The 1,153,433-nt window shown below is 43.8% G+C and overlaps 7 protein-coding genes and 1 long non-coding RNA gene across 27 annotated transcripts; 4 read left to right on the forward strand and 4 right to left on the reverse strand.

Annotated features, from left to right (window-relative positions):
* Window positions 1–6,925: 6,925 nt before the first annotated feature.
* Window positions 6,926–62,636, reverse strand: TKT (transketolase). The gene is made up of 14 exons (XM_029600872.1): window positions 61,652–62,636; window positions 51,995–52,112; window positions 49,682–49,795; window positions 46,802–46,899; window positions 42,660–42,851; window positions 37,150–37,268; window positions 28,484–28,677; window positions 26,901–27,065; window positions 22,481–22,637; window positions 13,766–13,896; window positions 10,360–10,443; window positions 9,342–9,435; window positions 7,943–8,065; window positions 6,926–7,320 (listed from the first exon to the last, which is right to left on the reverse strand). The coding sequence occupies exons 1-14, from the start codon at window positions 61,756–61,758 to the stop codon at window positions 7,133–7,135; spliced, it is 1,884 nt and encodes a 627-aa protein (XP_029456732.1). The 5' UTR covers window positions 61,759–62,636; the 3' UTR covers window positions 6,926–7,132.
* A 33,680-nt stretch (window positions 62,637–96,316) lies between these two features.
* On the reverse strand, window positions 96,317–259,988 carry DCP1A (decapping mRNA 1A). 2 transcript variants are annotated; one of them, XM_029600874.1, is made up of 10 exons: window positions 259,582–259,988; window positions 242,997–243,037; window positions 241,368–241,495; window positions 206,625–206,691; window positions 160,439–160,577; window positions 150,723–150,797; window positions 130,442–131,206; window positions 118,407–118,472; window positions 112,073–112,294; window positions 96,317–97,495 (listed from the first exon to the last, which is right to left on the reverse strand). In XM_029600874.1, exons 1-10 carry the CDS (start codon window positions 259,714–259,716, stop codon window positions 97,415–97,417), a joined length of 1,719 nt encoding a protein of 572 aa, XP_029456734.1. In that variant the 5' UTR covers window positions 259,717–259,988; the 3' UTR covers window positions 96,317–97,414. The 2 variants fall into 2 exon arrangements, with proteins under 2 accessions (XP_029456734.1, XP_029456733.1); XM_029600873.1 differs by having other exon boundaries at window positions 150,723–150,842.
* An 84,874-nt stretch (window positions 259,989–344,862) lies between these two features.
* On the forward strand, window positions 344,863–349,792 carry LOC115091062. 2 transcript variants are annotated; one of them, XM_029600889.1, is made up of 2 exons: window positions 344,863–345,332; window positions 347,958–349,792. In XM_029600889.1, exons 1-2 carry the CDS (start codon window positions 345,029–345,031, stop codon window positions 348,332–348,334), a joined length of 681 nt encoding a protein of 226 aa, XP_029456749.1. In that variant the 5' UTR covers window positions 344,863–345,028; the 3' UTR covers window positions 348,335–349,792. The 2 variants fall into 2 exon arrangements, with proteins under 2 accessions (XP_029456749.1, XP_029456750.1); XM_029600890.1 differs by having other exon boundaries at window positions 344,868–345,332; window positions 347,972–349,792.
* Window positions 349,793–366,198: 16,406 nt separating this feature from the next.
* CACNA1D (calcium voltage-gated channel subunit alpha1 D) lies at window positions 366,199–879,506 on the forward strand. Of its 13 annotated transcripts, none has more exons than XM_029600875.1 (47): window positions 366,199–366,507; window positions 374,592–374,697; window positions 534,631–534,770; window positions 574,777–574,919; window positions 576,469–576,621; window positions 584,654–584,850; window positions 600,757–600,860; window positions 626,994–627,163; window positions 649,097–649,181; window positions 655,178–655,204; window positions 660,269–660,429; window positions 661,846–662,071; window positions 665,654–665,861; window positions 676,734–676,854; window positions 684,257–684,371; window positions 687,469–687,529; window positions 691,613–691,679; window positions 695,844–695,985; window positions 697,572–697,701; window positions 707,990–708,049; window positions 712,146–712,252; window positions 724,093–724,180; window positions 724,509–724,616; window positions 724,954–725,006; window positions 726,288–726,434; window positions 729,923–730,124; window positions 749,066–749,224; window positions 750,913–751,023; window positions 755,566–755,649; window positions 757,835–757,918; window positions 781,101–781,229; window positions 785,875–785,940; window positions 789,161–789,252; window positions 796,852–797,011; window positions 802,660–802,787; window positions 804,594–804,690; window positions 807,066–807,168; window positions 821,072–821,173; window positions 824,522–824,652; window positions 836,878–837,021; window positions 837,898–838,265; window positions 839,595–839,621; window positions 843,545–843,700; window positions 846,769–846,932; window positions 862,133–862,251; window positions 874,855–875,175; window positions 878,193–879,506. In XM_029600875.1, the coding sequence occupies exons 1-47, from the start codon at window positions 366,338–366,340 to the stop codon at window positions 878,484–878,486; spliced, it is 6,330 nt and encodes a 2,109-aa protein (XP_029456735.1). In that variant the 5' UTR covers window positions 366,199–366,337; the 3' UTR covers window positions 878,487–879,506. The 13 variants fall into 13 exon arrangements, with proteins under 13 accessions (XP_029456735.1, XP_029456737.1, XP_029456747.1 ...); XM_029600877.1 differs by having other exon boundaries at window positions 836,878–836,991; window positions 862,130–862,251; window positions 878,193–879,505; XM_029600887.1 differs by lacking the exon at window positions 755,566–755,649.
* A 24,553-nt stretch (window positions 879,507–904,059) lies between these two features.
* Window positions 904,060–961,529, reverse strand: CHDH (choline dehydrogenase). Of its 5 annotated transcripts, XM_029600892.1 has the most exons (9): window positions 946,925–947,093; window positions 946,077–946,160; window positions 939,875–940,705; window positions 931,711–931,862; window positions 924,008–924,137; window positions 921,969–922,103; window positions 919,254–919,396; window positions 918,077–918,179; window positions 904,060–905,262 (listed from the first exon to the last, which is right to left on the reverse strand). In XM_029600892.1, the coding sequence occupies exons 3-9, from the start codon at window positions 940,578–940,580 to the stop codon at window positions 904,844–904,846; spliced, it is 1,788 nt and encodes a 595-aa protein (XP_029456752.1). In that variant the 5' UTR covers window positions 940,581–940,705; window positions 946,077–946,160; window positions 946,925–947,093; the 3' UTR covers window positions 904,060–904,843. The 5 variants fall into 5 exon arrangements, with proteins under 5 accessions (XP_029456752.1, XP_029456755.1, XP_029456751.1 ...); XM_029600895.1 differs by lacking the exons at window positions 946,077–946,160; window positions 946,925–947,093 and adding an exon at window positions 960,830–961,529; XM_029600891.1 differs by lacking the exon at window positions 946,077–946,160.
* A 37,293-nt stretch (window positions 961,530–998,822) lies between these two features.
* Window positions 998,823–1,049,115, forward strand: IL17RB (interleukin 17 receptor B). The gene is made up of 11 exons (XM_029597508.1): window positions 998,823–998,942; window positions 999,420–999,444; window positions 1,015,155–1,015,298; window positions 1,017,869–1,017,996; window positions 1,026,915–1,027,041; window positions 1,035,757–1,035,804; window positions 1,040,318–1,040,487; window positions 1,042,885–1,042,950; window positions 1,045,662–1,045,734; window positions 1,046,135–1,046,245; window positions 1,047,050–1,049,115. Exons 1-11 carry the CDS (start codon window positions 998,823–998,825, stop codon window positions 1,047,691–1,047,693), a joined length of 1,656 nt encoding a protein of 551 aa, XP_029453368.1. The 3' UTR covers window positions 1,047,694–1,049,115.
* A 9,717-nt stretch (window positions 1,049,116–1,058,832) lies between these two features.
* On the reverse strand, window positions 1,058,833–1,128,736 carry ACTR8 (actin related protein 8). 2 transcript variants are annotated; one of them, XM_029600897.1, is made up of 13 exons: window positions 1,128,520–1,128,735; window positions 1,120,481–1,120,651; window positions 1,119,507–1,119,617; window positions 1,116,956–1,117,060; window positions 1,108,666–1,108,839; window positions 1,102,153–1,102,246; window positions 1,093,497–1,093,629; window positions 1,092,536–1,092,689; window positions 1,083,992–1,084,087; window positions 1,083,270–1,083,410; window positions 1,078,078–1,078,342; window positions 1,076,002–1,076,165; window positions 1,058,833–1,060,289 (listed from the first exon to the last, which is right to left on the reverse strand). In XM_029600897.1, the coding sequence occupies exons 1-13, from the start codon at window positions 1,128,640–1,128,642 to the stop codon at window positions 1,060,146–1,060,148; spliced, it is 1,875 nt and encodes a 624-aa protein (XP_029456757.1). In that variant the 5' UTR covers window positions 1,128,643–1,128,735; the 3' UTR covers window positions 1,058,833–1,060,145. The 2 variants fall into 2 exon arrangements, with proteins under 2 accessions (XP_029456757.1, XP_029456758.1); XM_029600898.1 differs by lacking the exon at window positions 1,120,481–1,120,651 and having other exon boundaries at window positions 1,128,520–1,128,736.
* On the forward strand, window positions 1,127,734–1,131,842 carry LOC115091066. Its single transcript, XR_003856599.1, has 2 exons — window positions 1,127,734–1,127,822; window positions 1,131,316–1,131,842. It is a non-coding gene; the product is annotated as an uncharacterized LOC115091066 (long non-coding RNA).
* The last annotated feature ends 21,591 nt before the right edge of the window (window positions 1,131,843–1,153,433 follow it).

Here is a 1,153,433-nt window from a genome sequence, read left to right on the forward strand (position 1 = left end):
GAAAAGAATGCATTGGGGTAACTTGATAGTGCGGTTGTTATTATACTTAACCAATAAGCCTTAATACTGTTGATGCAACTCCATCATTGCTCTCTGCTTCAACTTCAGAGGGAAAAGGGGAATTGGATTTGTTTAGCAACCGAGGGCCCCGACTTACAGTCTGGGGAAACAAGTATGGGGTAAATTGCTGTTGCGGCAGCTACTACCCTTAACCAATACTACTGATACTTCGATGCAACTCAAACATTGCTCTCTGTTTCAACAGCAAGGCATAACAGGGAATTGGATTCAACAGCAATCAACAAGGGCTAGTGTGGGAAACTGATAAGCACAGGGATAATGGGTAATTGGATTCAAATTGCAACCAACGAGGGCCCTGACTTTTATGGTCTGGGAAACAGATAAGCATGGGGTAACCTACACGGCACGGCACAAACTACCATAAGCTTACTGGGCAGACTGGATGGACCATTTGGTCCTTTTCTGTCGTCATTTCTATATTTCTATGTTTCTAGTTTAGATGTTTAGTCAGAGAGTAGCAACAGAGTGGCGTTCCTGAGGTGCAGTGGAAATGGGGAAGAACTGAAAGAAGGAATTCTGGCTGGGAGAGGAAGAGGCAAGGAACTGGGAGGGAAGAGGGGACTGGGAGAGGAGCAGTGGGAGAGGGACAGGAGTAGACACAGGCTGGGAGCCCAGAGATGGCTGACAGAGAGCCATGGGCTGCAAGAAGGGATCAGTAGCTGAGATGAGGGAAAATGGGGTACAAGCTGGAAAAGAGGATATGGGTTGTGATAGGAGGCGCAGGGGTGAGTGGTTAGTTTAAGGGAACTTAATAGGGAGAGAAAGACAAAGGAAAAGGAGGTGTCTGGACTGCGAGGAGGGGGCTAAGAAAGGAGGTAATGCATGAGGTTTGTAAGAAGAGAGGGAATCATGGTTGAGAGAAGAGGTGAGGAGACAGCAATAGGGGAGACTAGAAGGAGTGAGAGAAGATAAGTGATATATAAATTTTAAATAAATTATCGACATTTCTAAGTGATTTACAGAATGACATTCACATTTCAACATTAAAAAACAAAACATCTACATAAATCATTAGTTAAGATGACTCAGTCCAATAACTAAAATAAAATGGTGACCCAAATGGCTCGTTATGACTTGCTGAACTTTCTCGAAGCCTACTAAAGTTAATTATGAAAAGTGCGCACTAAACACCTGCTCAAAAAAGAGTGCCTTCAACATCTTTCTGAAAGTTAACGCTATTTCGCTTTTTACTTGTGGAAGTGCATTCCAGAGGGTTGGTCCCTGTATATAAAACAATCTCTTGCTTGGTCCAAGCAAACAAACTTAAACGAAGGAATGTCTAAGAGCACATGTAATGCATGCCAAGCACAAAGTTTGCACTGGACAGTACAGTACAGTACAGTTGCATTCACACTATAACGAGCTATGGAGAGACAGCTGGTAGATAGAAAGAGACACATGGAGGAAAAGTAACAAATGCAAAAGAAATGAAAGGAAGACCAAGAACTAAGCATTAAAAGAAAAAAAGAGGAGGTGAATTGGAAGAACTGTGCCTTACTGGGGGCCGAGCAGTGGCTGGCCCCAACGGCTAACTCTTTACAGTGGAGCATTGTTTCTATTGGGACTGTTTCTGGTGCGACACCTTGACGTCATGATTGCAGACTCAGGAAGGTATTTAAGTGCTTTCCCTTATTTTTCTAACTGAGGTGAATTGGAAGAACTGTGCCTTACCGGAGGTCGAGTGGTGGCTGGCCCCAACGGCTAACTTTTTACAGCGGAGCATTGTTTCTATTGGGATTGTTTCTGGTGCGACACCTTGACGTCATGATTGCAGACTCAGGAAGGTATTTAAGTGCTTTCCCTTATTTTTCTAACTGAGGCAAATTGGAAGAACTGGTCCTTACTGGGGGTCGAGCGGTGGCTGGCCCCAACGGCCAACTTTTTACAGCGGAGTATTGTTTCTATTGGGACTGTTTCTGGTGCGACACCTTGACGTCACAATTGCAGACTCAGGAAGGTATTTAAGTGCTTTCCCTGTGGCGCGCAGTCAATGCCGGTGTGCTGAAGAAGCCGCGTGTGACTAAGGCGCACACGCGGCTTTGTCTGCTTCAGGGAGTCTGTAGAAGATTCTTTTCTTTTTTTTTTGCTTTGGAGTTCAACCTCTTCAACCTCCTCTGATGCTCTGTGAGTAATTGGTAGAGGGAAAACAAGTGAAGCAATAAATAATTTCAAAATTTAATGCCTCATACAAAGCGCAAGGGGAAGATTAGGGCAGAGACCCCGACTGCCCAGTGATAGTACCTTTGCAACCTGCCATAACTGTTTTTTTCTCTCCTGCGAGTCAAATAACTCTGAGTAGGCAGTCCGTTGCATTGATAGACAATGAGCACACGTCTTCAATGCTGGACACCCATACATCTTTAAGTCCCAGAGCTCCAGATATTCCCGCTCATCCTAGTAGCCAACAGCATCAGATGCCTGAGATAGCAGGTCTTCCCAAGTCGGTGACTAAAAGCATCTCCTTCGGGGTGAATAAAGATGAATTAATGGCTGCTAACAGATTCACTGGAGAGTCTGGAAAGGAAACCCAACTGCAACAGCAAATACCTGGAGCAGTGGGGGGGGGGGGGGGGGGTATTCCAGATTTCATGCCAAAGACATCATCACCGATCGATAGAGAGGGCTTGAATCTGAGAATGAGAATACCAACAAGGTAAAGGTAATAGAGAATCAAGTATGTAAAATGCAAGAAATACAGGGGAAAATAATGCAGGGAGAAACACAAAACTCTAGGAAAATTGAAACCTTAGAAAATGAGATTAGATATAAAAATTTGAGAATTGTGAATTTTCCCTGTATAAAATTGTTTTCCCCTAGATATTTTTAAGAGGTATCTTATAGAAACTCTTTTATTCCCAAAGAAGCAATTCCACCAATAGCAAAAATATATTTCCTAAATGAAGGTAGAAAAGATAATAGGATACAGGAAAACAGTATAATCTGGGTAAACAAATAAGCATGGGTGTAGCTTGCTTATTGCAGCGGTTACAACCCCTAACTAATTAAGCTAGATATTTCACTTAGATGCAGTTCCAACACTGCTCTCTACATTAATGGTGGGGGTGGAAGGGAAATAGAACCAAAAGGTTACTAAGAGCCAAGAGTAACAGATAAGTATGAGAAAAAAAAAGTGTGAAGCTTGCTGGGCAGACGGGATGGGCCATTTGGTCTTCTTCTGCTGTCGTTTCTATGTTTCTATAAGTAAACAATTGCAAGGTGTTGGAGATAATTTGACGGAGTTTCTGGAACAATCTATGACAGAACAAGTAGATTTCAGAGGAACATTATTAGTTTCATTTATATTTCAAGCAGATACTTAGTTTTAAAACATTTCTTTCACAATCGTTCAAAAAGTTTTTTGGGAGGGAAAATTTGGGTATATCCTGATATTGCCAGGGAAATGCAACTGCAAAGGAAAAGGGTTTCTATCAATGCAACAGGAAGTCAGAGACCTAGGAACGGAATTTATAGTGAGATATCCAAGTAAATGTGTGATTAGGTTAAATAATAATAGATATGTTTCTTCGAACCCATTCAGTTGAGATCCTTTATCAATGCAAAAGTTCCCAGAGAAGTAAGTAATTCAAAATAGAAACTGGAGAATAAGAGAAAGGGCTCGCAAATATTTATGATTATATTTCCTTGGTAATGTGCAGTAAATACATGTTTTAGAGCATCAGATTTCCCTTTGACAAGTCATACAGTATATTGGTATAAAAGTTCTGAAATTTGAAGTTGAAATTTCTTTGAATATTTAGAAAACATAAATGGTACATTGCCTTTAGAAAATTACTGTCTACTTTATAATTGTAATGAATACCAATACCTGGGAGATGTTTTGGTTGAAATTATGACTGGTTCATTGATAATTGTAAGAATGTTAAAAAATTGTAAATAAAGAATTAAAACAAAAAAATGAGGAGGCAGAAAGGAAACCAAAAACTAAGTACAAGCAGAAACAGAGGATTGATTCAAACTAGACACAAAGGTTGCAAAATTGTTTATTCAACATTTGGTGAAGATTTCTGTGCTAGCTGGGCAGGGTCAGGCCCTTTCCCAGCCCTGTAGTCACCAGGGTAAATAAGGTATTTTACTGAAAGGATAGGGAAGGGAGGAGGAGGTTATGATGCCATGTGATATCATAGGCTCAAAATTGTTCTTAAAAATTAGCAGCTCCATTATTGTGAGGGGGCTCCAGTCAGGGCTTAAAGTGAGGGGGAATTTAGGTGAATATTGTTCCCCATGTTCAAAAAATGAATAAAACTTGCCCATGTTATATCACATAAGAGAGCAGTTATCTCTGGTTTTCCTGATTGAGGACAGGAGGCACCATGTGCTGGAGGAATACCAACTGCTGATTTGCTAGGGCTCAGGACATGCAAGTGGTGGAATCTTATGTGGACTCTGCAGGCATGGGACTGGCAGGAGGTGAGGAGGCAGGGAAGTGATCCAAGGTGAGCTGAGGCTGCCAACAAAGGGAAGTCTACTAGGCTGAAAAGGGATGGGAATCAGTGAAGGGATGAGTGAACCTGTAGAGGAGGGCAGCTGGCTGAAGGGTGAGGAGGAACCTGTTGGGGAGTGGAGAGATGGGAAGAGGAATTAGGAGCGGAACAGAGAAAGGCAGGTTAGTGGGTAATGGGGAGTAGAGCAGGCTAAGGAGATATAGGGAGTGGAGCTAAAAAAGGGGTATTAAATCCCCTCTCCCAAATTGAAAGTAAACCCATGCAGAAGGGAGAGAATTAAGAGTGCAGAATAAGGAGGAAAAGAGGACAAGATGGAGAGAGGAGGAAGAGGAGATTAGGAGAACAAGAGAAAATGGGGTTAAGAAAGAATGGTGGTAGGTGAGGACAGGGGAAGAGATTGTGGTGTGGATGGGCAGTTGGTGGGGGGAGGGAATGCAGCAGGAGGGAGGAGACTGGTAGAGTTGGGGAGAAGAATGACTGGTGGGGCTTTAAGTCTTCCCTGGTTTGGTTTTGGCCTGGAAACGTCTTCCCCATGTTCACATTACCTTCTCCCCTCAGGACATTTAAATACAAGGTGGTCAGTCGCATTCACAACCCACATGTTTTGTATTTTTCTTTATTGCTGAGGGTACTATGATTTGTGTTTGAGTTCAGCCCTTCCAATAATTTTCAAAAGTTGGCTCCTATGGTCAGGACAGTTCCTGCCACTACAACAGCAGCATGGAGCACCCCAGGCAATCATCCCTACTCCCTCCCTGGATATGTTCACTTTTGCAAACCTCATGTATAATATAGATGAACAAGAGCCAAGCCCATTAAACTAAATGCATGGCATGGTTCAGAGATGCCTCAACATTTGTGCCATACTTCCAGGTTCTGTAATTTCGCTTCATGTGTACCAAACTCTGAACAGAAAGATACAATCTAGAATGCTAAAAATCTGTAGAAAGCTTTCCTATAAATTACTGAAAAAGTTCTACAATTTTCATGGGAGATTTTGAAGGCTTATTCTCTCCTTCTAGGTTGAGATTTATTGTGGGGACACTGACCCTCTCTCCCCTTGCCTGAAGGCACATATTGCTGGAAATATTACCCCAGTTCACTAAGGGGTAGATTTTAATACTTATGCGCTTCCTGGCACGCACACATGGATGTGCTGATTTTATAATCCATGCACACATGTGTGTGTGTGGCTCGCGCCCCTCCCTGCTCACCCCTTTATTTGGGCCCGCAACTTCAGCACGTAACGGGGGTTATGTGCGGGGCCAGGCCCCTTTGAAGATGTGAGGGTGCGCGCAAGGCCAGGCCACGCACATAACCCCCGTTTTTAACGTGCGTGACTTTTTGAAAATCTGTCCGTAAATGTGCAGCCCAGCAGCAGAACAGTAGAATTTAATGGACTTATACTAGCTGCTGTGTTGATGAGCTGTGTTAAAACAAATGCATGAGCTTGAGAGGTGTCAGTAAGTGTTGATGTTTTCCAGTCATTTCCCCTTCTTATGGTTCCCAAAAGAATTGCCAGACAATATCCCACCAAGTTTTAGCTAGCCCAGCATCCTCTCTCTGCTAATAGTAAATAGTAGGAATGTGAATCGGGTGCCCCATCGTTTCTGCTATCAGGTTCGTGTGGCCGCGTGCTAACTCACCGTTAGTGCGCGCTAACAAAAAACGTTAATTTTTGTTCGTTTTTCTTATTTTTTGCTATTTTTGTTAGCGCGCACTAATGGGAGTTTGCGCACGCTAACAGGATTCGTGAAAAATTCAGGGGAAATGTGATCCTTTCTCATTTTTCACGAATTAAGAAATATCATATGATATTTTAATTCGTCAGGAAAACGATTCACATCCCTAGTAAATAGTGGGTGTCATATTAAACCTTTCCTTTTTTTTTTTTGACTCCTTGACCTTACTCCCTGATACACTTGGGAGGTAATTTAAACACTTAACCTGGGTTTCACACATCTAAATGCACTTTACCCATCTAAGTGGGCTTTTGAAAATTGCTACAATTCATGCCATTGAATTGTCCATAGGACAATTCAATGGCATGAATTGTAGCAACTTTCAATGTAATCATTGCTATGATGGTATGTTACATTTATATGCCTAACTCCTTTGAAAATTACATCCCCAATGCAATATCCCCCCTGCTCTTCTCCCTCCCTTATTTTTTCCCTTTTGATATAATTCTGTTACTTATTCAGCTTTACAGGGATACATTGACTCAAGCAGTATCACAAGTATCTCCCCTGCCCTTCCTCCAAATAGAAAAGCACTAGAATTGCTGTAAATCCTGAAAAATGATACATTTCTTTTGCAGGAAGTTTTCCAGTGTCCCTGTCCATAATGAATTTGAAAAGGGATATTTAACAAAACTCCAGTTTGGTCAGCAGTTACTAATTTATTTGTGTCCAGTTTGTTATGGAATGGAACTATTTTTATACACAATGAAAAGCAAATGTTAGACAGGAAATTTCTAAAAGATTTTAAAAAGACCATGGTTAAAACTTGAGTTTTAGTGCAAGCAGTGCAGCATTAAATGATTTAGGATGGCTTCCAGCATCGTGGGTCTGTAACAAGATGTGATCCTATTTTGCATTGGTTATTTGGGATACCACTGCTTTGACAGTTTTCACAATGCTATCTTTATCAAGGTTAAACATTTTTAGGAGCTCAGTTGATTTTCCACTGCGCGGTACATGAGATACTGCCAAGCGGGTGACTGTGATACCAGGCTCCCCTACCATGGCAGACGACACTGCTTCTCCAATCCCACCTACAAAAAAGTGAAGGCAAAAAATGGATCAGAACAGCAAGCCTAGCTGATTCAAATGTACATACACATTGACTCCAGTCCTCATTTGATCTTCTTTACCGGATGAGTCTGAGACCAGTTCAAAAGTGAAAAGTGAAGTCTTCTGTGATCTCAGAATACATTACGAACTGGTTTCAAATGCATCTCAGGGGAAGGTTTAGCGAGGAATGTATTGAATGTCTAAATACACACACACACACACACACACACACAAAAATACACCTTTGCAGAGGGGCTGGAGTTAGGCGAGCAAGATGGCTATGGCCTTACCAAGAACTATCAAATGCTCCACAAACCTCAGGACCCCAGTAAGAGTTCAATTACGTTTGCTTTACCAATGTCATTTTGTTCCTGGTTCTCATGCATTGCTACACCTGCAGTGCGCCCCTGCGTACTTGGATCCTGAATGTCTTTATAGCAAAGATGCATCATAGAAGAGAGTGGATCAAAAGAGGAATCTGCATTCCCCTCAGCACAGCTCAAGTAAACAAAAATAAATAAATAAATCACTAAAAGAAATTAACACATAATAGTACATTCTGTGCTGGGTTTGCTATGACTTGCTCGTTTCCTTTTGCCATACCTTCATAATAATGGTCTTCTACTGTTATGATTCTTCCATGGGTTGCTCTAGCATTTTCAAGAATAGTTTTGCTATCCAATGGTTTAATGGTGAATGGATCAATCACTCTGATGTTGGTATCTTCTACAAATGACAACTCATAAAATCAATACAATGTTTTCTACTGGTATTACCAAAGATTCTGTTTTATACCCAAAGAAAATACAACCACTGCAAGAGTAGATGCCTAGCAAGATAGGAAAAAAAGCTTCATATAAATGAGCTCTGAAGTGCTATAGTTATGAAACATGTATACATCTAGAAACAAAGTCACCTTAGTTGAAGCCATCATTACCTATTTTGGTGCAAATGTTAAAACATTTGAAATTGTTTAACAGACAGGCCAAAAGTACAAAAAAAGAGGGGTAGGTGATAAGGAGACCACAAAGGACAAATAAAAAAAAAAAAAAAAAAAAAAGCACAGCTAGCTGGCATGGAACCAGCTGGCTACAACTTCCCAGAAATCAACTGGTTTTGATGCAGGCAGGTTGGTGGTGGCTGGTAGGGATGTGCTTTGTTTTTTTCTGCCGGGTCGAGCTACAGGTCGAGCGACCCGTGGAAAACTTAGTTTTTCAACGGGTCATTTTTTTTTTCTAGGCAATTTTCACCAAACCCCCCCCTACCTCAACCCTTAAAATTTAGTTAATTACAACCCCCCAAAAAACTTGCCTAAAGTCCCTGGTGGTCCAGCGGGGGTCACCGGCGCCATTTTGTTTACTGGCAGCCGATGGCCCGAGAGCGGGAGATCGCTCCCGGGACCCCCGCTGGACCACCAGGGACTTTAGGCAAGTTTTGGGAAGGATCAGGAGGGTGGGGGTTGTAATTAAATGCATTTTAAGGGTTGGGGTAGTTTTTTTTTTTTTTTTTTTAATAAACGTGCCCCCCCCCCCCCGCTAACCCGAACAATGAATTTTCCCCAAAGTTTGGGAAAAATCTGTCTCAGGATTCGGGTCCTTTGACCCATGCCGAATTGGACTATTTCTTTGAAATGTTCCAATTCGGCAAAAACGATTGCACATCCCTAGTGTCTGGGTATTGTCCAGCAAGGAGATAAAGCAAAAACAAGGAACAGATAAAGAACACACTAGATAGTAGATGATGTCAGAAAAAGACCTATGAGCCCATCCAGTTATTCCTGTTCACACTACAAGATTATATTTCAGCTGCCAGCCACACAGCACGACCACTCACAAGATCTCCCTCCTTATCCAGGACAGTTTTTCACATCAACCTTTTTTTGAACTTTGCCATTTATTTATTTATTTGCCATGCTGAACTGATGAGCACACAAGATCACCCACTTAGTTCACACCCAGCATCTCTCCCTCAGTTTACTGAAGTGAAGATGCAGTACTTATACCTTTCTTCAGTTGCTCTGCTGCAGCTAGTGCCTCGTGCAAAGTTACTCCTGCCCCAATCACTGTAACCTGGTCATCTTTACTCTGATGTACCACCTGTAAAGATATAAGAAAAGAGAGTGGCTTAACAGATGCGCATCTTATTTTTATTTTTTTCCCTCCACTATAAAGGTCTTACTTTTTTTTTCCCCATTATTTCTTGGATGGTATCCTAATACCGTATATCACTTCTAAGCCACGTGGCATTTCCTAGCGTAAGATCAAGGTAAGGATATCTCAAGGCAGAACCTTACTGAATTATCATAAGTAGTCTTTGATTTCTTTCTCTTTTTCTCTCCTCTTTTACAAGAGTGATAACTTAACCTTCAAATGCCAAGAAAGCAGATTCTGTCATTGTTGTTCTTGCTGCCTCCTACTTACTGCAAAACTTAAATCTGCCCCTTAATGAGGCTGAGGAGGAAACAGGCAGTGAGCACATTTTTTTTCACCAGAAAAGCTAAACATGAAGTTGAGGTTAATGACTCAGGAAAACGCAACAGCCAGGAGAAGCAGCTGCCACTGTGTTTGAGGTGCTTGTGAAGGGCCAACCTGGCGCTTGACAAATTTATACAAAAGAGAAACAGAGAGAGTAGGAGATGCTGGAGCCAGCCACCTGCCAAATTCATGAAGCTTAAACAATGCAATAACTGGAGTTATAACTTAAAACACTCTCTCACGTCTGTTGTTTCAAGGTGGTCAGTAGACTTGGTATTCACTCAGCATTGTCTGAACAGGATGAAACACTCCAGGATCTGCCCAAAGAGCAAGATCCTGCTCAGGAATCAAATGTAGACCCTTGGGTATGCAATTCTATCTATTTTGCCCTTTATTTGATTGCACTGAAACTGCAGCCCCACAAGTCCTAAAACATTTATTTTTTGTAAATTTCAGGGCAGCTTATCTATCTAAGGTGATGACTTTTATTTAAATGTAAACATAGCAGTTATTGTGAAAGGAATTATTGGGCTGGGCAATAGTTACCTTGGCTTGTCCTACTCGGAAGTTCTCATTGTTGCCGTACAGCACAACGTTTTCAGGGCGACTGGTCCTTATGAAACATATGCCCTGTTACAGAAATGAAATGAACAAAGAGAAATATGCAACGCTTAATGTTCTCATACTTGCTAAGTGATATAACTACCATTTAAGACTTTGCCTGACCCTGATTGTTTTAATCCTCTCTCTGAAGAGTTTTCTTCGGTGAACTTTGTGTCAAGCAATGTGCTCTCTCTAGCCCAGTTATTAAGTTCTTCATAGCACATATAATTGATGTATGTTGATTTTAGTCATCAGAAAAGCTTGCTCTCCTATTCTTTTCCAGTTGTATGATTGGATTCATACAATGACAAATTAATTAAAAGCTTGAATAAGGCTGTTTAAAGACAGATCCTGCACTTGGTTTCTCTATTTCTTTTGGGCAGCATTTCTACTGCTTCCTGCCACTACCCCTATTCTGCAGCTTTGTTTTTGCTGTTCTCTTCCCTCTTGCTCCATTTTCAGGTGGAGTCAATGATATCCCTGTGTATTAATTCACAACAAACAGGCCTATCCTGTAAAGTGCGGCCGCGTTTACCCTGCTCCTAAGCCACTTTTAACTCACGTTCCGGCCGCGTTAGCCCTTCCTGCGATCCCGAATCCCCTTTAACCTACTCCTACCGCGTCCTAAATTCCCCGGGTAACCCCTTCCGCCCGCGGCATGTGTATTGCATGCAAACGAGCGAATTAGCTCGATATTGCATGCAAACGATATTGCATGCAAACGATATTGCATGCAGCCATCGTCAGTAACACGACCTGGCTCCGTAGCTCCTCCCGACAAGATGGCCGCCTGCACGGGGAAAGCGTGCAATTGGCCGCTGAAGACGTGACATCGTGACGTCACGTCTTCAGCGGCCAATTGTACGCTTTCCCCGTGCAGGCGGCCATCTTTGTCTTCGGGAGGAGCTACGGAGCCAGGTCGTGTTACTGACGATGGCTGCAAAATGTAAGTTTCGCTTGCGTCCAAAAGCGACTTACTTTTGGGATCTTGACAGATCCCAAAAGTAAGTCGCTTTTGGAAAAAACCCCAAATTGTCAATTTTGAAAAAAAAAAAATTGCTTTTCTTTTTTTTTAGTTTCGCCGCTCAGTTTCGTCGCTTGTCGGGTCCGGGTTGGGGGTCCGGTCGGGTCGGGTTCGGGCTTCGCCGGGTCGGGTTCGGGCTTTGCCGCTCAGTTTCACCGCTGTCATCTTCTCCCCTCTCCCGGAGCAGGGCGCGAAAAGCAGCCTTGCTCCGGGAGGAGGGAGAACAGACTGACAGCGGTCAGGCCGGGTCCGGTTGAGGGTCCGGGTCGGGTTCGGGCTGGGGGAAAGCTTCGCCGCTGTCAGTGTCTCTTCTCCCCTCCTCCCGGAGCAAGGCTGCTTTTCGCGCCCTGCTTCGGGAGGAGGGGAGGGGGACTGGCAGTCCCGACTTCTGGTATCTGTCATTTCCATTTGAAATGACAGATACCAGCGTGGCGTGAAGCCTTAGCCCCGCGCACCCAGGATCCTGTATAGGCGCTCTATCCAGTATCCTGGGTTGCGCGGGCCTAAGGCTTTTTGGACGCGGCTTACATTTACATATAATTAGGCTTCAGGATCGAGCGGTAGGTGAGCTGCACTGTGCGGGCGGTAACCGCGGGTGCCGTAGGCACTAACGCAGCTCTTCCTACCGCTCGGTACTGGATCACCCTGAAAGAGAGGAACTGCACTGCTGCGGGATAGAAAGGAGCTGACACTTCCATCACCAGCAAAGAGGAATCATGAGCAATATCCATGAGTATCAAATCTTTGTATTTATTTTCTTGGCAGACAGCTAGCCATTTATCTCCTAGACATCTATTTATTCTCTACCAACTACCATATCAAATCAATTAGTTCTTCCAGTGGCCTCTTTTCCTGTGTTTGATATTCATATATACCTCTCCCGCTTTCTGCAATAACATTACTATTAGAAATAAATAAACCTTGAAAAATAAGATGGCCACCCTCTTATGCACAAAAGGCCTGATTTCAAAAGCATTTACAAGCTTGGTTTTACACGTGTAAATGCACTTTAACCAATATATAGCATCAAATTTTCAATAGGTTTTGCATGCACAAGTATACTTAACATTCGTAAATGGCTTTTAAAAATTTCTACAACAGTATGTTACAGTTACATGTGTAACTCCTTTGAAAATTCACCTGTGAGGGAGTAATTTGCATAAGGATTTATGCACATAAAGGCAGCATATATCGTAGCAAATTTCAAAAACCCATTTACGCACTTATGGCCAGATTTTCTAATCTACGCCCGATTTTATAACATACGCGCGCAGCCGCGTGCATGTTATAAAAGCTGGGGTTGGCGCGCACAAGGGATTGCACACTTGTGCACCTTGCGTGCGCCGAGCCCTAGGGGAGCCCCGATGGCTTTCCCCGTTCTCTCCGAGGCCGCTCTGAAATCGCAGCGGCCTCGGACGGAACTTTCCTTTCGCCCCCCCCCCCTCACACCTTCCCCTCCCTTCCCCTATCTAACCCGCCCCCCAGCCCTACCTAAATCCCCCCCTACCTTTATTATTTAAGTTGCGCCTGCCTCCGGGCAGGCGTAGATTGCGTGTGCCGGCTGAGTGCCGGCGTGCGATTCCCCGGCCTACCAGGCCTTCGGAGGCCTCTGGCCATGCCCCTGCCCCGGACCACCCACGCCCTGCCCCTTTTTTTGAGCCCCGGGACATACACGCGTCCCAGGGCTTGCGCACGTCGCCGAGCCTATGCATGTAATACCTATTAACAATTTAATAGTATATATCATAGCAATTTCCAAAAGTCCACTTATGTATGTAATGTGCATTTATGTCCATAAAAACCAGATTTAAGCACGTAAATCCTTTTGAAAATTACCCCCCACGTCAATTTGCCTACATATTGACCAGGCATCAGAAAACCATCAAGATGTCCAAGATACTTGAAACGGAAAGGATAATTTTATTTTTATACTTTGAGGTTTGTGAAGTCTCTCATTTCATGCTTTTACATCTTTATGCTAGCCTGTGGGGAAGCGATAGTAAAGTCAGAGATTAAATACTGCAGTAGGCAGGGAGACTGGGCAGATGGACCTTGAGGTTTCTATATGAAAGAAATGGTAATGTGTCTCTTTCTAAATGAATCCAGCCTTCTTAAAAAGAAAATATGGCCAAAATAGCATGACAGGGATGTGGCAAACTACAAAAGTAGCCTAGACTGCTTCTATACCAGGGAAATAAAACCCATAAAAAAATAAGAGAGATTTATTTTCACTCTGGTTGACATTGTTAATCTAAAATTGATTTAGTGACAAATTTGGAATAAATCAATAAGCTGCTTATGCTGATTTCAGAAATGGAGACAAACCTTTGTGTTAGCAGCTAGCTCTACGGCTTTCTCGGTGGACACTGCATCACTTGGATAAAAGATGGTAGCTGACGGAACAGCTCGAAACATGGCTAGATCTTCCAGGCCCATCTGCGAAGGCCCATCCTCACCTAAAAATAAAAAATGACCCATTAAAAAAAAAAAGTGCCTGTACAGTGTGACAATATACAGCAAACTTTAGTTTGTTCAACATAGCAGGCACATGGAGGACATGCAAATCTACCTTTTCCCAGAAAAGAACCATCTTCGCCTTAAACTTGGAAACCATCTAAACAGTGATAAAGACAGAAGGAAACTAAAAGAAAAGAAAACTGAAAGTTATACAAAATGAGAAAACAGTAAAAAACAAACGGAAAAAAATAAAACAAAATCCAAAACAGAATATAAAGATGACTAAAATTAGATGTAAAGGTGCGATATCTATAAATGCAGAGAAGAAAGAAGGTTAAGAAACTTAGCATGGACCATACTAGGAAGCTTCAATCTCAAGTGTTTGGTATCCATTTATAAGTTTTATCACAATTTATAAAGCTATTTCAAAGAAGCATTTCAGTATAGCCTACCAATAATTCAACTTGGTTAAAATGCTTTCTCATAAGGCACAGAAAATGGACTATTCAGCTGTGCACTGGTCAAGGCCACCAACTAACTAAAAAAAAAATAAATTAGAAACTATTTGCTTAATAATCTTTGGGTTGGCACATGCCAGTAAAACTCCTTCCCACTTCCTGGGTGGCACTCTGACCTTGTGCTGGGCTTGCTGGGGAGGAAGGGAGGTGTACTCTGGTTCCGCCAACTGATCAATAAGGAGCCCCAGCAGGAGGGGTGAAAAACCAAGTGAGTAAATGGCACCTGCAGCTTTGTGAAAAGTTCACAGAGAATAACGATGGCAAACAGTTCTTCATTCTTTAGAAAAAGGTACATAATGCTGCATTTCACAAAAAAAATCCCCCACTGTGGAACATTTCAGCCTAGCCAATTGTTTTGTCAACTAGATCGAATACTGTTATAATATAGCTATTAAAATACAAGATTTATTCAATGAATAATGCTAGAGGTCACAAGTGGTATAGGTCTTTCATTGTTGGTTACATTATGAAGGCAATTTTCAAAGCAATTCACCCAGGTACATAGGCTGTCTAAAAATTGCATTCCCTTAGGCCAGCTAAAAGTACATGTGGCACTCTATAGAACACAACTTTTAGCCGGGCCCTGAGAAGGTGCGCTCAAACGTGCATTTAGATCAGGGGAGAAAATGTAGCACATCTAGATTGTATTGTTTGCTTTCCATTGAAATTGTGCCTGTGCAAAAAACAGATGCAAAGTGCATAGGTCCTTTTTAACCATGGAGTTTACCCTTTGAAATTCGGGTACAAGGAAATTGGATTCTCTGACTTACAGAATATTCTAGAAATAGTGGTACAGCAGGAACTCAGAGCTTATGGATGTCAAACGTTTCCTTGAGAAAGGGGTGTGCATATTTTAGTGCAGCCAGTGTCACTATAGGAGGGGAGGGGTGGGGAACCTGAATATGCTTAAGTAATGGTTTCGGGAGCACCATGAACTGCTACATCATAATCTTCTTCAACAGTGGATGTATGTTTTGCATAATACTTCAGAATATTAATTACTGCTGAAGAATTAAAAAGGCAAGCAGAAACAAAGGCTATCCGCCCACGGTGTATGAGAATAAGGAAATACAAAGTTCTCATAGGTATTACAAAAATCGTTTATAACATTTCAACACGCAGCCAAATGTCTTAGCAGTTGAATCAGAGAGAACATACAATTCTAAGTAGCTAAACAAAGATTTACTTTCTCCAGAGAAACAAAACACATGTATTTAGTGGAATCTTTAAAGTTATTAAACACAAAAGGTTCAATTAGATGAAGCCGGGCTGCACAACATGGATGTGGTTATTCTATGCTTTAGCTTTGCAAAACAGTACCAAATCTAGTGCTCTATGCTCACTAGTACATGGCTTAATAATTCGTGACTCATGCTTGTATGCTGTAACAGGAAGATGTCAAAATTTAATAATTTCAGTTGATGTTTCCGGCAACAGATAAATGCAAATCAGTGAATTGGGTTGGTGAGAATCAGGAAGCCAACACTTAAATTCTTGCTATAAAAAAGGTAGAAAAATCACAAACAGAGCAATGTATTTGGCTGTAAGCATTATTAGGGCAATTTTCAAAGCCATTTCTGCGGATAAAAAACTGCTTTTTGCCCATGGAAATGGGGTCTCAGAAAACTACCCATCCTATGTATGGATAAACTTATACTTACAGCAGCACTATCCGTGGAAAAAGGGGGCTTTTCCAGGGGCGAGGCTGGGTTTGCAAATGTGTGCTTACTTTTCAGACAGCCAGTGCACCAATTTTCAATGAGAAAAAACCCCACAGATCAAAAAGTACTCATGTACTTTGTGTTTCTGCAGCCAGTTTGAATGTTGTCCTTTATGTAAATTACGCATTTATGGATGCACAGCCTCTTTATTTAATGTAAGGTGAAAGGGAGAAACCCTGAGAACACACATGCAATGTCAGCTATTTCCTAAGGGTGTGCAGCAGTAAGCACCTCTGCCCCAAATAAGGAGAAAATAAATTTTGGAGCTGCTGCTCCCCAGTGTGCTCTGATGGGGTTTGGAGTGCTGCCGAGGACGCACCTTAGGATGAGAAGCAATTCTCTTCATTTTAAGATAGACAGCACTAGATTTACTATTACTGCAGGTACTATTTTAACCTAGCCGCTTTTTGTGGTATGAAATGTGTTTTAATGAACTATGTATAACAATTTTTTTTCTCTGCTTAAATTATTGGGGCATTTGCTTCTGGTCCAGCTTCCTTGACTTTATGAAGCCGCTCCATATCTATAATCCCTAACCGTTAAAGGAAGAGTGACAAAACTAGTTTATTAAGTGCCCTCTCAAAACCTGGTAACCAAACTGGTGCACCTACACCGGAGAGGCGAAACATCAGCTTGGTTAAGGAGTTCGGACAGATCTCTAGAATTGTCCTCCAAAACTATTCTGAAGGTGGGTATGCAGACCATTTTTTTTTAAATTTATTTTTTCTTACATTTATTCAAATAACCAGAAGGAAAAAACTAAAATAGCACAGGGTAATAATACCTGTTGACAAAGAAATCTTCAGAAAAAGATACCTAATTCACACATTGATCACAATTTACAAGTCCTTATTACTTGAAGGGGGGACAAAGAAATATTATTTAAATAATAAAAAGGAAAAAAGGAAAAAGAGATGGAGGAGCAAGGATTTAACTATATTATGGTCTGATCCCACTCATAATTCCATTAATGTCTCAGGATTTATCCGAGATAAATGTTTCCAAATGCAAAGGGTCATAAAACACAAAGGGGCGGATTTTCATACTCCGCGAATAGGCCTACTTTTGTTTGCACTCCAGGATTTTAGTAGATACGCGCAGAGCCGCACGTATCTGCTAAAAACCTGGATCGGCGCGCGCAAGGCTATCGATTTTGTATAGCCGGCGCGCGCCGAGCCGCATAGCCTACCCCCGTTCCCTCCGAGGCCGCTCCGAAATCGGAGCGGCCTCGGAGGGAACTTCCTTTTGCCCTCCCCTCACCTTCCCCTCCCTTCCCCTACCTAACCCACCCACCCGGCCCTGTCTAAGCCCCCACCTTACCTTTGTCGGGGGATTTACGCCTCCCGGAGGGAGGCGTAAATCCCCGCGCGCCAGCGGGCCTCTTGCGCGCCAGGCCGCGACCTGGGGGCGGGTACGGAGGGCGCGGCCACGCCCCCGGACCGCCCCGGGCCGTAGCCACGCCCCCGTACCTGCCCCCAAAACGCTGCCAACACGCCCCGAAAACACCGCGACGACCGGGACCGCCCCCCGACACGCCCCCCTCGGAGAACCCCGGGACTTACGCGAGTCCCGGGGCTCTGCGCGCGCCGGTAGGCCTATGTAAAATAGGCGCACCGGCGCGCAGGGCCCTGCTCGCATAAATCCGGGCGGATTTACGCGAGGTCTCTTAAAATCCGCCCCAAATGTATTATTCTGGTAGGAAACTAAACATTTGCAAGAAAATTTAAGAAAGCAGGTGGCGCCCACTTGTAGCACCTTCTCCTTTAAAGAAAGAAAATGCTTCCTTCTCTTTTGCGTTTGACATGAAATATTGGGGAAAATTTGTATCCTATAACCACAAAAAGAAATGTGTTTATTAAGGCAATTCTTTTGAAACACCATGGGCTGGATTTTCAAAAGGCCCGGTGGCACGCATAAAGCCCCGGGATGGCAGCGTGGCTCGGATAGGGCTTGTGTGCGCCGACCCCGGATTTTATAACATGCGCGCGTGCGTATGTTTTAAAATCTGGCCCCATATCTCTATGGGCCATCCACTGCTCCTACCATGTGACAGGGGTCGACCAATGGCACCGGTAGCCCCTGTGACACAGTAAGGTCAAAGGCTATCAGCACCATTTTGATTACCGGCAGCCAATGGCACGAGTGTAGGAGATCGATGCTGGACCACCAGGGACTTTAGGCAAGTCTTGGGGGGGTCAGGAGGGTGGGGGGTTGTATAGCTAATTAAATTTAAAGGTTTCGAATGCCGAATTCAATGTATTAACGGATCGGGCTTTCTCCCCCTTGATCGAATGCTATGTATCTGGGCCCCGACGAATACGCATCCCGAATCCAATGAATACTTTCCGGCTGCACATCCCTAAAAAGGAGTACTTTGTCAAAAAGTAACATTTTTAAGGAAAAATCAGTCTTGAATTGCATTGCAACTTCAAAAAATGTGTTTTATAACTCCATGACCTGAATATGTTGAGTGAGTGTGAGTGTGTGTGTAGTCTTTCTACTCCAGCCAACCTTTCATTTACTCCTCCTCAGCCTACCTGTTCTCCTTCCCAAACCCCAATTTCTCCTGCCTGCTATCCCCTCTTTCATTGCTCCTCAGAAACCTCCTTGTTTTCCTACTTTTAGTTTCACTTTACCAGATTTTACTGCCCATCGGTGATGTCCCTGTCACAGACAAATGGAAGGAAAGACAAATGCAAACACTATAAACATTTTTTTTTTTAATAAAATGTGCTACAAAGTAAGTGTAAAAAAAAAAAAAAGAGAACAAAAATTAGGGCATGTGTAGCAACAGTTACAGAGACCATTGTGAAAATAGTCAGCAAGTGGTCATTTTGTCACATGGCCAGAACAGGGCAGGGAAGCCTCTCCTTAGATCCTGGAAGTAGGAAAAAAAATGAAAATGCAGTTGGGGGAACTCCACCCCAGGATCTAGTAGAGGAGAGAGAGTGAGCACAGACAAGGGATCTCCATGCTAGTTTTAGAAGCAGAGAGAGAAAGAGTGCATTGAGGATCCTTTCTCCAGGAGCAGGAGTCAAATAATAAAAAAGAAAAAAAAAACAACTCTTCTTTAAACTTGTGTGTGTTTCCATTTGTAATAAACTATTTAAAAAATGATAGGCATTATCACATATAATTTGTCTGTATTTTTAAAGCCCTCATGATGGAATATTTGGCAGCTATGAAACAAGGATGTTGTTTAAAAACCAGGAACTCAAGCTAAAAAGAAGGATAGAAAATCCCCCTCTACACTGCCCTAGTATGAGTGTACAATGAGTCCCAGAATTTCCACACCGAGTTGCAGAATCTTTTTCTTCACCAGCACGGTGAAGAGACCCAATACCCTGCCTCCAGGATGGAGGAATTCCCCAACATGTGGCTGAATTCTTAAATTACAAAACCAGCCATGACAGCAAACTGAGTCTTAGGCCTAGATTTTCTATCTTCGCCCGGCTTCCTGAATCGTGCGGTACCGGGGGGGGCCAAGCGGGGGTTGGGCCTGCGAAAGCCGGCAGCGATCGCACCTCCACATAGCACCACTGTGAAAGGTGGAGCTATTGGGAGCGATACTGGCGGTGATAAGGAGTCTTAACTTTCGCTGTCAGCAAAGTCGTCGTGGAGTCCGCCCCAAGGCCACCCCGATTCCTCCCCTTCCGGTGCGGACTCCGCCCCGATTTAGATATCGCACGTGAAAAGTCCCTTTTCGCGTGCGATATCGTTGGAAAATGACCCCCTTAGTGATTTCACTTGCTTAGAATTAAAGAAACACAGAAACTTTAAAAATGCTTGTTAAACATGATATTTGTGCTTTACTGCTCATGTTCATTTTATGAAAATATTCAAAGCTATTGCATTTTCTGGAGGCATGATTATCACTTTTAAGATGAGCAGAAAAATCTGTATCATTTCACTTATTCCCCAAAATCTACTGCTCTCTTTACTTAGGTCAGCTCCAATAAACCATGTCAACAGATCAATTCCCAGATTAGGCATATTTATGTTTGTAGAATACAACTTTTCAGTTTGTTTCTAATAATTTTTGTGGGTTTACAAAATGATCTTTAAGTAAAAACTAAAGCAATGAGTCCAATGTATTAACCTGCACCTAATTTTACAAAGGGGAGTTTGTGTATTAAATGTGCTATTAGTGCATGCTAACTTGATTAACATGAGCTATTTGTTCTTTTAATGAGAACACTTTTTCTGGCTTGCGCAAACAGTCATTTTTAGCATGCAAATTTCATCTTTTTTGCAAGTTTAAGTGCAAAACCAATGCTAATGAGATTCTGTGATGCAAAATAGCTCATTAGCTATGAATTCAGGGTTAATGTATGCATGATAATGACTTCACAAAAGCGACATAGGCAAAATATTTAACTACACCTCAGAGATTTAACTAAAGATTTAGCAATAAAGTCCATAGGTAAAGTATGCATGCCATTTACATACTACACTCATTTACATATAATTCATGTGCTCAAAATAACATGCGCTAAAAGTAAATTTATATGCATACATTTTGTGTTCGCTGGAGTCTAGGACATTGGCTTTGTGCATTTAACTACCATAAACGTGAACTATATATGCATAAAACCAGTGGGAAAAAAAAATCACTGTTGGAACCTTTTTTTATTTAAAAGAAATATCAACTTCGGGACTGGAGGAAGCACAAGGAATAAGATCTTTGGACACCTCAGAATTGATTCAAACATCTATACAGATGGAGATTAAGACCAGAGGCACAGTATTAGTTACGTTTCCTTTTGAGCAGGACAGAGACTTAATTATGAAGTTTTTCTTTAGGAACAGATCCGTTCAATTCTATGGGCAGTGTGTGTGGATATACCCTGATATTGTACGCTCCACACAGGAGCGGAGAAAAAAAAGTTTCTGATTATGAGGCCGGAAGTTATAAGTCGTGGTGCCAGTATGGTCTTGAAATTTCCCTGTAAATATTTATTTATTTATTTTATTTTGAACTTTTATATACCGACATTCCTGTAGAGACTACAAATCATACCGGTTTACAATAAACATAACACATTGTCTGATATTTCAAGAAAACAAATATATTTTTTATGAACTGGATCAATTGAGGGGATTCTTGGATGGGAAGGGGTGAGAAGTGAAAAATGTTTAAGGGTATCTGCATCTAGTGGCGGTTTATTTCCTATTTTTATGTTTGATAAAGAGCTCCATATTGCTTACATTATATCTTGGTCCCAATATTACCTAAAAATTTGATAGGGATCTATGTCGTATTTTCTAATGGGTAAGAATTTATTTCTATTTTGAAGTATAATTATACTGTTAGATCTCTAAATACCTGTGAGTTGATATATCTTGTATTGTATCTGTAAACGCATAAATAAAAAATTTAAAAAAAAAAAAGGAAGAAATGTTTGTGGTAGGCCAATACATTAAATTAAACCCTGTTGTTATTTAAGCAAAAAGTGGTGAATTATCAGGGGTTTCAAAGCAGCTCCAGCTATCTAGTCTTGGCTTTATCCTGCTACACGCATGGCTTTTCTTAAGGAAATCAGAAACACAATTCCATGCATGCAATGTGGTAAAACCAGGAGTGGATCAACTTTTTCCTGAAAAAACTGAAGCTAACTGGTAATCCTAATATTAGTCAAAAAGACAAATCATCTCATATTCACTTCAACAGTGATGTTCTAAGATATTTGGCTTTAACATATAATAGTGAGCAATCATTTTTAGAACAGTTCTATACTGGGCCGACCTGGTGCTTTGGCACGAGGAAGGCCCAGATTTGATTCCTCGATCTGGCTTCTTGCTCCCCAAGATGGCTGGAGCTGGGGGGGATGCTGTGAAGGCAACATTCATGGCCCTGATGAGGGGAGGGTGTCCTTGCCATTATTTAATAGAGACACCTACTGGCTGGACGTAAGGTGTACGTGTACTGGGACGGAGGGTTAAAAGGAGATGCAGACTGTCAGTGCAATGGATGGTCCGGGGGGGGGGGGGGGTGTTGAGTGGGGCGGGAGGAATTATAAAGGAGGTAATTTTCTAAGAAGTTATGCTATCATAGCAATTTTCAAAAACCTGTTGGCAATTCAATGGCATATAGTATAGCAATTTAAAACCCAGTTTTAGTGTGTAAATCCTTTTGAAAATTCCCTCCAGAATAGGAGAAAAGCATGGGTAGTTGTGAATGAAGGCTCATGGCCCTATAGCCCAATGGAAGCTGGTCCCAGTTGAGCCAGAAGCCCAGAGAAACAGGAGGAAATTGCTCTTAAAACTGTGAAATACTAAGGAGTCAAATGATTTTCTATTCAAACATACTTGCTTTCAGAAAAGAAGGTTTGTCCAACACTTACCAATGGAAACCCCACAATGAGAGCCACACAGGTTGATGTTACTCTCAGAAATGGCTGCCATACGGATCTGATCAAAAGCTCTGGTGAAAAATGTGGCGAAAGTGCTGGCAAAGGCAATGGTCCTGTCCCGGGTGGTACAACCGATGGCGACACTCACCTTGGTGGGAAGGAAGGGAAAAAACCCACAAATCTCAAATAAGCCTCTCCAGAGTAACATACTCAAAACAGTTCATACGTAAGGAGCAGTAATCTATCAGTACCGCATGCTAGTTTCACAAAAAAAATTTTTTTTTTTTTTTTTGCAAACTTTACAAAGCCATATTCTGTAAGAATGAAAGTATAAAGGCTCACACTCCCATGGAAGCTTGCATGATGACCAAAGCCTCAGGACATCCATCTTCAAACATTGTATCTGCACATCCAGTTACACAGGGTGTTTACCTGATGGAGAACTGTAGTCCTTGAGTGCCACAAACAGGCCAGGTTTTCAGGATATCCACAATGAATATGCATGAGATAGATTTGCATACAGTGCATATTCATTGTATATATCCTGAAAACCTGGCCTTTTTGAGGCACTCGAGGACTGGAGTTCGCCATCCCTGAACTAGTACAATCTCCAGCTGCCACAAGTTTGTATAAGAGCATCTCTTAAGCCAGTGATGGCGAACTCCAGTCCTCGAGTGCCACAAACAGGCCAGGTTTTCAGGATATCTACAATGAATATGCATATGAGAGATTTGCATGCACTACCTCCATTGTATGCAAAACTATCTCCTGAAAACCTGGCCTGTTTGTGGCACTCGAGGACTGGAGTTCGCCATCACTGTCTTAAGCTTTATGACAAAGCTAGATGCATCCTGAATCTCATTTACTGTAAAAGGTTTTAAAACTGCAGAACTGGCACACCGGTACTAGCTGTAGTGTGGGATGTATTGGCACAGTGGTGATTCAGGTACACTGTCCCAATATATGGTTAAAAAATATTTTAAAATCAATAAGTGTAAAAGGTTAAAAAGGCCAGTTATTGTACAGAGCATAAAACTGACAACTTTATCTATTAAAAATAGTTCAGTTTATAGTAGATTAATATTTTGGAAACCAGCCAATAGTTTTATAAAAATGAAAAGAAATCAGGCCCCCACAAACCAGGAAAATCTAGGGTGAGCAGCACTAGCAAAGATGATCTTACATTATTTAGCTGTTAAAACAAAGTCATCATCAAAATTTTCATTTTTAGAAAGTTTCTCCTTCTCTTGCTACTGCGAGATAAATATTCAGACAGCTAGTGAACTTCGACAAATTTATTTGGGCAGTGTTACATGTGTAACTTTGCACAGATATGCAGAGATGCTTACTTAAATAAGTCTGCTGCTGAATGTAATGTGAATAAAGTTGGGACTGCTATTTTTGCAAGCAGACTTGTGCATATAACTTGAGCCAGTATTAACTGTCATATATTAGATTTCTTTCCGTGCTCAATATGCATGCTCACTGATTATAGTATAGCCCTGCCCCATAAACACCTCCATTGACAATCCTTTTGGTCCAGATAAATTCTGTGTGCATAAAAAGTTGTGTGCGCAAAATGTATGTGGTCAGCAGGGGGAAAATTTCTAACATTGAATTGTGTGCAGGTAACTCAAAATGTTACCTGCATAAAGCTTTTCAATATCAGTCTCTGTGAATTTAAGTAAACCAGGGTGCAACTATATTGTATGGGCTTTTTTTTTTTTTTTCATTATACCTTATTGCAGGCAGCATACCTAGGAGACAGTTTTCAAATGTCTAAGTATAGTTGCAAAGTCTAGGGGTATGTTTACTGGCAGATTTTGCACTAATTCTCAAAGGGAACGCATGTGTATACATTACTTTTGAAAATTACTGAGAGAAAATGATTTGCATCTCCTTATCTGTGGATATATTTTCCTGCAGAACTAACAGGGTAATTTTCAAAAGAAAATGTAAATAATATACCATTGTAGCAATTTTCAAAAGCCCATTTATCTCTTTTAAGTGTACTTAACGGGGGTAAAACCTAACACAGATAAATGGGCTTTTGAAAATTACTGAGATTGTATATCACATTTCCATTTTCCTTTCAAAATAAGCTCCAAGATGCATAATTTTGAAAATATTGAACTATGTGTGTTGTTGCCTCCCCTGACCGAATCTCTGAGCCTATGTACTTTTCCCTTGGATAAACGTACACATGTTGTTGATTCCCATGCATACTTTTTCAAAATTGCCCTCAAAATGTAAAACATAGCAAAAACCACTAAAGGATGAACTCAAGATAAGGTTGGTTTTTTTTTTAGACAGGGGCAATAGCCATAATGAAAGATACATAGCTTTCATTTATTTTAAAAAATGTACAAATAGGGGAAATGATGTATAAGTACAAAAAGGGAGAGAGACTTGGGAGAATGCATTATGCAGCACTCACAAAAAAAAAAAACAAGTTAGAAATCTGCAGATACATCTGAATACAGATGGAAACATATTCATTGTTTTATGGCTGTTTAATATTTTTTTTTTATAAGAAAAAACTAATATGAACCACTCTCCTTAAATATTTGTTGTTATAATCTTGATGAGGTCCATATTCAGTAAGCCTGTGAGAAGACAAGTTATTCAGCTACATATAGTTGGATAACTGAAAAACCTAACCAGTTATATTTGAATATAAATGGTTAGGTTTTATTGAGATTGATATTCAAAAGCCATTTAGATGGATAACTGGACGGTCTAAATGGCTTTCCTAGGTATATTCTGCACTTATCTGGCTAAATTCTATCCTGGTAATTAGTTACCCGGACAAAATATAGCTGGATATGTTGGGGGGTATTCCGGGGGTGGGAAGGAGGCGTTCTCAGGTGGAGCGGCGTCAGCCGGGTAACTTATGTGACTGTCCTAAAGTTAGCTGGTTATACACAGTTGGTACTAACTTTAAGATAGCCAGGTATATTCAGTAACACAACTGCACCACTGAATATACCCTGCTAGTTAGCTGGATATGTTTATCTGGCTAACTAGCAGAGCCACTCAGTGTCTGAATATTGGCCCCTTAGTTTTCTGGCCTTGTGTGGCTGGATAACTAGCTTCTTTACTGCATAACTTCAAAAGATATATGGTTAAGCAGCACTGCCAAAATTCTCTCCTTCCCCTACCAATTGTAATATAGGGCCCTGTTGTGCAGTGTACCCCCCACCCCCTCCCAAATCCCTCCTAAGTTTGTCAAAATGTGCAGGTCTGGCCCCCCCTCCCAATTTTGGTTTACATTTTTAAATCTATGTTTCTGCCCTGGACTCTTCCAGCCACTCGCCATCTCACTGGCCCGGGCCGCACTCACCCCCTCTGGAACATTAAAAAACCCCAACCTTTGTTGGAAGGAAGCTATATAAACTTACCCTCTCCCAGCACCCCAGTGCTGCTTCTGACAGTTTACTCATCCAGTGCTGGGAGCAGGTGAGTTTTTACCTCGCTCCTGGCCGTTTTTGTTTTTTTACCAGATGGGGGAGGGGAATGAGGGGTATTGCCTGGGCCAGTGAGACAGCACGTGAGTGGGAGGGTCTGGGGGGGGGGGGGAGGGGTGGAACATGGATTTTAAAAAATATAACCAAAACAGGGAAAGGGGTGGGGGCGGGGGCCCGACATGCGGACTGCAACACTGACAAATTTTGGGAGGTTTGAAGGGTGCATCGGGTGGGGGAAGGGAGAGAATTGGGCCACAGATCCCTTTACTTTTTTTTTTTTTTGGACTGCTATTTAACTGGATACCTTTTGATGATCTATGGTTAAGCAGCTAGTCATTCATCCACAGAAGGCCAAAGCAGGCTTATAGTTATCCAGCTAGCACTGAAATTTGGCCAAATAAGCCTGACAATTAAATTCCTCCCAGAAACGCACCTGGAACATTTCTCTCTTTTTTTTTTTTTTTTTTAACGGCTAGATTTTAGCTAGATAAGTGGCTTAGTATTCAAAAACTTGCCATTTAGATGGATAACTGGTGAGTCATTCATCTAATTGGCTTTGAATATTGACCTCCATGAATACAGAACTGAAGGTGGTGCTTTAATGACAGGTCATTTGTTCTGCATCCCACTCTCCGTCTCCCTATGTGGAGGTGGCGCTACAATGACAACTTTCTGCTCTGCATCCCACCCTGACCCTCCATACTTAACAGCTGCACTCCACCAGGACATGGTGTAATGTTTAAAAGCTTCCATGCCAAGTGTTATTTGCCTTTATTTTGGCTATAAAGAATGATTTTGTTTTATCTTAACGGGGCTGGGGAGGAATAAGTCATGAAAGCAGTACCCACAATGAACTCTTGAAGAGGAAACGCTGTCCGTCAAAGAAGAAATAAATTAGGGAAAAATCTCAGGTCCAGCTGTAGGAGTACAAGAAAAGAAATTACCATATTCTGTTCAGCAATGTAGCACTCAATGTAACGGCTGGGGTGTTCTTTTTTGAACAACTCTGAGAAGGTGGAATTCTTCGTGTCTCCATCCATAGCAATCACCCGGTCGCTTGCATGACCTAGTTTTGCTAAAGCAAGCCCATATGCTTTGCGGGTAGCCATCTGCAGGTAGGATGAAAAGCACGGCTGTCACAGTCTTTCCGTTAGGATGATCCTACAATCCTTGAGCTGGTCCATATTTGCTCATGCCTAGTAAAGGAAATACTGATCGGGGAAAATACAAAGCCTTGTCCCTTCCCAGACCAATAGCTCCACGACGGCTGTACAGAACTGCTCGCCGGACTTTGCCTCCCGGATGCCGCACCACTAGCTTCAACGTAACATGGCTTTAGATAGCATTTATCACGTCACACAAACTAATTCCCTCCTTTTTCAGTTTCCATGCATAACACTATCATCCTCCCACTCTCCACAGCCCCACAACCTTGATATTATCTTCGTCTCCTCTCTCCTTCTTTGCATCCAAAATACCTCTAAAATGTGACTTTTTTTTTCTCTAAATCATCATCAAAATCTGTCCCTTCCTTTGTGAACATAACAAAATCCTTATCCACTCTCTCGTCATCTTCTGCTTAAACTATTGCAACCTACTACTCACAGGTCTCCCACTGAGCCATCTCTCTTTGCTGAAATCTATTTAAAATTCAATTTTGTGACTTAACTTTCTCCAATTTTGTTACACTCATGTAACCCATCTTCTTAAGTCACTACACTGGCTCATCTCTGGTTTTTTTTTTTCATACATTTCAAGTTTTTCTGGCTTACTACAACTGCACTCACTCTGCAGCTTTTCATGACCTCTCCTTTCTCATCTCTATACTCTTCCCTGTGACTCTGTTCATCAAGCTTTTCTCATCAGTGATGGAAGTGGGAAGGGGAAACACAACCACCAGACTCTATGCGTTCCATGTTACTTCACAAGTTTGCTTGAAATAGCTTTCCTGTGTTGGTGCGTTCTGCACCCTCTCCAGCCATATTCAACTCCTGCCTTTTTGACATTGCTTTTAAATCTTAAACCCTGGCTCTCTCAAATTATAGCCTTCTTGATTTTAACCATGTTTGCTATAATAATAAATACATTTCCTGAAACCTCTTGTCTTGTCTATGTTGATTAGAAGGTAAGCTCCACAGAACAGGGACTGTCTCTTGCATGTATCTGTACTGTGCTGTGTACAATTAATAGTGCTAAAAAATGATAAGTCATAATAGCAACTCAGTGGAAGCTGAAAACACATTAAGGATGAATCTGCGTTTCTGATATAGGTATATTCACTAATCCAGATGTCAGTATCCACCTATGGAATGTAACTACTCAATACTATGGAAACAAAAGTTACATACTAACCTTATATAACAAAGCCATGTGCCTTTATGTAAACAGTTCTATCGTACTAAGCACACCAAAAACATGTTTTATCATGGCATCATTATGTTGATTTCTTGCCTTTTACTTGCCGTAAAGTGAATTATGTTCTGAAAATAATTTATGAACTCACATTTATGTATATCTGTTGACATACCTTTTCTCCTAATTTGTAATTTGGTGGAGAGGGCATCTTGATGCCCTTAATATTTATAGCAGGTGCATCTTCTACAGGTAGTGCTGGGGATAGCTTCTTATTCCCCAGGATTCTGCCTTCAATTTCCTTAATTACTTGTTCAGCCATCTCTTTTGGAAGGGGTTTACCATGCCAATTTTCTTTGTCTTCAATACCTGCAGTTTTCAAAACCATGCAGCACATAATATAGAACAGGAAGACTCGAAAGAGGTAGTACAGAAGGTCAAATGATCACAGCAAAATCTTTGCACATGGTTCTGTGTAAGTAAACTTATGAAATGTTCTAAAACTAAAAGCAGTTACAGATTTTGTTTTTAATATAAAAAAAAGTTAACTTTTAACCTTTTGTCACAGGGTATTCAACTGTTCTGGCCTTTCAGTGAGGCCAGAGCACACTGTGATGTTAGCAGGCATTAACGCTGCCTTCTAATTGGTTAATCTATTTATTTCACAAATTTATATTCCGCTATTTTCAAAGAATTATGTTCAATGTGGATTACAATAAAACAAAACAATTAAAAGTATAGCATCACAGTCAAATTAAAACATCAGATCAGCAAATCATACTACTATGTATATGCTTTAAAAAACAAAACAAAACAAGCTTTAGGTCTCTTCCTAAACACTTTGATATCACATTCCAAGCATAAAGCCATTAGAAGGGCATTCCACAACCTGGGGTCTACATATCAAAGTGCTCTGTCACAGGAACTCTAATCTGCATCCATGGGCAGATGGGAAACATAACAAAAACAGTCCCCCGAAGATCTCAAAGCACGAGACAGCTCACATCAAGTTAAACAAGCTGATGCTACACATTTAACTTCAGAATACAGCAATTTATGTATGGCCACCAAAATTCTATATTGAGATCTCCATTTGACCAGGAGCCAATGCAAATTCCACATAATTGGCGTAATATATGATCATTGATCTTGGCTCCTGTGATAAGCCTAGCAGTGATGTGTTGAATCAATTGTAATGCATGCATAACTATTCTTGGTAGTCCCACTAAAAAAGCACTACAGTAATCCAGATTGTTTAGGACTAAAGCCTGTGTCTGCTGGAAGAAATAATGGAGCAGCCAAAGCATTTTTAGTTTATAAAAAGATATTTTTAATGTTGAATATGCGCTTTTATGATGGACTCTCAAGAATTCTGACACACTGTCACATGATGCTGCCTGGTACCCAGTGCTTAATTGTTCTCTGTTTATAAATATATGTAAGGTTCACAGTCAAAACAAAAAGGTACATATGCAACTAAAAGAAAAGAAAAAACACAGCATCTCCAGTGAAATCAGTCAGTAATTCACAACCAATCATCACTGCATTTAATTCTAATTCCCAAACAAAACTGTTATGCATTTGTCCAAGAAACAGGCCATTCTTTGAAAAGTCTGTTGAAAGCTTGCTGTGTGACAAGATTGAGAAACGGTTACTCCCATCTCTCTAGAGCAACATATTACACAAGGAATAAATGCACAAGAGGCAGGCCACTTTCAACAGAAGGGAAGCTCTATAATGAGGATTATGAGATGAGGGTGAAAGAGGGTAGACTGTGGAATAATCTAAGGCAATATTTATTTAGAAAGAGAATGGTGGACACAAAGACAGTATCAGAATTCAAGAAAGGCAGGGACAAGTACAGGGGATCTCTGAGGGAAGGGATAGTAAGGCTGAGAAGGAAGTAAGGATAAACAGATTAGATTAACTTTATAGTTTATCTGCCATCATAACTATGTTTCTAAAGGTTTATTAGGCCATATTTTAATGATGTTTGCTCATTGCCAGGTTAATTTTCAAAAGAGTTAAGAACATAACAAGTTGCTATACTGGGTCAGACCAAGTGTCCATCAAGTCCAGCATCCTGTTTCCAACAGTGGCTAATCCAGGCTACAAGTACCTGGCAAGTACTCAACATTAAATAGATCCCGTCCCACTACTGCCAGTAACAGCAGCGACTATTCCCTAACGGGCCAATACAGTAAAGTGTGCTCCGGTGGCCAACCCCCCCGAAACTAATAGTGCCCGCAACATGCAAATGCATGTTGATGGGCCTATTAGTCATTCCCGCGCGATCCAGAAAGTTACATGTGCAGCCAAGCCACACATTTTACTTTCAGAAATGAATGCCTGCCAAAGGCAGGCGTTAATTTCGGCCGGCACTGGCAAAGTGTACAGAAAAGCAGAAAAAACTGCTTTTCTGTACACCCTCTGACTTAATATCATAGTGATATTAAGTTGGAGGCCCCAAACACAAAAAATAAATAAATAAATAAATTACTTCATTTAAAATCTGCCCGCGGGTTGGAAAACAGACGCTCAATTATGCCGGCGTCCGTTTTCCGAACCTGTGGCTGTCAGCGGGTTCGAGAACCGATGCCGGAAAAATTGAGCGTTAGCTGTCAAATCTGCTGATAGCCGCCGCTTCTGTCAAAAAGGAGGCGTTAGGGCCACGCTAGTGTCCCTAATGCCTCCTTTTACCGCGGGCTCCCATTTACATATTTTTTTTACTGAATCACGCGCCCAGGAGAGTGGCCTGGGTGCATGTCGGGAGAGCGGGCGCTCGCGGCTCTCCTACAGATTTTTCTGTATCGGCCTGTAAGTAAATTTGATTAATAGTTTGTAGAATTCTTCTCGAACTTATCCAAACGTTTTCTAAACCCAGCTATACTAACTGCCCTAACCACATCATCTGGCAACAAATTCAAAGCTTACTTGCATGTTGAGTTATAAATAATTTTCTCTAATTTGTTTTACATGTGCTACTTGCTAACATCATGGAGTGCCCTCTAGTCCTCCTATTATCTGAAAGAGTAAATAACAAATTCATGATTTTATAGGCCTCAATCATACCCTTCCTCAGCCATCTCTTCTCCAAGCTGAACATCCCTAACCTCTTTAGCCTTTACTCATTTGTCATTTTGGTCACCCTTCTCATTACCTTTTCCAGTCCAACTATATCTTTTTTAAGATACAGCGACCTGAACTGCACACAGTATTCTAAGTGCGGTCTCACCATGGAGCAATACAGAGGAATTATGACATTTTCCGTTTTATTCACCATTCCCTTCCTAATAATTCCTAAAATTCTGTTTGCTTTTTTGAACATCACAGCACACTCATCTCATGATTTCAATGTTATCCACTATGAAGCCTAGATCTTTTCCCTGGGTGGTTCTCCTAATATGGAACTTAACATCATGTAATATGCATCACCTTGCACTTATCCATATTAAATTTCATCTGCCATTTGGACACCCAATCTTTCAGTCTTGTAAGGTCTTCCTGCAATTTATTACAATCCGCATGCAAGTTAACTACTCATTAATTTTGTGTCATCTGCAAATCTGATCACCTCACTCATTGTATCCCTTTCCAGATCATTTATAAAGATATTTAAAAGCAGCGGTCCAAGTAGAGATCCCAGAGGCACTCCACTGTTTACCTTTTTCCACTGAAAAAATGGACCATTTAATCCTACTGTCTGTTTCCTGTCTTTTAACCAGGTTGCAATGCATGAAAGGACATTGCCTCCTATCCCATGACTTTTTAGTTTTCTTAGAAGCCTCTCATGAGGGACTTTGTTAAACACTTTCTGAAAAACCAAATACACTACATCTACCGGTTCACCTTTATCCAGATGTTTATTAATCCTTTCAAAAAAAAATGTAGGAGATTTCTGAGGCAAGACTTCCCTTGGGTAAATCCATGCTGGATGTGTTCCATTAAACCATGTCTTTCTATATATTCTGTGATTTTTGTTCTTTAGAATAGTATCCACTATTTTTCCTGGCATTGAAGTCAGGCTCACCAGTCTATAGTTTCCTGGATTTCGCCTGGAGCCCTTTTTAAATACCAGGATTACATTGGCTAGCCTCCAGTCTTCAGATACAATGGATTTTAATGATAGGTTACAAATTTTGACTAATAGATCAAAAATGTCATTTTTTAGTTCTTTCAGAACCCTAGGGTGTATACCATCTGGTCCAGGTGATTTGCTACTCTTTGGCTTGTCAATCTGGCCTACTACATCTTCAAGGTTCACCATGATTTGCTTCAATTCATCCGAATCATCACCCCTGAAAACAATCTCCAGAACAGATATCTCCCCAACATCATCATTAGTAATACGGAAGCAAAAAATGTATTTAGTCTATCCGTGATGGACTTATCTTCCCTAAGAGCTCCTTTAACCCCTCAATCATCTAACAGTCCAACGACTCTCATGCAAATGTAGCATACTCTAGTAGCAATTTTCAAAAGCCATTTACCCAAGTTAAGTGTACTTAACAAGAGTAAAACCCACTAACAATTCAATGGCATATATTGTAGCAATTTTCAAAAACCCACTTACATGTGTAAAGTGCATTTATACATATTAAACCCAGTTTTAAGTGTATAAATGCTTTATATATATATATATGGTAAAAGTCTAAGAATTTATAGCACTACATGTAGTTTAACCTGAAAACATCTTTACAAAAAAAGATGACAAAAAAAAAAGAGGGGGAGAGGAAGGAAACAAATATTACTCTACTCCATCATTTCTTTTTGCACAGTGGGGTGGATTTTCAAACACTATGCGCGCGGGTACTTTTGTTCGCGCGACCGTATCTTATAAAATCCGGGGTCGGCGCGCGCAAGGGGGTGCACATTTGTGCAACCTGCGTGCGCCGAGCCCAGCGCGGCCTGCCTGTTCCCTCCGAGGCCGCTCCGATTTCGGAGCGGCCTCGGAGGGAACTTTTCTTCGCCCTCCCCCCACCTTCCCCTCCCTTCCCCTCCCTAACCCACCCCCCCGGCCCCCTTACCTTTGTCGGCAAAGTTACGCCTGCTGAAAGCGTGTCACCGGCCCGGGGGCGTGGTCCGGAGGCCTCAACCACGCCCCCGGGCCGGTGACACGCCCCCGGGCCCGCCCCTGGACACGCCCCCTCTCTCCCCGTTTCGAAAGCCCCGGGACTTACGTGCATCCCAGGGCTTTACGAGCGCCGGCAGCCTATGCAAGATAGGCGCGCCGGTGCACGAGGGCCCTGCGCGCGTAAATCCTGCCGGATTTACGCACGCAGGGGGTTTAAAATCCGCCCCAGTGGATTTAGCTGCTACAGTTAATTCCATATCAAATTAACAGAGAAAATGTGCCTTGCTCCTGGAAGTATGCTGAGATCTCTCGTCATCATACAGAAATGTGAAGCTACAGCAGGAACTTTATGGGGGTTCTGAGGCAACCTTGTGAGGTTTCATCTGAAGGGCTATTGTTGAACACCATTAAACTACTACTACTACTTCCTTTTATGGTGCTACTCGATGAATACAACACTATACAAAGCATATAAGAGACAGTCCCTGCTCAGTAAAGCTTACAATCTAATCAATACAAACAAAACTTCAGAGCAAAAGGGACTTTGGGAATTTCATTTATTAAAACATTGGTTAAAAATTAATGAGGCTGTAAGTGGGACAATCAGAAGTTAAGATTTAAAAGCAGCCTCAATAAAGGTGGGATTTAAATAAGGCAAGAGAGGAAGCATGACATACCACCTCAGGAAATCTATTCCAAGCATATGGTGCAGCATGATCAGGAATTGGTGGTATAGAAAAGGACATAGATAGGAGTGACTTGCCTGATGAGCAGATTGCACAAGAAGAGTTGTAGAGAGAGATAAGAAAGATAGTGAAGAGCTGCAGAGTGAAGGCTCTTGTAGGTGAGTAAGAGGAGCTTGAACTCTATGTGGGAACAGGCAGGGAGCCAATGTTGTGACTTGAGAAGAGGGGTTATATGGGTGTAGCTACTTTGGTGAAAGATAAATCATGCAGCAGAATTTTGGATAGATGGTAGTGGAGAGAGATGGCTCACTGGGAGAACTGTGAGGAGCAGGAGGAGATGAGAGAGTGGATAAGGATTCTGTTAATGCGCTGAGCAAGAAAGGGATGAATTTTGGTGATGTTATAGAGAAGGAAATGGCAAGTGTAAGCAGTGTTTTGGATATGTGTAGAGCAGGAGAGAGAGGAGTTGAAGATGTCTTCAAGGTTACAGGCTAAGGGGACTGGGAGGATTTTATTTATTTATTTTTATTTATTTAAAGTCTCTTATATACCGATGTTCGTATGCACATTGCATCGGTTCACAAAGAACAAAAGCTTTTGGGCAGAGCCCTTACATATAACAGCAGAATATAAATAACTTTCGGGCGGGGGCCCTTACATGTAACCATAAGAATACATTAAACAGGGGGGGGGGGGGTAAAATACTGGTTAGGCGATGCAGTATTCCAAACATTAAATGGATACAATCAACTATATACAAAAATAGGTGAGTACAAAGTACAAAATCAGCAGGCATTCTTAGTCATACATCGATAAGGCATTTCCATGATTACATCGATAAGGCATTTCCAGGATTACAATGTTTTCCACAGAAATAGAGAAAGGAAAAAGACAGGAAGTGGGCTTGGGGAAAGAAACTCAACATGGCCAAGGCAGAGCTCCTTAAGATGGTGGTGTGACAATCAAGTAGCAGACTGAGAGCTGGGACTGCATTTTTCTGGTATAGAGGGGTAAATCTGGGACTCGTCAGCATAAAGATGGTACTGAAAGCCATGACAGGAAATTAGAGAACCAAGAGAATTACTATTCAGAGAGAAGAGAAGAGGGGCCAGGGCAGAACCCTAAGGCACACCAATTGATAGTGGGAAGGCAGTAGAAAAGGATCTATCAATGAGAGAAGTAAGAAAAATCCAAGTCCCGAAATTCAAGTGAGGACAGAGTGGTGGTGATCAACAGTGTCAAAAACAGCAGACAGGTCAAAGAGGATAACGACTTAGTAAAGGCCTTTGGTTTTAGCCATAAACAGGTCATTGAAGACTTTGGCAAGGGCTGTTTCTATAGAATGTAGAGAGTGAAAACCGGACTGGAGTGGATCAGGAATGGCTTGAGATAAAAGAAAGTCAAGACAGTGATGGTGAACAGCACATTCAAGTAGTTTTGAAGCAAAGGAGAGTAAAGACGATAGTTGGCAGGATCTAATAAATGTTTTTTGAGAAGTGGTGTGACTATAACATGTTTGAAGGCAGAAGAACAGAAGTTGTGGGAAGTGATAAATTGAAGATGTTACAGATGGGATGATTGCAGTGGAAATACAACTGATGAACTGGGTGGGAATAGGATCAGAGGAACAAGTAGTGAGTTTGGAGGAGAAGAGAAGATGGACAGTTTCCTCCACTGTAACTTCAGAAAAAGAGGAGAAAGTGGCGGAGGCCAGGGGAAAGGTAAAGGAAAAAAGTGGGGGAGAGGGCGGTAGAAGTGACTTGGTTGAGAACTCAAGACTAATTTTGTGAATCTTGTCATGGAAATAGTCAGCCATAGTTTAGACAGAGAATGAAGTGAAGGGAAGAAAGCAAGGTAAAATTGAGCAGGGTATTGAGTGTGGCAAAGAGACGGAGAGGACTGGATGAAAGAATTTGTCAGATGGATGTAGTAGTCTTGCTTGGCAAGTGCAATAGCAGACTGGAAGGAGGTCAGCATAAATATGAAATGTAAGAAACCTGCATCGACATGGGATTCTAACCAGAGACATTCTGCAGAGCAGGCACAGGAGTAGAGGAAGCAAATTTTAGGGGTGAGCCAAGGCTGGAGTTTGGTGTGCCTTACAGGACAAGTAAGGGGAGGAGCAAGAGTGTGTAAAGCAGAGGAGAGTATAGTGTTGTAAGAATAAACTGCTTCATCAATTGACTTTGACAATGTTGTGGAGGAAATGAGAGATGAAACAGTAGTGAAGAGGATACAAGGACTGGCAGCTTGGAGATTCCCGAAGATGTTGGTGGGAACTGGATGAGGCTGTGGGGGAGAGTGGTTTAGTACGAAAGTTATCCAATAATAATCTGAGATGGGAAGAACCAAGGTGGAGAAGTTAGAAAAAATGACCAGGTCAAAGCAGAGGCCATGCTTGAGAATAGGGGTGGCAGAGCAGAGTTGGAGATCAAATGAAGCTAAGGAAAGGAATTTTGAGGTATACGAATTAGAGAGGTCATCAACAAGGAGGTTAAAGTCACCAGGAATAAGGAAAGGGGAAGATGATTAAGGAAGTAGAAAAGTCAAGAAAAAAAATTGAGAAAGGAAGAGGGGGATTTATTAAGGGGTTGACAGATGATAGCTATTTGGACAGGTAGTGGGGTGAATAGGGAGATGGCATGGGCCTCAAAGGAAGAAAAAAAGATTGGAATTAAACAAAACTAAATTCACATTGTAGTGAATTTTAAAAGAGAAGGAGGATAACCAATGTTTGAAAGGTTCAGTGAAACATTTCAAGTCCTTTATACCTTGAGCTATGCCATCTGGTCATTGAAAATAGTCACAGGCAAACATCTGTATGTATGTATGTATTTATTTATTTACATTTCTTAAGAAAGGGATCCAAATGCTTGCATACTGGAATACTTACTAACCTAAAAAAAACAAACAATTAGTATCCTGCTACTTTACTGGCTAACTTTTAAACTCTTTTTATATCCTTCTTTCTATGTAATCCACCTTGTTCCTACGCATATGAAAAAGGCAGAATAACATGTTTACAAATAAATAATTGAAATAAAGGCTGTAATTAAATTGAAATATTAATCCCTTCATTACCTGTTATTCCTTTTCCTTTAAATGTCTTCGCAATGATAGCAGTTGGTTGATCCTTGACCTGACTAAATGCTTTGCAGAGTTCCTCTACACTGTGTCCATCTACTACAATAGCATTCCAGCTGTAATTCAAACATATGGCACATAGACTTTATTCAAAAGCTGCACACCAAACCAAGGAGACTGGATAACCAGTTCACCAAAGAAACTAAGACCACCTGTCTACTAACACCCGTCCCAAGGCATTCCAGAAAATTTGCTCTCTAAAAAGGAAAGTGAGTCTACAAAGCACAGGCACAGTTATTTTAAAAGTCATTTCTGCGAGTAAAACAGTGCTTTACCCATGAAAAATGGGCTTTCAGAAAAACTGCCCTCCCTGGGTGCAGATGAATTTACACGTGCACTACCATACACATGTAATTTTACCTGCAGTGAAAAGAGGCGGTCTTGTAGGGTTGTCACCCGGAACAGGCTAATCCAGTCCTGATTTTACCCTAGAGCATGCAGAGACTTGCAGTTCTGATTGTCTTGGGTAAATCAATCAAAACTACAAATCTCTCATGCAACAGATTAAAACCAGGACTGGATTCGCCTGTTCTTTATGACATGGAACCAGTTAGCAATCCTAATCTCCCAGTGTAGGAGGGGCTTGCACTTACATACATAATTTTTGAATTTTGAAAAGAATATTTTTTTTGGGGGGGGGGGGGGGAGGGAAGTGGGGACTCCCCATAAAAATGAGCAGCTGTAAGGTGCGTAGTTTTCCTGGGATAATTTTCAAAGTGAAAGTATGCGCATACTTTCACTTTCAAAATCTGGTGCAATATCCACAGGTAAAAAGAACCTGTTGACTTTGCACCAATGGAGAAATTACTTACCTGATAATTTCGTTTTCCTTAGTGTAGCCAGATGGACTCAGGACCAATGAGTATTGTGCTCTCCTGATAGCAGATGGGGGAGTCAGATTTCAAAGCTGATGTCAGCCTACATATACCCGTGCAGCGTGCTTAGCTCTTCAGTGCTGTCTTCGAAAAGCCAGTGTGGATATATGTTGCTAATACTTGATTACACTTGATTAACTTTGAACTGGTTCAACTGATTATATATATATAAAACTTTTGAAACTGGAGACCGCCAGTGCACTGAAACAATAAACGCTGACATCTGGGTAACTGCGGGTGTCTTGGATTAGAGGTAGGCATTGGCTTACCCGTACTTGTTCAGTCTCAAGATTTGATATCCAAGGTTTTCTATTTCTGGAGCAGCCATGGGCGGGATGCTGAGTCCATCTGTCTGCACTAAGGAAAACAAAATTATCAGGTAAGTAATTCTCCATTTCCTAGCGTGTAGCCAGATGGACTCAGGACCAATGGGATGTATAAAAGCTACTCCCCTGACGGACTTGCCTCGGTGTCTGTGGATGAATCGTAGGCAGGCTAGTCTGACTGCTCGAGCTTCTAGGCGGTTTATGTTTCATCCCGCCTGTTCCTTGTCCCATTGTCCCTGGGCCATCAGTTCCTGACAGTGGGCTACCCACCCTCGCAGGCTTGCGTCCGTGGTGAGCAAGATCCACTTCGGTGCGGATAGGTTTATGCCTCTGCTTAGGTGTTCTTCCTGTAGCCACCACTGAAGCTGCTCCCGAACCTCTGTCGGTAGCTAGAGGCAAATTGAGTAGTTCTGGGACACTGGATTCCATCGTGACAGTAGGGAACGTTGTAGCGGCTGCATATGGGCCTGTGCCCATGGAACAACTTCCAGAGTTGATGTCATGAGGCCAAGGACTTGAAGGTAGTCCCATACCTTGGGGCGGACCGAGGTCAACAGTATTTGTAATTGACCCATCAGCTTCCTTCTCCGTGGAGAGGGAAGATATACCTTGTTCTGTTTGGTATCGAACCGGACTCCCAGGTATTCTAGTGACTGGGAGGGCTGTAGACAGCTCTTGGTTATGTTCACGACCCACCCAAGTTCTTGTAGTAGATTCTTGACTCTGGTGGTCGCATGGCGACTCTCCTCCGGAGACTCTGCTCTGATCAGCCAATCGTCCAAATAAGGATGTACCAGGACTCCTTCTTTCCTCAGTGCTGCCGCCACTACCACCATGATTTTGGTGAAGTTCTGGGGGTGGTGGCTAGTCCGAAGGGTAAGGCCCCGAATTGATAATGATGACCCACTATCGCAAATCGCAGGAAGCGCTGGTGATGTTGATGGACCAGGATGTGAAGGTAGGCTTCGGATAGGTCCAGGGAGGTTAAAAATTCTCCTGGTTGTACTGCCATTATAACAGAGCGTAGGGTTTCCATTTCGAAGTATGGTACCTTCAGGTAATGGTTGATGGTCTTGAGGTCCAAGATGGGCCGGAATGTTCCTTCTTTCTTGGGAACGATAAAATAGATGAAATGGTGGCCAGTATTTTGTTGAAGCGTGGGCACCGGAGCTATTGCCTTCAGGCTGAGTAGTCTTGCTAGTGTAGTTTCCACTGCCAGTCTCTTGGAGTGGGAGTGACACAGCGATCTCATAAATTTGTCTGGGGGAATGTTTTGGAATTCCAGAGAGTACCCCTCTCAAATGATAGTTAGGACCCACTTGTCCGAAGTTATCTCGACTCATCTTTGGTAGAAGAGGGTAAGTCTGCCCTCTATGTCTTCTTCCTGTGGATGGGTCTGCATCTTCTCATTGTGGGGTATGGCCGGGGCCTGCCCCTGAGCTTGCTCCTTTCTTAATGTGCCTGATCCGAAAGGACTGAGACCTTCCTGAAGGACGAGGTGCTTGGGACTGTACATTCTTGTAAGGTTTAAAGCGCTGCGATCTTCTGCCCTTGGTTCTTCTGGGGGAGGAGCGCTGATATGTTCTTTTGTTCCTGTCTTCAGGTAATTGGGGTACTGGAGATTCACCCCATTTGTTGGCTAATTTCTCCAGTTCGCTCCCAAACAGGAGGGATCCTTTAAAAGGTATTTTTGTGAGGTTCGCTTTGGAAATCACGTCAGCCGACCAATTCTGGAGCCATAATTGTCTTCTTGCTGCCACTGTGGTGGCGACATCTCTGGATGAGGTGCGCACCAGGTCTGCGGTAGCATCGGTGAGGAAGGAGACTGCAGGCTCCATCGCTTCTCCGGGCGTGGTTGCGTCTCTGGCGAGGATCAAGCAGGAACGTGCTTTAGCGCAGTAGGAAGCAATTTGTAGCGTCATTGCTGATACATCAAAGGACTGCTTAAGGATGGCTTCCAGCCTTCTATCCTGGGCGTCCTTCAGTGCCGCTCCTCCCTCCACTGGGATTGTAGTGCATTTTGAGACTGCACAGATCATAGCATCCACTTTGGGGAAACGAAGAAGTTCCTTAGCCATGGGTTCCAGCAGGTATAGGGCTTTTAGTGCCCGTCCCCCTTTCAAAGTGGCCTCTGGAGCATTCCATTCCAGGTCAATCAGTTCCTTAATGGGCTCCAGCATAGGAAAATAGCGTGAGGCCTTATGGAGGTACACCAACATGGGATTCTTCTTTGGTTCCGCTGTGGGCTCCGTGCCTGGAAGGCCCAGTGTCTTCCTAGTCTGGGACACTAGGGTTGGTAATTCGTCTTTGTGGAAGAATCGGAGCATGGTTCGGTATGGTCCATCCCTGGGGGAATTTCTCCTTCTTCCAGGGAGTTGGTTTCATCCTCTGAGGTATCTGGATCCCCATCAGGGAGGCTCTTGGTTAGGAAAGGCATGTCTCGAGAAGCCCAGGAGGTGCTGGGAGGGGCTTGTGCTTCCGGCCGGGTTTGAGTCAGGTGGGCAGCAGGGTTCTGGTTGTGCCTGGACAAAGATTTGCAGCCCTTTGAAAAATTCCACCCAAAAGAAGGTTCCTGGATCCATATTGATTCCAGGAGGGGTTGTAGTGGTAGCCATGGAGGAATTTTCCTGTGGGGGCACAGAGTTGGAAATACTTAGGTCCGGGATGCCATCATAAGTGGTTCCAGATCCCTCTCCTGGCTGTAGAGGGTCTTGATTCGGTTCATCCTGGTTCAGTTCACACTGTTGGCACAGGAGGGATTCCAATCCAGGCTGCGCAGCTCTTAAGTGGCAGGCTGGGCAAAGGAAGGGGCTCTTGGCTTTCTTCGATGGCGGTGCCATAGTTTGTGCGCTTTAGGTCTTAAAAACTTGCCCGTGTGTGAGTTATGCGCTCGGATGCGCTTGGTCGTACGAAATGCGGAGTTTGTGCGTGTGGCACAGTTATGCGACCACTTGTGCGTGTGGCCTAGTTGTGTGCGTCGCTGTGCGCACAACCCAGATGTGCATGCCGCTGTGCGCTCACCCCGTAGATGAGCGTTTAAGTTAGGTGCTTCGGACCTCTGGCCTGCCCCCGTGTACCGCTGGTCAAGGGGAGAAAATGGCGCCGACGACCCGGAGGGTCCACGTGTACAAGGTACACATGTGTGGACCCTTGTACCGAATCGGGGCCTGCCCAAGGAGGACTGCTCAACCTGATTTTAAAGCCTCATTGGAGGAAGGACGGTATGGCTATTCGAGCCTTGGAGACCGGAGACTTAGAAGTAAAGGTTTCTACCTTACCTGGTCTTGGCGCTTACTGGTCGCGTGCCGGGCAGTCTCCAGCTGCAGGGAGAGAGGGAAATACCTTCACCGCTGCACTCGAATCTGCACCCGCTGCCTTTCAGCCACCCTGGGGGCTAAGTCCATGCCGGGATTCGGCCGTCGGACCAAGGCTTACCTCTGAGGGATCTCGAGAATCAACCTCAGGAAAGTCTCGACTGGGGGAGGGACCATTAGGTTTCACGGCAGGAGAAGAGGGGCTCTCTTCTTAAGGTAAATTTTCTTTCTTCTTTCTTGCTGTAAATGTAACACTGTTCTTGTTTGGGATAGTGTCCGCATCTGCTATGGAGATGGAGAAATACTGAAGAGCTAAGCACGCTGCATGGGTATATGTAGGCTGACGTCAGCTTTGAAATCTGACTTCGTCTCCCATCTGCTATCAGGACAGCACAATACCCATTGGTCCTGAGTCCATCTGGCTACATGCTAGGAAATGTAGGAGTTAGAAAATTATCCATATACAGTTCAGAAAAAAAATGAGGAGGGGGGATGGATTTGACTCTTAAACAGCACTGGATCAACATTCCCCTGAACTACATGATCAACTTGATACTATACTACAGCTCTGGACTCACCATCATAATTTCAATATTATTATAACAGCAATATTCAATAACAATTCCACTAAATCTCACTTATCATAGAGAACCAAAATGGAGTAAGAAAAAAAGAATATGAAATGCTGAGACTTAAAGCCCAATTTACTAAACATTTTCCCATTGACAGAGAATGGGAGAAAAGTCTTAGTTAATGACCTCCTTAGTTTGGTTCATCAGTTTTCAGGAAAAAGGAAGTGTAAATATGTAGCAAATACCCTATTTTTTAAATTTGTTTGTTTATTACACATTTTGTTCATTTAAAAGTCAAACTAACTTCCTTCCCACAGAGGTAGATGTGCTCAGCCTTCCTCATGTATTCTGATCACCTACCCAAAGGCTTCACAACGCTTCTGGTAGATGTCAACTTTGTGCTGCAATGGTGCTGGGTCACTTTGTCCAAGACGGTTAATGTCAAAGATAGCTACCAAGTTGTCCAACTTGTAGAAGCTGGCAAAGGCCATAGCCTCCCAGACAGAACCCTCAGAAAGTTCTCCATCTCCTAGCAGACAATAAACTCGATAGCTATAAAAAAAAAAAAGAAAGAAATATACCATGTAAAGAAATGTCCTGTATTCAAATTTAACAAACTAGGGCTCAAGATTCAAATGTGGAAAGCAAACCTAGCACACTCATACCCTAATCTATTATTGCTTTTACAATTCAAGCCCTTCAAGAAAAAGTGACAAGGTTATCAATGCCAATCCTAGTTCAGTTTTTACACTGTAAAGAACAGACAGGCTTCACTGAGGCATAAATTAATGGGCGATTTTAAATGCACTGGGGTTTCTAAACTCATAGCACTTCAGGTATATTATATGCAGACATCAAAGTCATGGATAACTGTTGTTTACACTGAAATGGGAGAAGGGACACTGAACTATGATTGGGTAAGCTGATGCACAGGGAGACAAATAGAAAGCTGACATCATGGAGAAAAACAGTGTATGGAGCCTATGTATCAAGAGTTTCATTTCATTCTGTGCCTTGCTAAATCAAATAATTAGACCTGGCTTCCTTCTGAAAGCTGATAATTACAATACAGTCAAGACTAATGGTCAATACATTTCTAGTCTACACTCACTGTGACTCAGCTAGTTCATTACCACAACTGCCAGAATTTTAGAATGCTCCGACTTCCTCATTCCAGCATTCACATTAAGCAAGAAAAAAAGAGCAACATTTTCAAGAGAGAAAGCACCATTTTTGGGAAGGAAATCCAAATCTGATTGGCCAAGATGGCAAATGTTGCCACAACTGGAGTATTAGAAGACATACCTTAATTTACAAACATGAGGCCAGATTTTATAACATGCGCGCAAGCATAGATTTCTGCGCGCAACCCAGCACGCACAAATCTACGCCCAATTTTATAACATGCGCGCGCTGAGCCCTAGGGGAGTTCCCTCTGCGGCCTCAAAGGGAACTTTCCTTCCGCCCCCCCACCTTCCCCTCCCTTCCCCTACCTAACCCGCCCCCCAGTCCTATCTAAAAATCCCCCCTCACCTTTGTTTGCGAAGTTGCGCCGGCACGACCGCTGTGCCAGAGGCCTCGGTCCCACCCCGCCCCCAGCCCACCCACTCCCTGCCCATTTTGTCAAGCCCCAGGACATACGCACGTCCCGGGGCTTGCATGCGTCGCCGAGCCTATGCAAAATAGGCTTGGCACGCGCAGGAGGCTTTTAAAAGGGTTATGCATATATATTATGCGCGTAACCCTTTTAAAATCCACCCCATGGTGTACTGCTTACATGCAGAGAACTAAATCTATAACTCATATAGAAGAGAAGAGTATAAGCAAGCCATGAAAGTCTGTGTAAAAGCTAAAAGGCAACACTTTTCTTCCAGACTCATGGTATTTATCAACTATCCGCTAGAGCTTTTCCAAATCAGAGATTTATTTTCTGGGCCTAAACTAAAGATCCATGAATATAGCCCAGAAGCTTAGGTCTTTGCAAACCTTTTTAAACATAAAACTACTTCCCTTTGGGCTGTACTCAGTAAAGATTTATCATTTACTAATGATGTTACTTCTCTGTCCTATTTATTGTCTTCCCAGCAGAATCCACCTTTAGTTAGATGGAGCTCTTTTCATAGGGCAACATTTGCGGGTATACTGTAGAAGTGACTGGCCTGAAAGGTTGTGCATGATATCACTAATGCTATTTGGGCTTCCTGATTAAATGTTTTGCAAGATTGCCACTTATTATTATTCTTCATTCAATTTAATACATTGCCTGTAAAATAAGTATCCATGGGATTTACAATAAGAGTGCCCTACATTATCAAGTAGCACAAAACACAATGAAAATAAAATAAGCTGCATTAAAATCACCAAGTCATCTGTCAAAGGAAATCACATCAAGCCAGTGGACAGTTGTGGAATTTGGAATTAGTTTTGACTGACAACTGTCAGTGCTTCAGAAGACAGTTCACCTTTATTTAATATTATTTTTCTTCATCAAGAACCATTTTTGCATGCCATTGCACAGCATTGGTTGATGGTATTAAACATCTTCCCTGAGGAAGCAGCATAAGTTCTGATGTGTGCTGAGAGAATGACTCATATGTAGGTATTTATACCATCTAATATTCAGGTTTCTAGAGGGCTTTTGCAAATAAAGGCTGATTTTAGACCCATTACCAATGAACTCTAGCCAACCAAAGCATCGAAATTCACAGGGTCCTCAGTCCATTACAATTCTCACCATGTGCATGGCTCCCTTACAAAAAACATCCACCTCCATTTTATGAGGTGGCAGAGGAGGGGAGGGAGGGTAGTAGTTTCATAGAATGAAAATCACAGTCCTATGTTTCCATGTCCCATCATGTTTAGCAGTGATCTATAATATTTATTTATTTATTTAATTTATTTGAGTTTTTTCTATACCGGCATTCGTGATAAGTATCACATCATGCCGGTTTACAATAAACACGGGGGTGTAATAATAGGTTACAATAAAAAGAACAAATAACAGGTGCTAAGCGAAAAACAATTGCAGTTACAATAAAACAGGGAAATGTACAACTAGGAGCAGAGAAAGGGGTAGATTTTTTTAAAAAGCGCAATCGCGTACTTTTGTTCGCGCAGCAGGCGCAAACAAAAGTACGCAGGATTTTATAAGATACGCGCATAGCCGCACGTATCTTATAAAATCCTGGATCGGCGCGCACAAGGCTGCCAATTTTGGGCAGCCTGCGCGCACCGAGCCGCGCAGCCTGCCTCCGTTCCCTCCGAGGCCGCTCCGAAATCGGAGCGGCCTCGGAGGGAACTTTCTTTCGCCCTCCCCTCACCTTCCCCTCCCTTCCCCTACCTAACCCACCCCCCCGGCCCTATCTAAACCCCCCCCCTTACCTTTGTCCCTAGATTTACGCCTGCGAGAAGCAGACGTAAATCTACGCGCACCAGCGGACTGCTGGCGCGCCGTCATCCGACCCGGGGGCTGGTCCAGAGGCCTCGACCACGCCCCGGTCCCGCCCCCGAAACGCCGCGTCGTTCGGCCCCGCCCCCGATACGCCCCCTTCAAAAGCGCGCGCTGGCGGCCTATGCAAAATAGGCGCGCCGGAGCACGAGGGCCCTGCTCGCGTAAATCCGGGCGGATTTACGCGAGCAGGGCTTTTAAAATCCGCCCGCAAGGCTATAGGAATTTAACAGAATACATTTACCAAACTTTAACAGCGGTGTGTATTAATATAAGGAACATTTACTTGGCAATAAATCATCAGTAGGTAGGATTTTAATAAAAACAAGACAATGCCTCTTACAGTGTAAAAGTTGCATTTGCTGACCACTTGTTTGGTTTGCCAGAGCATCATGCTCATCTTTACAGTTATTGTACCAATATGTAGGCACAGTAAGGAGGATAGAAAACAGCATGCATTAACTTTCAAGCACTGCTGCCTTTGGACTAAATCTGCCTTCTCAATGTCATGGATCTACAGATACTTAAGACTTGGCTTTTCCTCCAAGCCTTCCCCTAATTCCGAAAATGTGATTTCAGACTCAGCTTAAGGGACGGGATGCTCGCACTAATCCCAGTACCCTTCATATGTTTTTTACCTCTAGTTCTTTCTTTCTACTTCCTGGATACTTTAGCCCCCAAGTTCAATCCCCTTGTTAAATGTAACTCTGCTTCGGCGTTCTTGTTGGTTAACAAGTTTATCCCTAAGTTCCATGTAAACCGGTCTGATATGAATCCCTTCATGAAGACAGGTATAGAAATATGTTAAATAAATAAATAAATTAAATAAATACTGTTTCATTAAGCTATTAAGATCTTGAAAGGCCTAACGATGACAGCACTGACATCTTCCATTCATTCACAAAATGGGGGCAACATGGCTAATTCAGGCCTCACCATATTGCCCTGACAATTTGCGACAAACTTGTTATGCAGGGGGTCATCTCAAAGGGTAATTGAACAGTTTAGTTTTCATGTGAATTCAAGGTGAACTGGAAGAGCAATGGAAAATTACCTGGCTTTATCAAAAAATTTACCAGTATAGGCCATGCCACAGGCTGCACCCAGGCCCTGACCCAGAGATCCAGTAGCTACATCAGTAAATGCTTGTTTCTGTTAAAGAAGAAAGAAAACAGATGACAAAAAAAAAAAGGAACATTTACTTGGCAATAAATCATCAGTAGGTAGGATTTTAATAAAAACAAGACATTGCATTTTTCAGTTATGGATATGCAAAGAAGGGTAATAAGTGGAAGTTTACTGAATGTGAAATTAGCATTGCATAGTTCAGCGGTCAGGCAGGAAAGTTCGAGGGTACTGGCGTAACCTTCACTGAAGGAACAGCCGACTGTATTTCATGAAACCACCAAACAATTTGGCAATGTTGCTCTCCTCAAATACATGAACAGGAAGTTTTAAACTTCTCCTATCTATAGAGACTGTTATGGTTAAACTTCCTGGCAAATCAACATGGGAAATCCAGTAGTGCAGGTGCAGCTTAGACAATACAGCAGCTTTGGCAATAACATTCCACATACAAGGTCAGCTTTATCGACACTGCTTCCCTCGGGAAGAATTCCTGTCCGAGAGGGTGTAACAACTGCCTCTCTCCCGCCCCCAAAATGCTTGCACCCCATTAGTCATTTGCTGAGTTGCCTCATTTTCTAAAATCATGTTCCTGCTGTAGAGTTTCACCAGTGGCACTGGCTCTGTGCCCTCACACCAATTAAAACCTTGTCATCCACGTCCCCACCTCCTAACCCTTGCACAATATCCCACAGACATCCTCTGCTGTTAAAACATCTGATCAGGTTTCAAGGGTATTCTTATCAAAGGAGTGAACTGTACTTAATGCAGACAAAGCATTTAATTTTTAACTGTTACCACTTCTTTCACTTTGAAAATGTGTTCATAATTCTCCATATTAGTTATAATGCAACTATTTCCTTAAACAGCTAATATGTTACTTGTCAACCAATTAAATTTGAAGAGGGAGACACAGTTTAGAGAGAAAGTGATGCAGTCTAAACTGCATCACATGGATTAGTATTCCTGTGAGCACTTGGCTAAGCAGGGTCTGACCTGGCTAGTACACTGATTGGAAACCACTAGGGCAGTGGGTACTCACTGACAATCCTCAAAGGCTGCAAAGCAATAGGGTTTACAAAATATGCCCAATGAATATACATGAGATAGATTTTCATATAATTGAGGTGTCAGATATTCTGACCCCAAAAGTTAAATCAGTTTGTCAGACTGCTTATGGAAAGCTGAGTGCACTAGTGAAGCTGCTGCCTCTCTAAACTGTTCCTGATTTAGCAGCAGCGATGCATGCAAGCATTAGCTGTTTCAAAGTTGGATTAATGTAATGCACTTTATGTATTTTATTTATTTATTTATTTATTAGGTCCTTCCACAGAAAATTTACATAAGCTGCAATGCATCCAGAACGTGGCTACATGGTTCTTAACAAATACTAGAATCACAGACCATTTCTCTCCCATTTCAGAAGATCTGCACTGGCTACCTATTCCATTTAGGATAACATTTAAAAATGTTAGTACTTGCTTTAACTATATTCATGGTATGACCCCCACTACATCTAGTGGATAAGTTGCATCATAAGAAACCTTCTTGTCAGTTGAGATCTTCCCAGGAAACAATGTTATGTATTCCATCTATGGCAAATATTAAATTAGTGGGAACTAAGGTGTGAGCCTTTTCTTTCTTGTTTCTTGTCAGTGGAATTTGTTACCACAGGAGATTCATTGTTACCAAATATAATGGATTTTAGAAAAAGATTAAAGGCTTGGCTCTTTAAGAAAGATTTTGGGATAAGATTAGAGTTTTAATAGTTTTTAGGTTGGCTTTGGGCTGTAGCTAAAAGTAATTTAAATGCTGCCGATGGTGTGTTTTTCAAATTATGATGTTCATGGCCTTGTGAACAATATTTGTTATTAGTTTATATACAATTATTTAAATAAATAAAATCAGTCATGGAAGGCTGCACACGGGCCACTACACTGAGGAATGCTAGATGGCCAGCTGAATGCAGTGGAATGAGTGAATGCAAATCGGTTATTTACTCTCTCAAAAAAATACGACTAAAGGACATTTCATGAAGTTAATAAATAGCACATTTAAAACAAAAATTTTTTTATTTAATGCACATTTAAGCTCTGGAATTCATAGCTGAATTTAAAAAAAGGTTTGGACAAGTTCCTGGAGGAAGTGTCCATAAACCATTATTAACCAGGTAGACTTGGCGAGAGCCACTGCTTATCTCTAAACGTAAGCAACTTGGAATCTATCTACTGTTTGGGATCCTGCCAGGGACTTGTAACCTGGATTGGTCATTAATGGAAACAGGACACTGGGCTTGATACTTGGTCTGACCCAGTATAGCAGTTTTTATCTAATGCAATGATCCATAACCAAGCAGAGTGAATTGCACACAAAACAACATTCTCAACTGAAGCCACCTGCATTTCTACATTTAGGACCAGATGTACTACAGAATTTTGCCATTTTATGGCAATGGGAAAAATGCTTAAAATACTGGCTCTTGGATATTTGTGTGCACTGAGTCAAAGACACTATAATTAGATAAGTAATTTTGTAAAATATTATGTACATGTATATAAATATATATATATTAAATGATCACATTAGAATGACTGACACCTTCAAGAAAATGCTCTGTTTAATCAAAGAAATAATTTCCTTTCCAGCTTTGACAATTCTTCCTATCTTTTGATTTGCTTGAGAAATGGAGAATAAAAAGATTACAGTAAATGCGAGTACAGGAAGCAGCTTGGGCACTAGAGGAGGCATGCCGGCCTGGAACCAGCTGAGGCAAAGTCATCACATACAGGACTAGCCTGAGGATACTCACTGGAACAGGATGGCCTTCCAAAATGGAATCGATTTTCCTTAGGTTTGATAACTCTGCTTCTTTCAGGAACCCAGCCTCTGCCCAGACAGCATACAAGATTGGGGCTGCATGGCCCTGGAAGAAGAAGAAGAAAGAGATCATAAATAAATATGGACTTTCCACAATACTGCAATCACAATCAAGTCCTTCAAGATACAGACAGGCTGATGCAATATCGGCTTGCATAAAACAGGTGCTCATGACTGAGCACCTGCTCTCCTAAGCATGCCCTGCCACCTCTTCTGGACATGTGATGCATTATTTAAAAATGAGAAGTAGCGCTCAAAAAGAAGCGCTAGGGAAAATTGTGAATCCCTAGTGCCTCCTTGGCATCAGTCACCAGGAGAGGTGGCTGGAGCATCTATCTCAGGGGTGGGCACTTCCGGTCCTCGAGGGCCACAAACCAGTCTGGTTTTCAGGATATCGCTAATGAATATGCATGAGAGAGATTTGCATGCACTCTGCCTCAGTTGTATGCAATCTATGTCATGCATATTCATTAGGGATATCCTGAAAACCAGACTGGTTTGTGACCCTCGAGGACCGGAAGTGCCCACCCCTGATCTATCTTGTGCATCTAAATTGGGCACTCAGAATTTATTTTTTTCCACGACATTTTTTTTTTACTTCAATCTGCTTTCTGTGGTTCTTCCTACTTAGTATCGCGACGATACTAAGTGGAGGAATCACAGAAAGTAGGAATTTTTCTTTTTCAGTGCACTCTTGAGCACGGCATACCCTTTATGCCAGCCCTGGGCTGGTGTAAAATTTTCTGTGTTGCAATGGGAATGCTGGCCGCACAGGAAATTTATTTGAATTGCGGGGATTAGCTAATAGCCACATATATATGGAATTTACATGTGATGAATGCTATTAGCTACGCGCTCAATTTTGACATGCGTTTTGGATGCGCTAATCCCCATATTGCATCGGGGTTATGGACACGTGCCCAAAATTTGCGTCCAATCGTGTGTTAAGCCATGCCCTGGTTGCAGCACACGGGATTGCATCGGCCTGAATATAAGCAAACTACCAGACCCAGACAAAGCCGAACATAGATAGTGACATATCAGGTGAGAAAGCACATGCACTGCAACAACTCTGAATTTTTCATTAAAACCTACTAACATAATAACATTGTAAATGATAGCACAAAAAGACCAATTGACTCGCCCAATCTGCCAAAATACTATCCCAAATCAATAAAAGAAAAATCACTATAACAGATAGTAAATATCGTGAATAAAGTAGAAAATGGGTGTCAGAAAGCCAAGACAGTTTAAAGCCTTTATATTTTATTGGTGCAAATAGAAACAATTTAGCTTCACACCATCTGCAATTATCATCAGCAATGTTCAGTCAGAACAACCCCGTTGGCTAAGGGGATAAGATCAGTCTTAACACCAAGGTGGGTGAGGTTCTTGCAAAAAATCCAGCCTCCCCATTCTTAGTGAAATGTGGATTTTTAACCATACAGGTCACCAGTTTTGGCTTAAAATTGTCCTCTATACGGGTGTTGGCCCAATAACGGCAACAACTTCAAGATAGGAAATTCAATGCGGAGCCTGCCAGCTCTTGTCCGCTTGGAGGCCCTGCCCCTCACATGGGATTCCTTGGTAACAGAAAGCCCATGCAGGAAAAAGGGTGGGGCCACTAGAAGGCCTCCGAAAATACAAACGTTTGCTTGCCAACGTTGACGCCATTGTTGGGCCAGCAGAGTAGCAGCAAGGCTGCGGGCCTGGATTAGCGGTGTGGCAATGGTGGTGGTGGTACTCCAGCGCTTATAAAAATCTGATACCAGAAGCAGTTGCTTCATTGCCTATGCCTAAATCCATGCCTGCAGATCACCCTGGCCTTCTTGGAAGCCTGATGTTATTGTACAACTGCTGCTCCCTGTAGGTTATCCCAGAGCTTTCTTGGAAGCCAGATGCATGCATACCACTGCTATGTAGAATTGTAAACCAAACTGCATATAGGTTATCCCAATGCTATCTGTGCAAATAATCTTTAGCAAGTAATCTCACCTTAACACCAAAGCCAGACTTATCTCTGGCATAGCTCTAGGAACTGAAGTGGGGTTGGGGAAACCCTCAGAAGCTGTGGCATTTGGGCAAGTAGGGGATCCCTTCCAAAAATGTGTCATGATCAATGGGTACCTCCTCTGCCTTCCTCCAGGCAACACCCTCTCATCTCAGACCCATCCCACCCCTTAAGGGCAGATAACAACCTCTGGACCCTTAGAAAAGTGTTTATTCAGGAAGCTCTTTTTCTCACCTTGGAAATCACAAACCGATCATTGTTGGCATTTCTGGGGTCCTGGGCCTTGTATTTCATGGTATGAAAAAAAAGAACGGAGATAATCTCTGCGGCGCTGGCACATGATGTTGGGTGTCTAAAAATCAAAAGAAACAGCATGCTTATTACACCGGATTGTATGTGGGCATTGAACCCTTGCCATTCCTTCACACCTCTGTACCAAATATACAATGCAAACAGTTCTCGTAAGGTAGCCCACTAGTTCTCTAGTATCAGATTTTCTTTTACAAGAAATGTTATTTGTTGGGAAAAAAAAGTCTTGCACACATATCTGCAGCCAAACATCCTGCAATATGCCCTCAGATTACAGGGGTTTTTTTACACTGCTATTTTTCTGACAAAGTTACAGTTTGTCTTTGAATATATTTTGTGTTGATTTTCTTAATATCAACATGTAAAGAGTAGGTTTTCATTTACTTGTGAGGGGGGGATATTCAACGGGCCTTCAGTGTAAATCGAGGTTACAGTTCATCTTTTAATAAAATTGATTTAGCAGCTCTGTTGATCTCAGGTTCTCAAATACTTTGGCAATGTTCTTTTTATAAAATTGACCGGGAGTTTTGTACACAGTATAGCAAAAGCAGGAAACCTTTCAGCATAGCCTAGAACCTAAAGTCTCCAAGCTTTTGTTGGGTTGTTTCTAGAATAATGTCATGCCAGGGACAGAAACAGCAGATCAAATTGGGGTTTGGAAATGAAAAAAAAAAGGGGGGTTTTCCAGTACAGAATGCTAAAAAGCATTTATCTAACCCAGAACAAAAATGTTACTTTATATAAGAACAATCATAGATGAGGCAAAATAAACATTTATATCACTCTATGGATAATGTTTTTATATTAACGTGAAACATTTTCAGACTACTTGCTGAATTTTAAACAGAGACTTGGAAAAAAACAAACTCTCTCTGTAGAACTCTCCACTTCTCATAGTTACAAAATACTATCACTGCCTGTCTGAACCGCAGGAGGAACATTGCTAATCTAAAACAGATTAAGACACATGTCAAAGAATAGCTTTAAGTTAAAAGAAAAACACAAAGAATGACAGAATTTTAGTGAGTTGTAAATAAAAAACATATAAGACACAAATGCACCCCACAGCACGTTTTCTTCTCTAGGTTTATTTATTTTCCATGCAGATTAGGATTCTAAGAAGTTAAAGCCAGGGCTAGGAATACACCAATATGTCATTGTGCTGCATTCTCCAAGAATGCTCTTTGTGCTAAATGAGCAAAACCATTTAGATGTGCTAAAGCACCAAAGAAAATGTGCAGAAAATATCTGTTCCCAGCATCTCACAGCAGGATCATGCACAAGCACACATTATATATATATAATATATATATCTATATATATTTTTTTTTAATCTGTGGGCCATGGCTTAAACTTTCGTTAGTGCATATATAAAAACATAGGTTAATCATGTAACCTGACATGCTTGTTTAATGTTTTCATTCCTTTAAATTGTAATAACTGTATACGTCACCATGTTTCTATGACTTCTGGCCTTGGAAAATAAAAGGTGTTAAGTAACCTGAAACAATGAGTGTGCAGGTAAGTGAAAACGTAGCCTATAGAACATCTTCCTTTTGGTCACCCACCTCTCCCCCAGAAAATAAAGAAATCAGCTTTGGAACACAGAACATTTGGCCTTTAGTGGTTCAAGTCAAAAGCAAAACACATCTAATGCAGAAAGAAGTCAATGGGATTTTTTTAAACATACAATATACAAACTAGTAAAGAAGAGTTGATGCTGGTTTTAAATTGCACTTAATTCACTTTCCCTTTGAGAAGTGCCTGTTGACTTAAATTATTCCAAAAATTCCAAACAATACTCCACTTATCAATGCTGTACTAGTCATTGGGCAGTAGGGCAGCCTACCAAAATTATGGGTTTTAATTAGCACAGTATTAACACTGTGACTAACTGTATTTTACTTGGAGTATGGGGAGCACAGTGGGATTAGACACTTGCGTTTTACATTTAGATTTAGATTTAATTAGATTTAATTTCTTGCCTTTCGAAATCTGAATTCAAGGCAAATTGTAGTTAGATACAGCCTAAATGGCTTACAATCTATGGGGCAGATTTTCAAAAGGTTACACGCGCCGGGCCTATTTTCAAAAGGCCTGGCGACGCGCATAAAGCCCCGGGACGCGTGCAAGTCCCGGGGCTTGCAAAAAGGGGCGGGAAGGGGGCGGGGCAGTCTCAGAGGCGGGGCGGGGTCAGAGGCTTCTGGCACAGCGGCCATTTGCTGCTGTGCCGGGGATCGCGTGCAACTTACTTCAGCCCCAGGGCTGAAGTAAGTTTTGAAATAAAAGAGAAAAGAAGGAAAAGTTGGGGGGGGGGAAAGGGCGGGGGAGGTAGGGGAAGGGAAGGTGGGGTTGCGTGTGCAAGTTATAAAATCGGGCGTACATGTGTGTGTGTGTGTGTGTGCCGGGTATACTGCGCACATGTACGCCTGCACACTGTTTTGAAAATCCACCCCCCAATGCATAGCAGTCTGAGCCATTCTAGCTTTTACTTAGTTGCACTTGAACAGGTAGAAAAGGTACAAAGACTTTAGCTATGCAAGCAAAAAAGGCGATGGGGCCAACTAAGCTCAGTGCAAAATAGGGAACAGCTCAAACTGCTGTGAAATCGGAGTCTTTAAATATTCTCTGGCGTTTAGGGATTTCATTTCAGACACAAATTTAATTCGGCACCTCACAGACTTATCACTTTCTCGCATTATACCAACTTTGTAGCTTCAGAGAAAAGCCATCACTTATCCCTGGGAATGGGCAAGCAGAAATGAATCTACTCTTTAGTATCTGCCAGGTGACCTTGACTGGCCACTATCAGAGGCAGGATGCTGGGCTCGAGGGACCTTTGATCTGACCCAGCATAGCACTTTTTATGTTCTTACTAGCATAGCCACCGGAGGAAAATCCAAACAATCACTTAATTATTTTAAACCAGGGTGATCTATGCTCACAGACCTTTCCCAGAATTAAGGAAAGGGAAAATTAATTTCCCTTTTGTATCTCACAACTGAAACCAAAAAGGCTTTTAACTACTAAAAAATAAATGAACAATAAAAAACACAAATTGAAAACATGTAATTCTTGTACAACAAAGTCAGTTTACAGCAAGCTGTGAAATATAACTGCTTGTGAAGAAATCATGTTAGCTTCCATGTTTACAAAACCTTATAGATCCTTAAAAGGAGACAGTGGCTTTGAACTTTTAAAACAGAAGTCTCTGGTTCACACACACTAAAATGTCGTGTCCTATGAGCATCAATGTTACGTCGTAATGGACCAAACAACCAACTATCTTGCTACAGAGACTAAATTTTTGCACCCAAAGAATTCAAGCTGCAAATGGCACTAATCCCAAAAGGTTCACAAAGTTGAGGATGTCCCAAAAAGGACAACAAAGAAGACATAAATAGCTTCAAAATCAGTTTAATAAAGGGCCAAAAATATCACAGTCAATGTACAAAAGTTTGCTTTTTTTTTTCCTTTAAATGATTTAGAAAAGACTTGCTTTTGGTACATGGCCTTTGATATTTTCGCACATTCATTAAATCGATTTTGAAGCTATTTACGGCTTCTTATTTATTCTTTCTGGGACATCCTCAATCTTATTTACCTTCCCTTCATTTGGAATAATCCTTTACAGGTTGGTTATTGTTTCTCCATTTATATATATATATATATATATATATATATATATATATATATATATATATATATATATATATATTTTTTTTTTTTTTATTTTTTTTTTTTTTTTTTTACTGTTACTAACTCCAAAAGATACCAACTCAGAATAATGAAGATGCTTTTAATGTGCCAGGTGAGTGAAGTTCATTCGTTAGTTTGGCTGCCCCTGGTTAATGGAAAAATACCTACAGAACAAAGCTCAGTCAGGACATGCTGTAATTACAAGAAGAGAGTGCACGGGCTGGGCTCTGCTGCCAGGAATGCTGAAAAGGCATTGGACTATAGCGTCAACCTTACCAGTCCTCGCCCACTAGCTTGGAAGAACATGGAAGAAGGGTATGAGGAAACAGAAACAGAAAAACTTCCTCCAGTAGCATCCAGGGTATCTGCTTTAAGAAAGTACCTAGGACTAGTTACAGGTTATGAGTCAGACTTGCAACAGGCCTCATTATCTACTGCCACTGAAATATGAGTTGGCACATACTTCCAGCATACAAAATGTCTCCCTGAGCAGGATGATCTAAGCCTTTTTGCCATTATAACAGGCTTAATAGTGTCTCATTCCCCTGGTAATCTCAACAGAGCACGAATACTGGCTAAAGCTTACAAAATATCAAATTTGCTATCTCATCTCTATGCTTCTTCTTTAGATCTTATTTCTCAGTCTCTCAGAATATATTTTCTTCTAATTTTCACAGATTTTTTTGCGCTGAAAAGGTGTGCGCTTCAGCTTATGTCTTTTTCTGTTTGTTCACGTTTTATTTATAATTCATGTGTATCAGTCCGATGCCTTCTTCGGGTATAAATAAGAATCAGCACAAGAGCACTCTGATTTACTTAAATTCATACGACAGGAATTACTAATCTCCCTTCAGGCATAAAAAGCAGATCAGAACAAGAAGTGGGATCGTAATGACTTTGTTTTAACCACCCATCAAATTATCTAAAATAATAAATAATTAAACATGTAAGTTAAAATTTTCTTGCATATTTTTAAAAAATTTTGTATTAATATTGGTGTTTCTATCGCTTGTGATTTTTGATATTGTTCTACCCCACTTGGAGCAACTTGGAAAATGTAATAAAAATATTTCTAGCTTAAAACTGCATTACTAGTATCTTGCCACATTCCTGGATTAAATGGACACTTTGTATCAAAACTGAAGCAGGTCATACTGACTGCAAACAATTATTCAATGGTGCTAACCTCAGCAGTTAACAGCTTGATGAATTGTAAAATCTCCTGATGGCTTGTGCATTGCCTTACTGTAACAGGACTCAAGCATATTTATTTACCGTTACTCACGGAAATCAATTCAAGGTGAGCAACAATGCCACACACCTCCTGTGCCGAGATGAGAAGGGGGCTACCCGACAAACAGAATACATCCACTGTGGAAATCATAAAGAAAATTTACTTAATATGCCCAGAAACGTGGGGGTAAAATTTGTACATTGAGTGCCAACCACATTTCCTCTGTGGCAATGCATACCCTTTAAGCACAGCTGCTCCAGCAATAGCAGTTGCTACCTGTAACAATCTGTGCTTGTATTTGCCAAATTCATTCTAACTGCTGACTAGTTGCTTTGGAACAAAGGAGGTTGTTAACGGTCCATGGGGGCCATTTATATGACAAACAGGATAGTAGACTTGAAAGAGCCACTTATGTTAAACTAAAATTACATGATACTTTTTGAGAATAAGTTTTTTGAAAGGACCTTTTTGATAAAATGGTAGTATTATTGGCTTGAGTATTCTGCTTAATAATCAAATGTGAAAAAAAAAGGATAAAGAAGATAAATCGGTTTTGCACAGGAGCATTTACACGTGCCAGGTTTTCCAGATAGATATCAAAATTAAATATTTCATTTATCAGTGATAAATGAGAAAGTCTGCAGAAGCTACTGCCTGTCTGAGGTGTCCTGGCAATGGACCACAAACCTGCATTTCTGATCCTCATTAGTTCGGTGCATAAAATGTAAAAATACAGTGTTAGGAAAGAGTTTGTGAACCCCCAAGGATGATCTGTATTTTATCACAATTTATACTCAAAATATGATTATCTCTTAATCTAAACCCTGATCAGGGAGAAAGATAACCTCGTTGAATAATAGCACAGACTAAAAGGATATATTTTAATTATTTATTCAATAATAAGCATCATTATGTGAAAAAGTATGTGAGCTCTTAACTCAGTGGCATCTCTTTAAGCAGCAAAGGTGGAGGAGTAGCTTAGTGGTTAGAGCAGTGGCCTATGAATCAGGGAAACCAGCGTTCAAATCCTGCTGTTGCTCCTTATGATGTTGGGCAAGTCACTTTACCCTCTGTTGCCTCAGGTACAAAAATAGATTGTGAGCTGGATAAGGAAGTACCTAGATGTACTACAGGTACCATTTTGATGTACGCTTTGAAGTGCAGAAAAGTGGAATATAAAAATCTAAATAAATAAAATACAAAACCTTCAACCAAATGTTTCCTGTAGCTATCACTTAGTCTCTCACATTGCCCTTGAGGAATTTTGGCCCATTCTTCCATACTAAACTGTTTCAACTCTCATATTTGAAGGCTTCCTTACATGAAGGGCTCGTAGCCACAATATTTCAATAGGGTTTAGATCGGAATTTTGACTTGGCAATCCAAAACAAAAAAATCTCTTCTTTTTTAGCTATTCTGTAGTAGATTTGCTTGAATGTTTAGGATTGCAGTATTGCTGCATTACCTAATTTCAGCTTGACTTCAATTCACGGACGGATGGCCTGACATCCTCCTCAAGAATATTCCTGGTGTAAAGCAGAATTCATGGTTCCATGAATGATGGCAAGTCGTCCAGGTCATGATGCAGCAAAGCTGCCCCACATCATGATACCTCCACCACAATGATTAACAGTCAGGACAAGGTTTTTAATTTGGAAGGCAGAGTTTTATTTTTTGCCAAACAAAATGTTTGTTATTGCAACCAAAAGGTTCAATTTTTGATTGATCTGTCCAAAGAACACTAGTCCAGAAGTCTTGTGGGTTACTAGATGGTCTTTGGTGAACATGAGGCAGGCAGAAATGATACTTTTAGAGAGCAATGTTTTCTTCCTAGTTACCCTTCCTGAAGGCTCATGCATGAACCGTCCTATCAGCCATTATGAGAAAGGTCTGCAGATATATTTATTTTATTTACTTTTTGTATTTGTATGCTGCCTTATCCGCGGTTCTAAGCAGCTCACAGAATAAAGCATTCACAAAACTGCAAAAGAAAACAAAAAAGACATGTAGATGATAAAACTAGCTTAAAATTTCTGAGACTGCATATGTACAATATAAGTCTTGGAGCAAACTAAGGTTTGGATTTTCTATCTTCGCAAAGTTTTCTGAATTGCGCGGTAATGGGGGGTGGGCCTGCGAAAGCTGGCAGCGATCGCACCACCGCGACGTTACTGCTGCCGGCTTTCGCACCCAATAGCGCCACCGTGAAAGATGGTGCTATTGGGTGTGCTACTGGCGGCGATAACGGGTCTTACCTTATCGCCACCAGTGAAGTTTCCGCGGTGTCTACCCCGACGCCGCCCCAACTCCTCCTCTTCCGGTCACGCCGCCGCCCTGACTCCGCCCCGATCTAGCTATCGCACGCGAAAAGTCCCTTTTCGCGAGCGATAGGGATAGAAAATGACCCCCTAAGATAGTCTAAAAAAAACAAAAAAGTTAAGTGCTGCAGGCACTAGCTACAATAGATGGAATAATAAAAAAAAAAACTACCCATGTTATGTGTTAGACATTAGGCTAGAGTTCTTTGCAACTTTATGGAGTTTCAGGTTTGCTCTTGGAGTGATCTTGGCAGGACAGCAACTCCTGGGTAGACTCACTATAGTTTTCCATCTGTACACTGTCTGACAGTGGATGGATGGAGCCCCAAATGTTTACAAATGGTTCTGTAACCATGTCCAGGCAGATGAGCATCAATTAACCTTTTTTTTTTTTGTAAGTTCTCTGAAAATTCTTTTTGATCATATGATATAAGCAGCTCCCTCTACCTTTCAAGTGAAGCCCAAACTCAAAATCTTTTTGGAACCTTGATTAGGACAGAATGCTCAAACTCAGTCATACAGATTAATTTTGCAGGGTGGTTTACTTGTTACTCAATTATTTAAGTACCAGATTCTAATTAGTCAATTAATTGTGTTAAGGAAACTTAACTTATTTTGTATATTATTGCGTCCCAAGAAACACAGAATTGTTTAATTTATACCTTCTTTATTGCATAAGAAAAGACTGCTTTCATTTAAAAAAGGGTGTCAGAGTAGCAACTTGTAATTCTCATTTTTATACTTGGGGTCCACTGTACATATTTTAGCCCCAGTATAAACTATTCATTTGATAGCTAGGATTGAAATTTAACATTCTTAACTTTTTTTTACTCGTAATGTGTGACTATGAAGATCATTAGACACACATCTCCAAAGAAGCTAAATGTCATAGTTGTACATCTGCGTTATGAATGCTGTTTCCATTCTTGTCTGCAAAGCAAAATTCATGAACAAGATCCATAGCCAGAGCCAATATAACATCAGTTGCCATTCATTTTCTTTCGAGCTTCCGTTTGTTGCTGAAAAAGTGCCCACACTTTTGGCACAATGTACTTAATTACAGAGGAAATAAAAAAAAAAAAAGACAGCTCTCACTCTGGCAACGAAAATGTATATATCTCATTTTTTTTAAATTATTTTCAGCTAGCTTTTCCAATTAATGTTCAAGGTGATTTACAGCATTATTCATATTTGGGTACAATAGTTAGAAACAGCTTAGATTGTAAAGACAGGCTCTCTGAGGCAGTAGAAGATAGAGTGACTTCCCCACAGTCACAGGGAGGGTAAGATCTGAACCCTGGTTTCCCTGGTTTGCCCACTGCACTAACAATCAGACAACACCTCCACCCACTACTGAGATGGGATAAAAGATCATCTATCATTTTCATATTATAATTGCATTTAGATTGGTCACTGTGCTATATCCTATCAAAACTGAAGACATACATTTTCTATTTATGTATTGTAAAATTGTCTGTCAATGGGTCCATGATAGGTCGTGATATCAATTTTATATTATAATATTTAAATTTTAGTAAATTGCTTTCACATAAAAATAAAGCAAAACAAAACAATTTCATGTCCTCCACTTTGACTCTGTTGGATGCATTTTTATAACGACTTGTGACATGTCTGGCTATCCATCTCATAAACATCCCTTCCAGGCTAGATAGCAACATCTTCCAATAATAATCATATACTAAAAACCCAAAATCATTAAATTCTCTTCAAGGTTTCCTCGGTGACGTTGTATATGGCGTTAAGATAGCAGATCACATCCACTGAATGACACTTGCAGCAAAGCCTGAAGAATGCCCAAACCTTTACCTCTGGCTCAGACCAGATTCTGGCACCCATAAGCAGGGCTGGATCGCAGAAGGGAGGTGCCAGAATAGAGTTCCATTGAGGAGGGTGGCTCCTCTTCAGGCCCGATATTTGGCGCCTTCAGACTTTGGCACCGAGGCAGTTGCCTATGCGAAGTCTGTCTATCAATTACACGACTTCGCACAGTCTATCAATTACACGACATTTCTCGGAGGTTTGCAACATGTAAACCCGCTTTGGGTTCCCTTTTTTTAGGGAAGGAAGGTGATAAATAATCCTAAAATAAATACATTTTAAAAAAGTAGTTTTGCTTCCATATCAAAATGCCCTCACTTCCTGTAAAGAAAAAAAATGCATTATGTTTCTTGCCGTAAGAAGTATAGCTAAAGGCCACATATATTCATATATTTTTCTTATCAGTGAGAACTATTCGCAGAGCGCAAGGAGTGATGGCAAGCTGACTGGTGTGGCCCTCCCCAGCCTGCGCTGACAGAAGCCTGAACTCACCCAGAGCCGGCCGCGGTGGTCGCTTTGATGGAGTTAATCCTCAGCTTGTTGGCCGTGTCCTTCAGGGCCTGCAGGGTCTGCTGGTCCGGCTTGTGATAATCCGCCATGGAGAAGCAGGAATGCGGCGCGCGCCTGGGGCTGGAAACTGGAAACTCGGGCTGGGCACCGCTGGTTGGTGCAGGGGAAATGAGGCGCGAGCCTGTCACCCGCACAGGCAACGAGGGCGCGCGAGCCGCAGAGGATCACCTGAGCTCGGGCTGAGAGCAGCGAGGAAGTGGCGCCTCGAACTCAGGCAGGGACGCGCTTATGACAGCGGCAGAGACAGAGAGAGGAGGAGCCAGCAACTCCGTAAAGGAAACTACAGTGTAACAGGCAGAGAGGCTGGGTCGCCACCAATTTAATCGCAAGTTCTAAGTAAACGCAAACTGGAGAGGGGACTAGGAGGGCTTAGCCAGTCAGGGGTGGGCCGCATAACCGAGTAGGCGTCCCGGAGCCAGCCATGGGAGTGAGGGGTATGAGAGCAAGGAACAATAAGGGATTTCAAATGTGCTCAAAGGGGAGGAAGGGCAGCAGGGCACCCACTCAGAAAGGGTAGCAGCAGTGGCGCTGCCTAAGGAGAATCCAAAAAGGAAGGATTTGGGAAGACCACCACTATCCAGCGGAGAGCGAGAAAGCACTAGAGGGAGACAGCAAATTAAAGTTGTCATGGCCCTCCCTAGATGGCCCAGGATGCACAACACAGCCGCGCCCCTTGGTCTCCCCTCTCTAGTATTATTTGAAAGAGGGTTCCCAAATTCTAGCCATTGGGACGGTTATAGTCCAAGGGGTAGGGGTGAGGATTAGCATAGCAGGCAGGGTTAGTCACAAAAGGTAAAGTGGGAGAGAGACAGAAAAGGTAATAAAAGGTCCGAGTCAGGGGCAGGCAGACCAGTGGCGTAGCCACGGGTGGGCCTGGGTGGGCAGGTGCCCACCCAACTTAGACCCAGGCCCACCCAACTGGCACCGGAACTGCAAGGCTGTCGCGGGATCCCATCCCCGCGACAGCGAACAAGAGAACCCACGCCTCGCGCGCCATCACGGCACACGTGGGGAAGCGCTGCTGCGGCCGTATGGCCAACCGGTCTTCCTGTTGAGGGGGGGGAGCGGAAGCGCCGCGGGCAGCTTCCGCTTCCTCCCCCCAAAGCAGGAAGATCAGCTGCCTCTCCTGCTGCCACCCCTTCTCCTGCTATCTTCGGGCCCGCCGAACTTCCTGTTTGGGGGTGGGGAGCGGAAGCGCCGCGGGCAGCTTCCGCTTCCTCCCCCCAATGCAGGAAGATCAGCTGCCTCTCCTGCTGCCACCCGTTCTGCTATCTTCGGACCAAACGGCCTGCCGAACTTCCTGTTTGGGGGAGCGGAAGCGCCGCGCACAGCTTCCGATTTCTCCCCCAAAGCAGGAAGATCAGCTGCCTCTCCTGCTGCCACCGGCCTCCTGCTATCTTCTTCGGGCGTCGGGCCGTATGGTCCGCCGATCTTCCTGCTTGGGGGGGGGAGGGAGGAAGCGGACGTTGTGCGCTGCGCTTCCGCTCCCCCCCCCCCCCCGACAGGAAGTTCGGACGCCCGAAGATAGCAGGAGTCCGGTGGCAGCAGGAGAGGCAGCTGATCTTCCTGCTCTGGGGGAGAAAGCGGAAGCTGTGCACGTGCTTGAATGTGTATGTGTGGATGAGAATGGGAGTGTGTGTGGGTGAAAACTGGAGCCTGGGTGTGTATGTGGGTGAGAATGGAAGCTTGAATATGTGGGTGAATGGGAGCTCGAATGTGTGTATGTGTGGTTGAGAATGGGAGCCTGGGTTTGTGGGTGGGTGAGAATGGGAGCTTGAATGTGTGTATATATGGGTGAGAATGAGAGCCTGGGTTTGTGTGGGTGGGTGAGAATGGAAGCTTGAATATGTGGATAAGAATGGGTGCTTGAATGTGTGTATGTGTGGGTGAGAATAGTACCTTAAATGTGTATATGTATGGATGAGAATGGGAGCTTGAATATGTGTGGGTGAGACTGGGAGCATGGGTTTGTGGGTGAGAATGGGAGTCTGGGTTTATGTGTGTGGGTGAGAATGGGTGCCTGGATGTGCGTCTGTGTGTGCATAAGAATATAAGCCTGGGGAGGGGTGAGAAAGTGAGAACTTGAATGTGAGCTTGGGGGGGGGGGGGGTGAGCATATGAGAGTGAGAGCTTGAGTGTGTGAGAGGGAGTCTGTGAGAGAAAGCGTGTGTGTGTGTGTGTGTGTGTGTGTGTGTGTGTGTGGAAGGGAAGAAGACAGTAATAGAAGAAAGACACTGAAAAGGAATTAGGAAATGAGCTATAAGGGAAAAAATGGGAAAAAGAGACCAGGACCAACTGATTAGAAAAATACAAAGATCAGACAACAAAGGTAAAAATATATATCTATATTTTGAGATGTTAGCAATTTAAATATAAGCAACACAACCGCTCTCTCAAAATTTATGGACAGGTAGGAGCCGTGTATAAAATCGTAATAATAAGAAGGCTAAAGTACCACAAATCACCGTGAATTATGTTTGTATCATTAAGTAAACCTCATACTTAGGCGTAGATGTGAATGCTATGCTGCATAATTTGGCATTATTTATCAGTAAAAAAACAACTAGTAGACCTGCATGCCTACAGCCCACCCATGTTAACCTTGTGCCCACCCAAAAAATCAATTCTGGCTACGCCACTGAGGCAGACAAATAGCAGCAGCAGGAGAGAGAAAAGACGGCAACAGAGGTTTTCTATACTTCTTCAGAAGCTCAGCTGGGAATCCTGTTTGTTTCCATAAGAACATCTGGCATTGCTTATAAGAAATAAGGAGGAGTATGGCAATCCCAGTCAGTGTGCCAACCTGACTCAGAACCAGGGACACAGGAGAAGAGATTGATCCATGGTGCATTGGGGTGAAAAGCAGCCAGATATCAGGTACAGGGGCTGGCCAGTGGAGTAGTCCTCAGTAGGAAACAAGCTAAAATGACCTGCAAAAAAAGTGATAGTTTGTGCAGCACATGAATTTATGGAACTAGATCAGCCAGTATAGACTAAGTACTTAGGGATGTGCATTTGTTTTCAACTAAATAGACAGTGGCAATGAAATTGTCTATTTCATCTTGTTGTGGGAGCACCCCGAAACAAAAAGAAATTGACAAAATTTCATGAAAATTAGTATTTCATGTTAATGGGCAGAAACGAGACAACCTCTCTCCCCCTTCCCCTTCTTCCTCCATATAAACCCCATAGTGCCTGCTCTTATCATATTCTTCCATCCCTTAACTGGTGAATTTGTTACAGATCAGATCATTTTATAGAAAACTGCAGTTTGATATTGCTGGGGAGCCCATTCATTTTCTTGCTTTTGTATATCTAAAATAGGGAAACCCGAAATATTTCCCAAATCATTTAAAAAACAAAATTTAACAGAAAAACAACCCGAAATGAAAACGACACGAAAAAAAAAATCAGTGCACATCCTAGCATGTTTTTTCTATTGGCACATGATGTTATGCTTTTCACCACATCACATTAGAGCCTTTGGAACAGTAAAGTCTTGGATGGGAATAAAGAAACAGATAAGTGTCTCAGGTCAGTGAGGGACCAGAGGAGAGAGTGATCAGAAGGCATGGCATGGGACAGCAAGTGACCAGAATAAGCTGCAGACAGAAGAGGAATGTCCAGGGATCCGAGAGAGACCAGACAGACAGAGCGGTGAGGGCTCAGATAGAGATGCAGATAGATGAGGGGAAGCAGGGACATGAGAGATCCAGATGCGGAGTGGCAAGGGACCAGATAGAGATGCAGACAGAGGAAGAGTGGCCAGAGCTCTGAGAGAGATACAGGAAGACAAAGAGCAGCATGGATATAAATAAGGCAGGGCAGAGGGTACCCATGGGCCCAGAGAGCAAGTGAACTACTGGACTGCAGGAACTGAGAACATGAGAGGGTAACCTGTAGGAAACGGCAACTTCTACTTTAAAACAGATGTTATGGGGGTAACTGTACAGAATGGCAGTTGTTATCCTTAACAGAAGGCATGGGTCCTTGTGGGCCCAGAGATCATGGACTTCAGGAATGGAGAAGAGAGTATGTTGGATGTGATTGTGCTCGCACGCAACAGATTCACTCATACACACACACACACTCACCAATTCTCTTTGTGTGTGTGTGTGTAAGTGGGATACCTCTAAGATGATTGTATTTAAAAAGAAAAATGCTATGAGAGTCATATTAACAATTATGTTTTATAAGCAAGATATAAATTATATCAATTTGTTTAAATTGGGAGCAAAGACATACAGGTATTAGTAATGAACTCTGGCAGCATGTAAGCAGTAAAGCAGATAATCTGAATTTGCCAGTAGTGACAGTGCATTGTATAAAAAGCTATTTTAGATATAAAAAAGTAAGAAAATGAATGAGCAGTTTTCTATAAAATGATCTGACCAGTAACAAATTCACCAGTTAAGGATTGATGTAAGAATATGATGAGAGCAGGCACTATGGGGTTTATATGGAGGAGGAAGGGGAAGGGAGAGAGAGGTTGAGATATATGTATATGTATTGTGTATAGACAGATATATAACTAGCTAACATTTGGGCCGATTCAGTAAAGTCCGCGGGAGAGCGGGAGAACGCCCTCTCTCCTGGTGCACGCACAGGCTACTTGCCTGTGCACGCGATTCTGTATTTAAATGAGGCCCGGCGGTAGAAACAGGCAAAAGGAGGCGCTAGGGACACTAGTGCATCCCTAGCGCCTCCTTTTGGCCCGGAGCGGCGACTGTCAGCGGGTTTGACAGCCGACGCACAATTTTGCCGGCGTCGGTTCTCAAGCCCGCTGACAGCCACGGGCCGACTTCAAATTTTTTTTTTCACTTATTTTACCCTTCGGGACCTCCGACTTAATATCGCTATGATATTAAGTCGGAGGTGCACAGAAAAGCAGTTTTTACTGCTTTTCTGTGCACTTTCCCGGTGCCCAAAGAAATTAGCGCCTACCTTTGGGTAGGCGCTAATTTCTGAAAGCAAAATGTGCGGCTTGGCTGCACATTTTGCTTTGTGAATCGCGCGGAAATACCTAATAGGGCCATCAACATGGGCGCTATTAGGTTCGGCGGGTTAGACGCGCATTTTCGGCCCCTTACTGAATAAGGAGTAAGGGAAAATGCGCTTCCAATGTCGGGTTAATAGTGCGCTCCGTCAGAGCGAACTGTACTGTATCAGCCCTATTGTAAGTGGCATGCAGAATTGTATAGCTAGGATGGGATATATAGCTTTTACAAAGCTTGCCTACAAGTTGTATCCTTCAAGGAGTTAACAAATGGAAAAACTATACAGTACAAGAAAATAATAGTTCAATTACATTTTGCTAAACTCATGGAGAAGATAACTTTGATGATAAATTATAACAAGGGGAAATGTATGAAAACATGTAGTTTAAAACCTTCTGGAGGAGACTGATTTAATTTATAATACCAATAATCTTTCAGTGAGTCAGATTAATTCAAGGATAGTTTCATTTACAGTGCTAGCTACTGTCTCCTTTCAGAAAAGCTGGACAGGCAGGAAATCAGCACTTGGGAAAACAGGAGGTTGAAAATAAGCAATTCTCAATTTTGTGATGTGTAGGCATGTTAAAGGTTGAGGAGGCTCGTGATATGCATTGGGAGTTAACACAAGAGACTAGAAATGTCATACAATAGTGAGACCAGAGTAATGCAGTGAGCAGCATATTGACATCCAGGGGCAGTTCTATAATGAGGCGGCAGCTTCAGGTGGCAAATTTTGGGAGCAGCAGCAAGCATGCCCCAAAATACCCTTGCAGTGGCCTCTTCACCCTCAGCTTATGTTTGGCATGCTAATACCAGCGGGGTTCTCATGCCCCGCTGGCAGGAAAACCATGGTTCCACAGGATGAGGTGTTGGCCAGGGTTCCCACTCCCTGCCAGCAAAGGACCCCGCGAGGGCCACTGATGACATGCTGGCAAGGTCACAATTCCCTGCCAGCAATGAAAGAACCCTGTCGGCACACAGAAGATATACTGGCAGAGTTCCTACTCCCTGCTGGCAGGAAGATGACCCTGTGCACACCACTGGATGAATAGCTGATGGGGTTCCCATTCCTCTCCAACAAAGAACCCCATGGGCACCTCTAGATGTGGTGATTGGGTTCCCACTCCCTGCCAGTAAAGAACTCCGTGGGTACTGCTGGATGACATGCTGATGGTGTTTCTGCTACATTATTGTAAACCGGTACGATAAGACCTGGTCTTGAGCATCGGTATATTAAAAGAATTTAAATAAATAAAATAAATAAATGCCAGCAGGAAGATGACCCCCATAGTGGATCTCATTCAGCATGGCAGCGAGGCTGTGTGTATGTGTGTGAGAGAGAGTGAGTGAGGGAGCGAGCCTTTGTGTGTTTGTGATAGAGAGAGAGGCAGCTTGCTCATGTGTGTGGTTTTGTGTGTGTGTGTGTGTGTGTGTGAGAGAGAGAGAGAGAGAGAGAGGCAGCTTGCTTGTGTGTGGGTGTGTGTGAGAGGCAGCTTGTGTGTGTGAAGGAAATGCAGCTTGCTTGTGTGTGAGAGGGAAAGGCAGCTTTCTTGTGTGTGTGCGTGCGTGTGTGTGTGAGGGAAAGGCAGCTTTCTTGTCTATGCATGTGTGTGAGAGGCTGTTTGTGTATGTGAGGGAAAGGCAGCTTTCATGTGCTTTACCACGTGCTTTTATTGCTTCGGCCAGCATGTGAGAAAGCCTATGTGTGTGTGTGTGTGTGTGTGTGTGTATGTTTGTGAGAAAGCCCGTGTGTGTGCATGTGATTTGTGCACCCCTCTCCACAACAATCTTGGGGTGATGAAATCAGAAGAACTCAAGTTTGAAGAGTGGGGAATTTTTTTCATGTTTGTTTTAATTGTTGGATGTTATTTGATGTGTCTGTTTTTGAAAACTTAAAAAAATTTTTTTTTTAATTTAATTATTGGATAATGTTAGTTTGTCAGCTGTTTTTGAAATATTTCTTCTTTCTATGTTGTAACATGATTGATGTATTATATTTCGTGATTTTATTATTGTTTTATGAGGTTTGATGGTGTTTTTGTTTTTTCATTTTTGCACTGCATACAGTCTGGCTTCTTGTGGTCTCCAGTTCAGTTTTTCTCTGCATGTTTCTATTTTTACTTTACAGTGTTTTTATTCTGTATTTGGTGAGGGTCCATTTGTGTTCTGCATTTGTGACCAAGGTGAGGTATTCTGGCATGCAGTTTCTGTGTAGGGATCTATAGCAGACTAGCTTGTTCTGTTTTCCTAATAGGAGGTGTATTGATGTTTTAGTGCTTAATGTAACATTTGCAGTGTTTCCTTTTCATAGGTTAGGGGGGTTGATACTGTTTGAGTGCTGGCATTTAGTGCTGTTTTGTATGGGAAGTTCACTAAATTGTAATTCTAAGAATTTAAGTATAGCTTTCTGAGGGTCAAGGCCTCATCAAAAACACTTTTCAGTAGGCCTATTACCATATAGGTTCAAAGTGTCTTTTTTTGCAGTGTTTTCTGGTTGGCACATAGCAGTGCATGTAAAAATAATAAACATGTTGTGATATTTTTCGTGAGAATACTACAAATGTCCTTTTTCATGTAAAATCTGTTATAAATGCATAACCTTTTAATTATGTATGGTGAGGGCTAGGAGGAAAGGGGCGTAAGGCAGTAAAGTTCACTTAGGGCACCTAATACCCTTGCTCCAATCTGGAGACTCCGGCACACACAGGGACAAATTCTGGGGAAATAGAGGTAGGTCATAGGGTTCCTGGGGTTTTGTGGCAGAGTTGCCAGTTTTCTAGAAATATTTATCATTATCTGTCACTCCTCTGGGAACTTTGACTCCTGCTTTCCCCCCTTCTGTAGCATTTCAAATCATCAAAAGGGCCAGACTCCAAGGGAACTCAACCTTGGTCCTCTCAATGATTTGACCTGTGCTGCAACTTGGGGTGGACGGGAGCACCATCTCGTCCCTCACCTCAGACAGCAGATTGCCTTGAGCCACTCCTCTTCACATCTTTCCTGGCTGCTGCAAAACTGGCTTTGAAATTGAATTGGGATATGCTATGTGGATGCAAGATTCAGAAACCAACTGCAGGGTAAAAAGGTGGAGATGAAGCCTGAGATAATTTGAGCGAGACATGTCAAGGGCATGTGTGCAACAGGAAATCATGGACTTTTTCAATTTAAGAGGGAGGGAGTCAGGCAGTAATGTCTGCAGAGCACTGATGAATAAAAGGGTTCAAACAAAAAACAACCAACAACTACTTAAAAGGAAATAAAGCCAGAGCCAAGAGGCCCACCAAACAATCCACTGCCGGAATGCTAACGCTTCTTGGAGACACAGGAGGAGAGAAGGATAAGATTGCAAAAACATTTTCGTGTAATAGGGAAAGTCAGTTTGCTTGTGAATTTAATGCAAAACAGCAGTTGATATTCTACAGCCTTTTAAATCTTATGCCTGATTGTCTGCTTTTAGTCTTAACTAACTTTCTTTTCTTTTTAACCATTGGATTGCTTTATACCCCAAGTCTCTTGTCCTGTTTGTTTGTCTTATTAGGTTGTAAGCTTTATTGAGCAGGAACTGTCTTTTGTATAGTGCTGTGTATGTCATGTAACGCTATAGAAATGCTAAGTAGTAGTAGTAGATCAATCTGTTTTGATTGGCTACTTTGGAGGACAGAAATTCTGCTTCTACCTAAGGTGGTAAAAAATTTAAGGGGGCCGATGGTTAATTATTATTCTGGCAAATAATAGGGACACATTCTGAGTGTAGAGTTATGAAGTAAAATTATGCAAATCTGGAGTTAAAGTAGATGTGCAGTGGGGTTACCTCCCTTCTCCCGTTTGCTAAACTTCATTATGTAGAGCCTTCCATGGGTAAGGAAGTTTCTCAAGATTGAAAGAACTGATTATGGACAAAAGGATCTGAAGGCCACGCTCCTAACACAACCAATGTGATGGATTTGGTGTCAGAGCTGATTGCTGATCTGGCTGTATCACTTAATTTCATATCAGCCACTAAACAGAGTCAAAAACATTGTGGCGCACTGCCCCTGAACATTTTGATCACCAGAATATGATTAAACCCAGAGGTGACAGTATCAATCCATCTAACAATCCATTCACTTCCCCCAAGTGAATACATGATGAAGGTATGGATGTATCAATTGGTATAACCATAAAAGGACAAAAACTAGCATTTACCAGCAGTGGCATACCAAGGGTCTCTGGAACCTGGGGGGGGGGGTCAGTAAACTTGTGTTGCCTCCCCCCTTCCCACCACCATCACCCTTGTAGAAATGCTTAAGGCCACATAAACACAGACATTTCAAATAACACTCTCTTCTTGTCTTCTAAGTGCGTGCAGCTAAAAAGAAAACATATATATAAAAAAGGTCCACCTGGGTGTCCCCTATAGCCTGGTGCCTGGGGGCTTTGACATCCCCCCACCGCTATTTACCACAAAACAAAAGAACATGCTGTGTCATGCTAGATCATACATATCTGCTCATAGGATTTCCGCTTCTGCTGTAGGGAGTGTCTAACTAAGCAGAGTGTGTCAGAGATTACTTGTTTAAACAAGAGGAGATTTGATGGTAAAAAAAAAAAAAACAAAAGCGTTTCACTTAACTCTTAATATTAATCCTGCAACTTTAACCCAAGTCCACTGGGTTATGCCATGGTATATGTCAAAACAAATCATAGGTTGGGCACTAATTCTTACAAACTACTAATTGAAAATAAAATCAGTTTTATATGTACCAGCCATGGTTTTTGGTACTGTAGAAAATAAAATAGTGTATTTTCATGTGTAGTTCCTGAATATCAAGGTGTGCTCCCATAATGCAATAAGCATTTAGCAAAAGTCAATATGAGAAAAAAAACAATGTAGTTCAGAAACAATCCAATGTGAATGAAGCAAAATCTTTAATGCTTAATGCCACATGCTGTTACATACTGTATATACAAGTTTATATATCCTTAAAGTCAGGAGCTCTGACTTCTCCTTCAGATTTACCCCACCACAAAGATCCCAGAACCTCCTTTGCCTCCAACTCCCTCAAAGATTTCCCTCAATCTTCCCTATTTTCTCCTTCCCCTTTCTTTATTTTCTCATCCCCAGTCCTTTCTTCCTACCTCCCCATTCTTGATAACAAGTTTGTGGGGGAGGGGGGGGGGGTGCCATAGCAGGATAAATTAACCATGACAGGTGGGGTGGCATCATTCAACGGCACTGAACGGACCAATCGCTCTAGCTCAGCAAAGCTTTTACTACTGAGCATGTGCGGGAATTCTCTGTGTCAGAGTGTGTATGCTTCTGTGTCAGCCTACATGCATGTGTGTTGAGTCAGAATGTATGCATGTCCAGAGTGTGAGCATGCCTATCTCAGTATTAGAAAGAGTGTGCATGTCTGTGTCTGAAATTGTGTGTGTCTGTGTCAGAGAGCGCATGTGTATGTCAGAGAGCACGGGCATGCGTGCCTGAGTGTGTGCACATGCCTCTGTACCTGAGAGAGTGCATGCAAGCATGCATGTCTGTCAGAGAGCAAGCATGTGTGTCTATCAGAGAGAGCGTGCATGTTTCTGTCTGTGTCAGAGAGCATGCGCCTCAGAGAGTACGTATCTGAGAGCAAGCGTGCATGTCTGTATTAGAGAGCATATGTGTGTGTCTGTCTGACAGCGTGCATATCTAAGAGAGCATGCATTTCTCTGTATATTAGAGACAGTGTGCATGAGAACATAAGAAATTGCAATATTGGGTCAGACCAAGGCTCCATCATCCTGTTTCTAACACTGGCCAATCCAGGATATAAGTACCCAAACATTAAATAGATGACATGCTACTAATGCCAGTAATAAGCAGTGGCTATTCCCTAAGTTATCTTGAATTAATAGCAGTTTATGGACTTCTCCAAAAACTTCTCCAAATCTTTTTAAAACCCAGTCACACTAACTGCTTTAACCACATCCTCTGGCAATGAATTCCAGAGCTTAATTGTGCATTGAGTGAAAAAGAATTGTCTCCAATTGTTTTAAATGTACTTCTTGCTAACTTCATGGAGTGCCCCCTAGTTCTTATATTATTTGAAAGAGTAAAATACTGATTTACATTTTCCTGTTTAAGTCCTTTCAAGATTTTATAGACCTCTATCATATACCTGATTAGCCATCTCTTCTGCAAGTTGAACCACCCCAACCTCTTTAGGCTTTCCTCATAGGGAAGCCGTTCCATTCCCTTTATCATTTTGGTCGCCCTTCTATGTACTTCCAGTCCAACTATATCTTTTTTGAGTTGCAGTGACTAGAATTGCACACAGTATTCAAGATGCAGTCTCACCATGAAGTGATACGGAGGCATTATGACATTCTCTGTTTTATTCACCATTCCCTTCCTAATAATTCCTAATATTGTTTGCTTTTTTTGACCACCGCAGCACACTGAACTGATGATTTCAATGTTTTATTCACTATGACGCCTAGATCTTTTACCTAGGTGGTAACTCTTAATATGGAACCTAAAATTAACTACAGCATGGGTTATTTTTCCCTATATGCATCACCTAGTCCATATTAAATTTCATCTGCCCTTTGGCTGCCGAATCTTCCAGTCTTGCAAGGTTCTCCTGCAAATGGGATGTCAGCCCACTTTCCATTGCCATGCAAGTAATAAACAATATAAGGCTGATGGTTTACAATATGCACATTCAACATAAGAATTTTAGACTTCTTCTCTCAATGCATTTGGAGAAAAGAAGACTTCTTCACCGCTCTGATATCCACTACACCATGATTGACTAAAGTGGGTGGTAGACCACCTAAAAAAAAAAAAAAAAAAAAAAGAATCTCTGTACTTGAGAACCAGTTTCCTTGCCCTGGAGGGCAGGAGACTTAATTACATTGACACAGGCTCCGAAGAATGTGAATCATTGGTATCACTACTAGAATTTTGAGAAACCTTCTCCGAATGTCTCCAATTGCCTTTCCCCAACCAGAACTCCAGCAAGAACTTTATACTGGCAGTGATGAAAGTTCTGCAGATCAGAGAAAAAGGGGCTGAGGGAATCTCTGTAGATCTTCCCTCAGAGCTTAGTCCTGGGAGACACTATGACCTCCAATGAAGAGTATGATTGAGGTGGGGATCTCTGTTGTCTTGCCAGGGAAAAACTTTCTGGGGAGGATCCAAGGTGCAACTCACCGAACCCCTCCAGAATCCTCTACCATGGGAAACAGATTGTCCAACTGCGGCAAGCTAACTCCCCTGGCCAGAACCCTGGCAGACTATGGTAAGGAGGTGGGACTCCCACTGATGCAAGTATACCCATCTCCTTCATAGAATACAATGGAGTTATCATGCAATGCCCATGGTTTTTCCAGTGAAGAAGCCATGGACTTAGTATCTCAAACTGATGACACTGACAGGGCTCTGAATGGGCATGTGCAATGAGATGCCCCACTGGGTGGATCTTGGATGCATCCAAGGCAATAAAGACTGCAGCACAGACTGCGCACGATGCTTCTGTGATGCACTTGCACATCTTCTAAGACTAAATTGGGTTAAGATGCCTGCACTGGGCTCCAAGCAGGAGCTCCTAGCTGGACTACTTGTGTTTGCCAAAAGCACCGTGGAGCAAATACTGTAGTCTTTGGCATTTCCAGATGTAGAGAGGGATCCACTGATTGAGAGGCGATGGCTATGACATAAGGCTTTTTTCATTGATGGTGCAGAGTTAATTGGTCACTGGAATCCACAAGCCCCCTGACAAGGACATCTACTTTGCAACCTGCACTTTCACATCCTACTCAACCCCAAGACTATGGTGGATCTGGAATTTGGCAGAGGTGGAGCCTCTATTTGAGGAATCCCTGCTCAACCAGAGTTTATCTGCAGCAGGAGAAACATCTCCTGGTCAGAGATCTACGATCTATGGAAAGAGAATTCAAAAAGCTATTCTTTTTTTTTTTTTGCAGCACTGAACATGTTTGAGGCAGCGATAAAAAAGAGAACAAGGCCCCAACACCAATAAATGAAAACAATTTAAAATAGAGAGTACACATCTGTAGAACAGTGTGGACAAAAAGACTGAGAGTACCATGAGGCAACGCATGCAGGAATTGCACACATACTCAGTAATAAAAGCTTTATTGAGCTAGAGAAATAAGTCTGTTCGGCACTGTCAGATGACGCTACTCCATGTGTCAATGCATAATTCAGTCCTGCTTGGTGACAGAGAACCTTCGTGTTTGGCCTTCTGCCTCTCCTACAAATTTAGATTGTGAGGCCTCTGGGGACTCGGAAATGCCTATATTACCTGAATATAATTCACTTCCAAGTAGTTGAAAAGGAAGAATATAAAAGAAATCTTTAAAAAGATTTGGATGAGTTCCTGATCTAGAGGAAAAGTCCATAAATCATTGCTAGCCAAGTAGACTTGGAAAAGCCACGATTTACCCCGGGAGTAAGAAAGAAAAACGAGCAGATATACTCTTTGGGCTCTGCTGGGTGCCTCCTAGTGAGCCAGATTGGCCAGAGTAGTAGACAAGATGCTGGGCTCGATGGACATTGGGTCTGATTCAGCATGGTATCTCTTATGTTCTTACGTTTTTGATCATGTTTGTAGTTAACATTAACCTGTAGAGAAAACTGTGCAAGTGCAGATCTATTATATTGTAAGAGATGATTTTTCAGAAATGTTTAAGTGTAATAGCTGGTGGTGGTCCATCATCAATGCTATAAAATATGACTTAAGTTCAATTCCCACCTCAGGTCTTCTGCTCCCTGGCTCAATCTGGATTGGGACTGCTTCACAGGCATCATTCACAGCCCCTGTAAGGGAGTAATAGTGATTGTGCACCCAGTGGCTAGATGTAGGGCCTGTGACTGCAGGGTTTAGCAAGGAGCCCTGGTGCATGGCCCTCAGCTGAGGACTTTAGTGCAATGACTAGGCTAAAGTTAAACTAGGAGGCAATATAAAACAAAGGAAAGCACTCCTCCCTTCCCCCACCCCCAATTGTGAATGAGTGGAGCAGTGGTTAGAGCAGCAGGCTATGAGCCACGGCTATCAGCGTACAAGTCCCACTTTCGCTCCTTGGGACCTTGGGCAAGTTACTTTACCCTCCATTGCCTCAGGTACAAACATATAGGGTTATTCATCAAAATGTGTGATGGCATTAACTCCATAATGCATCTGATAATTGTATTAGTGCAAATTTTGTTTTGAAGGGGAGGGGTTTGGGAAGGATTAATTAAAATGAGGGAAAATATACATTTTTAACGCTGGAAATAACTACACCTTTTTTCCTGACATTAAGCTGTGCAGTATGCCCGCGATTTACGATAAATATTACAAATTGCATTTCAGCCATTTCTGGGCTTAGAGAGAGCGAGGCCTTCACAGTATTCATATCACTATAGGAGGGCCAGCTAATAGCTTGAGGTGAGGTGTTGGTGGTGGTTTAGGGCTTAGGGGCCAGTTTTACATGCAGAGTGATATGTACAAACAGCACCGTACATCTTGGTGAAGATTTAATGTCATCTGGAGTGAGGAAAGTCTCACAAAGATGAGATTTCTACTATGTTATCTTGCCCTAGCTTGATGGTACCCTATTATAGAGTCCATCAAGCTAGGGCGAGAGAACATTGTAGAAATCTCATCTTTTTAAGACTTTCCTCACTCCAGATGACATCAAATCTTCACAGAGGTGTATTGTGCTATTTGTACAACTCACTGCATGCAAACTAGCACCTAAACTCTAAACCACCACCATCTCTTCCCCTCAAGCTATTAGCTGACCCTCCTATAGAGATATAAATAGTTGACTACTATGAAGGCCTTTATAAATAGGCTCTTCCTCTCTCATTCTAAAATTAACATAAATACACCACTTTTTCTTACCGCGGGCATTATCCATGTGTTATTATAGCATTTTGATGAATCTAGGGGTTAGATTGTAAGTCCTCTGGGGTAAGGAAAATACTTACAGTACCTGAATGTAATCCACTGTAGACAGTGCTGGGGAGGAGCCGGCACCAACGACATAGGAAAATGTGGTAGAGAGGTTCTGGAAGCCAAATTTAGGATTTTAGGTAGAAAGCTGAAATCCAGAACCTCCAGGGTGTCATTCTCTGAAATGCCTCCTGTTCCACGTGCAGGTCCCCAGAGGCAGGCAGAGCTCCAGAGTTATTTACATTTTCGGATAATAGAAGGACTAGGAGGCACTCCATGAAGTTAGCAAGTAGCACATTTAAGACTAATCAGAGAAAATTCTTTTTCACTCAATGCATAGTTAAGCTCTGGAATTTGTTACCAGAGGAGATGGTTAGTGCAGTTAGTGTAGCTGGGTTCAAAGAAGGTTGGTTAAGCTCTTGGAGGAGAAGTCCATTAACTGCTATTAATCAAGTTGACCTAGGGAATGGCCTTTGCTATTACTGGCATCAGTAGATTGGGATCTTCTTGGTGTTTGGGTATTTGCCAGGTTCTTGGGGCCTGGTTTGGCCTCTGTTGGAAACAGGATGCTGTGCTTGATGGACCCGTGGTCTAATCCAGCATGGCAACTCATTATGTTCTTAAAAAGCAGAATATAAATCATAAAGGCAGTTTCCAATTGAGCTGGAAGCCTAAAAAAGCAGGAGGGTCAGAAAAAAATAGTAGGTTCCTACTTTCAATGTAAAGGAAGATGAAATCAGTCTTTGGAAGTAACTTATCTTAGGTTTTACTTAAATTTACCTCCAGTCCACAGGATTCTGCCAAAACCTGTTACAGGTCTAAGTTATAATCAGAAACATGGTATCAGATGGGCCAATCATGGAGAGTTTTATTCTCCAGGAATCTGCACATCACTACAAGATTCTTTTCTTATTTTACAGCATCTCATTTAGGGATGGGCAGATACATGGGAAAGTGCAAGTTAAATGGATTTTATAATTCACCATCATCATCATTTATTTCATGCTTTTTCATCAAGAGAGCTCACGTGTGTTGCAACAAATGAAAATGTACAACCTCTAAGATATACAATAATAGAGTATGGATCAAAGGCACATAAAAGTGATAAGTGTATGTAGATGCATTGTGTCTATGATAGTGCAGTTAGGGCAGAAATTTGCAGATTAGGGGTATATTTTCAGTAAGGTATGGGTGGTAGCAGCAGAATACTTTGAAGTGCATTTACAGCACCCTTACAAGAGGTATTTAAGGTTCAGAGAGCGATACTGTTGGAGACACATCTTAAGTTGTGTTTTGAGTTGGGGAGACAGTTTCAAAAAGCCAAGCTTTCAGTAATTTTCTAAAGATGAACAAGTCTGTTGCTAGTCTGATGTTGAGGGGACAGGCTTTCCACATTGTAACTGATTCTGAGAAGACCCTTTCTCTGGTACTAGCAAGATGCTGTTCCTTAAGTGGCCAGACTATTAGGCATGCTTGTGGTTGCTACCGCAAAAAGCAAGAGAGGATGTAGAAGTTCAAATGATGGTGGCTTAGATAGAGCGGGGCACAGCTGTTTAAAGCGTTGAAGGCCAGAACTAAGATTAAAAACAAAATATTGTTTGGACGCCAGTGTAGGGACTTTAAAATAGGTGTAATCCTTTTATGTTAGTAGCATTAGAGCTGCAGCCACCATGCAAGAGTTTTGGGATCCCATTGTAAAGCAGGGTACAGTAGTTTAGGCGGGAGTTTTGTTACAGTTATCCAAGCCTGTATAAAGCTGGGCCAGCTAAGGATAGACTGAGATCAGATGGATGCTGTCTTTGATACAACCAGGACCTGAGACTCAAAGGTAAGCTTGGAGTCTAGTACAAGGTAAAATTAATTTTTACCTGATAATTGCCTTTCCTCAAAGTACGTATAGCGGAACATTGCAGTCTGATTCGGAATGGAGTGGAAACAGCCCTGTTGGTAGAACACTGGCAGGAGTGTCAATATTTGGTAGAAAATTTGCAGTTTTTTGTTGTTCAAGAGATAAATAGTAGGAGAGGTGGGGATATGAATAAGATGTTGTTGCAGGTGGAGCAAAGGTGGATATTTTTTTTGAAAACCTTAGCACCAGCAGGTTTGAATGAAAAAGTGGATTGGGTGGCGTGTTTTTGAATTGAATTGAAGTGAGTTGATTGGCTCCTGCACCCTTTAAAGTGTGCTATGGGGGGGTTGGCATAGTCATCTGATTCAAGCAGCTGAAAGGCGTGACGTAATGGACGCCGAAGAAATGCGGGTGTCTTCATTGTTGTGGTAAGGTTTTCAACTTCTCAGTTCTTAAAACTTTTTGGTAGAATCTATTGGTTAATGCATTAAAAGTGTGGACATTAATTTAATTGTTTCAGAATGAAAAATGTGAGAATTGAAGGATAATATTTTCTCTGTGAATGTACTTGAATGTTTGAAGTCAGGAGTGGAGGTTTGTACTTTTATATATGCATATATGGGATACTTTATGCATATGTAGTTATAGAGAATACTCTTAAGAATTAAGTTTTTGAATGAAAACATTAAATGAAAATATTGTTATTTGAATGTATTGTATTTTTGTAGAAAGGATACACATGGGTGTAATTTGGAAGGTTGTGCAGAAGACTCAGGAACTGTAGTGGATTGGATTTATACTCCCCTGAAGAAGCTTGTCTAAGCGAAACATGTTGGGAGTGTTATAAAGATAGAAGTAAAAGAAGGGAGTGCTAAAATTCAGCAAGGCTACAAGAAAGAAGATTCAATACAAGGCTGAAATTTTCTTTTTAGAAATATATGTATGAATGAGTATGAATGATTGTTTTAAGTAAAATGTGGGATATATGTTGTTCCTGAATATAGATTTTGTCTGTGTATCCAAAGAAGATAATAAAAAATGTTTTTATAAAATTTAGTATAAAATAAAGATTGTTCAAATAAACTTATATGTCACTATATTATATTGTTTGATTAGTAGTGTGATATATTTATATAATTGCCAGTTTTATTACTTCCTCAAAGTAGGGCAAGCCAATCCACACTAGTGGGTTGTGCACACTGACAAGCAGGTAGAGACAGAGGATGACAACTCGCTGACATCCCTCTTATATAGCTCGTCACCACAGACATCAGCCAGCCAGTATTTTTCTTCGAAAGCCAACGGTGGATGATACTAAACCACCTAAACATTATTGCATCCTCCAGTAATCACTATTTGATATAGAAATTTATTCCATTATATAATTATTCAATTCTCTTTCTTTTTTTTTTGAAAAAGAAATGGAAAAACTGGACTCAGCACCACCAATAGACTTAAGGAAAACTGTAAAATGAATATCGTAGAATGAAACTCACCAGGTACAATGCAAGTCAATACACCATACAATACATTTCTTAATAAGGATCTCACACAACAGAAGAAAGTCAACCGGCTCAAGGCAGCCCAGGGCAAGATGGTGGACTGGCTTGCTCTACTTCGAGGAAAGAAAATTATCAGGTAAGAAGTAATCTCACCTTCTCTTCATCCGGGCAAGCCAGTCCACACCAGTGAGATGTACCAAAGCTACTCCCCAGAAGGGCAGGAGGCTGCCTGAGGCCCAAGCAGCACTGCCCTAGCAAAGGCTGAATCCTCCCATGCAGTCAAATCTAACTGATAGTATCTGGTAAATATAGGCAAGGCAGATCACGTTGCCGCTCTACACATCTCTGCCAGAGAAAGAAAACGCAATTCCGCCCAGGAAACCACCTGCGCCCGTGTCAAATGTGCACTAATCTGCTTCAGAAGAGGTTTCCTGATAACATGCTATGGCAGCCATCTGCACCTTGAGTGTGTTCAAGGCCAAACCTTTACTCAGACCTTCCTGTAAAAACTCTGCTCAAAGGAATGGGAAGACAAGCGTGGTCCTGACACCAATATTCAAAGACCCGTCAGACCCAGATATAGGTAAAAAAGGTTGAAAATTTTCATGCTCGCAAGAGAGTTTCCACCACTGGACCCAAATACCCCGGTTCGAGCCCAATCTGGATTGTTGTGAAATATCAGACCCTGCCACAGAGACCCTCAGCAGAGGGAACTGCCACGGATTCTCCGCCAGAGATGACAGAGATCCGTGTTCTACAACCTACATGGCCAATCGGGGGCCACCAGGAGCACCAAGCCTGGATGCTGCACTATCTTCTGTATTACCAACCAATCATGGGCCATGGTGAAAATGCATAGAGCAACTTTACCTGTGGCAAAGACTGAACCAACACATCCACTCCGAGCGCTAGAACATCCCGGGTCTGACTGTAAAAGTGATCCACTTTTACATTCTTTTGGCTTACCATCACATCGAGAAAGGACCAAACCCCATCACTCCACTGTGATTCGAAACACTTCAGAGATCAATTCCCATTTTCCTGGATCAAACTCTTGATGGCAAATAGTCCGCATGCATGTTGTCGACACTGCTATATGAGAAGATGACAATGTTAGCAAATGCTGTTCCATCCATGGAAGGAGGAGGAGGAGATCCATTTCCTGAGAGACTTGCTGACTGAGTTCCCCCTTGGTGATTTATGTAGGCCACCACTGTCACAATGTCTGACATTACTTTCACTGCTTTTTTTTTCCAACTGGGCCTGAAATTGCATAAAGTCTAGTCAAATTGCTCAGGGCTCTGGAAGAAACATCTTGCCCTGAGCCATATCAAACTGGACACCCAGATACTCCAGAACCTGAGAAGGTTGCAGATTGCTCTTGGCCAAATTCACTACCCATCCCAGGGACTGAAGCAACTAAGCCACCTTGCTTGATACTACCTGACTTTCCGCATTCGACTTGGCTCAGATTAGCCAGTCATCCAAATACGGATGAACCAGAATTTCTTCCTTGTGGAGAGCTGCGGCCACCACCATCATACCTTTGAAAAGGTCCTAGGCGCTGTGCCCAAGCCAAAAGGCAATGCCTGAAACTGGTAATGGTGGCCTAAAACCATGCAGCGCAAATAGTGCCGATGCTATTTGCGAACTGGAATGTGTAGGTACACTTTCGAGAGGTCTAGAGAAGAAACTCTCCCCTCTGTACCACCATGACCGACTGGCCTTAAGGTTTCCATTCGAAAATGGGTAACCCGAAGGGCTCGATTGACTCCCTTTAGGTCTAGAATAGGTAAAAAGGAGCCCTCCTTCTTGGGGACCACGAAGCAAATGGATTAATGGCCTGTGCCTTCCTGATCCTTTGGATCCAGAACCATGGTCTTCAGAACAAGCAGCCTCTGCAACATCTCCTGAACCGCTGCCTGCTTTTCTGCAGAATGGCAAGGGAAAACCATAAAAGCGCCAGAGAGGACTAATAAGTTCCAAGGTGTACCCGTCGCACACTACTTCCAAGATCCACTGGTCGGAAATGATGTAGGCCCACCTCCAATAAAATTGAGACAAGTGGCTGCCTATCTCCGGAACTGGAGGATGGACCCCCAGACTTCATTGGGAGGATCAAGGAGCTCCAGAGCTAGAGGCACTGTCTTGATGTGGCTTCTTTGCTTGAAAGGACGGGACCTCTGTTTACTCGAACCTCTGGAAGAGTGAAAACGCACAGTGCTTCAAAATTGCCCCTTCACTGATGAAAACCTGACTTTGGGTAACCGAAGAAATGTGGACTCTCCCCATCAAGTCGCCATCTTCTCCAATTCCTCTCCAAGCAATAAGTGCCCATTAAAGGGCAACTTGGTAAGACTGGACTTTGAAATAGCATCCATGGACGAGTTCCGTAGCCAAAGTAGTCTTCAGGCTACAATCACTGAAGCTACCCCCTGAGCAACCGTACGCACCAAATCATAACCTGCATCTACCAAGAACGCAGCTCTTGGCTCCAGATATGGGCTATTCTTGCCCAAAGGATCCGGAGTCTCCTGGGCTAATTGCAATTCAGCCCTGGCCACCATATAACAGCACATGGAGATTTGGAGATTCATAGCCACTGCCTCAAAAGCCTGTTTCAAAATTGCCTCAATTTTTCAATCCTAGGCATCTTAAGGCTGCACCTTCTTCCACCAGAATGGCGGTATGTTTCGTCCAATACAGACCAGGGATTCCACCTTGGGAAACTGCAGCTGCTCTCTAGCTTTAGGGTCTATAGGGTACAAACCTGCCAATGAGCAATCCCCTTTAAAATTAGCCTCAGGAAAACTCCATTCCAAATCGATCAATTCTTGAACAGCCTCATGTATAGCAAAAAACCAGGACACCTTTTGCAAATTAACCATCACAGGATTCTTGTTCGGATCCTGCAGGCAAGGCCTCCTCGTACTCCAGGGCATGTAAAATCAAACCTATCTTATCCCTATGAAAAAGCAGAAGCATTTTCTTGTGCGCTCTGCATCTGGCAGAATCTCCCTCTCATCCTTGTCGAGATTCCCCCATTGAGGATCCCGATTCTTTCCAGGAGTCTCCCAAAGGATCCACATCCTCACCTTCTCCCCCAGCATCCTGTCCCCTTCTCTGCTTTACCTGTCTGGGAGGGGGGATGAAAACCCGTTTGACTGCTTCCGCAATCCTGAATGGGGAGACCACTGATGTGGGCGATCCCAGGATTCCAACCAGGACCCTTCCTGCCCCTTACAAAAAGCCTGGTCTTTAAAAAAAAATAAAAAATTCCACCCAATGCACAATGGAAAGATCCATTCCCTGAGAAGGTAAAGCCCCTTCTGAGCTCCCTTCCATGGGAATTGGCAGGAGAGGTGGTGGGGAAGACTCCCCCGCCAGGAGGAGCTACATCCATACTTCCTTTCTGTAGACTGGGAACTCCTGAGGTCCCCGCATGGACAAATTCCCCTGCAGAGACATCTCCTGGAGCCTCCACACACTTCTGGCAAATACTAAGCGATCTCTTAGGGCTAATTATCCGCATATGACAGGCAGAGCAGACACAACTTTTCCCGTGGTGCTCTCCCGACACCATCTGTCCCCCTCGTGTGCTTCAGTAGCTCACTTGATGTGTGGTTCCTGTATTGCTGCGACATTCCAACTGGCTCCACAACTATTACTCCAGCCCCCTGCTCGCAATGTGGTGAGACGCGACATCAATCCTTTCCTTGGTGTAAAATCACTGTTGCTGCCTTTGCTGGTGCAGGCTTTTTTTAAATATATATTTTATTAAGCTTTTATATTTTTTTAAATCTTTTTTTAAATCTTTTATTATTTTATATATATTTTTTTTATCTCAGCGTCTGGTCCAAAACACTGGAACTCTCTTCCTCCAGACCTACGACTTGAACACTGCCCGGTCACTTTTAAGAAAAGACTCAAAACCTGGTTGTTCAATCAGGCCTTTTCCTATTCAGATAATCTTCTGAATTTAAAACCTGCCCGATCATGAGTAGTACTTTTGACTCTTCCTATCATTTATATCGCTTTAGTCTAAAAATTCATGTCCAGATTTAGCTCCACTACTAAGTTTCTGTTGCCTTCACTACGGTTCTCATACCTAATCATAACCCCACTAGCCTCTTATTATATTGTAGAGTGACACCCTGATATGCCCCTCAGTTCCATGATATTAGTTTTGTGCAATCCATTGTTGTCGTCAATCCCTAGTTTTCTGTTTCGTAGTTCAAGATCTTAGCCTCTGCTATCATGTGTGTATTATATTTACTCTCTCCGAGACACTGTTTCTGTCTCAATGTTATCTGCTTGTTTTATTTTATTGGAATCCCTAGTTCTTTGTAATTGTTCTCTTCTGAAGCTCTGTTACTGTTCAATGTAATTGCTTTCATTTTTCTGAAGCACTGGTACTGTTCAATGTAAACCGAACTGATTTGTTGTAACCTTTTACAAGAATTTCAGTATATAAAACTGTTAAATAAATAAATAAATATTATGACAAACTGTCAATATACAATACAGATATCTATTTTCATACCGCACTAGTTTAACCTTTCTATTATTAATAAAAAACATCTGCTGCTGCCGGCTTTTTTTTTTTTTTTAACTTTGTTACGTTGCGATGTGCAGCAAAACAGAGAAACCAGGGCAGGGAGCGGAGGACACGACAGGCGAGTAAGAGACTATTAACAGGAACTCTCCCCTCTGTCAGGAGAAGGGCTAGGGCATCAGCCTTCATGTCACTCCCATCCTATATTGTCAGATACTCAACTAAGGGAGGGAGCAAAAGCTATGACCACAGGAGGTCAAAACAGCCTGTTCAATCCGGGCAGGCCAAAGTCCACAAACAAGGATGCACGTCTACTACCTGCTGGAGACTGAGAAATACTGTCTGTGGTGAGCTATATGGGAGGGACATCAGCGAGTCGTCGATATCTGCACCTGCTAGTCAAAGTGCATAACCGACTAGGGTAGACTGGCTTGCCCGGATGAAGAGGAACTCCCAATTTACAGACTGATGGCTGGAAGATAACCTTAGGATTTAGGAGGTTGGTGACTTTTTTATCCACCCACAGTAATCTTTTGTGGCTTGAACTTCAATTTGTTATAGAGCAGCCAGCTGGAAATCTTTGCCACACTTTTATTTAAATCTATCATCGCTCTGTCTGGATGCAATCCAAGAAGGATCAGGAGCTAAATATAGTCAGCATATATGTAGTACGTGATCTAATGATGAGATTGATTATGGGGCACAACTGGATGATGGATAGAACAAGTGATAAAATAGCACCCTGTGGTACTCCACATGAGACAGTGGGGATGTGATGATACAGAGCCCAGCATGATAGTCTAAGAGTGGTTTTGAGAAAAGGATTTAAATCAGATTGACAGCAGACCATCCATCCCCTAAAATCATGGTCCACAGTGTTGAACACCACAGAGAGGTCAAGAAGTACCAGCAAGGCTATCCAATTATGCATAAGCATAGAGGGGCGGATTTTAAGAGCCCTGCTCGCCGGTGAGCCTATTTTGCATAGGCCTACCGGCACGCGCAGAGCCCCGGGACTCGCGTAAGTCCCGGGGTTTTCTGAGGGGGGCGTGTCGGGGGCGGGCCCGAACCGCGCGGTGTTATCGGGGCGTGTTGGGAGCATTCCGGGGGCGGGCCCGGGGGCGTGGGTTCGGCCCGGGGGCGTGGCCGCGTCCTCCGGACCCGCCCCCAGGTCGCGTCCCTGCACGCTAGCGGCCCGCTGGCGCGCGGGGATTTACGTCTCCCTCCGGGAGGCGTAAATCCCCCGACAAAGGTAAGGGGGGGGGTTTAGACAGGGCCGGGCGGGTGGGTTAGGTAGGGGAAGGTGAGGGGAGGGCAAAAGAAAGTTCCCTCCGAGGCCGCTCCGATTTCGGAGCGGCCTCGGAGGGAACGGGGGTAGGCTGTGCGGCTCGGCGCGCGCCGGCTATACGGAATTGATAGCCTTGCGCGCGCCGATCCAGGATTTTAGCGGCTACGCGCGTATCTACTAAAATCCCGCGTACTTTTGCTGGCGCCTGATGCGCCAGCAAAAGTACGCCAAATCGCGCGGTTTGAAAATCTACCCCAATTTGTCCACCTAGCTTACTGGTATTGTCTCAGTGCTAAAGTGAGATCTGAAACCAGACTAGTAGGGCTCAAGGCCATTTGTGATTGACAGCAAGTCTGATAGCTATACTAGCATTGCTTTTTGAATAATCTTGCCTAGGAATGGTCAGTTTGAGTTGCTCAGATCATTTGGGTTCAGGTTGTTTTTTTCCCTAAACATCTGTGGTGAAAATTATTGCACAAAAGGAGGCAGAGAGCATTTTCACACTAAAAACTTAAGCAGGATAAAATAATTACATCTCTTTACCCTGAGATTTTTCACTGTACATAGTTTTGATTCCTACTATATTGTAAACTTTGCACTTCAAAATTTAATTCATACATTTAAAGTGAACAAGTGAAGAAAATAAGAGCAGTGTTTAGGAGGTGCTGAAACAATTTTTGAAATTTTATTATAAAAATATATTTGAAAACATACAAAAATTGTGATGAAAACACTTTTAAAACATTTATGTAATAACTTAGTGTTTGCAAACAGCTGCATGGTATAAAGTCAATACCATAGCAAAAAAAAAAAAAAGTTGATACCATATCTAGCTTTGTTCACTTTTTAAAACTTTCTTAAAACAAAATTTGCACCTCTAATAAAATTTCTTAAAGCACCCCAAATGATTACTTTCTTCATATTGTTAGGTAACAACATGCAGATATGTAAAAATCGGTAAAACCAGGAATTTTATTTTAAACATACCCAATTAAAATACACTTGCCAGTTTATCAACCATACAGTAAAGAGTTAAAGTGAGACAGGTGGCAAGGAATGGGACATAACATTTTAACAAAAGTATCCAACACAAAATTGGGGAAGAACAATATTGCACACATTCCTCCAGTAAAAATATGCTGAAAGCAGTAAGTCAGTGAATCCTAACTTGTTTTCCTGTTTGAACTAAAGCTTGAAAATGTGCTGAGTACTCAAAATCGTGTAATAAGCTTTCACCTTTCCAAAATTATTCTATTTTGGTAAGCAAGTCATTAAACTCTTGGCTATAAGTTATGGGGGAAAAATAATGGAGAAATTACTTGATAATTTCATTTTCCTTAATGTAGGCAGATGGACTCAGGATGTACCAAAGCTACTCCCCAACAGGGTGGGAGGCTGCCCACAGTCCAGTCATCACCGCACGTTCAAAGGCTGCATTCTCCTGGGCCTGCACATCCAGACGATAAAACTTGGAAAAAGTGTGTAAGGAGGACTATGTCGCAGCCCAGCATATATCGACGAAAGACAACAGACTAATCTCCGCCCATGACACTGCCTGAGCCCTAACCTGAGTAGGCAACGGCTTTCCAGCATTCACATACGTGGCCATGACCACCTCTTTAATCCAATGAGCTATAGTAGCCCACAAAGCTGGAGCGCCCTGCTTACTCCTGCCATGGAGAACAGGCGATCCATCTTTTGAAAAGACTCGGAGACCTCCAGATACTGCACAAGACACTTAACATGCAAGGAGTGCAAAATGCGAAACTCCTCTGCATCCCTGACTTTATCCAGGGATGGCAAGGAGATGAACTGATTCAAATGAAAGTCCTAGACTACCTTGGGCAAGAAGGATGGAACAGTATGCAGCTATAATGACCGTGAAGTCAACTGAAGGAACGGCTCCCGGTAAGACAAGGCCTGCAGCTCAGAAATCTTTTGCGTAGAACATATAGCCACCAGGAACACAGTCTTCAAAGTCAACAACCATAAGGAAAGGCTACGCAGTGTTCAGAACGAAGGGCCTGCAAAAAAGTCCAGTACCAAATTAAGACTCCACTATGGAACCGGTAACCTCAAGGGAGGCCTAAGATGCTCCACTCCCTTCAAAAAAACGGGCCACATCAGGATGAGATGACAAAGAAACCCCATTCACCAGGCCTCTGAAACAGGCAAGAGCCACAATCTGCACCTTCAAGGAATTAAGGGCCAAGCCTTTATTCAATCCATTCTGGAAAACAATTCAGAATGAGGGATCTTAACTGAACAAGGACGACCATCCCTCTCCTCACCCCAGGCCTCAAAAACTCTCCAAACCAGCACAAAAGCCAAGGAAGTGGAGAACTTGTGAGCACGAAGTAAAGTGGCAATCACCGTAGAGGAATAATCACACTTTAACAGGCAAGCCCTCTCAAAGGCCAAACCGTAAGATAGAACAGAGCTGGATCCTCATGAAGAACCGGGCCCTGTTGTAGCAGATCTATGTGTGGCAGAAGACGAAGGGGGACCTCCACCAGGAGTCATTGCAAATCCGCATATCATGGACACCTGGGCCAGTCCAGCACCACCAGGAGTACTAGCCCCCTGTGGCCTTCAATCTTGCAAATTATCCTGCCCAGCAAGGGCCACGGAATAAAAGTATAAAGAAATCTGTCTTCCGGCCAGACCTGTACGAAAGTGTCTATTCCCAGGGACCATGGATCTCTCCTGCGAATGTAGAATCGAGAAGCCTTCCCATTTTGAGAAGTCGCCAGCAGGTCTATGAACAGAAGGCCCCAGCAATTCACAATCAGCTGAAATGCAAACTGCTTGACTCCACAGCCTGTGGCTGAACTGCAAGCATGCCAACCATTCCGCCTGGGCCTCCAGGTGATTGATGATCCAGCAGGACTCTTCGGCATTCCAGCAGCCCATGGCCATTAACTCCAGACAGTGAGGCCCTCCCCAACTGTGGAGACTCGCATCTGTCCTGAGTACCAACCAGGCCGGAGAGGACATGGGAACTCTCTTTCTCAGAATATCCTCCTGCAACCACCACTGGAGGTGGGAGCAGATTTCCATTGGCAAGTGGAGCCAAACTGCATAATCCTAAGACTGGGGGTTTGAATGAGATAGAGAGAGCTGAAGAGGATGCATATGCACCCTTGCCCAAGGCACCACCATCCAGGGTAGCTGCCATCAAGCCAAGTACCTGTAGGTAGGACCACACCATCTGGCATATGGTGTTCATCAACTGCCACCTTTGAGACATCAATCTCTGGATCCGAACTTTCAGTAGGAAAACTCTGTCCTGCCCTGTGTCAAACTGGACCCACAGATACTTCAACGACTGGGATGGCTGAAGATTGGGTGGTGAACCTGACCAAGAGCAACCAAGCTCCTGCAATAAGATGACCTTGTGTCACCAGGCGGCTCTCTTCCTGAGACTTGGCTCAAATCAGCCAGTCGTCCAAATATGGGTGCACCAGGATTTCTTCTTTTCGCAAGTCTGCTGCTATCACCACCATAATCTTGTAAAATGTTCTGGGAGAGGTGGCTAGACCAAAAGGCAGCACCCAAAACTGATAATGGCGCCCCAATACCACAAAGCGTAGAAAGCGTTGGTGCTCCAATCAGATGGGAATATGAAGGTAAGCCTCTGACAGATCCAAGAATGTCAGAAACTCCCCCGACTGCACTGCCATTATCACAGAGCCTAATGTTTCAATTCGAAAATGAGTCACCTTCAAGTAACAGTTGACCCTCTTGAGATCCAAGATGGGACGAAAGGAGCCCTCCTTCTTGGGTACAACAAAATATATGGAATATCACCCCATGCTTTCTTGAGATGTGGGCACAGGAACCACAGCCCTCAGTCGGAGGAGTCTTTGAAGCGTGAACTCCATTGCCTGATTCTTCTGCAGGGAGTGGCAAGAAGACACCATGAGCATGTCCCGAAGAAGAATACTGTGAAATTCCAGTGCATATCCTCAATGTATCACTTCCAGGACCCACTGGTCCGACGATCTCGACCCACCTCGGTTAAAAGTGAGATCCCCTATTTCCTGTTCCGGAGGGTGGGTTGGCAAACCTTCTTTGGGAAGCTTGGGAAAGTCCACCACCCAAGCACGCACCTCTCTTGGGCTGCCAGGGACAAAAGGACTGAGACCTACTGAAAGGCTGAGTCCACTGAAAGGTTATCCCTCTGTAGGGACGAAAACATTTGGAACCCCAGAAACAACCCCTCATACCAAAGGGGTGCTGTAACTTTCTTATTCTCCAGCAACTGAGGCACTGGAGACTCGCCCCACTTTCTGGCCAGTTTCTCCAACTCGTTCCGAAACAAGAGCGAGCCTTTAAAGGGCACCTTGGTAAGATTGACTTTGGAAGCTGTGTCAGCTGACCAATTTTGCAACCAGAATTGATGCCAGGCTGCTATCACCGAAGCCACTCCTCTGGCCGAGATCTGGACCAAATCACAGCCTGCGACTGCTAAAAAGGAGACAGCGGCTCCATAACTGCTCTGAAATTCCCTCCAGACTCATCAACCTCCTGAGAGAGAAGCAGGCAATCTCTCATCACTAGGGCTCAACAGGAGGCAATCTGTAAATTTAATCGCCATTGCCTCAAAGGCTTGCTTAAGAATAGCCTCAATCCTATCATTTACATCCTTCAAGGTCGCTCCTCCCTCTATGGGGATAGTCATCCGCTTAGACAAGTCACATACCAGAGAATCCACTTTGGGAAATTGGAAATGCTCTCTCACAACCAGAGCCAGGGGGTACAGGCCTTCCAATGTCCGACTCCCTTTAAAATTTGCCTCTGGGGCATCCCCTTCCAGATCAATCAATTCCTGGATGGCATCCATCACCAGGAAAAAACAAGAGGCTTTACCGTAAGGAAACCAAAATGGGATTCTTCCTCGGCTCTGACATAGCATTCCAAACCAGGGACACCCAGCTGTTCAAGGTCTGGGAAATCAGGGCCAGCAGTTCATCTCTATGAAAGAACCGCAACATGGTTCGATATGGTTCCAGCCCTGGAGGAATTTCCCCATCTTCCAGGGAACCAAGATCAACATCATCAGTGCCATCCGGATTCCTGTTGAGAACACCCACAGGGAGCCAAGGCGAGCCCTGGCACTTAAGCATAGGACTGGAAGAGGGAGGAGCCATTGGCTGAGGGTCCGACTGGACAGAAATGGGGAAGCGGAGGACCACGCTTGAAGAAAGGCTTGAAGCCTCGAAAAAAAAATTCCACCCAAAAAAAGCAGCTGGGTCCAGACCAAGCCCAGAAGGAACTGGAGCTGCCCTCGCCAGCACTGCCCTCGCCAGTGGAGGAGTCAGTCAAGGGAGAACCAAGATCTGGCATCCCCCTGTCAAAGCCGTGACCAACTCATCATCAGAATGGGAAGAGCCAAGCTTAGCAAAATCCGAGGAAGACAATTCTCCCTGAGTGTCTGAGCAATGCTGACAGTTTAGACTCCAGGTCAGGCTGAGAAGCCCTAATATGACAGGCAACCCAAATAGGAAAATGCTTAGGCTTCTTGCTTACTGGCGCCAACACTGTGGTAAATGTAAGTCGGAACGGCTCATGCTCAAAAATGAATGTGCCCAAAAAAGTGCCTAGAAGAAAGCATGGCAAAGTGCATGCACAACCTGTATGCCAAGTTAAATGCTTAAAAAAAAAAGTTTGTGCACATAAAAAGAATGCCCAAAAATCGAGCACACGATGCATGTGCAGAGCAGACACACTGTGCACACCGATGGCCTATAGAGGGCAGCAGAACATGCACAAGACCATGTAAAAATGGCCACTGCGGCCTATGATGCGGCATGCGTGAAAAAAAATCCTAAGTGCAGGGTTTAGCTCACTGGGGGCCGCTCAACCCACTCGACTGCCCAGTTCCCCAACGGAAGTGGGAATGAACGTCGATACGCCACGCAGAGAACAGAGACCGAAGGAAGTCCTGAAATCCCTCCGTCTCCGATTCAGGTAAAAAAAACCTTTTCTTTTTAAACCTTACCGGAGCTTACTGGCTGAGTACAGAGAAGGTCTTCAGCTGCGAGGGGAAAGGGCATCTGCCGTCACTGGCAAGCTCGGCCTTCTGCACTTGCTGCCTTTCAGCTGAACTAGCAGCTAAGTCCACACCGGGAAACCCAGCTACTGGAAGAGGGCACACCTCTGAGGGACCATGGAAATCACCTCAGGAATTCTCAACTGGGGGAGGGACATTTAGGTATCACCGCAGGAGAGCGGGGTTTTCTAGTCTTGAATTTAGAATTTCAAATTTCTTTCAAAAAGCTCAAAGCAATCTCCTTAGGGAGATGCACATCCACCATATGCTGAAGATAGAGAATACTGGCAGGCTGGGGTCACTGCAGGGCTATATATATCTTGTGACTGTAGCTTGCTCCATTCTCCATCTGCTGGCAGGGGAGCATAAACCCACTGGTCCTGAGTCCATCCGTCTACATGATAGGAAAAGCATTTTATAACAAAATCTTGCAAGGGCACACATAAGCAGAAAATAAATATCCTGATATAAGTCTGAATACAATAAGCTAGTACATTAAGGAGAAAATTTTGTTTTGCAATTAATAGTCACCAAAGTTTTACGGATTCCGCTGACCTCAATATCATTAGCAAATACTTCTGCCAAATGTGTTACCTATTTAGATTTCTTTCTGCAACTGTGCCTATTACCAAGTCAAAAGCAGCCAGACCCTTGAATGCTAGCTAACATCGGTTAAGCCACGCTGAATAATTCTAAAAACACAAATTATATAACTCAACACTGGCCACTGAAAAGACAGTTTATGAACACTTTGTAGACTATATATATTTAGGACATTCTGAATCTGCCTGGTACCTCTAGAGATAGAGGAGACATTCAAATTGACAAGTCTGATTAGAAAACAAAGCTGCCACATAGACAGTTTTCACACATTAATTCTGGTGTAAGGCAGCCTCAGGTTGGACTTGCTCCCTGTTTGTATCCACAATGCAAAATGAACAAAGAGTATTAAAAATAATTCTTCTCTGAGGGGTAATTTTGCTTCAGGATTGCTTATTCTAGGAGTAACTATTTTATATAACAATGTACATGAGTGGAAATTTGCAGTTTCATAACTAAGCTTGAACATGAATAGAAATCAATTTCACATTCAATCCTGGAATAGTTCCAAAGTGTAAAAAGAACAGGGAGCGAAGCCAGATTGATTAATCCAGAACGGAACACTGTGTTAACTAATCCTGGAGCAGAAGAATGGTGTTTGTGTGTGAAAGCAGTATTAGGTAAAATGCTGCATTCTTGGGGCAGTTTGCGGTATTGCATTCTGCATTTCTTACTGTACACTGCAGGCCTGACATATTTTAAACCTAGCTACCATGTAAGCAGTGATGGCTAATGGGAACTAAAGGTTCCACCATGACGACTTCCATATTCTAAAGCAGCTGTAGTTTTACACAGAAGAGGAATTGTTTTATGAAAACCATTATGAGCTTATGTTACACTAGAAAAGGCATTAAGGTTTTTGGTTTCTGTAGATTGGGGGGGGGGGGGGGCAAATTAGATGAATTTTAAACTGTTTTGATGCTATATGAAAATTCACCTCATAATATATTATTGAACAACAAAATGGACCTGTATGGCACATGCTATACATAAGGGCCAACAGAAGTTGCTCTGCATTTCCTCCCCAGCGACGAGTAGTTGAGATATATTTTTCAGCATGCCTTTCTACAGAGAAATCCCACTGCAGTGGGAGTCTGTTATAGATTGTTGTCACGAGTACAAAATGGGAGAAAACTTGTAAGTCAGGAAAACAGTCAGCACTTATGTAATCCTTTAGACACAAGGCCAGATGCACAGACACACGAGAAACCTCCTCTCCTCTTTAATATATATGGGGGCCTAAGGTTTATTGAGATCTCAAGGTAAAAAAAAAAATTTTGATCTTGCAATAAGACTATCATCACTGAAAGTGATAATCCTACCATAGAATTTCAATATTGGCATTTCAGAAACCAGGGGCCAATTCAAACAGGACTTTACTGAACAGGATACTAAGACATCAATTTTCTAGCCAGCTAGATCAAAATATTTTTTTACTGGGACGAGCAGCTAAATATTGCCAGCTAAGTTTCAGAAATTGGCTATATTATAGTTGTTCAAATTCTGGGCAGGCCCAAGGGCAGAATTAGGTCTTGAGAGGGGGGAGGGGGGGGCGCGGGAGAAAGTTTAGGTGGCTAAACCGTATTTCCAGTTTAGCCATCTAACATAGCCAGTCAAATCTAGGCTCTGCAATAGCAGGTCTAAATCTAGCTGGCAACCCTCCTTCCCTTCACACCGTTGGCCACCTGCGCCCCCTTCTTCCATTGCCCAATATAAAAAGAAAAGTCTGGCAGCCAATAATCCCCCTCTATCCTCCCTCATCCAATATAAAAACAAATCTGGTGACAGATATTCTCCCTATCCCCCTGAACCCTTCCAACTCCTAAAAAAAAGTACCCTCAGCTCAGCCAGGACACAAGCTTACTATCTTCCTGGCTCGGCATCCAATGTAGAGGATGGTAAGCCTGAATCCTCCTGGCTCAGCTGGGACTTTTCATAAACTTCAGTGGAGATTTTATTTAATGGAAGGAAGGGGATAAGGAAATGGGAAATTAGCTACCAGCCATTAAAAAAAAAAAGTTTTACTTAATTGGTTAGTGTTGATTTATAGCACTAATTAAATGAGTTTAGCCAGGGATCGCAGTCGCATAGAGCTGTCTAAGCTAGCAGGTCAAACTTTGACTAGTTAGATTTTGCAAAATTTTCAGCTGCACATCTAGCTGGTTATATTCAGCTGAAAATGTGTCTAAAGATAACCAGATTAAAATTAACTAATGATCTTGGCTGCTCAGCAACTGTTGACCTTTAAAAGGGCAATTTTCAAAGCCATTTCCATGGGGAAAAGTGCCTTACCTGAAAATATGCTTTTTACTGTCCATCCTATATTTATGTGTTTGTTTACTCACAGTAGGCGGAGGCATTGGAGAGGTGTTTGTACTTAATTTTAATTCAGGAGTTTATATTCCACTGTTCCTGGTTTTTGGCCCAATTAATGAAGATTACAACATAAAAACAACCCCCGCACAAATGAGCAACTATAAATGTGCATGGTTAGTTTATCCTGAGATAATTTTCAAAGTGAAAGTACATTTGTATAATTAAGTCTGTGGATAAAATGTACCCCTCAGACTTTACTCCTAGTGGGCAGTTTTAAAATTGCTCCCAAAATACAGGAACGATGGTTGTTTTCTTATTGATTTGGAATCTTCTTCTCCAGTAATATTCCCCTGAAAGATAAGTAGGACCTGTTTGCATTTATATACCACCAGCAGCAAATGCAATGTCTAATGGACACAGAAAACCATTATGGCAAGGATGGTGAACCATGTTACGTTCTGGTGCCATAAAGTGCCAAACATCTGGACTTGCAAACCAATAGGTGCCAAGTTTAGTGGAACTTCATTTACAACTGGCAGTTGTACATCTTCAAGCACCAGCAGTATTGGTCATGCGTGCCACCTTGGGTATTTGTACTATAGGTTCGCCATTATTGCTATACAATTCTACTAGCAAAAGTGTTCTATAGGCACGGAACATAAAACATTTAAAATAAGGCCCATTGAGCAAAAGGTTCCACAGAGTTTCTCTACTCGTCTCATCATTACTGGATTCAACACAAAGAGAATGAAGAAGTGACCAGCTATTTGCCCAGTGTCACTTGAATAGTTTTGCGTGAAAATATGTTCAAAAAAGTTGCAAAAAGGCTGTTCACTTTGGTGATCTATTGCTATAGAAAATATTTTACATTTCCTTGGAAAAAAAAATTGAAAATCAAATGAAACCTTATATCAAAAGCAAAGAAACATTTTCATCATGGCTAGTGTTATCCAGGACATGTGTCAAGCACCTAGTAAAGTTCTGTTGATTAGCACTTCAGCATACCATGACTATTGGACATCAGCATTATTAAAAGTCAAATTTTGTGATCTCTCCAGACCTTTTTCTTTTATCAAAACCATATTAGTGCTCACACAAAGCAGTGCCTTATCTACCTTAGTTTACAGCAATTGCTGTTCCCCTGCAAACCAAAATATTTTTATTTAAAAGGTTCTTCAAAATTACTATTGCTGGAATAAACTGAGATGCACAGTAAGTTAGTACAAATATCACATGCCAAACAAGAATACAAATTGAATGAACAGACCACAATAGCAGCATAACAAAATACCATTACAGATTAGCACAGTAGTAAAGACTTAAATCCATGGGCCCCTTTCTAAAAAAGTGATTTTCCCTTCCTGTAGGAATTATTTTATTTTAAATATAGCTTTATAAATTACCGACAAGTGCAAAATTGCTTGCAATCTTCACTTTGTAGCTAAACAGAAATCTGAAATATGCAACCTGAAAACTTGGAGGGGGAGGGGGCATGGGGCTTTTTTTTTTTTTTTTTTTTAAAGTATTCCACATCTTCAGCAGGATATCACTAAAATTTAGAGGGCCATTTAAAAAGCTTTATAAAGGCCTCTAAAAGAGGAGATCATAATAAAAAGTTCCATTTTCTCTTTACACTGGAAGCTTGAAGTGTGACTTTTTTAAATTCTAAAAACCACTAATTGACTCCTTGCACAATGGTATGCACTCATGTGAAAATAACATGGATAAAAACAGAAAGCACTATTGGGAAATGAAGCATGCTATGAGACTGGGAGGGAGACTAGGGATTTTTTTTTTTTATACTGTGCCAGTCTTCAGAATTTTTACATTTAAAAGTAAAGTACATCAAGCAAATGTTACATCAAGTTGGCTGCCGTTCCAAAATGGTTTTCATTCTATGCAATACTTTTTGCATTTCTTTTAATATTTTAAAGTATACCACATCTTTGTTACATTTAGAACAAAAGCAAAGTGTTTTTTTGTACTTGTGGATGTGATCAGTTTACAAAAAGATAACTAAAGATTACTCTTCTTTTCCGCTGGCTTAGATAACTTGAAATCACAGGGCTAGAGGACTATCTGTAGTAGTTTTCACTGCATGCCCATCTTTTCCCATTGAACAATATGGTACATTGATTTGACTCTTGCTTACCATCAAATTTCAGAGGCCTTTAAAATCTGGAAGCTATGCATTATTTTGGTGTGTGCAACACAGATGATAACTGCAAACTAAAGTGTTGCTCCCTTCATGCTTCAAACAAAAATAAAAAGGCAAAAATAAAAGGATAGACTTGTCCAAGTAACACTAAAAAACAAAATTTTAAATAAATTAAAAAAAAGTGAATTCTTGTGCAACTCAACACATATGTCAATGTCATTAAAACAAATGGCTTGCTGGTGATGCTTCACAGTGAAGTCTGGGGTACTTTTGCAAACACTGCTGGCTGGTGCTTCTCTGGATCAATTGTAATATTTCTTGCCAAACTGAAATTCAAGACTTGCAGAATGATTCGGGATGCTTTTTGTTTTTGAACAGTAGGGCTTTGCTTTTTTTCAGGCATATTTTTTTTTCAAAAAAAAAATTCTATCAATTCCACTTATAGCTGAATGTTGTCAACATTCTTGGTCAGAACTTGCATGTAGACTTCATGAACAGTCCTCAGAAAGCTGGAATCATTCTGGAGGAAGAAAAACGGAAGAGGCAACACATTCATTAACTGAACCATCGGAAATAAGTATTGGCCTGCATTCTACTCTATCTCACTTGATGAATTTTGGTTAATCCAAGTGGCTCCCCTTTAGACCTATGCCTGCAAAGTCTGTTAGATTAGCTATGGATGGTTTAACTCCTATTCAAGCTATTATAAAAACTTCCATTAGTGTATTTTTTTCCTGCTAAAATAACGAGGCAGTCTTGAGACTTGTACTTAAGAAATGTAATTAGATCCTATGGAGGTAAAAAGCTTTACATTTATCTCTAACCTCGCCAACTTGGGCAGTTAGTCCTCAACTGGGGCAGTTCCTTACAGATGATCTTTTAGATCCAGGTCAGTTGGGTTTTCAGCCCAAACACAGCACAAAGACTGCTTTGATTTCCCTACTGGACAAATTCTAAAATCTGAATATAGACTTTGATATGTTATTTGTTGTTCTCAAGCTTAGTTCAGCATCTGATATAGTGGATTATGCTATCTTGTTATCTCCAAAGTGTCTCAGTTGTTCTCAGGGAAGACCAGCCAAAGAAGCAGGGGCCCAAATCCTTGTAGGAATCAAGAAGCCACCCAAAGCCTTCCCAGTCCATGCTGTCATATTAGAGAGGATAAGGGCTGTATGGGACCACTTTTAGCCACCACTGACATGCAAGATAGCAATGGAAACACTATCTGATACAGCAGCAGGAAAGAGAGTGGCCTGTTTTAGCTCCCAAAGGTAAATGCAGCAGTGGCAAAAAGGACCACAATTGTGGTAGAAGGGGGTTCAGCCCTCAAGGACCCACAGGATAGGAAGGTTGAGACCTTCCTTAAGAAATCCTTCGAATTAGCCAGCTTGTCACTCCAGGAGGCGATCAGCAGAGGGTACAAAGTGAGCGTGCAGATACATTGGATACAACAGGCCCCATGAAGTGCAGACCAATAGTGTGGAGATAGAGCATTTAGAATCAGCGGTGGCCATTGTAGCTCCAGTGGCCCCTCAAGCATACACATACCTACAGGACTTAGGCTCAATAATGGCAGCAATCAAAGTGGTTCCCTGGGCGAGGGTCCATATACACTCTTTACAACTGAACCTGAAAGTCACTGCAAAGCCAGGATTTCGTCAGAGCATTGCCAGTGACTGGGCATGCCAAAAAAAGTCTAGATGGTGTCTTGTGAAGGCCATTCTAGAGAAGGAAGCCAATCTGGAGCCCACTTGGTAGATTACAGATATTAGAAGACAGGCTGGGAGGCTCACTACAAGGGACAGATGGCACAAAGAAGGTGGTAACAGCTGGAGGAAGCATTCTAGATAAACCACCTGGAAACTCGGGCAAACAGGCTGGTGTTAGGAGGGAGAGCAAACATAATACTGTTAGACAGCAATGACTTATGTGAACATACAAGATGGGACAAGCAGCCTTCAAGTGGCAAGAGAAATAGAACAACTGATGATGTGGGCGGAACTACGGCTCCAGCAGCTCTAGGCAGCTCACACAGTAGGAGCAATCAACATACAATCAGACTTCCTGAGCTGACAGATACTAGACCCAGGAGAGTGGGAACTGGCTAAAGAAGCCTTCAATCAGAGAATGGACAAATGGAGGTGCCCCTAGGCGAATGGGGATCCAGGGGGATAGACGCACAGATACAAATTTGGCCCAGAAACATGCTGGTTAACGGTACTTTGGAGGATCGCAGTTCATTTGGGATCAGTTATAGTGGTAGCCCTAGACTGGGCTAGACTTCCATGATATTTGTACTTAGTCAGGCTCAAGGTAGGAAAATTGCTCAGATTCAGTTAGGAAAAGCACCTACTGCACCAAGGATCAGTGCAGTTTTGTCTTACAGCAAGGCTCTTGAGAGGAAGGGTCTCAGAAAAAAAGAGGATACTCAGGCTAGGTAATATCTTTCTTGCCTTCAGCAAGGTTGATATCTACCTCACTGACATACATTTGAATTTGTAAGATCTCTGAAGGCTGGTGTAAACGGAGGAAGGTACTGCCACGAAAAGCGCAGTTAGATGCTATTTTACAGTTTCCCCAAAATGGGCTGGACAAAGGATTAGCAGTGAATGCGCTAAATGTCCAGATAAGCAGCCACAGCAAGTAACGGGGACATGTTAGAAGGGCCCCCTTAGTGTCGTTTCCAGATGCGGTTCGCTTCTTGAAAGGAGCAAACTATGTTCATCCATCCATGAAGCCTCTGGTCCCACCTTGGGATGTAAACTTGTCCTGAGAGCTGTGGAAACCCACAATTTGAGCCCCTTAGGGGGTCTCAATAAAGAATATCACCATGAAGTAGTGCACTTGGTAACAGTATATTCAGTGAGGAGAAAGCAGAGTTGCTTATCTGTAACAGGTGATCTTCGAGGACAGCAAGATGTCAGTCCTCACACAGGAGTGAAATCATCTAATGAAGCCCAGTACGGAAAACTTATGTCAAAGTTTCTAGAATGCTGACAGTCTCTCTAAGCATGCTCATGCATGTATTATACCACGCATCCATGCGGGGTTCCCTCGGTCCTATTACATAGGATTCAAATAAAATAATAATACCCACAAAGTGGAAACCTAACTCCGTGGGGAGGCGGGCAGGTTTTGTGAGGACTGACATCCTGCTGTCCTTGGAGAACACATCTGTTGTTAGTACAATTTGGACAAGTATTTTGAAAGGATATCCCCTCGCTCCAGATTAGAAGTTTCCCACCATCAGGATAATGTTTCAGAGGGGCTGAGCGACTCAGATGCACTCCTGTAGATCCTGAGTGGCTTGTTGCCACTGGGACCTCAGGGTCAACTGGGCTTTTCGCATGTGTAAACATGCCAAACATGAACTGTTGCAGTCACGTGGCCCAGCAGCCTCAACATATACCACTCAAACATGCTGGCTCGCTTGAATCTCTGCCATGATAGTCATCAGATTGATGGCTCATTGCCAGGGCAGAAAGGTCTTGGTTTGAGCCTTGTCTAGCAGGGCTCTAATGAAATCCAATTGCAGTGACTAACTGAGATGGGACTTAGGATAGTTGACAACAAACCTTAGTGACTCCAGCACCCAGATGGTTAAGTGCATGGACCCTTCAACCCCTGCCCAAGAGATACTCTAGACCAGTCAATCGTCCAGACATGGGAAAACACGGACTCCCAGTCTGTGAAGGTGTGCCACCACCACGCCTAAGCATTTCATGAAGACATGTGGGGCTGATGCTAGCCCTAACAGCAGAACGCAATACTGGAAGTGCTGCTTTCCCACCAAGAATCAGAGATACTACCGGTAGCTGGGGAAGATCTCAATGTTAAATATATGTGTCCTTGAGATGGAAAAGGGGTACTGGCTATGCTCTAAGAAGGAGATCAAAGTGCCCAGGGAAACCATCTTGAATTTTTTCTTTTTGAAACTTATTCAAGGCAGGTAGGTCTAGGATGGGACAGTGTCGTCCTCTTTTCTTTGGAATCAGGACATATCGGGAGTAGAATCCCCACCATCTTTGCCCTGGTGCAACAGGATCGACCACTCTGGCCATTCACAAGGAGAGCAGTTCTGCTAAAAGAATTTCCTCATGTGCTACCAGGGACAATTTGGCAGGGTACTCAAAATGTTTAATCTGTACTCTCTTCTGACAAAAGTGAGCACCCTCTGCTCTGAGATTACATTGGGCCACTAGTTTGCGAAAATCATAGCCAGCCTCCGACCAGAAGATCTCTCGCAATGGGTATGGCAGACTTGGCTATGCTCCCTACGATCCAGTCAAAACCCTGTCCCCGGAGTTGACTGGGGCACTGGTTGGGGCTCTGGTGTCTTATGTTGCCTGGGATAGCTACAGGCCATTGCTGAGATGGCAGAGGTGATGGAGGATAGTATTTCAGGCAGATGAAGAACCTCTTGTGGGCAGACCTCTAGGACCTCCTAGATGAGGTCCTGAATGCCAGCGGAGAGCTGCTGGAATGTCGCATGCTGGTCCCGAATTGGGCCATCATGTCCTTCACCTTATTTCTGAAGATTCTCTCCTGTGCACGGCACATCAGTGAGTTGCTCTTGCACGAGATCTGATGCTCATAGCTAGGTGAGTCTATGGGTACCGATCCTTGCTGCAGAGATTCTTCATGCAGTCTCGAAAACATCGTAAGTCAACCTGACCCCATGTTTCCCACACTCCAGACTCTTGTTTACCAGCAACTGGAGAATGTCCTGCTGCTTTTGAGGCAGAGCTCAGCCACTTTCTGCACCTGTCCCATATTGTACTGGCCCACGAAGTGTTGGCAGGCCACTATGTGAGCGATAAGCATAGCATCCTGAAATACCTTTGTCCCAAGAGCATCTATTGCCCTCTGATCCTTCCTCGGGGGCATTGAAGAATGGGTCCAAGTGCGCTTGGCCTTCTTGACAGCAGATTCATCCACCACAGATTGGTGTGGCAGCTGATGCTTGTCGAATCCGAGGGCCTTCTGGATGAGATAGATTGTGTCCTTCTTCATATTAACGGGAGGCACTAAGAGGAGGTGCTCCCACATCCTCATCAGTAATTACAAAAGAATGTCATTCACTGGGATTGCTACGGCCTCCTTAGGAGGCTCCACATAATTGGAGAATATCCAGCATCTTGTGCTGGGTACCCTCTTCCGTCCACAACTGAAATGGGATGGCTTCTGCCATCAACAGGACAAAACCTGTGTAGGAGAGGTCTGTTGGGGGAGATTTCCTTCTGTCCTTGGGAAGAGACAGTTCTGAGGGGAGGCCCCTTGATGTAACGGAGTCTGAAACATTGGAAGAGTCATTCCCTCAGGGGCCCTAGTCCTCACTGTTGTAGACAGGGGACTGGGCCCAAGGTGCTCTGTCCCTGGCCAGCGGTATGGGAACTGGCTCAGATGACTGTGGTGGCCTGGACCTCGAGGCCGCCCCTATCGCTGGAGGAGCTTCTTCTCCCGAGGAACCAGGGACGACCACCGGATTTGGTTGGCAGGTGCCCCGATTTCCTACCGAGGTTCTACGCGGCTTCTGGGTATATACAGTAGTAACTGTGTCGGTAGCACTCTGATGAGCACGTGCAGGGATTCAAGCAGCAGCTCGAGGATGAACAGTGCTGGCCCCGGTGCCCTGATCCTGAGGCCTCGCATGGCCCTCTCCACAGGCAGCTGCATGCATCTCTTCAGCTCCTCCTCAAAGATAGCCGGATATCAAAGCTGGCTGGGATCCAGCTAAAAGTTGGTGCATCCCCGTTCTTGTAACCGTGCATCAATGGGTCAGATGCCGATGCTTCTTTGGCTGCCCTCGATGCTCTGATCCCCGGTACCAAGGCCAAATATGACGAACTCAATATCTTCAACCTGGAAGAGGTAGGCGATGGCCTTACTCTGGCATCCCTGGAAGCTGTCGATGCCGACGGAACAGATGGCCCCACTGAAGTCGATGGCTTGATGGCCATCAGTGCTGTTCCGCAGTACCTCAATACAGATGCCCCTGATGCCGATGGATTGGACTTGTCCGGACCGAAGAGTCATTCCATCTTATCCAGCCAGATCTTATGCCCTTTTGGTATCATCTTGGCACACTTGCTTCAACCTTGGATGTCATGCAATGCCCTCAAGCAGAGGACACATATATCATGGGGATCCATAATAGACTTGCACCGAGGCACTGCTTAAATGCTGACAAGGCCATCGTGAAAGAAAATGGACGCAATATCAAAATTGATGGTGGTGGCCTTAGAGTTCACCACTGCCCTGGGGGATGACTGCAAAATAAAAAAAACTTACCAAAACCACTGAAAACCCTAGCTAAGATGATAAAAACAGAACAGTGGGACCCCGTGTCGACCATGTGATCCCATTTCAGGAAAAAAAACCCAGTAAACAAGCCAAAACCTTCTGTAGAAGAAGTGGAGAGATTCAATTTTTATTTATTTATTTATTATTTTTATATACCGACATTCGATCTCAATTGAGATATCACACCGGTTTACATTCAGGTACTATAAGATTTCTCTATCCCCAGAGGGCTTACAATCTAAGTTTTTGTACCTGATTTCCTGAATTCACCACTAGACACGAGGCTCCATGGAAAAGAAGAGACTGAGGGGACCCTGTGTGGATGTGTGGTATAATGCATGTGTGAGCATGCTCAGAGAGTCTCAAAGTTCTAGAAACTTTGACATAAGTTTTCCGTGCTGGGCTCCATTGAATGATGTCACGCATGTGTGAGGATTGCCATCCTGATGGCCTCAAAGATTCTGAGTTACAGGCCTTGTCTTGCAGGGATCCCTACCTTTCCTTTTCAAGGAACAAAAAGTTACAGTTGGTCCAGTTCAATCCTTCTTACTGAAAATAGTATCTAAATTTCATTTGAATTAGGTTTCCTTGCCTGGTTTCAGGAAATCATAGAAACATAGAAATGACGGCAGAAGAAGACCAAACGGCCCATCCAGTCTGCCCAGCAAACTACGCACTTTATCCATTTTTTTATTTCCCTTTTTCTCTCTCCCACCTGTTACTATTGGCTTCCAGTACCCTCCAGCCCTAATTCCCCTCCACCCCACCACAATTCCCCTCCACCCCATCACCAATGTAGAGAGCAGCGCCGTATCTGCATCCAAGTGAACATCCAGCTCAATTAGGGGTAGCAACCGCTGTAACAAGCAGGCCACACCCCTGCCCCATACTCTTACCCACCCCTGTTTTGTTTTTTTCTTTGTTTTTGTTGTTTTGGTGTTTTTTTGGAGATGGCAGCACTCCATCCTTCCGCTCCGTGAAGGTGGAACTCCAACCACTGGCAACCCGCTCCGTGAATGCCTCTGTGGCTACTGCTGCTCCGTGCAGTGTTTTGCTGCCTCCTCTTTATTCACACCCTCTAGACTTGATGGATCCATAGTGTTTATCCCACGCCCCTTTGAAGTCCTTCACAGTTTTAGACTTCACCACTTCCTCCGGAAGGGCATTCCAGGCATCCACCACCCTTTCCGTGAAGAAATACTTCCTGACATTGGTTCTTAGTCTTCCTCCCTGGAGCCTCAGCTCGTGTCCTCTGGTTCTGCTGATTTTTTTCTGATGGAAAAGGTTTGTCGTTGTCTTTGGCTCATTAAAGTTTTTCAAGTATCTGAAAGTTTGAATCATATCACCCCTGCTCCTCCTTTCCTCCAGGGAGGGCTGGAATTAGGGCTGGAGGGAAATACAGCCCAGGAAGAGAAGAGCAGATTGTCAGGGCCAGAAGAAGGAGCTCAGGTTCCTGGATGTACAAAAAAGCTCTTTTGATATATTTGGAAACCACAAATAACTTCCAGAAATCCTGTCTGCTCCTGCTCCTCTCAGCTGTCTCTGCACTAACATGTCCTTTAGCCATAGGAGGACTGTCACTCACTCCTGCAGCCCACACAACAATACAGCCCTTAGCCATTACTCTCGCCCCTCCCCCCCATTGAGACCAACGGGTGTCACTGGCTCACGTGACCTCTACTCCAGACTCAGGCCCATGTCTCCCTGGCTTCAACCAGACCCTTTCTCCAACATCTAGCTAACCTGCCAATACAGCAAGGTCTCTTCGTCCTGACCTGGGCTCGCTCTCTCTCTCTCCACTTCTAGGCCCAGCTCTAACCATCTCCCTGGACCTCAGACCTCCATCCAGGGCCCCCACAAAGCCACCCCAGGACACAGATGTCTATTTATTTCATTTTGGATGTTCCCTATTTACATTTCTATGAGGGCTCACGCAGCATCCTGATCAGAGCACAGATTAGTGGCGCCAACAGAGATATTCATGGCAGCTACATGGTTTCCCTATACTCATTTACGAAGCATTATAGGTTAAATCTTCAGGAAAGGAAGGACAGTATTTGCAGTGGAAGTCCTGGAAGCAGTTTTAGGTTACTCCCTACCAGGATAGGTCTGGACTGGTCTGGCAGGACCTTGAGGAAAATGTACTTAGATTCTTATCTGCTAATTGTTTTTCCTTGAATCCTGACAGAGAAGATATTGACAGTTTAAAATATATATAATAAAGAGCTTTTTTCAAGAGGAGTTGTAGATACAAAATAGCTATTCATGTTAGCAGTTAGGTAGATAATAAACAGGGATGGGAGGTGGAGAGGGTTGGGGGGTTAAGGGTACAAAAGAGTGTAACCCAACAAGTTGAATGTTGTAAAGACACTGCTTTATTATGTTGTATTTCTGAGAAGTTTGGTAACACCAATAAAAATTTAAATATCAAAAAGTTAGGTAATAAACAATGTTAAAAAAATTATGAGAAAAGAATTAGAATCAAAGAGATGGCCTTTTCCTAGGAGGGAAATACACCCCAGGAAGAGAAGAGCAGAGATTATGCTCAATCCCTTACCACTTTTTTTTATTCTGATATTCTGTTGATTTATCTTCTATTGAGTTCCAGGATAGCCTTCTTCATCAGATTGGACAACAGACTACTGAAGCCTTCCCTACTGTGCCAGGCTACATAGAGGATGTCAGAAAGCAGCTTGCCCTCTGCCTCTATCTGCTGGTAGAGGGAACAAATTCTACTAGTCTGGAATAATCTCAGTACTCAAGGAAAGGCAATTAGTAGGTAAGAATCTAAATGCACCATTTATTCATTTTGCTTTTTAAGGTGAATCATCTTTCTATGAGGCTATATGTCGGAACATATGCTAATTATCCCCCTTTATTACTCATACATTCAAGCTGCTGTGATCTTTTCATTTCTTAACCTATATTTTGAAAAATATTTTGCCATAGACACTAAAAGTAAAGCTCTAGGTGATTGCACTAATAGTCCAATACATAGATGGCTATAAAACATACTCGCCTTTTCTGGAGATCTGATGAGGACTGAAATAAACTACAACTCCACCACATAAAGGATCAGATGTAAGTTTTGGGCAAAAGTCAGTTTGCTTGCACAAATTATAACACAGTCCAGCTTCTGCCCTGGAATTTAATATCTTGCAATTTCAGCAAAGGAAAAAAAATTACCCCCAAAAAACGAGTAAGCAAACCTCTGTAAAATGCACTGTGGGGGGAATGAACCAGGGAAGCGTTCCATGGTGCTTTCCTTTCCACCAAGAAAATAAATCTAAAATGTATTATAGGAAATAGGTATAACAAAAATTGAATGTTCTGCAAACATTCTTCACTAAAAAATAAAGGTTCTGTAAAACTGCACCTGCTGAGATGCCAGATTACTCCACAATTTCCAACTTTTTTGCAATTTTCTTCAATTTTCTCTGGTGTTATTTTGCTTCTCTTGGCTATACTTTTAAGTTTCAGACTGTTGCTAGACAATAAAGGAGATTTAGACTATTATCAGATGTGACCAGGTAAGGCAGAAGATTGCCATTCTACGCAATAAAACTTAGAAGATTTAAATTGCGTAAAAGCGACTGAACGCTGGGAGTCTGAGACATGAGTAGCACTGCCTGGCATTCATATCTACATTATCGGTTATACCCTTTTCCCATCTCTGTGGCATTGCTTGTATTACAGTTTTCACAGATGATTATATTCATAAAGTCAGCTAGCTCCCTCGCTAATTCAGAATTAATTGCTACAACATCTGATTTGCAACATCAGGAAGACAAAGTGATTCTGATTTCAGAGTTCTTTTAAGTTAGAAACATTTGTGATCATCAAACTACTGTCTGGTACTGCATGGGGAATTCTAGAGGCATTTACCCTGTGTAGTAATTTAGGTCAAGGTCAACCTGGCCCAGATATAGAGGACGTATTACCCAGACCATCACAATGCTTTCTACACAAAAGACACTTAAATCCTTGGGCAAAAGATACACTATAATATTATTGTAAAAGCAAACTATTTTCTGTTTTTTTTGTACTTCTTTTGCCCAAAATTTTAATCTGGATCAAAGATTTCATTAAAACACTCCCCCTCTCCACTTACCAAATGCATCAATGAGCCTTATTCAAAGAAAAGGGGTATATCTTAGGAGTGAACAAACTTTTGGGCATTGAGGGCCACATTGGGGGCATGCCAATGAAGGTCCCCCTTCCACCAAAGTCTGCAGCTGGGGGGCTATCCCACCTAAAGTCCCTGAGTTTGAAGAGCAGGGGAGGGACATAGCAACATCATTTCTAGTTCTACAATATCACTTCCAGCTAGAAGAGAAATGCTGCCTTAGGCAGGAACCCAAGTCGCCTCTGTGGGTTGAACTGAAACCTCCCGTGGGCCAAAGTTTGCCCACCTTTGATTTATTTAAAGTTATTTATATCCTGAGATGCTAGCACTGAGACTGGGAGGTGAGCTGGGCGAAACGTCAATGCTGTTAACCCTTCCTCCTACCTCCCGAGAGCCCGTGACATCAACTGGGGCCAACAGAAAAACGGCGTGCCTTCAGTGTGCCACTGCCAGTGCACCCCATAGAAAAATTGTTTGCTGCTCATTGTTCATCTTAATGGGAAAGAAAAGGAAGGGTGAAACACCAGTTTATATTTTGTCATCTAGCAGTTCAATGGATCGCCATGTTATTCGACCATCTACACCAGCTTTTTTGTACAATGGATGTGGAGGGTTCATCTTCTGGAGCATCCCTAAGCCTTCTCTTCAATTTACCACCTATGCATCCTCAGGTATTAAAGGGCTGACTCCAATCCCTTGTGAGCGGAGGGTGACCTGTCAGTTGTCATTTGTACACCAAAGGAGGATACCTTGGATGTTCATTTGGAGTTACTGGAAAAGCTGGATATGAGATCTCAACCAGACAATATTATTTCTAATCATCTGGAGAAAGAGTGAGGAGCTGAGTCCCTCGAAAGGGGAAATCATTCCACAAATGAAGATACTAGTGTTAATGTATCTAATGAGAAGGCATCTTCTGAGCTGGGACCTTCTCCTATGGGAGTGGTACTGCCTCACCTCGGTGGGAAAATTAATGGAGATACTGCTAAAAGAAAGGATACTAAACTATCTATAATCCAGTAAGTTTCTGGACTCGAGGCGGCATGGATTCACCAGAGGAAGGTCCTGTCAGACATATTGGATTGATTTTTTTGATTCGGTGAATAGAGAATTGGATCGAGGAAGAGCACTTGATATCATCTACTTGGATTTCAGCAAAGCTTTTGATACCGTCCCACATAGGAGGCTTGTGAACAAAATGAGAAACTTTGGAGTGAGCGCCAAGGTGTGGCCTGGATTACAAACTGGTTGACTGATAGGAGACAGCATGTAATGGTAAATGGAACCTACTCTGAGGTGAAAGCCATGTTAAGTGGAGTGCCACAGGGATCAGTTTTGGGACCAGTTCTGTTCAATATCTTTGTGAGCGACAATGCGGAAGGGATAGAAGGTAAAGCTCGTCTATTTGCGGATGATACCAAGATCTGCAGAGTGGACACGCCTGAAGGAGTAAATAGAATGAAAAGTGATTTACGAAAGGTTAAGGGGTGATCGAAGATTTGGCAGCTGGGATTCAATGCCATGAAGTGCCGAGTCATGCATCTGGGATGTAGTAATCCAAAAGAGCTGTATATGATGGGGGGGGGGGGGGGGGCTGATGTGCACAGACCAAGAGCAAGATCTTGGGATGATAGTGTCTGGCAAATGTGACAAGGCAATAGCTAAAGCCAGAAGAATGCGGGACTGCACAGAAAGAGGAATAACCAGTAAGAAAATGGAGGTGATGATGCCCTTGTACAGGTCCTTGGTAGGCCTCAGTTCTGGAGCCTTTACCTCAAAAAGGATAGAGACCAGGATGGAGGTGGTCTGGAGAATGTGACCAAAATGGTGTGGGGTCTATATTGGAAAACCTATGAGGAGAGACTGAAGGATCTGAATATTTATACCCTGGAAAAGAAGAGGTGCAGAGGTGATATGATACAGACCTTCAGATACCTAAATTATATTATATTATATATTTCGGATTATGTTTATATACTGTACTATTGTATATAATTAACCTCCTCTTTCTCTCTCTATTTTTCCTCCTCCCAGTTTACAACCCCTGTTAATTGTAACTGCATCTCTTCATCACGTTTAGTTATGTTCTTGGTTTGTTCTTCACACCCCTGTTTCATGTAAACCGGCATGATGTGAACGCTTTCATGAATGCCGGTATAGAAAAACCTTAAATAAAAAAAATAAAATAAAATAAAATAAATGGTTTTAATGATGTACAAACTTCAAACATTTTCTGTTGGAAAGAAACTGATAGAACTAGGGATCACAAAATGAAACTTCAGGGAGGATGTCTCGGAACCAACGTGAGAAAATATTTCTTCACAGAGCAGGTGATGGATGCCTAGAATGCCCTTCCAGAGGAGGTGGTGAAAACCAAAACAGTGAAAGAATTCAAAAGGGTATGGGATAAATACTGTAGATCCCTGAAGGCTAAAGGATGGAAATGAAGAAAAGAGCGCATGGGAGTAACTTGCTGGTGCAGTGGTTACTACCCTAAACCAATAAGCCTGATACTTTTGATGCAACTCAAACATTGCTCTCTGCTTCAACAGCAGGGGGGAAAGGAGAATTGGATTCATACAGCAACCAATGAGGGCCCCAACTGTTATGGTCTGGGGAAACATAAGTATGGGGGTAACTAAACCAATAAGCCTGATACTTTGATGCAACTCAAACATTACTCTCTGCTTCAACAGCAAGGTGTTACAGAGAACCGGATTCAAACAGCAACCAACGAGGGCCCTGACTTTTACAGTGTGGGAAACTGAAAAGCATGGGGTAACCTACTCGGTGCAGCAGATACTACCATACGCTTACTGGCAGACTGGATGGACCATTTAGTCTTTTTCTGCCATCATTTCTATGTTTCTATAATGTCTTTCGTCATTCTTCCAACTGATTTTCAATTGGAAATGTTAGATCCAAATAATATATCTCTAGTGGATATTTAGAAGATTATCTCGAGGACAGATAAAACATTGTCTCAGTTAACCGTACAAATGGTTAAGATCACTGAAGACACTAAACAAAAGTTTCTTGCATATGACTCATTTGGGTCGAATTGATAAAGAATTGAGTGAACTAAAATCTCAGATAATTGCTGATCAAGCTTTGAAATAGGTATATGTTATGGATAGTACAGTTATTTATAACCACCTTGAGAACACTGGAAATACTCAGAGGGGTAAAAATCTTAGACTGGATTACTATCCCCATATGAGATTTTTAAAAAAATCTTTGTGATATTTTGGGATATGTAAATAAGATTCTATTATTATCTAACATCTATTATCTTCCAAGAAATAAGAGGATTGTGAATGAAAAAGAAGGCGCTTTAAGATCATCAATCTCATAATGAAACTAATATCTCCACTTTCCTTGAATTCTCTTTGGAAATTATTCCTTTGAAAGCTACTTTATTGGTTTTCTTCTGTTCAGAGAGCAAGAGAGATGTTTTTCCTCAAGTACTTTAATAAGCAATTTCAATTCTGTGGTCAGAAAATACAAATATTTCCTGATATTTCTGTTGCTACTCAGTTAAGATGACAGTTTCTTGTGTTTAAGGAAAGATTATTATCTATAGGTGCTACATTTTCCCTCGAATTTCCTTGTAAATGTTTAATTTCAAATCAAAAAAATTGTTTTTTCTGATCCTGCACACCGAGGTTTTTCTGAATGATAAAACAAGTGGTTAACTTAAGTCTGTACTTGAAGTCTATCCTATTTAATTATTTACCCTCCTCCCAGTTTCTAATTCCCTGTTAAAATGTAATTTCCATACTTTACCAGTTTTGATGTAAACCGGCATGATGTCCACAACTAATGCCGGTATATAAAAATGTTTAAATAAATAAATAAAGTACATAGGATACGGATACTGAAGACTATATATTGTCACCTTCCTTACCTCGTTTTCTGCTTTATTATTATTACTTATAATTTAGGCATCTCAGATAATGTGGACTAGAAATATTGTTTTGTTTTTTCCTTGTGAAATCATGACTACGTTAATTTGTAACATTGTTTATTCCTGTTTAGGGTTATTATGTTATCAGATTTAAAATTTAAGAAAGATTAAATTTAAAAAAATGTATATCCTGCATTTTCTCAAAATCCAAGGCAGATCATTCATAAAATCATAAATAAAATATAACATAACACACAAAAGTCTGGCCCCAGATGAAAAACACCTGATCCGTATCAAAGCTAATCATCTATTTATATCACTTGCAATTGCGTCCTTCTAATGATTACAATGCTTAATCTTCAAATGCCATTTTAAACAAAAAGGTTTTTAGTAGCTTCTGGATTATTTCAACAAAACTAAATGCTATTGATTATTGTCTATAGGATCCTCTGCACAAATAAACAATTCTTGCTAGTGATAAGGATATGTTGGCTTGAAAACTTTTGCAGATTTTGTTTAAACAAAGCAATGGTGTGGGTTTGCTCTCAAGACTGACAGTTCATCCTGCTAACAAAACCCGCTCCTTAACCCAAATCTCTTTCTCCGCATCAATGAATAATGCCACAATACTCTGCTTGCATATTCTGGGACATCCTGACAACCTTATAGGACAGGTGGCGGGGTCCCTTCATTCCCATCCATTTTATTTTCTCAAGGCTCGCTCAATATATAAAACAGGTGTAGATCAGCATTGTCAGTACCTTTATGAGATGTATTAATGTCTCCTGGAGCTGAGATCTACTGAGGGTAGAAGGCAGAAGAGTAGTCTGAATTTCTGTAGCTCCAGCCGTTGGAGAAGGTGAAGAGCTGGCTTTATTGTCCAGTTCAGTGGATTTAGGCGCCGAATGCTGGAAAACACTAGGCGACAAGAGGACGGAAGGAGCCACTGTAGTCACAGGTGTGACAAACTGAGCAGGTGCAATCTATACAAAGAAATGATGAGCAGGAAAGCATGAGAAAATATCAGCAAAAGTATAATATGGCTGCTATTAAACTACATTTTATAAATCTAAGGAAGAAGATAGAGGAACCACCTTTTCTAAAGCATTTGCAATAAAAAAAAAAAACTAACAAAGATCTGAAAAAAATGGCCAGTGGGCCTCCATGTCTCTTGTCCTCTCCTTTCATCCTTAGTTTTAGAAGACCACTGTTAAAAAAGCAATTGCTGCTGTTCCTCAGAGTGAGGAAGAGGGAGACCTATACACAATAATACAACAATTTCAGAATCTCTAATACAAGCTGCAATTTGAGAGATATTTGTACCTTAATAAATCCTCTGGATGAGTCTTTCTGCCTATAAGGTAGGCCTGAGTTAAAAGATGGTACACCAAGCTAAGTGAAGAATTTGTTTGATTTGGGACATCTATGTCTTTTGTAGAATTATTAATAGAAAGAGTGTGACAGAAGAATGCAAACACATGATCATCATTTAGCATGTAATAAACCAAACCTATGACTGGCAAAGTGAGACATCAGAAGTGTTATAGTAAATCATTCATAAAATACGTATATTTTGGGCCTACCTAGTGGTTCAGGCAAGTACTGTGTGCTGATATTACCTGGATTTGATTCCCAGGCCTGGCTAGGGCAGGGATGCTGTGGAGGCAGCACTCACATCCCTAAGAACATGCCATAATGGGTCAGACCAAGGGTCCATCAAGCCCAGCATCCTGTTTCCAACAGTGGCCAATCCAGGCCATAAGAACCTGGCAAGTACCCAAAAACTAAGTCTATTCCATGTTACTGCTGCTAGTAATAGCAGTGGCTGATTTCTAATTCAACTTAATTAATAGCAGGTAATGGACTTCTCCTTCCTGTTGGGAGGGAATCCCATTCACTGGTGCCACTAAGTGGCTGAAGGTAGGGTCAGAGTTAGCTGGGTTCTGGTGGAAGGGAAGTTTTGTGGCCCCTGGCCAAGGAACCATGAGAAGCTACATCTTAGCGCCAGAACCCAGCTCTGGTTCCAACTGACCTGGAAGCCAAAAAGGAGGTGGCGGTAGCAACTGAGGCGCCAAAAATACAACACACCCTAAATTTATTTCTCACAGGACAAGCAGGATGGTAGTCCTCACATGTGTGTGACATCACAGGATGGAGCCCAATCACGGAACACTTTTGTCAAAGTTTCTAGAACTTTGACTTGCACCTACTGGGCATACCCAGGATGGCACTAACCCTGCAACCAGCAGGGGTTCCCCTTCAGTCTTGTTTAAAACCTATAGTAAGTGCCAAAAAATAAAATAAGAAAACGTAACGAACCCAACACTGTGGGGTGGCGGGGCAGGTTTCGTGAGGACTAATATCCTGCTGTCCTGTGAGAACACCTGTTACATGTAAGCAACATTTGCTTTCTCACAGGACAAGCAGGATGGTAGTCCTCACATATGGTTGAGTACCGAGCTGAGGATGTCCGAGATATGCACCAAATGTACCCAAGACGTGCAACCAGCACAACAACAACATATAGCCGGAGAGATGACGGCAGCAGAGGTGGGAATTGGGTCTACCACGGAGGACTTTTTAACATTACGTATTCAGGCATTGGAGAATAATAATGGTGACGTGAATGTTATACTTAGAGAACCAACTGTATCTGTCCCGAATATGAAACTTAATATTCAAGAGAGGGGAGAGGACTTGGCAAGTGAAATAAATTTGATTTCGGAAGCTTGCCAAGAGCATGGGGAAATTACAGGCCTCACATTGCAGAAATTATCCAAGCCAAATGTAATTACATTAGAATCAATTTGGTGTGCTTTGGTTACTTTAGAAAATTCAATTTCCTCTTTAACTTTAGCAATAAATGCTTCTCAAAAAACGATTCAAACAATGGAACCAATGTTAAAATTACATGAAGTACAAATTAAAGAAATGTCAACACAAATAACAAAGGTCCAGGAAACACAGGAAAAGTTGATTCAATCAGATATTATTACTACCAGAAAAATTGAAAATGTTGAGAATAACATGAGATATGTAAATCTTAGAATATTAAATTTCCCCTCTATTAAACTAATTTCACCAAAAGAGCAATTTAAAAAAATATTTGAGGGATATACTTATGTTGTCTCCCGAAGCTATTCCCCCAATAGCTAGGATCTACTACACCTCCACATCAAGAAATCAGACTGATCCAGCAGTACCAGGTCTTAATCAGAATATTGGTTCTGATTTAACTACTTTTTTAGAAACATCTTTAGAGGAACAGGTGGATCATCAGGGAACACTATTGGTTTCTTTTGTTTTTCCTTCTGATAGAGACATAATTTTAAGATCCTTTTTTCGTAATAGAAATGATATATATTATGGACAAAAAGTGTGGGTATACCCACTCAATCTCGTAGAAAATTGTTCTTGGGAATGTATCAGGAGGCAAGATCTTTAGGAGCCCAAATAAATATTAGGTATTCATGCAAGTGCATGATGAAAATGAAAAATAATAGATTTTCTACGAACCCACACAATTAAGAAACTTTTTGGATAACTGTAAAGTTGAGACCAGTATAACCCAACCTGTTTAGAGGCATGATTGAAAATAGGCTGATATTCTTTCCTTATGGTTATTTTATTTTTCTTGTTTTACATTATGTTCCAGAATTTCCTGGATCTTTTCATTACTTTATGAAAATATTAACAGTAAAGTTGTATTTGGTCTATAGATTATTAGGAAGTTCATTTTTTCTTCCTTTTTTTGTTAATATTTACTGTAATTCACTTTCTGTATGTGAATAATATGAAAATTGAGAAATAAAGAATTACAAAAAAAATAATTTGATGTAACACAATACTTAAATCCATTCAAAATTGCTTTTAGTCTCATGGCTGAGGCAGACAGAGAGTTACATTGATGAGACCTTCAGAGACATCGTAGCCAAGTCCCAAATCCAGTCTGGCAGCCCCAGTGCTGCCTTGGATCAGGAAGGTCTCCCAGTTGGAGAACATCACCCTGGTGTAGCAGGAAGGATCCTGTAGCAAGGACCTGCTCTCCAGGTGATGTATTGTCCTCTCGCACTGAGGACAAGTCTTCCAGGGCTACTGCCCAGGAGGGAAGGGTTAGGCCGGCCATCATAGTTGGTGAATCAATTATTAGAACTGTAGATAGGGTGACTAGTGGACGTGAGGACTGCCTGGTTACTTGCCTGCCTGGTGCGAAGGTGGCAGACCTCACACATCTACATAGGATTATAGACAGTGCTGGGGAGGAGCCGGCTGTCGTGGTACATGTGGGCACCAATGACATAGGAAAATGTGGGAGAGAGGATCTGGAAGTCAAATTTAGGATTTTGGGTAGAAAGCTTAAATCCAGAACCTCCAGGGTAGCATTCTCTGAAATGCTTCCTGTTCCACATGCTGTTCCTGGTCCCCAGAGGCAGGCAGAGCTCTGGAGTTTCAATGTGTGGATGAGACGATGGTGCAGGGAAAAGGGATTCAGTTTTGTAAGGAACTGGGGAAACCTTTGGGGAAGGGGGAAGACTTTTCCAAAAGGATGGGCTCCACCTTAACCAGAGTGGAACCAAGCTGCTGGCACAAACCTTTGAAAAGGAGATGTTGTAGTTTAAAAGCTGCTCTAAGGGGGAAAGCCAACAGTCACTCAGCAGTGCATGGTTCGGAGGAATATATCCTTGAAGGATACTAATGAAACAGGAGAGTTAGGGCATCCCAACAGAGAAGTTCCAATAAAATAAAAATGTAGTCCATGTGCCTATATGTAAAAAAAATCACCTGAGCGAAAGATTTCCAAATTATCCCTTTTAACTGAAAAGCAGGTTGTTAATACAAACAAAAAACACACTTTGAAATGTCTGCATGCCAATGCCAGAAGTCTAAGAAGTAAAATGGGAGAGTTAGAGTGTATAGCAGTAAATGATGAGATTGACATAACTGGCATCACAGAGACCTAGTGGAAGAAGGATAACCAATGGGACAGTGCTATATTAGGGTACAAATTATATCTTAATGACAGGGAGGATCAACTTGGTCGGGGTGTGGCACTTTATCCTGTTGGACTCTGTACCCTCCCGGACATAAAGATCATACAAGAGACTAAATGCTCAGTAGAATCTATATGGGTAGAAATCCCATGTGTTTTGGGTAAGAGTATAGTGATAGGAGTATTCTACCATCCACCTGGACAAAATGGTTAGACAGATGATGAAATGCTAAGAGAAATCAGGGAAGCTAACCAATTTGGCAGTGCAGTAATAATGGGAGATTTCAATTACTCCAATATTGACTGGGTAAATGTAACATCAGGACATGCTAGAGACAAAGTTCCTGCATGTAATTAAATGACTGCTTTATGGAACAATTGGTTCAGGAACCAATGAGAGGGGGAGCTATTTTAGATTTAATTCTTAGTGGATTGCAGGATTTGGTGAGAGAGGTCATAACATGATCAAATTTAAACTAATAACTGGAAGGGGGACAATAAGTAATCTTAAGCTCTAACACCATTTTTAAAAGGGAAACTTTGATAAAATGAGGAAAATAGCAAAAAACTGAAAGGTGCAGCTGCAAAGGTTAAAAGTGTTCAACAGGCATGGACATTGTTTAAAAATACAATCCTAGACACGCAGTCCAGATGTATTCCACGCATTAAGAAAGGTGGAAAGAAGGGAAAACGATTACTGGCATGGTTAAAAGGTGAGGTGAAAGAGGCTATTTGGCCGTAGAGGTAAAAACTCATAATATATCTGAAGCAAGAAACCTGTGAGAGAATCGGTTGGACAGTTAGATGACCGAGGGGTTAAAGGGGCTCCTAAGGAAGATAAGGCCGTTGCAGAAAGACTAAATGAATTCTTTGCTTCTGTGTTTACTAATGAGGATGTTGGGGAGATACCAGTTCCAGAGATGGTTTTCAAGAGTGATGAGTCAGATGAACTGAACCAAATCACTGTGATCCTGGAAGATGTAGTAGGCCAGATTGACAAACTAAAGAGTAGCAAATCACCTGGACTGGATGGTATGCATCCTACGGTTCTGAAGGAACTAAAAAATGAAATTTCAGATCTATTAGTTAAAATTTGTAACCTATCAAAATCATCCATTGTACCTGAAGACTGGAGGATGGCCAATGTAACCCCAATATTTAAAAAGGGCTTCAGGGGAGATCCAGGAAACTATAGACCAGTAAGCCTGACTTCAGTGCAGGGAAAATTAGTAGAAACTATTCTAAAGATCAAACCTTGAATGAGGTGTACAATTCTGGTCGCCGCATCTCAAAAAAGATATATTTGTGATGGAGAAGGTACAGAGAAGGGCGACCAAAATGATAAAGAGGATGGAACAGCTCCCCTATGAGGAAAGGCTGAAGAGGTTAGGGCTGTTCAGCTTGGAGAAGAGACGGCTGTGGGGGGATATGATAGAGGTCTTTAAAATCATGAGAGGTCTTGAATGAGCAGATGTGAATCTATTATTTACACTTTCAGATAATAGAAGAACTAGGGGGCACACTCCATGAAGTTAACAAGTAGCACATTTAAGACTAATCCAAGAAAATTCTTTTTCACTCAATGCACAATTAAGCTCTGGAATTTGTTGCCAGAGGATGTGGTTAGTGGTTAGTGTAGCTGGGTTCAAAAAAGGTTTGAGAAGTTCTTGGAGAAGTCCATTAACTGTTATTAATCAAGTTGACTTAGGGAATGGCCTCTGCTATTACTGGCATCAGTAGCATGGGATCTTCTTAGTATTTGGGTACTTGCCAGGTTCTTGTGGCCTGGTTTAGAATCTTTGTTGGAAACAGAATGCTGGGCTTGATGGACCCTTGGTCTGACCCAGCATGGCAATTTCTTATGTTCTTATGGCTTTGAGACTTCAAGATAATGTTAATGCATTATGACACCTCAGTTCCTAGGTACCAGAGCACACATTACATTAGTAAAAATCTACTCCAGAGGGAGATGCTTGAAATACTTGCAATTTTATACTGCAGTTATTTATAAAGCAGTAAGATTTAATTTCCACATTATCATTTTGAAACAGCTTTTTGGCTTTTATACTGTTCACTTTGCTTTAGAAATCACTAAATATGCTTACTGGTACTGCCTTTGGCAGACTCTTGGGCTGTTTAAATACTTCTGGTTCTTTGCTCTGCTGAACAGACTGCAAGAGAAAAAAAAAACACGTTTACAAAATGGTAATTCTTTAAAGGCCAATTTTCAATCTCCCTACAGAGCTTGTAAGCTCCAAGGGTACTTTCGCCTGCCAGGCCCAGCACAACCAGGTGTGCAAACCATGCAGTTGCACGGAGTGGCACACGAAGGGAAGTGGCAGACCAGCCGGTTGGTGAAACACAGAGAGAGCACTGCTGCCAGAAGATATGAGTATGTTCATCCCCTCTTTCGGCAGCAGCGCTCTCTCCCTTCTTTGGCCCCTGGAAGAGGATATGAGCTCATATCTTCTTCTGGCGGCCAAAGAAACAGAGGGCCACCCGCGCTTCCACGGGGGGGGGGGGGCGCATGGTGGCGGGGTCTGCATGCACAGGGCAGTGCAGAAGCTGGTGGACTGGCAGAGGCTGCAGGTATATTCAATGCCTTGCAAAAGTCTTCATGTTCTATTTAAAAAAACCAAATCAAAATGTATTAAAGTAGTTTTGTTTCACTGATCTACATAACATGGTCTACACATTCATTGTGAAAGAACAATTATAGAATGGTCCAAATATAATTACAAATAAAAAACCAAAAAGTTTTGATTTCATAAGCCTTCACAATGCTTGACTCATTACTAAAGAGACTTCCACCGAGAATTAACAGCCATGAGTTAGATGGTGAAGTTTTTGCCCATTCTTCTGATCAGAAGAGCTCAAGCTTTTTCAGGTTGGCTGTAGAGATTGTACAGACTGCAAGTCTTGCCACAGATTTTCTTTTGGAGTCAGGTCTGGGCTTTGACTGGGCCACTCAAGGACATTCACTTTCTTCTTGCTGGGTTGCTCCATAGTTGCCTTTGCTTTGTTCTTAGGATCATTGTCCTGCTGAAAAGTGAATTTTCTCCCCAGCCCCAGGTCTTTGGCAGACTGGAATAGGTTTTCCTCTAGGATCTGCCTGTACTTTACACCATCTATCTTTCCCTCTTCTTCACAAGTTTCTCGGTTCCAGCTACTGCAAAGTATCCCCACATCATAAAGCTGCCACCACCATACTTTACCATAGGGATGTTGTTAGCAGGGTGATGTGCTGTGTTTGTTTTCCACAAGTGTTTCCCAACCAATATGCCACAGCACACTGGTGTGTCAGGAAAAGTCACCTCTTTCCGATACTCAGATCCAAGTCAACATCTGGGCTTTGCTCTTAGCACCTCACAACACAACCACCACACACCACTGGTGGCTCTTACACGTGTAGGAGCTCCTTTCTCAAAACGTGTAAAGCAGAGTTGCTTACCTCTAACAAGTTTTCTCAGAGGACAGCAAGATGTTAGTCCTTATATATGGGTGACATCATCGGATGGAGCCTGGCCCCGGAACTTTGATCTCAAAGATTCTAGAACTTTCAAACATGCCTTACTGAGCATGTGCAGCTCTGATTATCACCCTGCCCACTAGGCAGAGTCCCTCAGTCCATGATATAACTCATACATGGAGAAATCAACTCCCAGGGGAGGCAGGTGCGTTTCAGCTGGATTAACATCCTGCTGTCCTCAGAGAACACCTGTTACAGGTAAGCAACTCTGCTTTCTTCAAGGACAGGCAGAGTAGTAGTCCTCCCACATTGGTGATTCCTAAGCTATAACTGTTTGAGCAGAACAAAGCAGGCACAGTGTTGAAAGGACCAACTCTCTCCCTTTAGACTGTGAGGCAGCCGACCCAGAAAGGGGTCTAGGTGGGAAAAGAGTTGGGTTCTACAAAGAGAAATCCATAGAAAAGACAGACACAAAACCTCAATGCATAGCAGAGGCGTTTAAGGCAGGGGAGTGATGCGAATGCTAGCAAGAAACAAACATACTCCACATCACGGAAAACATTACAAGCAGGGTTGCGGATCAGTAAACCCTGACAATGACAGTACTTCTAGAACCTCCTGGATACAGGAAAAAGTCTAGAGATGCAACAAGAGAAGAACTTTTGGACAAAGACCGCATAGTTTACTGAAGAGGATGTTGGGGAGGTACCCGTAATGGAGAAGGTTTTCATGGGTAATGATTCAGATGGACTGAATCAAATCACGGTGAACCTAGAAGATGTGGTAGGCCTGATTGACAAACTGAAGAGTAGTAAATCACCTGGACCGGATGGTATACACCCCAGAGTTCTGAAGGAACTAAAAAATGAAATTTCAGACCTATTAGTAAAAATTTGTAACTTATCATTAAAATCATCCATTGTACCTGAAGACTGGAGGATAGCAAATGTAACCCCAATATTTAAAAAGGGCTCCAGGGGCGATCTGGGAAACTACAGACCGGTTAGCCTGACTTCAGTGCCAGGAAAAATAGTGGAAAGTGTTCTAAACATCAAAATCACAGAACATATAGAAAGACATGGTTTAATGGAACAAAGTCAGCACGGCTTTACCCAGGGCAAGTCTTGCCTCACAAATCTGCTTCACTTTTTTGAAGGAGTTAATAAACATGTGGATAAAGGTGAACCGGTAGATATAGTATACTTGGATTTTCAGAAGGCGTTTGACAAAGTTCCTCATGAGAGGCTTCTAGGAAAAGTAAAAAGTCATGGGATAGGTGGCGATGTCCTTTCGTGGATTGCAAACTGGCTAAAAGACAGGAAACAGAGAGTAGGATTAAATGGGCAATTTTCTCAGTGGAAGGGAGTGGACAGTGGAGTGCCTCAGGGATCTGTATTGGGACCCTTATTGTTCAATATATTTATAAATGATCTGGAAAGAAATACGACGAGTGAGATAATCAAATTTGCAGATGACACAAAATTGTTCAGAGTAGTTAAATCACAAGCAGATTGTGATAAATTGCAGGAAGACCTTGTGAGACTGGAAAATTGGGCATCCAAATGGCAGATGAAATTTAACGTGGATAAGTGCAAGGTGATGCATATAGGGAAAAATAACCCATGCTATAATTACACAATGTTGGGTTCCACATTAGGTGCTACAACCCAAGAAAGAGATCTAGGTGTCATAGTGGATAACACATTGAAATCGTCGGTTCAGTGTGCTGCGGCAGTCAAAAAAGCAAACAGAATGTTGGGAATTATTAGAAAAGGAATGATGAATAAAACGGAAAATGTCATAATGCCTCTGTATCGCTCCATGGTGAGACCGCACCTTGAATACTGTGTACAATTCTGGTCGCCGCATCTCAAAAAAGATATAATTGCGATGTAGAAGGTACAGAGAAGGGCTACCAAAATGATAAGGGGAATGGAACAGCTCCCCTATGAGGAAAGACTAAAGAGGTTAGGACTTTTCAGCTTGGAGAAGAGACGACTGAGGGGGGATATGATAGAGGTGTTTAAAATCATGAGAGGTCTAGAACGGGTAGATGTGAATCGGTTATTTACTCTTTCGTAGAAAGACTAGGGGGCACTCCATGAAGTTAGCATGGGGCACATTTAAAACTAATCGGAGAAAGTTCTTTTTTACTCAACGCACAATTAAACTCTGGAATTTGTTGCCAGAGAATGTGGTTAGTGCAGTTAGTATAGCTGTGTTTAAAAAAGGATTGGATAAGTTCTTGGAGGAGAAGTCCATTACCTGCTATTAAGTTCACTTAGAGAATAGCCACTGCCATTAGCAATGGTTACATGGAATAGATTTAGTTTGTTTTTGGGTACTTGCCAGGTTCTTATGGCCTGGATTGGCCACTGTTGGAAACAGGATGCTGGGCTTGATGGACCCTTGGTCTGACCTAGTATGGCATTTTCTTATGTTCTTATGCTCTTAGTTTCCTTCGGTGTTACAAGACAACTGAAAAATCAACTGGGGGCCCAAGAGCTCCCCAGAAAAACTGCATCCACTGGCATATGAAGGACAGAATGCATCTGCAGAAGTGTACCCATGTTTGGCTGATAGGCAAAATGGACAGAAAAACCCAAGCAATGCTTGGAAGAATAATCACCAACAATGGCAGGGTCTGTGACAGACCCTATGTGGCAAAGTACCAAACATAGCTGACCATGCAGGATAGCATCAAGAGTTTCAGGGGATGAAACACAATCCCTGAATGGGATTGTTAGCCCAAACCCCCAAGCAGGGAGTTAAGTTAGGCCTGAAGCTCACCCACAATGCACTCTGTCATGGGAAAGGCTATTCATTCTGTCAGGACAGGAGAAACCCCCTAATCTTCACTGGGGAGTTACCCTGAAGAGGAGACTCCTAGTATGACGGGGAGACCGAATCTGGAATGGCTCCCTTGCGAAATAGACCTGCTGTGCCTTAGGATAACCTAAGGAGAGTGCTATCGCACGACTGGCTCTCAGATCCTGCGAGGAACAGAGAATGACTACTGGTCAGAAGCAGTGACATTCCTTCTCTGGGAAACAGAGAACAAGAGCCACTCAATGTAGGGGTGGACAATCAGGCATCCAGGGGGATCCCATAAGGGTCACCCTGGAAATCCAGTCATATCTTCCCTTCCTGAGGGGACAGGAAAGCAATGGGAATTGGGACTTCCCGATCTCGAAAAACCTTCCAACTCTCCAGGTAAGAGTTGGGTTACAGTCACTGAATGCTGAGGATCACATGCAACTAAATCTGCCACTTGCAGCCACCCTCAGATGGGGCAAGCCACCACAGAAACCAATGAAAGGACCCCAGCAAAAATGGTCCAATGACTGCTGCTGCTATCCCCTGGTCCTTGTCTACAAAGAGATGAACCGATTCCAAAGAATCGAAGCTCCAGTTCGGCAATAAACCTGCATGGGATATGGAGCACCAGGGGCTGCCCCACAAAAGAAATTTCTAACATGGGAGGGAGTGAAAGACATAGTCCTCTTCTGAAACTGGTTACCATGCGGTATATATGTACATCAAAAAATATAAAACCACATGTAGAAAAGCCAATAATTATATGTCAAGTGAAAAAACCCTCATAAATGAGCTACGGGTATAATGCTTATGATTGCGTTTATGACTTATTCACTTATAACAGTAACATAGTTCTTCACTTGTTACATTCTATTGCACACCACCTTATAAAATACTTGCTTAAGAAACCCAAAGTGCCTTTTGCTTAACATTGGGTTTCTTAAGCAAGTATTTTATAAGGTGGCGTGCAATAAAATATAACAAGCGAAGAACCCAGTGATTACATTTTCTGAGCGGGTATTTCACGACACTTTGGTAACAAATACTATGTTACTGTTATAAGTCAATAAGTTATAAACGCAATCATAAGCATTATACCCGCAGCTCATTTATGAGGGTTTTTTCACTTGACATATAATTATTGGCTTTTCTACATGTGGTTTCATATTTCCCCTTCTGTACAAGGGGAAGACACCCAAAACTACCCTCCTGGTATACACTCCCACAGGGGTTTGACCAGGAATGTAGTCTTAGGTCAGTCCTGTGGCTGCAGCACACAATCTGTTGTGCTTGCCACGAGGGAAAAACACCCACACACCCCACCCATACAGTAGAAGGCAACTGGAAGCATAGTGCCCTCTGCTGTTAAAGCATGCTGACCAGTACTCATACGGTGGTATCTCAACCTATGGATGGAGGCACACCTAAGAACCCATTCGCCGTGCTTGAGGGTAGAATTTCACAACACAGCAAGGACTGAGCACCACCTGTTAGAGCCGGTGGCTCCGCGCTGCAAAAAGCAATCAGAGTGTGTGATGGTGCTTCCTCCCAGTGCTTCCTAGCACCTTATGAGGCAGAACAGACGAGGAAGCTAATTCCTTGAAATGATGATGGCTGTGTACTGCACTGCCAGCGAGAATGCCACCTGTCAGCGCCTGAAGTGCTTAGAGGAATAGATGATCCCTGCAGTACCCAACTGTACATGCTGCACTCCACAGTTGCCTTAACTCCAAATGGCATGAATAGGAACAGTGTGATGATAGCTCCCCAGTACCACTGGAGCTCCGATTATGGCATGATGGTGGGTGGCATTCTATGGCGTCGCCCTCATGGTACCCTCAGTACCTGATAATGCTCCAAGAGGCTGAACACAGCCCTTGAAATGGCGTAGGGAATGGTGCCCGGCCATTTCCTTCATGGAACAGCAGCAGCAAAGTCAATGGCGACAGACGTTCCCATGGTGATCTGTGGTGGTGAAACCCACCTTGCTGACTGCGCCCGTGGGGGCCCATAGTGCTCTCACGCTCACAAACAATGGATCATATCAATGGCACCAAACAATGCTGCACCTAGGGCTTCGATGGTGCTTGACGGTGTCCTGACCAGTTTGATAGTATATAGCACCATCCCTGGTGCCCCAGGCACCTGCGGACATAGATGGCCTGGCGGCACCAATAGAGGCCCTGGTGCCCAAAGAGAATGGACTGACAGTACAGAGGATGTTAGGGATATCTTCAGGGAGAGGCTCTGTGGCCCCAACATGCCTCATCAGTGTACAAAGGAACCAATGACTGCTGGCATGGGCGATGGTTCCCCCCGGCTTACCTGTATGTCTGAGGGCATTGATGCTGCGAGCTTGAGAGCATCCCTCACCAGCAGCCATAGCAGATGATAGCCTCGACAGCAACCCTAGCGCTCATTTGCACTGATGGTGCCCCCCCAATCCCAGCAGTTCAGTGCCCCTGAGATAAACATCCATGGTGCCCAATGGCCGTAGGCCTGTGATGGGACAGCAAGATGTCCATTGGTACCCCGTCTGGACACCGCAAAGGAGCCTTGAGGACCCAGGACCACTGCACCTGGATGCCTTGGGTCAATGGTGACCCTGGCGCTTGACATCACCAAGGTCGTCCAAGGGCCGAAACCCATCGCCTAATGGCTTCAGTGGCACTCGAGGACTCTTAGGAGTCCCGGCAGTCAATGACCTCAAGGGAGACCAGGGCACTTAATGGCGATCCCAATGCGTCGTTGATGGTGCTCGACATCATTGAGAGCTGCAACAAATGGCACTGAGGGCAGCCACGCATGCATTTTGATGGCATCGAGGAAGACCATGACACTCAATGGCAGTCCTGGACCCTGACATGGTCCAGACCGTGACACTAGAGGTCGGTGCCTCTACTCCGCCACAGAGGCCCAAGGCGCTCAACGACGCTAAGGTTGTTGCTGTTCCTCCAGTGCATCGAGACTACAGCACCCAATGCTTATGACACAGAAGGCCCAGCCAGCAGACTCGAAGTGAGCATGGTGCTTGATGGTGCCCATGTGGCATTTATAGCATCGAGGGGTGTCATGCACCTTGATGGCATTGAGGGTGCCCTGGCACCTCAGTGTTGAGGCTGACCATGGCGCTCAATGGCAGTCCTGGTCCCCGACATAGTAGACCATTGGTGCACTGGAGTGCACGGGCAACAGTTACTGGTCATGGCACCAAAGGTGAAGCAACAATGCTGCTTGCCCAGGCTCCTGCTCACCCTCTTTCACAAGGAGATTGCACTGCCATCACAGGCAAGCAGGAGGGGAGACTACTTCTTCCAGGGCTCATGCCCATGGAGACTAATTTCTTTGAATGTGGGGATGATGAGCTCTATTCCCCACAGAGTGATCGAGGACCACTCTGTTCCCCACAGGAACAGTGTGGTCCTCGATCTCTTCACTGTCTTAACCTCCATCAATGTCAATATATCAATGAAACAACATGGATCTCCTGCCTGGGTAGAACTCAGGCAAGTCCCCAGTCTCAGTGGCCCGCACTGATCACCCATGGACTGCATTCTGTCATTCCTGCCAGCACCTGACAAAGGTACAGAAACAGACAGAGCAAGAAGAGGACACAGATACTAAATTGCTGATACAGTATTTAATAAGGGATAGTATTATACTCTGCCAGGCTGCACATACTGCGACACACACAGCTCCGCGGGGGGAGGGGAGAGACTGAGGGACTGTGTCTAGGGGACAGGGTGATTACTACAGCTGCACATGCTCAGTAGGACGTTTGAATGTTCTAGAATCTTTGAGATCAAAGTTCCGGACCGGGATCCATCCGATGATATCACTCATGTGTGAGGATTACCATCCTGCTTGTCCTCAAATAATTATGCATGCCTTTTCATCCTAGCTACAGCATGAGCAGCATGCAGGGCATGGGCCCCACTTTGTGCAGAACAGCACACACCACCTCATCTTTCCCATCCTGAGCTGTCTCCTTTCAGTCTTTCCAAGCTCTGACAGCAGGTTGTGTGAGACAGGAAGAGCATTCACTGAACACTACATACATGAGTGTTGAGAGCAGCAGCAGTGAGAGCTTTGGCAACCAAATGCGGCAGCTAACTTAGCTAGCAGTCTGCAACTTACTGATTTCTCCCTTATGCTTCACCTGTATAGAAAGGAAGCTGGTCCATATGTGTGTTTTCCCCTTCTCTCTCTTTGTTTTAAAATGTGGAAGAGAGACTGGTTGCAGGTTTTCAGTGCTTTTCTAGATCTTCTTTTGGCCATATGAATCCTCTCCATGTCTGCATTGCCTGCTCCATGCAGGCTGGTGTGTCACACAACATTTTTGTTAATGTAGGTGTGGCTTGAGCATAAAAAGGTTGCAAAATACTGTTTTACACCACACATATATTACTTAGCAATGAGACCACAAAGCTTCACTTTGGTCTCAGACTGCAAAATCTCCCATATGGGAGGAGTGTCTCCTAAGTATTTCTTTGCAAATAATATCTGGCATATCATATGGCTTTTCTTCAGCAGTGGCTTCCATCTTGCTATCCTCCCATACAGACCATGTTTGTGCTGTAATCTTGAAAATTTTGAAGTCAATAGTTTCTCAGCCAGAGACCTCTAATTCTTTTAAAGTAATTGTAGGCCTTACAGGGACTTTCTGGAATAGTTTTCTTAACCCACGGCTACTGACTTTGGAGGTTTAGCCTGATCATGGCAGTGTCTTGGTGGTGATTTCAACTTTACAATGATGAATCTAACAGTACCCCAAGGGATATGGAAATCACATTGAAATTTTCTGATAGCCTTACACCAACCTGTAACTTTGAATAAAATTATCCCAGAGTTCTTTCAGCAGCTCCGTGTTCAGCATGTTTTGACTTTTGCTTCAAATTCACTTCATAGAACAGAAACCATTTCATCCAGAAGTATTCAAATCAACACAGCTACAGTGACTGGACATAGATGGGCTCTATTTAAATTATTATGGGCATTAAGGCAATTTTTTGAACTGTAGCTATTTTGGATTTGATGTTATAATTATGTGAAGACTTGTAAAATCAAGACTTTTTGGTTTTTATTCTTAATTATGTTTTGGAATATTTTTTATAATTTTTCTATCATTATGAAAGTGCAAGCACTCATTTATCTGCAGAGAATCCCTCTGAAAACCTTTTTCTTATTGAGCTCTTCATTTCAATACAGGAATTTCAGGTTCACTTGCCCTTATGAAATACACATTGGGATTTCATGTTTGTTTGAAAACCTTCCACTGTTCCTACTATTCCATATATGAATTCATGAGGAAGGAGGAAAACTTACCATAGACCAGCTCACATTTAGCATAAGCAGCAGCATAGAGTAAATGAATGTAGTATCAGATAAAGCTCATCCTTACTATCGGGTCGATACAGTAAGGCCGCGGTAGAAACAGTGCGGCAGTGTCAGGCGCACCCTTCCTCCCCGCACGCACAGTTCTCTTCACTAACTCCCCGATACTCTCTTCTAATTGCATGCAAATGCATGCCGCGGCTTTAAAGCGTTAGGGAAGGGTTATGCCCGCGCAACCCATTTTACTGTATAGGCGCTTAATACAGCGCCTATACAGTAACCTGGGTGCGCTGGTACCTGTCATTTCAAATGGCATTTGGAATGACAGGAAGTGTATTTGGAATGACAGGAATGTCATTCCTGTCATTGGAATGTATTTGGAATGACAGGAAGTGCATTTGGAATGACAGGAAGTGTAAAAAAACACGAAAAGTCTTTGTTGCTTCGTCGCTGTGTCTCTCCTCCCGGAGCAGGGCGCGAAAGCAGCCTTGCTCCAGGAGGAGGTGAGGCACAGCGGCGAAGACAGACGGGAGAGGAGAAAAAGCAGAGCCGAGCAAAGCAAAAGCGTGCGAGCAAAGCGAAAGCGTGCAGCAAACCGGCGAAATAGACCTGCGAGCAGAGGCAATAGCAGCGGTTCGGTAAGCCTGGCACCCTCCTTGATGTAGTACGTCCCGGATGCCCCCCCCCCCCCCTCCCCAGCGCGCCCGCCACTGCCCCTTTCATCAGCTGCATCCACTGCGACCCGGCAGTCCCGTGAGGCCTACAAAAAAAAAAAATCCCCGGCTCCCGCACCCCCGCACTGGCCCGCCGACTCTACCCCCCCCCCCCTCCTCCCGATCGGGCAGGTAGGCGGCGGCGAAAACCAAAGCAATTTTTTTTTTTTTTCAAAAAGCGACATCACACAATGCATAAAATAATTTCTCCAGCCTTAAAGCGACTTACTTTTGGGATCTGTCAAGTAAGTCGCAAAAGTAACTTACTTTTCTGAAGCCATCACGATCGTAGCTCAAGACGAAGATGGCCGCCTGCACGGGGGAAAGCGTGCAATTGGCCGCTGAAGACGTGACGTGACGTCTTCAGCGGCCAATTGCACGCTTTCCCCGTGCAGGCGGCCATCTTCGTCTTCGTCCGGAGGAGCTAAGATCGTGTTCCTGATGGCTTCAGAAAAGTAAGTAACTTTTGCGACTTACTTTTGGGATCTTGACAGATCCCAAAAGTAAGTCGCTTTAGGAAAAAACCAAAATTATCGCTTTAAGGCTGGAGAAATTATTTTATGCATTGTGTGATGTCGCTTTTTGAAAAAAAAAAAATTGATTTTGTTTTTTTTTGCTTTTCGCCGCCGCCTACCTGCCCGATCGGGAGGAGGGGGGGGGGGTAGAGTCGGCGGGCCAGTGCGGGGGCGCGGGAGCCGGGGATTTTTTTTTTTTGTAGGCCTCACGGGACTGCCGGGTCGCAGTGGATGCAGCTGATGAAAGGGGGTAGTGGCGGGCGCGCTGGGGAGGGGGGGCATCCGGAACGTACTACATCAAGGAGGGTGCCAGGCTTACCGAACCGCTGCTATTGCCTCTGCTCGCAGGTCTATTTCGCCGGTCTATTTTGCCGGCTTGCTGCACGCTTTCGCTTTGCTCGCACGCTTTTGCTTTGCTCGGCTCTGCTTTTTCTCCTCTCCCGTCTGTCTTCGCCGCTGTGCCTCACCTCCTCCGGGTCGCAGTGGTAGCATGGCGCTGTGAGGGGGGCGAAAGGGTATATACCCATGAACGGATTTGAGTGGGAGCGCTCTGTGAAGCGGGACATGCCCGTGAGGGGCATAATGGGTGGATGCAGCTGATGAAAGGGGTAGTGGCGGGCGCGCTGGGGAGGGGGGGGGGGGCATCCGGGACGTACATCAAGGAAGGTGCCAGGCTTATTGTTTTATTGTGTTTGAGAATCTTAAGCGGTGTCGATGGATTTGTTACACAGTCCTAACTCCTACTAGGGGGAGGCGGTAAACTAACAGGTTAAGGCCGCGGCAAAACAGCGCGTTCCTAAGGAGATAATATCAGCGCCCGTTACAGTATCTGAGGGGAATAGCTAATTCCTTCATTATACAGCTTTTTCGTTCATTTACATGCTGGGTGCGGAAAGGGTTAGGTGTTTATTTTAGGAAGCGCTAAGGATGCGTGAAACTGGAGACTGTATCGCTGGATGGCCTTACTCGTCTGTATTGTGCGCTCCCAGCACGTTACAGACGGGGAATCTTTAACTGCAGGTTACTGTATCGACCTGTATGAAAGTTAAGATTTGCTTTCAGACAGATACAGGCTTCTAAAAACTTGAAATCTGCTATTCTACAATTATGTTCCTGCTGACCCATCATTACAAACATGACAGGGTTGATAAAGGCTTCTATAACGTGATATCATACTTTTATTCACTGCCTGGTAATTCAACAGATTGTAAATATCCTGGTTTTCATAAACCCCAAAAATATAAAGATAATGCATAACTTAGCAGAAAAAAAGAGAGAGACCAACAAGATACCTGAAAAGGAGCAATTTTGAGGCTATTCAGAGTTGCTGCTTTCGGATGAGTTTCTTTGAAGCTCTCTGGTGTTGCAAGTTTCCCAACAGCAGATGAAAAATTTGGTGCTATGGCAGCTTTACTAAGCGATTGCTGCTGGACTTGGTCATGCTGTGGTGTTAACTTGAGCTTCTGGAGTAGATCCATGCTTGGAAGGGAAGGACCTAAAATGTGACTCGAAACAGGAGCTGCCAACACTGGCATATATTGGGTTTTGCCAGTAATTCGATTTTGACACACATGGTTCAGTTCTGTAGTTGGCTGATTTATGAGTGGAGACATCTGCTTTATAGTATGCGGCATTACCTGCATTATATTATTATTGCCAGGGCTTGGATTAGGTAGAATCTGGGAGGAAGGGCCTTCCGATGATGTGGCTGAGTTAAGGATGGGGCTTAATGGAAGTGGGTAGTTTGAAACACTCTGTGCATCAGGTTGCATGACTGAAGTAGGCACCACTAGTACAGGTGTAACACATTCATGACGAGTTATATGACAGGTGTTTGACTTAACATTTGGGCTCTCTGATTTCCCCGCTGGTTGATGGATTACTGACGACTGCTCAAATGAAAAAGGTTCCAACAGGTTGTGCCCTCTGCTCGAGCTGTCTGGTTGCATCTTCTCCAGTAAATCAGCATTTGGATAAACAGATACTGGTTGTTCCTTTGGTAAGGAGGTACCAAATAATTCCTCTACAGTCAAATGTTTATGTCCTGATTGGAAAGTCTATTGATAAAGGGGGGGGGGGGGGGGGGAGAAACAAAGAAACATTTTCAGATCCAAGAAATACGCCTTCACTTAAAGTCTCTCCCTAGGGTTTGATTCACTCATTTCATACCCCATCACGTTAGAAGTCTGACGCCGTAGCCCTTAATTCTCCTGTTTAGCTCTACTTTACTTCAATCTGCACCCATGCTTATTAAGTCGGTTATAATTCCGACTTTGTTGATTGTTATTTATTTGTTATTTGTAATAATTTTAAATTTTAAATTCTAAGTCGTCCTCAGCTCTATCTATAAGTTCTCAGCGTTATCAATAAGTTCTCACGATGTTAGACCTGTTATTTGTACCCTCTTGTTCAATATAATGTTCGATGTAATTTCCAACTGGTTCTATGTAAACCAACGTGATATGTACCAGTACATGAACATCAGTATATAAAAGCTCTTAAATAAATAAATAAATACATACAGAATAAAACCAGCTCCATCACACTAATTATTGTGGGCAAACAGTAGATATAAAGAGATTATTTCTCTAATACACAAATGTTAATAGTTTAAATAAATAGCACCTGAGGAAAAATCCACTCTTGAAAACACTATTGCCAAGTTTATATTTACCACAGAATGTATCATATTTCTAGATGACATAAGAGTAAGGATGCTCACTGTAGAAAAATCCAGGTGAAAGCAGACACGATAGCACTGTTATGTGCAAAGAGTGAGTTAAGGTAGGGACTGTTCAGGATAAATCTTACTGGGAGAAGCAGGGATATAGACAAGCTTGTCAAGAAGCAATATCATTAAGGGTATCTATAATGCTCAGGCAGCCTCCTTTCCCTCCAGAAGAATGGGGTAGAGGTATCCAAAGAGTTCTCTCTAAACCTCCTTTTAATTTTAAATAGTTCGATGTTTTTTGTTTTGGGGTTTTTTTTTTTTTTTTATTACTGTGGCTTCCTGCTGGTAAGTTTGGTCACAGACTGCTGCTAGGCGGATACCCCAGTGCATCATGGAAGATTTTCCTTCTAGAAAATATCAGGATACCTCCTGCAGCAGTGGGTCCCCTCATCTATATGGTGAGCATAGGACTTCACACAATATTAAAAACACTTTTTGAAAGCAATTTTTGAATACACTTCATCAAAGAGAAAAGCTACTACTTGAGCATGAGCACCACAATTTAAAATCTTACAAATTTTGTAAGCTCTGCTGCTAAAAATTTTAAATATTCTATCATCAGAATTGAGAAAAAAAAACTTTGTCAAAAGTATCTAAAAATAAAATGGAGCAGAATCTTAGCTGATAAGAACAGTAACAGATATACTGTTGTGCGCACATTGTGACCGTGCTGGAAGACAATGCAATGGACACTTCTTTTTTCAGCCTGTGAACGGAAACGCTGGAAAAAAAACGCTGGAAAAAACGCTGGAAAAAAAAGCAACATGCACTTACAGATCCAACTAAGTACCTGACACATTGTAACTCATCCACAAAATAATTAGTATTTCACAGCCCTGGGGACAATTTTCAAAACAGCCTGCATAGCTCAAAGTCCACAGGTACTTTTTATTCACAAAATATGCAGCAATTTTCAATGGAAAAGCATGCACCAATTTTCCCTTTAAGAAGAGCCTAAGGAAACAAGTACCTGCAGAAATTTGTACTTGCTTTTTTCTATGTGCTCACATAACCCCAAAAAATCATTAAAAGCTTTGTGTGTAATTTTTAGTAAATTGACCGTATCGGCAAGTATGGCGACGCGCAACCCCACCACTTTTAAAGGGAGCCGTCCGGACTTCTCGTCATGTACGGTCAAATGCAGTTCAACCAGATTTTTCAATTTTTATAATTTTGCATTTTTTTTTCCCAAGTCGTTTTTGAAGTCTGTGAGTTTTTGAAGTTTTTTTTTCAAGTCGTTTTCAAAAACGACTTGGAAAAAAAAAATGAAAAATTATAAAAATTGAAAAATCTGGTTGAACTGCATTTGACCGTACATGACGAGAAGTCCGGACGGCTCCCTTTAAAAGTGGTGGAGTTGCGCGTCGCCAGGCTTGCTGATATGGTCAATTTACTAAAAATTACACATAAAGTTTTTAATGATTTTTTTGGGGTTATGTGAGCACATAGAAAATAGTTGGTTTGGTTTTTCCTTTTTTGGTGATTGAATATATTAGATGGAAGAACAATAGCTCCTGTATTTATTCTGTACCACAGATCAGTCCAGACTCCTGGTTTTGCCTCCCTTCCAGCAGATGGAGACAGAGAAAGTTTTTTCTGACACTGCTGTGTGTGCCATCTGCAGTTCCTCAGTATTAATCTATATCCAAGCAAATCTCAAAAAAATAAATACAATAAAATAAAATTTTCTACACAATCAAAACGTCCAAAATTTTCAAAATATGGAAATATCCTCTGCTATAAAAAACAGAATGAGCGGACAACTCTCCCCCTTAATAGAATGGGTGGGTTCTGGACTGAACTGTGGTACTACAGGAACGAAAATTAGCAGATAAGAACCAATTTTCCTTTACCAGTACATACCCAGATCAGTCCAGACTCCTGGGATGTAGCAAAGCTCCCTACTCAGGATGGGACTTGAAGAGTCCTTCTCACAGAACACTTTCACCAAAGAATGAGGAACCCACATCTCCCACATCTAGATGATAGTGCCTTTCAAAAGTATGAAGCTACTTCCAAGTCACTGCCCTACAAATCTCGCCTCCGCCCATGAAGCCACCTGAGAACGCGTAGAATGAGCACGCAATCCCTCTGGAACTAGAAAAACACGAATAATGTTAAGTGGAACCAATGGCCTCCTTAAGCCAATGAGCAATAGTAGCCTTAGAAGCCTCTCTTTGGACTACTCCACAGAACAAAGAAGTGATCTGACTTCCTTAAGTAATTTGTTAGATACCTCAACAAAGCTCTTCACACATCTAACAACTTGAGCTCCCTCACATGAGGCACGGATGCGTCTACCATAAGAAAGGCTAGAAGCTCCACTGTCTGATTCATGAGAATGCTGATACCACTTTCAGCAAAAAAGAAGGTACTGTCCTCAACGAGATCCCCAAATTCAAAATCTGAAGGAATGGGTCACAACAAGACAGAGGCTGCAACTCAGAAATCCTCCTAGCTGAACATATGGCCACCAGAAAAACAACCTTAAGAGTCAAGTCCTTCAGTGTCGCCCTATGGAGTGAGTCAAAAGGAGCCTCACACAAACCTCTGAGGACAAGATTAAGATTCCAGGATGGATAAACCCACTAAAGCGAAGGATGCAAATTCTTTGTCCCCCTAAGGAACTGAATAACATCTGAATGTGCAGAAATAGAGGAACCATTTATCTTACCATGAAGACAACCCAGAGCTGCCACCTGAACTTTAAGTGAGCTGAGAGACAAGCCTTTGGCGAAACCTTCTTGCAGAAAGGACAGAATGTCAGGAACTGAAGACCTGAGAGGGTGAACGCCTTTAGCGGAGCACCAGGATTCAAAAACCTTCCATACCCGTATTTAGAAAATATTAGTAGACTTTCTCCTGTCTTGCAACAATGTAGCAATGATCGCCTCTGGATAACCCCTACGTCTCAAACACCACATCTCAAAAGCCATGCCGCTAGACAAAAGTGAGCAGCCTGGTCTGAAAATACGGACCCTGATGAAGAAGACTTACCAGATGACCGAAGCGAATCGGCCCATCCACTGCCAAATTGACCAGATCAGCAAACCATGGATGCTGTGGCCATTCCAAATCCACCAAGACCACTTCTCCCTGATGCTTTTCCATGCATCACAACACCTTGCCCACAAGTGGCCAGGGAGGATAGACAAAGTAGAACCCCCCCATGGCCAAGGCAGTACCAGATCATCGATGCCCAATGCCCCGTGCTCTCGTCTCAGACTGAAAAATCGAAAGGCCTTGGCATTCAGACGAGTTGCCATTAAGTCCATGTGGGGAAAGCCCCACCACTTGCGAATGAGCTGCATTGCGGACTCAGATAACTCCCACTCACCCGGATCTAACATCGCCCAACTCAAGTAACCCGCTTGAACGTTTTTGACCCCCAGCTATGTGGGATGCCGCTATTCGCTCCAGGTGCTGCTCTGCCCAAAGAACAAACTCGTGTCTCCCGGGTTACTGCTCAACTCTTGGTTCCGCCCTGTCAACTGATATAAGCCACTGTCATCATGTTGTCCGAGAGAACCCTCACTGATCGATCCCTCACTAATGGTAGAAATTCCTACGAGGCTAAGCGGCCTGCTCTGGTCTCTAGCCGGTTGATAGACTATGCAGACTCTTTCGCAGCCCAGCCACCCTGAGCTGACTGATGCTGACAAACTGCTCCCCAACCACAGAGACTGGCATCAGTAGTAACTACCACCCAATCCGGGACTTCGAGGTCCACACCCCAAACGAAATTGGAAATTAGAAGGCACCAGGAAAGGCTCTCCCGTGCGACGCCCTTCAGTGGCAATGGAAGTTGAAACTCCTCCAAGACTGGGGTTCCACCGAGCCAAAAGTGCTCTCTGCAATAGTCTCATATGAGCAAAATGCCCATGGCACTAAATCCAGAGTCGAAGCCATAGATCCCAGAACTTGCAAATAATCTGCCCCTGCAGCTTCAGCAAAGTGTATCTCTCAGAGGAGCGTGTGCTGACTAGAGTGTTGAACCAAGCCCCCAGATACAAGGACTGTGTTGGCAACAGGCAACTCTTCACCACCCAACCAAGCGACTGGAGGGCACCGAGAACCTTGTGAACAGACTGGCGACAAAGTACCTCCGACTTTGCCCTGAAAAGCCAGTTGTCCAGATATGGATGCACCAAAATCCCTTCCTTCTGAACAGCCGCTGCCATGAAGATGTGTGGTGCCATCGCCAATCCGAAAGGAAGGGCCTGAAACTGAAAATGTTGCCCCAGAATCATGAAGTGCAGAAAACACTGCAAGTCTTGATGAATGGGGATGTGCAGATCGGCCTCTTAGATTCAGAGACTTCTGTTGTCTCCTTTGTGAACCACTGTAATCACTGATCTTAGGGTTTCTATCCGGAAACGTGGAACCTTGAGTGCTGCATTTACTTTCTTAATATCTAGAATCGGCCGGAAAGTCCCCTCCTTCTTTGGGACACAAGGTAAATGGAATATCTTCCCCTATGAACCTCTTTGCGGGGAACCGGAATTACCGCCCCCAGGCGACGCAGATGGTCCAGTGTCTCTTGAACCGCTACTTGTTTGTCCAAGGAGCCACACGGGGAAACTAGAAACAAACTGCAGATGGGACAAGCAAATTCTAGGCATAGCAATCTTTTACCATGCTGAGAACCCACTGGTCCTGAGTAATTCTGGCTCACTCCTCATAAACCCGTGTCAGGTGTCCTCCTATAATTAGGAACAGTGGACCAGCCTCATCTCATTGTGAGAACTTAACCCCGGATTCACTTTCCCTGGCAGTGCCTCGGAATGGCCTTCGGGCACCCCGAAATGATTGACCCCAGGACCGCCTCCGAAGAGAAAACTGCCTTTGGGGGCCTGGTGCAGCTCTTGACAGACAAATCCTTCTATCTACCCGAAAACAGGAACACATCTGAAAAAACCACTTGCCCTTAGGCTTATCCTCCAGCAACCTAAGGACCTTATTATCCCCAAGAGACTGCATCAACTGCTTGAGGTCCTCACCAAATAAGAGTCGACCCTTGAAAGGCAGCGAGCCTAACTGTGCCTTGGAGGAGACGTCCACTGCCCAGTTAAGTAGCCAGAGCAACCTTCTGGTGGAAACTGCATATGCCATAATCCGAGATGAAGTATGAACCAAATCATAGAGCAACTGCTCCATAAGCAACTGCCGCCTCAACCCACTCTGCCCTGTCTGCCTCCTTCGGCAGGCTTTCTTGCATCTGCTGCACCCAGCGGAGACAAGCACGCTGCATAAACTAGTACAAATGGCAGAGTGCAAACCCAGGGCTGAGGCCTCAAAAATCCTCGAGGTGCACCTCCAATTTATGATTCTGAATGTCCTTCAATGCCACAGACCCTACCACAAGGATAGTCGTCCTCTTAGTAACCGCAGAAACCGCAGGTTCAACTTTAGAGAGAGCAAAATGTTCCAACACCTGTCCAGGCAATGGATAAAACTTCGCCATGACCCTTCCCACTTTTAACCCGGAATTGGGAGCTCCCCATTCTGCTTTCAGGACTGCTTCCCATCCAGGACTGCATCAGCCCCCTCCAATTCAGAGTCCTCCTGGGGGATTTTAACCCCTAGACCTAGAATCTGAAAAGCCAGAGGCAGGAAGGCATCAAGCTCTTCTTTTCTAAAAAGGCGTACTATCTTTGGGTCATCTCCTTTGGGGACTGGGACTACCAGATCCTCCCCCTTGACTCGCACCTCCAGCCACCAGATCTACTGGAACATCCTGGCCAGGAACCTCCTCTGCTCCCACGGGAGCCTCACCAGACTCAGATTCATCCTCTCCTGGGCCAGAACCCAAGGGGGGATCCAGCAACCTCTGGCCAGGGGAAACCCATTGTCTCCCAGAACAAATTGTTTTGGGCCAACCGAAAACCCCTCTGTTGGCTGGGATGGCAGGGGCCGCGAATCTCTAGCTGCACAAGTTGCGTGCTGCTTGGCCAGGTAAGCATCATGCAGCAGCAGCACAAAGTCTGTTGAGAATGGCCTTAATGCTCCAAATGCCGCAGGAAAGGAGCCAGAGACTGGCAACATGGGGCTCCCTTCCTCTTCAAAGTCTCCCTGATTGGCCCAGAGACAGTACAGGCCGAAGACAAGCATGGGGGAGCATCTTCCTTCCCCCCAACAGCATGGGAACGGCCGAAAGCAAATCTAAGATGGTCACTGTTCCTGCATTGATCGGGAAAGGATCAGCACCCCCGGCCAGAGCCCTCAAGCGAAGCCGAAACAGAAGCGGAGGACCTCCAACACTGTTTTATGGCTGTAGGGCGATTGGACAAGCTCTGTCCACTTTCTGAACACCCGGCACATAGCCCTAGCCGACTAAGCCGCGACTGCATCAAGCTGCACGTGCGGCCTGACGAGACCCAGCCCATCATGAACAGGGAGAAGCTGCCAGAAACACAAGCGGGAGAAAAACAAAAATAAAATAAGCCTACTTCAGCCGCCAAACAGTGAGGAGGCCGCCTGCACAGCCGAGCCATGCTACTGTCTTCAGTTTTTTGGGGTTTTTTTTATAATTCACTTTTTTTTTTAAACTTTACTCAAATTCTCATATCTGAGACACAAACTCTACAAAAAAGAATAGACTGCCTCAGACAAAAGGATACCTGTAGCCGCCTGAGCGGCCTTGTGAAGGGGAAGAATCTGGACTACCAGATTTATACCCCACAGGCGCACAGGCAAAGGACACACAAGGGTCACCAACCCTCAGGTCACCCGCCTCAACCAGACAGGGAAGAAGCCACCAGGATTCAAAAACCCTCGGAAGGAAAGCTCAAAAAGAAAAAAAATTGCCCAGACTGCAGAACTGCAGGTTTTGCACCCATCTAATATCCGCTGGAGACAGAGAAATACTGAGGAACTGCAGGTGGCACACGTGGTTAAGTAGCAGTGTCAGTAAAACTCTGTCTCCATCTGCTGAAGGGGAGTCAAAACCTAGGAGTCTGGACTGATCTGGGTATGTCAGGGAAGCACAATTTTACATTCCCTGCCCTACCCTCTTCCATTCATTGCAGGTAAAAGTAGGTACATTGTGGCAAAAATGGACTTTCACCTCTGGGGAGGATGGCTAAGTTTCAAAAAGCCTTTTTACTCATGTAAACATCCATTTACCTGTGTAAATGCCTTTTGAAAATTGCCCTACTTAAGAATATCTTTTGAATAAAAGCAAAATATAAATATTACAAAAAAAGAATGTTTTTAAAATTACACTGCACAAAGGACCTGACTCACTGATTACAGATTTCTTCCCTGCATGCATTTACTGTTTGAATGATCAGATTAATAATGCCACTTGGTCAGACATGCAAGCTGCAAAAAAGGGCTTAACTATAAAACCTTTAAAAATAATACCAACATTAAATCAGACATGAACCTATGCTTTCCTGGTCATTTCATTATCAAGGACATCTCAAGGTCCTGAAAACCTAGTTCCTCTAATACCAGACTGCCAGTGATTGTTTACTTGCTTTCAAAGGAAGACTGTCACCTAGGGTTCATACATTAGCTAAGAAAGTACTATGGTATTATTCTGTGCTATGAATAGAATTGAATCTGTTGTGCGATAATCACATGATGCATTTTTTATACGTAGAAAACTCTGGAGAGCAGACTGTATTCCTCAGAAGTCTTGCAACATAGAAAGGAAGAACATTATAGCAACGTATCAGTTTGTACCCACACCAAAGTTCATAAAATTTCTAGTATGAAAAATAAAAAATAATTCTAAGCTTTGAGTGTAGTTAAACAAATCATTACTGGACCTTGCACTTATTGGCAGCTAATGTCCACAGAGACCATTAAATGGCTGTAGATGCTCTGTTCCACGATAATTATTGCTACTGTTTGCCACTGACACATATTCTAAACAATTAAGTCTCTGAAAGCCAGCATTTTTGGATTATTATTTATTTATTTATTTATTTTTGGTTTTTATATACCGGAAGTTCCTGTATACAATACATATCACTCCGGTTCACATTTAACAGAGATAACTATCGCCGGGGAGGCGGTTTACATGGAACATATCGAAATAATGAACGGATAATATATAATAAAGTACAATCTATTGGGAAAGACAACTAAGATCAATTTAGAACAACTAAGATCAATTTAGAAAAACTATTAGTTCCCTCTGTTTCTACCAGTATCCTACTTGGAATGAACATCAACTTATAAATAAAGCATGTGTCACCTACCTGGTCCTTCTCCTTTCCCTTTAAAGGAAATGGAAAAGGAAGCATTACCAAGCTGCCTTTTTTTTTTTTTAAACAAAAAAAATCTAAACTACAATTTCAGAGCTGTGACAGCACCTGTGCCAGATATGTTTACAATCTGCCACTGAATCTCTACGAGATAAAGAATTCTTCTCGAGCAAAATCTCCTAATTTCATCATAACCCCAGAATGTTGTTCACAATAGTTCAGAAACTTACCAAAACCACCCAAGAGTCCACATGTACCAAACATTGAAGTGATGACTTTGCTGATTTCTTCAACAATAAAATATCTCACTTAATCCAATCCAACATAACCGACAACAACCAGAACACCAAACTTAACGCCAAATTAACATCATCATGGTCTAACTTTGATACCACATCCACACTTGAAATTCAATCTATTATAAATAAAATGAACCTCGCCAGCCATCCAATAGACAGCATCCCAATAACAACCCTCAAAACAATCGAACCCACCATATCAAAAACCATCACCAAAATTGTTAACCTATCTCTAACCGAAGGCAATTACCCCAAATGCTTCAAATCTGCTGTCATCAAACCAATCCTAAAAAACAGCAACCTAGATCCTGAACTCCTTATCAACTACCGCCCCATATCAAACCACTCATTCATTGCCAAAACCATTGAAAAAGTCGTACACACTCAACTTGACGACTATCTTGAATCAAACAAAATCCTACCCCCATCCCAATATGGATTTAGAAAAAACCTAAACACAGAATCTCTCCTTATCTCCCTAAATGACATTATTTTAAGAGGCTTTGACAGAGGGGAAAAATACCTCCTCATACTCCTTGACCTCTCTGCCGCCTTCGACACAGTAAACCACAAGATACTGTTGGAGCAACTAACACAAATTGGTTTAACTGGCACCACCTTGCAATGGTTCTCTTCCTATCTATCTGATCGAACATACCAAGTATTAATCAAAAACAACCCATCAAAAATGATCAACCTTAACACTGGAGTCCCTCAAGGATCAGCTTTATCCGCCACCCTTTTCAACATATACCTTCTCCCCATCTGCAAACTACTAGAAGAACACAGAATCACACATTTCCTATACGCTGATGACATTCAGCTTCTAATTCCCATACAAAATTCAATTGAATTCACCTACAGGAAAACCTCAGATCTACTGGTTTCAATCAAAACATCTCCTAAATTCTTTGAAATTAATAATCAATTTTGACAAAACTGAAATAATTCTCATGGACAAAAAACATAATCCAGCTCCATCACCCCTGACAATTCCAGACAAACATATTATATCTATAATCCCTACCACCCACACCAGGAACCTCGGAATTATCATTGATAAAGATCTTTCTTTTAAGAACCACATATCAAATAAAACCAAAGAAGGATACCACAGACTCCTAACCCTAAGACATCTGAAACCATTTCTCAACCCTGACGATTTCAGAACAGTCCTACAACTACTTATTTTCTCCACATTCGACTATTGCAACTCCTTACTAATGGGAATACCCCTTTTCAACCCTCAAACCACTACAAATACTGCAGAACTCAGCTGTCAAGTCCTAACAGGAACAAAAAGAAGTAACCACATAACACCCATATTGACCTCACTTCACTGGCTTCCTATTACTGCACGTATTGCCTACAAATCAATGACCATCATTCACAAAATTTTAAACAATGATCATCAAGGTCTAAACACTCTTAACATAACTCCTCAAAACCCCTCAAGAAACCTACGCTCCAATAACTCAAGTTACTTAAACATCCCCACCATCAAAGATGCGCATCTGGCAACAACAAGAGAAAGAGCCTTCTCCATCGCCTCCCCCAAACTTTGGAACACACTACCTGAAGACCTGAGAACCCAGCACAACATAAAAACATTCAAAAAAGACCTAAAAACTCTTTTCATTCGCAAATTCTTCATCTGACCATACCAACCATCAAATGAACTCTCAGCTATAATCTCCAACCAAACATGTTTACCCTCCTCATCCAACCTAAGAATACTTATTGGACTTGATATGTTTATTTCTGTATATGCTCAAAGTGCTATAATGTTTCAACACTGCTAAGAAAAATGTTCACTTTGTAAACCGTTACGATGGCTCTACCGAATAACGGTATATAAAACTCAAATAAATAAATAAATAAATAAATAAATAAACTACTGCATCAGGTACTTGCTCTTGGGTTTGAGGGTATACAGTGGAGAACTTGGTTAATAAGAACCATGCTTCAAGCAACAAGGCACAACTGAAATTGTTGTGGTGTATCAGCATTCCTGATGGAGTCATAAGGTCGAATATCTTCAACAACCCAAGAAGTTCTAACATCTCAGTGCAATATCAATACTTGAACTACTGCAAACATACAATGATTTTTGTTGTAAAATGTCAGTTTGTAGTGTTTGGATCCATCCCTGCACCCTGCACATGGATACTATTACAAGTTTCAGTCTTCAGTAATTAACAATGGACCAGGGATTCTTCCTACCATTCTAAAGGCCTTTAAAGTATTATCTTGGAATTCTATTGAAATATTAATCAAGAAACTAACAACTTCTATCCCCTTTTCCTAAATTATTTTTTAAAATGTACAAGTGGATTCAGTTAATCTTCTCTATATAATGCATACGTGTGTCTGCTTCACTGAAATGCCAAGATCTTGATGGGTCTGAGTTAAAAAGTAATGTTAAGTTCATATGTTTATGGGACAAGGTCAGGGTTTTGTGCTCTTAGACCCCAATCTAGACCGCAGCAGAAATGGACACTGAGCACAGACACACGGTGAGCAATGGTTTGATCAGCTATGCAAAAAAAGCTCCATTAAGGCTTCATTCTAGAAACAAACCCTGGAGAACAAGACATTGTCAATTATGGAATAACATTTCTAGTATACAGAAGTCAATGAAAATATAATGAAACACACAGGATTAATGCCCTGGGATTCTTGATTAAAGAATCGATAAGAAGCCCTGTTACTTTTAAGTGCTTTGGGGATATCAGAGAAAATAAACCAAAAAATTAAATGTGACATGCCTCTTATTTACTTTGATTATTGCAATTACAATCTCTATATCATCTTTATACATGAAGCAAATCCTAATGGACTTCTTTATGTTGCATTTTACTTAATATGTGAAGGTAGTGAGAAACTGCGTAAAAGCCTGCCAATGAAAAAAATAAATTACGTTCCTCACATCACTCAGCTCAGTCCTCATTAACGGAACATGTCTAGAATTGTTTTACGTCTGCTCCTCAGTCCTTCTGGAACTCACGGGACAACAAATTTCTGTCCAACTTACACCTCTCTCCAATTGAGCACTTATGGAAAGTTTTGCTGGGCTGTACGGTAAAGAAAGATTTCCACTGCTCTGAACAATGCACAAAACACAGGTTCTCACTGATGAAGGGCCTCCACTAACCCAAAGTCCCAAAAGAATATAAAGGATGTCGGAGCATATCCATACCTGCACAGACAAGTACCCCTATCACTCTAAAATGCTTATTTATTCAGTCCTCGAAAAGAACAGAGAATTCCCTGCTGCAGGGTCCAGTGCACTCCCACAGTGATCCTGTGCCTCCAGCTACCAGTTTCTAACACCAGGGTTCCAATAAGCCCTCTCCAAATATCATTTATACATTGCAAATAACAATGTAAGAGCAATTATGATGTTTCCCTGCAATGTTTATGTATTTATTTTTTATGTTAGTTCTAAGCTTGCCTATACTTATACATTTGGCGGTTCAAGTCCTATTTAAGTGCATGAAGTATTTTAAAACAGTCTTAATAGTCTTTGAAAATTCAAAAATGATAAAAATGTTTTTAAAATAATGCTTTCTGGGATGATTAAGTGACAAGTAAGCTACATCATGAAAGTTAAGCTTTTCCACATAGTAAGCAGAGAGAGGATATACAAAGAAAGGTAAACATTAAGTAATAACCATAAAACATAAGAAAATTGGTTCTTACCTGCTGATTGTCGTTCCTGTAATACCATGAATCAGTCCAGACTCCTAGGTTTTGCCTTCCTTCCAGCAGATGGAGACAGAAAAAGTTTTACGGACATTGCCATATAACCTGGTGTGCCACCTGCAGTCCCCTCAGTATCAACCTGCACCCAAGCCAAGATGCATATCATAAAAACCCTAACAATTGAACAAACTCCCACAACTAGTAGGAGGAAAGTGGAACCCCACAATGGGAAAATCCTTTCCAACCACAGAACAGGAGAACAATCCTGAAACCTTTAACAACTCTGCAGCATATATACAGAAGTACGAGTGGACTCTCCTCAACAATCAGGGTGGGACTCTGGACTGATCCATGGTATTCCAGGAGCGAAAATTAGCAGGTAACCAATTTCCCTTTCCTGTTTATACCCGGATCAGTCCAGACTCCTGGGATGTACCTAAGCTTCCCTAACTAGGGTGGGATTGTGAGAGTCCCAATCAAAAAACACTCTCACCAAGGCCCATGGTCTCTGGAGTCTGGCGAAAGTGTGAATGACTCAAGCGGATGCCCAACAAGTCTCCTGTGGCACCATGAACTGGCACTGAGCGCAAGAAGCCGCCTGCTACTGAGTAGAGTGAACTCTCAACCCCACCGGGACAGGACGCCCCTGACAGATATAAGTTGAGCCTGTAGCTTCCTTTAACCACCATGGAATCGTGGATTTTGAGGCTTTCTGACCCTTCTTAGCCCCACTCTATAACACAAGCAAGCCGATACTCTAAGGAGTGTGGAAAAATAGGCACTCACTGTTGAGCGCCTGCTCTCCCAACGCACGTCCAGCCATTTCTCTGGAAGCGCGATCCTGTATTTAAAATGAGGGGTTGCGCTAAAAAAAGAGATACTAGGGATAGTAGCGCATCCATACCACCTCCTTAGCAGCGGATACCCAGGAGAGGTGGCTGTCAGCAGGTTCAGAAAACTGATGCTCAATTTTACGAGCGTCGATTTTCCGAACCCGCTGACAGCCATGGGTTAGGAAAATAGACACTCATAAAACTGAGCGCCTGTTTTCCTAATCTAACCCACCGGCACTTTTTTTTTAAATTTTAAACCTTTTTGGTTCCTCCAACTTAACATCACTAGGATATTAAGTCAGAAGATGTACAGAAAAGCAGTATTTTCTGCTTTTTTGTACACATTTTTGGGCCGCTCAGAAATTAATGCCTGCCCTGCAGATCAGCCGCACTTTTTTCAGTATCCTGGATGAATTACTAATAGCCTCAACAACATGCATTAGTGCTATTAGTGTTTCACTCCCTGATCTGTACACCAGAACTCAAAGACCTTCCAGATCCTCATGCAAGTCAAGGAAGTGGACAGACTTCAGGCATGCAGCAAGGTAGAAATGACATTGTCCGAATATCCTTTCCCCTTCAAATGCTTCCTCCCAAAAGCCAAGCCGCCAACCCCCAGATTGCTCTGGTCTGCAAACCACGGCCACCGTGTTCACTCTGGCGCCACCAGAATCACCTCTCCCGGATTATTTTCTATCTGCCATAGCACTTTGCCCACCAGCAGCCATGGGGAACATGTAAGAAGAATCCCTCAGGGACAAGGCAGAACTAGGGCATCAACTCTCCTTGCCCTGTTTCCTGTCTGTGACTGGTGAAGTGAGGAGCCTTGGCAGAGAATGCCCCATCTACGATGGAGAAGATCCATTGCCTCCTCAGACAGCTTCCACTCCCTGGGGTCCAGCTGTTGCTGACTAAGAAAATCTACCCAAACGTTGTCCACCCCAGCATTGTGGGATACCGCCAGCAACACCAAATGCTGTTCTGCACAGTGAAACTCCTCCTGAGCTTCCTGGGCCTCTGTCAGACTCTTGTTTCCCCCTTGGCGAGAGATGAAAGCCACAGTAGTTGCATTGTCCGATAGGTTTCACACTGAGCAATCGCGTAACAGTAGCAGAAAGGTAAGCAACACCAAAAGCACCACCCTCGTTTCTAAATGATTGATAGACCAGGATGCCTTGTCCTTGGATCATTGCCCTTGGTCCGACTGATCCTGGAACACTGCACCCCATCCAGAGAGACTGGCATCGGTGGTAACTACCACCCAGTTCAGTAACTGCAAGTCCACTCCGCGACTCAGATGGACCTGACCAAGCCACTACCCCACCCTCGTTTCTAAATGATTGATAGACCAGGATGCCTTGTCCTTGGATCATTGCCCTTGGTCCGACTGATCCTGGAACACTGCACCCCATCCAGAGAGACTGGCATCGGTGGTAACTACCACCCAGTTCAGTAACTGCAAGTCCACTCCGCGACTCAGATGGACCTGACCAAGCCACTACAAAAGACTGGACCTGGTGGCCCCCATGAAGGCAGTGGAAGATGAAGTTGCTCTGACAATGGATCCCGCTGGGAAAGAAAAGACTTGTGTAGAAGCCGCAATTATGCAAAGACTAAAGGAATCATCCTCAAAGTCAATGCCATAGAGTCTAGAACCTGAAGGAAGTCCCAGAGCCTGGGCACCATAGCATTCAAACAGCCTGCGAACCTATGTCTGTAATTTGAGCATGCGATCCCAGGTGAGATAAACCTTCTCTATCCTGGTACTGAAGCATACTCCCAAAGCAGCCAAAAACTGAGAAGGAGCGAGATGACTTTTTTCCAGATTCACCACCCAGCCTAGAGAGACTTCAACTGCTGCAGCACCTGAGACACAGCCTGTCTGCAGAGGGCCTCCGACTTTACCTGAATTGCAGATACAGGTAAACCAAAACGCCCCCCCCCTTTTTTTTTTATTTCTGCGCGCTGCTGCCACACCACCATCACCTTGGTACGCGGAGCTGTCACTAATCCAAAAAGGAGAGTACAAAACTGAAAATGCCTCCCAAGGATCATGAACCTCAGGAATCATTGGTGGTCTGGGTGGATCACCATGTGCAGGTATGGCTCAGTCAAGTCTACCAAAGCCAGAAACTCTCCTTTGCGCACTGCTGCGATGACCAAGTGCAGCCTCTCCATTTGAAAACAAGGGACTTAAGAGACACCTTTTATTTTTTAAATTCAAAATGGGACGAAAGAACCCTTCCTTTTTGTGCACCACAAAACATATGGAAATCTTTCCTGTTCTCTGCTCCCAGCCTCTGCAAATGCTCTATGGTCTCTTGGACAACCTTCCTCTTGGTGAGTGGGGTGCAAGAGAAGAGGAGGAACAAGTCTATTAATGGCCGAGCAAATTTTAACGCACAACCATCTCTTATCCCATTTAGGGCACACTGGTCTATTGGGATTTTGGCCCACTCCTCGTAAGAAAACAGATATACGTCCTCCGATAGGAGGGACAGAAGAGTGGACCGGCATCACTTCATTGCAAGGACTTAGCTCCACCAGAGCCTTGGCTAAGGCCGTCCCGGTTTGGATTTCTGTTCCCTCGAAAGGACTGGCCAGGGATTGTTGTATTCTGGTCCCTTGTCTTTGCGCTCTCACTGAAGGCCTATTTTGCCAAAAACTTCTATTTGACTGGAACCGGAATTACTCCAAGAAAGAAACATTGCCTCTTTTCGGCTAATCCTCTGGCAACATATGTCCCTTAGTCTCACAAAGATGCTTCACTAACTCTTCCAAGTCCTCTCCAAATAGGAGCTTTCCCTTAAAGGCACTCCTCCCGGTCACGACTTGGAGCAGACATCCACCAACCAGTTCCTTAACCAAAAGAGAAGCCTGGCCAAGACCGCTGACCTCATAATTCTTGAAGAGGTTCTGACGAGCTCATTCAAGGCATCAGCCACACAAGCTACTGCTGCATCCAGTCAGTCCGCCTGTTTAGCCTCAGACACAGGCAGTGGCCTCGCAGCCTGCAATTGCTGAACCTAGCACAGGCTGCTGCTACTATTAGTACACAAGGCTAGCTCCTCTGCATATAACTATTGCAAACAGCAGCCTGAATGCCTAACACAAACAACTCAAAAATCTTTTAAAGATGAATTTCCAATTTTCTGTCCTGCATATCCTTCAGCACCGCTGAACCAGCCACAGGAATGGTGGTCTCCTTAGTGACTGCCGAAATCAATGCATCCACCTTTGGAATCATCAAGAGCTCAAGCATGTCTTCAGGCAGTGGGTACAATTTTGCCTTCGGCCCGGCCTCTGGAGTGTCCTACTCTCTGTTTCACTGATTTGTGAAAGGGAAAGGCTTTCACTGGACCCCCCTCAAACCATCCATCAGAGTCCATCCCTTCCCGATCAGATTCCTCTTTGGGAACCTTGATCCCCAATTGCTCCAGAACATGGGGAATCAGAGGCCACAGTTCCTCCTTATAGAAGAGACACACCACAGGATTGTTCCCTTCCACAAAAGGGGCCTGGGTCCAGCCCTTCATCTGGCTCCATGTCCAGGCTGGTATCCTCAGCAGTAGCATCGGGAGAGATAGCTACCAGTGGGACCACTTTCTTTAAGTCTCCAGAGCCTTCATCTGGACTAATCGGATGCGCCCCCCATGCCTAGGATCCTCTGAGTACCTAGGAGTCTTCTCCCTTGAAACCTCAGGTCTTTCCTCAGGCCGCAATCCAAGAGGCTGAACTGACTGCCACCTTGCTGCTTTCCTGGCCAAATTCACTTTATGCATAAGCAGCACAAACATGAAAACACAGAAATCCTCAGAATCATCCCGCAGGAGGTCCCCCTCATCAAAATTAGCCTCTGCCTGACAACGGGGCTCTGTATTGCCAGGGACAAAGATGGGAAAGGAAACTTCCTCCAAGCCCCCCCCCCCCCCCTCCCCAGCTCTGAAGCATCCCCTGCTGAAGCGGGAATGGCAGCCTTCTGAGGTGCTCCTGCACCTGCTTCATACATCTTTTGTCTCAGACGCTGCAGTTGCCTGCCCTGAACCGCACTCTCCTTCCAGAAAAGCAGCAGGAACATAGGCTGGAGTGCGAAAGTCATCCACGTGCACTGCCACGTGCCATTCCCTGAAGCTTAGTCAGCCATGCTATGGCGTTCGTGTAGGCCTAACCATGTGGCTTAACATTGCCGCCCAAGAACTCTGAAAAACTGGCCAGAATGCCTCCCGCAGGTTCTGCGGCTGCTAGAACCCTGCCACTCTGCCACACTGAACTCCCCCCCACCTTATTTTTTTAAACAAATAAAGTTATTAATATTATATATATCCTTTTCTTGAACTTCTTTTTCCAGATAAAAAGGAGTTCAAGAAAAGGATACTTCCCTGTGCAGCTGAACTGCTGCGGAAGCCAACAGTTCTCCTGGGGGGGGGGGGGGGGGGGAGAAGGGAACTGGCACCACCAGTTGTTCAACTCCAGCGGCAAAAGGACCGATCCATACCAAGTGTCCCCAACCCCCTGCTTTTCCACCTCAGCACCAGGAGGGATAGCCCCACCAAGATCTAGGAACCTCCCTGGGAGGAATCTTCCAATTCTAAAATCTTTTGGTTTTTTTTTGTTTTTTAAGACCGCAGGATTTGCATCTCTACCATCTCCTGGAGACAGAGGAATACTGAGGAACTGCAGGTGGCACACCAGGTTATAATGGCAGTGTCAGTAAAGGTTTCTCTGTCTCCATCTGCTGGAAGAGAGGCAAAACCCAGGAGTCTGGACTAATACAGGTATGAACAGAAACAAAAGATTTAAAACACAACTAATATCACTCCTAGATACAGAAGCATAAACAATTTTAAAATTAAAATATATAAATAAAATTCATAATGTAATGACTTTCAAAAACACTGTTGCACCTTTCTCTAGATGTCATGCACAGACCAAAGATACACAAATACATACATATAGTACAGTATAAGTGTGTATGTATTTATATATGCACACACACACAAACTAAACTTTCGCTACAGAAAAAAAACAATGGGTTTTGATCTCAGAAGTTAGGGTCAATAACTATTTTGTTTATTCTGCTCCTAGTTTTACGTTTTGTGGTTTTTTTGTTTTTTTTCAAAAGACAAACTAGAACACAAGTCATGAACTGTGTGAAACTTGCAAAGTGTTTGAAGCTGGGGAGTAAACAGCAATTTTCTTTTTTACAGGAAGAATCCTGTTGGTTGCAACTTCAGCAGAAGTTAGCTGACGACAATCACTGAAAAGAGGCCAGCTTGCCTAGAAAGGAAGGGCATCCCTACTCCTAGCTTTCTCCAGCAGGGGGAGCTCCAAGACCTGCAATTGGAATAAAAATATACTGCAAATCGAGTCAAGAAAAAGTAAAGGCCACCCAAGGGTTTTAAGAAAGTCCATAACCCAAAACTATTTTTGCCACAAAACATCCTATTTTTTTTTTATTGCTTTTCCTTTAAATCAGTGTTTCCCACCATCTCTTAGAGGTATACCTAACCAGATGAATATGCATAAACCAGATGAATATGCATAAAATAGATTTTCATGTTTTGGAGACCCAGTGAATGCAAATCTCTCATATATATTCATTGTGGAAATCCTGAAAACCCAACTGGTTAAGTGTACCTCCAGGAGAGGTACACTTTAAACTACCAAATGATTTTCATTGTGCTCTATGAGACCAAAAACTGCACCCTGGATTATCCTTCTAAATGCTGCAAAAACAAGCAAGCCAAACACAGCAGCACCTTCCTCACATGTCTTTCACTCAAACATACCTTGTCCAGCATTGGCGATGCTGAAGATGAAGGCTCCAAGATCTCCAGGCTTTCTTTCACACAGTTTGCATTCTGCTGTATTACAGAGAGCGATACAATACTCAAATCACTGATCCGACTCTTAAAAAAACAAACAAACAAAAAAAAAAAGCAATACAGCAAGGCATAAATACAGAAAAACATAAGCATTTCTAGTAGCCCCTTAATAAAGTCTGGATCTAAAACTGGTTCATTTTCATAGGGCATTTTCACCTCGTCAACAGAAACGCACTCCCTTAGTAAGGCAATTAACCAACGTTAAAATTACTTAGGGCAGTTTCATTATCTGTAATATTCCTTCAGCAAAGATTCTGCTTTCACTTTTGATCAACTAATGTCACATGGATATTAAAACACGCAGCTTTATTCGTTTTAATGTACTCGCCTGTACCAAAATGTATGAAGTTTAAACCCTAGAATTGCTTCATCCTTTAGAGTAAGACAAAATAAGTGCCAATACTGTAATAAATATTCAGTATAAACACTAAGGGGCGGATTTTAAAACCCCTGCGCGTGCTGGCACGCCTATTTTGCATAGGCCGCCGGCGTGCGTAAGCCCCAGGGCTTTCGAAAAGGGGAGGGAGGGGGAGTGTCCAGGGCGTTCCCGAAACGACGCGGCGTTTCGGGGGCGTGCCGCGGCGTTTCGGGGGCAGGCCCGGGGGTGTGGTCGAGGCCTCCGGACCACGCCCCCGGGACCGGAGGACGGAGCGGGGCTGCCGGCAACAGGCGTAACTTTGCCGACAAAGGTAAGGGGGGGGGGTTAGATAGGGCCGGGGGGGTGGGTTAGGTAGAGGAAGGGAGGGAAAAGGTGGGGGGAGGGCGAAGAAAAGTTCCCTCCGAGGCCGCTCCGAAATCGGAGCGGCCTCGGAGGGAACAGGCAGGCCGCGCTGGGCTCGGCGCGCGCAGGTTGCACAAATGTGCACCCCCTTGCGCGCGCCGACCCCGGATTTTATAAGATACGTGCGTATCTTATAAAATCTGGTGTACTTGTGTTCGCGCCAGTGGCGCGAACAAAAGTACCCGCGCGCGTAGTGTTTGAAAATCCGCCCCACAATGATTACATAAAAATGATTTTTTTGTTGAAATGGATCTCTCTTCATTCTTATAAAAAGTTTCAATTTTAAAACTTAACGATTGCAGAAGAAGCAGAGGTTAATTTGTGTTTGCAAACCTGGCGGGTTTTTGGTTTTATTTATTTATTTATTTTTAAATACTCTGCCATGAGTAAGTAGTACAAGATCAGCAATTAATACTAGTATTATAGCAGATCGATATAATGGAGAAATTACTTACCGGATAATTTCGTTTTCCTTAGTGTAGACAGATGGACTCAGGACCAATGGGTATAGTGTACTCCTGACAACAGTTGGAGATGGAGTCAGATTTCAATCTGACATCAGCACCAGTACATATACCTGTGCAGGAAGCTCTGCTCTTCAGTATTCTCCTCGCAAAGCAATTGTGGATATATGTGTGTCTGGATAATTTGATTAACTTGGTTAACTTTGTTTAACTTGAATAACTTGAGCAACATGATCAACTTGAACTGGTTGACGTGGACTATAGCTGGAGACCGCCAGTGCCTTCAACCAAGAAACGCCAACACCCGGAACTATGGGTGTCCTAGCTGAAGGGAAGCGTGGCTTACCGTGTTTGTCTTGCTCTCGGGAATTGTCACCCAAGGTTTTCGTGTATTGTGGCAGCCGTGGCCAGGATACTGAGTCCATCTGTCTACACTAAGGAAAACTAAATTATCAAGTAAGTAATTTCTCCATTTCCTAGCGTGTAGCAGATACTCAGGACCAATGGGATGTACAAAAGCTATTCCCGAACCGGGTGGGAGGCTGCTCATGGCCCACTTAGTTCTGCCCTTGCGAATGCTGTGTCCTCCCGAACTTGAACATCCAGGCGATAGAACCTGGAGAAGGAGTGAATGGAGGACCATGTCACCGCCCGACAGATCTCTGTGGGTGACAGCATCTTCGTTTCCGCCCAGGACACTGCCTGGGCTCTAGTGGAATGGGCCTTGACTTATGCGGTGGAGGCTTGCCTGCCTCTATGTAGGCCGCCTTGATTACTTCTTTGATCCAGCGGGCTATGGTTGCCCGCGAGGCAACTTCCCCTTGTTTTTTCCCGCTGTGAAGGACGAATAGATGGTCCGTCTTTCGTACGGATTCCGACCTTTCCAAGTATCGGACTAGGAGTCTGCCGATGTTAAGATGGCGAAGACGGCGAGATTCTGCCAAGCTCTTATGCTCGTCTGGAGATGGCAACAAGATGTATTTATTTTTAATTTTTCTATACCAGCGTTCATGTAGCAAATACATATCACATCGGTTTACATTGAAACAGTAGTTGCATAAGAGCATTACATGGAACAGGGGTTAAATGTAACTGGGGTCCATGAAGATAAATACCTGGGGTATATAAAAACTGTTAATATAACATTCAAGTGTAGCGCAAACAATAATAATAATAATTCAAATATTAACAAATGAAATTAACATATAGTAAAAACAAACAAATAATAAGATGGTTTGGTTTAGATGGAAGTGAGAAACCACCTTTGGAAGGAAGGAGGGGACAGTGCGTAGCTGTATGGATCCCGATGTGAATCTGAGAAAAGGTTCCCGACAGGATAGTGCTTGAAATTCGGAGATGCGACGGGCCGAACATATTGCCACTAGAAATGCAGTCTTTAGGAGTCATAGGGACAGACGGTGGATAGGTCTGAAGGAGGCTCTTGCTAGGAAGTCTAGTACTAGATTGAGGTCCATAGGGGTATCTGTCTCTTTAGGGGTGGTCGGATCTGCTTGACTTCTCTCAGGACGCGGGAGATGTCCGGATGAGATGCTAGGCTAATGCGTTCCACTTTGGTTCCGAAGCAGGCCAAGGCGGCCACCTGAACCTTGATGGAGTTAAGGGACAACCCCTTCTGTAAGCCGTCCTACAGGAATTCCAGGATCGTGGGAATTTTGGCTGTCCGCGGAAGAATGTCGTGGTCTTCGCACCAGGCTTCGAATATTCTCCATATTCGTGTGTAGGTTAGCGATGTGGAGAACTTGCGTGCTCGGAGTAAGATGTCAATCACTGCCCTCAAGTATCCGCTCTTCTTCAGGCGTGTCCTCTCAATGGCCAGACTGTAAGAGAGAATACATTTGGGTCTTCGTGGAGGATCGGGCCTTGCTGAAGCAGATCCCTGTATGGGGGTAGTGGAGTTCTGCTATCGCGAATGCTTCAAGACGCAACATAAGAGATCATACAGCTCTTTATATGATCACATTATATTCTTAGTTGATATATAACTAATGAATTCAAGAAGATTATTGTAAGCCCCTGAGGCAGCCGTTTTGAAACGGCGAAACTCGGCCAGAGTCGGGCTACCCTTGTGTCTCCACTGCAATAAAGGATTGTTTTAAGACTACAGGATATAACACATCCAATTATGAATATTTATAATGATCTATGTTACCGCAAAGTCTTGGCACATGTTTAGTGATAGAATTTATTATCTGTTTCCAATATTGATATTTGTGCCTTATTGTAAACAGTTATGATGGTACCTAACTGAATGACGGCATAGAAAAGTTTTTAAATAAATAAATAAATAAATAAGCGCCTTCGCATGTCTGCGTACCACAGCCTTCTTGGCCAGTCCGGGGCCACTAGAAGTACTAGCCCCCTGTGGTATTCTATCTTGCAGATGATCCCGTCCAGTAGTGGCCACGGGGGGGAAGGCGTATAACAGGTCTTCCTGTGGCCAATCTGGACGAGGGCATCGATCCCTTGGGATTGTAATTCTCGTCTGCGACTGAAGAAGTTGGGGACTCAGGCGTTGGACTGGGTTGCCAGGAGATCCATGGCTGAGGTTCCCCAGCGGCTTACTATCTCTGGACGGCTGTGATCAGCATCCATTCCCCTGGGTCTAGACTCTCTCTGCTGAGGTAGTCCACAGTGACATTGTCTTTTCCCGCGATGTGGGCGGCTGAGATCCCTTGTAGGTTTGCTTCCGCCCACGCCATTAGGGGATCTATTTCCAGGGACACCTGTTGGCTTCTGGTTCCTCCCTGGCGGTTGATGTAGGCAACTGTTATCCGACATGACTGACAAGTTTGCCCTGGAGTCTGTGACTGAACCATAGGCAGGCTAGTCTGACCACCCGGGCTTCCAGTCAGTTGATGTTCCACACCGACTCTTCCTTGTCCCATTTCCCCTGGGTCGTCAGTTCCTGGCAGTGGGTTACCCACCCTTGTAGGCTCGCATCTGTGGTGAGCAAGATCCAGGTCGGTGGGGACAGCCTTACTCCCTTGCTTAGATGGTCTTCTTGTAGCCACCATTGGAGCTGGTTCCGCACTTCCTCCGGGAGCTGGAGGTGAATAGAGTAGTCCTGGGACATCGGGTTCCATCGTGACAGTAGGGAGCGCTGTAGCGGTTGCATGTGAGCTCTTTCCCATGGGACCACTTCCAGGGTGGATGTCATGAGGCCGAGGACTTGGAGGAAGACCCATACTCTGGGGCGAAGACCTCCTAGCAGGTTTCGCAATTGGTTCATCTGTTTTCTTCTCATTGTAGGGGGAAAAATGACCTTGTCTTGTTTGGTATCGAACCGGACTCCCAGGTATTCTAGAGATTGGAAGGGCTGCAGACAGCTCTTGTTTGTGTTGACGACCCACCCAAGGTTCTCCAGTAGAGTCTTGACTCTGGTGGTCGCCTGATGACTTTCCTCTGGAGATTTTGCCCTGATCAGCCAATCGTCCAGATATGGATGTACGAGGATTCTTTCTTTCCTCAGTGTCGCCGTCACTACCACCATGATTTTGGTGAACGTCCGGGGGACTGGCTAGCCCGAAGGGGAGCCCCTGGAACTGGTAGTGGTGGTTCAGGATTGTGAAGCGTAGGAAGTGTTGATGCTCGTGATGGACTGGGATATGCAGGTAGGCTTCTGACAGGTCCAGGGATGTAAGGAATTCTCCCGCATGTATCGCCCTTATTACTGAGCGAAGGGTTTCCATGTGGAAGTGTGGTACCCTTAGGTAGCGGTTGACCAACTTGAGGTCCAGATGGGCTGGAACATTCCCTCTTTCTTGGGGATGATAAAATAGATGGAATAGTGCCTAGTTTTTTATGTTGCGTGGGCACCGGCGTTATGGCCTTTAGGGTGAGTAATTTGGCCAGTGTTGTTTCCACTGCCATCCTCTTGGAGGGTGCGTGGCAAGGAGATTTCCTGAATTTGTCCGAAGGGATGCTGTGAATGTCCAGATAGTATCCCTCTCGAATGATGGTTAGGACCCACTTGTCCGCTGTTATCTCGACCCATCTTTGGTAGAATAGGGCAAGCCTGCCCCCTATGGCTTCTTCCTGTGGATGGGTCGGCTGATTCTCATTGTGGGGTGCGGCTGGGGCTTGGGCCAGAGCTGGCTTCCCTCTTGTTGTGTTTGTTCCGAAAGGACTGGCCCCTGCCTACAGGGAGAGGTGCTTGATATGTACTCTTGTAGGGTCTAAAACGCTGTGATCTCTGCCCTTAGGTAATCGGGGAGAGGGGCATTGGCTTCTTTTGTTCTTGTCTTCCGGTAGCCAAGGTACTGGATATTCGCCCCATTTGTCGGCTAACTTCTCCAGCTCGCTTCCGAACAGGAGGGCTCCTTTAAAGAGCATTCTCATGCGTTTCGTCTTGGAAGTTGCGTCGGCTGACCAGCTTCAGAGCCAGAGTTGCCTTCTGGCTGCCACTATGGATGAGACACCCCTGGCTGAGGTGCGCACCAGGTTGGAGGTCGCGTCTGTGAGGAAGGATATTGCTGGTCACCACGGCACAGCAGGCCGCAATCTGCAGCAACATGGCTGATACGTCGAATGACTGTTTGAGGATGGATTCCTGACGTCTGTCCTGAGCATCCTTGAGTGCCACCCCTCCCTCGACTGGAATGGTAGTGCACTTTGTAACCGTGCAGACCATGGCATCCACTTTGAGGAACACCAGGAGATCTTTGGCTGAGGGTTCCAGTGGATATAGGGCTTCCAGGGCCCGACCCCCTTTGAAATTGGCCTCCGGAGCATCCCATTCCAAGTTGATCAGCTGTTGTACGGCTTGCAGCAAAGGGAAATGGCAGGAGGCCTGACTGATCCCTTCTAGGAGAGGGTTAGTCTTTGGTTCCCCTGTGGCACTTGTGCCTGGGATGGCGAGCTCCTTCAAGCTGAGACACACAAGATCTGGTAGCTCGTCTTTGGAGAAGAAATGCCTCATGGCTCGGTAAGGCTCCGTTCCTGGAGGTATTTCCCCTTCCTCCAGGGAGTCTTGATCCTCATCCGAGGTGTCCGTGTCCCCCAAGGTGAGGCTTTTGGACGGGGAGGGGGCATGTCTCTGGGAGGCCTAGAGGGCTCTGGGAGGCTAGGGTCCTCTGGTAGAGGATGTGTCTGTCATCGGTGGCGGTTGCATGTGAACAAAGGTATGTAGACCCTTAAAGAATTCTACACAGGAGAAGGATCCTGGGTCTAGATTAAAAACCGCTGCATTCCCCAGGGACCCCGTTTGAGGGAGGGTCATGCTGGGGATAGAGAGGTCCGGGATACTATCGGTGGATCCGGATTCCTGTACAGGCTGGGGAGGGCGTTGATCAGGTTCTCCCAGGGCCTCCTCGCGCTGCGCAGCTCTTATGTGGCAGGCTGGGCAGAGGGCTTGTGCCTTGGTTTTCTTGGCCGGTGATGCCATGGTTTTCTGCGCTTAGGTCGTAGAAACCCCGGTCTGTGCGTTTAATGTGCGCACCGGAAGGCTTAGTTATGCGCTCCAGGTGCACCCAAGATGTGCGTGTAGGGCGGGATGTGCGCGCCTCTGTGCGCTCAGCCTTAATTTGTGCGCCCGGCACAGTTGTGCACGTAGCTGTGCGTTCGGCACCTATGCGCGCGCTGCTGTGCGCACAAGCAATTTGTGCGCCCGGCTCGTCTCTGTGCGCACGTTCAGTTAGGCGGACTGAGTGGCGATCAAGGGGAAATGGCATCAGCGACCACCACGGAGGGTCTCCACGTGGGAGGGCCCTCATATCCGATCGGGGTCTAGACCGGACTGGGCTGATCAACCCGATGGTAGACGCCGACTGGCGATCTGTGTGGCTATCTGAGCCTCGGAGGCCGGAGACTTAGAAATGTTTTCTACCTTACCTTGTCTCGGCGTTTCCCGGTCTCGTTTCGAGCGGTCTCTGGCTGCGGGGGGAGAGGGAAAGGTACCTTCACTGCCATGCTCGGTACTGCACCCGCTGCCTCTCAGCCGCTCCCGTTGCCGGGGGCTAAGTCCACGCTGGGAACCGGCTACCGGGCCAAGGCCTACCTCTGAGGGATCTCGGAAATCACCTCAACTGGTGATTTCTGAGGGACCCTTAGGTATCACCGCAGGAGAGCAGGGCTCGTCTGGAGAGGTAAGATTTCTTCTTTGTTTGGAATTTTCTTTTTTCTTTGGTTTGTATACTCTAACGCTGTGCAAGCGTGTACAGAGTCCCGAACTGCTATGGAGACGGAAAATACTGAAGAGCAGAGCTTCCTGCACGGGTATATGTACTGGTGCTGACATCAGACCAAAATCTGACTCACTCTCCAACTGCTATCAGGAGCACACTATACCCATTGGTCCTGAGTCCATCTGCTACACACTAGGAAATCACAATTCTTCTAAACATCCTCCAAACAACAATCTAGAGAAGAGAAACAGCAAATTGCTTTCTCGTCCAATAATAATCTGTTAATTTCACTGCATTGACAGCATCGGCAAAGTGTGTCACCAATTCACCATGCACTTACTACTTGTATGATTTCCTTCATAGATAAAATGTTTCAAGGCCTTATTTCTCTAAGACCAGTTTCAACATTTTTCATTGTTTATCAAGACAGATTATGCATGGGATAAATATTTTGCAAAACATCAACATGTTTATATTGCTCTCGTGGAAGAGAAACGAGAATCAGGGCAACTTGGTGCCTTCCTGAAAAAAAAGAAAAAGATGACTGCACCACCCACTTGAAAGCGTTTCCTGGAATTTCTTTCATTCATTTTCATATAAGGACTTGAAGCAGAGTACTGGAAGGACTGAAACAATTTGAAATTCTAAATTAAATCATTTAGGCCTTTATAAATCTCTCTTGTCACACACTTCAGGCCAACACTGGGCTAACTTTGTGTGGGTGGCAAACCAAGATCTATCTTTGATTTATCTGGCACGTACCAAGCAACTAAGCACTTTATTTTCTCAAATTCTAAAAGCCAAATCTGAAGTTAATAGTTAACATTGAATAAAAATTAAACAGGTTTCATCAAGCAAAGCAAAGCTCCTCATGGCAGCTATGATTTTATTTGGCTTAAACAAAAAGGAATTTTTGTAATTCTGTGCCTGTGGAAAAAATATTTATTAAATAAGGACCCTTAGGAGTTATATATTGAAGGGCGATAACTGTTTTGTTTATATCTTAAATCAAGTTTAGGCTCAAACACCAGAATTTCCCTATTTACCTAAGGCTTACTGGGGTATGTTTTTGCATCAAAGCACATTTTTAGGTGCAAAAAGTGATTTATTTTAACTGAAAGAAATTATGTAAATCTCTATTCAGATCAGTACATTACACAAAATTAAATATTTGACATTTACTAAACTGCATAATATTTGGGTAAAATTAATTATTGGAGATTTTGGCCACATTTTTTCTACCATCCAAAGATGGGCATTTTTCAGTGGAAAAAGTAAAGTCTATGTAGTCCTTTTCTCTTTCAAAAAAATAAAGAGAAAGATCAAACTAGACTTTAAAATCCTGCCAGGACTTACTTGCTAGGGACAAAATGCACTCCCACCCATTCTGGTCTCCCCCACCCCAAAAAATAACTTTTGGAAGGGGGAGGACCAAGGAGTACATTTCTTCCCTGTAATATTTCTCTCCAGGGCGTGGCCCTTTGTCTCCCACTGCTGCAGCTTTTGATATAAGGGCTGACAAACCTCTTCTCAGGCCCACTGCTGCTGCAGCTTCCTGGAGCCCAACTGTGGCCAAAGACCCATCTGTCTTCTGGGGCCATCTTGTTAATTGCAAAAACAGGATTTTCAAAAGTGTGCATATGTGTTTTGTGTGTATCTACATCATTTATATTCAAAAGATTTATCCAGATAATTACTCGGACAAATCTTTGGTTTCAAAAATGTCTTCCCCTCTCTTTAAGTGCATGCAGAGAAAACTCTTGTGCCCAACTCTGCATGGAACTGGGCATCTCCTGATACAATGAGCGAGCTGACCAACACAAAAACCCCTGGTCCTGTTGGATTATGAATGCTAGCACTGGCATTACCTTGAGAACCTGGTAATAAAATTTCTCACCTGGTTTCAATTATACGAGGTTGTGTAACATGCATACAAAGAAGTTGAGTATACCCATTTCATGCACTACTTTTATCATCCTTCAGAAGCCAAACCCACTGGTATGGCTCCCTTATCCCTCACAATTTTAACTGCTGCCTTAGCTTGGAACTGCTGTGCTGTGACTGTGTAGACCATTTATCCCTGGAATTCAATATGGTCCCAAAGACTTACTGATGCTGACTCTTCTTTGAAACTCACTCCAAATTTATCAGAGGGCTCAAAAAAAAAAAGCATACAGTGCATTTCTGGCTTGTTTCACAAGATTACAGATCATCCTATCACATATCACTTACTCGTTCATACTCATCCTTGGCTTTACTGAGCATTTCCAGAATATCAATGGGTCTGTGTTCATTGCAGCCATTCAGTGTATTGGGACTCTTCCTGTAATGAGAGATCTGCTGAGCCCTTCCAGCTTCCTGCTGCACTACCCTGAAAGGAAGCAAAAATGGAACAGCACATTATATAGCTAGAATGTAGGATTGCTTACCTGTAAACAGGTGTTCTCTAAAGACAGCAGGATGTTAGTCCTTACAAATGGGTGACATCATCAGATGGAGCCCTATGCAGAAAACTTATGTCAAAGTTTCTAGAAACTTTCACTAGGCACACTGAGCATTCCCAGCATGCCCTATATCACATGTCCACGTATGGTCCCTGTTCAGTCTTGTAACATAGAATTACGATAAAATAAAAGAACAGGAAAAACCCAAGTCAGCGGAGTGGTGGGTAGTTTCGTGAGGACTAACATCCTGCTGTCCTTGGAGAACACCTGTTACAGGTAAGCAACTCTGCTTTCTCCAAGGACAAGCAGGATGGTAGTCCTCTCACATGGGTGAATCCCTAGCTATAGGCTGATCACCAACAGAAAAAAGGGCCAGACACCTAACCAGGTGCCAACAGGCACAGCAACACTAATGCTGCTGGTAACCCAAACAACAGGCTCTACACCTCAGGTTCCGGAGCAGACTGGCTGAACCTACTGTCGAGTCTGCCATCCCTACCTAGACAGTAATATGATGTGAATATGTGGAAAGAAGTCCACGTTGCAGCCTTGCAGATCTCCACCATGGGAACTGATTGCAAGTGGGCCACCAACGCTGCCATGGCTCTGACAGAATGAGTCTTGACATGACCCCCAAGATGCAGTCCTGCTGGGCATAACAGAACGAGATGCAATCTGCTAGCCAACTGGATATTGTCAGTTTGGCAACGGCAACACCCAACCTATTCTTATGAAAAGAAATAAAAAGTTGGGTGGACCATCTATGGGCTTCTGTCTACACCACATAGAAGGCTAAGGCTCGCTTGCAGTCCAAACTGCAGTGCTTGTTCGCCTTGGTGCAAATGGGGCTTGGGAAAGAAAACTGGCAGGACGATTCACTGGTTAAGACGGAAATCTGTCACCACTTTAGGTAGGAACTTAGGGTGTGTACATAAGACCACCCTGTCATGATAGAACTTAGTATAAGGTGGATAAGTCATTAAGGCCTGTAGCTTGCTGACCCTGCACACTGAAGTGATCGCCAACAAAACAAAACAAAAAAAAAAGACCTTCCTGGTCACGTACTTCAGGTTAGAGGTGTGCAGTTGCTCAAAAGGTGCTTTCATCAGCTGAGCAAACACCACGTTGAAGTCCCAAGACACAGCAGGAGGCCTTAGGGGAGGCTTCAGTTGAAGCAGGCCCTGCATGAAGAGTACACTTATAGGCTGTACAGAGATGGGCATACCATCTACACCGTGGTGGTATATGCCAATCGTACTAAGAAACTCTGACAGAGTTGGTTTTAAAGCCAGCCTCAGATAGGTATAAGAAGGTAGTCAAACAGTTTTTGTGTGGGGCAGGAGAACGTATCTAGGGCATTCTGTTTACACCACACGGAAAACCTCCTCCACTTTAGTCTATAGGACTTTCTAGTGGAAGGCTTTCTGAAAGCTACAAGGACCAGAGACATATCCTCAGAAAGATAAAATGGCTGCAGGATTAACCTCTTAACATATAGACTGTGAGCGACAGGCCTGGAGGTTGGGATGCTGCAGCCTGCCCTGATCTTGTGTGATGAGTTCTGGGGAAGTCCTCAGACTGATCAGTTTCCAGATGGACAACTCCTGCAGGTGTGGAAAACAGACCTGTCTCTGCCAATGAGGGTCTATAAGGATCATAGTCCCTCTGTCCTCGCAAAGCTTCAAGAGAGTCTTTGCCACTAAGGGAATCTGAGGATGCGCATACAGAAGACCCCTGCCCCAGTGATGGGCAAGAGCGTCCGAGTTGCAGGGGGGACATGAACAGATCTATGTCTGAGCTCCCCCAGAGGCAGAAAATCCAATTTGCTACCCCCTGGTCCAGGGACCACTCGTGAGGTCTGAAGGCTCGACTCAACCTGTCCACTACCACATTCTCCTTCCCGGCCAGGGACATGGCCTTGAGCACCATCCCATGGACTAGAACCCAGGACTAGATCTGAACCGCTTCCTGACACAGGAGGTATGATCCTATGCCTCCCTGCTTGTTGACATACCAAAAGGATACTTGGTTGTCAGTTTCGATCAGGACAATTTTGCTGGACCGCCGATCTCTGAAAGTCCATAGCACATACCTGATTGCTCAAAGCTCCTGGAAGTTGATTTGACAAGAATACTCCTGGGCAGACCACAGCCCCTGGGTGCCAAGACCATCTACATGAGCTCCCCACCCCAGGGTAGCTGCATCCGTGGTTAGCACAATTTGAGCAGGGAGACTCCGAAAGGAAATCCCCTGTTCCAGATTGGAGTACTTGCCACTAGGACAAAGAGTCCTGGAGAGACAGGGTGACATGGATGCAATCCTGGAGGCTCTGAACAGCCTGGCACCACTACGACCTCAGGGTCCATTGGGCTCTGCGTATGTGTAAGCTTGCCAAGGGAATGACATGGATGGTCATGGCCATGTGACCCAGTCTCAACATGTGCCAAGCTGTAACCTGCTGGCTCTGTTGCACCTCTCTTGCAATGGTCGCCATAGTGATGGCCCTCTGGCATGGCAGAAAGGCCCTGGTTCAAGCATGTCTAAGCAGGACTCTGATGAAGTCCAACTGAGAACAAATGCAAGTGACTCCAACACCCAAATGGTCAAGCACATGGACCTGGTGGCCCCTATCTGAGATGTGCTCTTGACCAGCCAATCATCCAGATACAGGAAAACATGCACTCCCAGTCTGCGGAGGTGCGCTGCCACTTCGGTCAGGCATTTTGTGAAGACGCATGGAGTGGAAGCGAGCTCATATGACAACACTCAACACTGGAAGTGCTATTTTCCTACCACAAATCGGAGATACTTCCTGTGACCAGGGAAGGTCATGGATGTATGCGTCCTTTAGGTCAAAGGAGCATAGCCAGTCCCCTTTTTGCAAAAAGAGGATTAAAGTGTCTAGGGAAACCATCTTGAACATTTTTTTTTTTTTAAACTTGTTCAAGGCCCTCAGGTCTAAGATGGGACAGAGTCCTCCTGTTTTCTTTGGAATCAGGAAGTATCTGGAGAAGACTCCCTGCCCTTTTTGCCCTGGTGGTACGGGCTCAACTGCTCTGGAGAACAGCTCCACTTGTAGCACTTCCTGATGTGCTACCAGCCCCCAAAATGGGCAGAGGGCAATTTGGTGGGATACCCAATAGATATAATTGGTACCTCTGGTGGACTATGGACAAAACCCACTTGTCCGAGGTTATACTGGGCCACTGGCTCGCAAAGAACCGCAGTCTGCCCCCGATCTGAGGGTCCATCGTCCTGGGTAAACTCGCTTACACTCCCCTATGGCCCAGTAAAAATCCCTTCCCTGTAATTAACTGAGGAGCTGGCTGGGGCTTGGGAGCTCTCTGCTGCCTGGAACAGCCGCAGGAGCTCTGATGATGTGTAGGGGATTGAGAAGGCAGAGGATAGTATTTCCTTTGATGGAAGACTTCCTGAATAAGGAGGACGGGTCCGGAGTACTGGCAGAGTTAAGAGTTTCATGATGGTCCCAGAGTTGGGCCACAGCATCCTTCACCCTATCTCCAAAGAGATTCTCTCCAGTGCATGTCACGTCAGTGAGTCATTCCTGTACCTCTGGTCCGAGATCTGAGGCTCACACCCATGCCGGACCTTGGGCACAGATTCCTGCTGTTTCAAAAACATTGTAGGTCGCACGGACCTTGTGTTTTCCACACTCCAAACCCTTGTGCACCAGCAACATGAGGGTGTCTTGCTGCTATTGAGGCAGCTGCTTAGCCATCTACTGCTCCTGCTTCCAGATGTCTCGCAAGTATTGGCTCATGTAGAGCTGGTAGGCAGTGATGTGGGCAATAAGCATGGAACATTCAACGCCTGTGGTCCTTCCCTGGAGGCATCGAGAAGTGGGTCTAAGAGCACTTAGCCCTCAAGGGTGGATTCCATCACCACTGATTGATGAGGCAACTGACGCTTATCGAATCCAGCAGCCTTTTGGAAGAGGTAAAGCCCGTCCAACTCTTATTTATGGGAGGCACTGTGAGGGGGTGTTCCCAAATCCTCAGCAGCAACTCCGTAAGGATGTCCTGTACTGGCACCACCACCAATCTCCTTAGGAGGCTCCACGAACTGAAGAACCTCCAGCATTTTGTGTCTGGTGTCTTCTTCTGTCAAAAGCTGGAATTGGATATACTTCGCCATCACCCTGACAAACCCTGTGATGTTGATGGTGTGGTGGCCATCAGTGCAGCTCTGAGCTCCTTCAATGCTGATAGCTTGGATTTTTCTTTGACCCGAAGAGGTTGTCCATCTTATCGAGTCAACGCCAACATCCTTTCAGAGTCAACTGGGCGCACAAGGAGCAACCCCAGATGTTCTGCAATGCCCCCAGGCAGATGATGCAAACTTCATGAGGATCAGTGATAGACATGGTCCGGGCACTGGAAGCATCGGCAGAAACCAGACACGGCCATTATGCGGTGAAAGAAATTGGAAAGACATGGAACGATGGCAGCGGACGGTGATGGAAGAGGGCACAGAGGCACCACCACCATGGGGGGACCCGACCGTGAAAGAAAACGTACCCAATTGCCGAAAACCCTGACTGGAGGTACTATGGGGAAGCACAGAGAGGGACCTGGCAATGGACCAAGAAAGATCTAGGTGTCATAGTGGATAACACATTGAAATCGTCGGTTCAGTGTGCTGCGGCAGTCAAAAAAGCAAACAGAATGTTGGGAATTATTAGAAAAGGAATGATGAATAAAACGGAAAATGTCATAATGCCTCTGTATCGCTCCATGGTGAGACCGCACCTTGAATACTGTGTACAATTCTGGTCGCCGCATCTCAAAAAAGATATAATTGCGATGTAGAAGGTACAGAGAAGGGCTACAAAAATGATAAGGGGAATGGAACAACTCCCCTATGAGGAAAGACTAAAGAGGTTAGGACTTTTCAGCTTGGAGAAGAGACGACTGAGGGGGGATATGATAGAGGTGTTTAAAATCATGAGAGGTCTAGAACGGGTAGATGTGAATCGGTTATTTACTCTTTCGGATAGTAGAAGGACTAGGGGACACTCCATGAAGTTAGCATGGGGCACATTTAAAACTAATCGGAGAAAGTTCTTTTTTACTCAACGCACAATTAAACTCTGGAATTTGTTGCCAGAGAATGTGGTTCGTGCAGTTAGTATAGCTGTGTTTAAAAAAGGATTGGATAAGTTCTTGGAGGAGAAGTCCATTACCTGCTATTAAGTTCACTTAGAGAATAGCCACTGCCATTAGCAATGGTTACATGGAATAGACTTAGTTTTTGGGTACTTGCCAGGTTCTTATGGCCTGGATTGGCCACTGTTGGAAACAGGATGCTGGGCTTGATGGACCCTTGGTCTGACCCAGTATGGCATTTTCTTATGTTCTTATGTTCTTAAGAGAGCGAAAAACCGCAAAAAACAAAAAGTTTTAGAGCTCAAACCATAAGGCTCACAGCTCTGCAGAAAAAAAAAAAAAAGAGAGAGACTGAAGAGGAACCCACGTGGATGTGTGGTATAGGGCATGCTCAGGGTGCTCAGTTTTCCACATCGGGTTCTATCTGATGATGTCACCTATGTATGAGGACTACCATCCTGCATGTCCTCTGAGAAAGGATCTTTTCTGCTTCAATAATAAATTCAATGACACACAAGCTTTTCACAAATGTTCATTTAATATCAGATTTATGTTAAATAACATCCCTAACTAGTTTGGCTGTCAGAACATATGTTCTGACAACCAGCATAAACCACTCAGTTCCTGGACATGGCTGGTACTTCAGATAAATTGCTTACCCCCCCCTACAACCAGGTATAAAATGTTAGGCCACGTACTCCATTGTACATAAAGGATCCTTGGAGCAGATCTCAAAAGGGTCATTTTTTTGTTATTTCTAGTTCTCAACATAAAAAAAAACCCAAAATAAAACCCCCCAACACATTTTGGTTAGTGAAATTGAAGGGCTTTGTATGCAAGCAACTTTTCAGGAGCAATGCGCAATAAGTCTGTAGAAAGGAATTAAATAAAGAGTCCTCTTTCATCCATTAGAAGCTCAGTCACACTGATTTGGACCTCACATGGCGTTTGAGGCAAAAACCAAAGGGAATGAAGGTAATGCTGCAGGTCAAATTCTTTGCAAAATGTGATCATTCTTATGTTGGCCCAATAAAGGTATCAAAAAAATGAGGCTGTACATGAGCTTTCCAAAACACAGTTCATTATTTCTAGATGTGAAGTCTGAAGAAAGGACTCATTCAGGTCTAAAATGCTTAGGCACATCTTCTCCAGATAACTTTTTATGGGATCACCATAAAAATGATCATGTCTTACAAAACATCCAGCTCTCTCAGTGGTCAACATAGCTGCTAGAACTCAAATATATTAAGGGTCATAAAAAGAAAAAAATGGCACTGCCTACCACAACATTCTTTTCTCATTTTCACATCACATGTCTGTTCAATCATTCACTGTTCTGAGAAAGGACATAACATATAAGAAGGTGCTCACTAAATTAATTTTCTGCATGTCCTGGGATTGTTACGTATGACAGCATCTTGACCCATGATAACTTTAAAAATAATTGAAATTATAGAAGCACTGGAATCCACCACTAATGAAATTTGCATTTTATGTAAAAATGTTGATATGAACCAAAAACAAAAAATACATCTGAGGGAAAACTGAAAAAAAAACCTGTAAATGGGAGAAAGTATTAAAGGATTAGAATGGATGCCTCTTATATGAACACATCTTGAACCTTAAAAAATATGTTTCTATGTTCAGAAACACATATCAAATCATATTTCAAGTAGTTTGGTTTTTTTAGTTCTGTTTCTCGCACAACATATCATGACAGAACAGACCTGGAGATAAAATGAGAACTGTAAGCCATGAACCAATTCATCAGTCTTTTGAATTGAAGCAATGCATATCATTCAGCAGACACTGAGCTCTCTAGCAACCAAACTGTCTGGATGCTACAGATCAGCAAACTGTGTGCATGGCAACTGAAATATGGGAAATAAAATGTATCAGGAAACACAAGAACAGACAAGCTGAAAATGCATGCAGCGTGATAAAATGTTTGCAAACTGGAAATGCATATAAGTGGAATTGATTCTAGCTGAAGCACTGGTTGTTCACTTTCCCTTATTGGTTAAAGAAACAGCGGGGGACCCACTTCTGAGAGGGCTAAAGGGCCACATTAGTGGGGAAAAAAACAAAACAATTATCTACAAAAGACAGAACTGATATTTCTATCATGTCAAACTAGATGAAATTCTGAAAAGACAAATGCAATTAGAACCCCTTGAGCAGTCAAGCATCACAAATCAAGGTCTCCTGAATGAGGAAGTCTTTGTAAAAATGAACACAATGACCATGAATAACTTTGTAATTAGAAGAGTACCTTTTGGAAATTTGAAGCAACAAAGCACATTACTGTAACAATTAAGTTGAACCAATAGTTACTTGTATGCACTATTGATTTTCTATAATCCTTGGCAAGGCTGAATAAATGATTATCTAAGCCAATAACCCTGTTCTTATCTCCTTTGTTTCTGCTGGGTTTTTTTTAATACCTTAAAAGTCTTTTAGATTTTGTTTTAAAATTTTAACATAAAAACTAAGGCAGAAATAGGAAAGAAAGGGAGAAGAGAAGAGGGTAGATAGCAAGAAGATGGTAAGGGCTGAAAAACGTGCTTGCTTCAGGCAAGACTGCTTGCTGCAAGGAAGTAGCAAAGCAAGGCTGCAAAGGACGGTGCAGCAGGGCCACAGGAAACGTTCCACCCCGTAAGTAGCAGCCCAAGCAGGGGGGAATATTTCTACCCACACACAGGCCGATACAGTAAGGAGCGGTAGGAAGAGCTGCGATAGTGCCGGGCGTACCCGCGGTTGCCGCACGCACAGTCCGGCTCACCTACCGCTCGATACTGTATTTAAATAGCTTGCAAATGCAAGCTGCGTCCAAGAAGTGTCCGTGAAGCGTTAGGCCCGCGCAACCCATTTTACTGTATAGAGCGCTATACAGTATCCTGGGTGCGCGGGCCTAACGCTTCACGGACACGCTGGTATCTGTCATTTCAAATGACATTTGAAATGACAGGTACCAGGAAGTGGATGGTTCTCCTATGCTCGGGATTGCCAGTCCTCTCTCCCCTCCTCCCGAAGCAAGGCGCAGGGAGGGGGGGGGGGGGGGGGGAAGAAAGGACTGGTGAAACGACATGTAAAGTGTAAAGCAACGAAGCGACTTACTTTTCCTGCAGCCCTCCTCTGGAGACGGACATCGGTGGAGACGGACCGCGGCTCCCCTGCCTCCCGGGGGGCAGCCGGCAGCGAAGATGGATGCCTGCATGGGCAAAAGCGGCCCCTGTGCGTGCAATTGGCCGCTCAAGACGTGACATCACATGCCGTCACAAGCCACATTATCTATCAACAAATATTGAATAAGCCTAATAATTGGTAATACCTATAACTTATGAACTCTTCGTTAATTTTACATACTCTTGCACACCCCTGTTTTTTTTTTTTTTTAATTTGGAGATGGCAGGCCGTGAAGGTGGAACACCAACCACTGGCCACTGGCATCCCGCTCCGTGAATGCCTCTGTGGCTACTGCCGCTCCATGCAGTGTTTTGCTGCCTCCTCTTTATACACTTCCTCTAGACCTGATGGATCCACAGTGTTTATCCCACGCCCCTTTGAAGTCCTTCACAGTTTTGGACTTCACCACTTCTTCCGGAAGGGCATTCCAGGCATCCACCACTCTCTCCGTGAAGAAATATTTCCTGACATTGGTTCTTAGTCTTCCTCGCTGGAGCCTCAGCTCGTGACCTCTGGTTCTGCTGATTTTTTTCTGACGGAAAAGGTTTGTCGTTGTCTTTGGATCGTTAAAGTTTTTCAAGTATCTGAAGGTCTGAATCATATCACCCCTGCTCCTCCTTTCCTCCAGGGTGTACATATTTAGATTCTTCAATCTCTCTTCGTATGACATCTGATAAAGACCCTCCACCTTTTTGGTCGCTCTTCTCTGTACCGCTTCCATCTTGTCTTTGTCTTTTTGTAGATACGGTCTCCAGAATTGAACACAGTACTCCAGGTGAGGCCTCACCAAGGACCTGTATAAGGGGATAATCACTTCCCTTTTCTTACTCGATATTCCTCTCTCTATGCAGCCCAGCATTCTTCTGGCTTTTGCTATCGCCTTGTCGCATTGTTTCGCAGACTTCATATCAGACACCATAACCCCTAGGTCCCTCTCCTGCTCCGTGCACATCAGCCTTTCCCCCCCATCGAATACAGTTCATTCGGATTTCCACTCCCCATATGCATGACTTTGCACTTCTTGGCATTGAATCTCAGCTGCCATATCTTCGACCACTCTTCCAGTTTCCTTAAATCAAAATACATTAAAAGTTGGAGCTTCACTGATATACACAACATACTTTACTCTTTCATCAAACAATCATGGAGATATTCCAATGATAACTAAGAATTAAAAAAAAAAAAGTCTTCACATTCTTTATCGCTGAAAACCCAAATTAGCTATAGCTCAAAAAATTGCCTTAAAGCCCATAATCATTTAAATAAAATCCACCTTTATTCAATTTCAGTAGCTGAGCTGATTTGTATACTCCTGGATAAAGAATCAAACAGTTTCTGTTCTATGAAGTAAATTGGAAGCAAAGGTAAAAATATGTCAAACAGGGGACAGTATCCTGCACTGACCCCCGGGGCGCCCATAACCGGTCCAATGGACTCTCACGTCCGTCGCAACGAAATTGGAGCGGGGCAGCAGCCGTTGGAGAGTGGGGGAGGAGAAGCTGAGCTCCCCGCTCTCCCGGGCTCAACATCTTCATTTAGCTCCGCAGAGAGGACTCCCCCGGTAAACCCTGCGGTTGCAAGGAGAGCCTCATCGGAGGTTTTTGTGCCTCAGGACCGAAGTGTTATGGGGACAAACCTGTCAGGACCGGGTGAGACCCTAGCTGCAACCCAGAGCCCGCTTGAATCAACAGGGCCAACCGGAGTGGAAAGGGGAGGAACACAAGAACCTTTTGGAGCGAGCGAAGCAAACGGAATTGAAACAACAACAGCAGAAATCCCTCCTCTGGTAAGACCTATGACTTTCTCATTAGAAACGCTGTGGGAGGCTATAAATGATATGAGAAATTCTATTCTCCAGCAATTAATCCCGGTAACGGAGCAAGTTAAACAGCATGATTTAAAAATTGAAGTGGTCTCAAATGAAAATGTTCAAATTGGAAATCAGATATCAGCGATAAGAACTGAGTTGGACAAAGTACAACAAAATCAAGTGGTAATCCTTAAAGAAAGGCATAGTACAGCTTTAAAGATGGAAAGTCTGGAAAATTTGGTTAAAAGCAGGAATCTGCGATTTATTAACTTTCCTCAGTTACCTATGAGATCTCCTAGAGAGGTCTTTACGAGTTACCTAAAAGATTTTCTTAAAATCTCAGATTCTGCGTTACCACCAATAATCAAGATATTCTATCTGTCTAAAGCAAGAACATTATTGGGAGAACAAGGAGGAGAAGCTGAAACTTTGAGACCTGCAATTAGTCAACCTTCGGAATTGGACTTATCAGCAATCCTTGAGACTTCTGATTCAGAGATGGCCGTCCCTGCAACTCTTATAGTGACTTTGGCGCTAGAGACAGACAGGGAATGGCTCTTGAAATTAGTACTGAGGAATCGGAATGTAAATTATTTGGGTTGTAGAATACGTGCTTTCCCAGATGTATCTAGAGAAACTCAGAAAAAGAGAAAGGCTTTTCTGTTGTTAAGACCACAAGTTGTATTAATAGGAGGGAATTTCCTTTTGAAATTCCCGTGTAAATGTGTAGTCAAATACTTAGGAAATACCTATGTATTTTTTGATCCTCCGCAGCTAACCCAATTTCTAATTGGGAAACAACCGTTGACTTCAGTAGCTCCCATGGAATCTTGTATAGATACCCCTAGTCTCTCATGAAAGGATAAACGTTCGTTGTAACAGTCTGGAATTACCTTAAAAATTAATGTCATTATTTCCTTAGGTTGTGAATACTCACCCCCTCCAAATTAGGGGACTTAAGTTAGAGAATGGGAATTTAAATGTTTTTCTTCTATGATGTATAATGCAAATGTGGTATTTTATTTATGTATACCTTCTCTATTTTTCTTTCAAGTTTGATCTTGATAAATATTTGTAAAATTGCACAAATAAATAAATAAATAAATAAATAAATAAAAAAAATATGTCAAACAAGGAGCTGCCAAAAAAACATCAGGATATCATTCAAAAGGCACAGATTGAGGAAAGACCGTAAGAAAATTTCAAAGTGTTACAAAATAATTTGAGGCACTGCCCGATCCATCATTGTAAAGTGGGAATCTGGCACCATCAAATACTGCTGCAATTAGGCAGTCCTTCAAAGACAGCAGCTGAGGGTTAAATGAAACTGCTAAAGAAGGTCACTATAAAGGAACTACAGAGGTGCCTGGCTGAGACTACACAGACCGCACAACAATTCCTAGATTTCTTTACAAACATGGCCTATATTGGAGGGTGGCAAGAAGGAAGCCACTGCTGAAGAAAAGCCGTATGATGTGCAGGGCTGGTGCGAATCTTGTCTTGCGCAAACCTCCCCCCCCAACCTAGCCCTAAACAATATCCTCCGCGCGCCCCCCCCCAATCAAAAATTTAACATTTATAACAGATTTTACATGAAAAAGGACATTCAAAGTACAGTTTTCTGAGGTAAAAATCACTTACAGCAATGCACGTATATATGCATATTAAGTCAACCAGAACACCCCGCTAAAAGGCAAAAAAAATCCTTTTGTAATGCATGTTGGTTTGGGCCTGGCACTTAGAAAGCCATGAGTAAATTGAAGTGCAATTACAATATAATAAACTTCCCATACCAAAACAGCACTAACTGCCAGCACTCAATCAGTAACAACCTTACCTATGAAAAAGCAATGCTGTATTATTGCACCAAACCTAACACATTAATACACTTCCTATTAGGAAAACAGAACAAGAAATATCTGCCATAGATCCCTAAACAGAAACTACATACTAGCAAAATACTTTAATTTTGATCTTTCATACATATTAGACAGACCCTCACCAAATACAAAAATAGAGACCAAAATGTAAAAATTAAAAATGTGCAGACAAAAACTGAACTGGAAAAAACACTAGACTCTGTATTCAGCACAATGGAAAACTATAAATATTGCCATACAATAAAGAAATATAAATCAATAAGAGTAAAACCATACTATCAAGAAATATTTTTAAATAGCTGACAAAGCAAGTTTGCTTACTGTAAACTATATTTTCCATAGCTAGTAGGATTAATAAACCCTGACATATAGGCGACATCATCCGGCGACATTGAACGGACTTCTAGCTAGTAGAGCTTTTAGCTCTACTGAGCATGTACAGTAATTCCCATGTGGGTGTTGCCTCATGAGCTTCCTCAGTTGATACAAGAGCTAATCCTAGCTAGGTAGTCAACTCTCCAAGGAAGCAGATGGGTATTTAGCATGGTCAATTCATCCTATCCATGGAAACATTTCTAGTAAGCAAACTTGCTTTTCCATAAGCAGGCTGAAATAACCATGACATGTAAGGAGTCCCAAGCTGAGGGTTGCAGCAGATTGTTTATTAAGTAACCCAGACTCCACCGTGGTGAGTAAACTACTGTGAAAACAGTTTACACAAAACTGCTTGCCTGAATTTACTTGTCAGACTTCGAGAGATTGCCCAGTGTTGGAACGTAAAGGTGTGAACCAAGTCGCAGCTTTGCAGATGTCTACAAGAAGTACTTCTTGAAGATGAGCAATGAAAGAACCCATAGCTCTAACTTGATGAGCTTTGACAGTCTGTAATTTGTAGGCCTGCTGATGTGTAGCAGGTGCTGAATGCAGCCTGCTGTCCAGTTAGACAATTTATGCTTAGTAACTGTTATGCCAAGTCTGTTAGGATAATAAGATATGAAGAGCTGTGAAAATTTGCAAAGAGGTTGCATTCTTTTCTTGTAAAAGGCTAAGGCTCTTTTACAAGCCAAAGTATGAAGGCTTTTCTCACCTTCATGCACATGTGGCCTCGGAGAAAACTGCCAACTTCATATGAGTGTGGAACACCACCCTATTGTGGAAGAATTGCATATATGGCGCACAGTGAACAAGAGTTTGCTGATTCTCTTGTGGTCACAACCACAAGAAAAACTACTTTCCAGGTGAAAAATTTAAGAGAAGCTGATTCTCATGGTTCAAAGGGTAACTTCATCAATTGAGGTAGGATAATGTTTAGGTCCCATGGTACTGAAGGTTTCTACACTGGTGGTTTAACATACCATAGACTTTTTACAAATCTGAACACCAATGGATGAAATTGGTTTATGGTGTTTCAGTTTCTGATAAACCTCTAGTACGCCAGTTATCTCTCTAGTCAGAAGCATTTTTTTTTTTTGGGGGGGGGGGGGACCACAAGCCAAAATATTTCCACACATCATGCTCTCCTCTACAGAGGAACTCTCTGCCTTTAAACTGGCTACAAAGAGAGACAATAAAAAAGTCCCAAGGGTCTTCCGCAAATTTAAAAAAAGCCAGTTTCAACATTCCAGTAAAACTAGTATTAAAAGTATATGATAGCCTCATTCAATCAATTCTATACGGAAATGAGAGTGAAGTCTAATCTATACAGAAAGGGACATAATCTCAATCTAAATCCTGCACCTCTGGTTCTGTAACTCCACATCAACAGAAACTCCCCCAACACTTCAGGTTACCTAGCAGGAGACAGACTTACACTTTGCACTGGCAAATACCTTGGTCACCGGGGAAACAGATTTTTAGGTACTTTCAACTGCTCAGTACAGAATTTATTAACATCTCAAGGGCTGATATTAAGGAACTTTTAAAGAAGCTGTATCATAAAATGTATTTAATCCTAGCTAGATAATGTCCATATAAGAATATAATAAGTTATCATACTTGGTCAGACCGAAGGAGCATCAAGCCCAGTATCTCGTTTCCAACAGTGGCCAATCCACGTTACAGGTACCTAACAAGTACCCAAACAGTAAATAAATTCCATGTTACTATTGCCAGTAATAAATAGTGGCTATTTCCTAAGTCAACTTAACAGCAGTTTATGGACTTCTACTTCAGGAACTTATCTAAACCTTTTTTAAACCCAGCTACACGACCTGACTTAACCATAGAGTCTGGCAATGAATTCCAGAGATTAATTGTGCGTTCAGAAAAACAAATAATTTTCTCTGTTTTAAATGTGCTATCTGCTAATTTCATGGAGTGCTTCCTAGTCCTTGTATTATCTGAAAGAGTAAACAACTGATTAACATTTACCCATTTCTAGTCCTCTCAAGATTTCATAGATCTCCATCATATCCCCCCTTCAGCTGTTTCTTATCCAAGCTTAACAGCCTTAACCTCTTTAGCCTTTCCTCATACAGGAGACATTCCATCCCCTTTATCATTTTGGTCGCCATTCTCTGTACATTTTCCAGTGCAACTATATCTTTTTTTGAGATGTGGCAACCAGATTTGCACACAGTACTCAAGGTGCGGTCTCACCATGGAGCGATACAGAAGATCATGACATTCTCCTTTTTATTCACCATTTCTTTCCTCATAATTCCAAATATTGTTTCATTTTTTGATTGCTGCAACACACTGAGCCAATGATTTCAATGTATTATCCACTATGACGAATAGATCTTTTTCCTGTGTGGTAACTCCTCATACAGAACCTAACATCATGTAACTACAGCATGTGTTACTTTTTCCTATGTGCATAACTTTGCACTTGTCCACATTAAATTTCACCTGCCATTTGAATACCCATTCTTTCAGTCTTGCAAAATCTTCCTGCAATTTATCACAATCTGCTTGTGATTTAATAACTCTCAATTTTGTGACATCCACAAAAGTTGATCACTCATTGTTCCCCTTTCCAGATCATTTATAAATAAATATATTAAAAACACCAGTCCCAGTACAGATCCCTGAGGCACTCCACTGTTTACCTTTCTCCACTGAGAAAACTGACCATTTAATCCTACTCTTTTTCCTATATTTTAACCAGTTTGCAAACCACAAAAGAACATTGCCTCTTATCCCTTCTGAAAATCTAAATACACTAGATCTACCTCCTCACCTTTATCCATGTGTTTATTAATCCCAACAAAAAAATGTACCAGATTTGAGAGGCAAGACTTCCCTTGGGTAAATCCATGTTGGTTGTGTCCCATTAAATCATGTCTATCTAGAGGGTCTGTGATTTTGTCCTTCAAAATTGTTTTCACGATTTTTCCTGAGCCTGACTTCAGTGCCATCAGTTTACAGCTCTTTTTAAATATCGGGGTTTCATTGTCCACCCTCCAGTCTTCAGCTTCAATGGATGATTTTAATGATAGGTTACAAATTACTAGTAACAGATTTGATATTTCATTTTTTAGTTCTTTCAGAACCCTGGGGTGTATATCATCTGCCCTGGGCGATTTGATACTCTTCAGATTGTCAATCTGCTCTACATCTTCCAGGTTTACCATGATTTGGTTCCATTCATTTGAATCATCACCCTTCAAAACACAGTTTCGGGAATGGGTATTTCCCCAACATCCTCATTAGTAAACACCAAGCAACTTCCTTACTTCCTGCTTCAGAAATGTTTAAAAAATATTTTATTCCAAGTTTTTGCCTCTACAGCCAGCTTCTTTTCAAAATCTCTCTCAGCCTGTTTTATCAATGTTTTTACATGTAACTTGCCAATGCTTATGTTTTTTCCTATTTTCTTCAGATGGATCCTTCTTGCAATTTTTGAAGCAAGCTCTTTTGGTTAAAATAGCCTTTTTCACCTTGCCTTTTAATCATGCTGGCAGTCTGGCCATTTTTCTACCTTTTTTGTGTTTACATTTCTTTATTGAATTTCAACATCTCACGTGATAAACCAAAACTTCAATATATAAACACTGATACAAAAACATGAGATTGGACGCACTGGTTAGTTCCAGCACCCTGGTTCCACCCTGGGTAAGGTGGAGCCCCCGCTTTCGGAAGAGACTCTTCTACCCCTAAAAGGTTCGGAACGAGCTTCTCCAAGGAAAGTTATAGCCAGAATTTCTCCAACAGGTTCGGAAAAGACTTCTCCTTCCCCAGTTCCTTACAAAACTGAATCCCTCCTTCCCTGCACCATTGTCTAATCCACACATTGAGACTCTGGAGCTCTGCCTGCCTCTAGGGTCCTGTGTGTGGAACAGGGAGCATTTCAGATAATGCTACCCTAAAGGTTCTGGATTTCAACTATATTAAAGCCTAAATTTGACTTCCACAACCTCCCTTCCACATCATTGTATGTAATTGGTGCCCACACGTACCATGACAGCCAGCTCCTCCTTAGTACTGTCTAAAATCCTATCTAGATGACACGTGAGGTCTGCCACCTTCGAACCAGGACAGGCAAGTTTCCCAGTGATCCTCACATCCACCAACTACCCAGCTATCTACATTACTATTAATTGAATCAACTATGATGGCTGATCTAATCCTTCCCTCCTAGGCAGTAGCCCTGGGAAACTTGTCCTCTGTGCAAGAGGATAAGGCATCAGCTGGAGAGCAGGTCCTTATTGCAGGAGCACTTCCTGCAACTTCAGGATGATACTCTCTGACCAGGTGACCTTCCTCCTCCAAGGCAACCTGAGGCTGCCAGACTGGAGTTGGGGTTTAGCTACTATGTCTCTGAAATTCTCCCTGGGTGCCCACTCTAGCCTTCAGAGATCAGACTAATTCTCCGAGTTCTTTGCACCAGGTGCACACATACAACCTCTCACCAACCGGTAAAATAAAATAATCTGTGAAACTGTGCAAAAGACTGGAAGGCCCCCATCTTGCTGCTGGATTGCTGCCTTCATCTTAATATTGCTGAGTTCTTACTTAAGTTTAGGTTGCTAAGGGAGTAGGAATGCATAAAAAGAGCATTTTAAATTTATGTGGTGTATCCACTGTTAATCTGGTAGTGACCTGAAAGGAGATAAATAAACTCTTGATAAGGGCTGGAGCAATCCTGCGTTTTAGATGAAACCCTGCCTGATTTTTACTGTTAAAATGTCTCTTGCCTGTAAATCAAAGAATGAGCTTAGAAGTGAGGAGGAGTTAGGGAAGGAGAGAAAGACAGTCGAAAACCTTATGCTTGCTTTTTACTCAGGCACATACAAACAATTGCCTACCTTATATTTGCTTTTCCTAGCCTTGTCACATTTTCCTAGTGCTATTTTGTCTTCAATGCTTACTTTGGATTATAATTTGTATGATTTTCTTTTCCTTTTCTTATTGTTGCCTTGAAATCCTTCAGAAGTTTCTGTATCTCAATTTTGAGCATTTATTTTGTAAAAGCAGAATAAAGAATTAAAAAAAAAATAAGAAATTCCCCAACAATGGAGTTTGGATATTTCCCCTTACTACTCAGCATACAACATTTTTTTAAAATTCTAGTGTCACCTCAGAAATAGCAACACAAACACTTTCCACTGGCAGACACAGTGAAGTAACAAAACCCTGCAAAAGAGACACTCAAAATCTATGTAGTAGACCTATCATGATGCCAAGGACTCAACAACCCTACCTGTGAAAAAGAAGCACTGATAATTTTACACTGTATCTCAGAATACCAATACATCACCTAATGGGGAAACAAAGCCAACCAGATTGCTATAGATCCACACACAGGCATTAAACGCTAGCAGAATCTCTCATTTTGGTCACACACACAAAACAGAGCCAAACCCTCCCCACATACAAAATTAAACACCAAAAATTAAAACCAAAAACATATAGCTAAAAACTGAAATGGAAATCCAAAGACACTGTCTGCAGTGTAACAATGGAAAACAGAAACCACCATTCCTCATAAAATATCAAAACAATAATTCAAGAATTATTATAATAGTACTATAATATACGAATAAAGAATAAATATTTCAAATCAGGTGATGAATAACATCCAATAATAAGTCAAATTTTTCCCCCAAACACCAATAAAATATTTCAAAACAGCAGGCATCAAAAAACATCCATTAATTAAAACTCATAAGGATAAAAAAAAAAAAATCCCTGGCTCTCCGTACTTGGGAACTCGATTTCCAGTCAGCCAGAGATTGTTGAGGATTAGGTGGTGAAGAGAGCACAAGCTTTATCCTCTTCATTTCACACATGCTCACATATTATTATTATTTAATTTTTATATACCGAAGTTTCATGAGAACATATTACATCATATTCATTCTCTCTCTCCAACACATGCTCTCAGATCCTCTCTCCCCCCCCCCCCCCAGCATGCACACATCTGCTCGCACACATGCAGGTGCTCACTCTCACAGGCTCCCTCAGATACATAGACAGGCTCTCTCAGACACACAGAGGCTTCCAAATGTTCTCTCACAAAGGCTCTCTCACTCACACATACAGGTTCTCTCTCTGTAGCATGCTCTCACTCCTTCAGGCTCTCACACAAACACGCACTCTCTCTCAGGCCCTCCTCATATCTTCTGAGTCTCTTCATGGCCCACTGCAAGATGGAATCTACAGCAGCCCAGCTGCAAGGCCTTTCCTTAGGCAGGGGCAGGAAATCCTTTCTGGGGGCAATGCCACTCCTTTGTGAGCAGTGAGTCAGTAGAAGGAGCAACAACGTTTAAGCTTATGTCATCTCTTGCTGCTGTGTGGCCAGTCTTGCAGTAGGAGCAGTGTAATCTTGCAGCTCCCATCACGAGACAGGTCTCCATGGCAATAGGAAATGATGTAGACAAACACTTCTCCTGCTGCTAGCTCAGGCAGATTAGGGGGAGGATGAAGAAAAGGATGAGGATCGATGGATGAAAGGTCCAAATGCAGCAGACTGCACCCAATCGGACTGAGCAGGGGTCTGCGTTACTCCGGCCCAATCCAATGTTAGAAACTAGTGTGACAAAGGGGTGGCAAGCCATTTTTTTGGGGTGGCAATTTTCACCCCTTAGCAACGCCTATGTATGGCACAGAGATGCAACCCCTACAGAAGATATAGCAAGACCTGATTCTGAGAGGAAGAGCAAGTAAGTTAGCAACTTATAGGCTCACAAGAAAAACGAATCCCAAGGCATTTTATTGACACCAAAAGTAAAATCTTTTCTACCTCAAGACACAAGTTTTTCCTGGTTGATGGTTTTCTATTAATGTCTTCAATCTATGTCTGGGCAAAGATCAGCGATTAACGAGTGTTCATCATTCAATTCGTCAAGTTGAGGATATGAAAACATTTGTCTGGGCTATGAGGATAGCCAAGCTCGATCCTGTAGCACTTTGTGCGCTGTTCTGCTTATCAGTGGGTAGGTATACCTGAGAACTGTATTTCAATTAAGTAAGCTAGCCAGAGTTTGCTGGGCTGAATGAAGCAGAATTTTTCCAGCTTCTTTTTCTGCTCTGACATGAATAGTTCGACTATTGGTAGACCCCATAAGTCAAATAGCGTATCAGCTGTGGACTTTTGTAGAGACCACTTATGCAGGCGGAAAACTCTGCTGAGATAATCAGACAGTGTGTTGGAGCTCCTTGAAAATAGGTGGCTTGTAGGACAGCTTCTGCTCACCCATTGCCAGATCTTTAGGGCTTTCTGGCAGAGGGTCCATGACCCTGTGCCTCCCTGTTTGACAACATAAAATGTGGCGACCTGACTATCCACATGAATTAAAATGCTTCTCTTTGGAGAAGATGTGTGAAAGTCGTGAGAACATAACTGATTGCTCTTCTATAAGACTGATATGAAAGTGGCTTTCTTCAAAGGACCATCCATTAATTAAAACTCATAAGGATAAAAAAAAATCCCTGGCTCTCCGTACTTGGGAACTCGATTTCCAGTCAGCCAGAGATTGTTGAGGATTAGGTGGTGAAGAGAGCACAAGCTTTATCCTCTTCATTTCACACATGCTCACATATTATTATTATTTAATTTTTATATACCGAAGTTTCATGAGAACATATTACATCATATTCATTCTCTCTCTCCAACACATGCTCTCAGATCCTCTCCCCCCCCCCCCCCAGCATGCACACATCTGCTCGCACACATGCAGGTGCTCACTCTCACAGGCTCCCTCAGATACATAGACAGGCTCTCTCAGACACACAGAGGCTTCCAAATGTTCTCTCACAAAGGCTCTCTCACTCACACATACAGGTTCTCTCTCTGTAGCATGCTCTCACTCCTTTGGTCCAGAAAGATCCCATGTGAGTGCCCAATCTTTTTGTGGAGGCATCCGTTACTAAGGTTACTTGATGGGTGGAGAACACAAAGCGGTGCTCCTTCTTGAAGTATGCTGGCGTTCAGCCACCAGCCTAATTCTAGTTTCATTTCTCTGGAGACTTGTGGTTGTCAAGGGTTCAGTCAATTGATCCCACTGACATCGCAAACCCCACTGCAGGTAACTGATATGGAGGTGGATTAATGGAACTACACTACGGATGCCACCATATGATCTAAGACAACTAGAATCACCCTAGCTGTCAAGTGTAGTTTGTGAATGAGTGAGCTCAATGTTTGCTCGTTCTGATAGTAGAAAAGCTCTCTCTTGCAGTGAATCTATCCAGACCCTGACAAACTTTATTTTCTGGGTTGGTTCCAAATTTGACTTCTTGAAATTAGACAGAAAGTTCAATCTCTGTAGAAGCTGAATTATCTTGTGCAGCTGGCTGTGACAAAATCATCCAGATACAGTAAGACTTGGACGCCCCAACTCCATAAGCATGCTAATACTACTACAGCCAGCCACTTATTTATTTGATGAGTTTTATATACCGTTATTCGGTAGAGCCATCATAACGGTTTACAAAGTGAACATTTTTCTGAGCAGTGTTGAAACATTATAGCAATTTCAGCATATTCAGAAATAAACATATCAAGTCCAATAAGTATTCTTATGTTGGATGAGGAGGGTAAGCATGTTTGGTTGGAGATTATAGCTGAGAGTTCATTTGATGGTTGGTATGGTCAGATGACTGAGGGTCAGTGAAGAATGCAAATGAAAAGAGTTTTTAGGTCTTTTTTGAATGTTTTTATGTTGTGCTGGGTTCTCAGGTCTTCAGGTAGTGTGTTCCAAAGTTTGGGGGAGGCGATGGAGAAGGCTCTTTCTCTTGTTGTTGCCAGATGCGCATCTTTGATGGTGGGGATGTTTAAGTAACTTGAGTTATTGGAGCGTAGGTTTCTTGAGGGGTTTTGAGGAGTTATGTTAAGAGTGCTTAGACCTTGATGATCATTGTTTAAAATTTTGTGAATGACGGTCATTGATTTGTAGGCAATACGTGCAGTAATAGGAAGCCAGTGAAGTGAGGTCAATTTGGGCGTTATGTGGTCACTTCTTTTTGTTCCTGTTAGGACTCTGGCAGCCGAGTTCTGCAGTATTTGTAGTGGTTTGAGGGTTGAAAAGGGTATTCCCATTAGTAAGGAGTTGCAATTGTCGAATGTGGAGAAAATAAGTAGTTGTAGGACTGTTCTGAAATCGTCAGGGTTGAGAAATGGTTTCAGATGTCTTAGGGTTAGGAGTCTGTGGTATCCTTCTTTGGTTTTATTTGATATGTGGTTCTTAAAAGAAAGATCTTTATCAATGATAATTCCGAGGTTCCTGGTGTGGGTGGTAGGGATTATAGATATGTTTGTCTGGAATTGTCAGGGGTGGAGGAGCTGAATTATGTTTTTTGTCCATGAGAATTATTTCAGTTTTGTCAAAATTGATTATTAATTTCAAAGAATTTAGGAGATGTTTGATTGAAACCAGTAGATCTGAGGTTTTCCTGTAGGTGTCTTCAATTGAATTTTGTATGGGAATTAGAAGCTGAATGTCATCAGCGTATAGGAAATGTGTGATTCTGTGTTCTTCTAGTAGTTGGCAGATGGGGAGATGGTCTGCAATGTCAGAATGGCTCAACTCCACTGCAACCAAGTGAGATGATGAAGAAACTCTCAGCAAGGCTTCTGATGATGGGTTCATCCTAATTGGGTGAAACAGGGGACCGATTTGTGGAATTGCTATAGCAATAATGGAGAGACGAGGATGGTAGGTACCTGTCTCCTTAGCCAAAAAGAGGTGAAGAACATTTTCATCAAATCCACTATTTGACAGAGTGACTGACATGTCCTCTAACCTGGTGTGGAAGGTAGATCTTCCTTGGGTTCAAGGATGGGCTTCTGTTCCTAAACAGGTGGCCTACTTACCTTACTGGAGGTAAGTTGTACTGGGGAACATATTGAGTCTGATGTTTCCAATTGTAAACCCTCCACCATGAGCCCTGAAAGGGTGAGGGCTCTAGTGATAGGAGATGGCAGGGGCAGCATATCATCCTCTGCACCTGATCTTGGCTGGCATCTGTATGATGCCCATAGTCTGGGGCTCGATGTATCGAATGCTGCACTAAAGGAGGAGTTGATGCTGGCAGTTTCAGTGGTGCAGGCGACTTGTGCTTCGACTGTGCTGGGTGCTTGGAAGACTTTGAAGAAAAGAGCTTCTACTGCATCAAGTGGCCTTGCTTCAAATGTGACAATTTGAGTTGGCATCAAGCTGGAGTGTGTTGAGAATGCATTGCATTAACATCAGAGTTGTTTGCATTGAAGGTACAGCAGCGCCGTAAGCTCATGAATCGATGGTCCATGTGTTGTTGAGGCCAATGCACTAAGAGATGGTGCATCAGTATTGGGGAACATAACAATAAAAGATGACAATGTGCCATGCATCAATGCACCATGTTTGTAAGACTTATGCTTCCTTTGGTACAGGTTGAACAGGCAACCCCACAAAGTGATGCTTTTTCCTCTATGCAGGGCAGTCAGTACTACTCAACCCAGAGGCTTTTGCCAGCTTACCCAAAGGGGCAGTTTTTGAGGAGCTCCCTGCTCAACTCATGTCCTGGTGAGGCAGATGATGCTGTACTGTGGGAGGAGGACAGACTGCAGCTTCTGAGAGAACTACACAGCTCTTCCATTTTATAGGCCCTGGAACGTTAAGCGCATGGGACATCCTTCCATAAGCATAACAATTAGCTTGGTCGTGATCACACTCAGGCATCGGTAGAATAGTTTGTGCCAATCCATGGGGGACATTTCCTTACCACAGATACAGTTTTTAAAACCCACTCACTGTGGGCTTCTTGCCTTTTTTTTGTAGCACTCAGAAGTGCTCCATCCATGGCTCTCCCGGGGCTCTGTCTCTTCAGCCATGGGTGGGAATGGCTCTGCCCGTAGTCCCGCAAGATGCCTCTCCTAATCTTTGGACGTGGGGGAGGGGGGTGGGGTCTGCCAGGGCCTCTTACCTAATCTCTCGCCGTAAGTGGAATGAGCTCTGCTGGCGGTCCCGCCAGGCTTCTCTCCTCATCTTTGGCAGCAGGTGGGATGGGCTCTGCCTGTGACCCTACTTGGCTGCTCTCTGTCTCTTTTGCCAATGGCCAGAGTTCAAACTGGTGCTTTTGCCGCCCCCTAAGCATTAGAGTTCTAGGTGACTGCCTATTTTGCCTAATAGAAGCCCTGGCCTTGATGATGCACCTCACAGCACCTGCAAATACACATTTAGGGGACACCACACACATGAGAAAATTTGTGGACTCATAAGACCAAAGTGGAACTTTTTGGTCTCTTTGCTAAGCAATGTGTGTGGTGTAAAACAAACAGCTCGTGACCCTAACACTATCCCTACAGTAAAGCATGGTGCTGCCAGTATTACATTATGGAAATTGCAGCAGTAAAGATAGGAAGGTTTATGAAGATCAAGGGAAAAATAACTGAAAGTACATTCAGATCCTGCAGGAAAACCTGTTCCTGATTGCCACAGACCTGGAATTAGAGAGCAGATTCACTTTTCAGCAGGACAATGATCCTAAGAACAAAGCAAAAGCAACAATTGTGTGGCTCAGCAAGAAAAATGTGAATGTACTTGAGAAGCTCCAAAGCCCAGATCTGAATACAATAGAAAATCTGTGGCAAGACTTGAAGACTGCAGTCCACAAATGATCCCCAGCCAACTTAAAATAGATTGAGCTCTTCTGCAACAAGAATGGGAAAAAACTGCATCATCCCACTGTGCAAAGTTGGTAGACACTTTTTCTAAATTACAGCAGTAACAGTCATGAGTCAAAGGTGCAGCATTGAGTCTAGGAGTATGAAAATTTATACAAGACTTTTTTTATTCTTACTTTTGGAATTTTTCTATAATTGTTCTTTCATGATTAAAGTACAGAATATGTTAGGCAGATCAGAGAAACAGAATACCTACTTTTATGCATTTTGATTTGTATATTTTAGACAGAGGTTTGTTCACCCCTGTAGCAATACATATGGCAGTGTGCAAACCTCCCAAGCCACACCCATCCAATTTGTTGCTCCTTCCCCCCCATTTAACAAAAAAATAAACCAGTTCAATTCCATCCCACTATATCAGCAACTTTTTTGTATGTTCAAAGATGATGAAATGTAACTTACCTATTGCTGATTTACTTTTTTTTTTTTTCAATTTAATCTTTATTAAATTTCTTAAACATTTTACAGTGAAAAAAGAAATAAGAATATTTGGTTTACATTTGCCAGACCAGTCCAGAGAAGTAGATTATCACCTCCTGACAGCAGATGAAGACAGAGGAGAAAAAAACGCTCAAAGCTGACTTCACTTCCCCTATGAAAGTGTGGTGCTGCCTTCTGCTCTTTAGTATCAGATGTCAAAGCTAAGATAACCTAAGATAATTTTTTGGTTTGGTTTCTAAGTCATCATTCCAATCAAAAATTAGTACAGCCAAAAACAAAAAACCTTCACTCCATGATTATTAACCCAGGAATAAAAATCCTTGCACCAAGCTCACAATTAGGCCTGCTAACCTTCAGTGTGGGCAACAACATACTTGCTGTTAGATTTCTAATCTTAGACAAGGAGTCCTTGATTCTGCAGCTTCCTTGGGTGGGTTCTGAACTAGTCTGGCAGGACTAAAGGAAAGGAATTTAACCAGCAACTAGTTTAATTCCACCTTCCTTATCTATGCCAGATCAGTCCAGGAAACTGGGATGTACCAAAGCTCCACCCAGTCCAGGTTGGAGGAGGCCACAATAACTCTCAGAACGCCTGCATCCAAAGCATAGTCTCTCCCCACTTGCACCCCCATCCTGAGGTGCTCTGAGCAGACATGCAATGGGGGCAAGAGCGCTGCCCTGCTATTATCTTCTGGAAAGAGATTCTGATTCCACCTAGGCGGCCTCTTCTCTTCCTTAAACATGGTCACTAAGACATGTAAATTCTTGCTGGAGTGGGTCAACATGCTCCTCTCCTCAATTACTCCTGAAACTGATGCCTTAGAATTCACGGTGCTTTAACAAGACACGTTAATAGATCAAAGATTTATCTGAGCATAAACTGGTCATCTACACACATCCCAAACGTGCTCTACAACAAAGTGGATGTCCCCATCCCAGCCTAGATCGCCTGATTTTCTCACCCTCAGAAGTGAGAAAAACCCAATTGTGACAACAGTGAAAACACTACCCTCCAAAATGAAAACCTACACTGGTACATTACTGCCACTATCACTGAAATCAACATAAAACACCATTCTCTAGCGATTGTCCTAGCAGAAGGGCAAGTAGATTAATATCTCCGTTTCAAAACCAATCAGGCACACACATTTCAAAGCTTGGAGACGATTGAGGATGATGGGGTAGTGGATGCCATGCGCAGGGGCAGTTCTATAATGAGGCAGGTTGAGGCAGCAGAATTTTGAAGCAGCAAAAATTGCCCCTTCAAAATTCTGCCCAGCCCCTGCCTCACCCTCTGTTGCACCACCCCTCCTGACCCCCACAAGACTCACGAAAACCCCTGGTGGTCCAAAGCTTCGCTTAGAAAGCAGCTTGTGCCCTAGTAGAATAAGCCTTAATCTTAGATAAGGCACATATGCTACCCCAATCACCAACTTTATCCACTGAGCTAACATGGCCTTAATAACCACCAAGCCTCCCTTTTGACTTCTGAAGAGTGCAAAAAGATGATCAGATTTCTTGAAATTGTTAGTAACCTTCAGGTACCTCAGAACCCTTCTCACATCTAATTGGTGAAGCATGGTATATTCAGTCCCATAAGACTCTCTCTGGAAGAAGGAAAGACACATAACCTGGTTAAGATCAAAGGCAGTTACTACCTTCAGAAGAAATGAGGGCATGTATGAATTTTCACTAATTTGTTAGTAACAATTAAAAAAGGGCTCCCTGCAAGAAAGCCTGCAGTTCCAATACTCTCATAGCTGAATATACCGCCACCAACATTACAGCCTTAAGAGTCAGCACTTTAAGATAAAACGCTTCTCAAAGGTTCAAAGGAGGGACTGGCCAAAAAAGATAACATCAGGTTCAAATCCCTAAAGGCACCAGATCTCTAGACGGCAGATGCCAAGCCTGACTAGATCTGCTTACCAGGGATATCCTGACCAATTAGGAGCTACTAGAATGGCCAGACACAGATGCAAGGTAACTCTATGATGAAGTCTCCCTTATTAGAGGCCATAGAGAAAAACATGCAGAGCGCTCACCAATGGCCATTCTTGCACTAAGGCATCCAAGCCCAGTGATTAGATTTCCTTCCTTTCTTCTGCTGAAAAACCTTTCCACCTTTGCATTCTTTCTGGAAGCCATCAAATCAATTAATCAGAAGACCCCCACTGGTCCATTATCTGAGCAAGTACCTCCTAAAACAGACACCACTCTCCCAGATCCAGAGTTGTAGCTCAAAACCCCCACTGGTCCATTATTTGAGCAAGTACCTCCTAAAACAGACACCACTCTTCCAGATCCAGAGTTGTAGCTCAAAGAAATCCACCTGAACATTCTCCACTCCTGCTATGTGGAATACTGAGAGACAGCCTTCACATGCTTCTCTACCCACTCCAACAGAAAGGATGTTTCTACTGCCATCTGAGCATTCCTGGTCCTCTCTTGATGCATCTTTAAAAATATGGAACCCTGATTCAAGGCAAAATATTTGTTTGCTTACATGTCTAAAAACCCCAATGTGATTGACCTATACAATCTTTGGCCAAAAAAAAAAAGGCTGAATATTACAGATCTCAGTGAATTTCTCTGTTGACGACCCGTATCTTACTCTGAATTCAAACACAATTATCAAAGTGAGTGGAATATAGTGACAATTTCAACAGCTTTTATATTAAGTCAAACTCATTTCAGAAAAGAGCAAGTTTGCTTACCGAAAATGTTTTTTCTGTAGATAGCAGGATGAATTAGCCATGCTATTTGGGTAACGTCATCGGACGGCGCACTGGTTCGGACACTATCTTCAAGATTCAAGTCTTTTTTCATGCTGCGCCCGTGCGGAACTTCCCACGCACAGCTCGTGGCTCCTCAACGGCAGTTGTTCTCCAAGCTATCAGGTTTTGAATGTATAGAAAGTTGCAGAAAATTTCACGTCCAGGGAGAAGGGTGGAAAGCATGGCTAATTCATCCTGCTATCTATGGAAAACACCATTTACGGTAAGCAAACTTACTCTTTTCCATCGATAAGCAGGCTGAACTAGCCCTGCTATTTGGGAGTCCCCAAGCATGAGTAGAAAAATCAAGATGGAAACAAGCATTAATTTAATACTTGCTGGTATATATTGGTGGTGGAGGTTTTTTTTACTCCTTGGGGGGGGACGTGGTTTTCTGATCTAAAATGTATGATAGAACTGCTTGACCGACCATGCTGTTGGGTGATCTAGACAGTAGTGAGCTGTAAAGATATGAGCTGAATTTCTTCCATTGCATATTTCTTCCATTGGAACATTTTTTAGATGGGCGATACAAGATGCCTTCTTCCGGAGTTGGTGTGCTGAAACTGATCCAGATAGAGGAGTCTATGATGAATTATGGCAGAATTGAATACAGTTTGAGATCCAGTTAGATATAATTCTTTTGGAAACTGCAATCCCTAATGAGTTGGGATCGAAAGATATAAATAATTGCGAAGATTTGTGAAAGCTCCGAGTTCTTTGCTGGTAATATGCTAATGCTCTTTTGCAGTGTAGAGTATGGAGCTGAGACTCCCTTTTGTTAGCATGCGGCTTAGGGAAAAATAATGGTAGTGCAATGCTCTGATTTATATGGAAAGTTGAAACTACTTTAGGTAGAAACTTTGGATAAGTTCTCAGAACCACATTTATCATGAAAAAAATGTAGGTAGGAAAGTAGTTAACCAAAGCTTGGAGTTCGCTCACTCTGCGAGCTGAGGTTATTGCAACTAGAAAAACTACCTTCCAAGTTAGGTATTTTAAATGAGAAGAGTGTATAGGCTCGAATGGAGGTTTCATTAATTGTGATAAAACTATATTTAGCTCCCAGGGAATCTGAGGTTTTCGAAGAGGAAGGTGGAGATTGAGAAGACCTCTCATGAAACGAGTTATCAAAGGATGTGAGGCTATGGAAATACCATTTAGTTTTTCATGATAAGCTGCTATGGCACTTAAATGTACTTTCACTGATGAGGTAGTCAAGCCTCACTTAGAAAGATGAAGTAAATAGGTCAGTATCTGTGTAGGAGTTGAAGAAAAGGGTGGTACGTTTTGAGAGTGGCACCAGGTAATGTATCGTTTCCATTTGAAGGAGTAATTTTTCCTTGTTGAGGGTTTTCTAGATGCTATGATGATGTGTTGAATATCCTCTGAGAGAGTGAAACCTTTTAAGATCTCGCGTTCAACATCCATGCTGTCAGGTGAAGGGAGGTATGGAGGGGATGAAGAAGGGTTTCTCCCTCCTGTGTCAGGAGGCTTGGATCTTGACCTAGATTCCAAGGATCCATTTCAGAATACTGCATTAGATACACAAACCAGGGTTGTCTTGGCCAAGCAGGAGCTATGAGTATCATTCATGAGCGATCTTGAATCGGTTTTTGAACTATCTTTGATATGAGAGGAATTGGTGGAAATGCATAGAGAAGACCATGAGATCAGGAAAGCATCCTGTCTGTATCTGATGGGGCTGGGGTGGACTGAGCAAAATTGTGGGACTTTCCGATTGTGTTCCATTGCGAAAAGGTCTATCCAAGGGTAACCCCAGTGGAGGAATATCTTGTCCACAACTGTTTAGTTAAGCGACCATTCATGAGGGTGAAAAATTCTGCTGAGACGATCTGTCAACGTATTGTCCACACCTGGTAGATAGGCTGTTCTTAGTGATATTGAATTTTGGAGGGCCCAGTACCATGTCCACACGTCTTCCCTGCAAAGGGTCCAGGAACTTGACCCTCCTTATTTGTTTATGTAGAACATTGCTACTTGATTTTCGGTTTGGCCCTTTAGGAGATGTGTGAAAACTTTGAGTGTATACCTCATAGCTCTGAGCTCCAACAAATTGATTGGATATAATTTCTTGACTTGTGTCCATTGTCCTTGTGTCTTGTATTGTAGCATGTGTGCCCCCTAACCTTGTGTTGAGGCATCTGTGGTTCTCGAAGAGGAGATCCCAATGCTAGATTGTTTGTATTTAGCCACCAGTTGATTTTGTTTACCATTGAGTCTGTGATAGATATGGTTGTCAACATGGGCATCAAGAACTGTATCCACTGATTTTTCAGTCTCCATTGAAGATGCTGCATATGGAGTCGGGTATAGGGTACTAGGTGGACTGCTGCTGCTAGGTGTCTCAGAAAAGTCAGAACATGGTGGGCTGTTGGATTTGTTGTGGTCAGTAGCTTTGACGCAAGATAAAGTAGGCGATCCCTTCTTTCCTGAGGAAGGAACACACAGGTTTGAACCGTGTCTATCTTTGCCTCTATGAATTGTATAATTTGAGTCTGTTTGAGAACCGATTTCTCGTAATTGATTAGAAATTCCTGGGACTCCAGACATGTGATTGTTGTCGTTAAGTGTTGAAGTAAGGAGTTGCGATCAGGTGAAACTATTAGCCAATCATCCAGGTAAGGGAATATCCGAATTCCCTGATGCCGCAAGTGGGCTACCGCCATAGCCAGGCATTTGGTGAAGACTCTGGGAGCAGAGGGAAGACCTTTGTATTGGTAGTGTTTGGAGTTCACCTGGAATCAGAGGAATTGCCAGCAGGAGGGGTGTATCGGGATGTAAGTATATGTGTCTTTGAGGTCTAGAGAGCACATTCAATTGTTCTGTTGTATAAATGGGAGAACTAGCTTGAGGGATGTCATCTTTAATTTCTCCTTCCACAAGAACTTGTTTAAGGGCCAAAGGTCTAGCATTGGTCAGAGATCAGGATTGTTTGGTGTTACAGCAGTGTTTGTAGTTCTTGTTCTAATACGTGAGCAGTGGAGATGTCCGTAGCTCTGGTGGTAGATGGGGAAGCGGGGGTCTGGAGAAAAAAATTGAAGCGATATCCCTCTTTCACAATTTAGAGCACCCATTGGTCTGAGGTGATCTTTTGCCATTCTGGAAGGTATTATTGAATTCGGCCCATCAGTAAGTCCAGCGGTGGCTGAGGTGTTTTCAAAAACGTTGTGTGGGTTTCTGTAGAGGTGTTGAACGATCTTCTGTTTTCTTTCCGCCTGGCGAGGTCAAGGCAGAGTTACATTTTGTTGTGAACGAGGCAGCTGGTAAAGGTGGTATTGTGTTCTGTATGGGTTGCAAGTCTTATATGGTTGTCTCTGACAATAAGTAGGCTTCCTTTGAAAATAGCATCTAGAAGCAGATTGCAGGTCCACTGATCCTGAGAGAGATTGGACTGCTATGCTTTGATCTTTTAACTGAGTGACCGTTTCTTTAAATCTATCTCCGAAATGTCTCCTACACAAGGGAGGTTTGCCAACTTTTCATAAACATCTTCTCTAATGGAACTGGAACGTAGCCACACCATACGAAGGCTTCAATAGCTATGGCAGATATCAAACGATTCGTATACCGCTCTGAGAAGATATCTGAGACCTTCCTCTATGTCATAGAAATGTTGAGGTATGACTGGCTGTCCTGTTTCTGAATGAAGATGCGGTTTTAATAGTTGGAATTGTTCGCAGAGGTATTGAACCATTTAGAATTGGTGTTGCTGAATGCAGGAAGTGAGCATTGTACTTTGGAAAGATTTTTTAGCATAATCATCCAGAATTCTCTGTTCTCTTAAAGGAGGAGTGGCGGCATGTAGTCTAGTCTTTTTAGCACATTTCATTGCTGATTCTATGATGATTGACATGTGCGGTAGTTGAACTACTCTGTAAATGTTAAGATTTTTGCAGCCTGAATTTTATGTCAAGTTTCCTAGATACTGGGGCTGCTACTTGAGGGGACTCCCAGAGCTTTGATAAAACAGAGTCCAATAGTTTATGTGAAGGTAGTACTGATGGTTCAGCTGGAACGTCCAGAATTTTTAAAATTCCGAAGACTTCTTCTCTGAGGTCTGGTAATTTCTTTATTTCAACCTTGAGAAGAGTGCCCAATTTCTCAATGAAACAAAAATATGTAAGGTGTTCGGGAGGAGATGTATTGTCAGGTAGTTCCTCTGGGGTATCAGAGGGGATACCCAAGGAACTGTTTGGGAAGTGATCTCCGGGAGAATCTTGTGGTGATGATTGAGGTGACTGGTTTTTGTCTGTAGGATCCTTTGGATTCAGAGAATGCAGAGAAATGGGATTAGTAGGGTGTGGCGACGCCTCTGGAGGATCAGGAAAATGAGGAGAAAATTGGGGATAAAAGGATGAAAACAGATTGGTAATTATTGTAGATTTGATTTATGGCTTCTTGGGAACGGAAAGTGGTAGAATCCCCCCAGTCCTTTTCAGAGGAAGGGGTGATAGCTTCTTGCGGGTAACGTCTGCAAGGAGGATATCTGAAGATAGTCGAGGTGTCCAAGAGACAAGTTCCTTCCTGGGAGGTATGGTTCTTGGTGTTAAATCCATACATCTACAGGAAGAACTACTATCGGAACGCGAGGACAGTCCTACGTATTCAGATGGATCACTGTGATTTTGAGCTGATCGAGAGTGGTTTTTGTGGGGCACCCATGGAGGTTTTGATAGGATGTCCAAAATGGGGTCTTTGATCTTATAGGACCAGGATGGTGATTTTTTTCTTTGAATTTTTTGACGCATGCGTTGATTTATGGTCATCATGTAAATGATGAGCCACCTTTTGACGCGATGAGCATCGGTGCATCGAGAGTTTTGTGTTGAGAATGCGAAGAGTCATGACAATGAGACTGCGTCGATGCATCGTGCTTGCGACACAATGTGAGTCGAGGCAGAATGCTTCATACTGAGCGAGTCAAATGACACAGCTGCATCGTGAGCCGAGTGCTTCGGGTCTTGTATTGTGCGTCGAGTATTTTGCGACGCATCCGAGTTAGGACCCCTTTTTTTCCAGGTTTTTAGTTATCTTTGGGGGCTCCGATTTGGTCCAATGCTTTTTGGGCCTCGGCTCAACAGAAGATGACCTCTTAGGTAAACTGAGAGCTTTTCTTAGACCCTGGGGAAGATTGAATTGATCGGCCCGGGGTAGGAGCATATGAGCCTGAGTCCAGTGATTGTTGAAGGCTATTTTGACGGTCCTTTGTTTTTGGGCTCTGGGCGACATGCGCCCACAATCCCGACATAACGCTTGGTCATGGTCGGGGCCCAGACAGATGTAACAATAGTTATGATAGTCAATGACTGACATTATTTGTCCGCACTGACAATATTTGAATCCGGGTTTCCTCGCAGTCATAAAAGCACTTAAAAGTGCTGTTGGTTCGAAGTTTTCTTCTTTTTTTTTTTTTTTTGCGGAGAAATGGAAGACGTGTCCATGCCCGAGCGCGCGCAAGAAAAATAACTGCCGTTGAGAAGCCGTGAGCTGCGCAGCACCAAAAAAAAAAAAAAGACTTGAATCTTGTCCGAACTGGCGCATCGTCCGATGAGGTCTCCCAAATAGCAGGGCTAATTCAGCCTGCTTATCAACGGAAAAACAAACATTTCATCTCCCAGGTTTTTGCAGGCTAGTAACAAACCTTCCTTGTACTACATATATTATATATTTCTGGTATATAATCCATTTATATACATCTGTATGTACATCAGCAGTACCAGGATCAAACATTAAAGACAGACTGCTTGTAAGCTTCAATCAGAACTAATGGGTCACAACAAACTCACAAATGGTCTAACACCACACCATGAAGTGGAAAATTTAGTGAAAAGAAAATCTCATAATATATTTGTTTTTTGGGTTTTTTTTGCCCAGCAACACTCTTGTTCTTTTGGCTTCCAGTTCAACAAAACCATAATATATATAGAAGATGTGTTTAGGATTTTGCTGCTCCTAGGCACTGTTGGTGCCCCCTCCCCCAGGCAAGGGACAACAGAACAGAAGGACTAAGTCACAGCCTTCTTTGCTCGTCTGTCTGCTCCAGACTCACCTCATCCCCTCATGTCCCTGAATGACAGGACGAGAGGGGCTGGATTAGGGAATAAAGCAGTTTTTCTTTACGCTGTCCCTTCCATCTTCACCTCTCCCTTCCCTTTCTCTGCACCCAGAGGGAAGCTATTCTTTGCTGAATGAGATTCAGTACAGCCGGAAAGCTGCAAATCTTCAGCTGGCCAACTGCCTTGCCCCCCCCAAAACCGATTTTTCCCCACCCTAGACACAGCCCTAGTATGCCTACTGATAAATTCAGGCCTAGTGTAGGGGCTATAGCTGCATAAGTCTTCACTTCCATCTCACCAGGGTTCCCCTAACCATACTCATTTTTCAGTCTCTGTCTCTCATCTAACTCAGACATCAAAGCAACATGGGCCCCGGCGTCCACTGAAACCCAGTAAGTGCACATTCTGAACCTGGCCAGAAAGTGAAACTTTGCTCTATAAGAGACTTGCCTCCTTACACTGGCTATGAATGCTGCTGCTACCAACCCAAAGAGCTGGATTTGAGCTTCAAGTTCAGGTCACCCTGCACAAGACATCTGATAGGCCCTTGTTCAAACTTTTAAACAGAAAAGCCAGTTCTGCAACAGTTTTTGAAAATGGGAGAGCGGTGGAGGTAAGCATCAACTACAGTACTTGTGGGAAAAAAAAGTCTAAAGGCCCATCTTATATGAAATCACTGAGTTGTGATTTAGTTAAAAGCTTAAGTAAACTATGTATACAATGCATTTACCAGGTTGTAACAATGAAGTATTAAAAACCAGTTACAAAATGATCACTTGCATATTTTAAGATTTATCTTTATATACACCAAGGGCCGGATTTTAAGAGGTACGCGTCGGCGTAGATTTGTGCGCGCAACCCAGCGCGCACAAATCTACGCCCGATTTTATAACATGCGCGCACATGTTATAAAATCCAGGGTCGGTGCGCGCAAGGGGTGCACACTTGTGTGCGCCGAGCCTTAGGGAAAGCCATCGGGGCTCCCCTGTTTCCTCCGAGGCCGCTCCGAAATCGGAGCAGCCTCTGAGGGAACTTTCCTTCCGCACCCCCCCCCCCCACCTACCCCACCCCCCAGCCCTACCTAAACCCCCACTAACCTTTGTTCCATAAGTTGCGCCTGCCTCTGGGCACGATCCCCCGGCACGGCCGCTGTGCTGGAGGCCTCGGTCTCGCCCCTGCCCCGCGACATATGTGCATCCCGGGGCTTGCGCGCGTCGCCGGGCCTATGCAAAATAGGCTTGGCGCGTGCAGGAACGGGTACGCGCGTAACCCTTTTAAAATCCGCCCCCAAATATATAACTGAATGCGTCATTTTCTAGAATTATTACTGCAGTGTGAAATACAAGTTCACCATTATTTCTTTTATTTCAAGGTCACTTAAACTACAGGGCTTTAGATTTACTCAATGCAGCTTATGTAAATATTTAGGTACAAAGTTAAAAAAAAAAAAAAAAAACCCAAACCTCTAAGACACATTCAATGGAAATGGAAGCCGATGAATGTAGCTGTCATAGAGCTCTAACAACATAATGCATCTCTTACTTCTAAATATACAGAATTTTGGAAAGAAAGGCAGAGCAGTTTAGTACAAATGAATCTATGGTCAAGTTGCCATAAGGGAAAATTTTATTTTTATAGTCTCTGTTTTTCTGAGAACAGACTGAACATTCTAGGAACTGTACAAAGTAACAATATAGCTCTCTACCATCACCCAAGGAGCTCTTCATTTGATATGGCAAATCATTTTTCTATGTGGATGTCTTGTACTTTTTGACTAGGTGAACATGTTGGCTGTGCTCTGCCAGTCAGAAGCCAGGAATACAAACACATAGCAACTGACACTTTTAGCTTCATTGTGTGAATGTTTTCAGATATTCAAGCGTTAGGAAGGAACAGCAAAACATGACCACTTACATGCTAATCTTTAAAGGAATGTTACGTCGTAACAGTAGGTCAATATAAGAACTGCAGAATACTCTGTGGCTGATTTGGTGCCAATCATCAACATTTATCTTGCAATTTTGGAAAAAAATAGTTGGAAAAAATGTAGCAAAAAAGTTGTAAGTGACAGCAGAACTGATAATAGTGAATTTAGTGGGATATGCTAACTAGGCTCCTTGCCAAGGTCTTCTGCCTTAGTTATGGCTGTGACATTTTTATTAATTTAGTTTACATCACTGTCTGAATTATTCACACATTCTCAAGTAGCAGTTCCCTCCAGATGACTTAATTCATGGGAAATTTCTTTCAGAGTATTTTTAGTGCCATCAGTAGTCAACCAAGTTTTGTCCTTAGGATTTCAAGTTGCAGTGGTAGGCAGTCAGGACCTTCAAGGGATTCAGTGCATCACCAGCCCTGAACCTTTTTTTTTTTTGGGGGGGGGGGGGGGGGGGGGGGATTTTTTTTTTTTTCAGTTGCACATCTGTGTGACCAATAGAAACTAACTTGTACCATACAATCGTCCTAACTTGTACCATACAATCGTCCTAACTTGTACGATTTTAACTTGTACCATACAATTGCCACTGCTGGTGAGGTTCCTATTAAACAATAACCAAACATCAAAATACCCCACCTTAAAAAATTTTTAACTGGGTGTTGTGTCCTCTTGCCTCCGCTGAATTCCGATTCAACTTATGAAAATATCTATAGGTGGGAAGGTGGAGGTTTCATATACAAATGGAAGCAAGCCCCAAGCTTGCTGGATTTTTGCTGATTGTCAAACCATTTGTAATCATTAACACACCACCAAATACCCACCCTTGCTACAAACACACCCATTTTTTATCCATCAATTTATATATTCTTTGTGCATTTAATGATACATTAAAAATGTTTGCAACCCTTAAATGATTCTCCCTTTTTACCTTTATTCTTTTTTTTTTGTTTTCTTTTGTTTGCTTATATCAACAATTTAAAATATATGCCACCAAAACAGACTTTCAGTTTAAAGACGGGAGATGTATTTCCTCTCACTACCTATAAACTACTTAGCTGAACGCTGCTCCCAACATGGCCATGTTTCGAAAGTCCTTCCTTCATCAGGGGAGCCATGTTTTCTTTTAATCGCCCGACGTCCAAACTTTTATTGAATGGCATTGGCCAAACTTTTATTGAATGGCGTTGGCTCAAGACATTCAATAAAAGTTTGGACATTTTTTGAAACATGGCCATGTTGAGAGCAACATTCAGCTAAGTAGTTTATAGATAGTGAAAGGAAATACATCTCCCGTCTTTAAACCAAAAGTCTATTTTGGTGGCACATATTTTAAATTGTTGATAATAAGCAAACAAAAGATAAAAAAAAAAAGAAGGTAGGTAAAAAGGAAGAATCATTTAAGGGTTGCAAATGTTTTTAATGTATCATTAAATGCACAAAGAATATATAAACTGACAGATAAAAAAGGGTGTGTTTGTAGCAAGGGTGGATATTTGGTGGTGTGTTGATTACAAATGGTTTGACAATCAGCAAGAATCCAACAAGTTTGGGGCTTGCTTCGATTTGAATATGAAACCTCCACCTTCCCACCTATAGATATTTTCATAAGCTGAATAGGAATTCAGCAGAGGCAAGTAGACACAACACCCAGTTAGGAATTTAAGGTGGGGTATTTTGATGTTTGGCTATTGTTTGACCAATAGAAACAGCAGGCTGTGGCTGCCTGCAAGCTGTACCTCAGAGGGAGCCAATAAAAAGAAGGTTCGGGCAGAGCAGGTAGAGGGCCTCATGGGTGGGATCAATCGCGGGGACCGGATACAGGCAAGCAGCAGCTGAGCTCAGGCACTGACTGAAGCAGCAGCACAGCAGGAAGTAGAAGGCGGGGAACTTTGCTTTGGCTGGAAGGTGGTCCTGCATTCTACCCCATGTGAAAAAGAGGCTGGCAGGGAGTGTGGGATGGGACATCTTCAAACACGGGGCTAGCTTCTAGGCGCCCATGTGGATCTAAGGGCAGATGGTAGGAGAATAAGTAAATGCTGTGTGGTTATTTCTTCTAAGGATCCCAGTGCCAGTGTTTAAGCTGAGCTGAGAAAAAGTTCCATGAGAGGAGAGGACAGGAGGGGAGGCTGCAGAACAAGAATGCTGGGGACTGGGGAGGGATCTAGGAGGGGAGAAGGAGCTAGGGAATATATGATTACTGGAGGTCTGGGTGGGTGAGGAGAGGGGACTGAGGAGCATAACTGCTGGGAGTTCAGTAGGGAGAGGGGGGCTGGGAAGCAAGACCGCTGGGGGTTGGGTGGGGAGAAGATCTTGGGAGCATGATTATGAGAGTTGGGGGTTTGAGGAGGGGGGTGCGCTGACAGAAAGAGGGAGTATGAGTGAAATCATGTGAGCGTGCGAGCGTGCGTGTGTGTATGTAAGTGAGTGGATAAAGTTTGTGTGGCCCCCCTTCCCCCAATCCATGACAAGCTCAAATTGACTTGGAATAAAAAAATCCCATGTATGGGGAGCAGGAGAATTTTTTTTTTTTTTTTTACATTCTTACAAGTTTCATTATTCGATGTTGTTTGAGGTGTCTGCTCTTGAAATATTATATTGGTGTTTTGGGAAATTTTAAACAAATTATTGAATGTTCTATTCATCAGCTGTCTTGAAATATTTATTCTTTTTATTAGTATAGTTTTACTATTATGATTGATGCTTTATATTTCTTGATTTTATTGTTGGTCGGTCTTCCAGTGTGACCAAGGAGAAGGATTCTGCTAGTGAGTAGTTTCCGAGTAGAGATCTATAGCAGTCTGGCTTGTTCTGTTTTCAAGAGGAGGTGTATTGGCTTTCTACGGCATGCTGTAATATTTGCAGTGCTGCTCTTTCCTGGGTATGCTGGTAACTGTTTGAGTCCTGAGAATTAGTGTTATTTTGATTTGGCAGATTTGTTTCTTGGGGTAAACTGTAGTCTTGGCAGGCTGTGATAACCTTTTTTGGACTGTGTCTAAGTATTATTCAAAAATACTGTATGTAAGCTATTGAGACAATGTAGAACTTGTTTTGAGAATGTCTCTGATATGACATCTGAAGAAAGGACCCATGCAGTTTTTAGCATTTGTATAATATTCTTAGATACTGATATTTTTAGGCAGCCTGACATGTTCTGCTTTCCTAATAGGAAGTGTATTGGTGTTTAGAGACTTGTGTAATATTTATAGTGTTGCCTTTTTATAGCCTGAGGGCTAATCCAACACCCAATACATGTTAAAATGGGCCTAATGTCATATAGGTTCCAAATATCTTCTGCGTCTTGGGGAGAAGCGATTGAGGGAGTGAGACTGAAGGAGACCTGGAGGAGGGGGTATGAGAGGGGAGAGGGAACTGAATCAGCAAGACTGCTGGTGACGGGGTGGGGGGAGGTGAGACTGAATCAACTCCTATAAATGTCACTGAAGGCCACTGTCAAGTTTTGTCTGGCACCAGTTTGGTCTTTTCCTCACTCAGAACTGAGTGAACCCAGATGGTGTAAAGTATTCTTAGGTTTGTCTTTCATCATCATCTAAATTTCATTTTCTTCTTCTCCACCAGAAGTCCTGCTTTCAGAATTATTATTTTTTTTTTAAACCTTTTGATTTCTTTACCAGATTGACATAGGTACCTTCATTCTGTCTTCCACTGCTCTCCAAGCCGGGGCTCAGGGCTTGGATTGAGTTCCCCTGTGCCCAACCCTCCAATCGGGCCCTCTCCTCCCCTCCGCCACGAGGTTGCTAACCCCTCCCCCGCTGGAACACGTCAGAGAAGTTTAAAGGATTCTGCATTTATCTTCTCTCCCTCTCACACAGGCGTCAGGCGACCAAGAAGCTTGCCCCTTGGTGCGCCCCTTAGTGTGCCCTTCCACACCACAGAACCGACGGCAAGCCCTGCACCAACCAACTGGACATCTTCACAACTGGACATACCCCTGCTAATTGTAACTACTTTTGACTCTCTATGCAAACTCTCACTCCTCGATTTTCAGTGCCAAGATCCCCCATTGTACTATTTACTGCCTCTTTACCTATCTCCCCCCCCTGTAATCACCACACCCTGCGCAGCCACCCTTCTCCAAAACCTCCTCCTTTGTCTACCCCCTCCGAAAATGGCAATGTACCCTATCCCTCGCATCCACTTTCCTCTCTCCAGACTATCACCCTCCCCCACCCATTATCGTTCCCCCTTGCGCAAATCCCTAATCCCCATCCTCATCTCTCCCCTGACACAACTCCTAGGCCTCACCACTCTCTCCATAATACTCTTTAACGCACAATCTCTCTCTAAAAAGACACCTATTCTCAACGACCTGCTAATCAATTGCAAACCAGACATCTGTGCTGTCACTGAGATGTGGTTCAAAGATACTGATGCCGTACTCCTCAACCAACTCCCTACCTCTTCTTATGAGATATTCTCTATCCCTAGACCCAAGAAAAGAGGAGGCCTCCTCCTTGCAGCTAAGAAACATCTAAACCTCAAACCCATTGACGTAGTCACACCCCCCCCCCCCCCAAACTTGAAATAGGTCTTTTCAGGTCTGCCGAATTGCAAATCTGTCTAGTATACTCCCCTTCTGCACTCGACTCCAACCCTTCTCCCCTTATTGAATTCATTGTTGACGCGATCAATGCTGATTTCCCCTCCATCATCCTCGGAGACTATAATTTCCATGTAGACTCCCTACCCCCCTCCTTGTCATATGAAGCCTTCATAAAGTCCCTCCACGCGATAGGATTTTAACAAATGATTACATCTCCCACCCACAAAGCAGGACACACACTGGATCTGATGTTCAACTCTGCTTGTCCTCTCCACCACTACCCACACCTGCACCCCAGTTCCCTGGTCCGACCACTATCTAATAGAAGGCCTTCTCTCCATCAAAGCCTCCCCCCCTCACAACAATGCCCACTGCACTACTATAATATCCAGAAAATCTTCTCCCAGCGATGAACTAGCTGCCGCATTATCAACCGCCCTACCCAACCTAGTTTGTTCTGACCCTGACTCAGCGCTAGAATCCTGGAACAACCTCACGGCTGACATCGCCAACAAACTCTGCCCTATCTCCAAACGTGTCATAAGCACTTCCTCCAAACATGCAAATCCATGGTACACATCTGAGCTAAAAACCCTAAAAAATGAACTCAGACAAAAAGAGAGAAAATGGCGCAAGGACACAACCACTCAGCATTCTGCTGTCTACAAAACGGCACTACACTGCTACAGACTCACAACTCTAAAACACAAACGTGATTTCTACGCTATGAAAATCCATGATTACAAATTCAATCCCAAAGCGCTCTTCTCGTATGTCTCAAGTCTCACTAAGTCCATCCCTCCCACTAAACCTGACTCTGATGCAGCTTCCAAATGCTAAGAACTTGCTACCTACTTCCAGAGCAAAACAACAAACCTCCTCTCCAGATTACCCGCCTCCCCCAACCCACCCCCTCCTCCCTCTCCACCTACCCTGCACCCTCCCAGCCCGCAATGACTACCCTCGACTATACTTCTCCCAAAGAAGTGGAAACCATCCTCAAAAAACTCAAACCTGCCTCCCACCCCAATGACACCATCCCCCCTAAAGCACTATTGGCTGTCCCTAACTCCATAGCCCAAGCCATAACAGACATCATTAACTGCTGTCCCTGACATACTCAAACATGTGGTAGTCAAACCTCTCCTCAAGAAGCCCTCCCTAGACTCGAAAGACCCTTCCAATTTCCGCCCTATCTCAAACCTCCCATTTATTGCCAAGCTTATTGAAAGAGTTGTTAATACACAACTTATGGACTATCTTTAAAATCACTAGATCCTCCATGTCTCGCAATTCGGCTTTCAGAAACATTTCAACACTGAATCGCTACTTCTCACCCTATCTGACCACCTCCTGAGAGGAATGGACCAAGGTCACAGCTACCCCCTCGCCCTCCTTGATATCTCTGTGGCTTTCGACACCCTCTGCCATAATCACCTCCTTACCCATCTAGAAAGCATTAGCATCTCAGGCCTAGCCCTTGCCTGGTTCAAATCCTACCTCTTGAACAGAAAGTTCTCTGTTAAAATTGGTAATGCCTTATCCATCCCCCATCCTCTACAACAAGGAGTCCCACAAGGTTCATCACTCTCATCCACCCTTTTCAACATCTACCTCACCCCACTCTGCCAGCTTGTCTCTGAACTCAAACTAAAGTTCTAGCTATATGTAGATGATGTCCAGATCATCATACCTATTCACAACTCTATCTTTGACACCCTGAGGCACTGGAAAAACTGCCTCGCGGCCCATCAACTCTCTACTCACCAACCTCCACCTCGCACTCAACACCAACAAAACTGAACTTCTACTTATTTCCCCCCACTCTCCCCCTCCCCCCCCCCCGTCTAATGACCCCAATCTCAACATCACCACAGCCCAACCCTTCGTAAGGGACCTCGGCGTTCTCCTTGATCAACAACTCAGCATGAAGAAATACGTCAGCTCCATACTTAAAGAAGGTTTCTTCAAACTCAATGTCCTAAAAAAACAAATCACTACTATACACCCAAGACTTCCGCAGAGTGATCCAAGCCACTATCTCCTCTAAATTGGACTACTGTAACTCACTCTTCCTAGGGCTCCCCTACTCCACAATAAAACCCTACAAATGTTACAAAATGCGACTGCTAGAATCAACTCAAATACCCATAAATCTGAACACATCACCCCTATCCCCTCCCAAATTCACTACAAAACCCTGACCATTGTACATAAATCCATTCACGCTCACAATTCCAACTGGCTAGACATTCCTTTTAAGACTCATCAGTCTACCCGGCCCACCAGAACTGCCAACAAAGGCACTCTACTAGTACCCTCCCTTAAAACAGCCCACCTCTCCTCCACACGCGACCGTGCCCTCTCAATTGCTGGCCCTTCACTCTGGAACTCCCTCCCTCCAAACTTATGCCTTGAACCATGCACCATCGATTTAAAAAGAAGTTAAAAACATGGTTATTTAAACAAGCCTATCCGGATTAGCCCTCTCCCTCCCTCCTACGATGCTATACTATCTCCCATATAGACTATCCTATATTCCTTACATTAAGGAGCTCTATGTTCACTCGCCTGTTAAGCTTTCATGTTCGCCTGTTAAAAGCTACATTTCTACGCTGCTCTTGTGTTATCCCCCTCCCAGTTCTTTCTCCCTGTTAATATGTACTTTCAAACTTGCTGTTCAAATGTGAACCGGTACGATGTCCCTACTAATACCGGTATATAAAAGTTTCTAAATAAAATAAATAAATAAATTGTAATCGTAACTGCTACTCTAAAGATACCTATTATGCTCAATTTTCAGCTACTGATATAGTCAAATTCTTTTAACAGTTACTAAACATTCCATATATGTACAAAAGACTTGACCATGAAAATCTGACTGTTAAACTGAACAAAATCTGAATTTTTATTGTAAATGTACTATAAAATATTTACCTGTTGGTGGGCCCACTTATGCACAATACATTAGTAACAAAAACAGAAAAGTGACCTATTTTATGTGTTATACTAGTTAATATACTATAGGCTTTTATTCCCCAAAACTATTACAAAAATTAAAAATGAAAAAAATACTGATTCATGAGCATTCTTGTCATCTATAGGCACTTGTTTCTTTATGCATGTTTTAGCCAAGGGAAGTCTTGCCTCACCAATCTGCTACATTTTTTTTTGAGGGCATAAACAAACATGAGCCAATTGATAGAGTGATCTGGATTTTCAGAAAGCATTTAACAAAGTCCCTCATGAGAGACTTCTTAGGAATTTAAAATGTCATGGGATAGGGGGCAGTGCCCTATTGTGGACTGCCACCTGATTAAAATATAGAAAACAGAAAGCAGGGCTAAATGGTAAATTTTCCCAATGGAGAAAAGTGAATAGTGGAGTGCCCCGGGGATCTATTCTGGGACCACTGCTTTTTAATATATTTATAAATGACCTAGAAATGGGAACAAGTAAGGTCATCAAACTTCCCAATGACACAAAATTATTCAAAGTTGTTAAATCACAAGAGGATTGTTAGAAACTGCAAGAGGACCTTGCAAAACTGGGAGACTGGGCATGCAAATGGCAAATGAAATTTAATGTGGACAAGTGCAAAGTGATGCACTTAGGGAAGAATAACCCAAATTATAGCTACACAGTGCAAGGTTCCACATTAGGAATCACCATTCTGGAATAGGATCTAGACGCCATTGTTAATACATTGAAATCTTCTGTTCACCTCGCAGCAGCACCCAAGAAAGAAAACAGAATGCTAGGGATTATTAGGAAAGGAATGGAGAATAGAGAATATCATAATGCCTCTGTATCATTCCATAGTGCAACCCTATCTTGAATACTGTGTACAGTTCTGATCACCACACCTTAAAAAAGATATAGCAAAATCAGAAAAAGCACAGAGAAGGGCGGCCAAAATGATAAAGGAGATGGAATGATTCCCCTATGAGGAAAGGCTAAAGAGGTTAGGACTCTTCAGCCTGGAGAAGATATAGCTGAGGGGGGATATGATAGAGGTTTATAAAATGAGTAGAATGGAACAAGTAAATGTTAACCAATTGTTTACTCTTTCAGAAAGTACAAAGACTAGGGGACACACGAAGTGATTAGGCAATACATTTAAAACTAAATTTTTTTTTTACTTAACACGTTAAGTTCTAGAATTCGTTTCCAGAGAATGTGATGAAAGCTCTTAGTGTAGCTGTGTTTAAAAACAGTTTGGACAAGTTCCTGGAGGAAAGTCCATAAACCATTAAGGTGGAGTTGCAGATATCCATCGCCTCCAAAGTGCTTATCCCAAGAAGAATCTGTCTACTCCTTGGGATCCTGCCAGGTACTTGTGACTTGGATTGACCACTGTAGGAAACAGGATTCTGGGCTTGATGAATCTTTGGTCTGACCTCGTATGGCAAGTCTTATGTTCTTAGTTAATATAATTAAAAATTATAATACATGAGTTCTTTCTATTAGCCCACAACTGAAGCCTATGTGGAGCAGTTTCTGAAAGAAAGACTCGTTAGCTAGTGCTCATTCTGACAGAATACAGGGGTTAGGCAGTCACACCTTTGAGAGAGAGAGAAAGAACATAAGAAATTGCCATGCTGGGTCAGACCAAGGGTCCATCAAGCCCAGCATCCTGTTTCCAACAGAGGCCAAACCAGGCCACAAGAACCTGGCAATTACCCAAACACTAAGATCATCCCATGCTACTGATGCAATTAATAGCAGTGGCTATTCCCTAAGTATAATTGATTAATAGCCATTAATGGACTTCTCCTCCAAGAACTTATCCAAACCTTTTTTGAACATAGTTACGCTAACTGCACTAACCACATCCTCTGGCAACAAATTCCAGAGCTTTTTGTGAGTTGAGTGAAAAAGAATTTTCTCCGATTAGTCTTAAATGTGCTACTTGCTAACTTCATGGAATGCCCCCTAGTCCTTCTATTATTCGAAAGTGTAAATAACCGATTCACATCTACTCGTTCAAGACCTCTCATGATCTTAAAGACCTCTATCATATCGCCCCCCTCAGCCATCTCTTCTCCAAGCTGAACAGCCCTAACCTCTTCAGCCTTTCCTCGTAGGGAAGCTGTTCCATCCCCTTTATCTTTTTGGTTGCCCTTTTCTGTACCTCCTCCATCGCAACTATATCTTTTTTGAGATGCGGCGACCAGAATTGTACACAGTATTCCAGGTGCGGTCTTCACCATGGAGCGATACAGAGGTATTATGACATTTTCCGTTTTATTAATAGAGAGAGAGAGAAAGAGAGAATAATATGCCAAAGTTATGAGGTATTACTGAGAATTGGGCTGTCCATCTTCTGAGTGGGTCAAAGTAACACATTATTGTACTGTGCAAAGAAAGTGTCAAATCACGAGGATGACACTTGGTCAAGTTGCGTTTGGTCATGCAAATACATTTTACTGTATTCTTTCCATAATATTTAGTGTAATTGTAGCCTGTTCTTTATTGAACCAGCACAGATTGTACATCAAAGCCACAATGTGCATGGTTTAAGGCCATAAACAAAGAAAATACATATTCCAATAAAACATTACCACCAGTCACTTTCAGATGTTTACACATTTGCATTAGTGAAAGTTAAGAAGTGAAATTGAAGCAAAGCTCTCCATATAGCCACAATGCTTCAGAAGAACTCTAGAAGCAAATTCACTGGGTGTGTGGTTTTGCTATCATGACATCTGTGCGTATCACCAATGCTGCATACATAAAATAATAAAAACAGCTCCAGAAGGCAAGTCCGGTGGCCTCCTGGTATTACTGCAAGCTGGGAGCAGCAGGCTTCAGACATACTATAGAGAGGATACAGTTAGGCACAAAGGGGAGGGAAAGACAGCTATGCTACCTGGACAGCACTTGCTGGAAGCAAAGAGTACTGCAGAGTTCAGCCTTGGAAAAGGCTTTTCTTCCAGCACTCTGTCAAAGCAGATAAAACTAAGCAGAACAGTGAGCTACAAGGCTTCAGAGGAATTTCTGCCACTGCTAAGGAGTCATGCACTTTGCTAAAATGTAGGCTACAAGTGAAGAGAAATACTTACTTTGCCATGAGTTTCGCTATGCGATGACAGTCATTCTTGTCATAAAACCAAATACTGTAAATAGACACTGGAAAAGATAAAAAAACAGAAGTCAAAATGTATGAGAAGTCAAAATTAAGTAGAAAAGCATGTGAAAACCCCAGCAAAAAGGAAATAGGAAAATACAGAAAGCACTCAAACCTGGCCCAAGAAAATGATGAGTAATGCATCTGTATTTGTTCTAACAATGACAATGAACTAAAATTAACAAGGTAACATGGTTAACAAGGTAATCTTAGTGAATGATAAGGCCACACTGCTGTTAACAATGAAATGGAGCACTAAGCCATCACTTCTAAAGCTTTTGTTTATTCCAGTTTATTGTTATAAGTAAAGGATTTAACACACTTTAGTTCATTGCCTAGATCATAAAACTAATTCAACCTATAAAAATAGGGGAGATGAAAACTGGTGAAGCCACTCAGCTCTACGGCATAGCTGTGAAGGAAAGCAGAATCTATTTTCAGCTCCAAAACTTTTCTCTGGGCCACCGGAAGCACTGTTGGCGATAAGCCCTTCCCCTAGGGAGGAATGACACCCTAGAAACCACTGAACAGCAACACCTGCCTACCCCACCGCTAGCATATGTGAACCAAGACGTGAATGCAGCAGAAGTCCATGTCCTTGACCAGGTGACCGTTACTGCAACACTTTCACTGGTACAGAGGGAGATAGAGAGAGGTTAAAGGGGCAAGCACTACAACTGCAAACAAAACCATAGGCCCTAAATTTTTTCCCTCAATATGGGAACAAGGGGAGATGAATGAAGTATATTTCCAACAGTGCAGGGGAGAAGAGAAAGCAAGATGTAAGGAAGCCATTTAATGAATGAGAGAAAAAGATTAACGGGCCGATCGGAGCGCACTGTTAACCTGCCATTGGACGCATGTTTTCCCTTACCCCTTATTCAGTAAGGGGCAGAAAACGCGCGTCCAACCCACCGAACCTAATAGCGCCCTCAACATGCAAATGCATGTTGATGGCCCTATTAGGTATTCGCACGCGATTCAGTAAGTAAAATGTGCAGCCAAGATGCACATTTTACTTTCAGAAATTAGCGCCTACCCAAAGATAGGCGCTAATTTCTTCGGGCACCGGGAAAGTACACAGAAAAGCAGTAAAAACTGCTTTTCTGTGCACCATCCGACTTAATATCATGGCGATATTAAGTCGGAGGTCCCGAAGGTTAAAAAAAGTAAAAAAGAAAAAAAAAATTTTGAAGTCGGCCGGCGGCTGTCGGGTCGAAAACCAGATGCTCAATTTTGCTGGCGTCCGGTTTCCGAGCCCGTGGCTGTCAGCGGGCTCGAGAACCGACGCCGGCAAAATTGAGCGTCGGCTGTCAAACCCGCTGACAGCCGCCGCTCCGGGCCAAAAGGAGGCGCTAGGGATGCGCTAGTGTCCCTAGCGCCTCCTTTTGCCTGTTTCTACCACCGGACCTAATTTAAATACTGAATTGCGTGCACAGGTGAGTGGCCTGTGCGCGCGCCGGGAAAGCGGGTGTTCGCCCGCTCTCCCGTGGACTTTACTGAATCGACCCGTAAGTCAGGGGCAATCCTAACTGGCAAGAGAACACATGGAAAGGTTCAAGCTTTCAGGAGGTTTTTTTTCCCCCAGCCTTCAGTTAAGCAGCAGAATTAGTACACGAGTGCAAGTTCCATGTGGGAGAGGAGTCAGAAGACTAAATAAACTGGAAAGCAAAATATTTCAAAATGAGAAAGGAAGCTTTTGTATTTACTACTAAAATATAATCGTGGAAGAACAGATCAGAATGAAAATGTTTCCATCAAATCACATGAATAAAGAGCTTCTGAGTGTGAAACATGCAAATGAAGTCAGTACAAACATTCAATTTAAAATGGCCTGGATAATCACTGAACAACTGTCAAACAAGAACTACGATGGACTGGGTAAAATAGCAGAGCAACTTATGCTCCGTGACAAAGCAGTGCATGACATAAGACAACACCAGACGTTTTACTGACACAGGGCCATCTTTACAGCTTAAGGTTCCAGCCATTTCCTTCTTTTTGGAAGCTGTCAGCACCTATCTGTAGTTGATTTGGAGATAAACAGGAGATATCAGTTTTCTGTGTACTCCTTTGCTTAAACCATCCAAACTAAGAAGTTTCTCAGCATTTTAAACACTGTATCCACAAATAGTTTGAATTTTTTGAACATTAGGCAAGTTCTGAAAAATGCTTCAAAACTTTAGATCTAGTATTTTAAGGGCACACTATGCACATATACTGGTGCAGCCACATCTTGAGTACTGTATGCAATTCTGGTCACCACATTTCAAAAAAGATATAGCAGAGAAGAGCGACCAAAATGATAAAAGGATTGGAGCATTTCCCTTATGAGGTTAGGGCTCTTCAGCTTACAGAAGAGATGGCTGAGGGGAGATATGCTAGAGATCTATAAAATTGTGAGTGGAGTGGAATGGGTAAAAGCAAATCGATTGCTTACTCTTTCAAAAAGTACAAAGACTAGGGGATATGAAAAGTTACCAAGCAGTACATTTAAAACAAATAGGAGAAAATATTTTTCACTGAACTCATACGTCATCTCCCCTTGTTACCATATTAATTGATTGCCAGAAGATGTGGTGACAGCTATTAGTATAGCTGGGTTTAAAAAAGGTTTGGACAAGCCCTGGAGGAAAAGTCCATAAACTATTAAGGAGAATTTGTGGAAATCCACTACTTATCCTTGGGATAAGTAGCAAGGAGTCTATTTACCTTTTGGAATCCTGCCAGGTACTTGTGACCTGGATTGGCTGTTAGGATACTGAGCTTGATGGACATTTGGTCTGACCCGGGATAGCAAATCTTTTGTTCTCTCATCCAAAGATATCCCAGAGCACTGCAAACATGACCACTAAAAGCATAACCACTTTTAGGCTGTGAAAAGGCATTAATCATTCTTGCACCATCACACTACACACCAGAAGAAACTGGGAGGTAGCCTAAACAAAGCAGCTCTTATAAGAGCCCAGGTGACCTCAAGGACAGTGTAGTTGTTCCACAAGGAGTAAGGAACCCAAAAATGTTAAGAGGAGACTATGCTATAAACTAAGCTACACTGCAACATACAAATACTGAGCTGCTAAAACTGACATAAGTAAATTCAAAGTAGACAGGGAACGGAGGCGAAGAATCGTCTAGCAAATTATAAGCAACATAAGTAGAGCAAATAAACAGGATTGTATTAGCAGATAGCTATAAAAATACATTCCTGGGTTGGCTAGTTTCCTAGGAAGGCTGCAATACAATAATCTGGTCATCAAGTTAGGTCACAAACACTGATGGGGCAATCTGACTTAGAATATATTTGTACAATCAAACAGCTCTCTTTGTACCAACCAGATGAAGGGAGAATAATCTATAAATGACGGTCACAAAAGTATTTAGTTCAATAAAACGGATCACTGAAAACTGGTTTGCTGGCATTTATTTCTACCTATGAAGAGTGATTTTATCCAGCTACAATTTTAAAGCAAAATTCTATATAAAATGTATTAATGTAGCAAAATTAAAAGCTTTCTACCTGCATTCATTTTAATGAAAATCACTCTGGCACATTAAACTAGCCTGAAATTCAAACAAAAAAAAAACCAAACCAAAACAAAACAGTGAAATGTTCTTTCATTAAAAATGTAACAGGCTAATTACAAACAGCTGCTCATTCTTAAATATTTCTGATTTGAACCAGTAATAACCATTGCAATCCTTGAAATTCAGTGAACGAAGTCGAATTAGGAGATATAATCTGTTAACATGGCAAGACTGGATAAATCTGCTGTATCAGTTTCTGCATCACTTAATCTGATGGCGTGTCCTTGGGCAATTACATTCACCACTGAAGGCTGATAAAGCCATCTGAGTTTCACATAAAGCAAGTTATTAGCATATCACTTCCTACCCAGAATATTTGGGTTTATTTTTATTTTTTCATTTTAAACAGCTTTAATCCTCCTGCTTTGGCTATGGTTCAAACATTCACTTGTCCCCCAACTGGGTTGAGAGGAAGGATATTAACACCCATCCCTGCCATATTGTGCATTGCTCTAAGACTCGTCCTACAGAACAAGAGCAGACCTTCCTCAGCTCAGAACCCAGACCGTACATTTTATTTTAGCCAAATATGTGACTAACAGCTACCCTTTTCACACTGAAAGCCGTCATCCATCAGCACAAAACCTTTCCTCTCAAATGTTATCACGCAATACAAAAAGGATAAGGCAGACAGCTAAACATCAATCTTTTATTTTTAAAGCAGGAATGCCACAAAGATGCACAAATTAAGCTGAGTTATCTCTGATAGCTCTCATAAAATAGACTTCCTAGCTGGTCTCACATATGTCAGTTTTAATAATCAGCATTTGTTTAATTATTTACATTTATAAAGTGGTAGACACAATCTTGCTGACCTCTGTTTTTCCCCAATTGTGATCACAAACTTTAAAAGGTGAATGCAGGGTTGCAGATTCAACTGGAGGGGGAATGCAGAAAGAGATATCACAGAGAAGCCAGATACATGTCCAAGTTATTAGGAGAAAAATCCAGGTTGAAAAACTACGCAGCACCAGGCTTAGCTCTACCAATACACCAAGCTAATGCAGCTATCATTACTCCAACCTATCATTTGCAAAACGATTTTCTTAAAGAAAACGGCAGCCAGCCGATGCTGGCCAGGTGGCTCGGGACTTTGTTTCAATTCCTGGCCCAGGTCTTGAACTCCTCAGTCAGCCGAGGCTGGGGATTCTGCAGAGGCAGCATTCACAGCCCCTGGGGGAGGGGGAATTGGTTAATGGCCGGATTTAAGGCCTGTGGATTGCACCGTTCCAAGAAGGGGCAGGATCATAAAAATAGGAGAAAAAATCCCCAAGTAGTTGTGAATGAAGGCTCATGGTACCAGATCCCAGTCCTACTTCCATTTGAACTGGAAGCCCAAACGAGGAGGGGGAGAAGGTGAAAACTGCCAGTTCAAAATAATAAATGCGAACTAGCAAAAAAAACCAACAACAAAAACCAAGAAAACAAATCCCTAATTTCTACACACTGCCCATCAGTCAAAATGCTTCTGTAGGAAAAGATTCTGCCAATTCATTTCTGAAACAATACTGCTAAGGAAAATATCTTTTTTCCCCCACTGACAGCAATCTGGAGGTTACAGAAATGCCTGCTTCACTTTTTATGTATTTCTTCCTCCTGCTCTCGAAGGATAAGAATAACCCTGCTTCTCTTCAGATAAACTGGAGTATGCCTCTTGTTGGTCGGGCTCCAAGCGCAGAGTAAGTTGTCAGCCGACGGCGGCCCCTTCTTGGGGAGGCTAACACCTCGCCACCTGACCTCCACAGTGGGACACAATGATGTGCAGACCACTGATGATAAAGCAGGAGGATTAAACCTCCTGCTTAGAAAAACAATCCTGTCTTTATTCAGTAGTAAAAGAAAAAAATGTGCTCGCTTCTCTGTAGCATGCCTGCTGGGGAAAGGAGAGAGCGAGAGAGAGAGCCCAGAATGATAACTTAATGGATGGGATGATAAGAGGCCCCTCTCAGTTTTGCCAGACACAGGCTTGCAGAGGATCAGAAACATGGCCCAAATCAGCTGTGTCTGGCAGCATATCTAATGCTTTCACTCTGCAGACGTGGCAAGGAGTCGTGCAAAGCCCCCATTAAAACCTGTCAGTGTCACTGCTGAGAAAGGCAGACTGACACACACACTTGCACACAACCTTAAGAGGAATTTCATTACAGTGATGTATCACCACATGGGCACTTTAATGTTTCTAAAATGATTTTGATGTAGGGTCAAATTCAAATTTTGGCCTGTCTCCGGCCCTTAAAAAAAAAAAAAAAGAAGCCATTTTGACACCCGTATAGTAGCTATAAGGACTTGAACTTTTGAAATCATATAAAAGTATACAATTTCAATTCTTTTAAAATGGAGAGAATCAAATGTTATGAAGCCTTCTTTACTTTAACAGGGGAAAAAAATAAGAACATAAGTGTACAAAAATCCAGTGCTTAGGTCATTAAACTGTAGCATAGGAGGGGGTGATAGGTGATATTGTTTCAAAAAGCATACGATCCTCTGCCTCTGGGTGGTGGCTCCACCAGCTGCCCTCCCAAATCCTGCAACCTCGGGGATGGGGGGGGGGTGCCCATTTACTCCAAACAACCCGCATCCCAAGAGGATAGAAGGGGAGCCCGCAAAATCTCAGCTCCTCATACTGTAACACCAGCAATACACTTGTAACTTGTAAGCAGCTCTGATAATCTTGTGGATCATGAGATTAGTACAGCCAGTCCACAAACTTTGAAAATAAATGCTGTTCCAGCATTGCAGAGACAGCAGCGTGCTAGGGATTGCCAACTCCTGGGCTAGCTCAGTCCTATGGTGCCTCCAACCAGGACACTAACTGGGAGGCAGCCCCAAGAGGAAAGGCAGTCCTGAAGAACCCACTGCCTCTGGGGCTCGCATGCTCTACCAGGCCAGGACCACACCCTAGCTCTAAGAGAAAGTCTGTCTATACTCATCCACAGCTTGCTGGAGACAGAGGCTACTGGCAAGGACCAGAGGTCACTCCCCTTTTATGAAAAATGAGATCATCAAGAGGGTGTGCCCTCTGTCTCCAACAGCTGAGAAGCAGGAAGAATCCCAAGTGTAATGGACTAGTCCAGCAGGCAAAAAGTAAACAGAGATATATATAGCTGGCTAAACTCATCGACTGATAATGAGGATCCTCCCATTCCTTCCAAATCCATCATCATATTCTTATATGCTCATGGATTTTGAAACCAAGGCACTTGAGTACTTGTTTATGGGTCTATTCCTATCACCTTAAACTTTTAGAAACAGACCTCTGTCCAGATATATATTTTTGTACATGAGTTTACAAGGTGTTCACTTTACCTCTGTTTTTATGGGCTTCCAGCTCAAATTGGAATCATGGTCAGGATCTGACGCCATAAGACTTCATTCACAACCTCTTTTACATATCATCTTCCTCCAAACTAACAGCCCAGTCACTGCAGTGACAGCCCCGAGTCAGGACTACATACCAGGGTTACTTCTGAAACCCTTCAATCTTTGACTCCAAGTCTAGCCATGAACATTCACTCAGGGGCTGTGAATGTTGCCTTCATGCCATCCCAAGCCCCAGGAATCCAATCCAATTCCTCTGGATGGCAGCGCACAGCACTGAGGCAAAGCCACTGGGTCCACCTGATACTGTTAACATTTTTACTAAATACGTACAAGATTAGTGCTCCAAAGAGTCATCTTCCCTGGGGTCTGAATACAGACTTTGCATTTATCAGGGCATTAACAAAAAGACAAATCAGAGCAGCATCAATTAATTTAGGCTAAGAAGAAGACACCCTGAAAAATCTCAAAACAGCTATTTGCCTCAGCAATGTTAAATGTTAGCATGGGAAAAGGGAATTCAGGAACATGATATTGTCCAGCTGTTAACCAGATTATTTAAAAGGTATGTTTAAAACTACTACTGCTTTAATGTTTATAATCCATTCAAAATGAATTCTCTACCACCAGATAAACTATGAAGAGGCAGTAAATTTGCAGCAGGGTTGGGTATTATTTTAACTGCATCTTCTACATACTGTATACTATTTCAAAAGTAGGCAAGTTGCGGCATTACTTAAATTTACTGTTAAGTCTCTGTGCTTTAAATTTTCCAAGCAGTTCACACTTCCTATGAAGCCCTTGGAGTCCCATATTCACAGCAGGGTCACAGCTCCCATTGCAAAGAATGGTATCCAATTGGTCCATATAGACTGTAATATCAAAAAAATGACATCTCATGCATTGAGTAAATGTATATGGGACTAATTTGTTACAGTGCTTCAATCATGGTTACATCAGTGGCAGTTCAAGGAAACTGCTTAAAATAACAAAATTGACTCACCAGTGAAATCTGTATAAGACTTTGTTTAATGTGTGCTTCTCAGATACTGCACATTATATGAAGGGCAAGCTTTCTTTTAATTGAATGGGAAGAACAGTTAGGAATGCAGGCTTGTGGTTAAGTGAGTGCAGATGTATGTATGTGTAGTTAATGTACTCTCCACTTGCTCAGTTTCTACATACCCAGACACATGCCTAATAAAATATAGATTATGGATCCCCTCTGTCAGGTCTGGATTTGCATATTCACTCAGCCTTATAATCCGCATCATACTAGGACATATCATAACAGATTTTATCTTTGGTTTGATAAGAAGAAATTACTACTTACCTGATAATTTCCTTTTCTCTAACAAGGGCAGGCCAAACCCCACCAATGAGTTATGCACCTCTGTCAGCAGATGGATATGGAGCAAAAGCTGACGTCACAGATATATAACCCAGCCCCGACACCAGCCCGCCAGAATTCGCTAAAGCCAAACGGATTATATTTGAACAATCATTATCAATCAACCACTCATGTTTCCAACCCAACGGGAACACTGAGCTCAGCCAAAAGAAGTAACATTCACTAAACTAAGAGGCTAGGTAAGTCACTTACCAGTCTTCAATGAAGAGCAGAAATCACACACTGCAAGGTTCACCCTGAAAAAGCTAACCAAAAACATAAAATCACAACAGCCTAGGACAGGTCGGGGATTGGCCTGCCCTCATTAGAGGAAAGGAAATTATGAGGCAAGTAGTAATTTCTCCTTCCTCTGCATTCAGACAGGATCATCCCCCACCAGTGGGATGTACCAAACGCTAATCCCGAACAGGGAGGGAGGCGCCAGCGGTCCAGATAATACTGCCTGCACAAATGTGGCATCCTCCCTAGCCTGAACATCCAAGCAGTAACGCTTGGAAGAGGTGTGCAAAGCTAACCATGTCGCCACTTGGCAAATCTTGGCAGCAAGAAAGTTCCATCCATGATACTGCCTGAGCCCTTGTGCACTGTGGTCTAATCAGTTTCAGCAAAGTAACCTCAGCAGCTGCATAGGCGGCCGTAATGACTTTTTTTTTTTAACCCAATGGGCTATTGTTGCCCGCGTTGTCAGTGCTTCCTGCTTACCTCCATCATGCAGCACAAACAGGACAGATTTAGTCACCTCCAAGTATCGCAGCAAATGTCGCTTGATGTCCAAGGAACGCAATAGACTATACTCACTTTCATCGCTGAACCTAAGGTGGGTAGAGGAATGGACAGATTCAAATGAAACTCCGAAACCACTTTTGGCAAAAATGAGGGCACAGCCCGAATCTGTACCGCTGCCGGAGTCATACGCAGAAAAGGCTCACAGCAAGAAAGAGCCTGCAGCTCGGAGACCTGACGTGCCGAACAGATTGCTATCAGAAAAACTGTCTTCAAGGTAAGCGGCTGCAAGAAAAGAGCATGCAGTGGCCGAAAGGTCAGACCTACCAAGAATTCCAGAACCAAATTAAGGTCCCACAGAAGCACTGGAAGCCACAAACTAGGGCAAAGATGCTTACTCCCTTCAAGAAGCGGGACATGTCAGGATGAGAACACAAAGGCCCTCCATTGACTTGCTACTTATAATAAGCAAGGGCTGCAACTTGAACCTTCAAGGTGTTAAGGGCCAAGCCTTTAAGCAAATCATCCTGTAAGAATTCCAAAATTAAAGTAATAGCCACCTTGAGAGTTTGAGAACCTCACTCAGAAGACCAGGTCTTGAAAAACTCTCCAAACATTAACATAGGCTAGAGAAGTAGAACATTTCCTGGCCTGAAGTAAGGTGGAAATCACAGCAGGCAAATAACCCCGATTCAACAACTGAGCACTTTCAATGGTCAAACCATAAGACAAAATTGACCCAGATCCTCGCGTAGAATGGGACCCTGCCTCAACAGATCCTACCAAGGCAGTACCCTGAGGGGAATGCCCACCAGCAGTCACTGCAGATTGGCACACCAAGGCCTCAGAGCCCAAACTGAAGCCACTAAAAGGATGGGATTGTTTGACTTGCAATCTTCCAGACGATCCTGCCTATCAGAGGCCAGGGTGGGAAATCATACAGCAGAGCTGAAAAGGCGCGGAACTTCCTTGCTGTTGAAGGTCACCAACAGGTCTAGGTCCGGGCGGTCCCAGTGGTCCATAAGGAACTGAGAAAGGCTTCATCCACCAACTCCCATTCTCCTGTGTCGAAGTTTCTCCTGCTGAGGAAATAGGCTCTGATATTGTCCTTTCCGGCAATGTGAGAGGTGGATATATCTAGAAGATGTTGCTCCGTCCACACCATGAGCACATTTATTTCCTCCAACACCTGTTGACTCTTGGTTCCACCCTGATGATTGATGTAAGCCACTGTCATCACATTGTCCGACTATGGGGTAGATTTTCAAAGGGTTGTGCGTGTAAGATACGCAAGCAACCCCCGAAAACCTACCGCTGCTGCCCCTGCGTGCACCGGGCCTATCTTGTATAGGCTCGGCGGCATGAGCAAGCCCCGGGACGTGCATAAGTCCCGGGGCTTCGTAAAAGGGGCAGGAAGGGGGTGTGTCCGGGGGGGACACGTCGGCAGTTCAGGGGGCGGTCCCGAGTCCTCCGGCACAGCGACCTGTGCTGGGGGATGGCGAGCTGGCAGGCGTAACTTGTACAACAAAGGTGGTGGGGGGGGGGGGGATGTGGAAGGAAAGTTCCCTCCGAGGCCACTCCGATTTCAGAGTGGCCTCGGAGGGAACGGAGGCAGGCTGCTCGGCGCGTGCAGGTTGCCCAATTGTGCACCCCCCTGCGCGCGCAGACCCTGGATTTTATAACATGCGCGTGGCACTGCGCACATTATAAAATCGGGTGTAGATTTGTTCGCGACGGGTTGCGCGAACAAATCTACGCCTGCGCATAAAATTTAAAAATCTACCCCATTATTTGCACCGCCTGAGCCTCTAGATGCTCAGTGAACCACAAGCTTACTAACCAAACTGCCCACACTTCCAGTTGGTTGATGCTCTACTGCTGCTCGTCTGCAATCCAGAGACTTGCACTATCAACTCCTGACAGTGAGCCCCCAACCCAGAAGGCTTGCATCTGTCATGAGCACCAACCAATATGGCATCTTCAGGGAAACTCCCTTCATGAGATCCACCTGTAACCACCAGTAAAACTGTGAGCTCACTTCTAATGGTAGGAGCAGCTTCACCACATAGTCCTTCAACTGCTGATTCCATCAGGAAAACAATGCATGTTGAAGAGGTCGCATATGTGCCCTTGTCCAAGGAAATCCTTCCAATACGGCAGCCATCAACCCCAGGACCTGTAGATAAGAACTCGTGGTCAGGTGTTTAGTGTTTGCCAGGGTTCGAACTTGAGCCATCAACTTTTTGGATTCAAGACTCTGGCAGAAATACTCTGCCTTGCTTTGTATAGAAGCAAACTTCGAGATACTCCAGAGAGTCTGAACAAGCTGCAAGTTGCTCTTGGCTAGATTCACCACCCAGCCTAGTTCCTGTAGTAATGAAAACTGCCTTGCAAGAAGCCTTAAGACTCCCTTCCACGCTCTTGGCTTGAATCAACCAGTCGTCCAGATAGGGGAGAATCAGAATGCTGTCCTTGCAAAAGGCTGCCGCTACCACCATCACCACCATGTCCTTGGAAAGATCCTGGGCACAGTGGCCAGCATGAAAGGCAAGACCTGAAACTGGTAATGACAACTCAGAATGGCAAACCATAGGAACTGTTTATGTTCCTGGCAAAAGGGAATATGCTGATATGCCTCTGTGAGATCCAGAGAGACTTGAGATATTCCTCTTCTTGTACTGCCATTATGACAGAGGATACCGTTTCCATCCCAAAATGAGCGACTCGCAAATGATGATAGACTCCCTTGAAAGCCAGTATGGGTCGAAAGGACCTTCCTTCTTGAGAACAAAAAAAATGGAATAACCTGAATTTTGCTGCAAAACAGCCTTTGCAACGTAGTTTCCACTGCTACCCTCTTACAGAGGGGAGTTGCATGGAGATATCATAAAAGCATCTGGAGGAATGTGAAGAAATTCTAGCGCATATCCGTCCCAAACCACTTCAAGGACCCATTGATCCAAAGTAATCTGGGCCCACCTGTTACAAAAATGAGATAGGCACCCACCTATCTCCTGCACAAACAGGTGAGCCTGCAAATCTTTACTGAGAAGATTGAAGGGAGCCACTTCAGGAGCCCGCATCCTTTCAAGGCCTTTGGGGAGTGGAAAACGGAGATCTGCGGAAGGGACAGTATTTCTGGGAAGAACTTCCCCCATAAGGCCAAAAACGCCTGTAGTCTCAAGAGCAGCCACTTGCTCCAAAAGTCTGGAAAACCAGCTTCTTGTCCTTTGGCAAGCGAAAGATCCTTCTTCTGCACTCCTGAGTCACCCCGAGCAACTCTGAGGGTCTTCAAAGTCTTAGAGATCAGGCTCAGCATCTATATGAAAGAAATGGAAAAGACTTGTGTGGCTCCAAATCTGGGAGGGTCTCCCCTTCCTCAAGAGGAGAGCCACTGCCATCATCAGTGTCATCTTGATCCATATGCATTTGACTTGTCACGCCACACTGCACCACAACTTTTGATCATGGTGGCAAACACAGGAGAACTGAGCACACGGACCTAAACTAAACTAGTAGGTATTGTCACAACTCAGAAGGTCTGTAATCTCTGGAAGAATGCCACCCAGGAAAAAGGAGGACTGCTTCATTCCAGGCCCCATAGGCCTGAACCTGACATCCTGAGAGCAAGTCTTCCCTGAAGACTCGGCCAGTGGATCAACTGAAGGAGGGGACACCTGTGACATGTCACCTTCGGTCCCACTCTCCTCAGACCAAGGAGATAGACCATAGTTGGTAAAACCATAAGGAGGCAAATTCCCACGAGCATCCAGGTAGTGCTGACACAGGCTTATAGAAAGCTCCGTATTTCCCTGATGTGACATGCAACACAAATAGATAAGCACTTAGACTTCTTTGCCGCTGGTGCCATGGTTGTAATGCGCTCAGACAAATGTATAGGCACACACCTAGCTAGATGCACAAAAATGTGTCCAGATAAATATGCATAAAAAGAGCACCCAAACTGGGCACACAAAAAATGTGCATCCAGGTACATGCGCTTTAAAAAGTGCCCAAGTTAGGCATACAGAAAGTATGCCCAACCTGGACACATTGAGTGGTTCTTTTAGACACACATTCTGACACGGACACACTTGCCAAAAGGAGACAGGAAGACAGACGCAAAATGAGGTGCGCAGGTGCGCACAGACAACACACACTGAAAAAAAACACGCAAACTATCTGCCGCAGCCTACCAGGCGCCAAAAAAGAGAAGCTTGAGCGCGGGGTCTAGCCAAAAGGTTGCTCAATCCGCCATGCCTAAACTGCCTCCACGCCTCACAGAATTCCCCAGAGACACGGAGAACACAAACATAGAGGAAACAGACCCAGTAGGTAAACTGCTCACTAACTAGGTCCTCTTTTTCTCTCTTTCTTTTCTTTTTATAAAGTAAAAACTTTTACCTGAGCTCAGCCCTACCTGGCTGAGAGCAGGAACAGGTTCCAGCTACGGTGAGAGAAGGCGAAAATCGTAATCACTAAGCCTCTTTCAGTCTGCAATTGCTAATGTTTAAGTCCATGCCACCCAAGACTACTGGACTGAAGGCTCTCTACTGAGGAAGGAACTGAACGGTATAACCTCAAGAGGCAAGCGATGCTATTTAAATGTTGTCTTCTACACATCGTCTTTTTCTTCTTTTTATTTATGTTTTATATTTTTACAGGCAATACACAGTAGGGAAATGCATGTCCACTATCTGCTGGAGATGGAGAATACTGGCAGGCTGTCAGGGCAGACTATATATCCGTGATGTCAGCTTTTGCTCTGTCTCCATCTGCTGGCAGAGGTGCAGAACCCACTGGTGGGGATTGGCCTGCCTGAATGCAGAGGAATGCTAAATGTTATAGCTCTTTATGCAATTCTGCTAAGAAAATCAATGCCTGATAGGATAGAGTCTGCCATGTTGTCAGTTTCCATGGTCATTTTTCATCTTTGAGCCATGAATATACTGCAGACCAAAATATTTTTTTGTCACTGACACGTGTTACAATAATGAAACCATGAGGCATTCTGGGCAGTGACACAAGTAATTCTTCTACAATGCCACTGAAGTTCCATGACAGGTCACAATATGAGCAGGGTAACAGCACCACAATTACAACAGCAGCAGGGCATCTTTCCATCTGCCACCTGGATGAAGATATCAAACTGCTTGGTTATATGGCTCCTGAGGTTTCCTTGTATTCAAATACAGAACAACTAGTTCCATTTAGGGAAAGAAAAACATAATTAACCTGACATTCAAACCCCACAGCAACATCTCTGATAAGTTCTGCTGCTACACTAAGAATTGAGAACATTCAGTCAGTCAGTCAGTCAATCTGCTTTCACTGGCTAAGTAACATTCAACAGTGTAAACAGCCTCCCTACTAAAACAAGCATGGGAGACGTTAACCAGATAAACGCATCAGCTGTTTATCTGGTTAAAACCAATTCCCTCTTCTCAGATCCCCCGTACTGTGGGGGCGACAGCTCATATTATGACACTCACCAACTCAGACTTCAATGGCATCACCCCTTAACTATGAGAATGATCACAAGTACTACCGGTAAAGCTTAAAAATTTCACCAATCAGTCTGACTCAGCAGGATGAGAGGCATGCTAATTTGTAATTAAGGAGAAAAGCTAAAATTGTTGCAATTAAACTACAAATTGCGGCAATTAAACTATAATTCTATCCTTTCTATTCCAGAGGTAGATTAACTAAATGTAATGAAACCACCACATCAAGACTGCACTCTGACTTTGGGGTGAGACTAGATAAAACCTGGTCCACTCACAAGGATACAGCATGTCTTAAAGACAAAAGCCAGCCCTTGCCATGGCTTCTCTGCATCACAGCGATGGCCAAGAAACACTGACACTCCACCACATGTGGCCACATTGTTCCATACATTTCACAGTTCCACAAAGAAAACATGATTTTTGCCATCTCCTCCTCCTCCTCCTCCGCTAAAGTGGCAGCAGCAGCCTCCTTATCTTGGTCCAATAGGCCAGTCTAAGGCTGTGCTACAAAATGCCTCTCCTTCACTGTTCACACTGACCATGTCATACTAATACCAACATCAGTGACTTGGCAGATAATGAGACACACAGTCTGGCTCTTTCAAAGCTCATGAACAGCAGCACCAAATGCTATCGTAAAAGGACAACAGTTTGCGATTTCTTTTCCCAATTAAAAATTCCTTGGGACTTGACGATCAGTTTAGCTTCGCTATACAGAATGCTTATTTAAAAACAAACAAAAAAGTATATATATATATATATATATATATAGTCTGCAGTACATACATACTATTTTAAAGACCTCAACAAACAAGTGACTACAAAAGCAGCCTGTGCTTCAGCGGATCTGATTACTGGAGCAAATCCAAGGAGCTCTTTTCTGTTGCACTGGTTTTCTTACCATTGGACCATAAAAGGACTTGCAGAACAAAAAGAAACTACTACTGTTCTTCCCATTAAAAAGACTTCACTCTGCATTTCTTATTGGCACTTTGGAAATCAATTTCCCAAACCTTTCTGATGAACTCATCTTAATTTAAAAACAAAAAAAAAACCCTGCATCAAGACATGGATCTCAAATACCAAGGGAAAATTATAAATGAAACGGACCTAGAGACCTACTTTTTACAGGCCTTCAGAGGTAAGATTTTAAAGTTGCCATATGCTTGCAAGCTGGAGTTATTTTTCCTAGACCTCAGAGCATACTTAGGACTTTTCTAAAGCTAAAATATGAGAGTTGCAATTCCTTACAGGAACAGAAAATGCAATTATAGTTGTAAAAGTCATGCATAATATTTGTGTACTGCTCCTTCAAAACTACAATCCACATTTGTTTACCCTAACCTTTTGTGCTCCAGTTTTAAAGAAATTTAAAATGAATAACCTCTAACATTTATTCTACCCCAGCTGGAACATGCAGCGTCACTATTTCTGTGGAGCAGCAACATTAATTGTTTAGCCGATTCCCATGGGGAAGGACCCCTACCTGATGCAGTACTGTAGCTTGTGTTTCCATTAGCAGCCTTGGGGTCTGAACTTTAACCCCCTGGCTACATACCAATGCTTCAGCCACTAAGCCAAGACAGCAATTCCCCTAACTGAGCTAGAACATTATCCCCATTTTCTGAAGCCTGGCTGCTCCTGTCTCATTACGCCAAAAGGGTCAAGCATGCTTATTTAAACAAGAATCCTTTAAGACAAGGCCACTTTTCAGAACAGCTGAAAGAACTATGAAAATCATTTAATTACAAATGAAATAGCTTTGGGCTGGCCTTATAGTACTGGCAAAATTGAACAAAAGGAGTTGAAGCTTATGTAATAAACGGTGCAAAATTATGTGCACTATTTAGGTTTTTTTGCACATGCTATTTTGCTACCGGGACTCCCATGCGAATGAACCTGGTTTTCTATGAACTTTTTTTTTTTTTTTTACAAGAACACCAACTACAACTCATTCAGGTGCAGTTAAAGCTTTTGATAAAATATGTTTGCAAAACTATTTTCATGCAGTTTTACTATGCATTCATAGCTGAGCTGCTTTTCATAATTTTCCATAACACAATTTTCATGTAAAACCATGCATGAAAGATAGCTATTTTGTAAAACATAGTTACATTTCAATTTAATTTTGAATTATATTCTTTCATGACTGTTCAGCTAGTTGAAAATGGATTACATTCAAATATTACATTTCCTTGTCCCCAGAGGGCCTACATTTTAAGAGGTCGATTTAATAAGCTGAGTGTTAAACAGTGTGCTGAATTTCAGCATGTTTCACGCTGCAGTAATCCAGTGGTATTTAGACCAAATCTGCATTAGTGTATCGTTTTGATTTTCAAACTTGTGGCAGTTAGCTCAATCCTGTTTCTACTTGTTAAGGCTCAAAGATTATAACTCATTAAAACTAAAATTTAAAAATGAAGAGAATGGGCTGAATGAATGAAATGTCCACCAAAAATTGGATTTAAGCATTAGCATAGAAAGTATTAGAAGAAAAGAATCATCTAACTTTCAAAAGGTTAAAGTTGAGGAATGGGTTATAGATCATTCACTTTATGGCACGTTACCTTGTGAGGTATTCTGGATGTAAATGAATGGGAAATAAAATCTTTGCAAATACTGGAAACGGATTACTCTAACTCAAGAAGATAATCATCCATGTCATCATGATTAAAAACTGAACCCATTTTAATAGTCTCATATATCTGTATAGTGACTTTATACTGCAGCTCATAAAATAATTTAACCAGTGGCTACCATGGTCTGGTCACTTATCCTATTTATAGAATATGAAACTTAGGACATGATGGAAGATAAGGACCACTGGGCCCCATCTAGTCTGCTCAATTTCTTTCCTGCAGCAATGCCACTAACCCCAGCTGACAGCTGGTTTTCCCCTCACTTCTTCAAAGCTAGGGATTCTCTTTAGTTACCCCTTTCTTGAATTCTGTTACCGATTTTCTCTCTCCCACTTCTCCTCCCCCCAAGAGGCTATTTTACACATCCACCATCTTATCTGTGAAGAAACATTTTCTGCTATTGCCCAAGTCTACACCCCCCCCCCCCCCCCCCCCCCTCCCCCTTGGAGCCTCATGCTGTGACCTCTTGCTCTAGAGCATTTTTTTACTCAAAAAAAAAAAATTTGCTTCCTGTGCCTTATTTATAATCATTGAAGTATTTAAATTGTTTTGGCTCCTTACAAGTCTACACAGACAAAAATCAAATCATTTTTTATTTTTAAATTAAAGACTTAAGGTACTCTCCTCGGGTAAATGAGTACAAATTAAAAGGTTAGCTACTAAATAAAATTTAACATTTTCTAATATACTGTACAGTTAATAAATCTAATATTAAGCTATAACAATGCTAATATATATATACATACACACACATACAGTATATTGTTAGAGGGATGGGTCAAGGTAGGAAATATGTAACAAATACAGTGTAAAGTGTTTTGATTTTTTTAAGTTGTAAAAAATGGATTTAATCAACCAATCAGTATGCCTCTTAAGAAAGAAATATAAAAGTACAAATGGAAAAATGTAATAAAGCAAAGTTTCCTGCTTCCTGATTTAAAATCAGCCCATCTTGCAACATAGTGAAAACAGACTAATCAGCTGCAAGTGACTTTAAGTACACACAATACTTGCTAACTTGGTAATTCCTTTGCATCCTGGGTGGCAGCCGATAGCCTTTAGTAGATTTTGAACTGATAAAAGGGTAGGGTAGCTATGCTAGGAGCACTTCAGAAATATTGTGTTGTATATAGGTTACAATTTTCTTTTAAAAATACCATCAGTAAATAAAGCTGCCATGTAACAAACAGTTCCAGCCAGCTCAGAGTAACAAACAGCTAGAGTGGTCCAAGTCTTCCTGAACCTTTGTTTGCTGCGGCTGACTGCCCAAACATTCATTCTATCATGCAAGATCTAAACTAGCATGCTGATTAAAAAAAAAAATAAGGCAAATTATAAAAGTGCCCTGCTCCCAAATATGAATATATTTTGTTCCTTCTTGACAGCAACACATTTACATTCATCCTTTTAAGAGGGGATTAGGGAAAAAATTGTGCCTAATAGCAATCAATTAGTGGCCTCCTATAAATAAGCACAAAATCCTGACTGAAGTTAAAATAATTAGTCGTTTCATTATAGATCACAGGTAAACAGATTAGGAAGAATTACTTGTCATCTGGGAAAAAAAAGCGCTTTGTGCCAGGATGTGGAGAGTAAGTAAGTAATTTAGGTCAAAATTTTTGTTCTGTTTACAGATGACAAAATAAGTAAATTTCAAGAGGAGCACGCATGGCAGCATTTTATTAGATCTTTATGGTAATTATTTCTAGTTGGTCTGGTTTACTTTATACACTAAGCAACAAGATTCAACAAAAGAGAATGACATTAAACTACACATTTCATAGATACATAAACATATCGCAGTCTGAATGAATAAGATAAACCACTCCATACTATAAAGCCACATGGGAGCAAGTTTCATTACTACAACAGGGATTCTGAGTGTGGAGGTGTAAGATTAGATTCCGTACGCTAGCTAATTTTACTTGCAGGACACCGAAGAAAAAAAAAAAGAGGCAGGGACTTTATTTCCTTCAAAAGGTACCAAAATCTCCAAAGGGTTGTTGGGGAAATGATGTACCACTAAAGCCGTTGCCAATATTACTACTTCTGTTGCTGTCCATACGGATATCCTAATTCATTGCGAGGAAACAGTTCAATGTGAAAGAAGTCTGCATGTCGATTCCTTCAGGAAACAAGTGGTGGAATTCAGAGAGAGAGAAAACATGGCAAGGCTGGGAAGCATCCAGGAAAATGAAGACCACATTGATGAAATATTTGAGGCATCAAAAGATGGAAAACTCAAGCATAGAGGAAGCTGGTCCACAAGATGACTGCTGGACCCAGATTACTACAGATTCCCAAAAATTTCCCTTGAACTGAAGAACAGATATGTAGTCCTGGGAGTAGAGGAGGAAAAACAATCCCAAGAAGAGGAAAAACCAAACCTGTGGGCTCAACAACCACTACATCTAGGAAGCAGAAGGTGGCAGTGGTAGGTTACTCGCTTTTGAGGGGCATGGAGGTATCCATCTGCCAACCACAGATCTTGACCCAAATGTATGCTGTCTGCCAAGATCAGAGACATCATGGAGAGCTTTCTAAGAAATCATTATGCAATGCAGTTCTTCCATGCTGGCACAAAATGATACTGCTAGGTATCATTACTTATAATTCATGCTACCATCAGATCCCATCGGGGTCACCCCCATCATTACTTACTGCTAATTTAAAATTATTTCTAGAGCGCTTCCCCAGACCAAATTTGGAACACCCGAAGAAGTGCATAATAATAAATCTCCAGTATTAAACAAATAAAAACAAAAAATAGTTTAAAAAATTCCATACGGCAAACTTTACTCAAAACAGTCTAATACTAGGAAAACCACCAGAACCATTTAGCTTCCAGACATCATGTTGGAAGGTGCAATTAGGTTCTTATTTGCTAATTTTCTTTCCTGAAATCCTGGCAGACCAGAACAGACAAGTAAGATGTATTCCCCTCTACCAGCAGATGGAGGCAGAGTTCAAGCACTTTGTCCTGATGCCTCTCCCTATACAGGCTGGTACAGCATGGAAGGAGTCAGTAGTCTCTTGCCCAAGCTGATCCTCGAATTTCATTCTGGTCCTTCCCAGTCTTATTTTTTTTTTTGTATGCAAATTCAACCAAAAATAAAAACTAATAAATTTAGTTCACAGTCGAATACAACAAGGGACCACCAGGTTGAGCATAACTTCTGTTCTTCTTCCACAGCTTCCATTGCTCTCTTGGCACGTAAGTGCTCTCTTCTACTAGTCACTCACACTTTTTTTTTTTTTTTAAAACACCTATCTACCTATATATGTATCCACTCCTGTTTCCTCTTTTTGGAGTGGATTCTGGACTGGTCCGTTAGGACAAAGTAAATTAGCAGGTAAGAACCTAATTATATCTTACTCTTTGTCCTGCTAAACCAGTCAAGACAAGTGGATGTTCCTGAACTGTACTTAACTGGGCAGGAGATACCTAGAGCTGCTTCTAGAACTCCCATGGCAAATTGTCTCCTCCTTCTCTTGAAGATTCAAACTAGGTTTCATAAATGAGGCCCATGTGGTGGCCATCTTGAAGATGTCAATTGGCACTACCGCTTTTTATTCTGCCCAGGTCAGAGTCTATGTTCTAGTTGAGTGTGCTCTTAAGACCCTTTGGAATAGGTCTACCTTTTATCATACAGGCTGTCACTATCACTTCCTTAATCCATTAAGCGATGGATGCTTTAGACGTTGCTTCTTTTCACCACCCTGTGAATAATATGAATAGTCTGTCTGACTTTCGAAACCTATTGGTCACCTTCAAGTACTTCAGGAGAGCCTTACAAACATTCCTTCTCTCCTATGCATTCTGCCTTACTGAATCCTAGGCTGATATAGTCTGATGGAGATGAAATGGTCTGATGGAGATGAAATGCTGAGACTACTTTTGGCAAGAATGATGGGTCAGGTCTAATACATACTTTCTCCCTTGAAAAGGACAGGTATGGAGCTCTGTAAGATAGGGCTGGGCCTGCAACTCTGAAATTCTTCCTGTTGAGCAGATTGCAAGAGACTTTTTGAGGGACTCAAATGGGGCCTTTGCTAAGGTCTTCAGAACCCAATTAAGTCCTTCGGTGGGAATAGTAGCTTTGCTGTGTAGGTGCTTTGCTCTCTAAGGAAGTGGACTACATCTGGATGCGTTGCTATAGAGAACCCATTCATTTGACCCCTATAATAAGCGATAGCTGAAACTTAGACCTTCAGTGAATTTACCAACAGGCCCTTATCCAGCCCATCTTGAAGGAATTGCAGTCATAGCAGACTTTGCATGGTAATACTTTCCTCTGTTTGCACCAGCCTTCAAATATTCTCCACATTCTGATGTATGTTAGTGAAGTGGACTTCTTTCTTGCCTTCAGCAGAATTGCAATTTGGGCAGATATCCCCTCCTTTTGAGTCTCTTCCTCTCAAGAGTCAAGCCATACGAGAGAACTGCACTGAATCCTCCATGACAGCCAGCCCTTGTTTCAGGAGGCCTGCTCCCAAGTTGAACTTTAACAGCTCTCCCACTTAGAGTGTGAACAAGCCTGCATATGACTGATATCTCGGCCAGTCTGGTGTGACCAGGACCACCCACCATGGATGATCTACTATCCTCCTCAATACTTTCCCTACCATTGGCAATAGAGAAAATATGTACAGCAATAAGTCCGTAGGCCACCTTTGGGATAGTGCATCTAATCTCTTGGAACCCCATTCTCTTCTCTGACAGAAGAATTGTTTTGCTTCCATATTCTTTCATGTTGCCATCGGATCTCATCAGGGTTGCCCCATCTGTTCACTATGTTTGACAGTATCCTCTGCTAATTCCATTTCCCCTGGTCTAATTTCTGGTGGTTCAGCAAGTTAGCCTGTACATTGTCAATCCCTGTTATATGGGCAGTTGAGATCCCCCAAAATGCTTCTCTGCCAAGCTCAATAGCATGGCTGCTTCTCTCACCATCTGTGGGCTCCTTGTCCTCCCTTGCCTGTTCACATATGCCACTGTCAAAGCATTGTCTAAAAATACTGTTACTGCCTTTCCTTCTATCTTCGGTCAGAAGCACGCTAAGGCCAATCTGATTGCTCAAGTCGCCAGGCATTTCACTGAATATGATTCCACCAGCTGTGTCCAGAGCCCTTGCACCAGTCTCTTGCAGTGCACCTCCCCCCACCCTGATCTGCTCAAATCTGCTATCAACATGATCCACTGTGGGAGCTCCAGACTAGTTCCCTTGGCTAGGTTGGTCTTAACTGACCACCATTCTAGGCTCCTCCTGATCTGCCTTTTCATGGGGAATTCTCCTTCTGGCTCCATGGAGACCACCTGGATAGCAGGACTCTCTGAAAAGGTCTCATATGGGCCCTTGCCCAGGACACCATCTTGATTGCCACTGCCATTAAACCCAGCATATGCAAAATCTGGCAGGGTGGGCCCAGCCAGGGCTTTTCTCAGGGCCTATAAAGTTTGCCCCAGTCCTGGCTGCCTGGGAATAGAGGGGTAGAAGGGCAGCCCTTCTTCCTCCAGAGGAACAAAGAGAGCATGAATAGTAATTACACCAGTCTCCTTCTGCGGCCCTTCTCCCACTCAAAGGGGGTTCCCACAAGGCCTTCCATTGGGGGGGGGGCATGGGTCACGTCACAAGCAAGGCAGAAGGAGCCAGTCATGCTGAGAAACGTTTTAGCCCCTCAGACACAACATCTGTCTCTGTGCATCACTGAAAACTTGTTTTACCTTTCTACATGCACGGATCCATGGGCCTGCCTTCTGATTTACACCTCAATATGGTATGCTGCCACTTTCTCCCTCTCCTGGGCTCCTACCAGACTCGCCACCTCAGGGGAACACATGGTGCACAGCCAATCATGGTAGTGCTGAGCTTCCCCACCCCAGCTGTAAATGTAACCATGGCCCTGCAGACTGCTGCAGCTGAAAGGATAACTGTGGCTCTACAGATTATTGCAGTTGTAAAGATCCCAGCGGCTCTGCCGGCTTTTGTGGCTGTTTTGCCCGCCTCTGTAGGTTTGTTTTTTTTTTTTGTTTTTTTTTTTTTTAAATAAATAGTGCTTTATTTTCCCTAAAATGACCATAGCAAGGCTGGTGCCTTAGCAGGGAGAGCGCTCAAGCCACTAATCTTTGCTAGGAGATAAGACCAGATCTTTCAGGATCTTCTACTCCCTAGGGCAGAGCTTTCCAAACTTTTCATGTTGGTGACACACTTTTTAGACAAACATAATTTCGTGACACAGTAATTCAGTCTACTAGCAAACCAGAGGTTAAAGGTTAAACGAACGAAATGTATTTCAATTTATGTATGTTTCCTTAAATATATACATAATAAAATGTTTCACAACACAACCTATCTCATAATAAATATTTGCAGGCTTCCACTTCCTCCATGCTGATCTCGTACATTGTGAGATCCGCATAGAGAAAGTGCTACTCTTGCACATTCCCAAAGATTACATGTGCCAATCACTAAAAAGTAATTTATTTTTTTTTACCTTTGCTGTCTGATCTTAGTTTTCTAATCGGTTGGTCACAGGCTTTTTTTTCCACCTTTCCTTTCTTGTTTTTTTGCCAATTCCTTTTACAGGGTCTTTTTTTCTATTTCTTTTCTCTCCATCTGTCTTCCCTCAAACACACAATCAGGTTCTCATTCTCACACGCTATCTCACACATTCTCACACACACAGGCTCTCACTCACATGCAATCTCACACATCCACAGCTCTCACTCTCACATGCCTCTCTCTCATACATACATACTGTCTCTCTCGTGCACATGCTGTCTCACTCTCACACACACAGGCTCTCTCACTCCTACATGCTCTCTTGCTCAAGCACAGGCTCTCACTGGCACATGCTGTCCCTCTGCACGGGTTGCCGAAGGATTGGCTCTTCAGAGGCCCTGATCTTTCCTGGCCGTGACATGGGATCTTCAGCGGCCTTGCTATCGGGTTTCCTCCTCTTCTCGGGCTGCCACGACGTGGGATCCGCAGCGGCCCTGCTATCGGGTTTCCTCCTCTTCTCGGGCCATCGCGACGTGGGATCCGCAATGGCCCTTTAATGCTGCTCTTCTTCTGTACGCAGCAGATGCTCCTCCTCCTTCCTGCCCACGCGGCTCCGGCAACGTTTTTCTTCCAGGGCTGCACAGGCAGGAAGGAGGAGGAGTGAACGTGACCCTTTTCTTCGGGCCGTGGTGATGTAAGCTCCACCACTGCCCGCCGATCTTCCTGCTATAGTTCCCTGCTTCCGCCGGCCCTGTGGACCGGGCGACACACCTCCACACTACAGGCGACACACTAATGTGTCCCGACACACACTTTGGAAAGCTCTGCCCTAGGGAGTGGGGTCGTCTTGGGTAGTGGTGGTAGGGAGGGGGTTCCTCATTCCCTCAAGATCAGGGAATCACATACACAGGGGCCTATAACTGAGAGGGGGCAACCTGGGAGGCAGCTTCCCCAGGGATATAAACCCCTAGAGGTTGAATCAGGAACTTTGAAGGCTCTACTAGACTGGGGATACAACCAGACTCTGAGAACTGTGTTATAGTCAGTCTATATCTATCCATAGCTGCAGGAGACCCCTTTTAGGGCCAAAATGAGATCATGGAAAAAAGGCGTGTGTTCTCTGGTCTCGGCAGCTTAGGAATGAGGCAATTCCAAGTGAAATGGACTGATCTAGCAGATGAAATGAAAAAAAAAAAAAAGTATTACAATAATCAAAGGTACTCTAAGCGTATCAAAAGTGATTTTATGACTCTGGGAAAGAGGGTAAAGCAGATGGAATTCTCCTCAGACCTCCCAGTCAAGTGTAATGTCCCAGGCAAGGAAGGTCACATACTGCAGAAGAATGAATGGCTACACAGATGGAGTTGACGAGAGAATTTGGCTTCCTAGAGCATAGGATGTTCCTTGGATTGCTGAGCAGAGATGAGGAACCACCTGTCAAAGAAGAGGCACAGTGTCTTCCAAAACAAGCTAACAAAACTACTTAGGAGGGCTTTAAACTAGGATTGTTGGGGGAAGGCTGGACTAAACCCTAAAGGTAATTAAAAGTGCTCCGGTAAGAATTTCTCTAAAAAGAGCAACATACGGAAAACTATGTACACTAATGTTCACAGCATGGGAAAGAAACCCCAGATCTTGAGAGAATCATGCAAGAAGCTGACTTGATTATAGTGGTGGTCACAAAAAACCATGACTGGGGTGTAGATATAATCTATTCAGGAAAAACAAACAAACAGAGTGGTACTATAAATAAAATATTGAAGCAACAGAATTAAGGGCTTACAAGGTAAGGAAATGACACTGTGGATTAATATGGAAAAAGGAATGAAAGTCCAGTTATACTGATATAATATACAGACCCTCTTTGCAGACAAAAAAAAATGGACAGAAATTTAATTGAAGACATTTACAAACTTGTTATGAAAGGAGGGGAAATATTTATTTCTTCCCAGGTTCTGGAAGAAATTAAAACCCTGGACAAAAGATGCATTAATTTTCAAAATGTGCAAGAAAACTTACTTGCAGAATTTCTGCATATCTTTTGCTCTGCATGGGCCCGAAACCTAAATATGGCTCATTGACTTGGTTTTCTCAATAAAAAGGATTCACACAGGAAAGGCAGGACCAAATCTGAAACTAGGTGTGAAAATTCTTATACTTAATTGACTGACTGCTGCTTTTACTCCCCACATAGCCCTTGCATTTAAACTCAGGTTTAATCCCGAGTGAATGACGATAACTCCATCAATGTATACAATCTCTGTAAATGTTGTTTTCTTTGAAGCCTGCATCCTAGAAGATTATTAGTGTTCAGAATGCCCACCAAGTCAGCTTATATACCCAACTCCCAATTAATCCTTCCAATTGATTCAGGGGGAAAATAGGCAATTATTACTTAGCTTACTAGAAAATACCATTACATATCCAATAATTGATGAAATACCTGCACAAAAAAAAACACACACCCAACCTTAAAATTTTTATGAAAGTCAAATGATTCATTTCCACTCATAAATTGGAGAAATTACTTACCTAATAACATTTTCCTTAGTGTAGACAGATGGACTCAGAACTAATGGGTATAATGTACTCCTGACAGCAGTTGGAGACTGATCAGATTTCAATCTGATGTCAGCCCTAGTACGTATACCCCTGCAGGAAGTGCAGCTCTTCAGTATTCTCCTCGAAAAGCATTGTGGATATATGTATGACTGAATAATTTGAATAACTTGATTAACTTTATAAACTTGGATAACTTGATTAATTTGAACTGGTTGAATTGGCTATAGCTGGAGACTGCCAATGCCCTCAACCGAGAAACGTCGACACTCGGTAGGATGGGTGTCCTAGTTGGAGGGAAGCATGGCTTACCCGTGAATCACTCGCTCCCGGGGATGCCCCCGAGAATTCCATGAGTAACGGAAGCCATGGGTGGGATGCTGAGTCCATCTGTCTACACTAAGGAAACCAAAATTATCAGGTAAGTAATTTCTCCATTTCCTAGCGTGTAGCAGATGGACTCAGAACCAATGGGATGTATAAAAGCTACTCCCGAACCAGGTGGGAGGCTGCCTGTGACCCACTTAGTACTGCCCTTGCAAATGCTGTGTCCTCCCGAGCCTGAACCTCCAGGCGGTAAAACCTGGAGAAGGTGTGAATGGAGGACCATGTCGCCGCCTTGCAGATCTCGGCGGGTGACAGCATCTTGGTTTCCGCCCAGGACACTGCCTGGGCTCTAGTAGAATGGGCCTTGACTTGTAAAGGCGGTGGCTTGCCTGCTTCTACGTAGGCCGCCTTGATGACTTCTTTGATCCAGTGGGCTATAGTTGCTCGCGAGGCTGTCCCCTTGCTTCTTCCCGCTGTGAAGGACGAATAGATGGTCCGTCTTTCGTACGGATTCCGACCTTTCCAGGTATCGGACTACATGGAGTAGACTTCGAGCCTCTTCTGAATTCTTATGCTCATCTGGTGATGGTAGCGAGATGGTTTGGTTGAGAATGAAGTGAGACACCACTTTGGGGAGGAACAACGGAACTGTGCGTAACTGGATGGTTCCCAGGGCAAGTCTGAGGAATGGCTCTCGGCAGGACAGTGTTTGTAGCTCAGATATCCGACGGGCTGAACAAACTGCCAGCAGGAAGGCTGTCTTCAATGTTAATAGTTGGAGAGACAGGCCGTGGAGAGGTTTGAATGAGGTTCCTGCTAGGAAATCTAGGACCAGGTTGAGGTTCCAAAGAGGCACCAGCCACCTTAGGGGTGGTCGGATGTGTTTGACTCCTTTCAGGAAGCGGGAGACATCCGGGTGAGAGGCTATGCTGCCGTTCTCGCTCTTGGTTCCGTAACATGACAATGCGGCCACCTGTACCTTGATGGAGTTGAGGGACAATCTCTTCTGTAGGCCGTTCTGCAGGAATTCCAAAATTGCAGGAATTTTGACTGAGCGTGGTATGATGTCGTGGTTCTTGCACCAGGCTTCGAATACCCTCCAAATCCTTATGTATGTTAGGGATGTGGAGAACTTGCATGCTTGGAGTAGGGTGTCAATTACTGCCCCCGAGTATCTGCTCCTCCCTAGGCTAGTCCTCTCAATGGCCAGACCGTAAAAGAGAATTGAGCTGGATCCTCGTGGAGGATTGGTCCCTGTGTGGAGGTAGCGGCAGGGGGTTCCCTGTCAGCAGTCTTCGCATGTCTGCGTACCACGGTCTTCTTGGCCAGTCCGGGGCCCCTAGAAGTACTGGCCCCCTGTGGTGTTCTATCTTGTGGATGATCGTGCCCAATAGGGGCCACGGCGGGAAGACGTAAAGCAGAGTCTCCTGTGGCCAGGTCTGTACCAGGGTATCGATTCCCTGGGACTGGGGTTCCTGCCTGCGGCTGAAGAAACTGAGTACTTGGGCGTTGGACCGGTTTGCCAGGAGGTCCATGGTTGGTGTTCCAATGGTTTACTATCAATTGGAATGCTGTGGTCGACAGCTTCCGTTCTCCTGGGTCTAGACTTTCTCTGCTGAGGTAGCCCGCCACGACGTTGTCTTTCCCGGCAATGTGGATGGCCGATATCTCTTTAACATTCACTTCCGCACATGCCATTAGGAGGTCCATTTCCAGAGACACCTGTTGGCTTCTGGTTCCTCCCTGACGGTTGATGTAGGCCACTGTTCTGGCGTTGTCCGACATTACTCTGACCGCTTTGTCTCGGAGTCTGTGACCGAACCTTAGGCAGGTTAGTCTGACTGCCCGGGCTTTTAGGCAATTGATGTTCCATCCCGACTCTTCTTCGTTCCATTGCCCTTGGGCAGTTAGCTCCTTGCAGTGTACTCCCCATCCTCGTAGGCTGGCATCCATGATGAGTAGGATCCAGTTTGGTGAGAATAGTCTCATTCCCTGGCTCAGATGGGCTTCTTGTAGCCACCATTGTAGTTGGGCCCGAACTCTGTCCGGGAGCTGAAGCCGCACGGTGTAGTTTTGGGACAGTGGATTCCATCGTGATAGTAATGAGCGTTGTAGGGATCTCATGTGAGCTCGTGCCCATGGGACGATTTCCAGTGTGGATGCCATGAGGCCGAGAACTTGTAGGTAATCCCATGCTGTGGGGCGAAGTTCGCTCAACAGGGTCCGTGTAACTGGGTCATCAATTTCGAACTCCTTGTCGGTGTCAGGATGACCATGTCTTGTTTGGTGTTGAACCGGCCTCCCAAGTATTCTAGAGATTGGGAAGGCTGCAGTCATCTCTTGTTTGTGCTGACCACCCACCCGAGGCTCTCCAGTAGAGTTTTGACTCTGTTGGTTGCCTGGTGGCTTTCCTCTGGGGATTTCGCTCTGATCAGCCAATCGTCTAGATAAGGGTGCACGCGGATTCCTTCCTTCCTCAGTGTTGCTGCCACCACCACTATGATCTTGGTGAACATCCGGGGTGCAGTGGCTAACCCGAAAGGTAGTGCCAGGAACTGATAGTGACAGTCCATGATCGAGAAGCGTAGAAAACGCTGATGCTCTTGATGGATTGGAATGTGTAGGTAGGCTTCAGACAGATCCAGGGAGGTAAGAAACTCTCCCGGTTGTATTGCCCTTATTATCGAGCGTAGGGTTTCCATGCGGAAGCTAGGAATCTTCAGGTGACGGTTAACCGCCTTGAGGTCCAGGATAGGTCTGAACATTCCTTCTTTCTTGGGGACGATAAAATAGATGGAAAAATGGCCAGTATTTATTTGTTGTGGAGGCACCGGTGTTATAGCCTCTAAGGCTAGAAGTCTGGTCGATGTAGCTTCCATTGCCATTCTCTTGGAAGGGTCGTGGCAGGGAGATTCCACAAACTTGTCCGGAGGGAGGTGGTGGAAATCCAGGTAATATCCCTCTCGGATGATGGATAGGACCCACTTGTCCGAAGTTATCTCGACCCATCTTTGGTAGAAGAGGGCAAGTCTGCCCCCTATGGTTTCTTCCTTTGGATGGGTCGGCTGATTTTCATTGTGGGGTGCGGCTGGGGCCTGGGCCTGAGATGGCTCCCCTTTTACTGTGCTTGTTCTGAAAGGACTGGCTCTGGCCTGCGGGACGGGCTGCTTGATATGAGCTTCTATATGGGTTGAAGCGCTGTGATCCTCTGCCCCTGGAGGTCCGGGGGAAGGATCGCTGGTTTCTCTTACTCCTGTCCTCCGGTAGCCGCGGTAGTGGGGACTCACCCCATTTGTTGGCTAGTTTCTCTAGCTCACTTCTGAACAGGAATGTTCCCTTGAAAGGCATCCTTGTGAGTCTCATTTTGGAGGATGCGTCGGCTGACCAGTTTCGGAGCCAGATTTGTCTTCTGGCTGCCACGGCGGAGGAGACTCCTCTGGCTGCTGTGCATACCAGATCCGAAGCGGCGTCCTTGAGGAATGATTCAGCTGGTTCCAGGACCTCCCCAGGAGTGTTGTTCCTGGTCTGTGCTAAGCAGGTGCGTGTCACCACGGCACAGCAAACCCGATCTGTAAAGACATAGCAGAGACATCAAAGGACTGTTTGATAGATTACAGATGTCTGTCTTGAGCATCCTTGAGTGCTGCTCCTCCCTCCACTGGGATAGTAGTGCGCTTCGAGACCGCGCAGACCATGGCATCCACTTTCAGACATGCCAGGAGATCTTTGGCAGCTGGGTCCAGAGGGTACATGGCTGCCAGAGCCCGGCCCCCTTTGAATGTGGTTTCTGGGGCATTCAATTCCAGGTCGATTAGTTGCTGGATGGCTTGTAATAGTGGGCAATGGCAGGAGGTTTGACGGAGTCCCTCTAATAGTGGGTTCGTCTTAGGTTCCCCCGAGGTACTTGTGCCCGGGATGGAAAGCTCTTTTAAGCTGTGTGTGACCATGTCTGGAAGCTCATCCTTGGTGAAGAAGCATGTCATGGTTCGATGGGGTTCTGTCCCTGGAGGGAGTTCCCCTTCCTCCAGGGGTTCTGACTCCTCCTCTGAGGTGTCCGTGTCCCCGAAGGTGGGGCTTCTGGGCGGTGGGATCACTCCCCTGGGCATAGGGGGTCCCGGCATGTTGAGGTCCTCTGGTGGAGCCTGTGGCCACATCATAGGAGGCCCCGGTTGCATGTGGACGAAGGTATGCAGACCTTTGAAGAATTCCACCCAGGAGATAGATGCTGGGTCTAGACTAGGAGGTGCCGTGTCCCTGGGGAGACCCGTTTGAGGGGGGTTCTGCTGTGGAATGCTAGGTCCGGGGTACTGCTCGAGAGGCTGTGGTCCGGTACTGGCTGGGGGCCATGAGTTGGGTCCCCTAGGGCCTCTTCACACTGTATACACAGGGCCGTGGCCTCCTCATGCTGTGCAGCTCTAATGTGGCATGCTGAGCAAAGGCCCTGAGCTTTGAGTTTATTTTCAGGTGGTGCCATGGCTTGTGTGCGTACAATACAGTTCTGCGCTCCGGTGTGCGAAGTTGCGCGCGTAGGTTTGGTGCGCGCGTGCAGGGAGATGTGCGCGCTGTTGTGCGCACAGGTCGAAATTATGCGCCCGGCAGAGTAAGCGCGTGGCTATGCGCGTCGCTTGTGCGCCCGGTACTTGTGCATGCGACGTTGTGCGCACAAGGTATTTGTGCGCACGGCTCGCCTCTGTGCGCATGGATCGAAACGGCGGACAGGGCGGCGAACAAAGCCAAAATGGTGACGGCGACCACGTGGACAATATGGCGACCACTTCGGAGAGTCTCCACGTGGGAGGGCCCTCGGATCTGACCGGGGTCTAGCCCTGCTAGGGCAGATCAACCCGGTGGCACAGGTCCTGGCTGGCGACCTGTGCGTCTCCTTGAGCTTCGGAGACTGGAGACTTTTAAATAGATTTCTACCTTACCTTGTCTCGGCGCTTCCCGGTTTCGTTCCGAGCGGTCTCCGGCTGCGGGGGGAGAGGGAAAATACCTTCACCGCCGCACTCGAGGTTGCACCCGCTGCCTCTCGGCCTCACCTGATGTCAGGGGCTAGGTCCCCTCCGAGGGTCAGCTGCCGGTCCGAGGGATCGCGGAAATCACCTCGGGAAATCTCAACTGGGGGAGGGACCCAACGCATGTCACCGCAGGAGAGCGGGGCTTGTCTGTAGAGGTAATATTTCTTCTTAATTTGGTTTTCTTTGGTAAAATTACTCTAACACTGTGCTAGCGTGCATAGAGTCCCTAACGGCTATGGAGACGGAAAATACTGAAGAGCTGCACCTCCTGCAGGGGTATATGTACTAGGGCTGACGTCAGATTGAAATCTGATCCGTCTCCAACTGCTATCAGGAGTACACCATACCCACTGGTTCTGAGTCCATCTGCTACACACTAGGAAACACCTGGTATCAAATTCTACATGGCTGGGCCAAAGTAGACAAAAGTTCCATGCCTTGATAACAGTTATGCCTCTGATAACCCAGGGGTAACAAGCAAGGCAAGTTGCAAGGATTGAAATGTTCTTGATGGGCTATAAGCCACCAACAAATCAACCAAACAGCAAGGGTGACCCTAATGCACTTTTAAAAAAAAAAAATATCATACAAAGAATGTAAAATTAAATTCTTTCCTCCACAGGCAACCAATACAGCTGGGAAAGTAAAAAAGCAAGAATCAAAAACGTTCTTATCTAGTAACAATGTAGCCCAAACATCTTATAGGCATTTTAGATTAATGTGCTACAATGTATTGCAGTAGTCTGATTTACAAGTACATGGATCACGGTAGCAAGACCACGAGACTGCAAAAAAAAGATTAGATACAATGGACTTTATGTAGGTTAAAACTGCACTCCGAGCCATAACACCAATTTTTTTTTACTATATTGTAAAGGAAGAATCAAAAGCTAGACTCCCAAGCTTCTAACCTCTTAATGGTTGGGAAGAGTATCTTTATCAGCATTTATCCCAAGTTTACTGCAGCTCACTCAGTCTGCAATTGCTGACAAACAAGGATGCAGTTTCACTGGCCTGATCAGGCATCACAGTTACTCATTACTGTATATCATAAGCATCAAGATAACAAGCTATAATGAACCTTAAAATTAGTGGAATAAATGGGCTAAACATTGAAGAGAAGCAGTATTAACACAGAGGCCTAGGGCATGCCACAATCTAGCACAGGGCCAGAACAGGTTCCACCCTATGACAACATCAGGCTTTCTACCAGTGAGAAATGGGAGCAGCCCATTTCAGAGCAATATCCATCAAGTCAAGTCTGGACACTAGTAGCCCATGATCAGCTAAATCCCACACAGGTTATGTTGCTTTCAAACAAAATCTTCCTGAGAATGCAATGCTGCTCTTCCGTTTAGGAAGCTTCATTTTTACCTAGAGATCAATGCTTAGGAGCTAAGAGAGAATGTAGAAGTGTAAGACATATTTCAGAAAGACTAAATTTCACACTGAAAACTATTTGTTGTTAGAGGGCTTTATTCCAACCATTATACTCATTGCTCCTTGGGAGCGTTATTGTCAGGAAGGACCCAGTGCATCTTTTGGCTTTTGCACTGGGTCCAGTAGGAACATGACAGCTTTTGTGTCAGTGAAGTTGACAAGGCCCCTTACATGTACTTTAGAGTTTAGAATCATATTGGTAAAAATATGCCCTTTGCACGTTCCAAACTAAGCATTAGAATGCAAAAAAAAAATTAGAACAGCCTTGCTGGAAGGTTCCTAACAATAGTGAAGCTCAGTAACACCTATTTTTCTCCCACCCTCACCAGTCTCATCAGCAACTGATGGAGCTTCAATGTCTCCCTCTTGCCCTCTGCTCTTCTCAAATTTAGCAAACTGATGGTAATTTGCAGATGTGCTTAGGCATATGAATATTAATGAGGATTCAATTAATGACATGTACAACATCTGTTGTATACTCAAACAGATGCAACCAAGGAGATTAAAAAAAGCAACAAAGCACAGTAATATTGTAAGCATATACTGTATGGCCTTCCATTTATGGGCTTGTTTCTGATGACTTCACACAAACAACTCCCAAGAAATATAACATTATCAGCCTGAGAACCAGTGTCTCAGGAATGATCATCTCAACATTAATTCCTGAAGACTAGAGAACTCTGGGATATTCCAAAGTTCTGGGTTTGATCTTTTCTTACTAAACTTTCTGCCCTTGGACCTCTACTTTAACAGCTATCAATGAAAAAACAGCTCAGAAACTGTTCATACCTGCCAGAGGACAAAGAAGTCAGAAGCTTGTCTACATTTTTTTTCTAATTAAATTTTAGAAGTTCATAAGGGGTCAGACTACCAGCACTGGAGGCAAAATAGGGATTCATAGGTGGCAGGGTTGCCCTACGTTACCCTATCCATGGGCTTCAATCCTGCAGTTCTGATTAACCAATTTCCAGGGAGGGAAGAAATCGGCTTCCATGTACCTTCAGCTGAGATTGCCAATTAGTGACAATTCTGATCACAGTTTTATAAGTGCTGTGAAAACCTGTCCACTGGGAACTGAAATGAAGTCATCAACACACTTCATACTAGCTATTGAAAGACTTTCACTTTTTGTCCCCTCCAACCTGAACAAGAATTTCATTAAGATGGGAGAGGCCATGCAACACGGTACCAACTTACTGACACATCCTGCTCTCTGGAACTGCCATTTTCACAGATGCACATACTGGTATATCTTTTCTACGTTCGACTATTTCAGAATGATTCTATGCTGTCCCAAGCCCAGACTGCACTCTGTATCACTAAAATGCGACACTAGAAATCTTAAATAGAATGTTACATAATAAGAAACCACAGGAACAGTGAGTGGCTTTGATATATCAATATTACCTCTGAAACAGCATAGCAGATTGTGTAAACATTTTTTTGGGCCTTACAGTTTCCTCCTCCTTTGGGCTTCTATCTGAACCAGCCTCTATAGTGCTATGGTGGCATGAGCCTTTCACTTGCAACCACCCAAGAATTTCTCATTTTATAAACCACTCAAAATTAAAAGTTAGACAAACACTCAATCCAGAAACAAAATTCCAATTATTTTCCAACATAAACATGGAATGGTTGTACTCACGGCTTGCATTTCTGTAAAGAAGAAAGGGTTCGTGGAGTTGAAACTCCAAATCTTTGTTCACTGGTTCAACTAGATTGTGCATGTTTAGGCGATTCATGATTGTAAAACCATGTTGGGGAGAAGCTGACCTGCGAGTTCAGTGAAAGAAAATGTATATCAAAATTTTACTTAACGAGCAATACATTTTAAATATCAGTTGCATAAATCACACAGGGTGAAATTCAACTAAAAAATGCTTTAGTGATAGTTATCTATGAATCCAATGCTACTGCTTCCCCAGCTGGTGTGCTGCAGCTAGGTTCTTGCTATGCCGTGGCAGCAGCAGCCCTAGCTCATTGTTCTCCTCCTTCCAGTGGCATCACCATAGGAAGGCAAGTATCCCTCACGTCCCCCTCCATAGTCCAGCCCCGGCTGTCAAGAATGGCACCAGCAGCAGGGGAGGTTGAAACAGGTGACTAGAGAGTGGGTAATGACAGAGGGGGAATGGGACCTGTAAAACAGAGAGGGTGACTGAAGACAGGAGTGTGAGAAAGGAAAGAAGATGGGGTGAAATCAGAGGATAGAGGCAGGAAAAAGATTAAAAGGAAAGATGTCAGCCAGATGTGTGGAAGAAAGTGAACATAACAGGGAGAGAAAGAAGAAATGAAAACTAAGGAGACTCTGGTAAAGGAGATATGAGAAGACCAATACAAGAAAAGAGAGAGACCAGGGACCAATGCAATTAGAAAATAAAAATACCCAGAAAACAATAGTAGAAATAAAATTATTCAGTTTAGCGACCGGAATGTGTCAGGTTTTGGAAGCATACATCTCATATCTGTATATTTTGCAGGTATGGGAAGAAATGCATTTCTGTTTCTCTTTTTTCAGTGTTGCACTGAATGCAGAGTTTGGCTTCTAAGGAGGTTTCCAATTCAGTTTTTGTCTGCATATTTCTATTTTTAATTTGTAGTCCATTATTCTGTATTTGATGAGGGTCTGAGTGTACTGCACGTATAACAAAGGTGAAATATTCTGCTAGCTTGTAATTTCTATGTAGGGACCTATAGCACTCTGACAAGTAGGGAAAAGTATCACCTGTTGGAAGGAGTAAAAGGATGTGAGAAGTGAGAGAAAAACAGGCTCATGTAACGAGAGGGGAAGGGCAATGTGCAAAAACTGGTTAGGTGTGACATGAAGTTCAAGCAAACTCAAAAAAGTGTGTTATAAAATGTGTAAAAAGTTGAAAAGCAGTTTCAAAGAGAGGTATCAAGTCCATGTCACATACTATACTTACATAATTAAAGTAACATTTTATATTATAGTCCATACATAACAGCCACACACAGTACGGTATATGAAAATAAAAATAAGAATACAAGATGACCAAAAAGCGGTGTAACCCTACCCATAAAATCTCAGGCAACCCCTTTCTGAAGGCATCATCTGCTTAAGACAAAACTCTACATGGTTTGACACCTCCACATTCCAAAGCTTAACCTAGCATCCATCAATCTGAGGAAACCAGCAGTTTTGGAAAAATCAAATTTGCACCCCAAGAAGCATCCTGTGATATCTGCAAACCTCGATGACAGTTCTGGGGTTAGATCTTCCCACCACAACATCATCATCTACAAACTCAGAACTTACCGTGTGTACACAAATAAGGTACCCTCTATGTCTGTCTTCTCCTGCAAATAAATCAAAAACAGCATTCGGTTCTTGCACATGCTCCTTTAAAAAATTTTGAGCTTTCAGAGTAAGAGTCAAGAGTAAAGCATTAACACATTTCACAGAAAATACCTGGATCAATCGTTTTATGTAGTTAAACGTAAGCACTGCATACCAAATTCTGTATTGCTTCCCCTCAATGGCATTATTTGAATTTTAAAGAGAAAATGATCTCTAAAGATGCTTAGTATGATAAAACTGTTCTTACCTTTAGTCCTGCTAGACCAGTGGTTCTCAACCTTTCTAATGCCGTGACCCCGCAATACAGTTCCTCATGTTGCGGTGACCCCTCGCCCTGCCCTCGCCCCGCGAGGGCGGGGCGAGGGTGGGGCTTTGGTCATATGGGGCGGGGTTATGGATGGGGTTGGATTTTAGTGCATACTTATTTATTATGACATTTATAAACAGAACCACCATTCCTCATAAAACAATAAAATTAAACATAAAGCATCAGTTATAATAGTAAAACCATACTAATAAAAGAATATTTTAAAATTACTGATAAATAGAATTTCTATTAATTAAAATCATATACATTTTATAATTTCCCAAACACCTATAAAATATTTCAAAACAGCACATATATCAAATAACACACAATAATTAAAACTAATAAGGATTTTTAAAAGCCCCTGCTGTCCATACATGGGAGCTCTTGATTTCCAGACACCCTGATATTGTCGAGGATTAGGAGGTTATCCTCTCTCTCTCACACATACTCACATGTCCATTCTCTCTCACACATACACTGTCACATACATACACATTCATGCTCTTATACCCACCATAACCTCTCACTCTCACAGACACTGATACACTCTCAGGGTGTAAGACACTCTCTCCCCCCCCCCCCCCCCCCCCCCCCCACTCACACACACTCTTACTCCCCTGGATTTTCTCATACACACTCATGCTCTCACTCTTACTGGCTCCCTCACAACCTCAGAGCCTCTCAGATAAAACTCTATGCAGCAGAAATAATGCTGAATGTTGAGAATTGTGTTATGCAGACTAATCTGGAAAATGCACTAATTTCTACATGAGTCATAATGAATCAGTCCTCAGCTGCAGGCATCAATTGATTATCCTGGCTCCCTTTATGTTTGCCAAATACAGTTCATGTGTAACAGCAATCCTAATTCTCCACCAGATCAAGCTGATTTCACATCCAACTTCAAACTTTGTCACCTCCAGCTGAGTCAAACAATTAATCTAATTACTGCCACGTGGCTATTGGGGAGGCGCTGATTGCTGCTATTGGCACTGAAGCCCATTCTGCTGCCTCCTTTGTGCAGGCCCCGTGGGTTTCCACTTCCTCCATGTTGATCTCGTACATTGTGAGATCCGCCATAGAGAAAGTGCTACTCTTGCACATTCCCAAAGATTACATGTACCAATCAGTAAAAAGTAATTTATTTTTTTTTTACATCTGCTTCCCTTTCTTATTTTTTTGCCATTTCCTTTTATATTGCCTTTTTTTCTATTTCTTTTCTCTCCACCTGTCTTCTTCCCTCAAACACACAGTCAGGTTCTCATTCTCACGTGCATTTCTCTCTCACACACACAGGCTCTCACTCATGCAATCATTCATACACACAGTCTCTCACTGGCACAGGCTGTCTGAGTCTCACACACAAGCTCTCTCAAACCCCCACATGCTGCCTTGCTCAAGCACAGGCTCTCACTCTAACATGCTGTCTCTTTCACACACACAGAGGCTCTCACATGCTGTCTCTGCAAACACACACAGTCTCTCAACTCACTCTCACACACAATCTCTCAACTCATCTCATACTCGCACACACCTCTCTCTCACCTCTGGGCCTCTTCTTTACGGGTTGCCACAGGATGGGCTCTGCAGCGGCCCTAGTCTTCCCGGCCCCGCTGCTCCTCTTCTGCACGCGGCTGAAGCACCTCTTCTACCCACGCAGCTGACGCGCCTCCTCCTTCCTGCCCATGTGGCTCCGGCAACATTTGTCTTCCGGGGCAGGGCAGGCAGGAAGGAAGTAGGAGGAGCACCTGCAGTGGCTGATACACCTCCTTCCTGCCTGCGCGGCTCCAGCCACATACTTTACTGCGACACGCTAGCTTTTTGGGCCATGTCTCTTCCAGTGGCGTAGCCAGAATTGATTTTTTGGGTGGGCACAAGGTTAACATGGGTGGGCTGTAGGCATGCAGGTCTACTAGTTGTTTTTTTTACTGATAAATAATGCCAAATTATGCAGCATAGCATTCACATCTACGCCTAAGTATGAGGTTTATTTAATGATACAAACATAATTCACGGTGATTTGTGGTACTTTAGCCTTCTTATTATTACGATTTTATACACGGCTCCTACCTGTCCATAAATTTTGAGAGAGAGGTTGTGTTGCTTATATTTAAATTGCTAACATCTCAAAATATAGATATATATGTTTACCTTTGTTGTCTGATCTTTGTATTTTTCTAATCAGTTGGTCCTGGTCTCTTTTTCCCATTTTTTCCCTTATAGCTCATTTCCTAATTCCTTTTCAGTGTCTTTCTTCTATTACTGTCTTCTTCCCTTCCACACACACACACACACATACATACACGCTTTCTCTCACAGACTCCCTCTCACACACTCAAGCTGTCACTCTCATATGCTCTCCCCCCCCCCCCCCCCACAAGCTCACATTCTCTGCAGACACACATACAAGTTCTCACTTTCTCACCCCTCCCCAGGCTTATATTCTTATGCACACACAGACGCACATCCAGGCACCCATTCTCACCCACACACATAAACCCAGACTCCCATTCTCACCCACAAACCCATGCTCCCAGTCTCACCCACACATATTCAAGCTCCCATTCTCATCCATACATATACACATTTAAGGTCCTATTCTCACCCACACATACACACATTCAAGCACCCATTCTTATCCACATATTCAAGCTTCCATTCTCACCCACCCACACAAACCCAGGCTCTCATTCTCACCCATATATACACACATTCAAGCTCCCATTCTCACCCACCCACAAACCCAGGCTCCCATTCTCAACCACACATACACACATTCGAGCTCCCATTCACCCACATATTCAAGCTTCCATTCTCACCCACATACACACCCAGGCTCCAGTTTTCACCCACACACACTCCCATTCTCATCCACACATACACATTCAAGCACGTGCACAGCTTCCGCTTTCTCCCCCAGAGCAGGAAGATCAGCTGCCTCTCCTGCTGCCACCGGACTCCTATCTTCGGACGTCGGGCCGTACAGCCCGCTGAACTTCCTGTCAGGGGGGGGGGGAGCGGAAGCGCAGCGCACAACGTACGCTTCCTCCCTCCCCCCCAGCAGGAAGATCGGCGGGCAGTACGGCCCGACGCCCGAAGATAGCAGGAGGCCGGTGGCAGCAGGAGAGGCAGCTGATCTTCCTGCTTTGGGGGAGAAAGCGGAAGCTGTGCGCAGCGCTTCCGCTCCCCCAAACAGGAAAATCGGCGGCCGTTTGGCCCGAAGATAGCAGGAGAACGGGTGGCAGCAGGAGAGACCAGCTGATCTTCCTGCATTGGGGGGAGGAAGCGGAAGCTGCGCGCAGCGCTTCCGCTTCCCCCCCCCGAACAGGAAGACCGGTTGGCCATACGGCCGCAGCAGCGCTTCCCCATGTGTGCCGTGATGGCGCGCGAGGCGTGGGTTCTCTTGTTCGCTGTCGCGGGGATGGGATCCCGCGACAGCCTTGCAGTTCCAGTGCCAGTTGGGTGGGCACCTGCCCACCCGTGGCTACGCCACTGGTCTCTTCCCTTTTGGGGTTGGAGGAGGCAGGTCTCCAGCTTCGCCCCGCCTCCCCGCAGCAGCCGCGGCGCCACGGACCGGCAAAAAACCCCAACGGCCCGGTACTGGTCCGCGGACCGGTGGTTGGGGACCTGCTTTAGGCGACCCCTGTGTTTTGGTCGTTCGACCCCCGCCGGGGTCGCGACCCACAGGTTGAGAACCGCTGTGCTAGACCAATCCTTACACTTGGGGGATTTCCCCACTCCTCAGCTGATGACGATAAAGGGCACACGCCATTCATCAGCTCATTCGTGGCTAAAGAAGGGGAAGTGGTCACAGGCCCTTGCCAGCAGCCAGCCATCAAAAGGAACCAGACAAGGACCCCATTTTAGCTCCTTTCTCTCAAATTGTATTATATTTCTTCCCCTCCCCCCCTTTTTTTAAACCCTAGAGGTTATTCCCCCTCCCAAAGGGAAGGCAAAGGGGGGGGGGGGGAGAGAGAGCAACAGAGAGCACCAGATTACCTCAGATGTCTTTTATTGTGGCCTGTGTTCCTGAGTGGGCCTGGACTAGTCTAGCAGGACTCAAGGAAAGAAAATGCTCAGGTAAGAAAATATTACCTTTGTTTTCCTCCTGCTATGCCAGTCTGGAAAATACAAAAGCTACCCCTGGGCTGGATGGTAGTTGGACAGGGTTGTCTTCAGGACCCCTGACCCAAAGGCCGTTTCCTCCTCAGTCTGTATATGCAGACTACAGTGCTTGCAAAACAAGTACAAGGAAGACTAGGTAACAGCCCTGCAGATTTTACCCTAGGAGACAGATGATGCTTCTGCCCAGGATGACACCTTTGTCTTCATGGAGTATGTGTGGAGCTCCAATGGTGCTTGCCTACTGTTGAGTATGTAGGCTGCAAGAGATCACTTCTTTAATCCATCTGGTTATCATGGTCTTGGAGGCTGCTGCTCCCTTTTGAGGTCTCCCAAACAGCACGAATAACCTGCCAGGTTATTCGTGGCAGGGTTCATTACCTTTAAGTATTTTAATATCACACAGCACACATCCAGTAGGTGTATGTGTAGACTGTCTTCCTTTCCCCTTACATTCCTTCCTCCTGAATGCTGGTAAAGAAACTGCCTGATTCAGGTTGAAGGGAGACACTACTGTTGGGAGGAATGAGGGCATTGAAAAGTGACTGAATGAGGGGAAATGACTTAAGTAGGGCTCTCTGCATGACAGAGCTTGCAATTCTGAAATGCATCCCATAGAGCAGATTGCTAGTTTTAATGTTAGATCCTTCCTGGATGCTTGCCTCAAAGGGTATTCCTGCTAGGACTCTAAGGACCAGGTTAAGATCTGACCGAGGAAAAGTTGATCTAAAGGATGGTCATATATGCTTCACCCTCTTTAAAAAAAAGTGCATGACATCCAGATGTGCGGCTACCTGGATACTTTTGATGCAGCCCCTTTTTAAAGAAATGACTGCCACTATTCACTTCTTAGTGAATCAAGTGCTAGGCCTTTGCCCAGACCCTTCTGCAAGAAGTGTAGGATTCACAGGTATCAGACTTCCATGGGGAAGAGTTATGTTCCCGACTGTAAGCTTCAAACAGCCTCCAAACTGGAATATGGCCCAACTTTTGTGTGCTTTTAGCATGGTCATCACGACTGCTTGGGAATAACCCCTGCCTCACTGCCATGCCCTTTTCAAAGGCCAGGCCGTACGACAAAATGGATGTGGGTCTTCCTTTGGTATTGGACCCTGCCACAGCAACTCCTTTTTTCTGACGAATTGCAGTGGGGTCCATACTAGAAGGCTTATTAGGTCTGCATACCAAGGCCTCCTTGGCCAATCCAGATCTAACAGTTATCACCTCTGAAGGGTGATCCTCTTTATTACTTTGCCTACCAGGGGCCAAGGTGGAAATACAATCAGGAGCTTGCCCTTTGGCCAGGGTCGGATTAGGGCATCTGTCTCACTGGATCCTGATTCCTTCCGACTGAAGAAACTAACTGCTTTAGCTCGAATCGCCATCAAGACCACAGCAATCAAGACCCCATGACATTATTGTTCTAATATCAAGGGGCCTGCTGGCTTAGTTCCCATTCTCCTGGATCCAGCCGGTTTCTGCTGAGAGAGTCTACATGAACATTTTTTTTTCTGCACTAAAAGAGGCTGACAACTGGGGCAGGTTCCTCTCTACCATCTAAGTATCCAGTCACTCCTTCACAAGCCTGGGCCTGTGAGTGCTCCCTTACTTGTTCATGTATGACTCTGCAGTGGTACTGACAGAGGGGACTCCAACTGCCTTTTTCTTTTTTCTTGGTATAAAGACCTAAAGTGCTAACGTGATGGCTCTCATCGCTAATTAGTTTGTCAGTCAGACAGCTTCTTCTTCCAACCAGCTGCCTTGGTCCAGATGCCCCTGGCAATAAGCTCCCAACTCGATTATACTGGTATCTCTGGTTAGAACTATCCAGTTGGGTGGTTCTAGGTCCACCCTTTTATGAGGTTGGAGGGCTCCAGTCACCAGTCCACATTCTCCTCTGCCACCCGTGAGATCGGCAAAGATCATAAACCTGAGAAGCTGGAGACCAGCGGGCTAGCTGTGACTACTGCATCAGGTGCATATAGGCCCTGGCCTAGAGAACTACATCTGTAGAGGCTATCATTAGCCTTACTAGCTGGAGATAATCCAATAACTTGGGGCAACCTAGGGTGCGAAAAACCTGTACTTGCTTTATTATTTTGGTGACCTTCTTGGATGTCAAGTGACACATCTGTCCATCATATCTAGGATCATGCCTCAGAACTCTAGCAACTGAGAAGGTTCTTTGCATAGTTCAGCATCTATAGTCCAGTCTTTCTAGAACCTGCTGGTTCTCCTGGGCAGTGTTGTCTAAAGAACAAATTGTCCAAATAAGGATGTAAGGTCCTTGAGGCAGTTTCAAGCCTGATCAGTAAGGCCTGAAACTGAAAGTGATGGCCTAGGAATGCAAAAATGAAGACTTTGCAAAGAAGGTCTAATGATATATGGAGGCCTCTGTCAGATCCAATGATCCCAGATACACTTCTTTTCTTACTCCCGCCATAACCAAGCAGAGGGCCTCCATTCTGAAGTGGGGTCCCCTCAAGCACTTGTTGACCCCTTTTAAATCTAAGTCAGGATGCCATCCTTTGGAACTACTAAAGAGATTATGTTCCTTGCCTCTTTTCCTGGGAAGTACTTGGGCTATGGCATCCAAGTCCTGTAAACTTTCCAGGGTCATTCTCACTGCCTTGCTTTTGATTTGCGATGTGCAGGAGGAAATCATAAAGGCATTTGGTACTGGAAGATGTGTGCCCCCTTAAAATTATATCCAGGACCTAGTGGTCTGTAGTAGTCTGGGACCGTTCTGCATAATACCATGAAACTACCAATATCACCTGAGGGATGCGATGGACATTATTGTGGAAGGCAACCACTTCTTGCAGCTACAGGTAGGTCTCATGGTCCCTTGAAAGGACTGGGATTTACTCCAAACCATATCTGAGGCTGCAAGCCTCAATGTTTACCTTTGTGTTTGTAGTACTTGAAATGCTGCCATCTATGCGCTCGCGTGCTCAACCGGCTTCTATCCTGCAGGACTCTAGGGTTTGGATTCACCCAAATCCTTTACTAATTTTTCTAAATCCTTTCCACATAGTAGCCCCCCTGTAAAAGGAAGTTTACAGAAGTATGACTTGGACACAGAGTCCCCTGCCCAATTACAGAGCCAGAAGAGTCTCCTGGTTACAACCCCAGAGGCGACCAACTTAGTTGATAGCCTAATCAGGTCATACAGAAAGGCCACTGCTGATTCCAGAGCTGCAGTTTCTTCTCTCAGGTAACTGCTGAATCCTGCATATGGCCACCCGAGCTAGGTAGCCTCCACAAATCAGGGCCCAAATTGCCATGGTCCCCATGGAGAAGGCCTATTTCAGGATCACTTCAATCTTCCTGTCCTGAGGACCTTTAGGGCTGTCCCTCCTATGGGCTATCGCTGATACCAGCATGTCAACCTCTGAATGCCCCAATAGTTTGTTTTGTTCCTCCATAATGAGAGGGTATAATTTTCCTTTCATTCTCTGAGCACCCCCCCCCCCCCGCTCCAGTGGATAATCCCACTCCACGAGCACCATCTCTCTTAGAGCTTCATGTATGGGGAATATTCTTAAAAGCTTTCTTATCCCTTGAATGACAGGATTACTTTCCACCAGGTCTTCTGCTTTGGTGCCTAAGACCTTAAAGGCTACTTGCACACCAGTAACGAGGGCTGAAAACTCCTCTTTTTGAAACAGCCTCATTATTGAGGAATTCTCCCCTATGACAAACACTGCCCCGCCTCCTGAGAGCTTGGGGCATGCTAAGCTGTGTTTCATCCATTGACCAGAACTCCACCCTGGAGTGCAGCATATCTGTAAAAGCAGGAGATGTTTTGGGTATAAGCATGGCCTACAAACATTTAGGGGCCATGCACGTTCCATCAGCCCCTTGGTCTGGGGATTTAGAACCAGCAATGGAGCCAGGCTCCTGCACAGCACAGAAAACCTGGTGCATTACCAGTATGAACTCTGGAAAGAACCCCATGGGGTGGGCTACCATCAGGTCTCTTGTAGAATCTAGTCCAAGCCCTGACCTGGGTAAATTAATCTGCCTCCAGCCCTCTCCCCAGAACCTCCTTTTGCTAGGGAACTTACCAGACCTGAATGACCAGGAGGCAGCAGCTCCTCCTCCCCTGGAGTGATGGTAGCTGTCAGCAGTTGGACCCTCTTAACCCTTCCCCTACACAAAGAGCATACTCACTAAGCCTATCCAGAGAGGCCGGGTCCCTACTGCAAGCCAGGCAGAAGGAACAAGAGATACTGGGAATCTTTTTAGTGCCACATGATAAATACCTGTGGTCATGCAGCATTGTCTCTTTTTCTTTTTTTTTTTTAAGCAGCCCCCTGGCACTGGAATGGCTCTAGAGGCCTAAAAAAATTAAAACACAGCTTACTGCTCTCAATGCTGTGCTCCCTCTCCCGGATGCCCAGCCAAGCATCCACAGTACTCACCACGTCCACGGAATTGCTGCAGCTGGCCAGTTGTAGCAACATTGCCTGACTATTCCCCTGCCCCAATATCAGTGACTGCTCTCTCATGGTTTTTTTGTAGAAACTTTATTCTTCCCACACAAATCCCAGGAGGAGCAGAGGTAGAGCATTTAAGGCACTGGAGGGGGAGGTACAGAGAGAGGGAGAGAGCTTGATATCCCTTTAAAAATATTTTTGATAGGGTCAGGTCCTCTAGGACATTTTACATCCTAAGAAGTGGGAGTCCTCCTAGGAGGGATCCCCAGTCCCTAGAGAAAACAGGGATCTGCTCCTAGGTGCTTACTACCAGAAACCTCCTTAGGAGGCAGTGCTACTGGGAAAGGCAGCCTCAAGGAACTGCTGCCCCAGGAGCTTCAAAGGCTCTACCAACTGGAACTGCACCTTGACTCTGGAAGCAAGAATGAGGCCATGAAGGGGATGTACTCTCTGTCACCGGCAGCTGAGGAGCAGGGAAATCCCCAAGTGTAAGGGCTGGTCTAGCAGGAGGAAAAAGGAAACTTTGCTTTCAGGTGATAACATGCCCTGTATAAACATGCAGCCCGTGCCCCAACTTCTCCTGGTAACAGAGACTCACAGGGGGAGAACATGGGCCAGAATTAGACCCATACTCTCAGATTCTTCCCACACAGTGGGAAGAAAGTCACTCTTTCAGGGACCATAAAGGTTTTTCCCCACCTGAAGCTCTTCTGTAACTAGTCCAATAGGTAACAAAAACCACATGCCATACTATTGTTCAAAAAATAAAATCCTTTACTGGTTACTCGATTGCATCAAACAAAAATCCATTATAAGTACACTATAGCTTAGTGTACCAATCAGTACAGAAAAAGATCCAAAAAAATCAGTCTCAAGCAATAGCAAACACTGCACACCTTGGGTCCGATGTAATAAAGTGCACATGGCACTCCGGATGCAGCAAGGAGTTTAGCACACATAAAAAGGTGTGTGTAAAACTGTGCAAGATGATTAGTGCCTTCACTATATCAATAAGAGTAAGAACATAAGAATTGCTATATTGGGTCAGACTGAGGGTCCATCAAGCATATTATCCTGTTTCCAACAGTGGCCAATCCAGGTCACAAATACCTGGCAAAATCTCAAACAGTAAATTGATTCCATGCTGCTAACAGCCATGGATAAGTAGTGTCTTTTTCCAAGTCTATCTTGTTAATAACAGTTTATGGACTTCTCTTCCAAGAACTTGCCCAAACCGTTTTAAACCCAGGTACACTAACTGCCTTTACTATATCCTCTGGCAATGACCTCTATCATATCCCTCCTCAGATGTCTCTTCGCCAAGCTGAATAGTCCCATAAGGGAACTATTCCTTCCCCTTTATCATTTTGGTTGACATTTTCTATAGCTTTTCCAGTTCAGCAATATCTTTTTTGAGATGTGGCAACACAGAATTGCACATGGTACTCTAGGTGCAGTCTCACTATGTAGCGATAAAAAGGTTTTATGACATTCTCTGTTTTGTTCTCCATTACCTTCCTAATAATTCCTAACATTCTATTTGCTTTTTTGACTGCCACTGCACACTGAGCCGAGGATTTTAAACTATTGTCCACAATGACGCACAGATCCTTTTCCTGGGTTGCAACTCTTCATATGGAACCTCACATCATGTAACTACAGTGTGGGTTACTTTTCCCTACGTGCATCACTTTGCATTTATCCACATTAAATTTCATCTGCCATTGGCCTCACAATTTCTTTACAATCCACTTATTTCATTACTTAGAATAATTTTATATCATTTGCAAATCTGATCACCTTACTCATTCCCTTTTCCAGATCATTTATCGATAATTAAAAAACAGTGGTCCCGGTACAGATCCCTGAGGCACTCCAGTGTGTGCACAATCCGACCGAATTAATACATTTTGCCTATATGTTTATGCATTTGGACAAAAGCAAAGGAAACTCGGGGATAAAATGACGCACAGGAAAAACAACAAAATCCAGAAGCAAACAAGTCAAAAGTTCAGTTGCTTTGAACATTAGAGGCTGAAAAGGACTGCATACCCTTGAAGCTCTCAAAGGAACAAATTTTAGGAACAGAGTTTAGACCAGCCCATGTTTTTTAAATGTACAACAAATATATTATGGAACTCCCTCTTCTGTCTGGAATCAGTACTACAGATAATAAAATGCATCATGGAAAGAAGCAGAGAATCAAAAAAGGCAACACTGGGCTTAAAGATTCCCTTCTAACACCGGGTCACTTAGAACTCTGCAGAGCCCTCAAGAAAATTCTGGATGCTACACTGGATTCTAAAAAACAACTTCCAGGGGCCAGCGGAGGATCACTAGCGGTTATAACAATGGGACTGATGTAATAAACCCTGCGCTAAAACTGGAGTAACATTTTTAGCATGGGTTTTACTTAACACGTACATTCCGTGGGATGCAGTAAGCTAATGGGACGCAACCTAAGCAGGAGTTTAAAAAAGAAAAGCACACTAAATGACAAAGGGGCTGATGCAATAAATCTGTGCAGAAAATGGTGCTCGGTTTTGAGCTCTCGCTTTCCTAACGCGCCCCCAGCCACCTCTCCTGGGCCCGCGATCAAATATTTAAATGAGAGGTTGTGCTAAAAAGGAGGTGCTAGGGACCAATGTGTGCCCCTAGTGCCTCCTTAGCAGCGGGCGCCCAGGAGAGGTGGCTGTCAGCGGGTTAGGAAAAGGGACGCTCATTAATTGAGCATCCCTTTTCCTAACCTGACCACCAGCACACTTTTTTTTTTCTAAATATTCTGGACTTTTTGGTTCCTCTGACTTTTCTGTACACTTTCTGGGCTGCTCAGAAATTAACGCCTGCTCTGGGCAGGCGTTAATTCAAATATTCTTGAGACTGTGGGTTCCAGTGAATCAGCAGGGAGCACTGAAGAGTATGCATATGTGCCCTTGCCCATGGTATCACTTCTAGGGTTGCTGCCAGCAAGGCAAATACCTGCAGGTAAGACCATACAGTCAGGCGCAGAGTGGCCATTAATTGGGCTAGCAACTTCTGAAATCGAACTCTTGGCAGAAACACCTTGCCCTACTTTGTCGAAACAAACCCCGAAATATTCCAGTGACTGAGAAGGCTGAAAGCCGCTCTTGGTTGGGTTCACCACCCAGCCAAATTCCTGCAGCAGGGAAATCACCTTGTGAGTCACCAGGCAGCTCTCTTCTGGCAACCTGGCTCAGAGCAGTCAGTCATCCAAATACAGGATTCCAGCCCTTCATAATTCTGCCTCAACTACTACTATTACCTTGGAGAAGAGTCTGGGAGCAGTGGCCAAACCAAAAAAGGCAGCGCCCGAAACTGAAAATGGCGCCCCAGCACTAGAAACCGGAGAAAGAATTGATGTTCTGGTCGGATGGGAATGTTAAGGCACGCTTCTGGCAGATCCAGGGAGAACAGAAACTCCCCCGACTGCACAGCCAGTATCTCTGAGTGCAATGTTCCCATGCGGAAATGGTTCTCCCGCAGATGACGGTTGACACCTTTGAGATCCAGGATGGGACGAAAGGAGACCTCCATCTTTGGAACAAAATAAATAGAATATTGCCCCGTATTTCTTTTTTGAGACGCGGACACTGGGACCACAGTCCTCAGACTAAGAGCATTGAGAATGTACTCTCCACCGCCTGCTTCTTCTGCAGGGAGTGGCAGGGCGACTCCATGAATACGTCCCAAAGAACACTGGGAAACTCCAGCGCATATCCATCTCGCATCACTTCCAGGACCCACTGATCCAATGCGATTTCAATCCACTTCTGATAAGAGAGAGAGGCATCCCCCTATCTCCTGGGCCTGGGGGTGGGAGGCTCCACTACCCGAGCCTGTGCCTCTTCTGGGCTAAGGATGAAAGGACTACCAAAAGGCCAAGTCCTCTGAAAGGTTGCTCTTCTATAAGAGTCAAAAATACCTGGAACCTCTAGCACGACCCCTCATGTTAAAGGGGTGTTGCGTCTGCTTTTTATACTCTGACAAATGAACTGGAGATTCGCCCCACCTACTGGCCAGTTTCTCCAACTCACTCCCAAATAAAGGCGAGCCATTAAAGGCCAACTTGGTGAGGTTAGCCTTGGAGGTTGCATCGGCTGACCAATTTCTCAACCATAACTGGTGCCTGGCCGCTACTATCAAAGACCTCTAGCAGGGGTCTGGACCAAATTACAGCTCGAATCAGCCAAAAAGGCCGTGGCTGATTCCATAACTGCCCTGGAATTCACCCACAGTCGTCAACTTCTTGGGAGAGAAGCAAACAAGAGCAAGCCACGAGGGAACAATAAGAAGCGATCTGCAAGGACATTGTCACTACTTCAAATGACTGCTTGAGGACAGCCTCAATCTTTCTAGCATGAGCATCCTTCAAGGCCGCTCCTCCTTCCACAAGAATAGTGGTACACTTGGAGACTGCACACACAAGTGCATCTACCTTCGGAAATGTAAGCGCCCTCTTACCACTGGACCCAGAGGGTACAAGCTTTATGCAAGGACACCAAAACAGGATTTCTCTTCAGCTCAAGACATGGAATCTGTCCCAGGGATCACAAGAATGTCCAAGGTCTGGGAGATCAGAGCTGGCAGTTCATTTCTATGAAAGAACCATAGCATAGTTCTATATGGTTCTAAACCTGGAGGAATTTCACCATCCTCCAGAGAAGCAGGAATCGGCGTCATCATCTGTGCCATCCGGATCCCTATCAGGAGGATCCACTGTCGCTCTATGATCACTCCTGCACTCAAGAAAAGATCCAGACAAGGTTCCTACCTACTCCTTTAGGAGCAGTGGACTGGGCTGAGGACTGCACCTCAAAAAGCGATTGCAATCCTTAGAAAAAATCTACCCAGGAAAATGTAGAAGTATCCAAACCAGGAGACACTTGGGGCACAGTCACTGAACACTTCTGAGAAGTCAGTTAGGGGAGATCCAAGGTCAGGCGCTCCAACTAAGCCATTTTTACCCAGACCTACAGCTGGCTGAGAAGAACCATGTTTAGTGAAATCAGAAAAGGATAAAACTCCCTGAGCCTCCAAACAGCACTGGTACAAATTAGAGGGCATTCCTTGCTGAGATGCCCTAATATGACAAGCAGTGCAAAAGAAAAAGTGCTTAGGCTTCTCAGGAATAGGTGCCATTATGCCAGACAGCATGCTGAGCAGTGGCCGGAGGCATGCATCTAGCATTTTTTTTTAATTTTTATTTTTAAACATCCAAAAATTCTAGGCGTCGGACACCTTGGGCATCAAAACGCTAGGTGTCCCATACCTAGGTGCCCATAGAGTAAGCGGTGCTCAGAGGACAGGCTCACAAAAAAACACTTAACTTGGACACACAAGGAAGCATAAGCCTGGATGCACAAATCAACCCGACTAGGCATCCAGAAAACACTGGATGCACAACTAGACGCACAGCTGGACGCAAATGCCAAACTGACAATCATGTAAAGGGCAGCCTAAAAGCGGGCAAACAGCTGGTGAGGCCTACCTCGCAGCGCGCAACCAAGAAACCTCAAAGCGGGGCCTAGCCAATGGAGGCTGCTCAACCCAAACTGCCCACAACCCTCAATCTCCCACGGAGTGGGATGAACTCTGGAACGGCACTATCTCTGCAACAATTTTTTTTTTCTTTTTAATTAAAAACACTTACTGGAGCTAAGCCTTGCTTGGCTGGGCACAGAGACAGTCTCCGGCTATGGGGGAAGAGGGAATTTGCAGTCACCACCACGCTCAGCTTCCTGCACCTGCTGCCTTTCAGCTGCTTAAGCAGCTAAGTCCATGCCAGCTAAAAAACTAACTGCCGGACCAAGGCACACCTCTGAGGGACCACAGAAAGCACCTCAGGAATTCTCAACTGGGCAGGGACCTTAAGGTATCACCGCAGGAGAGTGGGGCAAATTATTTTTCTCCTTTTTTCAAATCGAAGCAATCCCCAGTGGGGAGATGCATGACCACCATCTGCTGGAGATGGAGAAAATGGGAAGGCTGATGTCACTAGAGGGGGTTGTATACTGTGACGTCAGTTTACTCCGTCTCCATCTGCTGGTAGGGGAGCATAAACCCACTTGTTTTGAATATATCTGACCGGACACTAAGAAACAGCCAATAGCACTTATCACATGCAAATGCATGTTGATGAGGCTATTAGCTTTGTGGGGGGTTGGGTGCGCGTTTTGGAGAATAAGGGGGTTGTGGACGCACATCCAAAACCCACGTCGAACCAAGGGTTAAACAGTTCGCTCTGAGCGCACTCTATTGCATCGGCCCCAAAATGCACTAAAATGAGAATTAACCTGAAAAATCCGCACTAATACTAAAAGTGCTATAAAATAGGAGTAAGGAGGTAGATACTTAAAGTTGGAAGGTATGTGACCAAAATGACCATGCATGCAAGACTGGCACTGGGTATCCTGACTTGGGGCAAGGCATTCCAAGTGAAAACAAAGAGTATGCTCTCTAGGAAAAGCACTTACAGCAAGAATAGTATACACTTTGGTGCTCTGCAACCCTAAAGGCTGTAGTTGCCCATTCCAGAGAGCTTACCCTTTGATTTGATTAGGCATGTCTTGCCCAAATGGCCTTGCATGCAAGACTGTGCCCAAGTTGGGTTGCCCAATGCCAGTCTTACATGCAAGGAAATTTTGGTCACAGCTCTTCCAACTTCAAGTACTTACTTCCTTATTCCTACGTTTTATTAATTCCTTAGCCTGAGGTGGAATAAACATTAACTCACTTTTCCGGTAGCATGTTGTTGTTTGTATCACACTGAGCACAGCAACAGAATAACTCTGGCCACCAGAAATGTGAGTTTACTCCACTTCAGACCAAAAATAAGTTACATTTCCAGTGTTAGCTCTCTGAGGCTTGCACCTTTAGCTGAACAAAACATAAGCTCTCTGGGAATGGCACCTTCCACTGAATAATATGCACGTTAGTGGTGTGCATCCCAAGTTTGGCACATTTAGCTGTAGGTGCCCTCACCAGAGAGCTTACACATTGTTCAGCTGTAGGTTCAAGCGCCAAAGGACTTACGTTGGAAATTTAAGTCCTTCCTGGTTCTGAAGTGGAGCACCACACTGGGCACAACAAAAAACATTGGCAACCAGAAGTGTGAGTTTACTCCATCTCAGACCCAGAAGTTAAATTCCAATGTAAGCTCTCTGAGGAAGATATCAGTCACAGGTTTTCTTAGCAGGGGCTTTTCTGTGCTAAAATCCATATTACATACTTGAGTAAGGTTCGTGGAGAAAAACACATGCTAAAACATGAGTGAAAACCAGCAGTAGGCTCAGCGTGGCTTATGACACAGACCCCAATATTCGCCTTTCTTACTATTCATCTCGTCCCACAGTTCTCCCTGCCCAAGTCTCTGGCTCTCTCTATTCCCCTTTCGCAGTTCTTCCCAGGTCGCTGGCGCTTTCCCCGTCAGCCTTCTCTTCTCCGTAGTCTATCCCCTCCCATCGCAACTCTTCCTCCAAATCTCCATCTCTCCCTATTCAGGTTTCTCTCTTACTCTTTCCATTCTTTCCTGAGCCTCTCTCCCAGCTTATCCTCCTCGCTCTTCCTGTTTCTATCTTTCACGCCTGCAATCCCCGCCATTTCTCCCTCCACCTTTGCTCCCCCTTCCCCCTTCCCAGACAACACTCACCCAACCGTTGGCTTTGGGGCTGAAGCTGTACAGGGCAACCTGGCCAGTGACATCCACAATGCGGCTAATATATGGATCGTGCTGCTGCAGCGCCGCCAGGCTCATACAGGTCCCAGCCGCGCTCCTCCGCTCCATTTTCGCACAGAATCTTGGGACTGGACCGAGCGGAAGTGCAACACCATCAGAACGCCCCCGGGCACACGACGGCACGATTTTCGGTTCCTATCACCCTCGAATCACCTTTAATTCCGCTTGAGCCAGCGACGGAAGCCGTGTAATGGGCCAGGCAGGGTGAGCTCGGGGCTCGCAGCTCGCCTGTGTCGGGGGGGCACTTTAGCAACTTGGGTGCATGCACTGCCTTTAGCTGAGTGGAAAAAGCTCAAGCTAGGTGGAGGCAGACGTTTGTCTAGTTCGAGCTTTGTGGCCGCTTCCGCAACTGTACAAACTAGTTTTGAATGGAAACAGAACTGCAATCACGAGGTACTGGGATGTAAGTTTCAAAATCAGGACTAGTCACAGATATCCATGCAGAAATCGGGTCACGGGCAGCAGAGCTATCTTTATTGTAATTGCACTGTCTTGTTACCAAGCCTCCATGACGACAAGTTGTGGAAAGCTCTATAATTTTGTTACTCGCTAAGTTCGGGGATATTTGTAAAAAAAAAAACAAAAACCATTTCTCAGGACAAAAACAGCAGCATAGCATAATCGACCTCCGATAGATAGAAAAGGAAGTGCTGTCACAGATTAACCCCTTGAGATTCTGAAGTTTTCATTTGTATCAAGGGATAGCAAATCTTTTACGTTTGCTCCAGCGCCGCGGCCAACCACTGGGTGTTCAGATATAGTACAAAATAGACACAGACCAATGGTGTCAGAGCAACCACATTATCCAGTTCCAGGCGGGAGACTATTGGGTCAGTCCTGAGTTTGCACTTGTGATATTTGTAGTCCTGATTCTGTAACCGTCTCTTTTTAGTCAGTAAGGAGGTCCAGACAACTGATCCGTAAAGATAGACTTTTATTGCCAGCAAGATGCAGCTAAGACAAAGGCTTAGTACAACTGCATGCCCCTCCCCTCCAGGAGCAGACTCTTATGCACTTTACAGTTCTTATCTTTTACACATGCGTTCTAAGCATTGCTGAGCAAGCATATTCCGGCTGAAGGGGCTACTGACCCCCTCCCTAGACACCCTGGAACTTTCGTGAAACTTCTCCCATGTTCTGCAGGAGAGGCTGCTGGGACTTGCAGTTCTGGAAAGGAATTTGCGAGTCTGCAGTAATACAGCCCTTCACATAATACATCCATTGTTCTAATCTAGGTTACAGCAGTGAAAGCTTATCAGAGAATAAGAACAGCGAAGCCAAAAAATGAAAATGTGCAATGTGCTGACAGAGAGTTTCTCAATGTCCTAATTACAGCTGTATTGCAGACTGTAAGTAAACCCGTCATGAAGCAGGGAATTCTGGTACATGAAGTCCTTTGTCAGGTTGAAGCGTTCAGACCCCTTCATTCCCCCCTTTGATACTTATCATTATTTATGAAAAGTATCACACCATCACAACGCAACTGTGGAGCTGAAAGAAACAGAAACAAGAAAAATTAGCAATTTGAGTTCTCAGGGGGCCCTAATTTCCCAAACAGTCCGATGGTTTCTTCACGGGTTTGAGACGGATGGGCCCTAATGGCTCCACCCCCCTTTGTAGCCCGAACTTGTCATGTATGGGAAGATGGCCCAGGATAAAACATGAGGATGGTTAGACAGGTTCTATAGGCTCAGAGGAATACATGTACAGTGACAGAAGCTGCGTGGCTGTTTTGCGTTCAGCAATGTCCTTCATCACCCGACGAAGGCGGTTTGAGCAAGAAAGGAATAATTCAGGGTCCTAAAAAACAAAACAGAATTAAACTGGCTGGGATAACAAACAAGCTCTTAAATCCACCGATCATGGAAAACCAACCACGGAATCCATTGGTCCAGTCCCAAGCACTATTCCACTGCTGGACAGGGACGTGTGCCATCTTGACCATGCGATCAGTGATGTCTTGGATAACCTTGTTTTGGTCATCTACCTGTAAACAACAATTGGAGAGGTTAAATGTTCCACAAACCCTCCTTCCTGGGCCAGAGGGTAATCTAAAACCAATCTATTCTGGTACACTGCAGTCATAATTTTGGTATTTTGTTTTGCCCAGAGTTTAAGAGCGAAAGCAGTCGTTGGTGATGAGCTCCAGGACTGCCTGAAGCCTGATGATTCGATGCAATTAATACTGCTTGGAAGGGTTCCCGAGTTGCCCCTTTTTGCTGCTTCATCTGCTCTCTGATTTTCTTGACAATAGGGTTTGATTTCCTGGTGTGTGCTTTGCAATGCATTACAGCCACCTTGCGAGGAAGCCAAACTGCGTCTAGTAATTCACGTACTTCTGATGCATTGTTCAATTGTTTTCCCTCTATAATGCTCCATGCACTTGAATTGTAAGGAAGGCATATTTAGAGTCTGTATAGATATTTACAGTTTGTCCTTCTGCCAACTGCAGAGCTCGAGTAAGGGCAATTAGTTCAGCTTTTTGTGCAGACGTTCCTGGGGGAAGAGGTTGAGCCTCAACGATTTCATCTTCGGATACAACAGCATATCCAGCAGAACGTATCTCATGAATGATTTGGCTGCTCCCATCAGTTAATAAAGTCCAAGCTCCTTGCCAGGGTTGATCCCTCAGGTCTGGTCTACTGGAATGTATTGTAGTCATGACTTCTTCACAATCATGGGCAACTGGTTCAGGTGCCGGCATAAGAGTGGCCGGGTTCAAGTTTTTGCTGTCTTGTATTTGAATTTCAGGTGTTTCACACAGTAAGGCTTAATACTTGACGAGATGTGAATTAGTCATCCATTTTGGTCCATGGGTCTCTAGCAGTCCTTGAATGGTGTGGGGAGTTGTTACATTCAGAGTTTGACCAAAAGTTAATTTGACTGCTTCTGGAATTAGTAAGCATGCAGCCGCAATGCTTCGAAGACAACCTGGCCATCCTTTTGCAACATTGTCCATTCCTTTTGACAGATATGCAACAGGTCGTTCCTATGATTCTAGAGTTTGAGTCAATACCCCAATGGCCATTCCTTTCTTTTCATCGACGAATAGATGAAATGGTTTCATCACATCTGGCAATCCTAAGGCAGGTGGTTCAATTAAGGCTTCTTTTAGTTGACGTAAGCTTGCCAGCTCGTTTCCTTCCCATTGGAAGGGTTGAGATTCTGCTTCTTTACCCCGCAGCTTGTCGTATAGGGGTTGGGCCATAACAGCATAGTTAGCAATCCACAGCCTACAGTATCCTGCAGCTCCAAGGAATGCCCGGAGCTCTTTCTTGCAAGTGGGTACAGGTTGATCTCTTATAGAACTGGTGCGAGAAATCCCCAGACATCGGGTTCCTCCACGTATTTGGAAGCCTAAATACTCTACTTCCAATTCACAGATTTGCGCTTTCTTTTTACTTGCACGATACCCTTTTGAGTACAACATCTTTAGCAGCTGAAGAGTGGATACCGCACATTCGAGGTACGTCTCTCGAAACAACAGAAGGTCATCCACGTATTGTATGACTGGCCCATACTTTACTTGATACATCTTTAAATCTTTTGCCAGTTGCTCACCGAACAGCGTAGGTGAGTGCCTAAACCCTTTAGGCAACCGAGTCCATGTGTACTGCTGCTTTACTCCAGTATCTGCATCTTCCCATGTGAAAGCAAAAATCTTTTGACATTCCTCCGCCACCGGGACGGAGAAGAAGGCATCTTTGAGATCAATGACACTGTACCACTTTGATGCAGGAGAGACTTGAGCCAAGATTGAATACGGATTTGGGACGAGGGCTACTAGATCTGCTACTTGACTATTCACTTTTCTTAAGTCTTGTACTGGTCGATAGTCATTAGATCCAGGCTTCTTTACTGGCAACAAAGGGGTGTTCCAAGCAGATCGGATTCGCCGAAGAATGCCCAAATCATACAGTCTTTGCAGGTGTATCTGGATTCCTTGTCTGGCCATATATGGAATGGGGTATTGAGGTTGATTAATCACCTGTGCATTCTGTTTCATCTCTATCCATATGGGGGTAGCGTCGATAGCTATTCCTCCCGGGTTCTGTTCGAACCATACTTGGGGTAAACTATCCATCAGTTGTCTTCGTTTTTGTTGAGGGGGGTGTTGTTTTCATATCGATGTTCGATGGTTCGTTCGACTATGGGAAGATGTAGTCTCCATTCTTCTTGGAGGGGACAGATGAGTATCACTGGATGGTCCCCGAAGGAGGCTTTAACTTCCCCTGTTGGTTGAAATCTCAATGTGGTCTGAGGCTTACACAGCAGGTTCCATCCGATAAGGGATACCATGGTCCCGCCTACTTGTATAGTTCATTCTTTCTGCAGAGGGGCAGTGAGTACCTGACCTGAGGCACCCACTATAGAAACAGTCTCTTTCGTCGGGGGGGCCGATTGGTGCAGTCATGACAGATCGTTGGCCTCTGAGTCCAACAGGCCCCTGATTTTTGTTGTGTTACCTCGTGGATCTCCACCAGAGGGTCAGTGGGGATTCTTCCCTCCCGGTCTCTTCAGGCTGTATGCTCCTTGTCGCCTCCTCCGCCATCTGCCAGTGGGGGTTGTCCGATCTCCTTCCTCCTCGGCCCCTTTGTCTCGGTGCAGGTCCATTTTTGTCGTTAGTATTCACTGCAGGGCTCCCGTATTTCTTTTGCCATTCTTCACAGTCTCTCTTCCAATGGCCTTCATTTTTGCAGTACGCACACTGATTCTTTCCCAAAGGGGGGTCTTGTTCCCCCTCCTCTTCGCGGTCTGCCATTGTCTTGGCTCCTTCCCGTCCGCGTGTCCTCGAGAGCGGCGGCTAACAGTCACTTTCTCCTTCATGTCTCTACTTGCTTCTCTCTTTTCTCTTCCACTTCTCTATTTCCACATACTTGGTCTGCTATAGCTTTTAACTGGCTGAGGCTCATGCCCTCAAAGCCTTCGGCCTTCTGCAGCTTCTTTCGGATGTCGGGTCTCTATTATTAAGTTCCTGGTTGCAGGGACGGGCCCTTTTCTTCTCTTCCTGATCCCTGTTCCCATACATCTCAAAATACGATGAGTCATTAGTGAGAAGTTCCAACACTGCTTGTAGTCGGATAATACGATTTAACATATAGATTGGAGTTCTATATCCATAAGAACCATCTTCAGCCCAAGTGGCAGGGCCAGAAGCTGCAAAACATTGCTTCCTTCACACTTGTAAGTTTGGCATTGGGTTAATTCAATAAAGTCAACCTGGATCTGCAGGCAAGGATCCAGGGGGGGGGCGCTTTAGGTGTGTAGGAGTGATGATCAAACCCTTGGAAGCCTTGTATCAATTACATTGCAAACACTAAGAACATATGGTAATAGCCAGAGCCCAGCCCCCACCAGTGGTCAAAGAACATAATTGCAATATATATATATATATATATATGTGTGTGTGTGTGTGTGGGCCACTACTTTATCATTTTGGCCGACTCATATTTGCTCTTGTTCCTAATCTTGCATAGTGGCCCCTTCTCTTGCCCACAACTTCCAATAATCCTTATCTTGCGCCTGCCACTGAATCAAAATTTTTAATATTAAGTCTTTGTTTTCTCCGGGTTTTTTTTTTTTTTTTTTTTTTTTACAAACGGCATCCTGTAATTCTCACAGTCAGCGCTGCACATGCTTGGCTGTCTTATCTTGCCAGTTCCTTAAAACAGGGAGTAGCTCTGCATATTTAACTACTGCTAGCCAAAGAAGCAACAAGAAAAACTTTAACAAAGAACCCATTCTTAATCATTTCTCTAAATTTCCCAGAGACAGCTTCAAAATAAACTGCGTCAGCAAAAGAGAGTTCATACTTTATCATGCGTTCCAATGTAACTTTTAAATAACAGATAATATATAGGAGACAAGTAAGAACAATAATTAACATGGTATTAGAGAATAGAAAGATAAGCATAGGGAGGACACTGGGATAGAAGATATGAGAAAACTAAAACTTCTGATTAGCAATGCCAGCATTGAAACGCACAGCCATATTGAATGCCTACGCACTACGTACTGACACGCAGTGGGACGCACCACCATTCCACTTTGTACTGTAACAATTAATTTGCTGCTATAAAATGTCTTAAAAATAGCCTGCATCATAAGGCACTAAATGATTTGTAAGGGACCCTTGGTTCTGGTATTTCTTTGCAAGTAGCAATCCTTTGTCAGATTACAGACAGTTTTAGCAAGGACCTTGGAGAATAAATTTAATCAGCAGAAACTTGGAGCTACAATCTTCCTTTCTTTTAATTAACATACCACAATTCTATCTTTATTCACATACGCACACCATCAACTAACTTTCAATAATGTTCTGTTAAAACAAACGAAACAATTTTTCTTTCTCTTTGTCTTCATTCACCCAGGCTAGCCCAATGTCCCCTTTTTTTTTTTTTTTTTTTCTTCTCTCTCTGGCTCGATCCCCTCCTCTCTCCTGTAATTATCTCTGCCGTTAACCCTTAACTGCCATCAAGTTCTAAACTTCAACACCAGTAAATGCATTCTCCAGTAATCAAATCAGTATTTTAACTTAACACTGTAAATTAATTTGTTGTATAGTAGTCTTGTGCAGCATCTGTAACCCAAAATCTCTTCTTATTAGGGTTTAAAACAATTAAAAACAAAAAATCCCTGGTACATGTGCTTGCAATTCACAGATAGCAGTTACATACATTACAATCCTTAATTAATAATGGGGACTTCCAGTTCCCCATTTTGTGCACCTGAGCCACCATTACGAGGGCGGCTCCCTCCACTAACTTCTTTGCCCACGACGGAGGATTCTCAATAACTGCAATCCAAGCAGTTATGTACGGTTAATCCTCAGGGCAAACCCGGATTCCCTTCTTCACTATTTTCTGGACCCTCGTGGCCGTTTGGAAATCGAAAGTTCCTACCGGAGGCCAATTTACACACAAACTGGGCCACCTATGGGTGCATCGTTGAATCATTCCGGGTTTAGTACATTTATGTCTATCGAACACTTCCCTATAGTGTTCCGTCATGACTTTTAATGGAGTAGAACCGCCCCCTCCCATTAGGATAGAATCACAGACAAAGGAGGGAAGGGAAGACGGATAGGTAAGGGGTCCGTATCCGTCAGACACAAAAGGGTCACTTTCACACAACAAGAAACCTATTCCCACTATCGTATGCGTTACTTCTTTTTCCTCTTTTTATGCGCGTGGCTTTCGGAATGCAATTCCTACCAAACCACCGCTTGGGGTGTGATCAAAGCCCCCTCGGTCCCCTCACGGATGGACCGGTTATTTGCTACTCTTTTAGCTATTCTTCACTTTTCCCATCATTCCCATAATACTCGCCTGCAGGGTTCTTCCGAACGTCATGAAAGCCTTCTTCCCAGATCACCAGCCCAAAGGTCTCAGAGGATCTCCGTGGAATGACCCCCTCGGATACCTGATCACTGAACTCAGCGGTGGCCACTCACCAGGCAAGTCTGGGGGATCACTCCGCCACAAAATCCCCTGGACCAACTGGGGGGCTAAAATAGCGTCCCCGGTACCTCCTGGCTGAGGCTCGCCAAATGTAACCGTCTCTTTTTAGTCAGTAAGGAGGTCCAGACAACTGATCCGTAAAGATAGACTTTTATTGCCAGCAAGATGCAGCTAAGACAAAGGCTTAGTACAACTGCATGCCCCTCCCCTCCAGGAGCAGACTCTTATGCACTTTACAGTTCTTATCTTTTACACATGCGTTCTAAGCATTGCTGAGCAAGCATATTCCGGCTGAAGGGGCTACTGACCCCCTCCCTAGACACCCTGGAACTTTCGTGAAACTTCTCCCATGTTCTGCAGGAGAGGCTGCTGGGACTTGCAGTTCTGGAAAGGAATTTGCGAGTCTGCAGTAATACAGCCCTTCACATAATACATCCATTGTTCTAATCTAGGTTACAGCAGTGAAAGCTTATCAGAGAATAAGAACAGCGAAGCCAAAAAATGAAAATGTGCAATGTGCTGACAGAGAGTTTCTCAATGTCCTAATTACAGCTGTATTGCAGACTGTAAGTAAACCCGTCATGAAGCAGGGAATTCTGGTACATGAAGTCCTTTGTCAGGTTGAAGCGTTCAGACCCCTTCAATTCTACCTATTATGATCCATAATGTAAGAAGATGGGGCTTATCTGAAAAGCAGGACTGGCCTAACCGGGTAACTTGGCAGCTCTAAATTATATTACATTGTATACAGTGCTCTGATTATCGTTATAGTCTATTTTATTATCTGTTTAATAACCTTTCAAACAGCAAACCAATTTAGTGAACAGTGCTATATATAATACGTCAGTCAGGAGAATGTGTAGATTCTCATTAAATTATTTTCATAATTTTTTGTCCTACTTATTATCACTTCTTCTGCCGACTGACCCACTGTCGCTCATTGGCTAGGAAAGGAGCTGGAAGTTTGAGACTGAACCCTTCATAGCTGACCCTTAATAGATTGCTTTGGTTGTGGCAGCCACAGGGCAGTTGTTAGACAAAACGAAACCCTGGGCAAGGGTTGCTTTCAGCACCCCACTTCCTTTTTGGTCTTGTGTGCTCATAAACTTGCACACTGAATCTAAAGGACAGCTTGGTGCCCCTCCCCAAACATCAGAGTGGTCATCCTTCTTGCCCCCATCCCTTGCAACAGCTCTCAGCCACCCCCTTCCCTCGCTTCCTCTGTTTATAGAGCTGAAGAGCATTACCTCCACATCAAGCCCAAATGTTGCTGACCCCATCAGACAGGAAACTTGACCATTGGTCTCCTGATCTATGATGGGCATTTCTGCAGCTGGGCCACAGGATCGGTTTTCATTACATTCTTTTAATTTCTTTTGAAAACACAAATAGTGAAATCGGGATACTCACTCCATAGAGAAAATTACAAGTATTTTGCACTAAGGCTTACTTAAAGTGGAAACAAGATGGAGACCTTTCTTACATTTTATAGACTGTATAGACATAAAATAATTATGATTATTGATATGCAAGATCAGTAATAGTATTTGAACTAGATGCCTAAAATAAAGTGGATAAAATACAGACTTGACTGAATAAAATAAAAAGACGAAGACATTTACATTTATTTTATTTATTTCAAAATTGTTTTTCTTTGTGGTGGACTGGTTTGAAACTGGTTGAGTGATAGCCAACAGAGGGAAATGGTAACTGGATTCACTTACGGGCCGATTCAGTAAAGTCCGCGGGAGAGCGGGCGAACGCCCACTCTCCCGGCGCGCACACAGGCCACTCGCCTGTGCACGCGATTCATTATTTAAATTAGGCCCGGCGGTAGAAACAGGCAAAAGGAGGCGCTAGGGACACTAGGGCATCCCTAGCGCCTCCTTTTGGCCCAGAGCGGCGGCTGTCAGCAGATTTGACAGCTGACGCTCAATTTTGCCGGCTTCGGTTCTTGAGCCCGCTGACAGCCACGGACTCGGAAACCAGACGCCGGCAAAATTGAGCGTCTGGTTTTCGACCCGACAGCCGCGGGCCGACTTCTAATTTTTTTTTTTTTTACCCTTTACACTTTTTTTTACCCGTGAGGGTGCACAGAAAAGCAGTTTTAATGCTTTTCTGTGCACTTTCCTGGCACCCGAAGAAATTAGCGCCTACCTTTGGGTAGGCGCTAATTTCTGAAAGCAAAATGTGCGGCTTGGCTGCACATTTTGTTTTCTGAATCGCACGGGAATTCCTAATAGGGCCATCAACATGCATTTGCATGTTGAGGGCGCTATTAGGTTCTGCGGGTTGGACGCGCGTTTTCAGCCCCTTACTGAATAAGGGGTAAGGGAAAACGCGCGTGTTAGAGAGTGAAAAAGGGTGATTAGTGGAGTGCCTCAGGGTTTGATTCTGGGACTAATTCTAAACAATATTGGAGGGGTTAGAAGGAAAAATTTGTCTTTTTTACAAGTGACACTAAGATCTACTAAAGAATGGAAAACTTAGGAGGTAGATAGAATGAGAAATGATTTAAGAAGTCTCAGAGAAGTGGTTGACTGCATGACAGTTAAGATTCAGTTGAAATAAAGTGTCTTATAGGGTGCAGAAATCTGAAGGAGCAGTACATGATGGGGTGAATCATTGATGTGCATTGACCAGTAGAGCCATCTTGGGTGATGTCTAATGATCTCAAGGTGGATAGATAATTTGGATAAAATGTTGGCCAGAGCCTGTAGAAAAAGGAGGAAATAATACCTCTGTACAGGACATGGGTGAGACCTCACCTACAATATTTTGTCATTCAGGAGGCCATACCTTGGGAGTGGAAATGATAAAAAAAAAAAAAAAAGGTTACCAATATGTTGCACGGTCTACACCACACATCCCCATGCTTCTGATAAGGGGAGCCACATTGAACATTTCAAATCATCAAGAGGGCTGGAGGAGACCCCCTGTTGGGGAGTTTGCTCAGCAGAGGTGTAGAGGAGCCCTTTTAGCAATTTATAATGCTAGGAAAGGGGCAGAGGTAAGGGGAAGATATTGGGGAATGGGGAGGGCTCTCTGGAGTGTGGCACATAATCAGACTAATGATATTTCTGTATTTCTTGAAAGATGGAAACCCTCCATATACCCCAAGGACTCCTGCTGTTTGCTTCCTTCCTTCTCCAGTGTTTGCCCTCTGCTTGCCCCCTTCCCCAGCATCTGCCACCTGCTTGCCCCCTTCCCCAGCATCCGCCTCTGCTTTACTCCCTTTCCCAGAGTTTTCCCCCTGCTTCCCTCTTTCCCAGGGGCTGCCCTATGCCTTCCCATTCTCCAACAGCTGTCCCCCATCTCACTTACTCCTGAGCATTTGCCTCTGCCGTTCCCTTTCCCAGTGTCTGCCCCTTGCCTTCCCTTTTTGCCAGCGTTTGCCCCCCTGCTTCACTCCCTTCTCCAGAGAAGAGGGACTGCAGGATTGGAAGGAGCGGGGGCATGATCAATTGGGGCTACTGAGAGTGAGTCACTGGAGGAGGCCCTAACTCCCACCTTGGTACTATGCAATCCTCATTCCACTGACAAATCTTTGGGCTGCAGCCCTGTCCTCATCCTGCTCCAGTCTTCTCTGTCCAATGAGCAAGTGATAGCTACAGGAGGAGCAATGAAAGTACATTTTGCCACTGCCATCTGCTCTGGCACTCGTTACGGACACTGTGTCTACAAGCACATTGAAAACTCATGGCTGGCGCTTCCTCTCCTCCTTAATCTCATGCGTCGCTGAGGAAGAGGAAGTGTCAGACATTAATTTTGAAAGTGCTTACAGTTACAGCAGGTGGCAGTGGCAGAACATGATCCCATGACGCCTCCCATAGCCACCACAGGCCATCCATCCCTTCTGCAGCTGCTTCTGTGAGGTGGATGTGGCCTGATCTATGGTAAAAGCCATATGAAATGAAACTTAACGGGAAATATGACAGAGAGATTTAAATACCTCAAAACTGTATAAATGCATAAAAAGCAAAGTTTTTCAGAGAAAAGAATGCACTAGAACAGGTGTCGCCAAACTATGGCCCATGTGCTGGACCCATCCTGTAGTTTGTTTTTCCACTCTTCCTGCTTTTCCTTCATGTGGTCGGATCCAGCCCTTGGAGGAAGGTTGTTTTATTTTTTTCCAGTGCAGTGGTGGTAGAAAGGCTGTTGGGATTTTCCAGATCCAGCCAGCATTAGAAGAGCTGGCCAAACTCACACCAGTGAAAATTACTGCTGGGGGGGGAGGCCAGTTCTCACCAGAGGGAAAAGAATTGGTCAGACCTGCACTCATTAAGAGAGCCAGGCTCTAAAAATGGGAGAAGAGCTAATCAGATCTGTGCTGGTGAAGACAGCCATTGCCATGATGGCCAGGCCCCATGAGGATAAATGAGGGGGGGGGGGGGGGGATGAATAAGGGAGGGGAAGAGAGGGGAATGACAATGAAGTGGAAGGAGGGGAGGCATGTTTGAAGGGAATGAGAAGGAAGGAAGGAGGGAGTGTGCCACACACGCATACACTTTAGGAGAAGGCAGGGAGCAGGGTTCCTGGGGTTGTTTTAGTTATTACTTATTTATTGATCACAGGTTTGCCTCTCCCATGTCCCCTCCCTTTCTCAGTATTTCAAATCCTTCCTCCTCCCACTCTTCTGCAAACTCCCAAGTGGGATCCTCCCCTACTTCCCGGCCCTCTTGATGACTTGAAATGCCCTGTGTGGCCCTTGTCTTGAAAAGTTTGGGATCCCTCCTTTAGAACAAGAGGTCATGGCATGTGGGGGATGTGCTTTTGTTTGAAACAACATAGATTAATGTCAACGACATAGTCTATATGCGCTAAAACAAAATAACATGAAAGGAAACAAATTTAAATATTTTGGCTGCACACCCCTAGGTCATAGGGATTTGTAGCCTGCTGTATCACTTCCCGTCTCTTCCCTTTGCTGGGTCCTTTCTTCTTACCTATCCCTTACTCTAGAAGGAATGTGTACACACCTTCATTTAGTACAGGCATATTCAATTGCTTATGTGCACATTCCATTTAGTGGGTACTAAACAAAATGAAACAAACATCTGTACAACCCTGCCAGAAACCCAGCAAAATGAAAACAGACTTTTAATCAATCCAGCCTCCTTGGTGCTGAGCCACCTTTGTCCAGTTGAAAAAACATGTTGTTACTCATTTTTTTCACTGTTATTTATACCATTAACCTGGAGATTTTCCTATGCATTAGTCCTCAGCATCACTTTCTTAGTTTGTAAGCCCTCAGGGGCATGGAAATACCTACAGTACCTGAATGTAATCTGCTTTTAAGTGGCTGATCAATCACAAAAAGCAGAATATAAATAAAAAATGAAAAATCTTTCTTTGCATTAAAAAAAAGTCTTCTTATTCATAAATATATTTTCTGCTTTTAAATGTGCATCTATATCTTATAAGTCTGTGTGGTTCTCTAGTAAGAAAAAAAAATTATCATTGCATTAATAGAGACTAATATTTCTGGGTAGTCAGTGTCTGCACATCCTTTCCTCTACTTTCCTACTATCACTTTTCTGTCCACCTTTCCTCCTTTCACTGTACTGCCAGATAAAACCCACAGCTGATCACCTCCCCTTTCTCAGGTTGCTTTAGATTTTAATGGAATTGAGAGGAGGTGAGACTGGGAGCTAGGAGAGACAGCACAGCTGCATATTTCACTTTTCTTTCTATTAGACATTTTTTTCTTGATTTCCTAACAGCAGTAGCATCTAGTTTCCTCACTAAACAACTTGACTGTTTATGGGCTTTCCCTCTACTTTAGTTCTTATCTTTAGGCCTCCTTTCATTCCTTACATTTTGGGCCGGATTTTAAAAAGGTTATGAGCGCCGGGCCTATTTTAAAAAGGCCTGGTGACGCGCATAAAGCCCCAGGACGCGTGTAAGTCCTGGGGCTTGCAAAAAGGGGTGGGGTCAGAGGTTCCTGGCACAGCGGCCATTTGCCCTTGTGCTTGGGATTGCGCGCCAGCAGTTGGCTGGTGCGCGCAACTTACTTCAGCCCCAGGGCTGAAGTAAGTTTTTAGAAACAAAAAAAAAAAAGAAGAAAAAAAAGGTGGGGGGAAGGGCTGGGTGTCGTATGGGAAGGGAAGGTGGAGTAGATAACGGGAGAAGGCAGCGCGGCTCGGAGCAGGCTCGGCGTGCACAATTGTGCACCCCCTTGCATGCGCCGACCCTGGATTTTATAACATGCACGTGCATGTTGTAAAATCGGGCATACATGTGCAGGCACCGGGTAGCACGCACACACATACGCCCGCACGCTCCTTTTTAAAATCTACCCCTTTATTTCTTAGGTTTTTATGTGTTTCAGGAGTACAAGGTGGGGTGCCTATTTCTAAGAACCTCCCTCCCTGATTCCACCTTTCAGTTTTCCATGGCATATTTATATTTTATGGGGTAATAGCCTGCATGGTTGCAAGGCATGAGGGCAGTTTTAATGTTTTCAATTTACCCAAAATTTCAAAGGAAATCACGCAGGCCTATTCCTTTTGAAAATTCACATGCATGTTAAAACTGCATGTGTGGTTTGTGTCTGCTCTTTTGTTCCGGCAGCCAAGGCGGGGGGCGGGGGAGGGGGGGGGGTGTCACATATGCACACTCTTTTCCTGCCCTGGCCTAACATGCCCAAAGGAATATCCCTTTTTAATGCCATAAAAGTAAACAGAAGCAGGGAGGGTCATTTTATAACTACTTATATAGGGCCAAAATCTGTGGGCACTTTTGCATGCACATATGTGCGTAAACAGGGGCAGTATAGGGGAGCTCCTGAGCAGATCCAACACGACTGAGTTACTATTTTGAAAGACACACATGTGCATTTGGCAATGTACTGGTGTATTTTTACATCTGCTAATTATCTGGCATATGTGATATTAAATGTTTTGATTGTGTAGTACTCACTGGGGTGCAGATCTGGCTGAACTGGGGGGATCTCAGCCTGAAGAACCAGGAAGGTCTCGATGACCCAGAGAAGAACTGGGTGAAATGATGGACTAATTGGTAAACTGGTTAATTTTACGTACACGTGCAGGCTTTAAAATTGGTCAGTTTACGCAAATAAGGCCTACTTTTGTGTGTAAAATATACACGCAGATGTTTTTAAAATAGGTAAGGAAAAGTAGGCGCCTTCAATGCATTGCATATATTCATGCTTAAGTCTTCATACACATGTATGTTGCGGGGTAGAGAGATGTGTGCTTTATAAAATACTTGCATAGATCTGCTTGCAGCCGTAGACTCACATGTATGCTGCCATGTGCTTTTGTTTAAAAGTTATCCTCCCTGTATGTAAATTCTTTCCCTGCTCCAACCACTTTCCCCCCTCAGAATGCCTACTTTAACTGCCGGTACAAGTTTTGTCTATACTTTTAAGGACCGAATCCCTGAGTTGATTTTCAAAGCACAATTTGTGGGCATAAAGTACTTTTGAAAATTAATTCCATAAATGGTCAGAGCTGGAAGAAAGGCTTTCAGACATCTCTAAATACTAATATTGTCTCAGGAGTGAAGCAAAGATCAGAAACAAAATATCATAATTACTTAGTTTTTACTGCTACTAACTTATTTGAACATTTTTTTTCTGGTGCTGCTGCTTGAAGATTCAGTTCAACAAATAACAAAGAGATCTGCTTGTTATCAAGCAATATCTTAGAATTTTCTCAGAAATGTTAACCTGGGTAGATTCACATTTTTTGCAAAGTTCCTCAGTGATCATAACTAAAAGTTGAACTGACAGTGGATAAGAAGCCTTGGGACGATAACTACAGAACAGATATAGCGGTGCCACAGAATCGGACTCATCGATTCATATCTCCACTGCCTGTACTGGATTTCTGGCATCTGAATGGAGGCTCACAACCTGGAGCTGAATGAGAGACAATAATTATATTTTGTGCGATAATTCAAGAAACCAGTTCCCATCGCTCTTCAAGCTATAGCTATGTAGCAGGTTGAAATAGGTCACGGGCAGCTCCCCTTACTTGCTGAAGGACATTAGGAGGATTAATAATTTATAGATTATCTCCTAGAAACAATGATCTGGTGCAGACCGGTAATCTAATATCCTTGCATCCTTCCAATCTCATGTGCCATTTCAGTTTTGTGACTCTGCAAGTGTGTAAAGAGCTCTAGAAGGATCTAGAGCTGGAACTCTGCACAGCAAGGCAGAAAACATGAAGTGCTTTAAACTGCAGGAATTTCTTTCATAAATAGGACAAGGTAAGACGTGGAAACAAGTCTTGGATTGTTTTTTCCCAATGTGTCTGAAAGTTTTAGGACATGCGTTTTGAACCATTCAGTATTCCTCATGCAAGTAACAGCTATAGTCCAAAAAATGTTTTCTAAATATATTAGTTCAGTGAATAAAGAGTAACAATTTTGAGTTATTTCTACTATACAATATGTTGTTTGAAATACCTACTTGTTATGCCCAGGTTGTATTTGTAAAGGCACAAATTAATTCTTGGCATCCAAATCTTTCCTAGCAAGTGAGAGTTTTCAGTTATTTACATCGGTGAAACCACAGATTAATGGTTTTGTCCAAGATTTGGGTCCCTTGCTATACAGAGCTTTTGTTGCAGCCTTGGCATATGGTGCTGCTTTCTTAAAGTTTCTTTTAGGTGGTTGTGCACCGTTTAATGATCCTTTCCCATTTTAACCAACACACCTGCATCTTACCTTCTCATAGCAGAACTCTGGATAATTTGCCTGCCTCGATACCTTTTTTTGGACAAATATAAAAAATGATCTAAAGATGAAGCTGGACAGGAGATTTCAGATTCATTTGTACTAAATTCATTTGTGCTAAAGCAACAGAATAAAATGCTAAAAGAATTACATAGTACAGAAGAGAGAGAACAAAGACAATTCCCGGGTTCTGGTGATGTTCGGTAATGCCTCTGGTTATATTGCGTTTCTGGCTTAACAACCGGAAACAACACATTCTGCTGCTGTTTCTCCTATTTCCCTGAGGGTATACAGAGTTATTCCTGCTCATTCTTTGGAAAATGTACATCTCTAATAATTTATGTTGTGCACAATATATTTATTTATTTATGTATTTAAAGATTTTTATATACCAAAGATCATGTACTAGTACATATTGCTTCGGTTTACAGATAACCAGCTTTAGAATTACCATATACATGGTGTACATAGAACAAAAGAACAATAAACAATCAACAGTGCACAATTAATAAATAAGGTATATATTAAACAAGGAGTATTATGCATTCAACGTTCGATTTGTACAGAGAACAATTAATGAATAAGGTATACATTGAACATGGTGTAATATGCAAGTGAAACATTAATATGTATGGTGCAGTATAGGTAGTGTGGTACTTTATTGGTATAGAAGGAAATGCATTTCTATTTTTATTTCTCCATGTCTCTCTCTTTTTTTTTTTAAGCCTGCATTTTCCTCCTGTTTCTTTGGGCTTCTAACTCAATTGGTGCCATGACCTTCATCTGTAACAATTGGCACATTTCTCCCCTGTTTTATTTTTCTTCCTGATTTTACTTGGTCCAGTCATTGCAGGGACAGCCCACGGCTGGGGGCCATGCAGCAGGGCTCCTCCTGGATCCCTGCAGTCATTTGGCCGCGGAGTGTCACCATTGTGCAATGACTGGCTCCCTCCCCCTAACAGGGGCTGTGAGAGTTGCCCGCACAGCATCCCTAGCTCAGACTGAACCAGTCAGTGGAAGATCTAGGCTGGGAATCAAACCTAGATCCCTCTGCATAGCTGCCCAGTACGTTTCTATTTCTAATTTGTGTTGCAGAATGGGAAGTAAGCATTAGTGAAACAGACACCCCCCCCCCCCACACACACACACACACACACACACACGGTCTGTATTTGAGGGTCTTTCTGTGTTTGGCACATGTGATTTTGGTGAGGTATTCTGCTAGCAGGTATTTTCAAGATCACAGAGATCCTTTCTTCAGAATACAAGAGCACATAAGTCAGAAGCCATAGTTCCTTATTTTTCAGATGTCTTTATTTCAATAATATGGCATTAAATAATAATTAAAAGCTCTCTGAATTTGTACTGCAGAATATGCTTTAAACATTTTTGCATGACAGATGGATGAAGGCAGCGTTATGTTTTTAGAATAGACTCTACATCTTTTCGTAGATCATATGTGAGAACAACATGGTATCTGTGATTTGCACTGATAGCATAATGTACTTGAAGAGAGGATTTTGTTAAAAAAAAAATGCTTGTACAGTGAATGGACAGAACTCATATGGAGTATAAATTATATGTTGATATGGTCAGTAGGAGGCACCTCTTCTCTTGTCTGATTAAGGATCTTGTGAAGGCTCGGGAACATTTAGCTCAGCAAAGCTAGCTGAGCTGTGCCCTGTTTCAAGATCTTCAGGAAACAGATTCCTGACAGCAAGAGAGTTGCCTTCTAATGACCATATACATTTTATTATTAGGTAAGAAAAAGCTGTTACTCAAAAGAAAAAATAGCCATATTAATTACAAGTAAAACACAAATCCAAACACAAAGTACACAGAGCATATTTTGGAAGTTTCTAGTTTCTCACATGCAGATGATCCACATTTTGGGTCCAATTCATCTAGGTCTTTTCCCATAGATGCAGCATAGCAGAAAAGCCTTAGTGAATCAGGCCCTTAGTTTTGTTTTGGGTGGGTTTTGCCTGCAGTTTCTTCTTTTTTCCTTTGGAATTCTCTTTCAATTGGTACTGGGGTTGGGCTTCAATGCCGCAAACCTTCATTTTGCAACTGCCCAGGCATTTTTATCCTGCTGTATCGTCTCCCAATTCACCTAACCCTACCATTTCAGCGACTGTATTTGGCCAAGGGTCATGCATCAGAACTGGTTCTGGAACTGTGCAGTCTTGAGCCCTAAATCTCTCCATAATAGGTGTCGCCATGGCACTGTGACTAAGTCATACTTTCGCAGGCTGTGAGCATTGCTTCTGCAGCATCCTCTGTGCCAGCTGATTCGGGGGAGTGAAAGACCTGACCTGGAAAGCAAACTCAGATCCTTCCACCTGGCAGTACCCAGCACTGCTACTGGGCTGGCCAACTGAGTTACAATGGTAGAGCTTCACAAGCCATCTTATCTGCAAAAAGTCAAGAAGCAAGCCAATTGGCTTTATACAAGTGTCATAATCTTTTCTAGACTAGTTGTTAAAACCAGAAAATGTATCCTTCAAAAAGGATAATTTTTATTGACTTGAATAGTTTTTCATTTCTGTTGCAATAGGATTTAAAGGGAGCCATAAACTGCTAACTTTAGCTATAATAATAGATATAGATTCATAGTGCATGCACACGGTGAAAGAGTCCTTGGCATAAACCCAGTCACTTCAGTGTTAGCCTTGTCCGTACACTGCATAGAGCTGGATCTCTGAAGGGATCAGATAAGCACAATGTCACACCTTTCATATTAAACATCTGACTGTAGATGAAAGGCCGCTGCCTGTTACACTGGTAGACACGTTTTGAACCTCTTTTGCAATTGTCTCTTTAAAGGCTTTATTCTGATTGAAAAGTAGTTCTGCCCTGTCTGGGCCTGCACGTCCTGTTCCTGCGCCCTGCTAAAGTATCCCAGAGACTGCGTGAAGGAAAAGAACAGTTTGGACCTGTGACAAAGAAGCCTATATAAAGACAAAATAGGACGACTTCATTTGTTCTGCCCACAGATGTGCTGCTAGCTCTCCCGCTTTACAAACAAGGCTCCCACTTGGGCTAAGCATTGTGTAACTTTCCTGCAGTCTCCCTTTAATGACCCTTAATGTTAATGTGTTTCAATTAGAAATTAAGACCTCAAGAGTTTTTAGAGGTTTAAAATGCATGTTGTAGGTAGACCCAGCCATGAATGCATCCGCCCTGTTCCGCATCCCGGCCCTCTTTTATATCAACTGTCCCTGTACACAAGCACTCCAGCTGATGCAGGTAAACACAGCTGCAAATCAGAAACCAGGGTCTTAAATACAGGGCTCAGTTGTAAACAATAGCTTTGATCCTTCAGTAGCATTCAAATGTTGCAGTATCTTTCTATCTTGATATCACTATCAATGACTAAGTATGCCAACAGCCAGATTTACATTCTAGAAGCAGATAATGGGAGAAATACTTTTGAAAATAGGATCTGCTTGTCATTAAACTTTATAGGGCTCCAGTCATTCCTGTCTGTTGATCTGTAGCTCTGTCCTGCTTTACAACTTGTATCAGTTTTCCCTCTTAAGCTCCAGCAATAGTTGCCCTTCACCACCCCTCCCAACCCCCACCCCGAGTGGTTCCTGTACACAATGAAGCACCGACTCATATTTCAGTTCTTTTCCTGACCTTATCATTCATAATTAAGTATTATGGTTTAGTAGAACAAGTTATTTACTCCTGCCCTGCCCCCATCCCCACCACTAAAGACCATAAAACTGAGCAAATATTTGAAGGTCAAGAGAGCAATGTAAATAATGTCATTAACCACACTTCCCCTACCCTATAGTACTGTAAGATTATTATGAAATGGTCTGATGGAGAACAAATTAACAAGGACAGAATGGAGGGAAGAAGAGGAGAAGAGGCAAAAAGCAGCAGAAAAGGGGATGCTAGTGCAGCCTGTGGGAGTTCAACATTTGTGTGTCAAGGATGTGACACAAAAAAGCAAACAGGAATTATTGAGAAGGGAATGGCAAATAAAACGATGGATGTCATAATGCCTCTGTATCGCTCCATGGTGAGACTGCATCTTGAATACTATGTACAATTCTGGTCGCCGCCTCTCAAAAAAGACATAGTGCAGAGAAGGGCAACCAAAATAAGTGGCATGGAACAGCTGCCCTATGAGGTAAGGCTAAGGAAGTTAGGCTGTTCAGTTTGGAGAAGAGATGACTGAGGGGGGATATGACAGAGGTCTACAAAGTCATGAAAAGTCTTGAAAAAGTTAATGTAAATTGGTTATTTACTCTCAGATAATAGAAGGACTAGGGAGAACTCCATGAAGTTAGCAAGTAGCTCATTTAAAACAAATTGAAGACAATTCTTTTTCACAGCGCATAGTTAAGCTCTGGAATTCATTGCCAGAGGATGTGGTTACGGCAGTTAGTGAAACAGGTAGGGATGTGCATTCGTTTTGAATGAATGCACAATCCGCAACATATAGGTCCCTATTCGTTGCATTTGTGGGGTTCCGAAACGTATGGCGAACCCCCACGAATGCAACGTATCACTAACAAATAAAACCCCCATCCTCCTGACCCTCCCGAGACTTGCCAAAAGTCCCTGGGGGTCCAGCGGGGGTCCTGGAGCGATCTGCACTCGAGCCGTCGGCTGCCAGTATTCAAAATGGTGCCGATAGCCTTTGCCCTTGCTATGTCATGGGCTACCGGTGCTATTGGTTGGCCCCTGTTACATGGTAGGAGTATAAGATGGTGTCGGCCGTCCATTGCTCCTACCATGTGACAGGGGCCAACCAATGGCACCGGTAGCCCCTGTGACATAGTAAGGGCAAAGGCTATCGGTGCCATTTTGAATACCGACAGCCCGACTGCAAGAGAACACTCCAGGATTCCCGCTGGACCACCAGGGACTTTTGGCAAGTCTTGGGGGGGGATCAGGAGGGTGGGGGGTTATAGTTAATTAAATTTAAAGGGTTGGGATGGTTTTTTTTTTTTACTTTAATGGGAAATGAATACCATATGTAACTAATGGACGAATTGGGGTCCCCCGAAAATGGATGTAACGGATTTGGGTCCCGACGAATATGAATACCGAATCGAACGTATCCGTCCCTGCTACACATCCCTAGTAACAGGGTTTAAAAAAAGTTTGGATAAGTTGCTAGAGAAAAAAAATCCATAAAGTGATATTAATTAATAAGCAATAATAGCTTGAGATTTATTTAATGTTTGGGTACTTGCCAGGATCTTGTGACTTGGATTGGCCACTGTTGGAAACAGGATACTGGGCTTGATGGACCCTTGGTCTGACCTAGTATGTCAATTCTTATGTTCTTAGCATCTCCTCATCTTCTCTGTCTTTGAGTCCTTTCAGCTTCTGTTTTATCCCCAGGCTGAATGAGATGGGAGGAGCATGCATTGAGCAATGGATGTGACCCAGTTCCAGCGTTGAGAGCAGCAGCAGTGAAGGAGCACTGACAGCTGCATCTGGCAGCCAAGGTAATAGTGTTGGCTGTCCAGACTTCTGTTTCCTGCAGAGGGAGCTGATCCTTCATGATAGGTTCATGTGGGTCATTACTAACTCTCTCCCTTTGTTTTAAAAATTGGAAGAGAGATTGTCGGGGCTTTCAGTGATTTCCTAGCATTTTTTTTTTTTTTGCATTATGAGTCCTCCCCATGTCCACAGTGCCTGCTCAGTGAAGACTGTTGTGCCATACAATGTAGGTGTTCCTTATGAATATCCAAAGGTTGAGAAACTGCTCTTGCTATCAAGCTAGAAAATATAATAACCTACAAAGTAATGGTTTTAAAATATGTAAATTGTTTTATTTTTTGCCCACCAGTTGCCACCTGCTTCTTTGTGCTTCCAGCTCTGTTAGAAACCATCTCAATTGGCTACAGCTGCATGAGTCTACTTTCTCAGCTCTCCAGGGTTTTTCCTCTGTTTTCCCCTTCCAGCTCTCTCCAGTCAGTGCAGTGACAGTCTTCAGCCAGGGGCCAGAAACTGTGGCTCCATCTGGGACCTAGCTAATGTGGATCTTAAGGTGTTTCCACTAAGTGATAGCCAAGGCTCCACCCCCCCCCCCCAAACAGGGTGCTGAGAATGCAGTGTCTCCTTACCTTGGCCAGAGTAGGGAGAAGAAACCGGGCCTGGGACTTAAACCCAGGTCTTCCATGTGGCAGCATGCAGCAGTTACCATTAAACCACTCTAGGCCAGCTTGCAAGTTAATCTACATACGACTGTGCGCTCATGTTGTGATTTCCTTACGCTAGTAACATGGTCACTGGGGAAATAAAGGGCAGTTATTTATTTAACTTAAAAGAGACTAAAATAAAACAAAGCCCAAAACAGATAGGGAATGCAGCGATGCCTTCTGTATGTGAGCAGAAAGATCTGTGATCAGGAAAGCCAAGATTAGAATCTCCTGGTAGTGCCACTGTTGTGACTAGTGGGCAACCTAATGTCAGAAAGACTTTCCCCTTGATTTCAGTTACTTTCTCTTTGTTGCCAAGGATCAAAGGAAAATATTTCAGAGGGAACAGGAACCAACCTGGCACATTCTGTTTTTTATTCTCTGGGTGACACTGCAACACAATCGTCTTTCTTAGATGTTCTTTCTTGTCTCAAATCTTTGCCACCTCTTTATAAAGCTCTCTGTGCTCAAGTCAAAGATGTCATTCGGACAGCAGAAGATGAATATGTTCATGTCACTGCTGAGGCATGAACCAGCAGAAAACCAGTTTTGTAAATAGATTTATGTAAATGCAAGGAAAATTCATGCACCTGCTCCTACAATCCTCAGTGTTCATCTTTAATAGCTGTCCGATTGGAATTATCCCCGGCATCAAAACATTTTGCACTCTACACCACTTGGTATTGTATGGGATAAAGCTTGTCTTGTCCTTATCATTGTTATTCTATTGCTTGAAGTATGTTCCCACTGTGCTAAAATAAACAGTTACAAAAAAAAAAAAATTCATGGAAAATAGTAATCGGTCGTCTATGGAGCAGAAATAGAAAAGTGAAATAAAATAAGCAAGTCAAACCTGTATACTGTCTAGAAAGTTCACCTCATACAGCCAGTCAGTACTTTTTAAAAACTCTTTATGTATTTAAAGGAAGTACAAGAAAAAACGACTCATCAGTATATAGGAAATCACTAACAAAACAAACTAAAGCCCTGCATCATTAATCTATAGCCCACCAAACAAAATAAGGGAAAAGAACATTGCAACAAGCGAAAAGGAGAAATGGTGACAAGGAAAGCAAACAAAACAAAAGGCATAACGGACAGTCTGGAGATTTCACTTAACACTCTTACCCGAGTCCCCACCCTTTGCCTCCCCAGAGATTACAGGACCAAAAAAAGATTTCAAATAAAGAAAAGCACAAAGCTGTTCTGGTTCATAAAACACATAATCAGCATGTGTACATGAGACAAGACATTTGCAAGGGTAACGAAGAAAAAAAGTAGTCCGTCCCCCCTCCCTCCTCAAATCTCTAGTTTCTTGTCTCCTAGCCAGAAAAGACTTCCTTTTATTCTGCGTAGCTCTAGGGACGCCAAGAAAAACCCAAACCCTCTGACCCATAAACAATTCCGAAGTTTTCTGGAAACAAGTTCTCATAACATAATCCAATTCATCCTTAAAAATGAACGATGCCAGAAGAAGTGGCCCTGGTAGCTGCCTTAAGTGCAGAGCCTTCCCCAATCTTCAGAACATCCATTCCTGCCCCAGATTACAAAATAGGTCCAACCCCAGACTTTGTACACTTTTTCTTATAAGGCAGTTATAAACGTTATTTAAAGGAGGAATTGCAAGAACTTCAGATAAATAATTCTTAAGGTCCTGGGAAAGTAACATCATAAATTAAGTTGCCTTGATTGATTCTCTACATTTTCTAAATGTCTATGAATCATTATCTTATCCCGAACCAAGGAAGAATTATATTCTTGACCTTTTCTTTAAGTTCCAGGATATCCTTCTTAATAATACTTGAATCTGTCACTTGAATTTGGGCCAGTGTTCAGCAAATTGACCAAAACTGAAATATCACTAGTTACAGAAGAAAGAGGGGAGGCCAGTCTTACTAAAACAGATCATAGAGAGTCCATGGTAACCACTGAGGGTTTAACCAGAGGGGCTAAGGAAGCCTGATCTCAAGAGGGAAGTAAGGACAAGAGAGCTATAGCAATCATACTTTCAACAGGTCGAGCAGCATTTCCCACAATACCTGAAATAGCTAATAGTTCTCCTCCATGTCTCTGCCTACTAATGCTTCTTCTGCATCAGTCTGCTCCTGCAAGCTGCTAACAGCATCATCTCGATGTGACGACGGCTCGGGAACAATGCCCAAACGAACAGAGCACAATGACAGAGGGATGGAGTCAGGGGGAATAAGGAAGACCTGTCCTCCAGCCAAGTCGGTCCCTCCTTCACTCAGACTGACTTCCAGGAAAGAACCCCATCTGTAGCTGCACCTTTGGTGTTGAAGTCACTGCAGGTGGCAACCACAGTTTAGTCTTCTTCTTGGGAGACATCTTCCCCAAGGACAGAGAAAAAAACCAAATAGAGTAGCTAGTCCGTACTTTAAAATTCTTATATATGTATGTATGTATTTATTTATTATAGTAATTTATAGACCACTCATAAAGAGATTCACCTGCTGAGTGGGGTACAGTATAACATAAAACAAAATTATAAGCAATGAAACACATATGCAGGTCAAACAATTGGATGACCACTCTTTGCTGCCATGATTGTTTTCTCAATAAAGCAAAGTTAGAACGGCAGAGCTGCCATTCATTTATTCCATTTATCATCTGTCCCACCAGACAAGCTTGGGGACAAGTACAGTAAAGAACAATAAAAGTTTTTAAAAATGGAAAACAAGACAATACTTAGTGACAATAAGAAAATAAAAATAGTAACTAAAAAAACAATGTAATGATATAAATAAAAGAATCTAAACAATAACAGGTAGCTGATAACTAAAGTATAGCAAGCAACCTCAGATATACGATATGGAGTCATGAAAACAAACATCAACGTAACATGATTAATTAAAAGCCATTTTATAAATCTAGGCTGTATAATGATTTCTAAAAGTTAGATAGCTCCTCATGAATCGCAGGTCCTTAGGTCCAAGCCTTTGAAATGGTGTCCCTATATCTGAGAAGGCCTTTTTCCTTGTCTCTGACAGTCTGACCTCTTTTATAGATGGAATACCAAGGCAAGGTTCCTGAGACGAGGAAGAGCCCTAGTATGATAAACTAGCTGATTTAAAAACAGAGGGGTTCAACGTTCAAATTATTTGTCTGGTTAAGTCTGGGACTTAGCTGGACAAACTGTGGGGTTTTTAAATTCCCATACTTTGACCACCTGCAAATTACCCTCCTAAGCAGTTGCTGAATATTCAGAGTTAACCAGATTACCTACTTGGCTAAGACTGGTTATGTTGGAGAGTATCCTAAATTTAACCAGATAAGTTTATCTGGCTAACTAGGGGCCGATGCAAAGATGGGAAAAGATGGGAAAACGCACTTTCATCTATAAATAGCCTCCTCACCTCTCTAAACCTCGCCCTCAACACATCTAAAACTGAACTTCTCATAATCTCTCCCCCCAATCTTGCCCAGAGCGCCTCCTCTGCAAGCACCTCCTTCTCACTCCAAGCTCGAGATCTAGGTGTCATAATTGATAGTCGCCTCAACCTACAAAAATTAATCGGCCCCACCATGAAAGATTGCTTCTTTAAACTCAATACTCAAAAAAAAAACAAAAACCTCAGACCCCCCTCCTCCACCTTAGTGACCTCCGTACAGTTCTGCAAGCCATGGTCATGTCCAAAATAGACTACTGAAACTCCCTCCTTCTTGGTCTACCCAAAGTCACAATTAAACCTCTCCAACTCCTACAAAACACAGCTGCGAGAATTCTCGTAAATGTGACCACATCACCCCTATACTCAAAGATCTGCACTGGTTCCCCATTCAACAGCACATAACTTACAAGACACTCACAATAATACACAAAACCCTCCACAACCAAAACATGCATTGGATGAAAGACACAATTCTTCTCCACGCCTCAACCAGACCCACCAGATCCTCTTACAAGGGTACTCTCCACACTCTCTCTCCGAAACATATTCACCTCAAATCTACAAAAGAGCGTGCCTTTTTCATCGCCGGCCCCTATGCCTGGAACACCATGCCACCTGAACTCAGACTAGAGCAGTGCTCACATAAATTCAAATCAAAACTCAAAACATGGCTCTTTAAACAAGCCTACCCTGAAATCCTTTATTCAATAACCTGTCAATCTATCTCCGTCTATCTACCTTACCTTCTTTCCCCTTTATCTCCCCCATTCAACCCTGGATATATTCTCTTTTATGTAAAAGCATTGTCTGTACATCCTGTGCTGCCACACCGCAACCGAATTTTGTGAAATTTATAGTTTATCTAACCTGTCCATACATTGTACACGCCACTGGATATTTGCACTCTTTCATCCCAACTTAAATTTTGGGACACATATTGTGTATGTAAGTTTGCTATATCGCCTTCATGCCTAATGCTCTCTTTCCTACGTGCACCCTCTTTTGCACCTCCCAGTTCTTCTTTACCCTGTTTTTTGTAACTGTTCTCTTCCTTCTTTGTTTTCCCCCTGTTACATGTAAACCGGCATGATATCTCTGATGAAGGTCGGTCAAGAAAAAACACTAATAAATAAATAATAATAAAAAAAGTGCGTTGAAAGCAGGCGCTGAGTGTTCAGTGCCCGCTTTTCTAATGCGCCCCAGGCACCTCTCCTAGGGGTGCGATGCAATATTTAAATTAGGGCTCATTCTGTCAAGGAGGCACTAGGGGCATTTGCGCACCCCTAGCACCTCCTTGACAGCATGCGCCCAAGAGAGGTCCGCTGTCGATAGCTGTCCGCCGGTTAAGAATACAGACACTGAATTTATCAGCGTCCATTTTCCAAACCTGACTGCCGGCACCCATGCCTGTCCTCCCTGAGTGTCTGCACTTAACATTAATTTAGTCACTCCTTTACTTATTGCCGATTGGTCCATTCACTGTCACATGTCCAGTGTGACCAATATACAGTGAAATACATTAATTTCTACTAGATTAGGTTAATGTATGGGTCATGGTAGCATGTCCTTATACTCCAAATGTGCCAATTCTGTATTTGCCAGTGGCTTTTAGCTCTTGGTTTGCTCTGTCAGAGAAAAATGACTACATTATATAGTATATGGCATAGAAAGTGACACTTATACACTGCTCACTGCTTAAACCTATTGGCTTTTCAGACTGTCTGTAATTTGTAAAAGTCCTTTTGAAATACTTTGAGACAGTAGCTTGCCAATGTGTTATCTAGATTCTGCAGTTCCCACTTATTAGTGACTGATCAACTCTTAGCATAGGAAGGAAAATATGCATGATTATGTCAGCAAATACAAAGCATGTAACCCAATGCTATTCAACCTTCTGTCATTCCAGTCTGCCAAGAGGAAGGGGGGGGGGGGGGTGGTTTGTTGCCATGTCATGCTGATGGAACTCAAAAAGTCAATGCTTATAATTTATTCTTTTACCAGTTGCTTCTGCTTCTCAGTACATGCAATTGCTAGTTGGGCAAACCTGAAATTTCATATACAATAATGGAAACGCACTGAGAAGACTTAGTTTGAACTGTCTCAGGAGCCAGAATCAGTGAAACACTAGATAGGAAAGACTATACCCAGACATATAATATTAATATCTCATGCGTAATTCAAGGGGGAAGGGGAAACATATTTGAATGGGTTACCCGAAATGGCAGAGTGCTCTTCAGATAAAGTAAGATACTTTGCCTGGACTGGTGGAAATGCAAGGACTCGGGGATGGCCATCCTGTGGCTAGGGAGCTGCATGTGGCTTTTATATGTGCAAAATGCAAACCTTGGCCTCCTGTCCCCCATATCAGCTGGTCAGAACCGTGGAGGACAGGAGTAGAGATAGTAGAGCATGGATCACACACAGCATAACAGAGCAGAGAAAAATCATTCTGCTCCCTGCTCCAGCCCATCCCCTCCTGTCCTCGCAGTGCTACTTGTTGCTGTGGAGACAGGGAAGGAAGAGCTGGAGCAGGGAGCAGAGGCTTTTATATGTTTTTCACTGCTCTGTCCCTCCCTTCTTATCTGCAACCAGCAGAACTGGATAAGGGGGGGGGGGGGGGCACAAGGCTGGAGCTGACAGGACAGCAGAGAAGAGCTAGGTGACATCCTGTTTCTGCCCTCCTCATACTTGCCCACCCCTCCATCCCACCTGCTGCTTGGAACAGATGGTTCGTCTCTGCTGTGCTGCCCAGACAGCAGAGGAGAGGTGGGAGTTACTTGGAACTCCAGTTGGGCCCAAATGAATGATTTGTGGCAAGGGAAAGGGGTGAGTGCAATTTGTATATAAGGGAGGGGAGGCAGTGTGAAAAGTGATGAAAGTTGGGGGAGGTGAGGGTGTGAATGCTTGAGGAAGGAACAGTGCAAAGGGGATCAATGCTTTAGAGAGAGGACAGAGTAAGAGAGAGCAAATGCTTCTGGGAGAAATGATTTGAAAGAGGGTGAATGCTGGAAAGGTTGAGGAAGGGAATGAATGTCATCTCCCTTCCTGTCTTCATGTGGTCAGCAATGTCGAACCTTTGGCAACAGTAGAACTAAAATTCCTTTTTTGGAAAGTTTTAGTTTTAACATTACTTCTTGAAGAATAAGTGAATTACAAGCACTAGTCTCTTACTGTACTCTACTGTGAAAGAAATGAATATAAGAAGTTTTAAAAATTAATCCTTAATTTCTCCCAAAAGTGGCTTCTAAGTTTCATTTGAATCGATCCATTTTGTAAATAACATTCTTTTGAAAGCGGCATGCCTGTAAGGAGCCATTAGGCTCATCATACATTGGACTGCAAAAGAACTTTGCTTTTATTTTTGCAAAGGATACTAGTGATGTGCATTCGTTTTAAATGAATTAGACAATTTCAACAAAATTGTCTAATTTGTCATGGTTCGGGAGCACTCAAAAATGAAAGAAATGTTTCTGAAATTTCGAAAAAATTTGTATTTCATGTTAGCGCGCACTAACTTAAAAATGTTAGTGCGCACTAACATGAAATTTGGGAACCACAAAAAAAAAAAATCCCTAACTGTAGAAAAAACGAAATTACCCAAGGGGGACCTGAACCGAACCATGAAACGAAAAAAAAAAAAAGATTCATGTCACTAAAGGATACAGTCCCATAGAAAACCCTCACTGCTGCTTTTCTTTAACTCCAATCAATTGAGTTTTCTTAGTTACAAAGAGAACTCATTCTGCTTTGCTCTCTGATAGTATCAGATTAGGGCTATAGCAACTTCTTTGGAACATCTGCATTCTGCTTCCCTAGAAGATACCTGTAAAAGAGCTACCAGTTCTTCTATCTGTACCTTCACTGATCATTACCAGGGCCAGATTTAGGCGTACACAACTCAGGGAATTTCCTAGAGCAGCAAATTTAACAGCACCTAAAAACTGGGACTGCCCGGCTATTCTTTCATTTCCGGGCCTGATATCCTCCAGCTCCAGTTTTCTGCCTATGGGCGCCATAATCTTAAATCTGGTCCTGCTCTTTACTGCCTAGACTGCTTTGCAGCAAGACAGATAGAGTAAAGGAACCTATTGCTATCCCTGAGAGTGAATAACAGGTTTTAGATCTACTTTATGGGATCTGCCAGATACTTGGAGATAGGCTGCTGAGCTTGATGGACCTTGATCTGACCCAGCTTGGCAATTCTTATGTTCCTATGTAATGGATGGGCTGCATGGAATCTTATTCCTTCAAAGTTTATGTTGCCATGTTAGGGTGGTAAGAATAGGGACCAGGGTTAGGGTGGTAAGAATAGGGGGATAGGAGTTATGGTAGGGGGTTGTGTGTAAAATAGTATGAGGGAGTGGAGGAAGCACAAGAGAGCTAGGGGTGGGATTAGAAGTGGTTCAGAAGAACCATGGAAAGGCTGTTCTTGTGACCTTGGGCTAGTCACATTACATTCTGTTATCTCAGGTTCAAACTTAGGTGCCTGTTTACTAAGAAATTTTCCCATAGACATAAAATGGGAGAAAACCTTTAGTAAATAGCCCCCTTAGATTGTAAGGGGCAGATTTTCAAAGATCTACGCACGCCGGGCCTATTTTCAAAAGGTCCGGCGTCACGCGTAAAGCCCCGGGACGCGAGTATGTCCCGGTGCTTTTCTGAATGGGCAGGCAGGGGGCGGGACAGGGCGGGGCAGACAGTCCAGGGGCATGGCTGGGTGGTCCGGGAGGTGTGGCCGAGGACTCCGGTATAGGGGGATCGCGAGCCGGCAGTTGGCTGGCGCGCGCAAGTTATGCCTGCCTCTGGCAGGCGTAAATTCCAAAATAAAGGTACGGGGGGGGGGGGGGTTCTTTAGGGCTGGGGGGGTGGGGAAGGGAGGGGAAGGTGGGGGGGGGAATGGGGAAAGCCAGCGGGGCTCCCCGAGGGCTCGGCGTGCGCAATTTGCACTAGTGTGCACCCTCTTGCGTGCGCGCGCCGACCCCTGATTATTTAACATGCGCGCGGCTGCACACGCATGTTATAAAATCGGGCATACATTTGTGAGCGCCAGGTTGTGCGCACAAATGTACGCCCGCGCGTATGTTTTAAAATCTGCCCCTAAGCTCTTTGAGGATAGGGAAATAGCTACAGTACCTGATGTAATCTGCTTTGAAGTGCCAAGCAGAGTGTATATACATAAAGTAGAGAGATATGAGGAAGCCAAAGGGGGAGGTTGTGTGTGTGTGTGAGAGAAGGCCAAAGTTGCTGAAGAGGGTGGGGATGATAGATGAGAGAGAGGGAGCCACAGGTAGTGAAGTGGGAAAGAAAGTGACAGAGAACCAAGAGTGGTGAAGGGGGAAAGTGAGGTTGACAAAGCCAGAAGTGGTGATGCAGGGGAGTAGGGAAGAAAAACGAAATTCAGAAGTGTGACAGAGATGGAGAGGTGAGAGAGAGCCAGATATGGTTATTAGGAGGGGGGGGGGGGAGGGTTTGAGAGTGAGGCACATAGCATGGTGATGAAGGCGGCATGGGTGTGAGGGAGCCAAAGAGGCTACTGTGGGGGGAGAGAGAGATTGGGAGGGAGCAGTCGGGGAGAGACAGAGAGAAGGATGGTGAGGGGGGGAGTAGCATAAGCTGTTGAGTGAGAAATGTTATGTTGGGGATGCTGAGCCTTTTTTTTAATCGTTCTTTTTGAGACAGAATGTTATGCTGGAGCAGCTGAGAGAGAGAGAGAGACTAATGGGGTCAGTTTGGGAGAATTGAGAGAAACCAGTGGGGACAGAGTAGAGAGAGAGAGAGAGAGAGACCGGGGGGATAGGGTAAGGGAATGAGAGAGATTGAGACTGGTGGGGAAAGGATAGGATTGGATTCAGGGAGACTGGTGGAGAGAAGGTGGAGAAAAAGGCTGGTTGAAAGCCAGAGAAGCGTCTAGTATGAGAACAGTATTGAGAGAGAGAGAGAGAGAGAGACTGATGGGAATAGGGTGGGAGGATTATTGAGAGACTGGTCAGGACAAGGTGAGGGAACTGAGAGAGAGAGAGAGAGACTGATGGAAAGATTGGACGAGGCTGGTGGGTACAGGATGAGAGTACTGATAGATACTGGAGGATATGGGGGAAGGGAGTCCCCAACATTGAACAATACCCCCTCTCCCATCCCTCCTCGTTCCTCAAATGACCCCCTTTCCCCACTCCCCATCCTTTGTTTCTTGAAAATGTGAGGCTCTTTGGTACTGTGCATTCTGCTTCCCTTGATCTTAGTGCATGAAAGGTTGGCCACCCTCGTGCTAGGAGAATGAGGTGGCCTCCTAGAAGACACAGTTACAGGGACGGCAGTGGCAGAACTGAGCCAGCATTGATTGGGCTATCATCCACCAGGCAGTGCACTAGGCTGATGTTGCTCCTTGAGGCCCAAAACAAGAAAGGGGGCGAACGACTTCTTGGCTTGTACTGATGCTGATGCGGAACCCACCTCTGATGCTCCTCTCCTCCCCCTGGGGTCATGCTGACCTGCGGTCTGAAAGGACGCAGATGCAGCAGGAGACAAACAGCAGAAGAGGGTGTGCTACATAGTGTGTGTGTGCGCAAAAGAAGCTAGCAAGAGCAGCACAGTGAAAAGGGGAAGAATGGATGTCTTCTTTTCAGGTTTGCTACTGCATCCTGTTTCAGCGCTTGCCCTGGCAGTTGCACTCAGTCACAGGCACTGTCTGGCCTAACCCCATGTGAGACAGAGAACTGCTGTTCCTGGAGGGCCCCTGAAAGGGGGCAAAGAAGGGGGATCACAGCGGAGGATGTTGCTGCAGGGGAGGGATGATGAAAGCAGAGGATGTTGCTGTAGGGGTGGAGGGGCACATGGTTGAGGTTTTTTTCCTAGGGCATCTAAATCTCTTGCACCAGGCCTGCATGCTGCCAGACCAGCATCACGCTGCTGGTAGATTGTATAAGTGCTTCAAGCCCTGCACTTAAATTGCACATCAGGGCGCAATGAAAGAGAGACAAGGGGAAGCAAAACGCAGGTTGGGGAGGTTCCACATTCTTTCAGCAATGGACAAAACTTGCCTGGTGTTCACCTCCTCAAGTAAATCTTGTTTTCTCCTACTGACTCCTTGTGTCTTTTTTTTTTTTTCACACAGTGGCACAGTGTTCACAGTATTTGGGTCTTTGGATCATGCTTGATGTTTACTTAAAATATAAGATATAATAGGCATAGAGGAATCCCACTCTCTGATATGTGACAGCAGCAGGCAGGAGTAGTCAGGAAGTAGGCCAGGAGTAATCTTTACCACGCATCCTTTTCACAGTATATCCATGGTTGCTCAAACAGCAGAAATCTATGATTACATGTTTGTTTGTTTTGTGGTTTTTTTTTAAGTTGATGGGTGTTAGTAGTAAGAATTGGCTTCTCAAAATTGTCTACTGTCAATCACTGCTTAATTAAACAGTAGCACCTAGAAAGAAGCCCAGTCAACTGTTATTATTTACAGAGTGCCATCAGCATGCACCATGCTGTACAAGAAGATTCTGTGGATGAAATCTCCCTGACCTGACTAGCTTACAAATTCAGTTTTAGCATAAGGAGGTTTAAGTGACAGGAAGGAATCGGACCTTTGCTGTTCTGTACTTTAACCACTGTGTCTTTGTGAAAGCCCTATAGTTTTGCTTCGGGTTTATAATAGCCTACATTTTTGTTCTTTATATATTTATATGGTCAGAGAAGGGGTAGTAGGAATTCCCTGGGGTCAGGCTTATTCTCATCTCTATTAATTTTCAGAGTTTAGGAAGGTTATTTTTCTCTTTCTGTGGTGACGGTGAATGAAGTTAGAGCTTCATTTGTAAAGTAGCTTTCAAAGAAAGCTCTCTCCCTTTGTGCACTGTGTAGTATTTTAAGCATGCACACAGCAAGTTGTAATTTTCCACTTGTATCAATGAAATATATTACTGTTGATATTTTACAAATTCTTTAACTAGTTTTTCTACAATTCTTCCAGATGTTGATACCGTAGTAGCCATGTTTGGAAGAGAGTGACAAATGACCTCTCATCTACTAGATCTGCATTCCCACATTGTCTATTATTTCACAAATGACATCAACAGTGCATGAACCAATCAGATTCCATTTCATGTGAGGTTAGTTGTAGCTCTTCTGAACATGCCTGCTCTCAAGGGTTCAGGGGAACAGTCTAAAGAGTTTAAAAATGACATCAGTAAACATTTCAATTGATAGAGTGATTATTACTGTTTGCTGCATATACTTTTCATACAGTGCATAACTTCCTTTTAATGCACTGCCAATGGTGAAAGCTGCATTCTCCAGCCATAAAATGTAATGAGGACATTGAATTAAAACAATGCCACCGGACATTATTTTAGATATTAGTAACTTAGACGTTGTTGTAGAATTATGATCCGGAGTTTAATTCACTAACAGCCTTAATCATATGGAGGATGAGTTTCAGTGCCATTTAGCTTGAGTAAATAAGGCTTGTCTGACAGGCTGTGTGTTATGGGCAGGGGAGGGTAGAAGGTTCAGAACATGTCCTTTTAGCCACATTAAAAAGGAGCATTCCTGGCATGCATAGGTCAGAGGAATAAAGTCCTCACATAGCATGGAATTTTCAGACCTGTGCATTTTCCCTTTTTCCCTTTCCTTCTCTCAGAGAAAAAGAAGGGGCAACAACCACAGGTATTTTCTGTCACCAGATACCCGCATAAGAGAATTTTCAAAAGAAAATCTATGCCTATAATTATTGTTGAAAATTGCCTACTGTTGCGCAGGAGGTGGACCCTTGAGTCGAGGTGGGGTTGACGCTACCCGCAGGGCAAGCCCTATGGGTCCCCACCATCGGTAGACAGAGCTGGCTGACTGACAGAGGCCGGCTGGAGCTTCGCCAATACCAGCCCTCATTCCCCGCAGGTTGAGCCCTTGGTACCGGGTCTGGCTGGAGTTAGGTGGGCCTCCATCTGAGGTCTTCTGATGGACAAGGAGGAAGTCAGCCAGGGGCCAGCAGCGATGAGGGTAGCGAGTCTGATCTGGACGAGGCAGAGTCCCAAAGACCCGGACACCAATTGGAACGAGAGGCACACAGGGGGCACCCGAGTAAGAACAGGCAGAAGCCTGAGAAGCCAAGTCCAGAAAGAGTACAGTAGAGGCATCGTTGAACAGGCTGAAGTCAGGGCAGGTGACAGGCAAGGTGGGATGGTAAGGCAAGGCAATGGTCAAATCCAGGAGATGATCAGTAGCGTGGTCAGACAAAGCAGAGGTCGGGTTCAGGAGTCAGTCCGTAGAACAAGTAGCGTAACACAGGAACAAGGGAGAAAACCGAACTAGGAACAGGAACACGAACAAGACAGGAACCAGGAACACGAAGGAGTCACCAGAGGAAGCAACGAAGTATACGACTAGCGTGGAGACCTGTTGCAAAGGCAGCTAACTGTGGCTGGGCCCGACCTTATATACCGGGACCCAGTGACGTCAACATTCGGGGCTGCGGGTTGGATTCCTGCCGCGGCCCCTTTAAAGGGAGAGAAGATGCGCACGCACCTAAGGAGGAGCGCGGTGTGGGACGGCGGCGTCTCCCCGTGGACTGTGCGGGGAGGCCTGCCACGGAGCACGGATGTCCGTAGCAGAGACAGGAGCACTGGGGGTGGCCCGAGGTCGTAGGCGGTGGCCCATGGCCATGAGAGAAGTGGAGCCAGATGGTGGAGCAGGCAAAAGAGGGTAAGATAACCTGGCCGCGGGCCTGCCGCGGCCGGCACACACAACACCTACCAGCTCTATAGGTCAAAACTACGGTCTTTGCACTTGGCAGGCTATTGAAAATTGCTCTCCCCTCTCTTAGACAATTTTCAAAGCCATTTCTCCAGCGTATTAACTGTCTGAAAATTGCTCTCACTCAAACTGGCTAAAAGTATGCACAGGGCTCCATAGCACGTGTATTTTTAGCTGGACTGAGAAGAAGCATTCCCAGGAACATATTTAAGGCTGTGCTGGGAAAAACTCATATAGACTGGATTTTGAAATCTACACAAGTTTTGTTTTTTGGTTCCCCCCCCCCCCCACCCCACCTGCAAAAGTCTTCCTGCAGCAAAAGCATGTGTAAAGGCCGCAATTCCTTTGAATCCTTGGACAGCTTTCAAAGAGAAGGTCTGTGAATAGTTTCCCTTTGAAAATTAGGTACATGGTCCGTACCCATGCATTTTGCACCTAGGCGCGGGCTGTTTGGAAAATGTCCCCAAATGTCTTCTAATAGCAAACAGCAAAATAAGAAAGTAAACAGAAACATGTGCTGCATTTTCAAGTTTCTTTTAACTGATTGGCCAGTTAACCTGATACTTCCTTTCGCTGTCTTTCTTTTAAAGAATAAAAAGACCATGTAATAAACAGGAAATAAGATAGCGAAAGGATACAAAGGACCTGCAGACTTTGCACCTGCTTTTGCTGGAAAACCGCACATGTGGATGTCAATAATCCAGTCTTTCTATGCTGTTTTTCAACCCTGTCGAAAGCATGCCTTATTTTAATCAGCAATCTGTAAAACAAAAGCTGATCAAGTAATTGGGTTTAGGAGAGATGATACCAGTATTGAGCTAAGAGATTTTGAAAGACAGAAGCTTTTGGGATTCCTTTCAGCGCTGTGAGACGAGACACCCGAGCTATCTTTCTGTGAGTTTGGAATTTATAGAACTGTTTCCTACCTTTTTGGTTTCTCTACCACTTTCACTGTGATTATTTCTGATTAGTAAAACCTTTTTTTGTTTGGAACACAGCTTTTGGTGTGAATGTTTTAGTTTTAGAATGTGATCCTCTTTAGGGTCCTGTTATGGTTAAGCGGTGTTTGGGTGGATTTTTGGGTACTGTGGCAGATGACCATGCCCACGGGGAGGAGCCCCGTGAGGTGCCACAGTACTGGGCTAAACGCAGGACGCACAAACACAGAGTTAGTTCTTTTATTATACAGCTTGAAATATACCACCAGAGGTGGCAGTAGTGAGGTAGTCTGGATGCAGCAGTCTTAGGACCCTTGGCAGAGGGGACCCTTCTCACCCCATTGGTATAGGGGAATTCCGATGTAGGTTCCCCAGCAAAGCAGTACAGTGGATGAGATAGATTGAGAGTTAGATTACTCACTAGATAGTTGCTGTAGGTATGCGATTACACCAGGTTGAAGAAGATGGTACAGGCACCAAGGCATGGAGAAGGTTTGTGAATAGACCTTCGAGGAGCGAGTACCTGATCCCTGTAAGGCACCTGAAATAAAGCAGAGGGCCCCCGAGGAGCGGGTACCCAGGTTAGCAATACCCCGAAGGGTAGAGAGAGAGCTTCCAGCGGCAGCACGGAAGCGGCAGAGTAACTTAGACCGGCCGAAACCAATCCTTTGCTAACTCAATGAGCTAGTAACTTAGTACAGGCTATATACCCAGATGGCGTGACGTCAGTAGAGGGGAACGCCCCCGAAGTTCATGCCAATGCTGGAATAAAGACGTGGGTGGCATGCGCGCGCGTACCCTAGTAGGCCCTTGGGAGGAGCATGGCGGGAGGCTGCACCATAGCCATTCCGGGGATGCCGGAGAGGTCGGCTTGTAGATGCGGTGGTAGCCATTTTCCAAAGGGAAGTGGGAGGAGCTGTGAACAAGGTGAGGCAAACAGAGCAAAGCCGTCTAGCACCGACGGACGCAACAGGTCCTACAGATTTTAAGCCTGCCCCCATCACAGAATCCATGTCCCTAACACTGCAATATCAGAGCTCAGCAGTGTTTGAAAGATTGACTCCCTTAAAAAAAAAGGGGGGGGGGAGACATAGGGATCCTGATGGGGTCCTACATTTGTTTATTGATTTTTATTTCCACTCATGAGATGAGAAATTCTGCTGCATGTTAAATTGTTGAGTGTCTGAAGACCTTCATTTATAAAATCATACTCATTCTCCAATGGGAAGCAATAAAGTAAGATAGAAAACTATCATTCCTTATGCAGCTTAAGTACAATTCAAGAACTCTGGACTTCTGTAATACTTTCAATGAGGCCTCTAACTCTTTAAACCTCAAAAGAATTGTAGATAATCCTTTGCTTATTCCCATAGTTACACAAAGATAGCTGGCTTGACAAGAAAATGTTCCATGATGTCTATGGGTTGGATTTTTTGGGATAACACTTACCACTTCTAGGAAAGATCACCCTTCTCTTCTTAATCCAGTGAAGCCACAGGCAGAGCACAGTCTCTTAGTTGCCTCTTGACTTCTTCCAAGACATCTTTCACCTTTATCACTCCTCCAGTAACTCATAGAGTCACCATTTTATACTTCCATATGACTGATCCAGCTTTTAGGAGATGCACACTCTCTGTCACTCCTAAGTGACTCCACCACCCCTAAGGAACTCCCTTACCAGAATGTTACTCTGCTGTAACAAATAGTAGGCCCAGACATCCCTACTCTACTAAAGAGTGCGACTAGTAACAAGGTCAGGCAATGTAGTGTAGAGTAGAGGAATATACCATCTTTGTCATAGCACCACTATGGGAGGTTGCTGCAATGATTTATTCCTATGTTTATATCATAGAGTAACTCTTAGTGTCTGTGTGGATTTTTTAGTTGGTCTTTTAGAGAGTGGAAGCCTTTTACCTGCTGCTCCTCTGTAATTGAGTTGAAGGCCCAAAGTCTTGTTGAGGAGCTTGGACACTGGGAGAGAGATTTTCTTTTAGTTCATACTCAGTGTTTTGAGATTCTTATTTGAAAAGAAGTTTTATCCACCCTTCCTTTCCATAGAGAGAGAATATAGTTTATTTAAAATCTAGCTTGGAGTCTCAGGTTTTTCTAGGGCCTAGCTTCTTGCAAGAAAGAGTGTTTTATTGTTCGAAATTGGGAGTTTTATTTTTGTGACTATAGGTTCCTCTGAAGTTTTTTAAAAATTTACAGTCACCCCTATGTTACTCAGGCAGAGAAGCTCAGTTGCCTACTCAGCTTGGAAGAAGGATTGGATACCCATATGATACTATACTGGGGTGGAGAACTGAAGGAGAAGAGCTACCAATATGGTGCTCACCCAGCAGAGACCGTGAAGAGGTGCCAACCAGGTATGAAGAGGAGAGAGGAATATAGAGACCCTCTAGGGTTTCCACTAGAGGTCTGTAGCTTAAGCCCTAGGAAGTAGGAGAGGGCAGACCATCCCTAACAAGCACCTCCATTGAAGCTGCTTGGATTGCTTAGCCAGCATGTATAAAAGCAGGCAGAGTGATAAATCACTGTGGCTGTTGTTTATTTAGTTTGTTCTCTGTTCCTTGACATATTGGCCTCCTTGGGATGGGTGCAATTAATTCACCAGCCCACTCATAAGCGAGTGCATACATTAGATCTGTTTTTTAATTCCTCTGTTTACTGTTCCTATTCTACTGATTTTGCTGTTCTGCCTGTTCCATGGTCTGATCACTCACTGATCAGTTTTGCATATCCACTCAGTAATATTCATTGCCCCCAAGCCTCCTCTCCTGAGTTGTTTCTTAGGAGAGGACATATTAATTCTGATGATACTGCCAGTCTTATAAATTCTGAATTAATTGGGTTTAATCCTGACAGTGTTGTCTCTGTGGTTTCCGATTGGGAAACAATTCTCAGCGTGGTTGCAGATAGGTTGGCTTCCCTCAAAATAGTCTCTTGTTGTGGTAAGAAACAAGGCTGGCTGACTTCAGCTCTGAGAGAAATAAGGTGTCATCTGTGAAGAAGTGAGCATGCTTGGTACAGGTCATGAACAGCTGAGGCTCTTAAGTCTTATAGAATATTACTGGGTGACTATAGGAATAAAATAAATGAGGCAAAGAACACTTATTTCTCTAAACAAATTTGAGCTATAATCTGAACAGACTCCCTTAGATGTGATAACTTTGTGAACTTTTTTCCCAACTAAAATCATTAATCTAGTTTTCTATTTTGGTATATTGATTGGTCCAAAACCTGTGGCTCCATGTTGTCAATTGAGGTAGTGTCACAGGCTATTGCAAAAATCAGTTCATCATATTGCTCTGTGATATATCAGTTCTGAAGAAAGCCAGGGACTCAATCTCTTCCTCATTGTCAATTTTTCACTAACTGAAGATGTTGTTCTGGTCTCGCTCAAGAAGGCCTCCAATCACTTCTGAAGAAACAGGGCCATAACACTTTAGATCCAGCCAGCTACAGACCAATTTCCTCACTGTCCTTCATGGCCAAAGTCCTTGAGTCCATTGTACTAAAACAGCTGACTGACATCCTCGAAGAAAATTCTTGATCCCTACCAGTTTGGGTTCAGGAAGTCGGTGAGTACTGAGATCTTTTTGGTCTCATTACTTGATACTTTCAGAAGGGACTTGGACAAAGGGGAAAGATATATCTTCATTTTTTGGATATTTCTTCAGCCTACACCCTAGATCATGATATTTTGTTATTTTGCCTGAAGTGAGTGTGATGTCTCTGGCATGGTTCAGTTTTTATTTATCAGAGTGCATGCAGCAGATCAGGATTCGGAATGGTCATTCCCAAGGTTCTGTGTTATCTTCCATATTGTTCAATATGTACCTCACACCTTTTTTTAAAATCCTGGCAAGTTTGTGTGAGGGATAGAAAATTTACGCAGATGACATCCATTTTTTTTTTTATTTGTGTGCAGTTCTCCTGATCTGACTCTGAAATTTTGTTGGAATCCACTTATCCACCATTAAGCAATGGCTATTCCATAATAAATTGGCTCTGAATTTTGTAAATACAGAGTTCATGGTAATTCATTCAGCAACCTTTTCCTGACTTACCCTCCTCCTGTATCACCCTTGACAATGTTTCATTTCCCATCCTTTCATGTGGGAAGAGTCTAGGGGGTTACGATTGACTCAAATTTTACTTTCCATTGTCACATTAAATCTGTAATGCAATTTAAAGAACACACATCTGCCCTAAGGCACTTTTTGGAGCACTTTGACTTTCGTGTCATTATTCAAGCTGCAATATTGCCTCTGATAGATTACTGCAATGCCATTTATTTTGGACTGCCTTTAGCATCATTAAGGACACTGCAGTTATTACAAAATCAGCCATACATTTGATTTTGGGCAAGACTCACAAGGGGCATATTACCCCTGTATTAACAGGCCTTCATTGGCTCAATATTCCTTATCAAATACAATACAAGATTGCTACAATAGTGCACAAACTGGTTAATATTGATTCTCTATCCTAGGCAATACATTATTGCTCCTATATCAACCTATGCTAGCTCTGAGAGGCCTCGGACATTACATCTGTAAGGCAAGCCCATCTCATTGATACCAGAGAACGAGCCTTTTCAATTGTAGCCCCTATTTTGCAGAACTCGTTTCTGATAGATTTGTGTCTTATGGAATGTTTAAAAATGTTTAAATCTAACTTGAAGACATTTTTGTTTAAGCAGGCCTACTGTTGAATTTTGTGAAATGGTTTTTGTCCAGTAATTCTTTAGAGAATCAGGAAGATAGCAAATTAATGTTTACATTTTTGCTAATTGTTGATGTTATATCCTGTGTTATTTTACTTTTAAATTGTGAATGTCTCACTGTACATCGCTTAGGGCCATGGCATAAACAATTAACACATTTTTAATTAAGATAAAGAGTTTGAAAGAGGAAGAGAGTCAGCAGAGTGATTCCTACTTCAGGCTCATGGTCTGATATAAGGGAGAGGTTTAGAGTTCCCTACTGATCTGATGGGGTTTGTCTTGGGTGAAGAGCAGTTCTGGTATTTGTTTTATGATGTAATGTATAACTCCATTTCAGGTGGTGTCTGAATTCCGCAGGGGCCATAAAAATCCTAGGGCTAAGTCCCAATTGTAGTCACCAATCCTTTGTTTCTAGGGTGTGGGTTCTTGATCTCTGGGGGAAAGAATATCCTTCAAGGCCCAAGGTGTGTAAGTGGAATCGCTTCTCTGTGTGTTTCTAGTAGCTCTTTGGGGACGGTACACTGACAAAGAACAGGCTGAACTCACTGTTGGGATGTTCAAAATTAGAAGTTTACTATGATTTACTTCAAAGTAATGAAGTTGCATAAACAAAAATGGGTTCCAGTTACATCCAGGTTTAAACTGTTCTCTTGGAGTATAGGTTTGATGTCCCTCTATCTCTCTCTCTGTGTAAGTTTTCCTCAGTTCTGGGTCCTGAGAATGGCTTACTCTCCAGGGAGTGGAAAGATAAGTATCCCAGGTGGGCTGGGGGGCCTGCTAGGGGTAAAGCGATCACCTTCCCCACAATATCAGAAGTCCAGATATAGGCCCGGTGCCACTGGATCTGCAAACCATGCAATTGCACAGGGCAGCACACCTGGGGGGGTAGCATCAGGAGCAGGAAGATGCCCTTGCTACTGCCGTGGACTCGATCCCACTGGCAGTGGAAGAAGCAGGAGGTTTGTGCGGCTGCCGACACACCCCATCTTGCTGGCATCAGAAGAAGCAGGCAGCCCATGCAACCACCAGTGGACCCCATCCCACTGGCAGCAGAAGAAGCAGAAAACCTGTGCAGCCGCCAAAGGCTCCATCCGATCAGTGGTGAAAGAATCAGAAGGCCAGAGCAGAAGATGAAGCTCATCCTACAGCTCCTCCTCAAGTGCTGGCCCTCATGGTGCTAAGACGTCCTGTATTTTCATCTCACGAGGAATACCAGCCGATTGAGTTTCAGGATTAGGTTACAACAAAGTTTGAGTTTGGAACACTCCACCCCACTTTTTGGTGCTGGAGATTGTCCCTGAAGCAAGTCAGCAAACAGTGAATAAATTCAAGAGAGAGAGAGAAAGGGAACAGGATAAAGAAATTTGATTACCCCCACCCCCGCATGCCTTGGGCTCTGGAGGCTCTGCCTCCCCTCAAAGAATCCATGGCCTGGGGTAAAAGGACTGGTGTCTGTGACCTGGGACTCAGACCTAGGACTGAGTATGACCTCTGCACTAAGTTTGACCAATAACATTGAAGTAGGGGCTACAGGAAGAAAAAGTAAGAGCAAGTAATGGATCCTAGGAATAGAAGGGGAAATCCTTAAAGGATTAGGAAGAACTTATTCATAGTACTCAGAGACAGGCCTAAAGGTCCAAGAGGAAACAGAGGGAATACAGGGAAAAATTAAAGGGACCACAGATACAGATTTAAAAAACTATATTTCTGTAAAACAAATGTGACAAGAAGAAAATGTGTACAGTGCCAACTAGTTATCAGTTAAGTGTTTCAGTCATGTTTATGTTGGAATACTATTCTAGAGTCCTAACTATTATTAGCACTTCGAAATCTGGAGTATACCTAATGTCTTCGGCCTTGGAGGTTTATCTCCCCCTGCCCCCAAAGGAGGACCTGCATTTGGAGCAGACAGAGAGAAAGTCAAGAATTTAGTCCCCTGGAACAATGTATGAGCCCCTTTATCCAAAGCAGTGGGTAGGCAAATCCGGTCCTGGAGTGCCACAAACAGGTCTGGTTTGCACAACCTCCACAATGATTAGCCATACTCATAGTGGTTAACCTGAAAACCAAACCTGTTTGTGGCACGCCAGGACTGGAGTTCTATCCCTGATCTAAAGGATTGCCCAGTGTGAGGTTAGACAAAAAAGAGTTAAGGTGATACCTTTTAGTTGGACTATCTTAATATATTTCATGACTAATTAAAAAAAAGATCAAATCAAAGCAAAATATGGCTACATGAATATACAAATAAATAGGGATGTGCATTCGTTTCATACGTTTCCTATACAAGCATGTAATATGAAACGTATGAAACGAATGCACATCTAATTGTCATGTAATGGGAAACATATGAAACGAATGAAACGAATGCACATCCCTACAAATAAATCATATATTCCATTGCAATGGTGGTGTGAATGAAAAGGGGTGGGGTTTGATATAGAGCTGCCAAGTTACCCAGTTCCAGGAGGGAGGCTTTTTGGTCAGTCTTGGTTTTGAACTTACCTTCAAATGTAGTGCGGTATTTGTAGTAGCTGATTTTAGCCATTGAAATCATTGCTACAGCTCCCATAATGCATCAAAATGGGATTGACAAAAATCCAGAACTGGCCTAAAATTTTCATTCTGGAATTTGGTTACTTAGCAACTCTTAAGGCTGTGATAGAGAGGCAGCAGAATTATTTCTGGTGGTGAGTTAAAAATCCAAGTCTCTGTTAAATCCTTTTTTGTTAGTTTTGGAATATTTGATCATTTTAACTTCAAATGCTGTATGTTCCTGGATCGTTCTGGATTTACTTTTTAGTATCTTGATGATAAGGCCGTTGATGCAGCGATCTGATCTCAAAAAATGTTTCCTCACAAGAAAATGTTGTCGTGCTCTTCTTTGTGATATGTAATGTTGTATCTGTGCAGGTTCATGTTTGTCTCTAATTCCTGTGCTGTTTCGCCTGTGTAGGAACTCTCTTCACATATTCTGCACTGAATAATTATATACTACATTAGAGGAGGAGGATTAATAGGATCTCCTTATGCCAAATGTCTTCCCACTAGGTAACTGTGGCAGGCCTAGATTGCTTAATAGATACACTAAGCCTGTGCCCAGAGTGGCAGAAATTTGGGGGCAGCAGGTTGGCTGAAAATTTGCTGCCTTCCAACTTTTCCTAATCTCAATCATCAGAGAATAACCCTTTGTTTCCTGATCCAGCTCCCTCCTCTCCCCAGGCAGTGGGATGGGAGGGGGTGAGCCTGGAGCAGGCAGAGGAATGAGGAATCATTTTGAGGAGGGTAGGAGAGTCTGAGTGGGGATCATTGGTTTACCCTACATTGCCTCAGGTACAAGCTTAGGGGGTCATTTATCAAAATGCGCTAAGGCGTTTTTGCATGCGTTAAGGGCTTATCACATGCGAAAATGCCTTTAACGCATGCGATAGCACCATATCTATGGTGCCATGCAAATCTGAAAAAGAGGAGGAGTTAGGGGTGAGAGTAGGCTGGGTTTACCAGTTTGCGAAGTCCTATCGCACAGACTTAATGCTGATTTTAGCTACACCTTTTTCAGTAGCATTAAGCCGTGTGATAGCTTGAGTTATGGGGTGGTAAGGTGTTAGCTCATTTTGCGATGTCTCCTGAAAGGCCTGTTTTAGTAGATTTGAAGCTCCCAGAGAACCAGCCTAGCCATGGGGGGTGGGGGGAGAGGGAGAAAGAGAGAGAGCCTAGCCATAATGTCCTCTCCTAGACAGGTATTTGTTTCCCTATGGGAGGCCCACCTAGTAACTCGAGGTGAGGTATAGGTGTTAGTGTAGGGTTAGGGGACACTTTGACATTCAACATGAGACGTACGAACAGAACAGTGGTCTCTTGTGAAGATTTGATGACCTACGGAGAGAGGAAACTCACCCAAAGATGAGATTGGTGCAATGTTCTCTCCACCTAGCTTGATGTTACCCAGGTTACCTATCTAGGGAGAGGACATTATGGCTATGCTCTCTCTCTCACCATTAAAAATGGTCCCCCAGTGGTTGTATGCAGGAAATACAACCAGTCTGTCACGAATCGCAAAGTGTGAAAATGTTATCGCAATTTGCACTAACTTAGCTCTTCGCATAGGGCAAATTGCGATAAACTGTTTATTTGCATAAAACACGCCCCTTTTGCTATCGCATGCGAATCTTATCGCATTTTGATAAATCCAGGCCTTAGATTATAAGCCCTCTGGGGATAGGGAAAACCTACAGTATGTGAATGTAAACCAATGTGATATCTCAGATCGAATGTCGGTGTATACAAATAAATAAATAAAATAAAATAAATAAATATATAAATTGGGGTTGAGGTACGTTTGTGAGAGAGAAGGGAGTGAGGGAAGGGGGCAGTACTTGTGTGTGTTTGAGAGAGAAAGAGTTGGTGCTGGATGTATGTTTGTGTATGCCAGATTGGGTGGGATGTTTATAGAGGGAATACAAGGGGGGAGCAGTACCAAAGCAAGGTAGGGGACACCAGTCTCCTTCCCCCAACACACCAACACAATTCAGATCCTCTCTCCTTTAACTGTTTAATTCTTTTCTTCCAGATCTTGGAACCTTCTTTTCTTTTTACTTCTCCCTTCTCTCCAGGTCTTGGAACCCACCCCAACCCCTCCTCCCCCTTCTTCGATCCAAGAACGTCCTTCCCTTCTTGATCTTTCTCCCTTCAGTGATCTTCTTCTTCGTCATCTCCCATCCTCTCAATCCCCAGTCTTCTTTCTTTCTCACGCTCCTTCCCCCTTCCCCCTTCCCCCATTTCTCATCCCTTCTCACCCCATTCCTGGTCCTTCTCGCTTCTCTTCTCTTTCCATCCTCTCATCCTCTCCTTCTCCTCTCTACATTCCTGAGATTTCCTCCCTGGTGCTTGAGATCTCCTTTCTTCACTCAATAAGAAAGTGTACAGACACCAACAAGGTTGGAAAATGACTTCATTTTTATAACATAATATAGAAGATGGAAATGTTTGCCAGTGTGCTTCAGGATTTTTTTTTTTATTATTTTTGTCACAGAATCTAGCTCTGAGCTACCGCAGGAAACTGTGGGGCTGTGCCTTAGAATTTCTACTCCCTGTTCCCTGGGAGGGGTGACAGCACCCACAGTGGGGGCCTGTGATATGTGCTGGCATAGCTTGCAGCGTGGTGAAAAACTCACTAACTGATAAATAATTAAACTTGGAGGCCGCAAAGCCAGAAATATTTCCAAATATTTAGAAACACTGTCATGGTTTAATTGTGTTGTATTCTTCTTCTTCTTTTTTTTTTTCATTGAGGAAACAATGTTACGAGTAGTTACTTTGAAATCTCTAGACTAATGGTTTGAATTAGAGAATGCTTTTTTTTTTTTTTTTTTAAGCAGCATTTGTTATTGTTCATTTCCTGATTTAATGCCTCCATAATGAGGTTTGTTTTTTTCTGGGAGTCACAGTAATCAATATTATACAAGAAACAGTTTCTTTTCGTATGATTGTAATTAATGGCTATCCCTGGAACAGTCTCCTCGTAGAAGTCACAGTTCTGTCCGTGTGTGTATATCCAACTTTTCATCCCAGGGCTGAAGGGTTTTGATTAGAGAGGGCACTGCAGGATGAGCTCTAATCCCCCCACCCCTCCCCTCCTCTCCCCTTCCCTTCCCTCCCCACCTCACCTTAACCCTCCCAAGCCACAATGTCCTATTGAATGCTTGGATGGCAGTTGCATGCCTGGCAGGATACAGTTTGCAATGGAAAAAGCCTCATTCTTTTGACAAATTAGAAAACAGAGTGTTAAAACCTTGGAGCTGAGGTGTTTCAGGGGAAACTAGCAATAGGAGGAATATTGTAATAGTGTTAAATAGGGGTGGGCATGGGGAAAAATTTTGTTTCGTTTTCTTGGCCTGTTGTTTTCTGATATATATTTTTTTTCATTTTATTTGTGCCATGGGTTTGTTTTTTTTATTTTGTTCAGTTAATTTTGTTTTCAGTGCACACTAATTCGGATAGTGCATACTAACGGAAATAGTACGCACTAATTCAAATAGTGTGCATTATTTGAATTAGTGCGCATTATGACGATGCCATTAAGAGTCAGGGTTGGATATACGCATAGGCAACATAGACACGTGCCTTGGGCGCCAATTTCTGAATGTGCCCAAAAACTTGTATTCCCCTGCTGATCTCTGATTTCCTGGGGAAGGAGAAGGAAGGAATCCTTTGCCCCATGTCCTCTGCCTATCGGCATCGTCATCTTAAATCTGGCCCTGTTGAGACTCAATTTGTTATTGCAGCCATCAGCCACAGCTTCTTGGTGGATCCCAAACTTCCTCTAACCTTGCTAAGTATTAAGTTTATTTGCATTTAATATTTTATAAAGCATTGATGCTGCCCAGCTCACATCTGCACCTTGGCTGATGGCTCAGCACTATAGAACATGAGAGCATCTTGGTCTGGAGAGGAGGGGGTGAAAGAGCATGTGTGTGACTTTGTATGAGAGAGAGTAATGGGCATGTGAGAGACAGCATGTGTGTGTATCTGTGTGGTTTTGAGAAACATTGTTTCTCACATGCTATATGTGACTGTGTTGCATGTGTGTGTGAGCATGTGTGAGACAGCAGGTGTGTATGTGTGTGTATATGTGGGAGATAGAGAATGTGTGTGTGTGATAGAATTTGAGGAAGATAGTGTGTGTGTGTGTGGGGGGGGGGGGGGGGGGGAGCTTGGAAAGTGCATGTGGTGAATGAGGTGAATGAGAGAGTTTTTGTGCATGCAACTCTCCCCCTCCCCCTCCGTCAAAATGGCTGGTTGCTGTCTGAATCAGATTGAGAAGTTGCTGTCTGAATCAGATGAGAAGTTTTCTTCCGCCAGTTCATGTGTTGAGTGATGGATTCCCTGACAAAGGATTTGGCTGCTGCATGAATCAGATGAAAAGTTTTCTTCCTTTTGTTTTCTGCCAGTTCATGTATTTAAATCCTTCGCTAGGGATCCATCGCTATTCTGAAACCTGGCCATGTTGGGAGTGCATTATTTGAGCTAAGTACAGTGACGAGTACTTTATAGAGAACTTTTGAATTTTGTAGTACTGAAGTGAAGTATAATGATTCATGGCTTAAACTTCTTCATAGAATACATTTATTTTCACCAGTCAAGAGGTGATATACACATTATACAGACTTTTTTAGTCCAATTCAGTTTTTAACACATATACATTTTTGTGAACAAGATCACGTTTTTGTGGCACTGCATTTGTTATAAAAAAGAAATAAGGTGGTTGGTTAATGATTTCACATAGTTTTTATATGTGATTTCTAATTAATTAAGCAGAATTGTTCCCAAAAACTTTGATTACTTGTGAGTTAGAGAGGTTTTGTTTTTTGTTTTTGATTTATTTTATAGGCACACTCGCTAAGTGGAGCATTTTTTATGTTTTAGTAATATTGTTACCATTCTCTGTAATAATAAAAAAAATTCAATAAAATTCATTTCAGGTCTGTTTGCTAGCCAGCCAGCCAAGACTGCCTGCAAAACATTGGCAAGGTGTGGTTCTGGTCTAGCACTTGTGTGTGCAGCACAGCTCACCTCTATCCCACTGGTTTACCCCTGTTAGAGCTGTTTTCTGCTAATGCCTTAGCGAGCTGCCACCAGTGTACTGTGAGGGACAAATATGCAAGCTTTGCATTCTGACTAGTCCAAATGTCACTAGTGAAGTGGATGCTCCTCCTCACTGCAGGTGGGCACAGCACTGCATGCACAAGGGTAAGGATCACACGATGAATAATGCAGTCCTGCAAGGAACTATGTATTTGGGGGCTAAGAGGTGGAGCAGCTGCTTAGACCCCACATTCTCTACACCTGCAGGGGCTGATCATTCAAAGCAATCATTTCACCAATGTACCATGTAACAACTTTGAATGCTGCCTGCTTCCTGTTCTGGGACATTGCTGTGGGACACCATTCCCATCTGCTCCATAGTAGCTTGCCACTAGAGCCAGGGAAAGGGCGGCATTGTTATTGAGGTTGAGGGCTCGAGAAAAAAACTAGGAGATTTGATGACACACTCTCCTTTGCACCTGTGACTTTTCTGCTGCTGTAGTTGATGCTTTATGGGCAACTGTACCAGCCTCTTTATTGCTTGTCCATGAGGTACTTCATGGAGGTGGTTGAAAAATGAGCCATTATCTTTCCCCTGCTGCTCATGCTCTTTAATTTTAGAGTGGATACATTCAACAAACTTCTGATCACCCAGAGCATGAAAGTGACTCCAAATCTCAGATTTTATTATTATTATTATTATTATTATTATTTTTGGATTTTCCTATGCTGCCTGGTTACTACAGGGGAATCCTTAGTAAGAATAGCGGCACTGGCAGTGGCTGACAGATGATCAGATGATAAAGGGGGGGGGGGGCTGTATTTGGTTGATGCACTCTCACACCCCTCCTCAGCTACCATGCTAGCAATTTCACCAGAGATTTTCAAATCTAAATCATGGATATCATCATCATCTGATTCCAAGATCTTCTCTAGCACTGACTTTTTGTCCAAGCATAAGGTGCACTGCACTATTTGGCTTTTAGTTGCACCTCTTGCTCAAATATTCTTCCAAGCAACCTTCAAGTTCATCTTCGGATATATTAGGATTATCACTCTTTCCCTTCCCAAATAATCCATGTTGTAACTTGAAAGGGGAGGGCTGTTCTTGCTGGTGCTCCTGCCAAATCCTAATGTTGCTGCCTCTCTACCAGTACGCTTACTTCCATGTCCCCCCCCCCCCCTTGCATTTCAATACCACCACATTTTCTATCAGTAGGAAATGGAATGATGCAGTGTGCAGAGCCAATATGTATGTGGGAGTGCTGCTTGCTTTTTGTATGTGAAATTAGATTACCTCTGCTAGGGTGGGCACTGAGAGTAGTAGACTGGCCACAAGACAGAGCACCCTCCCTCCCACCCACATACACAGTAGCACCCCTTAGCTATGAGTGCAGCAAGTGTAGTGCTTCAGCAAATGGCCAAACACAGAATAAGTGAGTGATTTCTCAAAAAAAGTAAAAAAGAAACATCACAGACTGTCATCATAACAGTATGAGGAAAGTTACTCTGCAGAGCCAATATGTCTGTCTGAAATAAGAATGACTCCACCACCAGCACTGCCAGTGAGATAATATAACTAGAGCACACACACTGAGGTCAGTGGGCCACTGGCCACAAGCCACACAATGGAGGTCCCACCACCCACACACACACACACACTGCCACATTAGCTACTAGCTATGTGTGCTTCTGCAAGAATCAATGACTGCAAACATAAAGAAAATTCACACACTAAAGGCAATGCACCCAGTGAGACTTAGCTGATATGAGGAAGCAGCAGTGAGTGACTGCCTGCCTGCAGTTTCCCCGCTGCTACTGCCTTGCATAGTAGACTGCCTATACCTTAAGGCCAACTGCTTTGCCAGGCTTAGGGCCTCACAAAACTGAGAAAAAATTAAATCAATTACCAATTAATGCAACGATGAATTTGAATTCACAATAACACTCTCAATTCCCCCAAAGCAAAGCAGCAGATCTAGCCTGAGCCCCCCTATATCTGTGTGGCATACTCCCTGGTCAGTCACTACCTGGCCCTAGCTCCAGCCTTAGGATTGCCATCAGCTTAGGTGGAGAGAGCATTCCTGTCAAGGACCTTCCCCAGAGGCTGCCTGTGAATGATGATCTCCTAGTCCACAAGGGGCGGGCGGAGTGTTAGCCCTTCTTAGAGTGAGTGTGGCAGTGTAGATTTGATTTCGAGGGAGAAGGAGTGTTTTCTGTATGCTCTCCAACGGGCCGATACAGTAAAATCGCGGGAGAGCGAGCGAGCGCCCGCTTTCCCGGCGCACGAACAGGCTACTCTCCTGTGCGCACGATACAGTATTTTAATTTATTTAAATTAGGCCCGGCGGTAAAAAGAGGCGCTAGAGACACTACTGCGTCCCTAGCGCCTCTTTTTTGACGGAAGCGGCAGTTGTCAGCGGGTTTGACAGGCAACGCTCAATTTTGCCGGCGTCGGTTCTCGAGCTTGCTGACAGCCACGGGTTTGGAAAGCAGCAAAATTGAGCATTGGGTTTTCGACACCGCCAGCCGTGGGGCCATTTACATTTTTGTTTTTGAATTTTTTACTTTTTTAAACTTTTGGGACCTCCAACTTAATATCGCCATGATATTAAGTCGGAGGGTGCACAGAAAAGCAGTTTTTACTAGGGATGTGAATCGTATTTCTGACGATTGAAAATATCGTTCGATATTTTCAAAATCGTCAGAAATCGGGGGCTCCCCGAAACCGATAGGAAAAACCCACAAAATTGTTCGTGGGGTTCTCTTATCATTTTGGAGGAGGGCGGGAAAAACGGCACACAAAAATAACCCCTAAACCCACTCCGACCCTTTAAAATGAATCCCTTAGCTTCCCCCACCCTCCCGACCCCCCAAAAATCTTTTTACAGGTACCTGGTGGTCCAGTGGGGGTCCCGGGAGCGATCTCCCACTCCCGGGCCGTCAGCTGCCACTAATAAAAATGGTGCCGATGGCCCTTTGCCCTTACCATGTGACAGGGTATCCGTGCCATTGGCCGGCCCCTGTCACATGGAGGGAGCACTGGATGGCCGGCGCCATCTTTAAAAATGGCTCAGGCCATCCAGTGCTCCTACCATGTGACAGGGGCCGGCCAATAGCACGGATACCCTGTCACATGGTAAGGGCAAAGGGCCATCGGCACCATTTTTATTAGTGGCAGCCGACGGCCCGGGAACGGGAGATCGCTCCCGGGACCCCCACTGGACCACCAGGTACCTGTAAAAAGTTTTTTGGGGGGTCGGGAGGGTGGGGGAAGCTAAGGGATTAGTTTTAAAGGGTCGGAGTGGGTTTTTTGTTTATTGGCTCGGGCGCAGCAGATAAAAGAAAAACCCGATCGGGCTGGACGAAAAAAAAATCACGATGTGAATTGGAACTGGAATCGGTTCACATCTCTAGTTTTACTGCTTTTCTGTGTACTTTCCCGGTGCCCGGAGAAATTAGCGCCTACCTTTGGGTAGGCGCTAATTTCTGAAAGTAAAATGTGCGGCTTGGCTGCACATTTTGCTTTCTGAATCGCGCGGGAATACCTAATAGGGCCATCAACATGCATTTGCATGTAGCGGGCACTATTAGGTTCGGGGGGGGGGGGGGGGGGGGGGGGGGGTGGTTGGACGCGCGTTTTGGATGTGCTATTACCCCTTACTGAATAAGGGGTAAAGCTAGCACGTCCAAATGCCGGCTAACAGTGCATTCCATTGGAGCGCACTGTACTGTATCGGCTCACAAGTTAGGCCCTCAGCTTAGCACAGAGAAGGAGAGACACTGCCCTGCCAGGTCCTCTGAAGAGGGCTGGAGGGAAGAGAGAGAGAAGCAGAAGGGTCATCAGGAACATGGCAGATCAGTAGCGTCATGCCAGCCCGGGGATTCCAGGAAGAAAATGGCGAAGAGAAGCCGCGGCCACTTCTGTCCATCAGAGCCGAAGGGAGTCGCCACAAAGGTAGAGAGGGTGGAGCAAGGGCGAGAATAGGCACGAACGCAACAGGGGTCAGCTTGTTCCAGCTAAGGACGCCCTTAGTACCTGCTCCTCAGGGGCCTTGTCTCGTCCTGGGCCTCCACTCCTCAGAGGTCCCTACCTTCATCATTCTATCTCAACGGAGTGAGTATCCCAGCTTTCCAGCCTGTCTCTCTCTCTCTCACCTTTCTACAGTGTGGATTCTTGGTGTATCCCACTCTGCGGACCACTACCAGATCTACAGTCTGTTGGTGAGTGTTCATCTCCATGGGTCACGCTGCGGAGTATCAGCGAGACCACTCCTCTGGGCCCACCCTCCTCTGTGCAGAAGTACTCTGCCTGCTCCTCGGGTTATTTCCATCATCGGCTGTATAATAAAGACTCTCTTTACTTCTGTGTGTGTACCATTAGAGCCAGCCTATCGCAGCAAGTCCCCACAGGGCTCCTCCCTGTGGGAGGTTCCACCTCGTGCTACGACCAAGGGCCCACAACACCAACAAAACATAACAGCAGGTTTGGCAGATTCAAAGTATGAATATTCCAAAATGCCAGGCTTCCCAAAAAGACCATGGATTGGCAAATTCAAAATATGCACTTGCTTATTTGCTTAGCTTAGATTACCAGGCAGGTGGCATCTTCTCCCACAGTGCAACATGAAAACTTGGCAACAAAAAAAAGTTACAGTAGAGAGAGAGCCAATGAGAAGGGAGAAGCAAATGAATTGTAACCCCCATTGCTTTGATTTGAAACTGATTGTAACATTTTAGAGTGTATAATTGATTTTAGTGCACAGTATTTCCATTTGGTGTACACAATTTGCAATAGTGTACATTGGAAACAGTGCACACTAAAATGAAAAAATTCTAAAAACACAATTTTGTGGATTTTAATATTCCAATTTCTAAACGATATGAAATTAAATATGTAATGTTCTTTGCATTTTCTGTCATTTAGAAAGACAGCACATCCTTAGAGTTAAACAAGCTAAGAATTTTTCTTTTTTTTGCAGATCCTGACATCCCTGCATTTAATCTTGTTTTGATGTTTCACCATTCTTCCCCCTCTTGAGTTTATCTACTTCCGTCTTTCCCTCTATTATGGTCCTTCCTTTTTCTTCTCCTTGTTAAAACTCAGTTCTGAAAGTTTAACAGTGACAGATTTAGGTTTTTTTTACTGCCCATAGGTACCTTCCCTTCCCTCCCTATTATAGGAATGTCAGACACGGTCCGGTGTCGGAGTCTCTGGAGGTGTTTCTCTGCACTTTGGCCCTTGTTTTGTAGTTTCCATTTTGCAGTGAAAGCTGCAGAGGTGGCGGGGGGGCTGATACTGCCAAGAATCTCCTAGTCTCGCTTAGGCATCTGGGGTTGTATAGCTCTGTTTCCCTCATTGGGTCATATAACTAATCTAATGAGCAAGCAATGGAATGCTGTGGCCTGCAACCACTGCTACATTTTGTGACCCTTGGAAGGAACTTTGCCACTCCCAGAATTTTGCTACTTTAGGCACAGGCCTAGTAGGCCTATGCCTCAGCAGCCATCTTCAGACCCCCACAGACAATCATCAAAGACAATCATTCTCAACTGTGAGGGATTGATGAGGATGATGAGGCACACAATAGGAAATGGGCATAGCTCAATGTCTCTTCATTACACTAGGTCTAAAGGTAAAGAAAACACCAGTTAGGTAATCAAGCAGGGTAATATTACATTGCATGTGCTGACTGGGCAGTCACAGTGGTTGCTATGCCGGTGGCATCCATTATGATGAAAAGAGGTATGGCTCATTTATACAGTATATGTTAGAGTAATCAGCTCTTGTTATGGCCTTGGGCTTGTGCACTTTTCTGGTTTTGAACTTCTCAGAGCAACTGCACAGCTGACTCATGATAAAATATTTTATTTAAGGCCATGTTTAGGTGCCGTGAACATTTTCCCCTAAGCTCTTAACTGTGTTGGAAGGAGAGATGGCTTTTCTGAGGGGTTTTTAGGTGTGGATTCATGTGGGTATGTGTGTTTGTGTGTAGGGGGGAAGGGGGAGTTAAGCGATGTGTCTGATTGGCAGGTGAGTATGTATGTGTGAGGGGAGTCATCATAGGTGGGGCTCAAGCCTCTGGGGTAAATTAAGTTTTATGAGATTTACTGTGGAATTGATGGAACTTGCAGGATATAACATATTTAGTTTGCTCCTCTGCCTACTGAAGCTGACAGATCAAGGTGTGTGTGTGGGCATAATACAATCCTCATAAATAACAATGTTTTTCATTAGCCTAGGCACCATGCACAAGCAGAAAGTGTTCGTGTTCAGGATAGCCTTCCAAACTGAAAACATAAAACTAATATTGTTCCATTAACATTTCTGAACAAGTGATGTTCATGTATTCTTCCATAGATAGGTGATGTGCCACAGTTAGTCCATCTCAGAACAGGATTCATTTTTATATTGAAAATGTGTACAAATTTAACTCGGTTATTTTTTTTTAATGTGTTGAAAAAGTTGGAGTACCTCTTTAAATTCACTAGTACTCAGTGATTCCTATATGATAAAATCTCACATCTTATCTTCTAGGACTGACCTAAAGTCTGTCTCCAGGAACTGGATCACTTGGCAGCTTGCCTGCTATCCCAGTAAAATGTATTATCATAGGAAGATTTATTGTATCACTAGAGCTGGATTTACCTTATCTGTGCTCCCAGGCATGGAGGTGGGGGGAGAAGGTGAGTCTCCCTTTAAGAATTCAGTGGGGTGGCTGCAGGGGGTCTCCCCATCTCCAAGGATGTGCTGCAGTGAAAGGAGTGCCGCCTTCTCTGTCCAGACAGCACATTCTTCCATGCACTACTCAGACTGAGCATCAGCATCCCACACTTACCTCCTAAGGCACAAGGTAGGCTGACAACAATTTTACAGGGCTCCAAATACTCAAGGTTGGCTTTATAACAAATGGTACTTTGGGTGAAAATTGTCAATGGCGTCCCTCTTCCATACATTCTCCCTTCTCCCTAACCTCCTTCCAGATATTCTCTCCCTTCTTCCTCCATCCATTATTTTCCTTCTATCCCTCCCTCCAGACATTCTCTTCCTTCTTCTCCCCCTCCAGACAATATTTCCTCCCTCCCAGCATTCTCTCTCCTCCAGATATTCTGACCCTGCCTCCTCTTCCTCCCCCTCCCCTCTCCCCTTCTCTCTCCAGCCATTTGCTCTTCTCTTTCCAGACACACTCTCCTTTTTCTCCCACCTAACCTCCCTCCAGGTATTCCCTCCCTCCCCCTCTCAGATATTTCTGCTCCCTCTTCCCTGATGACCCCAGTCTCCTGAACATATTATGATAATCTTCTATAAGAAAAAGTGGATTTCCTACAATAGGAAAAAAAACAAGAAGTGTTCCAAGGAAGAGAGATTAAATTTCTGACAAATTTCCAAGTGTATTGCATAGATTTCATAATCACTGAGCTGAGAATACTGACTGGTAACCTGTTTCTCTCAAAATGGAGAGTATATTTTAAATCCAATGGAGGGCCATGCAACATTGTATAGTTAAGTCAGAATAATTCTTTCTGTCCCATAGCTAATCCCCCAAAGATCTCATCAAACAAGCCATATTATAGAATTTTATATTGGGAAAACCCATTCCACCCTCATCATTGTATAGACATCCTTGCTTTTTTACCCTTCCAAACAAATTTAGAACAAGTAAAATGTATCATTGTGATATCCTTGTTGAGTAATATTAAGAGAATCATTTGCAAGACGTAACAGTTTTGGAAGCACTACCATCTTAATAACTGCAATTCTTCCTGTTAATGATAATGGGAATTGCATCCAACACTAATTTACTTTTAAATTCCTGAATGATAGGTTGAATATTTAAAGAATATCATTTAGTAGGGTCTCTAAATATTTAAATGAATCACCAGCCCCCTTCAAAGGGAAATTATTCCAATCATCTTTTAGAGAACCCTTAAGATCCAATACTTTAGATTTTTCCAAATTTAATTTAAACCTAGAAAAAATTGCTATATTCATGAAAAATTTGCAAAACTCATGAAAGATTATCTTTTGCCTTTGGCAAAAAGAAGTGATTTAAAAATGATACCTTTATTGGGCTTTCCACATTATTCAATACTTTCTCCAACCTAATTATTAAAGGCTCCAATGTTAAGATGAAAAGCAAAAAAGAGACTATGAACAGCCTAATCTGGTGCCTTTACATAAATGGAAAGGATCAAATAAAGTATTATTCACCCAAATTCGGGCTTCAGGGTTAGAGTGCAATACCTTAATGTAATCACAGATAAGATCCTGAAATCCAAATTTATGCAAAACAAAGACAAGATATTTTATAGAAAGCTTTTTCTGCCTCAAATCCTGTAAGTTCGGGGGTCTATAAATTTGTTTTTTACACATATTTCCATTAGAATAATTAACTTATGGACATTTATACTGGATCTTCTCCCCTGAACAAAACCGGCTTGGCCTGGCGAAATTAAAGATGACAGAATAGTTTTGAGCCAATTAGCTAAAGTATTTATTTGCAAATATCTTAATGTTGTTACGCCCGTCGGTTGCAGACGGCTGCAACCTCTCATGCTCACCTCTTTTTCCCCTGCACCGTCAATCCTAAGAAGAATGGCTGCCTCTGCTTGCCAACACCAACCTCCTTGGCTTCCCCAGGATGGCGTGGGCACTGCCAACCGCCATCTTGAATCTGGAATCACCTAAGGCGCGTGCACACGCATGCAAGGGCCTCCTTTGTACATGTCATGGCGGGAATCTCAGGGGCGTCCCCTCTCAATGACGTCAACTCACTGCTGCTGTACTTAAGCTGACCGGCCCATTGCTCCTACAAGTTAGCAAGGAGTTCCCTCGTTGCTGAATCTGCTCCATTCTCGAACTTCAGTTCTAGATTCTCTCTTGGCGTGTGGACGCTCTGGGTACCTGCTCCTTGGGGACCCTTTTGTGTTCCTGGCTATCCACTCCTCGGAGGGCCTTCCTGCCTTGGACTTCTACCTGTCCCGCTTCTCGGGACACTCTCCTGGAACTACCTCTTGTGAGTACTTTCTGCAGACGTCAACGATACCAGCTTACTGAAGCTTCTCTATGGTGTACCCCGGTCCCGGGCCACTACCGACCCTTCTTCAGTTGCAGTGGTTCCTGTATACCCTGTGTTGCAGGGTAGTGCTGTTCCAGCTACGTACTCCACCTCCAGGTTCCTGCACCTCTGACTACCTCACTAGCACCATCTACAGTACAGACATCCTTGGTGTACCCCACTTTACGGGCCACTACCGGATCTGCATTCTGAGGTATCTCTACCATCTACAAGGATTTCCTGGCGTACCCCGCGCTGCAGGCCACTACCAGACCTTCACTTCAGTGACATCACCCTGTGTATACCCCATTGCTCAGAACTGTGTTTTTTACATCTCCCACTCTGTGGGCTCTGCGGGCTCTGCCTTTCTTCCTCTTAAAGTCTCTGCCCAACAGCTGTGTCCTGCAATACTGAGACCGCGCCTACTGATGGTGAGGCCCACAGGGCTCCTCCCTGTGGGCGAAGACACCTCTCACCTCAGCCCAGGGTTCACATCCATACTAAAACATAACAAATGTCTTGATTTAATAATGAAATGGGGTGATAGGAAGCTGGAAATATCAAATTTCAACCAGGTTTGGGGAGAACTACAATATTAGCTATTTATAAAGAGTATGGCATTTTCCTTAAGTTTTTTATCTCCTCAAACAAAGCTCTAAGACGCTCTAGTATTAAAGGTTTGAGGGATTTATAAAATTGAGCATCCAAGCCTGGAGCCTTGAAGTTCTGCAATTCTGAGAAACCCTAAGAGATTTATTGTGGCTTTATTGACATATTTAGAGATTCTGAGTGCTGTGGGGATAAATGAGGCAAATTAAGGTCAGGTATAAAGTGATTTCTGATGTCCACATTTTCTCTCTAAGATGTATATAAAATATTCCCTAAAAATTCTACATATCCTGCAAAGAAATTATGATTGCACCTTCTTTAGGGGGTTATTTTCCAAGCTGCAACATTTATTTATTTATTTATTTAAAACTTTTCTGTACCGTCGATTAGTAGAGCAGCATCACAACGGTTTACAGTTAGGCACAAATATGTTTGGTTTGGTTTCTAAATTATCCAAAAGGTGCCAGTATTATACGGTTACATAGTTCAATAATATACTCTAAATGGGGAATGGGTGTGGTTACCATTTATGATTGTTAGCGTAATCCTATGTTTATACTGTCTTTCTAATATAATACTTAAATATAAGAAAAATAATAAAAAATAAGCAACTCTGCATTTTTACTGGTGACGTTCAGCTATTTTGTGTTGTTATTCAGCTACTTCACTGTGAAATGCTTTTTTGAAGAGCCATGTTTTTAAGCCTTTTTTGAAGAGCTTTAATTCTTTCATTAGTCTTAATTCCAGGGGTAATGTGTTCCATAATAAAGGTCCTGCCAATGATAGTGCTCTCTCTCTGACTTGGGTCAACTTTGCTGTTTTGACTGAGGGTATGGTTAGTAGAACTCTATTGGCCGATCTGAGACTTCTTTGAGGGACATGTAATCGTAGTGCGGTGTTTAGCCCGTCAGCATGTTCGTCATTTATTAGCTTATGCACTGTGTATAGTGTTTTAAATTGTACTCTTTGTTCTATTGGGAGCCAGTGTAAATCTGCAAGTGTCTGGGTGATATGATCTCTTCTGCCTTTACCAGTAAGTATTCTGGCAGCCGAGTTCTGTAGTATTTGCAGTGGTCTGCTAGTAGTGTATGACAATCCTAGGAAAAGTGTGTTACAGTAGTCCGTGCTGGCAAATATTAATGTTTGTAGTATTGTTCGAAAGTGTTCCTGATTTAATAAGGGTTTTAGTCTTCTAAGGACCATTAGTTTGGTGTAGCCTTCTCTTGCTTTTATTGATATGTGTTGTTTAAGGCTCAGTTCTGTGTCTATAATTACTCCTAGGTTTCTAGCTTTATCAGTTAGCTCAACTGATTTGCCATTTTTAAGTCAGATGGGATTTTGAATTCTTTCAATGTTTTTTCGATCAAGATGTATAAATTCTGTTTTTTCGATGTTGATTACTAGTTCCATTTGGTTTAATAGTTTTTTTATTATGTCTAGGTATAACATTGCAAAATTCAGTGTTTTTTCAATTGTTTCTTCAACTGGTAGAATTAATTGAATGTCGTCAGCATATATGTAGTGTATGATACCTAGCCCCGCTAGCAGGTGGCAGAGGGGGAGCATGTAAATGTTAAATAGCGTCACCGAGAGTGCTGAACCCTGGGGGATGCCTATCTTTAGTTTGATTTTGTCTGATATTGTGTTTTTTATCTGTGCCTGATAAGATCTATTGTTCAGATAGGATGTGAACCATTCAATTGTTTTGTTTTGTTTTGTAATCGAATTTCTTCCAGTCTTTTCAATAGTATGTCATGGTTTACCATGTCAAATGCTGCTGACAGATCTAGCAGTATCATGATGTAGTGTTTTCCACTGTCAAATCCACGAAGCACGTTATCTGTTAGAGAGATTAGTAATGTTTCAGTGCTATAGTGTTTCCTGAAGCCATGTTGTGATGGGAAGAGTATGTTATTGTTGTCTAGATGTTTGGCTAGTTGCTTTTGTACTGCTTTTTCTATTAATTTTGCGATCATAGGCAAGTTAGAAACAGGCCTATAGTTACTTAAAACAGTTGGGTCACTGTTTTTCTTTTTCAAGATTGGTTTTATTATTGCATTTTTAAGTGAGTCTGGCATGACTCCTTCATTGAGAGATAGGTTAATTATTTTGGCTAATGTGCATGAGGATATTTCAGCTAGTTTTTTTATATTTGTGGTAGGAATGGTGTCGATTTTATGTGGTGCAGGATTCAGTTTTTTTTATCATGCATTCAACTTTGGTTTGTGATACCTCGTCAATGTGGAGAATTGTGTCACATCTCTTTTTTGCATCTAGATTTCCTGTTTTGTTTAAGATCGGAATTTTTGCTTTAAGGTTTGTAATTTTGTCAGAGAAATAGTGTGCTAGGTTGTTGCATTTGTTCTCTTGTGGGGCTTGGGGCATGTCTGTTTTATCATTAGTCAGATTTTTAACTATGTTGAATAGTGTTCGTGGGTTGTTTGAGAATTTTTCGATTTTTGAACTAAAGAACTGTTTTTTTGCCTCAAAAATTCTCTTTATATAAAAGGCTAGTTGTTTCCTAAATTTGGTTAGATTTTCTGCTGATTTGTCTTTTTTCCACCTTTTTTTCTCAGATTTTGTTTAATTTCCTTTATTTTTTCATTAAACCAAGGGTTTTTTCTGTTTTGGTTCATGGATTTGTATTGTTCTTGTGGGGTTAATGTCATCTGCCAATGTACATGTTTTCATTATCCATTCTGTTGTTGCGTCTATACAGTTTTTTGGTTGAAGTTTATCAAAGTTTCTTCTAGTTCCTTTGTTATTTGTGAGATACCTGAAGCAAAACTGAGCTTCTTAAGTTGTTTTGTTTTGCTGTGCACTGCACTTTATTTTTTGTTTTCACTGTAAAGTGTACTTAAGGAACAGCCTGCAAGCTTGATGGACTCTCTACCTGGGTAACATCAAGCTAGGTTGAGAGAACATTGTACAAATCTCATCTTTGGTTGAGTTTCCTCACTCCAAAGGACATACAATCTTCACAAGAGTGCTCTGTTCTGTTCGTACGTCTCACTCTGAATGTCAAAGTGGCCCCTAACCCTTACACTAAGGCCTAAACCTCACCTCGAGTAACTAGGTGGGCCTCCTATAGAGGTATAAATACCTAACTACTATGAAGGTCTTATAGCTAGTCTGTCTCCTTCTCTCTCTCTCAAGACTAACAATGCTATGTGTGATAAAGCCATGTGATGTGCACTCTTGTGAAAAAAAAAGTGCAGTGCACAGCAAAACAAAACAACTTAGGAAGCTCAGCTTTGCTTCAGGTATCTCACAAATAACAAAGAATAGGGCAAAGCAAAACAATCACTAGGAGGCAACTCACCTTGGCTTCAAGCAAGTGCCAAACTTAAACATAGCAGGTCTTAACTAGGGTTGTGCAATTGTTTTTCCAGAATTAGGCAATTTGGCTAATTTGCCTAATTTGGAATGGTTCGAGAGAACCAAAAAATGATTGAATTTTTTCTGAAATTTTGGAAAAAATTCATTTTTGGGTTAGTGCACACTAAAGGGAGTTAGTGCTCGCTAACTCCCATTAGTGTGCGCTAACTCCCAATAGTGCACACTAACATGGCAGAGTTAGTGCGTGCTAACCCGAAAATCGGGGCCCCCCAAAAAAAAAAACCCCGAACTGCAGGAAAAATGAAATTCCCATGGGGGGGGGGGGGGGGCCCCGAAACAAAGCCCGACATGATATACCAACCCAAAGCACATCTCTAGCCCTAACAGTATCAGTCTCTAATCTTAAACTTAGCAGGTCTTCTCATATGATAAGAACATAAGAACATAAGAAAATGCCATACTGGGTCAGACCAAGGGTCCATCAAGCCCAGCATCCTGTTTCCAACAGTGGCCAATCCAGGCCATAAGAACCTGGCAAGTACCCAAAAACTAAGTCTATTCCATGTTACCATTGATAATGGCAGTGGCTATTCTCTAAGTGAACTTAATAGCAGGTAATGGACTTCTCCTCCAAGAACTTATCCAATCCTTTTTTAAACACAGCTATACTAACTGCACTAACCACATCCTCTGGCAACAAATTCCAGAGTTTAATTGTGCATTGAGTAAAAAAGAACTTTCTCCAATTAGTTTTAAATGTGCCCCATGCTAACTTCATGGAGTGCCCCCTAGTCTTTCTACTCTGACTCTTCTCTGGGGCCCACTTAACCCTTGTAGGCCCTGAGGTCTCAAGGACAATCAGGCAAGCCAGCTGTGCCTGGTCCTTTAAGCTAGTCTGAGGGAGTTTTCTGTACGCTCCCTCACAGCATATAGAAAAAAAAATTGTGCTTTAAGGAACCCAGTGAGGCATTGTCTCCAGGGCCGAATTTAGAGCAAATGGCGCCCTGGGTGAAAATGAGGGGCACCCTGTGACAACAGAGGAGAGGACCAGCATGGCTAGACTTTTGACCTAGCTCAGCTTCCCAAGGAACTTGGGGGGAGGGGGGGAATTTGAGAAGCAAGGAGTGTTAACAGCTCTGGCTTGAGTCCTTCCTATGCCCCTCCCCCTCCCAGACTGTCACCAACATTTCCAGGGCTGGTGGTGCTGCCTTCTCGCTAACACTCCCGTTCCCTGGGCAACTCCACTTCTCTCTGTGTCATGTTTTGGCTCAGTCCCGGAGGGGGCACCTTCAGTTGAGGAGGGTGCCATCAGTTGGGGGGCACTTTTTACCCAGGGTGCCATTTGCCCTAAATCCAGCCCTGGAGACAATGCCTGACCACTTTTTTTTCAAACAATTTCTTAAATTTATTTTTCTTGAATCAACCAAAGAAGCATTTTCCAATGAGCAAATGGCCCTCCATAACTTCCTTCTCAAAGGCAGGAGACATTGGACAATGATCTGAAATAACTAGAGATTCCATTGAGGTAGTTTTAATTCTAGAAAAAAGATAGTCTGAAATTAATAATCTAGTCTAGATTTAGAGGTGAATTTTCAAAATTTTACATGTAAAAATTAGCATACATGTACGTAAGTAGCCTCTACTCACATATATTTTATAAAAGTACAAAATATGCGAGTATTAATGCACACACACATGGGCGTAAAAAAAAAAAGGGAAATCTAGGGGCATTCTGGGGTGGGGGCCAACATTTACGCACATAAGTTGCTATTTTAAAAGACACCCGGGCATGTAGATTTGCCAACTTGCTCGCATAATTTTGCACCTGATAATTATCTGGTGTAAATGAAATTAAATGTGTTTATTGTGTAGTACGGACTGGGTGGGAGGTCTGGGTGAACTGGGGGGATTTCAAGTTGAAGAACCAGGAGGGTCTTGATGACCTGGAGAAGGACTGGGCAAACTGGTGGACTGATTGGTAAAACTGATAAGTTCATTGATGTGCGCTTGTTTTAAAATACATCAACTTAAGTGTGTAAATCCCACTTTACATGAGTAAGTCCTATTACATTTTCATGTGTAAAATATACATGTATATAGGAAAAGTATGCACGTTCAATGCATTGATATGCATTCTTTCAATACATTTCATGTATTTGTGCATAAGCCTACATATGCATGTATGTTGTGGGATAGGGATACAAATATTTTATATAACACATATATATCATATATGCGGGTTAGAAAATACTAGCATAGATCCACTCATGGCCATGTATTTTTTTATTTATTTATTTACACATTATATTCCACAATTCCATGAAGATCAGTATGGATTACAATAAAATATGCATTAAAAAATTACATAAAACAATAAATAATTAAAATATAAAACCATAAAATTAAAACAAATAAATTAAAAACACGAAACAAGCAACATAATCATTGCAGAGAGACTTAGTACACGGTTACAGGTTTTGTTTGAAAGTTATCTTCCCTGTGTCATGAGATCTAGCATAGTGGATGGAATCCTTAACAAGTGGATTCAGTATCCTCCATATGTCAATGAGATGCAAGGTATTGCAAAGAAAGTGACCCCTTTATTTTTACCCATAACTTTAATTGCAATAGCTGATTGTCTATCCAGAGAAGGGTCTGCAATGCAATTTAAATCCCCTCCCAGAATAATCATACATGGAAACCATGTGATCTGTGACGCCACTGAAAAAGGAATGGTCATATATGGTTTGGTGTATATCGATGCTAGTATAGTGTTTTCTCTAACAACTTTCCCAGGACAATAAAATATCTACCCACTGGATCTTTAATTATTTTTTCCATTTGAAGTGAAATGTTCTTATGCATCACAGTAGCAATGCCATATCTCTTTGAGTTACCTTGTGCAACCAAAAACTTGTGCCACCCACTTCCTTTTTAAACTTTGTATGATCTTTCGCAGTCATATGTGTTTCTTGCAAAAATACTAAATAACATTACAACTTCAACATTCAAGAAAAACCTAAAAACATGGCTTTTTAAACAAGCATTTTACAAAGAGACAGGAGAATAGAGAGAAATATTTCAGGAAAAGACAGAAAGGCACCGACATACAGTCCTTAGGACTATACAGTAGATTAGCCTATGAACTCCACACCACAATAAACCATAACTATAATACTATGGGGCGGATTTTAAAACCCCTGCACGCGTAAATCCTGCCGGATTTACGCGCGCAGGGCCCTTGCACGCCGGCGAGCCTATTTTGCATAGGCCGTCGGCGCGTGTAAAGCCCCGGGACGCGCGTAAGTCCCGGGGCTTTCAAAACAGGGAGGGGGCGTGTCCGGGGGCGTTCCCAAAACGACGCAGCGTTTCGGGGGTGTGCCATGGCGTTTTGGGGGCGTGGCACCGGCCCGGGGGCGTGGTCGAGGCCTCCGGACCACGCCCCCGGGACCGGAGGATGGAGTGGGGCTGCCGGCGATGCGCGCAAAGTTACGCCTGCTTTCAGCAGGCGTAACTTTGCCGACAAAGGTAAGGGGGGGTTTAGATAGGGCCGGGGGGGGGGTGTGGGTTAGGTAGGGGAAGGGAGGGGAAGGTGGGGGGAGGGCGAAGAAAAGTTCCCTCCGAGGCCACTCCGAAATCGGAGCGGCCTCGGAGGGAACAGGCAGGCTGCGCTGGGCTCGGCGCGCGCAGGTTGCACAAATGTGCACCCCCTTGTGCGCGCCGACCCCGGATTTTATAAGATACGCGCGGCTACGCGTAGTGTTTGAAAATTCGCCCCTATGTGTAATAAAACTACCGGTGTAAGTACCTTGGTAGAATTGGTTATGAACTACTTCGCTAAATGACTATGTCTAATGATATATTGTAACCGAACCTTTGACGGCACCTGTTAGAATGTACTATTGTACACTTTTACCTACATTAAATATGTGCCTACATGTAAACCGTTGCGATGGTATTTAACTTAGCAACGGTATAGAAAAGTTTATAAATAAAAATAAATAAATAAATAAACTTATTTTGATGTGAAAGGCCCTTTTCTCTTCTGATTGGGGTACCCAAACTGGCTACATTCCAGGTGGCACAAATACATTATAAAGATAACAATAGGTCAGTAAATATGGAGCACTGTTTTGTCTCTGCTCAAGCACCAGCCTTCATAGTCTCTTACTACCTTTGTATTGCTTGATATACTTGCCCAGCAAATAAGTACCATCCCTGCATCTTTTTTTGATGCCCCTTCACATTTCCAGACCTTTTTCACCCTAACCACAATCCAAAAAACCTAACCAAATGCATGAATACAACAAAGCTGTTGCTTCTCTAACCAGAAAAGCCCTCTAAATATAGCATAGAAAAGAAAAATGATCTATTTGGATACCACCCCCCCAGCAAGTCAGTTATCTCAACTGCTCACAAATTGACTATATCCAAACATATATAACTCACTCACAATGAAGACTTCAATTGAGCTCTTCAAATTTTAAGGTCACAGAGCATAAAAGATAAAACAAAAGTTCAATGTAAAATAATAAAAATAAGAGAGGACAGTTTGTACTTTGTAGGTATCAGTATTTCTTTCAACAATTCAGCACGAAAGTGCAGGGAGAACATTTGTCTCACTCCAAAATCTATTGCTGATGTCATATTGCTTATATGTGGTCCACGCTACCAACGAGCAAGGAGACACAAGTTCTATTGTGGAGATACATTTGATTGCCTCTCTAATAGTGCTCATCACGATCCCATATTTAACTGTAGTAAAATGTTTCAGAACAAAAATTCTAGACACAGCACAAAAGAAAAAAACAGTCTCAGAGACTTCCAGCAATGAAGCTGTGCTGAGTGGATGACACAGTTCTGAGCTTGTCGGGGGTCGTCGTGTATCCCTATCCATCATGCCCCTACCCTTTTAGACCTGGCATATTAACTTGTTGTGGGGAGCAGTGATGTTATCTGGATATTATGCTTCTGGAAAAGCCTGTGGAGATGAGCACACTGAAGAGAATGGTGTCAGAGAAATTTGGCCTCAGGAAGAGAAAATGGCACCCGAATCTCCAGTGCCTCCAAGGCTGTATCTGCCGATAGCCTTGGAGGCACTGGTGCATGAATTAATGCAAGCAGTTTCAGCGGCGCTGAACGACCACTTACAGAAATTACAATGTCACTGGATGAGTTACATGAAAAATATGAGAATAATCAGAAGCTTTAGTCTTGTTGAGTACAATCGTTATTCAACATTAGGAGCATCTTGACGCAGTTGGGGGGGGTCCTAATTTGTTTGAAAAAGAGCTACCAAGATTTGGAAAATAAGATTGATGATTTGGAGAATCGTAGTAGATGAAATAACATCTGTATTTTGGGAGTGATGGAAACGCTACAGGGCAAGGCCCTTATTCATTGGTGTGAAACATGGCTACCAGAGGCTCTGGGAGTGGCTGGCTCAGACCCTCAGATTCTGGTGGAGCGAGCTCACCACTTGGGGCCTGTATTGCCTGATCTATCAAAACCCAGACAAGTAATCGTGAAATATTTGGACTTTATGGACAAAATGAAAATTCTTGATGCCTACAGAAAAAGAAAGGAGTTCTTGAAGGAAAACGGCAAAATATTGGTCTTCCCTGATTTTTCAGCAAAGGTTTTGGTGGCCCAAAATGAAATGATCCCTTACTGTTCAGCTCTGTTTACAAAAGGAATTAAGTTTTCCATGCAATACCAGGCGCAATTCTGTGTATTCCACTATGGAGAAACTCGAGTATTTCACACTAAGGAAGAAGCAAAAAAAGTGTATGGACTCTCTCTGACGTCTATGAGCAAATGAATCATGTATTGGTTGCAAGATTACATTGTGCTAATCTATATTGCCAGCATTAGACAGCATGCTGTCGATTTTGAAGAAGCTCTTTGAACCGCCCCTATGGCCTTTGTTATTGTTGATTTATAAGGGCTGGTAAAAGATGCAATAATAGCCTTGGTTCACCTGAGACTCTGTTTTTCTTGTTTTACTGTTTTTGACAATGGTTCGTGTTGAAATTGGATTTACCAACAACCCCAGAGGTCCTGCACATGGTTTTCAGATTCCGGAGTGGTGAGATTAGTTGCCACACACAGAGGTCGTCTGGATCAAGCCGCAGAAGGGCAGTCCTGGGATTTTGAGCTATAGTTGGGTGTTTAATGTGGAGGAAAACAAGAGTGAATGATTGTAGAATGGATGGTTGTGTGAGTGTTTTTGATCTTTGGACATGTACCCCATTATTGCAAGTGGCAGTTGCACTGGCAGCTACTGAAACATAAGGGTGGGGGCTGTGCTGGGGGAAACCATACCCTAGATATAACTCTTTTTTTTCTAGCATGCTGCCAGATATTTGTTATTAAGAGTAATTTGACATTCTGTACGATTAATGTGAATGGTTTACATTCCCACATTAAGCAAAAGAAGATGCTCACTGACCTTCGCAAGCATAATATCTCTGTTGCTTTTGTGCAGGAAACCCACCTAGAAGATAACATGAGAAGCTTAAATGAGAGTGGGTGGGTCATTGTTATTTTTCCTCCTTTACTTCCAGTCAGCATGGTGTGGCCACTCTGCTCCATGAAAATGTATCTTTTGATTGTGAAAAGATAATGTAAGATGTGATTGGGAGGTATGTTATTGTTGTGGGTGTGTTACAGGGCATGAAAGTTGCACTAGCTTACATATACACCCTTAATTTGTATTCCCATCATTTCTTCAATGATATTCTGGTGAAATTAACACAGTGGAAGGAATATTCTTTAATACTGGGTAGAGACTTTAACATTGTGGATAACTCTTTAGTGGAATGTAATCCCTTAAACACACCCTCCTCCCCCCCCCCCAAAAGAAAAATGGAATTGAGAGTGGGGGTATCTTTGTTAGGAACTTCCTTTGATTGATGCTTGGAGGACATTGCATGAGGAGGACAAATAATATACTTATTTTTCCCATGTCCACAATATCTGTACCCACATAGATTACATATTGATTGCTGAAGTTCTTTTCCATAAGGTATCCCACAGTCAAATACAGGAGGTGACTTTTTCTGACCACTCCTTGGTTACTATTACTTTAGAGATAAGGTCTGGCCAGCAGGGTCCGGGTCATTGGAGGATGCCCCCTGGCTCTTCAATGACAAAGTTTTTGCATCTTATTTTAAGGATCATTGGAAGGATTATGTTGATTTTAACTATTCTTGTGACTGACTCAATTACATATTGGAACATTACCAAGGTGGTGTTAAGGGGCCATATTTTGGCGTATCAGGCTACTAAAAAGGAGGAGCAAAAATTCTAGATTTTTGGAGATAACGAAAAGGATAGCTGCTTTAAAATGCATTCAAGTAAGGGAGATGACATGCACATCAAAAGAACATTTACAGGGAGCATGGCAGGAATTAGATAAGCTCCTGACTTGTAAAGTCCAAAATTCATTAATATTTTATAAATGGAAATTGTATCAATGGGGATGTAAAACTGGGAAGATGTTAGCAAGAATGGTAGGAGGTTCTCATCATCCTAAGAAATTGGTAACGCAACTGATTTCTAATTCAGAAGCTCATCTGACCACTCCCTCAATATTAAATGCTTTTCAATCATATTACCAGGCACTATATCAAGCAGGAAATGGGAGCTGTACCAGAATATTCCTGCTTCATAAGCCTATGGGATGACTTGGGAAACATGGGAAATCTAGTTCTTGGTTTATGGCTGTAGAGAAGGCCTGGATTTTGTAGAGGAAACAGCTGAGCCAAGACACACAGATTTCTCCATTTTTATGGCTGGAAGGCAATGCTGATTTTCCTCCAGGGATCACCACTAGAATTTTTCATGAGTAGGCTCTTAAAGGTTTTGGTCATGTTTATCAATTTATGGATCAGTATAATCTTGCTTTATTTTCCTTTGAACAACTGAAGGAACAAGGGAACGTGGCTTGAACTTAATTTTATGCATTCTACAGGGCAGACATTATTGTTTACATTTGACAAAGGGAAACCTCGATGTGGTAATGGCTAATGATTCGGAAGAGTCTTTCTTAGACACTGTATCAAATAACAAGATTGCCATTTGATCTATGCATGTCAAGTCATTGCTCCCTCCTTACATTTAATGGGATTAGCAGCACAATGGAGTGTGGATTTAGGAGAGGTCATAGATGAGGTCCTCATGATTTTGACATTTACCAAATTGTATAAATATTTTTTTTTATCAGCTTCCATGAGGGAAATACAATTCAAGTTATTTCATAGAGTATACATTACCAGGCTGTTAGATTACAAAATGAAACTCTGGCCCTCGGATTTGTGTCTGAAGTGCAATTATCAAGAAGGCAATTTGTGTCACATGTTCACAAATTGTCACAAGTTAAATGCTTTTTGGAGCCAAATTTTTGCATTTCTTGAGTGGGAACTTGGGAAATCAGTGGAATGGAAGGGATCATTTTATATATTTGAATCTTGATTATGACCCCTGAACATACCGGCAGGGGGGGAAAAAGGTAATTCTTACTTCTTGGAAGAGTGAAGATCTTCCTGCTTTTACTAGCTGGAAATCTTTCATGTCTCATACTGCACAGTTGGAACGCATGCAAAAGTTGACTCTTCGGAACACCAGGTCGTGTGTGGCCCAATGAGTGTTTTTTTGGATTATGGGTCCAGGTAGATCAGTTGTTCAAAGGTTAGGATATTAAGAAATGTTTCAAAGGCTTTTGGTCATCTTGGGGGACATTACTCAGGTAGATGTGGTTCCATAAGTTCTGAAGTTCCTTTTAATAAGACTCCCATAGTTTGGAAAGGGTAATTCTGTCCAAAGAATGTGTGAGTGTGAGGGATGACTGGTTGTGTGCTTGCATAGATATATGTTGGGGGGAGTGTGTGTATATTCTGTTTGAATTATGTAATGTTTAAAAATCTTTGTGACACATTGATGGATGTGCATATATCATTGTTGTGGCTGATGTTTATATGTTTTTTTCTTGCCTTTTATTTGAAGTTTTCTGGATTGCATTTTGCCATGTTGTAATACAATAAAAACAGATTTAAAAAAAAGAAAAAAGTCTCAGAACACCACTGGACCACTGCAAGTATAATATGAAATCTGAACTCTCATCATGTGCTTCATGTTCATGATCTGAGCTCAAGATAACTAAGCTGCTTTTCCCGCTGTTAATCCATGATGCAGATTGTATTAAGTTGTATTCTGATGCCATTAACAGAAAGCCATGTGCTACTAAAGGATTCCTTAGCTGCCACTGTAGTGACAAAGGCTTCTAATGTATCTTTGTGCCAACCTCTCAATTTTGCTGGGGATTGTAAAGCAAATTTAGGGGTAGATTTTATAAATTTCCGCACGAACAAAAGTACGCTGGATTTTATAAGATACGTGCGTAGCTGCGCACAAGGGGGTGCACATTTGTGCAACTTGCGTGCGCCGCCTGTTCCCTCCAAGGCCGCTCTGAAATCAGAGCGGCTTCGGAGGGAACTTTCTTTCCACCCCCCCGCACCTTCCCCTCCCTTCCCCTACCTAACCCACCCCCCCGGCCCTATCTAAACCCCCCCTACCTTTGTTGGCAGATTTACGCCTGCTGAAAGCAGGCATAAATTTGCGCGCACCAGCGGGCTGCTGACGCGTCATCACCCAACCCGGGGGCTGGTCCGGAGGCCTCGACCACGCCCCTGGGCCGGTGCCATGCCCCCGGACACGCCCCAAACCGCCCCCTGACCCTGGACATGCCTCGGACATGCCCCCTCCCCGCCCCTTTTATGAAGCCCCGGGACTTACGCACGTTCCGGGGCTGTGCGCACACCGGCGGCCTATGCAAAATAGGCGCCCCGGCGCGCGAGTGCCCTGCGCGCGTAAATCTGGCCGGATTTACGCGTGCAGGGCTTTTAAAATCCGGCCCTTAATATTTTAGCTTTTCAAAGTCCAAGCACACTGGTGCAAACTCTTTTCACATATTGGAGATCCAAATAGAAAAGTCTGAAAGATCATACTTCTCAATTCTGGTAATGAATGTCTTTCTTTTTGCAATAGTCTTGCGAAACATGTGCATAGTTCAACAGCTTAGCAATAACTACTCAGTGGTCTCAATCTTTACTGCAGTTTTTGCTCCCAGATGGTGCGTCCTCTCAAAGACTAAATTCCTCCAAAGGTCAGATATCTCCTTCAATAGCAATGTTTCTAATACATTTAAGAGCTCTTTCTCAGGTACATTCTCAGAGATTCCCACAAAATATAGCCCTAGCTTCATCAAAATACTATAAATAGAGCGGAAATAGCGTCTGTGGTTAAAAAAAAAAAGGGAGGGGGAGAGAGAGCCTCTGTAGAGGCCAACATGTAAGTTTACTATTTATCAAATTTCAAAAAAGAGAGGAAATTAACCCAATTCCTACACACCACTCGTATTTAATTATTTAACTAATAGGGACAATGTCATCAGACTCTTAGTGCAATATTTTTAATCCACTGTCTCTCGCCACGCAATGGGCCGCAAACAGCATCAGATGCTAAATAGCACTGTAATGTAATCACTTGACGTTGTACCCCAACCCTTTCACCACCTTTTATTCATATCTTAAACCCAAGTTATCTCTACCAACACTAGTTTTTTATTTTATTTCAATTAATTTAACAAACTGACAAGTTTAATGTTAAAAATACTTAGCTCCCTTTAGCATTCCAACACTGTCCCAACATGGACCATGTTTCGACTGTCTCCAGTCTTCATCAGGGGACACCTTGTATCAACATGTATCAAGGGCGCCTTCTTTACCCAAATTCATAAACCTAAAATAAAAACACCATTAAAAAAACATCCTAACTCCAAAGGATATATCAACTATCCTTTCATATATACCCCCGTTAAGATTTCTACTCCTCACTTATAGAAAAATCAGACTGCACTTACCGAACAAAAAGTCAGTAAGATTTTTAACGTATGACAAAATTAAATACACACCAAAGTGTTCCAGCTGTCTTACACTCGTTCTTTTCTCCAGTATAATGGCACCATGGCGTTTTAAACCACCTTCACTTCCTCCTTACTTTTATCCTTATTCCCCTCCCCGGAAGTCAAATCTGCCATTCTCATTCGTGCACACTCACATATCCACTATGGGCTGAAATCAGAACATCGACCAATCAATTTCCCGATTCAATCCCCCCGGGGTTACCGTATTGAAATAATGTATCCACCTTTGCTCCTTTTGTAATAGAAGGTGGTTTAAAATGCCATGGCGCCATTATACCAGAGAAAGGAACGAGTGTAAGACAGCTGGAACACTTTGGTGTGTATTGAATTTTGTCATACGTTAAAAATCTTACTGACTTTTCGTCCGGTAAGTGCATCTGATTTTTCTATAAGTGAGGAGTAGAAAGCTTAACGGGGGTTTTTATGAAAGGATAGTTGATATATCCTTTGGGATTAGGATGTTTTTTTAATGGTGTTTTTATTTTAGGTTTATGAATTTGGGTAAAGAAGGCGCCCTTGATACATGTTGATACAAGGTGTCCCCTGATGAAGACTGGAGACAGTCGAAACATGGTCCATGTTGGGACAGTGTTGGAATGCTAAAGGGAGCTAAGTATTTTTAACATTAAACTTGTCAGTTTGTTAAATTAATTGAAATAAAATAAAAAAACTAGTGTTGGTAGAGATAACTTGGATTTAAGATATGAATAAAGGGTGCTGAAAGGGTTGGGGTACAATGTCAAGTGATTACATTACAGTGCTATTTAGCAGCTGATGCTATTTGCGGCCCATTGCGTGGCGAGAGACAGTGGATTAAAAATATTGCACTAAGAGTCTGATGACATTGTCCCTATTAGTTAAATAATTAAATATGAGTGGTGTGTAGGAATTGGGTTAATTTCCTCTCTTTTTTGAAATTTGATAATATTAAGGGGATTGTGCTTCTGTTGTATGATTATTTATCGAATTTACTATTTATACCACTGTAAGAGGGGGCACTATTAACTCGGGGTAGGATTTGGGGGGGGGGGGGGGGGCAGTTTTATATACACAGTCAGAGGTACGAACAGCAAAGTTGACATCAGTGAAGATTTTTTGTCATTTGGAGCAATGAAAGGTAAAAAAGAGTTATTTGTACAATATACAATGTAGCTAGGTAGAGAGTACATTGTACAGAGTCTGTCTCTCTCTTGCTCTCTGCCATTTCCATTCATTACCATTAATTCTGCCCAAATTCCTCCCATGCCTTAATTGTTTTTCAAGCTCATTAGTTTTCTCATCTCTTTCCCCTGTCACTTTTTCTAAAGCATTAATGTATTTTCACATTATCTAATCGCTTCCCAGTCTCTACAATTGAGATTTTTGCATCACTCATTTGTTCAAAATTCACTCAAACTTGTATTCTAAGGCTATAACCACCACCATTCTAAATCAGCTACTGAGTCTTCCAACATTCATAGGGTTGAGTCATCCTTGGTGTGTGGGCTAGCTTGTTTTCCATCAACTTTAGCTGTCTTTTTTCTTTACTTTGCATTTTTGTGGTCATCTCTTCATTGCTTTTATTTCAAATCTGTTTTATTGATCAAGAAGTCATTGACAATTAAAGAAAACAGTAGGGCACATTTGTTTCTGATACACCCTACACATTAACAGAAACAATGAAACAATTACATGGTGTGATATCCCCATCCTCCCTCATCCAACAACTAGAAAGGGGACATAAACTGAAGATCTGTGCTATCTAGTTATTCATGGGTAGTTAATCACATCGCTTCTGACCTCTTCATTGCTTTTAAATACAAACTTGTTCATACATTAACAGAGTTTTCAACTCAAAGAATCTAAAAGTACAGCTGGGGTAAGTAGTGAAAATGCTTCTTTCTGGAAGGTGGCACCCAGCGCTCAGAAGCAGCATCTCATCACAAGTTCACTGCATCACATTGCTCCCAGATGGTTCATTTTTAATCTCTTCTGACAACATATTCCAAGATATCATTCCAGCCACTCTGGACATAAATCCATTGGATTACACTAGGCATATTATCTTAACCGATGGCACATCTAGTAAAGTCCTAAGGGGCGGATTTTCAGAGCCCTGCTCGCGTAAATCCGCCCAAAACCGGGCGGATTTACGCGAGCAGGGCCCTGCGCGCCGGGAAGCCTATTTTACATAGGCCTCCCGGCGCGCGCAGAGCCCCGGGACTCGCGTAAGTCCCGGGGTTCTCGGAGGGGGGCGTGTCGGGGGGCGGGCCCGGTCGTCGCGGCGTTCCGGGGGCGTGTCGGCAGCGTTTTGGGGGCGGGTAGGGGGGCGTGGCTACGGCCCGGGGGCGTGGCCGCGCCCTCCGTACCCGCCCCCAGGTCGCGGCCCGGCGCGCAGCAGGCCCGCTGGCGCGCGGGGATTTACGTCTCCCTCCGGGAGGCGTAAATCCCCCGACAAAGGTAAGGGGGGGGTGTAGACAGGGCCGGGTGGGAGGGTTAGGTAGGGGAAGGGAGGGTAAGGTGAGGGGAGGGCAAAGGAAAGTTCCCTCCGAGGCCGCTCCGATTTCGGAGCGGCCTTGGAGGGAACGGGGGGAGGCAGTGCGGCTCGGCGCGCGCAGGCTATACAAAATCGATAGCCTTGCGCCGCCGATCCAGGATTTTAGTGGATACGCGCGGCTCCGCGCGTATCTACTAAAATCCAGCGTACTTTTGCTTGAGTCTGATGCGCAAGCAAAAGTAGGCTGATCGCGCTTCTTTTAAAATCTACCCCTATATGTGCTATGCAGGAAAGAAGGAAAAAATGTCTTATGATGCGTCAAGATGTTATTTCCCTTGGAGCACATTTCATTCTTCGATACCCTTGCAAATGTATTCTTACTCATTTGAGTTCTAAGTTTGTATATATTTTGATTCTGTGCAGCTGAGATATTTGGATGCCTACCCTGTCTCTGACTGATCTTTTTTCATCTTTATGATTGACAAAATTATTTACTTCAGTGCTTAAAGTCTCTGCTTGTTTTTTTTTTTTTTTAAATGTTTTTCTTGTATAACCACTCCTTTTGATCTTGTATCCTTTCCATTTTTCTTTTTAAATTAATTGAGACTCTGGTTTTGGGAAAAAATGGTTTAGTGCTGTTTATACCTTAAAAAAAATATTGTGGTGCTAATCCATTGAGCATTTTATAGATCATGGTTAGGACCTTAAACTTTATTCTCTGCTCAATTGGTAACCAGTGTAGGTTAGCCAAAACTGGAGTTATATGTTCCCTGATAGGGGTTCCAGATATTAAACCTACAGCCGCATTCTATATCATTTGCATGGGCTTTAGCATAGATTGCGGTAATCCTAACAATAATGCATTGCAAAACTCCAATGGTGCAATTACTTAAAGCCTGAACAACAGTTCTCAAATCTGAACTATCTAAGAAAGGTTTCAGGTCCCACAACAGGTGTAGTTTCCAGAACGTGTTTTTTTACCACATTCTTTACATGTGGATGCAATGACAAAGAAGAGTCCAAATCACTCCTATATTTCTGAGCTGAGATACAATTGGAATAGAAATCCATTAAAAGATAGATGTGTGGAAATTTCAACCAGGGGATGATGAGCTAAAAGCAAAATTTCAGCCTTCAAATTCAATGCTAATTTATTTGTTTACAGCAAGTCCACAATTAATAGTGGCAAAACAAGAGGGGATCTTAGATAAAGCGTCTTGGAGGGAAGAGATAACTGGGAAATAAAACTGAATATCACTTGCATAAATGTTATAGTTTACATCAAGGTCAGCAAGCACGCAACAAATTGGGCCAATATAAATGTTTTAAAACACTGCAGAGAGTGCTGAGCTTTGTAATCCTTGAGAGGACTACTTCACTGATCCTGTGGTCACTCTCTGATAATGATCTTGTAAATATGAGAAGAACTACTTATATACTATGGCAGAAATATCAAAGTAAGATAGGTGTTCAAGTAAGATGGCATGGTCCAGTGTATCAAACACTGAAGATATATCCAATATTACTATGAAATACTTAACCCCAGAGTGAAAACCTCTTTGAAACAGTTCAAAACTAGACATATGTAATGTCCCTAAGGTAACTCAAATGTAGTCGCTTGGGAACAGCCAGAGGAAAACAGGAGGCAGACTCTGGCTATTCCTTAAGTGCAGTTTATTTACAGTGAAACCCAACAAAATGCAGTGCACAACAAAACAAAACAACTTAGGCAGCAATCCATGGCTTCAGGTATCTCACAAAAAGGCAGTGCAAGGCAAAACTATCAGCTTAGGCAGTTCACCTTGACTTCAGGTAACACACGGTCTTTAAACATAACAAGTCTTAACCTTCATCAAACATAGCAGGTCTTAAACTTCATATACTTCTCTAATTTTAAATGTAGAAGGTCTATATGTAGACTGGGACACTATCAGCTCCCTGGGAGCTGCTTAATCCTTCTGGGCCCTGAGGTCTTATATTCTGGTGAAGGTCTCCTCCCTTCACCCAGGATTCCCTGCAGGTCTCAATGTTAAGGAGGACCGGACAAGGCTGCTGTGCCCAGCTCCTTAAGGTGGTCTGAAGGAGTTTTTCTCTATACTCCGTCATAGGCTCTATATTAGTTTTTTGACTTAAGTTGTCATTTAAAACAAAAACAGTATTGTAGAAATTCAGCTCAGTTTCACTCTACTATGTGAGTCCACAAAGCACTGATTGTTTAAATAGAAAACCGAGCTCAAGTTCCAAGTTGATTTTGGTCCTATTAATGTAATGGCTAGCTGACATTTAGGTTTTTCTCAGGTCATTCGATTGCAGGCTATGCTGCACAAAATTCAGCCACCGACTGTGAAATTCTGTGGAGAGATTCTCAGAGAAAATTGTACAGTTATGTTTATAATAGGTAATTTGGCATAATATCTCATTGGTGCTTTCTTTGCCAGCGGTGGGAACCATGTATTGTTGCACTGAAGGTAAATCACATTGAGAAGGAGTGTGAATCATTACTGCATGGTAGTTTAATAAATATCTGCTGTAAAATGTTTCAGTCTTGTCACATCAGTTGCCCAAATGTACATTTTACATAAGGAGTCCATGATGTCTGATGTCAATAGGGCTACATTTAGTTTTATATTGCTGTATAAATGCTTGTGGTAGGGAAGAAAAATCTTGACATCTGCTCTGTGGACAGGACCACACTTTTTTGTATGTGTCCTTATGCTGATCCTAGCCAGATCTGATTCGTTAAAGCCAGCCTTTTTCTTGTGGGTTCTGGTATCCTTGTTCATGCTGCTTCTTTTTGTCTCTTTCATATCCTTGGTGCTTCAAGCTGCTTCTATGTGAAAAGTGACATCCACGCTCTTATCAGTTATCCAGACGTCTCTATCCACCTTCCTGCTTTTTCCCGCAAGTGGCTCCAAGACCTTAATATTTAAAATAGTTCCACATTCTTTTTACCTGTTCAGAGTCCTATGTAACAAGAATTTACTCATTCAAAGAATGGAAAAATAATCTGTATTAAAGTCTCTAAAATTGACCATAGCACTCTAGATGAGAAGCTTTACATGATTAGCTATAGCATATTATGGAAATAATAAAGTGCTCTGTGTTGCTCTTGGGGGGTAGACCCTTGTCCTAGAGCAGTGGAGAACGGCTCCCTGGTAGGGACCAGGAAGCCCCTGCCCCCTGGAGGAGACAGAGGCTAGGATGAGCTTCACCACTGGAAGCCTGAGGTCCCCCCGGGAGGAGCCCGTAGGGACCCAGGCCGCTTGGACTTAGTTGGGCCTCACAGGGTCTCCTGGAGAGATGGAAGTCAGGCGTGCCCACAGACAGAAGGGGAGCACGGTCAGGTTCGAGACTGGAGGTCAGATGGAGCAAGGAGGACCAGAACAGCGTAGGTGATGACAAGGCTAGGAACAGAGCCAGAATCTGGAGACGTATCAAGCAGGCAGAGGTCAGAATCCGGGAGTCAGTCCGAGGAGTGGTCAATAAAGCAGGGGTCAGGTTCTGGAGGTCAGATGAGGTCACAGGCAGGCCAAGGTCAGAAGGCAGGTAGCAGGCAGACAGGTCAAGCAGCAAGCCGAGGTCAGTACCAGTGAGACAGTCCAGAGGTATTACCTGGATAGGCGGACAGTCGAACAGGAACAGAAGTACGATGGAGGAATACTAGGATGCAGGAACAAGGCAGAAACAGGACTGGAACAGAAGGATCCTGGAACGAGACTGGAACAAGATACAAACGCAGTGAAAATCTAGCAAGGAGCAGACCCGATTGCCAAAGCAAGGAAGTACAGGCAGGGAATTCCTTATATCGGGGAATCAATCAGGGCGCGCTGCGGAGCTAGGACCTGCCCCTTGCCCTACAAGAGGCCGGATGGTCCTCGCATGCGTGCATGTAGGGGCGTGTCCGACGCCACTGAGGTTGCCGAGCTCCGGCATGAGGCCTGGTGTGTAGTGGAAGGCCCGGCGACTGCCGCCGCGGGATGCCGAGGCCTGGAAGAGCTCGCAGCTACCGCTAGGGAGGCCGACCTGGGACCTGCTGTGGAACCAGCGAGGTGAGCAGGCCCGTGCGCGGGCCGGCGTGGACGGGGTGCGTAACACTCTGCTGGAAATGTGTTTCATGTCACTGTTCTGGAGTGCATTGAGTGAGCAAATACTGAACTGCTTTGAGCTACTAGGGCTTCCATACTGCTCTGTAGGTGTATTTATTTGCTTCCTGAGGGGGCCGATGCAATAAGACATGCGCTAAAAATTGGCACTTGTATTGAGTGCCAATTTTCCTAATGCGCACACAACCATATCCCCTGGGTGCCCAATGCTGTATTTAAATGAGGGGCTGCATAAAAAAGGGCGCAATAGGGGAAAATTGTGCGTCCGTAATGCTCCAATGCATTGGGTGCTCACAATTGCAACGGGCGCTCAATATGAGTGTCTGTTTTTATCCCACTTCCTCAGGCTGATTTTTTTATTTTGCTAAGGTTGCTGAAGAAGCCCACAGCGAAACGCCCCTTGCTATGGGTGTCTAAATTGTGCGGCCATAAGAATTTCTTTTTTTTTTTTAATCAAGCCAATATACATTTATTTTTCAACATTTATTTTTCAACACTGCAAGCAGTAAAATTAAGTAGAAGGACACACTGAGGACTGCATTTTTTATTTCTCATGAGCTCTTAATTCATGAATTAACTTTAATTCACCTTTGGGGCTGGAGTTAAATTTTCCATCTTAAAAAGTGTGCGTTGGGCACCCAGTGATTTCTTGCATCGGGGGTAATAGTTAATAGCCTCATTTACATGGAATTTACATGTGATGGGTACTACTGGCTACGCATTTGGGCGCGTGTTTTGGACGCACTGATCTCCTTATGGTGCTAGTCTAGCGCATTCAAAATGCATGCCCAACCTTACATAGATATATATAAGGTTGAGCATACTTTATTGCATCAGCCTCTCTGTATGAGGTGCTGGCTGCCTACAGCTCCATTTTTACCTTGTTAATAAAAGCAGTGTTTTACTATTCTTACAACGAGGAAACATTCCTAGCTTGTTTTAATTTAGAGTGCATTCTCTTGTCTAAACAAAGCTCTAACACTGATGCCATACTTCTCATCACAAAAGGGAACTATTGATGTAATAGTGCAGCAGAAAAGTGTTTCTGGAATAGTTTTTGAAGAATTTTCACTTTTTGTGGCATGCATTTTTGTACGTGGCATGTTAGATATGCATGATAAAGAGCTCAAATGTTCTGAAGCAGTCCTGTAGTTGTATGTAAAGACCTGCAATTTTCATTCCTCACAGAAAAGCAGGACTGCAAGTGTATTTATGAAACAGGATATAAGTTTTACATTAGAAATGTATAAGAAGGCCTGTAACCATTTGGTAATCTTACTTTTGAATAATGCCCCATAACAAATAAATACAATCCAAATTTGATTCTCTACTAGTCTAATCTGGACAGTTTAATAATTTCTGGTACTATTTTGGAGAGTTGTGCAAATGGGCTGCCAGAGTTTCAGTTTTATTAAATGAATCAACTGCTTTAAATACAAATACTAAAAACTCAGTATCCAGGTTGAACAGTGTTAGTCCACCCACACCATGCCCACTAGCTCCTATTATGAGTCAGAGGTAGGAGGAAGTGTTGCAGTGCTATCTTGTCTTTAGTTCAGCTTGCATTTGATTTGTAACATGGCCTTCTCTTGAAACTAACCCTTGACTGATGATTTCTCCAAGTGAAAGTGTCACGTGCATACCAACCAAACTCTGCTTTTATTAATTCATAGCACTTCAGTATCTGGTATTAAGTCCAGGATTCTCAGATAAGCATGACCTCAGGGCTGCCCTTTTCACAGGGCAGACCTTCTTGGTACCACTGTGGAAACTGCTATGTGTATGGACAGATTTAGTTGTAGTGTAACTCTCACAGCTGATAGAAAAGAAAGACTCCAGGCTAAACTGCAGCATGCATACAGCATTGTGTCTAATGCTTTTTTCCAAGCTGTTTTCAGCATAGACAGGTGCTTTGAGAGAGCTACTTCCATATAGGTAAATGGAAAATTCCAAAGACCTAATCCATTTAAGTTTAGCTTTCACTTTGCATGCATAATAATAATAAAAACTATATTGTGCTGTAGGCTGCACCTATTTTTGACAAACCTCCCAGCCATATGAATCAGATCTTGGTATGCATCATTTTGAAGCTGGCAGAGGTTTCCAAAAATAGTTTTACACACAAATTCTGTTTTTGGACTGTAAAATTCAGAAGCTTAACTGCCCAATACTGTGAATCAGACAATTCAGAATGCCTGGGTTAGGTTGCATTTAATAATTCTTAATTTTAGGGTTTCCATGTGAAGATCCATTTTAGAATAGCAGAGCATGATGGTTATCATTGGAACACCATTTTGATGTACAGCTTGGATTTGTAGAATTCTGCCATTCTATTACATTATCTATCATAGGCTCAAGACAAAAACAATAAGAAATAAGATTCTGCTTGTCATATCCAACACAAAAAGAGACCGGGAAGTAAATCAGAAAGAAGACTTAACTAAGACATGATAAAATGATATTTTGTGGAGCCCAGGAAGGGATTTTATTGAAATATTAGTGTAAAAGAGGTGCACACAGGGACGGTAACTTTAAATCAGGTGTGCAGGCACTCAAATACATATATATGGGTGCGTGGCCAAATGTGCTGAAATTTTAGATTGTGCGCGCAAGTATGCTCGCATGTTATAAAATAGGCCTGGCGCATGTATGTGTGCTCCTAATTTTAAGAGTGTACGTGCACAGCAGGGAAATGTTGGCTTCGAGACACACAAGTGAGGGAATTTTAGAAGAGGCGCGCATGCAAGCCATGAACAGGTTCATCAGTTTCGTCCACCAGTTTGCCCAGTCTATAGCTGGGTCCTCAAGACCTCCCAGGTTATTTAGCCTGCATTCCCCCCCCCCCCCCTTTTAACCCAGACCCCCTCAAGTACTTCATCTATGCCTAGAAATAGTTTTATTCAGCCTTACACCTCATTCATAGCAGAAGTAACTTTGTGTTGAAATATACCTGGACGCCAGGGGCGGTTCTATAATGAGGCTGGGCCCGCCGCTGGTTCAGGGGGCAGAATTTTGAGGTGGCAAATAATGCCTCTCTCAGAATATTGCTGTGGCATAAGCCTCACACTGCCTGCCTCTGCCTGTCCGGAATTCCTGCTGAAAAACCGGAAATTGTCTGGATTTTCAAGTCCTGCTCTGCCTGCAGGCTGCAGACTGCAACGTGCATGTGAGCAGGGGTGGGCCAATTGGGTAATCGCCCAGGGCGCCTGTTGCGATTCCGTGGCACCGGGGTGGATGCCGTGAAGACAGCGCGGATGGCAAAAAGGTAAGGAGCCTTTTCGCTGCCTATTTCTCACCCAATAGCACCACCTTTTATGATGGCACTATTGGATGCGAAAGCCGGCAGCAATTGCTGCCGGCTTTCGCAGGCCTGCCCCCCGCCCCCCCTGTACTGCGCAATTCACGATGCCGCAGTAGGTTAGAAAATCTAGGCCTTAATTTCATAAAGGTGAGAGCAGCTATAATGGCGGGGGTGTTCAAAATGACAGTGTTAAGGCCTCTGGAGTTAAATAAGAATCCGAACAAAAAAAAAAATGCTTTTGCTAGAGTTACCACTCTTAAGACTAGCCCACTCTGAGGATTAAAACAGTGAAAACCTGAGACTGTCCAAAACCAATCTAATTTTTCAGCTAACAGGGACCACTTGTTTTAACTGGAATAAGCTAAATTACTGCATACGTATCTAGCGGTGATACTGATAACCTGTAACCGGAAACTTATTTGCAGGTAGTTCTACAGTTATTACCTGTACTATACATTAAAAAAAAAATAAAATCTAGAAAGCACAAATATAGCCTGAACCAGAAAGAAACAGGATCAAGGAAAGAAACATTTAAGAAGCCTGAGCTATGGTCATAAGAAAAGATGTATTGTACATCCTCTGTTAAATTAAATTAAAAAATATTAAGTAGGAAGAGCTACTATCTATTAGGACAAAAAATGGAGAGCTAAAGGAGGCCCTGCCTCTCGAGGCATGGGCCGTATAACTGGGCAGACCTGCGGCAGGCAAGAGGGAGGGGGGAGGGGGGCACAGCCTAGGTGCGGAGAGGGGGGGACAATGGGATTAGGGGCCAGTTCAAACCTGAGCATGAGCCAATGAGACAAGGAAGGCGGCGTCTCTGAGCTCAGGTACTTAGAGGTAGGGCGGGGTGGGGGGAGCACATTTGCAGCCTGGAAGCGAGAGCAACAGGCTGATCTCCGCACGGCTGTGCTACAACAGTTTTGCTTTTACTTTCACTTTGCCTCCAGCACGGCTGTGCTGTAAGAGGAGCAGATCAGCTATAGGAGCAGGAACGATTTCTTTGATTACATTATTGGGTAAAGTACAAAGATTTTGTGGCTGATAGGCAAAATGTTGAGAATATTAATGGTAATTTTGTGTTGCTAAGGTCTGGAAGGTATGCTCACCCCCCCCCCTTTTTGCATTGAACTGGCTCTGCATTACCAGTACTTTATTTAATGAAAAGGCTTTGAATGCATGGCTGCTTCTGCCTGGAATGTTATTTTATTTAAGGAAATGCCTTAGCACATGGCTGGTTATATATATTTTAACTAATATATATTTAGTGAAACGCCATGGGCACATGGCCACACTTTACCTGTTATTATATATATATTTTATGAATTCATGGCTGGCTTTCAGCACAATGCTTGCTCTGCATGTTGCTGTATTTATTGAAAGGGCAGCGAGTGCAGGGCTGGTTATCTTTCACTTGTAGCCTCTTAAGAAACGCCATTGAAGGGGTCTACACATGGTGAATGCATAGGTGGTTAGAGCACATGGCTGGCAGTAGCAGGCTTGGTAGCTCAGTGGTTAGAGCACTGATCTTGTAGGCTTGCTTTACTTTAAAATCGACGTTTTCTATGTATTGCTTTACCCCTCGCTCTCTAAATTGCTAGGAAGTGGGCAGGCTTCATGTCTACCATGCTACCTCAACAACCTGTGGATGTGCTTTGTTATACCTAAGTAATCTGACAATTAAAAAGTAGCCAGCATCCCGTAGTTGGGAATTCTGATGATATGTCTATGGGACAGCGGTACGGCATTTGAGTGCTCAGCCAGGTTAACAGGATGTTTTTTATATTAATCCTAAAGGTGATATTTAGTATTCGGTTACCATTTAAAGGGACAGCTGTCCCATGTGCACGTTTATACTGAATTATAAGGGGTACAGGACCCTCAGCTTGATAGATATGATTTAGGCTGCGCTATGCAGCTCTATACAAAGTAAATTAAAATATTAATGAAAGGTCGGCTTACATCTTAGCATGGTATTGTGGTTCTTATTGGAAGGGCTTGCCAGCAGAGGTCAGCACATGGCAGCGGCCATTTTGGGAGGTCAGCACATGGCAGCGGCCATTTTGGGAGGTCAGCACATGGCAGCGGCCATTTTGGGAGGTCAGCACATGGCAGCGGCCATTTTGGGAGGTCAGCACATGGCAGCGGCCATTTTGGGAGGTCAGCACATGGACTTTCAGGATTTTCTTTTACTATTACTTTTCTTTTACTCCCCAGGTCCCCCCCCCCATGCGCCGGCACTCCCGCCTCCCCACGGAGTCCGGCCGCCCCTCGCCCCCCCCACCTTCCTCAGCTGCCCCCACCCCCATCCTATTCCCGTCCAGCCCCCCCAAACTTGCCGGGCCCAAACGTGCGCCCCCCCCCGGCTCCTTGCACCCCACCCACCGCCCCCCCGTACCCCGGCTGCCCCCTCGCACACCCACGTTTGGCTACCTATTCATATGCCCCCCCCCCCCCCAAAACTGTGCGGGATCTAACCATTTAATATGTCTACACAGCATGGCTACCACTCAGTTTGCTATGGCTTCTGCCCCGTCCGCACTTATGCCGGACCAGGCTCAGGCTCCAGCCAATCGAGCACGTCAGAAGCCAAGCAAATTGCAGGAAAACTTCGCGGCAACGCCAGAAGTCGAAAAACGTAAGACCAAGACACAGAGGAATAAGAGGAGGAAAACCGCAAGCACACGACAACCGCGTAGCATCAGCCATTTGGGCTGCTATGTACCGGAGCAGCCCCCTCCCCGGGGCATGACCCCTGCAGCACCGACCCCTGCAGCACCGCCACGAGAGAACTTCGGCAATGTTACCGAACGACAGCTGCGTCAGCTCATGGACCAAACCTTGTCAGTGGCTGCTATCCATGGCACGGACAGGGTGAAGGCAATGCTGGATGCCTTAACGCATACCACTAGCCCATCCCCTGGCTCAGTGCCCATCGGTCCACAGCACGGTGCAGCGGGCAGCTCCAACAGTTCAGCTGGCAACACCCAGCCACCAGCACGTCAACAGACAGCTCATGGACAACACGGGCAACCGCAAGAAGGACAGAACTGTGAGTACCCTGATTTAAACCGGGGCCAGGGTAATGCGCAGGTACCCCCAACACAGCCCAGTTACCCACCACCAAGGAATGGCAGCGAAGTGTGGCTGGGGCCACAGAGCGCTCCTACTGACATTTTCGCTGCTATGAAAGCTATTTTCGATAACTGGCATGGGCAGGGTAATGCTAACACTAGCCCAACACAGGAAACAGGGCAGTCAGGACGACCCATGGGGGATATTTTACTTGTGACACCAACCCCAGCCACAGCTACAGCTGTTGGAACACCAACCCCAGCCACAGCTTCAGCGGTTGGAACAACGGTGGGTCAGCTGGGGACCAATGGGCACAATACCACTGGTAGCTCAGCCACGAATGGCAATAACGCTGCACAATACACATGTACAGTGGGCTCACTAACCGCGCATGTGTCAGAGGCGTTAAAAGAGAAAATATGGTGCAGCGAATATGTAGATATATTCGAGCTGCTCAGGAAAGAAGGGGAGGGTTCCGATCCCAAATGCCACGAAGCGTGCAAACTCTCAGCTAGGGAGAAACCCTTCATCGCTAAGACGCTAGCTAATTGGTCAGCAGGATTCAGAATTCTGTCATCCATCATAGGTCAAAAATTTCCTGAAAAATGTTGCTCCTTAATTGCTTACCAGGACGTCATTTGTGGTGCTTATCGCACGTATGGCGGTACGGCTTGGTTGGAGTATGATGAGCAGTTCAGAAGGAATATGGCTGTGAACCCAGGTTTAGAATGGGATCGCAAGGATATTGACCTCTGGCTCTCAAAAATCACACCGTACCGACCGGTGCAGGAGGTTGTCCCTGGCTTCGCTGGCAATGCATACCAGCCGAGTACATGGTTAACTCCTCGCCAACATACTTTTACGGGAAGATTTCCATTTCGGCAAGGTCAGCCCTTTCGTCAAGGGCAAAGGTGGGGGCAAGCCACTAGATTTAGGGGCGGGGGGACTCCCATCTGTAGGCTGTTCAACTCTGGTTTTTGCAGATTCGCTGCTGCCTGCAAATTCAGACACGCCTGCATGGGATGCGGTGCAGGCCACTCTCAAACAAAATGCTCAAGGGGAGGAACCATCCCCCACACAGAGCAACAATAAATTCATTAGAGCACCTACCCCCATTAAGATACATAGCTTGCAGGTCTGTTTAAAGGGTTATCAGCCCAAGGAGGCCAGATGGCTATATGAAGGGTTTTCCCAAGGTTTTCACATACATTTCATGGGGCCAGAAACCGCCACAGAGGCTAAGAATCTGTTATCTGCGAGGAATAATGAAGAGGTCATTGCACTAAAGATCAAAAAAGAAAGCGACATGGGTAGGGTGGAAGGCCCATTCAATGACAAACCTCTACCTCATTTTAGGATTTCCCCTCTTGGGGTGGTTCCCAAAAAAGAGCCAGGGGAATTCCGAATGATTCACCATTTATCCTTCCCAGAGGGTGGGTCAGTGAATGATTACTTGGACCACGAAGCATGCTCGGTCGCCTATGCCTCATTCGACCAGGCATTAGACATGGTGAGGCATTGGGGGCAAGGGGCATGGTTGGCAAAAGCCGACATTGAATCAGCCTTCCGCTTGCTTCCAGTACATCCAAGCTGCTTCCATCTGTTGGGGTTTCAATTCCGAGGTAAATATTACTTCGATATAGAGCAGCCCATCGGGAGGCATTTATCTTGCGCCTACTTTGAGAGGTTTAGCACATTTGTGCAATGGGCTGTAGAGCAGGACATCGGGAAAGGGAAAATCATACACTATTTGGATGATTTTCTGTTTACCGGCCATAGGGACACACAGGCCTGTGCGCAAGCCCTCGAAGCATTCACCCGGAAAGCTGACGAATTAGGTATTCCGCTAGCTAAGCACAAATCAGAAGGACAGTCACAAAAATTGTCATTTCTCGGTATCGAAATTGATACTCTGCAAATGGTCACACGCCTACCGCCCGCAAAACTAGAAGCGTTACGCGCCAACATATCTACTACCGAACAATCACGCAAAATCACGCTAAAACAAATGCAGTCACTCATTGGTCACCTCAGTTTCGCTTGCAAGATCATGCCCATGGGTCGCCCCTTCATTAGAAGATTGTCCCAAGCCACAGCAGGTATTCGCAGGAGCCATCATTTCATTAGAATCACCAAGGAGCTCAGGGAGGACCTCATAGTATGGAAGACATTCCTAGGGGAATATAATGGGCGGACAGTTTGGAGGGACCCAATCATGACCAATAGGGAGCTGCAGCTCTACACCGACGCAGCGGGGAGCGCTGGATTTGGGGCCTATCTGGCTGGGAAATGGTGCGTGAAACGATGGCAAGTACAGTGGGAAGCCATGGGTTTACTCAGAGACATCACTTTTCTCGAATTGTTCCCCATTGTTGCAGCAATACACATGTGGAAAGCATGTTTCCACAACAGAAGAGTAGTTTTTTGGTCAGACAACATGGCGGTTGTACAGGCGATAAATTCTCTCACCGCTCACTCCCCTAGGGTCATTAGGCTATTGCGGGATTTAGTACTGCTCTGCCTGCGCATTAACCTGGTTTTTAAGGCTAAGTACGTTCCGGGGGAAGCTAACGGCATCGCTGATGCATTGTCTCGTTGTCAGTGGTCTCGTTTCAGATTCCTGGCCCCGGAAGCAGAGCATCAACCTTATCGCGTCCCTCCTCGGATTTGGGAATTAGGGTGCCCGGAATCGCCTCCATATTGAGATCGGCTCTGGCAGAGAGTACGGGGAGAGCATATGCACGCGGCTGGAGCTTGTTCCAAAAATTTTGCCAATCAAATAACACGCAAGTTCAGGGGACAATGACAGAGAGAAATGTAATGACAGAGAGAAATGTAACAGAGTTCTTGCTCTACCTCAAGAACTCGGGGGTATCAAGAGCACAGGCAGGGCAACATGTAGCTGCTATTGTTTTCGTCTCCAAACTATGGGGTATAGGCACAATTAGCAACTCCTTTCTCATAAAAAAAAGATATTAGAGGGTTGGCGGAGACAAGAACCAGTTAGAAGGGACGCCAGAAAGCCTATCACACCAATGCTGCTACAAGCACTGGTAAAGGAGCTCCCCAGCCTAGTTTGGGACAATTATGAGGTAAAGCTATGGACCGTGGCTTTTTCACTAATGTTCTTTGGGCATTTAGAAACAGCGAGCTTATCCCGAGGGCAAAGGTGACCACCAGGGCATCGGATGGGGGTTTCCTGATAGAAAACATAAGGCTGGTTAAGGAGACAGTACAGATCTTTCTCAGGCGAGCAAAAACTGATCAACGGGCAGTAGGTCGCTGGATTACATTATACCCGGCTCATACGGGGGAGTTATGCCCCGTAAGGGCTACGACAGAATACCTCAAAGTACGCCCGCTGGGGGGAGGGCCCTTTCTAAAACACAAAGATGGCAACGCGTTATCGCGTTACCAGTTTATCAGTATACTACGCAAAGGCTTGGAAAAGATAGGGGAAGACGCGGGAGCTTATCACACACATTCATTCCGAATAGGCGCAGCATCCTTCGCCAGCAGCAGCGGTTTAAGCGAAGATCAAATTAAGGCGCTAGGGCGGTGGAAATCCGGTAAATTCAAAACATACATACGGCCCAATGAACAGTTTCACTGGGAAACATAAAAAGCATATATTTACCGTCCTGTTACACATAACCGTTTTATTTTGTCCATCATAGACTCGTCAGCGGGGAGCGCGAAAGTGATATGGATCATGGGGCACTCGTACATTTATTGGGCGCGCGTACATTTATTGGGCGCACATTAGAACCAAGAAAAAGACCTCCAGCGAGCACATGGGCATACCGCGTAGCAAGGCCAGCTTATTCTGGCTCGGCAAACGAGGGATGAGGTGGGTCCAACTAATGCCTTGCATCCTCCAATACGCCAGGCAACTACCACAGCCTGATATTATCATCTGTCATTTGGGCGGTAACGATTTGGTCGCAGTCAAAAACATTGACTTAATAATCACGATCAAGAAGGACTTGACTGCAATTAAGGCTATATGGCCAGCCGTGGTATTGGTATGGTCCCACATTATTCCCCGATTGGTATGGAGGGACGCGAGGTCGCATAAAGCCATCGAAAAAAGCAGGCGCAAATTGAACAAAGAAGTGGGGACGTGGTTGAGAGCTATGTCGGGATATGTCATCAAGCATGATGATATTTCGCTCTCATGTTCAGGCATGTATAGGCCGGATGGGGTTCACTTATCAGACGTTGGGGTAGATATCTTCATCCTCACCCTGCAAACGGCCACAGCAGCTTTAGTTAATTAGTGGGGGTAGAAAACAAATAAGGTTTTACTGTTTCCTACTTTGGCGGGTGCCCTCACCGGAGCATAAGGGGATGTATCGCTGCATAGAGGGGAAGTTTTTGGTGTTGGGGGAGGGGGAAGGGGAGGAGCACAGCACCAAGGACTTTGCATAGGGGGAAAGCGGGGGCATGGATATAACTAAGTATGGCGGAGACCGAGATAATGGCCGGTCTGGGGGTGGCCCAATGAAGGCCTGGCATAAGCAATAATCGCGGCCCGCAAGGCCAGGGGTGGGAGGAGGCGGCAGAATACTGCACGGAGCGGCAGTAGCCACGGAGGCGTTCACGGAGCGGGATGCCAGTGGCGGGTGTTCCCCTTCACGGAGCGGAAGGCGGGATTGGCATTCACGGAGCGGGGTGCCAATGGTATACCACCTTCACGGAGCGGAAGGATGGAGGGCTGCCGTCTCCAAAAAAGCATTGGGGTGGGAAGAACAAGGAAGGTACCGGTGAGGGCGTGGCATTTAGCTAATGCCAATTGTTTAAGCTGCTGCAATATAAAGTAATAAGGTTATAATGTTAAATTTTGGCTGTGGCCGTTTCTTCCACTTAATAAAAGTTATCCTGGTTTACCTACTCTGTTGTCGCGTGGTCAAGGGTGGGAGGGGCGGTCATCCGTGAGCTACGGCGTGCCAGAGTTAAGGAGGCCCTGCCTCTCGAGGCATGGGCCGTATAACTGGGCAGACGTGCGGCAGGCAAGAGGGAGGGGGGAGAGGGGCACAGCCTAGGTGCGGAGAGGGGCGGACAATGGGATTAGGGGCCAGTTCAAACCTGAGCATGAGCCAATGAGACAAGGAAGGCGGCGTCTCTGAGCTCAGGTACTTAGAGGTAGGGCGGGGTGGGGGGAGCACATTTGCAGCCTGGAAGCGAGAGCAACCCTCCCACCACCCCACAGCGCAAGGGGATACTGGGATTGGGGGGATAAGTCGTCGCAGCCATAACAAAAGGAACAGCGGGTGCCCTCACCGGAGCATAAGGGGATGTGTCGCTGCATAGAGGGGAAGTTTTTGGTGTTGGGGGAGGGGGAAGGGGAGGAGCCAGAGCACCAAGGACTTTGCATAGGGGGAAAGCGGGGGCATGGATATAACTAAGCATGGCGGAGACCGAGATAATGGCCGGTCTGGGGGTGGCCCAATGAAGGCCTGGCATAAGCAATAATCGCGGCCCGCAAGGCCAGGGGTGGGAGGAGGCGGCAGAATACTGCACGGAGCGGCAGTAGCCACGGAGGCGTTCACGGAGCGGGATGCCAGTGGCGGGTGTTCCCCTTCACGGAGCGGAAGGCGGGATTGGCATTCACGGAGCGGGGTGCCAATGGTATACCACCTTCACGGAGCGGAAGGATGGAGGGCTGCCGTCTCCAAAAAAGCATTGGGGTGGGAAGAACAAGCAAGGTACCGGTGAGGGCGTGGCATTTAGCTAATGCCAATTGTTTAAGCTGCTGCAATATAAAGTAATAAGGTTATAATGTTAAATTTTGGCTGTGGCCTTTTCTTCCACTTAATAAAAGTTATCCTGGTTTACCTACTCTATTGTCGCGTGGTCAAGGGTGGGAGGGGCGGTCGTCCGTGAGCTGCGGCGTGCCAGAGTTAGAACAAGACTAAAGGAGTAAAGCAAAACGAGACACGGCTAATGTTCGGCGGAGGCATGGAGCCAGCATTCTCACGCGGCTAACCACGAAATCCGCGCCCAGGACGATTAAAGCGCTCCGCTGCCACTGCCTCTGCGCGGGCACGCGCACATCTCCGCCCACCCCGGCCTCCCCTAAGCTCGCGCCGACCGCCGGCGCAGAGGGGGTTAAGTGGGGGGTCTCTAGCTACTAGCGCGCCCTGAACCGTCTCTCTGGGAGAGCGCCGAAGTGTGAGCCAAGAAGGCTGCACGCGCGACTTCCCTCCCTGCCTGTCAGGACCCGGAGCTCGCGCCCTGTCACCGGCTACAGCAGCAGCAGCAGCAGCATCCCTGGCGGCATTAGAGCGTTGCCATGAAATCCATTTTGTAGCTCCGTCACCCGGATGTTAGTGAATTGCTGGCCGAAACTCAAAGGGGTCTACCGCTGAAAAGCCACTTCTTTCAATAAGATGGGGGACGGCTGAAAAGACAGACTTCAGGGGCATTTATGTGTTAATCTTTTCTTTTGCTTTTGTTGTGAACGGACGATGGTGAGGATGCACGATCCAGAAGAGCAGCTGGAAGGCAAGTGCATAATGTCGTTTGATGAAACTGAGACACTTGCAACTGAGGATGCTCTTGGTGTAGTCAACATGGAAGGGTTAGGATTTTTAATTAATGCCTGTGTCTGTAGTTTGTTCTGAAACCAGTATCAGCTGGTTGACTACTAGAGAGAAAGACATGTCAGGTTCCCCCACCGCACTGTATTGTTTGGTGAGACAGTTATATCCATAAAGGCAGATTTGTATTCATTGTGTATTGCGTTTTAGTTCTGCATTACAGTGTCTGATTAAGAAAAAAGGTTGGTTATGCTTTAGTTTACTCACTGATTTATAAATTATGAAATAAAAGTAAGTTTACAGTGAGCTAACACAGGCACGGGGGTCCCCACGGAGATCATAACTTGATTTCCTTGAACTTTACAACGGATTTCTTTTGATTGTGGTGTCTTCTACTAGCAAGTCTAGTAAGTGCTTGGCAAGGAAAAAAAAGATGGACTTCCGTTTTTTTTCTTGTCGTTTGACAGAAAGGTGTATTGCAAGGATCGGGAGCTTATTTGCCGCCTTTTCCCCGGATCGTCAGTTGTAAACCTGTAAACTGCGGTCCCTCGAGCCTCCTCATTGTAATGGTGGGCATTTGTAACCTAGCAATATAGTAGCAGCTGTTCGGTGTTTTCAGAGAGCCACCTGACAGCACCACGCGCCTCTCAGGCCAGCTGGCTTCCTTCTGCCGGCTCTGCTCGCCTGCTCCACGTTCTCTGCGAGCCCATCTGCCCTACCCCGCCCCCATTCCCCCGGCCGGCATCCGTGTGCAGATCGATCGGCGAACTTTCCCCAGCACGCCTAGGGAGCCATTTTTAATACACACACGGATATCTCTGCATATATTGAAATGGTGCGTGAGAGCGCGAGCCCATGAACTAACTGGATCCCGCTGAGGCTGGAGCAACCTGCTCTTTCTCCCTCTCCATCCTAAGCTGCAGCTCCCGCGAATTGGTGTTAATGTTTTCCTTGCACCGACAAAGAGGATAGTCGTAGGATTAACTTTTTATAGTTCACGAGACCTGCAAATATGTTCATTCAATAATATATCCCTCCTGCCTCCTTGGGAAGGGGCACGTCATCTCTATAGATTCTGTACCGTTCCTCCATGTTTCTTTCTTTTATTAAATTGTCTTCAAGTTTACAGCTATAAGTACAGGGTTTCCTGGACCCTGAGAACCAGCCATATTGGGTTACCTGCTGCTTTTGATAGGGAAGTAAAGAAAAACAGAGAAGCAGAAGATAGTGATTTGCCCATTTGTATCTGCCTATGGTACTGCCACAGATTTACTTCATCTATGGTCTTCTCCCTTCCTTGCTCTGTCAGGAAGGTTTCTTCATGCCTGACCCATGCAGGGGCAGTGGAACACTTTTTGACTGGATGGGGTTGGGGGCAAATAAACCAAATCTCCAGCCTGTCCCCCCCCCCCCCCCCCCCCCCCCAAGCTCCTTAGTTTTTTATGACATATGGAGCAAACATTGGTTGGCCCCTGGTACCGTACCCTATTCTGCCGTCAATGGTCCCATGCATGCTTGAAATCTGCTTCTTCTTTAGCTTCTACCACCTCTGCTGGAAGTCTGTTCCAGGTATCCATGATCCTCTCAGTGGAAAATTATTTTCTTGCATTCTCTTTTTGTCACCTTTCCTTCAGCTTCAAATGATGACCTCTTGTCCTTGAGCTTCTCATTATTAGAAAATTCTACTAATATTGAAGTTTGTTAGATATTTGAATGTTTGTATCATATCTCTTCTTTGCCTTCGTTTTTTATATAGTGCATCTTCATCTCCTTCAGAAGCCTGTTTACTAAAATGTGTGAAAAGGGGAAGCTTTATGTGTATTATCACAGTGCATTTAACAACATACCATTCACTAAAGGTTTCATGCCATATATGGAATAGCTCATTAAATCCCTGCGGTAACATGTGCTAAAATGAACATTAATATGTGCTTTTAACTGCACTTCTAGAGGTGTACATTTTTTTTTGTTAATGGTGGGATTAATGTGGATTATTGCATTAACACAATCTGATTAGCATAATGTGTATCAATCAGCTCATTCAAATTTAATGTAAAAATCCTTGCTAATGACAAAAATCTGGTTTTACTATCAATGCTGCTTTAGCGTGTAATGTAATGCACATTAATGTGGTTTAGTAAATAGGTCCTAAATTTCTCTGCATGGCTCACATGTGGTACTTTACTTTAAATCCTGCAGCCTTCCCTGCATGCTTTGATGTTTTGCTGACTATAAAACATTTTTTTCTACAGATGGAGTACTTCAGAACACATAGAGGCCGATGCAATTAATATGTGCAGAAAACGGGCGCTGAACAGTCAGCGCCCACTTTCTTAATGTGCCCCCAGGCACTCCCCTTTGGGGCGCCATGCAATATTTAAATTAGGGGATCGCATTAGCAAGGAGGCGCTAGGGCCGCTTGCACGCCCCTAGCGCCTCCTTGCTAACGAGAACCCAATCTGAGTCAGCCGTCTGCTTAATATTGCAACAATATTAAGTAGGAGGCAGTACAGAAAAGTATTTTTTTCTGCTTTTCTGTTCTAGTTTTAAGAGCGCTCAGCTATTAAAGCCTGCTCCAGGCAGGCGTTGATTTCTGATTGCTAAATGGGCGTTCTAGATGCACATTTTTTTTTTTGCATTGGGAGAGAATGAGTAATAGCCTCAATCACATGCATTTGCATGTGATGAGCACTATTAGATTCACTCTGTGTTGGATGCGCATTGTAGAGGCACTAATCCCCTTATTGCAAAAGGGGACTAATTAGCGCCTATATAACCCGTGTCCAACTGTGGGTTACACACTGCGCTCGGCTGAGCGCACTGTATTGCATTAGCCTCATAGTGGTTCATTACTTTAAGTCCTGCAGCCATTCCTGCATGGTTTGGTGTATTGCCAACTAAAAAACCCTTTTTTCTACAGATGGAATACTTCAGTACACATGATAGTCCATTACTTTAAGTCCTGCAGACATCCTTGCATGTTTTGGTGTTTTACTGAGAAAAAAAACCGTTTTCTACAGGTGGAGTACTGCCTTTTTCTTTAAATTCTGAAACCATCTATAGCTCTTTTGGTGTTTTTCTGTAAAGAAAAGCCTTTTTCTACAGATGGAAATCTTCAGAACACATATTTGCCATTTATATTAAATCCTGCAACCTTCCTTGCATGCTTTGGTGTTTGCTGACTATAAAACACTTTTTCAACAAATTTAGATCTTCAGAACATGTGAAAACCCTTTACTTTTTTTTTGTGTATATAATCTTTATTAACAGCAGCTATACAGCAAACTCGGCCCACAGTCAGGCTGAAAGAAATATTCAGAAACCAGTACAATATAGTTGCATACATTGCATTCCCAACATATTGTCAGTATACATCAAAAAAATCCAAACGGAGGCCTCTGAATTTCAGGGGTGCAACACTAGACATATATACTAGTAAAACTGAACCGCAAGCAGGGGATACCCCGTGAGAGAATGCCCGAAAATGCGCAACCACCTTAAGGACATGCTGCATATTTCCCAGCAGGGATCTCCCAACAGGTGTGTAAGATAAGTCATGCAGTCAAAAATTCCAGGGTTCAAGAACTCATGGATTCATGAAGTCAAACAAGTTTTCCCACCTGTTAAGGGATAGCCCCCCCCTGATTTTTATCCCCCCCCCCCACCACCAAACCCTCTCACCCCCCCTCCCAACTGGTATTGCACAATGCTATAAAGCCAGTGAACCAACATGCTGAACCTGAGCAGCATAAGTGTCAAGGAATAACAAGTAAGTAACAAGTGAATAACAAGTGAGTAACAAGTGAACAACATGTCTGACAGCACCAATAAGTAACAAAACAAAAAGCAAAGGAGACAGTTCTTTACTGGTCTATACTCAAAGGAACACGACCAGGCAATGAAACCAGGTAGGCCACCCAGTAATAATTACTAAGTTCATAATAATATCCCAAATCTGAAGGTGATATCCAAATGCAGTCATAGTCAGGAATCCTTAGGCTTGCTGGGTAGAAGGTTAGTAGTATCCGCAGGAAGTAGGGCAATATAGTCCATCCATAAAGTCCAAGTGTTATCATATTGCTTGAAAGACTTTTGTTTTGCCATCAATAATTCCATATGCAAGAGCCAGAGGATTTTTGTTCTCCAAATGGGTATAAATTGTGGGTTCGGCTCTGTCCACTGGGCCAAGATGGCCGCCTTAGCTATAAGTGAAAACTTGTCGAAGATGAAGTTGTTTAATAGTAAGTCCAGCTCCCTCCAAACCCGGCACACCCAAGAGCCACAGTGGGGGGTCCAAGGGAATTTTCCGGTTCCACATCTGCCTTGTCAAGTCTTGGAGAGACCTCCACAACCCCCGCACCACAGTACAAGACCAAACCCCATGGTAGAAATCCGGGGTATGGTAGCTACAGTGCGTGCAATGGCGGTCAGAAGTAAGTCCCATATGGAAGACCTGGAGTTGGGAATAGTACGCCTGATGTAAAAACTTATACAATTTCTCCCGCAAGGGTACATTTTCGACAAGAGTAGGGATTTTTTGAAAACAACGTTTTATGTCCTGAGCCGTAACTGCTGTAGGCAGCAGGCGGTTCCACCTGAGCGCTACATGATGCAGGGCGGAGAGACCAGCCGATTGTCGCAGAGCTAAATAATATTGGGAACACTTCCGCCGTTTGCCATCCTCTCCCGAAAGGAGAGTGCCTAGGTTCTTATAAAGCACAAAGGAGGGGTTGGCCTTAAGTTCCTCCAATAGAAAATGCCTCAGTTGTAAATAACCATAGAAACCAGCCTTTGGGAGGTGATATCGAACTTGAAGTTCCTGAAAGCTGAGAATTTGAGGGGGACTAGCGTTCTCCTGAATAAGTTGGAACATATATAGCACCCCCCTGTCCGCCCACACTTTAAACAATGGTTGCGTCATTCCCGGAGAAAACTTTAAGTATCCGCGTATAGGCAGGTATGCTGTAGATGACCCTTGCAAGGAGAATATGCGACAAAGGAGACGCCACATCCGGCGGAGGGGACGCACCACCACACTTCTAGCAATGTAATTAGGTAGGCATCGATCATCAAGATGTAGGACCGCCCCCGGCGCAGACGGTGCCAACCAGTGTTGGTATAAGTCCATAGGAGAGTGGAAAGTTGTACCAAGAATCCAATCCCGGATATGTTGAATGAGGCTGGCGTGGTTATAACGTTCAAGATCTGGGCAGTTAAGACCACCGTCCTGTTTAGATAGCATTAAAGTCTTTAAAGGGATGCGTGCGCGTTTGCCACTCCATATAAAACGGCTAATCCCCTTATTAATTTCCAAAATGTCCGCATTTTTTATCCACACAGGAAGCATATTAAATAAGTACAGCCACCTAGATATCTCCATCATTTGTAGCAAAAGGATTTTCCCTGATACAGGAAGTGGTAAAGCCCTCCACAAGTCCAGACGTTTGAGCATTTTCCGTTTAAGAGGAGTGACATTTAAGTCATAAAGGCGGCTAAGTTTAGCTGGAACATAAACCCCTAAGTATTTAAGAGCTGATTGGACCCACCTCAGTGGAAAGCTACCTGGCCAATTTATCTGCAGGGTACCAAGGATGTCAAGTGCCTCTGACTTATCAGTGTTAATTTTGAGCCCTGCAAAAAGTCCAAATTCAGTTTGAATTTTTAATACCAATGGCAAGGAAACCACAGGGTTTGTCAGAAAAACTAGCATATCATCGGCAAAGGCCGCCACTTTAAATTGGCCTTGCTTGTACATATACCCATGAATAGTCGGGGATTCTACTAGCTTTCGCAGTAGCGGGTCCAAAGCCAAAATATACAGAACCGGAGATAAGGGGCAGCCCTGGTGGACTCCCCGCCTAATAGGAACAGCCTGTGAGAGCATATCATTAGCCCTAATATACGAGACTGGGTTTAAATACAAGATAGAAATAGCCTGAATAAAGGTAGGGGGGAACCCAAACCGCTGCATTACAGAAAACATATACTCCCACGACACACGGTCAAAGGCTTTTTCCGAGTCGAAGCCAACAACCAAGGATTCCACTCGGGAGTCATGTGCTGCTTCAATCGCAGAGAGTAACCGTATAACATGAGCCCCAGCATTCCTTCCGCTCACAAACCCTGCCTGATTGCTGGAGATTATCAGGGGTAAGATGGAATTCATGCGTAGAGCCAGGATTCTTGCATAGAGCTTGAGATCGCAATTTAATAATGATATAGGACGAAAGGAGGCAGCCTGTAAAGGGTCTTTCCCAGGTTTAGGTAGCACTACTATGTGGGCATCTGTAAAATGGGTAGGAAATTGGCACTGCTTCCAGGCATTGTTGAAAAAAGCAGTCAAAGGGCCTAAAAGACAGGGACCCAGAATCTTATAATATTCAGTCGTTAAGCCATCTGGACCTGGTGATTTGCGAGTTTTACTGGTTTTAATAACGCCTTTAAGCTCCCCCTCCGTGATAGGGCGGCTAAGAAAGGAGCGTTGCGCTGCGGACACCTGTGGTAGGTGTAAGCCCTGAAAAAAACTTCTCCTCCTCCGCCTGCCCTCCCAGTCTATCTTCCTTATACAGATTTTCGTAAAATTGGCGCAGAACTTCACATATATCCGGGCTCTTTGTTACTAACTGACCCCTGGACGTTTTTAGGCCACTAATAAAGGTTTTTTTCCTGCGGATAGCAACTAATCTGGCCAACAATTTCCCAGATTTTCCCCCAAATCTGAAGAAATGATGCTCAGAAAATTTTAAGGATCTCTGGGCTCTTAAATGCAAGTGGCTATTCACGGCTGCTAAGCATGCCCTATAAGATGCTCTATGCTGAGGAGAAGAAGACTCCGCCAGCGCCTTCTTTGCCAGGGAAAGCTGAGCTTCAAGTCTGAGAATGTCTGCATTTAACCTTTTCCTCTGAGCAATAGAATAGGCGATTATATCCCCCCTGAGGACTGCTTTACTGGACTCCCAAAACAGTACTGGGTCTTCTCTATGGGGGTTATTATTCTCCGCAAACTCTTCCCATTTTTGCCGCAAATATTGATGGAAATGTTTATCCTCACTCAAATTCCCGGGAAATCTCCAAATTCTCGGGGGCTTGCCAAGATCTGAGAGCCAAAACTCCACCCAGATCGGCGCATGGTCCGCCACCAAGATTTCCCCAATCTCTGCCCCATCCACCCTGGCAAATAGAGACTCTGGAATGAGAATATAATCAATCCGAGACAGAGTATTATGGGCCTTAGATACATGGGTATACTCCCTCATATCAGGATGTAGAACGCGCCATATATCCAGGAGGCCCAATTGCCTGCAGAAGGTGGGAACCCTGATGTCGGAAGTAAAATTTATAACTGGGCGGCAGGTGTGATTTGTCCAACCCAGGATCAGAGATTCCATTGAAGTCCCCAGCAAGAAACAGTTCCCCCTGCATATTAGTGAGAAGCAGGTTAATAATACTAGTAACAAAGAGAGGGTCTGGGTGATTTGGAGCATATAAGTTACAAATAGTAATAGGTTGCCCAGCCAGATTGCCAGTGAGAATAATATATCTGCCCGCCTCATCCTTAAGTTCACTAGTAAGAGTAAAGGGCGTATTCTTATGTACCAAAACCGCTACACCCCCCTTCTTCCCCTGTGCAGCAGAAAAGTAACATGCTGAGGCCCATTCCCTACATAACTTCGCACTCTCTACTGCATTCTGATGGGTTTCTTGAATGCAGGCTATATTAACTTTCAGGCGTTGTAGGTGTTGGAAAACTTTTTTCCTTTTTATTGGGGACCCTAGCCCATTTACATTCCAAGAAATTAAACGGTATTTATTCCCCATCGAACTATTAACAGTACATATCGCCAAGTCAAGAAAACACAGAAAAGAAAAATGAGAGCAGGCCCCCAGCCTAGCCTACTCTCAAGCTTGTACTCCAGCAGCCAGAGCAAGAATAACTTCCCAGCAAGCCCATCATCCAGGTGCATACCAGACACATACATCATACATACAAAAGCAGCAATACCAGCATTATCCCTCCCTCCCCCTCCCCCCACCCCCCAAAACAGCAAACCAATCCCCAATATACCCAGACTCAACGAGTCAAGTAAAGAGATCATTAGGATGTGAACAGAGGGCACAGAGCTCTCACCCACCACCATTGTGGTTGAAATTGACAGAAGGATAACCAATCCTGCCATAGATCTTATTTATGAAGAAAGTCAAGGGCTTCCCTCGCCGCGTCCGCCGACTCATAGGTAGTCCATTTTCCTCCATGATTTATGTGGAGTTTCGCTGGGAATTGTACAGTGAAGCGAATATCCTTTGCAATAAGCTGACTACAAATAGAGCTATATGCTCTCCGCATAGCTGCCACCTTTACTGAGTAATCTGGAGCCAGACGAATTTCCTTCCCTTGAAAAAGCAGTGCCCCCTGCTTCCGTGCCGCCTGCAGAATAAGGTGCTTGTGATGAAAATTAAGAATCTTGGCAATCACAGTGCGCGGACGATTTTGATCCGGTCCTTTAGCGCCGATTCTATGAATTCTCTCAAATTCCAAAACATCCCGTAGATCAGGGAGGCCCAAAACTTCCGGCAGCCATTTTAACAGTGTGGGCCGCAATAGCTGATCTTCCAGCGTTTCCGGAAGCCCTATAAATCGAATATTTGATCGCCTAGCCCTGTTTTCCAGGTCGTCCAGCTTCTCTTCTTGGTCCTGGAAGGCTTTTTCTATGCTAGACACTTTCCCCTGCAAGGCGGCTACCTCGTCTTCAAGGTTCGAGGTCCGCTCCTCCACCTGAGAGAGGCGAGGTGCGTAGTCCGTGAAGGCTTCTTGCAACGAAGTAAGTTGCGCTGAAATCCCCGCTAATTTTGTGTCCAACACGGCGCCAACAACTTCTTTTATTTCGGCCGTGGTCGGCGGCGGGGAAGTAGCCGCCGGATGCTTTAAATGCGCCACTACCTCCGGGGACGCGACCGCCATTTTGGGCTCCGGCCCTCTCGATTTTTCTTTGTCCCTTTTGGCCACTTTCGGAGGCATCACAGATGGCGATTTAGACATAAAATTCGCTATCGACATACGTTCCGCACTCATAAAGGTAAAAACAGCGGTGTGGCAGGATTTTGCAGGCTGATGGAGGTGGGTAGGAGGTGCGCCGCCCGGAGTGAGGAAAGTCTACGACCGACCTCACTCACCACATCACGTGATCTCCCCAACCCTTTACTTTTAATCTTGTAGACATCCTTGCATACTTTCATGTTTTTATGAACTAAAAAAAACATTTTTCTAAAGATAGAAAACTTCAGAACACATGGTAGCATTTTAAGATTTAAGGTTTATTTGGTTTTCTATACTGTCATATCAGTGGGAACCTTCATAACGGTTTATAAACATTTGCAAGGAAAATACAATAATGCTATAGGAAAGTACAATAATGATATAGTAAAGGAATGATAACAGTTATAATATATATCAGAGGTAAAGCATTGGTAGTAGCAGTTAGGATCTAAAGTATTATTGACTAAAATATATAAATATCAGAAGACAATAACAAATCGTGGGAGCACAGTTAAATAGCATACCTATGAGATAAACAAAAACAAATGTAAAAGGTTGATCACTGCTTTTCTAATACAGTCGGCGTGTCCGTTACCATCCGCTTATCCGATACCATCTTTGTAGGCTTGTCGGAATAGCCAAGTTTTGAGTAGTTTTTTGAAGCGTTTTGTGTCATTTTGAAGCCTTATGTTTTCTGGAAGTGAGTTCCATAGGTATGGGCCGGCTATTGAAGTCGCTCTTTCTCTAACTGTTGTGAGGTTTGCTGAGGAGATTGGAGGAATTGCAAGTAGGGCTTTGTTTGCTGATCTTGTGTTTCGTTGGGGATGATGTTTTTGGAATAATGTCTTTAGGCAGTTGGGTTCATTGCTCCGATTAGAACCATGTTCTAGAAAATTCAAGAAAGGGGTCAAGACATGGCTCTTTAAATTGGCTTCCCCTGACTCAGACCCAACCTAGTTCCCCTGCTCCCCTTCATCCCCCAGAGCAAGAACCCTGTCATTACTATACTGATTGCCTTATCCTCGACCTCTTCTTTCCTTCGCCTTGTTGACGACCTTATTTGTATATAGTGCCCCCTTTGTTATCCCCCTCACCCCCCCTTGCCTTAGCTTTGCCCTTCCCTTTTCCCCGCATCATTTCTTTCTTCCCTCCTCCACCCCTCTTTTTTAGACCCCCTCCTCTATTGATATAAAAAATTGTTGTTTTTAATGCTCTGCAATTGTATTCAGTGCTCTTCAATTGTAAATTTTCTTTGTTATATTCTGTCTCTTCTGATTGTATATTTTGTAATATCAGTTTTAGTGCCTATCGGTTGCTTCCCTTCTCTGTACTTTCTCCTTCAAGTACTGTTCCTATATTATTTCCTCCTGTCCTTCTTTCCTTCCCTTCGCTCGTTCTTCTCTCTTCTCAGCTTCTCCCCTCCCCCTCCTTGGATTTTTTTTATTTTCCTCCTTCAGTTACATTGTAAACCGGCATGATGTGCCACACAAATGTAGGTATAAAAAAGTTAATAAATAAATAAAATAAATAAATAAATATTGTGAGCATTTTTTGTTCAATACGTTTATCAATGGGTAGCCAGTGCAGATCTTTTAGTAACGGGGTGATGTGTTCTGGTCTTTTGTGTCCGGTATTCTGGCTGTGGCATTCTGAGGAATTTGGAGAGGACGTGTGGTTGTTTTGGGAAGTCCTAAGAGTAGTGAGTTGCAATAGTCAAAGCATGAGAACATTAGGGATTGCAGTATTGTTCTGAATTTTGGTTGGTTTAGGAGTGGTTTTAGTAGTTTAAGTATTGCGAGCTTATAGAAGCCCTCTTTGGCTTTCATGGCGATGTGTTTCTTGAAGTTCAGTTCAGGGTCGAGCATATACCTAGGTCTTTTACATTTTCTCGAAGTTTGATCATTGTATTGTTGGTTAGAGTTATGTTATTGGGAGGGTTTGATGAGCTTTTTCTTTCGAGTAGAATGTATTCAGTCTTGTCTATGTTCAGGCAGAGTTTCATTTGATTTAAGGTATTTTTTATGTTGGTAAGATATGTGGCTGAAAGATTGAGGGCATTCTCTATTGTGCTTGTTACGGGGACGATAAGTTGGATGTCATCCGTGTACATGTAATAGGTGATGCTGAGATTTGATAGCAGTTGGCATAGCGGTATGATGTAGATGTTGAACAGGGTGGCAGAGTGGATCCCTGTGGCACTCTGGTTTCAAGAGGGATTGATTCTGAGAGAGAGTTGTTGATGGCTACCTGGAATGATCTGTTTTGAAGGAAAGAGGAGAACTATGCTAGTGTATTTCCTGTTATGCCTATTTCGGTTAGTCATTGAATTAGGATTTTATGGTCGACCGTGTCAAATGCTGCGGATTGATCTAGTAAGATGAGAATGTATTTTTGGCCGTTGTTGAACCCTTTTATAACAGTGTTTGTTAGGTTGATGAGTAGTGTTTCAGTGCTGTGTTTTCTTCGGAAGCCATGTTGGGTGGGATACAGGATGTTGTTTAGTTCCAGATGCTCGTCCAGTTGTTTCAGTACAACCTTTTCTGTTAGTTTTGCAAGTAAGGGTAAGTTAGATATGGGTCGGTAGTTATTTAGGTCGTTGGGGTCAAGGTTCACTTTTTTCAGGATGGGCTTGATAGTTACCTTTTTGAGAGAGTCCGGTAGATCTGCATCTTCAAGGGATTTATTGATGATTGATGTTATTGTTGGTAAGATGAATTGAGATATCTTTTAGCGTGCGGGTAGGAATTGTATCAAGTTCATGATGTGCTGGATTTATTGTTCTAATGAGGTTTTCAATCTCAGTGGATGATGTGGGATCGAAGGAGGACCATGGTGTTGAGTCAATGTTGGCTGGCTGTATATTTTGGTTCGTGATTTTGATTAAGTTCTTGGAGATTTTTCTGATTTTGTTTTTAAAGAAATTTGCAAGATCATTGCTTAGGTTTTGGTTTGTGTTAGAGTTTGTGTTGATGTTTTCTGCGGTGAGGTTTTTTACAATGTTAAATAGGGTTTTGGATTGTTTGGGCAATTTTGAATTTTCTTACTGTAGTAATCCCGTTTAGTTTTGGTTATTGTGTTTTTATAGTATGCCAAGTAGGTTTGGTATCTGGCTAGTGTTAGTGGACATTTGTTTCTGCGCCATTCTTTTTCTTTTTTTCTTAGAGTTGATTTGGTGTCTCTTAGATGTTTGTTTGAACCATGGGTTCTCCATTTTCCTTTTGTTCTTTATCAGTCTGGTTCTTTCTGGGTTAATGTTGTTGGCAACTTCTATGGTTATTCTATGCCATGAGAGTGTGGCGTTATTGATGTTGGATAGGTCGAGGTTCTTTAGTTGCGTTCCGAGTTCTTATTGTAAGAGTTCAAGGGGGAATGCGGGTCTGTATTTGATTGAGTGTGGGGTATTTATTTCTGGTTTGTTGCAAGCTTCCACTAGCACTTGGTATTTTATGAGATGATGGTCGGACCATGGTACTGGTGTGATTGATACAGTGGGGTTTGATCAGAATTTATCGTTGGTAAATATCAGGTCAAGTGTGTGGCCTGCTTTGTGTGTTGGGTAGTGAATGTGTTGTGTGAAATTGAGGGCTGTAAATGCATCTAGTAGGGTTTTACTTTAAATCCTGCAGCCATCCCTTCTTTCTTTGTTGCTTTGCTGACTAAAAAATCCTTTTTCTACAGATGGCTATCACATGTTCAGAATGTCTCCATTTACTTTCAATCCTGCAGTTATCCCTGTCCGTTTTTGTGTTTTGCTGACTAAAAAACTTTTTCTACAGATGGAGAACTTCAGAACACGTAGTTGCCCATTACTTTAAATACTGCAGTCATCTTTGTATTCTTTGGATTTTTGCTGTCTTAAAAATTCTTTTCTACAGATTTAGAAATTCAGAACACATTTTTGCCATTTATCTTAAATCCTGTTGCCATCCCTGCATGCTTTGGTTTTGCTGACTTTAAAAAAACATTTTTCTACAAATTAAATTCTTCAGAATATGTTTAGTGCTTTTTTTTAAATCCTGTAACCATCCCTGCATGCTTTTTTGTGGCCCTTCTTTGTATTAGTAGATTTAGTAGATTTATTCTCTAGAACTGGACACAGTACTTAAGGTGGGGTCTCACCAGAGAGGTAATAGTACTTCCCTGTTCGTATTAGTGATACCTCTAAGTATACTGTCAGCTTTCCCAACTCCTTTGTCACACTGACTACTTATTGACTACCTTGAGGCACACCTAATGAACACCACCTTATGTGTGTGGCCTTGAAATGTATAGTATTTACATGTGTCTGTTAGTCCAATTAAAGGCATATGTTTTTAATGAACCCAGCGTAGTCATAAAATCTGACACAGATTGCTCACATAATTTAATTTGTATTACAGAGAGCAGAGATGTTTTACCTGTAACGCCACCTTAAACCTTCATATTCTTGTAGATGTGCAATTATTGCATAGGAAAATTATGAAACTTTGATGTCTTTTAGATAAAGTCCAAAGAAGGAAATTTGCTTGTTAATACTTTTAACAGATGTTTAAATTAAAGGAAGTGTTCTTATCTTTAAAGAGGTTCATGATCCATAAAGTATATGATATTGAACTCTTTTTCAGTTCTTTGTGTAAGATAAGAGGAAATTATACTGTACCATCCCAGTAATCTATTTTGCTTGAAGTAATAGGAAGAAAGCAAAATATGCAAGATTGTAAATGTGATACTCAAACTGTCGGCAGGTTTAGAGAAACATAATAAACGTTGCTGGAAAAATGCTCTTTAAATGGAGAAGTGAACAAATATTTGGACAGACCTACCAACTTTGCATTTATAAAAGCAATTCCTAAGTCTTCATTTGTCATGATGTAAGAAGCAAACTATTATAAAACATTTATGTATATAGAAAAATCCATGCACATATGTTGGACCCTTGATAACAGACACAAAAAGGGGTTGAATTAGCAAAAGTTTGAAACTATTGAGCAACAGTGCTAATTGTGAAGGCCAGAGTTGAAACCTTGATGATTGGCACTTGTTCACAAGTTTCAAACGTCTACTATTTCAAGTCCTTTTTGTGTGTAATTTTATATATATATATATATATATATATATATATATATATATATCTCTCTGTGTGTACACATACACACCAGAAAGGATACTTTTAATAACTTAAGTTTTAAGTAGCACAGATTTTTACACAGTAAGAATATTTATTAAAAGTTGTTTTTAAAACAAACTTAACATTTAAAAGCTTCTTCTTTTTCTTTCTCAGAGGTGAACTATGCAAGTAGCACCAGCATTCCTTTCGCTGGTGACGGACCAGTTTTTCAGTCCAACAATTCCGGACCATCCAAGCAAACCATTCTCTCTTGGCAAGCTGCAATTCATGCTGCAAGACAAGCTAAGTCTGCCCAAGCTATGGACAACAACGAAGCCCAACCTGGATCTCTCGCCCAAAAAAAACGTCAGCAATATTCCAAAAGCAAAAAACAGGGTAGTACAACTAACAACAGACCAGCCCGTGCCCTCTTCTGTTTATCCCTCAACAACCCCATCCGAAGAGCCTGTATTAGTATTGTAGAATGGAAGTATCCTTTTATTCAGTCCTTTCAATTCATCTTTGGAATTTTAGAAGTTCAGGTAGGCTGAACAGTTAAGATTTTGCTTTGTATTGGATGTGAGACCTCTGGAAGGGTGCTTATATGGAAGCTGCCCCCCTGAGAAGCAAGGACAAGTTAAAGCTACAGCAGAATCTTTTTTAAAATATATACATATTTTGAAGATTTCTAGCAGAATTCCTTGAAAAGGAGATGTATGATATGGTGTCATCAACATCATGTTGATGACATCAAGGGTATATGTGTGTTTGTGTGTGTCTATATATATATATATATATATATATATATATATATATATATATATATATATATATTTTTTTTTTTTTTTTTTCTTTTTTTCATACACATGCATATATTTTTAATCAAAAGAGGAGCTGTTTGTGTACAAGTAGCTGAAAAGCCATGGGGCAGATTTTAAAAGGTACGCACAATCTGGCGCGCACAAATGTACGCCCGATTTTATAACATGCGCACGCAGCCGTGCGCATGTTATAAAATCAGGAGTCGGCGCATGCAAGGGGGTGCACACTAGCGCACCTTGTGCTTGCCTAGCCCTCGGGGAGACCAGCTGGCTTTCCCTGTTCCCTCCAAGGCCGCTTTCCCCTCCGAGGTTGGCTTTCCCCGTTCCCACCCCAACCCGTACCTTTATCTCACAAGTTACGCCTGCCGGCCAACTCACACATGCAATCCCCCGGCCCAGTGGCCTTGCAGAGGCCTCTGGCCATGCCCCTGCCCCGCCCCCAGACCACACCCACCCCACCGCTGGACTGCCCATTTTTTCAAGCCCTGGGACGTATATGCATCCCGGGGCTTTACGCGCGCCACTGGGCCTTTTGAAAATAGGCCTGGCGCGTGTAACCCCTCTACGCGCGTGAATCCTTTGAAAATCTTCCCCCATGTTTTTAGCTCTTTGGTGTGTACCTGAACTGTAGACAAAATAAATAAGAAAAATGTCCTGAGATTTTGTCAGCTGCTTTTGGCTTCTTGCCCTTCATCCACACTGATATCATTAGTTGGAGCATGCTCAGATTCTCTTTCAGAAGTGCCTGGGTAGGTTGAGGGTTGGACATATTTTTAGAAGAGGAACATGAGGGGAAGGAGGGTTAAATGAGGTGGATAACATGTTCCATAGCCAGAAACATGTGGAATGATTTTACAAGCTGTAGCTAATACGGATTTGGCTGAGATAGACAGCCCCTCTGATCCTTTGTTTTTGAATTTTGAATGATTTTTTAAAATACTCTGGTACCGCTGACTCCCTCTGTTCATAATTTTTCATGCAACACTGAATTTGGCAGAATTGAATCTCAATAAACAATGTACCTGGTATATCCAAAAATATGTTAATTTCTAAACTTTCTCTTCTAGTTCTTCCTGCTACACCAATGCAATCCAATCCAAACAAGTGGGTTATGTCCCCCTTACCAGAGGTTGAAGGCAGAACACACAGACTTTCTCTGTGGTGCAGTACAGAGAAACTCCAGTATTCTCTGCCTCCAGCAGATGATGAGACTGCTGGTGGTGCAGCAGGACATTTTTATTTTCTTCAGCCAGCCTCCCACATGGAGGGCCTTAGGCACTGGCTAAAATCTTCTAGAGCCAGGAACCCGGTTTCAGCCAGAGGAGTGAGCCCTTTCCCTAAAATCTTTCTGGGGCCAGGCACCTGGTTTTGGCTAGGATAGCAAGACCCTTGGCTGAGATTTTATGGGGTCAGGTACCTGATTCTGAGCAGTCTAGCAACTCCTTAGGGAGTAGGTACAGCTCACGGGGGAGGTTCTCTCTTTTTCTTTTAAATAAGTCATCAATATTTGCAAGAGGACACTCTTTTTTTCCCCTCCCCCATTCCGAGGTTCTCTAAGTTCATCAAAATGCATTAATGACACATTGATAATGACCGCACTAAGAAAAAGGGGCGTGTTTAGTAAATTTTAGAATTACTGCACCACTCAGTATCTTACCGCTTTGCATCGGTAGTATCGCATGGTGCAGAAAACTTAGCGTGTCCTGCGATAATCCCTGGGTTTTTTTTGTTTTTGAGAGAGAGAGTGAGAGAGAGAGTGAGAGAGACTGACTGACTGACTGACTGACTATATACAAGGTCATCTAATAGGTTAGGGTGAGGTGTTGTGGTGGTTTAGGGGCCAGTTTCTTACTCGTATGTAGAGTGAGGCGTACGAACAGCACAGTACATCTTGATGAAGATTTGACATCATTTGGAGTGAGGAAAGTCTCACAAAAATGAAATTTTGGACTATGTTCTTTCACCCTAGCTTGATGTTACCCTGTTGTACAGTCCACTGGAAGCCACCAAAGGTGCTGCCTCCACCTGTGTGGCCTGTGCACCACTGCCAGGACCTCTCTCCGCCATGCGGGGCCTTTGTATTGGATCCCTTGGTCATTCATGTTCTTCACCAGTCAAGGTCCTCCGTGATCTTCCCTTGTCTAGATGGCTCTTCGTTCCGTGTTCTTGGATGTTTCTGATCTCCTCGTCTTGATGTTCCTGGTCTTGTTCCTCATTGGAGCTCCTTCTTTGCCTTGTCCTTGTTACAGATGTCCTGATGTTCCAGTGGTCCCATTGTTCCATGTCCAGAGGTTCTGTTGTTCCGTTTCCTGTAGTCCTGATGTTCCTGAAGTTTTTCAACTTCTGAGTTTTCCAAGTTCCAAGTCTTCCAGCTCTTTGAGTCCTCCAGATGGCCACCCCGAGGGTAAATCCATATTGATCCAGTACCTGTTTCCGGTCATTGGAGCCTCATTTGGTTGTATCCCCTTCCGGCGTTTGTTTCGCTCCTGCGTGGTCCACGACAAGCTTTCCCAGGTTGTGTAGGGCATGCAGTAAGACAGGGTGGTCCGTGACCAGCCCATTGGGGGCTATGTAGGGTGCCCTGAGGGACAGTGCTCACCTGTACCTTCCAAGTTCCAAGTCCTCAGCCTCTGTCTGGCCTCACGCACTTGTCGTTCCCAAGCGGTGGGTCTGGAAGGGCTTCTGAGTAGCCGGAGGGCTACTCCTGAGACCAGCATTGCATTGCTGGGTCTCATTGGTGCAAATAGGTCCAGCGAAGGGCTCATCCTGCTTTGTTCCTGTTCCAAAGTTCCTTGCCTTAGTTCTAGTCCTGCCTTGTTCCTGTTCCGCCCGTGCTTGCATGCTCTCACCTCCCACGGTGTGCCTTGTAGCTCAAGATTGGCCTTGAAGACCTTGTTTTGTGTTAGGAACATCAACTCTTAAAAGCGTAAAAGGGAGGGAAGGTTCTTATGTTTGTTTGAACTAATGCACAGTTATGTAAGATAAGATAATGTTAAAATGTGTTTTCTCTCCTGCTTTGTTATCAAGCTTACTGCTTGTGATTGGATTAGGAGTTAAGTTGATACCATACAACCCTTTTTTTTTTCGTTTCCTCTCAGCTTGTTTGATATTTTCATTTTCACTTTTCATCTGCCCTGCATCTGAGCTGCAGCTACTAATGAGAGTAGGCATTCTTGTTTTGCACACCTTTTCTCAAATAAATACTAAACTGTTTTTGAAACTTACTCTTCAGTGGTGTATACATTGTTTCTTCTGGTCTACTTACTTTGAACACAAAAGCTGAATCCGCAGTTTGCGGATCTGTTGAGGCTTTGGATCAGCTTTTCTCTGTATCTACCAGACACCCTTAAGCAGGGAACTGTTGTTATAGAGCAGGGGTCAGGAACCTTTTTGGCTGAGAGAGCCATAAACGCCACATATTTTAAAATGTAATTCCATGAGAGCCATACAATATGTTTAAAACTAAATACAAGTAAATGTGTGCATTTTATGTAAGATCACACTTTTAAAGTACAATAAGTCTCTGAAAATATTACACCAGGCCTTAAGACACCAATACATCTCCTATTAGGAAAACGGACCAAGTCAGGCTGCTATAGAGTCCTACACAGAAACTACACGCCAGCAGAAAACCTCACCTGAATCACGTGCTGTCCCTCACCTAACATAGAATAAAGAGACCAAAACGCATAACAAGAAGCATGCAGACAAAAACTGAATTGGAAACTGCAACAAGCCAGAGTCTCTGTATGCAGTGTAACAAAGGAAAAAAGAAACATCACACATCCTTATAAAACAAATCAAGAAATATAAAATCATCAGCAGTAAAACTGTACTAACAAAAAGAACATATTTCGAAACAGCTGATGAGTGGAATATCCAATAATTAAAAACTCATATAAAACATTTCCAGATACCAACAAAATATTTCAAAATAGCAGACACAAAGATCCAGTAATGAAAAATAATAAGGATACAAAAATTTTTTTGCTCTGCATACCTGGGAACGTTTGATATCCAGGTGTCCTGAGATTGTTCTGAATTAGCAGGAGGTGGGGTGGTTTGCTTGGAACTTTCTCCTCTCTGTCACATACCAGCGCTCTCTCTCACACTGGCTCTCAATGACACACCTATACACACATGCTCTCAGTCACTCACATATACAAATGTTTTTTCTCTCTCACTTATATAGGCTCTTAATTACACATTTACACACATGCTGTCTATCTTTTCACGCTTACACACACACAGGCTTTCAATCACATAAATACATGCTGTCTTTTTCTCTCACACACAGACTCTCATTCACATGCTTACAAACATGTCCTCTCTTTCTCTCAATTACACACAGGCTCTCAATCACATACTCACATGCTCCCTCACCTAAATCAGCTCTCAATCAGACACAGACACACATGATCTCTCTCTTACTTATACACACAGGCTCTTAATCATACATACACATGATCTCTCTCACACACAAAGGATCTCAATCATACACACATACTCTTTCAAACAAACAGGTTTTCAATTACAAACTTACACATACAGGTTCCCAATGGTAAACTTACATTCATGCTCTCTCTCTCACAGGCAGGATCTCAATCACAGACATACTCTCTTTCACATATACAGGCTCTCAATCATTCACATACATGCAATCTCTCACTCACACACACAGGATCTCAAACACACATGCTTGCTCGCTCATTCACTCTCTCTCTCCCCCCCCCCCCCCCGGGAACTCGCGGCAGCAGCAGCCACCTCCCAACGCTAACCTCCTTCATTTTCAGCCCTCGCGGAGGCGAAGGCGGAGTCCCATCGGCCGCGGTTGAAGATTTTCATTTTCCTCCGAGCCGCGCTGCAGTCTTCTTCCCGCGCAGGCACCCCATGACTCCAGCGCTGGCACCCGGCTGACACCCGATGACTCCCGCGCAGGCACCCGGATGACTCCAGTCGGCGTGCTCTCTTCTCCTCCCCCCCCCCGCGGCCCGGAAGAGGAAGTGGAGAGCATCGGGTGCCTGCGCGGGAAGAAGAGACCACACTAGCGTGGTCTCTTCTTCCGCGCAGGCACCCGATGCTCACCACTTCCTCTTCCGGGCCGCGGGGGGGGGGAGGAGAAGAGAGCACGCCGGTGCCGCTGACTCCAGCTGTCCTGCCGCGTTCCGCCCGGGCTGACAGCATTTTAAGCCCGGGCGACGGAGGACCGGGGAGCAGCTGGGTCAGCGGGGAACCGCGAAGTATGGCGACACGTGTCTGCGAGCCAGATGCAGCCCTCAAAAGAGCCATATCTGGCTCGCGAGCCATGGGTTCCCGACCCCTGTTATAGAGGATACAGCTCCATTCTGCCTTACGATTTGGATCTTGAAAGTTTGCGTTAAAAAAAATATAAAGCATTTGCCTTTGGTCATGTTCACCTTGTTGAAAGCTCACACGTTTTCCACTTTGGCTTACATCCAGTTTAGGTGCATCTTTAAGGTGTTTTGTAAGTTGCACTCCATTGCCTCCTGGCATGCTGATATCCCTTGCATTTTGTTTTTTCTCCAGATGGGTTTGGAGAAGCCTCTGGCCCTGTGTTTTTGGTTTCTTCCAGCATGCTTGACATGTCTGCTTTGGGTATGTTTAATGCAGTTTGTTTAAGTGTTTTGTCTTAGAATTACTGGAGTTTTTCTGTGCTACACACCTATTACATAGTAGTGATGATGTCACAGAGAAAGTCTGTGTACTTTGCTTCCATCTGCTGGTAGGGGAAATGTATTTGGACTAATGTAGCAGGGTTCATGGAAAGAAAATTAGTAGATAAGAACATTTCTCCATTTGTATGTTAGACTAAAGAAAAGGTTTATTTTTTAACATGAAACAAATATCAGGGATGGTTCAGGTGATTCAGTTGAATTAATTCCTTTTCAAAGAGCAATAGAGAGTGAACAATGAATGCATAAAAATAAATGTCCATAGGATAAGAATCCAATATCTCTGGAGCAGGACCGAATCTCTTCTTTGCAGTAGAAGAAAAAAAGATAGTTCAAATGTTTCCAATAATCGGCCATCTTTGCATCTTAGCAATTAACAAAGGCGTTAATAAATACGTACTTCATAAAGTAGTAGAATTTGTTCTGACTCACACTTTATTAAATTCTTAGGACCATCCATACAAGAAGCATTCCTGGGATCAGCATGATGTAGAGCTCCATTTAATATGTTTACAGTAGAGCAAGCTTTAAAAATGAGCTCAATTTTGTTTAGTTTTAAACTCTTGGTGTGGTCATGCCACTTTATTTGTTTGTTAACAACAGAGGTAAAACATGGCAAAAGCATCTGTACAAGCCAATCTCATCAAATGGCCAGTAGGGATGTGCTCTCACTTTAAAATGAAAAGACATCATCAGCAATATTTGTTATATTGTTTTGTCTCATTTCTCCATCTAAAATGACAGAAAAAAATTATAATGAAATATTTTTGTCATTTATGTTTCAATGTGGGCTATTTTTTGTTGCAGCACCCATTTCTTTTTGAATAGCATTCTAATTACAAAAATATGCACATTGTTAAAAAAAAAAAATAGTGTCTGTTGTAAAAAAACATAGGGGTAGATTTTATAACATGCTTGTGCGGCCTACATGTGAGCATGCTACCCGGTGCACACACATGTATGCCTGATTTTACAACATGCGTGCGCAGGCGTCCGCATGTTATAAAATCCGGGGTCGGCGCGTGCAAGGGGGTGCACAATTGTGCACCTTGCATGCGCCGAGCCGCGATGCCTTCCTCAGTTTCCTTCCAGGCCGCTCCGAAATCAGAGTGGCCTGTGAGGGAGCTTCCCTTCCCCCTAGCCTGACCTTCCCACCCCTTCCCCTAACCTTTCCCCCCCCCCCCAAAAAAAAAGTTTTATCTTACCTTTTACTCCTGCCTCTGGGCAGGCGCAAGTTGGGTGTGGCGGCAGACTGCCGGCACGCAATCCCTCATAGCGACAATGGTCACTGTGTTGCAGGCCTCTGGACCCGCCCTAGGACTGCCCCCTGCACGCCCTGCCCCTTTTGTAAAGCCCCAGGACATACACGCGTCCCGGGGCTTTATGCACGCCGCCGGGCCTTTTTAAAATAGGCCCGGCACGCGTAACCTTTTGAAAATCCGGCCCATAGCGCACACTAGAAAATGAATGAAAGAGAAAAATGAAACATACATTTTTTCCATGCATGATCCTAGTTTCAAAAGATTGTTGCAGTAGGCCCAGACTGTGAGGTAACCTTTTGGATGGTTGGTTCTGCTTAGCATGCACCGTTAATTCCAGGACCGACTGAGCCAGTTTTGATTTTTATTTCATTGTATGCATGGAGATGTAGTCCTGTTCTTCTTAGGGGAATTAGAACTGCATGCATATAGTAGGGTTAAAATCAGGACTGATATACTTGTCTTGAAAAAAAAACATTGAACTATTTGGGAACAATTGATACACTGTGCAGAGAAAATTGTTTGAAAATAAATTGAAAAAATGTCAGTGTTTACTTTAAAAAAAAAATAAATAAAGGCACAAGCACTGTCTTCAGTATTGAGAAATAGATGAAGTAGTGGCAAAGAATGTCTTGCTGATGGATGTTTTGCTATAATAACAAAAGCTTACTTTTTGTTTGGCACAACTATGAACCAATTAAAAAAATGTTTATGTATAGAGTGCCAGGTTGACTTCTTTCTGAGATGTCAGAACGCCTTTATGCCTGTGGAATTTGTTAGTTCCTTAACTAGTTTCTTCAGACCATTTGACGTATTTATATTAGTGGCTATTTTTGCCAACTGCGTGGCCTTAGCTGTTTACATCCCATTCCCAGAAGATGATTCTAATTCTACTAATCATGACCTGGTAAGTATCTTTTTGCTTTATATTATTTGTACTGGCTACTGATGGTCTCTGAAAGCTATTGCTTGTGAACTGTATGTGATGCAGACATTTCACAGTAATGTGACAACTGTCCTGAATACCTCTTTCAAAGCTGGGGCTCCTGGAGGCCAGATAGTGGGAGATGTTTTTGGTTTTGAAAGACAGCAACTGTTGGAAGTATTCAGCACAAATAATTAAAAAGATATTCAGAACTTGCAGAAGCTGGCATCACTGTGGACTCTACCCCCAGCCTTCTCCACATACCAATAAGCATTTATTTACCCAAGTACATACTCATCTATTATTTGTGCCTCAGACACAAATATATTTATTCCTTCTCCAGTCTGGTGAAAGTCAAGATCTGAGTGCTACTGCAGATGCATGGCTTCTTGCACTTTGTGATTTTGACACTTTTTATAAAACTTATTTACACATTGGGGGAAAAAATGGAAAACTTTCACTTAAACTGAAGACTATTTTAACAACCAGCCCCTGTTTTTAACTGGCTTATGTTTTCCATGTAAAAAAAGGCCAGTGCTCCTTTTCTTGGCCATAATTGTAGTGTTCTCTATTTAAAAACCATGTTGGCCCTAATCTAATAGCTATATTCTTCTAGACATTAGTATGTTTCTCTTATTGCTTCACATCTTTACAGCCTGCTTTTCACACACTCAGCTTTGGTTTGGATTTGGGTTTTATATATATATATATATATATTTCTAATCTACTTAAATGGACAGCATCATCCCATAGTACTTTGTATTGTTAGTACTGCATAGATATCGAGACATATGCAATATTGTACAGCTATATTTATATATGTCCACAAATACTCCCAAACACTGTTTACATTTTACGTATGAAAAATATTAATGAAAGACCATCATAACAGGCATCATCAGATGTTTACATTCACATGCCTTCGTCCATCTGCCTCATAAATAAATCATAGGTCTTCTTTATACCAAATAGATTTCTTTTACCAAAATTTTTAAAATATTTTTAATTGCACTAAAAATAAAATTCTTTCTGAACTTAATTCCATTAAGTGAAATTTGTTGCGGATATATAATTGAATCATCTGCCTTCAAAGTGCCCCTTGACAGAAAGTCCAACACGGAGCCGTGTTTGGAACTGTTGATATTGGTTCTTCTTCAGGGGTAATCCAATCATTGGTCTTGACATTATAAAACAAAAAACTGTATTGTACATGTACATGAGGAGTATAATCTATAGCACAGAGCTAACATAAAACAGTCTTACTTTCAGCATTAGCATCTTTCACTATGTCATCATGGTACTGGTAGGAAATGATGTCAACATAAAAATGTGTGCTGATAATACTTCCTTTATATACAGTAAGATATGTTCTCAAATCATCATTAAATTAAAGAGCACCAAGCAATTTCTTTGTTTAATCAAACCCAAAAACATTTCCCACTATCTGGCCTCCAGTATGCAAATTAAAAATCCAGTACTGCTTGCGAAGGTTCAACCATGCTTCACGATCCCCTTTGTGTGGTAACTCCTTAACCCAGTATTCTGCACTTCAATTCCATAAAGGTATGGAAGAAATCAACACAATGGTGGACAATTGGTGCCTGTAATTTACTTGTATTTAAGCAACTACGTTACTCTATTAGTAATGTATCTCACATCGTGTCCTGCTGATGTAAATTCTTTCACATGGGCATTTGATCAAATAAACAACATAAGTGATTTGTCAGGTAGTATGATATTTAGACATATAACTCTTTCCAGTGTTCTAGTTAAACAAAGATGGTCCAGGGATTGCCTGAACACATAGGGGTCGATTTTAAAACCCGCATGCGCACATGGACGCGTTGATTTTATAACATGTGCACGTCACCGGGCCATTTCTAAAATGCACGGCCTGGCCACGCGCGTATCTCCCGGATTTTATGTGTGCTGGGCCTCAAAATTTTGCCAATAATGAATATAGCTCCAATGTCCACATGGACCATCATTTTTGTGAGTGCTGTCACAGACAAAAAAGAACTTCTGAGAAAATCTCTACATAAGAACATAAGAGATGCCATACTGGGTCAGACCAAGGGTCCATCAAGCCCAGTATCCTGTTTCCAACAGTTTTCAATCCAAATACCTGGCAAGTACCCAAATATTAAATAAATCCCATGCTACTATTGCTGGTAACAAGCAGTGGTTATTCTCTGTTGATTAATAGCAGTTTATGCACTTCTTCAGGAACTTATCCAAACCTTTTTTAAACCCATCTACACTAACTGCCTTAACCACATCCTTTGGCAATGAATTCCAGAGTTTAATTGTGCGCTGAGTGTAAAATAATTTTCATCCATTTGTTTTAAATGTGCTACTTTCTAACTTCATGGAGTGCCCCCTAATCCTTGTATTGTCTGAAAGAGTAAATAACTGATTCACATTTACCTGTTCAAGTTCTTACATGATTTTGTAGACCTCTATCATATCCCCCCTCAACCGTTTCTTCTCCAAACTGAACAGCCCTGACCTTTTTAGCCTTTCATTATAGGGGAACTATTCAATGCCCTTTATCATTTTGGTCACCCTTCTCTGTACTTTCTCTAAATCAACTATATCGTTTTTGAGATGCGGTGACCAGAACTGCACACAATATTCAAGGTGCAGTCTCACCATGGAGCGATGCAGAGGCATTTTGTCATTCTCCATTTTATTTGCAATTCCCTTCCTAATAATTCCTAACATTCTGTTTGCTTTTTCTCCCTTTAGTGCAAGCAGTAATAGGTGTTTCATACAAGACTGGGTGTAATTGCAGAACTGGCCAGAACTGAAATATTAAAGATGCCACAGCAATATATATACTCATAGAGTAATGCAGTACACATACCAATCAAGTATTATCCAGTGAATCAGTGTTATCAATAAGGAGCCATTCTCTCCACATTATATGCTCTCTTAATTATCTTGAATGGATAACCTCTCTCCAACAATCTTCTAAATAGTTCATGAGCCTGAACCAGAAAATCTTATTTTTCTGAGCATATTCTTCAAATCCAAAGGAACTGTCCTACAGGTAAGTTAGTATGTAGTTTGTAAGGATGAGAGCTATCATGTAACAGTGTATTACTATCACTAAATTTTCTAAATAAAGTGGTGGATAATTTTGATTCATGTTTGAAAATATCTGTGTCCAAAAAAGAGACATGCTGATGATGATAAGTCATAGTGTTAGCCAAATTCAGATCTTGTGTATTTAACAAAATTATAAGTTCCTGTAGCAGTGTGATACATTGATTTTTTTTCTTTGGAAATCAGATATCTCACACAGGTACATATAGACTCAAAATAGCTGGATGGATATAAAAAATTCCTCTTCAAAGGTGGCCAAATAAAGGTTGGCAAGATCAGGGGCTACAGTAGCACCCAGCGTGGGGCCGTGAACTTGCTGATAGAAGATATCATTAAAGAGAGAGTAATTTTCACATAAAGCTATTTTGGCCATAGGAACAGTAAAGTCTATAGGGATCCTATGTAGTCTTGGACTTTTCTCTAAAGTGTTCTGGATGACATTCAAAGCACCTTGGGTAAGCTAGTATACAGTGCTTTGATATCCAACATAACAAGTATCATATTTTGAACATTGTTCAGTGATCTTACAGTATTCAACATGTGCATGGTATTTTTCAAATATGATCGAGGCTCAACCACCATCAGTTGTAGAAAATAGTTCACAAAGACTGGTAACAGTTCTAATACTGATCCTATTGCTGAAACAATAGGTCTACCTGGCGGATGTAATAAATCCTTATGAATCTTCAGAAGTCTATAAATCGTGGGTATCTGCAAGTTTTTTGGTCAAAGAACCTCATTCTAAGGAATCCCATCTCACTAGCCTGCTTCAGCTCTGTTGAAATATGCAATTGAATTGAACTTGTAGTATCTTCACCTAATCTTCTATAATTCATGGGATCAGACATCTGAGATGTGATTTCTTCAATGTATTGCAACCTGCTCTGTACAACGATGGCACCACCCTTGTCTGCATGTTTATTATATTTAAACTCAGGTGAATTTTAAAAGGCCCACATGCGTAAAATTCGGGGGTTATGTGCGTGGCAGGGCCCTGCGTGTGCCGCGCATATTTTTGAAAGGGCCCGGCCACGCGTGAAACCCCCGATACCTGCAGAAATGCTGGGCCAGCTAAAAGGGGTTGGCCAGGGGCATGGTCTGGGTGGGAAGGGGCGGTGCGGGGGCCAGCCGGGACAGAAGCCATTAGGCCCTGTCCTGGGGAAGTGTGCGCCGGCAGCCAGCCTGTGTGCATAACTTCTGCTCTGAAGATCAGTTAAGTTAAAAAAAACAACAACAAAAAAATGCTAGTCTGGGTTAGTTTAGGGGTCAGGGAGGAGAGGGGAAAAGGGAGGAAGGGTAGATAGGGTAGATAGGGGTAAAGGAACGTTCTCTTCCAGTCCACTCTTAATTGAAGCTGTCTGGGAGGGAACCGGGCAAAAGTCCGACTGCGTCGCCGCACATAGATTAGAAAATCACCCCTGCTTCTACGGGTCCTGACCCGCCCGCACATGCGTGTGCGGATTTTAAAATCTGACATGCATGACATGCGTGCTGATGCTCACATGTTATAAAATTGGTACATCCATGTATGCGCATTGGGAACCACACGCATATGGACACGTGCTCGTGCCTTTTAAAATCGACCCCTATATTTATAAGCATAAATCGTCTGCACTAAATACTCTTAGCACTAGGTAGCATAACTATAAAAGGGATGTGGACCTTTGGTCCTCAAGGGCCACAAACTAATTGGGTCTTCAGGTCATCTATAATGAATATGCAAGAGATAGACTTGCATACAACTGAGGCAGCATGCATACAAATCTACTTCATGCATATTCATTAGGAATATTCATTTATTTTATTTAAAATTTCTTATATACCTCCTTCTGGCAACACATCAATCCAAGCAGTTTTATCTCCAAACTTCCTTAATTGTTGGAACCAACAAAAAACCCTCCTTTCCAGATCTTTTTTTTTTTAAATTTTAATTTTTATTGCATTTTAATTTTTACACAACAACATTGTGATTTAGAAATAATTAGATGGATTACATCAGAAATATACTTCATAATAAGGAAAAAAATATACATTTAAATTTATAATTCCTTAATCCACCTATCAAAAAATAAGTAATAGTGGGGGGGGGGGGGGGGGTGGAGTGAAATTCAGAAATATTTAGAGCAATCCAAATTTTAACATACAGGAAAAAAGAATCTAGATGCCTACAAATGAGTGCCTACTTATTGCCATCTGTGCTGACTATGTCACATTTGGGTGAGTATCTAAGAAATAGCGCAATTGAGATGGTTCAAAGAATATATGTTGAACTTGCATACTTAAGTACACATTTGCACGGGTACCTAAGAGTAAATTTTGTACATTTCAACAGCGCTTCAGGCCTCATCTCTATAAATCACTTTCTCCTCTCCTGCGTAACCCGAGTTAAATCAGGAAACAACCAGACTTTGTAACCATAGTACAGCTCCAATCTATTAAGAAAAAATAATCTTAAGACATTATTCTTTTCACTTAAGAAAGCAAAAGTTACAAAGAGAACACCTCTTGATTCTATTTTATCTTCATGGGATAATTCAAGTAACTCCGTTACATTCATCTGTTGTAGATCTGTATTTTCATTTTTCTCTTCATTTTTCTTCTGGGGTAGATAGTAAGCTTTCGTTATTAATGGCAGCACTTCCATTGGAATTTTTAAGACCACATTTAAGTAGCTTTTGAACAAGGTAATTGAGATATAATTGGAAAATTCAAAACTCTCACATTTAAACTTCGAAGGGTCTCTATATTTTCAATTTTTTTATTCTGGGCCACTTCTTGTTGAATTATTTGATGTTGGTTTTCCATTACTTTTATTTTTTCATTCATTTCCTGTACTTTCTTTCCCTGATCTTCAATCTTTTTTTCATTGTCCAGAGTTCTTTTATTTGAATTAAAGCACGTTTTGGAAAGATTAATAATGGCACCTTCTATGGCTACCAAAACCTCCCAGATTCCATTGTTATTTTTTCAGGTTTTTTAAGGAAAGAAGACATAGCTTGAAAAGTCTCACCCACTTGCGTGGCTTCAGCCCCAGTGTCCCAATTCATCTCTAGCGGTTGAGAGTCAGGTAATACACACTCAAATACTCGAGGTAAATATGATCTGATTTGTGATACAGCCTCTGTTGAAATCGCTCTGTCCTCAAAGGTTACAGCTCCTGGTGCTCCTCCATTCTGAGCTCTCGGCTCTGCAGGGTGCTCCGGAAAGCTCGCGATAATAGTCTGCATCTCTCTTTCCCGCTGGGGGGTGGGGGGCGGCATCTTTGGCGCACCGGGACTAAGCGAGATATCGTCTGCCATTGGTGGAGGTGTTCGCTCCTCACCTCCAACCTCCGCGGCACTCGCTCCCGGCTCTTTCGGCATGGATGAGAAGAAGGTTTGAATTGATGTTTGTCGCACCTCCGGACTTGCAGAAATGGCCTGGCTCTCACGAAGCCGAGCTTTCCATTTGGTATGTGGCATTCTAAAAGTTATTTTGGTGTAGGAAATCTATTTTCAGGAACCAGAATTGCAGAGCAACCTTCTCTCCTACTCATTCGGAGTCTTACCAGCATTCCCTCAAATGAGTCTGCCTTGGACTCCTAAACACTGTTCTAGCCAAGACATTTTGTGCAATTTAAAGTTTACACAATAAGCATTGTGGAAATCCCACTAAAAGAGCATTGTAATAATCTAACTTGGAAATAATTAACTTCTGTACCACCATCCTAAAATTAGTCTTCCAAAAAAGGTTTCAGTTTACAAACCACTCCCAATTTCCCATACATCTGATCTCATCAACTGAGAATCTACTTTTAACACCAACAGTACATCCAATTTATCACTAATCTGCTGCAAAGATCTACACACATCCTTCTCTAAAGGGATTACCAATTGAATATAATCAGTACATAATAAATATCCCTGCATAGCCAGTGAATGAATCAACTCTCCCAATGATTGTAAAAAATTATTAAACAAAAGTGAGGAGATCGGAGAACCTTGTGGAACTCCACAAGGAAACTGAAACCTAGTAGATAAAACACCCATTCAGCAATGTCTGATAAGATTTACCCTTTAGAAAAGAAGATAACAATCGCAAAGCCATTCTTCTAATCCCTAGTTCATAACATCTATTTAACAAAATTCCATGATCTACAAAATCAAATGCTGATGTAAATCTAGTAGAAGTAATATCACCTCTATTACTTTATTGGCTGGATTTTAAAACCCCGGCGTGCAAAAATCCTGGGGTTTACGCGCGTGGCTGGGCCTTATGCGCGCCTGGCCACGCGTGTTAACCCCAGGACACGAATAAGTGCCAGGGCCTGAAAAGGGGGTGGTCCGGGGGGGCGGAGAGGGGCTGTGCTGGTGGCGCCGGTATAGCGGCCATTTGCTGCTGTGTCGGGGGAGTACGTGCTGGCAGTTGGCTGGCGCACACAAGTTGCTTCTGCTCCAGAGGAACAGCAACTTAAAGAAGAAGAAAAAAAACCAGGTACGGCAGATTAGGTTTAGGGGGTGGAGAGGGGAAAGGGAAGGGAGGCTAGGGTAAGGGTAGGGAAGTTCCCTCCCAGACTGCTCCTTAATTGGAGCGGACTGGGAGGGAACTGGGGAAAGCTGTGATGCATAGCCGCACAAAAGTTGCCAAATTCAACCCCCCCTTACAAGTGCTGTCCCCGATTTTATAACATGCGTGCAGCGGCGCACGCATGTTATAAAATCATGCGTCCATGTGCGTGCGCCGGGTAGTGCGCGCAGATGGTCATACATGTGTATTTTTAACAAATCTACCCCTATGTATATTAGGGGTGTGAATCGTGTGATCGATCGTCTTAACGATCGATTTTGGCTGGGGGGGGAGGGAAATCTGATCGTCGTGTTTTTTTATTTTTAAAAATCGGGGGAGGGCGGGAAAACCGGCACACCAAAAAAACCCTAAAACCCACCCCGAACCCCCCCCCCCCAAATGTTTTAAATTACCTCTAATGTTGACCTCCTCCCATACTGGAGCATGATCAGACCATCTCTGTTCCAGAAATTAATTCTTTATCGACTAAGAAGAAATCAGTTCTGGAAAAAGTGTTATGTGTTATGTGGTCTTGAAAAAAAGAAGTTTCTGCTTGAAGGATAAGTTAGTCTCCATACATCCTCCACATGCCAATTTCCCAATAGCTTTTTAAGACATTCTATCCCTTCTTGCTTCCCCTCCTCCCAAAGGGCAGTTCTGTGAAGGTATTCTAGGCAGATTGAAATCCCCCTCCCCCCCCCCCCCCCCATCACCACCACTATACATCCTCCTACAAACTGTAAGAGTAGATCATTTACTTCATCCAATATTTTTCTTTGGGCTACATTGGGACATTATACATTAACTAAAATGAACCTTTTATTATTAATATCCAGATGCTCTATTTACCTCACCCCAATGAATTCTTACTTATTAAAATGCCCCTCACACCATATCTTTTCTCAGGAGAACATGATGAAAAAAACTGGTAAGGATATGCTCTAGATGACAAACGTTCATCCCTCTTTCTTTGGTGAGTTTCTTGTATGAATGCCACTGCAGCATTGAGCCTTATTAAATCATGACATATAATTTGGTGCTTAAATGGAGAGCTCAACCCCTTAACATTATGAGTCACAAACTTAACATTATGCATATCCATAACCACTCGCCCCCATACCTCTGCCCTAAATATCTGTTCAAATTCCTCATTGTCTCTTTCGTCCAGTCCCACCATACATCATTCCCTTTTATTATCCCACCCACTATACCAATTAAGCCTGTAGTCTTATATTGCAAACCCACCCTCACCCACTTATTCCCCATTCCCCCATCCCTGTATACCTTGCTACCCACATTCTCTAGTCCACAACACCTAGCAGACTCCTACACTCCGAGGAATGAGCATCCCAAACCTAAACCATCCCCACCAGCGACCATTATATTATATTAAGAATTTAACCCACTATTAAATTCTAAACTATATAAATAGCAAGCATCACCTGCAGATTTAAGTCCAGATTTTAAAAACCCAGCGCATGTAAATTTGCCACTTATGTGTGTGGCTGGGGCCTGTGCACGCAAAGCACATTTTCAAAAGGGCTCGGCCACATGCATAAGTGGCGATACGCATACAAGCGCCGGGCCCTAAAAAAGGGGCAGGTCGGGGGTGTGGTCTGGGTGGGACGGAGGCTGGGGAAGTGTAACTTCCTTCTGCTCCTGAGGAGCAGTAAGTAAGAAAATTTAAAAAAATGGTGAAAGGTAGGTAAGGTTTAAGGTGTGGGGAAGAGAGGAGAAGGGGAAGGAAGGTTAGGCAGAGGATTATGGAAGTTCCCTCCTGGTCTGCTCTTTAATTGGAGCGGATTGGGAGGGAACTGGGGAAGGCCCTATTGCGTTGCTGCGCAAAATTTGCAAAAATTCACTCTCCCCTGCACGCGGCACTTGCACACACGTGCGCGGATTATAAAATCCGGTGCGCGGCCAACAGATTTTATAACATGCACACATCAGCGCACACATGTTATTATATCAGCGCATCCATATGCGTGCGCCGGGAACTGCATGCATATTTTAAAATCTACCCCATAATCTCACCATTGTCATTGTCATCAACATTAATAGCCTTGTTAGCACCCTGCCATACTCCTCTGAAAAATCGAACTTTATTTACCATCCTTATTTCTTAGTAATACCCAATACTCTGAAAATAAGGAGATTTATGTATACACCATGTCCTTATTGTGTGTTCAGTGACACCTCTTAGTGTCTCCAATCTCTTGCCCAGGTCAGGTAGAAAGGAGTCCTTGCTCTTTTTGTGTGAGTGAAGATGAAGTTGATTCCCCTGAATTTCTCCTCAATCGATGTCCTCCTTTGCCTACAAACTGCCATTTTGGAGGTTCTGCCGTCATCCTGCTTCCATCAGTCTTCATTTCCGACGGAGCTGAGAGATGCCTGCAGAACTAAGTATGCTTTTTCCATCGTTTTTATGTGGAAGGCTACCCCGCTTACTGTGAATGCCATTCCACAGGGATACAGCCACCTATAATGATTATTTTCATGTCGCAATATCACAGTCACCTCATGCAGGTCCCTCCTCTGCTTCAATGTGGCTAGTGAAAGATCATTATATATAGCATTTGAGTGACCTTCCCACAATATGTTCCCCATCTTACAAGTCAACAATGGCAGATGAAATTTAATGTGGACAAGTGCAAGGTGTTGCATATAGGGAAAAATAACCCTAGCTGTAGTTACACGATGTTAGGTTCCATATTAGGAGCTACCACCCAAGAAAGAGATCTAGGCGTCATAGTAGATAATACATTGAAATCGTCAGCTCAGTGTGCTGCAGCAGTCAAAAAAGCAAATAAAATGTTAGGAATTATTAGGAAGGGAATGGTTAATAAAACGGAAAATGTCATAATGCCTCTATATCGCTCCATGGTGAGACCACACCTTGAATACTGTGTACAATTCTGGTCGCCGTATCTCAAAAAAGATATAGTTGCAATGGAGAAGGTACAGAGAAGGGCAACCAAAATGATAAAGGGGATGGAACAGCTCCCCTATGAGGAAAGGCTGAAGAGGTTAGGGCTGTTCAGCTTGGAGAAGAGATGGCTGAGGGGGGATATCATAGAGGTCTTTAAGATCATGAGAGGTCTTGAACGAGTAGATGTGACTCGGTTATTTACACTTTCGAATAATAGAAGGACTAGGGGGCATTCCATGAAGTTAGCAAGTAGCACATTTAAGACTAATCGGAGAAAATTCTTTTTCACTCAACGCACAATAAATCTCTGGAATTTGTTGCCAGAGGATGTGGTTAGTGCAGTTAGTGTAGCTGGGTTCAAAAAAGGTTTGGATAAGTTCTTGGAAGAGAAGTCCATTAACTGCTATTAATCAAGTTTACTTAGGGAATAGTCACTGCTATTAATTGCATCAGTAGCATGGGATCTTCTAGGTGTTTGGGTAATTGCCAGGTTCTTGTGGCCTGGTTTGGCCTCTGTTGGAAACAGGATGCTGGGCTTGATGGACCCTTGGTCTGACCCAGCATGGCAATTTCTTATGTTCTTATGTTCTTATGTAACTGTGTAGGAGGGCTTTAATATTTTGCGGGTTATTGCAAAGAGATGTTCCCAGCGCCCTGTGTGCTCGACCTATCACTATGTCTGAGTCTCCATGCTTCTCACTCAGCTGTGCATTCACATTCAAAATGGCCCCGCAAATATTACTCACTACTTGCGATGCATTTATGAAATCTTCAGATTCTGGCAAGCCTCTTATTCTAATATTAGACCGTCGGGAGTAGTTTTCCAAATCTTCGAGTTAAAAAAAATAAATCCTTGTTTGCTTTTTTCAACTCTACCACTTCAGATTGTAATTGCTTAACTTGTATGGTTTGCTCCTCGATATATGCCTCTGTGTCTTCAACCTACTTACCAAAATCAATCAATCTGATTGAAGTTCTGATATTGTCTCTCTAAACTCATCCTTGAGTGAACAGATGTCAGTTTTAATTTCTTTAAACCATTTTTGAAAGCCTTTCTTAGTAAGTACTACTCCCTTACCCACATCCATGGAGGGTCTGTCATCCACGAGGCTTGCACCATTGTCCTCTCCCTTCATGCTCTCAAGCATGCTGCTCAAGGCCCCTAATCTAGCTCCATTTCCATCATATGAAAACTGCTTAAGATCAACAGTATTTTTGCGGCTCAACATGGCCTTCACTTAGTTCTCCTTTTTGCCTCACTCTGTCTGTTCTATCTCATTAATTCAAGGGCAAAATATGCTTATATAGTGAGGAAGCTTGAGGAGCACAGGACTCAGACGTCCATCTTGCTCGGATGACGTCACTTCCTCCCTGCACAATTACAGATTTACTGCAAAGTTGTCATGATTCTGTTGAATAAAGCATATTTGCACGACATACTGTATGTATAAAGTTCTTTTTTTATTAAACATATGTAAGATGATACATGGGCAGAAAAACCATAACTGGTGTACACTTCTCAGCTCAGGTAACATTGAAAGTACTTTAATTACAAACCAAACTGAGTTGGACCAAATCAACCCCAAGTGGAAAGGAAATATTACACAAATTTTCCCGAAAACATTAGACAAAAATTCAAAGACTCAGTGAGTGACGTCATTTACAATCAAACTTCTATCACTAGGCAGTAAAAATTGTAAACAGAGATCCCAATTTTTTAAAAAGGTTTAATATCTCTTATTCATATCCATTTGTTCGATGTATTTTTCTAGTTAACAGGTCTGGAAAAGCAAATTCCTCAACTGCCCTAGATTGGGCATCTCTTCCACTATCCACTTTTGTAAAATACATTTCTTGGCTAAAAATAAGACTTTTCCTGCACCATAACCGTGTATATCTAGGAAAGGTAGAATTCCTCAAATCATCAAATAGCAATACTTTGGCATCAAAAGACAATATCACCCCACAAATATATTTTTGCACAGATTTCCAATATGTTTGTAACAGGGGGCAGTTCCAAAAATTGTGCCTCAAAATGCCCATCTCCTGCCCACTCGTTGCCACCAGTTTACTCTTAAAAGCTTAGATCTGTGAGCAAAATGCTTTGAGAAGGAATTTATATTGCATCTCCCTTAAAGAAGCACTGGGCGTGAGAGATTTGGCACCACCAAAGCCCTAAAAATAGATTGGCATGTCAATTCTATACTCTGTTCTGAATTCCAACCCCTAGCTATGTCACTCTCTTTCTTTCTGGTTTAAAATCTTACAGAAATTGCAAACCAGGTCCCACTTGCAATTTCTGTAAGATTTTATATCAGAAAAGAGTGAAGACTAGGATCCTCTAGATCAAAGATCTCTAGAAGTATCGCTCATTGTTCTCCTTCCAAAGCCTTAAGGTTCAGGGAGTGCAAATAACGGCACAACTGAAAATAAGAAAAGCTATGTCTTGGGGAGATATCACATATATCTCTGAATAAGATAGGATAGTCCCCTTCCTCAGACAAGACATGATTTAAAAGATACAACCCTTCTGTCCCCAATCCCTAAAAACCCGAGAATGTGAACCAGGTGATATATTTGCGAATTCAATCCTGCTCTCCTATAATACCAATGCCAAGCTTTAATTGTCAGAATTAAGAGAATATTTTGCTAAAAAGACTTTGGTAAAGCTAAATGTGAATGATGTAGGATAAACCGTAGGTCCTTAAGCTTCACCAAACTCTGCTCAGTATCCAAGGGAGTGTAAAAATTTGTCCCCATAATCCAGTCTCCGACTTGACGCAAATTACAAGCCCTATTATAGTTTTTTATATTGACTAATCCCAAGCCCCCTTGTGTTGCGGCTAGACTGCTGTGAGGATAGATGGTGGACCCTTGGGCCGGCCTACTGGAGAAGATAGGGCAGGCCGGGTGGTGGAGACACAACCTGGCAAGGTTTCACCCGGAGCCTGGGACCCCCCTGGGAGGAGCCTGTAGGGGCCGGACCCTTGGGACTTAGGCGCTGCTGAGAATGTCCAGAAAGGCAGATGCGAAGGGAAGGCAGGAGGCCTATCAACAGCAGAGGCGGCTCGAGTTTTGCCAGAGAGTCACAGTGAAAGGCCAGGTCAGGGAGCTGGCCCAGAAGGTACACTGGGGCCGGTGCAAGCAGGCAGAGGTCAGAGTTTGTGGCAAGCTGGGTAGGGTTGCTGGCAGGCTGAAACGAGGTCGATGGTAAACTGGAGACACGGCAAGCCGCAAGCTGCGGCGTAGTCAGAACAAACTGGAGACAAGCGGGCTGCGGGCTGAAGCGAGGTCAGAAGCAAACCGGAGTCTAGGCAGGCAGCGAGCTGTAGCGGAGTCAGAAGCAAACCGGAGTCTAGGCAGGCAGCGAGCTGTAGCGGAGTCAGAAGCAAACCGGAGTCTAGGCAGGCAGCGAGCTGTAGCGGAGTCAGAAGCAAACCGGAGTCTAGGCAGGCAGCGAGTTGTAGCGGAGTCAGAAGCAAACCGGAGTCAAGGCAGGCAGCGAGCTGTAGCGGAGTCAGAAGCAAACCGGAGTCAAGGCTGGAACCAGGAAGACAACAGGAAACGCAACTGGAAGCAACTAGATAGCTAGGAACCTCGTTGCAAGGCATTTAGGGAATGACTGAACTCCGGTTATATCGGGAGCAGAGCGTGACATCAGCCGAGAGGGCGGAGCCGGGCTTCCGGGAGCTGGGCGCACAAGAAGAGAGTCCTCACGCAAGCGCGCGAGGCCGGAGAGGAACAGGCCAGCAATGGCGTCTGCCACGTGGGAAGTGCGCGAACAGGGAGCCCACCGGGACCTGGACCAGGCGGAATCCTGTGGCCGTCGGAGCGGAGGTAGGCAGGCTTGTAGGCAGGCTTGAGCCCTAACAGGAGAGGGGTGGTCGGGACCGCAACACCTTGTTTCCATTTCTTCATTAACATCCCAAGCTGTAATCGAGGCTTAGCCTTTCACCATATGAATTGTCAGATCTGTTTCTCTATACCTCTAATTTTCTCTGAATTCAACCAGACAGGCACCATCTGGAGCAAGTACAACCACTTTGGGAGTATCATCTGATTATAAAATTTATTCTCCCCATTAATGAAAGAGGCAAGTCCATCCAAATACTTGATAGGTTTGTGGTGTGGAGCAATGTTTGTTTATAATTTTCCCTTTGTACCTTGGTCAAGTCTCTACACAACAAAACTCCTAAGTACTTAAAGGAATCCCTTATCAAGTGAAAGGAAATTGACTCCCACTTAGGGACCAAACCTCCTGGTGCATGGGCATGGCTACCGTTTTGTCTAAGTTAATCTTAAAGCTTGCCAAATTCCCATACTCAGTGAACTCATCCAGCAATGCTGGCAGGGAAGTCTCTACTACCGTAATGTGGACGAAAATGTTGTCAGCAAACACCGAGAGCTTAAATATTGGGGCATTACCACTCCCTATCCTTATCCCCTTGATGACCAGATTCTCCCTGATCATAGTTAAAAGAGGCTCCAGGGTAAGAATAAATAATAAAGGGCAGAGTGGAAAACCTTGGCGAGTGCCTCTCTTCAATGCAAAACTCTTAGATTGACCTCCATTTGCCAACACCGAAGCAAATAGGTTACTGTAAAGCAACTTCACCACATGACATACTGTATAAAACATAATAAATCTTTATATCGCAGTGTACCTTCTATAAAAAGTTGTTTTATTGCATTTTCATGCTAGAAATGGTACAATATCTAAAAGAAAAAAGATAATGTTGGAATTTTTTAAAATACAAATCTAATTTAATGCAGTACCTTGAATCAAGAAAACTTTTAGTATAGCTCTTAAATAAAGTTAGGCTTGTTGTTTTCTTATGAGTTGTAAATGCATGTATATTAGTTATCCATTTTACACAAGTAGAAGATTCAATACTACGGAGGAAAGCAGATTATGCAAAGTCAATGGTAAAGAAGAATTTGTGCAGCTGAATTCCTAGGTCAATCAACATTCGGATTCTATTCTGAGAAATTGAGGGCATAAGTCTCCACTGCTGTGAATCCTATTATTAAAACAAAATATAGAGACTGACAGAAAAAAATCACAATCATGGATCGAAAACATTGGCCCAATTTCAGGGATTGTGCCATGGATGGGGCTTTCTGATTCACGATCCTAGATTGTAATATACATTTTCAACAAACTTTTAGACTTATATCATCATATCCCAGTTACAAAGTCTTCCGAGTAGCACACAGTTTTTATTTATCATCAGATTTGGAGACATTCTACTGATTTATGCTTTTACAGATGGTAGTATCTAAAAAATGCTATTGAATCTTCATGCATGATGTCATGTAAAATACCCAGGTTTGGGCTGGCACCATAGCTCAGATTGTAGTGCTGTGTGCTGCATTGGGGCAGATTCTGGTTTGAGTCTGTTGTCTGTTGGTACTTGACTGGGTTTGTGCTTGATCCTGGGAAGGGCAAGAAAGTAGCTTCCAATACACTGGTAGCCCCTGAAGCTATTAAGAGCAACACTAAGGTGACATTTTAGAGGATTCCTGGTGGTGGTGGTGTTTTAAAATGGGGGAACCTCAAAAAGCTTTATGTTTCAAACAATAATTATTCTGTTCACAGAGTCCATTTTTCATTCATCTGCATAAGACACCAAATGCACATGTAATATTTTATAAACTGTGTGGTGGGAGCCACATAGTTTATAAAATATCACATATCAATAAACTCCCCAAATTTTTCACCCATAGTTCAGTATGCATGTATATTTGTAATTCAGGAAAATAAATACTTTCTCTACCCATTTTCTAAAATTCCATGCTTCTGAAAATAATTTATTGTGCAAGTGCCTAGAATCACCAGTTTAACACCTTCACCAGTTCATCCTGACCCTCCAGCTCTTCACCCTAACTCCATTTAAGTCAGACTTCCCACCAAATAACTGCAGATAACAGACAAGTGCAGTTGTATTTCCACAACTTAATTAGCAGGTGTAAAAGCGTAAAGAGTCTGTGACTCCAATTAGGGAGCGGGGCACAATGGGGGCGGGCGGAAGGCAGCAGTCGGGAAGGGAGGGAGGGAAGATAAGGAAGTGATGCGATGGCATCGGTGAAGGGGGCGTGGCTTCTGGTTGACCGGGGCCGGGCCTTAAAAGGGGAAGCCACACTTCGGCAGGCTCCTTTTCTGCCTGGCACTGGCCAAATCAGCGTTGCTGTGGCTACTACGGCCAGGTGTCTGCAACGCTACCATGGCTTCTACGGCCGGGGCATCCACATTCGCTAGCACCAGTGTTGGCTCATCACTTGCTAGTGGGGCGCTGGTCACCAAGAGTTAACCCTATATTAGCCTTAGGTTAAGGAATGTTGTTTGATTGGGTTATGTTATATGTATTACTGTGCAAACCCTGCAACGTTATGTTTTGGGCTGCGGCCATTATTTGACCAACAATAAAAGCAACTTTCGAACTTAAGCGGCGTGATAGTGGATTAATATGGGCATGGTAAGGATAGAAGGGAGGGGAAGCTGGGGAAGAGGAGGGAACAAATGGGTGTAGCCTATTCCGCACTGCCCACATTGTGATAAGTTTGGTAATGTATGCATGTATACCGCTTACAAAATAGCAACTTATTGATTCATTTATCATTTTTAGCCCACCAATCCAAAACAGATCTTGGCAGAGTACAGCAAAAATCAAATACAGTAATTAAAACATAAATCAATAGCAAATAATAAACATCAATGCTCAAGATGGATAAGCTTAGTAAAATAGGCAGGCTTTCACCTGTTTTCTAAAAGTATGATAGAGAGCGGCAGATCTAAGTTCAGCAGGTAGAGAATTCTACAAGCTAGGTGCAGAAATTAAGAAAACTTGTTCTCTAGTTTCCTCAAATGATAGACCTTAAAAAATGGAACATCTAACTCATGCAAACTAGAGGATTATAGTGAATGTGCAAGATTGTATCTGACAAAAGAAGAATGCAAGTAAGCGGGAACACCTGAATCAAGAATCTTGAAAGTAAGCAAGATGATTTTAAATTGAATTTGACAGGATACCAGCAACCAGTGGAGTGCAAGCAGACTAGTGGCCGAAATTTTAAATCGGCCACGCGCACAAGTATTGTCACTTATGCGTGTGGCTGGGCCCTGTGTGCACCGCACGCATTTTCAAAAGCACCCAGCCACATGTGTAAAGACAATATGCACATAATTTCTGGGCCCTGAAAAGGGGGAGTGGTGGGGTGGGATGGAGGTCAACCGGGACAGTAGCCATTAACTGCTGTCCCGGGGAAGTGTTACACTCCGTAGGCGGAGTTAGCAATCTGTTATAGGAGCTGCTAGGAGTTAGCAGTCTGTTAGGGTTTGCTCCTCCCAAGGGGATGAGTTAGCAATCCTGTTGAGCTTTGCTCCCCCAGAGGGGAGGAGCTAGCAATCTGTTAGCGACTCTGCTAGGGTTAGCAGTCTGTTGGCAAACTGTTATAGAGTTGTTCCCCAGAGGGGAGAGGTCAGCAACCATATAAGATCTGTTTTTCCAGAGAGGAGGAGTTAGTATCTGTTATGGATCTCCGCACAGAGTGGCAACCTGATATATGAGAGTTCCCCTTAAGGGAGGTGTTGGCCATCTGTATGGTTCCTGCTAAGAAGTAGCAATTGGTAATGATACAGTTCCTGAGGAAGGAGATGTTAGCAACAGTTGAGGGTTAGACTGCAAGGTAGCAGTTTGTTGTACTCAGCTCTTGAAGTGTGAGAGATGAGCACTCTAATGTAGAATGGTGAATCCTTGGGCCGATGGCAGATGACAGCGCCCTCAGGAGGATATCATGAGAGGAACCACCGACTAGGCTGGAGTATGGAGACAGACACAGATAGTTCTTTATTAGGCAAGAAGTAGAACCACCAGAGGTTGCAGTAGTGAGCTGATGTGCCCGGCAGGGCTGAAGTCCCTTAGATCCTGGAACTGCTATCTCTGGGTTTGCTGAGCTGTAGAGAGAGACTGGTAAGTACTTAACTTACCAGTCCTAGTCGGGAGATGAAAGCCCGTCATGAATTTGTTGAAAGACTGAGATTATCAAGTTAAGTACTTTTCGCATTTTAATAGCATATAAAAAATCCTCAAAAAAAAAGGAACTTTGTGGGACTTTCCATTTGAATGACCGATGATTAAGCATAAGGCAGAGTTTATAAAGTGCAAGCTAATACGATGATGCCTAGTATGATGGTCATGTGACAGCAGTGTGGAGCGAGCGTCTAATATTATTTATTATGTATAGATACATGTTGGTATAGTCATTTTGATTAATTATGTTGACCAACAAATCTAATTACACAACGGTTTAATTTCACCTACTGATTTCAGTAACAGGTGGTACAAATTTTACACATACTTCTGAACCCCGCTCCTAAACTGCTCCTTTTTTCCATGTTAATATATTTTTTAAACTTTTTATTTATAGGTTTATCCAGTATTTCCACAAAATACATATATCAAACAAACTGAGATAAAACCAAAAAACAACTTTCAAGAAACAAATTGAGGAAACAGTTTAAATCTCACTTACTAACTTTTAAGAAAAAAGATGCGGGGAAGGGGAGGAAATTAAGGGAGAATTCCAAGAAACCAAAAAGAAAAATTAGTATTTGGCATGGATTTTAAATCTGGACCTAGCCAAAACCAATCAGGACATCACCAATGTCGAAGTTGATAGCGTCTTGGCATTAAGAGAAGATCTTAAATGCTCAGGCATAAGAAAAACATAATTTCCATGTTAATATTTATGTGTGACACCACAAGTGCATGTATGCTCGCAATGTTTTAATTTTTTTATTTTATTTTATTTAAGGTTTTTTTATACCGGTATTAGTGGTTAATCATACTGGTTTACATCAAACTGAAGGTGGAAAATACATGGAACAGGGACGGGGGATGGGACTACAGAGAACAGAGGAGAAAAATAGAAGGAAACTGTCAAACAAGAATTCAGACTATAGAAGATAACATGTTAAACAATGTAACATAGCTTAACAGATAATATTTAAGCAACATACTGATGCAGCAATGGGGTTAAGATGCAGGGGATCTAATCTGGGTAAGCCTGCTTGAAAAGCCAGGTCTTTAATTTTTTTTTTTTTAATTTGATGGTACAAGGCACAAGTTGGAGGTTTGTGGGTAGTGAGTTCCAGCGGGTGGGACCAGCAATGGAGAGGGCTCGGTCCCTCATGGAGGTGAGGTGTGCCTTCTTGAGGAATGGGATGTGGAGAGTTCCTTTATTGGTTGCTCTGGTAGGGTGGTTAGAGGGAGTGGGACGGAACGGCTCATCAAGCCAGTTGGAGTTGTGTCTGTAGATGGATTTGTGAATAATGGTAAGGGTTTTATAGAGGATACGCGAGGGGATCAGGAGCCAATGAAGGTCTTTAAGGACAGGGGTAATATGGTCAGATTTACGGGCATTTGTGATAGTTCTCGCGACAGCATTCTGGAGCATTTGAAGCAGTTTTATGGTGGAGTAGGGGAGGCCTAGGAGTATGGAGTTGCAGTAGTCCATTTTGGATGAGAGGATGGCCTGAGAGTACAGGCCCAAACTGTATACAAGGGTCATGAATTCCTTTTGTACTATGTAGGCCATAAAGTCTGTTTTAATTATTTTTCATAGTATTGGGAGTTCTGTTTTCACTTCTCTTTGCCGTTTTTTGATGCTGTGCTTGCTGGTTCCTCTTTTTTCTTTTCGATTTCAGTCTGCCCATCCAGAGCCATTCTGTTTGAATTGCATCAAGATCTAATGATAGAGAAGCACTGGGAGGTCAGATGACCTACCTTCTCTTTCTTTGAACTCCCATGTGGATCAGAGCAGTCTGGGTATGGAGGCTGACACAGATAAATAAGAAATTGTAGCAAACACTCTGGCTGTACACTTTGGAATGAATTGGATGCCTCTTTCTGATTTAATTATGCCTCATGTTAGAATTTAATGACTGATACATGCTTTCCCCCCCCTTTTACTTTTGTGTGTTATTGACCTGTTTTAGGAAGGGAGGCTATCTAGGTCCCCATCACATAAGGTTTTACATATGCAGAATTAGACCACAGAAAACTTTGGGGGAATTAGACCATATTAAGAATTTACTTATTTAGATTTAGCTCATGCCTTTTCATTGTAGCTCAAGGTGAGTTACTTTCAGGTACAGTAGGTATTTCCCTGTCCTGAGAGGGCTTACAAATCATTACAATGCTTAGTAAATGAGGCCATAAGTTTGAACCTAAGACAATGGAGAGCGAAGTGATTTGTCCAAGGTCACAAAGAGTGTCAGCGGGCTTTGGACCCTGGCTTCCCTGTTTCTCTGCCCACTGCTGTAACCATGAGGGGAATATGCGGGGAATACATTCTTTTGGGGAATTTCCAAATGTACAAAATAAGTTCCTATTTTCAGATAATCCTGACTCGATACTTTAGGTCAGGGATGACCAGTCTTCAAGAATCACAAGCAAGCTTGTTTTTTTTTAAAATTATATTCACAATGAATATGCAGGAGATAAATCTGCATGCACTGCTTCCATTGTATGCAAATCTATATTAGTTGTGGATATCCTGAAAACCAGGCCTGTTTGTGGCTCTTGAGGTTCGGAGCTAGCCACCCCTGCTTTAGGTTCCCAAGGAAAGGCTGTTTGTTTTTTAGGCTACATCCATAGGTACATCACAATGCCTGTTCTTCCCGGAGGCATCTGCTCAGAAAGCAAATACAACAGACACATCTCCTTCAGTTCAGTTTATTAGGAGCTGGTTCCCAAATGAGCAACCAACACTGAAGTAATTATCAAAGGACTCTTAGGTGTCTGATCTAACAACTTGTATTTAGTATCTCCAAGGGCAGAGCTGGTTCAGGAGCAAGCAACCACTGTTTCATCATCTAGAGAGACAACCTTTTGTAATTTGTTAGCTGTTAGCACTTGTCTTGTAAATTGGAACTCTTCAAGCAGTGACTAAGTATATGTGGCATAGTCTGGCACAGTCTGGAGTTAGAATCTATACTTTACTTATTATGGCACATCCAGGCCATCATAAGTAAATTCATACCTGTCTTTAAGCATGCAGAATGGTAGTCAGACTGGATAACTTCTTGAAATTTTTCTTTCTCTTAATCTGTTTTTCATCCTTTCCATTCTACTGAAAATTATGGGGCAGATTTTCAAAGACCTACGCATGCCAGGCCTATTTTCAAAAGGCCCGGTGGCGGGCATAAAGCCCCGGGACGCGTGTAAGTCCCAGGGTTTGAAAAATGGGGCGGGGTGTGGGCGGTAGGGGGGGCGGGGTCAGCAGCTCCTGGCACAGCGGCCATTTGCCGCTGTGTCAGAGATCGTGTGCTGGCAATTGGCCGGCGCGCGAAACTTGCGCCTGCCTCCAGGCAGGCGCAAAAGGTAAAATAAAGATCAGGGGGGTTAGAGTAAGGCTAGGGGGGGAAAGGTTAGGGGACAGGGAGGGAAGGTCAGGCTAGGGTGAACGGAGGAAGCCAGTGCGGCTCAGTGCGTGCAAGGTGCACAATTGTGCACCCCCTTGCATGCGCCGACCCCGGATTTTATAACATGCGCGTGGCGGGTAGTGCGCGCACATATAGCCCACGCACACGCCTCTTAAAATCTACCCCTATACTTTTTCACCTACTCTCTTCTTGTCTGGATGTTTTAATTTTTTATCTTTGACAGGGATTTGGTCCTCCTTGATCTCTTCTTTGTGTTCAGTACTGTCAATTATTATTGCAGTTTCTTTTATTTGTTACCATCTTCTTCTTGTGCATTTTTGGTTGAGTCTATGACTGGTTTGTATCATTTTTAAATCACTTTTTCTCTGTTTTATTCATAATTCCCTAATACGTCTCCCTTTGCTGTGGGTGATCTACAGGATGTCATTATGAGTAATTCCCTTTTTTTGTGATCTGGGTTCTATCACTTTCTCCTTTCATTGCTTCTATTATTATTTGGCTGACAATGTGAAGATCTATTTTACTTTTTACATTTCCTTTATTTCCTCATCTCTTCCATCGTGTATTTCTGTGGAACAGCCTGAACTTAAACCATCTAAGAATAAACTTCTCTTCATTTCTTCATCATTCATTCATTGTCTCTGCTCTCACCCCATCCCCTTGGTTATACCCCTTGTCATTTCTAATCCATGGCAAAAATTCTTAGCATTCTTATTGCGCTATCTCCTTACTCTCACATTTTTTCTGTTTGCTTTTCTCTCACTTTCCCACTTTATAATTTCCTAAGAATCTGCTCCTCTGTTCTTTGACTACTGCTGCATACTCACTCAAGCTCACTTTCTCTCTGACTGTACTATTTTAGTGCTTTGCTGACTGGCCTAACCTCAAACCACTCCCTAACTTCTCCAGAATTCTGCCACCCTCCACTTTTTTCGAGTTCCCTGTTACTCTCATGTCACACCTCTACCTTGTCCCTCTCCACTGGCTTCCTGCATGGTACAGTTGCCTGTTTAAAATTCTTCTACTCACATTTAAATGCATTCATAAACTTTCTCTGCCCTCTCTCTTTTCTGTCTTATCTCCCGTTAGCTCCCTCTTGCCTGTGCTCTTCCACATGTACATCTCATCCAACTCCCCTCCTAAGTGAGTATCCTTTTTTCCCTTTATTGTGGAATAAAGTCTATCCTGACGTTCAGAATATTTCTTTAATGTCATCTTTCAAATCTAAACTGAAACCCATTTATTCTGTTTAGCCTTTGATTAGTCCATCTTTCATCACTTCTGCTGGCCACACCATTCTTATTTTTATTTATTTGGTGCTTTTCTATACCGGCATTCATGATACAATCATATCATGTCGGTTTACATGGAATGGGGGTACAATAACCTTAGATATTAACAAAGCGAAGAGAAGCAGAAGTTACAATAAAACAGGGGTGCTGGAACTGGGGGAAGAGGAAGACAAAGCATAAGTAACTCAATGGTAAGAAGAGCAATTATTTACATTGTGCTGAATGTACAATAATGATTGCTATGTTGAATCAGTGAGTTTCTGGAAAGGCTTGTTTAAATAACCAAGTCTTAAGCCTTTTTCTAAAAGTCACCAGGCAGGGTTCTTGTCTGAGTTAGGGGGGGGAATAGCATTCCATATGGTTGGTCCCGCTGTAGAGAAAGCCCGTTCTCTGAATGCTAGATGGTGTGTGGATTTGGTTGAGAGGGCGTGCAGGGATCCTCTATAGGCTTCTCTGATAGGTCTAGATGAGGTGTGTAGTCTGAGTGGGAATTGAAGGTTGAGAGGGGCTTGGTTGTGGATGGTTTTGTGGATGATGGTTATTTCATCAAAATGCGTTATGGCAATAACGCATGCAATAAGAACAATAAAGCATGGTGCAAATGCAAATTTTTGGAAGGGGCGGGATCAGGGAGTGGTTTGGGTGGGATTTAGTAAAATGAGGAGCAATATCACACCATGCAATAGCATAATGCATGCTATCGCATGGTTTTAACGCCAGAAATAACTACACTTTTTTTCCTGGCGTTAGGCTGTGCGATATGCCCAAAATGGCCATAATGCAATTTGCGATACATTTTTAGAATTGCATTTTGGCCATTTCAGGGCTTGAGAGGAGTGGGAGAGAGAGAGAGCCTCTGGGGAGGGCCTCACAGTGTGCAACTATTTATATCTCTATAGGAGGTTCATCTAATAGGTCGAGGTAAGGTGTTGGTGGTGGTTTAGGGTTTAGGGGCCAGTTTTGCATGTAGAGTGAGATGTATGAACAGCACAGTACACCTTGATGAAGATTTGACGTCATTGTGAGATTCTTATGTCAGTGGTGTACAGAGGATTAGGGCGTCCCTGTGTGTGACTAAATCTTTAGCCTTTCCTTATAGGGAAGCTTCCCTATGAAGAAAGGCTAAAAAAGTTAGGGGTGTTCATATTGGAGAAGAGATGGTTGAGGGGAAATATATAAATCATGAAAGGACTTGAATGGGTAAATGTGAATCAGTTATTTACTCTTTCAAATAATTAATACAAGGAGTAGAGGGCATTCCATGATGTTAGCAAGTAACACATTTAAAACAAATCATAGAATATCCTTTGTCACTCAATGCACAACTAAGCTCTGGAATTCATTGCCAGAGGATGTGGTTAAGGCAGTGAATGTAGCTGGGTTTAAAAAAGGTTTGGATAGGTTCCTGGGGGAGAAGACCATAAACTGCTGTTAATCAAGTTGACTTAGGGAATAGCCACTGCTTATTACTGGCATCAGTAGCATGGAATCTATTTAATGTATGGGTACTTGCCAGGTACTTGTAACCTGGATTGGCTACTGTTGGAAATAGGATGCTGGGCTTGATGGATCCTCAGTCTGACCCAGCAGGGCAAATTCTTATGTAAGGGAAGGGAAGATTCTTGCAGACTTCTATCATTCCTCCAGGGAATAGACCTATTAGTGACCCAATGCAGAGGAGTTTCAACCTTAAAGGATCTGTCTTTTGTGCTATCTCCTCAGTTGTGAGGAAAGGAAGTTTTTCCACGCTTCCAGTCTCTGGGTTTTCCCCTTTTTTGTAAAAATATTACTTTTGTTCCACTTGGAGCAGAGTTCCCTTGATACTAGGGAATCAGTTTCCGATCTATGGGGCAAAGGCATCTTTCACCTAGGAAGAGCCTGAGGAGTGAAGATTTGTTCATCTAAGGGAGTCCTGTCCCTAGTTGGAGGGAAGGAGCTGAGTATTCAAGGACCGTGTTTGTTGCTGACTCAGGTGTGCCACACTTGACAGGAAAGTGCTCCTGGTACTTCATAAGCAGAGCTGAAGTAGTTAAGAAGACTTCAGGAGAGGTATGAGAATTGAGATTTTATGCTAACCGCTCCAAGTGGGGAAAAAAGCAGAGATAAAAATTGGAAATTGAAAAGAGGATTGAACTATCTGCAATCTGAGTAAGTGGGAAAAAAAAAGAGAACAAGTGTGTTTCCACTTTCCAGAAGAATTCAGAGATTTTGCTAGAAGAGTGAGGTCACAAGTTTATTAATCTTCCTACTGTACTATTTTGTATTATCAGAGCTGTTTTCAGAGAGGAGGAAAGGGCTTGTACTAGGAGGGCCTTGAGGTTAAGCCTCCCCCAACAGGGAGCCCTGGAACTCAGATGTAATTGCTATACATTGAGTGACATAGAGCCTTTCTGCATACAGTTCTCTATCTTGCTTTCTATGTGCCCATGGGTGCAAGTAAAAGGATCCATCCTGCTCAGGGGTTACAATTGCTTCTCTGCTCCCTTGTGAATTCCATAAGTTTGGTCCTGCAACACAAAATTTCTGCTTATGATTTTCTTCCAAATGAACCTCTCTTATTGATCTTTGTAAGCAGAACGTGAAGTCCTCCCAGGCTCATATCTAGCGAATAATTTATTTAAATATCTTGGTCCATTACATTGCAACATCTAAAAAAAAAAAAATGTAATTATTTTAAACTTAATCCTATAGCCCACTGGGTTACATAATCATTGTTGAAAGACAAATTCAAATGCCAAGAAAATGCAAATCAAATGGGCTTATGATGATCAACAGATACATGCCATGTTTAGGAGTAACCAGCAACTTCCATGCTAAGCAGCCCTTATGTTCTCTCCATTCCCTTTATGACCTTGCATTGGTTGCTTTTCTTAAAAAAAAAAAATCTGAACTATAAATGCCGGCCTGATACATATTGCTATGTGGAGGGACACTGTCTTGAGATCTCTGGGTCCTGCCAGGGCTGGAGATGCTGCAAAGGTAGTATTCAGAGCCCCTGGGGAGGGAGGGGGGAAGAGGGGGAAGCAGTTATCAGTCATCAAAGGTGACACCTAGTGGCCAGATTTAAGGTCCAGGGCTGCAATATTTTGGAAGGAGCCCTGGTGCAGAACTCTTGCTACAATTACTGGACTAAAGTCAGTTTGGCAGGGGTTATAAAATAAAATCCCTTGGTAGTTGTGAGTGAAGGCTCATGGTGCCAGGATGCCAGAATATGAAGTAAAAATGATTAAAAGAAACTGCATTTGTCCAATGGGCATAGTGTGATTTAGTAACTTCAGCCATGCCTCAGCTGTTGCCATCTCACATGTTGTAATGTTTTATAGTGTATATATGATATGTATTTAGCTTTACTTCTTCCCAGGTTCTTGAACTGTGCATACAGCTAATATAGAAAGCAATGAGCTGCTGCTCTGTGTTCCTGCTTTATAATAACTAATTTGCCTTTCTTATACACTCTCCTGGATGAGGCATCTCTTTTCTGACAAATGGCACTATGGTACGCAGTTAGTACAATAAGAGCTTTCAGTGTGAAAGAAAGGAATAAAAGTTATCAATTTACAAAGGCATTCTTTAGCAAAATCCTTTATTTCTGAACATGTAAGATGGTGAATTGCACAAAAAAAAATTAGTTATGCTGCTCCATTTAACAGCAATTTGTGTTTCAGGGCTGATTTCCTGTGCACTCTACTGGAAACCTTCCCTGGGCAAATTGCAAAAAAGAACACAGAGGACTCTGGCTGTTATTCTGCTTATTCTTAATCAAAATAGTGGTATACAATCTACAGACCAGTGTAAATTTGTTCTTCACTGAGCAGGTTTTATGTGGGCTTTTAAAAATATGTGTTAACAGTAGACAAGCCATTCAGATTACAATTTGGTGAGGATTAGCTGTAAATAAATGAGGACACAGGTTCCATGTCTGCCATGCAGTATCAGAGAGAGAGAGATGAAAGCATAAGAGGTGAACACAGTCAGCTGGGAGCAGGAGGTTTTCCTTCCCAAAATGACTGTGAAAGGTCCATGTTTATTGTGTGCTTGTAATTACTCATGACAGGCGGGCTATGCTCATTTTTTGCTGCTATATGTTCCTTAAGTCAGGAGTCAGCAACCTTTTTCTGGCTGTGAGAGGGTAGAGTAATAAGGAGATAGATATGAGCAATCAGGCTGAAGTGGAATTTTATTTATTTATTTATTTATCTATCTATCGAGTTTTATATACCGTCGTTCGGTTTTGCCATCACAACAGTTTACAAAGTTTCGATGTTTAACAGAGCTTCAAAGATTCATGTGATTGTCAACATACAATATTGTAGGCTATAAACGTAGATCACATTTCAAACTGTGCAATTTCAGTTATGTTTGTATTATGTGCTTGCATTGGTTCCACATGTTTGCATAGGTTCAGTAGGAATGAAGTAATTATCTGGGAGTCATTGGGTGCTTTGATAGGCTTTGGTAAACATCCAGGTTTTTAGTTCTTTTTTGAAGGTTGTTAAATTATGCTGTGTTCTAAGTTCGGTTGGGAGGGTGTTCCAGAGTTTGGGACTTCCTAGGGATATGGCTCCCTTCCGAGTTGAGGTAAGGAAATGGCTCTCCTACTAGCTCAGGGGACGGCGTAATAAGGTCTGCTTAGCAGAGAGCACAATTTTATCCCGCAGTTGTGCACACGTTTTATGTGAGCAGACTTTATTCACAATGGAGCAAGGAGTTTTGCATACAAAAAATGTGTGCGTAGAACTGCATGAACTGTTTTGCGCCCTTGCATGCAAATGAAGACATTGCAGAGAGGCAACTCCTGATATCTTAATGCTGGAAACCTTACTCCAGGACTGAGGTGGAATAAAGTTCCCACCAGTAGTGTTAGGTCTATGGGCAGAAGCAAGAGTTCCAATGCTGGGACTTGTAGTCAGTATTTTATGCGCAAAAAACATAATTTGTGCACATAAACCATGTTTTGTTTTATTTTTAGGTGCCAAGTCTTTTCTTTGTGCGCACTTTCTGGTTTGTGTGCATTTTTTAAACTACTCATGCATTAGCATGCCATTAGATCGTTTAGAATGTAAACCGATTGATTGTTTAGAATGTAAACATTAGATTGTTTAGAATGTAAACCGACTTGATTAGTAATTCTGTTACTGGAAAATCGGTATATAAAAGTGCTAAATAAATAAATAGACCAGCGGTTCTCAACCAGCGTGTCACGACTACAGAACTGCTGACAGAAACAATTGGAGCAACGGCACTAGCAGCAATGGTCTCTTTTCTTCCCGTCCCCATGGGGTGGAAGAGGACGTTCTGTGCAGCATGCCCATGGATGCGGGAAAAAAAAAAAAGAAGCAGCATTGGCCTGAGCAGGGGGAAGAGCAGCGTGGCCCGGAGCAAGAAGAGGAACAGCGTCAGTTCCCATGGCCGATGGAACTCTGCTTATCTTGAGGCTGTTGAAGCTGTAGGGGTTGGAGGATATGGAGGTTGCTGCTGCCACCACTTGTTCTTTGGTGGAGGGGTGGTGGGGGAGTGTGGGAGAGATTGTGAGGGTGCATATATGTATGTATGTGTGTGTGTGTGACTGAGATCCTGTGTGTGTGAGAGAAAAAGCATGTGTGTGTTGAGAGCCTGTGTATATAAGTGAGAGAGAGAGAACATATGTGTATATGTGTGCTTAAGAGCCTGCTTGTGTGAGAGACAGAAAGAGCATGTGTATAAGTGTGTGAGAGCTTTTATATGTAAGTGAGAGAGAGCATATGTGTGATTGAGAGCCTGTGTGTATAAGTAAGAAGGAGAAGCCTGTGTGAGTGTAACAGAGAGAGAGAGAGAGCATATGTATAAGAGTGTGATTGAGAGCCTATGGGCCAGATTTAAAAAACTATGCATAGATTTGTGCGTGCAACCCGGGGCACAAAATCTACGCCCGATTTTATAACATGCGCGCACAGCCGTGCGCATGTTATAAAATCCAGGGTCGGCACGCGCAAGGGGGTGCACAATTGTGTAACTTGTGTGCGCTGAGCTGCGCAGCCTTCCTCCATTCCCTCCCTCACACCTTCCCTTCCCTTCCCATACCTAACCTGCCCCCCAGCCCTACCTAAACCCCCCCCTTACCTTTAATTTTTAAATTGCACCTGCCACGCCCCTGCCTGTCCCGCCCCTGGCCTGCCCATTCCCTATCCATTTTTTCAAGCCCCGGGACATACGCGCGTCCCCGAGCCCATGCAAAATAGGCTTGGCACGCGCAGGAGGCTTTTAAAAGGGTTACAGACATAACCCTTTTAAAATCCGCCCCATATGTCTAAGTGAGAAAGAGAAGTAAAGAGCATGTATTTAAGTGTGTGAGAGACAGCATGTGTGTATGTGTGTGTGTGAGAAAGAAATAGCATATGTGTGTGTGCAATTGAGAGCTTGTGTATGTGTGTAATTGAGAGCCTCTGTGTGAAAGTGAGAGAGCATGTGTGTGATTGAGAGCCTGTCTGTAGAACTGAGAGAGAGAGAGCATGTGTAAGTGTGTGATTGAGAGCATACATGTGTGAGAAAAAGAGAGCATGGATGCAAGAGTGTGATTGAAATAGAGACTGTAAAGCTTTACAAGACCATGTGTGTAATTGAGACTGCTGCGCTTGGTGACTTGCGGGCTCCCCCTGCAAGCCACTGCACTCGCCTTGGGCCCTGATCCTGCCCTGATGCCACCTGACTCTGGGGGAGACCCCTGAAGGAAGAAGCGGCTGTCTGCTGCGTTTCACCGCCACTGTCCCTCTACAACGCTGGTGCAGCTCCCTCTCTGCTGGCAGGTGCAGGCTGCTGTGCTCAGCCTGCATCTGATGCCACCAGCTGTCCAGGACCTCCCTAGCCACATGCACACCTGTTCCTTCTTCTCTTAAAGGGCCAGTGGTGGGAATAGGAGAGCAGCGCCCATGGATGACATCACCATTGGGGGGACCATAAAAGGTAAAAATAATTGGCCAAAGATAAAATACTTCCCTATAAGAATATCTTGTTAATGCAAAGGGTAAGTATATAATCAATTTCAAACAAAATCTAATGCATACATTCAACAAAAAATGTTTTTATTTTAAACAATTTATAAAATAATTTTATCAAAACATTTGATTTTGTATAAACAATCAAGAAATATAAATATGTATTTTTTACAAATACAGTATTATCATAATAAAAATGTATGACACATCACACAGATATAGACATACAAAACAAAACAGAAAAAATAAAGAGTACGCTAACATATCACATATAACCAATCACACATCCACATTCATACAAAAAATAAAATTTAAACAATACTATGTTAATCACTAAGGGGGTCATTTACCAGACGGATCGCACGCGAAAATTCCCTTATCGCGTGCGATACCAAGATGGGGGCGGAGTCGGCCCCGGAAGAGGAGTCGTCGGGGTGTCACCGGGGCCGACTCCGCGAACATGCTGTGAACGACGAAAAGTTAAGGGCCTTTTCGCGTCCTACTTCGCGCCCAATAGCTACACCTTCTATGGTGGCGCTATTGGGTGTGAAACCGGCAGCGATCGCACTGTGGTGGTGGTGCGATCGCTGCCGGCTAGCGCAGGACCGCCCCCCCCCCCCCGTTTCGGCCCCCGCCCCTCATTACCTAAAGTATCGCAGGCCTGCGATACTTTAGAAAATGAGGCCCTAAATTTTCTCAAAAATCCACTCTTCCAGGAAAAGACCAAGTTGAAAATAGAGTTGAAGTTTTGCCTGAAGTATTCAGTGTGGCTTTGATGCTATGATACTTTTTGAGTGCAACGCTATTGGCGAAGAAGGTAGAGGTTTAAATGTCTTTGAAGATTTCTTTGTCGCGAAAAATGGTGGTTTAAGTCTATTGTAAAATTTGAATATTACACTGATCAGCCATTTGTTGTGGCTCAATTGTTGAAGGTGAACTACTAATCCCGGTGTTTGGTGAAATAAGCAAAAGAATGTTTATTGAAGATCCCTGCTGCCCAATTTTGATTTAAATATTATTGCATTTTGGTTTTTGTATCTTGGACTTGATAATTCCCCTGAAGCAGCCTCATTGTGTGAGGCGAAACTTGGGCCCTTGTTGGGACTTCGCTCTTAAGGAGAGATCTTGTTTTTTTATGAAGATCTATGTCTAGGATGTAAATTTGGGAGTTATTCCTTTTCAGGATGAATTAAGGCGTTGGAACTTGGTCTTTTCCTGGAAGAGTGGGTTTTTGAGAAAATTTAGAGCCTCATTTTCTAATCGGATCGCACGCAATAAGGGACGTTTCGCATGCAAAATGTCCCTTATCGCTTGCGATACCAAAATGGGGGTGGAGTCGGCCCTGGAAGAGGAGGAGTCGGGGCGTCACCGGGGCCTTCTCCGCAAAGACGCCGCAGACGACAAAAAGGTAAGGCCCTTTTCGCGTCCGAGTTCGCGCCCAATAGCTACACCTTCTATGGTGGCACTATTGGGTGCGAAACCGGCAGCGATCGCACCGTGACGGTGCGATCACTGCCGGCTAGTGCAGGCCCGCCCCCCGTTTTGGCCCCCTGCCCCTCATTCCCTAAAGTATCGCAAGCCTGCGATACTTTAGAAAATGAGGCCCTTAGTGATTAACATAGTATTGTTTAAATTTTATTTTATTTTATTTTTTGTATGAATGTGGATATGTGATTGGTTATATATGATATGTTAGGGTACTCTTTATTTTTTTCTGTTTTGTTTAGTATGTCTATATCTGTGTGATGAAAACTACATAAACCCAGTGCTTTTCACCTTAACAAATAATTTAGACGCTGCACAGCTCATTATATTCAAGAATGACCATCATACTAGGCTTCCTCGTCGGGGCTTTCGCCTATTCAACTCGGCCTTATAAATAATCATAGGTCATGGTGACGACAATATTTTTTGAAAAAATTTTTTTTATGCACTTAAAACTCGCCAAATTCGGGGGTATGTTGGACCCGCAATGATATCATGCTTTATATCAATCTCAAAGTAAACATTAAACTTATCTTCAAGCGCTTCAATATGTGACTGTCAATCTTCAGCCATTACAAAAATCGCAGTGCTGGTGACCCATCTGTGTGATGTCATACATTTTTGTTATGATAATTCTGTATTTGTAAAAAATACATATTTATGTTTCTTGATTGTTTATGCAAAATCAAATGTTGTGATAAAATTATTTTATAAATTGTTTAAAATAATTTATTTTTTTTGTTGAATGTATGCATTAGGTTTTGTTTGAAATTGTTTATAAAGTTACCCTTTGCATTAATAGGACCATAAAAGCCGCAGTAGCCCCTTGCCTTGGCAATAGGTTGTCTCTTTAGAGAAGTGCTTTGCCTCAGCCTTCCTGGTTCCTGATCCCTGCTGTGTTCCTGAGTTCTGGTGTTCTTCTGTCTTGTTCCCGGTTCCACTGGCAGTTTAGTTAGTTTTGAGTTCTTGTCTTCCTGGTCAGTCTTCCTCATCTGTCTTTAGTATCCCCTCCTGCTCCTGTGGTCCCTCGTCCTCCTCCTCATTCCTCGTCTCTTTTGATTGGACTTCTGGCTTTGACCTCAGATTGGACCTTGATGCTGCTTGAACTCCACCTACCACTGACTTTTGTCTGTTTACCGTTATTGACTGAACTCCACCTGCCCTGACCATTGGAGTAGTGCTTTGCCTCTGCGTTTGTGGTTCCTGGTTCTGCTTCTTCTTTCCTTGTTCCTGAATCCTGTTGTGTGTTCCTGAGCTCCTGTGTCCTGTGTCCTATTCCTGTTCTGTGGCAGTCCGGTTTGTGTTGAGTTCCTCCCTTTGTAGTCAGTTTTCCTATTGTTTATCTTCAGCATTCCATCCACCTCCAGTGGTCCCTTGTTCTTTGTATCTTCCTCTTCATTCCTTTTCTTCTTGGATTGGACTCCTGGCTAGACCTCATATTGGACTTCTGGATTTGTCTTTGTATTGGATTTCTGGTTTGACCCTGGTTTGAACCTTGACGCTACTTGGCCTACGCCTGCTTCAGACCACTGCCCGTTTATTGTCTCTGACTGCCTGCCACCAACCTTTGCCTGAACCACGACTCTCAGTGAGCTCAACCTGCCTTTGACCACAGCCTGTACCTGACCCTGTCTGTCCGCTGCCTACCCTGACTGCTGCTCATCTCCGCCGCCTCTTCTCGTGCTGGCCTGCAGCATCTCCTACGTAATGGATCACCTCCACAGATGCCCTCACCTAAGCCCAGCTGGCCCCGGCACCTGAGGGCTCAATCTAATGGGAACATGGGCTGGTATTGGTGAAGCTTTAATTGGGCTTCTGCTTCAGCCAGCTCCACCTGCCGATGGTGGGGAGCTGCAGGACTCCTCCCTGCAGGTTAAGCCAACTCCACCTCGGCCTAAGGGTCCATGCCCGCAACACATGGGAGAGATTTTCTTCATTGTAAAGGAACATGGGATCTCAGCAATCTGAGGAGGAGTGAGTTAATCATCCATAGGAGAGAAGAAGAGGAGAAAGGAGATGCGGTGAACCTTTAAAGGGCTCACTTATATAGGAGATTATGGGGAGAGGAAAAGTAACAATAGTATCAATCTGGTACTTGGAGAACGTGAGTTCATAAAGAAAACTACTGGAGATGTAGGAGATGATATTTTGTATGTAAATTGGATTAAAACTTTCTGTTCACCATCTACATGGGGACAGGGGGAAGCTTAACACTGGCCCTTATCCACGAGGAAGAAGAAAAACAACTACATTTGTTAACTTGGGCAATTGGCTTTTACATCTATAAATAAATCAGAGAGCTGTTGAGGTCACAAATTTTTTAAGGAACTTGATTGTAACATTTATATTTGATGATACAGCTGAAAAGAACATGTCGTAATTGTACAATAACTCAGTAAAAGTATTGTTGAAAACCAGTTCAGTTTGTATTGTGCTTTATTCTGTTTAATGAACTGAGCACTCATCATTGCTGTTTACCATAACTTTTAATTAGGATTTAATTAACTGCAATGCACAGATCCTGGAAGGTTTTTCTTTAACCTGCTCATGGAATCATGACCATTCAGATCTGACAACTAAAGGAAAAGAATACCATCATTTGACTGTGTTTGATATGTACTCTGGGACCTTGTATCCAGGACTACCAGCCCAGGTATTACCCCAAAATTATACTATATAGTCTTTTTAAAGAAGACAAATAAATTGATCTAGAAAATCTCATACAGAGGAAAATAGAGCATTAGACTGGCCTCCCACATCATTTATAAACTGAAAAGGATGATTTAGATATTAAAGAGAAATTTAAATTGAAAGTTGCTGTCAGTAGATGAACATCTCTCCCAGTTAAGCTTGCCAGGTGCCACAGAGAATACAACCCTCCTGTAATTTTATAAGGGAATTCAGTGCTTCTGAAATCTGCCAAACTAAGAGCACCAGAAAATTGAATCCTTAATTAATTCAGCGAGCAAGCAGAAGGATTAGCTTTGTAACATTCTGAAATACTATCCCTGTCTTCACTCCCTATTTCTAGTCCTCTTTAATACCTGGGTTTTCCAAAGATCGTCCTGCCCTCTGTCAGTTCTACTGTTTAGAATGGCTGTCCAACATGAGTATTCCCAACCCACATTTGCACTCATCGGGGTAGATTTTAAAAGGGTTACGCGCATAAGTTATGCGTGTAACCCTTTCAAAACCCCCCTGCGCGCGCCGAGCCTATTTTGCATAGGCTCGGCGGCGCGCGCAAGCCCCGGGACGCGCATAAGTCCCGGGGCTTTGCTACGAAGGCATGTCGGGAGGGCGGCGCGTCATTCGGGGTGTTCTGGGGGCGTGGCCGAGGCCTCTGAAATCGCTCCCGGGCCGGGGAATCGCACGGCTGCGGCCGATCAGCGCGCGCGAATTACACCTGCCTGGAGCAGGCGTAACTTTCAAGATAAAGGTACGGGGGTGTAGATAGGGCTGGGGGGGGGGGGTGGGTTAGATAGGGGAAGGGAGGGGAAGGTGGGGGGACGCCGGAGGGAATGGGCAGCACGCACAGGGCTCGGCGCGCGCAAGGTGCACAAATGTGCACCCCCTTGCGCGCGCCGACCCCGGATTTTATAGGCTACGCGCGTATCTTATAAAATCCGGCGTACTTTTGTTTGCGCCTGGTGCGTGAACAAAAGTACGCGCGGGCGTACATTTATAAAATCTACCGCACTGTGTATCAGAGTCAGATTAATTCATACAATAGGTTTAGGTTATTGTGATACCCAGACTTAGCTAAGGGTTCTGTGGATTGACTTTTCAGTTATCCCTAATGAATATGTATGTACTTTCTCCAATGTATGCAGATATATCTCCTGTATATTCATTAGGGATAAAGCCCAGCTGGCTAGAGGGGGGTCTGAGGACTGGTTGGACTACCACTGCTGTAACCAGCTGTCAGCACGGCTTTCTCAAATGGTAGGATTTGTGAATAAATTACTTTTTGTGATTTTATGGAGTACTACCTTCTAATCACTACCATGTCTACTTAAAAAATCTTTCCCCTTTATTCCTCTTCTATCTACTTTAGTTTTCCTTCTCCAGCTCTATTCATTTCAAGGAATATTTTAAGTTTTGGGAAAGCTTACAAACTCAGCTTCATTTACCTTTTGTGCTCTGGTTGTTCTGGGCCCTTTCTGGCAGGTAATTATTCTTTTTCATCCTTCTCTTGGCGTCAATTTTATCTTCTCCTACATCATCACAATTGTTTCTTTGGAAACAGGCTGCAGTATTATAGAAACAGGACTATTAGTTCACTGCAGGACCAATTGAAAGAAAAAAAAAAAAAGAACTGTGACCCAGAAAGCTCTTATTCAAAAGTATAAATCTTAAGTAATACCTAGGATAGCTTGTAATCAATCAGAAATTTTTTTTACGGATTGATTACAACTTTTCCTCTGGTCTGCACCAATATAAAAGCCTGTCTGTACATCTGTGACTGAATAACATGAATTGTAATTAAGCAGCAAGAACTGAATAATAATAATTTTTGGGAGGTCCATATTTAGTAGGCCGGTTAGTGAACAACTTATCTGCCTAAAATCAGCCAGGTAACATGTCTCATATATTTGGCAGGAGAAACATCCTGCTGAATATACCAGCTTAAAGTTATCTGGCTACATATAGCTGGATAACTAAAAAACCTAACCAGTTTTGTTTGAATATACCTGGGTACGTTTTTTAGTTATGCGACCTTGTGTGGCCAGATAAAGTGTTACTCAACTGGATATCTTGAAAAGATATCCTGATAATTAGCACTGTCGCCAGCATAGTAGTAGTTGTAGTAGTAGTAGTAGTAGTAGCGATTTACCCGATATTGTAAGCTGGGCCACCTCCTGCTTTTATATTCAAAACACGATCATCATGCCTCCCACCTACCCGCCTGTACCCTCATCCCCACCGAAACCTCTTTCTGCTCAGCCGAGAGCGAAGGACCCTCTGCTCCAATCCTGGCGCCTCTAGTGCTGCTCTGACAGAAGGCAGTGCTTGAAGCAGGGGTGGGGGTGGTGGTGGGGGGGGGGGGGTGCAGGCAGGACACTGTTTCCTTGTGGTGGGTGAATGGGAGGCAAGTTGATCGCATTTTGAATGTATAAGCAGGACGGGGTCCGGTTCACAATACTGGGGAAATTGCTACTATTTTATAATTGCTACCTTGTTTATATGGCTAAATTATAGCCGAATAAGTATTATGTGGTTATTATTTAGCCAAATAAGCAGCTGAATATGTCACATTAGCCATTATTATTAAACTTTCTTTCATTTCCTTTATGCAATGTCCAAGACTCAAAAATGTTCAAAAAGAACTTAAAAAGTACCTCTTCAGATTGGCATTTGGTTTCACACAACATAGGCATGACCTCCACAGATACCACTTTGAAAGGCCTGACATCTTTACAATTAAGGATTATCCTCTCCAGTAGATATCTTGATTCTTATGTCTCTGTACATTGTGATTTGTATTGTTTTTCTTTTTTTCTAAACTGTAGGTTGTTATTTTTATGATGTAATCTTTATTATGTGTGTTTTCTGCACCCTGTTTCGAACTATGGAGAAGCGGGATCTAAATAAATTAATTTAGATGGATAACTTGTGAGTTATCAGACTAAATGGCTTTTCAATATTGTCCTCTGGATTTATAGCCTGTCTTCACAGAGGATGCTCAAGATGGTTTACGACATTATTTAAATTGAAATACAATAAGTCCCTGGTCAGCTGAAGAGTTAGCATCTCTTTCTGCCAGTTTCAATATGATCATGGAAAGTTTCAATTTTACAGCCTGCTCCTAAGACAGGTCTATGGCTGTTAAGTCCCTAGGAGAATAATGCAACACAACTTGAGTGGGTGTGGTGGTGTTATTGTGACAATATCACATCTGAGGGATGGGCGAGAATAGTGGTGCCATAGTCATTTTGCTTACTGTTATCTTGTTATACTCCCCACATGTTTCACTGCTGCTAAATCAGTTACAAGGTCAAAAGAGTGCTTTCTGCTTCGTCTAAAACCAAAATTGGATTTGTTAATGTTATGCAAAGATTGATTTTGAGTTGCAGGTGCAGCAGAGATGCAATAAGATGTCTTGGAACCTTAGGGGTAGATTTTAAAAGGTGCGCGTGCGTCCATGTGTGCGAGCGACTTCCTGCGTGCGCTCATGGACGTTTGGATTTTATAACATGTGAGCGCCAGCGCGTGCATGTTATAAAATCCGTGGGCCGCGTGCATGTGCTGGCAGCGTGCGCGGTGGGGGGGGGGGGATTTTATCAAATTACACCCGGTGACTCAATCATTGCTTCCCCAGTTCCCTCCCAGTCCGCTCCAATTAAGGAGTGGACTGGGAAGGAAATTCCCTACCCCCCTGCCTAACCTTCCTACCCTTTCCCCGCTCCACCCCTACTTAAATAAAAGAATTTAAAAGATTTTTTTTATTTATTGTTCCATTGGAGCAGAAGCAACTTGCGCTCGCCGGCTGACTGCCTTGGGTGCTTCCCTGGGACAGAGGCTAATGGCCTCCCTGCCCAGACCACGCCCACCAGCTTGCCCCTTTTTCAGAGCCTGGCAATTATGCGCTTTTCGGCACTTACACGTGTGGCTGGACCCTTTAAAAAAAAATGGGCGTGGTGCGCGCAGGGCTCAGCCAAGCACATGAGTACCGATATTTGCGCGTGTGGCCGTTTTAAAATTCGGCCATTATATAGCCCTTCTGGCCATTGATTAAAGCCACCACAGCCACGTGATGGAATGGTGCTAGCGTTACACCATCAGTCCAGGTCTTGCTGGACCCATTAGTATGAGCAGGGTTACTGGGCCTAAAGTATAACAACTTGTAGCAGTGTTTCTGAAAACCATTCCTCATGGTGATGGATTTTTTAAAGCTGTACCTTTTGTCTCTAGTTTGTGGCTTTCTGTTTACATGTAGAATATCATACATAGTGAAAAGCTTCTTGATTTTGATGATGCAATATTTATTTCACATGACAAAGAAATGTATTTAATTTCACCTTTGCAGTATCTTATCATTTCTTGCATAAAATGTATAATTAAGACCATCATATATAGGATATATTGGGTATTGTCAGTCTCCAAGGCCCTCCACTGTAATTAATTAATCATATGTTCTGCAAAATCCTTTTTTTATTGAAAGTATTGTCTTTATTATTATGAGATATATTTTACATTTTTACTTACAAAGAAAAAAGGTGGTATTTTGAATTTTAGTGTTTAGATATACCTCATTTGTGGACTTTTATTGATTTGAAAGAAATATATTTAAAATATAAAACGAGCCTTTGAAACACCAAGGATATTTTAAAATATGGCGAATATGGCTGGATGACAGATGCCATGTGCACATATTTTCTGGAACAATGGATCTTGGATGTTGTTATATCAGATGATGAGTAGGTGATGGGTAAAAGGATTACAATTTTTGTTGCTGTTTGTTTATGAGATGTATATTACTCAGCTAATGCCCAATCTCTTGGGGACACTTAGGGACAAATGCTCAGTACCCTGAAAACTAGTCCTGCTTTTTCATGTATTCTGGCATTTGTAGTCCTGCATTTTATTTACATGTCCGAAAATAAACATAAAATAAATATATTTTTGCCATAGGTTTATTAAGACTAAAAATGTCTTTGCTCTGGTATTTTCTGCATATTTTGTAAAGCAGTGGAGCCTCCAAGTTACCAGAAAAGATTTTGCAGTAAGTAGACACCTGGTGGATATGGAAAATGAGGAGGCCACATTCAAATTTTTAGGGTCTTATTTACTAAGCTTTTGCCCCATAGAAACAGAATGGGAGAAAAGCCTTAGTAAATCAGGCCTTTAGCTATGTAATTGGACTTTCTGAAAATGCAGAGAAGCTATACGTGACATCTCCTTCTCTCTCTCAGCTCCTCTACGCTATCGCATGAGCAGCCAAAATTATCAAATGAGTTTGGTTGATAAATGTTTCAGTTGGTGCAGTAAGTAGAAATGATCTTGAGTCTGTAACCCAGGCTTTTAGCAATGGGCAATGATACAACTGAGCTAGATGCAGACGAGGCATTTTATTGATCTTTAAGAGCGTTCAGCAACAACTCTTTACAGGATGGATCCCCCTGGAATGCACTTTAAAAGAGTCAGAATGCTTTAAAGCTATTTGTATAGAAATGTACTTTGTCAAAGATGGTAGACCAAATAGCTCTTTTTCCAGCAGTTTGCTACCTAATCTGAAGGAAGTGTTGTTTTAGCTAAAATTTAGTTTATTTAAATCTATAGGCCACCTTATCCAAAATTCTAAACTGCTTACAACTCAACATACATAAATTTAAAAACATAAAACGAGCTTTGACAACAACATATATAAAAGCATACATTTTAATATGATTGATTTGGCCAAGTTGAATAACTGCACCATAGGGGTACTAGGAATATTTGGTTGATTTGGAAGATTTTACTGATATTTGGAGATTGGGGAGTGAAAATGTTTATGATGCTGATTGTAAGGTGATAAACAGGCCGATACAGTACAGTGCACTCCGGCGGAGCGCACTGTTAACCCGCGGTTGGACGCACGTTTTCGACGCGCTGGCTTTACCCCTTATTCAGTAAGGGGTAATAGCGCGTCGAAAACGTGCGTCCAACCCCCCCGAAACTAATAGCGCCTGCAACATGCAAATGCATGTTGATGGCCCTTAGTTATTCCCGCGTGATTCAGAAAGTAAAATGTGCAGCCAAGCTGCACATTTTACTTTCAGAAATTAGCGCCTACCCAAAGGTAGGCATTAATTTCTCTCGGCACCAGGAAAGTGTACAGAAAAGCAATAAAAACTGCTTTTCAGTACACCCTCCAACTTAATATCATGGCGATATTAAGTCTGAGGTCCCAAAAGTAAAAAATAATAAAAAATAAAAAAATTTAAAAAATTTAAAATCGGTCCGCGGCTCGCGGGTTGAAAACCGGACGCTCAATTTTACCGGCGTCCGGTTTCCGAACCCGTGGCTGTCAGCAGGTTTGAGAACCAATGCTGGCAAAATTGAGCATTGGCTGTCAAACCCGCTGACAGCCGCCACTCCTGTCAAAAAGGAGGCGCTAGGGAAGCAATATTGTCCCTAGCGCCTCCTTTTACCGCAGGCTCTAATTAGCATATTTTTATTTACTGGATCGCGCGCACAGGACACTGGCCTGTGCGTGCGTGCGTTTCTTTCTGTATCGGCCTGAAAGTTGGTAAATAGAATGTAACATTAACAGTGACTTATGATGCATTGGCTCCACATAGGAAGGTAAAAGTTAGATGTTCTTGTCTACAAGCGTTTTGGTTTTCACGAGATTTAGTTCTTCAACATCGTGAACTTAGGAGAGTTGAGAGAGGTTGGAGAAAAAACAGGATAAAATAACAGTATGATATTTATTGAAAGAGTATAGGAATGTTGTTTAAAAAGAAAATGAGAATGTATAATAGAATAGAAATCTCATTAAATCAGTTATAGAAGCTTTTTTCTACTGTGGTTACATTGATATCTAACCCAAAATTCCATCTGAAAACCTTTCCTAGTTTTGAGGAAATAGCAGAATTTTTTCATGACAAGGTTCTTAAGATTCAGTCATGTAACATGCCAAGACTACGGGCTGCTGTTCTGCGTTTAGCCTCCTATATCTTTTGGGCCCAGGCCCATCACAATGTCCTGTAATCTGCTGTGGTCACCCAGCATGTCTCCCGGTAACCCTGCCTCCCATTGCACAGGCTGACGATGTCATCACTGTTGCAACATAAAGGGAAGCCTAGTCTTCTGAGCAGGCAGCTGAGCAACAGGTTCTCTTCCCTTGTTCCTGCGCTAGTAGTTCTTCTTCTTGCTGTTTCCTGGTTTGACCCTGCCTGACCTTTTCTCTGCTTTTCTTTCCAGTTAGTCATTCTGAAGAAAGCTTTATCCTTCTTCCAGCTTCCAAGCTTATCACAAGCTTCTCTCATTGTAGAATGGTTATAATAAAGTCCCCAAATATTTATTAGAATATAGCCAGTTCCAATTTTCATACTTTTCCTGAAGCCTTCTTAGATCTCCGTCTGAAAGTACTAGTGGGCACTCTCCTCTCTAGGCTAGCAAGCAGACTTGAATCAGCAGCAGCACAGTTATTAAACAATACATTCAGATCCTTCACTCTGGCAATGGGCAGGAATCCAATTTTCCCCTGATGAAACCTTCACTCCTCAGGCTCCTCTTAGTTGAAAGATGCTTCCTCTCCAATAGATTGGAAACTGATTCCTAGGTACCAGGGGCACAGTTCCAGGTGGAGCAAAAATAAACTTTGACTCAAAAGGGGGAAAAATCAAACAAGAAGCAAGGAGGGTAGAAAAACGTATTTACCTCAGAAATGAGGAGATAGTCAGTCACTAAAGAAAGACAATTCAAGGTTGAAACTCCTTTGCATTGAGTCATTGACAGATTTATCTTCTGGAGGAGTGATAGATTACTGCAGAATCTTCCCTACCCCTTGAGCTAACCCTGCACAGGGGCACCCTAATCCTCTGTGAAGGGGTACCAAGGCACTTATAGGGAAAATCTTCAAAAACTCTCTTAAAAGAGTAAACACAGGCTGACTTAGGTCAGTTAAGCAGGCTAACTTCAAAGGGAAAAAACAGCAAAAACCTTCTATAATAAGAGCAAAATTAAGAGACAGAAGACAGAGAGCTCCTGCTTTCAAGAAATCTAACTAAAAACCACACACCCTAAGATGGTGCCTGGTGGATAAAAAGGCTAAGGCAACACCATCTCAGTCTCCCACATGGGGGACCAATATCCAATCTCTCTTCACTAAATCTTTCTGTATCTCCCCAGCTAGTTAGTACACTCCTTCTGATAAGGAAACCAAGGGTTCCTTACACAAGGTGGTGAGAAACAGACTTTATTACCTAATCGATTGGAAGGGATTTGGCCTTGAGGAAAGGTCATAGGAGGCAGTGGAGATCCTTAATACCCCACTGCTGATTGAGAAATTTCATCAACTATTTTCCCATAAGCCTAAGAAAAGGGGCCCTGGGAGGAGCCTTAAGAGGGGATTACTGTAACATGCCACTGATCATGGGACATGCTCCGCCGTCAGCATCCTGTATTTCTTTGTCCCAGGTCTGCTTTCTGCTGGGATCACCTGACATGGCTCCCGGTGTCCTGCCCCTTCATGGTATCCAGCTGCACTGAGTAGGCCCTGCAGGAACTCACCAGTTTTATAGACTCAGCAGCTCTGTCTCCCAGTGGCGCAGGCTGATGATGTCATCGTTGTTGCAACATAAAGGAAAGCTCATTCCTCTGGGCCAGCACTTGAGCAACAGGTTCTCTTCCCTTTTTCTTGCACTAGTAGTTGTTCCAGTTGCTGTTTCCTGATTTGACCCTGCCTGACCATGAATCTGCTTCTCTTTGCCACCTGCCTTGACTTCTGCCTGACCTTGACTTTGCTTCTGTTACTGCCTGCCTGCCTAGACTCTTGCCTGACCTTGACTTTGCTTCTGTTCTCATCTGCCCTGATCTCCGCCTCTGCACGAACTCCACCTGTCTTGATCTTGCTTGCCCAACCTAATCTCTGCCTCACGATTCAGTACTGATTCTTGGCCTGTCAGTCAGCACCCTCAGGGTCCATCGCCAAGCCCATGACAAGCCACAAGTTAGTACAGATACTGAAATAATTTAGGAGGTGAATAATGAGCAGGGATGTGGTATAGAGAGGTAGTCAATATTTAATCACATGTCCTTACAAGAAATTAAGATTTTGATTAGAAAACTTAAATTGATACATTCTTGTCTGATCCCATGCCCATTTAGTATCATTAAGGGCTTAAAGGATACTACATAGTTCATATAATGTATAGTAAATAAATTATTAATTGAAAGATGCATTTTGGTATAATTGAAAATGGTTACAGGTAGACCGATATAAAAGAATTTGACCTTGCTGCCTGATTTGATATTCAATTTGCAACCGATTTCAAACTTGCCAACTTTAGCAAAAATACTTGCGAAACGTGTTATTTCACTTAGACGAGTTTTTGGATGAAAATAGTGTGCTAAATGTCCAAATGTATGGGTTTCAGAAGGCATATAGTACAGAAATTTTGTTGCTTTCTTTGTTAGATACATCGTATAAGATATTAGATCGTGAGTAATCAGGGATACTGGTTTAGCTAGATATTTCATCAGCATTTGATACCATTGATCATATATGTGGCTTGTTTGTGGGTTGTCGGGGTGTATGATTTAGTTCTATTGTGGTTTACATCATTCTTACTGGACAGAAGACAGTGCATGCAATTACATAAGAACACAAGATTTTCCATACTGGCTTAGACCAAAGGACCATCAAGCCCAATATTCTGTTTCCAACAGTGACCAATCCAGGTTGCAAGTACCTGGCAGGATCCCAAGGGATAGATAGCTTCCATACTGCTTATCCCAAGAATAAGCAGTGGATATCTGCAACTCCACCTTAATAGTGGTTTATAGACTTCCAGGAATTTGTCCAAACTGTTTTTAAATGCAGCTACACTAATAAGCTTTCACCACATCCTCTCAAAACAAATTCCAGAGCTTAATTATGCAGTGAGTATAAAAATATTTTCTCTTATTTGATTATTAATAGCTTCATTGTGTGTCCCCTAGTCTTTATATTTTTTGAAAGAGTAAACAACTGATCAATATTTACTCATTCTATTCCACTCATTATTTTATAAACCTCTATCATATCTCCCATCGGCTGTCTCTTAAGAACATAAGAAAATGCCATACTGGGACAGACCAAGGGTCCATTAAGCCCAGCATCCTGTTTCCAACAGTGGCCAATCCAGGCCATAAGAACCTGGCAAGTACCCAAAAACTGAGTCTATTCCATGTTACCATTGCTAATGGCAGTGGCTATTCTCTAAGCTGAAGAGTCCTAACCTCTTTAGCCTTTCCTCATAGGGGAATCATTCCATCCTCTTTATCATTTTGGTCGCCCTTCTCTGTACCTTTTCTAATTCTGCTATATCTTTTTTGAACGTGGTGACCAGAACTGCACACAGTACTCAAGATGAGGTTTCATCATGGAGCAATACGGAAGCATTATTGTATTCTCTATTTTATTCTAGTCCTTTCCTAATAATCTCTAGCATTCTATTTGCTTTCTTGGCTGTTGCATGGCGTGTGCTAGATCCCATACGTATTTACCGCACATCTCAGTTTCTCACCCCGAAATGCCCATGCCTCGCCCAGACTATGCCCACAACCCTTTTTGAAAACTTCTGAGATGTGTGCACTCCAGGAGATATGTGCGTATCTCGGCAGCTTTTAAAATCTGCTGTGTGCATGCAAGCCCAACATATTTGCTTATCCCTTAATTAATGCACATGCCAGGCTTTTAAAATTCACCTTTTATATTGGTCATCTGTTCAATTACTTTTTTGCTGGCTGTGCAATTTCTAAATTCACTTGCATTCACTACTAAAACTGCAAACTCAAGAGGAATTAAGTGTATACATTACCATGATAAAGGGACACATTAGCTAATTATCAGGCTGATACAGAATGGTGCGCTCGACTGAATGCACCGTTTAGCTCCCGTTTGGCCGCGTGTTTTTGATGCACTATTATTACCCCTTATGCTGTAAGGGGTAATAGCGTGTGGAAAATGTGCGGCCAACCCCCCAAAACTAATAGCGTTCATCACATGCAAATGCATGTTGATGAGCCTATTAGTTAGTCAACCGCAACACAGAAACTAAAATGTGCGGCCAAGCAGCACATTTTACTCTCAGAAATTAACTGCTTTTATGAACACCTTCCGACTTAATATCATAGCGATATTAAGTCGGAAGTCCCAAAAATTAAAAAAAAAAAGTATTAAAAAAAAAAATCTGCTCGCGGCCCGTGGGTTGGAAAACGGACGCTCAACTTTGCCGGCGTCCGTTTTCCGAACCCGTGGCTGACAGCGAGTTAGTCAACCGACGCTGGTAAAATTAAGCGTTGGCTGTCAGACCCGTTGACAACCGCCGCTTCCGCCAATAAGGAGGTGCTATGGACTCGCTAGTGTCCCTAGCGCCTCCTTATTAGCGCAGTCCCTAATTTAAATAAAGAATAGTGCGCCCAGGGCAGGTGCCTGTGCACGCATCGGGAGAGCGGGTGCTCGCCTTGGAGTGCCGGCTCTCCCGCGGACTTTATTGAATCGGCCTGTATGAAAGCATTTATTTTTCCACATTTGTCTTTTTTTTTTCCACATTCGTCTTTTACCAATTATCAGTAAATGAACTGGTCATTGTTCCTTCTGTACCGGAGACTTTCCTTGGAATTATAGAATATAAAGCAGCTGAATAAAATCAAATAAAAACAAAGCTGCTTTCTTACTTTTTCAGACTTTGCATTCTACCATTTATTTGGGGTGCTTTTCTAGACAGAGGACGGGCTCTCTGAGGCAATGTGGCTATAACCAAAAAGACTAAAGGAAACTGGCAAACATAAATTAATTAAATATGTTCTTTTCCCCATAAAAATTGTAATAATAAAATATAAGCAGCCAAGGTGCTATTAATTGAGTTGACTTAGAAAATAGCCACTGCTATTACTAGCAATGGTAACATGGAATAGACTTAGTTTTTGGGTACTTGCCAGGTTCTTATGGCCTGGATTAGCCACTGTTGGAAACAGGATGCTGGGCTTGATGGACCCTTGGTCTGACCCAGTATGGCATGTTCTTAAGGTGTGGCTAAATCTAACATTTAACAACAATAAAGTCTGTCTTTCCAAAAGCACCCACATACTGCTACTGAAATCCTATGGACAGAAAAGAGCCCAATTTATTTCTGTTTCTTTTGAATTTCAGGAAGTCTGCATGTTTCTTCCTTTTGGCCTCTACCAATTAGGCTGTAATCAGAATTATCAAGGGATCATGCTTGCAAGCTTCAGCTAAAAAAAAATCAATAAATCCAGTACTAATGATTTTTTTGCTATGCCAAAGGCACAAGAGATTACAATACAGGTCAAAAGCACTCTCCCCTAGACTCAGATGGGTAGTTAGGGGCCAGTGATGGGCCAATGACCCTTATTGCCCAGGAGCCCTTTCAGTCCGCCCCTGCTTATGTGACTTTTATTCTATGTGTTTTGTTTATGCTTTCTTTATTTTTTCCAAAATATTTCTTTAAGTAAATGTTTATTCTTATATGCAAGGGGGTAGATTTTCAGACGAGCGCGAACAGCCTACTTTTGTTTGCGCTCCAGGCGCAAACAAAAGTACGCTGGATTTTAGTAGATACGCGCGTAGTCGCGCGTATCGGCTAAAATCCTGGATTGGCGCGCGCAAGGCTATCGATTTCGTATAGCCTGCGCGCGCCGAGCCGCGCAGCCTACCCCCGTTCCCTCCTAGGCCGCTCCGAAATCGGAGCGGCCTAGAAGGGAACTTTCCTTTGCCTTCCCCTCCCTTCCCCTACCTAACCCACCCGCCCGGCCCTGTCTAAACCCCCATCCTACCTTTGTCGGGGGATTTACGCCTCCCTCCGGGAGGCGTAAATCCCCGCGCGCCAGCGGGCCTCCTGCGCGCCGGGCCGCGACCTGGGGGCGGGTACGGAGGGCGCGGCCACGCCCCCGGGCCGTAGCCATGCCCCCGTACCCGCCCCCAAAACGCTGCCGACACGCCCCCGCAACGCCGTGCGCTCCGGCCCCGCCCCCGACACGCCTCCCGACACGCCCACTCCGAAAACCCCGGGACTTACGCGAGTCCCGGGGTTCTGCGCGCGCCGGTGAGCCTATGTAAAATAGGCTCACCGGCGCGCAGGGCCCTGCTCGCGTAAATCCGCCCGGTTTTGGGCGGATTTACGCGAGCAGGGCTCTGAAAATCCGCCCCAAAATGCATATTCTTTGATTATGGTGGGTATAAAGTATGACAGACAGAATAACTCTGGGTTGCTGAAGAATCGGTACAAGAGCACTGCACTGTCTTGCGTCTCCAGTTAATCACAAACCTGAAAATCACCCGGTCTTTCATTTATAGTAGGGCTCAGTAAGTTTTCTTATGTGCCCCTCCTTTGAGGGCAGTTATACTGAATTGCCTGAGGGGGGCACTATGGGGTAGATTTTTAAAGTTATGCGCGGGTGTAGATTTGTTTGCGCAACCCGGCACGAACAAATCTACGCTCGATTTTATAACATGCGTGCGCTGCCGCAAGCATGTTATAAAATCCAGGGTCGGCGCGCAGGGGGGTGCACAATTGTGCAATCTGCGTGTGCCGAGCTGAGCAGCCTGCCTCCGTTCCCTCCAAGGCACTTCGAAATCAGAACGGCCTCGGAGGGAACTTTTTTTCCGGCCCCCCCCACCTTCCCCTCCCTTCCCCTACCTAAACCACCCCCCAGCCCTAACTAAATCTCCCCCCCCTACCTTTGTTCAGTTACGCCTACCTCAGGCAGGCGTAACCTGTGCGCGCTGGCCGGCTGCCGGCGAGCCATTTCCCGGCCCGGGGGCTGGTTCGGAGGCCTCGGCCATGCCCCCGGAATGTCCCCGTGCCGGCACCACGCCCACGGCCCTGCCCCCGGAATGCCCCCGAATGCTGCGCCGCCCACGACACAGCCCCCAACATGCCCCGGACACGCCCCCCCAAGCAAAGCCCCGGGACTTACGCGCGTCCCGGGGCTTTGCGCACGTAAATCCAGCTGGATTTACGCGCACAAGGCTTTTAAAATCTGCCCCTTTATGTATAATCAAGCAGTTAGTCTAGAATCAAATCATTGATCAATGGCACATAAGGATATAAGAAATGCATCATCTGCATTGCACATATTTTTGTGAATATTCATTCTGACTCACATATTCACACAAACATTCCCCATAGATTTAATGACAGAAATTCTATGCTAAAGGCAGAAAAATATATGTCACCAGTTTTGCTGCTTTACACATTTTTCGTTAAAATAAAGGATGGGTTTGTGACTTCAGCATGAAGTGCAAATTCTCCAATTCTGTTAGAATTAGAAATGTTCTATTCCTGTTTAGAATGTGGCATTCATTCCCTTCTTCACTAAACTTAACCCTCTACATTTCAACAGAAAAATCTCTCTTTCCATACATTAGAACCATTGGCAGGACTGCTAATAGGCCGATTTTCAAAAGGTCTAGGCACCTAGATCTGGAAAATGGACTTTATGCTCCAAGACAGTAACTTTTAAACAGATGCGCAGATGCACATGTATGCGCATTTGCTGGCTCGCGCCAGTGGATGTGGCCATTTTATAACATATGTGTGTGTATATGCACATGGTATAAAATAGGCTGTATGCACATACATGTGCACAGAATTTTATATAAACGGGCGCATAAATGCCACCTGTACCACATAAGTAAGAGAATTTTAGTAGATAACACGTGCTGACGCAATTATCAATTTCCCCAGTTCGCCCAGGTAAATGATAGGACTTTCTAACCCCACAAGTTAAATAGCCTCCCTTTTACCCTGTTAGCCCCAATCCTTAAAACCCCACTGACTAGCCTAGTTTTTATTGTTTCATGACTTTCATGCCATTCATAGCAGAAGTAAAGGTATGTAGTAGGGGACTCCAGCGCACGCTTGTGCACGTGAATACTTAACGTGCGGGATTCATTAAAAAATCCAGGAATGCCCATGCCTTGCCCCTTTTTTCAAAATGTTTTGTGTGCATACTGGGAGATATGCACGTACTTGTGTGTCTTTTAAAATCCTCACAGCACAAACCGGCCTGACTTCCGCGTGTATCTCTTGACTTTGGTGCACGTAGAGCTTTTAAAATTTGCCTTTAAGCTCCTAAATTTAAGTGTTTAAATTTAAGGTGTTTATTTATTTATTTATAGATTCTTTTATACCGCGGTACGTATAGACATACATCACCTCGGTTTACAGTGAAACAAATTAGCAACAGGCTTTACATGTAACAGTTTAAAAAAAAACAAAAAAAACAAACAGTAAAACATTTAACAGCAACAGGCTTTACAGAAACAAGGGTTTTAAAGATAATATGCATACATTTAGGTGTCTAAATTTAAGTGCCCTAAAAGTGGACAGGGCAAAGTCAAGGGAGTGAAGTTAGGTGCCTAAAATTTGGGGAATCAATGGAAAGCCTAAATTTAGGAATCTCCGTTAAGGGCACCTATTATTTCATTTAAGTTCCTATACTCAGTCCGAAATGAATGCACCTAAAGTTAAACTCCAGGGATGTGCAGAGGGACGCCATACATTGCATTCGGGATTCGGATTCGTTGGGGGGGGCAGATACATTGTATTCGGCCGTATGGCGCCCCCGATTCGTTAATACGTCTATTTTGATTCATTCCCCCGCTAAAATTAAATTAACTAGAACCCCCCCTCCTGAGCCCCCCAAGACTTACCAAAACTCCCTGGTGGTCCAGCGGGGGGTCCGGGAGCCATCCCCTGCACTCACACCCTCGGTACCAGTTTCAAAATGGCGCCGATAGCTTTTGACATACTATGTCACAGGGGCTACCGGTGCCATTGGTCAGCCCCTGTCACATGGCCATTGGTGCCATCTTGTGCTCATACCATGTGACAGGGGCTGACCAATATTCCAAAGAAAAAGTCACATATACTTCATGGTTCTTTTAATAAGGTATACCCTCATATCTGGGCTAATGCACACTTCCGCCTGACGGCGTTTTTAACTTTTATGTACAAATGCCAATTTGGCTGCCCTTTCATAGTACAATCATAGGGTAACCCTTTTTTTTAAAAACCATGGTTAACACTGCCGCTTATTTTTAAACAGGTTTTTTTAGGGTAGGGTAACCCTTTTTAAAAAAATGAGAGCCAGGGGGGCCTCAGGGAGAGGAGAGATCCAGGGGGGCCTCGGGGAGAGATTTCCCGTTCCCAGGCATCACCTGTTCTAAAAAAAAAAATGGCGCTGATGCCCCTTTGCCCTTACCATGTGACAGGGTATCCGTGCCATTGGCCGGCCCCTGTCACATGGTAGGAGCACTGGATGGCCGGCACCATCTTTAAAGATGGCGCCGGCCATCTTTACTCATCAGCCCCTATTTTAAAAGGTTTTGGGGGGGTCGGGAGGGTGGGGTCGATTTAAAGGGTCGGGTGGGTTTTTTTTTTTATCGGGCCATCGGCGCCATTTTAATTAGTGGCAGCCAAAATGGCGCCGATGGCCCGAGAGCGGGAGATCGCGCCGGGACCCTCCCACTGGACCACCAGGTAATTTAACATTTTGGGGGGGTTCGGGAGGGTGGGGGAGGGTAAGGAATTGGTTTTAAAGGGTCGGGGTGGGTTTAGGGGTTGTTTTGGTGTGCCGGTTTTCCCGCCCTCCCCCAAATAATTCCCGTGCCCTATTTAACGATACAATACAAATGCCCCTGACGATAAATCGGGGGCATTTGTATTGTATCATGCACTCTAACGATTTAGGACGATTTTAAAATTATCTAACGATAATTTTAATCGTTCAAAAACGATTCACATCCCTAATAATATCTTTTTCTCTCGCTTAGGTGAGACTGGGATTTTCGGGACAGTTATAGCCTGGTTTAAATCATATCTATCTAAGTGGTTGCAACAGGTACTTTATAACTCATCTATTTCAGATGTGCTCCTCTTTCTACTGATGTTCCCCAAGTTTCTGCATTCTCTGCTACACTCTATCATATCTTTGCCCAGTCTCCAAGTTATTGTCAGGCCTAGGCCTATAGTACAAACATTCATTTATTTTTTACTATAACAGCTGATATGAAAATCAGCTTGGGTTTAATTTCTATATATCTGCATGCAATTAAAAGTTGGCTGATCAATAACAGATTAGCCTTAAACATAGAGAAGCCCGAAATAATTAGACTGAATAGGTTTTATAAACCAGCTGGGCCCTCTTGTTTGAAGTTTGCTGATTGTACATTCCCTATATTGAATGAGGTACATAATTTAGTTATTATTTTCGATCAAGGTCTATCTTTTAAGGTGCATGTTAAGTTTTATGTATGTGGTGCCTTCTTTAAATTACAAATGCTTTGTAATCTAAAACCTTTAGTACAACCTAACGACTTTCATACAATCCCTTCATGCTCTAATATTGACAGGTCTTGATATAATTCTATTTATCTGGGCCTTCCTTCATCCATCATACAGGCTTTGCAGGTAATTCAAAACTCAGCAGCATGAATTCTCACTGATTCTTGCTGATTTGATCATGTAAATCCTTGTGGGAACAAGCAGTGATTCCCTGACACAAACCTGGGCTGTCTCCAGCCTGTCTTAAAACACTTTATTTTTATTCACCACTTTAACACATACACATTAGTAGACTGCCTTTACCTTCAGAAAAGTGTACTCCAATTACTCATAAGAACATAAGAAAATGCCATACTGGGTCAGACCAAGGGTCCATCAAGCCCAGCATCCTGTTTCCAACAGTGGCCAATCCAGGCCATAAGAACCTGGCAAGTACCCAAAAATTAAGTCTATTCCATGTTACTATTGCTAATGGCCTGTTGCTGCAGTACCCTGACTGCTCCACTCCAGTGGAGTGGCTGCACTCCTTGAACTGCAGAGTAACTTGCTTGCTGGAAGAGGGCTCCACCCTGTTTCCATTCACCACACTCACAGCTCACTCTGGCAGCTTTTCCATGGCCACATCCTGCTCAGCACAGCCTTGCTGTACCAGTGTTCCTTCCTCATTTCTTTTCCAAGGCAAAAAAAGGTAAAAAAAAAAAAAAAAAAAGCCTGTATAACCAGCATTAACTTGCTACTGTTGAACCCCTGTCTACTGCCAGCAGAGCTTCTCTTTTTAGCCAGTTCAAACATTCCACTTTCTGGCTGTCCCTGCAACCAGGCCCACTCACAATTTCCTCTCTATCTGAAACTTTTTTTCCTTTCAGTGCAGCTTCTGAACCACACCCTTTCCCAAGCCACTGTGCTTTGTGCACTCCTGCGCGCTGTACTTCGTTATAGAACCACAGGTCCTCTTCACAGCTTTCTGTATTCCAAACAGACACTTCACTTCTCTCTTCTGCAAATGTTTGGACGCCAAACTGCTTCTGGCAAGCCACACATACACCACACTTTTCTTTGGAGGCTGGATTTTCCTCTGTACTAGGTTTAGAGAAAAAATCCCATGCATGACACCATATGTGGGAACAAGTGGTGATTCCCTGACATAACCCTGGAATGACTCCAACCTTTCTTAAAACACTTTGTCTTTATTCGCCATTTTAACACATTAGTAGACTGCCTTTACCTTCAGAACAGTGTATTCCAGTTACTCACAGTTACTCACAGTTCCCTCAGTACTCACACAGCTTTGTTACAACTCAGAGTTTGGATAGCAATATTCTACAGAAGCTGCCTTCCTCCTGGAGACCTGGCCTGGTCTGACTATCCCCACTTAGATCCCAGCTCTAATTCCTCCCCTGCTGGTCTCCGCCTCAGAGCTGTCTCTTACAAGGTGAATTAAAGGGGACTAGGCAGCCAGTCTGGTCCTGCACTGGTTTAAGGGGGAACATAGGGGCACTGCCTCATACTCCTGTCCTCATAGCATTCAATTGTTTGCTGGTTAAATAAAGAATTACCTTCAAAATATTAACTATGATTCACAGAGCACTGAAAAATAATGCCACTTCATGCATTAGCTTTCTATTAAAGATCTGTCAGCCAGAACGTTGTTTAAGATCTGCTAGTCAATGTTTGCTAGATATAGGGTAGTGTAGCTTGCTGACTATAGGGATCACTTATTTGCTCTCTCAGGACCCCTGTTATGGAATGCTCTTCCGGAAAACTTATGCAAAGTTTACTTTAAACGAAATTGAAAACTCAGTTGTTTGGCCAAGCTTTCTAGCAAAGCTAAATGGGCACTTGATGCTTTTTTGAAATTTATCTTATGAAGTTGTATTGATTTTTTTTTTTAATTTCATGAATTTAATTAATTAAATTTATTTATTTAAAACTTTTTATATTCTGATACTTCTAGTATCATTTACAGAGTGGACAGCAATGAATAAAATTTTCACGATTTAAAAATATTAGCAAAAAGTCTCTCTAAACTATATAACCTTTAATTTATTTCTAGAAATTATAAGATCCTTCTCTGCATGCAGTTATGCTGGGCGAGTATTTCACAAACTGGGACCAAGAAATGAAAAATTCTCAGACCTTGTTGCCTGAAGCCTGTCATCATGACCCCATAGACCTTAACATCCTGGAGCATATAATATTATCCTGATCATCAGGGAGCTCAAATGATCACCATACAACAATTACAATCTTAAATTGAGTTTGCCACTTCACTTGCAACCAGTGAAGCTACGTAGGGCTGGAGTAAAATGTTCTAGCTTTCTAATGCTCAATAACAGTCTTGCTGATGAATTTTGTATTATTAACTGGAATACATGGATTTGCTTTCTTGGAAAACTTACATAAAGATTATTGCAATAGTCTAGCTGCCCAAACAAAAGGCTTACAGGACTGTCCTAAACAGACTGGCAGTACTGATTTTAATAGTTTCAGCATTTTAAGTTTATAAAACATCATCCTAACAATTTGTTTTGACTAAGCCTTAAAAGTAAGTTTTAGCAAAAATGTTTTTTATTGGATTTCAACATTGAATACAATAAGCAAATTTCCTTCTAAAACGGATTAACTCTAATATTCCCATTAAGTCTAAAATAATACCTCCCAAAACTGGATTACTGCAACTCACTCCTTCTGGGCCTTCCCGCCAGCACTATCAAACCACTTCAAATGGTCCAGAATGCGACGGCCAGGATCCTCACAAACACCAACAAAAGGGAACACATCACCCCTATCCTCCAGAACCTTCACTGGCTGCCTATTAAATTCAGGATACTCTTTAAAGCCCTCATGATGATATACAAGGCTTTACACAACATCTCCTCCCTCAACCTCACTTTCCAACTTCAACAGCACATTTCCAAGAGACCCGGCTGGGCAGCTAGACTATTGCAATAATCTTTATGTAAGTTTTCCAAGAAAGCAAATCCATGTATTCCAGTTATTGTATTCAATGTTGAAATCCAATTTCAAAAAAGCATCAAGTGCCCATTTAGCTTTGCTAGAAAGCTTGGCCAAACAACTGAGTTTTCAATTTCGTTTAAAGTAAACTTTGCATAAGTTTTCCGGAAGAGCATTCCATAACAGGGGTCCTGAGAGAGCAAATAAGTGATCCCTATAGTCAGCAAGCTACACTACCCTACCGGATATGCTACCGGCTGGGTGTGTAGCATATCCTTGTGATATGCTACACACCCAGCCGGCAAAAACCTCACTGAGGAAACGCGCCCTTTCCACTGCGGGTCCCCCACTTTGGAATTCGCTCCCTCCGGACCTCCGCCAAGAACCCTGCCTTCTGGTATTCAAAAAGAAGCTAAAGACTTGGCTGTTCAGCCAAGTGTTCCCTGAGAGCTAAGATCTGATGAATCGAACTTTATAGACGCTGGTCCACCTACCCACTGTATATATGTTTTGAATTGTACTTTGTTTTTGCTAATCGTGTTTGGAATTGTAGTCCACCTGTTTCACTGTAAGTTCATTTTCAACCTGTTCCAATGTATTCCGCCCCAGAGGCGACAGTTCAGTTTCTCTGTAAACCGGTGCGATATGTATGCTATACAGGAACATCGGTATATAAAAATTAAAAATAAATAAATACATAAATAAATACCTTAAATCTTGCTTCAAAAACAATCGTCATTTGTGAACTCCCATATGATAAACTCACTAGACCACTACAAGGTGACTCCTTTCCCACCCACAAAAGAGTAGATTTTGATATATCTAAAATCAGCTTATTGCTTTTTAATCAATTATCTAATTCATATATACACTTCTGAAAAAAAACAATACAGGGAAATCTTTGTTTGACCACATGAAAGGAAGAACTGCTAAACCGTGTCCTTTTTTTCCTTTATAACATTGCCAAATCCATCCTTTCCTTTCCGAGCACACTACCAGAATCCTTAGCCACTCTTTCATCTCCTCCTGCTTAGACTATTGCAACCTGCTCCTCACAGGTCTCTTGGCAAGCCATCTCTCTCCACTGCAATCTGTCCTAAACTCAGCTGCACGACTTATCTTTCACCAAAGTCGCTATACTCACATAACCCCTCTTCTGAAGTCACTGCATTGGCTCCCTATCTGCTCCCACATACAGTTCAAACTCCTCTTTCTCACCTACAAATGACATCACATTGCAACACCTCACTACCTCTCCTCTCTTCTCTCTCTACAACCCTTCTTGTGCAGTCTGTTCTCCTATCTGTGCCCTTCTCCTCTACCACCAATTCCTGACTCTGTGCTTTCTACCTGGCTGTACCATGTGCCTGGAATAGTCTTCTTGAACTGCTGGATCATGCTCCCTCTCTTACCATATTTAAATCCCATCTAAAGACCCACCTTTTTGAAACCACTTTTAAATCTTATGTCTGATTATCTGCTTTTAGTCTTGTTAACTAACTTTCTATTCTTTTTAACCATTGTCTTGCTTAATGAACTACCCCAAGTCTCTTTTCCTATATGTTTGTCTTATTAGATTGTAAGCTTTACTAAGCAGAGACTGTCTTTTTATATGTTTGTACAGGGCTGCATATATCATGTAGTACTATAGAAATGTTAAGTAATAATAATGGTAAGAACTGAATATCATCTGCATACATAAAATGGTGAATTTAAAAAACCTGGCACGTGCATCAATTAGGAGATGTGCAAAAAAGTCAGGCTTATGTGCGCTGACCATATTTTAAAATTCGCCCAGATAAGTGCATAAAACATGATGTGCACATATCTGCAAAGTTTCTGAAAGGGATGGGGGACTGTGCAGGGCATGGGCATTTCAGGGTCTGATCAAGAGATGTGCACATAAATACTTATGCACCCCGGTGAAGGATGAGATCCTCTGCCGTGTAATTTTACTTCTGCTATGAAGGACGTGTAAGTAGTAAAATGAGTGTTGCGGCCCGCGGGTTTCCTACTTCCGCTGCTGCTGCCCCCGGTTGCCGCGGCCCTGCCTGACACGCCCCAATCCGCGGCAGGCCTCCTGCAGCATGCCGCATAGCCGCCAACGCCATCCTCCTCCCTTCAGCGGGGCTCTGCATAGATGCGCGTGCGCGGGAGACCCTGCCCCTTAAAGGGACAAGCGCGGGAAATCCCGATCAGGCCCGGAAGAGGACGTCAGCTGATAGGGGTATTTAAACCCCATTCAGACAGTAGGGAATTGCCTTCGCAACAGTTCCCTGTTGCTCCCAGGCTGTTCCTACTACAGTACTTGCTGTTGTTGGTGTCTTCTTGCCTCTCAGCTTTACTTCCAGTATTGGGCTCTGCTTCCTGTCTCAGAACCTCGTCTGGATCTGCTGGCTTGACCTTGGTTCATCTCTTGACTTTTGCTTCGAATCTTCAGCCTCACTCCCAGTGTTCGCCTGCGAAGATTTGTTCCTATTTGGCTGGGTGGACGCCCTGAGTAACCGCTCCTCGGGGGGGTCATCCGGCCGGATCGTCGGGACCAGCCCTGTGGGTCCTCTTCTTCCTCCACGTCACCTTCCAGAGACTAGTCCTCACTGAGAAGACCTCCTCGCCAGTCGTCACCCTGTCTCGCTCCGGCTCAAGGGTCCACCTCCTCAACAATGAGAGCCATTTTTGAGGGGTTTAAAGGGTCTGAGGTAACTGGGAGGAGTGTAGGCTATCAAAGCAGGGGGGTTTGGAGGACCTAGTTCTTAACTGGGCGAACTGGTGGATGAATTGGTAAAACTGAGAATGGCATGGACGCACTCCCCTTTTAAAATTCCTCAACTTACGCAGTAGAAGCGGGATTTGCATCCATGCACACATCCACTTAAAATCCAGTGCACACATGCACATAGCCAGACTATTTTATTACCTGCGCATATATGCGTGTAAGTTATAAAATGGCCATGTTCCTGGGCGTGCCAATGCACATGCGGCAATGTGCTTCCACACACCATTTGAAAGTTACCATCATAGTAAGACCCAGAGCCTTAAGGATGTTTCCAAGTGGATGCAGATAGACATTGAACAGGACAGAAGACAGAACACATCTTTGAGAACTAGAGTCAAAATATCCCTCCAATGAAACCAAAAATCACCAAGGTGATCCAGAAATCAACAGACCAGTGAGTCTGACATTCATGCAAGGCAAAATGGTAGAAACTATGAAAAGAACAAAATTGCTGAACATATAGCTAGGCATAGTTTAATGGGACAAAGCTAACATGGATTTAGCCACGAGAAGTCTTGCCTCAGCAATCTGCTACATATTTTTGAGGGTATAAATAAAGATGTGGATAAAAGTGAGCCAGTTGATATAGTGTATCTGGATTTCCAGAAAGCATAGAAACATAGAAATGATGGCAGAAAAGGACCAAATGGTCCTTCCAGTCTGCCCAGCAAGCTTATGGTAGTAACTACTATGCCATACAAGTCACCTTTATAATTATTAGTTCCCCAGACCATCAAAGTCAGGGCACTGGTTGGTTGCTGTTTGAGTCCAATTCCACATTTCTTCTTGCCATTGAAGCAGAGAGCAATATTGGAGTTGCATCAAAAATATCAGGCTTATTGGTTAAGGGTAGTAACTGCTGCATCAGCAAGTTACTCCCATGCTTATTTGTTTTCCCAGACTGTACAATTCAATGACCTTGTTGGTTGCTGTCTGAACCTAATTCTCTTTTTCCTCCTGCCATTGAAGCAGAGAGCAATGATGGAGTTGCATCAACAGCATAAAGGCTTATTGGTTAAGGGTAATACCCACCACACCAACAAGTTACCCCCATGTACTCTTTTCTTCATTCCCATTCTCTAGCCTTAAGGGATCCACAGAGTCTATCCCATGCCCCTTTGAAATTTTTTACTGTTTTTGTCTTCACTACCTCCTCTGGAAGGGAATTCCAGGCATCCACCACCCTCTCCATGAAGAAATATTTCCTGACATTGATTCTGAGTCATCTTCCGTGAAGTTTAATTTCGTGACCCCTAGTTCTACTGATTTCTTTCCAGTGGAGAAGGTTTGTCGTTGATTGTGCATCATTAAAACCTTTGAGGTATCTGAAGGTCTGCAACATATATCCCTCTCCTCCAGGGTATACATATTTAGGTCATTCAACCTTTCCTCATAAGTCATTTGATGGAGACGCCCCCACCATATTTTTGTCACTCTTCTCTGGACCACCTGTATCCTGTCTCTGTCCCTTTTGAGATGTGGTCTCCAAACTGAACACAGGACTCAGGTGAGGCCTCACTAAGGACCTGTATAAGGGGATTATCACCTCCTTTTTCTTACTAGTTATTCCAAGGAACTATTGAACAGGTCACACAGCGGACCTGCCAGCACATCTCTGAGCTCCCTCAGTATCCTGGGATGAACCTCAACAGGCCACATGGCTTTGTCCACTTTTGGTTTTTCTAGCTCTTCCCATACATTCTCTTCTGTAAAAAAAAAAAAAATCCTCCATGAGAGACTTCTTAGGAAATTAACATGTTATGGATAGGAGCAGTGTCCTCATGTAGATTGCTAACTGGTTAAAAGATAGAAATCAGAGAATAGTGTTGTGCTGGAGGTGGACCCTTGGTCTGGTGCAGGATTGGTACGGCCCTCTGGTCAAACCCAGAGAGCGACTGCCACCAGGAGGTGGAGCACACAAGGAAACAGAGGCTAGCTGGAGCTTCGCCAATAACAGTCCGGGGTTTCCGCAGGTTGAGCCCTTGGGTACCCGGACCACCTGGACTTAGGTGGGCCTCAGAGGGTCTCCCGCAGAGGTAGCGGAGAGGTGTGCCTACTACGAGTAAGGGTGCGTGGCTGATGCAGAGAGGATGGACCAGACCTGAACTGAAGATTCTGGAGACCTCAGGGAGGTAGCAGTTCAGGAAGGCTCTCCGGGCAGCCTGTGGGTCTGGTCAGATGAAGGCCGTGGTCAGAGTCCAAGCAGGTCAGTCTGGTGGTCACAGAAGGCAAGAAGAAAGTGTCCAAGTGAAGCGCAAGGGTGAAAGCCAGGGTATCCATCCAGAAGTGGTCAGCCAAAGCAGGGGTCAAAGTCAAGGAAATCAGAGCATAGTCAAGGCAAGCGAGGATCAGTTCCAGGTGGTTGTCAATGTGGTCAGGCAGGCAGAGGTCAGTTCCAAGCAGCGGTCAATGTGGTCAGAATGCAGGCAAAAGGTCAGGTGCAGGCAGCGGTCAGTCGTAGTCAGGCAAGCAGAGGTCAGTACCAAGAATCAGTCCGAAGGGTACTACCATATATGCGTGTATATAACATACACGCATATATGCGCGCATTTTATAAAATAGGCAGAGCACATGCACATGTGAGCGCAATTTTAAGTGGGTGCAAGCACGTGCACGCGAATGCCACTGCTTCTGCATAAATTGGGGGATTTTAAAAGGGGTGTCGCTATATCCAGTTTTATCGGTTCATCCCCAATTTTCCAAGTTAAGAGAAAGGTCCTCCAAACCCCTTCTACTTTAATAGCTGTCACTCCCTGCAGTTAGCCCTGATCCTTAAAACCCCACTGAGCTGCCTATTTTTCTTTATTTTATTACTTACATGTCATCCACAGCAGAAGTACATTTACGTGGCAGGGGTCCCTAGTGTGCGCCTGTGTGTGTAAATATTTACACACTAATTTTAAGTTAAAATCCAGGGACGCCATGCCCTGCCCAGACCACATCCATGCTCTGCCCCTTTTTGGAAACTTTTCATTTGTTCACATAGCGGGAGATACACGCAGTGGGAGATACACGCAGTGGGAGATATGCATTTTTAAAATCCGCTCAACGTGCGCAGGCCCGACTTGTGCACGAATCTCCCGGTTTTGGCATGGGGTTTTAAAATTCACCTGTAAGTGCACAACTCAAATTTTCTCATTTTTGAAAATGAATGTCCCAAGTATATTTGTCAATTTGATCAATGTAAATTTACATGCATAGGTCATGTATGTGCATAACTCTACCTGGACTGAGCCTAGACATTCCTAAGGGTGGAATTGGGAAGGGGTTTGAATATTCAAAAATATTTTTCCTGAAAAATGTACACACACACCAAATAGTAGACGTAAATATGGATACATTTGGTGGGATAATTTTAAAAGTGGGCTTAAATCTATGTTCAAAATTGGTGCAAGTGAGCAATTATTTTCCATGCAATTTAGCCGTGATCATACAAATTACCCCTTTATATTCTTGCAACACGTTTGAAACTTGTGAGCATGACACTTTTTTTTTTTTTTTTAAAGAAATTAGTTTTCACTGTAAAACACTTTAAATCCTAGCGTATGCTTCATTATTGATGTGCTAAACTTTGACTTTAATCTTTTGAAACAGAGAGACGTTTTTAAATCAAGTTTTTCTCAGGATGAGGTTTCAGTGATTTGATTTTTTTGGATTGCAGCCTGTCACTATTAGCTTTGTCATGTGGCAGGGTGATCAGAAAGGCAAAAGCTAGGATTAACCTTCAAAGTTTTCCATTCTTCAGAATTTTCAGCCTGCTCAATAAATGAATCTGAGCTTCAGACATCACCGAATAACCTAGTCAGACTGGCTGCAAGAAAATAGTTAACTGCCTGACTGCCATATGATTTCAGCTTCCAAGGCTTCTAAAACATTACATTTTAATTAATTTGATCTTTCCTTTGATTTTAGAACCTGTTGATTGATGCTACAAACCTTTGTTTTTTCCTAAGTTTTCAGAGTTCTGCAGCATATATTCTCTTTAACTTATTCTAACAATGCCACCATTTTAAAAACAAGTTATTACTGCAGAAAGAGGCCAGAGATTGATTTCTGGTCTTTTAGATTAGAGAGTTATTACTTTGGGAGAATAGTACATGTTTTGCTGTGATTCACATCATGGCTTCAGAAGTGTTAGATTTTTTTTTTTTTTTTTTGCCAGTACCATGGCTTTTAGAATTTTTGAAAGGATATGTTTGACATCCTGAAGATAATCTCTATCCTTCTAGCTATGACAGATATTTCAGTTTACTTAACTATAATGCGGTTAGCATAGAAGCATGAAGTTGAAGAATATTAAAAAACAAACAAACAAAAAAAAACACAGGCATGCTGTTGTCAAGGGAGAGACTTGCAACCTTGAGTGATCAAGATTGGGAGCTTGAAATGGACCATATAATTATGCCGCGAGGCGTAAATATGCCCTAACAAAATACTCATTAAGTCTTTTTTATTGCCAGGATGTGATGATTGAAAGCCTGGCCATGAATGTATTGCACAAGTCTTTATAATAGCGGTATCCACTCCCCCTGCTTTTGTCAGTTAAATTCAGGGGGCGTAGAGTCTTTGTATAAGTAATGCCTGAGACCAAAGTGGAAGACTGAATGCTTGAGTACTGTACAGTGTGGAAATGATCCCGTGTTCTTTCTGGCAAAATCTAGTGCAAAAATTCAGAGTTGCTCTTCTTGATTCTGCAATTGCCAGCTTTTCATAGCAACTCTATTTTAATCTATTGGGTGGGCACAGCAGGGATGTCAGGTAAGGTAAGCTATTCAATTGTAGTATCACAAAAGGCACACTATCCCATCTAGCACATTGGCAAGGATTGATAGTATAAAATTGATAATGGGAGTATCTATTTATTTATTTAAATCAGCTTATATTCTGTTACTTCTCAAAATAATTGGTCCATACATAATAACTTGTTACAATATTTAAAAATAAATGCAAAAACAATATATTATATCCTCACCACTGTGGTACTTGGCTTAGATTCCTATCATTATTCTGACATTTTAAGCCTTTTCGTGTCCGTTGTAAAGTTGGACTCTTCCTGATAAAATAGGAAGACTTTGAAGGCTATTAACTTTGCTGAGATTTAACTTCAACTTGAATACTGTCTTTTTAGCAGGCACACAAACCTATTTATCCTAATGAAGACATAGTGCATATTTACTTAGTCGGCTACAGCCAGTTTAGTTTAGGGAAGGTCACTAACAGACAGCTGGCAAAATTGACTACTGACTGATTAACAAAAAGCTGTTAGGGGCTACGTTAAAAAGAAAGGTGCCCTCCCACCCCCAGCCAGTATATCTGATAGTATAAAACAATATAGTTACTAATATTAAAAAGTTACCAATTTTTATAAACATTTCTACCAATTGCTTTTAATTGAAGATAAAGACGAGTATACCAATTAGTATTTCTATGTTTAGTATTCATCATCATTACAACTACTTACAAATAACACAGAACTTGGAAAACATCATTACATAGTTACAAGTAACACAGCTGTTTTCATGAAGTGAAGGAATTTCCTATTTGACTTGAACAAGTACATCCGTTTTTGTATCTCGCAGCCAAGCCCTATTTTTAGTTTTTATTCTATTTTAAAAAGACAAAATGTTCCACATGCTGCAGAGAAAAAAAATGAAGCAACCAAAGAAGTCTTATGTACTAGTAGAGGCAGAGGAGAGATATGTCATGATGCTTGTGAAATTCCATTCTGAGGTAAATTGTAATGTACAATTTTTTTGTCCATGCAACTTAATGTGAGCACAGGACCTATGAAAGTACCTAAAACGAATCTCCCTCTTTCTTAACCCTTCTTCATTCCTCTCTCTCATGGACTCTTCTGCTCTTTTCACTCCCTCTTCCACTTTTCAAATTTTCCTGCCATCCCTCTCTCTCTCTTCGTCTTTCCATGTTTGTCTTTTCTGTATCGCTCCTTTCTATCCCTCTCCTCTTCTCCTTTCCTCTGTCTCTTTTCTCTTCTTGTTGTCTCCATGTCCACTCTAAAATGTAAATTTTAAAGGCCTGGTGTGCGCCAAAACTGGGAGATATGCGAATATGTAGGGCCAGCATGCACCAAGTGGATTTTAAAAGGCGCCTGCGTATGCACGTGACCCCCTTCTACGTGCACAAATGAAAAGTTCCAAAAAAGGGGTGGTGCGGGACATGGGAGTGGCCTGGGCATACCATGGGCATTCCTGGATTGTAACTTCAATTTGTGCATAAATACTTATGTGCACAGGCGCGTGCCGGGGTCCCCTGACGTGTAACTTTACTTCTGCTATGGAGTACGTGTAAGTATTAATCAAGAAAAATAAATTGGCGGGATTTTAAAGGTAGGAGCTAAAAGGAGAAATGGGAGGCTATTAAACTAGAAAGGATTGGAAGTCCTTTCCCTCACCTGGGCAAACTGGGAAACCTGGAAATGGCGTCTGTGCACATGTCCACTAAACTCCTCCCACTTACGCGGTAGAAGCAACATTTGTGCGCATAAACGCGCAGCCATTTAAAATTGTGCGTACATCTGCACGTAGTCAGTCTATTTTATAGCATGCACGCATATACCCATGTATGTTATAAAATGGCTATGTCCCTAGGTGCAGGCTGACGAACATGTGCACATATGTGCCCACTTGACTGTTTAAAGTTTCCATCCCTGACGATATCTTTAAAAGCAGCGTGCGGGTGCACTTAGACACATATGCATTGGTACGCATCCAGATATGTGACCATTTTATAACTTGTGGGCATATGTGCCATCCTATTGGACTCTCTGCAGAAGATTGTGGGCTGGATTTTAATATCTACATGCAGACGTAGATTTGTGCAAGCAACCCGGCGCGCACAAATCTACGCCTGATTTTATAACATGTGCATGCAGCCGTGCGCATGTTATAAAATCCGGGGTCGGCGCGAACAAGGGGGTGCACACTTGTGCACATTGCGTGCGCCGAGCCCTAGGGGAGCCCCGATGGCTTTCCCTGTTCCCTCTGCCCCCCCAGCCTTTATTTAGCAAGTTGAGCCTGCCTCTGGGCAGGCGTAGGTTGCGCGCACTGGCTGAGTGCAGGCGCGCGATCCCTCAGCCTAGCAGCCCTAGGGAGGCCTCTGGTCATGCCCCCACCCCACCCCGGACCGCCCCCACCCCGCCCCTTTTTTCAAGCCCCGGGACATATGTGCGTCCCGGGGCTTGCACATGTCGCTGGGCCTATGCAAAATAGGTTGGCATGCGTAACCCCCTGCACGCGTAAATCCAGCTGGATTTACACGCATAGGGCTTTTAAAATTTGCCCCTATATGCATAGTAGAATCCTTATGGATGGAAATTTCATGTATGATGGGAAAAAGTATAGCGGTGGGGGTATTTTATCGTCCACCTGGCCAAAATGAAGAGATGAATGATGAAATGCTAAAAGAAATTAGGAAAACTAGCAAATTTGACTGTGTAAATGTCACATGAGGACATGCTAGGGAAGTAAAGTTTCTAGATGAAATAAGTGCTTCATGAAGCAACTGGTCTGAGATATGATGAGAGGGAAAGCCATTTTGAACTAATTTCTAGTGGAATGCAAGATTTGGTATGAGAGATTATAGTGGTGGAGCTGCTTGTCAACAGTGATCATAGTGTGATCAAATTTGACATCATAACTGGAGGGAGGGTATTAAGTAAATTTACATCTTTAGCTTTAAACTTTCAAAAAGGAGACTTTGATCAAATGAGGAAACTAGTTGAAAAAAAACTGAAAGGTGAGGCTACAAAGGTTAAAAGTTTACATCAGGCTTTGTGTCATTTTTTAAAAAAGCAAACATCAAAAGGAGTATGAGTGCAAATTGTCCTGATAGTAAATCTGATATTCATCAGTCCTTGAACATGGTGCTTTCCAAATAGTTATTTTAATGTACATCAGTCCTTAAGCAGAATGTTTCAAGATAAATCAATATAATCCAGACAAGTAACAGCTGACATTAAAATCCAATGTTCATCACTAGTGTTCTATATAGTGTGAATGTTTTAATTGTAAGGATATTTTGGACTGATTTTGTCCCATGGGATGCCCTGCCATATTCCAGTGACCAGTGGAACTTTGAAAGACTGCACACACCTGTTTCACTTGGGAGAGTGTGGAATATCACCAGTGCCTGTCAGTATTGCTGCCCAAGATGCCCTGCCATATTCCATTGAGCAGTAGGGGCTTTAAAAGTGGCATATAGCAGCAGGCTGCCATTGGGATGCTGAAGCTGCATGCCAGACACATGCCCTGTACATAGTTTTTGCGCCCTCTGCACATTGTGGGGTAGATTTTAATAAAGTATGCCCGCGCATACTTTTGTTCACGCACCAGGCACGAACAAGAGTACGCTGGATTTTAATAGATATGCGCGTAGCCGCGTGTATCCTTTAAAATCTGGGGTCGGTGCGTGCAAGGCTGCCCAAAATCGGCAGCCTGCGCGCCGAGCCGCATAGCCTGCCTCCGTTCCCTCCGAGGCTGTTCCGAAATCGGAGCGGCCTCGGAGGGAACTTTCCTTCCACCCCCCCTTCCTTCCCCTTCCTTCCCCTACCTAACCCACCCCCCAGCTCTATCTAAACCCCCCCTACCTTTGTTAGAAAAGTTACGCCTGCCTGAGGCAGGCATAACTCGCGCGCGCCAGCCAGCTGGCCAGTGCGCGATTCCCTGGCCCGGGAGCGGTTTCGGAGGCCTCAGCCACACCCCTGAAATGCCCCTGGGCCAGAACCACGCCCCGCGGCCCCACCCCCGATGGCACGCCACCGTGACACACCCCCGACACTCCCCGACACGCGTCCCGGGCTTGTGCGCGCCGCCGAGCCTATTCAACATAGGCTCGGCATGCTCAGGGGGAGCTTGGGGCAGGTTTTCGGGTGGTACGCATGTATCTTACGCACGTACCCCTTTGAAAATCTGCCCCTGTGTTTGTTCATTCTTGATGGGGAATTTCCATCTAACAAAGTTGCAATCAACCCCTCTATCCTCTCAAGTGACAATACAACAATTATTTTGAAAAGGTATATTGGGTATTTTGGAACTTGGACTAGGTAACTTGATTCACAAATAGATTGTGGTATTGTTAAGTCCCATTGGTCCTAATCCTCCTCAACCAGGCATTGCAGCTTTAAATGACTCTCTTAGAAGGATAGCTTGTACCTTTACTCTTCCTTCCATTGGTGTTGAAGAGAGCACTCTATTAGGAAGATCTGAGTTTGTTCTTCCTTCTGTGAATTTGGGGATTTAATGCTATCAACCATAGAGAAGATTGCAAATATTACCATGGAAGCATTGTGGTCAGCGATAGCCAAGCTGGATCAATCGATGGATCAATTGATTTGATGATAGGAACTGTTCATAAATTAACTTCCTTAGATAATAAAAACTCACAGAAGTTATCTGATAATGTTACCAAGTTTGAGCAAATAAAAAATCAATGTTCTAAATTACAACGAAATGCCACTTTCATTAAAGATATATAATTGATACACCAGGAATTAGAAAATATAGGTAATCACTTAAGACATTTTAATCTTAGGTTTCTAAATTTTCAAATCTATCCTCTGATATCTCCCAAAGAGGTGCTTGAAAAATTCTATTTAGAGTTTGTGAAGGTATCTAGGGAAGTTATTCCTGAGGTTATTAGTCTTTATTACTTGTCAGACTGGAAGAGCAGCTCTTCCACTGTGGAAAAATATGATTCCTTTGCTAAGGTAGATCTCTGCAATTTTAGAGCAGTCTTGCTCTGAGATAGTTGAGCGATCTGCCCTTTTAGTGACTTTTGCTAAAGAGGGTGATAAGTAGTGGACCTTAAGACTTTTCTTTTGGTTGAAAAATGTTTCCTTTATGGGTCAATGTATTTCAATTTTTCTTGATGTGTTTAAGGAGACACAGGCTAGAGGAAGAATTTCCCTTTTAAAGAAACCTAGGGTTTTGGCCCTGGGAGCATCTTTCTTGCTATGATTTCCATGTAAATGTTTTATTAAACTTCAGAGAGTAAAATATGCTTTTTCAGAATCTATACAGCTAGAAAGATTTCTTCCAAATATGCCAGTTCAATAAGATGTAGAAGCTGGCATACACACTTTCTACTAATTAGGAAGGTCCCAATTAGTACAAAGTGTGAAATTTCTTTTTTTCATTTAATTTTTTTAAATTTCTCCCCTTGATGAGGTCTAGCATTGATGTTCATGAATTACTACCTTGTCATTTTCTTGCTTGCAATACTTTTATGTAATTTATTTTTCTTCTTCTATTGTAATTTATAATTCATCTAATTTTCCTATATCAAGTGTTATACCTGTAATTTTGTTCTAAAAATTTATAAATAAAGAATTGGAAACAAAATACCATTTTAGAAGTCCAGTCCAGATGTATTTCATGCATTCAAAAAAGGTGGAAGTAAGGCCAAATGACGGTGTGGTTAAAAGGTGTGAGATAAGAGGCCATTTTAGCCAAAAGAACTTCTTTCACAAATTGGAAAAAGGATCCATCTGACAAAAATAGGAAAAAGCATAACCATTAGCAAGTTAGATGAAAAACATTGATAAGGCAGGCTAAAACAGAATTTGAAAAGAAGTTGGCTGTAGAGGCAAAAACGTTTTTTACAATATATCTGAAGCAGGAAGCCTGTGAAGGAGTTGGTTGGACATTAGATGATCGAGGGGTTAAAGTGGCAATTAGGGAAGTTAAGGCCATCTGAAAGACTAAATGAATTATTTGCTTTAGTGTTTACTGAAGAGGATGTTTTGGAGATAGCCATACCATAAAAGGTATGATTCAGAAGAACTGAAGCAAATCATCGTGAAGCTGAAAGATGTAATAGAGAAGACTGACAATTTAAAGAGTAGGAAATCACCCAGTTCAGATAGGGGTAGATTTTAAAAGAAGCGCGATCAGCCTACTTTTGCTTGCGCATCAGACTCAAGCAAAAGTACGCTGGATTTTAGTAGATACGCGCGGAGCCGCGCGTATCCACTAAAATCCTGGATCGGCGCGCGCAAGGCTATCGATTTTGTATAGCCGGCGCGCGCCGAGCCGCGCTGCCTACCCCCATTCCCTCCAAGGCCGCTCCGAAATCGGAGCGGCCTCGGAGGGAATCCTCTAACGCCCTCCCCTCACCTTCCCCTCCCTTCCCCTACCTAACCCACCCGCCCGGCCCTGTCTAAACCCCCCCCTTACCTTTGTTGGGGGATTTACGCCTCCCGGAGGGAGGCGTAAATCCCCGCGCGCGAGCGGGACTCCTGCGCGCCGGGCCGCGACCTGGGGGCGGGTACGGAGGGCGCGGCCACGCCCCGGGCCGTAGCCACGCCCCGTACCCGCCCCAAAACGCTGCCGACACGCCCCCGCAACGCCGTGCGCTCCGGCCCCGCCCCCTGACACGCCCCCGACACGCCCCCCTCCGAGAACCCCGGGACGTACGCGAGTCCCGGGGCTCTGCGCGCGCCGGGAGGCCTATGTAAAATAGGCTTCCCGGCGCGCAGGGCCCTGCTCGCCTAAATCCGCCCGGTTTTGGGCGGATTTAGGCGAGCAGGGCTCTGAAAATCCGCCCCATAGTATACATCCCAGAGTTCTGAAAGAACTAAAAAATGAAACTGCATATCTATTACTTGCAATCTGTAGTCTATTGTACCTAATGGTTGAAGAGTGGCCAATGTAACACCGATTTTTTAAAAAGGCTCCGGGGTGATCCAGGAAACTATAGACCAGTGAGTCTGACGTCAGTGCTGGGAAAAATCATGGAAACTATTGTAAAGAACAAATTCACAGAATATATAGAAAGGCATGGACTGATCTCTGTGGCACACAAACTAGTAACACTTCTCTCCTCAGTCAGTTCTATTTACCGATACTCTTTGTTGCCTCCAACTCAGCAAGCTACCTTATAACTAACCTCTGGCATCACTTACATCACTGGGGTCAAATGATTCAGTATGGGAGACATTTGATGAACAGGAGAACTACAAAAAATCAGATTGATGAGACAAGATATAGTGCTGAAAATATTCAAACAAGATTTTTAACTAGGGCTGGTAAGCCAGTTTGGTTTGGACCTAAACTCCCTTCATCTTTCACATGTACTAAAGAGTTTAGCTTAATTTGGATTAAAAATTGTGCAAACACATTGATTGGCTGCCTTGGCAAGATATATAATAATGTAAATAGTTTTCTTGGTTATATATCTTTTCAGTAACACATCCATATTTTTAGCATTATAATTTTAACACATGTTCTTCAAAACAAATAATCTCAAAATGATATTTATATCAAAAGGCATAGCGTTTCAATTAGAATATTACTATACCATTTTATGTGTACAGTGCCACATATTCCATATTCTCATGTAACAAACAGAATAAAAATTACAGAGAAAATTAAATGATAATAAGATAGAAAAGGTTTTAAATTAGGAAAAAAAAAGAGGGAGCATTTCCAGAGGTCAAGTCTGGTCCACAAACTGCATAACATATATAAAGAAGCTTATTTCTATCATATAGTAACATTTGCTAAGAATAAGATTTTCTGTTGTCATGCATTTATTCAGACACATTATCATCTCTCAGCAGTGTCCTTCTCCAGACATTTTGCGTAAACATAAAAGTGTTTGTTTAACAAGAATGGTAATTGGGGGAGGGCTCATAGAGCCACCATCCTGGACAGGAATGAGGGTTTAAAATTTTATAGCAAGCTTCAGTAATGAGGATGGAATGTACAGGACTACTTTTTGTTATTTTTATTTCAATGCTTTCATGTGCAATGATACTTTAAAATGGGGGTTGTTTATACTTAACACAAATATTATCAAGAACAGCATGAGTTGCAAAGTAAAATTTTTAACAGCATGGTAGAGAACTGAAGTAGAGCATTCAAGTGAAAGATAGAGCATGGATATTTTCAGAAATTCAATCAATTCAGTCAGTTTTCTTTAAAGCAGCAACTGAGTGTTGCTGACCAAAGAGAGGAATGCAAAACTGTTATGTTTTGAAGCCAGTGGCTTGCGGACTGCTGCACTCACCTCCTTGTCCAGGGGGCTCCCTGCTGGCTCTCAAGGCATCCCAAGCAGTGGTCCACCACACTCCGATGTGGCAGGACGCTGCCGACCTCCATGCGGCCAGATGCTGCCAGTCCCAGCTAACGCCCTGCTTCCTAGGCGTGCATGCACCAGACCTTGGCCTTTTTAATGGGCCAGTGGCAGGAAAAGCCCCACTGTGCTAGAAGGTGATATCACGGCCAAAGCCCTATAAAGGGCTCACTTGCTCTTTCATTTGGCACCTCAGCAACAGGTCCTTCTACTTTTCAGTAAAGCATATTTCTTCCAGCGTCTTGTCTTCAGCCTTGTCTTCAGTTCCAGTGTCTTATCTTCAATCCTCTCCTTCTTCCATGTTGTCCCCTTTTTTTGCCTTGCCTGCTTGCTCTGCCTATTCGCCCCCTTCTTTCCAGTCAGATGGATACTTGGTTTGACCTTGGCCTGTTCTTGGATATGCTTGAACACTGCCTAAGACCAACCTCTACCTGATCCTCGATATGCTTGACTGCTACCTGCTACCGACCTCTGCCTGTTCTTGGATATGCCTGACTTCTGCCTACCACCGATCTCTGCCTGCTCCTGGACATACTTAATCACCAAAAAAGCAAACCGGAAACCGATCCAAAATTGCAGTAGCGACCTAAACAAGAGGATCAGTGAACACCAGGAGTTCTTTATTTCGCACAAAACATCATAAAAAGCCCGACTCAGGCAGAGTTTCGCTCTTTGAGCTGCTTCAGGGGCTATTATGTATGATGCTGGTGGTTTGTCTCCATATAGCAGTTCAGCCTCTTAAGTAATGCCCAGACAATTACCAACAACATGCAATTGCAGTCGCTAACACTTCAGCGACTGGTTCAACTACAACCGGACAGATACCAGCGTTAAGGGCAATCAAAGTTATTGCCGGAAAATACACAGTTTGAAGGAGTGGTGGTGATGGTGTGCTTAAGTGTAGCGGCGAGGAAGAACAAACAATACTGACATTAAAGAAAGTATTAGATAAATACACACGATCCTTACCAGTTGGAAAGCAAAGGGAAAGCTGAAAATGTTGCGATCCCGGGGCGTCCCCGGGACCGCCGCTTACCCCGGCTCGGTTCAGGGCTTCCTCGGGCCGCGTTCGGGCAGTGCAGGCCCCTGGCGCGGCGCTCCCACGCCGAGATGGCTGCCGGCGTTCTCCCGCGGCTGGCCTCGCCCCCTAGCCGCGCGTGTGCGCGGCAAGCCTCTGCCCTTATAGGGGCCAGCGCGGGAAATGCAGGGAGCCGGCTGGTGACGTCAGACGCTGCAGGGCTATTTAAGCTATCCAGTGGGGTGGGGTGAGGGGAGAGGTACAACCTCCTGGGCACTTGGTGCAGTTGTCGATACAGTCATCAAATTTACACTCACTTCACCCTTCCTTGTCACTTGTCAGTGTTATTCTCATATGGGAAGTATTTACACTGGGGATTCAGGTAGTAGAGATGTGAATCGGAATCGGTTCCAATTCCGGTTCCGATTCACATCGTACATTTTTTTTCGTGCGGCCCGATCGGGTTTATTTTTATCGGTTGCACCCGAGCCGATAAACAAAAAATCCACCCCGACACTTCAAAACAGCTCCCTTAGCTTCCCCACCCTCCCGACCCCTCCAAAACATTTTAAATTACCTGGTGGTCCAGTGGTGGTCCTGGGAGCGATCTCCCGCTCTCGGGCCATCGGCTGCCACTAATAAAGATGGCGCCGATGGCCCTTTGCCCTTACCATGTGACAAGGTATCCGTGCCATTGGCCGGCCCCTGTCACATGGTAGGAGTAATGGATGGCCGGCGCCATCTTTATGGAGCGGGAGATCGCTCCCGGGACCACCACTGGACCACCAGGTAATTTAAAATGTTTTGGGGGGGTCGGGAGGATGGGGGAAGCTAAGGGAGATGTTTTAAAGGGTCGGGGTGGGTTCAGGGATTGTTTTTGTGTGCTGTTTTTCCCGGCCTCCCCCAAAACGATAAGAGAACCCCACAATTTCGTGGGGTTTTCCTATCGGTTTTGGGGAGCCCCTGATTTCTGACGACTTTGAAAATATCGTACGATATTTTCAATCGTCAGAAATATGATTCACATCCCTATCAGGTACCAAATAACCATGAAGTCCTAGAATGTAGGGGTGTGCATTCGTTTGCAACGTATTGGCAATCTGCAACGTGTATGCCATATTCGTTGTCTTCGTGGGGGGTCACGAAACATATGGCGAACCCCCACGAATACAACGTATCACTAACGAATAAACCCCCACTCTCCTGGGGGAGCAATGGACAGCTGGTGCCATCTTGTGCTCCTACCATGTGACAGGGGCCAACCAATGGCACTGGTAGCCCCTGTGACATAGTAAGGGCAAAGGCTATCGGCACCATTTTGAATGCTGGCAGCCGACGGCCCGAGTGCAGGAGATCGCTCCAGGACCCCTGCTGGACCACCAGGGACTTTTGGCAAGTCTTGGGGGAGTCAGGAGGGTGGGGGTTGTAGTTAATTAAATTTAAAGGGTTGGGATGGGGTTTTTTTTGGGGAAACAGATACATATGTAACTAATGAACAGATAGGGGTCCCCCGAGAACAGATGCAATGGATTTGGGTCCCGATGAATACGAATACCGAATGGGACGAATCCGTCCCTGCTGCACATCCCTTCTAGAATGGTGTTCAAAGAAAATGTACTTAAAGTTTGAAAATAAGAATCCAGATCAGTATGGAAAAAATCAGAAAAACAGCATCAGAAAAATCATAATCAAAAAAAGCAATAGTCTCTTTGTCTATGGCTAATCCCTTAGTTGTTCTTCTCCCAAATGAATCAGTGACCAAATCTAGAATTCCTTCTCCTTGGAGGATAGAATAACCTCTCTCAAGTTCCAACATGAAACAAGGACTGGAAAGATGACAAAACCCCTAGTTCAAAAATAGATCTTCCAACATAAATAACTCCAACAGCCTTTGCAAAAATCTCAAGAACTCAAAAAATCACCAGCCTCTGCTGTTAACTGGTTGGAAAGGTAAAATATCCAGAATCCAGCCCTTCAAGATACCAGGGGTTTGCCCTTTACTCAGGAAACTGATTCAGTATAAAAACTTCAGAAAAATCTTCCAAAACTCCAATATGCCATTACTCTCAAAATCTCCACTCACCTAGATCAATCCTTGGGGAGGAAAGATCATATGCTTAGGGGGGAAGTTATATCCCTGAGACCCACCTCACAAAAAAAGATGGGAATATAGCAGGGGGAAGACCACAAAAATCCAAAAGCCCTTAGATGAATATAGGGCAAAATAGTAGTGACAGGCAAATCCTGGTAACATGTGTAATAGGGTCATACTGCTTTTTATTGGAAATACATTTCTTGATTAGCTTTTGGAAGCTATACTCCATTGGGTTACTGGACTGACATGGCAACCACACAGTGTTATCCAAAAAAATTGTTTAACCATGCGTATAACTGTTGCCATGGAACTATAAATATATAACCATCGTGTTTAATGTTTATGACATTCATGTATTTGTGAATGCAAGCATGCACTGTTTGACTGATTTTCCCCTTTTAGTTTTTTACTGATGCACTCCTCTTTAGTGGATAATTAAGGGTTGGCTACTTACTGTAAACATGGAAGGAGTGAGATTCAATGACTCATAAGAACATAAGATTTGCCATACTCATGTAAAATATTTAGTCCAATCCCACAGCTTCTGAAGCTGGTGGAAATGTAATAATTGTTGTATAAACTGTGTGCCTTAAGAACTTGCCTTGAAATTAATGATTGAAATAACTTGCATAAATTAAAGAAGTTATCAGCTTTTACGGTAAAAATCTATGATGTGGTTAGTAGGAACAAGTTTCTTGGGCTGGTTTGAGATGGTAATCCAACCCTACTGCTGACTGCAAAATCTGCAAAGATTTTTTGGATTTTTCGACTTTTATGTTTTTGAAAGATTCACACATCTCTACATCTTGATATAGTCATGCCTGCAGGTATCAAAACCCATTATTTGAACTTCTGAAAAGGTTGTTCATTACATTGGGAATGTCTTTTTCTCCTAACAGCAAAGCAAATCCATAACTTTTCAAACATAAAAATAATTAGTTGTTCACATTCTTAAGAAGCTTTAGCAATAGCACTTTCTGTGATGACTGATTGCTCTATATTTACTTGTTCACAAAGAATTGCTTGAAGGCTTCCCTTTATTATTTAAAATAATAACGTACTTTTGTAAAAGAAGGCTTTTTTGAACATGTGCTGTTTGACTTCAGCGAACAGGATAAGGTGGTCAGTAACAGTAATCTGACTACAGTATATTAAACAACTTTTCTGTTTCAAACATACATAAGGGATAATGCCTTAATGGCTGCATGAGCTCCAGACTTTCCTCTCCCTCTCTCTTTATGGGGATATTTAGCAGGTGCATAAAGCTTTAAATATTACCAGCTATCCATTTAGACTGAAACTTCAGTTATCTGTCTAAATGACTTTTGAATATCAGCCTGAATATTTTTAAAATGTCCTGGTGGCTATTCTCCTTCAATTCTCCATTTATGGTGCTCACTGTTTGCAGTTGCTGCGGCAAGAAGAGGCTGTGCATCCCTGTGGGCACCTGCCTGCCTCTGCTCACTTTTCTATTGCCTTCTGTCTAACTGCCTACTCCACCCTCCCTCCTCTGCCATGCCACCATAGCAAAAGCATCCACAGTATAGGCGTAGACATCTGAGAAGATGTAAATAGCCCCTGGGCCTGCCTGATGCCTACTCTGGGCTCAGCTCTTCCCTCTAATGCCTCATGATTTGTGCTCACAAAACAAAAACAGGTCATGTTTTATGAGCACAGAAGGTAGAAGGAAGGCCAAGTGACTGCCGGCATGCATAAAAGGTGAGGTGAGTGAGGCTATTCTAGCCAAAAGAACATCTTTCAAAATGAAGGAAACAGCATAAGCACTGGTAAGTTAGATGCAAAGCATTGATAAGGAAGCCAGATAGAATTATAAAACAAGCTTGCTGTAGAAGCAAAAACACAATAACAACTTTTTAACGTTACTTTTGAGGGAGTCAATTGAACTATTAGATAATCAAGAGATAAAAAGGGCACTAAGGAAGAGCAAGGCCATAGCAGAGAGATTAAATTAGTTCTTTGCTTTGGTCTTTTCTTAAGAAGTAAGGCAGATACCCTTGCTGGGAGTGATATTTAAAGGTGATGATTCAGAGAAATTGAAACAAATCTTTTTTTCTTTAGACCTAGTAAGAGAAGCCAGGTATGCAAACTGAGGAAATAATTTGCTAAACAGCAGTCTGCATAGAAAGATTTTCTGTGGACAAATTAAGAATGAAAGTAACTAAAAATGGTTGAAAATACTAGAAATCATGTGCTGAATTTCAGTAATTGTCCAACCTTGAGATTTAAGATGATGAATCTTCTAAAAAGTAAGGGACTTTGACAGTTATAGAATCTGATTTTGCTAATATAATATCTACACAGAAAGTAAAACATGCCTGGAAGAAAAATGATCAGGATGCCATGAATATAATTATCTAGACATTAAATACTTCAGAAACAATTTATATTATTAACCAGACTACAGCAAAAGGCATTTGGCAATATTGGCAAATAAAGGAGATATTGGTGAAAAAAAATCCTGAACTTAAGTGTGAGATAAATATTGTCAAGTGGGAGAAAGAAGAGTTTACTACTATGTACGTGTAGTGTGTGGAATCAATAGCTGATCAATGTCAAACTCCAGGAAATACAATTGATGAGGAATAAGTTGTATCACTAGTAAATCAGTCCTTTGAGCATACTATGAAGTGGCCAGAACCTTTGATGTGTGTATTATGTTTGAGTTGCTTGTCATGTACTTCTACAAGAAGAAAAATGCAGGAAAAGGATTCTCCAGATGCTGAATCAGCTAGTGCATGCAGATTTTGGAGAAACTTCAGAGAAAATGACAGACAATAAACTGCTATTATGGCAAGAAATTTGGACATTTTGCAAGGGATTGCTATTTTCCACCCAAGAGAAATGAAAATCCTCAAAATGAAAAAGGGATGTTTCAAGCAAGAAAGGGATCAAAATAAAAATATTCAGAGACCAAAAATAGCCAGAGTCATTTAATGACAACCCCCCTTCACTTGATCCACGAAGAAGCCATATGCTTTTTATGTAAAAGCAAACCATACTGTATATATATATATGTGTGTGTGTGTGTATATATATATATATATATATATATATATATATATCAAGAGATAACTGACAACAAAGAGCCATTTTAAGTAGATTCTGATGTCTTGAGTCATTTAATTGGACAGCATAAATTATTCTATACCTGCACTGCAGTACAGATGTTTCATATATATCTGGATTCCCAAGCAATATCAGAAGAAGTTAGATGCTAAGAGCAAACCTATAATCTTTGTTCATTATTGCGAAAACAGCAAAGAATATTGCTTGTATGATCCTAAAATTAAGAAGATTCTGACAAGCAGAGATCCAAAGTTTCTTGCACCAAGAAAAGGAGCTGTAATTCTGGAAAAGGAAGTGATACTTTGAGGAAATATGATCAAGTTGCTTATTTCCCAAATGAAAAGAACATTGGACATTATCATATTAATGAAATGCTAAGCGGCAAAATGCCAGTTAATAATGAGATTGTCATCACATGAACTTCCATCATCAATGCAGAAACACATAGGACCAGATTTTCAAAGGGGTACGCGCGTACCCCTAGAAAACCTGGCCCAAACTCCCCCTGCGCTCGCCGAGTCTATGTTGAGTAGGCTCGGTGGCACGCGCAACTCCCGGGATGCGCGTCGGGGGCGTGTTGCGGCCGGCGCATCATCAGGGGCATTCCAGGGGCATGTCGGGGGGCGTGTCACGGCCAGCACGTCATCGGGGGCGTTCCGAGGGCATGGCCGCAGCCTCGGGACGAGCCCCCCGGACCGGACCCTGACACGCCGGCGACTGGCCCAACGCACGCTCCGATTTCGGAGCAGCCTCAGAGGGAACGGAGGCAGGCTGTGCGGCTCAGCGCATGCAGGCTGATGATTTTGGGTAGCCTTGCACGCGCCGACCCCGGATTTTAATGGATACGCGCGTGTCTATTGAAATCCTGCATACTCTTGCTTGCGCCTGATGTGCGAACAAACGTACGCGTGTACGCAAATTTATAAAATCTACCCCATAGTGAATTCCTATCAGTGCATGAACAGAAACAACCAAATAGGAACTATATCATTCAACATGTAAATCGTGACCCCCGATAGACTAGTATCTAAACCAAAGGCAAAGTCTTATTATAACAATATGCATCATAAAATGAAAGAACAAATATAATGATTTAATGAAGACTAACCAGCATGATAGGTGAGCGGAGGCTATTGCTGAATAACTTTCAAATCATAAATGAATGAAAATTTGGGAACTAGTGCCAAGAAAAAAGTAGATGAAAGTAATTAAATCCTAATGGGTATTTAAGTTAAAGTTAAATCCTAAAGATGATGTAGAGCAATAGATAGCATGACTAGTTGCAGATAGTTATGATCAGCAATATGGAATAGACTATGAAGAAACATTTATTAGTCATGAAAATGACAACTCTGAGATTTTTATCGGCTTTAGCAAATGAAGAAAATTCATTTATGTGACAATTTTATGTAAAGACAGTGGGGTAGATTTTATAAATTTTTCGCACGGGCGTACTTTTGTTCGTGCACCAGGCACGAACAAAAGTACGCTGGATTTTATAAGATACGCGTGTATCTTATAAAATCCAGGGTCGGCGTGCGCAAGGGGGTGCACATTTGTGCAACCTGTGGGGCGGATTTTAAAAGCCCTGCTCACGTAAATCCACCCAGATTTACGCGAGCAGGGCCTTGCGCGCCGGTGCGCCTATGTTCCATAGGCCTACCGGCGCACGCAGAGCCCCGGGACTCTCGTAAGTCCCGGGGTTTTTCGAGGGGGGCGTGTTGGGGGCGTGTCGGGGGCGTGTCGGATCGGTGCGGCGTTTTGGGGGCGGGACGCAGCGGGCCCGAGGGCGTGGTTTCGGCCCGGGGCGGTCCGGGGGCGTGGCTGCGCCTTCCGGAACTGCCCCCAGGTCGCGTCTCGGCGCGCTAGTGGCCCGCTGGCGCGCAGGGATTTACTTCTCCCTCGGGAGGCGTAAATCCCCCGACAAAGGTAGGGGGGGGTCTAGATAGGGCCGGGGGGGTGGGTTAGATAGAGGAAGGGAGGGGAAGGTGAGGGGAGGGCGAAAGCGAGTTCCCTCCGAGGCTGCTCCGATTTCGGAGCGGCCTCGGAGGGAATGGCGGCAGGCTGCGCGGCTCAGCGCGTGCCGGCTACACGACATCGGCAGCCTTGCGTGCGCCGATCCTGGATTTTAGCAGATACGCGCGGCTACGCGTGTATCTACTAAAATCAAGCGTACTTTTGTTTGCGCCTGGTGCGCCAACAAAAGTACGCGAAGGCGCACTTTCTTAAAATCTACCCCTGTGCGCGCCGAACCCGAAATCGGAGCGGCCTCAGAGGGAACTTTCCTTCTGCCTCCCCTCCCCTACCTTTGTTGGCAGATTTACGCCTGCGGAAAGCAGGTGTAAATCTGCGCGTGCCAGCAGGCTGCTGGCGCGCTATCACCCGACCCAGGGGCTGGTCCGGAGGCCTCGACCATGCCCCCAGGCCCGCCCCCAAAACACCGCGTCACTCGCGCCCCGCCCCTGAAACGCCGCGTCACTCGCGGCACGCCCCCAGACACGCCCCGACACGCCCCTCCATGCAAGCCCCGGGACTGACGCACGTCCTGGGGCTTGCATGCGCCGCTGAGCCTATGCAAAATATTGTACACGCGTACCCCTTTGAAAATCTACCCCAGTGCATCTTCATAGAGGTACACAAGAAGTCTTTGGGGAGCAACCTCCAGGGACTGATGAAGAGGAAAAGATGATTAGAGTATGCCAACTCAAAAAGGCAATATATAGTTTAAAACAATCAGATCATGCACATTTCATGACATTGGACCATTACATGACATTTGACATTCTACTGTCAAATAGAATCAGATTAATACATTTATATGCTACAACAAGAAGAATATGCTATACTAGCTATTTATGTAGCTGCCATACTAGCAGTAACAACAAGTGAAGGAAAACCAAGTTGAATCTTAAGCATTGACATGGAGAGAAATGTAGACAAAAAAACACGTGTCAATCAGTTAAAAGAGCTATATTGAAATAATCATAAAACATTTTGGCATGAGTGACTGAAAGCTAGTATCAGCACCCATTGAGCAAAATCATAAAGAAAATGAATATTCCCAAGGAACAAATCATCCAAATGTTCCATTTCAGAGGCTTATTGAAAGTGTGATATATCTTGTATAACCAGATATTACACTTGCAGTTCATTAATTGAGCTTTCTCAATACTCGCTATAAGATGGTCAAACATATTCTCAGCTATCTTCAAGGAATATAAGATAATATTTTATGTTACAAAACTTCTGGAGAAAGAATAATTGGTTATTCAGATGTAAACTGAAACTCTTTGATTCAAGATGGAAGATCTATTGAAGGTTATGTATACAAGCTAGAGCAAGCAGCAATGAGCTGGAAAGCTGTAAAACAGCAGATGGTGTGCTTCTCTGTTTGTGAAACTAAATACACTGCTCTATGCTAAACTATCAAAGAAAGAAAGTAGTTAACTAAAATCTGAAAGAACTTCGATTTAACAAGTACTGTAAAAACTCTACTGACATAAAAACTGACAGCTAATCTGCAATGAAACTGGTGTTCAGTACTACTCAACATCAGTGATCAAAACAAATGGATCTTAAATACCGGTACTTAGAAGAGACAAAGTGAAACAGGGAAAATTTTAACTGAGCTACAACCCAAGAGAAGAGATGAATGCTGATGCCTTGACCAAACCACTTCAGAAAAATAAGAATCAATTCTATATGCAAGGATTTGGACTTATTAAAGAAGGTTCCCATAGCAAGTGAGAGAGTGTTGGAAACTTGTTTCATATCACTGTGCTGGACTGTAGTGAGTTAGCTAGTACTGAAGTGTTCTGAGCTATTCGTGTTTCTCTACTACTCTTTATGACCACTTGCTTCCTGTTTCTATATGATCTGAGTTGCTGGATGCTGCTATTTTATAGTTAGTAAAAGCAGTGCTTTTTTACAGATCTTACAAAGAAGAAAGCCTTCTTGCTTAAATGTTTTTCCTTAGAAGTGTTGCGATTCTGTTCGTGTGAGGCCCCGCAAACAGCCTCCCTCACCTCCAGGTGCTGCCCGTGTGCCACTGCCTCTTTGCGGCTGGAGTCGATGCCTATAGTGCCTGCTCCATGTGATGGTGGTATGCTGCCGATGCTGTTTCTGCTCCTGGCTGGATGCTATCTCTGTGCTGGCGCAACCCTGAAACGTTGCTGGCAATCCCCAACATGGCACACTGTTTTCCTAGGCATACACGTGTCTCTATCTGGAATTTAAGGGGAACCACAGCAGAAAAAGCTCCATGGCCGCTCCTGATAATGTCATTGCCTCAGGTCTTTAAAAGGGCACTTATCCCGTTGCTCCAGGCCTTCACAAAGTTACCAGTCCTTCAAGGTCTCCTGTCTCTTGTGATTCTCCTTTTCCTGGTCTCCTGGTTCCTGCATCCGTCTTCATTCCTGTATCCAAGTCTTCAGTCCAAGTTTTCATTCCTGCACCTACATCTTCAGTCCAAGTCTTCAGTCCTATTTACAAGTCTTCAGTCCAGGTTTTCAATCCTGCATTCAAGTCTCCAGTTTCTATTCCAGATTTGCGGTCCTGTCTTCACCTTCCTCAGCTGGTTCAAGTTTTCAGAGTCCTTGTCCTTGGTTTTAGAGTTTCAAGTTCCTGAGTTACGAGTTACGAGTCCTGAGTCCTGTCCCTGGTTTCCGGGGTTCTTGTTCCAGCCTTCTGCCTGTTCCAAGTCTTCAGAGCCTTCATCTTGTCATGAGTGTCCAGAGTCCTCACCCTTCATCATTCCTATGCTCAAGCCATTCCTAAGCAGTTAGTCTGAAAGGGCTTACAAAGTGGCCGGAGTGCTACTCCAGAGATCAGCATGGGATGCTGGTTCTCAGTTCCTGGAACCTGTTGGGCATCCAAGTCTTCTTGTTCCAAGTCAAGAGTGTTTGAGTGTTCCTGTTTCCCAGCCCATGTGCTCACCCACCAGTGGCATGGACCACGGCCAGCCCTGGGCTTGTGTTAGTCATGTCATGGCATAGGGACTCACGCTCACGTCCATCCGTCCGTGTTCACAACAGATTGCAAAGGCCATGAGCTTGGTGAACACATCCCTGAGAGGGACCTTCCTTGCTTTGACTCTTGTTCCTTCCTGAGGGTTTTTTTGTCTTCGACCCACAGGAGGTGCCTGCATCCAGATTTTTGTTCAAGTTCTTCAGCTTTGGTTCTAGGTTTCAGTGTGTTTTATATCATGTCTTTGTTCAAGCCTGCAGCCATGTCTTAGTTTAGCTAGTCCAGTATGGTTCCTCGCTTCAGTTCCTGAAACCAAGTATCTTCGGATTCTGTGACTGTCCCTCAAGCCCTTGTTGGTAAGGGATTACCTATGTCTCTATCGAAGCAAAAGAGAGGAGGCTGGAGGGAGGGCTTTGAGGAGGAGATACTGTTGCAATTCCACTAGTGGGAGGGCCCCATTAACGGCCTCACTCACCTCCTGCCATCGCCTCTGTGATACTGCCCCTTCGTGGCAGGAGTCACCACCAATGCTACCTGTTCCATGCGGCAGTGGGATGCTGCCAACTCCACCTCTGCTCCTGTGCGGCCGGACACGCCTCTGTGCAGGCACAGCCCTGAAACGCCTCTGGCAATCCCTGATGTGTTGCACTGTCTTCCTAGTTGTGCACTCTTGCCTATGTCTGGAATTTAAGGGGACCATGGTGGGAAAAGCCCCACAGCCCCTCCTGATGATATCATTGTCTTGGGCCTTTAAAAGGCCACTTCTCCCATTGCTCCAGGACTTCACAAGGTTACTAGTCTTTCAAGCTCCTGTCTCTTGAGGTTCTTCCATGTCCAAGTCTTCAGTCCAAGTCTTCGTTCCTGCACCTAAGTCTTCAGTCCAGTGTCCAAGTCTTCAGTTTCTGTACTTGGTTTGTGGCACTGTCTTCACCTTCCTCAGCTGGTTCAAGTCTTCGGAGTCCTCGTCCTTGATTTTAGAGTTCCAAGTTCCTGAGTCTGAATCCTAGTTCCTCAGTCCGAGTCCTTAAGTCTGAGTTCCTGAATCTGAATTCTGAGTTCCAAGTTTCTGAATCTGTTTTATGAGTTCCTGAGTCCTGTCAATGGTCTCTGGAGTTCTTATTTCAGCCTTCTGCCTGTTACAAGTCTTCAGAGCCTTCAGAGTCCTCAGAGCCTTCAAAATCCTCAGCCTTCGTTGGTCATACGCTCAAGCCATTCCTAAGCGGTTAGTCCGAAAGGGATTATGGAGTGGCAGTAGGGCTACCCCAGAGACCAGCATGGGCTGCTGGTTCTCAGTTCTTGGTGTGTGTTGGGCATCCAAGTCTTCCTGTTCCAAATCAAGAGTGTTCCTGTTCCAAGTCCCCAAGTATTCCTGTTTCCCCAGCCTGTGCCATGATGCACTTGCCCACTAGCCCCGTGGTTGTGCATTCACATTGCGGCACAGGGTCTCATGCTCATGTCTGTCCGGGTTCAAATAATAAGGCAATTTAAATAAACTACATTGTGCCACAAATCCCTAACAGTATAGGATTTTGACCTATAAAAGTATAATTTGGATTTACATTAGCAACTGTAGGAGAGGATCATCTTGCTGGTGGCTGGAAAAAATCAGTAAGATACTGCTTGGAGAAATTTTTAAAACTTAAAATTATTGTTTATTTATTTTATTTATTTGTAAAGTTTTTCTATACCGGTGTTTGGACCAGGGACCGTCACATTGGTTTACAATAATACAATTATAAAAGGTCTACGCCAGGAGGACTGCCATAAAACGTTCAAGCAAAAACTAAAGATGTGGCTGTTCACACGAGCCTACACCTAACACTACCCAGTCTAGTCACACTACACCTTATGCTCCCATTTCCCCCTCTGTTCCTTCCTTCTTCTGATGTCTAAACTTTTTGAGGCACCTCTATTTCCCTGATTCATCTCCATCATACTATATCCTTGATACATGTTCAATTCTCCCATACATATCCCTGATACCATTTCATTTATACCTGTTTAATTGTCCAAACCCCTCAGCATATTGTAAGCAACCTTGCAAGTAATTGATAATCTTCACCTTAGTATCCATCTATAGATAATCTTTTTGACATATATATTGTTCTTTGCATTGATATTTTTGTTCTCCTTTCTTGTCAAACGCATCTTAAGCATAGTTTATTGTTTTACTCTTAACCGATGTGATATCATTGATGAAAGTCGGTAGATAAAAACTATTAAATAAATAAATAAATAAAAGTACATATATAAATATAGTGATAATTAAAATTTCATACGCAAAATGTTAAAACTAATTTCAATTCATATTACAAATTAAATAGCAAGTAAAAACGTCAAAAATAAACAAACTAAGTAAAATATCTAAAAGTAACCAGTAAAACATAATAACCGGAGTAGAACATCGCAGATTAATAATGTCAAGGTGTGATTAGCCTGAGCTTTCCTTGAATGCCTGATTAAAGAGCCATGTTTTTAGCATTTTTCTGAATTCCTTAAGATTGGTTTCAAGTCTTATTTCTTCCGGGAGAAGTAAACTATTGGGGTATATTATTTAGTGTGTTCGTGTATTTTTGTTTTAAATAGGTTGTCAGAAAGTCAGGCAACAAGCAGAAGTTTGAGTGTGTTGTTTTATAGATGTTATCATTCCTTTACTATATCATTATTGTACTTTCCTTTACTATATCGTTATTGTACTTTCCTTGCTAAATATGTTATGGATGTGGACCCTTGGGCTGGCTGAGACTGCAGATGTTGCACTGTGGGGACCCACAGCGAGCGTCACAGCCGGGAGTCGGCGCTGAAGAAAAACTCCGGAGAAGACTTCACCACTGGAAGTCCGAAGTCCCCCCAGGAGGAGCCCGTAGGGACCCGGACCTCTTGGACTTAGGTGGGACACTATGCAACCAAGGATCCAGGAAGCAACCGAAGAGATGATCAATGAGGATGGCAGGACCCAGGAGGCTGGAAGAGTCTTCACACTTGGAAGCCCGCGGCTCCCCCGGGAGGAGCCCGTGAGAGCCCAAGCTGCTGGGACTTAGGAGAATTCCCTGGGCCAGCAAGAACCGGATACCTGAGGAAGCGGAGGAAGCAGAAGTCGGAGTCCAGGAACGAAGCCGGGTCAGAAGCCAGAAGTCAGAGGTCCGAAGCCAAAGCCAGGGCTGGAAGCTGGAAACAGAGTCGTTGGACGGAGCCGGGTCAGAAGCCAGAAGTCAGAAGTCCACACCAAAACCAGGGGCAGAAGCGAAGACGAAGTCAAAGGACGAAGCCGGGTCGGAAGCCAGGAATAGAAGAGATGATCCAAGATCCAAAGCAGCAACTAGCAACTCAGGGGACTGAGTGAACCTCATTGCAAGGTGAGGTTTAGGCCCAGCTGCAGGGTTTAAATACCCTGCAGCGTCTGATGTCATCTGAGGGTGTCCACCGAGATTTCCCGCGCTGGCCCCTTTAAAGCTCCAGCCCCCGGGCGCGTGCCCACCTAGGGGGCGGGGCCAAGCGCATTGGTTCAGCGGCATCTCCCTTGCGCAAGGAGAGCCACAGCAGGCTGATCGGGCCTACACAGCCGCGGGGACGTTCGTGTGGGCCGGGCCGGCCCCGAGGTAGGAGGAGGGACCGGGACACGGCCCGGTCCTGTAACAAAATGTTTGTAAACCGTTATGAATGTTCCCACTGATATGATGGTATAGAAAACCAAATAAACCTTAAAACTTAAATAGGTATTCAGAAAGTCAGGCAACAAACAGATGTTGTGTGTTCGTATTTCCCAACCCTCCCTAGCTCATCCTTTAATTTATAGACAGGTGTCACTTTCACACTTAAAAAAAACCCAAAAAAAAAGTATCTGCCTTTTAACTTAAACTCAGAAATTTCCCACAGCTTATCAGGAGTTTGATCATTCCTTCTAGGTTATTACCAGATATATAGTGAATACACTAATACATTTAAAGGACCCTAATCGTACGCAATCCTACACCTATAGCAACTAAAACTTAACTAGGAACTGAACAAATTTAAGTTGAAGGCAGCAGTCCAGCAGTAAAAGGAGGGCCTCCCAGTCTTTTGCATAGAGTGTCACATGTATGATTTTTTACCCACCGGTGAGAAGTTGTATGTGTGCATCCAATGCAAAGAGCTCCTGTCTCTCAGAGAAAAAGTCCGATCTCTGGAGGCTAGAGTGGCAGACCTGGAAGAGCTGAGGCAGACAGAGAGGTATATAGATGAGACATTCAGGGACATAGTAGCCAAGTCCCAACTCCAGTTTGGCATCTCTGGTGTTGCCTTGGAGGAGGAAGTTCTCATAATCGGAGAACATCAACCTAGTGAAGCAGGAAATGATCCTGTAGCAAGGCCCTGCTCTCCAGGTGTGGCATTGTCCTCTCGTACTGAGAATTTCTCTCCCAGGGCTTCTGCCAAGGAGGGAAGAGTTAAGTTGGCCATCATTGTTGGTGATTCGATTATTAGGAATGTAGACAGCTGGGTAGTTGGTGGGTGTGAGGACTGTCTGGCAACTTGCCTACCTGGTGCGAAGGTGGCGGACCTCACGCGTCACCTAGATAGAATTTTAGACAACTGCTGAGGAGGAGCCAGCTGTCGTGGTACAAGTGGGCACCAATGACAGGAAAATGTGGGAGGGAGGTTCTGGAAGCCAAATTTAGGCTCTTAGATAGAAATCTGAAATCCAGAACCTCCAGGGTAGCATTCTCTGAAATGCTCCCTGTTCCATGCACAGGTCCCCAGAGGCAGGCAGTGCTCCAGAATCTCAATGCATGGATGAGACGATGGTGTAGGGAAGAAGGATTCAGTTTTGTAAGTAACTGGGGAACCTTGAGGAAGGGTGAGTCTTTTCCAAAGGAATGGGCTCCACCTTAACCAGGGTGGAACCAGTGCGCTGGCGCTAACCTTTAAAAAGGAGATAGAGCAGCTTTTAAACTAGAACAAAGGGGAAAGCTGACAGTCACCCAGCATCACATGGTTCAGAGGGAGGTATCTTCAAAGGATACTAATGAAGCATTAGAATTAAGGTTCCCAACAGAGAGGTTCCAATAATAAGAAAAGTAGTCTAAGTACCTATAATTAAAAACTCACCTGAGCTAAAAGATTCCAATTTATCCCTGCCAACTGAAAAGCAGAATGTAAATATAAACAAAAAATTCACTTTGAAATGTTGTATGCTAATGCCAGAAGTCTAAGAAGTAAGATGGGAGAATTAGAGTGTATAGCAATGAATGATGACATACTACATAGACTTAATTGGCATCTCAGAGACATGGTGGAAAGAGGATAACCAATGGGATAGTGCTGTAACAGAGTACAGACTACATAGCAATGACAGAGAGCTTGTAGTAGCTTGTGATCTATCTAATGTTTGGTACTTGCCAGGTACTTGTGACTTGGATTGGCCACTTTTGGAAACAGAATACTGGGCTTGATGGACCCTTGGTCTGACCCAGTATGGCATATCTTATTTTCTTTATGTAACGTTAAACATAAGACTGTGTGAGCAGCCAGCTCTTGTCGTACACATTCTTAGTTGCCTTTAGCGATGCTTGAAGGATTTCATAGTAAAGGAAAATGAGGCAACCTTTCCCTATATCTAATCTAATTTAATCTTGGTGATAAGAATGGCATTGGCAAAATGGGCCTATTTGATTGCTATTCATTAGTTTCATTTTTTATGAAAGCTGTCTTTTAACAACTGCAATTATGAATTTTCAAGGACAGTGCATGCTTTCCTAATGCAACTTTACAGAGTTTTGAGATTTCTCAATGACACGTGATCCGAAGGGCTGGCAAAGGATGGTCATCTTAAACTAAAAATTTTAAACCCAGCAAGGAAGGAAGGGCAAGCGTTTATGCAGAGCTACACTTCCTGTAGCTAACAATTTTGGTTGACTGCTGTGTCTACTCAAGAAGGGTGAAATGAAGTAGAGAATGAAACAGGGTCAGTGTTCTCCGCTCCCAGAGGTACTGGACTGCAAGATTGTTCAGCAAAATTTCCCACAGTACTCCTTGAACTTTTAAGAAGACATCCTATCGCAGCAAAGAAAAATAAATATTATGAAGTGCAGCTGGAAGCATTAGAAAAATTCACACAATCAAATTTACTTTTGTTTCCATTATTTTACTTTCCATAGAAGAACAGCTTCAGCATATTAAAGAAGCACAGGCTGAGATGCTGTGCCCATTGGAGAAGGATCACATAGAAATGGCAGCAGAAGTGGCAGCATTTTTACAGAAGATGGCATTCACATGAAACTAGCAAAACTTAAAGTGAGCAAGGCACTGGGACCAAATGGGACACATCATAGTATATTAGAGGCATACCTGGGTAATTTAGATTTTGCTGTTGATTAGCAGAGGGTAGGGGGGAGGGCAAAGGAATGGAATAATATATATCAGCTTTCTCTCTTCCACCCACCCCCTCCCAAATAATCCATAAATTCTTTTTATCCCACCCATCACCATCACCTGTCCCCCTCCCTAGATGATCAAGCATACTTCCCCCTTCGTCTCTCCCTCACCCCAGCACTCTCTTTGCTCTCTCCCTCTATAAGCCTCAGCACCATGGCTTATGCATTCTCATGATCCCATTTCAGCCTCGCTCCACCTCCAGACCGGTGAGAATAGCATACAGAGACACCCTACAGGCCCCCCCTATCAATACTTCATTAAGAAAAAGAGCTCTCTCCACTGCGGGCCCAAAGCAATGGAACTCGCTCCCTCCAGACCTCAGGCTCGAAGAATGCCCGAGCACCTTCAAAAAAAGACTTAAGACCTGGTTGTTCAACCAAGCCTTTTCTTAACTCAGCTCTCTTATCAAAGCTACCACTAATAGACTACGCCCTTAGCAAATCGCCATTTATGCCTTCGTTCTAACAAATCCGCTGTCTTAACACCTAATCACCATGCCGTTATTTGTACCTAAGTTCTAGCTAATCCGCCGTCGTAGCTCCAAATCCTGGTGCCCTATTCTTAAATCTCCTTACAGTACACCCGGCTAGCATTAGGCTAACCGATCAAGTCTCTTCCTCCTACACAATATGTTAAACCCAGTTCTTTGTACCCAAGTTTGTTTATCCTGGTTCAATGTGTAAGGCATTCTCATGTCATGGTTATTGTTGGAATGTAAACCGAAATGATTGGTAACTCTGTTACTTGAATTTCGGTATATAAAAGTGCTAAATAAAATAAATAAATAAATTCTCACTCTTCCCTTAACTGAGTGATTCCCAAGTCCTGGTAGCAGAGCTGCAGACTGAGTTTTGTGAATATTGCAGCCCCTCTCCAGTTTCTCTCCACATGCTGCTTGCAGAGTCTACTGCAGGCTCGCTGTTCTCTATTGAGGGAGGGTAGTTGCTGAACTGTATACAGAGAGGCCCTTAGATTTCTAGGGTTTCCCCTGAGACCCTGCAATTGATGTAAATTCCCTGAGACTCAGGGTGAAATCCTGGGAGTTCCCAGGTATGACTAGAAGAGCTTAAAGAGGTTCTGGCAGTGCCATTGACAGTTCTGTTCAATTGCTCATCCTTTGGCAATAGGAGTGGTTTCAGAGGACTAGAGATGGCAGATATCAACCCTCTTCACAAAAGAGAAAGCAAGATGCTGATAACTATGTCACATGGAGGCTTATTGTTAGAGTTGTGGACCCAGCTAGGCTGGGTGACCTCCAGAGGAACAGTCCAGGACTCCAGGGGCAGACTAGACAAGGGGATCTTCTGCCTATACCAGCCACCTTCCCCGCAGGTTGAGTCCTTGGGTTCTGGGTGGTTGGCAGGACTTAAACAAGGGTGGAGACCTAAGACTAATACTGGACTGGAATCTGGAGTGGAGGGGAACAAACTCAGGTGAAGCTGAACAGGCCAGGGAATGCAGGCTGCTGGGCTGGAGATAGAAGTCAGGCAGGGCTGAAAAGGCAAGCTGCAGGGCTGTAGGCTGATGTCAGGCAGGACTGGAGACAGAAGCCAGAGTGGCCTTGAGAGGCAGGCTGCATGGCTGGAGGCTGATGTCTGGTGGGTCTGGAGCTCAGGCAGGAACCAAGATCTGGGGAGGATCACTGGAACAAGGAGTTTACTAATACTGGCAAGCTTGGGACAAAAGGCTAGAGAGCAAGCTCAAGACAGAAGACTTGGGGAAGCCACAAGGCAGGAGGCTGCAGAGAACCACAAGGTATACAGAGACAAGAAGGCTTTGGAAAGCCACAAGGAATTCAGAGACAAGAAGGCTGCGGAGAGCCACAAGGTATACAGAGACGAGGGGCCAAGCAAGGAGCCAAGGACACTCAATGACAAGGCCCCAAATGTAGACAGAGGCAGGGCTAAATAGGCAGGGATTTGCCGAGTCATGAGGTCACCGAGACTAAAGCTGGAAAGAGAGTAGGATCAGCTCCTGGAGGACCTCTAGTGGTTGGGAGGCTGCTTGACAAGCAGAATCATAACTCCTATGTATCAAAATGCATAGTTCTGCATGCACAATTTTGTTATTTTGCATGCTGTTTTTCTACATATACAAATGAGTCAAGTAAAAAATTGTGTGCAAAGTTTTGCTTCAGGAAATTTTGCAAAAGAAAAAAACAAACAAGCTACACTTCACAAAGGAAAACATGTTTTTTCAAGAAATTTGGTCAATGAATCCAATGTCATGCATATTATAACTATGCTATAATGGCTAACAAGTTGCTTTGCATGATATTCCATTGCAACAGCTCATCAACTATTAATCTGAATAAAACTTGGTACATGGAAAATTATGTGCAAACTTTTATGCCTTGTCAACATAAAACTAGTGCATGCTATTTTGTGTTTTAGCACACAAAAAGCCATTTTATTTTATTTTTTATTTTATTTATTTAAGTTTTTCTATACCAGCATTCGCGATAAAATCGCATCATGTCGGTTTACAATTAACAAGTAGATAGGGAACAAAAGGCAATAAATAACATTGATCTAAGTAATAATAATAACAAAATAATAGTAATAGTAGTAAAAAACGTTAAACAAGAGAAGGCTAAGGAATGCAGTTACAATAAAACAAGGGAGTAATATAACTTGGATCAGAGAAAAGAAGCATGGGATTAAATATATATAACATATATGCCAGTCAATGTGCTTATAGCGTTGAAGAATTGCCCTTATGAGGTAGGGATATTAATTACTATGTTTAAGGCAAAGTCTGAGCGAATAGGTAATAATGGAATAGGTTTAGTTTAGTTCAGGAAATGTGTTTAGTTCAGGAAATGTGTTTAGTTCAGGAATGTGTTTAGTTTTAGTGTTTAGGAAATGTGTTTAGTTTTAGTGTTTAGTTTTAGTGTGTTTTAGTGTGTTTAGTGTGTTTTAGTGTGTTTAGTTTTAGTGTGTTTAGTTTTAGTGTTTAGGAAATGTGTTTAGTTCAGGAAATGTGCAGAGTTTAGCACATTTTAGTGCATTGGCCTCATTGTCTGACCTCAGTGGTGGATAATCAATGTAAAATAAAGTCTTGCCAAAGGGAGATTTTGACAAACAATCTGATAAATTTCTTTAATTGGGTGACCAAAGAATTAGATCAGAACCACTGGATGTGATTTATTTAGATTTTAGTAAGGTATCTGACATTTTCCCTCACAGAAGGCTCATAAATGAGATTATCAGCCTAAGGATGGATTAATAATTAGTAAATGGAATTATAAAAGGGTTGAGAGTTACCAGTGGCGTGTCTCAAGAATCGGGCCTAGATACTGTTCTGTTTATTTGTGATCCTGGTCCCAAAACCGTGAGCTTAGGTCTGTATGGATGTGATCTTTAACCTCTAATCATACTGTAGAGTAATCACTACTTTGTTTAAGCAATAGAGACTGGAAAAAAAAGGTTTGTGCCTTTAATCATGAAAGCAACATAGTAAAAGGTGGCAGGAAAAGACTGAAATGCCCCATCCAGTCTATTCAGCATGATCTTTATAGAGTTCCTACTGCTGCTTTGTGGACAGAGCCATAGCCAGGCTATTTGGCACCTATGGCCAAGTGAAAAAGTGTGCCCTTATCCTGAACACAACACACCATGAGCTGGGAGACTGTTACATGGGCTTTAATTTTCATTTTTCATTTGACTTAGCTCCTTTGGGCTTCCAGATCAGTCAGAGCCAGTACAATCCTGGTGCCACGAGCCTTCTTTCTAAAACTGAACTAGAAACACCAAGAAGTCAGACTCGGCATGCCATGCAACACCAGAGAAATAGAAACAGAAATACATTTCCTCCTGTATTGTGCAAAATAAAAGATGATATGAGCTGTACATTCCCAAAGTTGATACAGTCCATTCACTAAACTGAATATAAAATGCTTTTTTTCTACCCTTGCTGTCTGGATATTTTATTTTTCTAATCACTTTGGTCCTCATCTGCTTTCCTTTACAGGGTCTCCTTTTTATTTTCTGTTTCATCTCTCTCCTCATGTCTTCTTCAATTTCTTTCCTAAATCTCTGTCTATTACTCATATTCTTCTTCTTTTTCTTTATTCTCTTTATCGCTGTCTTTCTTTCCACACATCTAGATTTCATCCCCCTTCTCTCCCTCCAGTTCTCTGTGCCAATCCTACACCTCTCCAACTCTCCCCTCTATTGCCCCCTCTCAGTTCTCCATCTTTTCCTCACTGAGTTATTCATTTTACCTCCAGCTATCTGGCCCCTTGGCCTTCCTCTCAATAGCTTAATCCTTTCTTGTTCTCTTGAAAATCCCTCTCCCCCAAATCCTCCTTGTCCTCCTTCCCCTTTCTTATCTTCTATGGTCATCTTCCAACCAATCATACTTTCCATCCTTCTCTAGGGCCAGTGTATGGTTATTAGGCATTCTAGGTAAACCATACAGACTTGCATCACCAGTCCTCATAAAACATCAAATAAAATAAAAAATATAAAACATCAATCATAATAGTACAACCATACTAAAAAGAAATATTTTAAGACAGCATCATATAAATATTTTCCAAATGGCATTAAAATATTTGAAAGCAGCAGATTCCCCAAATAACTCCCAATAATTAAAACTAATAAGGATTTTTAAAATCCCTCGCTTTTCATACCTGTGAACTTTTGATTTCCAAATGTTATGAGATTGTCATAGTTTAGCAGGGAGAGGGGAAGAGATTGTTGCGTACAAACTTTCTCCTCTCACTTTCTATCTAACATGCATACACCTGTTTGCACTCTCACATGCTCAATCATATACATACACACACTCATTCCCTCTCTTTCACCTGCGCAGTCATACACACACAAATGCTCATTCTCTCTCTCACATGCTCAGTCATACACATACACATGCTTGTTCTCTGTTTCTCTCAGATGCTCAGTTTTACATACACTCATTCTTTTTCACATGCTTAATCAGACAAACGTATATGCTCGTTCGCTGTCTCACATGCTTAATCATATACACATGCTATCTTACATGCTCAATTATACACACACACACACATTCTCTTGCTCTCTCACATGCACGATCATAACACACGCTCATTCACTGTCTTGTCTCTCACATGCACAGTCACGCACACAAGCACAAGCTCATAAGAACATAAGATATGCCATACTGGGTCAGACCAAGGGTCCATCAAGGCCAGCATCCTGTTTCCAACAGTGGCCAATCCAAGTCAAAAGTACCTAGCAAGTACACAAACATTAAATAGATCTCAAGCTACTATTCCTTATTGATTAATAGGAGTTTATGGATTTTTCTTTTAGGAACTTATCCAAAACTTTTTTAAACCCAGTTACACTAACTGCCGTAACCACATTTTCTGGCATTGAATTCCAGAGCTTAACTGTGCACTGAGTGAAAAATAATTTTATTTGATTTGTTTTACATGAGCTATTTGCTAACTTCATGGAGTGCCTCCTAGTACTTCTATTATCTGAGAGAGTAAATAACTGATTTACATTAACCTGTTAGTCCTTTCATGATTTTATAGACCTCTGTCATATCCCCCCTCAGTTGTCTCTTCTCCAAGCTGAACAGCCCTAACCTCTTTAGTCTTTCCTCATAGGGGAGCCATTCCATGCCACTTATCATTTTGATTGCCATTCTCTGTACTTTTCTCCAGTGCAATTACATCTTTTTTGAGATGTGACAACCCAAATTGCACACAGTATTCAAGGTGCAGTCTCACCATAGAGGGATACAGAGGCATTATGACATCCACTGTTTTATTTGCCAATCCCTTCCTAATAATTCCTATCATTCTGTTTGCTTTTTTGACTGCCACAGCACACTAAGCCGATGATTTCAACTTATTATCCACTATGACGTCTAGATCTCTTTCCTGGGTGGTAACTCCTAACATTCCAGGTCATTCATCAAAATGTGTTATGGCGTTAACGCATACGATAACGCATTAATGCCATAACGTATGCGATAATAATGCTAGCGCGTGGCGCAAATGCACATTTTTGGAAGGGGTGGGATCAGAGAGGAGTTTGGGCGGGATTTAGGAAAATGAGAGGCAGTATCACACCGTGTGATAGCATAACGCATGCTATCGAGTGATTTTAATGCCGGAAATAACTACACCTTTTTTCCTGGCGTTAGGCTGTGCAATATGCCCGAAATGGCCATAATGCAATTCGCGATAAATTTTTAGAATTGCATTTTGGCCATTTCTGGGCTTGGGAAGGCAGAGGGGAGAAGGGGAGAGGAAAGAGGAAAGGAGTGGAGAGAGAGAGCCTCTGGGGAGGCCCTCACATTGTGCAACTATTTATATCTCTATAGGAGGGGTATCCAATAGCTCGAGGTGAAGTGTTGGTAGTAGTTTAGGGTTTAGGGGCCAGTTTCTCATGTAGAATGAGATGAACGAACAGCACAGTACACCTTGGTGAAGATTTGACATCATTTGGAGTGAGGAAAGTCTCACAAAGATGACATTTTGTACTGTGTTATCTCGCCCTAGCTTGATGACACCCTGTTATAGAGTCCATCAAGCTAGGATGAGAGAACATAGTAGAAATGGCATCTTTGTGAGACTTTCCTCACTCCAAATGATGTTAAATCTTCACCGAGGTGTACTGTGCTATTCATACGTCTCACTCTACATGAGAAACTGGCCTCTAAACTCTAAAACCTCACCAATACCTAACCTTGACCTATTAGATGGCCCTCCTATAGAGATATAAATACTTCACTACTGTGAAGGCCTTGAAGATAGTCTCAGTCTCTCTCTCTCTCTCTCTCTCTGTCCACAAGATGCAAAAATAGGAGTTATCGTGGGGTGTGATAACTTTACCGTACCACGCAATATTACCGCGTGCGTTATCCATGCGTATTTTGATGAATCTAGAGGATTGTGTAACTGCAGCAAGGGTTATTTATCCCTATATGCATCACCTTGCACTTGTGCACATTAAATTTAATCTGCCATTTGGAAGCCCAATCTTCCAGTCTCAAGGTCATCCTGCAATTTATTACAATCCACTTGAGATTTAACTACGCTGCATAATTTTGTGTCATCCGCAAATTTTATCACCTCACTCATTGTACCCATTTCCAGATCATTTACAAATATATTAAAAAGCATCGGTCCAAGTATAGATCCCTGAGGCACTCCATTGTTTACCTTTATCCACTGTGAAAACAGACCATTTAATCCTACTCTCTGTTTCTTGTCTTTTAACCAGTTTGCAATTCACAAATGGACATCGCATCCTATCCCATGACTTTTTAGTTTTCTTAGAAGCCTCTCATGATGGACTTTGTGGAACGCCTTCTGAAAATCCAAATACACCACATCTTCCGGTTCACCTTTATCCACATGTTTATTTACCCCTTGAAAAAAATGTAGGAGATTGGTGAGACAAGACTTCCCTTGGGTAAATCCATACTGGCTGTGTCCCATTAAATCATATCTATCTAAATGTTTTGAGATTTTATTCTTTATAACAGTTTCCATGATTTTTCCCAGCACTGAAGTCAGGCTGACTGGTCTATAGTTTCCTGGATCACCCCTGGAGCCCTTTTTAAATACCAGGTTTACATTGGCCACTTTCCAGTCTTCAGGTATAATGGATGATTTTAATGATGTGCCAGTCTCTCACACACACACACACACACACACACACAAGCTCGTTTATTCTCACATGCACAGTCACACACACAGGCTTATTCACTCTCTCTTTCTCTCTCACATGCTCTGTTGTACATCCACATGTGCACATGCTTTTCCTCTCTCTCTCATATATGTGCTCAGTCATACACACATATAACTGAGCTCATTCATGTTCTCTCTCTCTCCATAGCCCGTGCTCCTCCTGACTGCCAGTAGAGGGAGGCGGGTTCATGTGAGACTGATGTTTCTTCTTTAGGCTCCACTATTCCTAAATGCTGGGCAGTGGAGGAGGCCAACGCTGCTCCACGTGCCACGCTTCTCCTGACTTCTGGGGGATGGGAGACTGATGCTTCTGCTTTCTGCCCATGGGTCGCTCTGCTCTTGACTGCAGACAGAGGAGGAGGGCAGCGGCATTGATGAAATTTTTGCACGATTTGACCCACTGTCCCCAAGGACAACTCTGAGGGTAGGTGGGGCACCAGGAGTAGGTGCAGTAGCTTTTCTCCCCTTGGACAGCTGAGCCCCTGGTGGATGGTGCCTGTGCTCTCACCCATAGGCTGGCTACAGCCAATATGGTTGTGGAGCATACTTGTGCCTTTCTTGGAAGCACAATACAATTATTTCATTGTGGTTTTACGTTGAACTAGTGCTCCTTGCAGGTTACCCCAGAGTTTTGTTTCCATCTTCTTGCCAATAAGGTATCCTCGTATTTATCTGATGCTTTTTTAAAATTCTGCTGCTGTATTCGTCTCCACCACCTCCTCTGGAGTGGTATTCCATGCATCCACCACACTTTCTATGAAAAAATATTTTCTGATTTTCTTCCTGAGTCTTCCTCCTTGTTGCTTCAAACTCTGATTCTCTAATTCTGCATCTTCCAATCCATTGGAAAAGGTTTATTTAAACATTAATATTTTTCATTTATTTAAATATCTGTATCTTATCCCCCTGTCTCAACTCTCTTCTAGAATATACATATTCAGATCCTCATCTCATCTTATATGTATGCCTTTAGGTGCAGACTTCATAACATTTTGGTTGCCTTTCTCTGGATCACCTCTATCCTGTCTCTATCCTTTTGAAAATGATATCAGTGACACTTAGACAGTAACTTTGATACCGGCACACAGGCACATATGCCGGCTCGCACCAAAGGAAGCAGCCATTTTATAACATATGCCTGTATATATGCACATGCTATAAAATAGGCTGTACGTGCCTACATGTGCACACGATTTTATATGCAAGCATGCATGTACGTGCAAATGCTACCTCTACCGCGTAAGTGGGGTGATTTTAGTAGACACGTACGCCAATGCAATTACTAGTTTCCCCTATTTTTTCCCAGTTTTCCCAATAAAGGATAGAACTTCCTTGCCCTCCTAGTTAATTAGCCTCTCTACCCTTAAAACCCCTAGCCTAGTTTTTTTGTTTTAGGACTTATGCGCCATCCATAGCAGAAGTAAAGTTACACAGTAAGGGACCCCAGCACACGCGTGTGCGTGTAAGAATTTACGTGCTGGTTTCATTCATAAATCCTGGAACGCCCATGCCCTGCCCAGACCATGCCCACGATCCACCCCTTCTTCATGAAAAAAAACTTTTGTGCGCGTACGTGGGCACCTTTTAAAATCCGTGCGATGTGTGCCGGCTCGACCTCTGCACATATCTTTTGGCTTTTAAAATTTGCGCTTATGTGAGTATAAAAGCAGAGACTTGCAGTGGGTGTTGGTTTCTCTCTCCTTTTGATTTATCCTTCTCTGCTGAGTTTTGCAGAGAGAGGGGTCTATAAGGATTGTGTAAGCAGAAGAAGGACTGGCTACTTTTCTCATACAGGGAATAAATCCAATACTCTGCTTCTGGGTCTATGACCTATCTTCCTGAAAGTGTTCTTGGGAGGAACATGGGGGCAAAGGAGAAGGAAATCCTGTGAGGTCTCAGCTTTTATTTCCATTTCCTAACTGAGTACACTACATAAATCATTTGTGCTGAGCATGAATTTACCAGACTGCCAGAGAATGAATTGTTACTGTAAGGAGTGTTTTACTGCTATTACTGTGCTACTTCTGTGATCTTTTGTTGTGGAGCCTGTGGCATTTGGATTAACCCTACTTTCTGTGTATTAAATACATTGTCAGATGGGAACCACCATGTCATGCTTGAACTGAATTTAATTTTAGTCAAACTTGAGTACTTCCCCACGTCCCTTAGCCTTTCCACATATTTATCCTTGCCCTGAGATCCCTTGCATGTTTGGATGCTAATTTTTCCCCTTACCTTTTAGAGCCAAATCTTTCAAAAACCTTCATTCACTAAAGATAGAGATAACTAATTTCAGTTAAACAAAAGAATCAGAAATCTCTGTCTTCAGATTAAAACTTTCTGTTCAATAGTAGATAAATGCAGAGTTTGCAGTTTGTAGAAAGGGAAATTACTCATGTATTAATGTACTGCTGTCCCCCCTTCACAGCTTGCCATGTCCACTTTTTGTAGCAAAACAGCTTTGTTTCTTTTTGAAATTAGATGTTTGACAGATGTTTAACAGTCAAGTGCACTTGTTCAGGGTTCTTTACCGAAGGAAAACAAGAATGCATTATGGGCTGGATGTGTTTATTTGCCTTGTATTCCAGTATCAGTGGCAAATCTAGCAGATGGGTTTTGATGAAATTTGAGATGTACGAGGTACACGCTAAGAGGAGTTCAAAATTATACTTTCAACAGGGGGACCTGACCAGGGAGGCTGGCGAGGGTTCCCAGATTCTGATAGCTCAAGAATAAGCAAATAGAGGGCAGAGGGAATTAGGGTTAGTGGGATAGAGAGGGGTAAAGGACCCAGATGAGTGGTGCTTAGCATTGGAGGTAAAGTATATCTTTGGAAATTTCATGTAGTGAGAGTGTACCTTTTCAATCTTGTTTTTTGTTGTACCCTATAGAAAAAAAAGAGATTTGCTTGATATTACTGATTGACACTGTCAACTCCATCCTTGTACAAATTGTGCTGACATGTTAGTGATGTTTACCCCGTCATGAATGTTATTTACATAAGCAAAAATTCAATTATAACTTGAATTTATACTATACTAGTGAATAGAAGTGATCTTTGTTCTGTTGCTACATAGGATCTTCATTGTGTATGCTGCAGTTTATCATACTGCTCTGATCAATTCATTGCAGGTGATGAAATAAAGACTCAACAGTATTCAGTGTTCTACATAATAAGATAATAACTTATTATGCACCTTCCAAATCTTTCAGATTTTGGTCTTGTTAATTTTTTTTTAAGATAGATTCCAAATGGTGCTGCTTGCCAGAATGAATGTGCTTTGTGATCCAGGTGTACAAAATAATTTTTTCCATTCTGTGTCTATGGGAAAAATGACTGGTACATCAGGCCCCATGTTAGCAAGGAGCAAGCTTATGGATTGCAAAGCCATTCATGAGCAAGGTTTGAAAGCCATATTTGGATTTTGGCTTTCCAGCTCCAAGGTCAAGATGAGTTACAAATCAGGCACTTGCAAACTCCTGGCCTATTCTGAGCAAGTTATTAGAATCAACAAGTTTCCTTGAATATACCTCATCCTTTTTCTTAAAATTTGTTTCATTCATGGTTTAGACATCTCACTATTGACTTGTGCAGACTTTGAGTTGGGAAACCTTAGTGTGCTATCCCAGTCCATGCACAGGCTCAGGACTTCTTTTTCCAAGGGGAAAGAATAATTTTCAAGACAGTCCAGTGAGGAAATCTTTTACTTTGCCTCTTTCAGTGAGATGAGACTGACAATATGTGCTGTGGGCATGGAAGCAGTGTGTGCATGCTTACTGGGCATGTGTTGATCGTGAAGCCACCTCTTTTCTTAGTGTTAGTTTATGAAGACCAGCTCAGGTGGTGCAAGTAGAAGAGGAGGAAGCAATGGCAGGACCAGAATGGGGACCTCGAGTGTGCAAGTGCACATGCTGCTTCAGTGACCCGAAGGCGCACATTGATAGTCATATCTCACTATCGCTGGCTTCGGGTTTTTGACCCCATTTTGAACCCTGTGTCTGACTTGCTAATTTGGGCAATGACAAATAGAACTGGGACATGGACTTCATTTGCCTATGCCTAGCAATGCCCTTTCCTGAAATAAAGTCCTTGAACAATAAGCACTTGTGTGGAAAGTACTTTGTGTGGTACTTAAAGACACAAAGTAAAGGTTTTCCCATTGGACAGCCTTGAAATTATTCTTCCCCCTTGATAATCTTTGAGCCCATGCATGGACTGACATAGTACACCAAGGATGCATATGGTTTCCTAACTCAGTCTGTCAGCCATGTCCCGCTAGGAGGATTATTGAGGGTGGGTTGGAAACTCTAGGGAGGATGCTAGGGGAGCACTTAGTGAAGATGAGTAAGGTTGGAGTTGGGGGTTGCACTGTGAAGGATGATTGAAGCTGGGATGGGGGGGATTACTGGGGAAGGTAATATAATGGTAATAGTAATATTTATTTTGGTAGACCAGTTTTCATAAATACTTCAAAATGGTAATTGAGGCAGGGCTGGAGCGATCACTTGGGGAGGATGATTGAGTCTGGAATGAAGGATCAATGGGGGAGATGAGAGAAGCTGGCATGTACTAGCACTGGAGGATAATGAGAGAGGCTGAGATAAACACTGGCAGAGGATGAGTGAGACGGGCTGAGTACTGGGAAGGGTGGGGAAAAGCTATAGGAAGAGGGATCATTGGGGAAAGTTGACTGATGGGAGGATGAAGGAGGATGTATAAGAGCAGGGGTGGACCCTGAGGAAGGATGAGGGAAAGGGAGCACTGTGGAAAGGAGATGGAGAGAGACTGAGAATAGTATGGAAGGACTGTAAGGGGAAGATGGAGGACCATGGTTCACTGACAGCACGAAATAGAAGGTAGAGGGACTTGGATGTAGTTGACGGAGAGGGTAGGAAAGGCAAGCAAGAGGTTGAGAATGAGATAAAGTGAGGGGAAAGAGAAAAGGTAAGAGGGAGATGGAGATTAGGAGTAGTGGAAGCATGTGAGACAAAGACAAAAGACGGGTAAAATGAGAAGTGAAGAGGTGTCGGACAGCAGAAAGAGGTTAAGAAAAGCAAAATGAAAAGAGAGATGAGAGAGCAAATCTTGGTAAGAGAGATAAAAGAGGAGTAAGAGATAGAGAAAGGAGAAGACACACAAGGAAAGATAAAATGGCAAGAAAATTGCCAAATGATTCAAAAGACAAATAAGAGGAAAGATTGCCAATGCTTATGATGGAAAAATATCCTTGGACAACAAAGATAGAAAAACAAGAGTTGTTTTGGTAGTTGTTGGAATATGTTACACCTTGCAGTATTACATTATTAAATTTTCTATAAAATGTGTAATAACTGGCAAGTGCTGTGCTTTACAAATCAAACAAGACATTTTTGATACCCTATTTTATCTGGTGACTAGAAAACTTAACTGGCTGATAAATGTTTTGGACCCATGTTTAGACACCATGCAACAGCACTAGGATAAATAAATTTTACTGAGGAGGCACTAATAAAAGTAAAAGGAAGCAGCAGTAGGTATTCATTCCTAACTAAGTCAAAAATGTACTGCTCTTGCTCTCTGCTTGTCCCTGAGGTTAGATGCAGGAGCTGTGTTCTTGTGCGTGCAGTGCTGCTTGAACTATAAGATTGATAAGCTTGTGCCCAGATAGGTGCAAGTATGCAAACTTTCTACTGGATCCAGGAGCTGCAGCTTTCCAGACGGATCCTCTTCATCCCCCCTCCCCCTCAGAAAGGCTGCCACTTGGTCTTTGTCCTGCCCGAGCCTGAGACCTGATTTAACAGAAGACAACAGACTATGTACATCCTTCCTCAGCTAGTTGTAATAAATGGTTCCTCTTTCCCTGCACCTCTGCATTAGAGGGCTGAATGCCCATCAAATTTTGATATGAGACAGCAGATACTAAATAAAAAATAAACGGTTCCTGCTTTCCAACATCCTATCTTATGAGGTTACCGCTATTAAACTAGTATCCTCCTGCCATCACTGAAATATTCTGGGAGCACCCCTCCATATTACCACTGGATCTCCTGGAATATACTTTCCAACTTGGAGTTTTCTTGCTGGTCCTGTGCTGGATTGAGTTGAGATTTTATGGAGCTCCATTCATACAAGGTCAGGGCACCTCCAGTTCTCCAACAATGCCTCCATTCCTTCCATCGTCAAGGGATGAACTCCCTCTACTCTTTCACAATACACTGTACACCCCTTTATTAGTATTGCTCACACTTAGTCAATCCAAAGAGGTGACTGCAATGCACTATTACCATTCTTGCTCTTATAACAGGATTTGAGCATCCCATAGAGAATGGCTTTGGCTTATTGGGCATTCTCAATACATTTATATATTCTCAGTTACAGTGCTGGCACATTAAATGATTTATTGCCATCCGAACCTTTTTTTAAAGAAAGTGAGGTTTTTGATGATGGGAAGATGCGATCAATTTAAACAAAGGCGTAGTGAGAAGCGGGTTACACACCTCCACCCTACTGGACTATTGCAGATATAAGAGAATACCGAGAGGATTAAGAATCAACAAGCCCCCAAGGATATATGCTTTGATATGATATATGAGGACTATAAGGTTAATTTAGACAAGTTTACTAAGGACCTTAAGAGTAACAAGTATGAAAAATTCAAAAGAGATGAAAACGATTATAGGAACAATACAGTATACCCTTGGCATAGGCAAGATAAATTCAACAATAAATTTAACAATAGATACAATTATAGAAATAAAAAAGATATCCCACAACATGTGTACGATAAGGATAAAGACATGAATGGTGAAAAACATGATGAAAGACAGTATATAAGCCCAAATATTGACAGAGGGGCCAAGCATATACGTATTGACAATGGAGGTAGTGTAGATCCTTCGGCACCCCTTTTCAGTACAATCCATAATGATCCCATCCAAAAGAAACCGGTATATCAGGTTTTTCAATTGGGAAAAGTTTGGAAAAAAGATTCAACAAAACTGGATGTGCAAGAAAAGAAATGGGAGACGACACCAGTGAAGGGAAGAGGGAGTGGGAGAGGGTGAGGCAGGGGTTATTACAACCCATACCAGAAAACAACAGGATATTAAAAGAGGATAATCGAGTAATCAATATCTCTAACAGAATATTGAATATGGACGAAATGGCCATTTTGAACAAAGATATGTCCTTTGTACCAACTGCCACATACAATGCTTTTAGAGCAAGGATAGAATTATTCAAATTCACCAGAAAATTAAAAATCTTAGATATCTTTTCAACCAAACCTACAATGACAGATCTCTCCATTGTGAAACCCACAAGTAAATGGAGGCCTAGTGGATCACCTAACCCTGTAATACACACCTTTGAGACACTTATACTAAACGAAGTTTCAGAGAAGGAAGCAAAATTCAAATACAAACACAATATCTCGATATCAGAAAGAAATGCTATTAATAGTTTAAGCAAAGATAAAACAATAGTTATCAAGTCGGCAGACAAAGGCGGTGCAATAGTTGTTATGAATAGATCTGACTATACAGCAGAGATACACAGACAACTTTCTGACACCAATTTTTATAGAAGATTAAATAAGGATCCAACGGAGAATATAAAAAAAGAAATTGACACCATTCTTATTATAGCAGAATCATCAAATTATCTTACCAAAAAAGAGATTTCCTTCCTCAATGTTGAACATCCAGTGATGCCAGTAATATATACATTACCAAAGATACATAAGTCCATGACGAATCCACCAGGCAGACCCATTATAGCGGCCAATGCCTCACTCTTAGAACCTCTCTCCTCATTCATAGACACCTTCCTGCGTCCCCATGTCCAAAACACGCCGTTATATGTTAGAGACTCAGTACATTTATATACAGCAGTTGGAAGATTTCTGGTAGATAATGAAACAAAAGCTTTATCTGAATTCAAGGAAGCATGGGATAAACTCAGGAGATCTCTGAGGTAGTGATTGGAATCATAAAGCTGAATTAGTTGGGTAGATGGCCATCACCGTTCTATGTTTCTATATTAATATGTTCAGACTGGTTAATTGATTTCTTCTGAAATCTTCAGGAGGACACATCACATTAGCATTTTACTTTTGCAACCAAGTTTCATTGATTTTTTACCTATTTCAAAGTTTATACAATAAAGCAGATGGTGTTAAATCCTATTACCTTTTTGCTATCTCGGGTCCTACATTGTGGAATGAGGTACCTATGGACTTGAGAAATCTTTCCAATTACAAATTTTTCAGAAAACAGTTGAAAGCGCATTTCTTTCATTTGGCCTTTTCTTGATGCTTTCCACTTCAGTTAGGCATGTGTCTTATAATTTTATTTTGTTTACTGTATTGATGTGTTTGTAATATGATATTGTATTATTCATTTGTTTTATTGTCCACCACTTAGCACAGTTTTTCTGCTATAGGCAGTATAAAAAAATCTCTAAATAAATAAAATAAATATTGTATTATATATTTTTCTTATTTAGACTTTAGGAGCAATTGTTATTACAATGTGAATTGCTGGGGCAGTTTTCCTTGTCCGTTTGAAAACTGCATGGGGGTAAAAGTAGCAATTTGTACCTGCCTTTTCTGCTGATATATTTTCCTTGGAAGAAAATGTGTATAGTTTGAAAATCCAAAACTGCGCATGGAGTTGTCTCCCTGACTTAATCCTGCCTCTGATCCTACCTAGTTTTATCATGCATTACTGACCGCTGCAATTATACCCGCATAGAAGGTGGGGAATTTTCAGATAGCCTTTTTATCTAGTAAAAAGCCATTTATAGAGGTAAATGTCATTTGAAAATGTTTAATAATGGAGTGAATTTTCAAAAAATTCTCATGCCCTAAATCTTGTTATTAACTTTTAGGGACCGAATTTTAAGCATCAAAGTTTTCACCTCAAAATTATCTTAAATTTAGTGCATAGGAGCCTACATTTAGACCTACAATTCATTTGCCTAGTGCAGTGTTTCCTGTCCTTTTCAAGGGCGGGTTATAGCTATGTTAACAAAAATGTTGTGTGGCACACCAGCCTCCATAGAGCAAGCAGTGTGGGCATGGAGAGAGCTCATAGTGCTCAAAGAAGAGCTAGAGAAGCAGTCTTTCTTCCAAACACACAGTTACTTGTCACAAGCTCCCTCTCTAAAGGGATGTGCATTCGTTTGCAACAAAATGGGAAGTAAAGATGATATTTCCTATTTCATTGCATTTCGGGGCGGCTGACATAACGAAAGAAAAACCAACGAAATTTCATGTGGTTTTCCTATCGTTTTTTTTTTTTTGGGGGGGGGGGAGAAAGGGCACATAAAAAAAAACAAAACCCCAAACCCACCCCAACCCTTCAAATTTAATTATGGTTAATCTGTTTTTATTATTATAATCGGTATACCACAATAAACATTTAACTGGAACATTGAACTGAACCACATCAGTGATACGTTAGAGAGGGACATGAGCGAGGAATGTAACCCCAGCATTGCAGGAGGCGAGCCATGCTTGTTCTGATAGAACCCGCCACCCCCAGAACAATAAAAACAACATCATGTCACTCCCTGAACATGAGTTAAATGAAATCAGAGAACATAAGAACATAAGAAAATGCCATACTGGGTCAGACCAAGGGTCCATCAAGCCCAGCATCCTGTTTCCAACAGTGGCCAATCCAGGCCATAAGAACCTGGCAAGTACCCAAAAACTAAGTCTATCATTAATTACAAACCCCCACCATCCCGACTCCCCAAGACTTGCCCAACACCCCCCCCCCCCAAGACTTACCAAAAGTCCCTGGTGGTCCAACAGGTGTCCCGGGAGCGATCTCCCCCTGTCGGGCTGTTGCCTGCCAGTAATCAAAATGGCACCAGTTGCTCTTTGCCCCTACCATGTGACAGGGGATACCGGTGCCATTGGTCAGCCCCTGTCACATGGTAGGAGCAATGGGGGGGTCGGGAGGGTAGGGGGATTATATTTAAATAATGTGAAGGGTTGGGGTGGGGGTTTTTTGTTTTGGGGGGGTTTTCCCCGAAATAGAAACAAAAAAAAGTTTTTCGGGTTTGGGGAGTGGACCGAAATGCCCACCCCGGACCCAAAAACGAAACACCAATGAAAAAAAAAATGTGCACATCATAAGAACATAAGAAATTGCCATGCTGGGTCAGACCAAGGGTCCATCAAGCCCAGCATCCTGTTTCCAACAGAGGCCAAACCAGGCCACAAGAACCTGACAATTACCCAAACACCAAGAAGATCCCATGCTACTGATGCAATTAATAACAGTGGCTATTCCCTAAGTAAACTTGATTAATAGCCGTTAATGGACTTCTACTCTAAGAACTTATCCAATCCTTTTTTGAACCCAGCTACACTAACTGCACTAACCACATCCTCTGGCAACAAATTCCAGAGCTTAATTGTGCATTGAGTGAAAAAGAATTTTCTCTGATTAGTCTTAAATGTGCTACTTGCTAACTTCATGGAATGCCCCTAGTCTTTCTATTATCCGAAAGTGTAAATAACCGATTCACATCTACTCGTTCAAGACCTCTCATGATCTTAAAGACCTCTATCATATCCCACCTCAGCCATCTCTTCCCCAAGCTGAACAGCCCTAACCTCTTCAGCCTTTCCTCATAGGGGAGCTGTTCCATCCCCTTTATCATTTTGGTTGCCCTTCTCTGAACCTTATCCATCGCAACCATATCTTTTTTGAGATGTTGCGACCAGAATTGTACACAGTATTCAAGGTATGGTCTCAGCATGGAGCGACGCAGAGGCATTATGACATTTTCCATTTTATTAACCATTCCCTAACATTGTTTGCTTTTTTTGACTGCTGCAGCACACTGAGCCGACAATTTTAAAGTATTATCCACTATGATGCCTAGATCTTTTTCCTGGGTGGTAGTTCCTATTATGGAACCTAACATCGTGTAACTACAGCAAGGGTTATTTTTCCCTATGTGCAACACCTTGCACTTGTCCACATTAAATTTCATCTGCCATGTGGATGCCCAATCTCCAGTCTTGCAAGGTCCTCCTGTAATGTATCACAATCCGCTGTGACTTAACTACTCTGAATAATTTTGTATCATCCACAAATTTGATAACCTCACTCGTCATATTCCTTTCCAGATCATTTATATATATATATATATATATATATATATATATATATATATATATATATATAGATAGATAGATAGATAGATATAGATATATATTGAAAAGCACTGGTCCAAGTACAGATCCCTGAGGCATTCCACTGTTTATCCTTTTCCACTGAGAAAATTGACCATTTAATCCTACTCTCTGTTTCCTGTCTTTTAACCAGTTTGTAATCCTCAAAAGGACATCACCTCCTATCCCATGACTTTTCAATTTTCTTAGAAGCCTCTCGTGAGGGACTTTGTCAAATGCCCTCTGAAAATCGAAATACACTACATCTACCAGTTCACCTCTATCCACATATTGTGTTTTTATCCACATATAATGTTTTTAATTATAGTTCCTATCTACTTTCCTTCTCTCCTTTACGCTCTGCAACCTTTATTTTTTCACGCTACTTACGCGCTTGCTCTCACCCACCCCCCTTCTCTCCTTTTTCTATTCCTGCTCCCCCTTCCCCTGACCCTGTTATTTTGTAATTTCTCTTTCCTCGCTACAAGAGTTGATTGTAAACCGGCATGATGTGTCCTATGAATGTCGGTATATCAAAAGTTAATAAATAAATAAATAAAATATTAATTAACCCCCTTCAAAAAATGAAGCAGATTTATTAGGCAAGACTTCCCTTAGGTAAATCCATGTTGACTGTGTTCCATTAAACCATGTCTTTCTAATCAGATGCAGGAGAGAGAAGTCTGTGTGGTGTGGGCAGCTGGCTCAGGTGGTTATTTTCTAACCCTATCACACGCGAAAATGGCCACCACTCAGCTTTTGCCCCATAACACGATGGCCTTAGCCCCTATCATGCTATTTTTTACACAGTAAATGGCCTAAAATTGGTTAGTAAATGAGCCCCTAGATTAGTCAGAGATATTTATCAGGTTTTCTTTACTGATTATTTTCTGAATATGGACTTCTTTGGAGCCTAGTCTCAAAGTTTTCAGAATCTACACTTCAGAAAAATTACATGCAAAGGAGAAGAGATGATGCCTGTAATCTCTGTTTCCTTGTCAGTCAATTCATGTTTGCAAGCTTCTCACCCTCCATCCAAAGATGTTTGTACTGGCAGAGAGTGGAAAATATAAATTAAACATGGTAGCCTCAATGATTATTCAGAAAACCTCAAATCACTGCTCTGTCTCAAGAAATGGCATTCAAATGACAAGAAAAAGTTATATATATATATAATTGGATATGAGGCCAGTACAATAGCTTTAGAGATCTAATGGACATGGCTCAAAAGAGCTACAGCTGAGCTAAATAAAGAATTGTAAAGGCAGCCTTCAACACTTGCATGCAATGGAAAATTTAAAATATTGACAGGACAATTAGAGGATCTGTAATGAAATTCCGTATAGAAAATGTTTTGACTGTTCCCAAATGTTCTTCAAACAACACTATAGAATGACCTACACTGTAATTTTATTTCCAGCTGATCAATAAAATCCAGTCAGTAATTATGTCATATGAAGAGGAACTTACTTATTATCAGAACCACTTCAATGTCCCTTGACCTAGGCACCCTGTGAAAGAATAAGACTGTAATAGCAGTGTATTCATTACAGGAAATGACAACTCAGAAAGTATAACTGCAGTAACTAAGCAGCAGGACAGGCAGTTTTGGAAAGGCGAGTCTCTAGGAGTTTACAGAACAGAAAAAGGTCCGCAGCACTCTAAGTGGGTGAGGGTAGTTTGTTCTAGAGCATAGCAGCAAGAAAAGGAATGGATACAGGGAAGAACCAGCTTTTATGTTTAAGTATTTTTATTTATTTTTTAAATGAGAGACAGAGAGAAGGGCCCGAGATACTCTGTCAGGATAGAATTATACACTGGAGTCAAATTTCACAGGGTTTAGGTGTCAAACTTTGAGAGACAGGTTCCTAAACTGGCCCCTTTTAAAAATTGGCTAAGGGCTGAATACCTAAATTTAGATACCTAATTTCACTAGGTGCCTGGATTTAGCTCCCAAAAGTGGGCAGCTATTGGGGAATAAAGTTAGGAGCATAGCACTGATTTTCAGCCCTAAGCACCTAACTTAAGAGCCTAAATCTAGGCCAGTATTTCCTAGCCAGTGTGCCCTCAGATTCGAGCAGGTGTCTTACAGAAAATACTCAGATCCAGGTCAGTGCCTGGGCTCTGTTTCAGCACCGTGCATGGCTTTTAAACACGGAGGAGCTCATTTCTGAGAGCATGTGTAATCATGCCTGCCTCCTCTTCCTAGCTGCAGCATGTGCCCCAGAGAGTGGAAATTAACAGACAGCATGCAGGGTTCAGATAATTTGACCTTGATTTGAAAGCACACGCATTGCTCACAGCACGTCCTCATCTTTCCCCTTCTGAGCTTCCTCCTTTGAGTCCTTCCAGCCATTGTCATATTGCTAGGTTGAGTGTTACTTATTTTGAGGGTTGGGAGCTGCAGCAGAAGAAGAGCTCTGGCAGCCATATGCAGCAGCAGCCAAAGTAACTAACTGAGGCCTGGATTTTCTTTCTTCACGGTTGCGAAAGCCAGCAGCGATCACACCACCGCGGTGTTATCGCTGCCGGCTTTCGTGCCCAATAGCGCCACCACTTTAGGTCCACAGGCTTAAGGTGCTCGGAGCCCTCACTGCACTACCGATGCCTGTTTATAAGGTGAGAGGTGTGTCAGGTGGGGCTCTGGTTTCCACTAAGTCTACCGTGGTATTTTTGTGTAAGGGGAATGAGAGGAGGTTATTATCCACTGGACCACCAGGGCTATTTATTTAACAAAGGGAGGGGTCCGGGGCTGGGTGGGCTAAGGTGGATGGAGGGGTCCCAGCCTCCAAGGGCTGGGATTTTTCACTAAGAGGAAGAGGTTGGAGGTAGTGTGCAGGGCATCCCCTTCTTTAAAAATATTGTGCATTACTGCCACCTCTGGTGGCAGCCGGGGATAGGGGTGGGGTGGAACATATAAGGTCTATCCAGACCCCTGGGGATTTTTACTTCTTGGGGGGGCAGATCTTAGGGCTGAGTGGCTCCTTTAAGTGATGGGGCCCCACCGTCCCAGGGCCACCATTGCGTTTTAGGTGAGGAACTTTTCTTGCTGTGGAATTTTTCCCTATAGGAAAATACAGTGATCTTCAATATTTCCCAGTGGAATTCACAATATTTTCCCAGTGGGATTCACGAAGCTGCAGGATTATTTACTGCGACTTTGTGTCTTCTGTGTTTCCTTCCGGGGGAAAAAAACCGTGGCTTAGTGAATGACCCTCTTAGCTGGATAAGTCTGAATATCTTCACTTATCAGGCTGAGTTAGTATCCATACCCTGAAATTCCCCAGTCCTCCCCACCACTTAGATGAATAACTATTTAGCAAGATATATAGTTATCTGGTTAAGTAGCAGCTGCTGAACATGGCCAAATATTCAAACACTACCACTTAGCTGGATACGTCCAAACTTATCTGGGTAAGTGGTGCTGAATATTGATCTCAAAGTGTATTGCATGGACATCTAATCAGAAAGACACTCTGGAGTCAGTTTTCAAAAAATGCTCAGTCCCTAAATAAGTCCCTAAATTATAGACACTTAAAAGTAGGACATTTTTCAGCTAAACTTAGGAGCCTGAATTTGGGGCTGAAAATGAATCTAAATGTAGGTGCTCAGCCCTAGTTAGGCTTCATAGGGGCCAATTTAGGTGCCTAGCCTCTAAATTGACCCCCCCCCCATATACCTTTTTATTATATTTCAGTATGACAGAATGTCATTGTTGCACTGGAAGAACAAAGGTTGATCTTTTTGCAGGCGGCCATTTGGATGATGAAGCAACTGCTACTTCCAGCAAGAAGTATGCACCATGGGAAATGTGGTTTAATAGATCACGTACATTATGGGGGCAATTTTCAGACTGTCTATTTTTGGACAAAGTCTGTGTGTGTATTTTTACCTGTGGATTACACACTAGTTTTCAAAGAAATCAAGCATGTGTTTTGTTTTCATTTTGAAACCTGCAGACTTTTGAACGTGCTGTTTATGTGGGTAGATTTTCTATGGAAATATCATGCATAGGCTTGAAAACACAAACCATGCATATTGTTTTCCAATCTTGCCAAAAGCATGCACCCGAGGGACACTTCACCCAAATGTTGCTAAAAGGGCATGCTCACTTTCTATATTCAAAGATAGCAGTCTTCAGAGAGCCAATTTACCCACATAAATGGCTTTGAAATTTGTCTTATATAAAAGGGGCAATCATTAGATTCCCTGCTTAGGTACAAAGTCTGCGGATACAAAGTACTTCTAGACCTTGTATCTAATTATGTGCACGTATACCCCTTGAAATTTATCTGCAAGTACAAAGCATCCATGGACTTTAGACCTGCTTTTTGCACAGGTGAAATTTCAATAGAACTTACTATGCATTAATTTGAAGGTAAGAAACAAAGATTTTCCTCCTCAAAACTGAACACGCCTCTGGGAATGCCTCCTCATAGTCTAGCTGAAAGTATGCATGCCCTGGAATACCTTGTGTACATTTGGTCAGATTAAGGAGGGCTAATTACACAGCTAAATGATTTGAAAACTGCTTGTTATATAAAATGTTACTTTCATAAATAAGGATGCATTTTGAATGGCAAGGAAGTTCTAGAGTAAGGGTAGGCAACTCCAGTCCTTGAATGCCATAAGCCATTTGGGCTTTCAGGATATCCACTATGAATGTGCATAAGATACATTTGCATGGGCTGCCCCCATTGCATGCAGATGAGGCTCATGAATATTCAGTGTGGATATGTTTAAAACTTGACAGGCTTGAGCACTTGAGGAATAACGTTGCCTACTGTTCTGGAACAAGGGGATCATGGTATTAGGCTGAAAGTGAGTATATTCAGGAATAAAAAGGTAGTGTCTAACTGTCTATATGGAATGGTTTGTCAGAGGAGATAGTGAATGCAAAAACTGTATCAGAAAGTCTTTCTTGGAACAATTGATAGAATCTAATCATTTGTTTGGATAATGTGATAGAACACAATTTTTATTTTGGTTCTATTAAGTACAATAAACACCAAAAGTAGACAATTATGGAGCCTGCCTCTAATTGTATGTGTAGAAAGCAGATACTACTTTCTGACTTTTGAAAAGGGACTGAGTCTGCTCAAAATCAGCAAGAAATATAAGAATTAAGTGCAGTGCCCCAGTTTAGTTTATCCTGTGTTTGGCTAAAGGAACATTTTTATTGTCTTTGGCATATTCTGTAGGCTGCACCACAGAGAAGAAAAATAGGATCTTGGTTTTTATAAGGATGGCTGCATGCTCTCCTTCCATTGTAACATAGTAGATGATGACAGAAAAAGACCATGTGGCCCATCAAGTCTGCCCAGTTACTCTTGTCCACAGGGCAAGGTTATATCCCAGCTGCCAGTCATAGAGTGTGATCATTTGTAAGATATCTCCCCCTATCTAGGACATCATTTGAACTCTCAGACAGAAAAGCATAAATGATCCCCCAATTATTTCACACCCATCACCTCTCCCTTCACATATGTATCCATAAAGCTTTGTAATAATCTAAATAGGTATGTGATGAAGTAACCCTATTTTTCCCCTTTAACTTGTGTGGGACCAAGCATTTAGCCTGGTCCACCTTAAATCCTACAGAGGGAGAGAGCTCTGTGGGCAAGATCCTGGTGAGAGGGGAATAAGAAAGCGAGGCAGCTGCGATCAGGAGCCCCCTCCCCCACCCGCATCTCCAGAAGCAAGGAACTCCTGACCCTCTCCGAAGGTTTGTGAGTACACTGTCCTGAGATAACGCGGTCTACCACTGTGTTAATAAAAGTTGAAATCACATTTGAAAAGACTGGAATCAGTGTGGTTTTCTGCTCCAGCCTAGGAGATTTGCTCGGTCATCCTCACATATGGTGTCAAGTCAGGGATTTTTTCTAAGCTTGGCACAGAGAAAAACAAAACAAAGTATCCAGGGAGAACTGTGAAAGTTTGTTGTGATACCTGCCAAAGAAGACGTTTGGAGGCAAGGCAGTGCTGTGGTGCACACCAGAGCAGTCAAGTAAAGCCTGCTGGCTCAAAGAAGAGTACAGAAAAAAAAGAGTGAAACTGCTTTTAAAGCAGAGAGTGGCCTGTGGAGTCTGGAGGGAAGCAGGTTTAGGTTTCTCAGCAGACAAAGGAGTTTAATACTTAGTGAAGTTTGTGCTGGAGAGACAGGGTTTTTTTTTCCATTTTTTTCCTTTGAACAGAAAAAAAAACTAAAGAAAGAGAGAAAAGCAGCTGTGTACTGTGGCTGGAACAGGGCATGGCCCAGGTAGAAAGTAAAAATGCTAATAGGTGCACAGGATGTAGTCGCCTGCAGTAAGGAGGCTTTGCACTAAGCACCAAAATTCAGCTGAGAGGACTAAATAAGCAAGCATTGATGCAGAACCTCCAAGAAGGGTAGAAGCAGATCTCTCTCTCTCTAGCTTGAACTGGTATTTGGGATAAAAACATTTTCGGTCGGTAATGGGCCTGCAGTGGATTAATCAGTGTGCGATGTGAAAAATAGTATGGGTGTGAATAATGCATCGCTCATTGTGGAAATTACCAGTGCAATGCGGGAGCGGAGAAATTAGCCTAACCATGCCCCCTTTTTTATCACGGGCGCTATTTCTGCTATATTTATAGCATTTTCATGAATCTAGGTCTTAATTGGATAAGTGCTGATATTCAGCCTCATCCAGCTAAGTTAGGGGGTCATTTTCTATTGCTTATCGCGTGCGATAGCTTGCCGGGGGCGGAGTCGGGGTGGCGAGGGGATGAGTTGGGGCGGCGAGGAGGCGGACGCTGCGATGTCTTCGCTGGCGGCGATAAGGTAAGCACCGTTATCGTTACCAGTAGCGTGCCCAATAACACCAACTTTCATGATGGTGCTATTGGGTGCGAAAGCCGGTAGCAATAACACCGCGGTGGTGCAATGGCTGTTGGCTTTCACAGGCCCGCCCCCCCCGTTTTCGCTGGATTCACCATTATGCGTTAGAATGGTGAATCCAGGCCTTAGCCTGATAAATTAGACCTGCTATTGAGCAGGTCTAAAGTTAGGTGAATAAACTTATCTAGCTAACTATTGGATAGCTAGGTATATTCAGTGGCGTGGATGTGCCACTGAATATCCCAGCTAAGCTAGCTGGATATGTTTATCTGGCTAATTTGCTCACATGACTCTCCAAGACACTTGATAACACTTTGTGCTCAAGGCTGACGTGATTGGTCTTCATGGTGGCAATATTTCTCCAGTGTTTAGTGTTTTCTGCAGCTGTATCATTTTCTTCCTCCATTCGAAAGTTATCAATAATGAAACAATCAGTAAATAATCCTCCTGACTTTTCTGTTCTGTCACATGATGATTCCATCTTGCGTAATATTTTACTTTTCAGATGATTTTTGGCCCAGAGCTTTCTTCTTGCTCCTTTTGGTTTTCAGCTTGATCAGCACTGGCCTATAAATGGGCTATGGCACCACGAGCCTTCATCTGTAGCTATTAAGAAATGTGTAATCCCCCCTCCCCCACCTTCTAGCTCAGCCTTTGCAGCAACAGTCCTTGACCTGGGGTTCTTCCAGAACCCAATAAGCTTGCACTCTGAATCACTATAGCCTTTTTTGAAGAAGCTCTTACTTTCTGATTTCTAAAACAAGTACCTTTTATCCAGTGAATATCCTCTAATTATTTTTTAGCTTGAATCTTTCCCTTACTTGTTACTCCTTAGTTGGATGGAATCTCAGCAGACATGGTTGGTTGCAGTCTGTTGGGTTATGATAGCTATTGGCTGTAGGTCAGTTGCATCAGAGGATATTTCCAAGGCTGCCACTTGATGCTTTTTTTTTTCTAAATCTTATGCCTTCATAATGTATTGTATTTGATCAAGTTCCTAAGTTTCCACCATCCATATAGTATTGCAGCAAAGTGCACTATAAACATTGATGGCTTTGGTTTAGTTGGTTCTGGAATGTGTTTGTATTTTCTGTTATCTATATTCAAATATATCATGTTCTGAATTAGTTCCTCGGTTGTTAAAATTTTGCTTTGTGTGTTTTTTTCCTTTAAAGAAAAGAATGTAGACTAAAGCAAAATTATATGCTTGAATTTCGCTTAAGAAGAAAGTAGTTGTCAGTTACGATTAATGTAAGCAGCTTTTATGGCACTAGAGACGTGATCTCTTGTTATAGTAAATGTGACAGCATCAATTAGTTTCGTTAATGTAGCTGAGCTACATTCAGCTACATTAGTTCTGACACACCACGCTAGGAGAGGGCTGCTTTGATAGCCTTAACCAAGGTGGTGGGGGTGGAGGTGGAGTGGGGGGGGGGGGCGGAATACGTATGAGTTTTGAATGTAAAAGTCTAGGATTTATATGTAGAAAACCACTGGATTTCACATGGTTGTGCTATATCTTTTTATCTGATTTTCATTGGCTTTTAGCTTTATGCCTACAGCATTGAAAGAAAAGTGCTTCTGCCTTTCAGAAATACGGTGCATAATAAATCTTGAGTCAGTCAAATTAAAAGACGAAGGGCTGCCATGCATCAAGGACTTTTCCCATAGGCATAGAGTGGGAGGAAAGACTTGATGAATGATCCTCCTGAAGTCTTAAGACTGTTGTGTAACTTCATACATCATTATTGGAAGTCACGGCTTAAAATTCACATGTCATACTCTGCAGGTGTACCTTGTAGGCATTAGACTATAATATTGAAACTGTTGATGTTAAATTAGCTATATTATTGTTTCCCAACCCTCTCCTGAACTTCCATCTAACCCGTCCGGTTTTCAGGATATCTGTAATGAATATGCATGAGATAGGTTTGCATACACTGGGTAGCCATCACAAGCATATTCATTGTGGCAATCCTGAAAACCTGACTGGATAGGTGTGCCATGAGGAGATGGCTGGGAAACACTGAACTATACAAGAGAGTGGCAGTCTTATTGCTTGGAAGAAGCCATTGCTATTATGTCAGAACATTTCACTGCAGGTCCAATTACCATGTTTTATTTTCTAGCTGGAAGCTTTCAGTAGGAAATGAAAGATGCCTGTGGCAGGAGTCAACCTTTCAGTTTGGCTACAAAGGAGATGCCATCTTTTTCAAGCTGTGCTAAGTATTCTGTTGAAACATGAGTAAAACACTGCCCTTGGTGGATAATGATTCTAAAATAGCAAGGAAAAAGTTGAGTAGTACCATTAATACAAGTGTTTTATTACTGTTAAAAAATCTGCTACTAAAATGAATGGGATTAATTATTTGCCTGCTGAAAAATACACAATTTTACACAAATCAGAGTAAATACAAACCCAGCGGGGCTGTAGACGCTTGGTTCATATTTAAAATGAAAACAGAAATAACAGTGGAAACCTGTCAAATTATAAGGAGGCCAGCGTGGGCTTGTAGAATTTTTTGGCAGTAGTATTCTCGTGATACATCATATTAAGTGCTGTATGTACCCAGCATTTTTCTCATAGACACAAATTAGGAGGAAAATCCTTCCTACAGTGGATCCCAACCTGGATGCATGGACCCTTGGGTCCATGAGACCATTCCAGGGAGTCCTCCAGAAGGGAAGCAAGAAAGTTTATCTAGGGAGAGAATGAGTGGGCTGCTGCTACCTGTGATTAGTTGAGCTGGCCACGTTACTACAGACTTAGGAGAGGGAGAGAGGGACCGAGAAGGCCTATTCACACCTATTTAGAAGCCTCTAAGCACACTGCCATATGTTTGGCAGAGGTGGGGAAAGATAGGGACTGCTTGCAGCCCTGGAGAATCATAGATCCCATTGCTGCAGTTTGTGAGGATGTGGGGAAGAGCAGGGACCAGTTTCAGCTGTCAGAAACTTTACAGCCTCTGCTGCACACTGAGGGAAAGCAGAGGAAAGCTGGGTTATCACAGTGGTGAGAAACATTTCCCACTACTGTCACATGCTCTGCCACTTTCCTGACAGAGAGAGAGAGAGCTCCACTAAAAAGTGAGCAGAATGGCTCAAAGAAAGGAAAGGAGGCAATATGACTGGGGTCGATAGTATGAGGGGGAAAGCCAAGAGGGGGAAAGAATGAGGCAGGAATGAAGGAAGAAACGGAGGATAAAGAGGGAGGTGGGAATCCATGACTGTGGAGAGAGAGTGGTTGGCAGACTATTAGGGGGAGAGAAGGAGGAATCATGCTGGACAGAGGAAGAGAGAGAGAGAGGGATAGAGGGGCCATCAAGGTCCAGGAAAGAGAAGGGAAAGATGACTACCGTATCAAGGTGGAGGGGAGGACAAGACAACAGCCAGGTGTGGATATGACAAATGCATAAGTTATTTGGAGAAATACAGACATGGAAATCTTATAAGCCTTCTTGCTGTTGAAAAGCAGGCTATTGTTTTGCTTTTTCTAAAATCTCAATTATTTTCTGACTACCATTTTCTGTATGTGTTTGTAAGAATCATAAAAGAAAATAAGGTATATAATTAGGGTTGTCAACTAGCTCCAGATTTTCAGGACAGGTTGATCCAGTCCTGCTTTTACTCCCCTGCATGCAGATATAGTCTTGATTTTCTTAGGGAATGCAATAGGGAAATCAGAGTAAGTCCCAGCATGCAATGGAGTAAAACCAGGACTAGATCAACCTGTTCTGAAAATCTGGAGCCAGTTGGCAACCCTAAGTATCTAAGAAAAGCAGACTAAAAGGGGGTCAATTTTCAGGAATGGTATGTTTCAAAACTTTTTATATGGGTAAAACCTTGATTGACCATGTAAAATTACTATTCCCTGTCACTGAAGGTAACAGTATCTGGGCTGTGAAAAGCATGCATACTTCTACCTGTGGGGAGAGGCGGGAGGAATGAAACAGGACTAGGCTGTGGGAGAGAAAGTACTTGCAGAGATTTAATTTTAAATCCTTGTGCATACTTTCACGCATGTACTTTGTACCTGCTTCAAAAGAATATGAAAAGTATGCAGGAACAAAAGTACTGGCTTTGCCCTGCTGGCCTGAATTTTTTAAAAGGAAACTGGGGGCAGTTTCTCTTTGAAAATTAGAGTGCAGATCTGCTGGTATCAGTGCTGATTTTTCTGCCAGGTCATACCAAGTTGCCAGCCTGGAACTTTTTTGAACTTGCTTCCTTTTCCCTATTGCAGCTGGATTGGAAGCTGGAATGGCCTCAACCTTCAATTATGAGAGCAATTTTTAAAATAGCTTTGGAAATTGCCCTCTCTATGGTTTATACATTATGAATGGTTCTGGAGTGCATATCATTTCTTTAGTTATAGCATGCAAAAATTAAAGTGAACATGTGGGGTTCCATTAAAGAAAGGGGTTCGTGTTCCCTGAAAGGTTGGGAACCCCTGCCTTAGTACATCTAGCCTTAGATGAGCTATAAAAGCATGATGGGTTACACATTTATTGGGGGTTAGGTCATGCTTCAGTTGATGATCAGCTGCCTAAGAAGTTTTATGTTTCTGATAAATGTCCTTGCCATCCAGTTGACTGATTTCTCTACTGAAATAACACAAATAAAAGGAAGCAGGTTTCTACTGGTACATTTATCTGGTATTTACATGCTCGGGTGAATATCATCAGTGGCTCAGTCAGCCATTGGTGACGTAATGCAGTTTCATAACAGCAATAAACCTGCATCAATGTTGTTCAGTACAGAGCAATATAAAAATGAATGCTTCGTTTTATTTACTCTGTGCAGGAGGACATCTCGGCCATGACTAGAACCAGCAACTTCTGTTCTGGTCTAAAGGCAGCAGTTTGTACCAGTCAAACCAGATGGGTTAAGTCGCAGTAACTTTGTTATTTTTCCTCAGCTTTAGTTATCTCTGATGCTCTCACCTCTGCATGCAGGTCGGTCGTTACTCTTTCCAGCACAATGGGACGCTGCTGACTCTTTTCCCGGTGAGAGGCCACTGGGCGTCATGTGGCAGGATGCCACCAGCTCCTGCTCCTCTCTGTTTCTCTTAGGTGTGCATGTGTCTGATATCCAGCCTTTTAAAGGGACCATGGCAGGAATGTGGCCCCTGCTGATAACATCATCAATCTTCACTCTATAGTCCCAAGGACTATAGGATGAAGATCAGCCCTCCTGATGCATCCTGCCTCAACAACAGGTCCAGCTACTGTAGTAGTATGTGTTGTTTGTTTCAGCATTCATCTGCCCAGCCTTTTCCTCTGCCTGACCAGCTCCAGCTCTGTCAGTCAATCTTCCTCTCCCTCAGATGGATACCCAGTTTTGACTTTTTCCTGGACTCTCGTCTTGCCTGATTTCTGCCTGCCTCTGACCATAGCCTACCTTGGGACTATGACCCTAGCCCTCTCCAGAGACCTTCACCTAAGTCCTGCTGGCCCTGGCACCCAAAGGCTCAACCTGAGGGGAATGAGGATTGGTAAAGGTGAAGCTTCAGTCTGGTCTCTGTCTCGCCTGGGTTTGCCTGCTGGCAGTGAGGACCTGCAGGGCTCCTCCCTGCAGGTAGAACCAATACCACCCAAGCCCAAAGGTCCACGAATACAACAGATACTGCAGGTTCAGTAATTACTATTAATCCTCATTCAGCTGCCCTTGCTGGAGAAAAGGGTTTGTGTGTGTGTGTGTGTGTGTGTGTGTGTGTGTGGCGCCCCCCTTGGCTACTCCACTAGATGGCCCTAGGTCCCTGCTTAGAACTCTTTACATCTATGAGCCTTCCATCCTTTCAGCCCCTATGATCCTGGAGGGCTGTGATTGGTTGCCTGTTCCTCTTTAATGCAGCCATTTTAGTAATCAGTGGAGTCATTTTAAGTTAGCAGCAATGCAGAAAGGATGTAGTTTTTTCACCCTCTGGTGAGGCCCCCCCTGCAGCATCAGGATATTTAGTTTGGTGGAGAGTTCTCATTGTGCACTCACTGCCAGAGGACCTCTCTCTCCACTTTTGTTGCAGTGAGATAGATTTTTGCTGGATTCCCCCTTGGGACTTCCATGAAAGGGCTGAAGACCTGTGAGCCCATTCTACACCTAGGTGAGGCAAGCACCAGTGACCGTATCCAGCAGCTTGAGATTTTTTAATGGCCAATATGTATCTGATTTTTTCCAGAAAGGATGGCTTGTGGAAACCTTGCACCCTTTGGAGAAGGTACCCCCCAACACAAAGGACAAGAGCTAAAGACCCGTTGAGCCTTAATCTACTCCCAAGATGGGGCAAGCAATAGTGATAGTGAAGCAGTAGTCAACAAGAGATTTTTCAGAGAGCAAGTATTCCTGTATTGTTTGTGGGGAGGTTTTGTGACTCACCCCTTCCCACAGGGTTCCCTAGAGTTTCTTGTTTTATCCTCTACATGGAATTGAGTATATGCTTAACTTATTGTCCTCCAAGGTCTTTAACTGCAAAACCCCTCTCTTTTCTTAGCTTGCCTACTAAAAATTAAGGCAGATCTAAAGAATGTTACAGTACTTGGAGATTTTAACATCCCTGTTGATGTGAATCCATTGTCATCTATCTGCAAATATTTTAACTTCTATGCAGGCAGTAGACTATACACAACTTATTAATGTGCCAACTCGTAAGTTAGGGGCATACACAGTGGATCTTGTTTTTGTCTGTTAGGACTGATTAAAGAGATTTATTTTTCTCAGTCTACCACTCCTGTTCCACTCCTACATTGTGTTATTAAGGTCCACAATTGGTTATTTCATTCTCATTCTTCTCCGGTCTCAATTCACAGACATCCCCATATTGATTTTGATCAACTTTGCAGTCTTTGAGTATCTAAACTTGCCACACCAACTAATTCTGATGTGGACAGCTTAGTAAATTGCTGGCAGGCCTCACTTCATTCTGCTTTGGATGTTGCAGCCCCTGTGAAATCTGCCTATTCCTGTCAACTGAGACATGCCCCTTGGTTTTCTCAGAAGCTGTGCTTATTAAGAAAGTGCTTTGTAAAGCAGAAAGGCTTTGGAGAAAACATAAGACCACTAGTAATTTGGAGAACAACCGGATTAAGTTCTCTGAATATAGGGTTAGCATAGATCTGGCTAAAAAGGATTTTTTTCCTACAACAGATTAATTCAGCAGCTTCTCACCCTCAGGGATTATTCTGGATAGTGAACTCCCTTATTAAGGTCCCTATGTCAGGTTCACTGGAACCTTCTTTGTTGTCTTGCAAACATTTTTTCAAATCTAAAATATTTTTTTCTAATAGCAGGCTTGAAAATCCCAGCAGTGAGTTTTGAACTTCAGTCACAAGTTAAGCTGACAGCATCAAGGGTTTTATGGAGCGAGTTCATCCTCCCTTCTGAGATATGCTCCATTATCTCCCAAATGAAGGATTATCTATTATTCCTTTAACACATGTTCTACCACACTTATTAAAGAACTTGATATTGGTGAATTTGTTAAAGCAATAGTGCATGCATCCTTGACTCAAGGTACCTTACTGACAGGTTTGAAATCTGGGGTAGTTTGCCCATTTAAAAAGAAAAAAAAAAAAGCCAACACAGACGTGCTTAACTGGGCTGGCTACTACCCTATTTCTTCTCTCCTGCTCTTGGCCAAGGTTACTGAGAAATTGGTGCTCCATCAACCTACAAGAATTTCATGATGATAATAATATTCTTCACTCCTTCCAGTTTGGGTTTCATCCTTATCACAATACGGAGTCTCTGTTGCTTTCCTGTTTCAACTCAATACGTCAAGGGTTTAATGCAGGTAAAAAATATTTTCTTTTGCTATTAGATCTGTCAGAAGCATTTGACACATATAAACCTTGCCATCCTGCTACAACGATTGGACTCACTTGGTATCCACTGCAGATGTTTAGTCCTGATTCTCTTCTTTTTAACAGATCGTGCTTACAAGGTAATCATGAGGGATTTCTGTTCACAATCAACTCCCCTGTCTACACGAGTGCCACAGGGGGTCTTCATTGTTGCCATTACTTTTCAATATTTATCTGCTTCTACTTTGTGAGATCTTATCTCAATTGGATATCACTATTAAATTTTACGCAGATGATATACCGGATTTTTTTTCCCTATTATATCTTGGGACTTAGCTATGGAAAAGCTGCCTAGTTGTCTGCAGAAGATCAATGCATGCCTCACAGGTAACAGTCTAGTCCTGAATGTCACTGAGAGATTATTTTGTTATCATTTTCTGAGATGTGTGATATCCCTATATCCTGGTCTTTTGCAGGCTCCTTGATAACAATTAGGAGGATAGAAACCTGGGGATAGTCATAGATTTCACTTCACCCACTTGTTTCAAGCCCTGGTGCACAGTACCTTTTTCAGACTCTGTCTTTCAACAATTAACCATCCTTGGATATGCAGATTTTTGGGTAGTGATGCCAATCCTTGATTTTATCTTACTTGAATTATTCTAATTCTCTTCTCCTTGGCTTCCGTCAGTCTGCACTGAAGGTTCTTCATCTAATTCATAATTCTCTAGCCTGTCTGATCATAGGCTGCCCACTGCGATCTCATATTACCCCCAGCATTAGCAGATTTACATTGGCTTCCAATTTCTTGGCACATCTAGTTTAAGATCCTATCTTTGATATTCAAATCATTCCATAGATTGGCTCCTTAAGGTCTTTCCTCTGGCTGAAGGAATCATGAGGGGTGCATGTATGGGGTATTAGGTAGGGGTGTGCATTCGTTTGAACTTAAATGTAAAACGCTACTTATTTTTTTTTTTTAACTTAAAAAAGTGATGAGTCCAAAACGATCGGATTTCCAACTTATTCAACATAGCTATGTTGAATATGTTGGGAAATCGCGATTGTTGATCCAAAATAAAAATTTAAACCCCTCACCTTCCTTAATCCCCCCCAAAGACTTACCAAAACTCCTCCTGACCCCCCCAAGCTGGCCAAAAGTTCCTTTTGGGTCGAACGAGGGTCCCGGAGCGAATCCGGGGGGGAATCACGTGACGCCGCGTCACTCCGACGTGGCGCCGACGTCACGTGCTCCTTGCAAAGGAGTTCAGAAATGGCGTCCTGACCCCGCTGGACCACCAGGGAGTTTGGTAAGTCTTGGGGGGGGGGGGATTAAGGAGGGTGAGGGGTTTAAATTTTTATTTGCACATATGGACATAGACTCAACTTATGGAATTCTCCATATGTCCATATTGACTGCAAATGACCCCCCCTTTCGACTTATGGACTTATGAACATAAACTTTTGGTCTGCACATCCCTAGTATTAGGCCCTTTGCTCTGGAACAAACTTCCTGAAATTCTTTAAAATTGGAACACGATTTTTTATATTTTAGAAAGTTGCTAAAATCCTAACTTTTCATGCTTGCCTATACTGCTAACATGGTTCCATAACTCTGGGAGTTGGGATTATATAGTCTGCGCAGTTAGAGGGAGTGGCATGTGTGATTCATTGGGAATCTGCCCTTTTCTTTCTTTTAATATATTTGAGTGAAATGTTTGTATTTTATTTTTTATTTATTTTTGTGTTAATGATCATGTTTGTTGCTATTTTATGTGTGTATCTTGTAATCCTCCAAGATTTGTGGATTGGCAGAATATAAATATTATAAAGAAATAAATAACTGGGTCAGTACCATGAACTGGTTGTTCACCAACACCATCTGCTGGGCCACTTATTCAGTCAGGGTATGGACTGCCCCCCATATTTTTTGCTGCCCCCTCGGCAAGGACCTACATGGCTCGCTTTTGCTGAAGAGTTCTCCCTGTTTTGAAACACTAGAACAGAACTTTCTTTCTCCTTATAGGAAACATAAAATAAAACCTGCTTGTTTGGCACTGACTCATATAGATACAGTATAAGCATAAGAACATAAGAAAATGCCATACTGGGTCAGACCAAGGGTCCATCAAGCCCAGCATCCTGTTTTCCAACAGTGGCCAATCCAGGCCATAAGAACCTGGCAAGTACCCAAAACCTAAGTCTATTCCATGTTACCATTGCTAATGGCAGTGGCTATTCTCTAAATGAACTTAATAGCAGGTAATGGACTTCTCCTCCAAGAACTTATCCAATCCTTTTTTAAACACAGCTATACTAACTGCACTAACCACATCCTCTGGCAACAAATTCCAGAGCTCTCATTCCAGGCAAAGCTAGCCTTAGCTTGTTTGTAAATTAAACTTTTGGCTGCCGCTGCAATGAGGTCCAATAAAGGAGAAAAATAACGGAAGAAAAAAAATCCCTTTTTTTCTCTTCTTTTGGTGTGGTTTCTGTGTGTTCAAAGCTTTAGGGCAGAAATTCCCAAACTGCCACCATATGTGGCACTGTGAGAGGATAGCCGGAGGACAGAATGAAGCTGGACTCTGCAAAACTCTTGCATAAACCTCTTTATTAGTGACAAAAAAAACAAACAAAAGCAGCTCTGCTATTCGCAGTTCAACAATACAAATGTAGTATTACAACTTACAGTTCAGCAGTATTCTCTTTCTTTAGGCTTCCTTCTCTCCCCTGTGCCTCCTGTTTCTTCCTGGGCCTGGCTAGTTGTACACCTTCCCAGGCACCTCTGCCTGGACTAGGGACTCCCTGCTGTTTTTAGGCTTAAGGTGGACCAGCCCAGATCTCCTGATCTGGCCCTTTAAGGTGTTTTGTGGGGGTTTCTCCTGTATATTCCTTCACAGGTATCTTGTCATTATTTTTTTTACTGGCTTCTTAACCCTGCTGTGCTCTGTTAAAGAACTCAGCAGGTACATGCACTCTCAGTTGAGTCAACACAGGTTAGACAGTAGAGATGTGATCGTGTGCAATATCATCTTAACGATCAGATTCGGCTGGGGGGGGGAATCTGATCATTAAGACATGTGAATTGGAATCGTTTCCGATTCCAATTCACATCGCAAATTTTTTTTTAGGGAGGCCGTGCCGCTAAAAAAAAACCAACCCACCCGACTCTTCTTAAATCGACCCCCCCACTCCCCGACCCCACCATAACCTTTTTAAATTATACCTGGTGGTCCCAGGGGTCCTCGGGGAGAGAGAGATCCAGGGGGGCCTCGGGCAGAGATTTCCCGTTCCCATGGCATCAGCTGTTCTAAAAAAAAAAAAATGCGCCGATGCCCCTTTGCCCTTACCATGTGACAGGGTATCCGTGCCATTGGCCGGCTCCTGCCATTTGACAGGGGCCGGCCAATGGCAACGGATAACCCTGTCACATGGTTAAGGGCAAAGGAGCATCGGCGCAATTTTTTTTTTAGAACAGCTGTGCCTGGGAACGGGAAATCTGTCCCCCGAGGGGCCCCCCCTGGATACTCTCCTCTCCCGAGGCCCCCTGGATCTCATCTCCGAGTTCCCCCCTGGACCAGTGTAATATTTAAAAGGTTTTGGGGGGTCGGGAGGGGGGGGTCAATTTAAAAGGGTAGGGTGGGTTGGTTTTTTTTAGCGGCGCGGGCCTCCCTAAAAAAAAAGGTCGGGAGGGTGGGGGAGGCTAAGGGGGGTCGATTTAAAGGGTCGGGTGGGTTTTTGTTTTATTCGGGCCATCGGCGCCATTTTAATTAGTGGCAGCCAACATGGCGCCGAGGGCCCCGAGGAGCGGGAGATCGCGCCGGGGGACCCCCCCCCCCCCCCCCACTGGACCACCAGGTAACTTAAACATTTTGGGGGGGGTTTGGGAGGGTGGGGGGAGGGTAAGGAATTGGTTTTAAAGGGTCGGGTGGGTTTAAGGGGTTGTTTTGGGTGTGCCGGTTTTTCCCGCCCTCCCCAAATAATTCCCGTGCCCTATTTAACGATACAATACAAATGCCCCTGATGATAAATCGGGGCATTTTGTATTGTATCATGCACTCTAACGATTTAGGGACGATTTTAAAATTATCTGACGATAATTTTAATCGTTCAAAAACGATTCACATCCCTATTAGAGAGCCATGAAGGAAGAGAGAGTTTCCTGATGCACACTACTTCTAAATAAATTAGGTAATAGTTGTTTTTTTTTTTCCTTTCACAAATAGTTTGTGTAAAGTTGTGCATTCCAGTCTTGTCAGCTTTGTTAATAATGTTCAAAAGATTTCAACAACAGAAGTGAAAGATGACTAAGATAAAAATAGAGTAATGAATGTGTAGTATGCTTCCCTCTAACCTACACTGATAATATCGTCTTAGTAGAGACCCAGTAGAGTTCTACACTTATGAAACTGATGACGCTCAAAATATGATAATGAGTGGTGAAAAGTTGATAATATTTCTACCAATAATTTCAGCTTCAGTGATGGTATCTGTAAAATATTACAATTTAATATAAATAAATGCCATTATAAATAATGCAAAAGAATTTATATTGTTAACCTGTAAGTGAAGGATGAAATACTGAGTGTGAAGAGAGAATCAGGACATTTCTAGATATTCAGTCGATATCATGTATTCAAGGTGAATAAAGATAAATCCATTGGTGGGGGAAAGAAGATGGACACCCTAGTAGCCAGTAATTAGTTATTTTGAACACAGACATCTTGTTTTACCCCCTCAGTGAACTGCATTTTTAGGGTGTCATTATCAATTTAGACATAATCCATTTTGAAAACTCTTATCTTGCAAAGAAATACTTTTTCCTATCTGTTCCTAATTTTCTCAATATTTTCTTTTCTATAGGAACTTTTAGTGCATGTTATAGAAAATCTCTCTGTAATAGGAATAGTTTTTTTTTCTTTATGTGATTTGTGCTGTGTGATTACTCAGCTGCTTTAGCTTGTTCTATCAAGGCAGATTGTTAGAGGTCAAATATAAATTATTTTGCATTATTTATACTGGCATTTATTTATATTAAAATTGTAATATATTACAGATACCATCACTGAGCTGAAATTATTGGTAGAAATATTATCAACTTTTCACCAATCATTATCATATTTTGAACATCGTTTCATAAGTGTAGAACCCTACTGGGTCTCTACTAAGAAGACTATTCCATCAGTGTAGGTAGAGGGAGGCATACCACCTATTTTTGCAGCTCCTTCATGGAGATTTCTGCCTGCTTCTATAAAAGGAAGAGACCCTAGTGAGAGTGTGGATTCTTAGTTTGTCTCATGGTATGGCAAGCTGGAGTCAGGGAGTACCCCCGCAGATGAGGTACAGGACCACAGGGCAGGACTGGAGCTAGTCTTCTGCTTAACCAGCCCCTTCCCCCACAGGTTGAGCCCTTGGGTTCTGGGGGCCTGTAGGACTTGTTTCCTGTTGAAAATCATAGCTAGAGTCAGGCACAGGCTAACAGCTGGGTCCATGTACTGATTGAAAGCTGGATCCTGGTACTGACTAAGAGCTGAAACCAGGTACAGACTGGGCTGGAGACAAGGCTGGAGTTGAGGGCAAGACCAGGAATAGAGACAAGGACAGGACTGGTTGAGAACTGGACAAGGACTGGACTAGACAAGGACAGGTCTGGACAGGCCACAGGGAACATGAAAGCCAAACAGGGCACATGATGGGCAAGGAAACTAGTAGGCCTGGAGGCCACAAGCAGGGCAGATAGGCCCAGAAGGCTATAGAGTTAAGACAAGGAAGCCTAGAAGGCTACAAAATTGGACAGGGAGCCAGATAGGCCACAGAGTAAGGCAAGAGGCCAAGAGAAGCCATAGAGCAAAGAAGAGGCCAGGAGAGGCCACAAGACAAGGGGAGGAGGCCTGGGCAGACCACAAGGCAAGGCAGGAGGTCTGGGTAGGCTGCAAGGTAAAGCAGGAATAGTGAGAAGGAGGTGACTAGGCTCAAGAAGCTGAGGTGACTCAATGAGAAGAGCCCCCCGAGGGGACTGTACAGGCTGGCTAAATAGGCCTGGGGCTGAGGCATTAAGTGATCAGTAAAGTACCTTGTGCAGCTGGGAGCAGGGCTCACTGAGGACCTGTGGTGGAAGGAGGCTCCATAGCAGCAAAATCATGGCACAGGCAGTGTTGAATAGCAGGCAAAACTGTGACAGTTTGTTTTTGGAGGAAGCAGGGAGCTATTCTTTATAGTTTCTCTGTTTCTATTTCTTCTGATTCTATTATGAGGAACTTATTTTCCATTTTTGGATTTAGTGAAGGAAGTTCTCAACTACACACTTCCTTCTGTTTGAATTTGGTTAACCGATCTTGTACTATTGGACTCTTCTGAACTCTCCCTCTGAGAAATTCAATTACCCACTGAGGTTTGGAAGGAGGCTTGGACTGCTATCCAAGTGTCCAGGGCCTAAGAGGAAAAGAGGAGTAGTAAAGGAGAAAAGTGGCATCTCACTAGTTAGATCCATTTAAGATATCTAAATGATATTCAAGAAAGGAGCTGGAATGGTACCTTCATGTACAAACCGGAGTGAAAGAACCAGAGGATTGTGAGACTTGGCTACTAAGACACCAGATTCAAATTGTGAAGTGTGGATTGAATTGATCCACTATCCCACCAGTGTAGAGATCCCCAAGGAGGAAGCTTTAAAAAATGCCCCTAAACTGGGAGGTAATCTACAGGTCAATCCAGTACGAGCGGTAGGAAGAGCCTGCGTTAGTGCCCGGCGCACCCACGGTTGCCGCACGCACAGTGCAGCTCACCTACCGCTCGATCCTGTATGTAAATAGTTGCAAATGCAAGCTGCGTCTAAGAAGCATCCGTGAAGCGTTAGGCCCGCACAACCCATTTTACTGTATAGAGCTACCTTACCCCTGCCTCTAACGCAGGGGTTAAGGGTAGGCGGTAAGTTAGCAGGTTAAATGTGCGGCAAACCGGCAGGGTAAAAATAGCGCTAGTCGGGCACGCGTTACTGGATGGTAGGGAATAGCTAATTCGATTGTTTACATGCAATATACATGCCGCGTGCGGAAGGGGTTGCCCCGGGGATTTTAGGACGCGGTTAGGAGTAGGTTAAGGGGATAGTGTATCGTGGGTTGGACTAACGCGGGCCGAAAAGTGAGTAGAAAGCCGGTTAGGAGCAGGGTAACCGCGGCCGCACTTTACTGTATTGAGGTTAGGAAAGTACATTATGGAAGGAACTGTCACAGGTTTACTCACAGTAATGTTTGTGTTATAGACCATGTGAAGAAAAAGAACTTGTAAACAGTATTGTATTTCACTTCATAACAACCTATCCTTTAAGTTATGTTGGAACTTTATCATTGAGCCCAGCATGATTATTACTCTGTGCCATAAAGACTGTGAATGATCTATGCCCAGACCTAGGAGAGTATTTTCTCCCTCCCCCATCTTCACATTACAGAGAATCTTGGAGTTAGAATCCCATGATTTATATGTGTCTTTTGGACTCCTAAAGAAGACTCAGTCCAGTGGGCTAGGATATAAACATAGAATATGATGGCAGATAAGGACCTTGAAATCCATCTAAACTGTGTTATTGCTCAGCTCGTATCTTTTCAACATAGTCAACCTTTTGCTTCTGTTTGTTGTGTCTGTCTAAAGGATCAAATAGCTAATAATTTTTGTATGTTTATAAGAAAAATATGTTTACGAAAAGAAATCAATTGCAGGGGAGATCTATAATTAAAGAAATGATAAGAGCAGAGGTGAATTTTATATGCCTGGTTTCCTCTGATGTCTTATGTTCCCTTTATGTTGCTCCTTTTCTAGTAGTCGCTATGAAGGCAGAGGTCGGCACACTATTAGGACTTAGTCCTTGCAAAGTTTCACTAAACTCTGGAGTGGATTCTTTGAAAAAGAGGGGAGGGGAGGAGGATAAATCTCTAGAGCCCAAGACGTAGTGTAACTGTCCTTTCTATGTTATATACCAATATACTGTATAGGCTGGACATACAATTAGAGTGTTCCAAAATAAAAATTTACTGTTCAACTTGTTCAAGGGTAATTAATTGGCATGAGGTATATTTTCTTCTTCTTACATCCATAATCACTTCAAATCCAAATTTATCTGTAGCTGTGGTCCCTTTGTCTCTTCCTAGGGATCCCTTTTCTTCCTGCGTAGAAGGAAGAAAAGGCTGCCCAGGGTATAATGGAAAGAGTTCTCCTGTCCGTCTCAGATCCCCCTGCCCCCTTCCAAATACCTGTAGTCCACTGCTGTAGTATGACACAGACCCGGCGGCCACCATTTTAAAAAATGACATCAGTCGCCCTTTTCAAAAATGGTGCCATTCACTCTTTGCTCATATCATGTGACAGGGGCTGCCCAATGGCAGTGATGATAGGGGCAAAGGGAGGCTAGCACCATTTTTCTTCTTTATGGGGCAGGGATTTATTTACCTGTATGTACAGCACTACATAAATTCCAACAGTGCTATAGAAATTATTAGTAGTAGTAGTAATAATAGTCGTAGTTGTAGTAAAGTCCAGGAGTTCATATCTAGAATCTCTGGAAGTTTACAATTCTATTGCATAGTTTCATATTGTTGATTGTTCCATTTAAGGAATGAAAGTTTGCCATAGGAGAGGGTTAAAGGACTTGGCAAATAGTTAAGAAGAAACTAGAGAACTTAGGACAGTATTTATACTTTGTTGTAGATGAGGGAAAAGAATATGAAATTGAGAATTCTTCCTCCAACTCCAGAATCATTTTGAAAGATGCTGAATTTATACACAATAGGGGTGTACAGGGTAAAAATTCTTTTTGTTTTCAGTTTTTTTTTTTTTTGGGGGGGGGGGGGGGTTCCTGTGCAATTTTTGTTTCATTTAATGTTTAATTTGGGGTTTTTTGTTTAAAAAAATAAATCAGATATTAAAAAAATAATAATAAAAAAAGGAATCAGAGCTTCTGAAGGCCCTCCCATCCCCACCACCCATCCCTCCCACCCGGAAAATGCTGGGACCAGAATCCCCCTTGCACAGGCTTAGGCTGCGACAGGGTCACCATCAATCTCGACCTAGGCTCTATTTAAGCCAGTGGTTTGGAGGCCTGGTCCCGACACAAGCCTGATACCAGGTCCAGGCCCAGATATCAGGTCCCAATGCTTGAGCCTTGGCCTAGGCAGGGCCTTGGCCCAGGATCAGGCCCAGGCCCAGAGGTTGGAGCCCCGGCCTCGTAGAAGCCATTTTTTTTCTTCTTCAAATTGATGCCGTCCATTGGGGGGTCGCATAGAGTAAATGATTGATATCACATGGTAGGAGCAATGGACGGCCAGCGCCATATTGTGCTCCTACCATGTGACAGGGGTCGACCAATGGCACCGGTAGCCCCTGTGACATAGTAAGGGCAAAGGCTATCGGTGGCATTTTGAATACTGGCAGCCAACGGCCCCGAGTGCAGGAGATCGCTCCATGACCCCTGCTGGACCACCAGGGTCTTTAGGCAAGTCTTCGGGGGGGGGAGGGGTCAGGAGGGTGGGGTTTTTTTTCATCAGGATTCGTTGCATTCGTGGGGGTTCGCCATTACGTTTCGCGAACCCATGAATGCAAAGAATAGGGACCTATATGTTGCGGATTGCGCATTCGTTCACAATGAATGCACATCCCTATCAATTGACTCTTCAAGGAATGTAGAAACGCCAATAGTTGAAGTATCTGGATTTTCCTCTTCCACCTCTCCAGTATTTCTTGGAGAAGTATTTATTTATTTAAAATCTTTTCTATACCGTCGCTAAGTTATATACCATCGCAATGGTTTACATGTAGGCACATAAATTAATGTAGGTGAATACGTTCTATAGTACATTCTAACAGGTGCCACAAAGGTTCAGTTACAATATATCGTTAAAGACCATCAATTGTTTAGTGAAGTAGGTCATGACCAGGTGTACCCTATAAGGTACTGTTCACGGGTAAAATTCATATTCATAATGTTTACAATTACATTTATTGTGATATAGATTTCATAGACTATTATAATTGCACATTCTTAGAATAGTGCTGTGCGCTGGTGCTCTTCTGCCCTATTCCTGTATATATTTCTATTCTCCATTCTCTTATAAAATGCTTGTTTAAAAAAGCCATGTTTTTTTCTTAAAGATTTTGAGATCTGTTTGTAATCTGATCTCTAGAGGGCATTGTGTTCCAAAGTGTGGGGCCTGCTAAAGATAGGCCCTTTCTCTCACTTGGTTAGTCTTGCTGTCTTTACTGAAGGAAATGGTTAAGAGTTATTTATTTGCTGATCGAAGGTTTCTGCGTGGGATGTGTACTCCGTAATGCTGTGTTCCCTGTACGTACCAGGATCAGTCCGAGGACACCTGGGTTGTGACTCCGCACCAGTAGATGGAGACAGACTAAAACTTGTTGGGCGGAGCCTTATATGCCCCTGTGCCAGTCACAGCCCCTCAGTCTTACTCTGTCTCCAGTAGATGGTGCAGGTCCGGTCACAGCCCTGCCTGACCTGATTCTGGTGGTTAGTCAGGTTTGAATTTTGAGTTAGTTTTTGTTAGGCCTAGTTGTTTTATGACCAATTTGGGGTTTGTTTTTTAATCTTAGTCCCGGGTGCCCTGCCTCCAGGGGAGTTTGAGAGGTCCTGAGGGGACTACCCTCCCCCGGTTTGAGGGCCGCGCCAGGGTCGAGGACCCGGCTGGGCTAGTGGCAGCGTCAGGGGTGACACCGGGGAGCCCGGTTCACTCACCCCTGCAGGACTAGGGGCTCCAGGACCTGGGACAGCGGCAGCGTTCAGCGTTTAAAAAAAAAAAAAAAAAAAAGTTTCCTGTTTTATTTTGTTACGGCCGGCTCTCCCGTTGCTTCGGCCGTCGCTACTTACTTTCCTTCGTTTTTCACGCGGGGGGGGGGGCGCCGCTGGCAGGGGGGGAAGGTCGCCATATTAGTTTGATTAATTTTGACGCACGCCTCAGTTTTTCTCTTCCCGCGTTCGTCGGCATGTGCCGCGCGGTTCTTCCTGCAAGCTTGCGGATCGGCGCGCGCGCGTTTGTCTCTGGAGGGGCCTCGACTCGGCCTGCGTCCCGGGCGGGTGAAGGAACGTCCAGGGCATCGCGAGGGGCTCGGGCCTGGAGCGCGCGTTCGCCGCCGCGAGGGGTAGCCAATTAGCTAGGCCTCAGGACTTTTCCCGCTCAGCGCGGGAGTGGCGGCCATTTTGGGCCACCGGCAGGGAATTCTCGCGGACCGCGGTGGGAAATTCGGTTCTACCTTCCCGCGTTTTCCCCGCAGCGGGGCACGGCGGGAGGGGGCGTCGTGGAGGGGCTTCGGCCCCGGGGGGATTCCGGGGCCGATTCTTCTGACTCGGGGTCGTTTTCGGCGAATTTCGCGGTTTTGATGCACAAGGTACTTAAGTACACAAGCGTAGCAAGCGCTCCCGAGGGGGGAGGCTCTGAGGAGGGCCCCCCCACCAGGCCCACCGAGAAAGCGCAAGGCAAAAGAAAAAAAAAAAAAAATAACCCGCGGTGCACACCCAGGGTTCCCTCGCGAGGGAAATGGCGGCCCCGGGGCGTACCCCAGGAGGCAGATTCAGAAGATTCCTCCACGGCGGATACTAATGATCCCGAAGAGTCCCCGAGGCGTCGGGGCCGGATGATTCCGCCCAGCCCGGCGCGGGAAAAGGTACACAGGCAGCGGACGGGGATGACCCCAAGGTAGTCCGCCTGTGTCCGCAGAGAGGAACTGTCGCCACTCCGTCCCGGCCATCCTCCAGGAGCTGGGGATAGAGGCCTCCACCCGTGGTGGTCCGCCAGGAGGCCAATATGGATCCAGTTCTGCGAGGTCTCACGGGACCGGCGGTGGGTTTTTCATTTTTTCTTTCGGATATCTTGTTCCGGGAGTGGGGATACCCCGGAGTTAGTGTTGAAAGTCAGCAAAGGCCATGGATAAGCTCTAACCCGCTCCCGGAGGAGGCGCTGGAACTTCTTCGACTTCCAATGGTGGATTCAGCGGTCCTCCGCGGGTGACGAAAAGGTCCACTATCCCGGTCACGGGGGGGCGACGGCCCTTCGGGATCTACAAGACAGGAAACTCGAGGTGCAGCTCAAGAAGATATTTGAGGTATCCGCCCTAGGGGTGCGGGCTGCAATCTGCACTAACTTCGCCAGGCGAGCTGGTTTACGCTGGGCCCAAGTCCTTCAGGCGAATGCGGGCCTGTCTGCGGAAGAGACGTCTCAGGCTGTTAGATTGGAGGTGGCAATAGCTTATGGAGCTGACGCCCTCCACGACCTTCTGCGCACTTCGGCTAGGTCCATGGTGGCAGCAGTTTCAGCGCGCCGTCTCCTGTGGCTGCGCAACTGGGCAGCAGATGGCTCTTCCAAGGCCCACCTGGGTTCGTTACCTTTCAAGGGAAAGTCGTTGTTCGGTAAGGAGTTGGATGATTTGATGATTTCTCTGGGAGAGAACAGGGCATTCAAGCTGCCCGAGGATAGGGCCAGAGCGCGGTCCTCTTTTCCGGCCTGGTCCCGATACCGGGGGCCCAGGAAATCGCGCCCTCAAAGATCCGCCGGACCTTCGTATGGGCCATCTTCTTCCCGGAACACTCAGTGGCAGCAGTCCTTTCGTGGGATATGTTGCGGGAGGCAAGGAGGAGCCCCGTCGGGTGCAGGGGCCAAGCCCTCCCAATGAAGTTCGGCCCGGTCCCACCCCTCGTCGCGCCCGCAGCACGCCGTTCCAAATATAGGGGCGCGATTAACCTTATTCCTTGAGAAGTGGACCAGGGTGACGTCGGATCAATGGGTCCTCGACGTGATCAGCCACGGCTACGAGTTAGACTTGCTCGCATCCCAGCGGACAAATTCCTGGTCTCGCCCTGCAAGGCCTCCGGGACGAGGGCGGCGGTGTTGGACACCATCCGTCGGCTGGAAAGCTTGGGGGCCATATCCCCCGTCCCTGTCGATCAGCGCGGCACGGGCCGTTACTCCATTTACTTCGTGGTTCCCAAGAAGGACGGCTCTTCCAGACCAATTCTGGACCTGAAAGGAGTAAACAGATGTCTTCGCGTTCCCCACTTCAGAATGGAAACGATTCGGTCAGTTATCGCTTCGGTGCGTCCGGGCGAATGTCTGGCTTCTCTGGATCTCACGGAGGTGTACCTTCACGTGGGCATTCAGCCATCGTGCCAGCAGTTTCTGAGGTTCTACATCCTGGGGAGGCACTACCAATTTCGGGCGCTCCCATTTGGCCTTGCAACGGCGCCTCGGACATTCACGAAAGTGATGGTGGTAGTGGCGGCGCAGCGGCGACGGGAAAGTCTCCTGGTTCATCCTTACCTGGACGATTGGCTGATTCGGGCGAAGTCCGAGAGTCAGTGTCGACGGGCGGTGGACAGGGTCCTCCAGCTCTTGCAGTCCCTGGGCTGGGTGGTCAATTACCACAAGAGTCGATCGGATATGCAAGCGGCAATCTCAGGTGAGGCGTCTGTTGTCTCTTCGCCGTCCCTATGGCTTCAACGCTCGCGTTGGTACCCTGGGCGTTCACTCATCCTGCGGCCATTGCAGTCTTCTTTGCTGTCCCGTTGGAAGCCGATTTCGGAGGATTTCTACCCACCGCTCCCGCTTGTGGGTCCGGCACGATCCAGTCTTCTTTGGTGGCTGGATCCAAGTCATCTGTCCTGTGGCGTATCCCTTCTCGTTCCACATTGGACGGTGGTGACCACGGATGCCAGTCTCTCCGGCTGGGGAGCAGTTTGCCTAGGGAGGTCGGTGCAAGGCCTTTGGTCAGAATCGCAAGCTCAGTGGTCCATCAACCGCCTCGAGACCAGAGCGGTCCGTCTGGCTCTCCAAGCATTCCTACCATTGGTGCGGGGACAGGCGGTCAGGGTACTGTTGGACAACGCCACCACCGTGACCTACATCAATCGTTAAGGCGGGACGAGAAGTCCACTGGTGGCGGAAGAGGCGCAAATGTTGATGGCCTGGTCGGAACAACATCTCAGTAGCATAACAGCGTCTCACATTGCCGGGGTCGACAACGTGCAGGCGGATTTTCTCAGCAGGCATCGTCTAGATCCCGGAGAGTGGGAACTGGCGGACGAAGCGTTTCTTCTCATCTGCAGGACGTGGGGAGTTCCCCACATGGATCGGATGGCCACGTGGCACAACGCGAAGGCTCCGCGTCTTTACAGTCTGCGTCGAGAGAGGGCAGCAGCGGGCGTCGATGCGTTGGTGCTTCCTTGGCCGCCGGATCTGCTGCTGTACGTGTTTCCCCCGTGGCCAAGGATCGGCGAGATTCTGCGGCGCATAGAATTGTACCCGTCCAACGTGGTCATGGTGGCACCGGAGTGGCCACGCCGTCCATGGTTCGCAGACCTCATACAGTTGTCGGTGACGGCTCCCCTTCGTCTTCAGGGGTTCGCGGGGCTGCTTCAGGGCCCCGTGTGTTTGGAGGATGCGGATCACTTCTGTCTCGCGGCATGGCTTTTGAGAGGAATCGGTTGAAGAGAAAAGGTTACTCAGACACAGTTATTGCTACGCTACTGAGGTCCCGGAAGCAGTCTACGTCCCTGGCTTATGTCAGGGTATGGGTAGTTTTGAGGATTGGTGTGTGAAGCGAGGTTTGGATCCCACTACCGTTGCGGTCCCTGATATTCTGGCTTTCCTCCAGGCGGGACTGGCCAGAGGATTGGCGTGCAGTTCCCTACGGGTCCAAGTGGCGGTACTTGGTTGTTTGCGGGGGAAGGTCGGGGGATCCTCCCTGGCTCTTCACCCGGATATAGCCCGTTTCCTGAAAGGGGCTAAAAACATCTCCATCCTCCCTTGCGTCCTCCCTGTCCGGCTTGGAATTTCCATTGGGTTCTTTCGGCCTTATGTTGGGCGCCGTTTGAGCTTTTGCAGCGCTCTACTGTCGAAGATCTCACGTTAAAGACCGTTTGTTTCTGGTGGCGATTTCTTCTGCTCGCCGTCTCTCGGAATTGCAGGCGTTGTCCTGTAGGGAGCCATTCTTGCGAATCTCCGACACAGGCGTTTCCTTGCAGACTGTCCCTTCCTTTCTTCCTAAGGTCGTCTCGGCTTTCATTTGAACCAATCCGTTGAACTTCCCGCTTTCGCGGTCGGGGAGTCGTCGGATCCGAAATCGAGAGATTTACGGAAGCTGGATGTGCGGAGGTCCCTCCTTCACTTTCTGGAGGTCACTAATCCTTTTCGGGTAACGGATCATCTGTTTGTCCTCCTTTCCGGCTCAAGAAAGGGTGCTGCAGCGTCTCGTACGACGATCGCCCGTTGGCTCAAAGAGGCCATAGGCTCAGCGTACATGGTACGGGGAAAGCCTCCGCTGGTGGATCTTCGGGCTCTTTCGACAAGGTCTCACGCTGCGTCTTGGGCGGAGGTTTCTCAGGTGTCGCCTCGAGATTTGTAGGGCGGCTACCTGGAAGTCGTTGCATACCTTCGTCCGACGTTACCGTCTGGATGTTCAGGCCGCTGAGGCCGGAGGTTTTGGGGAGGGGGTACTCCGAGCGGGACTCTCTGCTTCCCACCCTCGGTAAGTTGGCTCTGGTACATCCCAGGTGTCCTGGACTGATCCTGGTACGTACAGGGAAAGGAAAATTAGTTTCTTACCTGATAATTTTCGTTCCTGTAGTACCAAGGATCAGTCCAGGATCCCGCCCGCAGTACTACGCTAAGGTATCGGAGAGTCCGCTCATCGTTGTTTCCGTACGCTCTCTGCTTGTTCGCTCTGCAAGAGTTGGAATGAGTTGGAATTGTTTCCGTAGCGAGTTTGGCTAGTTAGCTATGGTTGCCTAATTGGGTTTCTACTTTGACATTACGTATGACTGAGGGGCTGTGACTGGCACAGGGGCATATAAGGCTCCGCCCACAAGTTTTAGTCTGTCTCCATCTACTGGTGCGGAGTCACAACCCAGGTGTCCTGGACTGATCCTTGGTACTACAGGAACGAAAATTATCAGGTAAGAAACTAATTTTCCTTTTAGCCAGTCTGGTTTTTCATCATGTATTAGTTTATGTATGGTACATAAGTAGAAGACTTTTGAAAAAACAGGTATTTCTTTCTCTGCATATTGCAATATTTCCCTGAAGTATTTTTTTAATATTTCACTAGCTGATAGAAGCCTAGTTTGCGGGAAATTGATCAAGCGTAAATGTTTGTATCTCATCATGTTTTCAAGATTTTCTAGCTCTCTATGAATAGAGAGATTATCTTTAATCTGAGCCACCCCAGTATTTTCTAGCAATTTAACTTTAGATGTTACTTTTTCCATATCATCCTTCAAACTAATTGCTTCCTTTCTTTGTTCTTCTATCTGTAATTTGTTCAAATTAACTATACCTGACAATGATTCATTCATTTGTGAAACATTATTATTAACAGTAGACATCAATTTCCATATATCTTTTAGGGTTATGTTATCAGGGGGATCTATAGGCCATTGCTCTGGCCTCTTTAATTCCTCTGTAACTGACCCTGTCTCCAAAGTCAATAAATGATTACTTATCTGAGTTTCTCCAGAATTTATGCAATCTCTTCCATTAGGTGGACCACTAAATTCTAACTGCAAAAAACCTTCAGGAATTGATGCCTTAGATTGTGGAGGAAATGAAAGTCCTTCACCAGGACTAAGGGAAGCAGAAAACTGTTCCCCCAAAATGTCCTCTCTTAGTGATTCGATCCATCTAATGATGTGGTCGTCCATAGGGCCCCTTGGTGTTATTGGAGATACTGGGAAGCTTTTTACTTTCCTTTTCCTCCCCATAAGATCCTTGGGGAGTAATCCGGAAGGTTCACCAACTTTTTATCCCAAACAGCCCTGAAGGAAGGGCGACTTCTCCGGACTAAGCTGGACAAAGCTGCGCGTACCTTGCAGGTGCGCGGCTTAGGCGGCGCGCCATCTGCCATTTGAATTTATACACCATTCAAAACCCACACCTAACCTAGTATTTTTTTAATTTAATTTAAATTTTAATTGAATTTATTTATTTTCATTAAATTTATTAAAATTCCTATGTGAACTCACACCCAAAAACCATTAGTTCCTAACATAATTTTTGTAAAATTTGTTGGGTGCATGGTAATGCTTCATAAACTACCAAGAGCACTCAACAATTTTACAAAAATTATGTTAGGAACTAATGGTTTTTGGGTGTGAGTTCACATAGGAATTTTAATAAATAATGAAAATAAATAAATTCAATTAAAATTTAAATTAAAAAAATACAAGAGTAGGTTAGGTGTGGGTTTTGAATGGTGTATAATTGTATTTACCGCCACGGTTGTGGATTAATAGTGGTGATTTGAATTTATACAGCAGATGCCGGCTGATGACGTCAGATGCACCTCGCTCCCAGGTCTCGCAAGTCACAAGGTGTTTTTCTCTGGGTCTCAATAATCACAGGTCAGTCCTTCCCAGAATGATGTCTTTTAGTCGGGGGCATCTCTCTCTCTCCTCTTGTATACTCCCCGACTTTTCCCGGGTCAGCTGTTTGAATATATACACAGACACAGGCTGATGATGTCAGACGCGCCTCTCTCCCGGGTCTCGCAGGTCATAAGGTGTTTTTCTCCGGGTCTCAATAATCACAGGTCAGTCCTTCCTAGAATGATGTCTTTTAGTCGGGGGCATCTCTCTCTCCTCCCTTACGCTCCCCCAGGGAGATTCTTTTAACCAAATGCAACAAATAGGATTAATTTAATTCGGGGGTTCCGAAAGAAACAAATTGTCCCTTATTCATTACATTTTTCAAATTTGGTTAAAACAAATGCATATCCCTATGAAACAGTTACATTTTCCACTGCCATTTCTTCATTGTTTAAATATGTCACTGCTAACTTAAGGGAAAAAAGTTCTGTGATGTGTCCATATCCAAATGTGATAGGATGTCTTCTGGATAATATTTACTGTTGCAGTTAGGCCCAAGCTTCTAATCTGATCACATAAGAAGTTAGTTGATGATCATCATAGTAATTGTCCAGAGCTTTCTTTATAGTTCAAATAAAAAAAATGTTAGCTTGTTTATTACTTTTTATTGCATTGATCCACTATGTCAGACTTGAAGCTAGAAGTTACATTGAATCTCAGGATTAATGCAATCAGTCCGAGCTTGGCCTTGAAGGATGAAACCAATGATTCATTTAAGAGATCCTCAGGGAATATGTTACTGTCGGTGTAAAATAAACTAATAGTTTTGCAGTCAAACAGTTCAGTACAGCAGTTTGTCACATGAATTCTTCTCTAGGACTTGAATTGCCACAAGGAATACAGTTAAACCAATTTACTGTCCAACAATTCATTCAAAGTTAGCACAATTAGTTATCCTCACTTGCAAAGTACAGCTGGAGGATTTCTTAAAGTAATTTTTATATTAAAATGATTATTCAAACTTTTCAGATATGATGAAAAGGTTCCTGTAGGTGCTGTCTTTGAATGTTGTGAAGGAGGGACATATGTGATCTATAACACAAAGATCCAACATTGTGTTTGGATAATTCTTATCTTGATCCAATAAAAGGTACAAAATTATGCATAATTCAGTGGTCTCCACAGTTAATGAGGCTACTAGTACTTTGTGCTACAACATAAAAAATTAGCAAAAAATGTGGAATCTAAACAATGCTAGAAAATATACTATCCATAATTATGGACAGGTTTTTCCATTTCGTAGATCAACTGACTGAAAAACAGAAGGAAGATAACCAGTTTTTTGTTTGTGCAGTTTTTAATTCACCTTTCTAGAGAGGAGATATTCATGGCTTGTGAACTGGAAACTTGCAAGAAGCTATCAGGTGAGGCATATGAAAACCAGAATAAATCTCCTCAGGACAGAGCCCAAGATCCCTTGAGTAGCCAGACCAAATATCTTGTTAGGCAGCATGTGAAAATATGCCAGAGACTGAAAATCTCCAGAAATTCCACCATCTGAAAGGCTCCAGGAATTTGGCAGGATTGAAGCCTTGTCACACAGGAAAAACCAGAAATGTTCTTGCAATACACTTTATCCTTCGTGGTAAGTTGCTTTGTAGTAATAGTTCCAAAATCCATCATTGTTCTCTACTTCAACAGCAGGGGAAATAGATTAAGACAGAAACCAACAAGGACACTGAATTTTACAGTCTGGGAAAACAAATAAGCATGGGGGTAACTTGCTGATGCAGCGGTTACTACCCTTAAGCCTGATACTTTTGATGCAGCTCCAACATTGCTATCTGCTTCAACGGCAAGAGGTAATGGGAAACTGGACAGTGACTTATATGGAGCGGTAGATACTACCATAAGCTTGCTGGGCAGACTGGATGGACCATTGGTCCTTTTCTGCTGTCATTTCTGGGTTTCTATGTTTCTGTGCTCACTTTTGTAACTAGATAACATTTAGTTCTCAGGCAATGAGTACATTTAATTTTGCTATATATTTTTTGAGATGTGGTGACCAGAACTGTACAATATTCAATATGTGGTTGCACCATGGAGCGATACAGAGGCATTATGATATTCTCTGTTTTATTCTCCATTCCTTTCCTAATAATTCCTAGAATTCTGTTTGCTTTCTTTGCCACCGCCACACACACTGGACAGAGGATTTCAACATATTATTCACAATGAAGCCTAGAAAATTTTCCTGGGTGGTGACTGTCAATGTGGAACCTTGAATCATGTAACTGTAATTTGGGTTCCTCTTATGTGCATCATTTTGCTCTTGTCCACATTAAATGCCATCTGCCATTTGGATGCCCAGTCTCCCAGTCTAACAAGGTCCTCTTGCAATTTCTCACAGTCCTGTTGCGATTTAACAGCTTTTAGTAATTTTGTATGATCAGCAAATTTGACCATCTCACTCGTTATTCCCATCTCTAGGTCATTTATAAAAATGTTAAACAGCAGCAATCCCAGTACAGATCCCTAGGGCACTCCACAAGTCACTTTCCTCCAATGAGAAAATTGACCATGTAGCCCTACTCTATGTTTTCTAGGGATGTGAATCGTTTTTCTGATGACTGAAAATATCGTATGATATTTTCAAACTTGTCAGAAATCAGGGGCCCCCCCGAAACCGATAAGAAAACCCCACGAAATTGTTCGTGGGGTTCTCTTATCGTTTTGGGGAAGGGTGGGAAAAATGGCACACAAAAACAACCCCTAAACCCACCCCGACCCTTTAAAACACATCCTTTAGCTTCCTCTACCCTCCCGACCCCCCCAAAAAACTTTTTAAAAGTAACTGGTGGTTCAGTGTGGGTCCAGGGAGCGATCTCCCGCTCTCGGGCCGTCGGCTGCCCCTAATCAAAATGGCGCCGATGGCCCTTTGCCCTTACCATGTGACAGGGTATCAGTGCCATTGGCCGGCCCCTGTCACATGGTAGGAGCACTGGATGGCCCGCACCATTTTTAAAGATGGCGCCGGCCGTCCATTACTCCTACCATGTGACAGGGGCCGGCCAATGGCACAGAAGCTAAAGGATGTGTTTTAAAGGGTCGGGGTGGGTTTTTTGTTTATCGGCTTGGGCGCAGCCAATTAAAAAAAAACCGATCGGACCGCACAAAAAAAATTCCCCGATAGTCCCTGAACCCGGAATCGGAACTGATTCCGGTTCCAATTCACATCTCTAATGTTTTCTATCTTTTAACCAGTTCGCAATCCACAATAGAAAATTGCCTCCTCAAGAGTCTCTTGTGAGGGACTTTGTCAAATGCTTTCTGAAAGTTCAGATATACTATATCAACTAGGGATGTGAATCATTTTTGAACGATTAAAATTATCGTCAGATAATTTTAAAATCGTCCAAAATCATTAGATACGCGATATAATACAAATGCCCCCGATTTATTGTCAGGGGCCATTTGTATTGTATCGTTAAATAGGGCGCGGGAAAACCGGCACACCAAAAAACCCCTAAAACCCACCCGAACCTTTAAAACAAATCCCCCACCCTCCCGAACCCCCCCCCAAATGTTTTAAATTACCTGGGGTCCAGTGGGGGGGTCCCAACGCGATCTCCTCCTGCTCTCTGGCCACCGCTGCGTTGAGAAATGGCGCCGGTGGCCCTTTGCCCTTATCATGTAACAGGGCAAAGGTAGCGCCGGTGCCATTTTGTTTCCTGGCTCCCGACGTCACGCGTGCGGGAGATCGCCCCCGGACCCCCGCTGGACCCCCAGGGACTTTTGGCCAGCTTGGGGGGGGGACCTCCTGACCCCCACAAGACTTGCCAAAAGTCCAGCGGGGGTCCGGGAGCGACCTCCTGCACGCGGGCCGTATTGCTAATCTTCAAAATGGCGCCGGCGCTACCTTTGCCCTGTCACATGATAAGGGCAAAGGGCCACCGGCGCCATTTCTCAACGCAGCGGTGGCCAGAGAGCGGGAGGAGATCGCGTCGGGACCCCCCCACTGGACCCCAGGTAATTTAAAACATTTTGGGGGGGGGGATTCGGGAGGGTGGGGGATTTGTTTTAAAGGTTCAGGTGGGTTTTAGGGTTTTTTTGGTGTGCCGGTTTTCCCGCCCTCCCCCGATTTACGATTTTTAACGATTTTTAGAAAAAAAACAACTCGATGATCAGATTTCCCTCCCCCCCAGCCAAAATCGATCGTTAAGACGATCGATTACACGATTCACACCTCTAATATCAACTGGCTGACCTTTATCCACATGTTTATTTATGCCTTCAAAAGAATGTAGCAGATTAATGAGGTAAGACTTCCCTTGGCTAAATCCTTGTTGCTATGGATATATTTTAGGCAATTTTATTCTTTATAATAGTTTCAGTCATTTTTAACAGCACTGATGTCAAGCTCACTGGTCTGTAGTTTCCTGGATCACCTCTGGAACCCTTTTTAAAAACTGGCGTTACGTTGGCCACCCTCCAATCTTCAGGTTCCATAGCTAATTTTAATGATAGATTACAAATTAATAATAACAATAGGTCTGCAATTTCATTATTTCAGTTCTTTCAGTACTTTGGGATGTATACAATCTGATCCAGGTGATTTGCTACTCTTTAGTACATGAATTTGCCCCATTACATTTTCAAGATTCACAGAGATTTGTTTCATTTCCTCTGAATCATTACTGATAATATCACTTCTGGCATGGATATCTGCCTTACAGTAAAAACTGGTGAAGAAATCATTTAATCTCTCAGCTATGGCCTTGTCCTCCGTTAGTGCACCTGTTACCCCTCGCCTAATGGTGCAACTGATTCCTTTGCAGGCTTTTTGCTTCGAATGTACGTGAAAAGTTTTTATTATGAATTTTTGCTTCTTTAACAAGTTTCTTTTCAAATTCTGTCTTAGCCTTCCTTATCAATGCTTTTCATCTAACTTGCCAAACTTTTCATCTAACTTTCCTGTTTTCTTCATTTGGATCTCTTTTCCATTTTTAGGAAGATGTTCTTTTTGCTATAATAGCCTCTCTTACCTCACCTTTAAACCATGCTGGCAGTCATTCAACCTTCCTTCCTCCTTTTTTTTTAATGCGAGGAATACATCTGTTCTGGGCTTCTAAGATGGTATTGTTGAATAGCATCCATACCTGATGTAAAGTCTTCACCTTTGCAGAATTGCTTCTTTCAGTTTTTTCCTAACCATTTTTCTTATTTTCTCATTTTTTTCCCTTTTGAAAATTAAATGCTATCACAGTAAATTTCCTTAAAGTTTTTCCTCCAGTTATCAAGTCAAATTTGATCATATTATGATCACTATTGGCAAGTGGTCCCAACATTATTTCATCTTATACCAAATCATTATATTCTATTAAGGATTAGATCTAAAATAGCTCCCCCTCTTATTGGTTCTTTTACCAGCTGCTCCACAAAGCAGTCATTTATTTCATCTAGAAACTTTGCTTCTTTGGCATATCCTATGTGACATTTACTCAGTCAATGCCAGGGTAATTGAAATTACCCATTATTGCTGTGTTGCTATTTTTGTTAGCTTCCCTAATTTCTGTTAGCATTTTATCGTGTGTCTGTTCGTTCTGCTAAGGTGAACGATAGCACACCCCCACTGCTATTTTATTCCCCTTCTCATATGGAATTTCAGACCATAAAGATTGCCCAGTTATTCAGTCCACATTGCTAAGGATATATATGTATTTCTCTGGTGTCTTGTGATACAGTCCATCCATGACACCAGGGAAGTACATAATAGTTTATTAAGAGACCTTTTTGAGTGTATTTATATGCAAATACAATTTTAAAAAAAGATGTGTTTGGGATAAATGATTATAATTGAAGCAGCTGGGACGTATACAAGTGTCTCTCACTCTTTTTTTTTTTATGACTGTCCCTTTATTTATATGATTTTAAATATGAGGATGTATCTAGGTGTTTGTTAATTCACTCATTGTGTTATTACATCTAGCTGTTTTAGTGATTTTTTATCACTGTTGATTTATAAGCCTATAACAAAATATTAAACCATCTATGTCCTATCACTTCTATCTCTTTATAATCATTGATTACAGCATGATTTAGCAGATTAGATGTGGGCTTGGTTGGTAGAATATGAATGCAAAGCTAGTTTGGTTATTTTATTCTATGTCTTGAATAGCCTTTAATTAATTTTCTGTTCTGCTTTGAGAACAAATGTTGGATCTTGGTGACTTTAAATGCAATTTTTACATTTAATTTTCATTATCCTATTATTAGCCTGTGTCACTTTTTTATGTTTGTAATATATAATAATACATCATTTTTATAGTACTACTGGATGTATGCAGTGCTGTACAATGGTGATAAGTATTCAGTTATGAAAAATTCCTGCCCACTGGAGCTTTCAGTATGTGGGAGTACCTGAGGCAATAGCATAGGTGACTTGCCCAAGATTATTATGTGTGCCAATGGGATAGGTGGGATTTGAATACTGGGTTTCCTGGTTCATAGCCTAATTGCTTTATTCACTGGACCACACCTCCTCACTGTTTTAAATTAATGCATGGTTTGCAATAATAATTTTTTTTAAATATAGAAAAGCTCATTTTGCTGAAATGGTCTTAGAAATGCACAGTAAAGTGGTATCATGGAGCACTCACACAGAGCAAAATCTCTTTTCACTGCACAGCATAATCTCTCTTGCACACTGCTGCATTCACATGTCTGAGCTAAATATTGTGCTGCTAAAGCTTAACATTTTATGAAGTCTCATGCAGCGAAGCAGAGAATTCTTTAATGGTGAAGATTTCTGCTCTGCTGCAATACCTTCATCTAGAAAGGCTTCTCAGTAAATAGTGCCGTTGCCTATGGAACATTGAGCATGTTGTTACACTGGTAGGAAGTAGAGATAATTATATATCTCTTAGCCTTCTGATTAAAGAGATGTTTGAAAATACTTTGATATTCGCAGAAGCCTTATGTTTTTTAATGATACGAAACAGGGATGTTTTTGTGCATCCTATCTTAAACCTGACAGTCTAGGCAAGTTGGAGGAAACAATGGATGTACCAGACCGGGTACCACTGGTAGATTCTCTTCCCAAACATTTCTTCACTGGATCACTGTAAATCTGTCAAAAAGGATGCAGGTGGTTGTAAAACTCAGTCAGCTACACATTAGGAATTTTATTACTGTTTCCCTACCAGAAAAATACCCAGATTAAGGGCACTGAGTGGAATCACAGTCATTAAATGAATTTTTTCTCTCTTTCTCCATTAAAAATGAAGCACTTTAGTTAGTGGCTACAAAACAAACTGGCAAAGAGTAAAGCCAAATTAGGAACTGTATTCTTGGATTCTGATTTGTGGTATATTTTCAGCACATACACCTCCTTCCCCATCTTACGTTATATAATTATTGAAGGCAGAGTTTCACTTAAGAGTTGCCAGCTAGCTTCATTTTTCCTTAACAGATTGATCCCATTCTGGGTTTACCCCATTGCACGAAGCTGTATGTGACGGGGGTTCCACAGCTGCCACTAGATATTTTCTTTGTCTGCCTTGGGAGTTTTGCATTTTTGGGATCCACCCCTAACTTTTATAATTCACCTTTGTGGGATGGGCGTACTACTTATATATATTTTTTTGGGAGGGGGGGGGGAGGGAGCAATCTAGAGGAAAGAGCCTTGGAGATCCTCTGAGATAAAGAGTTTAGAGGACAGTTGGGTATTTTGAGATGCTATTTGGTGGGTCCGCTGGTTTGCCAAGGATAATTTTGGAGAGTTTTTCATCTTTCATCCAGTTTCTACAGGAGGGCTGTACCCCTCTTATCTGAAAGGTAGAGTTTCAGTGGATCTATCCTTTGCATCTAGTATACAGTGTAGGGGAGAGATCTCTGGATTTTTGAAGATTATTTGGCCAGTTTTTGGAGACAGGGTTTTTGGGGTTTCCCCATCTATCGCATGATAGTGTATGAAGAGAATTTTCTTACCTTCTAAAGGGAAGGAGTTTGGGATTCTGGTTGAAGGAAAAGAGACAGGGTCAGACAAGCTAGCACCATGGACAAAAATACATTGGCTTTTGGCATCATGAATTTTTTTCTGTTCATGAGTTTTGCAATTCTTTGTTGGATCTTGCTTTTTAAGTTAAAGTAAATTTTTGTTGAACACAAGGGGCAGATTTTTAAACGTGGGGTACATTTGTTAGTGCTACCCGGCGCGCACAAATGTACACCCGATTTTATAACATGCGTGTGATTTTATTATTTTATAACATCCCCGATTTTATAACATCCCTGATGGCTTTCCCCCTTTCCCTCCAAGGCCACTCCGAAATCGGAGCGGCCTTGGAGGGAACTTTTCTTCCATTCCCCCCCACCTTCTCCTCCCTTCCCCTATCTAACCCACCCCCCAGCCCTACCTAAATCCCCCCACCTTGTTTTATTTTTTATGCCTGCCTCTGTCAGGCATATCTTGTGCACGCCGGCCGGCTGCCAGCGCACCATCCCCTGGCTCAACCGCTGTGCTAGAGGCCTCTGTCCTGCCCCTGGACCGCCCCTGGATCAGCACCACGCCCACAACCCCGCCCCCTTCCCGCCCCTTTTTCAAAGCCCCGGGAAGGGGAAAGGAGGTTAGGGAAGGAGAAGACTGGGAGGGAACTTCCCTACTCCCTCCCCTAACCTCCCTTCCCCTTCCCCTCTCCTCTCCAACCCCTAAATCCATTTTTTTTTAACCTCTGTTGAACAACTTACTTCAGCTCCTGAAGTAAGTTGCACGCGCCGGCAGCCGGGACAGTGAACAATGGCGCTGTCCCAGCCCGCCCCTTCCAAGAGGCCCAGCACTTGAACATGTACTGGCCTCGCGCGTAAAGGGGTTAATAAACACGTGGATAAAGGTAAACCAGTAGATGTAGTGTATTTGGATTTTCAGAAGGTGTTTGACAAAGTCCCTCATGAGAGGCTTCTACGAAAACTAAAAAGTCATGGGATAAGAGGCGATGTCCTTTTGTGGATTACAAACTGGCTAAAAGACAGGAAACAGAGAGTAGGATTAAATGGTCAATTTTCTCAGTGGAAAAGGGTAAACAATGGAGTGCCTCGGGGATCTGTACTTGGACCAGTGCTTTTCAATATATATAAATGATCTGGAAAGGAATACAACGAGTGAGGTTATCAGATTTGCGGATGATACAAAATTATTCAGAGTAGGTAAATCACAAGCGGACTGTGATACATTACAGGAGGACCTTGCAAGACTGGAAGATTGGGCATCCAAATGGCAGATGAAATTTAATGCGGACAAGTGCAAGGTGTTGCATAAAGGGAAAAATAACCCTTGCTGTAGTTACACGATGTTAGGTTCCATATTAGGAGCTACCACCCAGGAAAAAGATCTAGGCATCATAGTGGATAATACTTTAAAATCGTCTGCTCAGTGTGCTGCAGCAGTCAAAAAAGCAAACAGAATGTTGGGAATTAGTAGGAAGGGAATGGTTAATAAAATGGAAAATGTCATAATGCCTCTATATCTCTCCATGGTGAGACCGCACCTGGAATACTGTGTACAATTCTGGTCGCCACATCTCAATAAAGATATAGTTGCGATGGAGAAGGTACAGAGAAGGGCAACCAAAATGATAAAGGGGATTGAACAGCTTCCCTATGAGGAAAGGCTGAAGAGGTTGGGGCTGTTCAGCTTGGAGAAGAGACGGCTGAGGGGGGGATATGATAGAGGTCTTTAAGATCATGAGAGGTCTTGAACGAGTAGATGTGACTCGGTTATTTACATTTTCGAATAATAGAAGGACTAGGGGACATTCCATGAAGTAGTTAGCAAGTAGCACATTTAAGACTAATCGGAGAAAATTCTTTTTCACTCAACACACAATAAAGCTCTGGAATTTGTTGGCAGAGGATGTGATTAGTGCAGTTAGTGTAGCTGGGTTCAAAAAAGGTTTGGATAAGTTCTTGGAAGAGAAGTCCATTAACTGCTATTAATCAAGTTTACTTAGGGAATAGCCACTGCTATTAATTGCATCAGTAGCATGGATCTTCTTAGTGTTTGGGTAATTGCCAGGTTCTTGTGGCCTGGTTTGGCCTCTGTTGGAAACAGGATGCTGGGCTTGATGGACCCTTGGTCTGACCTAGCATGGCAATTTCTTATGTTCTTATGTTCTTAAATTCATAAACTGCTATGACGGTAATTAATAAGCAATAGTAGCTCGTGATTTATCTAATATTTGGGTACTTGCCAGGTACTTGTGACTTGGATTGGCCACTGTTGGAAACAGGATACTGGGCTTGATGGACCCTTGGTGTGATACAGTATGGCATATCTTATTTTCTTACGTTCTTATGTTATGAATTGCCTCTTCATCATTCTGTGTGGCCTACTGTGCCAAGAGAAGCCATTTATAGTGGGTACACATTGAAAGTTGAATGACATTGAATGACTGTTGAGCACCAACCATCTCTACACTGAGGGCCCTGGAGGTGTATACTTCCTCCCCGCTGGTGGAACCTTGCATCCTAGGAGCTACTGCAGCATAGAAATGGAAGAGAAAGAGTCAGAGTCCCCAGGCAGTGACAGTCTCCTGGGACCTGTGGCCCCCTCAAACCAGTCTGCCAAATAGTGTGGGGTTACACATAGCCCAACTTTTCTTGGCAAAAATCATAGAAGCAAACTTAGACTATGATGACACGCAGCAACTGCCAGACACATCTAGTCTGCCCATTTTTCCTCCTTTTCCAATAATTCAGACACCTATTGATCTCTGCTTCTACATTCACTATTCCATTAGTCCTCTGTGCTTATCCCTGAAGTGGGAAAACTACAGTATTTGGGTTGCATCTGGCCTATGGGATATTTCTCTCCAGTCTGCAGTGTTGTGTCGGATCCTGGCTTGCAGCAACATGAGCCTATCACTTCTGGCTGGAGTGGAGGAGTAGCCTGGCTGTAAGAGTAGTGAGCTGAGAACCAGGGAAGCCAAGGTTTAAATTCTGGCTTTTCCACTGACCATTCTTGTAATCTTGAGCAAGGCACACTATCCTTCATTACCTCAGGTACCAACTTACAGATCGATACTGTAACGTGCGGTTGAAGATTTCCCGTCTGTAACGTGCTGTGAGCGCACAATTCGGACGCGTAAGGCGATCCAGCGATACAGTCTCCAGTTTCACGCGTCCTTAGCGCTTCTTAAAACAGACGCATAACCCTTTCCGCACCCAGCATGTATATGATATGTAAATGAAGGAATTAGCTGTATAATGAAGGAATTAGCTATTCCCCTCGGATACTGTGACACGCGCTCCGACTATCGCTTTTTTTCCCTGCCGATTTGCCGCGCGTTTAACTTGTTAGTTTGCCGCCTACCCCTACCGCTGCGTTAGAGGCAGGAGTAAGGGTAAGCGGCAAACTTTCCCCCAGCCCCCACTCACCTGCCCTGGCCGCGTCCATGGGTGCCGGTCTCCGGGGTAGCCCCAGTCCTCTCCCTCCTCCCGAAGCAAAAAAAAAAAGTGAAAAAAAAAATCCAATGCGGCCCCACTTCGGCAGCCCCCCTTCGGCGGAGACGGCAGTGTAAAGCGAGACGGACCTTCGGAGACGGCACTGTAAAGCGAGACAGACCGCGGCGCAAGGAGAGGAGGAGAGAGAAGCCGCAACTTACTCCAGCCAGCCCTCCTCCGGACAGCGGCTCCTCTGCTTCCTAGCTGCCGGCGAAGATAGACGCCTGAACGGGTAGGCCCCTCGTGCAATTTGACCTCAAGGCGTGACGTCACGACGTTTGGCGTCACGGCATGCAACGTCACGCCTTGAGGTCAAATTGCACGAGGGGCCTACCCGTTTGGGCGTCTATCTTCGCCGGCAGCTGGGAGGCAGAGGAGCCGCTGTCCAGAGGAGGGCTGGCTGGAGTAAGTTGCGTCTTCTCTCTCCTCCTCTCCTTGTGCGCGGTCTGTCTCGCTTTACAGTGCCGTCTCCGCCGTAGGGGGGCTGCCGAAGTGGGGGCTGGCTGGAGTAAGTTGCGTCTTCTCTCCTCCTCTCCTTGCGCCGCAGCCCCCCCCTCCGGACATCGGCGATGACCGCGGCTCCTGCCTCCAGCCTCCAGCTGTCAGACAGACGCATCGCACGTGGGAAATCGGCCCCTATGCGTGCAATTGGCTGCTCAAGACGTGACGTCACATGCCGTGACGCCAAACGTCGTGACGTCACGTCTTGAGCAGCCAATTGCACGCATAGGGGCCGCTTTCCCACGTGCGATGCGTCTGTCTGACAGCTGGAGGCTGGAGCCGCGGTCGTCGCCGATGTCCGGAGGGGGGGGGGCTGGAAAAGTAAGTCGCTTCGTCGCTTTAAACTGCCCCCCCCCCTCCTCCCGGAGCAAGGCTGCTTTTCGCGCCCTGCTTCGGGAGGAGAGGAGAAGGGACTAGCAGGCCCGAGCCTAGGATTGCCCGTCTCTCCCCTCGCTCTCTTGCTACTTTTTCGGTTTTGTTTTTTTTGCTTCGGGAGGAGGGGACAGGACTGGGGCTGCACCGGAGACCGGACGCGGCCAGGACAGGTGAGCGTGGGCTGGGGGAAAGTTTGCCGAGCATCGGAGAACATAACTGTCCACTTCCTGGTACCTGTCATTTCAAATGTCATTTGAAATGACATTTGAAATGACAGATACCAGCGTGGCCGTGAAGCGTTAGGCCCGCGCACCCAGGATACTGTATAGGCGCTCTATACAGTAAAATGGGTTGCGCGGGCCTAACCTTCGCATAACGCTTCGCAGACGCGGCATGCATTTGCATGCAATTTGAAGAGAGTATCGAGCGGTAGGTGAAGAGAACTGTGCGTGCCGGGAACGAGGGTGCGCCTGGCACTGCCGCACTCTTTCTAACACGGCATAACTGTATCGACCTGTATGTATTTAAAAGTTTGATATATCTGTATTTCTGCAGCAATTAGAGTGGCTTACAACTATTATCATAATGTAATAGTAACCACATTACATAAAAAGCATTCACAGATACACAAAAATAAAACTTGAGTGATCTAACAAATTTATTCAACAATTAAGTTTATAGCCCGCAGAATATATTCTTCTTCATAATACCTTAAACAATCATTTTAAGGAGAGCATCTAAAACTCAGAAGACTCTTTGCCAATTTAATCTCCTGGGGACATTATTCCAAAGACTAAGAATTCTCTCCAAGGAATAAAGTTGATGGGGGCATCTCACAGAACAAGTCTTCAAGGGTAGAAGTTACAATAGATTTGTCATTTGCAATGCAATGTATAGTGTATAAGACATCAGTTTATCTTACAAATACTTAGGTACACCCTCCTGCAGAATCTTACATGTCTGTGTTAAAGCTTTAAAAATCTTTTTCTCAGGTGGTAACCAGTGTAAATCAGATAAAGCCAAGGACATATTCTGTCTAATCAGTACCTGTCAGTAACTTTGCAGTTGAGTTCTTAATAAGCTGCAATTTTCTAATCACTTTTTTAGGTAGGCCTAAATATATCAAATTGCAATGATCCAAGCAAGAAGTAAAGGTTGCATACATAATTGTAGCAAAGCTTTTCTTATCAAACATTGGTTGCTTAGTTATACAATTCCTTATATAGCACCTGCTACGATTTTACCCAGCTTCCAGCATGTGTTGGATTTTTACATGTTGGGATCCTCCTCCTAGCTTTTCTCGGCCCTCTTTGGGAATGGGCTGGTTCAAGGGATGTATTAGGGATATGCAGCAGGGACAGATTCGTCCCATTCAGTATTCGTATTCATCGGGACCCAAATCTGTTGCATCCGTTCTCGGGGGACACTGATTCATTCTAGTTACATATGTATTCGTTTCCCAAAAATAAAACCCCATCCCAACCCTTTAAATTTAATTAACTACAACCCCCCACCCTCCTGACCCCCCCAAGACTTGCCAAAATTCCCTGGTGGTCCAGTGGGGTCCTGGAGTGATCTTCTGCACTCGGACTGTCAGCTGCTGGTATTCAAAATGGCGCCGATAGCCTTTGCTCTTACTATGTCACAGGGGCTACCGGTGCCATTGGTAGGCCCCTGTCAAATGATATGAGCAATGGATCTTGTGCTCCTACCATGTGACAGGGGCCGACCAAAGGCACCGGTAGCCCCTGTGACATAGTAAGGGCAAAGGCTATCGGCACCATTTTGAATACCGGCAGCCGACAGCCTGAGTGCAGGAGATTGCTCCTGGACCCCCCGCTGGACCACCAGGGACTTTTGGCAAGTCTTGGGGGGGGGGGTTTCAGGAGGGTGGGGGTTTATTCGTTAGTGATATGTTGTATTCGTGGGGGTTCGCCATACGTTTCGTGACCTCCACGAATACAACGAATATGGAATATACGTTGCGGATTGCCAATATGTTGCAAATGAATGCACACCCCTAGGATGTATATTGTCCCTCTGAGCATGAGCACAAAGTCATGCCTGCTCCATAGTACACAGATCAGGAGGTGGGTGTGTTTCCTGCTTCACACTGGGAGGCAAGGAGCTTTTGGGAACAGTTGGAGTGGGAAGTACTTTGGCTTGTTTTGGGAAATGTTTGTCTGAAGACAGAAAAGTGTTTTTTTCTTTGGGAACTGGTTCCCTACTAGCCAATGCTGGAGGGAGAAGATAACTTTCAAACCTTCCGAAGAGAGGGTTTTATGGACACTGATCCAGAAGTGCCACATTGGAAGAGAAAAGAGTACATCATGGACAAGGACACTGTTGTTTTTCTTGTTTTAATTTTTCTAATTATTTTATGATTTTTGCCATATTGCTATGGTTATTATTTTTTTAAACTACAGTAGAGATTTTTAGTTCAACACCATCTTCTATGACCTGTGGTCCTTGTGAAGTCTATCTCTGAGGGTGCTCATAGAATGTGAGTATGGGACTCTGTGCATCCACATGGGGCAAAGAGAGAGTGAGAGACTGAGGATACCCCCCAAAAGACTCCCCCTTGCACCAGGGGCCCAGGAGGTTTTCCTCCCCCCCCTCCCCCACCAAATGAGCCCCAGCACTCCCAGGGTCATTATAAGTCCAGGAAGTGATAGGCAGCACTGGGAGAGGCACGGCCCCCTTTATTCAATCAACCTCACGAAATGGGAGGGGGGGGCTATACTTAAATCAGACTCATGAATTGGTTCACCAATTGACTCAAATTGCAGTTTTGGTGGGTGAGACTGAACTTGATTGTGAAAGGTTTGCAATATTTTGTGAACAAAATCTATTAGATTTACAGGCTGGTCTTGGGAGTTATTCCATCAGCTACGGACGATGTTATATCTGATAGTTTAGGTAGATGAGTCATTTGAGATTCGTTCGATTATGTGCCATCTCTGAAGTAGAACAAATTATGTCCTCTTTTAACCGTCACCTTGTTCTCTTGAAACTTGTCAGATGTTTTTCATCAGCTGAAGGATATTTTTTTGGATATTCCTACCACAAGAAGTAAACCTTTCCTTGCAAAAATCTAAGATTCCTGATCCGTTAAAATGTGCTGTGGTTTGACCTATACTTAAAAAAGGGTTTTGTAGATTCCATGGATACGTTTATCATCCAATCTCTAATTTATTGGTGCTGAGTAAAATTTTGAAAAAAGCTGTTTTAGTTCAGTTTACTGATTTTTTGGAAGAGAATTACATTCTGAATAACTGCCAAGCTGGTTTTCACAAAAACATCAGCATGGCATCATTACTGGTGTCAGTATACGATTTGCTGTTGCGTCATTTGGATGAGGGAAGGTCTTGTCTCATGGTTTGTTGGACAAAACAGCTTTTGATATGGTCAGTCATGCACTGCTTTTAGATAAATTATCTTTGATAGGAAAAGGGATCTACTGTGGTTTGGAGATTTCTTATTGAATCAGCAGCAAGTTAAGTTAGTTGGTCATACATCTGCCTGGCATTCAATCACAGCAGGAATCTCAAGGCTATTTCATTTATTCTTTTTAATATTTACATGCTAACTTTATGTTCTAGCAGCTCAAAGTGGGGTCTGCAGTCTCTGTTATATGCAGATGATATACAGATCCTTTGTATGGTAACTTGTCTGGCAACTCGGGATCTTAACATTGTTACTAATACTTTATTGCATTGTTTACATGACATTCTTCAATAACCAATAACTGTCTTGATCTGGATATTAAAAAATCAGAGACTTTATTGGCAAGCCGTGTTGCTGCTGAAATTGAATTGCTCAATCTTCTATAAATGAGGTTTCATTTAGTATTTTGCAAAACATTTGCAATTTCGGGGTTCTTTTTGAATCCATCTGACTCCAAAGCCGCAGCTGAATGCAATATTAAACAACTTTTTATAAGTTACAGCTGCTTAGAACATTGAAATATGTGTTGATGAGGTCAGATTTTTGTACTGTTCCCAAACATTTATTATCACTTCTTTAGATTATTGCAATGCATTATATAAAGGGTTGTCTAAGATAAAATTATGGATTCTTCAACTAATTCAAAAAGAAATAGCATGGCTTCTTATTTTCAAGTTCATGATTTGAACAGATGTTCCCTATGTTGAAGCTATTATACTGGTTACTGGTGCAGTTCAGAATCTTGTTTAAACTGCTTCAAAGTAATGCGTGAAGGAAAGCCCTAAATCTGAAAGATGTTTTTACATCCTTATATTCCTACACGTACATTATGCTCAGAAAGTCAAGATTTAACAGTAATTTCATCAATCAAGGAGTCCAGATTAGTTGCCACATGTAAATGAATGTTTTTAATGGTTGGCCCTACATCATGGAATTCACTTTCACCCAATTTACATACTACATTCGATCTGAAAGAGTTTCATAAGGAAAAACACCATCTATTTCAGCAAGCTATTAGTTAATCTTATTATGATTCAAACTTTATGTGCTTATATTGTTTATGCCCATGAATTTGTTTTATTATGTCTGTATTTTTTTATTTTAATCCAAGGCTTCCCAAACCTGTCCTGGGGCCCCCTTAACCAGTCGGGTATTGAGTATATGGGGTCCCCAGGACAGGTTTGGGAAGCCCTGTTTTATTCTATGTTTATGTACTATGTTCCTTGCTTAGAATGATTGTTGAGATAAGCGGGTTCTAAGTAATTTAAAATAAATAAATAAATAAAACTGCCACAGCTACTTCAAAAGGAAAAAGCAATTTCTAAGCAACACAGACACCTATGGTACCAATCTATCCTACTTAATGCCAAAACTCGTAACTTGGTCCATCAGTTCCAGTTGATTCCCCATGAACAAAGAAGGCTCTGTGAAATGAATACCACTTTTGTGAATACACATAACCTCTATCTTCACTGGATTCAGTTTCCATTTATGATAACACATTCATTCTGAAATTTGCCTGAAGACAACCATTCACCCTCTTAATCTCCTTAACCTCAATTTAATTAAATATTGTCAACATAAAAAAAAAGAGATACCAAACTGCTAGAGTATGCTTCTCAAAGGCTGCAAATAAACATTAAAAAGCAATAAAGAAAGCAGGGAACCTTATGGCACCCCCCGTATAAACTCTCCTGTATCACTGATGCCTTCTTCTCTTTAAGACACACTGGGATCCATACTCAGTAGGACATTTAGTGGACAGGTTATCCGGCTACAGTTAGTTGGATAACTTGTCCCATATATTCAGCAGGAGAAACAACCCACTGAATATACCAGCCTAAAGTTATCTAGCCACATATAGCTGGATAACAAAAAAACTTACCAGCTATGTTTGAATATAACCAGGTTGTTTTTTTAATTATCCAGCCTTGTGTGGCCGAATAACGTGCTATTTAACCAGATATCTTGAAAAGATATCTGGTTAAGAGGTGCTATCATTATTAAAACCAAAGATTCAGAGGGCTAATCCCCTTCCTCCCTTCCTTCCCATCCCAAAGCTTAATACAAAGGCCCTCAGGCCATACTTACGTACCCCCCCCCCCCCTATCAATTGTTTATTAAGACTTAGGATGGGGCCGGCATTGTATGCTGGCCTTAGTCCCGATTTTCCATTAAAGATCTGGGTAGGAAAAAGTCAGCAAAACTCTCCCTCCCAGATCTTCTCACAAAATGTTTCTTAGTCCCAAAAAATGGTATTAACACTGGAGTTGTCACCACCACTGCAGGGGCAAGTCTTCCCTATCCCTGTATGTTCCAAACACAGGGTTCCCCAATCCCTGAGTCCAAGAAGGCCCAGATGTCTCACAAAGTTTCTACCGCGAAAAATCTAAAAAAAACCCCCAAAACAACCCAGAAGAAAAATGCCAACCAGCCAGTGACTAGACTAGAAGAGGAAAACCCTCCCGACCCTGTTCAGGACCACAAAGCAGGGCTTGCCTGGCTCCTCTGACTGGGCCTAAATAAAACAACATAAGCAAAAACTCCTCACTTCCTCCTAACTTCAGCTCAACTCTATACTGCCCCAAAGTTCACCCTTACAAGTTGCTTTTGTTAATTCTCAGGAGGAGGACCATCCCAGCACCCTTCATCGGAGGGGCTGTATTGGAATGTAGCCTCTCCTTTTTCTAACTACGCTAGCCTGCTCTCTTAATATAGGACTACCCAGGGCTTAATAGTGATGCCACTGAGGGGTCCATCACATATAGGATAACCCAAATTAATATGCATGACATAGATGTGAATGCGAGTAAGAGAAAATCTCTCTCATGTATATTTATAAGGAATATCCTGAAAACCTGACCCATTGGTGACTCTCAAAGAGTTGTCCCTCCCTGCTCTAAAACTTCTGATTTAGAGCTACAAATCCATAGATGATTTGTATTAAAACCAGGATTAGCGCAGTCTGCCAGGAAAATATGGATTCAGCTACAAACCCTAGGATCTCTAACCAATCAGCATCACCTATTATGTGTTGGGAGAAAAAAGCAGCAGTAGTATTTAGAAAAATGTATTTGCTTGTCCAGTTGGCAGTTAAAATAAGCAAATTATTAACAACCTTTCTTCTCCAATAATTTGTTCATTCTGATCTTTATTTTTGATGTGGCAGTTCTGCAGCAATATTGGCATGTACTGTTTCTGAAAGCTCATTCTCTTTGTCCATGCCTGTTTTTATTAATTATCCAGGTGCTGCTGTGGTTATCCTCTTCATACTCCCATACAGCATCATACTAATACATGTAAATAGTAATAGAGTGCAGAGCAGCTAACGAACAGACTTCAGGGACGAGGCTTTAAAAGTCAAGAGGCTGGGTGTAAATTCATACTTTCCTCCCCCATAAAATGAACACAGATAAGAAATTAAATAGAACCAAAAAGCAAGGAGATCTAACAATAAAAGCAAGCTGTAAAATCAACGAATTAGCAAACTGACAATCTACTATAGGGATTAGCCATGTTCTTAGCCAATTACCAAAAAATGTGCATCGTCTTATTGGATTATTTGCATGGCTCCTCTGGGTAGGGCATGGTACATTGTGAGGAAATCCAACCATTAGGCTCCTTTCACATAGCCACCTGATAGCTTGCTTGCTCACAAAACTTTCGAGGTGGGAGACTAGACCAATCTTGCGCAAAATAAAATTAGCATAGCTGGCCTCTGAATTTGGAAGGGGATTGCGGTGCAGCAATTTGTCAGCAAGTGGTATGCTGGTGGAAGAGAGGAAGGGGAGATAGAGGGAAGAGGCATTCACATGACGCATTGCGGCACATGTATCAGGCATTACCAACCCCAGATCTATACTGTAGACTGCCTGGTACTTCTGTTTTAAATCCTTGTTGTTGCCAAAGAAACGGCTTCAAATTGTTACCTCTTGTCTGCTTTTCAGGGGATATAGAAAAATATTTCTTGTGATTGCCAATGTAAAGTCTGGGTGTGGAGCACCCAGCCATGCTGTGTTAGATTTAACAAGCCCTAAGGCTATATATTAATATGTTTAGTTCTTTTTTCAAATTATTTTTTTAACCATGTATTTGTCAGGCAGTTTCATCTCTTTCTTTTCAGTAAGAAGAAGAGCACATAGCATAGATATTAGTTAAACAATAATTATATTTCACTTTTTCCTCTCTCTGACTCTATTCTGTAAACAGGGCAATGTATAGGTGGTCTTGCACTTCCATTCCCCAAGGTAAACAGATAAACTCCAGAAAGGCAGAAGTACTTAGGCTCGATACTGCGACAATAGAACATTCCACTTTTGCTCTTTCACAAATGAGATGTTTTGGCAAGCAAACATACCATGCTAATTTATTCACAGAAAATGCTTTTTTTTTTTTATGGACCAGTTAAAAACTTACTTGTATAAGCAGGCTTTTAATTTATAGATAATTTTATAGTTAGTTGGCAATGTAAAAAAATTATTGTTGCTGTTGATTTTGGTTTTTTATTGTTTTTGTGTATTTTATGATTGTTTGTTTTATATGATGTAATCTGCCTAGCTCAAATACTTCAGTACAGACAGAGTATAAACAAATAAGCAAAATCCTAGATACTTCTGTTTTCCAGTTCATATGCTGATGAAAAGTAGTGTTGTTATTATATTCCATTAACAAGTTATTTAGTGAAGCATCGCAGTATAGAGTGCCCAGATAGTGTTGCGTCCAGGGAAGAGAAACAGAGTTAATCCTGATTTTACCCCATTGCATCCAGGGAGAGGTAGTCCTGTTTTTCTTAGGAAATGCAATTGGGACATTTCACTGGATGCAATAGGTGTACAACCTGGATTGGCTCAGTCTGGTATCCTTGGACATGGAGCTTTGTGTTTACTCTTTAGAAAAAAAAAGCCAGTGAGAAAATAATTTCTATTTATGTAATATTAACATTTATTAATGCAGTGCCATCAATCATCCTCGGTAAACTGATGAAAATGAAAAGATAGGCTGTTACATCTTGTATTCTAATGCTACCTTCTTTTTTCTGTTTTATAGGAAAAAGTAGAATATGCCTTCCTGATCATTTTTACAATTGAAACATTTTTGAAGATTATAGCATATGGATTACTGATGCACCCCAATGCATATGTACGAAATGGATGGAATTTACTGGATTTTATAATTGTCATAGTGGGGTAAGTCAGTTTATACTTCATGGCTTAGTGTTGAAAGATCTTCAAAAACAACTCTGTATATCTGAGGTCTGCATTCGCATGCTGTGCTCACTGTGGACAGAGACTGAATGATTCTCAGAGACTTTGCATTGAAATTGCTTTTTATATAAAATGTTTTTTGCTTCTGTGAAGGGACACCATAGCGTAGCTCTGTACAGAACACGTAGGTCAATAAGGTTGAAATACTGATATGCTGCTTCTTATTCATTTGTTTTAATGAAAATTTCACTAGGATAATAATTAAGCTACACATGGTATAGGTGTATAAGGAGATATATATCTATAGAAATGCTAAAAACTGGTACAGTGTCCCTGAATCTGTGTATTCATATTGCTCATATTGCTGTAAATTCACTTGAAGGTGTGTAGTCAGCTTGTGATTCACATATATATGATAGATATTTCTCATGTATAAGGGCATATGCAATTAAATTCAAGCTAAAATATTTTTATATTTGTGATGGGGCTATACCAGTCACTAACATTTTCCCTATGTGATTTTCCTATCTAGGGGCAGTAGGAAGGGTTTTCTTAATTCTGATTCTTCCCGGTGCTATAATCTCCACCTTTTTGGGCGTATAAAGACCATTGGAGCATACTCGGTGCTTGACAGGGTTAGTGGGAAGGCGACAGAAGAAGAGATAAGAGTCATTGCTAGAGATTCATCCAGGATCTCAAAGCAATAGGATAGGAGATACAGGAAGAGTAAAGGAGTCAAAACGTTTCTTAGGGTTTCAAGACAGAGAGGATTGAAGTGCAAGAGATTTCTCCAAAATCTCAATGTAAGGTGATTGGAGAGATGGAGATTCCCCTTGAATTTCACAGAAGGCAATTCAAACATTTGGCAAAGAGATATTGAGAGAGAAGTTTTGAGAGGATTTTTGACTGACCAGTGTCTGGGGAAGGGCTACCTCTGGTATCCCAAAGGAGTAGAATCAGAGATCTTTTACCCATTTGACCAGTTAACAGATTAGGTGAAATGAAGGAAGAAGACTTTTGAGCCAATAACTTATGAGAATTGTATTTTTGATAGTTGACTTACAGTTGAAGATTTTGACATGTTGGAACCCTTTTTTGGATATTTTGCCTGGGGATATTTTTTCAAACCAGGTCATGCCTAAATTGGAACTGCAATCTAGTTATCCCATACTCACTCAATCAGGATAAAGGTGCAAGAGGAAAAAGGGTGGACAGAGAAACTGCTGTGGTTGTGGATCTCTAGGCCGAAGTGGAGTTGACACAACCTGCAGGGAAGAGCTCTGCAGGTTGCCACAGTCAGCTGGCGGAGCTGGCTGAAGCAGAGGCCCAACTGGAACTTCACCAATACCAGCCCTCGTTCACCTTAGAATGAACTCTTGGGTGCTGGGGCTGGCTGGACTTTGACGTGGACTTCTGTGGAAGTTAAGATCATTGGAGTTGATAATGTTACAGGCCAGCAAGCAGAGGAGACGCGAAGTCAGGGTCCAGCAGCGGTCAGGGCATTTGGAAGGCAATCAAGGTCGGATAGGTTTTAATGATTCATGGTCGTCAACAAACCTTTTACAATGGAAAAAAATCAGTAGAACTAGGGGTCACGATTTGAATCTCCAAGGAGGAAGACTCAGAACCAATGTAGGAAGTATTTCTTCATGGAGAGGGTGGTGGATGCCTGGAATGCCCTTCCGGAGGGAGTGGTGAAGACTAAAACTGTGAAAGATTTCAAAGCGGCGTGGGATAAACACTGTGGACCCATAAAGGCTAGAGGATGGGAATGAAGAGTAGAGCCATGGGGGTGACTTGCTGGAATGTTAACTACTACCTGGTGATTACTACCCTTACTCAAAAAAAATCCCTTGCCCAGTTAATGCAAACCCCAACATTGCTCTCTGCTTCAACGACAAAGGGAAATGTGGAAAAGAGGATTTGCATTCAGATAACAACCAAAAAGGACTGAACTTCACAATCTGGGTGAACAAATAAACATGGGGGTAGCTTGTTTATTACGGCAGTTACTACCCTAAACCAATTAAGCCTGATACATCACTTTGAATGCATACAGAGTGTTGCTCTCTGCTTCTACGGCAGGGGGTAATGTGGAAAAGAGGATTTGCATTCAGACAACAACCAACAAGGACTGAACTTCATAATCTGGGTAAACAAATATGCTGGGGGTAGCTTGTTTATTATGGCAGTTACTACCCTAAACCAATTAAGCCTGATACATCACTTTGAAAGCATCTACGGCATTGCTATCTCCTTCAAAGGTAGGGGGAAGTGAAGAAATCAGGATTTACATTCAGACATCATCCAGCAAGGCATCGATCTGTGCAATCTGGGTAAACAAGCACCGGGATAACTTGCTTGATGCGGCAGTTACAACCCTTAACCATAAGCCTTATGCTTACCTTTGATGCAACTCCAACATTACTCTGCATCAATGACAGGGGATGGCAAGAAATTTGAATCAAACAGTTACCAACAAGAGCCCTGAAGTTGGTGGTTGGTGAAACAGATAAGTATGGGAAAATAAGTGTGGAAGCTTGCTGGGCAGACTAGATGGACTGATTTGTCTATTTCTGCCGTCATTTCTATGTTTCTATATAAGGTCAGGTTCAGGCTATGGTCAGAGGAAGGCAGAGTTCAATCAGTGTCAGTATAGGCAGTGGTCAGTAGCAGGGGGAATTCAGTCAGAAACCGTAAACAGGCAGTGGTCAGTGGCAGGCGGATGTCAAACAGAGTCAGGGTCCAATTCAAAGTCAAGGCCAGAAGTCCATCTGAGGGAGACAAAGAATGTAAAGAAGAATGGAGGATGAGGAATCACTCAGCAGGATGAAGACATTGAAGACTGATGAGAAGACTGACCATGAAGAAGAACACAAGAACTCAAAACACAGACCAACTGCCAACACGGACTAGGGATGAGAACCAGAACTCAGGAACACGAATCAGGAACAGAGCACCACTGGAACCAGGAATCAGGAACAGAAGTCAGGAACAGAAATAACGCAAAGATAATGCACTTATCCAAAGGAGTTAACCTATTTCCGAGGCAAGGAGCTAGTGCAGCAATGGAGATTAAATAATCCTCCAACTGTGATGTCACCAATGGGTGTTGCTCATCTGTTCTCGCCACTGGACCTTTAAAAAGGGCAAAGTTGGGCAAATGCTTGCCTAGGAAGGGCCTGGAACAGCTGCAGTGTCGGAAGCTGGCTGAGCATGGTGGCCTGCCATGAACAAAGGGGAAGCAGCTTCAGAGTCCAGCAGAGTGGCAGAGGCAGGGGAAATGCAGTGCTCTGCCGCGTCTCTCTTCGGGGTCTCCCCCAGCATCTGGCAGCATCAGCACAAGCTTGGGGCCATAGGTATGAGCTATGGTCTGTGGGCCTGCCCCACGGACTGCTGAACGCAACAGTACCTCCTCCCCTAAACCCCCTCTCTGAGGGTTTAGTTTTCTTGGAGTGTGTGGAATGTAATTCTTTCAGAAGATTTTTATTCAGAATATTAGAGTCCTGCTCCCACATATTCTCCTCTGGGCCATATCATTCCCATGAAATATGGAAATTCCCATTCCTTGCCCTGTCTTCTGATGTCTAAGATCTCTTTTATCTTGTAAATGACATTATCTTCCGAGGAGATCTCTCGAGGCTCATGTAGTTTCCTGGAGGGCCAAGAGAGGATTAGAGGCTTTATTAGTGAAACTTGGAACACGTTGTGGATGCCTAGCTGGTACAGGATGGTGAATGGTCCAAAGTACAGGGAAGCAAAAGCCACAAGGATGGCATCTGGAGTCAGATGTGGAGGGTGCTAAGCCAGATGCGCATAGGAGACCTGTGGTGCAGGTCTCCTATGCGCATCCATAGACTGTTTGGCCCTTTTGGCTGATCTTTGGATCTTTTCATTGGTGCGAATCCAGAGTCCTTGGAGCTCCTGGGCGGTTAATCAGGCTGCAGGTGAAGGGACTGATATGGAATGGGTAATGGGGTGATGGTTGTTTTCCATAAACAATTTGGAAAGTTGAAGAACCTGTAGCTGCTCATACGTGGAAGTTGTGGGATAATTATGCCCATGGTAAAAGGGATGCCCAATTGTCTTGACAATCATTTGCGTATGCTCTAAGGAAGTTCTTGAGGGTGCAGTTGGTTTGCTCAGACTGCCCATTTCCCTGGGGATGGTATGACATTGTAAAATCTTATATTTCTTGTAAAGAGAACGCCAATATTTGGCTGTAAATTCGACCTCTCGGTCAGAGACAATGTGTTTGGGCAGACCATGTAATAAGAAGACATGGTGTGTTAATAGTCGGGCCAACTCCAGAGTGATGGGAAGTCCAGGGAGCAGAATGAAGTGATTCATCTTTGAGAAATGGATGACCATGACCCAAAGAATTGTGCAGCTATTAGAGATAGGGAGATTCATTATTGTTGGGAGTTCTGTTAGGAGTTAGCAATCTGTTAGGAGTTAGCAATCTGTTAGGGAGTTAGCAAACAGATAGGGATATTTGTGGGTGGATCCTTGGGCCGGTGGCAGATGACCACGTCTCCGGGGGAAGATCCCGAGAGGGACCACCGGTCAGGCTCTGAGTTTGGAGACAGACACACACTAGATCTTTTATTAAACCATATAAGGAACCACCAGAGGTGGCAGTAGTGAGCTGGAGTGCCCGGCAGAGCCGTAGTCCCTCAGGTACTGGAACAGCGATCCCTGGATGGCTGAGCTGTTGAGAAACTAAATATAGTGAGTAGGCAGGGTATGCAGAGTTCAGGTAAGGAACCTTGATAGAACACTCACACAAAGGTCTTATAGAAGCCCAGGAGCTGGAATGAATAGGCCCTCGAGCGAGTACCTGGTTCCAGGGAAAGCTCTGAGAGAGCGATGGTAACTCACTGATGTAGTTGGCAGTGATGACTTCCAGGCAGAAGAGAATACAGAGCAAGTCTGGGAACAAGGGCCCTCGAGGAGCGAGTACTGGTTCCAGACTGTCACCTGAAAAACAAAGGAGAGAACGAGGCCCCCGAGGAGCGGGTACCCCTGGTAAGTCCGAGGAGGCAGAGTAACTTGGAATCCGAAGCGAGTCCGTTCCGTTCCGTTCCGTTCCATTCCTTGCTAACTCGATGTGTTAGCAAATTCTAAGACCTTATATATCCGTCACGGGTGACGTCATCTCAGGAGGACGCCCCTGAGGTTCGCGCCATCGCCGGTAGTTACGTCGGGGCCACGCGAGCGCCCCTTGGCCTCTAGGAAACATGGCGGGTTGCAGAGTCTAGCCAGTCCAGGGATGCCGGAGGACTTTGGCAGAAGGATGCCGCGGCAGACAATCTTCCCATGGTCAAAGAGGGAGTCGCCAAAGAGGTAAGGAGGGTGGAGACAGGGTGTCGGGAATCAATGGACACAACAGCACCCCCCTTCAAAGGGCGATTTCCTCTTCGGGTACCAGGCTTAGGTTTTGAAGGATGCGTGAGGTGGAACTGACGAAGCATCTCTTTGTCCAGAATTTTGGTCTGAGGCTCCCAAGAGATTACCTCGGGGCCGAAAACTTCCCACTTTAGAAGGTATTTAAAAGTCTTGCCTCTTTTACGAACGTCCAGGACTTCTTCGACTTTGTATTCTAAGTCGTCTTCTGCATTGATGACAGGTAGATCTTGAGTCTTGGAAGAAAATTCGCTGAGTATGTTGTAGATGTCAGCAGCGATGGATGCTGCTGGGGTCATCACTGAGATCTTCAGTGGAAGTGGCGAAGTTGGGGAACGTCCAAAGCCCACTTCAAGTTGTAACACAATAGTGGATCTTCTAATTTGATGAGGTCCTCAGGTCTTCCACTAGATGTCTGTGAATGAAGTTGCCTCCTGCCCCCGAGTCCACCAGGGCAGGAGTCTGAACCGTGATCGGTCCGTAGGTCAAAGAGACTGGGAAAGAAAGCAGAGGAGATGTTGTGGTAAGGCCTAAGAGCAATCTTTCTGCAGGACTTTGGCCCATCCATTTCCCCGGATGAATGGAGCATGTAGAGACATCATGGCCGGACTGACCACAGTACATGCAAAGATCACGCTTCTTCCGAAATCTTCTCTCCTTGGAGGTCAAGCGTCCATGACCAAGTTGCATTGGTTCATCTTTATCAGTAGCAGGGGTTACTGGAACCATCCGAGGTGCATAGACAGCACTAGCCTGTTTTAACCCGGGTGACACCTTAGGCCGGAGTTCCTTCACCTTGTCCCAGAGTCGGTGATCAATCTGAGTGGCCAAGGCTATTAATTCGTCCAGTGAGTCAGGTGTTTGGCGACCGACCAGCTCGACCCTCAAACGGTTATCCAGGTCTCTGCAAAAGAGAGTCTTGAGACATCTGGGGTCCCAGCGAAGTTCTGCCTCAAGAGTTTTGAACTCTATGGCAAATTCAGCCAATATTCCATTGCCTTGCTTCAAATCCACAAAAGCAGAACCGGCTACAGAAGTTCAAGCAGGGTCATCGAAAACGGATTTAAACAAATCCATAAATCCTTCTATATCCTGCAAAATGGAGTCCTTGCGTTCCCACAAGGTGGATGCCCAAGACAAGGCTCTAACATCCAGGTATGAAAGGATGTAGGTAGTCTTGGAGAGAGCTGTAGGAAATAGAGACGGCTGTAAGGCAAAATGCATACAGCACTGGTTCAAAAAAGCCCTGGGTCTTCTGGATTTCTCCAGAAAAGCGGATTGCAGCTGCCAGTGGTACAGCAGTCTTTAAAGTTACCTCCTGTAACTGACCTTCTTGGTTGGAGGCTGTGCCTTGAACCTTCTGTGTGTGTAGCTGATGAAACACTGAAGTAAGTTTCTCCAAGGCGTCTTGCTGCTCCGAAATGCGCCGGGCCAGGCCTGGTATGGCCTGCAAGGCATTAAGTTGTGCCGGATCCATTGAGTTAACAATCTGTTATTATTTGTGATAATTGTGGGTAGATCCTTGGGCCGTTGGCAGATGACCACGCCCCCGAGGGAAGATCCCAAGAGGGACCACCGGTCAGGCTCAGAGTTTGGAGACAGACACAACCTAGATCTTTTATTAAACCATATAAGGAACCACCAGAGATGGCAGTAGTGAGCTGAAGTGCCCAGCAGGGCCGTAGGCCCTCAGGTACTGGAGCAGTGATCCCTGGATGGCTGAGCTGTTGAGAAACTAAATATAGTGAGTAGGCAGGGTATGCAAAGTTCAGGTAAGGAACCTTGATAGAACACTCACACAAAGGTCTCATAGAAGCCCAGGAGCTGGAATGAATAGGCCCTCGAGGAGCGAGTACCTGGTTCCAGGGAAAGATCTGAGAGAGCGATGGTAACTCACTGATGTAGTTGGCAGTGATGACTTCCAGGCAGAAGATAATACAGAGCAAGTCTGGGAACAAGGGCCCTCGAGGAGCGAGTACTGGTTCCAGACTGTCACCTGAAAAACAAAGGAGAGAACGAGGCCCCCGAGGAGCGGGTACCCCTGGTAAGTCCGAGGAGGCAGAGTAGCTTGGAATCCGAAGCGAGTCCATTCCGTTCTGTTCCATTCCTTGCTAACTCGATGTGTTAGCAAATTCTAAGACCTTATATATCCGTCGCGGGTGATGTCATCTCAGGGAGACGCTCCTGAGTTTCGCGCCATCGCCGGTACTTATGTTGGGGCTGCGCCACGCGCGCGCCCTTAGGCCTCCAGGAAACATAGCAGGTTGCAGTGTCTAGCCGGTCCGGGGACGCCGGAGGACTTCGGCAGAAGGACGTCGCAGCAGCCAATCTTCCCGCGGTCGAAGAGGGAGTCGCCAAAGAGGTAAGGAGGGTGGAGACAGGGCGTCGGGAACCAACGGACACAACAATTATAAAGTCAGTGGCCAAATAGGTCCAGGGTTTCTTGGGGGCTGGCAATGGCTGTAACAGGCCCCAGAGTTATCCTGACAGGGGTTTTTGCTATGCACAGGTGGGACAGGAGTCCATATAAGCCTAAACATATCTTTGTATTTGAGGCCACCAGTAGTATTGCTGGATCAGCGCAAGAGTTTGGGCCGTCCAGGGTGACCTGCTACATGGGAGTCGTGGGACCATTTTAATACCTTTCCTCTGAGTTTGCGAGGAACAATTATCTTCACTGGAGAGACAGTCAGGGTGGCAGTTAGGAGGATCTGAGCTGGGTCACTAATATGTATGGGAGATTCGAGAGTATCCTCAGTCTGGAAGGACCAGGAAAAGGTGTCTGCTCGAACGTTCTTGATGGCCAATTGATACCTTAGCTCGAGGTTGAAACGTGCAAAAAAGAGGGACCAGCGGGCTTGTCGAGCATTCAGTTGTTGCGCATGATGGAGGTATTCCAAGTTTTTGTGATTGGTGTAGATGGTAATGTGATGTTGAGCCCTCTCAAGCCAGTGATGCCACTCTTCAAGTGTAAGTTTAATGGCCAGGAATTCCCTGTCACCGATCCCATAGTTGCATTCCATCGGTGACAAATTTTTGTAAAAAGGAGCATGGGTAGAGAACAACATTAGCTGAGTTCTGGCTTAGGACTGCCCCTGCCCCCAGGTTGGATGTGTTTACTTTGGCAATGAAGGGGCAAGTAGGGTCCAGATGATGAAGGCAGGGATTTTGAAGAAAGGCGCCCTTAAATTCTTGGAAGGTGGTTACAGCCTTGGGTGACCAAACCTTAGTGTTTTTCCCTTTTTGGGTGAGCACTATGAGAACGTCTGGTTAGACGTGCCAGTAATTGGCAATGGCCAAGAATCTTTGCAGGGCACGTAGGCCAATCGGTTGAGGCCAATCTTGGATACTTTTGACTTTATGCGGATCCATGTGGAAGCCCTTGCTGGACACAATGTACTCCAAGAAAGGAAGACTCTCCCTTTCAAATAAGCACTTCAACTTAGCATATGGCTTGTTGTCGCGAAGCCTTTGGAACCCCTGACGTACATCCTGATGGTGAGAGTTCATGTCCTTAGAAAAGATGGGGATGTCATCAAGATACATGATTACACAAACATAGGAGGTCTCTGAAGATCTTGTTCATTATTTTTTGGAATACAGCCTGGACATTACGTAAGCCAAAGGGGATTACCAAATACTCATAGTGCCCATCTTGTATATTAAATGCCATCTTCCATTTATCACCAGGGCAAATTTGGATTAGGTTATAAGGCCTCCCCACCCCCTGAAGGTCCAGCTTGGTGAATATCCTTGCCCCTTGGAGATGGTGAAACAATTCGGCTATCAGTGGCAAGGGATATCTGTCCTTTTTTGTAATTGCATTTAGTCTTCATTAGTTGATGCATGAACATAATGACCCATCCTTCTTAGAAACAAACAAGAAGCCCACTCCAGCCGAAGAGAAGGAGAGCTGAATGAAATCCCGGTTGACGTTTTCCTTGATATACTCAGACATTGCTTAGGTCTCAGGGATAGAAAAAAGGCACACCCTGCCACGTGGCGCTTTAGTGTTAGGCAGTATATTGATGACACAGTCATACTCCCTATGGGAGGGCAGCATCTCGGCCTCCTTCTTGGAAAAGACGTCGACGAAGTCACTGTATTGTGAGGGAAGACCTGCTAAGGTGGTCTCCAAGAATAGACAGATTGGTGGCTCCACCCATTGAAGGCAGGAGCTGCAGTAGTGAGGGCTTGAGCTGGTGAGCTACAGCGAGGCCCAGTTGAATTGCAGAGAGTGGAGTTGGAGCCATGGGAGACCTAACACAATAGGGTGAATGGCTCTGTCAATAACATGGAAAACTAGACTCTCCACATGCAGAAGGCCAATGTGTACAGTCAAGGGTACTGTGATCCGGCCGGATAACAGGTCCCCTTAATTGAAGGAAATGATCAACAGAGTGCTCCTGGAAACCATAGGAAGCTGCAAATGATCAACAAGGGTCTTCATGACAAAGCCCCCCCCCCACCAAGCCGGAATCAACTAAGGACTGTATGGTGAATTTCTTGTCATTTACTGCAGTTATCACCAGGAGAGTCAGTTGAGGAGCTGGGGTCGTGAAGCCTAGGACCACCTCCCCTCCTGGTCCTAGGCTCTGTAGTTTCATAGCTTCACCAAGCATTGTGTCAGCCATTGCCCAGTCCCGGCACAGTAGTGACATAGACCCAGCTAGCATTGGCAAGGTCTCTCCTCGGGGGCAAGGCAACCATGGCCAAGCTGCATAAGTTCCTCAGGGCACATTTGCGCCGATGATGCCGTAGGAGGAAGGGAGAGCAGGTGCTGAAACTAGAGAGCTAGCATAATAGGTCTGCGCAAAGAGCGAAGCTCCCTAGCCCGTTGTTGGAGGTGACAGTCGATTCTCCCAGCCAGATCAATGAGACCATCCAGGGATTCTGGAAGATCATGAGAGGCCAGCTCGTCCTTGATTTGGGAGGATAGACCCTCTAAGAAGATACTGCAAAGACTGTCTTCTCCCCAGTTAAGCTCTGTGGCCAGGATCTGGAATTCAATGGCATAGTCTATTAGGGTCTGGTTTCCCTGGCACAAGTGAAGGAGGTATGAACAGACTGTCACCAGCTGGCCAGGTTTATTGAATACTAGCTTGGAGGTTCTGACAAATTGTTGCAGATCCTGGAGGAGGAGATCTGCATGCTTCCATAGCAGGGAGGCCTAGGCCAAGGCTTTCCCGTCCAGAAGGGAAAGTATAAACATTGTCTTAATGGAATCATGGAGGAACAGCTGGAGGGAGAAGTGCATATAGCATTGATTCAAGAACCTTGACATTGTTTCGGGTCCCCAGCATACCTAGGTGAAACTGGCAAACGTAGAGTAGGTTGAGACAGTGCGGCTGGAGGTGGTGGGACAGCCGCCGGTGGTACAGGAACAGCTGTAGCAACCGTTGCATCCAGGTGGGCACTGAGTCACTCTATAGATGACATTAGTAGTTCCAAAAAGCGCTGCTGCTCTTGAATCCTCTGTGCAAGGCTCTGGGATTTCTAGAAGGCCTAAGGGATCTGCTGAGTCCATGGCCTCGGCAATCTGTTGTGGGCTTGGACCCTTAGGCCGAGGTAGAGTTGGTGCAACCTGCAGGGAGGAGCCCTGTAGATCTCCACCGTCGGCTAGTAGAGCTGGATGAAGCAGAGGCCTAACTGGAGCTTCACCAATACCAGCCCTCGTTCCCCTTAGGTTGAGCCCTCGGGTGCCAGGACCGGCTGGACTTAGGCACAGGACTCTGCAGAAGTGAAGATCTGTGGAGTCTATTATGTTGCAGGCCAGCAAGCAGAGGAGAAGCGAAGACAGGGTCCAGCAGCGGTCACGGCAGATGGCAGGCGATCAAGGTCAGGTTCAGGCTGTGGTCAAAGGCAGGCGGAGTTCAATCAGAAACGGTAAACAGGCAGCAGTCAGTGGCAGGTGGAGGTCAAACAGAGTCAGGGTCCAAGCCGAAGTCAAGGGTAGAAGTCCATCTGAAGAAGACAAGGAATGAAGAGAAAGCTGGAGGATGAGGAACCACACAGCAGGATGAAGACACTGAAGACTGACAAGGAGAAGACAAGAACTCAAAACACAGACCAATTGCTGAAATGGGACCAGGGATGAGACACAGGAACTCAGGAACATGAATCAGGAACACAGCACCACCGGAACTAGGAATCAGGAACAGGAACAATGCAACAGTAATGCACTTCTCCGAAGGAGTCAACCTATTGCCGAGACAAGGAGCTAGTACAGCAATGGCCTTTAAGTAATCTCCCGGCTGTTCATGACTTCAATGGGCATCACTTGTCTGTTCCCGCCACTGGCCCGTTAAGAAGGGCAAAGTTGGATATGTGCGCATTTAGGAGGTGCCCGGGACAGCTGCAGTGTTGGAGGCCATCTGAGCACAGAGGCCTGCTGCGAGCAAGGAGGAAGCAGTGTCGGCATCCAGCAGAGTGGCAGAGGCAAGGTAAATATGGTGATCTGCTGCGTCTCTCTTTAGGGGTCTCCCTGGCATCAGCACAGGCTCAGGGCCGGAGGTAAGAGCAGTGGTCTGAGGGCCTGCCCCGCAGACCACCGAATGCAGCAGAAACCATTTGTTTTTTTATTGATCATTGGATGTATGTTGATTCTTATTTTTGTCATCTTGACTTGGATCCTCTTTTTTAAGTTACAGTAAAGACTAACTTTTATTTGAATATCAGCTACAGACTCCTATGTTTTCATTGAGTTTTACCCAAGTATGGACTTACTGTGGAATAGATGGAGGGATGGGTAATAAAAACTAAAACAAACAAATGAACAAATAAATAAATAATGGGCCCTTTTGTGATTCCTGGTTTCTCCCTGTGGTGATAATTTTGGCTTCCCTACTTTTATTTTTTGCTATTTGGCACCTCCTGGAGATATTTGATCTAGAGTGTGAAGTAATCACTGCTATAGTGATTGACAGCACCAGGGGCCCCAGAAGGGAAGACTTCCTCCCCATCCAGACCTGAACCCAGACCCGTGGCACCCCTATTCTAGGATAAAGCACTGAAACAGGGGATCGGCTACATGTTTATGCACTAAACATTTTACCTGCTTGCTAAAATGTCATTTAATGGGCAGTGCACTATCAAGTGAATTTTAAAAGGCCGGTGTGCAGAATATGTTGGGCTGGCATGCGCCGAGCGGATTTTAGAAGGCGCCTGAATACACGCGTATCACCCACTGCACGTACAAATGAAAAATTCCAAAAAAGTCGGGACATGGTCTGGGCGTGGGCATTCCTGGATTTTAACTTCAAATTTGCGTGTAAATACTTATGTGCACAGCGTAATTTTACTTCTATTATGGAGGACGTGTAAGTAATAAAATAAAGATAAATAGATTGGTGGGGTTTTAAGGGTTGGGACTAACAGGGGAGAAGGGAGGCTATTTTACTAGGATGGTTTGCAAGTCCTATCCTTTACCTGGTTGATCTGGGAATGAACGGGGGAAACATGTAATGGTGTTAGTTCGCATGTCTATTAAAATCCCCCCACTTGTGCGGTAGAAGCAGCATTTGCACATATAGGGGCACATCCACTTAAAATTGCATGCACATGTACGTGTGTTCAGGCTATTTTATAACATGCATGCATATACCCGTGTATGTTATAAAATGGCCGCATCCCTGGGAAAGGCAGACGAATGCGCATAAATGTTAACCCGCTCATAAAATACAAATATAAAAAATGCGTGCAAACAGATATTGACAATAGTCGGGTAAGCCTGAAAAGTGCTACTTATCTGGCTCAGTAAGATAGCCGGATAAGTCTAAGACTTATCTGGCTAAGTAAGTAGTGCTTTTCAGACTTTTTTGGCTATCTTACTGAGCAGGATAAGTAGCGCTTTTTAGGCTTATCTGGGTATATAGCGGCAAGTCAAGTACATAGCTAGATAAATCAGAACTTATTCTGCTAAATGGTATTTTACTTTAAAAATATTACACTTGTGATATACATGCATTTATCCCCATAACTCACCTTTTACATGTGTAAATTGGCAGATTTTCCAACATGCATGTGTCAATGAAATTACCAATTTTACCAGTTAGTCTACCAGTTTTCCCAGGCCTTCCTGGCTCTTCAGCCTGAACTACCTCCATTTCACTCAGACCATCCACCCAACCAGTATTTCAAATTAAAACCGTTTACTATCACTTACACCAGATAAAGAGCAGGTGTAAATATATGCGAGTAAGCTGCCAAATCTACTTGCATAAAATTCTTATAAAATAGCAACTTAAACATGTAAATGTTTGCCCCACTCCAAAATGCCCAGCCCGCTCCTTTTTTGCAGATGGAAATTTACTCGTGAACTGTTATTTACACATGTATGTTTGATGTTTATAAAATAGCATATATGCAAGTATATTCTGTTTATGTATGTATATGCTAATTTTTACGAATCTAATGAAATTAGTTTGGAATAACGGCTCACTTCCTCAAATTCTTAGTAATCTAACAAAAAATTATGTTATGCCTTTGAGGATAATTGCTGAAAAACAATCGCTATGATTTTATATTTTAACAAACAAACTCACAGGGGAAGGTATCAGATAGAAGTGCTCACAGTCTCACAGGCTCTTGCCCTATACAGGGCTACAACCCTTCTCATGTTATGGCACTGTTAGATCACGTCATCTACCGATCCCCCGTAAGAATGTTCACTTTTTTCTTTTCAAATATAGAATATGACACCCAATAAAATTTATTCTTAAAAATTAACACCCGACCATTACGTGAAATTGAGTATTAAATTACTTATCTCTTTGTTTGTGCTTTTACTGCTAATTTTCCCAATGCTTTTTATGCGCTCGCTTGCTTGCTGTCAGCTGTCTTCCCGCCCGACATTGACAATGTTTCGGCGCAACAAATGCGCCTGCTTCAGGGGCTTACTGCTCAATACCTACAGAAATAATTTTTATTAATGCACCGAATTTATTAAACATATCTCACCTTTTAGTTGACAATACTATCAATGGTACTCACTATTCAGCTCAGCGCTATCTCACCCGATCCTTCACAACGTTCAAATATGGCGCCTAGACGCTTTCACTATTTCATTACCGGAAATGCATTTTTTTATCTCCTGTCATGGATGGTTAAAGCACCTATCAGCTTGATTTTACAAATACATCGACCAATCTACTTCCTTGTTGAGCCCTGCTGGGGCTACCGTATTCAATTTAAAAATCCACTTTTGCTCACGTTGTAATAAGCGTAAATTTGAATCACCTCCTCTTTCATCCTGTTCCATTACCTCCAACACCGTACATTTTAAACTATGGAAATTATGAGATTGTTCTAAACAATGTTGTACCAGTGGGGCTTCTAATTTATTGCGTTTAAGTGCACTTTTATGTTCTATTAAACGAGTTTTCAAATGTCTTGTTGTTTTGCCTATATATAATAAGCCACAAGGGCACCATATAGTGTACACCACATAGCTGGAATTACAAATAGATTTTCTTATTGGTTTAAATCTCTTAAGTTTCTCTAGGGGTATGCTGATGTTTGAATGAGCTAATGGACACATCGTACAAGACCCACATGCGGAGTGTCCTTCACGATTTATTTAATTTCTAAAGGACCTTTTAAAATGTGATCTTACTACTTGATCCTTTATATTTGTTCCTCTTTGAAAAGCTATTAATGGTTGCGATTCAAAAACTGAATGTACTTGTAGGACATTCCAGTGGCGTCTAATACTGCGCGCCACTTCATTCGCCCCCAGAGAATATGGCAAAACACACGTTAGACGCTGTAGATTACTCTTTTGTTGAGGTTGTAATAAATTTTCCCTGTGGTTCCATCGTGCTCTTTTACAGGCTTGCTTTATCACTTTTAAAGGATAACCTCGGTCTAAAAATCTCTGGCTCATCTCCTTTGCTTTTAGTTTGTATTCTCCTATTGTTGAACATAATTTCCTTAGCCTTAAAAATTGGCCAAAAGGAATACTGTTTTTTAATGGTAATGGATGACAACTTGAATATTCCAACAAAGTATTACGATCTGTAGGCTTTTGATAGATCGTAAAGAAGAATTTCCTTGCCTTTACAGAGATGTTTATATCCAGAAATGAGACCGAGCTTTTATGGAAAGTATAGGTAAACTGTAAAGCCTGTTCACGAGCATTTAACCACTGGATAAACTCTTTAAATAGGACCTCAGTGCCTCTCCACACTATGAAGATGTCATCGATAAATCGGCGCCATACCAGAATGTTATTTTGATATGGAGAAACTGGCAGCCACTGCGATTCAAAGTGTCCCACATAGAGGCTAGTGACACTGGGGGCCATCGTGGCGCCCATCGCTGTGCCTCCTACCTGTTGGTAGTAGGTATTATCAAATATAAAAATTTTTTTTCTCAAAGCCAATCCAGTTAACTCTACTATGAAAGTAACTGGTGGACAGATCTTAGAGGATTGTGCTGTTAATTGTGAATGAATCACTTGCAAAGCCCCTTCTTGGGGTATATTCGTGTAAAGGGACATGATGTCAATTGTGGCTAAAGATATCTCTTCAAAAGGAATATTCAAAGTTTCCAGAAATTGTATTAATTCTCCAGAGTCTCGTACATACGATGGCAAAGAAGGTATCAAAGGACGCAAGAATGTGTCCACGTATTGGGAAAGCGGTTCGAGCAATGAACCTCGTGATGAAATGATGGGGCGTCCCGGAGGATTCTCCAAATTCTTATGAATTTTTGGAAGATGATAAAAAGTTGGCACCCTAGGGTGTTCAACTTTTAAAAAGCGAAATTCTCTTGTAGTAACCCATCCTTGTGCTAAAGCATCTTCCAAAAGACTATCAATATGTTCTTTTAACTGTGATGTGGGATTAGCATCTAACTTCTTATAAAACTGCTGATCTGCTAATTGTCTTCATGCCTCTGCCCTATATGAAAAAATTGTTTTTCAGCAATTATCCTCAAAGGCATAACATAATTTTTTATTAGTATGCTAATTTTTATGCATGTAGCATTTTGAAAATTTATCTTTAATTTATTTTCACAAGGCCACAAAAATGTTGTCCCGTTAGTGCACAGACACACACACACACACACACACACACACACACACTGTTAGCTTGTGTGCTAGCTCTAAAAGTTTAGTATACATGGGCTGGATCATGAAATCCCCCATGCTAACCAACCCAAAGTGCAAGGGCTAGATAGCATGGGGATTTCATCCCCCATATCTCCCATCTAAATCACCCACCTTGCTCTCCTCTGTTGAAGATCCCATCATTTAAAGTCCCAAGCCCCCCTGATCCCAAGATTCCCTAACTTGAAGCCTCTCCCCCAATCTCAAGCAACTTGATCTCCCCCTCCCCCTTCTCCAGAATGAATCTTTACCATTCTAGAGGGTTTTGGTCGTCACCGGCAGGAGGTTCATGAGATCTCTCCTGCCAACACTCTTGTACTCTGACAAAAGATGTTGCCCAGTGGTGTCAGAGCATAGTGGTGCCAGCAGAAGGGCTCTCATGACTGTACTGCTAATGAAGATTGGGAGCTCTTCTACTACTGCTACTACTATTATTATTTATAATTTCTAAAATGCTGCTAAACATACGCAGTTCTGTACAGATATACATAAGAGGCAATCTCCACTCCATGGAGCTTACAATCTAGTCAAGACAAGCATCCATGGCTAGCAAGTCTATGGGAAGTGTATTTATCGTGGAAAAGTGGTTAGGATTTGAAAGCACCCTCTGAGTTTTTTTTATATTGGATTTGAATACCTACAGAGAGGGAGCATGACACCCCAACTCAGAAAGTGTATTCCAAGCATACAGTGCAGCAAAGTAGAAAGTGAGTAATCGGGAGTTGGTAGTGGAGAAGAATGGTGCTGATAAGAGCAACTTGCTCATAAACGTGGGGAGAGGGAAGAAAAAATAGATGAGGAGCTGCATTCGTATGTGAGTAAGAAAACTTTGAACTGTGTGTGGAAGAGGATGTGAACCAAGGTAATGACTTGAAAAGAAGGGTTACATGGTCATGGTGTCATTGAAGGAAGATAAGTTGTGCAGCTGAATTTTGAATGGATTGCAATGGAGAAAAATGGTTTAGTGGGAGGCCCTTGAAGAGCAAACTGCAGTAGTATAACTTAGAGTTTATGAGTAGATGAGCATTTTGGTAGCCTGCTCAGAAAGGAGGGGTTGGATTTAGTGATGTTATGGAGGACACACTTTAGCTGTGCTTTGGATGTGTGTACAGGAGGATAGAGAAGTATCAAAGATGTTTTTAAGGTTATGGGCCAAGGGAATCAAGCTGATGAGAATTACTGAACGCATCCAGTACAAGACAGCAATTATTAAACTTAAAATTGATCTCGTCCTCAGTCACACCATGGTGCAATGCCTTGCTGCATATGTACTGTCCGACACCCTATTTGCAATCATCACTGTTAGATGTACCATCTCTGCACCACTGAGCAGTACTAAAGACTGTGCCTTCTCTGTTGTGGCACACATTCTCTGGAAATCCTTTCCAGAGGCATTATGCCTGGCTGATGGAGTGAACATTTCCAAAACTTGGCTATTTAAACAAGCCTACTATTAGTCTTTTTGGGACTTTGAACATTTGCTTGCACGATTTATTTTCCTGATTATGGACTACTTAGATACCCCTGTGAAATGTTATGACTAGATGTCAATTGTTTTGTGATGGTCTTTATTTGTATTATTTTGTGACTGATCTATTTGTACATCACCTAGAGTACATGACGTGCAGGTAGGGTTTGGCAAGGCTTGGTATAGGAGCTGGACAAGGGAGCTGTGGACAGGATACTGGAACAGACAGGGAACTGTGGGCAGGATACTAGAACAGACAGGACTGGGCAGAGCACGACAAGACCAGACAAGGACAGGGCCAGACAAGGTAGACTAGGGAAGGACTTAGACAAGACAGACAAAGGTGCACAGAACACAGAAGTCTGAAGGCCGCAAGGCTGGAGGTTTGAAGGCCACTAAGCAAGGTAAGTTTTGGGTAAGCCAAAGAGCAAGGCCTAGGGTAATGGCAGGCCTAGAGGCCACAAGGCAAGGTAAGGCCTAGATAGGCCACAGAGCAAGAAGGCCCAGAATCCACAAGGCATAAAGCAAGGAAACAGCGGCCAAGTCAGAGAGTGACTCCATGAAGAGGCAAAGGTAAAGGGGCAAAGCTGGGTTACATAGGGCTGGAGCTTGGGTGTGGTGCAAGCATTGAGGAGGAGCTTGGCAAGGCTGGATATTAAGCTCACTGAGGTCACCTGGTGGAGAAGAGGCTGCACAACAGGCTGAATCAGGTAGTCAATGAAGAGATGGCTCGGGTAATATATTTACATTTACATTTATTGAGATTTATAAACCGCCTAACACTTAAAAAGGTCTAGGCGGTAAACAAAATAACATACATAAGACAATATAAAAACAAAACAACATATAATAAAAATCAGGAAAATTAGAAAACTTAATATATTGCACATATAAACTAAAACAGATAATCTCAGAAGTCAGAACAGAGCATACTGCTGGTGGGGAGACATCACTACAGGTAGATGCAGGGTGTGGTGAGCCTATGAAACAGGTGAACTTGGGGTCTTCAGGCTAGTCTTGCTGGTGGGATTGGGGATAAGAAATCCCCCATGTTAACTAGCCCTTTTGCTTTGGACTGGTTAGCCTGAGGGATTTTTAGAGAGAGAGAAAGACTCTGTAGAGGACAAGATGTCACTCAACTATTTATGCCACTGTAAGAGGGGGCACTTTTAACTCGAAGTAGGCTTTGGGGGGGGGGGGGGGTGGTAAGTTTGGAGTTGGTTTTACATACACAGTGGGAGGTACGAACAGTAAAGTACACATCACTGAAGATTTTCTGATAGCATGAAAGTCACCCTAAAGCCAATACACTTAGTTATAGAGGAGGAAAAGGATGGCATATATGTAATTTTCATTTTCATTCTAATCTAAAGCTTTACAGAGTTTTTTAAAAATGTATTCTAAACTATAGAAAAATGAATGTTCATTTTGACCTGACCTCTAGACTATGCTGAATAAACCCACAGTGCAAAGGGTAATTCTCCTGTAATTGTCACCTATGTCATTTTATTAATTTTGCAATGTGTGTGGTGACCTCTATTGGCATATATATGCATTGGAGATCCACATGAGGGTTAGAAAATGAAAAAGATTTTTTCTGGACTCCTTCACAGGTAGATTTGTAAATGTTGTGTTAGCACAGTTAGGATAGCTAAAGTCTTCTGAACTATATTGGATTTTCTGATAACTTGGTGACGTCAGCACTGTTTCAGCTGTCATGCAATAGACCTGGAATATAGAAAACCATGAAAAGAATTTAAGGGACTTGGAAAATGGAATAAACTAGATTGGCACCATTAAAGCACTTACTGCTGCATAAGACAAACTATATTGTGCATAGAATGAACACAAAAGAGTCTTTGCTGACAAGAAATGAAGGTAAAGCCATAGAACAAATGGACTGTAGGGCAGCGTTGGGCAAACATTTTATTTAAAAACAGATGGCAAATAGAATCTCACCTAATAATTAAAAAGAATAAGGATAAACATTTCCTCAAAATCAATCGAATACTTCAAAACAGCAGACATATCATACACCCAATAATTAAAACCAATAAGGATTAAAAAAAAAATTCCCCCTCTCCATATCTGGAAAACTTTCATTTCCAGTCACCATGAGATAGTAGAGGATTAGTAGGGAGAAGGAGAGGAAGGTACATATATACTTCTACCCTCTTTTCTTCTCACTCCCCTTTTCTATTTCCTCCCTTCGCTTCCCTTCCCTCTCACTCACCCTCCTTCCCTCTCTGTCACTTAACCCCCTTACCCTCTTCCCTTCCCTCTGTTACTCACTCCTAACTTTCACACTTTTCCTTTGCTTCATTCTCACCTTTCCTTCTCAGTCACTCACCACTCGTTCCCATTCACCCCTCAGTCACTCCCTCCCATTCACTCCCTTTCTTTCTCTCCCTTCCTCTCCCCTGCCATTCCTCCCCTTTCCTTTCCTGTCACTCACTCTTACTCCCATTCACTCACCCTCTGTTACTCATCCTCCCACTCAAGCCCCTTCCCTCTCAGTCACTCACCCTCTTCTTTTTCTCATTCTCACCCCTTCTCATTCAGTCACTCACTCTTCCCTCCCACTCATTCCCTTCCCTGACACTGCCTCCCTCTCAGTCACTCACCCTCTCCTTCCCACTCATTCATGTCCTTCCATTTCACTCACCATACTCACCCCTTTCCCTTCCTTACCTCTGTGTCACTTAACAATGCCTCCCACTCTGTCCCATCCCTTACTCCCCATATTACTCACCACTCCTCCTCACTGCAAGCACGGGATCTCTCCTCGCTAGCAGGGGGTGAGAACCCCACCAACACGCCACTGCATGGGGACTTTCCTCGCTGGTGGAGGTGGGAATGTTTTCATTTCCAGGCACCCTGAAATAGTAGAGGATTAGTAATGGGAAGGGGAGGAGGAAACACACAGACCTCTACCCTCTCTTCTTTTCAAGGAGAAGATAATAGCAAAGTGATAATAGCATTATAGTCCGGACTACTGACAACTGTGGAAAGTCAGAATGGTCTGAGAACAATTAAGTTCATAGATAGTTGTACTATTGCTTATTAATTACCATAATAGCAGTTTATGGATTTAACCTCTAGGAACTTACCCAAACCTTTTTTAAACTCAGTAACACTAACTGCTGAAACCACATCCCCTGGCAATGAATTCCAGAGTTTAACAATGTGCTGAGTGAAAAAGAATTTTCTTCGATTTGTTTCATTTGTTCGGTGAGTTCCAATGCTGCAGTTTCATGCCGGAGTGTTCCTTTGAAGTTCTTTTTTAGAAGTATGACAACTTTAAGGTCAGATAGAGAATGTCCAGGCAGGTTGAAAAATTCATCTACTGGTTTCTGAATGTTGACATTTCTAATGTCAGAGATTGACCTGTTTGTCTTATGTAGACAGCAGAGGGACATTGCTGGCAGGTGATGGCATATATTACATTGGAAAAAGAGTAGATAATGAGCCCTGGATGTTTTAGTTGATGATGTTGGGTCCTGTAATAGTGGCCTTTCCTCTTTGGCAGGGGTGGTGGGAACCCAGTCATCATGCTAATGTACAGGGTTTCTCCTTACTGGCAGAGGTCGGAATTTTGCCAGTGTGCTGATGCATGGGGCCTCTCCTTGCTGGCAGAGTTTTGGAATCCTGCCAGCGCATCTTTAAACTGCGCCATTGCACATTTGTATATGTTGCCTCCTTCCATTGCGCTGATGCTCTGACCTGCTGGCTTAAGTCTCCAGTGTCATCAAGGGCAACAATTTGGCCTTTGATGATGATGTCAGACACTAGGGCAGGCAGGTCAGAGCATTAGCAGGCCACACTTCATGCAGATTTTCCAAGTGATCAGTGGGCCTGAATAAAAAGCTTGAGGGGGTGGATTTGGCCCATGGGCTCTAGTTTGCCCACCACTGCTTTATGGTATTAAAAAAGGAAGGCCCAATGGGCAGACCAGATGGATCAGGTGGTCTTCATACTCTTTCATATTCTCTGTTGCTACATTTCTGGAATTAGATCAAATTTTTAAGCCTAATGAAAACTTCATCCAGATTGAATAAAGTATTTAACTGTGTCTGGCTAGCCTGGAATTCGATTAGGTTAAAACTAGAATGATTTTCACTCTACTAATGGGCAATTGTTTCATGGCTCAAGATTTTCCTTTATCCCAGGTTTGAAGCTCTAGTCTAAGGGGTTCATTCTTTTTTGTGTTTATGGGAATAATCTCTAATGAATCTGATTTTTAGATGCTTAAACCAAATATTTGCACCTTCTGATAAATGAGATGCATTGTGTTTTAATGTTGATATATTTAATTGTTCCTGTTGGAGTTTGATTCCTTTTCATTGCAGATCATTTGTACAGGGATGGCTCTAGGGTAAATAGTACCCCTCCTCAATTGATGGTACCACCTGGGCCTCTCTTCGGCTGTAGCGGGATGTGGTTTGCCATGGCCAAGCCAGGCCTCTCTTCAGCCAGGTAGAATGGAGTCTGCTGCAGCCACACTAGACCTCTCTTCGGCTGTGGCAAGATCTGCTGCAACCATGCTGCCACAGGATGAATGATGCTGGTGGTGCCCAGGGAACCCCTCAGCTCACAGCATCCTGGGCAACTGCCCAAATCTCCCTATCCAAACTCCAGGTCCCCAAATGCATTCTGATATAGTTTTCAGTTTTGGTAAAAGTTATATCTTCCCAGAGTTCAGTTCCCAAGTATAACGATCCTGGCTGCTAGGCAACCTCCTGCCAGCAGAGGTCCTCATCGAGCCATGCTCTTTCCCACTCCAGGCATCTCCTCGATGGCTCCATGATACAACAAGGGCAGCCCTATTATTATCATTTTGAGGTGCTGAAGTCGATTCTTGGGCGCTGCGGTGATTGCCACTCCCACAGGGAGGAGCCCCGTGAGGAACCGCAGTACTAGGCTAGACTGTATACACGCAGACACAGAGAATTTGTATTTATTATACAGCTTGATGGTACTGCCCGGGTTGGACAGTAGTGAAGGCAACTCAGTAGAAGCAGTCCAGGAGTCCTCGGCAGAGGAGACCAGTCCCACACTTAGGTAGCTGAAAGGCAGTGCAGGGTAGTAGGGGCAGAACCCAGATGTAGACTCCAAGCGATGAAGCTGAAGGTGAGACAGACTGAGAGTGTAGTACTCACTGAGCAGTTGGCTGTATTGATGAAGATCCTGGCAGGCAGAAGCAGATCGGATACAGGCACCAGGTTAGGGAATGCAGGCACTCGAGGAACGAGTACCCGGTTTCCCAGATAGGCACCTGAAAGAGAGAAGAAGGGCCCCCGAGGAGCGGGTACCCAGGTTAGCGATGAATTACCCCGAAGGGCAGAGAGAGAGCTTCCAGTGGCTACTGGGAAGCGGCAGAGCAGCTTAGACTGGAGAAATCCAATCCTTTCTAACTCGGTTTGTTAGCAAACGAAGGGCAGGCTAAATACCAGGATGTGCTGATGTCACTTGGAGGGGACGCCCCTGAGGTTCCCGCCATGACATGGATAAAGACATGGGTTGTGTGCGCGCGCGCACCCTAGGAGTCCCTTAGGAGAAACATGGCGAGCGCTGTCGCCATTGCCGATCCGGGGATGCCGGAGAGAGCGGCATGAGGACGCGGTGGCAGCCAGCTTCCCAAGGCTTGAGGAGAGAGAAGGAAGAAAAGTGAGGCACAGAAGTCGAAGCCGTTTGAGACCGATGGACACAACACCTATATAACCCTGTCTCTCTCACAACTCGGTGCCTCATAATTAAGTCATCTCCGCTATTTGCTTTGTTCCTCCTGCATTGTTTCTGCATGGCCCTTGTAGCCTTCTCGCCCTGTTTTGCCCTGGGCCCTCCTTGCCTTGCCCTGTGGCCTTCTTGGCCCTCTTGCCTTGCCCTGCGGCCTCTTTAGTTCACTTGTCTTTCAACCTCCTTGGTTGTCTTGCTTTACTTTGTGGCCTTTGGACCTTCTAGTCTAGCTTTGGTTTGCCTTGTGGCCCTTAGGGCCCTCTAGCCCTGCCTTGCCTTGTGGCTTGTTCTAGCCTCCTTGTTTGTTGCCTGTCTTATATGTATCTTATTGCTTTGATTCTGGTTTATCATGTTTGTATATGGTTACCCTGTTCTCGTGGTCTTATCGTGTTCAGTCTAAGTCTTTTCCTGTTCAGTCCTTACCTTATCATGTCCAGTCCTTGTCTTGTCCTGCCCGGTTCTCCCTGTGGCCCCCTGCACCTTGTGGGCCTTCAGTTCCAACTCTTGTCTCCCACTGCTGCCTTCTCTCCAGGTCCAGTCTCTGTTCTCAGTTCCAGCCCTTGTCTCCAGCCCCTGCCTGTCTCCAGTTATTGCCTGCCACCAGTTCCAGTACTAGTCTCCAGTTCCAGCCCTGCCTTCAGTACCAGCCTTGTCTCCAGTTCCTGACATGCCCGACCGCTATCATATACCATGCCCAGAAAAGTCCTGCTAGTCCCTAACCTGCAGGCTCAACTCAAGAGGGAGGGGGCTGGCCAGGTGGAAGACCTTGCCCTCCTCTATCCTCTACTACTCCTGCTGGGGGAACACCTAAACCCAGCCTGCCTGACTGTAACATCAAGGAGATATTCCAGTTGTGTGCTGAAATACTTGTGGTATTTTTATTGAAAGATATTTGTATTCAAAGAATAAGAGATAACCATAATTGAATTCTTGAAACTGCTGGCTGTATAACTAGAGCTAATGAAATGGAACTGGCATTTTCATTTTTTTCTTACAGTTGCAGAATAATGTACTTGGCTTATGTCTAAGCAGAGAAAAAAAACTACAATTCTCAGTTTCCTTTTATTTTATAGATGCGCACTAACAGGTGAATTTTAAAAGCCCGGTGCATGCATCAATAAGGGGATATGTGAATATGTTGGGCCAACGCCCACTGAGCAGATTTTAAAAGCTGCCCGCATTCATGCATATCTCCCACTGCATGCACAACATTTTTTTTCAAAAAAAGGGCAGGGAGTGGGCATAGTCTGGGCGGAGCATAGGCATTCTTGAATTTCACATTGAAATTATCGTGTAAATAGTTACACGCTGAAGCACGCACCACGTACCCTGCTGTGTAACTTTACTTCTGCTATGGATGATGTGTAAATTGTAAAACAAAAAATTATACGTAGCTCAGTGAAATTTTAAAGGTTGGGGCTAATGGAGGAGAAGGGAGGCTATTAAACTAGGGGTGTTTGGAAGTCCTGTCTCTTAATTGGCGAACTGGGAATGAACTGGTAAAAGGCAATGGTGTCAGCACACGCCCCTTTTAAAATACCCCCACTTATGCGGTAGAGGCAGGATTTGCATATGTGCATATGAGCACACCCACTTAAAATTGAGCGCACATGTGTGCGCAACAAGGGTATTTTATAACATTTATTTATTTATTTATTTATTTATTTATTTATTTTTAATTTTTTTATATACCGATGTTCCTGTAAAGAATACATATCGCACCGGTTTACAAGGAACTGAACAGTCGCCTCAAGGCAGAATACATTAACACAAGTATACAGGAAACTATTAAAGAGAACTTTCATAAACTCAATTAAATGTAACTGGGAACCATAACCATAACATGCATGCATATACACGTGCATATTATAAAATAGTCATGTCCTTGGACGCGAGCTGGCAAATGTGCACACGTGTACCCACACGCGACTTTGAAAGTTACCATATAAATTTTTACTAAGAACATAAGGTTATAACTAAAATGGATTATATTATACAATAAACTGAACCAACAGTATCTCTATACACATCCATAGTAAATCCCATTTAGTGTATGTTAGTAAAGTGCAATTAAAAAAAAAACATTTCTCACATGGGTCGGCCATGTCAGCTCTCTGTTATCCAATGAAACACCAATGGTGCTTCCATCTTTATATTGCAAACACAATATTCGATAATCTGTGTTTTAATGACTCACTTGGTGTGGCCAATATTTACTTTATAGATGGACATCCTATGGCATAAATATCCTTGGTAGTGTTGAAATCATGGTATCTTGTTAGTTTATGTTCAAAATGGAGTGGGGGTTGAACAAAAACTCTCAGTTGTAAAACATGATTACACCTAGAACATGCACCATATTGTGTGATGACTGGCATGACAAGAGCCCTTTGTGCTGTGGTATAGTTGACGCAGCTTTGTGATGAATTTACGAGACCTGCGCCAACAGGTAGTGAACATGCCTGAGGCAGGACAGGCTGGAGCTTTGCCTCTACAAGCAGCCTCCCCGCAGGTTAAGCCCTTGAGTTCTGGTGGCCGGCAGGACTTAGGTGGGTCCCATGGGCGGTATAGAGAGCATGAGTCCAAGGGCTGGAGATCCCGGGACAGCTAAGGAGCAGGGCAGGCAGCAAGCAAGTGTAGTAAGGTGCAAGGCAAGGGGGAGGGGGGTATGGTGGCAGGCAAACATGATCAGGTCCAAGCAAAACATCTGGTCCAAGGGGGAGGGGGGTATGGTGGCAGGCAAACATGATCAGGTCCAAGCAAAACATCTGGTCCAAGGGGGAGGGGGGTATGGTGGCAGGCAAACATGACCAGGTCCAAGCAAAACATCTGGTCCAAGGGGGAGGGGGGTATGGTGGCAGGCAAACATGATCAGGTCCAAGCAAAACATCTGGTCCAAGGGGGAGGGGGGTATGGTGGCAGGCAAACATGACCAGGTCCAAGCAAAACATCTGGTCCAAGGGGGAGGGGGGTATGGTGGCAGGCAAACATGACCAGGTCCAAGCAAAACATCTGGTCCAGGTGGCAGGCAATTATGGTCAGTTCCAAAGCAAAAGGACAGTATCAGGAAGTCAGGCCAAGGATGGACGAAGACACACAAGAGACAGCGGATGAGATAGGCAGGGCAAAACAAGGCTGGATGAGGCAGGCTGGGAAAGGCTGGAGGACAAGTATGTGAAGCAAGGAATCATGAATGCAGGGACAAACAGGAATGCAGGAGCAATACATACTGCTCCAGGCAGGAGACCCATTGCCGAGGCAAGGCAATGCTGTGGGTCCTTTGCTTAAATATCCTGAAAAGGCTGAAGGCATCAGGAAGCACCACAGTGAGTTTTCCACTGTGGGGACTATATTATGTTTGGACATGCGTGCGTGCATGGCCTGGCCAGAACGGTAGCGTCAGCAGCTTCCAGTGATGGTGGCATCCTGCCATGACCGGAGGCCTCTAGAAGCAGCTGGCATGATTGTGGCAGCTCACGGGGCAGACCTGTGAGTCATCAAATATAACACATTGATACTAAACTTCAATAGTATCAAATAATATTTGTGTAGATTGAAGAGATACTGCCTGGACTAATTGATCTCTTAAATTTAAACCCTTTTAAAAAAAAAAAAATTGGGGGATCTTTAAATTTAGAATGTGCTCCTGCAATCAGTCAGTACCGGATCAGGCTCTGCCTAATAGAATGAGCCTTTGATGAATAAGGAAGCTCACATATTTTATGCTGAAAAGACTCTCTATGTTGAGACTGAAGCAACAGAGATTGGTTAACATATAAAACTCTCTTATGTGCTTTTTTAACCACAGGTTGAGGATACCCTCAGTTGAAAAAATCTATCTGCCCTCATTATGACTTGTCCTTTGTATTCCTGGACTGTAGAACATAGACATCGAAGGCACAAAATTGTCCAATAGAAATATTTTTTTAACTGCACTTCGATGATGACTAGCATAATGAAGCTCAGACTGCCCCCCTTTCTTCCAAGGTTGGGTTTTTTCTGATCTCTGGACTCGCTTGGTTGGTCCATGACTCCTGCTTATGAGCTTTTCTGCTGCATTGTCCCTCTGCCTTGGTTATTTACACAGAAGCATACAAACGGGCAGACCTTGATAAAGTATCCTTTAGTGTAAAGTTCTCATCTGGGCAAGGTCTCTTCCTTTTCACTGTGACAGTGTCTTGGCCTGTCAGCATTTGTTTGCATAAGCTATTATGATTCATATTTGGTGCTTTCAGTGATAAATGGAATATCTTCCTACATTTCCTCCTTCTTAAGCGGGATGAGCCAGCAAATGAGCTTATCTTGCTTAAGCCTAACTATCAGGCTACTATGCAGGCCTCAGCTGTATGACATGTATGACTACTAATGATGACATCATTAACATGCGGTAGGAATAAAGCAACAATAATACTCATGGTACTTATAAGGAATCATAATAGCAATAATGGAATGGAAGTAATATAATAATGTACTGGTAATAGGATATTAGTGATTATAATCATCGTTATAATGAGGAAAGGCAAATAGTATAATGAAGAAAACTAAATGGGGAATAGTAACAGGAAAAATATATATGGATGATAAGAAATAAGGAAATGTAGTTCTCACATGGTGCATGCTGTAGAAATACTCATGAGGTAGGGACATCATTTCAGACTCGAGGTAGAGTATATATGTGTACAATTCTCATTTTCCAGTCTGGAAAGTGATGAAATGTGATCACTGATTGTCCAGTACCTCCTACAGTTCCAGAGATGACAAAACCTTTCCCTTGTGTGCCTCATTAGGGCCCTTACTCTTTTAAAGAGGGTGATTGAAAATAGCGGATAGGCCACGATCACCTTGACTAGGGCAAGTAAGTCATAAGACAGTATATAGTCAGTTTGGAAAATATGTTCATCTCTGGAATCATAATTGTAGTCAGCAATTTTTGCTGTGTCTTGGTCTACAGACAGTTCCACTGTGTTAGATTCTTTATAGCCTAAAAGATATACCAGGTTTTCATCAAAGTTGATTTCATGGTCCTGAAACACATCCAGAATTTCTATCTCTGTGGGAAACGGGTCTGTTTCTAAGTAGTACAAGGACACGCCCCCTACAGTAACTATTGAGTTCTTAGGTACTGTGACTGAAGGAACATTACTGGATAAGGGAACCTTACTGGTAACATCATACTTGTTAGAAATAGCAAGCTCTTTCAGCGGGGTGCTAACTAACCAGACATTAGTTACAATAGCAACCTTGGTTTTGGAGAATTCATCATACTTTGTCATGGTAATCTTACATTTCTCATGGACGTTGTCTGAGGACAAACCAATGTATGTCATTTGTTTGTTGGCATAGGCCTAAATTAGGAACTAAATATTGCTGTGGGTTGTCACTCTGACAGGCTAGAAGGGCAGGGATGTCTACACACAGGTATACATTGTTTGTTTGTCCAGGTACCTACATTAATTACTTGTTTCAATTGGTAATCATTCTCAGGTAAAATGAAAGGCAAATTTAAAATATATGCAACCTTCATATTTTCAATGTCCACATACAGAGGTATAGCATTACCCATATGATATGCAATTTGGACCTGGATAGGCTTGGTTACTTCAGGTAATTTTAGCGAAAGCATCTGTAATGACATCTTGGGAGACTAAATAGGTTGGCATCTGTCCTTTCATTAAGTTACTCATGCTGTTGTCCAGCTCTCTAAACAAGTCATTGGTTAGCGCTTGAATGGGCTGGATAAACATGCACTCAGCACAGTTTTAATGGTAGTAATGTCCTCTCGGTTATGCTGTTGCTTGAGAATGTAGGTTAAGCAAGGTGATGGTGTTACTTAGTGTTTTACCTTGAGAAGTTAACTGTTCTTGTTGGTGTCATATCTGTTTAGAGATACTTTTCATATCTTCCTGCAACTCTTTAACAGTGTTCTGCAATTTTTTTACGGAAACTGCATTTGTAATGGACATGGATGCACCAAAGAGGTAACCCAGGACAAGAAAGATAATAGATCCAACAATTAGTCCAGTAAACCTTTTGGGTCAGTCTAAGTCTCTTCTAACAGGCTGGTTCATAATTTTGTCCAATTGGCTAAGAATGCTATGAATGTTCTGGGTAGCATATTTTAGATGATCCATGAACCAAGCTTTAGTTGCAGGCAAATGCATGTTAGTGAGGTTAAAATGCTTCTGGATCACATGTTGGGGGTCCAGCAACACAAAGACTTCCTGTGTGACAATCTGGGACTGTGTGATGAGGAAGCCAGGGGTGTCTTGCATCACGATGCTGGAGGAAGGACCAGGCTCAGTGAGCTTGGCAGCTTCTGCTCCTGTCATCAGCAGCACTAGGATGATCACCCTCAGAGATTGGCTATTCATCTGAAAAACAGTAGAGAACTATTCATCTGCTTTATGGTTAATGTTAGTTCCACCGGGCATTTTGATCTACAAATTTACAAGGGTGACAAGGTCTGAGCTGATTAATGTGGACACATTTAAGCACATCTTCACCATCATGATTTGTCTTAATTTGAATAAGATACATGACTGGTGAGTCTTTATCCACTATTACAAAAGGTCCTTTCCAGCTAGGCAAAAATGTGCTTTCTTTGGCTTTGTTTTTACTGTAATTATAGTAAAAGACCTTGTTTCTAATTTTATAGTCTTTAGAGGTAGCTTTTAAATCATAATAAGCTTTTCTACCTCTGACATTGTTATGGTTTGTGGGTAAATGGGCCCTTGGCCCGAGATGCGAGTTGTTACCACTTGTGGGGAGGGACCCTTCAGGTCCACACCGTCAGGAGGCGAGGTCAGACACAGTGGGGAGCTCTGGGTGAAGGTTGTGGAGAGGTCCCGAGAAGCACGGAGAATACTCCAGTGGAGAGGCAGGCTAGAGGCAGAACCTGGGCAGGGAACACGAAGGGAGAGGCGCCAGACAGGCTGCAGAGCGGGAGGCGCAAGACGAGCTGTGCAGGAGGTACTCCGGAGAGGCAATCCCAAGGGGAGAAGCTGCGCAGTATAGAGGATGATGATGCAATGCCATAGGCCAACCCACTGAACAGGAAGCCCGAGCCAAGCCTCTACAGGAGACGTATGCACGGCCCCGAAGAGCGGAGTAATGCTGGCAGTCTTGATACAGTATGTAGACACTATCCTGAAGAGCAGAGAGGCGATGACAGTCACTGAAAGCAGGAGACACTACCCCGAGGAGCAGGGAAGCTCTGGCAGTCACTTGAGATACACGTAGGCACGGCCCCGAGGAGCGGGGAGGTGCAGGTAGTATTGTACAGGGTGCAGACACAATCCTGAGGAGTGGGGAAGCCCTGCTGTAGAAGTCACGGATTGTAGAGGTGTTCCAGGGATGGTGCCAAAGAGCGGGAAGCCTTGCAGGACAGGACCCAGGAGGCACGGAGCCAGCCCGAGGAATGGGGTAGGCTAGGAGAGTGAGTCCCCTATGTGTTCAAGACCTCTCATGATCTTAAAGACCTCTATCATATCCCCCCTCAGCCGTCTCTTCTCCAAGCTGAACAGCCCTAACCTCTTCAGCCTTTCCTCATAGGGGAGCTGTTCCATCCCCTTTATCATTTTGGTTGCCCTTCTCTGTACCTTCTCCATCGCAAAGGTCCATAGGTTGGATGACATCATTAACCAGTGGTGCCCCTGAGGATCCCGTTGAAGAGGTTTCAAAGGAGGGCTCGGTGGTGCGCGCACGCACCCAGGAAGGCCCGAAATAGATGTGGGTGGCGGCAGCGTCCAGGCTGCCACGAGGAGTCCCGAGGAACGCAGCGGTGGAAGTTGGCCCGAGCCGTGAGCAGACCCGGGGAGAACAGGAGCGTGGTGCAGGAAGTAAGTACGCATGGTCACAGCCGTCTGCGACTAACGGGCTTAACAGGCCATTGTCTCCAAATTCTTTTGGGCAAAGGCAAAAGTGTTTTGCAAATGTTCCCACAGATGGGCAACATATTCATGTGCAGGTACCTCTACCAAAGTATTATTGTGTTTTATTGCAACCAGTTCTATCTTACCTTTCAGTTTGCGGAAGAGGGACTCTTTCATGAAGGAGTCCTCGCTACTGAGCATCAGGGGTGCCTGTATGTTTTGTGTGTCAGCTAGCTGGACATACATTGAAATGGCATCTTCACTCCGGTGTATGCCAGTCAGCTTCCTGGGCTGTACATTTTTGGTTACAGGTGGACTTACCTCCTGAGCTCCTGAGTCAATTCAGCTCTAGTTAGTTGAAGGTGGGTTTTGGTTGAAGCAAATCTCCATTCGATCAGTATCTAAGACAATGCTGAGTATGATCTCCTTTTTCAAGAGGATAACATTGTCTTTATTATCTCCCCCTTCTTCGGGCTGACTGTACTGAAGTACTAGTAGGGAGGGATCCGCCGATCTCTGGAAATTTATTCTGAGAATAGTCTTTTTCTGCTCTACAGAGCAGGAACTACAGGCCTCCTTCCCCCTTTGGGCCACTCTTCCATATGGGAGAGGGTACCTGACCTGAGTCCACATGACCTCAGTTACATAAACAAGGATGGGGAAGAGTCTCGTGAGGAGTTCATTCCCAATTATGAATTCCTCATCATGGGTCTTGGTGATCAGAACTGGGCACTTCACTTTCAAGTCTTGCCTCACAAATCTGCTTCACTTTTTTGAAGGAGTTAATAAACATGTGGATAAAGGTTAACCGGTAGATATAGTAAACTTGGATTTTCAGAAGGCATTTGACAAAGTTCCTCATGAGAGGCTTCTAGGAAAAGTAAAAAGTCATGGGATAGGTGGCGATGTCCTTTCGTGGATTGCAAACTGGCTAAAAGACAGGAAACAGAGAGTAGGATTAAATGGACAATTTTCTCAGTGGAAGGGAGTAGACAGTGGAGTGCCTCAGGGATCTATATTAGGACCCTTACTTTTCAAAATATTTATAAATGATCTGGAAAGAAATACGACGAGTGAGATAATCAAATTTGCAGATGACACAAAATTGTTCAGAGTAGTTAAATCACAAGCAGATTGTGATAAATTGCAGGAAGACCTTGTGAGACTGGAAAATTGGGCATCCAAATGGCAGATGAAATTTAATGTGGATAAGTGCAAGGTGATGCATATAGGGAAAAATAACCCATGCTATAATTACACAATATTGGGTTCCATATTAGGTGCTACAACCCAAGAAAGAGATCTAGGTGTCATAGTGGATAACACATTGAAATCATCGGTTCAGTGTGCTGCGGCAGTCAAAAAAGCAAACAGAATGTTGGGAATTATTAGAAAGGGAATGGTGAATAAAACGGAAAATGTCATAATGCCTCTGTATCATTCCATGGTGACACCGCACCTTGAATACTGTGTACAATTCTGGTCGCCGCATCTCAAAAAAATATAATTGCGATGGAGAAGGTACAGAGAATAGAGATGTGAATCGTGTGCCCGATTGTCTTAACGATTGGGTTCGGCTGGAGGGAGAAAAAAATCTGATCGCTGGAGATGTGAATCGGAATCGGTTCCGATTCACATCTTTAATTTTTTTTAGTGAGGCCCGACCCTTTAAAATTGACCCCTTACCTTCCCCCCCCCCCCCGAACCCCCCAAAACTTTTTACGAGTACCTGGTGGTCCAGTGGGGGCGCGGGGACCGATCTCCCGCTCTCAGGCCATCGGCGCCATTTTGACTGCCACTCAAAAATGGCGCCGATGGCCCAATTAAAAAAAAACCCACCCAACCCCTCCCAATCCCCCCAAAACATTTTTAAATTACCTGGTGCTCTAGTGGTGGTCCCGGGAGCGATCTCCCGTTCTCGGGCCGTCAGCTGCCACTCATAAAGATGGTGCCGATGGCCCTTTGCCCATTACCTGCTATTAATTAAGTTGACTTAGAAAATAGCCACTGCTATTACTAGCAACGGTAACATGGAATAGATTTAGTTTTTGGGTACTTTGCCAGGTTCTTAATGCCTGGATAGGCCACTGTTGGAAATAGGATGCTGGGCTTGATGGACCCTTGGTCTGACCCAGTATGTCATGTACTTATGTTCTTATGTTGCCAAATCATTTATAGATTGTATAATTAATGGTAATATATTCAACAAATGCAGTCCAGCATAGAAAAAAATTGTTTTGTTTCATCCAGATTGAAAGAAGGATTTCAAAGCAGATTTAATTATGATAAGTGAAAAGAACAGGGTGGTTGATAGGGTGTACAGTCATGTATAAGCACTGTGAAGCAGACTTATGTAAGACTTGAAATATTAGGCATAACAACGAAGTTTATGATTTGTTGCAGGTAGCTATATGAGCAATTTTAATACTGGGCAAATATGTTCCCATGGTTTTCTATTTCACACTAAATGGGCTGCCGTACTTTGTACAAGCAGCAATCTGTGTAATTGGTTACTTGGGAGCCCCACCAGGATAGTATTACAATAGTCAATACATGTGGAAATTGCACCTATACAACTAAACATAAATCTGACTCAGAAAGGTAGAGATCTCACTAGGCAGAATAGTTCATGTTCCATTGTTGATCTGTGGGAAGAGCAAACAGCTGCGTGGGCACTTTAACTAAAGCATCTCAGTTTGATCATTGTTCAGTTTCAGCTGATTGTTCTGCAACCATTATTTAATCTAACTAAGGCTGTTATTTAACCTATCCATTGATTCCTCTTGGTTCTTTCCTAAAGAGCAATAATTTTTTTATGTCATCAGCATATATAATATAGGAAAGTCCCATTGTGCTGATTAAATTTGTAAGAGGAGCAAGATAGTTGTAAATAATAATGGAATAATATAGACCCTGTTGGTACTCCTGATAGAAAAGGTTGTGGTTGCAAGACACTGTTGCTCCAGAAGACAGCGCCCTTCACCTTTGGACTTCCTGATGAAAACAATCCCAGGAGGAAGGAATGGCAGCAAATGCAAGAACTTTACATGATGGTCCAATGCTGTTCGTTAGTCAGCCCCAGTGGAAGGGGTCACTCACTGATAGGTAAATTTTAAAAGGAGCATATGTGCACCCAGAAACGTGCCTATTTGGCACACAAGCAAAAGTATTATCAATTTTATATCGTATGTGCAAGTACACGCATATCATTTAAAATATGACTACCACATGCATTGTGGAGCCTTTATGTGTGTACTCACACGTGACTCTGTGTGTGTGGGGGGGGGGAGGTGGAGAGAGAGAGAGAGAGACACACACAATCTCAGTGTGCATTTGGAGGGGGGCGCGATGTTATAAGGGTTTACAGACCTTGTGCCCTAGGCACACCCCCCCCTCCAAAAACCACCCTGAGTTGAAAGTGCCCCTCTTACAATGGGAGATATATAGAGTGTCAGATTCTCTCTCTCCTCCCCCCCTCCCCCTTTCTCTCTCTCCCCTGGTGTTCATGGCCCAAAATCTCCAGACTTGCACCTCATCAGGACCAGTAATATGTTGCCATGTTCAGCCTTGCAAAAATCTGGAATGCCCATGCCGGCCTCTTTTCTGCCTCCTTATACTTGATGTAGATACAGGTATGTACTCGTATATTTCCTGGTTTCTTAAAATTTGCGTTGCTCGCACACGGCCCACATACACGTGTATGGGGATGCTTTTGCACGAGCAACGTTTTTAAAATCTACTTGTGAGTGAGCATTGAGTAATGAGCAGCAGTAGCAACATAAGTGAGTATGTGTCAGAGAGATAGTGTGTGGATGTGTCAGACAGTGTGTGGTAAAGAGTGTGAGAAAGTGTGTGTGTGTCTCAGAGATACAGAGCATATGTGTCTGTTTGAGAGTGTGAGACACACGCATATTCTCCCACTTCAGTTTATACCAATTGTAGGGCAACATGAATTCAAAAGTTCCCAGCTATAGTGGTGCCACCACACAGCAACATGATTCTAGCTACTTTTTACCCAATCTGAAGAATTTTACAATGAATTTCATTTTTTCATTTTCATTTATTAAAATTTATTAATCACCTACCACAAGGAGGCCTAGGCGATTTACATCATCAACATACATAATAAAAACATGAAATTGACATATACAATAACACACAATTTTCATATGTTTCACAGAAACAATAATGCTCAATATCATATAAATGGAATGAATAATCAGTCACTCAAAATATATATCATTATCCCCACATCTTTGAGAGGATTTATTCTGCTAACACCACTCTAAAATATATTCTTTGCATGTCGGAGTAAATACTCTTTTCAATAACTGTCTACATTTTTTCACATCATCCAAAGACCTAAGTTCAAATGGAATGAGATTCCATTGTGTAGGTGCGGCAATGGAAAAGGAAGTCTCCCGAGTACTATATAAGTGTGCTTGTTGAACAGATGGAATTTCTGAAAGATTCAATTGGGATGATCTTAAGCATCTTACCGGTTTGTAAATGTGTAAAAGGGCATTTAACCAGTAAGAGGAATCTGAAGCTAAAAGCTTAAAGACAACCATGACTATTTTATATATAATGCGTTCAGTTACTGGTAACCAATTAAGACTACCCAGGACTGGAGAGATATGATCACGACGTTTAGAGTGGGATACAAGACGTGCAGCCGAATTGAGTAATAATTGTATTGACTGTAATGTAACTTTAGGAAGACCAATAAGCAGACTATTACAATAGTCTATGTGTGGAAAAATGATAGCATGAGTTACAAACAGGAAATCTCGATCATACAGTAATTACCTTAACCCTGCAGTGGAAGCTGACAAAGGTGCTAGATATCCTCCTAATGTCTTATTAGCACAATCCATTTACTTCTGCGCACTAGGGGGTAGATTTTAAAAGGTTGCGCGTGGGCGTACATGTGCGCATGCTACGCGGCGCGTGCACATGTACACCCGATTTTATAACATGTGCACGCAGGCGTGTGCATGTTATAAAATCTTGGGTCGGCGCGCTGCCTTCCCCATTCCCTCCCACTAGCCTAACCTTCCCACCCCTTCCCCTAACCTTTCCCCCTCTAGACCTACTGTAACCCCCCGACCTTTATTTTACCTTTTGCGCCTGCCGCCAGTTGGCCGGCATGCAATCCCTGGCACAGCAGCAAATATGGCGCTGTGCCGGGAGCCTGACCCCGCCCTCTCCCCGCCCCTTTAGTAAAGCCCTGGGACTTACACGCGTCCCGGGGCTTTACGTGCATCGCCAGGCCTTTTGAACATTTTTAAAATCCGGTCCTAGGAGTTTAACATTATACCAAGTCATTCTTTGTACTGAGGACAAGACCACTTTTCTTTTTTTTTGTGTGTTCATTTTTATTAATTTCCCATACAAACATAGCACACCAATACAATAAAAGATGCAAAGTAAAATAGTACTTATAAAATCAACATGTTACTTCTTAACCTATCTTCCTAGACGCATTTTGATATGGTCCAGCAAACTGAAAACCATATCGTGATGTTACCCTATGCCAAATCAAAATAACAAAAAACAAAAACATGAGAGACAAAATGAAAATAAAGTGTGAGTATGTGTGTGTGTGTGGGGGGGGGGGGGGCAGCTATCAGTTCATGGAACCTCCTTTATGTAATGCAGGGGCACCAAATCTTCTAAAAAATGTGAATATCATCATTTATTTTGTAGATAGCCACTACAACCATTTCTTTGATCCATTCATTAGCAGAGGGCTCTGTATGCGTCTTCCACAGGCTTAATTTGATTCTCATAACAGTGATCAGCACAGTATTTAGCCATTTTTTATATTTGTGTAATCCCAGATAGGGTCAGATAAAAAAAAAAAAAAAAAGAGTTCTGATGCTGGGTTTTTGTGGTGCTGGCACCAGCTCTGGAGTTTCATAAAACAATGGTCATATAAGATATGGGATTAGATCTAGCTCCGAGGCTTAAGAAAATAAACATTTCTGGCTGTGCAGGGAAAATGACTGCTCCCATATATAAATAATCTGTCTTTTGTTTGGACTATCAATAAATACGGGACCCACAACCCTGGGATTCAATAATCAGACCCTCATACAATGGCCTTTTGTTTCAACTTATCACAACATTTATTTTTCAGGGGTATCAGCAATCATTCAGCAGTAAATTACACATAAATATGAGCCCCAGAATTCCACAACAGAGATAACAGCGCTATAAAAAAAACTCCTACCCTTTCTTTTCCTTTAGCAGTACGTTAAGATACACGGAGGTCTTCCAAGAAGGAAATTTCCAGAGAAGGACAACAGATCTTTCAGATGCAGTTATTGCCCATACTTCCTCCCAGGCACTGCTAGGTTAATTCCTAGAAGAAATTTAATTTAATTTAACATACTTATTTCTTCGGCCCTCAGCATACATTATAATAGAAAGAACTTTCAGGACCCCCATCTCTAAACTTCCCAAATGTCTCTCCAAGAAACACCCACTCTCACTCAGGTCTCAGACTTGTATACAAAGGGCACCCTGCCCCCCCCCCCCCCCTAGAGATAATTTCTCCGTAACATTTGCTTAAAGGAATAGCGAACAGTGCCCTCCTGTTCTGCACAACCGTTCTCCCAATATACCAAATGGTAGAAGGTTAAATGTGAACTCTGGAGAAAAGTTAAAAGGGACTAGAATTTAGGGCTAGTGAAGCAATGGACTTTACCCTTCTACGGCAACTTTTATCCAAACAGGCTCCCAACACATTTTGTCATTTGGTACTATCAGCGTTATGCTTGAGGCAGGAGGCCTGGTAGAACATTGCTGCTGCCTGGACTGCATACAAGATTTGAACAGGATAAGGGAACAGAGCTCTTACTGTAATTTACATGAAATATTTTGCAGATCCTGATAAGCTGATAATGTGGTGGATCAGAACATTTGGAAACTACTATATACTTTGCAAATCAAAAGAATTAAGTTTTGCTCTCCCACCCCCCCAGACGTTTACAGTGCTGGAATATGCAAGTACTATTATTGCACTGGCTCCTGAGAAGCTGTTCAGATTCAGTGGCATCCAGGATAATATATGCTCTCATTTTTTTATATTAATAGTTTTGTCCATTCTGGAGGACTCAAAAGTCTCCTTATCCTTCTACTAGCAAAGTTAATTGTGCTCATATAAAATCTACCTCGAATTACAATCCTCCTTCTCTCCTGGTACTCTGGCAACAATTTTTAAAACCCCTGCCTGAGCTTCAGTTCCTCCTGCCCCTCTTCTCTCCTGACACCCAAAGACATTTTTATAAAAACCTTCCCCCAAACTGCGATCCTTCCTACTACCCCCTCCTTCCCAGTTCTAAATATAAATTTGGAAAAAAAAACCCTCCCTGAGATATAATCCTGCATGCCCCCTCCCTCCCAGCACCTGATAAGAATTTGAAACTCTCACCCCAAGCCACAATTTTCTCTCCTTCTTCTATCTCCTTGATCTGGTGCACCCCAATTTCTTCCCTTCCTAATCTCCTCCTGCATCCTTCCTATAACCCCAAACTCAACCCGAGGGACCCCCCACCCGAGCTGGCAGGAGGATTCACCCTTCCCTCCTGTTAGCTCAGCATCCAGAAGCTTGGGGTTGGAGGGGGAGAGTGATTCAGAGTTTTATCTGGTTCTGCGAGGGAGGGGGCAGGGGGATTGTTGATTGGTAGAAGGGTGAATTGTTTCAAATTCATATCAGGTGCTGGAAGAGTGCATATCAGGTGCTGCCGAGTGCATTTTAGAAACGGAGGGATCACGGCTTTGGGAGGATTTAGGAGGATTTAAAATTCTTATTGGGTGCCATGAGAGAGGAGAGATGGGGGATTGTGGCTTTGTGGGGGAGGGGAAGGATTGGTGTTTCAAATTCTTATTGGGTGCCAGGAAGGAGAGGGTAAGTGGGACTGAAACTTTGCTGGGGCAGGATTTTTTTCAACTTCGAATTGGATGCTGGTAAGTAGAGTGGATCGTTGGCTGTTTTACATTTTTTTGTTTAAGATGGCTTAGCCAGTTAACTCTGATTTTCAGTGCAAGCTGGCTAAGTTTGACACGGTCAGCTACCTGCATAGAGTGGTACTAAATCTAGCCGGTCACATTTTGCTTAGCTAGATTTAGCCAAATTTTCAGCTAAGAGCCAAGCTAGATTAGGCTCAGCTAAAAATTCTCCTATAGATAGCTGGTTGACATTGGCAGCTTATCTTGGCTGCTTAATGGCTATTTAAAATTGACCCCAATGCGAGTCAGTATTGAAGGTGGTCCCTCTCCTAAGTTGTTAACACCTTCAAAGTGCTAAAATGCTAATGAGAATCAATCCTGATGCTAATATTTTGTTTTTCTTTTGCAAACATGACTACTTTTCTCCCCTTCTCCCATCAGATTGTTTAGTGTAATATTGGAGCAATTTACCAAAGAAACGGAAGGAAGCGACCACTCCAGTGGAAAATCCGGTGGTTTTGATGTCAAAGCCCTGAGAGCCTTCCGAGTGCTGCGACCTCTTCGATTAGTGTCAGGAGTGCCCAGTAAGTTCGCTTATTAAAAATCATTTCTAAAATTACTTAAGGTCCCAATGTACTGAAGTTTGCTAAAAGCACTGTTAGCACGCGCAGTCTAGCTTAAACACATTAATGGTATTTTTAACACATGTAAATTAGCTTGCGAGTGTTTTAAAGCAAAAGTTATGCTAATGAGGTAAGGAGATTCAAACATGGTGCAAAGCAGCACATTACCTCTTAGCACAAAGAAAAATAATGCATGTTAAAATTCGCAAAAGGTAACTCAGACCTGTTAGTGCAGAAAAACTTTACACATCAAAGAGTTGGTAGTTAAGTACCGTTGACTAGACATATGAATCGGAACCGGAATCGGTTCGGATTCCGGTTCCGATTCACATGTGGGTTTTTTTGCATCGGCCTGATCGCAGTTTTGTTTATCTGCTGTGACTGAGCCGATAACAAAAAACCTACCCCGACCCTTTAAAACTAACCCCTTAGCTTCCCCCACCCTCCCGACAACCCCCAAAAACTTTTTACAGGTACCTGGTGGTCCAGTGGGGGACCCCCACTGGCAACTTTATAACAAGCCATTTCTACAGTCTTGAAATGCCTTTGAAAATTGTCCTCTGTATCATCTATCCACACAGAATGACATCCACTAATTTGTGCAATGAAAATTTTCATAAAATTTTATGCACCTACTTTTGAAAATTGAAAAGTATGGGATAGATTTTCAAAGTCCCGTGTGTATGTCCATGTGCACGCAGTTCCCGGTGAGCACATGGATGCAGTAGTTTTATAACATGTGTGCGTCGCTGCACACATGTTCTAAAATACGATTCCCGCACGCACATGTGTGCTGGATTTTAATATCCACGTGCGCATGTGCAGGGAGGTGGCGTCTCACACGCACAAGGGGGGGGTGGGGTGTTTAAAAAACAATGTTCGGCAACACGAGAGGGCTTTACCAATTCCCTCCCAGTCCACTCCAATTAAGGAGCCTATCTAGGCTAATTTTGTTTATTTTTCAACTTATTTCCTCTTCGTAGGAGAAATAAGTTCCTCGCACTGGCAGCTGGCCAATGTGCACCTCCCTGGGACAGTGTCTAATGGTGCTGTCCCGGCCGGCCCCCACCCCACCCCCAGCCTGCCCAGACCCCGCCCCCAGCCCGCCCCTTTTGGCTCTGCCAGCACTTCTGCGCGTACCAGCAGATACGCGTGTGGCCGGGCCGTTTCTAAAATGCACTCGGCACGTGCACGGCCAGGCCACACGCATATCTGCCGGGATTTGCATGCACGGCCTTTTGAAAATTTGGGCTTATGAAAGCAAATCCAAGCCCTTCTGCATGTTGGTCCCTGGGAACACCTCCGCTCAGTTTGCGTAAACTTTCATCCAAGCAGGACATACACACATAAGTTTACCTGGATATTGGGCAGGCAACTTTATAACAAGCCATTTCTACAGTCTTGAAATGCCTTTGAAAATTGTCCTCTGTAACCAGTGCCATATCACTGAAAGACTGATGGCAAAATGCATATATCTATAATCTATATCTATATTTTGTTTCTCTTTTAGGTTTACAAGTTGTCTTGAATTCCATCATAAAAGCCATGGTTCCCCTTCTTCACATTGCCCTTTTGGTGTTATTTGTGATTATAATCTATGCTATTATAGGACTGGAACTTTTTATTGGAAAAATGCACACATCTTGCTATTTTGGTGGTACAGGTAGGTAAAAGAGTATTTAAGATCTCAAATAAACAGAGTAGATGCGGTTCAGAAGACATCTTCAAAAGTAAAGCCAAGTCTCTATGATGGTAAAATTAGGGATCTAAATATGTATAACCTGGAGGAAAGGAAACAGACAAGGATGTGACTGAAACAATCAAGTACCTAAAAAAGTATAAATAGTACACCAAAGTCCAGCATTTCTCAGATGAAATTCTAGAATAAATTTGTGATACGAGGCTGGAGAGGGATAGATTCAGTAGTAACAAAGATTATTTCTTCACAGAAAGTTTTGTGGATGCATGGGACTGCCTCCTGAGGCAGGTATTATTGAAATCAAAAAATGTCTTTAGACTTCAGGAAAGCATGGCAGAGCTGTAGCCAGGCAATTTGGCACCTATGTTCAAGTAAAAAAACTGTGTCCTCACCCATTACACAACACATGACACCTCGAGTTGTAGACTCTGTTAAATGTTTGTACAGCAATGCCCATGGCCAGTGCAAGGGTATTAGGCACCCTAGGAAAACCTTACAACCTTGCACCCCCCACACCACCACATTTTAATCACACACAATGAAAAATTTTGCATATAGAGGAAGTAACATCATCATTTCTAATGGACACCTAAATCTTTGCTCCCGTCCCTGAGAAATCCAATCTATAATTAATCACTGGCATCCGAGGTCTAATGACATCATCTAGAGTGTTTTTTGCATGATAAAAGGCTAAAATGGGCACTAAAACAATTTTTGCATGCAAAAATGAATGAGGAGCTCAGCAATGGCATATATGCAACTGAGAGTGCAAGCCATAATCTGCTGGAAGGGGGACATGCACCTTTACCTGTATTGCAAGCTTTGGTGGGGAGTGATACCCCATCCAGAGCTGAATTCCAAAAGTGGTTTTTCCAGCTGCATGCTGACATTAAATCTAACAAACAAGAGCTGTGATCTGTGATGTCTGAATTACGTGAGGAAATGGTGGAGGTTGCCAGATATGAGGAAGAGAATGACACATGTTTGGACACTCGTGGTTTAATAGATAATCTGAGTATTAAATATGATGATCTTCATGCTGAGAACTCAATGCTTTCAGAGAAGTTTAAGAACTTAGAGAATCGGACATGCTTGTGCAATTTACGATTCCGTGAGGGACCAGAGATCCTGGAATACACATTGTAAAAAATACTGTATTACGATTATGCACAGCTCTGTTAGAGTCAGCTGAAGGTGAATTTAATATTGATATTGAATGCACACACAGAGCTTTAGGACAGAGAGCTGGCAATAAACAGCGAGATATTGTTGTGTGCTTCCTTAATTTTGTTGTAAAGGAGTATATTTTTATTACCACGAGAAAGATGACATCATGGCAATGGGAGCAACATTGTATCTCCATTTTCGCAGATCTTTCCCCTGCTACCTTGCATAAAAGACAAGAATTCAGGGAGATCACAACAACCTGTAGGGAAGACTGTGTATATATCATTGATGGAGCCACCACAAAGGTGAAAACGATTCAAGAGACTAAAATGGCATTGCAGGAAGCAGGCTTCATGATAAAGAGAACCTCTCCAATTTACACTGCAGCATCTATAGCGTGTGACAATCGAACCTGATGAAGAGTGGAGAAGGGGGGAAGACAACTTTAGAAGCAATCAGGGAGCTCGAGGCCTATGACAGAGATGTCTTGAAGATATAAAAGAACTTGGCTCTAGGTCTTTTTATTATGACTCTTTAACAGTAACAAGGCTCTTCCTTGTAGCCAGTATCATAGCTGGCAGACATTATTATTTCTATTAGTTACATTTTCACTAAAGTTGGGTTAAGTCTTTTAGTATGCACAGTGAACTAAAGTGTTGCATACATGCATTAATGGTGATTCTTGGGGAGGGGTCTATGGGTCAAGGTATTCACTCCTGCTGTGGGTGAAGATCTACAGTTAGGTTCAGGCAGATCAATGGGGAAAAACAAGTGGGTGGGAAAGGGGAATCTGTAGGGGATATGGAGAGAGAGGAAGGGAAGTTAGCTGGGCCGGCAAATTTGTTGGAAATGGGATTGGATAACATCACACTTCGCTGAGTTCTTTGTTGGTTATCATATGTATACCTTGAAATTGACAATGTTGCTTTTCCTGATGGGTGCAATATTTCTTACATTATGTCTACATCTCATTTTTTTTTCCATTAATGTGAAAGGGCTAAATACCCATTTTCAGAGGCAGCTGTTATAAAGAAAACTATCTTCTATGAATGTTTCAGTAGCATTTATTTAGGAAGTTTGCCTGAAGAAACATTATGAGAATGTAATGGCTTCTGGTGGTTTGCCTTATAGATATTTTGCAGCTGCCTTTGGAACTGAGAAATATGTAGCTACTCTCAAGGTGGGCGGTGACCTTTATAATCTGATTAAGTTATATGCCCACAGTAACGATCTTGGTAGATTTTTTTGATGCATTAACTAAATCCATGGAGTATTGGGTAGAGGGCCGCTTTAGTTTAGGTGGAGATTTCAACCTTACTCGATCTCCAGAGTTAGATAATTCTTCTGGGGGAGTCAAATTTCCAAAATCTACAAGGTGAAACTAAAATAATCGTCTGCAAAAATGGGATCTTATTGATATTTAGAGACAATGTTTTCCTAAAGTTTGAAATTACACCTTTATTTTGAACCTCATAATTTATACTCCCGCATAGTTGAATATTGGTAGAGAATCAATTGTCAATCAGGTGGTGAATACAGATATGTGATCTATAACTTGGTCTGACCATGCTCCTTCTTTTCTCATTTAGACATGAGGAAACGTTTCTCATTTAGACATGAGGAAACGTTATTGGAGACTGAATGACACTTTAATGTCCGATAATAAATATATCATGTAATTACAGAAGAAAATTTCTGATTAATTTCACACTAATGATGTGGAAAATATATTACTGATGATTCTCTGGGAGTGTTTGAAGGCTGTAACATGTGGAAAGTTCATTTCTAGGGCTTCCTATAAAAGAAAGGAAAGAGACAAAAGTTAGGGTGTACCTCATCCTTAGAGTAATAACACAAATGTAATATGTCAGGGGATACGTGTAAGCAATTATCACAGATTAAAAAGAAAGTTAAATCTCTACATTTCTGTTTCAGCTCTCTCCTCCTGTCTTCATCAGTTCCTCTCCTACATCTGTCTAATAATGACCTTTCCGTCTCCTTTTTCTTCATTCTCTTTATCTCTGCCTCTCTATCCACTCATCCAGATGTCATCCCCCTCCTCTCTCCCTCCAGTTCTCTATGCCAATCCTACACTTCTCCAGCTCTCCCCTTTATTGCTCCCTCTCAGTCCGTCCCCCCCCCCCCCTCATTGAGTTGCTGCTTTTACCTCCAGCTGTCTGGCCCCCTTGTCCTTCCTCTCCACAGCTTTATCCTTTCATGTTCTCTTGAAAACTCCTCACTCCCTCATCCCCAGATTCTTCTTATCCCCTGTCCCCCTCTCTCATCTTCCACTGTCATTTTCCAACCAATCATGCTTTCCACCCTTCCCTAGGGCCAGTGTATGGGTATTAGGCACCCTAGGCAAACCTTGCATATTTGCAACCCCCCCCCCCCCCCAATCCTCCCCAGTTGCACCCACTCTGCACACAATTAAAAATTATGCATTTATAATAATGTTACATGAAAAAGGACTTTCTGAGGTAAACATATCAGTTATATTATGTGTATTATATTTATTAGGCTCTGAGATTGTCATAGATTAGCAGGAGGAAGGAAGGGGGTTGTTGCATACCAACTTTCTCCCTTCGCTCTATAATGTACACATGCTCGTTTACACTCTCCATGCTCAATCGAATACATACACAAATACACTCATTCTGTCTCTCACATACTAAATTATACACATAGATGCTCGTTTGCTCTTACATGCTCATACACACACACCTGCTTGTTCACTCTCTCACATGCTTAATCATACAGCACTCATTTGCTTTCTCTCAAATGCACAATCACATGCTCATTTGGTCTCTGTCTCACATGCACAATTATACACAAACGTTCGTTCACTCTCTTCTCTCACATGCACAGTCATACAGGAATGCTCATTCACTCTCTTTTTTTATATGCACAATCACACACATGCTTGTTTGCTCTGTCTCTCACATGCACAATCATACACATACATGCTTGTTCGCTCTTACGTGCTCATATACCCGCTTGTTCACTCTCTCACATGCTTAATCATACACTTATGTGATCATTCGCTCTCCCTCAAATGCATAATCACACATTCTCATTCGGTCTCTTGACTCACATGCACAGTCATACACACATGCTCATTCGGTCCCTGTCTCACATGCACGATCTCACACTTGTTTGCTCTGTCTCTCACATGCACAGTCATACACACACACACACACACTCACACTCATTTACTCTCTGTCTCATATGCTCAATCACACACACACACACACAGGCTTGTTCACACTCTTTTTCTCTCTCTTGCATGCTCAATTATACACCCACACATGCATGTATTTTTGTTCCTCTCTCTTACATGCATGCTCAGTCAAAAACACATACATACGTGCTCGTTCATGATCTCTCCATGGCTCGCGCTTCTCCAGCCCATGGACGGAGGGGGGTTCGTGGAACCAGGACTCTTTAGAGACCTGCCCGTTTCTATTGAGATAGTAACCTGTGCCTCTCCGTGCCTGAAAACAGCACTTCGCACTGTACAGCCAGAGCCCACTGCCTCCTCCCCCTCCCCCTCCCGTCACTGCTCGCAGTGTTACACGGAGCCCATGGCGAGCTCTCACCATCACTTTGCAAAAGTTTACTTTTCTTGAGCTTGCGCCTGTGACAGGCAGAAAGTCGGGAGCCCAGCCAGCTCTTATCCTGACTGCCGATGGAGGGAGGGGGTTTCACGGGAAGCCAATATTTCTTCTTTAGGCATTTGCTATTCCTAAATGCTGGGCAGTGGAGGAGACCAACGCTGCTAACATGCCACGCTTTTCCTGACTTCTGGGGGTGGGAGGTGGATGCTGTTGCTTGCAGCTCCATGGCTGCATTTCTGACTGTCGGGATGGAGTGGGAGGCTGATGCTTCTGTTTTTGGCCCCGTGGGTCACTCTCTGTTCTTGCCTGCAGAATCAGATAGAAGGAGAGGGCAGCAGCATTGGTGATGTTTTTGCCCGATTTGACTCACTGTCCCCCAACGACAGTTTTGAGGGTAGATGGGATACCAGCAGCAGGCACAGTAGCTTTTCTCCTGGCACACAGCTCCGCTTGAGGCTCCAAAGCAGTATTGGATGGTGTGGAGGTGAGGTGGATCTTCCAGTAATTTATGAGAGAAATGGCGCCTCTGGTAGTTGGCGCCTATGGTCTCGGCCATATCGGCCATAGGCTAGCTACGATTCTGCCAGCTTTAGCCTTAGATCTCCTCCTTGCTGGCCACCAAGGGCTCAACCTGCGGGCAAGGTGGGTGGTATAGGCTGAAGATCCTCTAGTCTCTTCTGCCCCTGGAGTCCTAGACTGTTCCTATGGGGGTGTCCCAGCTGAGCTGGGTCCTCAGCCCTAACAACTGCTTGTTTTAGTCCATTTGTACAGTTCCTTCTGAGAGAGACAGATTAATTAATGTTGTGATTGACTTAGTGATAACCCTGTGTATTTGTTTCAGGTTGCTGGCTGGAATTGGTTCATATGGGTTTAATTTTAGTAATGATTTGACTAATTTCCAGCTTCAATACTCTGTCAAACACGGACCACGCAACTATGCCACTTGATTCTTCAGGTGTTTTTATTATGGTACAGTTAGAAAATTGAGCCTTCAGCTTATTGATTTTGTCTAGGAGTGCGATTGCATATTCGTTAAAGGAGGCTTTTGTGTAGTTGTCATTTCTAGTTATGGAAGATGTTGGGGCTTTAATTGTTTAACAACATCAAAGAGCAGTTTAGAATTGAATATGACCCTGTGGATTTGTTTGGCATAGTAATCTTTTTCTTTTTACAGAATAAAGAGACTTTAAAGTATAAATCAAAATGTTCAGACACAAACTGAACTGGAAACTGCAACAAGCCAAATTTTGTATGCACCTCAACACTGGAAAAACAGAAGCATTACCCTTCCTCACAGAATAATAAAATTAGTAAAACTATACCAATAAAAAGAATAATTCAAAACTAATTAATAGAATAACATTCAATTAAAATATAAAAATTTTCCAAACACCTATAAAATATATCAAAACAGACACTTCAAATAACACCCAACAATTAAAACAAATAAGGATTATAAAAAATCCCCTGTTATCCATACCTGGGAACTTTTGATTTCCAGATGCCTTGAAATTATCATGGATTAGCAGGCAGAGAAGAAGGGTTATTGTGCACACACATACTCCTTCTCAAACATATATGCTCACTCTCTCGCAAATATACAATACAAGCAGTCTCTCACACCCACATACACACATGCTCTTTTTCTCTCTCTCTCACACATACACACATGCTTTCTCTCACTCGTACTACACAGATGCTCCCTCTCACTCTCGCATACACACATGCTCTCTCTCTCTCTCTCCCACACATGTTTTTTCTCCCACACACATAGACACATACTCTCTCTCTCACTATCCCACAAACATACACCCATGCTCTCTCTCACCCTCCCCTTTAAACAGCAGGCAGCAGCAGTCTCCTTTTTTTAGCCCCCGTGGCCAAGGGAACAACTTTTAGCCACAGGGGCCAACCCAGATCTAGCCTTGGACTCCTTCTGGCAGGGCAGGGCATGCTCCTTCTCCTCCTGTGAAGCAGTACAGCCCCATCAAAATCAACAGCATGGTCATAGGAGCCTTAGTAAATGGAAAAGCAGCGCAGCGCTGCTAGAATCAGCAGTGTGGCTGGTGGCGCCGCGCTGCTTTTTCCACATAATAAGGCCCAGTCAACCATGCTGTCAATTTTGGTGCGGCTGCGCTACGTTTTACCTTACTGAGGCCCCGCTGGCTGCACTGGGCTGAAAAAAGTTGCGTGTACCGGCCAACTGCCGGTGCGCAATCCCAAGCACAGCAGCAAATGGCCAATGTGCCTGGAGCCTCTGGCCCCACCCCCACCCCGGACCGCCCCTTTTTGCAAGCCCCGGGACTTACACGCATCCCGGGGCTTTACATGCGCACGTAACCTTTATAAAATCCGGCACTATGTGTATACCACTCCCAGTCCTTTCCCACTCCAGAAAGATTGAATTCCTGGAAATGAGCATCAGTCCTTTATATATATGCCATCTGTATATATTTCTTTGGCTGAACCATGATATATGAAAAAAAGTTACACTTTGGTAAAAAAAATGAAAACATAGCATTTTATAACTGATTTAAATTATGGATACAATGGAAAATCCAGATTGTGGTTTCACTTCTTAGGCTAATAAAAGAGGAGACTGACTACAGCAGCCCTGAGAGGAGTTGTGTAAGATGAGCAGGCACTCTTCCTCCACTCACGTGTACTGGCACTGGATTCAGAAAACATAGGTGAAGGAGAGCATAATGTCGACCTACTGTGCCACTAGTTTGAGAAGGTAGCTGGTAGGTTTCATCCTTCTGGTGTAGTATTTGAATTAATGCACAGAAGTAGACTTCTAAGGGACAGAACTGAATTTCTGCTGATCTAGCCTGAATAATATCTTTTTTTGCAATGTAAGGAAAATTCAGTGGGCAAAATATCTCCAATTATTTGTCCCTTGAGGTGAGTCAGGAATCTTGCAGAGCAGTGGTCAGTATGAACAGAGGAACTGAAGGTCTTTTACCAAAAAACAAACTCTATAGATCATGTCAGTAAAGTCTTCAAGTTACTGCCATCTGTGAATCATAATTTAGTGTGCAATTAGTTTATTGTTTCCTTACCCTAAAAAAAAACTAATTTAAAATGGGCCTTTTTCCATTGCAATACTACTTATATTTTCTCTCTTTTTAAAGCTATTCAGAAACGTTTTGGCTGGACAATGATTTAGTTAATGGATGTATAATAAATGAACATTTTTTTATCCTTTTCAGAGATACTATCTGAGGATGAACCAGCACCTTGTGCAATCTCAGGGAATGGGCGCACATGTCCCGTTAATGGCTCAGAATGTAAGAGCGGATGGGTTGGACCAAATGGAGGCATAACCAACTTTGATAATTTTGCCTTTGCAATGTTAACAGTGTTCCAGTGTATAACAATGGAAGGATGGACTGATGTTTTGTACTGGGTAAGTAGCCTGACAATTGAAGAGATACACTCTGCGGTTTGCCATTCTTAGTAAGCCAAGAAGCCCTGAAATCTAAGTTTCATTTGGAGAAAGCATTAAGGAGACACAGTTATATACTGCTTCTAGTCCCAATATCTCACTAGCTTCTTCAGGCTAAGTACCCATCAAGAAATAAATATAAATTATTTTTCCTTTGAAAGCAATTGTAGCAGAATTTATCTTTTTTCAGTTGAAGCAGAACATCTCTATTGTTATGTACAGGGTAATGCAAAAATATATAAACATGCTTATATTGAGTAGTAGCAGTATACAGAAACAGCAGCTTCAAGAATACAATTGCTCTTGTTTGCTTGAGTAGGATCTCACATTTTCCATGTACAGGCATGAATTGTCCATTACATGTGTTATGAATTGGAGAGTGGACCCCTGTTCCGAGGTAGAGTCAGCACTGCCGATAAGGGAGTTAACCCTTGTCGGTCTCTACCGTCTGATGGCAAGTCCTGTTGGAGAGGTAGAGCTGAAGACTTCACCCTGGAAGCTCGTGAAACCCCCCCAGGAGGAGCCCGTAGGGGCACAGCCGCTGGGACTTAGACTCCCTGAAGAATGAAGATGGTCTGGATGCAGGCGCCTCCTGCAGGTCATGGTTTCCAGACGGCTGGTGCCTCCAGCAGGTCGTGAGAAGTCAGGGAGTATACTTGAAGAATAGTCCCAGTCCAGTCCAAGGGTCGAAGTTCAGAGAGAGGTCGAGAGCCGGTCCAGGAGCAGACGGGAGAATGGTCTGAAGCCAATCCAGGAACAAGAAGGAGAAGGGTCCAGAGCCAGTCCATGTCAAAGCCAGAAAATCACTACTACCAGTCCAAGGGTCAGGAGCCAAAGAATCAGTCCAACGGGAAGAAGAGCAGAAGCGGGGCAAGAAGCAGATCCGGAACACCAAACAGGCAAGGTCTGAGGAGCAGACCTTGCCTTAAATACCTGGAAGAAGGGAGGAGTCTTCAGGAGGGAGCCACAACATTTCCTGTTGTGGCCTCTTTAAATCTATTCTTCAGCCGCGTGCGCAGCCCTATGCAGCCAGGAAGTGGGAGGAATCATCGCAACCCTGCTGGGCTCCGCGGCCGGCCCGGGCAGCGACCAAGGCTGCGAGAGGAACGCTGAAGGAGGCTCCCTGCTCCTGCAGGAGCCCCCGAGTCCACCCTGCATCATGGGTGAGTACTTGTTCCCGGCTGCGGGCCGCCGCAGCCGGCGGCCATGACTGTCGGCCCCGGTCGCGGTTTGCCATGGCCGGCGGTCATAACAACATGTGGATGATGTCATTCGACAGTGCTGACTTGAACTCAGCTTAGAGCTCAGTAAAACTTTATTGAGTATGCGCAGGAGTCCTCATGCACATGCTGCTTCATGAGCCCCTCAGTCTTTCTTTGTCCGAGCTACTGCATGAATGTGTCCCAATCTCTCCTTTAAGAATGTTATGCCCATCGGTTGCAGACGGCTGTGAGCGCGCTTACTCACATCTTGCACCGTCCTGCTTCCCCTTCCAGGCCTGCTGGTGTCGTGGGCTAGTCTTTGCCGCCATGGCCCCCATGGCTCCTTGTGGTGGTCAAGACGCCACCGCTCTCCACGCTGACTCTAGGCCTTCCTAGGTGCGCGTGTGTGCCACCGGAGCCTCTTTTAAAGTCTCTTTGGCAGGAACCTCGGGGGCATCCCGGATTGATGACATCATTATATCTTAGTACTTAAGCTCCACCTTTGCCCTCATCTAGCCGACTTGGCAACGAGTTCCATTACTTCTCTACGAGCCTCTGTGACTGCCATTCCTGTGGTGACACAATCGGACCTTGGACTCTAGACCCTGCCTGGTACCCGCTCCTCGGGGGCCAGCATGCGCCTTCCTCGGAGACTTGGTCTCCTGGCCCTGCGCCTTCTAGTAAGTCCTATCCTGCCAGTTCCCTGCTCCTCGGGACTGCCTCTGGGAACACCTTCGCCATCTGGGAGTTCTACCTCTGTGCTTCCCGCTCCTTGGGACAGTGCCAGTGTTCTCTACTGTGACTGGGTTTCCCCGCTCCTTGGGGAAATGCCCACAATACTCTGCTGTGACTGCCAGCGCTTCCCCGCTCCTCAGGGTATCGTCCTCGTTTTTTACTTTGGGCTACCGGGGCTTCCCCGCTTTTCGGGGCAGCACCCTTGTTTCCATCATCAGTCAATGCCGGTGTCTCCCGCTCCTCAGTCTGCCCTACATCCTCATCTGGAGACCTGTCTTGGGCTTCCCCGCTCCACAGGTTGGCCTATATTATCGCATCAGTACCTCCTTCGCTATCTGGCTCCGCTTCCCAGGGCTGCGCTCTTGTATACCTCCTGCACGTCCTGTGTCGCACTTCCCGCCTAGCACCATCTCCTCCGGAGGTCTCTGCTCAGGTACTGTTTCCAGTCTTTTATGAACTATGGGGTTCCCTCATGGCCGTGCCTCCTGCCTGCTCCTTGGGATCTCTCCACAGTCTCTACCTGAACTCTGCTGTGCCTGACCTCGCCTCCTGACAGTGTAGACCTGTGGGGCTTTTCTCCACAGGTAGTGACAACACTCACCTCAGGCCAACACTCACCACAAACCTACTAACCATTACAGATTGCCAAGTGGATGGACCTAGCAGAGGTCTTGGCCCTCCAGGCCATTCCTGGCCTGGCACAGTGAACAGCAAAAATTCTTGGAGTCTCTGGCAGCGGACATAGACAATCTGCGCACTCATTTAGATGCTACCGTGACTGTCACCACCACATCTATCAAGCTCAATACCTCCACCTCTACGCCGGTTCCTCGACTGTCTGTGCCCTTGCTGGCACCTCCACGCTTCTCAGGGAACCCTCTTATGTGCAGGGATTTCTTGAATCAATGCACTTCTGTCTGCAACCAGCCTACTTCCCAGATGATCACCAAGACTACATACGTCCTTTCCTTATTGGATGGTAAGGCCTTGGCTGGGCGTCACCCCTCTGGGAGCTAGCTGACCCAGTCCATCATCTCCCAGGATTCCTGGCCCTGTTTCGGTCCATCTTTGAAGAACCTGGCCATAGAGCCATTTCCGGATCATCTCTTCTATCTCCAACAAGGCTCTCGTCCATTGACGGACTACGTTATTGAATTCAGAACTCTTGCCTCAGAACTCCACTGGGACTCCAACTGTCTGCGCTCCATCTTCCTCAAAGGTCTAAATCCTCGGATTAAGGATGAGCTGGTGGCCCGTGAATTGCCCTCATCTTTGGACTCTTTGATAGACCTCACTGGATGGATTGACCGTCTCCTATAAGAATGCTCTCAGGAGTCCCGAGCGTGCTGGAAGTCTATCTCAGGCACATCTCATACCCGATTTTTTTTGTCTCCCAGAGTGAACATTCCGCAGAATCCAGCAGAGGAAGAACCCATGCAGATAGGTTGGAGCAGACTTTCTCCAAGGGAGTGACAACGTCGCCAGTAATCCGGCCTCTGTCTGTACTGCGACCAACCTGGCCATGCCACCGCATCTTGTCCGGTCCATCTGGGAAACTCCCAGGCCTAGGTTCTGCTGGAGGACTCCTCCTAGACCTGACTTCACCGTCTCCTCCATTGACTGTTCCCATGTCCATTAAGATGGGCAACCAGGAGTTTTACACCTTGGCATTGGTGGACTCTGGGGCTGGTGAGAATTTCATATTGAGACAACTTGCCGAACACTTGTGGATTCCCACCATCCATTCTCCGGTGCCCTTGCTACTCTCGTCGATCCATGGTGAACTTCTCCCTGGTGGTTACCCACACCATGGCTCCAATCCAGCTATGCACTAGGACCCTGCATGTGGAGACCATTTCTTTTTGTATCTTGGACAGGGCTATCCATCCTGTAGTTTTGGGACTGCCTTGGCTACAGCAGCACACTCCACAGTTCGATTGGGCCACTGCATAGCTCTCTCGTTGGGGCCCCTCCTGCTATGAAAACTGCCTAGTCCGACTCTCCACTGCCTTGTATGACTACCTCGCCCTTACTTCCTGGCCTTCCACTGCAATATGCCTCGTTCTCCGATGTGTTCTCTAAGAAGGCCACAGATTCTCTACCCTCCTCACCGCTCCTACGACTGCACAATAAATTTGCTGCCTAACACAGAGCCTCCTCGGGGTAGAATCTATCCTCTCTCGCAAACAGAGATCCAAGCCATGTCTGAATATATCCGTGAGAACCTGGCCAAAGGGTTCATTTGGCCCTCCAAGTTTCCCGCCGGAGCAGGATTTTTCTTTATAGGGAAAAAAGATTGTTCCCTTCATCGATTACCGAGGCCTAAATGAAATCACGCTCAAGGATCGCTACCCACTGCCTCTTATCTCTGAGTTCTTTCACAGGCTTCACGGAGCAAAAATCTTCTCAAAATTGGATCTCCGCAGAGCATTCAATCTGATTCTTATCCGCGAGGGTGACGAGTAGAAGACCGCCTTTAACACACGAGATGGCCATTTCGAATACTTCGTGATGCCCTTCAGGCTTTGCAACGCCCCCGCAGTATTCCAAAACCTGATGAACGAGGTCTTCAGAGATATGCTGTACCTATGCGTAGTCTTATACCTCAATGACATCCTAGTCTTCTCGCAAGACCTTCAAACTCATCGCCAGGATGTCTTTCGTGTCCTCCAGTGCCTGCGATATAACCAACTTTTTGCCAAGATTGAGAAGTGCTCCTTCAAGCAAGAGACTGTTTCTTTTCTTGGCTACGTGGAGTCTGGCCAGGGGTTTTGAATGGACCCTCAGAAATTAAGGAGCATCAACCTACAAGCCTCAAGGCACTCCAGAGATTCCTTGGCTTCGCCAATTACTATTGCTCCTTTATTCACCACTATTCCACCCTGACTGCACCATTCATGGCCATGACTCGCAAGGGGGCCAACCCCTCTTGGTGATCCCCTGAAGCCATGACTGCCTTCCAGGCCCTAAAGTATGCCTTCTTCAAGGAACCTTGTCCCTGCCACCCGGACCCTACATGACCGTTTGTTGTCAAGTCGACGCCTCCAATGTTGGAGTAGATGCCATACTGAGTCAATACTCAACTACCCATACATTACACCCTTGTTCATTTTTTTTCCCGGTGCTTCTCACCGGCAGAACGTAATTATGCCATTGGGGAAAAAGAACTGCTGGCCATCAAACTGGCCTTTGAAGTATGGTGACCTTGGCTCGAGGGAGCTCAACACCAGATCACCGTATACACAGATCATAAAATTCTCATGTATCTACATCATGCTCAGCGTTTAAATCATCACCAGACCCGTTGGCCCCTCTTCTTTACCCGATTCAATTTCATACTGCATTACTGCCCGGGCAATAAAAATGGTCATGCCGACGTGCTTTCCAGGTCTTTTGTCACAGAGGACATGCATGATTCCCCGCGGCACATAATAGACCCTGCCAAGGTCATTCTCGCCACACCTATCCCGTGCCACCAGGGAAGACAGTGGTTTCTCGCCAGCTACGAAGGAGGGTGCTACAATGGGCCAATGACTCTTTGACCGCAGGGCATCCAGGCCAATCTAGAACTCTCTCCACTCTGCAGCGGTACTACTGGTGGTCTACCATACGAAAGGATACCCAAGCTTAGGTTGAGTCCTGTCCTACGTGTGCCTGTCATAAACCTCTAAGGTGAAAAGCACATAGGGATAGTACAAAATAATTCTCTATCTTTCTAATGAATACATATACACAGAGAATAAATTGTACATACAATTTTAAATACACTATATGTATAAACTATTAATATCGCAAAATCTAGAACATCCTATCTAAACAATTAAAAACTATCTAATCACACAACACACTCACACATTCATACCACTTTAAAACCAACAGCACCTGTAAATATAGTGACCATAAATACACTTTTCAATTTATAGAACTGTTTTTGTACACCAGTATTTTTCACTATCTTATATTTATTTATTTATTTATTTGCAGTTTTTATATACCGACATTTGTTTAGTAACCTCACATCTGTTTATTATATACCGACATTTGTTTAGTAACCTCACATCGGTTTATTTTCAATCTGTTTATGATCCAACCGGAAACGACAAACATCACAGGTCAAACATTCTTAGACCTGTGATGTTTGTCGGTTCTTTGACATGTGATGTTTGTCGGTTCCGGTTGGATCATAAACAGATTGAAAATATGGAATATAAGCTACAAGATTGACAAGTGTAGTTGAGACGGATATCTTGAAGTAAAAGCTTTTTGCGATTATAAGTTGAGATTTGAAGGTGTGGAGAGAGGACACCCTGGATATTATTATATTGACGAGTCCCTGAGGAAGCCCCAGGTAGGGGGGTGAAACAAAGATCTTTGTCAGACCAGGAGGAACATGATCGTTCTTCATGATGGAAATTAGAAGAGAATTCCTAGTTGGGAGATCTGGATAAGAATTTTGGATTGATTTATAAGCGGGGAGTTGATACAGAATACAATCGCTACTGATATTAGTTGTTATAAGATAGTGAAAAATACTGGTATACAAAAATAGTTGTATAAATTGAAAAGTGTATTTATGGTCACTATGTTTACAGGTGCTATTGGTTTTAAAGTGGTATGAATGTGTGAGTGTGTTGTGTGATTAGATAGTTGTTAAATGTTTAGATAGGATGTTCTAATTTTGCGATATTAATAAAGTTTATACATATAGTATATTTAAAATTGTATGTACAATTTATTCTCTGTGTATGTCATAAACCTCCAGCAGGGAAACCCTGGGGACTCTTGCAACCACTTCCCATTCCGAGCGAGCCTTGGATGCATATCGCAATGGACTTTATAGTGGATTTGCCTGTCTCCAAAGGTAACAATACCATATGGGTAACTGTCGACCGGTTCTCCAAAATGGCCCACTTCATGGCTCTGCCTGGTCTACCTTCAGCACTTCAACTCACCAAACTGTTCTTTCAACATGTGTTCCAGCTCCACGGCCTCCCCAAGCATATACTCTCGGACTGTGGAGTCCAATTCACTTCATACTTCTGGATATCCCTTTGCAAGAAACTCAATGTTTCATTAGATTTCACCTCGGCCTACCATCCTCAAGCCAATGGCCAAACGGAGAGGACTAATAGGACCTTAAAACAATTCTTGCGAGCTTACAAGAGGCTCCGGCAGGATGACTGGGACGACCTTCTCCCATGGGCGGAATTCTTACTAAACTCCCATCAGTCTGCCTGCACTGATTCGTCTCCATTCCAGGTGGTCTATGGTCGCCAGCCTTTGCCATCACTCCCACTCCCGCTGTCCATGGCATCACCTGCAGCTCAAGCGACTGCTCAAGAATTGCACTAATTGTGGTGTAACACCCAACAGCTGCTCCAACAGGTTGCCCAGAGATCGAAGAAGGCCTTTGATGCCCATCACCACGAAGCACCCCAGTTCCAACCTAGGGATAAGGTATGGCTCAGTACCAAATTCATCCAACTCAAGCTGCCTTCAGCTCACTTCACCCCCAGATATATTGGACCCTTTCTGATGATCCGCCGTCTGGGTCCTGTTATTTATCGACTCCAGCTACCTTCCTCACTCAAGATACACATTGCCTTCCATGTTTCCAAATGGAGGCATAACCAACTTTGATAATTTTGCCTTTGCAATGTTAACTGTGTTCCAGTGTATAACAATGGAAGGATGAACTGATGTTTTGTACTGGGTAAGTAGCCTGACAGCTGAAGCCAAGAAGCTCTGAAATCTAAGTTTCATTTGGAGAAAGCACTAAGGAGACACCGTATATACTGCTTCTAGTCCCAATATCTCACTAGCTTCTTCAGGCTAAGTACCCATAAAGAAATAAATATAAATTATTTTTCCTTTGAAAGCAATTGTAGCAGAATTTATTTTTTTCAGTTGAAGCAGAACATCTCTCTTGTTTTGTACAGGGTAATGCAAAAATATATAAATATGTGTATGTTGAGTAGTAGCAGTATACAGAAACAGTAGCTTCAAGAATACAATTGCTCTTATTTGCTTGAGTATCTCACGTTTTCCATGTACAGACATGAATTAGCCATTACATGTGGCTGATGTCATTCGACAGTGCTGACATGAACTCAGCTTAAAGCTCAGTAAAACTTTATTGAGCATGTGCAGGAGGCCTCACTCACATGCTGCCTCATGAGCCCATCAGTCTTTGTTTGTCCGAGCTACTGCATGGATGTGTCCCAATCTCTCCTTTAAGAATGTTATGCCTGTCGGTCGCAGACGGTTGCGACCACGGTTACTCACATCCTGCACCGTCCTGCTTCCCTCTCCAGGCCTGCTCGCAGAGTGGGCTAGTCTTTGCCGCCAAGTCCCCCATGGCTCCTCATGATGGTCAAGACGTGCACGCCACCAGAGCTCTTGGGCAGGCATTAATTCCTGAGCGTAAAATGTGCGGATCGGGCGCACATTTTTTTTCCTTATCTGGGGCGAATAGCTAATAGCCTCATCAACAGAAATGGACTGAACTGAAAAACATTAAACAAAACAAAAAATGAACAAAACAAAAAAAGAAAACCAAAACAAATTTTTTTGCATGTGGTGAACGCTATTAGTTTTTGGGGGGGGGGGGGGTTGGACACGTGTTTTGGACGCACTAAACCCCTTATTGTAGATGTGTCCAAAATGCGCGTCCAACCATGAGTTAAACTGTGCACTCGGTTGAGCGGGCTTTACTATATTGGCCTGAATGTTTGCATATAGGTGAATTTTAAAAGCTTGGTGTGCACCAAAGCCAGGGCATACATGCTTCTCTCAGGCTGGTACTCACCGCACGGATTTTAAAAAGCACGCAAGTACATGCATATCTCCCAGTATGCATACAAATCAAAAAGCTAAAAATGGGGCGGGGTGTGAGAATGGTCTGGGCGGAGCATGGGCGGGACATGGGCATTCTGGAAAGTAAACTTGAAATGGGCATGTGCTGGGAACCCCTGTCGCGTAACTTTACTTCTGCTATGGACGGTGTGAAAATATAAAAATAAAAAAAACAAGGCGAGTGAGAGGGGGTCAGGGTGAAAAGGGTAAAAGGGAGGCTAATTAAGGGGATTAGGAATAGGAAGTCCGATCTGTTAACTGGTCGAACTGGGAATGAAATGGGGAAAAAGGGTATGATGTTGGGCCGCATATCTTGCAGTATTATGCAGTAGAATCAACATTTGCGTGCATATGTACACATCCATATAAATTTGCGCATGCTGCCAAATTTAGAACATGCGCGCATATACGCGTATATGCTATAAAATGGCCGCATCTATTCGCATGAGCCGGCATACGCGCAATCGCGCATACATGTACGCCTGTACAGCTGTTTAAAAGTTATCATCCTTGTGCGTTGTGTTATGAATAGCGTGCACTATTTCTGAATACCATATGCGCTATTCAACAATAGTGCATATTAAAACCAATAGAAAATAAAAACAAAATTTTGTGTTTTTTTCTATGGTTTTGTTTTAAAAATGACATGAAACAATATAGACCAATGTCATGGACATTGACTTTTATTTGAAATGAAAGCGCATACCTGTTTGATATTAATGTATTATGGTTTGAGCCACTTCTCACTTTCTGTAAAGCTTCAGCTGTTATGTTGGTTTGAGCAGGATCTTTCCTTCTGTAAAGCTTTCTGTTATGTTGGACCAGACTAGTTACATTGGTGGGGTGGGGATATAAAATAAAATAGGAGAAAAAATTCCCAGGTTATTGCAAATGAAGGCTTATGTTACCAGGATCCTAACCCTTCTTCTGATTCAGCTGGAGGCCGGAAGAATCAGGAGGAAACTACTGGATTAAAAAAAACCCCAACCCCCCCTCCAAATAACAAAAAAAAGCACCGCAGATATTTACATTGCATTACTTTCATTTACATTTGATTGATTGGAAAGGGCATTCTTCTGCCTGTTTTTGTCCCTTTGAGAATGCCATTGAGCCTGTCACTTGGGCATACTGTAGCACATTTGCTGTATATACAGTATTTAAAATATCATAATGACAACACACTCCTTTCTCAGTTTTGCCAGATTCCTTGATTATTATGATACAATGTCTGCATCTTTCAAATTTCTGAATAGCAGCTGCCCTTACAGGCATACAGTATATGGTTGGAATAATGCAGCCCATGCTTTGCATCACCTTGAGACCAGGCGTACAGTGGATATTTTTTTATTTCTGCAGAAAGATTAGCAGTTCTAAGACCAGCAACACAATTCCCAGCCTCATGAGAATTCTGACTTGTACAGCACTCTTGGTCTTATTCCAAAAGGATTGTATCTATGAAAAAAAATCTTTATTGAATATGACCATTTATATTTAGCTAACCACTGCAAAATGGAGTAATGCACTTTAATGGTTTATGCATTTCTCTGGGGTAATGACTCCAAATGGGTCATTTTTTTCACATGCCATGATAGAAATCTACCTTTCTCAGAAGCCAGGGTTGGATATGATCCCAGTCTCTCAAATTTACTGCTAATTCCCTTCTTAATATTTCAATTGTACCAAAGATATCCTCCCTCTAGATGTAATATATCAAGGTGTTCTTTTTAATCAGGCCTGTGGCACCCAATACAATTGGGACCATTTCTGTATCATTTTCCCACATTTTTTTGGTCTCTAATTGCATCTTTTGGAACTTAAAGATCTTCTTTCTCTCTCTCTATGTTTCACAGAATAGTCACTTGGTATTGAACCTTCTATGTGCAATGCAGTTCTTTTGCTTTTTATCCTTTACTACGATGCCTGTTTTCTTTGTATCAAGTTGGAATAGGGATGTCCCAGGCGATCGCAACATCTTCATTCATTCTTTACAATTCTTTCAGTGTTGTGATCCCAGTAATTTTCTGGTACTGTGATGTTATATTTTTATGTATTTATTTATTTAACAACTTTTCTATACCGACATTAAAATACACATCATATCGGTTTACATTGTAACAAAAGGTAGAAAATACAAATAACAGGGGGTGGGGTGGGGGGAAAACTAAGAACGTGGGGTCGGAGGGGAGACCCCAAACTAAGATAGGAAAGGGGAGAAGGCGAGAGGAACAGTAACAGGTTAATTAAATGCAAAGGAGCACAAGATATACTATAAATAATATACATAATATACAAATGGAGCCAGGAATTGAAACGGTGGAGGCAGTTATACGATTAAATGAATATACCGTTATACACATATGCAATTATACAAAGGGGGAGGGGAGAGGGTTACCGGGGGTCTGTAGGGGTGAGTGGGGGTGAGGGGTTTTTTGAAACAGCAAAAAATGCCCCTCAGAATGCCGTTATGGTGTCTGTCTCACCCTGCCTGACCCTGCCTCAGCTCGGGCCCGCCGGTGGAGCTCAGGCCAGTGGTGGCCAAAGAACGGGAAGAGGCCTGCCGCTGTAGCTCAGGCCGGCAGTGGCCGAAGAATGAGAAGAGGCCTGCCGCCGTACCTCAGGCCTGAGGTGGCCGAAGAACGAGGCCCCACATGAGAGAGAGGCAGCATGTATGTATGTGCATGCTTGGGTGAGGCAGCTTGCGTATGTGTGTGTGAGAGACTGTGGCCTGGGGGCGTGAGAAAGCATGTGAGAGGGTGCTTGGGGGGGAGAGTATGTATGGGGGTGCTTTGTGAGTGCCAGAGGGAGCCTAGGGGGCAGGGGGGGGGAAGGGAAGGGGGTTGGGAGTGGGGGAGGAGGCGTCATTTCATCCTTCGCCTCAGGCAGCAGATTGTCTTGAGGCGTCTCTCGTTTTTGGCATACTTTCTTTGTAAATCATCTTCAATACAACATAGGCATTCTGGCAAAATAGCTGTACATTTTCTCCTTTTTTGTCTTATTTCTTCCTCTTAAATTTTTCATTAAATTCTGTGGTCTGCCAACTGCTAAAGTGGGTCCATGAATAGGATTATCATAGCCTATAGCTGTACCAGGATTGTTAGCTTCACCTGAAGGATCTGCACATCACTACCACCTTAGATTGGGCACCTTTTTATCTTGGGTGACATGCAGCCAGTATTAATGTTTCTTTTTCTTTTCTGCCATATTTTAATAGTAGTGATCACCTTGCTGAGATTTAACCTAGATTTAATCTAGATGTAGTACAATGAGATCACTCAGCAAGACGTAGTGAGAGAAATGTACCCTAGTCAAGTATTCTCTTCCCTCAGAACTCTCTGGATGTATAATCCATAATATATCGGGCTTGGTAGTGTGTCCATCAGTGCTCGCGCATGTTCCCAGCCCGCCGATAGATGGCGCAGGCGGCTCCCTGACCGCCTTGGAGGCTCAAACATGCCGTACAACGGCCATGTGACAACACCAGCTACAACAGGTATGAAGGACAGCGGCCATCGTGGGACAGGCAGAATATAGCAGAGGAGACCCTGGCATGCCGTGAATGGAGCACGTCCCGCGGCACATGCTCCATTCGCGGCGAGGATGAAGGCCTTGCGTGCCGTTCGCGGCGAAATCGGCGCACCGCTCAAGGTGAAAACGGAAGGCCCCCGTGTGCCGTGAACGGCACGCCAGGCCTTCATCTTCACCGCGAACGGTGCGACAGACCTTCATCTTCACTGCGAACGGCACGGGTCCCGCAGCATGCCGATTAGAGAGAATGTGTGTCGGGGAGGGGAGGGTGAGAGAGAGCAGGAGGATGTGAGAGAGAGCAGGGGGGATGCTGGTGAGAGAGAATGTGTGTGTGAGAGAGGGGGTGACAGAGCATGGTTGGTGAGAGGGGGTGGGGGAGGTAAGAGAGGGTGGGTGGGGGGATGCTTGAGTGTGGGTTTCAGAGAGAGGGAGCCTATTTGAGGGGAGGGGGATGCAGTGAGAGAGAATGTGTGTGTGAGAGAGGAAGAGGGGGTGTGGGGGAGTGCGAGAGACAACTTGGTTGGTAAGAGGGGGCGTGTGCGGGATGCTTGAATGTGGGTTTCAGAGAGGGAGCCTATATGAGGGGAAGTGTGTGTATGCCAGAGAGTGAGGGAGCCTGTATGAGGGTGTGTGTATGTGGAAGGGACACTCTTACAGTGAATTTCTAGGGAAATTCTGCTCAAAACAAGAGCAGATGTGCCAATAAAAAGGCTTGCTGTCTGGGCGTAGAATGGATAGAATTGCTAGTAAATATTAGGGATGTGAATCATGTGCCCGATTGTTTTAACAATCGGGTTCGGCTGGGGGTGGGGGGGTGGGGAATTGCCTCCTGCAATTAAATCGTGTTGTCTTCAGCCGGCGCCATTCTGCGCCGCCATTTTGCAAAATGGCGGCGCAAAATGGCGGCGGCCATAGACCAACACGATTCGACTGCTGGAGGTCGTTCCGGACCCCCGCTGGACCCCCAGGTAATTTAAGGCATTTGGGGGGGGTTCGGGAGGGTGGGGGATTTAATTTAAAGGGTCGGGGTGGGTTTTAGGGGGTTTTAGTGTGCCGGTTTTCCTGCCCTCCCCCTTCCCCCGATTTACGATTTTTTGACAATAAATCGGGGGAATTGGTATTGTATCATGGCCCTAACGATGTTTGATGATTTAAAATAAATCGGACGATATTTTAAATCGTCAAAAAACGATTCACATCCCTACTATTTTATAGCGTACGTGGGTATATGTGAGCATGTTATAAAATAGCTTGGACGCACGTATATGTGCACACAATTTTAAATGGATGCGTGCATGTGTGCGCAATTCCTCAAATACCATGTAAGTCAAGGAAATTTTACAAGGAACCTGTTCTGACACCAGAAGTAGTTTTCCCAGTTCGTTCCTAGTTCGCCCAGTTTAGGGATAGGACTTTCAAACCTCCCTAATTTTATAGCCACCCTTCCCCCCTGTTAGCCCAAACTCTTAAAACCCTGCTGCCTGGCCTAATTTTTTTTATTTTACTACTTACACAGCATTCACAGCAGAACTAAATTTACATGGCAGGGGGGGACCCCAGTGTGCACCTATGTGCATAAGTATTTATGTGCACATCTCTTGGACTTCCCCGACCCGCCCAAGCCCCATTCAGAACACGTCCAGCTCCCGTCCCTCTTTGCAAACTATTTCCTTATGTGCGGAAGATGCACGCGACCATGGGCAGCTTATAAAATCTGCTCAGTGCACACCGGCCCAACTTGTGCACTTATCTCCCAGCTTTGGCATGCGTTGGGCTTTTAAAATTCACCTGTAAATGGGTACCTGAAGCAATAGGAGATAAAGGCCTGGATTCACTAATGCCGCAAGGCTTAGTGAATCCTGGCGCTGATGGGGAGAGGAGGGGTGAAGCGGGGGGGGGGCGGTCCTGCGCTAGCCAGCAGTGATCGCACCGCTGCGGTGCGATCACTGCTGGCACGAAATAGGCAGCGAGAAGGCTCCTTGCCTTTTCGCTGTCGGCGCTGTCTTCGCGGAGTCGGCCCCACTGACGCCCCGACTCCTCCTCTTCCGGGGCCGACTCCGCCCCCCGATGTAGCTAGCGCAGGCCTGCGCTAAGCTTTCTAGCTATCGCACGCTTGCACTGGTAACGCTAGCGTGCGATAGCCTTAGAAAATAAGGCCCAAAATGACTTACCAAAGTCATAAGGAGTTTCAGTGGTAAAAGGAGCATTTGAACCTTGATTTCCCTGGTTCTTAGTCCTGGTTCTAACCACTGGGCCATTTTCTCTTTCCTATTGAGGAGGGTGCTTTTAGATAATACAGGTAGGTACTTGGAAATCCACTGTATAATGTTTATAAAATATCATATTGGAGCCATGCTGCATGGTCTTGTATTTATTGCTAGATCAAACCCTCTCTGTTAACGATGAACACTGTCAAAGGTGATTACATGATTCTCTATAGTGTAAATGATGTACAGCCCTTGGGATCTGCCGGTACATTGGGCACAGCATTTCATGTTAAACAACCTGTGGTCAACATGGTATTTTGGTTGAGATTCTGGGTCTTCCTTTGCATAGGTGAGGCAGATGTGTTCCGTATAGCAGTTGCCTTACAAAACTATTACACATTTCATTATTATAGCTTTACAGGTTTCTTTCTTCCTTGAAGACTTCTTTAAACTCAACTTTAATGCCATAGATTTGGCATGTTTCCATTAGGTTTTGCAAATATCTCTATTATGGTTTATTTTTTCAAAGAAAGCAAGAAAACTACAACACATAAGCAGCTATACAGTAGGTTTATGTGGAATTACAAAGTATAAGATCTGCAATTTTTTCTCACTGTAAATCTTACATTGCAGAATGTAAATTGCAGAGTTAGCTATGCAACAGTTTAGATGCAATTTCTTAAAACTGAGTTTTTGTAATGGTTTGTATGTAAAAAAACAAGTTTGCAAAGCTGTATTACTTTATGGAGCATGAAGAGTTCCAAATGCATTCTTTGTGACTGTTTCTCTGAAACCACACCATCTATATCTGTCCCTTCCATTCACTTCATCCCCTGTCTCCATGCGCTGTTGCATTACTATGGATGGACATGGTCTCCCCTTAATATCTTCTTTAACACTTCCAAAAAGAATACATAATTATCCTGTATGTCAGCTTTCCATACATTTCCTAGAAAATATTTGTTGTTTTTTTTAGCTGTAATATTTAATTACTTCATTGTTTTGTGAATTATTGACTGCTGTTCTGAATACCATGCTACATCCATAAATCTCAAAGGCCTGTGTTTTGCAAAGCTCTGAGATGTGCAAAACCTGCAGTCACTTGAATAAATCTCTGCAGGAATCAAACAGCATAGTGTGCAGCATAAGTGAAAATGCCACAGGCTGAGTATTTCCAGATATTTGGGAATTTATACAACTCAAGAATTTTGTAGAATGCAAGCCAAGATTTTCACGTAGACAAAAGTACATCACCCTTAACTATAAAATTTGATCTTTTCTGCTGCGTTCCTCAGTCAGTATTATAATAAACTGTTTCTGGAAGTTCATCTTATTTCTTGCAGATGAATGATGCTATGGGATTTGAATTACCCTGGGTGTATTTTGTCAGTCTCGTCATCTTTGGGTCATTTTTCGTGCTAAATCTTGTACTTGGTGTATTGAGCGGGTAAGCATACACCTTTTTACTCATGAAAGCTGAGTCCTGCATTCAGCTGCCATGGACACATAGGTTGGGGAGAGCTAGGCTGTATCAGATTAAATGCTGAAAAGCTGAGAATGTTTTCTCTGTGTATTCTCTCAATAAATAAATATTTTCATAGTCTTGGATTTCTGAACAATGTACAAGATTTAATGAGAAAAAATATATTGGATAGCCAAAAATATGTACATAAACAAAAATGTACTGTTTATATACATATAAACACACTTGGACTTTTAACAAATTGTTTTCTAGAGCAATGTGTATTGTTTGTAAGCTGATTAGTTGGGTAAAATAACATATAAACAGACTATTTTAAAAATTGTATTAATCAAAACTGTAGAGTGTTTACTAAATACATTTTGAGCATGCAGAGTAGCAACAATATTTCCTTTGTTCAACAATTCCTAAAAGTCAAATAACAAACCTGTGAGAGCCCATCAGGAACCAGCTGAAGCTTCAAAAATAAATTGGTAGTCACAGAACAGAAATCAGTGTAGGGGTAAGTACTGGAACATTGAAAACCTATGTGACCAGGCAGCTGGGGAAAGGATTCTGCTGTTTAGTTAATGGATGAATCATAATGACTTTCCTTACGTTTTTACAGGTAAATGATGCAATAGGAAATGAATGGCCATGGGTCTATTTTGTTAGTCTAATCATCCTTGGCTCATTTTTCGTGCTTAACCTCGTTCTTGGTGTACTTAGTGGGTAAGCAGTTGAATTATCGTTGCATATTCTACTGCAGTGTGTCTGGCTGCCTTTCATGCACGTAACTTGCCTGGTGATGGCTTATTTCATTGCATGATCTGTTACCTGTCCGTCCACAATCCTAGCCATGCTTGCTTTTCTGACTGACTTGCATGAGCTTTGTGCATGTGTACGTGACATCATGAATTTATGGTGTTTGCAGAGCACTGTTCATTAAATAAGGCATCAAGTCATCTTCCTTTAAGAAAATGTTAATTATCCGGTCAGTTTAGTTCAAGCTGAAGACACTGGCATAAACATTTTTTTCTCTTACAAAGAGAACATTATTCCTTCTTTTCTCAATATGAATTTTATTGTTGATCAAATTTACCACAGATGTTATAGGACATTCAATATATATTTCTTTTTAATTTTGATTGGATAAACAGGTACACAGAACATAACCATATCCTGAGACCAATCAACAATTTTGAACCAAAAAGATTTAATTTTTATATACTAAAAATTCAAATATGAGGAAGCACCATGCCTGCTGTATTTTCTATCTCTTTTCCAGATTTAATCACATTTAATATTTCGGTAATGGTCCCATATAGCACTCTGAGCCTAATTCATTGAGGCGGATTTTAAAAGGGTTACTCGCATAAGTTATGTGCGTAACCCTTAAAAAAAAATCCTGCGTGCGCCGAGCCTATTTTGCATAGGCTCAGCGGCGCGCAAGCCCCTGGATGCGCGTATGTCCCAGGGCTCGCAAAAACAGGCGGGGCATGGGCGGGCTGCTGTCCAGGGGCGTGGCGGCGGTCTGGGGGCATGGCCGAGTGCCCCGACAAAGCGGCCTGTGTTGGGGTCTGCCGCGCCGGCAGACGGCCGGCGCGCGCAAGTTACGCCAGAGGCAGGCGTAACTCAACAAAATAAGGTGGGGGGGATTTAGGTAGGGCTGGGGGGTGGGTTAGATAGGGGAAGGGAGGGAAAGGTGGGGGGGAACAAAAAAAAAGTTCCCTCCAAGGCCGCTCCAATTTCGGAGCGGCCTTGGAGGGAACGGGGAAAGCCATCGGGCCTCCCCTAGGGCTTGGCACGCGCAAGGTGCACATTGCGCGCGCCGACCCCAGATTTTATAACACATGTGCGGCAGCACACGCATGTTATAAAATCGGGTGTACATTTGTGCGTGACGAGTAGCGCGCACAAATGTACCCCCTGCGCATAATTTTAAAAATCTGCCCCTAAGCATTTTCCCCACAGACACAGAATGGGAGAAAACTGCTGGCATTTTATAAAGTCACTTCCACACAAATTCCTCTTAACTGGCATGTTGGAATTTTTTTTTTTACACTTAAATCTAATCAAAATCCTGCTCCTATGTGGTCTACGTCATTGAGAAAAAGAGTTATTTAGAATTCACAGCATGTGCTCTCAAGTATTTTTATCTGCAAGAGTTCCAGTATTCATTCTAGTACTGAGTGTTTCAAGCAATACACCACATCCTTAATCTACCTCCCACATCTTTCATGATCAAGATGAATATAATAATGGCTTTGCTCTGTAAGACCATCAATAATGATAATCTGACAGTCCACAAAATTAGACACCTCTTGACTCAGATATGGCAAGTAGCTGTACAGACAGATGTTTAGAATTAATGAACTAAAACTTTGAACCAAGTCTAGGCCTTATATTGGTTTTTCATGTTCTGTGAAGTCCTTTAGATTTAGATGTTTGCTTTTTAAAAAAAGTCATTTGCTGTTTGCTTCGCTATAGTCATTGATTCTCATTATCTCCTTTATTTATAATATGACCACCTACACTGTCCTATTTGTATGCTGGTGTTGCTTTGTTGTACTGCATGGTTGACATCTTTAGATTTTGTTAGCACATTATGTGTGAATGGGGCTGAGAATGTGATAGAGTTCTTGTTTTAAGTTCTTCTCAAGGTGAGTATGGTCTGTAAAAAAAAAAAAAAAAAAATGTAAATTAAGACTTGTGGTATCTGTATTTTAAATGTAATATACTGTAGTAAATGTACCAAGTTGTTTGACTTACATGCCATGGTTCTATATTATGATATATATACTGCATTTGGTATGGCTTGTGGATATCCCAATGCCCTAGCAATGAAACGGGGGTAGAAAGAAGGGTTGTACCTCATGCATCCAGCTAAAATCCCTTGTTCCCAAAAAATGGGGTCTTCAATACATTTCTGTCTCTCCCAATAACATTTTTACCATGTTTTTAATGGTTAAATTAGGGGATGGCTCAGAGGCAATGCTGTGTGCTGCAATACAGACTAGGACCTGGGTTCAGTTCTTGGGCCAGCCAGAGCTGGGGGTGCAGCAGAGGACATGTTCACAGCACCTAAGGGCTGGGTTTAGGGTCCGTGATTGCAGGGTTGCAGGAAAAGCCCTGGTGCATAACTGAGCCAAGTGAATTGGGGGGTGGGTAAGTTATAAAATTAGGGAAATTTAATACATAGTGGGGCGGATTTTAAAAGGAGCGCGAATAGCCTACTTTTGTTTGCGCTCCAGGCGCAAACAAAAGTACGCTGGATTTTAGTAGATACGCGCGGAGCCGCGTGTATCTGCTAAAATCCTGGATCGGCGCGCGCAAGGCTATGGATTTTGTATAGCCGGCGCGCGCCGAGCCGCGCAGCCTACCCCCATTCCCTCCAAGGCCGCTCCGAAATCGGAGCGGCCTCGGAGGGAACTTTCCTTTGCCCTCCCCTCTCCTTCCCCTCCCTTCCCCTACCTAACCCACCCGCCCGGCCCTGTCTAAACCCCCCCCCTTACCTTTGTTGGGGGATTTACGCCTCCCAGAGGGAGGCGTAAATCCCCGCGCGTCAGCGGGCCTCCTGGGGGCGGATCCGGAGGGCGAGGCCACGCCCCCAGGCCGCCCCGGGCCATAGCCACGCCCCCAGGCACGCCCCCGGAACGCTCACGACACGACCCGAAAACGCCGCGCGGTTCGGGCCCGCCCCGACACGCCCCCCGACACGCCCCCTCCGAAAACCCCGGGACTTACGCGAGTCCCGGGGCTCTGCGCGCGCCGGTAGGCCTATGTAAAATAGGCTTACCGGCACGCAGGGCCCTGCTCGCGTAAATCCGCCCGGTTTTGGGCGGATTTACGCGAGCAGGGCTCTGAAAATCCGCCCCAGTATGTGCAAATGAAGGCTCATCTCATAGTGCCGTAGCCATTCAGAGGCCAGTTCTGACTGAGCTGGAAATCCATAAGAGTAGGAGGAATGTGTTGTGCCAAAAAAAATGTACAGTGATGGAATTAATTTTGAGAGAAAATATATTTTCTTTTATTCTGACCAAAGAGATAGATTTAAATAAATTTCAGAGTTGATCTGGCATTCACTCAAATAGTTAGATCTGAAATTGTAAAGATAATACCAGGAAAATAGTTGTTAATATTAATATGTCATATCCATCTTTCAAACTCTATAAGGGTGAGTTCCTAATGTGGTGAGCTGAGATGTGTTTGCTGGTGTTTCATTAGAATATATTTATACGGTTAGGTCCATGATTAAATTCCCAGTTCCACTTTTTACTTCCCTGTCTCTTGGGCATGAGATTGGTATCTCACATTCAGTATCAGTTTTGCCCTACTTTATGGCTATACCATATAGGATTAGGAAGCCATACATACATGCATGCAATATGGTAAGCAGTGAAAGGGGATTCCAGTTAGACTTTTCCATTGGATATCATGACCTAAAAATTAAGGAAAACATTAATTAAAAACAAGGTAAATTAGTTAAGTATATCTTCAGACTCAGAGATTAAAGAAAGTCGTAGGTAAAGTCAGATCAATTTTATTTGCATTTCCTATTATGTCAAAATGATTGGAAAAAATGAAATATGAAAATTATATTAGTGAGTCAAAAATATATTAATTTTTGGTGGAATATAGTGTACAATTGAAGGGATGGATAATTAAAAAGTTAGGTATTTGTGATATTAAATAAGTGCTAGGGGTACATTCCTAGACTGGACCATGCATATTGAAGGAGGGATTTCAGGACTGTACTGAATGCAATATTCAACCTCTCAGTACAAATTGCAATAGTAGTTAAAATATTAACTAGATCTGTAAGAACAGTTGCTGACTGGTTGTTCAGGAGCATGAGATGATAAATTCTGGTTTGACAGAAAATTAAAATAGCCTGGAATAGTGTGTGTGTGACTCCAGGCGTGTACTGGCAGTGAAGAACAGAAGGTGGTATAATGAAGGCTAACTTCATTATAGTGGTCCTCCAGCAATAAAATGTACTTTTAAAACTGATAACCTTTGGGTTGCGTATGCAGTTCCTTTCTGTGACTTGAGCTGCTCGATTTACTGATTGAAATCAATTTTTACAATGTTAGATGTTAAAGCACAGCATTGGCTTTATAGAACTTATTTGTGATAGACATCTGCAAAGAAAGTAAATCTCACTGTGAGAAACTATTGGTTTTAATGCAAGTTGAGAATTATATGGTATAGCCCATTTATGTAGAGGTGCAGAAGGTGGAAGAAGGATTTGCTAGTAAGGAGACATCAGCCTGCGGTATCTGATCTTGTCCTATCTGGTCAGAAGTGCAGAAGAATAAAGTACATAGACATATGATTGAAATCTTTAGAAATTGTAGATACAGAACTATACTGGGATTGCTTAGGTTTGCTGAATTTAATTTACAGTTTTATTCCCATTGGGAGGACGGAAGATGTTTTTCAGTGATAGTGAAAATTTCCCTGTTATCAGGACAGCCCCTTTAGACAGAATGGTACAATAATTTGTAGCTGGTTAATAGAGTAACACCTATTTCTTAAATGTACCAAATACCTAGTTTGTTAGTCTGATTAACATCTATCTTCTGTGGTGTTTAATTGTACCCCCAACTTAGGGTACATAAAATGTAATCAGGTACTAAGGGATTCCAAATCTTGCAATGGTCTGTGGGTTCTGAAAAGTGGTTGAGAAGATGATGTAGTGGACTGGGTTTCAGGTATTCCTCAGTGATTCTCCTTACTTAGGGACCTTCATTTGCAGTTTTTATGTTATTTTTTTTCTGGGAATTTATCAGTGGTTATTGTAACAAGCAAAAACAGGAGAAAACTCAGTGGGAAATTTTTTTTATTTATTTTGATTTTATATTCTACTTTTCAGGCACTTCAAGCATGGATTTTTCTCCCGTTCTGGTTTGTTGTTATAATCACTGATAAATTTCCAGGAAAACTAACATAAAAACTGAAAACGAAGGTCCCTATCCTTATTGGACAGGGAAACAGTTTCCCCTCTGTGGCATGAGCAGACATCCCCACTATGTGGGAAGGCTGCTTCTTTGAGCACCTGGCCACTGGATACATACACCTCAGGCGAGCCCAAACCCTGGCCGAAAAGATTCAGTCCACACTTTCCGTTAGTGGTTCCAATAAGGCCAAATTTGATTAACTCAAAAAGAGAAGTCTTCAACAAGTTAATCTCCACAGGTTTCCACAGCAACAATTAGACAGCCAGCCAGTAGCAAAGCAAATTCCTCAGAAACAGGAATCTCATCCCTGACAGAAATCCAACATAGTCCATAAGCAAGAAATACATCACTTAGTCCAAATCTGAAGTTAGGATAAATGATGAGATTCCCACAAAGCAGGCTGTTCTCTTTCATGGTATCCCCATGATTTCTCCCAGAAGCACTTCCCAAAAGAAGCTAGACCTTAAGCCTGGGATAGAGATTTAGATTTATTCTTTCCATGGAAAACTTTGGTGGTTCTACTGGTTTCTGCAAGCAGGCACAAGTTGGAAAAGAAGGCTGAGCAAAAAAAAAAGGCAAAAACATGCATGCACCGCATGTCTCACTTTTTATAGCATTAGATGTCACCATTGACATCATCAAGGCTTAAAGGCATAAACACACTATATTCCCTCTACCACCAAAACAAATATAGGCTATTGTTTTCTATGGGTAGACGTTAAATAAGAATGTTAAATACCATTATATATTTACACTTGAGGGCCATATTTTTGGGCCCAGGGCTTTCCAGAAACCACAAGTGGTAACTTACTTAATGTTATATAACAAATGAGGTAGATATGTCAGTTTGAAATACAATCAGATACTCTGAGGTAATCTGAAAGAAGACATGACAAAATCACAAATTCCATGCTAAGCATCAACGAGGCAAAGCTACAAAAGAACATCAATACTCTATTATATGTACCTCTTCTTTTGCAAGAAGGTAATCCATATGCACATTTCACACATTTTATATTAGGTTCCACCAGGTGAACAAATAATAACATCTAAAAAATCAATAGTTGATGCATTCCAACCCTTTGCAAGAGGGTAACCATGGAATTCCTTCCATAAGGACACCAAATATGTTCTTTTGGTATAGTCTGGATCCTGCTGTATGGGAGTATCATGAACACTGAAGATAAGATAAAAGACACTAGGCTCCTGGAAATACTGTGCACCATAGCTAGGCACCTGAAAGTACAGGGGTAAAAAAGGATATTTTCTTGCAGTGACTGCCTGTGAGGTAACTCTGGAAAAGAGTAAGAAGTCAATATTCAAAAGGATCTAGCTAGCTAAGTAAAGACTAAGCTGGCTAGATCAAAGCCTTTGAAAACTCACCAACCAGCTAAATTTAGCTGGTTAGATTTCACTAGATGGCTAAATTTATGCAAATAAATTCTGAGCATGCTTGGGGGGGTGGGATGAAGGTGGGTTCACAAGTTTATGTGGCTAGTTCTGATTTTCAACACTAGCCACCCAACTTGGCTGGACAAATTTAGGGACTGCAATATCAGGCCTAAATTTGTCCAAGACACTCTCCTTCTAGCTGTTTCCTCACTTCAGCTCATTAAAATATTTAAAAAAAAAAAAAGTCTCTGAAGCTTCCCTTCCCTCCCTTCCACCACATTTAAAAATATATTTAAAAAATTCTTCATGTGGCAGTGACCCCCTTGATTCTTTCTCTCAAAACTGCTGAAAATGAGAAGATGTCTACGTGTGGCAGCAGCCCCCTTGCTTCCCTCCCTCCACCCTATTAAAAATGTAAAGATATCCCCCAAGTCAGCAGCTCCCTTGCTTCCCTCCCTCCACCCTTTTAAAAATGAAAAAAATGTTCTCATGCTGGCAGCCCTCTTGCTTCTCACTCTCCATTTATTTAAATGTGAAAGCTTGCACTGGTGCTTTTCTTCTTTTCCTCCCGCCCTCTTTCTGTACCATCAAAAGCGGCTATGGCCGGGATTCAATCTCTTCCAGAAAAAAGGGGAAGAGATGTCAGGTGATTCCATCCACCTCCTATCACCTCCTGTTTTCCTTTTTTTTGGACAGGAGTTGGAGGGAATCCCATGTCATCACTGCTGGCTAGGTTCAGCAGAATATTTTCTTAAAAATAACCAGCTGAAGTTAACCAGTTATCTTACCCGGTCAAGGGCTGTATGAAACTTGCACCCTAAGACAATATACAAAATGTCACCAAATTGTTCCTTTTCACCAAGTAACTCTTTAGGACAAACATGTGCAATCATTTGATTAATAAAAACACATTTTGCTCCAGGGTGTCACTGACCAGTGCAAGGATTGGAATCCCTTGGTTCCTGGTTATGTATCCTAAGTTGGGGGTTACATAAATTATTGTTGGTTTAGTTATTGCAGTATTAATCTTCTGTTGCATGCATAATCCAGACTTCTGAGCAGCTTTAACTTTCAGGTGCTGAGCCAGAATAGTTACTTATCTGAAATACTAGGACTGCAGTGCATAGAAGAATGTGGCTTAAAAAAAATAAGAGCTCCATATTCTGCTCTGTTTCTCTAAAGCAGTTGTCTAAAGTAAACTGAATGTTAGGAATTACCAGTATTAGGAAAGGAATGGAGAATAAAACAGTGAATGTCATAATGCTTCTATATCGCTCCATGGTGAGGCCATACCTGGAGTACTGTGTGCAATTCAGATCGCGCATCTCAAAAAAAGATATAGTTGCATTGGAAAAGGTACAGAGAAGGGCAACCAAAATGATAAAGGGTTTGGAACAGCTTTCCATTGAGGAAAGGCTAAAGAGGTTAGGGCTGTTCAGCTTAGAAAAGAGACGGCTGAGCTGGGATATGGTAGAGGTCTATAAAATCATGAGTGGAATAGAATGGGTAATTGTAAATTGGTTATTTACTCTTTCAAAAAATATAAAGTCTAGGGGACACTCCATGAAGTTAGTAAGTAGTACATTCAAAACAAATTTGAGAAAATTATTTTTCACTCAATACGCAATTAAGCTCTTGAATCATTGCTGGAGGATGTGGTCAAGACAGTGAGTGTAGCTAGGTTTGAAAAAGGTTTGAACAAGTTCCTGGAAGAGAATAGACTTAAGGAATAACCACTACTTATCACTGTGCATTAGCAGCATGGGATCAATTTACTGTTTGGGATCTTGCCAGTTACTTGTGACCTGAATGAACCACTGTTGGAAACCAGATACTGGCTTGATGGACACTAGGTCTGACCCAGAATGGCAAATTCTTATGTTCTTATTAAATATGCTTGCTTCTCTAATATTGTGTGGCCCTATAGCCACTAGATGGCATACTGGTCATCTAAAAACTGGAGTCTATGGAGAACCATAAGATTTTTCCAGCAGGGGAAGGTCACTAAGAATGCAAAGTTATTCTACAGTGTGTTCTATTCTTTATAATGTTGAGCTTTCTGGTAAAGGAATGATAAGGGGTGTGAAGCCATTAATCTATGACAAAGTTGTCTAGCCCAATAGGGGGTGGGTACTAAACTAAGGGAGAGTATAAAATATGCTTTCCACAAGGATTTTGAGGAGAAAAAATGGGAGGCAACCAAGAGATGGAAGAGATGCAGAAGGTACCTCTGAGAGTAGCGCAAGTGAAGAGAACTTGAAGAAGTTGGAGTTTGAAATCAAGGAGAAGGAACTGTGTTGGAAGCCTTCAGGAACAGAAAGGACTGCTGAGGCTGAGTAGAGCTGCAGTGCAGGCCTGGGGAAGATGTGTCTGCCTAAGGTCGGGGGATGTGCTATCCTGGAGCCAAACCTGACCTGTGTGTGAGTAAATGAGATTTTAAAGAGAGACTGAGTGGTTCCTCAGCCTGCAGAGGATCTGGGAGGGCAAAGAAAAGAAGATCTACTTTTGGGGAAAATTGTCTTTGAGAGAATAAGGACTGTGATTTTGAGATTTGAACTGCTTTTTTCTGCCTTCTCTGCTTTTATTGGACTGTTTATCTTGCTGGTTATTTTTTGCAATAAACAATTTTGTTTTGGAGCACAACGTTGGCCTTGCAGGTGAACATGCTCCCGATCCACAGACTGCGGAGTGAAATCCCCCATCCTCGTTGAGTGCACCCAGTGGCTCTCCAGGGCTGGGAAGGAAGCTCCTGGCAAAGGTGGGGTTACATACGATGTATTGATATATTTCTCAATGTGATGGCCTTCATTTCAAGAAACACAGATCTTGTAAGTCAGAGACAGAGACAACATGGGTGTTCTGGGGCTTTTTTTTGGCAATTGCTGCATTCAGGGATGCAAACTGAAGAGCTATTAATAAACGAGGACAAAGAGTTCTGATGCGCTGAACTAAACAAACCAGTTAGAGAAAAAGAGAGTTCCTTTTTCTGTGCACCGAGCGTGGTTTCAGGAATTCACATGGTAACAGCCACTGTTTCCTGGCTCAGTCAGAACCTGCCATAGCTAAGGCCAGGGCACCGTTGACCTTCATCTGCAACTGAAACTTCATCCCTTTCCCCTTCTCAGCCCAAAACAAGTATAAGCACTGTAGACTGACGTGTACGGTTAGCTAAATTGAGGAAGGGCTGCCTTCACACCAGCTGATTTACACCTCAGTTACTATTTACCCAATGTAAAATGCACAAAGAGATATAAGAATACCACAAACAGGTAAATATTTAAATAGAATGTCGAAAGCAACAACTAAGCAACCAACATGAAAGAAGAGAGAAATTTGAAAAACACAAGATAGAGGAAGATTTTTAAAAAATACAAAAGGAAATTAACTATTTTGTAATTTAAATCGGCCTTATATCATTGCATTGTGCACAGAGAACATAACACATATTTTATGTATTTTTTTAAATGATAGTAATATATTCTTCGAGATGGTTTTTATCTTCAGGAGACATTCTCAGCTGTAGGCATTGGCGTTTCACTAGGTAGTCATGGGAACGAGGATATTTCAGACGTACATTAATACATCCTCTGGAAGCTGTGTCTACATTGCTCGGGGACAGCATGGCGATGTGTCTTTCTACAGATCCACCTACGTGCAAGCTATGCTGCATATTTCCATAGGCATTTATTGTTTTCTTTACATGACCCTGGCTTGCTTGTTAACATGAGATGGGTAAAGGGGTTCCTATCCACTAACTGTCCCTACCACCTCAGGCTCACCACTCTCATGTTCTGAGAGCACAGATTAGGACAGTGACACAATAATACATAGCTGCACTAAGTTTCATAGCAGTGAAGTGATTTTTTTTTTCCTCCCTGTGGGAAATGTCATAGGCTTCCCCAGAATGTCTTAGGCTTGGCTGTTCTGTGTGTCAGTCGCCCATTAGTGGTCCTGGCACAGGAATCTGTAAAACTATAAAGAAGATTTGTCTTTTAATTATCATTCATTCAAAATACTTTCAAGGCAAATGAGGGTGAGGAGTTGGGGGTGGGGTTTGGGGGAGGTCTTATAAGAGTAGGAAGCGGCCTTAAGTACTTTAAACCATTGATTCCCAAACCGGGGTGCATGGGATCCACCAATCAGTCTGCTTTCCAGGCTACCCACAATGAATATATATGAGATATATTTGCATGCAGTACTTCTGTTGCGGTGTTTCCCAGCCCTCTCCTGGAAGCACACCTAAACTGTCAGGCTTTCAAGATGTCCATAATGAATATGCACGAGATACATTTGCATACATTGGAGACCCAGGGTATGCAAACCTATCTCTTGCATATTCATTGTGGCAATCCTGAAAATCCGACTGGCTAGGTGTGCCTGCAGGAAAGGGCTGGAAAACATTGTTCTATTGTATGCAAATGTATCTCAAAAATAATCATTGTGGAGAAGTGAAAACTAGACTGACCAGGGTATCCTGAGGACCGGTTTGGGAAACCACCTCTTTAAACAGCACATTTGAGCAAGAAAATAATTGCCCTCATCACAGCATGAAGAAAAATGATTTAAATGTCCGTGGTAACACCTGTTTCTGTTCTTGTAAAAGTGAACACTGGGGCATCTTTGGTCTCCCTTCAGAGCCATTAGTTCAAATTAAGGGCCCCCAAGCAACAATTTTGGGAAAGGTCCCCAGAGAGTGAGGGACCACATCTGAAGCTCTGAGAGAGGCTGCAAATGGACTCCCTTCTTCTTCCTTGGGGCCCCCCTTGCACTGTAGGGGCTGCTCGGGTGGAATTTATGCCACCTTCCTCCTTATTTGCTCTGGAGATAATGTGATAGGATTCTCATCTCCTGCTATGCTTTCACTCAGTTCTGTGTCTGCATAGAGTAGAGGTTGTGGTGGGTAATAATATTTATTATAATATACTTGTTGAGGACACCCAGTGGTTGTATCACAGGAGCTGTTAACATTTCCCTAAATTAAAATTAGCATGCAAGATAGGCTGGAGGGATTTTTTAAAATCAGGTAAGCCTCATGGCCTAAGTAGTTTGTCATGGAGAACAGAATGAAAGGACAAGTCTGAGCTGTCTTGCGATCTTGACTGACTGGGGTTGAAATGATGCGCTCATGTAGTGCAAGGTTCCCCAGCTCCACATACATTCATTATTTTAGGCATCTTTCAGGCAGCTTCTTTTGAGAGTGGTAAAAGGCTTCACTTGAGATTAAGCCAATTTTCCTCTCTTTTATCGAGGCCATTAATTTTTGGAAAACAAGTTATCACCCTCATGTCCTTGAAACAAATTGGTGACAAAAGTGCAGTGGAATTCACAGGAATGTGATGGGGGCCACAATGTGAATGCTTCTGCTGTGGTCCCTGGGATTGGACAGAGACCACCAAATGTTGACACCTAGGCCACTTTTGAAAGTCCTTTCTGATCTGAGATGGATTTGAACCAGAGTTTTTCAGGCTAAATGCTCTGTACCACTGTGGTGATTCCCTTGTACCATCTAGTGGCCAACAACAGCATATTGTAAATTGCTCATAGCTAGAAAAAATAGTTCTATGAGTGTTTATGTGGTGCATTTTAGTTTTTACCTGTGTAGTTTAAGGCTAGCAAGGAATGGAAATTTACAACTTGATTGCACTTGGTAGCTGGTGCTGAGGATCAGCCTACTGCAATTAACTAGAAATTTACCGGTAATCTCCCTATTCCTATAGCACTCTGGGTAAGCTCTGGCACTCTTTGAAAAAGGCATTAGCTAGAATGACTTTTTAGCTTGGCGTTTTATTTGTTATATCCTTTGCAAGGTTAAAGCCTTCAGTTGAAGTAATAGTTTGTTCCCATTATGTTTTTTCCCTACTGGTTATTGCTACTTAAATTCTAAATAGTATCATCAGTCAATTTGCTGTCACTGTTTCCCTATAGAAACCCTAATGTCACAGTCTTACAGTGGAGTGGGAAGGGAAGGGAATGGATAATGATACTGTACATTTTTAAGGTTTGCATACAAAAAAAAAAGATGTGCTCTCCATTTAATTATTAATATTTATAGGTGCACTAAGGCAACACATAATCATAGCTGGTACATCTTACATGTCTAAGGATGAGAATGTTCAGCTTCCCATTCATCTTCCAGCAATAAGAGAAGTCTTCAAGTCTTATTGACTTATAAAAACATATACAATTACATATAAATGTCAGGAACCAAGCATGCAGGCTGTGTAAAAAAAAATGAAGGAGAGACTCCACAAAGGCCATTCTAATTTTAAATCATATTCAGTACAATCCCTTAATACAAGGAGCTGTAGTGGAGTAATAACCTTTGTACATTTTTTAAATACCTGCTTTTCATAGTCATACTACTGGAGGAGCTTTAGCAAAATCAAACTTACTTTAGTAATCAAATGGATTACTTCACGTCTCTGGGATGTGGTAATCTAAAAGGGCTGGTTGTGGGCTGAAAGACTGATGTGCACGTACTGGGAGAGGGACCTTGGTGTGATAGTGTCTGGGGATCTGAAGGTGGCAAAGCAATGTGACAAGGTGATAGCTAAAGCCAGAAGAATGCTGGGCTGCATAAAGAGAGGAATAGCTAGTAAGAAAAAGGAGGTGATAATCCCCTTGTACAGGTCCTTGGTGAGGCCTCACCTGGAGTTCTGTGTTCAGTTCTGGTGCCCATATCTCAAAAAAGATAGAGACAGGACGGAGGTGGTCCAGAGAAGGATGACCAAAATTATTTGGGGTCAATAGCAGAAGACATGAAGAGATGCTGAAGGATCTGAATATGTATACCCTGGAAGAGACAAGGTGCAGGGGAGATACGATACAGACCTTCAGATACCTGAAAGGTTTTAATGATGCACAAACTTTCAACCTTTTCTGTTGGAAAGAAATCAGTAGAACTAGGCGTCACGATATGAAACTTCAGGGGATTACTACCCGTAACAAATTAGCTTACATGTTTGTGATGCAACTGCAGCATCGCTCTCTTCTTCACCAGGGGGAGTGAACTGGATTCAGACACTGGACCCTGACTTTTACGGTACCGAGTACTGATATGCAGATAATAGGGAAAAAGCACAGGAATGCTTCTATGGCCAAGTCCAAAAGCAAAGCACGTTCAAGAAGCAGCATTGTATGAATTATTAAGGCTGCTCACCCTGCAAAAATGTTGCTACACAGAGTGGCAACTACAGAGATGTGGGAAGCCCGAACCTTTTGGTTTGGGCTTCGTTTTTGGCCCACTGCAGGAAATTTCGTATTTCCCTCGGTTCGGGCCTTTTAAATTTGGGGGGACCCGAATTTCGGATCAGTGAGCACTAACTCCCTGTGCGCACTAAATTCGAAAACAAATTTTTCCTAGATGAAATTTTTCCTAGACGAATGCACATCCCTGGCAATTACTACCCTTAACAGAAATACGAGGGTAACCTGCATGGAGTGGCAGTTACTCCTATAAGAAGCTTGATGGACAGATTGGATGGACCATTCAGTCTTTATCTGCCATCACTACTATGTTACTTTTTGGTAAATTCTCTACCCAGTCAAGTATATAGATGTATTTTGAGTAAAAGCATATATTCACCTGATCAAGCCTGTTAGCACATTCATGCACTGGAAACCAGGCGAGATCGGTAAACTGAGCTCAGAGTTCTAATATCTGCATAAGGAGAGGACTTTCTTGTTTTTCAGCACCATATTCATTTATAGAAGCCAACTTTTGAAAATAATTGGAGGTGTTGAACTCAACACAAATTACAGGATCCCCACACCAGCAAAAAAAAAAAAAAAAAAAGCACAGTGGGATGTGAGTGTGACTGGCCAGCCTGTATTTAATTGTCCAGAGAGGGGCAGATAATGCTGACATGGGGAAGACTCGTGAGGTAAAAACAAAATCTAGGGAAGCACTCAAAGTCTGATGTTGCGTCCGTCGGTCTTCGACGGCTTTTCCCCGCCTACCTCTCTCTACTTGTGGCTCCTCCCGCTCACCTTGGACTGATGGCCGCCGCGGCGTCTGTTTGCCGACCTCTTCGGTGTCCCCGGACCGGCTTTGGTGCTGCCTCCCGCCATGATCCTTCAAGGTACCACTAGGGCACGAGCGCGCACGCCGCCCTCATCTTTATTTCCATGTTGGCGCGAACCTCAGGGTTGTCCCCCTGTTCTGACGTCACGACTCCAGCTGGGCTCTACAATCACTACTCACTACTGCCACCTCTGGTGGTTCCATATACTGTTTAATAAAAGATTCAAATCTGTGTTTGTCTGTCTGGAGTTTAGCCTGACACTGTGGTCCCTCACGGGATTGCCCCCCGTGGGCGTAGTCAGCTGCCACAGTGTCCAAGGATCCACCCAAACACCAATACCCATAACATCTGATCAGTCATTCTCTTCCCTAACCCCAGCTCTTTCCCACCAGACTCCTCCCTCCTGCAGCTCAGCCACACCACAGTCTCACGCAGCCCTTGTCTGTCTGCATCACTCTCTCTTTTAATACCTCTCTTTTCTCTCTTCTTCATCCTTTCCACATTACTCTTCTCCTCCTTTCCACATTACTCTTCCACATTACTCTTCTCCTCCTTTCCACATTACTCTTCTCTCCTCCTTCATGTTTAAATTCTCTCCCTTGTACATAGGCATACTTTGACTTTTATATTTGTGGGCAGGGGGTTTAATATCCTTCTGCCTGTTCTACTGCCTACACCCCCTTAGCCTGAGTGCTCCCCATTTCCCCTTGACCCATCTTCTCCATTCCCATCCCCGTTCCTCTTTCCATCCTGCCACTCCTCAACAGGTTCCTCCTTACCCCTCCTTACCCCTCCTTAGCCAGCTCTCCTCTTGCAGGCTTAGTTCACCCATCCCCTTACTACTGCCCACCCCACTTCAGCACGTTAGGCTTCTCTTCATTGGCAGGCTCCGCTCACCTCTCAGTTTGTGATTCTTCTCTGCTCTGCTCTTCCTAAGCTGAAGCCACATTGCTTTTTTTCTGGCTTCTGCCTCCTCATCCTCTGCAGCATTTCTCCCGGCACCCGCAGACTCCATGCCAGAGCCAGTTCCATGCCTGCAGAGTCCACATAAAGCGCTCTGGCAGCTCATCAGTCAGCATCTCCCCAGCTCCAGGGCCACAGTTGTATTGTATGAGGTGCTTCCTGCCCTCAACTTGGAAACTTCAAAGGTAACTGCTGTCTCCTGTGGGACAGGGGTACTCAAACCAGTCCTACGGGCCCCCCTTAGCCAGTCAGGATTTCAGGATATTCCTAATGAATATGCATGAGAAATGTTTTGCATACACAGGAGGTAGTGCATGCAAATATTTCTCATGCTTATTCATTAGGGATATCCTGGTATTCTGAAATCCTGACTGGCTGGGGGACTGGTTTGTGCACTCCCTGCTATGGGATTCAGCAAAGGAATGATTTTTTTTTTTTTACATTTTTTGAACCAGGGGAGGAGCAGTGTCGTCCTCCATTCCCCTCAACTGAAGCTCCGATCACAGCCCCTCTCAGTAACGGAGCTGTTGAGGGGGGAAACAATTTTAGAGAGAATTTCAGGCCATGGCACAGCACACCACCCCAGTAACATACCTGTAACCATTTTCTTTGGAAGTGGTCTATTCTCCAAGGGCACACAAAAGAATTTCTTTCTTTAGGGGCTGTCTCTCTTGCTACTTATTTTCTCCAGATGCTGGTACCCCAGGAGTGAGACCTTTCTCGGGGGGGGGGGGGGGAGCTATTACTTGCAGCCCAGGTGCTGAGGCGAATGCTTTATTAGTGTGTAGCTGTTTAGTGTGGTGCCGGTACTTGGCTGGGACAAAGGAAGTAGGGTGTTCAAATAATAAAAGTTTACTGATTTCTTGAAAAGTAATCACTGTCCATGTGAAATAATTAATTTTACAGTTGAGTGTCCCATTTCTTTCTGCCTATATGCTGGTCATTCCTAATTCTTCTGAACTGAGAGTTTCAGTGCCCCAAGCTCTGGGGAGATCCCATGCTGTGAGGGAAATCCCCTTAGAGGTTTCCACAGTCTTACCTGAGTTCCAGTAAACTTCAGACTTCTACCCAGCCTGTGCCTGTGACCCAGGGGAAAGATCCTGTGGAGGGTTTTCAATTCTGCTCCTCTTTCTCCTTTCTTGCTTTATTGGGCCTCTCTGAAGGAAAGGTCTTCACTGACAAAGATCAGGCACACTGCCCATTCTCCAAATGAGAGGAAGGATGACCAAAATACCTCCTCTCAGCAAAAAGAGAACGATTTGTTCTAAAATGTCCAAAACCTTCTGGGGTGACACTGTCACTGCAGCTCTTCTCTGTTCTGTAAGGGTAATGGCCTGTCTTCAGTGACCTGGCCTCTGGGTCAGGGGAATAGCCTTCTCCAGGAGCTCCAGGCTGCAAATCCAGCAACATAATTTGCAAAGAAGTCAAAATCCTGAAAAAAGGTTTCTTTCTCTAAATTGAGGTGTATTCAGCTTGGCAGGGAGTGCACAGGAAGGAATAGCCTCAAAAAATATACTAATGGGCTGATACAGTAAAAATCGCGGGAGAGCGGGCGATACAGTAAATTAATTTATTTAAATTAGGGTCCGTGGCAAAAAGAGGCGCTAGGGACACTAGTGCGTCCCTAGCGCCTCTTTTTGGACAGGAGCGGCGGCTGTCAGCGAGTTTGACAGCCGACGCTCAATTTTGCCGGCGTTGGTTCTCGAGCCCGCTGACAGTCACGGGTTCGGAAACCGGACGCCGGCAGTATTGAGCGTCCAGTTTTCAACCCATGTGCCGCGGGCCCATTTTACTTTTTTTTTTTTTTTACTTTTTTTAACTTTTGGGGCCTCCAACTTAATATTGCCATGATATTAAGTCGTAGGGTGCACAGAAAAGCAGTTTTTACTGCTTTTCTGTGCACTTTCCCGGTGCCGGCAGAAATTAACACCTACCTTTGGGAAGGCGCTAATTTCTTAAAGTAAAATGTGCGGCTTGGCGGCACATTTTACTTACTGTATCACGCGGGAATACCTAATAGGGCCATCAACATGCATTTGCATGTTGCAGGCGCTATTAGGTTTGGGAGGGTTGGATGCGCGTTTTCGACGCGCTAGCTTTACCCCTTATTCAGAAAGGGGTAATAGACGCATGTTTTCGATGCACTAGCTTTACCCCTTATTCAGTAAGGGGTAATAGTGCGTCGAAAACATGCGTCTATTACCCCTTTCTGAATAAGGGGTAAAGCTAGTGCGTCGAAAACACTCGTCCAATCGTGGGTTAACAGTGCACTCCACCCGAGCGCAATGTACTGTATCGGCCTGTTGGTGAGGAATGTAAGCCTCACTACAAAACCCACTCTAACAGAGCTCCTCTCTCTACAAAATCTCACTTCAACTGCCAGGCACGGCTATTGCTCCGGCCACTACTTATAGGCAAGGCCCACCCACTCAGGCTGCCTCTAGCGGAGGAGCTGAAATGTGGAATTCCTGCAAGATGATCTGTGAATTGCTAGGGATATCTAGTTGCCAACCCATAGGGGGGCACCACATACCTTATTTCCCTGATGACTGCATGGCTGGAACAAAAGGGCAGGTACCACCTGCACCCAGAGGCATTGCTAGGTATGTAAAATATTTGGGGCATGGGACCAAAAGCCCCTCCCTCAAGATTCAGATAGTTAAACATCTCAACAGTCACAATCAGCAGCTTCCCCACCCCCCCTTCCCCCACTCTGGGAACAATCCTATAGACACACATTTGGACATCTTACTTTTTAAAACTCTAAATGGTCTCTCTCTTACATTCCCATGCAGCTGTCATCATGACAGTAGCACTGCAAATATTACAAGAGGCTCTTGAACAGCAATATACCTCGTACTAGAAAAACAAAACAAACTGGACAGCTGTAAATTCCTACATTTCTCACCTGTGTCATAGACAGAGCCTTTCTCTCTCTCTGGGTTGCAATGATATTGTAATAAAGAACACTTTCCATGTCAAAGCTGCAATGTTTGTCGGCCATCTTTCAGTGGTGAGGTGTTGTCATTCTCTAGACCCAAGCCATATCTTTTGTGACAACTTTGTACCTTTTTGAAATTGGTTTGTTCTTTCACGGCACACATCTGATTTATATCTTTGGGGCTTCTCCGGCTAGCACTCCGCCCAGGTCCTGAGCTCTCTAATCCAGAGGGCGGATTTCTTTTTATGGGGGGAGCCTCTCGTTTATGGCCAAGACAGTGGTAAGAAAATCCCGTGTGTGTAGGTAGCTGTGGCCATCCCTGGAGGGTGTTACTGTAACAAAACAGGCAAAACCAGGCACTGGGTGTTAAATAATAATTTACTGATTAGTTAAAGGAAAATTAAAGTCCATTTTTAAATAAGCGTGCAGTTACAGATGATTCATTGTACAGTTAGGGTGTTTCATTCTGGGTAGGTGACCTTTTCTTCAGCAAACTGGTTTAACTTTCCCAATTGATGGTGACAAAGCTTTCCCAGCAGCATACTTGGGATTCTTATGTCAGGGGCCCCCTTCTAGCATAGCTAAAACTGTCCTATCTCAGGCTCCAGCGTCCTGAACACCCAGCCCTGCATCCTGGTTCCTTGTAGATGGAGATCTGGATGGGGTTTCCCTGGTCTTACTTGACTTCTTCTAGTTGTTTTGAAAGGGTGACTCCTCAGGTTGAAGAATCTGTGGCTCTCAGTGGGAAGGGATGGCTTTAAAACCTCCTCACAGCAAAAGACAAAATATTCTCCTAGTCAAAAATCTTCCTAGACTGGTGTTCGTGCTCTCGCAGGTGCTTGCCACAATCATGGGGAGAATGGGCTCACTGATCTTCAGCCCCTGTACTCTGAGTCCAGCCAGCAAGGATGAACTTCCTCAAAGGAGCAAGGTTAACCACAGTCCCTTCCAAAAATAGGATTCTTCTGGCCGTCAGTCGCCTCACACAGCCAAGCCTGTCACAGGTGCTTGCCTCATTCAGGAGTGAATGGGCTCACTGGTCTTCAGTCCTGGAGTGGGAGTCCTGCATGGGGTTTTAGCACAAAGAGCTCCTTACTGTACAAACTAAACTCCTAGAGACCCTCTGGCAGGGTGCGCACAGAGGAGACTCCGCTCAAAAAGCAACAGGCAGGGAGGCCACACCAGGAAGGGTAAAACTTACATCTTTACTGCTTGGTGTCTGCACTGAACTGATTCTAGCCTCAACTTAATATGCAAAATGTCCAGGTTATAAAGCAAAGAGTAACCAATCCCAACTCTCCTAGGAGGGAGGAGGACACAAGGGGATGGAAAGCTCAAGAGGTGTTAAATATGTAGAAATGGAACTAAGAGTATATAGTGGGGGGCTGGGGGGGGGGGTCGGGGGTCCTGCCACATACAGATAGACCCTCACCAAATACAGAATGAGTGACCACAAATTAGAAATGTACAGGCAAAAACTGAAATGGAAAGCTCATAAAGCCAGACTCTACATGCAGTGACACACTGGAGAAATATTTTTAGTTATTTGTAGAAACAGAAATGCATGTCCTGCTGTATTGAACAAAATCCAAATATTTCAGAAATGGATATTCCAAAAGCTGACATATTCTCATCCCTAAACTGAAATAACATACTTTTTTTTTCTGCCTTTCTTGTCTGGACATTTTAATTTTTTTGTGTTAGTCCCAGACTCATTTCCTCTGTCTGCTTCTTTTCCAGTGTCTCATGTCCACTTATATTTTTTCTGTCTTTTGTCTTCTTCAGTTCCTCTCTTACATCTGTCTGACACTGATCTTTCTGTTTTCTCTTTTCTCAGTTTCTCTTTCTTCCTCTTTATCCACTCCTATCTGGATTTCACCCCTCCTCGCTTTTCCTGTCATTCATTAGTCTTAAACTCCCTCTTTCCACCTCTTATCTATGCTTTCAGTCTCCCACTCTCATCGCCTTCCCAGTCCATCTAAATGCTCTCCCTCCCTTCCTAGTCTTCCCTTTCCTCATCTCTTCTTTCCCAGCTCACTTCCCCCTCTTTCACTCAATCCCTAGCCCTCCATTTTCATTCTTTGTACTCACCCCTCCCCAGCCCTCACTGTCCTCTGCCACTGTTTCATCTCCTCTCCAACCCCATCTCCTTGTCACTCATCCGCTCCCCCTGCTTCTATTTCTAACCCCTGTGCAGCCATCTCCTTTCCAAGCCCCATTTCCACCCTCCCTCATCCCCTTCAAAGATCCATCCCTTCCCACTTTCTCTAACTCCCTCCCCATTCTTCCAGGTCTTTCACACCATATCTCAACCTTTTCCCACCCTTCAGACTCCTTCTACTATCCCGTATCTCACATCCACAGCCTAATCTCATAATTACCAAATTATCTAATTACATCCTCATTCATATCCCCACTCAATTACCTTCCCCATTCTCCCCACCCATCCTCAAGTCCCTGCTTAATTCCTGCTCAATCTGAGTGCCTGCGTTGCCCACACATTTGAGTTTCTACTTTCTCCCCCACAATCTGTAAGTTCTTACAGTCCCCTCCTCCTAACCCAACATATCTAGGTGTCCCCTTCATCCCCTAATCTCCACTCTTCCCCTTCTCCCAATCTGGGTGTCCTCACACTCCCTCCCCATTCACCAAATCTTGGGGTCCCCATACCTCTCAGCATAAAGTCTCAATTTTTCTTCTCCCTCCAACCTGGGTGTCCCCACTCTCCCTCCCCTTGCCCCCCAACAATGCTGGGGATCCCCCCAAGTCCATGATCTCGCAAGTCCTCTGGAGCTGCTTTTAAACTTTTTAAAGTGGCTGCTCCCATCTTTGTATCCCCCTCGCCTCACCTCCCTGCTTATTGCCCCTTTCAGAACCTTCCGTGGTGCCGGCACCTTGCCACTTCCTTCAATGACAAGATGTTGGAACTATGGGGCTCTGTATCTATGGTGTCCCGCATGGTTCAAACATCTTGTCACTGAAGTGCACCAGCACAAAGGAAGCAGCCAGGGCACTGGCACTGCATGAGGAGAGGCTAGTTACATGCTTCTGAAAGGGACAAAGAAGAGGGAGGTGAGGGGTTAAAAAGATGGGGGAGGCCATACTAAAAAGTTCAAAGGTGGGTCTTGGGGCGCACTGAGGGAGAGACTCGGGGCTTGGGCCTCATGTGCCCATGCCTAACGATGCTCCTGCCAGCTCCACACACTTGACCCACAAAAATCTTCACCAAACTTAAAACAAATTTTCCAACTATTGTGCCTGAAGTATATTTTGAATCTATAAACTGTTTCAGCTTGCTCCGGCTTTCTCCTAGGTTTCTCTCTGCCTTCTCATTCCTTTTAAAACTTCTTTTCTGGCCTTCCTGTCATTTCTTTATCATTTTTGTTAGTTTTCCTCTATGCGCATATCTCTGTCTGTCAGCTGTCTCTATGTAGTTCATTATTTTCTCTCCTCTACTTAATCTCACCCCCTCCTTTCACTTCCAACCCTATCCTCAATCCTCATCACCTTCCCTCCTCCATGATCCCCTCTGTTCTCACAACTCTTGGTTGACCTCCCATATCAGCCCCTGTCCTTTGTCCCACAAAGCTCTTTTTCTAGTCCTCTTTACCTCTCTATCTCTCTCTCTACCTCCCTCTTAATTTCCTTTTGCCTAGCCTAACCCCTCATCCCAGCTCCTCTTCTTATCACACAGCCTATATCCTCTCTCTCAGCCCCTCACAGCCTATGTCCACTCCGCTCCTTCTCCCACCGCTTCACTATCAGCTCCTCTTCCCCTCATGATTTATGTCCCTCTCCTTTCAGTTTCTCCTCCAGATCCTCACAGCAATGTTCTCTTTCACAATCAATCCTCTTATCTCCCAGCAGTCCTTTCAGCCCCTTTCTTAATCCTTTCCATTATTCCTCTGTCCCCTCTTTCAGACCCTCTTTCCCTTTCCCAGTTCCTCTATCAGTAGCCCTCCCCATCTCCGTTGACCTCGCAAGACAGACCAAAGACAGGAAGCCTGTTTGTCCTCTACTGATGGATCTGCTGCAGCCCATTAGTCAGACATTCCACAGTCAGCCAATAGGATGGAGGGGGAGATGGGATCAATAGGAGGGAGACAGAAACACATCTTTACTGCTCTCACCAGCGGCCCCACAGCACTGAGCTCTCGGCTCTCAGTTCCCGTTTCACAGGAGTTCAGGAGCCAATAATGGAGATGCTGAACCACCTAGAGAGCTGGTGTCTATGTATTCATTAACATTCTATGGATGATGCATCTTCAGTTGCTGGATACTCACATTAGGTGAATCAATTGTTTTTATTGTGGCAAATGAAGAAGCCACTCCAACAATCATGTTGATGTTTTTTCTGTTGCCTTCAGATCCTCGGCTACTGGTATTGCTATTGAACACCTGTAGAAAACTACCATGGCAAAACTGTGTTATAACTTCATCCATGTGAAGTAAAGCTGCTGGACATTGTTAGATAGTAAAGTCTTGAAGAATCCTTGTAAAAAGAGACAAACTGTAGGCATTAAACAAGATCTTGCAGACTTTCATCACTCTAGATAATGAGACATGGGAGAGGTCTAGATGGCAGGGAATAATGATTTTTTTGGAACATTGGCACTTAAAAATAGAAACTGTTCTCTGCATTAGTAATCTATTAATGGGGCAAGTACATTTGTTTTGATTTTTCTTGACCTGGCAGTTTCCTCTTGTTCTTATGTATTTCCAACTCTGTCAGAACCAGGACTAGAATTTGGCACCATGAATCTTAATTTGCAACTACCCAGACATTTATCCTTTGTTTAATATTCCCCTCCCAACATCTGGTCTGGTCATTGCATTGATGGTCCTGGGCCTGGGACCATGCACGAAGGATCATTTCAGAACCCTGCCATTATGGTCTGTGAATCCAGTGACTAGATGTTACCGTTAAGCAATGGTGAGTGCATTGCAGGTACTTTTGCGGTCTGATAGTTTATATAATGACCAAAAATGCTCCTCTGTCTGATGGTGTTCTACCTACAATTGTTATTCATTAAATCTTTTGACACCTTATATGAACTATCAGACTGCAAAACTACCTGCAAAACATGCACCATTTTTTATATTATTTGGTGTGCTTTGCATTTTTTCTACATCCTTTGTGGTGTTAACTGTTAAGCAATGACCATAAAGCTGTATTCATTGCATTCCCAGCCCTGACTGTATTCATTGCTGTATTCATTGCTGTATTCATTGCAATCCCAGCTTTGGGATTGAACCAGGGACCTTCTTTATGGCAGTACATAGTACTGCCACTGAGCAACTGGGCTGGCTCAACAAATACATTTGTTTAAGAAAATACGAGAATGGAATTGAGGCAGCTATTCCTCTTTTTATAGAAAGCATGGTTGAAAGCTGAGCTTCTGAAAGGCGTTTCTCATTAAAGCTGCCAAGTGTTGTGAAAATTTGGGTTGTGTACTGGATGCAATAATAGATCATGAGGTCAATATTCAAAAGTCATTTAGACGGATAACTGGGGCTATGCATTCCTATGGACTACCAGCAACTTTTTAGAGAGGGGTGAGAGCATGTTACAGGGCCTTATGGCCTCAAGGTAGTGCCCTGGGAGCATTGCCAGGCACCTTAGTGGAGTGATGCACCCAGAGAGAGTGAAGGAGGGGGGGGGGGGGGGGGAGGTGTAAGATTGCTACGCCTCCTGAGGTGTAACTAACTTTCCTTGAGTATCATAGTCCAGAAAGTTGTTTTGCGAGCTGTGCTACTTGTTGCCATGCCAATAGTTTCTTTGTGTGTATTTATATGTGATGTAGTTTATGAGCATGCCCACATTACATCTGATTTTTGACCTGGAAAATAATGAGCGAACGTTTGTGATAATCACAGTTTGCATATAGCACATGATAACACTGTACCACATGATTTGCATTATTGCAACTTAGTAAATAGGTCTCAAAGATCACCCATGTTTTATGAATAGAATCCTACATTGCATGTCTGTGTAGAAGACTACACAGAATTAAAAGCAGTCCACCAATTTGGGCAGTTCAAGGATAGAAATATCTTCCCTCCAGTTCTGTAAGAACCATTACTAAGATTATTAGAGTAGCTGTTTGGGAAACTTGTGGGCATTTTCACTTGACATAAGGTTACTGTGTCAAACCTGTTGCAGACTAGAGAGAAAAGAGTAGATGATGGAAGTTTGGTCCTTTTCAAAAAACTGGACTCTTTGGTGTTTGAATAGACAGGATTTTGTGATTCCTATGGCTCCAGGTTAGAAGTGATAGCCTGGAACCATTCCCAGTTTTATTCCCATTAGGTTTATGGATTTGTTAATTCCAAATGCTTAAGATATCAAGGAGTAAAGCTGGGACTGGCTTAGCCTGTCTCTTTTGACAGTCACCTTACCTGGGTGTATCACTGCTACTGTCAGATTGCGAGGCCTAACTATTTCTGTGGGAGTAGTACAGAACATGGAAGAGACTGCCCCATTGTGCTCAAAACTGACGTTATGTGAGCTATAGGACTAAACGTATGAGCAGGGACATTTTACTGAATATCATAGAAGTAAGAAAGTAATTTAGAAAGAAAATTGGCATGCAGATTTTATATTTTCATTGAATTAAATTAAATTTTATAGAATAACGTTTTTTTTTTTTCATTTTGTGACTATGTTTAGTATGTAGGCCATGTTTTCTTTTCAAAACAAAGTTGGTAAATCTTTTCCAAAATTTCTAAATTCATATTCTGAGTTAAGAATATTTTAGTGAGTTATAGATGGCAATATATCATTTTAGAAAAAGTCTAATATTAAGAAATGCTTAAACGTTGTCCCTGAATTGTGCAGAGAATTTTCTAAGGAACGAGAGAAAGCCAAAGCCCGAGGAGACTTTCAGAAGCTGCGTGAGAAACAACAGCTTGAGGAGGACCTGAAGGGTTATTTAGACTGGATTACCCAGGCTGAAGACATTGACCCTGACAACGAGGAGGATGGAGACGAAGATGGCAGACGCAATAGTATGTATCACTTGGTACCACTGCCTAATAAACAACAATAGTAAAAGCTGATAATCAAGAGTAATGACTGAGCAATATCAAGCAGTGACAGAAAAGAATTACTTGATTGCATTTATAATTTCTAAACAGATGATATTGAATGCACTAATTTTATAACTGTTGCATAACAGTTACTACTTCTTCACTTCCTCTTTTATGAAAATGTTAAGGGCTAGATTTTAAAAGCCCTGCGTGCGTAAATCCTGCCGGATTTATGCATGCAGGGCACTTGCGCACCTATTTTGCATAGGCCGCTGGTGCGTGGAAAGCCCCGGGATGCACGTAAGTCCCGGGGCTTTGCTTGGGGGGGCGTGTCGGGGGCAGCGCGGCATTCGGGGGCGTCTTTGGGGGCGTGGCAGCGGTCCTGGGCGGGGCCGGAGGCGTGACGGTGGTCTGGGGGCGGGGCCGAGTGCTCCGGCACAGCGGTCTGTGCCGGGGCAGGGAACCGGCGACGCACGCAAGTTACGCCTGCCAGAGGCAGGCGTAACTCAACAAAATAAGGTAGGGGAGGGGGATTTAGTTAGGGCTGGGGGGTGGGTTAGATAGGGGAAGGGAGGGAAAGGTGGGGGGGGGGACAAAAAAAAAAGTTCTCTCCGAGGTTGCTCCGATTTCAGAGCGGCCTCGGAGGGAACGGAGACACGCTGCGTGGCTCGGCGCGCGCAGGCTGCCGAATCTGCGCAGGCTTGCGCGCACCGACCCTGGATTTTAAAAGATACGCGCGGCTACGTTCGTGTCTTAAAATCCGGCGTACTTTTGTTAGCGCCAGTCGCGCGAACAAAAGTACAAGCGCGCATACTTTTTTAAACTCTGCCCCTAAGTTTATGGTATATACATTGTACTTATATGCAATTAATGTAAACCATTGTGGTCATTTGTTGGAATGACGGTATATAAAAAGCATAAATAAATAATGTCACTATAACTGCCTTTGGGGTGTCTAATATCAGAAATATATTGGGTTTGGCACATGCTGTTATAATATTATCCATTAACTAGCTCAAGAGTGGCCAAATCTACTTCTTCATACACTCCCTGTGTGAAAGTTGAAGAACCCTTGTATTTCTGAAGGTTTGTTATTTAGTAACAACAGGTACAGATGTGGGAGGGAGATATGCCATAGAGATGCCCACTAACTCCAATTCTTGAGGGACATGCTCCGTCTATTTTTATTAAAAGTCTGTTATTTGAGGATTCTGGGATTTATCTTGTTTATGTCAGTATACATTCTTAGAAATGGGAGGTTAAAGAAATAGACTGGAGTTGGTGGACAGCTCTGATGTAAGGCCTTGAAAATTTGAGAATGGCCCTTCATAATTCCTTTGAAATGTAAGGATAATGTGAAGAAGAGAATTTTTTTCATTAATGAACGTTTTCTCTCCCTTGCAGCCCCTGTCAATGGTCATTGAACAGCCTACAGAAAGGGTTCTGATGAAATACCCTTGCTGTGTTCATGTGGTGCACTAGTGTTGTTCCTTTCAGTTCATAAACCCAGAGGTTTATGAAAGTGTGTCTCATGTACCTTTCCATCTGTACCCTTCCCCCATGCTCTCAGCCTGCTTGGTATCCATCCAACCTCTCTTGTCTTCCTCTGCCTTAGGGGAGGTTGAACGGGGTGTGAGTCAGGCTTTTCTTCTCCCCCAGCCTAAACTGTCCCCATACAACATTCCTGTCATCCTCCCTCCTCCCAACCCATTTCTGCCGGTTTCATCTACAATAATCATCTGTGACAGATAGGCACACAGCTCAGAATTTAATAGGCATGTGCATTCATTTGAAACAATATAGACAATATCAGTGACATTATCTATGGTTCATTTCATTTTTAAAGCTAAATGATAGAAAAACACAAATTTTACAGGGCCATTCATCAAAATGCGTTATGGATTTAATGCATGCAATAACGCATGCATTTACTCCAAAATGTACGTGATAATACGATTATCGCATGGCATGAATGCAAATTTTTTGAAGGGATGGGATTGGGGAGGGGTTTGGGTGGGATTAATTAAAATGAGAGGCAATATCACACCATGTGTTACACTACTGCAAAACATCCATAATGCAAATTGCATGAGAGAGAGAGAGAGAGAGAGAAAGTATAAAGCCTTTATAGTATTCAACTATTTATATGCCTATAGGAGGGCCAGCTAATCGGTCGAGGTGAGGTGTTGGTGGTGGTTTAGGGTTCAGGGGGCAGTTTTCCATGCAGAGTGAGACGTACAAACTGCACAGTACGCCTCTAAGAAGATTTGACATCATTTAGAGTGAGGAAAGTCTGACATAGCTGAGATTTCTACTATGTTCTCTCACCCTAGCATGGTAGTACACCGTTAGAGTCCATCAAGCTAGAGTGAGAGAACATAGTAGAAATCTCATCTTTGTGAGACTTTCCTCGCTCCAAATCTTCACCCCATCCATTCATCTTACTTTATCAGGTGCCAGCTTCAGAGCATATGTTCATTTCCCACAGGGTCTTGGTGAATATCAATTCCACATGTTGTTAAAGTGTGGCTGTTATTAAATGTTCTGTTCATTTTTTGTAATTAATCTGAGCTCTGAAAGGGCCTTGGTTTAGAAATTTGATCCTTCAACTAAAATAAAGGCAATGAAGAATATTTAAATAATAGTAATCTTATTAGTTATAAGGATGATACAGCAGAGAGAGCATCAGGGAAAGGTCAAGCGCACAGTAATTAAATGCTATTTTGAAAAATGGCAAACCTAAATTCTCTGCACCTCCAAAAAACTTTTTTTGGAATATTGAATCACAAACAGTCCCAACTCCAAAAATATTCCGTATAAATATTCTTAATTTGTATCCTTATGATTTCTCAATATGAAACAGTTTCTCTTTCTTTTGTTACAATATACTCAAAATCTCAGAACAATAGTATTAGGGAGAAGGTGAAATGTTTCATAAATTTTCATAATATTACTACCATGTAATGTATCAGATAGTTTAATCATGAACTCTCCACCTCCATGAAATGTGCGCTATATGTGAGTTAAAATAAATATTTTTAGAATTTTTTTGTCACTGTTTCTCAAACTTTTTTAACAGCACAATTGTTGCTATAAATTGCTATTAATCTGTTTCACTGAATATTAAATTAAACCAGCTTGATTTAAATTTAGTAGCTGCATTATATGCCGACCTTGGTTTTACAATCCAAATATAACAAATGTCCGACTTATCTTGAATGAGTGTCATGATCCACCTGTGGTTATGCTGCCTCAGTTTACAATCAAGATATAACAAATCACCGACTTATCTTAGGTGAGAGTCGTAGTCCACCGTAGTTGTCCACCTGACAAGGCCTTGTTTCAGACCCGGTAGGGTCTTTCCTCAGGAGATGTATTTATCCTGCTAGATTTTGAAAAATGAAGCATGGGAAAACAAAATAAAGTCAGAAACTGAAAACAAAGAAAACATTTTTAGTTTGGGGTTTTTTTTTAGCAATCACAATTCCCATTAGAGATCTTTACCAGAGAATGTGGACTCCATAGATACTGTAAGTCTAGTTTTGTAGACTGATTTGTTGTTTGTTTGTTTTTTTACTTTATTTTTAATGAATTTAAGGTTGATAACACAAAAAAACACTTGCATAATAAACATAAGAGATAACATAAAAGAAAAAAAAAAGGAAAAATAAAATTGAGGAAAATATGTACCTCTCAGATAATGGGAAAGGAAAAATGGGGGGGAGCAAGAAAAAGGATCTAGACAAAAAGAAATAATTAAAAAGTACAAATCTGAGAGGAAAACAACATCAAAAAAAGTAAAACTCCTCCAATATCAGGATCTTCATTAGCCATTATCTGTGTGAGAGCCCAAAAAGAATCTTAATTGAGGAGGCTCAAAAAAACATGTATATTTATTTCCTAGAGGAAAATTTCACCAGGCATTTGCATGGATAACACAAAAGAAACTGTGCACCTGTGGCCAGAACTTCTTGGTGCACAGACAAAAAAAATGTTTTCCTTCGTCCTTGAGATATACGAGTAATATCAAGGTACCCCCAGATCTGTTGGCCAAAAAACAATGATAATCGGTTGCGAAAAAATAATCTTAGGAAAGAATCCCGGTCCTGGGGAAAAACAAAAGAGACCAAAAGAGTTTGGACTGATTTGTTTTAATAAAGCTTTTTATTTCCATTTTGGCAAACTAGGAATAATTACTTTCAGTATTTCCTTCCTGTAGTGCTAAAATTGGGGATGTGAATGAAGTTCAAATCACCGAAAAAGTGATAGATTTAAAGGAAAGCTACAGGAGAGCACTTGTGGTGGTGGCGGCTCCCACTTAACTTATTTGTGGTTGTAAAACTTTGTAAACAGTAGGGATGTGCACTAGGGGGTAGATTTTAAAAACATACATGCGCGCATCTATGTGTGTTTGCTACCCAGCACGCGCACGTGGACGCGTGATTTTATAACATGTGTGCCTCACCACACATATGCTATAAAATCCAGGGCGGCGCGCAGAAGGGGGAGGTTGAAAAAGGCAATTTATGTGCGGTGATGAGATCGAGCCTCCCCCAGTTCCCTCCCAGTCCGTTCCAATTAAGGAGCGGACTGGGAGGGACCTTTCCTTACCCCCCTGCCTACCCTCCCTCCCTCTTCCCCTCTCCTCGCCGACCCCTTGAAAGGCCCTACCTTTTTTTTTTCTTTGTTTTACAACTTTTATGCCGGCAGGCGATCCCCCGACACAGTGGCAAATGGCTGCTGAACCGGCCGCCTCCAGCCCCGCCCCACCCCCTGGACCGCCCCTTTTCTTCGGCCAGGCTCCTGTGAGTGTAACGAGGGTTACTCTCGCGGCCAGGCCCCTTTTAAAATGCACGCGGCACGTGCAAGGCCCGGCCGTGCACGTAACCCCCGTTTTTTTACGCACGCCGGCCATTTAAAATTGGGCCATGATTTTTATTGTGTCATTTTTGTTTTGGGTTGTTATCTGTTTTATTTCGTTTTTAAAATGGTTCGGGTTTCCCTAATTTCAGAATTAGTGCGTATTAACTGTATATTAGCGTGCACTAAGTCCCCTTAGTGCGCACTAACACAAAATACTAATTTTTATGAAATTTCATTTTTTGTTTTGTGGCGCTTCCGAATCAAGGCGAATAGACAATTTATTTGCCATTGTTTATTTTGTTTAAAACGAATGCACATCCTTAGTAAACTGTTTCTCCCTTAAGTGCTGGCACTGTGCTGCTGCTGGCTCAGATGTGAAACCAGAGCCATTCTAGAGGGGTAAAAGGCAACCCTGGACAAAAATTGTCTATGGTGCTCTTCCTTCTCTAGACATGTTCTCTCTCCCTCCCTCTCTTCCTCCAGGAATCGTCCATCTCTCCCCCCCCCCCCCCTCCTCAAGATCTTCGCTGAGATCTGTGGATTGGCGGGATATACATTTTATAAATAAATGAATGACATTTTCTCCCTCTTCTCCCTCTCTTTCTAAGCATTCTAACTCCACCTTCTTTCCTTCCTCTCCCCCTTCAGGAATTCTCTCCCTTTCTCCCCCACTTCCATCCATTCAATCTCTCGTTTCTCCCTCTAGGCATTTTCATCTCTTTTTTCTTCCATGCATTCTATAATGAGGTAGGGTGAGGCGGCCGCTTCAGGTGGCAAAATTTAGGAGCAGCAAAAAGTGCCCTCCAAAACGCTCAGGGACTTGCCTCTCCCTGCCTGCTGATATATATTTAACTAAATGTTGGAGGGGTTTTCCTCCAAGATAAGTTCTTGGAGGAGAAGTCCATTACCTGCTATTAAGTTCACTTAGAGAATAGCCACTGCCATTAGCAATGGTTACATGGAATAGACTTAGTTTTTGGGTACTTGCCAGGTTCTTATGGCCTGGATTGGCCATTGTTGGAAACAGGATGCTGGGCTTGATGGACCCTTGGTCTGACCCAGTATGGCATTTTCTTATGTTCTTATGTTCCAATTCCCTGCTGATGAACAAAATAGAAGAAGACCCTGTGAACAGTCCAGCGCAGCAGTACATTTGCTATCTAGCCTGAAGGAACTGTGGTTTCACTCCACAGCCTATGGTGTCACTACACTATGAGAAATTGCATAAGCGCTTCCCCTTTCCCTCCTTCAGCAACAGCTTGTGCCTCGAGTCTCCTTCTTCAGACTTCTGCCCGTGGTGCGCAAATAAAGGCTGCCGGCAGCTCTCCTTCATCCCGCCGTGTGCAATTGATGGCCCCGGCAACTCTCCTCCCTCCTGGGGTGCGCAATTAAAGGTCACAGCATCTCTACTCCATCCCACAATGAACAATTAAAGGCTGCCGGCGCCTTTCCTCCTTTCCGCAGTTCACAATTAGCTGCCAGCACCTCTCCTCCCTCCAGCGGCAGACAGAAAAAGCCCATTCGGGGCATTAGTATCTCCCCTCTCACCCACTGTGAAACAAAGAAAGGCCCGAGAGGCTATCGACACCTCCTCTCCTGCCACAGTGAATAAAGGCCCAGCAGAGCTGGGCCTTTATTCACTGTGGAGGGCACTTTAGGCATAAGGAAAGGCCTAGCAGGGTGTCATCTGAAGGAGAGGCTCCAGCCTGAGAGTGCCAGTGACAGAGAGGGAGAGAGCACCAGTAAGTGAGAGACAGCTTGTGTGTGTATATGAGAGGGAAAATCTGAGACAGCTTGTTTGTGTGAGAAGGAGAGAGTGCCAGTGAGTGAGAGCTTGTGTGTGATAGAGAGCTTTGTGTGTGTGTATGTGTATGTGTGTGAGAGAGAGAGAATGAGAGATTGATGAATGCTTGTGTGTGTTAGAGATGGAGAGAGCTCCAGTAAGTGAGAGACATCTTGTATGTCTTTGTGTGTGTGTGAGAGGGAAAGAGTGCCAGCGAGTGAGAAAGAGAGTGAGTGTAAGACAGCTTTTGTGCATGTGACAGTGAGGGAGAGAACACCAGTAAGTGAGAGTGACCACCAGTGAATAAGGGAGAGCTTGTGTGTGAGAGAAACAGGGTTAGAGAGCCTATGCATGTGAAAGTGAGGGGGAGAGAGCCAGTGAATGTAAGAGAGCCTTTGTGTGAGAGAGCCTTTGCTTGTGTGTGTGTGTGTGAGAGAGTATGTGCATGAGAGTGAACATGTGTGAGAGATAACAAACAAATGTGTATGTTAGGGAGTGTGTGTATAGAGAGAGAGAGGATAAAGTATGCAGCCTCTCTCTCCCAAACTAGTCCAGGGTAAATGGAAATCAAAAGTTCACAAGGTATGGAGATCATAGGATAATTTTTAGCCTTGTTTTAAATATTGGACTTTATTTGATGTATCTGTTGTTTTGAAATACTTTATTGGTGTTTGGTAAATTCAAATAAATTTTTATATGAGTTAATTATTGGATGTTATTCTATTCGACTCCTGTTTTGAAATATTTATTCTTATTAGTATGGTTTTCCTATTATGATGATTTATATTTCATGGTTTTATTGTTTGTTTTGTGAGTAATGGTGATATTTCTGTTTTTCCTTTCTTGAACAATATACACTGTCTGACTTGTTGCAATTTCCAACTGCATGTTTCTATACTTTATGATCATTTTTTTCTGTCTATGTTCTGCATGTGTAACCTAGGTGAGGTATTTTACTAGTATATAGTTTCTCTGTAGGTAACCATGGCAGCCTGTCTTGTTCTGCTTTTCTAGTAGATGGCGTTTTTGTTTAGGATCTGGAGTAATATTTGCTAGAGATGTGATCAGGGGCGGATTGTAGGAAAATATCAGCCCGGGGGATTTTTTCAAAACAGGCCCATGTGATTCACTGACTCACAAAAGCACACCAAGCTGACCCTTGAGAGATACATTATGTGACCTGGAACACAAACACCTTAACTGTCAACCTGAGCCAAAAAAATCTTCAACACAAATTTCAAATTTTTCATAAATAACCAAGAAGTAGAGCACATTCTAGACCAAGCATGAGCAAATTTGATTGAGCTCCCATCCTCCCCAAGTCTGGTTACATTTCTCCTGGTTGTTAAACCAATCAGCTGAATCAGTTGCTAAGTAGTGAGACAACCACACACTCTGTCTCTCTCAGACACGCACACACACACACATGCAGATTTTGTGATACATTTTATAGAAGAGATAGTTGTACATATATACAAACACTTTATTGAGGCAGCTTTTGAGAACAGAGTCCACTTCGTCAGATGCATGCAGCATCTCAGCTCACCTCCTCAAGCCCTAAATTTTCATTCTCCCACTTTACCCATCAGTCCCCACTTACCTTTCCCCATCCCATCTCATCTCCCGGGCAGCATGCCTACTGTCCTATACCCATCCTCCCTCCTCCAAGCCTCTCTCTCCTGCCAGTCCCCATTTTTCTCTCCCTATCTGGGGCTGTGCTCTCTCCCTCTTACACTACCCCTTAATCTCTTGAATCTCTTGCTCTACACCTTAATCCTGCTGGCTCTACATTTCCTCAGTCTCTCACCCCCCACCAGTCTTGAGTTCCCACGTTTCCTGGCTCCCCACTCAGGGCTTCTCTCCCCTTCCCCAGTTTCCAATTTACCTTCACCCAATCCTCAAATTCCTGCTTTAATCCCCCAATTACTCCAGCCTTTGTTTTTGCAGATAATCTCAGTTTACCTACATGCAGGCACACTTTCTCTCACATACACATGGAAGCTCTTTCTTTCATACACACACACACAGTATCTCTCCCCTTCTCTCTCTCTCTCTCATACACACATACAGGCTCTTTCATATACACATAAAACATAGACTCATACACTTGCAGGATCTCTCACACATACACACAATCTCTCTCACACACACAGACACACACAAACATGATTTCCAATTTCCGCTTTCTCCTGGGCCTTGTCTTCAGCCGTTATGGAGTGGCTGTGCTCTCCTCACTACAGCAGGGGAGATGGGAGGAGGCCATTGCTTTTAGTGGCCCTGCAATTGCGCTGCAGCTGCTGTCTTCCTATGGCTCTGCTATTCCTGATTAGGGGGGGGCTCTGCGCAACTGTGCAGGCCTTGGTGAGTTGGGCACCATCGCGGCCCCACTGAGCTTTTCTTTCCCGCCAAACTTTTATTCAGGCCGTAGCAGGTTGGATTCCATTGCGGCCCCGCCGAGCTCTGCTTCCCCGCCGATCCTTTCTTCGGACCGCGGTCCCACCGAGCTCTGCTTCCCTGCCGATCCTTTCTTCGGGCCTTGGTCCCACTGAGCTCTGCTTCCCCGCCGAGCTCTGTTTCTCTCCCAAATCTTCCTTCAGGCCGTGGCAGCCACTCTTCTTTACTTTGGCTGCAGGCGTTCTGAGCAGGAGCTTTAAAAAGTCATGTGACATGAACCTCCGGCCCACCGGGGGATGCCCGATCCCCTGATAAGCCAATCTGCCCCTGGATGTGATTCAGCCGACCCCGGTTCGGCATTCGTTATTGACCCGCCATGGGAAATTTAATTTTCCGCGGTTCGGGCCCATTTTTTTTCGGCTGCCCCGAACCAAAAAAACCCCAAAATGCCCCAGCCCTTCAGATTTAATTAATTACAATCCCCCACCCTCCTGACCCCTCCAAAACTTGCCTAAAGTCCCTGGTGGTCCAGCGGGGGGTCCCGGGAGCGATCTCCCGCTCTCAGGCCGTCAGCTGCCAGTAAACAAAATGGCGCCGGTGGCCCTTTTCCCTTAACATGTGACAGGGGCTATCGGTGCCATTGGCCGGCCTCTGTCACATGGTAGGAGCAATGGACAGCCGGCACCATCTTAAAAAATGGCGCGGGCCATCCATTGCTACTACCATGTGATAGGGGCCGGCCAATGGCACCAATAACCCCTGTCACATGGTAAGCGCAAAGGGCCATTGGTGCCATTTTTATTAGTGGCAGCCAATGGCCCAAGAGGGGGAAATTGGAGCAGCCTCAGAGGGAACTTCCCTACCCCTCCACCCCACCTTCCCTTTCCTTCCCCCGTACCTTTTTCTTTGTTTTCCTTTTATTTCCAAACTTACTTCAGCCCTGGGGCTGAAGTAAATTGCGCGCGCCGGCCAACTGCCGGCAAGTGATCCCCGGCACAGTGGCCATGCGGAGGCCTCCGGCCACGCCCCTGCCCCTGGACTTCCCCACCCCTTTGCAAGCCCCGGGACTTACACGCGTCCCGGGGCTTTATGCGCATCGCCGGGCCTTTTGAAAATAGGTCCGGCGCGTGTATGACCAGTTAAGCGCATAAATCTTTGAAAATCCGGCCCAATATATTTTCTTTTATTTATTTGTTAAAATTTTTATACCGCTATTCAGTCGAGCCATCATAGCGGTTTACATCTTATTTAAAAGATTACAATGTACAAACGTAAATATAGCCTAACTTAAACAAAAAAGCATAAAACACAGCATCCTACATACAACGGAGTAAAACAGTATACTAAAATTATTTAAAAGAAATTAGAATAAGATATAATAAAAGGATTGAATAAAAGATTCTTTGCCTATTTTCCTTCCAGATTCTTAAAAGCAATATCAAACAGTCATGTTTTCAGATTTTTTCTGAACAATTTTACATCTGCTTGCAATCTCAGTTCCACTGGGAGTGTTTTGATATCTTTACTACAGAAGACTGTATTTTGAATGCCCTTTTTCATGTAAAATTAGTTATTATAAATGCAAAATTTGTCATTGTGGGTGGTGAGGGCAAGGGGGTGTGGACACCAGGCTGGACAGGGCTTAGTCTGCCTTATGACCTTGCGACGGCTCAGAGAGCGTGCGCCACCCACAGACCACCACCATTTACCTCTCTTCCACTTCTCCTGGGGGGGGGGGGGGGGTGGAATTCTGGGGAAAGGTGGGAGGCAGGTCTTAGGGTTCCTGGGAGTATGGCGAGTTTGCCAGATTCCTAAAAACATTATCACTCTGCCACTTCTCTGGGAACTCTGACCCCTTCTTTCCCGTTCTGCAACATTTCAAATCACTAAAAGGGCCAGACTGCATAGAGACTCCCTTCTTGATGATTTGACTTGTGCCATTCCCTGGCGGGGTGAGGACAGGTGGGGCTGGGGGAGCACCATCTTATCCCTCACCTCAGGCAGCAGATTCTCTTGAGCCGCCCCTGCTCCCTCTTCTGCATTACCTCCCTTCAGGCATTCTCCATCCCCCCCCCCCCCCCCCACCCTTCCCTTTAGGCATTCTCTCTCCCCTTTCATGCACATCTTCTCTTATTCTTTCTCTACCACCTTCCCATCTATGACTTTATTATTTTACAAACTTTAAATAACAAAACCAATTTACTGTATATCAATACAGAATTTCGATACACTGCCCATCTATGATTTTTAATTGATCTGTAAAACATGTACAGCAGCAGAAACATACAGTTATACTTTCATAGGTGAACTTCGATGTACATAATATACAAATTATAGAATCACCTCAGCAGCAACACAAACTTTCCATTCCCAGGCACTTTGGAAATAATACAATACTCAACAAAAAAAACATTCAGAACCTATATAGCAAATGTCATACCAAAATAGCACTAACTCCCATGACTCAAACAGCAAAAATCCTACCAATAAAAGGGAACACTAGAAATATTACACCAGGCCCTAAAACACCTCCTACTGGGAAAACAGAATAAGTCAGAGTGCCACAGATCCTTATACAGAAACTAAACATATATGCAAACCAATGACAGACCCTCACCTAATACAGAATAAGGAACCACAAATTAGAAACATGTAGAAACTGAATTGGAAGCTAGACTCTACTCCTCCACTCCCCCCCCCCCCCCGCCTCTTAGCCTCTTCAGCCTCCCCCCCCCCGCCTTCTTTACCATATCAATCTCTCCTTTACCTTTACCTCCCCTCTCGCATATTTTCTCCCCCCCTTTCCCTCTCCCCTCACCCCTCCCCCCAACGTTGTAAATAAGTTCACATATGTAATATGTAATTTTAAACCCATATCTTTCCAATTAAGTTATCCATGCTTGCTTTCTCTTTTCTCTCGTTCTTCGCTTTTTACCTTGTTCCTTTTATCCAATTATTATCCAATTCTCCCAGTTAAACCCCCCTTGTTCAATGTAATTTCCTTTGTCAGTTAATTGTGAACCGACATGATGTGTCCTACGAATGCCGGTATATAAAAATGTTAAATAAATAAATAAAATAAACATGCAGTGCAAAACTGGACAGAGAAACTGAAATGCACTTCCTCCTTACTGTGCAAAATATAAAGAGATCAGAGCTGCATAGTCCTATGCTGACATATTCCAATCACTAAATTTTATAATAAAACATTTTCTACTTTGTTTGGGTTTATTTTTTTCTAATCATGTTTGGCCTGGCCTTTTTTTTTCTGTTTTCAGTGCCTTCTCCATTTCCCTTTTCCAGTGTCTCCTTTCCATTTTCTCCTCTTGTTTGTGTCATGTCCTCTCCTACATCTGTCTCTGAAATTGATATTTTCCTTTCATCTCATTTCTCTGCCTCTCTGTTTACTCATAGCTAGATTTCACCCTGCCTTTTCCCTCTTCGGTTCTCCTTAGCTCTTCAACCCCCTACAACTCTCCCCTCTCTCTCTCCCAACCCTTTATCTCCCCTTCATTGATTTCCTCATATTTGGCTCCCTTGTCCTTATTCCCCCCACCCCCACCCCACCGCACCCCACCCCACCCCACAACTAGTGCTTCCTTTGTGGCTCTTATCCTCCACCATTCCCAAGATGACTCTCTCACTAACAAAATTCCCTTTAAGCTTCCCCATCCACATCTCTTTATCTTTGGTTTCTTGCCATTCTCCGTTTATTTTAATGTCTTGTGCCCTCCCCCCCCCCCCCCCCCCTATCACCTCTCCCCATCCTACTTCTGTCTCTGAACCTCATTGTCATTCTCGGTCCTCACAATTTCTCTGAGTGGAGGAATAGCCTGGTGGTTAGAGCATCAAGTTGCAAATCAGGGAAGCCAGGATACAAATCCTGCTGCTGCTCCTTGTGAACCTTGGGCAAGTCACTTCACCCTTCATTGCCTCAGGTACAAACATAGGAGCTCATTCACAAAACTGTGTTAGTCCATTTACTGCACGGTAAACACACCATGCAGTAAATGGCCTTATGTAGAGATAACATGAAGTATTTGAAATACCTCATCTTATTCTGCTGCCAGCACCCTCATACCTCTGGAGGCGGCAGTAATAAGAAAAAAAAATTTAATATCCCAACCCACCAATCCCTCTTCAAATATAAAATCTGTCCCCGGAGGCCAGGACTCCCACCCTCCAGACCACTCCAGACCTTACAGTTTTATTCCTGTTGGTGCAGTTGGGGCCCAGAGCACCGACTAGGCTCCAGCATCATTTTGAAAAATGCTGCAACTTAGTAAATGAGCCTATTAGATTGTAAGCCCTTTGGGGATAGGGAAGTATGTACAGTTCCTGATTGTTATCCACTTTACTATGAAAAGCAGAATATAAATAAATAAATATTGTCATCTCATCTACCTACCAACTTTCCATTTCCCAGTTCTGTTCCCCTACACCAGTCCTTGTTCTCCTCTCTCTCACCAGCTTCCCATTCTCACTCCTTCTCCACCCTCCTATTTCTTCTTCTTTTTCACCCACTCTATAGTTCCATATTTCTACCCTCTGCACTCACCCTCTCCCCAGTCCTTATCTAGTTCTGTCTCCCATCCTGTCACCAGCTTAGGCTCCTTTCCAGTCATTCACCTTCTCACCTGGCTCCAGTTCTTTCTTCTGTCAAAATGCGTCCTCCCCCCACTTCATCCCCTCCATCCCTAAACCCCAGTCCAGCTCCCTCCATCCCCATGGCTTTTCTCTCTCTCTGCTCCCTCTTACTCCCCAGACTTTATCTGTCTCAGTCCTGATCCCTTGTACGCTTTCAATTTTCCCTCCATCCAAAATGTGGCCCTTTCCGTCAGTCTCACCAGATCCTGTCCTCTCCCAATTTCTTCCACTATCAGTGGTCCTCTATTTCAGTATTTCCCAACGCTCTCCTGAAGGCACCTTTATCCAGTTGGCATGGGACAGATTTGCAAACACTGAGTGTCCAATGTATACTAATCATTTCATGCATACTCATTAAGGATATCCTGAAAACATGACTGGTAAGGCATGCCTCCAGGAGAGGGCTGGGAAACGCTGTTCTGTCTCCTCCTCCCAAGCCTGGGTCCTCTATCCTGACTTCTCCTCTCTCTCTCTTTCTCCCTGCCTCCACATCCCGTGTATGTTTCCTACTACTTGTCCTTCCCACCGATCCATGTACAGTCTTCCTCTCCCTGCCCTCCCCAACCTCCATCTCTTGTACATCTCCCTCCCTGTCCATGCATTACCGCATGTTGGTCTCCGTCTCCCTGCTCCCCTTCCACCATCTCATGTAGCTCTTCCACCCCCCCCCCCCCACTGCATGTAGGTTTCCCTCTCCCCCCCCCTCCAATTCCTGCTGTTTTCAATCTTCTCCTCTTTCTCCTGGCAGCCATATCCCTAGTTCTTATTTGGATTCACCTATGGCTGGCAGGAGCAGTGCTGGATAGTGCATCAGTTTCCTTTGCACATGGTGCCAGTCTTGCAGTGTGAGCCGGGAGACGTATTGGGTATTGAAGCTCACATCACAAAACTGGCTCCATGCAGTATAGGAAGCTGATGTGTTTTTAAGCAGCGCTAAATTTTCTGTTGGCTATGCATGTGGCAGGATTTGGCATGGAGGCAGATCTGTCCCAACCCAATGGGAAATGCTAGCAGCACCTGAGGTGTTCCTCATCTCTTGACACCCCAAGCAACCATCTAGCTTGCCCTACCCAAAAGAGGGCCATGTGTAAATCATTTGCCCATGCACAATAAAAAAAATAAATCTCCCCTCCTTTTAGTTGCTGTGAATTTTATTCCTGAGCTTCCTAGCTTTCAACTTGTTTTTATTTAAAAAATAATTTTCAGTTCATTGCTCCAGGGATTTTGTCCTGGGATTCAAACTTGTGATAATACCATCCTTTGCTATGCAGAGCTGATTGTCTACCCAGCATATGTTTAAAATTCATTTGTGGGTTAATGTGTTCAAACCGCCTTACACACAGAACCTGATTCATACCTTTCATTTGCTTGGATGTCGCTTGTGATGGAAAAAGGGCTTTGCAAACCTCATCAGCCCGCTGCTATACCATGCAGATGAAAATTTGAATCTGGTCCCTGATGATGACAACTTAGCGTCATTGGCCTTTAGTTGTTTTCACCAAGTTGTGCACCAGTCCAAAATGATGTGCCATTCATATTGGTGTTGTTGTTGTTGCTAATTTCATTTTTACATTCTTGCTGATGTATTAATCTGTGCACTGGGGCTTTTGTTACCTTCTCCCATCTTGTTGCTGCTGCCCTCTGCTGTTTGAACGGTGGCCTTGCATGCATTTCACATTTGAAGGGGTTACGCTGGAAGACTTGCTGGGAGAAAAAAAGAAAAGCTTGTTTAGCTTCTTTAACCGTTCTGTCAAACATGGTAAAGTTTGTTCTATTTTGTGGTGCAACTTCCTTTTTCTACAGATGATCCTCCTTATGCTTGCATGTGTATTGTTTTAATGACTTCTTTATTGTTTGGGGTGACAGCGTGTATAATGGTTCCTTTGCTATAATAAATGCATGGTTCAGAATAACTGGTGCAGCGATGCTTTTCCATCTAATTCAGATTTTAGTGGATTATACTAAAGAAGTGGATGTTTATCATAGTGTGTTCTGATAGGCTCAGTATAGTGTTCACTTTTGAAAATGTGGCCCAGTGATTAGAATAATGGGTAATCAGGAGATCAGAGTTTAAATTCTCCTTTTCCCATTGATGTTCATTTTGACTGTAGGCAAATAATGCACCCACTTAGACTATGTCTTTGTCTGGAGCAGGGACTTATTGTTCCTGAATATAATTTATTGTAAAGCACCCTGATTTAGGGTGCTATATAAATGCTGAAATAATAAAATATATATATACACTTTGTTCCTCATCTGAAAGCCTCTCCTGTGGTCACTTACTTGATCTGAGAAGGTGAGAGTACTGTTTCCTGGGCAACTAGTCAATGGTTTATTTTTCACCCTTCCACCTCTCCCCCCCCCCCCCCCCAGGTCATAATTTTTGATATATAGATTATTACTCCCGTTCAGAGGAAAATCTTTGAAATAAAGGTCAGTTAGTGATTTAGAATAACATTCAACTAAGTCTGATGTTAGTGACTGACTAATTTTAGTCCTGTTGCTGGTTATTCACTAACTAACATTAATCACCCAGTAATCAAATTTAAAAACCATAGATTGAAAAGATATTTAATACAGTTAAAAAACCGTAGTCCAATTTAACAGCCCTTAGATTGAGACCTTACCATTTCTTAATCAGCTTTTAATACTTTAGCAGCTCAACAAATTAAGATGCAGACAGAGGCCCAGCAGCTAGATGGGGGCTATCAGTTAATAAATCTTCTACCTGTTGGTGAGAGGTTGTATGTATACACCTGGTGCAATAAGCTTCTGGCTTTCACAGAACGAGTCCGGTCTCTGGAGGCTAGAATGGCAGAGTACAGATAGTGGATCTTCAAGCTCCTTGTTTCTCCTCCTCTCCCAGTCGTCATTCTGCTACCACAGTATGGATGCCAAATAAGAAGTACCCAGTTATTGGTTAGGAGTATGAAGACTGGGAGGGGAAGAGAAAGAGGGAGCTTGAACGTCCTCTAATTCATGTTTTGCTCAGCTAAGTGATGATTTATGAAGAGGTTTGACATTAATCCTCAACTACAATAAGGGCAGAGCTCTTATAGGAAATTTCCATCATGAACTGGAGGCACAGTCTAGTGATTAGAGCAGCAAACTGGTAAATCAGGGTTCAAATGCTGCTTCTCCAGCTGATGCTCCTAGTGACGTTGGGCAAGTCACTTCAATCTCTGTTGCCATAATTACAAACGTAGGCCTGGATTCACTCTTCTCACAGAGAAGAGTGAATCGTGCGGTACCGGGGGGCGGGGAGGCAAAGCGGAGGGGCGGGCCTATGAAAGCCGGCAGCCATCGCACCACTGCGGTGCGCTGGCTGCCGGCATTCGCACCGAATAACTAAACCATAAAAGGTTTAGTTATTCGGCGCAAAACTGGTGGCGATAAGGGGCCTTACCTTTTGCCGCCAGCGATGTCTCCGCAGCGTGGGCCTTGGTGCCGCCCTGACTCCTCTTCCGAGGCCGACTCTGCCCAGACTCCACCCCGATCACCCTATCATACGCATGTGAAAGCTATTGAAAATGACCCCCTTAGGGCTTTTCTCCCATTCCTGGTAAGAGAGGCCCTTAGATTGTAATCCCTCTGGGGCAAGAAACTACCAACTGTGCCTAAATTTGTAACTTGCCTTGAGCTTGAATTTGTAAAGGTGAGTAATTATATCTAAGGAAAAAAAAAAAAGATCAAGGTTCCACTGAGGTCATTTTATTAACTCCCAGTTAATTAACCTATGCTTGTATTTTAGAAACAGGACAGATTTTTTTTTCAAAAGTGGTCCCCCATGTTTCTAATCTCTTGGTACAGTAAAGAGCATCCTACTTATGACCAACGTTAGTTTTGCTGCATACGGGAGGCACTGCTACTTTAAAACATAACAGCTTGTTTTCTAGCCCATAAAATGACACTGTGCTCTCTAAAATCACATTAGAACAAATTAGAGCTTTGACATTTGGCTCTGTCAGGCATTGTTCATACTAGAATTTGAAACAGAGCCCTTCTTGCAAGCCTGTGCCCCCACTCTTGAAAAAGGCTGTCTGACATGTAACAGAACTGTCTTTATGCCTCACCTTTTTGGTACCACATTTCATATATTTAATTATCATATCCCTGTGCCCGATATGCCTTTACCTAATTGTACCTTGTTCGGATTTTACATCCGTTCGACAATACAAAAGGGTAATCCTATCGTAGAATCTAACATCATGTAACTTGCTTTGGGCTTTTTAGTTGGAAAAGCATGTGAGAAAGAAATAATGATGATGATGAAAGGAATTATTGGCACAATAGAACTTATTGATTGAAAAGCAGCTACAGCCTAGCTTCAGCTGACAGGTCTGACCCAGATGCTGTGTGTGCTAGGCTTTGGGAAATTTCAAGCTGAGCAGTACAGCTTACATATTATACAGCTGTACCTCCAAACACCTTTAGCTATGTAAAAGATGGCTGAGGTTTTACTTGTGTTGTTAATAAGGGAAACTTGCATATCAATTATGTTTTTAATCTGGAGTTTTATCTTATGCATAGTTAAAGAAGATGGACAAGAAAATAGAATAAATGATTAATAAAAAAAAAAATACATTATCTTGAAATATAATCAACCCCCTTTTCGGTGGGTGTCCTGAATGCAGGGGGTACATGGGGGCCATAAACTCCCTCCTCCTGCTCTCTTTCCCTTGTCTCTCATCCCACTGGCCCTGGGTGCCAGGATTTTTCCCAGTGGGGAGGAGGATTCAACCTCCAAGGCCCAAGGCACACAAGGGTGGACAACTCACAGTCTCAGTCTTTTTCTCTCTCAGATGTACTCACAATTGGGATGTCCGTGAGTTAAGGGAAACTTATATCCTCACAAAAGACACTGGATATGCCTGGTGGGGTGTTCCAACAAAACAAAAAATGCAATCTAGAATATCTCCAATCCAATTAGTAACAAAAATTTCAAATTGATCTTCTCACACAATTCATATGTACTTTTTGTCTCAAATGCACACAGCTGAATTGATATCGCGTAGATGACAGGCACCAGGCAAAACCCCAACCCTCCTAGTGATTGAGAGTGGACTTCTAGTGGACTCCTAGCTCTTTCTCTGACGTTACTTTCGACTGCTGGGTTAGAAAGTCCCGAAGTCCCAAAATACAAAAATCAAAATCTTCTCTCCTTTTCACAGGCAGGAACCGGTGGCAAAAATTCCTCCCAACAAAACTCATCTCAACAATTCACTTCTTCACTGGCCAGATACTGCTGCCCCTCCTTTGTATGGCAGGCAGGTGTAACCCCACTGGGTGGGGCCATAAAAGACTCTGTAAACTCTTTGGGGCTGGAATTGCTCCTGGCTGGCGCTTGCTTGGCTTTTTCTCTTCCTCAAAGCTAGGATCCCTTGTTGGTGGGGGGGGGGGGGGGGGGGGAAGTTTACTTCCAAGGCCCAGACTGCTAGGGGAGACCCATTTTACCTTTGCCTGGGAAAGGGGCACTGTTTCCTCGATGTGTGTGCTGAATATGCCAATAACCACGTAAGAGTCACTTAGTTAGAGTCCAAAATTAAACTTCTTTACTGTTGGAAAAAGTCAGATGAAAAAATGGCACAATTTAAACTTAATCCTCAGCACCACAGGGTTTCTTTGTCTGTTACAGTCTCTCTTCTCTAACTGTGCAGAACAAGGGAACTTCTACTCTCCAGGGCTAGGAAAATAATAGAGTCCCCAGGTGGACAGGGTATCCCTTAGATGGGCAGGACACCCCTTCCAAACTGGCAAAAATAAAAAGTCCCTATCTCTGCACAGGAGCCCAAACCTCTATCTGCCCAGGGTGAAGATGTCTGTTGGGTGTCCTCAGTGTTCTTCATTATTTCTGTACTCACAGCTAGCTGGGGCTCAGTATTCTCTTGGTTTAGACAAATCCCTGATGGGGAGGGATCCAGGTTGGAGCTCGGGCAGCCAAAACTTCCTCCCCCGATCTTCTTACAAAAAATCTTCTCTCCCAAACTCATATTTACCGCTGGAAGATCCTGGCATCGGGTGACGCCGCCTCCTCTGTCCTCTCTCAGGGTATAAAGGGGGAGGTCTTCCTTACCCTGGGCAGCCCCAAACGCAAGGTTCCCTGTGCCCTGAGCCCAGGCGGTGCACAGGATCTCACACGATTCCTACAAATTAAAGTCTCTTCAGAATCCCCAAATAGTCCTAGGATGCAGACCTTCCCCACCAGGGAGTGGAAAGGAAAGGACGATCCCTGGCCCAACCCACAGACTCCCAGCAGGGTTTGCTGGAGCCCTAAGAGCAGACCTAAAAATTAAAAACAGGAAAAACTCCAAACACCTCCACTAACTTCAAAATCAACTCACAGGGCCCCTGTGGAGTTGTGGAGCGCTGCTATAAAGCTTCTCAAAGGGACTGGCCTTTCCAGCTCCCTCAGAGGGAGAGGCTGCATTTGAATGATTCCTCCTCTCCTTCACTAACCTGTACTGCACCCAGGGCTCATTGGTTATGAAACCGGAGTGTCCATTACATAGAGAATCACAGTTCTTTAACATGACCTCTTCCAGACAGGGGTGGGGAATCCTCCTGAGGCAGAAAAAAAAATCCAAATCTCTTCCAAAAACATATTCTCACATAACTCTCTTCCACTCTCAGAGAGAGACACTCCCTGCCAGACCATAGGATAGAGGACCAGGAATATTTCTCTTCCTCTACTATCAGGCTGTGGGTTCCAAAATTGTGGAATCACTTCAACATCTCTCCTTACTCTCTAAAATTCCAACAAAAATGCCACATTGCTCTTTGTGCTCTGCCTGTTTTTTATGTAAGTTGGCTGGACCAAAAAGGCACCTCCTAGGAGGTACCTGAAAAGGGATGGTATGCAAACGCCTACCTTCTACCTGAATCCTAACCTAGGGTTTAAGCTAGGAACAAAATAGGCAGTGGAGACCTAGAGAGTAAAAACAGATCCATGGTTAAAATCAGATAAGCAAAGCCTTTTGACAGTGTGCAAGAAAAACAGATCCTTGTGTTTGTTGAGAGGGGATGAAGGATAGCAAGCCAACACATTCACCTTTAGTTGCCCTTTCTGGACCTAAGTGACATCAGAGTTCTCCCTGCTGTTGGCACAAGTCTGATGATGTGTTGGTGAATCTGCACAGGAGGTGGATGAAAATATACCACCACTGTTTACTGATTCAGTCTGTACCAAATCTATGGACGCTCTATTGCCTGATATCTGTCATCTGCTGACTGGACCTAGAATGGAAAAGTAACTGACCACAACATGTGTTTGCAGACAATCGAGCAGAATTTTTGAGATCATCAACTACTTATACCAGTGGCTCCCAAATCATCCTCTTGACCCCACAGCAAGTTAAATTTTCAGGATATTCACAATGATTGTACATGAGACCAGGGCTGGTGCTTCCATTAGGCAAACTAGAATGTTGCCTAGAGTGTCAAAATTTCAGGAGTGGCAAAACCTCACCAGCATGAGGCCCAGAGGGATGCTGTGCCAAAGCCAATAAAGAAGGGAGTGCAGTGCTGGAACCACTGCCACCGGTAGGAGGGAGCACTGTGCTGGAACTGCCGCCAGTAGGTAAGTTGGTGGAGGGGAGTACTTGATCAAAAGTTTGCCTAAGGCACCAAAGACTCTAGCACTGGCTCTGCATGTGATGAATTTGTATATCATGGGTCTCCAGTATTTGCTAATATATCTCATGAATATTCATTTTGGATATCCTGAAAATCTGACTGACTGTGGGATCAATAGGATGCTTTTTGCAATCACAGTCTTAGACTTCAAGAAACAAATGAATAACGAAAATTATTGTGCACAAAATCTTCCTCAAATAGTTTTGTGAATAATATACACTTTGCAGTGCTTGATGTGTGGACTTAATATTTATACTTTATCATTTTTGCTGTGATTGTGTGAAGCATTTTGATTGAAACATTCCAGCCAAAATGTATTATTATGTAATCTATAAAGCATGTTGTATTCGTACCTGAAATAACAGAAATTTCGGGGTAAATTCTGCAGGCATGAGCTCTAGAAATCAATAATGGAGACATACTGTGTTGTTGTTCGTTCTCCAGTGATAGTGTAGCGAATTTTCAATGCAACAAATCTTTTTGGACATCTGCAGAAACAGAGGAAATATTCTGTTATTTCTGTACAGCTGGAATGCATCTGTAGCTGCTAAATGTCAGTTCCTTTATCTGAGATGTGTCTTACCATCCAACAGCGAGCATGCCCACTAGTGAAACTGAATCGGTGAACACGGAGAACATTGGCGAGGGGGAGAGTAATGGATGCTGTGGTAGTGTCTGGTAAGTCCAGATCTTCTCAGTCTTAGCAGCTCAATCACTGTCTGAAGAAAGAGCTGTTATTTCTCAAAGCAAGGGATTTTTTGGAAGGATGGGGGAAGATGAGAGCTGTATCTTCTATGATATTTACTGAAGCAAGCTTATCTTTCTCATAATATCTATGCAAGAGCACATGGGGGCCAATTTGAAGCAATGCTCACAACAAAACCTGGCAGATCAGGAGGTCCTCAAACTCAGTCCTCGAGGTTGGCAACCCTGTCAAGTTTCCAGGATTTCCACAACAAATATGCAGACACTTCCTCCATTATAAGCAGACAGATATCATGCATATTCATTGTGGAAATACTGAAAACCCAACTGAGTTTCAATCCTCAAGGACAGAGTTTGGGGATCCCTTACCAGACCAAGCACCCATAAACTTGCATACTGAAAATAACAGAGTGAATATACAAAATTTAAAAGCAAGTATTACAGCAAAACAAAGATTTATTACAATGAGAACTGCAAGGAAACATGCAACTTTAGTCATTTAAATTTGGTGGAGAAAATGGATTCAGATGCAAAATTACTCTGGGGTTTTCCCATAGTTCCTCATGAATCAGGATGGTAATCCCATGATCCCCAGGTACAAATCTTGTTCTAGAGAATAAAAACATTTATAAACTCTTGCTTGGGGTACATAAAACAAGAATCCTGATCTTGGTGGGGTTCTTATCCTGGTACTAAGTCTCTGGTCTCACAAATGGTCGGGTAAGATATTGTTTGGACTCGGATGAGAGAGAGTGAGAGCATGGGGATTTCCTGGAAGACAGGAAAAAGGAAAAATTCACACTTTCCCCTCTATGACCATCTAACTTCCTCCCCAAAGTAGAACTTTTACAATCATTTTCAGATCTTCTTAAGAATGCCTTTTTTTGGTATAAGGAGTGCCAAATTCTGTCCCTTGACTAGTCTGTTGCCCCTTACAAAAATGACAGCAGTGGCCTGAGATGTTTGAGTGACCTCAGTGTATGTCAGGGGTCTCAACCAGACTGTGTCTCTGTTATGAGGATATGGTAGTCAGGAATGTTTAGAGAGATGAGACAGTCCCCATTGGGAGTGTCATTTGAGTTAACAAAACTGTCCATGTGTGACAGACTCTTCAGTTACATCACTGTTAAGACCTGGGTGAGCCTACTCACTGGCTGGTTAGGAGTTTTCTTCTGGTTCTAATTTTTGGGTTTCTTAGACTCAGGGCCTGAGGAACTCTGTGTCTGGGACACCCAGGGATAGGGAAGACTTGTCCCTGAAGTGGTGGTGACATGTTGTGAAGAGTAACTCCAGTGTTAAATTCAGTTGGGGATAAAAGACTGATTTCAAGATTCAGGACAAAGTTTTGACTGCCCTTCCTTCCTGTTTTGAAGCAAAGAGAACTTCAAGGGGATTCCTCCCATCAGGGATCCAGAAAGAAGAAATAAAGAAACCGTGTAAGAACCAAAGAGCTCCAGATGATCTACTAACCGTGAATAAGGGATCACTGTGGACACTCATCTAGTGTTTCACCACCTTGGGGACCGAAAGAGAAGATTTACTCTCTGAGCCATAGACTTTACCATTTTTATCAGATTAGAAGGGGTTTTGACCAGTCTAAAGAAACCCTACCACCTGGGAGCGCCACTTTATCTAATTCAAGAGAGTTGATATTTCCCTGGCCCTGATATGCAAGTCCTGCACATATGGAGGGCAGACTGTAAGAAAAGAAAACAAGAGAATTCTATGGTGCTGCAGTTTGAGTTATTGCGCCATTCGTCATCAATTGTTTGAACAGTAAAGACTAATTTTGGACACAAACACAATGATTCCAGAGTATTTCTTTTGCACTCCCTGCACCCATCTTAAGGACAAGCATCCTCCCCAAGTGAACACAAAGAATAAAAAGGAATGTGTAGATTGGATACCCATGTCATATTGGACCCTGGAAGTTTATCTCCCCCCCCCCCCCCATCTACAAAGGATCTGGCCTTGGGAATAAGAGGTCATGTGAAAGAGCTAACTTGTGAGTGGTTCCAGCATTTTTATGGCCCCACCCATGCAGGATAGGCACACTGAGGTGGGGTTACACATGTGACACAGGGGGAGTTGGAGTCAGCCTTAACACAGGGCTGAGAGTTGATATCTTTCCTTGTGGAGAACACTTGAAGGGGTCTTTCCTTCCATAAGAAAAGGCCATCTTAAACATATGTTTGGCAGCAGAGAAGATGGGAGAACTGGAGAAGTTGTGCCTACTGGTGGAAGAGCTTGGAGGACTGGAGAAAACTGAGGCATTACAAACTCATGACAACCATGAGGGCTACCGAGCTGCTCTAATTCTAATAGAGAAATACTTTGCTGAAGAGGAAACTGATCACCTTGTTCAGGAACCAGAAGCAGATAAGGATGGATTAACTTTCAGGAGTCCAGATGAGCAAAAGGAGTTTAACTTCTGAGGAGTGAATTATATGGAGATACTGACTTGAGTGGATGATGGATTCCTCTTTCAATAGAGGTGTGCCTGAGGGGAAGAAGAGTTAAAGGAATCCTGGAGGGATGAAGTCTTTGGGATTTCAGTTGGTTGAGAAGTGGATTGTGGAGATTCTATGTGCAAGGGTCCAAAGAACAAAAGTTTGCTTCAGAAACAGAATCTGTGTGAGGGTTGTCCATTGGGGAGTTCAAAGAGAAACTGCCTACAGAGGAAAGTCCAGAGGAATTCCTGTCTGAACAAGGAGTTCAACCAGAAGCTGAGTGAAAGAAGGTGTGGAGAAAGAGGAGGTACTGAAGAGAGCCCAGGGTGGAAAGATCCAGCCCCCAAAGAGCTGACTTGTGAGAGAGAAGTGGAACTCGATGAAACAAGCAGAGTTTAATTTTGCATTGGATTTCTGGATTTTGGTTACTGTTGGTGCACTATCAACTGGTATAGTTGTTGGTACACTATCAGCTGGTGTAGTGCTTGGGACTTACTATTTTATCTTGCTCATCCACACCAGTAAAGACTATTTTTTGAACAACAGAACTGGAGTCAGAGTGGCGTTTTTCTTGTCTTTTTTTTTCTTCTTTTTGTGTGACTGGACTGGTGAGCAGAAGAGCCCCAGTGTGAAGAAAACCCTATAAACCTTGAATGACTGTTTACTTTCAAACCCTTGCAGAACCCTGGGACGTCATGGTGCCTTGTATAGTCAGTGACCTTCCCCATGTGCCACCATACCCAGTGGCATACCTAAAGCATTTGGCACCGGGGGTGGATACTTCCTTTGGCACCCCCCCCCCCCCAAGCGGTCTTCAGTTCTCCTCTCCCTCATACAAGCTCCTCTTTCTCACACACATACACACATACACACACACACACCCCTCAAAAGGCTCCTTCTCTCTCTCGCACACGTAAAGCCCCTCACACAGGCTCTCCCCCTCTCTCTCTCTCTCTCTCTCTCTCACACACACACACACACAGTCTCCCACAGGCTCCCTCTCTCGCACATACACACACACACACACACAACTTCACAAGTCTCTTTCTCTCTTGCATACACACACCCCTTCTTACGTTCTCCCTCTTTCTCTTGCATACACTCTCACACACCACTGCACACAGGCTCCCTCCATTTCTTTCTCTCTCACACATACACATCCCTTCACTCGAGCGCCCTCTCTCACACACAAACATGAACCCTCACTCCCATACACACACATACAGGCTTAAAATCTCTTACTCACATACAAAAATGCACTCCTATACACACACCACACAGGCTCCCAAGCCCTTACACACACACACACTCTCTGTCTCCCCTCTTTTCCTCTCTCAATCACATAGGCTCATGTGCAGTCATTCTGGGCCTCTCCCTCTTCAGCTGCAGGAGGGGTGGACCTCCTCTGTGGCTATCCAGCTGCTCTCTTTTTCTGTCTTCCACCTCAAATGGGATGGTATTTGCTTGTGGCCTGGCGGCCTCACTCTTCTTTTGCTGCAAACAGGACGGGCTCTATTTGCAGTTGCCGACCTCGCTCTTCTTCTACCACAAGTGGGATGGGCTCCACTCACAGCTGCCAGATATTGCTGTTCTGCCAGTGGCCTCAATTCAGAGCCTCTTGATGGCACGTACCTGGCTGTCACCTGGGGTAGACCCCTCTTCCCCCCCCCCCCCCCACACACTTAGTATGTCACTGACTGTTCCCAAGAGCTGACCAGGATGGGTCGCAGTTTTGGTATTCACAGGATGCAAATCCTACCAGGTTTGGGTAAAATGATCCCAAGTCTTGATAGCAGCCTTAGTATTAGAGCTCCCACAGCTCTAGGAAAAACAAACAACTCCAGCTTGACCTCATGGTAAGCTAGATGTTACTTGCTAGTATCCTTGAGCCCATCAGCAAAGTATTCTTCCTCGCAAGAAATTGTTTGTTCTGCTAGAGATGTCCATTCTACCTCCTAGGGCTCTTGATAAGTGGCTAGGCATCTGTACCTAGGAATAGTCCTTTGGCATATTAGCATCCATTATAAAACAGAGGCCCTGCTGAACTGGAAGAAGCAGCAGGCCTTTAGAGATATCCCCAGAACCTAGAATGAGTCCTGCTCCTTCGGATTCCTCTTTTTTTTTATCTTTCCTTCTTATTCCTCTTAGAACATCTCCTTATCCTCCAAGAATTTCCACTCACACTAGGGTTGCCAAGTAGTTCCAGATTTGTCTGACAGGGTTGATTCAGTCCCGGAGGAAGTTATAGTCCTCCTTTTCATAGGGAATGCAATAGTGAAATCAGAATTACAAGTCCCTGCATGCAGTGGAGTAATCTAAAGACTGGATCAACCATATCAGGCAAATCTGAAGTCACTTGGCAGTCTTATCCCACATTCAGAAACTCCGATTTAGCTATCTATACCTGTGGTTCTCAAACTTGTCCTGGGGGACCCCTCCAGCCATTGGGTTTTTTAGGATATCTGCAATTTATTTATTTGATTTATATTCTGCTTTTTCAGGCACTTCAAAGCAGATTACATTCAGGTACTTTATCAAAATGTAACACCTAGAGCCACTAAGCTGTTTTTTATAGGAGGAGTACCACTATCATGGGTGTTGCTGCAATAGTGGGGCCCCCCTCCCCTGAAAAACATTGTGGCTCTATGATGCTTTGTTTTGTCTCATGGCCAAACACTGCAGGACAAAACAAAGTGAATTGTGGCTCTGTAGCTGCGATGGTGGCCCCAACCTCAAGGGACTGCCATCATCTTAAAGGGCCAGCTGCTGAAAATTAGCCCGGCAAAAAATGAGAGTTAAGCAGGGATCACAGTTGACCCCCAACTCAACCTGGGGCTGCCACTTGAGTTGACCCGACACCCCAAAGTTATTAAAAAAAAAAAAATTAAACTTCATGCATGGTGACAGCCCCCCTCCCACCCCCCAAAACCTGTCCTCAAAAAAAAGTGCTCCCCCAGCCCCCTTTCCAAATACATACATCATGGCCTGGGCCCTCTGTCTTCCCCACGCCCCGAATAGTGATGTAACCTCATTGGAGGCATAGTGCTCCCCCCCCCCCTTCAAATGTATCAAAAAAATCATTGGGGTTTGGGGGAACTCCTGGCCCCCTTCACACACCCCCAAACCTTCAAACCTTCAAAAGTTGAGGCTCCCTTGATTGGGCCCAATATGTCCCCTAGCCCAGGGAAAATGGCACAGACCAGACCTTGCCCCTATCACATGATAGGGGCAAGATCTGGGGATCAGTGCATAAAGTCAACTTATGTGTGTAAATCCTTTTGAAAATTACCCCTATCTGCATATAAATGCCTTTTAAAATTACCCTCATAGTTCCTTGTGACCTCACCTCTAAAGTATTATACTTTGTGTCTGATTTCTGTATATTAATAGCTATGTTTATTAGAGTAATAATGTATTTAAATGTTTTGTTTGCAGTGTCACTGGTTTGTTAAGAATGGGTACAGCAAACTGTTTTCATCTAACCATGCTTACATTTTTTTTTTCTTTTTGCCTTTTCAGTCAATTACTTTCAAAGTCTAAATTCAGGTCAGTACAGCATTATTACCTTTTATGTCACAGTTTGTGAGAAAAGTAGGGATGTGAATCGGGCTTCGGACGATTGAAAATATCGGATGATATTTTCAAAATCGTCAGAAATCGGGGGCTCCCCCAAAACGATAGGAAAACCCCACGATATTGATCGTGGGGGTTCTCTTATCGTTTTGGGGGAGGGCGGGAAAAATGGCACATAAAAATAACCCCTAAACCCACCCCGACCCTTTAAAACTAATCCCTTAGCTTCCCCCACCCTCCTGACCTCCCAAAAAACTTTTTACAGGTACCTGGTGATCCAGTGGGGTCCCTGGAGCGATCTCCCGCTCCCGGGCCGTCGGCTGCCACTAATCAAAATGGCGCCGATGGCCCTTTGCCCTTACCATGTGACAGGGTATCCGTGCCACTGGCTGGACCCTGTCACATGGTAGGAGCACTGGATGGCCAGCGCCATCTTGTGCTCCTACCATGTGACGGGGCTGACCAATGGCACCGGTAGCCCCTGTGACATAGTAAGGGCAAAGGCTAGGGGCGCCATTTTGAATACTGGCAGCCAACGGCCAGAGTGCAGGAGGTCGCTCCCGGACCCCGGCTGGACTTTTGGCAAGTCTTGTGGGGGTCAGGAGGGTCCCCCAAGACTTGCCAAAAGCCCCTGGTGGTCCAGCGGGGGTCCGGGAGTGATCTCCTGCACTCGGGCCATCGGCTGCCAGTAATCAAAATGGCGCCGATAGCCTTTGCCCTTACTATGTCACAGGGGCTACTGGTGCCATTGGTCAGCCCCTGTCACATGGTAGGAGCACAAGATGGCACGGGCCATCCAGTGCTCCTACCATGTGACAGGGTCCAGCTAATGGCACGGATATCCTGTCACACGGTAAGGGCAAAGGGCCATCGGCGCCATTTTGATTAGTGGCAGCCGACGGCCCGGGAGTGGGAGATCGCTCCAGGGACCCCTACTGGACCACCAGGTACCTGTAAAAAGTTTTTGGGGGAGTCGGGATGGTGGTGGAAGCTAAGGGATTAGTTTTAAAGGGTCGGGTGGGTTTTTTGTTTATCGGCTCGGGCGCAGCTGATAAACAAAACCGCGATCGGGCCTGATGAAAAAAACCCCACATGTGAATCGGAACTGGAATCCGAACCGATTCCGGTTCCGATTCACATCTCTAGAGAAGAGTATGTTGTGAGGTTGATTTTACAAGAGTCCATATAAATTTGCAGGATGTTAAATGAATAAGTTACTTCACTTTAAATTTCTTTTGAAAATTATCCCATGAAAATTAACCACGCAAAGTAACACCTGTTACTTTGTGCGGGGAAAGATTTTGGTCTAATTTACATGCATACTTTTCATAATCGAAACATATGCACATAAATACAAACCCTGCCCAGACACCACCCCCAAAATACCTGTCACTGATGCACTTTAAATTACATCATGCAGGGTTCGTGTGTAGAATTTTATGTGCATATTGGCTGACAGTTTTCAGAGGGGCGATTCCTGTGGATAAGTGAACAGGTCACTGATATGTTGACTCGGCACTGCATTTGTGTTTGATCTGATTCACATTTCACAACAAAGTAATTATTAAGCAGAAATAGTCTTTATGATATGAATAATTTGCATAGCATTGTTGTAGGTGACATTGATTTACTTGTACTAATTCAACAGTTAAGAGAATGATTTCACATCTAAATAGTGAACATTTTTCTGATTTACTTCTTTGTTAAACCAAGGACATTTGTTAAAATACCTCTTTATTGCTCCATGGTGAGACCACACCTTGAGTACTGTGTGCAATTCTTATCACCGCATCTCGAAAAAGTTATAGTTTTACGAGAGAAGGTTCAGAGAAGGGCGACCAAAATTATAAAGGGGATGGAACAGCTCCCCTATTGAGGAAAGGCTAAAGAGGTTATGGCTGTTCAGCCTGGAAAAGAGATGGCTTGGGGGGGCGGGGGTATGATGGAGGTTTATAAAATCATGAGAGGTCTAGAATGGGTAAATGTGAATCAGTTATTTCAGGGATGGCGAACTCCAGTCCTCGAGGGCCGCAAACAGGCCAGGTTTTCAGGATATCCACAATGAATATGCATGAGAAAGATCTGCAAGCACTGCCTCCACTGGATGCAAATCTTTCTCATGCGTGCTCATTATGGATATCCTGAAAACCTGGCCTGTTTGCGGGCACTCGAGGACTGGAGTTCGCCATCCCTGAGTTACGTATTCTTTCAGATAACAGAAGGACTAGGGAGCACTCCATGAACTTAGCAAGTAGCACATTTAAAACAAATCGGAGTAAATTCCTTTTCACTCACGCATAATTAAGCTCTGAATTCATTGCCAGAGGATGTGGTTAAGGAAGTTAGCTTATCTAGGTTTAAAAAAAGGTTTGGACAAGTTCCTGGAGAAGTTCATAAACTGCTATTAATCAAGTTGACTAAGGAAATAGCCACTGCTTATTACTGCCATTAGTAGCATGGGATCTATTTAATGTTTGGGCCCTTGCCCGGTACTTGTATCCTGGATTGGCAACTGTTGGAAACAGGATGCTGGGCTTAATGGACACTCGGTCTGACCCAGTATAGCAACTTCTTATGTTCTTATATGGTAGTATCGCTTTCAGGGCTCTTCTTCTTGAGGCATTTACCATAGAAAATAGCAAAGAATTTTTGTTGACCCATTGTGCCAGGCAAGCTCTGATCAACAAAGGTCATTAGCTTAAATCTATTCACTATATTTTGCTATGTACTTGAAATTGCCAGAAACTTTGACTTCCTGAGGTTCCTACTTTGCTTTCTCTTGTAAGTGAGGATAGCACACTCTGTTTCATACATCAGCAGTAAACAGGCACTGGCAGCCTCACATTGTTTAGCTACATGAAAAGTAAAGGAGCATAAAAGATTAATTTTAACATCGTAAATGTCTATAATTTTTTTTTTCAATTTAAAAATAAATGAGTTTAGATCCTGCTTCTGCCTCTGATGCTTGCGTGACCTTGGGCAATTCACTTTATCTCCCATTGTCTCAGGTGCCCACATACAGGTAAATTTTACAAAGAACGCACGTGTGCCCATACATGCACGTATTGCTATGCGAGCAAAAAAAACACCTCATTTTATAAAGTATCGGGCGGATTTTAAAAGCCCTGCTCGCGTAAATCCGCCCGGATTTATGCGAGCAGGGCCTTGCGCGCCGGCGCACCTATTTTCCATAGGCCACCGGTGCGCGCAGAGCCCCGAGACGCGCGTAGGTCCCAGGGTTTTTGGAAGGGGGCGTGTCGGGGGCGGGGCCTGATGATGCAGCGTTTCGGGGGCAGGACCGGGGGCGTGGCGCCGGCCCGGGGGCATGGTCCAGGCCTTCAGACCAGCCCCCGGGTCGGAGCACGGTGCGCCAGCAGTCCGCTGGCGCACGTAGATTTACGTCTGCTTCTCGCAGGCGTAAATCTACGGACAAAGGTAAGGGGGGGGTTTAGATAGGGCCGGGGGTTGGGTTAGGTAGAGGAAGGGAGGGGAAGGTGAGGGGAGGGTGAAAGAGAGTTCCATCCGAGGCCGCTCCGATTTCGGAGCGGCCTCGGAGGGAACGGTGACAGGCTGCGCGGCTTGGCGCGCGCCGGCTGCCCAAAATCGGCAGCCTTGCGCGCGCCGATCCAGGATTTTAGAAGATACGCGCGGCTACGCGCGTATCTTGTAAAATCCAGCGTACTTTTGTTTGCGCCTGGTGCGCAAACAAAAGTACGCAAACGCGCATTTTTTAAAAATCTACCCCTATATGTGTAGCATTTAAAATACTATTGCCACGAGACAGAGAGAGCACCTTTGTATAGGGTCAGTCTGATACTCTCTATGTATAGGTACCACTCTAGAGGGGCACTTTGAATCGGGGTGGGTTTTCAGGAGGAGGGTTGGGTGGGTGTTGTTACAGACACATTCAGAGGTATTCATAGTAAAATTAGCATCTCTCTCTCTGATGATTTCTTTCAATATTTCTTCTTTAATAGGTGGAAATAAAAATCAACAAACAAGTTGTTGGTGAAAGCTTTTTTGAATTACCAACTTATTAGAGGTCAATTTATAAAGGATTTAGGTGTTTAACATTGGAATTAGCCCTTATAAAATCTACCATATTTGAGTGCCAAAATTTAGTCTTCTAGTTTCCTGAGGCCCCTAAATTTAGGAGCCCAAAAAGTGAGTGGCTATGGGGATGGAGTTAGGACAGGGAAGAAAAGCTGGGTGCTTAGCATTGATTTTCAATATTGTGCACTCTACTTGGTGAGTCTAAATTTAGGCTAATGAATAGCAATTCTAAATTTAGGCCCTAAGTGTTAGGTCTCTAAATTTAGAGGCACAGCTTTTTTCTGAAGACCAGTCTCTTTGAGACTAGCTTTTGAGAGCTATGCTCCTTTTATCAGTTCAGTGGAAAAGGAACTAAGGATGAAGTTGTTAGAACATTCAAGGACATTATAAGTTGCGTTACAAAGATGGTGTGGTGGTGGTTTTCAAAGCTGTGAATGGTTGTAAAGTAAAAAGATTGGGGTGAGTGGTGATGTTTCCCATCCCCCCTTTCCCAATGTCATTTTACACCTTTGAGAGCAAACACTACCACCCCACCGCTGTAATGTATTCTATAATTTACTTGTTTATTGTAGCGACTTCGTCCTTGGTTCATTCTGCATTCTTCTGATGAAGGGAGCATAACTCTTGATTGGTAAAAAATGTATTGCGTAAGTCCAGTAAAAAGGCATCACCTACAGCTTGTTGTGGGACCTTTTTTTCTACATCTCCAAGTGGACAATATGGCAGTCACACTTCTTCACTCTTGTGTAATGAAAGCAGTGTGGGTGATTTAATCATAGCCAGTGACTTTCAGGTTGATTAAATGCCTTGAGTTTAGCTTTGGCACATTTTCAACAGGGTTTATTCCCTTACAACCTTCATCTAGAAGAGAGATTTTTGATTCAGTGTGTATGGTCTTTGCATGGCTCTTAACTGATTTCTCACCAGGGCTTGTTTGTTGTCCCAGACATTTTTATTCAGGTAATAACATTAGTTTCTTTTCAGTCGACGCTGGCGTCGCTGGAACCGGTTCAATCGAAGGAGGTGTAGAGCAGCTGTAAAATCTGTCACGTTTTATTGGCTGGTTATTGTCTTGGTGTTTCTTAACACATTAACCATCTCTTCTGAGCATTACAATCAACCAGAATGGCTGACTTTGATTCAAGGTATGACCCAAATTGATTATTTCTCTATTTAACAAACAAGTCAAGTTTCCTCTGACTATTAGTTAAAAATCAATGAGGTAAATTTGTTATTGAGCATATTTTATCAACTAACCAACAAGTTGTACATTGGTATGTAAATGCATCTTAAACCTAAAATTCATGATGCATCACTATTGTATTTAAATATGCTATGTGATACTTGCATAATTAGGTATTTACCATGGTCAGAGCTGTATAATGCACCATTTGTCATCCTGAATAGAAGTAATATTCCATGAATATGACATCATATCTGCCATAAGCAGATTGGGTTAATTATAGTTATGATGATGATAATGATTAACAATGATTGGATTTAGCTCATGCCTTTTCATCGGTAGATCAAAATAAATTGTTATTATGAGTCATTATTATTGATAATAAAGATATTTTAAAGGACTTTATCCAGATGACACCACTTTCTCAGTTCTAATTTGAGAGTTTTCTCACACAATTCATAAAATCAAAGAACTGCTTTAGGGGAGCACCAGGCACTGGTTCCATCTCAGTAGCACAGGAATATTTTGTAAATGTCTTCACTTTGGTTTGCCTCATTGATGATGTCACCAAGGAAATATTTCTACTGTGTCATTAAAAGTTCTCTTCTCCTTTTCTAAAACTGTCTTTCTTGCCTGACAATTTTCTCCTGATTCTTTGGCTTTAGATAGAAACGAAGACTAATCATTAATTTAAACACCAAATGGATGATTAAGCTTGGGGTGGTCAGAGACCAGGGATTCCCAAATCTGTCCTAATGAGTCCACAGTCAGATGGGTTTTCAGGATATCCACAATGAATATTCATAAGGTAAATTTGCATAGATTGGGGATGCAGTATATGCAGATTGATCTTATACATATTCTCTATGGAATCCTGAAAATTCAGCTGGCTGTAGGTTTTCTGAGAGATGTTTGGGAAGCCCTGCAATACACAAACAACTAGGATGAAATGTGAGAGTTACCCAGAAAAAATTTGAGATTTGAATATTTCCCCCAGATGTCTGGGTTTACTCATTTGCCCCAAAATTTAGTTGAAAAAAAAAAGAAGTGTTGATGGAGGCATTTTAGGGGCATGATTAAGTTTTAGGCTGTAAGTGCTGATATTCAGCATTACCTGGCTAAAGTTAGTTGGGGTAAGACTGGTCATAAAAATGCATGTCCTAAAGTTACCCAAAAAACTTAATCCAAGTAACTTTAACTGGGTATGTTCAGTGAACAATTATCCTGCTATGTTCCACTGAATATCTGGCTAAAGTTATCCAAGTAACTTTCCTCATCTCTGGAATATCTGTGGAATATCAATTTCAATGTGAGAAAATGTGAAGTAAACACAATTTAAAAAATAAAAACTGAAATTTTAAAATATTTTTTCCCCCAGATATTGCAAATAAAGTACTTCTGGCTTTATTCACCTGTGAAATGTTAGTAAAGATGTACAGCTTAGGCCTGCAGGCCTATTTCGTGTCCCTGTTTAATCGTTTTGATTGTTTTGTGGTCTGCGGTGGTATTACGGAAACCATTTTAGTGGAGCTGGAAATCATGTCACCCCTGGGGATCTCAGTCTTCCGCTGTGTTCGTTTGTTAAGAATTTTTAAAGTAACAAGGTAAGCTAGAGAACGAGTTAATTTTCAATGGAGTTATGCATGTAAAAGCATATATGCACAAATAGCTTGTATTCATGTACATACAAGGGGTGGTACCCCCCAAACTTTTCATTTCGGTTTTGGAATTATTTTGGGGGTGGGCCATTTTGGGTCCAGCCCCAGATTGTTGGGATGTTTTTTTCATTTTTCCTTTCGTTTAAAAAAAAACAAACAAATGTCCAGTCCTTCCCATTTAATTCAATATTGAGCCCCACTACCAACAGAACTGCCCCACCCAGCCTATCCCACCTCCCAAACCCCCAGGATTCACCCAAAATTCCTAGTCCACTGGTGGGGGGCCCAGGAGAGACTTCCCACTCCTGGGCCGAAGGCTGCCATTATTTAAAATGGTGTTGGCCGCCCATTGCCCCTACCATGTGATGAGGGCTACCAGTGCAATTGGGCAGCCCCTGTCACATGGTAGGGGCAAAGGACGGCTGGCACCATTTTGATTAATGGCAGCTACTGGCCTGGGAGTGGGAGGTTGCTCCCGAGTTCTCCGCAAGACCACCACGAACTTTTGATGAGTCCTGAGGGAGTGAGGAGGGTGAGTGGGGGTATTCAGTATTTTAATAAATAAGAAACATAGAAACATAGAAATGACGGAAGAAGAAGACCAAATGGCCCATCCAGTCTGCCCAGCAAGCTTTCACACTTATTTTTCTCATACTTATCTGTTACTCTTGGCCATTATTGGTAACTTTTTGGTTCCAATTTCCTTCCCCCCTGCCATTGATGCAGAGAGCAGTGCTAGAGCTGCATCATAGTAAAGTATCTAACTTAGGGGGTCATTTTCCAAGGAGTTACCGCAGGAGATAATTCCGCAAATCGCGCTAACAGCCGTTAACGCGATTTGCGAATGCAAAATTTTAATTTTGTATTCAGGGGGCAGAGTATATGGAGAGAGAGAGAGAGAGAGAGAACCTTGCTATAATGTCTACTCCCTAGACAGGTATTTGTATCCCTATGAGAGGCCCACCTAGTAACTCGAGGTGGGGATTAGGTATGAGTGTAGGGGGTTGGGGGCCGCTTTCACATTCAACATGAGACGTACGAACAGAACAGTGGTCTCTTGTGAAGATTTGATGGCCTTCGGAGTGAGGAAACTCACTCCAAGATGAGATTTGGGCAATGTTCTCTCAAACTAGCTTGGTGTCCATCAAGCTAGTTTGAGAGAACATTGCCCAAATCTCATCTTGGAGTGAGTTTCCTTACTCCGAAGGCCATCAAATCTTCACAAGAGACCACTGTTCTGTTCGTACGTCTCATGTTGAATGTGAAAGCGGCCCCCAACCCCCTACACTCATATCTAATCCCCACCTCAAGTTACTAGGTGGGCCTCTCATAGGGATACAAATACCTGTCTAGGGAGTAGACATTATAGCAAGGCACACTCTCTCTCTCTCTCTCTCTCTCTCTCTCTCTCTCTCTCTCTCTCTCTCTCTCTCTCTCTCTCTCTCTCTCTCTCTCTCCACTGTGATAACCTTTAATGAAACAGGCTGTTCATGCAGTGCAATGATTCTTTGGTTGTTTTATCGTGCACCGCGAAGATGTTTTCCCGGCACGCGATGTTTCCCCGCTGCACGAAAAAAGCCTCATTTGCATGGGAAACGCCCCTTAATGCGTTACCAATGCGATATTGGAAAATGAGGCCCTTAATTGGTTAGGGGTAGTAACCACCACAATAAGCAAGCTACTCCCACTCTTATTTGTTTACCCAGCCTGTGCAATTCAGTCCTTTTTGGTTGTTGTCTGAATATAAATCCTCGTTTCTTCATTCCCTCCTGTCACTGAAGCAGTGAGCTACGCTGGATATGTATTCCAAGTGAAGTATCAGGCTTATTTAGTTTGAAGTAGTAACCGTCGCAACAAGCAAGCTACTCCCCCGAAACTGCATGGATAAGTTGGGGTGGGTTCTGTGGTTGTTTTTTTTTTTAATTTGCCTTTTTTTTAACTCGCCCAGAAAACTATGGGAAAAACAACATGAAATTTTGTTTTTTTTATCATTTTTTTTTAAATTCCTGAAATGCAATGAAATAGGAAACAAAGACGATATTTCCTATTTTGTTGCAAACAAATGCCCACCCCTAGTACATACTATTTCGATAAACATCAAACATGTGCATGTGTTTTCAATTTTGTATGCACATTTGTATGCACATTTATCTGTGTTAAAAAAAAAAAAAAGGGGTGGTCTAGGAATGTGCCAGGGCTAGGCCAAGAGGTTCATGCATAAGCTGCTACTTCATAAGAGATTTATACAAATACATTAGGCAACTTATCCATGCAGTTTTACACCTGCTAATTAACTAGCACAATTGATATCAGACTCAACAGTTTTCTGCTCTTTTTGGATGGAAGGTCTGATTGATATGTGGGAAATTCAGGGTGAATTAGTAGGAGGGTCTTGATAAATTAGGGATGGAATAGGTGAACTGGTGAAGGTATCTGTAAATGGTGGGCACACATTTTAAAATATACCAACTTCCACATGTACATCAGAATTTTATGCATACAAGTTATATACAGGGTCATTTGTCAAGCTGCGATAGGCCGTTATCGCGTGTGTTACGGCGGTATCGTGTGCAATACCGCCCTAATGCACGTGATAACTACCGTATCGCGATGTTAGGATTTAAATGAGGGGAAGAGGAGGGGTTAGGGTGTGGTTAGAAACATTTTGACTGTGGTATCGCTGTGGGCGATAATGCTTTAGACATTATCGCCGGTAGTAGCACCAGAAATAACACCACCTTTCCCATTGGTGGTATGGGGGTGATAGTGTGCACCGAGGCTACAACCGCGGTCAGGCAAAACCGTACTGCCATGATGCGGCTGGGTACACACTATTACACCCCCGCCCCTTTTCTGGCTGCGACTCATCATTCTTCTGTATTTATAGTGGAATGATGAATTTAGGCCATGGTTTTTTTGCATGAAAATATATGTGGGTAGAGAAAGAATGAGCTTTCAATACATTGCAGGTATTTGCATATACTGAAACATATGCACATATGTTGGGTCAAATATATGTGTATTTTATAATCTATGTGGACCACACATGCACAGATGATAAAATTCTACAGTAGATGTCCACATGCCCATATACATGTATATATGGATCCTCGTGTTGATCTTTGAAAATTATCCTTTTAAGTGTGTGTCTATGTCTATAGATAGATAGATAGATATAATTTCTTTTAGAATAATGGAATTTTAAAAATTTTGTTGTGTTTGCTAAATTTCCAGCTTTTTGTATTCAATTTTGTGTTTTATTTTTTTATTTATTGACTTCTTGTGTTGTTGTTCTATGGTTATTTCCTATATTATTGCATTTTAGTTGTGTTATTGCTGATTAATATTGATTTTGTGATTATATTTTGTCATGTTTCATATTTTTAGTTACATTATTTATTATGATGTTTTTATTCTATTTTTTCTTTGCTGTTCCGTGCCTTGAGTACTTTAGTGGTAAGGCCTAAAAAATGAAATATTTTGTTATGCTTTGTTACATTAACATTCTCCACATATTTAATTTTGCAGGCATTGGGCATCCCTGAGTAACCTTGTAGCGTCATTGCTAAACTCGATGAAGTCCATTGCTTCACTCCTGCTTTTGCTTTTCCTCTTCATTATCATCTTCTCATTGCTTGGAATGCAGCTCTTTGGAGGCAAATTTAATTTTGATGAAACTCAAAGAAAACGGAGTACCTTTGATAATTTTCCTCAGGCTCTCTTAACTGTATTCCAGGTAATCTTTTCTTACTTCACAAAGTATTTTTTGCTGTTGAAAATGTTTTTGTAAGTATTCTGTAAGAGTCTTCTATTGAGAGTTCATGGTATAAATTAAAGAAAGAACCAGAGAATAGGAAAACTCAGGTTAATGCAAGGCCGTTGTAAGGAGAGCATCAAAGCTTCTCTCAAAAGTGGCTTGTTTCTGCCAAATATTTATACACTTGTGTAAACAAGTCTTAGTCCAACACTCACATATCCTTATTCCTGTTTCTATATTCCAGTTATCTTCACATTTGCTCTACATCTTTTGCAAAAATACATTAGTTGGCAAATATGGCTAGACTCCTCTCTTTCTTTTTGTCATCATATGAAAACTGTGACTAGATTGGGGTTCTTCAAATTGCATTTCTCTATGGTCTCAAACACCTTGAATATTTCAGCTTTCATTTAGTGGTCCAAACTATCATGTTTCCCGTGTTGGTTTATTGTAACGCAATGTGACTTGGTTTTTAAACCTTCAGCTACTTAAAAATTCAATAGCTAGGCTTATTGAAGGTAAAAAACACAATGACCGATTCACTCCAGTATTATGTAAGGTTCAGTGGTTACCATCAGCGTTCTCCTTATAGCTAAAAAATTGTTAAAACTGACCATGTTTTCCTGGATCAATGCCTTACTCTGAATTTATTTATCAGCCAATGAGAAGTTTAAGATCATCTCAGGCATGCTTGATGTTCCCTATGTAAAGCAAACTATTCTCATCGAGCCCAAGGCTTGTGCAGTTTCTGTGGCAGCTCTGCATTTATGGAACACTCTGCGTATAATTATTAGGCAGATTGAATGCACCAAGACTGCAAAGCTTGTGGAAAGCATTTTTATTAAAGTAGGCATTTGACTAAGAGGTAGATTTTAGAAATCTTACTCTCGCAGAAATGGCCACATATGCATGTCATGAATTTTAAGAAGCTGGGAAGGGTGTGTGAACTTGCAGGTACGTATGTTCAGAATAAGGGTGGTGGAAAAGGGGCAGGGCCAAGACTAACGCAGGTAACCACAAATTTTGCAAAGAACAGATATATGTTGCCTGCGTAACTTTGCCACTGCTGGGAGAGAGAGAGAGAGAAAGAAAGAGAGAACCTCTGTCTAGGGTCAGTTTCACACTCTATATACAGGTACCACTCTAGGGGGCACTTTGAATTGGGGTGGATTTTTGGGAGGTGGGTTGGGAGGATGTTACAGACACATTCAGAGGTTTTCCTAGTAAAATTGACATCAGTAAAGAATCACTTATAATGACTATAATTCTTTACTGATGTCAGTTTTACTAGGAATACCTCTGAATGTATCTGTAACAACGTCCTCCCCAACCCAAACCCACCTCCCACCCCGATTCAAAGTGCTCCTCTAGAGTGGTACCTATATATAGAGTGTCAGACACTCTCTCTCTCTCTCTCTCTCTCTCTCTCTCTCTCTCTCTCTCTCTCTCTCTCTCTCTCTCTCTCTCTCTCTCTCTCTCTCTCTCTCTCTCTCTCTCTCTCTCTCTCTCTCTCTCTCTCTCTCTCTCTCTCCTGTAGAAGTACACATGGCATCAGTATTTTAAATGATATGCACATACTTTATAAAATGAGGCATATTTTTGCTCATGCGTTTATGGACGCATGCGCATTCCTTTTAAATTTTACCTATAAGTATTCTAGCGGAAATGATCCTTAGTGGTTTGTGTTACATTATTATGAACTCTGATTATTGTCATGTTGTGTTATGGGCCTACCCGCGGTGAGCCGTGGGCAGCCCCTCCACCCACCTGTTATCCTCATGGCAGGACGCCACCAACTCCATTCTCCGCGGCCCAGAGGCCACAACCATCTCCTGCTCTGCATGGCAGGGCTATCCCCGCCGGGAGCTGTTCTTCATGGCTGTGGCCGCTGTTGCTGCTGCGCCATCACGGCCCAGGTGGCTGCGCCCAATGCCATATTCCTTGCGGCCTGTACCGCACAGGAGCAGAAGAGAATTAGGCAGGCTTCGGGGCGGCCTCCCGGCCACACAATGAGGTCAGAGCGGCAGCGGCTTCCCCCTGCCACTCGAAGAGGATCAGGGGTGGCGGCTCCCTGCTGCGAGGATGGTGTTTCGGCAGCGATATCATTCTATTACAATGTAAATCGCCTAGTACATTGGCTTAGGCAAGCAATAAATCCTTACTAAACTAAACTATGTACACATTCTTCTATCTTCCGCAAGTACAACTTCTTTCATGACATACTTATGCAACTTACAACACTCACCTGCGGCTTTAACTATGTAAATCTGACTATAAATGTTTAATTCATATTATTTGTAATTGTTTCATATTATCTTATTCCTTATTCCTATTTTATCCCAACAATTCTTCTTGTTACATTTTTTAAATAACATATCTTATTTCAGTAGTGCAGTTAACCGCATTATGGTAATTCTTTCCCTCCAGAAACTCCCAAAAATATTAGTGGGAAATAATGAAATTTCCACAAAATTTTCCTTTTATATATTTTTAAAGAATAGGTTGCTATTCCTCTCAAATTTAGATATGTGAAATGTTTTGATTACTAAAAATAGAAATTTATATAAACATTCAAGTACTGGATATATCGAATAAATTACTTACCACTATGAAGTTAATTTTGGCTAGTCTTAATTTGAAAGTGATGTATCTGTAAGGGTCTTTCCAGTCTTTTTTTTTTTTTTTGTGATCTGGCAGTTTCCTTCTGCTTCTTTGACCTCCAGCTCAAATGGGCACCATGAGTCTTCCATTCATAACCACTTGTGGATTTTACTCCCTTTTTTGTATCCCTTCCCAACTTTCTCCAGTTATTGCAGGGACAGACCTCTGCCAAGGACCGTGCACCAACCTCCTTCTGCAATCTTTGACCCCAAATCCACCACTAGGTATCACCACTACTTGATAATTATGACTTCTCCCCCTTCCTCACTGGTTCTGTGACTGCTGCCTCTGCAGCATCCCCTGCTAGGGATGTGGAACCATTTGTTTCATTTTGTTTACTGCATGATCATTTTTTTGGCGTATTGTAATTTTTTAAATAAGCACTAAATCAAATTAGCAGGTACTACATCAGTTTAGGACATGTTAAATCATATAAACATGCATTATATGCATTTTAATAAGTACTAAAATATTTAGTGCATACTAAAATGAAACGATAGAAAATGAAATGGAATGAAAAAAAAACTGAAACAAATGAAAACTTTTCAGTTGTACACCCCTCTCCCCAGCTAACCTGGGGCATAGAAGACTTGAGTCTTCAACTGTGCCACTGGGTCGACCCAATATATCTTACTTATTAACTTGACTCAAGTACTGTAGGCAATATACTTTCATTTCATTATTTTCTCCAACATTGCAAAACTAAAATATTTAGAAAGTGAAATTAAAGATTGATTAGGATGTTTTCCTATGAATATATTCTGTAAAGCTACAGTTTAAGGATTGCACATCAGTACTTTGTTTTGTCCCAACTATTGTCTTTGCATGGGTTCATTTGTTTTGGGAAAATAGCACACACTGATTGCAAGAGTGTGTACTTTTGGCAAATAGTGCACACTATTTTTCGAAAATAGATAAAAATGAAAAAAACTCACAAATGGGTAAGTTTTAAAACGCTGGCGCTTGTGAAAAAAATGGGAGATACACGCATGGCTGGGCCGCGGGCATTTTGAAAGGGCTGTAGCTATGAGCGTATCTCCTGGTACGCGTGGAAGAGCCGGCTTTATTTTTAAAAAAAGGGGCGGGCTGGGGGTGAGGTCTGGGCGTGGGCTGGCCGGGACAGCACCATTAGGCAGTGTCCCGGTGAAGTGTACGCCGGCAGCCTGCTGGCCCATGCAAGTTGCTGTTCAGTACAGCAGATAAGAAAGGGGGGAAAAAAACCCAGTTAGAGGGTTTTTAGGGATCGGGGAGGATAGGGGGAAAGGCAGGCAGGGTAGGTAGGGGGTTAAGGAAGTTCCCTCCCAGTCCACTTGTTTATTGGAGCGCACTGGGAGGGAACTGGGAAAAGGCCCTATCGCATTGCTGGAGCCCAGGCCCAGGCCCGATGCCAGGATCCAGCCCAGAGGTCAGGTCCTGACACTGGGGTCTCAGCCTGGACCCAGACCTGACACCACAATCTCGCCTGGAGGTCAGGTCCCGATGGCCTGGGCCAGAGCCCAGACCTGGAGCCTGGACCTGGGCTGGGTCGCGACATTGGGCCTGGTTCTGGGCCAACATAGGGCCTGGGCCAGGACCTAAGCTTGAAGCTGGGGCTTAGCCTGGAAGCTGGGTCCTGATGCCTGGGCCTCAGCCACTGGTCAGGCCCAAGTCCTGAGCACAGGCCTTGCGCTGCTCCCTCATCATCTTCTTTCTTCTGATGCCATCCATTGGGGTTGCACCAGTGTTAATTAACTCCAGAGCATTCACCCCACTGGACGGCGTTATTACGGCAATTCCAGGCCAGGCCGCAACGTTGGGCCTAGGTCTGGACTGAGGCTCCAGCTTCAGGACCTAACTTCTGGGCCTGGGTCCAGGCTCTGGCCTAAGCTGAGGCCCAGGAATTGGGGCCTGGGTCTGGACTGGGGCCCTGGTGTCAGGACCACACTTCTGGGCTAGGTCGTGGTGTCAGACTTGAGTCCAGGCTCCAGCCTAGGCTGACCCCCAAGTGTTGCAACTTGGTCTCCGGTCCAGGTCCCAGCATCGGGCCTGGGTTCGGCCAAGGTGTCGGCCTTGCCTAGGCTGAAGGTGCAGTAGGTCACCGCGACTTAAGTCTGTGCAAGGCCGAGGCTTCACCTGGGCCTAAGCCTCGCCAGTGAATCTTCTCCGGGCTGGGTAAGTGGGGATGAGGGGATCCAGGCCCCAAAAGTTTTCTGGGTGGGCGAGCAGAATCCCCCATTTTCAATTTTTGGTCATTTTTTCTTTTTCTTTTTTTTTTATTCCTTTTTTTCTCACAAATTAAATAAATCAATCTGTGAATGGAAATTCATGGGGAAAAAATCTCTTGAAAACAAACCGAAAACAAAAATGAATATTTCTCCCCTGCACATCCCTACTGGGTCAGACCAAAATTCCATCAACAGTGGCCAATCCAGGTCACAACTACCTGGCAGGATCTCAAAGGATAGACAGATTTCATACTGCTTATGCTGGGGATAAGCAGTAGATTTCTGCAACTCCATCTTAATAATGGTTTCTGGACTTTTCCTTCAGGAACTTGTCCAAACCTTTATTAAATGCAGCTACACTAAAAGTATTCCCTACATTCCCTGGCAAAAATTTCCAGAACTTAATTATGCGTTGAGTAAAAAAATATTTTCTCTTATTAGTTTTAAATGTATCACCTAGTAACTTCATAGTGTGTCCCCCTAGTCTTTGTACTTTTTGAAAGAGTAAACAACTTATTAACGTTTATTTATTACACTCCACTCATTATTTTATAGACCTCTATTATATCTCCTCTCTATTATATCTCCTCTCAGCAGTCTCTTCTTCAAGCTGAAGAGTTCTAACTTGTTTAGCATTTTCTCACAGGTAAATCGTTCCATCCCTTTTAACATTTTGATTGCCCTTATCTGAACCTTTTCTAATTCTGCTATATCATTTTTGAGATACTACAGAACTGGAAGTAAGAAAGAGGCTGGAAGCTACAGGCCAGTTAGTATGATCTCTGTGGTGAGCAAACTAATAGAATCGCTGCTAAAACAGAGGATAGTGCAGTTTTTAGAATCCAATGGATTGCAAGATCCGAGGCAGCATGGTTTTACCAAAGGTAAATCTTGTCAGACAAATCTGATCAATTTCTTTGATTGGGTGACCAGAGAATTGGATCAAGGGAGAGTACTAGATATAAAGGTAGATTTTATAACATGTGCGCGCGGCCTACATATGAGCACATATGTTGGGGTCTGCGTGCGCAAGGGGGTGCACAATTGTGCACCTTGCACATGCGAAGCCGCGCTGCCTTCCTCCGTTCCCTCCCAGGAAATCTGAAATCCGAAATCGGAGTGGCCTGTGAGGGAACTTTCCTTCCTCCTAGCCTGACCTTCCTACCCCTTACTCTAACGCCCCCAAAAGTTGTATCCTACCTTTTGTGCCTGCCTCTGAGTAGGCTGCCGGCACGCGATCCCTCGACACTGGCCCTGCCCCTCACCTGCCCATGTCCCGCCCCTGGACCGCCCCACCCTGCCCCTTTTGTAAAGCCCCAGGACTACACACGTCCCGGGGCTTTACACACGCTGCCGGGCCTTTATAAAATAGGCCCGGTGCGCGTAACCTTTTGAAAATGTGGCCCATAGTGTATTTAGATTTCAGTAAGACCTTCATACTGTCCCACATAGGCCACTTATAAATAAATTGAATGCCCTTGATATGGATTCTAGAGTGATTGACTGGGTTAGAAACTGGCTGAGTGGGAGGCAACAAAGGGTGGTGGTAAAGAGAGTTTCTCAGAGGAGGGAGGATGTTATTAGTGGTGTTCCTCGGGGATCAGTCCTTGGACTGGTTCTTTTCAATATTTTTGTGTGCGACATAACAGAAGGGTTGTCATAAGAACTGCCATACTGGGTCAGACCAAGGGTCCATCAAGCTCAGTATCCTGTTTCCAACAGTGGCCAATCCAAGTCACAAGTACCTGGCAAGTACCCAAACATTAAATAAATCTCATGCTACTATTGCTTAATAATTAATAGCAGTTTATGGATTTTTCCTCTAGGAACTTATACAAACCTTTTTTAAACCCAGCTACACTAAATTCTGTAACCACATCCTCTGGCAATGAATTCCAGAGCTTAACTATCGGGCCGATACAGTAAACCACGCGGGAGAGTGGCCTGTGCACGCGATTCAGTAACTTAATTTATTTAAATTAGGGCCTGCAGTAAAAAGAGGCACTAGGGACACTAGCGCGTCCCTAGTGCCTCTTCTTTGACGGAAGCGGCGGCTGTCAGCGAGTTTGACAGCCGACGCTCAATTTTGCCGGCATCTGTTCTCAAACCCGCTGACAGCCACAGGTTCGTAAACCGGATGCCGGCAAAATTGAGCATCCGGTTTTCAACCCACGAGCCCATTTTACATTTTTTTTTTTTTTTTAAACTTTTTTTTAACTTGTCAAGTCAGAGGGTGTACAGAATTTTCTTCAGTTTGTTTTAAATGAGCTACTTGCTAACTTCATGGAGTACCCCCTAGTCCTATTATCTGAGAGAGTAAATAACTGATTTACATTAACTTGTTCAAGTCCTTTCATGATTTTGTAGACCTCTGTCATATCCCCTCTCAGTTATCTCTTCTCCAAACTGAACAGTCCTAACTTCCTTAGCTTTACCTCATAGGGCAGCCATAGGGCAGTTCCCTCGGAGGGAATGGGGAAAGCCATCGGTGCTCACCAGGGCTTGGCGCACGCAAGGTGCATTAGTGTGCACCCCCTTGCGTGCTCCGACCCTGGATTTTATAACATGCACGCAGCTGCTCGCACATGTTATAAAATCGGGCATCTATTTGTGCGTGCCGGATAGCACGCACAAATGTAGGCCGCGCGCGTAGGTTTAAAAATCTGCCCCACAATATTCAAGATGAGGTTGCACCATGGAGCATTACAGAATCATTATGCAATTCTCTGTATTATTCTCCATTCCTTTCCTAATAATTCCTAGCATTCTATTTTCTTTTTTGGCTGCTGCTTCACACTGAGCAGAAAATTTCAATGTATTATCAACAGTGATGCCTAGATCCTTTTCCTGAATGGTGACTCCTAATGTGGAACCTTGCACTGTGTAGCTATAATTTGGGTTACTCTTCCCTAAGTGCATCACTTTGCACTTGTCCACATTAAATTTCATATGCTATTTGCATGCCCAGTCTCCCAGTTTTGCTAGGTCCTCTTGCAATTTCTCACAATCCTCTTGTGATTTAACATATTTGAATAATTTTGAGTCATTGGCAAATTTGATCACCTCTTTCATTCCCATTTCCAGATCATTTATATATTAAAAATCAGTGGTCCCAGAACATATCCCTGGAGCACTTTACTATTCACCTTTCTACTTTGGGAAAATTTACCATTTAGCCCTACTCTCTGTTTTCTATCTTTTAACCAGTTTGCAACTCACAATAAAGCACTGCCCTCTATCCCATTTCTTTCTGATTTCCTAAGAAGTCTCTCATGAGGGACTTTGTCAAATGCTTTCTAGAAATCCAGATACACTATATCAACTGGCTCACCTTTATCTACATTTTTATTTATGAACTAAAAAAAATTGTAGCAGATTGGTGATGCAAGACGTCCCTTGGCTAAATCCATGTTGGCTTTGTCCCTTTAAATGATGCCTAGCTATATGTTCAAAATTTTGTTCTTCATGATAGTTTCTACCATTTTGCTTGGCAAAGACGTCAGACTTACTGATCTGTAGTTTCCTGGATAATCTTTTGATCCCTTTTTTAAAAATTTGTGTTACATTGCTAACCCTCCAGTCTTCAGGTACCATAGATTATTTTAATGATAGCTTACAAATGACTAATAGCAGGTCCACAAATTCATTTTTCAGTTCTTTTAGCACTCTGGGATATAAACCATCTAGTCAAAGTGATTTTCTATCTTTAGTTTGTCAATTTACTCTAGTACTTCTTCCTGACACACTGAGATTTGTTTCAGATCTGCTGAATCATCACTTTTGAATATCATTTCTGGCATGGGTATCCCTCTTACATCTTCCTCAGTGAAGACCAAGGCAAAGAATTCATTTAGTCTCTCTGCTATGGCTTTGTTATCCCTAAGTGCCCCTTTTACCCCTTGATCATCTAATGCAGGCTTTTTATTTTGAATGTACTTGAAAAAGTTTTTATTATGAGTTTTTGCTTCGACAGCAAGCTTCTTTTCAAATTCTCTCATTGCTTTCCTTATCAATGCTTTGCATCTGACTTGACAGCGCTTATGCTGTTTTCTGTTTTCTTCATTCGGATCCCTTTTCCATTTCATAAAAAAATGTTCTTTTAGCTATTACAACCTCTCACCTCACCTTTTAACCATGCTGGTAGTCATTTAGCCTTCCTTCCACCTTTTCTAATGAATGGAGTACATCTGGTCTGGACCTCCAAAACGAAAGATTTAAACAGCCATGCCTGATGTAAACTTTTAAAGTTTGCAGCTGCTCCTTTCAATTTTTTCCTAAGCATTTTCCTCATTTCCTCATTGTCTCTTTTTTGAAAGTTAAATGCTGTTGCAATAGATTTCTTTAGTGTCCTCCCTCCAGTTTTTAAGTCAAATTTGATCATGTTGTGATCATTATTACCAAGTGGCTCCAATATGATTACATCTCACACCGAATCCTGTGTTCCACTAAGGACTAGATCCACTCAAACATAGACACAGACACCCTAGACCCAACACCCAGCCAGGCACAGTGATAAGGCTATGCACACCTAGATAGAAAAACACAGACAGATACACCACCACTCCCAAATAGAAGACAGACACTCCATAAACAGACACAGAGAGAGGCATGGATACAACACAGACAGACAGACCCCCATCACAGACAGACCTAGACCATACACACAGACCAAAATACACCAACCACAGAGAAACACACTCCACAGCATAGCCAGACACACAGGCCACACACAACAGTGATATGAGCTGGAAAAATTTTCAAAAATCTTAGGTGCCAGCCTAAATTTTATAGGAGCTGAGGAAAACTCTATCCTACCCTACCCAACTTTTCTTATGCCTTTTTACTGTTTTCACTCATTTTCCACTACTTTTTCCCATTTTTCTCTTTGCTTTTGTAGTTGCTTAGTTTGCTCAACATTTTTTTTTTTGCTCATGTTTTTATTTGCTTAATTTTTATACATTTTTTCCTGTATTCTCCCTTCTCCACCTCCTCCCGCTTTCCCCGCCACCTCCTCATTCAGTTTGGTCTCTTTTCCCATTCCCCTCCACAGCCTCACCACTTCTTTTGCCCTGTCGGGCAACAGCTATGACCTTTCTCCCTGGACAGTGACCCGGCAGCAGCAGCACCTCCTCCCGGGCTGAAGCCTGAGGGTGGCAAGTCTTCCTGGGTTGTGGAAGACTGCAGTGGCTACTCTCATGTCCAGGTCGGCTGGAGAGAAAGCACCTCCTCTCCCTGGCTCCCTGTTGCATTCTTCCAATGGTGTCACTACATTCTGGCTGCTCCCTCCCTTCATAGCTTGCAGTGCTTCTACAGCACTGAGAGGCAGCAACACAGCCATTTTATTTCTTCCCTGATTGGGCAGCCAGTATTCCTTCATTCGGGCTTGTTCAAGCCCTCCCCTGGGTGGCCTGCTCCCAGTTTGTCCACCCCTGCGCTAACTGAAATCAGCATATCTCTTTACATGTCAGCTTGTGACACTACAATGAAAAGACAGAAGAGAGTTCATGTGGATTTTTAGTTGATTAAAAATTAGTTTTATTCAAATAATCTATACTTGAGAACAGACAGAGCTTGATTTTAAAATTTGGGGAAATTATTTTAAATATAAATGCACAAAGAATTTGAAATAGTTAACACTAAAGACATGATCAGGGTAACTAAATATTCAGCCACTAATCAGCTAGATACCCATATTCGGCTAACTTAACTTAACTTCAGCCCAGGAACGTCCCTGACATAATGAATTATCCAGCTAGGATTTAGCCAGGTAAGCATTTAAAAAATGCAGCTAAGCCATTTAGATGGATAACTTTCCCGTTATCCATCTAAATGGCATTTGAATATGTACCCCAATCGTATCTAAATGGAGTGGCCAATCTGAATATTTGATGCTGCTATCGATGATAAAACAAAGAAGATAATGACACTGTAATAGCCGCAATAATTATTTTTGTATATTATTCATTCCATGTGTTTTACTCATTAGATTCTGACAGGTGAAGACTGGAATGCTGTCATGTACGATGGTATTATGGCCTATGGTGGACCATCCTCCTCAGGAATGATTGTTTGTATATACTTCATTATACTCTTCATATGTGGTAACTGTATCCTTTTTGTGCACTGAATTATCTGGTCATCAGATTTTCATGACTGCCTGCAATGAAAATTTGAGATTTGTATCATTGGCACTCTGGGTTTTTTTTTAATATATCTCTCCCTTTGGTTTATCATTGTCATGTTTTATGTAGCATTGCACTGTTCTACTACTATACTTTCTAGTTGTATGATATAGGTCAGGTGTATTTTATTTCAGTAGAAATCTGATATAAGTGCTAACTGCTAAGGAAAACTTTGAAAATCTATAAACTTCTTAGAATGTAAAAAAAATGTTTTTGTATGGAAGATTATGCACAGGGCTGTAGGGAGAAATGGTGAGAGAGGAGCATTAAGAAGACATTTAAAATCTGTCATAACTGATAGAGCATACAATCATAATTAGAAGTAAGTTAAAAGCAATGCTATACAGGAGTTAGGGAAGGCTCACAGGTATGCAGACTAATGATAAAGATTAATAAAATGTTTCATCCTACGATTTATCAACTGCCTTTGAGAAGAGATTTACTCAAGGTGATGTAAGGTTAAACTAATTTAATCTCAAAGATTATGGAAAAGGTTGTACAAACTCAATTAAGAGAACATCGTGATGCTAATAATATCCTATTTCCATCTCAATTCGGATTTCGCAAATATTTTAACACAGAATCTCTTTTACTTGCTCTATGGGATACTGTACTAAGAGGCTTTGATGCCGGCCAATCTTAGTTACTTATCTTGTTTGATTTGTCCTCGGCATTTGACACAGTATATTATTAAATAGGAAAATAAACCCAATTCATCTTTCTCTTCACATAGGCTTCACCAAAATTGAATTGTCCTCACAAGCTAAAGATTTGGGAGTAATCATAGACAACGACTTAAATACGAAAAAGCATTTTGGTACAAAAATTAGAGAAGGCTATAATAAACTTCAAATTTTGAAACGTTTAAAACCATTTTGACGTCAGGAGCATTTTCGTACAGTACTTCAAGCACTACTTTTTTCTAGCTTAGATTAATGCTTTGCTATTCAGCCTACCAACAAGCACTCTAAGACTGTTACAGCCTTTACAAAATGCGACTACTAGAATATTAACTGAAGCCAGAAAATTTGATCATATAACACCAATTCTAAGCTCTTTGCACTGGCTCCCTGTCAAGTCGAGGATTGAGTTCAGAGTTTTATGTTTATTACATAAATATTTAATCAACAACAAAATACAGTGGCTAAATGCAACAATCCATCTTTACATACCGCAAAGAAATTTGAGATCTGCCGATAAAGGTTTCCTCTATATGCACAGCCCACCTAAGTGAAGTTAGAGCCACTTCAATAGCAGGACTGAAATTGTGGAATTCAATACCTTTGGAGTTAAGAATGCAGACAGACCATATGACTTTTAGAAAGAACTTAAAAACATGGCTATTTGTGAAGGAATTTAAAAGATCGACCTAGCTGTTTAATGATACAAATTTTGTGGCCAGTATTGTATTTTATTTTGAGCAAAATGCATTTTATTGTTTTGTTCTTTTTAATTTTTTATACCTTTTAGCTTGTATTTTATTACATTTTTATTTTTATGATCTAATTTGATTGTATGTTGCTGTTATAACTTAGCATTTTAATTTTAATGTATTTTTCTGATTATTTTTAAATTCTTATTTACTTTTGTAAACCTTCATGATTGAAAATCAGAATGACAGTATATAAAAGTTTGAAATAAATAAATAAATAAAATAATTTTTATGATCTCACAATTAAGACAGCAGTAAAAGCAAATATAGATAATGACATGCACATAAGGAGGTTAATTTTATAATTATGCAAGTAGGACTAAAGTTTGCATGTAAGTTCTGCATGCAGACTTTAGCTGACATTTTCGAAGCAAATTTATGTGCTTAAGTTTGCTTTGAAAATACTTGGGAATTGGATTTGAATAGCAACCAATGAGGTTCCCGACTTTTCGGTCTGGGGAAACAAGCATGGGGGTTACTTGTTGATGTGTCGGTTACTAGCCTTAACCAATAAGCCTGATACTTTGATGCAACTTCAACATTGTTCATTGCTTCAAGGGCAAGATGTAACGGGGAATTGGATTCAAACAGCAACCAATTAGGGCCCTGAATTTTATGGTCTGGGAAACTGATAAGCATGAGGGTAACCTGCACAGCGCAGCAGATACCATTGCTGGGCAGACTGGATGAACCATTTGGTCCTTTTCTGCTGTCATTTCTATGTTTCTCTGTTTTTATTAATACACACAGTTACACCTCCTCTTCAGAGGGCATAACTTGTGTGGGTTAAATTATGAGCCTACTTATGACCAAACAGTATGCATGTAAGTTTCAACTTGACCCCAACTGTGCCCCAACTCTGCCTCTGCAGTTTGTGTAAGAGGACATGCAACACTGGATTATGTGCATTCTTTTACACAAACTGACCCCCGGACTATTTTTATTTCATAAAACAAGGGTTTATGTATGTAAATGGCTTTGAAAATTAGACCTATAAAGAAAAGTAGAGAACATTAAACATTGATTGAATCAGAGTAGACCATGGCAGAGGCAGACAAATTATAAAAGGGTCAATTTTAAGACTTGTGTGCGGTTCCTGGTGTGTGCACATGGCTACGCTAATTTTATAACATGCGTGCCCTGGCACGCACATATTATGAAATCTGATGGCTGCGCGCACATGCGCGCCAGATTTTAAAATCCAAGCACGCATGTGCAGGCAGCCTGTGACTTGCGTGCACAGGGGGGGTTTTAAACCTACATGCAGCAACGCAATCAGGCCTCCCACAGTTCCCTCCCAGTCCACTACCTCTTCCCACCCCGACCCCTACCCCTACCTAACTCTTAGAATTTTTTTCATTTTATACCTTGAGGCTCCTCTGGAGCAGCAGTAGATTCTGCATGCCGACCGGCTGCCGGCGCGCACTTCCCCAGGACAGCATCAAATGGCACTGTCCCGGCCTGCCCCTCCCCGCCCAGATCATGCCCCCCTGGCCCGGCCCTTTCTTTGGGCCCGGCACTTCGGCGCATAACGGGGGTTATGCACGTGGCCGGGCCCTTTGTAAAATGCACGCAGCACATGCAAGGCCCAGCCACGCCAGTAACCCCCATTTTTTTTACTTGCGGCATGCTTTTAAAATTTACTCGAAAGTGCGCATATATCATAGGAAATCACAACAAAGTAATAACAAATGACAACATATATCAGGGTAATGCAATAACAAAGAGGAGCAGTTCAGCACTGTGCTGTGTCCTCCACATCAAGGAAGTCAAATCCCTTCATAAATGACAAACGCCTGCTATTTTCTACTTTAAAACTTCAGGCTCCTCTCTACCCCTCATAGGATAAGATGCTTTGATAGCTCAGAACAAGCTAGGATTGCTTAGGGGTGTAGGGAATAGAATGTTCGCCTCATAGCAACGAGGTAACCTAGTAAATGATGGCAGATAAAGACCAAAGAGGTCCATCAGGTTTGCCCAGCAGGTTTTTTAGAGTAGTAACTGCCGCTCCATGCAGGTTACCCAAGCCTTCTGTTATTTTATTTATTTATTTTGAACTTTTATATACCGACATTCATGTAGAGAAACTACATATCATATCGGTTTACAGTGAAACAAAGAACATTGCAAAAAGCTATTACAATGAACAAGGGTTACAATGAACTGGGAGAACAGGGTAGAAATAATTTACTATTTGAGAAACTGTCGAATGAACAAAATCTGACTTGAAGCAAATAAATGCGAGTAAATATAAGATAGAGCTTATGACCAATACTGCGCTCTTAAGAGCAGTCCATTCTAGTCCAGATAGTGAGTACAAGCAGAGAGGAGATGAGAGCCATTCTGGCAGGAGGTTCCTCCGGTTAGGGAAACGCCTGACTGAAAAGCCAAGTTTTGAGATTTTTTTTGAATGATAGATGGCATGGTTCTTGCCTGAGATCTGGGGGAAGAGCATTCCATTGCGAGGAACCAGTGGTGGATAGTGCACGTTTCCTAAAGGTGGTCTTTACTGGGGGGGGCGTAGAGAGTGCCTTTGTAGGCCGATCTCACTGGTCTAGAAGATTCATGGGGACGAAAAGGAAAGTTAAGATCAAGCGGAGTTAGGTTGTGAGTGGCTTTGTGAATCATCGTAAGGACTATGTAGAGAATTCTGAATTTGATGGGTAGCCAATGTAGGTTCCGAAGTATGGGTGTGATGTGCTCTCTTCTGTTAGTATTGGTCAGGATCCTGGCAGCGGAGTTCTGTACCATCTGAAGGGGTCTGATTCTGTTTGCTGGGAGACCTAGCAGGAGCGAATTGCAGTAGTCGATTTTTGAGAAAATTATGGATTGAAGCACTTTGCGGTAGTCTTGAAAGTGGAGGCTTGTAATTTAAAGAAACAGTCTTTTGTGGTTGTGTTGACAAATTTTTTAAGGTTGAACTGGCTATCAAGCATGTCGCCGAGGTCTCTCACTGTGGGGAGATATTTAATTGTGAAGTGGTTAGTGTATTGGTTAGTCCGTTATTGTCATCTTGGGAGATGATAAGGATTTCAGTCTTGTTGGTGTTCAGGACTAGGTTGATGCTTGTGAGGAGGTGGTTGATAGATTGTAGGCAATTGTTCCAGAAGCTGAGGGTTTTGTCAAGAGAGTCTTTGATAGGGATGAGGACCTGCACATCGTCCGCATAGATGTAATGAGTTAGCTTAAGATTTGTGAGAAGCTGGCAAAGCGGAAGGAGGTAAATGTTGAAGAGGGTGGGAGAGAGAGAAGAGCCTTGGGGGACTCCCATAGGGGAACTGATGGGGGGGGGGATTCTTTGTTGTTAATTTTGACCTTAAAGCATCTATTACTAAGGAAAGACTTGAACCATCTGAGAGCTGTGCCTGTAATACCAATGTCCATGAGACGATCTAATAGTATTGAGTGGTTCACTGTGTCAAAAGCCGCGGATAGGTCTAAGAGCGCGAAGGGGTACAGTTGTTTTCTTTCTAGGCTGAGCATGATGGAGTCTGAGAGTGAAATTAACAGAGATTCCGTATTTAGTGCTTTGCGGAAACCGAACTGAGCTGGGGCTAGTATCTTGTGGATGTCCAGATATTCCGAGAGTTGCTTGTTGTTAAGGGTAGTAGTAACTGCTGCTCCCATACAAAGGGGTAAACGTTTGGTCTAATAGAAAAATTACCTCATTTCTTCATTTCCCTTCTCTAGCCAGCAGGGATCCTCTGTTTTTGTCCCATGCTCTTCTGAATTCCATTATTGTTCTTGTTTTCACTACCTCTTCTGGAAGGGCATTCCATGCATCCACCTCCCTCTCCATGAAGAAATATTTCCTGACATTGGTCCTGAGTCTTCCTCCCGTCTTGGAGTTTCATAATAGTGACCCCTAATTTTACAACTTCTTTCCAGTGGAAAAGATGTGATTTTTGTGCATCATTAATTCCTTTCAGGTATTTGAAAGTCTGTTTCAAACAGCCTTCAACACTGCATGACAAAACACAACACACAAGAAATACATTGGAAACTGATTTACTACAGAGCACACACAGTCCATTTCACACTGAAAACAGCAATCGAAGGGCAATGGGAAAGTTCAGGCTTACATTAGAATAGGAGAAGGCTGTTAAAAATGTATTTGCAGCTATTTATTATCTGATAGAATAAATGGAAAAGGCTTAGTTTAAATTAGTTTTTCTACATGTATGCCGATGACATACAAATCCTAATTCCAATTTCCTCCTCGATAGAAGATGCTATGTCAAAAGCAGCCTCACACCTGGAGGCAATCAGGAACATGCTAATTCATCTTAAATTATGCTTAAATACAAGCAAAACCGAATGTATGCTAATTGCCAGAAAAAATCCTGGACATAAAACAACTCCACCCTTCCACTTTGACAAGACCCTCATCTATCTTAAAGAGAGCGTTAAAGACCTGGGTTTTTGGTTAGACATTGACCTAAACTACAAAAAACACATCCCCACAAAAATAAAAGAAGGCTTTCACAAACTTCAAATATTAAAACACCTAAAACCACTGCTTCACCCCCATGATTTCAAAACCGTCCTACAAGTCCTCATATTTTCCGGCCTGGATTATTGCAACTCCCTACTGATCGGCCTTCCAAAATCTTCTTTGAGACCCTTGCAGCTTCTTCAGAATGCTGCAGCCAGAGTACTAACAGGCAAAAGAAAAGCGGATCACATCTCACCTGTTCTCAACCAATTACAGTGGCTCCCTATTGATAAAAGAGTAGAATTCAAAGTTCTCTCTACTCTCCACAAAGCAATATACAAAGCCGATTACACTGCCTTTAATGACATCATTCACATACATTGCTCTCAACGAACAACAAGAACTACTAATAAAATTCAACTAGTGATTCCATCACTTCCACAAGCCAAACTTTCCTCCACCAGAAATAGAGCTTTCTCCATTATTGGCCAAAGCTCTGGAATTCGCTACCTCTCTTCCTCTCCAATCAAGAAAACTTAAAATCCTTCAAAAAAGACCTAAAATCCTGGCTACTCAGCCAATCTTTTAAGGACAGCACTCATTGACTTTTTAAGGACAGCATTACGACTTTAAAGTACTTTTAAAGTTCAATAACATAGCCTGCTATCCTTTAATATCCCCTAAGTCAATCTCCCCTACTTCATGATACAGATGCCCTCTTTATACGATGTTCCCAGATATCTCTGTTCTTCTATTCAGGGTATCTACACTGTGTTATCTTGTTTCATTCATTCTCCTAGTTATGTCATTTCTCATTATTGTTAATTTTTAAACTTCAAACATCGTTCAATGTAACTGGTTGTTTTGTATGTAAACCGGAGTGAAGGCAACCCTGCTATACCTCGGTATATAAAAAAATGCTAAATAAATAAATAAATAAATAATTTTCCGAAAGTTAACATAATCCCATATAACAGTATCACAACTGTTCCCTTAGGAAGTACAGGATTTATATCAACACCAAGCAGAAAGATGTATATACTTAGGTTTGTCAACTGCTGTAAGCAACTAAAAGGCTGATATGTATTTGAATGAATCAGTGTTTTTGGACATGTCTGTGGGTGGGGTGGGAAGGAGTTAATGCAGTATGTATGGTGGTAGCTACTCCTGCACTTTTTGAATATTTTTTCAGGTGTGATTAATATATTCTTTTTGTTGGTGGCCATTTCCTGGACGTCTACTTTTACAATTGCTCTTCTGTCTTTTTCGCTATTTGCCCCCTAATGGCCACCAAATATTTGGGTGAATTGGATCCCCATATCTAATTACTTGAAATATTACATATTGATGGTGAGATGTGGTCTCATTTAAATATTTCCTGCAATGCTCTCGTTCACCCTAACAAGGCAACAATACATAATAGTCTGATACTATCAAGTCCTTAAGATGGTTTGAACCAGATATCCTGCTGAATGTATTCTTGGCCATTGCTGTGGATAATTTGGCAGATGCTGAAAGCCTGAATACAGCTCAGAAAGAAGAAGCAGAGGAAAAAGAAAAGAAAAAGACTGCCAGGTATGTAACAGCCTTTGGTAAAAGGTGAGCAATAGAAACTCCGGTAATAAAAGGGAAGAAATTGAATTATTATTTTTTTTTTTGTCATTGAAAGTATCTTCCATGATATTCTCTTATTTCATTATACCAGAGATGTACAACTCCTAGTCCAGTGATGCCCCCTCCAACCCAGTCAGTCACGTTTTCTGAATATGTGTGAGATATATTTGTGTGCACCTCCTCCAATGTATAAACATATATCTCATGCATATTCGTTAGGGATATCTTGAAAATCTGACTGGCTTTTTGGGCAAAGGGGTATGTGAGGACCAGTTAGAGCACCAATGCCCTAATTCTTAAGGGCTACCAACAAATCTGGTAATCTGCATAACAAATCTATACAAATTAACCTGATTATCAGATCAAATGCATGCATATATGCCTGGGGTGGTTGTGGGCATGGTTTCAGACATTAAGTAGTTTTATGTCTTTCCATCCAATACAATAACATTGGGCAGTGTTTTATGTTGCTTTGTGTTATGCTCTTTGTGCTATGTGTGCTGGTTCTGATGGTGAAGTTGTTGCCATTTGTGCTATTTAAATTGTTGTTAATGTTTTTGTAGTTTATATTTTATTTGCAGTACATCACGATGGATTTTTTTTTGATATGCTGTACATTGCTTTGGGTGACTATTTTGGGGAGATGGTATAGAAACAAACCAACTAAATAAATAAATAAGAACTTCCCACAGAGACTTGCACTTCTTTTTTCTGTGGATATTTTTCCTCTGAAAAATAACATGCAGAGTTTTGAAAATGGAAAGCTGTGCATGTTGCTGCTTTCCCCAGCCTAACCCTGCCTCTGAACCCATACACATGTACTATTCCTGCAAGAATGACAAGAGGCGAGTGGCACATTATAGACTAACCAATTTATTGAGGCACGAACTTTCGAAGAAGCCAAACTAATACAGCTATTCCTCTGAAGACTTTCCTGCAAGGTAATAGTGATGCTGGTGATCCCCATGCACACTTTTATCCATGTGCATAATTTTCAGACAGCCTATTTAGCTAGGTAAGTGGCTTGTGAAAAATGCCCTCCCAGCTCTTACTTTCAAGTTTCATTAGTCAGACTGATTTTGTCAACAGATGAGGACCACTGCAGCCATTTGTGGTGGTGGTGGTGGTGGTGATAAGTACCTTATCGGTTTTTCACAGACTTTGACAGTCACAGCCCATCATTTTACTGTGACATCCTTGACAGGATACAGCAGTGGTTGGCTATTTCCTTCTACAAGCCACACCCCTGGTCTTCCTAGGTGGCCTCCCATCCAGATACTAGCCAGGATTAATCTTATTTAGCATCCAAGATCTGAAAGGTTCAGGCTCATTGTGAGTGGTGGTGTTGTGGCAGCCATTGTTATATCAATATATAATGCCATGCTGCAGGGATAATTATAAGACATGAATTATGTTCATCCTATTGCATTTAGGGGCCAATGCAATAAAACCAACACTAAAATAGGCATTAAAATTTAGCATGGGTTTTAATTTACATGCATGGTAGAAACAAGTAGCCCCTATGCAACTGGCTTTTTTTTTTTACCCGTGGGCCATTTGCATCCCATTAAACAGCAAATCCACACTAAAAATGGAGCACAACTCCTGTTGACATCTCCAGTCTCCCCCCCAATAAGGAATCAACAATTCCATCCAAACGCTGAAACATCCTCCCTCCCCAGAGACACTTCCTCACCTTTTTGCACTTTGGGGAGAGAAAACCCGGGCACAGCCCCAGCTCAGCAAGAACTTTGTTTTTTAATCTCATCTGCAAAGCCACAGAGGGAAAGGCAGAGCCCCAACCATGGCCAGCTCTTGTACCTGCAGGAGGAAGTAGATCTGTTCCAGGCTTCCCCATTGCTGACTCCCTGGGAAGATGCAGGGCCCTGGGGCTGGCAGCAGCAGGCGAGTCCCCGGGGTGAAACGGGGCATGTGTGTGGAGCTAAACAAGGCTTCAGTCCATTATGTTGGCTCCCCCCATGCACACAGAGGCACCTGAACCTGCTGCTTGTTATGGATCAGCAGGAGGACCAAGTCCCTTCTATCTGGAAACTGGTGGTCGCTGGGTGATTATCAAGCCTGCAGCCAGGATCAGCTCTTCTGTGTTAGAGAAGAGTTTGGGAGCAGTCGCTTTCTGAGGCATAGTCGAGCTGGCCAAGGATGGCCAGGAAGATCCAGGCTGTGCCTGGAATGGCAACCAGCAGGAGTCCATCAACCTGAACAGCCATCTGCAGCATTTTACTGGAAGGGGAGAAGATCTTACCTCCTCTCAGTTGTACTGGCTTTTAATATAAATTTATTCTCTTCCCTGGATACTGATTGGTCCCTTCACTGACAGCTATCGGTGAAGGGACCAATCTCTGTTCAGATTCTGAATGGGGCTGCTGATACAGCTGAGAGATACACTAGCATTGACAGCAGCCCGACAGGTGCAGATAAGATCTTCTCCTCCTCCAACTGGAGTTGGGAGTTTGGGGGAAAGGAGGGTTGAGAATTGAGGTGCCCCAGGGCCACTATATATATTTTTTTTTAACATGGATGGGTGGAAAGGAGGAAGGGAGAGCATTTGCCTGCTCAGCCTGCTTTACTCCTTCTTTGATCCAGTAATTAAATTTACCGCAGTAAAACAATCAACACAAAGGTGTTTGTCCTCTAGTGAGCACTCTGCATTGCAGGGTGCTAGCTAATAAGCTCATTACCCTAGGATTTTTATGGAGACATGCTAAGCATGGGGTTTTAACATGCAAATGTTTCAGCAGTAAACTTCCTAGGGCATATTGGGCTTGTTTAAGTATGGAAAAATCCATGCAAAAATGGGAGTTAAGAGCTGTGCTAGGGTCAGTGCAGTTTATTACATCAACCCCTTAAAATGCTACCATTGAGCATCAAGTTTGCTGTCTCAAGGTCATTTTTGCTGTGACATTATCTCTACTTTTAACACCTATACTTTGTTTTTTTAAACCAAGCGCTTGTGGATGGAACAAATGTATTTATCTCTAGTGCTGAGTTGGGGATTATAATAGCAAATTTTGCTTTAAACTTGTTCTTTTTCCACCAGAAAGGAGAGCCTGGAAAATAAAGAAGGCGAAAAATCAGAAGCTAACCGGGGGACAGCCAAGGTGTTTATTTTTGCTTTTATGAAAGCAACATTTACTTTTCTGTACTGTATTACTTTTTAAAACCATTGGGCCATAGCCAGTCATTCTATTCTATTGCACATCACCCATATAGAGAAAGTGCATGTGCTGGAAATGCCTGAACTCACCAATCAGAATGACTGATAAAAGTATTTCTGAAAAGGTATATTCACATGGTACGTGTCCAGATAAAAAGTTTCAATCGAGTGCATCTCATCAAATCCCTGCTAAAAAATTAAACCAGTTTGATTTACTGACTCACACTTTGCATATGAGCAGTGTACCCTGAATGGCTGAAAGTTTTGTATTTGTATTTATTATTTTTTTTGTAATTTAAGCACACTAAAAAAAAAAAGGTTCTTTTTAATAAATTGCATACAGCTAAAATGAATGCTTGTTCAAAAGATCTCACAATCTATGTGGATACCAGAGGCAACTGAAATGACTTGCCCACGGTTACAAAAAATGTTATTGAGAAAAACAGAATTTAAACCCTATATCTGGCTCCTAGTTCACCACTGTAACCACTTGGTCACCCTTTCACCTTGAGATGAGGATATAGTGCAAGGTAATATTAGTTTAATTTATTTGAATGCATCTTGCACTGTATATCATTACACTTTAACAGTAGGGATCATCACAGTACATCAATGCCTGTAATCAAAATCAGAGTAATGGCTGGAGATAATGGAAGAGGATCATGAAAAATAGCAGAATTGGCAGACATCAGATAGAATTACTCTGAGTTTGTTGGTAAAAGAAATTGACCTGGGTAAAAGAAATTGACCAAAGGGCATTTGGTTTCATGGTGAGATTTTTTTTTTTAATTTATATTTTTCAAGTTATAACATTTACAAATGAAATGGTATAATCAAGTATTACATAGTTTGACTCATCACAACTTATAAAGAAAAAATAATAATTGTATTCCAGCCCACATCTAGGAGGAGAGGAAAGTTATTCAATCTACATCACAGACATTTCTCTTAACAATCAATAGGGGTGTGCATTCGGTACCTACGTATTGGCAATCCGCAACGGATGTGCCAATATTCGTTGTATTCGTGGGGAAGCGAAACGTATCGTGATTCCCCACGAATACAATGAATTTTCGCCGACTTATTCGGCCGCCAATTTAAACAAACCCCCCCTCCTGATCCCCCCAAGACTTACTAAAACTCCCTGGTGGTCCAGCGGGGGGTCCGGGATCCATCCCCTGCACTCTCACACCCTTGGTACGTTTCAAAACGGCGCCGGTAGCCCCTGTGACATAGTAAGGGCAAGGCTATTGGCACCATTTTGATTCCTGGTCACCGACGGCACGAGTGCAGGAGATCGCTCCCGGACCCCCGCTGGACCCCAGGGACTTTTGGCCAGCTTGGGGGGGGCTTCTGACCCCCACAAGCCTTGCCAAAAGTCCAGCGGGGGTCCGGGAGCGACCTCCTGCACTCGGGCCGTATTGCCAGTATTTAAAATGGCGCCGGCGCCATTTTGATTACTGGCAGCCGCTAGCCTTTGCCCTCACTATGTCACAGGGGCTGACCGGCAGCCCCTGTGACATAGTGAGGGCAAAGGTAGCGCCGGCGCCATTTTGAATACTGGCAATACGGCCCAAGAGCTGGAGGTCATTCCGGACCCCCACTGGACTTTTGGCAAGTCTTGTGGGGGTCAGGAGGCCCCCCAAGCTGGCCAAAAGTCCCATGGGAGTCCAGTGGGGGTCCGGGAGCGATCTGCACTCGTGCCGTCGGGTGCCAGGAATCAAAATGGCGCCAATAGCTTTGCCCTTACTATGTCACAGGGGCTACCGGTGCCATTGGTTAGCCCCTGTCACATGGTAGGAGCACAAGATGGCGCCCATGGCCATGTGACAGGGGCTGACCAATGGCACCGGTAGCCCCTGTGATATGGTAAGTCAGAGGCTATTGGCGCCATTTTGAAACTGGTTCCGAGGGTGTGAGAGTGCAGGGGATGGGTCCCGGACCCCCCGCTGGACCACCAGGGAGTTTTGGTAAGTCTTGGGGGTTCAGGAGGGTGGGGGGTTGTAGTAAATTTAATTTTAGCCAGGTACCAAATAGAATTAGACGTATAACCATATCGGGGCGCCATACGGACATATGCAACGTATTTGCCACCAGACGAATACGTATCCTGAATGCAATGTATGGCGTCCCTCTGCTCATCCCTAACAATCAATGCTCCCTATCTACCCTAACTTAAGTTACTTGAGACTTATCTGAAATAAAACATTGCAAATGGGATGGATCAAGAAAAACAAACTTATTGTTTTGAAACAATTCTGACATTTACAGGGAAATTTTAAGAAAAAAGTAGCCCCAATATCTAACACAGATTGTTTTAAAGACAAAAATAGTTTCCTCCGTGCCTGTGTCACACGGGAAACATCAGGGAAGACTTGTATTTTTTGACCATAAAAATTGCTATCTTTATTTTGAAAATATTTAAGGAAAAACAAGTCTTTATCCCGTTTCAGGGAAAAGGAGACTAACAATGTTGCTCTTGAGTTAATCAAGTCCAAGGAGACTCCCAAAAAGTTAGACTCCTGGGCTCTCTAATATATCAACTCCACCCTCCTGCGTATGCAACGTCTTTCTCTTAGGTAAATAATATAATCTCGAAAGTAATAGTATTCTCTCAATTTCAAATGACAAAATTTCAGTCACATATTTTTTATATAACTCATCAGCTGATAGTAGTCTTGAAATTGGAAAATTTAGTAATCTAAGATTACAAGATCTTATTTCATTCTCCAAAATTTCTATCCTACCATGCAATATCATATTATCTTTAATGGAAGATACATTTACAGCCTGCAATTTATTTACTACTGGGTTCAATTTTGCAACTTCCTTCTCTATCTTCTCTTCTATCCAATTCCTCAAATTTTTCTCTAGATTCCACAGAGAATTTATGCACATTGGATATAAATCCTGACATTTTCTTGTCTATTTTAGCTGATAATTTCCATACATCCAACAGAGTCACATTCTCTGGTTCAACGTTACTTTCTCCCCAATCGCTACTTATTTCAGGAATTATACATGGACATTTAACCTTATTATCACTGTCAGTTGCCTCTCCACCCAAAACTGTTTCCGAATGTATAGTCCATTCTGGTGGGGGTCCATTACCACTTAAGGTATGTGTCACTCCAACCGGAGGAACTATAACTTCATTAGCTGCCAATGTTGCTTCCACTACGGGTTGTAGGGGAGATTGTATAGCCCTGGGGCTACGGGAGGCTCCTACATAAGTATTCCCCTCCAATAAGTCCCCACCGACAGACTCACCCGCATACACAACATGGGGGCCAATTCTATTTGTCATGGGATTTGTAGGCGAGGAGGCATAAGTTTTAGATTTTCTTTTCCTTCCCATAATTTTCACTTAGGGGCGTGCCCCTTTGGCGTGCGGCTTCGGCTGCGCGCCGGCGGCTGCACGCCGCTGTGCCCTTACTTTTAAGCTGTCCCGGGGCACACACAGATGACGTCACTGTCAGCGGGGTTCCGCCCCTCTATCCGGGCCTCCCCTCTCTCGACCAGGAAGATCTTTCTCTCAAACAACCCGTAGTAGTACTGCAGTCGAGGCTTCCCAGCTGCAGACCTCTCTCTCCTCTCCTCGATCTGCTTGCCGCTGTGCCCTTACTTTTAAGCTGTCCCGGGGCACACACAGATGACGTCTGTCGGCGGGGTTCCGCCCCTCTATCCGGGCCTCCCCTCTCTCGACCAGGAAGATCTTTCTCTCAAACAACCTGTAGGTAGTACTGCAGTTGCGGTTTCCCAGCGTGCAGACCAATCTCTCCTCTCCTCCTTCATGGTGAGATATTAAAAAAAACAAAACAAACCATGGATGAATCTTAGCATGTGGTAGTAGAAGCAGTGGCAACAGATGTTAAGATGCTTCAGCAAACACTTACATGATAATGGTGACAGTTCCTGTTGTAAGGAAAATAATGCTCCTTGATATCCATCTGATGTATTTTCATATGATTTCATTCTCATATACCTATGAAGGGTTAGTTTATTTTTCCTAAATCATTTTCTGTAGGTTGCAGTAGATGAATGCCAAGAAGACAATGAAGAGAAGGATCCCTATCCAGCTGGTGACATTCCAGGTATGGTGTATGAGTGTGTGGTCAACACAGGTGAAGGAGGTGTCAAGGAAGGCTTCTAGAGGAATTCAAGACTGTTAAGTGTACAGATATTCACTCAATGATTTGAAAAATCAAAGTTTGTTTATGGAAAGCAGTGTGATAACTCAGTTGATGATACTGAATTAAGGTTAACACTAAGGGCATGTTATAAAATCGGGCATACATGTGCGCATGCCAGGTAGCAGGGGCACATGTAGGCCACACGCGCTTCTTTTAAAATCTACCCCAAGACGGTAACTTTCAAACCCATGTGCAGGCATCCATGGAAGCATGGCTGCCGGCGCACACACATGGATGGGGCGATTTTATAACATGCATGCATCAATGTGCACATGTTATAAAATTTGCATGTGTGCACGATTTTGTATCTGTGTGCGCGAGTGCCCAATCGCGCTCGTAAGTGGGGGGAGGATTTCAGTAGATGCGAGCAGCGACGCGATAGGCCCTATTCCATGTTCCCTCCCAATCCGCTCCTTTACTAACCCCCTAACCTAACCTGCCTCCCTTTTCCCCTACTAGCACCGACCCCTAAAACCCCGCTAACTACCCCTTTTTTTTGTTTGACAACTTACCTGCTCTCCTCAGCAGCATCAGGTTGCACGGGCCTGTTAGCTCCAGGCGTGTGCTTCAGTGGGACAGTGCCTAATGCTGCAGTCTCGGCCTGCCCATGCTCTGCCCAGACCCCGCCTCCAGCCTGCCCCTTTTCCCCAAACCCGTTCTTCTGCACATACCAGGAGATACACGCATGTCTGCAGGCCTATGAATATCCGTGCGACATGCACACGTCCCGGCCATACACATATCTCCTGGATTTCACGCATGCAGGGCTTTTAAAATTAGCCCTTATTTGTGCCTCCTGTTATCATGGCCAGCAAGGATACTAAGTATCTTGTAGTTGATTCTTACAGTTTTTCTAGTGAAAGGCTGATTCTAGAGTGACTTAACAGCTTTGGATATGATTGCTAGTCCTCACACCAACATTGATGAGTTGTTGGTGTGAGGACTAGCAATTAGAGGGCACCATAGTATAAACGTTGGTTTCAGTAATCCGAAGTAAGGATGGCTAATGAAAAATAGACAAAATACAATGAATGCATTCCTGTGCATTGCCTGCTTACATAAGAGCATTAAAAATATGCTTTAGTGATCCCCCTTCCCCTTATAAACATGGGATTCACTAAAGGGTGTTAAGCCCTGTATATGAGATATTGCACATTCCCTGGCCAATCGGGCTGCGGTTTTTAAAAGGCTAGTCCTGAATGAAATTCCCCACTTGCTTGGCATAGAATCCTCCACTAAAAAAACCAAAGAACATTTCCAGGCATAGCCCTCTACCAGAGATCCTCCTACCCTCTCCCCCAAGAGGCTATCTTGGTAGCCCTGTCTCCAGCTCTAAATCTTACCTTTACCCAAAACCTCTGTTCTTATCTTGGAGTAGCTGAATGGTATCTCAGACAAATACAATACCTAATCACTCCTGTCCCATAATTCTAAAATACAAAATGGCACTGGCTGATTTGAGGCTCCCCTTTGCTCCACATTGGGGATAGCATAAATTCAAGCATGATAAAAATCCCGCAAGAAAAACTGGGCATGCAAAGCTCTTATTTAAAAGTGGTAACTAACTGTGTATTGACCGCTAAAATGTGCTGCTGCTCCAAGCCTTTAATCATAGGTCTCATAAGTTCATCGAAAACTTGCAAAAAATGTTTCCTTCTTTTTGAATCCATATAAAAATCTTTAAATGAGCGACACATCTCATTTGAAGTCCGTTAAGACAATGCTCGTATTCACTTGTATACAATTGCCATGGAAGATAATACAATATTTATGTAAAAAACCCAGTTCATGTGTCCTACCTCTAGCCCCTCCCCTTTGTTAAAAAATAGCACCTCACCCTTCTGGCCCAAATGTGGTCTTCCCCATGTGGTTGCAAGCCACCCCATTGCTCACCCTAGCCCACCTTGCTCCCCCAGATGTCCCAAATCTTCCCTGGTGGTCTAGTGGCGGCCCAGGCTACCGATGCTATTGGGTAGTTCCTGTCACATGATAGGGAGAAAGGGCTGGCCAGCACCATTTTGGAAATTGCTGCTTTGAAATATATTTTATTTATCCTGCCTTTCCTCTTATTCTGTTTGATAGCTGTTTTGAAATACTTCTTATTAGTATAGTTTTACTGTTATGATTGTTTTATGCTTGATATTTTATGATGAATGGTGGCAGTTTTATTTTTCCATTGTTGTGGTTTCCAGCAGGTTTTTGTTTGTTTTTACATATTTCTGTTTTTATTTCTGTATTTGGCAAGTTTCTGTCTGTGTTCTGCATGTATGACCAAGGTAAGGTATTCTGCTAGCTTGTAGTTTATCTGTAGGGATCTATAGCAACTTGGTTTATCCTAAAAGGAGGTGCATTGGTGTTGTAGGACCTAGTGTAATATTTCCAGTGTTGCCTTTTCATAAGTAGGCTTGTTACTGTTTGAGTGCTGGCAGTTAGTGCTGTTCTGGTATATTGTAATTATAATTCAGTTTACTTATGGCTTTCTGAAAACAAAACCCACACCCAGCATGTGCTACAGTAGGCCTAATACCTATTTCAAGTGTCTCTTCTGCAGGTTTTTCTAGTTTGCATCACAGTAATGCATATATAAATAAAGGGCCGGATTTTAAAAGGGTTACACGTATAAATGGGTCTACGCACACCGGGCCTATTTTAAAAAAGCCCGGAGATGCGCGTAAAGCCCCGGGACGCATGTAAGTCCTGGGGCTTGCAAAAAAGGGCGGGAGGGGGGCGAGGTGGGGTCAGGATCCCAGCACAGTGGCCATATTTGCCACTGTGCCAGGGATCGCGCACCAGCAGTTGGCCGGCGCACGCAAATTACTTCAGCCCCAGGGCTGAAGTAAGTTTTGTGATAAAAAAAAAAGAAATCATCAAAGGTAGGGGGGAAAGGGTGGGGGGAGGTAGGGGTAGGGAAGGGAAGGTGGGGGGTGGGGGAAGGGGGAAGGCAGTGCGGCTCGGAGTGGGCTCGGTGCATGCAAGGTGAACAATTGTGCACCCCCCTTGCATGTGCCGACCCCTGATTTTATAACATGTGCGTGCATGCGCGCGCATGTTATAAAATCGGGCGTACATGTGCGCGTGCCGGGTAGCGTGTGTATATATATGCCGTGCACGCTTCTTTTAAAATCTACCCCATAATAAACATGATGTAAGTGATCATTTGTACCTCAGAAGATTATTTTTATGTAAAGTCTACTATAAATGCATAATTTTTCATTGTGTGTGTGTGGGGGGGGGGTCTTGCGAGGTGGGGGGAGCACAAGGCTGTAAGGTTCACATAGGGGTAGATTTTAAAAAGCGTGCGGGCGTACAGGGACGCGTGCTACCCGGCGCGCACACATGTATGCCCGATTTTATAACATGCGCGCACATGTTATAAAATCCTGGATCGGCGCACGCAAGGGGGTGCACAATTGTGCACCTTGCGTGCGCTGAGCCGCACTGTCTTCCCCCTTTCCCCTACCCCCCCCACCCCCCGTTCCCTTCCCTTCCCCTACCTCCCCCACCCTTTCCCCCCTACCTTTTCCTTGTTTATATTTTTATCTCGAAACTTACCTCAGCCCTGGGACTGAAGTAAGTTGTGCGCGCCGGCCTGACCCCACCCCTGGACCACCCCGCCCCTTCCCCGCCCCTTTTTGCAAGCCCCGGAACTTACACGCATCCCGGGGCTTTACGTGCGTCGCCAGGCCTTTTTAAAATAGGCCCGGCGCGTGTAACCCTTTTAAAATCCAGCCCATAATGTACCTAATACCTTTGAAATAGCCATGGATACTGCATAGTATAAGACTGAGCTGTGAGAGAGATTTTTTTCCACTCACATACTAGGAAAAAAATCCCTCGGTAAATCTCGTCCATTATATTTAGTTATTTTTAACAAAAATATATTTGAGGTTATGTTAATACATTCATTCATGTAATAATTCTCTTAGCAGCTTTTTTGTTTTATGACTCAAAAATGTTAAAGTAATTTTGAAAATGCTATGCACAATATTGTTGCATGTTGAACAATGTTTAAAATCTTTAGGAAAGCTGTATATTCAGTGGTAACACTTCTATTTAACTTTAAAGTAGGTGACCATGAAGACGATGAGGATGAACCAGAGTTACCTGCCGGCCCTCGTCCTAGAAGAATATCAGAACTGAAGTTAAAGGAAAAAATCACGCCAATCCCCGAAGGGAGCTCCTTCTTCATTCTTAGTACTACCAACCCGTAAATACCCTTTTATTTCAGATATTTTGATTATTTCATTACTCAATTGCAGTCCTGCTTGAGAGGCTCAACTGTTAAATTTTGAAAGCCGGTTTTCACAAGTACAATGCTTTTCACTCATGTAAATTGGCCTTTTCAAAATTGTCTCTCATTGCAGGTAAACGTATGCATGGAGTTATGTAACACGTAAATTTGTAGCTGCATTGTGAGGTGGCGTTTCCCGAGGATGTGTGTTTAGCTCCTGGAAGAGGGAAAAAATAATGCTCGTCCTTTGCATTTTCAAATCTATGAGTGTTATTTTCCTTTAAATGTTTCCTGGCACACAAAAAAGCAGGCACTTAATGTTGCTGCTGCTTTACACTTGCAACAATAATCAAAGCAAAACCACTCACTAAGTACCTGATTCACTAAGGGTTTTTCCTAGAAACACAAAATGGGAGAAAAGCCTTAATGAACCTGGCCGAGAGAGGGTAACATTCAGAGTGGCACGTGGGCACATGTGTACGCATTTGTCGGCCCTCGCCCAGAGATGCAGCCGTTTTATAACATGCACGCGCGTATATGCGAACGTTCTAAAATAGCTTGACTGCGTGCAGAATTTTAAGTGGACACGTGCCTCTGCGCGCAAATGCCACTTCTGTTGCGTAGACACCATTGCCCATTTTCCCAGTTCATTCCCATGTTCACCCAGTTAAGGGATAGGCCTTCCAAACCCCCCCTAGTTTAATAGTCTCCCTTCCTTCCCGTTAGCCCTGACCTTTAAAAACCCTGCTGATCTGCCTAGATTTTTTGTTTGACATCTTCCCCATCATCCATAGAAGAAGTAATCTTACGCAGCAGAGGGATTCGGCCCGTGCCACTGTAAGTATTTACGCACAAATTTTAGGTTACAATTCCAGAATGCCATTCCCTGCCTCTTTTTACAACTTTTGATTTGTGCGCCCAGCGGCAAGTAAGCACGTATCTGGCTGGCTTTTCAAATCCACTTGGTGCGCACCGGCCCAACATGTTCGCTCATCCCCTAATTGATGCGTGCATTAGGCCTTTAAAATTCACCTTTTAATTAGGCTTTGATAACTGGCACAAACATCACTGGTAGGAAAGCACCTGAAGCATTCATACTGATGCTATCAGTTTGGTTATTACCTCCTCAGTGTCCCATTTCTAGATTTCCACCATTTCTACAATTTTTTTTCAAGTTTTGTCCGAAGCAGTGTCATATTTTGAAAATATTTGTTGTTTTCTCTCATTTTTTGGCTATGATAATTATTTAACAATTAGTGGACTAAAGAAAAATAATTTCTGCTGTTCCATGGACTGACCAATAGAGCAGAGAAAGGGGGATCAACAACAGCTGTGCTTTAAATCACATATGCTCTTGCCGCCATCTGAAATTTCTCATCTTTTTCTGGATTTTTTTTAAGCACGTGGGCTGGAAAGAGTCTGGGAGAATGTATCCTGCATGATTATTAAAGGAATCATAGGGCGAAGTGAAGTACCCGGAAAGTCCGATTTGTTCTGTAATACTTTACACATGCTTATGTGGTTCTCTGCTTTCATTTTTTGTTTGTTTGTTTGTTTTACAGTATTCGAGTGGGATGCCACAGGCTCATCAACCATCACATCTTTACCAACCTCATCTTGGTCTTCATAATGCTGAGCAGTGCTTCGCTTGCTGCTGAAGACCCTATTAGCAATCACTCCTTCCGGAACATTGTAAGTAACAAAGTTTTATTACCGTAACACATAAATCAAATTAAAGTAGCCTTTTTACATAGATTCTGCAAATTGTGGGGTCTGTTTACTAAAGCTATTCTCCAACTTTGTGTCTATGGGAAAAATGGTTAGTAAATAGAGCCCTTTGTTCGCTATAAAGAGAATTTCCTGTGACAGAATTCTACTGCAACTCACAAGAATTATTTAAGAATAGAAAACACAAACACAGCATCTTATAAAGGGGCTTGTTGTATGGGGAGGCTCAGGGCCAGCACATCCATTGTGCAAAACTAGGTGGTTGCCTATGGCTCCGACCAGTAGGGGGCGCCACACCAAAGAGCAGCCATATGGTGCCATGAGCGCTCCACTTGCGGCAAAAAGGAGTACAGATTAGTTGGGCCATGAGCCCTGAGAAGCACACAGCAGGCAACCGGGGAGGGAGGGGGGGGGGGGCGGTGCGGCATGACCAGGGCGGGCACAAGACAGAAGGTTCGCCTAGGGTGCCTACTACCCTGCACCAGCCCTGGGGAGTCTCATAGTCTTGCCATGAAACTGCAAGCTCCTAATGGAGTTTTATCCTTTGACAATCCTGCATATGTGACAATGCAGGTACCTGTGTGCTTTGCATCTGCACTGAAGCAGGCAGAAAATATACACTGGAAACCGCATGTGGTGATTTAAAAAATTTAATCACCACTTATGCTTTCCCTATCTTAAACCTGTCCCAGTCTCTTTTTTTCAGCAGGTAAAAAGCACAACATGAATGGGGGAGGGGGATGCAGGAAAATAATCCAAAAGCATTTGAACAGATGTAAAATGCTCACTCCGAGGACAAGCAGGATGGTAGTCCTCACACATGGGTGACATCATCAGATGGAGCTCCTATGCGGAAAACTTATCTCAAAGTTTCTAGAACTTTGCCTAGACACACCGAGTATGCCCAGCCTACCCTATGCCACGCATGGTTCCTCTCCAGTCTCTCTTTTACCATGGAGCTGTAAGCCTTTTGGTGTGAGTGAGCTCACTTTTGTCTGTCTTGACCTTGTGGAAAACTTCCTTTTTTTCGCAGCTTTCCTCTTGTGGTTTCATCGCCAGGTTCCTCTCTACGTCCTTCCCGTAGTGTTACTAGTCAGGGTTTTCACGGTCGATTTCCTACGGCAGTGCTGCCTCGGTGCCAGCCAGCCATTGATACCTGCCACCATCGTTTTGGTTTGCTCCCCTTTTGTTTTGTCCCGACATGGCCACATCCGGTTTTAGGAGATGCCCCCAGTGCACGAGGACCATGTTTATCACTGACCCACGTGAGATATGTGTCCTCTGCCTCGGGGCAATGCATGACATCTGGGATTGCCACTTATGCACCCAGAAGACTCCAAAGGGACATCTGCTTCAACAACAAAGAGGTCAGAGCTCACAGCATCGACATCAATGGACCTGGGAGCTGCACCGATGGACACTGTACCATCGACATCGGCAGGGCCATCAGTTCTGTCGATGCCATCGGCAAATAGGAGTACCCAAGATCGACCACCGTTGATCTCCTCCAGACCAAGGATGTCAGTTTCCTCATTATCAGCCTTGGCACCTGGGAAGGACCGGGCCGAACATCGAGGGAAGCTGAAGAAGCATCTGCACCGGTCTCCGTTGATGCAAGATGCCAGGCAGAGGGATGCACTGGCTCATGCCGAGATGCCCCCAAAGTGACCCAGCGGGGAGGAGAGCCAGTCCTCCATCAGTGTCGGGGGTCCACAATGGTCTCCACCAGTCCTGATGCCAGTCACCAATCTTCCTTGTGGGTCTGAAGAAGATCTGGCCACTCCTCCTTCCTACAAGTCAGATTGGCATCAGCAATGTTTGAGGAGGAGTGGGAGCAGTGAATCCAGCTGATGATGGAGCAGACACTGTAGGGCTTCGGTCCTGTGGCACTGAGGGCACCAGACCTGGTGCTTCCCGTCCTCGTACTGCTGCTGAAGAAGCTCAATGTGCTCGTCAGTGCGTTACCGACCCAGCTGGCATCTGTTCCCAGATGCCAGCTGGGTCGGTAACGCACTGACGAGCCTCCCCCAAAGGCTCCCCCTACTGATACTGTGGTCATTGCCAGTTCCTCCTCTGAGGAACCTCCACCTAGGCCTGCAGAGATGCCGAGGCCTGCAGTCCCCCATCCAGTTTTACCTGTGCCTGCATCTCTGGATGAAGGTCGAGCACCTAGGGTCCCATCCCCTGCAGCCTACAGCGAGGATGAGCAACCCTATGACCCCTGGGGGGATAATGCTTCGGAGTCCTCCGAGGGCTCTGACGGTCTTCCATCAGACCATTCTCCTCTAGAGGAGCAAAGGAAGTTTCCACCAGAGGACTTGACCTTCGCAGGATTGTGAGGGTGATGGCGGAAGCCATCCCGTTTCAGTTATTAATAGAGGAGTATGTGAGGCACAAAATGCTTGAGATCCTCCAGTTCATGGAGCCTCTTAAAGAGATTGTGGTGGTCTCGGTGCATGAGATCATTAAGGAGCTGCTACTGAGGATATAGGAACACCCCCTCACAGTGCTTCCTGTTAATAAGAAGGTGGACAGGGCCTAACTCATCCTGAAGGCTCCCGAATTCAGTAAGCGTCAGCTATCCCACAGTCTGTGATGGTCGAATCCAGCCTCAAGAGGTCCATGTGCTTTCAGACTTACTCCTCAGTGCCCCGGGGAAGGACCATAGAACAATGGATGCTCTTGGGAGGCAGGTATTTCAAGGCACCATGCTCATTGCCTGCATAGCTGCCTACCAGCTCTACATGAGCCAGGACTCGCAGGACATTTGGAAACAGGTGCAGGAGGTGGCTGTGCAGTTGCCTCAACATCAGCAGGACACCCTCATGTCGCAGGTGCATAAGGGTCTGGAAAACACAAGGTCCGAGCAACCTATGATGTTTTCTAGATGGCATCGAGAGTCTCTGCAGTGGCAATTGATGCCTGCAGAATGGCATGACTGTGGGCATCGGATCTCTGACCAGAGATACAGGAACGACTCATTGATGTGCCATGTACTGGGGAAAATCTCTTCAGACATAGGGTGAGGGACCACCATGAAACCCTCCAACAACTCTCCACCAGCACTCCCGACCCATCCTCCTCTTCCAAGAGGTGGAAAGACAGGGACAAAGGAAGTCTTTCTTTCGCCAAAGGAAATACTATCCTCTACCTCCTTGCTCCCGATAATACCATTAGGGCTCCGCATCCATCCCAGGCAACAGAGAGCCCCTAAGCCCCAGCCGGCACCTCAGTCAATTCCAGGGTTGGGATTTTGACTGGGTCGTAGGGAGCATAGACCAGTTGCCCATATCCAGGACATTAGACCTTCTGGATGGGGGCAGCCTGTTGTGGGTTCTTTCCATCGTCCATCAAGGGTACCAGTTAAATCTATTGGATGTCCCACCAAATTGCCCTCCAAGCCTGTTTTGGGAGCCAATAGCGCAACAGGAGGTACTGCTAATGGAGCTCTCCTCTCTCTTAATGACCATAGCGGTCAAGCCCATACCAGCGGTGCAAAGAGGGCGGTGATTTTACTCCAAGTACTTCCTGATTCCAAAGAGAACAGGAGGACTCCGTCCCATCCTAGACCTAATGTTGCGTCCGTCGGTCTCAGACGGCTTCAACCTCTGTGCCTCACCTTTCTTTCTGATCTCCCCGCTAGCCTTGGGAAGATGGCTACCACTGCGTCTGCATGCCGCTCTCTCCGGTGTCCCTGGAACGGCAATAGCAAGGCAATCCGCCATGTTTCTCCTGAGGGCCTCCTAGGATGCACGTGTGCACACCACCCACGTCTTTATCCACGTCATGGCGGGAACCTCGGGGGCGGCCCCCTCGAGTGACATCACGCCATCCGGGTATTTAGCCTGCCCTTCATTTGTTATCAAATCGAGTTAGCAAGGATTGGACTTGTCCGGTCTAAGCTACTCTGCCGCTTCCCTGCTGCCACTGGAAGCTCTCTCTGCCCTTCGGTGTAATTCTCTAACCTGGGTACCCGCTCCTCAGGTGCCCTTTGCTTTCTTTCAGGTGCCTATCAAGGATCAGGTAATCGTTCCTTGAGGTCTTGCTCTCCCTGCCTCTGTGCCTGTATTCAACTTCTTCTATCTGCTGGGATCTTCATCCATACAGCTACCAACTTAGTGAGTAATCTAACATTGTCAGTCTGTCTCATCTTCAGATCAGCACTGGGAACCTGCTTCCTGCACTCCCTATATTATCATCGCGAGATGGGTCTCCTCTGCCGAGGGACCCTGGACTGCTACCTCTGGATCACCTCACTACTGCCACCTCTGGTGGTATCATTCTGCTGTTTAATAAAAGACAAATCTCTGTGTTTGTGTGTCTAGAGTCTAGCCTAATATTGTGGATCCTCAAGGGGCTCCTCCCCGTGGGAGTGGTCATCACCACGGTACCCAAGAATCCACTCCAACACCTCAAAACCATAACACCTAAGAGCCTTGAACAGGTTTCTAAACAAAGAAAGGTTCAAGATGGTTTCTCTGAGCACCTTGATCCCACTTTTTTACAAAAAGGAGACTGGCTATGCTCCCTCAATCTAAAGGATGCATACACTCACATAAAGATCTTACCCAGTCAAAAGAAGTATCTCTGATTTGTGGTGGGAAAACAGCACTTCCAGTAGTGGGTGTTGCCGTTCGGGCTAGTGTCAGCCCCACGTGTCTTCTCAGGCTGTGAGTGCATGTTTTCCTCTATCTAGATGATTGGTTGGTCAAGAGTACATCTCAGGCAGGGGCCACCAGGTCCATGCACTTGATCATCCAGATGGCAAAGTCACCAGATTTCATCGTCAACCACCCGAAGTCCCATCTCAGGCCATCACTTCAATTGGATTTCATAGGAGCCCTGCTAGAACGGCTCAGGCCAATGCTTTCCTGCCTCATCAAAGGGCCATCACCTTGATGACCATCACATCAAAGATCCAGCAGGTGTCAGCCTGGCACTGGTTGAGTCTGTTGGGCCACATGGTCGCAACCGTCCATGTCACTCCCTTGGCACGTTTACACATGCACAGAGCCCAATGGCACGGATACCCTGTCACATGGTAAGGGCAAAGGGCCATCGGTGCCATTTTGATTAGTAGCAGCCTACGGCCCGGGAGCGGGAGATCACTCCAGGGACACCTACTGGACCACCAGGTACCTGTAAAACATTTTTGGGGGGGTCAGGAAAGTGGGGGAAGCTAAGGGATTAGTTTTAAAGGGTCAGGGTGAGTTTAGGGGTTATTTTTGTGTGCTGTTTTTCCCGCCCTCCCCCAAAACGATAAGAGAACCCCCACGATCAATATCGTGGGGTTTTCCTATCGTTTTGGGGGAGCCCCCGATTTCTGATGATTTTGAAAATATCGTCCGTTATTTTCAATCGTCCGAAGCCCGATTCACATCCCTAGTATTGTATAATTAGGTGAAAGATAAGATGATATAATAACCTTACAGGTAGATTTTAAAAGTGTTGCTTGCTCAAAAACAGCACCATACACGCTTATGTGGGCCACACACAAATTTTAAGAAACCGGAAAGTACGCATGTACATACTTGTGCACGTTAAGAAAAAGGAGGCAGAAAAGGGGCCAAGATGTACACACAGAACCCCTGAATTTTGCAAAGCTGACCATGGCAAAATGTGCCAAGTTACGCAGATAACTTTATTATTGGTCCTGATAAGGCACAAGTCAGAGAGAGAGAGAGACTCTTTTAAATGGCTAATCTGACACTATAATTCCACTGTAAGAGGAGCACTTTCAACTCAAGGTGGGTTTTTGTTTTTTGGGGCGGGGGGGGGGGGGGGGGGAGGGTGTTACAAGAGTCTACAGACCCTTGCGCCCTAGGCAGACCGATGTAACACAACACCCCCCCAAAACCCACCTGAGTTGAAAGTGCCCCCCTTCAGTGGGATATATATAGAGTGTCAGATTGGCCCTTTAAAAGAGACACACTCTCTCTACATCCTCCACCACTTCACTGACCCAGCACCACTTAACTCAGATCTCCCACCCAAAAAGTGCAGACAAGTAGAGGTGTGAATCGTGTCATCGATCGTCTTAACGATCGATTTTGGCTGGGGGGGGAGGAAAATCGGATCGTCGTGTTTTGTTTTGTTTTGAAATCGTTAAAAATCGTAAATCGGGGGAGGGCGGGAAAACCGGCACACCAAAAAAACCCTAACACCCACCCCGAACTTTTAAAACAAACCCCCACCCTCCCGAACCCCCCCAAAATGTTTTAAATGACCTGGGGTCCAGTGGGAGGGTCCCGGCGCGATCCCGACGCGATGTCCCGCTCTCTGGCCACACCAAAAAAACCCTAACACCCACCCGAACCTTAAAACAAACCCCCCCCCGAACCCCCCCAAAATGTTTTAAATGACCTGGGGTCCAGTGGAAGGGTCCCGGCGTGATGTCCCACTCTCTGGCCACAACAAAAAAAAACCCTAACACCCACCCCGAACCCTTAAAACAAACCCCCACCCTCCCGAACCCCCCCAAAATGTTTTAAATGACCTGGGGTCCCGGCGCGATGATCCCGGCGCGATGTCCCGCTCTCTGGCCACGACTGCTGTGAAGAGAAATGGCGCCGGTGGCCCTTTGCCCTTATCATGTGACAGGGCAAAGGTAGCGCCGGCGCCATTTTGATTCCTAGCTCCCGACGTCACGCGTCCAGGAGATCGCTCCCGGACCCCCGCTGGACCCCCAGGGACTTTTGGCCAGCTTGGGAGGGCCTCCTGGCCCCCACAAGACTTGCCAAAAGTCCAGCGGGGGTCCGGGAACGACCTCTTGCACTCGAGCCGTATTGCAAAATGGCACCGGCCATATGGCCATATGGCCGCTGGACTTTTGGCAAGTCTTGTGGGGGTCAGGAGGCCCCCCCAAGCTGGCCAAAAGTCCCTGGGGGTCCAGCGGTGGTCCGGGAGCAATCTCCTGGACGCGTGATGCCGGGAGCTAGGAATCAAAATGGCGCCGGCGCTACCTTTGCCCTGTCACATGATAAGGGCAAAGGGCCACCGGCACCATTTCTCTTCACAGCAGTCGTGGCCAGAGAGCGGGACATCGCGCCGGGATCATTGCGCCGGGACCCCAGGTCATTTAAAACATTTTGGGGGGGGGGTTCGGGAGGGTGGGGGTTTGTTTTAAAGGTTCGGGGTGGGTGTTAGGGTTTTTTTTGGTGTGCCGGTTTTCCCGCCCCCTGTTTAACGATACAATACAAATGCCCCTGATGATAAATCGTGGGCATTTGTATTGTATCGTGCACTCTAACGATTTTGGACGATTTTAAAATTATCTGACGATAATTTTAATCGTTCAAAAACGATTCACATCCCTACAGACAAGTATAATTTCATTTCCTGTACTTAATTAGCGGGTGTAAATATATACATGCATGCAAGTGCAGTAATATATGCGTGTATATTGCTTATAAAAAACTAACTTGTTTGTGAACTTCTGAACTTTGCTCCAAAATGACCCTAAATTGCTCCTTTTTCTCTTTAACATTTACCTATGACACTGCTAATAGGCGCATATGTCAGACTTTTACAAATTACTACTTCCGCATGAATATTCTACTTAAACATGCAATTTACAATTTTAGATGTTGAAATCTTTTGAAAATTACTCTCATAGTAATTTATAGTATGAACAGTTGAGATTTTAGCTACTGAGTTAGTTTGCCTCTGACTTCTGGGCTTGACCCTGGGCCAAGGCCCTAGCATTGGGCCTGTACTTGGACTGAAGCCCCTGTGTCGGGCCTGGGTCCAGGCTTTGAGACCAGGCCAGGCCCTACTGTCAGGCCAGAACCCAGGCATTTGGACCTGTTCTCCAGGCCAGGACTCAGTGTTGGAGCCCTGACAGATCAGGTAAGTGGGGGTCATGAAATTTCCTGACCCCAGCAACATTTTTCAGGTCTGGACCTAGACCAAGTCCCCAGGCTCACACTCAAGCATAGGCTGTGGTCCTTGCAGTGGGCCACAGTCTAGGCCTATGCTGGTGCCTGGGGTTGCGCTCGGACCTCTGCTTTGGGACACTGCCTATTCCCTAGGCATGGGCCTGGCCTCGGGCCTAGATGTAGGCTCAGCAGATAACTTTTTTTTTTTGTTTCAAATGAATTAAACAAATAGGATTCGTTTAATTTGGGGGCCCCCCCAAAAGAAGTGAATTGGCCCTATTTGTTTAGTTTTTCTAATTTGTTTGAAACTAATGCACATCCTGAGTAATCGATAGGGGTTTGGATGGGCATTTTGGGCCGGAGTTTAAAAGCCCTGCGCGCGTAAATCCAGCCAGATTTACGCGCGCAGGGCACTCGTGCGCCCGCACGCCTATTTTGCATAGGCTGCCGGCGCGCGCATAGCCCCAGGACGCGCATAAGTCCCGGGGCTTCGTAAAAGGGGCGGGAGGGGGCGTGTCTGGGGGGGTGTGCCGGGGGTCAGGGGGCGGTTCGGGGTGGGTCTGGGGGCATGGTGCCGGCCCAGGGGCGTGGCCGAGGCCCCCGGACCAGCCCCAGGGTCGGGTGATGGCGCGCCAGCAGCCCGCTGGCACGCGCAGATTTACACCTGCCTCGGGTAGGCGTAAATCTGCCGACAACGGTAGGGGGGGTTTAGATAGGGCCGGGGGGGGTGGGTTAGGGAGGGGGAGGGGAGGCGGAGGGAACAGGCAGCGCACGCTGGGCTCGGCGCGCGCAGGTTGCACAAATGTGCACCCCCTTGTGCGCGCCGACCCCAGATTTTATAAAATCCAGTGTACTTTTGTTCGCGCGTGGTGCGCGAACAAAAGTACGAGTGCGCGCTATTTTTGAAAATGTACCCCTTTATGTTTGATGGGTATCAGTTTTGGATGGAGTTTTGTTGGATATGAGAGCGAAGGAGGGGGTAGAGTGTTATTTATTTGTTACTTTCCTTTATTTATAACCTTAGGGATAATCTTTTTTAATGTAACTCATCTCAGGATCCTTGTGTCATTAGGCAGGAAAACGAATATATCAATTAGAGAGAATACATAACAGAAAATCATTTTAGAGGAGTAGATTGAGCAGACTAGATGGAACTTGTGGTCCTTAACTGCTCTGTTTATTCTCTGTTTATTTCTCTGTTTATTTCTATAATTATTTTCAAATATCAAATATTCAACTTTTTTTCAAAAAGGCCTCAAAGCAGAATACAGTCAACAGGTACACAAGTGATAGCATAGCATATGTTCAAGTATGTTTAACTATCATAGAGATCATTTCAAACACATCTGATATTTCTATCTCACAGGGTCATTTATCAAATAGTGTTATGGCATTTTCACATGTGTTAAGGCATTTTCGCATTTTCGTTAAGCACCTTTAACGCATACGAAAACCCCTTAACACATGCGATAGCACCATAACGTATGGTGCGATGCAAATCAGAAAAAGAGGAGGAGTTAGGGTTCACCATTTTGCGAAGCCCTATCACACACAAGTCCACAGCCCCTTATGCTATAAGGGGATTAGCGCGTCCAAAACCCTGTGAAACTAATAGTACTCATCACATACAAATACATGTTGATGAGGCTATTAGTTATTCTCCCCAAATCTAAAAAAAAATAAATGTGCTCCCAACCTGCAGGCATTAATTTCTGAGCAGCCCAAAAAAGTATATAGAAAAGGAGAAAATACTGCTTTTTTGTATATCCTCCGACTTAATATCATGGCAATATTAAGTCAGAGGAACCAAAAGGTTAAAAAAAAAAAAAAGTGCCAGTGGTCAGGTTAGGGAAATGGACACTCAATTAACGAGTGTCCATTTTCCTAATCCATGACTGAGCACCGATTAGGAAAATGGACGCTTGTAAAATTGAGCGTCCGTTTTCCTAACCCTCTGATAGCCACCTCTTCTGGGTGCCTGCTGTCCCTAATGCCTCCTTGGCAGCATGACCCCTCATTTACATATTGCATCACGCACCCAGGAGAGATGCCTGGGCATATATTAAAAAAGCAAAACTGAAACAAAACAAGCTTGTTGTTCTTTTTCTGTTGCTTTGGATTAAGAATGAAACAAAACAACAAATGTTGGTGCTTTCAGTGTCGTTTTTAAATGACTGCACTTCCCTAGTTATAAAGTTTGCCAACAGGTCAAAGTAGATGACATGGGAAGAATGTTCATTACTGAGCTTTGTGGCCTGAAATGAACTTACAATGACAGTAAATAATATTGATTGTCCTTCGGTTGAATGCTGAAATGGCTGTGCTTACATTTTTCTAGACAAGTTCCTTACTGTTATATTTATTATGCCTTGCAGATACTTGGTTACTTTGACTATGCTTTCACAGGAATCTTTACTGTTGAAATCCTGTTAAAGGTAACAAAATGTTAATTGATCTTCATTAACTGAGAAGCCACTTTAGCAATAATGTTTGTAACTTTTTGTTTACCCTCCAGATCCTAGGCTATGCAGATTATGTCTTCACTAGTATATTTACCTTTGAGATCGTTTTGAAGGTAACAGGGTTACACAGACGCACGTTTAAAGGGATGTTTCCTTGTTTGACGTGCCAAGCAAATGCAACTTTGAAGTGCTTTTCTAACCTTGTTGACTAAAAAGCCAAAGTTAAACTGTTTATGACTAAATGTCCTATGCACGTTTGGCAATTCTGCATCAGTTCGAGTGGTTACTTTTAACAATTTGAATGCATGTAAAAGATCGATTTTAATTTCCTATTAATTTATGCCTCCTTCTTTCACACCTAGTAATTGCCAGAATAAGAAAATATTTTATTTTTGCATGAGATTATTTTCTAGGGTTCAGACATCTACAAAAAATGATAAAACTGTACTAAACCCCTGTTCAGGAAGGATTTTTAACCAGAGGAACAAGACCGAAGAAACTCCCTCCTAAACAGGGTCCTAATGGGAGCATGTGATTTATGCATCATGTACGTACTAAACTATACATTGATAGTCCAAACATAGTTGAAAACTATCTGTGGCAGGGGTCTTATAGGACATGAATCTTTCTTAGTTTAATCCTAACATGGACATGCATTTAAACTATCTCTACAGAAGATAATTGCTCTTGCTTAAATATATTGTCCATGTATGAATTTGAATCGGAAATTTCCTATAATGTATAGTTTGTATTCTGAATGATTACTTGGCTCATGTGGTGGGGCTACTCAACCTCTGAATGTAACATTGCCATAGTAGGATAGTACTGAACCTTCTTACTTATGCTTGCCATAACTATTAAAAGAATTTTTTCCTGAATGGCCTTAGCCTAAAAGTTGAAATGTATATTAAAATTGCTCTATTGCAAATGACAAGAAATTAGTAAATTATTACTGTCAGGTGTTTGTTTAGTCAGTCGGGCCATTTGTTGAGTAGCCCTTACACATATCAGTGAAGCTATGTTGGTGTACAAAATATTACTATATAAAATAAACTTTGACTTATGATATATATTTGAACCTTGAGTATGTGGTTCAGGATGTGCACGTCTTGCACCATTTTTGATTGTTTTTGTGCATTACTTTGGATTTCTTTTCACTTTAAAATTTTTCTTTGATTGATAACATATACTGTTTAGGCTGTTTACAAGATTGTGCAAAATATACTGTACACTTAATAGGGTAATTTTCAAAGGAAAATGTAAATGCTCCCCCTCCCCTTTGCCCTGTTTGCTGTATTTCTCTTAGTTCTTTGTAAACCGCTATGTGCCTTTGAATGTCAGTATAAAAAAGTTGTTAAATAAATTTAAAAAATGTAACATATAGCAATTTTCGAAAGCCCATTTGCCCATGTTTAGTGCACAATGTGGGTAAAATCTCAATAGCATATACTGTAGAAAATTTCAGATTTTGAAAATTACCTTGTAAGTTTCTCAAAAAGATGTCACTTTGAATAACTTGAAAATTGGGACCAGTGAAACGCATTCCTTTGGAACTTCTACAGGTTTTGTACAGTACTTCAAGCAGGTCTCTCAACAGTATTGGTCATATTTATTAGTAAATTGCTAAGAAATTCTAAAAAATGTACTAATAAAAGTAGTAAAGTAGTAGGACTATCCCGTTAACTACTATAATTGTTCTTTGTTAGTATCAATAAAATGTAGAAAAAGAGGAAGAGTGAGGGAAAGAGAAGAAATAATCCAATATTTGATTATAAAAGCTAATTCTAGTTTGTCAAAGAAGTTTATTGTTTAAAATAACTTATTTAGTGTTTTGTTTTGTTTTTTTTAGAGTAAATGAAATACATTTTGCATTTTAAGGTTCCCTAAGCACAGACCATAGGGAGAGTCATTTTTAAAGGCATCTATAAAGAATACAATTCTTTGCTCACAGAAATGGTTCTGTTACAAAATTGCCTGCTCAATGTGGGCCGGATTTTAAAAGGGTAACGCGAATAAGGTATGCGCGTAACCCTTTTAAAACCCCCCTGCGCGCGCCAAGCCTATTTTGCACAGGCTCGGCGGCGCGCACAAGCCCCGGAACGTGCGTAGGTCCCGGGGATGCAAAAAGGGGCGGCCGGGGGCGTGGCCAGGGGGTGCAGTTTTGGACCGGGGCGTGTTCGGGGCGTGTGGGCGGTCCAGGGGCGTGGCCGAGTGCCCCAACACAGCGGCCTGTGTCGGGGTCTGCCTCGCCGGCGCGCATAAGTTACTACTGCCCGGAGGCAGTAGTAACTTTTCAGATAAAGGTAGGGGGGGTCTAGATAGGGCCGGGGGGGTGGGTTAGGTAGGGGAAGGGAGGGGAAGGGAGGGGAAAGTGCGGGGTGGGTAGAGGGAACGGGCAGCATGCGCATGGCTTGGCACGCGCAAGTTGCACAAATGTGCACCCCCTTGTGCGCGCTGAACCAGGATTTTATAAGATACGTGCGGCTACGCGTGTATCTTATAAAATCCAGCGTACTTTTGTTCGCGCCTGATGCGAGAACTAAAGTATGCGCGCGCACTGGGGCGGATTTTAAAACCCCTGCACGCCAGCGCGCCTATTTTGCATAGGCTGCCGGTGCGCACAGAGCCCCGGGATGCGCGTAAGTCCCGAGGCTTCCTGTCGGGGCGTGGCGGGATGACGCGGTGTTTAGGGGGCGGGGCGTTTCGGGGGGCGGCGACGTGGGCGTGGTTTCGGCCCGGAGGCGTTCCGGGGCGTGGCCGCGGCCTCCGGAATAGCCCCCGGGACCGGACCACGGAGCGGGGCAGCCGGCCGACGCACGCAAAGTACGCCTGCTTTTCAGCAGGCGAACAAAAGTACGCGCTCGCGCAAGTATTTAAAATCTGCTCCTCTGTGTTTTAAAATGTACCCCTGTGTGGGTACTTACACGGGTATGTCCTGCATGTACATATGTTTACCCAGACTGAGTAGAGGTGTCCCAGGGGCGGGGTTGGGGAGGGCATCTCACTTATACACATACTTTTACATTTTCAAAAGTATACACATATATTTCAAGAAAAAATCCTGGGCACATATTAGCAGGTATAAATTTTTGTGGGTAGATTTAGTGAGATGATTTTCAAAGTGAACATGCGCACATTGGGGCAGATTTTCAAAGGGGTACGTGTGTAAGATATGCGTGTAACCCCCGAAAAGCTGCCCCTTCCACCCCCTGCGTGCGCAAGCCCCGGGACGCATGTAAGTCCTGGGGCTTTCCTGGGGGCGTGTCAGGGGGGTGTGTCACGGTCGGCGCGTCATTGGGGGGGGTGTTCTGGGGGGTGTGGCCATGGCTTCCGGACCAGCCCCTGAACCAGAACATGGCACGCCGGCAGCTGGCCCGTGCGCAAGTTATGCCTGCCTCGGGCAGGCATAATTTTTGAAATAAAGGTAGGAGGGGGGAATTAGTTAGGGCCGGGGGGCGGGTTAGTTAGGGGAAGGAGAGGGAAGGTGGGGGGCGCCAGAAATAAAGTTCCCTCCAAGGCCGCTTTGATTTCGGAGCGGCCTCGGAGGGAACGGAGGCAGGCTGCACGGCTCGGCGCGTGCAGGCTGCCGATTTTGCGCAACCTTATGCGCGCTGAGCCCGGATTTTAAAAGATACGCGCGGCTACGCGCATATCTATTAAAATCCGGCGTACTCTTGTTTGCGCCGGGTGCGTGAACAAAAGTACGCGTGCGTGTACTTTTTAAAAATCTGCCCCATTAGGTTCAATTTAAAAATCAGTATAACTTATGTGAATATTTGCTGATTTTTTTATGTGAGCTGTTATATAATTATCCCCTTAATAGTCATTTAGATTTAGTATTATGTTAAAGAGCCAAGACAGGCAATCCTTTTTCATGCAAAGTTTAAAATGTGCTGAAAACCTTGCCACCCTCCATAGGGTTTCTTTTATGAGTACCAGATGCCTGTAATCAGCATATTCAGTGAGGTATTGATTCCCATTGTAAGCATCTTGTAAACAGCCTAAATGTGTGCACTGGGATCTGCATGAGGGAATGCAGAGAATTAATCTGTCCCAACTCAATTTTTAGATGACAACTTTCGGAGCCTTCCTTCACAAAGGGGCTTTCTGCAGGAATTACTTTAATTTGCTGGACTTGCTAGTTGTGGGGGTATCTCTAATATCCTTTGGGATCCAGTAAGTACTTTGCTTTTTGCTTTACGTAATTAATATTATTGTGAGTTTTGGTATATTCTGAATGTTTTTGGTTCTGAGATTAAGAATGCAAATCTTTGTGTGAGAGAGTATATTTGTAAACATTTCTGGCTGGAGTCCACAGTAATGGAGTAATAGTAGAATTTATTATTATGGGCTCAATACAAATTGTTGACAAAATATTGAGTTTATGTTTAATAGATAAAGTATGCATCCAATTGATAAAATCACTGTGGATGGTTATTGCTTTTGTAATGCGTAAAAGGTTTGGGGCTCTGGTCTCATTGGGGGTGAGGGGATTTGGTTTATTGGGAGGGGATAAAGGGGTTTTGGGTTTTTGGGTAGGCAGAAGGGGAACGGTGGTCATTACTGAGGAAGTATGGATCCTTACTGGGGTTTATGATGTGTAAGAGGTTGTAGGGTTTTGCTCTACATATTATATATATATATTTATTTATTACAATTTCTAGACCACACATTTCTTACAGTTCATGGCGGTTTACACAGTTTGCACACACAATGTAATATACAGATATATTGATAATTTTGTTGGTGCAAAATGGAGATATTGTTTATATGTTGCTCACCACCTTTGGTAGTTCATGTAGTGTGGAGGCAGTATATAAACTGATAAATGAAATGAATTCCATGTTGCAACTGTTGTATTGGTTTATGATTGATTTATTTTACCTATTCAGTTATTAAAGGATAAATATGGATTCGGAAATTCATGAAATCCATCAGAAGTTTGTACTTCTGATGGATCCTTCTTTTCTGCCATTCCACTATCAATTGGTGCACCTCAGGGTTCTTCCTGGGCTCTCTCTCTTCTTATCCCTATATACTAATTCCCTTCATGCTCTGATTTCCTCTAATGGCTATTCAATACCATCTTTTTTGATGATTCCCAGATTTACCTCTCTACAACCGAAATTTCATCATTGAAATTCAGTCTCAGATTTCAGCCTGCTTGTCTGACTTTGCTGCCTGAATGTCCCACTGCTACCTTAAACTCAATACTCAAAAGTCATTTGGATAGATAACTGACAGCTATATTCTGTTGTATCTGTAGACCTTTGGGCTGAGGCACGATTGGCTCTACCTGCAGGGAGGAGCCTGGCAGGTTCCCACGGTCAGCAGGCAGACCCATCTGGACATTCACCTATACCAGCACTCATTCCCTTTGGGTTGAACCTTTGGGTGCCAGAGCCGGCAAGAATTAGGCGGGATCTCTGCTGATGGCAGGGGAGATCTATAGTAAGCTGGGTCATAGGCAGGCAGCAGTCAGTCATATCTGAGGTCCAGGCAATAGTCAGAGGCAGGTAATGGTCAGTTATATCTGAGATCCGAGCCAAGGTTAAACCAGGTATCCATCCAAGAGGAGGGATGGATAGGCAGAGCAGGCAGGCGTGAAGAAGAACAAGCAGGCCACATGGCTGAAGCCAAGCAGGACGAGAACTGAAGTCAGGCAGGACTGATTAAAGACCAGCAGGACGAGGCTGGAGTGAAGATAAGATGCTAGGAAGCAAAACACACTACAAAGCATAACTGGACATGTTGCTGAGATAAGTTGTGACTGGAGTCCTGCCCTTTTATAGGGCCTTCATCCTGACATTATCAATAGGGGCCATGGGGGGGATTTCCCATTGTGGTCCCTTTACGTGCTGGCAAGAGGCACATGGGTCTAGGGAGAGGTGTGGTACTCCGATGACTGTGGCATCCTGCCATGGCAAGGAGCTGTGTCCCGCTGCGCGGCTGCCTGGCGGTACCCACCGCACAGTGGAGAGGCAAGGTCAGCCTGGCTGGGGGAAGTATGATGGTTCGCGGGGGTAGCCTGCAACATATTAAAAGCCATATGCAGCTAAATTCTAGCCGCATAAGTCGGGGGCATTCCATGGATGGATGTGAGGCATTTCTGGGTGGAGCAGAGTTAGCCACTTAACTTATGTGGCTAACTCTGGTTGCACCGTAGGGTTGCCCTCAAGGTGGCCAGATATACTTATCCAGCTAATTTTAGTTAGCCACGCTGCTGAATATCCCCGTTAAGTTAGCCAGATAGCTATATTCGGCTAACTTAACTAGCCACTCCTTGGCTGAATATCGGTCCTAGGATGGTCAAAACAGAGTTCCTTATCTTTCCCCCCAAGCCCACCTCCCTTCTTCCACCTTTCTCTATTTCCATAGATAACACGGGCATCTTCCCAGACCCCCTCAGCTCATAAGCCCTTCTCCTCTTTTGCCAATTTGTTATTCCGTAGTTTCCACCTGGTGGCAGCATGTGCTTGAAATAGACTTTCTGAGCTGGTGTGTCATGCTCACTGTCTTGTATTGTTTAAATCCCATTTTAAAAAAAACACCTTTTTGATGCTGTTTTTAAATCTAAAGCCTGATTGTCTGCTTTCAGCCTCATTAATAAACTGAGTTTAACCATTGTCTTACTACATGAAACTCCCCAAATCTCTTTTGCCCTGTAATTTTGTCTTGATTAGATTGTAATCTCCATTTAGCAGGTAATGTCTCTTGTGTGTTGTTGTTTGTATAGCACTACATATGTTGAGTAGCGTTATAGAATGTTAATTAGTAGTTGTAGTAGTAGTAGTTGCATCTGACATTAGACAATTTCCTCTTCATACAAGCAGGCTAGTCCATATAAGAGGGTTATGCACCCCAGTCAGCAAATGGAGATGGAGAACCTTGACTCGCTGATGTCACTCACATGTAGCCCTGCACAGACAGCCTGCCGGTATTTCTCCGAATCCAGCAGATGGTGGACATGGTATTCTCATTTGGACATAGGCCTGCCAGGCATCAGGCAGGTTTGGAGAAGGCGCTCCTGTGGTGATAGCGAGGTCTCCCTCCCTCAATTGAGTGACCAGAGGAAGCCCAGTTCTTAAAATTAAAACAAAAGAAGAAAAAATAAACTGGAAGAACATTGGGAGGTGAAGGCTGGTGGCCCTCTCCTTCACCTTTTGGCAGCTGCACTTGGAAAGTGGTAAGGAAACCTTGGGCTCAGCTTTTTTCATTCTCTCTCTTTCTTCTTTACTCCAGCTGCCCTTCTCCTCTTCTTCGATTGGGTGTCTGACATGTGTGGAGAAACTTCGCAGTGGTACAGCCAACCGAAAAAGTATAGTTTTTGAAAAAAAAAAAAAAAAAAGCACCGCATTCTGGTGCTTGGAGCCAAGCAGTTCCCAGCGGCAGGGTTGATTGGCAGCCTGGACGGCGAGTACTTTTTTTTGGCAGCAATTGAAGGAGAGAGCACTAAAGAGTAGGTGGCGGGCAGGCATTAGGCACCATTATAGGAACGGCAGGCTAACCACGTGCAGCATAGCTTTCAGCATGGTGCTAGGCACTATTACGTGGGAATTGGCTCCCGATTTGTGCTGCCTGTCTTATGAGGACAGTTAGTCCTAGTCTGTCCCTCAGCTTGTGCCAAAGATGTTTGGAGGTTCAGGGAGAAGTGCCTCCAGAGGAGTTTACCCCTGTAGAGGGGTCCCAGATGCAAGAGCAAGAGCCGAGGGAGACTGCTACCCGGGGGAGGAGTATTTAGCTGCTCCTTCCTTGGTGGGAGAGGAGCTTGCCCCTCCTCCACTACAGCCTATTTCTCCTGTTCCCATGGAAGGGTTCAGAGATGGTTTTTGCCGGTCTCCCTTCTACAGGACATGGACCTGTTAGTCCTGTCTTGGGTTGAAATTTTTAAGGGCTTGCCGTCCTTTTGTAAGGGGCAGGATTTGTGCTCAGGTGCCTATGGGGTGGTCTCCTCCCAAGTCACCCTCTTCATGCAGTGGCAAATGAGCGGCCCCGGCCTCTTCTCCACCCAGTTGCACTAAACAGTAGAAAGGACGGAGGGAGGGCTGGGGAAAGAAGATGAGGAGGACAGAGATCTGTCGGAGGACTCTTGGGAGAAGTCTGGTTCCTGTAAGGCAGACTCCACAGAGTTGGCGTTCGAAGAGAGGGAGATTCCCCTGGATGTGGAGCCACATAGAACTATGTTGTGACTTTTTCCATCGAGAAGAGATCACTGGGCTGATATCGCAGACACTTAAGACGCTAGGCTGTGATAGGACAGCTTCGGATGCAACTAAGATGCAAAAGAAAGATCCTATTATGGTTTGTTTGCGAAGAGTAGAGTAGAGTGCTCCAGAAGCAAATTTTAAAGGAGGATTATCCTTGGTGGGTATTTACCACCAAGTTGTGGTAAATACCCACCAAGGATAATCCTCCTTGGTGGGTATTTACCACAACTGGTCCCACCAGAAAACACCAGAAAACACAACTGGTCCCACCAAGGACCAGTTGTGTTTTCTAAAGGAGGATACACTGTTGTGCTCAGTGACAAAATGGACCACCATCCAGGTGGAAGGTGAAGCAGCCCTGAAGGATGCTCAAGATTGGAAGATTGAGACTATTCTGAAACAGGCCTATGAGGCAATACCCATGAATTTGCAGATTTCCACTTGCTATTGTATGGAAGCGTGAGCCAGTTTGTGTTTGACTAAAAAGGCTCCAGACATGTTGGGAGACAGTGGCCCTTACTTAGAGTCAGGTGTTGCTTTTCTGGTAAATGTTGGTTATGATTTGGTGCGTACAGCAGTTAGGGATTTTGCTTCATTGATAGTAGCTAGACTCCTACTTTGGCGGCAAAACTGGTCGTCTGTTACCATTTCTAAGTCGAATCTCACGAAATTACCATTCAGGGGTTGCATATTGTTTGGGGATGAGTTAGAAAAGATGGCGATTCGCTGGGAATATTCCAAGTTTCTTCAATTACCAGAGGATAAAAAGTCAGCTCCTGTATGTTTATCCCCCAAAACCAATACACAGGAGAACCAAATATGGGAGTCCAGGATGGCCACTGCCTAGAGTGGACACGTGCAATCTCGCTTTGCGTCTCTCTCTATGTTTGCCTTCTTGTAAAAATTTCTTTCTTAAAAAATTTTTTCCATCACGATGCCCCACACTAAAAGAAAAGCGAAGATTAAACTTGCCGCTACATCAACGCCAATTCCGGATGAAAGGCAGCCGCGGATCGAATCTTTGTTTGCTGGATCCATGAGGCAATTGTCGGGGAGAGGCACTGCGGGATTACCTGATGTAGAGCAGACGCCAGGACCCCAGGTGGAGGAGTCATACCTCAGCCCCGGCGCACCGAATACCCCAGAACCATCATCGGGGATTTCCAGCTTCTCCGGAGATGCTACGGCTGATTGGAGAGGAAAATGGCTCCAATAAGAACAACAACCCCAAGAAAGGACGCAGTTAAAGTTTCCATTTCGGAGAGCCTTGTATTCAAGGCTCCGGGGTATGGAGGCCGAGGAACAGCAGGACGATGATGAAATCGGGCAACCTGTGGTTACAGGGAGAAATGACTCTGAGGTACATTTAGTTGATTCTTATTCTTTGGTCAAACCTCAGAAAATAACTATAGATGTCGTCTGGAAAATGTTTCTCTCAATGGACAATTCAATTAAAACAATGTCAAATTTATTGAAAGAAAATTTGCATCATACAAAGACTCTAGAAACAAAAATATTAACTTTGGAAAACAATGCAAATGTGACTTAACAAAAAATCAAGCATATAGAGGAAGTATAACACAATCTTATTAAGTCTGAAACTATATGCTTTAATCGAATGTACAAAATGGAAAATGATACTAGGAGAGTAAATTTAAGGATATTAAATTTCCCGAGAATGAAGGTAGTGTCCCCACGTGACATGTTTAAAAGTTATCTTAAAAATGTGCTGAATTTTCTTGAAGATGGGATACCTGCCATCTCAAAAATGTATTATATCCCGAGGAAAGTAAATAAAGAAGAAAAACACCAATCTCCAGGAGAGCGAGAAGAACCCCTAACTGTTTCAGCTAGAGATGTGAATCGTGTCCTCGATCGTCTTAACGATCGATTTCGGCTGGGAGGGGGAGGGAATCGTATTGTTGCCGTTTGGGTGTGTAAAGTATTGTGAAAATCGTTAAAATCGTGAGCCGGCACACTAAAACCCCCTAAAACCCACCCCCGACCCTTTAAATTAAATCCCCCACCCTCTCGAACCCCCCCCCCAAATGCCTTAAATTACCTGGGGGTCCAGCGGCACACTAAAACACGGCACACTAAAACCCCCTAAAACCCACCCCGACCCTTTAAATTAAATCCCCCACCCTCCCGAACCCCCCCCAAATGCCTTAAATTACCTCCGTAGCGGCGGTCCGTAGCTAAATCGGGGGAAGGGGGAGAGCAGGAAAACCGGCACGCTGAATCGTGTAGTCTTCAGCCGGCGCCATTTTGCAAAATGGCCGCCGCAAAATGGCGGCGGCCATAGACCAAAACGATTCGATGCAGGAGGTCGTTCCGGACCCCCGCTGGACTTTTGGCAAGTCTTGTGGGGGTCAGGAGGCCCCCCCAAGCTGGCCAAAAGTTCCTGGGGGTCCAGCGGGGGTCCGGGAGCGATTTCCTGCTGCGAATCGTTTTCCGTACGGAAAATGGCGCCGGCAGGAGATAGACTGCAGGAGGTCGTTCAGCGGGGGTTCCGACCCTCACTGAACGACCTCCTGCAGTCGATCTCCTGCCGGCGCGAATCGTTTTCCATACGGAAAACGATTCGCGGCAGGAAATCGCTCCCGGACCCCCGCTGGACCCCCAGGAACTTTTGGCCAGCTTGGGGGGGCCTCCTGACCCCCACAAGACTTGCCAAAAGTGCAGCGGGGGTCAGGAACGACCTCCTGCGTCGAATCGTTTTGGTCTATGGCCGCCGCCATTTTGCGGCGGCCATTTTGCAAAATGGCGCCGGCTGAAGACTACACGATTCAGCGTGCCGGTTTTCCTGCTCTCCCCCTTCCCCCGATTTAGCTACGGACCGTCGCTACGGAGGTAATTTAAGGCATTTAGGGGGGGGGTTCGGGAGGGTGGGGGATTTAATTTAAAGGGTCGGGGTGGGTTTTAGGGGGTTTTAGTGTGCCGTGTTTTAGTGTGCCGCTGGACCCCCAGGTAATTTAAGGCATTTGGGGGGGGGGTTCGAGAGGGTGGGGGATTTAATTTAAAGGGTCGGGGGTGGGTTTTAGGGTGTTTAGTGTGCCGGTTTTCCTGCCCTCCCCCTTCCCCCGATTTACGATTTTTTGACGATAAATCGGGGGAATTGGTATTGTATCGTGGCCCTAATGATTTTTGACGATTTAAAATATATCGGACGATATTTTAAATCGTCAAAAAACGATTCACATCCCTAGTTTCAGCATTGTTGGAATTGACTTTAGAAACTGTTATTGAAACATGGGAAACCTTGCTTGTCTCCTTTGTGTTCATCACAGAAAGAGACGCAGTATTAAGATTATATCTACGAAATCAAGGTGGCTTATTCCATGGGTATAGAATCTGGGTTTACCCGGATGTAACTAAAGTCACTCAAGATAAGAGGAGAAAATTTTTACAAATGAGGCAAGAAGTAATATCTAGAGGAGCAAAATATATATTATGTTTTCCATGCAAATGTATAGTAATATACCAAGACTATAGATATATCTTCCTTGACCCTGCGCAGCTGCGTACATACTTAGATTCATCATCCTGATAAATACTACAGGTTTTGGTTATTAGGACTACCTCAAGAATCACACTCTATATGGCAAATGTAATAAATAGAGTATATTTCTTTATTGACTGCTCAATGAATATTGGACTCCCTTTTACCTTTAATATACAGATATGTAACTATATTAATCTGCAAAGATTGTAATATTTCCTTGAATTAATACTATTATCACTATCTGTGTTTCTCTGAACATATGGTTCTGTAAAATTAAGTTGAAATTTCAATAAAAATTAAATTAAAAAAAAAAAAGAACCAAATATGACCAATAATGAAATCTTAATTGTAAGGAACATTTGTCTTTGGTTTACAAGGTATTGGCGGAAGGAAAGAGAACAGTTACACAGAGTACAGTGTCTGACTACTGTCCAAACTCCTTCAGAGAGTTGGCTATTACATCTCTTTCTTATATACAGTATTCTTGCTATAGGTGCCATACCCCTCCGATTCCCTCTTCTCCATCATGCATTACTCAGACCCCTTGTAATTTGTCACTTACCATGCACCGAAAAAGGCACTGAGATACACTTCCTCCCTCCTAAGCCCAGTATAGCTCCCTTTCAGACCAAAAAAAGACCCAGCTCTGGTTTCACATTTTACCCCGGTGCCTGGGCAAACTGTTTCATGCTCTCTGCTAACTGTTGTCAAGCTGGCAAACAATGGTTCCTCTTTTGTACATGCTGTTACTCTGCTGTCCGTATGTTCCTCTGTAAAGATGCCACTCTCTCTTTAGCTGGAACTTTGGACACAAGAGCATCTTGCCTGACTTTTAGTGCTTGTTGCCAGGCAGATTTATACACTCCCCATTTCTCCTACTCAAGGGAGCATTTTTGCAACTTGCGCTGGTTTCGATCAGCCAGAGGTTCTGGAATCCAGAGATCTTGATATTTCAGAAGGAGCCAGTTCTTTTGATCAAAGAAGCCTGGTAAGGGCGGAAGCTCTTGTTTCAGGGCAGCCCATTATTCACAATGAAGTTTTGGGGGTCCCTTTAGTGCTGGAAATAGACAGCCATCTGTCTTAGTTTTATCGAAGATGGGCCCAACTCAATTCTGACCAATGGGTGTTGGAGATAGTGAGAGATAGTTATGATTTGGAGCTTATCTGACCATTTACAGATGCTTTTATAGTTTACCCATGCAACTTCCTCAAGAAGAGGACTGCCAAACATTCCACCTTGCAGTAGCTGATTGAGTTAAAGGCAGTAGTTCCAATTCCAAAGGAACAGGAAAATACAGGCTGTTATTCCATTTACTTCATGGTTCCCAAAAAGGAGGGATAATTGTTTCCCATTTTGGATCTAAAAGGGGTGAATTAATTTCTTCAGGATGGAGACCTTGCGGTTAGTCGTCATAGCGGTTCAGAAGGGAGAGTTCTCACTTCACTCGATCTGATAGAAGCCTATTTGCATATCCCAATCTGAAAAGAGCATCAGCATTTTTTGCACTTCATGGTACTGGACACCATTATCAGTTCCAGGCATGCCAGTTTGGCCATAGCACCCAGAACCTTTTCCAAGATGATGGTAGTGGTGGCCACAACTCTTCGCAAGGAAGGCATTTTAGTTCATCCATATCTAGATGACTGGCTAATCAGTCATCTAGATATGATGTGTCTCACAGAGTAGTTCAACTGTTGCAGGAGCTGGGATGGATGGTAAATTTAGTCAAGAGCAGGATGCAACCCTCCCAAGTTTTGGTGTTTGTTACGGGTCAGGGTAAAGTATATCCACAAGATTTGGAAGCCAGTCTGGGTTCTTTGAGCGTGCACTGCGTGATGATAAGGACATACCTACAGATGTTGAGCTCATTGGTGATGACACTGGAGGTAGTCCCATGGGCGAGGGCACATATGCCCTCCTTGAAAAGACCTTGTTGGCCAGGTGGAGTCTTCAATCCCAGGCATACGGTATACGTCTGTCTTTGCCACCGAAGGTGAAACATCTCAGCAAAGGGCTTGGAAGGTCGTGATTGGATAGTGATGATGACAGACGCCAGCCTCCAAGGCTGGGGAGCACACTGCTAGAAGTTAGTAGCTCAGGGACAGTGGTCTCCCAAGAGATGGAGTGATCCATCAATCGACTTGAGGCCCAAGCAATTCAACTAGCATTCTTGAGGTTTGCAGACTGGCTGATCAGGAAAGTAGTATGAGTGTCGGACAATGCCACGGCGATAGCCTACATAGAATAATCAAGGAGGGACACTGAGTCAACACGTCTCTCTGGAAATGTCCGTGTTGCTGCCTTGGATGGAGCAGCATCTTCAGGCACTGTCGGCCTCCCAAATCGCAGGGATCAAAACTGTTGGGGCAAACTATCTCAGCTGATACACATTGAACCCAGGAGAGTGTGAGCTAGTGCATGAAGGTTTTCAGCTTATAGTTTCTCATTGAGCACGGCCTTGCATGCATCTGATGGATCCCTAAAGGCTGGAGGATGGAAATGAAAAAAAGAGTGCATGGGGGTAACTTGCTGGTGTGGCGGTTACTACTACTCTCCGGGTGAACTCGCAGCTATGGCTAGCCGCTACCGCCGCGTACCTCCGGGTTCCTGAGACTCCTCATTGTGACCCGGATGCCGCTGACCCACACGCCAACTCTGGGCCTTCCTAGGTGCGTGCACGTCACCGGGCCCTCCTTTAAAGGCCAAATGGAGGGAACCTCAGGGGCATCCCCGACTGATGACATCCCAAGTTTTTGATTTATAAGCACCTCTCTTGGCCTATGCTAACCGACTTGGCAACGAGTTCCTTCGCCTCACCGGTGCTTGTTCCTGTCTCCCCAGACCTGTGATTACTGCCTTGGATCTCCACCGGCTGATTGGACTCTGGCTCAGGTACCCGCTCCTCAGGGGCCTGCTTGTGCTTCCTTTGGGAGACCTGGTCTCCAGGTTTCCCCGCTCCTCGGGGTGGCTCCTGCGCTCCTCACCAGAGGTCCTGCCTGCTCGCTTCTCTGCTCCTCGGGGTTGCCTCAAGCACTGCGTATCAGAGATCCCATCTCTATGCTTCCCCGCTCCTCGGGGCAGTCTCTACCTTACCACACTGGAGACTTGACTCTATGCCTCCCCGCTCCTCGGGGCAACCTACATCACTACATCAGAGACTTACTCTGTGCTCCCCCACTCCTCGAGGCAGCCTAAGTCTACATTAGAGACTTACTCTGCGCTCCCCCACTCCTCGGGGCAGCCTACATCACTACATCAGAGACTTGACTCTGCGCTTACCCTGCACCTCGGGGCAGCCCTTCATCATCACACTAGAGACTGTTGCTATGCTGTCCTGCTCCTCAGGACAGTCTCTGCATCACTCCTCCAGAGCTTCCTGTCTTGCGCTCCCCGCTCCTCGGAGCCTGCCTAGCGCTCCTCTGACTTGGAGGTTCCTGCTCTGGTACACTGTCTCCTCTGTCCTGCCTAAAGTACTCCTATGGACTGTGTCTCTTCGCCCCGCTCCTCAGTATTCCTCACAGTATATCTCAGTGCAGGTATCTGCGATCACGTGGCAGTGACACTGGGCGTTCTCATTCTACTGAACTACAGTCGTGCCCTCTGCTGTAGCTGACCTTGCCTCCCGATGGTGAGGACCTGTGAGGCTCCACCCCTCAGGTGGTATCAACCTTCACCTCGGGCCAAGGGTCCACGAAACCCATAAATCCTAACAGGCTACCTTGTTGCAGTCTGGTCTATTTTCTTTGCTTGGTCCTTAGCAGAAGTATTTGTTAAGACAGAATGAGAACCTATGAGGCTTTTTGGTTTGCTGTGAGGTCTGGTAAATATATACCTTTGTCAGGAAAAAAAAAAATCTCACTGTTGTTTTCTTCTTGTGTTTTTCATGCTGAGTTCAATGCTTCTGATCATCCATAGTTGGCTTTTGCAGAAATTATGGCATGCTGACATCTGTGCAGGGTTATATGTGAGTGGTGTCAGTGAGTCAGTGTTCTCTGTCTCCATAACCCATTTGTGTGGACTGGTCTGCCTGTTCTAAAGGAAAGGAAATTATGAGGTAAGAATTAATTTCACTATTCTGTCCAAGTCCATATTGCAACACTTCTTAGACAATGAATTGGCAGTAACTACTTCAAAAGGCTTCAGTACTCATGGAGACAGTATTCATCCTGTTGTCCAGTGATATCAGCTTCTGAAAAAAATCAACTTGGAGCATGCAAAAGTTTCATCTTGGGATGACCCTTTGAAATAGAGTGAGATTTGCTACATTTTAGTAATACATGTTGAATTGATATATTTCCTGTAGATCGAGTGCCATCTCAGTTGTGAAGATTCTCCGTGTTTTGAGAGTGCTGAGACCACTGAGGGCAATAAACAGAGCTAAAGGACTAAAGGTTTTGATTTTTCTTTGCTTCTTTTTGTGCACTCAAATATTCCGTTCTGATAAATACACTAGTCTCGTTAACAAGTAAAGCCTTGTGATGTGATGTCAATTCTATGTCATTGTTTAAATAGAAAATAAATACTTTCAGTTGACCAATGCTATATTTTGTGTATTGTTATACTGGGTTGATATACTACTTGTAAAGGAAAATAGTATTTTGCCATTCACATAAAGTCAGTGAAGCATAAATGAAAACAGAGTTTAATAACATATTTCTGATTTGCTGAAAGAGAATGAAATTGCACTTACAAAGCACATTTCTTCCATTCTGTCCATAGCATGTTGTTCAGTGTGTCTTCGTTGCTATACGAACTATTGGCAATATCATGATTGTCACCACTCTGCTGCAGTTTATGTTTGCCTGTATTGGCGTGCAACTGTTCAAGGTAAGTGTGGGAATCCAATATAATATGTTTCAACACCTTCCGGAGTTTGGTTGGCTTTTGATGAAAAAACTAGAATCTTTTCAGAAATAACGACAAGACCTAGAACAGGGAGGTGGCCAAGCTTGTATGGCTGACATCTGGGAGATATCCATTGCTACAGAAGCATAGGTAGGGGTAACCGTGAACGATTGGGTGGACCAAAGGGTCCACATCTACTATTTTTACCTTTTTTGTTGGCTGTAATACTTTGCATCATACCACCTAAAATGGCATTGCAGTATATGAATATTTTGATGCCGTAAATATATTCTTCATTTTTACTTTGTTTCACATATAGGGAAAATTTTATCGCTGCACAGATGAAGCAAAACAAATTCCTGAGGAATGCAAGTGAGAACTATTCCAGTTTACACATTTCCTTTATTTGTTTTCTTATTAACATGTTGATATATCCTCAGTAGTTAATGAAACATTTCTTCTGTTTTTCAATGATGATTTCATACATCACCATGTTTCCATGGGAGAAGACAAATAAGGCTCTGATCCTACAAAATTTAAATTTTTCAGATGCCTCCTGCAAAATATTATACAGTTTTCATTCTTAAAATAATTTCTAGGGTCTTATTGTATTTCCAAAGATGTTGATCTTTTCTGTGAATAGTAGAAAATCTTTGCATGATCGAAAAATTTGGGCATGTTGAATTTGGTTGTCAATACTGATAAAAAGCATTTATATATTGTAGAAGATAATCAAATATAAAATATGAACTTCTGGATTTCTATTGCAAGGCCATGGCTTACTAACAGTGGAGGCCATCATTGTAACAGATTTTGTGCATGCTTGGAACAGATATGCAGGCCTGAGGTAGGAAAAGGTTGAGAGATCAAGTAAAAGACATGGAGGAGGGAGGAGATGATGTTGAAAAGCAGATGGGAATTTATGTACTCATTTACCCAAAGTGGTCAAATCTCAACTGGGAAGACTGGATGGGCCATTTTGTTCTTACATTCTGTCATTTACTATGTTGCTTTTGCATCTCCCATTCTTTCTTTTTCTCATCTGAGAACAGTTTATGCAGGGTACAAAGAAAAACTATGACTTCACTATGTACCAGCTGTAAAACCAACAGCAATACATTGTCAAGGAGAAAGGAGGCAGAATGTCTTCCAAAACTACCACCCTGCGTTCTCTGATGTCTCTGGCCTGTCTGTGGTTTTTTTTTTTTTGTCCCCACAGGTGCAGTGGAGAGCATGAAGAGGGTGTGGGACAAGAAAATAAAGTTTACATTTAATTTGTTGACTGGGAAAGCAAGATTAAGGCAAATGTCTAGCTCTCAGCTGGGCTCAGGAGATAAAATAATACATAAGGTCACACAGGACTTCTGCTGACTTGTAATTCAAAAGTCAAATCGTTAGGCAACAACAGGAGATTAAGAGTACTTTGCCTTCTCCTAAGTAACCGTAATTAAAATGGTTTATGAACTTAACTGTATTGGTTGCATTTCTTATCATAAATATAACATTTATTTACTTTAAATGATTTAGTATTTTCATTTTTTGGTGCTGGTTAACCCAAACGAATGCCACTGAGACAGTGTGGCCTGATTGCTTGCGACAGCGCTCAAATGGAATTTATGACAATGTCATTTCTGCTTCTCAATTTCCCTGCAGGGGAAGCTATATTGTGTATAAAGATGGAGATTATAATAACCCTTTCGTAAAAGAGAGAATCTGGCACAATAGCGATTTCAACTTTGACAATGTTCTATCTGCGATGATGGCACTTTTTACTGTCTCTACCTTTGAAGGCTGGCCTGCGTGAGTAATATTGATTATTGCATTTTAATGGGGATTTTTTTTTCAGACCAGTTTGTTTGGTTAGGCCAAAACATTTTGCCCACAATTAACACTGTTGTGGTGTAAGCCCATGGTTTCCATTGATGATCACACTTGCAGGCTATTGACATGATTTCTCCATGAATAGCTAATACCAGGGATTCATAGCCTAGGGACTGGATAGTGTTTTATACAGAAACACAAAAGTTAAAATCATACTTTAAAGCAATACCACCAGTTTGATCCTTCAGTATAACATCTTGCCTCTTTCTTGGTTCTATTGCTTTCTCGTTTAATTCTTATTTCTAACTCTGTCTCTTTTATACTGCTATATTTTGTATCTTTGTTTGGAAGAAAAAATGTGTGTAGCTTTTACAATGATCATTGCCCTATCCAGCTACTTTTTAATTTTTCTGTTCGCTCTTCAATTCAACCTATATTTATATTTTATGTGTATCAATATCATGCCTACACTGGATTTGCTTGAGAAACACAGCAACATCCTGTTTTTTAATTTGTTTCATAACGGTAGGGATGACTTGGTAGGAGATGCTTATAAAGATATTAAACACTAATATCTACTTGGGTATTAAAAATAAATATCAAAAGAAAGATGTTGGATTCCAGTGGCTTTGTATTCTTTTTCCCATCTCTTGCTAAAACACTCTTGAATTGTGATTTTAAACCCCACTCATCATCTGAGCAGTTGCTTTAAAGTAGATATTTAGTTACTCATGATCCAAGGCTGGAGTTGCACCCTGAGTTTTTGGATCCCATCAATGTACAAAGGACCCTGCCCTGTAAGAAATATTTGGATACTGTGCTTTGTTTGAGGTTGCAATCCAAGCTCACTGTCTTTTTGCCCATGTCTAATTTTAACCGCCAAACAAATCATCTGGAAAAACCTGTTTTCGATAGTTTTAAATGATATAGGATAAATTAGTATGGAAATCTTAACAAGTACAGTGCAGGTTTTCAAAATCTTGCAGAATAAATATGCTTTATTTGGGTAGTCCCTGTTCCGACTTCTGGCTGGGCACAGGGCTTCTTTGGGAAGGTTATGGATCTTAGCCAATCCGTGTCTCCTGAGTACTTCCTCCATGGGGGGGGGGGAAAGAAGAGAGAGATTTTTTCAAGGCCTATAGCATTTTATATCTTCTCTGGGGTTCTTCTGCATACCAGTCCAAACAAAGTCATAAAACACCACACTGCACACAGATGCTGTTCAAAGGTAAAAGTTTTTACAAGTTACTGAATCGCCAAGACTTGGTGAACCAAACAGTTCAGAATAATAACCCCAAAAGCACAAAAAATATTTCAAACTCTCAAAGTAGCAAAATGCTGCACACCCTGGGAGGTAAGATCTCTGGGAAAGAGCACTCCTCTTTTGGCTGTCTCCTAGTACCTGTTTCAGGATGCAGCTCTGTCTCTTTCACTTTTCTCTTCCTCTTTACACAGTAGATGAATCTCTGACTGATTCCTATTTTCAAGACCTTCAGTAAATCTTCAGGACCTTCCTCTGTTAAACAGTTTTCTCTCTGAACTCCCAGAAAAGACAACTCTTATTCTATTCTAGAGGTGTGAATCGTGTGATCGATCGTCTTAACGATCGATTTTGGCTGGGGGGGGGAGGGAAATCTTATCGTCGGGTTTTTTTGTTTTAAAAAATCGATAAAAATCGTAAATCGGGGGAGGGCGGGAAAACCGGCACACCAAAAAAACCCTAAAACCCGCCCCGAACCTTTAAAAGAAATCCCCCACCCTCCCGAACCCCCCCAAAATGTTTTAAATTACCTGGGGTCTATTGGGGGTTCCTGACACGATCTCCCTCTCTCTCTCTCTCTCTCTCTGGCCACGGCTGCGTTGAGAAATGGCGCCGGTGGCCCTTTGCCCTTATCATGTGACAGGGCAAAGGTAGCGCCGGCGCCATTTTGTTTCCTGGCTCCCGACGTCACGCCTGCTGGAGATCGCCCCCGGACCCCCGCTGGACCCCCAGGGACTTTTGGCCAGCTTGGGGGGGGCCTCCTGACCCCCACAAGACTTGCCAAAAGTCCAGCGGGGGTCCGGGAGCGACCTCCTGCACGCGGGCCGTATTGCCAATCTTCAAAATGGCGCCGGCGCTACCTTTGCCCTCACTATGTCATACGGGCGCCATTTTGAAGATTGGCAATACGGCCCACGTGCAGGAGGTCGCTCCCGGACCCCCGCTGGACTTTTGGCAAGTCTTGTGGGGGTCAGGAGGCCCCCCCCAAGCTGGCCAAAAGTCCCTCGGGGTCCAGCGGGGGTCCGGGGGCGATCTCCAGCAGGCGTGACGTCGGGAGCCAGGAAACAAAATGGTGCCGGCGCTACCTTTGCCTTGTCACATGAAAAGGGCAAAGGGCCACCGGCGCCATTTCTCAACGCAGCCGTGGCCAGAGAGAGAGAGAGGGAGATCGCGTCGGGACCCCCCCACTGGACCCCAGGTAATTTAAAACATTTTGGGGGGGTTCGGGAGGGTGGGGGATTTCTTTTAAAGGGTCGGGGTGGGTTTTAGGGTTGTTTTGGTGTGCCGGTTTTCTCGCGCACTATTTAACGATACAATACAAATGCCCCTGACGATAAATTGGGGGCATTTGTATTGTATCGTGCACTCTAACGATTTTGGACGATTTTAAAATTATCTGACGATAATTTTAATCGTTCAAAAACGATTGACATCCCTATTCTATTCTCTCTCTCTGTCTAAAGCAGTCCCTCCTCCTTGGTCTTTCAGAACTTAACACTTATCATGAATACTTCTCAGTAATCAGTCTGGCACCTCAAGATACTTTTTTCTTCCTTGAAGACCTGGGAACCCTGACCTTGTGTCACAGCCAGGAACACTTCTTCACAACACCTCTTTGTTGAGAGAGGCAGCCATCTATTGCCTTTCTGTTGGGAAAGGTGCTCCCTTGGTCATTTTCCTGTGGAGGGAAAGACCATGCACCAGCCCCACAATGTGAAGAGGTGATAGTTTCATACTGTGGACTGCAAACTGACCCTCAGGTCTGACTGCACTCATGTTGGCACAAAAGGTTTGTTAAACCTATGACACCTCCCACTGGGGAGTGTCAAACCTCTTCTAACACTTCTACCTACACTGACAGCAATCATGGGGCAGGGTCCTACACTAGTAAGGGGCAATTTGGAGTCCCATTTACACTAGATTGTACAGAGTTTACCATGTATGAACTGGAAGAAATGTACTGGAAAGCAGGAGGAATGCCTTCTAGCTCATAACTTTTTTACTATAAGGTCAGTAAAATGAGTGAAATATTACACAGTATAATTGGCTTTGGCAGTAGAGCCCTGTCCTCACTGAATGTAATGACATGGAATCCTTCATAAGTGCACAGTTTTCTGATTAGTCTCCTCAAACAATAAAAATAATATTTTCCAAGTTGCAAATGCAAAAGGTATTGTATTTAAAATCTAATTCCTTTCATTTTCAGGCTACTATATAAAGCGATAGACTCCAATGGAGAGAATGTTGGCCCAATCTATAACAACAGAGTGGAGATCTCCATCTTCTTCATAATCTACATCATTATTATTGCTTTTTTCATGATGAACATCTTTGTTGGTTTTGTGATCGTTACATTTCAAGAACAAGGAGAGAAGGAGTACAAGAACTGTGAGCTGGATAAAAACCAGGTTGATAAATGCTCTGAATTTTATTTAGTCGTAGATTCTTTCTTCCTTTTGTCTTGTTTTCCATATTATGCAAAAGAGAGTGTTGGCCGTGTTAGTGCACTGGAATATACAGATAAGAGAAGGGAACATAGCTGTTCACATAGAAGGACTGAATTCCAAAAGCTAAGCTTTGCCTGTCTTGATTTTATATTTAATAATTTTCTTAATTTACTTCCTGCTTATAAAAACATTCCTTCATCTGCTAGCTATTCTATTTTCACTGCTGATTTCAAATTGTCTTGCTTCCCTTTACTAATCTGAAGCTAAATAACAAAAGGGTTTAGAGATTTGCTAATCCTGGGCTGTTTTAGCTTTTAACTATTTATTGAGTGCTTCTGAAAAATTGTGCATATCTCTCTGTTCAAATTTTAAATAAGTGACAGAAAAGGGTGTGGTGCTTTCTTATAGAAATTGTTTTAGGGGAAACAAAGGTTTTGTTATCTTTAGGGATGCTTGCACTCTTCTGGGGGAGAAAAAGCTTTTGAGTAGCAGTAAGAAAGTTAGTTTGGGACTTAGTGCCCTGACACTTAAAAGCCCTCCCATCTTTCCCCATTTCCCTCCCACTCCTGATCTTTTTTTCTTATATAGCCTTAGGGCACATGTACAAGGGTAATTAAAACTGATGGTATGTAGAAACTCCTTTTCACAATATAGGTGTTCTGTAATAAAACAAATCTACAAATGGCTGATATTCTGTGTAACAATTGTGGTGCATTGGCTTTAAGGCAGGACCATCTGAAAGATCAAGGCTTGTCCCAATTGTCTTCAACTGTCTACAATAAAAAAAAAAGGAGTTGATGCAACTAAAAGAGGAATTGTCTATGTTTAAAATAAACCTCCCCAACTGTGCAGCATCCAGAATATCTACCCCCCCCCCTTCTACAGAATATTTGGAAACCTTTGAATAAATGGATTACAGTGAGCTCTGGAAGGATAATCACCTTCCCAAATGATACCGTACAAAACACCTTTTCTGCACTGGAAAATGAAGACACTCCAAAAAAATGGAAACTGAAGTGGAATATGAAAAGAGACACACTTGAGGCAATCTGAAACTGCATAATGCCATCAAGCATTGTAACAGAATACCCCCTATGTTGGGAGGCAGTTTCAGCAGAGTCCAAAGGAAACCACAAAACGCTACCAAACACCTAACAGAAAGTTCCTGGGAGACTCTATCATCAGAGGCACTAACGTGGAGATTTGGTTTGAGGAACCACAAAATGACTTCCAGGATCCTCAGCTGGCAGAAATACAAACCAGGCTGTCAATAAAATTAAGGAAGAAAGTAAGGAATATAAAAAAGTAGAGAGAGATTTCCAGAATCTCGGGAAGCAGCTTGTGAACACAGCACAGACTATTTTTCAGAAGTGTTACCTGTTCACCGTAAGGAAGGGAAAGGTTAGATCATATAGACAACTTCAATACATGGCTCAAAACTAGTGTAATGAAGAAGGATTTGGATGGGTTGGGGCAGTGTATGGAATAATAAAAGTCTATACAGCAAAGATGGCCTATCTGTGGCAGGAGAAATGATCCTAAGTGAGAAACTCAGAAATTACATCAACAGGCATTTAAACTAAAGGATGGGAGTGGCAGAAGGAAGTCAATGGAATTGAAATGTCACCCGCAAAGCATACATATACAGGAAGTGGTTGGAGAAAAGAACAAAATTAGTCTACTTTTAGGCAAAAGCACAGAAAAAGTGTCTGGGAAGAACAGCAAGCTGTGGGGAAAAAACTGGAAAGCTATGGGGCCGATTTTAAAAGCCTGGAATGTGCCAATACCAGCGGATACTGGTGTGGCTAGACCCAGCGTGCGCCAAGCGCATTTTCAAAATGGTACGCGCAGAAGAGCCGGGGTTTTGAAAAAGGGTGGGATGGGGAGGGGTGGGGCAGGGGCCAGCCAGGACAGCACCCCTTTATTGGAGCGGCCTGGGAGGAAATCAGGGAAATGCCTTGTCAGGTCGGCGCACATTTCTTTAAAAATTTCCCCCCCCCCTTGCTTGCACAAGTTGGCACCCACGTGCACATGTGCGCGCCGATATAAAATAGGGTGTGCATATGAGCGCGAGTATCGGATTTTATAACATGTGCGCAGCGAACTTCAGGGAAAATTATTTTTTCAGGTTAGTGCGGGGGGAAGGGGCACATTTATTTAAAAAAAAACAAAAAACACCCCAACCCTTCAAATTTACTGTATTACAATCCCCCCACCATCCCTATTCCTCCCCAAGACTTACTAAAAGCCCTGGTGGTCCTGCGGGGTCCCACGAGCGATCTCTCCCTCCCGGCCATCGGGCTGTCTGACCTGCTACAAATCAAAATGGCGCCAATAACCTTTGCCCTTACAATGTCACAGGGGCTACCGGTGCCATTGGTCAGCCCCTGTCACATGGTAGGAGCAATGGATGGCCGGCACCATCTTGTGCTCCTATCATGTGACAGGGGCCGACCAATGGCACCGGTAGCACCTGTGACATAGTAAGGGCAAAGGCTATCGGCGCCATTTTGAATACTGGCAGCCAATGGCCCGAGTGCAGGAGATCAATCCAGGACCCCCGCTGGACCACCAGGGCCTTTAGTAAGTCTTGGGGAGGGATCAGGATGGTGGGGGGGTGGGGGTGTTGTGATACAGTAAATTTGAAGGGTTGGGGTGGGTTTTTTTCCAATTCAGATTTTTTTTTTTTGATTCATTTTTCCGGGTTCGGGTCGGGTTTCAGCTTTGTTTTTGCTGAAAAATGATCCGTGGGAAAACCAGTTTTCCCACAAAGCACCCGAACTGAAACCCGAACCTACCCAGAAAAACGAAACTCATCTCTACTGAAAATCAGCGCTTGTAGAACTATTCTAAATTCCTTTGCATTCAGTATAGGTTTTAGTATTCTTAACATGAGTAATTTATGGAAACCCTCCTTAGTTTTTATTTCAATGTTTTTTAAAATTTAGTTCAGGGTCTAAAAAGACCCCCAGATCCCTTATTGGTTGGTAAGAATATGGATGGGAATGGGATAGATGTCACTCTGTTTACAAAAGAGAGTGTATGGGAGAAACTGGAAGTGGGTAAGGCCATTGTGCTGGATTATTTATTTATTGATTGATTTTTTGATTTATTTATTACCTAGCTACAATTCTAGGCAATTTACAATAAACATACATAGTCAAATAAGCAAGAATGGTAAAATAAAAACAGCCAAAATTAAAATAAAGGGACATATAAACGTATCTAATAGATTCAATTAATCATGAGTGGTATTTAAATGCTGTAACTGATAAGCCTGGGTAAATCAATAAGCCTTCAGCATCCTCCTAAAATCAATTTCTTTTTTTTAACTGTTTAGATAATGCATTCTACAATTTTGGTCCCTGAATACAAAAAAGACGATCTCTAGACTCTTCTAGATGAACACATTTAAAAGAAGGAACATCTAGGTTCAACTGGGATCCTGACCAGAGTGTTCTGTTTGGGCAATACATCTTAAAGCAGTATTCATAATGGGGCACATTTTCAAAGCCCTACATGCGTAAATCCAGGAGGATTTGCATGTGTAGGGGGGTTATGCATGCCAGACCTATTTTCAAAAGGCCCGGGATGTGCGTATGTCCCGGGGCTTTTCTGAATGGGCGGGCAGGGGGCGGGACGGGGGCAGACAGTCTTGGGGCGTGGCTGGGCGGTCTGGGAGGCGTAGCTGAGGACTCCAGCACAGCGGCCCTTTGCTGCTGTGCTGGGGGATCACGCGCCGGCACTTGGCTGGCATGCGCAAGGCATAACTTCCACTACAAAGGTACGGGGGGGTTTCGGGCTGGGGGACGGGACAAGGAGGGGAAGGGAGGGGAAGGTGGGGGAGGGAACGGGGAAAGCCAGCTGGTCTCTCCGAGGGCTCGGCGCGCGCAAGGTGCACTAGTGTGCACCTCCTTGCACGCGCATGTTATAAAATCAGGCCTACATTTGTGCGCACCAGATAGCGCGCACAAATGTAGGCTGTGCGCGTAACTTTTAAAATCTGCCCCTATATGAGGTGCAATACCTTTCACTCCTTTGTTTACTATCATGAAACATTAAAACTCTAAATTTAATCCACCAGGCCACAAGAAGCTAATGATGTTTTAATAGATATGGAGTCATGTAAAAATAAAATGGAGTTTGCTCTGTTATTCTCATGGCAGATGTTTGTGCGTATTGTAAAGCTCAAATGGCATTTTTTAGAGTACCCAAATAAAGAGCACTAGAATAATCAATGGTGGACAAGGCTATTGAATGAATCATCATTTTTAAGTCAGAAACATCCAGAAAGGGTCAAATTCTTCTAAGTATCCGTAATTTAAAGTATGAGGTTTGTAGTACCTTTTTTATCTGAGGACAAAGTGTTAGCTTGGTATCCATTATTAGGGATGTGAATCGTTTTTTGACGATTTAAAATATCGTCCGATATATTTTAAATCGTCAAAAATCGTTAGAGGCGATATTTAATAGGAATTCCCCCGATTTATCGTCAAAAATCGTAAATCGGGGGGAGGGGAAGGGGGAGGGCGGGAAAACCGGCACACTAAAACATCCCTAAAACCCACCCGACCCTTTAAAATAAATCCCCCACCCCCCCGAACCCCCCCCAAATGTCTTAAATTACCTGGGGTCCAGTGGGGGGGGTCCCGTTGTGATCTTCCACTCTCGGGCGTCGGGTGCGTTGATAGAAACATATCATCTCAGCATACTTCTATACTTCGAACAAAAGTGAGATGGTTATTTATTATTGAGATATTGATTCTTTCATTTTTGGGTTCTGTTTCACGCTGTGTTGAGACAAATCTGATTGACATTTTTTATTGCATGACTTGAGAATTAGATCAAGTTTTTCAGCAAAGCTGCTGATACTGTCCCACATAGGAGGATCATGAACAAACTGAAAAGCCTGGGAATGGATCCCAAGGTAGTGGAATGGATCAAAAATTGATTGACTGACAGCTACATAAAGGAGGGAAGAGTGATGTGGGGTGCCTCAGGGATTGGTTCTGGAATGAGTTCTGTTCAATATCTTTGTGAGTGATATTGCGGAACGGTTAGAAGGAAAAGTTTGCCTTTTTGCATCTGACACTAAGATCTGCAACAAAGTTGGACACACCTGAAGGAGTGGAGAGAATTAAGAGCAATCTAAGAGAACTTGAGGAGTGATTGAAGGTTTGGCAGCTGGGATTCAATGCCAAGAAGTGCAGAATCATGCATTTGGGGTTTCAGAAATTCAAAAGAGCTGTACATGATGGGGGGCGAAAGTCTGATGTGTACGGACTGGGAGAGAGACCCTGGGTGATAGTGTCGGATGATCTGAAGGCGGTCAAGCAATGTGACAAGGTTGTGGCTGAGGCCAGAGGGATGCTGAGCTACATAGAGAAGCATAACCAGCAGGGAAAAGGAGGTGAACACTCCCCTGTGTAGGTTGTTGGTGAGGCCGGGGCGGGGTGGGCTAAGATGTACTCGTGTAACTCCGAATTTTTTAAAAGTTGACCATGGCGCACGTCCGTGTGTTATCTGCGTAACTTTGCTGCAGATCATGATGAGGAGCAAGTCTAGAGATCTTGAGTTTTAGGGCTTTCAACACAGTGTGAAGGTTCGTGGTCAAGTGGGGTCTTACAGGATGAAGAACCAGAGAGGTCTTGTAGACCTCAATATCAACTGGACAAACTGGACTAATTAGAATAACTGTCTTTTTCCCTCATTTAAGCATGTTTTAAAATCTGCCTGTATACGTACATAAAAGCCACTAAAGCCCTAGCAGAAATACTTGCGGGACATTTACTCAAGCAGCCTCTTAAGATTACATGCACACATACGTGCGGCGGGGGATTTTAAATGATATCCCGTACTTGCAGTATATCTCTGCTCACGAGCTGATATGTGCGTTTATGGGCGCATGCATGTTCCTTTTAAAATTAGCCAGTTAGTGGGTAAATGATGGAGATGAAGAAAAGGGTAACCAGGGTATTACTGGGGTAACCTGTACAGAGCAATAATTACCCTAAGAATAAAAAATAAAATTGCTAGGCAGACTGAATGGACCACTTGAAAGCTAGCCACAGATGTATAGCAACCTTCATTTTCAGTTTTTATTTTATTTTTCCCATTGATTTACTCATTTTTTCCCACTGATTTTTCTCCCTTTTTTGTCAATAAAATTTGTATTAATAAAAATGTATCACCTACAGCTTTCATTGTTGATCCTTATTTCTTTCTTCCATAGAATGACTGTGGCATGTATTCTCTTCCTGTCTCAGGAGAGGGCATCAGAGTCATGCCGTAGACAAATTAAAAGGAAGGTGGTGGAATCGCTGTCATTGATGTTTCTTTCTGTGGAAGCATATTATTTAAACATTTGTCTGGGATGGTTTAAATCCAATGCATCCTTTTTGGTATCATTGGAATAAATTGCATAGTTCAATGCAAATGGAAAATCAGACTATGACCAGATCTTATAAGAGTAAATTTAAATTTATTGCAATTTGGGACCCATACATACAGCAAATCTTTCCCAGAGCTAGGGGTGAGGTGATAAATTATCCCTGAAAAGTGATATCCTGATATGGCCCTAACTTTTACTTGATCTTTTTTTCCAGCCTGAGTAAACTTTGTATCATAATGAGCAAGGTGGGGGTGGTAAGGGGAAACTTAGAAAAGTATCTGATCTAAGAGCCTTTCTATCATTGGACTGACAATGTTTTGCTTATCCTTAGGTGAATTCCTTATTCTGTAGTTTTATCATATTAAGTCATGATGGTGTGGACCGCGGGGAGGGTGAAAACTGTATGAAAAGTATTATTTTAAATAACTGTTTTTGAATGTAGCTGGATGTGCATCAGTATTCAATGTATATAGAGCATTTTTCTATATATTTTTTCAAAAGGGTATGGGAAAATATAAATCTAATGCATTTCTGAAGGCAGAGGGATGAGCTAGATGAACTCTTAAGGTTCCTTCCAGCCTTATCTTTCTGTGATTTTTTGATTTGCTGAGATGTTCTTTGCAAAAGCTGGCTGTAGAAGTGTGAGTATGGTGAGAAATCAATTTTCTTTAAGGATCAGTTTTTTTTGTGATGACAGACATTTTCCCACCTATATTGCATCATTATCTCCTAGTCAAGACAGAAATTATTGTTTAATTTGCCTCCCCAGTAGGGTTTCAGTTTTTAGTTCCAAAGTCCTCTGGAAATCTGAGAATAAGTGGCTTCCAAAATCTCTTCACTTTTCTTACAAGAATTAAAAGGCAACTGAAGCATTTTGTATATGTAAAGCATTAAAGCATTGAAAATTCTCAAACATGTTTGTGGATGTAAAGCCATAGCCCATGCCAGTAAGATTCTTCCAAGTATCTTATCCCCACTCCCATGTAAGCAGTAATTTTCAAATAGTCTGCCTAAATTAGGTGGCAAAAACACACTTACCGGTAAATTAAACCAATTTTCATAGCAGACTTCTCAAACAATTACACTTTCTATTATGCGCAAAGAAAGTTTTGGCAAATTTGACATGTATACTTTTGAAAATGGAAAAAGTGTGGAGTGAATTTTAAAAGCCCAGCTCGTGCCAAAATCGGGAGATATGAGAGTATGTCCAGCTGCCACGCGCTGTGTGGATTTTAAAAGGCACCAAGTATGCTCGTATCTCCTGGTACGTGCACAAATAAGTTGCAAAAAAGGGGCAGGGAATGGTCTGGGCAGGGCATGGGTGGGACATGGGCATTCCGAATTTTAATATGAAATGTACGCACATGTATTTATGCACACAAGTGCGCACCATGGTCCCCTTCCGCCTATCTTTACAAGTGCTATGGATGGCATATAAGTAATAAAATAAAAAAAAATCTAGGATAGTCATAGAGGTTTTAAGTGTTGGGGCTAACAGGAGGAAAGGAAGACTAATTAACTAGGGGGATGGAAGTCTTATCCCTTACCTGGATGAACTGGGAACGAAATGGGGATACTGGTAATTGCATCGGTGTGCATGTCTATTAAAATCCCCCGACTTACGCAGTAGAGGTGACATTTGCGTGCACATGCGCGAGTCGATATAAAATTGTTACAGCCTATTTTATACCATGTATGCATATTTGTGCGCATGTACGCCAGTATCAAAGTTACTGTCTATGCGTATAAGTCCAAGCTCTCATTTATCCCACTCCTGGTAATGCCTCTGCCTTTGTTCAGCTAAAATTGCGCTCAAACAGGACATACACACTTAAGTTTATCTGCATATTGCGCTGATAATTTTGAAACAGGCCATTTCTGCAGATAATGCAGAGTTTTACCCATAGAAAAATGCCTTTGAAAATTACCCCTACCATCAATGACTTCCAGTCAGTAGGGAGCATTGTAAGGTAGGCCTTCTCAAACCTGTCCCGGTGATCTCACAGCCAGTCGGCTGGTAAATTTGGTGGGACAATTTTCAAAGTGGATTTAATGTGCGTGTTTGCCCTCTAACTTATGCAGGATGTTACAAAATTAGCCACACAATGTATAGGAGACATAGTAAGCTTAAGCTGGTTTCCTTTACATACCAGAGTAAAAAAAAATAGTTTCACAAGTTAAAGAAGAATATAATAAAACATTATACTCATAATCATGACTTTTATGTTCATTCAGATAAATTAACCCTATGATAATTAACAAATGACAGTTTTGCCTGCTATTCAGATTTTCAGGCATGTCTATTTTTATTGTTATGTTAAGTGTTGCGTCGGAGGTGGACCCTTGGGCCGAGGTGGGATTGACGCAACCCGTAGGTAAGAACCTATGGGTCCCCACTGTCGGCAGGTGGAGTGGGCAGATAGGCAGAGGCCCTTGGAGCCTCAACTATAACAGCCCTCGTTCGCCGCGGGTTGAACCTTTGGGTGCCAGGGCCAGCAGGACTTAGGTGGGCCTCTGTGTATAGTTGCAGGAGAGGTTAGTACAGCCCAGAGACAGCAGGCGAGAGATGGTACAGTCTAACTCCGGACTGGATAATGTCCTGGAAACTCGGACGCCAATGGAATGAAGGCAGACAGGGGGCGCTCGAGCAAAGGTAGGCCGAAGCCTGATGAATCCACGTCCAGGGAGTAGGCAGAAGAGGCATCCAAAGGTAGGCTTGAGTCAGGGCTGGCGGCGATCCAGAGGCAGTGGCAAGCAAGGCTGAGGTCTGATCACGGAGATGGTCAAGAGCGTAGTCAAGCAAAGCTGAGGTCTGATCACGGAGATAGTCAATAGCGTAGTCCAGCAAAACGGAGTTCTGATCACGGAGATAATCAATAGCGTAGTCGGACAAAGCAAAGGTCTGGCTGGAGATAGGCAATACGCAGTCTGGCGAAGCAGAGGTCTGGGTCTGGAGATAGACTGTAGCGTAGTCCCTAGCTGGACCTATAATATGGAACACCATGCCTTTAGAATCAGATTGCAAAAAGACATCAGACTTTCAGAAAAAGTCTAAAAACATGGCTGTTTAAGCTGGTATACCACAAAGAGAATGGAGAGTAGAATCCAGGGAAATATAGGATGCGGCCAGTAGAACTCACACACACACACCAGCTTACTCAAATTGTGTGTATTTTATTTTTATTTCAACAACAAAGGACTAGATTTAAGTATTAGTTTATCTTATAGCTGATATAGATAGAATTGTACATGACTTATCTCACCCACCAATTAATATTTAAAATGAAACTATGTTACAGTATTTTGATGGCACCTGTTTAGTTGATATAATTTAAGACATTTAAGCAACATGATGTTATGTGCCTTATTGTGAACCGTTGTGATGGCATCTAGCTTGACGGTATAGAAAAGATTTTAAATAAATAAACAAACAAACAAATAAATAAATAATAAATAGACAGGCAAAGCAGAGGTCTGGGTCTGGAGATAGTCAATGGCAACGTCGGGCAAAGCAAAGTCAAAGTCCACGTAGTCAATCTGTAGCATAAGCAGGGCAGGAACAAAGAGACAGTAACCAGGAACAATGAGGAACAGGTACATAAGCATGAGACGAATCTACAAGTAGCAATGAGTACTCGACCAGCAAGGAGACCGGTTGCAAAGGCAATGCTAGGGAGCGGAGCCTGAGCTTAAATACTATGGATAGGTTGACGTCATCATCCAGGGCCGCGACTAGCTTCCCACCACGGTCCCTACTTAAGGATCAGCGATGCGTGCGCTCCTAGGGAGGGGCGCGGTGCGGGTAGTGGCGTCTCTCTGCGGGCCACATGGAGAGGCCCAACGAGCAGTGGCAGCAGGACCAGGAACGCCGGGAACTGTGGCAAAGCCGGAGGCACCTGAGGAAGCCCGAGGACGGAGATGGCGGCCCACTGCCGCCAGCGAGGAGAAACCAGAGGCTGAAGTCCCTATGGAAAGGTGAGGGGGCCTTGCCGCGGGTCTGCCTCGGATGGCATGTGTAACATTAAGTACAGACAGTTACAATTTTTCAGTGAGTTTCTATACAAACTGAATAGCCTGTACTTGTCCTCCATCTTTGGCAATATCAGTTTCTTTTAACTTTCACAAACTAATACTTATCTCAGTTTGAGGCCTATGCAATAAAGATTTTCATACGCATTAAGGACCTTTTGGGCACATTGAGGCAGCCCCTTGAGATGTTAGCAAGACTGCACTAAAATTAAACAAATGCTTTAATGAAAATCGCATGGTGTGGGCTTGCTGCAAACAGGTGTTAAATTTTTACCAGGCTTGCTGCCATGAAAACCCCCAGTGCTAACCATGTTTAAATTAAAAGTTTAGTTAGCAGGGAGATTATTCCCTTTCTCATCCCCAAAGGCAAAAATGAAGGGGTCAGAATGCCCTGATCTCCCCGTTCCACCCACCCCCCACACACAGCATGAAGGGGCTTGGTGGCTTTGACAGTCCCTGAATTATGTGTAATGATAGGGTCTCAGTGGCCCCACCATCCTAGCTCTAATGCCCCCAACATATAACACTCTGCAGGCAGGGGCCCGTGGGCCTCCCTCTCTCCTTCCGGACATATGCACGGCGAGAAAACGATACAAGAGCCAACCTGGCACCATTTTGAAAATGCAGCAAAAGAACACAATGAGGCTTGCTCTCTCCTCTCCCCACCTGACGGGCCATGTTAGAAGGGGTAAGGGGGGGGGGAACCTGATTGGGGAAGAGAGGGGAGCCATTGGGCCCTTCATATTGTGTCCAAGGGTGTGAAGAGACGGAGAGGTGGGGCCAGCAGGCTCTTCATCTTGTATGAGGGAGGAGCAGTGGGACCCTGTTTGCCTGGTGTGCTGTGTTGGAAGAATTTGGGGCTTGGATGTTGCTGCTGCTGAGCCCCCGTCATCATGCTTCTTCATGGTATTTGTGGAGCGAGGAGTGGTGGAGTCATTGGAGCATGCCAACCCCTTCATCTTTGTCCTGTGGGGTGGGGGGATGACAAAAAATCCTTTCACTTTGGGGCTGATTTGCATGGGACATTTGGTAGCAACCAGTGTGGACCTTTCACTTTTTTGTGTTAATATCCACATTAGGTTTGAGGCCATGCTCCTGAGACAAAGTTTTATGTGCCTTCTGCAAATGATGTTAAATAGCAATAGCAGTGGTGCTCAACCTTTTTTCCGTCATGTCACACCTGACAGATGATGCTCACGTGCGTGACAGATTGCACACTCTATTTAACAGCTATACTAACAGAAAAAAAAAAAATCCTAGATATTGTTGAAAATGATGCAGGAGAAAGATAACATATTCTTTAATTTCATTAACTGGATAGAAAATATCAATATTAAATGCTATTTTTTTTTCACAAAAATTTTAATCTTTGCTTAATGCATCAGTGAGAAATCTGGGATTGATTTGCATATGTAGCACACAGGTTTTTGATACAAACTCTCATGCATTTCACTGTCAACCTCAGAAAGTTCTGACCTCTTCTGGAGTTTATAAAGAGTAGAGGGGGGGTTATTTATCAAAATGCATTAGGGCGATAAATACTAAATTGCGAAATTCGTATGCAAATTTGAACATTTTATTCAAGTGGGAGGAGTTTGTGCAGAATAAATGGAAATGAGGGCTGGTTAACGTTGCCCGCAATAATGTAAGTCACACTATCGGGGGATTTAATGCTGAAAATAATTACCTTTCCTCAGTGTTATGCCTTTGATAGCTGTGCACTTCGGCCGAAATGGGATTTATCGTAAATCCCATTTCAGGAGTGGAGAGAGAGAGAGTCTGTGGAAGTCTACTCAGTTTTGTACTTTTTATATCACTATAAGAGGGGGCATTAAGAACTCGGGGTGAGGATTGTAGGGCACAGTCATACGTATGAACAGCACAGTTACCATCAGTGAAGATTTAATGTGTTTGGAGGGATAAAAGGTGAAAAAAAAGAGTTGTACCATGTTCTCTCTACCTAGCTTGATTGCTATTACGATCTTGCTTGTGGAATAGGCCCACAAGAAGTCCCTTACCTCTCTGCTGCCATCGCTGATTTCAGGGCTTTCTCCTTGTGGCCTGGAGACCGCCGCCATTACCGCCAACACCGCGGTCCCCTTGCAGCATGAGCTGCCATCGACCAGGTCTCCTGTGGCCTGAGGCTGCTGCCAGCACCGTCCCTTCATGGCCTGGACGCGCCACTATCCTTCTTTGCGGCCTGGAGGCTGCCGCCGACCCCGCTGCTCTCCTACAACCTGGGCGCCACCTCCTTCATCTCTTCGTGGCCTGGAGGCCGCCGAACATCGCCCTCTCACTGCGGCTAGGCCACTGCCGAAGCTTTCTTCTTCAGCGGCCTGGAGGCCGCCCCGAAGCTCTTCTCCACGTGGCCAGGAGGCCGCCGTCGTCCGGGTCCTCTTCAGTGGCCTGGAGGCCGCCCTCAAGCTCCCCTTCTGTGGCCAGGAGGCCGCCATCGTTCTCATCCTCTTCCATGGCCAGGAGGCCGTCCCGGAGCTCCTCTTCATGTGGCAATGAGCCACCATCAATCTTCTTTCTTTGCGGCAGGGAGCCGCTCACGTCGAGGCCTTGCTTCCTCTTAGTAGCAGGACGTCGCTCTCCAAGGTCCTTCCCTCTTCCTTAGGCACGTGGCCGTGCCTCCTCTCTTCTCTTAAAGGGCCAGCAGTGGGCAGTCTTTCTGAGCTCCTGCTGACATTCCAAGGCGTTTCCTCTTCAGCCCTATAAAGAAGGCCTTCCTTCACTCAATCTTTGCCTTTGCAAGGAGTTGGTCATAGAGTTGGACTGCTCCTGGATCTTCAGTTCCAGCTCTTCGTTCCAGGAATCCTCCGTGATCCCTCTTCACTTCTTCAATGCACTCTGTTCCTTGTTGGTGTTCCTTGTTTTCGTCCATGGTTTCTGAACCTTCATCTTGATCTTCGTTCCATGTCCTGGTCTCTTGACAGATCCCGTACTCTTGTCTCCAGATGTCCTGATGTCTCCGTGTCTTCAGATGTCCAGCTATCCTCGTCTACAGGTGTCCAGACGTCTCCTTGTCTCCGGATGTCCAGATGTCCCCTAGTCTCCGGATGTCCAGACGTCTCCATCCTCTGATGTCTTTATCCGTCATGTTCCAGATGTCCCTGTGGGTCCCCCTCTCTAGAGGTCCCTGATGTCCAGATGCCATAGATGTCCAGATGTCCTGATGTCCTGAGGTACCAGTGTCCTTTCTTTTCCAATATCCTATGTTCCAGTCCTGGTGTTTCAAGTCCCGAGTTCCAAGTCCTGATCTTGATGTTCCAAGTTCCCAGTTCCAAGTCTCGATCCTGATGTCCTTCATCCAATCCTGATCCTGAAGTTTCATGTCCTTAGCTCCAGTTTCAGCTTCGCCTCACCCCAGACCTCGTCTCCAGCTGACCTTTCTTGGGAGTAAATCTGTATTTATCTGGTGTCCGTTTCTGGTAGCTGGAGCCCTCTTCCAGTTGGATCTGTCTTTGAGCACTGCCCAGATTCCCTCTTTGTCCTGAGCCTCAGTCCTGTGCTTGTTCTGCTCTCCACGTGGTCCGTGACCAACCTCTTCAGGTTGTGTAGGGGGCATAGTGGGACACAGTGGTCCGCGACCAGCCCATGTCGGCTGAGTAGGGCGTCCTGAGGGGCAGTGCCTGTCTAAGTCTCCAAGTATCCTAAGTCCTTGTCCTCATCCCTTCCAAGTTCCAAGTGGTCTCATCCAAGTTCCAAGAATCCTTGTCTCGTCTCATCCGAGTTCCAAGTTCCAAGTCCTTGTCCGAAGTCCTTCCAAGTTCCAAGTCCTCGTCTGAGCCTTTCAAGTTCCAAGTCCTCGTCTGAACCCTTCCAAGTTCCAAGTCCTAAGTTTCAAGTCCTCGTCCGAGTTCTTCCAAGTTTCAAAAGTCCTCGTCCAAGAAACCGGAATCCTGTCCTCAGTCTACGTCTGATTTCCTTCCACTTCTGAGCATCTTGCATCTGAGTTCCAAGTTCCAAGGTCCAAGCTTCCTCGTCTCGTCTGAGGTCCAAATTTCAAGCATCCTCGTCTTGTCAGAGTTCCAAGTTCCAGTAACCTCGCCTTGTTCAAGTCTTCAAGCCTAGTCCAAGTCCAAGGTCCCGTCTTGTTCCTAGTTCCAGTACCATTGCCTGTCCTTGACCTCTGTCCATCCTGCCGCATCTGCTGCTCCCTAGTAGCAGGTCTGAAAGGGCTATCGAGTGGCCGGAGGGCTACCCCAGAGACCAGCATTGCGTTGCTGGGTCTCTACTGATGCGTTCAGGTTCGCTAGAGGTTAGGGCGGTGGTCAGCCTGCTCCTCCCATGCTTGGACATGTCTTGCCTGCCGCGGCACTTCCACGGAGCTCCTCTCTGCAGTCATGTCGTGGTACATGGGCACACATCTCCCCAGAATTGGAAGCGCTCCCTAGCACTCCCCCAACAATTGCAGCTAGGTAGATAATGCATCAAGCTAGGTAGAGAGAACATGGTACAAATCTACTCTTCTTTCACCTTTCATCCCTCCAAATCACATTAAATCTTCACTGATGGTAACTGTGCTGTTCGTATGCATGACTGTGCATGTCAAATTTCCCCCTCAGAACCCACCCCACCCCAAAAACTTCACCTCGAGTTACTAGTGGCCTCTCTTACAGTGGTATAAATAGTTAACTTTTTTGTGAGCCTCTCTCTCTCACACACACACTCCAGCAGCCCAAAATGCAATAAAAGCTGTCCGGTCAGTAACGCAGCATGCAATGTTAAAATAGCACGAGTGTTAGGGTCCACAGCCACATGAGACCGTGACCAGGTCTCCTCACCTGGGTGTGCAGGAGACCCGTTCCTGCTCCCTCCGATGCCTCGGCCTACTCTCGCAGTGCTCCTAGATGCCACTCCTCTAGGCATGCGCGTGCGCCTCTTCTTGGAATTTAAAGGGTCAATGGCATGAAGGTTCCTCGCAGCCTGGGAAGATGGCATCAGGCAGGGTGGGTATATATACCCTGTCCTGCTACCAGCACCTCACCTCAACAACAGGTCCTGCTCATCCATTGAGTGTGAGTTGTCTACGTTCCTGATCCCTGCCTTGGTTCCAGCATTCCTGATCCTTGCCTCCAGTTCTTGCCTTGCTCCTCTTCCCTTTGGATTGATCTCTCGGGTCTGACTCTGCTGGACCTCTGCCTGCCCTGACCCTTGCCTGGTACATCGAATCTGCTTGAACTCCACCTGCCCTGACCTTCCGCCTGGCTTCTTGTCTCTGCTTGTTTGCTGCCTGGCCCGACCTCTGGCCTGTTCCTGTTTTCTCTCATCCGCTGCCTGCCTCGACCCTTGGTCCATCTGACACTGCTTCAGCTTCTCGTCTTCTGGTTCCATGCCTTGAGAGACCCGCGCCTAAGTCCTGTTGGCCCTGGTACCCAAGGGCTCAACATGTGGTGAATGAGGGCTGGTATAGGTGAAGGTCCAGTTGGGTCATCTCCTCCTGAACCACCTCCCGATGATGAGGACCACAGGGGTTCTCACCTGGTTGTAGCAACAACCTCATCTCGGTGTTATAATCTGGTATGGTTGTGGACCCTGGATCGCAGTGAGGGCTGACTTCACCCACAGGGAGGAGCCCTGTGGGGACTCACCATGATAGGTGTGGCCTCAGTTGAGACAGACACAGGAGTAAGAGACTTTATTATACTGGAACGTGGGTAATACCCACAGAGTGGAATGAAGACACAGTACAGAGTAGTAAGGTTGCCCAATGATGATATCCCTGGTAGTGGCCCGCAGAGTGTGGTACGCCAGAAAACTCCTCTCCCGATGACACACCTCTCAGGGTAGATCCGGTAGTGGCCCACAGTCCAGGAGTACACCGAGAATCAGTGAGTAGTAGTTCAGAGAGGTGCAGGAGGTCAGCAGAGCAAGGTAGATGATGGTACTCACTCCGAAGTGTAGACGAAGATAGCTGAGATGAGCACGGTAGTGACCCGAGGCATGGGGTACACCGGCGGTTCCGTCAGCAAGGTAGTAGAAACGAGAAGAGTACTCACAAGGCTGAACTAGGCAGGATCCCAAACAAGGATAGATGGATTCTCCAGGCAGGAAGGCCCTCCGAGGAGCAGATAGAACGTGACAAGGCCCCCGAGGAGTGGGTACCTAAAGCGTTCTAAGTCCAGGTGTTCAGGAACTAGTTCAAAGCGAAGTGTCTCCAAGAGGAGTGGAATAAGCAGGAAGGAAGTCTTTGCTAACTCATAGGTAGCATTGGCTGGATGGATTAAATACACTGGTAGGTGACATCATGCGGAGGGGACACCCCCGAGGTTCCTGCCATGACGTGAATAAGAGAGGGCCTGGCGCGTGCCCTAGGAAATCCCTGCTTCAAGATGGTGGATGGAATCGCCCACGCCATCCCGGAGACGCCGGGGAAGGCGGCGTTTGCAAGCTGAGGCCGCCATGGCTCTGAGAATCGCTGGTGCAGGGAAAAGAGAGGTGACCAGCAGAGGTCACAGCTGTCTGCTACCGGGCGCAACACTCGGCTCAAGGGTTCACCTTTCCAACAACAGGTGCAATAAAGTTAACGTGCATTGCAGTAAAATACCTATGCAAAGCGGTACCAGGAAAATTACCCTAACCACACACCCCCTTTTTTTTTTTTATTGTGGGTGCTATTTTTGCTATATTCATAGCAAAATAATAATTTTAAGCCAGAATTAGGAAATTCCCCTTTCAACTCAATATACAAAAAATATATTCAAATTCTGATATCCTTCAGTAATAGTATTTCGAAATCACTTCCCTGCTAGCCACTTTGTGAAATAACATGAAAACCTGCTAAAAAGACATTTAGAAATTATATAGCACACCAGCCATACCATAAGAGTACTAACACTCAGGACTTGAACAGCAACAACCTTACCTATGAAAAAGCAAGACTGCAAATATATATTTTAGGAAGCGCTAAGGACGCGTGAAACTGGAGACTGTATCGCTGGATCGCCTTACTCGTCTGTATTGTGCGCTCCCAGCACGTTACAGACGGGCAATCTTTAACTGCACGTTACTGTATCGACCTGATAGAACACAGTACACTTACTGTTGGAAAAACAAAGAAAGCCAGACTGCTCTAAATTCCTAGACAGAATCTGCATCCTAGTTAGCAGAATCCTTCACCTCTGTCAAACAAGCAGACTGCAGACTGACTCTTATCTAATACAGAATAAAAGACCATAAATTATAAACAAGCATAGAGAGAAAAACCGAAACTCCAAGTGGGGGAGGGGGGAGGTGCGGCGGGATGGCAGGGCAGGATACAGCATTCCTGCAACATTTCTGGCTTGGATTGGCGGGAGCAGTGTTTGCCAGGGTTGAAAGAAAAGCCAGCTAAAGGGAGCGGGGATGAGGAATTTTATGTACCAGTTCCTTACTCTGCACTCTCCTCAAGCAGCAAGCACATGTGGATGTTAGAGAAAGTATAGGCTTGCTATGTCAAATTTTGAGAACCACTGTTATATAGCATGTTAAGTGGGGTTTTAGCATACAAGTAAAAATGTTACCAAGTCACATGCTAAAACGGTTTTAGCATGAGTTTTATTGCATTAGCCTTATAATATAGGTTGCACTCTGTTTATGGTAAACCATCCAACAAATATCAAAGTGGTAAAGACAAAAGAAGAAAGTGGGAGGGGGAGTTAATTCCTTCACACAATCAATTACTGTCTGGTAGGTGTATGTTTTCAGACATTTCCCAGAAATGGCGTGCATATGATATGATAGAATGGTAACTTATCTTACTGTTTATGCCTTTTCTTTTTATACAAGGCAATTCTTGCTTGCTCTTGGAAACATTCAGTCCTTGTCTGTGGAGCATTTGTCTTCCACACCCTCAATGTTTAACCTTAATGACTGATTTATCTATCAAATATAGCTCTCTAGACATTTCAGAAATACAGTGGACAGTGGAAGTTTTAACAGGGAAAAGGCAAGACACCCAGAGCTAGATATTCAGCCACTGTGAAGCTGGGATAGCTGCATAAACATATCTGGCTAGGTGGAATATTCAACAGTGCAGCAACATTGCTAAGTATAGCCAGCTACCTAAAAGTTAGCCAGATAGGTTTATCTGGCTAACTTTAAACCTGCTTGATAGCATGTCTAGCTTATCTGGCTAACTCAGCTGGATAAGGCAGAATTTCGGCACTTCTCCAGCTAAGTAGCCACACTCCGGATCACCCTGTCCCATTCACCACATAGCTGAATTACTATTTAATCGGATAGTTATCTAGCTAACTGGTGGCTGCTGAATGCAGCTGAATATTTAAACAGCGCCACATAGCTGGATAGGTCTGAATTTATCTGGCCAGGTGGCACTCAATATCGACCTCTCAATAGTTAAATTGTCTTTCCTGCTCAGATAAGCATTACAAATATTTGTACAGTTGCTGTTAACAATTTTTGGAGTATGAGGGGTTGCTAACAACTGATTGTATAACCTAAAATAGTATTTATAATGTTTATTTTTCTTCTACAGAGACAGTGTGTAGAATATGCTTTGAAAGCACGTCCCCTACGTAGATACATTCCAAAAAACCCTTACCAGTACAAGTTCTGGTATGTGGTCAATTCTACTGGGTTTGAATACATCATGTTTGTTCTCATCATGCTGAACACGCTGTGTTTGGCCATACAGGTAAGAACCAAAGCAAAACACGTACTAAGAGGAATAGAACAGAATATTGTTTTTTTCCTATGTTGTTATCTGATTTTTTTAAGATAATTACAATGAGCATCTAAGAGTGGAACGCATTTGCAAGAAACTCACAAATGATTTCTCAACTGATCCTTTTCATAGCTCAGTTTGATAAGCGAAGCGGTAGTTTACAAAAAGGATTTACACACTTAAAACTAGCTTTTACACATATAAATGCGGTTTACATTTTTAAGTGGGCTTTTGAAAATTGCTACAATATATGCCATTTAATTGTCAATAGGTTTACATGCGGAAGTGCACTTTAATAGGTGAATTTTAAAAGCCCAAGGTGCACCAAAACTGGGAGATACGCGAATATGCCAGGCCAGCGCACGCTGAGCAGATTTTAAAAGCCACACAGATATGCGCGTAACTCCTGCTGCACACACAAAAATATTTTTTCCATTGAAACCAGTATGAAAACACTTTTGCACACAAGCATGCGCTGGGGTCCCCTTCCATGAAACTTTACTTCTGCTATGGATGGCGTGTAAGTCATAAAACAAATACAAAGATCAGCGGGGTTTTAAGGGTTAGGATAACAAGGGAGAAGGGAGGCTAATTAACTAGGTGGGGTGGGGGGGGTTAGGAAGGCCTGTCCCTTATCTGGGTGAACTGGGAACGAACTGGGGAAATGGCCAATTGTGTCGGTGTGTGGCTTTTAAAATTCCTCCACTTATGCAGTAGAAGTGGCATTTGCGTGCATAGGCACATGCCCATTTAAAATTGCACGCACATATATGCAAGCTCAGCCTATCTGCTGCATCCATGGGCGTGAGCTGGCAAACGTGTGAATATGTGGCCCTGCACGCCTTTTTAAAAGTTACTGTCCCTGTGCATAAATGGGCTTTTAAAAATTGCTACGATAGTATATTACATTTACACGTATATATTCTTTGAAAATTACCTCCACTGCCTCTTTTATATATATTATCACTGATATGGTTTGTGCAAGAATTAGTAAGTCATTTTTAGCCTACTTTCCAAAGGGAAGAAGACTTAGGGGAGCACTATGGGCCGGATTTTAATAGCTACACCCGAATTTATAACATGCGCGTGCAGCCGCACACATGTTATAAAATCTGGGGTCAGCACGCACAAGGAAGTGTACACACCTTGCGCACGCCGAGCCCAAGGGGAGCCCCGATGTCTTTCCCCTTCCCTCCGAGGCCGCTCCGAAATTGGAAAAAAAAAGCCTTACGGTAAAAGCCTTACGCGCGTAACTCCCCTGCGCTTGTAAGGCTTTTAAAATCTGCCCCTATGTGTGTGTGTATGTGAAAGTAGTTGCCCACACTCAAAGACTTTTTTTTTTAATATCCTATCCACACCAAATTTTCGGTAGATGTCGAGGAGTCCAAGAGGATCCTGACAGCAATATATTTTTTGATCCACATGTATGTGTGGACGCATACACAAGTGCCTGTGACCCGGAAGGTAGACTTTATTAGTTTTACATGGAGCTTTTTTGCTTACTCTTTAAAACTATAGTTTATAAAATAAAAATTAAGCCACATTTTTTAAAATTTTAATCTGCTGTATTCCATCTACTGTTTTTAACTCCTGCACCTGTGCAAACTTATAGCCTTTACTTGCTTTTCTAAACTTTGTATTGTTATCTTTATTCAAAGCACTACGAACAGTCCAAAATTTTTAACGATGTAATGGATGTTATGAATATGGGCTTCACAGCTGTGTTCACTGTTGAAATGGTTTTGAAACTCATAGCATTCAAGCCGAAGGTAAAAGATTAGACTTACTTTTTTAATGTTTGTATTTCCTGCTCATTTTAAGATGGGGTACATTTTACATTAGCATTATGTTCAAGTATTAAAAAAAATAGAGGCTAAATGTCACAAACCAATCCCTTCAAGATCTGTACAATCTGCTTGAAGATGTCAAATATAACAGCAAACACACGGGCCATAGATCTTAAAGATCATGTGTGTGTCACTGAAATTTGTTGGTCATGAACAGGTGGTGTTTTTAACCAAATAATTATTGCTTGTCATTAGAAGCACTGTACATTAACAATGATAGTGAGTCATTTAAAGCAGCAGGACAACAAATGTTGAGTAACTAGTAATTTTTCTAAACTATATATTTGTTTTGATCAAAAGCATAAATTCTGCATTATTTTTATTATAGTTGGCATTACAAAAACTAGAAGATCAAGAAGCTGCAGTTGCTAGGCTGTTCTATTGCTATGCTTTAAGTTTCATGGGTCCTGACAATCAGATATGTTTTGCTTTATACAGTGACCTATTCTTGAAGGCTGTTGTATGAAACTAAAATTGTGCAACTTACACCAGTTTTATGATCTACAAAATGCTTCAAGTTTTGTAAAAAGCTATGGGAAGCCATACAGCAGAAGTTCAGATCAACTGAGGCAACTAAATAAAAGATTTACATTGATGTTTAACTCAGAAATCTAGCTCAGTGGCAGCATTATCATGTATTTTTCTTTCCTATTTGTACTTTCACAGCAGAGGAAATGCTAACATTTTCTGAACTTAAATTGTGCTGTAGTAGGTTTGTCAGTTTCATTCTTCTTGCTTGGTTTAAGTTGGGCTTCCCAAGCCTGTCCTATTGACTCCATAGGCAGTCAGATTTTCAGGATACCCCGACCCTTTAAAACTAATCCCTTAGCTTCCCCCATCCTCCCGACCCCCCAAAAACTTTTTACAGGTGGTCCAGTGGGGGTCCCTGGAGCGATCTCCCGCTCCCGGGCCGTCGGCTGCCACTAATCAAAATGGCGCCGTTGGCCCTTTGCCCTTACCATATGACAGGGTATCCATGCCATTGGCCGGACCCTGTCACATGGTAGGAGCACTGGATGGCCCGCGCCATCTTGTGCTCCTACCATGTGACAGGGGCACATGGCCAATGGCACCGGTAGTCCCTGTGACATAGTAAGGGCAAAGGCTATCGGCGCCATTTTGAATACTGGCAGCCGATGGTCCGAGTGCAGGAGGTCGCTCCCGAACCCCCGCTGGACTTTTGGCAAGTCTTGTGGGGGTCAGGAGTGTCCCCCAAGACTTGCCAAAAGCCCCTGGTGGTCCAGCAGGGGTCCGGGAGCGATCTCTTGCAATCGGGCCTGATGAAAAAAAAAACACATGTGAATCGGACCCGGAATCCGAACCGATTCCGGTTCCGATTCACATCTCTAGTCCAGAGTTCTATGTTGCTCGCCACAGTCTCCATTGGCTGCCAGCTTCCATCTGAGTTTGTCAGTGACGCCTCTGCTTCTATCCTCTGGTGAACTTTCTAGGCTTCAGCCTTTCCTTGCTCAAGCACCTCCAGTCGCTCCTTGGTGCTTGAGTTTCAGTTCCGTAACCTGTCTTGGATAGACTCACTCCACCTGCTGGCTGCTGTCTCTGGGCTGAACCATCTCCTTCATTATCCTATCTCAAGGCCCGCTTAAGTCCTGCCAGCCCCGGCACCCAAAGGCTCAACCTGAGGGAACGTGGGCTGGTATAGGTGAAGGTCCTGTGGCCTCTAGCTTCAGCCCACTCCACCTGCTGATGGTGGGGACCCGTGGGCCCTTGCCACGGGTTGCTTCAATCCCACCTCAGCCCAAGAATCCACCTCCAGCGCAACAGCTGTGGGGTCAATAGAACAGGTTTGGGAAGTCCTAGTTTAAGTCTATTGTCTGAGCAGACAGGAAGTGACAAAACAGCTACATAGGAAGTTTTAGCTATATGCTTGGATTTTCATTAGATCATCATGAGTAGGACACACACACAAAAAATAAATAAATAAATAAATAAAAAAATATATATATATAGACTTCTTTCCAGTCCTGCTTCCAAAACTAATTTCTATCAAAGCAGTGAGCCTTGTATTTAGGACTCCATGTTGCTTTTATGTCCCCATTTACTGCTTTAATTAGAATTATGACTGTTCATTTAAAATCTAATACAATTCAGTAAATATTGGGGAGGATAATTTATAACAGGTCATGTAGGGCTAAAATATGTAAGAACAAGTGAGTAAATGTGCTTTGAAAATGTGCAAGTTGTCCCAGTATGCAGGTCCACATATATATGCAGAAAGTCACACCTGCCTCTGAACAGGTGTATCTCTCTGTGTGTATATTTATATATATACTTTTGAAAACCGAAAATATGCATGTAAATGCTTTCCCTGCCCCAAGTCCACCCCTCTCCATTGAATGCTTTTTCCTAGTGCAGGTAAAAGTACACATGAAATGGGGTTTTGTGCGCACTTTTACATGCACAATCCCCTAATTGGTTTCCAAAGCATGGGCTTTTATGTGCATAAGCTACTTGGGAAATGAAGCCCTTAATGCACTGTGATATGAAAATGACATCCTAGACATGTCTTGTACCCTACATTGCCTCTGAAAACAGGAATAACTGAGCATATGTTATAAGGGGGGTTTCTGCGCAACTGCCCTGTTTAACTAGAGTAGATTAACGAAATGTCAGTCTGCAGAAATTTGTAAAAGCCATTTATAGCAAGCAACCAAACAAAATAATTTTACAAAATATAAATTAGTTGAATATTTCAAATATTTGGTTTATTGAAAAGTCTACCCTTTCTCAAACTTGCAATCCCCACTGTTTGGTATCAGCTGTGCGTAGCAAAAAAGGAAAGATGGCTAGTAAGTGAATTAATCCTGGGTGATTGCAGTGTTGAAATCTACTAATATGTGCATGACAAGGTTTTATTTGCTGTGACTTGTCCATGTTGCACTCCTTTCATAAATCATCTATTCTCCCTGTCATCTTTTTTATTTGTGTTCTGCATTACGCAATGCTTGAAAATGTTTCATGTCATGTCATATGTGTACTGTACCAAAGAAAGCTTTAAGGGAAAAATGAATGGTTATAATACCATGGCATTTTGGAATAAACTAGAAATTAGGAATTTTCAACAAACTAAACTGTACTGTGTTCATTTTTAAAAGTGTCCTATATCCCAATTATCAGACATTGAGTATTATTGTAGCTATTGTTTTGTAAATTCAGTGCCAATTCTATTGTAAGAAACAAACAGTAAAATTATGATACAATTAATTGGTCATTTTAACATTTTATATTTTAATTGGGACATTAACTTTTAGAAGTTGCTTTCTTTAGTATTTTGCACATAGTGTGTGTGGCCTGAGCAGTGGGGTAAGCCCCAGCAGGAATATGTTATATTGACTTTCATGATGATATTTCAATTTTAAAAAAATTTCATGCCACACAAAATATGTTTACTTTTGTATATTACAATATGTGTAGAACATCCCCAAGAAGCCTAACAGATTACATTTTCCTTTCTCAACTTCCCTTTCCAGACTGTCATACACATAACACAAAAACACCCTTCTTGTATTATAAATTTTGTCATCTCAGTGGATGGTATATTATCCTTTATTTTTGCCTGAAAATTGGAACAAATGAATGCTACATTGAATAAAAACATATGGTTCAGTGCTGACTTATGGTCATTATCAATTTATTGTGAAAAAATATGGTAATTACCAAAATTATTTGTGATAAGCAAGTTAGCACTGTAATTGCTATATAATCTAACAATAGATTTTGGTCTTTTGTTCACATTCTGCTGCTCCTCAATACATTCAGATTCAAGAAACTTTAAAGGAATGTTAATTTGTAAATGTGTTGCCAAAATGGCAACCTTCAGTAACCATCATTGAGCAAGACATTGCAGCATATAGGACCCTATTACAACAGATGCCCAGATCTAGAATATATTCACTCAATTCAGATTTCTGTATCTCAGCGATGTTAAAACCCTTGAATTGTAAACAAAGTTCTATTAAAGTGACCAACAAATCAACAGCATATCTTCACTGACTAAGAGTCCACTTGTATAAACTAAACTTTCAATATCCATTCCACTATTTATTCTGTATGCAAAAGAAGAATGTGTCACTTAAGTCCGACAAAAGAGATGCAAATATGTCCCCAGAAAATTACTTAAAAATAAAGTCAAAGGGCATTCCTTATCATTGCACCTTGAAAAAAAACAGTTTTCTGTTCAGTGAAGTATGTTTGGGCTTTCTTTCTACCTGTCTAAATGCCTTTCCTTCCTTAGACAGCATTGCTTTGCCTACATTTTATTATTTGCATTATCATTCATTGATATTTGTTAATTCTGTATCTACTCACCTCCCTGCACCCATCCCCCCCCAACCCTCCTCCCCCATCAAAACCCAGAAATTGCAAAAAAAAAAAAAATTCCAAATGTGGTTCTCCTGACATTTCCCATGTAACCATGAACATTTGCATCCTACCTGCTCTGTTCAGGGCTATTTTAGTGATGCCTGGAATACGTTTGACTCCCTCATCGTTATTGGCAGCATTATCGACGTCGTTCTCAGTGAAGCTGATGTGAGTATACCGCAGCTTTCCCATAGCCCCTTTCTCTCGTCTTCCATTTCCTTCTTCTGGACAAGTCACAGATTGGCACATGATTTTTCCCAGTGGTACTTTTATTTCATTCTATGATGTGAAAATGTGCACTTTCAAAGTCATTTCATGCTTGGGAGGTCTATATGTTATGAAAACTTTATACAAATGACATTTTTGAAGGTAAAAAAAAAAAAAAAACCCAGTAAGAAAATGGCAATCATACCAATGCCATAACTGCCTAAGAGGTCAATGTACTAACCTGTATTACAGATCATGGAAATAGGCCATTAACATGGGAGATGTTTCTCATGATAATTGCCTATTTGTGTAATATGCAAATCAGGTATGCAGTCATTTTGTTTTCTGTAAAGTTTGTGCAAAATTAGACTTTATTGCAAAAACTTAATTACATCCTCTAAGTTACGTTTTGTGGAAAATCACTGATTTGTGCAATGTTCTGCAATGAACTATGAACATTGTGAACATTGCTAATGATATGACTTACATAATTCTTCAGCTTATTAGTGATTTTGAATAAGTTTTATGCTTGCGCTCACAAGCACAAAATAACGAGCAAAAATACCAATCTGGATCATTTATTAAACTGCAATATGTGCCACTGGAGGAAGAAAATACTGTGGGATTTAATATGTATTTATTATTTATTTAAAAGCATGTATTACCCGTCCCTCAAAACGTTCAGGGCGGGCTACAAGAAAATGTTCATAAAAGTAGACATAATAATATAGTTATCTATGTTAAAACAAATTAAAACAAAACATAAATGCCAAGGGCCAAGAAATGCAAACTGGAGAAAAAAGCAAACCCCTACAAGACTTGTTTCCCTGGTGGTCTAGTAGGGGTCTGGAGCACCCCCTAGGCTCTGGGCCCAGGGGTGACCATTTTTCAGTGGTGTCAGCTACCCCTATCATGTGATAGGGGCAAAGGCCGGGCCCGGGCAGCTGGCATCATTATGAAAAATGGATGCCGCTGGGCCCAGAACCTAGGGGGTTTTCTGGGCCCCACCTAAACCACCAGGGTTGGCTAGGGTAAGGATGGAGGAATCCATCCTTGGGGGCCACAATTTTTATTGAAGGAGAGGGATTGTGGGCAGGAGATAGTGTCAGCACCAGGACTGGGGGTGGGGGGAGGTGGGACAAGGGTTCTGTACATACTCCCCCCCCCCCCCCCCCCGGGGTGTTTTCTGAACTTTTGGGAGAAGGAACGGGTGATGTGGGGCCTAACAGCCCACTTAAGCCATATCCTCAGGAGCATCAGGCTATGTGTTAAAGTCCTGGTGCTCCCAAAAGAAATTAGCTACAACTCTTGACTTTAGCTAACTTCTTGCCAAACAATGTGGCATGTGATATTTTTGATTTGAACGATTTTGATCAGTAATGAGTGTGATGCGAGGGCTGAAATAACACAAGGTATTTTAAATACCTCACATTATCCCTGAGTTAGGCCATTTACCACACAAAAAACAGTGTTTTTCAGATAGTAAATGTCCTAACGCAGCTTAGAAAACGAGTCCCTTAGGTTGTAAGCCCTCTGGGGATAGGGAAATACCTACAGTACCTAAATGTACTCTACTTTGAAGTGCCTGAAAGGCGAAATATAAAGCAAATAAGCTGAATCTGAAAATAACGTGGCTTGCGATTTTTCAAGCAAGCTGCATTATTTTATTTCCATGAAATTGCCTAGTAATGAGCTGCTTTGCATGCATTTACAAAACATTTGCATGCAAAGTAATTCATTACAATTTTGGTAATATTTGGCTTAAAATAAGGCACAGCATTTAAAATCACTCACTCAAGGCTTTTATCACAAAGTAAATGCCTAACGTGGTTTAGTAAATATACCTGAAGTTGAGCTAAAATTCACAAACATGATCACATACATTATTAAATGCACCTTAGTACAAGGTCCTCCGAATCTGAAAGCTTTTAAAAGTTTAACAAAGTGGTAATACTATTTGGAATATAGGGTGTCCAAAAAAGCTTTCATTTAATATTCTGCTTTCTCAGACATGAAATGGAAAGTTGCAGCATGTTGAAGTACAAAGCTTGACTATTTCTCGCTTGTAATTCTGTCCTTTTCTTGTTTCTCTTTTCCTGTTGTCTTGTATTCTCTTTCCTTTCCCACTGAATTCTTGCCCTAACAGCACTATTTCACTGATGCATGGAACACTTTTGATGCCTTAATTGTTGTTGGTAGCGTCGTTGATATTGCTATAACCGAAGCTGATGTAAGTAACAACCAATCCTGAATCAAAAAGTAATTGTCATCATTTTATTGAAAATTATGGACATTAAGATAAAAATACTATAATTCCCATATCTTTTATTAGCGATTGGATCATTAGCTGAGCCTGGTAGATATAAAAAAATGCTATTTGACAAAGCAAGCGGTCTTTCATTTATGAAATCATAAAAAAATCAGTTCTTCTTCTCTATCCCAAATATATTTTTGTGTCTAGTGATTTGTTTATGAATTTATTTATGAATGAACCAGTGCTTCGTTGCCAACCAGCCCATTTTTGATACCCGCTTTTGTCATGAGTATATCCTGGTGATAAGGCCAGAAAACAAAATTATGATTTTCCAAGATATTCTGAATAGCATATTTCCATATTTTAAGTTCCATGTTCCTTCTTCCTTCCCCTGTTTAGGTCAGGTTAGCTTGGAACATGATGGGAACTGTTTTTAGAAGTGAGCAAGCAAGACTCAGGCTATTGGCTGACTTTTGCTCTCATCTTATCCTTTCTGAAGGCTCTTCGTTTTTGCTGAATTTTGTTATATCAGATTTGTGTGCCCTTGTGGAATTAGAAATTTTCCAGGTAGCTTAAACTAGGTGCAGAAATAGTTGAGATTACTGCTGAAGCATTTGTTGTGTTCACTGAAGAATATAGAGCCAAGTGTAAAATATATGGGGTGTACCAAACAACAGCATGTTTAAAATCCATTTGTCTTAAGTACGTGCACAGTAAGCAAAATTGTAGGCTATACTTTATCCTTGAATTCTTCATTAAAGCTTTTACCTGAACTTCCTGATTTTTCCAATGACTGCTTCCTTTCTTGTCATAGGGCACAGACTTCCTCTTAATTGTACAATATAGTAACAGTTTCTTAGCTGTACCACCAGTGCAGTCATCTCCTGAACTGTGACAATGTCAATTAATTCCCTAGCTGCATGCCCTTTTGTTGTTCGTGATTTTTTAAATGATTACAAAGCAAAGCTGTAAAGACACTATTTGCTTTCAAATTAGAAACCACCTGAAATAGCCAGTGGCAAAATGTAAAAAAAAAAAAAATAGCAGGTTATATAATCCTGAGGAACATATTTATTAATAATCATGAAGGATATACTTATTTGTTCTTTTAAGCTCCATGTTTAAAAGCTTCAAAATCATGTCAAAATTTCTCTGTTTAAGAAAAAAACAAGAAATAGAAAGAAATAGTCCAAGTCCCAGGGAGCATTTAGGTTTCATCAGAAGTCTCCATAACTCTGGCAGGGTTTTATTCAGAAATAACTTTTCCCCCTTTCTGTCCCTAAGATAAAACAAGCCTTTGTTGAATGAGGCCCTAAGTATCAAACCAGAAATTGTTAGATGCATAACTGTGAGCAAACTCTGCTGGTAAGTGTCCATCTAAAAGACTGCTTGGCTTAAAAGTCAGCTGTGAACACTTTTTCTCTAGCTGTCCATCTAACACGATGGTTATATTTCCCCCCAGTAGAAAGCCTCGCTGCCTGAGGACCCCAGTTATGCTGGTTTGATTCTTGGTGGAGAGATACAGTTTACTGATGTTCATTTGACTAAAATGAAATTAGTACTTATGCATCTTGGGTTTCAGTTATTATGCAGTATTGCACATCTCTTGCGCATAACGCATATACAGGGCCGGTGCAAGGTTGTTAGGTGCCCTAGGCAAAACTTATCTTTTTGGGATCCCAGAGCTAGTAGTATGCTTTTTTCCGCTGCCCGCCTCATAAACCAAGCAAGGCAGCCTGACTCTGTGGGCCCCCCGCCTTGTTCCCGAGCAAGGGGGCCATCGCCTTTCTCGCCTCCCGGCATTGACGGCTACCCCGCCGTCATGTGATGTCACCAGCACCACTTGTAATCCGGCCCAACCGTTGCGGGTACCCGCCCCTCCCTTTCAGCTGAGACATAACCCCAAACATTGTAGAACATTAAACTGTGCTTACTAACATACCACACCTAAGGTGCCCCCACACCTAAGGTGTGCCCACACCTAAGGTGTGCCCACACCTAAGGTGCCCACACCTAAGGTGCCCTCATCATCTTTCCCATACAGAAGATCCTGTGCCACCGAGGACCTTAGCTCTCACCTAGACTCTCAACTACCTTCCATAGATCTTTCAAACCCAAACACAGCTCTCAGCTCCTGGAATACCATCACAAAATCCATAGCCAATAAATTATGTCCACTAGCAACCAAAAAATCACTCCCAAACGCCTCCAAAAGACAACCATGGTTCACGGAAGAATTAAGAAAGCTAAAACAAAGTCTAAGACAGAAAGAGAGCAACTGGCGCAAATCCCCTAGCACCAATACACTCTCCATCTACAAAGCCACCCTCCACCAGTACAAGTCCGCTACCTCAAACTCCAAAAGGGACTTCTATGCATCCAAGATTCACCACCTGATCTTCGACGCAAAAGCCCTATTCGCCTATGTCTCTAATCTAACCCAAATTAACCCCCAGGAGATTCCCAGTGACCTAGCGCAAACCAAAGCTGAAGAACTCGCTCTACATTTCTACAACAAAGTCAACTGCCTTCTAACACAATTGCCTTCTAATCCCCCCGATCCTACTTCCCCCCCGACTCTTCTGCAACCCTCCCTCAACAAAAATGGTCTGGAATCACTTGAACCCATCTCTACCTTAGAGATACAAGCTCTTTTAAGGAGAATGAAACCCTCCTCCCACCCATTGGATACTATTCCCACTAAACTGCTCTTGGCTATCCCTGACTCCATCGCCAAATCACTTGCGGACATCATAAATTGCTCGCTCTCCCAAGGATCATATCCTGACGACCTCAAATTGGCCTCCATTAAACCCCTACTCAAGAAACCCAACTTGGACACTAAAGACCCTAATAATTTCCGCCCCATCGCCAATCTTCCATTCATAGCTAAGATTCTAGAAAAAGTTGTAAACACTCAACTCTCCGACTACCTTGAAGACAACAAAATTCTATTCCCCTCACAATACGGTTTTCGCAAATCAATGAGTACAGAAGAATCCCTCCTCATCTCCATGTCAGACTTCATTTTAATGGGCCTTGACAAAGGTCAATCCTTCCTCCTGATTCTACTGGACTTATCAGCGGCCTTTGATACGGTCAACCATTCCACTCTCACATCCTTACTGGCTTCTATAGGTATCTCAGGCACCGCACTCTCATGGTTTAAATCTTTTCTCTCCAATAGAGGCTTCAAGGTTAAGATACAGAATAAGGAATCATCTCGAATGGACTCTTCCATAGGAGTCCCCCAGGGCTCCTCGCTGTCGCCTACACTCTTCAACATTTATCTCTTACCAATCTGCCAACTCCTCTCCAACCTTAACCTCAAACACTTTCTTTACGCCGACGATATCCAGATCGTGATACCCATTAAAGAATCTTATATGAAAACATTGGATTACTGGGAAAATTGCCTCCTTCAAATTAAACGCCTCCTATCCAACCTAAACTTAGTTTTAAACTCATCCAAAACCGAACTGCTGCTCATCTCCCCAGATAACAACAACTCCATCTCTAATCTTCTGGCTATCCCTACTACCACACAAGTGAGAGACCTAGGAGTCTTAATTGACAACCGGATGAACCTTAAAGCCTTCATTAACAGAACCACCAAAGATTGTTTCCACAAACTCCAAGTTCTGAAAAGAATTAGACCGCTCTTCCACTTTCAGGACTTCAGAACTATTCTACAAGCTATCATTTTTTCCAAGATCGATTACTGTAACTCTATCCTTCTGGGCCTCCCTTCCTCCTACACTAAACCACTTCAGATAATACAAAATGCTACAGCAAGATTACTGACAAATTCCAGGAGAAGGGACCACATAACTCCAATCCTAAAAGATCTCCACTGGTTGCCAATTCACTTCAGAATCCTCTACAAATCTCTTTCCATAATATACAAAACCATCCATCTACATATTCCACTCGACTTACAAGTCCCTTTCCAAATATACAACTCCTCCAGACCAATTAGAGACACACTCAGAGGATCTCTTCAAGTACCTCCTACTAAAACCACCAGACACATCACTTTAAGAGATCGGGCCCTCTCAACAGCCGGCCCCACCTTATGGAACTCCATCCCTCCCGACCTCAGACAAGAACCTAGCCTCCCAACTTTCAGGAAAAGACTTAAGACCTGGCTGTTTAAACAAGCATTCCCGGACACCAACTAATTCTCACACCATCAACCAAACGTTATCCAGCCAGTCCTACTAGACGTTATCCAACCAGTCCTACCGCCTTCTCCGTGTAAATATCTATAGCTTATATTATAGATATTGTAAATATCTTTATCTAATGTAAATATCTTTATCTAATGTTATCCTCTCCTTTTTTTCTTCTCTTCTCCCAGTTTTAATTCCCTTGTTATTTGTAACTGCTCACTTCCACAGGTTACTCTGTTGTTCATTGTACACCCCTGTTATATGTAAACCGGCATGATGTGATTGTATCATGAATGCCGGTATATAAAAATCTTAAATAAATAAATAAAATAAATAAACATAGGTAGCCTCACTGTTTTAATATTCTAAGACATTATGCATTTTCATAGTATTATAACCTTATCCTTGCAATCGGGGCGGGTGGGTGGGTTTCCTCGTTGCTTGAGTGATCCAAAAAGGATCACTCAGAGTGTGCCGTGGCCCTTTAAGGGGCCACGAGCGTCATCAGAGGGCGCCACCGGCGCCTCACCTTACAACGTCATAGCCCCGGGGTGGGGCCATGACATCACTTCATCTCCCCCCCCCCCCCGGCCCGCCAAAAAAACAGGTAGGAAGGGCAAAATGGGGGGGGGGGTTCTGGCCACCCACCATTCCATTGCCTCCCTCCCCCCTGTCCTCAGTCCCTGGGCACACTGGCATCAAGGGTGGGCTCCGTCCATGCGGCATGGGACAAACCTATCTAGTAAGAAGAATAAATATTTCATAACACCTGATGATTAGAACAACATCCAGTAATTAAAAGTTATACAAATTTTCCAAATACCAATAAACTATTTAAAAACAGACATATCAGACAGCACCCAATAATTAAAATTAATAAAGATAAAAAAAAAAATCCTCTGCTGTCCATACCTGGGATCTTTTCAATTCCAGATGCCCTGAGATTGTTGTGGATTAGCAGGGAGAGAGGAAAGGAGTTGATGCTCATAAATGTTATCCTCTCTCTCTCTCTCATATGTACACACATACTTGCTCGCTCATACATGCACACACATGCAGACATGACCTTTCTCTTATACATGCACACACACACAGACATGCTTTCTCTCTCATACATGCACAAAAATACACATACACGCGGACATGCTATCTCCCTCACTGCTCCTACCCTGGCTCACAAGGCCAAAAGCAACATCCTCGACCTTCAGCCCCCCCCCCCCCCACAGCCCATAGTGCTCTTCCTTCCTTCAGGCCTGTGGGAGCTGACAATTCTCTGCCTCCTGAGCAGTTTCCTACAGCTGAGCAGGGACCGGAGCCAATGTTACGGCTTCCTGAGCAGGCGTGGCCACGCTGCTCAGCTGCTGCTGCTCTTCATTGCAGCTGGCCCGGGCCATTAACGCTTCTTCATGCGGTGAGGATGCACTTTTCTTTCCGCCTATGTTGGCATCAGCATGGTCTCTCCATCTTCTCGCCCGCACCAGACCATGCTGTGGTGCTTTCTCTTCCAGTCACGCGGGCAGGAAGAAAGAGAGACCATGCCGATGGTGCCCCCGATCAGTGGCGCCCTAGGCACTCACCTAGTCTGTCTAGTGCTTCCACCGGCCCTGCACATGTAAAAACATGTGACTGGAAATGACACTGTAGAGAAACCTAGCAATAAAATGCATGTTTCTTGCTGCTAGATTTACTGTGATTGCCATCAGTTTCAGGCTTCTTACTAATGCTCAGTGATGATCTCCATTGAGTAAACTTTTTTTTAAATGAATTTGCTATGTATATTTTGCTCTGTTTTCAATTTTGAAATGCAATGTCTTTTTTTTATGTGTTTCTGGCTTGCTTCTTTTTTTTACAGTATTTTTGTGAAGCCTAGTCAAGATTTGGTTTACATTAGCTGCTTTTATATTCATTATCCGTAAAAATAGGACCTCCTGTGTTCTATTCCAAGAGATAAACTAAATAAAGAAACCCTAATAAGAGAATGAGGTAGAGACCTTCAGAAAAATATAGCAGAACAAAATACTATAAGCATTAATGGTTCTTTATTTTGTTTATTACTTTTTCTCTCTATTTTTTTTGGTGTTCATTTTCATTTTTGAGTCTATTCCAAGAGATTATATTTTTTTCAGCAACTTTCATAGTTTTATATTTACAGATCTCATCTTCACATATTATTTTACCTTTTTTTATCTGTAAAACTCATAATAAATCCTCTGGCAAGGTGTGACCTGAATAATAACACACATATTTTAGTGGTCAAAACTGCAATAAAGTTAACATGCATAAGGTACTTACAAGTCCCTGCTTCTTGGGTTAGTTGATGCCAGGGATATTTTGCAGTGATTCTTGGCATCAAGTGGATTTTGTGTAGATAGGTTTGAAGGAAGGGTACAGGGGTTAATTGTCTAAAAAGGCCAGAGCACCTCACAGCTGTCCAGATTTTGACTGGCTTAAGTTAAACATCTTTTCAGCTGAATCTAAGCACCTCCTTAATTGGGTGGCTAAGATCTCTTTAAAAATGCATCCTCTAATGTAACATTCACAACACAAGTGCTGGACATACCATAGAATATGCATGCATTGTCCATGTTCAGCCCTTACTCCAATTGCTGCCTTACTTAACAGAAGGGTAACCAGCAAGTAGAGATGTTTCTTGTTTCAAAGAAGTTTTCACAACAATTTGACAGGCTTTGAATACTTTCAAAGATTTGAGTTGGTGCGATAAACCACCTTTTTATAATTTAAAAAAATAAAAAATCCACATGTGGCAAAATCCATTTTAGCTCTGTGAGAAATCTGAAAGTGATCTGAGGAAATTCATGGTGGAATTCTTTGAATCAATAGATCCATTTCAGATTTTGGTGGCCCTACTTCCACTTTACCCTGAGAGCAGCTGAAAAGAAAATCAGATGTGATTTCTGTGGCTGATCTGGATGAAGTCTGAATTGTTCACAAATCTTTACTGGCATGAAAAAAAAAAGGGAGACAAAAGTTGTTGAAAAGTTGGAAAGTCTCAGGCCACTTTTGATGTAGGCCAATACAGAGGATATTACATTCAGGTGCCTCAGACTTGCAAAATGTAATAGTCACACATGGTATAAAAATATTATGGTAAATACAAGTCACATTTAATTTTTGCTGCAGTTGAACACTGCTTTTGGTAGCCTTTATCTCATCAAATAACCCTTCTCACCAAGCATATAAACACTTTTTTTTTTTGGGGGGGGGATAACTTTCCTTGTCATCTAATTGGTTTTCATGTTCATTCTGTTTTAGAAACTTATTCAGGCAAGTATATAAAATATGCATATGGCATATAAATGAGTATGTACAGCACTGCTAAAGGCTATCTAACATTGTTTGTTTCTCACACCACATTTTGTGTTCACTGTTGCACATTCAGGAAATCTAACTTGGTCATCTAGATTTAACATTTTGTGACACCAGAGAACATTGACTGTGAGCTTGCTGGGCAAGAAGCCTCAGAGTCTGTGATTCTGCTTAGTATCATTAGCTAAGATCAGGAAATCTAAAAGGAAAATTGAAATACAAACATAAGCACATGTATGCCTTTTTCAATCACAGGAAGGTTACATTGGGATGTACTGTAGTTGAAAAAAATTCAGATGACCATTAATGGGTAATAATTATATAAAAGCATGTTCACCTACTGTTGAATGTCAGTAGACACTGCTGTTTTTAGCTCACATTTTTATTTTTTTGCAAATTCACAAATATATGGTTGCCAGTGGCACTCTGAAGTTGCTAAAATATTTCACATTTGTGGAGGGAGTTTTTTCTCATGCTTTCCATTGTACAGGAAACCAACCTGTTTTTCATGGTAAGCATTTTGCTAAGCAGTGAGTCATGGCAGATTGGAGCTGGGAAGACAGCTGGCTGGCCACCCTGTAAATACTGGGAAATATTTATCTTTGTATAACCATACTGGTGGGAAGAGAAGAGAGAGAGAAGAAAGAGAATGTCATAGATTCACAGTAAGAACCATCCTCAGTTTTACAGTCTTGGAATAAGAGGGTAAAATAACTTTTCTTATGGCTTCCATGGATATGGAGTGGAATTTGCTTGCCCCATCAAGGGTCAACAGGTGTATCATTTGGCAAAAACACTGTTTTATCCAGTTTTTATAAAGCACATTCTTTTCTGAGGTTGCAACCAAAATGCAAATTCCTATAACCTGGAAGACAAGTGAGTAGCTTCTGCAAAGCCACCAGTGTTGCTGTCTCTCCTAAGACTGGCCAATAGGGGCACATAATTGATTAAATAACCAAAGGAAATACAAACCCTGAAGGCTGCAGAGGACTGGGTGAGAATCATGATTGGTAAACTTTGCAGAAGCCTTCTCTGCTCCTAAATTACATCAGAGTGCCTAAGGTCAAAATTAAAACTTTTGCCAGCAAAAGGAGTGGAAGGTAACACGTTACAACATGGCATTGCGACAACCTTCTCAGAAAGTTATTTGCTTCTCTTTTTTGATGAAAATTTAAACATTGCCACAGTGCATTTTGACAAGACAAACCCTCTGTACATTTGAAAGATTTTAGCAACTATGATTTTCTGCTTGTGTTATATTTATTATATATGTACAAATAAGACTATTCAAAAGTTTCCTGCTATGATTCTTTGTAGAACTGGAAGTTTCAGGGACACGGTGCTGAAACGGGAGACTTTTGATTAAGTCTATACTGTACTCTAATATGGATTGTTTCGCTTCACATAAAGGATTTCTTATTTTATTTTTATTTATCATTTGATAATAATGCATGATAGTTTTGGAGGATTTTTAAGATTGATTTTATTTAAATGATTTATATTCTCTTGGGAAAAAATTTCCAGCAGTAAGGTGGTGCAGGAGTAGTTCTAATATGCAGTTGTCTGGAACATCTTTAAAATTGAAAAACTTAGGGAGTGTAATTTTCAAACAACCCTCATAGCAATAAAGTTGGTGTGCACATTGTACATGCAGTCTTTACCAAGTGTTTTCAAAATGAACGTGTGCAGAGTGGGCCGGATTTTAAAAGCCCTATGTGCGCCAGGCCTATTTTAGAAAGGCCCGACGACACGAGTAAAGCCTCGGATGCATCTAAGTCCCAGGGTTTTACAAAAGGGGCGGGGGGGGGGGGCGGTCCGGGGGCGGGGCCAGAGGCCTCCAGCACAGTAGCCATTTGCTGCTATGTTGAAGGATCGCGTGCTGGCAGGCTGCCAGCACGCGCACTGAGCAGGCGCAAAAAGTAAGTTAAAAGAATTGAGGGGGATTAGGATAGGGCTAGGGGGCGGGAGGGTTAGGGGAAGGGGTGGGAAGGTTAGTTTAGGGGGAAGGGAACGGGGAAGGCTGTGGGCATTGGCGTGCGCAAAATTCACTAGTGTGCACCCCCTTGCATGTGCCGACTCCAGATTTTATAACATGTGCATGCTTATGTTTGAAAATTTACCCCAGTTTCCTTTGAAAATACTTGAACAATTAACTCCGTACATGCACGCATTCAACTGCATACATTTCATCTCCTTTTTGGAGGATGTAGCTTATATGTGTACACTTGGATGCAATACTTTTTACAATCAAATAGGAAGCATGTAAGTACCAAATTCACTCTAGAATACCTCTCCTCGGTGCACGTACAAGTACGCAGGAAACTTGGTTATGAACAGACTTTTACGTGCACTTAGCATGGGTCAGTTTCAAAATGAGCAATTATGTACAGAAGATTGGGTTTTATGCACATAAATGATTTTGAAAACTACCCCCTACAATTTTGTTTTTAAGCATAAAAAGGAGAAGTTTGGATATTTTAACCGCTTCCAAGCCATACAAAATAATTTGTCCCGTTTCTGAGATTGATAGTAAAGGTGCACCTTTAGTCAAAGTTCAGGTTTGAAATATCTAATATTTATTATGTGGAAGTAAAAGTCAAGAAACAAGTCATAGGTGATCTCTTTTAATTGGACCTACTTGATACATTCTGGTTACTTTTGAGAGCTGAGCCCCCTTCCTCAGATTAGTGCAGAATGAACTAAAGGATGATATTGCTCAAAGCTAATTACAGGGAGGGTAATTTTCAGAAGCACGTCTGTGAGTATAGCACTGTTTTACTCACATAAATGGGATTTTTTTTTTTTAATTACCAATCCTATATGCCGGTAAAGTGACACATGTATGTCCGGTTTGTGTGTAAAGTTTATGCAGGCTGTTTGGAGGTGTTCCCAGGGATGGTATTAGGTTAGGGTTTGAACATATGCAGACACTTGAAAATTCAAATGTTAATTTTCCCAAACAGCAGGTGGAGGAGTGCGCAGGTAGGTTTGGTGGGATAATTTTCAAAGCAGACTTATGTGTACTTGTCCACTTATCCAAAATGTGTGTTATTTATGCACAGTTTGACAGCATTACCCAAATTATGTTCAGTTAGTACAATTAAAAGGAATCACCTGTAACTTATTTGTTGATCTTTATTTCTGAGCATCCAGCCACACTTCATTGGCAGAATTATAAAATTCAGGAAACACGATAGGTATTTCTTTAAGGTCCCCAATGTGTATTTTACTTATGCTAGATTAAAGTGAAACGAGGGTGAAAATCACACTGATGAAGCATTAGCGAGATGACAAGCAGGATGTCTGCTATGCCTCAGGACCGGTGCTCCTCTATCATTTTAGTATGCTATAATAATGGTTGGATATTATATTCCCACTTCTCTAGCTAGTTGGAATGCCACAGCATTCTGTTTTTGTTGAATGATTGTTCACCTTTTTGGCACTACGTGACCTATACCCAAGCCCGCTTTGCCTTATTGATAGTATGACATTTTAAAACTATGTGTAAAAGTTTAGCTTGCACGTTAAGGCTGTATAGCAGGCACAAAAAAATTGCATGCTATGCACTGGTATTCCAAAGAGGTTCTCAATGATGTTGGAGAGTGTGTACTAAAATTAGCACATACCTGCTTTAAAATGAAGTAGCATCATATGCTAATTAGATTTAGGTAGGAATATGGAGATGCGCCCCTTCACCTGCTCTTTCTAGTGCACCCACTAAAGGATAAAATGTTAGTCTTGTTTCAATCTAAGCATTAAAATTAGTGGGTCAGTAGAGTCAACATCTTTACTTGTCACACTGGGAGAGACCATGCTCTCGGGGCCTCCCCTAAATTCCCTAATATCAAAATCAAGAAACATCTGTTCCCCGCTCATCCTCCCCCCCCCCCCCCCAACAAGGGTGTAGCAGTATGAGTAATGGCAGGAGCAGCAAGACTTACAGAAAAATAATTTTTAATATATAAAAATAATGGTAAATAATAGTGAATCTCCCCCCCCCCCCCCGATGCAATGCCTTGCTTCTGTCACCACTTGTATTGCATCAACTCAAAAAAAATGTAACCCCTCTATATTCCTAAAAAGTGACAAATCTGCTTCCAAAAGACATTTTTCAAAACCATCTAAAGATGATAAATTAGAAAAGTGGTAGTTTCATATCTTAACTGATCTCAAGCACCACAGGTTTGGTTGCTGGATGGTCATCTACTGATTATAATCATTAACTAACCACCCTTCACCTCACAATGTCGCTGAATCACCAATACTTTTTTTTATAAAACATTTTTCAAATGGTTGTGAATAAAACATTTTTTAATGTATCTTGAATCAAATATTCATATCCAAATGTACCTTTGTTGTTACTCCACTAGTATTGCAGCAGTCAATCTTGTGGAGTGGCTTGCTTCTCCTTCTACTCTCACATACAAGAGAACATGAATGATTCTCCTGTAAAAATGATGCATTTGTTGGAATGAGTTGATCTTGATCACAAGTTGTATCATTCTACAAATATTCATAGTAGGCAAGATCAAATCATAAATTCCCTTTTCTGTTTGTAATCCTCTCTGGCAAGGCACAGGAAATACCCACAGTACCTGAAAGTAATCCACTTTGAAGTGCTGAAAAAAGTGCAAAAAGTGGGATATTAATCATCTATAATAATAATAACATGTGAGAGGATCTAGCGCCTGTGCGGAAGCATGGCACTAGTATCTTGGAAGGGTTCAATGCAAGGTCGGTACTAACTTTTTTCTGCCCTCCCCACATACCAGCATCATTCAGTCTCTGTTCCGTGCCCATCAAAAAAAGCCCAACTCCCTCCAGCAATCTATATTTTTTAAAACTGACACCCCTCCAAACGGAGTCCATGGTCAAGGTTAGGGTATTAGGTACCCTTATGAAAGGTAACACTGCACATATTATACCAGGCCCTAGAACATCAATACTCTTCCTATTAGAAAAACAGATCACTATAGATAAATTATATGGTAGCAGAATATCTCCCCTCGGTCACACATGGAGAACTCAGACAGACCCTGACAAAATACAGAATAAAGAGACCAGAAAGTATAAATAGAAACTTGCTAAGAAGAACTGAACTGGAACCCACAACAAGCCAGCCTCTATATGCAGAGCAACAATGGAAAAACAGAAACAGTACCATTCTTCATAAAAAAACATTAACAAAAATAAAATCAAGAAATATAAAACACTCATAATAGGAATTATAGTCATCAAAGGAATAAATATTTCAAACCAATTAACAAATAGAATATCCAAAATTTTCCAAACACTAATAAAATATTTCAAAACATCTAGGCATAGATTTTAAAAGAAGCGCGCGTGGCCTACATGTACGCGTGCTACCCGGCGCACACACATGTATGCCCAATTTTATAACATGCGCAAGCAGGTGCACTCAGGTTATAAAATCTGGGGTCAGCGCGCACAAGGGGTGCACAATTGTGCACCTTGCGCACGCCAAGCCGCACTGCCTTCCTCCATTCCCTCCCCCCTAACCTAACCTTCCCACCCCTTCCCCTAACCTTTACCCCCCTAGCCCTACTCTAACCCCCCCCTCCCGACTTTTGTCTTAATTTTGCACCTGCCTCCGGGCAGGTGCAAGTTGCGCGCACCGGCAGCCTCCGGCCCGCGATCCTCCGACACAGCGGCAATGGCTGCTATGTCGGAGGCCTCTGGCCCCGCCTACACTCCACCCCTGGACCACACAGCCCTGCCCCCGGACCGCCCCTTTTGTAAAGCCCCGGGACTTAGATGCATCCTGGGGCTTTATGCGCATCGCCGGGCCTTTTTAAAACAGGCCCGGCACGCATAAGGCTGGTTACGCGCGTAACACTTTTAAAATCCGGCCCCTAATGAATAAAAAAATACAATTAAAATATGTTCTAATATTTCCCAACAATAAGATATTTCAAAACAGTAGAAACATCAAATTACATCCAATAATTAAAACTAATAAGGATTAAAAAATCTCCTGCTCTCCATACTTGGGATCTTTTGATTTCTAGTCACCTTGAGATTGTCGTGGATTGGAGAGGAAGGGCCACACTAACTTTATCTTTTTTCTCACACACACACACACACACTCACTCACACACTCACACACACACACACACACACACACACTCCATCTCTTATATACATGCCTGTGCTCTCACACACAATTGCTCTCTTTCACTCACAGACATTATGGGGTAGATTTTTAAAAGAAGCGCACATGCGTCCATGTGTGCGCGGTTTCCGGCGCATGCTCATGGACCTGCTGATTTTATAACATGCACGTGCCAGGAGAAGCAAGCCATCCCACAAGAATGACTGCTGCAATCGGGCCTTCCCACTTCTCTCCCAGTCCTCTCCAATTAAGGAGCGGACTGGGAGGGAACTTCCCTACCCCCCTGCTTAGCCTTCGTCCCCTTTCCCCTTTCCCCTCTCCACCCCGACCCCTACCCCCTACCTAACTATAAGAATTTTTTTACTTACTGCCGCGTCAGACAGAAGCAACTTGTGCGTGCCGGCCATTTGCCGGCACAAACTTTCCCAGAACAGCGGCTAATGGCCACTGTCCCGGCCGGCCTCCGTCCCTCCCCGCTCAGACTCCTCTAACTCTATCCCAGAACCTTGCATACTTAGAAAAAATAGGGATTCACAAACAGCTTTCTTTTTCTGGAGTTACCAGCAGTCAGATGGTTACACAAGAACCCAAAACACACTGATTAAATCAGACCTGATCTAGTATGCCACAGAAAAGTGAGCACTACCTTATGCTCAAAGCTAATCTAGCATCTGGGCCCTGCTCTCAGCACCTCAGAGCAACAAGAATCACCAGCAGTAGTTCTTAAACATGCAAGAGCTCCTTTCTGAGAATATGTGTAATCGTGCATGCCTCCTCTTCCTAGCTACATTATGAGTCCTGGAGTGTGGTAATCAATGGGCAGTGTGTAGAGCATGGATATCTGGGCCCCTCTTTATACAGCACGAACAGTACACACAGCATTCTTCTCATTTTCCCCTTCCTGAGCCTCCTCCTTTGAGGTCTTCCAGCCTCTCTATTATCCCCCAGGCTGAGTGAGATGGGACGTGTGTGCACTGAGTACTGAATGTGATTCAAGTGTTGAGGGCAGCAGCAGCAGCAGTGGAGGAGCTCTGGCAGCCAACGTAACTGAGATAGTTGCCCGCACCACATTGACTTCTCCCTTCTCCTGCACTTATATGTAGTGGGAACTGGTTCATTATGATGGGTTCATGTGTTTCCAACCCCTCTCTCCCTTTGTTTTAAAATCTGGCAGGAAAGAGTGGTGGGGCCTTCAGTGCTTCCCTGTAGCTCTTCTTTTGACTATCTGAGTCCATGTTTGCATTGCCTACCCTATGTATGCAACTCAACATTTTTGTTATTGTATGTCTGCCTTGGACTTTAAAACAGAAAACACTGGATTAAATCAGAGGTTCACAGGCTTCCACAGCAGGCTGCAGCAGCAGCATTTACTTACAGAAATAAATAATAGGCTGTTCCACTGTACCCTTTCAAACTTCCATAACAGTACTGAATACAGTGTGCTAAGTGCTTCTTCTCTGGTTTCTCTATGCCATCTCTTTACAGAATGCCATTTCATAATTCCTTTTCATTGAGTACCTTAGTGCCCTTTTATCTAACACACACAAAATTCTGGGGCTAGCCCTCTTCCCAGGACAACAAAAAATATTAATTAATTGTTTTGGTAAAGCAGCGGTAGACTGCTTGGAATAGACTTGCTGAGCTCCCTCTCTAGCTTGTTTAAATCCCATATAAAATTCCACTTTCTTTGAGGCTGCTTTTTAATCTTAAACCTGCTTTCTGCCTTCAGCCTCATTAACTAAGTAATTTTAACATTGTCTTACTATATGAAACTCCTCAGGTTTCTTGACTTGTATGTTTGTCTTGATTAGTTTGGATGCTTTATTGAGCAGGGACTGTCTCTTGTGTGTTGTTCGTATAGCACTGCATATGTTGAGTAGCGCTATAGAACTGTTAAGTAGTACCAGTAGTAGGAGGAGAATAACAGAAGAATAGCCTTGCAGTGTCTAAATGCACACAGGAGTTGTAGACAGTCCTCAGCTGTTTCAACAAATATTTTCTTTGCCCAAGTTAGCATTCTGTAGTAGGGATGTGAATCGTTTTTTGACGATTTAAAAAATCGTCCGACATATTTTAAATCGTCAAAAATCGTTAGAGGCACGATACAATAGGAATTCCCCCGATTTATCGTCAAAAATCGTAAATCGGGGGAAGGGGGAGGGGAAGGGGGAGGGCGGGAAAACCGGCACACTAAAACAACCCTAAAACCCACCCCGACCCTTTAAAATAAATCCCCCACCCTCCTGAACCCCCCCAAAATGCCTTAAATTACCTGGGGTCCAGTGGGGAGGTCCCGGTGTGATCTTCCACTCTCGGGCCATGGCTGCGTTAATAGAAATGGCGCCGGCGCCATTTTGGTTCCTGTCCCCCGACGTCACGAGCGCAGGAGATCGCTCCCGGACCCCCACTGGACCCCCAGGGACTTTTGGCCAGCTTGGGGGGGGGCCTCCTGACCCCCACAAGACTTGCCAAAAGTCCAGCGGGGGTCCAGGAGCGACCTCCTGCACTCGGGCCATATTGCAAAATGGTGCCGGCCGTATGGCCATATTGCCGTATTGCAAAATGGCACCGGCCGTATGGCCGTATGGCCGGTGCCATTTTGCAATACGGCAATACGGCCCGAGTGCAGGAGGTCGCTCCCAGACCCCCACTGGACTTTTGGCAAGTCTTGTGGGGGTCAGGAGGCCCCCCCAAGTTGGCCAAAAGTCCCTGGGGGTCCAGCGGGGGTCCGGGAGCGATCTCCTGCGCTCGTGACGTCGGGGGACAGGAACCAAAATGGCGCCGGCACTACCTTTGCCCTGACAGGGCAAAGGTAGCGCCGACGCCATTTCTATTAACGCAGCCGTGGCCCGAGAGTGGAAGATCACACCGGGACCCCCCCACTGGACCTCAGGTAATTTAAAACATTTTGGGGGGGTTCGGGAGGGTGGGGGATTTATTTTAAAGGGTCAGGGTGGATTTTAGGGTTGTTTTGGATTGGCCACTGTTGGAAACAGGATGCTGGGCTTGATGGACCCTTGGTCTGACCCAGTATGGCATTTTTTTATGTTTAGTGTGCCGATTTTCCCGCCCTCCCCCGATTTACGATTTAAACAATTTTAAAAAAAACAAAACCGCGACGATCAGATTCCCCCCCCCCCCCCCCAGCCAAAATCGATCGTTAAGACGATCGATCACACGATTCACATCTCTATTCTGTAGTGCTCACTGAAGTTAGTATGAGTTGTCGCAGAAGGGAGCAGGAGGCTTGTCTTCGGCTTGCAGAACTGTACTTGAAACCTTGCCTCATGATTTAGGTGCAACACATAATTCAGCAGCACCAAGACTGATGCCAATGATACCATTCTCTTTGGCCCTTCTCTACCCTCCCCCTGCACAGGGGCTGTGAATGCAGCCTCCACAGCAACCCCAGATGAACTGGGTAGAGGAAAACCGGACCTGGGAATTGAACTCTCATGCTCTTCCGTAGTGCATCGCACAGCACTGCCGTTGGGCAGTCGCCTAAACATTTACTTCTAACTTTTTGTAACTTAGACTTTGCTATTTCATTTTGACTATCTAAACATAATGTATAGATTGGTCTCCCAATCTGTTTGTAGCACTATGACTTCCCTTTTACTGAGTCACATACGGGGGGGGGGGGGATTTTAAATCCCCGGGGCTCGCAAATCCGGGCAAATACGTGTGTGGCCAGGCCGAGCGCGTGCCAAGCGCATTTTCTAAACAGCCTGGCCGCGCACGTATCTGCCATGCACACGTGGAAGAGCCGGGGGTTTAGAAAAAGGGGCGGGCCATGGGCACGGAACTTACTGCTGCTCCAAAGGAGCAGGTAAATTCTTTAACAAGAAAAATGAGGGAAGATGGGTAGGGTTTAGGGGTCAGGGAAGAGAGGGGAAATGGGAGGGAGGTTGGTTTCCTCCCAGTCCGTTCCTTTGGGGATGTCCCGATTGCATCGCCAATGCGCTTTTAAAGAAAATCCCCCCCCCTTACGTGCCACCTGCGTGAACCGAAATAAAATCGGGCATGCATTAAAATATGCGCGCGTCAGTGCATGCATGTGATAAAATTGGCGCGTCCATGTGTGCGCACGTCTTTTAAAATCTACCCCATACTGTCTTGCTGATAAAAAAAAAAAAGCAGAGTATTGTACCTATCACAGTGATCTATGGGATTAGTTGAGTTGGATGGTCTATGCTATTAACTTGCAGGGAGATTTACAAATTCAGTTTTCTTCTTTATGACATCAGTGGGAAAGCTCCTCAATATTAATATTTCTAAATGTAAAGTAGCCTTTCAAATTTGCTAGCTCAAAACTCACCTCCCTGCAAGCCTACAACTTTAATATGAATAGATGAAAAATAAGCTTTTTGATTAAAAACTGATACATTATAACCAAACATCTTTTCATTCCAAACTTTTCGTGGGTGTGATGCTATTGGTTTTTCTCTGGTATTAGCAGGACTGGGAGCAATAGGCTCCCTGATAGGATTCATTGTCACTAAGAAGGAATGCACATTTATTGCTGTGCCTCAAGTTCCAGATTTTGGAGAAAAACTCTTGACTTGTTTAAATTATTGTATTCTGATGATTCATTAATCCTGTATTTATGCACTATACATCTTTGGGGAAACATTTCAACCTAAAGTGGCATTGTTTAGGTACTCTGCAAAATATCTGTTTCCATTACACTGAACAGCAAGGCAATATACAGTAAATCCATCAATATTCAGCTATATCATTTTCAGAATAAAGAACTTTATCCAGGCCCATTTTCCTTTTACAGCACCATGTAGATCCAGTAAATAATCACAGTATATACATATATATATATATATATATATATATATATACTGCATGTACAGTCATTTGGATTCTGCCTGTTACCAGTGCATCTGTTCTAGGTGGATCACAACATGAAAATATGACAGATACAAAGCACAAAACATGCATAAAACCCTCGCTAAACATATTAAAACATTTTTTTTAAACAGCCCTAAAAGCTTCCTGAAACAAATAAGCCTTTTTCCTAAAAGAGTCCTACAACCGCTGTAATATTGAATGCTGTCTAGTTTATATTATTTTTAGTATTTAATGATATCTAGTTTATATTCTGTGTATCTTTTTAGATTTTAGTGAAATCAGAAGTACATCTCCATATACAGTATAAAACAGGGGCCACTGGAAGCCATAGTCATAGGGAGACAACCAGCCTTGGCATCTAGGGTGCTTATCTTCCAGGAGCATCCCAACATCATGAAACATGAGCACTACATTGCATTTTATCCAAAAAGTCAACCCTGCAGACAGGCACATTTTAAAAAACATTCTGTCTTTGATTTATGTCAAGAATGAAAACACAGTTGAATCTATACTGCTTTTATTAATTTTCTTTTATTTTCATTTGTAAGGTTCTTAATATTTTTTCAATGACACCTGAAATTGAGCCAACTGGGGCTCCTCCGGTAAGGTTAGCAAACAGACTTGAGTGGCTGAACCTCCTTTCCAGTTCCCTCTTTTGACAGGCCTATATTTTTCTGCTGTGTCTTGTTTTTGAGAACTGTCCTATCAGACAGAGCAGTGGTTACCAAACCTGTCCTGGGGATCCTGAGTTTCAGTATATCCATAGTGAATATGAATGAGATACATTTGCATATATTGGCTAGCCAATGCATGTAAATACGTATCTTGCACATTCACTGTGGACATCCTGAAAAGCCAACTGGCTGTGGGGGCCAATAGGACAGATTTGGGAACTCCTGCAATAGAGTGTGCAGTGGTTTACATTTGGTTTTGGTGTTCTGTTCTTAATTATCTGATTTTTTTAAGCTAATTCTTTAAAACATTTGTTTTTATATTGCATTCTTCAGTTTCTGAAATAGAAATTCTAAGCAAAAATGTTTGGAATTTGGAAACTAAGAAGTGCATGTGACAACATATACAGTCTTCTGTCACGTTTCATTTCATACCATTTTGTATTTAATATGACAGTTGAAAATATGGAAAGGCTTTACACTTTGCTTTCAGTGTTTTAGTTCTTTCTGTAAAGTACACTCTGCTCTCCTTACTGCCCCCTCTGTAAGCAAAGCTCACATTGTAGCTAACTTTGCCCGAGGGCTGGTTCAGAGGCCTCGACCACGCCCCCGGAAAGTCCCCGGGCCGGCACCATGCCCACGGCCCCGCCCCCAGAATGCCCCAAATGCCGCGCCGCCCTCGACACGCCCCCCCCCCCCCCCCCCCCGACATACCCCCAACACGCCCCCAAGCAAAGCCCCGGGACTTACGAGCGTCCCGGGGCTTTGCGCGAGCCGGCAGCCTATGCAACATAGGCACGCCAACATGCAGGATTTTTAAAATCTGCCCCATTGGGTGGGCAATTTTGCCAAAGGCACCTGCTCACAAAGCACTGTCTTACCCACAGAAGTCCTTTTGAGAATTACCTTCCCTATGTGCTGCTAATGCCTGTGTTATAATTGAAGTGTTAACCCCCATTAACAGCCAGTTTTAGTGCAACTTAGTACCTAGACCCCTAAATATGTAAAACTGGTGAGTGCTGTACCAGGTTACATGGGTGTTGATGAGGACCCATTACATTTCAGCAGGGCTCAGCTTTGAGATGTTAACATGCATGAAAAAACCATTTACTTGGAGACCATATTTTGCTGGGGAATTATAGCAGAGTCCCTGGATCTCAGTTTATCTAATTATCCCAGTTTTTTGTTTTTTTTTTGTACAGAAATAGGATAGCCACCTTCATGTATTAAACTAAATTACCTTTGACAACAGAGATCCTGAAAACCCTGATCTTTAGCATCTCCAATTTATTTGGCCTAAAGTTTAATCCGCTCAAGTTTAGCTCTCTCAGTTTCGTTGTATAATAAAATTCCAAGCCTAATCGTTACACATCACATTTAAGAAACAGGTGACTGTTTACCGCCATGGGTCATTTGTTTTCAGGACTTAAATTGCCTACATTATACTGCCTCCTTTTCTCCCTCACCAGTCCTAATGTGCAAACCTGCTTTCTTTTTTTTTTTACCCAGGAGCTCAGTGCTGACTCCAGAAACAGTAGGAGCTGACTGGAGGTTGTAGCCTCTCATTCTTGGGACAGTGTCAGCCTCCAAACAAGATATTTTGTGGCACTGGCACTAAATGTGACAACCTCCCAGCCTCTGTGTGTCACTAGAAGGAATGTAGTAACTTATTTAGCAATTCTTGTTAACCATTTTGTTCTACATGGAAAGAAAGTGGCAATTAAACGTAGGTTCTTCTCTGCCCTCTTACCTGGTGAAAGCCAAAGAGCAGACTTGGGCAACTCTAGCCCTCAAAGGCCCCAAACCTTAATAAATATGCCTGAGACAGATTTGCATACATACTGCCTTCACTGTATGTAAATCCAGTTTATGCATATTCATTAGGGTTATTCTGAAATCCTGACTGGCATGAGGCCCTTGAGCTGCCCACCCCCGCCTCCGAGTATGCCCAATGCACAGCTACTGAATGCATTTTGGTGGTTGATTAATTATTGCTAACTTTACACACCTGTCACAACTACAGAATTACCAAAGAATCTGATACACAAGCTAAAAGGGCTCAGAGATAACTTACCTCACAGAATCTATAGCAAATGCTTTCCTCCTCTTGATCAATCCAACTGAGGGATCGCCAAGATCAACAGCAAAAACTCCTCACCCACTTGATCACTCCTCCGGGGGAGAGGCAATGACCCAGATCACATGTCTCGAGGGAACTTTATAGTCAACTCAAGTCTTCCCACAAAAAGGTGGGGTTATAGTCAGGGGAATATTTCAAAAACACACAAAAATCCCCTCCCACTGCCCATGATGGAAAAATGTTTGATAGGCAAGGCTGGGTCATGATCACGTACTCCGGATAAAGAGCAGGTGCGAGTAAGCTGCCAAATCTATAAGTGTAATTCTCTTATAAAATAGCAACTTACATGCATAAATGTTGGGCCCTCCTGGGAATGCCCCTGGACTGCCCTTTTTTACATGTATAGATTTACTTGTGCACCCTTACTTAGATGTATATGTTGTAGATTTCTACAATAGCATATATGCTGATTTTTGTACATGCAACTTTTGAGCTTTCATGGTCTGATTTAATAAACTTTAGTTTTTTGTCGTAGACCCAGAATCTCAGTAAAGTCTTTGTGAATGACTTATTTATCTTTGTTTCCCCATTCATTTCTATGGAGATGGGCATGTAAATGCTTTTGAATATATTTAAATCAATCAGTATGGTGACTGAAGTTTGGGCAAGCAATTTAAACCTCTTGCCCTCAGTTTGAGCTGACATTACAGTCAAAACATGCTCAGAGCACTTCCTCCGCCCAATTTTAGATATTGGTAACACCAAAAAATGAATTTACCCATCTAGGAACAGGTAATAAGTCTCATGCATATTGCGTGTTGGCCTAAAGACCTAGTAAAGGAGGTTTATTTGCTTTTCCAAAAGTAAATAAGGCTTCTGAGTTGCATATTTTTCAAAATGGGATTGTGATGATCTGCTGGAAATGTTTTTCAGTACCAGATTTGGAGTGAATCGATCCCATAAAATATGCATTGCGTCTAGGAGTTTATGAAGTTATATTACAGGATCCTTTATTTATAGTTGGGCAAACTGTGTGCTGAAGGAGGGAGTTGTGCATCCGTATAACACTAAAAAATACTTTTATCTAGGAACAGCAAAATCAAAAGGAAGAAACAAATTAATATTTCTCTAAAAATGTCTGAAAAGTAGAGAAATCTTAAATTGTGCTTATCCTAACAAGATATAAAATCATACGTTTTTCTACTTATTTTACTAAAGACAATGTTCTTAATTTCTTACTGCCAAAGCCAACAGAAATTGCCCCAACTGTGGATCCTGTGGTAAGATCAGCAAAGTGATCGGAGTGGGACTGTTTTGTACCTGAATTTGTTCTGCTATCAATTCCCATCTCTCTCTGTCTCTTTCATAATTAACCCGATAGACGTGTGCAGTGATTTCCAGTTATTTTTTAAAAGCAGCCTACAACAATATTAATATTATTGTAATTGAACCTTAGACTCACTTACTGCATGATAATAGTACACTGTTTAAAATAAAATGCCATTTTCATGTTTTCTAAAATCACAATGGTCTATAGTAAGTGATTCCAGGATATGCTTACAACAACATTCACAAGATTAAATGTGCAGTGGGTCCCCCTTTAAAGGGTTGCTATTTAGAGAAGAAGCAGCAGTAGTGGAAACGGACTAGAGAATCCCATTGATCAGTCTGAATCTTGGAAATGCATGTGCCTTGTGTATATCATTTATACAGGTTTTAGCATGTGAATTTTTCTTTCATGCTATGCATTTTTTTTTTTTTAAAGAGTGCAACTAACCATGGAAAAGGCTTTGGGAAAACCACTTTTCCTATCTTGCTTTTTTCTCCCTTGCATTTATTGTGTGTTTTTTTTTTTCCTGAATGTTTTGCATGTTCTGCTGTTCATTTGGTTTTACTTCTGCATGGCATCCTTCAGAGCTCTGAAGACAACGCTAGGATCTCCATTACATTTTTCCGTCTTTTCCGGGTGATGCGATTGATTAAACTTCTGAGCAGGGGAGAAGGGATTCGAACACTGTTATGGACCTTCATTAAGTCTTTCCAGGTAAGCATGCATTGTTTAGAGCAACACAGCCAGTAGTACAAAAACTGAATGAATTTTTGCATGAAATGTATTAATTGATTGTTTTTATTAAAATCGAATATTCATAGACCATGATTACATGGTAGCCATGTTAACCTCATTGAATATATAAAGTGTTAGAATTTTTTATGACCAACCAATTTTACAAAGTTTGAGATGAAACATCTGTAAGGAAATTTGACTTTTTTAGGGGTCAAAATTTTAAGAGAAAATCTGTATTGAACCACATGCTGAGTGACTGGCCATAAATGTCCTTCTTTAAGCGATGTATGATAGGGCAGAATAAACCTTTCATATAGCCAACACCAAGAAATGTGTCTTGAAGACTTCAACAATATTCTGGCGGTTCATTGGGCCTGAGAATTTTGAAGTTCTCCAAGGATATTTCCAGGGTTCTTTAGGTTTAACTCTTATAGAGAAAAAAAAGTTACCTAACTAACGGCCTGATTCATCAAGGCATTTTCACCCTTAAAGGTGAATTTTAAAAGCCCAACATGTGCCAAAACCAGAAGATATGCAAATATGTTGGGCCGGCGCATGCCGAGCGGATTTTAAAAGCTGCCTGGATACGTGTGTATCTCCCACTATGTGCACAAACTTTTTTTTCCAGAAAAAATGAAACCAGCACATAAATACGTGCACAAGCATGCACCAGGGTCCCCTGCCACATAACTTTATTTCTGCTATGGATGGGGTATAAGTCATAAAACAAAAAATTATTAGAGATGTGAATCGTGTCCTCGATCGTCTTAACGATCGATTTCGGCTGGGAGGGGGAGGGAATCGTATTGTTGCCGTTTGGGGGGGTAAAATATCGTGATAAATCGTTAAAACCCGCTAAAACCCACCCCCGACCCTTTAAATTAAATCCCCCACCCTCCCGAACCCCCCCAAATGACTTAAATTACCTGGTGGTCCAGCGGCGGTCCGGAACGGCAGCGGTCCGGAACGGGCTCCTGCTACTGAATCTTGTTGTCTTCGGCCGGCGCCATTTTCCAAAATGGCGCTGAAAAATGGCGGCGGCCATAAACCAACAGGATTCCACGGCAGGAGGTCCTTCCGGACCCCCGCTGGACTTTTGGCAAGTCTTGTGGGGGTCAGGAGGCCCCCCCCCCCAAGCTGGCCAAAAGTTCCTGGAGGTCCAGCGGGGGTCAGGGAGCGATTTCCCGCCGCGAATCGTTTTCCGTACGGAAAATGGCGCCGGCAGGAGATCGACTGCAGGAGGTCGTTCAGCGAGGGTTCCGGCGCCTCGCTGAACGAATCCTGTTGGTCTATGGCCGCCGCCATTTTTCGGCGCCATTTTGGAAAATGGCGCCGGCCGAAGACAACAAGATTCAGTAGCAGGAGCCCGTTCCGGACCGCTGCCGTTCCGGACCCCCAGGTAATTTAAGTCATTTGGGGGGGGGGTTCGGGAGGGTGGGGGATTGAAGGAGGTAGGATTTGGCAAGGAAATGTTTAAGTTATTTGGGGGGGGTTCGGGAGGGTGGGGGATTTAATTTAAAGGATCGGGGGTGGGTTTTAGCGGGTTTTAGTGTGCCGGCTCACGATTCTAACGATTTATAACGATAAATCGTTAGAATCTCTATTGTATTGTGTTCCATAACGGTTTAAGACGATATTAAAATTATCGGACGATAATTTTAATCGTCCTAAAACGATTCACATCCCTAAAAATTATAGGCATGTCAGCAAGGTTTTAAGAATTGGGGTTAACAGGAGAAAAGGAAGGCTATTAAACAAGAGGGGATGGGAAGTTCTCTCCCTTATCTGGGCGAACTGGAAATGAACTTGGAAAAATGATAATTGCGTTGGTGCACGTCCCATATAAAATTCCCCCACTTGTGTGATAGAAGCATTATTTGCGCATACATGCGCATGTCTGTTTAAAATTGTGCGTACATATACATGCATCTTGATTGTTTTATAAAATGTGTGCATATACGTCTTGTTATAAAATGAGCATGTCTCTGAGTTTGGTCTAAATACTAGGGATGTGAATTGTTTTTATAACGAATTGAAATATTGTACGATATTTCTAAATTCGTTATATATCGGGTAAAAAAAGAAATGATCACTTTTCCCCCCGAATTTTTGTAAAAATCGTTTTTCGGGTTAGTGCGCGCTAACTCATGTTTATTTTTGTTATTTTTTGTTACTTTTTGCTATTTTTTGTTAGTGCGCGCTAACATGAGTTAGCGCCAATTTTTCACGAAAAAAAACAACGGCCGTGGGAAAATGAGATTTTCCTGCGGCCAGACGAACCCGTAAGCAGGAACGATCAGGCACCCGATTCACATCCCTACTAAATACTATAACATGATGATTTTTTGTTTGAGTTCATAGAGAATGGCATGCACCCTAAAAATAATGCATATAAAAAATGCAAACATTGTATAATAACCATTAGTCCAACATTTTGTTGGAATGAAATCATACACATCTTCTTTAGATTCTATTTTCAGAGGGATTCTCCCATTTGTGTCTGAAGGAAAACCTTTTTACCAGTGGCATCCTATGGATTCTTTGGCAGCTCCAGAAATGTTTGCATGGGGGAGGGACATAGACAAAGCACAGTGAACTTCAGGGTGGGCAAGCACCAAGTGCCTTTCCTGCTAACCAATCAGAGGTCCAGCCAGACTTACAGGCCGATACAGCCAATACAGGCCGATGGAGCGTACTGTTAACCTGCTCTTGGACGTGCGTTTTCCCTTACCCCTTATTCAGTAGAGGTGTGCATCCGTTTTCCACGTATTTGTAATCCGCAACTTATTTTATCCTATCTGTTAAATACGTGGGGAGGCGAAACGCATCGCGACTCCCCACGTATTTAACAGATTTCTGTTTTATTCGGCCTCCTAAATAAAAATTTAAACCCCCCACCCTCCTGGCCCCCCCAAGACTTACCAAAACTCCCTGGTGGTCCAGCAGGGAATCCAGAAGCCATCCCGCAAAGTGATCGCGTCTCAAAATGGCGCCGATTGCCTTTGCCCTCACTATGTGTGACATAGTGAGGGCAAAGGCGATCGGCGCCATTTTGAGTATTGGCATCGGACGGCCGGCATGTAGGAGGTCGCTCCCGGACCCCCGCTGGACTTTTGGCAAGTCTTGTGGGGGTCAGGAGGCCCCCCCAAGCTGTCCAAAAGTCCCTGTGGGTCCAACGGGTTCCCGGAGCGACCTCCTACATGCCGGCCGTCCGATACCAGGACTCAAAATGGCACCGATAGCCTTTGCCCATACTATGTCACAGGGGCTACCGGTGCCATTGGTCAGCCCTTGTCACATGGTAGGAGCACGAGGGCGCCAGTGACCATGTGACAGGGGCTGACCAATGGCACCGGTAGCCCCTGTGACACAGGCTATCAGCGCTGTGATGAAACCGGCAAACGAGGGTGTGAGAATGCAGGGATGGCTTCTGGATTCCCCGCTGGACCACCAGGGAGTTTTGGTAAGTCTTGGAGGGGGTCAGGAGGGTGGGGGGTTGTCGTTAATTTTAATTTTAGCCGGGACACGAATTTAACTCGCCGTATTAACGCATCGGGGCGCCATACGGCCGAATGTAACGCATTTGCGCCCCAACGAATCCGAATCACGAATGCAACGAAAACTTTTTGGCTGCACATCACTATTATTCAGTAAGGGGAGGAAAACGCGCGTCCAACCCGCGGCACCTAATAGCGCCTTCAACATGCAAATACATGTTGATGGCCCTATTAGGTATGCGCTGGATACAGAAAGCACATTTTACTTTCAGAAAGCACATTTTACTTTCAGAAATTAGCGCCGACCCAAAGGTAGGCACTAATTTCTTCCAGCACCGGGAAAGTGCACAGAAAAGCAGTAAAAACTGCTTTTCTGTGCACCCTCCAACTTAATATCATGGCGATATTAAGTCGGAGGTCCCGAAGAGTAAAAAAGCTTAAAAAAAAAAAAAATTTGAATTTGGCCCACGGCTGTCGGGCCGAAAACCGGATGCTCAATTTTGCCGGCGTCCGGTTTCCGAGCCCGTGGCTGTCAGTAGGCTCGAGAACCGACACTGGCAAAATTGAGCGTCGGCTGTCAAACCCGCTGACAGCCGCCGCTCCTGTAAAAAGGAGGTGCTAGGGACGTGCTAGTGTCCCTAGCGCCTCCTTTTGCCCATTTTTACCGCCGGGCCTAATTTAAATACAGAATCGCTCTCCCACGGTCTTTACTGTATCGGCCTGTAGGGAGGCAGCTTGAGAGGTAAGCTCTTTGTTGGTTGGGGGGAAGGGGATTCTCACTGCCCCTGTCTCCCTCTGGAGCCACCTCTGTGTGTATTATTGCTCTACCTCCTGATTAGCACACATGCTCCCTTGTGTCTAATTCTTCAGATGAAGAATGCAGACTACAACCTACTGGACAAATTCTGTTAGCTATTAATAATTAAAAGAATATTAAGAAAATATGGAAGATGATTTTTTACGGTCATCTAATGGATTACTTTCTTTTTGAAACATTTCAACAATTTGTGCAGCCAGACATAATGTTTGAGAAATGTTACATTTATGCCAATATTCTTCCCTGTATAGTAGTTGTGTAGCTGTACTGATTGACTTTCTAAAACAGTTAACATCATTTCATTTTTTAGGCTCTGCCATATGTCGCTCTTCTGATAGCTATGTTGTTTTTCATCTATGCTGTTATTGGTATGCAGGTAAGTGAATATCATTTTTTTGAGATGATAAACACTAACCAATAAATATGGGAATCTGAAAAGTGCCATTTTAAAATTAATTTGACTATAACTACTCTTCTCATTCCATTTTGTTCAGATGTGTAGGATTTGCAGATCTTCCTGTTTTCAGGATTTACCTTAAATTCCATAAGAAATAGCAACAGCATGAGTAAATTATAGAGCAAAAGGAAGGCTATTAGCTTCCCATAATTAGACCTGGTCCATATGTACTGGTGGAACATCCAAGAATTGGTAAAATGCTTAAAGAAGTATTATAAACTAATGAAATCGCAAGCCATAGGATACACTAAAGAAGTAGAAACTTTGGAAAAGGCTAAGGTTGAATTAACAGCTTAGAAAATGTTCTTTATCTCAGTTGTTTAAGTGGCACTGAGATAGTGATTGTGTCTAAAATGCACAAGTTCTGCTTAAGTAATAACTGTTATTGTAAGTACAAGATGGGAAAAATCCCTGCTGGTATCTCAAAGGCAAAAACAAAACCTATCCCCAAGATGATTCAATAGTAAATTGTAAAAACACATATGGGAACGTAAAAACATATTTCAAACAGACTCTAACCAAATAATGAACAGTAAATAATAAATAAAAATGAAGTGAAAAAGGCTCAGTCATACCAGAAATTTGTTCCAGCCACCAGGGGGTGGCTAAAGGCAATCTGCAGCCTGAGGCGAGGGATGAGATGGCGCCCCCTTTTCCCCTCACAGCCATACATGCATATATACATTCATTCACTTCTCTCCCTCTTCCATACCCACATTGTCTCATCTTGATTCTCATGAGCCACAGAAGCATCCTCTTTCCTCCAGGCCGGTGGGACATTTGCTCCATTCTTCCTCCTGCCTGCTTTGCCCTTGTTTTATTTTCGGCACGCAGCCCAACACTGTTGCTCCTCCTCCTGCATCTTCAGTTTCTTGCGGAGGAGGGCGATGCTCCTGCTGGTCTTTCATTCCGCGCAGCACTGGACTCCACGTTGTCTTCCGGTGGTACGGGTGCTGATGCTCCTCCTTCTTCGAGCGTGCACTGCTCCAGGCCCGTTATTTTCCGGCCTTCTGCAGCAGGGCACCCGGAGTTTTCGGGTATTGGCCTGGAGACCGTGCAATTTGTTAAGAATTCCGGAGTCTCCAGGCCAAATCCGGAGAGTTCGCAGGTATGAATGTGAGGCAGCCGTGGCAGGGCCGGCAGTATGAGGCAGACACCACAGCGGTGTTCTGAGTGGGGCATTTTGCCACCTCAAAATTCTGCCACCTGAAGCTGCTGCCTCCCCCGCCTCATTATAGAACTGCCCCTGCCAGCAACAGTGGTTGCTTAAATATAAATGATCGTCTTGAGCCAGAAGAAAAACACTTCAAACCTTTTGAAACAAAGAATTGTGTAAGATGTGCGAAATGCCTCAAAAATAAAGTTTTTTCAAGCAAATGAGCATTCATCAAGAAATTCACAGCATAACCTAAAATATCCATGTAATGTCTATGCTCTGTTTTTCACCTTATTGCTAAATATAAACAGATGGGAAAAATTTAAGTCCCCTTATGTATAATATAATAAACATACATCAAAAATCGATACTATTCAAAAGAGGCAAACAGCCAAGAATTCAATCCCTGACAGAGGAAAGATTAAAAAGTCAAGTTTCATGCCAATGAATTAAGGCATGCTAAATAATTCTTATATGACAAATGTTCTTATATTCAAGCGTTCATAGTAATTCAAATGAAGCACTTATCTGGCTGTGCTTATACACACTTATAAGCCTCACATTGGAGCCATCACAGATTTACAAATCACCAGAATTTATAGCATTGAGTTCTCAAAACATGTCTAGCTTGCTTGTATTTAAACAAATTAGCTACTTCTACAATTTAAAGGTCAATTAATCTTAAATTTCTAGAGTTTAAGATACCTCAAAAAAGATGTAACAGCTTTGACTATAATTAAAACTTGTATAAAAGAAACATGATTATAATAAAGAATCTCTAACACAATGTTGGGAATTATTAGGAAGGGAATGGTTAATAAAACAGAAAATGTCATAATACCTCTGTATCGCTCCATGGTGAGACCGTACCTGGAATACTGTGTACAATTCTGGTCGCCGCATCTCAATAAAGATATAGTTGCGATGGAGAAGTTACAGAGAAGGGCAACCAAAATGATAAAGGGGATGGAACAGCTCCCCTATAAGGAAAGTCTGAAGAGGTTAGAGCTGTTCAGCCTGGACAAGAGACGGCTGAGAGGGGATATGATAGAGGCCTTTAAGAACATGAGAGGTCTTGAAAGAGTAGATCTGAATCAGTTATTTACACTTTCAGATAATAGAAGGACTAGGGGGCAATCCATGAAGTTAGCAAGTAGCACATTTAAGACTAATTGGAGAAAATTCTTTTTCATTCAACACACAATTAAGCTCTGGAATTTGTTGCCAGAGGATGTGGTTAGTGCAGTTAGTGTAGCTGGGTTCAAAAAAGGTTTGGATAAGTTCTTGGAGGAGAAGTCCATTAATTGCTATTAATCAAGTTTACTTAGGGAATAGCCACTGCTATTAATTGCATCAGTAGCATGGGATCATCTTGGTTTTTGGGTAATTGCCAGGTTCTTTTGGCCTCTGTTGGAAACAGGATGCTGGGCTTGATGGACCCTTGATCTGACCAGCATGGCAGTTTCTTATGTTCTTATGTTCTCTTCCAACTACTTATGTGAGTCTTTTCTTTACTCAGAATGTTATGTTATATTACCATGAATTATATTTCACATTACTACAAAAAGTATTTACTACTGAGATCCCCAAAATACAATGGCTAGAATATTGAAATGAGTATTATCAGCATAACATTAAGCTGTATACTATAACATATCCCTATAGCACCATGTACAAAGGCCTATCTGATGGTGTACTATGCAGATTCTTAACAGCTAAACAGTTTGTATTAAGAAATGGAAGCAGAATTTTGTGAAATCTTTCTTTGCACATGTAATGTATGTGAAGTGATATTTACTTAGACTACAGCATTAAGCAAAGTTGTTTTGCATATGGCTTGAAAGACAATTATTTCTCCCATGACTATTGTAATTAATCCAAGATCTGTGTGATTTAATCATCTTTAAGGATCATATTTTAATTTAAACAAATTTAGCAGAGATCTGTAGGATAGAACTAATTTTACAAATATTTTTTTTGTAGGTGTTTGGCAAAGTTGCCCTAAGGGACAATACACAAATAAACCGAAACAACAATTTTCAGACGTTTTTCCAAGCTGTGCTTCTTTTGTTCAGGTAGGTAATTGCAAAGATTCTCTCCTGAATTTATTTCTCATGAGTAATTAATGCTCTTTATTTCCTTATGACACATGAAATAACTTGGAAAAGAATATTTCCCATGAATTTACTAGGCTAGGAAATTCCAGAAATTAGTTCCCTCCCCCTCCCCCAATGTTCAGCCCGCAGCAGCTAATAGTTGTCAATTCTCACCATTTCATCTGGACAAGCTACGACACTGTTATTTTAACAATTGCATTCATTGACTTGAAGTCCTGCTTTTTATTTTTTTAATTAAAATTGGAAGTGAGAGCCTATAGATGCACCCATCGCAGATGAAATGGGAACCAAACGGAACACAACTTTCCTTTCCCTTGTCTCCATCACCTTACCACCACTGCCTTGCCTTCTGCACCCTACCTGGGCCTCTGCAGTTTCTTTGAAGTTCTCTGATTGGTCATTGACCAAACAGCCTAGTTTTCTGCAAACCCTGCAGGTAATTTTTTTCTGTGGGGTTTGCCAGCATAATGAAAGTGAAACTACGTGGGTAGTTTTGCTTTGATGATTGCAGCATGGAAAAGTTCTTGAACAAATTTACGCACTGGTTTTTTTAAAGGCATAAATAGGTGGGTGTGAGTGTCTTCCTTGACCAAACTCAATCATAGAACACCTACAAACATGCACAGGTAATGAAAAGTCCATTTATGCATTTTACCCATAGAAATAGCAGGCAAGTAGGCAGCCTTAAATAAAAACCCATTAAAGAAAACATTTAGACTAACATGGCAACCATACTGCTTTATTCAGACTCGCTGACAGAAAGTCATCTAGTTTGAAATGACCTCTAGAGGGGTATGCACTCTCTTGCAAGGCAAATAAGTAGTATGGTCGCCATGTTAGTCCAGTGTTCTACATAGAAATAACCTGAGCCAATGAAGGGAACTCTCAAAAGCTAGTCACAAGTGTATTAATCCCATAAAGAGGTGTCATGTATCGCTTGTTTGTTGAGCTTTATATTTATTTCTTTGTCAGCTACTTTGAGATGGTGCATTCATTTTGTATTTCAAAAAAATATGAGGATAATTTTAATACACGTGCAAGCATGCCAATGAACACACATAGCTGGGTGCACAAGCACAATCGCATGTATTTTGTATCATATGCACAAATTTGCGCACACTCTATAAAATACACTTAGATCTACCCAACAACATGCTTGCATCTCTAAAAGAGGTGCAGCATGTATGTCGGGGGGCGGCGCGACGTTCGGGGGCGTTCCTGGGGGCATGGTGCCGGCCCGGGGGCATTCCTGGGGGCATGGTGCCGGCCCGGGGGCGTTCAACATAGCTGGATAAGTAGCGTGTTAACACTCGTCCAGCTGTATTACTTAACTGGATAAATAGCGGTTTCTAAGACTTATCCGGCTAAGTGGCAACAAAGCCGCCATTTACCCGGAGAAGTCAAAATTTATCCAGATAAGTGGTGCAAATCTATATGCGAGCATTTCTGCTCCTAATTATAATCATTTACATGTGGAGATTTAACCAGCGTATTTCCCTTAGCACATGTTGGCTTTTACGTGTGTAAGCCATCAAATTTTGTAACATGTACACGTTAAGGAAATTACCAGTTTAACAATTAGTCCACCAGTTTGCCCAATCTATCCCTAGATCATCAAGACCTTCCAGGTTCTTCAGCCTGAACTCTTCCACATCCCTCACCCAGTCAGTATTTGGCTATAATCTCATGCCAGATAATTAGTAGGTGTAAATGTACACAGGTAACATATACGCATATCACTTTGGCAGGTTATAAAATAGCAACTTATGGGGAGATTTTAAAAACTGCACCCGCGCATACTTTTGTTCGCGCAACGGCGCAAACAAAAGTATGCCGGATTTTAAAAGATATAGCTACGCGCGTATCTTTTAAAATCCGGGGTCGGCGTGCACAAGGCTGCGCAAAATCAGCAGCCTGCGCGCACCGAGCCGCGCAGCCTGCTTCTGTTCCCTCTGAGGCCGCTCCAAAATCGGAGCGGCCTCAGAGGGAACTTTCCTTCCACCCCCCCACACCTTCCCCTCCCTTCCCCTACCTAACCCACCCCCCCAATTACGCCTGCCCAAGGCAGGTGTAACTTGTGCGCTCCGGGCCGGCTGCTGGCGCACCATGTTCCGGTCCGGGGGCTGGTCCAGAGGCCGTGTCCACGCCCCCCAGAACGCCCCTGGGCTGGCACCATGCCCCCAGGAACGCCCCCAAACATCACACCACCCCCCGACACGCCCCCTCCCCCCCCCAACATGCCCCCCTAGCAAAGCCCCAGGACTTATGCGCGTCCCGGGGCTTGTGCGCACCGCTGAGCCTATTCAACATAGGCTCGGCGCGTGCAGGGGGAGGTTGGGGAAGGTTTTCGGGGGGTAAGCGCATATCTTACGCGCGTACCCCTTTGAAAATCTGCCATTATATGCGCAAATGTTGGCCCCATCCCAGAATGTCCCAGCTCACTCCTTTTTTATACAAACAGATTTATTTGCGCACCATTACTTGCATGTGTATGTTTGAGGTTTATAAAATAGTTTTTACGTTAATATGTGCTGTTTGCATGTGCATCTGCTAATTTGTATGCACGCAACTCTGTGAAAATTTCCTTTTTATATGTTCATTCAAAGACCAGAATGCCTAGTGTATTGTATTGCTTAGTCCAGTGAAACTGCTTCCTTGGCTGAATAATACATTTTAGACCCAAGCTTATTGTGAGGTAGCATCTATCTCTTTTGCAAGCAGCAGAAGCAGACTGGTCTGTGAAGTCACTTGTGTGATGCTGCTAGCACAAAGGAGCCCTTTTCATGGAAAGCTAGCTTAGAATCTGCTTCAGTCTAAAATGTATCGTTTAGCTGGTTTCGGGTACTTTTTCCTGACTGGACAAGAAGTCACCTTGATTGTGAGCATGGTGTTCCTCTGTAAGGTACTGCAGTATAAATGCAGATGTAATATGATATTAGGAGTGCCTATATGATCCCTAAAATTTCATGTAAAACATGAGTTTTACATGGGTTCAAGAATTCAGTTTTCTCCAGAACCATTTCAGCTACTATGAAATTAAATAGCTTGAACCAGAGTTTTATTGATGCATTGTTTATAGACAAGCCTCTGGTGATTGTCAGACGTAGGAGTCTGCTTAGGTGCCAAGTACCTGCAGTACTAAGTATGCATGTGTCCTTTCCCTTTGAAAATTGCCAAGGGTGCATTGCATCCACAGACATGTGCCCCTGCTGATAAAATTGTTATGGAAAATAATGAGCATAGATGTGAAAATAACACTCTCTGTGCATTATTTTCCTATCCTGCTCACCCACCCCAGGAATGCCTCCCTTCATTCCAGCTAAGAGTATGTGTGCACATCTAACCGATAATTTGGAATAAACTACCCACTTCCCTCCGCCAAGAAACCTGCCCAAAAATATTCAGGCAAAACCTGAAGACTTGGTTCTTTAGACACTCATACACCTAACATTCACTCATACACCTAACATTCACACATTCACTAGCCCCCCCCTCCCTAACTCCTAACCTCCCTCCTCCCTCCTCCCCCCCCCCCCCCACCCCTTTTTCCTTCCCACCCCCTAACCACCCCTTTCCATCTTGCCTAACAATTAGCTTTCTACTATGCTTCCCGGAAAGCAAATTTATCAAGACAGCTTACTGTAAATAAGAACATTTTTACTCACAAACGTGTATATATTCCTCGACAACCATTGTATATACAAATTTATTCCTCCTACAAATATCTAGCAGAATCTACCTGCCCCTCTTCTGACTAACCACTATCATGTATCCCACTTAGTTAATTATTACTTGTATAACTTCCATATTATTCGTATGTTATTGTTTTTGTTATTATTGTTATTTCTACTATTCCTATTATAATCATGTGACAAATGTAAAGCCTGTTGCTAAGTTCTGTTCTCTGTAAACCGATGAGATGTTCCCAACGTTCGTCGGTATATAAAAGATATTAAATAAATAAATAAATAAATAACTGGACATAAGTTATGGCAATTTTCAGATAGCCAATTTACCCAGGTAAATAAATTACTTTAAAAGTTACTGCGATATTTACTTGCATAGTAGAATAACTGAGAATCTGCATTATATTGACATATAGTCAAGTGCTCTTTAAAGTAACTTGTTGCTTAAAATGTTTCTGCATCTCTCATCCACTATGAAAATGCCATCAGGTCCATATTAAAATTAAAAAAAAAAAAAATTGCAGGCTAGCAGGCACAATCCCTTACCCCCAAAATAAGTAAAAATTATGTTCAGTATAGTGCCCAATGCCCCCCCCCCCCAAAAAAAAAAGAATTAAAATAAGTTGCAGGCCATAACAGCTTGAGCAGCCTCCCTGACCCCTCTGCCATAATTTTGAAAATAATATGCAGGATCAGGGCCCTTTGCTACCCCCACCCTGCTCACCCACCCACAACCCTTACACCAACTATCCCACCCCACTCGGAACACCCCAAACCCCCAAAGGTTGTTGGGAAGTGGTACATTTGTATTGCTCCCAGTGGTGTCCAGTGCTGCTGTCAGAGTATTATATATGGTACCACTGCTGCTGACAGAGTATTATATATGCTACTAATGATTCAGTCAGAGTATTATACATGGTACCACTGCTGCTGTCAGAGTATTATATATATTACCACCAATGCTGCATGCCAATGGGAGTGGTACGTATATATGGGTAAGGAAGGGGCTCGAAGTCCATGGGTTAGTTTCAAAATTGGGGGGTGGGATGAAGAGTTTCCTCAGGCTGCTATGGCCCTAACTTATTCTAATTCACTTGGGGGTTTTGGGGGGCATCAGTACTTTTACAACTATTGGACACTGTGCTACAAATGCCCTTGATCATTTCCAATCAGACTTTAGGCCACACTACAGTACTGAAGCCACATCACTAAGCCTGGTGGACAAACTCCGCCTCAACCAAAGGAAGTCAGCATTACTTATCCTACTAGATCTCTTGACAGCCTTTGCCATAATGGATCACAATCTTCTCCTCAGCAGACTATATGATGTAGTCCTGGCTGGTTTAGCACATGCCTGGATCACATCTTTCCTCCAAAACTGCACCCAAACTGTCTCCAAGGGAACATCATATTCTGAACCACTTTCACTTCTCTGCGGAGTGGCTCAAGATTCCATCATTTCACCCACACTATTCAATATATATTTAATATCTTTGTGTGAACCCATTTCTCCTATGCTGATTAGGAGGACATCCAATTCCTAATCCCTATGGGCACAAATCAAGATCAAACAATTCCTCACCTCAATAGATCCTTAGAGAAAATCACTAACTGGTTGCACCAAAACAAACTAAGTTCAACCACCACAGGACAGAGATACAGTACTCTGGATTGGGAAGAAAGATCCAGATCACTTGCTCTCAAAAGAGGTCCTTGCAGGAACAACTCTTACTCTCAACTTACAGGTTCGGCATCTTTGCTTCCTACTAGATACCCAACTAACAATAAAATCCCAGATCCATGCATTAACAAAACAGCTTTTTTCCACCTCCTCCAACTCAGTCACCTCTGACCAGTACTCGAAACTCCACCTTCATTACTGCTACCCATGCTATCCTGGTCTACTGCAATGTATTGTATGTAGGAATCCCCAAAAACCTAAACCGTTGCTTTCATACAGAATATGGCTACCTGCCTGATACTGACCATATCATCCCAGTCTTGAAACGCCGACACTGACTACCAATACTCTACCGTAGCAAATTCAAGACCTTGACCTACAAATCCCTCAAAGTCTTGACTCCATCCTACCTTGGTAACACTATTATCCCCTATTAGCCCTTCTACCCACTTTTCTCTCTATCACAAGCCCTTCACATGACCATATACCCGAGAGCTATGCAACTCATCAGCAAAAAGTCCAGAAACTTTTCAGGCCCTTTGAAACTCCTTGCCCTTCACATCAGGCTGGCCCCCAGACCTCTTGTCTTGTAGAAAGCTACCATAAACATAGTTGTTTGAGACATCCTTTGACCATAGTCACCAACATTAACTTATGCATACATACACATTACCTGAACTCTAAAACCTTGGCTAAGACCCTTACAACTGTATTCTCCTGGCCCATTGAGAAATCCGTTTTACCTGCACAGGGCATCTTGACCACACAGAATTATGAAGCAAACCACTGTCTCAAGCATGCTATATCCTCTCACCCCTACTTCTGGCATACATCATCCCCTATTTTGGAGTTCTATATTTGAATTTAAAAACTGAATTGTTGGGGCGGATTTTAAAAGGGTTACACGCATAACCCTTAAAAAAAAACCCTGCGAGCGCCGAGCCTATTTTGCATAGGCTCTGCGGCGTGCGCAAGCCCCGGGACGCACGTATGTCCTGGGGCTTGCAAAAAGGGGCGGGGTGTGGGTAGTCCGGGGCGGGGCGGGGCGTGGCCTGAGCCTCCAGTCACAGCGGCCATTTGCCGCTGTGCCCGGGATCGCGGGCCAGCCATCGGCCGGCACGCGTAACTTCTTCAACAAAGGTAAGGGGGGGTTCTAGGTAGGGCTGGGGGGCGGGTTAGGTAGGGGAAGGGAGGGGAAGGTGCGGGGGGGGCGGAAGGAAAGTTCCCTCTGAGGCCAAGCCGCGCAGCCTGCCTCTGTTCCCTCCAAGGCCGTTCCGAATCAGAGGGAACAGAGGCAGGCTGCACGGCTCGGCGCACGCAAGTTGAACATTGTGCACCCCCTTGCGCGCGCCGACCCTGGATTTTATAACATGCGTGCGACTGCACGCTCATGTTATAAAATCGGGCGTAGATTTGTTCGCGCCGGGTTGCATGAACAAATCTGCACCCGCGCGCAGGTTTTAAAATCTGCCCCTTATTGTCTCATCTCTCTTTCGTTCTGTTCTTTCACAATATAACTTTCACATCCTATACACTGGCCACATTTCTGTTTTATTTGCAAACTGAATTATTATCTCATCTTTCTTTTCCCTTGCTCTGTCACACTGTACTTGATCATCTTTTAACAAATTGTAACTCACTTTGTATTCTTTTGGTAGAAAAGCATGTCATAAATAAATGTTGATGAACATGACTATGCCTAATATCATTTTTACAGGGGCAGGGGCAGGGGAGTGTAGAAGATTGGGCCAGCCAACTTGGAAGCTTTTTTTTTTTTTTATATAGTTAACCAACTATATTTTGAATATAGGTTGTTAAGATTTAAGATATCTAGGTACGCCTATCTAGACAACTTTAAATCTATGAGGTTATATTCAAATAGGGCTGTTTAGGTTTAAAACATATCCAGGTAACGTTACCAGGATCATTTTAGCCGAATATATTCAGTGGGGGACTTTTTTCTGCTGAATATCTGTGACAAGTTAGCCTTCTGACTATGGACCTCCACATTTCTGTTTAAGTGTATTGACTGGCACTGAGGAAAATACAAGAATGTCTGAAATATTAATGAGGTGACTACACAAACTTAGCAAATTAGTTACATTTGACATTTGAGAAAAATGTCTTAAACGTTTTGGTGCTCTGTTTTAGTAAAGATATTTTATTCCCATGGTGACAATCACTATAAAGGTGTGCAACAGGAGAAGCCTGGCAGGACATCATGCTGGCCTGTCTACCTGGAAAGCTCTGTGATCCGGACTCTGATTATCACCCAGGGGAAGAGAATACATGTGGAAGCAATTTTGCCATTGTTTATTTCATCACCTTTTACATGCTCTGTGCATTCTTGGTAAGTGACTATTGCCTTTACATATAGATTGTGTATAATCAGTAAGATGCTTTTCTCTCGGGGCCTTATTTATGAAAGCTATTTTCCAATAGACGCACAACAGGGGAGACAGAGCCTTTTAAGAAGGCTGTGTTAGGAGGATTCTGGAATGTTGGTTGGGGGAGGCAGAAGTGAAGCTACTACTAGGGATGTGCATCGGGTGCTCGATCGTTTGTGCTTTCTGGTTCGTGGGGCTGCGGGAAAATCTCGTTTTCCCGCGGATAGGCATTTTTTTTAGTAAAAAATCATTTTTCAGCTTAGTGCCCCTAACGGGAGTTAGCGCACACTAACAAAAAATAACAAAAATAAACGTTTTTTTGTTAGGGCGCACTAAGCCGAAAGTCCAGACACCCGCTGGACTTTTGGCAAGTCTTGTGGGGGTCAAGAGGCCCCCCCAAGCTGGCCAAAAGTCCCTGGGGGTCCAGCGGGGGTCCGGGAACGACCTCCTGCAGTCGAATCGTGTTGCCGGACGGCCGGCGCCATTTTGCGCAAAATGGCGCCGGCCATATGGCAAAACGATTCGCGTGCAGGAGGTCGCTCCCGGATCCCCGCTGGACTTTTGGCAAGTCTTGTGGGGGTCAGAAGGCCCCCCCCAAGCTGGCCAAAAGTCTCTGGGGATCCAGCGGAGGTCCGGGAGCGATCTCCTATGCTCCTGACGTCGGGGGACAAAAAACAAAATGGCGCCGGCGCTACCTTTGCCCTGTCATATGACAGGGCAAAGGTAGCGCCGGCGCCATTTCTACAACGCACCGCAAGCCCGAGAGTAAAAGATCACACCGGGACCCCCGCTCTGGACCCCAGGTAATTTAAGGCATTTTGGGGGGTTCGGGAGGGTGGGGGATTTATTTTAAAGGGTCGGGATGGGTTTTAGGGATGTTTTAGTGTGCCGGTTTTCCCGCCCTCCCCCGATTTATGATTTACACGATATTTACAAAAACAAAACCGCGACGATCCGATTCCCTCCCCCCCAGCCGAAATCGATCGTTAAGACGATCGATCACACGATTCACATCTCTACTATACAGTAGTGAGTTATTTGCGAGAAAAGCAAATATATTCTGCTTACATGCCCAATATAAAAAGTTTGAACTTGGTGAGGTTTCCTAGATCTGGTTCCATGAATCAAGAATCAGAGATGTTCCTCATTTAGTCCTAGAAGCCTTACTGTCATTTGTCATTGTTCTTGTTTTCTAATTATGAGCTAGTGGAATAGCTAGTCAAAAATGATGGAATGAAAAGGCATAACGGCATGTATAGTGATGGAATGGAAAGCTTATATGGGTTCATGTTTACATATGTGTGATGGTCAGTGTGAATGATATATTTCTTTTCAGTGTTGGTGACCGCTGCTCATTGGGTGTGGTGTTTGTGGCTAACACATGTTAGAGTGTTATTTGTGTGTGAGGGGCTGTTCATGTTGTATGGAAAGTTATACACCAAGAAACAAAAAACCCACCCATTTTATCTATATTCAAAAGCTAGCTATTAACTAAAATGTCCAAAGACTATCATACATGGAATCGGCAATCAACATGAATAGCTATTGTGACGAAATCCCCAGTATAATCATTACTTATTCAGTACTTATTCAAAATGAATGCAAGTTTGGTGCAAGATTTAACTAAATGCTCCTCATAAAGTAGCCAGACACAGCGTTCGAAGATCCATTTGCCTCAGGGGTATGCTGTCCACTGCTCACCGGAAAGAAACCTACACAGGCAAAAATCATTTTAAAAATATGCACACATGTTAAAAGAACCAATCAAAATACATCCAATGATCTTTAATAGCACATTGCAGCCATGTTAACTGACAACCAATTATACATCATTCCACTGAATATCCTCATAAAGCACAGTTCAAAGAACAATATATTTATACTTCTGAGAGGTTTTCACTCGGAAATATAAATATATGCGCTATATAGATGATTATATATTTTATTTGGGCATCTGCTGAGTCACAGCTGTTGGCCTTCCATCAGTGGATCAATACACTAGATGTGAATTTGCAATTTACCATTCAATATAATGCTTCACTAATATCTTTCTTGGATATACTGATTTTTAAGTGGTGGGCTTATCAGTATACTTTATCACAAATTAGTGGAATATAACTTCTTCAGATTCAATAGCTGCTACCCATATGCATTAGTCTTCCAATTTTTTCAGATCCAGTAGTTATGCATAGATCTCTGAGAATTCAAAGTAGAAGCATGCTTGTTGGCTCATCATATTTTGGATCAGGTTTAATTAGGGCTGCCTATAAGAGAACACAGTTTGTGTATAGAGATAATTAGCTACAATGTAGCTACATGTAACATCAAAGCATTCCAACACAATATGCGTGTAACCATATTCTATTAAAGCTGTTGTTATTTCTTGCATTTTACACAAACAATGGCATGTTTTATCATTGCATCCAATATTTCCTGAGCACCCTATGATAACTCTCATGCCCAGAATATTAAGGACAGTGGTTAAGTCATTTTTACCAATGTAGAATGCACATCAAGGATCATCAGGCCATTTTGCATGTTGAGAATATGATTTATATATACAGACCTTGGAAGGATACACATGGATTCATACCAAAAAGTTATATACACAAATTGTCAAATATCGTTTACAAAACAATCACAATTTTGATAATCTTTGCTGGACCATTTTAGATGTAGCAGTCCTTTCCAATAGAGGTGGAGATATTCAAATCCTTTTAAACTACAAGAAATAAAGGATTTATAAATTATCATCATTTCCCATCTGGTATGAATGATAATATTGGCCCGAATTTTGGAGGATTTACGTGCGTAGGAGGGCTTACGCGTGCCGGGCCTATTTTAAACAGGCCCAGCCAGGCACGTAAAGCCCCAGAATGCGCATATGTCCCGGGGCTTCGAAAAAGAGGAGGGGCGGGGTGGGATCAGAGGCTCCGGCACAGTGGAGATTTGCCGCTGTGCCGGGGTATCGCGTGCTGGCAGGCTGCTGGCGCGCGCAACCTGCATAGAACAAATATTTTGGGGGGGTTTAGGTTAGAGCAAGGGGAAGGGAGGTTAGTTTAGGGGGTTGGGAAGTTCCCTCCCAGGCCGCTCTGAAATCGGAGCGGCCTGGGAGGGGATGGGGGAAGGCTGCGGGCGTCGGCGCATGCAAGTTGCACTAATGTGCACCCCCTTGTGTGCTCCAACCCTCGATTTAATAACATGCACGCGCCGGCGCATGCATATTATAAAATCGGGCATCCATGTGTGCACACCGGGTAGCACACCACATGGACGCCTACGCTTACCTTTTAAAATCTACCCCATTGAGTGGATGTCACTGGTTTGAATTAACAATTAGTTTATTGGTTCATTCAAATATTTCCTTGTTGATCATTGGTTAAAGTTTAGTCCAGTCAGTTCGTATAAATTTGGGTTTGTAAAATGGCAGATCCTAGTTGGAAACGCTAAAGTTGTAGTACGACATGATGACAGTTCTAAGGCTATTCTAACCAAGACGCTTTGATAACATGCCCCTTTTCTGGCCCCTGAGGAAGGAATTCTTCCGAAACACCAGCCGTGTTGGGCTGGGCTGGCAGATATTAATTTACAAAAGAGATAAGTGTCTTTGTTTTTCCTAATGATCTCACAACAGTACAAAAAGATTGTATAAGAAGTGGTATGAGACCAATAACGTTTAAAAGGGTGTTTGAGACACATTTTGAAATATTGAGTGCCATACAAAATTCAGTTCTTATTCAAGTATTCGACACATCTCTGCTCCCTTCTCCAACAATTTCTGACACCTTCCCTTCCCCCTTCTTCTTTGCTTTTTCCCTCTTCTTCCATATCCCTACCTCATCCAAAAGTAGCTAGGAGTAGCTAGTCCTCTGCAACAGTGGTGGGGCCTGTTGCACTGCTTGGTGTCTCTTCCACAGCCTGCTGTTCAGGTTGCAGGGCACCCTGTTTACAGTCTCTTTCAGTGCCTGCTGTTTGGGTCACAGGGCATATCCTTTCTGCCAGCCGCTCCACACATGCATGTCACTATAGCTTGCAAGGCTCCTATTTGGCTTGCCTGGTGTGTCATTTGTGGTAGATGGTCTGGTCTGTTGCTGCCACTGTAGCAAGCGTCTGCCATGCCCCCTACCTGCTGCATCCCTGAATGCTGCAATCTCTTCTGCATGCAAGGACCTTTGTTTCACTGTGAGCCATGCTATACATGACAACCCTGCATCCTGTTCTGGTTTCTTGGACTGTGGTTTGGCCATGCATGTATACACCCTGACTGCACTGGCCACACATGATGAGCACATGCCAGCGTTAGGCTATGACTGAATGACACAGAGACAGCTGGCCTATTATTTTAAGGATATGTTTTAAAAATACAATTGCTTTTATGAATCCATAGGGAAGGTAATTTTCAGAATTTAGCCCACATTTTCAAAGGGAATTTAAACACATAAGTCTGCTTTAAAAATTTGCAGGTTCACTGGGTACATATGTGGACATGCACGCATAAAGTTACCCCTGCTCCTGAGCAGGTATAACTCAGGTAGATTTACAAGCATACTTTCAAAAAGCAAAAGTATTGCATGTAAATCCCCACCCTATCTCCTCTGCCTGGAATGACTGCTTTGACTGTGGAAAACATGTGCACAAAAACAGTATTTACTTTTATCTGCAGAACCCCGAGTTGATTTTTTAAAGTGTGATTTAAGGTTAAGCACTTTGAAAATCAAACACTTAATGCATAATGAAGGTAATTTTCAACAGTGTGCACAAGTTAGTACGTATAAGTATGTACACGCAAACTTAATTATGCCTCTGTTTTATAAACTGTGTGGCAGGGAGCTGCATACTATCTATAACTATTTTATAAAACTACATGCACATATTTTGCACTCAAAATATAGGTAACTCATGATGACACGGTCATGGTTATTTTATAAAGTGCATACCTCACATATGAAAATACCTTCTTGTGCATGTACTTCTCATCAGTTTATTGACATCTCCACTTGATCAACCACATGTCCCCCGAGTTCATCTAGATCCTCCTCCACTTCATCCTAACCCCTCTACCCTGTAACCCTGACATCCCACCCAAAAACTGCAGATAAGTGCAATTTCATTTCCATGATTCAGGTGTAAAAGTGTATGTATAAGTTTGGTAATATATGCGCATGTCCCACTTAGAAAATAATAACCTGCGTGCAAACTACTGAACCCCACCCTAGAACCCCCTAAACCTCCCCTAGTACACCAAATCCTACTTGTGCACATGCATGCATAACTTCCTATTCTAGGCACTGAAACCTTTTGAAAATTACCCCCAATATAAACATAAAGTATATGTTTCTTTTAGCCTGGCATGGTTTTAATCTGAATTTATATAGGGCATTAGCTCACTGGCATATTTTTAAAAATATCTTTTTTCTATTAGATGCTGAGACTTTCTGTCCTTTATCAGTCCTTATTTGCACATGGAGTTCAATCTGTATCAAATATTTCTACTTAGTTACCTTTCATTTAATAGATTTCAGCATAAAAATTCTCAAATTAAACAGTAACACACAATTCTGTCCTTGTAAACATAAACAAATCAAGCATTCAGGTTTCAATTGTTTCTTAGATCATCAATCTCTTTGTGGCCGTCATTATGGACAACTTTGATTACCTGACACGTGATTGGTCTATTCTGGGTCCCCATCATTTGGATGAATTCAAAAGGATCTGGTCAGAATACGATCCAGAAGCAAAGTGAGTGAAAAAAAACAACTTGTTTTAAAATGTTTACATTCTCTATTTTCTGCATAACTTTATCTGTATTTTTCCATAATCTAAATTTCAACACAGTTCATAATCTTGATTATCAAAGGTTTAGTTTGATGGATAGAAGATGAATGTCTGTTTCCCAGAAGATTATCACTATAATCTTCTTTCGGTCAAGGGAGGTTGTTGAATTGCCTTTTTTAGATTCTGCTTTTTCTGGGTGTTTCTTATTCTGTATAGGGATGTGCAATTGATTTTCCCAAATTAGGCAATGTCAACAAAATTGCCTAATTCGGAATGGCTCGGTAGAACCGAAAAACGATTGAATTGTTTCCAAAACTTCGGAACAAATTCATTTTTGAGTTAGTGCACGCTAACTCTGCCAGATTAGTGCGCACTATCGGGAGTTACTGCGCACTAACAGGAGTTAGCGCACACAAACTCCCAATAGTGTGCACTAACCCAAAAATCGGGGGCCCCCCCCCAAAAAAAAAAACCCGAACCACAGGAAAAACGAAATTCACACGGGGGCCCTGAAATGAAGCCCAACATGAAATTTTTACCCAAAGAACATCTATTTCTGTATGTCTACAAGTTTTTAATACCTTTCTGATGAATTTTATATAGAGCCAAAATATAGGGATGCTATGATATAACTTTAGGAGCCATATTAGTAAAATCCTTTAAATTATTAATGGGCCGATACAGTAAAATTTGTGGGGGAGCCAGCGCTCCAAGGCGAGCGCCCGCTCTCCCGACGCGCGCCCAGGTTTAATTTTACCGGCGTCGGTTGTCAGACCCGCTGACAGCCACGGGTTCAGAAAACAGACGCCGGAAAAATTGAGCGTCCGTCTTCCAACCCGCGAGCTGCGGGCTGATTTTTTTTTGGGGGGGGCCTCCGACTTAATATCGCTATGATATTAAGTAAGAGGGTGTACAGAAAAGCAGTTTTTTTCTGCTTTTCTGTACACTTTCCCGGTGCCGGCCAAAATTAACTCCAATTTCTGAGAGTGAAATGTGCGGCTTGGCTGCACATTTTACTTTCTGGATCACATTGGACTAACTAATAGGCTCATCAACATGCATTTGCATGTTGCGGGCACTATTAGTTTCGGGGGGGTTGGCCGTGTGTTTTCCACGCACTATTACTCGTTACTGTATAAGGGGTAAAAATAGTGCGTCGAAAACGCACAGCCAAATGAGCACCATACTGCATCGGCCCATAAGGTAGTGGTAAAACATCTTTAAGAATCACCTTTCTCATTCTGATTTATATTGCATTCATAAGGAGATATTAGGGTTTAAAGTAAATTGAGATGATTCTAATCAGAGTCCCATGCAAACATCGTACTGATAAGTGTAAAACATGAATACATCATGAGCTCAGAACAGTAGGTTTTAAAACCGTAAGCTTTGGTCATAAAAAAGATGAAGTCCATATTTTAAAAAAGTGTAAATAAATTGTAAGAAATAAAATATAGTGCAAAAATGAACTAGAAATAAGATCCAAAAAGGACAGGATATTTTAATATTTTAAGAAATCCAACTGGTACTTTTACTTTAATAAATTCTTCTGCAGTCTCTCTGATGTCGCCTGCAGGTATGAAGAACATCGAAGATAACTTGATGCTGAAAAGATGAAGTGGGGATTTTTCTGGTGTTGGGGTGAAGGACAATCAGAGGGATTGAACAGAATCGTTAGCATGAGAAAATCAGTTAGCATCAAATGAAAAAATATCTTCAGAAGATGCTTCATGTTTCATCTTTGACTGATGAGGGGTACTGTCATTGCAGGGGAAGGATAAAGCACCTTGATGTTGTCACTCTTCTGAGACGGATTCAGCCACCTCTTGGGTTTGGTAAATTGTGTCCACATAGAGTTGCATGTAAGGTAGGCATATTTCTTCTTGATTTTTTTTTATGCCTTCAGGATTATATTTACTTTGATTGTACATTATATCAGACTAAATATTCCAAAGATAATAACATCAGGATGCTTCTTGCTAAATAAATACAAATTCTGATTTAGTTTGGAAAACTAGTCAGCACAGCAGAGAATTTGTGATGGCCGAGGAAGTTCCCTGAATTATTAAAAAGATTAGTATTAACGGTAATAAATTACTTAAGGCCTTACTTTCAAAAGGGTTTATTTTTAGATTGGCTCAGTGGCTCTCTGGCAGTGCTGCATGCTGCTATGTGGAAGACCTGGATTTGATTCCCCGGTTTGGTCTTCCAATCTCCAGACTAGCCTGTGGTGGCGATGCTGCAGGGTCCCTGGGAGTAAAGCATCTCACCCATAGTTCAATGGTGACACCTCCTGGCCAGACAAAGGATCCACACAACCATGTTATAGAGGGAGCGGAAACCATTGGCTTAGGATTGTCTTTGCAATATTTGGGGGTAAGCATGTTGAGAGAGGACATAAAAATAAGAGTAAAATCTCCCGGGAAGTTGTTGTTGCCCGATAGAAACCAATTCTGATTGAGCTATAAGTCCAGAAGAACAGGAAGAAACTGCCTGGCCAACAAAACGGAGAGGAGGCAAGGAGAGAGGGAATTGTAATATACCTATAGGGAAACCTTTGAAAACGAGAGCTCCTGCATGCTAGCTAAGTGCAAAATTATGAAATGGGAAAACAGGGATCAGTGATTTATGATTTTTCAGAAATGTTACAGTGATTTTTTTTTTTTATCAAGCTAAACTAATTTGTATTTTTCCATGAAATGGAAAGAGCAAGAATGAACAGGAATCTGAAAGTACTTTCTCAGTAATAACATGAATTCTCTCTTTCTAAGTATATTTTTCTTCTGCATCGATAGAATAGGTGATTATTATCAACTTTTCATCTTAATCACTTTGGTGCTGTTGCAATAAACTGTGCACAGCCTAGCACACAGGTTAATGTGCATTTTGGATGTGCGTTTTGGATGTACTAGACTAATTAATACCCAATGCACAAAGGGGATTAGCGTGTCCATAACGCACATCCAAACAAACGCGTACTAATAGCACTCATCATATGTAAATGTCATGTAGATGAGGCTAATAACTATTTCCCCCCAAATGCATAAAAATTCTGGTCGCCCAACGCAGCAAATATAATGCCAGACCCGGAGCTGGCGTTAAGTCGTACCGCGAGCCAAGGACACATGAAAAAAACAAAAATACTGCTCTCTCTGGTTCCTTCTACTTAGCATTGTTACGATACTAAGATCTACTGCTTGCAGTGATGAAAATTAAAGGAAAATGTAATGGGCTGATAACCCAAAACAAATTTCTGGGTGCAAAATGTACATGCACAATATACACTCTCCAGGGCGATGCTATTGTACATGTATATTGTGCATGTAAATCAAGCTCGCATTGAGCTCCCGTTTTCCTGACATGCACACATCCACAGCTCCTGGGCACCTGATGCTTTTGAAAGCTAGGGACGTACAATTTCTACCTAGAGTTGCCCCTTTTTAACGCGGGTGCTCATTTAAATATCTCATCTGGCGCCCAGGAGAGATGGATGTGCGCAATAGGAGCTCTTGTTTTACCCTGCGTAATATTGCATCGTGATATTGTACTTTTTACTTAAAGCCATATTTTGAATGTGTGCTTGTTGCAAATGTTAAATTGATGTAAAGAGGTGCACTAGTAACCTGCAAATAAAATATTATGCTGCCAGTCATTTCTCTGATACTGGCTATGTATTTTTTAGATGGCTATTTAAATCAGAAGCACGTATAGTGCCTCTTTTTGCAACAAGCCCATTTGTAACAAAATGTTTCTTATAACACATATTCTTTGCATCCAACCCCCCCCCCCCCAAAAAAAAAATTGTGGATTTATTTGTTATACAAATCCAGTATATCACCTATCCCATGCTCCCTTACATAACTGAAATATACATTTGCAGAAATTGATAAAGGATATGGAAACCTATTATGTTTCCCTCTCTCTCAAAAGTGAGTAGAATAGTTTAATAGGAGTTTGTAGGGGTTGGGTTTTATTTTTGTTTTGTTGGTGGGTTTTTCACCTCCATCTGGGCTTGCCCTCGGCTCCTTGCCCTCTGCATCTTATCCTACCTGTGGGCTTGCTCCTACTTTCCCTGCACCAACCCCCAGCTTCCCCGTGCTGCCAAAAACATAAGCAAACGGTCCATGGTTCTTTATAGACTCATAAAAAACAAGCAGCATGCAGATGGGGGAATACATCTTCTTTTTTTTTTGCTTCTGAAGGGATTTGCAGGGTATTGTGACATTTGCTTCTTCATTGCAGAGGTTGGTAGCCATGAATATGCCTCTGAACAGTGATGGAACAGTCATGTTCAATGCCACGCTGTTTGCCTTGGTTAGAACAGCACTCAAGATCAAAACAGAAGGCAAGTGGGCACTGCTATAAAAAAAAAAAAAAGTTGTGTTAATGTTTCAGTGTGTGCTGAGCTTTATGGTAAAGGTCTACAAATAATGTTATTTTTTGGTTGATGCTGATGCTTTTCTGTGGATCCCTATAAGAATTATCTGACAATGGTGTTGGATATGAGCTTTCAAGGACCCTATAGGAGCCTTCTTCAGAAGGGACCTATATGATCTTTAAAGCTTATATACATCCTCTTTGTGAGAGTTTGTTTTATGCAGTTTACAGCATTACTGTCACACTAGCTGCTTTTATAACCCATTGACTTGATTATAAGATGAGGGTTGTTTTTTTTAAATGTTTATGTTAAAATGCCTACTGCATTTTACAGTCATGACCAAGTATTTCCCCCTCATTGAAAGCTGTTCAGAAGCCACCGCCAAAGGTGCTCCTTCTCCTGAGCTTCCAGCTACAGTGGCGGCTGTGCCAAAGATGCTCTTTGGGCTTCCTGCTACAATAGCGGTCTGCACTGAAGATGCTCCACTTCCTGGGCCATGGCCTACCTGTGCCGAAGACATTCCTCCACTCGGGCTCCCCTGTAAGGCAGTTCCCCAATGCAGCTCGGATCTGGTGGGGGCTCCCAGTTTCAGTGGCTTCCAGCCATGCATCTCTGACCCTTCTGCTATATAGGCCTGAACATAAGGGAGCCCCTTTGTATCTGTTTTATGATCAGGCCAATATGGGTAATAGGTTGGTACTAGTCAAACCTCGGCTGCTGACCAGCAGCTGGAATAAGGTATGGTAGAGGGTCAGAAAAACCAAACAAATTAAGTCTAGGGTCAGCTCAGATAATCAGAATGTCAGCTAATTGAACATCTTGCAAAAAGAGGAGAGGGCATGATGGAATGGGTGTCGGCATAAGCATTGTTGCACAAGTCTGGATAATTGACATATTTGATTATTGACATTTGGATGATTGATGCTGTGGCCACATTACAGGAAACATAATTGGTTTTTGGGGGGGAGGAGGAGGAGCACAAGATAAGGAGTGAAGAGAATGGGGGAGTAAGAGAACACACAGTATAGGGAGAGTAAATGAGATGTTGCAAACAGGAAGGGGGAGAGTGTGGGAGAATTTACAACAGATAGCCTGAGTTTTATGGTTTTTCTGAAAAACTCCCCAGCCGCCTTTTCTACCTCCTGGCTGCAGATGTAAGGGGCCACAGGTCTCACTACAACCGGGCATACAGCATGGTGCACAGGAATGTCATTTATTGTAAATACAACACTTACGAGTGAAAGCCCCTTCACGAACATTTGGTAGCACATCACTGATACTAAATAACTAAATCAAGTTTCAGTTTGAGGCCAAACTTATGTCTACCTGAAGAATAAACAGAATGTAACTCAAATCTATGAATTGCCGTGTTTTTCTGTCCCCATATGAAGTATGAACCACATAAGCTGGGATTTTCAGTTTCATTGTATTTCTATTGCTTTCTCCCCACCCCAGGCTGTTTTCTATGTACCAGCTTAAGTATTATAATTTTGGTCAGTGAATTTTTTAATCAACTTTTTGCCTCAAGGCCATAGCTACAGAATAACTTTGGTGCTTATCAAAAAAAACAGAAAAGTGTGTATGTATACTTCGGCCTCAGTAATTATGAGGACAGGTCTGAACGGGATTTAACCAGGTAACTAGGACTTACCTGGGAAAAACCTTGGTGCTGAAAACTGTCCCCCCTCCACAGCAGCTAAATTTAGCTGCTGAGTTTCAGAAGGAAGTAAGGCTTAAGCCACTGGAAGAAAGGATGGTCCCAGTGGCAGGACCCACCCCAAAGAAAAAGCAGGCACAAACTCCATGGATACTTTTATGTCCAGGGACATTGCAGCTCAGATTTTGAAAGTGAAACTATAGTTTGTTTCCTTTTCAGAATTAACTTGAAGGTCCAATGAGTACAAAAGAACCCATGGAAGTTGCCAGGGCTTTTTAAGCAGAGCAGGTCTGCATGGAAAAGTACTGTATGTGTGGGGTGGTTTGTTCCAATGAACAGAGTTCCAGAATAAAATGGGTACCCTATTTAATAATACCTAAAACAGTAAGGAACTTATATTTGAAAATGGTTTGGGACCATTTTACAAAATAGGGGATACTGGAATCTTACCAAATCCCTAAGGTTGTAATTATTTTTCCTGTATGAATGAAATATTTTTAGAAGTTTTTACTTCCATCTTAAATGTTGAACATCGAAATATAATTTACTCCATAAAGGTAGATGAAAGGTGCCACATGACAGGGCTCTGAAATAAAATAAGACCCGCATGCATGCGCATTTCCCAGCATGCGCACACTGACGCACTGATTTTCTAACATACATGCGTAAATGCACGTGTGTTATAAAATTGGCTATCCATGCGTACATGCATGCATAATTTTATACTGATGCGCGCACGTGTGCGTGAATGCCATCTGGAGCACGTAAGTGGGGGGAATTTTAGTAGGTACTTGCGGTGATGCAATAGGCCTTTATTCCAGTTCACTCCCAGTTCGCCCTAGTAGAGGACTTCCTAAACTCCCTACCTTTCTTGCCTCCCTTTTAACCTATTAGCCCTGAGCCTTTCTTCCAACTTGGAGGAGATCTGCTCTTCCAAGATTTGAAGATCATGCTATGTTCAGAACCAGTACTAAGTAGCCCAGATTTTGAAAAAAAGCAGGCTGCTCGATACAGATGCCTCTAATGTTGAGTTAGGATGTCCTGATGCAAAGGGATGAGGTACACCTGATGGCATATCAGCTGCAAGCTGCTCCCCAAAGAGACCAAATATTCAGTCTAGAAAATGGCCCTCACAATAAAGTGGGCACTGGAATTTTTCATATACTACCAAGTGGGACAACAATTTGTCCTAGTAAATGTTCATAAATCCTTCTAATAAACACACAAAAATATGGAATTGAATACCAAGTTGATGACATGATTTTGATTTCTGACCCTACGACTGTTTGCATTCCAAGTAGAGCATTAGCCAGGCAAAATAAATGCTGTCTTTCTCTACTGAGAAAAGGCAATGGTTTGGGCATGTTCTTTGAGCTGTGGGGGAGGGTTTCATGAGGATATATATAACTTCCTATAGACAGTCTACTTTTAAAGAAAGGCTGCTAAACTCTGGCAGTCTACCTTTCAAAAACCAGCTACCAGAAAGGTTGATAGCAGGATCAGCAGGAAAAGAGATTCATATGACTCATCTAGACAGCTACACCCTTTCTTATAGGATTAAAATCTGAAGGGAAACAGGAAGTACCAAAGAGTGCACATGAATGTGGCCTGAAACCCAGCTCCAGTGAAACCTAAGTGAGCTGATGTGAGGAACTTGGAGCCTATTGGAGCTTCTTTTCTCACAGGACAAGCAGGATGGTAGTCCTCACATATGGGTGACATCATAGGATGGAGCCCAATCACTGAACACTTTTGTCAAAGTTTCTAGAACTTTGGCACCTACTGGGCATGCCCAGCATGGCACTAAACCTGCAGCCAGCAGGGGTCCCTCTTCAGTCTTCTTTTTTCCGCACAGCAGTAGCCACACGGATTAAGGAGCTCCACAGAGATTCCTGACAGGAATTTTCCTCATGGAAATACTAAACACTTTCATACCCCACAGGGGTCTCTCCTTCAAATTTTTTGACTCCGCGGTACTCTGGTAAGTTTTTACCCATTTTCGGTCGATTCCCATTGAGTTTGGCCCTCGCGGCCTACTGGCCGTCGACCGTACCACGGCTAAATTTTTTCAAAGGCCATGGTGTCGGGATTCCATCGGTGCCCAGACTGTACTCACACCATGTCCATAACAGACCCGTATAAAGTCTGTGTAATGTGTCTCGGGTGCAAGCGTGATGTCCTGACTTGCACCAAATGTGCCTTAATGACACCAAAAGGTCAAAAGGCCAGAATGGAGAAAATGGAACTTCTCTTCCGTTCTCAAACTCTGACGCCGTCGATTGCATCTGACCCGGCACCGTCCACTTCACGCCAGTATCAGCCACCAGCCAGTGACCGTCCGGCGTCGATTACTTCTCGGCTTTTGACGACCTCTACTACCCCTCAGGACCGAGGGGATCATACAGAGAAACGTCTCCATCGACATCGGAAGTCTCGGACCACCGAGGAAGGAACATCATCGACCTCGCCATCGTCCGAGCCGCCATCGAAGAAACCCCGTCCAGAAAAGGCACCGACCCTTTCTGCGACCAGGTCACCAAGGCAACCCTCACCCGAACAGGTATTGGGAGCCGCAACTCCGCCTTTAACGGTGGTCCCTCTGGCTATGCCTCTGCCTCCTTCTTCCTTTCCGGAGCCAGGGCTGCTTGCTCCAGGTCTCCATGAAGAACTGGACCGGATGGTTCAGGAGGCCATCAATCAGGCGATGCACAGACGCCAAGGTCCCCCGGCACCGAAATCGGTGCCAGTCGCAGAACCGACCATTGATCCCATCCTGGCAGCATTGGCACCGCGGGGTCTCAGTGGTGCGCTTTGAACCATGTGATTCTAAATGCGCCAATCAGACCCTGGCTTGGAAAGGGGGAGGACATGCCTGCGCAACTGCAAGTGCCATCATTGTCTTCATAGCAGCGGGTTAGTTAAGGGATCAGGAGGAGGAGCGTGCAAACAATGTAATCATGCATCTTGCATTACGATACCAGCATTAATGTGGATAGACCCATGGATAAGACAACCGCAATTTTAAGGATCGATTTTTGGGGTAAAATTTTTCAACTTATACATGCTTATATATGGTAATTGTGTTTTTCATGTCTTTTCAATATGAATTAATGCCTCCTACTATGCCCCACTGAAATTTGAGTTTCTTCTGCTGCCTTGGTCTCAGAACACAGCCTGCTTATCTTATTTTAAAAAATGGAGTATGTCAAGTTCTGAAAACATTTTTATTTATTTACTTATTTTACAGGTCTTACATTCCACAGAATCCATAATAATGTTCAGTGCAGATTACAAGTATACATTCATAGTCATCACAAAGTTGATATTCAAAAGCATTTAGCTGGATAACTCAGAAGTTATCCGGCTAAATGAAGATTTGGGAACTTATCCGGCTAAATTCTAGCTGGCTAATAAGTTAGCCAGCTAGAATTTAGCCAGCCAAGATAGGGGCGTTTTGGAGGCATAACTGGGAGGAGTTAAGTTAGCCAGCTAAGTTATCCAGCAAAGTCCGATATTCAAAGTTAGCTGGCTAAATCTGATCGAGCCCAAGAGCTGTCCTAAAATTATCCAGGTAAAGTTAGCAACTGCACTATTAAATATACCTCCAAAGTTAATTGGATACGTTTATCCAGCTAACTTTGCTATCCGGACAGTGGTTGAGTATGACTTCCAGATACTTAACAAACAACATTAATAACATTATGATGAGGATCATGTGTTGTGGCCGGCTCCTCAAGAAGGGAGGAGTTAGCAATCTGTTGACACTCACCCCGCCAGGAGGGTGGAGTTAGCAATCTGATGAAGACCAGCTCCCCCAAGGGGAGGAGTAAGCAGTCTGTTATAGATCTGTTCCCCCAGATGGGAGGAGTTAGTAATCTGTAATGACTCTGGATGCTAGATACTCGCGTTGAAGAAGGAGTTAACAATCTGTTAGCGATTCCCCGCCAGGGGGCAAAGTAGCACACTGTTACGGTTCTTGCTAAGGAGTAGCAATCTGTTAGTGCTCTGCTCTTCCAGAGGGAAGGAGTAGCAACTATTATGCTTGTTCCTGTAGAAAGATGAACCAGCAACCTGTATGATCCCCACGGGGTGATAGCTATGTGATATGGATCAGCTTCCGCAGAGAGAGGAGTAATGGTCTGATATGTGTTGGCTCCCACAGAGTGGCAGATGATAATACCGCTCTTGTTAGTGTAGGAATAACACTTAGTAGAATAGTGAATCCCTGGGCCGATGGCAGATGACAGCGCCCTCAAGTGGAGATCCTGAGAGGGACCACCGGCTAGGCTGGAGTATTGAGACAAACACAGATAGTTCTTTATTAGACTGGAAGTAGAACCACCAGAGGTGGCAGTAGTGAGTTGATATGCCCGGCAGGGCTGAAGTCCCTCTGATACTGGAACCACGATCTCTGAGTTGCTGAACTGTAAGGAGAGACTATAGGTAGTGAGTAGACAGGGTATGCTGGGCATAACCAGTGGTAGATGATACACTCACAATTGTAGATCTCTGTAGTGTCTTCTATATGCAACAGAGGAATTCAGGAACAGGAGACGCAGGCGAATACTGGTTCTTGTAAGCAGTCTGAAATAGAATTCACAATAACTGTGTATGGGAATGGCTTCTGGATAGAAGAGGTTAGAAGAGATTTAGGAACGTAGGCCCTCGTGGAGCGAGTACCAGTTCCTGTCTGTTAATCTGTAATAACAATCCATAAGATATAGATATGCAATATCTTCTGAGGAAGAAGAGAGTATGAGAAAAGAATTAGGAACATAGGCCCTTGTGGAGCGAGTACCGATTCCTATCTGCAATCTGCAATGGTAACTCACAATCTCCGTACCTGCAATAACATCTTAGATTGAAGGGAGCCTTAGCGATTAGGAACAATGGCCCTCGTGGAGCGAGTATGGTTCCTGTCTGTAATAGGACACACTGTGTTCACGTCTGCGATCGCCTCCAGGCAGTAGGAGTCTTTTGAGTCTTCGGGAACGTAGGCCCTCGAGGAGCAAGTACCGGATCTCATCCAACAATCTGAAATCAAGAATAGAGAGTGGAGCCCCCGCTAAGTTTGAAAAGGCCGAGCAGTGGAGAAAGGTTTCTCCTTGCTGACTCAGATCATTGTTGCAAGTAGCGTGGACTGCTGAAGCAAGTCCAGTTGGAGTTCCTTGTTGCAAGTAGCGTGGACTACCGAAGCAAGTCCAAAGGAGTTCCTTGCTAACTCGTTAGAGGTTAGCAAACAAAGACCTTTTAAAGTAAGAATGGATGACGTCACTACAGGGGAACGCCCCCGAGGTTCGCACCCTTGCTAGTACAAAGTCTGGAGTGCGCGCGCGTCCTTGCGTCATCAGGAACATGGCGGATCCGTAGCATCAAGCCAGCCTGGGGACACCGGGACCAAGAGGCAGGGAGAAGCCGTGGCTGCATCTGTCCGTCAGAGCCGAAGGGAGTCGCCACAAAGGTAGAGAGGGTGGAGCGAGGATGAGAATAGGCATGAACGCAACATCAAGTGATGTGGTGGGCCCAATAAGCTGCACACTGATCGAGCTCCGGTCACCACCCGCCCCTCATAGCAGTTTTTAGCCTCCCCACAGATCAGACAGACCCTCGGTAGGGATTTAAACACATTTGGAAACCATTTGTCCAGAAAGGTGTGGAGTTGCGGGTTGCATGGCCTCCAGACTCATGCAAAAGAACAGGGAAAAGGCCAGGGGCACAGAATCCAAAATGGCTACCGCACTTAATGTTACACCGCCCTCGCCCAAGGTGAATGCATTGGATACTGTGTACAATTCTGGTCGCCGCATCTCAAAAAAGATATAATTGCGATGGAGAAGGTACAGAGAAGGGCTACCAAAATGATAAGAGGAATGGAACAACTCCCCTATGAGGAAAGACTAAAGAGGTTAGGACTTTTCAGCTTGGAGAAGAGACGACTGAGGGGGGATATGATAGAGGTGTTTAAAATCATGAGAGGTCTAGAACGGGTAGATGTGAATCGGTTATTTACTCTTTCGGATAGTAGAAGGACTAGGGGACACTCCATGAAGTTAGCATGGGGCACATTTAAAACTAATCGGAGAAAGTTCTTTTTTACTCAACGCACAATTAAACTCTGGAATTTGTTGCCAGAGAATGTGGTTTGTGCAGTTAGTATAGCTGTGTTTAAAAAAGGATTGGATAAGTTCTTGGAGGAGAAGTCCATTACCTGCTATTAAGTTCACTTAGAGAATAGCCACTGCCATTAGCAATGGTTACATGGAATAGACTTAGTTTTTGGGGTACTTGCCAGGTTCTTATGGCCTGGATTGGCCACTGTTGGAAACAGGATGCTGGGCTTGATGGACCCTTGGTCTGACCCAGTATGGCATTTTCTTATGTTCTTATATTCGTTTACACCAAATTTCTGAGCAAATTGCGGAGGTGAGGACTGCACTGGGGGATCTAGACACAAGAATAGAGCGTGCCGAAGGAAGAGTGGCATTGGTCGAAGACAATGTTGGGGCCTTAAAGAGGAGGATGGCTGAATTGGAAAAGGCTGCATTGGCTAGGGACGAAAAGATAGACGATTTGGAAAACCATAGCAGCCGCAATAATCTGCAGTTTGTTGGTTTCTCAGAGTCTATTGCCGACAATGACCTCCTCTGAATATTGGAAATATGGCTGGTGGCTTATGTCCCAACATTAGCGGGGTCAAGTACGGGCCTACTTGAGAGGGCAAATCGAATGGGCTGAAAAACCGAGGGCTCAGCAGACCAGAGGCCGTGTGAAGTGATTGCCCATTTCGTTAATTATGCGCACAAAATTCTTGTCCTTCAACACTGTCGAAAATATCAAGAAATTCTCTTTGAGGACAAGAAAATTTTGATATTTCAAGACTTCTCCACACGAGTTTTTCTCCAGCGCATCACCAATGTTTGCTCAAAAGTTAGTGGCGAAGAAAATCCGCTTCGCCTTAATGTACCCGGCCAAATTAAGGATCAGCTACCAAGGCACAAATCGACTTTTTGATTTGGCCAGTGCTGCGAGAGACTTAGTCGTGACTTTGTAGCAAATGAGCAGGGAGATTCCAGTTGAGATGTGAAACTTTGCCTTTCCTTTAAGATTTGGGAATCCTCAAGATGGAGAACTTATTGCTGGGGCCTTTTTGTTTTTCTTTTTGGCCTTTCTGGACTAACTGCTTAGTATCCACAACTGGGATTAGTATCTGATTTTTTGATGGGTTTTTTTTATACTCTTCTGCGGACTGCTTGCAATTTTTGTTTTTCCAATATGTTCATATGGGGACTGGTATGTTCTTTACTAGCATAGGGGCAAGGTGGTGAGTGAGCACATTGACCACCGTTGTGATCCATGTCCCTAAATCAAGGATGTTTTCAATTTGGGGGGAGGGGAGAGCACTGTTTGTGGGTGCATGTTCACTTTCTGCTGTGAAGTGCTGCCAAAAAGGGGAACTGGACAGGGGGGTAACCCCGGTCGAGCACTATTGTGGTTGTCAAAGCACTCAATTTTGTGTACGATGGATGTATTTTTGTGGATTTTTCAAAAGGTATAAGACCGTCTCCCTACTCGATAAAAGTTCTAAATGGAAATTGAATTCATATCACATACTAGATGTTAAGTGGTTCCAACATGGCTCTTGAAGTAGTAATGTGGAATGTAATGACTTGGGAATGCCCGTGAAAAGGGAAAAAGTATTAGCTAGGTTAAATAAACTCTATGCCAAAGTGACTTTTATACAGGAAACCCACCTTTTGGGAAAAGAAGCACTTAAGTTAAAAAAAAAAAAAAAAAAAAAAAGTAGGTTTCTCAGGGATTCCATGAGGAAGGGTCCTCGAAGAGCCGTGGTGTTGCGATCTTAATTCACAAAACCACAGCTTTTACAGCCCAAAAGATGGTAATAGAAGCACAAGGGCATTATATTATGGTTCTTGGCAGTTTGATGGGCTCACTAGTAAGATGTACCCACGAATGTCGGTATATAAAAGCTAATAAATAAAATAAAATAAAAATATTTGCCTCCGTATATGCCCCAAACTCCTATGATCACTCATTCTTTGTGCAGTTGTTATCACAAATTTTGCAAATGGGGGATTATCTGGTCATCATGGGGGGGCGACTTGAACTTTGTGACTGACCCTATGCTAGACAGACAGCCCCCAAGGGGAGGTCACCAGATTAGTGCTAACAAAGGCCCAAACTTCTTGTGTAAGCACCTTAAGCTCTTAGACCTCTGGAGAATCTTGCATCCCAGGGTAAGGGAATATACCCATATGGTGAGGGCACACCCCACATGTTCACAGATCGATTACTTACTGGTCTTGGAATCCATTTTTCCTAGATTCCGCACGGCCTCAATACAAGGTCTGACGGTATCAGACCATTGCCCAGTAAAGGGAGAGCTCAGTTATGGGGATACGCAGGGGCATAGCCAATGGAGACTGCCCAGCCATCTTGTGAGGGACCTTGAATTCCCCCCGTTTTTACAAAAGAAATGGCGGGAGTTCATGGCTTTTAATGCGCAACATGTTGGTCATCCAATTCTTTTCTGGGAAACAGTGAAAACAGTACTGAGAGGAGACATCATTAGCTATGTGAGCTATAAAAAAAAAGAAAATGGATGCAGAAATCATTGCCCTAGAAAAACGAATGACAAACCTAAAACACAAAATAAATCTAACGGACGATGCCGCTGATATATCCCAATATAAAATAGCTCAGATGGCTCTAAATACTCTCCTACATAATAGGGCTTCCCGCTTCTTAAAGCATCGTCAATTTAACTTGTTCCAGTTTGGGAATAAAGTGGGAAGATTACTAGCTACACTGTTAAAAGCTCAGGAGCCCTCTAAGTTTATTGCTAACCTAAAGACCCCTAGGGGGATGATTAAATCAGATGCCAAGGACATTGCCCACATCTTCTTAGAATACTATCACCAGCTATACTCCACGGGGCCAGAAGAGGACAGGGATATGGATATCTTTTTAAAGGACCTCCCTCTGCCAGAGCTCTCCCAAGCCATGAGAGAGAATCTTAACCATGCGATTCGGGTGGAGGAGGTCACCACTGCAATCCAATCTCTCTCTGAAAATAAAGCACCAGGACCAGATGGCCTAACTGCCCCTGTAATGTGCTCTCTCTTAGAAACTATGTCAAGGGAAGAGTCCATGCTACCCACTATGAGGGCTGCCACTATAGTGGTTTTACCTAAGTCAGGGTGAGACCCCACGCAACCCTCATCATATAGGTCTATTTCCTTGCTTAATTTAGATATTAAAATTTATGGGGAAATACTTGAAAATAGATTGAAACCAATTATGCCATTTCTGGTATCGGTGGACCAGGTGGGTTTTGTACATGGCCGGAGGTCTACGGTCCTCATCCACAACGGCCTTAGAAACCTGTCATATGCTGGCTCTCCCTCAACCACTGCTGGTCACATGTGATGCGGAAATAGCCTTTGTTAGGGTGGCATGGCCCTTTCTTAAAATGGTTTTGTAAAAGATGGGATTTGCCAGGAAAATATATGAATATATTACTCTTCTCTAGTCTAATCCGAAGGCTAGAATTCTGGTCAATGGCATATTGTCTGAGGAATTTCCGCTGGCCAGAGGAACCAGGCAAGGCTGCCCTCTATCCCCATAATTATTTATATTTACAGTGGAACCCTTAGTCCATAGATTGAGAGGGGAAACAGCGGTAACCAGTATTTCCATGGGATCGCAACATTAAAAGACTCTTCTATTCGCTGACGATATCCTTTTATTGCTCACCAATGCCCGGGACTCTCTTCCCGCAGCCATACAGATTTTCTTGCAATATCAAATGGTATCAGGTTTTAAGCTAAATTTAGATAAAACCAAGGTATTGGACTTGCTGGGCACTCTCAAAACAGATTAGCCAGATTTTACTGTTAAGTGGGCAGCTGACTCCATCAAGTACCAAGGGATATAGATACATAAGCACCCAGGGCAATGGTACTCCTTGAATATATCTCCAATAATAGAGAAAATAAAGCAGAAATTAGTCGGCTGGAAAACCCTACCGCTATCCTTACAAGGCCAAATAGTGGTTGTCAAGATGGCGATTGCCCCAAACCTCATTTATGTTTTCCTTATGGTGCCCTGTCTCTTCCAGGTGAAAGATCACCTGAGATTGCAAAAAATAATTCAAAATTTCTTATGGAAGGGGAAGAAAGCTCGACTCTCCTATGCTACCTTATGTGCGCCTAAATCCCAACCGGGGGGGGGGGGGGTATGGTTTACCTGATTTTAGACTCTATTCTTGGGCAGCAAACCTTAGGTTCCTGGGGGATTGGTGCAATAATACCTCAGAGTATATGGATTGGAATCTGGTGGCTGATATATGTGACTCCTTTGATCCAAGTTTTGTCCTGCATACTGCCCCACAAGACTTACAGTGCAAACACATGCAATATACTTTGATTGGGGTTATAGACGTATTTGGAGAGTGACCCATAAAATGCTGAAGTTACCCTCGCAGATTTCTTCGCACTTTCCTTTGTGAGGCCCCTCGAAAGAATCCCTATTGATATTACCCAAACAACATGTTTTCAAGGTCTCGCATAATTGGATGTTAAAAGATTTACTTGACTCGAATACTGGGACGATATATTCTTTTACACAGTGCCAGGAAAAACTGGGCTTACAACCCCAGCACTTTTACTATATGGCTATCTGAGGGCTACTTGTCAAGGTTTAATGAAGGGGGTCAATGGAGCAATTGACAATCCAACTTACACTGGTTTATTTACCTTCTTCGGGGCCAAACTAGGCTCCTTATCATGTTTATATAAATTCTATATGTCTGTTATCTTATATTCTGTATACTCCAATCTAATAGTTAAATGGACACGGGACTGAAAAGAAGAGATTGATATCACCATGCTCAAGAACTGTTGCATAGCCATTCCAAAGATAATGAATAATGTAAGCCTTAGGGAACTACAACAAAGAATTTTCCATAGAATCATCTTTCCTCCAGCAAGGGCCTACAAAATGCATATAATTACTTCGGACTCGTGTCTTAAATGCAGTGCCTCACAGGCGTCACTTATCCCACTGCCTCTGGGCTTGTGAGAAAATCCAGACCTTTTGGGAGAATGTACGCACTCACCTTTCGAGTATCTTTGGTATGGAAATTTCTTGGTCATGTTCGTTCTGTATTTTGAATAATGATATAGGGGAGAGTAGTCTGAACCATGACAATCTGGGGTTTTTTTCTAAAGCCTGTCTAATAGCCAAAAAATGAATCCTAGCTTGCTGGATAGAGGCCTCCCCACCCACTGGTGATGTGTGGAAAGCATTGATGATGGAACTCTACCAACTGGAATACAGCTCTTTATATCGTAATTGTTCTCCCAAGAAGAAACGTTTGTTCAAGGAAATCTGATCTCTTTTTTATGGCTCCATGCCGGACTCTATCCGTAGGCTAGCCCCTCTGGGGGCGGACTGAGAACACATATTATTATTATTATTTGCAGGCTTTTGCAGAATAAACTATTAAGTCAGTGGACTGGGGTGCGTGAACTCCACTTATCAAAAAGGCTGATTTCTTATACATAAGTGCATCTAAGGGGTTTAGGGAGGGGGGTCTTGGGGGGGGGGGGGGGGCAGGAATTCACCAACGAAAACGAAAAAAAAAAACAAGGAGACTGTGAGACTGGTATTGTGTTCCAGTTGTTTATTTGTATAAAGGCAGTTACTTCACATTAAAAAATGTGGAAAAAAAAAAAAAAGATCTTCCCAGTTGTCCTGACCTGAATGTCCATAAACCCCACTGCTGTAAGGAGATTGTAGTACTCAGCATGAGTCCGTTCCTTCCCTTCTAAAATTACCAGCATGTTCAGAGATTGTAGCTGAGAAGTCACAGGTCCACTTCTGTCTTCATTCAAAAGTTCTTCCACCAAAAGGACAGCACCACCTCATTTGATTAGGACACAGAAAGCATATTTACTTTAAAAAACATGGTGCAAGGTTTTGTTTTTCAGTTATGTGTTTGATAACTTACACATTTACAAAAACTGTGTTCAAGAACTATTGTACTTCTAACATTAATAAAATCATTAAGCTAAAAAAACCCCAAAACAACATTATGATGGTGCAGACTCTTTTTATTTACAACTCTATTGCAAGCAAAAGATTCGCTGAATGACCTTAATGATATCATCCCTTGATTCTTTTTATCACCAGGTAATCTAGAGCAAGCCAATGAAGAACTGAGAGCAGTCATAAAGAAAATCTGGAAGAGAACCAGCATGAAGTTGCTAGACCAAGTTGTTCCTCCTGCTGGGGGTTAGTGTAATTACCTGTTCACTTTAGTTTCATTTCTAAACCTAAGTCTTGAAGGAGAGCAGGAACCCAGATAAGATTAGAAGATATAGCAATGCTTTGCAGCCTTGCTTCTATTTTGATGACTTTAAAAGGATCTGTGTTGCAAAGAAAAATACAGAGACAGCAAGATTATGGCTCAGTGATAAGAAGTGTTCAGAATATGTAGAGCATAGATGTTTCATGTTCTGTTTGCTTGCAAATCTGATTGTGGTTTGAAGTGAAATATTTCATCAAACTAGACCAGTGATGTTAACCTAAATACTTAAACTGTTTCATCATTTCAGCCTCTGACTTGGTTAAATAAGTTTCTAACTCTGATTATTAGATTTAGTAGTTCACCCTATCCCAATGCATATTAGGAAACGTTTGGTGCAAAGTTCACAGATACCTGTGGTTTTGTACCTGTAGACCTACTAGGCAATTTTCAAAAACAACAACTCAGTTTTTCTTTTGAAAATTCACTTACACAGGTAGCCGATGACAAAAGTGCCTGTGGATTTTGCACTTCCTTTTTCTGAGGGTGAAAGAAAGGTGGAGAAAATATGCCTGCAGATATTAAAATTCAATTCTGTGTGCATACTTTACCCCTTCCCCCAATGTAAACACACCCCTTTTTAATGTTCCTAAAAGCACTGATGTTGGGAACCCTATACATGCTTTTTAGATTAACTAACTCTTTGTTATGTATAGTTATATCCTTCATACTACTAGAAAGAAATGTATATAATATTACAAGCATCTCTTCAAATGTAATACTTACATAGGCATATGTGTGTAATTTAGCTTTTCTTTCTAACGAGTAGCATCTTTCAAGTTTAGATTAACTGGTTTTAATTCACTTTTTCATGTTTTAAAGGTGCAGGATCTACTTTTACTGTAAAATAGCAATTACAGCAATAGAGTCAGCCAAAGTTACAACGCACAGTGATCACTTGGTGTTACATTAGCTGACTGTACTTTTATAGCCTTACTGCAGCTGCAAAGAAAGATCGGGCTCAGGTCTGGAAGCAGAGTCAGGAGTCCAGGCCCAGTGGTGTGGAGGCTGAGCACTGTGAAGGTGACATTCTCAGTCTCTAGGGGAAGAGCATGCTGCCTGCACTGCTCAGAGATTTTAGCATGGTTCAAGGAGCAACAATGGCTTTGGCACTGGAGGGAGCCACTTGCTAAGGATATGGTGGTTGCCAGCTGGGAGTGGGTACGATAGCAACAAAGAGTATTATCTGACCATGGAAAGGGCAAGTGATGCTGCACATTTGAAACAAGTGCCTGTTTTCTACTGTACCTGTTTTAACCTTAACTGCTGACTGCTTGCATGGCGTAGAGGAACAGCTTTGTTAATGTTGTAACTATCTGCTTGAGTTTTTTTTTTCCTGCAGCCTGTCTCCCTTTCAACCATAAGTTTTTAAGAATATTCTGAAGCAGTTCTGTTTTAGGGTGGTGGCATGGAACTAGTGTTGCCTCTTGCCAGCTCTATTCCCCTACATTGTTCTTGAAATACTGATGCATGCTTCAAACTACAGTAGTTAGCTATTGCACTTGCATGAATAACTCTGACCTTGTAGAGATCATTTCCTTAACCCTGTGCTCCCACTTCTTAACTTCTATTCTGCTTTCAAACTCAAAAGCCAAACAGTTATAGGCTATATATTGACTTTCAAGCACATAGAGATCCCTTGCAAACCCTTTCATACCCTACCATGTCCAATCTGAACAGAATCCTTTAGAAGTGGAAGAAAATGTCCAGTAAACAGAATTTGTTTGAAGAAGATTTGCTATAAAATCTACTTGGATTCATGCCAGGTTGTAATTCCTTTTAATGGACCAACATATGAGCTTTAGAGGCCATGGTTTTTGAACAAAAATGTAAAAGGATTTGTCTGTTCTTAGGTAAAGGAAATTTTCTACAAGATTTGGTTTCAAAGGCAAGATTACACTGTTCAGTACAAGGATTTGTACTTATACAGAAGGCAGGGTATATAGTAATTAATGAGCCAAGTGCTTTCCATTTTAGATTAGGTTTAAAAAGTGTCTTCGCTGAACTAAACTGTTATTCTTCAATCCCTCAAACAAATTAGCTGGACTGTTCTTTGCTTTGTCTTTAGTAGATAGTGACCTTGACAGGTGAAGAGGATAAAAACTTATCTTAATAGATCTCATCAGATGTTAAATTTTTCATGTGGCCTAAGAAAGCAATAAATGGTGCTGGAATTGACTTTATTAAGATTCATCTTGGACAGATGCCCCTTTGAATATAAACAGCTTTGTTCATTCTGTTTAGTAAGGTGATATGTTACATAAAACATGATGGTAGTTAAAGACCACCAGGCTCATCTAATTAGTGTTTTCCACAGCCTGTTGAAACTGAACAGCCAAATTATGTGTACAACTTCTGAAAAGTAGTTAATGACATTTATTCACATATCATATTACAGATGAGAAAAAAAAAAAGCACAAATCATGCATTTAAACTAAGGATTATGCTAATCAAAGCAAATAAAACTGATACGTGAAATAATGTTTTAATGTAACTTTAATTGCATTTGAAAACATTAGGATGAAATCTGACTGTTCAATGAAAAGGATGCTGCCTGTTTTTTTTTTTTTCCTCCAAGCACTACTTTCCCCAGTTTTTACAGCAGTCCTATTGTATTGTACAGATGGAGACAATTTTAAATTAAGACATTTACAATGAAACATATTCTTAGTCAGGAAATATCCATCTACCATGTTTGGTTGATCACTAAGGGGGAATTTTCAAAGGGATTTCTGGTGTTTACGTGCAGAAAAAATCCCTCCGAAAATTGCCCTCATGCAAGGAACAGTGTACGTGCTATCCCCAGTGCATGCACTTTTCACCACAGGAGAAGGAGCAGGAAGGCCTGGCATAGTACACGCAGGGATTTCACTGTGAAATTCCTCTGCGTGATTTGCACCTGTAAAGTACGGGGGGGTAGGCAAGAAGCCTCAGTGGGCTGACCTGATGAGGGGTTTTTAAAGAGAAACTCCATCAGGAAATTTCCTTTTTGAGAATCGACTTGCGGTCCCATGTCTGTGAGAATCACGGCGAGTATGATAGTTGCCCATTCTGTCTAGGTCTGGGTGAGTTTGTTTGCTGCACTGGGGCTTTGTATTAGATTTAGATACTTTATTGTAAGCTATAAAAAATAAATGGTCTTGCTCCATATAACCCATCACTCCTTCCCCCCTCCCTGCACCCCCTCCCCCCCCCCCCCCAAATCAATTGTAAGTATTCAGGGCACTGTTGAACATTGCTGACTTGGGAGAGATGTGTCTGGTCTGTTCGTTTAGATGATGAGGTAACCGTGGGGAAGTTCTATGCCACCTTCCTGATACAGGACTACTTTAGGAAATTCAAGAAACGCAAAGAACAAGGACTCGTGGGGAAATTTTCAGCAAAGAATTCGACCATTGCTCTTCAGGTGATATTTTTTATTTTTAATAATGTAACTTACTGTTTTTTTTTTCAAATGTGTTGAAACACTAGAGAGATACCTGTTATTGACTGAGCAGTACCAGTATTAGGACTGAAATCCTCAAGGTTTCTTTTCTTAAAAGTGGCATTGCAAGCATCACGGGAACCATATTTTATTGTCAAGGTAAGTGTGATATGTTAATAAGTTATTTGTGCAGTCTTGCACGTCCCTGGGATTACTGCAGATGTACAAGATGCACAAATCTTGGTAAAGATCAGTCAAAAAAAAAAGCCTCTCTTATTCAGAAGAGGACGTGCAGAAACACGCTGTGTTGTTATGGTATCTGCTTAGTTACTGGTTTCACCATCCATATCTACATTTTAGCCTTGTTTTGAACTCATTCACTAAAACAAATGTGCACTCGGGCCAGGACTGGGAATTTCCCACCCTTCCCCATTTAACCATAATTTTCTTTTCTTACTTACAGAAAATACTCCTAGTGTAGATTATCTATTGACTTTAATGGCTTTAATGATTGAACTTACGGATAAAGGCTAATTATTTTCACTGGAAATTATCTATTGCCTGGTTCCTGTCAGTGTATGGACAATCTGCCACATGTAAACTTTTGATTATAGTTCATGGCTGTAAACTTTTGATTATAGTTCATGGTATAGTGTAAAGAAATGCCTTCTGGTATTACCATTTACTGTTTGTAAATCTAGTTATCAAATTTGCATCTTCTCATGGCTCTGCATCTTCTCATGGATTTGGATGGATTTGGGGTGCAGTAATCCAAAGAATGGGGGTAAAATATAAATGTGCACAGACTGAGAAAAACCTTGGGGTGTTCATGTCTGAAGATCTGAAGGTAGTGAAGTAATGTGACAAGGAGATGACTAAGGCTAGAGGGATGCTGGACTGCATAGAGAGAGGCATAATCAACAGGAAAAAAGGAGGTTGTTGTGGAAGTGGACCCTTGGTCTGAGGTGAGGTTGATGCTACCCACAGGGAGGAAGCCTGCAGGTCGTCAATGCAGGCAGGTGAGCTGGCTGGAGCAGAGGCCCAACAGGAACTTCACCATTACTAGCCCATGTTCCCCTTAGGTTAAGCCCTTGGGTGCCATGGCCGACTGGACTTAGGTGCGGGTCTCTGTGCAGGGATGAATCCATGGGCGAAGAGACTGTTGCCCACGAGAAGGAAATAAGGTCAGTCCAAGCAAAGGTTGAGGCCAGCAGCAGACAGCAAGGTGAGAAGGAGGTTGAGGTCAGGGCAGGGAGCGTTCAGGAAGATAAGAAGCAAATAGAGGTCACTAGGCAGGCAGAAGTCTACAATGGTCAAGAAGAGGTCCAAAGTCAAACTGAGGAGTCAATCCCAAGGAAGGAAGGCAGCATCAGCACAGTAGGAAGACACTGAACGAAGATGAGGGATCATGAGACAAGGATGCAGCAACTCCAAAGACACAGGAACACAAAGGCAAGGCACAGGAACAGAATCAGGATCAGGAACCAGGAACAATGTGGCAAAGAGCTACTCCAGGGATTCTGACCTATTGCTGAGGCATCTGAGGCAGGGCAGTGCAGGCCTTAAATAGTGAAAGGCCTGTAACATCATGTACCCTGACATGATGTTACAGGCCTTGGAGGATTTCTCACCACAGGCCCTTTAAATGTGCTCAAGCAGTACGTGTGCCTAGGGTCACTCTGCTCAGCTGAGCTTGGGAACATTTCTATACTGTGTACAAAATGCTGCAGTTTATTACATCACTTACATTATGAGGATAATTTTATAACTGTCCTCACTGGTACAAAGTCTGTAGCTACTTTTTACCTCTGGGCATTACACTGGTTTTCAAATGCCAAGTATATGTCCCTTTAGAAATTATCCCAGAAAAACCACCCGCATACATTTACATCCATTAATTTGCGCAAGCAGTTTTTCCAAGAAAAATTACATGCATACCACTGATCATTCAAAAGTGAATGTTTGTGAATAATTGCCTAAGATTTTGTTTCCAGAAACAATGCCAGCTACAAGGAAGGGGAGAGTGAGGGTAAATCCCTCTGAATTCTCTCATCACCCCTCTGTCAAGTAGAAGACGATGCTTTCCTTATCAGCATTCCTAGATCCTAGGAGGGTGAACTCCCCATTGCGGATTCTGATGAAAGAATGCCAGATTTTCAGGGGAGCAAAATTTTGCAGAGCCCTCCCAATCATCCCTTCTCTTCGTGCCCTCTCTTTTTTTCCTACTCCAAGTTAACATATCCTTGTTATAATGTAACTTTATACTCCTTTCAATTTGTCTCTTGTTATTGGTTGTTTATAGTTACTGCTTGTTCGATGTAAACCGAGTTGATTTGATTTGTATCAAGAAAGTCGGTATATAAAAGTCTTAAATAAATAAATAAAATCAACCGCCAATGAGAAGCAGAGAGACGGCTTAGTTTTCAGCAGGGCTGTTGGCCTTGGGAGATGAGGTTGATACATGGTTGGAGAAAGGAGCTCCCAGGCTGTCTCTCCTGAGTCTGTCAGGGCTGCAGGCGACAGTACATCTGGGTTGCCGCTACAGGACAAAAGACCAGCAGGGAGTAGCTGAAGAAGGGGAGCCAGCTTTGCAGCAACAAGAGGGAGGATTAAGCAACTCTGGGTTATCTTCAGTTTGCAGTTCAAAACCTGGTTCCTCCAGATCTGCCCTTGTTTCTGGGATGACTAAACCTCTGGTGGTTATCCTCGATGCTATTTGGAGTGTACTGGTGAAATTAGATGCATTTTTAAATAATTTTTGCATACAAATTAATTCCCTCTCTGAAAGTTTGAATACAAATAAAGAGTATCAAAAACAGACTCATAACCTTAGAGAAATATGTAAGTGATATTGAGACTTTCAGTGTGGGGACTGGTCAGGATAAAATCAGTCTTCATAAACAGGAGCAAATGTAGAGCCAAGTAAGGTCTCTTAACCTTCGGCTAATAAATTTCCCTAAGACCATTGGTTTGGGGCCTTGGGAAGTCTGGAAGAAGTACCTCATGAAGGTTCTTGGAGTTTCTTTAGAAGCAATTCCTTCTTTGAACAAAATATATTATCTTCGATTGGGAAGTGTGTTGAGTCATGTTTTGGAACAAGGAGTGGCCCAACTACCAGTTTTCTTGAACAGTCAATGGTGAAGAATCTAATAGAGTCATCTTAATAGTCTTTTTTTGTTTTCACTATGATAATGTGCCTTCATCTTCACAGTTCTTCAGTTATTTATGGGGTGGAAAATACAGATAGAACTTGCTTTGCACCAGGAGGTGCAAATCCCTGGCACTACATTTCTTCTTCAATACCCATGTACATTTTTTATTAAGTATTCTGCTGTGAGTTATATATTTTTTGATTCAAAACAATTAAGATTTTTTCTTGAAGCAAAATGTCTAGTCAATTCTACTCCAGTAGCTGTTTGAACAGTGTATTTATATTCATTATATTTAAGTAGTTCCGAATTATATTTGCGTTCCTTATTATTTCCTGTAAGGTGAATTTTAAAAGCCTGGCACGCGCAAAAAACGGGAGATATGTGCACAAGTCAGGCTGGCTCATGCTGAGCAAATTTTAAAAGGCACACAAATACACACATATCTTCCGCTGTGTGCACAAAAACCTTTGTTTACAAAGAAGGGGCGAGGTGTGGTTCTGGTCTGGGCATTCTTGGATTTCTCAATGAAATAAATACATAAATACTTACACAAACGCGCAACGGTGTCTTCAGGTGCATAACTTTACTTCTGCTATGGATGGCGTGTAAGTCAAAAAATGAAAAAAGCTAGGCATGTCAGCAGGAACTTAAAGGTCGGGGTTAACAGGGGAGAAGGGAGGCTATTAAACCTGGGGGAATTGGAAGTCCTATCCTTTGCCTGGGTGAACTGGGAGTGAACTGGGAAAACTGGTAATTATGTCGGCACTCGTGTCTACTAAAATCCCACCATTTATGTTGTAGATGCGCCTACTTAAAATTGCAGCACGTGTGCGTGCTTTCAGCCCATTTTATTCCATGCGCGCATATACGAGCGTATGTTATAAAATAGCCATGTCATGTGCACCCGCACGGCTGTTTCAAGGTTACCATCTTAATGTTTTTTCAATTATTATCTTTTTCTTATTATATGGTGAATGATTTGTGGACCATAATTCCTATATTATTCTATTGTAAATTCATTGCATTAAAATAATTAAGAAAAAAGAAAATATAAATATGTGCATATAAGAGCAAAAGCCACCCTGGTAATGGTTCCCCCTGCTGCAGGTTAAACTATGTGCATGGAAGCCCTATAAAGAGCGGGCAATATTGTAAAAAGCCCGCTTCCACAGATAAGGCTTTGAAAATTACCTTGCCTCTCTCTCTCTCTCTCTCTCTCTCTCTCTCTCTCTCTCTCTCTCTCTCTCTCTCTCTCTCTCTCTCTCTATATATATATATATATATATATATAAACCAAAATAATGTATTCTATAAATTATAGTTTAATCTCAAAACGTATCTGTCAGGCATACTATGATATAGCCTGTTTAAAAAAAAAAAAAAGTAAATGCAGTGTTGAAAACTGAATTTAATAAAAACTCTGTGGGGCAGGCTGTGAGTCCCACTTAGGGTTAACAAGCTGCAGCATAATTGGACTGCTTTGTTCCTGTTGTTTGCACAGCCAGACTTGGCTGTAAGAAGCCTGGATTAAGAGCAGTAGCTACCTATGGCTGTAGTGCAGTATGCCGAGCAGCAGCATTTAGGGTAGGATGGGATCGATGAACAGGAACAGCTCTGAGGAATCGAGACTCGACTATTACGTATCTTATATCCACTGCTACAGTGTAGGTTCAGCCACCCTTTGCTTGCAGTTTTGTGTCGTCTTATCTCTATTTATCAGGTTTAATTCCATTCTTCGCCTGCTGCTTTCCTGCACAAGCCACTGCATATTTAGAAAACAGATGTTAACTTATGGCAGACTTGCAAGTATTAAAGATCATTTGATTTATACCGGAATATCCTGGTAGGCTTTAACTGGGAATGATAAACATGTTTCATGTATAAACAGGAGTCCAGTTTAACATTGTAGAACGATGTATTATCAGATTAAAAACTCGAGCTCTGTCTGCATGTGCTAGTATGATTAACAACAATAGCACTAAAAGTTATATACCATGTAGTAAGTAGATATTATTATGTAATGTGCCTACAGATGAACAAAAATTGCTATTGTTTGCTGATGAGTTTACAGTAAGTGATGTTTATGGGAAAACTTTTTATTTATTACTTTTTTAACTATCAAATCACAATACATTTATATTAATAATTATCACAAGTTTGGTTTAGCATAGATATTTAAAATACAAACATTTCAATTTTAAGTATTTAAGAAATAGGGTAATTTGGTTTCTAATGGCTAAGAAAATGTTCTGAAAAACTCGTTCCAATAACTGATAGTGACAATGATGGTAGAAATATCTCACTGTTGCTTGACTTATCAGATTAACTCAGATGTTACTGTGGACAAAAAAAAATGTGTTTACCATGTGTTGTAGTTTGCTTCCTGGACTCAGGATTTTGTTTAACTAATTGCAGGTTTTATGATGCCAATTCAAAATAATTTTTAGGTATTAACTATAGTGATTTTTGTAATAAATCATAGTTTTGTTTAAGTAAAAATGCTGGATCAATTTTGATATTTTTTCCTTGGTTTCTAAGATAGATGGACTGGTATAACTTTCAGACATTTTTATTCCTCCAATAAATATGGTATTTATAATAAACATTTCATAAACTGACTTTGTTGGAGGATTAATTTTATCTAAATGTCTTATAGCGAGAAAGAGACAGAGAAAAACAGAAAGAGAGTTATTTATTATACACAGCACTACCTTAACTTATTTATCTATCTATTTATTTATTTATTTAAAGGTATTTATATCCCACCCCTCCCTGCCATGAATTGTTTTTATTAATATTTCTTACTATTAAAAAAAATCTCAATTTAGAAGGGTTGAAAATTTACTTTTGATTGTCCAGACAATTGTTATGTTATTCATACATTTGGATTATATGTATCTATCAATTAGTAGATGTCAAAAATAGCAACAGCAAATAAAATTGATTTCCCATTTTTAGCATGAAGAATAACCACTGTTTAGAGACAAGTAAATCTGGTAAACACCATGGGGCAGATTTTAAAAGCCCTGGGGCAGATTTTAAAAAAATACACCCGCGCGTACTTTTGTTCGCGCACCAGGCGCAAACAAGAGTACGCCGGATTTTAATAGATACGCGCATAGCCATGCATATCCTTTAAAATCCGGGGTCGGCGCGTGCAAGGCTGTGCACAATCGGCAGCCTGCGCACACCAAGCCACGCAGCCTGCCTCTGATCCCTCCGAGGCCGCTCCGAAATCAGAGCGGCCTCGGAGGGAAATTTCCTTCCACCCCCGCACCTTTCCCTACCTAACCCACCCCCCAGCCCTATCTAAACCCCCCTACCTTTATTGCAAAAGTTACACCTGCCTGCCAGCTGCCCGGCGCACGATTCCCCGGCCTGGGAGCAGTTTCAGAGGCCTTGGCCATGCCCCCAAAATGCCCCTGGGTTGGAACCACGCCCACAGCCCCACCTCTGATGACGTGCTGCCGCAACACGCCCCCCCAGGAAAGCCCCGGGACCTACGCGTGTCCCAGGGCGCGCGCAGGGGGAGCTTGGGGCAGGTTTTCATGGGGTACGTGCATACCCCTTTGAAAATCTGCTCCCCCCCCCTATGTGCGTAGAGCCCATTTTGCATAGGCCCATTTTGCATAGAAACATAGAAACATAGAAACATAGAAATGACGGCAGAAGAAGACCAACCGGTCCATCCAGTCTGCCCAGCAAGCTTCACACATTTGTTCTCATACTTAACTGTTTCTCTTGGCTCTTAGTAACCTTATGTTCTAATTCCCTTTTCACCCCCACCATTAATGTAGAGAGCAGTGCTGGAGCTGCTTCCAAGTGAAATATTAAGTTTGATTAGTTGGGTAAGCGGCAGCATAGCTCTCTGCCATGAAGCAGAGGGCAATGCTGGAAATGTGTGAAGTATCAGTTTTTCTTTTCCCCTGTCATTGAAGCAAGGAGTCATGCCGGACATGCACCGAAAGTGAAGAATGCCTTGAAAGTCACATTAACTATCATCAAATATTGAAAAGCCTAATAATTGGTAATACCTATAAGCCCATGAACCCATCCCTGTTTTTTTTTCTTTTTTTCTTTTCTTTTTTTAATTGGGAGATGGATGCCCTTCATCCTTCTACTCTGTGAAGGTGGACACCTACCACCGGCCACTGGCATCCCGCTCCGTTAATGCCTCTGTGGCTACTGCCGCTCCATGCAGTGTTTTACTACCTGCTCTTTATATGCGTCCTCTAGAACTGATGGATCCCATCCCTGGGTTTTTTTATTATTTATTTAATTGGGAGATGACAGCCCTCCATCCTTCCGCTCCGTGAAGGTGGACACCTACCACTGGCCACTGGCATCCCGCTCCGTGAATGCCTCTGTGGCTACTGCCGCTCTGTGCAGTATTTTACTACCTGCTCTTTATATGGACACCTACCACTGGCCACTGGCATCCCGCTCCGTGAATGCCTCTGTGGCTACTGCCGCTCCGTGCAGTATTTTACTACCTGCTCTTTATATGTGTCCTCTAGACCTGATGGATCCCATCCCTGTTTTGTTTTTTGTTTTTGTTTTTTATTTAATTGGGAGATGACAGCCCTACATCCTTCCGCTCCATGAAGGTGGACACCTACCACTGGCCACTGGCATCCCGCTCCGTGAATGCCTCTGTGGCTACTGCCGCTCCGTGCAGTATTTTACTACCTGCTCTTTATATGCGTCCTCTGGACCTGATGGATCCACAATATTTATCCCATGCCCCTTTGAAGTGCTTCACAGTTTTGGACTTCACCACTTCCTCCGGAAGGGCATTCCAGGCATCCACCACTCTCTCCGTGAAGAAATTCTTCCTGACATTGGTTCTTAGTCTTCCTCCTTGGAGCCTCAGCTCGTGACCTCTGGTTCTGCTGATTTTTTTCTGTTGGAAAAGGTTTGTCATTGTCTTTGGATCGTTAAAGTTTTTCAAGTATCTGAAAGTTTGAATCATATCACCCCCTGCTCCTCCTTTCCTCCAGGGTGTACATATTTAGATTCTTCAATCTCTCCTCGTATGTCAACCGATGAAGACCCTCCACCTTCCTGGTCGCCCTTCTCTGTACCGCCTCCAACTTGTCCTTGTCTCTTTGTAGATACGGTCTCCAGAACTGAACACAGTACTCCAGGTGAGGCCTCACCAAGGACCTGTACAAGGGGATTATCACTTCCCTTTTCTTACTCGATATTCCTCTCTCTATGCATCCCAGCATTCTTCTGGCTTTTGCAATCGCCTTGTCGCATTGTTTCGCCGACTTCATATCATTAGACACTATCACCCCAAGGTCTCTCTCCTGCTCCGTGCACATCAGCCTTTCCCCCCCCATCGCAAGCCCCAGGAAGCATGTATGTCCCAGGGCTTGAAAAAAGGGGCGGGGCGGGAGCGGTCCAGGGCAGGGAGGAGGCGTGGCCAAAGGCCTCCGAAGGGCTTCTAGGCTGGGGGATCGCACGCCGGCACTCGGCTGGCGCGCGCAACCTAATCCTACCCGGAGGCAGGCGCAACTTGCAAAACAAAGGTATGGGGGGGTTTTAGGTAGGGCTGTCCTCGGAGGGAACAGGGAAAGCTATCGGGGCTCCTCTAGGGCTTGGCACGCGCAAGGTGCACAAGTATGCACCCTCTTGCGCGCGCTGACCCTGGATTTTATAACATGCGCACGGCTGCGCACGCATGTTATAAAATCAGGCATAGATTTGTGTGTGCCGGGTTGCACGTACAAATCTACACCCGCGCGTAGGTATTAAAATCTGCCCCCATGTTTTCTTCTTGGAGTGAAATCTGAAAGAAAGCTCCCCAGAAAATCACAAATAATTCCCTATGAGCAGCTCGCTAATGCGGTTGAACTGTTTATCCCTATAGAGACATTGCAGGTGTTTAAAACAAACTTTGCCAGCATATTTTGTTGTTAAAATAAAGCTTATTTGCAATTATATTTGTGTAGCTTCAGTTGTGTGCTTTTAACCTAATATGTAACATTACAGTGGTAGAGCCCTCTAAATAGACATAATATCTTTTTAAGTGTGGGGTGGTTCAAAAATAGTACAAAAGGTTAAAAGTTTTGAGTATTTGCAGATTTACTTTGCTATAAATCACTATTTTGACCTTTATATTGTATCTCTGAATGCCTTTCAGACCATTTTAGTAATTTTCCACCATGAAAAATGTATATGGGGACAGTAACATTTTAAACAGCTGCACAAGCGTACATGTATGCGTGTATGCTGGCTCGTGCGAATGGATGCAGCCATTTTATAACAAAAGTGTCTATATGCACGAATGTTATAAAATCTGCTGATTTTATATGGACTCGCACATGTGCACACAAATGCTGCCTCTACCGTGTAAGTGGTGGGATTTTGCTAGGCACGCGCACAGATGCAGATACCTGTTTCCCCAGTTCATTCCCAGTTCACCCCAGTAAAAGATAGGATTTCCTAGCCCCACTAGCTAGATACCCTCCCTTTTACCCTATTAGCCCCGAACCTTCAAACCCCACTGATTAGCCCTGAATTTATTATTTTAAAACTTACACGCCAACCATAGCAGAAATAAAGTTATGCAGTAGGGGACCCTGGTGAGCGCTTGTGCGCATAAATAATTACGTGCATATTTTAGGTTTCAGACCCAGAACCCCCATATCCCACCCATGCCCTGCCCGGTTTTTGTTTTTTTTTGGCTTCCCAATTTGTGAGCATAGCAGGAGATATGTGCATACTCTGGCACCTTTTAAAATCTGTGCAATACATGCTGGGCCGAGATACTTGAGTATCTCCCAACTTTGGCGCATGTAGGGCTTTTAAAATCCACCTTTATCCTCTTTAACAGCATTAGCTATCCAGCGAGAGGAACAGACAGAGCTTAGATAACAAGACTAGGAAAACTACCAAAAACAGAGCAGTCATTTTTTTATTTTTCAAGCACTGAAGACAATTGCTCTTCAAAATTCTGAAAGCTTGTCAATATTGTATCAAACCAGCCAGAAAATGAGGCTGTATTTCAAGACTCAAATGCCACCGTCTTTTGTAGTATTTTCCAGTAGTCACATTTGGAAGACTGTCTATACTCATATTTATTTAAAAAAAAAAAAATATATATATATATATATATATATATATATGTCTCGTCTATATTATTACAAACCATTTTAGGTGGTTCTCTGATATATGTCCTCCATGGTTAGTTTTTCTTCCTTCCACTATTTTAATTGTAGCTTTACTAAACATATACTGCATGTACCTAGTCATACCATAGGCCAAGTCAGCTGGTAATCTTTCTTTGAACTGGTTACTGCTGTGCAATGGGAAAGGCAAGAGATGGAGAGTCATCAATAGCTCTTGTTTGGGAGGGCTGGAACAATTATCCTCCTCTTGATATGTGAAACATCAGCTTCCCTTTTCATCTCAGGAGTGTATGCAATGATGAAATTTGATGAATTGGAAGAAACAGCCTTTTGGATATCAGACTGTATTATAAAGAGCAACATGGTAGATTCTGTTATGGCAGAATTCAATAGGCATTAAATTAAGTTCAAAATTCAGAAGTCCTTCATGGCTACAATGGATATTATCTTGGATTCAGTAAACCCTTTCACATAGCCTCAAAAAGGAAAAAAATGTACCTAGGCTTCCAAGTTACTGTTGTCCTTGCAAATATATCTAAATGTGATAAGAGGAGTTGTTCTCCCAGGTATCTGCCATATCTTGATTTTCTGCAGCAGGCTGCACTCAGATTTCTCACACATTATGTAATGTTACTAATAGCAAGTAACAATAGTATTGTCATTCTTAGCTGTAGGAAATGCAAAAATAAGAAGGGGGAAGTGGTGAAAACACAAATATTGAATCTATGGTTAAATAGTAGTAGTAGTAAGAGGAGAGGAGAATAAGTCTCCAACAGCAAACACTGTTGGTGTTTGTTTGCTAAGTACCTTATTCCTGTTGTCTATCTTTAGCAAAAATCTTTGTTGAATAAGAACATAAAGTGTAAGCAAAACAAGCAGTTTTATGTTGTGCAATGTGCTCTGACTTTAGTTAGAACATCAATATTTATATTCAGCAGTACAAACCTTTACACTATGGAGAGAATTTACATAGCCTGATTTGATTCGAAATCCATTCTTCAATTCAATTTTTTTACAAACCTTGAAAAATGGCAGTATTGTGCATGTTCTTTGAATAAAATGTTATGTAGTATGCAAAGTGCACTCATCTTGGCATTAAATGTACCTATATATCATATTTAACATGGAAATGCAAAACAAAAGTAAGTTTTCACAGTAAAAGGTACATTTTTAAACCTGCGCGGGCGCACATGGGCGCACCATTTTTATAACATGCGCTCATCGACATGCACATGTTATAAAATCCGCTACCCGTGTGCACGTGTGCTAAATTTTATATCAGCGCGCACGAGTGGCAACTCATGCGCGTAAGGGGGTTAAATTTTCTAAGAAGCGCATGGCGACACAATAGGAACCTTCCCCAGTTGCCTCCCAGTCAGCTCCAATAAAAGAGTGGACTGGGAGAGAGCTTCCGAAACCTCCTATCAAACCTGCCTCCCTTTTCCCCTGTCTTCCCTGTCTTCCCTGACCCCTAAAACCCCTCTAACTAACTTTGGGGTTTTTTTTTGGTTTGCATACCTACCTGCTCTCCGGAGCAGTAGTAGGTTGGGCGGGCTGGCCGGCTGCTGGCACGCGATTCAGTGGGACAGTGCCTAATGGCGCTATCCCAGCCTGCCCCTTTTCTGTTGAGCCAGTCTTCAGCGCATACCAGGAGATACACGCGTGGCTGCGGCTCTTTGAAAATGCGCACCGTGCACACGCGGCCCGGCCACGCGAGTATCTCCCAGTTTTAATGCATGATGGTCTTTTAAAATTAGGCTGTAAGTGTATCTTCTTGTATTGTATTGGGACTGTCTCTTCTAGCTTTAATATTTATGGCATTTTCTTCAGGGAAAACATTGACTTCAAGAATAACCTGGTTGTACATTTTGGTAGAGAAACCAAACAGCTAATTTGAAATGTGAATTCCATTGATATAGGCAGGACTCAGGACACTCCATGACATTGGACCCGAAATTCGTCGAGCCATATCATGTGACTTGCAAGATGATACAGAAGAAAATAATCAAGAGGAAGAAGAAGATATATTTAGAGTAATTATTCAAAAAGAGATTTCATGTATGGTACTGTATAATATTTATAGAAATACGGCTAGAGCTGCGTAATTAGTCTAAAAAATGCCAATATATTAAAACATTCTTGCAAATCAAGCCTGAAACATATCATATTAGTATACGTGGTTGATTTTATAGACTGTGTCTGTAATCTATATACACATACAGACTACATACCATTCTTTGTCTACAATCAGCTCCTCATCCCTTTTCCTCTATCTCCTTTCTACTCACAAGCAATTAATGACCAACTAGATTCTCAGAGGAAATGAAGCAATTATAGTCAAGACATATTCTCATTTGTGATTTGTTACATTTGTAGCAGCACTTTGTATTGCTTCAGGAAAGATAACCCAAATGCTAGGGAACTATTGACGGAAGCATTGGTGGATGTGATGAGATCCTGAAGTTACCCATTCTGTATTAATTTAGGCCGGTATCATAAAGCACCCCAGCAATAGGGTCCTGACTGATACCTAACCTTTTAGATAGATCTCAGAAGATGGCCTGGTGCTGTGGGCTGCAGGAGGCAAAGGCAGACCTCTGCATTATTCAGCCAAGAATGTCACAACCACACGGTGGGCTGTGATCACTAATGTCTGTGGAAACAGACAAGGTGCTTGCCACCATCATCCTAAAACAAATATTGATTCACTCAGTAATGAAAAAAATTGGCCTCTCTGTAATATTGACTTCTAGAATTAATACAGCTCAAAGCCTTTGCTTCAGGCAATCTAAGCTTTTGTCTTCACTATTGCATCCTTCCAAATGGGTATTTTCCACCGTTTTCACTTTACTATGTAAGTAAAGAAGCAAAACTAGACAAACAAGTCTATAGCAAGATGAGCCATGCTTTCTGTTTCATGTCTTTCATTTGTTTTACAGAGAAACGGTGGCCTGTTTGGGAATCATGTAAATCATATTGGCAATGACAGGAGAAATTCTAACCAGCAGACTAACACCACACATCGTCCTCTGCACGTGCACAAGTCTTCTGTCCCCTTGGCAAGTGAGACTGAAAGGTCCACAGTTACACACACTGGTAATTGTGTAGTTCATAACCATCATAATCACAATTCAATAGGAAAGCAAGTACCCAACTCAACAAATGCCAATCTCAATAATGCCAATATGATCAAAGTTGCTAATAGAAAGAACCCAAGCCTTGGGAATCATGAGCATGTGTCTGAAAATGGGTACTATCCATACTGCAAAGATGACCGTGAGAAGCAAAGAAGGACAAGTATTAACAGGTAGCCATCAAACATTGTTTTGATCTAATAAAAATAAAACCAAGAGTTGTATTGCTAAAGCACCTACTGACATCTAGTAGCATACATTAATGAATTGAATAATGAGATGACAGGCTCATACTATTAATTAAATTCAGGTGAAAACAAATGGCAAAAAGTGAAAAAGAATTGCAAATAATTCTCGTTTGCTGGTGGAAGGAGAAGTTTGGTGGGGGGGGGGTTATTTTATTTTTCACTGATGTTATTGCTTGTATGCAAAATCATTATCCTTGGCTTGAGAAGCAAGAAAAAAGTTTAAGCACAGCACATAGGATTTCCACCAACTTCCATGTCCACTCTGAGAGGTTGATCCAGATCTGGATTTGCTCCATTACATCTGTGAATTTGCAATTTCAATTTTTATAAAAATAGAATTTATGATTTTTATAGCGCTACTGGATGCATGCAGTACTATACAACAGTGATAAAGATTTCTCTAAAAAAGACATGAGGATGAGTCATAAATGTAATGGATCAAAAACAGAACTGGGTCAGGTGACATTCTTAACAGCACATCAACCACCAACATTCTTCCAAGTTTTTTCACCAACTGTGCTGCATATCTCAGGATTCTTATTGCATCAGAATTATTTTGATTTCTGTGTAACAGTCTATTATAAAATCATTGAAACTCCCTTGTATAAGTATATTATTTGACTATGGAAAAATCACATTGCTACCATAAGGATATTTTCTTACAAGGTGAAATGAAGATAACAGCTGTCATGTACTAAGGGGCAAATGTACAAAGCGATTTTCCTCTAGACACAGGGAGGGTAATTCCCCACTGAATTGGCTCATTTGAACATTTTCTGGCAGATATACATGTAAAATCACAGGCAAGCACCCTACATGTGTGTAATTTAAAGTGCATTAGAGAGAGATGTTCCAGGGGGTGGAGTCTGGGCAGGGTTTGCATTTATGTACATAAATTTCCCTGAAAACTTTCCCTCCATAAAGTAGCAGGTATAACTTTGTGCAGGAAATTCTGAGGAACAGTTTTCCATGCAAACTTACATGTGTGTATTCTCTTTGAAAATTGGTGTAACTTGAATGCACAACATTTTGCACATGTGAGCGGGGCTGTTATGAAATTACCCCCCGAGTGGACAAAATGCTTTAGTACATCTGGTCCTGACTGATATTGTTTACCACAGCAGTCTTGAATTTCTGTTTCCAAAGATTAATCACAATCTGATGCATTGAAAGCATTATTAAAACTTGCTATTGTTCGACAGTTTGCATCTGATTATAATTTTTTTTCCTATATTTTTTGGCTTTCCTGGATAGAACTCGTTATTATGAAGCTTATATTAGGTATGTGTGTAGGCATAGAGTTTATAAAATGAATATGTCCTATGATTTATATATTGTACATAGCATTTGTACTAAAGATTAATTGTGATTATGAAATATCGATTTATTGAGTAATGTTATTGGGTAATGGACGAGCAGTTTCCAAACTTTGGCCTAGATTCATCAAAATGCCTTAAAATTTTGCATGCACTTTTTGCACCCACCTACTCTGAGACAGACAGACTGACTATAAGGCTCTCATAGTAGTCAACTATTTATATCACTATAGGAGGGCCAACTAGTAACCCGAGGTGAGTTTTTGGTGGTGGTCTAGAGTTTTGGGGCCAGTTTTACATGCACAGTGAGACTTATGAACAGAACAGTACACATTAGTGAAGATTTGATGTGATTTTGAGTGAGGAAAGTCACACAAAGATGAGATTTCTACAATGTTCTCTCACCCTAGCTTGATGGACTCTCTAACAGGGCACTATGTATGTAAACTATATGTATGTAAAACTGGCCCCAAAATCCTAGACCACCCCTAAAACCTCACCTTCAGTTACTAGCTTGCCCTCCTATAATGGTATAAATAGCTGACTACTATGTGTGCCACCCCAGAGGCTCTCTCTTTCTCTCTCTCTCTCTCTCTCTCCCCCCCCTCCCCAAAATGGAATTTGTGATATTTATTGCGAATATCGTACAACTTAACACCAGGAAAAAATCTGTATTCGCAACACAATAAATAACACATGTGTTATATCGTTACTGTGGGCATTAGGGCCCTAACAGCCTAACACATTTTAATGAATGACCCTCTTTGTTTGCAACTTTTATTCAAAGAAAAACTGGTTTAGAGTGACTGATAACTCTAGAATTAAATGAGCTAAAGTATTTTAGAGAGAGACTTCAGTTACTATAATGTTAGTATGGGTTTAAGCAAGGTGCAGTAAGTAAGATTACAATGCTTGTATTATAATCAAAGTGATCCTACCCTAAACTGACATTTTAGTATGTTTAGCTGTTTTCAGAGGCAAAGCTGGGCAATGCAGTTGAAAAAATAACTAATTTCAATATATGTTGTGCCCATAATTAAGAGCCGGATTTTAAGAGGTACACCCCATTTTATAACATGCGCACGCAGCCACGCGCATGTTATAAAATCCATGGTCGGCGCACGCAAGGGGGTGCACACTTGTGCACCTTGCGCGCGCGCCGAGCCCTAGGGAAGCCCCGATGGCTTTCCCCGTTCCCTCCGAAATCGGAGTGGCCTTGGAAGGAACTTTCCTTCCACCTTCCCCTACCTAACCCACCCCCCAGCCCTACTTAAACCCCCCCCCCCCCACCTTTGTTTTACAAGTTGCGCGCGCTGGCACAATCCCTCGGCCTAGCAGCCCCACAAAGGCCTCTGGCCACGCTCCCACCCCGGACCGCCCCTGCCCCGTCCCTTTTTTCAAGCCCTGGGACATATTTATTTATTTATGTATGTATGTATGTATGTATTTATTTATTTATTTATCATTTTTCTATACCGACCTTCAAAGTTAAATACCTTATCAGGTCGGTTTACATCGAACAGGGACGTAAACAGTAAAACATAAACAACTTATTATAATCAGGAGAAACAAAGTTACATTTAACAAGGACTGCAAAACTTGGAAGCTTAAACAGCTGGAAAGAAGGCGTAAGAGGGTAGTAAGTTAAGAAACTAAGATCTAAAAGTCCGTGCTAGTGCTAGTTGAGCTATTATGATAATACTGGTGCTTGTGTCGTATTTAGAGAGGATCTGGGTTCCATTGCTCATGAGCCGGTTCGTCATCTAATGTGTGTCTGAGGGGTCCGGGAAGGCTTGGCGGAACAACCAGGTCTTGAGTTTTTTCTTAAATGTTACTAGGCAGGGTTCCAGCCTGAGATCTGCTGGGAGGTTGTTCCAGATAGCTGGGCCTGCTATTGAGAACGCTCGGACTTTGGTCGAGATGAGGCGCGTGGCTTTGGTTGTGGGGGGTTGAAGTGCTCCTTTGTAGTTCTCTCTAATCGGTCTGCTGGAGGTATGGAGTTTGAAAGGGATTTCGAGGTCGAGGTGAAGGTGATTATGGATGGATTTATGTATTAAAGTGAGTGATTTGTGTATTACTCTGAAGTTGACTGGTAGCCAGTGTAGGTTTCGGAGGATGGGAGTAATATGTTCTCTCCGGTTGGTGTTGGTCAAAATTCTGGCCGCGGCGTTCTGTATCAATGCATATGCACATCCCGGGGCTTGCGCGCATCGCCGGGCCTATGCAAAATAGGCCTAGCACGCGTAACCCCCCTGCGCGCGTAAATCCAGCTGGATTTACGCACCTAGGGCTTTAAAAATCTGCCACTAAGTGTTACACATTTATTCAATATAAACTATAAAAACATGCATTGAAGACTGCTAGCTGAACAAGTTGATTTAAATGTATTCAACCTCTTTCTCAGGCAGATGCAATAAGGTGCACCCAGCCTAGCGCATGGGTTTACTCACAGTTGGGTGCGTGTTTTGGGCAAGCATGAATAGCATCTAATGCAGTAAGATTAGCGCATCCAAAACAAGCTCCCTAACAAATGTGTACCCAATAGCGCCCAATGTATGTAGATTTCATGTAGATGAAGACATTAGCTATTGCCACCCGAGGTAGAAAAGTACACCCAAAGGCTTGGCACCCAATGCACATTGTGGGGAATTTAACTCCAGCTCTGGAGGTGGAGTAAAGTTAACTCACAGTCAAGGGCTTATAAGAAACATTTAAAAATATGGTCCTCTGTGTTGTGATAAATGTGTCCTCATCCTTAGTATCATCCTGACTCTTGAATTTACTGCTTGTGTTGGAGAAAAATAGAAATATATTGATTTGAATATAAAGAAGCGTACTTGTCTTATGACTGCACAATTTAGAAGCCTGTAGCAATAAGCGCCTGATGTTATAAACTTCAGCATTGAAATCAGAACCTCATCCAAATAACCAAAAAGAGGCGTGATCAAAACAGACCTTCGTATTGAGCATCTGTTGCAATTGTGGGAACTTGATGCAATAAACTCTTTTGAGCGCCAGAACTGCACAGTTCTCCCTTGGCGTGCCCTTTTTTTTTTACTCTGCCCCGATTTCCCTCTCATTTAAATACTGCATTGGGTGCCCAGGCGATGTGGCTACGAGCGCCTGTTTTGAACAAGCGTCTTATTGCATCAGCCAATCTGTGACTCTTAGTATGTGCCCAATATATGCACTAGCATTTTTCAACTCAGCCATCACAGCCTTATTTAACAAGTCAAAAACCTTTTGAAAGCCTTTAACTAAAAGTGTGTTATACACCATAGAAGACACTTTCATCCTGTGGCAAGACCTAAACTATTTAGTACTTTATAATAACATTATTAGCGTACAATAACAGACGTGAACAACATTGGGATTGATATTACATATAGATGTGGCTAAAACAGCTTACATTTGTCTTTGAAAAGCTTTCAGAAAAAAAAAAAGAAATGGAATTGGTGATATTATTGAATAAGAAAATGTCAATTTGTGATCTGTAACAGTGATTCTCAACCTATAGGATAGGATGCAAACATAAACTTAAAAGTGACTCAGAATTTGAAGCTATTTTAAGACAAGTAGTCATCTAGAACTACTTGATCCATACGACACAAGGCACAACAATCAGATTCCAGACATTCATGGAAAAGCTATTAAAAATTGTGATTTGGAGTGACCAGATTTTGAAGAGGGGCCTTGTGAATGCTGGTGATTTTTTGTGGGTTCTGGCAAAAATTTAAAGCATTTCTGGATCATTGCTCTGAAAGCTTAGAAATTATGCAATAAAATGCTATATTGGTTTATTTTATGTCAAAGTAATGCCCCGGAAAGGTAGGAAATTGCTTGTAGCCGTGATAATCAAAGCTCTGATTTACCACCTGCACCACACAGGTCTGAATCTGGGGACGGGACATTTCCTGCAATATTCCGAGAAGATGTTGAGGTTCTAGATGACTACAGGCAAGAGGAAGATCCTTTCCTGGAAGAGCAGGAATATTACAGTGGAGAGGAGTATTATGAGGAGGAACGCATGATCTTAAGAAACAGGTAGGATGAATTCAGTGGGGGAAGACTGAGGGAAACATTTGCAATTTCTGCTTATAATGTGTATTTTATTTCCTAATAGGATACATGTGTTAGCATCAGGGCAAAAAATGAAAATGAGAGATGCAGGCTTGAGATCCCAAATGCTGAATGCGTATTATGTTTTCTGCAAAAGTTCCAACTTTTTCCCCGATATCGTTAGTTCTAATTTCCTGTTGAACCCCTCCCCCCCACTTTGCCTTCTGCTTGTTGCAAAACTAATTTTTATGGTAAGTAGGAGGCAGGGCCCTGAGCATACAGTGAATGGCGCAAATGAGGTAGGAGGAGTCGGACCCGAGATCGGGGGGCGCAAGGCAGAAGTCACTAGGGCACCTGCTATCCTTGCACCAGCCCTGGTAGGGAGGTACTGTTGCTTTGAAGAATACTGCTTTACTGTCCCAGCTTGGAGGAAGGATTCGGTATGGTGGGTTTGCTGGTGGGTTTATATATACTCATAATACGAACGCCTATGAATGCAATATACTATTTGTGTACTTTCATGTAAGCTGTCTGTTGTTGAAATACTGCAAATAAAGTCATCTTGCTTTCTAAGAAGATTTTTCTGTCAGTATAATCATTTTCAATAAGCTGCTGAGTGACAAAATTAACTGGGTAGTGTTACCCAATTATCTTTAGCCAAATTTTCAGCCACCCCTAAACGGCTAGATTTGTGGCTGAAAATTCTTCTAGCCGTACAAAATTAGTCTGGTCACTTATGCAACTACGGCTGTCCAGCTAAAGTTAGCCAGTTAGTGCTGAAAGTTTGCGCTGATCAGAGCTGAATTGTAGACCTTCACCAGGAACACAACCAGAGCTGCCCCTTTTCTGGCACAGTTAAACATGTTCTGCCCATGAATTTAAGCAGACCCATTTTAGACAGTCAGCAAGGGGGGAAATTTCAAGGCCAGAGGAAGTTAGATGGTTTATAAAATTGCCCCTCTCCCCTATACTTTTCAGTTTCTCCCTGTGAATTCATTGGCTCTTGTTGCAGTAGACTGCTGTACTTCTTGAAACTTGAATTAACAATGAGCAAAGATCCTGGATACCTGTAGCAAGGGTAGATTCAGTGGCAAGGGTTATGAAATGATGCTGCACAATTTTTCAAGATTTTGTGGCCATGCTACAGCATATTTGCATAAATTTGCATATCTTATATTACCTAATATACACAATACTTTTTATTAGAAAATTTGAATTGTTAAACATTTTTCTTTTACAATTAATATACTTTTCAGCTGTTTTTTTTAGAATTTCTTTCATTTCCCTGTTTCATATCTTTTCTTATTTCTATTTATTTTCTTTCCTTTTCCCGCTCTTCCTTTTTTTTTCTTGTTTATCTCACCTTTTCCTTCACCCCATCTAATGACTTTCTCCCAAATATTCCTCTCGCCCCTTGTCTACAATCTGTCATTCCTTTCCTCCTGTATCTCCATCTTCATCTACTCCCTCCATCCTCTCTTCTTCTCATTCACTCCCAGCCTCTTAGTGTCTCCTTTTCATTCATCTTTTCCTTTTTTTCCCCTCACATTCTCTTACAGCCACTTCTGTCTCCTGCCACTCAACCGTTTCTCCCCCTACCATCCACTCCCTCTCTTCTCCACTCTCTCATCCTCCTTTGCAACTGCTTCACTTCCTTCCCTTTCACATTTATTCCTGCCCCCTCCCTTCTTCCCCCTCCCCATCTTTGAACTCTCATCTTTCTCTCCCCTCTCTACTTTCTCCCTCACTGCGCAAGTACCTATCCTCCCTTGTGTGGGATTAGCCACCTTCTCCTTCCCATATGCGTCCCCTCCATTTTAGCAGGTTATCTGCTGCTTTCTCTCTATTCTGCCCGACTCTGCTGGCACTGCACAGCTCTGTGTTTAAGGTGAGCAGTGAGATGCCAGAAAGGATTGTCAGAATAGTAAAATGGTGGTAGGGGCTCTGACATACGGGGAGGGGGGTATAGGAAGGATGTGGCAGGTGATATGATGTATGAGGAAGAGAGGATGGGAAGGAGGTGGAGGATGGGCTAATGCGGTCTCATTGGTTGAGGGAAGGAGGATTGGGTTTTAGAGAGACTGCTTCATACAGGGGTTGGAGCTGGAAGGAGTCAACCCATGAAACAGTTTACCCCTTGGTTTTCCACCATACCATAGCAGGATCCAGATTTCATAGCAAAATCCAAAGTCTACCACACTTCCCATTGAACTGCAGAAAACTGGGGGCTTTGACAGTAAGGAATGTTAATGCTATCATCTGCCCTCTCCCAATAACTCAGATGAGCAGAAGCAAAGGATGTCTCAAAAACTACAAAGCATAAAAATAAAAATCCTCCTATTTTGTTTTGGTTTTGTCTAGCATTTTGATAATTGTTTTAATATTTTGTTTGATAAAACCTTGCACTTTAAGGATCAGCAATATAGAGATAGAGCAGCTGTAAGTGTGTATTCCAGGAGACAACACACAGCAGAGCACTAGAAGAAGTGTACATAATTGGGGGGCACAGAGAAAGGAAGCATGGGATACATTGTTTTGGTTAGTAATCGAGATTAAAAAAAAAAAACAAAAACAAAGATTGGAATCTTGGCAATGGATGACCATCAGATCCTACTGAGGAAAGAAATACTTTGCAAAACTGATAAATATTGTGATGTTATAAAGATTCCTCTCCTACATCTGTTGATAGTATAAATGAACGTTATGAAACAATATCCTTCTAGTCTGTCGCATTGTGAAAGAGATTGAAATGCCTGCAATATTCTGGAACATAACAGGAACTCTACCTGAAATGGAGACCAGCAAAATTTAGGGGACTATCAAAACACATCCATAGAAAGTGAAAGAAATATCAGACAAAATAATAGGAAAAATACCATTGCCAAATCCACTTTGGGTACTACATTTAATAGGGGAAGTAAACCTAGTTTTGGCATTTCCTTTAAGATTAACTTTGTAGTTTTCTGACTAGTAGAGAAATGTGGTCTAAATAATTGTAAAATGTTTGGAAAAAATGATTAGAGATGCATTGAATTATTATTATTTCTACTCAGGCAAACATATGACTATCAAAACCAACATCAGGCTAATGACACAGACTTTGAGAGGCCCAAAGGTTACCATCACCCAAGCTGTGATTTTGAGGAAGAGGATTCACAGGTTTGCTATGACTCAAGACCATCGCCACGGAGACGTTTGCTACCTCCAACACCCACATGTGAGTAAAGTCTACTGGATTAGTTTCATCATCTGAAATAATTTGGTGCAAACACATATCACAGATTGCTACAGAAAAAGCTGGACTAGGGATATCTGGAACAAGGAAAGTTAGTTATGCTGTAGATACACATACTGAGGTCAATATTCAAAAGGATTTGCCCAGTTGAACATTTTTTTTTAGCTAGGTAAGACATTACCAGGTTGAAACTTAGCTGGATATGGTAGGAATGCGCCAAGGTGGTTGGTTACTGGGATATGGTTATTGATCTAATTGATGAGATTATGGTATGTAAGGTATCAAGGAATCCCAGACTTTTACTGATCACCTGGGAAATTGATGAACTAGATTAGAAGGCTTGTTGTTTGAGTCTACATATGGCAGCAAGATGTAAATTGGCTGCATGGTGGCATAAGGTAGATGTCCCTCTAAAAGTGGACCTACAAGTAAGCCTAGCTATTTTATTTATTTATTTATTTATTTAGAAGCTTTTATATACCGATGAACGTTGGGAACATCTCATCGGTTCACAATGAACAAAATGCAGCTAAGGATGCTTTACAGTAAAACAGAGAACAAAATGCATAAAAATATATAAAAAAACCAATCAAATTCAATCAAATTCAAAATAAATTAACAGAGAACTAAGGGTCGACAGGTACAAGAAATCAAGATTGCACGGTTACAGTAATATGGAACGGATACTGCTAATTACAATATAGGTATTTACAAGAATAAAGTCATATAAATGAGAGAGACATGAAGGTAAGAGGGCAAGAGAGTGGAGAGTTATGCATATGCTTGCTTAAAGAGGTGGGTTTTTTAATTCTGTTTACATTTTTTAGAGCATGATTCTTGACGAAGGGAGGATGGGAGCTTGTTCCATAGCGTGGGCCCCGCTAAGGATAGGGCCCAATCTTTGGTGGAGCAGAGTTTAAACAGTTTAGGTAAAGGAGTGAGAATTGTTGCTTTATGTTGCTGTCTTGTGGGTCTGTTTGTGTTGTGAAAGGTGAGGTGTTCTGTGAACCATTGCATATTTTGCTTGTGGAGAGCTTTGTGAATTAGCGTGAGAGCTTTGTATGATATTCTCGCAGAGGCTGGTAACCAATGGAGGTGTTTAAGTACCGGAGTTATGTGGTCACTTCTGTGGGTGTTTGTAAGGATCCTGGCAGCTGCATTTTGTAGTAGTTGCAGCGGTTGCAATGTGCTTTTAGGTAAACCTATGAGCAAGGCATTACAGTAGTCTATTTTTGAAAGAATAAAGGCTTGTAGAATGGTGCAAAAGTCACTGAGATGTAGAAGGGGTTTGATTTTTTTAAGGGAATGTAGTTTGAAGTAGCAGGCTTTGAGAGTGTTATTGATGAATTTTTTGAAGGTGAGGTGATTATCAATAGGGATGTGAATCGTGTGATCGATCGTCTTAACGATCGATTTTGGCTGAGGGGGGGGGAATCTGATCGTCATGGTTTTTTGGTTAAAAAATCGTTTTATCGGGGGAGGGCGGGAAAACCGGCACACCAAAACAACCCTAAAACCCACCCTGACCCTTTAAAACAAGTCCCCCACCCTCCCGAACCCCCCCAAAATGTTTTAAATTACCTGGGGTCCAGTGGGGGGGTCCCGGCGCGATCTCCTGCTCTCGGGCCATGGCTGCGTTAATAGAAATGGCGCCGTGGCCCTTTGCCCTTACCATGTGACAGGGTAAAGATAGCGCCGGCGCCATTTTGGTTCCTGGCACCCGACATCACGAGTGCAGGAGATCACTTCTGGACCCCCGCTGGACCCCCAGGGACTTTTGGCCAGCTTGGGAGGGCCTCCTGACCCCCACAAGACTTGCCAAAAGTCCAGCGGGGGTCCGGGAGCGACCTCCTGCACGCGGGCCGTATTGCCAATATTCAAAATGGCGCCGGCGCTACCTTTGCCCTCACTATATCATACGGGCGACGTCGGCCCCTATGACTATTTGCGTCTCAAAATGGCGCCATCGCCTTTGCGTCTCAAAATGGTGCCGATCACCTTTGCCCTCACTATGTGTGACATAGTGAGGGCAAAGGCGATCGGCGCCATTTTGAGTATTGGCATCGGACGGCCGGCATGCAGGAGGTCGCTCCCGGACCTCCGCTGGACTTTTGGCAAGTCTTGTGAGTGTCAGGAGGCCCCCCCAAGCTGGCCAAAAGTCCCTGTGGGTCCAACGGGGGTCTCGGAGCGACCTCCTGCACGCCGGCCGGCCGATGCCAGGACTCAAAATGGCGCCGATAGCCTTTGCCCATACTATGTCACAGGGGCTACCGGTGCCATTGGTCAGCCCCTGTCACATGGTAGGAGCACAAGATGGCGCCGGTGACCATGTGACAGGGGCTGACTAATGGCACCGGTAGCCCCTGTGACACAGGCTATCGGCGCCATGATGAAACCGGCAAACGAGGGTGTGAGAATGCAGGGATGGCTTCTGGAGTCCCCGCTGGACCACCAGGGAGTTTTGGTAAGTCTTGGGGGGGTCAGGAGGGTGGGGGGGTTAAATTTTTATTTAGGAGGCCGAATAAAACAGAAATCTGTTAAATACGTGGGGAGTCGCGATGCGTTTCGCCTCCCCACATATTTAACAGATAGGACAAAATAAGTTGCGGATTACAAATACGTGGAAAACGGATGCACACCCCTAGAAGAACCTTGGGGGACATCTTGTGCTAGGGAGATAGGTTTGGATGTACAATTGCCTATTTGGACACTGTATTGTCTGTCGTGCAAGTAGGATTGGAACCATTGCAGGGCTGTTCCTGTGATGCCAATATTGTTGAGGCATTCAATTAATATTTTATGGTTGACAGTGTCAAATGCAGATGAAATATCGAGGAGTACCAGGATATGTGAAGTACCTTTGTCGAGGCTTCTCAGGATGTAATCAGACAAAGAGATGAGTAAGGTCTCAGTGCTGTGATGGTGTCGGAAGCCATATTGTGAGGGCAATAGAATGTTGTGCTCATCTAGGTAATCAGATAATTGGCGGTTGACAGACTTCTCAAGGATTTTAACTAGGAAGGGTAGATTGGATATGGGGCGAAAGTTTGTGAGGTCGCATGGATCAAGTGTAGGCTTTTTCAATATGAGTTTGGTAATGGCATGTTTAAGACATGTTTAAGACATTTTATATAATATGTAGACGTTAAATGCTTGCCTACATGATCTCATTCCAAAGTTTTAAACAACTTGGGCATTATGGGCCGGATTTTAAAAGTTACGCATGTAAATCCAGAGGATTTACACATGTAACCGGGCCTTCGCGCGCCGGGCCTATTTTAAAAAGGCCCGGCAATGTGCGTAAAGCCCTGGGACGCAGATTGTGGGTGGAGCGGTCAGGGGCGGGGTAGGAGTCAGGCTCCCAGCACAGTGACCATATTTGCCGCTGTGCCAGGGATCACGTGCCAGCAGTTGGCGGTGCACGCAACTTACTTCAGCCCCACGGCTGAAGTAAGTTTTGCAACAAAGAAAACAAAAAGAAAAAGGTAGGGGGGAAAGGGCGGGGGAGGTAGGGAAAAGGAAGGGAAGGTGGAGTGGGGAGTAGGGAATGGGGGAAGGCTGCGCGGCTTGGCGTGGGCTCAGCGCGTGCAAGATGCACGTGCACCCCCTAGTGCGCGCCGACCCCCGATTTTATAACTTCCACGTGCACCTTTTTAAAATCTACCTCTATGCATTTCTTGGAAGGAAGCTCAGGGCTTAAAGTCAGAGTTAATAAAACCACGATAGACTGTGGAATAACATATACACATACTTTGGGCCTGATTTTAAAAAGTGTTTACTTGAGTAAAACTAGATTTTACTTGAGTAAATGCACTTTACTTGAGTAAGTGGGCTTTTGAAAATTGCTACAATGTATGCCATTGAATGGTCCATAGGATTTATTCTCGTAAGTGCACTTCACTCGAGAGTAAAATTGTTACAACACTAGTTACATTTATGTACATCAAAACTCCTTTTGAAAATTACCCCCATTGTGCGTAACTGTGTGAATGATTGATGCCGGTGGGGAGGGTTGGAGAGACAGGGTAGTGGGGTCACGTTTAATGGAGTGGGGCAACATACTTTGTAAAGGGATGTTTATGCGGTGTGTTTATAATGTTGAGTAAGAAGGATTTGGGGGAGGGTGAAAAAGTTGGGGAAAAAAATGGAAAAAGCTATAACTGGTTTAGCAAATGCTGTTACTTATTTAATTACTCATTTTGTTCAGTTGCTTATAATGTGATCACAACATACTGAATGTTATTTTGAAAGTATTTTTTTGCTAAATGAAACTATAATGCTACTCCATTTAATAAAATTTAAATTAAAAATAAAAACCCTTAGCTGGATAAAAAAAAAAAAAAGGTAGAAAGGGGGCATTCCAGGGGAGAGGCTTATATCTGCCCAGCTAATACTGAATATAAGTGCTGGCCAGGTAAAGTTATCCAGCTATCTCTGATCAGAAAAATAGCAGGCCTAAAATTAGCCAGACAACTACAATTTTTCAAAAAGCATGTTGATCAGGTGCTAATTCCCTGTCTCCACCCGAATCCCCTACCTTACAAAAAGAGGATGGCAAAACTCCCACCTCCCAAACCCCTAAAAGAGGTCTGCTGGTCTGAATACTAAGTGCAACAGGCAATAAAACCAATCCCCTTTCAGAACTGAGTAACTTTGCCTTCCTAAAGTGAACCAGATAACTTTATAAAGTTACAGAACTCTGAAAGGGGATTGGTCCCTTTGCTAAGACCTGTCAGTGAAAGGACCAGTCATTAATCTTTTCATCCGAAGTGATATACATTAATACTAATGTGCCAGGACTTGTCAGCTCTATCACACTTAGTAGTCAATCCAATGGGTCACATATGGGGATTTGGGAATTTAGCAATCACCTTTTTTTAAGGTAGGAGATGGGGTCCCAGCCCTTGCTCAGCACATTAGTGGGGGGGGGGGGGGGGGTTTCCTGTGAGTGGCAAAGCTACCTAGGTTTCTTTAGCCAAATATATGCGACAGTAGACTTACATATCTCACTAAATATCCTGACCAAAGTTAGCAGGTTAATGTTATCTAAGTAACTTCCCACCACTCACTGCTGCATGGAATATTGACCTTGTTCTTTTCACTCCTTCATCTCTTGCTAAAATGATACTCTGCAATATGATATTCAAAGGAGAGCCCTGTATTATTGCGCGTCCCATCCACGCTCGGCCCGCGCACGGGCCTGCTCACCTCTCCAACTCCTCCGGGGGTCCCGGGTCGTCCTCCCCTGCAGCGGTGGCAAGCACGGCTAGGCCTCGGCATCCTGCGGCAGCGGTTGCCGGGCCTTCCTCTTCCAGCCAGGCCGCACGGCGGGGCTTGGCGTCCTCCATGGCATCAGCCCCGCCCCTAGGCGCATGCATGCGGACCGCCCGGCCCCTTAAAGGGCCAGGGGTGGATCCCAGCTCTGCGGCGCGCCCTGATTAGCTCCAGCTGGTCAGACCCAGAGAGCGCCTGCCACCAGGAAGCAGATTTGTTAGGCAAGACTTCCCTTGGGTAAATCCATGTTTACTGTGTCCCATTAAATCATGTCTTTCTATATGCTCTATGATTTTGATCTTTAGACTAGTTTCCACTATTTTTCCTGGCACTGAAGTCAGGCACTGAAGTCAGGCTCACTAGTCTATAGTTTCCTGGATCGCCCCTGGAGCCCTTTTTAAATATAGGGGTTACATTGGCCTCCCTCCAGTTTTCAGGTACAATGGATGATTTTAATGATAGGTTACAAATTTTAACTAATAGATCAGAAATTTCATTTTTTAGTTCCTTCAGAACCGTAGGATGCATACCATCCAGTCCAGGTAATTTGCTACTCTTTAGTTTGTCAATCTGGCCTATTACATCTTCCAGGTTCTCAGTGATTTCGTTCAGTTCGTCTGACTCATCACCCTTGAAAACCATCTCTGGAACTGGTATCTTCCCATCATCCTCATTAGTAACACGGAAGCAGATAATTAATTTAGTCTTTCTACAATGGTCTTATCTTCTCTAAGAGCCCCTTTAACCCCTCGGTCATCTGATGGTCCAACCGACTCCCTCACAAGTTTCTTGATTCAGATATATTTTTTAAAGTTTTTATTATGAGTTTTTGCCTCTGCGGCCAACTTCATTTCAAATTCTTTCTTCGCCTGTCTTATCAATGTTTTATAACTTGACATTACTTATGCTTTTTCCTATTTTCTTCAGATGGATCCTTCTTCCAATTTTTGAAGGATTTTTTTTTTTTGCTAAAACAGCCTCTTTTGCCTCACCTTTTAACCAAGCCAGTAATTGTTTTGCCTTCCTTCCACCTTTCTTAATGCGTGGAAATCATCTGGACTGCACATCTAGGACTGTATTTTTAAACAATGCCCATGCGTTTTGAACACTTTTACCTTTGAGGCTGCACCTTTCAGTTTTTTTCTAACTATTTTCCTCAAGTGGAATCCTCAGTTCAGGGCAGATAAAAGCAAAATATCAGCCCGAGTGATTCTTTTCAAAACCTGTCCACTGATATCTCTCTGACTCCTTTGTGCATGTGCTTCAGCAACTGCCAAAAGCACAGCAAGCTGACGCTCGAGGTATATCATGTGTCTGAAGCTTGGCACAACTGAGCCAAAAAATCTCTAACATAAATTTCACATTTTTCCTAAATAACTAAGAAGTAGAGTATGCGCTAGATCAGAGGTGAATATATTCTGTATTCTTTGTCTGGTGTTAGTCTTTTGCCAATCAATCAGCTCTTGAACCAGCTGTCACGTAATGAGGCAACCTGTGAGACAAACACTCACCATGACACACACACACGCACACACATTCTCTGTGGGTGTGAATTTGTCCATGTCCGAGAGCAATAAAGAGTGTGTTTTGTCTGTTTCAGAAAGAAAGATACCCACAAACACACGCCGGGAGCAGGCATTAAAGCATGCCGCATTCAAGGGCTCATGAAAAAACAAAAAAATCCTGCTTTCTGTGAATCCTGAAAGCAGAATTATGCCACACTCAAGGGCTCAACAAAAAAAAATCCTGCTTTCTGTGGTTCCTCCTATTAGTATCGTCATGATACAGTAGGAGGAGCCACAGAAAGCAGAATCCCCAAGTTCTGGCCCGACTGAAGGAGTGAATAAATTAATATTAAGTGTCCTGCACTTAATATTAATGTATTCACTCCTTCACTTACTGCTGATTCCGCCATCAACTGTCACATGTCAGTAAAAAGACCAATCTCCTTTCAGAAGGCTGTCATGAAAGGGGATTGGTCCTTTTCACTGACAAGTGTCAGTGAAAAGGACCAATTGGGAACAGCCCTACCAGGGGGTGGGGAGGGTGCTCTGGTCAGGCTTTGTGGATGCACAGCCACTCTCCTAGGCGCCTGATGCAGAGCACTAGGGATGCACAAATTATCCATAGCGTGGCAGCTCATTTGCCTATTGCATCGAGAGCCCAGGAGAGATGGATGTGCGCATGTTCAAAAAACGTGCACCCAGTTTGCAAGCACGTTTTTTACATAATTATATTGCATTGGCCTGAGAGAATCCCTAGTGGCAAGAGGATGGTAATGAAACACAGGGTAACATGCATGGAATGCAGATTAGGGTTCAAAACATCCGTGGTGTGACTACTCTGTGTACAAGCAAGAAGGCATGGTAGCCTGCATGCAGTGGCATTTAAAGCCCTGTACAGCTGTGGTTCAATGGCATCAGGCTTCCAAGAGGGCTGCAGTGATCTGCATGGAGGGACTGAGGCTAGAACCAAAACTTATATGAGCATGAGGAAGCCTGAATTTTTATCGCATCTTCACTAACTTTGATGACTATAGGGATTATTACTAAATTTAACAGGACATAAATGGGGGGCCTGGGTTCTGGTTTGTGGGAGACAAGGTTGGGAATACTAAGATCTGGAGTGGCCAGCTAGCAGAGGTGGTGGATGCCATCATTGTGGCTGATTTTGCACATGCTTGGGATGGAAGTGGAGAGGAGTGGTAGAGGGTGGGAGAATTGATAGGTTGAGTAAAGGTCATAGGGGAAAAGGAGATGTGTAGGGTTGCATATGGGAGTTTGCATGCACATCTGCCCAGAATGGATAAATCTCAACTGGGCAGACTGGATGGGCCATTTTGGTCTTTATCTGCTGACATTTAGTAATTTACTATGTTACTATGGGGGTCATTTACTAAGCATTTTTAACATAGGCACAGAATGGGAAAAAGTCCTTATGTTAGATCCATAGAAGTAAAATGTAAGACCCGTGATTGTACGCACATGTGTGCACCGATTTTATAACATATGCGCATATATGTGCGCGTGTTATAAAATCGGCTATCCGCACGTACATGCCCGCACGATTTTATATTGACGTGCATGTGCACGCGAATGCCACCTCAAGCGCGTAAGTGGGGGGGAATTTTATTAGGTACGCTTGACGATGAAATTGGTCTTTTTCCCAGTTTGTTCCCAGTTCACCCCAGTAAAGGAGAGCTAGTAAACCACCTAGCTAACTTACCTTCCTTTCAGCCTATTCCCCCATCCTTTTAACCCCCCCTAAATAGCGTATTTTCTTTGTTAAATGTCTTACGCACCGTCCATAGCAGAAGTAAAGATGTGCAGTAGGGGACCCCGGCGCGCACTTGTGTGCGTAAATACATGCTGGATTCATGCTACAGACCCGGCCCGCCCTCGCCCCGCCCCTTTTCTGCCAAACCTTTTTATTCACATTCTGGGAGATATGCGTGTGGCCGCTAGCCTTTTAAAATCCACGCAGTCCGTGCATATCCGAGTCACGCGCGTATCTCCCGGCTTTGGCGCGCGTAGAGCTTTTAAAATTCACCCGTTAGTGCGTACGTATAGTAACTCTGAAAATCTTAATAAATTTGCAAAACGACAGTATAAAACTATACTACATAGATTGTAGCTCTACTATTTTGTTGTATTTTGCCATCATGTGTACCTAAGCAATAAATATTTTAGTGTTCCAGTGCCCAGGGCTGTTAGAATTTGTATAAAAGGAAATGTGTACTACATAAATACTGTATGAGGTTATTTGTGAAGAAACTCATAATGTTTAAATTGGAAAAGTGCTAATTATTTATACCTTGTCTTAAAGAATTTCCATTAGCTTAACTGGGCCCAGCTGACAGTAGATAAGGTAGTCTGAGTCATTAGTAAATTGGTCCCTGTGCTTGCAGGGCTTGCATTTGTTGCTCTGTCTTTTTTGTGTGCAGTACTTTTCATGGAAACCACATGCTTTACAAAACAATAATGGACGATTGGACAGCATTCCAGAGAGCTTTTCTGCATAGCTCGCAGAGGACTTTGGACATGCTCTTGGAAGCAATTAAACATTTTGTTGCCTCTTTGCTAAAACTGGAACAAAATTGGCCAGTACTAAGTTTTGCTTCATGGTGTAATGGGTACCCACCACAGCTTGTTTTATCACAGGAACCAACATTATGCCCAGTTGCAGTTTTGATTCAAGACTGTGAGCAGCACATGCTGTTCTTTCTATCAGAGGATTGCAGTGCCTATGTGGGGTGCTCTGAAAGACCCTGAAGCCTCAGTTTAGTCTAAATGCTAAATTTTTTGGCATGCACTAATTCGATTGATACACACTAAATGGAGTTAGTACACACTAAAGGAAATTAGTGTATGTTAAATAATGTTAATGTGCACTAAATTGGCTTTAATGAGCAGTAAAAAAATAGTGCATCCTAAAATAAATTTAATTACATGAAATGAAATGAAAAAAATGAAAAACAATAATAACAAACAAAAACAAAAAAGAAACAAACATTTGCTTTTCATCCCACCAGACCAGTCCAAACGCATAGGTTTTGTCTCCCTAGGAGCAGATGGAGACAGAGAACAACTAAATCATTGACATCACCGCATTTAGGGTCTCGTATAGCCTGCAACTCTTCAGGAGTTCTCTGTCTCCAGTGAATGGTAAATATGCAGACCCATGCAGCTGTGAAAGAAGAGAAATTACTTTTGTGGGGACGGATGGGCTCTCTACCCACTTTGAGTAGGGCCAAGCAGGATGTTGGTGGCCCCCGACTGGCATTGACCTACTGGCTCTGGAAAGGATTTTGATATCCAGAGGAGTCTGGCTCTCTTTCTCCCCCTTCCACCCCTCATTAGAAAAAACAAAAACAAAAAAAGGAGAAGGAAAAGATGAAGGTGAAGGTGAAGGTGAGGCAGGAAACTGCCAGGTTGAACTTAGCTAGGTAGGCAGAGTTTGCTGATTTTTTGTGCACACAAACTTGTTAAAAAAATAGAGGAACAAGAAGAAAGAAACAGAGTGCTCTCCCAAAGGCTCCAAGGGGGGAGGGTTAGGAGAGAGGTCTTGTCACTGGCTGGATCAGACCTTTCCAGGAACACCTAGGAAAGCAGCCCAACGACTTGGATGGTGGCCCCGGCTGATCACAGGAAGCACAGTACAGATTGCAAGGGCAGCTGTGGGAACTCAGCTACTACTTCTTTCTTCTGTAGCTGTGTCAGAAGGCCCGGTCTGAATGCTGGGGAAGTCCCATCTGTGGAAGGTAGGTGAAGGGCAGCTCCTGCAGCAACAGGCTCAACTCTTTTCTGTTGGACCTGAATCAGGCCCCTTCGGAGGGGGGAATCAGGTGGAGGCAGAAACCACAGTCATATTTTAGGCTGCTTGCCTTGGGGAAGAGTTATTTTCAGGGCCAACTGGCCTTTCTCCAGTGAGGAGTGGGAGGAGTACATAAGAGCATAAGAAATGCCATAGTGTGTCAGACCAAAAGTTCATCAAGGCCAGTATCCTGTTTCCAACAGTGGCCAATCTAGGTCACAGGTACCTGGCAGGATCCCATGCTTCTTATGCTCAAGGATAAGCAATAGCTTTCCCCAAGTCTGCCTTGTTAATAACTTTTTATTGACCGATTAATAACTGTTTACCAAGTCATGCAGGCTGAGGGGGAATTGTCCTGTCAGTGCTCCTCACACCCTTCTCCCCTGAATTTGTGTCCTGAAAGCAATGAGCTCCTGTGGCTCCCTGTTTCTCTCCTCTCCGCTCAGGGGACCAAGGTACAAGGGCAAGTGAACAGATTGAGTTGGTTTGGGGTCAAGAAGAGCGGTCTGTAACTTCTGAATCAGATTTTTGGCAATTAAGCTCCAGGAGACAGAAGGAATAGGATAGTGATCATAGTCCTTCTCACTAAAAAGAGGCTTTGGAAGAGGGAGAGATTCCAGGGGGCAAAAAAGATGACCAACTGGTAGTGTGTCTTTTCAGAAAGGCTGAACTTCTGTTAATGATTATACAGGCTCTAGTGATCTTAGGCATAGCCGGCAGAGGACAGCAAGAATGTGGGGGATCTGATTCTAGAGGGATGTTGGAACTGAAGGCCCTGAATGGAACAAAGTCAACATGGCTTTACCCAAGGCAAGTCTTGCCTCACAAATCTGCTTCACTTTTTTGAAGGAGTTAATAAAAATGTGGATAAAGGTGAACCTGTAGATGTAGTGTACTTGGATTTTTAGAAGGCATTTGATAAAGTTCCCCATGAGAGGCTTCTAGGAAAAGTAAAAAGTCATGGTATAGGTGGCGATGTCCTTTCGTGGATTACAAACTGGCTAAAAGACAGGAAACAGAGAGTAGGATTAAATGGACAATTTTCTCAGTGGAAGGGAGTGGGCAGTGGAGTGCCTCAGGGATCTGTATTGGGACCCTTACATTTCAATATATTTATAAATGATCTGGAAAGAAATATGACGAGTGAGGTAATCAGATTTGCAGATGATACAAAATTGTTCAGAGTAGTTAAATCACAAACAGATTGTGATAAATTGCAGGAAGACCTTGTCAGACTGGAAAATTGGGAATCGAAATAGCAGATGAAATTTAATGTGGATAACTGCAAAGTGATGCATATAGGGAAAAATAACCCATGTTATAGTTACACAATGTTAGGTTTCATATTAGGTGCTACCACCCAAGAAAGAGATCTAGGTGTCATAGTGGATAACACATTGAAATCGTCGGTTCAGTGTGCTGCGGCAGTCAAAAAAGCAAACAGAATGTTGGGAATTATTAGGAAGAGAATGGTTAATAAAACAGAAAATGTCATAATGCCTCTGTATCGTTCCATGGTGAGACCCCACCTTGAATACTGTGTACAATTCTGGTCGCCGCATCTCAAAAAAGATATAATTGCGATGGAGAAGGTACAGAGAAGGGCAACCAAAATGATAAGGGGAATGGAGCAGCTTCCCTATGAGGAAAGACTAAAGAGGTTAGGACTTTTCAGCTTGGAGAAGAGACGACTGAGGGGGGATATGATAGAGGTGTTTAAAATCATGAGAGGTCTAGAACGGGTAGATGTGAATCGATTACCGGTATTTAGTCTTTCAGATAATAGAAAGACTAGGAGGCACTCCATGTCGTTAGCATGGGGCACCTTTAAACATAATTTTTTTTTTATCATGCACATTCCTCTTGGAGAAATCTTTTGAAAGAAACAATCGTATAAGAATTTCTACCCAGTAATGTACTCAGTTGAAAAGCTGCACATCTGAGCTGAGTCACCGTTCCCAGCAGCTGACATCTGTCTGCTTGAGGGAGGAAGAAGAAGCAATTGCTAACTGTCTCTGACATTTACTGCAGCTGTTCAGTAGCTATGGGTCATCTAAACAAAGGACAAGTTAGTTTGACAGTTGCTGCTAGGCGAGATGGAGAACAGAAAGGGATGAGAAAACACCATCTAGGAAATAAATTCACATAAGCCCTGTTCAGCCCATGGATAGCCCTAGATTGCAGACCCCTGAAGTATAGTGTAGGAAGACCCTGTGGGAATTGAGACCCCTTGTGGTGAAAACCCTAATTATTGCCCTGAAAAATTCAGGAGATTGGGTTTCCATAGCTTGAGAGAAGCAGCAGGAGCTAAGGTGAACCAACCTCCAGTTCCCTAGCTGAGCCATATAGTGCCCCTGGAGAGGTTCATGAAGAATAGTCTTGCGTGATTGTGAATCTATTTCTGTTCATTTATTTACATATTATCAATTGTAACTCTTTCTGAGAGTCCATCAGAAGGACGAGTCAGAAAATTATTAAAATGAAATGAAATGAAGGGATTCTAAAAGAGCAAAGTGAGGCTATCTAACATAGATACCCCTGAAGTTCAAAGCAGAAGGAAGGCCTTAAGAGGAGGGAGAGAGAGACACAGATTCAGAATTGAGCTGACATTTTTCTAAAAGTTACATGGGAGCAAGTGGAAGCAAGCACAACTAATGCCTGAGGATTACATTGCATTGTATTATAGTTAACTCTCCTAAACAGTGGAATGTGCTGTCGTTTGAAACGACATAAACAATGTCACTAACATTTATTTATTTATTTATTTATTTATTTATTTATTTATGGTTTTTATATACCGGAAGTTCCTGTATACAATACATATCACTCCGGTTCACATTTAACAGAGGTAACTAACGCCTCTGTGTTTCAAGTCATTTTCTAAACTAAACAATAGAAAAATATTTTCTATTGTTTTTTGTGCACATAGTTTTCAAATATTGTGCACCAGTTCCCTGGACAAACATAGTAACCCAGGGGGTCTCTAGAGACTCCCTTGCCCCAGCCCCCAACTCTGCCAACCCTGGAGGCAGCCAAAATTCCCCCAAAACAGTAGTATTAGCAAAAAAAAAAAAAAAACCCCTCATTCCCATGTCCCACACCTCCAACCTCTCACTTTTATTTAAAAATTAGCTCCCCCCCCCAGTTGCCAGAATCATCCTGGTGCAAATAGTATGCATTATTTTCTGAAAAGACACGAAAAATGCCTTCTCACGAAATGACATGAGAAACTAAACAAGTTTTACCGTGCATACCCCTACTAAACAGTAACACTGTAGAAGAATCAATTTTCTTTTGTAAATAAAAGTCAGACCTATTTGGGAACCACACTAGTTGAGTACGTCTTCATGTATTGGAATTCAGGCACAGGATTTTCAACACAGCAAGGATTTCTATCTTCACATTGAGCAAGTTCTGCCCATGGTACACTACACCATTTGATGAGACCACTGAGAAAAGAACACAAAAACTGATCGGAATAATCCCCCTGGTATACAGTCACCCCTATATTGGTTTAGTTCTGGTTTAGTTTCGACACTCCTCTATTTCATAGGCATCTGCATTCATTTCTTTTGTTTTTGCTGTCATGCTACGGCCCATGATCTCCACAGTCTTAGCTAACTAATCTGCTCTATGCTTCCTTGTTGAGGGATCCTTAAACACTCTCGTCCCCTACAAACTCCGTGAATTTAGTATGGCCAAGGCCGCTCTGTTATACTGAAAATTTGAGAGGGAGATGCTCTAAGATGCAATCAATGCCATTAACTTGTTAAAAATGACAAATACAAACATTCCTTTAGTGCTTTAAACTCATTTGAATAAAAGTGATTGCAAATAAGAGTACACGCACATATACTAGACACATAGTAAAACATGCAGAAAGAAAACTTCTGAGCAGTAATGTGAATGGTCAAGCCACTGTATCATTGATCCATTTTTGATAAACACTCATAATCTACCACTTTAAGAGAAATCTCCATGATTACTGAAGGGTCTTGGGCTGGAAAAAAGGTCAGGAACTTTTAGCAATTTACCTGAGTAAATTGGCTTCTCTGAAGATTGTTCTTACTCAAGCCAGCTAAACGCACGTGCAGGGTTCCACAGTGTGCATACTCATAGCTGGATAGAGGGAAGCTGTTCCTGGGGGCTATGTTTAGGTTGCAAAGACAAGGCGCAAATAATCTGCCCACAGAAAAAGCAGGTGCAAGGTCTGGGGGTCCTTTATATCCAAGGGCAGATTCCATAGTTGAGGTATGCATGTACTTTGCTTCAGGGAAATTTTAAATATCAGTAGGGAAGAGGATTTGGCAGGGGAAGTGATTATCCTGGGGGGGGGGGGGGGGGGGGGGCTTGGAGGCATCGGGGAAAGAGAGGGAGATAATTGAGCCCTACAGGTCTATAACCAAGAGGTGTGCATGAGTGAGGGAGAGGCATTCTTGGTAGCATACACATCAACTATGTGACTGTGTGTAGAAGAAAAAACTGTCCCCATTTATTATTTTATTTTATTGCTATTTTCTAAGTATTTCTTATGGACAATTTTATTTTCTTGCCATTCAATTTATGATATTCTTTTTTTTTTTTTTTTTTAGCAGCAAACCGGAGATCTTCCTTTAACTTTGAATGCTTGCGTAGACAAAACAGTCACGATGAATTACCGTCTCCTTCTTTCTCTCATCGCACTGCTCTACCATTGCATTTAATGCAACAGCAGGTAAGAGTACACATTTTTTATAAAAACCACTGCTGTGTTTCAGGTCTCCTTATAAATAGAGATTTTAATAAACAATTTTTTAAAGGCAGAAATGAAGAAGTAGGAACTATGAAAATTTGTAGCAGACAGATTCTTGTCAGGTTTGCACCCAAAGGCAAGTATGAAATGATGTTTGTGAATGGAAGCTTCTATAGTGGTCTCTCTTCCTGTATGCTACTATTATCTTTTTTCCAGGTTATGGTGAACCTTTTTTTGTTTTCTTGTCCTGAACATCCACTTTTATGACAACTTCCAGAGGGGTAGCTGTGTTAGTTTGAGCAATAAGCAATGACATAGAGGTCGGTGTTATAGAGTCCATCAAGCTAGGGTGAGAGAACATAGTAGAAATTTAATTTTTGTGAGACAAATGAAGTCAAATCTATGTACTTGCTATTCGTATGTCTCTCTCTGCATGATAAACTGGCCCCTAAACTCTTAGGGGCGGATTTTAAAACGAGCGCGAACAGCCTACTTTTGTTTGCGCTCCAGGCGCAAACAAAAGTACGCTGGATTTTAGTAGATACGCGCGGAGCCGCGCGTATCCACTAAAATCCTGGATCGGCGCGCGCAAGGCTATGAATTTTGTATAGCCGGCGCGCGCCGAGCCGCGCAGCCTACCCTGTTCCCTCCAAGGCCGCTCCGAAATCGGAGCGGCCTCGGAGGGAACTTTCCTTTGCCCTCCCCTCACCTTCCCCTCCCTTCCCCTACCTAACCCACCCGCCCGGCCCTGTCTAAACCCCCTCCTTACCTTTGTCGGGGGATTTACGCCTCCCAGAGGGAGGCGTAAATCCCCGCGTGCCAGCGGGCCTCCTGCGCGCCGGGCCGCGACCTGGGGGCGGGTACGGAGGGCGCGGCCACGCCCCGGGCCGTAGCCACGCCCCCGTACCCGCCCCCAAACGCTGCCGACCACGCCCCCGAAACGCCGCGACGACCGGGCCCGCCCCCGACACGCCCCCCTCGGAGAACCCCGGGACTTACGCGAGTCCCGGGGCTCTGCGCGCGCCGGGAGGCCTATGTAAAATAGGCTTCCCGGCGCGCAGGGCCCTGCTCGCGTAAATCCGCCCGGTTTTGGGCGGATTTACGCGAGCAGGGCTCTGAAAATCCGCCCCTTAAGCACCAACACCTCACCTCGAGCTATTAGATGAACCTCCTATTGGAATATAAATACTCGACTATTATGCAGGCCTTATAGATAGTCTCAGTCTCAATCTCAGTCTCACTTTCAGTCTCTCAGTGTGAGCTACAAAATAGGAAGTATTGCAGGGTGTGAAAAGTTTATCACACCCTGTAATAATACCTCTGTGAAGCATTATCAGACCCATACAGTAAGGTCCAATGCGCGCCAAGGCACCTCTCCTGGGCATGCAATTCACTATTTAAAATAGGGCCCGTGCTAATAAGGAGGCACTAGGGACTAGAGATGTGCTTCGTTTTTTATCCCGGGTCGGGCTACGGGTCGGCCAACCCATGGAAAATTTTGTTTTCCATCTGGTCGTTTTTTTTTTTCTCGGCAGGAGTTAATTTCTGAAAGTAAAATGTGCGGCTTGGATTTTGCTTTCTGTATTGCGGGTGAATACCTAATAGGCTCATCAATATGCATTTGCATGTGATAAACGCTATTAGTTTCGGGGGAGTTGGCTGTGCGTTTTCCATGCGCTATTATTACCCCTTATATAAGGGGTAATAATAGTGCGTCAAAAATGCACATCCAAACGGGGGCTAATGGTGCGCTCAGTTGAGCACACCATTCTGTATTGGCCTGTATGTTACCATGCAGTAATTCTAAACATGCCCCTTTTTCTTATCTCGGGCATTATCCATGCTGCATTATTATCGCATTTTGATGAATCTAGGGTAAGTCTGAAGAACTGGCTAATGGGTAAAGCATTGTTCAAATTAAGTGGATGACAACTATTATAATATATATAATTGTTCTGAGTAGTTTCTTTTCAGTATATAGTGGATTTAAAAGATTGCTTCCAAATAGTCAGTAATTATGCCCAAGAAAGGAGTCCTCATAGTGCTACTCTACATTGTTAATTTAACTTCTTATCGCACTGGTTAATCTATGTGTGAAAAGAACATAATTATTCCTTTAACCCAGTACATATGATAAATATGAGAATCAAAAGGAGATGTCCCTCAAAAAAGATTCTTAAACCGAGTCACATATAAATTTGCCACTTCGGGTGCCTTGGTGGTCCCCATGACAATACCCTTCACTTGGAGACAAAATGTCCCATTAAAACCAAAAAAGAATTAAAAAAAAAAAAAAAAGAGTAATAGTGGCAAGTTATTTCAAAAAACTCAAAGCAAAATGATCATGAAGGGATACATCATCCAAAACTATTACATATTGAGGTTCATATTCAGTAAGCTGGTGAGCAGACAAGTTATCTGGCTAAAATTAGCCAGATAATTTCACCTAGATATTCAGTGGGATCAACATCCCACTGAAAAAACTGATCTAAAAACCTAATTGGCTATGTTTGAATATAAGCACTTAGGTTTTTAAGTTATCCAGCCTTGTATGACCAGATAACTTGCTACTTAACCGGATATCTTCAAAGATATCTTCAAAGATATCCGGTTAGGTAGCACTAAAACCTAAAAAAAAAAAAATCCTTTGTGGGCCTGTGGCATGATTCCCACCCCCCTCCCCAATATGTTTTAACTGACCCCACCAGGCTAAGCAGCCCTCACTCCCCCAATTCTCCACAAAAGAGTACAAATATTTTTTATAGGAGGTCGCAAATTGCTCCATCCCCTCCTTTCCTGCTTTATTGTATTTAAAAGGCCTCCCTACTGCCCTGTCCCCCTCCCCACCCGCAACCTCAATAACCTGTTACCCCCACCCCCTGAACCTCGAAAACCCCTGTTGAGAGTGAGGTAACCTCTTACCTGCTCCTGATACTTCCAGCGCTGTTCTCACAAGGCAAACACTGGAAGCATAAGCTACCTGCAGCTTACGCTGCTACTGTCAGAGCACCTTTCAAAGATTTTAGGGCAGTTTTCAACCTGTGCGCAGAAGTGTCAAGTCTGTAGGTACCATGTGCCTGCAGGCTTTATGTCAATTTTCAAAAGGGGTCAGAAATGGTACACACACACAGACCTGCATCTGCTATTTGCAGGGTACATTTCCCAGCCAAATCAAATACTTGTGTGTATGTGCTTAACTGTGTGCATGCATGTGTAATCCCTAACCCTTCTCTGACTGTCTCTCTCCGTGCAGAAAAGCTGCATATTTTTATGCACAGGGAGGGTAGGCATTTTCAAAGAGCCTATTTCCATGTGTAAAAACACATGCCTTTGAAGATTTCCCTCCTTAGGGGTTGATTCACTCAGAATGATTGTTAGCTTCTGATAGGTCAACAGTGGGTAAAAAGCCCTAACAAACAGCAGCTGTCATAAAATCATTAGGAGATGCTTGTCATGAAAAGAAAATATTCATCATGGCCTGAGAAGATATTTGGAGTGCACAGAAGGAGGAACCACCATAGATGCCCCATTCATGCATCTAAGCACCAGTGAAAGTGACCATTTATAAAAGTGATGAAGAGAGGGCATCGGTCTATGATCCCATCTAAGGTGTATCTATTTCCTTTTCCCAAAATATGCAAAGGGCTTCTGAGCTGCATATATTTTTTTACTTTTTTTTTTTTTTAACAATAAGTGATTTATTTTATTTGCTAAAATCATCAAATACATTTCTTCTATTAATTTTTTTCTAAATCTTGAATCTGGGTAAACTAAACCCATAGTTCACCGTCAAAAAAATATCTGTGTTTAGGGCACAATCTGCCCAATGGCAAGACATGCAAATCATTTCGTACCTGTGCAACTTCAGTGAACTTTCAAAGATAGACTGCTTGGGTAGTTTATCTTTGCTAATTCAGGAGAGATTCCAAAGGTAGAAAAAGCATCCAGGCATCTGTGACTGACGTTACACATAGGAAACTGCACAAAGGTCTGGAAATGGGCCACCTCCAACAAACTCAAGCCAAACCCCAAACCAAACAGAAGTATTAACTCTAGATATCGCATTTGCACCTCTCAAAGACTTCAAATTGATTCTGAATGACATCCCTCTCTTAAAATCTGAGGTCTGTAGCCTGGGCAGCCTCCTGGATACCAGAGTAAACATGGAATCCCCAGTGGCCACAGTTGTCAGGAATGCCTTCTACTGCCTCCAGTGACAAAAGCAAATAGAACCATACATGGAGAGGAATAAACTGGCCTTTCTGATATATCCATTAGTCCTATCTCAGCTCGATCACTGCAGCTCCCACAAAAACTCCTCAAATGTCTATAGCTAGTGCAGAAGGCTGCAGCACCAATGTTTTCTGACTGCAGCTACAGAGACCTTATTAGTCCAGTGCACTGACTGGCAGTCCACCCAACAGTCTCATTTCAAAGCCTTCTGCATTATCTTCAAGTCACAAAGGGGTCCATTATTTACTGCCATCTTTCCTGCTAAGTTCGGACTTAGCCAGACAAATGGCAGGATGGAGAAAGCCTGCTATAGTCAGCAGCCTCCACCTAGCCAGATCATTTTTTTATCCATCTAGAAAGTTAAGTGGCTGAGTGAGGGGCCCCTTGTCTGACTGATTTAGCCAGATAAAAGCCAATATTTAGCATTATCTGGCTAAATTAGCTGAATAAGTCTGGAACAGCTATTCAGTTGCCCTAAAGTTAGCCTAATAAATTAATCTGGCTAAATTTAAGAGAGCAGTGTATTCAGCAGCATGGCTGTGCTGCTCAGTATCTCAGCCAAGTTAGCCAGATAGCAACTGAAAATTGGCCTTTTAATGATTAAGTCCCAACCTGCCTCCCTATAAACCTTTCTCACTGCTTGGGATGCGAAAAAAAGATACTCTTTTTACAGTTATTTCTGTTTATAGATACTTGATATTGCGCCTTTTTCCATGAGAGTCCTCAAGGTGGATTACAAAACAAGCTTTAACACAACATATTGGTGGAAGGTCATTTACAGTAACAGTTAAATTGGATTTACCATGAATAACATTGAGGGGCTAGGGTGTGTTAACTTGTTGTCCTTAGCTGACGGTTCAGGCAGATAGGTCGGAAAAAGTGAGCATCTCTGCCAAGGGGACTGTAAGGGAAGGAGTGGCCAAAGAGCCATGCTTTAGCTTTTCTCCTGAAAGTGAGGTAACACAGCTCGAGGTGTAGGTGTTGCGGTACTTTGTTCCAGATCTTTGGAGCATAATAACTGAAGGCTTGAAGTCTCGCACAGGACAATCGAGCTGAAACTAGAAGAGGAGAGGAGAGAAGAACCATTTGGGAGGACTGGAGTTCTCTAGTGGGAGTACAGGGAAAAGAAGTGGGGAGAGATAGTCAGAGGCTTGAGTATTCAAGGGTGACCCTTTTATCATGGATTGTATCTTTCCCAAAGAGCACGCAAAAAATGTCTTTGGGATGTCTCTTTCCTTCTGCCACGCCCCCAATTTTACAAAGTTCCAAGGTGTGGATTCTTCCTATGGGGGAAAGGCTTAACCTGTAGGCCCAGACGGTGAAGAGATATCCCTTGTAGGTGTGGTATTGTCCCCTTTGTATGATGGCCCAGGCAGGACAACAATCTGGGTATTCAAAAGGCATTTTACTTTGATTTAGCAGAATGAAAATAATGTCCAGACAATGGGCTACTTGTTTTATTTCACATTTGTGGTCAATCCGGGTCATAAATGGTGAATTGACTGTTCTTTACTGTATACCAACCAGGCTTTTGCAGCCCAGCTTTACAGAAAGGAGGAGTGGTACAAAAAAATTTCCTCCAAATCACAACACAACTAACATAAAATCCAACACTTCCCCCTGGGTGAGGATTCACTGTAGTCCTTCCATGGTTAGAGAGGGCATAAAGGAACTTCTCCCTCCTGTCTTGGCCTCTCCAGCAGGAACAGGACTTCACTCCAGGCATAACCAAAAGTAGAAAAAACATCTTCTTTGAATAGTCCTTCTTGGTCACAGAGAAGGATAGCCCCTACCAAGCAAGGGATGCACTGGAACTGAGGAAACTCCCACCAAACACAGCACAAGCACAAAAAATCATCTCCTCCCTCATCAAAACCCAAACTAAACTCACCACACACAGCAAGGTTCGATTCCTCCTTTCTGGACCAGGGACTGAATCATCAGATACATCCTCAGGGGGAGGTGCTGTAGAAAAACAGTCTGTCCCATCAGCTATCACCTTCCAGGGCAAGGATCTAAGGCCACCCAGTGGAAGACCAGGGGCTATCCACACAACCATTTGTAGATTAAGCACCCACACACCCCACGCAGGCTCCCATTCACATCCACCCAAATACTGGGCAGGCTTCCATTGTCACATGCACTCCCTGATCATCCCAAGAAGACTCCCATGCATGCATGTGCACACATGCATGCATGTGCATGCATGTGTGTGTGCACATGCATGGCAGGCAGGCTCCCATTCACACACTTACGCATACACATATGCAACCCAAAAAGGCTCCCATTCACACACCCATCCCAGGCAGGCTCCCATTCACACACACACACACACCCATCCCAGGCAGCCTCCCATTCACACACACACACACACACCCCCATCCCAGGCAAGCTCCCATTCACACACTTACACGTACACATATGCAACCCAGAAAGGCTCCCATTCACACACCCATCCCAGGCAGGCTCCCATTCACACACACACACACACACACCCATCCCAGGTAGCCTCCCATTCACACACACCACAAGCAGTCTCCTATTCACCCATTCATTCCAGGCAGCCTCCCATTCATACAAACACACACACACACATCACAGGCAGTCTCCTATTTACCCACTCATTCCAGGCAGCCTCCCATTCACACACACACACCCATCACAGGCAGTCTCCCATTCACCCACTCATTCCAGGCAGCCTCCCATTCACTCACACACACACCCACATACCCATCACAGGCAGTCTCCTATTCACCCACTCATTCCAGGCAGCCTCCCATTCACACACACACACCCATCACAGGCAGTCTCCTATTCACCCACTCATTCCAGGCAGCCTCCCATTCACACACACACACACACCCACATACCCATCACAGGCAGTCTCCTATTCACCCACTCATTCCAGGCAGCCTCCCATTCACACACACACACCCATCACAGGCAGTCTCCTATTCACCCACTCATTCCAGGCAGCCTACCATTCACACACACACACACACACACACACACATTTTCATCAAAGGCAGCCTCCCATTCACTCACTCACACACACACTTTCATCAAAGGCAGCCTCCCATTCACTCACACACACATGCAGACCAGGAAGTCAGGGTCCATGGGACATTCCTCCTCCACTGCTGTTGCTGCTGCTGCCAGCCTGTTCCTTTTGTGTGGAAAGCAGCCATTCTGCAACTCCTCTTCCTGTGCTGGCCCCGAGGTAATTCAACACTCGCGGTGCTAGCACTTCTTGTATTCTCATCTCACAAGAATACAGGAAGTTCTAGCACCGCGAGTGTTGAATACCGCAGGGCCAGTGCCAGAGGAGGAGCTGCCAAATGGGCTTCCTCTGCTGTGGCTTCCTTCTGCCGCCTGTGGGATTGTGTCCACCGGCAGCAGCACGGGCTTCTCCCTGCTCCCAATACTGTCCCACCGGGTCAATTGCATGGTTTGCACACCTGATGGCACTGGGCTTGCAAATCCTTGTAAAAAAATAACTAAACCCATATGCAGTTTTCTCCCCTGATCTAAATACATCCCAATAATGCCTTTCTTATCTACACAGAAATACTAGAGCAGAGCAGTCAGTGTGTACTTTCTTTCCGCTAAGCAAAGTGGTGACTCATTTGAAACTTTCCCTTCTCCTGTCCAAAGATACAGTTGTTATTGATATTTGGTACTAGAAATCTTTCCAGAGGACCTTATACCACTGGCACCATTCCTATACGAAAAAAGAGAATGTTGGGTGCAGTTCGCGTGAGCCCAACGGATTGCAAGGAGAGAAATCTGGCCTTAGGTTGCAGCTGGGGCAACAAACACCAAAGACCATTGTCCCACAAACAATGTGTGGCTAGTGAGCACAGACCCTATCCAACTGTTTTCAAATGATCTTTTTCACATTTTGTACCTTGGTTATGATTTCTGCATAAGGCTGTTAGAGTACCTGCTAGGTAGTATTACAAAGATTAACACCCTCAGCTTTGCACCATGCAGTATACGACCTGAAATCGACGAAGCAGTGTGACACGAGGGTTCCGGACCCCCGCTGAACGACCTCCTGCAGTCGATCTCCTGCCGGCGCCATTTTCCGTACGGAAAACGATTTGCGGCAGGAAATCGCTCCCGGACCCCCGCTGGACCCCCAGGAACTTTTGGCCAGCTTGGGGGGGCCTCCTGACCCCCACAAGACTTGCCAAAAGTCCAGCGGGGGTCCGGAACGACCTCCTGCGTCGAATCGTTTTGGTCTATGGCCGTGGCCATTTTGCAAAATGGCGCCGGCTGAAGACTACACGATTTAGTGTGCCGCTTTTCCTGCTCTCCCCCTTCCCCCGATTTAGCTACGGACCGCAGCTACGGAGGTAATTTAAGGCTACGGACCCCCAGGTAATTTACGGCATTTGGGGGGGGGGGGGTTCGGGAGGGTGGGGGATTTAATTTAAAGGGTCGGGGTGGGTTTTAGTGTGCCGTGTTTTAGTGTGCCGCTGGACCCCCAGGTAATTTAAGGCATTTGGGGGGGGGTTCGGGAGGGTGGGGGATTTAATTTAAAGGGTCGGGGGTGGGTTTTAGGGGGTTTTAGTGTGCCGGCTCACGATTTTAACGATTTTCACGATACTTTACACACCCAAACGGCAACAATACGATTCCCTCCCCCTCCCAGCCGAAATCGATCGTTAAGACGATCGAGGACACGATTCACATCTCTAGTAACCGGCACGGAACGGCAGTTACTACCCTTAATAGAAACTTGGGGGTAACCTGCATTAGAGTGGCAGTTACTACCTTGGGAAGCTTGCTGGGCAGACTAGATGGACTTTTTTGGTCTTTTTCTGCCATCATTACTATGTTACTATGTAACTATATCCTTCCATTATACTGTCTCTGACTGCACACTAAACCAGGAATTATTGATTAAAATGTCTACATGTAGAAAAGTTTATTATAATCTTTTATTCTAAATAGAATATATGGAAAGATAAATACATGGCATGTCACTACTATTATAATTAGAAAGCTTCTGACTTACTGGATTATTTGTTAGCATGAAACTGTTCTATGAATCACCTTTGTATTAAAAAATCTTGCTCATATGATTGCTAACTTGTGGGCCGAGCCAGTAAAATGCGTGGGAGAGCCGGCACTCCGAGGCAAGCGCCCGCTCTCCCGACGCGTGCCAAGGCCACTCTCCTGGATGCGCAATTTAGTATTCAAATGAGGGCCCGCGGTAATAAGGAGGCTCTAGGGACACTAGCGCGTCCCTAGCACCTCCTTATTGGCAGAAGCGGCGGCTGTCAGCGGGTTTGACAGCCGATGCTTAATTTTACTGGCGTCGGTTGTTGAACCCGCTGACGGGTTCAGAAATGGACGCTGGCAAAATTGAGCGTCCGTCTTCCAACCCACGAGCCGCGGGCTTTTTTTTTTTTTTACGATTTTTAATTTTTTTTTAATTTTTGGGGCCTCCGACAATATCGCTCTGATATTAAGTCGGAGGGTATACAGAAAAGCAGTTTTTTTCTGCTTTTCAGTACACTTTCCTGGTGCCGCCGAAATTAACTCCTGCCTTTGGCAAGAGTTAATTTCTGAGAGTAAAATGTGTGGCTTGGCTGCACATTTTACTTTCTGGATCGCGCGGGACTAACTAATAGGCTCATCAACATGCATTTGCATGTTGCGGGCGCTATTAGTTTCGGAGGGGGGGGTTGGCCACGCATTTTCCACGTGCTATTACCCCTTACTGTACAAGGGGTAAAAATAGCGCATGGAAAACGTGTGGCCAAACAGGGGCTAACAGTTCGCTCGGTTGAGCACACCATACTGCATCGGCCCGATAGTATAGAATACAAATTGCTCTTGTAATAATGGAGGGCCAGATTCAGAAGCATTTCGATTGATAACTCAAAATATCTGACTAAATGAGAATTTGGGCATTAAGCCGGCTATCTTTTAGCCAGCTTTCTTATTATCTGGCTAAAAAATAAGCTGGATAACTTAGGGGCTGTTCCAGGGGCATTAGCTGGCTAAAATATCCAGCTAAATCCAATATTCAGTTAGCTGGATAACTTGTCAGGCCTAAGAGCTGTCCTAAAGTTAGTGGATAAAGCTAGCTGACTATAATCATCCAGCTAAGGACCTGATTCACTAAGGGTTTTTTCCATAGACACAAAATGAATGAAAAGCCTTAATGAATCTGGCCCTAGCTTTGCTATCCAGACAGTGATTGAATATGGACCTCAAAATATATGTTTAGGGCCAGCTTGATGGCTCATAGTCAGGCCTGGCGCCACCGGGTGTGCAAACCATGCAGTTGCTCGGAGAGGCACACCTGGTGGGGCATCATTGGGAGCAGGGAGAGGCCTGTGTTGCCACCGGTGATTTTCACTTTTTCACTTTTTCTGCTACCTGTGTCCGACAGCAGAAGAAAAAGCAGGAAGTAGTTTTGTACCTAGGGGGGGCGGGGGGGCATGTCACTTTGATCAGCGGGGCCATGGTGCAGCTCATCTCACCACAGCCCAAAGAAATATTCACATCCAGGTGCCCCTCCTCCTTCCTGCTTGCATGGCCCCAGAAGAAAAACATTGCTGGAGCCACATGGGCAGGAAGGAGGAGGAGCATCGGCCGTGTGCAGAGGAGCAGTAGAGATTGTAGCAGGGCCACAGTGGATCCCACCTCATGGCGGCCTTTTTACTTTCCTCCTCCCCTGGCATTATGTCTTGCCTTTCCTCCCTCATCCACTGGCATTACCACCACCACCACCTCCCTTTCCGCCCACCCCCTGGCAACAGTACCTTCCCTTTAACTCCCTGACATCAACACCACCTTCCCTTCCCTCCTCCTCCTATACTCCTCCCCCAAACATCAGTCCCATCCCTTCCCTCTTACCCTCTCTGGTATCCCTTTCTCTCCTGTCCTCTCTGGCATCGCTTCCCCTTCCATCCTCTTAATGGCAAGAGTAATGCGGTGAGCAATGGCATCACTCCTCCCCTGCTGCTGCTGCTGCTGCTGCCACCTCCTCTCCTGGCTTTCTTCTGAAATTTGAACTGTGTGGGGCCAGACGGTCTTGCAAGACTACAGATTTGTTTTCCCCAGCAGTGGCAGCTATGACCCACTCCCTCTTCTATCCACTGGGGGGAGGGGGGTGCAAAATGTCACACCTGCTGGAAACCTCTGCGTTGTGGTCTGAGTCCTGGGCCATGGACTGCTGCTTTTAGGGATGGCTAGACAGTAGGTAGGAGAGGGATAAACATGGGGAAACCCCCCACCCCTACCCTTAGGTGGTTTGCAAATGAAAGTTCATAGTATAGTAGCCCCAGTAGAGACCAGTTCTAATTGAATTGAAAGCTCAAAAGGAGGAGGAAAAGTCCGGGCTCAGAACCAGATTTACATCTCACACACCCCTAGGTATAGGATCTTAAACACCTTCCCCCCCCCCCCCCCTGCTCATGGAAGACGATTGTGCCAGGAAGGGGGTTGGCAGTGTGTGAGGATCGTGCCAATGTGATGTTGAAGTGCAGGGCCCTTCGGTCTTACCACAGATTCCCACCACTGGGATATTCAGCCCTGGCTGGTACTTTTAAACAGCAGGAATACTTATGATATGTACAGGTAGTAGTATAACTCCTTATTCTTGTAAGCAAATTTAGGACGATGGTCTTAGCAGTGTTTTACTTTTATATACATTGTGAAATTGTTACGTGGCAGGAGTACTCAACTCTAGGCTGCTCTGCTTATCAGGATACGCAGAGTGAATATTCATCAGATAAGTTTGCATTCTTTTGATCGGGCAAGCTCATTTGCTTTGTTTGGTTGTTCTATAAACCGGACATGTTTACAGCTCTTGAAGGACTCAGAGTTGTCTATGTCTACCACAGCTATATATGTATGACTGCTGGGTGCATTTCAGCATCTTTGATCCACATATTATGCTAAATCTTACTTTAGAATCAATAATCAAGTTCTGAATTGTTTTTCCCTTTGTATGTAACTATGTGTCAAATAAAATGCTTTCTTTATTCCACAAGAACTGATCACGTTTCAAAATTGACAGCAACCCCCTCTTCTATGAAATTGTGAGATGTGCAAAAGCATCATGCACAAGAGTAAATCTCTGCTGCACAGACAAATATCCTTTCACCTGACTGCAATATCTTTGTCAAAAACAAAGAAAAATGGTGTAGCCTGACTATGTCCCGGCTTGGGTATTATGCTAGAGAAGTGAGGTCATCATTTCCTTCTCAAAAAAATCAATGTCCATCCCTGGAATCACAGCATCATTTGTGTCTGTTTTGCTATTTATTGCTGGGGCCCTGCTGGCGAAATGTAACCCTTGGACACACTTTTATATTCCTTCTGTACCAGATCATGGCTGTTGCGGGCCTGGATTCCACTAAAGCTCAGAAGCACTCACCAAGTCGATCGACGCGTTCCTGGGCCACGCCACCTGCCACACCTCCTAACAGGGACCATACGCCCTACTACACACCTCTCATCCGAGTGGAGAGGGCAGAGTCAAAAGAGCAGATGAACGGCAGTCTGCCTTCTTTGCACAGGAGCTCCTGGTACACCGATGAGCCGGACATTTCTTACAGGACGTTCACGCCGGCCAGTCTAACTGTACCTAATCACTTTCAGCATAAAGAAAGTGAGAAACAGAGAAGTGCAGACAGCTTAGTGGAAGCGGTAAGTACCTTGAGGTAAAGAAGGGAGATCCCTTTACAAAGTGGCTAAGAGGAAAACAAAAATCAGACATTGGGGCTGATGCAATAACTTTTGCGGAAAGCGGGCGCTGACTTCAGCGCCCGCTTTCTTAACGCATGCATGGCACCCGAAAGGGGGGCACCATGCAATAGGCAAATTAGGGGGTCGTGCTAGCAAGGAGGCGCTAGGGTAGCTTGCGCGACCTTAACGCCTCCTTGCTAATGTGACCCTGCGGCAGCTGCCAGTTATGAAGACCGACGCCGAACTCGGTGTTCTGCCGAGGTATTTTTTTGTTTTGTTTTGCTTTTTTACTGAAGAAGTACAGTACACAACACCCCCGATAACCGGGATAGGGCACTGTGTGCAGGAAGATCACAACACTCCCAGTATCAGGGATAGGGCACTGTGTGCAGGAAGATCACAACACCCCCGATATCAGGGATAGGGCACTGCGTGCAGGAAGATCACAACACCCCCGATATCAGGGATAGGGCACTGCATGCAGGAAGATCACATCACTCCTGGTATCAGGGATAGGGCAGTGCATGCAGGAGGATCACAACACTCCCGGTATCAGGGATAGGGCACTGTGTGCAGGAAGATCACAACACCCCCGGTATCAGGGTTAGGGCACTGCGTGCAGGAAGATCACAAACACTCCCAGTATCAGGGATAGGGCACTGTGTGCAGGAAGATCACAACACTCCCGGTATCAGAGATAGGGCACTGCGTGCAGGAAGATCACAACACTCCCGGTATCAGAGATAGGGCACTGCGTGCAGGAAGATCACAACACCCCCGATATCAGGGATAGGGCACTGCGTGCAGGAAGATCACATCACTCCTGGTATCAGGGATAGGGCAGTGCATGCAGGAGGATCACAACACTCCCGGTATCAGGGATAGGGCACTGTGTGCAGGAAGATCACAACACCCCCGGTATCAGGGTTAGGGCACTGCGTGCAGGAAGATCACAAACACTCCCAGTATCAGGGATAGGGCACTGTGGCAGGAAGATCACAACACTCCCGGTATCAGAGATACCGGGAGTGATGTGACCCTGCGGCGGCTGCCAGTTATGAAGACCGACGCCGAACTCGGTGTTCTGCCGAGGTATTTTTTGGTTTTGTTTTGCTTTTTTACTGAAGAAGTACAGTACACAACACCCCCGATAACCGGGATAGGGCACTGTGTGCAGGAAGATCACAACACTCCCAGTATCAGGGATAGGGCACTGTGTGCAGGAAGATCACAACACTCCCGGTATCAGAGATAGGGCACTGCGTGCAGGAAGATCACAACACTCCCGGTATCAGGGATAGGGCACTGCGTGCAGGAAGATCACAACACCCCTAGTATCAAGGATAGGGCACTGCGTGCAGGAAGATCACAACACTCCCGGTATCAGGGATAGGGCACTGCGTGCAGGAAGATCACAACACCCTTGGTATCAGGGATAGGGCACTGCGTGCAGGAAGATCACAACACTCCCATTATCAGGAATAGGGCACTGTGTGCAGGAAGATCATAACACGCCCGGTATCAGGGATATGGCACTGAGTGCAGGAAGATCACAACACCCTCGGTAACAGGGATAGGGCACTGCGTGCAGGAAGATCACAACACTCCCGGTATCAGGGTTAGGGCACTGTGTGCAGGAAGATCACAACACTCCCGGAATCAGGGATAGGGCACAAGTTCTAGTCACATTGACTGATCACATTACTATTTTTGTCAAGCTACCAACCGTTTCCATTTCCCATCCATTGTCAGTGGGAACCGTGGTAACATGAATAAATAAGAGGGCAGCCAATAGGAATACATATTCATTCCTAAACTGACCTTCACTGACCTGAAAAGTGTCAAATTGTATCATTTTCTGTTAGCGCGCACTAACAATGGTTAGTGCGCACTAACTTCTTTTTAGCGCGCACTAACTCCCGTTAGTGTGCACTAATCGTAAAAAACGATTTTTTTACTAAAAAATCGTGCCAAACACGATTTTCTTCTCCTGCCAGACGATTTCGATCGTTAAGATGATCGGGCACACGATTCACATCCCTAATGTGCAGGCGTCCATGTTTGCGTGCTACCCAGCGTGCACACATGGACGCCTGATTTTATAACATGCATGCGCAGGTGTGAGCATGTTATAAAATCTGGGGTCAGCGTGCGCAAGGGTGTGCACAAGTGTGCACCCTGCGTGCACTGACACCCCCTACCTTCACCTGTTCCCTCCCAGGCCGCTCCGATTTCGGAGCGGCCTGGGAGGGAACTTCCGAACCCCCTAACCCTAACCTCCCTTCCCCTTCCCCTAACCTTCCGGGCAGGCGCAGATTACGCGTGCTGGCACCCGGCCAGCACGCAATCCTCCAACACAACGGCAAATGGGTGCTGTGCCGGAGGCTTCTGGCCCCATCCCGCCCCCAGACTGCCCGTGCCCCTTCCTGTCCCCTGCCTGCCCCTTTCCCAAAGCCCCGGGACTTTACGTGCGTCGCCGGGCCTTTGTAAAATAGGGCCGGCGCGCGTAGGGCTTTTAAAATCTGCCCCTAAGAGTTTATGATTAGGGACTTAAAGTCAGTAAATTTTCAGTCACGAGATTAAGTTTTTGACTGAACATTTTTGCAAAATTCAGGCCCCTAAAACTTAGGAGCCTAAATTTAAGTCTTCAATTCACTTAAGTCCTAAATTAGGTGCCCTGTGCTGAAAATCAGTGCTAACTGCCTAACTTTTTTTCCCTGCCCCAACTTTGCCCCTGTGGCCACCCAATTTAGGTTCCTAGTCAGTTTCCAAAGGAGCCAACTCACAAAAGTTAGGCACCTTAATCGTTTTACAATTGTTTCATAAGTATCTACAGTTCATTCCCCATTTCCTTATCCCTTTTAAACACTCACACATTCCACAGCATAAACTTGGAGACTATTGAAACATTTGGGCCCATTCCAAAGTCTGCAAGGCTGTAAGCACACTGTTCTGTTTTTGCTTTTTGTTTGTTTCAGGTATTAATATCAGAAGGCTTAGGACGGTATGCAAAGGATCCTAAATTTGTTACAGCCACAAAACACGAAATTGCTGATGCATGTGACATGACCATTGATGAAATGGAAAGCGCGGCCAGCAACCTTCTCAATGGAAATGTTCAGAATGGGACCACTGGAGAGATGTTCCCCATATTAAGTAGGCGTGATTATGAACTCCAAGAATTTGGTCCTGGTTATAGTGATGAAGAACCAGATGCTAACAGATATGAAGAGGACTTAGCTGATGAAATGATATGCATTACTACCTTATAGTATTTAGTAAAGGAGAACAATTATGTTTTCACATTACACACAAATAAAAGTGCCTCATAATCAAAGGAAGCTAGGCACTAGTTATAGTGAATGAGCAGTCAAGTTTAAGTGATATCATATATCAAGGAAGCCATAAGTCTGCATAATAGCATGTGTCTCCAGAATCATGAGAAATGATCAAAACTTCCTTTAACGACCTTTACAACAGAGTCTTCAGTGTCTCGGTAGGAAAAGGTTTATTTCCTGTATGAGGAAGATCAAAGAGGTATTCAGTTTATATTCCACATAATCTGTGACCTTCAGAAAGGGATAGGAGCACATCCGGGCGCAGAATCTCTCCAGCACAAAGCGATTTGGGAAGGAAACATTGTGAAACAACCTAGGTGATGACAATCAAGACAACAGTGTCATTACCTCAGCCATCAATAGCATATCAAATGTTCCGTTTTCAGCATTGTTGTTTTTTCATATTTGCAGCCAGATTTTTATCTTAAAACTCTTTTCAAGACTTATGTCAAACATACAAGAGACCATTATAAAAGATGTGTAATTTTTATTGTCATTTGCATCAATTCACATAAGAAAATATCATTCAGATGGTCTATTTTAAGACTATCATTTTAAGGGCAGATACACTGGAATAAATGCATTTTTGCAAATGCACTTTCAACCAGGTTAACTTTGAATTAGATAAGATAGGTTGTTTAAAATTGCAAATATTTACTGTACATGATCTGTAATATATGACAAATTGTATTTGTAAAGAGATGTTCTATATTTTGTAATTATTGTACTGTAATTGAACTGCAGCACTATTTAAGGATTCTAATTCATACACTGTAGTTCTTCACAAAATTCTAAACGAGATATCTGAGCATTTTTTTACTTGGAATATATAGAGTTTTAGGAAAATATATTAATAGGCAACTCTTCTACCTTCTGCAAAGCAGATCTTTTTTTGAAGCTACAATCTGAGCTTAAAGAAAACTGGCATCAGACAAGTTTTCTAAGATATTTTGTGTACCTGAGGGCTTGATTCACCCAAATTCTGTTTGAGCTGTGTTGGGCAAAAATATAAAAATATACAGATAGTAACTGTCATAGAAACATATTTGGCATAGCCTGAAAAAAAGATAGTCAAAGGCGCAGCCACCTTCGATGCTTCCTTAACATCCATGACTCCAGCCACAAGCATCCTCTTAACCCAAATACTTCCACATCTTTTATTCAACTCTGGAAGATCTCAGACCTGAATATATTTTCTCCTGTTCATGATTGGTGTTAAGTCTGGGTCAGAGCACTGCTACCTAATGCCCATTGGGCCGGATTTTAAAAGGGTTACGCGCATAAGGTACGCGTGTAACCCTTTTAAATCCCCCCTGCGCATGCTGAGCCTATTTTGCATAGGCTCAGCGACGCACGCAAGCCCCGGGACGCGCGTAAGTCCCGGAGCTTGCAAAAAGGGGCAGTCGGGGCGTGGCCAGGGGCATGGTTTAGGATCGGGGGCGTGTTTGGGGCGTGTGGGCAGTCCAGGGGCGGGGCCTGTGTCGGGGCCTGCCGCGCAGGCACGCGTAAGTTACTACTGCCCGGAGGCAGTAGTAACTTTTAAGATAAAGGTAGGGAGGGTGTTTAGATAGGGCCGGGGGGGTGGGTTAGGGAGGGGAAGGTGCCGGGGGGTGAATGGAAAGTTCCCTCCGAGGCCGCTCCGATTTTGGAGCGGCCTCGGAGGGAACGGGCAGCGCGCACAGGGCTCGGCGCGTGCAAGGTGCTCAAATGTGCACCCCCTTGCACGCGCCGACCCCGGATTTTATAAGATACGCGCGTATCTTATAAAATCCCGCGTACTTTTGTTCGCGCCTGGTGCGCAAACAAAAGTATGCGCGCACATAGATTTGTAAAATCTACCCCAGCACTTCTTGTAGGAGTTATTTTAACACTCTTAAAACCTTTTAATACTTGGGGGAAAACAGGAAATTTGATGGAACATATCCTGTGGTTTTTCTCTTATTAGATAATAAAACAAACCTTTTCTTTTTTTTTTTTAAACAAAGGGTTCCAATTTTTAAGCAAGAACTAAATTCTCCAATGCAAGAGCCTCTTAGGAAGGGCCAGGGCTGTTATAGGCTGCGCTGGAAGCAGAGCTCCAAGAGGAGTGGTAAGCATTGGTACCTTCTACTAACATGTTTGTCTGTTTCACATCAGCCTCAGCAAGAGGAGGAGAGGCAGCTACCAGCAAAGAGAAACCCTGGAACTGATGCAGGATTGTATCTTTTCATCTTGGGCTGCATTTATTATAGGTACAGTTTCAATAGGGGGTCACAATGATGGCATGCTTCCAATTAACACAGCAGTGGCTCCTCCCCACTGCTGTTTGCTTCTCTCAACAGGATGCACAAAAGGCAATGGTAGTTGCCACTGGGATCAGACGTATATGCACTCTTACAGTGTTCTTGTGCTGTTGACCTTCTGACTGAAGAAGACAATTAAACATGAGGGGTGGTAGAGAGAGAGTGGTATACGGTGATGAGAAGAAAAAGGGTGTAGCACAACATATGAGTAGAAGGCTTTTTCAGTGCTTTTATTTATGGTGCTTTACTTCTTCTGTATTTAGAAAGCAGTCATAGTCACCTCTGTCTTAAGGTGGACTGGGGCCGATCCTTTATTCTGTTCTTGGGGGGGTCTCAAATATGCTCCTTCACAAGTGTGAAAGTTCAGTGGAAATATAGCTAGATAAGAACCACTGGCAGTAGTTCCATTGGTACTATAGATACTTTAGCAGCCCTAACATCTGTCTAATCTGCCACCCACATGACCTCTTCACTTTCCCAGCCTGCAGCAGATGACTGGAGACACTGAAAATGTGAGCCAGGAGGCAGGACAGCTCAGGCACTGACAACACCCATGGAGCTGATGCATATGGGCAGCAGGGCCAGCTTTTCCATGTTGCCACTCATAGGCAAAGGGAGGATTTCAAAGAGTCGCCTAATTGCCCTTGGCTAGATCCTACCCTCTTTTGGTGTCCCTGCCTCACCTCAGCGTTGTCATTGCTACTACATGAAATGATGTGTACATATAAAAATAATAGAAATATGATACTGGGTTGTTTGGAGTAACCACTGGGGCCATATTCCATGTTGCAATACTTGCCGGCTGAAGAAGAGGAGAAGAGCTTGATGTACAGGTGCTGCAGTCTTCATCATGGTCAGTCAGGTTGTGAGGAAAGCCACATGATATGGCTGTGTTCTATCATACAGAAGCTGACCACAAAAGTTATGGAAATGAATGTGGCCTTATAAAATGCACACATTGCCCAAAATGCCTGGAGAATGGAAGTCAGAAGTCAGTGGCACAAAAGCCAAACTGGTACAAAAAGTAGCAGGAGAAAAGATTGTTATGTTCAGTACCAGTAACAATGCTCCTCCATCATTTTATTTTAATTAGTTATTGGGTCATTTTCAATGGAAGCAAGGCCTATCTATAATAAGATGTGCATAGGATAGGATATGATGTACTTCCTGATTGATTTAAGCACAATTCTATTTTCATGTATCCAAGTGTGGTCCCAGTTGACCATGCTTTTCCCTATTCCCCTATCCTTCCTATGCAAGATTGCTCACTATTATCCCCTATAGAGATAACAGTGCACACTATCCTAGGAGAGCTATACTGGAGAAGGAGGCTTCATTGCTTTGGAACAGGTGTATTTAAAAAGAGAGCGGTCCTCCCTTGTGGACAGTGCTAAGAGCAATGCAAAGTGTGCAAAGAAGATTCAACTATTTTTTTGGACTTCTATATATGAGTTTGTATAAAATAATGTTAACCATTTTTTTGGTAAGTTCAGTGTAAATACTAAATAGCTTTTCTACCTTCAAATGAATACTTCTATTTATCTTTTCTTTTACTTTTTTTCCCCATTTAAGCCAATGAAGTTGGGTGGCATATGTGCTTTTTACCAGTGTGGTAACTGAAATGTGGGCAAGCATTTTCTGGCTTTTTGCCCTCACTTCATCGTGACATAAGTGTAAGCATGCTTCCTGCATCTAATTTCAGATGTTGGTAACATCATAAGAGTGACTGCCTATTGGTAAGAGGGTCACGTGTACTTAATAAAGCAAGTAATGTATTACCCAAGTCCAAATGTGGCACCAGCCTAAAAAGCTTGGTAGAGATAGAAATGGCTTCTGAGTCGTATGTTTTTAATACTGCATGTAATTTGCCAAAAGCAGTGATTATTTTTCTGCCGGAAAATTTACTAAGTCTTGAAGTTGGGTGAAAATGAATACATCTTCATACAAGGTGAGCATTTATAGGAAAAAAATAAATTTTCTTTTCAGTTATCTTATAGATAAATAACAGGCTGGGTATCTTTGTATAACCCTGTAATAAAGTTTCTATTGAAATCAATACAGAGATTATTAATTTTAATGGCTGTTGGAAACATTAACATTTTGAAAATTAAGAATTCACTACCATATAGTGACATTTTTTGCATATCTGGTGCAAAACTCTGATAACAAGAGAATTAAAACTTTTGGCTTGTCCTTAGGTGCTGTTTGCAATAAAATTGACAAAAGGCCAAAATATCTTGAGATGCACTAAATCACTGCTTTTAGCCTCTTAGAGAGCAATTTTCAGAATGGCTGCAGCAGTGTGGGATTTTCCTTTGAAAATGTGGCTGGGATGAGCCACAGCACCAGGCTTTTTCCCTCACCTGACCTCTCTTCCCTCTTCACCTCTTTTGGCAGATATGAGCTGGAACAGCATACATACTTTTACACATACAGGCCGATACAGTAAAACCCGTGGGAGAGCCAGCGCGCCAAGGCGAGCGCCCGCTCTCCCTACGCGCGCACAGGCCACTCTTCTGTGCGCACGATTTAGTATGCAAATGAGGGCCCGCAGTAAAAAGAGGCACTAGGGACACTAGCGCGTCCCTAGTGCCTCTTTTTTGACAGGAGCGGCAGCTGTCAGCGGGTTTGACAGCCGACGCTCAATTTTGCCGGCGTCGGTTCTCAAACCCGCTGACAGCCACGGGTTTGGAAAATGGACGCTGGCTTAATTGAGCGTCCGTCTTCTGACCCGCAGGCCGATTTTACTTTTTTTTTTTTAATTTGTAACTTTTTTTAAATTTTGGGGCCTCCAACTTAATATTGCTATGATATTAAGTCGGAGGGTGTAAAGAAAAACAGTTTTTTCTGCTTTTCTGTACACTTCCCTGGCGCCGGCAGAAATTAACACCAGCCTTTGGGCAGGCATTAATTTTTTATAGTAAAATGTGCGGCTTCGCTGCACATTTTGCTTTCTGGATCACGCGGGAATAACTAATAGGCCCATCAACATGCATTTGCATGGGGGGGGGGGGGGGGGGAGGGAAGGGGGCAGGGAGGTCACAATTTTCAGCAGAGTTTTAAATGTGGATAAAAGACTGTTTACCTGCATAAAAAGCTTTTAAAATTGCCCTCAGTGTTCAAATACTTTTTATGCTGTTAAAAGATTTACCCTCTTATGGATTGCAATGCATTAAAACTCTGATATGAATTTTTGGAGATGATAAATTACCTATATTCAAATGTTTAAGTTGGATTTCCCACCTTTCACTGCGCCTATCATGCAGGTTACAATAAAGCAAAACAATATATACACATAATTAAGTAAACAGTACTGCAAAAAAAAAAAAAATCAAATGTATTTCAAACAAGAAACAATCACTTCATTGCAATCCCTCCCCCCACTCAAACATGACATCTATTTTGTTATCTTTTTTTAACCCTGTACATTTTCTCAAGTTGCTCTGTCATGGCTTTCCAGTAGTTAGAAATATAAGCATCAGCTCCAGGTTAAACCTGGGTCAATAAGCATTTTGTATATAATAATATCCTCCTTATAGACTTTTGTTTCTTCTGGCTACTCTACAACCCTCTTCATAAGCTGCTAACATTTGCCTTGTATAATTTTACCCACATTGAGGATGGGAAATTGTCAAAAAGTCAATTTATTTGGGTAAAAAAAAGTATTTTACCCAGGAATATTGGCTTCCAAAATTGTCCTTCGCATACCGAATATGATTCTTAGGAGGCATTTTCCTCTCGCTGGCAGAGTGCTGTCCGCTGAGAATCCTGAAACATAAAATCATTCAGATTTATCATCGTAAGTCTCCCACAGTTCTCATGAGATACCGCTCTGATGAGAGGTTCCCCCCTCCCTGACCATATAAGCCTCAGTATAAGAGATGCGGCCTACTATCACAGCATTGCTGATGGTCTGAAAAGCTGAACCATTGGTCAGCTCAGGAAAGGCATGGACTTACTTGTTTCTTCTATTTTCAATTTTCATTTGGAAAATAAAGTAAACTATATATCCCCAACCTGTATCTAGTATCCCAAGTTCAGCTCAAAAATACTGCCTCAAAATCCATTTGCTTGATGGTGCTGTCATTATTTCACATGGACGTTAGCTCCAAGTATTGGAGACCAGAGGTCAGAGAGGGAAGAGGTGTGGTCAAAATATTTAACTATTAGCTAGGAAAAATCATGGGAAACAAACTCCAATGCCTTTCAACACTGTCCCTGGGCAACTCCCTTTATCTTTCTATGCCTCATTATGCCCAGTTTTGATTTGCAGATAACATTATGCCTTGTCAACATACCCATCTGAAAGGTTTAATGCAATCCAGATTCCAAATAATATGCTACCAAATCCACCACGGAGGGGGCTGCATGTATTACACAGAAGTTTTTCTTGCATATCACACCTCTTTCTAAACCTTGGCCTTTAGTATGGGAGGTGCTTCAAGGTTTCCCTGTGTCACCAGTATGGTTGAATATCACCTATATGCACCCTCTAGGGTCTGCAGCGACCAGGATGTTAAGGTATATATACTATAAATGTATGTGTATATATGTGTGTGTTTATATAGATCTTTAAAATCGTCGCTATGTACCAAACGATACTGCTGCAAATAGATTCTTTGAAATGTTTTTGAAGGAGGATAATTCTAAAGGGCCGAGCCACTGAAACAGTTATTGTAAAAAGACGTGGTATCATGTCGGGTAGAGGGTGGCAATTACACAAATGGGAAGTAACATTCCTTTTACTTGCAATTTAAACCTTAAAAATATTCAGACCAATGATTATTATATGTCACCTGGCTTACAGTGAAACCTGAAATAAGTGAATGGATACTATTCAGGTGGTATGAAGGTTCGTTAAAAACCCCACTACTAATGTCAGTATAAGGAATGATTGTTTAAAATAATATAGAAGTAAAATTTATGACCTGCACGAGTGCACACGTTTGCCGCTGCACGTATATGGACGTACTGATTTTATAACATAGGCGTGTATATGCGCGCATGTTATAAAATCAGCTCTTCCCGCGCACAAATGCCTTCTCGATTGCGTAAGTGGGGGGAATTTTAGTAGGTAAGTCCAGCGAAGCATTAGGCCTTTTTCCCAGTTCGCGCCTGTAAAAAAACAGGTCTTCCTACTAGGGATGTGAATCGTTTTTGAACGATTAAAATTATCGTCAGATAATTTTAAAATCGTCCAAAATCATTAGAGTGCACGATACAATACAAATGCCCCCGATTTATCGTCAGGGGCATTTGTATTGTATTGTTAAATTTTGGGGGAGGGCGGGAAAACCGGCACACCAAAACAACCCCTAAAACCCACCCTGATCCTTTAAAACCAATTCCTTACCCTCTCCCACCCTCCCGAACCCCCCCCAAAATGTTAAGTTACCTGGTGGTCCAGTGGGGGGGGGTCCCGGCGCGATCTCCCGCTCTCGGGCCATCGGCGCCATTTTGGCTGCCACTAATTAAAATGGCACCGATGGCCCGATTAAAAAAAACCCACCCGACCCTTTAAATCGACCCCCCACCCTCCCTACCCTTTTTTTTAAGGGAGGCCCGCGCCGCTAAAAAAAAAAAAAAAAAACACCCGACCCGTTAAATCGACCCCCCCAAAACCTTTTAAAATTACCTGGTGGTCCAGGGGGGCCTCAGGGGGGAGATCCAGGGGGGCCTCGGGGAGAGATTTCTCGGCATCAGCTGTTCTAAAAAAAAAAAAGAATGGCGCCGATGCCCCTTTGCCCTTACCATGTGACAGGATATCCGTGCCATTGGCCGGCCCCTGTCACATGGTAGGAGCACTGGATGGCCGGCGCCATCTTTAAAGATGGCGCCGGCCACTTTACTCATCAGCACACGATTCACATCTCTACTTCCTACACCCCCTATCTAACTTGCCTCCCTTTCACCCTATCCTTAAAACCATGTTAATTAGCGTATTTATTTTTTGTTACATGACTTGCACGCCATCCATAGCCGAAGTAAAGTTATGCAGTAGGGGACCTCGGCACGCGCTTGTGTGCTGGATTCATGCTACAGACCCATGCTCCATCCAGACCATGCCCTCACCCCTCCCCTTTTGGTGATAAAAATTTTTATGCACGTACCGGGTGATACGTGTGTACCTGTGCTGAGTGGCGCGCACCAGGCTGAGTCATGAGTGTATCTTCCAGCTTTGGCGTGCGCAGGGCTTTTAAAATTGACCAGATATTGTTTATCAGATGCTCTTTTGGATCAGATTTTGATACCATGCCTTGAATTTTGGGAAATCACTGTTTTTGGGGGGTTTTTTGTTTTGTTTATTTTTTAAATATCTGTACACCTACAGTTCAAGAGTGAACATGTTCTCACAGATTGAAATTAGACAAAGATAAAACAAATTCTGTGAGTGGGGGAAATTCATGGGCTGAAGGCTGCTTTCTTTTCATAGTGGGGCTTGTAAATGAGGTTATTAGCTTGGGTATGAGACTAGATTCATCGTTATCTTGGGACCCTCAAATTAACTGGGTGGTAGAGAAAGCTTTGGAAGGATGCAAATGGTCAGGCAAATTTGGCCATGGCTGGGCCCTGCTGATTTTACAACTGTGGTGCAAGTCACTGTTCTGTCTCATTTACAGACTGATGCAATAAAGTGCAATCAGCCTACTGCACAGGTTAACCCACATTTGGTTGGGGAAGACTAAAACCAGATGCAATTAGGGAATTAGCTTGTCCAAACGCATAGCTAATAGTGCTCATCACATGTAAAGGCCATGTAGATGAGGCTATTAGCTATTACCTCCCAATGCAAAAAAATCAGAGTGTGGCTGTTGCACACTCTAACACAGCAAATTTAATGCCAGCCATGCCATGCATCAAGGGCTCAACTAAAAAAAAACAAAAAGATACTGCTTTTCTCTGGTTCATCCTACTTAGTATCATTGGGATTCTAAGATCTACTCCTTGCAATGACTAAAAATGATTAAAAAATGAAAGGCTTGATGTAAAAAAAAATTATTTTTGGATGTACAATATACACACTCCAGGCTATATATATTGTGGGCCGGATTTTAAAAAGGCCCGGCGACGAGCATAAAGCCCCAGGACGGGTGTAAGTCCCAGGGCTTTACTAAAGGGGCAGGGCCAGAGGCCTGCAACACAGCGGCTATTGCCGCTGTGTCACAGGATTGCATGCTGGCAGCCTGCTGGCAGGCGCAAAAGGTAAAATAAAAATTTTGGGGGGGTGGGAAGGTCAGGTTAGGGGGAAGGGAAGGGAAGTTCCAGGCCGCTCTGATTTCGGAGCGGCCTGGGAGGGGAAGGCAGTGCGGCTTGACGCTCGCAATGTGCACAATTGTGCACCCCCTTGCACGTGCCGACCCCTGATTTTATAACTTGTATGCGCCTGTGCGCGCAAGTTATATAATCTGGTGTACATGTGCGTGCGCCAGGTAGCGCACGCAAATTGCAATACTCCTCCCCCTTGCACGCATTGCCTGCACATACGCGCGCGGATTATAAAATCTGGTGCGTGTACCGGTGCACGCATGGTAAAAAATTGGCACGTCCATGCGTGCGCACGCCCCGGGAAGCACACGCACCTATGGGAAATCTACCCCTTAGCTCTCACTTTCAGAGCTTTGATTAAGATGGGACCTAATCATTTAACAAATAAGGAATCTTGGTATAGGCCAAGAAGATCTTTGTGGACTATTTTAGGAAAGATATTGAGGCTTCCCGCTCTTAAAGGGGTACAACATGAAAAAAAATGTAGTGCTTTTTCGAGTATTTATTTATTTAAAAATACTTACAGCTGCAGATCCAAGAATCTTGTTCTCAGTGAGGTATTGCACCACTGTTTGGGAATTAACTATTAGTGCATGCCAGTCACTATGGAGTATTTGAAATTTCATTAACTACTGAAGACATTTTTTTTTACACAGCCTGAAAGCGAGGATATGAGCTTTCTTTGGCCTGGAATACTTTGAAGTTGGATAGAAGAGTTGAAGAGAGAATTTCCTATAATCTCAGGCTAATGTATTATGGGTTACAGCCTGATGATGAGTTGAATGTTTTATTCTTTTAGTACTTTTTATTAATGCTGTATTTTATCATATATTAGAAATTTTAAGATTTTTTTGTGATCTGCTTTGTGCTGGCTGTTGCTAGTAAAATGAATATAAATATATAAATTAAAATGAAAATCCAATTTATTTTCAATTAATATGAGCAATGATATATTACTGAAGTATTCATTCTTTCTACAATAAGCCAAAGTTGGGTCCATATTGCTTTTCTTAAAATCGTTAAAGTATTACTAGAAATGGAGCCATCTCACAGCACATATTTGTATTGAAATATGCAAGCTGGTAAAAGCAGCAAAGCATGAAGAAAGTAACTGAGATCCTTGCAGCATTTGATGAATGGATACACTTGCAGAATGACCATTTGTGTTTTGTTCACTATCAGCTGTGATTCTCTATTAGAATGTTGGCCTGGTCATAGATTTTGTAATGCTGCAGCTGAGGCAAGACAGTAATCCCATTTGCAGAGATTGTGCACATTCCATCTGTCCCATTCTAGGTAAAGGTTGTGCTTCAGAGACCGAGGCAGGTTGCCTAATTTCGGGGATCCACAAGTGTACGGGATCTAAAAAAAATCACTATTTTAGTAATCACAGAAATCTGACTGGAGCCTTTATTAGTAAAGATCTTATTTTTCCTCTTGTTTTTCTTTTTTTTAAATTTATATCCTGCCTTTCATGACTGGTCAGTGGCTTCAAAGCGGATTACATTTAGGTACTATAGATATTTCCCTGTCCACAGAGGACCGAGGGGCCTATTTACTAAGGTTTTCTCCAATTCAGTGTCCATGGGGAAGATGCTACATATTATACCCAATGCAACATGGGTTTCGCAAACACTACAGTACTGAAACCCTGCTATTAGCTTTATCAGATAATATCTTAAGAGGTTTTGATACAGGAACACACTACATTCTAATTCTACACGGTAGAATCACAAAATACTACTCAATAGACTGAAAGAAATAGGTCTCACTAATAAAACATTACAATGGTTTGAGTCATACCTAAACAATAGATGTTTTCAAGTACAAATCAAAAATACACTCTCAGACAAAGTCACACTGTTAACCGGTGTCCCACCGGGATCAGCCCTGTCAGCAACACTCTTTAACATTTATCTCCTCCCGGTATGTCACCTACTAACGGGACTTGGAATCATACATTACTTACGGTATATGCAGATGATATACAGCTACTGCTACCCATTGTGAACGCCATTGAAGAAACAATGAAACTTGCCAATATGTATCTTGAAATAATCAAACAGCTCTTAAATCAGATGGAAATGGTGATAAACATCGACAAAACGGAATTCTTACACCTTGAACGTAAAAACATACACCACATTCAACCAACACTCACATCTAAAAATAACCAAGCCCTTGAGCTAGCAACAAAAGTACGAAATCAAGGAGTAATAATTGACCCTGAGCTAAACATGAAACAAAACATCTCATTGAAAATAACAGAAGGATATGTGAAACTAATGATCCTGAGAAGACTAAAACCTCTACGAGCACTAAACAATTTCCGCACAGTTCTGCAGGCAATGATATTCGCAAGCACAGATTACTGTAACTCCCTACTTGTAGGACTACCACAATCTACAATTCGGCCACTGCAAATATTACAAAACTCTTTTTTTTGCCAGTCAAAATTCTAGCAGCTGAATGACCACATTACAGAAATGCTCGCCGAATTACACTGGCTTCCAATTGAACAAAGAATTCAATATAAGGCTTTATGTATAATTCACAAACTAATCCATGATGAAAAAGCTGACTGGCTTAACACTGCACTGCGCGTCCACGTCCCGCATAGAAACCTGAGATCTGCTAATAAGGCTGTACTAACTGTCCCCTCTGTCAAAACAGCACGCCTCACACAAGTGAGGGAAAGAGCACTATCATTGGCTGGCCCCGTGCTATGGAACACCATGCCACTCAAAATAAGGCTGCAGAGAAATTTGAAAATATTCAAAACCAATCTGAAAACCTGGCTCTTTAAACAAGCTTTTTATAAAGATAAAGAGAAGGAGAAAAACAGTTGATTGACAAGGACGCACCAAACTAGAAGTTGTTACTTGTAACCTACAAATGCATATTAATGTTAAAATCAAACCGCCTAATATGTCTCCAACAGACAAACGTAACCTACACACATAGGGCTAGATTTTAAAAGCCCTGCGCGCGTAAATCCGGCAGGGCCTCGGAGGGAACAGGCAGCACGCGCCAGGCTCGGCGCACCCAGGTTGCACAAATGTGCACCCCCTTACGCGCACCAACCCTGGATTTTATAAGATACGCGCGTATCTTATAAAATCCAGCGTACATTTGTTCGCGCCTGGTGCACGAACAAAAGTATGCGCAAGCGGAAATTTATAAAATCTACCCCTCTATGTAGTAACATATTTTAATGTTTATTTGTCAATGTATATGTATGTCTACTATATGTAATTTTAAATAATTTTATTTTTGTAGTAGCCCCTGAGGCAGCTCTTTTGAGCGAAACTCGGCCAGAGTAGGGCTAAGACCAATAAAGAATCCCTGTTTTTACCAATCACCATATTGTCTCCTGATTTTCCACCATCGCTGAGCCACTGAGGCATCTATAAGGCAGGGTAGAGGTCAGGGGCCTTATTTTTTTGGAAGAAGGGTCGGGGGGAGGGGAAGTTGGTAGGGCATGCAAATACATGTAAAGCAGGTAATTTGCATAGGGGTGGATTTTTTTTTTTTTAAACACACTATAAACACACATTAAAGCCTGTTTATTATACGTTATCGCTGTATTATGGCTTAATAAATCTATCCCTGAGTTTGTACCTGAAGCAGTGGTAAAAGTATGATGTTTTGTGAAGTGGTGCACATTTGTAACTTCTTTGCTTTTATTTATTGTCAAATGAGATCTACCGTGTTTTAAACCAACGTTCAGACTGGCCAGGCACAATAAAAACAACACTTAAATATTAGTGATGGTAATGACACAGGGTTACTGCATTATAATTGCAACAAGACTTGACTATATCAAACTTGCATCCACAAATACTGTTTTATATACAAAGACTGAATTATGTTTATAAATTGAAAATGCACAAAAGTGAATGAAGTGCCTACCAGCTAGCAGTAGTGTTGCATGCCAAGCTATAAAATGCTATATTTGTCAAATATATAATCTTAAATATTCTTTATATGTCTTACATTCTACTTTATTCCATCATACAGCATTAACCTCTTTTGGACTGATGACATCCTTGCTTCAGATAGGTACTGAGGATATCTTGCTAGAATATAGCTAGATGAGAAAAGTTTTACCATACACAGAAATACCTACAGAATCTGAATGTATTGTGCCTTGAGCTACCAATGAAAAGGCATAAGCTAAATCCAAATAAATACAAATACAGCCTCTCACACAGAGGCTAGTGTTGTGCACCACTTCAGACAGCCTTCTGAAGGCTGGGGAGGCAGTGTCTAAATGATTGGAAGAAATAAATGGACTAACGTGTGTTCATTTGTTTGCATGCATTAATTTTGCTATTGGGAATTATATGCTAAAGAGCCCAGTTGCAAACCAGCACGGACAGTTTTATGCAGAAATGAGAAATTACTACTTACCTGATAATTTCCTTTTCTTTAGGACAGTCAGATGAATCCAGAACAAGTCGGTTATGCACCTCTACCAGCAGATGGAGACAGAGCAAACTGAAGTCATAGTATATATATATATATATACAAGCCGTTAAGCCCGTCACAACGGGCTACATTACATTTTTGTTTTCGGTCCATTTTCGAAAACAGCACCCTCCTACACTTTTTCTCCCTCATTCCACCTTCCCCTCAGTCACTCACCCCCTTCCCACCCCTCAGTCTTACTCACTCTCTGTCTCCCACTGCCTCCTTCCCCTCACTCTCACCTCCCTCCCCTTCCCTCAGTCACTCCCACCTCTCTCCCCTTCCCTCAGTCACTCCCCACCCTGTCTCAATCCCATCCCCTCTCCCTCAGCCCTCCTCCACTCCCTTTTCTCTGCTCCACAACTTCTTACCCTTCCACTTACTCACATCCCTGTCTCTCACCTCTCCCTCATTCTCCCTCTCCCCACTCAGTCCCTCCCCCTCCCTCCCTCTCACTCAGTCCCAGTCCCTCCCTCAGTACCTCCCTCCCACTCAGTCCCTCCCTCCCCCCTCAATCCCTCCCTCTCTCTCACTCTGTCCCTCCCTCCCTCTCTTTCTCTCCTCCCTCCCTCGCTACTGGCCACCGCTGCTCCTCGTCGTCGTTCGCTGCCGCCGCCGCTGCCACCCAACACCGCCATTGCCGCCGCTGCCACCCGCCGCCATCGCTGCCGCTGCCACCCGATGCCGCCATTTTTTTTTTTTTACGCTGGCTAAGACCGACGTCCTTGCCCGCATTTGCGGGCCGTCGGTCAGGGCCCATTTATAAGGTAGATATATATAGATATATATATATACACACCCCTCCAGTGACATCAGCTTGCCAGTATTCTCTGCAAAAGCCATCTGTGGACAGACTAACAACACTTGATTAAACAGATAACCAGCCAATAGGCAACAGTGAGCTCAGACAAGAATGTATTAACACTAGTCTAGGGAGTGGACAAACACTTTCCAGTAACACGTAGCCATTGAAGAGGACCATAATATAACCATTCGGCAGCCAAGGGTGGGAAGCTGGATGCATCTGACTTTCCTAAAGAAAAGGAAATTATCAGATAAGAGGTAATTTCTCATTTCTTGGCGTCCAGTCAGATGAATCCAGAACAAGTGGGATGTACCCAAGCTACTCCCGAATAGGGCAGGGGGCTGCCCACAGTCCAGATAAAACCACACGTGCAAAGACTGCATCCTCCCGGGCTTGCACATCCAGGTGATAATACCTGGAAAAGGTGTGTAATGAGGACCACGTAGCAACTCAGCAAATGTTGACGGGAGACAACTATTTCACTTTCGCCTATGACACTGCATGAGCAGTAATGGCTTCCCAGCTTCAACGTACACAGCCACCACTACCTCCTTAATCCAGTGAGCTATGGTAGCCTGTGAGGCTGGCTCTCCCTGCCTAGTTCCGCCATGAAGGACAAACAGGCGATCCATCTTCTGCAAAGGCTTAGTAACCTCCAGATACCGGACAATGTGTCTCTTCACATCCAAGGGTCTCAACAGACGTTACTCCCCTACATCTCTTTCTCTTTCCAAAGATGGCAGGGAGATGGATTGATTCAAGTGAAAGTCAGCGACCACCTTCGGTAGAAAGGAAGGAACAGTATGCAGCTATACCACCTCAGAATCACCCAGAGGACTGGCTCCCGGCATGACAAGGCCTGCAGTTCGGAAACCCTATGCGCAGAACAAATTGCCACAAGACATACCATTTTCAAGGTCAGTAACCACAAGGTCAGGTTACACATCGGTCTAAACGTAGGACCCGCTAAGAAATCCAATACCAAATTAAGACTCCTTCAGGAAATGGGCCACATTAGGATGAGCTGACAAGGATCCGCCATTCACCTGATCTCTGAAACAGGTGAGAACCGCTATTTGTACCTTTAAGGAATTAAGTGCAAAGCCTTTATTCAAACCATCCTGCATAAATTCCCAAATGAGCGGAATCTTGACTGAACAAGGAAGAGTACCTCAATCCTCACACCAGGCCTCAAACACTCGCCAAACCTGCACATAGACTAAGGAAGTGGAGAACTTTCTAGCTCTTAGCAAAGTGGAAATCATTGCTGCAAAGTATCCACTTTTCAGCAAGTTAGTTCTTTCAAGGGCCATACAACAACATAAAATCGAGTTGGATCTTCGTGAAGAATAGAACCCTGCTGCAACAGATCCCTATGTGCCGGAAGCCGAAGGGGCGATTCTGACAGAAGCTACCGCAAATCCGCATAGCATGGTCTCCTGGGCCTATCTGGAGCAACCAAGAGCACCATCCCTCTGTGGTGCTCGATCCTTCAGACTAATCTGCCCAACATAGGCCATGGAGGAAAGGCATACAGCAACTTGTCTTCTGGCCACTCCTGCACCAAGGCATCAATCCCCAGTGACTTCGGATCTCTCCTGCGACTGAAGAATTGTAGAACTTTTGTATTGTGAGAAGTTGCCAGCAAGTCTAGAAACAGGAGACTCCAGCAATCCAGAATCAGATGAGACACCTTGTTTGTTAGCACCCATTTTCCTGGGTCCAGACTTTCCCAGCTGAGAAAGTCTGCTCTTACATTATCTTTTCAGTATGCTTAACAGGCGACTGAAAGGTGTGCGTCCAGCTGAATTCACGCTGTAAATTATATGTGTCCAAAATTTAGGCGTCCCAAACTTAGGTGCACAACCAATAAGCCCAAACTGTGGTTACAGGTAAGCGTGCACCTAACGCAGATGCCGCTTCCACCTGGATGCCCAAACAGGCATCCAACTAAGCATCCAAAAACTGGACCCACAACCTGGATGCACTGGCATAAACCAACATTCCTGAAGAGGGCAGCCAAATGTGCAGGAAAATGCCGCCGTGGTGCAGAGAAAAGCCTACGAGTGGGACCTAGCCCAAAAGGGCTGCTCAACCTGCCTACGTCCCTTAACCTCCGAGTTGTGAATGAATGGCATGCCAAGCACGAAAACCAGAGGAAGAAGCCCTTTTTTTTTTTTTTTTTAAGCTTTACCTGAGCTCAACCTGTCCCAGCTGAGTACAGAGATGGTCTCCGGCTACGGGAGGGAGAGGGCATATACCATCACCGCTATGCTCAGCTTCCTGCACCCGCTGCCTTTCAGCTGTTTTAACTGCTATGTCCATGCCAGCTGACAAAACCAGCTACTGGACCAAGGCACTCATCTGAGGAACCACGGAAATCACCTCAACTGGGAGAGGGACTATTTGGTATCACCACAGGGATCACCTTTTTTTCTCCTTCTAAAACTTGAAGCAATCCCCAGTAGGAGGTGCAAGTCCATCATCTGCTGGAGATGGAGAATAGTGGTAGGCTGTCAGCTTTGTTCAGTCTCCATCTGCTGGCAGAGGTGCATAGCCCACTGGTTCTGGATTCATCTGTCTAGACGTTAAGAAATATACTCATTCTCTCTCTTATACATAGACTCTTAATCATACATGCACATGCTCTCTCTCACGCCTACATACAGGGGTTCTCAATCACATACTTACACATACAGGCTTTCAATCACTTACATACATGCTGTCTCTCTCTCACACACACACACACAGGGTCTCAAACATGTTCACTCACTCTCTCCCCCCGCCCCCACCACCAAAGAACAACTAGCAGCATCAACAGCCTCTTCCAACCCTAGTGGCCTCGAGAAAGGAGTCCCATCAGCTGATGCTGCCCTTTTTGCTCCAGGCAGCACTGTTCTGCTTCGGGCTGATGCTGCACGCACTTGTACCTAGCATGGTCTTCTTCCCACGCACGAGGCAGCTGCACACACTTCCTCTTCCAAGCTGTGGGGGGCAGGAAGAAGAGGCCATGCTGCTAGTACCACTGAGTGCTTCTTCCAGCTCTCCTGCCACATTCCGCCCGGGCTATCAGCGGTTTAAGTCCGGGCAGAGAAGAGTTCACATCTCGATGGGGCAGGGGGAGCAGCTGGGCTAACGGGGACCGGGAAGCATGGTGACACACCTGCATGTGCTTAGCGACACACTGATGTGTTGTGACACAACGGTTGGGAACCACTTCATTAGATGATCGATGGGTTAAAGGAGCACTTAGGAAATATAAGGACATCGCAGAAAGGCAGGAAATTTGGTTCTTACCTGCTAATTTTCGTTCCTGTAATATCACAGATCAGTCCAGACAAGTGAGTTTATTCATCCCTCCCGGCAGATGGAGGTAGAGGACAAAACTTTGGACACTGTTGCTTATCCGTAAGTGCCACCTGCAGCCCCTCAGTATTGACCTGTACCCAAGCCAAAGTAATTTAACAGGGCAAACTAAATTCCCTGGGATGGATACCCCTAAACCGGATAGCCACCAATCAAAGTAAATACCACCTCCAGTAAAACTTTGAAATTTCCAGAAAAAGCAAACAATCTTAACAGATTTTGAAACATTTTCTTATGAGTACATAGTGCCAGCAGCAAAACAAGCAGTCTTTTGGCAGAAACCGCAACGGTGAGCTTCTGGACTGATCTGAGTATTACAGGAACAAAAATTAGCAGGCAAGAACCAAATTTTCCTTTCTTGAACATACCCAGATCAGCCCAGACAAGTGGAATGTTCCAAAGCCCTCCTATACCGGGCGGGAGCCCGAAAGACCTGCTCTCTGTACACTCTCACCAAAAGATGTCGCCTCCGGCGTGTGGACATCCAAACGGTAATGCTTAGTGAAAATGTGAAGTGAGGACCAAATAACGGCCCTACATATCTCCTGAGACACCAGCTGACATTCTGCCCTCAATGACACCTGAGCACGAGTGGAATGCGCTTTAAGACCCACTGGCACCGCACAACCCTTAGCAACAATAGGCAGAGGTAACCAGCGAGCCAGCGAAGCTTTGGACGCTTTCTCTCCCTTCTTAGCTCCACTGAACACCACAAACAGATGATCAGATCATCTGAAAGAATTGGTGACCTTCAAATAGCACAAGAGGTCACGCTGTACATCCAAGAGATGGAGATCTCTACCCATAGAGGGATCACGAGACCAGTCTGGGAACCCAGACAACTCCACCATCTGATTCACATGAAAGGCAGAGACCATTTTAGGAAGGAACAAAGGCACCATACGTAAAGAAACCTTGTTGGTAGAAATCCGCAGGAAAGGATCGCAGCAAGTAAGGGCCTGCAATTCTGAGATTTGCCTGGCCAAGCAAATGGCCACCAAAAAGGCAGTCTTCAAAGTAAGAACCCTTAAAGATGCGGGACTCAAAGGTTCAAAGAGAGCTTCACAGAGAACTCACAACACCAAACTGAGAAAGGGGTGCGTTCCTTACAGGGGAACGCAGATGTTTAATGCCCTTCAGGAAACGCACAACGTCGGGATAAGAAGCCAAAGGCTTGCCCTGCACCTTCCCTCTGAGGCAACTCAGAGCCAAGACCTGGACTCTAAGCGAGCTATAAGCCAACCCTTTGGACAAACCCTTCTGTAAGGAGGACAAAACGTGCAGAAAGGAAGCCAGAAGTGGATCCACATTCTGCTGATCACACCAGGTCTCAAAAACCTTCCAGACCCTTGAATAAGCAATGGAAGTCACTGGGCATCGAGCCTGAAGGAGAATAGCAATAACTGGCTCCAAATATCCCTTCAGACGCAATCGCTGCCTCTCAAAAACCAGGCCGCGAGACAGAAGCGATCCGCCCAATCCAAAAATATGGGACCTTGGCACAGTAGACACTGCAAATGGGCTAACTGCAATGGTTTGTCCACTGCCAGATGTACCAGATCGGTGAACCACGGACACTCCGGCGCTACCAGAATCACTGAACCAGAAAATGCTTCTATCTGTCAGAGCACTTGCGCTATGAGAGGCATGGGGGAAAACGTAAAGGAGAAGCCTTGTTGGCCACGGGCATACTAGAGTGTTGAGGCCCACCGCACCGGCCTCTCGCCTGCAACTGAAGAACCTTTCTGTTTTGGCATTGGCCTGTGTCACCATGAGGTCCAGCTGAGGAGTCCCCTAATGGGCACAAATGTGATTCCAAGCTTCCAGAGTTCCCACTCCCCCGGATCCAACTGTTGCTGGCTTAGATAATCCGCTTGAACGCTGGCCACCCCTGCGATGTGAGAGGCCGTGATGGCCTCGAGATGGAGTTCCACCCAAACAAGAGCCTCGTCTTGCGAGCCACCGTGGGACTCTTGGTGCTTCCAATTGATGTGTGCCACAGTTGTCGCATTGTCCAAAAACACTCTTACCATCCGGCCTCAGACTAAGGGAAGTAACATTTGAAGGACCCTGCGCACCACCCACATCTCCAACTGACTGATGGACCAGGACTGTTCCAACATTGACCAAAGGCCCTGGGCCGTCCAGCCCAGACACACTGCACCCCAGCCCCTGAGACTGGCATCTGTGGTGACCACTACCCATTCTAGGACTTCGAGGGGCATTCCTTTCAGATTGGTCCTCGATATTCACCACGCTAGGCTAGATCTCACCTCCCTCAATAGAGGCACGGGGAGAAAGTACTGCTCCGACATGGATTCCAATGGGATAGCAACGCCTTCTGCAGCGGACGCATATGAGCAAACACCCAAGGTACCAGCTCCAATGTCAAGGCCATTAAGCACAGGACCTGCATGTAATCCCAGACCTTCGGAACCGAGAGGCTGAGGAAGCGAACGATCTGGTCTTGGTTCTTGGTCAGTCTATTGGCTGTGAGGAAGACTCTGCCCAGCTGAGTATCAAATCAGGCCCCCCAAGTACTCCAGGGACTGAGAAGGGACCAGATGACTCTTCATCAGATTGATGATCCAGCCCAGCAACTCCAATAAAGACTGCACTCAGAGCACCGAGCATGAACACTCTTCCTGCGACTTTGCCCGGATGAGCTAGTTGTCCAGATAGGACGGGGTGTTGGTGCACCCCTTTCTCAGGGTTGCCATGACCACCACCATCACCTTTATGAAGGTGCGAGGAGCTGTGGCCAGACCAAAAGGAAGTGCCAGATACTTAAAATACAGATCCAGCACCTTGAACCGGAGAAACTTCTGGTGGTCCCGCCGAATGGGGATGTGAAGGTAGGCCTCGGTGAGATCCAGGGAAGCTAAAAATTCTCCCTTTCAGACCGCCAAAATCATGGTATGCAAGATCTCCATCCGGAAGCACGAAACCTTCAAACTCCGATTCACCTTTTGCAGATCTAAAATGGGGCGAAAGGTGCCCTCCTTCTTTGGAACCACAAAATAAATGGAGTATCTTCCCTGTCCCTGCTCGGACAACAGAACAAGGACTATGGCCTTTAGGCTGATTAATCTTTGCAGCGCCTCCCCTATGACCTTACGCTTGCTTTGGGAAAGACAGCGCGACTCCAGAAAGACCGGCCTGGGCGGATGAGAAAACTAAGGTGTAACCATCCCTGACAACCTCCAGAACCCACTGATCAGAGGTGATCTTGGTCCACCCCTCGTAAAAACGAGACACCCTGACTCAGACTGCTGCCTGCAAGGAGTGGACCGGCCTGACTTCATTGGGAGGATTTATTTCCACCTGCTCCCTGAGCGGACCCTCCTCAGGAAGACTTTCCTGAGCCTTGAAAGGGCTGCTGTCTACTCGAGAACAGCCTTGGTCCAGTGGATCTGGTACCTCTCCTGTAGCGAAACCTCCTCGTCTCACGAAACCTGGATCAAGCCGGAAGGGGCTTCTTAGACATCTCCTGATCCTCTGGAAGCCGGTTATCTCTGGTCTCTCCTAAGGACTTCATAAGCTGATTGAGGTCCTCCCCAAACAGAAGCTTGCCCTTGAAAGGCAGATTACATAGTTGAGACTTTGGAAGAGAGATCCACCGACCAATTGCGCAGCCACAATAGTCGCCGTGCCACCACCACGGAAACCATACTTCGCGCCGTGGTGCGAACGAAATCATATAAGGCGTCTGCCACATATGCCACCTCCGCTTCCAGTCGGGCAGCTTAGGCCGGAGACAGCGTGCCCAAAGCAGACTGCTCCTGTGGCTTTTGGATCCAGTACAAACAAGCTGTTTGCATGATGCTGGCACATACCGCTGCATGGAGGCCCAGCGCCGCCACCTCAAAAGGGCCACTTAAGATGAATCTCCAGCTTGCGGTCCTGCACATCCTTCAAGGCTGCTGCTCTGGCCACAGGGATGGTAGCCTTCTTAGTGACTGCCGAAATGGCGGCATCCACCTTCGGCGTCTTAAAACAGTCCAAATGCTCCTGCAGCAAAGGATAAAGCTTCACCGTTGCTCTCCCCCTCTTCAAACCTGAATGCGGGGAATCCCACTCCTGGCTAATCAACTTCTATATCTTCTTCGGGATGGGGAAAAGCGTTGAGGGGTCCCCACAGGCTGCCCAGCATCGGATTAACGCCCTCACTATCAGAATCCTCCAAGGAGAGCTCGACCCCCAACTCTTCCAACACCTGAGGGATAAGGGGGTCTCAATTCCTCCCTCTTAAAAAGAGGGTCATCGTCCTCGGTCTCAGGGCCCTCCAACAAGATCTGATCATCTCTAGGGCCATCTGGATCCTGGGGATGCGTGCCCTCCGGGTTCATGTCCAGATCCACCACTAGAGAGAGGTCACTCTCATCCTGAGGGTCATCATAGTCCCCCAGGTCCCTGGGATCCAACTCCATGGGTGCAGGGTGAGAACTCCGAGACCGCTCCCGCTGCCCAGACCCAGACTGGGAATCCCACGGCCAATTAGCAGGGTCTGCAGGACAATCCTTAAGCTGCCTCGTGGGCCAGAAAAGCTTCATGAAGAATTAGTTCGGGAGAAAACCCCCTTGGGCCCCTCCGGGCTACTAGGCCCCAAAATAGGACCCTCCTCCTCGTGCTAAAGAATCGTGGGAGGTGGGAGATCCCCAGGAAGACTGAGCCCCCTTACTCAAACCTCCCTCAACAGGCGAGGAACTGCATCCCTGGGGGCCCCCCGTGGCCCCCGATTATCAAGAGGACCGCCAAGGCTTAAAGTCTTTAGAGGAAGCCTCCTCCTCCGCTCCCCCGATGCACAAGAAGCGCAACGGGAAAGAGAATTCAGATAAGCTGACCAGACACTGCAGGCCCGACAGGCCTCCACACACATTGTCCACCCTCGGGGCCCTAAAAAAGGAAGCACGCCAGAGAAGTCGCTGAAAACGCAGTAGGAGGGGCTCACCATGAGGCTGCCGACGCCAGGCCAGACACGCATGTGGGAAAAAAGTTCCTGCTGGCGCAAAAAAATGAGTCAGTGCAGGAAACGCGGCAAGAAACAGGCTCCCCAGAAACAGATTCCCCCCTGGGGACTCTCTGATGCCACCGCTGAAGTCTGCTCCCCCCCGTACCTTCAGAGCCAACCTCTGTCGGTCCTGCTGCACCATCCGCTGGTCTTTCTGCTGAAACGGCTCCCTGTACGCAGCAGCTAAACATTTTTTTCTTTCCTTTTTTTTTTTTTAACAAAACAAGAAAACAAACTTTACAAAGACAAGCACAAGAGCAGAAGAAAGGCCCCAAAGCAGGAGGATACTTCCCTGACACAACCAAGCAGGCAGGAGGGGACTTCGGGACCCACTGAGTGATCCAGAGCCCTGGCAACTGCCAGGGCTCTGGATCACTCAGTGGGCTCAACCTCACCCGGCTCAACCTGAGGGATGGTCCTAGACAGTGGATCACTCAGTGGGCTCAACCTCACCCGGCTCAACCTGAGGGATGGTCCTAGACAGGAACCTGGCACCTTGGGGAGCGCTAACCCTCAGATCACTCAGGATTGCAGGTTTACACCTCTACTATTTGCTGGAGGCAGAGAAATACTGAAGGACTGCAGGTGGCACTCTCGGATAAGTAGCAGTGCCCAAAGTTTTGTCCTCTGCCTCCATCTGCTGGTAGGGATGAATAAACCAACTTGTCTGGACTGATCTTGGTATGTTCTGGAATAAATGAATTCTTTGCTTTAGTGTTTACTAATGAAGATGTTGGGGAGATACCCATTCCACAGACAGCTTTCAAGGGTGATGATTCAGATTATCTGAACCAAATCACAGTGAACCTGGAAGATGTAGTAGGCCAGATTGACAAAGTGAAGAATAGCAAATCGCCTGGACCAGATGGTATATACCCAAAAACTAAAAAAATGAAATTTCAGGTCCATTACTAGTAATTTGTAACCTATCTTTAAAATCATCCATTGAATCTGAAGACTGGAAGGTGGCCAATGTAACCCATTATTTAAAAAAGGCTCCAGGAGTGATTCACAAAACTACAGACCAGTGAGCCTGACTTCAGTGCTGGGAAAAATCATGGAAACTATTCTTAAAAAAAGACAAAATCACAGATCATACAGATAGACATGGTTTAATGGGACATAGCCAGCATGGATTTGCCTCACAAATTTACTACATTTCTTTGAATGGGTTAATAAACATGTAGATAAAGGTGAGATGGTAGATGTGGGGTATTTGGATTTTCAGAAGGCATTTGACAGTTCCCCATGAGAGGCTTCTAACAAAATTAAAACGTCATAGGATAGGAAGCAAGGTAATTTTTTTGGCTTGCAAATGGATTAAAAGACAAGAAACAGAGTAGCATTAAATGGTCAGTTTTCTCAGTGAAGAGAGGTAAACAGTGTAGCGCCTCAGGGATCTGTATTTGGACTGGAGTTTTTAATATATTTATAAATAATTTGGAAAGGGGAATGATGAGTAAGGTGATCAAATTTGCAGATGACACAAAATTATTCACAGCAGTTAAATCACAGGCGGATAGTGATAAATTGCAGGAGGACCTAGGGAGACAAAGATTGGGCATCCAAATGGCAGATGAAATTTAAATGTGGACAGGTGCAAGATGATGCATATATGTAAAAATAACCCATGCTATAGTTACACAAGGTTAGGTTCCATATTAGGAGCTACCACCCAGGAAAAAGATCTAGGCATGATAGTGGACAATAAATTGAAATCGTCAGCGCAGTGTGCTGCAGCGATTAAGAAAGCAAACAGCTCAATATCCAGAGCTAACTCCAGTACTACATCATGTCGACTTATAGGACATTACTTATTTTAGAAAAACAGTAATGCATAGACTTCTAAATCCAAAGTGCCTGCAATCATGATTAAACATATGTAGTAATGATTTGCATTTGTTTAGTGCCTTTCATCTCAACAGGTTCACACAGGTTATATAATCAACAGTGCAGAGTCATCTAAAAACAATGTAGTTGATTTCTGTATACCTTGTGTATCAATATTTGTGCTATTATATAGAATAAACTGAGAATTAGAGGGGCCAGCAACAAAACCCAAAAATGGTCCACCCCATAAAGGTGAAGTTCTAACTTGATAATAATGAATCAAGTTAGAGATATTTTATCAAAGCCCTGTTCATTTTATTAAAAAAAATTATCTTATCAAATGTTAACCAAGAAGTACATGGTCAGCTGCTATGTGGCTCAACTAGTTAGCCGGATAAACTTATCTGGCGAATTAGTCTATAAATTCAGTGGCATGAAGTTAATCAGATAAGTTTATTCGGCTAACTTTAGGAGAGATGTACAGGCCGACCAGAATTAGCCACATAACTTAACTGGCTAATTCAGCTCCTCTCAGTTACACCTCCAGAATGCTCCTGACTTATCCAGCCCAATTTTAGCCACATAATTTAGCCAAATAACCTTGAGTTATCTGGCTAAATATTTCTGAAATCTACAAAAAATTACATATATAAACAGGGTATTTTCTTAAAAACGAACTAAACAGTTCAAATAGTTATGCCAATACAGCTGCTAAGAGCTATGCTGGAAGTGCCTGGAATGGCTGCAGAGTGTGTTTCCAGGCCACATAAGGGCCCATTTGAAGGTATCAGGTGATGACTTTGCACAATTTGGTGCCAATTTTTTTCCAGGGCGGGATGGGGACGCCTAGAGGCCTGTCCTTGGGATTTGTGTTTTGAAGGGCTTTTGGTGTGAAAGGGGCAGCATGGGGTTTTAAACATTTGAGATAGGTGGGATGGGAATCAGGCTGGGGGGGTCCTGTGGCGATTTATTTTTTTGCGGGGTTCAGGATGACCACTTAACCAGATATCTTTTGAAGACATCCGGTTAAATGGCTGCTTATCCAGCCACACAAGGAAGCATAACTTTAGAGCTGCTCGGAAGCAGATACTGTGCTGTAAAGAGAAATTGAAAAGTCTATTCCTGTGGTATGACCTTTTTCCCAGTGGATACAGAAAGTGGTGTTACTTAAATGATATTTGTTGTTCCTCTAGTTACAGAAGCTCTAATCGAAATATCCTTGTAGTGTGAGAACCTGTCCTTGTTGACAGATAGCCTGTCTTTATCGTGGAGTTTCCAAAGTTTTGGGTTTATAAACTGGGACATTTTTCTCATATAGGGAAGGGAGTCCCTTAATGATATCAGCAGCCTTCTCTGCTATCATGATGGTTGGTGCATTCAAGTTTCCACTGACAATGCTGGGCATAATGGAGGCATCCACAACGCGAAGGTTTTCGACCCCAATTACGTTGGTGTGGGAGTCTACCACAGCATTCACATCAGAAGTCATCCCCATCTTACAGGTGCAGGACGGATGATAGGCGCTGTCGGCTTTTTGTCTGACAAAAGCATCTATTTCCTCCTCTGACTGCACACTGCTTCCAGGCTGAATCTCAGCACCACGGAATCTGTCAAATGCTTTCTGAGCAAATATCTCTCTGGACAGTTTCACACATTGACGAAACTCCCAAATGTCCGTTTCTGCATAGAGAAAACATACAAAATGCAAGTAACTTTAATTCAGGTGAATGTATATCAATACTGAAAACTCACTGTGAGTATGAAAACACTTTTTTTTTTTGGCTGGATACAAGCAATCAAATTACAGGTTAAACACAGCTTGTCATCTGATTACCAGATCTGAAAGCAGAAGCGGTAGCAGCTTGGCAGAAGAGGAATCTCTTGTTTAAATTACACACAAAACAAATATATGAATATGGGACAGCAAATATATCCTATTTTTTCTTGCTTTCAGAACAGATTTATAGTGTTTAGCAAATGGATTTCTCAAATGTCAGATACCACAGAGAGATACCTCTTTAGATCCGATATGCCAATGAACTGGTTGTGGTGAAGAAATCTTCTAGTCGAGTTTGACAGTTGTGACTAATAGTGTTCAAGAATTACTTTGGGTGTCAAGATGTAACTGAGTCTGTAACCAATTGGTTTGTCATCAAGGATCACCACAACTACTAAGAACATAATAATGGCAATTTATATCATCTGATGCATTCGTGAATAAGAAAGGTGAGTAGCAATCAAGGCCAGCTTTAAGGGTATGTGACCTATACAGTAGCACAGGGCCCTGCAGTTTCAGGCAGACACCGTTCCCGGTGCTGGCCCGGTCGGCGCTAAAGTGGCCTGGCTGCGGTCCACGTGAACACTCAGACTTTGAGCAGCCCTGCTCACAGAAGAATTATAGAAATTACTTACTAGATAATTTTATTTTCCTTAGTGTAGACAGATGGACTCAGGACCAATGGGTATAGTGTGCTCCTGATAGCAGTTGGAGACGGAGTCAGATTTTAATCTGACATTTGCACTTCATATACCCGTGCACGAGGCTCTGATCCTCAGTTTTCTCCTCGAAAAACAATTATGGATATATGTGTGTTTGGATAATTTTGATTAATTTGGTTAACTTGATATTTGATTACTCGGATTGGTTGACTTGGTTTCTAGCTGGAGACCGCCAGGGCATTCAACTGAGAAGCGCCGACACCTGGTAATATGGGAGTCTGAACTAGAGATAAGGGTTGGCTTACCCATGCTTGTGTTGCACTCGGGTGGAGGTTCCCCCGGGGATTCTTGATTGCGAGACAGCCATGGGTAGGGTGCTGAGTCATCTGTCTACACTAAGGAAAATGAAATTATCAGGTAAGTAATTTCTACATTTCCTAGCGTGTAGCAGATGGACTCAGGACCAATGGGATGTACAAAAGCTACTCCCGAACTGGGTGGGAGGCTGCCCTTGGCCCATTTAGTACTGCCCTTGCGAATGCTGTGTCCTCCTTGGCCTGAACATCCAGGCGCTAGAATCTCGAGAAGGTGTGGATGGAGGACTACGTTGCCGCCCGACAGATCTCTGCTGGTGACAGCATCTTGGTTTCTGCCCAGGACACTGCCTGGGCCCTTTGGAATGGGCCTTGACTTGTAGAGGTGGAGGCCTTGCCTGCCTCTATGGAAGCCGCCTTGATTACTTCTTTGATCCAGCAGGCAATGGTTGCCCGCGAGGCAGCTTCCCCTTGCTTCTTCCCGCTGTGAAGAACGAACAGATGGTCCGTCTTTCATACAGGTTCCGATCTTTCCAGGTATCGGACTAGGAGTCTGCTGATACTCAGGTGGCCGATACTGAGTCCTTATGTCGTCTGGAGATGGCAGCGAGACTGTTTGGTTTAGATGGAAGTGAGAAACCACCTTTGGCAGGAAGGAGGGTACAGTGTGCATCTGTATGGATCCTTGCGTGAATCTGAGGAATGGTTCCCGGCATGATAGTGCTTGAAGTTCGGAGATTCGACGGGCTGAGCTGATTTCCACAAGGAACGCCGCCTTCAAGGTCAGGAGCCGTAGGGACAGACCGCGAGTTGGTCTGAACGAAGCTCCCGCTAGGAAGTCTAACACTAGATTGAGATTCCATAGGGGTATCGGCCACTTTAGAGGTGGCCGAATGTGCTTGACCCCTTTTAAGAAGCAGGAGATGTCTGGGTGAGCCGCTAGGCTGGTGCCGTCCACCCTGGATCTGAAGCTGGCCAGGGTGGCCAGTTGCATCTTGATGGAGTTGAGGGACAACCCTTTGTTCACGCCGCCCTGCAGAAATTCCAGGATCATGGGGATTTTGACTGTCCGTGGAAGGATGTCGTGGTCCTCACACCAGGCTTCGAATATTCTCCATACTCTTATATATGTTAAGGAGGTGGAGAACTTGCGCGCTTGGAGCAGTGTGTCAATTACTGGTCCTGAGTATCCACTCTTTTTCAGGCGAGACCTTTCAATGGCCAGACCGTAAGCGAGAATCTCGTTGGGTCTTCATGGAGGATCGGTACTTGCTGGAGTAGATCCCTGTTTGGAGGTAGGTGTAGAGAGTTTCCCGCCAGAAGTCTTCGCATGTCCGCATACCACGGTCTTCTTGGCCAGTCCAGGGCCACTAGAAGTACCAGCCCTCTGTGGTGTTCTATCTTGCGGATGATTCTGCCCAGTAGTGGCCATGGAGGGAAGGCGTACAGTAGGTCCTCCTGAGGCCAGGTCTGGACGAGGGCATTGATTCCCTGGGACAGCAGTTCCCATCTTCGGCTGAAGAACTTGGGAACCCGGGTGTTGAACCCGGTTGCCAGAAGATCCATGGCTGGAGTTCCCCAGTGGTTTACTATCCGTTGGAAGGCTGCTGTAGACAGAGTCCATTCCCCTGGATCCAGACTCTCTCTGCTGAGGTAATCTGCAGTGAAGTTGTCTTTTCCAGCGATGTGGGTGGCTGATATCCCTTTTGTAGGTTTGATTCTGCCCACGTCATTAGGGGCTCTATTTCCAGAGACACCTGCTGGCTTCTGGTTCCCCCCTGGCGGTTCATGTATGCCACTGTTGTGGCGTTGTCCGACATGACTCTGACTGATTTGCCCCTGAGTCTGTGACTGAACCGTAGGCAGGCTAGTCTGACTGCTCGGGCTTCCAGTCGGTTTATGTTCCATGCCGACTCTTCTTTGTTCCATTGCCCTTGTGCCGTTAACTCCTTGGCAGTGGGCTCCCCATCCCCGCAGGCTCGCATTCATGGTGAGCAAGGTCCATTCCGGTGGGGATAGGCTTGTTCCCTTGCTCAGATGGTCTTCTTGTAGCCACTATTGTAGTTGGTTTTGAATCTTCACCGGTAGCCGGAGGGCGGAGTAGTTTTGAGACATCGGGTTCCACCGTGAGAGTAGGGAATGTTGTAGGGGCCGCATGTGGGCCTTGCCCACGGGACGACTTCTATGGTTGATGCCATGAGTCCGAGGACTTGGAGATAGTCCCATGCCGTGGGGAGAGTGGAATTCAACAATGCTCATAGTTGTTCCATCAATCTCCTTCTCCTTGTAAGGGGAAGGGTGACTTTATTCCATTTGGTGTCGAACCGGACTCCCAGATACTCTAGGGATTGGGAGGGCTGCAGATGGCTCTTGGGTGTGTTGACAACCCACCCGAGGTTCTGCAGTAGTTCCTTGACTCTGGTGGTTGCTTGATGGCTTTCCTCTGGCGATTTCGCTCTGATCAGCCAATCGTCCAGGTATGGATGCACGAGGATTCCTTCTTTCCTCACTGTCGTCGCTACTACCACCATGATCTTGGTGAACGTTCGGGGAGCCGTAGCTAGCCCAAACGGTAGGGCCTGGAACTGGTAGTGATGGCCCAATATCGCGAAGCGTAGGAATCGCCGATGGATCGGTATGTGGAGATAAGCTTCTGACAGATCCAGGGAGGTCAGGAATTCTCCTAGTTGTACCGCCTTTATGACCGAACGCAGGGTTTCTGTGCAGAAGCGGGGTACCTTTAGGTAGCGATTGACTGTCTTGAGGTCCAGTTTGGGCCGGAATGTTCCCTCTTTCTTGGGCACGATGAAGTGGATGGAATAGTGACCAGAATTTTGTTGGTGCGGGGGCACCGGTGTTGTTGCCTTTAGGGCGAGTAGTTTTGATAGTGTGGTTTCCACTGCCTTCCTCTTGGAGGGGTCATGGCATGGAGAAATCACAAACTTGTCCGGGGGATGCTGTGGAAGTCCAGGTAGTATCCCTCTCAGATGATGGATAGGACCCAATTGTCCGACATTATTTCGACCCATCTTTGGTAGAATAGGGCAAGCCTGCCCCCTATGATGGGGGCAGGCTTGCCCCCATCATAGGGGGTCTGCTGATTCTCATTGCGTGTTGTGGCTGGGGCCTGGTCACGAGCCGGCTACACTTTTGTTGTGTCTGTTCTGAAAGGACTGCCCCTTGCCGGCAGGGCGAGGGCTTGGTAAGTGTTTTTGTATGGTCTATAACACTGGGATCCTCTGCCCTTGGGTGCCCGGGGAGAGGGGCGTTGGTTCCTCTTGTTCGTCCTCCGGTAGACGGGGTACTGGGGGACTCGCCCCATTTGACGGCTAATTTGTCCAGGTCGCTTCTGAATAGAAGTGTTCCTCTAAAGGGCATTCTCGTGAGCCTCGTCTTAGAGGTTGCATCGGCTGACCAGCTTCGGAGCCAGAGCTGTCTTCTGGCTGCCACTATGGACGAGAGGCTCCTGGCTGGGGTGCCTACCAGGTCTAAGGTCGCATCCGTGAGGAATGATATTGCCGGGTCTAATGCCTCGAATGGCGTAGTTGCGTCACTGGCCATAGCAAGGCAGGCGTGAGATACCACGGCGCAGCAAGTAGCGATCTGTAAGTTCATAGCTGATACATTGTAAGACTGCTTGAGGATGGATTCCTGCCGTCTGTCATTGGCATCCTTGAGTGAAGCTCCTCCCTCAACTGGTATGGTAGTGCGCTTTGAGGTGAAGCAGACCAGGGCATCGACCTTAGGAAACCTCAGGAGTTCCTTCGTTGCGGGATCCAAGCGTTCCTGGAGGGAGTTCCCCCTCTTCCAGGGGTTCTGATTCCTCCTCCGAATCATCTGTGTCCTCTAAGGGGAGGTATTTATCCAGGGGAGGCTCATCTGGTGGAGGCCGGGAGGGGCCTGGGAGGTTCTGGACCACTGGCGGGGTTTGTGGTTGTGCCGCTGGTGGCCCTGTGTGTGGATGTAGGATTGCAGCTCAGCGAAGAATCCCGCCCAGGTGAAGTTGCCTGGGACCGCATTGGGTCCAACGGTGCTCCCCGAGGGCCCCCACTGTGGAGGGGCCGAATCGGGAATAGAGGTCCGGTGTAGTCTCGCTGGTGGATCTGGAGTCCTCTACAGGCTGAGGGGGACCTTGTCTCGGCTCCCCCCAAGCTTCTTCGCATAGCAGGCACAGGGCGGAGGTCACCTCGGGCTGTGTCGCTCTCAAGTGGCATGCAGGGCAGAGGACTGGACCTTCAACTGTCTTGGACGGCGGTACCATGATTTGCGCGTGTATCCTGTACAGATGTGCGTGCTGGAAGGCCTGGTTATGCGCTCCGGGTGCGCCTACATTGTGTGCGTAGGAACGGAGATGCGGGCGGGCCTAGTTGTGCGCTTGGCACCCTTGAGCGTGCCGCTGTGCGCCCGGCCCCGACGTGCACGTCGCTGTGCACATGGCGTAGATGCGTGCACCGCTATGCGCACGGCTCGGTTGTGTGGACGATGCAGCGACCGGGGGGGGGAGGCACTGGCGACCACGCAGTAAGATGGCAGCCCCCCCAGGGGTCTCCACGTGAGAGGACCCTCTTGCCGGATCGGGGTCTAGCCCGGACGGGGCTTCTCAACCCAAATGTACAGATGCAGGAGAGACAATCTGTGCGGCTGTCCGAGCCTCGGAGACCGGAGACTTAGAAAAGGTTTTCCACCTTACCATGTCTCGGCGGTTCCTGGTCCTCTGCCGGGCGGTCTCCGGCTGTGGAGGGAGAGGGAATTACTTTCACCGCCGCGCTCGGTTCTGCACCTGCTGCCTCTCAGCCGCTCCCTTTCCCGGGGGCCAAGTCCACGCTGGGACCGAGGCTTACTTCTGAGGGATCTCGGAAATCACCTCAGGAAATCTCGACTAGGGGAGGGACCCTTAGGTATCACCGCAGGAGAACGGGGCTCGTTTTGGAGGTAAGTTTTTCTTTGTTTCTTCTTTAAATTTGGAGTTTGGTTTTCTAACGCTGTGCAAGTGTGTGCGAAGTCCCGTGCTGCTATGGAGACGGAAAAAACTGGAGAGCAAAGCCTCGTGCATGGGTATATGTAGTGCTGACGTCAGATTGAAATCTGACTCCGTCTCCAACTGCTATCAGGAGCACACTATACCCATTGGTCCTCAGTCCACCTGCTACACGCTAGGAAATCCTTGATTGCTTTCATAACGTCAGATACTGTTCATAAGTATTTTGTGGGGTAATCTCAAGCATATACTTTTTAGAACAGGAAGATACACAGAAATCCAATTTGCACTGATGGAAAATCCAGAAATGCAGCAGACTCCTCCTTATTGGACAATTTGTGGAGCCAAATTTATCTTGCCCATTCCCCAGTGCATCCTAGAAGTCACACAATTCCAGATCCACTTTCTTCATTACTTGGGATTTCTCTCTCATTTTGTGGCTATATGAAAAATTGTGTTTCTAGCTCAGACCCTTAAGAGTAAATTTTCAAAAGGTTTATCACATAACCAGGAAGTTAGCCAGATAAATCTAACCAGATTAACAGCACTAACTGGCTGAATTTAACTGCACAGCTCCAGTAGCACAAATGGCTTGCCTAAATGTAGCAGGAGAAATTTTGTCTGCCTAGAATTAGGAACATTTTCAGCCGTAATCCTAGCCGGTAAGGTCTGGCTGAAAATTCAGCTCAAAATAATTCAGTAAAATTTCCCAGTTATCTTAACCACTTAGGGGGTTTTGACCCCTGAACTGTGTGTGTTTCTGTAAACTTGTTTCCTCCACAGACAGAGCAAAGGATCATCTCTAATCTATGCTATTTTGATGGAAAAATGCTATGCTATTTGTTCTTTCAATGTAGTTCCTAGTATTTTAAACCCACAAAATGAGATCAAAGCCAAGTTCTGGCTGGGCCTTGATCTGAAGAATGAAGAGACTCAAAACTGAGATCTGATCATGCTTCATCTTTAATGTAGCCTGATACGTCTCTGGACTGCAAGGGACTAAAGTTAATGAGCAATTTTAAAATATTATTAAAGGTGGAATGAAAACCTTCATTCTGCATTTCTTTGTTTTTGTCTTGACCCTCAAAGGAAAATTAGTTCTTACCTGTTAATTTTCGTTCCTGTAGTACCACGGATCAGTCCAGACTATGGGTTGAGCCTCCTTTCAGCAGGTGGAGACAGACTAAAACTGAAAGGATATCCTATTTGAGGACAGAGCCTATCCTGTAACCCTTCAGTATAACGAATGTCAAAGCAGAAAATAACAAAACCAGAGTAGGATCAAGCAAGTAACCATAAAGCTCAATGGAGCAGATGTAGAACAATGTAATAGATATGGTATGACTAACTGCTCTTGCATATACTTGGTGCTGGGCAACCAAGGCTTCCGGTGTATTTGCTCAGTATTCATGCATAAAAAAGATGTGTGGAAATCTACGAATCTGCAAGAGAAACAAGCTTCGAGAGGACAGAAAAAAAGACAAACAGGGAAGGGCGTCTGGACTGATCCATGGTTCTACAGGAACAAAAATTAATAGGTAAGAACTAATTTTCCTTTCCCTGTACGTACCCGTATCAGTCCAGACTGTGGGATGTACCAAAGCTTCCCTAAACCGGGTGGGACCGAGACAGTCCCGCTCGAAGCACTTGTAGCCCAAAAGAACCAAGAAGCGGAGCTTGCACATCCAGACGGTAGTGTCGAGCAAGGACGTCCAAGTGGCAGCACTGCAAATCTCCTGCGGAGAGACCGATTGACTGTCCACCCAGGAAGTAGTTTGAGAACGCAGTGAATGAGCCGTAAGGCACTCGGGAACTGCCCGTCCTTGACAAAGAGAGGCCGAGGAGATAGCTTCCTTCAACCACCGTGTGATAGTGGTCTTAGAAGCCGGCGTACACCGAATGGGCCCACTCCAGAGGACAAAAGATGAACCAAGACCCGAAAGCCATGGGTAACCTGGAGATAGCAAAGTAGAACTCGTATAGTATAGTTTACGGAAATTGTCCCCAGTCGCAGGGGAAAAACGCATGGAGTTCTGCCAACAGGTTGACATGGAGGTTAGAAGAACCTTCACTAAGAAGGAAGGGCCCGTCACGAGGGATACCCCGGAATCGGAAAATTGCAAAACAAAAGGTTCCCGACAGGACAGCACGTGGGTCACAGAGATCCAAAGAGATAGAGACCAGAAAGACAGTCTTAAGCGTAAGAGCTTTCAAGGTAGCGCGACGGGAGAGGTTCGAACAGAGCCGCACAGAGGGCCCGAAAGATCAGACTAAAACACCCCGACGGGCAAGCGGCCGAGAAGGTGAATGTAGATGCTTGACGCCCTTCAAGCACCAATCACATCTGGGTGGCCCATTCAGTGATGACATTCTACCCGACCCAGGAGAGAGCCAAGAGGGGAGAAGATCTTCTTGGGGAAGAGAGGACTAACGAGATCAGGGTGGAGAGCGCTGAGATACCCGACTCCGCACAAACAGCTTCAAACACGTTCCAGATACGAGCGTACGCCAGGGAAGTCGACTGTTTCCGGGCCCGCAACAAGGTGAAGATGACCTCCTCCTAATAGCCCTTGCGTCTTAGGCGTCATCTTTCAAAACCAGGCCGCTAGACAGGAGCGATCGGCCTGGTCGAAAGATACAGGTCCTTGACGAAGGAGCCGAGGAAAATGGCGTAGCCATAGAGGTCCATCCGGCGGTAGGTTGAGAAAATCCACGAATCACAGCCTGCGCGGCCACTCTGGTGCTACCAGAACCACGGGATCCTGGTGGAGTTCCATTCTTCTGAGAACTTTCCCGACCAGGGGCCACGGGGGGGAACATGTACAGAAGGATGTCCGCCGGCCAAGGAGAGCCAAAGCATCTACGCCCTCCAAGCCGTGTTCCCTACAGCGGCGGAAGAACCAATTTGCCTTGGCATTGCAAAGGGTCAACATGAGGTCCAGGTGGTGGGGGACCACCTGTCGACGATGAGATTCATGGCTGCGTCAGACAGTTCCCACTCCCCGGAATCGAGCAACTGACGACTGAGAAAATCAGCCTGAACATTCCCCTTGCCCACAATGTGGGAAGCCACCAGGCACTGTAGATGTCGCTCTGCCCAGGCAAAGAGGTGGCTGGTTTCCAGGGCCATCAGCAGACAGCGGGCGCCTCCTTGGCGATTGACAAGCCACAGTGGAGGAGCTGTTGGACAAGACCCGTATCGCCTTGCCGCGGATGAGGGGGAGAAAGTCCAGAAGAGCTAGGAACATCGCCCGAGCCTCCAACCGAATGATGTGCCAGCGAGACTGAGCTGCCGGTCAGATCCCCTGGGCGTACTGGGAGAGGCAGACCGCACCCCAGCCCGAGAGACTGGCGTCCGTGGTTACTATCGTCCACTGAGGGACTTGGAGAGGCTTTCCCTGTAGCAAATGAGGAAAGGAAAGCCACCACTACAAGTCGGCGACGGTAAGGCCCAAAAAAACGGGAGGACTGTGTGAAACTGTTCCGACACTATCTGCCAATGGGACAGCAAAGCTTTCTGGAACGGTAGCATATGAGCAAAAGCCCAAGAGACAAGGTCGATGGCAGAAGCCAAGGGGCCCGAGACAGGCCACTGGAGAAGGCAGCAAGACCCGACTCTGAAACCGGCCGATCAACTGGAGAGCCCGCGGGCGAGGCAAGAAGACCTTGCCCACCCGGTTGTCGAGGTGGGCTCCCAGGAATGCTAACTCCTGGGAGGGCTGAAGGTAGCTCTTGGAGAAATTCAGTATGCACCCGAGAGACGCGAGGAGAGGTAACACGCGATCCACCACCTGCCGGCAAGAGCCTCCGCCTTGGCCCTGACGAGCCAGACGTCCCAGCAGGGGTGAACAAGGATCCCTTTCCGGCGGAGAGCTGCTGCCACCACCACCATGACTTTGGTGAAGGCGCGAGGTGCCATCGCGAGACCAAAGGGAAGTGCCCTGAACTGGAAGTCCCGGTGGAGGATGTGAACGCGAAGAGACTACGGTAGCCGGGATGAATCGGAATATGGAAACACGCCTCTGTCAAAGCAAGTGAGGCGAGGAACTCTCCGGGGCGAAACGGTACGAGGACCAGTCGCAGAGTTTTCATGTGGAAAGCGGGATCTTGAGGGCCCGGTTGACTCTTGTAAGGTCTAAGATTGGACGAAGACCCGTCCTGTTAGGGAACAACGAAGTAAATAGAATACTGGCCTGCGGCAAGTTTGCTGTCTGGAACCGGGACCACCACGCCCAGACACAGGGGCCAGGCGGGAGTTTGCTCCACCACTTGCCGCTGGGACCGACTGCATGGGAAAATAGAAAAAGAATCTCGAGAATCTCGAGCAAAGCGAAGACGTACCCGTCTCCGAGGATTTTGAGGACCCACTGGTCAGACATGAATTTGACCCATGCCACGAAAAACAGGGAGAGTCGACCGCCTAGGAAGGGGACCGAGGAAAGAGAATCAAGTGAACTTCATTGTGTGGCAGGCGTAAGGATGGAGCACATGGGCTGGCCCTCACGAAAGGGATGGCGCCCACGGGAAGGCTGCGACCAAGACTGCGAGCAAGACGGAAAAACCCCCTGAGGAGTCACCCTGCCCACATGGGGTATACCGTCTCTGGCCCAGATAACGTGGACAAGAGGGTATAAAGGAACGGGATGGTTTCGGACGGTTCTTCGGAAGCCTATGGACCTTACTTTCCCCCAAGGAATCCATAGTTTTCTCAAGGCCCTTGCCAAGGAGCAGCTTACCTTTGAACAGCAACGTGCCCAATAGGGCTTTGGAGGACGGATCAGCCGACCAATGGTGCAGCAAGAGGAGCTGTTTGGCCATCGCTTTTGCCTGGACGTGGAGAAGGTCGTAAGTGCAGCCTCTGCCCACGGGGGGTCCCGGGTGCAGAGCAACTTTGAACCCACCTGAGACCTGCCCGCAGCATGAGACTGCTGCAAATAGGCGCACGCACCCCCAGCGCCAGGACATCAAAAATGCGCATCACATGAGCCTTGAGCATGCGGACCTGTGCGGCTTTAAAAGCCGGGAAACCTTCCTGTATTGTGATCGCATAAGTAGTCCCTGGAGGGATTATTGTCTTGTGTTTTTTGTTTTTAATCTAAGCATACCTCCGGGAGGGGGAGCTTATCTAGTGTACGGCCCGCCTAGAGTCCCGTCTCGAGAGTGTTCCATTCCCGCAGGCACTACAACTTGTGCGTGGGATGAGAGGGGAAGGCGATTGCTGGATCCCTGATTCCCGCCAGGCCAGGGTCCATATCCTTGGGCAAAGAGGCCGTAAGGGAGTCCAAAGACCCTGGGGTCGTCCCCCTCCAGGGGTGGAAAGGTATCCTCCGCATCCGGATTGGCAGCAGGATCCGGGGGTACCGGATCCACCGGGAGGTCGGGGGAGGGGCACCCCCGGGACCACCCGCGCCCCAAGGGACCCCGGAGGCTCTGCAGCCGGTCTAACCGTCAACGGCGCGGAGCGAGGAATTTTTTTTTTTTTGCTGGGAGGGGGGGGGGGCAAGGGAGGGGAATCTTCCTCCTCCTCCTGCAGGCTAGCTAAATAAAATCTTCGCAGGAGGAGGGCAAAATCAGATACAAAACGAGCCCTGGAAGTCCCGGGTGGGGGAGGGGGAGGGAGAGGCGAGAGGGTGACAGAAAACCCATCCTGGGGGGCCAGGGGGCTGAAATCGTGGGGTAGCTGCAAAATAATCGCCCCCCCCCCCTAGCCCCAGGGAGTTCTGAAAACGGAGCCGAAAAAATCCAAAATGGCTGCCGTTCCCGGGCTTTCCCGACCCAGGAACGGCCTGGCCAAGCTCTGGGGAGTCTATCCCTGGGCTAAATTTGCCAGCCTTGCCGAGGAGGGACCTATCCCACACGGCAGGGAGGCAGAGAAGAGGTCCCCTCGCAAAAAAATAAAAAGAAGGGGCTGGCAGAGAAGAGGCAGGCTGCCTGCCACGGCAAAGAGAGCGCCGCTCTGAAGAAAAAAAGGCTGCAGAGAAAGTTTGATTTGACAGCCTGGAGGCCCAGAGTGAAGCAGGGGGAAACTGGCTGACTCCTGCCTGTCTGGCTGCCGGTTCAAGCCCAGGTGGGGGAGAAAGACACAGAATATTGGTCTGCTGCTGTAGGTAAGTATTAAAAGCACTGGGAGCACTTTTAAACTTAAGCCTGTTTCACTTTTTTGTAAATAAACTGAGCACAGCAGTGTAACATTAAGACCCTTCGGCAGCTGGGGGGGGGGGGGGAGACGAGCCCTGGACAGACTCGGTCCCCCACACCTGGAAGCGGGTAACGGACACAGGCTATGCACTGCACAAGGGACAAAGCCCCCCTGAGTCCGGCAAGAGCCAGGGATCGGAACAGTCTCCTGAAGAAAAAATCCACAACTTCCTGACTAAACTTTTTAACTTTATTTTAACAGGAAGAAAACAACTACAAAATCCCTAAGGAATAAGTACTTGCTTGATCCCAGAAGGAAGGAAGAGAAAGAAGGCTGACTAACCTAGATCAGGAGACCGAAGGGAGACGTGCTGCACCTACTAGAGACAGACAAATACTGAAGGGTTACAGGATAGGCTCTGTCCTCATATAGGATATCCTTTCAGTTTTAGTCTGTCTCCACCTGCTGGAAAGGAGGCTCAACCCACAGTCTGGACTGATCCGGGTACGACCAGGGAATTTTTTTTTTTTTTTTTTTAAACATTTTTGTGAAGATAAAATCTCACATCACACCACCTCCAATGCTCCTTTGGAAGCAAAAAGATCGTGTTAGTGGACCTTTTACCTGTTGACATGTAATTGGGCTCAATAATAGGATGGTCTTTGGGGTCAGCGCTCGTCAGTTTCAGCCAGCCTACGCTTGTGCTCCTCATGGTTCCAACATGGACCTGTAACAGACCCAGCAAAGAAATGGTTTCCCCAGGGTTATTTAGTGCTCAAAGGCTTTCTTCTAGGTAGCTCTGTGGCATCCTTGTAAACAGTTAAAGCAGGCTCTGAAAGTCCTCTAGATCTGCATACCTGTCAGCATGTAAAACTACCATGCAGAGGCAAAACTAATGCCCCCTTAAAGTGAAAGCTGTCTGGATATCATGGAGCTGCTGTTTTAGGATGCTGGGGTGGGAAAGGGCGATCCCTGCAGGATTCAGAGAAGCACTGAGTGATTCAGTCTTAGATGTGACTTCTCCTTCAGTCCTGGGCCAGCAAAGGGACCCAGGCAAGGCATGCTGGAGGAGGGGAGAGAGAGGAAATAAAAGTGAGCGACAAAAAAAAATGAAACGCATTTATTTCTCTCTTTATTTCCAAAGGCTGTCTCCAGTTATCAAACTGGAACCTATCAAGGATACAGCTCCATCTGGGAAAGAACACACAGTTCCTCGTATGTACCCTGCTGTCAATAAAATGGAATATGATTTTTATAAACGTCTTCCTAATAGCATATACTGCTATTATGCCCAAGGGTTTGCTTCAGCTGTCCCTTGGGTTAGCCACTTTGGAATTTTGCTTTAAAGTACGAAATGCTCGAGTTTGAGTCTCTTGCCCAATGAAGCCAGTGGGGCTCAGGCATGCCCTTGAGGTGGCACATTCTCAGTTTTGAGGAAGGAAGGAGTCCCTGCTACTACTGCAGCAACAAGTGGTGCTTTCGGAAGAGACTTTTCCATCAAGCCCCACACCATCGAGTGTCCCTGCATTGTCCAAGTATGCTGTTGGGATATCTAAAGGAGGGGAAGAATGGGAGGAGCAAGGAACAAAGACAGAAACCATACTTTTAATCCGGTTTTGGGGCATAACATGTATATGCCTGCCAAAATGTGGCAAACTTCTCAGGAAATACAGCTAAAAGCATTGTATTCATAATGCAACAGTGGTCAGGCAAGCCAGCCTCTCCAAGCTCCCGCTGCAGGTAAGATGAAAAGCATGCCCCATGACAAGATGTGAGGCTCACCGCAGCGCCTGCAACTCACCTGATAGGCTTCCAGTTTGGGTGGGACACGACCATGATCAATCACTTGAGATGGCAGAAAATGGAACTGAATGTCTGGGTGAGGTACATCTGGCCGACTTCTGATGAAGCCCCCGGACTCTAAGTGAGCGGTAGCGCCCTGACCTGTGGACCAGAGAAGTAGGAGAAAGCTTAGATCATGCCTCGCTGCAGACTTCTGTCAGACGTACAGATCCTGGGGAAAACTACAGACTCTGTACGCTGTGGTGCCTCCTACTGAGCCAGCAAAAAAAAAAAAAAAAAAGATCTCGTTGTACAAGAATTTTCAAGGCCTCCACGGGTCCTTTTATATATGTTTGCTTTCTTTATGGCATATTCATATTTTATATATTTTTTTGCTCTTATGGGGCATAAATATTATGAATGGGGGGGAGCAGATTTTTTTTTAATGGTTTTCCAATTGGCATAGCCTTTTGTACCATTTAGAGAGTTTTGTGATTTTTGAGCATCTCCTAAGCTTATTCAGTTAATTCATCTTCACTTTTACTGAAGTCTCTGAACCAGTGCTGTAGCATGGGAAACGGCATTTGGGGCACCCTAGGGGGTAGAACTAGCAACTTGTTGGGAGGGAGTTGGGGCTGGAGACCATCACTAGTCAGAAAATCAAAGGAAAGATGACACACACTCAAAAGCATGCAGCAAGCCATACAGTGACTGCAAAGTGCCAGGGGTGTCTGGCAACTCCTCCTAAGACAAGGACACCCTCCACCGTGTGCCCCCAAGGCAGCAGCACATTCCCACTGCAGCTTTTTTTTTTTTTGTCTATTTAAAATCTCATTCGACAGCTACAAATGAGAAATGAACCTACATGTACATATGCTTTATAATAGAATCTTATAGTTACAATTCAACTCTGCCTCTTCCAGAGCTTGGGATGACAAATTTGCTGCATTCCTTTTACCCGGGGTAACATTTGTATTATGTAAGACGTTTCTCCTGCGGATACACTAATCTGCATTACATAAGTATGCCACACCACAATGGAAAAACTCCCGCTCCCCAGGCCTAGCCATTATTTTAAACAATTATTCATCACTTATCCTTGAAAACCACCATATATTTTGAGGGTAATTATGAAAGGGATTTTGTGGGTACAGTAGTACTTTACCTGCAGACATGGCACTTTAGAAAATTGTATTAACAATATGCACAAGGATTTATGCACACTCGCTTCAAGCACGTTTATGTGCAAAGGAAAGAGGCGTTCAAGGGGATGGAGTCTAGGGAGGGTTGGAACGTGTGCACTCACATTTTTTATTTTAAAAAACTATGCGCGTAAATTCTCTTGGCAAAAACGCCAGACCCCAAAGAGGAGGTGTAATTGTGTGCACACAGGTTTGCAGGGGTAATTCCCAAAGCGCACTTAGGCATGCAAGTCCGCTTTGAAAACTGGTTGTAAGCTGCGTGCATATTTGCCAGCTGACTTATGCACGATGTTATAAACTTATCCTCTTCTATATGATATCTCAGGATGAGGTCGGAGCACAGTATGCAGTGCAGGGTAGCTCTCAGTGCTCCCTCAGTTTACCCTGGATTTGTCACTTCAAATTAATATATTTAGGGTGCATTGGGAATGAAATAACATTGCACTAATATTGTAAGGTTAAGACCCGGACTAAAGGGTCTATAATCAGTCTCTTTTAACTAGAAAAGTAAGAAAGGTCCTGTGGGCTAAGACGGCAACCACACTACTTTAACAAATATAGTAGGATCACGTATGAATGCTGGAGCAGCCTAGTCTTAGCACACCCTAGGGAACCTTCCCTGTATGAGACAGGTCAGCAGTTTACAGAACTGTCTGAAAAAGAGGCACAGCTTTCTCTTGCTGTTAGTCTCAGGCTTCTCCAAGTACTTTTCTGACCCCACCAAGTACAGAGGTCAGTGAAGAGGAAAGATGGAACACAATCATAGCCAGTAAAAATCTGTGGGGAGGGAGTCTGAACAAGACAAACTAGATGCTCTATCCCTTTCAACTGGATATAAAATGGCTCGCTGAGGTTCAGAAGGTTAGGGGTTGCTTGGCTTACTTCCACGTCATCAGCGAACACTGCAAAAATATTGTTTTACCTGGACTCTGCTCCTCAGTTGTTCTGGGAGATGGATGTCCCTAAGAAGGAGAAATTAAACAGTCTCACTTCTGTTTAGTGTAATGCTGCTTCTCCCCGTAGAGGTTCTCATTGCATGTCTGTGCATCAATACTAGAAGGAGTTCCTGAGTTTGAGTGTTTAAACTGCTGCCTTAACCATTGTTAAATTCAGTAGGGACTCAGTCTATGCATTGGGGAGGGTCATTTTTCAAAGCAGACTTCTGCACACACGTTCTCTCTGAAAACATGCAGGTTGTCCCAATAAGTGTGTACACACATGCAACATTCTGTGTACACATGTGTGTATATATCCAAAAACAAACTATGCATAGGAATGCATTCTCTGCCCCAACTCTGCCTCCTGGAACGCCTACTGTGTGGAGAAAAATCTGCACATAATTGAGTTATGCTCGTGCATAACTCAACTCGTCCAGTCCCCACCAGGTAATTTTCCAAAGCCAACTTACATGCATATGCCCTTTTAAAAATTACCCCCAAAATGCACAAGATGTTGACAAGCAGTTACCTCGCTGGTACGCGTTTAAGGGAGAAACAAATTCTCCAATACTTAATGGATGAACATGGTCATACCTGTAGATCTCCAGAGCCATTCCAAACCAATTGGAATCATTTTCAGCAGTTTCTGTGCCTGGTACAGACTGATGGGCTCAGTGCATTGCTGTTGTATGTACATTTCCAGATGATCCTGGAGATTCTGACCTACTCCTGGAGGAAAGGCAAGGAGCAAATTCAATTTGTGTATACTGTTGGTGCATTTCCTATCTTCTTTCTACCCATTTCTGAGCAACAAGGGTGAGGCAATCACAGCCCACCTTGGCGCCTGTCACCCTCTCCAGAGGTTTCCCATTGCCTTCTGTAGCCCACATCACCTGATTTCCCCTGGTCGTCCCCCAACCAGAAGAATATAAGAAATGCCATGCTGGGTCAGACTAAGGTCCGTTGAGCCCATCATCCTGTCACAGACCGTGGCTAGTTCGGGTCACAAGTAGCCGGCAGATCCCAAAAAGTGGATCTATCTCCCAGGAATAAGTAATGGTTTCCCCGAGACTACCTGGCTAATAATGTTTTGTATTGATAAAACAAGGAGGTAGGCGATCTAAAAAAGCCGTGGAGGAAACACAAACGATAGATGCCGAGAAATGTCCGTTGAAATGCTTTATTAGGAGACTTGTCAATCCAATACAAAGAAGCCCAACTCAGGCTTATTTATTATGATTTTATATTTATTTTTATTTGGCAAATTATGTTTGTCTTGTATTGTTAAGTTGTAATCGTCATTTGTTTATTGTAGCGCCTGAGGCAGCCCCTGTGCAGGGCGAAACTCGGCCTGAGTCGGGCTTCTTTGTATTGGATTGACAAGTCTCCTAATAAAGCATTTCAACGGACATTTCTCGGCATCTATCGTTAATAATGTTTTGTAGACTTTTCCTCCAGAAACTTGTCCAAACCTCTTTTATACTGCATTATGCCAGCCACCTCGGCCACATCCTTTGGCAAGACATTAGATTGTGCATGGAGTGAAAAGTTACTTTCTACAATTTGTTTTAAATTTGTTGGTTGTTTGATTCATGGAGCGTCTCCTTGTTTTAGTATTATTTGGAAGGGTAAAAACAACCATCCCCTATTTACCCGATCCACCCAATTCATGATTTTATCAATCATATGCCCCTCCAGCCTTCTCTTTTCCATAATGAAGCACACTAACCTATATAGCCTCTCTTCAGAGGGGAGCCGTTGTATTCCCTTTATAATATTTGTTGCCCTTCTCTATACCTTTCAAGTTCTACTATGTCTTTTTTGAGATGGGGTGTAATTACAACATGGATCTACAGTATACAAGGCATTATGAACATTCTCCATTTTATTCTTCATTACTTTCCAAATCATTCCTAACAGTCTATTTGGGGTTTGGTTTTGTTTTTTTTTATCTTTAACTTTCACCATACACTGAGTTGAGGATTTCAACGTGTTGTCCAACAAAATCATTTTCCTGGCTGACAACTCCTAATATAGAAGCCAGCATTGTGTACCTGAAGTTGGGCTTAAGTTTCCCTGTGTACATCTCTTTGGACTTGTACACATTGAATTTAATTCAGGCTGTCCAGTCTCCTAGTCAGATACTAATCAAGCCTGACTCCATTTTCCTTTAACTTTTCAAGATCTAACTTCAGGCTCTCCCAGTCCATCCTTGCTGGGGCATTTACTGATTAATCTTCTAAAAATCTTAACATATTGAGAAACTCCAAGTTTTCATATCAAAAGATCAGTCTTGAATGAAGTTACAATAGCTGGTCAAAGAGGCGATTTAAATGCATGGCCTATTACCACACAATCCGCCTCTTGCAGTACCTACATGTAATCCGCTTTGAAATGGCTAAAAACGGAATATAAATAATATAAAGAAAGAATAATAATATGGCGATTGCCTTGTTCAGCAATAGGGGCTTGACCTGTCCAGCTTCTAAAACCAAATAAAATAGCACAGCAAAATTACACCATAGTATGAATTTGGAGAGAATCGCTATGTATAACTACATTAGAACTTGTGTTAGAAAATGTCACATATTGTATTGAAATATTGACAATTTGGGATAAAAGAAAAGAGTTACCTGGACGATGACAAATAACCGGGATCCCCAATTTTTTCAGGTCGTCGGCATTTCCAATCCCAGACAACATGAGCAGCTGAGGAGAATTAATGGCTCCACCACTCAAAATCACATCATTACTGGCAAAAGCCTGAACAGTTGGAAAACGGACAGAGCATGCTCAGTATACCACAATTAAGCATATGGTTTCTTTATTAAAATATTTATTATCTGCCTATACCATAAAAAATAATTAAAATGGTAAAACATTTAAACATGAAAAAGATATCTTTTGTACACAGCTTGGCATCCCTTTTAGATATTCGTGTGCACTCAAGTGCTGCCCGATTATTATTTTTTTTTTTAATTTACTATTTTAAAGAAGCTGTAATGCAAAAGAAAAAGGCTCGAGGGACATGGCCAAGACTATCCCAGTTTCCAGCATTTTCCTCCAGTGCTGACAGGACAGCGCCAGAGAGAAATAAGGAGTCACACAACCCTAGATCCTGCAGCTCTGATTGACATGCCAGCTGGTTGTTTTTTTTTAATTATTACATTTCCGGCACTCTCTGACTTACTATTGAGTAGTGTCTGACATTACAACAATAATTTCTAAAAAGACTGATGAACAATATTTTTGAAGACAGGAACCTCCTGATACAGTGCCCTTTTAGGGAGGAATGGAGAGCCCACATTTTCTACTGCTTCAGTTTTAGACACCTCCTCCAACCCATTCCTGATGATGCCTCCTACATCAAGAAGAGAAGGATCTTGTTCTCTTCTTGGCAGCATATAAACAAAAGAGGTATTGCAGCAGTTTTCCTAGGGAGATATCTATTCAGCCTTCCGCTGTATTTTTGATGGTTCATATGCTGGGTCCTTTTTCAAAATTTTGTTTGCCATGAATATGAGTTTAATGTCTGCTACTGCAAGGATAACTGACCGAATAGAGGATGAACTGAACACATTGCTATGTATTGCTAATTTGGCTAGGTATGTATACTGTGGATAGTGGCCACTGTGCATCTGTTAGAACTATAACAATAATTACATCTTCATTTTAAATGCTGATCTATATTGGAGCAAAGTAGTGCTTGGCCAGCAGAAATGGCCCTTCAGAAAACTGTGCAACCAATATGCACATAAAATTGTGCATGCACCCTGTATGGGAATACTTTTACCTTCATAAGGGAGAAGCCTTCTAGGGGGTGGAGTCTGTCCAGGGTTAAAACTTAAGTGTATACTTTTTTATTTTAAAAAGTATGAATGGAAATTATCTCAGTATAACTACACACATCAAATAGTGTGTGTGTAATTCTGCCGGAATAATTTTCAAAGCGGATTTATGTGCAGTCTAACTTATGCACGACGTTACAAAATTACACCCAGTATGTACAATGCATAATAAGTAGGTGGATATATTTAGTTTCTATATTTATTTTTGCTTGTAGGAACACTGACCGTCAGAATGACAAGAAGACCCATGGAGGTGCATGAACAAACCAGGCAGAAACTTTGCATTATGGAGTGATCTTTTCCTTACCCACAGACTACAATTGAACTGCCAATTTTTAGCTCACTTAAAATGTGAAGTGCCCTGTGGAACCCAGGATTTCAGTCTGGATAAGGTAAAATTGGGCTACCATGATACAATAATTAACTGTTACAAACCGTGGCCCATTGGTAGCCCCCCAAACCGCCATGCTCACTGGCTCGCAGCTCCTTCTTTGTGGTAGAATGCCACCAATGGTTGATGATGCCTGCCTTAGGTACACATGCAAGTATACACATATATACATGCCTCGGCGAGAACATGCTGGTGTTTCACATGGATGACGTCAACCAACTTCAGGCATTTAAACCCATTCCACTTGGCACTCCTTGCTTCAGCAAAAAGGTTCCCTGAGTGATCCTGCTTCTTAGTGTGCATGTTGCTCTCTCCCTGAGTTTGTCTGCTTTGTACTCTGTGTTGCCCCATGTTCCAGTGTTTCTGCCTCCTGCCTTGCTCATGTGCTCCTGTTTGTCTCTTCTTTTCTCGTCCTGGTTCCGCTTGTGGTGGTCTGTTCCTGTCATGATCCTTGGCTCGCCCCATCTCTCTTGGCTTGACTCTTTGGATTGACCTTGGCTTGGATCCTGACCATCTCCGACTGCTGCCTGGACTTGACCCTCTGCTTTGGATCTGATCTCGCCCTGCCTGCACCGACCTGTCTACTGGCTCTTGTTGTCTGCTGCCTGTCCCGACCTCTGACCTGTCTACAAGTTCTTGCTGTCCGCTGCCTGACCCGACCTCCGGCCTGTCTACAGGTTCTTGCTGTCAACTGCCTGCCCTGACCTTCACTTGGCCTTGGACTCTTGTTCTTGCTACCACCCCAGGGACCCACCTAAGACCTGCTGGCCATCAGAACCAAAGGGCCTAACCTGCAAGGGACACAGTTGGTATAAGCAGTTGACAGTGTGAGCCTGACAGGCTTGATCTTTTGACCATGCCAACCACATCACAGCACAAGGATCCTCTTTCCTAACAAATTTCCAAGCCCATGGACCCTCTGGACCTAGCTGCTCTACAAGCATTCCAGGTATGGCCCACCAGATTCAGCAGCAGCAGGGAGTCTTGGATCAAGCGACGGGGGTTCTAGAAAGGCTCACAGCTCGGATGGATGCCCTGTTAACTCCTCCCACTTTGCTGGTAGTGCTGCCGCCACCAGTGCCAGTTTCTCCGGCAATACTCATTCCTCAGCTGCCCCCATTGCTCCGCTATCACAGTAATCCATGAGAATGTATGGGGTTCCATCAAACAATGCCACATGCATTTTATACTCCAAGCTGCCCTCTTCCCCATGGATAAGGCCGAGATATCCCTTTATTCTGACTCAGCTGGGCCTCTCTCCTGTGGGAGAGGGGACTGGATTCTGTAAGATCTTGACCGCTTCCTCAGAGACTAATGTCTTATATTTGATGAACCTGGTCGGTTTTCCTCTGTGGCTTCAGAACTTCTCCAGATCCATCAGGGATCCAGAACAATCAGGGAATAGACCATTCACTTCCAGATACCGGTTTCAGAGCTTCAGTGGAGGGATGACAGCCTAATCACCAGCTTCCATTAGGGATTATCCAAACCCATTAAGGATGAGTTGACTGGACGGGACCCACCAGACACTTTAGAAGAACTTATCAGGCTAGCCATCAGGTTAGACCTACGCTTCCAGGAGCGGATCTGACATCCCATCCGAATGGCACCCCACTTCCAATGTCCGGTATCTCCCTTCAGAGTCCTGGAACCATGTGAGCCACCCAGAGAGCCCATGCAAGTGGATCGCCTGCAGATCTCACCTGTGGAACGTCAGTGACGAAGGCACCTCAACCTTTGTATATACTGTGCAGGTTCCGGGCATTTTGCAGCTAATTACCCAGTCAAGCTGGGAAACTCCTGGACCTAGAGTTAGTAGGAAAGGCCACCGTAGGTCATCCCACACCTCTCCCCAGATTCTAGATACAGTCTGTCTCGCTTTTGGAGATGCCCGCATACAAATCCAAGTCTTTCTGGACACTGGCCTGGCCGGAAATTTCATCGATGAGGCATTAATATGCCAACATGGCATCCTCACTGAGCTAATTGAAGACTGTCCTCAGGTTTTCATCTGTATCTGGGGAACCCTTATCAGGGCAGGTTACCAGAATCACGGCCCCGCTACAGATGCGAACTGGCCTGCTACATCAGGAATAGATCTGACTCTATATCTTGCTCAAGGCTATCAATGATGTGATCCTGGGCTTGCCTTAGTTGATTCAACACCACCCCCATATTGACTGGGGATCTCTGCAACTTGCGAAATGGAGTGCCATCTGTCACAAACGGTGTCTAACTGCCGGCTACTCTCGGGCTCTGCCGCACTGTTCCTAAGTTACCTGGACTGCAGTCATCATAATCCGACTTTGTGGACGTCTTCAGCAAAAAACAGGTTGCGATTCTTGTGGGCCTGATGGGCTTGCTCATTCAGCCGTGCCAACCTCATCACAGCACAAGGGTCCACTCCCCTAACATTAACAGCTTGTGAGTTAAAAAGGCAATAGATTTAGAGCCTGATTTTAAAAGAATGTATGCACTTAAAATTGGGTTTTACATGAGTAATTACACTTTACTCATGTAAGTGGGCTTTTGAAAATTGCTACAATATATGCCATTGAATTGTCCATAGGATTTACCCACATAAGTGCATTTTACTCAGATCAATGACTTTGGAAAATTACTACAACAGTAGTTACATTTACCCATGTAAATCTGTTTGAAAATTACCCCCTAAGATTGTAAGGTGATGCAGATGAATAGACTAAACTTTTCACATTGTTTTGTGTGGCTTTGCTTGGTCCTCACAACACAGTAAGAACAAATGCCAATCCAACCTTTAATCCTTCCTGTAAATATTTGACTTCCACACTGATGCTTATTTTCACTTGAATGATTTTTAAAATGTCTCCTCTCAGAATTGTAAATAACATACATTTTTATTTTACTATGCCAGTATAAATCTGCAATCCTGCCAGTTTTTAAGAATATAGAATTTAGTTGACACAAAACGTTTCTAAAAGCCACGCAAACAAAAAGATGTGTATGGGAAACAGCTCCAAGGGCACGAGGCTAGACAGACCTGCAGAGCCCGAAATCCACTTTAGAAACAAAGAGGAAACACTGTTTTAAGCATAAACAATTACTATTAACTCCAGAGCAGGTACACCACCTCAGAAAACTATTTTTACTTAAGTTAGGGAACGAGTTCAATGCACCCATCGTAAAGTTCATGGTTTTGCCAAATTACTTTGGTGAATTTTAGAAAATAAACACAATATCTTCAGCACCGAACCCTTTCGATCAGTGAATCTGCATCAAACTGAGCAGATTCAGCTGATTTGAGATGGCTGCAGCATGCAAAAATGGCACGAGGCGGGTGGCCCCGTATAGACTAACCAAATTTATTTAACCAATTCATTGAGGCATGAGCTTTCAAGGACAGAGTCCACGTCATTAAATGCAGGACTCTGTCCTCGAAAGCTCATGCCTCAATAAACTAGTCAGTCGGTAAGGGGCCATCCGCCTCGTATCATTTCTGCTACACCAGACTAACACAGTTTGCCTGCTGCAGATCTTCAGAGGGATGACTCAATGAGTTCAATATTCAGAGATACGGCAAGCAGCAAATTTATCCAAGAAAGTTATGTGCATAACTTTTTCCAGATATTCCGCAGAAGTTACACGCACAAGTCTCCTGCTGAATATTCTTGGATAAACATACAGATGTAACCTTATCTGGATAAAGTTAGAACTGCTATTTTTCTGACCAGACCTGTGCACTGTGCATGTAACTTTAGCCGGAAAGCATTCACTAGCTACAGTTTAGCCCCGTACCTGGAACGCCTCCACTGTTGCCCCTTTTCATCTGGATAAATTTCGAGGCACGCAAAATTTATGAGATTGGCGGGGGGGGAGGGAGTGGGAATATTCAAAACTCAACTTGTATGTTCATAAAACCAAAATTACTTGCACGGAGGCTTTTGATTATTGACCTCAATGGGGATTCCCACAAATTGTCCGACTCCATGGTACATTCGCATCAATTTGGGTCAAATTTTTCCCATATTAGCTTAGGGCAATTTTAACAAATTTTCCCTGCATGTGCAGAAAAAAAATCTGAAATGTGACTGATTTGAGTCTGACTTCAAATGTTCCACGCATCTCTAATTAAAACCCATACCAAGGCTTTTCAAAATGTTCTGCTGTAGTGAAATGCTAATTTAGTATTCTGACTACAGATTGCATCGTATGCTATTTAAGGGCCTGATTCACTATTCTGTGTCTATGGGGAAAAAAGCTTAGGGGTTAATTTTGAAAAGGATTCATGCGCTTAGAACTGGGTTTTACACATGTAAATGCACTTTTGAAAATTGCTACTATATAATGTATGCTTTTACATGTATAAGTCCTTTTGAAAATGACCCCCTTAGAGAACCAGGCCCTAAGTGTAGTGTTTCAGTGACATTGGCATGTGTCACTCAGTTCTTAATATATGAATATTCCTGATCCCTGACCTGTATTTTTTTCTTCATACTAGGGGCTGTGCCCCTGCTCACCAACCCCACTGATGTGGGGAGTATGATGGGGTAGGGGGGGATGTGTAGGTAAGTGGGGGCACTGTTTCCCCCTTGCATGCTCCACTTCTCCTCCATTTATGTTGGGGGGGGGTGATGGTGTAGGTGAGATGTATGTGGGGATGGCAGTGGCGTAAGGTGCTGGTAGGAGAGGGTGGGAGTGGTGTAGGTGTAGGTGTGTGCCGGCACTCTTTCCAGCTCGCACTCTCCACTTTCCCTCTTCCTCCTCCCATGTGTGTGTATGGGTGGGAGTTTGTTGATGTAGGTGAGGGGAAGTGATGTGAAGCGAGGGAGTAGTGCAGGATTTGCATGAAGTAGTGGTGCTGGTGTGTGTGTGTGTGGGGGGGGGGGAATAGGTGAATGGAAAAGGGTAGTGGGTATGCTCAAGCTGGAGGTTGGTGGCTGTGTGTGTGTGTGCTTCCTCCCCCCCCCCCCATCCTGCATATTCCACTTTGTCCTACTCTACCTCCCCCCCATACTCTCCACTTCCTCTCCTTCTCCCCTATGTATGTACGGGGGTGGGGAGTGGGCGGGATGTGTGTGTGGAGGGGTAAGGGCACAGTGGGGCATGTAAAGGGGAGGTGGAGGGATGGAAGGCTGTGTGTATGCAAGCAGTTTCCTCTTATTATTCTCTACTTGTTCCCCTCCATGTTCCTTCTCCTCCCCTACCCAGCTTCCTCCCCTCTCTCTCATTCCTGTAACTCACCCCCTCTCCTATCTCATTCACTCCGTTTAACTGCTCTAACTAATGCTCACTCTCTTTCTTCCCTCCTCTCTTTCCACCTCTGGCCTATTCTTGCCGCTGGTGGGTCCTGGGAAACCCCACTAGCCTTTCTATATCTGTTACTCCTCTTTTCTCTTCTTCTGGTGGAATCCCCAGAAACCTTTCTGTTACTGCCCCCCCCCCCCCCCATCCACTGCTACCGAGCAGATTGTGCCAACCCTGGCCCTGCGTTGCCCAGGATCTGCTGTATTGTTTTCGGTGGCGTGCCGGCCTCTGGATGAGCACTGATAAGAATACACATGCACAGATGTACTGCGCTGCTTACCTTGATTTGAGGTTGTGAGAGTGGAGTGTGGTGGCAAAGAGGATTTGTGTGGAGGGGGCATTGGTGGTGTGTGGTTGTGGAAGCGTGGGGTGTGCATGGGTGGTGGCGGTCTCAGTGGTGTGGGGGTCGAGTGTGTGGCGTGTATTGCGACTGGGTTTGTAGTCGTGTGCATGTGGTAAGGTAAAGCTGGAGGTATGTGGAAGCGAAGGGTGCATGTGTGGATGGTATGTGGTACTGCTGGGGGTGAGCGAACTGTTGTGTAAGGGGTGAGTGTTGTTATATAGTTTGCATTGGTGAGAGTGGTTGTGAGTAAGAACTTATGTTTTTGTGATGTGGGTGGTGTGTGACCAGGGATGAGTAGGTGTGCAGAGGGGATGAGTATTGCAACCTGGTTTTCAGTGATGTGCAGGTGGGCGGGACATGTATGGCTGATATGTGGTGGTGCTGGTAGTGGTATTGAGTCTTCTGAGGGATTGACTAATATTCTAATGGAAGATATAATTTTGTAACAAAATAAAGCAATTTCACACTTACCTTTTTCTTTTGCTTGTTTTTGATGTACTCAACCCCAATGGCTTTTGTACCTTCAAATAAAATTTTGGTTACCAGTGTTCGAGCTTGTGCTGATACATTAGGCCTTGAAATAGCCGGATGGAGGTAAGCACTAGCTGCACTCCATCTGTAACCTACAAAATTGGATAAAAAATGTGCAAGGTTTTTATTTAATGCAGCAAAATTACTTACTATATTTTCCAGATCCTCAAAGACATTTCTTAAAGGGAAAATTTCATAAAAGCTTTGTTTAATAACTTTACATACACTTAAGCAGCAACTAAAATGTAACATAACATAGTAAATGACAGCAGATAAAAACCAAAATGGCCCATCCAATCTACCCAGCAAGGTGTTTATGGGCCTGTTTTGCCTGATCTCTTCCTGTATATGAAGTGTATAGATCTGTTTTAAATTTTGAGTGTTTTCTAATCTTTGTGAGACTCCATTTCATGTAAGCATCCTATGTCTCCATGCTCTGGTGTTCATCTGGCCCATTAATCACACAACAAAGCTACAAAGACTAAGGATCTAATTCAGGCATTATGTGCCAATGGAAAATATATTTCTTAAATGAATCCCTCTAATTCCTCTCTCAATAAGTATCTATTTTGTCTTCCATTTCCAGTATGCAAACCCTTTCTATTTCACTTACTTCACCAAACCATTTAAGACAAAATTTAAGTTTAGGGCAACAATAACAAAATTCTGCAAGTTGGTTTTCTTGCGCAGTTTAGAAATGGCACATCTTTTGCCCAAAAAGATTTAATTTCCTGCAAATTGTAGAAGACAAAATAATCCAACAGAAAAAAAAAATCAATCATGCAATAAACCAGTGGTTCTCAACAGGTGTATCACAGCCGAAGCAGAAGGTTGCTCTTTCCTCTTGAGTCTGGACAGGAGTTGGCTGATTTCTCCTTGATTGCTTCCTTCTCCTCTTCCTGGCCCAGTGGGAGGTTATTCCCTTCTCTTTCACCCAGATCAGAGTGAGATATCACCTCCTGTTCATATGGGCCTGGCAGTGAGGCTGCTGATGCTCTCTTCACCCCATGGGGCATTGACATGAAAGAAGGAGCATGAGGAAGAGAGGTGCATGCTCTATAGATCCACTGCTGCTGCCTCATCTTCTTCCTCTCCTCAATGCTTCTTGCTCTCATCTGCTGCTGGTAAAGTGGGAGGGAGACTCTGGATTGAAGGCTTTTTTGCTGGCTGAGAACTAGGAGGAGGGGGAAATGTGCCAGGCAGGAAGGCCTTGGGAGATAGGGAGTCAGGAATCTGCTGGGTAGGATGGGGTGGGGGAAAGGAGGAGAGATGGAGGTGTGGGGCCTGCTGGGTAGGGAAGGGCTGGGAGAGAGGATGCAGGGCTCGGGGGTGTTGGAAATGTTGGACAGGGATATGAGTATGTGAAGGGATGATTGAGTAGTTGGGACAAGTGAGGGGTGATGGAGTGAGGCAGGTAAAAAAACCATAATATGCCAGTTTTGAGAATATGTATTTCTTCTATTTTGAACTTTGCTTAATGTAGGAGGAAATATTTCTGTTTCTAGTACTTCAGTTTTGCACTGCACACAGAAGATCTTGGTGTTTCTATTCCAGTTTTTGTTTACGCATTTGTAATTTGTGCTATTTTATTCTATATTAGGTGAAGGGAGGTCTGTCTGTATGAGGTAATTTAGCAGCATGCACGGATTTCTATCAGTCTTATTTGTTGTATTTTCTCAGTATTATATTGCACTGCTGTCTTTTCATGGGTAGGGCTATTGCTGTTTCATTTCTTGGAGCTTCAGTATGGCAGGTTTGATAAATATGTACAGACTAGGTTTGTTTGTTTTATTTTACAATGCACCTGGTAGTAGAGGGAGTTTGTGATGCTGTTATTAAGATGACACCAGAATCAGAATATCTTCTTTTTATAGTGAGTTGTACCGGGAAATGTCTTAGTTCTGCTCTGCACTCATTCGGGCCAATTCAGTAAAGTCCGTGGGAGAGCGGGCAAATGCCCGCTCTCCCGGCGTGCGCACAGGCCACTCGCCTGTGTGCGCGATTCTGTATTTAAAGGAGGCCCGGCGGTAGAAACAGGCAAAAGGAGGCGCTAGGGACACTAGCGCGTCCCTAGCACCTCCTTTTGGCCCGGAGCGGCGGCTGTCAGCGGGTTTGACAGCCGATGCTCAATTTTGCCGGCATCTGTTCTCGAGCCCACTGACAGCCACAGGCTTGGAAACCAGACGCAGGCAAAATTGAGCGTCCGGTTTTCGATCCGACAGCCGCGGGCTGACTTCAAATTTTTTTTTTTACTCTTCGGGACCTCCAACTTAATATCGCCATAATATTAAGTCGGAGGGTGCACAGAAAAGCAGTTTTTACTGCTTTTCTGTGCACTTTCCCAGTGTCCGAAGAAATTAGCGCCTACCTTTGGGTAGGCGCTAATTTCTGAAAGCAAAATGTGCGGCTTGGCTGCACATTTTGTTTTATGAATCACGCGGGAATACCTAATAGGGCCATCAACATGCTTTTGCATGTTGAGGGCGCTATTAGGTTCGGTGGGTTGGACGCACGTTTTCGGCCCCTTACTGAATAAGGGGTAAGGGAAAACGCGCGTCCAATGGCGTCCAATGTACTGTATCGGCCTGTGTGTTAGGAAGATGGGGAACGCCTGTGGATGCAGCGTATATGTTTATTTAGTCCTATGATGGTCATGTATTCAGTGTGTCATGAATGTGGGCATCATATCTCAGGTGTGTCCTGATAGAAAAAAGGCTGAGAAACACTGCAATAAACTAGCTCTGGAGAAAGCAATGTGGGTCTTTCCCCATTGCTCAGCTTAACAGCTGGGTAGACTCCACAGTGATTTTCAACTGAAACTTACTCTCTCCCCGCTTGGTTTTCAGTGCGGTGGGAACTGAATGATGGGAGTCTCAGGCTCTTGGAAGCAGAGACTGTCACTCATTTGCATGCTTTGTCTTGCAGTTGTGAGTGACCTTTCCTTTAAATAACATTTCCCTCATGGGCTGATATTGTTGGTTAGGTATAGAAGGTTTTAGATTAAGTTTCAGCTTTAACCATTTACTTCTTGTCAACTTCTCTCATGTCAGATAATATGATTTCCTGTTTTCTTTGACAAAAGTTCACTATTCTAGTCAGAAGCAGACACTGAAGAACCGGATGCGTCCTGATGTAAGGGAAAATAAAAGGATTGTCCTGCCACTGAGGTGCTCTAGTAAATTGGGTTCAGGCCTGGAATCAGAACCAGCAATCCCACCCCCAAGGAAATCAGATTGGTCTTTGGGCCTATAAATAGGGTTACTGGACACGGCAAAGTTACTTTTGGAAACTTGAGGACTGCCCAGCTGTTGGAGCTGGCATTCCATGCTTAAGAGACCGTGAGCTGTGCCCCCTCCCCCTCCTCGTCTGGGAGTGAATACTGTTCCCACTGGGGAGTTAACCAGCATAGCTGTGGGACTGATTATACCGGTGCTGAATGAAAGAATCACTGAAGTGCTGAAAGAGACTGGAGCAATATTCCATTCAGCCTAGGAGCCTGACTGGTGTATACATTAAATTAGTGGAAGTTACCTGCTAAGTTCAGTGTGCTGGGAGTGTCTGTTGAGCAATATCTGGAGAGCTGTTTGTACTAGAAGGTTAATCCTTGTCCACATTCCAGCTCCTAAACCAGTTTAAGATCATTACACCAATTTAACTGTGTCTGAAACAGCTACTGTCCACACAGCAGGGCATCTAAATGAACCTGCAGAGCTGCTCAGGAAGCCATCTAAGGATCAGGACCACAAAAAGCCACTTAAGCCAGTTTAGGAGTCCTGTGGATGTGCTGGGCTCGTTTAAGCTAAACCTCTCTCAAAAACAGATCTTGGCTCTACTTTTTGTCAGACTGCCGTAAAATTTCTGATGATGGGATAAACTACCGCCTCTACCTCTTATTTCCAGATTAAAGAATCAAGATGTGGGGGGACAGTTATGGTAAGCCGTTTTCTCGTAGTTACATGTTCTAGTTTAAAAAGAAAGCTATGCTTATATTTCAAGAGTATTCATGAGAAGCAGTAATGCTGACCTATGAAATATATCTTTTACTGTTACATAATTACTTCACAATTTTTTTTTATTTTTTTAGCAATTCCCCTGTATTAATATGTCAAAAATTACTTCATGCAGCTGGGCTCTGATTGGTCCACACTGGGTTATGATATCATAAAAAGCCATCACACACATAATGAGAACCATCAGATTTCGTATCATGGGAGGTTATTTGTATCACTGTTGAAATCTTTGATGCACCCAGGGCTTGGCTTTGCAGCAAGATGAACATTACTGGTTGCAGAGTGAACTTGTGAAATATTGCCCATTCCAGACACTGCAGCCCAGGGATCCCCAAACTTTTCAAGAGAAGGGCCATATAAGATATTTCAAATCACCAAGAGGGTTGGTCGGGGGGGGGGGGGGGGGGGGGGGGGGAGGTGGGATGGTCCCCCTCAGAGAGACTGAGGTTTGCTGAGCAAGTGGGAGATCCCATCAGAGTTTGCATGCTGGGGGTTCCCAGGGTTGTACCAGATAAAAAGTGCCAGTAATAATTTAATTTCTTGGAAGCTGCCAACCCTACCACACCCCTACCAAATTTGCGCCCTAGCTTCCCCTGCATCGGTCTCCTGAGATGCTTGCATGTGTATATGAGGGGTGCGTTGCCCCACAATCTCATTCACCCCCTCCCTTCCCATGCACTCACCCCCTCCCACTTCCTTCCCGCTTATTCCCTCCCTCCTTTTGTCATGTCACTCACACACCTCTCATTCACTCCCTTCCCTCTCTCACTCATCCCTCCCATTCGCACCCTTCTTCCCCCTCCTTATTTACTCCCTTCCCTCTCTCACCCACCCTTCCTACCTTTCTCATTCCCTACCCAACTAGCCAGGTCACTAAAACCCCGTCTCCCCTTCCACTACCTGTCACTTTCCCTCCTTTTCATTTCTTCTCTCACCCTCCTCTCCTTTCTACCCCATCACTCCCTTTCTCTTCCTTCTTATTCATCCCCTCCTTTCTTTTCCATCTTATTACTCCCCATCCCTCTCATTTACTCCCTTCCACTCCACCCCCTCCATTCACTTCACTCATTACTCTCAGTGATTCCCTTCAGGTCAGGTCTCTTTTGCCCTTCTTATTCACTCCCTTCTCCTCCTCATTTCACTCTCCACATCTCCCTTTCCTTCACTCACCCTCAAGCAGTGGTTTCCTTAGGCAACCAGTCCTATCACCTCTTCTCTTACTGGCGGGACCTGGCCTCCCCACCAGTGGCTTTCCTCGGGGACCAGTCCCGAAGTCTCTTCTCTTGCTGGTTGGGTCTGGGCAACCCTCCATCTTTTCTGCCCCCACCATTCATTAAAAACAAAAAAAACCTATTCTGTGGGCCTGATGCAGCTGTGCTAGAAAAATGCTTGAGAGGCCGGGCCAGTAAAACAAGCTCAGCAGGCCAGATTTGGCCTGCAGGCCATAGTCAGGGGACCCCTATTGTAAACCATGCTTTATTTTATTATAGCACTAAGAAGCCAATGTACATAAGAACATAAGAATATGCCATACTGGGTCAGACTAAGGGTCCATCTAGCCCAGCATCCTGTTCCCAACAATGGCCAATCCAGGCCATAAGAACCTGGCAAGTACCCAAAAACTAAGTCTATTCCATGTTACTGTTGCTAATGGCAGTGGCTATTCTCTAAGTGAACTTAATTAATAGCAAGTAATGTACTTCTCGTCCAAGAACTTATCCAATCCTTTTTTAAACACAGCTATACTAACGACACTAACCACATCCTCTGGCAACAAATTCCAGAGTTTAATTGTGCGTTGAGTAAAAAAGAACTTTCTCCGATTAGTTTTAAATGTGCCCCATGCTAACTTCATGGAGTGCCCCCTAGTCTTTCTACTATCCGAAAGAGTAAATAACCGATTCACATCTACCTGTTCTAGACCTCTCATGATTTTAAACACCTCTATCATATCCCCCCTCAGTCATCTCTTCTCCAAGCTAAAAGTCCTAGTCTTTCCTCATAAGGTAACTGTTCCATTCCCCTTGTACACAGTATTAAACGTGCGTTCTCACCATGGAGCGATATAGAGGCATTATGACATTTTCCGTTTTATTCACCATTCCCTTTCTAATAATTCCCAACATTCTGTTTGCTTTTTTGACTGCCGCAGCACACTGAACCGACGATTTCAATGTGTTATCCACTATGACACCTAGATCTCTTTCTTGGGTGGTAGCACCTAATATGGAACCTGACATTGTGTAACTATAGCATGGATTATTTTTCCCTATGTGCATCACCTTGCACTTATCCACATTAAATTTCATCTGCTATTTTGATGCCCAATTTTCCAGCCTCACAAGGTCTTCCTGCAATTTATCACAATCTGCTTGTGATTTAACTGCTCTGAACAATTTTGTATCATCTGCAAATTTGATTACCTCACTTGTATTTCTCTCCAGATCATATATTGAAAAGTAAGGGTCCCAATACAGATCCCTGAGGCACTCCACTGTCCACTCCCTTCCACTGAGAAAATTGCCCATTTAATCCTACTCTCTGTTTCCTGTCTTTTAGCCAGTTTGCAATCCACGAAAGGACATCGCCACCTATCCCATGACTTTTTACTTTTCCTAGAAGCCTTTCATGAGGAACTTTGTCAAATGCCTTCTGAAAATCCAAGTACACTACATCTACCGGTTCACCTTTATCCACATGTTTATTAACTACTTCAAAAAAGTGAAGCAGATGTGTGAGGCAATACCTGCCTTGGGTAAAGCCATGCTGACTTTGTTCCATTAAACCATGTCTTTCTATATGTTCTGTGATCTTGATGTTTAGAACCTAAGTACATTAATTGTAATGCAAATTATTAATGTGTATTAAATGCTTGCAATATCTAACAGATGTTCAATGTGCATTCTTTAGCTTGTTAATACTAAACCTATGCTAATAAGGTAATGAGATGCAGAATTATGCTAAATAGCTCATTACCTACTAGTACAGCAAGAGACATGAAAAAGCACACAAAACGTAATGCAGACTCAATGCAAAAAAGTTAACTGTACCTCAGGAAGTTGTAATTTTTGCATTAACATCCACATTAATTATGTTATTTTAATATGTGTACATTAACACCTGTGTTCCTACGTGCCTCATCTGCGCCACATCACTGGTCATTGACGGGCACATTAAACACTGTATTAACGTGTTAACAGCCAATGTTAATGCTCTGTAGTACATTGGGGCCTTGTGTAGTTAAATTTACTCAGCTTTCAGTCTTATAGCTTACTTGAGGCATAACTTGTCTTGATATTAGTTACCTTCCTCACATCCTGCTTTACCATCACACCTATTCTCGGTGGGCAGAGTGCTCTTCTCATTCAGTGAGCCATTTATTGTCCTTTACTGGCATATTTCATACACCATGTTTTGCACTAGGTAAAAACTAAGAGCTAGATATTGAGCCATTGTGCAGTTCGGCTAGTTAGCCGGATAAAACTTATCCGGCTAACTTAGCCCATATATTCAGTGGCGTGGTGTGGCGTGGCTGCGATGCTGAATAGATCTGGCTATCTTGAAAGTTAATGACTACCCTATAGAGAACTATACTCATCACAACAAAAATTCAGCTCACAGAAATGTATTAATATACATATAATAAATTCCTATCTAGACAAATAAATTCTATGTATATTAATACATTTTTGTGAGCTGAATTTTTGTTGTGATGAATGTAGTTCTCTATAGTGTAGTCATTATTTAAGGTTAGAGAACACTGATATTATATACCCTCTGTATTAGTGTTATCTTGAAAGTTAGCCAGATAAGTTTTTCCGCTAACTTTAGGACAGCCCTTTGGGCCAACCAGATAGCCGGATAATTTTTCTGACTCAGTTTCAGAACGCCCGCCACTTAGCCAGCTGACTATTGAGCCGGGCAGCTAGTTATCCAGCTAAATGGTGGCCATGCAGCAGGGCTGGATATTCAGTCACCACTACTTAGCTGGATAAATCCTAAAAACTTATCCGGCTAGGTTGTGCTGAATATCACCCCATAAATGATGATGGACATATACATATTCATGAGAATGAATTGTGTGCAAGGCAGACCTTTGTGAACAGTCATATCCATCCATCCAAATCCTTCTTGTTGGTAGCCATTCATATCCTCGGTGAAAGGATACCCAGCCTGCTGGCCTGCCTCCAGGAAAGCTTGATGAAGTAGGTGTTTGGTCTTTCCTCTTGAAACATGTAATGGTCCATTCCCACCTCTGTACTGATCGGGCCCCAGCTCATGACTCTGTGCTTTTTTAAAATAAGGCAAGCAATGGTCATAGTCCCATCCAGCAGCACCTTCCCTGTTCCATCTGTTATAGTCCTCTGCATGCCCACGGACATACACCATAGCATTAAGGGAGGATGACCCTCCCCATACTCTACCTCTGGGCCAGTATAAAACCCGGTTATTCAGGTATTTCTGGGGTGTAGTCTGATAGTACCAATTGTACTTGTCATCACAAAGATTATAAATTAATGCAGAAGGCATATGAATCTTCCACATTAGTCTCTTGCTTCCTAAAAGAGTATCTTTAGGCCCAGCTTCCAAAATAAGCACAGACTTAGATGAATCTTCAGATAAGCGATTAGCTAATACGCAGCCAGCAGAGCCAGCACCGACTATTATATAATTGTATGTGTCTGCTCTCTTTGAACTAAGTGTTGTAACTGTACTTGACTTCTGTACATGATGCTTCCTGAGAGCATGGGAACGTTTCAAGGTGCCTATTTTAATCCGAAATGCAGTTTGCCTGTGCATTTTGCAGGCTACAGGAACACGATCTTGTTCCAATTGCCTTGAATAATTGAGAGGATCTTCCTGCAGGGTCTCTTCTGTGCTTCAAAACTTCTCTTTATCTCATAAGTTTGATCAAATACCTTGTCCTAGAACACAAAACAAAATTCCAATTGAAGTCAAATCTAAAATGAAGTGGAGACAGCCAAATCAAATAAAATACTAATGTGTCGCTCCCTCTAGAGCAGAGCTTTCCAAATTTTTCATGTTGGTGACACATTTTAGACAAACATAATTTCACGACACGGTAATTCAGTCTACTAGTAAACCAGAGGTTAAAGGTTAAACGAACAAAAAAGTATTTTGAAAATTTATGTATGTTTCCTTAAATATATACAATGAAAACCTTTCATTTATATTAAAAATATATAATATTCCAAGTGCTATTTTCCAAAAAAACAAGCCCAAGCACGTCTGTCCCTCACAACTCATTTCTCTCCCCCCCCCCAGCACGTCTGTCCCTCACACACTCATTTCTCTCCCCCCCCCCACCACATGTCTGTCCCCCACACACTCATCTCTCCTCCCCCCCGCCAGCACATGTCTGGCCCCCACACTCATGTATCTCTTCTTTTTGATTGTTGCCAGTTAAGTGCTTCACTCCCTTCAGGGTTCAAGCCTGCCGTGGTACATAACACCTTCCATGATCACCAGACACTGTTGCTTGCAGTCAGTACTCCTCATGGCCAGACCTCATCGGCAGCAGCAGCCAATGACAGGGACAGCTGGGCTCAAGTCCCACCCACCAAGCCCAAAAAACACACAATTGACAGCAAAAATCGCCCAATAATAAGCAACCCACGAACTGAAAAAAAAAAAAAAAAAAAAGAGTGAATTGCTAGAAAAAGCAGCCCAAACTCACGTCGGAGCGACGGTGCGCAGGCGACACACTAACGTGTCTCAACACACAGTTTGGAAAGCTTTGCTCTAGAGTATTGCTAAAATCCGTCCCTACTGTTCTCAGCATGCTACCAAAACACATCCAGTTTCTTATCACCTCCCATCTGGACTACTGCAACTTGCGTCACGGCCCCGGGAGCACGATACGCACGTAGGAAGGATCCCAGCAGCTTCCAATGTTGCTCTGACAGACACTCGAAGTGTAAGCTGTCAATGCTGCTGTCAAAATATTCTTCTGTCAGTGAAAGGACCAATCATCGGACAGTGAAAGGGATAAATGAATATTAAATGCCATTACAGCTCTGAACTGCACCAGCATTTACTACTGAAGCCATCTGGAGAAGGAAAAAGCCTCTCCTCCTTCCACTGGCCCTTCTGAGATTTGGGTGGGTAGAGGGGGTGGATTGGAATGCTACCTCGATTTATTTCTGGGCATGAGGAGGGGGTGGGCTGGCTTCGCTGTGCAGAAAATTATATTTTTGGGATAGGGAGGGTGGAGGACTCCTAGGGGACTTCTTAAACATTATACTTAGTGAATTAAGAGGAAGGGGGCTCATCTGCAGCTGCTCTGGCACTTGGTAATTTGGGATGGGGGTTGGTAGTTATCTGGCTAATTTTAGGACTGGTGTTTGCTAAGCCAGATAAAGTTATCTGGCTAGCATGGATATTCAGCATTAGCCAGGTAAATTTAAGTCTCACCCCAGGAATGCCCCCCCACCCTGCCCCATTTTTTATCCAGCTAAATTTTAATCAAGCAAGTCAAGACAATCAGCCTGTGGGGTTCCAGCTCAGTCCTAAACTTAGCCAGACAAGCCCTTCTGAATACGGACCCTGTAGTTTATAAAGAATAATTATCTGCTGAAAGCATAGTTTAAAAAAATACATATAAAAACGCCAATGCTTCACAAGCTGCAGATCTGAAACTGGGCTTGACCTCCCACTTTAGGGACAGTGCTTTTACCAGCTGCAGGAAGAGGCCCGAAGTCCCTCTGCCGCAGGATCGGTGAGGTTTGGGCCTGCGGCTAGGCCCTAAAGCTGAGAATCCGCCTCCATCACGGGGCAGGACTCCTTCCCTTCTCACCCAGCCTTCTGCTTCCTGTCTGGGGGGCGGGGTCCTGGTTCCTCGTGTCCTCTGCTGAGGATTTCCCCACTTCTTTCTTGAGCTCCTTTTTTGGAGCTCTCTCTCACGACTGCTGGCTCGCACAAGCAACAAACACGTTTCGCTCAATTGCTCCCCGTGAATGTGCGGCATTCATACTCTTCACTTCGTGGTAACGCCAACCCCCATTTAAATCAGGGAGATATTTCTGCATTTCCAGCCTCTGCCTCGCAAGTCTCCACAATCCCACCTCACCACAGCAGTTGCTGAATGGCTGCAGGATTGAACTCTGCTCTTTTATTTTCAAAAGGTATTATCACCACCTGCAGCGAAAGAGCGCTGGTGACTGCGCTCCTGAACCGCCATCCAAGTCCTGATGCAGAATCCACAAAGAAGTAACAAAGGCAACTGTAACCCCTGGGTGGGATAAAACTTGGGATATTGGACCCAAAGACGCGCAGTCAAGGATTTGACCCTATTGCACCAGGATAGCTCATACTTCTGAGTGGTCCAGGGTTCCCTGTGGGGCGGGGAAGCTTAGCTTCAATGTCACCATTATGTAGCCCCTTAGGTTACTCGCAAACAGCTCCGATGATCTTTAAAGTCTATGACAGCAATAAACGTGCAAATCACTCATGCATATTGATTGTGAATCTCTCAAAACCCCGACAGGCTGTGGGGTCATGAGCACATCTACTTCAGGATTCTAGTAACCCCGCCGATACTGAAGAAAACTGGAGTCTCTGTAATCTGTGATATTTTATCAAGAATCCCTGTGCCTCCCCCCCAAAAAGTTGTAACTCATGAGACATCGAAGACCTCTTCTTCAGATGTGACTGAGCAATCGGAGAAGGAACATTTTTATGAGGTCAATGTCCAAAGCCATTTACATGGGGTTAAAAATATCATGTTGGCACTGCCCTCTCTCTCTCAATGTGGCTAAAAGCTTGCATGTAGACTTTAAACTGAGAAGAGGCATTCCCCGGGCATATTTAGGTCAGGAAAGGAAAGGAAAGGTACATACATTGATGGCATTTTCAAATCTTCAAAAAATACTTCCCTTCCCCACAGACATAGCCGAGTACAAGTGCACTTTGTACCCATGGCAAGTTTCAAAGTGAGAGCTTGCACGCATTTTCACTATGATAACTGGTAAAGAGTAAACCATTGCATTCCTCCCCCCCCCCCCCCCATCTAGAAAACTTTGTAGAGTGAAAATTCCTACCTCAGGAGGAGTCCAGAGGAAATAGGAGTAGCATTAATTAGGAACAGCTAGCTTATTTTTAATCCAATTTCCTTTAACAGGTTCTGATGTCGCCTATGGTAGGAAGTCCCACTCTACAAGATTCTCTAGAGGGTTTTGTAAATAACCTTTAAACTCCGATGGGGAAAGTACACCACATTACACAAGCAATTGGCTCAACTAACAGAGCATGAGATTTTGTAATCAGTGTATTTTTCAGCCTGGATAAGTCTTAATTAGTAAAGCCTAGTATCACGTATCCTCGTTTTTTGCAGGATAAATGTGCTGGGTCAGATTGTAGCGGTCGCTAGCAGATGATTTTGTATGCATTTGATGTTTTGTGTGTTTTAATATGAATGTCAAATTGAATATGAATTGTAAATAGTGCGGGCACTTATGATTGTTTCCACAGATATGTCATGTAACAGCAGTGATGTCATTCCGACAAATCAAGTGTCACATGTGCAATATTATCAGATTTATTCCGTTATTGTACATTGTAAAACAGGTCCAATCGATTAAAGTAAAAAACAATGGCAAAATGTATAATAATTTAAGGGGGAGAAAGTTTCACTGTAACAGTCTAAGGATCCTTTGGCTTCCCTTTCAGAAGGACTGTACTAACTTGCTGGGGATGTTCAGAGAGATGTGGTAAATAGAGGTAAGGCGCTGAGCTCCCCCCATGTGGGAAGAGGAGATGGGGTGTGCTTGGGCCTTTATAAACTCCAGCCACCATCTTAGTTCTGGATATTTTTGGTTAGACTTCAGTGGATTCCTAGTTTCAATTTCCTGAGTTACCCTCCTGTGGGTCAGCCTTTTTGTCTGACCTCTTTTTGGCTTAATTTACTCTTTGAGCCACACTTTTGGGAAAACTTTTTTTCTGCGAGAGCCCAGGTACCCCTTGCCAGAGGACTTTGGGGATCCCTGTGCATGGTTAGACCTGGTGTTTGGGAAGATGTGCTGCTCTCTATCCCACCTCCAGCAGATGGATGGATCAGTCGGTGACCAGATGCAGAGGAGCTCCCATTCTGAGTTGTACAGTTAAGTTTGTAGTCATCTTTTTTGTAGGGCTGTGTGCAGACAAGGTTTTCAGTTTTATTTTTATTTTTTTAATTCTCTTTTCATTTTGTTCATTTCAGGCCATTTTCTTTATTCGAAATGAAAAACACAAATGTCCAAAAAAAAAAAAAAAAAAAGGCAAAGGAAAGGAAGAGCCCTTCCTTCCCCTGCCAAAAAAATCTCTGTGCCCCAGTGGTTCCTGTTTCCAAAATCGCTCCAGCGGGCCCTGAGGATGCCCTGCGTGCTGTACAGCCATACAACAGTGGCAACAGCCTCAGGGTCAGCTGACACCCAGGGCCAATACAGTGGTCCCCAACCCTGTCCTGGGGGCCCACCAGTCAGTCGGGTTTTCAGGATATCCACAATGAATATGCATGAGAGAAAATTTTCATGTTATGGAGGCAGTGCATGCAAATTTTCTCTCATGCATATTCATTGTGGATATCCTGAAAACCCGACTGACTGGTGGGCCCCCAGGATAGGGTTGGGGACCACTGGCCTAGAGCATCAAAATTGGGGGGGGGAGGGGGCAGCAAAATCCTGCCAGCAAAGGGGCCCAGAGAAGTGCTACTTCAGAACAAATACTGCCAAAGAAGAGTGTTTGGGGGGGGGGGGAGGGGAGGGGTACATGACCAAAGGTTTGCCTAGAGCGCCAAATGCTCTTGCACCAGCCCCGCTACTGCCATTTTAAAAAGGGGAACACGGTGGGGCAGGCGTGACTGGAGATTGCCCCTGTCTCATTTCAATTTTGGAGACTCCCCCCCAGATAGGGTAAGAGGTATCCAGGAAGGGGAAGGGGGCATAAGGGAAGACCTAGTGAGTTGGGGGGGGAAGAATTACACATTTAAAATGGTCAGAAGTGCTTGGGGGGGGGGGTTCATTTCCAAAAGAAAAGGAAAACAAAAGTTTTCTTGTTGTGCTTTTCATTTCATTAGGAAATGTATTTATAAAAATGTGTAGCCTACACTAAGTAATAAATAAAAAACTATACATACAGACAACTCCCCGCTGCCATGGAATTACATACCTGCTCACAATGCCAGCACATTATTATAAAACAAAATTTCCTGCACAGGAACCAGCCTAGAGTCCATAAATATGAGAAATAAATCATGTACAACACCTTTTAGAAAGAATACTTTGTGCCTTGTTAACTTACCCAAATAGCAGGAATAGCCCCTGTGAAGATGTTTTTGGTGATACTACTAGGAGGTTTTAAAAATCCAGAATAAAGCTATACAACCTATTACAAAAATTAAGGCCGTATTTAGTGCAAATAGTCCCCTCCCCCCAACTGATCCCCACTCCTGAGTCTCTGATGTGGATTTGTAGAGGGGGGTACAGGAAAGTTTTCTATACCAATGGTGGTGGCAGAAGGGACAGGAACTCTCCTCATCCCTGCCTTCCCCCTCCCCATTCTGTCTCCTCCCTTTCTCTTACCCTCCAGCATCTCCCTCTGGCCTCCACCTGCTGCTGCCGGTCCCCTTGCCTTCTTGACAAGGAAAATACCTGCCGCAGAGCTCCTTTCGCCACTACTTCCCATCACTGCCGGCCATGCGAACAAATTCAAAACTCGTGAGCCAGCACTTCCTGTGTGTCGGTCGTGTACATCACAAGATCCGCGTTTTGAGCATGCTTGCAGTGATGGGGAAGTGCAGCGGCATGGGCTCCTGCGGCTCTTCCCCACTGCCTTTCCAAAGATGCGCGCGTGGCTGCTTCAGAACCCCTCTCTGGCCTCACGCGCATGCACCACAGGGAACAGTGTTGATGCTGACGGTGGCCCGGCCGACCGCCCTGCTTGCCCTATCCTAAAGCCAGCCCCGCTCAAATTGAATGCAGATCCCTACTTTTATGTATTGCTTTGCAAAACTCGGCATGCCAATAAAGTTATCTGAATCTGAAATCACTGCAATGTGAATATCTAGGCCGGAGGCTTGTCCTGGCTTAGCAACAGGCTAAAAGTTTCTCACTGCTTCTCCCATACTGTACAATATCTGACCCGCTTACCTTTTATGACACGCAAAAAAGACAAATCGGCGTGACTGTGCTAAGCTGAAAAACGTGTCCGAAGGCACGGGACTGATTTTTGGAATGAGGAAAGAAGTTTCCAAAGCCAGCACTACCTCCTCCCCCTGCAGCCAAGCTGCTGGGAACAATTACAAATCCTGTATCTGCTCGGTGTCCTGGCGGGGGATGGGCAGTGCCTTAAAGCAACAGTAAGGCTGCGAGCTCTCCAGTTAAGGAACGTTCCAGAGTGTTTGGAACTGACACAAGTTTAACAAACTCAAGCAGAGGCGAATTGCACATTTGTAGAATTCTGAAGGGGATGGTTTTCTCTATGGAGACAAATAAAAAGCTTTTTCTGTTTGTTTTTATAAAGCCTATTATGCAATGGTGTGTTATGGTCTTCAGACCTTTGAACATACCTGGAAACTTTTGATTTCCTGTCACCCCTGAGATTGTCACGGGGTAGCCAGGGGAGGGGGGCAGCAACATGCGCAAAACTTTTCTCCCACACACACACACATGCTAACATACTCACATGCTCATTCTCACACACCTGCTTACTCTGACACGCACTCATTCACCCACACACATGCACTCACACACATACACACTCACTTCTCTCCCTCTTCCACACACATACATAAACTCTCACACACATGCACACAACTCACTTATCTCCCTCGTCCACACACATATATATGCATTCTCTCACACACTCACTCCTCTCCTTCACACACATACACTCCCTCACACACAAGCACAATCTTTCTCTCCTTACCTTGATCCTTATTAGCCATAGCAGGCTCCTGTTTCCTCAGGCCCACGGGACCAACACTTCTCTTATTCCTCCTTCTGCAGCATTGGGCCTGTGTTACCCTTGTTTTATTTTCCCTGAGTAGGCCTAATGCTGATTTTCTTACTGTGACTGTTCAGAGCAACCAATGCAGTTTCTTGTTCCTCAGAAACGGGCAGATGCAATATCAGCGAGCATTAAAAGGGCACTCATGATTGAGCGTCCGCTCCCTTAACAGGCGCCGATCAACCTCTCTGGGACGCGCAATACTACATGCAAATGGCCTGCCGCGGTAAAAAGGAGGCGCTAGGAGAAATTGCCTGTCCCTAGCGTTGTCTCGGCAGCAGGCAACCGAGCGAGGTGGCTGTCAACTTTCAGGGCTGTGATTAACCTCCCCCGCAAGAGCTGCAATAAGACCAGTAGGCCAGCTGGCTTGCACTTTTCTCATCCCTTTGCCTTTTCTTTAATTTCTGAGGGTGGAAGGGGAGCCCGCCCTGCCCTTCAATTGCCAAGTGGCTTGGTTTGCAACCCCCGAGGGGTTAGCTTTAAGCAAATGGATGCTAGAGTCTCTTGATCTTCATTTACAGGATTGCAGTCCATTGCTGGGGTGGAGGGGATTTGCTCTTAATACCTGCAGCTTTATTCATCTTGTCAAAAGAGAAATCTTTTCAAATATTAAACAAGTGAGGGTAAAAGTATGCTGCTCTGAGACGCTGGCATTTAAATTCCAAACTGGAATTTTTATCCAAGATGGAGCCGTAAGGAGAGGTCGCTGTCTGATCGGCTCCCCGATTTTTGCTTTTTGCTTCATTGTCTTCATGCCTCACACAAAGAGGAAGGGAAGGATTCGACTGGAATCCTCTGCCCCAGCCCTATCTTTACCCTCCCAGCCTACTATCGAGGGCTTTTTCTCACTGACTAATGTTAAAACCCCTGGAGGAAGGTCCGCTGAGACGCCAGGTGGAGAATACACTTCGGTGCTCCTGGATGTGCAAACATCTTTAAGCCCTGGGGCTCCTAAGACCCCCTCCCCTCTGACCAGTAGCACGTACCGGACCCATGACTGGCCCCCATGGCAGGCACTGGCTCGAGGAGGGGCCGGCAGCAATGGCTGGAACCCGATTAACTGCAGGGGGCGTTTTTGGCGAAGGCACGATGGCTCTGGAGGATCGATCAACGGAGGTGCAGGCCACCATGGAGGACCAGGCCATCTCGGGCTCGAGTGCCTTGTTTACCATCCAAATGAGGGGAGAGGACTCGATAAACGAATCCGAAAGGATTGTAGAGGTTTGTCGTGAAAGCAGGGTAAGCATAACTCTCAGTTCGAAGTTGATTAAACCTCAGGAAATAACTTTATAAGCTGTGTGGAATGCCTTAGTTATTTTAGAAAAGTCGATTTCCTCTCTTACTTTGGCCATAACTAATTCTCAAAAAAGCATTCAAGAGATAGAACCTTTGCTAATTCAACATGGCTCTTAGATTCAAAAGTTACATCAATACAAGAAGTTCAAACAAAATTGTTACAAAGTGAACTTGTTACCTCAAAAAAATTGGAAAACATGGAAAATGCTCTGAGATATTTGAATCTGAGAATTACATTTTCCCCATATAAAACTGTTTCCTTTGAGAGATCAATTTAAAACATACATGACGGAAATTCTTCAATTACCTATAGAAGCTCTGCCACCAATATCAAATATTTACTTCGCATCAATAACAAAGGAAGATCACATAGCGCCGGCTAACTTGCCTCTAAATATTCCTGGAAATGTCGACAGAAGAACAAGTGGACTTTCGTGGAACACTTTTGATAACCATTGCCTTTCCTGCAGACAGAGATTCTATCTTGAAACTTTTTCTCCATAGCAGAGAAAAATTATTCTATGGACAAAAGATATGGGTTTATACTGACATTACTAGATCAACGCAAATTCGCAGGAAAAAGTTGTTGGAAATGTGTCAGGAGGCTAGGCAGCTGGGAGCTAGAATAACAATTAGTTACCCATGTAATAAATGTGTGTTAAACTTGAATAATACTCATTACATTTTCTTTGAGCCATCTCAGTTACGTTTTTTTCTGGATAATCATAGAACTGAGGGTACTGTTTCCTAACTAGTCCAGGGTATTGTAATGTAAAAATAAGCCATCGGGGTAAGAGCCCTCTTCGCGCCGCACCCGATCGACCGCCCCGGAAACCCGACCGAGCTTCTGACCTTGTGGCCCGTCCCAGACCGCGCCCCCAAGATCTTCTAGGCCTATCAGAGGCAAGGCGCAGCTGAGATGGTATCGGCCAACGACGGACAGCAACCCCTTTAAATTAGGGCCCTCACCTGCGGCGCTCTCTTTCTGCTTGGCCTCCGGACGCCGCCGGGCTCAGGCAATCAGCGCCTCTCCCATCGGGGTAAGAGCCCCCTTCGCGGCACACCCGATCAACTGCCCCGGACACCCGACCAAGCTTCCGACCTCGTGGCCTGTCCCAGACCGTGCCCCCAAGATCTTCTAGGCCTATCAGAGGCCAGGCGCAGCTGAGACAGCATCGGCCGATCACGGACAGCAAGCCCTTTAAATTAGGGCCCTCACCTGCGGCGCCGCACGCCAGGCATCGCACACACGAAGGAGCGCGACCAAAGGGGCCTACCCCTTTGTGCGCCCCTTCATGCGGCCGCTTAAGTGCACCACTACCTCAACCTCCCCTCCCTATCTCCTGTCTCTCTGTGCCTCACCAAATCTGCTCCCACCACCTCCCCTTCCACACCCCACTCTCCATCACTCCATACCCACTACACTCAACAAAGATGCAAACTTTCCCCATCCCCATCATCAATCATCTCTACCGCAACCTGAAAAAACCATCTACCCCTACCCAACCCCACCAAACAAGATCCCTTATACCCATCATGACCTCCCCCCTTACAAAACTCCTTGGACTCTCACTCTTCTCACTAACGCTCTTCAATGCCCAATCCCTCACAAAAAAAACTCACATTCTCAATGACTACCTACTAGACTCGAAGCCAGAGATTTGCGCAATAACTGAAACCTGGCTTAAACACACTGACATAGCTTTGACTAACCAATTACCGTTACAGCTTTACGATATAGTCTCACTACCCACACACAAAAAAAGAGGCAGCAGCCTACTATTAGCCGCCAAAAAAGATCTAAGACTAATTCCTCAGACTGTGAAGACCGCATCTAAACTCGAAATCGGCCTCTATTACAAATCTGTCAAATCTTCTCCCCCCCAGGGCTACTATAAACTGATGCCTCCCCCCTCATAGAATTCATTGCCAAACACATTAACACTGACTCCCCAGCTATCATCGTAGGGGACTTTAACCTCCACGTCGACACGACTCCACTATCCCCCAACTGCGAAGCCATACTGGCATCCTTCAAGGCCATGCGATTCAAGCAAATCATTAAGAGCCCTACCTATAAAGCTGGCCATACCCTAGATCTTATCTTCATAAACTCCCGCCTCACACACACTACTCCTCCTACCTGTACCCCAGTCCCTTGGTCGGACCATTCGATGATCACCACCAACCTCACAGTAAAGGAAAAACTGACCCTCCCTCTCCTCAAAACCACCATACACTTTAGGAAACCCTACTCCATGGATGACCTCAGTTCCCACCTCTTTAATGAACTAAACATCCTAGACTAACGCAGACTCTGTCCTCTCCTCCTGGTTCAAAATTACAAACACTGTGGCCAACAAAATATGCCCCTTGACAGCTAAAGAAATAAACCCTGCCCTTATGTTATGATAACGTGTGTTATGTGGATCCTTGGGTGCTGTGGAGATGACCACGCCCACGGGGAGGAGCTGAGCTAGACTGGGCTAGACTCATACACACAAAACACAGGAAAGATCTTTATTTAGACAGCTTGAGATCTCCACCAGAGGTGGCAGTGGTAAAGCAGTCTGTAGTAGTCTCAGGGACCTCGGCAGAGGGAGCCCTTCTCTCCTTGATGACGTCAGGAGGTTCCGCAGCAGGTCTCCCAGCGAGGAGATACTGTGGAGGAGATAGAGGAGATACTGTGGAGGAGATAGAGAATACTCACTAGGTGTTAGCTGTTGGTATGCGATTCCACCAGGTCTGTTGTAGAAAGTACAGGCACCGAGGCAGGGAGAGCAGGCCCTTGAGGAGCGAGTACCTGTTCCCTGTAAGGCACCTGAAATAAAGCAGAGGGCCCCTGAGGAGCGGGTACCCAGGTTAGCATATATCCCGAAGGGCAGAGAGAGAGAGCTTCCTGCGGCAGCACGGAAGCGGCAGAGTAGTGTAGACAGGAACGGATTCGAGTCCTTGCTAACTCGGGAAGCTAGCAAATGAATGAAGGTAATATACCCGGATGGCGTGACGTCAGCATGAGGGAATGCCCTCGAGTTTCGCGCCAAGGGTGATACAAAGATGTGGGTTGCGCGCGCACCCTAGTAGATACATGGGAGGAGCAATGGCAGGAGACTGCACCATAGCCATTCTGGGGACGCCAGAGAGGTCGGTTTGACGACGCTGCGGTAGCCATCTTTCCCAGGTAAGCGGGAGGAGCCGTGAATAAGGTGAGGCAAACTGGGCGAAGCCGTCTAGGACTGACAGACGCAACAGTACCCCCCTTCAAAGGGCGTCCACGCTGTTTCCTACCAGGTCTTGGTTTTTGAGGATGCAAGTGATGAAAGTCCTGTAGTATCTCTTTATCCAGGATATTAGATATTGGTGTCCAAGAGTTTTCTTCAGGGCCATACCCTTCCCATGACAGGAGGTATTCCCATACTCTGCCTCATCTTCTCACATCGAGAACTGAGTCTACTTTATATTCAATGTCTTCTTCTGCATCAATAGGTGTAACATCTGGTATCTTGTTGGAGAACTCATTAAGGATCAATAGTTTCAATAGTGAGACGTGGACTGCATTGTGGATCTTTAAAGTAGATGGTAGCTTCAGACTGTAAGTGAGATTGCCCAGTCGTTGGAGAATGGGAAATGGTCGAACGAAGTGAGGAGCGAAGCGAGCTGAAGGCAGTTTAAGTGCTTCGTGGAAAGCCAGACTTTATCACCAGGCTTGAAGTCTGGAGCCTTGCAGTGATGAGCATCGTATCCTTTCTTTGCTCGAAGTCCTACTTCGTAAGCATCTCTTTTGTCTGAGTCCAAAGTTGTTGGATATCATTGGCAGTAGATTGAGCTGCCAGGGATGACACTGATAATGGAAGTGGCAGTGGTGGCAGTGGTAGTCGTCCGTAGACCACTTCAAATGATATTAATCCAGTGGATGTTGCTGGATGAGAATTAATTGCAAATTCTGCCCAGGGCAACAGTTCACTCCAATCATTCTGGCGAGTGTTCACGTAGGCACGAATGAACTGAGAGTCCTGTTCATCCTTTCTATTTGTCCGTTGGATTGTGGATGGTATGCGGATGTGAAGTCGAGGGCAATATCAAACTTCTTACATAGTGCCTTCCAGAAGTTAGCCGTGAATTGGGCTCCTCGATTGGAGACTATGTGCTTAGGCAAGCCATGCAGGTGGAAGATGTGCGTAATGAATAGCTTGGCGAGCTCCATGGCGGTGGGTAAGCCTGGGAGAGCCACAAATGAGCCACCTTCAAGAACCGATCTACAGTTACCCAAACAGTATTGTTTCCTACTGAAGATGGTAAATCTACCACGAAGTCTGTGGCAATATGTGTCCATGGTTCTTCTGGCACTGGCAAGGGTTGGAGTAGACCCCATGGATGACCCGGCAGCGTCTTCTGTTTAGTGCGGTTTGCTCAGGAAGCGATATAGGAGAATGTGTCTTCCTTCATGGTGGGCCACCAGTAATAGGTTTGAAGTTTAGACAGGGTTCTACGTTGACCAAGATGTCCTGAAAGTTTAGAGTCGTGGGCCCAAGCCAATAACCTCTTTCTGAGGTTCTTGGGTACTGAGTGTGTAGCTGCCAATATGACCTTCTCTGGATCAATGATGTGTTTCGGTTCTTCAGGTATGTCCTCAGAGAGGAATGAGTGAGATAAGAATATCAGAGCTGACATTCTATCTCCAGGGTGGTACTTGAGCACAAAGTTGAATCTGTTGAAAAACAGAGACCATCTCACTTGTCTATGATTCAGGTGCTGTTCATGGCGGAGGTACTCCAGATTCTTATGGTCTGTGAAGACCGTTACTTGATGTTGCACTCCTTCGAGCCAAGGGGGCCATTCTTCGAATGCCATCTTTATAGCCAGAAGCTCCTTATCTCCTATTCCATAGTTTTTCTCTGCAGGAGAGAAGCGTCGGGAAAAGAATGAGCATGGTTGTGGAACTTTCGAATCACCAGCCTGGCTTAATACGGCCCCTACGCCAATGTCTGAGGCATCGACCTCCACAATGAAAGGCTTGGAGGGGTCTGGGTGTCGAAGACACGGCTTGCTGGAAAAGGCATCTTTTAGTTTCTGGAATGCATCTATAGCCTCTGGAGACCAATTAGCAACACTGGCACCTTTCGTTGTCATAGCTGTAAGCGGTACTGTAAGTAAAGAGTAATTCTTGATGAAGGTCCTGTAATAGTTGGTGAAACCTAAGAAGCGTATGAGAGCTTTTAACCCGATGGGTTGTGCCCAATTCTCTCTCCAGCTTCTGTGGGTCCATTTGGAAGCCTTGATTGGAAATGATGTAGCCTAAGAAAGGCACTGACTCCTTGTGAAATTCACATTTGGATAGCTTGGCATAGAGATGGTTCTCTTAGAGTCTCTGTAGTACTCTCTTAACATCCTCCTGATGCGTGGTCATGTCTTGCGAGAATATCAGTATGTCGTCCAAGTAAACAACAACACACTTATAGAGGAGATCCCGAAAAATGTCGTTCATTAAATTTTGAAAGACAGCCGGGGCGTTGCACAGGCCAAAGGGCATCACTAGATACTCAAAGTGACCGTCCCGAGTGTTGAAGGCCGTCTTCCACTCATCGCCATCTCAAATGCAAAGTAAATTGTAGGCTCCTTTCAGATCCAGTTTGGAAAAGATTTGAGCTCCTTGTAATCTGTTGAATAGCTCTGAAATCAGAGGCAGGGGGTAACGATCCTTTATTGTTATTTCATTGAGGCCCCTATAGTCTATACATGGACATAATGTACCGTCCTTTTTGCCCACAAAGAAAAAGCCTGCACCAGCAGGGGACTTGGATGGTCTTATAAAGCCTTTTTGGAGATTTTCCTGGATATATTCGGAATTGGATTTATTTTCTGCCACGGACAGGGGTACACTCTACCCTTGGGTGGCTCCGTATTAGGCTTTAGATTAATAGCGCAGTCATAAGGTCTGTGAGGCGGAAGCACATCTGCAGCTTCTTTTGAAAAGACATCTTGCAAAGATGCATATTGAGGCAGCAACCCTGGCATCACTGGGGTAGTAGGCATACAGGGTAACGGAGCCTCCATCAGGCATTTATCATGGCAGTCTGGGCCCCATCTAGACAGTTCCAGTGTAGCCCAATTGAATTGAGGTATATGCTGCTGCAGCCAAGGTAATCCCAGTACTATAGGGTGCATGGCCTTCTCTAAAACAAAGAAGGAGATGGTCTCAGAATGGAGGGCACGCCCATGGGGAGGAGCTGAGCTAGACTGGGCTAGACTCATACACACAAAACACAGGAAAGATCTTTATTTAGACAGCTTGAAGATCTCCACCAGAGGTGGCAGTGGTAAAGCAGTCTATAGTAGTCTCAGGGACCTTGGCAAAGGGAGCCCTTCTCTCCTTGATGACGTCAGGAGGTTCCGCAGCAGGTCTCCCAGCGAGGAGATACTGTGGAGGAGATAGACTGAGAGTTAGAGTACTCACTAGGTGTTAGCTGTTCGTATGCGATTCCACCAGGTCTGTTGTAGAAGGTACAGGCACCGAGGCAGGGAGAGCAGGCCCTTGAGGAGCGAGTACCTGTTCCCTGTAAGGCACCTGAAATAAAGCAGAGGGCCCCCGAGGAGTGGGTACCCAGGTTAGCATATACCCCGAAGGGCAGAGAGAGAGAGCTTCCTGCGGCAGCAAGGAAGCGGCAGAGTAGCGTAGACAGGAACGGATTAGAGTCCTTGCTAACTTGGGGAGCTAGCAAATGAATGAAGGTAATATACCCGGATAGCGTGACGTCAGCATGAGGGAACGCCCTCGAGGTTCGTGCCAAGGGTGGTACAAAGACATGGGTTGCGCATGCGTGCACACCCTAGTAGGTACCTGGGAGAAGCAATGGTGGGAGGCTGCACCATAGCCGTTCTGGGGTCGCCAGAGAGGTTGGCTTGATGACGCTGCGGTAGCCATCTTTCCCAGGTAAGTGGGAGGAGCTGTGAATAAGGTGAGGCAAACTGGGCGAAGCCGTCTAGGACCGACAGATGTAAAACCTTAAGAACAAAAAACCCTGGTTCTCGCCCAAATTAAAGAAACTTAAACAAGAGCTTAGACACAAAGAACATAAATGGCGTAAGGACCCCTCCCCCATCTCACTGACTGCTTACAAATCCTCCTTGCACAGCTACAGGACTACCATACTCAGAGCAAAAAGAGATTTCTACGCCCGCAAAATACACAACTTTCTCTATGATGCGAAGGCCCTGTTCCCATACGTTTCAGAACTTACAAAATCTTCCCCTCCCTTCATCCCCGACGACCAAGCCCAAACAAAGTTCAACGAACTCGCAACCTTCTTCCAAAAAAAATCTCCGACCTCTTAGCCCCTCTCATCTCCTCCAAAAACTTGTCCCCACCCTCTTACACCACCTCCATCAACCTGAAAGCTAACTTTGAGTCCTTCAAACTCACTTCATCCCTGAAAATCGAATCCATCCTCAAGAACATGAAAACCTCCTTCCATCCCTCCTACCCCATCCCGACAAAATTACTGCTCACAATTCCAAACACCCATCTCCAAGTCACTGGCTGAAATTATAAAGTGCTCTCTGTCTCAAGGAATAGTACCTGACACACTGAAACTTGCCACCCTTAAACCTCTACTGAAGAAACCCAACCTTGATCCAGGAGATCCCTCTAACTTCCATCCCATCTCCAACCTGCCATTTATTGCCAAACTCATGGAGAAACTAGTCAACACCCAACTCTTCGACTATCTAGATAAACACAAGATACTTTACCCCGTTCAGTTTGGTTTCCATAAATTCGTAAACACAGAATCCCTCCTCTCGGATAACCTCCTCATGGGATTAGACAAAGGATAACCATACGTACTGGCAGTGCTTGATATCTCTTCCGCGTTTGACACCATGAATCACTCCATCCTCCTTAACCACCTTTCAGATATAGGTATCTCAGGAACAGTACTCAGATGGTTTGAGACCTTCCTCAGCAACAGATACTATAAGGTCAGAATAAGCAACAAAGAATCCCCTCCCATCAGCTCAGCACTTGGAGTACCCCAAGGCTCTTCCCTCTCACCTACCCTCTTTAACATCTATCTCCTACCCCTCTGCCAGTTCCTTGCAAATCTAAATCTAACACATTTCATATACGCCGATGACGTGCAGATACTGATTCCCATAACAGAATCCCTCCCCAAAACCCTCAAGTTCTGGGACAGCTGCCTTCACTCCATTAACCTCCTCCTCACCAGTCTCAACCTCATCCTCAACACAGCCAAGACTGAACTCCTCCTCATCTCCCCGGACCACAATAACCTTTTCCTCCCCAGCCCCCCCAACCGCCACAGCTGCCCAAGTGAGAGACCTCGGCGTTATACTGGACAACCGACTGAACTTAAAAAAATTTGTTAACAACACAACAAAAGAATGCTTCTACAAATTACAAATTCTGAAAAAGCTTAGACCCCTCCTCCACTTATGTGACTTCCGGACGGTCCTCCAAGCTACCCTCTTCTCAAAAATCGACTACTGCAACTCCCTCCTCCTTGGCCTCCCTGCAACTACCACAAAACCCCTTCAGATGCTCCAGAATGCCGCCACCAGAATCCTAACCAACTCCAGTTGAGGAGACCACATCACGCCTATCCTCAGGAATCTCCATTGGCTCCCCATAAGCTTCAGAATCCTTCATAAGTCTCTCACTATTATTGACAAGACCATCTACAATCAGCACTTGCTCGAGCTAAAAATACTGCTTCGACTCCACACTTCAAATAGACCGGTTAGAGCTGCCTATAAAGGAACTCTCCACGCTCCCCCCACCAAATCCACCCTCCACACCTCCACTAGGGAACGTGCCTTCTCCGCAGCTGGACCATCTCTGTGGAACGCCATGCCTCCAGACCTACGCCAGGAACACTGCCCGCTGACCTTTAAGAAAAAACTTAAGACCTGGCTGTTCAAACAAGCCTATCCTTAACCTTATAACATGTAATGTTACGGTCAGCAATTCACATTGTATATATCGTATAAGTATATTACTGTTATAACTAATATCATTCATATGTTCCTTTTACATTTGCTATTCGATATATACTACTACTCGATTGTTCCTTCACTCCTTACCTTCTTCTATCCTCCAAGTTCTAGTAACCCTCGTTTTTTTCATTGTAACTTACCTCCCCTCTTAAACAATTAAGTTAATGTTAATTCACCTTTGTTCGATGTAAACCGATGTGATATGACTTGTGTCATGAACGTTGGTATAGAAAAGAATTAAATAAATAAATAAGCCTCCTTTATTTTCTTTTTCCCTTTTTCCTTTGAATGGCTTGTTCTCGTAAACCTTGGATCTCCCTTATTTCCGCCTAAAGTAATATGATTATAGGAGATTGAAATGTAAAATTCTCTGTTTATTTTTATGTATGCAATTTTCTTACAAAAAAGAATGAAGGATATGTTTCAATGTGGAAAAGTTCCTGTATAACATGTTAATAATCGTAAATAAATAATTTAAAAAATTTAAAAAAATTTAAAAAATTCCAAACTGATCAGCTTGCATTATTGGATTCCTTTTGCAAGTTGCATTCTGCAGATGTTCTCTGCAGCTTATTGTGGTAGGATCCTGGTCACCGACTGATCGCTTCCTCCTCCCTCTACAGTTTTAAGGCCGGTAAAGCACTCAGTGGGTCCCGGATTTCAGACTCTGAAGCCCTACCCTGGCTCCGCTTCCATCCAGCTGCTGGGGAGGGGCGATGGTTAATCATATGGACTGGACTGGGAAAGGTGGCTGTCAGCCACTTAGGAAAATGGATGCTCAATTTTAGAGCGTCCATTTTCCTAACCTGACATCCGGCATACTTTTTCTAGCTTTTTATTTCCTCCGACTTAATATCGCCACGATATTAAGTTGGAGGAAGTACAGAAACGCAGTATTTTCTGCTTTTCTGTACACTTATTGGGCTCCTCAAGACTGAACGCCAGAGCTGGCATTTCATTTTTGAGAGTAAAAATGTGTGTCTCTGGTGCACATTTTTTTTTTTTTTTGCATCGAGTGAGAATCGATAATAGCCTCATCAACATGCATTTGCATGTGATGAGTACTATTACTTACATGCGCGATAGGACACTAACCCTCGTTTTGCAGCGGGGGGTATGGACGCACGTCCAAAATGCACATCCAATTGGGCTAACAGTATAGCATTGGCCTGATAAGGAGCTAATATCCTTCTTTTCTACCTCCTTCCGCATGTGGGCCAACGATCCTTCTCCTTCGAGCCTACGCTGCTCCAGCCACTTTTTCTTCTGGGCCTTCTGCAATAGGGCACCCGGAGTTTTCGAGTGTTGGCCAAGAGACCCAGCAATTCGTTCAGAATTTCAGAGACTCTGTGACAAATCCAGAGAGTACCCAGGTATGCCTTTGAACCTGCAGCTTTCCGTGCAGGTTTATAACGCAGCACATGAAGAGGGTAACACAGGGCGGATAGCTTTCAAACAACTGTACACGGTAGCATATATGCACATATATGGTCACGTGTGTATCCAAGATAATAATTTATAGACTGCGTGCATTATAAAATACGCATATCTCTACCCCACAACATATGCACTGTTAGGTTTGGCCAGCTGCGGGCAGACCCTGCAACCGGCTGCACGTACCCCATACACTGCCGAGGCCCCAGATGCCGCCAAAGAGTGCTGCATAGCAGGGATGCCACCAGAATGCTGCTCCACCTCAGGCAACTACACACACTTTAAAGGCCTCATGCAAAAAAACTGCTTCATGGCGCCTAGTGATGACCTCACCCAGTGCCCTATTTGAGGCTCAGCCACTCTGCTCTTCTTTGCCTCAGCAACAGGTCCTCCTGCTAGTGCAGTATGTGTTGTGTTGTGCCATGCCTTGTCCAAGCCTCATTCAGCCTTGCCTTGCCTTGCCTCATCCAGCCTTGCCTTGTCCAAGCCTGTCTAGTCATTGCCTCATCCAAGCCTGCCTTGTCCTTTCCTCTCCCAGTCTTGCCTCATCCTTGCTTAGTACATTTCCAGACCTCTCGACTACTCCACTGGATCTGACCTTATCCATGGACATTAACTGGACGTGCCCCAGACTCTACGCCCTGCCCGCTGCCTGCCTTGACTTTCGGCCCATCTCTGGACTCTCTCTTGAATCGCCCTCGGGACCCACCTAAGTCCTTCCGGCCCCTGAAACCCAAGGGTCCAACCTGCAGGCTGCATTTACCTCGCCACAGCACAAGGGCTCACAATCATTACATGCGCAACTACGTGCAATGCATTGAAAGCGAGTATTTCAATGCATTGAATATACATACTTTCTCTATTTTAAAAGTATACAAGCATGTATTTTACATGTGAAAATAAAGTAGGAATTACTTGCGTAAAACCTGATTTATGCATGCAAGTTGCTGTATTTTAAAACATGCAGACGTAAATGAATTTACCAGTTTTACCAATTACTCCACCAGTTCACCCATTCCTTCTCCAGGTCATCGAGACCCTCCTGATTCCTTCAGACCTCCTACCCAGCTTATTATCCAATACGCAAGATAATTAGCAGATGTAAATTATGCAAGCAAGTTGCCAAATTTAGGTGCATGGGTGTCTTTTAAAATAGCAACCTACGCACGTAACTAACTTAAGCTTACAGTATAAAACCGTAAAAGAGAGAGAATTATCAAGTAAAAAGCAACAAAAGCAGAGCAGCTGAGATAAATCTCAAGAAGTAACACAAGCAAGAAGGGAAACAAAATCACTATACATACCTGGGAATCTCCGGGTTTCATCCAGAGATTGTGGGATTTTGTATAAATTGCTGAATCTTGGGGTAAACACCTGAGATCTCTGGGTGTGAATCAGTTGAATCAGCTGCTCAGGCTGGAAGGAGAAGACCTGAGTCAGTCCTCATGGCCTGAAAGGGTCAGTCTTTTGGGCCCAGTGGTAGCATCTCTAGTAGTCAGCTGAACATGTGGGATTGGGATTGGGATGGTCAGAGGCTGGGTTGGGGGCGGAGGGATTGCTGGGGTGGGGTAAAAGGAGGGGAATGCTGGAGGGAGACTGCTGGAGTGGGGGGTGAAGTGGGAGATTACTGGGGTTGAGGAGAATGGGGAAGGGGAGCATGCTGAGATTGGGGTGGTTAGTAAGTCACTGGAGTCAGGCCTAGGAAGGGGAGAAATATGTGCATGTGGGAGAGAAGAGGGAAAAAAAACCCAACAAAGAGCACTCCTGCGGTCCTGTGTGTCAAAGGCAAGAAAAAGGAAACCACTACTGAAATGTTTAAAACAGAACAAATCTCCCATCAAAAATGTAGATTTTTAAATCTTTTAACTTTTTATGGATGCCGCATCAGAAAGCCTGTTCTTACCCACTGAAGAACCGTCCGGCCTACTAATCATTTGCGGCTTATGCAGCTAGAAGCTTGGTAATGATTTGTTTTTTTATATATAGATATTATGTCCGTCTGTCCTGACTAGCAATGATTAACACTCTAAATCCGACAGCGGCCGGTGTTTTGCTACATGGCACATAGCTTCCTCAGGGGCAGATATCTCAAAGATATCTCAAAGATATCTGTAAATATAATCGACATGCAATCAGACATAGAATAATTAAAAGTTATTATAACTTAGCTTCTTATTGATGGAGAGACGACCTCTTATATTCGGACGCTGAGTCTCACAAAAATTATCCAAAAGCGGGACAGAGACCGCATAAAACCAGTTAGTGAAGTTAATAGCCCGCGTCTAAATTACGTGGTGACGTCATGACGTTCGGATGTCATGTCGCCTAGGTAGCAGACAACAAAAGAAGAACAGATTACAGAAAAACATGTAAATCCAAAGATGTATTTAATCCGGCAGGATGCAATGTATTCAAACGATGGATCCAACGCTGTTCTGCCTGCAACAAATACACATTGAAGTCACCACCTCACCATGTTGGATAAAGTTGCTCTAAAACACATGCTTTTAATGTTTCAAACGAATGTGATAATTCTAAACAGTGAGCAACTAGTGGTGCTGTCAGACGGCCTTTATTCAAACATGAGCGATGCTCTATAAGCCGTGTTTTCAAAGATCGTTTGGCCTTCCCAGCATACCAGAAGTTACATGGACATTGCAACAGATAAATAATGCCTGTAGAAGAGCAATCAGTTGTGTGTTTCAAAACAAAGGTAAAATTCAATCTAGAAAAAAATATTGCAGATGTCTGAATCATTATAGCACACACTGAAGAGAGAGAAGAGAAAGACATTTTGCACAATCTTTCCCCCTTTCCTCCAATCTACACCAATCTCAAGGTGAGCAAATATAAAAAAAAAAAAAAAATTCCTAGGCATAACTTAGGTGGGACTTAAGGTGGAAACTGCAAATGAAAATTGGAAAAGAAAACTGGATAATTCTTTGGATATGCTCTCCATTCAGTACCAGCATTTTGAACATTGTCGCAGGGACCCTTAAACATCTCCCACATTCACACAAATAACTCTCTCAGCCAGACCAGGGCAAGGCTTCCCAAACAGAAATTCTTCAGTCCTTGCTGTCTGCTCCCTCTTAGAGCAAAAAATGTTTTATAGAAACACATGAAGCAAACAAATGGGCACTTACACTTATAACAAAGTATTTATTGCCTGATGTGTTGATCTTTGTTTGTGCCCTTTTTTACAATTTAACAGTGAATAGAGAGTGAACAATTTCCCTTTTTCACTGGCTTAAGCAAAACCTATTTTAAAACTCGAGCACTCTCAAATAACAGTCTCCTACCCTGCTATCCTCAGCGCAAACCAGATTCATGCCCTATATATATAGAAACAGTAACTTATTCCAGTATAATTAAGAACATTTTTATAACAAAAACATTATCTGTTGTAGAACACATGTGGAGGGTGATTTTCAAAACCATTTTCATGGGTAAAATGTTGCTTTACCCATGGAAATGGCTCTTTCTTTTTTTTTTTTTTTAATTTAAATTTTATTATTCAACACAGAGAGGAATACAAAATGGCAGGCTATAATGATTGCCCAACTGTAACAAAGTTAAGTGACATCAGCCAGCTGCATTACAATAAAATAAAAGAATCATAAATTCTGTGTGAGTTTTTCTCAGTTTATAACCACCCCCCCCCCCACCCCCGTCGGTTATCCAGCTAAGTACAGAGTGTAACTATAATTATAATAAAGGTAGCTCTAAGGAGTAGGTAGAGAGCATGAGGTGTGGCATACAGAACAGAACAGAACAGAACAAAGCCAGGGCAAATTCCCACTTGATCCAAAAGTGCATATAACCATAAGGAAATAACTAAACAATAGGAATACTACAACAAAATACCAAGTAAAAGGCAAAAAGAGTCTGAGAATAAAGTAGTGGCCACTGGACCAGAACTAAGAGTACTCCCTTCACGTGAGTAGGGGTTGCCACTAAAGGTACAATATTATCCCAATTTCCTCTGTAAGTAAGGCTTCCAGATCTTTTCTTGCGACGCTAATTTATCATTACGTATGGCTGTAAGTTTGCTCATATAATATACCCTGTCTAATCTAGACTGTACTGCGCTAATTGATGGGACTTTTGGCCTACACCACCATAGAGCAAGTTCACATCTAGCAGATCGAACTACTTGTTGAGCCCAGTGTTGGGAAGGGGATGAATCCTGAACAGGGAACATATTAAGTAAGTAGGCTCTAGGATCCCTGGGAATCCTAAAGCGAGTAACTGAGTGAATAAAGTCAAGAACTGCTTCCCAAAGGTGCACAATGCTCGGGCATTCCCACCACTGAAGAAGATAGGTTCCTATAGCTCCATATCCTTTCCAGCAAAGGTTGGTACCACCCCCTTGCATCTTGGTATGGGAGTGATGTACCATCTATGCAGTACTTTATAACCGTTTTCTTTTATCGCCGAGGATACTGAGCTTCTGCCGGTAGCGGTAAAGGATTGTTCCCAATCAATATCCTCAAATTGCTCACCAATATCTCGTTCCCAAGCTACTTGAAAAGTCATTTTTCCCCATGGGACCCCTTTAATGAGAGCCATAATTTTGGAGATGAGTTTAGTGATCTTATCTGCATGCAAACAATAGTTTTCAAAGAGGGATTTACCCCGCTTTAGTTCCATTCCTATTTGCGCTGATTGTAAGCAAATAATTCCTTACTAGAAAAATGATATGTGTGTTGTAAATCGGTGAAGGGGATCAGTTTTTGGCCATCCCACAATTGCTCCCACTTGTATAAATCTCTCATATGCCAGCGCCATACCATCCCTGGGTCCATACCTGGAGGAAAGGATCTGTCAAATCAAAGAAAGGAAGTTAGGTAGAAGGCACTTTTATCGCCAGTCAGCTGGGAACGCCATTTACCCTACACATTCAAAAACAGTTGGGAGTAAGGGGATAGTTCTGTGTGGTCCATCTTCCCTCTTTGCCAGGCTCTGATATGTAGGGGTGGACCCCTGCACCTAAGGAGGCTATTCTAACCCAAGGTTTTGAGACACCCCTGGAATGCCACTGAATAAGTGCGCTAAGCTGCGAAGCGCCAAAGTACCACACCAAACTTGGCACCTGGAGACCACCCTTAGTCTTATCCTGATACAGAGGTGATTGAGCTACCCTGGGAGGCCTGCGCTTCCAGATGAACCTGAATAGCTTTCGTTACCACAGCGATAAGAGGGCATCAGGGACTAGCACTGGTAAAGTCTGAAAGAAATAGCAGAGGCAGGGTAAAATCTTCATGTTTATAGCTATCCTCCCAAACCATGAAAACTCCCCACAATCCCAATGGTCTAGGTCTTTTTGGATAGTAAGAAAAAGGGGATCATAGGTCAATTGGAAGAGATCGGGACCCCATGATCCCAATGGTCTAGGTCTTTTTGGATAGTAAGAAAAAGGGGATCGTAGGTCAATCAGAAGAGATCGGGACCCTCTGGGTCAGTCTTCACCCTCAAGTATTTTACCCAGTCTTTTGCAACCTGGAATGGTAGGGTAGGTCTTATAGTCTCAAAGTGTTCCGGTAGCATAGAGATATTTAATAGCTCTGACTTATCCTCATTTACTTTGAAGCCAGAGACTTTGCTAAAGGCCCGCATCTCCTGCAACGAGGTTTGAAGGGAGGGACCCGGGTCAGTCACTGTGAAGAGAAGGTCATCTGCGAACATGGAAAGTTTATAAGTGGAGGGCCCCAGATGCAACCCTTTGATCAGGGAATTGGATCTTACTGATGACGCAAAGTGTTCTAATGATAACACAAAAAGGAGAAGCGATAGAGGGCATCCGTGATGGATGCCTCGCTTCACAGGGAATGGTGAAGTATATTCCCTATTAATTTTTAGACACCCCCTGGGATTCTCATATAAGCATTGAACCCATCTAATATAGCTGTTTCCCAAGTTTAATTTTTAAGGACCTTAAACAGATAGGGCCACTGGACCCTATCAAAGGCCCTATTGACTTCCATAAAAGGACCAAGGGGGTAACCTTCTGTTTCACTCTCCAGGTTAATTCTAGTATTCTTCGCACATTGTCTGAGGCCAGGCGGCCGGGGACAAGTCCCGATTGATCTTCATGGATCAGAAGAGGGGCCACCTTTCCTCGTCTGGTTGCTAAGATCTTGGCTAATAGTTTTAAATTAACATTAATCAAGGATATAGGGTGGTAAGACCTTCAGAGTGTATGTAGGGTCTCTCCCGCTCTTAGCCAGTATGGTAATACCTGCCAGGTTTGCATCAAGAGATATCGAGCCCTCAGACCTCAAAGCATTAAACATCTGAAGTAAGGGTGGAATCAACACAGCCTGGAAGACTTTATAAAACTTGGCGGTAAAGATGTGTAGTCCCAGGGATTTCCCTAGCTTCAGGCCCTGAATCTCCTGATACATCTCAGTGTGTGTAATTTCGGCATTTAAAAACTCACTCACTTCTGTGAGAGATGGTAATTCCACCCTTTGCAAGTACTCATCAATAATTTGAGCTCCCCCCAAGTCATCTGATGCATATAGTTCTTCATAAAGCGGGTAAAGTGAATGTGAATCTCGCCCTCATCTTGTAAAATCACCGCTATGGAGTCCTTGATTCTATTGATGAGAGATTGTGCTGCTCTGTTTCCTGGCAAGCATACGCCCAGCCTTATTGCAAAATTCGAAATGAGTCTGGCGTAGCAAATCTAGATGAAATGCTATTTTTTCTAGGTCGAGAGCTTGCAATCCTCTTCTGGCAGATTCCAGTTCATCAAGCTTTTTGGCATCTCAGGAATGCTTTTGGCTGATGGCTAATTTGGCAATGCACTGCATGAGGTGTAAGCGCTTAGCGATCCTTTCTTTTTTGAGAAAGCTGGCCTTTAAGCAGTCCCAAATCGTTCCAGGTTAAATATTCCTGAATTTCACTAGTCGAGAATTCCACATAGTTTTTATCATTTAATAAGCTGTCATTTAAACACCAACATTGTTTACCAGCAGTTCTAGTTGGCACCCGGACCTCTAGCCATATGGGGCATGATCTGACCAGGTGATGAGACCTATTTCAGACTCGGTGACTAACTCTATGGCTTCCTTATCAATTAAAAACATGTCAATATGAGAGTAGGACTGATGGGCAGGTGAAAAAAAGGTGTAATTGCGCTGGGTTGGATTCTGCAATCGCCAAATGTCAACTAATCCCCTTTCAGCGATTAAAGTTTTCAAAGCCTGTCTATGAATACGACCTCCGCCCCCCACAGCACCAGTATTATCTAAGTAGAGATACCTAGTAATGTTGAAATCACCTCCGACTAGTACTTGCCCCCTTACCCAGGTCTCCAACAAGGATGAGATACGATGAAAAAAAGATTGCTGATAAGTGTTTGGCCATATATTTTTTTTTATTTTTTTTTTTTATTTAAAAAGTATTTATATACCGTTTTTTAAAAAAGAAATTTTATCAAAAACGGTTCACAGATTTAAAACCAAAAATAAAATAATCAAAATAAAATGGAATTTTTAAACTTTACATAAAAATTGGTAATAACTAGACAGAATGCTAGTATATAAGGTTATTAAAAATATAAAAAGTTTGGAACCATGGGCTTATTGTTTTGGGGGAAAAGGGGAAAAAGGGGGGGAAGGGGAACGGGAGGAGGAAGGGGAAGTGGGAGAAATAGAGCGTAAAAATTATATGAGATAAAGGGAAGAAGGGAGAAGGGTATGATAGTTGGAAACGTGTGAATGAGCAGGTATGTTGTAGTTATGTGTAAGTAATGCGTTAGTAATGTAAACAGAGTGTTGTCAATTAAGGCCTTTAGGGCTATATATCTGCCCTCAGTGTCACACTGGATATCTTTAACATGTATAACTAGAGAGCTGGCTAATAAAATCCCCACACCAGAGTATTTCCGGAGAACAGAGGCTGAGGAAAGAAATTGTTGGGAAAAGGATCTATCCCAAAGTAAGCGTTCCGCTCTTTACAGTAAGTGCGTTTCTTGACAAAAGATTACATTCGCTCGCCCCTTTTTGGCCTCCTGAAAAAGTAATTTCCTCTTAGTTGGGGAATTGAGACCCTTTTCGTTAACAGAGATTATGCACAACCCTGCCATCTGATGTGTATTGAGGGAAGTAGAAGTGCTTCCTCCTGTGAGACTCCTCCCATAAATAAGCTGTTAAGCACTCTACTGGGATACACGACTGTCCAATAAATGTTACACTTAAAGACATGAGTGATAACCAAACCCCCTCCTAATTTACCCAACCCTCCCCTCCCGTATTCCCCTTACAACAGGCCCATATAACGCCCAAGTGGGCCTTCTCCTCCTGGAGGAGTGAGATCATTTCCACTCCCAGCCCACACCTCTGTCACTACCCCAAGCCAGCCCTAAGGCTTATATAACAACAGAAAAATAGTTAAGACTCTCCCCAACCATAAGTTATAAACTGGGAAAATCATGTACAGAGCACTGTTAAGTTGAAACACTGCTCTTATAACATCCACTAGCAAAGATTTAATGAGGAACATGGATCTGGCTGCTCACTCAGGAGGATCGCTGAGCTGAAGTGGGCCGCTTGATTGTCGTCGCAATCGCCTTCCTCCCTTCTCCACTCGTTGCCATCTGGGAGTGTCGATGCGGGGTCTGTTGCTTGGGCCAGGACCTGAAATGTCTTCAGTTGGTGGAAGAGGCATACCAGCTGCTTGCAAGATGGCAGCTGCTTCCTCTATAGTGGATATCTGGGAGGTTACTCCAGCAATGGTGAAGCTCGGGCCAAACAGGAACATCCATCGATACTTGATATTATTGTTGTGTAAAATAGTGGTAATGTCCCATAGGTCTCTTCTTCTGTGGATGGTGGTCGGAGCTAGGCCTTGGTAAACCTCCACTTTGTGGTTCTTCCACTGTATAGGGCCAGACATGCGGGATCATATAGCTATATTCTCTTTTTGAGAAAAGCTGTGAAAACAGGCTATATTATCTCTGGGCCTGTTATTGCGAGCTGCTCCCAGGGCTCAATGGGCCCTCCCCAGCTTGATGGTTGTCGCATCCACCGCCGTGGAATCAGAGCTCAGAATCTGGGCGTATATATTGGCCACCGCGTGTTTACAGTCAATAAACTCAGGTGACTCCGGTAACCCCCGGAACCTAAGGTTAGCTCTTCTAGACCTGTTTTCCAGGTCTTCAATTCTGTTCATGAGGTCAGCATTAGACTGCACTGATTTGTTCTGAGCCAGTTTGCAACTAGTAAGTTCAGAGGCTTGGTCCTCCAAGCGGTTCTCTGTGTCCTCAACCCTGTTTCCCAGGGCTGCTACGTCCCCCTTTATCTCAGCCATAACACTTTGCAGCTCTTTTTTTATCCCCTCCATGTCCCCACGGAGCTCTCCAAACCAGCTGATAAAGTCAGCACAGCTCCGCGGTGCATCCCCAGCCCCGTCATTACCTCCTCAGCCGCGTGTGCGGCCTGTGTCTCGCTGTCCAGGCCTGACTCCAGATGCGCCGCGGCAGCATCGAAAGAGAATTTTTGCAGGTCTGATTTTTTTCATTGGGCTGCCATTGTAGCACTGCCTTTTGCGGTGGTTTTATGTGAAAGTCTGTACCAGGAAAAGCCGATGGGATTGGGTCGGGAGCTCCAGACACAGGCGGCCATAACGGACGGTGACATTATTTCCACCCGAAATGGTTATTTCTGAAAATTATCTGCCCTGTATGTAAGTGAAGTTATGCGCATGGCGCCGCTACCTGGGGGAGGGGCTTACATGCGTACTTTTGTATTATCAAAAATATGCACTTTTATTTTCTCAGAAAAACTACCTGCTCAAGTTAGCAGGTATAAATGTGTGCGGGTAGTTTTCCCAGGATAATTTACAAAGTGAAATTAACTGCTCGCAGACTTTGAAAATTGGCACAAGTTCTGCAAGCAGTTAGGAAAATGAACCCCCAAAAGGGCGAATTAGCATAAATACCAGGTGGGAGAATTCAAATAGCATGGCTGGCTTTTGGGGTGTGCGACCTGTGCAACCACCCGGGGCACCATGCTCAAAGGGGTGCCACTGCCCCCTCCCTCCCACCCCTTCCATATGATGTCTGCAAGCAGGAGATAACTCACTAACATTGTGCAGGTGGAAGGAGGCTTCTGTCTGTGGTGGTAGGTGAAGGATCAGCCTGCAGAGAGGAGGGGGGAGGCGAGAAAAATAGAGGGATGCTGCTGGGCAGGAAAGGAAAGAGAGAAAGAACTGTGAGCAGGGGATAGGAGAACAGGGCAGAAGGGATACTGGTGCTGGGCAGAGGGTGAGGGTACTGTGCTAGAGCCATTGACACTTCTGAAGCTGACACCAATTAGAGTTTTCACACAGGGTGCCAGCTAGCCTAGAACCAGTCCTGTCTACCAGTTCTTTTTTAACGAATCCGTGACCATGTGTCCAGTTCAGGGATTATTTTCAGGGTGGTCAGTCTGCGTATGCGCAAAGTCCGTGAGTACATTAGTACAAGTCCTTTAATTGAACTGTGATAGGGAAACTATGTGGGTGGTTATCCTTTGCAAATTGCCCTGGGTGCAAAATACTCGCAGACTCTGTACCTACTTTTCTCTTTGGCCAAAACCTTCTGGAAAACGGCAATCAGAGATTTGAAAATCCAGACTATGAGTGCTTTCCCTCCTCCTGGGAACGCTATGTGCATCTTGGAAGCCTGTGTATATTTTTAGCAGAGCGGAAAAGGTCAGTTTTCAGACAGAACAATTTACCCAGGTAAATTACTCTGAAATCTGGCCCCTCAATGTGCATCTAGTTTTCACAGCTACAAGTACAAAATCCAGAGGTTGTATTCTGCTTTCCAACCCAGTAGACATCATTGCTACTTGCACTAGCACAGTGATGCACAGTTCTATTTCAAAACATTACAAGCAGCAATGATGGGCTAGAAAGGGAGCTGTGACTTCTGTACGTAAAAAATAAATGCATTACTCCGAATGGCATTGACCCACTCCTGTGCCTTTAAGGGGGGAGGGGGGGGGGATCCACGAGGATGCTGCTACCTGGGCTGAGAGGCATTTAGGAGAAAGTGCTGCCAGGATGTCCCTGTTACCACGGTGCCCCTATGCTGCTGTCTACACTGCCTGCACCTGAAGTGCAAGCTTGACATGATTAAACTATTCAATACTGGCCTCCTGGCACACACTACCTCAATAATGGAACAAATATGCAACATTGAATCCATACATGGACAGGGGTTATATGGAGAACTAAGAAGGAAAGCACATAAAAAGAAACAAAGAAAGAACAGAAAGCTCATCTTCCCCAGGATTAGTAACAACTCCTCCCCACCGACTTCCTGCTTCATGTTTACTTTACTCCTACTCTACTCCTATTAAACACTGAACATATATATATATATATATATATACACACACACACAAAAAGTCCCCCTAATTAACAATCTGCTAGAGGATTTAAATCCCTCAATTATTTGCATATCTGAAACCTGGCTGACCAATAAAGATAGTGTGCTCTTAAACCAAATTTCGAATGCTAACTATGATATATTTCACTTTCTGGGAACCAAAGGAAAAGGGGGAGGACTATTAATAACAAGTAAAAAAGAACTCAAGCTAGTACCTTACAAGATAGAGATGAACCCACTCTATGAGGTTGCAATCTTAAAATCTCCCCAAATAAATTTAGGACTACAAAAAAGATTGTTTACCTCTGATTGAATTATTCACTAAGGTTTTCCCATCACCAGAATCCACATTAATTATAGGAGACTTCAACCTTCATGTAGACAAAACACTGACATCATTAGCCTGTGAAATATGTTTAGAAGCAATGGAAGCCCTGGGATGGTTACAGTTTGTCTCGAAAGCCACTCATAAAGCAGGTCACACTCTAGACCTAATATTTGCTAATACAAGTAATTTCCTAATCAATACCTCATGCTCAATATTGCCCTGGTCTGATCACCAATTAATACAAGTGAATATAGCCTAAGTGACAATAAGCTTACTTTTACCATCAGGAAAAAGATAGAGAAGGACGTTCTTGCTGAAGCAATAGAAAAAAAGATTCATGAACTAAATCGAACCAATCCAACATCAGCATTTGAGTCAGTGACATAGCTGAAACCTCAGCCCTGTCCAGGCAAAAACCATTAACAAAGAAAGGAATATCTCCAAACAAAAGAAGCCCCCTGTACAATGATGAATTAAGAAGCACTAAACAGAAAATTAGAGAAACAATGGCAGAAATGCCCATCTGCTGAATTCCTAGAAAAATATAAATCCTTCCTTACAAAATACCATACACTAACCAAAAAAGCAAAAGAAGATTACTATGTCAAACAAATTCATGGAGTTATATTTAAATCCAAACTGTTCTTTGAGACTGTTAAACTTTTAATTAAAGACCCAACATCAACCATCTCGAGAACAACAACTTCACAAAGACTCATGCAATGAACATGCCACCGCACTCATTGACAAAATCAATAAGTTGAAAAAAACAATTCACGATCTGTTCTCCAACAAAAACACCTGAAGACTCAAATGACATAGTTAAGTGGTCCTCATTCAACAGAGTATCAAAACTGGAAATCAGTCAAATAATTATTAAAATTAAACCTGCTACTCAACCACATGACTCTATACCAGCCAGTTCCCTGAAACCAGTACACCATGTTATAACTCTGACAATCACAACCTTAACTAATTATTCACTGTCAAAAGAAACTATACCACATGGATTAAAACAAGTGGTGATAAAGCCGATCCTAAAAAATAAGACTGGTAGAACTGACGATTGGGACAACTATTATCCAATATTCAACCTGCCGTTTCTAGCAAAAGGTCTTGAGAAAGCAGTGTTATCCCAACCTGTAAATCACCTGGAAGATCAAAATATTTTCTACCCAAATGAATTTAAATTTAGGGATCATCACTCAGCTGAAACACTACTCCTCTCATTAACGGACTCTGTTTTACGAGGCCTTGATGCAGATGAATGCTATTGCCTTGTGCTAATTGACCTAACAACTGCCTTTGACACACTAGATGATAACATATTATACTATCAGATAAGAAACATCGGGATTGACGGCATAGTTCTCAGATGGTTCACTTCATTTCTATCTAACAGAACATTTCAAGTCAAACTAGGCAACAAAATCTGACACTTCCCAATGTGATACATGGGTCCTTCAAGGCTCAGCTCTCTCAGTAACTCTATTCAACATTTATTTACATGCTTTCTTTGTGTAAATTACTGATGAATCCAGGAATAACTTTCTTCTTGTATGCTGACAACTTACAGTATTACATCCCACTCTCCAGATCATTTGAGAACACAGCCTCGATACTCTATTTATATGAAAGCAATAGAACACTATCGCAACTTAAACTGGCATTAAACCCTAAAAAAACTGAAATCATTTGGCTAAGCAGAAACTCATTATTAGTTAAACTACCTGCCCTTGACCTAGGTAATTTTCAAATTAACCCCTCAAATCAAGTATGAGATCCAGGAATACAGCTTGACGAGAACCTCACAATGAAAATGCACATCCGTAAATTAATCAAGACAGGCTATGCAAAGTTACATATACTACATTGGCTGAAACTATTATTAACTTTCACAGACTTCCGTACTGTATTGTAAACTCTAATCTCAAACCTTGACCACTGTAACTGCTTACTGCTAGGTCTTCCAGCAAGTCACCTAAAACCACAACTACTACAAAATGCTGCAGCAAGACTATTATTAGGATTTAGAAAATATGATCACATTACACCCTCGCTGATAACACTACATTGGTTACCAGTACAATCCAGAAGCTACTATAAAGTATTAACAATATCATTCACTACAATATCTCTGACTTCTTAGGAGTGACACTACAACCTTACAAACCTCAAGGTACACTAAGATTTCAAAATGAAGGACTATTGTCTATTCCCACAATACGGTGCACAGATCTGACACAAATAAGAGATCAAGTGTTTTCAATCATAGGTCCAGAGCTCTGGAATTCTCTGCCCAAAGCGTTAACACATTCTACCAGAAAGAAAAAGATTTAAATGTGAACTAAAAACAAGGCTTTTTCTAAACGCATATCATTGAACTTAATAACATCAGAATATACAGAACAACAAAAATATGAAGGACAAAAAATAATAATAGAATCATGAAAAATAAATCAAACGAGAGAATAAAGATTCTCAAAACACACTGACTAAGTCATGAAAACTACCATTTCATTTGTAATTATCCTTACTCTTTGCCTCATGTACTAGACCAATTTTAATATGTGCTAGTATATTTCTATTGATAGATACAATGTCTGACTGTGAATACCTCCTCTGTAACCAATCTATGGGGGTCATTTATCAAAGTGCTATATGGCGTTTTCGCATGCGAAAAGCACCTTTAACGCATGCGTAAACACCATAACACATGGTGCGATGTAAATTAGGAAAAGGGGAGAAGTTTGGGGTGGGATTTCTGGCCAAGTGGGCTGGCTTTGCTAGGGGAGAGAGAACCTAGCACCACAGGGGGGGGGGGGGAGAGAAAGAGAGAAAGATGAGATTTGTGTAATGTTCTCTCAACCAAACTTGATGGACTCTACCTGGGTAACATCAAGCTAGGTTGAGAGAATATTGCACAAATCTCATCTTTGGATGAGTTTCCTCACTCCGAAGGTCATCAAATCATCACAAGAATGCACTGTTCTGTTCGTACTTCTCACTCTGAATGTCAAAGTGGCCCCTAATCCCTACACTAATACCTAAACCTCACCTTGAGTAGCTAGGTGGGTCTCATACAGAGGTATAAATACCTACCTAGTATGAGGGCCTTATAGCTAGTCAGTCTCTCTCTCTCTCTCTCACATATATTCTGGCACTTAGTGCAAAAAAGTTATCATAGTTTGCACTTCATACCTGTGCTAAGATAGCAAACTTTGCAATAAACAGCCTATTACCATAAAACACACCCCTTTTCCTAATGCGTGCAATTTAATAAATCCAGGCCTATGTTTGTTGGTAGAGTTATAATTATGAATGTCACCTTGTAAACCATTGTGATCTACATATGGAATGACAGTAAATAAATAAATGCAGAAGAGAAGAAGCAGGGGGGGATATGTTAGGGACATCCAGATATCACAAATTGTGGACAAAAAGAAAATCTCTTTCAGAAGAAAGAATGCTTTAGAGCAAGAGGGAGGGCTGTCCTTAAGGAGGTGCAAATTGGGCTCTTGCGCTTTGGTGGGCCCTGGACCACCATGGTAGCCCTGCCTCCTATAGCTCCAGGTATCATGTTCCTGGGGAGCACCAGTGGGCCAGAAACTGAAATGGCCTGGGAGGTAAAGAAGTATAAATGATCGCTCAATTACTCTTCAGTCTCAGGAGGGACCCCTTCCCTTCTGCTTTTCAAGCTCAGAGAGGTGCACCCACTCAGATTGATTTGTCCCATGCCCCGCACCCATCCTTAGGGTCAGCCCTGACACCAGATTGCAATAGGAGACGCATGAGGTTCCAGGGGGTAGACTCAGGAGCAAGATCAGAAAATATTTCTTTATTGACAAGGGGGCGGATGCATAAAATGGGCTCCCAGTTGAGGTGGTGAAAACAAAAACAATAGCAGAATTCAAAAAAGCATGGGATAAGCACAGAGGATCCATGGTAGTGAAGAACTGAGGGGAAAGGTGGAGATTGGCTGGGGTCCATGGCATTGCACCAGGAAAAAAGCTGGGCAGATTGGATGGACCTAATGGCCCTTTCCTACTGTCACAGGGTAAAACAGCAGTAGGAACACGGTCTGATCTACCTTATAAATGGGCTCTGACCGACGGCCCGCAAATGTGCAGTAGAGAGCAGCTCTACATCGCATGTGCGGGCGAGCACATCGGTCAGAGCCGTGCGTGCCCGAAAAAAAAAAATGGCGGTGGGGCCGCAGGAGCGGCGGCGGCCCCGAAGCAGGAGCGGGAGGAGAAGTAGTGGCGCCACGCGCGCAGGGAGTGACAGCCCCCCCCGATATCTGCCGGCAGGAGCGGGAGGAGAAGTAGCGGCGCCGCGCGCACGCGGGAGTGACAGCCCCCCCCCTCCGATATCTGCCGGCAGGAGCGGGAGGAGAAGTAGCGGCACCGCGCCCCCTCCCGCCCCCCCCCCCCCCGAGATCTGCCGGTTGTGGATGATCAGAGAGGGGAGGGGATTGAGAGAGGGGGAGTGACTGAGGAGAGGGAGGGGAAGGTGAGAGAGAGAGAGAGGGAGGGAGGTGAGAGGGAGGGAAGGTGAGAGAGAGAGAGAGGGAGGTGTGAGAGAGGGAGGTGAGAGAGGGAGAGAGGTGTGAGAGAGGGAGGTGAGAGAGAGGGGGAGGGAGGTGTGAGAGAGAGAGGGGGAGGGGTGAGAGAGAGGGAGGGAAGGTGAGAGAGAGGGAGGGAAGGTGAGAGAAAGAGAGGGAGGTGTGAGAGAGAGGGGGAGGTGTGAGAGAGGGAGGTGAGAGAGAGGGGGAGGGAGGTGTGTGAGAGAGAGAGAGGGGGTGAGAGAGAGAGAGAGGGGGGGAAGGGGGAGGGGGAAGGTGAGGGGGAGAGGGGGAGAGAGTGAAGGAGGAGGGAGAATGAGGGGGAGGGAGTGGGAAGGAAACGGACCGAGCCCGTTGTTACGGGCTTAACGGCTAGTATATATATATATAAAGCTGTGTTATACACTAGTGACTGAGCATTTGAATAGAACTTATTACTTGGTCATGTTGAAACACTACTTTAAATGTTAAAATAAAAGCAGAGCAACACCCACCATAGCTTTCTGCTTGTTTTAACTGATAAGTGCTTTATCTGTTTAGCCTACTGCTGCTTCTTCAATTATTGTTTCAACTGTTTAAACATTAACATCTGTTTGTGACAACTGGAACATCTTTATTGCAAAGTCAGTAGTTAATTTTTAAAATGAAGTGGGGAATATGGTTTCAGCAGCAAGGTTCAGAATCACTAATCTAATTTTCACCTTTACAGAACAACTTTTACAATTCTTCCCAAGAATAATCAGTGTAAACCCCTCTTGATTTTGGGTTCCTAATACGGGGGGGTCACTCAGTCCCAGGGCCACACTAACTGTCCCAGGCCTTTCATTCTTCATATAACATCTCTTGTCCCACCGGCGGGGAGGAGATCTAAGCTCCTGGGGATGGGTACCTTATAAGAATATATAAGATATGCCATACTGGGTCAGACAAAGAGTCCATCAAGCCCAGTTTTCTGTTACCAACAGTGGCCAATCCAAGTGACAAGTACTTGGCAAGTACCCAAACATTAAATAAAGCTCAAGCTATATTGCTTATTAATAGCAGTTTATGGATTTTTCTTCTAGGATCTTATAAAAACCTTTTTTAAACCCAGTTAAACTAACTGCCATAACCACATCCTCTGGCAATGAATTCCAGAGCTTAACTATGTGCCGAGTGAAAAATAATTTTCTTTAAACCCGAGTCACGCAATGAATAGACGCTCCAGCAACAGGTTATGTGTAGCGTAAGTTGCTGCTTCTTCCTGCAATCCTGTTTCTGTGCCTGCTTTGTCTTTCCAGCCCAGCCTGTCTACTCTTATCCAGCCCTTGCCTGCCTTCCTGCCCTTCCGAGTCAGTCCTTCTCTTTGTCTCCTCCGCCTGCTCTTGTACTGACTTCTGGATCTGACCTTCGTCGGCATTTTGACCATTCTTGCCTGCTGCCTGCCACAGTACCTTAGGCAGTCTCTCACAGTACTCAGTCTCTCGCCCAGTAGTACTCGCATTGGTAGATGAATGCAGTTCAGCAGGCTGGTGCTTAGAAAATAGGCAGAGACTCGGAGTGATGTTCAAACAAAGGGAGTTTACTGTATCTCAAAAAAATAGAATCCAGACAAACATGGCAAGACATCATGAAAAGGTAAAACAGGATGATAACGCCAAGTACTAGAGTCTCTCTATCCAAGCCTCCGATTCAGGGTCCAAGTCCCTTCCCAGTGATGGGAAAGAAAAAAATTATCTTCTCCAAAAAATTAAACAGGGAGATGGTGGTGGAAAAAATATCTGCCTCCAAGCAAAAGGAAAAACCCTCTTTGACACAGCTCTTCCCAAATCAGTTCTGACTATGGGGAACTACACACCCCACTTTTACTAGGCGGAGGGCGATGACTCTGCTTTAACTGGGCACAGAGCTCAGGGACCAAAATCTACTCCCTCGGCGGGGGGGTTTGCCCTTCTGAGCTGGAAGCTGGCCAGAAAAAATGCCAAGTCTTTTAAATTCCAAAAGTCTTCTCTGTTCTTCTTTCCTTCCACAAGACAGAACCCTCTACATCTGTTAAAGCTCCAGCAGGCCTTCTGTGCCTGAGAAATCTCACAGATGCAAGCTATGGGGCCTTCAGGGATCCACTAGAAACTAAATCTTCCGCCTTCAACCAAAAGCTACATCCAACCACGCCTTCCTGATGCTGAACCCAGTTTACATAGGGGAGAACTAACCAATCCCAAAACAAGGGGAAAATGGCCAAAACCTGGAGAGGATTTAAAAATGCAAAATCTTTCCTTTCAGATAGAACAAGAGAAAAGAACTGGTAGCAGGGTAGCTACCATTACATCAGTTATACGGTGCAATCACTAAAGGTTCTCCATCAAATCCTGTTCAACAGTCAAACACAGAACTAAAACTGGATACATAGCCAAAAAGGAATCTGCCCCCTCCTCAGCTCTGAGGGGACCACCAAAGAGCTTATACTGTAAAATATTCTTCCCACTTTAATCAGAACCCTTCCTTCAAGCTATGATCTGCAAATCTTGCTCAATGATCTGTAAGTCACTAGGTAGCATCACTAAAAATGAAGCACGTTGTGGATATTAGGTGGAGGGCTGGCACATCCTGATTTGTATGTAATCCCCCCAGGCTGATCCCGAATAGAAGTCCCAGAGGCTCATATCTCAATCAGTTATTACTCTTCCCCTAGATAAGTACATAAGACATTTGCCATTCTGGATCAAACCAAAGATCCATCAAGACCAGTATCCTGTTTCCAATAGTGAACAATCCAGGTCACAAGTACCTGGCAGCAAGGGGTAGATAAGATTCCATGCTGCTTATTCCAGGAATAAGAAATGGATTTCTGCAACTCCAACTTAATAATGATTTATGGTCTTGTCCAACCTTTTTTTTTAAATGCATCTACATTAATAGCTTTCACCACATCCTCTGCCAATGAATTCCAGACCTTAATTATGCATTAAGTGAAAAAATATTTTTTCTTATTAGTTTTAAATGTATCATTTAGTAACTTCATTGTGTGATCCCTAGACTTTGTACTCTTTGAAAGAGTAAACAACCAATTACATTTATTCATTCCATTCCACCTCCTTGCTCCCCCTGAATTTTTTCTTTATATCCTGTACACCGTGCATCAACCAGGATAACCCACACCATCCCTCACATTCATTACCCTACTCTCAGACCCACCATCCCGTACATCACCCAACCCCTGCTCTTCATAAATCTCTGCTATCTATTTTAATCTCTCCTCTGACACAGCTACTAGGACTTACCACATTATCCCTAGCCCTCTTTAATGCTCAATCCCTAACTAAAAAAAACCCTATCCTTAATGACCTACTCCTAGACTACAAACCTGAAATTTGTGCTGTCACAGAATCCTGGCTCAAGGATTCTGATACTGTCTTACTAAATCAGCTCCCCAGGACTCATATGACATATTCTCCATCCCAAGGCCTAAAAAAAGGGAGGAGGTCTCCTCTTTGCGGCTAAGAAATGCCTTCAGCTGAGACTGCTTCAAATTACCTTCCCTCCCAGACTCGAGATCAGATTATTCAAATCCCCTGAACTTCAAATCTGGGCTTCGGATGATTGAAAATATCGTACGATATTTTCAAAATCGTCAGAAATCGGGGGCTCCCCAAAACGATAGGAAAACCCCATGAAATTGTTCGTGGGGGTTCTCTTATCGTTTTGGGGGAGGGCAGGAAAAATGGCACACAAAAATAACCCCTAAACCCACCCCGACCCTTTAAAACTAATCCCTTAGCTTCCCCCACCTTCCCGACCCCCCCAAAAACATTTTACAGGTACCTGGTGGTCCAGTGGGGGTCCCGGGAGCCATCTTTAAAAATGGCACGGGCCATCCAGTGCTCCTACCATGTGACAGGGGCCGGCCAATGGCACGGATACCCTGTCACATGGTAAGGGCAAAGGGCCATCGGCGCCATTTTGATTAGTGGCAGCCGATGGCCCGAGAGCGGGAGATCGCTCCCGGGACCCCCACTGGACCACCAGGTACCTGTAAAATGTTTTTGGGGGGTCGGGAGGGTGGGGAAAGCTAAGGGATTAGTTTTAATTGGTCGGGGTGGGTTTTTTGTTTATCGGCTCGGGCACAGCTGATAAACCCGCGATCGGGCCGGATGAAAAAAAAAACACGATGTGAGTCGGAACCGGAATCCGAACCGATTCCAGTTCCGATTCACATCTCTAATACATGCACTACACTCTTTAAATTCCCCCACCTCAAACAACCCACCTCTCAGGACTACCATCACGTTTAGAAAACCCTGCTCCACAGAGGATCTGATCTCTGCCCTCGCCGACTCCCTCAATGATCTAGACTGCTCCTCACCCTATACTGCAGTCGCTGCTTCGAATAACATTACTAACAAAATTGCCAATGAAATATGCCCCCTCTTTAGCAAAGATCTCCACCAAGAACAAAAAAACACGAAACCTTGGTATACCCCTGAGCTAAAAAGAATGAAAAATGACCTCAGACTGAAAGAGAGGACATGGCACAAAGACCCTACCCCACAACATGCCTCAATATATAAATCCACCCTCCACAATTACAGACTTTCCACCCTTAAAATGAAATGCGACTACTATGCTACCAAAATACATGAATACAAATTCAACACCAAAGCGCTATTCTCCTATGTCGCAAGCCTTACTAAATCTGTCCCATACCTCATCTCCGACGAAGATGCTAAAAGTAAAAGCGAAGAACTCGCTCACTTTTTTCAGGACAAAATAGCAAACATTCTTAGCCATCTCCCCACCACTCCCACCTCTGTGAATCCTCTCCCAAAAATTGCCAATGCCACTCTAGATTCCCTTGATCTCACCTCCCCTAAAGAAATTGAATCTATTCTAACTAAAATCAAACCTGCAACTCACCCCTTCGATACCATCCCCACTAAAGCCCTGTTATCCATTCCACACATCATCGCCAAACCCTTAGCCAACATAATCAACTGTTCACTCTCCCTTGGCAAAGTCCCGGACACTCTAAAACATGCCGTGGTCAAACCTCTCCTCAAAAAACCTACCCTTGACCCTAAGGATCCTGCCAACTCCAGCCTGCCCTTTATAGCTAAAATCATGGAAAAGGTGGTTAATGCACCACAGACTACCTCGACATTCATAATAGGGATGTGAATCGTTTTAGGACGATTAAAATTATCGTCCGATAATTTTAATATCGTCTTAAACCGTTATGGAACACAATACAATACAGATTCTAACGATTTATCATTATAAATCGTTAGAATCGTGAGCCGGCACACTAAAACCCCCTAAAACCCACCCCCGACCCTTTAAATTAAATCCCCCACCCTCCCGAACCCCCCCCCAAATAACTTAAATAACCTGCGGGTCCAGCGGCGGTCCGGAACGGCAGCGGTCCGGAACGGGCTCCTGCTCTGAATCTTGTCGTCTTCAGCCGGCGCCATTTTCCAAAATGGCGCCGAAAATGGCGGCGGCCATAGACGAAAAAGATTGGACGGCAGGAGGTCCTTCCGGACCCCCGCTGGACTTTTGGCAAGTCTCGTGGGGGTCAGGAGGCCCCCCACAAGCTGGCCAAAAGTTCCTGGAGGTCCAGCGGGGGTCAGGGAGCGATTTCCCGCCGCGAATTGTTTTCGTACGGAAAATGGCGCCGGCAGGAGATCGACTGCAGGAGGTCGTTCAGCGAGGGTTCCGGCGCCTCGCTGAACGACCTCCTGCAGTCGATCTCCTGCCGGCGCCATTTTCCGTACGAAAACGATTCGCGGCGGGAAATCGCTCCCTGACCCCCGCTGGACCTCCAGGAACTTTTGGCCAGCTTGTGGGGGGCCTCCTGACCCCCACGAGACTTGCCAAAAGTCCAGCGGGGGTCCGGAAGGACCTCCTGCCGTCCAATCTTTTTCGTCTATGGCCGCCGCCATTTTCGGCGCCATTTTGGAAAATGGCGCCGGCTGAAGACGACAAGATTCAGAGCAGGAGCCCGTTCCGGACCGCTGCCGTTCCGGACCGCCGCTGGACCCGCAGGTTATTTAAGTTATTTGGTGGGGGATTTAATTTAAAGGGTCGGGGGTGGGTTTTAGGGGGTTTTAATGTGCCGGTTTTTCGATTTTTCGATATTTTTCGATTTTTAACGATTTTTAACGATTTTTCACGATATTTTACCCCCCCAAACGGCAACAATACGATTCCCTCCCCCTCCCAGCCGAAATCGATCGTTAAGACGATCGAGGACACGATTCACATCCCTAATTCATAATATTCTACACACGTCCCAATTTGGTTTTTGTAAGCATTTCAACACAGAAATTTTACTACTCGCTCTCTCAGACACCCTCCTCAAAGGCACAGACCAAGGCCAAGGTTATATCCTTGCCCTCCTTGACATCTCAGCTGCGTTTGATACTATCAGCCACAAGCTCCTCCTTTCTCGTCTATCAGATATAGGCATTTCAGGTTCAGCCTACCTCTGGTTCAAATCCTACCTAGCCAATAGACAATACTCTGTAAAAATAGGAAACTCGGAATCCTCCCATATCCCCTTCGCCCAAGGCATCCCACAAGGTTCCTCACTTTCCTCCACCGTCTTCAATATATACCTGTTACCCCTCTGCCACCACCTATCTGACTTGGGCCTTAAATTCTTCCTATATGCTGATGATGTCAAAGTCCTCATACCTATACAAGAATCCATCACCAATTCCTTAAAATTTTGGGAGAAATGCCTCTCCTCCATAAACACTCTCCTCACGAACCTCCACTTATCGCTCAACACTACTAAAACAGAGCTGCTCATCATATCAAATCCTCAGAACTCTAAGCCAGCCCCTCTAGTAACCACTCCCTCAACTCGACCACTACTCAGCCGTTTGTATGTGACCTTGGTGTCATGATCGACCAACAACTTAACTTCAAAAAACACATCAGCACAGTCCTAAAAGAAGGCTTCTATAAGCTACATGTCATGAAGAAACTCAAACCCCTTCTCCACACACATGATCTTCGCACTGTTATACAAGCGACCATTTGCCCAAAAATGGATTATTGCAATTCCCTCCTCCTGGGTCTCCCGTATGCCACCATCAAACCTCTCCAAATACTTCAGAATGTGGTTGCCAGAACCCTCACTAATACCCGAAAATCTGATTATATAACCCCTGTCCTCAAAGAACTTCATTGGCTCCCAATACCCTCACGTATTCTGTACAAAACTCTTACTATTATCCACAAAGCACTATACAACCACAACTCCAACTGGCTTGAAGAGCCACTGCGCTTCATCCTCCACAACCGCCCCACTAGAACATCCCTCAAAGCTACCCTCCACATCCCCTCCCTCATGAATGCTCATCTCACCTCCACCAGGGAGCGAGCTCTTTCAGTGGCTGGACCTTCCTGTTGGAATGCTCTCCCCTCGGAACTCCGCTCTGAGCCCTGCCAGTACAAATTTAGGAAAAAGTTAAAGACCTGGCTCTTTAAGCAGGCTTTCCCAGCATAGGTCTTCCAGCTCCCTTTCAACTTCTCTTCCATTTTATTATTTATTACCTTATTTATTATTATCCCTTATTGTCGTCCTTAGCTAACCCCATTATGTTTTTATTATCTTTACTATTATCAAGTTTACTATTTTATGTTCTTACTAGTTAATCGATATCTATTGTTATTTGCCTTGTTTTCCCCCCATTGTTGTTCCTGCTCCCCTCCCCCTGTTCCCCTTATTTCTTTTAGTTCATTGTAAACCGATATGATGTACCCACGAATGTCGGTATAAAAAAGCTGTTAAATAAATAAAATAAATAAATAAATTTTATAGACCTCTATCATATCTCCCCTCAGCCGTTTCTTCTCCAAGCTGGAGTCCTAATCCCTTTAGCCTTTCCTCATAGGGGAATCGTTCCATCCCTTTTATCATTTTGATTGCCCTTCTCTGTATCTTTTCTAATCCTGCAATATTTGTTTTGAGATGTGGTAAGCAGAACTACACACAGTACTCAAGATGAGGTCACACCATGGAGTGATAGAGGCATTATGATATTCTCTGTTTTATTTTCCATTCCTTTCCTAATAATTCCTAGCATTGTATCTGCTTTCTTGGCTGCTGCTCCACACTGGGCAGAAGGTTTCAATGTATTATCAACGATGATACCTAAATACTTTTCCTGCTGACTAAATAGTTGTTGGTGAAATATCTAAGTGGTCAGGATTCTCTGAGCAGGGCAAAGATAGATCTTCTAGGCTGTTACAGTTTCTGCTCGTGGGACAGCCCATGGGTGGTTGCACTCACCCAAACGCTGCCTGCCAAACCCTGCTGTTCCACGCAGCACGGAAACACTGCCGCACCTGCCCTGCTCATAGGTGTGTGCGTGCAGTGAGTGCCAAGCCATGATGGCACCACACCTGGAATCCATGCTCTCGGTGATTCCCGATGATATAACATGGCTGGGTATTTAAATCCCAGCCGTGCAACACAGAATTGCCTCAGCAAACAGGTCCTTTGCCTTGCCTTCATCCAAGCATGCCTTGCCTTCATCCAAGCCTGCCTGGCCTTCGTCCAAGCTTCTATCCAAGCCTGCCTTGTCTTGTCTTTAGCCACCATCTTTGGCCTTAGCTTTGCCTGAACTTCAGTCTTAGCCTGCTCTTCGGATCTAACCATTGTTACCTTATCCAAGCCTGGCAAAGACGCGTCCACCTGCCGTGGCACAAATTTTGGGGTTCTGCCCACAAGGTTGCGTCAACTTTTCAAGGCAAGAGTGGCTCACGCCTATGCTATTCACAACACGGGCACTATACATTGCAGTTTGTAACTCACAAATTGAAGTTCATTCTACACTGCACTGATGAGATACAGCACACATAAGCATTCAACTTGAAACAGTACTAGGTTCCAACATTACTTTACTGAAAGGATATGCAGCTATTGGAATGTTCTTTAACAGCTTAAGGGGTTCCTTGATGGTGATGTTTCAAAGGTATCTTGTAATAAATTTGTGATTTCTTAAAGCCATTGGAATAACTTCTTTGGAATCTTTAGGCTTGTAAAGCCAATTTCTCAGTACTTGAAGTTCTGTCTCAGTTTGTAGGGCAAGTTTAAACTTCTCTCCCATGAATTTGGAATGTCAGGGATGACATCCAATGTAGATGCATTTCCTACATCTCCAGTAGTTTTTCAAATTCTCCCCTTCCTCTTCATAATATCTGAGTGGAACTCATTATACCTCTTCTCCCGACATCTCCTGTAGATGGAAATTAACCCTGGTGGGGGGTCCATGGTAACTTCTCACTTCCTTTCCCCCTCCTTCTCTAAGTCAACTGCAGGTCATCCCTTCTGCAAGGATACTGATGATCCCAGGATCCTTCTCCATAAAGAATTCTTCTCCTTTTGAAGTTAGTGTAAAACAAAAGAACTGAGCACAAGGGATAGGATGCCATAAAACCAAAAGGAATTCAAATGAGAGGATGGGAGGATGGAAGGAAATTCTCATATCAACAAATAAAAAATAAAAGATCCATGGAGGTCTCTTATTTAAAACTCAGGAACAGTCAGGAATTGCTGCCAGTGCTTATTTATATTTCATAAAAACTCACCATTTTCCATGGAGGAGTAATTACCTCACTCTCATCCTCTCTCCTCCCAAATATGAATTGGTTTAGGCTGAACTAGTAGAGAACCAAGAGGTCTTGGTTCAACTGCCTTATACTATCTACATCTACTTTAAGCCCAAACAGTATGCCGCTGAGTAAATTAATCGCAAAAAAATTCCCCAAGCTTCAAAATGATTTGAAAATCATGAACTATAATATACATATCACAATTTGTAAATCACAGGGTATAACTGAATAACTAAAATGATCACAATTTTCAGATTATATAATTTTTTTATATAATAGCCTGGTTTTCCTAGATGACTTTAAAGCCTACCAGATGTACATAAAAATTTACAAAAACTTTAACAATGAAATTTCTTGTTCCTCCAGTGAAGGAGAGATATAACACTAACCAGAGCAATTAACTTGATTTCTATATGTAAAGCTTGTTGGGTTTTACTAGAGCAGAGGTCCAAACTTGTCAAGAGAAGGGGAAGAGGATATCCATCTCAGAGTTTAGGGTTTACTGAACGGGGGAGGGGGGGTGAACGTCCTATCAGATTTTGCAGAGATGGGATGACGGTGTGTTACGATCCGAGGGCTTGGAGGCCTTCGGATTCTGTTATGAGCGCACCCTCCGGCAGTTGTTATGGACCGAGGGCTGGGAGGCCTTTGGCTATGGTTATAGGCACGGGGGCACAGTCGTCTCTTAAGCAGGTGGTGTGAGCCCTTGAGCCACGGCATGACCTAGGGAGGAGCCCCAAGACACACCGCAGGAAGTGAGCTGGTGCGAGTATGGGTAACAAGAGCAGGACAAGCCTGAGGCAAGAACAGGGGTCCTAGGTCTGACCCTCTACCAGATCTGCATGCCCCAGGATGACCAACAACGCAATGGTAATCGATGAACAGTCCTCTGACCATTCCAAGCCCTTTCAGACCTGCCGCTGGGTACGGCAATAGACGGCAGGCCAGACAGAGGACGAGGCAGACGGAGTCCTTAGAACACAGAAGAATTTGGACTAGGACTGGAGCGAAGACATCACAGATGAGGGCTGAAGCAAAGACATCATAGACGAGGGCTGAAGCGAGACACTGTAGACGAGGGCTGAAGCAAGGGTCAAGAACTGGTTCAAGACTGCGATGCAGCGCGCCCTACACAGTCCACCCGTGGGACTGGTTGCGGACCACGCTGAGCTCGACACGGACTCCAGGAGGAAGAGTGGAAGCTGAAACTAGGACATGACGAAGGTCCTGAAAAGGCCTGCCCTGGGACATGCTCTACACAGCCCCCGCGCGGGACTGGTCACGGACCACGCCAGGCTCAGAGCAGGTTCAAACTTGACATGGATGGACGCAGGGTTGCAATAGACTCTGAAGACTGGGTCAAGACTGAAGCAGGATTCGATTCTCAAGGATTAAAAACAACAGACTGAAGCAGGAAGTCTTCCAGAGGGTTGCACTGTGGAGATGAGGATGGCCTTGTACCGTGAGGCCCCCTACACAGCCCACCCATGGGACTGGTCACGGACCATGACAGCGGTACGCCAGGAAGGTGGACATCTGGGAACCAAGGCATGGAGGCAGAGACAAAGGCGAGGACATCAGGAACATCGAGAGAACAGAAGACCAGAACATCAGGCACCGGGAACACGAAGACATCTGACGACAGGGACAGAGGACATCAGGAACCTGAAGACAACTGAAGACCTGGACAAAGAACATCTGGAACATAGAGACAACTGAAGACCTGGACGAAGGACATCTGGAACATGGAGACGAAGCCGTCAAAGCAGAAAAAGACCACGGAGAACCTAGACCAGTCAGAAGACACAGACAACTGTGGAACCCGATCCGAAGGCCAGGAACAACTGAAGAAAGGGCCCTCTTATAGGGCTGAAGCAGGAAGTTGTCATCAGGTGGAGCCCAAGGCATATCCGGCCACGGGTCCTTTAAGTACCGTGAAGAGGCACGCGCCGGCGCCTAAGGAAGGCTGAAGCAGAAGAGGAAACAACATCAGGGACAGCGGCGTCCCCCTGCTCACAGACGCAAAGGAGCAGGGGAAGGCAGGCAGGCTACGGGACAGCCTCCAGGCTGCTGGATGAGGACCCCATCAATGATGTCGCGGTTCCCTGCTGTGGAGGCCAGTTGGCGGCGGCTCCAGACTGCGAAGAGGAGCGTCGGGGAGCCAGAGCGGCAATGGCCGTGAGGAGAAGCTCCCGGCAGTTCAGCCCTGCAGCTCAGGGCCGAAGATGGCACAGCCCCCAGGCCGCGAAGGACAGAGTCGGCAGCATCCTGTCACAAGAAGAGCACCGCTGGTGGTGTCTGAGGTGAGAGGCCTGCTCGCAGAGGGTAGCTCCACGGGCAGGAATCGTAACACGGTGCATGTTTTGCCCTTTTGATAATTTCAAAAACTGGGGAAAGGAAGGGACAGGGTTCCCAGGGTTATAGCACATAAAATGCCAGTCATAATAATTTAGATTTCTTGAAAGCTGGCAACCCTACCTCATCCCTTTTCCCCTTCCCCTGCATCAGCCCTCTGAGATGCATGCATGTGTGTTAGGATTGCCAACTGGTTCCAGATTTTCAGGACAGGTTGATCCAGTCTTGGCTGGGACTTATTCTGATTTCCCTATTGAATTCCTTAAGAAAAGAAAGATTGTAAGTACCTGCATGCAGAGGAGTAATAAGTATAAGTGGGGCACCCATCTCCTCTATCTCATTCACATCCCTCCTTTCCCACACACTTACCCCATTCCTATCCCCCCTTCAGCCATCTCTTCTCCAAGCTGAACAGCCCTAACCTCTTTAGTCTTTCCTCATAAGGGAGCTGTTCCATCCCCTTTATCATTTTGGTCATTCTTCTCTGTACCTTCTCCATCGCAGCTATATCCTTTTTGAGATGCAGCGACCAGAATTGTACACAGAATTCAAGGTGCGGTCTCACCATGGAGCGATACAGAGGCATTATGACATTTTCCATTTTATTCACCATTCCCTTCCTAATAATTCCTAACATTCTGTTTGCTTTTTTGACTGCCGCAGCACACTGAGCTGATGATTTCAATGTATTATCTACTATGACTCTTAGATCTCTTTCCTGGGTGGTAACTCCTAATATGGAACCTAATATTGTGTAACTACAGCATGAGTTATTTTTCCCTATGTGCATCACCTTGTATTTATCCACATTAAATTTCAATCTTCCATTTGGATGTCCAATTTTCCAGTCTCACAAGGTCCTCCTGCAATTTATCACAATGTGCTTGTGATTTAACTACTCTGAATAATTTTGTATCATCTGCAAATGAAACAAAACTTTTTTTTTCATTGCATTTTTCATCTCATTAGAAAATGAATGCACATCCCTAGTCTTTAATGCTTTGTAAAATAAAAAAACATCATAATATCGATCTGCAGTTTTAACTATTTTGGTAGCAAATTCCAGAAAACTGGGACAGCACATACAAATGCTCTTTTTCTAGTTCTAGATAGTTTCACCTCTTTGACTGAGACCAGAATAAGTAGAGCATCAGAAATTGCTCTTAATGTACCAGTAAGCACATATCTTACTAAGATAAGATACAGAGCCAGATCATGACGAGAGTCAAACACCAAGATTATTGCTTTATCCTACAACAGACTGGAAGTCAATGTTGTGGTTACAGCACTAGTCTCCAGCACTTCCACAGTTAGGTGAGTTTCTTACAAATCCCATACTTCATCCAACAACAAGGCCCTCTCCTATGCCTTACCAGCAAGATTTTGAAATCACCCAAACTGTAACTAAACCAGTGAGGTTGCTGTCCAAAACATCTGACCATACTGTGCTCACTGATGATGATAGGATAAGCATGGCCGCTCTATGCAGACTATCCATTCTTTTTGGAAGTCTGATGCAGCTAGAATTATAACCAATGGCCAGACCGTACACCTTACCCAAGACTGGTTGGGAGCCTGATGCAGCTGTACCACCACACTTGGCCCATTGGTTTGTATATTCCCATCTATTTGACACTAAAGTTCCTTATTATTGAGTGAACACTCTCCTTATTTTTCCTACCTGTTACTTCACTCCACATGCCCTCACCACTCTGCTGTGTGTCTATGCCAAATATGTTTAAATTGTCTCGCAGGTTTGGTTGCCACTATTTCTGCTGGTACACTAGTCCAGTGATCTATCATCATCTCATTAAAAAAGTACTTTTTCATGTTTCCGCTGACAAAACACTAATTTTCACTAAATAAATCAGTCCTTCCTGTCAGGTACTGGTATGGCTTTAGAAACTGCTGAGCCACTACAAAATGAAATAACCAGACAATGTTTCATACTGTGATATCTCATCATCTCTTATTGATACTGTTAAATCTTACTTGTCAGTGCCATAATGTAAGAAGGCGTTTATTTCCTGTTAATGTGATAAACTGATAAATAGTAAAAGGTTAATTTCTCTCATCATAGAAGCACAGACTATAATGGTTGATAAGGACCGTAGGACTATTTAATTTGCACAATTTTTCTCCCATTGTAGTATGCCACAGACCCCAGATGACCTCTGGCTTTTTCTTTACTTCATCACAATTAGGGATCTTCTTTGCTCATCCCAAATTTTCTTGTTTTATGCACAGAACATCCCCCTCTATGCTATACTGCTCCCGTGCAGTAGATTTTTTAAAGTGTTGCTCATGCAGAAACGGCCCCATACATGCATATGTGGGCCGCACGCAAGCAACGCAAATTTTAAGAAGCCGGGAAGTATGTGCGTCAAGAATAAGGAGGCAGAAAATGGGTGTTCTGGGGTGGGGCCAAGATGTACACGCATATCCCCTGAATTTGGTAACCTGATGATGAGAGAGAGAGAGAGAGAGAACCTCTTTTAAGGGGCCAATCTGACACTCTCTATATCTCCCACTGTAAGAGGGGCACTTTCAACTCAGGGTGGGCATTGTTGGGGGGGGGGGCATCTCCGTGGAATTTGCCCTTCTCTTCAGTCCTCCTGACTTCACCCTTCCAGCAGTGTGCAGGTCTCCCTGGTCTCCTCCATGCTCTGGCCACCCTTTGAGGTACTCCTCATTTAGGAACCAACCCATTCTCCTAGTTCCAGTCCATCTTCTCAGGGGGAGAAATTGCCTCTTCTACAGCTCCTTTGCCTCACGCCCCTACCCTTGAGAGGGTCTCCAGGCCCACCAATCTGCAAGCTGGCTACTCCAAGCTGCCTACATCTGAGATTCCCCAGAATGTACATCTTCCCCGACCACACCGCAATGATTCATCTTTTAAGGGGAAACCCCACCATACCTCTTAACACACAGACAGGTTAACTGCATAAACACAGAACATCAATTGCTCAGTCTCACACCAACCAACATTTCCTGACCAAACTCTTCACATCAAAGACAACCCTTGGACTCCCCCATCCAAAATGTCTTATACTACTAAACAGGGACAGGATCACAATTGGTGACTCTTCCCCCCCCCCCCCCCCCCCCACACACACACAAATAATGGTTTTGCTAGATATTTGCAAAATCAAGATCAGAACTTTATGTGGGAGTTGTTTTTTCTTCTCAGTTTTAAAACTGGCACAGTAAAATTCTAGGATGAGTAAGCCCAGACGTGTCGCAAGGTAGCTGGGAAATGGGCCCATAAGCCCTTCCCTGCCCAAGATTTTGATAATGAACCAATGCTCCAGACTCCCTGCTTCTCCCTGCAGTTTTAAGTCATTTTCTGCGGCTGCCCCTGCATTTTTTTCCCCTTCCCCTCCCTCTTTTGTCGCCATGCCCCAGTCGGCGATCATAAACCACACCACTCTTCCTTCTAGGTGCTAGTTCCTCTCTCTTTGTGGCATGCCTGCACGGTCCTTTAAATCACATTTGTTTATTTATTTATTTATTGGCCACTTAAACCAAGGCCCTAAGCAGCGTACAAATCAACATTCATAATTCAAACAAAATAAAACATATGAAAGACACTAGGTACACATGGCTCTATATCTACAGAGGCCCACAAAGTTCAACCAGTTTATCATTGAACCACGCCAATACCAAGGAAGAAGAAATGTGCCAGCACTGGGAAGGAAGAGCAGCTTGGTTAGAAGCGCTGACTGGTTATGGATGAGGGAAGTTAGGGGGAAGAAAAAAATGGAGCAGCTGCAGAAACAAATTAAAGCTTTCAGGGTGGGGGGGGGTGGAGAGAGGAGGAAGCAGTGGCTCAGGACACAAATTAAGAGTCTCGGGGGTCACGGACCTTGTGTGCCCTTAGCTAACAACTCCCCTGCAAAGACCTTCTCCGAGGGTCCAGCTAAACTTGGGTCATCAGAACTGTTTCTAGCTGTGACTTGCAGCATCAAGATTAGAATTAGATTTAAGACCCCCCTGATCTGGCCTAAGTAGCAATTGGTGGCACAGATTTGTAAGTCAGGCCAATAGAAATGTACAACTCATGTCTTCACTGTCTGGCTGACTGCTAAAGGACTTTAAAAATAAATTGTCTTGAACAGTTAAGTTAGATTAAGTTCTATATCATCTTGTTTTATACTGGGCCCTGCAGGTGGAGGGAGTCAGTGACAGTGGGGGACTTTAAAGTTGTACCCTTGGACTTTTCCTGATTTCATATTCTGATGTTTTAACTGCTAAAACATTCCGTCTCTCCGTGTATAGCATTCTTCTACTTACACATTTAATGATTGAGTATAGTTTGAATGACATGCTACTTTTTTAGTGGCCTTCCTCATCTCAGACTAGTAGTTACAGATGAAAAGATAAATTACTTATATGAGAAACCCAGAGAAAGTTAGATTGCACACAGATATATTGTGCCTTTTCCAGTTTAAAAATCTGCTTACCAAGCATTAGAATGATGCTGACATTTCATTAAGAATATCTTTTTTTTCTAGTTCTACTAGCACTAGGAGCACGTTGAGCAGTAACCCATGTTTTCATGTTGTTATAACACTAATGTCCATTCGAGCTGAGACAGAAGTAGGCAGGCCACAGGAAGAGGAATTAAATCTAGCTTCTTTCCAAAACTGTCACAGCCCTATGACAAAAATGTAACGCTTTCTTTGAAAATAGCATTTCTTTGTATTTTGAGAGTAGCCCAGAGTACAAACAGGTGCAAAAATCACAATTTAGAACTGTGACCCTAAATCCTGCCCTTAGTCTGGGGATTTGTCCAGTTTACCAGTTTGCAATTTAAGAATAATTTAAGAATCCTTAAAATTTTGGAAACAATGGCAATGCCCTTATAACAAATGGAAGAAAGCAGTATAAAAGGAGTAGCGGGAGACATAAAAAATAATAATCTGCTCTGCATCATATAACATGGACCTTGGAAGGTGGGTCCTGGAACCTCTCCTGATTCCTAGTGTTCTAAAAACTAGGCAATGTCAGGCTGTTAATACAAACAAAAAATGCGCTTTGAAATATCTGTATGCCAGTGCCAGAAGTCTAAGAAGTAAGATGGGAGAGTTAGAATGTATAGCAGTGAATGATGAGATAGGTTTAATTGGCATCGCAGAGACATAGTGGAAGGATGAGACTCAATGGGATAGTGCCTGCCAGGGTACAAATTATATTGCAATGATAGGGCGGAGCAACTTGGTGGAGAGGTGGTGTTTATGTCTGGGATGGCAAAGATTCCAAGATGATAAGGATCCTGCAAGAGACTAAATGCACAATATAATCTTTATGGGTAGAAATCACATGTGTGTTGGGGAAGAGTATAGCACTAAGAGTATACTACCACCCACCTGGCCAAAATGATGAGATGGATGATAAAATGCTAAGAGAAATTAGGGAAGCTCACCAAATTGGTAGTGCAGTAATAATGGGAGATTTCAATTACCTCAATATTGACTGCTTCATGGAGCAATTGGTTCAGGAACTGATGAGAGAGGAAGCTATTTTATATATAATTCTTAGTGGAGCGCAGGATTTGGTGAGAGAGGTAATAGTGGTGGGGCTACATGACAATAGTGTTCATAACCTGATAAATTTGAATTAATGATTGGAAGGGGGACAATAAGTAAATCCATGGCTCTAGCACTAAATTTTCAAAAAGGAAACTTTGATAAAATGAGATAAATAGTTAGAAATAAACTGAAAGGTGCAGCTACAAAGGTTAAGAGTGTACAACAGGTGTGAACATTGTTTAAAAATACTATATTAGAATATTAGAAGTGCAGTCCAGATGTATTTTATGCATTAAGTAAGGTGGAAGGAAGGCCAAATGATTGCTGGCATGATTTAAAGAGGAGGTGAAAGATGCTATTTTAGCCAAAAGATCTTTCTTCAAAAGCTGGAAGATGGATCCATCTGAAGAGAATAGGAAAAAGCGCAAGCATTGGCAAGTTAAATGTAAAACATTGATAAGATAGGCTAAAAGAGAATTTGAAAAGAAGTTGGCCATAGAGGCAAAAACTCATAATAAATTTTTTTAAAAATATATCCGAAGCAGGATAGCTGTGAGGGAGTTGTTGGACCATTAGATAATCGAGAGGTTAAAGGGGCACTTAGGGAAGATAAGGCCATCATGTAAAGGCTAAATTAATTCTTTGTTTTGATGTTTACTGAGGAGGATGTTGGGGAGATACCCATTCCGGAGACAGTTTTCAAGAGTGATGATTCAGATGAACTGATCCAAATCACTGTGAACCTGGAAGATGTAGTAGGCCAGATTGACAAACTAAAGAGTAGCAAATCACCTGGACTGGATGGTATACACCTCAGAGTTCTGAGAGAACTAAAAAATGGTATTTCAGACCTATTAAAAGTAATTTGTAACCTATCATTAAAATCATCCATTGTACCTGAAGAATGGAAGGAGGCCAATGTAACCCCAATATATAAACAGGGCTCCAGAAATGATCCGGGAAACTATAGACCAGTAAGCCTGACTTCAGTGCAGGGAAAAATCTTGGAAAGTATTATAAAGAATAAAATCACTGAACATATAGATAGACATGATCTGATCCATTTTTTTTGAAGGGGTGAATAAACATATGGATAAATGTGAACTGGTAGATCTGGTATATGTGGATTTTCAGAAGGCTTTTGACAAAGTACCTTATGAGAGGCTTCTAAGAAAATTAAAAAGTCATGGGATAGGAGTCGATGTCCTTTTTTGAATTGCAAACTGGTTAAAACTGGGGGAATTGCAAACTGGGAATTGCAAACTGGTTAAAACTGGGGGAAGAAGAAATAGCCTAGTGGTTAGAGCAGTGGACTATGACCCAGGAGACCAGGGTTTGAGTCCTGCTGTCACTCCTTGTGACCCTGGGCAAGTCACTTTACCCTCCATTGCCTCAGGTACAAAAACTTAGATTGTAAGCCTTCTGGGGATTAAATGTTCTGTTTTCACAGTGGAAAAAGGTAAACAGTGGAGTGCCTCAGGGATCTGTACTTGGACCTGTGCTTTTTAATATATTTATAAATGATCTGGAAAGTGGTACAATGAGTTTGGTAATCAAATTTGCAGATGACACAAAATTATTCAGAGTAGTTAAGTCAAAAGCGGATTGTGATAAATTATAGAAGGACCTTGTGAGACTGAAAGATTGGGTGTCTATATGGCAGATGAAATATATTGTGGATGAGTGCAAGGTGATGCATATAGGGAAAAATAACCCATGCTATAATTACACAATGTTAAGTTCCATATTAGGAGCTACCATCCAGGAAAAAGATCTGGGTGCCATAGTTGATATTACATTGAAATTGCTGGCTCAGTTTGCTGTGGCAGTCAAAAAAGCAAACAGAATGTTAGGAATTATTAGGAAGGGAATGGCAAATAAAATGAAGGGTGTCATAATGCCTCTGAATAACTCCATCATTAGAACACATCTTGAATACGGTGTGAAATTCTGGTTGTCACATCTCAAAAAAGATATAATTGCACTGGAGAACATACAAAGAAGTGTGACAAAATGATAAAAGGCATGGAATTGCTACCCTAGGAGGAAAGGCTGAAGAGGTTAGGGCTGTTCAGCTTGGAGAAGAAATGGCAGAGGGGGCATATGATAAAGATCTACAAAATCATGAACGGACTTGAATGGGTAAATGTGAAACAGTTATTTACTCTTTCGGATAATACAAGGACTAGGGGGCACTCCATGCGATTAGCAAGTAGCACATTTAAATAAATTGGAGAAAATTCTTTTTCACTCAACGCACAATTAAGCTCTGGAATTCATTGCCAGAGGATGTGGTTAAGACAATTAGTGTAGCTGGGTTTAAAAAAGGTTTGGATAAGTTCCTGGAGGTAAAGTCCATAAACTGCTAGTAATCAATAGAGAATAGCCACTGCTTGTTGCCGGCATTCATAGCATAAGATCAATTTAATGTTTTGGTAGTTGCCAGGTACTTGTGACTTGGATTGGCCACTGTTGGAGACAGGCTACTGGGCTTCATGGACCCACGGTCTGATCCAGTATGGCATATCTTATGTTAACTTCTTATAGGTGCTAAAACTCCTCCTACTGAGGCATTGGTAGGTTTTTTGTTACTGTAATAAGTGGTTTAGTAGTGACTACTGGGGTTTTATCCATTGATTTCTATGAAGCCAGGGTGAATAAGGATTGCCCGAGCCATAGTCAGGCAATTTTGTACCTCTGAAGAGAAAATGTGCAGCCTTGCCTTGTACAAAACATACAACACCCTGAGCTGGGACTCTGTTAAATGTTTTGTTTTGGGGGGTTTTTTGGGGGGGAGGGAGATTTATTTTAAAAAATGCTGTTGTAATTTATAATCCATAAGTGGACACAAGTGTGACCCTGGTCCTAAAAATGTGACCCTTATTCTATTTGGGAAGCCCAGCCTGGTGCGTGGAGTGCTTTTGTGCAGAAGCTCTGTGTTCCTGGCCATTGAAAGTCCATTTCAACATCTACGAGACTATTTGAATGTGGCCCATACCGCCTCCATCCCTATAACCAGGATGGGTAGTGGCTACATTAACTACTTTACTTTATAACTGTCTGTGGTATATTCTGTCTCGTACCATTCTGAGTATTAATAAAATGAGCAAAACTTATTTCTCTGAGGCTACTTTTAAAACATGAACCTTTATTCTTTCTAAACTTGGCCTTCTTGATTATAACCATTTTCTAGGTATCAAAGCTCCCATAACCTCTTATATTTCTTATCTGTATATCTTGACTAGATATTATGGAGCTTACAGTCTCTTATATGTGTCTGTATATTACTGTGTATACCTTGTAGTACTATATAAATGATAATAACAATGCCACTTTTAGGCTCTGTACATGATTTAGCAACCAAATACGGTACTGAAAAAGGTACAATTATAGGGCAACGTGCATGTAAAGGAAGTAAAGCCATGCCTCACCATGCTAACAGCAGTTTATTTACAAGGTGGAGCAAATTTCTTGGAATAGCTGGGGTTTCAATTGTTAGTGACCACAGCACAAATTCTTGTGATCCCAGAAATTTGCTCCACCTTGTAAATAAACTCTGCCCTTAGCATTGCGGGTCCAAATTAGAAAGCTACAGTAAATGCAGCCAGCAGCCAGAAAGCACTCGGGAAACACTTCAAAACAACTTGATATGTTCTTGGAAATAAAATAAAATTACAAGTGGCTTACATAAGTAATATTCCTGGATGCAGTAAAATCAGAATATTTATTTTACTTCTCAGGTTTTCGGAGCTGTTCTGGCTAAAAGCCTCTATCCCTTCTGAAGAAAACAGGCGTGAGAAGAGTACTTAAGAGAATGAGATATCCCGATCTGCAAGAATTTCCTGCTCTCAGTGGAGATCAAGGTTGCTTCCCCACTACCTGCATTTACTTGCTGCTTCTGGAGACTCCCTCTGTTCTCCTGCACACTTCTCCAGATCCTTTTTATGCAAACTAAAATATGTATTTATTTATTTAGTGTAAATATTCTGACCGTCCCTGTGCTGAAAACATTTTGCAAGCTTCCTTCAAAACATGCCTTCAGTACCTGAATGTAATCCACTTTGAAGCGCTGAAAAAAAAAGTGTGAAAAGCAGAATATAAATCTAAATAAATAAAAACAGTTGGAGCAGCGATCGTGCTCTTCTGCTGCTACGGTGGCTCTGGCTGCCCCAACAGGCCAGAGCACTCCTTCAGCTGTAAGTAAAGCAGAGCTGCCCCCCAGCGATTTTTTTTTTTAATTATTTGTTTATTGGTTCGATATAATTAGTAGCTTTGTCAGAAAACTGCTCGGAATGATTTACAGCATATACATAACACACACACAGTCCACAGTCCGCACTGCGCACACCTTCTCTCACTGCCCTTTCACACATATTTACAAATTGACAGAAGCATTTATGGGAATTAACAGGCCGCAGCTTTATTAAGAAACCCGTCGCCCGAGCCCTTATAATATAAATATATAACAGTGGTTATCCGCCACCCGCCATCAAGATAACCATTTGCAAGCCACCTGGCCGAATCCTGTTTAGGTAGCACCCTGCCACCTGAACCAGCTCCCGCCACCGGCCAGCAAGGAGCCAAGCCAAGCCGAACCAAGCCACCCGACGGGTGTTGTCCCGCCAGTTGAAGCCCCCCCCAACTGGCAACCCGTCGAGCCCAATTAGCCATAGCGAGGCTCGGGAGAACCTCCCCCCTTTGCTGCGACAGCAACCAGCCGAGAACACTATAACTTATATAAGGGCGGGAGGGAGGGAAGCAGTTCGGCAGGGCTCCAGCAGGGGGAAACGGGCCGCCCGTTGATGCCCCGCCCTTTAAATAACTTTCTACCTCCCGATGTCCCTTGCGGCGCCCTCGCCAATGGGGAGGCACCGCGATGGGGGAATTCAAATTCCCCCACTAGCTTGCCTGCTCTCTACTCTCCCCTCCCCTCCCCCCTACCGGCGCCGATCCGCCGCCACCACATGGCTGACGCGCGTGTTAGGGCCGACAACTGGACCTTAAAGTGACAAATTCAATAATTACACATTATTTCTGTGCAATAGTAGTTACACAGTAATAGTAAACAACAGAACACAATACACCATAACCTACAACTAGGGAAATGGATTTAGGCACCAACGGTATCCTTGCTGAAGACAGATTATTGAAATTTCCAGCAGTCCAAGCCTCTCATAAATGAATCAAGAAGCAGAACTGAATGCAGCCCTTTCTTTACTCTGCTATCTTATGCTAAAATTGTTTGCATAGGCATAGAAACGTTGATACTGGAGCCCCCTTAAGCTGAGGCTTTTTCGGCACAGGACGAGCGTGCTGCACACTGTAAGCCACTTGATCCAATTCTTGGTGCAGATATCAGGGTTCCCTTTTGGCAGGGACCGGCCAGCACAGTTCTTCTTGATGCCTATCTCTGCTCTGTGCAGACCACAAAATGGGAGGGACCGGGAGGGGATGGAGCTTAAACAGTCACTGGCTACCACCTATTCGGATTTTATAAGAGGTGCTGAGTTTGTGGCATGCTGGCAGTGCAACAATGCCCCAGTTTAGCATCGTGAGAGTGCTGCTGGTGACTGTGTGCTGGACACAGTGGGGTCAGAATAGGCAGAGGGGAGCCGAGACGGCAGCTACAAGGACTGAAGTTGAGCAAGAGCAGGTAAGAATCTCTCTCTTTCTCTCACTCACTCACTCACTCACAGACACACACACACCCTCTGACCTGCTCTGCGCTATTATCCTTTAGTTGTTCTCAGCGATGAAAACTAAAGCTAAAAAGTGGATCTGTAGTATTTAAGAAAAAGATGAAGTGAAGCAGCCAGTTGAAACAATTTATTTCTATCCCTACAAAATTTCCTCAAGAACCGTATCAGTTTAACAATGTGGGGGGGGGGGGGGGGGGGTTTGTAGCTTCTTAGCGAAACATGTACGTGTCCGGGGACCTATGCTTTTTTGCAACTTTATACTGAATGCTCTGATTATTTCACATTAAATAAAGGACTGCTTCACTCTCAACTTTTTGGACTTATGCTTTTTGATTTTGCTACCTCACTTCTCTATTTTTGTAAATTTCAATTTCAATTACATCGAACTTCTGTTTGCTGGTTTGTAATACCTGTCACCTCTTTTCTTGCAGTCCATTAACTGCATGTCACATAATGGTAAGTGTAAATTAGATGTATGAACTACTTTTCTTAATGTAAAGCTTACTTCATTAAAACCAGTCTTTCATAATGAATACCTTGATACATGCAAATAACCACAGATCTGTCAAAAATACCTGTCACCTGAAGAAGGTTCTGTCTGAAAGATTTTCATCACTTGAGGGCAAGTATTATTTACACACCTTCTCTCTACTTTCTCAAGAAGGTGGGTTGGGGATCATTTCCTTTGAGGGGGGAGGAAAATAACTTAAGAGCCTACCAGTGAAAATGGGCAAAAGGCACTTCGGACTTCTCTGTAAGAAGTCACAATCAGGCAGTGAAATTTTGTTTCCATGTCTTTACTCCTGTGTGCTTTCATGAATAATGACATCCAACAAACCAGAGAGATTATCTTACCCCTCAAAAGCCAGTGCACAGCACAGTGAAGCACCAGGTCCTCAAATAAATCTTCCTCATTGAGCCCATCCATTACCATCTTTTATTGTCTGTGGTTGATTGCATGAGTATAAATATAGTTGACAATTTCCAAAACAGATTTCATATTTTATCTAAATTAAGTTGTTTTGACCCCAGTTACTGTCAGTGAAGTCCAAATCCAGTACAAGCATCAGCAGCTTTACAGCGCCTCTCTCACCCATCTACAGATCCTGCATGGATGGCATCCAATCTGTTGCAATTCATTTATTACTGATGTTTTTATTCTGCCTTTCTAAACACACAAAGTGGATGACAACAGGTTAAAATAATCATATACATGTATAGAAACTGAAATTAACTCAAAAACATAAAGGATAATTGCAGTAACCCTCTGTAAGAGCAGGTGGGATTTTGTGATCATGGACATTAATGCCTCTTTAATGTCCATACCACCAGTTTTGTCTCAAAGTGACACAATGAGAAGAAATTCTTCTCTCATTGCACAGTTGTCTGAAATGGTTGCACAAATACAGTTGAGATTTAGCTTGTATGTCACATGACTTGTCCAATACAATACAGTAGTTAGGTTTATTCACAATGTTAAAGGTGTGAATGAAGCTGCTCGAGATCACTACTTAAATCGGAGATCCTGCATTCTGCTTTGTGACGTGAGAATTGAGGTTCTGACACTTTCCTTTGCAATTGGTTGTTCTCAGATGATAGAATAGAAACCACATTGCTGCTGTGGGATTTTACAAACTCACCTCTGAGTATGGTTTTCTTGCATTGGCAATCAGTCATGCTATTTAGTAGGAATTGTGTGAATGCCCCTGCCTGATTTTTTTGTCTGAGTTTTTGCAAGGTCTTGAGTTTTAATGACTGGAGTTCAGAACCTTTTGGAAATTCTTTGTCAATGTGAGGGTCATTTATAATGAACGGGCACTGTAGGTTTGAAGACTTGATCTGTACAGAGAAGTCTGGCATTTAAGGCACAGTGGCTTTCACTTTTGTTCAACAAGAAAAAAAAATAGACAAACTCTTCCATGCTGGTAAGAAAGTTTGATGTTCATCTTCATATTTTTTTTTCTGCATACACTTTGCCATTCTGATGCAGCTCTACATGTGAGCAAGGGTTTTCCTCTTGCTTTTTTTTTTCTCTGTTCTCTTTGTTACCACAAACAGGTCTCTTCCTGCTCCCTAAAGTTTTGAGAGTAGGCAGGTGGTGCTAAGAGGCAGGAGAGTGGAAGAAATGATGGCACTGCTGGTTTTGTCTGACTGAAATGGTTATTGAGAAGTGAGGAACACACAGTGAGATGGGAAAATATTCTGTACCACCCTGCCACATTAGCTGTTCTGAGTCCTGACCATGTCACTTGCTGCTCCTCTCACCTTCCACCTTTTTCTGTTTCTCCTTGGACATCTGCAAAAACCATTACTAAAAAGTCTAGTCCTACCACCTAAAAGAGACAAAAGGCTGCTCTCCTTCCCCTGCCTGAACAACAATGGACTTATCAGCAGCAATAAACCCTGGGGGGAGGATGAGAAAGGGGGCATGGAAATTTCGTAAATGAAAAGCACGACAGCCACGTGATGGCAGGCAAGCAAGGGGGGCTGAAGTTGAGGGGATGGTATTTATCATTTCAATCTCCATCACCCACTCTTTAAGGGCATTCCAGGCTGCTACCACCCATTCTGTTGGGAAACATTTTTTCTCCAAATGGATATTGGAAGCCTGGGATCGTAGGAGGCAACTTTTCAAAGTAATTGGGGTTGCTAAACTCAACCCAAATTATATCACCCTTGTCACAATGAATAAGTTTGCTCAATATTGGGGGGTGCTCAAGCACCCACTGCATCCACAGAATTGGTGCCTGTGCCTGGACTGCCCTCCCAGAGAGGGTGGTGGAAGCTAAAACTGTAACAGACGTAAGAAAGGTATGGGATAAACAGAATATCATTCATTGCAAGAAAGTGAAGGAAGATGATGGAAACATGACCTAGACACCGCTGGCCATAGGGGTGGCTAGGTTGACAAACAGCGGGATTACATGCAGGGAGCAGCAGTGACAGCCCTAACAGCAGTGGTAGGACTGAATTGGGCTTTCAAGAAGGGGCAATCTGCACAGAGTGATCATGGTTAAAACCCGAATGTCAACAAGCCTGGGGAGACCAGATGTTTACTGTGGACAATGGCCTTGCTGACTTTGGTGGCTGCGTGGATTATTGGAAAACTTGGTAATGAGACATGGAAAGTCACCCAAGTGTTGGACTGGGTGTTCTTGTAAGAATCAAAGAGACAGATGCCAAAGCCTGAAATGGCCTACCAGTCCAGTATGTGATGAGTGTCATGGGAGTGAGCCCTTTATGCTGTGGTGCAGTTGATGCAACCTCACAGACAAACCTACGAGGCCTGTGTTGACAGCTGGTGAATGCTCCCTGAAGCAGGACAGACTGGAGCTTCACCTATACCAGCCACCTCCCCCCACAGGTTGAACCCTTGGGTTCTGGCCGCTGGCAGCATTTAGATGGGTCCCTAGGGTGGCACAGAGAGCAAGAGTCCAAGGGCATGCAGATTTCAGGACAGGCAGCAAGCTGGAGGCACCGGGACAGGCAGCAAGCTGGAGGCACAGGACAGGCAGCAAGCTGGAGGCACCGGGACAGGCAGCAAGCAAGCAGAGTCAGGTGTAAGGCAAGAGGAAGTTAGGCCCAGGCGGCAGGTAATCATGGTCAGGTCCAAAGTGAAAGGCCAGAATCAGAAATCAGGCCAAGGATGGACAAAGATATACAAGAGACACTGGACAAGACGGCTGGGCAGGGCAAGGCTAGACAAGACAGGTAGGACAGAACAAGGCTGGATAAGACAGGCTGGATATGGCAAGACTGGATGAGGCCAGCCAGGCAAGGCAAGGCTGGAACACAAAAACACAGGAACAAGCAGGAGCACTAAGGAACGCAGGAGCAACACGCACCGCTCAAGGCAGGAGACCCTTCCCTGAGGCAGTGAGTGGCAGTGTGTGAGGCACTTAAACATCCCAGGCAGGTGATGTCATCTGAGAGTGCCGTGGGGCTTTTCCCACTACGGGCCCTTTAAGAATCCATGTGCACTGTGCGCACGCGCCTGGGGGGGGGGGGGGGGGTCCGGGAGGATTCCAGAGTAGGACAGCATGCAGATGGCATCAGAGCTGTGAGCGGAGCAGGGCCTTGCGGGTGTGTGTGCAGTCCGTCATGGGAGGAGGCCGTTGGCAATCTGGGGTGGGTGTGGCAGTTCACAGGGACCTCTCATAGACTGCCAAATGTAACACAGTAGAGGTGGTAATCATTATGCTTTAATCAATTTTATATTTAATTTACAAACTTATATACTACTTTTCCAAGTTAATAAACTGCCCAAAGTGGTGTACAACCAAAATTGTCATAAAATACCAATAAGACTGAAATTCTTTTAATTCACCATCCCCATTCTACACCTCTTCAAGATGCTGTTTGTATTGATAATATCTTATTCCCTCTTATTAAACATATCAAGAGTTTAGGCGTCTTACTTGATGTGACTTTTTCATTTAAACCACAGATCCGATCTCTAATCAAAACCGGATTCTTCAAACTCTGGCTCATTGCAGGATTATGACATTTACTGTTTGATCATGATCTTCTTACAGTTGTTCGTTCGATAATTTTTCCCCATATAGACTACTGTAATAGTCATTATATAGGATTACCTAAGGTTACACTACATCCTATTCAATTACTGCTTAATGCTGCCACTTGGCTTTTTTCTCATACGAAACATTCTGAGCACATTTCACCAATTTTATGTAAAATGAATTGGTTACCAGTTATTGAGCGAATTGATTTCAAAATCACTATGATCGTCTTCAAACTCCTCAATTCAGATTTTTCATATTGGTCGAATGCATTGTTGCGCATTTATAAACCTACAAGAGGATTAAGATCCTTTCAATTGAATCTTTTGGAAATACCTTCAGTGCGCCAAGCACTCTTGTATTTCACCAGAGAGACTTCATTTTCTATTGCTGCACCAGCTCTGTGGAATCTTATTCCATTTGATCTGCGTTCCTTAGACAATTTGAAAAAATGTAAATGTAAATGTAAATGTTCCTACTCCATCGTGCCTTTAGTGTATTCTAAAGTCTATTAGGCAAGATGATTTCCTTATCCTATGCAACTGTGAGATATGTAGTATTAAGCATTATCTAGATTACCTTGAATAAGGTACTGAGAATACTTTAGTTTCTATGAAACTAAAGGTATTTTTGTTTGTTAAATCTGTTGTTGATAATGTGTATGATATTTCATATTATGTATGTTTTTATTGTATATCGCCTAGGCCTGTTTGTGATAGACAATTAATACATTTTAATAAATGAAAAAATAAATGAAAATGAAATATATAGTGCCATGAAACACAATAAACATAATGGCCTAAAATACAAAAAATAAACCTCCCATATACACATATGTACTAGTTGTAATAAACGCTTAACAGTGGAAGAAATGAAGCAAACATTATTACCAACATAAAATCCACACTACTGATTCCAGAGGGAAATACCCATAAAATTCACATAAAGAATAAATCATATAGAGGTCAATAATCAGTAAATCAGTGCGTGAATAAGTTATCTGGATATTTAGTGGGATAAATATTCTACTGAATACCCTCAATTAAAGTTATCTGGCTACCTGTATCCAGATAAGGGCAAGGTGGCCCTATCACTTAACCCGCACTCCCTATCTGAGCTGAACATGCTGTTGAGGAAACGTATTTATGTGATTCGGTGTTGGCCTCAAACCTCCTGCTGCCTGCTCCCCAGTCCTGTCTAAATTCAACTAAAATGTGTCTTCCCGGGCCGCCCTAACCCTCCCAATACCTTTAAACTTCCTCGTCAGCCCAGATCAAATAGCAACCTACTGTGACCCTGGCGCAGCGCTTCTAGCCTTACTAGGGGAGCCACTCTGGAATCATAAGCTCAGGGCTGTAGCTTATGCTTCCAGCCTAGTGCCCCTAGCTCTGCACAGTATCCCCCTCAGAATGATGGCAGAAGCAAGAGACTGTGAAGGGACTGCGGCACATGAAGCCAGCGGTAGAAAGTCCCAGGAAGCACCTGTCCAAGGGGGTGGACAACATAACATCACAGGAAATTCAAAAACACAACCAAACAAATAAAAACCCATCCCACATCATAATTGCATTATGATCTCTATTGTCAAGTGGCCTACCCTTGTTACCTCTTGTACTAGGCCATGCAATCCACTGAGATCTAAGTCTAAAGCGATTTCCCCTCTTGTCAGTTCCAGAACCAACTGCTCCATGAAGCAGTCATTTATGGCATTAAACATTTTTACCTTTCTTTCATGCCCTGATGAAAGGTTTAACCCAATCAATATTGAGTAATTGAAATCCAATCAAAACCAAATGGGAACTGTAAATCAGAATATTAGTAAAGCCTAAATGAAGGCATCAGCAAGCCTGATGCTATATGTTTCAACCGAAACCAACCAATCTTCTCAATCATTCACCTTCATAAAAAATCACTTTATTGCACTATTCAAAAATCATCCAAAATAATTTAAAAAATTTTTTTTCCAAAATATATTTTTTTACTTTAATTCCCAGTCCAGAAAGTATGTTCAAAAACAATTTCTTAGAATCACTAAGTAACGCCCAACACGGCCGATGTTTCGCAACAGCAGTGCTTCTTCAGGGGCATGTGAAAATTCTTTATCAAGTTGAAATATGTGCCATTTCAGTCTGGACTCATCATCTCAGCCGTCTCTTCACACGAACGGAGGAACCGAAGCCAACGTCAACTCTCTTTAAATACACAGCTGTTGCAGGACGTAAGTCCTTGACGTCACTATTTTTGGAAGCACATCAGTAGCAGTGTGCACTCATTCTACTGAGGGGCTTCGTGATGCGCTTCCAAAAATAGTGACGTCAAGAACTTAGTGATTTTTTATGAAGGTGAATGATTGAAGGCTTCCAGTCCTTGGAAAAATAAAAAAGCTTTGATTGCTTTTGCTTCAGGTCACTGTCAAGACTGAGAAGAGTCAGGCTGTGTTATCTGTCCTGGGCAATCTGTACAATTTTCTTTAAGAAGGCGACACGGCTAGTCCAGCGTCGCCGCAGGTAACCCGGGCGCGAGCGCGGGAGGCGGCGAGCGGGGGGCGGGAGTAAGCAGGGCAAAAGGAAAATTAGAGAGGGGTACCAATGAGGAAGCGGCAATTCAAATGCTGCTTCACCATTGGTTAAGGGTTAGGTGTAAGAAGGGGGGTAGAGCAGGGAGCGAGGCAGTTGGGAACCAGGCAGCGGATCAAGCAGGGGTTCGTGCTTGCTGCTGTCCTGATTCCCTCCTGTGCGGCGTTTTTTCTCAGACGGCCGGGGTTTTATTCTTTTCTTTTCCGCCCGGTTGGTTGTTTTTCTCCTGTTTCGCTGTTTCCGTGCCAAAATGCGGCGCACTCGCGGCGGGCGGCCGGCTCAAACCAGGGTGAGGCCCGCGCGGACAACGTCGGCGGCTACGGCGGCGGCGGGAGCCCGGCGAGGAGGGGCCCGAGTTTCGCACAGCCTCCCGGAGGTCCGGAGCCCGGAGCCAAGGGTGAGTGGGCCTGTCTCGCCTGCATTGCGGCCCCCTTCCCCCACCCCACCGCCGTTTCATGCGCCGTTCCCGTGCTTGCCGGCTCCCGCGGATGCGGAATCGGGGGAGAGCGGCCCGGAGCCTGACCCCGTGTCCCCCCCCTATAGCCCGGGCTCCCACTTTGGCCTTGCCTTGGGCCAATCCCTTCCTCCGACCCACGTGGGTGTCGCGTTACAGGACATATCGCGGCCTTCTACAATGCCGCGGTCCCTGTCTCCTCAAGGCCTCCTTTCCCCCCCGGGGGACCTGTTTCATGCGGCCCAGCCACCTGTAGCTGGCCCACCCACTCCACTGCCATTGCCTGAGGCGGTCGGTCGCCATACGCCGAGCCAGCGCGCGGTCCTTCCGGAGCCCCCCTCTGCCCTGCAAGCTCCCCCTTGCCGTCCCAGGGCGCGTTCCGCCCACAGCGGCCGCAGGTCCAGTGCCCCCCGTCGGGGTCATGCGAGAGATGGTGGTCCCAGCGCCTCCCGTGGCTCGGATGCTCCTTCAGTCATGCCCGCCATTGCGCACCTGCCTGCCATGCCCCTGGGGAATTTCTCCCAGCCTCCCACGGCTACTGCCCTGGCGGAAATTCTTGGGCACTTGGCTAGTGCGGGTTTTATTGTTTTTCAAAGGCCTGGGGGCGGCAGCGTGCAGGGCCCCATTGAGCAGGGCTTGCCGTCAGGGGGCCTGCTGTTCCAGGGAGCGCAGGGTCTGCCAGATGGGCAGCACCAGCACAGGGTTCCACCTGCTCGCGTGTCCCAGGCCACGGGTGGGGAACGTCGGCCCGGGCATCGCGGTGCGGAGGGCTTCCCTGCCTCTTTTGCAGATGAGGATCTCCCAGGTCCATCGAGCAGGGAGCAATGGCGGGCCCACGAAGGATCGGCCCTAGGAGCGGCACATGGCTTCTCGAGGGCTGCCGGACAGACGGAGCGACAGGAAGTACCGAGGCAGGGCCCGGGACCGGTCAATGCGGAGGATGTCAGCGCCCAAGTGGATGCGGGTAAGGATAGTTCTGTGCGCCGTGGCAGGAGAGCGCGGAGTGATTCTAGTGGAAGTTCCTCGTCCTCGGGGACTAGTTCCAGTGGGTCTCGGGCGAGTAGGGGAGCCACCTTAGGGGAGGGTCCCAAATGTGAAGTAGGTCCACCAGCGGTGGCGTCCCTCTCAGAGTTATGGGAAGAGGTGCCTACTCGATTAGTGAAGCGTATTCGGAGGAGAAAATTTGTTAATATCTTTAAGTTACTAGAGGGGCGGCGAGGTGGAAAACGGTTATCCAAAAAGGCGAAGAAACGCCTTAGAAGGAGTGGATCAGTCCCACGCGTAGCCAAGAATATAGTCAACTGGATGCGGGGTTTTTTAAGGTTGGCCAGTGTAGTTAGTCATTTTGACCCTTCCCAGTACGGTGCTTTGCTGTCCTATGCCGACAGTATCCTAGGGGCTTTCCGGGATTATGAAGGTTGGGCTTGGCTCAACTACGATGAGAAGTTCCGGGATAAGATGGCTGGGAACAAGTTTATGTCCTGGGGTGCTCAGGACATACACCTCTGGTTGACCCAGATGACTAACAAAAGTGCGGGGATGGCCCGGAAGAGTCAAGCGGGGGTAGGGGTGCATACACCCGGGGGTGTGTTGCCGGGAGGCGGGGGTAAGGCCCAGTCCTTTCGTGGCTTCGGAGCGCGCAGTGGCGAACCTAGCTCCAAAGGAGCTGGGGGGGGCGGGGGACATATGCTGGCGCTTCAACAAGCTCACCTGTTTGTTTCCAGAGTGCAAGTTCCGGCATGCTTGCGCCACCTGCGGCGGCGCCCACTCGGCCGTTAAGTGTTCACAGGGGATTGGAGGGGGGGTTGGTAAAGGCACCAAGTAGGTCCGTCCTGGAGTGCAAGGCCGACTCCCCCATTCTGGTGCCTGCGCTAGTCGCGGGTTTGAGCAGGTATCCGGATAGAGTTGCGGCTGAGCTCTTACGGGAAGGGTTTTCCAATGGGTTTCGTATCCCATACGTGGGTCCGGGGTACGGGGGAGGGGTGGGTAATTCTAGATCTGTTCTTAAGCTAGCGCAGGTGGCCCGTTTGAAACTCAGGGAGGAGATTGCACAGGGCCGGATAGCCGGGCCTTTTCCGAGCCCGCCCTATCGGCAGATGCATGTTTCACCGTTGGCTGTGATTCCGAAAAAGGCTTCGGGAAAATTTCGGTTAATCTTGAATTTGTCGCATCCCAAAAAGGGGTCGGTTAATGATTTTATCCCGAGGCAAGCGTGTGTGGTAAAATATGCTTCTTTTGACGAGGCTGTTACTTTGGTGCGGAATGCGGGGCGGGGAGCTTTGTTGGCCAAGGCGGATATCGCGTCCGCTTTTCGATTGCTCCCGATCCACCCGTCGTGTTTTCATTTGTTTGGCTTCTACTTCGAGGGCGGCTACTTCATAGATCGTTGCCTTCCCATGGGCTGCGCGATTTCATGCGCCTTGTTCGAAACGTTTAGTTCCTTTATTCACTGGGCAGCGAAGGGTCATACCGCGTGCGAGGCTTCGCTGCATTACTTGGATGATTTTTTATTTGTCGGTCCGGGGGGGGAGGATGTTTGCCAAAGGCAGTTGCAAGGTTTCCTGCACACGGCGGAGCGTTTTGGAGTGCCCATTGCGGCAGATAAAACGGAGGGTCCGGTGACTAGGTTGACTTTTCTGGGCATTGAACTGGATTCCATGGCCATGGTTTGTCGCCTGCCGGAGGACAAAGTGAACAAGTTGCGGCAGTTGGTTAGCAGTGTGCGGGCAGCGAGTAAGGTGACCTTAAGGCAGATGCAATCATTAATCGGTTCCTTAAATTTTGCATGCCGTGTGATACCTATGGGCCGGGCGTTCATACGGCGTCTCTCGGCCAGAACGGCTGGGATTCGGTCAGCGCATCACTTCCTCAGGGTGTCGCGCCCGGTAAAAGAGGAGTTGATGGTGTGGGGAGAATTTTTACGCTCCTTCAATGGGATCTGCTTGATGATGGAGCCTGAGGTGTCCAACGCTCAATTGGATTTGTATTCGGACGCTGCGGGTGCGTCGGGTTTGGGTTTGTACTTTCGGGGAAAATGGTGCGCGGAGCCATGGCCGGCCTCCTGGGTCAACGGGGGTCTTGTGAAGAATATAACCTTCCTTGAACTCTTCCCGATCGTAGTAGTTTGGACTATTTGGGGGCCCTACCTGGCGAATAAACGTGTGGTATGGTGGTGCGACAACCTAGGCGTTGTGCAAGTCGTCAACAGGCAGGCTGCCAAGTGCCGTAACGTCTCTGCTCTTTTGCGGGTTATGGTTTTGTTATGTCTGCAGTTGAATGTTAGCCTGCGGGCGCGCCATGTCCCGGGGTCTTCAAACGTCATAGCTGATGCTCTCTCTCGTTTTAAGTGGGACACGTTCCGGGCCGTTGCGCCCCAAGCGGACTGCGATGGGGAGCGGGTCCCCGCCCACCTATGGAACTTGGTCAAGATACGACATGGGACTTGATACGGCGCTCTGTGGCCCCAGCGACTTGGAGAGCTTACGTGGCAGGGAATGCAGTTGTGACACGTTTTCTGGTGGCTTTGGGATGGCAGGGGGGACGGGTGCGGGTGCCGGCCCTGCTACAGTTTATTTTGTGGGCAAAAGGGGCGGGTTTTTCGTTGGCGTCTGTACGCAGTCACCTTGCGGGTTTTACGTTCTTCCAGAAGTTGGAAGGGTGCAAACACCCCCTGCGCAGTTTTTTGGTCAGGAAAGTTTTGGAGGGGTGGGGCAGGGGGGGGGGCGCACGGGTGGACAGGCGTTTGCCGATCCGGTATGGTAACTTGCTCGTGTTGGCCCACGGGCTTAGCAGGGTATGTAGTTCGGAGTACGAATGTGCGCTATTCCGCTTATCCTTTTCCTGGGCATTTTTTGGCGCCCTGCGGATCGGGGAGTTGGTGGCGCGGTCTCGGGTGGCTCAGGATTGGCGCGATGGGTTACGGGTGGGGGACGTGAGCGTGTTTGCCCGGAGTGTATCTTTGCGGCTTCCCTATTCTAAGACTGATCAAAGGGGTAAGGGCGCGTGGATTTCTTTGATCCCGGCGGAGTGCGCTTTGGTATGTCCGGTGCGGCTGGCTTTGCTGTACTTGGAGGTGCGCCCGCCGGTGGAGGGGTTTTTCTTGGTGCATGCGGATGGTTCCCCCCTCACCCGCTATCAGTTCGGTGCGGTGCTGCGCAGGGTGGTGGAGGTCCTTGGGTGGGAGGCGGCCCGTTTTTCGTCGCATTCGTTTCGCATCGGGGCGGCTACCTCGGCGGCCGAAATGGGCTGGTCCACAGCCCGGATTAAGGCCCTGGGGCGGTGGAAGTCGGAGGCGTTTCGGATTTACGTCCGGCGCTAGTGGCTTTCGGGTCGGGGGATAGTGGCGTTCAGGTTGGGGGATCCGGGAGTTTGCCGGCGCCTAACATGTTTGTTTGTCTTGCAGATCGGGCTGGGGAGGTGTTGACAAGGAATTGTGCCTGGATCGTGGGTCATTCCTTTATCCATCGTGCCTACCGTCGTGCCAAGAAGAGGCCTTACGGCGAGCATTTGAATCTGACCCCTGAGGACATGCAAGTGCGCTGGATTGGCAAAGGGGGGCTCAAATGGGATGAACTATGTGATTTGTTGCAAGGCAATATTGAGCGGTGGGGTGCCCCGGAATGGCTTATCATTCATTTGGGTGGTAATGATGTGGGCCGTTTGACATGTCGACAGCTCATACAAATGATGAGAAAAGATATGGCGTCCATCATGAATCGTTTGCCCCACACCCAATTGGGTTGGTCGGATGTTATTATTCGCCCGAAACACCAGCACGAGCCCTTATGGAGGAATGGTGTGAAGAAATTGAACCGCCAGATTGGAAAATGGCTGGTAAGGGAGGGTGGCTTTTGGATTCGGCATCAGTGGTCCTGGGATTTGCTGGGGGGTTATTTTCTGGGAGATGGGGTCCACCTTTCCGATGTCGGCATCGATCTGTTTAATAATGCCTTGGAGGATGGGCTTAGGCAACAGATTAGCGCTAGGAGGCCGCAGTGGGGGCACAAAGCCTAATGGACATTAGGTCTTTGTTTTGGTGGCGGAAAACCCGAGCCATATGCTGTATTGTATATTGTGTAAATGTGATTTACTGTTCGGAGGGGGGGGAGGAATGCCCGTGTAGCTTGGGGCTACACGGGAAGGCCTAATGAGCAAGGGGGGGGCCGATGCTCAGGCCGCAAGCTTACCCTCGCTGGTGACGCGGCGGGGTGAGTAGGGGAAAAGGGGGGCAACAATTTTCGCTTATCACCGGGACGCGGTGTAAGCTAATGGGGGATGAGGAAGTGGAAGGTGGGGGAATTTGGATTGTTGTTAAGATTTTGGCTCGGGTTAAGTTAAGTTTTAATAAACTGCGGCCTTTGTTTTCACCATACAGTTGTATCTTGGTATTATTGGGGAACAGGGGGAGGGGCAAAAGGGGTAGAGCCGGACGCAGGTCTCGCGTACTGGGTTAAAGAAGGCGACACGGCTAGTCCAGCGTCGCCGCAGGTAACCCGGGCGCGAGCGCGGGAGGCGGCGAGCGGGGGGCGGGAGTAAGCAGGGCAAAAGGAAAATTAGAGAGGGGTACCAATGAGGAAGCGGCAATTCAAATGCTGCTTCACCATTGGTTAAGGGTTAGGTGTAAGAAGGGGGGTAGAGCAGGGAGCGAGGCAGTTGGGAACCAGGCAGCGGATCAAGCAGGGGTTCGTGCTTCCCACCCTCCCTCCCCGGTATGCATTGTTGTGGTTTGCTGTTTTGTATTTGTCGCAGTGGTGGCGGAAAACCCGAGCCATATGCTGTATTGTATATTGTGTAAATGTGATTTACTGTTCGGAGGGGGGGGAGGAATGCCCGTGTAGCTTGGGGCTACACGGGAAGGCCTAATGAGCAAGGGGGGGGCCGATGCTCAGGCCGCAAGCTTACCCTCGCTGGTGACGCGGCGGGGTGAGTAGGGGAAAAGGGGGGCAACAATTTTCGCTTATCACCGGGACGCGGTGTAAGCTAATGGGGGATGAGGAAGTGGAAGGTGGGGGAATTTGGATTGTTGTTAAGATTTTGGCTCGGGTTAAGTTAAGTTTTAATAAACTGCGGCCTTTGTTTTCACCATACAGTTGTATCTTGGTATTATTGGGGAACAGGGGGAGGGGCAAAAGGGGTAGAGCCGGACGCAGGTCTCGCGTACTGGGTTATGTTCCTCAGACTCCAAATATGTGCTGACAGTGCATCTGAGCACTCTGGAGGAAATATTGCTTTGGCAATATATCAGTATAGACATTGTTATACTGATAGCTATTGGAGTCATTTTTCAAAGTGTGCTGATGAGCTCTTGGTGAAATTTTGGGGTTATTTTGTAACTCCTTGCATAACATTGTTTCTTTCACTTTAAAGGATAGCCACTGCTGATCCATGCAGTTATTCAATGAGCCTTCTTGGAAATTCAGACAATGCTGCCATGTTTTGTTTATGGACTTGGCCTTAGAAGCAGCCCCTATATATATATATATATATATTATATATATCTATGTACTGAGGATTTTCAAAGTGCACTTGTGTGCATAAGTTCACGCAAAAGATTCATGGCTGAGTGGCCCGGTACATGTAGAAATTCACTCATGTAAGATTACGCAGCTTGGAAGGGCACATCTTGTGCGTGTAGACTTCTGCATATACTTTTTAAAAATCAAAAGTATGAATATAAGTCCCCCGGCATGCCCCTGCTCAGTTCATGTAAAAGTGCATGTGAAACTGGGTTACATGGGTACTTGTTACATGATCCGATCCCTGGACTATCTTGTAACAGCAATTTACGGTTCAGACATAAAACCACGTTTTATGGGCATAAATGTCTTGGAAAATTACCCCCTTTATGCGGCCTGGGCCACCGGCCTCACAGATAAGACCTTTTAAAACAGGTTTTGGAGAAGGAAGCCATTAGACAATGAAATGACCGGGCGTGTAGATACAGAAAATAATTTGAACCTTGAGTTAAATTTGAACCCCCTCAGTGTTTCCTCTAGAGAGACCAAACTGTTTATTTTAAAGACCCCTCATTTGGAGGTTTTGTACAGAGGGCGGTTTGTGATAATGTCCTAAAAGGGCCAAATTTTAGAGCCAGGAACAAAAATGTTATTAAAGCAATTGCATTCCCTTGCCAGATACTCAGTTTAAGTCATCATTGAGCAGCTGCTTGGTAATTCCCCTGAATCTGAGAGCAGCCGTGTCAGCAAGATTCTCAAATGATCTCCCACTCACTGGATGAGATTAGTCCGTAATCAGTAGTGATATTGCAAATAACCTCACTTGTGACCAAGCTGATCAGTTTCCATTTCCTGGGAGGTAATTTGTGACACCATTCAGAACTCTTCTAGTGGTAGCATTAGTGATAATCTTAACAAAAAGGAGACCATAGTTCTGCCTTCACCTTCAGTTTTGTTTAAAACTTCTCACGTAGTACAGTGACTTATAGCAAAAACCTTAACCATATAACCTGAAGATTGCAAAGCATGAAAATTATGTGTATTGCAGTTTTGAAAGGTTTTTTTTGGAGGCTCCTGGATTCTTTAGATAAAATTGTTTTTGAAAGTGTAATGTTCTTATGTTTATATATAATTGTTGTTCTTGTATGTCTTTTTGATGTTGTGAGGCTATGTGAATAGTTTTTTGTGGTCCTATGTGTAATGTCAATGTTGTATTTTGAGTACTTTATGTTTTTTTCGGCTGAGTGGCCCAGACACATTTTACTTGTGTTATAAATTTGATGGAAGGGTTACATAGATTTTGTAAAATAGTAAGAGATTTCTCTACATTGTGAATGGAAATTAATTGTAATAAAGAGATTTTTAATAGAAATTTATATTGAGAATTTTTGCATTATCTCTTGGCTATAACATTAGTCTTATATGTAGGCCATGATTACCACCGCCCCATTCAAGCTCTTCTAGCTTGGCTGTTGCATCAGTGGTCCTTAGGTTGAAAGGCATGAACTGCAACTCCTTTTGGTCAATAGGTGTCACTGCAGAGCAGCAGCAAGGCACCATCTCTGAGAGCTGTAGATGTGTCCCCTGTTGCAGTTGTTCCAAAGATCAGGAGTCTGGGTCCAGGAAGTGATTCTTTATCTCTTGGGTGGTAGAGTGCAGCACTGTCACCATGTCATTAAATTGCTGATAGAAATAGCAAGCACATGTGAAACTCCAGGAATTATTATATTTAAGAACATAAGAACATGCCATACTAGGTCAGACTATGGGTCCATCAAACCCAGTATCCTGTTTCCAACAGTTGCCAATCCAGGCTATAAGTATCTGGCAAGTACCCAAAAACTATCCATCCTTGTTTTTCTTGGGTTTTTATTCCTAACAGTGTCCTCTCCTCCCTCCTCCAACCTTATATTTCCCTTCAACAGCCCCCTGTCCCTACTAACCTCCATTATCCATACCTCTCTCCAAAGCTCTATAGACCTACTGACCTTGAATGGGAGAATATATTGCAGTTTTACAGAAATATAATTCCCATTGAAATATTAGCATACTGATAAAGCAGGATCAAGACTTTGATAAATTTTCTCCCATGCATTTTACAACTATCTGTACCTGGTTTCAGTGATATATAATTTAATGTTTATCTATCTGTCTTTTTAAGCTTGGCAGGCTCCTCCTGAGTGGCTGTTTAGAGTAAATCTAACGCCATCAGACCTTCACCACCTCAACGCTAGTCTCGTGAATGACAGCAGAATGAAGTCCAAGACAGCTCTTTTAAATGTGAGTTGGTACATCAGTGACAATGGTAAGTTCAGCAGTCTTATACGTTTTGCAGTGTAATTCACCATTTGCATGACATCTGTTGGAAGATATTTATTTATTAAAACAAAAAAAAAGTATAACCCGCCATAGTGCAAAGGTTCAAGGTGGGGTACAATATCTCAATAATAAAATAGTTAAAAGCACAGACAAACAAAAGGACAAAGTGAACTCCTCCAATTACATAGCACTGCATCACAAAGAATAAAAAAAACCACATGTAACAAATGCAAACACTGAAATCCCTATCCCCTGAATGGCCTGGATAGCACATTGAAAGAAAACCAGGAGAAAAATAATCTCAATGTATATGCTAGGTGGGAATACTTACTGAAAGAGGTATGTTTTAAGCTGATTTCTGAATGTCTGAGTACATCTTATTACATACATATAATTGCTCAAGAAAAGTGTTCTAAAGAATCAGACCTGCTCCCGAAAAGGCCCTTTCCCGGGTCAAAGTGAGGTTTGCTGACTGAATACAGAGAATCTCCAGGAGACCCAATTAAGAGGATCTCAATATACGTAGAGGATTATATATGCACAACATTGTATTTATACAAGAAGACACGTTGCTGCTATGTGTGACTTTTTCCATGGACTGTACGTATTCCAAAGGGCCATAAAAGAATTTATATCCTGGGGCTGCTTCCTCAGTATCTTTCCTCTATCTATCTCCCAAGGGATCTTAATGTTCTTTCTCTTGGGGGGAAGGGTAACCTTCTAGGCCAAGGCAGGGGAGAACTTCCTTTTCTGTGTTACCATGACTGTTTGGGACAAGCCAGACTAATTTGAATACCTATCCAGCGAACGTTTACTGTGATTGATTGGAATTAAAATCAATATGACCGAAAAATAAAGTGTCCAAGTACATTCAGATTCTGTAGCCATATGGGAGTACAGAATTAAGTTGCTTCTCCCTCTGTTAAGTATTTCTTGGTACTGAATCTTAGAACTGGTATATCAGCCATGGTGTGGCCTGAATATGTGTTCTAAGGTGGCAGAGGTATCCTAACCAGGTCGGATGTCCTCTTCCCCACAGTATCTGATGTCCAGAGTTCATTCCAGAACTCCAACCTGCCTGTGTCCCGAGTCCCCAGGGTGGAAACTCCATCGGGGGTCTCCAGATGTCCTCAATCTTCTTCATCTCAATAGCAGGGGATCTTCCTGGAGGAAAGATTCTTACTGGAACAAGTTCTTAAAGCTTCCAGCTCTGGGTAAGGAAGGGGGTGGGAAAAAATACTTCCTTCCCAAAATGATGACAAAGCAATACTTCATTTTCCAATTTTGGGTCTCTACAACCTCCTCTTAAAGGGGCAAATTGGTACATAGATCCCTCCTGAAAAGGGGATTTCTGCCTCTTAGAAAGAAGAGATCTCCCAATCACAACTCTCAAAAATTTAGCAAAAATGTCAAAAATCTCACTCTCTCCTCTTCCCTGCAGATTCTATCACAAAGACCTGGCAGGTTGATGCCTCTCCCTTCCTTTTCTAGGCAGGGGGCTTAAACTTGGAGAGCACACCTACACACCTCTTTCTCATCCAAACACAAATCTACACTGCCTCACTTTTCCCTAGGCTGTAAAATAAAATAGATGTTTATTGGATAATACATCACTGACCCTACTGCTCTCTTACCTATCCCCTTGCCTGCCTTGGATCTATGTTTGTGCGTTTTCCACTCTTAACTTCTCAGCTGCAGAAGGTTTTAGCACCTGATGGGCCTCCGTTGTCCTCCCTCTGGCTCCACTGCATGAAAGATGGCAGAATGGGCAGAGTGAGGACTCTGAGAGTGGTAGGGACAGAGGTGGGAAGAAGGTTGAGGACAGACTGGAAGGAAGAGTGTATGATTAGGCTGGGGATATGTGGGAGGCGAGGACTGGGGCTGTGGGGGAAAAGTGCTATCTGGTGCTAGCTATTGGGAGAATGCCAGTTTTGTTTTGTTATGGCAGTTTTGTTTTGTTTTGTTATGTTTTGTTATGTTTTGTTATGTTTTGTTATGGCAGTACAATTGAGTTATGGAAATGTATGTATTTGATTCACCAGGAAAATGTACCTATCAATAGCACCTGGGCTGAGAAAACATTTGACATTTTTGCACCCTCAAGAAACCCCTAATTCGCTGGATAATAAACACCAACATTTATAAGAACATAAGAACATGCCATACTGGGTCAGACCAAGGGTCCAGCAAGCCCAGCATCCTGTTTCCAACAGTGGCCAATCCAGGCCATAAGAACCTGGCAAGTACCCAAAAACTAAGTCTATTCCATGTTACCATTGCTAGTAATAGCAGTGGCTATTTTCTAAGTCAACTCACCTAAAAACACCTAAAAACACCTAAACACCTAAAAATCAAAACCATATTGACACATCACACATTTCCTAGCAGCAAAAGCAGAAACACTAGTAGTTTGTTTAGATGAAACGTTAGCAATGTAATTATGTCAGCAGTATAATGCCCCAGTATATGCTATTATGTTTGTACATAGTCACATCATGCAATGGGTTACAAGTACATTGATCTCTAACTACCCTATTCCTTTCAATGTATCTGCAGCAAGCTTGCTCAAGCTGAGAGCTACGATGATCTGCATACAGATGAAAAGAGATGTTGGACAATCCATCTGTGTTCGATGCAACTACACAAAACCATTTCAAAGTGAAAGGAATTCAAATGGCCAACTAGTAAGCATTAAAAAAGCAGCATGAATTTTATTAAGAATTAATTATGTTGGTATTTGGGTTTTTAAGTGCTACTTGCTTTATTTTCTCTTTTGATAGTTTACCACTCAGTCATTTCTCCATTTAAATTTTCTGACACTGGATCTAAAACACATACACACATACACATACACACATAAAAGAAAAACCATACATGAACATAGTCTAGTGCACACTCCCTGTAGTAAATGGACCTGTGGTTTATTCCTCTCCAGTGAGAGTAGGGTGGTCTAGGCTACTGCTCTACACTGTTATTTATGAATTTTACCTTCTGATGTATTTAAATGTTGGAAGAAGTATTTTGGATTTTGCTATTGTTATATCTTATTGAGGCATTGCATTATTATGATACTATGTATGAACTGTTTATTGAAGTATTTATACATTTAGGACCTGATTTTCAAAAGTATTTACATGCTTAAAAATGGGTTTTACATGTGTGAATGCACTTTATCTATGTAAGTGGGCCTTTGAAAATTGCTACAATATATACTATTGAATTGTCCATAGGTTATACATGTATAAGTGCACTTTATGTGGGTAAATGGCTTTTGAAAATTGCTACAATAGTAGTTATATTTACACATGTGAATCCTTTTGAAGATTACCCCATAAGAATATATTTTATAATGATTTCTTTTTATGTTTCTACTATATTATAGTATTTTGACTATTACATTGTTATGAGCCACTTTAGGTCAAATGTCTGTTTAAGGAAGACCAAACACATGTATAACATAAATTCCAAGTTAAAAAAAGTATTTTGCACTGGATCATTAGCTCAGCTGCACTGTTACATAGGACATCCAGGAATCATTTTTGGACTTAGTCTATTATTCAAGTCAGCATGGGATAGATATCCTGTGAAGGCAGCATCCATAACTCCCAGCAGGGAAGGAGTCATAGATATCACTTGAACGCATTTGGAATAGGCTCTGAAGAGATTGATGGCAGTGGTTCACAACTCTGTCCTGGTGGATCCCCAGCCAGTTGGGTTTTTAGGATATCCGCAATGAATATGCATGAGATAAATTTGCATGCATATTTCTATGAATACATTTAAAAACAATGGCCAAAAGTTTGAATTGAATTCATTGGTGAACAGATAGTCCATGAAGAGCCTATAATAATAAAGGGGGTGAATGATCCCTAAACAACAGATGACCAGCAGTATTCTCTATTACCTGTAACTGTTTCTAAGCCACCCGTGATAGACCCAAATAAGAGGAGCTGCAGTAATCAAGTCTGCTAATCACTAACGCACAAATGACAGATTCCAAATCTTTTCTTTCTCAGAATAGCATAATTGGTGAAACTGTCGAAAAAGAAAAAAGAGGTGCGAGCAACTGCTGAGATCTGATCCCTAGGGGGCTACTTTCAAACTGTTCACAGAAGTGCAAAGTCTGCGGGTACTTTTTAACTACAGACTTTCTACCAGTTTTCAAAGGGTAAACCTACCCTTAGATAGTAAGTCGGAAACAGTATGCACACAGACCTGCACCCGCTATTTGTGCAGGGTACTTTTTCTGGTAAAATATATGACGGTACTTTAGAAACTTCAAAAACATGTATATAAGTGCTAACTCCTCCCTAGCCCTTCACCCCAGGAATGCTTCTTCTAACTTTATGCACAGAGAGAGGGTAAAAAATGTTCAAAGGAAACCCCCCCATTTCCATGAGTAAACCGCTGTTTATTAGACAGAAATAGTTTTGAAAATTGCCTTCCTAGCATCTAATCAGATGCTCAACCTACCTACCATCCCTGCAGAAGCTCTTTTACTAATCATTTATTTGCCCTACTATCCCATATAATTTCACTTGTTGCTGGATTTAACTTCAGCTAATTTTCTGCCAGCCAATCAACAATTGTCTCTAAACAATTATTTGCCTTTCCAATTTCTGAAGGCTGGCTTGAAGATGCAGGAACAACTAGTAGTATATCATAAACGAAAACATAAAACACTGTATTCCATGTTGCCGAAGAAGGTCTGCCAAGGGAGGTAAATATGCATAAACAAGAAGAGAAGAAAGAATGCAGCCTCATGGAATTCTGCATGATGAGTGTCACATGGAGGACTAAATATACCACCCCACAGTACAAACTGGATACAATTTAGTAGTGTAGTCACAGGTGAGCATGGGTGGATTGTGGCCCACTCAGTTTGGGCTCAAGACCACCCAATCAGTGCTGCCTGGTGACTGAAGAAAAGGCCCTACAGCAGGGCAGCCACATCCTGTGGTGGCCTAAGAAAAAAAACAAGACCCTGCAGCAGGGCTGTTGTGGATCCCATCCCATGGCAGCCCAAGAAGAGGCCCAAAAGAAGGGGGAGGCCCTGATAGAGTACGTGTATATGAGAGTGAGAGCCTGCATATGTGTGTGTATGTGTGTGTGTGTTTGAGAGAGCAAGTGAGAGGCTATGTGTGTATGTGAGTGATAGCATGTGAAAGTGAGAGCCTGTGTGTATGTGAGGGAGTGAATGAGAGTGAGAACGCGCGCGCGCATGTGTGTGTCTGTGTGTGAGCTTGTGTGACTGAGAGCATGTGAATGTGTGAGAGAGAGAGAGCCTGTGTGTATGAAGGAGCATGTGAGAGTATGTGTATGTGGGTGTGTGTTTGAGGGAGCATGTGAAAGTCTGAGAGCTTGTGTGTGAGAGAGAGAGAGAGCATGTGAGGGCTCAGGGTGTGAGTTTGTGTGTGTGTTTGAGAGAGCCTGTGTGTGTGAGAGAGAGCATATTTGAGTGAGAGCTTGTGTGACTGCGTGTGTGTGAAGGAGGAAGGGAAGAAGACAGAAGGAGAGAGAAGAAAAAGAAAAAAAAAGATACCTTGAATAAGGAATTAGGAGAACATCAACAAGGGGAAAGTGAAAAAAGGAGACCAGGACCAACTGATTAGAAAAATAAGGTAAAAAAAATGTATTTTTAATTTTTAGAGATTGGAATATGCATCTTTGAGAATGTGCATATCTTACATTTTTGTTTTTTTCTGCAGTTTACAGTCTGGTTTCTTGTGCTTTCCATTTCAGTTTTGTCTGCATGTTTCAGTTTCTAATTTGTAGTCCCTTATTTCTGTTTTAGGTAATGGTTGGTCTGTGTTCTGCATGTGTGACTGAGGTGCAGTATTTCTGCTAGCATGTAGGGATTTCTAGCAGTCTGGCTTGTTTTGTTACCCCAGTAGTGTCGCGCCCGTCAGTCGCAGACTGCTGCGCCCTCTCTGTCTCACCTCTTTTCTTTCTCTTTCCTCTCCTCTGGGCAAGATGGCTGCCTCCGCCTCTCTCCGCCAACCTCTCCGGCGTCCCCGGACCGGCATGGGTGATTGCGTTCGCCATTCTTAGACTGAGGTCACTTAGGGCTCACGCGCCGCCCTCTCTTTTGAATATGTCATGGCGGGAACCTCAGGGGCATCCCCACCGCATGACATCATTAACTCCGGGTACTTAGCCTCCGATCTCCAATCCAGCTACGAGTTAGCAAGGTTTCCGCTCCAGCTAATTTCGACTTCCTTCAGAGACACCCGTTCTGAGTTCTCGCTCCTACAAACCCTCCGGGGTTACGCTGGCTACACCAGGGCGTTCTAGGTACCTGCTCCTCGGGAGAATTATTCGCTCCTACCTACCCTCTGGGGCTACACTGTTCCAGCAAGGACGCTCAAGGCACCCGCTCCTCGGGAGTCTTGCTTCGCTCCTATCTACTCTCCAGGTTTCCCAGCTCATCAGGATCCTAGGTATCCACTCCCTGGGGCCTTGCACTCACCTGCCTTCCTCCTGGGTTAACCTGCATCTACAGAGGATATCTGTGCTCCAGTTTCCGGGCCTTGCATCATCTCTACCTCCGATCTGTGGAGGCCACCTCTCCTACAGCTACCAGCCTTCGTGAGTACCTTCTCTCTTCAGTCTCTCTGCCTTGTCTCACCACAGAATAGATTCTCGGTGTACTCCGCTCCACGGACCACTACCGGATCTACCATCACTGACTACGTCATCTGTGACTGGGTTCTCGGCCTACCCTGCTCCACGGACCACTACCAGACCCTTCACTTCCAGCTTCTGGTGAGACCTTCTCTGCACTTGATACAACTCAGTGCCTGGACTGAACTTCATCATCAAAGACCTACTCCACTTGCTGAGGAACACACCCCGCTCCTTGGAACTTGCCAACTGCTGTATAATAAAGCTTCTATTCTCTCTGTGGTCATTACTGAAGACTCAGCCTATTGCTATATTTTCCTCAAGGGGCCCCTCCCCGTGGTTGGAGTCAACAATATAGCAGCCAAGGGTCCACATGTCAAACTTACAACAAGTAGGTGGTGTATTAGTGTTCTAAGGTGTGGTGCAATATTTCCATGGCTACCTTTTCATAAATAAGGTTGCTGCTGTTTGAATTCTGAGAGATAGTCCTGATATGGTGTGGAATGGCCACTGAATGGCCACCATTTCTATGGATAAGTAGTGGGTGGGATAAGTAGTTAGCTGGTTAAGTAGTGGGCGGAATAGGGGTGTAATGGGGAGGAGCTGCTTAACCAGCTAACTTAGGCCTGGATTTATCAAAATGCACTAAATATTGCATGTGATAGGAAAAGGGCATGTTTTATGGTAATAGACTGTTTATCGCAAAGTGTGCTATCTTAGTGCTTTGCATAGGTATTAGCGCAAACTGTGATAAGTTTTTCACACTTTGCAATAAGTGCCAGAATTGTTGTATGAGAGAGAGAGAGAGAGAGAGAGAGAGAGAGAACCTAGCTATAAGGCCCTCATACTAGGTAGGTATTTATACATCTATATGAGGCCCACCTAGCTACTCGAAGTGAGGTTTAGGTATTAGTGTAGGGATTAGAGGTCACTTTGACATTCAGAGTGCGACGTACGAACAGAACAGTGCATTCTTGTGAAGATTTGATGACCTTCGGAGTGAGGAAACTCACCCAGAGCCATATTGCACATATTAACGCAAATGAAAAAGGTGTAGTTAAAGCTGTGCAATATAGCTTCGCAAATTGTGAAGCCGGCCCATTTGGCCAGAAATCCTGCCCCAAACTCCTCTCCTTTTCCTAATTTGCATCGCACCATGCATTATGGTGTTTTCACATGCAATAAAGGCATTTTCCCATGCATTAAAGGTGCTTTTTCCATGCGAAAACCCCTTAACGCATGCGAAAACACCATATAGCACTTTGATAAATTACCCCCTTAGCCAGATAAGTGGTGATATTCACATTACTCCTACTAAGTTAGCCAAATAAGTTAGACCTACTATCGAGCAGGTCTAAAGTTAGTTGGATATGCCTCTATAGCAAACCTTAAAAATATCAGGGAGTATTGACTGGTGTGACCATTCTGCTGAATATCCCTGCTAAATAAGTCAGAGAAGTTTATCTGCCTAATTTAGGCCTGGATTCATCATTCTTTGCAGCCTTTGCACCACGGCAATGTGCTGGCTGCCGGCTTTTGCACCGAATAGCGCCATCATGAAAGGTGGTGCTATTTGGTGCACTACTGCCAATGATAACGTTACTAACATTATCGCCGGCAGCAAAGACACCGCCGACTCCGCCCCTCCCCGCCCTGACTCCTTCCCTCCCCCTAATTTGCATTTTATCGCATGCGAAAAGGCCCTTTTCACATGCGATATGGCCTTATCGAATGCGTTAGGGCCCTAACGCACGCGATAAAGCTTTAGAAAATAACCCCCTTTAGCTAGCTGTATAAATGTCTTTCTTTTTTTTAATTTGTTTTTGAATTACAGTATTTTCTGTTTATTTTATTTATAATTAATGCATTTTATATTGTTTGTATTATTGAAATATGTTGTAAGTCACCATGGGTGTTTTGGTTGGGAAGGTATTTGATAAATAAAGCTACTGCTGCTGATAATCACTTATAGATCAGCCCTCTCACACTCAGCTCTGCTAGTCTCTTCAACAACCAGCCATGATCTTAAAGTAGGCAAGATGACTAGGGAATCACTGTTCCTATCTGCTTGTGAGTGGATACTATTTGTAAAGGCCAGCAGCAAGGTCTCTGTGCTATAACTGTAGCGAGACCCTGATATAGCAGACATGAAAACCACCTGTAACAGTCAGGTAGCTGAATGATTATTATTAATATAAAAAGTAGAAAAGAGGTGCTCATAGCCACTGTTACGACCAAAAATGATGTTTTCAAACATTCATCAAAGGTGTAGGTACTGCAAAACAGTATTTCAAGCAAAATATACCCCAAAATTCTGAAATTCAGTCCTAATAACTAGAACCTTCAGCAGGGTGATATAACACGACTACACACCTTTTCACATCGTGTACAATTTGAAGAGCAGTTGTTAATGGCCCTGTTAATGCAATGACTCCCCCCCCCCCCCCCACACACACACACATCAGTTTAGAACAAAAATCTTATGCATAACTGACATAACATGAAGTAAAATATTGAGCTTGATAAATGTTCTAGTTAGAAGCAAAACACTGAACATTTTCAGTAACTTTGTTTGTTTTGGTATTACCTAGTTTTTCTGTGTATGTTGACTAAAAGATTTTGACATGACATTGCTCAAATAGGGGTAGATTTTTAAAAACTGCTCGATCGCGTACTTTTGTTTGTGCAGCAGGCGCAAACAAAAGTACGCTGGATTTTATAAGATATGCGCATAGCTGCGCGTATCCTCTAAAATCCTGGATTGGCGTGCGCAAGGCTGCCGATTTTGGGCATCCAGCGTGCGCCAAGCCGCGCAGCCTGCCTCCATTCCCTCCGAGGCCGCTCCGAAATTGGAGCGGCCTCGGAGGGAACTCTCTTTCGCCCTCCCCTCACCTTTACCTCCCTTCCTCTACCTAACCCACCCCCCCGGCCCTATCTAAACCCCCCCCTACCTTTATCCATGGATTTACACCTCCCGGAGGGAGACGTAAATCCACGCGCGCCAGCGGGCTGCTGGCGCACCGAGACCCGACCCGGGGCGGTTCCGGAGGGCGCGGCCACGCCCCCGGAACACCCTGGCCCGAAACCACGCCCCCGGGCCCGCCCTGAAATGCCACGCCCCGCCCCCAAAACGCCACGTCGTTCGGCCCCGCCCCCGACACACCCCCGTTCAAAAACCCCGGGACCTACGCGCGTCCCGGGGTTCTGTGCGCGCCGGCGGCCTATGGAAAATAGGCGCGCCGGCGCGCAAGGCCCTGCTCGTGTAAATCCAGGTGGATTTATGCGAACAGGGCTTTTAAAATCCACCCGGCAATGAATGAAACCCCTTGATGCCCAATTCATGTTTTTTGTTTGAGCATATAGCTTTGTATGCCAGGAAAGTCTTAACAGGGCAATGACTCTTTATGAATTTCAAGACAACACACTGAAGAGATTAATGTAGAATATTATGGGATCCATATTCAGCGGCAGTTATCCAGCTAAATGTCGCCTTTTGAATATATCCACCATGTATCCAGCTAAAGTTTAGACGGATAACTCATTATCCAGCTAAAATTTAGCCGGTTAATGTAGGGGGTGTTCCAGTGTGGAGTTAGGGTAGCCAGATAACTTATCCTTATCTGGCTACCCTAATCTTACTTACTCGTTAGCCGAATAAAGTTATTTAGTTAAGATAGTCAGGGATATTTAAAGTTGCAGCTGTGCCACTGAATATAATTAACTTTGCAAGTTGGCCAGTGGCTGAATATTATCCACTATGAGTGCATATCCTTATGATATGCCAAATTTTCAATCTGTGTCTAAGCAATATGCTTTTGGAGCTATACCACTGGAAATCTACCTGTGGAACGAGCAGGAGTTTTTCCTTTTCAGTATTATACAAAATTATTCTGCTCATGATATTTCCAGCTTGATCATTTCTTTTGCCTCTTTCTACTTTTTGTGTGTTTTGATTCATCTATGGGAGGCATTCTCAACTTGAGAGGTGCAGGATTAGATAAGTGAAGGCACACATAGGCTGTGCCTGGAGGAGCAGAACCTGTGCACCTGGTAGAGGGCAATGCCTTTATTTAATAAAATAGGTTAAATGAGTGTAAGCAAAGCCCCATGTGAGTCTAAGTGCCATGTGGTATATGGGAAGTGAGCTCTTGGTGCTGTGGTGTGGTGAACCGCCTAGTCCTACACCGACATGTGTACTCTGGGACAGGACTGGTCAAGAACCTCATCTTTACTAGCCCCTTTCCCTACAGGTTGAGCCCTTGGTGTCTGGTGGCCAGCAGGACTTAGGCAGAGGACCCACAGAGTAAGGAGTTCAAGAGAGACACACTGGAGATAAGCCAGGGGTCAGAGCAGGCAGCGAGCAACAAAGTCCAGGTCCAGGCAGAGGGTCAGAGGCAGACGGCAGGCAAGAATAGCTGAGGTGCAGGCAAAGGTCAATGGCGGGCAGCAATCAGGAATAGTCTAGGTCCAGGCAATGGTCAAGGGTAGGTAGCAAGTGAAATGTAGTCAAGGTCCAGGTAGGGGTCAGTCCGAGGTGAGAGTAGGAGCAAGGTAAGGAAGATTGATCAGACAAGGGAGGCTGGACAAGACAAGACAGATTGCAGGGTTGTCCCACAACTGGCCAAATGTTACAAGTACACAATATATTTATTTTCTCCATTTATTAATCAGCCCAAGATTTACAATAATTCAAATAACTATGACATACAACAATACAATAAAATCAAACAAAAGAGATCTCAAATATAACCATAAAAATGCAGATATTTGAATAAAGCGTATTAATGAAAAAACATATTTGGCTCTGATTTGCTCTGCTGAGGGCATATTTTGTATAGCTTAGTGGAATATAAAACTGAATAAATAATAATTGGGGAAAGATGTTTGTTAGAGAAGACAAAACATAATAATTGAGGAAAGCCTAAATTTCCATTGAATTAAGAATGCTTGTTTAGTTTTGTTTCTTGGCTTTCTACAGTGGGAGTTTCACTACTTGGGATTCCCTGTGGAACCGCAGACGGAATACCACATCTATGCTTACAACATACCAATAGCTAACATCAATGAGGATCCGCCAGGATCATCGTATAATATCTCTATACCAGGTACTATCATGCAGAATGTAACAAAATGAAATAATTTACATGATATATAAGTGAATGTTATGATACTAAAATATTTCCATATACAGTCATTTAGCAATGTTACAGAGGTTTTAGTAGGCTGTGATCCTTTTTAAAGGACCAAGAAATATAATGCAGCATGCACAAAGTGACCTGTGTGGTCTCAAAAGCTTAAGCACTACAATGTAATTTTTGTTGATTCCTTTAAAATTTATTAAAATCTGCTAAGACTTCAGTCTCCTCCAGGACCAATTACAGCTGTATCAGAAAGTAAAGCTAGCTAAAATATGTAAAAGGCTGTGTTTTGAATGGTAAATGTTATGCTTTAAAAATATTTTGATAGCATTTTTTGTCTTAAAATAATTGGAGCTGAACAGAGAGAACAAAGCAAAGTGGTTGCTGGTATAAGTGGCAAATTGGTTTTCAGAAAGATTTGGCGTGAGTTATAGAGCAGGGGTGAGAAAACCCCTGAAGGGGGGGCACACTGACTGTCCAATCAGGAAAGAAAAACAATGGCTATACTGTTGAGTTTCCGTGCCTTGGAGGCACTGCAAGATCAGGAAGGATGGGAATTGCCAGGCTTCATTGTAAGCATGCCACAGCTTAGCCATGTGTCTCTTTGGGTGGGCCAGGGAGAGGAGCTGCATCTGCTGTGGTGGGCCCAGGTGGAAAGGAAGCTATTTAGTCTGGGGCAGAACTGGACATGGGAACAGCCACTGTGGTATTCCATAACCCAGGAGGAGCTACCATCCTCATGCCTCAGCCCAGGAGGAGTTCCTGCTGCCGCCAAGTCCTTACCCAGGGAAGAGATCACAGCTGTTGCCTGCTGGAGGAAATGAGGTTGGGGAGGGGGAATGGGCAAAGAGGCCCAAGAGAATGAGGACGTGGAGGGGAGAGATGGAGGAGGCGGGGAAGAGAGAATAAAGGCAAAAAGTGTAAACTTAAATAAGCAAATAAAAAAAATGAGAAAAAAAAAAGTCAAGCAAACTAAAAGAAAAATACAAAAATAGAGAGAAAAATAGACCAAATTAATGAGAAAAAAAGCAAATAAAGTTGGGCAGGGTAGGATGGAGATTTTCTTAGCTCCTAAAAAATGTTGGCTGGCATCTAAGTTTTTAAAACAATTTTCCAGGCCTTACCAGTGTGGTGTGGAGTGTGTTTCTCTGGTGTGCTTTGGTCTGCGTGTGTGGTCTATATCTCTGTGTGTGACGTGTCTGTCTGCCTGTGTGTGTCTCTCTCTCTCTCTCTCTCTCTGTCTGGGTGTGTTGTGTCTATGCCTCTCTCTGTGTCTGTCTTCTGTCTGGGGCGGTGTGTATCTGTGATTTTCTGTCTAGCTGTCTCTGTGCCTATCTGGATGTTTAGTTTGTCTCTCTCTCTGGGGTGTCTTTGTCTGTCTGAGTCTATCTGGGTATGGGGTAATTGTGTCTATTTGTGCATGGGGTCTCTGTGTCTGGATGTGGAGTGTCTGTGTCTGTCTGGATATATGATATCTGTTTCTCTCTGTGTCTGGCTTGGTATGGGGTCTCTGCCTCTCTGTGCCTGTGTGTTCATGTGAGCTTACTCCTTTCAGAAACTTGGCTTTGAGCCACTGGTTGGCAGTGTGGCTGCCTGGTGAATACACTTCACGTATGCAAGGGTGTGTGTGTGTGTAAGTGTATATATATATATGTGTGTATTGGTTTGTCGTTCCCCCCCCCCCAGATGGGTTTATATATTAACCCATCTGGGGGGCCCAATCATTTGCATAAATGGAAGGTGGGCCATGGCTCAAAAAGTTTGCTTGTCCCTGTTATAGCGCTTGCCTCTAGGCCTTCAATGGCAAATCATTTGCAGCATATATCAACAAGGAAAACTTACATCCAGGATTTTCTATTGAAAATATTGGAAGAGTTTCATAGGCAATGCTGGAGAAATTTTAGCACTGGGAGCAAAACTAGAGGAAGACTTTGAAAAATGTTTTAATGTATTGTGCTGAATTGCTTGTCTATTCTGCTATTTTTAATGATGTAAATCGCTTTGGGGAGAAGTGTGTTATACAACTTAAAAATAAAAATGTATGTGGGAGGATAAAGATCTTTACAACTGGGCAGTTTATATCCATCCAAGAAGGATACTAAGGGCTTTGGCCATTGTTTCGACTCCTATTTAGAGGGGCATTTAAACTAAGAAAGCAATGAAACACAAACTGCTCTCCGCCATAAGCAAAAAAAAAAAAAAAGCAAGGTAAGCCTAGAAGGGATAACAGACAACAAAGAGGAGAGAGCCACCAAGCCAAAGGAAAAATATGAAGAAAACAAAATGAAATAAAGAGAGAAATGTGAGGGATCGTAGTGAAGAGTCAAGTAGGCAAATGCACAGTCTTGTAAATAAAATGATAAACCTGGAGGTCATCATGGCAAAGGAAGACTTGGATATAGTTATAGTCACCCAAGTATTGCTGTAATAGAAACCAGGATGGGATGTGACTATCCCTGGCTACTGTGTCTTCAGAAGAGAAAGAACATAGAAAAAGCAGAAAGGAAAAGCAGTTCATGTCTGAAACATGATAATAGCAGCAGAAATAAAGGGAGAGCAGGGAGAACATGAATTACTGTGGCCTGTCCTGTAAAAACCTCAAAGAGATTCTACATACATGGGAGTGTTATACAGACTTCCTGCAAAGGGGGTGGAGGTGGAGTCAGACCTGATAAGAAGCATCACCAGGATTATGTGCCAAGGGAAGGCCCTGTTGGTAACTGGCTTCAATCTGCTGGTGATGTCAGCTAGAAGTGGAGGACTCCTGGATGACAATGTCATTGAAACATATATAGAAACACAGAAACATAGAAATGACGGCAGAAAAGGACAAAATGGTCCATCTAGTCTGCCCAGCAAGCTTATGATCTCATGGTAAGGGAAACGTAAGGCCTAGTAATGGTTGAACTGCTTTGTTCAGCCTTCAAATTTGAACTGAACCATATCTTTGGTACTTGCATGTAATCTGCTTTAAAGTGGCTAACCAGTCAAAAAAAGGCAGAATGTAAATCAGAAATTAAATACTAAAGACTAGGGTCTTGGACTTCAGGACAGCAGACTTCAAGAGGATGAGAGAAAATGTTGAGAAGGCTCGGTTGGGATTTTGAGAGCTGAAGAATAAAGAGGAACTTTGATCAGCCGTAAAAGGAAGTACTGGGAAGGCAACAAATCTTTGTGCAAGGTTAACAATGGTAAAAGGAGAAAGAGACCAATATGGTTCTCTCAAGAAGTAGCAGAAATGGAAAGAGCTAAGAGGTTAGCATTTAAAAAAAAAAACACAGGAGGAGGAAAAGGACTGGCAGAATTATCAGAAAAAACAAAAGGGAAGCAGGAAGGGCACGTAGAAAAGCAAAGGCCCAAACAGAGGAGAAAACTGCTCAGTTGGTAGAAGAAGGGGGTAAAGCAAGTTTTCTTACTGTAAATAGTGTTTTCCATAGATAGAAGGATAAATTAGCCATTACATGTGGGTGACATCATCTGGTGACACCGAATGGACCTCTTTCTCCTAGCTAGTAGAGCTTTTGCTCTACTGGGTCAGGTGTTGCCTTGTGAGCCCTCTCAGTCAATATTAGAGCTAATTCTACCTAGGTAGTCAACTCTACAGGGAAGCAGGTGGCTATTTAGTATGGATAATTCACTCTGCTATCTACGGAAGCCACCATTTATGTAAACAAACTTGTTTTTTTCCATCAAATTAACTATTACATGTGGGGAGTCCCAAGCTGAGGGTTGCAATGGAGCATTTACTGAATAAGCAACCCAGACTCCACTGTGGAGAGTAGACCACTGAGTGAACAAGCTACACAAAACAGCTTGTCTGAATTTACTGTCATTCTTTGAGAGATTGTCCTGACAGTCATGGGGCGCAAAGTTGCATGACCAATTAGCAACTTTGCAGATGTCTTCAAGTGGTATGGCTCACTGATTACCCATTGATGCAGCTATGGCTCTAACTTGATGAGCCTTGATTGTGTCTGCAATTTGGAGATCTGCTAGCATATAATGGTGCAGGATGCAGTCTCCTAGCCAGTTGGACAATGTACATTTGGCTATTGCTATGCCCAATTTGTTAGGATCATAAGAGACAAATAGTTGCAAAGCCTGACAATGTGGCTGAGCTCTTCTTTTGAAGTAAGCCAAGGCTCTTTTACAATCTAAGGCCTGGATTTATCAAAATGTGGTAAATATCATATGCGATGGGAAAAGGGGTGTGTTTTATGGTAATAGGGAGTTTATTGCAATAATACCTATGTGAAGAGCTAAGTTACTACAAATTGTGATCACTTTTTGATAAGTACCATTTCCTACATACAACCACTGGGGGGGGGGGGGGGGGGAGAGAGAGAGACTCTCTACCTGGGTAACATCAAGCTAGGTTGAGAGAACATTGCACAAATCTCATCTTTGGGTGAGTTTCCTCACTCCGAGGGTCATCAAATGTTCACAAGAGAGCACTTTTCTGTTCATACGTCTCACATTGAATGTCAAAGTGGCCCCTAACCCCTACACTAATACCTAAACCTCACCTCGACTTACTAGGTGGGCCTCTCATAGAGATATAAATACCTATCTAGGGGCAGGGTATTATAGCTAGTCAGTCAGTCAGTCAGTCTGTCTCTCTCTTCTTTGCACCATATGATATGGTGCTATTGCATGCAATAAGCCCTTAACACATGCAAAAACACTTTGGTGCATTTTGATAAATGATGGGGTAAGCTATGAAAGGCTTTCTCACCTTCAAATGCACTTGGCCTCAGGAAGAACATAGTACAATGGCTAGATTAATATGGAATGCTGAAACTACTTTTTGGTCTTCTGAAATGAATGGAGGGGGTCCCACAAATGAAACAAAAATATGTCTCATTCATTTGTGTTTCAATCAAGTCAATGGCACATTTTAGCCTATAGTTGTGATCTGTGAATAAGCAGATAGAGGTAACTATAACAATCAACTCTTAGATCTGTGTCCTCACAGCCTTATCAGAGCTGAGTCAGAGCTGGCACAGAAACCACAGGTAGGACAAATGACAGTGCACCATCATTTTAAATAGCCTATAGCTGCTATCTGAATCAAGTAATGCTGACCTACTTTTATGTAAAGTCTGAGCATGTGCAAAAAGCTGTTTGCATTTCCTCTCTTGTTGTTGGCAGAAAAAGACATGTATTTATTTATTTATTTATTTATTTTTATATTCCACTTTTTGACACTTCAAAGTGGATTACATACAGATTCTGTAGGTATTTCCCTATCCCCAGAGGGCTTATAATCTAAGGCCTAGTGCCACTAAACTGAGACTTTTTTTGTGGGATGGGTCCCATTATCTCGGTGTAATGACTCTGTAATAGTGGTACCCCTCTCCTGAAAAAAGATTGTGGCTCTATGATGCATTCTTTAGCCTCATAGCCAAACACTGTGAGACAAAAGAACATGGTGAGCAGCCCTTTAGGTGCTATGATGGCCCTATCCTCAAGGGACTGCCATCACCATAATGGATTGCAACCTAAAAAAAACAAGTGCTGTGGCTGAAAGATAAGTTGAGCAGGATTCAGGGCTGACCCTCCCTGGATCAACTCCTCCATATAAAAAAATAAGTTTAAAATTCACATGCAACAACGGCCCTCCCTCCTCTCCAAAGTTGAACATTAAAGTCATTGGTGGGTCAGGGATACCCCCGCAACCCCAATAGTTCCTAAAGTTGTTAAGGGTATAGTGTATCCCCTCCAGCACCCCCCACTCCCTGCACCCCTAGGCACCTCCTTCACTTCCTGAGACTCCTCCTGCACCCTGAACCTTTAAAAAAAAGCTGAAGGTCCCTCATTGGAGCTGGGGAGCCCCCTAGCACCTTGCTTGTTCAACGCCATTTTTCAAAATGGTGCTGACGTTACCTTGCCCTACCATGTAACTGGAGCAAGGTCTGGGAATTGGACCTCAGCTGTTTTGCTCCTCTCTTGACAGGAGTCCCATTTTTGGGTTGCAAAAGTGGGGTTCCTCTTGAGAGGAGCAAGACAGCAGCAAGACTGGCCAGATCACCCAAAGGTTGCAAAGGTGGGGCAAAGGGCAACAACAACAGTGGCATGACCCCGCATCCCCAAGGCTGTACAAGAGGGACAAAGTGGCACCAAATGTGGCATGAATAGCTTGAGGCAACATGAAGGGTGATAAAAGTACCAACCAAAGCAGTGATAGAGGGTGAAAGAAACTAAAAGAGTGGCATGAAGACCCGAAAGCATTATGAGATGCATAAAGCAGCCACCCAAAGTACCAAAAACACCCCATGGCACCAAATGAGGCGCAAAGAGCACCAACCAAATTGGTAGAAAGCCCTAGCCAGGCAGAAATATTTTTCCTCTGCACATCCCTATATTTTGATAGACATTACTTCCAAAAGAAATATTACTTTCTATGTTAAAAACTTTAAAGAAGCCGACTCCAATGGTTCAAATGGCCCGTTTGGGCTTCTTAAATCCAGGATGTGTCTCAGTCCCCAAGACTTCTTGGGGATAAAGAAGTAGCAGGCCATCCATTGCTCCTTCCATGTGACAGGGGCCGACCAATGGCACCGGTAGCCCCTGTCACATGGTAAGGGCAAAGGGCCACCGGCACCATTTTGTTTACTGGCAGCCGATGGCCCGAGAGTGGGCGATCACTCCCGGCACCCCCGCTGGATCACCAGGGACTTTAGGCAAGTTTTGGGGGGTCGGGAGGGTGGGGGGGGGGTTTTGTAATCAACTAAATTTAAAGGGTTGGGTGGGTTTGTTTTTTTTTTAATAAATGTGCCCCTCCCCCCCCGCGCTAACCTGAACAACGAATTTTCCCCAAAGTTCAGGGAAAATCCATCTCGGGATTCGGGTCCTCCAACCCATGCTGAATTGGACTATTTCTTTGAAATTTTCCAATTCGGCAAAAACGATTGCACATCTCTACTGGTGGAGATCATTGTTGCTGGGTTTGAAAGGAGGGGGGGGGGGTCAAAAACTTGGTCCAGGCTTTGGCTGGACTTACTGTATTGTCTTCAGTTGATGGTATTCATACTGTCAAACACATATTCAAAAGCTATTTAGAAGGATAACTGAAAAGTTATGCATCTAAATGGCTTAGCTGTGATACTTGGCAACTTATCTGGCTAAATTCTAGACAGATAACGTTTTTTAAAATCTAGCTAGAATTTTGCCGGATATGTCAGCGGTGTTCCTGGGGCAGGTGGTAGGTGTTCTAGGGAGGAGTGAAGTTAGCTGGTGAATCTAATAGGCTAACTCTAGTCATTCTGCAGGCAGGTCTAAAGTTAGCCAGAAATACCTATCCAGCTAACTTTTAAGACAGCTGGGGATATTCCCTATTTACAGGCCGATACAGTACAGTGTGCTCCGGCTGAGAGCACTGTTAACCCGCGTTTGGATGCGCGTTTTCGACATGCTAGCTTTATCCCTTATTCAGTAAGGGGTAATAGCATGTCGAAAACGCGCGGCCAACCTCCCTGAAACTAATAGCGCCCACAACATACAAATGCATGTTGCTGGCCCTATTAGTTATTCCCGCGCGATTCACTAAGTAAAATGTGCAGCCAAGCCGCACATTTTAGTTTCAGAAATTAACGCCTGCCCAAAGGCTGGCATTAATTTCTGCCGGCACCGGGAAAGTGTACAGAAAAGCAGTAAAAACTGCTTTTCTGTATACCCTCCGACTTAATATCATGGCGATATTAAGTCGGAGGTCCCAAAGTAAAAAATTAAAAAAAAAAAATTTAAAATCGGCCCACGGCTCACAGGTTGAAAACCGAACGCTCAATTTTGCCGGCGTCCGGTTTCTGAACCCGTGGCTGTCAGCGGGTTTGAGAACCGATGCCGGCAAAATTGACCGTTGGCTGTCAAACTCGCTGACAGCCGCTGCTCCTGTCAAAAAAGAGGCGCTAGGGACGCGCTAGTGCCCCTAGCACCTCTTTTTACCCCGGGCCCTCATTTAAATACTGAATCGCACGCACAGGAGAGTGGCCTGTGCGCACGCCGTGAGAGCGGGTGAGAGCCAGTAGTTCCCACAACTGTCTTGGGGGACTCGCAGCCAGTTAGATTTTCAGGATATCTGCAATGAATATATATGAGAGATTTGCGTGCACTGCCTCATTGCATACCAGTTCATCTCACACATATTCATTGCAGATATCCTGAAAACCCAGGGGGGTCCTCCCAGGACAGGTTTGGGAACCACTGACTTACACAAATGAAAGTGGGTAAGGCCATGGGACACAATAGTGTACTTCCCAGAATACTAAAAGAACTCAAAGCACTGACTGGGCCTTTTGCTGCTGTGTTCAACTCCTCCTTGAAGATGGGGGGAGGTTGTGAGGAACTGGAAAGTGGATGTAGTCCCACTAATACAAAAGTGGAGACAGGGAGGGAGTGAGCACCTATATATCTGTTAGTCTAACTTCAGTAGTTGCCAAAACTATAGTAACAATACTAAAGAAAATGATTCTGCTAACCAAAAAGCTAATTGGCACTCACTGGTCATAGCTATGTATAATTACAACTTTGATCGTTTGCAGTAGACTGTACTTTTTAACTGAGAAATGGTCATCAATGAAAACCATGACATTTTTAAAGGAAAAACCAGCAAGTCTATAAAAAAAATCATAACAAATTATTTGCAAAGATCACCTTTTCAAAAATATTAATTTGCATTTACAGGTTGTAACAATAGCACTATGAAATATGTGGACAGCTGTGTAGCAACAGGTATGTAAATATTTCTCTGTAATAATCTCAGATACTGTATAATGAGAATTTAAAGCAAAGGTTATTCATGCTTGCATCAAAAAATGCCATGAATATGAGGACATCCTATTAATATGAATGCAAAAGTATTTTCATTTTATTTGAAAAAACAAAGCCCATCAGTCTTAAGGGAATTGACTGGGAGTTGAGAAAATGACCATTGAACACTTGGTCTTGCACCTGATTCATCAGTTGGATTGCTTCAAAACCACCTACTTAGTGGTCAGAAATGTGCTGAGGAGAAGGAAGAGGAAGAACTTTATGTAAATGTAGAAAATGTGCATAACTACATATAAGGGGAAAATACATCAGGCTTGAGATAACTTGGGCTTGTACAGATACATATGCAAGTTTGTGTTTCAGTGAAAGGTTGAGGAAAAATATGAATAATGCCCTAGAAGTATTGAATGATGTTTGTTCTTCACTGGAAAAGTTCCAGTTGAATATTTTATTGTTCTTTATAAAATAAGTTGAACAGAGCAGTTTGGCTTTTTGCAGATGGCACTAAAATCTGCAACAGAGTAGACACCCCTTAAGGCAGAGCTTTCCAAACTATGTGTCGGGACACGTTAGTGTGTCGCCTGCAGTGTGCAGGTGTGTCGCGCAAGCCCGGTCAACTCTGATGCGAGTTTGAGCTTTTTTTTTTCTAGAGATTCACTTTTTTTTTTCAGTTTATGGGTTGCTTATTATTGGGTGATTTTTGCTGTCAATCGCGTTTTTTGGGGGGGCTTGGTGGGTGGAACGAGCCCAGCCATCCTTGCATTGGCTGCTGCTGCCGATGAGGCCTGGCCATGAGGAGTACTGACTGCAAGCAGCAGTGTCTGGTGATCATGGAAGGGAGTGAAGCACTTAACTGGCAACAATCAAAAAGACGAGGTACATGAGTGTGGGGGCCAGACATGTGCTGGGGAGAGAGAGATGAGTGAGTGGGGGGCAAACGTGCTGGGGGGAACAGACATGTGCTTGAGGGGGAGAGATATGAGTGTGTGGGGGCCAGACATGTGCTGGGGGGAGGAGAGAGATGAGTGTGTGGGGGACAGACAATTTGTTTTATTATTGTTTCTCATAAATTATAACAATAACATGAATCTTGGAATATATATTTTTAATATAAATTTAAGGTTTTCATGAGATAGGTTGTGTCGTGAAACATTTTATTTATGTATATATTTAAGGAAACATACATAAATTGTCGAAATATGTTTCGTTCGTTTAACCTTTAACCTCTGGTTTACTAGTAGACTGAATTACCGTGTCGTGAAATTATGTTTGTCTAAAAAGTGTGTCACCAACATGAAAAGTTTGGAAAGCTCTGCCTTAAGGAGTAGAGAGAATGAAAAGTGATCTAAGAAAACTTGAGGTCCAATACCTGGCAGTTAAGATTTAATCTAAAAAATGCAAAGTAGTGTACTTATGGTTCAGAAATTAACAGGAACAGTATGCAGTAGGTGGTGAAGAGCTTATGTGTACTGACCAGATAGTTTCATATGATCTCAAGTTAGCAAAACAGTGTGATAAGGTAGTATCCAGAACTGGGAGGATGTCTGGATGCATAGGGCAAGGAATAACCTGTAGAAAAAATGAGGTGATGCTGCCTATTTGCAGATCATTGGTGAGGTCTCCCCTGGAGTACTGGATTCACTTCTGGAAACCATATCTCAGAAAGGATAGAGAGAGGCTAGAAATGGTCCAGAAAACGGCAACCACAATGGCGCAGGCTTTGTACCAAGAGTCTTATGAAATGAAACTGAAGGAACTTAATAATGTATACCCTAGAAGAGAGGCAAGGCAGGGGAAGATATGATACAGACATTTAAATACCTTAAGGCAGGGGTGAGAAAACTGGGGGATGGGTACCCCAGGGGGTGTTGAACAATCCTGAAGGGGAGCACACCAGGGAAGAAAATAATGGCTATGCAGTCCAATATCAGTGCCATAGAGGCACTGCAAGTTCAGGAGGGAGCTGCCAGAACATAGTGATGTCTTTGTTAAGCCATCTGTCTCTTTTGGTGGGTCCAGGTGGGGAGCTGCTTACTCTGTGGCAGATCTGGACATGGCAACAACCACTGTGGTGTTCCACAACCCAGGAAGACCTTGCCACCCTCAACCCAGGAGCAGGGAGAGGGGTCACAGCTATTTCCCACTGGGAAAAATAAGTGGTGAGGCTGGGGAGAGGACGGGCAAAGAGGCCAGAGAGAATGAGGAAGTGGAAGGGAATGAGGGAAAAAGGCAAAAAGTGTAAAAAAAAGTTAAATCAAAATATGAAAAAAATTAAAAAGACAAGCAAACTAAGAAAAATACAAAAATAAAAATGTGTGTGCTCAATGTGCTGCGGAGATCAAAAAGCAAACAGAATGTTAGGAATTATTAGGAAGGGAAGAGTGAATAAAACAGAAAATGTCATAATGTCTCTGTATCGCTCCATGGTGAGACCGCACCTTGAATACTGTGTACAATTCTGGCCACCACATCTCAAAAAAGATATAGTTGTGATGGAGAAGGTACAGAGAAGGGCAACCAAAATGATAAAGGGGATGGAATGACTTCCCTATGAGGAAAAGCTAAAAAAATTGGGTTGTTTAGTGTGGAGAAAAGACAGCTGAGGGGGGATATGATAGAGGACTAGAAAATCATAAAAGGACTAGAATGGGTCAATGTGAATCGGTTATTAACGCTTTCAGATAACAGAAGGACTAAGGGGCACTCCATGATGATAGCAAATGGCACATTTTAAACAAACTGGAGAAAATTCTGTTTCACTCAACACACAATTAAGCTCTGGAATTTGTTGCCAGAGGATGTGGTTAACTAGGCAATTAGTATAGCTGTTTTGGCTAAGTTCTTGGAGGAGAAGTCCATAAACTGCTATTAATCATCTTGGACTTAGGGAATACCCACTGCTTATTATGAGCATTAGTATTTTGGGATATATTTAATGTTTACTTATTTGTAACCTGGATTGGCCACTGCAGGAACAGGATGCTGGGTTTGAAGGACCCTTTGTCTGACCTAGTATGGCAACCTCTTGATTTCTTAGAAAAATAGGAAGAATGAGCAAAAACAATAAAAAAAAGCCAGGAAAAAAATGTTGTGCAGGGTAGGATGGAATTTTTCTCCATTCCTAAAAAATTTGACTAGCACAGAAGTTTTTTGAAAAAATGTCCAGCCCTTACCATTGTGGTGTGTGGCCTGGGCGTGGTATGGAGTGTGTGTCTGTGTTTTCTATGCTTTGGTCTGTGTGTGGTCTATGTCTCTGTGTGTGATGTGGTCTGTCTGCCTGTGTCTCTGTGCCTGGATGTGTTGTCCATGTTTCTCTCTGTGTCTGTGATGTCTGTCTGTGTTTTTCTGTCTAGGTGTGGTATGTCTGTGTCTCTGTACCTGTCTGGGTGTTGCATTTCTGTCTCTGTGGGATATCTTTGTCTCTCTGTGTCCGTCAAGGTATGTGGTAACTGTGTGTGGGTGTGGGGGGGGGGGGAGGGTCTCTATGCCAGTCTTTATCTGTTTCACTCTCTGTCGGTCTGGGCATTGGGTGTCTATGTTTCTCTGGGTGCGAGGTATTTGGGTACAGCGTGTCTGCCTCTCTGTGCCTGTGAATGTGAGCTTACTCCTTTCATCAACTTAAAGAGAGACAAAAAGGAGGCTTTGAGCCACTGGTTGGCAGTCAGGCTGCCTGGTGAATACACTTCATGCACGCAAGGGTGTGTGTAAATAAGAACTCACTTTGGGGGTGCCAACCAATTGCATGAATGGAAGGGAGGTATGGTTCAAAAGGTTTGCTCACCACTGCCTAAAGGTATTAATGCACAGGAAGATGTGGAACTAGGGAGTCACAATATGTAGCCCTAAGGAGGTAGATTCAGGAGCAATGTCAGGAGGTATTTATTCATAGAGAGGTTGGGGGATGCCTGGAATGCTCTCCCAGAAAAGGTGGTGATGCAAGGATAGTGACAAACTTTAAAAAATGTATTTATTTATTTATTTGTGGTATTTACTTGCTGTCCTTCCAAAAAAGATCAGAACAGACTAAAAATATATAGTATGTACATATAAACAATAGAATCTTCACATACAACATACTATACGGCCCACAAACTTACTGACATGTATCCTTTTGAAACCCAAGACAAAGGGCTTGTGCATTAAAACTCACACTCAATAATGTTTTAGAGTGCACATAATGGGGTAAACCCAGAGGATCCCTAGTGGCAAGAGAATGGTAATGAAAAACTGAGCGACCGTTGCAGCCCAAGCCAGCAGTATATGACTGCATTGTGCTTCCTGGAAGGCATGGGGTAACCTGCACAGAGCAGCAGTTGCAATCCTAAAGAGGATACAACAGGACTGGGGTTTGGGTTCCATGTGGGAAGTTGATCTACTTTGGGAGATGAGCCTAAAATCAATGCTGGGCAGACTAGGTGGCCCTTTTTGGTCTTTATCTGCTGTCATCCTGTATTTTCTGTGTTACTGCACACAGGAAGCCTTTGGCATCCAAATATAACTAGCTATCAGATTAAGGGAGCAATGGAAGTGAATTATACTGTCAGCAGTCTTGCAGATAAATATCGTATTCAACTGTTCAATTGCGTGGAATCTTTCGCACTTCTCATTTCCTGTGACATCATTGGAAACATTATGATTTTTAAGGTATGTCTTTCTCTGTAAATGTATTTAAATAAATAGCAATTTATGGAAGTAATTTCCAAAGAGATATGTGTGTGTATAAACATAGTATGCACACATGTATATGCTGTTATATATACTTCAAGATTACATGCATACTTGCAGTGTCATACATAAACAATAACAGGGAAAATAAGGGGCGGGGGGGGGGGGGGGTCTAAGGGTGTTCGGAGTTGGGATTCAAAAGTACACATGCAAGTTGTTATTTTGTTTAGAAGACACTAGTATAAATGTCCATTCATGCCCTCTTATGTGAGCAAATGGTGTATTGTGGAGTTTTGAAAGCTGGGCTCTATATGTTGTGCTGTACAGTATTATGTCAATATTTACAATATCACATGTAAATGTGGTCTATGAACCTTGTACTGCCAGGATTTGGGGTGCTCAAAGCAATGAGACTGAAATGAAGAAATCCTGAATAAGGAGAGCAAGTAGGTCCTTACAAGATATGTAAAAGAGGAGCAGTAGATAAGATATGGAATTCAATATGCAGCACTCTACAATTTGTATAGGAGTGTGTTGATAATATGGTGCCATGATTGAGTCTGGTTGGAGAGTAGAATGGGAGACAGAGGTCATAATAAAGCAAGGTTTGCTGAATTTGTGGGGTATTTTAAGATCGGAAAGCGATGGGTGGATACTTGTCAGGGAGAGCCTGGTTCTGAAAGCATGCTTCCATGTTTAAAGTCACTCCGCATGCAGAGGGAACATTGCGACTCAACCCAAGTTGTGTGAGTGCTGAAATGATTAAAAATAGATAATAACTGATACTATGTGTTTTTTTATAATCTTATTTGCATTTAAATCTAATTTCCAAGACAAAATTTCTCATAAAAATAGTAATAAAAGATTAAATAATCATAACAAAAGAAAATAAGAAAAATAATAAATAATCTTTCCAATACTAAAGTCCTCTAATATGATAAGGCAGGAGAAAATAGAAGGTTCCTCAAAAGAAAATGACAACATAAATCATAAGTAAACAGGCTACCAAGCTCTAGTACCAACTTTACAAAATAACAAGGTGGGATTTTCATCTTCAGATGAAGGATCAGCACCAAATCCTGCAGAAGGACAGTTCAAAAAAGACATATATTGCTTGCTTACTGTAAATCTAAATGTACACATTTGCAGGGAAATGTTAGAAAGAACATAGCTCCAATGTGTAACACTCTGGAATGTAATAACAAAACTGCTTCCTCTTCTTTTGAGTGGCCTTTGCCACATCAGGAAAAATCCTTCTTCTCATCTTCTCAAACAAATCATTCCTGTGTTTGAAATATATTTTTAAAATCCAGTCCTGGTCAGATTCAACCACAGAATTGACTGTTAGTATTAACGGTATAACATAAATTCCTCCAGAACTTTCTAGAAAAGCTGATAGATCAAAACTGCCCGATGATATAGGGGATAAATCCTCATTTCCTACTTGCTTATGCTTTCTAATCGGTAAAGGTATATGTAAATTTTCAATCGCAATCTACAAGGTTTCTAATGTGAAAACCTCAGGACATGGCATATAAAAGTCCCACTGTCCAGAAATCAATCCAGCAGGCTCAATCTGTGGTTGAGATGAAAAAGGCAATCCAGAATCAGGTGCTGCACCACATAATGAAAGTGAAGAAGATTCCAGTACACTGGAACAACAGAGCCCTGTTCCCACTGGGGCTCTGACCATGCCGAAGCTGAGAGTGCTATCTTCTAAAGCAGTGGTCCCCAACCCTGTCCTGGGGGCCCACCAGCCAGTCGGGTTTTCAGGATATCCACAATGAATATGGGATTCATTGTGGATATCCTGAAAACCCGACTGGCTGGTGGGCCCCCAGGACAGGGTTGGGGACCACTGATCTAAAGGCTACGGCAGAGCTAATTCCAAACTTGTCACATGATCTCCAGGTGCCCTCCTAATTTCTGGGATAAGCGAGATTTCATCAGCCAAGGAAATATACAGCCCTTCCAATGCTGCACTGACCCCCAACTGCCAGAACTTCCAGAGGGAGTATAAGTCACGTCGCTCCAAACAACAAAACAATCCATAACTCCCAAAGAAGAGCCAGATGGCGCTGATGTAAAGAAAGAAGCCTTGCCCTTCCTTTTAACCAAAATGGCAAGAGAGATCTCAGAGCACAGCTGGAGCTTGGCAGCCATCTTGCTTTCCCATCCCCCCCACGCCGCTCATAGGCATGAGGCGGATTTGTTAGGACTCTATAAACAAGAGCAAAGGCCAGTTGCTGTTATGAACTAATTATATGTGATTTTGATAAAAAGTCACAGGGATTGTTAATATAAAAATACGAGTGATACAAGCAGTATTTATGTGACTGTTTTTATCTATGATAACTATTTTATTTATTGTCTCAGAAAAATGAAACCAGAGTTTCTGTTCAGATACCAATATCTGGGGAAATTTCCAATTTTACAGTAGAGGTAAATATTTTTTTTTCCCAACTAACATTAATAGAAAAATGACATTTATTTTCAACATATTGCTTATATCAGGGTTTCCAGTGAAAGCTGTAATTAAAGTGGTAAACGCAGCATAGTCAGAATATTGCTAACTGCTCTGTTGTAAGTAACCCTGTGAGTGAAGGTGAAATAAATTACCTTTCATTTGGAGGGACAGTGACTCATTTTGCTTAAAAATGGAACCTTTATTATGCTCTGTCCTGCAAAATAATAATGAAAAAAAAATTTCCAGTGCAATACATTTTAGTGGGGCTTCAGAACATGTTAGTCTTCTACACATATTCCAAAATGTTACTAAAATTGCAGGCATTTGAGAGTTAGTCATTCTAAACAGAGGAGGGAGGGAAGGAGACAGTATTTCTACAATACTTTTTCAGAGCATTTTGCTTGCAGTGGAAGAAACTAGTATAATGGAAACTATTTAAAAGAAAATGTTAATATCTGGTAAAGAGAAGTAGCCTAGTGGCTAGAGCAGTAGGCTGTATACCAGGGAAACCAGGGATGAAATCCTGTTTACAAACTTGTAACCTTGGGCAAGTCACTTCACTGACTGTTGCCTCAGATACAAACGCAGGGGATCATTTGCTATGCTGCTATATTTCATCACAGAAGGGGAAAAATACCACGGGGTGGGGGGTGTCCCCTCAGTATTTTTTCCTCTCACGAAAAAATCTCAGCAGCTCCCCATGATGTTTTTTCTCGCGGAAAAACTCAGCGAGAAAATATATCACAGGCAAATGTGAAAAATATGTAATGACAGCCCCCTTCACCTGGGACGCCAGCGTTAACGTCCCAATGCTCCCATTGAAAAGTATATACAACTCCTGAGTTGTAGCTAACTTTTTGGCAAATAATATGGCTTGTATTATTTTTTTTGCAAGCTGCGTTATTGGATTTGCATGACATTTGCTGCTTTGCATGCATTTGGAAATTTTCTGCATGCAAAGTGTATGCAAAGCAGCTTATTACAATAGGAGCAGTTTTTTGGGGAAAATATCATGCGATATCCTTAATATTGCATGATAGTGCTGTGATATGGATATATTGCATGATACACACCATTTTTCGTATGTTATATCCATTGCAGCTTAGTCAATATACCCACAGGGCAGATTTTAAAAGCCCTACGCACATAAATCCAGCTGGATTAACGTGTGTAGGGGGATTATACGCGCCGGGCCTATTTTCAAAAGGCCTGGCGGTGTGCATAAAGCCCCGGGACACATGTAAGTCCCGGGGCTTGAAAAAATGGGCTGTCTAGGGGCAGGGCAGGGGTGTGGCTAGAGGCCTCTGCAAGGCCGCTGGGCCGGCGCGCGCAAGTTACGGGATGTTTTTTTTTTTCGGGTTGGGGCGGGACAGGTAGGGGAAGGGAGGGGAAGGTGGGGTGGGGGGGGGGAACGGGGAAAGCCAGCTGGTCTCCAGGAGGGCTTGGTGCACTAGTGTGCACCCCCTTGCACGTGCCAACCCCTGATTTTATAACATGAGTGCGGCTGCGCGCACGTTATAAAATCGGGCGTACATTTTAAAATCTGCTTCATAGATTGTGAGCCCTCTGAGGACAGGAAAATGCCTACAGTACCTGAAAGTAAGCCATTTTGATATCATGAAAGTTGGAATCAAAAGAGGATATCTTCACGGTGTCTGCCCCTGTGCGCCCTGACTCCTCCTATTCATCTTGACGCCGCCCCTTTTTAGTGATCGCACGCGTAAAGGGACTTTTTGCGTGCGATAGCTTTGGAAAATGGCCCCCTTAAGTAGAAACAGAATAATAAACAAATAAATAAAAAAAGGCAAGCAATAAGCACAGAGATTACCTAGCTGCAAAAAAGTAAGGGGAAAGCCAGAGATCAGCTGGGGTCTGTGGTTTTGCATCAGGAGTGAAATTGGGTTAGATGGGTTTAATATTCTATAACAGAGGTAAAAACAGGGCTGGGAGGTTGCAGTATTGCAAGCAGCCTACCCTGAACTTTGTCCAGGCATAAGGAGACATAAGGAGCTGGACAAAACGAAGGTCAGTAAAAGATAACATGACCTAGTGATAGTGCAGACTATGGGATAGCCAGAATGATACCAGCAGGCTGCAATTTCCTAGAAAAAAAACCCAGATTGGTGATGGCCAGACATTGTCCAGTAAGTCCACAGGGACCTAGGTGGTCAGATGTCTGGGCAACAACCTCACTGGTTTTAGGAAGTATTTTTAGATTACTACATAGCCTAGTGAGGACTGAGGAGACACTGGAGACTGTGGAGGGGCCAGCAAGGGTGTTGATTTAAGTATGGGATCTTGTATGCTTTCCCAAAGAACCAATGAGTAAAAAACAAAGCAAAACTGCAGAATATCACTTCTTATCTAAGTCAGTCTACTGCTGGCATATATCCTTGCACTGAGAACAGGAATGATTGATGACTCTGCAGACTGCATGGACTGACTGGTGTTCTTCTGTTATCTATTATGTTAAGACTTGCTAGGAGATAGTTGTATAATTCTTTCCCAGTTTTCAAACATTTGACACTGCTGGTACAGTGAACTAATTTTTTTTATACGGCTCTTAATAAGAACTGGTACCAGGGACAATTGAGGACAATATAGAAGAACAGAAACTCCCATTATGTGGTTTAGGGGTCTGTGATATAAATATTGATGACTAAACATTTCTACTTTTTTCCTTTAGATAACGCCTTTTTTCCCTAAATGTGGAAATGACTGTCAAAGGCTTTACCTAAGAGTTGTAAACTGCTGTCAAGGTAGTATTCCCTTTTGAAAATCTTTGATCACAACCAAACTCATTTTAACATAGGTCAATTAACTGTGGAGCAGTGCTAGGCTTCACTAGTCGTAGTCGCATGGCTGTCATGGTAGGGAGCATTTTCTTCAAAAGATTCCTGTGGTACACACAAACTGGGAGAAAGCATTTTGAAAATGGTATTCTAAAGGTGAATGCTGCAGGGTACTTGGATTTTCATAAGTATTCAGTGGTACGTGTGTAACTCACAAAATGCTACCCCAGCAGAAAGTTCAGAAGGGCATTGCTTTATTAAGGATTAGTTTTGAATTCAATATCCCCTTTGACGTCTTGGCACTAATGCAACTGAAACATCTCAGTTATTATGCAGATCTTTCCCCTTACTTCTCTCTATATTTTAGGAACTGTCTTGAAACCAGCAGAGGAGCAACCTCCCTATCTCATCATTTTAACTAGTTTATTGTTCATCAGTTGTGTGCTTACTGCTGCAATGTGTTTTATTTGGAAGCATGGTAAGGAATTACGGACTTTGTTTCTCTTTTCTTTTTTTTTTTGTAATAGAGAAAAGTAAAAATGCAGAGATTGAACAAATGGACAAACAAACATACAAAAAAAGGTAGCATTAACCCAATTTGAAACTTGTGAGTAGAAGCACTAATCACCAAGGCTGAAGGCCAAACCTTAGGGGTCAATTTTAAAAGGAGCGTGCATCCATCCATATGTGTGCGGTTCCCAGCACGTGCACATAGACGTGCTGATTTTATAACATGCATGTGCTGGCATGCACATGTTATAAAATACCATGGCCATGCGTGCATGTGTGGGTGGCACGAGCGGGGGGGAGGGGGGGGACAAATTTTCAGTAAATATGTGCGGCGACACAATCAGGCCTCCCCCAGTTCCCTACCCCCCTGCCTAACTCTCCTTCCCTTTCCCCTCTCCACCCCAACCCTTAATCCCTACCTACCTACCCCAAATTTTATTTCACTATTTACTGCTCCTCTGGAGCAGAAGTCGTTTCCCCTCTCCTTTTTCAGGGCCTGGCCGTTATGTGCATACCGGGATTTAGGCGTATGGCTGGACCAATTTTAAAATGCGTGCAAGGCCCGGCCATGTGCACGGGCCTCTGAAAATCCGGGCTTTAATGATTGGTAGCACTGTTTACAATTTAAAATGTGTGCAAATTCAACCTTCTTTTGTGTGTTTGTTTTACCTCCATGTGTTCCACTTTATCTTAGGCCACACTCCTGCAACACCAAATAGAATTTATGTAGAAAACCTGCTTAACATTATGTCTTTTATTTATCACCTTCTAGGTAAAGTCATGAGATCATCTTTGATTTACTCTGCAGAGCTGCAACCAGCTATGAAAGTGCTGGTTATATATCTGAAAGAAAAGACATTTTTTCAAAACACAGTTCTTTCCTTTGCTGAATTTCTAAATGACTACTGCAGGGCAGATGTCATTTTAGATATGTGGCAGCAAGAGAGAATTGCTGAAATGGGTCCTGTACAATGGTTTGTTACCCAGAAAGATATAGCAGATAAGATTATTTTTCTCATTGCTATCAGGAAAACCACCAAGTGGGTTGCATCTGTTACTGAAACTACAGTAGTCCACAATGATGCAGATAACTTTATGTTCAACCTGGCCCTTAATCTTTTCTGCAGTGATCTGAAAAGTCAGTCTTCTCTGCACAAATACATGGTGGTCTACTTTGATGAATTAAATCAGAAAGGTGATCTCTCCCTGAATGTCCTGAATACTTGTTCACAGTATTGTTTCATGAAGGACATCAATCTCTTTTGTAAAGATCTCCTGAACCTTCCACAAACCTGGAGAAACAGTTGCAACATGAAACTTGTAACAAGTCGTAAAACTAACCTGAAATGCATACAGAAACTGCAAACTGCAGTGTTAGAGCAGAAGAATCAAGCAAAGAGCAGTGTAGCACTGTAGTGGAATGAGCGGCAAAGAGACTGATATGAGACTTATAGGGGCTTTATGACATGAGATCAGATTCCTTCTTCAAATGGGAAATATTTGTGTTTCCCTTGGTGCTTATGGTTTTGTACAGTCTCTAACAATTCAACTTTTGAAGTCTTCACTCAAGTCTTATGTGGGTTGTACAGTTGTTTGAAAATAAAAAGCACAAAGGAATAAAAGTTATAAGATATAAGACATGAACAACTGCTACATGATTTTCATCTTTGGAAAAGCAATTTCACTGCATCAGAGATCACAAACTGCCACAACAAGGACATTTTTTTATGTGTCTATCTGCTTTTTAAATAGGAACTGAAAGCTAATTTCATTTTTCTTTTAAATAATTTTCCAAGAACATGCTTGCAGATTCATAAGAGTCACATAGTCCTAAATATATACATTTTCAGTGCTTAAACTCTTTGGTGAACTTTATTTTAGCATAAAAAAAATACATGTTGCATTTGGAAATGCTGGTCCATATTGATCTCATCTTGTCATAATACAGCAATTGGTCACATTATTTCCTATATTGTTTTATTCTGTGTATGCTCCACATTAATTTTTATAAAGATAGTTAGTATAATTAAAGTCTTTAACAGCTTAAATAAGGTTCCATGGGAATAGTTCTAACATTGGTACCCTTATTTTGAATACATGATGTATACCTTATTTTGAATACCTTACACGATGTATACCTTATTTTGAATACACGATGTATACCTTATTTTGAATACACGATGTAAATTACTCTATCTCTTGTACTTCGCTATTTACCTTGTTCTTTATTATCCAATTATTTTCCAATTTCTCCCAGTTAAACCCCCTTGTTCAATGTAATTAAACCCCCTTGTTCAATGTAATTTCCTTTCTCAGTTAATTGTGAACCGACATGATGTGTCCTACGAATGCCGGTATATAAAAATGTTAAATAAAATAAAATAAATATACCTAACTACAGATTTCAATTAAAGCAGCAAATGGATCACAAAATACCCCTCCCTCCTTCTATTCACAATAGAGATGGGCACATTCCTCTAATCACAATAATATTTATTCCTTCCCAGCTCTACTTTTCACTTTAACATGGTAGAGAAAAATATCTGTATAATATGACCATCATACTAGGCATAATCAAAGATGTTACTCACATAATCTCTGTCTTATATATAATCATCAGTCAGTGTATACATTTTTTGGAAAATTATTTTATGCAAGTAAAATCGAGAGCATTTTCTTAATTACTTATCTTAATCCAAAAGTGTCTTCTTATATTTAAAGTCTTGCATGCATGTTTAAACCATTAGATATAAGCCTCTCAAATCCTCAAATCGGACCGGACAACTGTCCTTCATCAGGGTATGGCTACTTGTATTTCTCCATGAAAGATATATAAAACATAAATGCATAATGTAATTAAAATCCAGAAACATTTCTTATGTGTCATGGATAGCAGTAACCACTCGGCATTTCATCCTTCTTTTTGACGACTGTAACGTAGTACCAGAACTGAGATCACTTCTTTTTATGTTGAGAAATCCCATCAATTACAGTAATGAATGCCAATCAATCTCATTGTTGAGACCATTGGATTGAACTGAATTGAAATGGTAGATCCAAAATTGTTCCTTGTAATTCAAAAAGGACACGAGGTTATCCCCTTGATGGATCCATTCTATGACTCTCCACTTCAAATCCGCAAAAGTTTGCAAATTTGGTATGCAATGTTGCACCGTTGGTGCCTGCAGTTTTTTTGGTGGTAATATACAACTGTGATGTTTATTAAAGCATCTGCATATTGTTCAAGTTCTACCCACATACTTTTCTAAACATGGGCAAATGATCATATAGACTACCAATGATGTTTGACAATCCGGAAAATGCATTGACTCGCACGTTCTCTCCGTGTGAGGATCACTCCGGTAAGGACCTATGATGACTTGTGCACACATAGAACATAGTTCTTCGATTTCTGTTCCACTGGGACATTCAACACCGGAAGTGCAGCATGTACAGCATAGTCACAAATGTTTGCCCCTGGAATAAGCAATCAGGGGTCTTTGTAGGAAAACCGTGTGCATCTGCAATATAGACCAATGCTGTAATATTAGGCTAGTCATTAATGGAGCTCTATTAGTATACTGTATCACACTGTCATTGTCAATCAATAACCAATCTCTTTCTGCATTGGTGGCCTTTTTAAAGGCCCTTCTGATGATTCTACAAGGATAGCCTCGGACCAATAATTTCTTTGCTGAGATCTCAGCCTGCATATAGAAGTCTGAATTCATTGAACAGATTCTTTGGTGGTGTAAAAATTAGCCAGTAGGTAGATTACTTTGCAGCCTAAATGGTTAACTGCTAAAATGGAGAAGGGTGTTCCTATTGCTGGGTTTTCTAAATATGGATGTTCACAATATGCTTTCCTCTTTGAAAATGGTAATATCTAGATAAGTGATGACACAAAAATCATGTCATGGTAAAAATTAAATTACTATCCAATGTGTTGAGCCACATTCCAAAATGTTTTAGGGACACTTCTATATGAAAAATATATCAATATGTTACACCTACAGATATACTAAATCAAAAGGGCTGCTATTATATAGGCAAGATTCTTCAAAAGGTGGCCATATACAGATTCACCACATCTGGAGCTATCGAGACTCCCATGGCAGTACCATTTATCTGTTTGCAGAATATACCTTCAAGTAATTTTCACAAAGCACTAATTCTGCCATCTTTAAAATGAAGTCCATAGGCACCCTGTGTGGTCTCCATCTCATATTCAAGGTGTCTTGAATTACCTTGAGGGGTTCCTCCAATGGCATGCTAGTGTATAAGGAACTGATGTCCAAAGTTACTAAATACATCTGTTGTACGTTTTGTAAAGACTATAAAATCCTCCACATTTGTTTCTTTCACATAAGAACGTGCCATCACTACTGATGGTCGCAAAAAGCGATCTACAAACATCAATAAAGGTTCCAATGCAGACCCTTTGGCAGAAACTATGGATTTGCCAGTGGATTTTCAAGTGATTTATGGATCTTTGGAACCATGTATATAATGGGGATTCTGGGTTGTTTTACTATTAGAAAACTGGCTTCTTTTTGTGTGAGGAAACCTAAAGCCCTCTTCCTACTTCCATTGTTGTATGTTCCTTATCTAATCTCCTATAGTTTGTACAATCTGCCAGTTGGGAATTGATCTCCTCTACATATTTTACTCTGGACTGTATCACAATAGCGTCCCCTTTGTTTGCTGATTTATAACCAAATAGGTATTACTTGACAATGAGTGTAATGCTCCAAATTCTGCCCAAGGTAAATTAAAACTTGGTCTAAATCCTCCATCAATCTGAGATGGAGGATTATGGAGTCTGTGTATGTTTTATGTATGGATCACCTGTGCCTGGTGGTGGCCAAGTAGAATTAGAACTAACAATTGATAAATCAGGAGACAGTGGATTTTTAGAAAAAATAAACGTAATTGTAATTTCCTGAAAAAGCGGTGTAAATCTATCTTACATTGAAATGGATCATGGATTGTGTAGGTACAAAAGATAAACTTTTTTCTAAAACTTGTATTTGAACTGTTGTAAAACACTCACCCGAGATGTTTATGACTGCAGATCCCTCCGTATCTGGAAGCGTCTGGGTCGTACAATATTTGCATACTTTTGCGGATTTGAAGTGGAGGTTCATAGAATCAGGAACAGCCCTCAAGGGGATGACCGCACATCCTTTTTGAAGTAACAATTTTGGATCTACCATTTCAAATTTAGTTCAACGGTCTCAACAATGAGATTGATTGTTATTCATTATTGTAATTGACAGGGGATTTCTCAACATAAAAAGAAGTGACTTCACTTTCGGTATTACATTACAGATGTCAAAAAGAAGGGTGAAACACTGACAGTAAGTTATTGCTATCCATGACACATAAGAAATGTTTCTGGATTTAATTTACATTATGTATTTATGTTTTATAAAACTTTCACAGAGAAATACAAATGGCAATGTTGAGATTACTAACCTGATAATCTCCTTTTCCTTAGTGTATGCAGATGGACTCAAAACAAGTGGGTATAGTGTGCTCATGCTAGCAGTTGGAGACGGATCTGACGTCAGCACGGGTACATATACCCCCACAGGAAGTGTAGCAATTCAGTAATCTTCCTTGCAAAAGCTGTAGCTGACCGATCGTTTAAATGAACAGGATTACCCTGACCAATTGATGGTAGCTGGAGACCGCCAGTGTTCTCAACTGGAAGGCGTCGACACCCGGCAGGGTGGAAGCCCTATATAAGTAAAACATGGCTTACTGTGAGTCGGCGAATCCCCATGTATACCGGCAGCCAGGCGGGATGCTGAGTCCATCTGCATACACTAAGGAAAAGGAGATTATCAGGTAAGTAATCTCAACATTTCCTAGCGTGTAGCAGATGGACTCAAAACAAGTGGGATGTACAAAAGCTACTCCAGGACTGGGCGGGAGGCTGCCCGAGGCACGTGCAGGATTGCCCTCGCGAATGCGGTGTCCTCCCTGGCCTGGACATCTAGACGGTAGAAGCTGGAGACGGTAAGGAGGGAGGACCACGTTGCTGCTTTACAGATCTCTGCAGGCGACAGCATCCTAGTTTCTGCCCAAGAGGCCGCTTGCGCTCTGGTAGAGTGAGCCTTGACCTGTAGAGGCGGTGGTTTTCCCGCCTCAACGTAGGCTGCCTTGATAACCTCTTTGATCCAGCGGGCGATGGTTGGCCATGAGGCCGCTTCCCCTTGCTTCTTCCCGCTGTGAGGGACGAACAGATGGTCCGTCTTTCGTACTGCTTCTGACATTTCCAAGTATCTGGCCAGTATTCTGCCGATGTCGAGATGACGCAGTATTCGACCTTCTTCTGACTTCTTCAAACCTTCCGTAGATGGCAAGGATATGGTTTGGTTGAGGTGAAAGGATGAGACCACTTTGGGTAAGAAGGAAGGAACCGTGCGAAGATGGATAGCTTCTGGAGTGATTCTGAGAAATGGATCACGGCAGGACAGCGCTTGTAGCTCTGAGATGCGGCGTGCTGAACACACAGCCAGTAAGAACACCATCTTCAAGGTTAACAAACGGAGAGACAGGCCTCGAAGGGGCCTGAAGGCAGATCCCGCTAGAAATTCCAACACTAGGTTTAGGTTCCACAAGGGCACTGGCCACTTCAGTGGCGGGCGAATGTATTTGACTCCTTTCAAGAAACGTGAAACGTCTGGGTGTTTGGCAATGGTGTTGCTGTCACTCCTGGGACCGTAGCAAGACAGCGCTGCTACCTGAACCTTGATGGAGTTGAGGGACAGACCCTTCTGAAGTCCATCTTGTAGGAAGTCTAAAACGATAGGAATCTTAGCGGTATGTGAATTGGTGCTGTGAGAGTCGCACCAGTCTTCAAAAACCCTCCAGATCCTGATATATGTCAGTGATGTGGAGAACTTGCGTGCTCGGAGGAGTGTATCTATTACCGGCTCAGAGTATCCTCTTTTCTTCAATCTAGCCCTCTCAATGGCCAGACCGTAAGAGAGAATTGAGCTGGGTCCTTGTGGAGGATGGGACCTTGCCGCAGCAGGTCCCTGTGTGGAGGCAGGCGTAGAGGATTCCCTGCCAGTAGTCTTCTCATGTCTGTGTACCAGGGTCTTCTTGGCCAGTCCGGGGCCACTAGAAGAACTAGGTCTCTGTGTCGCTGAATCTTGTGTAAAATGGCACCCAGCAGGGGCCACGGAGGAAAGGCATATAGCAGGATTCCCTGAAGCCATGACTGTACCAGGGCATCGATCCCCAGGGATAGCAGATCCCGCCTGCGGCTGAAATATCTGGGTATTTGAGCGTTGGACCTGTCTGCTAATAGGTCCATGCCCGACGTCCCCCACTGATCCACAATCATCTGGAAAGCTGTGGGCGACAGCTGCCATTCCTCTGGATTTAGGCTTCCTCTGCTGAGGAAGTCTGCCGTGGTGTTGTCCTTCCCGGTGATGTGAACGGCGGAGATGTCCTGGAGATTCGCTTCCGCCCAAGCCATCAGGGGGGCTATTTCTAGCGATACCTGTTGGCTTCTGGTTCCGCCCTGTCGGTTGATGTATGCCACCGTGGTGGCGTTGTCCGACATCACTCTGACCGCTCTGTTTTGAAGTCTGCGGGCAAATCGCAGGCACGCTAGCCTGACTGCCCGTGCCTCTAGTCGGTTGATGTTCCACCTCGACTCTTCTCTGTTTCACCGCCCTTGAGCGGTGAGCCCTTCGCAGTGTGCTCCCCATCCGTTCAGACTGGCATCTGTAGTGAGCAGGGTCCAGGTTGGGGAGGACATTCTCGACCCCCGGCTCATGTGGCCGGGCTGCAACCACCACCGTAGCTGATTCCGCACTCTGGCTGGGAAAGGTAGGTGTACGGTGTAGTTCTGTGATAGTGGGCTCCACCGAGATAGGAGGGTGCGTTGTAATGGTCTCATGTAAGCCTGCGCCCATGGTATCACCTCCAGAGTGGATGCCATAAGGCCGAGGACCTGTAGATAATCCCAAGCTGTGGGCCGGGTGGCGCTCAGCAGGGCCTGCAGACAATCCCAGAGCTTTGATCTTCTCTTGGAGGTCAGGCTGACCTTGTCTTCCTGGGTGTCGAATCGGACCCCTAGGTATTCCAGTGACTGAGAAGGCTGTAGGGAACTATTGTTTAAGTTTACTACCCATCCTAGGCTTTCCAGAAGAGCAATAACTCTGTTGGTTGCCTGGTGGCTCTCCTCCGGTGACTTTGCCCTGATCAGCTAATCGTCCAGGTAGGGATGGATGAGAATTCCTTCCTTCCTGAGTGCCGCTGCCACTACTACTATGACCTTGGTAAAGATCCGCGGCGCGGTGGCTAACCCAAAGGGTAAAGCTCGGAACTGGAAGTGCTGATTCAGGACTTTGAAGCATAAATAGCACTGGTGGTCCCGATGGATTGGGATATGCAAATAGGCTTCCGACAGATCTAGGGAGGTGAGAAACTCCCCTGGCTGTACTGCATTCTTGACAGACCGTAGAGTTTCCATGCGAAAGCTGGGGACCCGTAGATATCGGTTGACTGACTTAGGTCCAGGACGGGCCTGAAAGTGCCCTCCTTCTTGGGTACTATGAAATAAATGGAATAATGCCCAAAATTTATCTCCTCTGCAGGCACTGGGATTATGGCTTTTAGGGATAGAAGCCTCTGTAGGGTAACCTCTAATGCCGTCCTCTTGAGGGGTGAACAAGGAGATTCCACAAACTTGTCCGGCGGGAGCCGAAGAAAGTCCAGGTAGTACCCTTCTCGGATGATGGCGAGGACCCACCGGTCCGAGGTAATCTCGACCCACCTGCAATAGAAGAGGGTCAGCCTGCCCCCTATGGCTGCTACCCCCGGATGGGTCGGCTGATTGTCATTGTGTGGTACGGCCGGGACCGGAACCCGAGCCAGTTCCCCTCTTATTGTGCTTAGTCCGAAAGGACTGGTTCCTGGCCTGCGAACGAGGTGCTTGGTAGCAAGTCCTGTAAGGGTTAAAGCGCTGAGAGGTTCTACCTCTGGATGGTCTGGGAGACGGGTGCTGCCTCCTTCGTGGCCTGTCTTCGGGTAGACGAGGGTAATGGAGAAGCGCCCCATTTATTGGCCAGTTTCTCGAGGTTGCTGCTGAACAAGAGGGATCCTTCAATGGGCATTCTCGTGAGACGTGTCTTGGAAGAGGAGTCGGCCGACCAGGTACGTAGCCAGAGCTGCCTTCTGGCTGCCACTGAGGATGACACTCCCTTGGCTGCCGTACGGACGAGGTCGGAGGCTGAGTCAGTGAGGAACGAGAGAGCTGATTCCATCTCTTCTCCCGGGGTGTTGTTCCAAGCCTGTGATAAACAGGAACGTGTCACCACTGTGCAGCAGGTCGCAATTCGTAGGGACATGGCTGCCACCTCAAAGGCGTGCTTCAGGATGGTGTACATGCGCCGATCCTGCGTATCCTTGAGGGCCGTCCCTCCTTCCACCGGAATGGTGGTGTGCTTCACAATTGCGCTAACCATGGCGTCAACCTGAGGGCACGCCCATATGTCCTTAGTAGCCGGGGCTAAGGGGTACATGCCAGCCAAGGCCCGCCCCCCTTTGAATGAGGCCTCCGGCGCAGCCCATTCCAGATCGATTAGCTGCTGTGCTGCTTGTAGGAGGGGAAAATGGTGAGAAGTCTGGCGCAGGCCCTCCAACAGGGGGTTCACTCTAGGTTCCCCTGGGGCGTCATGGCCCAGAAAAGCCAGTTCCGACAGGCATTGAGAAATCAGGCCTGGAAGATCCTCCTTGAGAAAGAAGCGCCTCATGGTCTGATATGGTTCCATCCCCGAGGGAAGCTCTCCCTCCTCAGGAGGTTCATCTTCTTCCTCCGGGCAATCTGCATCCCCAGAATTGGGGCTATCAGGTGGCGAGTGGCTGCGCCTGGGCCGCGAGGGTCCAGGGGCCGGGTCATCCGGAACGTACGGACCCGGTCGGGGAGTTGACTGCATCGTGACAAAGGCGTTGAACAATGTGCGCCTAGGAACGTGCGGCTAACAATGTGTGCCTATGAACGGGCGCCTAGCAATGTGCACCTATGAACGGGCGCCTATGAACAGGCGCCGAACAATGCGCGCCTATGAACGGGCGCCTAACCCTATGCGCCTATGAACGTGCGCCTATCGCCGTGCACGTAGCAACGTGTGCCTATCGCCGTGCGCGTAGCAATAAGTGGGACGCTCTAGGTAGAAGGCGACGGCGAGCAGGCAGACAAAATGGCGACCCCCTTGACGGGCCGCCCCAGAGGCAAACTCTGCTACTCCTCGGAGACCAACAGTAAAGATATACGCCTTACCTTGTGTTCGGCGCTTCCCGGCTGCAACCTGGGCGGTCTCCGGCTGCGGGGGGAGAGGGTGAGTACCTTCACCGCTGCGCTCGAGGAGGTGCACCCGTTGCCTCTAGGCCGCGCCGGAACTCGTCTCGCTCGGGGGCCAAGTCCACGCCGGGACCGAGGCTGCCTCTAGGCCGCGCCCGAACTCGTCTCGCTCGGGGGCCAAGCCGCGCCAGAGCCCTTCTCACTCGGGGGCTAGGTCCCTGCCGCGATTCGGCCACCAGACCGAGGCACTTACCTCCGAGGGACCACGGAAATCACCTCGGGAAACTCAACTGGGGGAGGGACCGACTGGTATCACCGCAGGAGTGCGGGGCTCGTCTGTTGAAGATGTCTTCTATGAATTTAGTCGTTAGAATTTGGAAAAAACGCTCAGCGAGCGTGAGGTAGCTCCAAACTGCTTTGGAGATGGAAATTACTGAATTGCTACACTTCCTGTGGGGGTATATGTACCCGTGCTGACGTCAGATCCGTCTCCAACTGCTAGCACGAGCACACTATACCCACTTGTTTTGAGTCCATCTGCTACACGCTAGGAAATGCCCTGATGGATAGTTGTCCAAAATATGAACCTGTATCAGATTTGAAAATTTGAGAGGTGTATGTCTCTCACGCAAGACTTGAAATACAAGATGGCACTTTTCGATTAAGATAAAAACTTGAGAACAATTTAATTGCTTATTTGCATAAAATAATTTTCCCAAAAATATAGGACTGACTAATTTTATATAAGGCAGAGTTTAAGAAATGTATCATCTTCGATGATACCTAGTATGATGATCACATTATACAGATATTTTTCCTACTAACTGGAAACGTTTTGCAGGGAATATGAAAGCTAAAGGAAGAACAGGAAAACAGAACCATTTTCAGTAAATTCTGCCTTTTGTGACCACTCAAAGCAGGTTACATCAAGGTAATGTAGCTATTTCTCTACCTGGAGTAGGCTTACCTTTTCTCCTGGCTTGTTTAATAAATTTAAAACAAACACAGTAAAATAGATTAATAAACTTAAAATCTGAGATGCAGTAGAGCAAAACAATTATGGAAATAGCAGGATGTCATGCTTCTTCTGGTATTATTTTATGCAAGGCTGAGACATCAGGCTTCAAGAGACTGAAAAAGGCAAAATTCACTTCATTATAATAAAATACAGCAAGAGAGCAAGCAACGAGTAGAGAGAAAGCTAAATGAATATTTTTTATGTATTTATATTAGCAGATGTACTCTCTGTTGTAAACAGTCCAGCTGTCAGTTCCACATGTATAATACAGCTTCCAATGAAATAAAATTTGTATGTGTTTTCTTGTAGCCATCAACCCAATTATATGGAAAACCTAGATTATTAAGGGACAAGTTTCAAACTGTCCATTTTGGGGTAAGACCTGAGGGTACTTTTTATTTCCAAAACTTGCACTGATTTTCAAAGTGAAAATATGTGTGGGCTTTTGCTATGAACCTTAATGTGAGTACAAAGGATTTGTGGTCACTTGCACCTGCTTTCTCTGCAGGTAGATTTTTGCTGGAAAAGTACACATGAAGGTTTAAGAATGCTGTCATCATGTTACCCTTTCCTCCCTTGAACTAAACATATTCCCAGGAATGCGTCATCTTAGTGTGGCCAAAGGTTTTCACATTCTAAGACATACCTGATGCAAACTTTAAGCCACACTGAGTAACGGCAATTCAGGAAGCCTATTTATGGGAAAAAACTGATTTCTACCCATTAAATGCCTGAAAATTGCCTTTCTGCTATCAAATATACAAAAAGAATATCCATACTATGCAAACTAATTTCTTTTTTTTACTGGAAGAGATCAGATGAAAACTAGTTTTCAACTTGATTGCGAAGGCACAGAGAAATTAAATGACTTCTCAAAAAATCACATACAGTTGAGTAGTAGAAATGAGCAGTGACCTTTTCTCCTAGAATATCTTTTGTATCATGGGCCAATATTCTAATCACATGATAGGTCATCTGAAGCAACATAAGCTTCAGGGCAACAACTGTACTTTGGTGCTCTATTATATTTTTAATATTTTTAATAAGGAAGATTCTATCCTGTATCAGAGCTGTCCAATCCATTATCAGGCTAGGCTGGGCAAGGCATGTCACTAATGACCTGATCTTGAGAAGGGAGTAAAAGCCTATACAAAAGGCAAAAGCTGGACCCCCATCAAACCCAAATTTAAGGACCTCATTTAACAATAGGTGCAGTAGAAAAAATTGTCTGTTTTATTTAAAATTATATCCTAAAACATTAATATGACTAGCAACATAGAGTAACACAGTAGATGATGGCAGAAAGAGACCAACTCACCCATGTCTACTCAGTTATTCCATCCACATTACTAATGATATATCCCAGCTGCCAGTCGCAGAGCATGAGTGCTTGTAAGATCTCTCTCCTTATCCTTATTTTATCTTCCACATTTGTACTTCACCACTTTGGATAGATGAGCACAGAAGATGCCCAATTAGTTCCCTCCATCTTCCCACCTTTCTCATGTCTGGCCACAAGGATTCTACTAATTTGTTATGTGGAGTTTGTTGTGGTGCACAAATATATTTATTTCATATTAACAAGGCAAGCTGTCAATTTTCCACTTCTGAACCAACAAAAGAAAATACAACACTGGAGCAGAAATTTCTGTCAGAACATGGATCATATAGCAGAGAAGAATTTTTAGTTAAGAGGTATTAGTGAGGTCCATATTCAGCTGCTATGTGGCTGAGCTAGTTAGCCGGTTATACATAACCGGCTAACTAGCAAGGGATATTCAGCGGCACAGTCGCGCTGCTGAATATACCCAGCTATCTTAAAGTTAGCCAGCTATGTATAACTAGCTAACTTCAGGACAGCCCTATGGCCCGACCAGAGTTGGCCACAGAATGTAATCGGCTAACCCTGAATATCTGAGTTAGCTGGTTAACTTAAGTGGCTAACTCTGCTCCTCCTCAGAACAACTCCTGCCCACTCCCCCACCCCCATCTTATCTGACTAAATTCTAGCCAGGTAACTAGTTACTCAGCTAAAATTTAGCTGGATAAGGGCTGAATATGGACCCCTCTGTAACTACTCATAACATTCGCTTGCATGTTGTTCAGCTCTATCCTATTCCCTTTAGGCCATCTTTCTTTTTTTTTACAATAGTTCTTATATGTTTTTTGAGACAAACAGGTACACTTTATATTAAGAAAAACAAAACTGGGATACAGGTAGATAATAGTGTTCTTTTAATGTATTTTAAGTCCTTGATGCTTTCTGTTCTTCTGCCATTCTACCTTTTCCTTGTTTGCCCTGTTCAGACATTTAGAATTTCAGTTGCTACTTTTGTTTAATATGGAAAAGCTGGGTATGTAATTTCTCATTTTTTTCCTCATTCACATCAATTAAATCTAACAGACGATAAGTGGAAGAAATGTCATGCCATCCTATTCTTGTTTTTTCGGATAAAACTTCCTTGGTGTGAGGTTTAATTTTAAGGTATCTGGTCTTTGTAAAACAGTCAGGATCCCACTTGATCACCACACGAATGCAGCTCTCTCTCGCAGCATCCGTGCTCCAAACCGCTGCCATTCTCGCTGATATATCCAAAGCTCTTGCGTTGTATCAAGGCATGCTAAAACTGTGCCTCCTTTCCAAGCAATCAAACGAGGATCCATATCCTAAGTTATGACATCGGAAAAGAAAGTTAATTTAGACATGCAACATCTCCAGTGCAGAAATCACATTATAAGCGTCTTTTATTATTGTTTTCATGTTTTTTGAGGGAGGAATTTTTCTCTTTTGACAAAACTAAAGAGTAACAAATCACCAGGACTGGAGAATATCCACCTCAGAGTGTTGATAGAACTCAAACATTAAATTGCAAACTGGGTACTAGTAATCTGTAACCCATTATTTAAAACAGCCACAATACCTAAAGACTGGAGGGGGGCCAATGTAATGCTGATTTTTAAAAAAAAGACTTCAGGAGTGAGCTGGGAAACTATAGACCAGTGAACTATTCTTAAAACTACAGACTGGTAAGCTATTCTTAAAAACAAAACTATCAGCCATATAGATAGACATGGCTTAATGGGGAAGAATCAACATGGTTTAAGCAATGGGAAGTCTTGTCTTATAAATCTATTGGATTTTTTTGAAGATGTAAATAAAGATATAGTGTATTAGGGTTTTCAAAAGGCATGGTTATGAAAAATACAAATATATCGGTTCAAAATTCTGGAAAACTGGTAGAACAAGAAAAGGATATGAAGGAACTAGATAAGAGAATATCAAAGGTAGAGAAAATTCAGAATCACCAAATAATAGTAGAAACGGAAGTACATAAAAGGATGGAGGGATTAGAAAACTCGATCAAATCATTAAATCTTAGAATTAACAATTTTCCTATTATTAGGAAACTGAACCCAATAGAATTATTCAGAACTTATTTAATGCAAATTCTGGAAATTCCCGAAAAATGTCTTCCGGTAATTGTAAGAGCTTTTTATGTGGGCATAAAGAAAAAGAAATTAGGGCAGGAACCATTAATAGATGATAAAGAAAAAAATGATGCATCCTCGGACACAAAAACTGATAAAGATGTTTCCTTGGACATTTCAGATTTGATACAGAAGTCACAAGAAGAAATCGAGGTTAAATCAAGAGGTACATTACTAGTTCAGTGTGCCTTTATCACTGATAAAGATACAATAATGAAATTTTTCTTTCGTAATCGTTTAAAAATGTTCTATGGACAGAAGATCTGGATATTTCCAGACTGTGCAAGATCTACACAATTACGAAGGAAAAAATTCTTACTATTAAGGAAGGACTTACTGGAGAAGGGGGGGGGGGGGTCTTTTATACTAAGATATCCCTGTCGTTGTCTTGTTAAATTAGAAGGGAAGAACTATGCATTTACAGAGCCGGAGGATCTCAGAAGCCTTCTTGGTGTATAGTTTCGGGTTTATTGAATATGTGGGGCTATATTAATGCAAATATTCCTTAGAAAGTAAATACTTTACTTTTCTTTATTATTGAATCCGCTTATAATACAGTTGACTATCACTATGATTTAACCTAATAGATATTAAATAATTGGCTGTTTCTTTTTGGTAAAAATTACCTTTTCTCCTTTTTTGAGTAAAAGCTGATGTATTTTTCTTTCTTTATTTGATTCAGCCATTATTGTATTTTCAAGTATAATTTTATTTATTGTACTTATGTGTAAAACAATAAATAAAGAATTGAAAAAAAAGAAAAAAAAAAAAGGCATTTCATAAAGTCCCCTATGAGTGACTCCTCAGGAAATAAAAAACTTATGGGAAATAAGGATGTGTTCTGTTGTGTATTGTTAATGAGTAAAAAAAAAAAAGCAGAAGGTAGAACTAAATGGTCAGTTTTCCACATGGAGAAAGGTCATTGGTAGAGTGCCACAGGGATCTATACTGGGACTTAGGCTGATTAACACATTCTTGCATTTTCAGGAAAAACAAATGAGTGAGGTGATGAGATTTGCAGATGACTAAAATTATTGAAAATTTTAAAACAGCAGCAGACTGCAACGAATTGTGAGACTTGTAGACTGGGCATCTGAATGGCAAATGGAATTTAATGTGGAAAACTGGAAAGTGGTGCCCATAGGGAAAAATAATCCCAACTACTGGTATGCAATACTGGGTTCCGTATTAGGGGGCAGATTTTCAAAGCCTACACGCATAAATCCAAGCGGATTTACGCGCATGGGGGGGGTTACGCGCGCTGGGCCTATTTTCAAAAGGCCCGGCGGCGCGCATAAAGCCCCGGGACGCACGTATGTCCCTGGACTCGAAAAAGGGGCAGGGCGGTCCGGGGGCATGGCCGGAGCCGACAGGCACAGCGGCCATTTGCCGCTGTGCCTGGGATTGTGGGGCCGGCCGTCGGGTGCAACTTACACCTGCCCAGAGGCAGGCGCAACTTATAAAATAAAGGTGTGGGGGGGGGGATTTAGGTAGGGCTGGGGGGCGGGTTAGATAGGGGAAGGTGGAGGGGGGGCAGAAGGAAAGTTCCCTCCGAGGCTGCTCTGATTTCAGGGATCCCCTAGGGCTAGTGTGCACCCCCTTGCGTGTGGCGACCCCGGATTTTATAACATGCGCACGGCTGTGCGCATGTTATAAAATTGGGCGTAGCTATTAAAATCTGGCCCACGGTGTCACCACCCTGGAAAAGGGACCTTGAAGGCCTTGTGGACAATACACTGAAATCCTCAGCTCAGTGTGCAGGGTGGTCAAAAAAGCAAATAGAATGTTAAAAATAATCCAAAAAGGAATGGAGAGTAAAACAGAAAATAATAACTCCATATCAATCCATGGTGCAACTGAATCTTGGGTATTATGTGCAGTTCTGGTTTCCCCATCTAAAAAAAAAAAACAAACAAACCAGAAAAACTACAAAAGTTACAAAGAAGGGCAACCAAACTGATAGAGGGGATGGAACGGTTCTTCAGCTTGGAAAAGCGATGGATGAGAGTAAACATTATAAAATGATGAGTGGGGTAGAATAGAGATGTGAATCGTGTCCTCGATCGTCTTACGATCGATTTCGGCTGGGAGGGGGAGGGAATCGTATCGTCGCCGTTTGGGTGTTTAGAGTATCGTGAAAATCGTTAAAATCGTGAACCGGCACACTAAAACCCCCTAAAGCCCACCCCCGACCCTTTAAATTAAATCCCCCACCCTCCCGAACCCCCCCCAAATGCCTTAAATTACCTGGGGGTCCAGCGGCGGTCCGTAGCTAAATCGGGGGAAGGGGGAGGGCAGGAAAACTGGCACACTAAAACACCCTAAAACCCACCCCCGACCCTTTAAATTAAATCCCCCACCCTCCCGAACCCCCCCAAATGCCTTAAATTACCTGGGGGTCCAGCGGCGGTCCGTAGCTAAATCGGGGGAAGGGGGAGGGCAGGAAAACCGGCACACTAAAACACCCTAAAACCCACCCCCGACCCTTTAAATTAAATCCCCCACCCTCCCGAACCTCCCCCAAATGCCTTAAATTACCTGGGGGTCCAGCGGCGGTCCGGAACGGTCTCCTGCAATTGAATCGTGTTGTCTTCAGCCGGCACCATTCTGCGCCGCCATTTTGCAAAATGGCGGCGCAAAATGGCGGCGGCCATAGACCAACACGATTCGACTGCAGGAGGTCGTTCCGGACCCCCGCTGGACTTTTGGCAAGTCTTGTGGGGGTCAGGAGGCCCCCCCAAGCTGGCCAAAAGTCCCTGGGGGTCCAGCGGGGGTCCGGGAGCGATTTCCTGCCGCGAATCGTTTTCCGTATGGAAAATGGTGCCGGCCATACGCGTGTGGCCGGCGCCATACGCGTACAGGATGAGTTCTGGACGAGAGCGTCAATTCCTTGAGATTGTGGTTCTCATCTGCAGCTGAAAAATCTGGGGACTTGGGCATTGCGATGAGTTACTAGGAGGTCCATGGCTAGGAGACCCCATCGATTCACTATCAGCTGGAAGGCTGTGTCCGCCAGCAACCATTCCCCCGGGTATAGGCTCTCTCTGCTGAGATAATCCGCTGAGATGTTGTCTTTTCCCGTGATGTGGGAGGCCGAAATCCCTTGCAGGTTTGTTTCCGCCCACTCCATGAGAGGGTCTATTTCCAGAGACACCTGCTGACTCTTGGCTCCTCCCTGGCGGTTGATGTAGGCCATGGTTGTGGCATTGTCTGACATGACTCTGACAGACTCGCCTCAGAGTCTGTGGCTGAATCGCAGGCAGGCTAGTCTGACCGCTCGAGCTTCCAGGCGGTTTATGTTCCATTCCACCTCTTCTTTTTTCCATTGTCCCTGGGCTGTTAGTTCCTGACAGTGGGCTCCCCACCCTCGCAGACTCGCGTCCGTGGTGAGCAAGATCTACTCCTCTGCTTAGGTGTTCTTCCTGTAGCCACCATTGAAGATGATGCCGGACCTCTGTTGGTAGCTGGAGGTTAATTGAGTAGTTCTGGGACACTGGATTCCATCGTGACAATAGGGAGCGTTGCAGTGGTCGCATATGGGCCCTTGCCCACGGAACAACTTCCAGAGTTGATGTCACGAGGCCGAGGACTTGGAGGTAAGTCCCATACCTTGGGGCGAGCCGAGTTCAACAGGTTTTCCAATTGACCCATTAGTTTCCTACTCCTTGGAGGGGGAAGGTAGACCTTGTCCAGCTTGGTATCGAACTGGACTCCCAAATATTCTAGTGACTGGGAGGGCTGTAGACAGCTCTTGGCTGTTTTCACGACCCACCCGAGCTCTTGTAATAGGTTCCTGACTCTGGTGGTCGCGTGGCGACTCTGCTCCGGAAACTTTGCTCTGATCAGCCAAATCGTCCAAGTACAGTGGGCCCTTGACTTACGAACGGCTCGGGTAACGACCAACTCTGTTTACGACCAACATGTCAGGGTTTGACTTATGAACAAAATTCGAATTATGACCATAATTTTCGGTTTCGAGGTACAACCAAATTTTGAGTTACGACCACAGCCACGTGTGTGCCGCGTGCGTTTTGGTTTTTTTTTTCCCGCGGATTGGCTGTGTATCACATTTTTTTGGTCTTGGAGGGCGGGACTTCTACAGGGATTGGCTGGCTACTGTTGCTGCTTCTACTAATGGGACCCAGGCGCACGTGGGCAGACCCGGCACGCAATTTCAGCAAACAGCATCGGGGCACATCGGGGGATATCACTCAGCTGGCAAGGTACAGTAATGTGCTCAGAAGCAATTCGGAGGGGGAAAATAGTTTCTGGAGGGCAAGAGATGTGCTCAGAAGCGGTTGGTAGGAAGAAAAGTGTGTCTGGGGTTGGTGTTTTTTCTGTTAGGTTTCTTATTTTTTCCTGCAGAACTGCACTTTTATCAAAGAAGTGTTCAAAATGGCCCCAAAGATAAAGAAAGCAATCACAATCGAGAAGAAGAAAGAAATTGTGCAGAAATTTGAGAGTGACGTTCGAGTGACCGATCTCGCTGTCATATACAGCATGTCAAAATCCACCATTTCAACAATCTTACAAAGAAAAGATTTGTACAAGGAAGTTAGTGTGGCTAGAGGTGTCACTCAAATTTGTAAGTCACAATCAACAGTGATAGAAGAGGTAGAAAGCCTATTGCTAGTGTGGATAAATGAAAGGCAGATGGCAGGTGATTGCCTGACTGTCTAATCTGTGAAAAAGCTAGGGCTATAAATGCAGATATCATAAAGGATAAGCCATCAGCAAGTGAAAATGGTGAAATATTTTGTGCCAGTAAGGGGTGGTTTCACAATTTTAAAGCAAGAACTGGTGTTCATAGCATAGCTAGGCATGGTGAAGCTGCCATTTCTGATAGAAAGGCTGCTGAAAATTACATACCCCACTTCGAAACAATGACACACAGAAATGGCTTTTCCTGTCAGCAAGTTTTCAACTGTGATGAAACTGGACTTTTCTGGAAGAAAATGCCCAAGAGAACGTACATTACCCAGGAAGAGAAAAAAATGCCAGGTCACAAGCCAATGAAGGATAGGCTAACCTTATTGCTATATGCCAATGCGAGTGGTGACCTCAAGATAAAGCCTCTCTTGGTTTATCACTCTGAGACCCCAAGAGTGTTCAGAAAACAGAATGTCATGAAGAATAGGTTAGGTGTCATGTGGAGATCTAACAGAAAAGCCTGGGTAACAAGAGTCCTTTTTCTTGAGTGGATCAGGGAGGTTTTCTGTCCTACTGTACAGAAATATCTTGAGGACAAAGGATTACCACTCAAGGCTCTCCTCATCATGGACAATGCTCCTGCTCACCCACGAGACTTGGAAGACGAGTTGGCTGAAGACTTCCCATGGCTCACAGTAGAATTCCTTCCACATAACACAACTCCTCTACTGCAGCCTATGGACCAGCAGCTAACTTTAAGAAGCTATACACTAAGGAACTGTTCCAGAAGTGCTTCCAGATGGTTTCAGATACAGATTTAACCCTTAAAGAATTCTGGAAAGAACATTACAACATCCTTTCATGTGTGGGGTTAATAGAGAAATCCTGGGCCAATGTTTCTCAACAGACATTGAGATCGGCCTGGAAGAAAGTGTGGCCTAAAATTATAGAAGAAGAGGAGCCAGACCCTGCAACTGACCCTGTATTTAATGACATTGTCACTATAGCAGAGTCCATAGGCTTGCAGGTAGACAGTGCTGATGTTAAGGAACTGGTGGAAGAACACTCAGAGGAATTGTCTACAGAGGAACTTCAGCAACTTCTGGCTGAGCAACAGAGAATGGCAGCCGAGGAGCTTACTGAAGAGGAGGAAGAGGAGGATCAACAATCACTGCAGCAAATTTCCTCTTCTGGTATTAAGGAAATCCTGAAAAAATGGACAGAGTTACAAACATTTGAGGGGAGGCCCACCCAGACAGAGGAAAAGCCAATCATTGCATTCACTTGCTTAATGATAATGTCATGGCATACTACAGAACAGTGTTGAAGAAAACACAGAAACAGACAACCTTAGACCAGTTTTTAGTTGTGAAAAGGTTGAGACCAAGTGAGCCAGAAGCAGGTCCTAGTGAGCTACAGACTCCCCCAAGGCGAGAAAGGACACCAGAAAGCCAGATTCCAGATGTTCTCATGGAATGGGACTCTCCTTCTGAACAATAACCACTTCCATTTCATCCCCCGATGCTGTTTGCAAACCAAAGATGTCAACTTTTAAATAAATAAATAAATGAAAAATAAACTTGAATTGTTTTTTCTGGTAGGCTAAGCACATTTTATAACTTTTTGGTGAGTACACTAGGGAAGTATAGGTGTTTCTAGTAATTACAGACCTCATACAACCATTTTTTATTGTAGAAATGGTTAGGTAAGGGGTGATTTTCAGAGGTCTGGAACGCATTATGGGTTTTTCCATTATTTCCTATGGAAAACAAAGTCTTCACTTACAACCAACTTGAGTTACAACCAGCCCTCTGGAACCAATTGAGTTCGTAAGTCAAGGGCCCACTGTAAGGATATACCAGGACTCCTTCTTTCCTCAGTGCTGCCGCTATTACCACCATAATTTTGGTGAAGGTTCTGGGAGCGGTAGCTAGTCCGAAGGGTAGCGCTTGAAATTGGTAATGATTGCCCAATATTGCAAAGCGCAGGAAGCTCTGGTAGTCCTGATGGACCGGGATGTGAAGGTAGGCTTCGGATAGGTCCAGGGAGGTTAAGAATTCTCCCGGTTGTACCGCCATTATAATGGAGTGTAGGGTTTCCATGCGGAAGTGTGGTACCTTCAGGTAACGGTTGATGGCCTTGAGGTCCAGGATGGGCCGGAATGCTCCTTCTTTCTTGGGAACGAAAAATAGATGGAATAGTGGCTTGTATTTTGTTGAGACACGGGCACCAGAGCTATTGCCTTCAGGCTGAGTAGTCTTGCTAGTGTGGTTTCCACTGCCAGTCTCTTGGAGTGGGAGTGGCACGGTGATCTCATAAATTTGTCTGGGGGGATGCTTTGGAATTCCAGGGAGTACCCCTCTCGAATAATAGTTAGGACCCACTTGTCCGATGTTACTTCAACCCATTTTTGGTAGAAGAGGGTAAGTCTGCCCCCTATGTCTTCTTCCTCTGGATGGGTCTGCGTCTTCTCATTGTGGGGCCCGGCCGGAGCCTGCCCCTGAGCTTGCTCCTCTCTTAATGTGCTTGTTCCAAAAGGACTGAAACGTTCCTGAAGTACGAGGTGCTCAGGACTGTGTGTTTTTGTAAAGTTTAAAACGCTGCGATCCTCTACCCTTGGTTCTTCTGGGGGAGGAGCGCTGATATGTTCTTTTCTTCCTGTCTTCAGGTAATCGGGGTACTGGGGATTTGCCCCATTTGTTGACTAACTTCTCCAGTTTGCTCCTGAACAGGAGAGATCCTTTAAAAGGAATTTTTGTGAGGTTCGCCGTGGAAGTCGTGTCAGCCGACCAATTTCGGAGCCATAATTGTCTTCTGGCTGCCGGTGCGGCGGCAACACCCCTGGATGATGTGCGCATGAGGTCTGCGGTAGCATCGGTGAGAAAAGAGACAGCAGGTTCCATCGCTTCTCCGGGCATGGTAGTGTCTCTGGAGAGGATCAAACAGGAACGTGCCACCAAGGAGCAGCAACAGGCAATTTGTAGCATCATTGCTGAAACATCAAAGGACTGCTTAAGGATGGCTTCCAGCCTTCTGTCTTGGGCGTCCTTCAGTGCCGCTCCTCCCTCCACAGGGATTGTGATGCGTTTTGAGACAGCACAGATCATAGCGTCCACTTTAGGGAAGCGGAGAATTCCTTGGCCGTGGGTTCCAGTGGGTATAGGGCTTCTAGTGCTCGTCCCCCTTTAAAACAGGCCTCTGGAGCATTCCATTCCAGGTCAATCAGTTCCTTGATGGGCTCCAACATGGGAAAATAGCATGAGGCTTTACGGAGCACCAACATGGGATTCTTTTTCGGTTTCAATGTAGGGTCTGTGCCTGGGAGACCCAGTGTCTTCATAGTTTGGGACACAAGGGCTGGTAATTCATCCTTGTGGAAGAATTGGAGCATGGTCCGGTATGGCTCCATCCCTGGGGGGATTTCCCCTTCTTCCAGAGAGTCGGTTTCCTCATCTGAGGTGTCTGGATCCCCATCGGGATGCTCTTGGTTAGGAGAAGCATGTCTCGAGAGCCTCGGGAGGTGCTGGTAAGGGCTTGCGCTTCCGGCGGAGTTTGAGGCAAGTGGACAGCCGGGGCTGGTTGCGCCTGGACAAAGGTTTGCAGCCCTTTGAAAAATTCCACCCAGGAGAAGGTTCCTGGTTCCATGTTGATACCAGGAGGGATTGAAATGGCAGCCCTGGAGGAACTTTCCTATGGGGGCGTCAAGTTGGACATAGTTAGGTCCGGGGTGCCATCATCAGTGGCTCCAGATCCTGCTCCTGGCTGTGGGAGGTCTTGATTTGGTTTTCCCTGGTTCTATTTGCATTGCTGGCACAGGAGGGATTCTAAATCAGGCTGCGCAGCTCTCAGGTGTCAGGCTGGGCAAAGGAAGGGTCCCTTGGCCTTCTTGGATGGCGGTGCCATTGTTTGTGCGCGTGTAGGGCTTCAAAAACTTGTCCGTGCGAGAGTTGTGCGCGCGGATTCTCTTAGTTGTGCGCGTCGGGAGTGCAGAAGTAATGTGCAGTACGTGCACACAAGTTGTGCTTGTAGGTGGCGGGCTTTGTGCACGTGGCACAGTTATGCACGCAGTTGTGCGCACGGCCTAATTTGCGCGCAGTTAAGCGTGTATCCCTATGGACGCCTCAAGTTAGGTGCCTCGGGCTTCTGGCCTGCTCCGTGTGTATTGACGGCGAGGGGGGAAGATGGCGCTGATGACCCCAGCGACAAGATGGCGACCCCCCGGAGGGTCTCCACGTGTGTGGACCTTCGCACCAGATCGGGGCCTAGCCAGAGAAAGACTGCTCAACCCGACTTAAACCTCATCGGAGGAAGGTCAGTACGGCTGTTCGAGCCTTGGAGACCGGAGACTTAAAAGTAAAGGCTTCTACCTTACCTGGACTCTGCGCTTACCGGTTGCGTGCCGGGCGGTCCCCAGCTGCAGGGGGAGAGGGAAATACCTTCACTGCCGCGCTCAAATCTGCACCTGCCGGCGGACTAAGGCTCACCTCTGAGGGATATCGAATCGACCTCAGGAAAATCTCGACTGTGGGAGGGACCATTAGGTTTCACTGCAGGAGAAGTGGGGCTCTCTTTTTAAAGTAAATTTTCTTTCTTCTTTCTTGTAAATGTTACACTATTCTCTTTTGGATAGTGTCCGCATCTGCTATGGGAGATGGAGAAATACTGAAGAGCTAAGCATGCTGCACAGGTATGTAGGCTGACGTCAGCTTTGAAATCCGTCTCCCATCTGCTATCAGGAGAGCACAATACCCATTGGTCCTGAGTCCATCTGGCTACACGCTAGGAAATGCACCTTTAACCCCGCAGGGACCACAGCAAATGTACACTGACGAAATAGCCTCTTTCAACCATCGGGCAATAGTCGCCTTGGATGCGTGTTGGCCCTTTTTGGCGCCACTCCACAAGATAAACAAATGATAGGAAACCCAGAAGGAATTTGTGATTTACAGATAGCGCAAGAGAACTCATCGGACATCTAAACACTTCAACTCCCTAGCGTGAGGTGCTTCTGGCTCTATGTGAGAAAAAGCCGGAAGCTCTACAGACTGATTCACATGGAAAGATGAGACCACCTTTGGTAAAAAAGACAGAACCGTCCTAAGAGAGATCCCAGAATCAGAAATTCGCAAAAAAGGCTCCCTGCAAGAAAGGGCTTGAAGCTCCGACACCCTGCGAGCTGAGTAAATAGCCACCAGAAATAGCACCTTCAGCGTGAGATCTTTTAAGGTAGCTCGCTTTAGAGGCTCAAAGGGAGCTTCACACAAGACCCTGAGTACCAGTTTAAGGCTCCAAGACGGACAAACCACTGCTGGAGGTTTTAAATGCTTCGCCCCCCTAAGGAAGCGGATGACATCCGGATGCAACGCCAGAGACTGACCACGCACCTTGCCTAGGAAGCACCCCAAGGCTGCCACCTGGACCCGAATGGAATTGAAGGACATCCCTTTGGCTAAGCCTTTCTGTGAGAATGCCAAAACCTGTGGCACCAATGACTGACGGGGAAGAACACCCTGCTCCTTACACCATAATTTGAACACCTTCTATACCCTAACATAAGTCAGCGAGGTAGAAGGCCTTCGTGCTTGCAGAAGAGTAGTAATCATGTCCTCCTGATAACCCCTCTCTCTCAGCTGCCTCCTTTCAAAAGCCAGGCCACTAGACAAACATGGTCCACTTGCTCGAAAAAAATAGGGCCCTGACACAGTAGACCGGGAAGATGACCATGGCGAGATTGACTAGGTCCGCGAACCACGGGTGCTGAGGTCACTCCGGAGTTATCAGGATTACCTCCCCAGGATGGATCTCTATCCGGCGAAGAATCTTGCCAACCAACGGCCATGGTGGGAAGGCATAGAGGAGAACAGAGGTCAACTACGGAAGCACCAAAGTGTCGACTCCTTCCGCTCCGTGTTCCCGTCTGCAACTGAAAAATTGAGGGGCCTTGGCATTCCTTTGAGTTGCCAGCAGATCCAGATGCAGATGGCCCCATTTGCGAACCATTAGGTCCATCGCTTCATCGGAGAGTTCCCACTCCCCAGGATTGATCTGCCGACTTAGGTAATCTGCTTGCACATTGTTGGGGCCCGCGATGTGAGATGCCGCCAAAAGGGCAAGATTTCTTTCCACCCAGTCCATGAGTTGCTCCGCCTCGGCCAGCACTGGCTGACTCTTGGTATCGCCCTGCCGGTTGATGTAGGCCACCGTCGTTGCATTGTCGGACAGGATTCGGACAGCCCGATTGCTCACCATCAGTAGAAGGCGTTATAGGGCCAACCGGACTGCTCTCGTTTCCAGGCGATTGATGGACCAGCTCACCTCCTCCGAGGATCATTGGCCTTGAAAAGGCCTGTGACTGGCAAACTGCTCCCCAGCCGAAAAATTGGCATCCGTTGTCACCACCACCCATTGGGGGACCTTAAGGTTCACTCCGCGCTGCAGGTGTTCCGGAATCAGCCACCAGCCAAGACTGGATCTGGCAGACTCTGTGAGTGGTAATGGGGCCTGAAACTCCTCCGACTTCAGATCCCAATGGGAGAGTAAAGCTCTCTGTAAAGGTCTCATATGAGCAAATGCCCACGGTACTAATTCCAGGGTGGATGCCATGGAGTAGAAGACCTGCAAATAGTCCCAGTCCTTGGGGAGAGGGAGAGACAAAAGACGTCGGACCTGCTGCATCAGCTTGGAGATCCGTTTCCCTTGAAGAAACACCTTCCCCATGCGCATGTTGAACCTGGCCCCCAAGTCCAGGACCTGGGATGGGAGAAGGTTGCTTTTGGCCCGATTGACAACCCATCCCAAGGATTCCAGAACATCCACGATCCTGGCGACCGCAGCTTCGCAAAGGGCTTTCGACTTCGCTCGGATTAGCCAATCATCCAGATACGGATGAACCAGCACCCCTTCCCTCTGAAGAGCTGCTGCCACGACCACCATAATTTTGGTGAATGTCTCCAGGCCGAACGGCAGGGCACAAGATTGAAAATGCCAATCGAGCATCTTGAAGCGAAGGAACCTCTGGTGATCCCTGTGAATGGGTATGTGTAAATACACCTCCATCAAGTCCAGGGAAGCCAAGAACTCGCCCGTGAGTACCGCTGCAATGACGGACCTCAGGGTCTCCATCCGGAAACGTGGATCCTGAGGACTCCGTTCACCTTCTTCAGGTCTAAGATCGGCCAGAAGGACCCCTCCTTCTTTAGAACGATGAAATAGATGGAGTATCGGCCTCTTCCCCACTCCACCTGGGAGACCGGAACGATAGCCCCCAGACCAACAGGTCGAGGGTCTGTCGAACGCTGTGCACTTTCATGCGGGATCCGCAAGGGGAAACTAGAAAGAGATCTTGGAGAGGCTGAGCAAATTCCAATGCGTAGCCTTGTCTTATGATAGTTAAAACCCATTGGTCGGTAGTTATCTTGACCCATTCCTCATAGAATTCGGACAGCCATCCCCCCACCTGAGGAACTGAGGAGTGGGTCAACCTCATCTCATTGGATGGACTTGGCTCCGGGTGTCGTGGAGCTGGCTCCATCACGGGCGGGTCTGCGGCCATGAAAGGAATGAGACTAGGACTGTGTTTTGCCCGTGGATTGTCTCTGGGCAGCAACCGGTGCTCTACTCTGCCTAAATCTCTGCTGTCCCCGAAAACGAGAACAGGCCGGTGAGAAAGGTCTTGAAGGCCTAGGCTTATCCTCCGAAAGCTTATGAACCTTATTTTCCCACAAGGACTTAACCAACTGTTCCAGGTCTTCTCCAAAGAGGAACTTGCCCTTAAAGGGTAGAGCACTCAACTGGGCCTTGGAGGAGACATCTGTCGACCAGTTGCGTAGCCGTAGAAGTCTCCGTGCTGACACCGCAGACGCCATGGTTCTGGAAGACGTACGGAGATCATATAAAGCATCCGCTCCATATGCTACTGCCGCCTCCAAGCGCTCCGCCTGAGCGGATTCCTGAGGCGGGAGGTCCTGAGAAGTCAGCAACTGTTGGACCCAGCGAAGGCTCGCCCAGAGCATGAAACTACTGCAAACAGCCGCGCAGATGCCCAGCACTGAAACATCAAAAATCAGTTTCAGAAGAACCTCAAGCTTTCTATCTTGGAGGTCCTTAAGGGCTGCCGCTCCAGCCACTGGAATCGTGGTCCTCTTCATGACTGCTGACACTGAGGCGTCCACCTTGGGAGACCTAAGAATCTCCAAGACCTCTTTGGGCAAAGTATATAGCTTGTCAATCGCCCTTCCAACTCGGAGGCCTGCTTCCGGGACCTCCCCACTCCTGGGTCATTAATTGCTGAAGCATGGGATGAAGAGGAAAAGTCTTAGATGGACCTCGCAGCCCTGCCAGGATTGGGTCTTCCAAATCCGGGGGAAGGACTTCTTGAGGAAGGTTCCATGCCGAGCTCAGTCAAGACCCATGGAATGAGTGGGTCCAACTCTTCCCAATGAAACAGGCGGACCACCTTCGGATCGTCGCCCTCCACCAGAGTTGCCTTACCCAGGTCAATCCCCGGGAGGGCTGACAGCTCATCTGGATGACCAGTGTTTGGCACAGCCGCACTGGGGCCCCATCCCCCAGAAGGAAAGAGCCCTGAATCATTTTGACCCATAGGGCCCCCTGGGTGTCGACTCCTGGGAACCTTCTGCGGCGGCCCCTCCAGCCTTCCCGGTGGAGCAACCCCAGCCTGCGAGCTCTGGGTCGCCAAGAACGCTCTGTGCATTAAAAGCACAAAATCCAAACAAAAGGCACTGGGAGTACTCCCCTCCCTCAACGGGGTGTCAGGTCTGTCGGCCAAACCATCCAGGGAGGGATCCTAAAGGTCCTTAGGACTGCCGGGAACCGGCGATAGATTGGGCGGGAGATCCCCTCCCCCAAGGCTCTTTTTTGCACGCCGGCAAAAGTTTCCAAAACTGCCGCCGTTCCCGCGCTCAGCGGGAACAGATCGGCCTGAGAGCCCTGAATGGCTGTCCGCTTGCTAGCTCCACACGGTTTAGGCAGCAGCTCTGAGGGACCTTCCCCACCGGGAAGGCACCTAATACAGAGGCCCAATCGGAAGAGCCGCGAAGCGTACTCCCCGCAAGCCACACATCGCACCGGATGCGACATGAAAAGACCGAGGGGGGGCGCCCAGAAACAGAAGAAAACCACGTGCCCAGGCAGACAAAAGTGCTCCCGCAGGTAAACACCACTGCAGCCATCCAACAATGTCCTGTCCACCCTGAGCCCGTCTGGCCCCCCTACGCCTCCTTTTTTTTTCTTTTTCCCAAAAAATGCAGCCGGAGGACACAGCTATCAGGAGAAGACTGACAGGCTGCTCTGCTTCAGTTCTTTTTTTTTTTTTTTCAATCGAACTGTGCCTGGGGGTGGGAGAAGGGACCAGACTACCGGTAATCCCCCCGCTGCCTTAACGTGGAGGAGCCCCGCGGGGTCACCAACCCCAGCAACTCAAACCCTGCGACCAGGAGGGATAGCCCCACTGGGACCTGCCTACCCCCTGGGAGGGTGTTCCTGTTAGCCTTGTTGATCTGCTATCTGATCTTTCTAATTTTTTTTTTTTTTTCAGAGATCTGCCAACACCTCAAGCAAAGGTGAAGACCGCAGGTTTTGCATCACCTCCATCTGCTGGAGACAGAGAAATACTGAGGAAATGCAGGTAGCACACCAGGATAATAGGTGGTGCTCTACAAGTTTTTCTCCGTCTCCATCTGCTGGAAGGGAGGCAAAACTCAGCGGTCTGGACTGATACGGGTACGTAGAGGGAAATGTTGTTAAATAAATAAAAAGGACAGCCAGTGTGCTAGCATAGGGACTGGGCAAGTTTAGGGACCTCACTAAGCATTTTTTCAATGTACACAAAATTGTTATGGTACATCAGGTCCTTAATTAAGCTAAAATGCTGCTTTAATTATGTTTTAAAAAACTTAGGGATGTTCTATTCAGAGCAAGATCAAGGCACACTATTTGGGAAGATGGATTATTTTTTAAAAAAAGCAAACTAGGTCAGTCAAATCTAAATCATTATTTAGGGATGTTTAGGTGTAGCTCAGTCACTGGACAAAAAGCGTGGTCTTTTTTTACTCTAGCAAAGCTTTCACTGGCACATGCATCAAAACAGATGGTAAATACATTCAATGAAAAGTAACCGATTTCAATTTAAAGAATAATCACGCTATAGCACCAAAGAACTTATTGGTGGCATAGCTTTAAAAGCTACAATTGATCAGTAAAATATAAAAATCTGTCTTACCTTTGGTCTAGTGATGACCTCAACATTTTCAACCACTCTCCGGAATGAAGGAGGCATTTTGTTGAGAATACGGTGCTGCAGGAATTCTTGTGCCCTATGGAACATTAAACCTCCTCCCACTACTAGGATGGAACTGTACATCTTCTTCTTGGTATCATCAGATGCTTTAAAGAGATTTTTAAACAACTTTGTCAGTAACTTAGTGAGATCTAATCACTGAAGGCTAATTATATAGAAAACTGGTGCATAAGTAGGTGTTTAGCATATTACTACAATGAGTTCCACTGGGACTAAACCAGATGGCAATGGCTATTGTTCCAGAACTTTACACTTGCCAATTATTAAAGTAAGGAAAATAACCCTACATTTTGTATTCAGTTTCTCTCAAGAGTACTGTAAAAAGATTTGGTTTGGCAAATGAAAACAGTGATCATGACAAATTCATTAATATTCAAAGAAATAAATCAAAGGTTATCATGCAAAGTATATTAGATAAGCTGAGAGAAAGTACAATATTTACTTTTAGTGCAGATGATACAGCACAACTCAGTGTTACAAATGCTATGGCTCAAAGTCAATTCGACTGATGTTCAAGATGCTATTGCAGTAAAGGATGGTCCTCTACAGGATTAACAAGACATTATTCTGGAAAAGGGTAGCCCTTAAAATAGCCTTTATAGGTATAGGGAACTATGAATTTTGCAGTTGATGTCTATTGGTTGTGAGTTGCAAGGAGAATTTTATAGGAATCTGATTTTTGATGACTATCTTCCATGCTTTGGTCTCCAACTTCACAAAGTAAATTCTAACTCTGTTTTTGGATTCTACTCTCATGTTAATGTTTCTGCTTTGTTTTTGCATCTTGTTATGTTAGGTGCTTGGTTATTAGTACCAGAATCTTTATTCATAACGCTGTTTCCAACAACTTCATAGTATCACCTTCACCCTTATTTTACCTTCCCCCCTAATTCCCGTACTACCCATACTCCAATGCAATTCCATGTAAACATGCTAATATTGTGTACATAGTTATTCTTACCTCTAAGCATATGTTTACACTTTCCTGTTATAATGTAACCAGTTTTATACTCTGTTTGATGTAAACTGTTATCACTGTAAACTGTTGTGAAGGCTTGCTCCAAACAACGGTATATAAAAAGACAAATAAATAAAGTGTTCATTTGATATATTTATGACCGTTACTAATCTATTAAATGTCAGTAATGTTTGTGTATTTTGAAATTTGTGAAGCATATGTTGTATTTTTTGTGGTTTGTGATGCAAACCACAAAAAATACAACCTGTATGGGTTTGTTACTATGGACAAATTACAGGGAGGTCAATATTCAAAGTGTGTTCAGTGCTATTTAGCCGGATAAGTATAATTGAATATTTGCCTATGTTCAGTGGCCGCCAATTAGCTGCATGTTACTTGTGCAGCTAAAAAGTTAGCTACATAACTTGTGGGTGTGTACTGATTGGTGGCTAACTACTGTTATTCAGTCTTATCTGCACGTTATGCGGTTAAATTAGACTTGCCATAGAGCAGGTCTAAACTTAGCCAGTTATAACTTATACGGCTACTACAGGGGTATAAGTTATAACTGACTTAGCTATGCTGCTGTATATTTTGTAATTTAGCTGGATAAGTTATATCTGGCCAACTTACTTACACGGCCAGCTTGGTATATTGACCTCATTATGTTTTATTTAATTCTCTTGTAACTAGCTTAGAGTGTTTGCTGTTAAGTTATAAATTTAATAAACTTATAAAAAATATAAAATAAAATGAAAGGAAATTTGGTAACTGGCTAATACACAAGGTTATTCTACTGATTTGACATGCTATGGTACTTCTGCCCAAGAAGGTTTACTATTATTGGCATAAGTGTTCATGGTTTGCTACCATCAGCATAACTGGCTATTAATAACTTGTAGATAAATAATAAATCTAGGTATGATAAATCTTCCATTTGTTTCTTAAGAGCAGCACATAGTCTTCTATTGCTTTGGGATATTTGAGCCAAATCTGTAAACCCTAACCCTTGCCAATGTAAGCAGATGCCATGGGCTTACCGCAGCAGTCAATACTGTGAAGTATGGCTTTGTCCAGACCCAATGCTTTCCCTTCAAAGTGCGATATTGCTGTTTTCCTGCATATCAGTGCAGTTGGTGGATCCTCCGATTCATGGCCGGGCACCAAGCAATCATTCTGTGAGGATCCTATTTCCACTTCTTGTGGATGAAGCCTATCTGAAGTATCAGAAGGCTGGCCACGCACATCTCCTTCGTATCCACCAGGCTTGGACAGAGCTTTCCGATCTGCAGTACCCTTTGAAGACTTAGAAACAAAATAAACACCAGGCAACAATAAACATGTCTACTATCAAATGGACTATATTTGTTGTAAACTTACTTCCATGTAAAGCCTTCCTATGATATGATGTTTCTGTTCTTGTGTTAGGACCATATGTTCTCTCTCCTTTGCAGCATCTTAAATGCACTTATTATAGTTTATTTCCTTATTTCTGCCCACATTGTTTCTTGCATATTTTGTCTAATTTTTAGCTTATTTAATTCTCTAATACCTGTAGCAAGGATTTTTCAGATTTGCACAATGCATTAAAATTGATGAGAAGTTGTATATTATTTCAGTGAAAAAGAGACCTGGTGAAATCATTTGGGCACGAAACTATTTGTTAAGAATAAAAATATTTAGGCTGGCCCCGTGACTCATTGGTACTGCTGTGTATGCCTCTGCAGAAGATCTGGATTTGATTTCTGGCTCAGGTTTTCTGCTATCTGGGCTTGCTGCAGAGTTCACAGTTCCTTGGGAGTCAGAGTCCACGACTTCATAAAATGGCAAATCCTATTTAAGGCCCATTTATTTTATTTATATTCTGCTTTTCAGGCACTTCCAAGCAGATTGCATTCAGGTACTGTAGGTGTTTCCCTGTCCCAGTCTAAGTTTGTGCCTGAGTCAATAGAGGGTGAAGTGACTTGGCCAAGGAACAGTAATGGGATTTGAAACCTGGCTTCCTTGGTTCGCAGCCCACTGCTCTAACCACTGGGCTACTCTTCCACTCCACTCCCATGATTGCAGACTTCCAGAAGGAGCCTTAGTGTGAGGCCCCTGGACAAGGACCTCTGTCTCAATGACTGATCTCATGAGAATGGGAGGGGATATAAAAAGAGGGAAATATCCCAAGGTAGTTGTGAATTAAACCAAATCACAGCATTGATTTTGACTGAGCTGAAAGAAAGAGCAGAAGAAAAACTGTTGGGTCAAAAAATATATATAATTTATACTTTATGTTAAAGAATGACTATGCCAGCTATCTGGCCACAAGTTCCAGAAGTACTGTCGCGCAGCAACAGTCTGCTGGAATTTCACAGTTCAAGTACCAGTTGACAGAAAAATTAAAATAAATACATCTACATCATTCCGGAGGAAGTGGTGAAGACCAGAACTGTGAAGGACTTCAAAGGGGCGTGGGATAAACACTGTGGATCCATAAAGTCTAGAGGACGTGAATGAAAAGTGGGTGGCTCGCGGGAATGACAGCTACTGCCTGGAGATAATACCCTTATTCAATAAACATACACAAGGTTACTGTGACTCCAACATTGCTCTAAGCTTCAATGGCAAGAGGAAATGTGGACAAAAGAATTTGCATTCACAAAAAAGCATGGAGTAGCTTGCTTGTTATGGCGGTTACTACAGCAAACCAAATAAGCCAGATACTTCACTTTCAATACATATCCAGCATAGCTCTCTGCTTCAACGGCAGGGGAGAAAGACTGATACTTCACGCATATCCAGCATACCTCTCTGCTTCAACGGCAGGGGGAATGAAGAAAAGTGGATCTATATACAGACAACCAACAAGGACTGAATTACATAGTCTGGGTAAGCGGATAGGCATGGGTGTAGCTTGCTTATTGCGGCGGTTACTACCCCTGACTAATTAAGCTAGATATTCACTTAGATGCAGTTCCAATACTGCTCTCTGCGTTAATGGTGGGGGTGGAAGGGAAATAGAACCAAAAGGTTACTAAGAGCCAAGACTAACAGAAGTATGAGAGAAAAAAAAAATTCAAAGCTTGCTGGGCAGACTGGATGGGCCGTTTGGTCTTCTTCTGCCGTCATTTCTATGTTTCTATCATTCTTACATTTATTTAGTCTTCTGTGATACACTGAGTCCTAATGCATAGAGACATTTTAAATCACCTGAAATGTATTTTTTATGATAAACGGTGTCCCTAGAACCATTTGAAATCTCTTCCGTAACTACCACTGGTCTTCCTGGTGCTAACATTTAACACAAAAAAAAATACATAAGAGACCTTGCACTATATTCACTTCATGCTCTGCAGCTCAGTGATAGTGCTGTTCGCTGCCATATGGAAGAACCGTGTTCAATTCCAGGGCTGGGCTTCTGCTCCCTGGATTGGCTGGAGCTGGGAATATCATGGAGGTGGTTTTCACAGCCGCTGGGGAGAGGAAGTCCCAGTCATTGTGCAACTGCAACACCACGTGTCCGGAATTAGAACCCATGATTCATTTCATTTCATTAATTTAACTTTTGATTTCTGTTCCACTTTTTCCTGACTGGACAGCCACTTGAAAGCAATTACAATCAGGTTAGAGGTTGCGGGTAGCAGCTTACAATGGGGATGTAGTCAAGGTGTATTACAATAGAGTTACATTCTGGAGGTAGCACTGGTGCATGGTGTCCAGCTGAAGAATGCGGAGACAATAACTGGATTAAGTGAATTGGGAAGGGGATATGAAACTGGGGAAAAATCCCTTGGGATTTATACAAATGAAGGTTTATGGTGCTATAGTTCAACAGATGCCAATTCTTCTTCCTTTTTTTGAATTGAGCAATCTTCCTCTTTTTTCTTTCGGCTTCCAAATCAGTTGGAAATGAAGCTGGGATCTGATGCCATGAACTGTCATTTGCAACTACTTGAGTATTTTCCCCCTGCTTTATCTCTCTTCCTAACTTACTTTAGCTCCAGTCATTGCAGCGAGAGTTCTCAGCTGAGCACCATCCAAGCTCCTTTTGGAACCCTGCAATCATGAGATCTGAAGATCCTCTGCACGATGGCTATGAGTCCCTTCTCTCCCTAGGGGAGCAAACGACTTGAGCTGGAAATGGAAACCAGGTTCCTCTGCATAGCAGCGCATGGCACTGCCACTGGACTAGCCCAAGAGGTTGGTTCTGACTAAGCTGAAAGATTAAAAGAGGAATACACCGCCAGGTCCAAAAAATGCAGGACCACTGGTAGAACCTCCTGGTCCGGACTCTGCTCTACTAAGGGAGGAAGTATGGAAGTATAAACTTTCACCTCAGGAGCTGCCTATCCACCATCCAACAATTCCAGTTAAGGGTTATAACTTTGCCATTGCTCTTGCCACCCTTAGTCCAGCTTCTGGGGCATTCCACTCCCAGTCTACCAATTTCTTAACCTTCTTAGGTAACAGGAATGCTGTAGGGGGTCCCCGAAGACTGTCCCGTATTGGATCTACTCCTTTATCATCCAATTCCTCCTGTAACACCTTCATTCCCAGCTCCTTCATGACACGAGGAATAAGCAGCTTCAATTCTTCTTTACGAAAAAAGACAGACAACTAGCGGGTCGTCCCCCTCTGCAATAGGGATCTCCTCAGACAAATTTCCAGATCTGTCCTGGTTCTTCCCCGGCTCGTGGTTGGCAGAATCATCCCCCTGTTTAGTAACAGGGTCTACGTCTGCCAGATCCTCATCTGGATCATCCAGCTGGTCGTCTGAAACATCTGATTCCAAAGCCCCATCCGGGTGACTAAGACCCAACTGGCAGAGAAGGTTCCATGAACCCCTGGCCAGGGACCTTTTTACTCTCTTAGGATTAGGCTGCCCTTTTTGGTTCAGGGACAGTTTACTCCCTGCACACCTCCTGGCCAAATAAGCCTTGTGCATGAGTAAAACAAATTCTGTGGAGAATTCTTCTCCTTCACTGTCCCCAACCGCAGGAACTTTCATATCTTCCTCCCTCTGATCTTTAGTCCTGGCCTGCATCGCTGGAGACAAAGGGGGAGGGGAGACTTGGGCCTCTTGAAAAGGATTCTGCATTGTGCCCTGTGCGGCCCTTCTGATCCTAGCAGCATAATCTCCCCCAGCGGCCTCCCTTACAGGGCCCTAGGATCGGGTAGTTCTATTGTTGGTTGAATGACTCAATGAGGGACCCTCCCCCCCGCCCACGGCACAATCAGCACAACATGTGGCCAAATTAAGCCACAAACGAGTGCTGCCGCAGACCCTGCAGATTTCCATGCACCCTGACGTCGGCGCCATTGGGAGGGGAAACACGCGGCGCAGTCTGCCGCCTGCCGCAGCAACACTGCAAAGAGTGGCAGCACGAGTTATTTTAGGTAAACTCACCAAATCAGCAACCCCATACACAACAGCTTCTTATACCAGCACCGCGGTCTGCTCTCTTAAGCCCAGCTGTGTCTGATTCAGACATCTTTTTTTTTTTTTTTTCTTAAAGATACAGTCAGCCCAGAAAAAAAAAAGAAATACTTCCCTGCTGCAAGCTGTTGGGGAAGTATTTCAGAGACTTCAGAGAAAGGAGAAAACCAGGACCCCTGGCTTTTCTAACCCTGGATGTTGCGGGCTGAAGCCGAACAGGGATCATCAACCCCCCACCCCCCCCCGGCTCGATCTGAGGGATGGCCCATGAAGAAACCTAGCACTTCAAAGAGCTCTTCTATTCCTCTTCACTTAACCTACTCTAATCTCCTTCTCCTAATTATTTTTCTTATTCTTTTAAATTAGGCATGCAGGTTTGCACCTCTACTATCTACTGGAGACAGAAATACTGAGGGACTGCAGGTAGCACTCTCATTTAAGTAGCAGTGCCTGAAAAGCTTTTAATTCTCTGCCTCCACCTGCTGATAGGGATGCAAAATCCACTTGTCTGGGCTGATCTAGGGTAAGAACAGGAATACTGGTAAGCTGAGGTAAGCATGGATTCATATAAGAAGCAACATCAGTGAACTTGTTAGTCTGTCTCCATCTGCTGGTTGGTGGGCATAACCCATTCATCTGGACTGATCTGACTGGATGAAGAGGAAATTTACATTATTTAATATACAAAATCATTTAAAAGAATGAGGATCAGAAATTTTGCCACATAATCTCCTGAGTTGTTGGAGAAAACTGGGGCTGTAAATAAAGCTCTCAGGGCAGTTTATGTTTTTTAAAAGAAAAGATTCTCACCTGATCTTGCTTACTTTGTGTAGCCAACAAGTAGTGCTCATCATGAGGATCCTCCGAGCCTCCTTGTGACCTGACCTGCAAAGATGTCATTTTCTGTCCCATTATTCCAAATGTTGCTGGGTAAAACAGAGCCATTGGAGCCTATTCAGAAAGATTTAAATCTTTTAATCTGAATGGTAATATAGTTTTCTTGTTTTACAAGCCATTAATATGGTAATTTCAAGAAAAAAGAAAGTCAGGGAAAGGCAGTTTCTTTTAGTCAACATTTGTATTTAAACCCCCCATCCTGTCCACCAGTAAAACCTAATAAAACTGGGTTAAAGCGCCATTCTGCTAGCCCAGAGCTTCTTAATTCTGGTCCTCGAGGGCTGAAAACTGGACTGGGTATCAAGTTGATCATGCTAAGCAAATTAGCCTTGTTCTTAGACCATGTGTCTGCAGATACCTCTTTTGACCATTCATTGTGGATATTCTGAAAACCAGTTCTGTTTGCAGCCCTCACTGAAGACCTCAGAGTTAGCCAATCTAAACTGGAAAACAGATGAACAGATATGGAAAACAGAGAAGCCCATGATAAAACAGGGAAGGTAGCACAGTTAAACTAGATATAAAATAACAGATTTTAACTATGAGCTCTCTGAAGCATCACAGTTAAATCTGAGTAAGGCAAACCAGCTGGTAGGGCAAAGAAATTCTTAGCCGTAGAAATATTTTTAACATACCTGAAGTTTTTCATCCCCTAACCGCAACTGGTATAGTAAAGCTGGAGCATCTGGGCGGCGAATTTGAAATTCATGGTCTTTAAGTCCAGAAATATCCTATTGGATGAGTAAAACAGCAAGGCTCATTCAACACTATTAACTAAACTAATACCACAATATCAAATACTACAAATATTAACGTTTTAGGTCATGGACTGTAAATGCCTCATGCAAACTGCCTGTAAAAATAGCTCTGGATTTTAATTCCCCTGGGTCTCCCTGCTGTCTATTATTACTGTTTTGGTTTCTTATGGAATTAATTGTATTGTTTCTATTTTGTTTAACATAAATCTTTGTATTTCTACATGTATTCTGTTTGTATGGTATATATTGAAAATAATAAATAGTTAAAAATAGTTATGGACTTGAACTGTCTGGTGTCAATTGCAATGTACTTTGATTTTAATAGGCCTAATATTGATCTCTATGAATTATTTATTTATATTTGATTATCTGCATGGCTTTTATGATTCAAAGCAGGGTTCAGTTTTAAGTATGTAAATGTCTTAATTTGATAGCTATAACAAAGTATAACACTGATCTTTTTAATTGTAATTTTTTTCTAAACTGCCCTTTACTTTCATTACAAAGTATATAATGATTGCTCTGTAAAGTTTATATTTTTTATCAATAAAGCTTATTTGATTAAAAGAAAAACAAAGTTCGGTTATATGTTAGTATGAAGGAGTGGCCTTACTACCCCTCCTTAATCTGTGCGGAACCAGGCTAGATGCCAGGTTTACCTTAAATCCCTACAGAGGGAAACAGCTTTGTGGGCAGGACCCACTTGGGGAGATTGAGGCAGAGCCAAGCTGAGATCAGGAGGCCCCCTGCATCTCCAGAAGCCAGTTCCTGTATACATTGCTGACCTAACGAATGCTGTGAGTAGACTGCTGGAGGGACACGGTCTAGATGTAGGAGAAGGCAGCTCATAATTACATTGCTGTCCAACTATGAATATTACTGCTAGAAGGTAGGCACTGTGGCTTTGTCTGTATGCTGAAAGTGCTTAATAAAGTGAATATTGCATGAAGAAAGGCTGTAGTCAGTCTTCTTTCTGCCTCCAGCTTAAGAAAGTTGCTTGGTCATTCCATATATGGTAAAGAAGTGGGATTTCTCTCTAAGCTAAGCACAGAGAGAAATGCAAGTCTACAGGGGGAAGGAGCAGTCAGAAGAAAACAAAGTTTGTGGGGTGAATCCTGCCCAAAGAAGCAGTTTGGGACAAGGTAGTGCTGCTAAACTTGTGCATGGAGCACTGTGAAGAGTTTTACAAATGTGTGGCTCAAGGAGTACACAGAAGTAAGCCTGCTGCTCTAAACAGGGTATAGAGCACAGGAGTGTAGGGATGTGAATCGTTTTTGAACGATTAAAATTATCGTCAGATAATTTTAAAATCGTCCTAAATCGTCAGAGTGCACGATACAATACAAATGCCCCCGATTTATCGTCATAAATCGTCCTAAATCGTTAAATAGGGCATGGGAATTATTTGGGGGAGGGCGGGAAAACCGGCACACCAAAATAACCCCTAAACCCACCCCGACCCTTTAAAACCAATTCCTTACCCTCCCCCACCCTCCTGAACCCCCCCGAAAATGTTAAATTACCTGGTGGTCCAATGGGGGGGGTCCCGGCGCGATCTCCCGCTCTCGGGCCATCGGCGCCATTCTGGCTGCCACTAATTAAAATGGCGCCGATGGCCCGATAAAAAAACCCCCCACCCAACCCTTTAAATCGACCCCCCTTAGCCTCCCTCACCCTCCCGACCCCCCCAAAACCTTTTAAAATTACATGGTAGGAGCCGGCCATGTGACAGGGGCCGGCCAATGGCATGGATACCCTGTCACAAGGTAAGGGCAAAGGGGCATCGGCGCCATTTTTTTTTTAGCGCAGCTGATGCCTGGGAACGGGAAATCGCTCCCCGAGGCCCCCCTGGACCACCAGGTAATTTTAAAAGGTTTGGGGGGGGGGGGGGGGTCGATTTAAAGGGTCGGGTGGGTTTTCTTTTTAGCGGCGCGGGCCTCCCTAAAAAATAAATTAGCGATGTGAATTGGAATCGGAAACGATTCCAATTCACATATCTTAACGATCAGATTCCCCCCCCCCCCCGCAGCCGAACCTGATCGTTAAGACGATCTGGCACACGATTCACATCTCTACAGGAGTGTTCAGAGCACTAAGCAGTTTAAAAGACTGTGGCTCAGGGAGCACAGAATGTAAATGCTGAAAGACTGTTTTAAATGCAGGGAAGAGTGACCTGGGCCTGAAAGCAAAAGTAGGTTTAAATGTACCATTGCAAGTAACCAGAGGTATTATGTGAGTTAGTGCTGTTAAAGCAGGATTTTCTTTTTACCTTTGAAAATAATAATAAAAAAAAAGAAACAGTTTTGCAGTGAGAGGCCCTCCAACAGCAAGTGAGTTGCTGTGCACTAGAGCTCAAGGAGTGCAGCTGCAAGAGAAGCTTGGGCAGTGGTACAGAAAACCTAGAGTTGAGCCAGTGAGTGCACTTCAGGAACAGGTGACCAAAAGAAAGGTAGAGGGCTTGGAACCTGTGACAGGTGGAATCAGTGGATACCCTGCAGGTGCAGGAATAAAGGCAGCACCAGACCAGGGACAGCCAGCGGGAGGCATGGGAAAAGCAATAACAGCAGTCCAGATGGTATGAGCTGGGGAAAGTTTGATAGGCCTGAGGTTTTCTTTGCTGTGGTAAATGTACCTGGGACAGGTGGTTGGCTGGTGTCTAATGAGGGCAGGTAGAGTCCTGAAAGACGTTAATATGCCTTACTGTTGGTAAGGTACCTAACCCATAGGAGCCTGGAGCTGGGAAGTGATATTTTGCATGCTAGGGTTTCCTATCAGTCTGCAATTGGAGTTTGTTTCTCTTCCCCTAGGTCGGTGCCTAGAGGGAAAGCTGTGGAGCACAGGCAGCAGACAGAAACATGTTTGGAGCAAAGACCAGGTGTAAAACCATACAGTGCAGCCTACACTGAGGTGTGTGGAAGAAGACTCCAAGGCACAAAGAAACCTGCAAAATTGGTCAAGTACTTTTGAAAGGTGACTTTAATGATTAGCTTGAAAGAAGCGGTTAAGAAGTTCTTGGGTACAAGTTACTTAGCATTCTGGAAAGGGGAAAATAGAGTTTAAAGTGTACTGTAGAACATTTGTATAGTAAGGACATTTGGTACAGAAATTTTGTCTGTATGTGAGGGGTGGAAGCACAAGGAAGGGGTTCCTGCCACAGAAGAAGGGGCAAGTGCTGTACTCACTACAGGGGTGATGGGTAAAGAGATGTTAGCTACAGAAACAATGCCTGCTTTTAAAGTAAAGTGTGAAAAAGTTATCAGTGGAAGAAGCACGACTTGCTGTAAAAGTAGAAACTAAAAGGGCTTCAAACGGATCTGTGGGGGATCCCAAGGGAAAGAAAAGTAAGCAGCTAAAGCAGGAGTAGCCACGATAAGGGGCCCCAAAAGCCAGTAACTGAGGTTTGGGAGAAAGAGCTGGGGTGGTCCTGCCAAAACTATGTATGACAGGGCAAAGCCACACTGAGGATACATGGTATTAAGGGCCACAATTCCTCCCAGCGAAAAAGTCTGACCACCTTCAGATCATGTCCCACTACAGAGGGTGCTTGATCCTGAGCGTCATCAGGGTCCACGCTGCCCAAATAAGATTCTATCCCAGATGGATCTCCAGCCAGAGGATCATCAGACTCCGAGCTATTATCTGCATTCCCCGAATGCAACTGATGTGCCAGCACTCTCCGAACTCTGGTCGCCCCACCAGATCATGCCAAACGTGGCCTCTTGGCAGAACTGGCTCTTGCAGGCCCACTGACTTGGGAAGGAGACATCCAGCCATCCTTCTAGCCAAAAAAGCCTTATTTATAAGCAGAACAAAATCTGGGGGGAAATCCCGAGTCATCTGGATCCTGCTCCAGGAGGTCTTCCTCCTCCTCCCCCCAACAAAGGATCCTGGGACACCCAGGGCTGAGGGTCTTCAATCTGCCAGCATCAGCAGTGTTGGCAAGGCAGCATTCCTGCAGGCCATCAGTCTCAGCAGCAAAAGAAGATAAAATGGCTGTCGTTGCTTCTGAAATTCGGAAAACACCTTCGGGCTGCTCGGCTCCCCCCGCACTCCCCACGGAGGATCGCTGCCTCTCCGAAGCTCCTTTAGCGCTCCCTGAGCTGCCTTCTCCCTCGGAGATGCAGCGGGAGCAAGTGCAAGCAAGAGAAAGGCACATGTGTCTCCCCACATTGCCTGCCGCATGGCATGGCCGCACCAGCTTGCCTGCACCAATGCTGCAAGAACCATCCTCAAGCGCTCCCGATGTCCCCAATCGGTATGCTGCAAAACCCAGCCGAAGCACCCAACTGGCACAACAAAAAGCAAATAAAAATTGAGGCCTTTTTTTAAAACTTTATACATAAAACTTCCCTTTTGCGGCAGGCCTACGGTACCAAATCCAGAGTAGATGCCATGGGCCCCAGAACCTGTAGGTAATCCCATGCCCTGGGTACCATTATGCGCAACAATTGTGTCACCTGAGACTGCAACTTCAGAATCCTCTCCACGGTGAGAAACACCTTGCCCAACTGGGTATCAATTCTCACCCCCAGATACTCCAAAGACGGACTTGGAACAAAATAAATCTTTGCCAAGTTCACAAACCAGCCCAGAGAACATAACAGCTCCAAAACTCTCTGGACCTATCAACCACACTCTACCTCTAATTTCACCTGAATAAGCCAGTTGTCCAGATAAAGGTGAACCAGAAAACCTTCTTTTCGCAATGCAACTGCTATCACCAACCATAACCTTTGTGAAGGTTCATTGAGCCATAGCCAGTCCAAAAAGGAAGACCTGAAACTGAAAATGCTGGCCCAGCACCATGAATCACAGAAATCTTTGATGTTCCATGCTGATAGGAATGTGCAGATAGGCCTCCGTTAAATCCAGGGAGGCCAGAAACTCTCTCTGATGCACGCCGTTATCACTGTCCACAAAGTTTCCATAAGAAAGCATGGAATCCACAACACTGCCTTGACTTTCTGCAGGTCTAGAATGGACCGAAACGCTCCCTCCTTCTTGGGAACGACAAAGTAGATTGAATACTTTCTTCAACCCTGTTCTACTACTGGTACCGGCATGATTGCTCCTAATCTCTGTAGCTGAAGTAGGTTCTCTTGAACCACTTCTTGCATGCCCAGGGACGAGCAGTGAGACTCCATGAAGGCTTCCCTAAGTGGGCGAGAACATTCTTTTTTTTTTTTTTTTAATTTATACTTTATTAATGTTTCAATTTTCATGACATATACAAACGCCAAAAAGAAATTTGGATATCTAATACAACAAACAGTAGTAAGCAACATATTGCTAAAAAGATAGAAATAAATTGTCATCACAATTTACTTCTCAACAAAGTAAATCAGTACAAGAAATATAATTCTACCACTCTTAGTTCTATCCTTCCTATTAGATATCCTAATACTCTGAAATTGGAAGAAACCAAGATCTTAATTTGAGCAATTTAAAGCAATATTCTTAAACAATTTAAACAGAAGACATAGTATCTCACCTTATTTTTCTTATCTGGCAACACTAGCCATCCTTATTTCCAATTAAGACTTTAGCCTCTAAAAAGGTCTTTAGATCAGCTGGGTCAAAGTAAATATATATACTGGGCGAGAAAATTCTAAAGCATATCCGTCTCTTATTACTTCGGATCAGGGAGTTCTGGAAGTAATCTTGGTTCACTCTCCGTAAAACAGAGTCAGCCGTCCTCCAACCAACTCTTTGAGAGAGTGGACCAGCCTGGCTTTAGTGTGAGGTCTTACTTCCTGTGGCCCCCTAACCAGCTCCCTCTCTGGCCAATCCTTTGGGACCCTCAAAAGGATTGCTGCTTCCCAGAACTTGGTTTCTGCAAGGACGAAGAACCTTTGTTGGGATGAATACACTTCACATCCCGAAAACGTGAACGAGCTGGAAAGGACTTCCTACTGCTCTTCTAATCTTCAGGCAGTCTATTTCCTTTCGACTCTCCCAACTGCTTCATTAACTGAGCCAGATTTTCATCAAAAAGCAGTTTTTCTTTAAAAGGAAGATTACACAGTTGAGACTTGGACCACATATCTGTCGACCAATTGCATAATCACAGAAGGCGCCGAGCTGCCACCATAGACACCATACTCCTGGCTGAAGTCCTCATCAAATCTTGTAAGGCATCTGCCACATAAGCAATTCCAGTCTCTAACTGAGCCACCATTTGAGAGTCCTCCTCAATGCTTCCTGCTCTTGCCTGGGTCTTTTGAACCCATAGCAAACAGGCCCTCTGCATCAGGTTACAACAGATGGCTGCACGTAAGTTTAAAGCAGAGACCTCAAAAACACCTTTCAACTGGATTTCCAGCTTTCGATCTTGGACATCCTTAAGCGTGGCTGATCCCTCTACTGGGATGGTGGTCTTCTTGGTGACTGCCTAAACCGAGGAATCCACCTCAGGTAACTCCAAAAGCTGTAAGATATCCTCATATATGGGATATAATCTCACCATTGCCCTAGTCACCTTTAGCTCCGTTTCTGGGTCACTCCACTCCCGGTCCACCAATTTCTTAACCTTCTTAGGTAAAGGGAATCCCGTAGGAGAACCCCAAAGAAAGTCCAGAACGGGATCCACTCCATTATCTGAATCCTCCTGTAGCACCTTCACTCCCAGCTCCTTCAGGATTTGAAGAAATAGAGGCTTCAACTTTTCTTTACGGAAAAGACCTACCACCCGAGGGTCGTCCCCCTCCACAGCTGGGATGTCCTCCGACTCAGACAAATTTCTCGATTTGTCCCAGCTTGCGGTCAGACAACTCATCCCCCTTGTTAGTAACAGGGTCCGGGTCTGCCAGATCCTCGTCCAGCTGGTCATCTGACTCATCTGATTTTACGGTCCCATCTGGGCGACTGAACCACCATCGACGGAGAAGGTTCCCTTGGACTCTGGTTTATGGTACAGAGGCCATTTATTCTCTTCACACTTTCTGGCTAAAAAGGACTTGTGCATAAGTAAAATAAACTCAGTGGAGAATTCCTCTCCTGCACTATCCTCAATGCCAGCCAAATTCAGAGCCTCCTCCTATATAGGTGGAAACAGAAGGGGAGGGAAGTCCTGGGCCTCTCAAACAGGACCCTGCATCATGCTCTGCGCAGCTTTCCTAATCCTAGCCGCAAAATCTCCTCCAGAGACCTCCCTTTACAGGCCCCTGGGATTGGGTAGTTCTCTGGTCCACAGACTGCCCTGCCAAGGGCCCCTCCCCCCCACAGCATAATCTGCACAACACGTGGCATAGTTAAGCCGTGATCAATCACTGCTGCAGGCCCTGCAGGTTTTTGCACTCCGACGTCAGCGCCATGGGGGGGGGGGGGGGGGGAGGGGGAGAAACAAATGGCACGGTCTGCCTCCTGCCACAGCATCAATTTTAAAACGTGGCAGATCGAGTTCCCACTGGGAATCTCAGCAAAATGCAGTCCTGCACAGCAGAGCTTCTTATCCCAGCATAGCGGCCTGATTCTCCACACCCAGCCACATCCCTGATCACAAACACTTGCTTCTTTTTTTTTTTTTTATAAAGCTAAGCCAAAGAAAATGAAATACTTCCCTGTTGGAGGCTATAGACTGGATCCTCGGGGAATGAGCCTTCAGAGAAAGGAGGAAACCAGGACCCTGGCTTTCCTGACCCTGGATGGTGTGGCTAAAGCAGCACAGGGATCAGCAACTCCCCGCTCTCCTGGCTCATTCTGAGGGATAGCCCATAAAGGAATCTAGCACCTCAGGGAACTCTCTCTTCTCACCTCTCTTTTTTTTTCTTTTACTAGACATGCAGGTTTGCACCTCTACCATCTGCTGGAGACAGAGAAATACTGAGGGATGCAGTAGCCTGTACCTTTACAAAACTGGGCCATATTAGTACTAATCATATTTTCAAGCCTCCTACATTTTTCCATACCTTTTCTTGATGGCTATATTAAATGTATCTGAGCTCCCCCCCCTTCAATACCCTCTTCTACCAGCAGGATGCATTCCTGGCAGCCTCCCTCCCTTCTACAGCCCAAGACTACCGACCCTGTGCCATCTTAGTTAGGTTTATTAATAGAGATTTTACGAGATTATCTCTGTTTTTATTTTGTTTGTATCATTTATTGTAGGGTTGTGTTGACTACTTTTTCAGCTATATTTATTTTGGTTGTTAGCTACCTTAAACATATTGGAAAGGTGGGATAGAAATACAAATAAATAATTGCCTGGATTTCAGACACCAGAACAGACAGGAAACAAACTAGACTTTAGCTGGAGCAGAAACCAAAAGTCTGCATATATATATTTTCTTTTGGGATCTAATAAGTATGAACAGCACTGGTAAGTCACTTGTCTTGTTAATTAATGTACACAAAGTGAGACATTGTAGCTTTAAATCCAGATCACGGTTAATAACCCCCAAGGTATTTCATTTTTTGGAGCACCTGATCTAGATGAGCAAATGTCTCTTTGAGGTGCTGGAGAAGAAGGCAATCCAGTCTATTAGAGAGCTGGCAATCTCTGTAAGGAAACCCAGCTCGCTGCATAAGCCAGTAGAAACATCGGGTAACATCTGAACCCCCATATGCCAGACATAGCCTGTGAATCACAGAAAAAAACATCTGAAGTTAATTTATCTGCTTCCTGCCTAGTATGAGACAAAGCTCTTAGTCAGCCAATGATGGGGCATAAAACTAATGAGATGAGGAAATGAATACGGTAACCTAATTAGAAACCTGGAGCATTCTAGTGCTCTATTTATTTTGGCATTTTCCAAAGCAGGCACAGAGTCGTATTGTATCTAATGTGCAGTAAATACACAGTGGTAAGCAAAATAGTTCTGCAGAAAAGATGATCATTTCCCACAAAATAAATGGTAAACACTATATTTCAAAATAAAAGTGACACAGTTTTCTAAGAGAAATTAATGGTTGACAAGATTTTGCCAGTATATATATGACAGCAACTGAAACAGAATGGCTCCACCTTCATTGTGGTGGCAACATTTTCCAGTGACAAGTGAAAAATAAAACACACAGGAATCACCTACAAACTCCTGCTTTCAGGTCAATAAATAACTCTTAAAGGCCATGATTCAAGACTAGAACCTTACGACTGTTCAAAAATGGGATGGAGGCGCTAGAAGGTGGAGATAGTGATGGGTGGGAGAAAACTGGAGCGTAAAGGACAACATAACTGGCATTCTTCATACTGATTTTACAAAGAAAATGGTCAGACAGGAGGCAAAAGCAGAATTTCAGTTAATGGATATTTTTATAACTTTCACTATTGCTGTATTTATGCTGTTTTCTAACTACCAACTTGAAGAGAAAGCCTGGAATGCTTTTGAAACTGTGTTTTTTGGGCAAACATTTTTATTTTTTAACAGAGAAAAAAATCTGTCACCGGCTATTCCGATGTGAGACTCCATCTTCCACACAGCACACACTGGTCTTCTGATCGCCTACATCTACTACGCAGGCACTGCTTAAACCACTTCCAAAAGTAGCACAGACAGACTCCTGATGCACCACGATACCTAAATGTAAGAAACATATAAGAACATAAGACATGCCAAACACGGTCAGACCAAGGGTCCATCAAGCCCAGTATCCTGTTTCCAATCCAAGTCACCCAAACATTAGATAAATCACAAGCTACTATTGCTTATTAATTATCATCATAGCGGTTTATGGATTTATCCTCTAGGAACTTATCCAAACCTTTTTTAAACCCAGTTACACTAACTGCTGCAACCATATCCTCTGGCAATGAATTCCAGAGCTTAACAATGCACTGAGTGAAAAAGAATTTTCTTTGATTTTGTTTTAAATGAGCTACTTGCTAACTTCATGGAGTGCTCCCTGGTTCTTCTATTATTTGAGAGAGTAAATAACCAATTTACATTAACTTGTTCAAGTCCTTTCATGATTTTGTAGACTTCTGTCAAATCCCTCCTCAGTTATCTCTTCTCCAAACTGAACAGCCCTAGCTTCTTTAGGTTCCATGCCCCACATCATTTTTGTGACCTTTCTCTGCACTTTCTCCAGTACAGCTATATCTTTTTTGAGGTGCAGCAACCAGAACTGCACACAGTATTCAAGGTGCGGTCTCACCATGGAGAGATAGAGGCATTATGACATCCTCCATTTTATTTTCCATTCCCTTCTTAATAATTCCTAACATTCTGTTTGCTTTTTTGATCGCCACAGCACATTGGGCAGATGATTTCGATGTATTATCCACTATGGCTCAAATTTTGACAGCTGAACACATGAAGAAGCTGTACAATAAAAGGTGTTAGGTTAAAAATTATTGGAGTTGTCATTTAGTTTATTAAAATGTTATTTCTGTAGAAAATCAGCAGCTAGCTTATAGATTACTTTGCTTGGGTTTTTAGAAAGAAGCAAGAATTTTCAGTGAAGACACAAAGTAAATCAGAGTACTACATACAATATAACCTTGCTACAGAAATAATTTCCTATGGTTAACAGAAAAGTACTGCATAAGAATGTACCTGCAGATATTTTTAATGGTTACATTATGGTCTGGGGATTTTTTTTTTTTTGGTTCAACATCTTCCTCTGACTACTTTGGGCTTCCAGCTCAACTGAAATCGGTCTCTATTAGATTACATTGCCATGAACCTTCATTCCCCACTTTTTATATCATCTCGTAACTGAATCAAGTTATTGCATTGACAATTCTTGGCCAGGGACCACAGACTGCAGCTTTCTATTGAACTCAGCTAACATGCAACCTAAGAGGTAGAGGTAGTTGTGAACTAGTGATTCTTACGTGGAATGACAGTATATAGAACACTCAAAATAAAATAAAGCCTTGCTCGCACAAAAATGGCCACATACTTGCGTAAGTGGGCCACACAGGAGAGCTATGCAAATTTTAAATAGCCAGAAAAAGTAGGCAGAAAAGGGGCAGGGCATGAGTGTTCCAGTGCCGGGGCCAGCACTGATGTGCGTAACGCCTAATTTTTCTCATCCAGTGCGCGTATGTTACCAGCATAACTTTGCTTTAGCTCCTCAGCAGGCGTAGGAGTCAAGAGAGAGAGAGCGTGCGCCTCTTCATAGGGCTCAGCCTGACACTCAATATATGCATCATTGTAAGGGGGGCCATTTTGATTTGGGGAGAGTTTTTGGGAAATGGGTTGGGGTTTGGAGGGAGGTGTTACAGAAACATTCAGGAGGTATCCATTGTAAAATTGACATCATTAAAGCATTTTAGACCTTATAAAGCGATGAAAATTCTCTGCTAGCTGCACTGTACAAATTAACTCCTTTTCAACTCTCTCTCTCATAAGATATGCGCGTAAAGGCTGCAGACATACACACACATGAAGACTATTTTAAAACCTACTCATATACTTTATAAAACAGCGTGTATCTTTGTGCACGCTCAGCCCTTTTAAAATCTATATGCAAGTCTGGCCTCTAGGTCAGTTTTTCCCAACCCTCTCCCGGAGGCACACAATCAGTTGGGTTTTCAGGATATCCATAATGAATATGCATGAAACAAGTTTGCATATACTGGGTTTCCAATGTATGCAAATTTATCTCGTGCATAATCACTTTGGACAACCTGAAAACCCAACTGGCTGTGGGGTCACCAAGTCAGGTTTGGAAAGCCCTATACTATAACACATAAGACATTTAATTTAAAAACCATGTGAGCATAACAATATAGTCCTATCAATTGGACAAAGCCAGAAAATTCAGACTAATGGAAGCAATTACAACTCAATACTCTTTCCTATCATGACATAACAAATTATTTTGTACTTCCTCATCCTACAATTATGTGCAATCCAAAATGTTACCCTTTTTCCCCATATAACTCAAGACCCTCTTGTGCCAATCTCACGTTTGCTTCTCCTTTGGTTATCTATTTTAGGCTGGGGTCTTCACACTTCCTTTCAACTACATTGAAAGCCTGTCCAAGGCCTCCTCTCAACATACTTCATGAATATTCCTACTACTAAACCTAATCAAACACCACTCCAATAAGATCTCAAAACGCACTCTCACATGTTATTCCAAGGGCAATTTTCAAAACCATGCAAATTGTTGCAAAGTCTGTGGGTACTCTTCCTCTATGGACTTTGAACCTGTTCTCAAAGGGAAAGTATGCATTGTAGGTCCCCATTAAAAAATGCTCAGGGAAGTACCCAAAGAGATTTGTACTTCCTTTTTTCTGTGAATTCCTTTTCCCTGACAATATGTATAGTTTTGAAAATGCAGAACTACACACATTACTTCTTTCCCTAATCTAATCCCACCTACTTTTCCCAGGCATAAAAGCAAGCAAGTTGTGAATCACCATGTGCACTTTTACCCAGGGAAAGGGTAGGAAATTGTCAGGCAGTTTATTTGTCCAAGTAAACAGCAATTTACCCTGGCTTTTGAAAATTGCATTTTCTGTATGTAATTACAAATTTCTGACCTCTAAGTGTGTTACTGAATCAATCACACTGCCTCACCCAATGTGTAATGTAGGGCATTCTCAACAAGGGACAAAAATCTGTTTTTTAGGATATCCACATTGAATATTCATCTGATTTAGGGGGTAATTTTATAAGAGACTGTCAAATTATATGGCAAATACATGCAGACGTTGCATCCATTTTCAAAGCAGATTTATGTGCATAAGGAGAAATTTAATCTTACCTGATAATTTCCTTTCCTATACCAGTCTGGACAAGTGGGTTATGCCTCCTTGCTAGCAGACACAGACCGAGAACTCCAAGATTTCCTTGATATCACTCGCAGTATATGAACTTGTGCAGCAGACTCTTTTAGTGCTCTCTCATCTATTCACATATGCCATTGCTATTGCATTATCGGATAAGTCAGATTGCTGCTCCTCAAATCAGTGGGAGGAAGGCCAGAAAAGCTAGTCAAATGACTCAGACGCCAAACTTATGATGGACCAACTCACTTCTTGTTTTGACTATAGGACTTGTGTCACCTGGCTGCAACAGTGAGCCCCTCCCACCTCTTAGGCTGACATCCATTGTCAGCCTACTTTCCATACTGGGATCTCTAGATTCATCCTTTTACTTAGGTTGTTCTTGTTGAGCCACCACCACAGATTCTTTCTGACCAGCTCGCTAAGATTAATACAGAGCTGGGGTAGGCTCTATAACAGGGTGTGGAATGGGTAAGCACACCTTAAAATTCTGAGATACCCAAGACCACCTCGATAGAAGGGAATTCTGAAGAGATTGCATATGTGCTTTTTCCCAGGGGACCACTTCTAGGGTTGCCACCATGGACCCCAAGACCTGAAGATACTCCCACACCCAAGAGGAGCTTGCGGACAACAATCATCTCAACTGGAATTGTATCTTGAAGATTCTTTCCTGTATTAAGAACGCTTTTCCCACAGCAGTGCCAAATCTTGCTCCCAGATACTCCAAGGCTTGAGTGGGATTCAATCTGCTTTTTGAGAAATTCACCATACAACCAAGCAATTGCAAAACCTAGACTACTCTGATGTTTGCTGATTGATTTCCTTGTTACAGTTTGGCTCTCATAAGCCAGTCGTTCAGATAAAGGTGTACTGGAATACCCTCTCTGCAGAAAAAGGTCTCCACTACTACCATTACCTAGGGAAAGGTTTGCAGTGCAGTGACCAGTCTGAATTGAAGAGCTCTGAACTGAAAATGACTCTCCATTACTGTAAACCAGGGCACCGAGGGTGTCATAAGCGCGGCTTTGGGCCCATGGGGCTGCGTGCCAGGCGTCGCTCGCCCCTTTCTTGCTGACCTGTCTAATAACTAGCAACTGTACTTCATAATAATTACTTTAATCTGCTTTACCATGATTACTACTAATAATTCTTTTCCAATCCCAGTCTGTATCTACCTAGGCTCAAACAACTCCAGCGTTCCTGACAAGATGAAGGTAACTCCATCAGGATATAAAGTAAGATCATCAATTCAATGCCATGTCATAACTATTCCCATCAAGGACTTCTTCACTAACTGCCTATTTCTTTGATTTCTGTTAATCAATGCTCAATCACTGACAAAAAAAATCTATCTTAATTTCTGATTTACTACATGGGGTCAAGCCTGATTTCATGGCTATTATGGAAACTTGGCTAAAAAATACTGACAATGTGATTATTGATCAAATAGATAATGTCCAATATGATACTTTTTCCATACCAAGAGCAATTTGACTGGGGGGGGGGGGTGTTGTTAATTATTATTAAATGAAAAAATGATGAAAATTCTTTTACACAATCTAGTTCAGCAATACGAAGTTGCCTTATTTGACTCTGTTGATCTACAGATTTGTTTATTATACTGTCCACCAGGTCTTTCAGACCATAACATCTCCCCACTAATAGAATTTTTTGCTTCAAATCTCAGCCACAATAAATCGACCATTATCATTGGCGATTTTAACTTACTTATGGACGTATTACCGCTAGAACCTACTTGTTTATTTATTTATTTAACATTTTTATATACCGACCTTCATGGAAAAAATTCATATCAGATCGGTTTACATGTAACAAGGGGTATAACTAATCAACCATTTAACAAGAGGCGAAAGTTACATATAACAAGGAGGTTTAAACTTGGAGGGCTAGCTAGGTTAGCCGGAGATTAATATATACAGGCATTAGAAATGGAAGAAATAGCATATAAAATGGACCTTGCGAAACAGACCCATTATGAATATGGTAACAAAGCAAGCAAACTACTGGCACAGGCTCTAAAGTCCAAAATTTCCCAGGCACAAATTGTGCAGATTAGAGACGCTGGGGGTCATATGCTTCAGGAGGAAGAGCATATTAGAGACAGATTTAATCAATTTTATGCTGAACTGTATGCTAGAGACCCTACCATTGTTGATCATGACAGTGAAGATTTTTTTTAGCAGAAATTCAGTTCCCCCGTCTGGATGCTGACCTAGCAGGTTGCTTAGGGGATCCAATTATAACTGCTGAGGTGTTAGAGGCTATTGCAGAACTTAAACCCAGGAAGACACCCGTGCTGGGCGGCTACACACCCCTTTTCAATAAGAAGTTTAAGGACTTGCTAGTGACCCCTCTGGCTGAAATGTTTAATTATCTCAGGTCTGACGGTATGCTGCTCCCTTCCTCCAAAACAGCAGGAATTACTATCATTCCTAAACCTGGGAAGGATACTTCTCTCAGTAGCTCATTAGGCCGATCTCTCTTATTAATGTGGATTTGAAATTGTTAGCTAGGGTTTTGGCGAAGAGATTGAATCTGGTCATTACATTTTTGATACACGCTGACAAAGGAGGATTTATGCCTGGGCGCACTGCAGGAGATAATGTTAGGAAGATTATTAGTCTTATACATGTAGCCAAGAGGACTAAACGCCCATCTGTTTTATTTGGGGTCGACGCTGAGAAAGCATTCGACCGGGTATACTGGCCCTTTCTCTTTTGAGTTATGGCCGAAATGGGAATTGATGCTCATTTTCTTAATTGGGTACGAGCACTTTATGCGGCTCCCTCAACATGTATCAAAATAAACAAGAGGATATTCGAGACTTTCCGGTCCAGCGTGGAACAAGGCAGGGGTGCCCTTTATCCCCTCTTTTGTTTGCTGTGTGTGTGGAGCTTCTGACTGTGAAGATCCAGCAAAATAGGGATGTTCATGGTATTCATATTGGTGGGGCGTAATATAAAATTTCCCTATACACTGATGATATACTATTTATGCTTACCAACCCTGAGAAATCTCTTACTTCTGTTGTGAAAGACATAACAGCTTATGGGAAGGTTTCCAGTTTTAAAATTAATGTTGAGAAATCTGAGCTCCTGCCTGTTGACCTCCTGTCTCGGCTCAAGGGACTCTTTCCGTTTCAATGGCTCGGAAAGCCCTAAAATATCTAGAGATCATGATTGGATCGGAGTATACTGAGTTATTTCAGTTAAATTACCCTGCCTTGTTTAAAAAACTGGAGAAAGATATAGGAATATGGGAACGGTTAACTGTTTCTTGGTTGGGCAGAATAGCTGCTGTTAAGCTGTCCCTTTTGTTGAAAATTGGATATTTCAAACCCTTCCCTGCCAGGTACCGTTGAGCTATCTTAGGATCTTGCAAAGGAAAGCTTTTTTTATATATCTGGAAACGTAGACCTCCGCATATTGCCAGATCAGTATTCTACCAGTCAAAAGCCAATGGAGGTTTGGGGGTACACAACTTCCTTAAATATTTTGTAGCTGCCCAGTTGAAGGCCGTCGTCGAGTTTCACAACACGACACACTGCAAACAATGGGTGACCATAGAGGAGGGAATGACAGGAGACAAGAATCTGAAGGATAGATTCTAGGTAACTGGTAAAATGCTAGATCAGATAGCGGTGGTTTCTCCATGTACGGCGTGTACATTGTCGCTTTGTGTGGAGACCTTGTATTGTAGGCAAACGGCGATATACCTTTTCCACTACTATCAGAAGGAGGGTAAATTATTCTATCACTGGGCAGAGAAAGGGATACTGACTTTGGGGCAGGTGTGGAGGGGACAATCTATACTACCTTTTGACGAGCTCAAGACTATCTATCACCTGACATCCTCGGATTATTTTGCATACCTTCGACTGAGGCACTTTTTGGTTACTAAAACTGTTCGGGATGATCTATCCAAAGGAAAATCATTGTTTGAGGGGTTATGTGAGACTGCTCATCTAGTGAAACGAGTTATCTCAAAATTGTATGTTATCTTAAACGCAGTGAGGGACTATACTGCTAAGTTTATGATTGCGTGGGAAAAAGACTTGGCGTTGGGATTCACTCCAGAGGATTGGGACATGTGTTTCCAGCAGACTAGTCACAGCTCTATCTCGGCCTCTCTATTAGAAAATAGCTAAGAGCTCCTATTTCGATGGTATATTACACTAGTAAAGATGCAAAAAATGTTCCAAAGTACTAGCGACTTATGCTGGAGGAACTATGGGCAGAAAGGAGACTATGTCCATATGTGGTGGTCCTGTCCAGATATACAACCTCTCTGGCAGAAGGTTGAAGGGTGGGTGCAAATTCTTTTAAGCGTATCTCTTTCACTGACGCCTAAACTGGTCCTCTTAAATTTCCCCACTGATATCTCCAAACCGCAATATCTATTTTTAAAGGCCGTTATACAGGCGGTGCCTGTATAACGGCCTGGGAATGGAGGAATGCAGTGTCCCCCTCCTTTGATAGTGTATTACGCCGTCTACATTGGATTTATTATATGGAAAAATTGACAGCCATTAAAAAGGATAAGTTATATAGGTTTGAAGAATCATGGCGGAACTACTGGAAGTGGCAAAATCTTAGCAAGCCAAGGTCTCTGTATTAATTCTGCTCTCTTTGGGGAGCTTATTCCCAGCTTATGTAGTGGAGGTTCTCCTGAATTGATCTTTGGGACCATGATTAGCCTGTTTGGTACATGCGACTTATAATGCTGGGTTTGCGTGACTCTCTTGTATATGATGGTGACTTTTAGTTCAAATTTCCCTGACGGGGGGGGGGGGGGGGGGGGGGGGGGGGGGGGGAGAAACATGGTTTAAAATTAAAAGTCATGTTGTAAAGTGAAGATCTGGGGCATTATTAGTTTCCTCTTCTTTTTATTTGAGATATCATCATGTTTTCTTTTTCCTTGATGTGGAACAAACATTTGTAACCCTGTGTTATGTATTGTATTTTATTTGTAATACATGAATAAAAATTATTTACAAAAAAGAAAAATATTCTCATGGTATAAGAACAAAACTAATTAGCAGACAGCTCAGTTTTTCAGAAAAACAGTAGTGTTTGCAGTGTTAGAGGACCAAAGTTGAAAATCTCTTTACTAAAAGCTATCTCTGATTTTTATGTTGATGGGACAATGCTTAGAACACCTGTCTTTGTTGCGTTTCTTTTCTTAGTCAGAGAAAAAGTAGGGAAGATGAAAAGAAGTAAGGAGGAAGTAATGAAAAAACTATGACCAGGGCTGAACAGATGATCAATGTCCACACTTGGAAAGCAGGCAGCCTATTCTAGCATACACAGAAAAGGCATAGCATGTCTCATTTTACCTGAAAAGCCCATCTTCATTAAGATCATATTCACCAATTCTTTCACATGTTGCCTGTTATAAATATCTGGGATCAGTAAAATGCATCTGTAATACTAAAGAAAAGAAAACCATCTTAAAACCAACAATTAAAGGAAAATTGGTTCTTACCTGCTAATTTTCGTTCCTGAAGTACCATGGATCAGTCCAGGCAAGTGGGTTTATGCATACCTACCAGCAGATGGAGGCAGAGAACAAATCTTTAAGGCACTGCTACATAACCAAGAGTGCCACCTGCAGTCCCTCAGTATTGACCTGGACCTACACCAAGATGTCTACCTTAACAGACCCCAATAAACCTTGGGCGAATAGAGATATGGTCAGCCATATCCAGAAGCGAGAAAGTCTTTTCGACAGATGGAGGCAGGTCTCTGGACTGATCCATGGTACTTCAGGAACGAAAATTAGCAGGTAAGAACAAATTTTACTTTCCTGTTCGTACCCTGGATCAGTCTAGACAAGTGGGATGTACCCAAGCCGCTCTTATCTGGATGGGAACTTGAAATACACTCTCCCCAATCGTCACCTCTTTTGGAGCCCGCACATCTAAGCGGTAATGTTTGGTAAAAGTGTGAAGAGAAGACCATGTCGCCACACGACAAATCTCCTGTGGAGAAAGCAGTTGATACACTGCCCACGAGGTCGCCTGCACCCTAATGGAATGCGTTCGTAACCCCTCCAGCACCAACCAGCCCCTATAGATGTAAGCCGAAGCAATTCTCTCTTTTAACCATCATGCAATAGTGCCCTTGGAAGCCTTATTTCCCTTCTTTGCCCCAATGAACAGGACAAACATGATCAAATCTCCAAAAGGCATTTGCCACCTTGAGACAGCTCAAAAGAATTTGATGCACATCCAACAAGTGAAGCTCCCTAGCCATCGGAGTATCGGCTGTTTAGTTCAGAAAGGCCGGAAGCTCGACAACCTGATTAAGATGAAAGGAGGACATTACCTTCGGCAAAAAGGAAGGAACCGTACGCAAAGAAATCCCATCCTCTGAAAAGCGGAGGAAAGGGTCCTTACAAGAGAACAGTTGCAGCTCAGATATTTGCCTACCCGAACAGATGGCCACCAGGAAAAGTCTTCAGGGTTAAATCCTTCAATGATGCCCTCCGCATTGGCTCAAAGGGAGGGCAACACAGTACCCAAAGGACCAAATTCACATTCCAAGCCGGACAGATCTTCTGCACCGGAGTACACAGATGTTTTGCCCCTTTTAGAAAATGAGCCACATCCGGAGAAGATGCCAGCGGTCTTCCCACGAAGGGAATTCAAAAGGTGCTACCTGGACCCAAAGAGAATTATAAGCCAAGCCCTTCACCAAACCGCTCTGCAAAAAGGCCAGGAGCTGCGGAATGTCCACCTTTAAAAGGCTGCACCCTGTTTTGCAAACACCAAGATTCAAAAACTCTCACACCCAGACATAAGCCATTGAAGTGGAAGGTCTCCCTGCATGAAGCAAAATTGCAATCACCGGCTCCAAGTAGCCCTTCAAACAGAGTCCCTACCTCTCAAAAGCCAAGCTGCTAGACAGAAGTAATCCTCCTACTTTGAAAATATGGGTCCCTGTTGTAGTAATCCTGAGAGATGAGACAAGCAAACGGGACTGTCCACTGCCAGACGCAGAAGGTCCACAAACGTCTCCATACGAAAGCGCAGCACCCAGAGGGTAGTATTGAACTTCTGCAGATCGAGAATGGGCCGAAAACTCCCTTCCTTTTTGGGCACAACAAAGTACACGGAGTATCGACCCTGTCCCCTCTCCAGAGGGGGCACTGAACAATGGCGCACAGGAGGTTTTGCGCCAATGGCGCAAAAGCAGAATTCTGGCTGACAGCAGTCCTTTTCCAGCCCAACGCAGGCCCCCGAGGGACAGTGGACTGCAAGGGGGAGGCAGATTGGGCAATGAAGGCATGCTGGTCCACTCATCTCCAGGGGCTATTGGAGGGAGGCTGTCCCTCTTTTACAAGGCGTGGACCAAACTCACATCGGACCAGTGGTGAGAGAAGGCTACGCTTCTTGGGGTTCTTCTTGTCCTCAGGCAACTTGTTACCCTTTGAGCTGCTCCAAATCCTCTCTGAACAGCAGTTTTCCCTTGAAAGGGAGATTAGACAGCTGGCCCTTAGACCACACATCTGCCAACCAATTTCATAACCATAGGAGCTTCCTTGCAGCTACCACTAAAATCATACTTCTGGTGCAAGTCTGAATCATGTCATACAGGGTATCCGCCACCAAGTGGGCCACCTGAACCATCTCCACGGTCGTTCCCGACCTTTTATCACACTCCTTCTGCACCCAGCACAAACAGGCCCTCTGCATGAGACTTCTGCAGACCGCTGCATGCAGGCTCGGAGCTGAAACCTCAAACAGCCTTTTCAGGAGGATTTCCAGTTTCCGATCCTGGATATCCTTCAAGGCAGCCTCAACCTGTCGCTGGGATGTTGTCTTCCTGGTAACCACGGAAACCGCAGCATCCACCTTGGAAATCTTCTATGACTCCAGGGTCTGTTCCGGCAACGGATATAATTTGGCCATAGCCCTGACTAACTTCAAGCCCGCTTCGGGAGATTCCCACTTCCGATTCACCAATTTCTTCACCATCTTAGGCATTAGGAAAGCCTTAGGGGGTCCCAGCAATCCCTCCAGGACTGGATTTACCCCCTCATTGTCTTACTCCTCCTGAGCTACCTTAATCCCCAGCTCTTCCAGAACCTGTGGAATTAATGGACCCAACTCATCCCTGCGGAACAAATGGATCATCCGAGGATCATCATCATCCGCAGCCAGAACCTTGTCCAGATCCTGCATTGAATCCCCCACAGCATTAACAGGATCCTGATCTAGATCCTGTAACAGATCTAGCGTACTAGCAGAGTCCCTGCCCGGATCCAACGGACCACCCTGTAACTGATCTGGATCCTCCATCTCATCTGACGTGTCTTCTTCCACTGTGGACCTCTTGATACCCAAAAACCTTAGGATCCCTCTGGACTCTGCCTTTTTTACTGCCTGGGTCTTCCTAAGTAAATACCTCTTGGTCCCAGCTCCTTTCCTGGCCAAATGGACCTTATACATCAGAAGGGCAAAATCCGGAGAAAAAGCTTCGAGAGCCGAAGAAGGGGGGGTCTGGTTCCGCGTCCCCTATGCCTGTTCCCCAGTCTGCCACCAGCAGGGTCTTGTTCTGTGGGAAATAGCATGGGAGGGGGAGTCCTGAGGCCCTGAAACACCAGCCTGGCTCCCAGGACATGTGGACAAAATGTCCGCCAGTTCCTCAGACCACCCCCTCCAGGTTTTAGAGGCCCTCCGGGGCCTCTAAAACCTGCCCAGCCAAACTTCTGCTCCTGCCGTCCCACGGGGACCCCAAGGAGGTCCAAGCCCCTCCGGAGACGCATTCCCCGCAAAACGCAGTTGAATCAAGGTGAGACTGCCTTGAGCTGCATCTGTGGAAAACTTTCCTGTGCAGCACAGAGGTGCCATAGTGGTGAAAAACGGGCCTAAAAATAAACCTTGCCTGCAAGCACTGTCGGCAGTGCTGTCCGGTGCTGAACAAAAACCCATCCCCAAAAAATACGGCGATTCGGCCCCACTCACCTGGAACTGCCTCCCGGCAGCAAAACTGAACAAAGCCGGTCAAGCACAGCCTAAGAGCTGCTTCTTCCCCTCTTCTTCTGTTTGTTTGTTTTCTTTTTTGTTTCAACAAATAAAGGGACACACACCCATAAGAGAAAGAAAATGGAATACTTCCCTGTTTCTGGCGAAGGAGGCTGAGCACAGGAGGTGACAGGGACCCAGAGAGGATGAGGGAACCGGAACCCTTGGCTATCACCTTCCCTGAAAGTCAAGGGCCGAGCTAATACAGGGATCACTAACTCCCTGCTCGACATGCTCTACCCGAGGGATGGCCCCTAAAGGAACCTAGCACCACAGGAAGCCAAAATCTCCTTACAAACTCCTCTCTATTCTTCTTTTTTTTTAAACTCCAGAGACTGCAGGTTTGTACTTCTACCATCTGCTGGAGGCAGAGAAATACTGAGGGACTGCAGGTGGCACTCTTGGTTATGTAGCAGTGCCTCAAAGTTTTGTTCTCTGCCTCCATCTGCTGGTTGGGATGCATAAACCCACTTGTCTGGACTGATCTGCAGTACGAACAGGAAAAACAAATTAATAACATTAATAAAAAAGGTTGAAAACTTAAGGAGGTAACAATCTTTTAAAAACCTAATTAGCTGTAAACCAGGAATAACCACTGAAGACTTTTCATTTAGTTTGAGATTTTCAACATTCACTTTTTATTTCTTTGTCACTTGTAAAGATCTTTAAGTGTATTTTCAAACGTTATAAAGTAAAAGCATCTTGCACCTAATCAGCAGTTTTAAGTAAACAAGATGGCAGGGAGCTTTACTAGCGCAACCACTGAAAATACAACCAATGAGGGGGTGAAATGTGCAGTAATTATTTAGGTAAAAACATCCAGTGTAATAGAGGGGACAGGGAAGGGGAAATCTCAGCACAAGCCTAATCTTCTGTGTAACAAAATCTATAACAGTTCACTGCAAACATTTTCCAAAGCATGTACAATATAATGTGAAAAATTAGATACCATTCTATTTAACCATTTCTGTTGAATCTTCATAGGACCAAAACAAAGTTCTAAAAGTGAAACAGTACCTTAGTAATGAACAACAGTGGCACCACTGAATAAGATCTCATTTCCTGCAACAGAAATTGTACCCACAACTTTCTTGTCCAAAAGAGTCTATCTACAATACTACTCTATTTCATTTTTACACATGTCATGAATGTATCTGATGATAATTTATCCACTGGGAGAAAAGCCTTAGAGAATTATGCCCACATAAACACAGGAAACAGCAGATAAGGATGAATTACTGTCTAACTGATCTCTTCTACACTGCTCAAGCTAAAGATATTGCCCAGCTGTTGGCCAAAGAAGCTTGAGCACCAACAGGATATCACTTTATCTAACTTAGGTCTAGATGAAATAAGGTGTGTTGGACATGCGCACAGTTTTACCCCCCAAACGTGCACTTTTGCGTACAGTCTTTACTCTCAATGCAGTAAAGAATTATGCATGGCAAAAATGTGCCATGACAAAAAAATTGTGCACACAAAATTAGCATTTCTTCAATTAAATCCCCTGCTAATGAAAGCATTACTATTACTACCTACTGCAGTGGCAGTAGGTTAAACTCATGGTTTCTTAATGCTGGAAATTTAACTCCGGATCACAGCAGGAGTAAAGTTAATCAGACTAATATTAGTCCATGGGGCTGAACCCAAAGTTCATGGTGCACATTAAGGGCACGATTTTAAAAAGCATTTACACGCTTAAATTGGGTTTTACAAATAGAAATTCACTTTACCCATGTAGGTGGGTTTTTGAAAACTGCTACAATATATGCCATTGAATTCTCCATAGGATATTCACGTGTACAGTAAGTGCATTTTATGCAGGTAAATGAGCTTTTGAAAATTGCTATGATATATGATTTTACATAACGCTTGAAAATTCACGCCTAAGCAGAGAAATTACTTTCTGCACAAATTTTATGCACACAAATTTTGCTTTGTGAGCATAAATCATGCTTTACGCACAGAAGACATTATTTGTGCACACAGAATATTTTCTACACGAAAACATGTTTTGTGCATATAAATCATATTTTATGCGTGCTAAGCATGTCTTCAGCACACATTTTCAGGTTAGTTTGCTTTTTTTTTTTTTTTTTTTTTTTAACTCCCGATGCATTATCATAGCAGTAGCTTACTGCATTGGGAGATACATTTTTTTGTTTTTTGCATGCGTTAAACTGTGTGCTAAATTTCAGCATACAGTTTAAACGCATAGTTTATTACATCAGCCCCTTAATTTTAGAATTTACGAATCTTCTGCCAAACACATTTTGGGGGAAATTCTTAAAATATCTGCATTGGGACAAAGTCTGTGGGTATCTTTTCATGATGGCTTTGCTCCAAGTTTCAAGGCAAAAATAAACAGACTTTCATGTCGATAACTGCTGTGAAAACAAAGTAGCCGCAAACATTTGCACTTGTCTTTTCTGCGGGTACTGTTTGAATAGAAAATAACATGCATAGATTTCAACATGGCCCTGGGAACACCTTCTCTGAATATGGCTAAATGTTCACAAGTTGCAGACCTGGAAAGGGAATTTTCAGACCAATGATTTTTCAAGAGAAAGTATTTTTTTTAACCTTTTGCAAACTTGCCCTCTTATCTGATTCAATTTCAGCCAAGTCCCAAAGGCCTACATAATCACCCAATTACATTTTGCAATATTTGCAAATCATACTAATCCCCCATTTCATGTAGGAACTTTGTTCCAGAGGGAAGGAATTTAAAAGTTTAGTGTATAAATATCTGACAAAATTGTATTCATCAGTTTGACTTAGAATTATATGCATAAATAAGATCATAGCTGCTATACCCACCTTTAAATCTTTCAGAGGTATCTCCAGATATTTTTGGATTACATGTGACCATATGGTCTCCAGGTCTGCCAGAACAGCAGTAAGAGAGCCCCCTGGTCCTGAGTGTAGGTTCAGCTGACCTCTCTGTATGGGAATGTGAATATTATAGCAGTCTGTTGGATTAACATAGACAGCCTGCAAAAAAGAACAAGGCAGTTATTTTATACCATACTCCGCGAATCATTCTGCAAGTCAGGGAGAGGAATGCTAGAGAACTTTCAGCCTGAAAACATGGTAACCACCAATACTTTTCAAAATCAAAACGAACTATAACATCAGTAATTACAAACTGCGAAGGATTAGTCAGTCAGAAATTAAATAGATCATATAAGGTAATCATAAAAAGAGGTCAAGTGCATCGGCTAGCTGATTGCATGTGTCAATCACTTAGGCAGAATGTGCATCTGTACCAAGGTTCTAAGCAAATGGATCCCCTGTGTGGCTGAGATCATCACTTAGCTATGATGTGCACTTGGAGCACTTTAAAATAAATTGGACATTATAAAAGTCTATGAAGAATTAAAGAAGCTTTGAAATTTCTATAATTAGAGGATGAAGATTACAGCAGAATTAGAGGTAATATTTGATTCCTGCTATTTATTGTGAAGTCAGTATTCAAAAGCCATTTAGATGGATAACAGTTATTGGTCTAAATGGCTAGTTTAGGTACATTCAGTTGGATAAGTCATTATCCAGTTAAAATCTAGCCAGATTTAAAAAAATAAAAAATAAAATAAAAAATACAAAAAAAAGAGGCGTTTGGGAGCATAACAAGAAGGGGCTACTTATCTGGCTAACTTAGTACCTAATTCACTACAGATTTTTCCCATAGACACAAATGGAAGAAAAGCCTTAATGAAGCTGGCCCTTAGATGGATAAAGCACAGTTGCTTGCCTATAACAGGTGTTCTCCTAGGACAGTAGGAAGTTAGTCCTCACATGTCGGTGACATCATCCGATAGAGCCTGGCACGAAAAACTTTTGTCAAAGTTTCTAGAAGCTTTGACCAGCACACTAAGCATGCCCAGCATGCCACTATCCGCACGTCCACATGAGGTCCACCTTCAGTCTCGTAACATAGATAAAAAATATGAGCAAAAAAATAAAACAAACCGGAAAGAGAACCAAATTCCGTGGGGCAGGATTCCTGAGGACTAACATCCTGCTGTCCTAGGAGAACACCCATTATAGGTAAGCAACTGCACTTTCTCCTAGGACAAGCAGTATGGTAGTCCTCACATGTGGGTGAAAACCAAGCTCCAGGCTGTCCCCCGGCAGCAGGAAAGACCAACAGTTACTGAACAAAGTGCCAACGGGCACAACAAAAACTGCGGTGCAGTTAGTCAGCAGGGGATTGCCTGGCCCCAAGCAAGGGTTTTAGGCAGGAAGAGTTGGTCTAGAAGAGACTGTGGAGGACGGACTGGCCGAAGGCACTGTCCTGTCAACCATCTTTGTCTAAGCAGTAATGGCCGCGAACATGTGAAGGGAACTCCATGTTGCTGGATGGCAAATTTCAACAACGGGGACTACTCGCAGATGAGCCACTGACGTCGCCATGGCCAGCACAGAGTGAGCTTTGATTCGGTCTGTCAGCTGAAGGGCTGCTTGCGCATAGCAGAAGGCGATGCAATTCGCCAGCCAATTGGACAAAGTCTGTTTACCTACCGCCACTCCCAGTCAATTGGTATCAAAGGACACAAAGAGATGAGTGGACTGCCTGTGACAGGCCATGCGTTCTAAATAAAAAGCCAAGGCCTTCTGGCAGTCCAATGTGTGACGAGCCCGTTCCCTTGAGTGGGAATGAGGTCTGGGAAAGAAGGTGGGTAAACCAATGGACTGACTGATATGGAAATCAGTCACCACCTTAGGCAGGAATTTAAGGTGAGTATGCAAGACCACACGATCATGAAAAAACCTCGTGTATGGCAGGTACATAACCAAGGCTTACTGACTCTATGAGCCGAAGTAATTGCCACTAGGAATATAACTTTCCAGGTGAGGCATTTCGGGTCGCAGGAGTGCAACGGCTCGAAGGGAGGATGCACAAGCTGCGCCAGGACAATGCTGAGGTCCCAGGATGCAACAGGAGACCAAAGAGGGGGCTTCAGTTGAATCAGAGCCCTCATAAAACGACCTACTAAAGGCTGTACCAAGATGGGAGTGACAGCAACACCCCGATGGTATGCACTAACAGCACTAAGATGGACCCTGACTGAGCTGGTTTGAAGTCCAGACTCAGAAAGGTGCCACAAGTAGTCCAACAGTTTGGGAAGGGGGCATGTGAATGGATCCAAGTCATGCCCTGTACACCAGGTGGAGAATCTTTTCCATTTCAATCTATAAGACTTCCTGGTTAAAGGCTTTCTAGAAGCCACTGGCACCCAGGAGACACTGTTCGAGAGATCCAGGGGCTGAAGAACTAGGCGCTCAACATCCACGCCATGAGGGCTAACGCCCGAAGGTTTGGATAGTGCAGGATACCCTGGTTCTGAGTTATCAGATTGGGCGTGGTCCCCAGCTGAATGGGGTCCCTGATTAACAAATCGTGAAGGAGAGGAAACCATATCTGACAGGGCCAATAAGGAGCATTGAGGATCATGGTCCCTCCGTCCTGTTGAAGCTTCAGCAGGGTCTTCGAGAAGCGGGCGAGGGGGGTTTGTGTACAGCAGACCCTTCCCCCAGTGAAGGGAGAAGGTGTTGGAGGCCAGATGTCAGCCCCTGGTGATAGGGATCAGAAGCTGCTCACCTTGTAGTTGTATGGGGAGGCAAAGAGATCCACATCTGGGGTACCCCACTGATGAAATATTCTGCCCGCCCCCTCTGGATTTAGGGACCACTCGTGTGGCTGAAAGGAGCAGCTCAGCAGGTCTGCCAGTACATTCAGAGTCCCAGGCAAGTACATCGCTCACAGCGACATCCCCTGTGACAGAGCCCAGGACCACACCTGCACTGCCTCATGACAGAGGAAGAACAATCCTGTGCCTCCCTGTTTGTTGATATACCACATTTCAACTTGGTTGTCTGTCCGGATTAGGACTTCCTTGCGTGACAACCGGTCCCTGAATGCCCAGAGGGTGTAACGGATCGCCAAAAAGTTTATTTGACAGCAGGCTTTGTGAGCGGTCCAGAGACCCTGCGTATGGAGGCCATCCACATGTGCTTCTCAGCCCTGAAGAGAGATGTCGGTGGTGAGGACCACTTGAGGCAGGGCAGCCTGGAAGGGAGTTCCCCACTCCAAATTAGAGAGGTTTTCCCACCAGGACAGAGATGCCCTCAGAGGTTCCGTGACTGCGAGACAGGTCTTGAGTTACTGGGAGGCCTACTGCCACTGCGACCTCAAGGTCCATTGTGCCCTCTGCATGCACAAGCGGGCGAGAGGGGTAACATGGATTGAAGCCGCCATGAGGCCCAACAAATGGAGCAGAAGGCAGGCAGTCACCTGCCAGCTGCTGCCCATGAAGGTTGCCAATGAGGCGAGGGCAAGAGCCCGATTGCAGGGCAGAAATGCTTTTGCCTGCGCCGTGTCCAGCCTGGCTCTTATAAAGTCCAGCTGAGGAGATAGGCAGAGGTGAGACTTCGAGTAGTTGATTACAAGGACTATAAAGTCTGCACTGTCTGGGCTAAAGCACTCATCATCCCTGTGCGGGAGTTGCTCTTGATCAACCAGTCATCTAGGTACGGGAAGACGTGCACCGTACGACGCCTGAGGTACGTAGCTACCACCACTAAGCATTTGGTGAAGACACAAGGGGCTGAGGCCGACCCAAAAGGCAACACCTTGAACTGGAAGTGAGCCTTCCGCACCATGAAGCAGTAGAGTAGAGCCAGTCTCCTCTTTTGAGGAGGGGGATCAGAGTGCTCAGAGAAACCATCTTGAGCTTTTCTTTTAAGAGAAATTTGTTCAACGCCCTTAAGTCGAGAATGGGGCACAAGCCTCAGTTTCTCTTCGGTATGAGGAAATACCTCGAATGGAACCCTTGGCCCTGCTGAGGGCGAGGAATGGGCTCTACCGCTGCTGCTGTGAGAAGGACGGAAAGTTCTGGCCGAAGTATGGCCTGCTGGGCGGACAAACCCCTTGTCGGATATGGGAGCAAGTTCACCGGGAACCATCTGAAATTGAGCCAGTACCCCTGACAGACTATGTTAAGGACCCATTGGTCTGAAGTGATGGCCCCCCAGTGGTGAATGAAGCCTACTGGGGGATCTAGTGCTGGGGACACATTTGGCTGACTCATGCTCCCTTGCTGCCAGTCAAAAGCCCGTGGCTGGGGCTTGCTGGGGTGCTGGTTGAGGCCTAGGTGCCCGCTGTTGACTGGAGCGGCTCCTGGAGCTAGTACACGGCGTGCAAGTTTGAGAGGCTGGGGGATAGTATTTCCTCTGCCTGTAAAAGGACTTTCTGGAACTTGGCCTGGAAGATTTCCTGACAGAGGAAAGAGCGTCCGAAGCGCTAGAAGAGCTCTTGGAGGGTTTCATGGTGGTCCTTCAATTGAGCCACCACATCCTGGACCTTATCCCCAAAGAGGTTGTCACTACATGAGAGGTCAGCCAGCTTCTTCTGCACCTCTGGGTGGTCAGAAGCCTGGAGCCAGGCCATTCTATGGGCGCCGATGCCCATGGCGGCTACTAGGGCCGCAGTTTCAAACACATCGTAGGTGGACCTCACCTCATGTTTGCCAGCCTCTAAATCCTACAGAACAATAGCTGAGAACTGCGGCAAGCTCTCTGCGAGGTCCTGGACCCGTTTCCAGAGGCTCCAGTTTATCGAGTCATATACAACTGGTAGGCGGCAGACCTTTTTGCCCAGAGCATCGAGCTCCCTATGCTCCCACCCTGGAGAGGCAGAGGCATGGGTACGGAAGCACTAGGCCTTTTTAAGGGCAGATTCCACTACCACCGACTAGTGGGGGAGATGTGGCCTTATGAATCCCAAGGTCTACTGTACCAGATAGGTGGCATCCACCTTCCTATTGACTGGAGAGATGGAGATTGGGTGTTCCCAAATTCGAAGGAAAAGGTCCTTAAAGATATCATGATTGGGAACTGCCACGATTTCCTTGGGAGCGTCGACAAACTGAAGCACTTCTAGAATCTTATCCCATGCATCCACCTCCGTAAGAAGTTGGAAGAGAATAGCCTCTGCCATGACCCTGACAAAACCCACAAAGGAGATTCCTCTAAAAGGGGGGGGGGGGGGGGGGGGAGTGGGCAGATGCCTTTCCTCTGGCGTGGAAGGCTAGGAGAGGGGGTCGTCCGAGAATTCGGATGAAGACTCTGAGGAAATCGCCCCCCATGGATCATAAGGGTCTTCTTCCTCACTAAGGCCATCATGGGGCTGGTGCATGCGAGGCTCGTGGAGGATCCTAGTCCTAGGCCCCGAAGGCTTCAAAGGCACAGAGGGCCCCACAGGAATCGACAGTTCCCCTGGTAACGGGGGGACTGAGGGCCACGGGAGGCCAGAGGGCCCAGGCAAAGGATCGAGGATCGAGGCCTTGGGAACGCAGCACCGGCCACGTCTTCCTCCTTGGAGGATCCAATAATAGGGATCGCTCCTGAGGGGGCATCAGTGGCTGCTGGGAAACCGAAGGTCCTTCGGTCACTGGTTACGTCAGGAGGTCGCCTAAAAGGACATCCAGACGCACAAGCAGAGGCGCCAGAATAGACGACAGAGGCTTTGGCACCGGCATGGGGACCGGTGGTGGCTCGACATTCCGCAGAGCTCTGAGCACCATGGTCTGCACCCTGTGGTCTAACTCCTCCTGAAAGTCCAGTGAGGCCAGAACTGAAGGGGGGGGGGGGGATGAGGCGTTACCGGCTCTTCCTCTGTTCTCAGAGGAGGCACGGTGCCCGGCACAGATATCTGTGGGGAGCACCTGGGAGTCCCAGGTACATCGGAGAATGGGACCTCCGAGGCACGGGGGTCGCTTTGGTGGTGGTATGGCAGCCGCCGGACCACACCAGACCGGATCCGTGTGCTGACGGCGACCAGTGTTGATGCTTGCATCTCCCATGGTGCTTGGTCCGGTCTTTCCCCGGCACCGAGGAGGCAGAAGATCCCAATATCCTGCAAACTGCTGAGATCATGGAGATCCCTCATTCTTTCGAAGGTGCAGGAGGAGTAGCAGCGAGAGGGAGCATATCAAGGGGCTCCCCTCGACCCCCTGGAATTGATGACTACAACATGAGTGTGGATGGAGCAGACTTGTTAGAACCGAAAAGCTTCTCCATCTTGTCAAGGCGCGCATGATGGCCCTTGGGGGTCATCTGGTCACATAGTTGACACCCTGGATGTCGTGCGAAGCCCCCAGGCAGAGGATACAAACCTCATGCGGATCTGTAATGGACATGTCCGCAGGCACTGGGGGCACAGATGAAAGCCAGACGACGTCATGAAAACACCCAACGTGTGGTTGATGACTGGCAGCCACCGGGAAGTGGGATTCGACAGCGAAGAAGCAGAAAAGAGAGTTTTTGAACCTACCGCACTGAGGAGGCGCCAACTGCGAAGGGGGACCAGACGATGGGACAAGAAAAATATTCAATGTTTACAAGAAAAACAAGAAAGAAGTGGAGCTCCACGAACCGCAAGGCAACTGCACTGCGGAAAAAGAGACTGAAGGGGTAATTCGCATGGACACACAGATAGTGGCTTGCTGGGCATGCTCCGTGTGCTGGTCAAAGCTTCTAGAAACTTTGATGAAAGTTTTCCGTGCTGGGCTCAATCAAACGATATCACCCACATGTGAGGCCTACCATCCTGCTTGTCCTAGGAGAAGAAGTGATTCTTAAACTTATACAGCTAAGTTATTTGGCAAACTTTAGACCTGCTATTGAAATTAGCCAGTCTAAAATTAGCCTGATAACATATCTGGCTAACTTTAAGCTTATCCAGATATATTTAGTAGCATGGCCACACTGGTGAATATCCCAGCTAAATTAGCTGGGCAAGCCTTAGCCGGCTATCTTACTTAGCTGGCTAGGTCTCAGTATTGACCTCTGTGATTTTAGCTCTGTTCCCCAGGAGTGCAACTCAAATACTTAAAAAAAAAAAAAAAAAAGTATGCTCATCTCCCAGCCCCCGTCTACTCTTTCCTGGCCATTTACATCCACCTACAAACTGTTCATCTATTGATATTTAAATTGCCCACGGCAACTTCTTAAGAGCTGACTCCTAAATGCTGTTCAGATACAAGTATGAGGTAAGTAAATGTGAGCTATGCTCTCCACTTTGGACAGATTTCTTTTTTTAAGATGACTGAATTACGATAATGTATGAGTGGTCAGCAGTCAGGGTTGAAACCTTGGAGTTACTGCTCACAAGTTTCAAACTTGTACTAACTCAACCTCTTTTTCTGTCACTTACTTCAAGAAAAAAAATCTTTATTTTTAAAGTGGTCCTGGAATACAAAGCTTAGGATATGATACTATCTGACAAGAAGAAGATCTCCTCTTCTGGTGTCAGCTCCTGGAATTACTAGTCCTAAAACCTCACTCATTTTCATGATGCAGTAAATCAATTTCTGAAAAGCAAGCTTTCATTAATCCGGGTACGTACAGGGAATCACAAACATGAGAAATGATGAACAGAACAGCCTCCAGCAGACAGGTCTGATGTTTACAAAATGATTTCACTACAGAAGACTGCTTTAAAATGACTTTAGTTTAGTTTAAAATGACTCTAGTTTAGATGCACAAAATGTAACATTTAGTGGGTAATTTTGAAACAACCAATTTTCAAAACAGACATTTGTGTGCAAGTCCACTTTGAAAATTATCTCACCAAATTTACCCACACAAAATGACATCTGCCATTATGTGCACAGAAAATTTTGGGGAAAATTTACACACATCCTTCTGAAGATGCAAAACTATGTACATGAGTTCAAACTCCTCCCTCTGCCACCCGTGGGTAAACTTAGGCAGTAATGGGATGCATGTGCATATGTTTGCCCACATATTAGCTGGGCAATTTTGTAAAAGGCCATTTCTGCAAGTAAAACACTGTTTTATCCAATAAATGCCTTGGAGAATTATCCTCTCTGATGGCACTGCTACAAAAAATGAGTAAAGCCACACAATCTGGCATCATTGACTGTCAATTAATTTTGTGTTTCTTTTTTCAAGGCATATGATCTTCACTACCCAAGCCAATCTAAATCTCACTTGAAGGTATATGGTGGCACATGACCCTTCTTTACTACAAGGATCAAACTCTCCTAACTGCAAATTCCAATAAAAATCAAAAAAACCATACCTCTTCTCCTACAACATACTCAGGATGATGAGATGTGTTGGTCCATTTAATGCCAGAACTGTGGTCTAATATTGCAGGACGCATCTGTTTATTGTAGACCCGTGCCTGAAATGCCAAATAATTCTCATATTATTCAAAATAAGAAAATAACAAAATCTCCTGTTTCTCAGAACAGCATTACAACATAGTTGCAACTAGGAGCCGGCCGTCCATTGCTCCTACCATGTGACGGTGGTCGACCAATGGCACCGGTAGCCCCTGTGACAGAGTAAGGGCAAAGGCTATCGGCGCCATTTTGTGGACAAGTGCAAGGTGTTGCATATAGGGAAAAATAACCCTTGCTGTAATTACACGTTGTTAGGTTCCATATTAGGAGCTACCACCCAGGAAAAAGATCTAGGCATCGTAGTGGATAATACTTTAATCATCAGCTCACTGTGCTGCAGCAGTCAAAAAAGCAAACAGAATGTTAGGAATTATTAGGAAGGGAATGGTTAATAAAACGGAAAATGTCATAATGACTCTGTATCTCTCCATGGTGAAGACCGCACCTTGAATACTGTGTACAATTCTGGTCGCCACATCTCAAAAAAGATATAGTTGCGACGGAGAAGGTACAGAGAAGGGTGACCAAAATGATAAAGGGGATGGAACAGCTCCCCTATGAGGAAAGGTTAAAGAGGTTAGGACTGTTCAGCTTGGAGAAGAGACGGTTGAGGGGGATATGATAGAGGTCTTTAAAATCATGAGAGTTCTAGAACGGGTTAATATAAATCGATTATTTACTCTTTCGGATAATAGAAGGACTAGGGGACACTCCATGAAGTTAGCAAGTAGCACATTTAAAACTAATTGGAGAAACTTCTTTTTCACTCAATGCACAATTAAGCTCTGGAATTTACTGCCAGAGGATGTGGTTAGTGCAGCTGGGTTTAAAAAAGGTTTGGATAAGTTATTGGAGAAGCCCACTAACTAAGCTGTCTTAGGGAACAGCCACTGCTATTATTGGCATCAGCAGCATGGGATCTACTTAGTGTTTGGATACTTGCCAGGTTCTTATGGCCTGGATTGGCCACTGTTGGAAACAGGATGCTGGGCTTGATGGACCCTTGGTCAGACCCAGTATGGCATGTTCTTATGTTCTTATCCAGTTAGGGGAGCTCCAAAAATAGGCAACCCTTCAGGCAACTTTTTCTATTCCCACACCAGGCTGGGAATAACCAGGCTTAGCAAAATCAGGAGGTGGTAATTCTCCCTGAGCCTCAAACGACGCTGATACAAATGTGAGGGAACACCAAGCTGAGATGCCCGAATGACAAGCAACACATATGGCAAGGCGCTTAGGTTTCTTCACTATGGGCGCTATAGTTTGCCAATACACCTAACAGGCATCTGACAACACTGTGCCTATATAAGTACCCAACCTGAGCTCCATCAGGACGCTCAGATAACATGCACAAAAAGGCATGTGCATAAAAAAGGCACATATGTGTGCGCACAAATGGGCGCTCTGGTAGGTGCTCCTATGCGCCTAATTAGATGCCCAACTAGGTGCTCAACAAAGTGCACAACAAGTAGCACAGTCAGACACAGTAGCACAATTCGACGGAAACTGAAAAGGGCAGTCTGCGGCACACAAAAACATCGCTGCGGCCTATCACGCGGCGAACCAGCAGAGCCTTGGAGGTTAGCCTAGCCAAAAGGGCTGCTCAACCTGCCAGGCTGCCCCATCACCTGAACTCCACCAGAGGCAGGAACGACCATCGGATCGCGCACCAAGACCGAGGGGGTGAGCAATCCCTACTTAACTCCCCTTCTCATCCTTTTTTTTTTTTTTAACAATACCCTTTACTTGAGCTCAGCCCATCCCGACTGAGTACAAGTTCAGTCTCCGGTTGCCTTGAGAGAGGGCACAGACCTTCACTACCGCACTCAGCTTCTTGCACCCTCTTGCCTTTCAGCTGTTTTTTGGGTTTTTTTTCACAGCTAAACCCTTGCCAGTTGAGAAACCAGCTTCCAGACCAAGGCACTCATCTGAGGGACCAAGGAAATCACCTCAGCAATTCTCAACCATAAGGTTTCACCACAGGAGAGCGGGCAAATTAAATTTCCTCTTTTTTTCTCCTTCAAAGCTTTAAAGCAATCCCCAGTAGGGAATGCAAGTCCACAATCTGCTAGAGATGGAGAATACTGGTGGGCTGATGTCACTGCAGGGGTATATATACCGTGATGTCAGCTTTGCTCCGTCTCCATCTGCTGGTAGAGGTGCGTAACCCATTGGCTTTGCATTCACCTGTCTGTATGCTAAGAAACCAATTATTCAATTATCCATAATTTTTTGGAAAATAGGTTTTTAGTCTCTTCCTAAAAGCCAAATAATTCAACTTTGATCTTATTTCAAATGGAATGTGATTCCAAAAAGGGAGCCCAACTTTCTAAACTGTCCGAGGTACAGCATTTGAGCACATAAGTAGGCCCGTGGAGATTTATGCTAAAATTTTATAAACTATGTGGCATAATAAAAAAAACCAAAAGACTCACATGGGTTTACCTGCTCAGGTGAGACTGGGATACGTCTTGCACCATTTGACATCTTTTTGGACCATATTGCCTGATCCACCATCTTAAGACCATTCTGTCTTTGCTCATTACTCTCTGGTTTCTAAAAAGTGAACAAAATGTATTGTATTTATTAAAAACTTGATTACTTGCCTAACATCAACATCTAGACAAGGTACAATCAAATAGACACAAAAATACAATTGCTATATAAAATAAAAAAATATAGTAATTAAACCACAAGTTAATTAAAAAAATAAAAAAAATAAAAACCATTCATCAAATGCAGAAGACAGACAGATCTCCAGCAATCGAACCCTCCCCATAGACCCTATAGTACCAACAGTACCTCATCTATCACATCCCTTAGAGGTGACAAACTTACCTCTAGGAGACCTAATATTGACTTGGACAAACCCAGGCAAACATCCAGGCTTTGGTCAATTGGTAAGGTGGGAAAAAATGATTAAAAAATGCACAATGCACACACACAATACCTCTTTTTGCAGTGAGGTATGAGAAAAAAAAAACAGACAAGAGAACTGTGGTATCTCCTTCTCCTCATTTGCTTGCCAGAAACTGAGTCAGCAACTGGGAGCTTTTCAAGGGGTACAAACACACATCAAGAGAAAAGCAATCATTTCCCCATCACCCCAACCTTAGCATCTACTTATGGCAGAATTAAATTTTACCTTGAGCATTACTTCACCAGAAATTATGAATCATTAATTTCCATAGAATGCTGGGATTGATTATCAATATCTCAATTCAGAAAACTATGGAATATGCACACAGGATCCCTACTTGCGAAGAAGTAAAAGAAAAGTCAGAGATCAAGTGGAGTCGGGTCTGTGGCACTGCATTAAGAATTAAATTGGACAGGCTAGTTGGGCCTAAAAGCCCTTATCTGTATCTTGCTTTCAAATGCCATGAAGAGATTTCTGTAAATGTGTTTTGTTGACTTACATTGAGTCCATCTCTTAGAAGCCATCTATCCCTGTACGTAGGTTGTCCTGGATATTTGTGTCTTCTTGCAATGATGTGAGGAATGTTATGAGGAAGTGTGTCTGTAGCTCTGCCAATCCTCAGGATGGCTGATCCAGGGTGTATTACAACAATAAAGTTGCTCTGTATTTGCTGGAAGTATCAAAAATACAATACTGTATATGACTCGACAAATCAAATACTGTGTATGAATGATTAGACAACATTAAAGACTAAGGGGTAGATTTTAAAAGGGTGCGCACGCTACCCGGAGCGCGCACATTTACACCCGATTTTATAACTTGTGCGCGCAAGTTATTAAATCAGGGGTTGGCGCGCACAAGGGGGTGCACAATTGTTCACCTTGTGTGCGCCAAGCCACACTGCCTTCCCTTGTTCCCTCCCAGGCTGCTCCGAAATCAGAGCGGCCTGAGAGGGAACTTCCCTTCTCCCTAGCCTGATCTTTCCACCCCTTCCCCTAACCATTCACCCCCATTAACTCCTACTCCTAACCTTTATTTTACCAGAGGCAGGCGCAAGTTGCACGAGCCAGCCGACTGCCGGCACGCATTCCTCGGCACAGCGGCAAATGGCCACTGTGCCAGGAAACGCTGAACCCGCCCCTGCCCCACCCTTTTTTGCAAGCCCCAGGACTTACACACGTCCTGGGGTTTTACGTGCGTTGCCCGGCCTTTTTAAAATAGGCCTGGCGCGTGCAAGGCCATTTACGCGCGTAACCTTTTTAAAATCCAGCCCAAATAGTGCAGTATGACAATGTTGATGACAACAAATATTAATTTACAAAGAGCAAAAGGGATATCCAAAAGAAAGTCTGATAACCACTGAAACAGAGTTCTGCTCCCTTTCATTAAAATGGACAAAGATTATGAAGTGCAAAAAGTACATTAAGATCTTACCAAAACACAAAGACGACAATTTTCAAAAGGTTTAGGTTCCTAACTTAGGCAGTCATCCTTTTAAATTGGCCTTTTTGAAATTTTACCAGAGCTTCTCCTAATTTTACTAGGAGGCTAAATTTAGGAACCTAAACAGTGGGTGGCTAAGGTGATGGAGATAAGGCAGGGGAAAAAACATTAACTGCTTAGCATTGATTTTCAGCATTAGGCATCTAACTTAGGATCCTAAATGTAGGCAAATGAATTGCAGATTCTACATTTAGGTGAATTTTCAGTTGAAAACTGGAAACTATTTTTGACTGAAAATAGGCACCTAATATAACTCAGCTTTTTTTTGGAATATTGGTCCCTATGATCTTTATATGATTAAAAGTCCTGGAAAATACACCATATTATCTGTGATTTAGAGATTAAATCTGATTATCTCTACAGCACCCAAAGGAAAAGAAGAAACTACTATTTACCTGATAACTTCCTTTCCTCTATAGTAAGAGCAGATCAATGCCAACAAGTGGGTTACGCACCTCTGCCAGCAGATGGAGATGGAGCTAAAGCAGATGTCATGGCCATATAGTCCCGCCCTGACATCAGCCCGCCAGTATTCTCTGGAAAGTCAAACTGTTGACAAAACTGGTTATACGTGAACATTACTATTAACAACCAACCATTCAGGCTTCCCAAATAACAGGAACACTGAGCTCAGCCGAAAGAAGGAACATATCTAGTAAACTAAAGGCTAGAGAATTCATTTACCAGTTTTCAACGAAGCGCAGGAATCATACTCTGCATAGCTTGACCGAAGAAAGGCTAACCACAAATTTAAACATTGGAGACTGAGGGTAGGTCTGGGATTGACCTGCCTTTACTAGAAGAAAGGAAATTATCAGGTAAGTAGTAAGTTTTCCTTCCTCAGCATTCAGGCAGGTCAAGCCCAACAAATGGATGTACCAAAGCTAATATCGAAAAGGGTAAGAGGCTGTCAGCGGATCAATCAATACTGCCTCCGCAAACGTGGCATCCTCTCTAGCCTTATCATCCAAGTGGTAATGCTTGGAGAAGGTATGCAAAGATGACCACGTTGCCACTCGAAAAATTTCAGCAGGCAACAACAAATGAAGTTCAGCCCACAACACTGCCTGAGCTCTCGTGGAGTGCAGTCTAACCTGTTTCGGAAAGGCAAAGTCAGCAGTCACACAGGCTGCCATAATGATCTCCTTAACCCAGTGGACTATCGTTGCCCACGTCACTGGAGCTCCCTGTTTACCTCCACCATGGAACACAAACAGACGATCAGACTTCCGAACAGCTTTAGTCATATCCAAGTACCGCAGTAATGATGACTGAAAGTCCAAGGAACGCAAAAGATGGTACTCCGTTTCATCTCTGTCCCTGTCCAAAGCGGGCAGGGACAGATTCAAATAAAGCTCTGAAACCACTTTTGGCAAAAAGAAGGGCACAGTCCAAAATTGAACCGCACCCAGAGTCATACAGAGAAAAGGCTCATGGCAGGTAAGAGCCTATAGCTCAGAGTCCAGACGTGCCAAACAGATTGCTACCAAATAAAACTATCTTCAAGGTTAAGTAGCCGCAAGGAAAGAGCACGCAGCGGTCGAAAAGTTGGAGCCGCCAAGAACTTGAGGACTAAGTTAAGATCCCACAGAGGCACCAGAAGCAGCATCGGGGGGGGGGGGGGGGGGGTGTGAAGATATTTAACTCACTGCAAGAACATGTCCAGACAGGAAGTCAAAGGCTCTCCATTGACTCTACCTCTATAAACAAGCCACTGCCACAACTTGAACCTTCAAGTTGTTAAGGGCCAAACTCTTAATCAAGCCGTCCTGTAAAAATTCCAGAACACCAGGCCTCAAAGACCCTCCAAACTCTAACATAGGCTGTAGAGAAGTAGAACATTTCTGGGCCCAAAGTAGAGTGGAAATTACAGCAGGTGAATAACTCCACATCAACAACCAAGCCCTTTCAATGGCCAAACGATAAGACAAAATCGACCCAGATTTTCATGTAGAATGGACCCCTGACGTAACAGATCCATCCGAGATGGCAGTCTGAGGGGACTGTCCACCAGAAGTCTCTGGAGATCAGCGTACCACAGCCTTCGAGCCCAATTCGGAGCCACTAAAAGGAAGGTGTTGGTTTAACTTGCAATCTTCTGGAACAGCATACCTATCAAAGGCCAGGGCAGAAACGCATACAGTAGGGCACCGCGTGGATACTCCTGAACAAGTGTCTATGCCCATCAATTTTGGGTCCCGCCTATGACAGAAGCAGCATGGAAATTTCACACTGATGAAGGTCTCCATCAGATCTAGATCCGGTAGGCCCCAGTGGCCCACCAGGAGATGAAAGGCCTCACCCGACAGCTCCCATTTTCCTGGGTCCAAGTTTCTCCTGCTGAGGAAATGAGCTCTGATATTGTCCTTTCCAGCAAAGTGAGAGGTAGATATGCTTAGGAGATGCTGCTCCACCCACACCATGTGTGCATCTATCTCCTCAGACGCCAGTAAACTCTTGATTCCACCCTGATGATTAACATAAGCCACCATCATCACCTGGACCGCTCGAGCCTCTAGCTGCTCGGCAAATCACAGGCATGCTAACAGAACCACACGTGCCTCCAAGTCTGTTGATTTTCCACTGCCGTTCTGCTGCATTCCAGCACCCTTGTACCACCAATTCTTGATAGCTTCTTGAAGCTCACATCTGTCGTGAGTACAAATCAATTTTGTGTCTTCAGGGAAATTCTCTTCCTGAGATGATCTGCCTGTATCCACCAGTCCAACTGGGACCACACCTCTAACGGGAAGAGCAGCTTCACTGCATAGTTCTGCAACTGTAGACTCCATCAGGAAAGCAACGCGTTGAAGAAGGCGCATATGTGCACTCACCCAAGGAACAACTTCTAATGTGGCAGTCATCAACCCCAGGACCTGCAGATTAGATCACACAGTCGGATGAACAGAGTTCTGCAGGGATCAAACTCGCACCATCAACGTGTGAATCCGAGACTCCAGTAGAAATACTCTGCTCTGCTTTGTATCGAATCAAACCCAAGATACTCCAGAGTCTGAGACGGCTGAAAATTGCTCTTGAACAGATGTACCACCCAGCCTAGTTCCTGTAGCAAGGAAACCACCCTGCGGGAAACACGAAGACTCACTTCCAGTGTCTTGGCTGGAATCAACCAGTCATCTAGATATGGGTGAACTAAAATGCCCTCCTTGTGGAGGACCACTTATACCACCACCATGACCTTGGAAAAGGTCCTGTGTACTGTGGCTAGCTCAAAAGGCAAGGTCTGAAATTGGTAATGACGATCCGGAAGAACAAACCGGAGAAACTGCTGATGTTTCCAATGGATGGGAAATGCAGATATGCCTCTGTCAGATCCAGAGATGTGAGGTGCTCTCTTGCTTGTACTGCCATTATGACAGAGCGCACCATTTCCATTCTGAAATGAGTGGCTCATAAATGTTGGCTGATACCCTTGAGATCCTGTGTGTGTATGTGTGTGAGTGAGATAGTATGTATGTGAATGATTGAGAGCCTGCATATGTGAAAGAGAGTATGTCTGTGACTGATAGCCTGCCTGTGAGAGAGCATGAATGTAAGTTTACGATTGGGAACCTGTATGTGTAAGTTTGTGATTGAAAACCTATTTGTGTGAAAGAGTATGTGTGTATGATTGAGATCCTCTGTGTGTGAGAGAGATCATGTATATGTATGATTAAGAGCCTGTGTGTATAAGGAAGAGAGGGAGCATGTGTGTCTGTGTGTGATTGAGAGCTGGTTTAGGTGAGAGAGCATGTGAGTATGTGATTGAGAGCCTGTGTGTAAATGAAAGAAAGAGAGAGAGAGCATGTGTGTCTGTGTCTGATTGAAAGCTGGTTTAGGCAAGGGAGCATGTGAATATGTGATTGAGAGCCTGTGTGTAAATGAGAGAAAGAGAGATAGCATGTTTGTAAGCATGTAAATGAGAGTCTGTGTGTGAGAGAAAAATACAGCATGTATATTTGATTGAAAGCCTGTGCATGTAAGCGTGAAAAGATAGACAGCATGTTTGTAAATGTGTAATTAAAAGCCTATGTTTCTAGTTATGCGTTTGGTCTCTTTATTCTTTGTTAGGTGAGGGTCATCACATGTGATTTAGGTGAGGTTTTCTGCTGGCGTGTAGTTTCTGTGTAGGGCTCTATAGCAGCCTGACTTGGTCTGTTTTCCTAATAGGAGATGTATTGGTATCTTAAGGCCTGGTGTAATATTTTCAGTGTTGCCTTTTCTTAGGTAAGGTGGTTACTGTTTAAGTGCTGGAAATTGGTGCTGTTTTGGTGTGGGATGTTTACTATTTATGCAGTTTCTGTTCAGACAGAATACGTATCTTTTCCTTGTGTCATTTTAAACAATAAAAATAATTACCAGACCTTTACTTTTTATTTCCACCGTGAATTGTAATGAGCAGTGTGTCACACATGTGAGCGTGGCCTGTCAGGTGTGTCACGATGGGAAAAAGGTTGAGAACCACTGATATAACATATCACAAAGTAGACCAATTTAATGAAAAAGATTAACAAATTTCAAACAAGGTCCCTTGTTTCACCCTCCATGGCTTCCTCAGGGGGTATATTGGATAATTCTTCATCCAACACTCTTGTTGTCCACTATTACCAACGGCACCAACTTGTTCCTCAATGTGCATCATACACTCGTCCCCCTAGAAATTCTATAACGATAATACCAAACAAAAAATAAAAAACACTAAAATACAACACTATCATATATTCTAGCATTCATCCATTATCAAACACATTCGCCACCAAACCATCAAAATACCATTAACTTAACAATGAATTTACTCTCCCCATTACTCCTATCTTCCATATCACAACATACTTATCCACAACACTTTTTATCTGTAAATACAAGAAATACAAAAAAAATATTTTAAAGCCAAATATCAATAGCCATAGGTCACCACTTACATTCAAAAATACTTCCCCTTACCTCATATGGCATACAGCCATTGAACTATCACACGGTGTCAATCACTTCAAATCCCGCAGACACACAATCGTATCTCTCCCCTATTAAATACAAATTTTTTTTATATAAATAATTTATATAAAATTTATTTATATAAAAATTCTATTAACAATCCTTGACCACACAATATATTAAACTTCAATTTAAATTCAACACCAACCTTACAAACAGAAGGGATTTGATCCTTTCAACGGAGACAACTGCACACCAGAGCCGCACACAGCATGGACATCCCCAACCATTTAAACCAATGTTCGGAACAACGTCTTTAAATATCTGCTATAACCAATCAGAGCACACCCGTCAATTCTTACTGACCAATCCAGACATGGATCCCCCGTACCATCCAAATCACATATCCACTTTTAATAAAACGTTTTCCACTCCACATGACTATTCAAACCCCGGGGAAACGTTGTTCACCACCAATAAATAAACCTTTGTTCTATTTGCCATCACATTCAGGGGATATTACCTCGGTAATACTCATTAATCTGTTGAATAACGAAAAACCTAAGTTCATCAACCCGATGATCACATAAACCCCAATGGGCCACTAATGGAGCCCCCTCCTTTTTAATATGTATATTGTGTTATGAAAAGTGGACCCTTGTTTCGAGGTAGATGGCTACCGTCGAAGGGCAAGGCCGCTTGGACTGAAGAGACTTGCTAGAAGACTTCACCCTGGAAGCACGCAACCCCCCCAGGAGGAGCCCGTAGGGGTCCGGCCGCTGGGACTTAGGCGACTCCTCTGAAAACTGTATAAGGTCTGGATGCAGGCGCCTCCTGCAGGTCGTGGGTTCCAGACGGCTGGCGCCTCCAGCAGGTCGAAACAGTCTGAGGACGGAGTCGAAGAAGAGTCCAAAGCCGGTCCGAGAATCAATATACCAGCAGGGTCCGAGTCCAGTCCAGGGTCAAAGCAGGAGAAGGGTCCAGAGCCGTACTGGGGTCAAGCCAGGAGAAGGGTCCAACGCCGTACCAGGATCAAGCCAGGAGAAGACACGTCCACCAGTCCAGAGGTCAGAAGCCAAGAATCAATCACGGAGCAGGGGAGAAGAGCGGGACGAAGAACGAAGAACCAGGAGCCAGGAACACACTCAGGCAGGAACCTCAATACCAAGGCAAGGACTGAATGCTCAGCCCTTGCCTTAAGTACAGGAAGCCAGGGGAGGAGCTTCAGGAGGAGCCCTTTAAGAATATCCCTCAGCCGCGCGCACGGCTCTAAAGAGCAGAGGGGGAGGAGCCGGACTGCCGCGGAGCCACACTGCCGAACTCAGCGATGGCAGCGGCCGGGAGAGGGAAGAAGAAGGGCTGCCTGCTCCCGCAGGCACCCTCGACCATACCCAGCGACCCAGGTGGGTTACGTTTGCTGCGCCCGTCGGCCTGGCCTCAGTCGCGGTCGGCCGCGGCCGGCGGCCATGACACCCGGTCCCGGTTTGCCGCAGCCGATGCTGCTAACATATTGCTCTTGTGTTAGATAAAGAATTATCCAATATACCCCCTGAGGAAGCCCATGGAGAGAGAAACAAGGGACCTTGTTTGAAATTTGTTAATCTTTTTCATTAAATTGGTCTACTTTGTGATATGTTATATCAGTGGTCCTCAACCCTGTCCTGGGGGCTCAGGATATCCACAATGAATATGGATGAGAGAAAATTTGCAAGTAGTGGGCCCCCAGGATAGGGTTGGGGGACCACTGTGTTATATAATAAAAGTATGATGAGTACATATTTGCTGGTATCAATGTATTATTATGATATTATGTAATGTACTGAGAGCCTTGTAAATTTGGGTTAACCCCCATATATGCAATTCTGAGTTGTTACTCCTGAGTGAAAGCCAGATAGAGATTACAAAAGGTTTCAGGCAAACTCAGAACTACAAATCCCAGAGTGCAATGGAACCCTAACTCTGAGCGAACATATCTGCAATGACAGGGGTCGGGTAACATTCTTCTCTGTCACGACGGGGGGTACGGGCGGGAAAGAAGACCCAAGCAACAGGTAGAGCCAGTCTCCTCCACACAGCACCTCCCAAGCCTCTGCTGCTCACCTCTTGCAGCGGCTCTGGCACCAGGGCAGGCACGATAGGCCGCTTTACTCCACGTTGCTCTCTCTCCTTCTCCCGCTCTTTCTCTTTCCCGTTCTCCGGTTCCCCCTTCTCCGCTTGCGTCATCTCCGCGACTGCTGCGGCCGCGACCCCCGCCACCACCACCACCGGTCCTGACCGACCGTGTGCGGTGTGTTGCGCATGCGCAGTCTAGGCCGACCAGCCGTTAACACGACGTCCTAAGAAGAAAAAAGGACGACTGGCAACATGCACGGAGTTTTATTGTCCGTGCAGAGCACAGGGAAGAAAGAGGCAGTCATTCTCTGTTAAGACAGACTTTCTAAAGAGCTACTGCAGAGCAGATGCTATTTTAGAAATGTGGCAGCAAAAGAGAATAACTCTAGAGCGCTAGTCTAGCTCCGTGCTTTCGCGTCACTGGCTCTGGCACAACATCTTCCCTCAATCTTTTCCTTCACCCTCTGCCCAACATATCAACCTCTTTGCCACTTGCCCATCGTGCATTATCTCTTCTCCCCTTACCACAGTATTCTCTTTCCCGTCCACACCATATTTAGTTTACCAGCATCACCCCAATTATTTTGCCTCCTTTCCATTGTACCATCACCCGCTCTTATAGGCATGGTTTGGAGAGGGAAAAAGCATCATTCCCGCTCTTGTTACAGCTGTTCAATCAGCCCCCCTGTCCCTAGCCCCCCACCCCGAAACAAACAAACAAGAAGTTGCCATAGTGGGGCATGCCGAGGGACCATCAAGCTCAGCATCCTGTTTCCAACAGTGGCCAATCCAAGGTACAAGTACCTTGCAAGTACTCAAACATTAAATAGATCCCATACTACTAATGCTAGTACTGATAGTGGCTATTCCTTAAGTCAACTTGATTAATAGCAGTTTTTGGACTTCTTCCCCAGGAACACAGCCAAATCTTTTTTAAACCCCAGTTACACTAACTTCCCCAACCACATCCTCCGGCAATGAATCCCAGAGCTTAATTGTGCATTGAGTGAAAAAGAAATTTCTCTGATTTGTTTTAAATGTGCTACTTGCTAACTTCATGGAGTGCTGCCTAGTCTTTTATTATCTGAAAGAGAAAATAACCAATTCACATTTATCTTCTCATTATTTATAGACCTCTATCATATCCCCCCCCCCCCCCCCCCCATCTCTTTTCCAAGCTAACCGCTTTAGCCTTTCCTCATAAGGGAGCCATTCCATCCGTTTGGTTGCCTTTCTCTGTAACTTCTCCAGTGCAACTATACATACATGCTCTTGCCCCAATACACTCATTCTCTACCCCCTACCCTCTCACCCATACCCCCACTTCTCTCCTCCCTCTCCAGTGGCCCAGTAACCATTCTCTGTGCCCTATCAGCTGAGTACCCCTTCTTTCTTTATTCCACACCTTCCCCGTATCCTTTCACTCTCATTAGCCCTCCATAATTTTCATTTTATTTTATTTAGATTTTTATATTCTGCTTTTTGCACTTTTTTCAGCACTTCAAAGCGGATTACATTCAGGTACTGTAGGTATTTCCCTATCCCCAGAGGGCTTACAATCTAAGTTTATACCTGAGACAATGGAAGGTAAAGTGACTTGCCCAAGGTCACAAGGAGCGACAGTGGTCTGGCAATCATTTCCCCCTCTTCCTCTTTGAATGCCAGGCCACCTCCTGCATTCTTTAGCTGCCAGTAGGATGGGCTCCAGTACTGACCTTGGCCACAGGTCTTTGTCTTTTCCTCAGCCAATGGTGGTCATGGGCCTCACCCTTTTCTTTGGCTGCTTGTGGGACGGGCTCGGGTGGTGCCCCTTGCCCCACACCTCTCTCCTCTTCAAGCACTGATGAGATGAGCTCCGCTAATGGCCTCTTCTGGCATCTCTGTCTTGTTTGGCCACTGGTAGGAGTGAACCTCGCCAGACCTCTCTTTTTCATCTGCTGGCAGGATGGGCTTTGTTGGGTCTCTTTTTTTCAGTGCTAGCTGGATGAACTCTTCTGGTGGCCCCACCAGGCCTCTCAGACTTCAGGTATTGGCAGGCTGGGTTCTGCCGGTCCTCTCTTCCTTGGCTGCTGGCAAGTTGCAACCTGGGCCTCTCATCCTTCTTTGGCTGTAGGCAGGTTGAGCTCTGCCAGCTATCCTACCGGGCCTTATCTTTGGCAGCTGATGAGATGAGCTCCTGAAGGGCTAATACTGGTGGAATTTTGCCACCTCACCCCCTCCCCAAGATGTGTTGCTGTAGGAGACTGCCTAGTTTGCCTAATGGAAGTACCAGCCCTTGTCACAATAATGCAGACAACGTTTATGTTCAACTTCATTTTCTAAGGTTTTTTCCACTTTAGGTATGTATAGGGGAAAAATACAGTGAATCAGATTCTTAATTTTTGGAGCAGTGACCTGAAATCAGTCTTCTCTTTCAAAGACATAGATGGGTGCTTGGGCACCCCCAATATTAAATAAACTCCTTAACAATGTTCAGGGAAAGGCAATTTTTGTTGAGTTTAGAACCCATTTCAAAGTTGATTCCCATGTGCACAAATGGATGTCTACTTTGATTAATTAAATCAGAAAAGTGATCTTCTGCATATCTAATTTTGTTAGAACATAAGAAATGCCATGCTGGGCCATAATAAGGGTCATTGAGCCCACCATCCAGTCTCTAAAAGTTGGCAGTTTGTGTCAGAAGTACCTGGCCGATCCCATAAAGTATTTCTATTTCTTGTTACTCAGTACAAAGAATAGTAATAACATTCCCACGTAATGATGTTTTATTAACTTTTCTTCCAGCAAATTGTCCACACCTCTTCAACCCTGATATTCTTGGCACCTTGACAACATTCTCTAGCAAAAAATTCCACAGCTTGAATTGTGATGAGTGAAAAAATGCTTTCTACGATTTATTTTAAATCTGCTGGTTGTTAGTTTCATGGGGTATCCCCTTGTTTTAGTGTTATTTAAAAGGGTAAATAACCATCCTACAGTATTGTTTCATGAAGGACAGTGATGTCTTTGGCAAAGTTCTCCTGAATCTTCCACAAGCCTGGAGAAGAAACTTGTAACAAGCTGCAAAATTAACCTGAAATGCATACATAAAACTACAAACTGCCGTGTTAAGAGAAAAAGCCATGAATCTGAGGAAGAATGGTCTGAAGACTATCAAAAGACTCCTTTTTTAATAATTCACAGTATTCTATTTGCTTTTTTGACTGCTATTGCTCAGCGAGCTGAGGATGTCGATGTACTGGGCACAGTGACTTTAAGGTCCTTTTCTTGATTGGTACTCCTAATGCTGAATACAACATTATATACTTGTAGTTGGGATTACTTTTCTTTATGTGTGGCACTTTGTACTTGTCCTCGTTAGCATTCATCTGTTATTTAGATGCTCATTTCCCCAATCTCACAAGGTCTTGCTGCAATTCCTCTGGCAGCTAGTGTTACCACTTTGAATAATTATGTGACATTTCCAAATCTGATCACTTCATTGCTCCCTTTTCCAGTTCAGTAATAAAGTTAAACACCACTGAACCCAGTGAAAAGCTGTGGGGCACGCTACTCTTTACTTGCTTCAATTGGAAAAACTGACCAATCAGTCCTAATTTTTGATTCCTATCCTTTAACCAGTTACCAATCTACAATATGTTAACTCCTATCTCTATCACATGGTAATTTCCTCAGAAGTCTCGCATGAGGGCCTTTATCAAACAACTGAAAATTCAGGTACACTATAGTGCCCTGCTCACCCTTGCTACATGCTTAATTACACCTTCACAGAAATTTAATTGATTATTAAAGCATGACTTCCCTTTGCTAAATTCATGTTGGTTCTTTCCCATGAAGTCATGTTTACTCCCATGCCAATAATTTAATGCAGCACAGAGATCAGGCTTTCTGGTCTGTAGATTCCTGGATCACGCTTGGTTCCTGTTGCGCTCGGGGACAGTGAAGGAACGCCTCCTGAAATGGAACAGGAGGTAACTGCCCCCAGGGGGCGGAGCACTGGAGGAGACAGAGGCTGTGAAGAGCTTCACCACTGGAAGCCCGAGGTCCCCCTGGGAGAAGCCCATAGGGACCCGGGCCGCTTGGACTTAGGTGGGCCTCGCAGGGTCTCCTGAGAGAATGAAAGTCCGGCATGCCCACGGACACAGGGAGCGCGATCGGGTTCGAAGCTGGAGGCTGGTTGGAACAAGGAGAACCAGAACAGAGTTGGTGATGACAAGGCGAGGAACAGAGCCAGAATCTGGAGACAAGGTCAGGCAGGCAAAGGTCAAGATCCAGAAGTCAGTCCGAGGAATGGTCAGTAAAGCAGGTACAGGAGGTCAGATGAGGTCAAAGACAGGCTGAGATCTTGAGGCAGGCAGCAGGCAGATCAGGAGCAAGCTGAGGTCTTAGAGACAGGCAATGTGCGGAACTCGATGGCATATTCAGAGAGGGAGTGATTCCCTTGTTTCAATTGCAACTAGTCAGATCCCATCATGGGAAGCCTATCAGGCTCATCAAAGACTTGTTTGAAAGCAGACATGAATTGTGGGAGACTGGCCAGAAGTGGGTAGGAACATTCCCAGAGCGGGGAGGCCCAAGCCCAGGGCCTTACCCACCAGAAGAGACAAGATGAAAGTGGTCTTAACCAAGATGTTTGGAAAAAGAGCAGACTGCAGAGTGAAATGCAACTGGCATTGGTTTAGAAACCCACGACATTGTCTAGGATCGCCTGAGTAACGAGGCGGAATAGGTAGTGAGATGGGTATCGGTCCAGGGTCAGGGGTCGGCGCAGGAGTCGCCAAAGAGGGTAGCGGGACGTTTAACCGGCTCAAGAAGTCCTGTCGAGTAGCAAGTTGATTCACATCCGCTACCACTTGATCCAGAGTTGCCTGGAGTTTCTGAATGATCCCTGGATAGGAATCCAGTCGGGTATGTAAACGTTCCAGGGAAGAGGACAGAGCTTCAAGACATCGTTGCTGTTCCTGGACCTTAGAAGCCAGGCCTGGAATGGCCTGCATGGCAGAGGGCTCCGCCGAGTCCATGGCCTTTGCAGCCTGTTGCGCTCGGGGGGGTGGACCCTTGTCCTGGGACAGTGAAGGAACACTTCCTGAAAGGGAACAGGAGGTAACTGCCCCCAGGGGGCAGAGCACTGGAGGAGACAGAGGCTGTGAAGAGCTTCACCACTGGAAGCCCGAGGTACCCCCGGGAGGATCTCGTAGGGACCCGGGCCTCTTGGACTTAGGTGGGCCTCGCAGGATCTCCTGAGAGAATGAAAGTCCAGCATGCCCACGGACACAGGGAGCGCGATCGGGTTCGAAGTTGGAGGCTGGTTGGAACAAGGAGAACCAGAACAGAGTTGGTGATGACAAGGTGAGGAACAGAGCCAGAATCTGGAGACAAGGTCAGGCAGGCAAAGGTCAAGATCCAGAAGTCAGTCCGAGGAATGGTCAGTAAAGCAGGGGTCAGGTACCGGAGGTCAGATGAGGTCAAAGGCAGGCTGAGATCTTGAGGCAGGCGGCAGGCAGACGAAGTCGTTAGGCAAGTAGAGGTCAGGTTCCAGCGGCGGTCAGACGAAGTCGTTAGGCAAGCAGAGATCAGGTTCCAGCGTCGTACAGGTAATACTTAAAAGGCACAAATGCGGAAAGCCAAGACAACTAGGAAGGGGACCAGTTGCAAAGGCAAGCTCTGGTAGTCAGAGCTTGCCTTAAATAGGTCTGTAGAGCTGATGTCATCAAGGAGGGCCCGGCCGGCCTAGCACGTCGCGGCCCCTTTAAGCCTCGGGGAGAGACGCACTCGCGCTAGGGGAGTCCCTGGCCGGAGTGGGGCTCGGCGGCGGAGGAGCCACGTGTGAAGGCCCAGAGGTGAATGGCGGCAGCGTCCCTGCCATGCCGCGCAGCGGCAGAGGAGCACCTGGGCCGCGGCGGAGGGCTGAGGAGAGCCGGCCACGGGATTCACGGCTGGCCTTCGTAACTGTTCCCTTTTAAAAACTGACATTACATTGGCTACCCTCCAGTCCTCAAGTACAATGGCAGATTTTAATGAAAGGTTACAGATTACCAGGAGCAGGTCTGAAATTTCATATTTGCATTCCTTCAGAATTCTGTGGTGAATAACTATGTCCTGGTGATTTCCTACTATTTAGTTTATTAATGTGCTATAGTAACTCTTCCAGGCTCCCTGCCATCGTGGCCCTCGCTTCCGGAGTTTTTGGGGTAGCTTCGAAAAAACTCTCTATTGTAGGTTGCAGATTTCCTTCCTCGTTGCCAGGTAAAATGTTCTTTAACTTGGCTTTTCGCTTAGTATGAGGCACCTGGGAAGATATCCAGCTAGGCAATAATCAAGGAAAATGGTAGCAGGAATGAGAGAGCTCTTTCAGCGTGTCTCATGCAGTGGCCATCTTGCCTCCGAAACTCCCTCACCTCTTTCAAAGTGATCCAGCACCTGGTCCCTCGTCTCTGGCGGCTGTGGGCCGCCAGCTCCATCCTTGGGCCGCCCCTGGGGCCTCTGGCTCTGCTACAGTTCCTGATGTTCCGCGTTGGGTCTCTCCGCGTGGCCCGTGAAGAGACGCCGTCCTGACCAGCGCCGCACCCCTCCCTAGCACGCGCACAGCTGATACTTTAATAGGGCCCAAGGCAGGAACCTGGCCGCGGCCCCAATGATGATGTCAGCTAAGCTCCAGTATATAAGCCCGGGCTCCGCTCTCTCAAATTGCCTTTGCAACAGGTCCCCTTGCTAGTTGAGTACTCATTGCCTCTTCAGTTCCTGGTTCCCGATCCTGATTGCCTTCGTTCCTGTTTCCTTGTTCCGGTGTTCCTGTTCCTTCATCTCTCCTTTGGATTGCTAACCTGATTTGACCTCTGCATTGCCTGACGACGCTGTTGCCTCTCTCCAGCCCCAGACCTCTGCATCGCCTGACTACTCCGTTACCTTTCTCCACCCCCGGACCTCTGCATCTCCTGACTACTCCGTTGCCTCTCTCCAGCCCCGGACCTCTGCATCGCCTGACCACGCCATTGCTTCTCTCCAGCCCTGCTTCGTCTGACCATCCTTTGACTCTCTCCTCGTCTAGACCTCAGCCTTGCTTGCCACTGCTTCCAGACTGCCACCAGCCCTGAACCCAGCTTGCTTAAAGACGTCTCTTCAGCCTTTGACTTGGGCATGGTTCATTCAGGCTTCAGCCTGCTCTTGCTCAGGCACCCTCTATCAGACTGTGCTCCTATTGGCGCCTGGGTCTCCGGGACTCCGCCTCATCCAGTACAGACTGATACCTACACTAGTTGCTGCCTCTGGGCTGACCTCGATCCACCCATCGATGACCACTGACCTAAGTCCAGCCGGCCCCAGCACCAAAGGCTCAACCCGCGGGGAACGAGGGCTGGTATTGGTGAAGCGTCAGCCCTCTTTGCCTGCTGATGGTGGGGACGCTCTTCTGGGGACAGGTGCCCACGACCCAACTACATGGGTTCATCGGTCTCAGCCACAGCAGAATTCCTACCAGCAATAGGGTTGGTAGCAGGTGGCGAGTGGGAATGGACCTGAGAGGGTTTCTTGGGCATCCGATTCTCCCGGTGATGCTGTTGGAGACGGTGGTCAATTCGGTCTATTAGATCGATAAGATCCTCAAGAGAGGAAGGGAGCTCTTGTGCTGCCAACTCGTTCTTTAGTTGCGGGGAAAGCCCGTCCAGGTAGATAGCTCATAAGAACATGCCATACTGGGTCAGACCAAGGGTCCATCAAGCCCAGCATCCTGTTTCCAACAGTGGCCAATCCAGACCATAAGAACCTGGCAAGTACCCAAAAACTAAGTCTATTTCATGTTTGTATTGTATATTATTTCTCACACTCTTAGGGTATGGTCTCAGGTGCTTCATTTTCTTTGGGTGCCTAGTGAGATCATCTTGCCACTTGCATCAATCTATGGGAACACTTGTATTTCTGAGTACTTTTTCCCCTGAATTTAAACTCTGGAGAGACCTGGGTTTATACACCATTATGCAACTCTGGGACGATGATGGCCTTCAATCCTTTGAGGATTTATGTGAGGAGCATGCTTTGCGCAAGCACATACAAATTCACTACCTACAGTTGTGTGAAGCTATAGCCCCTCTTTTAGATATTTCTTCACCCTTGGGGGGGTGGGGGGTGTTACACAAAATGGAGAGATACTTGGGGGATCCTGATGCCTCTGTTAAAGGGATATCAGCGATTTACTGGGGAATCCTGGCTCATCACTTCGGCGAAGTAACATCTCAAAAATTAATTGAGCAATGGAATTCTGATTAGGGTACTAAGGTATGGAAATACATCTGGCTGGATGCCCATCATAGCTCCATCTGCGTCAAATGGGTTGAGCTTATGGTGGGAATGTTACATCTTATTTATCAAACACCCATTTTTTATAGTAAAATTATTTATGGCAATACAGCTGCTACTTGTTGGAGGTACTGTGGTGAGTTAGGTACGTACATGCATATGTGGTGGCATTGTCAAAGTGTGTGCCACTTTTTGGGGTCAGGTGATGCAGGAAATGGCTAATATCTTGGGATTCCCTATTGGCATTACTCCTCTATTAGGTCTCCTTGGTAGATGGGTGGGCTCAGCGATTGCCCGAAAATATAGGTCTCTGGTGGGTCACATGCTGTTGCCTGCCCAGTTCACTATTGCCACTTTTTGGAAGACTAGTCCTGGGATGCATCACTGGCGAGATCAGGTTCGGGTAATAGCTGACCTTGAGCGTTTACACTTTGCCCTGCGAAATGAAAGTTTTAAGTATCATAAAGTTTGGGCCCATATCATGCCTATTATATGGTGGCTTGATGACATTTGGTTTCTGGAGGGATGGGTACACCTGTGGACTGTATTACCTTTGACATTGTTGTCATACTTTGTATATTTGTCTTTTGTTCTTGTATACTTTAAAAAAAACCTGTTAAATAAAAAGTAAAAAAAAAAAAATGGCAACTATTTTCATTTTTCTCTTAAATATTTCTTCAGGAAGTTGGAGATATTTATAAAATCAGAACTGTGACATATGGCTAAACATTTCCATTTCAAGTACTCAACCTTTTCGGCAAGCACAGTGTTAGCATATAAAAATAAAGCTTCTTTTAGAAATGCTAGTCCATCTTGTCAGAATAATATAGTGGGTGATCAGATTATTGCCTAGATTTTTATATTAATTGTGTATGTACCAAATTAATTTTAAAGAAAGAGCTACTATGTTTTTTGGCCCATTGGTTTCCTCCCGCTCCTTTGGGCTTCTAGTTTAATCAGAACTGGCCTCTGTTGGACTATGATGCCAGAAGCCTTCATTCACTACTACCCGTGAATTTAGCTTCAGGGACAGCAGACACCTATTGAATCCTTATTGAAATGCATTAGATAAGATGACTTGTTCTGCGAAACAATGCTTAATCAAAATGTGTGAATATGCTTCCAAATGCAAGGCAGATGGTCATCTTATCTCAGGGGCTTTTTGAGCCCTTGCCAAACAGATGGCATAGAAGTACAATAAAGAATCCATGCACTCAGATGTATGTTAGTCTAAATTGAGGTTTTATACAAATGCTTTTATATCAGACAAATCTGTCATATCTTTAAAATTCAGAAACTAAGGTGTGGGTTATTTTCTGCCAAAATATTGGCTGTTTTGCAAAATGAAATCATGTGCCACATATTCTTTACTTTGTTTAACCTCCTCCATAAACTCAGTAATGGCATCATTATTACAAATACTGGATGTAGATCTTCATAATTATGGCACTTCAATTTTCTGATATAAAAACAAGTCACTCATTAGTATCTGCTGAAAAAATAAATCAATTGCTTAAAAATTATCTGGAGCTGGGCCAGTGACTCAATAGCAGCTAAAGTCTTTCACTGCCTGAGCCAGCGGAGGCTGCCACAGACAGCACCCTCAGCCCAATGGGAGGAAGTCAAAGTCATTGCACGATTGCAACACCTAGTGACTGGACTCAGGGCCCATGACTGCAGAGTTCCAGAAGGAGCCCTTGTGTATGGCCTCCAGCCAAGTACTGTCACAGTAATGACTAGACTAATATTAATTGGGAGGGGATATAAAATAGGGAAAACATTGGGTAGCTATGGATGAAGGTTCATCCAGCCAGATTCCAGCCCTAGTTACAATTGTGCTGGAAGCCCAAGGAAGCAGGAAGAAATGTTCATGTCAAAAAAAAAAAAAGTCTGAATCTGTTCCTGAAATTGAGAACTGAGAGACTGGACTTGAGAGTCTAATCCTCTCCTCTGATCCATTGCTCATGAATTTTTGACTTGCTGTATTGTATTGTATTTATTTGACCTATAACTCAAAACTCAATATTAGGTGCTTAGCTCTCTGCCACAGTGCAAACGTAGGTCCTATGTAATAAGGTGCACTGGGCTCTGCACGTTTTCAGCAGATTTCATTCTCTAAGCAAGGAGTTTAACATACATAAATATGTTGTTACCAATCTGTTGCAAATCTCTGCAAGGAGTTAGCAATCTGTAGTGAATCTGCTATCTGATGGGAGGAGCAATCAGATAGGAGTTAGCAATCTGTTAGGCTTTCTGATAGGAGTTAGCAATCTGTCAGAAAGCTCTGTTGATAAAGCTCTGTGATGAGCTATCTGTTGTTATTTAGAATAGTTGTGGGTGGATCCTTGGACCAGTGGCAGATAACCATGCCCTCGGGGAAATCCCGAGAAGGACCACTGGTCAGGCTTAGTGTAGGAGACAGACACACACTAGTTCTTTTATTGTAAACCGAGGTGATGTTTCCTAACGTGCCGTGGTATATAAAAACCCTTAAATAAATAAATTAGACAATATAATAAACCACCAGAGATGGCAGTAGTGAGCTGGAAGTGCACGGCTGTGCTGTAGTCCCTCAGATACTGGAACAGCGATCCCTAGGTGGCTGAGCTGTAGAGAAATTAAGAAGGTGAGTAGGTAGGATATGCAGAGTTCTGAAACAAGTCCTTGTTGGTAACACTCATACAATAGTCTCTTAAGGCAGCCCAGGAGATGGTATGCATTAGGCACTCGAGGAGCGAGTACCTAGTCCCAGGGAAAGCTCTGAGAGATAGATGGAAACTCACTGATGTTGTAAGCAGCGATGACTTCTTAGCAGAAGTGATATCCAGGGGCAGGTCCGAGATGTGGGCCCTTGAGGAGCGAGTACCAGTTCCGGACTGCGACCTGAAAAGAAAAGAGAGAGCGAGGCCCCCGAGGAGCGGGTACCTCTAGTGAAGTCCAAGGAGGTAGAGTAGCTGGGCTTGCGGAGAGCGAATCCCATCCACAGCGACCAGGAGGAAGCGAACCCCTTGCTAACTTGTCTTGTTAGCGAAAGCTGAGACCTTAAATATCTGGAGCTAGTGACGTCATCTCAGGGGGACTCCCCTGAGGTTCGCACCAACACTGGTACATCAGTCGGGCCGCGCACGCGCCCTTAGGCATCTGGTCAACATGGCGGCTTGCAGCGTTGAGCTGGTCCGGGAACGCCGGAGGAGGACGGCATGGAGACGTCACAGCAGCTAGCCTTCCATCAACCCCGAAGGGAGTCGCCAACTAGGTAAGTGGGTGGAGCAGAGACGTCGGACACAACATATGTGCACACAAACCAACATAAAACCATGTTCACAATTTGGTACTCCATTTCAATTCCTTGTTAGCTAATACACACCAGTGCAGAGAGGTAGTTTACGTTATGATTTCTTAATGCTGAAAATGTAATCCTAGTTAGAGCTGAACCAAACTCCTACTCTAGTGCAGTTTGATTTCTATCCAAAAAATTAGAATGTAAGAAATGTGTAATAGTGTAAAGACTTTTTTTTTTTTTTTTTTAATAAGATACTTCATCTGGGGCAGTATTTATACTTGATAACAGCACATCACATACTTTTCATGCACCTCCTTTTGCATGTCTTCAACCCTGCATCTTTATATTCCTTTTACCATATGCCAATCATGTCAACCTTGATTGCATAAGTCTTCACTCACACAGACACACACACACACCCCTTAATGGAAGCCCCTTTGGCACCAGCAGCAGCCATGAATCATTTAGGATAAAAATGTCTACAAACTTTGCACAGCAGGATCATATAGTTCTTGCCCGTTCTTTGTGGAAGAACAGCTCAAGCTTTTTCAAGTTAGCTGCAACTTCTCTATAGAGTGCAGTTTTGCCACAGATTTTCTATTGGTTTCAGGAATGGGCTTTGACTGGGCCACTGTATTGTTGCTTTTGCTGTGCTCTTAGTATCACTGTCTTCTCCCCAGCACCGGGGCTATGGCAGACTTAACACACTTTCCTCCAGGATTTGCCTGTACTTTGCACCGTCCTTCTTCCCCTTTGATCTTCACAAGCTTGCCTTTCCCTGCTGCTGCAAAGCATCTCCCGCCCAAAGCATAATGCTGCCACCTGCTTGGTTTATGATAGGGATGGTATTAGCAGGGCAATGTGTTGTTTGTTTTCTGTGACACATAATTGCTTAATATTGAGACCAAAGTTTCATTTTGGTCTTATTAGTCCACAAAACCTTTTCCCACTTGTATGCAGTGATTCTTTGCAAATGCTATCTGGCACATCATATGGCTTTTCTTCAGCAGTTGTTTGCTGCTTGCAACCCTCCCACACAGGCGATTTTTATGGAGTAAACTTGAAATTGTTGAACAGTCAACTATTTTCCCCAGTCTCAACCACAGCCAATACCTGTAGTCCTTTAAAAGTCATCTTGGGACTCACAGTGACCGTCCGCAGTAGTTTCCTTAATGCATGGTGATTGCCATGATCGGGCAGTCCCTCCAAAGTCAATGTCATAGTAGTGCCAAACTATTTTCACTTTACAATGATGAACCCCACAGTACCCCAAGGGATTTTTATTATAGCCTTCCCTTGCACTGTACTTTTGTACAACATGATCTGGGAATTCTTTCAATAGCTCCTTCTTTTTCTTTTTTACCTTTGCTTCAACTTTACTTAATGCAATAGCAATAGGTTGATTTTTCATCCATGAATATTTGAATCAGCTTACCTATTATGATTGAACACAGGTGGGCTCTATAATATATTATAGGCCTTGATAAGGCAATTTTTGACCAGGAGAGAATTTGGGGTTGCTGTGACAAAGGATGTAAAAACTTACTCAATTAAAACTGGTTTGGTTTTTATTAATTTTGAAATATTTCTCTAATTGTTCTTTTCCACGGTATAAAGTATGGGATGTAGATAATTGAAAAACTTCTATTTTAATGCATTTTGATTTGTAGTTTTAGCTGCAGCATGTGAAAAATGTACAAGGGTTTGGACGTTGTTTACAAGGAGCTATATCATATGCTGATTAAAACTTATTTCTAGGGTGGAAAAGCAACTGTTGAAGTCTTGATTTACTATTGGAGTCTACCAGTCTCTTATTTTATGACAAAGTAGACTATAAAATGTAAAACACAACTCTATAAAAAAAAATAGAAAGCTTCTACCATTATTATTCAGTATGCAAAAAAAAAAAGTGTGATTTTTATGTCTGCCTTAGACAGGCTCTGTCCACCTTGTCCTAGAATATACCTAAACATACTTTATTTATGAGGGTCATACTTTCTCATGTATGTAACAAAAGCTACTTATTTTAGTGGAATTATTCAAGAAACAATACTAAAAAGAAAAAACAAGAAAAAAAAATTGGAATCCTTTCAACATACCATCCTAGTTACCCTTAATAAAGAGAGGAAATCCACAGGAGATTAGGAACATAAAAAAAATAATCTCAAAAAAACAGTTCATAATCATAGGCTGCATCACCTTAACTCTTCACAAAGATTCCATACTAGCCTCGATTAGACAGCTAATAAAGCCACGTGGCAAGGAGAAGACTTACCATTAATGAAAGCTCTCAATTGTTTTGGATCACTAAAGATCTAACATTTTCACCTTTCATCAGGCATTTATTTATTTATTTATTTTTAGTTTTTATATACCGGAAGTTCCTGTATACAATACATATCACTCCGGTTCACAGGTAACAGAGATAACTATCGCCAGGATGGCGATTTACAAGGAACATATCAAGGAAAATATCAAACGATTAATCTATTATAGAGTAAAAACTACAAACTACAAACAATATCAACTTAGAACACATAAATAACGCAATGAGCTTTACATTATTGTTGTAATTATTTACAAAGATAATGTAAGAAACTGAGCACCTAAGGCCAAAACCTCCTGGCACATCCCTGCAATCTGCTTTCTTTTGATCTGTGCTGCATGAAGAGCATCAAACTACACACAATTTTTGATCTAAAACATTTTTATGACAAGCTGTAGCCCAAATGAAACAAACAATGTTCCGTACACCAACTCTGAATGGACTGCTCTGTTCGTTTTCATGACCACACCTTTTGTACAGCAATTCTGTGCGCGCCCCCCACCCCCTTTTAAGGAGAAATGACTGCTTACCTGATAATTTTGTTTTCTTTAGTGTAGACAGATGGACTCAGGACCAGTGGATTATGCACCTCTGCCTGCAAATAGAGACTGAACAAACTGATGTCACAGTATATATACTCCTGCAGTGACATCAGCCTGCCAGTATTCTCTACAAAAGCAACTGTGAACAGACTAGCAAAAAACTTGATTAAATACAGTCAACCAATTTTTGTACTCAACCAACAGGAAACACTGAATTCGGGCGATGAATGTATGCACCCCAATCTAGGGACTGGTGAACACTTACCAGTAATCCCCTGGAACACATAGCCCCACAGGAGGATCATTAAAACAATGATCCTCCTGTGGGACTATATGTTCCAGGGGATTACTCCTGTGGGACATTTTCCTTAGTGTAGACAGATGGACTCAACTTCCTGCCAAGGGCAGGAAGTTGAGTCCATCTGTCTACACTAAGGAAAATGAAATTATCAGGTAATTAGTAATTTCTCCTTTACTAGCATGTAGACAGATGGACTCAGGACCAGTGGGATGTACCCAAGCTACTCCCCAATAGGGTGGGAGGCTTCCTGCGATCCAGTCAATACTGCACGTGCAAAGGCTGCAACTGTTAGTGTTTCCAGCCACAGCTGCCCGCGGCTGGCCCCATCTCACCTTCGGCGTAATGCCGGGACCACCGCCGGCGGGAAGATGTCCCCGGGGAAGGCCCGGCCTCCTCTGGGCTGAGCGTGCCCTCTTCGGGCAGGTTGGCGCTGGGTGCGCTCCCCGGTCTCCTCTCGATGGTGTCGGGCCATGCAGCTCTCTTCCTGGTTTCCAGCAGGCCGGCTCTCTCCTAGGCACGCGGCCACGCCTCCTGCCTGTTGTTAAAGGGCCATGATAACTAAATTGCCTTCAGCTATCTAATTGAGGTGAAAGACCTGGGAGTATATAGAGAGGCTTCCTCTTCCTGTCCTTTGACTTGGCAACGAGTCTGCTCTCTTTTGGGAGTCTGCTGGTATCTCCAGTTTATTTATTTATTTAAAATCTTTTCTATACCGTCGCTAAGTTATATACCATCGCAACGGTTTACATGTGGGCACATAGATTAAGATGGGTTCTTTGGTTCCTGCCCCTGGATGACCTTCTGGTGTTTGACTTCTGATTGGCTATCGACGATTCTCCTGTGTATGACTTCGGATTGGCTATCAATGATTCTCTGGTGTATTACTTCGGACTGGTGACCAGTGACCCTCTGGCTTCGGATCTTGGACTGGTGGTAGGTGAACTCTGGCTTCTGATCCCGGACTGGACTTCAACGAGTCTTCCATCTTCAAGGGCCCACCTAAGTCCCAGCAGTCTGGGTCCCTACGGCCTCCTCCCGGGGGGACCGCAGACTTCCAGTGGCGAAGATCCAACTGGCCCTTGCTTCGGTCCCATGAGACCTCTACCTCTCAAAGGTTCACCTAAGCCCCAGCGGTCTGGGTCCCTACGGGCTTCTCCTGGGGGGACCATGGGCTTCCAGTGGTGAAGATCCAACTAGTTCTTGCTTCACTCCAGCCTCACCATTCGACAGGGGAACCCGAGGAGCCGTCTTCTCTGGTAGTATCAACTCCTCCTCAGACTAAGGGTTCACATCTTCTCAATCTTTTTAACAGCGTCCTCTTGGGCATGCACATCCAGACAATAAGACCTGGAAAAAGTGTGTAAGGAGGACTACATCACAGCTCAGCAAATGTCGACAGGAGACAACAATCCACCCTCCGCCCATGACACTGCTTGAGCCCTAACCTGAGTAGGCAATGGCTTTTCAGCATCCACATTCGCGGCTGTGACTATCTCTTTAATCCAGCAAGCTACCATAGCCCACAAAGCTGGTTTACCCTGCTTTCCTCCACCAAGAAGGACAAACAGACGATCCATCTTTTGGAAAGATTTAGAAACCTCCAGATACCGCACGACATGTCTCTTGACATCAAAGGGACACAACAGGTATTACTCTTCTGCATTTATTTCCTTATCCAAGGACGGCAAGGAAATGGACATATTCAAGTGAAAATCCGAGACCACCTTAAGCAAGAAAGAAGGAACAGTTAGCAGCTGTATTGCTGCTCGACTTACCTGAAGGAACAGCTTCCGGCAAGACAAGGCCTGCAGCTCATAAATTTGACTCGCAGAACATATCGCCACTAGAAACACTGTTTTCAAGGTCAATAACTGCAAGGAAAGGCTATGAGCGGTTGAAACGCAAGGCCCAGCAAAAAGTCCATCAGGTTAAGACTACACAAGGGAACCAGTAACTGCAAGGGAGAATGAAGATGTTTCACTCCCTTCAAGAAATGGGTCACATCAGGATAAGACAATGTGGGCCGGATTTTAATAGCTATGCCCGATTTTATAACATGTGTGCGCAGCCGTGCGCATGTTATAAAATCCGGGGTCGGCGCATACAAGGGGGTGCACACTAGTGCACCTTGCACGCGCCGAGCGCTAGGAGAGCCCCGATGGCTTTCCCCATTCCCTATCCCATGGCTATCCCTGTTCCCTATCCCATGACTTTTTACTTTTCCTAGAACCCTCCCATGAGGAAATTTGTCAAACGCCTTCCGAAAATCCAAATACACTACATCTACCGGTTCACCTTTATCTACATGTTTTTTAACTCCTTCAAAAAAGTGAAGCAGATTTGTGAGGCAAGACTTGCCTTGGGTAAAGCCATGCTGACTTTGTTCCATTAAACCATGTCTTTCTATATGTTCTGTAGAGATGTGACTCGTGTCCTCGATCGTCTTAACGATCGATTTCCGCTGGGAGGGGGAGGGAATCGTATCGTCGCCGTTTGGGTGTTTAGAGTATCGTGAAAATCGTTAAAATCATGAACCGGCACACTAAAACCCCCTAAAACCCACCCCCGACCCTTTAAATTAAATCCCCCACCCTCCCGAACCCCCCCAAATGCCTTAAATTACCTGGGGGTCCAGCGGCGGTCTGTAGCTAAATCGGGGGAAGGGGGAGGGCAGGAAAACCGGCACACTAAAACACCCTAAAACCCACCCCCGACCCTTTAAATTGAATCCCCCACCCTCCTGAACCCCCCCCAAATGCCTTAAATTACCTGGGGGTCCAGCGGCGGTCCGTAGCTAAATCGGGGGAAGGGAAAGGGCAGGAAAACCGACACACTAAAACACCCTAAAACCCACCCCCGACCCTTTAAATTAAATCCCCCACCCTCCCGAACCCCCCCCCAAATGCCTTAAATTACCTGGGGGTCCAGCGGCGGTCCGGAACGGTCTCCTGCAATTGAATCGTGTTGTCTTCAGCCGGCGCCATTCTGCGCCGCCATTTTGCAAAATAGCGGCGCAAAATGGCGGCGGCCATAGACCAACACGATTCAACTGCAGGAGGTCGTTCCGGACCCCGGCTGGACTTTTGGCAAGTCTTGTGGGGGTCAGGAGGCCCCCCCAAGCTGGCCAAAAGTCCCTGGGGGTCCAGCGGGGGTCCGGGAGCGATTTCCTGCTGCGAATCATTTTCCGTACGGAAAATGGCGCCGGCAGGAGATCGACTGCAGGAGGTCGTTCAGCCGGGGTTCCGGACCCCGGCTGAACGACCTCCTGCAGTCGATCTCCTGCCGGCGCCATTTTCTGTACGGAAAACGATTCGCGGCAGGAGATCGCTCCCGGACCCCCGCTGGACCCCCAGGGACTTTTGGCCAGCTTGGGGGGGCCTCCTGACCCCCACAAGACTTGCCAAAAGTCCAGCGGGGGTCCGGAAAGACCTCCTGCAGTCGAATCGCGTTGGTCTATGGCCGCCGCCATTTTGCAAAATGGCGGCGCAGAATGGCGCCGGCTGAAGACAACACGATTCAATTGCAGGAGGCCGTTCCGGACCGCCGCTGGACCCCCAGGTAATTTAAGGCATTTGGGGGGGGGTTCGGGAGGGTGGGGGATTTAATTTAAAGGGTCGGGGGTGGGTTTTAGGGGGTTTTAGTGTGCCGGTTTTCCTGCCCTCCCCCTTCCCCCGATTTACGATTTTTTGACGATAAATCGGGGGAATTGGTATTGTATCGTGGCCCTAACGATTTTTGACGATTTAAAAATTTTCTGGAGAGTACTAACAACCAGATCAATGATAGGGGTACATTGTTAGTATCATTTATGAATCATCTGCAACTAAATAAGGTAATGAAAGTATATTTTACAAAATATCCTATTTCTTTTAATGATGGTGTTGTAAAAATTTTCCCAGACTTGTCCACACTAACACAAATAAAAAGGAAAAACTTCCTGACCTTTCGTCAGGAAGTATTAGATTTGGGATATACATATGTTCTACGTTATCCATGTAAGTGTGTGATTAAGAAACGACAAGACACTTATATTTTCTTTTCACCTGAACAATTAAAAAACTTTATTGAACAGAGAAAAACTGCAATATTGTCCCCAATAACAAGTGAATGAATAATTAATATGCAGGAATTACAGTGTAGAATGTTTCTTGAAGATTAATGTAATAATCTCCCTTCTTAGACAATTAAGCCTTTGCTATTTCTTTTGTTTGTAATCTGAATAGATGATGAATCCAAATTACAGTGGATTATGATATAGAATATTGCCACATATTTTAGTAATGATGGTTTGTTAAAAATGTAAAGGAGTACCTATTTACCTATGTAATATGTTAAAAAATTAATAAATATATAAATTATAAAAATAAATAAATAAATAAATAAATATATCGGACGATATTTTAAATCGTCAAAAAACGATTCACATCCCTAATGTTCTGTGATTTTGATATTTAGAACACTTTCCACTATTTTTACTGGCACTGAAGTCAGACTAACCAGTCTGTAGTTTCCCGGATCGCCCCTGGAGACCTTTTTAAATATTGGGGTTACATTAGCTATCCTCCAGTCTTCAGGTACAATGGATGATTTTAATGATAGGTTACAAATTTTTACTAATAGGTCTGAAATTTCATTTTTTAGTTCCTTCAGAACCCTGGGGTGTATACCTTCCGGTCCAGGTGATTTACTACACTTCAGTTTGTCAATCAGGCCTACCACATCTTCTAGGTTCACCATGATTTGGTTCAGTCCATCTGAATCATTACCCATGAAAACCTTCTCCGGTACAGGTACCTCCCCAACATCATTTTCAGTAAACACCGAAGCAAAGAAATCATTTAATTTACACGATGGCCTTATCTTCTCTAAGTGCCTCTTTAACCCCTCAATCATCTAACGGTCCAACTGACTCCCTCACAGGCTTTCTGCTTCAGATATATTTTAAAAAGTTTTTACTGTGAGTTTTTGCCTCTACAGCAAACTTCGTTTCAAATTCTCTCATAGCCTGTCTTATCAATGTCTTACATTTAACTTGCCAACGCTTATCCATTATCCTATTTTCTTCTGTTGGTTCCTTCTTCCAATTTTTGAATGAAGATCTTTTGGCTAAAATAGCTTCTTTCACCTCCCCTTTTAACCATGCCGGTGATTGTTTTGCCTTCTTTCCACCTTTCTTAATGTGTGGAATACATCTGGACTGTGCTTCTAGGATGGTATTTTTTAATAATGACCACACCTCTTGCACACTTTTTACCTTTGTAGCTGCTCCTTTCAGTTTTTTCTAACTATTTTTTTCATTTTATCAAAGTTTCCCTTTTGAAAGTTTAGCACGAGAGCCGTGGATTTGCTTACTGTCCCTCTTCCAGTCATTAATTCAAATTTGATCATATTATGATCACTATTGCCAAGCGGCCCCCACCACAATTACCTCTCTCACCAAATCCTGTGCTCCACTGGGAATTAGATCTAAAATTGCTCCCTCTCTTGTCAGTTCCTGAACCAATTCCTCCATAAAACTGTAATTTATTCCATCCAGGAATTTTATCTCTTTAGCATGTCCCGATGATACATTTACCCAGTCAATATTGGGGTAATTGAAATCTCCCATTATTACCACACTACCAATTTGGTTAGCTTCCCTAATTTCTCTTAGCATTTCACTGTCCGTCTCACCATCTTGACCAGGTGGATGGTAGTATACTCCTATCACTATAGTCTTCCCCAACACACAAGGGATTTCTACCCAGAAAGATTCAATTGTGCATTTAGTCTCATGCAAGATGTTTATCCTGTTGGACTGTATGCCATCCCGGACATAAAGCGTTACACTGCCTCCCGGGTGCTCCTCGGGGGATCTCTGCTTCTACAACTGCCAGTATCAGAGTGAGTACTACCACTCCAGTTCTGTCTCTGTATTGTCTCACCTCTCTTCTCAGATCCTCAGCTTGCCCCGCAACGTGGACCACTACTGGATCTACTCTCACTGGCCTTTCCATCTAGGCCTGGGTTCTCGGCCTACCCCGCTTCGCGGACCAACTGGACCCCTCTCCCTCACGGGACCTGGTAAGACTGTGGAACTGCCTTTTCCACTATGCAGCCCTGTGAACAGAACTTTGCCATCAGACATCTCCTCTCCTGGCTGGGATCACTACCCGTTCCTCGGGTCACCATCTACATTGCAGTATAATAAAACTATATTTCTCTGTGTCCATCTCTGCTCAGAACTAGCCTATCGCTGCAAGTCCCCACAGGGCAGAGCCCTGTGGGAGGTGCCATCTCTTGCCGCGACCAAGGGCCCACGCCTCAATGTCCAAAGTACAATAGCTGCCCAGTTCCCTTCACCCCAACGGAAACAGGATCGAACGGTGCTTCGAGCATGGAGACTGGAGAAAGTCCTACACAACCTTTCTACTCTGTCTCTGACTTTAAAAATAACCAAAAACACCTTACCTCAGCTCATCCCTTCTTGGCTGAGTACAGAGATGGTCTTCGGCTACAGAAGAAGAGGGTATTTGCCATCACCACCATGCTCAACTTCTTGCACCCACTACTTTTAAGCTGTACAATCAGCTAAGTCCATGCCGGCTGAAAAACCAGCTACCAGACCAAGGCACTCATCTGGGAACCATGATATCACCTCAGGAATTCTCAACTGTGTAAGGGACCATTTGGTATCACCGCAGGAGATAGGGTCTTTTTCTTTTCTTTATAAAATTCTCTTTCTGAAATCTGAAGCAATCCTCAGTAGGGAGATGCACATTCACCATCTGCTGGAGACAGAGAATACTGGCTGATGTCACTGCAGGTGTATATATACCGTGACATAATTTTGTTCCGTCTCCATTTGCTGGCAGAGGTGCATAACCCACTGGTCCTGAGTCCATTTGTCTACATGCTAGAAAATTGCAAATTGTAGTGTTTGTTGTTTAAGATGATGCTTGTTACATCTAATGCAGACCTCCACTTTCTGTAACACTCTCTGAGCTCTTTCTACTGGAAGAGCATGTCATAAATATACAATGATGATGACAAAACAACACTTTGGCTCTGGTAACTTCTCCCTCAAACAGCTGCTCAAGGTATTGAGTTAGATCCAGGCTCTCCAGTTGATTTACATTCCTGTTGATTTTCATTTCTCTGTTCCTCTCCCCAAGTCTGCTTTTTCCTAGGTGAAAAAATACACCCCCCTTGCTAGAGATGGAGTCAATGTAATAGGCACCTTTCAAGATTTCAGAAAAATATTTTTTGAAATCTCAAGAGGAGATATAGATAGTGACTTAGGATTTTCTAACAACTTCAGTTTAAACTGAGCAGCTACAGCATGTAATTGTCACTTTGACTAATTTGACAGATTTAATCTGCTGCTCTATTTCAGCAATTTTGTGAGTGGAATTCCAAGGCCACTTGCTGGTCACATATCTTGTGCTTCAAGTCCAAGGGAAAAAATGCTAAGTCCTTATTACTGTTTACCACAGACTTCACCTATAGACAACATTGGCAATAGGCAGTATAGGCAATATTGACACCCATATTGCCTCCAAAGTAATTTCTCTTGGTCTCACCAGGGTTGCCACTTGCTGATCATACACCTTGTACTCCAAGTCCAAGGAAAAAATTGCCCTTAGCTCTATTGGAAAAGTGTATGGTCAACAGTACTATCGCCACCCATATTGCCTCCAAAGTAATTTCTCTGGTCTTACCAGAGTTGGATCCTAACTATGAAGGTGCTGTAACTTCGAAAAGTCAGCTGTATCCAAATTCCCATCTGCAGTATCAGTGTTGTCACCAGTTTTCGCTGGGACTCCCACCAAACTCTTGGGTCCAAGCAGTGCTACCATACCATCTCGTTCTCTCATGACTCCTTCTGATGATTAAGATCCTTCCAAGAGGTGCTCCAGCACCGCAGAGCTTTTTCTTTCACTGAATATCTCAGGCAATAACTCAACCTAAACCACTAAGTCATTCCAAAGCTCAGACATCAAACTGCCGGCAGTGCATCTGCTCCTCAGGACTAAGCAATGCTTCTTCCAGCTGAGGCTCTGTTCCTGAGCCCTCCACTGTGGATCCCTCTAAGGCCAAGCTCTGCATAACGAAGGTCAAAACAGAAGGGTGAATGGAGATGAAGTCACCAAAGGATAAACCATCACCTTGTATCTTCTCTTCTTTCCCATAGCAAAGGGGAAGAAAAAAATGCAGCAAACTTTTAAGAAGAGAAAGGAGCTCAAACAGGTGTCTGAGTCAGGCACCATCTTTGATCTCCCACTCAGGGATATATTTTGCTCATCACTATATTTGAAGACTATAAGAAGCTAATCTGCTTACCAAACAATATTAAATTAAGGACGTTGATAGATTTCAGTACCGTAGTTTAGTTTTTGCTTCAGTCTCCAATTATAAATATAAAATAGTTAATGACAATGCAGAAGGCAGGAAATGTCATGTCCTGTTTTAGAAGCCACAGTTTCATTTGTATTTTGTGCACGTTTTTCTCTTGAACAGCCACAGTGAATATTGCCTTTGGCAGAACATTCCCTAATGTTACTAATTTCATCGTCCACCGAGGTCGATTCCTTTGAATGTTAGAGGTTCTGTTTCACAGCATAGTAACCATGGAGTTTATCCTGACTGCTTTATCATCAGTAGGAAACTGCCGTGAGGCATACTGGCACAACAAAAACAACTCTGGCTGTAAACTGCTGTTACACACAGCTGTTTATCTCAAGAGATTGGATGTGTGTCAGTTAAGCTACCTGAGCCTGACAGAATTTCATTTTCTTCCAGCACATCTTTTTCCTACTTGCTGATCTGGTGTTAGAGGGAACAGTTCTTACATATAATGGGCACAACAAAGATGGTGGGGTATAATAATAATAAACAGCTCAAAGAAATGGAACACAAGACTTGCTATTGTGAAATCTTTAAAAATCATGGATTACTGTAGTATGTATATGTTTTAAAGCTACCCCAGTCTATAATTGACAAAGGGAAAAGGGAGAGGGTATACAAACAAAACAGTCAGAAGGTAAACTTTTCATAGAATCAAGGATCACTGTTAAAAACTGAAAGCAGGCAGACTCCAAAGGAAAAGGGAGAGAACAGACATCAAAATTGCTTATAATGTACAGAGAGGGATCCTAATTGCAGGGAAAGATAAGAGGCAGATGTAGAAAGATGCAACCTGAGGTACCACTAAAAACATTACTTGGGCCATGGCCTGCAGAACCTGCGGATTCTCCTACAGTGAAACAATGGCTGGGATCTGTGAACTTTTAGACCATAGCTGTTTACCCTCTCTGAGTACAGGACTGGCAAAGGATTGCACACTTAAAGACCTTTGCTAATTCTGCAGAGCCATAAGCTAAACTTGAACACCACGAGGCATAGAACCTGCTGGCAAAATAAGAAATATGAGTTGCAAAACAAAACAAAACAAAACAAAACAAAACGCATTAAGACTTCTTTTATTATGAGTCATAAGAGAATTAGGAAGGTGCATTAAAAAACTTAATTATGCTATGCTGGAATAATTGACTGCCTAAGGTCAAGAAAATTACTAGCAATTATTAAAAACCTTTCCTGCTATGTAAGTTTGAATCCATTAGATGGCACCATAGACTGAAAAAAAGAGAAATGATTAGTCATCACCAAATACGGGCAAGACTACTTTATTACCTTTTGCCAGAATGGGAAACAAAACAAATAAACAAATAAGTAAATACATAAATAAAAACCACCCCACAAGATGTTACAGGGGGATAAATTACAAATGTAATTATTATACAACACAGAGAACTACTTTTCCTCTGCACTAAAGCAGGCCAAACCACACCAGTGGGTTATGCACTCCTACCAGCAGAAGGAGACTGAGTAAAGCTGACTCGCTGATGTCATGGACATATAGCCCTGCCCCGACATCAGCCCACCAGTATTCTCAGTCTGTGGCAGATGGTGGACATGCATCTCCTTTCTGGGGATTTCTTGTGGTAATAAAAAAAAAAAAAGGGAAGGATTATAAAGAGAAGAAAAACAGGAGGAGTAGAAGATTCAGACGTACCGCTTCAGCTCCTCTGGTGACACCCGGGTGGTCCCTGAATTGAGCGATTTAAGTCTGGGAGCCTGATCTGGCGTAGATTTTAAAAAGCAAAAATAGAACAGCAG

This window comes from Rhinatrema bivittatum, chromosome 4 (genome assembly GCF_901001135.1).
Source record: "Rhinatrema bivittatum chromosome 4, aRhiBiv1.1, whole genome shotgun sequence".
In the NCBI taxonomy this organism is placed as follows: domain Eukaryota; kingdom Metazoa; phylum Chordata; class Amphibia; order Gymnophiona; family Rhinatrematidae; genus Rhinatrema; species Rhinatrema bivittatum.

Coding starts and splice junctions, on each gene's coding strand:
- TKT (XM_029600872.1), bottom strand. CDS start 61,758: ATGGCGGATTATCACAAGCCGGACCAGCAGACCCTGCAGGCCCTGAAG. Junction 22,638..26,900: donor ACATTGCTGAACAGAATATG/GTAATTTCTTTT, acceptor CTTCCCACCAAG/GTGAGTGTCGCCATCGGTTG. Junction 13,897..22,480: donor TCATTGTGGGGTTTCCATTG/GTAAGTGTTGGA, acceptor TTTTATTTTTAG/GTGAGGATGGGCCTTCGCAG.
- LOC115091062 (XM_029600889.1), top strand. CDS start 345,029: ATGACCCCTGCAGCACCGACCCCTGCAGCACCGCCACGAGAGAACTTC. Junction 345,333..347,957: donor ACCGCAAGAAGGACAGAACT/GTGAGTACCCTG, acceptor TCTCGTTGTCAG/TGGTCTCGTTTCAGATTCCT.
- ACTR8 (XM_029600897.1), bottom strand. CDS start 1,128,642: ATGACGCAAGCGGAGAAGGGGGAACCGGAGAACGGGAAAGAGAAAGAG. Junction 1,102,247..1,108,665: donor TACCTCTGAAAGATTTAAAG/GTGGGTATAGCA, acceptor TCTTTTCTTTAG/TATTACAGATGCATTTTACT. Junction 1,093,630..1,102,152: donor AATGAAGATGGGCTTTTCAG/GTAAAATGAGAC, acceptor TCTTACATTTAG/GTATCGTGGTGCATCAGGAG.
- IL17RB (XM_029597508.1), top strand. CDS start 998,823: ATGCCCCAGTTTAGCATCGTGAGAGTGCTGCTGGTGACTGTGTGCTGG. Junction 1,015,299..1,017,868: donor TTGGTACATCAGTGACAATG/GTAAGTTCAGCA, acceptor ATGTATCTGCAG/CAAGCTTGCTCAAGCTGAGA. Junction 1,017,997..1,026,914: donor GGAATTCAAATGGCCAACTA/GTAAGCATTAAA, acceptor GGCTTTCTACAG/TGGGAGTTTCACTACTTGGG.
- DCP1A (XM_029600873.1), bottom strand. CDS start 259,716: ATGGAGCGGAGGAGCGCGGCTGGGACCTGTATGAGCCTGGCGGCGCTG. Junction 243,038..259,581: donor GCCCCAAAGCCAACGGTTGG/GTGAGTGTTGTC, acceptor ATTTATTTGCAG/GAGAAGACAGACATAGAGGG. Junction 97,496..112,072: donor CATTAATACATCTCATAAAG/GTACTGACAATG, acceptor TTCTTCCTCCAG/AATGATTCCAGCTTTCTGAG.
- CHDH (XM_029600895.1), bottom strand. CDS start 940,580: ATGCACAGGCAAACTGCATTTCGGATTAAAATAGGCACCTTGAAACGT. Junction 919,397..921,968: donor ATGGCTCTGGAGATCTACAG/GTATGACCATGT, acceptor TCTGGTCCACAG/GTCAGGGCGCTACCGCTCAC. Junction 905,263..918,076: donor GCCCAATTACATGTCAACAG/GTAAAAGGTCCA, acceptor TTCTCTATGCAG/AAACGGACATTTGGGAGTTT.
- CACNA1D (XM_029600875.1), top strand. CDS start 366,338: ATGGACAACAACGAAGCCCAACCTGGATCTCTCGCCCAAAAAAAACGT. Junction 649,182..655,177: donor GGATGCTGTGGTAGTGTCTG/GTAAGTCCAGAT, acceptor TTGCCTTTTCAG/TCAATTACTTTCAAAGTCTA. Junction 697,702..707,989: donor ATCACTCCTTCCGGAACATT/GTAAGTAACAAA, acceptor TATGCCTTGCAG/ATACTTGGTTACTTTGACTA.